Below are 1,128,470 nucleotides of genomic sequence, written 5' to 3'. Positions count from 1 at the left end.
TTAGTGTTCGACACAATAAAAGGTCCCCATCAGTAACCGTGCCCCCTTTGTTCCCTCACAAAGTATTAATGCCCCCTTTGTGCCCCCTGTAGATAGTGCCACAGTGCCAATGTAGATAGTGCCACAGTGTCTCCTGTTGATAGCGTCACAACGTCCCCCGTAGATAGTGCCACACACAGCCCCATGTAGATAGTGCCGCACACAGCCCCCTGTAGATAGTGCCACACACAGCCCCCTGTAGATAGTGCCACGCACAGCCCACTGTAGATAATGCAACACATAATTCCCTGTAGATAGTGCCACACACAGCCCCCTGTAGATAGTGCCACACACAGCCCCCTGTAGATAGTGCCACATAAAGCCCCCCTTGTAGGTCGTGCCACACACAGCCCACCTTGTAGGTAGTGCAACAACACAGATCCCCTTGTAGATAGTGCCACACAGCCTTCCTTGTAGATAGTTCCACACAGCCTTCCTTGTAGATAGTGCCACACAGCCCCTCTTGTAGATAGTGCCACACAGCCTTCCTTGTAGATAGTGCCACACACCCCGTCTTGTAGATAGTGCCACACACCCCGTCTTGTAGATAGTGCCACACTGCCCCCCTTGTAGAGAGTGCCACACATGCCCTCTCATAGATAGGGCCCCACAGCCTCCCTCTTGTAGATAGTGCCACACAGCCCACCTTGTAGATGCCACACAGCCCTCCTTGTAGATAGTGCCACACAGCCCCACATGTAGATAGTGCCACACAACCCCCCTGTAGATCGTGCCACACAGCCCTCCTTGTAGACCGTGCCTCACTGCCCCCCTTGTAGACAGTGCTACACAATCGCCCTAGTAAATAGTGCCACTGTAACGTCCGTGGTCGCTGACAACGAACTCCTTCCATCTAGTCGATGCCCTTCTCTCCAGAGATGTCTGCACAGGCGGCCGTCCTGTTCCACAGTGACGACTAGAGTGCGCTCGCGAGCTCAGTCTAGCCTTGAGCCAGAGCGCACAGATGTGTGAGTTAAGTGCCAAATTAGCCCATGAGCACCCTGGACTATAAGAGGGGCCCAGCCCCTTCCTGCCTTGCCTGAGCCTTGTTGTCGTTATCCTAGTATGTCTATGAAAATGGTCTCCTAAGTGTTTTCCAGTTCCCAGTGTTTCCCGTTCCTGCTACCTGTAACCTGTATCCCGTGCTATCCTGGTCAAGTGCCATGTTGAGCTGAAGTCGTGCTTTGCTGTGTACCACACCTGTCCTGCTACACCACGACTGGCGCCTGCCTGCTACCTAGTCCCAGCCGAGCCTGTCTTGCTACTGTCTGAGCTACCACAGGTAGACTATACGAACTATAGACTGTGACCTGTGTCCTGTTAGCCAGCTGACATACCGTCAAGGTGGTACGCCCCAGTGGGTCCACATACCCAACGTGACAGCCACATACCCCGTCTTGCAGATAGTGTCACAGAGCCCCTCCCAGGTAGATAGTGCCACCCCCCATCCTTTTAGATAGTGCCACAGAGCTCCCCTTTAGAAAGTGCCACACATACCCTCTTGTAGATAGTGCCACACAGCCCTACAAACATATTGTACTCACCTAGCCCCTGTTGCGGCTATGGGGTATGTGGACCCACTAGGCCATTCCGCCTTAGCGGATTAGCAGCTGGCTAAACAACAGTCAATTATAGTCTTTAGGACAAGAATATCTGGATAGAAGATTTGGCAGACATTTAGCATGGCAGACACTTGGCGTGGAAGACACTTTGCACGTATGACACTTGGCACAGAATGTGAACTCCAATACTAGACTTTGCACTGGAACAAACACAAATACGGGATACGGGAACACAGGATACCACTAAGAGACCATTTGCAAACGAACATGGGAAGAGACAACGACGCTCATGCAAGGAGGAAGAGGGCAAAGTCCTTTTTATAATCCAGGGTGCGTTGGGATGGATTGGGTAGGGAGCATTTTACAGGTGCCCTTTAAGGTCTGGAACGAGCGCGCGTGCAAACCCTAGGAGCAGCAGTGGAACAGGGTCAGCAGTGAAGCAGCTGCAGAGGATGTTCAGCCCAGTTCCTCGAACACTGTTCGGAAAGTCTGTAGAAACAGTGGCAAATCAGAGAATTCCGGACCCTCTCGTTACAAGATCGGGTTTGCCCATGCCAGGGCTTTGGCAAAGAGGAGAGAGATAATAAAAGTGACCTTAGCTTCATCAGAGATGAGCACGTAACTTGAAGTGGATCGTACACTGGTTGATGAAGCCTCTACAGATCTTAGGACCCCCGTCACAACGAGGAGGTAGAGACAACGAATTTACAAACCCATGACAGGCAGGAGGGATAAACAGATGGTTCACGACTCCGACACTAGATTTTGCACTGGAACAAACACAATTACTGTATATGGGATACAAGATATGGGAACACATGATACAGGATACAACCTATGTTCCCTCTAAGTCTTGGCAGCTCCTGAGTGGGGCAGTTAGGGAGCAGGGCAAGTCTCCATCAATGGTGGGCTATCTGATGACCAAAAGTAAACGCTAATATAGCGACTAAATAAGAGAATAAGAAAATAATTTTAAATTAGTTTTAAATAACTTTTTTAAATACTATAATATTACAAGTACAGCAGTAAAACAGACAGTTATCCACACCAATTATAGGCATCAATGAAAGAATCCCTCATTACACCGCTATACCTGTAGATAGCACCACACAGCCCCTTGTAGATAGCGCCACACAGACCGCCTATAGATAGCGCCACACACATCCCCCTGTAGACAGCTTCACCCCCCCCTGTAGATAGCGACACACACAGACCCCCCTGTAGATAGTGCCACACAGACCCCACTGTAGATAGTGCCACACAGACCCCCCTGTAGATAATGCCACACAGACCCCCCTGTAGATAATGCCACACAGACCCCCCTGTAGATAGTGCCACACAGACCCCCCTGTAGATAGTGCGACACACAGACCCTTCTGTAGATAGTGCCACACAGACCCCCCTGCAGATAGTGCCACAAAGACCCCCCCCTCCCCTTGTATATAGTGATACACAGCCCCCCTCTTCCCCTTGTGTATATAGTGCTACACAGTCCCCCTCCCCTTGTATATAGTGCTACACAGCAATTCCTCCTTGTATATAGTGCTACACAGCCCCCTCCTTTCCGTGTATATAGCGCTGCACAGCAATTTTCTCCCGCTGTATATAGTGTTACACAGCCCCTCTCCCGTTGTATATAGTGCTACACAGCAATTCCTCCTTGTATATAGTGCTACACAGCCCCCTCCTTTCCGTGTATATAGCGCTGCACAGCAATTTCCTCCCGCTGTATATAGTGTTACACAGCCCCTCTCCCGTTGTATATAGTGCTACACAGCACCCCTCCTCCACCTGTTATATAGCGCTACACAGCCCCCCTCCCCCTGTATATAGCGCTACACAGCCCCCTCCTCCCCTTGTATATAGCGCTACACAGCCCCCTCTCCCCTTGTATATAGCGCTACACAGCCCCCCTCTCCCCTTGTATATAGCGTTACACAGCCCCCCTCTCCCCTTGTATATAGCGCTACACAGCCCCCCTCTCCCCTTGTATATAGCGCTACACAGCCCCGCTCCTCCCCTTGTATATAGCGCTACACAGCCCCCTCTCCCTTGTATATAGCGCTACAAAGCCCCCCTCCTCCCCTTGTATATAGCACTACACAGCCCTCCCTCTCCCTGTATATACTGCCACACAGTTCCTTTAAAAAAAAAACACGATTTTACAAGCCTTGCCACGTTCCTGCGACAGACGGAACACTACACTGCTTCTCTGGCGGGACGAATGCGCAGACTGGCGTGATGATGTGACGTCATCACGCCGGCCTGCGTGACTCCCAGCACCTTATAGGCTGCAGGCCTAACGTGACCTGCAGCCGCCCGTGACAGTGCGCAGGCTTTAAAGTTTAGTGAGTGGGCGGATCGTGGAAGCCGCACACCTTATAGGGAACACTGGATACAACTAAGGGACCATTTGCAAACGGACATGGGAAGACACAACAATGCTCAGGCAAGGAGGAAAAGGGCAGAGTCCTTTTTTATAATCCAGGGTGCGTCAGGATTGGGTAGGGAGCAATACAGGTGCGCACCCTAGGAGAGGCAGTGGGGTAGTGCAGCCGCATGTGCTGGTGTTGCGGCCACTGGAGGGTAAGTCATGCCATTACAGCCCCGTTCACGCGACGAACGGAGCTGCTCCACAGCTTCGAGATGCCGAGACGGGACACTTGCGTAGGCTGGCGTGATACAGTGATGCCCTCAAGCCGGCCTGCCCATGGATTCTGTCACAGCGTCTTATAGGCTGCAGGCCTAACATGGCCTGTAGCCTATTGTATGGAGGAGCAGGGAGCGGCTCCACCGTAGTATTCAATTGTATCTGCGTCCTGAAGACGCAGATATAATTGAATGTGGCAGTCGCTAGCTCCGGGGGCTCCCCAGGTGCTAGCGACGCCACCAGGCATGAGGGTGCCCGTGACATCCTCGTAGCATGCCTCGTAGCAGCCGCTATGACTGCTACTGTATAGTGGTTGTTCCGCCACTGGGATGGAGGCCCTGGGAAGATGGGGGCCCTGGGCAATTGCCCAGCTTGTCCCCACCTAATGCCGGCTCTGGGAGGGGGGATTTGGGTCCACTCAGGCACCAGGGCCCAGGTGTGATTGCTAGCTCTGCACCCCCTATATCTACGCCTCTGGCTCCAAAGGTGTACCTTCACATCAGTGGGATATAACATAAATGTCTGATTGGAGGGGGCTTGCCCGCTAGCATATAACTAAAACAAAGGAGCAGGAACTGATGGCGGAGGATAATGATTGGTAAGAGAACTTTATTTTGGGTTTGGTCAGCTGGGTCCGCTCTATTTTCTGAAGTTTTTTATAGCGTCCAGTGTGCACGTTAAATAACGTTATATTAGAATTATATATATATATATTTATATATTACTTTTATTTATTGGTCCCCGTATGTGACTTGAAGAAGTAATCGTTGGATCGCTTGCACAATATACTGCAATACATATTGTATGTATTTCAGTATATTGTGTTTTTTTTTTTACCGGCTCCTATTAGGCCCTGCCTCTTGCTTAATAGGAAGACAAAGACCTGTAGACTTTCATTAGGCCCCCAGGCAGCCATGACAGCCATAGGCACCCCACGATCGCGTCGCCGGCCCGGGGGGGGGAGGGGATAGGCTGTTGATGGGGAGTGGCCCCCTCTTTCTTAAAGAGGCTCTGTCACCAGATTCTGAAATCTCTATCTCCTATTGCATGTGATCGGCGCTGCAATGTAGATAACAGTAACGTTTTGTTTTTTTTAAAAACGTTCATTTTTGGCCAAGTTATGAGCTATTTTATATATATGCAAATGAGGTTTGAAATGGACAACTGGGCGTTTTTTTTTCGTTATGTCCAACTGGGCGTGTATTGTGTTTTTAACTGGGCGTGTTTACGTGTATGACGCTGACCAATCAGTGACCAGTCAGCATCATACACTCATCTCTAGTGATATCAGCATCTAAGTTGTTAAACGGCTGGGATCGGAGTTATCTCCAATCCCAGCTGTTGCAGTGAGGTGTAGGCTGTTTGTTACTGACCACACCTGCCGTGTATGGAGTGCACTCAGTAGGGCACTATACTCCCCCTTGGCGGCTGTCACGTAAAGTTACATCGCATGTTGCCAAGGGATAAAGTGCCCTGTCATTGGGCAGCACTTGCGGAGGAGGAGGAGGAGCCTTGTTTGAAAGTGGCTTTCCTTTCCTCTAATTAGTGTTGCCAAGCGTTCTCGTGGCAACACTGGTCTGAAAAGAGCTGCCAATTGCCAGGGCTCATCCTCCGCCATCTCCAACTGCACATTTCAGAAGGATTATATAAGCAGCCAACAGCCCCCCAGTTGTGGGGTCTATACAGTGGCCACTATTATAACCCTTTATGTGTATTTTAATCTCCCCTGAAATGTAGTATTACATGGCTGCTATTCAAATGAATTCCTGTCCATATAATACATGGACTGGCCGGGTCCCACCAAGCTGCTCTCCATTCAGGGGCAAAAAAGGGGGCACGCCAAGCAGGGGGGATCACCCTCTATGACCTAATAAGGCACATGGACATGGTTTGTCCTCATGAGCAAACTCCTTCAAATATTGGCTGTAATATAAAACACCAAATTAAGAGACGGTGGCCATTATTATCATCCATATAAAGGAGTCTGTGCGTTTATTTATTCTTGATGATTCACTGTTGTGTTTGTGTGTGTGGTACCATGGATACCTGCATACCTTTATCTGATACGTATTCGCATGTTACTTATTAAAAACGAATGTAACTGATTACAGCAGTACTTTTGCCAATAAGGGTTTAAATAAAGCTGGTTGAAGGCAAAAAAAAAAAGTTCAAAAAAATAAAAGTGTGCGCGCCTCTTCTTGCACACATCCTGTAGCAGGCGGGGCATAGCAGGACGGGCAGGGAGTGAGTGACTGGGAGCCAGGTCTGCAGTGGATGTGCATGGCAGTGGTCAGGGACAGCTCATCACAAGCAGACGAAGCCTGTGGAGGGGGCAGCTCCTGATGTTGGTTGAGCTGCTGTCTGCAGGAGGAGGGGAGATATTTGCAGGAATCTAAACTCTAGTCACATTGTACGTGTGAGCAGGATGACCCAGGACGAGGGCATACAGGAGGGGACTGGGAGCCCTGGCGTCCCCCCGGCTATGCCCACTGAGGAGCCTGGCATGATCAGTGTGGATGTTGCCGGACTCTTGTACCAGTTTGTCAAGACTTTTGTGCTGATTTTCCCTGTGTATGTGCTGGGATACTTTGGTCTGAGCTTCAGCTGGTTACTCATTGCTCTGGTCTTGCTTATGTGGTTTAGGAAAAATAAAGGGAATAAAAGTTCCAGGCTGCACAGGGCTCTGGCGTTCTTGGAAAACGAAGAGAAGACGGTAAAACACAGCATCGGTACTGCAGACCTGCCAGCCTGGGTAAGTGCCCGTCAACGCGTTATTAACTCTTCTGTTGCAGGTTTTTAGGGCTCTTGTCTAAGGTTTGTGCGATAAATTGGTCGTAATGTTGAATGGCGCACCTTGATGGCGGCAGAGTTCACACGTTGCGGGTTTTCATTGCGGATTTTACCCTTTTGATTAGCAGAAAAGGCTAGATTTGCGTTAAATCTGCACTAGAATCTGCCGCACATCCAGGATGTATTACATCTGGTTTATCCTGCCGTTTCTGCCGTCATGGAGATATTCGGTAAATACATTGTGCTATATGTGACTTATCAACCGCTTTCTAAAAAAAAAAAAAAAAGCCAACGCTATCAATCTGTGTCCTAGAAAATTGCGTAGTTCATTCAAATATATGTTGCATATTAAAGTGTATTTGTTTTTCACCCATTGACAATGTGTATGATCGTGCTGTGTGCCCTTTTTGGGTGAATATTGGGCATGCAACATCTTCTGTGTTTACCTTTTTCGGCTAAGATTGCTCTGTTGCATGTTAGTAATACGCTGGTGTAGGTGTTGGCGTGTTCTTCCTGCTAGTCCAGGTATCATGTTAGTAAAGCATATGAGGGCAGGAGAACTGAATGCGATTAAGGATTGGGGTTAGGCTTATGCCATGCGATGTTGTGGCCCATAGACTAGGCTTGAGTTAAGTGGGCTGCGTCAGCGATGTGGGGGCTGACATGTTGCATGGGCCTTACAATAATAAATCCATAGACCTCAATAACTCAAACTTAGAGGCCAGCAGCAAATTTCTCGGTGCATTGTCTATCTGAGATTTGTCCTCATCTGCTTCTAGGCGAGTTGTACCCCATGGAAATGGCATACCACGGTTACACACAGTTTCTATTGGTTTGTATGGGGATAAGAAAAATTCACAAAATTGCATCGTTCCTTTCAAGTTGCAGCGGGCCTCCTACCTATAGGCATAACTAGGAATTTGATTCTGGGAGGTTCTGCAGCAGTTCGGTTTGCATTTCTCTTGTATATGTGAGCTTCTCAAATAACCCCTGACCTTAGAAATGACAAACTGGTTTCACAGGTCTGACTTTGGGGAGGGGCTAAGTATTGGCTTGAGGCTTAGCAACTAACTTTTTTGCATTGTAAGGGTTAAGTCATTCCCTAAGTTCTGGGTCTGATCTTCTGTCATGGACAAGATGACCGGAATTTCATGAGCCGTATTTACTATAACGCCGGTCCTTGCTACAAGGAAACTTCAGCCGTCTATAGCGTGGACCCGCAGTATTGATGACATCCCAGTGACCCCGGGCCACTCATCATTTTACAGAGACACTTTAAAGGGGTTTTCCTACCAAAGAAAGTGTTGGCATTTTGTCAGGACACTCCTTTTCTTTCTAACCCGTTGGACTCCCCCACTCTGTTTAGGAATGAGACTCCTTCCTTTTTTTCTTTTTTTTTTCTTCCCTGCACAGCGATACTTCTAACAACCGCTGTGCAGGGAACTGCCAGAACAGCCCCATTCACTTGAACTTGCAGTACCCTGTACAGCGGGTGACTGGTAGTGCCACTGTGCAGGAGAAATGCCTCTGTTTCTTCATTCTCCAGATTGGCAAAATGTTAAAAAACAATGTTATACCCCTTTAAAGAACATACTGGGGTATTGTATAAGTAGCAATTCCATAATATGTTATTATTGGACACTCTTCCTTTAAGGTGCCCATCCACTTTTTCATTAGCTGTCGGGCCAAATGCTGTTTCCGGCTCCCCCATACGCATGCAGTGTCGGCTCAGCTGACTTTGCATGTGTTTACGTTTAGTAGAGGGGAATAAGTAGCTACCAGACTCGCCTGGCACCAAGGGTCGGTAAGTGTTTGAAATCATACGTGCCCGGTACTTTTTTTTTTTTTTCCCCTCATCATCTGATGTTGGAGGGAAAGTAGGGGCACCCGCATAAACATCAATCCTCCAAAAAACTGGTGAATTAGGCCAACTTCCCTCTAATGTATATGGGCACCTTTCACCAAAAAATAGGTAGAATACGGTGTTGCTGGAGGAAGTTAAAAAATCCAGTGGACATATCAATGACCTGTAATCGGATGGATAATGTCAGAGTATACCAGGTTACAGACTGTTACATGTTGGTCCTGCAGGGCTAGTGGGGAGAGGCTTCAGTGGCCAATGGACTGAATCTAATGAGAACATCTATATTATAATTAGGTCATAGTTATTTATGTGGTCGTTTACTATATTCTTTAGAGAAGCTCCATAGGGGGATCAATACTGCTGATACAGAGCCGAGGTCCATCCACTGAACATCAGACGCTCCGTCATGAAAGTGCCCTGATAATGTGGAATGAAGGGTGTAGTATTTCAGGGATACATAAAGCATTAGTCACCAACTGTAATTTGCTGGGTTTGTGACCAAATTTACTTAGTTTGTGTGTTATTTATGGGAGTTATGGAAACGACAAATTCTGCCTTACAGGGTGAGCTGAGGCTTGGCACCCCCTATTCTTCGGGGTCAGAAAAACACAGATCACACTTGTATCTAGTGTAAAAACCCTTTACCCTGCTATTGTATATTAGGTAATTGTGTATATGGCAATTCCCTAAAAATCATCAGACAACCTCCCGTTATTAGAGGGAGCGATTCAATAACATGTCTGAGTAGCAGCAGGGACTTCAAATGCTCCGTCGCTGCTTTGCAATTCAGTCAACAGAATACAGGTTGCTGTTTGACGGAAGCCTGTAATTGGCTGCAGATTGAGGGTATGTGCACACGTAGTGACCAAAAACGTCTGAAAATACAGAGCTGTTTTCAAGGGAAAACAGACCCTGCTTTTCAGACGTTTTTTGACCAACTCGTGTTTTTCGCGCCGTTTTTTACGCCCGTTTTTGGAGCTGTTTTCATTGGAGTCTATGAGAAAACAGCTCCAAAAACGTCCAAAGAAGTGTCCTGCACTTCTTTTGACGAGGCTGTATTTTTACGCGTCGTCGTTTGACAGCTGTCAAACGACGACGCGTAAATAACAGGTCGTCTGCACAGTACGTCGGCAAACCCATTCAAATGAATGGGCAGATGTTTGCCGACGTATTGTAGCCCTATTTTCAGACGTAAAACGAGGCATAATACGCCTCGTTTACGTCTGAAAATAGGTCGTGTGAACCCAGCCTTAGGCTGCCATAAAACAGCTTGTGTCGGCTGACAGAAGCCATGAGAAATAACTTCCGTGCTGCTGCCCTGATCTATTATTGGCCTGCGCCTGCTTGCTAAGGGAGTGATTTCAATATTAGAAATAACTGTAGGGAATTTGTGTATGTGCCTGCATGGCGTGACTGGCGCTGTATGGCCTTGAGCTCTGCCCATGTTGACGTACACTATTCTCCTATGGGGCTATGGATTACTGATTGAATACCTTGTCTGTGCTAGGGGTGTCACCTGGTGTATATAGGAGAACTTTATTGGCACAGAGTGAGGAGTTCCTGTTTGGCAGCTGCCCAGGTTTGCTTGTGATGTGCTGTAGATAATTATCTCCCATCACTTTATCTTGCAGTCTTGTCGCTGTATATGGAGAGGACTGTGTACTGTAACCCCTGATAATGCTCTGTCTCCTTGACTTATGAACTTAGGATATGGAGACACAGAGATACGGAGGGATCCAGTGACAATCTGCACTGACGGTTTTGTGAAAAAAGCTTTCTATCCGGAGGGTATGTTCACACGCAAAACAAAACGGCTGTAAAATACGGAGCAAAAACAAGGGAAAACAGCCTCTGATTTTCAGCCGTTTTTGAAACCACAAACATGTTTTTTTGCGCCTGTTTTTGGAGCTGTTTTTCTATTGACACAACGTAAAACTACTCAAGAAGCGACATGCACTTCTTTTTACGGGGCATTTTTTACGCAGTGTTTTTCAAATGGCCGCATAAAACAATGAAACCCTGTTTTTCCCATTGAAATGAATGGGCAGATGTTTGGAGGCGCACAGCTTCCGTTTTTTTTTCTGTCGTGTTTCCAGCCCGAAAAACTGCTGAAAATAAGCCGTGTACACATACACTAAAAGGGGCTGTCCGGTTTCAGCAAATTAATGTTATTTATATAATTAAGTCATACAATTTCCCAACATACGTTCTGTATTCCTCACTGGTTTCAAGATCTCTGCTTGTTGTTATTTAGTAGTAACCTACATTGTTAACATCCAGCGGATACAATTCTGTACATGGTCAGGTCTTGTTACAGTATGTTTATCAGGGCTGTGTTTTTTGACTATCCAAGAATCTGTCCATCACATGACCATGACACAGATTTGCGTTGGGTTTCACCCTTTGATTTACCCTTAGCAATGCAGTGTTGAAAATCCACAACTAATCTGCTGCAGAATTGACCTGCTGTGAATTTGAAAGTCTGCAGCACGCTCTGAATTCTGCGCTGATTTTTACTTATACGTGTGGATGGGATTTAAAAAAACAAAAAACAAACAACTCTTTATGTACACTGTATTGCTGATTTTCAGTGCGGAATGTGCACAGAAAATCCACAACAAATACGCAACGTGTGAAGTCACCCTTAGGCTGGGTTCACACAACCTATTTTCAGACGTAAATGAGGCGTACTATGCCTCGTTTTTCGTCTGAAAATAGGGCTACAATACGTCGGCAAACATCTGCCCATTCATCTGAATGGGTTTGCCGACGTACTGTGCGTCGTCGTTTGACAGCTGTCAAACGACAACGCGTAAAAATACAGCCTCGTCAAAAGAAGTGCAGGACACTTCTTTCAGACGTAATTTCAGCCGTCGTTCATTGAACTCCATGAAGAGCAGCTCAAAATTTACGGCTGTCAGAGAAGCCTCGCAAAATGCGAGGAGGAGCATTTACGTCTGAAACGAGGCAGCTGTTTTCTCCTGAAAACAGTCTGTCTTTTCAGACGTAAAAGCCTCTCATCGTGTGCACATACCCTTAGGCCTTGTTCACATGGTGCAGATTTGCATGTATGTTTTTAGGACAAGAACGGAACCTAAAAAGATGATCCTTTTTAATGGACCTATCTAATTCTGGTTTTGGCTTAAAGTGCATGCAAAATCTGTACTAAATCTGCACGGTGTACAAAACCTTAGGGAATGTTCCCACAGACCAGATACGCTGTGGAATTTCTTACTGGATTATCCGTGCAAAAATGCCGCAGCGTTTACAGTAGCAGCAAAATGAATTAGATTTTATCAAATCTCATCCACACTCTGCGAAAAATTCTCACGCAATAAGGGTATGTTCGCACACAAACTCAAACGTCTGAAAATACGGTGCTGTGTTCAAGGGAAAACCACTCCTGATTTTCAGACGTTTTTTATTCAAAGTCGCATTTTTTACAGCTGTTTTTAGAGCTGTTTTTCTATAGAGTTAATGAAAAACGGCTCTAAAAACAGCTCATGAAGTGACATGCACTTCTTTTTTGCAGGCGTTTCCTTTTTTTAGAAACTGGCATGTAAAAAATTATAAATATTTAACTCTTGCAACATGATTCACAGATTGAACAAAGTATGTCGACTCTTACAGATTGTTGGGTTAATACAAGCGCCTTTTCTAAGTGCACTTGATCATCACGAAGTCATCACATATTTCCTGGCCCTTTGGAAAAGAGCAAGAAATCCATTCTGCTCCAGTCGGATGTTGCTGTGCCTGATGTTATTGCCGTGTGCTGGAGCTGGTCTATTGCTGAGCCTTCCTTCTTTTCTGCTCCGTCATCTTTATGTTGGCCTGCTTGTCCCCCGCGTGCTTCCTAACGTCTAATAAATGAAGTCCATCCATTTTTAATGACCACAGAAATCCAATCTGTCAGCGCTTGTTTTGGTGTTTCTTGTATAATCGGAATCCAGCCGCTTTATCCTACATTTGATAAATTGTGTTGAACAGAGACTTGTGGATTATTATCTAGACTTTGTACTAAGTTGTGGAATTTAATTTATTATGATTATTACTGCAATTATGTATTATTGGGAAAAAAAAAATCCCTCCAGTAGTGGGCAGTGTCCCCGTTCCTCATATGCCTCCCCCCTATAAAGGTACACATGTATAAGTGTCGTCCATCTGAATTTATGCTGTTGCTAGGTTACAAGCTGGCGAGATGGCCGGCGGCAGCAGCAGCAGCTTTTCTGTTTACAAACATAAAAACAGTGTCATAATGATGCCGGTTGCGCGAAAATCACGCAGCCACGCAGCATATGCTGATGACACACGGACCTTTTTCGCACGCAAAATGCCACATTTTTTGCGCGCGCAAAACTCACGCTTGTTGAATCCGGCCTAAAGGTGCAAGTTGCGGCCGTTGTGTTACACATATAAATGTGAAGTGTGAGTACCTTTTAACCCGTTAGTGACCGCCAATACGCCTTTTAACGGCGGCCACTATCGGGCTTTATTCTGATGCATGTGCCTTTTTACGGCACTGCATCAGGATAAAGTAAACAGAGTCAAATCTCCCTGCTCTCAGCTGCCAGAGGCAGCTGAGGGCTGGGGGCGTCCCTGCTCTGCCGTGTGAGATCGATATAAGTATCGATCTCACCCGTTTAACCCTTCAGATGCGGTGCGCAATAGCATGCACCGCATCTGAGTGGTTTTGGAGAGAGGGAGCCCCCTCCCACCGACACCCGGCGATACGATCGCCGAGTGTCTGTGTGTCTCTAATGGCAGCCGGGGGCCTAATAAAGGCCCCCAGGTCTGCCATTAATGAATGCCTGCTAGATCATGCTGGAGGCATGACCTAGCAGATGCCTGTCCGTTTTAAACGGACAGGCATAATACACTGCAATACAGAAGTATTGCAGTGTATTATAATAGCGATCGGAGAATCGCATATTAAAGTCCCCTAGTGGGACTAGTAAAAAAAAAGTTTAATAAAGTTAATTTAAAAAAAAATGAAAAACCCAGCTTTTCCCCTTACAAAATGCTTTACTATTAATAAAACAAAACAAAAGTTACACATATTTGGTATTGCCGCGTCCATAACGACCCCGACTATAAATCTATTACATTGTTTAACCCGCACGGTGAACGCTGTAAAAAAATAATTAAAAACTATGGAAAAATTGCTGTTTTCTGTGAATACTTACTGACTTTAAAAAAATTTAATAAAAAGTGATCAAAAAGTCGCATCTACTCCAAAATGGTACCAATAAAAACTACAAGTCTTCCCGCAAAAAAAAGCCCTCATACAACCGCATCGGCGAAAAAATAAAAACTTTACGGCTCTTCAAATATGGAGACACAAAAACAAATAATTTTGAAAAAAAAGCGTATTTACTGTGTTAGGCTATGTTCACACGGGGTATTTTGCCGAGTTTTTGGACGCGGAAACCGCGTCGCAAAACTCGGCAAAAACGGCCCGAGAACGCCTCCCATTGATTTCAATGGGAGGCGTCGGCGTCTTTTTCCCGCGAGCAGTAAAACTGCCTCGCGGGAAAAAGAAGCGACATGCCCTATCTTCGGGCGCTTCCGCCTCTGACCTCCCATTGACTTCAATGGGAGGCAGGAGAAAGCGTATTTCTCGCTGTTTTATGCCCGCGGCGCTCAATGGCCGCGGGCGAAAAACGGCGCGATAATTGCCGCGAAAATCGGCGTGCAGGGAGAGGAATATCTGCCTCAAAGTTCCAAACGGAATTTTGAGGCAGATATTCCTCCCCCAAAATACTCCGTGTGAATATAGCCTAAAAGTAGTAAAACATACAAAAACTATACAAATTTGGTATCGTTGCAATCGTAACAACCCGCTGAATAAAGTTATTGTGTTATTTATATCACACGGTAAACGCCATTGATTTAAGACGCGAAAAAGAGTGGCAAAATTTCAGGTTTTTTTCTATTCCCCCCCCCCCCCCCCCCAAAAAAAAAGTTAATAAAAGTTAATCAATAAATAATGTCCCCCCAAAATGGTGCTATTAAAAAGTACAACTTGTCCCGCAAAAACAAGACCTTATACAGCTATGTCGACGCAAAAATAAAAAGGTTATAGTTCTTGGAATGCGACGATGGAAAAACTTAAAAAATGGCTTGGTCATTAAGGTTTAAAATAGGCCGGTCATTAAGGGGTTAAAGGGGAAGTCCAACCAAAAATGACAAGTACATGTCGGAAAATCTCATGGAGTCTGTGACCACCGCCAATTTCAGATCAAATGTGCTGGGGTGCTCTATAGAATGATTGCACCCCCCCGCACCAGGTAGAACCGCTTAAAGAGGCTCTGTCACCAGATTTTGCAACCCCTATCTGCTATTGCAGCAGATAGGCGCTGCAATGTAGATAACAGTAACGTTTTTATTTTTAAAAAACGAGCATTTTTGGCCAAGTTATGACCATTTTTGTATTTATGCAAATGAGGCTTGCAAAAGTCCAAGTGGGTGTGTATTATGTGCGTACATCGGGGTATTTTTACTAGCTGGGCGTTAGGAATGGGCGTGTATGATGCTGACGAATCGCCATCATCCACTTCTGTTCGTTAACGCCCAGCTTCTGGCAGTGCAGAGACACAGCGTGTTCTCGAGAGATCACGCTGTGACGTCACTTCCTGCCCCAGGTCCTGCATCGTGTCGGACGAGCGAGGACACATCGGCACCAGAGGCTACAGTTGATTCTGCAGCAGCATCAGCGTTTGCAGGTAAGTCGATGTAGCTACTTACCTGCAAACGCTGATGCTGCTGCAGAATCAACTGTAGCCGATGTGGTCGACACGATGCAGGACCTGGGGCAGGAAGTGAGTGACGTCACAGCGTGATCTCTCGAGAACACACTGTCTGCACTGCCAGAAGCTGGGTGTTAACGAACAGAAGTGGATGATACTTCTCGTCAGAACGCCCAGCTAGTAAAAGAAGTAAAAACGCCCCGATGTACGCACATAATACACGCCCAGTTGTACTTTAACGTTAAATACGCCCAGTTGTACTTTAGAAAGCCTCATTTACATAAATATAAAAATGGTCATAACTTGGCCAAAAATGCTTGTTTAAAAAAAAAAATTTTTATCTCCATTGCAGCGCCGATCTGCTGCAATAGCAGATAGGGGTTGCAAAATCTGGTGACAGAGCCTCTTTAAATTGAATTCACTTAAAGTCTCTGATTTAGAATGTGGTGTTTGGATTTCATGTTCTAGATGTTGAGCGCCACTGAATGAATTTTCTTCTCCATAATTTAGGAAATTGATGGAGGTCTGAATTTATGGATTCCACCGTTCTCGTTTCAACCACTTGCCAGGAAACCCCTTTTGGGTGGATTTACCTTTTAAGGTATCATGCACACGGCAGTGTCCGTGATCACGGCCCGCGATTGCAGGAACGGCTGGCCGCCGACATCTGCAGTCCGCATTTTCGGCTCGTTCTCCCATACAGAATATGGGAGCACAGCCCGTAAAAATCATGATAGGACTTGTCCTTTCTTTTGCGGTACACTTCTAGGGCGCGGACACCTATCCGTAGCGATATGGAAAGGTGTCCACGGCCAATAAAAGCGGATGGGTCTGTAATTGCGGACCGTACTATGGTCCCCAATTACGGAAATCTTCTTTTATGGTCGTGTCCATGTGGCCTTACAGGCTACGTTGGATGCATTAATTGCATATAGATTAGATGTTCCATATGTCTGTTTGAAGGTCCAAATGAATGGGTTGCAGCGCTCTTTGGGCACGTTCTGCGTGACCGAAGAGACTGATAGATTATTTTTTTTGTGTGTTTTTTTTTAGATCTCTGGACTTGCAGAGCATCTGTGCAATTATCAAGAATATAGAGATCAAAGTCACGCAACTAGAATTGTGAAACGCTCTACAAGTGATTCAGTTCAAGAGATTGGCGGGCACCTGAGACTGCGCTGCCGACGTGATCGACACTGCGGCCTCACGCATTAGTCCATTATAGCAAATGTGTTTCCGTAAATAAGATTCAATGGGGGGTGGAAACCATTCTCAAACAAGATTGTAATATAAAGCTTATAATGTAGACCTTTACATATGCGATGTTTTTATGTGATCGTTCTCTAGAGAGAGAGCGTCAAATCTCTTATAGCCTGCGTGTTGTCCTTCTAAGGGTTAATGATATTCTTTGACTCCATATCTGTGCTATTTATATGGATGCTAACAGTCCTTCTACTGTTACAGTATTCACAAGCCATGTACGTGGCATTTATCGTTCCTACTAGTGTTGACCTTGGAGCTATTCTTTGGTGAGGATCTATGAATTTAAGAGGGTTTCCGCGTTGCCTATATTTCCATTATGATGCCCAGATCATTTCTATTTTTTAATCCAGTGCTTTCTGTCAAGATCGTATTTTGACTACTCGCAACTTTCAACGTTTCCACTTCTCTGGGTTTATAAATTGAGAACCATTCACTAAAAGGGATTGCTCACTTACTAGTATGTGAAATCAAGAGCCTCTGCATGTGTCCGTGTGAGAAGACTACTCCCGCTTAGGTCAAAGTAAGGCTATGTTCACACAGGGCGGATATGCTGCATAAAAGCGCGCAGCATGTGCACCGTAGGGAATTCCGGATGAAAAACCGCACCAAATTGTGGTGCCGTTTTTCGTCCGGAATGTCCGCTGCGGAAAACTGCACCAGGAAAAAAAAAAAAAAAAGCTTCATACGAATGTATTCATGGCAATGCATTCCTGTGGCTGCAGCGGTCACATGGGATAAAACGTTACTCCAGGAGGCCGGCCCGGAGGAAGAAACACACGTCTGGGTAAGTATAAGATTTTTTTTCTGAGTTGTGGTTTTTGCAGCAGAATCGCTGAAAAATTCAGTATTTAGGTGCCATGCACACGACCGTGCCCGCAATCACGGCCCGCGATTGCGGGCACGGCCGGCCGCTGACTGACAGCCGCATTTTCGGGCCGTGCTCCCATACAAAGTATGGGAGCACGGCCCGCAAAATGCGAAAGAACGGACATGTTCCATAATTCCCGGAACATTTCCACGGCACTGACACCCTTCCGTAGTGCTACGGAAAGGTGTCAGTGTTCAATGAAAGTGAATGGCTCCGTTTTTGCGGACCGCAATTGCGGTCCGCAAAAACGGAGGTTTTTTGTTGTCGTGTGCATGGGGCCTTACAAAACGTATGAAATGACCCTAAAGTTCCCACTGAGATGAGTGGACAGTTAAAACCTTTACTTAATCTGTATTATCAATCAGGGCCGGGGTGAGTGGTAGACTGGGTAGGCAACCATGTAGTGTGGAATTGGGTGGCACAAGTTTATAATAAAATAGTTATAGGAAATTGATGCAAAACTGCTATGTGCAATGATCCCAGGCCATACTTTTTTTATATATATATATATATATATATATATATATATATATATATATATTAATAGAACCTACGTTGGTGGTATGTACGGCTTTGTTTTTTTTTTTTAAATATGTAAGCATCCTGTATGTAATGGTTTTGTAATTAAAGGAGTTTTCCAGGGGCGCAACATTTTTGAAGTAATACTCTATGTAAATATTGAATAAAGTTCCTAATCTACATTCTACATTAAATCTGAATGCACTTCTTCCTGTTCTCCCTACCTCTGCCTGCTCGAAGTTCTGTTTTTCATCCTTCTTTTTTTTTTTTTTTTTTTTTCTTTCGACATCGGCTCGTGTACGAGAGTTAGGGTATGTTCACACGGCAGCGTCCAATACGCCTGAAACTACGGAGCTGTTTTCAGGCGAAAAACGCTCCTGTATTTCAGACGTAATTGCTCGTACTCCCGTTTTTCGCGGCGTCAATTACGGACGTAATTCGAGCTGTTTTTCAATGGAGTCCATGAAATACTGCTCTAGTTACGTCTCGAAGTGACATGCACTTCTTTGACGCGGGCATCTTTTTAAGCGCTGCGTAAAAAAAAAAAGCCTGTGTGCACAGAACATCGTAACCCCATTGATTTCAATGGGCAGATGTTTGGAGCCGTATTTTCGGACGTAATTCGAGACGTAAAACACCCGAATTACGTCCGTAAATAGGGCGTGTGAACATACCCTTAGTATACACAGTCCTGTGTCAATACCTCACTATTTTTTCCCCCCTTAAATTTGTCTATTCACCCTCCCCACTAGTTCTCCCTTTATCCTGCCCACCAGCTTTCTCTGCATGCGGTCAGGCTCACGTGACTGCACCTCAGCTAACTAATGTAATCCCCATCATCCCTGAATATATGTAATCCCTATCATCACTGGAGATAAAATCAGGGCGGGCACTGAGGAATAACGTGAACGCAAGAAAATGGTGCTGGCATTGAAGCATAAGCAAAGAATGAACGGGGCAGGCATTGAGGAAGCTGTGGACCAATAGGATGCCTCAAAGCCGGGACTTCTGACGTTTACCCGGGTTTGAAGTCACGGCTTTGAGGCATCCTATTGGTCCACCGCTTCCTCCGTGCCTGCCCCGTTCAGTTCTTTGCTTCCTCAATGCCTGACATGTTTTCTTCTGCCTACCAAGAAAAATTGTGTCCCTGGAAAACCCCTTTTAAGTTTTTCTGTAGCGTATCCACCCTGTGTGAACATAGCCTAAAGGTGTCCGCAACCTAACTGAGATGTCGGCTGCAGTTTTTGTTTTTTTTCTCTTTAATTCTCAGCAATAATGCAATGAAGACCGGCAGGGACCATCGGAGCGGTGGGCAATCGAGCAGGTTAATTTTGTTGTTTTTTTTAAAATTTTTATCAACTTTCCTGCTCTCAGCATTTTTTATTTTTTTGTAATCCTGGACCACCCCTTTTTAAATAGTCTTTAGGAGGAAAGCAAGAAAAAAAAACATCATAAAAAGCAGATATTTGTTTGCCTTCCGGTGCATCAGTTGCTGCAGTAAGATTTGTTCCATGTGTACTTGCAAAATCAAATGAAAGGCGTAAGTGATGGCTCGAACTGATGTCTAAATATATGTGAGGAACTGCTGTTTGCAATTTGCCAGAGTAACCGCCCTGCCCCCAATCCGGGCAGGGAAAAACAGAAGGAAAAGAGCAGAATTAAAGCCGATACTTCCATGTTCTCTACCTAGACTTTTTGCAGTTCTACTGATTGATGTTAACTATTGAGTTACAGCTGAAGTCTAAATGAGCTCATTAAGTTGCGTGGTTAGGAATAACAAGAAAAAGAAAACTCCGGGTGGAGGCGCTCCCGTGTCCCGTGTTCGCTCTGTCGATGTGGAAGCTTCGAATGCTGAAGGCCACTCGAGTTTCAGAAAAAAATAAAACCTTTTATTATAAAAAAAAAAAAAACAACAACGCCCAGTTGTCTATTAAGAAACTAATTAGCATAATTCTAAAATTGCTCATACCTTGCCCAAAAATGATAGTTTTTCAAAATAAAAACCACTGTTATCTACATTACAGCGCCGATCAGATTATGTAGGAGATAGGGCACTTATAATCTGGTGACAGAGCCTCTTTAAATTTACACTGTGCGGTGTAAATAAGATGTTTCCTTTATTCTATGGGTTGGTACGATTACGACGATACCACGTGTGTAGATGTTTTGCTACTTTTGCACAATAAAAACAGTTTTTAACTAAAATTATTTGTTTTTGCAGTCTTTCCAAGAGCCATAATTTTTATATTTTTCCATCAATGTAGTGATGTGGGGGCTTGTTTTTTGCGGAACGAGACGTCGTTTTCATTGGTACTTATTTTTTTTTCAGTCCCACTAGGGGACTTCAGTTTTCATCGCAGATATAGTGCTTTGCTATACCAAAGCAGTACTGCCCGTCAGTGTAAAACTGACAGGCAATCTATTAGGACGTGCCTCTGGCATGGCCTAATGGGCATGTAGCTGGGGCAGTGTAGCCAGGGGTGTTAGGCCCCCGGCTGCCATGACATCCCATCAGAGGCCCGCAATTGCGTTTGCAGGCCGCCGATTGGGGAGTGGAAATACTGGTGTGTCATATAAACTGAGTGATATTAAATTGCGTCATACAGTGGTAAGCAGTATGTGAAACGAGAGCCGTATTTTAAATAATGTTACCTACACATTGGCATTTCCTGCCAAACCTTAAAAATACCAAGAGGCAGAAACATATATCAGCCTGTTCACACACAGAAAAATCTGATTGACATCATGGGTCAGATCAATGATTCGGCTCACATTGTTTCCTTTGGGCCGGAATAAGCTATTTTCTTGGCGTCTGAGTACGTCGGCAATTTTAAAGGCCTTTTGAAAGGCAAATTATTTATTTTTAACAAAAAGGTGTGTCCGTGTGCTTGGAACTTTCTACTAAAATTTTTTTACTTTTTTTTTAGATATAGCTGCTCTGTATATTCAGCCGTATCGTTCGCTATTCACTGAATCGGTCAGTCTTGCAGATCTGACGGGTACAGTGGCAGCGTGTCTCTGAAATGCAGGATCCTCCTGTAAATTATCATATCTCAGGCTGGGTTGACACCTGCATTGTGCCATTCCATTGTTCTGCCCAGTCAGAGGAGCAGAACAAGGGAGTAATTGAACAAACCGTTCCGTTGCACAACGGACACCGCCGGTTGTCGACGGAACTCATTGACTTCAATAGGTTCTGTCGGGGTGTTCATGATTTTACCGGACACCATAGTGCAGGATGCTGCGCTATTGTCTCTGATCCATACCGGATCTGTGACGGAGGCACCAAATGGCCTCCGACACAGATGTAAACTAAGCCTAAGTTATGAACCCAGATGTGATAGTTTTCTGGTGGATCCTGTGTGTCAGACATGCAGGAACCGCTGTCACTGAACCCGTCGGGTCCGTCCATGGGACTAACCAATTCAGTGAATAGCGATTGATACAACTGCTCTGTATAGAGAATACAGAGCAGCTGTATCTCAGAGTAAAACAAATTTTTAATAAAAGGTCATTATAAAGTTGCACCAAACACACTGATGCACCTTTTTATAAAAAGTTCCTTTCAAAGATTTACATAGTCTTTAAGTCGCCATAGACTCACATTCCATTGAACAGCTGGTATTGGAATCGTTTCGGCTTAACTGCTTTTCTTGTAGTTGGCAGAAATCAAATAAATGAGTGAAGGCCATGACCGAAAACTCAACCAGATGGAGCACAGCATTAAAAGGAAATTGTATTTTTTTGAGAGAAGCATTGTTTATGGGTCAGAATGCATTACAAGCCAATTTAAGTCTGAATTTACAAAAATATCTAATCTAATGTTGCATAAGTAACTTCAGTACAGCATCTACGAATATAAGCATGGCATACCAAGGGATGTACTAGAGAAAACCACTGAAGAATCACGAACTGCTGAAGTACGTTCTACTTAAGGTCCTCCAGGTTTAGAAAAAAAGTATCTGCTTTATTTCCCAGAAACAGTGCCACTTCTGTCCATGGGTTGTGTCTGGTATTGCAGTCCAGCCCCATTTACTTGAATGGGGATGAACAGCGATAGCAGACAGAGAATGTGAACAGATCGTTATTTCTAAAGCTGGGTTCACACAAGTGTCGCTGCTTTCAGTTGTTCTGCTCGAGGAGCAGAGCAAGGGATAACTGGAAGCAACGGTTCCGTTGTACCACGGACACCATCGGTGGCTGACAGAACTTATTGACTTCAATGAGTTCCGTCTGGGTGTCCGTGGTTTGGAAACCGTATGCGCATAATGTTGTAATCTCTGCCAGATCTGGCTGAGATTTCAACATGAGCTGTGGTGGAGGCCCCTTAATGGAGCCTCCAACGCAGATGTGAACATAGCCTAATCCTGGACAACCCCTTTAAATTGAATAGACACCGGAATCCAAACCAACCTCGCTTTTCTAGAGATTCTTCTCAGAATATTAATGTTACGGTAGTGCTACAAAACCCTGGAGTCCAGACTAACTGACATTTCAGGTATGTAAGCAACAACAACAATGTGCAGCACAACCTTTTACATATATTTCCCCCCAAAAAGGACTTATTATACTCACAAAAATGTTATGTTAAAAAGCGCTGTGCACAATAAAAACACGTAACGATTTTGCCCTTCTCTGCTTCTTGTGCCATTTATGGGTTGTCTGCCATCTTGGTTCCTTTCTCCACCCTCTAATATGGTTACCCTTTTATGCAGCCTACATTTCCTATGAAGCCTCAGGCTATGCAGAGGGGGCAGAGTCTCATCACGCTGCACTTGCTGTCGTCGGAGTGCTCTCTAGGTGCAACAAGTAATAGACTAAGTACTTCTGTACTCTTCAGTCTTAGTGGTTTCCTATATGATGCAGCTTCAGCCTGTCTCCTCTGCATTCTACTTGTGATAGGTTTCTCCATGTCTGTTTTTGGATGGGAGGCAATGAGGAACAGCATCTCATACTCACACTGGCTGTCTGCACACCGCACTCCGATAGTATAGACTAGGGCTGGACAATTATGATCAAAATCACGATTAATTGAACATGTAACCTTGATTACGATTATTTAGGCTGCACCCCTTCTGCATGCCACACACCTCTATTTGCATGCTACACCATTGACTTTATCCCCTGAGCCTGCTGTATACTACTGTATATAATATACCACCTGACACTGCCCCCACAGAGTATATTGCCCCCATAGTGCTCCACACACAGTATAATTCTCATAACTGTCCTCCACGCCGTCTAATGCCCTCCCGTAACTGTCCTCCACGCCGTCTAATGCCCTCCCGTAACTGTCCTCCACGCCGTCTAATGCCCTCCCGTAACTGTCCTCCACGCCGTCCAATGCCCTCCCGTAACTGTCCTCCACGCCGTCTAATGCCCTCCCGTAACTGTCCTCCACGCCGTCTAATGCCCTCCCCCCCCGTAACTGTCCTCCACGCCGTCTAATGCCCTCCCCCCCGTAACTGTCCTCCACGCCGTCTAATGCCCTCCCCCCCGTAACTGTCCTCCACGCCGTCTAATGCCCTCCCCCCCGTAACTGTCCTCCACGCCGTCTAATGCCCTCCCCCCCGTAACTGTCCTCCACGCCGTCTAATGCCCTCCCCCCCGTAACTGTCCTCCACGCCGTCTAATGCCCTCCCCCCCGTAACTGTCCTCCACGCCGTCTAATGCCCTCCCCCCCGTAACTGTCCTCCACGCCGTCTAATGCCCTTCCCCCCGTAACTGTCCTCCACGCCGTCTAATGCCCTCCCCCCCCGTAACTGTCCTCCACGCCGTCTAATGCCCCCCCCCCCGTAACTGTCTCCAATAGTGCCTGATAAAGATAACATACTCCCCTAACCCTGTTTCAATGATGAGTGGAGGAGATCCCTCTGGTCTGTGTGGCACGACACAGACAGGTGCGATGACGTCGCTGCCTCCCGTCCAGCGATACATAGTGAATGGTAGAGCAGGGACCTTACGGTCCCCTCCTCTACCACTGGTTTCAACTCTATCTGCATCCAGAAGATGCAGATACAGGTTACCCATAATTGTTAAAACCAAAATTCGCAAGATGTCGATTTTTAATTGCGCTTTATTTCAATTATTTTTCGATAAATTGGCCAGCCCTAGCATAGACCTCTATACCTCTGCAGCTAATCATTGTATGGACTTACTTATTATATCACTGCACTCCTTCTCCCTTAGATAGCATTTCTTCCCTAACTTCAGAAGCACCATATGCATGGGTGGGGGGGACATACAGAGCAACAAGGAGGGTGGGGAGAGGAATGGGTCTAAGGCTATGTTCACACAGTATTTTGCAGGAGGAATATCTGCCTCAAAATTCCGTTTGGAAGTTTGAGGCAGATTTTCCTCTCCCTGCACGCCAATTTTCGCGGAGTTTTTTGCGGCGTTTTTCGCCTGCGGCCATTGAGCGCCGCGGGCATAAAACACCGCGAAATACGCTTTCTCTGCCTCCCATTGAAGTCAATGGGAGGTCAGAGGCGGAAACGCCCGAAGGTAGGGCATGTCGCTTTTCCCCGCGAGGCAGTTTTACTGCTTGCGGGAAAAAGACGCTGACGCCTCCCATTTTCAGGCCGTTTTTGACGAGTTTTGTGACGCGGTTTCCGCGTAAAAAAACTCGTCAAAATACTCAGTGTGAACATAGCCTTAGAGCTGCCAGGAGAGATGTGATTGGTGATGATGTAATCCTGTAGTTCCCAGGAAGTCTGCCACACAGGGGAGAGTGACCTCCTGTCTACACATGAGAGCATGGACTATTTTGGTGGTCAGACTGAGATCGCATGATACAGCTTCTCATAATGGAAGGGTTCAAAATATATGGATGCCACTGCGCTGGGAAGAAACACGTGACTGCTAGAATACTGCTGGTGAGTTAGCATGATGTGTGGAAAAAAATAATAATTGGAGTGCTGCGTTAAAGAGAACCTTTCACTGCCCCATTGACTGTTCAGGGGGTTATTTACATATTGGGCGCCAAATATAACGGCACCGATATCTAAATAACGGAGGAGACTAGAATTTGTTTTTTTAATCTGAGACCGAGTTTGTGCAGCACATGGTGCACTCGGTGAAAGGTTCTCTTTGTTGAATACCTTGCTTTTTCTGAGGACGGCCTGTCTGATCACACCACATACTTGAGACATGGACTTATTTCCTTAGAAGGGAGCTATAAGGCTACACTATATACTATTTGGGTAGGTTTGGCAGGAAAATCTTCATGACTAGGCAGGAAAGAATGTACTTTGACAGTTCTAATAATTTTCATGCAAACATTCCTGTGCGCTGAGTCAGGGCTCTTGTAGGTCTTCATGTGACAACGTATTCAACCCAAAGCTTAAAAAAACATGTCTGCCGTACATCGGCCTGTTGACAAGCAGATCAGTCCGTGAACATGTACGGTACAACACTCGTATATCCAGATTGGATTACCTTACATCTTATGAACAGCTGTATCTATGGGAAATCCCGGTTTTAGAAAAAAATATAACTGCTTTGCTTCGGGCCAGCGTTATCTTGGCGGCAACAACTGTGTATTTGTATACAGCTCAGCTGTCCTTTTTTTTTTTTTTTTTTTTTTTAATGCTTTTAGCACTTTATTGGTGTGAATTTAACCACTGGAATACACCTTTTGATTACTATGATCTACTCTACTACATACTGTACCAGTTGCTGGCTGTATGTTGTACTGGTAAAAAAAAAAAGGGATATTTCCTCATAAAGAAATTGGGTTAAACCGAAGGAGCATTAAGGCATGTATTTCATGTGGATTTTGGTGCAGATTTAGCGGAGTAATTCACCCATTACATTGCAGTATATGAAATCTTTGATCTCTTGTCCTACTTTTCTTGGTGCCAAGATGCTGTGTTTCTACAGTTAATCAGACCAATTTTGTGCTTTCTGGTAGTTTTGTTATATATTTTCCTGTTTTTGTTATGTAAAATTTAATTAAAATCCACAATTGGCCAGAAAATACGCCGGTTTTCCGCAACAGGGCGTACTGTGATTTAAATCTGTGCTGCCCTCAATCCACTATCCTGACGTTTATTCGGCACTCAAAATGGTTTTGGGAATCCTACGTCTACTTAAGTAGACCCAGTGGAGGTTTATCGGTGCCTGACATTATCATATACTACTAGGCTGTGCACCTCTGATGCATCAAGTCATGGACCACTTAAATGGCTTTTAACAAGTGGACTAAGATTAAGAAATGACGGCTGCCGCTATTTACCCTAACTCACTTTTATGGAGCAACACTCCCTATCCCCTACAGCAGCCGTTACTGCTGTACTTCTCTGGACATACTGCAGGCACAGATTCCCCTCACCCGTGACCTCCATGGTATATGCCCCCTCCGGACCAGATAGCCTTAAACTTGGCATGACAATGCCATGGTCAGTGGCTGGTATCTTCAGTTTAGCGGACATGGTAGAAGCCAACATTCTGGAATTACTTGGTCCTATCTAAAACATCAATACAAAATTCTGGAGGCAGAACGATTTCACTACCTACAGGTTCACTAGTTCGAGATAAACCACTTTATTTCCACCAAGGTGTCCCTACCTTTTGAATTTGAGAAAATCTGCATTAGAGGGACCCTAATTAAAGCGCTTATCTTGGACTTTTATTCAATCCTGAATACACCATGTGGCAATCCCCTTCATCCACACAAATATATGGCATGATGGGAAGCTATGTTGGGAAGGACCATTTCACCCGACCTCTGGGGGATTATATGGACTAGGGCTGCTAAGACTTCCACATGCATAAAGAAATCCAGTACAAAATATTGATTATTTGGTGGCATACTCCAGACCTCCTCCATTAAATTCATAGCTCTGTCCTTTCTGATAGTTGGAGGTGTATAGCTCTGTAAGGCACATAGTTTCATATTTTTGGGGAAAAAAATACAGGATTCTAAGCCTGGCAGTAAGTGTTCAATTTCTATTCCACACCACCACAGGAGAAATGAAAGGGGTATTCGCATCTTGGGTATAGACCCATCCAAAACTCTATGGGAGTTAAGGAAACCACATAGCTCAGCGAGCTCGGCGGTTTCCATACCAGCCACCTTGCCACTGATTCTCTGCACAGAAACCGCAGCCAGTGGCCACCTCACCTAGAGGAAATGGCATTGAAGACCTCTGTTCTCGTGATAGGTGTTGGTCCCAAAGCTGGAACCAGCATCTGAGACATTTATGGCATATCCTGTGGATATGACCTAAATATAGGTTGTCTGGAAGATCGGTCCTCTCCTGCACTACACAGTGAGAGGTGCTTTTTGTAACCGCGAGATGAGGTGTCCCCTAATGGAATATATGTACGTGGCCATATTTTGTATAGCAGACAACCCCTATAATTAACACAATAATGAGTTGAGTAGTTTTGTCCTCAAGAGGAGACACTGTTTAGTCATTAGAAGCTTGACTGGTTTACGGGCTATGAATATATATATATAATGCGTTTTGCCGGCCATACACTTTATATTTGTTTATGGTGGGTTAGAAGATTTCTGTGGTGTGTTTTTTATTTTATTTATTTGATTATTATGTTACTAACTGTTTTTATGTTGTGCCCCCCCCCCCAAATGAACACTTGACCTTGTGCACGTTTTCTTTGATTAGAAGTTCATTGAACAGTGTGCGTGCGTGCGTGCGTGCGTGCGTGCTAACCTCTTCGAGGCCATTTTTATAATTCCTCTTGTGGACTGTGACAGTATTTTAACCACATAGATTTAGGTCTGTAGAATAAAGAGCACAGCTGGTATGTGTGAAGCTGGTGACATGGAACTGCCACTTGCAACTGAGCTTTCTATCCATAGTATTTTCAATACCCAGCAGGAACATTATCTGGAGCTGAAATAGTTTATCTCCTTGGTTTAAAGCTGGCCATACACGTAAAAGGGTTGTCCATTCGTAAGAAATTGATGACCTATCCTCCGGATATGTGGCCATGTGCATGGAGGCCTTTTTATTCTCCAGAGCATTAATTTGTTATGAAGACTAGTGTGTTTAATTTGGGTGGGACGTTATTAAAAAGGGCAGAAGCCTAATTACACAAATTATCTGGAGTTTTCCCGATTACCGGCAAATATGTTCTGTATGTGATCCAGTAATGACTCCAATTAATTAGGTTCTCTGACGTTCTGTTTTAGGTCCTTGCAAGACACAACTGTCCTCAGTTCAGTGTCCTCAATTCGCCTTTGAGCTACAGACCTGACACATTAGGTTCCAGTAACATTGTGTCTGACAAACTCACAAAAAATAAATTGTGGTTGTTGGGCAGTATATGCCTAGCAACCAGATTGTTTCGCCTAACGGTTTAGCTCAAAGCCGGATTGGCACTGTTCTGACGGCAGAGAAGGAAAAAAAAAAGCAACTTGACGGCACGCGCATCCTGCAATTCCCCATTTAAGGCCAGATTCACACGAGCGCTGCGCATCTCGGACGTGAGAAACTGCAGTTTTTCATGTCCGAGGTGCATCCGTGCTCTACGCTGCGGGACGCGATGTCACGCATTCCCCATAGATTAGAGTCTATGGAGGGATGCGTGAAGCGTCAAAAAATAGGACATGTCCTATTTTTTTCTCACGGACCCTTCATACGGTCCATTGAAACAGCCGTGTGAACGGCCACATTGAATTATATAGGTCTGTGTGACGGCCGTTGTGTCAACGGCCGACGCACGTTCGTGTGAATAAGGCCTAAGCAAGTGTAATTTATCAGAGGTTTCTTTTAAGGAAAAAAAAATTAATCTGGTGAATCTCTTTTTAAATAGAAGATCACAAAGTAATTGGATAGCAAACTGCAGGCTCCGCTTTGGTGTACCCACACCTGTATGCTGGGGAATTGGGGAAACCTCATAGACGTTATATTTACCTCCATCAGAGATGACCACTTTTAGAAAGGCGATGTGGCAAATGACTGATTTTGCCAGACTAAGGTTTGTGGAATTGAAATGAACTAACATTTTTCTTGTAGTTTATGGGCACTTGGGTAGTTATTGGTACCATGGCACATGTTCTTGTTACCGAAAGACACAATAATATATCTCGGTAGAAATAGTATGCGAAGTCCACGAAATTGAATATATCCTTTCTCTGAAGTCCTGTAAATCTGATGCACGCAATAGTTCTGTGAGAGGGGTCAAGGGCAGCGTAGTACAAATTCTGCCTACTACTTATATTACATATGTCCGTATACCAACCGCAGGGACTGTCTACTAGGGGGTACACTGACTCCTATTAGAATTTTGGAAGTTTAATGGTACAATACAGTTTATGGATTCTGCTCACAAACTTATTTTGCGAAGACCAATGTAAATTGTCACATTGTAAATGAACCATTCATGAAACAACCGTAGACTGAATTAACAAACTACAAATTATCAGACAGCCCTTTTAATGAGCGACCACCACCGCAGCTCTGTGTCCTGAGACCTCCCAGCAAACAGATGATTTTGCTGGGCGACGTTGCCATTGGCTGCTCATTCCTCCTGCAGCGTTTGCTACAGGGCAAATGTAGCATTCGGATAAACTACTGTCCCCGCCATATAATACATGGACTTACTGGGTCCGCTCGAGTGGCTTCTTGTAGGCAGCTCTCTGCTCTGGCACATAGAAGGGGGTCTCTAGATGACACATTGTAGCAAGTGTTTGTCTCCGATCATCGAGCAGGTTTTTCTAGGATCAATTCTATCATATAGTTACCAGATGGCTCACCCAGTTTGCTGATTACTAGCTTAAGTTTTCATTTTGACGTGTAAAATTCAGGTCTCTCAGGATTTCTTTGACTTTTCTGACAGGTAGATAATGGAAACAAAGCAAAGGTTTAAATAACCTTCTTACTATATTTAAAGTGTAGCTAAACGTTTCACAAACTTCTGACATATAGTGAGACCCCCACCAATCACTAGAACGAAGCAGCTGAAGGGCTTGTGTGAGCGCTCAGCCACTTCGTGTCTGGTCGGCTGTTTCCGGAAATAAATGTATCCAGTGTACGGACGCAATAGAAAGTCTGAGATCGTACGCCGATACATCGGCTTTCCGGAAAAAGGCGAACAGACACGAAGCGGCTGAGAACTCACACGAGCGCTCCAGCAGCTTCGTTCTAGCGATTAGAGGGGGTCTCAGTGCTCGGACCCCCACCAATCCAATCTTCTGACGTGTCACTATGACATGTCAAGTTTGTCAAACGTTTAGCTCCACTTTAAAGCTGTCACCTCTCCTGACACCTCTCTTTTAGTTAATACTTGTATTCCCCATGAAATAACAGTTCTGGAATGTATTTTTTTTTTAACTATGTTGTGCCATTCCTCTATTTCTTCTCGAAATTTATGAAAACATTGACAACTGAGTGTTAACGTTCCCCTTGCCAAAAGGAGTGTCCCTACGGTCTCACACTGTCAGCAGCAATTAGACATTCAGTGTGTGTAGAGGCACACCTCCAGATGTCAATTTATTCATACATTTCTAGGAGGGATACCAGAGGAACAGATCCTCTTTAAGTAAAGAAACTTATTGGAATTTCACTGCTATAATGTGCTATTATGATAATGGCTTGAAATCTGCCATGGATGACGTGGTACAATTGTACTGAGTTCATGTGTTAATCAGAACAACGCTTGGCACCTTTTCAGTCCTAGATTTGTTTTATTATTTTATTGGGGATTTCCCCAACGTTGCTGCTTCTGGCCAAGAGGCAGCGGTAAACCATCAAGTCTCCATTGGATATGTCCTATGCAGTGACAGATGAAATAGAAAATCAGCTGATAGAGACATGATTATTTGATTTTAGAAGCATTGATAGTGGTTAATCCCTTTAAATTGAGGGGAGGGTTTTACTGGAGATCGGCCAAATCCATGTCCCAGGAACCATGCATCAAAACTTGTCACAGGAAGAATCAGATCTGACAGATCTTGTCGTCCTCTTATGTAGGACGTGTCTTTTTCATAAATTAAGTGAAAACCACAATGATCTAACCTAATTTAAAAAAACATTTATTTAATCTTTTTTCTAATGTTGGTTACGTCACTTTAAAACTGCAGGGGAGGCTGGAATCCGATCGTCCGTGACTCAAAACTGACGTGCAGGATTTGGTCAGACGGGGTTCTGATGAATGGAGGATTTTGCTTCCAAATTAGGTTTTAGTAATTTAGATCATTTGAGGCGCGTGGTTTTCCTTAGTGTCTCTGAAAATGATCCTCTGCTTGTCTTGTAGGCTGGAGGACATGTATTTATGGCAGTCACACATCCTGTGACGACAGCTGTTGTAATTGTTAACGTGTGGCCTCATGACACACTTCACTAGCCCACAGTGTTCATGACATTGGGTGAAGCTGTGGTTATTTTCAGCATATTTTTTATAAGAATTGTACTGCGTTTTAGCTTTCATGTATCAGTTTTGCAAAAAAGACCATAAGCACCACCAAAGTTTGGTTTCTTAAAGGGTCATCCAGGATTTAAATATTGATGGGCTATCCTTAGGATAGGCCATCGATGTAAGGTTGGTCAGGCTCCGACTCTCCGCACCAATGCCGATCAGCTGTTTTGAAATGGTTGCGGTGCTCGTTCGAAAGTAACTACTGTATGTGTGCAAGTACGATCAGCCTGAAACCTGATGTAAACCATGAAGTGGTGCATTGCTTGCACGAGTGCCGCGGACACTTAAGCCAACTAATATTGGTGGCCTTTACTAAGGATAGGCCATACATTTTTATATCCTGGAAAACCCTCTTAAGGCCTTATGTTGGACTTCCAAAGTCCAAAAATCGCAGGTCTCCATTTATGACCCGAATCTGTAAACCAGATTGAAGGGCGGCTACAAATGAGGACCCTAAGGTTATGTTCACACTGTGTTTTTCAGGGTGTAAATTCCTCGAAAAACCAAGCTGAATCGAAGCTGAACTCCTACAAACATCTGCCCATTGATATTAATTGGAAAAAAGGCATTTCGTTCATACGGGGCATTGAGAAACCAGCGCGTAATACGCCCTCTTAAAGAAGTAGCATGTCACTTCTTGAGCCGTTTTTGGAGTTGTTTTTCGTCAATAGAAAAAACGCTCCCAATAACGCCTTAAAAAAGGTTGATGCATTAAAAACGGCTGAAAATCTGTCTTTTTTCCATTGAAAACAACGCCGTATTTTACAGCAGTTTTTAATCTAGCGTGTGAACCCTAAATGTCTGTGCGTTATTTGGACAGCCCATTGATTTCAATAGGGACTGTGTAATGCTTAATTTCCCTTGCTGCAGGGAAATTGAACACTTGTCGAGTTCCCTCAAAAATAATATTTGCTTTTCCCACTAGTGGGACTCTGTGATCAGCTTATTGTCAAGGAATGCTTTATAATTGGGGATTGTCATTTAAAATGCTAATGGATTGGATTTAAATGCTATTGACCTTCTGTATAGGTTCATGTGTGGTAGAGTCCCCCTACTGCAGGACATTTGGGGATATTTCTGGATAAAAGCACTCTACTGCTAACCAGTAGCAATCTGAAAGGATGATTGTGGTTTAGTATTTGATCAACTTTTTTTACTTTCTAACTCGTTAAGGGCGTGTTCACATCATCGTCGGGTTCCTTTTGGGGTTTCCGTTTATCCATTCCGGCAGAACAAATGAACGGAAAATATAGCTTCTGTTTGCATTACCATTGATTTCAATGGTAATGTTGCAGTTGGCTTCCTTTTCGTAAAGTTTCATTTTCTTTAACGTAAACAATAGTGCAGTGGACTACGCCGTTGTTTCCACAAAAAGCGGATACTTTACGGAACGGAAACCAACTGCAATGGAAGCGTTACCAACTGCAATGGAAGCGTTACCAATGAAATCAATGGTAATGCAAACGGAAGTTATAGTTTCCGTTCGGCTTTCCGTTCATCTGTTCTTTTGACGGAATGGATAAATGGAAACCCCAAACGTAACCCGACGATGTTAACAGCCCCTAAGTTGGCTAAATATTGCATTCTATTTTACTGTAACGCTCACCATACACATCACTGACGGGTAAAAGATCTTTTAGCTGTTAAATAATACTTTAGATCACCCCATTAAAATGCATAAATGACTTGGCTGTATGTGATTTATTCCATGAAAAACATTTATCACCTAGTTACCTGTGATGTGATAACTGTCTGATCCTCGGGGGCCCTTACTGATCACTAGAACTAAGGTCCTGCCTGAGCCCCCGGTTCCTCATTACCGCATGGCCGGAGTAGGAGATTAAATAGTACAGCGGTCACGTATGCATGGTGCCGCTCCATTCAATATCTATGGGGCTGATGGAAACCCCAGCTATCATGCATTTCACCTATCGTGTGGGTAGATGATTATAATTCTTTTTTTCGTGGTGTAACCCCTTTAATTCAAATCGAATTCTGACGGATAAGCAGTTATTAGACGCCTCCGGTGAAACGGCAAAATCGTATTAACTACCCCCCCCCCCCCTACCTTGAGCAGATGCCCAAGGTTTTGTTCGCATTGGGTGTCTGTGTAACGGCTGTTTACATATGCTGTGTTGTCACTCGTGATGTCATACATCTGCATCATCCAACGGCCTTGGGGCTCTACAGTATCTGGTACATGATTAAATTCGGGCTTGTTTGCTACCATAGCTGTGCAGCAGTTGAATTAACTTATCTGTAAATTTATATCATTTCCACGAATACCAAAATAAACTATAAATCCGGTGTTACAGCTCAAACTAAAGGTGCTTCACTCCGCTAACGCAGACAATCCTGTTGTCACATCATAAGATCTATTGACCATTTTACGGCTGCCATTCTGCTTTCTTCATTACGTTTTAAATGTGGAGTACATCACATGACTAGGAAGAGCCGACGACTAGAAATCAATCTGCACAATTATAGATGTTTGTCTGTCTGGATTAAAGATGCAGCTTCTGCTGGGAACACAGATGCCATATCCAGAAAGCCTAATGCCCGGGGAATCTGAGTGCCCTTAGGTACAACTCCTCTCTCTCTCTCATCCTATTATTCTTGTTTAATGATTTGTGCTTGTAAATTATATATGTAATTTCCATTGGAAGTAATATAGATTTAGATTAAAGGGTATATGTTGTGCTTTTAACTATTTAAATAGGGAATACCCTAAAACATTAATTGTTGGATCTGGTAGCGGGGAACAGGACTTTTTTTTTGTTTTTTTTTTCTTCCAATTATCTAAATAGAGCGTGGTCCTGCAGGCACGGCCTCCTTTACATGGTTGATTGGGACAAAAAAAAAAAGCCCACCCTTTTTTTTTTTTTTTTTTTTTTTTTTTAAATCAAACAAGTTTTTATTGAGAATACAACATTCGCTATACAGCGAATACAGGAAAAAATAACATAACATCTCGTATTTAATGCAAAATCCCTGCAGGTACATTATGATATGTATACAGCATCTTTGGTTGTATTTTCACATGCGTCCCCATCCCTACCCCTGTCAACCTAACTCCCCCCCCCTAGCAGTAACCCCTCTTTCTCCTGGTTCGTCAAACCACTCCACCTCCTCCATCCTTCCTGCATAGTGAACAGAGATCCCACCATACCTCGACAATATAAGTGTCAGCCCACATCCAAATCTCATCTAGTGTACCTCATTACCATAGGTGTGTACCCATTTACCCCATTGTTTCTCATGCTTATGAATTGCCCCTCTTTTCAGATATATTCGATGTTCCAGTGATACTGTGTGGTCAACATATCCAACCAGCTCAGACACCTCCGGGGGATCCGCCTGCAGCCAATATCTTGCAATTACTTTCCTAGCGTGATACAGAACCTTTTTAATTGACAGTAATTCCACTCCATCCCCTCCTTCCTCCCCCATACAGCCCAATAAAAAGATCTTAGGTTCCAGTGGGAAATCTCTACCATATACTCTAGATACCATTCCTTTAACTTCCTTCCAATAGACATTTATCATCGGACAGCTCCAAAACATATGTTTTATGTCCGCCCCATCAAACATACACCTGGGACACTCCTTTGTTGATCTAATTCGCATTTGCCATAGCACCTTAGGCGTCCTATACACCCTATGTAATAGAAAAAGTTGTGACCTCCTGTGCGCTACACTAATAGAGTATTTTAGACGATCCAAGTATTTCCTCCCATTCTTCATCCACTATAGTCCCTACTTCCTCTTCCCATTTACATCTGATCTCCACCAGCGGATCTCCTAGAAATTTGGAGAGTAGCGTACTATATAGCACCGATATAATCCCTTTAGTGTCTTTTGCCCCCAATACCTGTTCCATCCCTCCCATAGTGGAACAACTCAAGTCCACCAGCCTCTCTTGCGCCTGCGCCGCATGCCTTAACTGAAGATATTGGTAGAACAGCCGATGTGGGAGTCCAAACTCCTCCTGTAATTGTGCAAAGAGCTTAAGAGTACCGCCTTCATACAACTGGTGCACATATCTGATCCCTGCTTGTTCCCAATCCTGAAATCCTTCCAAAATGTTAAATTCCCATAGATATGGATTGTCCCATAAAGGCATATAATTGGAGCATCCTGTAACCCCCAATATTTTCTTACTTTCCCACCAAACTCTATGTAGTAATAGCAAAGTCGGTTTCCCTCTCGCCTCCCTCCTTAATTTATGAGACTCCATGGCCTCTAGTACATCCGTTCTCTGACCCAAATAGTACACCAGTTTCCCACTAGAATCCCACTCCTCCCTATTCTTCCAGCCTTTAAAGTGCTGTATTTGAGCCGCTAGATAATATATCCATGCATTTGTAATAGCTAACCCTCCCTGTTCCGCTGGTAGTTGTAGCTTTTCCATTTTAATCCTGGGGATCCCCCTTTTCCACACTAAGTCCCTAAACAAATTATGTATTCTCCTGAACCAGTATTTAGGCAACCACACTGGGGCATTATGCACAACATAAAGAACCTGGGGCATCAGAATCATTTTGATGAGATTTGCTCGTCCCAGCACTGACAGTGGTAGCCCAAGCCATACTTTGGTCTTATCTGTTAATTTATTCAGTAATGGTATCACATTCAACTCAAAGTCCTGCACCCTTGCCGATACCGTAATTCCCAGATACTTAAACTTCTGTACACACGGTACCTCAATTCCTCCAATCATCAACGGCGTATCTACTGGCTGGAGTGGCAGCAACACCGACTTGTTCCATATAATTTTTAGCCCTGAAAATCTGCCAAACCGCTCCAATACATTCGTTATCACTGGCAATGAATAATCTATCTCCCCAGGAACAACAAGATATCATCCGCATATAGTGCTATGCGCTCCTCCAGCTCCCCACAACGAAACCCTTCTATCCCCGGATGTTGTCTTACCATATTTGCTAGGGGTTCAATCGCCAGCGCAAATAGTAGCGGGGAAAGTGGACATCCCTGTCGCGTCCCCCTCTCCAGCCTAAAAAAGTCTGACATCCTTCCATTTGCTCTGATCCTAGCTACCGGTTCCTTATATAGTAATTGTACCCATTTTATAAAGTGCCTTCCAAAGCCGATCCGCTCCAATAGAGCCCACAAGTACCCCCATTCCACAAACGCCTTGGCGGCGTCCAAAGACAGCACTGCTCTACACCGTGCATCCAGAGCATCTGTCTGTAAATTTAAGAAAAGTCTACGTAAATTAACTGCTGTAGAGCGCGATGGCATGAATCCCGACTGATCCATCCCCACAACTTTAGTCACCACTCGCGACAACCTGTTTGCCAGTACTTTTGCTAAAATGTTAATGTCTGCGGTTAACAGAGATATCGGTCTGTAAGAATCAGGTTGCTTCCACCCAGTTTTTAGTATCGCTAGGCGATAGGCTGCCACTGGCCGGTGTCAAACTATTTTGGAAAACCCATTTGAATATTTATACTGAGATAGGGAATTCCATGGCCTTATTGCTACGAAGCTGCATTCGCTCTTAGCACAGTCCCAATCCATCTTTGAACTGAGTAATCTAAGATTCACACAGAGGATATTTTTCTGAGGTAAAATCCGACATGGGTTTGGCCAAGATTCTGCGGCAGAAAGTGGAGGCTGACCCACGCAGATTATTCCCATTCAGGCTATCTGATGATATTTTCTCATGGACTACATCACGGAAACCGAGACCTGTTTTTCAATTCAGTGCGATAAATTCTGCCTCGTGTGAACACTGGAGCAGTTTCCCATTGAAAACTATGGAAGTAGTTTTACAACCCGAATCTGTGTGAATTTCCTGCCGTGTGAAGCAGGTCTGAAATAGTCTAGGTGCTAAGGAAATGTCAATGGGGGAGGGGGGGGAGGCGGGGGGTAGTATTGGAGCTTTTAAACAGCGCCACGCCCAACCCATGAAAAGCATGCAAAAATGGAAGGTCCACTGTTGCATAAAGAAGTTTTTATTTATTTTATCTCCCAGTGCATGTAAAATTAAACAAGTTTGCAAACCATTAATAATCTCCTTTGTTGTCTACAGCTCCGATACAGATCCACATGATTCCATGGTAACAGACTACAAATACACTGTGTAGTCTCATCTTGCAATCATACCCCCCCCCCATTCTTCTATCCCTCACTTCTTACTTTCATACATTTGGTAGGTTAGCAAAAAGTAGGGCACAAATGGATCCGAAGATTACTACACGTTGTTTGTCTGTAGTCTGTTACCATAAAAACGTTTAGGTTTCCATATGAGCAAAGTTGCTTGGTTTTTCATTTTAGATGCATTGGAACAAAAAAAAATGGTTGCTAAGCAACACCAGAAAACTGCGTCGCAAAAATTGAAATAAATTGAAATAAATTGAATTCTCCTGCAATCCCTATTGTGGTTTTAGTAAAGAAACCATTCTGCACCTAGAACTCTATCTATAGAAACAGCGTTCTTTAATGCCACATGTAAAAACATCCTGTTGAATTTGATCCGAGTTTTCTATATTTGACTGCAGCCGAAGTCCTTATTCACACGAACGTGTGCGTTTTTTGCGTGTTGCAGTTTCGTGTGTCATAAGGGTTTGCTGCGTGGCTGCGTGATTTTCACGCATATGCCATCCTTATGACACGCGGTTTTTGATTTTAGAAAGAAATTAAGTGGTTTTATTTTTCCTTTAATTTCTTGATCTACTGTTGCGCCAATCACGCGCGACACACGGAAGTGCTTCCGTGTACTGCGCGTGATTTTCAAGCACCTATTGACTTCAATGGATGCGCGAAAAACACCCAAGTATAGGACATGTCTTGAGTTTTACGCAGCGGACACGCTGCGTGAAAATCAAGGAATGTCTGAACGGCCCCATTAACGAACATAGGTCCGTGCGACCGCGCGTATCATGGACGTTAAACACGTTCGTGTGAATAAGGCCTAAGGGTAAGTTCACGCGCAAAATTTTTATTTTTTTTTTCTCTCCCGTCTGGATTTGCAGGCATATTAGACTTTTAAGCAGTGAAATTCCGGCCCATGTTAACATACCCAAAGTGTAGAGGTGACGGGAGCTTTCGAAGAAGGAATGGCCATTTAGTAAATTGATTCTGAACAGATAACCTTGATTTGCTATAATTTTAAGGGTATATTCACACGGGTCACATTTGCTGCGGAAAACTCTGCCGCAAATCCGACCCAGATTCCGTTAAATTCCGGCCGAAACTCTGCACCAAATTGTGTTTTCTCTGGTTCAGATTTTCTTCCGGGTTTGCCGAAGGAGGACTTTCAGCAGAGGTGAAAAAAAGACCCTACTCTCCTCCCCTGCTCCCCCGGCTGGTCGGTGTTAGGCCTCATTCACACGGCAGGGTTTCCCGGCCGGGTGCCGGCCGTTCATAAATCGGCCGGCACCCGGCTGCATTAGGAATGATAGACCCCTAATGGGGCTATTCACACGACCGATTTTTTTTGACGGCCGGGAAATCCGGCCGTCAAAAAATAGGACATGCTCTATCTTTGCCCGGCTCCCATAGAAGTCTATGGGGCCGGGTATTACACGGCCATCACCGGAATGTGTTCTGAGTGATGGCCGGGTTTCCCGGCGCTTGCGCGCTATCTCCTCCTCCTCACAGCGCCGAGTGCATGACGAATGGCATCGCTGTACACTGTGTTGCAGGGCCGGGGTGTACAGCAGGTGGAGGGAGTGCTGCGCTGGCTCCCTTCCCCTGCTTGTTAAAAGCACCCTGGCCCGGCGACACCTTCCATGGCGCCGCTAGCAGCTGCTGCTGCTGCTGCTGCTGCGGCTGCTACTACTGTAGCGACGCCACTATAGCAGAGCAGGGAGGTATCTCCCCGCTCTGCTATGTGCTAGCCGCACTTTAGCTCCTTGAAGGAGCGGAATCCCCGTGTTTTCGGGGATTCCGCTCCTGGACAGAGCGCTTGATGTCTCTGTCCATATCTGGGCAGTGACATCAGGGGAAACTCCTGAAGCGGAATCCCCGAACACATGGGGATTCCCCTTCAGGAGCTGCCGCTGATGTCACTGTCCGGATCTGCCCAGCCCGGCACGGATGCATAACTTTATGCAAACCGGCCGGGCAAAATGGCCGATTTTACCGTCCGACACTCGGGCTCGGGAACGACCCGGTCGTGTGAATCCCGCCTAAACCTGGCCTCCTGGGATGATTGTTTGTCCCATGTAACCGTTGCTTCCTGTGATTGGCTGCAGCAGTCACTTGAAGCTAAATGTCATCCCAGGAGATGGACTGCACAGAGAACAGTCGGTGAGGTGAGTATAATTGTGGTTTTTTTTTTGTTTTTTTTGTTTGCTACAGAAAAGGTGCGAATTTGCAGCAAAAATATCAGAGATTGTAATATTTGCTATTTGAGGCAGAGTTTAACTTCCCCGTTGAACTCAATGCGGAAAATGTGCATCACATAATCAACTATTTCGCAGCATAAATTGACCTGCTGTTCTGTAAAAAAAAAAAAAAAAAATCAATTTTCACACAAATATTCTGCAGTGTGTAGGGAGATTTTTACAATCTCATCCCCTTTGCTGCTACTGTAACACATTGCAGATTTTCCACCCGCAAATCTGGACAGAAAATCCTCTGCAATTACACCTCGCGTGAACATTGCAGTTTGCCATTATCCTTAACTTTTTGGACTCTTACGTGGCATCCGCATTGGTAGACTTTGATATAAGGTTTCGTATTGATCAGGTTATCCAGAATGTTAAGTGCTTGTCGCTGTAAATCTAAGGTATGGATTCGAAACTTGTGGTCCATGGGATTGAGTTCTAAAAATTTATATCATATAATTTTATTTTATTTTTTATTTATTTTCTTTACTCCAATTAACACTGAAGCTGTAGAGAAGTCTGTCCCTGTTCTGTGTGCAGCTTCCGGAACCTTTCACCAATGGAGGCAACCTCTATAACCAGTTACAATTTTGCCTATAGAACAGGTCAGTCCTGTCTTACATGTTTTGCTTTTTGTGCTATAAAAAGTGACATCATTGGATGATCCTTAAGTCACAAGATTTCACATGCCCATTCCAAATTTTTGGGTTTTTATTATAACTGTACAAAGGAAAGGGAGTGGCTCAATGCAATGATAAATATGCACATCATTTAAGTTCAGACACTGGGGAAAAACAAAATTTATGTGGATTTTACAGCAAATCAACGATTACGTACCAAAATCCATTACAGGATAAATCACGATACAATATATATATATATATATTTTTTAACTTTTTTTTTTTTTTTTTAATTACTTGATAAAAAAACATTTATGCCTTTTTTTTCTTCTTTTTTTCTCCAAGCAAATGCCATACCCAGAGCATGCTGTGTTTTAAAAAAAATAATAATAAAGAAAAAACACACCTCCAAAAAAACAAAATGATTTTCATGTAGTGTTTCCCATTCCACGACAGACTTTAAAGGAACATGTAAGTGCAGCATTTTTTTTCCCCGAAGTACAATGAAAACGGCACACAAAAAAAGCCTAACACTGGTGACTGCAGATATGTCATATAACGTATGTCCTATATCTGTTATTGTCCTACACCTGCTTGACGTGCTATAGTCAATGAGAACACTACATGCCGTCCGTTATTCTTTTGCTCAGGAGCCGAGGTAACACTCTGACCGCAGTAAGCCGGCAGCTTTTGGACCAGTAGGGAGGCCTGCGGTTTCCAGCACTTGCTATATGCTGACCGTAAGGGTAAGGCCACACGGTGCGTTGTTGACGCGGTTTTGTTGCGTTTGAAAACCGCATGCGGTCAACTGCATGCGTTGTCTCTGTAATGCGGCAGCAGTTGAGGTTTTAAAGGAAATAATTGATGGACATAGTTGTCACCCGTGTTGAAGTTTGTTAGGCGCTTCCTGTATATAGTTCATTACAATGTATTGCAGAACGGTTAGCAAAAACGCAAGATGTTCAGCAACAACTTTGGCAGCGCGGTCGTTACCCGCATGCGGTCGGACATTATGAAGATGCGGTTAACTGCACAAAAAACACATTGTAATATAATAGCAGCCGTCTGTCCATAACAAACATTTCACCATTGACTTCTATTGAAGAATGACTTGCTGCGGTTTAATAACGGAACATAATCGCAACTTGGCCGCGCCGTGTGGCCGCACCCTAATTGCCTGTTATGAGAGGGAATGCAGAGACATCCAGCCATAATGATATAGCAGCTGTGGGTATTCAGTGGTTAGGAGTATTCCCTTTTCTTGTAGTAAAATCTGCTATTTATATGGGTTATTGATCTCTGCGATGCAGCCTCATAAGTGCTATAAGCAGTCGCCATAATCCGGCAAGTACTATATACATTGCAATGAAAAAAGCTTCACCAGTGAGAACCTTTATCATCTTTCACATAGCAGAGACCTACGCAGTCTCGTGATGTCCATGTCTAATTTATTCATATTGTCAAGAACCAATGTGAAGCCATGCAAGACATTAATGGGCCCCATAGCAAAATTCAGAAATGGCCCCAAAAAGGGAAGAGAAAATGAAAAACAAACTGCAATGCAACTACATCTGGATATGATAACGTACGAATATCAGAATTTACTATGGATAGACAGTGAACATCACAGCTCTACCTTCATTAAAGTGAATGCCCACCTTTTAATTAGATGTGGTGCAGCCAGAAATCTTGTGTGGTCTAACTTGCATAATTTGGGTTTTTTCTGACTCTTCATTTCTGTAAATTCACGTCTTCTCTCAATTAGGGTATGTGCACACGACCTCTTTTCAGACGTAATGGAGGAGTTTTACGCCTCGAATTACGCCTGAAAAGACTGCCCCAATACGTCGGCAAACATCTGCCCATTACTTGCAATGGGTCTTACGATGTTCTGTGCAGACGAGCTGTCATTCTACGCGTCGCTGTCAAAATACGGCGCGTAAAATGACGGCTCGTCAAAAGAAGTGCAGGACACTTCTTGGGTTGTTTTTGGAACCGTTTTCTCATAGACTCTATTGAAAACCGCTCCAAAAACTGCCGTAAAAAACGCAGCGAAAACGCAGCAAAATACGTTGCCCAAAAAAGTCTGAAAATCAGGGGCTGTTTTCCCTTGAAAACGGCTCCGTATTTTGAGACCTTTTTGACTCTGCGTGTGAACATACCCTAAGGGCTTATTCAGACGAACGGGATATACGTCCGTGCAACGCGCGTGATTTTCACGCACGTCGCACGGACCTATATTAGTCTATGGGGCCGTGCAGACCGTTGCGTGATTTTTACGCAGCGTGAGTCCGCTGCGAAAAACTCACGACATGTCCGTTCTTTGTGCGTATTTCGCGCATCACGCACCCATTGAAGTCAATGGGTGCGTGAAAATCACGCGCAGCACACGGAAGCACTTGTCAAACTATGAAAAACAGAAAAGCACCACGTGCTTTCCTGTTTACAAACCTCCAAACAGAGTGTCATAATGATGGCGGCTGCGGGAAAGTCACGCAGCCGCGCATCATACAGGGCTGACACGGAGCTGTTAAGTGCCTGTTTCGCACGGAAAAAGCCGAGTTTTTTGCGTGCGCAAAACGCACACGCTCGCGTGAATCCGGCCTAACAGTGTTATTTCAGGATTCTTCCTGTTATGGAGTGTACTGTGTGCTCTGATCAATCAAGTCTCTCCTGTGCTGCTCCCCCTTCCCTCCCACAGCATGTCTCAGGCGGTGTGTGCACATTGGTGCCTCGATCAGATTCTGTAAAAAAAAAAAAAAAAAAATACAAGACAAGAGAACCATTGGGCTATGTTCACACGGAGTATTTTGCAGGAGGAATATCTGCCTCAAAATTCCGTTTGGAAGTTGGAGGCAGATTTTCCTCTCCCTGCACGCCGATTTTCGCTGAGTTTTTCGCCCTCGGCCATTGAGCGTCGCGGGCATAAAACACAGCGAAATACGCTTTCTCTGCCTCCCATTGAAGTCAATGGGAGGTCAGAGGCGGAAGCGCCCGAAGATAGGGCATGTCGCTTCTTTTTCCCGCGAGGCAGTTTTACTGCTCGCGGGAAAAAGACGCCGACGCCTCCCATTGAAATCAATGGGAGGCATTTTCGGGCCGTTTTTGCCGAGTTTTGCGACGCGGTTTCCGCGTCAAAAAACTCGGCAAAATACTCTGTGTGAACATAGCCTTAGAAAGGAATCCTTGTGGTATTAGATTCCCAACGCTGGCTGCAGACCGTGTAAAATAGGACACCATGGCCATAGCGTGCACATCCAGCGGCTGCAGAGCATTCATGCCACGTTCTTACACCTGTCTCGATTATGTGTTTTATAGGAGAGCACAAAATCTTGATTTTCTGCCTGTCGTTAGGATTGTATAGAGGACATTGTCACCAAAATAACATCACATTTACCACCCGCTGCGGCTGTGTATTTATATCCTCCAGTTATTGCTTTTTTTCTTTCAAAGCATTCATACAAGAAAATCCTTTTCTGGTCTCGCGTATATTTCCACTTCATTTATTTTAAGAGGCCGTGTAGAAGATTACCATGAAGTGGAGAGAACTGCTTGGTTTTACTAGTAGTTTTCATGTCATCGCATGATCAATTTACTTTTCTCGTGCCCCTGAAGTTGAGGGGTGGTGTCTAATTTGGTAGAAATAGATATATAGAGGTTTTTGTAGAATTCTCTTCGGATAACCGTCTTGCGTAATATAGGAACTATGTGCTCTTCTGCGGGGAATTGGCGATAAGCGTCTGCCGCCACTTATCACCCGGGGTAACAAAGGATCTAGAATTTAAATTCCAACATGCTTGATCCTTGTTTTGCACAAACCGCAAAGTCAGGAGAGGGCAAGCTAATAGAGGAGGGTCCCAGTGCCCATATGCCTCCTATACTTAAAGTGTAACTAAACTATTAAAAACATTGACATGTCAGAAGGTTTGATTGGCGGGGGTCCGATGAATAAGGGGGGGGGGGCATTGACACAAGCTCTTCTGATGTTTTCATTTTTGAGATTGGTGGGGTCTCAGTACTTGGACCCCCATCTATTAAAACCATGTCAAAAGTTTTGTTACACTTTAAATAGTACTGCTGCTACTTTATTTTGAGGACTTGTAGGGGTCACTGCAGACAGACCCCCCCCCCCCCACCAATTTGTAAGTGATTGCATATCTCAGTAATTTGCCGTCACTTACCTTTTTTATCTTCTGTACGGCCCTATGCACATTTGGAAGTTTATGATAAAAAAATGTGCCAGAAAACCTCCGCATATAATCCGCATCCATTGCGTATTTTACATTTTTTAAGAAAGCTCAACAAAACGCAATCGTAAAATCGGGTAGTTCTGCAAGTGAAATCCACACTTAACTACGGTTGTAGACTAAGGCTACATGCGCACGTTGCATATTTTGCTGCAGAAAATTCACACCAAAACCACAGCAGTACGCAGGAAACTCGCAGCTAAAAACCGCACCTTTTTTATCATGCATTTTTTGATGCGTTTTTAAGGTGTTTTCATGCTGCGGATTTTGGAGTGATTGCTTTTTTTTTATTCCCCCCGCAGCACTAGGCAGATACAATTTGCAAGCGGAAAAGGCAAGATAAATTGACATGTTGCAGATTTAAAAATCCGCACCGCAGGTCAATTTCCGTACATAAAAATACGCACGGCAAAACCGCACATAATCCGCATTGTGTACATTAATCCTAGGGCCAGGTTCACATGTAACGGATTAGTTGCGTAAAAATCACACAGCGTGTCCGACCTGGAACCCGCAGGACATTCTGTCCGAAAAATCGCACAACATTGTGGTGCCATTTTTCGGACAGAAGTTCCGCTGTTTAAGAAAGCCCTTCATACTTACCCCCTCCCTCCTCTGACATCCGCTCCGGCCTCCCTGGATGACGTTTCAGGCCATGTGACGCTGCAGACTGTGATTTGCAACGTCATCCCAGGAGGCCGGACTGCAGGAAGGCGGGGGGCGTCCCGGTTAAGTATTATTTTTCAGTGTGTTTTTGTTTTTCTTCCGGCGGTGCGATTTTTGCGGCGTAAGGGCTTATTCAGACAAACGGGATATACGTCCGTGCGACGCGCGTGATTTTCACGCGCGTCGCACGGACTTATATTAGTCTATGGGGCAGTGCAGACAGTTGCGTGATTTTTAAGCAGCGTGAGTTCGTATTTCGCGCATCACGCACCCATTGAAGTCAACGGGTGCGTGAAAATCACACATGCCACACGGAAGCACTTCCGTGTGACTCACGTGATTTGCGCACCAGCTGTCAAACTAGGAATGTAAACAGAAAAGCACCACGTGCTACAAACATCCAAACAGAGTGTCATAATGATGGCGGCTGCGCGAAAATCACTCAGCCGTGTATCATACGGGGCTGACACACGGAGCTGTCAAGTGCCTTTTGCACGCGCAAAACGCTGCTTTTTTTTAACGCAAAACGCACACGCTCGTGTGAATCCGGCCTTACTGCTGTGATTTACGCCGCAAAGGTTGTAATGCTTGGCTTTCTGTTGCGGGCTTTGCATCCCTATTGAATTCAATGGGGAAAGCCCACAGCAGAAAATAAACAAAAAATGAAATTAAATTCCGCACTGTAGGTAAAGTTAACGTTTATGCTGTGGGGGTTTTCCGCAGCGTGGGCATGAGATATACGTAATCTCAACCACTTTGCTGCTACTGTAAACGCTGCGGTATTTCCGCATGGAATTCCGTTGTGGAAATTCTGTAGCGTTTGCGCTACCTGGGAACCCAGCCTAAAGCTGACCGGAATAATTCTTGTTTAGGGATTCTCTTTGGTCTTTGAATCCCTGTGTCATGTATCGTCCTAGGCAGGAAGCAAACCTTCTAGTCATAAAGGATTTAACAACTTCAAGGTATACAAAACAAGTGTATTGAAAGGTTTTATTGTAATGAATACAAGTCGTTACAAATTAGTTTTTATGGTGTCTTGGTCCGTCCCCCCTTCGTTTTAACTATGGAAAAAAATGGAAATTGATACATTGTATGTTCTTACATAATGCACATGCTTGCAATAAAAAGTCATTTTAAAAAAGCCTTCGTCTTTGTCACGTTTGGTCCGCTAAATGTGAGCTTTGACCAGCAAATCTGCCCAGTTTTCTAGTAGTATTGTATCGCTGCACAACTTTACCATTCCTAAAAAGCTTGGTGACCACCCCTGTGAGATCGCTCCTCAAGACGACCCCTTTTTAAACCTGAAGTCTTTGCCTGTAGATTATCTGACGTCACCAGGGGAAGCCGTGTCTGACCATACACTTAGCATGCTCGCCAGCTAATAGAGGGGTTCCCAGCGCCGGTATGTCTCCGGTCAATAGACATGTGAGGGACATGCGATCTGTAATCCCGGCCTCAAGCAGCATCTTGATTTTTGAGTTTATCATTTTCATAATATACGCAGGACGCCACAAATTGATGAAGTGCCAGAGCCCTGATATTTGTGGCCATGATGTAGCGAATCCCTTGTCCTGGATTTATGTGCACTCTCTCCTCCTCCTCTTCATGCTTTTTTGTCCCCTTCGTTTCAGTTCATGGCTGTAAATAACATATTGACTTCTTATCCTGAATGTATGAAACTGTAGTATAAAATGTGATTTATATATTATATGGTCCACTCGTTTTCTTCACGTTGGTGACCCAGGCACAAACGCCACAGATCTACTCAGGGCCCTTTTACATGGACCAATTATCGTGCGAATGAGTGTTCAGACTGCTCGTTCCCGAGCATCGCCCTCTGTAAACAGGGCAACGATCAGCCGATGAATGGGCAAACGGCTAATTGTATCGTTTATGCTGCAGAAAATATCATTGTCGGCAGAACATCTCCCAAGGAAGATGCGCTGCCGACATGATGGAAGTGTATGAGGACGAGCGATTGTAGTAACGATTGCTCGTCCTCATACATTACTGATAATAGCCCCTTGTGACTGAAGCAAACTAATTCCGATCAACTAGCTGTCTCGTTGATGGGCGCTAGTTTTTTACTGACAAAATTGGCCGTTGTAAAAGGACCCTTATGTTTCTGTAAAAGACATGTAAAATTTGTTTACATTAATTGTAAGAAAAGAGCACTAACCTTCAGATTAATTGGATCAAGTGTAACGTGTTATTATTAGTCATTCATTTTTACATAATTCCCATATGATTGTTTGTTACTACACTTATGTAATTGGTTTCATGACACATTGAAGCGAAGTTGATAGAACTGCACTAGAAGAATAATCATGAGTAATGAGTTCTAAAGCTGGCCAGACATTTTAGATGGCTATTGGCCGAACGCTTGTTTGGCTGACCGCTATTCTGCCCGACTTTCATATACACATGCCCGCTTGGCATGCTGCTGACATGGTAGCACAAACCCCACAAAATAAACAAACTAAGCAATTAACAGACAATTTCTGAATAAAATATATAATATATATATATATATCCATAAATTTAAACCTGAAAAACAATAAAATATCAAGTTCTGGGTGACCAAACCCCTCTAAAAAAACATTTAGACATAAAGGAATTTCAGAACCATAAGGAGGGAGGGTGGGCGTCAGTCCAGGTTCCGAAACGACTGCTTGACCACAATGAAACCTGCTTCTTTATAGCCCAGTTTCCTGCCGTTTGGCATTCACATATCCAATCCGTTGCTACCAGAAGAGGATCTGCCTGGATATAGAAAGTTCTAGAACCTGCTCATTCAACTGCGCAGCTGACCATGACCAATCGGCTTGTTTAACCCGTTAGTGACCGCCAATACGCCTTTTAACGGCGGCCACTAACGTGCTTTATTCTGATGCATATGCCTTTTCACGGCGCTGCATCAGGATAAAGTAAACCGAGCAGGGAGCGTCAAATCTTCCTGCTCTCAGCTGCCAGAGGTAGCTGAGGGCTGGGGGCGTCCCTGCTCTGCCGGGTGAGATCGATATTAGTATCGATCTCACCCGTTTAACCCCTCAGATGCGGTGCTGAATAGTGTGCACCGCATCTGAGTGGTTTTGGAGAGGGGGGGGAGCTCCCTCTCTCTCCCACCGACACCCGGCGATACGATCGCCGAGTGTCTGTGTCTCCAATGGCAGTCGGGGGCCTAATAAAGGCCCCCAGGTCTGCCTGGAGCGAATGCCTGCTAGATCATGCCGGTGGCATGACCTAGCAGATGCCTGTCCGTTTTAAACGGACAGGCAGTAATACACTGCAATACAAAAGTATTGCAGTGTATTATAATAGCGATCGGAGAATCGCATATTAAAGTCCCCTAGTGGGACTAGTAAAAAAGTTTAATAAAGTTAATTTTAAAAAAAATGTGAAAAAAAAATTTAAAACCCACCTTTTCCCCTTACAAAATGTTTTAATATTAGAAAACCAAAATAAAGTAAAAAATTTACACCTGCCGCATCCGTAACAACCCCGACAAAATAAATCTATTACGTTATTTAACCCGCACGGTGAACGCCGTAAAAAATATAATAAAAAACAATGGAAAAATTGCTGTTTTCTGTGAATCCTGACTTTAAAAAAATGTGATCAAAAAGTCGCATCTACTCCAAAATGGTACCAATAAAAACTACAAGTCTTCCCGCAAAAAAAAGCCCTCATACAACCGCATCGGCGAAAAAATAAAAACGTTACAGCTCTTCAAATATAGACACAAAAACAAATAATTTTGAAAAAAAAAGCGTTTTTACTGTGTAAAAGTAGTAAAACATACAAAAACTATACAAATTTGGTATCGTTGCAATCGTAACAACCCGCTGAATAAAGTTATTGTTATTTATATCACACGTTAAACGGCGTTGATTTAAAGAGGCTCTGTCACCAGATTTTGCAACCCCTATCTCCTATTGCAGCAGATCGGCGCTGCAATGTAGATTACAGTAACGTTTTTATTTTTGTTTTTTTTTAAAAAACAAGCATTTTTGGCCAAGTTATGACAATTTTTATATTTATGCAAATGAGGCTTGCTAAAGTACAACTGGGCGTGTTTAAAGTTATGTACAACTGGGCGTGTATTATGTGCGTACATCTGGGCGTTTTTACTTCTTTTACTAGCTGGGCGTTCTGACGAGAAGTATCATCCACTTCTCTTCAGAACGCCCAGCTTCTGGCAGTGCAGACACACACAGCGTGTTCTCGAGAGATCACGCTGTGACGTCACTCACTTCCTGCCCCAGGTCCTGCATCGTGTCGGACGAGCGAGGACACATCGGCACCAGAGGCTACAGATGATTCTGCATCGGCATTTGCAGGTAAGTCGATGTAGCTACTTACCTGCAAACGCTGATGCTGCTGCAGAATCAACTGTAGCCTCTGGTGCCGATGTGTCCTCGCTTGTCCGACACGGGGCAGGAAGTGAGTGACGTCACAGCGTGATCTCTCGAACACGCTGTGTGTCTGCACTGCCAGAAGCTGGGTGTTAACGAAGAGAAGTGGATGATGCTGATTCGTCAGCATCATGCACTTCTAGTCACAACGCCCAGCTAGGAAAAGAAGTAAAAACGCCCAGATGTACACACACAATACACGCCCACTTGTACATAACTTTAAACACGCCCAATTGTACTTTAGAAAGCCTCATTTGCATAAATATAAAAATGGTCATAACTTGGCCAAAAATGCTCGTTAAAAAAAACAACAAAAAAAACGTTACTCTTCTCTACATTGCAGCGCCGATCTGCTGCAATAGCAGATAGGGGTTGCAAAATCTGGTGACAGAGCCTCTTTAAGACGCGAAAAAGTGTGGCAGAATTTCAGGGTTTTTTTCTATCCCCCCCTCCCCCAAAAAAAAAAAAGATAATAAAAGTTAATCTATAAATATGTCCCCCAAAATGGTGCTATTAAAAAATACAAATTGTCCCGCAAAAAATAAGACCTTATACAGCTATGTCGACGCAAAAATAAAAAGGTTATAGCTCTTGGAATGCGACGATGGAAAAACGTAAAAAATGGCTTGCTCATTAAGGTTTAAAATAGGCTGGTCATTAAGGGGTTAACCAGGAAAAAAACTGCCTGGAGATAAAAACATCTGGAACCAGCACGTGCCAACTGCACAGTTTACGTAGGGGATGCCAGCAGGGTAAGAACCATTCTAATACATAAGGAAAAAAGAAGGGAAAAGGGGTTCCAGCACAAATATATTGCTAATCAAAAACAATAGATACAATTATTTTGGGGGTTCGTGCGACCATGTGTCCCCCCAAGCAAATAGCTCGGGGGGCCCCTGTCAGACTCGTCTGGCAGCGGCTTATCTAATTAACAAAATGATCGACTTGCTTAAATTTCACATGTACAACACTTCTCTCCCTCGACATCTGCCGTCGGAGGAGAGTTGGGATGCCGCCTTACACATAAGATGGTCGGCCGGTCCTGCTGAAATTGTCGCGTTTAGCCGACATACATCTCCTGTGTATGGCCAGCCTTAGATGTAGTGTACAAAGAGGTATATGTACAATGTCCGAATTGTGGCCCAATGGGGACCACATGTTGTTGTCCTTCAGAGCCTCCTCTGTGGCCCACAGGTCATTAAAGTTGACTACTCCCCTGTCATGAAATTACTGACGAGCTATGAGACATGTTAAAAGTTTTCATTGATGGTGTCCTTGAGCTGGGAGTCCCTCCGATTGCTTCATTGAAGGGTCCTTCCATGCTCCTCAGTGCTGCACTCCATCTTCGTAGCTTGGGATCACTCATGTCTCTGAATGTAGAAGACAAGGTGGCTGTACGTGCTTTACAATGCATGCGATTCCGTGATCTTATCACTACTAACTATAGAGGCTGATTGTGAGTCTAGCGTATGACGCATCCTCCCATGTGGTGATTATTCAGTATTGCAATGATCTCAATCATCATAGTCAAATATTAAAATAGGCACACGACTTAGATCCTTCTGCATGGCAATTCCTTTTCTTTTCTTTTAATATTCTATGACCACAATTTACACACAGCGAATTGCTGATTTTTAAATTTATTTATTTTTAGCACTCCCAAGTCACTGCGATACAGTTGTCTGAATAACAAAGCCATATCAAGGACCGAAGTCACCCCCCCCCCCCCCGGCCTGGTGAGGAGGTTCAAGCCGCAGATTCCAGGCGGAAACTAGTAGTTTGTTTTTTTTTGGTTTTTTTAATTTCTATGGGAATAGAATAGATGGAACCGCCTGCATGCCCCCTCTCCAATAGTCCCCGTCTGGAATCAGTGGCTGCTCCACCAGTCAAAACGGGGGTTGGGTGACCCTCCACTTTCCAAATAAGCTTGGGTCCCAGCTCTCATCTAAGTATTTATAGCACATCCGGTGTCTAAATTGGGAATACCCCTTTAATTTCTCAAGTGCATATTGGTGAGTAAAAGCTCTTTTGTTGGGGTCTTTTATTAGCTTTCTGTTTCGCCCCATACCACTACAGCTAGCCCGTCACAAGATTCTGATCATACACGAGCATAATGCTGAAATGCGGGTGACTAGCAGCTCCCAGGGGGTTAGCACCTTGTCATAAGTACAGCTTTGTAGATTTGCCACCTCCTTAATGAATGGTGATGAACTGCTACGGACAGACCTGAACCGTGCCCTCCGGATCCTGTTACATTCATACTCAACCCAGCCAGGCATAAATAATGGAGAGTTTATAACCAAATAGAACTGGAATTCAGGTTTTGTCAAATCTTCTTTCTTCTTCTTCTCCATCTCCATCTCCGGACGACCACACAGGTGCATCCTTCAGGAGAAAACATTGAGTCTTCTCACTCTGTGTTTTCAGACGTATTTCGGGCCGTTTACGCCTCGCATTACGCCTGAAAAAAGTCACTATTACGCCTCCAAACATCTGCCCACTTCTTGCAATGGGATTTACGGTGTTCTGTTCCCACGAAACGTAATTTTATGCGTCGTTTTCAAAAGACGCCGCGTAAAGTGCAAGACGTTTTTGGAGCCGTTTTTCATTGACTTCATTGAAAAACCGCTTCAAAAATGCGAGTTGCTACAAAAATGTCTAAAAACACGGAGCTGTTTTCAAGCGAAAACCGCTCCTGATTTTCAGTCTAGTGTGTGAACATACCCTAAGGATGATGTTGTAAAGTAAACCTGCAGTCCTATGTAAAACACGTCATGATGACTTTTGATAAATGACAAATTGATTTCTGCTGCGTTTGTGTCATTTTCTGAGTCTCGTGCTACTAGGACATGGCATAGGAGAGCTCTAATCACTGTATTCAGCCTCACCTTTCTAAGGAATTTCTTCCTGGCAGATCTTTATATTCTCCTCTTAGCCAGGAAGGGTTAGTGAAGCCGAGTATGTGGTAAATAAAGAAGTGCTCAGTCATTGGGCTGTGTACACTGAACCGGACCAGAGTATCCTGTGCATGGCGCTCTGAGAAATAAACCAGCAATACAACAGAACAGAAGACTTGATGCATAATCGGTGTTAATGAAGCCCATCCTGTGCTGTTTGTATCGAGTGACTTAAAAGGCTCCCCCAGGATGGCAGTCCCTGGCCAGAGCCCAGGGGGGTGTTTGCATAGGTTTACAGTGGAATACGTCACCAAGTGGGATACTTTTCAGCCTCCGTTGGAGGTATATGACGGAAGGCTATAAACGTGATGTGAACAGGACCAAAGAGGTTCTTATCTCTCTCCCTCTCCTATCTAAAGGGCCTGTTCACATCTGTGTTGGAGGTTCCTTTAGGGGCCTCCATCACAGATCCGGTCCAGAACGCTGGAAACCATAGTGCAGCTTGCAGTGCCATTGTTTCCAGTGAAATGATGGAAACCCTACAGAACCCATTAAAATTAATAAGTTTCGTCGGGTGCCGAAACTGGTATTTTTGTTGCACTTCGCCTCTGACGAAGCAGAGCAACAGAACACTGATGTGAGCAGGCCCTTTCACATTACACTAGCTTCCTCTTCAAACGTCACTGTGTATTTATTTTATTATTTTCCTTTTCAGTCTTTTGTCATGGTTAAGGTCTCGTGCCCACTTCAGTTATTTTCTTCAGTTTTCTATCCGTTTTGTTTTAACGGATATCTTACTGACACATTCATTTCTATGGGGCCATGTACTTCTGTCAGTTTTTGACGGAACAGTCTCGGCCATTCCGTTCAAGTGAATAGGAGCATAGCTGCAGGACGGCCGCTATGCAATGTACGGACCAACTGCTTCCCGCTCCGTACATCTCATAATGGGTCGTAACATCCGGCAGCCGGAGCGGCTTAACGGTACAGGGGTCGGACCCACACGATTTACTGATGACCTATGCGGTGGATAGGTCATCTGTTCAGTAGTGGACAACCCCTTTAGGGCCCCATGCACACAACTTTTTCATCCGTAATCACGGGTCCATTAATTTCTATGGTCTACGGACACCTTTCCGTATTTTTACAGATGGGTGTTCGTGCCGTTGAAATGATAGAACATGTCCCTTTTTTTTGTGTCTGTAATTACGGTACTGACTCCCCATAGAAGTCTATGGGGGCTTCCGTAATTGCGGATGGCTTCGGATGTGTATCTGTAGCCGTCTGTAATTACAGAAGCATTGCTATACTGATTCCTCCCTGTTTTTTGTGGAACTGTAAATACAGATGCATTACGGACCGTATTTACAGACACCCTTCCGTATATGCGGATGGTTTTTTGGCTGACTATGGATCCGTATCTACGGATGGATGAAAAATAGTTGTGCATTGCGCCTAAAGGGGTTTTCCTATAATCAATATTTCACCTATCCACAGGATACGTGATCTATATCTGATCAGTGGGGGAGTCTGACCAACCGTTCTCGTGATCGATGGTACCAGTGTCGGACCCCCACCGATGATTGTCACCTATCCTGTAGATAGGCGAAAAATAATGATTATGGGAAAACCCCTTAATGGGATGCTAAAACATGTGAATGTAGCCTAAAATCAATGTGATTGCAATCTATGGGGTTATCCTGCGTTGCTCTTCATAATAAAGGGATTTTTATAACTCGGAAATGTAACGTTTGATTGGTCATGACAATGTCTTGGTTAGAAAATACTTTCCCGTATAGAAATGGCCTTCAGAGGTCACTCTGCCTCTTGTTTTCTTCTTGCTTGATTTTTCTTCTGTCTGATTTGGAGAAAATAAGGTTAAAATGAGGTTGGATCCGTTGTGCAAACAGGAAGAGATTGTCCGTTACTACAACGATACAATTACGTTCACCGCAATAACCGAACATGGGCCCAGGGGCGTCTGTGAACCTGCCCCCCACTGTTGAACCACACTTCTAGAAACAGATCATTACATGCAAAAAAAACAACAACCGAACAAAGGTTACACAACACAGAAACTGGAGCCAAGGATAAACAAAATGGAACACCGTGAAATTATATTATCTGTTTATTTACTGTTATGTTTTACATGGTTGCTAATAAACAATAAACTTCAACTATTGGGATTTTATTGTGGAGTTTTTTTTTTTGTTTTTTTTTTTTAGAAAGTTTTTTTAATCGCAATTGTCATTCTACTACATAGTGTCGAAATTGCTAATTTTATTCCAGGCGACAAGAACTTTTTTTACTGGCAGAGCCTGTTCCGGGTTTACATGGGTCCTTGGGCGACACAATCCTAGTAGGCTCCATTGTGGGGGAACTCACGGCGGCAGTAAAATGGCAGAAAACGTCACTTTGTGCCCCCATATAGAAGTTAGGCCCCCAGTTTGTATCCCCATAAATGTAGTGCCACACAGCTCCCTCCTCCCTGTCGGTGGCGCCACACGGCTCCCCCCTCCTCCCTGTCGGTGGCGCCACACGGCTTCCCTCCTCCTCCCTGTCGGTGGCGCCACACGGCTTCTCTCCTCCTCCTCCCTGTCGGTGGCGCCACACGGCTTCCCTCCTCCTCCTCCCTGTCGGTGGCGCCACACGGCTTCCCTCCTCCTCCTCCCTGTCGGTGGCGCCACACGGCTTCCCTCCTCCTCCCTGTCGGTGGCGCCACACGGCTTCCCTCCTCCTCCTCCCTGTCGGTGGCGCCACACGGCTTCCCCCCCCCACCACCTCCCCTGTAGGTGGCGCCACACGGCTTTCTCCCCCCCTCCCTCCCTCCCCTGTAGGTGGCGCCTTTGGGGTTCACTCTAAGAGTGGAATTCCCAGCCAGAGCATTGCCAACGCTCTGGCTGGGGATTCAGCTTCAGGAGAAGCCCCTGACGTCACACCACAGAGCCATAGTCCTAGGCAGAGCACTACTAGCACTCTGGCATTGCCCCTGACATCACTAGCCGTATATGGACCGTGATGTCAGGAGCAGAGCAGGAGTCCAAGGCAAAGTCCCAGGCAGAGCGCTAGTAGCGCTCTGCCTGGGACACTGCTCTGCTCCTGACAACATTGTCCATATATGAACAGTGATGGCAGGAACTTCCCCAGAGCCAGAGAGAGTGCCGGAGCAGAGACGCTAGCGCTCTGCCTGGGACTCCCGTCTCTCCTCCGGACATCACTGTCAATATATGGACAGTGAAGCCGTGCCTACGGCGGCCGAGTGGGGCCCCCAAAAGGGTAGTGGGCTCCGGCACTTGCCTGGGTGCTGACGCCGACCCTGCTTACTGGGCATAATGCCCATATGAAATAAGTCACTTATGTCACACTCTTACATATTTCATAAAGTGTATTTAGAAGAATTATAGTGTAAGGCTACATTTACATGCGTAAATCTGTCTTGCGTTTTTTCAATGTAAGTGATGCGTGAAACATGGACAGTACACGGATGTGCTGTCCGTGGTTTTCACACACCCATTGACTTAGTTGTGTGAAAATGCGCCAATATAGGCAGTGAGTTTCCCGGCAACGGACACGCGCTGCATGAAAAACAACGCATGTGTGAATAGCCCCATTGAATGGGTCAGTGTGCTTTGTTTCAACTCCCAGCACACAGATGAGATTCACACGTCTGAATGAGCCCTAAATTGTAATAAATATCATTGGATGGATTTGCTACGCAGCATACTTGTAATGCGTCTAAGGGCTCCTACACACGGCATTGCCAAATGTATCGAGACCGTACGGCGACCGTTCCTATGGGTACATATTCTAGACCGTAGCACTCTGTTGCACTGTATGGTTTGGTTGTGCCCTAAGGGAAGGCTTCTAGGGGTGGGGGGGGGGATATCCCTGGATTACGTCACACCCCTATTTTATTTTTTCCTCACTGAACGAAAAAAAAAAATACACTGGGGGGAATCTATGAAGATCTCTATGCCAAATTTTATTCTTCACCTCCACTTTTCAAATAGTGGGTGTGGATTAGCGAAAGGGGGTAGGGCTGTTACAGCCTGATAAATTTACGATGTTATGCCAGATAATTGGGGATAATTATTGTGCAAGCTTTTTTTTTTTTTTTTCGCGCACAGATGGCCAGAGATGCGCCTAATTTATTAAGAGGGCGTGTGCCTCAGATTATATAAATTCTTCTTACTCCAAATTATGAAAGGCCAGTCTCCCCTCCATATCAGGCTATGGGCACCATGGGCTTTGTGCATGAGATCTAAAGGAGTGACAACTACTGAGACGCAAGATGTGCTCACAGGGAATACGGGCCTCATGTAAGGACTTGTTCACACAGCGTGTATTCCACGTGGGTTTTACGCACCAAAAAACTCGTTAAACGCATGCTTTAAGCTTCCCATTGATGTCAATTGGAAAGCACTTTGTAGTGCATACGACGTGTTTTTTTTGTGAAAAACGCGCCTAATTCCCATAGTCAATGGGAGTTGTAAGTACGCTGCAAAAATGTGCACGAAACGCAACAAATGCAACAAAAATGCCTGTATTTTAAAAAGTTCTTTGCAAAAACGCTATAGTTTGACCTGTTTACACATCTGGCTTTTTTTTTTATTTTAGCGCCGTGTGAGCAAGGCCTATACATAATCAGAGGGCTTGTCCAAAGTGTACAACAGTTCTATGATGTGTCCACTGCAAAGCATTATGGGCCTACATTTTTTTTCACAATGACTAATGGGTTTGTGGGACAGAAATAAATATATAAATATATATATATATATTTTTTTATATTTTTTTTTTTCCAGCAACAGCTCCACTCTTGTCCATAGGCTGTGTCTGGTATTGCAGCGAAGCCCTTTTCAAAACCTCCAGAGTCTCATAGCGGTGAATGTATAGTGATTCCTTGCTACAGTTACTATACACCTTGTGCTGATTCTCTGAGGTCCACATTGTGTCGTCATCTCTTTCTGCATTCGGATGTACGGTCTGCAGAACGTCCACGTCTGAGGTCACTTTAAATGCTTCTCTTCTAGGCTTTTGTTTTCTATAACTGAATCGTATACGTTTTGAGGAATACGCAGCGCTCTACCACAAGCTTTGCTTACAGCTCTGTTTACAATAGTCGTGTACTTGGAGACCTGGGTCGGTGAGACTTGCCGGGCTGCAGCGTAGTAATGGTATGACTCAGAAAGGAAACAGACTGGCTTTGCGAGCTCTCTGGGTGGGGCACTTGGTTTTTCAACTGCACTTCATGATTCATAGTATTGTCCGCAGGGATCCTGGTATGACGCGGTGCTGGCATTGTAAGGAGACACGTTCTGTGGGCAGAACCTAGAACTGGAAGGTGTTGCTGGTACCTGGTGAATTTCTAGACCCTTCTACTTAGTAAGGGTATGTGCACACTGTTTTCGGCCTCCAAACATCTGCCCATTGATTTCAATGAAAAAACTGTGTTCTGTTCCGACGGGGCGTTTTTTACGTGGTCCGTTTTTTTTTGGTTTTTTTTTTCAAACTGGCTGCGTAAAAAAAAACTGCCGCGAAAAAGTGCAGGTTACTTCTTCAGCCGTATTTGGAGCAGTTTTTCATAGACTATAGAAAAACCGCTCCAAAAACGGCCGTTAAAAACGCAGTGAAAATCGCGAGTTTGATTTAAAAAAAAACAAAAAACGTCTGAAAATCAGGAGCTGGTTTCACTTGAAAACAGCCCCATATTTTGAGACTTTTTTTTTTTATTTGTTGTCACATACCCTAGGGTATGTTCACACGCAAACTCAAAAAAACTTCTGAAAATACGGAGCTGTTTTCAAGGGAAAACGGCTCCTGATTTTCAGAAGTTTTTTTAAGCCATGCACGATTTTCGCGGCGGTTTTCCATAGTCTATGAAAAACTGCTCCAAGAAGTGACCTGCACTACTTTTTCGCGGCCGTTTTTCTTTACACGGCCGTTTTTTTAAAACGGCCGCGTAAAAAATGGCCCATCGGAACGGAGTGCCGTTTTTCCCATTGAAATCAATGGACAGATGTTTAGAGGTGTTCTGCTTCCGATTTTTCGGGCGTTTAAATAGGCCATGTGAACATATCCTAAGGGTATGTTCACACGCAGTAGCAAAATACGTCTGAAGTTACGGAGCTGTTTTCGCCTGACAACTGCTCCTGATTTTCAGACGTTTTTGTAACTACTCGCGTTCTTCGCAGCGTATTTTACGAACATTATTGGAGCTGTTTTTCAATGGAGTCAACGAAAAACTGCTCAGAAGTGACATGCACTTCTTTGACGCGGGCGTCTTTTGACAGCGACGCGTAAAATTACACCTCGTGGGAACAGAACATCGTAAAACCCATTGAAAGCAATGGTCCGATCTTTGTAGGCGTAATGTAGCAGTTTTTTTTCAGGCGTAATTCCAGACGTAAAATGCCCGAATTACGTCTGAAAACCGTGCGTGTGAACATACCTTAAGGGTATGTTCACACACCCTATTTGCGGACGTAATTCAGGCGTTTTACGCCTGGAATTACGCCCGAAAAAACTGCTCCAATGCGTCGACAAACATCTGCCCATTGAATTCAATGGGTCTTACGGTGTTCTGTGCAGACGGGCTTTTTTTTTACGTAAAAAGACAGCCGCCTCAAAGAAGTGTATGTCTCTTCTTGGGACGTAATTGGAGCAGTTTTTCATTGACTCCATTGAAAAACCGCTCCAATTACGTTCGTAATGGACGCCGCGAAAAACGCGAGTACCAGCAATTACGTCTGAAATTAAGGAGCTGTTTTCCCTGAAAACAGCTCCGTAATTTCAGGCGTATTTTACGTTTGCGTGTGAACATACCCTAATAGTGCACACGAATAATAGGATTACATCCATTATGTGGCGCTATAGACTCTTTTTATAACCTTTTTCTGCATTACTTCTCTTTATCTGCCAAAATTATTAGATCCAGTTCATCAATTTATCGTTTTACTCTAGTTAATAGATCTCCGGTATATTTCCAGTAGTTATCTCCACGGTAACAGCTGATCATGGTCACAGGGGTGTCCGCTACCTGATAAATGGTTGGGCAAACCCTCTGCGGTTTTTGGTAAAAATGTATGTTATTTTACAAAATAACTTTGAGGTGAACAATGATTCCCAAAATTAAGACATCCCGATGTGTAACCTGTTTAGAGAAACTAACTTATGAAAATGACCGTGCTACGCCTTCACCAGGGCGGAGTCTGCAGGCTAAACTTCCGACTCTAGTTTTCCACCGTCCGACATAAACGGCTCATGTATAATCGGTAACCACAAATTTACTGTAGTAAAATGGTAACATCAGGCTTCACATCACCGTGTAAATCAGGATACTTAGAGAAAATGTATTTATTGGAATACATTTTCTCAACCCAAAAAAATAACTTCCAAAATGGTGATTGTGTATTTTTTTTTATTTTAACTTTTTTCTTATTTTGAAGCTGCAGTTGGAGTCGGTGTACATTTCATAGTTGTAAAACCTGTTGTGTTAGGCTACAGTCACATGACTGAAAAAAAAAAAAAAAAAAAAAGACCATTTAAAAACTAATGAACTGTCCGTTTTTTTTTTTTCATGGCTGTTTTGCGTCAGTGTGCCAAATTGTCATCCATTTCCAGTCTGTCTGTCTGTCTTTTTGTTTTTTTTGTTTTTGTTTTTTTGTTTTTTTAATGGCCGTTCAAATAAAAGATTGAGGCCTCATGCACACGACCGTAGTGTTTTTCTGGTCCGCAAATTCCAGGACAGTGTTCCGTGAAATGTCCTCCGCAGTTCATCCATATGTAATCCGCAAAATGCGGATAAAAAAAAAAAAAGCCTAGGTAAAACAGGATGACAACAGAACTCATTCCCGGTCGTCGCCTAGCAACACTTCCGCAAATCCGCAAACTGTGATTGATACACGGAGGTGTACCCGCATTTTCCACGGGCCCATTGACTTCTATGGGCATGTCCGCATCGAATTTGCGGGCCGTAATAAGACATGTCCTGAGTTTCTGCGGCACGGATTTGCGGACATGCGGAGACCCGTGAAAACACGGATAGTGTGTATGGGCCCATAGAAATGAATGGGTCCGCAATTCTCCCGTGGATTTGCGGGGGAATTGCGGACGCAAAAACACGTTCGTGTGCATGGGGCCTTAAAGGGTAACTAAACGTTTGACAAACTTCTGACATGTCAAGTTTTGGTGGAGGTCTGACCCCCACCAATCACTAAACCGACAAATTGGCAGAAATACTCGTGTGACCGCTGAGCCGCTTAGATACATCGACTTTCTGGAAAAAGCCGAACAGAAACTGAGTACGGGCTCATAGACTTTCTATTAAGCCTGTACTCCGATACATTGATTTCCGGAAAAAGCAGAACAGAGACTAAGCGGTTGAGCGCTTGCACGAGTACCTCTGCCGCTTCGTTTTAGCGATTTGGTGGGGGTCTCAGTGCTCGGACCCCACCAATCAAAACTTCTGACATGTCACAATGACCTGTCAGAAGCTTGTCAAACGTTTATTTACCCTTTTTAATTCCCTTTTTTTTTTGTTTTTTTTCCCTCCTCCAACCCCCTGAAAACATTAGTGCCCACTGCAGAAGGTGCCACTGAAACTCCCAATTGCCGACACACTGGTCGGGGATTCCGCTTCTAGCTGGAGTCCTTTACGTCTCTGTCCATATATGGATAGTGATGTCAGGGACTCCTTCTAGGAGCGCTATCCCCTGCCAGAGCATTGCTGACGCTCTGGCCATGGATTACACTTCTGGAGGAGCCCCTGACGTCTCTGTCCATATATGGACAGTGACGTCAAGGGCTTTTCCAAGACAGGAGCCTCCGGCCAGAGATCTTGCGATGCGATGGAACGCCATAGTTGAAAGCCCTGACATCCCAGTCTATTTATGGACAGTGACTTTAAGAGTTTTTCCTGGGCTCAGCACTCAAAGAATCGCAGTGGATCGGTCATCAGTATAAAACAGCCCCCAGCCTGGACAACCCCTTGCATTCGATCTTGAAAACTGCAGCACGCCAGTTCAAGCATTTTAGGACTTGTATTCACCTTGACCACATTTTACTACAACTCTTCAAAACCGGAACTGCAATCGCATTAAAACCACAGTAGCACCCACATAGTTTTTGGTTTTCTTTTAAGCCTTTTCTTTCCACTGATTTTGAAGTGTGCTGTTGACATGGTTTTACATTACTGCAGTATGTGAATGCAGCCTAAGCCTATTTGCACACCACACTTGCTCCATATGTCAGGCAGGAAGAAAATAAGTAAATCTGCCACGTACAGCTCCATTCAAAGTACTCCCTCCGCTCTAACATGCCAAGTACTTGCACACAACCTGGGCAGGCCTGCTCACTAACCGGGAAATCTGACTATCCAGCAGGGACTACACCATCCTCCAGCCCCCCCCCCCCCCCCCCCCGTCCTCCTGATGTTGGAAAGGTGAGGAGGGGGGACTGTCCAAAAAATAGTTTTCTGCTCTGCCTTGTGACTGACTAATTGAATCCCACTCAAAATAAATGTTACACTGGTCTCTTCAACCCTGTTCAATGTGACTTTTTATCTTTTTATATCCTTAAATGTGACCTCAATTTGCAGATATGAGCAGTTTGCACTGCGGCCTTTAATTCTAGGACATGACCAGCAGCAGATCATATCCGTGTTGATCCTGAGAAGCCAATGTTCCAGTTCAGTATGTTAAATAATTAAACGTGTGCCATGATAAGCAAAGTCAACTACTGCTATATTTAGTAATACCACAGCCGTACGGAGTATGAAAAGCCTAGCTTTAGCTTTACGTAGCATAATATGCATGGCAACGTCTACATTGTTGGGGGAATCTGGCATAATGTTATCACGTTTTCTCACGGAGGGAGGGAAGACTGCTCCATAGGTGACTTGTCCGCATTCATGGCGGTAATGGAGTCGAGCGCGCTGTGTGTTTGCGCCACTCTTCGTTCTGAATTCCTAGCTACAGATGTGTCCACGCTTCACTTTTCTTAAATTGCATTGTTATACAATAAGTTGTAGGGGTCATCCAATCAAAAGTATTTATCACCTATCTGCAGGATAGGTGATCAGTATCTGATCGCTGGGGGTCTGACTGAGACCCCTAGCGAGCAGGAGATCTAACACCGAGTCCTGCAAGGAACTAGTGCATAGGCATGTCCGCTGCTCTATTCATTCTCTACACTGTCTTCGTCAATCCCATAGAGAACAAATAAAACGGTAGACACGCATGCGCATCATCTCGCTTCATTGCAGGACTCGGCGGGTCACGGTTTGCCGATCGCTGGGAGTCCCATTGGTGTAGAAGAAATATATAAAGTAAACTCATTGAAAAAAACACTACAGCAGTCTCTCCTTAGCTTGAAGTGGCAATATATAGGGAACGAACGATTGCAACTGCTCTACAAAGTAGATAAGTGTTTAGGTGTAATGTTCCTGTTTTAAGTGCCAGATTTTGGCCCAGTGCAATAATCACATGTAAACCTGTAAAAGTACTGATCATCTATGCTGGGCCGTCAAGTGTTTCAGACTAATCCAAAACTGTTGGAAAAGCTCATGGTTGAAGAACCATAAGGTTTGTGACCATTAGGGAGCGGTTGGCTTCTAGCACAATGTGGGTCAGACCTTGGAGATATTGCAGCTATTGTAGACATCTCATTTTATTAGACTGCTTAAAAAGGTTGTACTAAAAATCTAATGAAAGCCCCCCCACCCCAGTCACAGCACAACTCTTTCTATATAGGCTGTGCCTGGTATTGCAGCTCATCCCTATTAATGTGAATGGAGCTGAGCTGCAATACCAGGCACAACCTATGGAGAAGAAAGGAGCTGCTTCTGGAAAAAAAAGCTTTCTCCTCCTTTTTTTTTATTTTTATTTTTAAATTTTTTTTTTAAATCTCCTATAACTTCTATTAGATGGCAAACTAAACAGGGTGAAATACATCAAAGGCGAAATTAACTAATCACTTCACTTGGTGTCTGAGCTTGTACCCCTTCCAATTCAAACAGAATTTTCAATAAAATCTTCTAAGTAAAGTGCCATTGATTTCACTTTCATTACAAAAGCCTTTTTTTATTTATTTTTACTCTGTATTCGAAGACCAGAAAAGTCTTGGGCCTCATGCACTCGACCATAGTGATGTGCACGGCCGTGATTTGCGGCTCGGACGGCCGTCGAGTCACCCGCGAGCCGGCTGCAAATCGCAGGCCGCGTGCATTAATTTCTATGAGCCTGGTCCGCAAAACACGGCCATAATAAGAAATGTCTGTTCTTTTTGTGTGGTCCAGGCTCCTGGGCAATACATGGACTGTGGAAACAACGGTTGTGTGCATGGGGCCGCAATTCACCCGCAGAATACGTTCGTGTGCATGGGGCCTTAATTCTCAGTGGACCGAATTTACGCAGAATGAGGGAGTCTCGGACCATTTAGGAAGAACCCACATAGGATTACAATCATCCCTGTGGTCCCTTTTTTTTAGTTGATTTATTTTGTGACAAAAATCTTTCCCGCCGTCTCGGTCGGGAAGAATTATTTACTCTAGTAATAGCGCTAATTGGGTCCTGCACCCAGGAGAAAGCATTTTAGATGGCCCAGTAACGGGCCTGCGATTTGGGTGGAAGGTGTGATCAAGGCACCATGTTCGGTTTTATGTCAGAATGTGCGGCTGTTCGGGTCAGACCAACGGCGCGTTGCCTGAAGACTGCAACTGCCCACCCTAATTTCGCTCTTTATAGGTCAGGAAGGATTAAATGTATTACATGTATATTAGGCTCGGTTCACACGGTGGAAATTTTGCAGCGGAACCCACCGCAAAATCCTTCACCTTATTCATTTCAATGGGAGTTGGACGCTATTTTTTTTTTTTTTAGCTAGCAGGAAAAAGAAGCGTCAAACCTCCCATTGAAGTCAATGGGAGGAAGAATCTTTCTGTATAATTTTGCGATGGGGCCCGTCACGTAAAATCTGCCGTGTTAACGGACTCCATTTGTTACAGCTTTTATTAGAAGGGGGAGGGGAGCTGCTCAGCGGTAATGAGTGGGAAAATCTGGTTACATTTAGGCTCGAGCTTTTGACTGAGCCGGTTTTATGTTAATTAAATAGTCGATGTTTGAAAAGTTGTTATTTAATAGATCTATAACAAAGAAGCTGTGGCCAAGTTTTTCCAACATATTCACTTGCCTCTATTTCTAAATGATTAGTATGATTTGTAATCCCGACCTTAAAGACTGTAGTATCGTCCAGAAATTAAAGACAACCTCTAAAAATGGCTTTATCTTATAGTCTGGCTGTTTTCAGTTGTTGTAAGCTATCGGTGGAGTTTTATATTGTCAATGTAACCCTTACGTGGAGAGATCACATTTAATGGTGCGCATCCATTATGGCCACTGCTAGTTGCTAGAATGGTTGGCCGATTATAGTCCGTGGCTGCCCAGAAAAAGCAAAGTGTAGCTGACTGGAGATGACGTGGCTTTGCTAGTGCTGCTGCCACTTGCTTCTACGATTGACAGGGATTACAATGGTCGGATGTTTGAGGCATATCCCAGCAAAATGCCACAAATGTCTATGCTGAAGCCACCTTTAGATAAATGGTAACCGTGCCAGAAGTCATTGGGAAGCGGTGAGGTAAAATGCTTACCCCAGGCTTACGTGTCCTATGGATGGAGGCAATAGGCAGGCAATGTGTTGGGCAGTCTGTGTGCTTTTATTAGTGACCACATTATAAATGCCCACGCGTTTTATAGGTCTATGAAGGCAACCCTAATTTTGGTTCCTGAACGGAAACCTCCATGTAATGTGTTTGGATTGATAACTATAAAATCTCATACAACAACTTACATTTCATTATTATGTATTGTTTTGTAATTTTGTAAATTCTATATTTCTTCTCATGGTTTTTCATCCTTTTTGTATTTTATAGGTCCATTTTCCTGACATTGAAAGAGCTGAATGGCTGAACAAGGTATGTCTGCCACCATTTCTATAGTCCTTTCCATAGGAGGTCTCCTTCACGGGTGATGAAGTGTTGTTTAAATGCAACATCTTTGAAGTGCAAGTATATGGGGGACAGAAGGCATAATGCACAAAATACATATATAATATATTTACACCTAAACAGTCTGTCGCAGAGACAGCAAACATACAAAATTCTTAGAGGAGCTGTCTCCTCTCCTGACATGTCTGTTTTAATGGATACTTGCCTTCCCCATTAAACACTTCTGAAGCATCTTTTCTTAGAACTCTGCATTTTGCCATTCCTCTGTTATTCCTCCTGGAAATGTATGAAGAAACAAACAAATGGGTGTTACCATTCTTTCTGTTGTCGTATTGATGTCAAGGGGGAAGGGAGCACAGGAGTGAACTCGACTGAATGCCCTGTCAAAACTTCTTGCATATTTATAATGTTGACCGGTACAGGGCATGCTTATCCTTGTAGTGCACATTAAACACTCTGAAGCACAGCGATGTTCATGTGGAGAATTCATACTTGTTGCCTACCTGGCAGCGGTGATGGAGTGAACAGTCAGGAACAGGGCAAGGGCACAGAAAGAAAGTGTTTATAGTAATGGACACCATATAATTTTTTGGAGTGGTCTGCAGGGGACCTCTTATGTAAATGTCACTTATTTAATTTGGGGTATTATAGGGCATGTATTGTGACGTGTAGACGTGGAACCGGTCCAGCACATCAGATCAAGCTTTGCTTCGCGTCCCATTGTTATTTTGGCTGTACATAGGAAATAAACAGATGGTCTTGTATTCTTGTTATACGCTATTGAGGAGATGGCACAATGGCACCTGCTGTCATTATAGAGGTCCGTAAATGTGCAATGTTTACAGTTTTAGGCCTTAGGCCTGAGCTACGTGGGCGATCTTTTAGACCTGCATAATTAGGGCATTCACAGACAGGGTAACAGATTAATCTCTCCTGATAGTATGCAATGTCTTGCAGGACTTGCATTTAACTTTAATGAGCTTTTCCAGTTTTAAATCCTGCTTATTTAGTGCACGATAAAGTTTAGCTGCGTTCTAATGTACTTTGTGTTTTACCTCTTCGTAGTTTAAGATCTCTGCTTGCTGCCAGTGAATAAAAACATTATTGTTTACATCCAGATGCTCTCACAGGGTGTACATATAGGGGGCCCAGAGATCCTTCTCTTACACAAGAATACAGCAATACTATAAATGACATGTCAACTGGGGATCCTGTTACAGATTTGGCATTGGGGCCCAGCTCATCAACTTATGCATGAGCTTCCGTTATGTACAATATGATCTTTCTGGCATGGGATTTGTATTGAATAATTTCTCAACCATCCTCTACAATGCAGGTATACAGCTCCGCTACTGTGCATTTTCTTTTTCACTGTAAATAAAAAATCACCAGTGTAGCTTAACGCTTAGGGTATGTTCACACGACCAAGTTTCAGACGTAATTCGGGCGTCTTACGCCCCGAATTATGTCTGAAGAAACGGCTCCATTACGCCGACAAACATCTGCCCATTACTTTTATTGGGTTTTACGCTGTACTGTGCCGACGACCTGTCATTTTACGCGTCGCTGTCAAAAGACGGCTCGTCAAAAGAAGTGCAGGACACTTCTTGGGACGTAACTGGAGCCGTTTTTCATTGACTCAATTGAAAAACCGCTCCAATTATGTCCCTAATGGACGCCGCCAAAAACGGAAAGGTTTTCGCCTGAAAACAGCTCCGTAATTTCCGACGTATTTTGCGCTGTCATGTGAACATACCCTTAGTGTGAGTAAAAGCATCATTGTCACTGCTCAATTACATATCATCCAGTCCTCTTATGGAACCAGCTGGCCCTGTGGGAGCTGCTAACATGTCCTGAAGACATCTGGGCAGAATCTTTTCTTCTACCAAAAATAGGCATCTATACATACCTCCCAACTTTCAATTATAGCAAAGAGGGACATCCGATGTGGCAATTTTTTTTCTTAAGCCACGCCTCTAACCCCGCCCATACACGCTCGGTTCAGCCCATACAGTATAATGCACCTATAGAACCCGTACACGTTATAATTCCTCTATAGCTGCCTCGCACACAGTATACCTTTTTATATTGCCTCCCACACCGTATAATGCCAAATAGCTGCCCCCATAAAGTATCATGCCCCCATAGAGGACACAGATCTAGTTGAATCTGGGACATACCACCAGCCGCCCGGGACAGCGAGACACTGACCGGAATCCGGGACTGTCCCTCTGAAGTCGGAAAGGTTGGGAGGTATGACTATATGCTGGTTCTCGCCTAGGCAGGAGCAGTGTATGTCAGCTGGAATTGGAGATTATTGTGGAGCGGCTGCTAATGTCACCAATAGGAGGTGAGGGTAGGGTGGCCACCATCAAACTTTTTCTCCTGGCCATAATGATGCAATTGTGTTCTTGTAAATTGATTTGAAAGACTCTTCGTTCTGTTGACAAAATTAATACATCCACACTAACTTGGATGGTAAAACAATGTACGCAGTATTTATCAGGATTATATATAAGGGCACTCCCTCCTAGGGATGCACAATGCATCGAAATTTCTATACTATTTCGATACTGTGCCCCCGCAAACATTTCAATTCATGTTATGCAATTCTAAGCTGGTAGCCGCATCAAATCATGCTGATCACGCAAGTGTCCCCGTGCGATCAGGAGCGTGGCAACGCCTGTAATACACAGCCGTAGCCCTACCGTAACAGCGGAGATTAGAGAAAACTGTCCGCTGCCATCCCATTGAATCGCGTGATCAAAGCTGATCGTGGTATTCAAAGGGAAAATAAGAAGGAGGGGCCCGCTTTGATCTCCTCACAGTGGGACATACCTTATATGGATAGATATATGCCAGTACATTAAAGTTAAAAAATAAAAATCCCATTATGGGATTAAAAAAAAAGTCATGTCAAATTAAAATTTTTAAAAAAATCAGTAAAAACAGCGCCAGGATGCAAAGAGGAAAATCTAAATTGTTCCGTCCTCAAAGCCAAGATTGAATGTGTTAACCCCCAATGTTGCCATTATGTGAGGGGTCACGTATTAATGTGTGAGGCACATGGTGTTATGAATTTAGTACTTTCACGTGCCTCACATTGTAATTAACCCCATCATGTACCTCACACACTAGCCCAATCTGGCCAATTATGACACTGAGGTACAAGATGGGGTTAATTACTGTTAATGTGAGGCACATTGAGGTTCAAACTTACCACCACGTGCCTCGCGTCACAAAATGGGAGGAGTTTATATTTTTGTGGGTTTTCTACTGTTGGCAAAGTATCGTTTTGGTATCAAATTGGAATAGTACTTGAAGCATCGGTATCGAAGTCCAAATTCTGGTATCGTGACCGGGGACCATACTGAATGAAGTTAAAGGAGCGGTACGAGTTCAGTAGTTTCTCCAGTTTCCATGTCTAGTTGCTCGAGCAGTAACCTGTTGTGTATTCATACATTCAATAAATGCAGCAAATCCATAGTAGCTGCTTATACATGGATTTGAATAAATTTAAAAAAGCATCTATATAGCTGTGTTTCCAGAGATCTTATCCCGGGAATCCACTTTTTTTTTTTTTTTTTTTTAACAGAAGTATATTATGGGGTATTCTCATGAGAACTTTTTTTTTTTATATATATATATATATATATATATATGTCCGCACTAGACATTTCCCTGTATTGACAAAGTGAAGTGCCGCTAAGTCAGAGCGTCCACGTATTACATAATCGGCCAATAATTTGAATAGCCGCATGTCATATTACAATTATCAGCCGATGTCCCATCAAGGTTTACGAGACAACGGTCTTAAATACTTTTGGTACTTTTAGCAATAGGTTAAATAATGATCACACCGGTTTACCCTTTTTTTTTTTTTTTTCTTCTTCCTGTTTTTAGGTGGTGATAATCCCCACCCCCCAGCATGCGTGCTGCGCTACTGTTTCATGGCAAATTTGCGTTAATTTGGCAGCTGCTATAACGTTAAATCTTCTGTAAATTCCGTACCCACAATCTCTGGCTGGCTAAACTTCTATTTGTCCACTTCATCTATCTGGTCATCGATCACTGTGGGGAACACTATTGGTCTTGCACTTTTTTCAGATACGATGGTGGTCTGCAGGATCTATATACATACAATTCCATCCATTCTTCCATTGCTTGCTATGATGTCTGTTATTTGTGTGCTGACCCCGCTGTTGCCTATTTTTAGCATAGCCCCGTATATTCTTAGCTCTTTATTTCATTCACATGAAGTCACGTTTCTTAATTAACCCTACAAGCTTGTCGCACGTGATTTTCCCGACACTTTGAGATTACACCATGGGGACATAGTTATAAACAGTGGCTCCAAGGAAGAGCAGGGTCTTTCACATAGAAGCTAGACACATTTTCAGTCTTGTCCGCTTTGACAGGCGCCACTTGTGTCCCCTATGCCCTATGATAGATTAAGATTTACTGCAGTAAAGTGAATGTACAAATGTGAATGAAACCAATTAAGGTGATTTCTGTTTTCTTTACAGACAGTCAAGCACATGTGGCCCTTCATCTGCCAGTTCATAGACAAATTGTTCAGAGAGACCATAGAACCGGCCGTCAGAGGAGCCAATGCCCATCTGAGCACGTTCTGTTTTACCAAGATTGACATGGGCAGTCAGGTAAATGGTTGTAGGGTTTAGGGTGTCATTTCTTCTGCCCCATGGCACAGGTAGTGTTACGTGACCAATTACCACACATCAAAACAGTGTGTTTTACCGTGTTTTTGCAATGCAGTTATTGGCTACACAGCTTGTGCAGGTGAAACATGTAGAAGCCATATATTTCACCTGTACAAGCCATGCGGACAAAAAAATAATTGCAAAACTGCAATTGGCATGTGTGTGTGCCCAAATGAGAAATGTAATGACATCAGCAAATGTAATACATAACCGCTACGTCTGAGAGCAATTTTATACGTTTGATATTACTACTTTTGACGGACTACTGATCCTGAATATTATAATTTTTATATATTTTATATACCACTACACACAGCAGTTTGGCAGGGCTTAAATATATAAAATCTCTTACCTTTTTTCAATTTTTCATTGATCTTTATGTATTAGACTTCTTAAAATGTTATTGGCTATTTGCTTGTTGTGAACAATTGTTATACAGTTCCAGTGCGTCTAAATGTAAAAAATGGATCTACTTTGCACATAATGGTAGAATATTTTTAAATCAAGACTATATGCATACAGCTTATGTTGACAAATGTGTCTCCATGGTCACAGACTGCAAACAAACCCTGTGTTGTCTGATTTAAAAAACATGCTTTACTCCCTTACAGACAGAAGTAGAGGGGGCAGAAGAACTGTGTCTCCATCGTTAAATACTACAAAACATGGGTCTGCATTGAAGCTGTGGACTCCATATTGTAGGATATTTTTATTAAAGTCTATGAACAAAGTTGCTTTTTTTTAAATTAGCACTGTAAAAAAAAAAAAAGAGATGCAGATCAGCTTTAGGACCAATTTACAGCTGATCACTGGGAGTCCCAGCAGCGGGACATCCTGTTCCCAGTTTATCATCAGTGGGACTCTTTTGACAGTTATTTTCGAACACGTACAACCCCTTTAATCATAATCGGCTGGTAAGACTGTCTAGAACACCATTACTGTTGTCACGGGTGTTAAGCAATATGTCCTCTACAGCTGCAGACATTATTTATGGGCGAAGAAGCTGACTAAGGTTCTTCTCTCAGAAGTTCTCGCAATAAAATGACCAGCTCTAGAAGTCCTCCAATACAAACCAAAGATGATTGAAATACCTTGTATGAGGTCTGAAAAAATACCGAGATTACCTTGACCTCTCATGTTTCCTTTTTCTGACAGCCACTAAGGGTAAATGGTGTGAAAGTGTACACTGAAAATGTCGACAAGAGGCAGATTATACTAGATCTCCAGATAAGGTAAGATATCCTGACATCTGACAAGGTCTGTTTTATATTCAATCTTGAATAGTCACAATTCTATTTAAAGGGGACCTAGTAGTAGATTGTGTACATTAAGGCCAACTTCACGCGTTCAGGATTTGCTGAGGATTTAGGCATGAATTCTGCAACTAAATCCTTATCAAATTCGTGCACCTTCCTTCTCTAATGCAAGTGAATGGGGTATTTTATACCCCATTCATTCACTTGTAGCGTAAAAAAGACAGGAGTCCCCGGCCAGAGATCTTGCGATGCTCTGGCCGGAGACCCCACAGTAGAAAGCCCGACATCACTGTCCATACATGGATAGAAATGTCAAGAGCTTCCCCGGGCTCAGTGCTCAAAGTAGCTCTGAGTGCGGAGAATCCTCAGCCAGTGTCAGTTTTTTCCGGCCGTTACAAGGATTGATTGATTGATTGATAAAAACGGATCCACTGACTTCTACGGGAGCCGTGGGGCCGTCAAAACTAGGACATGTCCTATTTTTTGATTGCTAGTTTTCACGGGCTGTTAAGAAAACGGGCAGTATAAATGCATCCATAGAACCCTATTCTGTTAACGGCCGTGTGACGGCCATTACAAAAATACCCGTCGTACGGCTGTTTTTTCACTGTCGTATGAATGTAGTCTTAGATTAATTATTTCTCCCCCAATATCCTTCACGTACTAATATACTTCTTGTCTTCAAGTTGCCCTGTTTCCCAGTTGTGTAATGCGGTCCCACACCTGCCATATATCAATGACTCTTTGGATTCACAATGTGACGCGTATATAGTAAAGTGCAATGTGACCGTTACATAGGTCATAAAGTGACCAATTCAATAAAGTGACTGTTACATATAACAATGTTCGTAGTATAATTCAGAGGGCTATAATATAATCAATCTGTAAAACTTACATCGGTGTATTTCTATTTGTCATCAAGGATCCATGTATCACCCATATATGTTGTATTTTGATTATTTTTAACATGGTTTACTCAATTGGATATAATTATCAAATGACATCACATTCCCTATAAAATCCTCTGTTAACACATTGGGATATTGTTTGGGAAAGGCCCATATTTGGGGCTGAAATGAAATGTCTCATTATGATGGGTGAATTAAAGACACTTTTTTTTTTTTTTCTGTGTGTACATCACATCACAGTCCCAATATTAATGGCGGTTAATTCTACCAATGCATCCAGTATGATGGTCGTAGCCTATCAAATCCAAACACACCTCAAGAAAAGGAAAACTGCAGCACACCTGTATTGAAGGTATCAAAAAAACGCAGGAAGTTTAGTTCCCGAGTGTGGGTATTTTTCATGCTTGAAAGACCCACATTAGCACCTTTTTTTGGATACCTTGAATACACGTGCGTATGTATTAAAAAAATAGTTTTTTGTTTTTTTATAGAGCGGATAGCTCCTTTGACAGATCAGAGCAGGAATTGTCATTAGAATTTCTCAGTAGTGCAGCCTCAGGGTTTAGACGTTCAACTTTAAGAAATATCTCCGCATCGAAAGAACTCTTTTTGAATTTTAATGTACACTAAAGGACCTTTTTTCTAAATGTATTTTTATTAGTCCATATATAGTTTTGCAGGGTTCTCTTTAAGGCAGAAATGTAGCACTTTGATACTTGGTCCTTCGGGCAGATATGAAAATGATCCAGGTATAACCTATAAAGGTGGATGTTCTAGAATGTAACCTCGTATCTTGTTTACGTTGTATTTGCATCCGTCCTGTTAATTTGTTGGCTGCATGGTTTTTATAGGTTTCATATTACTTGAATGTTTTACATTGTAGAGTGCCCTCTGATGGGCGCTAGACCAGGGTGGAACTAGAATTCAAAGTCAGGAATGAAAAAGGGAAAAGCAAAAGGGAGGATCCTATAGGGCGCTGCTACGTGGTTATTGAAAGATAGTCAAGGATGGTAAATACAAGAGTAAATACGTGAATATTTATTTATTTAAGCTACGCGTTTCGACACTGTACCAGCGTCTTCCTCAAGACGCTGGTACAGTGTCGAAACGCGTAGCCTAAATAAATAAATATTCACGTATTTACTCTTGTATTTACCATCCTTGACTATCTTTCAATAACCACGTAGCAGCGCCCTATAGGATCCTCCCTTTTGCTTTTCCCTTTTTTATTTCGACTAGCGGTAACCGTTCTGGTTTACCGGCTTTGGATCCTGGCAGCAGCACTAAGTGGACTTATTACTCTTTGCCTTCATTACGTATTTTCGAGGTGAGCAGAACCGATTACGTTTATGGCTCTCCCGTTATCCCATTGACCTTCACTATGTGGCGCCGTGCTTTTTGCTTCTGTATTCATTTAAAAGTCAGGAATGGGCCCCCTTCTCTGATCATAAATCGAACTGCAGCCTGTCTACGGATGTGATGGATAATAGTGCCATATTAGCAGAGCTTCAGCACAACGGAGAACCCACATAGTAGTCCTAGATCGCAGCCCCCTCAGCCTCTGGACCCCATTGCTGATCGTATGGTTGCTATAGTTACGCCCACGGGACTGTATAAATAAATAAAATTATACCTCGTGTCTCTTTGAATAAATGTCTACCTTTTCATCTCTTTACTGAAATGTTTTATAAAAAAAACAGTCTGTGCAGCTGAAATGTGACGTCGCTATTCATGTTAGCAGCTAATGGATAGCGCATGTTTGTAATTACATCACTGTGGAAGCAAATTGCATGGATTTCAATCACCTCTTTGTTCTTTGTTTCCCCTTCTTAGTTTTGTAGGAAACACAGAAATTGATTTGGAGATTAAAAGATATTTCTGCAGAGCTGGTGTGAAAAGTATCCAGGTAAATAAGTGACCCCTTATTTTACACATGCAAAGAGCAGTGAAATGGTTATAGGAGATCTCCTCCGTATCTAGTAACCTGTGACGTTTCAAGTAACTGTATCCCATAGAACAGACTTAAACCGTCCTAAAATATGACGTCTTATGGTCCCTTTTTATAGACTTCTAGTATAGGTGCTCCTTGAGCTTAAACTTTCTAGAATATGTTGGGCAATTGCATATATAGTAATTCCCTAATATCCTAAATAGATCCACTTTCTCCCTGTGAGTCAACAGACGTAAGGGTTTACTACTGCGTGAATGGGCTTCAGATTACACGACGACTGAGTAATTTTTTTAATTTTTTTTTGTTATTTTATGACTTGCAGTGAGGAAGACACCAGGTGAGGGAACCGTTGGGGACTTAAAGGGATAGTGTCACCTTTACGAAAGATCTTATGATAGATGCGCTTTCTATATCACATCAGCGGATTCTATGCCACTGCTGAATGGCATCCAAACTGCTGCATACTAAAATAGGTGCCTCGTGTGTTGATTGGCAGATAGGCACCATGTGGTTGCGACCACAGGAATGAAGTCCATGCTTTCATTTGGGGTGCCGAAATAAAGTGTAAAACCGCTTGTTGATGTGATTTAAGAAAGAGAGCAGCTAATAGATTTTGTTTATTAAAGGATAGGTTCACCTCTGCAACCAATTTTTTATTTTATTTTTTTATTGCGATTACCTCTTTCTAAAACAAATGAAGCAACTTTGCAATTCAGAATTTCCCATTGTTTTGCATCTACAGTTCCTATGTAGACTTGTGTCCCCATGGCAACAGACTACAAACAAATTCTGTGTAGTCTGATCCTACATTGATACTCTTGCCAAACTACAAAGAAGTAGGGGACAGATTGAAGAAAGTATGACTGCAGGATTAGACTAGTACTAAATGTCTTCTACTGTAGGAGTAATGTAGTTTAACACCGCACCCTTTTAAATGAATGGGTGACCATGTAATAGATGTCGGAACAAGTCCACTAGAGCAGGAGCCACTCCTTCAAAAATGTTTATGAATATTCTGACATGTAAACTTGAAGTCCTGAATTATGTCTATGTAAAATATACACACATACATGTTCTTCTTTTCCAGCTCCACGGTACAATAAGGGTCATTCTGGAGCCTTTGCTTGGAGACATACCAATAATTGGGGCACTGTCCTTATTTTTCCTTAAGAAACCGGTGAGTGGGATTAATTTATTATTGTGCTTGGTTTTTTTTTTCCCCATAAATGTTGATGTGAGAGAATATAAGAGATTATACACCATTGCATCTCTGTCTTGTAGCCAATGCGATGATGATCATCATTCGAGTAACTTCTTAGAGTTCATAGGATTTAAATATAAGGTGATTGTATACATTTGTATTGTGTAAGTGCATGAAATTAACAGCGGTATGAGATCGGTTACGGCGACTGGTTTTGTTTTGCCTGGTCGTGAACATTCAAAGTGCATTTCCAATGATCTGGCAAAAAAAACAACCTTTTAATTCACCAAACTTCTGTAAAAAGAGAAATATTAATGGCCTCCACCCTTATGTCATCACTGAACTAGATGGTCTAGTTGCTGGGTATTTCCCTGGGAAACCATCAGTGCCTATCTGTTAATAGTTAGTATATGTTTTCAATGCTCCCATGCATTATTTGTGCTTTTCGTGTATTTTTCACTGTTTACGGGCTTACGTTATAGATTTACATCCGAGGTCTGACACCTGTAGCTCCCCTGCTGTTGGGAAAAGACTACCCCTATCATTCAATGACCGTCTTTAGCTACCATGGCATGATAGGACTTTTACTTACTCAACTGTTGGAAAGTTATAGGTTGCAAACCATTGATGTAAATGTATACGGCATATGCATTCCTATTTATGGTAGGTGTTGTCTTAGTAATTGGTTGCCAGGAAGTGCTGACAGAGGGAGGGAAAGGAGAAGCCAGGAGGGATTATATACAAAGACTTGTAGGCTCTGTGCTTTATCGAATGACTGATACATACCCCATGGCAGCTTATATAACAGACGAGAAATAGCGGCTTGTTAAGAAAATGTAAAGAGAGGGGTGAAGCACAAGCGGCTGAGCTTAGAAATATTTGTGCTCCCACCCCTCCCCCAGAGGTTTTGGATTATTGCTTTTCTGCATGTTTTTCATTATTGTGAACGATCCTCTTCTCTCTTGGTCTCTCAGAACCACTCTTAGTTGTTAAAAAGAAAATACAGTAAAACCCAGAATGCCTATCTAATATCAGAGCGCAGCGTTAACAGAGTTGGAACAATTCCCCGTTAAATGTAATACTCTCTGCATATGTTCGTGACGAGGGATTTTCAGTATAATCCACAGATGGAAACCGGAATTTCTCACCTCCCAAAGACTAATTCTGCATTTTATCAAATACATATTGCCAAGGCACAAGCCATATTAACATATGAAGCATTTTAAATGTATCAATACAGTTTAGTAGGATTTGATTTTTATCCAAGGGGCATGAAATGAACGAGTACACCAGGTCTTTGTCAGGACAGTGGTATTCACTGGCTACATCAATAAGACAGGATTTTTGTCCCCCTCATATTTTCCAGCCCGCCGTTATTGGCAGAGGATCCCTTGTTGTCCCGGGAGTGTTTGCAGGACTTCTCTCCCCTTATAAGGCAATGTTGTCCAAATTATTAATGTACATTCTTATCAAATGCGTCTGAGCGGACCCCGTGACTTCTTGTTTGGAAGTGTTGTAGTGTATGCTAAGATACACTTGGCATCTAGTTGTGTAACCTTGTGTAGCTGGGGAGAAAGTTTGTCATTTGCGGTAGATTAAAAGCTTAATTTCTCAGTAAAGAGATGTCTTTGTATGGAGAGGAGTCTGAGCCCTCTACCAGAGGAAAGGACATCCAGATAACCGCTCTGTGGACTTGACATGACATTATAGCCAAGAACTATAGTGTGTCTTAAAAGAGCACTAAACCTTGAATTCTAATTTTATGTAAGGAAAAATACTGATCATGAGGGCTGATGTTTTTCAGGGCATTCAGGGTCCGTTTTACAACCACCAGTGTTTGAACTTAAGGTAGAATACAGGCCTCCCTAAACAGTAACCTGCGTTCTGCTGACGAATTATCAGGACCGTGATGGCTTTTTCCTCTGATTTCGTAGGAGTATATTAGAAAATTGCTATATATGCAATTCCCTAATATTCTATTCTATGCTATCAATTAAAATCATAACCGATAAAACACTACTTGAGTTGAGCTGCAAATGTTCTAGTGTAAAAGTGCCTTTAGATCCTCCTCATTAGGGCTTATTCAGACGAACGGGATATACGTCCGTGCAACGCGCGTGATTTTCACGCGCGTCGCACGAACCTATATTAGTCTATGGGGACGTGCAGACAGGTGCGTGATTTTTACGCTGCGTGAGTCCGCAGCGAAAAAGTCACGACATGTCCGTTCTTTGGGCGTACTTCGCGCATCACGCACCCGTTTAAGTCAATGGGTGCGTGAAAATCACGCATGCCACACGGAAGCACTTCCGTGGGACGAGCGTGATTCGCGCAACAGCAGTGAAAAGGATGAATGAAAAGAGAAAAGCACCACGTGCTTTTCTGTTTACAAACATCCAAACGAAGTGTCATAATGATGGCGGCTGCGTGAAAAGCACGCAGCCGCGCATCATACGGGACTCGCACACGCAGCTGTCAAGTGCCTTTTGCGCGCACAAAACGCACACGCTCGTGTGAATCCGGCCTTACACTCAGCCTTTTATTAAAGGGGTTGTCTTTTAAGGATAACCCCTGTCCATATGCAATATTAGGGCATATAAACATCATCGAGATTGGCTTCCACTCTGGCGGACTGGAAACATTCGTGACTTATGTAGGTCATTAGGTTATTCGTCTGGCTGGCTGGCCATTACATACTACGGTCCCGTGCAGTGGACGTATCAACCTGCTGCAATATTGGTTGTATGCCAGGGTCTCAGGAGCTATACACGCGATGATGTGCAGTTCGCCACCGCGGCTTTCAGATAAAAGGGATGGTCTGTGATAAGACAGCGGCTTTAAGACTATTTGGAACCCAAGTTGTCTGCAGGGACCAGCTGATGGAGAACACTGTACAAACTAGTCAACAGTATCTTTTCAGATATTATTTGTTTAGCATGAAGCGTAAAGGCCCTTAGGCTTCGGTCACATCTGCATCAGGGCTCCGTTCCGACATTCCGTTGGAGCTTTCCGTCGGAACGGAGCCCTGACTGACGCAAACTGAAATCAATGGTGATGGTTTCAGTTTATGTCAGTCAGGGCTCCGTTCCGACGGAAAGCTCAGACGAAACGTCGGAACGGAGCCCTGACGCAGCTGATCGGGAGAATGTGTAAACCGTGCAGCGATCAGCCAACTAACAAGCAAACGCTCGTTTATCGGCTGATTACATGTTTTATTTTGCCAAGAAATGATTGCTTGTCGGCAGCACATCTCCCCGTGCAAACAAGGGATGTGCTGACGTCAAGATGCAAATACGTAGGCAAGAACAATCATATTGACGATTGTTTGTCCTCATTCTGTCCGACCATTGCTCCGTGTAAGTGGAGCTAAACGAGCACTGATCTTTGACGCTCCTTACCAGACAGGAAATCTGGTGGTATAAATCCTCCTAAAGGTCGTATTCACATTCACCTTGTGTGATCTAAACCCCTTTTTATATTGGGGCATAAGTGTGATGTGCTAATAGAGATATACTAGTGAGTGTAGGTGCACACAATTGTACCCACTAATAGAACTAAGGAAAATAATGTCCTCCTTGTCTGTCGGTCACAATTACCGGTTCTCTCTAAGCTAGGAAAAGTTGAGATGATCTTCAGATACTGTTGAGCGTGCGCTGAGACGCTGCCAATCAGATCTATAATAAATAAAATGTCTATTTTTAGAGTTTCATATTACTCGGTGTACTCAAGATTAGTCATTTTTATGGCTGTTGTATTTATTTTGTTTGACCTGTAAACGAAGCGTTGCCATTACACTATAAACCTGATCTATGAAATAGAGTGCAGAGAAAGGCACTATAGTAAAAGCTGAAATCTGGTTGCTATAGGCAGCAGCTTAGTTTTTTTTCTTGCTCTGTTTCACACACAAGGCCAGAGGTGCACAGAGGGGGCGCCATAACCTAAAGGGTTACCACTTGCGGATCTAGTTCATGCCATCAGACTCTGTTCACATTAGCTTTTTTATTTTTTTATGTCAGTCTGGTCCTTGTATTTTTGAGTAGCGTCGTGTAGCTCTGTTTTTTCTGTCAAATTTGGCAGAACTCTGAAGAAAACTTGACAATCACATTATAAGTCAATGGGATCAATCCGGATTAGTTGGGATCCATTTAAAATAATCTGCTATGGCTTCATTATGAAGTGAAGCAATTCACTAAAGAAAACCAGTAGGTCAGCACGCCGACTTTACGAGCATTGTCCCTTCATCAGGCTCACAGAGCTTTAGCTGAAGCATCTCTCGATCTATCATGAATTTCTGATTTCTGTTCTTTATGCACGGCCAAACGACTGGACCAATCTGCACCAAATTTGGCACATAAGTAATTCACGCGCGCCCTAAGGTTTAGACCAAGTTTCATCTCTCTCTTGTACCTACCGTTCTTGACCCATTCACAAAAACAAATATGGCACCACAGCTTCCACATCAAGGACCTTCCTCCAGATCACATCAGATGACCTGTCTTAGTCAATAGAAGCTCGCGGGTCCTTTATTCTTAGCCTCACTCACATACACACTGTTTTAGACCAGGTTTTCATAACAACCAAGCCATTTTTCTTTACTCAAAGTGTTACTCGATGTAACCGAGCTGAACCTATACTTGATTTGAGCATTCTCATAAATTGAACCCCTTTCATACCAGTCATGCCTCCAAAAAGAAGCCCTGCGCTTCGACTTTATTGGATATGTTGGCTTAATATCAGTAGGGAATTAAGTTTTTAACTACACACACACAAACTACAAACAAATAGACCAGTGTGAAGCCGGGGAACTCTGCTATTCTATATTATAAAAGTAAATGTCTGGATGCCTATAGAGGACAGACAAACGCCTAACCCATTTGACCCCAAATTTGGCACATAGGTACATCGGGTGTCTGGGAAGGTTTTCGTAAATTTCCCAACATTGCCATTGTTCTCTGTTATCAGCCATTATAGAGAATGTCTGTTTGTCGTCCTCTATAGGCATCCAAACACTTGAAATATTTTACCCCAAATTTGGCACATGGGTATATCGTGTGTTCAGGAAGGTTTTCATAAAGGTCACTACCTCGCTGTTCTCGGTTATCAGCCATTATCACATGATCGCGATCCAGTACTATAAAAGCGAATACCGACATTCGCTCTTATGGTGAAGATGGTTTTTATCTGGCAGTAGCAGGTAGTGCACTTTACAAGATAATGCTAGTTTGGAAGGTACAGGGGAGCGGTTACCCATAGCAACCAATCAGATTACTGATGGCCAGGAGGAAAGCTGCATTACTAGCAGTAGAGACTCCTCTTGCCCAACTGTAAGCTGATCAAATGTGTCATGCTGCTGCTGCTTGAGCTGCTGAAACTCCTCAGCAAACTCGGGCTTTCTCCGCAACAGATCAGACAGGTGGCTCTCAGAAGCGCAGAGACTCCTACCCGAACCCAGGCCAGAAAGCAAGCTGATCGAGCGCATCATGTTCAGCATGCTAATGAGTGGGCTTTCATGCATGATGCCGTTTTCACTTATGATCTAACCATAGTCTATGGCCAACTGGTAATAAAACTGACAATGTTAATCAACAGGCTCTTTCACAGTCTTATGACTCCATTTCCTACCAGTTTAGCTGTTTGGTATTTAGGAAGTTAAAATTGAAATAAACCGTGTGTAATTGCCCCTGGGTATATGGAGCTATTTAGCGATTTCCCCATAAACCAAGAACACCCGAGGGCATGGATTGGCCTCCTGGGCACCCTTGGAACAAATCCAACGAACACCTAGACAAACCGACACGTCATACCCGGGCAGCGCGGGGTAATTTTTGTCGTATTTTATATATTTATAGTGTATAACTTGACTGCAGTACAATAGGCCAATCTTAATCTAAAGAAGTCACACGGCTTTATATTGTGCTGTGTCTTTGATGATGTCGCATGCTGGCCTCGTGAGTGACATGAGTTGTAGTCATATCTCTCTGACCAGATATTTCCTATGATTCGATGGTTTCTAGAGAAGGTGCCTACTCGCCAGCAAGCAGCCTTGCATATAAAATTATGCAAAGAAATAAACCACCATTATGAGAGGAATCTATGCATCACATAACACTTTTTTTAGTAGCCATAAACAGTTGTGTTTTTCATGCATTTTCCATATAATATTTTTTTTATAAACTCTACATTTTATCTCGTACTTTTATGGCTATGTTGATATCTGCGTTGGAGGCTCCTTTGCGGATACTGTCATATTTGACAGCGCTATTTTTCCTGTCAAAACGGCAGACACAGTGTTGGGTTATAACCAAGTCCATGAGATCCATTGCACGATGATCGCGGCAGATTGTTGTGGTTTCCGTTATGAATTGAAGTCACAAGACAAATGTGAACACAGCCTTGACATGTTAACCCATGCTGGAAATAATTACTTCACTATTTGCTGCCTAACGTAAAATGGTAATTAGATGTAAATTATGACATTGTAAAATTACAATTACTGTACATCATTGTGTATCTGTGTTTTTAAGTTTTGTTGGACCTGTGTGTATTGAAACTTGTATTTCCAAAAGCTGCCAAAGCCTAAATTAATGTGAGGCACATCTAAAATTGACATGTTTCCTGTTGACTTAGTGGTTTGTCATTTCCTGTCATTAGGCGGAATGGGGAAAAAAAAATCATAACGTTAGAAATTAATAGTTTGTCTCGTGCTGCATGTTCAGAGTATGAATAAAGTAGTAGTAGCAATAATAATACTCTTTACTTTACTGTGTTTACACTTTTTTTTTAAAAATCCTTTGATACTTGAAGGCTATGTAAAACGTAAACGCATCTGCCAGTTTATTTAATGTGATAATTTTATTATTTGAGTTGTTACGATTGCGGCGATACCATATTTGTGTGTTATTTGTTTTGACACTTTTACAAAATAAAACCACTTTTTGGGGGGGGGGGGGGGAATTGTTTTTATTGCATTTTTACGGTAATCTATTTTTTTTTCCTCCATAAACTTTATTTAACTGCTTTTAAATTCGATTTTTTTTTTTTTTTTTCTTTTCCTTTTTTTTTTTAGGCCCACCAGGGGACTTTTCCATGCGATCTACTGATCGCTTATATAATGCTTTGGTATACTTAGTATATCAAAGCATTATTGCCTGTCAGTGTAAAACTGACAGGCAATATATATTATGCCACGCTTCTGGCATGGGCCAATAGGCAGTTGCTGAAGGCGGACTTGGGGGCCTTTGTTAGGCCCCCAGCTGCCATGGAAACCTGACGGTGCCCTGCAATTTATTTGCGGGGGCTCCGATGGGGTGACTGAGGGCGCTCCCTCCCACTGTTAAACATATTAGATGCTGCTGTTGCTATTGACAGCGACATCTAATGGGTTAAACTGCTGTAATCAGAGAGCGCTTCGATTCAGGCAGTTGCGGCAGGAGCCAGGCTGTGTATAACAGCTGTGCTCTTGCCGCTGATCGAGTGGGAACAGTGACAGTGCCCACGCGATCACAGGACGGATATGTCCGTCCTTATGCGGGAACTAGCTCCTGCATAGGACGGATATATCCGGCCTTCGTCGTAAAGGGAAACAAAAAAAAAAGTGAGATTCTCATTGTAATTATTCATGAGGGAGTCTTTCAGATTTTCTAATGAATATTTAGTAAACTGCTGCTTAGCCATGGAGCAGAGGGGTAACTTGCTGCCTAATATATCCCACCCCTGACAGGTCCCGTTGTAATGAGATGATTAATGTTATTCACTTCACCTATCAGTGGTTTTAAGGTTATGGCTGATCGGTGTAAATCTCACACAGGATGTACAACCATTGCAATAACTTATGAAATCCAGCTCTTATAGAGGGAACTGTCCACCTACACCGCACCAAAGACTTTATTACAAGGAGAATAAAGGATATATAAATTATCTTGAATTGATTACATCTCATTACTTGTAATCACATTACATGTTGTTGCGCCCAATAAAAACAACTCAAAGCATGTCAATCTTACCACTGCATATCCATCGTTCTGTGACCTATTCGACAAAACCCTGGTTAATTAATACTCATTGTGCTGATCGGTGTGGGTCCCAGAGGTTGGACCCCCACTGATCAAATATTGATTGTCTACATCTCCTAAGGATCGCTAATAAATATTATTTTTTTTTAAACTTATTTTATTGGGTTCAAATAGTAATGCGTACAGTCAGCAATAAGATAGTTGCAGTGTTACATTGACCCATTACAAGGGGATTACATAAAACAAAAGTAACAAAGAACATATAAATTAGCCAACTATGGTGACATAGTAAGGGGGGGGGGTGTACTACGTTCTATAGAGTAGAGCATTTTTCTGGCGTTCTCCATATGATTAATGCATTTAGGTCATTCTGATGGTAAACTGAATGCTTTATTCCTCTTCTCAGCAGATACAGAAGTGTTAAACGGGAGGGGTCTATAATTAGTGCTTCTACCATTGCCCGGTAAAATAAGGAAATTTATTTTCTTTTGAATAGAAGAATTTAATAGGAGAGTAGTTAGTGGCTCTGTCACCAGATTATAAGTGCCCTATCTCCTACATTATCTGATTGGCGCTGTAATGTAGATATCAGCGGTGGTTTTTATTTAGAAAAACAATCAATTTTGACCAAGTTACGAACAATTTTAGATTTATACTAATGAATTTCTTAACAGACAACTGGGCGTGTCTTTACTATTTGAACAAGTGGGCGTTGTACAGAGGAGTGTATGACGCTGACCAATCAGGGTTAGCGTCATGCGTGTCCAGCTGTTTCCGGAAATAAATGTATCGGAGTACGGACTAAATAGAAAGTCTATGAGCCCATACTTCGATACATCGGCTTTCCGGAAAAAGCCGAAGAGAAACTAAGTTTCGTTCTAGAGATTGGTGGGGGTCTCGGTGCTTGCACCCCCACCAATCCAAACTTCTGACATGTGAGAAGTTTGTCAAACGTTTAGCTACACTTTAAGTCTTGTACATGGCTACCTGCAATATTTATAAAACTTGTTGAATTTTTTTTCTCTGTTTATTTGTGCTTTTACAGCTGTCAAGTTGCTTCATTAATACTAGTCTACACGTGGTGTTCTTTACCACAATTCATATCCATGGCAGCATTCTCTGTTGTATGTACATGTGGCTTGACGGTGTACTCCTTTCAGGGTGTTCGTTATCTCCAAGGTTAATTCAGAGATGTACTGCATTTAGAGTTCTGTTTTTTGGATGGTCTTGCAATAAGTAGGGCTGGGCAATTATTTTTGGAAAAAAAAACACGAAATTCAGTGCAGATAACAGCCGTCATCTTGTGCATTTCGGTTTTCTATTTTTTTTACTGTTTCCTCAAAACACGGATACAGTTGAAGCCTATGGTAGAGCAGGGGAACGTAAGTTCCCTGCTCTACTATTCACTGTATAACGTTGGCCACTTACGGCTCAGCGCAGATGGGTGCGAAGACGTCACTGCCTCGCGCCTGTCTGCGCTGAGCCATGAGCGGCTCAGCACGTGTATTTTCAGAGTCCGCTAGGCTTCTTCCATATACACTTATCTCAGTCATCTTATTGGTCCATGGTGTCGAGCCTCAGTGCCCGCCCCAATTGTATATACAGGGTTGATGGGGGTAACCTACAGGGACCTCCCATCCCCGTATATACCAGCTCACCATCATCGGTGTATAAACCATTGGGGTGGGCCCTGTCTGCTCGCCATGGCACATTGGCTTTGAGGCTAAGCCAGAAGTAAATGTTGTAGGCATTGAGGACACTGGACCAATAGGATGGCTGAAACGCTGGTATATGGCAGAAGTCCAGCGGAATCTGAATTTGCAGCGAGCCACACGGATCGGAGGAGCAGAAGGATCTGTTGGAACGGGGTTAGGTGAGTATGTATTTTATTATTTTTAAAGTGAATGTGTCGCTATAAAAATATATATATTTTTTTTTTAGTTAAACTGTTAGTATATAAATGATTACACATTGTTCTCATTTTTTACATTTTTTCACAAGTCAGGAAATATTATAAATTAGATTCTAATTTATAACATTTCCATGTGCTGGTCACTAGAGGGAGCAATTCCCAAAATTGCAGCATTGGCATGTGGTAAAGCAACCTCATTGCTTTATGCTGCAAAATTGGAGAAGACACTCGCTCTAGTGTGCTCAAACAATCCCCCCTCCTTTCTCCTGGCACTAGGATACAGTGGTAATCAGACAGTATAACACTAACATACACACACATCACATACACAAACATAATACTTACCTGCTCCTGCCTCCGCCTCCGCTCCTAGTCCTTGCTTCTGAACATATGGACGGAAGCCGCGACTGGAAGTAGCCATCTTACTGTCCGGCCGCGGCTTCCGGTCCACATGAAAATGGTGCCGGATGTCGCTCAGCCGAAGACCTTCCTTTTGGACTGTGTGGAAGCGGCGCATGCGCCGTTCCCACACAGACGGCGTACGCTATAGTGAATGGAACGGCTCCCGTTCGCATTCTCTATGGGGATGTATGAGCCGTATTCCATCTCTGTATGTGTCGTTAATCGACACATACAGAGATGGAAAAAAAAGTGGCAGCCCCCATAGAGAAGTAAAAGAGAAAAAAGTACAACACAAATAAAAAAAAATGTAATGACCTACTAAAAGCAATAACATATTAAAAAAAATAATAATTTGTGACCCCCTTCCCTTTAAGAGTCACTATTGGGGCGGTTTGTATGGTGTGAGGGGCAGCTATCGGGGCATTATACTGTCAGGGTGTATATTATATACACTAGTATACAGCAGGCTTAGGGGATCCGTATTCAATGGCGTGGCATGCAAAAAAGGGGTGTGGTCAAAGATCACTTGTTAATTGTTATCGAGGTTAAATACATTAATTGAACAATAGCCCAGCTGTAGCAATAAGACACTTTGTCATTAGATTAATACATATTTATTTTCCATTTTAGCTCCTAGATATCAACTGGACAGGACTTACAAATATGTTGGATATTCCTGGTCTGAAGTAAGTACAAATTCAAGGGGCTCTTTATTATTAACCATTGCATATTGTACAACCATAGTGATATTTAAACTTTGTAATTGAATTGCTTCTTTCGGTACACACAGTAGCTCCGTAATCTCATCAAAGAAAGTACAAGAGCACGAAAACTCTCATTCACTATTTTGTACTGCCACCTAGTGGAAATGATAGTACTATGTTGCCACCATTGCAAAAAAATAAGTTGATCCGAATAAAAATGTTCATAGTTTTTTATATTCCACATTTCTTTACGATGAGACCATTGTAATTTGCGGTGCTTTTATAGGTTTTTTGATAAAGCCTAAAATATTTTGGAGTCCCGACTATCGTGTATATTGAATGCTGTGGATATAGCAATATATTTTTAATAAGCCAATATTCATAAGAGCAAAATACAAATTCCTAGGGATATATTTGTGTCTCGGAGATAGTACGAAGTGCATTCATAAGCTAAAGGCCAAATATTGGCCCTACGTTGCCAGTGGATTCGTAGGCTCCGTTCTTGTGTATGTAAAAAAAATAAATGAATCACGCCATAATTAAGTTATGCAATTTTTTTTTTTAAATATACTTAGTGTTTTAATTCCTCATCATTTTCATTATCAATACATTCTATTGGTTTCCTGTCAATGAGTAGAAACATTCTTGTATATGTCCAGTGTGCAGGCTACTGATTTTCCTTCTTAAAATTAACTGATCTCTGCATAAAGCATGGTGCCCACTAATGTATGAATCTCTTAAACACACTGAAAATCTCAACTGCTAAACCCTTTATTGATATTATTTCTAACAGTGGGGTCTCTGATACTATAATTTTGGATATTATATCCAACTACTTGGTTCTGCCAAATCGCATCACTGTTCCGCTTGTGAGTGACCTTCAGATTGCACAGCTGCGCTTCCCTATTCCCAAGGTGAGTAGAAAAGAGGAAAAAAAATGTATGCGTTGTTTGAAGTGGTTACATGATGTGGCCAATCGTACAATAATAATCTTGCTGGATAACACTGCGTTAGATTGCAATTTTTATGCTATTAAAGCATTTCACTTGAAACTATCCCATTTTGTTAGACGGTCCCCTAAAAATAAGCTCCTTGAACCCTAATGATTAGATGTAATCTATGGGGTAGCCCGGCAGCAAGTATTACATTTCACTGCAGCGCCTCCACCAGGAAAGTTGGGTAGCACACAATGCCCATTGTAATCCGTGGGCTACCTGTGTAATGCGGGATTGGATGCAGCGGTCACGTGCTGCTAATGCACGTGACCGCTGCAGCCAATCACTGGCCTCAGAAGTCTTGTGCCATACATGCTAGCATCACTGCTGAGGCCAGTGATTGGCTGCAGTGGTCACGTGCATGAATGGCACGTCATGTTGCAGGCAAGTCGACAAAGACTGGCGGGGACATCCGGAGCATCAGTGGGGTATTGAACAGTTGAATATTGTTTTGTTTTTTAAATCCCAGACAACACCTTTAAATTTATCTTTATCGCTATCATTATTCAACAGCCAAGGTGGAAACGATTTAAAACTTAACTTTGAATAATTACCAGAAACCATTTCAAAGCAATTGCCACTATGTAACATAAGTGTAAAAACCCATTACAGTTCACCCGCCCTGAAAGGGGCGATCCCGTCTGGAACCTGCCCCTCACTAGAAATGCCCTACTAATGTCCCTCATATGCTTCGCAAGGGGCAGTAGTAGGGTATATCCATGATCGGCTTTAGGGATGCTGGCAGATCCAGTTTCAGGGTATAACTGGGACAGAGGACGCGTCCTCCTGCTGATGGACTACTAGTGTGGACTACATGTATGCCCCTTTGATCTTATTTATGTTTAATATTTTTTTAACAGGGAGTTTTAAGGATACATTTTATAGAAGCTCAGGATTTGATGTGGAAGGACACGTACATGAAAGGGCTTGTGAAAGGGAAGTCTGACCCATATGGTGTTATGCGGGTTGGCAATCAGGTGTTTCAGAGTAAAGTCATCAAAGAGAATCTGAACCCCAAGTGGAATGAAGTTTATGAGGTAAGTACCTGCAGGTGGTGACTGCTTCTCCCTACCGGGAATATGGAGGAGACTAACACTGTATAAATTCTTACAAACCGTGTGAAGGGATTTGACGGTTTCATCCTATGGCTTGGCTTCTTAAGATGGCCGTGTACAAGGAATTAGGATTAAAGAGTGTTATTTGATGTAAATTGTGACTCAGGTTGCATTGTTACAACCTAATATCTTACCCTATCAATATCACTATTTTCTCTCAAGCTGTGCATTGAAATGAAAGGAAACCCTTCGACTTTTGTGTTGCTAGCTCCGTGGTGCATGCAGGCTGTTATGCGCTTAGTTCGGGTTGGGTAACCCCTAAATCCGCATGTAGACAACCTCCGCACTCTGGATGTAAATAACACATAGAGATTTTGTTGTGGAACTCAAGGTAGCGGATAGCAGACACTATTACAGCGAACAGACCCTTTATTACATCCGATACAGCGACCGTCACGAAGGCCAAGGTTTGGCCGAAACGTCCTGCTACGTTGTCGCTCTCCATTCATTACATGAAATGAATGTGTGAATAAATCCACCATTTTGCAATAAAATCTCTACGTATTACTTGCAGCCAGAGTGCTGAGGTTGTCTACATGCTAAAAGCTACAGTTAGACAAAGTGTTAAACGGTGGCAAGAAAGTTTTACAGTGTTGGGATAATTTTACACGGCCCAACGTGGGCCGTGTAACTAGCGATGGCTCGTTGATCGGCGCTCGTTTGCTCCTTTCACATGGAGCTAGTATGGGGATAAGCACTCGTTACTCCGATCGCTCGTCCCCCTACGTTTCTATCATGTTGTGCTGCCGACAATGATAATATTTAAGGCATTAAAAACTATACAATCGGCCGATGTACAAGCATTTGCTTGTCCATCGGCTGATCGTTGCCCTGTCTACACAGGTCAGTTATCCGGTACGAGCGTTCTGTGAACACTCGTTTGCCCGATAATTGGCCGGTGTAAAAGCTCAGTTAGTGACTTGTGCGTGCTTTTATCATTTATCCACAATTCCTTATTTACAGGCTTTAATTTATGAGCACCCAGGCCAGGAGCTGGAGATAGAACTCTTTGATGAAGATACAGATAAAGATGATTTCTTGGGCAAGTAAGTGTCTCCTTTGTGTCTACTTCTGCTATGACTTCACCTTTGCTATACAGTAGAAGAGGAAGTTATAGAAGTGGAAAAACGTGGCCTTAGACCACAAGATTTGCCTTTGCTGTCGATGCTTGTTCTGAAATAACCATGCCTAGGATCAGACATGTGCCGGTATTGGGTATTATGGGAATTCTTTTTTATGGGAAAATACTACTGCAAACATTGTTAATGTGCATTGCTGCATGTGTACTTTCCCAGTTAATAGAATAAATTCTATGATCCTAGTGTGAATCACTAAAGATTGAGAAACATATTACCATAGTATCCGAGACTCCCGCGTCCATATGGAAGCATTGATCTGTATCCACAAATATTACAGTTCAATCTACTAGGTTGTAAACGTTTACTTTGAGTGGGTGAGAGGCCCTGCAAAGAGGTTAAAAGTTTAAAAAGTGGAATCTGGTTTGCCAGGGAGGGAGGACCTAGGAATTTCCCAAATTCCACATCTTTTGGAATTTCTCAAGGGTTCCCCCGTGACAGGGCGGTAAGTTTTTCAACAACCATGTAATAGTTTATCTTCCACTTGACTTCAGAGAAGTCAATGGCCGGTTGTTTCCAAGCATTGGTTATTGTCTGCTTTGTCACCGAAGATAAAAAGGTGATCAGCTTCATCGTAGCACAGGGGACTTCAATGTCCTGATTTCCAGTGAGTCTTTCCCTGCGATTATGGCCTGTCACTGAGTGGATGAAGCGATGGACTCAAAGCCACAGGTTGGAAGAGCAGATGTTGTTTTCACATTTCTTTTGGAGCCAGCCATTTATTGAGCAGACCTAGTATCACCGAGAACATGAATCGTGCCTCTGCGCTTCATATTGCAGCAAATATGGGCAGTAGACATCCACACTTAAATATATATAACCCCTCATTCGAAGATGACTAGACTTGGAAAAAGAAGTCATGTTGAATTTTCTCTCTCGTCAAAGCGTTCAGTTTGGCGAATACACTTTTAACCTTTGTTTTCATTTAGCCTTTTGATTGATCTGGCTGAAGTGGAAAAAGAAAGAGTTGTAGATGAGGTAAGTCAACCATGTGGTGAAAAGTATCAGATGCGATGTAGTTACCTTTTAATATTGTCCTAACCAGATGGCGGTTTACAAGTAAAGGTGTGCTTCATGCCCTTCACATTGCCTTTATTGTACACCTATTAGGGATCACAGGTTCACTCCTATTTTGGGCCTTTTTTAGTAGTAGAAAGAGACGCTAATCATAAGGTATGCCTGTGTATTCATAAGCCACTCACGTCTATTGCTCAGAATTAATGTGATCCTTCTAGATCCTGATTTTGGATCATTTAAAAGAAAAGATCACTCAAAATACTACCAGCACCAGCAGCACACAGAGGTCTCGGGACGGACAGATGTCTCATTAACCATCCGTTCACATAGCAAAGCCCTGACTGAATCTTGATTTAAAAGGCTTTATTTCCCCATCCATATGACCCTCTGACTAGCGCGCATTTTTCTGCATTAAGCTCTTTGTTTTACTGAATACTTATATGCCCAATAGCTTTCTAGAGCCTTTTTTTTTTTCTAAGAGACTGCATTGTGCCGTGTATGAACATTGATCATCATGTAACTGTTTGGATGAATTTTTCAACATGCAATTGACCTAATGATAGATTTATGTAAAAACAAACGTGGTCAACTGTCAACTGTCCTTTGGCCGTTTGAGTCCCTTAACATTTTTTATCCTTTTTGTTGTTATTATTATTGAAGACGAAGTATGAATTTATTGGTTTATCTCCTTTTTTATAGTGGTTGTCACTTGATGAAGCAACTTCGGGAAAACTCCATTTAAAGCTTGAATGGCTCTCTCCAAAGTCCACCACTGAGAACCTGGACAAGGTATGTATACCTTACAGGAAGTATGTATTAATATGGATTACGAAGATCTTGAAAACATTATTTTTTTTATTTTTTACCTGCCTTACTATAAGAATAGTGGCCACAACTTTGATGCTCTTGACACATATATTGCTTTCTCTGATGTAGATAAAGTGTGTGTTTTCTGATCCAAGTTTTTTTTATTATTTAGGTACTGACCAGCATTAAAGCTGACAAGGATCAGGCAAATGATGGTCTTTCTGCAGCTCTGCTTATTCTGTACCTGGATTCTGCAAGAAATTTGCCTGTAAGTATCATCAGTCTCTTGGGATTGATAGTATTTTTCACTATTTTTTTTAAATATTCCTTTCTTTGCTTCAGCCAAGAATACATCACAAGGTTTCGGCTGAAAAATTATTTGACCGCTACTCCAGTTGTTAATATTAGGACACTATATATACACATTGCATGGATATGTCCATAGAAAATGCTTGACATGATTGAGTTTAGACACTATAATATTGTTCGTTTTTATAGCCAGTGTACAAGTTTGGAGCCGGATTATAATCCTATTATAGTGTTGTGTAGTATACTGACCAAATATGAGCTATTCATGATCCTGGTGCAAGGACAATAGCCGTTATTTACCACATAGCCATAGGCACTATAGTAAGAGACCACACACTACTGTAACAGGGATTCTGGTTGACTGAAAGAAGTAAAATATGTAAAAGGATTAGTATGTTGAGAATCAAATACAAGTGTAGAATAAGACCTCAGGCACATTGCAGAGCTGTGTTCAGGAAGCTGCTCTGCGGCACAGATTTCCTTTCGGCTCCGTTCCGCAAAGCTGTAGGCACTCCATGCGCCGATGTATGGTGCATCCGTGCAGCGCCGTATTATTAGGTTATTCTCCTCTAGAGTCAGAAGAATTTCTCCATAATACAGCATCCAATGCAACTTGGTGCAATGTCGGATTTATATGGCGTCTGGCAGAATGGAATCTCTGTATGAAATTTAGCCATACGGCGGTAAAATGGGGCTGTAGAACACCTCCATGCAACTCTGGAGCTGTGATACGGCCATGTGCATGAGGCCTTAAAAATACATTTGCCAGGGTCACAATAGGTAGCCTGTTAAAGTGTATGCTGCCCAGGTCATATGGAAGTGGCAGGAAACTGACTGGTCGGCACAGCTGCAAATGCCGAAAATAATTTGGAGAAAGTCCTCTGGAATAACAAGTCAAGATGCAATTCCATTTTTATGGATCAGATGTTAACGATGAGCGGATGATGCAAACCATTATAAAAACTTGGTGACAAACTCCGCTGTCAGGAATATGCTTTATACTTGAGTCTGTTCCATTGTCTGGCGTAATTGTTTCCAGATAAGGCCTACTTAACCTCTGCGTTGGAGGCGCTGTTAGGATACCCCAATGGAAACGCAGACCGAACCTATTTAAATTTAATGAGTTGGTCGGCCGCCGGTGGTCATGGTGCAACGGAACCGGCGCTTGTGGTTATTCCCCCTTCTGATCCTCTGATGGAACAGAACAGAATGGCTAGCGCAGATGTGAACACCGCCTTCTCCCATGCAAGGCATGAAGTATGAGGAACTCCGATCATGTTAGATTTTCATTAACGCTTCACTTATCTGTATTCTTCACCAACAACTTTCAATCACGTTTTACCTTTCAAAACTCTATTTGTTCCAGTTCAGCTTCCTTCATTGTTTATCTGTGTTACTTGCATTGTTTTGTTTGCTCGTGTGCTTATTGTATCATTATTATGTTCTGCTTCGCTTTGGTCATTCTTTGCTTCCTTGCCTCATTCTCATTTTCCAAGAGTATCTACGAGGGGAACTTGGGGTGTGGCAACTTAACAGAAAGGAAAGCTTCTGGACTGATCTTTTGTGAAAACACCTCCTCTCTGTATAGAACATTATTTGTGAGTTTCCTGGTGGTGGCTGCCGAGTGTTGCAATAGACATGCATGTGTGCCTACAGTGCATGTTTTTCAGCATGTCGTCAATGCAATCATTTTAATGAGGTGAAGACTCGTCGATGATCCAAATATATGTATTTGTCCTGAAGTTGGATTTAGGACTCTCCAGTTTGGGATCTATTCTAGGAGAATGAAGAAAGGTTTACACGAGGCCTAGATGTATGACTGTTATTAAAGAGTTTCTGTCACCAGTTTATAACTGCCCTATATTCTACCTAATCGAATAGGCGCTTTAATGTAGATACGTTTTTTGTTTCTTTTGAAAAACATTTATTTTTGACCAAGTTATGATGATTTTTAGTTTTATGCGAATTTGTTCTAAATGCCCAACTGGGCGTTTTTTTACTTTTCACTAAGTGGGCGTCGTAAAAGAAAAGTGTATGATGCTGACCAATCAGCGCATACACTTCTCTTTATTCATGCCCAGCTTGTGTCACAGCACCGCGTGATCTCGCAAGATCGTGCTGTGATGGGACTTCCTCCCGCAGGTCCTTCATCAGAGTAGCGGAAAGAGTCAACAGACATAGTCTCCCAGCCATGCCAGGACGTTTATCCGGATCTGCAGCGGCTGGAGACTATCTGTTCAGTCTTCCATGGCTCCGGTGAAGGAGCCATGGAAGAATGTCCTTACAATTCTTCTTCCCTACACGGGGCCTCAGACTTGACAGTTGATTTAAAGTTAACCTGTCACCAGCAATTCACCTATTGAACTCTACTCCTCCCTCGCTGGCCGCTGAAATCTAGTTCCTGCGCATGCACCGCTATGGTGTCCCGTTGGGCGCACGCATCAGAACAAGACATCGATGTGCAAGCACGGGATTTCGTATGTGCTGGGAGGAGGTGAGGAGCGGTCAATCAAAAGTAAGGAGGCAGGGTTAACTCGGAAAGGCTTGAGGAATGAAGATCTGATTTTTATGCTCATTAGCATACGGCACAGGAACACTAAAAAGCGGAATACTAAGGTACAGAGCCGACTTAGAAGATAATGATAGGTTACATTAAAAGTGATTTTTAACCCACTACCACCAGGTACTGCTGGTTTAATAGGGGAAATGCTGGTGACAGGTTCCCTTTAATATACGGCTCAGAGGATGAGAATGGTAAATGGCAGTCTGTACTCTGCTGGCAGGTTATGCATGACAACTGAAGTTCCCTGCAGTCCAAGTGGTGGTGTTGGAAAGGTAAAAGGATAAAGGCTACGTTTTATATTAGGGATTTGCTATGTATGTTGTAATACTTTAGTTTAGTTTTCTTTTTTCTTTTAGTAAGTGGGGCTTCCTCTAAACATATGACCAAATAGTTCCGACTGAGTTGCTGTTTTTGTTTTAACAACTCTTGTGTGGTCTTGTACAGTGGAAATTTTGTGTAAGGTTTGGTAGTTGTTTCTCTGTTGCACCTCACAGTGACCTGAGCAGAGAGGCAATCCTGTCTTTAGTTTGCTGTTGCTGCCTTTGGAAACGTGCTCTCCTATTGTCTGGGCTATGTCAATATGTACCTTCTTTAATTGCATTTGTTTTTTGTACTGTGCCCATGTCATCCTGTGGTTAACCTGCTAGAGCTTCCTCATAGCTTGGTTTATTAACCCTGAGTGTGTTCATTTTTCTCTGTTGTAAGAATAATCCATTAGAACTTAACCAGGATGGCATGAAGAAATCTGCTGTTGACAAAGCTAAAAAGGTAAAACAATCCAGTTAAACCCTTTTTGGACCGTTTTAAAGGATAAAAACAACAAAAAAACAACTTGTGTAATAAGAATAATATATATGTAAAATATGCACAATCTTTCTCGTGAGTTAACAGGCAAGTGGGCAGGAGTATGCCAAATGAGCTACCACCCACCCACAGTAGTTAAGGCTCTAAAGCAATGTAGACTCAAACCTATCCGTTTACCGTGGATCAGGTCACTTGTTCATAGTGAACAGACTGAATATTCAGTGGCTGCCACATGCCGGAATAATATTCTTAGTTCCTTGTGAATTGATAGATTGGACAATGGCTCATCATACAAAAGAGCTGCCGTCCCCATGGGTAGGTGATAGGTTCTTGATGCTATATTAATTTTAACCTGCTTAAAACTCTGCCCATCAAAGATGATCGAGTTATGGGGAACATTGTCTTCCTTTAACAATAGCCGATACGATGACAATTCTCACCATAAAGGGCATGCGTCTGATCTTGTGCATACATTAAGCTAGAGAAAAAGAAATCAAGGCTGATATGTAAAGTACATATGAGGCAAAATGAAATACCATCCAGCAAATTGGACCCAATGACATTTATGTTGGTTCAGTGCCAGCTTACTTTAAAAAGGACCTGTCAGCGCTCCTGACAAACCTATTTTAGTAAATACTTGTATTCCCCATGAAATAACAATTCTGGAACTTATTCTCTTAGAACCCTGCGTTGTGCCGTTCCTCTGTTTTTTTTTTCCTCCTAGAATTGTATGAATAAATTGACAACTGGGTGTTACCGGTCCACTTGTCAAATAGGCGTGTCCCTACACAGTCTCACTCTGTCAGCATTGATTGGACAGTTTCCGATTGTGTAGGGTCACGCCCCCATTTATCAACACCTAGTTGTCCGTTTATTCATATATTTCGAGGAGGAATAACAGAGTACTGGCACAATGTAGAGTTCTAAGAAAAGATTTTTCAGAACGATTATTTCATTGGGAATACAGAAGTGTTCTATTCTATCCTAAGTATTGATATTACCTTTAAACAAAAATAAAAAAAAAATAAAAATATATATATATATATATATATATATATATATATATATATATATATATAAAAAAAATCGCACTCTACTGTATAAAATGATTGGTATAGCCCATGAGCAGTCCCACCCCCCTCCAGTAGAGATGTTCTCCGTTACATTGCATGCATGTAATACATATAGCAGTTCCCTAGTCATTGTATAGATTGCAATCCTGGGCAATGACTGGTTAGCTGTCACAGCTATGTGTAGTTGACAGGTGTACTTTACCACAGATGATCCTAACCCACGATCAAGAGATCTCGCCAGGATGGAACAGCGTAAGCTAGAACAAAGAGCTTCCTGACAAACTCATTATTTTCCTTCCCCCATTTACGCTATTTCTTTTAAACAAATGTACAATTGTGCAGCTCGGAAGCTTTGTACATTTACGTTCATGCATACATTCTCCAGTGGTGTCTTTCCCAATGCTAACCTGCATGGTCTTGCTGTTTTAATTTCTTTATTGCATTTACATCTGTGTTTCTTTTACCAACTTCATTTGGAATGAAAGAAAATTAAATTTATCAGATGTAATGTCAAGTTTTGCATTGTATAATAACATGGTTTTAATAGGTACACACTTCTTATTGTCTCCAATGCACCAAGTTATGTAATATTTGTCTTTTGCTTCCGTTCCAGTCAGGAAAGAAAATGGGCAGCACGCCTAATCCCTATGTGCTGTTTTCTCTGGGTCATAATGTGCAGGAAAGTAAGGTAAGATTGGATTCTGAAGATCTCCCTAATGTAACTGATGTGTACATACAATAAATGCCTCGTGGATGGTTATAGCGAGGTACACTGCGCATGAAGAACATCAGACCTCTCTAAAACTAATAGTAAAATGTAAAAAACAAGCTACTAATAACATTTACACGGTTATGTGAAGGTTCCTTTAGACAGTCCGATATTGGCTGAGAAAACGAGCGCTGATTGACAATGGCGCTCGTTTGCTCCAGTCACAAGGAGCGATGTATGTGGTTGACACCGTTACTACAATCGTTTGTCCCTATTGATTTGCATCATATCGATAGCACCTCTCCCTGTTTACACTAGCGAATATTTTATTGGCAACATAAAAGATCCAATCAGCCGATGAATGAGCGATTACACAGGGCGATGATCGGGAATGATCGTTCATAAGAACACTCGTTTGCCCGATCATTGGTCCATGTAAAAGACTGTGACACGCAGGATCCACCTGTAAACGATAATATCTAAGTTCATAGCTATTAAAAAAAAATTAAAATGGTGGATAGGTCATCAGTTGTCAGAAGGTGGACAACCCCTTTAACACCATTGAAAAAAAACTAATTTTAATTTTTAAAAGTCTTTATGCCACTTTTGTGGCAGCAAAAAGCAAGTTTTAGCGCACGCCGAAAGTGGCAAGAATAGTGGGTTGAGTTGGGTGAGAGAGGGCGGGGCCACAGTCTGTCCAACACATTTGCTATAGTTTATGCCAGAAATTGGCATAACCTATAGTGCAAATATATGCCAGCTCAAGGCATGCACCTCTTGATAAAATTTTGTTTGGTTTAAGACTGGCTTATGAAACGCCAGCCCTAATAGATGACCCCCTATATGCCTTTCCCCAACCTGAATGGCTGGTAATTCGAGCTTGTAAATAACTATTGCATTCACTTGCACAGCAAATGGAGATGTGATAGATTGCCGCAGATATTATTGCTGTATTATGGACACACAGCTATGTATGATCAGTAGGACACGTCCTAGAACTGATCACAAGAGGGCAGTAGTGGTTTCATTTGAAAGTGTTTTGAAGTATCAGAAAAAATAACATTTTAGTATTAGATGTATTGCACGAAGAGAGGATTAAATCAAATCTTAATGACCTATTGAAGGATTTTGTGGACTAGAAAAATATGATTTCACAGTATTAAAATAATAATAATAATTCTACATCAAATTTAACTTTATACAAACTTTCTCAAGTCTCCGCAGTAGAACATGGGATAATCACAGCCGGGGAGTTTATTTATTTTTCTTTAATTGCTGAAGACCACACATTTGGGATACTGATTAGAAATATTCTCGTGTGAAAGCAGCCTTAAGTCAATGACCTTGTGTGTATGTCCAACATTTGCTAATTAATAATTTAATAAATTTTTGTATAGCAGCTTGAGCTCTGTTCTGTTACAGAGCTCCGAATCCACATAGATGTAGAGTTGAACTAAATTCTGGCTACCTGCAGCTGCCACTAGGGGGAGTTTAGGAGCATACTGGCTTATTGAGTTCAATGTATGAACTGTATGCATTTAGCTCCCCCTAGTGGTGGTTGCAGGCAATCAGAATTTTTTAATTTACCTCTATGCAGTGGATTTGGAGCTCTGAACCAGTAAAAACGTCCTCTTACATGACAATAATATATATTAGAAAGTTTATCATTAAACAGGTTAAAAAAAATGATGTAGAGTGGAAAACAAAAAATGTTCAAGAGTGGACTTTCACTTTAAGAATATAATGAAGCGTTGTATAGATGGCATACCCCTATGAAAATGTTCTTGTTAGATTTGCTGTTTTCTAAATCTAGCAGGTAGGGCTGCAAGGATTTTATAATTTCCCACAGCATTTTAGGTTATCAGAACACGTCTGCAGCTGAAGTGACCGATTCTGATAATATTAGGCAGTTGCTATTTATGCGATAGCCTAATTTACTCTTTAGTGACTCCAATGTTTGACATTCACTTTAAGCTGCTGCCATAGTTGTGACTAATCTTAAACATTTTCTTCTCTCGTGTAAGTCATTCCATTTCCGCATCCTGTCTATAGAATAAAACAATTTGACAAACACAACTGCAAAACCTATACATTCTAAGACCTCATGCACACATCCGTCATACGACCGCTAATGACGGATCCGTGAAACATGATTGCACACGGATGGCTTCCATGCGCAGTCCGTTTCAACGGACCAAATGAATGAAATGGTCGAGACTGTTCCATCAAAAACGGACTGGAGTAGGACCTGTCCTGTTTTTGAAGATCGGCCACATGATTCCGTTCAAATAGAAATGAATGTCCGTGTGCTATCCGTAAAAAAAAACTGATCGCACACTGAAGAAAATAACTGAAGTGGGCATGAGGCCTTATGTGATCTTCTTCCAACAGGTAAAACACAAGACCATTGAGCCAGTGTGGGAACAGACATTTACATTCTTCGTCCACAATCCTAAAAGACAAGACCTTGAAGTGGAGGTAAAACATTTGGCACCGTGCTTTCCCTGTAGGGCTGTCCTTACAGTAGGACTTGATTGACGCAGGCACACGGATCTGCTGATTGTTCTGTTGTCTCGCCAGCAGGCGATAAGTGTGGGCCGTTCACACCTCTTTACACGTCATTTTGCTTGTGCCATCGGTCTTTTTTTTTTTTTCTTATGCCAGAACACTTTCCAGTGGTATTGCTGCTGATATATTGGTTGCAGGTGATAAAGGAGAGCACATCTGTATAGCCCACCAAACGAATGTGCCCACTGGGTTCCTAATTTTATTTTCCTTAGCAAAATAAAACCCATATGTTCCTTTATTATCCCTGAATTTGACAACTTGAATAATTTTTCCTGTGGAAATTTTTTAATTTGCATTGCCCTAACGTGCATTCTTTTCTCATGATGGCAAACTAAAGAAGCATTTCCACTAGTGATGGAGTATATTTATTGAAGCATGAACCATAGTGTACCTACCAAAGGGACAAACTTCCATAGTTTGTAGCCGATAATTTTGAGTATCCTCCATTATTTGTGAAGTTGTCCCATTAGTACAACACTTGTCCAAATGCCCTATTAGACCATATAAATGTTAGAGGGGGAGCCCCCCCACTTGGGACCCCTTCTATGAGCCACAGCAAAAGCTGCAGACTCGTGCCGTCCATGTATCGCATGGACGGCCCTTCATTTGAACTGCTGCATATAATAAATTTTCCCTTGTACCAGCTGTTTTAAGGGAAATGAACAATTGGCGGTTTGACGGTGTCTCGGGAGCCGGCACCAGCTCTTCTGTTTTAAGGGATTGTCTATGATCAAAAAAAAACCTTTTAATGATTGTAAACTCATTGTAAGGATACACTTTTTTTTTTTTATATATATTTATTTAATAAACTGTCCGGATTCAGAACTTCAGTAGTTTGGTGTTTGACAATCCTGCTGCGTGAAGTATACCAGTAGCTATAAACTTATAGATTTTCTGAATAATTGTAGGCCCAGATTTAGTCTTCTTGCTGACTCGTGTTCACTGTTACAGGTTAAGGATGAGTATCATCAAAGTTCCATGGGAAACCTGAAGATTCCATTGAGCCAGCTGCTGACCAGTGAAGACCTGACTATCAATCAAAGGTTCCAGTTAAATAACTCTGGTCCTAACAGCGTCCTAAACATGAAGATTGCACTAAGGGTATGTAGATACTTTTCGTCTTTTCTTTCCTGCAGTGATATTTTTTCTATTTTTTTTGCTTGACCTCTTAAAGCGTAGAATAGAATAAAGTTGTTTCACTGCTTGGTCCATCATCTGCAGTTTTTTATTCCTTATGATACTGAACACTGTCCTGTTTTTGTGAAAGCATAGCTTTAATGCTGGGTCCAGGCAAGTGTTATGTGCTGGACATTGGGGGGGGGGGGGGGAGTTTCCACTGGGTGGTTCTTCTCCCGCGCTTCATCCACCCAGCTCAATATGATTGACCGTTCTCTCCCTATATACAAATAAGGAGAGGACTATCAATCATAGTGGGCAGGGGAGAAGCAGAGGAACCGTTCAGTGGACACTTTCCCCAAGTTCAGCACACAATGTAGGGGTGCTTCTCTTCAGTGTAATGTGATGTCGCCTTGCTGGGGAAAGCAGAACATCGTAGATCATACAACCTCACGGTCTCTCCCTGTAACAAATGTAAGAACATATAGTGCTGCCACCTTGTGTCTCTGTGTTGGGAAGTCATTCTGCAGCTTTTCTCATTCATTCATTCATTCATTCATTCATTCATTCATTCATTCATTCATTCATACAGCACTAAGTAATGAACGCAGGAACTTGGCTGCTAGGTTAAGACATTGATAAAAAAAAATAACATTTAAAGGGATGTTCTGCCTAAAAACATTTATCGCCAATCTACTCGATAGGTGATACATGTACTATTAGTGGGGTCTGACCACCCCCAGTCTTCCAGTCACACACAAGCGGCAAGAAGTTTGAACAAGGTGATGGTTGAGCTCTGTTCAAACTTAATTGAAGTGAGAAAAACGGACAGGCGCAGTCATCCAGTTCTGGAAAGGGTTCACAACTGAATCAGGACTTGGTAGTTTTTGTTTAATACGTTTTTAATACACACGGTGGGGCTTTTTCACAGTGGTGATTGTACCCCTGTTTTTAGAGAGTTATACAAAATAAAGTTATATTTTACTCATATATATCACTTCAGTGAATTCCTACTGTTTTGGCACCACAACACCTCTTCAAACATGGCATGCTGCCTAAAATATATTCTAATAAAAAAAGAGGCCTCTAAATGCACTAGGGGCTTCTGAGGCCTGTGTATTAGTTCATGAGCACACGAAGGCCACATGTGGGACATTTCCAAAAATTGCAGAATCTGGACAACACATATTTAGTAGTGTTTCTCCAGTAAAACCTTCTGTAATGGAAGGAAATTGAATTTCTGCAAGAAAAATGAAGTTTACAAATTTCACCTCCACTTTGCTTTAAGTCCTGTGAAACGCCTAACGGGTTAAGAAACTTTATAAATGCTGTTTTGACTACTTTGACGGGTATAGTTTTTAAAATGGGGCGATTTATGGGGGTTTCTAATACATAAGTTCTGAAGTGGATTTGAGGGACCTAACCAGTACCTTTAGAAAAAAGGCGCTTGAAAGTATGAGAAATTGCTGTGTATGTTCTAAGCCTTGTAACGTTCTAAAAAAAACTATGCCAATCTAAAGTAGACATATGGGAAATGTTAATTAGTAACTATTTTGTGTGGTATAAACATCTGCCTTACAAGCAGATATGTTTAAATTCAGGAAAGTGTGTGTGCGCGTGCGCGTGTGCGCGCGTGCGTGCGTGTACAAATAAACGAACAAAAAATTCTGCACTAGTTTTACTGACTACTATTTTGGTAGCCAGGATATCTGGTTTTCCAGCTGTATACAGGCAGGTGATGTCTCACTTTATCACCAGGGCTAGGCGATATGTGCCCCTTATAGATGGTGCTCCACACTGACCCCAGTAGACAATGCCACATGGCACCCTGTAGATAGTTCCATGCATGGCTTCCTGTACTTGATGCCACGCGTTGGCCGGGGATTCCTTTGCTGGAGGAGCTCCTTGCATCTGAATTGAATGTAGCAGTTGCCGGGACAAATTCCAAGACTGTAATTTGCCGGGACTGTTGGCAAGTATATGCTTCTATCTCTCTTCTATCTATCTGACTTTATAGTATAGTTATCGGGTCAATGCACACAATGTGTATTACGTAAACACCGAAAAAGGCCATACTTACAAATGGACACAGCCAGGCCAGAAATGCTGATGAAAGGGCGAGCAGGTGCTTTAAATAATAATAGCCACTCCCACCAGTCTTGAGGGGAGTGGTGTGTGGTGCATGGGATGTGTAGTAAGAAATAATAAATGAATAGTGTGTGTGCAAGTGTAATACTATAAGTGAAATATAGGGGGCAGTAATAAATGAAGTGCCTCAATAGAAATAAATGGATAATGGGGTGCAAGTGAGTGAAACATGGAGGGATAGTGTGTACGTCATGAGGCACAACGTGTATAGCCAGGTAGAAGCCTATTTGTGACGCCTTGATAATTCATAGAGCGGGCTACCCTGCTTGCTATGCCAAACAACACACCATGCTCTCCCAGCATCAAAGACCCGGCTGTGTCCAAGAGAAGCGAATATACATAATAATGAAAAATACCTGGGGTATTGGTAATCATTTTGGCCAAAAGGACGCAAGCTCGCAATCCACGACAAGGATCCCCAGACAATGTGTATTACGTGCGGTTTTCCCGCACGTATTTGCACACGGCCAAACCGAAGCGTAATACAGTACCAGCATAGACAATGATTCCAGGTAATCTCATATTTTTCGGGAATGAAAATGGGCCTGGTAAAGAAGGGGAGGGGTAAAGCCTCTGGTCAGTAAATGGTTAAGAAAATAAATGTCACTGTAAATAAGCATAGGGGATTGCTTCTCAGGTAATTATTTTCTGGTAGGGTTGACTACGTTATTTAAGGGGGAATCAAAAGACTTATTAAAAATATAGATTAGCAGACAAATCTCTGAAGAAATCACTGGTATCCTTTTTTCCTAGATCCTCTATGTTGACCGACCAGTGCGGTCTCCTGATGAACAGCACACATCACAAGTCAAGAGGCCATCGATATTCAAGGGAAAATCAAATCCACCAACGCCGACCACACCATCCACTGTAAAAGAAGCACCGAAGCCTCCACCAACACCCAAAATAGATGCTAGTAAAAAGATAGAAAACGGGGAGAAAGGGAGTCCCCAAATTCCTAGTCCCCAGAGACCAACCGAGCTGCACAAAAGCTCCTCCAGCCTCTCTGGTTCCAGCTTTACATATTCTCCCTCACATTTGTCTATGAAAGAACCCACACCCAGCATCGCCTCAGATGTTTCTCTGCCCATTGCCACGCATGAGCTCCGGCAGCGATTGCGGCAGCTTCAGAAGTAAGTTAAGTTACTATTCGCATTTGCCAACAATACTGATTACATTTTATGCACCTTCCACAAATACACTTCTAGTGTTTATGGTTTGTACAGATGGATCGATCTAAAGGGAGTCACTTATTTCTGAGTTATTTTTATCATTGTCCTTTAGAATTAGGTTTATAGTTACATGGGGAGTGAGACTCTTTAGATTACAGCATCGTTACATTGCCCTAACAAAACCGTAATTGGCATAGTTACATTCACTTAATGGCCCCTTTTTAAGTGCCAATTGGGAACCTGAAGTCTCAGACCCCCTTGTACACATATTCTGCATTTAATAACTGGAGTATAATACAATTTTCTGTTTAGTGGGACATCCTTGGGACAATCCCCTCTAGGACAGATCCAGTTAACCTTACGATACAGCTCTCACAGAAATAAGTTGATGGTGGTGGTACATTCCTGCAGGTAAGGCGTAGTGGATTCTGCGCAAAAGTTCTGATTTATTTGCTTGAAATATATTACATTATTCTAAATAACGGAATATGTTACCGTGAAGTTATACACTGTTGTAGTGAGACGATACTATAATATATATTTATTTATTTTATAGAGAAAATGTGGAATATAAGTGCACATTATTTTGTGTAATTACATTTTCCTGTATGTTTTGTGGTTTCCTGCACCAAAGTGTACTTGGATAAGTAAAATAGAAAAATAACTCCCTCCCTTACTCCTGCCTCCGGTCATGATAAAATGGGAAAATCTGACCCTTAGTATTATAACCGCTTTTATGCTTGAGACCCATAATGTAAGGCTGGGTTCACCTCTGCGTTAGTTTTACAGTTTTTCTGTTCCGTTCTTCTGAACAGAAAAATGGAAGCGCCGGATCCATTGCACTCTGGCCACCAGTTGATTTTAATGGTGTTTTTGTGGGTTTTCCGGCATTTTTGACCTGGCTCTCTGACAAAGGGTCCTAACTGAGCCTCCAACGCCGATATAACCTTTAAAATTCCATTGACACAAGGGGACTTATACGTTTTTTTGTTTTTTTTTATGGCATGCCACACCCCCACCCATACCACTCTGGCGCATTACATTATTTAATAAATGATATATAAATATATACGAACGTACGTTTGCATATACTGTTTACTATATGACTTGCTTGAAGTTGATACCAAACCTACGTTTTAAACAGGATTTTTATTTTCCTTCTTCTAGAAATCTTATAGCATTCTCTGAAGAAGGGTCTGACCCATATGTAAGATTGTATTTATTACCAGACAAACGGAGATCAGGAAGAAGAAAAACCCACGTGCATAAGAAGACATTAAATCCTGTGTTCGATCAAACGTATGGTTATTTTTTTTCCCATGTTTCTACTACTGGCAGTATATTTTTTATGTTGATTCATATTCTATTATATATGATTTTAAAGAGCATCATTCATTAAATGTGTCTGTTTAGAGAATATTTTAGAATAATATATTAAATCACATCCATATGTGCCTGATAAACATCTCATTCCAATATGGAGTTGTTCCTCTCTCCCCTTGTGCTGCTACTACATAGTTGCAGCAACGAAGTGACCGTGTATGCATGAGTCAGATTCCATTGCTCTAATGGCCAGAATAGTGTAGCAAATTTTGACAGACATCCTAGAAGGGCAGGTTCACACCTGCGTTGGCCTTCCGTTTTTCTGCTCCGTCAGAGGAGCAGAAGAACTATAATACCAGAAGCAGTGTTTCCTTTGTATGGCGGACACCACTGACGGAAGCCATTGACTTTAATGGGTTTATATCGCGGTGTCCGTTTTTTTACCGGAAACAATAGCACAGCATTCTGCACTATTGTTTCCGGTGGTTTTGCCAGATCTGTGACTTAGGCCTATAACAGAGTATCCAACGCAGATGTGAACAGACCCTAAGTTAATGGAATCTGGGTATCTTTTACATAACCGATCGTACCAAATCAGTCATGGCTCTTGTAAAAACAAAAGCGCTGACACCAGTGTGAACAGAGCTTTATTTTTAATGGACATGTTCTCTCCAAGCAATGAGCGTCTTATGTTGAATTTCCAGGTTTGAGTTTAATGTGTCGCTGCCTGATCTCCAGAGGAGAACACTAGATGTTGCTGTAAAGAATAGCGGAGGATTCTTATCTAGAGACAAAGGTTTGCTTGGAAAGGTGAGTTCTCCTGTATTCTGATCTCTTGTATTTGCGGTACTTATGTGAGTGCTTGGAAATAGAGTTTGTATGAGATTAGAAAAACATGTCTGGTATTGCAGCTCAGCCCCGTTTTTTTACTCTGGAACCGCGTCGGAATCTGCGCCAAAAAATGTCTGAAACCACCTCCCATTGATTTCAATGGCAGGTGGAGGCGGATTTTTTTCCCTCGGTGGTTACGCCTCTGACCTCCCATTTAAATAAATGGGAGGCAGAGGAAACATTTTTTTTTTCCGCGGGCGAAAAACGCTGCAAAAATCACGGCAAGAAGAAGCAGGCAGCTCAAAATCTGCGTAAATATTCCTGAAGGAATTTTGAGGCAGATATTTCTGCCTGCAAAAAAAAAAAAACTGTGAACATGGCCTTAAAGGCACCATAAACCATACCTGAATTCTTTTGACTGGTGACAGCAGCTGATGGGAATTTGATTTCCCTTTGACTGCTGCCCCCTTTTACCTCGGTGACTTCCGATCATAAAGGGAATGCTTTTTCGTGGTGTATATACACAGCAAATTTTATTTCCTAATCGGATCCTTAAAGGAGTTGTGGGAGATAACAAAAAAAAACAGGCTGCTTTCTTCCAGAAATTGCGACACTCTTGTCCATTCACTTAAATGGGGCTTAGCAGCAATACCAGCCACAGCCTAAGGGTATGTGCACAAGACCTATTTTCAGACGTAATTCAGGCGTTTTACGTCTCGAATTACGCCTGAAAAGACGGCTCCAATTCAAACATCTGCCCATTGCTTGCAATGGGTCTTACGATGTTCTGTTCAGACGAGGTGTAATTTTACGTGTCACTGTCAAAAGACTGCGCGTAAAAATACGTTTGCGTCAAAGACGTGCAGCGCACTTCTTGGGATGTTATTGGAGCCATTTTTCATGGACTCCAATGAAAACCAGCTCCAATTACGTCCGTAAAAGACGCCGCGAAAAACGCAAGTACTTGCAAAAACGTCTGAAATTCGCCGGAAAACCGCTCCGTAATTTCAGACGTGTTTGCGTGTGAACATATCCTAAGAGTGGCGCAGTTTCTGGAAAATATCTGCCATGTTTTTCTAACCTCATACAACACCTTTAAAGTCTAGGTAAAGCCAAGAGTCAGTAAGGCAGTAGGCCTATCAACAGTCCTTTTCTCAGAAAAGATGAACACAGTCTCATGCAAAATTGCAACAAATGCAATGGTGGCTCACCAACTCGTGCCGATCTCCAGAGCTGCTTCCTACTCTCTGATACAGGGGTATTCTCCTTTTCACACACTAGGCCCTTTTCTCTTTGTCCTCAATTCGCTGCCTGACACCAGTCCAGCCACTCTCTGATACTCCTGTAACCTCTAATTCGTCATTGCAGTGGCGCTCCTGCCCACATCTGGTTCGCTGCATCCACCAGAATGTCTTTCTTTTTTGGTTGAGGCTCAATGGCAACTCCACCCGCCATAACTGGACCTACCTCAGCTCTTAGGGGTCTCTTACACTGCACATGGCTCCCCAGGACCACTCAGCACTGCTGCTCTCCTAAAGGGCTGTAGCCCGCACATTGAACCCCGTTAGGCGGGAACAGGCGTTATTTATCACTTTACACACACTGCACAGCACCTTTACACAGGTTGCATCCCCACACTGATGTTGCTGCTGAAAATACGACGTCCGTGATGGATCTACACGGCGCCGCACTCAAACATAGCACATTCCAATAGGACAAGGGAAACCATTGTTGCTTGCAATAGAGAGCACGTAACCGTGAAACACACAATAACAATATTTGCAACAGTCCTTCTCTAGGATCCAAACAAGTGGGGAAAAAGTGCCTCAAATTACGCCTGAAAAAAACACCCTTAATACGCCTACAAACATCTGCCCATTGCTTTCAATGGGAATTACGATGTTCTGTTCCCACGAGCCTTTATTTTATGCGTCGCTGTCAAAATACGGCACGTAAAATGACAGCTCGTCAAAAGTGCAGGACACTTCTTGGGATGTTTTTGGAGGTGTTTTTCATTGACTCCATTGAAAAACAGCTCCAATAACGTCTGTAAAAAATGCGGCAAAAAACACGAGTATTTACAAAAACGTCTGAAAATCAGGAGCTGTTTTCAGGTGAAAGCGGCTCTGTAATTTCAGACGTATTTTGCTACTGCATATGAACATACCCTTACACCGGCAGAACACCAAATACTGGTCTCCTACAGGAACAAACAATCCGGCATGTTAAAAGCCAACATTCCCGATCCCTCTTTCTCCTGACATCTGCCGTTGTATTTGGTATGTCTGTGGCCAGCTTTATCTGTTTCCATTGTTTAAACACCTACAATATTACTGATGAATTGTAAACACGTATCATGTGTTTTGTATTCAATATAATATGTAATATTTGTATTTCTTTCTTTTACTTTTTCAGTTAATGCTCGATCTAAATTCAGAAGAAATTGCCAAAGGATGGACGCAATGGTAAGAAGGAAATTATTATACCGTGCACATCAATTGAGTCTATGTAGTTCTGCAGTCGGTTTGGGGTGTATTCGTCGATACAGTGCCCCATCTGTTGCAGAACATTACAATACGCATGATCTCTATCTTTTCAAAAAGGGTTTTATGGCATCCTTCATGATTCTGTTATTTTTGACCGCAAGAGTAGCTCAGTCTTCAGTGCTGTTCTTGTCGTCAAAAGTACCGGAGTCTAGACAGAAACCTGACGGATCCATTATAAGTTGATGGGATCTGTTTTGAAAACTGATCTGGCATAGCTGTCACAGTATCGTTATGAACGGAGGCCATGGAACTACGCCGTTTCCGTAACTCAAACGCAAGCTATGCGGTTTCCGTAACTACCATTCAGTTATATGGGACTTAAGGAAACAGCAAAGTTCAGCGAGCTACGCTGTTTTCTTCTTCATGGTCGGAAATCACACGCTTCAGCCGCAACACAGAGGTGGAACAGGGTTTAGAGGGCCCATTCTAGAGATAGATGCAGGTCCCAGAGGTGGGACCCGCATCTATCTGACATTTGACTCATCCTGTGGACCAAACATGCATATTTATTTCAAAGAGTTTTATTTTTTAAAGACACAGGTAGTGTACAATCACAGGGAGTGCGGAATATAATGAAAAAGGGAACAACCACAAAACAAACCAGATGAATAAAGGCATATACACACAATTCTGTATAGAAATAGAGGTTTGATTGTATAATAGAGTCCAATGGTAAGTTTAATAAATGTAAAGGTTTATTTCAATGAAGGGACTGGGACAAGTCACTGCCGGACACCTCTGCGGCTTAGCTCCCTTCAGTTTGGCAGTCGGGAGGCCCCCATACACTTTAGCTGGAATTTATCAACCTTTTGTACGCCAGTTTTGTGGCTTAGAAAAGTCGCATAAGGGCCCAAAATTCACAAATCTGCAGTGTATTTTTGTAGATCGTCTGCAGCCAAAACGCTCTTATTTCTCCGGTGGATTGACCAGCTAATCTGCTGGCCTTTTAGAGTGAAATCCACAACAATAATGCACATGCTGTGGATTTTAAAATATGTACCCGGTCATTATTCCATACGGTTATGTTCCTGAGCGTGTGGATGAATTACAAAATACCCCATTCACATGCATTGCCGGATGAATGTGAGAAGAATGTCAGGATTTAAGCGAGGAATCTGCGTCTAAACCCTTAGGGCATGACCACACGTGGCGGATTTCCTCCGCAACTGTCCGCATCAATGCCACACAGAATCTGCGTTGCACAAAATGTGCAGTACATTGATGCGGACTAGCTGCTGCGGACTGCGGGAAAAGTGCTTCCCTTCTCCCTATCAGTGCAGGATAGAGAGAAGGGACAGCACTTTCCCTAGTGAAAGTAAACGATTTTCATACTTACCGGCCGTTGTCTTGGTGACGCGTCCCTCTTTCGGCATCCAGCCCGGCCTCCCTGGATGACGCGCCAGTCCATGTGACCGCTGCAGCCTGTGCTTGGCCTGTGATTGGCTGCAGCCGTCACTTAGACTGAAACGTCATCCTGGGAGGCCGGACTGGAGACAGACGCAGGGAGTTCTCGGTAAGTATGAACTTATATATTTTTTTACAGATACATGTATATTGAGATCGGTAGTCACTGTCCCGGGTGCAGAAACAGTTACTGCCGATCGCTTAACTCTTTCAGCACCCTGGACAGTGACTATTTACAGACGTCTCCTAGCAACGCTCCCGTCATTACGGGAGCCCCATTGACTTCCTCAGTCTGGCTGTAGACCTAGAAATACATAGGTCCAGCCAGAATGAAGAAATGTCATGGTAGTAAAACCAATACGCTCCGCAGCACACATAAGATCTGCGGACTTCATTGCGGAATTTTGACTCTCCATTGAAGTCAATGGAGAAATTCCGCCATGAGTCCGCCACTGCTCCGCAACAGACAGAGCATGCTGCGGACACCAAATTCCGCTCCGCAGCGGAATTTTACGCCTCGTCTAAACGAACACTGCTAAATTAAAGTGTAAGTCAATGGACAAACGGCTCCGCTGCGGATTAACGCTGCGGAGTGTCCGCAGCGGAATTTAAGTGAAATTCCGCCACGTGTGAACCCAGCCTTACAGAATCTGCACCGTGTGCACATAGCATTAGTCTTTAATACGAGAGGCCAGCAAATATCCTTTTTTTTTTTTTTTTGTCCTCTCTCTTTGCCGGGTAAAGAATTCTTGCAGTGTTAACCCTTTAAACTCTGATTTATTCTTTAATATGTCTTATTTAATTTAAAAGAAAATAATATATATATATATATATATATATATATATATATATATATATATATATAATTATACATACAGATATAGCCATCTTTATCTTGACTCTTAACCTATTACACTGTGGCAAAAAACGAACTTCGACTTTTTCAATGACTTTTTTTTTTCCAATAGCTCTTGTTTTGTGATCATGCTGCAGCAATTTATCAGTCAAGATAAACTTTGTGTGTGTGTGTTATACACACACGCATGCACTTTATTTGTTAATTTTCAATTTTTGGAATTATCTTAAAGTAGATGTCTTTTTTCTTCCCTTCAGGTTTGATTTAACTGAAGATGGAACAAGGACGTCCATCTCAAACTAACCCGTCAAAAGCGTCACAAAGCACCTTTTTATCTGCAACTACATATGACGAATGCATTGTGCTCACGGGATTTATCAATATATTTTTTTTATAGAACCATTTATTTCATTACCCAACTTCACTCATTTTTAACTCCTTTTTACATTGTTTTGCGGACTTTGGTAAATCCTGTTATTGAGCTTAATTAGCTGTTCAGCTTTACCTTTTGTCTAATAATGTGCAATAGGGTGTTTTAATTGCATTAAAATATAAAATATGTTTATCCTTTTATAAACCCGGGAAATGTTTTTTGCTTATCACAGGTGGAGTTTTGTACTTTGCCCATGTGCACCATGTAAATATGTATTATTATTATATTTTATACTATTATTTGTTGGTTCAGTATTCATTTGAATTTTTTCTCATACTGACATGCGGTTTCATAGGGCCTAGCGATGGCAACTTCTCAAGCATACGGATTAGTGTAAACTCTTCATTGCTCTGAATTTCTGATCCTTTTAGCTGTAGGGATTACATCAGCGGTACGTTGTTTGTTCTGCTGTTTCTATGTTAAAATAATTGATCCTGTCCTTGGTATGAACATCTGATTTAAAACAAGATCCTTGTAGAGGCAGTAAGCAGCCAAAATAATAAGTGTCTCAAACATTAAATTGGCATCGAGAAGGCAGCGATTACCCGGGATGGCTGGAATGCCCGCATTAAATTGTGGAGAACGGTTCAGTTGTATTGGAAACATTAAATTTAAAGGGCAGTTGCTGCCCATACACAACTAAAGGAATGACTTTGCTTTTTGTATTTTACAATTTAGCATACATGATAATGTATATTAAACCCACAGAACTGCTAAGTGGTACGATTACCCATCCATCTTTCAATCTGCATAACAATATTGTTTCAGCCCGGTAAATATTGTGCATCAAAGTATATGTAATGTGTTGGTGGGATCCAGTCATATAGAATCTATATGTGTATGTATTGTGTTTTACATAGGCTCCTATGTGCATAGTTAAGGGGAAAACAGGATTTAATGTGACCCTCTTCTCTAGGGTAATGGCGTATTATATAGTATGTTGAAAGTGCACCATGTATGCAGAAGAGCTGTGCGATATGAATGACATCTGATTGTAATATATAATGTCACACCACATAGATAGGGATATATCGAACTAAAATGTTAAGCCTTCCTGACTCACATTTTGGAAAATTTTTAGATTATGTAGTCCTTCCATACAGAAGAATTGAACCCTTGATGTACTGTTAGCAAAACAATGGACCTATGAACCTGTAGATACTTCTAAACTAGAAGTATCAATGAGATCACCCAAACTCAGAAACAGAAACGTTTGCGTTTTTTTATTTTAATTTAAGCATTGGTCTATCATTTGCAAGATGTTTCAGAAGCTTAACTCTTTTTTTCTTTTATGTTATTTGCAATATTCTTTCCTAAAGAATTATTCAGCCCCAATATTGAGCAACATTTTTTATAAAATGATGATGGGATAACACATGTTTGTAGGGTAGACTGCTAAGGCTAGCCATACACATTAGTAGATGTATATCGGCTCAACTTCCCAATTTTGGCGACCGAACAGGATTTTGGCAGACGGCTATCTAAAATGTATAGCCAGCCTAAAAGCAAACCTACATGTTCACTACAGTCTTGTGATCTGATTGAGGGAACATTTTAGAGTTTCCCGCACCATTTACCACACTTTCAAGGGAAAACAGTCTCCGGTATGTTCCCACAGCCTATTTTTAGGCTGATTTTGGAGCAGAAAAGCCCAGTTTTAAGCTCCAAAATACGCCTGCAAACTGTATTTTCCATTGAAATCAATGGGAAACTATGTGCTGTTAACATGAGGTGTATGTTAATGCTGCTGAATTTAAAAAAGGCCTTGTAAAAAGAGGTAGGTGTTCTTGAGGTGTTTTTGGAGCTAATTTTCCATGGACCCTATTAAAAATGCCTCAAAAGAAGTGTCAAATTAAAATAAGCTTCATTTTCAGCTTCAAAAACGCCTTGAAATCATAAAACTTAAGACCAGTAAGCAGAGCTGTGTGCACGGAGCCTGTACAATGGCACATAGAGTCCCTATGGCTGGGTACTATGGAGCCATAGGGACTCTGTGCCAACATATGGTGCCCCTCAACATCATTGTATTACAGGGATAGTCTCTAAGAAGCAATACATCTAGAAGAGTGTACCTCTGTAATACAGTCTCCAAAGAAGCATGCCCGTTTTTGTTTTTTTAATACGTAGGCATATAGAGGTGTTTGTTTTTTTTGGTCAGATTCATATGGAATATCCGTGTAGGTACATGGAGATAAAGTACCGCTCAGTTGACGATTGTAAGTGCCGTATTAGTACTACATATAACTCCGATTTGAATACATCTGTATGCATGAGCCCTTATTGAGAAGAAATATTTTGAACAAGCACTTCATAGACACAGGCAAATTGTGTCTAATGTATGTGGAGCCTAGAAATGACTACAAATCATTAGTCAGTCAATGACTGTGGGGCAAGAAGTATATGATACGGAGGTAGGGTAGTTTAGAATTTACACCAAAATGTTTCTTTACGGATTGTTTATATACACCATTAGTTTTTTCTTGCAAATGCTGCCGGCATGTCCAGTAATTAATATCTGTATTGGTTGAGTCGCATGAAATGTGCTATAACCAATGTAAACCATTTATATTCGCATCCCTCATCTTCACACTGTATTTAGACCTCGTGTACATAACCAGTGCAGGCAAAATATTGGTCAATTGTCTGTCGCAGGCGCTCACATTCCAGCATTTCCTTTTGTTTTGCCCTAGTTATGTTACCCGTACGAGCCTGTATATGGGTCTTCTGTAGATTTCAGAGCGTTTTTGTTTGTAGTGTGGGATACTTAGAAAATGAATGAATGTTGTGGTCTGGTAAAGCGATGATCATGTTAGAGGAAGATGATTCAGGTAATAAAGTGAGTGTACTTGGTCCGGGAGATTACATTGAACTATGCAATTAAATAGAATCTGCACCTTAACGGGGAATTCAACGTTTGTATTATGTATCTTTATAAAGAATAGATTAAAACGGGTAAGGTCCTTTTCCTGTATCCTCATCGCTTCCCTGATGGAAGCGGATCACGGATCTCTGGTGCTGAACTTTTCGGTGCCGTCGATTTCAGTAGAGCTGTGCTGTGTATTTTGACACTTTAGTTGTATTCTGCCCTCCCCCACTGCTGTAGGTTTCTCCCATATCTAAAGAAAGTAGTAAATTGACCTACAGCATACTGCAGTTGTCATATCCGTAATGAATGAGGTGTCCACGTCCTACATAGTCTCTGCTTAATTATTCTACCATAGGGCAATAGTATCCGTTACTGTATAAAACATTGTGAGCTTATTAAAGAGACTCCTGTATTTCACAGATGCAGTGACCTAGTTTGCAATTTGCTGCCAAGCTGTCAAGATAAAGGATCGCTGGGAAACTATGTATTATCTAGCTTTATATTTCAAGGAATTCAGAGATAAAAACAAATCTCTGCATATAGTCTGGTTTTAAAACTCAAAGCAAAGTATTTCACCTATCTGTAACATGCGGCTCCAGGGGAAATTGTATTTTGGATCAAATGGCATCAAGTGCCTCACATCTTAGTAATGGTGGTAGATCTGTATAAATGGAAAGCTTCGGTCTTTAAATGGTTGTGGCCTCTGTTTCGATCTTTGTTCCTCTCTATACATGAACCAAAACAATAGGGGAGATTTGTCAAAACTAATGCAAAGGAAAAATGAAGAAGTTGCCCATAACAGCCAATTAGATTGCTAATTCCTTTTACAAAAGGGCCTCTAAAAAAAATTAGATCTGAAATCTGACTGGCTGCTATGAATGAGCAACTCCGCCGCTTTTTTTTACTACAGTAGAAGAGATGTTTGCCTTGTCTTTAGCAGCCAGAGTTGTTTTCTCTCTCGGTTACTATGAGCAACAAGATTGTTTTCATATGTGGCCCATTATATAAACTTTTAGGAAGGTCTGTCATGGGAGGCACTTCTTTAGCTGTCATTTATCCTTTGGCATCAAGATTATAAAAAAAAATGGAATAACTAGTAGTTGGCCCTACCTATAAAAAAAAAAAAAACACCCAAAATAAATGTTGCTTCCAGTAAAAACCCTATTTTCCTAGGAGAGGATCAAAAACATTCTGGCTACCACTACATAAGGATCTATAGAGCTCCTATTGAGGTCGGTAGAAGCTGTATAAATCTATATGCTGCGATCTTCTAGAGAACCCCACTAATCGATGTAATGGAGGAGCTTCACACTGTCTGGCATTTTCCAGGTTTCATGAGGGCATGCTAGAAGACCCCAACCATTAATCTGGATGGGACCCTGAAATGTCTAATGGGAGCCCTGCTCAACAAACCTTACTCCAAGGAAAATTGTTTTATAGGAACTCTGTTTTAATGGCCGTTCTGTTTGCTATAATGGAATTGTAATGCAAATCTAAGATGTCAACTAAAGAACATATTTTTGGTAGAAATGGTAAAATTAATTTGCCATGTTTAAGATTCTCTGACTCCGTGATTTATGTTTTGGAGAATATGTTGAATGTTTAACCTTTTACTCCCTTGTACACGGCTTTCTTATTTTGGGTGTTGTCTATATTACACCATTAGGTTGAAAAGATGGAAGATGCGGTTAGTTTTAAACACTATTTTACTATGTTTGTTTTTTATATTTTAATTACATAATTTTGTTTTGAGCGTACAGGCCCCAGCATATGACTATGTGTAGGAATGAAGCTTCATCTTTGAATCCACTTACTTCAAAGAGGAGTCGCTACAAGTATCTGTAAACTCTACCAGCTCCTGTCATGGCTCTGACGTGTGCGTGATCCCTGTGGATGGAGCCAATATGGCTCCTTAGTACACAGTTGTATAAGCGATGTTGAATGGCATAAGCAATGCTTCTAGGAGATTGCCTCAGTACACATGGAATCTATTGGAGCTTTTTTTTTTTGGTTGGATTTGTATGGATGGCAGAGCGAGACAGTCCCTCCGTATGAAGTCGGGGGGGGGGGGGGGGGGAATAAATGCGGTGTTACTCATGAACCTCTATGACAGCTCTCTACAAAACTATGTCCATGAGCCCTTAGTTGACCAATATGTAGTACGACTCATGGGACAGTTGCACCTTTCCATCAATGATTCTTATGTTGACCTTAAAGTAAATGGAATAAGGAATTTCTACCAGAGAAGATACAAGAAGCGACTAAATACTCACAAGCGCTTTGCCATCCCAACACATTAAAAACCAAAAAGGACTTTTTTTGCTGCTTTATCTGTCGGTTGTACACGCTTAATGCCTACTGCGGCCGCTACGATGAGCGCTCGGACTACACTCGACTAGAGGAGACTTTGATATGTCGTTATATATTTTTATCTTGTGCCTTAAATTACTAAATGTAAATGTAACCTCATAAAAACAATGTTTACTGTATTGAAACAACATTGATATTTTTGTGTATATAAGTGCGATGAGCAGGTTAGCCATAAAAAAAGTGCATGAAATCCAGATATGAATCAGTGAATCACTTGGATTTGGATTAAAGAATTATAAATTGTAAGTGTTTGATTTTTCATTCACAATGATGTTATGTGGCTCATACACGGTATACTCCACATGCACAATATTACGTGTATTTTTAGAGTGTCTTACAAATTATATACTTGTTGGTTTCTATGTAAATAATGTGATTGTTCTAATTGTGTTGATCAGTGATCTTGGGTCGCTGCAGGTGGCAATTTTGTTTTATTCGGAGTCTGGCCATAGACCACAAGATTATCATTAAAGTGGTATTCCAAGAATTGACAATTATCACCTATACCCCCACTCATCACAAGAACAGGGGTCCTGAACCCCCTATTCCTCCTCACTGATCAACCGTGGCGAGGAAGACGTTGAACGGATCAGCGGTCGAGCATGTACATTGCCGTTTTCTGTAAAGTCTATGCGAATGACAGAAATAGTCGAGTACAGTGCTCAGCTGTTTCTGTCAATCCCATAGACGCTGAATGGAGCAGTGGCTGCATGTTCTGACAAAGCTTCATTGCGGGGGATGCAGTGTGTAAGAACGGGAGGTTTTGGACCCATGCTCTCAATCAGTGGGGTCCCAGCAATCATACAATTTTAAATCTATCCAGTGGATAGGGGATAATTGTCCATTCTCGTGCAACACCTTTAAAAAGGAAACCATCCACCAAGATCATGCTCCCTACCGTGGCCAGCATCACTTGTAGTTAACAACTTGAAATCTGTATTCAGCATTGTGTGCCCATCCACCGCTCTATAGGTTTCACTTGGGGGAGAGACTGTTGGGCTATTCTAGTCTATGGCCAAACAGCATGTCTACCACGGTAGGCTAATTAGGGACGCTGCAGACCCTTCATTAAAGCAATTGGTGGAAGTCTCAGATAGCTGGCCCCTTCAGTACGATCTTGTGACAGGTCTCTGACATTGCAAATATTAGCGCCATGGCCAGATTCTGATGAGGGGCAATCCCATATTCCCAATGTATAGACATCGTACGGAAACTATTTTACCAACACTGTTGGATAAATCCATAATTCCTTGACCGTGTACTGTGGATTATGATATCTCTGTGACATGTCAGAAGATGGACACTTTGTTGACAATGTAAGCTGCTAATAGATAAAGCACTAAATGATGATGAAGTATTTCAGCACGTGTAGTGGTCCCCTTTCTTGCCTATGGATTAAGATTTGGTGGTGTATTCACCTTGGAGAATCATTTGCATATATAAAATGGAGTAAGTTTAATTCTGAATGTTATTTCTTTCTAATAGTAATCTAGTCATTAACCACTAGATGGCACTCAAGTCCTTTTTAAATATAAGCAAATAACCATAAATGGTCCATATGCAAAGAAGCAATACAAAAGAAGAAAACATATATATTCAAAAACATGTAGACATACCCATGGTTATTTCTCTTGGTGCTGGCAAAAATGTGTTTACATTTTACCAAAAGAAAAACTGCAGCAAGAGATGCAAATATTACTTAAAAGTGACGGACACTGAGAAGAAGTAATTATGTGGTAAAGGGTATGTGTCCTTTTTTAAGCCTCTTTAGTCATTCGAACATTAGCGGGGTCCATGTGCTGAAACGTAATTGATCGCTAGATGATCTACCGGTTTATTTGTTCACCTTTGTAACCGTATTGTCTCGCTGTTCACAAGTACATGAATGCTATGCATTGTCCTCGTGTTCTTACACACATGCTATAAGAGAAATTTGTCAATGTGAAAAAAGTTGCAAATTTCGGCGAATGCCTGTTTTGCTCGAAACTTGGCTACTTTTTTTCACTTTTACGTAACTTTCGCCCCTTTTTTTAAAAAGTGGGTGGGGCTTAGTGGAAGAGAGCGGGACCAACCGCAGGTCAACAAATTTTCTATAATATATGCTGGAAATTGCCATTAACTATATTGGAAATCTATGCCAGCTCATAGCTGCCATAGATTTCACTTTGTGGCGCACGAACAAGCCAGGATGCGACACGTTTGTTAATATATTTGTTGCATCTTAGTCCACAGGGTTTCAGTCTAAGGGTATGTTCACACTCTTACTAAAAACGTCTGAAATTACGGAGCTGTTTTCAAGGGAAAACAGCTCCTGATTTTCAGACTTTTTTTTATTCAAAGTCACATTTTTCTCTGCCGTTTTTGGAGCTGTTTTCCTAGTCCATGAAAAACGGCTCAAGGAGTGACATGCACTTCTTTTTCGCGTCTCTCCCAAAACCTTGCACAAAGATGGTGCTAAACCCGGATCTTTCGGTGGCGACTCCAGTTACCCAAATTCTGTGTGAATATCATGCCAACTACAAGTGGGGCTTCCCAGTTAAGCTTCTTATTTAAAATATATATATATGGCGCTCCAGTAGCAATTGACTCCATGGAAAGGGGGTAGAAGTCTCCTGAGGAAATGGAATGTGCTCCAATCGAGTCCTCTACCATCTCGCCAAAAACCTGCAATATCTCCTCATCTCACGGAAGTACGGTCCATGGTCGGCTCACCAGGAAACATTTCCTAATGTTCTCTTTTAAACTGTCAGGTTTGCTTACATTCATCTGTAATCTACTGAACACAGTACAGTGCATTAGATGCACTGGGATCCTTTTATTTTTATGTTGTGTTTTCTTGTAATTTGTTATTACGGTTTAACTGCATGATTGCCTTATATCATGTACTGTATCCATATTACGCATAGTCCTTTCTATGTATTGGTACCTCATTCATTCATTCAGCTCCACTTTTAGAGCCATCATGATTATAACGCCTCAATTAACGTTAATGGACTTAAATGATTATTATTGTGAAACCCCTTTAATACCTGTCCACGGGATATGGCCTCACACACGACCGTACCAGGTTTGCAGCCTGCAAAACCCGGATCCTATTGGCCTTCATGTGCTGTCTGTCTTTTTTGTGGGCCCATACTTTAGATGTAAGCCGGGTAGATGAAAACAGGGTGGATTTATTCACCGCAACACAGCAACGTTTCGGTTCAACAGGAACCTTTCTCAAGCCATCACAAACTAAACAAAGTGTCAAGTATAAATAGGAGGAGCATACATTAATCGGCAATAAAGCAATCATATGTACAGTTCCAATAAAACAAACATATACATCCCAATATTTCAAAAAATTGATCATAAAGTGCACATATTTTTTCAATGCAAAGCATACATAAGCAATATAATATGCATATTTAGTGAAGTATGAGTCTCATAAATAGTACAAATAAGGGCAATTTGGATAATTGGAAAAGGGGCAGAGGCCAATTCAATTTTTATAGCAATAAACTTACTGTTTAGCGAGAAGTCTGTACAGAGATAGAGATGTCAGCATGTCGTATTCACGCGTATCTACTGCGCATGCTCCAAGATGGCGCCCACACCAGATGTTCAATCCGATGGAACGCATCGAGCAGCAGATCACCACTGCGCATGCGCAGAGACGGAACTTGCGTTCCATTCCTACTGCGCATGCGCCAGTGGCGAAAACAATGCACAGAAAATAGACAATTATAGAAAACATCATAGTCATAGCTGGACATAGTCCAGATAATTCAATGGACACTACAATGCATCACCCAAGAAATTAAATGGGTTTTGCATTGTAGTGTCCGCAGGTAGAAAAACTAGATGTAAGTAAAAGTGGCAGTACTGTCAGTAGAGAACTGGCTCCCCTTTAGGCCTGATTTACACGAGCGTGTGCGTTTTGCGCGCGCAACAAACGCTGCGTTTTGCGCGCGCTAAAGGCACTTGACAGCTGCGTGTGTCATCCGTGTATGATGCGCGGCTGCGTGATTTTCGCGCAGCCGCCATCATAGAGATGAGGCTAGTCGACGCCCGTCACTGTCCAAGGTGCTGAAAGAGCTAACTGATCGGCAGTAACTCTTTCAGCACCCTCGACAGTGAGTTCCGATCACAATATACACCAACCTGTGAATCAAAAAAAGACGTTCATACTTACCATGAACTTCCTGCTTCCTCCAGTCCGGTCTCCCGGCCGTTGCCTTGGTGACGCGTCCCTCTCTTGTCATCCGGCCCCACCTCCCAGGATGACGCGGCAGTCCATGAGACCGCTGCAGCCTGTGATTGGCCTGTGATTGGCTGCAGCTGTCACTTGGACTGAATTGTCATCCCGGGAGGTCGGACTGGAGGAAGAAGCCGGGAGTTGTCGGTAAGTCAGAACCTCTTTTTTTTTTTACACCGTATATGTATATTGTGATCGGAAGTCACTGTCCATGGTGCTGAACCAGTTTAACTCTTTCAGCACCGTGGACAGTGACTGTCTCCTGCCGTCGCGTACCCGAACATTTTTTGCCGGTTCGGTCAAAACGAGTTCGGCCGAACCCGGTGAAGTTCGGTGCGCTCATCTCTAATTTGACACTCCGTTTGGATGTTTGTAAACAGAAAAGCACGTGGTGCTTTTATGTTTACATTCATCCTTTTGACAGCTCTTGCGCGAATCACGCAGTTCGCACGGAAGTGCTTCCGTGCGGCATGCGTGGTTTTCACGCACGCATTGACTTCAATGGGTGCGTGATGCGCGAAAAACGCACGATTATAGAACATGTCGTGAGTTTTACGCAACGCACTCGCGCTGCGCAAAATTCACGCATCGTCTACACTGCCCCATAGACTAATATAGGTGCGTACGACACGCGTGAAAAGCACGCGCGTCGCACGCGCGTATATTACGCTCGTGTAAATGAGGCCTTAGGCTGGATTCACACGAGCGTGCCGTTTTTGCACAGGCAAAAAACGCGGTGTTTTGCCTACGCAAAGGGCACTTAACAGCTCCGTGGGGCATCACCATATTATGCGCGGCTGCCATCATTATGACACTCCATTTGGATGTTTGTAAACAAAAGCACGTATTTTTTTTCTGTTTTCATTCATCCTTTTGACAGCTGTTGCGCGAATCACGCTGTTCGCACGGAAGTGCTTCCGTGCGACATGCGTGGTTTTCACGCAGCCATTGACTTCAATGGGTGCGTGATGCGCGAAAAACGCCCAAAGAACGGACATATCGTGACTTTTTTTCAGCGGACTCACTCAAAGATTCCCAAATAACCGTATCACGGAAAAAACACATATTCCAAATATATGCGTTAATTATCAATATCAAAGCTCGCTTTTATTAAAGAAGACATGATTCAAAACATAAAAAAGAGGTTCCACTATAAAAACACACTTGAAACACTGCATCGCTATATTTTAGATTGAATATATTATTGAAAATCTGCTGATGTATATTCCAAATGGGACTTTATACTTGCACAAAAAAGGCCTCTGCTGCTTTCCAATATCTCACATATTGCTTGACATACAATTGTGTATCTAAAAGGTGTAGAAAAGGAAAATAAGAAAAAAACAAAAAATATTAATATGCAATATTTGTGAATATAAAAATAGACATAAAATATGTATATTCAAAAGAGAGGTCAAAATAAGACCTCAAATTATTTATACATCAAGGACATAGACTGATCATAACCCTATACTTTTTTTAGGGGGCAAGTTACCCACCACTATGTTAAATATGTGGGCCACAAGGATATTCTATAGTTAACCCCTTAGGAGACATAGTTTCCAATCTATAAATCCACTCTAGCTCTTTTCTTTTGAGAGCCAAACCTCTATCACCACCACGTCTCAGTTGAGGCACCAAATCAATGATTCTGAATCTCAACTGTGACAAACTATACTTTTTTTCTTATTTTCCTTTTCTACACCTTTTAGATACACAATTGTATGTCAAGCAATATGTGAGATATTGAAAAGCAGCAGAGGCCTTTTTTTGTGTAACTATAAAGTCCCATTTGGAATATACATCAGCAGATTTTCAATAATATATTCAATTTTATGTTTTGAACCATGTCTTCTTTAATAAAAGCGAGCTTTGTATTGATAATTAACGCATGTCTCATATATTTGGAATATGCGTTTTTTCCGTGATACGGAAATGCCATGTAAGACCACATTTCATCTGGAGCAGCGGGTTTAGGAAAAATGTACAGCTGGTCGCAACTTCCCCCAATGATAACAGCTGATCACCGGGAGTTCTAGCTGCCAGACCCGTCAGCTGATCACCACGTAGTCCTCATTTAGAGAAGGGGTTGTCCATACAGGATTACCCCTGTAAGGCCGGGTTCACACATAGCATAGTTTATACATATTTAGGTGTCAAAATAGAAATGTCCAGATGTCCACATTTTACATGGGATAACACACATTTACCATAGAAACAGGTCAAGGAACATTTCCTAGAAATGTTAGAGTATTTTGGGGAGCGTTAATGGTGCAGTTCTGAACTTCACCCCCTCCCCCCCACACACACACACCAACTCCGCTATGTGTGAACGAGGCCTGATAGCATTGATAGAATTGCTACATACCTGGACTTGTCCTCTTCAAGCCTTCAAACTCAAGTGGCACAAACTGCTTGGATTTAGACATTTGTATAAATTCACCAAATGTGATGTCTATGATGTCATATGTCGTGTGATGTCATCGCGACTGCCACAGCTATTTTAGCGGAAAAATCTAAATGTGGATTTAGCGCAATTTCGTGCTGAATCCGCAGCAAAATCCAGACTCTGCTGCAGATTTCACCTCTCTCATTGAAATGAGTGAAATCCGTGGTGAAAATCTGCAACATAATTTGACATGCTGCAGATAAAATCCACACCGCAGGTCAATTTACACAAGGAAAATGTTACAGTGTGTAGATCGATTTGTTAAAATCTCATCTTCTTAGCTGTTTACTGTATTATGGTGAGGATTTGGTAAATCTGTGTGACAAATCTGCATCTTAAATCCAACGTGCACATGCAGGGCCAGACATGCCATGAGGTGAGATGAGCTTCTCGCCTCAGGTGGCGACCTGCTGCCTCTATGAGGGGGTGGCGGCGCCACGGACACCAACAGCCGCCTCCCCGTCCTGCACTACAATTGTGTCTGTGTCTATAGGACGCAAATACAAATGAATGATTCACTAGCCCTGGCAAGGTAGGGAAAAATCAAAGAAAAATAAGGCTATACTTACTGATACAAGGGCAGTAAGTATGGCCTTTCTTTTCTGTGATTTTTTTAAAGTAAATATATGTCCCTTTTTCTGTAGTTTGTAATTTGTTTGAATGTAGGGACTCGCAAGACGATGATGACCCTTGACACGGGTTGCGAGCTTGCATATTTTGGCCAAAATATCAACTAATACCTCATGTTTATCATGTATATTTTTACAGGATGCAGCCAGGCTTTTTAATGCTAGGGGATAGTGGGCTGTCATTACTTATTGTGGTGCACCTCGATAATGCTGGGCAGCCCGTGTAATATAATAGCATGGGCATGAATAATAGGCTACAAGCCGGCATGGTGCACTACACACAGTGCCGCACCTGCCATGAGGCAAGGTGAGCCGACGGTCTCAGGCAGCACCACCTATCTGAAAACAGGGGGCGGCATTTTCAGCCAGGGACGGACTGGACTGGGGGGAGGGGCCATGCAGACACACATAGCAGACGTGCCGCATGATGGGCACGTCTCTAACACTCCTCCTCTCTGACGCTGTACGCAGCACATGCCGCCAGAGAGAAGCAAGTCTGCAGGAGGAGCGACGAGAAGTGACGAGACGCACGAGGTACGTTCCTGCCTTGCTGGGACCGGGACCCGTGAGTATACTGCAAGGGGGCGTCTGGACATTTTACCCGACAGCAGAGGGCTCCATGGGGCTGGAATAATCCACCCCATAGAGCCCTCACATCACTATAATAGAAGGATTAGTGGGGGGGGGGGGGGTCTGGTCTGAGCATCTGACACTGCAGAGGGCTCTATAGGGGGGGATTCTGCCTCCCCCTTTAGAGCAGTCAGTCAGATGCTCAGACCCCCCTAACCTTGCAGTATAGTAACTAGTCAGGGCTCTATGGGGGGGATAATTCCCCCCTATAGAGCTGTCTGCTGTCAGTAAAACGCCCAGACCCCCCCCTTGCAGTACACTCCCGGCCCCCCAGCGTTGGCCGACCCCTTTTAAATTAGATGGGGCAGGAAGCTGAGCGCAGTATAAGGGTCTGTTCACATCAGCGTTGGCTTTCCGGGGTTCCGTCGGAGGTAACCCCGCAATGGAAAGTCAAACTGAAACCACAGCTTCCGTTTCTGTCACCATTAGCGCAGTCGACTGCGCTATTGATTCCGTCAGAAAAACGGAAACCTGCCGGAATTGTGACGAAAGGAAACCATTAGCAATGTTTCCGTCACCATTGATATCAATGGTGACTGAAACGGAAGCTGTGGTTTCAGTTTGACTTTCCGTTGCGGGGTTCACCCGACGAAAACCTCAGACGGAACCCCGGAATTGAAAGCCAACGCTGATGTGAACAGGCCCTAATCCTTCCCCATAAACCTGCCCCCGCTAATTCAAATATATATATATATGTGTGTGTATATATATATATATTTAAAATGTATATAGCGCTGGATCCTGTATCCGTCAGGTCAGCGGGACTGACTGATTCAGTATCAGCGGGTCCTGCAGGATCGAGCTGTTACAGATCACATCTAAGTTCATAACTTAGATGTGATCGATAATTGGCGACCTAATGGATTCAGGTCTCAGCGCTATATACAGCTGCTCTGTATACAGGATACAAAGCAGCTGTATCAAAAAGTAACAATAATTTTCAATAAAAAGTAATTAAAACTTGCCCCAATCGCATTGATGGATATCTTTATATATACATATATATATATATATATATATATATATATATATATATATATAATAAGTTTTCAAAGGTGTACATAGCCTTTAAACTGTAACTAAACTTTTATCATGTCAAAGTGACATGTACGAAGTTTTCATCGGTGGGGGACCGAGCACTGAGGCCCCCACCGATCGCTAAAATGAAGCAGCAGAAGTGCTCGGGTGAGCGCTGTGCCGCTTCATTTATGATCGACTTCCAGCCGAGTGAGCGGTGTACGGACTCATGGACTTTCTATTGAGCCCGTACACTGCTCCAAGGAAAGCCAAACAGAATTTAAGCGGCACATTGCTCACCCGAGCACTTGTGCTGCTTCGTTTTAGCGACTAGTGGGGGGTCTCAGTGTTCGGACCCCACTGATCAAAACTTCTGACATGTCAAAAGTTTTTAAAAAAGTTGTTACACTTTAAAGAGAACCTTTCACCTGCCCACAGATTTGCATTTGAGTGCAGCATGTAATGGTCAGGCCTGCACAAACTCTGGGGCACTTTACATTTTTTACTCTGTCCTTACTTAGATATCGGTGCCGTAATATTTGGCGCCCAATATTTAAATAACCAATGAACTGCCAATGGGGCGGTAATTGGCAAGGGGACGTGTAACATCGCTGTAACACTGTCCAATCCGCTACGGACAATGTCAACAGCAAGAGCTGGAGAGAGGAGAGCATGTGCGCGTGCACACGCTCTCACTCTTCAGCTCACGGCAGGCAAGTACAAGACTATGTGATCTCTCGCGAGAGATCAGTCTTGTCGTCCTTGTCTGCCGAAAGCTAAAGAGTGAGAGCGTGCGTGCGCGCACAGCTCCGATGCCATGAAACAGAAGAAGAAGAATTCACACTCTTCTTCTCCTCTTCTGTTCCTAGAGGCTAGGAAAAAAATGTAAAGTGCCCCAGCGTTTGTGCAGCCCTCCCCATTACATGCTGCACTCAGCTGCACATGTATGGGGAGGTGAAAGGTTCTCTTTAACCCCTTAACGACCAAGGACGAAAATGAACGTCATGGTCGGCTGCTAGTTCCCGCACCATGACGTTCATTTTCGTCCGCATTTCAAACTGTCACTCTGTGTAAACACAGAGTGACAGACCCGCGCTGACAGCTGTCCTAGACAGCTGAGACATCAGTCTCGCCGGACAGCGGACCATCGCCGCTGCTTTCGGCAGTTAACCCCTTAAGTGAGGCGACGGATTGCCGTCGCCGCATTTAAGTGGTTTGAAGCACATCAGCAGCCCCCACGAAGTGATCGTGGGGGCTACCGATGCTTGTCACGGCAATCGGAGGTCAGATAATGACCTCCGGGTTGCCATGTACTGCCTCGGAGGAACAGCCTCCGGCCGTTCCTCCTCTGCTTCCTGTCAGTGTGACAGTCACGTCACAATGACAGTTAGAGTACATTACACTACGTGTGTAGTGTAATGTATTCCAGCAGCGATCAAAGCTGCAAGACTAAGTGTCCCCTAGTGGGACAAGTTAAAAAGGTAAAAAAAAGTAATAAAAATGTTTTAAAAAAAGTGTAAAAATAAAAGTTATAAGTTCTATAAACACAAAATGCTTTTTTTCCCTATAATAAGACTTTTATTATAGAAAAAAAATGAACACGTTAAAAAAGTACACATATTTGGTATCACCGCGTTCGTAACGAACCCAACTATAAAACTATAATGTTATTTTTCCCGCACGATGAACACCCCAAAAAAAATCAATAAAAAACTACGACAGAATCGCAATTTTTTTGGTCACCACCGCTCCCTAAATAAAGAATAAAAAGTGATCAAAAAGTCGCATGTACCCGAAAATAGTACCAATAAAAACTTCTATCCGTCCCGCAAAAAACAAGCCCTTACACAGCTTTTTTGACTAAAAAATTAAAAAATTACGGCTCTCTGAATATGGCGACACAGAATTTTTTTTTTTATAAATAAGTCATTTTATTGTGCAAACGCTAAAAAAAGGACCAAACCTATATACATATGGTATCGCCGTAATCGTACCAACTCGCAGAATAAAGTAAAAATGTCATTTATAGCGTACGGTGAGTGCCGCAAAAAGAAAACCTAAAAAAACGGTGTCAGAATTCCTGTTTTTTGCTCAGGATTGCAAAAAAATTGAATAAAAAGTGATCAAAAAAAATCGCATGTACCCCAAAATGGTACCAATGAAAACGACAGATTGTCCCGCAACAAATAAGCCCTCACGCAGCTCTGTTGATGGAAAAATAAAGAAGTTATGGCTCTTGGAAAGCGGGGAGTGAAAATCTAAAATTAGAAGGCAAAAAATGGATCAGTCCTGAAAGGGTTAATTCATTTCTAATGAAAAAACGTATGACCCCATGTGGGGTATTTCCGTACTCGGGAGAAATTGCTTTATAAAAAATGGTTTTTTTTTTCCTCCTTTATCCCTTGTGAAAATGAGAAAATGCAACATTTTAGTGGAAAAAAATGTTGATATTAATTTTCGCGCCCTAATTCCAGTAAACTCTGCAAAAGACCCATGGGGTGTAAATGCTCACTATACCCCTAGAAATATTCCTTGAAGGTTTTTCCAAAATGGGGTCACTTTTGGGGCGTTTCCACTGTTTTGGTCCCTCCAGTGCATTGCAAATGCGACATGGCACCGAAAACCATTCCAGCAAAATCATAAATCCAAATGGCGCTCCTTCCCTTCTGAGCCTTGCTGTTGGTCCAAACAGCAGTTTATTACCACATATGGGGTATTGTCGTAATCGGGAGACATTGCTTTACAAATGTTGGGGTGCATTTTCTTCGTTATTCCTTGTAAATAATAAAAATTTCTATGTTGTTTCAGAAAAAAAGTACATTTTAATTTTTACAGACTAATTCCAATATATTTAGCGAAAAACCTGTGTGGTCAAAATGCTAACTATACCCCTAGATAAATACCTTAAGGGGTCTAGTTTTCTAAATGGGGTCGTTTATGGGGAGTTTCTATCGTTCTGGCAGCTCAAAGCCTCTCCAAATGTACAGTGGGGCCTAAAACATTTTCAAGCAAAATACGAGTCCTGAAAGCCTCCGGGTGTTCCCTTCCTTTTGGGTCCTGCCGTGTGTCCAGGCAGCGCATTAGGGCCACAATGTGGGTATTTTTGAAAACAGGAGAAAGAGGGTGATAGATTTTGGGGTGTGTTTCTTCATTTTCATGTTCGCTTTACAAAGAAATCGGTCTTCAAACTAATACTTTTATGAAAAAAGTGAAATAAATTTTTTTTTCACCTGATATGCATTACATTTAGCAAAGAACTGTGGGGGCAAAACACTTACTATACACCTAAATAATTACGTTATGGGGTCTAGTTTTCTAAATGGGGTCGTTTATGGGGAGTTTCTATCGTTCTGGCAGCTCAAAACCTCTCCAAATGTACAGTGGGGCCTAAAACATTTTCAAGCAAAATATGAGTCCTGAAAGCCTCCGAGTGCTCCCTTCCTTTTGGGTCCTGCCGTGTGTCCAGGCAGTGCATTAGGGCCACAATGTTGGTATTTTTGAAAACAGGAGAAACAGGGTGATAGATTTTGTGGTGTGTTTCTTCATTCTGATGGTCACTTTACAAAGTAATTGGTCTTCAAACTGATACTTTTATGAAAAAAAGTGAATTTTTTTTTTTTTCACCTGCTATGTATTAAATTTAGCAAAAAACTGTGGGGTCAAAATACTTACTATACCCTTAGGTAAATACCTTAAGGGGTCTAGTTTTCTAAATGGGGTCATTTGTGGGGGTTTCCATCACTCTGAGACCTATGAGCCTCTGAAAACCTGGTTTGGTGCAGGAAAACAAAATGCACTTCAAAATTTATAAAATTATTATTCAATTTGTAAGTCCTCTAAATTGCTGAAAATTTATTTTATTTTTTCAAAAGTGCTGCCAAAATAGAGTAAAGAGATAGAAATATATATTTAATTAAAAAAATTGTACAGTATGTGTGTACATATGTGACATATTGCAGTTAAAAATAGGGGAAAATGGTAATTTTTACAAAATTTCTTCCATTTTTCTATTTTTTAATTAATTTCCGCAAATCGTATCAGTCTACTTTTACCACTAAAATAAAGTACAACATGTGACGAAAAAACAATGTCAGAATTACTTGGATATTCAAAACTTTCACAGAGTTATTCTCTGATAAAGTCAGACATACCAGATTTGACAAATCTGGCTTGGTCATTAAGGTACAAACATGCCCGGTCATTAAGGGGTTAAAAGAAAGATGTTATAATTTATTTATTTTTATTTGATGTTTTATTTTATGGGCCTAATTTTTCTAATTATTTTAATATGTTCCCGAAGGTAGCTATTTATTCATATGTTTGTACTTTTGTGGGGGCAGCCATTTTTATTTTTATTTTTATTTTAATTTTTGTTTTGCAGGTTCCGCTGGACCATTTGGACTACGTCGTAGATTAGTTGGACTACTTCGCTGATTTAAGCTTTTTTTTCTTCTTTTTTTTTAATAAAATGGTTAAAGTGGATTGTGTGGAAGAGTTGTCATTTCAATAAAATTAATTTCTTTATGTCTCTGTTTTTTAATACTTCATTACCGCCTTAGTAATGGCTGCTGTCTGATTGAGAGCGTTCATTACTAAGAAGGAGCTTAGTGTTAGCCAGTAATAAGGCCATTACTAACCCCTATTATTACCCCTGTACCCACCGCCACCAGGAGTACCGGGAAGAGCAGGGTACGATCCAGCACCCGACCATCTGAAGTGAAGGGCACTGGGGTGGCCGCAGGCTGGTACTATCAGGCTAGGAAGGGACAAAAACCATGGCCCTTCCCACCCTGGTGATACTAGGCTGCTGCTGCTGCTGCTTTATTGTATCTGGCTGGTTATGAAAAATGGAGGGGATCGCACGTAAAAAAAAAAACAATTTATTTTTAAAAATTTACGTGGGGTTCCCCCTATTCATCCCCCTAAAAATGACCGTCGGCACAGAACATCGTAAAGCCCATTCAAATGAATGGGCAGATGTTTGCCGGCGCATTGGAGCCGTATTTTCGGACGTAATTCGAGGTTAAAACGCCCGAATTACGTTACGTTACGAATTAGTTATATTAGGAGGGAGTGGGACAGAGATAGTGAGCGTGTGAGAATTACAAGGAACTTATGTGTATTGTGTTGTAACGTAACTTCTATGTATGTTTAGGTAAGTGGGTGGCGGTATAATTAGGATTGTGATACCGTGTTTATACTGTATTGTAATTAGTTACTGTATTTTATATATGAGAATGATTACTGTATGTTAATAAATATTACCTTTATTTACTATACGGTCTTATTCCCTTGAGTAGGAGCAAAAGCAATTAGATTGACGTTAGTATAAGGAAAAGGTAGGGGAACTAGGCATAACCCTACTGACCCTGATTATGAAGGCCGTAGTAATAGTGGGTGACACTAACCAATGAATCCCGCTATTACCCCACCCCCTTTAACACCTATCCTCAGGATAGGCATCAATATCTGATCGGTGGGGGTCCGACTCGCAGCCGATCAGCTGTTTTAAATAGTTATATGACACTACATTGAAGCCTTAACAATTTAAGCAATCTATAAATCTTATGGAATGAGGCTGAATAAGTTAAAACATAGTATTTATTTATAACTACATTCAAATGAAAGCCCCACACAATGCTGCTCACAAAGGAATTATAACCACAGTGATCAGGGCCGAGCAAGGTACCACTTGAAATGCACGCTCCTGTCAGCCAGTCAATATAGCGGAGAGAGAAATCTGGCTCTAGTCTTTGAGATTAGAGTCCATAATCTGACTTAAAGAGACTCTGTCACCACATTATAAGTGCCTTATCTCCTACATAAGGAGATGGGCGCTATAATGTAGATTACAGCAGTGATTTTTATTTAAAAACGATCTATTTTCACAATGTTAGTAGCGATTTTAGCTTTATGCTAATGCGTTTCTCAATGGACAACTGGGCGTATTTTACTGTTGACCAAGTGGGCGTTGTACAGAGAAGTGTATGACGCTGACCAATCAGTGACCAATCAGCGTCATACACTTCTCTCCATTCATTTAGTCAGCGCATAGGGATCCTTTTAGATCAGTATGTGCTGTCTTAGGGCTTATTTAGATGAACGTGATATACGTCTGTGCAACGTGCGTGATTTTCACGCGCCACACACGGACCTATGTTAGTCAATGGGGCCGTTCAGACAGTCAGTGATTTTTACGCAGCGTGTGTCCACTGCCTAAAACTCACGACATGTCCTATATTTGTGCGTTGTTCGCGCATCACGCACCCATTGAAGTCAATGGGTGCGTGAAAATCACGCGCAGCATATGGAAGCACTTCCGTGGGACGCGCGTGATTCGCGCAACAGCAGTAAAAACTATGAATGAAAACAAACATACAAACAGAGTGTCATAATGATGGCGGCTGCGTGAAGACCACGCAGCCGCGCATCATAAAGGGCTGACACACGGAGCTGTTATGTACCTTTTGCGCGCACAAAATGCACACGTGTGAATTCGGCCTTATACTAACACATTAACAATACTGAAGTGTTTAGACAATGAATAGACATTCCATGGGATGTCTATTCACAATCTCTGCACTTCGTTAATGTTTCTGCGGTAGTTACAGCAGAGGAAGCGTGATCTCGCGAGATTACGCTGTAAATCACAGGTTACAACGAGATTACGCTTGCTCTGCTGTAACTACCACAGAAACAGTAACGAAGTGCAGAGATTGTGAATAGACATCCCATGGAATGTCTATTCACTGTCTAAACACTTCAGTATCGTTAATGTGTTAGTATAAGACAGCACATAAGGATCTAAAAGGATCCCTATGCGCTGAGTAAATGAATGGAGAGAAGTGTATGGCGCTGATTGGTCACTGATTGATCAGCGTCATACACTCCTCTGTACAACGCCCACTTGGTCAATAGTAAAACACGCCCAGTTGTTCATTGAGAAATTCATTAGCATAAAGCTAAAATCGCTAATAACGTGGTGAAAATAGATCGTTTTTTTTAAATAAAAAGCACTGCTGTGACAGAGCCTCTTTAAACAATAAAGCGGTTCTGTCCCTGAGGGCGGATTTACACGAACGTGATATACGTCCGTGCAACGCGCGTGATTTTCACGCGCCTCGCACGGACCTATATTAGTCTATGGGGCAGTGCAGACTGACAGTGATTTTTGCGCAGCGTGAGCCCGCTGCGTAAAACTCACGACATGTCCTATATTTCTATGTTTTTCGCGCATCACGCACCCATTGAAGTCAATGGGTGCGTGAAAATCACGCGCACCACACGGAAGCACTTCCGTGGGACATGCGTGATCCGCGCAAAAGCAGACCAAACAGAGTGTCATAATGATGGCGGCTGCGCGAAAATCACGCAGCCGCACATCCTATGTGATGACACACGGAGCTGTTAAGTGCCTTATGCGCAAGCAAAATGCCGCGTTTTTTGCGTGCGCAAAAACGCACACGCTCGTGTAAATCCGCCCTGATAGTGAGTAACCGCTCCAAAAAACCAATACTGGAATCTGGACCCTAACCTCACTGTATGCCCCTATAGACGTTGAGAGCTTCTGCTCCTACATGTTTCGCCAGATAACTATTGGCTCATCAGGGAGCTATTGCAGCATGGATTCGGGACGATATCGACCGCAGTGGTCATCGTTCTTCTAAAGAAGAGGTTAACGCCCACCTGGGAGCTCGAGCCCATGCATCAACTAATCAGAGAGGAGAGGCGCAGACAACGCTCCATGGCACCTACCCTGGAAACCACGGGTGAGCCCCTTAGCCCATTGTGGCGTCATGTTGGTATGGCACTTTAGCCCATTGTGGCGTCATGATAGTATGGCACTTTAGCCCATTGTGGCTTCTTGTTAGTATGGAGATCATTCACGCTTGACTCCTTTGTGCCGTATCCTATTAGGGAGTTTTTTTAAATTAGAAACATTAATGAGAAACGCCCCGGTTCTAGCCATATTAACGGAACAGAGCAGTAATCACTGGAGAGTATGGGGGAATTGATTAACCGTTTTACTCCAGATTGTGTGCGCCTCTTAATAAATCTGTTGTATCTTATGCCAACTGAGCAGATAGCTAAGACCGCCATATGTGTCCTTGAGACAGAAAATTTATGCCATACAACATTTAGAAAGCAAGCACTGGCAACCCTCCCTCCCGAAAGGGAAAGTTACAAAGGACTTTACTACTGTACCGCCAAATTTGCCAAAATGTTACACCAAAATTGCATGCGATTTAGTAAAGGAGTTTTTATTTTGAAGGTAAAAATATAAAAATTGCAATTTTAACGTAACCTTAAGGGGGATGAAAATCACACTCGATTCGCAATCATTGCAAGAAATGGGACATTGTTGGATTTTTAGCAATCACAATATTGTGGCAGCATTAAATGGCATTTACATGTGTGATTTTATGCAACCCCATAGAGATACATTAGTAACAATATCGCACTGCAATTGCATTAGTGCGATCATGACGGTTTAGTCGCCGAGGAGCCCGGACCTCTTAATACAAATCTTCTTCAACCATATTCACCTATAAGTATTGAAAACCATGTACTCCCCAACAAGTAAGAATACGGCCATGTTCTCACAGTATTTAGGGGAGGCTGAATCTGTTTTCCAGGCTGATTTTGGATGCAGATTCTAGAATGCAAATGACGTTTTTGGCAAAAAAAACCAAAAAACAGGACTCAAGGCATTTAGCGTTATTTTCAGCTTTCCATTGTTTCAATTGGAATTTGTGGCGCTGGTTCTGCGCCAGGGAAGGCCGGCTGGCTTTATTTTTTCAGCGCCGCTAATTTAGTTTCAGCGAGATGAAAAATCGAACTGTATAAACTACGGTGCTGATTCCATTGAAAGCATTGGGAGCCAGAAGAAAAGTGTTTTCTACGCTGATTTTGACGCAAAAAAAAAATAAACCGCCGGCATCAGCGTGCAAAAAGCGCTGCGTAAACCTGGCCTAATTGGGAATGACGTTTTGAAATCCAAACTTATTCCAGCAATACTTTGGATTCGCGTTATTGTCTCCAGATTTGGGCCTAGGCTCCTTAGCGCTATGCCACGTGTGATTTGTGAGCCACGTCTGGCAGCAGAGCGGAGGAAACTAATGTGATTTCTGCAAAAGTTGAATTTTTGGCGAGTGCGAAGTCATGGACGCAAGACACCTCATATACACAAGCGTTCCTGTAGGTGCGATATCACACAGAATTGCAATGCAATTTATCATACCTGCGCATTCATCGCCCGATAAAACGCTGTTAAACATGATCTCACAGCTGTGCACACAAATAGTAGTGGAGCGCATCACATATGGAGACTGTACATTACACATACACTGTATAATACCGGTCCCATAGTATGTATTTTTTTTTTTCATATATCACTCAGCATTATTGATAGGCGTTACATGAGCACTGACAACCGATGGTTTCCATGGTGCCCAAACCAAAACAGAAAGTGCTGGGCTGCGTTCCTTCTAGCGTGATGACGCACTTCCGGCAAGCTGGCGGGCGGGCTATGGGAATTTGAATTGCGTACCGGGCGGGAATTACATGAGTAAGACGGCGCTGTACATAAGACGGAACGGGGATTGAGGCCGTGAGTATTCGGTGTCGTGAGCATAGAGGAGTGTTTATGTGGCAGCGCAGGGGTGCGTGGTATGCGGCTTCCCTGCTATTAGTGTTCTGCGGTATCGCATACTGTACGTCCCGGCTGTTCTATTAGCAAGCCTACTAGTTGATGGACTACAAGTCCCAGCTGGTTCAGGGCCTCCGGTAACATCACACAGCCGGTCTGTACATAGTGTGGATAATCTTTGTGACTGTGATTACGATCTGTCCTGCTTCATAGACTGATCCAATGTAACTTCTCATGGAAAGACTAGTCCGGATAACCCAGCTCTTCAATGCACTAGATACGTGGCGTTTGCCTCTTTATTGTAGGACCTCCTGTGGTCTTTGCTGCATGCTCTTCATAAGCTGGACTGCGCTTGCTTTTTAACCCCATAAAACAATCTATTATAGTGTTTTGTGTAACTTTGTAATTTGGTTTTTTATTAAAAATTAGTTTAACTTTTTCAGACACCGCTTCTATGTATCCTGGATACATAGAAGCTGTATAGCATGCTGAAACCTGAATCCGTCAGATCAGTGGGACTGATGGTTTCGGTGACAGCGGGTCCTGTGTCTCTGACATGCAGGATCCACCCGTTATCGATCACATCGATGTTCATAACAAATGTGATCGATAACCGGTGGATCCCGCGTGTGAGACACACAACCTGCTGGGACACTGATCTGACGGATTCCTGTTTCAGCGCACTATACAGCTTCTATGTATCCAGGATACATAGAAGCTTTGTATGAAAAAGTAAAAATTATGAAAAAAAAAAAAGTGAAACAACACTATAATACAATGTTTTATAAGAAAGAAAAAAACCCGCTTCAGAGGTTTACACAGCCTTTCAAATCAATCACGAATACTACATGAAGACTCGGTGTAGCCCTGGCCTTATGTTATTTAGCCTACACTTGACAAATCCCAGGGGCCGGGTGGCTCTTTTTGGCTGTTTTCTCTTGGATGTCTGTGGAAGTCCCAGGACCAGTACTAGATAAGTAAATTAATGCATTTACTGAAAAGAATATTTTCTTTTCTTTACGTGGTTCAGACTATGAGACCACTTTCACACAGCAGTATTTTGCATTAGTATGTAGAAGCCAAAACCAGCATTGGAAAATCCACGTAAAAAGTATAATGGAAAGATTTGACCCTTTTCTGTGTAGGACCCACGCTTGGTTTTGGCTTCCAAATACTGAAGCAAAATACTGCAGTGTGAAAGAGGTCTAGGGCAGTGTTCAGACACTGCATATTTGTTGCTAGCTTTCGGTGCAGATTCTAAGAAACGACAGTACGATGCAAGTGAACAGGGTTTAAAAAAAAAAACATTCAGGCACAGCTGAAATCTCCGGATCAGTACAAGATAAGTAATATCATGTATTTACATCTTTCTGCGCAGATTAATTCTATATGTAAACTGTGAAATTAAGATCAAAGGTGCCAAAGAAGTGCAGTAAAGTCACCCTGGTCCTGCATGTGCCCAAAAGATTTCCCCAGCTTTCTCTTCCTCTCTGCTTTGCTATCAACCCCATGATGCTTCAGCACAGCATCACATGACTAGCTAAAGACCATACCATTTCTGCATGCTGGGGGACACTGTGATTATCATTCCCTCAATATTCTCCTAAATAAGCTGAGAACCCATACGTTTTCTAACAGGGAGGCTGCACTATATTCTTCTACATTACACCGGTGTGACAGGAACCTGTCTAAGTATCAGTGACAGCTGATGATAGAAGTTTCTGCCCCCCTCCTGTTCAAAACCAGTGTGGTACAGGAACTGCTGAAGCCTGTGATGGGTGACACATTGATCTCCATAGACTCAAGCGTGTCACCGAGCCTGATTCACACTGCTGCTAAGCAACCGTCCCAGTCTGATGTATAGAGGTAGAAGCAGCAAGAAAAATAACCGGTGCGAGACTCACCCATGGAGGGGGAAAGTTTAATTTTGGCTGGAGTGTCCCTTTAAACAACTGTCAGACGAATGCTTGTTCATCCGACAGTCCTTTTCCCCGACTGTCCAGAAACATGCTGCTTGATACGTCCAAGGGTTCATGTTTATTTAAATGGGGAGAGGGGAATATTGGAATGGGCCGCTGCAAGACACCACTGGAGGAGGCTCATCCAACTTTCCCTTATCCTTCTCTTCCATACACATTAGATCTACCAATCCTGATGAAATTGTCAGGTTCAGTCGAGCTTTGTCTAATGTGTACGTGCACCTTCACTCACAGGTCTTATCAGCAGCATCGCTCCTGACCGGAGCTATAACTACTAGGGAAGCATCGAGGGATCGATACTATTTAGATACCGTGCACCCTGAAAAGGTTCAATACCGTCATTTTAAGTATTTCGATACTAAGCTGTGTGACCGCACAGCTTAGTATTGAAATAAATGAAGAGAACGTGGCGCACACACTGTACAGCACCCGCAATGTTCTCTTCTTTCGGCGAGCGTCCCGCTCGTCAAGAATGCTGGCCGCGTCACATGAGGAGGAAGGAACGCCCCTCCTTCCGTTCTCTACTGCCACCAATCATAAGCTGAGAAAGGGGATAGGAGGGGAAAGTTGCGAGCGGCACAGGCCTCCTGATGACGCGCCTGTGTCGCTCGCGCTGCAGTATACAGTGACAGACCAGTCCCAGGCAGGTATTAGAGCAGAGTAAAAACTGAAATAAAGGCACTAGTATTTTTTGCAGCCAGCACTGAGGAACGTTGGGGTTAATGTGACCCACGTTAACCCCAATGTTGCCATTATGTGAGGGAAATGATGAAGTCACTTATCATTAATGTGAGGCAGAAAGTGTTATGAATTTACTACCGCTATATGCCTCACATTAATAGTTATTAACCCCATCATGTACCTCATACATTAACCCAATGTTGCCCATTACAACTGTGAGCAAGGTACTTGATGGAATCACTATAATGAATATAATGGGCACCATTGGGTTAATGTGTGAGGGAAAAGATGTGGTTAATTCACATGGCTTTATTCGGAGCGTGAGATACAGACCATGTGTCGCCTGCTCCTCCTGGATCCAACATACTATAATACTATAGAGCCGTGCGGGAATAAAAGAGCCTGTCTTTTTTTTATTTATTTTTTATTTCCGGACCAAATGTCATCAGTTTTCCCTCCTTGCTCTGGCCCCAAATGCGTGAGTAGTAGTTTGTATGGGAGCACGGCACGAAAATGCGGCCCGTGGACAGGCGGCCGTGCCCGCAACCGCGGGCTGTTATTACGGGCACGGACGTGTGCATGAGGCCTGAATTGAATTACTGAAATAAATTAAGGCCCCATGCACACGAACGTGCATTTGCGGCCGCAATTTCCCCGAAAATCCACGGGAGAATTGCGGCCCCATTCATTCCTATGGGGCTATCCACACGACAATGGTTTCCAGAAAGAACGGGCAAGTCTTATTACGGCCGTGTTCTGCAGTCCAGGCTCATAGCAAACAATGGCCGCTGCCATGTGCACTGCCCGCGATTTACGGGCGGCTTGCGGGTGACACTCCGTCCCTGGCCAACCCGAAAATGGCTGCCGTGCACATGGCTACGGTCGTGTGCGTGATGCCTTACTTTTTGATAATCTACTAGTCCTTCTTAATGAATTAGAATATCAGTACAAGAGAGGATTTGGTCATGTTCGGGAGAGGGCCTGACTCCAAACCAGGAAGGGAATCGGGATGCTGAAGGACCCAGCTGATGGCTAAAATAAGTTGGTGAGCCCTGCTGCTCCCGCAAAAAATGTAAACCGCAAGTTTGAAGGAGAGAACCCCTTTAAGCAGGCCATACACTTTTTGCTACAAGTTGATTGAGGCAGCTGTTTTTGAAGGGATCGACTGACAATCGTTTTGTATAGGGTCAGCCAGACTGTCTCCGATAGGGTAAAGAGGGATCGGGCATGTTGGTTTTGGGAAAGATAAGCTCCTGCCAAAAAGGTCTGACAGTGGCTTATTCCCAACTTCCCATTTACATAAACATATATGTTCAAACGATCTTCTATTGTAAAGTTGGGAGAAATAACGATCGGCCTAACATTTGGGCGACCGCTATCTCAGAAACCATTGAGACCCCCTTGAGCCGCCAGTATGGCTCATAGGTCTCATCAATGGCCCGTGTGTGGAGAATGTCCTCTTTCTAATTTCTAAGACTAATATGAATGAACATTTTCATCAACTCTTCAGGTTTTCATACACAGCGTTGACGCCGCATATATTGTGAGATTGGCTTCATGTTTTTGAATGTTGCGTACAATATTAGTCATATTACAGGATAAAAACTCACCCACAAACATTGTTTTTAAACAATTTGCTCTTTCTGTGGCAAAACTGATGTGAAGGCAGTGAATTCTGTTAGTCATGATCTAGTTGAATATTATGTATGACGTGAGTTTGAAAACGTGCGGAGGAGGTCTATGAACATGTCTTATTGTATTCTGTTCAGACTATTCAGTCACTTCAGGACAGTCCAGCTGGTCTCCTGGAGGCGTCGTTGTGCTGGCGTTATACAGGTCTCCGAGCAGAGCAGGAAAGTCTCGCACATAGCCAGACGTCTGATGGGCAGGAGTGGCACTGCCACACAAATAATCACCTTCATAGCTGATCTCTGCTGATAAATAGAAGTGCTGTAGATGTCACATGTAAACTGATTGTTCAGGATAGGATAGAGGGGAGATGCCGAGCTCGAGGAAATATATATATATATATATATATATATATATATATATATATACATATATATATATATATACACACACACTATGGTTCAAAAGTTTAGGGTCACTTAGAAATTTCCTTATTTTTGAAAGAAAAGCACAGTTTTTTTCAATGAAGAGAACATTAAATTAATCAGAAATACACTCTATACATTGTTAATGTGCTAAATGACTATTCTAGCTGCAAAAGTCTGGTTTTGAATGCAATATCCACATAGGTGTATAGAGGCCCATTTCCAGCAACCATCACTCCAGTGTTCTAATGGTACATTGTGTTTGCTAACTGTGTTAGAAGGCTAATAGATGATTAGAAAACACTTGAAAACCCTTGTGCAATTATGTTAGCACCGCTGTAAACAGTTTTGCTGTTTAGAGGAGCTATAAAACTGACCTTCCTTTGAGCTAGTTGAGAATCTGGAGCATTACATTTGTGGGTTCGATTAAACTCTCCAAATGGCTAAAAAAAGAGAGCTTTCATGTGAAACTCGACAGTCTATTCTTGTTCTTAGAAATGAAGGCTATTCCATGCGAGAAATTGCCAAGAAACTGAAGATTTCCTACAACGGTGTGTACTACTCCCTTCAGAGGACAGCACAAACAGGCTCTAACCAGAGTAGAAAGAGAAGTGGGAGGCCCCGCTGCACAACTGAGCAACAAGACAAGTACATTAGAGTCTCTAGTTTGAGAAATAGACGCCTCACAGATCCTCAACTGGCAGCTTCATTAAATAGTACCCGCAAAACGCCAGTGTCAACGTCTACAGTGAAGAGGCGACTCCGGGATGCTGGCCTTCAGGGCAGAGTGGCAAAGAAAAAGCCATATCTGAGACTGGCTAATAAAAGGAAAAGATTAATATGGGCAAAAGCACACAGACATTGGACAGAGGAAGATTGGAAAAAAGTGTTATGGACAGGAATCGAAGTTTGAGGTGTTTGGATCACACAGAAGAACATTTGTGGGACGCAGAACAACAGAAAAGATGCTGGAAGAGTGCCTGACGCCATCTGTCAAGCATGGCGGAGGTAATGTGATGGTCTGGGGTTGCTTTGGTGCTGGTAAAGTGGGAGATTTGTACAAGGTAAAAGGGATTTTGAATAAGGAAGGCTATCACTCCATTTTGCAATGCCATGCCATACCCTGTGGACAGCGCTTGATTGGAGCCAATTTCATCCTACAACAGGACAATGACCCAAAGCACACCTCCAAATTATGCAAGAACTATTTAGGGAAGAAGCAAGCAGCTGGTATTCTATCTGTAATGGAGTGACCAGCGCAGTCACCAGATCTCAACCCCATAGAGCTGTTGTGGGAGCAGCTTGACCGTATGGTACGCAAGAAGTGCCCATCAAGCCAATCCAACTTGTGGGAGGGCCTTCTGGAAGCATGGGGTGAAATTTCTCCCGATTACCTCAGCAAATTAACAGCTAGAATGCCAAAGGTCTGCAATGCTGTAATTGCTGCAAATGGAGAATTCTTTGACGAAAGCAAAGTTTGAAGGAGAAAATTATTATTTCAAATAAAAATCATTATTTCTAAGCTTGTCAATGTCTTGAATATATTTTCTAGTCATTTTGCAACTCATTTGATAAATATAAGTGTGAGTTTTCATGGAAAACACAAAATTGTCTGGGTGACCCCAAACTTTTGAACGGTAGTATGTATGTATGTATGTGTGTGTGTATATATATATATATATGTGTGTGTGTGTGTGTTTTTAATACGTTAACATTTTTTTCTTAAATTTGAATGTGGCTCACCAGTTATAAAAGGGAACCGCTGGTATAGGGGAATTTATCAAGTGCTTCTGACCACAAGTACATTCTTCAGTATATGCATTGAATATATTTGCCTTTTTAATGTATTGTATGGTTTTCTCCTGCTAATATGGTAGATTATGCTTGAGACCATAAGAAAAATAATGTCCTTTGGGTTAAATGTTACTACAGTGTTTTTTGAGGTATCTTCACAAATCTAATGTAATCTTCCTTTTATTTGGTGTTGACAGGTTACAATGTCAAAGCGTAATGCTTTTCTACGGGCCACAGGGACGGAGTCGGTAGAACAATTTCTAAAGTTCATCGAGCTACATGTAAGTTCTGCACTATTGATAAGGTATTAGTGATTAAATAATGTGAGCTATATATATATATATATGGGGCTGAGCTGCGATACCAGACACTACCCATGGTCAAGAATGGCCGGATGGGAAAATAACCAGTCTCATTTAGTCGTCATTAGAAGCTTTTCAGGCTCCTTTTTTTTATTTATTTTTTTATTGAAAATTACATTTCACAGAAAGATCCCACTGATCCTTTTGATCTAAATGAATTACTGCAAGAGTTACCAAGAAAACAGAAAGAAGAATTATGGCAGAAGCTGAAGACTTTGCTGGCAGACACTTTAGTGGCAAATCCGGTGGAATCCTGGAATAGACTAGATGATGAAAGTGATGACGACATGGAAGTGGAAGGAGCTTCAGATGTGGTAAATGAAGACGTGTTTTAACCTTGTTTAGCATACGTTTAGTTAATTCTAAGTACTATGTACTCCATATTATGGCCAATATTTATGGTAGATATTTACTCATCTGTAAACTACTTGGCTATCATCTTCCTAATATGTTACAAGCCCAATAACGTTCTTTATCTGCGATCACTACTTATGGCTTTCCTGCTATCGGTCAGCAGTTTACAGATTGTTTTATAGCCATCAATAATCTGGATCCCATTCGCAAAGTGCAGTCTTCCATAAGATGGAGCCTATAGACCTCGCCTGCATGTTGTCATAAGATTACCTATACAACAAGCTTTATGACAATAGCAGTACATTAGGGCAGCATTATTCAATTCTTGGAGGGATTATTTTCTTTGGACTGAGACCCGCACTGATCGCTAACACGAAAAGGCGAAGCACTCGGGGGAGTGTGAGCCGCTTTGTTTCTGATCGGCTTTTCTCGGAAAGCCGAGCAATTGGTGTACAGGCTCAATAGAAAGCGTTTAGTTTTAACGATTGGTGGGGGTCTCAGTGATTGGGCCCCCACCAATCAAAGTTTTTTTTTTTTTTAAAGTTTAGTTACCCTTTAAAGGGAAAAGTGAAGGGAATGGATATGTCTTAATGACATACATTGTCAATGTCTGCATTCGGTCTCAGCAGAAGTGAGTACCTGGCTACATGAGTGGACAAAATCGAATAATGACACTCGTGTTTCTTCATGTACGGAAGTCAAACACTCCTGCTGCTGGTGAGACACTTCGTATTTTATACTTAGTGTATCCATCATTTGTAACATATATGCTTTAATATAATTACGAGAATACTCCGTAATAATCTGTTTCTGATCTTCTTAGAAACACACAATGGATGTTGTATATGGAGTGACAACCGTTGCCACAGTTTCTGTGTCTGTAATAGATGGTGACATAACTTACGGAGCACTCCTGGAATGCGCTGCCATTCTCAACGGTACGTTTTTTTTTCATTTTGTTGAGCCGTAGTAAGTGACAAAATTTACAATTGATAATCAAGAAACCACATGATGAATAACAGAATTAATGTTAATTATGTTCAAGCTTCGACAACCCTTACTCATTTGAACGGTTCCCCCGGCAATAAGTTGCTGGGACTGCTTGCGGTCATTTTTTATTGCTGGTGGAAGTTGCAAACAATATCCCATCAGGACAAAGCAGGGAAACCTTTAGAAAAAAACTAAAATGTCCCCTAACAATAAGGTGATCGCAAAGTGCTCCACTGCTGGGGACCCTTAGCTATCATTGGTCAATTTTCCTTGAGCGCCATCTTGGGAAATGAAGCATTGACACAGTTCCCATTGGAACAGGGCTGTGCTTGTAATGCATGGAGATGTTGGGTCCTCCGCAGCGAGATCCAATCTTTGTACACACTCCACTGTGGTTAGTAGTTGTGGGTCATGAATTGGGAACCTCTTAACTTATAATTTCCTAATAGTGTATTTAAAAATGGGTAGACCATATTCTAATAAAATGACTAGCTTTTATTAGAAATATAGTCCATTAAAAATAGGTAACGATTCTTACTTATATGTAGTCTTTTTCTCTGGTGAGGTGGTGAACTCATCTGCCTTATGTTCGCAGGACTACAGCTATGTCGACAGAAAAATAAAAAAGTTACAGCTCTTTGGTCATTGGGGCCTAAAATAGGCTGGTCACTAAAAGGTTGACAACTAAGAATAAATAAATAAAATATATAACTAAATAAATATAAAAAGAACCCATAAGGCATTAACCAATCTTCCCTAAAAAGGAAAAATTCCCTCCTGATCCCAAGTGGCAATCTGACTGGATCAACAAGTTGGAAGCTAGAATTGTCTAATACGTCTTGGTACGCTGAAGCATTAAGATTTCATTAGAACTAAGGGGCCTAGGCGAAACCTTTGAAAAACTACCCCATAGCATTATCCCTCCTCTACCAAACATTGCAGCTGGCACAATGAGGTCAGGCAGGTGACATTCTCCTGCCATTCCCCAAACCCTGACTCGTCCATCAGACTACAGATAGAGAAGGTAAATCGTCACTCCACAGAACACGTCTCCACTGCTCCAAAGTCCAGGGCCGGTGTGCTTTAAACCACTCCATCCGACGCTTGGCATTGTGCTTGGTGAAGTGGCAGTTGCATACAACAGCTCGGCCATGGAAACCTATGCCGTGAAGCTCTCAGGAGCACAGTTTTTGTGCAAATGTTATAGACGGGAGGTTTGGAGCTCTGCAGTTATTGAGTCAGCAGAGCGTTTGTAACTTTTATGCATTATACACCTCAGTACTCGCTGATCCCGCTCTGTAACTTTTATGCATTATACACCTCAGTACTCGCTGATCCCGCTCTGTAACTTTTATGCATTATACACCTCAGTACTCGCTGATCCCGCTCTGTAACTTTTATGCATTATACACCTCAGTACTCGGTGATCCCGCTCTGTAACTTTTATGCATTATACACCTCAGCACTCGGTGATCCCGCTCTGTAACTTTTATGCATTATACACCTCAGTACTCGGTGATCCCGCTCTGTAACTTTTATGCATTATACACCTCAGTACTCGGTGATCCCGCTCTGTAACTTTTATGCATTATACTCCTCAGTACTCGGTGATCCCGCTCTGTAACTTTTATGCATTATACACCCCAGTACTCGGTGATCCCGCTCTGTAACTTTTATGCATTATACACCTCAGTACTCGGTGGTCCCGCTCTGTAACTTTTATGCATTATACACCTCAGTACTCGGTGATCCCGCTCTGTAACTTTTATGCATTATACACCTCAGTACTCGGTGATCCCGCTCTGTAACTTTTATGCATTATACACCTCAGTACTCGGTGATCCCGCTCTGTAACTTTTATGCATTATACACCTCAGTACTCGGTGATCCCGCTCTGTAACTTTTATGCATTATACACCTCAGTACTCGGTGATCCCGCTCTGTAACTTTTATGCATTATACTCCTCAGTACTCGGTGATCCCGCTCTGTAACTTTTATGCATTATACACCTCAGTACTCGGTGATCCCGCTCTGTAACTTTTATGCATTATACACCTCAGTACTCGGTGATCCCGCTGTGTAACTTTTATGCATTATACACCTCAGTACTCGGTGATCCCGCTGTGTAACTTTTATGCATTATACACCTCAGCACTCGGTGATCCCGCTCTGTAACTTTTATGCATTATACACCTCAGTACTCGCTGATCCCGCTCTGTAACTTTTTTTTTTCTTATTCAAAAATTTTTATTGAGTTTCAAAACACAAAATTACACAACATAGTGGAGGGAAGGCCTCCACACCATAAATGGAACCGACAAACAAGGTCAGTGGACCAAATCAAAAACAAATCAGAACAACAACAAAGAAGAGAAATCAATCAATAATGTGCATCACATCTCAATAGGAAGGACACTGCGCAGTATACAACAGTAGCATGGAGAATTCTTACAGCAACACATCAGGAGGCACAGTGAGGCCACTTAATTCAAACAGAGAGGGAGCGGCACATTACCCTAGACAGGGGAAGAGAAAGTATAGAAAAAGGTCCCCAGAGGGGGAGGAGTAGGAGGGAGGGGAGAGGACAAGGGGATCCTGGACTCCGATTCTGGGGTATTCTGGGTGAAAAAACATCAGCCAGCAAGCGTCACAGTACATTTCACAAGAGCATAGGCCAACTCAGGTTACAGCCGTGAGGTAGGAAGGAGAAGAAAGAAACACTATCCAAGGATACCACGTAGATGTGTATTTTACCACAGCTGCCGGAGAGTGAGCCACCAGGTGTTCCATTCGCTGTATCGCGGCAACTTCCTGAAACCACTCATCTAATGTTGGAGGTATTGCCGTTTTCCACCTGCGCGGGATCACTGACTTTGCTGCCTGAAGGAGGTGTCTAACTAGTGAGCTTTTATAAACTTGTATTGGCATCGGGAACATGAATAAAAGAGCTGCTTCCGGAGAGTTGGGGACAGAGACTCCAGTAACCTCCAATATCAATTTAAGTACCGCATCCCAAAAACTCCTCAACAAGGGGCAACTCCACCAAACATGAGACATACAACCTCCTACATCACCACAACGCCAACAATTGTCAGGCATAGATGGATACCATTTATGAAGCGCAGCCGGGACCCGGTACCATCTAGATACTATTTTGTAGCTAGTTTCTTGGGCCCTAGTGGCTATAGATGCTTTTTGTGAGAGGGAGAAACATCGCTTCCATTGTGCGTCAGTAAATGTAGTATGCAATTCTCTCTCCCAGGCCCCGCAGAAGGAGGGGAGTTGTTGGGAACGCTGTGAAAGGAGTAACTTATATATCGTGGATATGATATGGGTAGGGGGCTGGGTGGAGACACATAGGCGCTCAAAGTCCGTCAACAACCGGTGAAGATGTGCGCGTCGCTTAACCGCTCCATAAAAGTGCTTTAACTGGGCATATTCATATATACGGCGAGTGGAGGGCACAGCATCGGGGCAGATGGATGTTAGAGGGAGAAGAGAGGAAGCGGAGAGAACCTGGGCAAAATACATGGGATTGGTGGACGGCCTGCCTAGGAAGGAGCGACCAGCCTTACCAGCAGGAAAGGCTGGATTGTCTGTGATTGGAGTTAAAGGACCCAGGGGGTCTATAAGCGTACTTTCAGGTCCTAAGGACCTCAATACCAGAAGGGTATGATGGACCACAAAGGAGGTTTGAGTCGGTCTGTTCCCGGGCAGGGTCCACGGCAGGGATGATAGGGTACTGGGACATAGTTGTTGAGCCAAACGGACCCATAGTTTTGATTCACGGTTATGAAAAAAATCTAAAACACGTGCGTGAGTTGATGCTAGATAGTAGAGCCTACAATCCGGCAGACCAACCCCACCCGTACCCCTGGAGCGAGTCAGAAGAGCCCGGCTCAGACGTGGGCGACCAGTCGGCCAAATGAAGGAGCCGAAGCAACGCTGAAGCCGCAACCAATAGAAGGATGGGATAGAGATGGGGATCTCGCTCTGTAACTTTTATGCATTATACACCTCAGTACTCGGTGATCCCGCTCTGTAACTTTTATGCATTATACACCTCAGCACTCGGTGATCCCGCTCTGTAACTGTTATGCATTATACACCTCAGTACTCGCTGATCCCGCTCTGTAACTTTTATGCATTATACACCTCAGTACTCGCTGATCCCGCTCTGTAACTTTTATGCATTATACACCTCAGTACTCGGTGGTCCCGCTCTGTAACTTTTATGCATTATACACCTCAGTACTCGCTGATCCCGCTCTGTAACTTTTATGCATTATACACCTCAGCACTCGGTGATCCCGCTCTGTAACTTTTATGCATTATACACCTCAGTACTCGCTGATCCCGCTCTGTAACTTTTATGCATTATACACCTCAGTACTCGGTGGTCCCGCTCTGTAACTTTTATGCATTATACACCTCAGTACTCGGTGATCCCGCTCTGTAACTTTTATGCATTATACACCTCAGTACTCGGTGATCCCGCTCTGTAACTTTTATGCATTATACACCTCAGCACTCGGTGATCCCGCTCTGTAACTGTTATGCATTATACACCTCAGCACTCGGTGATCCCGCTCTGTAACTTTTATGCATTATACACCTCAGTACTCGGTGATCCCGCTCTGTAACTTTTATGCATTATACACCTCAGCACTCGGTGATCCCGCTCTGTAACTTTTATGCATTATACACCTCAGCACTCGGTGATCCCGCTCTGTAAATTTTATGCATTATACACCTCAGCACTCGGTGATCCCGCTCTGTAACTTTTATGCATTATACACCTCAGTACTCGGTGATCCCGCTCTGTAACTGTTATGCATTATACACCTCAGTACTCGGTGATCCCGCTCTGTAACTTTTATGCATTATACACCTCAGCACTCGGTGATCCCGCTCTGTAACTTTTATGCATTATACACCTCAGTACTCGGTGATCCCGCTCTGTAACTGTTATGCATTATACACCTCAGTACTCGGTGATCCCGCTCAGTAACTTTTATGCATTATACTCCTCAGCACTCGGTGATCCCGCTCTGTAAATTTTATGCATTATACACCTCAGTACTCGCTGATCCCGCTCTGTAACGTTTCGCTGTGGTTCCTAACCGCTTCCACTTTGCAGTAATACCACTCACAGTTGATTTGTGGAATATCTAGGTGAAGAAATTCCACAAACTGACCTGTTACAATGGTGGCAGCCTAATACAGGACCACGCTTGAAGTTAGTGAGCTCTTTAGAACGACCTATTCTTTCACAAATGTTTGTAAAGGCGACTGCATGGCGAGGTGCTGGATTCTATACACCTGTGGCAATTGGACTGAATGAAGCAACTGAATTCAATAATTAGGAGGTGTGTCCCAATACCTTTGTCTATATAGTGTATTTCGTTAAGCACATTGCTCCGTTCCTTCTATAGACCGCTTCAATGCTGGGTGCCGTCTTGACGCTTCTCCCCATATTCAGTAGAGCTGCTTTTTATACAGGCCAGAAAGAGCTGAAAATAAAGAGAGTGAGGAAACGGCACAGGTGATCTGACAGGACATTGGCAAGGACCTGCTTTTTAACACCTTCCCGACCGCCCACTGTCTTTTGACGTCAGGCGGTGCAGGTGCTTAGTCTACAGGGACGTCTTTTGGCGTCGCTGTAGATCAGGCTGGTGAGCGCTCGTGTGAGCGCTCATCCTCTAAGCAGGAGCTGTAACTAACAGCTCCTGATCTTAGAGCAGCCTCCTGAACACAGCTGGGGTCGGCACACATTCGGACCCCAGCTGTTTAACCCTTTGATTACCGCGGTCCATGACCGCGGCATGATCAAAGGGAATTCCCCTCTTTGATTGCATCACCGGGATTCCGGTGATGCGATCAAACACCGAGGAATCCCTCTGGAGTCAGCCCTGGGGACCTACAAAGGACCCCAGGGCTGTCTGTTCCGTTTCCCTGCTGTTCGGGCACACTATGTGCTGCCCGATCAGCAGCCTGTGTCATAGTGACACAGTGTAATGTATTAGCGTACAGGAGTATGCTAATACATTACAAGTAAAAAATAAAGTTACAAATAAAGTTATCCCTTGATGGGATTAAAAAAAGTAACAAAATAAATAAAAAAAAAGTCCCAAAAAGAGTCTTTATTTTGCATAAAATACATTTTATTGCCCCTACACTAAATAAAAACAAAAAACCTACACATATTAGGTATCTACATGACCGTAATAACCTGAAGAATTAATCTAATGGGTTGTTTAGCGTGAAACGTGAACGGGATAAAAAATAAACCAAAAAAAACTATTCAGAGAATCGCTTTTTCCTATATTTCCTGATTTACCCCCAAACTGTTGGGAAAAAAAAAAATACTATTTCTCTCGCATAAAACAAGGCCTCATATAGCCACGTCAATGAAAAAATAAAAAAGTTATGGCTGCTGAAGCGCAGAGAGGCAAAAACAGAAAAATTTAGCTGGTCATTAAGGTCTTTTCAGGCCCAGTCATTAAGGGGTTAACTACTATTAATTAAATAGTTTTCTTTCATTAATATTTCCTGATTATCTGCTTGCTGGCACTAACGTTATACTTATTTTTAGGACTTTTGGGAGTTTTGCCAACATCGGAATCCAGGGTGCGTGTTGCCATCCAGCGTCTTTGTGAAGCCTGGTGGGAAAAGGGACTGGAAGGGAAGGAGGAGTTTGGAAAATCGGCTATTGCTCTGCTGCTAGCAAAGTCTCTTGATAGAAAGTGTGTGGTAGGTAGCAATTGTGGAAGTCTTCATACACACACACACACACACACACACACACACACACACACACACACACACACACACACACACACACACACACACACACACCTAGTTGTATAGTGAGCATTTTAACCCCACAGTTTTTTTGCTGAATTTATTGGCGTTAGTCTGTGAAAATTAAAATCTACATTTCTTCTGAAGAAACAGACATTTTTAATTTTTGCAAGGAATAAAGGAGAAAAAGCACCCCAAAATTTGTAAAGAAATTTATCCTGATTACGGCAATACCCCATATGTGGTCATAAACTCATATTTAAACACATTACAGCCCTCAGAAGGGAAGGAGCGCCATTTGGGTTTTGGAGCTCAAATTTTGCTATAATGGTTTTCGGTGCCATGTCCCATTTGCAACGCCCTGGAGGTACCAAAACAGCGGAAACCCCCCAAAAGTGACCCCATTCACTATCCGAATCCAAGAGAGCAAATGCCTCTTCAGTGATATATAACTTGCGTGACATTTTTTTACGTTTTTTTTTTTTTACTTATTTTTTTGTAACAGTTTTAATAAAAGTAACAAAGAAAAAGTCCACTAATCCATTGATCAGTAAATTTATGAACAACCCTAAGGCCCTGTTCACACTGAGTTTTTTTACGAGTTTTTCGGCGCGGAAAGCGCTCCGCAAAACTCGTCAAAAACTGGCCAAAAATGTCTCCGATTTGATTTCAATGGGAGTTGGACGAGCTTTTTTACCGTGAGCAAAAAAAGGCATCGCGGTAAAAAGAAGCGACATGACCTATCTTGAGGCGGTTTCCGCCTCCAAAACCCCATTTCAATCAGTCAGGAGGGTAAAAAAACGAGTGTTTTGACGAGTTTTTGTCAAACCACTGTGCAAAAAACGTCTGGAGCAGTTTTTGCAGGAGGAATCACTGCAAAAAACTCTGTGTGAACACAGCCTAACAATGAATCAATGTATTTTAGAATTTACAGACGTGTAAAATATATGAAGGGATTTCTATAAGTATATGTGTGTATACGTATATATTACATGTACGTATATATCTATATGATGTTATGTGCTGTTCAATTTTTGTTGTGTTTTTGGTATCCATATATGTGGGGTTAGTGACTGCCTCCACTTGTTGTTCTTGCACTCCTCCCACTCTGCCCTGGGTGATTTTAATCAGTTCAATGCTGGATCCTACCATCCCCAGGTATATATGTAGGCTTAGTTCCAGTTCTGGGTGTATGTGCAGCGTAGGTTCCCACCTTACAGAGGTCGCCTTGTCGTGGCAGGTGGGCTAACACTTTTTGATCAAAATGTGCACTAAGAACCTCCCTATTTGTAGGTAGATTTAGCTTTAGTGCATATCTATTTATATTTAGTGGTTTAGGTGGCATTAGTGTTGCAGGGTGCTGTCGCCATTTTTTTATATCTGCTATATGATGTTATAGATATATAACATCCCTAATTATTAATTTTTAGTATTAACAAATGTCAAATATATGTCTATATATAATATGTATTACGTGTGTGTGTGTGTGTATATATATATATATATATATATATATATATATATATAATATAGACTTGTGTATATATATGTATATATATAATATAGACGTGTGTGTGTGTATATATATATATATATATATACATACATTATAAGCCCTAATTGATTATTAATGAACTAATTAATTGTCCTAGTCTGAGTACTATCTACCTGAACTATAACTAGCTGCCTACACTAAACTATCTATGTGGAGGTGTTTTTTGTGTGTTTTTCACAGTCATTGTGTCTTTATATGAGACGCACAGCTTCTTCTCCCCCACTGTCTCAGAACGATCTGACAGGGAGGGAGGAGAAACATTGTAACAAACAGCCCGTAAGTTGGTTGTTGCAACAAACTTTGCTGTGAACACCATGATAGCTTTATCATGGTGTTCACGTCATCGGGACCGGCATCAATCCGGTCCTGATGTCTTCTCTCAGCACTTAGGCTGCTAGTAGCAGCGTATGCTGAGAGATTCAGGGCATAGGGAGAGCGCTGTGCACTCTGTTCTGACAGCCCGTGGATTAACGGGCTGCAGGACAAAATCCCAGCATGGCCGTTAATCTACGTGCGCTGGTCGTGAAGGGGTTAACTTGCTCTTTTTATTTTTGACTGGGCAAGTACGTAGCCCGGTACCAGGGCGGATAAATTACTAAAGAGCGAAAATTACATTCATCAGCTGATGAATCAATCTTACACACGTTACAGCTCCAGTGTAGTCGATAAGCACCCATGTCTATAAAGTTTACGGCCCAGGGTCTGTTGTATGTACGTGTTACATAACATGACGGGATTCAGTTCCAGACCCTTTTTTTTTGGATGGCTTCATTTGCACCAGTACGCTGATCTCTGTTAAATTGACATTGGCATTTCAACACTTCACTTTGAGATATTGAACCAGAATTAAAAATTAGTTTTGTAACTTTAAAAACCTTCCTTTTAACAGGTCGCAGACATTACTCGCTTGTGGCAACTGCATTCATCTCTTCTGAGCTTTGATTACAATTCGGCTGAAAGCAGTGAAGTGAAGGATTTATTACTCCAGTGTTTTATGAGTATTAACCACATTAAAAGAGAAGAGGTAATCCTGTCTCTCTAACGCACTGTAATGCCAATTATTTAGTTTCTAATCATAATGTCTATATGTTTAGACCGTAATATACATACGTTTTTCTTTATCGCTTTTTCGATTGAATTTTAAATGTGTCGTGTTTATATTTACAGCTATGTCTGCTTATTGGACATTAAGCTGTAGGCAATCACTTTAACCTGTTGGAAACAAGGATATATCAGCAGCACTGGACAAAAAGATATAGGTTGGGTGCAAGCCTCTTAGGTCACAGTCCAATGACCCCTCAGTATACGTAAAAGGAAAGTGAGGCAGCACTACCAAGTTTGTGAAAAAAATTATCCGTTTATTCCACTCGTGTGCGACGTTTCTACTCAGTGTGAGCCTTTCTCAAGCATGCAGCTTGAGCTGAAACGTCGCACACGAGTGGAATAAATGGATCATTTTTTTCACAAATTTGGTAGTGCTGCCTCACTTTCCTTTTACTTTAATGTTTTATGGTCAAGTAAGGATGTTTCGGTACTAAACTACCATAATTGTTACTGCTTTTACACATTTAAGTGCACCAATATGAATGATTAGTTTAGGCTTATATACATTTATTAGAAATTTGTGTATGAATTGTAATGCTTCATTTTAGTTAAAGGCTATTTACACCTTTGAAAACTTTGGTTTGTTTTTTTATTTATGAAAGTGTGTATCAGTGTGTTTGGTGCAACTTTGTAATTACATTTTATTAAAAATTATTTTTACTCTTTGAGATATATCTGCTTTGTATCCTATATACAGAGCAGCTGTATCTTGCGCTATGACCTGTATCCGCCAGGTCAGTGGCACTGACTGTGGTTCAGTGACAGTGGGTGTTGCCTGTTTCTGACCCGCAGGATCGAGCTGTTATGGATCACATCTGAGTTCATAACTTAGACGTAGCCGATAACGGGTAGATCCCGCATGTCAGATATACGCAGGACCCGCTGTCACTGAACCCATCAGTCCTGCGGACTTGAGGGATACAGGTCTCAGCGCAAGATACAGCTGCTCTGTATACAGGATACAAAACAGCTGTATCTCAAAAATATATATATTTTTTTAATAAAATGTAATTACAAAGTTGCACTAATCACACTGATAGACATTTTTTTATATAAAAAAAAAAACAACTTTTCAAATTTGTACATAGCCTTTAAACTAAAGGTCTGGTTTAAATGTCTTCTGGATGTTGTTGGGACCACCTGGTCCTCCCCCAACATGTCTCATCAGCTTGGAGCTCACAGATATTTCTGTTTCTCTGCTATTCTGTTGAATTGATATCAGTAAAACTGCACATGTATTGTACAATTTAGTTGCAAGAGATAGTTTCTCGTCCGTGCCATTTGGGGACACAGAGATGAACGTGGGGTATAGTTGCTGCCACTAGGAGGCGGACACTAAGTGAAAAGTGTTAGCTCCTCCTGCAGGCACTGAGCTAAATCCGTTTATAGCTTAGCAGAGCCACCTCGGCTCGTCAACTTTTTCTTTTTCTGCCCTTTAGCCAGGAATACAGGCCTGACTAGATTTCCCTGTTACCACCGATTTTTGATTCCCCCTCCCAAAATTCCACTGACACCTCCTTCCAAGACTTCCGTCTTTTTTCTTTTCTGTATGTTCATTCCCTTCTCTGAGGGAGTGATCGTACCGGTTCCCCATCAGGAATGTTTTACGGGTTTCTGTTCAGACCTCTTTATGGTCCCCAAAAGGAAGGTACCGTTCGACCAGTATTGGATTTGAAGCGCCTCAACAAGCACGTCAAACTTCAGCTCTTCCCGACTGAATCCTTGAGGTCAGTGATGGCGTCGATGGAACAAGAGGAGTTCTTATTCTCGATGGACAGCAAGGATGCGTACTCCACATCCCGATTTACAAGTTTTACCAACAGTATCTTTGCCTTGTCATCCTGGAGGACCACTACCAGTTTGTAGCCCTCCTTCTTAGACTGGCAACAGCACCACAAATGATCTTGAAGGTTCTCTCAACAGTTACAGCCCTTCTTTACTCTTATAGTTGTGGCCATACCTTACCTGGATGAGGACATGCTAAATGCTCTGTCCCTGCAGGCCATCCTGGATAATCTTTGAATCGCTCTGGACACGTTCTCCTGCTTTGGCTGGACAATAAACCGCTCCAAATCGTCTCAAGCCGCATTTCAGTCCTTGCCTTTCCTCTGGATGTGTTTTGAAATAGCTCAGGTCAGGATTCTTCTTCCGTGGGAGAAGATCCGGTCTATCCAGGGCTCCCATCTGGTCTCCATTTGGCATTGCATAAGAGTTATGGGACTAATTTCCCAACTGCACCCTTCAGCAGGCGGTACTGGCTCATTGGGACAAGTTCATGTTGTCTTTAGGTCACTCCACTCTTCTGCTCCTTTCAGCCCGACAATTGCTCAGGTGGTGGCAGCTCTTGACTCAACTTGACTGGGGCGCTACTTCCTTTCTTTCCAGCAGAAGGTTCTGACGATGGACACCTATCAGTCTTAATCAGTTAAGGGTGTATAATCCGCTCATGAGTTATCTGTCCCAATAAAATTTCTCGCAAGGTGCACTCTTCCAACTGAGTTTAGTTGCGCTTCCTTTAATTGCGTGGCTGTTGAAGCTGCCCTACTAAGAATTCCGGGTTTGTCTAAGCGGGTTATCCAAACAAAGCTGAAATCTAGGAAGCTGTCATCATGCTGAATTTACCGCCCTACTTGGAAAGCTATTTTCCACTGGTGTGAAAAGAGGCAGCTACAACCGATGCAGTTTTCTGTTTATCGCATTCTCGCCTTCCTCGAGGAGGGTCTCAGTATGGGCCTGGCTCACAGCTCCCTCAAAGGTCAAGTTCTGGCGGCAAAGTCAAAGGTCTGCACTTTTTACAGGGAGTAGCACATGTGGTTCCTTTCTACCGCTAGCCCTCGGTTCCTTAGGACCTAAGCTGGTGCCTGAGGTGATTCAGGCTTTCCCATTTGAGCCTCTCGACAGCAGTTTACCCCGTTTCCTGTTTTGGAAGATTATCTTTCTGGTGGCCATTCACTCCATTCACGTGTCTTTAAAAATTTTTATTTTTCACCAAGACAATTCCTTCATTCCTACCAAAAGTGGTGTCCCCTTTCTACCCTAATGAGGACAGGACATTCTTCTGTCCTCTCTTTGCTAAATTCCTTCGCAGCCAAGCGAGAGGACTCTTCACAAGCTGGACCTGGTTCACAACTTACGCATCTATCTGGTCCAGACCTTATTGTTCCATCACTCCGTCTCACTTTGTTATTCTTGAGGGCCACAGGCAAGGAATGTCACCTTCCAAAACCACCATATCCCGATACATTCGGGCAACTTTTGATGAGGTATACCAGTCTAAGGGCAGAGCTGCCTTTTGAGGTAACGGCCCATTCCACTAGAGCGATGGGTGATTTTAAAACCGCTTCAGCTCTACAGGTGTTATAAAACTGCTACTTGGTCTTATCTTCACACCTTTTCGAAAATTTACAGGGTGCATATTTTAGCAGCCTCTGGCGCCTTTCTGGGTTTCATAGCTTTGCAGATGACGTTTCATTGAATGCAGTGGATTTATTCTGTTATTTGCCCACCACTAGGGACTGCTTTGGACAGTCCAACCGTTATCACGGTGTCTCCCAATAACCAGGACGACAAAAATAGATTTTTGTTAATCTACGTAAAATTATTTTCTCGTCATCGGAGCACACCGCATTGTGCCCCCTTTTTTGGGGTAAAATGACCACCTTCTCACAGGCAGTTTTTTCCTCAGGTTCTCACATGATTATTATGTTTACTGTTCCTGTTGCATTTGCATTTTTGCTTCTATTGCTTTTGTCCAAAACTGATTTAGCTCAGTGCCTACAGTAGTAATAGCGGTAGGTGGAGCTAACACTTTTCACTTAGTGTCTGCCTCCTAGTGGCAGCAGTTTTACCCCCACGGTCATCTCTGTCCCCCAATGCACGTGATGAAAAAAGGATTTTATGGTGCGTAACAAAAATCCATTTATTTCTGCAGATGACGGTATGGATTATCTGAGCTTTGGTCTCCTCTCTTCTGGCTGTCAGATGGCTAATGACCCCTTCACTCATGCTATCTTATGATATCTCAATGACCTTTTAACAAAGAATTAACTTTAATCCGGACCCTTACTTTAGATAAGGAAACTTTTAACCGTTGAACAATATGAGTTAGGATAAAGAAAACGTAAAAACTTTGTAGATGAAAAATTAGGCTTTACATTAACATAATGTAACATAGAGGATAATTCTGGGTGGAATATTTTGTGGCATTGTACGTCTACTGCTACCGCCTGGTAATTTTATTTTTCCCATATATATTTTAGATCTACAATTCTTGAATTTGTTAGTAATTTGTAATTTTTTTTATTTCTTTTTCTTTTGATAATAGGGACAGAGATTTCTCAGCTTTCTTTTCAGCTGGGATGTCAACTTCATTAAGATGATCCATGAAACCATCAAAAATCAACTGCAGTGTTTTCCAAAGTATGTTGTTTTATTGCTGTTGTTTTCATACTTTGACGGAATGCTTTTGAGACACACGCACCTTCTTTTATTCTTATCGATCAAATTTATAAGAGGGCGAGCAGCTTCCAGACAGTCAGAAAGAAAACAAATCCCCTAAGGGCCAGTTCACACAGAGTTTTTTTGACGCGAAAACCGCGTTGGAAAACGGCCGAAAATGCCTCCCATTGATTTCAATGGGAGGCGGAGGCGTTTTTTCCCGCGAGCGAAAAAACTGGCTCGCTGGAAAAAGAAAGGACATGCCCTATCTTCGGGCCTTTACGCCTCTATCCTCCCATTGACATCATTGGGAGGCAGAGAAACCGTATTTTGCTGCGTTTTATTCCCGCGGCGCTTAATGGCTGCGGGCAAAAAACGCCACGAAAATTTGCGTGCAGGCAGAGGAAAATCTGCCTCAAAATTCCAAAGGGAATTTTGAGGCAAATTTTCCTCCTGCAAAAAACTCTGTGTGAAGCCAGCCTTAAGAAGTCTCTGACATCATCTTTAGACGTTCGATACGAATAACAATTATATAATGTCAACAGCTGGTTATATGCAGAGATGTTTATATTGTTGTTTGTAAGTAGTTTACCCCTTAACCCCTTCCCTCTTTGGCCACTTTTGACCTTCCTGACAGAGCCTCATTTTTCAAATCTGACATGTTTCAATTTATGTGGTAATAACTCCGGAATGCTTTTACCTATCCAAGCGATTCTGATATTGTTTTCTCGTGACACATTTGACTTTATGTTACTGGCAAAATTTGCCCGATACATTCAGTATTTATTGTGAAAAACACCAAAATTTAGCGAAAAATTGCAAAAATTAAAATTTTTCTCAATTTAAATGCATCTGCTTGTAAGACAGGCAGTTATACCACACAAAAATGTTGCTAACTAACATCCCCCATATGTCTACTTTAGATTGGCATCGTTTTTTGATCATCATTTTATTTTTCTAGGACGTTACAAGGCTTAGAACTTTAGCAGCAATTTCTCACATTTTCAAGAAAATTTCAAAATGCTATTTTTACAGGGGCCAGTTCAGTTGTGAAGTGGCTTTGAGGTCCTTAGATATTAGAAACCCCCAATAAGTCACCCCATTTTAAAAACTGCACCCCTCAAAGTATTCAAAACAGCATTTAGAAAGTTTCTTAACCCTTTAGACATTGCGCAGGAATTAAGGCAAAGTAGAGGTGAAATTTACAAAGTTCATTATTTTTTTCCAGAAATTCATTTTGAATCCATTTTTTTTGTACCACAGAAGGTTTTACCCAAGAAATGCAACTCAATATTTATTGCCCAGGTTCTGCAGTTTTAGGAAATATCCCACATGTGGCCGTAGCGTGCTACTGGACTGAAGCACCGGCCTCAGAAGCAAAGGAGCACCTAGTGGATTTTGGGCCTCCTTTTTATTAGAATATATTTTAGGCACCATGTCAGCTTTGAACAGGTCTAGTGGAACTAAAACAGTGGAAACCCCCCAAAAGTGACCCCATTTGGGAAACTACACCCCTCGAAGAATTTATCTAGGGGTGTAGCAAGCATTTTGACCGGCCAGTTTTTTTGCAAAAATTTTTGGAACTAGGCCATGAAAATGAAAATCTACATTTTTTCAAATAAAATGTAGGTTTAGCTAATTTTTTTTCATTTCCAAAAGAACTAAAGTAGAAAAAGCACCACAGCATTTGTAGAGCAATTTCTCCCGAGTAAAACAGTACCCCACATGTGGTAATAAACGGTTGTTTGGACACACGGCAGGGCTTAGAATGGAAAGTGCGCCATTTGGCTCTTGGAGCTCAAATTTAGCAGAAATGGTTTGCGGAGGCCATGTCACATTTGCAAAGCCCCTGAGGTGACAAAACAGTGGAAACCCCCAACAAGTGACCCCATTTTGGAATCTATACCCCTCGAGGAATTTATCTAGGGGTGTAGCAAGCATTTTGACCGGCCAGTTTTTTTGCAAAAATTTTTGGAACTAGGTCATGAAAATGATAATCTACATTTTTTCAAATAAAATGTAGGTTTAGCTAATTTTTTTTCATTTCCACAAGGACTAAAGGAGAAAAAGCACCATAAAATTTGTAAAGAAATTTCTCCCGAGTAAAACAATACCTCACATGTGGTAATAAACGGCTGTTTGGACACACGGCGAGGCTGAGAAGGGAAAGTGCGCCATTTGGCTTTTGGAACTCAAATTTAGCAGGAATGGTTTGCGGAGGCCATGTCGCATTTGCAAAGCTCCTGAGGGGACAAAACAGTGGAAACCCCCAACAAGTGACCCCATTTTGGAAACTACACCCCATGAGGGAATTATCTAGGGGTAGAGTGAGCAGTTTTACCCCACAGGTTTTTTACAGAACTTATTGTAACTAGGCCGTAAAAATGAAAATCTACATTTTTTTCAAAGAAAATGTAGGTTTAGGTATTTTTTTTTCATTTCCACAAGGACTGAAGGAGAAAAAGCACCGCAACATTTGTAAAGCAACTTCTCCCGAGTAAAATAATACCCCACATGTGGTCACAAACATCTGTTTGGACACACGGTAGGGCTCAGAATGGAAGGAGCACCATTTGGATTTTGGAATGGTTTCTGGGTGTCATGTCATATTTGCTGAGCCCCTGTAGTACTAGTACAGTGGAAACACCCCAAAAGTGACACCATTTGGGAAACTGCACCCCCTGAGGAATCATCTAGGGGTATAGTGAAAATTTTGATCCCAAAGGTTTTTTGCTGAATTAATTAGAATTAAGCCATGAAAATGAAAAATATTTTTTTTTTCCAACAAGATGTAGTTTTAGATACACATTTTTCATTTTTACAAGGAATAGAGAAGAAAAAGCACCCCAACATTTGTAAAGTAATTTCTCCCGAGTACGGTAACACCCCATATGTGGTTATAATCAGCTGTTTACATATATGGGAGCATTCAGAAGAAAAGGAGCGGTATTTATCTTTTGGAGCGTAGATTTTGCTGGAATGGTTTGCGAACGCCATGTTGCATTTGCAAAACCCCTGATGTACCAAACAAAAGTGACCCCGTTTTAGAAACTACACCCCTAAAGGCATTTATCAAGGGATGTAGTGACAATTTAGACTCCACAGGTGTTTTTCAGAAATGAATACGCAGTGGATGGTGCAAAGTGAAAATTGCAATTTCTCCACTGATCTGCCCATTCACCGCACAAGATGTTGTGCCCCTAGAGAATCTTACCCCATAAATTGTTAAGCGGGTTCTCCCGGGCATGGTAATGCCTTACTTGTGGCCATAAATTGCTGTTTGGGCACACTGTAGGGCTAAGAAGGGAAAGACCGCCATTTTGAGCATGGATTTTGCTTGGTAATAGTTCTGTTTGGGGTTTTGCTGGTATTTCAGCTTATAATGTGGTGGCGTATGTAATCTGTGCGGAGTACATCAGGCTATATGTAATCTGTGCGGCGTACATCAGGGTATATGTAATCTGTGCGGAGAACATCAGGGCATAATAAGAGGGTATAATAATGGGGTAAATAATACAATTATCCATAGATGTGTGTTACGATGTGAAGCGATCCGTTATGCGCAGGCCGGCGTCACACTGATAAACGGTTTTCTTTCTTATCCCTCCTTTGTAACGCTCTGCACCTTTTGGGGACTTTTTCTCCTTTGTAGTTTGGGAAATATTACTGGGAAAGTTTTGCGCTGGTATAATACGGGCGCCCTCGCTTCCAGCAGATGTGCTATGTCCATGCCCTTTCCTAGTTCCTCAATACTAGGGTCCTGAAACTGAAGGAATGTTCCCCTCCGGCCTGCGCATTGAGATGTTTTTTCATCACCGCATTACTAGTGCCGTAACTTTTTTGTTTTTCAGCTGATTGAGCGGTGTGCGGGCTTGTTTTTTGCGAGACGGGCTGTAGATTTTATTGGTACCATTTTAGAACACATACGACTTTTTGATCACTTTTTATTTCATTTTTTGGTAAAGGAAATTACCAAAAACAAGCAATTCTGGAATAGTTTTTTATTGTTTTTTTTTCTCTGCATCCACAGTGTGCCCTAAATTACATGTTAGCTTTATTCTGCGGGTCGATACGATTACGGCGATACCAAATTTATATAGTTTTTTTTTATGTATTGCAGCTTTTGCACAATAAAATCACTTTTTTTATAAAATCATTTGTTTTCTCTGTCGACATTCTAAGACCCATAACTTTATTATTTTTGCGTGCACAAAGCGGTGTCAGGGATTATTTTTTGCGGCACGGATTGGCGTTTTTTATTAGTACTATTTTGGAGTAAATGTGACTTTTTGATCACTTTTTATAGCATTTTTTGGAAGGAGATGTGACCTAAAAACAAAGATTCTGGCGCTGTTTTTCATGGTTTTTTTTTACCGCGTTCACCGTGCGGGATAAATTACATAATAGTTTTGTAGTTTGGGTCGTTACGGACGCGGCGATACCAATTATGTATAGTTTTTTTTATTTTTACGTTTTTTCCCATAATAAAATACTTACTATGGGAAAAAAGTCAGTTTAGCTTTATTTTTATTTGAAATGTGTGTGTTTTTATTGTTTTACCACATTTTTATTAACTTTTTTTTACTTTTTTTACTTGTCCCACTAGGGGACATGAGGGCCTGATGCCCCGATCGCTACTCTAATACACTGCACTACATACGTAGTGCAGTGTATTAGCGCTGTCAGTTATTCACTGACAGCAAGCCTATGAGGACTCGCTGCAGGCGGGTCCTCATCGGCTCCCGTACAAGGCAGACTCGGACGCCATTTTCTGGCGTCCGATTGCCACAGCAACCCAGCGATTGCATCACTGGGTTGCCGATCGGGTGAAAACCTATCAGATGCTGCGCTCTATTGAGCGCAGCATCTGAGGGGTTAATCTGCCGGATCGGAGAGTAGCTCCGGTCCTGGCAGTTACAGGAGGGTGCCAGCTGTATAATACAGCTGTCACCCCGCGGTGATGGTGCCGGCTCTGCTTCTGAGCCCGCACCATCACTGCGCCGTATATATACGGCGCTTTGCGGGAACCACCTCCCGACAGCGCCGTATATATACGGCGTATGTCGGGAAGGGGTTAAAAGAGTTCCCCATAAACAAGCTGATCACAAGGTATCCTGTTTCTAGAACTCATGGTGATCAGCTGTAATTTGCAAGGAAACCCAGCAGTAAGTATTTAATGAAAACGCAACCACACAGTTTATGATTTTGGGAAAATCTCTTTCGTTCCTTATCACTTATCCACAGGATCGGTGCCAATTTTCTAATCCCTGGGATCCCCACTGCTGGGCGTCAGAATCCCCATATCCTCCTCACTACACCCCACCCCCCCAGTGAGGAGGAGCTTAAATGGAACGGCGGTTTTGCATGCGCCCACCACTCCATTCACTGTCTAGGAGAATGACGGAAACAGCCGAGCATTGTTTCGGCTCTTTCCGTCAGTGGAGTGACAGCACACATTCTCAACCGCTGCTACATTCAATATCCTCCTAACTGCAGTCGATCAGCAAGAAGGATCTTTCTTTGCAACAAAATCTGCCGCGTGGTAATCCACCCTTAGGCCCCAATGCGCGCTACAATAAAAATCGTCCGTAATTACGGACACATTCACCTCTATCGTCCACGGACACCTTCCCATTTATTTACGGGAAGGTGTCCGGGCCGTAGAAGTGTACTGCAAATGATAGGAGCATGGGCGGAAAATGCGGGCGGCCAGCCGTGCCCGCGATTACGTGCACGGCTGTGTGCATGGGGCCTTATTCCCCATGCAGACGACAGTATTATTCATCCATCCGGAAATACGGATCCGTAGTCATCCGTAAATCATCCGCATGTATGGAAGTGTCCGTAAAATACGCCCCTTAATGCATCCGTATTTACGTATCCACAAAAAAACTGAGAAATCTAGGGTAATCCCCTGGTGTCGCAATGCTTCCGTAATTACGGACGGCTACGGATTCACATCCGTAGCAGTCTGTAACTACGGAAGGGTCCATAGACTTCTATGGGGGAGTCTGTGCCATAATTACGAGCAAAAAAAGGACATGTTCTATCATTTCTACGGCACGGACACCCATCCGTAAAAATACGGAAAGGTTTCTGTAATTACGGATGAAAAATACGGTCTTGTGCATGGGACCTTACACAGTTCCCATTGAAATGAATAGGCTGTCCATGTAATGCACAGATGTTCTGAGTCCTCCGGAGTGAAACGCTCTTTGCAGCCGCTCTCCACTTCAACTAATTGATAAGCATGCCGAGGGATCTCCTCTATTAATTCAAAATACTCTAATAGGGTTTTTGAAAATTGAATTTCTAAACCAGATAGCAGATTTAAAAGTCTTTACTTTTCCACACAACTAGGTATCCAGGGTCATTTTGATTTGATGAGTTGGGATTAGACTCTAGGAACACTTCTTTTAACCCTGTCGTCTTCTTAAGCAGTCGTACTTTTACATAATAACCATGTCACTATTTTTGTTAAACACTAGGTCGTTGATGAACCGCATTGCAGATATATATTTCAGAGCCTGGAAAAAGGCGACTGGTGAAATATTAACAGTAAGTTTGCATTTCTTTTGTACCTTTTTTTTAGTATTTCTTTAGTATCTTGCTAAAGATTGAGGACACCTTGAAGATTGTGTATGAAAGTGGAGATTTAATCATAATTTAATGTGAGTTTACAAACCTTTGCGCCAACATTATCAGGTCTTAATGTGTAATTTTCAATGTAGTTAGGCTTTAGAGCAAATTTTTTTTTATAAATTCATACCATAATTTGTTGTCCCCCCCTCTCCAAAAGACTATTGAATATGCCTGTATGCAGGACCTGATGCATCATGGTGTTCATTTGCCCAGGAATTCTCCAGTGCACCACAAAGTGAGAGAGGTAGGTACGTTTACATGTGTATTATAATGTTCAATGTTTTTCTGCACAGTCAAGCTTCTGTAGTTCCCAGAATTCTACAGGTTTTAAACCTTCAATACATTATTGTAATTAAAGAGACTCTGTCACCACATTATAAGTGGCCTGTCTCCTATATAAGGAGATCGGTGCTGTAATGTAGGTGACAGTAATGCTTTTTATTTAAAAAAACGATCTTTTTTCACAACGTTAGGAGCGATTTTGGTTTATGCTAATGAGCTTTCTTAATGCCCAAGTGGGCGTACTTTTACTTTCGACCAAGTGGGCGTTGTACAGAGGAGTGTATGACGCTGACCAATCGGCATCATGCACTCCTCTCCATTCATTTACACTGCACTAGCGATATAGATATATCGCTATGTGCAGCCTCATACACAAACCCTAACATTACTACAGTGTCCTGATAATGAATACACATGAAATCCAGCCTGGACGTCATGTGTACTCAGAATCCTGACACTTCTGAATCTTTTTTTTGTGAGATTCCGGCAAGTGAAACCAAATCTCGTTTAGCTCCGTGATTTTGCGAGATTTCGTATCCGTTGCTGGAATCTCACAAAAAAGATTCAGAAGTGTCAGGATTCTGAGTACACATGTAATGTAAAATGCTGGTGACAGGTTCCCTTTAAGTGTTACATTACGGACACCCATCATTTGCAGAAAATACAAACTGTTACATTGGAAAATAGTGCCATTTATGCAACTTTGAACTGTAAGATGGATTGCAGAATTTAGACCCCCTCCCCCATTCTGATCTCCCGCCCGATCTCCGCCGCAAGTGTACCGGTAGTATTGCCCATGGGTCCAATTGTAATTAAATGAATCAATTAAATTATAGTGGCTTATGATGATTAAAAGCATGTGGAAAGGCTCACAACTTTTCCTAGTATAGTTTTACAAAGAATGATTGTTTTTATAGTACAATAGAACTTTCTGAATTATTTCATTTTATTTGACCAGATACTGAGCTACTTTCACCAGCAGAAACTACGTCAGGGTGTGGAGGAGATGTTGTACAGACTGTACCAGCCCATCATCTGGAGAGGACTTAAGGTGAAGGTTTAAATGTTTGCGATAAAACCAATATTCAGAACCAAACAACAACACTAACTAATGCTCTTATTAACCCTTTCCCTCCCCATGAAGAAACTATACGTGATGGGGAGGGGGGTAAAGTTTGGAGCGGGCTCACGGGCTGATATTGCTCCATATGCTGCAGGTGTGATCTGTGTATCACAGCTGACACGCTACTCTTATAGTCAGGAACAGAGATCGTTCTGTTCCTGGTCGTTTAACAAGTTAAATGCCACAGTCAATAAACCATTATAAGGAGGCGGGCGGCTTCCTCCAACAGCCCATTACACCACCCCACCACCCCCCCGGCGACGCGATCGCTTGGTGCCGATGGTTGTCATGGCAGCTTGGGGGCCCGCAGGTCTGCCTTTTCTCTGCCTCTGCTAAGCCATGCCTCCAGCAGGGCTTAAAAGAAGCCTGTGAAAATGACAATATACTACAATACGTTTGTACTGGTTCAAGTCCCCTAGGGGGATTAATAAAAAGTGTAAAAAAATAAAAATAAAGTTAAATCCATTTTTCAGGAGTGTGAAAAAAATATTAAAAGTTAAAAAAAAAAAAATTTCCCCCAAGCACAATGTAAAAAATAATATAAATAAACAAAATTGGTAACGCCAAGTCCGTAAAATTCGTAACTATTATAATATAACGTTGCGTCGAACGTCGTGAAAATAATGTGAAAACACCAGAATCTTTCTTTTTTGGTTACCATAGGGTTTAAAAAATGGTGGTAAGTGATGAAACAAATTGTACGTACCAAAAAATAGTACCAATAAAAACTACAACCCGTCCCTCAAAAAAAAAACAACCCTTAGGCTATGTTCACACGCAGTGAGCAAAAACGTCTGAAAATACGGAGCTGTTTTCAGGCGAAAACAGCTCCTGATTTTCAGAAGTTTTTTTAACAACTCGTTTTTCGCAGAGTTTTTTACGGCTGTTTTTGGAGCTGCTTTTCAATGGAGTTAATGAAAAACGCCTCCAAAAACGTCACAAGAAGTGTCCTGCACTTCTTTTGACAAGCCGCCATTTTACGCGCCGTATTTTGACAGCGACTCATAAAATAAAGGCTCGTGGGAACAGAATATCGTAATTCCCATTGAAAGCAATGGGCAGATGTTTTTAGGCGTATTAGGGGCGTTTTTTCAGGCGTAATTCGAGGTGTAAAACGCCCGAATTACGCCTGAAAACCATGCGTGTGAACATACTCTTACATAGCTTTTTTGACTGAAAAATAAGAGTTATGGCTCATAATAAGGTGACAAAAAAAAATTATTTTTTTTTGTAAACGCTGCAAAACAAACGATATACATATGGTATCGCCGTAATCGTATCGACCGAATAAAGCAAAATTGTCATTTATAGCCCACGGTGAACACTAAAAAAAAAAAGAATAAAAAACATTGTCAGAATTGATGGTTTTTGGTCATCTTGCTTGCCAAAAAATGCGATAAAAAGTGATCAAAAAAATCGTATGAAACCCCAAAATGGTACCAATGAAAACTACAGATTATTATTTATTTACCCCAATATTATTATACCCTGATGTACTCCGCACTTCTTACATACGCACCCACATTATAAACTGAAATACAAGCAAAACCCCATACAGAACTGCCAAGCACAATCTTCGCTCTAAAAGCCAAATGGCGCTCCCTCCCTTCTGAGCCCTATAGTGTGCCCAAACAGCAGTTTATGTCCACATATATGGCATCGCCATACCCGGGAGAACCCGCTTAGCAGTTGACAAGGTGTTTGTCTTAGGTAGGCACAAACTGGGCACGACATATTGTGCACTAAAATGGCATATCAGCGGAAAATTTTAATTTTCACTTTCCACCATCCGCTGCGCATTAATTACGAATGAAAAACAACTGTGGGGGAGAAATACTCACTACACCCCTTTAACCCCTTCCCGACATTTGTCGTAAGTATACGTCATGGAATGCCGGTGCTTCCTGCAAATTGTCGTATACTTGCGACAAACTGATGGCACCGGCTCGGAAGCGGAGTCGGTGCCATCATCCCCGGATATCAGCTGTATCTTCTAGCCGACACCCTGCTGTAATGGCGGGGACCGAAGTTAGCAATAGGGCGTGCAGTCATGCCCTGTAGATGAAGCAGGCACAGGAGCTGTGCTCGCTTCATCATCATCGGGTGTCAGCTGTAATTACAGCTGTCATCTTGCTGCAACAGCAGTGATCAGTTACCGCCGATCGCCACCGTTTAACCCCTTAAATGCGGCAGTCAATAGCGACTGCCGCACCTAGGTGGTTGACAGAGGGAGGGGGCTCCCTCTGTACCCCACCAGAACAACCTGGCAACCAGGAAGTCTGGCAACGGCAGGACCTAATAGGCTTAACTGTGTCAGTTGAAGAATGACATTTACAATACACTGCACTATACAAGTACATACATAAGTAGTGCAGTGATTTGTACAGCGGATCAGAAGATCAGATCTTCAAGTCCCCAAGTAAGTGTAAAAAAAAAAAAAGTTTAAGAAATTTAAATAAATAAAAGTTTTAAGTAATCAAAACAATAACCGCCCTGTTTCCCTGATCATGTCCTTTTTTTAATTGGAAAAAAAACTATACATAATAGGTATCGCTGCGTTAAGAAGAGCGTGAACTAAAACAATATCCTGTTATTTTTACCGCACTTTTTTTGGTCATCCTTGTCTCTAAAAATTTTGTTTTTTATAAAAAGTTTCAAGTACCCCAAAATGCTACCAATCGAAACTACAGTTCATCATGCAAAAAACAAGCCCTCCCACAGCGATACCAACTGAAAAATAAAAAAGTTATGGCTGTCAGAAAATGGCAACACTAAAACATGATTAGTTTTTTTTTTAGAAAAGAGTATTTTTATAGTGTGAAAGTAGTAAAACGTAAAAAAAAATAAATAAATTTAAATTTGGTATCGCTGTAATCGTATCGATCCACACAATAAAGTTAACGTGTTTATACTGCACGGTGAACGCTGTAAAAAAGGAAAGACAAAACCGCGCTAGAATTACTGTTTTATTGGTTTCCTCATCTCCCAAAAAGTTTAATAAATAGAGAGAGAGAAAAAATCGCATGTACTCCAAAATGGAACCAATAAAAATGACAGCTCGTTCCACAAAAAAAATAATCCCTCACACAGCTCCGTCAATAGAAAAATAACACGTTATGACTCTCAAAACGCAATGATGCTAAATGATGTGAAAATGCTACTTTTTGAGCTAGAACTACATCTTATTATTAAAAAATTTATATATTTTTTTTTATTTTCACATCCCAATTCTAATAAATTCAGCGAAAACCTGTGGGGTCAAAATGCTCACTACACTCCTAGATTAAGGGGTGTAGTTTATCAAATGGACTCACATTTCAGGGGCTTTTACTGTACTGGACCTCAGGGGTTCTGTAAATGCCACATGGCGCCAAGGAATCAATCCAGCAAAATCTGCGCTTCAAGTGCCAAATGGTGCTCCTTCCCTTCTGAGTTCTGCCGTGTATCCAAACAGCAGTTTATGACCACATATGGGGTATTTTCCTACTCTGAAGAAGTTGCTTTAGAAATGTTTGGGTGTTTTTTTACTTTTACTTGATGAGAAAATGAAACATTAGTGGAAAAAATTTGAATTTTATCTTCACTGTCCAATTCTAATAAAATCTTTGGAACACCTCTGGGGTCAAAATGCTCACTACACTCCTAGATAAATTCCTTGTGGAGTGTAGTTTCCAAAATGGTGTCTTTTTTTTTAGGTGTTTCCTTTGTTCTGGCACCACAAGACCTCTTAAAACCTGATATAATCTAATAAAAAGAAGGCCCCAAAATCCACTAGGTGCTCCTGAGGCCTGTGTTTAAAGAGGCTCTGTCACCACATTGTGCAACCCCTATCTGCTATTGCAGCAGATAGGCGCTGCAATGTAGATTACAGTAACGTTTTTATTTTTAAAAAACGAGCATTTTTGGCCAAGTTATGACCATTTTTGTAGTTATGCAAATGAGGCTTGCAAAAGTCCAAGTGGGTGTGTTTAAAAGTAAAAGTCCAAGTGGGCGTGCATTGTGTGCGTACATCGGGGCGTTTTTAATACTTTTACTAGCTGGGCGCTCTGAAGAGAAGTATCATCCACTTCTCTTCAGAACGCCCAGCTTCTGACAGTGCAGATCTGTGACGTCACTCACAGGTCCTGCATCGTGTCGGCACCAGAGGCTACAGTTGATTCTGCAGCAGCATCAGCGTTTGCAGGTAAGATCGACTTACCTGCAAACGCTGATGCTGCTGCAGAATCAACTGTAGCCTCTGGTGCCGATGTGGCCGACACGATGCAGGACCTGTGAGTGACGTCACAGCGTGATCTGGCAGAAGCTGGGCGTTCTGAAGAGAAGTGGAACAGGGCCTTAAAGAGACTCCCTAGTCTAACTTGTTTACTAATGCCCTAAACTAATAGGCACAGTCACACTGATAATCCTGGTGAAAATTGTCCTAAAACTTTCATTATTGCATTATGAGCTTTTTTTCTAAATATGTAAATGAGCCTTTATAAGACAACTGGGAGGTAACATCAGCGATTCCCCAGAGGTGGAGCTACCTCACAGCCTGTGACCCTGCCCTATCAGCATGAAGCTGCTTCACACAGTGTGAGAGACTGAGGCTGGAGGGAAGGGGGATAATTGAAAACAGCCATATCTCAGGCTGTGGACCACCTAGAATAGCGGTTCTGGCATACGAAAGAGGAGATTCTAATCTTTAATATGGCACCAGGATCGCAGTTCTAGCTGTGAAACAACCGGAGATGTCGCCAGTTGAAAACTCAGTTGGGAATGGAAGCTGTATACTATATGATCACACTGTGTTGCTGGGCAGGGAAGGGGGAGAAGCTATAAGCTGATCGGACAGCTTCATATAGAAAACATTACACCGCCCAGAGTGAAAAGAAAGCGTTACCTCCTATTTGGCCATTAGAGCCACATTAACATATTTAGAAAAATGCTCATAACTTTGCAAATGATAAAAGTTTTTGAAAACAAAAAAACATTGTAGTTATCAGCAGAAAAGAGCCTATTAGATTAGTTAGGAGAGAGGGAATTAATAAACTAGTGACAGTCTCTTTAAATTTCATTTCAGATTAAGATGCATATTTCTGTTAAGAGCAAGACCTTTTTCATTCTGCAAGAAAAAACTTTTGTTGCATAGTGTTTGCATATATATATATATATGTATTTATTTTTTTAACATGAATTAACAAAATTGTGTTGCTTTTTGAAATAGGCAAGAAGTTCCGAGGTTCGATGCAATGCTGCATTCTTATTTGTCGAAGCCTTTCCTCTTCGGGATCCCAATATGAATCATGAGGACACGGACTATGAAATCCAGAAGCAGTTTGAAGAACTATTTGTAAGTTTGTCTATATTTTGTTTCACTTTTTAATCTAGTATTAAAGAGGCTCTGTCACCATATTATAAGTGCCCTATCTTGTACATAATGTGATCGGCGCTGTAATGCAGATAACAACAGAGTTTTTTATTTAGAAATCAATTTTGACGCAGTTATGACCTATATTAGCTTTATGCTAATGACTTTCTTAATAGACAACTGGGCGTGTTTTTACTTTTTGACCAAGTGGGTGTTGTACAGAGGAGTGTATGACGCTGACCAATCAGTGTCCAATCAGCATCATACACTTCTCTCCATTCATTAATCTTAATGTCTATTAAGAAAGTCATTCGCATAAATCTAAAATAGGTCAGAACTCCGTCAAAAATGATAATTTTTCTAAATAAAACACTACTGTAATCTACATTATAGCGCTGATCACATTATGTAGAAGATAGGCCACTTATAATGTGGTGACAGAGACTCTTTAAGTAGAAGGAATAATTTTAAAAAATGTTTTTGTTTTGTGAATTACAGAACCTTTTAGACGATCCTCAGCCAATTGTGCGATCTACTGGAGTTTTAGGAGTCTGTAAAATTTCTGCTAAATACTGGGAGATGATTCCACCAACAATTTTGGCAGATTTTATGAAAAAAATCCTTGGTGATCTTGCTGCTGATATTAGCTCCGCAGATGTGCGCTGCTCTGTTTTTAAGGTAACCTGTCTATTGTAGTTTTCCATTTAAATAAGGAAAAATTATGAGCCTGGTTTTTTAACCCCTTAGATGCTGGTCAATAGCCGTTAGAAAAAGGGGGTATGGCCCCCTCTGAAAGCCCACCGGCCCCCTGCGTTCTAAGTCAAGGTTGTCATGGTAGCCTGGGGGCCTTATAAAGGTCGCCATGTCTGCAATCTTTGTAATCCAGAGGCAGGGCAGAAAAGGAGCCTGCAATTCATTAGTATTACAGTATATCGTACAAGCGATCCAACGATCATTGGTTCAAGTCCCCTAGGGGGACTAAAAAATAAAAAAAAGTAAAGAAGAGTAAAATAAAGTTGTTGTTTTTTTTTTATGTACAACATTTTTTTAAGAGTTAAAGAAAAATACACAAAAAAAAAACCTTTTCCCATTTTCCCCCTAAACCTTGAAAAAAATAAAATAAACACAATTGGTATCGCTGCATCCGTAAAAGTCGGAACTATTGCAATTTACCATTATTTAACCCGCACAGTTAACACAATAAAAAGAAACCGATGTAAACGCCAGAATCGCTGTTTTTTGGTCACACCACCTCCCACCAAAAATTTACTAAAAAAGTGAGCAAAAACTTGCATGTACCCCAAAATTATACCATTCAAAAACTACAGCTCATCCCGCAAAAAATAAGATTTCATAGCACTCAATCGACGTAAAAATAAAAAACATTATGGCTCTTAGAATATGGCTACACAACACAAATTGTAATTATAATTTTTTTCAGCTGTGTGCAGAAGGGGCCGTTCCTCTTCTCCTGCTTTTAATTGACGAGCCGGGACACCGCACACAGGACAGGACCTCTTGCAAGGAGCTTCTGCTGCTAGGATCGCTCTGTACAATCTGTAAACGGGTTGGATCTGTCTTTGGAACCTCCCCCTTCCCTTTTACCCTCCCGGATGCTAACCTGTCTCTCCCAATGGAGATGGTCACTTTTCTCTGTCCCAGACTATTTTACAAATATTTTCTCTCTCACTTAGATTTTGAAGAGGTAGTATCCAAGGAGTGGAAACATCCTGACAATAAATTTGTCCAGACCCCCTCACCTAGTCTCACCTGGAATCCGGCCTTCCCATCAACATTCTGGAACTAACTGGATGATTTTTATCGCCGGCAGCCCATTCGGAGTCAAGACAAACAATGTCACGGCAGTCGTCTACCTCAATCACCAAGACGGGATGCGAAGTTTGGCAGTAATGACTGAATCCTACAAGATTTTGGAATGGGCAGCGCTTTATGTCACTGCTCTCTCGCCAGTCTACATTTCTACATCTGGTGGCGCAATGGCATACATTCAGCCTAATTTACCTGTATTCCTCTCTCCTCTTCTTCCCAAGCTCCCAAGGAGGATCAAGCTTGAAGGGCTTCCAGCCATCCCAGTCTCCGGACTGGGCACTTTATTGGTAATACGCTGACATTCCCTGGCGCTTATTTCTCCATCAATCTGCTCTCACAGGAGCCTCCCTTTCACCCGAATTTACAGTCTCTGTTTAATAGCGTGTCTGTTGAAGCCGCAATGCTAAAGGTATGAGGCTTATAGCAGTGGGTGAGCCATACCATGTTAAAGTCTCGGAAACCTTCAGCCTTCATTTACCACCGCACTTGTAAAACGTATTTGCAATGTTGGGAGGATCGGGATTTCCCTCCATTGAGTATTCTGCTTGCCAAGGCTTCTGGCGTTCCTCCAAGAAGGGTTGGATTGTGGTCTTGCCCTTAGCTCTCTTAAAGAGCAAGTATCCACATTGTTCTTTCTCTTCAACAGACCTCTGGCATCTAAATAAGATGTCTGGACTTTCTTAGAGGGGGTTGCCTACGCGGTGCCCCGCTATTGCCACCCATCTCCTTTTGGGATTCCACTTTCGTCCTCTCTGCGATTCAGTCGGCTCCGTTTGAAACTCTTACAAAAATGTTATTGCATCTGCTCACCTGGAAGGTGGTGCTCCTTGTAACTGTGACCTCCATGTGCAGGGTTTGTGAGCTGACGGCCCTGTCTTGTTCGCACTGTGCTCTCCTTTTTGCCAAAGGTGGTCTCCTCCTTCCACCTTAACAAAGATATATAATTTTTTAATCCTTCTGCCATTCTCCGTGCATCCTAAGGTATTCTTCACAATTTGGATCTGGTCTATACCTTGCGGGTTTACCACTTGCACATGTCCTTTTTCCGCAAATCCGACTTCTTGCTCGTGGATCCAGAGCAAGGGTTTAACAGCCTCGATGGCTGTGGTTGGCTACCAGGTCTCTACCAGGTCACGGGGAAGTTTCCAGATTACCGCCAATTCCACTAGGGCGATTGTGGCCTCCTAGGCTGTGCGCCATCTGGCTTCTTCACTTCAGCTGTGCAAGGCGGCTAGCACACATTTACCAAATGCTACAGGGTACATACTTTTGCATGTGCCGATGCTTTCCTTGGTTGCAAGGTATTGTAGGCATCTGCAGAGTAAACATTCACGTCCTTTCTACGTCGGTTCCCACCCATATGGACTGCTTGGGATGTCCCACTCCACTAGGGCGGTTGTTGCTTCCTGGGCTGTACAAGACTGCTACCTTGTTGTCTGCACAAATTTACCAAATTCTGCGTGGTACATACTTTTGTGTCCGCAGATGCTTCCCTTGGTCGCAAGGTATTGCAGGCGTCTGCGGAGTAGATGCTTACGTCCTTTCTTCTTCAGTTCCCACCCATGTAGACTGCATTGGGATGTCCCACGGGCTGGGTCTCCCAATGAGACGATCGAGTAAAGGTGTTTTTTTGGGGGGGGGGGGGGGTTTGAGTACTCAACGTACAATCCTTTTCTTGTCCAGTCCATTGAGGTAGACAGCTCCCACTTTTTTATTTTTTTTATTATTATAAAGTCTATAAGGTTGTCCATTAGACGACAAGTTTCACTTATTTGGTTTTGATATTGTTTCTATTACCTTGTTTTCTGCTTCTTCTACTTCTGTACAGACTTGCTAGCTCAGTAGCCAATCCTTTTTTATTCTAAGTATCACACCTAGTGGTAACAGCATATACCCACGGTCTAACTATATATATATATATATATATATATATATATATATATATCCCAGAAATAAATCCAGCAGCACTCCGATAATCAAGGTGAAAAAAAGTGGTTTATTGTGCCAACATGGCAAGTGCAACGTTTCCGTCCCACCTTGGGACCTTTTTCAAGCATGCTTGAAAAAGGTCCCAAGGTGGGACGGAAACGTTGCACTTGCCATGTTGACACAATAAACCACTTTTTTTTCACCTTGATTATCGGAGTGCTGCTGGATTTATTTCTGGGATATCTACATGGTCTTTGGATCAGGACTATCAGCTGGCACCCTTTCATTGCTGAACTACTTTTGCTTGGGAACCGAGTGCTGCTGTCTCTCTGCTGGTATATATATATATATATATATATATATATATATATATATATATATATATATATATATATATATATATATATATAATATTTTTTTTTCTTATGCACAGTGCCTGACCATTCTTTTGGACAACAAGTTGAGTCATCCTTTATTGGAACAGATGATGCCAGTGCTGAAAAATTGTCTCCACGATAATTCTGAGAAGGTCCGTGTTGCTTTTGTTGACATGCTCCTTAAGATAAAGGCTGTCCGAGCTGCCAAGGTATTGCATTGTTGTAATTTTATATGTGGTTCTTTAAGGTATTGTAGTAGTAGTAATTTGGCTTCTAATGCATTTGTAATCGATGTCTACGTGTAATACACCGTTTCGTGAAATACCGTATTTTTCGGACTATAAGACGCAGTTTTTAGAATAAATCTTGCTACAAAGTCCCTGCGTTTTATAGTCCGCAGTCAAGGGACCCGGCATTGCCGGGCGCCATGACTGCTCCTTCCCAACCCATGACATGCCGGCACATCATGGAGCTGGGGGGGGGGGGGGTGATGTATGGAGCGGGCTCACATACTGGGCCCGCTCTATACACTGCAGGTGTCAGCTTCTGACACGCTGCTATAACGGCCAGGAACAGCAATTTCGCTGTTCCTGGCAGTTTAAAGGGCTTGTGCCATAAAACACATGTATCCCCTATCCACAGTATAGGGAATCCATGTGTGATCGATAAGGAGAACGGGGACCGAAAGTTACCAAGAGCGCTGCACGAGAACATGTGACTTCCGCGTTCTGTTTCCGGCAGCTTCATAGAGATCAATGGGATTCTTCATTGATCTCTATGGAGCTGCGGAACAGATAAGCCGCACACAGAACCCGGAAGTCCAGGCTTCTCATGTAGCGCTCTGGGTGACTTTCGGTCCCCTGTTCTCCTTATTGCTGGGGGTCCCAGCGGTCAGACCCCCAGCGATCTCGCATGTAGCCCCTATTCTGTAGCTCCTATTAACTAGTTAAATGCGGTGGTCAATAGCGACCATGGCATTTATAGGGGTTTTTCTATGAAGGACATTTATGACATATCTACAGGATATCTTCAGAAAAAGCGTGGTGAACAGCAGCACACGTCTCCCAAGTTTCAATCAATAAGTTCTTTTATTGGTCAAACATCCAGTAAAAATGGCAACGTTTCGACCCGTGACAAGTGGAGGGTCTTTCTCAAGCCTAACAATGTGTCTAACTCTATCTCTAGAACGGGTCCCCTAAACCCCGTTCTAGCTTTCTGTGCTCTCCCGGCCACTTGATTACATGTGGAGTTACTGAAACAGCGTAAGTCGCTGAGCTACGCTGTTTCCGTAACTCCCATAGAACTGAACAGTAGTTACGGAAATAGTGTAGCTCGCATGCTACGCTGCTTCCGTAACTGCCATTCACTACCATGGGAGTTAGGGAAACAGCGTAGTTACGCTGTTTCAGTAACGCCACATGTAACCAAGCGGCTGCTGGTTCAAGTCCCCTAGGGGAACTAATAAAATGTGTGTAAAAAAAAAAGAAAAAATGTTAGATACATTTTTAGGAGTGTAAAAAAAAAAACCTTTTCCCATTTTTCCCCAAGCACAATGTATAAAATAAAATAATTTCATCCCGCAACAAAATAAGCCCTCACACCACTCAATCGATAAAAAATATAAAAAAAGTTTGGGCTCTCAGAATGTGGTGAAACAGATTAAATTATTTTTTAACAAATAATTTTTTTCCTATTTTCTGTTGTCTAAAACCTGGGTGCGTCTTATAGTCCGAAAAATACGGTAAATACTTAAATTGAATGTCCACTTTTGAATACCGTTTTTTTTTTTTTATCTAAACCAGTTAAAATTTAGCAAAAGGCGCTTACTGCATGTAAACCTGGAATTCAGTTTAATTCGATTTGTTTTTTTTCTCTTTTAGTTTTGGAAAATGTGCCCCATGGAACACCTTTTAGCCCGACTTGAAACGGATTCACGGCCAGTTTGTCGCCGTATTGTCAATCTCATGTTTAACTCTTTCTTTCCTGTCAATCAACCAGAGGAGACCTGGTGTGAACGATGTGTAACACTTATACAAATGAATCCCGGAGCTGCGCGGAAGTTTTATCAGTACACCTTTGAACACACTGCTCCCACCAATATAGGTAAATGCAGCAAATTTCGGTGTCTCCTCCCTGTGTTTTCAGATTTGATAGCATTTTATCCATCTACATTACCTAACAATAATTTTTATTACTTCAGCTAAATTAATGCTCACTATAAGGCGCTGTTTGAATGCCTGCTTGCAGAAAGCCATTCGTAGTGAAGATGAGGAGAATAATTGCAACGATGGGGAGGCGCAAAAGAATAAGAGTGTAAGTGGAAACTTGTTCTGCAGTAAATTCTTTGCTTTCTACCATCTTATCTTTTGTAGTGTAAGGGACTTGTTGTCCTGCTGAGGGTTTCCGGTGAATCAGCGTTACTCAGAGTTGGGGCTTGCCTATACACAACGGAATTGCTGCGGAAAATTTCTGCAGTAATTCCGTTGAACAACGCAGACATTCTACTGCGGCAAAAACGCACTATTTCCTGTGTTTTTTACGGCAGAAAATTGTGCATATTTTGCTGCGTTTTTCACAATGTAAGGAGATGGAGACATCTCCTCTGAAAAACGCAGCAATTCTGGCTACATCCTGCAGTCCGAAACATATGCACCGCAGGTCAATTTCTGGTCTGAGTTTTTATGCAGCATGCGGATGAGATTGGTTAAAATCTCACCCACTGCTGCTACTGTCTTCTGTTGCGTTGTTTTTATGTCCAAGATTCCGGCCGGATAAAACGCGGCAATTCCGCAGCGTGTGGACGAGTCCTTAAAGGGAAACTGTAACTAGGTATTATGACACTAAACCACCAGCATGTCTCTATGCAGCTGCGTTTTATTTTTCGAAACCTGCCCAAGTCGAAACCGGCCATTTAGGCAATAGTTAGTAAAAAAACGTACAAGTTACACCTCGCTTTACTGCACATGCAGAGTATTCTGTCCTCCGCTTCATGTGCGCTATGCGCATGTACTTGTTGCCTCTTCCGGACTGATATCGGTAATGTGTAAGTTATTTTACTAACTATTGCCTATACAGTTGGTCCAACGTGGGCAGGTTTGGAACACTAAGCCCCAGCTGCGTAACGACATGCTGTTTTAGTTTTTCCAAAGCTAGTGACAGGTTCTCTTTTAAAGAGGACCTGTCACTAGATCATATTATTTGAACTGGGTAACTGACCTGAATAGCACAGTTTTTTTTTCCCCCTGGACCCCCATTCCAGAGATATGGTCCACTGTTGTGTTGGCTCCCTAAATGCTAATGTGCTGTAGTTAGCCAACAGGGTGGAGCTAGTTTCCCTGCCTCTGACGCTGACCAATCAGGGCGAGGCAGCTTAAGGGTAGTTCACGCCCTGTTGGCTAACTACAGCAAATTAGCATAGAGGGAGCCAACACAACAGTGGGCCATGTCTCTGGAACGAGGGAAAGAAAAAAACAGCTGGAATCAGGGAGACACCGCTATTCAGGTCCGTAAACCAGTTCAACTTATATGACCTAGCAACAGGTCCTCTTTAAGAACAATGTTGACTTGTTCAGAGCGTGCAATCAGGCAAAGGATTCCCTCCGACTGATGCCCAGCTGGTAGGTAGAAAATGTGCAATTCTAGCAACTGGCTGATTGGTTATATAGAGGATGCTCATAGATCTTAAGTTTACAGTTCATGGACACCTGGTTGAAGAGCGCCATCACAGCTGCACTATAGGGGTACATTCACATGGTGAGATAATGGTGCCGCACTCTTGCAGAGATTTTTTTTAAATAACTGCAGTCACGCTTATAGAAATGTACTTGTGTCAATAATTGCATGTATTTCTGCTGCCCCTGTGTTCTTGTGCCATGAGCGAATGTTCATATCTGATCTGTTGCAGAGATTTCAGGATAGGGTTTGCAGGAGTCCATGCACATGCTGTAGTAACAACTTCATATGTATGGAAAAGATATAACCTAACGTTACTGTTCGGTATTTCATAGCACATGCCACTTTGCTGCAGAATAATAAGGTTTTTGATTAATTTAAGGTGTTAGAAAATGTGTTGTCTACAGAAGATGCCGCATCTATGGCCAGTTTACTGGAAATCGTGGTCATTTTGTGGCGAAGTATCAGAAAAGCTCTTGAACAAAATGAAGAGGCCAAAAAGTACACGATAAGCAAATTTGCCACTGTGCTGCCTGATTACTTCAGAGTGTTTAAGGTAAGTGTGCAAATCTGTCTTTCTTTGAACATCTCAGTAACACAAGGATGTGATAAAAAAGGATTTGACACAAATGTATAAATTATTTCACCTGCTGTTTTTGTTGCCCATAACAACCAACCAGAGCTTGGCGTTCATTTCTTAAATGGATCTTTAAAAAATGTGGGAAAGAACCCCCAAAAAAGTGCACATTCGTTGCTGTCGACAACAAGGCCAGTTTTTCTGCTAGGGGCCGTTCACGTATGTGCGTTGTCCCGGTTAGTTTCCCTCCACTGTGTTGCTGAAAAGCCGGAGGGAAACTGATGAACGGATTCCAAAACTTTCTATGGGGGTCTGTTCTGGCACATGGGACATAAGTTGTGGCGCCGGATCCAAATATGTTACCTGAAGCGTTTTTGTGACCGGCTCCCTGAGACGTCCGGTATCCTATCTTAATGTACTGTTCGCCGGATGAACGCTGTGTGCTGCCGTAACCACCTTCCGTCAGCACCCGGCATGGGAATCCACGGCCGAGCATTGCCAATGCTGTGGCCAGGTATTCCGCTCCTAGAGAAGATAGTGCCACCCTTGTCCCCCTGTAGATTGTGCCACCCATGTCCCCCTGTAGATTGTGCCACCCATGTCCCCCTGTAGATTGTGCCACCCATGTCCCCCTGTAGATTGTGCCACCCATGTCCCCCTGTAGATTGTGCCACCCATGTCCCCCTGTAGATTGTGCCACCCATGTCCCCCTGTAGATTGTGCCACCCATGTCCCCCTGTAGATTGTGCCACCCATGTCCCCCTGTAGATTGTGCCACCCATGTCCCCCTGTAGATTGTGCCACCCATGCCCCCCTGTAGATTGTGCCACCCATGCCCCCCCTGTAGATGGTTATTCAGGAAAACAGCAGCACAGCCACAAAAAATGGAGACAATCAACATGCAATTGTAGAAAGAAACTGCAGCACTCAAGATAATCCAAAGAAGTGTATTTGATTTATTCACCAAGCATATAAACACTTGCAACGTTTGAACCCATGAATGGGTCTTTATCAAGCCTGTATGGACATTGACATCAGGGGCTCCTCCAGGGGTGAAGGTTCCACTACTAGAGGGAGCCTCAATAGGTGGAGCTATCTAGCGTGTGTGTGTGTGTGGCGCGGCATCTACCTGGTGTGTGTCGCGCTATCTACCAACGAAATTCACCGTTTTTAAAACGGACAGTGAAAAGCGAATGCAAAACATAATCGGCTGTCAAAAAGGGAAACACGGAGCGGATGCAAAACGTCTGTTTTTAACTGCTGACGCCTGGAACCTGTCGTGTGAATAGAAATAAATGCAATCCCGGGGTGGGATTGGGTAACTGTAAAGGCGCCAATAACTAGCTAACTCCCTGAAGTTAGGTCTAGTTCTTGGCGCCTTCACAAGGCTGCTACTAAGAGGTGAATGGACACCAGCTGTCTTCTGGGCTCTTCCTCTCGGCGCTGCACTGAATATGACACACGTGACATTACAGTTTGTGCGTCAGACTTCATTGTAGCGCCGAGGTCAGAGCAGAGAACGAGAGCCTTGACGTGCCAGCATCACATCAGATGTTTTGTGAAATTACAAGTAGACATTTCTAATCTTTCATGTATCCCATCATGAGCTATGCACCACTCTGATAAAATTGGTACATTTTTCAGACCCTAGACGACCTTTTTGGTGAACCATTGTGGTAATCTGAAGACTACTAGCGACAACCAATGACCACTGATCGTTTTGTAGTAAAAAACTGAAAAAGCCTGATGGCAACTGATACATTTTTGCATCAGTTTTTGCATCAGTTGTAATCACTTGAGAGATACAAAAAACTGATCCTGATGCAACTGATACAAGTGAACGCACCATTCTTTATAATATAAGGCCCATTGTGCTTTTGCTTTTAGCACTAGCAGTAATTTCTCATGCTCATGTTGTTATTGTGGGGTTGTAAAAATGCCATAACTTGCATCTTTGAATTATGTTGTTTAACGAATGAGAATTTTCCACCATTTTTATGTAGTCCTCTGTAGATTAGATTTCCTGTCTCTACTTATGATTTCATCCTGTGTAAATGCTCCATTTGTTATAGTAAAATAATGTGCATTCCATGTTTTACCTGCAGGATGAGCGTTGCACCGTAGCATTAATAATCTTGGCTTCATTTATTCCTCCATCTGCTATTCCAACATTCAGGTATGCATTTGTCAACTATTAGGCATTATCTGTTTATTGTTAAACCTTTCACTTATACCAGTATTTCCATATCCGTTCTGCTCTAGCTGCTCTGTCCTGTCTAAGCTGAGAAACCTACATGATGGTGCTGAAGAAAACAAGTACTCCACACTTATAGACTGCTTGTGTCGCTGGGGGCAGGTGGGCCACATACTGGAGCTTATAAATGATTGGCTATCTGAGACTTTCCCAGAGAAAAAGGTAAATCAGGTTAAAGCCTATGTTCAGTGACAAAACATGAGACTTACATAACCAATACAACAAGTCATGTAACACGATTGCACTCATTGTACTTTATGATGCCCCCTTCTGCTCCTAACCAAATGAATCAATTAAATATTATTTGCATTTCCATTCCTCATCATTTTTAGCTCAAGCCTCATAAGGAGTGTTCGTCCACCAATATTTTTGTCTGATCAAGGAGGGAGGCGAGCTAGTATGTCTTAAGATCCAGAACTCCCATTCCACCTAGTATCCAACGCGTAATCATTATACCATATTGAGATTTAGAGCGGAGTCCCGATCAAATGAAGGTGGAGACGGCCCTCTGGAGCGACTTTAAAAATGTAGCAGGGATCGGTATAGCTGTTGTATGGAAAAAGTATAGCATTGTTGGTAACACCATCATCTTGAACACTGCTGTTTTGCCACCCCATGATAACTGTCCCTTAGCATACGTGCGGAGTTGCTTCGGCACAGACTGTAACAGAGGTCTTAAATTCTCTTGGTAAAGTGCTGAACTAGGGGAGGTTAACTTAATAACCTAAATAGTTGATAGACTTGGAATCCCATTGGTAGGGAAATTCCTGTGTTCGTACTAAGCGGCGCCTAGGTGGAATGCCCAGGTTTAAGATTTGGGATTTTTTATCATTCATTTTATGGTACGATAAAGCGCCCAAATTATGTAACACTCCCTGTGCTTCCAGTAAAGAGGTATGTGGATTAGATGGTGTCAGGATGACCTCATCGGCGTATAGGCCTATTTTGTGTTCTGTGGTGCCAACTACTAGTCCTTCAATATTTTTATTCGCCCTAATCACTTCTGCCAACAGTTCCATAACTTGTGGCAAAAGAGGACAACCTTGAAGGGTACCATTCGAAATTGAGAAGGGTTGAGACAGGTAACCAGAGGAGAAGACACTTCCTTCCCAAGGGGTTGGAGTCTAAGGCCATTATAGCTGAGTTAAATCGCCCAATAAGCCAACATTTTTGGAGGACTGCGTTGAGATATCCCCAATGAACTCTGTCGAACACCTCCGCATCCAAGGGCGCAGAAGGAGTCCGACAAGCCTCTGCATGTTGCATTAAATTCAAGATCCTAAGCGTTCCGTCCGGGGTTTACTTTTTTATTTTTATACATTGTTGTTTTTTTTTTTTTTTTTTAGTTCCACTAGGGACTTGAAGATCCAACTGTTGGATCGTTGTTATAATACCCTGCAATACTTATGTATTGCAGGGTATTATACCTGTCCGTTTCTCACTGACAGGCAGCATATTAACCAGAGGCCTAACAAAGGCAGGACCTGCCATAGCAACCATCGGCACCCCGCAATCACATAGCGGGGTGCCGATGTTGTTGTAACTCCTTAAATGCGGCAGTCGCTATTGACCGCCGCATTTAAGGGGGTTAATCGGCAGGGATCACTGCTGTAATCCCACCCGATGTTTTCCCTCAGTACTAAGGCTGCTAGTAGCAGCCAGTACTGAGAGATGCCGGGCTGAGGGGAATGCCTGTGCGCTACGTTAAAAACTGTATCGCCCTTTTAATAATCAATATTGGCACTTAGCCCCATAACCTATCCAGGATAAACGAATAGTGTGTCTCACTCCAAGCTCCGGTCTGGTTCTCAATCAAGCCTCCCGGATGCCCCCGCTCTGCACACGAGCAGAGTCGGTACAGAGCAGGAGAGCAGTATTACACACCGCTCTCATTCAGTCTGCTCTTCCTCACTGCCCTCTCGCTTCCTCCGTTCAGCACACGGGCGGAGGAAGTTTTATGTTGGTGTACAGTGCTCAGTGACCTGGCACACAACCAGTGTGTTTTCTGCAGCAGATACTCACCGGGAGAGAGGCTCACGGATTCAACTGCAACTCTATTTGCCTTGCCTAGCAAATAAAGGGTCAAAATAGAGCACCCACGGCAGTTCTAGCTGTGTATATCCGGCTCAATTTAGCACCATGTACTACACCGTTACTGTCAACAAGCAGCAATTTTGAATTTGCATACTTTATACGATTGTGCTTGGTATACTAATCACAGGACAACCAGCCCACACCTCATATGTCCAGGTCTGGATAGAGGAGCTCCCATTTTGGACAGGGTGTAGAGAAGTGCCATATACACGTTCTAGTACATAAGGCACCTATATCATGAACGGTCAATATCTATGAGATGACTACAGTACCGTACGGTTGGGCATATATTGGACACTAAAGCCAAATGTCCCTCAGAATGTAAGAATAGGGTTCTCTGCATTCGGCAGATTCATACCAATTATAGATTATTTTTTTTAGATTATCACTTATTAATAAAGATTATATTTTAATAGCAATTGTAACATATCCACACACTTTTCACCCCTTTCCTTCATGATTTACTGTCCATTGATTGGCTGTGTTCATCTTGTGTGGCCTCTTCTATTATTATTGTTTAATATTTTGGAAGGCATTTGCCAATTCTTTGTATAAGATCGTTACTATGATCACTCGTCCCCTTACATTTCCGGCACATCTGCCTGTTTAGACAGGAAGATGTGCTGTTGACAGCGATACTATTTTGTGCTGCATAAACTATATGATCAGCCGATGAACAAGCATTTGCTCCTTCATCGGCTAATCGTTGCCCTGTTTACACAGGGCAATGATTGATAGCGTTCATATGAACACTTGTATGCACGATCATTGGCTTGTTGCCTTCAGTGGCTACTGTTGTATCTACTTCCATTGTGATAGGAAGACTGGGTCTGTACAGGTTTTCAGCCTTAAACAAGAATGTTTGTTTGTTTTTATCCACTCACAGCCAACAAAGATCATGAAAATGATGAGGAATTGAAAAATAAATGATTTTAGAATGTCCTACAACTTTTCGCAATTAAGTTTTATTTGCATAAACTAGGAAGACCCCTTTAATTAAGGATCGTTCGCTTGCATAGTTGCTAATTACTGTGTATAGGGGTTAATCACCGTTTTTTTTTTTCCTTCAATAGACTCGAAAGGATTGTGGACGACAAGTCCGCATTCAGGATACGATAGAGAGTAAGCCAGCGTTAGCTCTTGATTATATGGAGTACATTATGACCCACACGATGAATCGAGAGTGCCTTCTCTCTGTGTCAACTAAAAAGTTAAATAATCTTTTAAAGGTTCTTGGTCTTGTAAAAGTAAGTTTTGAAGTCTCTTACACTGCATTTGTGTGGATGGAGAATATGTTTGCAGTATCTTAATGACATTTCTAGTGGTTTTCAGAACTTGGCTCAAACACCAGGTAATGTGTTCGTTTTTAAAAATGTACCTTAAAGAGGCTGTTACCAGATTATAAGTGCCCTATCTCCTACACAAACTGATCGGCGCTGTAATGTAGATAACATTGATTTTTATTTAAAAAAACTATCATTTTTGCGCAATTTTAGATTTATGCTAATTAGTTTCTTAATAGACAACTCTGCGTTTTTTTTTACCATTTGACCAAGTGGGCGTTGTAAAGAGAAGTGTATGACGCTGACCAATCAGCGTCATACACTTCTCTCCATTCATGTCCATTTGTACTCAGCACAGCGTGATCGCGCTGTACGGTCACATACACCCACATTAACTCTACTGAAGTGTCTTGAGAGTGAATAGACATTGCCTTCTGCCAGGACGCGATGTCCATTCACACTCCCGGCACTTCGGTAAAGTTTGTGTGAGACTTAATCACAGCACAGTGTGATCTCGCAAGATCACGCTGTGAGTGACAGCACAGCGCTCTGTGTGAGTGGGTCCCACAAAAACTTTACCGAAGTGTCGGGAGTGTGAATAGAAATTGCGTCCTGGCTGGAGGAAATGCCTATTCACTCTCAAGACACTTCAGTAAAGTTAATGTGGGTGTATGTGACAGTACAGCGTGATCTCGTGAGATCACGCTGTGCTGAGTACAAATGGACATGAATGGAGAGAAGTGTATGACGCTGATTGGTCAGCCTCATACACTTCTCTTCACAATGACCACTTGGTCAAAAGGTAAAAAAACGCCCAGTTGTCTATTAAGAAACTAATTAGCATAAATCTAAAATTGCTCATAACTTGCTAAAAAATGATCGTTTTTGGAAATAAAAACCGCTGTTCCTTACATTACAGCCCCGATCAGATTATGTAGGAGATCGGGCACTTATAATGTGGTGAAGCTTATTCGCACAGTGTGAGAGGCTAGAGGGAAGAGGGATCACTTCAAACAGTCATATATCTCCGGCTGTGGACCTGCGGTTCTGGTGGCATATGAAAGATGAGATTCTAGTCTTTCATATGGCACCAGGATCGCAGTTCTAGCTGTGACACAACCGGAGATATCACCAGTGGAATACACAGTCAGGAATTGAAGCTGTATACTATATGATCACGCTGTGATGCTGGGCAGGGAAGGGGGAGAAGCTGTGTGCTGATTGGACAGCGTCATACAGAAAACATTACACCGCCCAGAGTGAAAAGAAAGAGTCACCTCCTATTGGCTATTAGAGCCAAATTAGCATAAAATGCTCATAACTTTTAAAATAATAAACGTTTTTTTAAAACTAATCACACTGTAATTATCAGCAGCAAAGCACCTATTAGATTAGTTAGGAGAGAGGGAATTAATAAACCAGTGACAGTCTCTTTAACCAGTTCAGGACCGCGCTATTTTGCGCATTCAGGACCAGACACCGTTTAGCCATTTTTAGCACGTGTTAGTTAAATGGCTATAAAGTTTTTATTTGTTGGGCTAACGACGTGATTTTTGCAACGTTTTTTCCGTAGACAATGCAGGTTTCATTTTTTATCGTTTTTATACACACCTTTTTTGCTATTTTAGAATTTTTATTCATTAAGTTTGAAAATAATAGTAAAAAAATAAGCTTTTTTACGTTTCAGCTATTTTTTTGGGGTAATATCATAGTTTTACCCTAAAATAGACCTTTTATTTGTGATCATCATTGTCTACCGTTAATTTTAATATATTACATGTCTATGTTAGGGTAATTGGGTCAGCGCTAGCGTTACAACAATGATTGGCGGGGGGAACGTTTTTTTTTGGGGTGGGTATTTTATGTGTATTTATTATTTAATTTTTAATTTTACTTTATTATTTTTTTATTACTATGGTCTGTCCCTCAAAGGTCAAAAAAGACCTTTGGGGAACTTTATATATATTTTTTCTTTCTTTTACACCATCTTTTCCACTGTAACTGGAGCTGCACAGCAGCCCCAGTTACAGGGGAAATCAGCCCTCTCATAGTGACGATTGTCACTAATAGGGCTGTGCTGGGTCTAGTAAGACCCAGCAACAGTCTGCCACTAACGGCACCCGGCGATCATGTGACCAGTCACATGATCACCGGGAGGAATAGAGACAGAGCCGCTGTATATTCCTATACACAGCGTTCATTGAACGCTGTGTAAAAAGACATCGGAGAAGACAGAAGCAGTGAAAGCTGCTTCTATCCTCTCCTCAGGGTCCCCGGCAGTCACTGACAGCCGGAGACCTGACATTCAGCTGCCCGATCGCGTGGGCAGCAAGTTAAAACCCGAGCCGTAAAAAGTCTATGGCTCGGGTTTTAAGGACCCTGACCGCTGGCCGTAAATATACAGCCAGCGGTCGGGAACCAGTTATGGAGCCATCAGCTCATTATTACTGAATCTGGTCTTTCTGCTTGACAAGTTTCTGCACAAGGCAAAAGTTGTGACATTTTCCAATATCATTTCTGAGTATTCCTCAAGGTCTTTGAGATCTCTGCTTGCTGTCATTTAATAGGAACTTTCATGGTTTACTTCCGTGGATAAAAAAAATCTGTACTGGTCAAGTTCTGTTTACACAGGAGAAGTTTGTTAAAGGGAATGTGTTGCCAGAAAAACATGTTTTTTTTTTAAAAATTAAACATTTAGTGTGTGGGTGATTAAACATTGTTCAAATTTTTTTTATTTTTTTCGCGAGTCAGGAAATATTATAAATTTTTTCTAATTTATAATACTACCCATTTTTGGTCACTAGATGGAGCTAGTTCCCAAAATTGCAGCATTGCAACATTGGGTTAAAAGCCCTCGCTCTAGTGAGCTCTCAGCATCCCCCCCTCCTTTATCCTGGCTAGTGCCGGGATAAACGAGGGGTTTGAAAGGTTTAACCTCCTACACTGTGTGTCGCCATTTTTTGAGGTAACACACAGTGTAGTAGGTTTACATACAGTAGTAAACACACACAAGCACTAACATACATTGAAATCTCTTACCTGCTCCTGCCGCCGCGGCTCCCTCCGGCCCGTCCGCTCCCTTTGCTGCCGCTGTTCCATGTGCACAAGTCCGGAAGCCGCGACCGGAAGTAGTAATATTACTGTCCGGCCGCGACTTCCGGTCCACAGGAAAATGGCGCCGGACGGCGCCAATTTCGAATAGGACTGTGTGGGAGCGGCGCATGCGCAGTTCCCACACAGACGCCGTACACGGCAGTCAATGGGACGGGAGCCGTTCGCAGTCCCTATGGGACTGTGGCTGCCGTATTCCATGTGTGTGTCGTTAATCGACACACACAGAAATGGAACAAAAAATGGCAGCCCCCATAGGGAAGAAAAAGTGTAAAAATAAGAAACAGTAAAACACAAACACACAAATGAAAATAAACGTTTTTATTAAAGCACTAACATCTTTAACATATAAAAAAATTATTTGTGATGACACTGTTCCTTTAAAGTGAACGTATAGTTATGAGAGCCATGTCTTATCACATGACCAGGACAGATTGTTGTTTTTTTTTTTTTTTTACTGTGCAAGTAAACAATGAAGATTCCTATTGAATGACAGAATGCAGAGCTCATGGCACCATCAAAACGGTAAGGAATCGATACAGACGGTGTATTGCAAAATAGTTTACATTCTCATTATGCCAAGAAAAAGCTTTATTTGCTGAAACCGGAATACTTCTTTACTTCACTTGCTCTTGATTTATCCGCTACATCTGCTAAGACCGTTCTAAGCATCCATAAAGCAATACAAAATCAGGATGAGATTAGTTTTTGGTCTGCACTCCTACATATGTTAGTCATTATTACAACTGTATTAAAATGTCTTGCTCATATTATTATTACTTTTTTTAATTATTTTTTTTCAATTGACTTTGCTCTGACAGAGAAATTATATCTTTTTTAGGAGGTGCTATGCTCTTTTATGAAGCCAACGAAAGATACAGCTCATAAGATCACTCAAGAAACTGCCCTGCGGGCTTTCAGCCTTTATGGCAGGCTCAGTATCCACCTCCAATACAAGGTAATTTTATTAAAGTCAATTGAAGATCTTCTAAAGAGCCATGAATCAAATTGCACACATTTTATTGGGTTCTGCTGACGAGACTCATTTCTGCTTTTGTTATATAGTTTAACTCAGAAGAGAAAACATATCTGTCTGTCTTAGAGGACACAGGGGCCTGGATTAAAAATGAAGTTCTTGCATTTCTGGTTTCTGATGAGATCATTTCCGATCAGCAGAGTGATTTGTCTATAGAAATACTTGAGGTAAGACATATCTAACTCTTAAATAACAGATGACTTAGGCTTCTAAAGGGTTATTTATTTTACCATTACCATGCTCAAATGACGTTTACAACTAAGGCTATGTTCATATGTCCGTTGGAGGCTCCATTTGTAGCCCCCATCACAGATTTAGTCAAATTTGACAGGAGAAATAGCACGTCAAGTAGCACTATTCTTCCCATCAAAATGATGGTCACCTCAGCGGAACCCGCCGGACCCCATTATAAGTCAATGGGGTCTGCCAAGTGCCACTGGTATTTTTCACGTGACTGATCCAGCAATGCGTTGTGGCTGTTTTAAACTGAAACCACGATGCAGATGTGAACACAGCCTTATGGAGGTAGGGAATTTTATCTTCTCGTTTATATAATTGGGGGACACAACATCATTGGTATAGGCCTTTGCCACTAGGAGGCTGACTCTAGGTAGGAAAAAGAGGCCCAGGCAAGCCATACCCTTATCACAGACACTGTTTTTAGCCTAGTGTTCATAGGTCTGCAGCACATTTTTATTTTAGTTTTATGTCTTTCTTTCTTTCCCTCTAGGTTCAGGGTTGATTGTTAGTCTGGTCAACCGCCTAGTCAACCCCCTGAGGGTGTCTGGAAACCAGGCAGCATCCTGCACTGTGCTTACTCTATTCCTGGTCACCTAACATTTGTTTCTGCTTCACCAGACTGCATGCAGTTAACCCTACTTATATGTAAGGGGTTACCGAAAAGGTGACTCTACGCACCCGAAGACGCCAGATAATGAGTATAAGGGTATACATCTACCACTGAAACACCCCACCATTCCCCGGCCTATATTATGCCCGCCACAGTCAGGGTTTTACAGTCTAGCCGCCTGCCGGTATTAGGCAGTTCATAGCCTCCCTAGCCTTTAGCGTCCTCGCCCCCTCCCCCCATAAGGCTTTTACACTTTGGGGAGGACCTCCCGATCGTCCGCTGATCGCTTTTTGGAGAACTCGGCCACTATTGTCTCTGCGGTATTCCCGCTCACCCATGTTCCTATTGGGTGCTTTGTTAATGTGTTCTTTAGCTGAGGGTGTGTGGCCTCGGTTTCCCCTGGACGGGTTTCTTCTGGGTGATCTTGCTCTTCAGAAGGGCAGTCTTCTGTCGGCGATGTTGTTGCAGTCAGCGCCATCCTCTTCAGACCTGCTATAGTCCGTCAGCTCCCATGATCCTCAGTCTTCGCCTCAGTCTGGACACAGCAACAGGGTCCGGTAGACCAACTCTGTGCGTTTTTTCGTTTTTTTTCTTCTAGGGGGGTCTGTTTTTTTCTTTGTCTCTTTTTCTGATAAATTTAATCAGTGTAGAAGATATTCTCCCAGCATGTCTTCTTGCCAAAAGGATTCCAGACACCTGGCCCCCGTGGCTTTGCTGACTCGCTGTAAGTGTAGTTTCTGTAATGCAAAATTCCCATGTAGCCTGCCTAAACCACTAAGCTCTCAGCGCCTGCAAACCAGGGCCCTTCAGGATCCGGCACCCTTGCAGAATGTGGCCCCCTGACTAGGCATTGTCCCATAACCAGGCCTTAGGGGACCGTTTTAGACTCTCCCAAACTATGGGTCAGTCTTTGGAACGCTCCTATCCCAGATGAGTGCCTCCCTTGCATCTCCCTCTGTTTTAATGCCGTCCAGCAACAGACATAAGGGACAGGTCCCATTCCTCTTCACCAACATCCCGTGTTAGGACCAGCACTAGGGAAGCTGCCTCTCAGCAGGATCAGTCTGTCTCCACTGGGGAATCCTTTGACCCTGTATCAGATTCCAAACAAGACCGTAAAATGGAGGCTGCTATTCTGGAATTGATCCATGCTGTCAGGGACTCATTACATGTTAAGGATGACTCCCCTTCTCAAGGAGAAGTGTCTTTTCGCAGCCACAGATGCCAGACTCTAGTTTGCCCAACCCATGGCGAGTTTGAGGATCTCCTCTCTAAAGAATGGAATCACCCTGACGGGCGCTTGCCCGTCTACAAGAGGACTGACGCCTTTTCAGGAGGACTTGGTTTCCAAGTGGATCATCACTCCCTCGGTGGGTCCGCCTGTTTTCAGGCTCTCCAATAGTACCATTCTTCCACTGTCAGTCTCTGAGTGACTCACTTGCTAAGAGATTATGCTATAAAGCGAAAAGAAACAAAGCGCACATCGTGCATGAACCTGTAGAAATACGAGGAGAAAAGAGGTGGTCAATTGTGCTGACCTGATAGTGTTATGCTAGGAGCATAACATCCAAAAAAGCGTCTCCAAGTCCCACTTGTAAGGTAGTTGCAGCCAAGTTCCCGATCTGGAGATGTAGAGGCAATCTCCGCTGTATATATCCTGAAGATAAGGGGTGAAAAGGGACGGAAAATCCAAGGGCGCAGCTATGTTTGAAATCACTTTTATTGTGCATAAAACAACAGCACTATATGTGTTTCGAAGCCGTACCGGCCCCTTCGTCAGGTCAGATACAAGTAAATGAAAACAGAGAAGTCTCGGCCATTATATAGCCCCTATCACAGGTGGGTAGTCAAGATGACTAACGGGTTAGGTTATAGGTCACAATGAGAGGGCAGATTACGGCAAAAAAATTTATTATTTTTTAAAAAAAGTTTAGACATTTAAAAATACATTATTTACAGTAATATAAAAGACCGTAAGAAAGGATGTTAAATAAGATAATACAAAATAAGAATAGTATTTTAAAACTAGGATAAAATTTGGACATAGAATATAAGAATAAAATTCAAAGTGAAACTACAAGTGTATATATAATATATATATATATCAATATACCTTAAAGGAACAGTGTCACGAAAAAAAATATTTTGATATCAATGCATTTAGTGTTTTATTATAAAATCTTTTATTTATGTGTGTGTTTGTGTTTTACTTTTTTCTTTTTTCTAACTTTTACTTCACTATGGGGGCTGCCATGTTGTTTTTCATCTCTGTATGTGTCGATTAACGACACATACAGACATGGAATACGGCAGCTACAGTCCATAGGAGTCAATGAACGGGACCCGTTCCATTGACTTTGCTCTATTTCTCTGTACTGCGCAGACGCAGGTCAGAGTCACACAGAGCAGAGCAGCTGTTTGCAGGGAGAGAGCAGGCGCCATCTTGAAGACCAGCTGCACTGCAGGTAAGATGTGCGTCTCTGCATGTCCCACTCTCTCTCTCACAGACCCCCGCTCTCGTGACCCCCGACGCCCCCCCCCCTGACGCCCCCCCCCTTGTGTGAAGGACACATGAAGAAACTGTGCTGGGAAAGCACTGAACGATAAATCTCTAGTTGTGCTGAGACTGTTTGGGGATGTGACTAATGAACCTCTCAGTCTCGGCACAATTAGAGAGATTTATCATTCAGGGGTCTGGGAAAGCTGGGTGACCGCCATTACCCCTCCCACTGGAGTGTGAGAGGTTCATTAGTCACATCCCCAAACACACTCCACTAGGAGGGGTAATGGTGGTCACCCAGCTTTCCCAGACCCCTGAACAATAAATCTCTCTAATTGTGCTGAGACTGAGAGGTTCATTAGTCACATCCCCAAACAGTCTCAGCACAACTAGAGAGATTTATCGTTCAGGGGTCTGGGAAAGCTGGGTGACCACCATTACCCCTCCCACTGGAGTGTGAGAGGTTCATTAGTCACATCCCTAAACACTCCAGTATGAGGGGTAATGGTGGTCACCCAGCTTTCCCAGACGCAGCTATAACCAGGAAAGGGCTGGATGGACGGGTTGAGGGTGCACAGGGTTTTTGGTGACCCCCTCTGTCATGTGATCGGACCTAGGTTACCGGTTCATCAGACGGGGTTCATGTGACTATAAATCTGTCCATAACAAGAGACAGTGCACTCAGGACAAGCCCTGCCCTCATGCCGTAGTTGTGTGGTTCTGTCTGCAGTGATGGCGGTGGGTGGCTCTGACACCCGCCTCCCCCGTTGGGTCATCTCAGGACAGAAGGGGTGTCTGGACTGGAGACACAGCGCCGCACCTGTCCTCAGGTCGTGTCTGGTATTGCAGTTCACCTCCATTGAAGTGAATAGGACAGAGTTGTAATACCACACACGACCTGAGGACAGGTGCGGCGCCATGTTACACCTCGATTTACACCTTAAAAGACGGCTCCAATACGTCGGCAAACATCTGCCCATTCATTTGAATGGGTTTGCCGACGTACTGTGCCGACGACCTGTGCCGACGACCTGTGATTTTACGCGTCACTGTCAAAAGACGGCGCGTAAAATAACAGCCTCGGCAAAGAAGTGCAGGACACTTCTTGGGACGTAATTTGAGCCGTTTTTCATTGAATTCAATGAAGAACAGCTCCAAATTACGGCCGTAATTGACGCTTCGCAAAACGCGAGTACGAGCAATTACGTCTGAAATGACGGAGCTGTTTTCTCCTGAAAACAGCTCCGTCATTTCAGACGTAAATGCAGTTAGCGTGTGCACATACCCTAAGGGTATGTTCACACACAATGTTTTCAGCTGAAAAATCGGAAGCAGAACGCCTACAAGCATCTGCCCATTGGTTTCAATGGGAAATACGGCGTTCTGTTCCGACAGGGCGTTTTTTACGTGGTAGTTTTCCAAAAACAGCACGTAAAAAGACGCCCGACCAAAATGAAGTGCACATCACTTCTTGGGACGTTTTTGGAGCCGTTTTTCATTGACTTTATAGAAAAAAGCTCCAAAAACGGCCGTTAAAAAACGCGAGTTTGATTAAAAAATGGCTGAAAATCAGGAACGGTTTTCCCTTTGTTTAGTGAGCGTGTGAACATGCACTTAGCCTTTTGGTGTGTCCTATAACTTCTTCCAGCTGCAGAATCACACCCAATATGGCTGCCGGACACTGCTTAGCAATTTGAAGACACCTTTACCTGGGTTGTGAGAGGGGGGGTGAGGTTCCCTCCCACATTTACAGCAGCTGTGAGTCAGGTTACTTTGCCTTATTCACCTTGCTGTAATTCTGGGAAGTGCTCCCCCTGGTGGCCAACATTGGAAAACATGTCAAATTATTATTTACTTTTTAATACTTTCCACCATACGGAAAAAAATAAATAAATACAGCAAAAAACGTAAAAAATATAATAGAAATAAGTAACGACACTTAAAAAAAAAAAGGTTTCATTTGCGACACATTCCCTTTAACAATGTCTGGGCACATGTATGTGTATATATGTTTTTCAAGTATTAATAATTATAACAAGCAAAAGTGTCAGAACTGTGCGTTGTTGTCATGGAATCACAACGCACAGTAAGACCGTTGCTAAGAGTTTAGACTTTCATGCAAAACCTGCCTTTGTGGCATCAGGTACTGCCATATGCACAGCATTCGCCCCCTCCTGGGTCAGTGAAGCTTGTTCAGTCTGGCTTACATCTCCGAGGGATCTCCGCAGGACTGATCTGGCCTCTCAGGTTATCTATGCTTCAAATTTCCTTTACGAGGCCTCTCTGAAGTCCTCCCGTTTGCTAACTCGGTGATGATTCGCCGCTCGGTTGGGATAAAATCCTGGGCGGCAGACCCTGCTTCTAAATAGGCTTTCGACGGTCTTCCCGTTTCTGTGGGAAGACTTTTTGGTTAATGTCTAGATGAGCTTATCTCTGAGGCCACTGACAGCAAGACTTCCCTCCTGTCTCAGAACCATCCTAGACGCCAACAGTGTTCCCAGAGGTTTTGCTACTTTCGCAACTTCCCTCTCTCAGAGGCTGGAGAGAAGGACCATCTGTTTAATGGAATCAGGTTGTCCCTCTTTCAAGCCTAAGTCCTCCTGGCAGTGCCACCCTCTGTCCCAGAAGACCTCCAATTCCATGACCTCTTTCACGTGAAGGTGTCTCCCCACTCAAGTCCTCTCTTCGGGTGGGGGGAGATTCTTCTTCCCTTCCAAGAGAGGAGGCTGGCTCACATGGACAATGTCTAGGTTCGTGAGGTGGTGTTGTAGGGATACAATATTGGGCTCGGCTTCCCTAAAGGGCCAGGTTTCTGCTCTTACTACTGCATACACTAGCCTTCCATTCCCAGGTAAAGACCCTCTTGCAGGGTATTACACATGCAGTCCCTCCTTTTCAGCATCCCTTTGAGCCCTGGGATCTCAACCTGGTTCTGGGAGCCCTCCAGGTTTCACCCTTTGAGCCATTTTGGGACATTTCACCTCATTTTCTTTCCTGAAAGTGTGCCTTCCTGATGGCCATTACATCCATCAAATGGGTTTTTTGGAACTGGTGGCGCTATTCTGTAGGTCTCCTTTCTTGTTGATACACAAGGATAAGGTGGTTTTCCTACCTGATTTATCCTATTACCTGAAGATGGTCTCTGCCTTCCACATCAATGAGAACATCGTACTGGTTCCAGCCTGGGTCGTAAGATAGTCCAAACTGCTGTGCGTTCGACAGGTCACACGGTAGTTATTTCTTCACCTACTCTCTGGGACTGCTTTAGGATGTCCCATGGTGCGGTGTACCCCCAATAATATAAACAGGAAAACAACTGGATGCTTTGTATTCCCCCTGTCAAATCTTTCTTGTTGTGTTAATTGGTGAACACCGTTTCCGCCCTATTGTTCTTTGCCCTGGGCTTGGGAGTTTGGTTATGGTTACCCTCCCAGGACCCTAGATGTGCTCTTTTGTTTTGTTTTTTCTCCTACTGCCTTTTTGTACAAAAGCATTGGCCCAGTGTCTTTTGGGACAGTCGACACTCATTTTCCTACCTAGTCAGCCTCCTAGTGGCAATGGTCTATAACTATAGTGCCATGTCCTCCACATAATACAACAAGAAAGGTATTTTACTGTGAGTACAAAAATAACATAAAAATTAAATAAACGTTTTTGAATCTTCTCTAAAAGAAGAAAGGCAAAATTGGAAGACAGGCTAGTGTTATTCCACCACCGGCATTGTACTGGTCTGTCCTGGGGGCCCTGTTTTTAATATACAGCTTTTCACCTAAACCGTCGTTCCTCTCTATGGCACTCAGGGCAGGCTGTAGATGTTTTGGCCATGCGCCCCCTTCTCTTACTATGTATTACAGGTGGCACTTGACCAAAGCGTTCATTGAGTTTTTTCCAAAATATTTCAGGATTGTGGTCAGCCAATAGTCACCTTAAAGTAACAGTAGAAATAATGAAGTAATTCTAGTACAGATATTTTAGTCAAAGATTTATATGTAGTATATATATTTTATTTTTTTTGTCTTTTGATTAGACGTACTTGACTGTTTGTAAAGATGTGGTCATGGTTGGCCTTGGTGACTCAGAATTTCAAGCACAAATTCTTCAAATTGTTATCGCAATTGTTCAAACTGGTAAGTATTTGAGTAGCATGGTTTGACGCATACAGTCATAGCGAGTTTCACTCCAGCACAAGGTGCTTAAAAACCTATGCCTGGAGAATCCTGAATGCTGATCACACAAGTTTGATGTTCCTGTGTGTTGAATCTACGTATGTATATTCTCTAAGAACATATGTATACATATTTAAATTGAAAATTTGCTTCTATACGTTTTGCTGAAATACTAGGCCACTTTAGGTGGAATAAACTTAGAGATGAAAGCACAATGATACACTCCAGTTTTGTTGTGGGGCATGCCCTGTGTAAATGACTGCACATCACCTTCTAGTGCAACATTAGAAATTGAAATTCGCCATACGCATGAGATGGCTTACTGTCATATTCTAGTGTACAATGCACAATCTCCTGGGGGATAAAGAATCGGGCATGTTAAATATCCAACATGCCTCATCATTCGCTTTCCTGATGGCAGTTGTTTGGAGACTGTCAGGCTGCCCACACTTTTGTGGGAAATCGTAGTGCTGGAGTGTTAAAATTCCCCTTGTTTATAGGTTGTGTCCCTTCAAAGTCTGTCACTATCGGCACTGGTTGTGTAGGGACTAATGTGTAGGACTGTAGGGACTGTTGTCTAAGATTCTGAGCTTTAAAGTGTAGCTAAACGTTTGACAATCTTCTGACATGTCAGTGACATGTCAGAAGTTTGGATTGGTGGGGTTCCGAGCACTGAGACCCCCACCAACTTTCCGGAAAAAGCCGAACAATCGGAGTACGGGATTATAGACCTTCTATTGAGTCCGTATACCGATATATTTATTTCCGGAAAAAGCCGAACAGACACGAAGTGGCGGAGCGCTCACATGCGCGCTTCAGCTGCTTCGTTCTAGCGATTGGTGGGGGTCTCAGTGCTCGGACCTCCACCTATCAAAACTTCTGACATGTCACTATGACATGTCAGAAGTTTGTCAAACTATTAGTTACACTGTAATTTGATACCAAGGTCTAAGCCCTACCCTTATATTCTAGTCGTGGCAATCGTTTAAAGTGACCCTCCGGTCCCGCAACAACATTTTAAATATGACCGAGTACATGGAATTTTATTACCTGTTGCCCCCCCCACTGCCGTGGATCCGCTTCTTTGGGTTCCCCTCTGTTTTGTCCCAACATGGATGCAGCGCTTTTTAGACTACGAGTGAAGACCGTCCCGCTGTTTTCGGATAGGCCAGAGCTGCTCATCTGGCCATTTTGGGACAGCACAAAGGGGGACCCCAAAGGAGCGGATCCACGACATGGGGTCGCAACTGGAGGGCCTCAGGTAATATAACTCCATATACCCCCTCATCGTTATAATTTTGTCCTGGGACCGGAAGGTCGCTTTAAAGTTATGACACGTTACGTCCTTGGCAGTGAAAAGGTTAACTCCTAACTTACCCTACAAAAGCACCTTTCTGTAAACTTATAACAATTCAGTAACTCGCCAGCTACTGCTGTGGTGGTTCCTCTGAAATCTTCTCTTCTGTATATCCTAATGGGATAAAATTTACAACATATCACAGAAAAAGGCCAAACTTACGAATACAAGGGCATGGTGAAACACCAATTCCCAGCAGGATGCGGAAAAGCCACAATGCGATATAGGGAGGTAGTTCAGGAGCTAAATATTGGCGAGCAGCAACTCAAGCGCCTCACACAGATTAGACCTCCCTCATATACATTGTGGCTTGTCTGCATCCTGATGGAAACTAGTGTGTTAACCTGCCATTGTATCAGTAAGTATGGCCTTTTTCAGTAATATATTCAAGGATAAATGCCTGAAAGATGTGGGTCCCACCTCTAGGACCCTCACCTATTTGGAGAACGAGCAGATTGCTTGGTCCCTTCCCAAACTCCCATAGGCTTCAACGGAGAGCTGCATGCAGAGGGATATGGCTTGCACTCTATGGAGACTGGTGGCCAAACCCCCTTTTCCCGATAGGTGAGGGACCCAGAGGTGGGTGCCTGTAGATACAACAGAAATGCTTAAGATGGAAAGCCCCCCTCCCCTTTTTTCTTTCTTTTTTCTTTTTCTTTATACTTCTGTGGAGGAAACCATACACACAAATAGGAGGAAACCTTACACACCAAAAAACATAGATAAGGTAGAACATATTCACACACCAAGTATCCAGCAGACACTTAACCATTAGCACCGGTGCGCTTTCCCCGTGCCCCCATCCCAGCATTTTGGTAATGATATCAGACTTTAACATACATAGAAAATTATACAGCCATATCTTCTAACTCAAGCCACTAAGACCAAACATTATTACATTTGTATTGGAATTTTCTATTGATAAACAGATTTCGTACAAGGAAATTTAATAATTGATCAACTGCGTAGAGTGATAAGCTATGGGGGGGGGGGGGGCAGTAGAGTTCCAAGACAATAATTATTTTCTGTATACAGAAGAGTAGAAAGTGAATGAAAATGTTATTGTAAAAGCCCTGGACAACCTCATGGATGATACCCAATAAGCAGACCTGTGGGGGTGAATATTCTGGAGAAGTTGACATGGGTATTAAGACGTTGAAGGATATTAGACCAGAGAGGCAGTATAGGCTTAGGGGGCCCTGTTCTAGAGATAGAGGTGTGACGTGCATCTATCTGACATTTATGACCTATCCTGTGGATAGGTCATAAATGTCTCTCATGGGAAACCCCTTTAAGCTGTGTCTTTTTAGCCATTAGTAGTGGTTCAAGATTAAGTTTCAAAACTTTACCTACAGATGTGTCCTTACTTACCTTTCCTTTTATCTCAATATTTCCTGACGTGTGGCGTGAGATGAACAGCTTTGAAAAAAATGTAAATTGTTTTCATGAGATATTTATGCTATATGTAGACACCCAGGGGTTGTGATGTGAGTTGCGGCCTGTCAAGAGTTTTGCTTGCATGTGGCAATATTGTATTTAATTGTTTTCTATGATAAATTTGAGTCCTTAAACAAATTCTAGCAAAGGTAAGGGTAGACGCATCTGTTCATCTAGTGAGACCACCACTCCCGAATACTTTATTTTATCAACAACATGAAGGGCAACTGGTAAGAGGAGAGTCCTGTCCATACTCGGACGACAGAGGAAACAGAGCAGTCTTAGGCCCCATGCACACGACCGTAAAAACACCCGTAGTCACGGGCCGTAATTACGGCCCGTAATTACTGGCCCATAGACTTCTATTGGCCAAGGGTACCTCCCCGTATGGTTACGGGAAGGTGCCCGTGCCGTTGAAAAATATAGAACATGTCCTATTTCAGGCCGTAATTACGGCACGGGCAGGCCCATAGAAGTCTATGGGGCTCCCGTAATTACGGGTGACTACGTGTGTGTGCACCCGTAATTACGGGAGCGTTGCTAGGCGACGTCGGTGTATGGTCACTGTCCAGGGTGCTGAAAGAGTTAAACGATCGGCAGTAACTCTTTCAGCACCAGGGACAGTGACTGCCGATCACAATATAGATAAAGCTGTAAAAAAAAAAAAAGACATTCATACTTACCCAGAACTCCCTGCTTCTTCCTCCAGTCCGGCCTCCTGGGATGACGTTACAGCCCATGTGACCGCTGCAGCCAATCACAGGCTGCAGCGTCATCCAGGGAGGTCGGACTGGATGTCAAGAGAGGGACGCGTCACCAAGACAACGGCCGGGTAAGTATGAATTTCTTTTACTTTTATTACGGAAAGGGCTGTCCCTTCTCTCTATCCTGCACTGATAGAGAGAAGGGGCTGCCGATTACTGCAGTGTAATTTTGCAGAGAAAATATGCCCGTATGGAATACTGGTGACACCGGACCCGTATTTACAGGCACTGGTCCATAAATACTGGTGCAATACGGGTCGACTACGTGTCACCAAGGACCCGTATTTACGGGTGGACAAAAATACGGTCGTGTGCATGGGGCCTTAGACCAGTTCACTTTCAGGCCAGAGAAGGAACCAAACTTCTCTATTAGATGAAGTAGTGAAAACAGGGAAGAATCGTTTTCAGACCGATAGACCACGGTGTCCTCAACATATCTCGGAAACCTTTTAAATGAAGTGGCCTTTGGAAGGCCCTTTTTTTATTGGTGGACTGATGGAAAGCCAATGCTAGGGGCTCGATAGCAAGGGCAAACAAAAGTGGAGAGAGGGGGCAACCCTGCCTCATGCCGCAACCCAGGAAAGAGCGGTGCAGTATGTCTAAATGCTTTTGAATCCGGGCCCTGGGGGTCTTGAGGGCTAAAGTTTAACCTAGCCTAGAGTTCCCATAGATCTGGCCCCTCTGAGAGAGTACAGTCAGGTGATGTTGAGCAGCAGCTATATTTAGATAGAAGCGTTGAATATTTAATATCCGTCTCTCTACCTGGTGCTAAGCCTGTCTAATCTGGATGCACAAGTGAGAACAGTATTTAATCTCACTGCGGGAATTTTGGCTAATATTAGAATTTAGAAGAGTAATGAGGCGATAGAAATAGCTGTCAGAGGGTTCTTCCCCAGATTCAATCGTACAACTGTAAGATCCTCCGGCATGGACTCTGGCAAAATGCCTCTATCAAAAGCGGCCTCAAAAAGTTCACACAATCGGGGTGCTACCATTTTAGAGTTAGCTTGAAACCTGTCCCCAACCAGACTATCTAAGTCAGGGGGTATTCCTAAACGGCAGCGTTTTAAAGGCAGTCCGTATATCTTCTGTGGTCGGAGCATCTAACAGAGTAGCCTGACTATATTAGTACACAGAAGAAGAGCCGAAAGGAAGGGGCCAGCTGCATGGTCTGAGATGCCCACTTGGAGCTGTAAAGACCTATGTAGAGATCTTTTAAAACTAAATGAATCTCAATCGGATTAGCACATGTATTACCTCCACTATCTATCACAAAAGGAATTCAAAAGCAAGGACTTTTAGAACGAGCAAGATATTGTCCCCCATTTCCCCCCAGCAGCCTTTTTTGACGCCATTTTCTTTTTGGCTGGCTCCCTTTGCGAGAGCTGGAGTTCTCTTTGAATCTGTATCCAGTGGTGTCTGTGAGTTTTGGGGATCAGCCCTATAAGTTCTCTCAGCTGCCTGTACTGCAGTTATCAGTTGTACCTCTCTGGTTTTAAGTTTCCTTCGCTGCATTGCTATAAATGCTCCCCTGATAGTGGCTTTGTAAGAATCCCACCGGTATGCTCTGCATTGTGCGACCAGTACTCTGGATAAAGGTCTTCAATCGCTGCAGACACAACCGGTGCATTTAGCCAAGCCGAGTTCATGTGTCAAATTTGGGATTTGAGAGGAGGACCCGCAGATATGGTATTAGAGAGGAGTGATCACAGATGCCTCTAGGGGTATATGAGATATTCTGAACAGATGAGAATAAATCAAGGGATGCCAAAACTAGATCTTCCGCAGAAAATGATCTACGCACTGGAATAAGAGAAATATTCCTGATTATTAGGAAACTTCCATCTCCATAGATCAGTTGCATTCTGTGCAGAGCACTAGGAGTTAAGGTTTATGGAGGCTGCATCATTACCTCTAGTGTGAGTAGCATTAGGTCGGGTTCACACTGAGTTTTTTTGCAGGCGGAAAATCTGCCTCAAAATTCAGTTTGGAAGTTTGAGGCAGATTTTCCTCTCCCTGCACGCCGATTCTCGCTGTGTTTTTCGCCCGCGGCCATTGAGAGCGGCGGGCATAAAACGCTGCGAAATACGCTTTCTCTGCCTCCCATTGATGTCAATAGGAGGTCAGAGGCGTAATCACGCGAAGATAGGACATGTCCCGTCTTTCTCCCGCGAACCGGTTTAACCGCTCACGGGAGAAAACCGCCCCCGCCTCCCATTAAAATCAATGGGAAGCATTTTCGGCCCTTGTTTTGCAGAGCGGTTTCCGCTCCAAAAAACTCAGTGTGAACCCAGCCGAAGAGACCGCATTAGCATCACAGGTACAGGAAGGAAGACAATATTTGGGAGTTATGTTCAAGGAGATGGCAGAGACGTAGAAATATTGACAATTATAAATCTAATATTTTGAGAACAATGCCGTAGAACATAGCTGCCAAAATTGTTGCAAGCCACCCGCATGATCTCCAGCACGAGGGCCTTGGTATGTGAAATGGATACCCCTCTGGAGTCATTTGGAAAATACCTCTTTAATGCAAAAAGAAAGTTGCGAGATGGTGTCTGGGCAGGGGAGAAAAAGGGTCGGATGAGAGAGAATAACGCAAATGTGTCACATCCGGCTAGAAGTTTCATACCGTTGTAAATAAGTGGATTTAGATGTAAGGGGGATTTTACATGGGGTCACCATCGTGTAAAATATTGTAATATCGGCTAAAAATTTGCAATCCATGGCCAAAACAAACATGTTCAACAATGAGCGATAAATTGCTCCCTGAAAGTTCTTGTTTCTCGGAGTAATATCCCCAAGTATAAGCCGGCGTCTGCAAGTCATTAGCAGACGAGACCGGTGGTGTGGAAATGCCGAAGTAACATACGATTATTGTTACATATAAATTCATGTCTGTCGAGGTTAACGATTCGCTATATTGTGAATTAGCGCTCGTTTTAACAAATTTATCGGCACGTGTAAAAGTACCGCTAAGCTGATACATGTGCTGTATGATTTTCTATTTTTCAGAGAAGTCCTGTAACTGTCTGCCAATGCTGATTTCTGTGCTGAGAGAGATAACCGAAGTTTGTTTGGCTCAGAAGATGAGTAATTCCTGCGCTGACTTGGATAAACACCTTGATGCTATTCAGACAATCTTCCACAAAGCACTAGAGACTGCAGCTCGTAAACTCCGGAAACAGAAAGAAGAAGCACTCCAGGTATATATAGCATGACTGCACTGGTCTTAACCCCTTCAGGACTGAGCCAGTTTTGGCCTTGAGGATGAAGCCGATTGTTTTCAAATCTAACATGTCACTTTATATGGTAATAACTTTGGAATTCTTTTACCTATTCAAGTGATTCTGAGATTGTTTTCTCGTGACATATTGTACTTTATATAAGTGAAAAAATTTGGTCTAACTTCAATATTTATTCGTGAAAAACACCAACATTTTGAGAAAATTTGCAAAAATTACCATTTTTCTAAATTTAAATGTATCTGCTTGTAAAACAGGTAGTAGCTATTTTGTGTGGTATTACCATTTCACATATTCCATATGTCTACTTTTTTTGCATCGTTTTTTGAACGTCCTTTTATTTTTCTACGACATTACAAGGCTTATGCCTCATGCACATGACCGTTGTGCCACTTGGGCCGTTTTTGACGGCATCCAATTGGCTCCCGATAGTCTTCACGGACCCATTCACTTTAGCGTAACACGGTCGTGTGCATGAGACCGTAGAACTTTCGCAGCAATTTCTCACATTTTCAAGAAAATTTCAAAAGGCTATTTTTTTCAGGGACCAGTTCAGTTCTGAAGTGGCTTTGAGGGCCTTATATATTAGAAAGTCACCATTAATCACCCCATTTTGAAAACTGCACCCCTCAAGGTATTCAAAACCGCATTCAGCAAGTGTTTTAATCCTTTAGATATATTATTTTTTTTTGCCAAAATTAATTTGTAATACATTTTTTTCTGTAACACAGAAGGTTTTACCCAAGAAATGCAACTCAATATTTATTGCTCACATTGAGCAGTTTTTAGAAATATCCCACATGTGGATCTAGTGTGGTGTGGTAATAGACTGAAGCACCGGCCTCAGAAGCAAAGGAGCACGTAGAGGATTTTGGGGCCTCCTTTATTTTCAATTTTGTGTATTTATTTATTTTTTTTACATTAGAGAAAAATGGGAAAAACGTTTTTTTTTTTAACTTTAAAAATAGAATTTTTTTTTTCACGAATAACTTTATTTACTTTTTTTTTTACACATTTTTAGTACACCTAGGGGACGTGAACCAGCGATCATTAGATCACTGGAGAAATACACTGCAATACTAATGTGTTGCAGTATATTGTCATTTTTATAGGCTCCTGTAACAGAGCGATCGCCGTTCCTGTCCGTGTCAGCTGTAATACGCAGCGTATTGCACAGGCTAAGCGCGTGAGCCGGCTCCATACATCACCCCCTGCACCACGACATGCTATTAAGTCATGGTGCGCGAAGGGGTTAATGCACAGCGGATGGTGCAGAGTGAAAATTAACATTTTCCACGGTTATGCCATTTTAGTGCACTATATGTTGTGCCCAGTTTGTGTCACTGAAGACAAATACCTCATAAAATGTCAATTGGGTTCTCCCGGGTATGTCGATGCCATATCGGTGGAGGTAAACTGCTGTTTGGGCACACTGTAGGGCTCAGAAGGAAGGGAGCGGCATTTGGCTTTTGAAGCGCAGATTTAGCTTGGTAGTTCTTCTGTTTTGGCATTTTGCTGGTATTTCACTTTATAATGTGGGGGGGATATGTAATCTGTGCGGAGAACATCAGGGCATAATGAGTACAATAATGCGGTAAATAAATAATAATTCATAGATATGTGGCCGGTGTCGCACTGATAAATGGTGTCAAATCTTATGCGCTTTTGCAACACTGCACATTTTGCATCACATTATTCTGAGAGCCAGAACTTTTTTCTATTTTTTTCTCCAACAGAGCGGTGTGAGGGCTTATTTGTTGCGGGACAATCTGTAGTTTTGATTGTTACCATTTTGGGGTACATGCATTTTGTTTTTTCTTATTTATTTTATTTATTTATTTTTTCTGATCATTTTTTATTTCATTTTTTGGCAAACAAGATGACCAAAAACCATCAATTCTGGCAATGTTTTTTTACAGCGTTCACCCTGGGCTATGAATTACCATTTTAGTTTATTCTGCTGGTCGATACGATTACGGCGATACCATATGTATATCGTATTTTTTTTATGTTTTGCAGCGTTTGCACAATAAAATCACTTTTTTATCTAAAATAATGTTTTTTTTTTCGTCACCATATTCTGAGAGCCATAACTTTTTTGATTGTTTAGTCAAAAAAGCTGCGTAAGGGCTTTTTTTTTTTTTTTTTTTTTTTTTTTGCAGGATAGGTTGTAGTTTTTATTTTGGGGTACTATTTTGGGGTACATGTGACTTTTTGATCACTTTTTATTCTATATTTTGGGAATGGTGGCGACCAAAAAAATTGTGATTCTGGCATTGTTTTTTTACTTAGTTTTTTTTTAGCGATGTTCACCGTGGGGGAAAATTAATATTATAGTTTTATTGTTTGGGTCGTTACGAACGCGGTGATAACAACAAATATGTGTACTTTTTTTTTTTTTAACGGTTTCATTTTTTTCCTATAATAAGGCTATGTTCACACAGGGTATTCTGCCGAGTTTTTTGACGCGGAAACCGCGTCGCAAAACTCGGCAGAAACGGCCCGAGAACGCCTCCCATTGATTTCAATGGGAGGCGTCGGCGTCTTTTTCCCGCGAGCAGTAAAACTGCCTCGCGGGAAAAAGAAGCGACATGCCCTATCTTCGGGCGCTTCCGCCTCTGACCTCCCATTGACTTCAATGGGAGGCAGGAGAAAGGGTATTTCTCGCTGTTTTATGCCCGCGGCGCTCAATGTCCGCGGGCGAAAAACGGCGCGAAAATCGGCGTGCAGGGAGAGGAATATCTGCCTCAAAGTTCCAAACTGAATTTTGAGGCAGATATTCCTCCCCCAAAATACTCTGTGTGAACATAGCCTTAAATAATAATAATAATAATAATAATCTTTATTTATATAGCGCCAACATATTACGCAGCACTTTACAATTTAGAGGGAACATGAAACAAACAATATCAGACATTACATAGTGACAAAGTTCATTTACAATTCAAACCTGGGGAGTGAGGACCCTGCTCGCAAGAGCTTACAATCTATGAGGACATAAGGGAGACACAAAGTGTAACAGTGTTTGTTCTGCACAATAGTCCGGCCATTTTTATACACATGCGGTGGTAACATAAAGCTGCATGAGCCGGTCACCAGCCACTATCCGTGTATGACGGACATGAAGAGAAGGAGTGTGAGGGAATCTTATTCTGATGACTAATCTAAATGGAGGGCCATGGAAAGGAGTCAGATTAGGGAATGTTATAGGCCTGTCTAAATAGATGTGTTTTCAGGGCACGTTTAAAACTGTGGATATTGGGAATTAATCTGATTGTCTGGGGTAGCACATTCCAGAGGACGGGTGCAGCACGAGAGAAATCCTGGAGACGGTAGTGGGAGGTTCGGATTATGGAGGATTTTAATCTAAGGTCGTTGGCAGAACGTAGAGCCCGAGTAGGGTGGTAGACAGAGATGAGGGAGGAGATGTAAGGAGGTGCAGCACTGTGGAGAGCTTTGTGGGTGAGAGTAATAAGTTTGAATTTTATTCGGAAGGGGATGGGCAACCAGTGCAGTGACTGGCACAGATTAGAGGCGTTGGTGTAGCGGTTGGTCATAAAGATGAGCCTGGCTGCTGCATTGAGGATAGATTGGAGAGGGGAGAGTTTAGTGAGGGGAAGACCGACTAGTAATGAGTTACAGTAGTCAAGACGAGAGTGAATCAGAGCAACAATGAGAGTTTTGGCAGTTTCCTCCGTAAGAAAAGAGCGGATTCTGGAGATGTTTTTGAGGTGAAAATGACAGGAGCGTGAAAGTGATTGTATGTGAGGAGTAAAGGAAAGATCTGAGTCAAAAATAACCCCGAGACAGCGGGCGTGCTGCTTAGAAGTTATGATAGTGCCACACACAGAGATGGAGACATCAGGTTTAGGGAGGTTAGTAGATGGTGGGAACACAAGGAGCTCAGTTTTAGAAAGATTCAGTTTCAGATAGAGAGAGGACATGATGTTAGAGACAGCGGACAGACAATCACTGGTGTTCTGTATTAGAGCAGGGGTGATGTCACGGGAAGAGGTATATAATTGGGTGTCATCAGCGTAGAGATGGTACTGGAAGCCAAATCTGCTGATGGTTTGTCCAATAGGAGCTGTGTAGAGAGAAAAGAGGAGCGGACCTAGGACTGATCCCTGAGGAACCCCGATATCAAGGGGAAGAGGAGAAGAGGTGGAACCAGCAAATGACACACTGAATGAGCGGTCAGAGAGATAGGAGGAAAACCAAGAGAGAGCCGCGTCCTTGAGGCCAATAGAGTGGAGCATGTTAAGTAGGAGTTTGTGGTCTACAGTGTCAAAGGCTGCAGAGAGATCCAAAAGAATCAGGAGAGAGGATTTACCGTCCGATTTAGCCGCCAAGAGATCATTTGAGACTTTAGTAAGGGCAGTTTCTGTGGAGTGTAGAGTGCGGAAACCAGATTGTAAGGGGTCAAGAATGGAGTTAGCAGAGAGATAGCGGATAAGGCGAGAGTAGACCAAGCGTTCCAGGAGTTTGGAGATGAAGGGCAGATTAGAGACTGGTCGGTAGTTGGCAGCGCTGGATGGGTCAAGTGTTGGTTTTTTCAATAATGGGTTTATAATGGCATGTTTAAAAGCGGAGGGAAAGATACCAGAGGAAAGAGAGAGGTTAAATATTTTAGTGAGGTGACTAGTGACAGCTGGGGAGAGGGACTGGAGGAGGTGTGAGGGGACAGGATCACTAGGGCAGGTAGTAGGACGAGAAGAAGAGAGGAGCCTCGAGACTTCTTCTTCAGTTATTGGGTCAAATGCTGAGAGTGAAGAAGAGGGAGTGCGGGGGGGAAGGGGATCGATGTTACTAGGGGACTGGGAGATAATATCATGCCGGATGTTGTCAATTTTAACTTTAAAATAATTGGCCAGGTCTTCAGCACTGAGATCTGTGATTGGCGTCTGCACTTTAGGACTAAGGAGGGAGTGAAAAGTATCAAAGAGGCGTTTTGGATTATTAGATAGTGTGGAGATGAGAGAAGTGAAGTAGACTTGTTTGGCGCGGTGAAGGGCAGAGTTGTAAGTTTTGAGCATAAATTTGTAATGGAGGAAATCTGCATCCAAATGCGATTTTCTCCACAGTCGTTCAGCACATCTCAAGCACCGGTGAAGAAAGCGGGATTGAGGCGTGTGCCAGGGTTGTCGTCGTCTTTGTCGGGTGGTTCGGAGTGTAGTGGGGGCTGCTTCATCCAATGCATTTTTGAGAGTGTTATTATAAAGTTTGGCAGCCAGATTGGGACAGGAGAGGGAAGAGATAGGGGACAATGAGGACTGTAGACTGTCTATGAGTTTCACAGTGTTAATGGCATGTAGATTTCTGTATGTCTGATACGTAGGGATGACCTGAGGAGGCAGAGAATATTTGATAGTAAAGCAGAGAAGATTGTGGTCAGAAAGCGGGAGAGGAGAGTTAATAAAGTCAGAAACTGAGCAGAGCCGGAAGAAGACCAGGTCAAGTGAATGCCCGTCTTCATGTGTAGGAGAGTTAGTAAGTTGTGACAGACCGAGGGACGAGGTTAAAGATAGAAACTGGGAGGCAGATGAGGAGATTGGGTTATCAATGGGGATGTTGAAGTCACCCATGATGAGAGTGGGTGTTTCAGAGGATAGAAATTGTGGAAGCCAGGCAGCAAAATGATCCAGGAATTGGCGGGGTGAGCCCGGTGGACGGTAGACAACTGCCACTCGGAGGGGAAAAGGGTGAAAGAGTCTGAGGGTGTGGACTTCAAAAGAGGGAAATGTGAGTGAGGGGACCGGGGGAATGACCTGGAAAGTGCAGTGTGGGGAAAGAAGTATACCTACTCCTCCACCCTGCCTGTTCTCAGTTCTGGGGGCATGAGAGAACTGGAGACCACCATAAGATAGAGCAGCAGGGGAAGCAGTGTCAGACAGGTGTAGCCATGTTTCTGTAAGAGCCAGAAGGTTGAGAGAGTTAGAAAGGAATAAGTCATGAATAAAGGTGAGTTTGTTGCACACGGACCGAGAGTTCCAGAGAGCACAGTTAAAAGAGACCGGAGAAGACATACAAGGAATGGCAAGAAGATTTGCAGGGTTTCTATGTGTGGCAGGTAAGTGGTTGAGCTTGGCAGAAGAAAAGGGAGGCCCAGGGTTGGGAGAGATGTCCCCTGCAGCTAGTAGCAGGAGAATGCAGAGAGACAGCATATGGTTATGTGATTTATGAGAGTGATTTTTATGTTGGGCAGTGGGATGAGATGGGTTAAGTTGACTGAGGAAAGTGAATAGTGAATGGGAGCTGTACATGGGCGAGGCAAGGAGAGAGGGACTGATGTAGACTGTTTTTGGGCAAGTCTTAAATGGGTGATAGGATTGAAAACCAAGAGCAGCTATAATGATGAGAGGGGTGGCAAACATCTTTGTTTACAGATAGTTAGAAATCTAATATTGAGAGCGTGGGCTAGTTTGTCTGGTTTGGTAATGCAGCTTACCTGTCACTGACCCTGTGCAACTGCCATGTATAACTGCCAGGACACTTTGACAATATGACACTGCCATGTATAACTGCCAGGACACTTTGACAATATGACACTGCCATGTATAACTGCCAGGACACTTTGACAATATGACACTGCCATGTATAACTGCCAGGACACTTTGACAATATGACACTGCCATGTATAACTGCCAGGACACTTTGACAATATGACACTTAGACAGAGATGACTTCTGCCGTCGTGCCCCCCTGCACGAGTGCCTTCCCCATATGCTACATCTAAATTTATAGGGGAGTAGATGCTCAGATCTAGGCCTAATTAAGCTCGTTCAGCTATTAATCAAATCAACTAGACACATGAGGTGAAAAGCTATGCAGAGATAAACAAACAAACTAGCAGGTCTGGATGATCATAAAACTTAACGACGATCAAACACTTTGACAAAACTTTGAGATAACATTAGACTATATAGCAAGACAGGAAAGCAGAGTTAGATACCATAAAATAACAGTTTCAGCTTTTTGAAATGCAGCTACAGCAGGGATGAGGTTCATGCAGGAATGAAATGGATTATATACCATAAAATAAAAGTTTCAGCTTTTTGAAATGCAGCTACAGCAGGGATGAGGTTCATGCAGGAATGAAATGGATTATATACCATAAAATAACAGTTTCAGCTTTTTGAAATGCAGCTACAGCAGGGATGAGGTTCATGCAGGAATGAAATGGATTATATACCATAAAATAACAGTTTCAGCTTTAACCCCTTCCCTCTTTAGCCACTTTTGACCTTCCTGACAGAGCCTCATTTTTCAAATCTGACATGTGTCACTTTATGTGGTAATAACTCCGGAATGCTTTCACCTATCCAAGCGATTCTGAGATTGTTTTCTCGTGACACATTGGACTTTATGTTACTGGCAAAATTTGCTCGATATGTTCAGTATTTAATTGTGAAAAACACCAAAATTTAGCGAAAAATTGCAAAAATTAGCATTTTTCTCAATTTAAATGTATCTGCTTGTAAGACAGGCAGTTATAATACACAAAATTGTTGCTAATTAACATCCCCCATATGTCTACTTTAGATTGGCATCGTTTTTTGAACATCCTTTTATTTTTCTATGACCTCACAAGGCTTAGAACTTTAGCAGCAATTTCTCACATTTTCAAGAAAATTTCAAAAGGCTATTTTTACAGGGGCCAGTTCAGTTGTGAAGTGGTTTTGAGGGCCTTATATATTAGAAACCCCAAAAAAGTCACCCCATTTTAAAAACTTCACCCCTCAAAGTATTCAAAACAGCATTTAGAAAATGTCTTAACCCTTTAAACATTTCACAGGAATTAAAGCAAAGTAGAGGTGAAATTTACAAATTTCATATTTTTCTGCAGAAATACATTTTTAATACAATTTTTTTTATAACACAGAAGGTTTTACCAGAGAAATGCAACTCAATATTTGTTGCCCAGTTTTTGCAGTTTTAGGAAATATCCCACATGTGGCCGTAGCGTGCTACTGGACTGAAACACCGGCCTCAGAAGCAAAGGAGCACCTAGTGGATTTTGGGGCCTTATTTTTGTTAGAATATATTTTAGGCACCATGTCAGGTTTGAAGGGCTCTTGCGGTGCCAAAACAGTCAAAATCCCCCAAAAGTGACCCCATCTGGGAAACTAGACACCTCAAGGAAATTATCTAGGGGTGTAGTGAGCATTTTCACCGCACAGGTTTTTTACAGAAATTATTGGAAGTAGGCCGTGAAAATTAAAATCAACATTTCTTCAAAGAAAATGTAGGTTTAGCGATTTTTTTTCTCATTTCCACAAGGACTAAAGGAGAAAAAGCACCGCAAAATTTGTAAAGCAATTTCTCCCGAGTAAAACAATACCTCACATGTGGTAATAAACGGTTGTTTGGAGACACGGCGTGGCTGAGAAGGGAAAGAGCGCCATTTGGCTTTTGGAGTTCACATTTAGCAGGAATGGTTTGCGGAGGCCATGTCACATTTACAAAGCCCCTGAGGGGACAAAACAGTGAAAACCCCAAACAAGTGACCCCATTTTGGAAACTATACCCCTTGAGGAAATTATCTAGGGGTATAGTGAGCATTTTGACCCCACAGGTTTTTTGCAGAAATTTTTGCAAGTAGGCTGTGAAAATGAAAATCTACATTTTTTCAAATAAAATGTAGGTTTAGCTAATTTTTTTTCATTTCCACAAGGACTAAAGGAGAAAAATCACCATAAAATTTGTAAAGAAATTTCTCCCGAGTAAAACAGTACCCCACATGTGGTAATAAACGGCTGTTTGGACACACGGCGAGGCTGAGAAGGGAAAGAGCGCCATTTGGCTTTTGGAACTCAAATTTAGCAGGAATGGTTTGCGGAGGCCATGTTACATTTACAAAGCCCCTGAGGGGACAAAACAGTGGAAACCCCCCACAAGTGACCCCATTTTGGAAACAACACCCATTGAGGAAATTATCTAGGGGTATAGTGAGCGATTTGACACCACAGTTTTTTTGCAGAAATTATTGGAAGTAGGCCCTGAAAATAATAATCTACATTTTTTCAAAGAAAATGTAGGTTTAGCTAATTTTTTCTCATTTCCAGAAGGACTAAAGGAGAAAAAGCACCACAAAATTTGTAAAGCAATTTCTCCCGAGTAAAACAATACCCCACATGTGGTAATAAACGGCTGTTTGGACACACGGCAGGGCTTAGAAGGGAAAGAGCACTATTTGACTTTTTGAGATCACATTTAGCAGGAATGATTTGCGGAGGCCAGGTCACATTTGCAAAGCCCCTGAGGGGACAAAACAATGAAAACGCCCAAAAAGGGACTCCATTTAGGAAACTACACCTCTTGAAGAATGCATCTAGGGGTGTAGTGAGCATTTTGACCCCACAGATGTTTCATAGAATTTATTAGAATTAGGCAGTGAAAATAAAAACAGTCCTTTTTCTTCAATAAGACGTAGCTTTAGCGCAAATTTTTTCATTTTCTCAACAAATAAAGGAAAAAAAGAACCCAACATTTGTAAAGCTATTTCTCCCGAGTACGGCAATACCCCATATGTGGTCATAAACTGCTGTTTGGGCAAACGGCAGGGCTCAGAAGGGAAGGACCGCCATTTGGAGTGCAGATGTTGCTGGATTGGTTTCTGGGCACCTGTGGGCCCAAAACAGTGGAAACCCCCCAGAAGTGACCCCATTTTGTAAACTACACCCCTCAATGCATTTACCAAGGGGTGTAGTAAGCATTTTAACCCTGCAGGTGTTTTGTAGAAATTAGTGTGCGCTCAATGTTGCAGAGTGAAAATGGGATTTTTTTCCATAGATATGCCAATATGTGGTGCCCGGCTTGTGCCACCATAACAAGACAGCTCTCTAATTATTATGCGGTGTTTCCCGGTTTTAGAAACACCCTACATGTGGCCCTAATCTTTTGTCTGGACATATGACAGGGCTCAGAAGTGAAGAGTACCATGCGGAGTGGAGGCCTAATTTGGCGATTTACAAAGTATTGGTTCACAACTGCAGAGGCTCAGATGTGAAATAATAAAAAGAAACCCCTGATAAGTGACCCCATTATGGAACTGCACCCCTCAAGGCATTTATTAAGGGGTGTAGTGAGCATTTTCACCCCACAGGTCTTTTCCATAAATGAATGCGCTGCGGATGGTGCAAATTAAAAATTTATATTTTTCCCTAGATATGCCATTCAGTGGCAAATATGTCATGCCCAGCTTATGACGCTGGAGACACACACCACAAAAATTGTTAAAAGGGTTCTCACGGGTATGACGGTGCCATATATGTTGAAGGAAACTGCTGTTTGGGCACGCTGTAGGGTTCAGGGCCGAGGGAGCACCATTTGGCTTTTGGAGAGCGGATTTTGCTTGGTACTATATTTGTTTGAGTATTGCTGGTGTTTTATAATGTGGGGGTACATGTAAGCGGGGCGGAGTATATAAGGGGCATAGTCAGGTGGTATAAAAAAATAAAAATAATCCATAGATGTGTGTTACGCTGTGAAGCAATCCTTTCTGCACAGGCCGGTGTCGCACTGATAAATGGTGTCATTTCTTATCCCCCTTTTGGTCCACACTCCGCGCCTTTGTAGTTTGGGGAATTTTGCTGGGAAAGTATTATCCTGGTATAATACGGGCACCGTCGCTTCCATCGGATATGATTGGGCCCTCCCTTCCTGGTTCCCTAATTTCAGGTCCTTGATAAATCGCCTCTTGAAACAGAAGAAATGTTCTCCTCGGGCACAACTGCATATTTTTTTATTTCCTGACTTATTGGAGCCATAACTAATTTTATTGTTCATAGACGTAGCGGTATGAGGGCTGGTTTGTTGCGGGACGAGCTGTAGTTATTATTGGTACCATTTTGGGGTACATGTGACTTTTTGATCACCTTTTATCCTATTTTTTGGGATGCCAGGTAAACCAAAAAACGCAATTCTGGCACAGCTTTTTTTGGTTTTTTTTTATACAGAGTTCACCACGCATTATAAACTACATGTTACCTTTATTCTGCGGGTCAGTACGATTCCGGCGATACCTCATTTATAGAACTTTTTTATGTTTTACAACTTTTTGCACAATAAAATTACTTTTGTAAAAAGAATGTATTTTTTCTGTCGCCAAGTTGTGAGAACCATAACGTTTTCATTTTTTTGTCGACGGAGTTGTATGAGGGCTTGTTTTTTGCGGGACGAGCTATAGTTTTTATAGGTACCATTTTTGGATACATGCGACTTTTTGATCACTTTTTATTGTAATATTTGTAGGGCAAAGTGACTAAAAAACAGAAACTCTGGTAACGTTTTTTACGGGTTTTTTTTACGCTGTTCACCGCGTGCAATAAATAATATAATATTTTGATACCTCGGGTCGTTACGGTCGTGGCGATACCAAATACATATGGTTTATTATTATTTTTCAATAATAAAGGACTTGATAAGAGTAAAAGGGGGATTGTGTGTTATTTGATTACTTGAAACTTTTATTGTTTTCAAACTTTTATTTTTTGCACTTTTTTTTACACTTTTTTATACTTTTTTTACACTTTTTCTCAAGTCCCACTAGGGGACTTGAAGGTCCAACGGTCAGATTTTTTTTTTTCTAATACATTGCACTACCTATGTAGTGCAATGTATTAGATCTGTCAGTCATTCACTGACAGCAAGCCGATTAGGCTTCGCCTCCCGGCGGGGCCTAAATCGGCTTCCGTAATGGCAGAGCAGGAGACCATTGTGTCTCCTGTTGCCATAACAGCAGTCGCCAGTCCCGATTGCCTGTCAGGGCTGGCGATCTGCTTGTAACCGCTACGATGCAGCAATCGCTTTCGATTGCTGCATCGAAGGGGTTAATGGCAGGGATCGGAGCTAGCTCCGGTTCCTGCCGTTACAGGTGGATGTCAGCTGTACAGTACAGCTGACTTCCACCGCTGATGACGCCGGATCAGCTCCTGACCCGGCGCCATCTTGCCGGCAGCTACGGAAGCCGATCAGGCTCCGCCGCCGGGCGGATCTTGACCGGCTTCGGTGCTAGGCAGACCGGGAGGCCAGTATTAGGCCTCCGGTTGCCATTGCAGCCACCGGAACCCCGGCAATTTCATTACTGGGGTTCCGATGAGCTGCAAACACCTTAAGTGCAGCGATCGCGTTTGAGCGCTGCACTTAAGGGGTTAATGGCGGGGATCGAAGCTAATTTCGGTCCCCGCCGTTACAGTCGGATGTCAGCTGTAAGATACAGCTGAGATCCGGTGATGATGGGACCGGCTCAGCTTCTGAGCCGGTGCCAAACGTTTGACGTACATGTACGGCAAGATGCGGGAAGTCAGTACTTTCCATGACGTACATGTACGTCAAATGTCGGGAAGGGGTTAAAGACTTATTGTAGGAAAAAAGGCAGTTCTTGTTTATGTAACTTATAACATTTATTTTTACGCTTTTGTAAAACATTTTTATTACCTTTTTTTTTTTCCTTTTTATTTTTTAATCTCACTAGGGGACTTGAAGACTTGCAGCTCTGATCGCTGCTAGAATACATTACACTACCTATGTAGTGTAATGTATGCTAACTGTCATTGTGACGTGACATAGGCTTCCTGTCAGAGCAACTGAGGACCAGCCCCCTTTGAACGGGGAGAGCAGGGCAGAGACCCTGCACAGTTAACAACCGCTGCGGTGTAGCGCCCTGTGGCGGTTAACTGTTAATGCGTGGACGTAACTGCACACCCAGGTGCGCGAAGATACTGCTCACCTGGACGTGCATGTACGCCAAGGTGCGCAAAGCGGTTAATGTAATAAGTTCTGTACGTTAACTATATCACAAACTGGAATGGAGTGGGAGGCAACTTCCTGCTACAGCTGAAATCCGTTTCTGGTTGGAAAACTTAAGGAGCAACGGACTTCACAGACACCAGGAAAAATTCATAACTTTTTTTCTGTTGCCGTTCTAAAGAACAAAATGATCTTCTAATATGTCGGAAGATGATGGGTGAACTCTGATCTTGGACCACTACTGATTTCCAGCATGAAAGTGGTCTATTGAGCAATTTAAACCCTTTGGCACTGCTAAGAAATTTATTTTATTATAAATCTTACACCACAATCTAAGTAAAGGGCTTCTGATTTAAACTAGGCTACACTTTTATTCTGTTCATGTGCTGTTTTGTCTTGTCAATTCACTATTCTATTCTGACAAAGATTTCTATTTTTTTCTTTTTTTCCTTAATATGTAGCTTCTTGAGTCCATGCAAGTCCCTCTTAGACAGTTCATACACACGGTTCAGTGCTGGCACACCGCATCTTCTGCAGTCCACCGAGGAGTTCTCTCCACCCTCCTAGCTGCTGTCGTCGTAGAAATAAGCCATTCTTTACGCAAAGTACGTATTGTTGAAAAAGCCGTCCCTTCATCTTGGTGTCGTCATTGTTGGTATTATACCATGAAGAAAAGTTACTTCTTTGTATCAGTATTTGATATCATGCCACTGTAAAGACATAATGTTATCATAGGTGAAAGGACTTCTTCCCTTGTCTGTACTGGAAAAAGTCATTTCAGATATGTAAAATGCTTTATACGATAATCTTCATTAACATTAATGTGTACCTTGATTTATTCGGTGAATACACTTGTAGAATATACCTGAATGTTACAAAGCAACGTTTAAGAGGAAACCTAAAAACAGCTGTTGGTTTAGCAGAAACTAATAGGCAACAAGAGACTGAAAAATAATACGGTGGCAAAGGAGGGAAAGAGTAATAAGGAAGGAAAAATTAAATGAGAATGCATGTGATGCATTGTACTCCGTGTAGTTTCCTCACTTAGATGCCGTAGGTAAAGGAACAAGAAAAAATTGACTGGCTTATAATTGTAGGCACAACAAATAAGATGTAGGCTGGGCATGACCCATATAATTACCCCAGGAGCACCCACATTACTGCCCTGTGAAATTCAGGTGTTTCTCATTATTCTGATGTCACAATGACATTTGAATGACGTCTTTATTTCATGAAAATCTATTAAGGCTTTGTAAAGGCATAAGCTATTTTTTTTTCTTCACAAAAAGGAGAAATCTGTCAGTTGATTAGCAGCGCTCTGTATATTTTCTACTCTCTTACTGAGATTGACCTCCCACACATTCTCAGATAATACTGCATGTAACTAGTGTCTCCCGATCTACTGGTTGATAAACACTGTACCAACATAGTATCATATAGGTATGTAGTTTAATACTATGAGTGTTTCTGAGCTTTTAACTGCTCTAATAATTGACTATAAGGGATTCTCCTTGTCAGCTGACATCTGCATTTTATTCATTTTAGATTTCAGATTCGAGTGAAATAACAACACCGACAACTGTTTTAGATCTCCCTCCGTTGTCAAAGTATTTACTGTCCATTGTTATAAAGACATCCAGTGTACTGAGGTAAGTTTACGCTCCTGCGGTTGCTTCACATCAAATTATGACAGCACACGAAGGTAGCATCAAAAGTAGTCCGTCCTGTTCATTTAAACGTTCAATTTCGTATCTTTTTTTCTAGTTCATTTTTAGGTGAATTGGCAGAATTCATCTCTTTGGGAGAGATTGAAGGAATCCTGAGTTTGACTGCATCATTACATATCATTATTGTTAGCTCTAAAGGTAGGATACGCTTTGCGGAGTTGTCTATGTATATATTGAATAGTATTGTATGTTAATAGTTAATGCACCTTAAAGTGAATCTCCACGTTTTAACACATGATCACCTCTAGGTCTAAAATATTAGGTTGATTATTTTCTTATTATATATTCATAGTGTTTGGAACTCCATTGGTCAGAGCTTTCTTTTTCTGATACAGGGCTCCAAATCCCCTGCATAGACATATAGTTCAATAATAAAATTCTTGCTGCCTTTAGACACCACAATAATGGTGGAGGCAGCCAGAAATTTATAATTGAACTATATGTCAATGCAGGGGGTTTGGAGCTCTATATCAGAAAAACAAGTTCTCACCATTATAAAGCTATACTAAAGGGGGTTGTCCAGGATTATTCAAAAAGTTTCAAGTTTTTCAGAAAGCGTGCCATGCCTCTACATTGGCGGTGTCTGGTATTTCATCTTCTCCCCATTTAACCCCTTAATGACCAGCCTATTTTGGACCTTAATGAGCAAGCCATTTTTTAAGGTTTTCCATCGTCGCATTCCAAGAGCTATAATGTTTTTATTTTTGCGTCGACATAGCTGTATAAGGTCTTGTTTTTTGCGGGACAAGTTGTACTTTTCAATAGCACCATTTTGGGGGACATATTATTTATTGATTAACTTTTATTAACTTTTATTTGGGGGGAAATAAAAAAAAACCTGAAATTTCGCCACTCTCTTTTTCGCGTCTTAAATCTACGCCGTTTACCGTGTGATATAAATAAAACAATAACTTTATTCAGCGGGTTGTTACGATTGCAACGATACCAAATTTGTATGTTTTACTACTTTTACACAGTAAAAACGCTTTTTTTTTCAAAATTATTTGTTTTTGTGTCTCCATATTTGAAGAGCCGTAAAGTTTTTATTTTTTCGCCGATGCGGTTGTATGAGGGCTTTTTTTTTGCGGGAAGACTTGTAGTTTTTATTGGTACCATTTTGGAGTAGCTGCGACTTTTTGATCACTTTTTATCACATTTTTTTAAAGTCAGTATTCACAGAAAACAGCAATTTTTCCATAGTTTTTTATTTAAAAAAATTACGGCGTTCACCGTGCGGGTTAAATAATGTAATAGATTTATAGTCGGGGTCGTTACGGACGCGGCGATACCAAATATGTGTAACTTTTTAACTTTATTTAGTTTTTTTAATAGTAAAGCATTTTGTGAGAGGAAAAGCTGGGTTTTTCATTTTTTTTCAAATTTTTTTTCAAATTAACTTTGTTAAACTTTTTTTCACTTTTTTACTAGTCCCATTAGGGGACTATAATATGCGATTCTCCGATCGCATTTATAATACACTGCAATACTTTTGTATTGCAGTGTATTACTGCCTGTCCGTTTAACACGGACAGGCATCTGCTAGGTCATGCCTGCGGCATGATCTAGCAGGCATTCACTCCAGGCAGACCTGGGGGCCTTTATTAGACCCCCAGCTGCCATTGGAGACACAGACACTCGGCGATCGTATTGCCGGGTGTCGGTGGGAGAGTGAGGGAGCTCCCTCTCTCCAAAACCACTCAGATGCGGTGCTCGCTATTGTGCACCGCATCTGAGGGGTTAAATGGGTGAGATCGATACTAATATCGATCTCACCCGGCAGAGCAGGGACGCTCCCAGCCCTCAGCTGCCTCTAGCAGCTGAGAGCAGGGAGATTTGACAGCTCCCTGCTCTGTAAACTTATTCTGATGCCGCGACGTAAAAAGTCTATGTCATCGGAATAAGGCCCGTTAGTGACCGACGTAGAAACACGATGGGCCGGTCACTAACGGGTTAAACTAATGGGGCTGAACTGCAATTACAGAAACAGTCTATGGGCTGGTGTGGCACGGTTTCTTAAAACTTATGGGTGACTCCCCACCGTCACTAGCGCCAGCCCTTGGATTTCCCAAACCACAGTGAGTTTGAGGATCTCGTCTTCAAATAATGGAAGCACCCTAACAAGCGTTTACTTGTCTCCAAGAGTTCTGACATGTTCTCCCAGAAGGATTTAGTTTCTAAGTGGGCTGTCTCTTCTTTGTTGGATCCGCCTGTTTCTAGGGTGTCCAAGAGGTTCTGCCCTGCACTCAGCGTTCGTCTCTTGGGTCAGTAAATCATATACTTTCTTGGCTAAACAGCTTCACCAGGGCATTACAGAAGGAGCTCCACAGGAGGACCTGACTGATGTAGCCTCCCAGCTTATCCATCCCTCCAAATTCCTTTACAAGGCCTCTCTGGAGTCCTCCCATTTTGATACTAGAGTGACGGCAGGGGTGATACACCGCACAGTTTGGCTAAAATCTTGGTCGGCGGACCCTGCTTATATAAAGGCTCTCACTCGTCCTCCGGGGAAAGGCTCTTTGGTAAGCATCTGGATAAGCTTATCTCTGAGGCCACTGGCGGCAAGAGTTCCATCCTGCCTCAAAACCGTCCTTAACCAAAACAGTCTTTCCAACATTCTCAGAGGTTATCTTCCTTTCGCAAAGTTCCCTCTCAGAGGTTTTAAAGGAATACCAGTCGTCCCACAGAATCAGGACGGCCCTCCTTCAAGCCTAAGCCCTCGTGTCAGGGCTGCCCTACATTACATAAAGATGAAATAGAGATACAACAACTCCGTCTCCTATATAACATAAAGTGTAACGGCATCCGGTAAGCGCAATCACAGGAAGCAAGGTACCCCACGATTAGACATGGGGAGGAAAGGGAAAAAATAGAAGGGGGGACGGACAAGGGCAAAGGAGGGATGTGGTGAGGCTCAAGTCTTGGTGAGCCTGGACTCCAGTTCCGGGTTATCATGAGTAAGATAAAAAAAAGGAGCAAGGGCAGCTATGCACATGGCAAAGGCATGGTTGGAGTAAGCAAAACCCCACGAAACTGCAAGGATCATTTCCTCAGATTAAGTCTCATAGGAATGTTATGTCTCAAGTCACTTCATTGAAATAGGTGGAAGAAGAGAGGAATGTAATCCATTGAGATCATGTAGACGTGTATCGTGTGGAAGCAGCTGGAGAATGGGCCAGCAGGTGTTCCATTCTCTACAAAGGCAACCTCCTGGAACAACTCCTCCAACATTGGAGGAGACGTCGTTTTCCACCTGCGTGTGATAACCGATTTTGGAGCTTGAAGGAGGTGAGAGTGCCATCTTTAAAGTCTCAGGATCACCCTGGACACCTTGAAGAGGTGGAGTTCTTGGGCATGATTTTTTACAGCATTTCCGCCAGGGTTTGCATCATTCAGAAATTTTTATCCAGATTTGCCAGAGATGGGGCACTCCAGATTTTGACCTCTTTGCGTCTCATCTGAACCACAAGGTTTCCGCCTATGTGGCCAGGGGTCAGGATCCCAGGGCTCTATCCGTTGATTCCCTGGCTACACATTGGGACAGGTTTTCTCTTCTGTATCTTCTCCCTTTCACTATTGCCCAGAGTTTCCAAGCGTGTCAAGGCAGTGGGCATTCCAGCCATGGTGGTGGCCCCAGACTGGCCTCACCAGGCCTGCTACGTCAGCCTACTGGCGGTCACCCCATGGCACCTACTGCCGTGACACAACCTCCTTTGCCAAGTTCTGCTGTTCCAACCCACTTTAGCTCCGCTTTATTTAACGCATTGGCTGTTTAAGCTGCAGTTCTAAATTCTGTGGTCTTTCTGAAAAGGCCATCCAAGTGATGTTAAAGGCCCAGAGGCCTCAGTGAGCCAAGGTATACCACAGTATGTGGAAGGCTCGCTTCCCTTGGTGTGAGAAATCCAATTTTCATCCCTTGGTGTGCTTTACCACTAGGGTTCTGTCTTTTCTGCTGTCTGGTCTGGATCTGGGCTGGGCTTCTCTAAAATGCCAGGTCTCCGCTCTCTCTATTCTCTTTCACCATATACTGGCTTTCCACTCCCAGGTGAAGACCTTCTTGCAGGGTGTGGCTGATTCAGATTCTCCCTTTCGGCGTCCATCTGATTCCTGTGATCTCAACTTGGTTCTGGGAGCCCTCCAGGCTTCCTCCTTTGAACCATTACGGAATATCTGTTTTCTTTCCTAGTAGTTTGCCTTCATTGTGGCCATTACTTTCATGAGATGGGTTTTGGAATTGGCAGTACTATGCTGTAATTCTCCTTTCCTGGTGATCCACAGGGATTAGGTAGTGTTCTGACCAGTCCCATCCTTTCTCCCAAAGGTGGTCTCTGCCTTCTACATTAATAAGGACATAGTCCTTCCCTACTTCTACGTGCGGGAGTGCGCACGTTATTATCTTGATGTAGTTGGAGCGGTTCGCATCTATCTAGCGACGACTGAATCCTTCAGACTCTCTGAATTTCTCTTTGTGATCCCAGAGGGGTCGTGCAAGAGGTTAGTGGCTTTCAAGTCTACCATTGCTCATGACTAAGGGCAAGGTTCCCCCTTTAGGGTTACAGCCCATTCTAAGAGGTCGGTGCATCCTGGGCGGTATGACACCAAGCTTCGGTCGCTCAGGTTTGCAAGGCTGCTACCTAGGCTTTAGTGCATACCTTTTACGAAGCTCTACCAAATTCATACTCTGGCTTCCTCTGATGCCAACCTTGGTCGCAAGGTACTCCAAGCTGCTGTGCATTAGGTGTATTGCACAGTAGATTTCATGTGTGTCCACCCTCTGGCACTGCTTAAGGACGTCCCATGGTGCGGTGTCCCCCGATGATATTAACACACAGAGAAGGGAACGGGAGAGCAAAGGTCAGATGATTGATCCCGTCAGCAGTGCACTGACTGATTTGTGTCACAATTTGCATCACCCCAGTTGTGTACAAAAACGACACCGGCTACAGCAGACAAATGATAGGGAAGACTATTTAGAGTTTTTTTAGATTCTGTATTTTTTGAAGCAAATGAACAATAAAAAAAATTGAGTGTGAAGCTTAGTACATAGCCTTTAAATCTTTCTTTTGGACCTTCGATAAAATATGTTCTCCATGGGTGGAAAGTAGGGGCCTGAGTTCATCATCGGGGGTTTGCGGCTGAGTTGCAGTCTAGTATGAGGTAGAGGGGTGGATAATATACGCTGCTTAGAGGAATCTGGTCGGTTTTAGGTGGATTATGTTAAATCTTATCTGAATATTTCATAGATGGTATTTTGTATATTTGATACTGATCTTGGTGCTGATTATTATGTATTCATGAGCATGCATACTTTGGAAGAAGGGGGGTGGGGGTGTTATATCTGTGTTGCGATAATGTGTCGCAAATGTTCAAAAGAAAAAAAGCTTCCTTTTGGAATGTGTATGCATTTTACTATTTTGTATTGAAACCATTCTAATATATTTTTGTTCAACCAAAAGGTAAAGCAATGTCTGCTGCTTCCAAAGACATTGCTTCAACAATTTATCGGAAACTAAAAACATACAGGGAGATCACAATGGAAGAAGATGAAAATATAGAAAGGTGAGTTAGAGGAGTCAGACAAAATTGATTGTGTCAAGATCCTTCAGTCACCATATCACAGAGGTATTCCGTCCCCAAAAGCATCGCTTCTAAGGGAGATTAACACCGTAATATGGCACTGTACGGAACACCTTAGAGCAGCAACGTAAGAGGGCAGTTTTAGGCGCCAATCTTACTCTAAAGAAAGTTGGAGAAATATGCGCCTAATTTATTAAGAGGCGACAGAAAATCAGATCTACAGCTATGAGCTGAAGTAGATTTGAGGTTTCATTTTCACCAGTAAATTGATTGGAACGTGGAGCCTTGCCACCTCTAGCTTAGTCTCGCCCACTTTAGAAATGTGGCAGAGGCGGAAAAATAGAAAAGTTGCAAAATTTTTAATTTCTAAGTCCGATAGCTAGTGTAGAGGTCTTTATAAATTCTCCCCACTTTGACTACAGCTTCATAGTACAGTTCCTCAGGGACTCCCCATTCTTCCATACAGCCACCTACACACAGCTCTGCCCTACTCATAAAGCCCTTTGTTCCCCCAGCATGCAGAAATGGTATGGTATTTAGCTGGTTATGTGATGCTGTGCTGAAGCATCATGTGATTGATAGTAAAGCAGAGGGGAAGAGAAAGCTGAGGAAATCTTAGAAACAAGATGCAGGCTTTTTTAAAGCACAGACAAGGCAGCAGTTCAAGAAGTAAGTACAGTATACATAAAAAGTGTAGAGCGTGGTATACAGTCAGGTGGGGAATGCAGACATGGAAAGTTGTGTTTCCACTGAGGGTCTTCTTTAAACTTGTCACATTTATGTATTGACGTAAGATGAAGGCGATTTGATGTACATTTAATTTAAATGTCTTTTATCTTTTCAGGGCCATATATAATTCATCAGTAAGAACTTTAGATCAGCTCCTACTGCCCTAAATTCAGCACCGGATAACATATGCTTTGTTATATTACTTTTGAGATGTACAGACCGTTAACTATGACAAATATGGGGGGCATTTTTTATTTTTTTTGTAATGTACAATTTTATATTGTGTTTCAGCTATGTAAATATATTATTAAAATGTTGTGATGGGAACCATCCATCTATCACCTCAGGCTTTCCCTCATTTAAAACTCTCTTAAATAAATGCAATTTAATGTTTGAAAACGAGTGGAGTAGTCGCACAGATCACGTCTTTAATTTCTAACTTGCTCTAAAGTGAAAGCTGAAATCTGATTATTGTTATGGCCAATACAATCTTCTTTCGAGGGGAGTGTAGGGCGTGATCAGTTTTAATACGTTTTTATACTCTATATCACTGGTGGTTTGAAAAAGGGTTGTTGAGACATCTGCATAAATAACCAGGTATTGTGGCATGACAGCTGCTATGGGGGCCCAGCTCTACCCAGTGCGTTGTGCCGGTAGTGATCACTGTGTATAATAGAAGGACAGAATGAAAAAGGCTGTGAGTATTTGAATTCAGATCACCGGGGCACCACGGAAAGAAGGGAAAAACACCGGAAAATAAAAGAAGCATAAACTTTTTATGTCATGAACTTACGGCTGAAAGGGCTTTTAGTGAATTAGGGCCCTATCCTGTTTTTCTTTAGGGCCTAATGGTTATTTGTTACATTCTGTCAGTTTCCCCTGCAGCAGTGATGTTCTTTTTGTATATAACTAAAGGTCCTATTACACCGCCCGATATGGGCCATGAAAATGAGCGCTTTTCGACAAGACCTCTTGTTGATTGGCGCTCGTTTGCTCCTTTCACAAGGAGCTATGATCAGTAATGTATGGGGCCGAGCTACGATCGCTCGTCCTTATACATTTCCATCATGTTGGCAGCGCGTCTCCCTGTTTACACGGAAAGATGTGCTGCCGACCACGGTAATATTTAATGATGCATAAACGATACGATCAGCCGATGAACAATCCTATGCTCGTTCATCGGCTGATCGTTGTCCTGTTTACACAGGACAATGATCATATGAACGATCGTTTGCCCGATAATTGGCCCATGTAAAAGAGCCTTAATACAGTAGATCTGCATAGGTGATTTTTTTTTTCCTCTCAATTAAAGAGAACCTTTCAACTGCCCATACACGTGCAGTTGAAAGGCTGTAATAGGCCGGGCTTGACAAACCTTGTCTCGCTTTACATTTTTTCCTATCTTACTCCGTTATTTATATATCGGTGCCGTTATATTTGGCACCCGATATGTAAATAAGTCCCTAAACTGTCAATGGGGGCGTTTCTATCTAACTAAATGGTAAGGGGGTGTGATCTCTTCGCTCTGACACTGTCCAATCAGCTATGGACCTTGTCAGGGGCGACTTGTGCTGTGTTCCCTCCCGCTAGAACACACACAGACTGAGAGTGCTCTCTGCAGAACCACCAGTCTGTGTTCTCGCGGGAGAGAACACAGCTAAAGCCGCCCTGACACTGGCCATAGCTGATTGGACAGTGTCAGAGGGAAGAGCCCCCTTGCCATTTAGTTAGATAGAAATGCCCCATTGACAGTTCAGGGGCTTATTTACATATCGGCCACCAAATATACCAGCACCGATATGTGAATAACGGAGGAAGATAAGGAAAAACAAATGTAAAGTGAAACAGTGTTGGTGAAGCCCTGACTATTAGAATGCAGCACACGTATGGGCAGGTGAAAGGTTCTCATTAAGACTATTTTAGAAACCTTGGAGCCATTTAAAATGTGTTGTAATGGTGAACCTTCTCTTATCAATGTATTTTTGTTTGGTATCTCCATTCCATGTCATGTCATTGGAGCTTGAGGAATTAATACTGCCATCGAATAAAATATTACTTATTTTTACATTTCCTTTCCTGTAGTCTGTGACCTCTTTGCTTGTTTTTTTATAATTAATGTCAGGAATGATTCTGAAATATCTTGTGAAATTGTGTTTGACGAACGCACTATAAACTGAGAGATACCGGCCACACAGGGATTTCGCTCCTTCAGGGAACTACAGTGGTGCTAGTACATTGCAGAGCAGGGAGGCCGCCGGCCATGGAGGGGATCTGATGGGCGGCACGGGCGCCCTCATGCTCGGTGTCAGGCAGCTGCTGAGTCGCCGGGCGCTTCTGGGACAAGCAGGGGAAGGGAGCCAGCGCAGCACCCTCTTCCACCTGCTGGAGTACTTTATACGCAATAACTGATTTTGGTTCTGATGCCAATTACAGTGAATGAAACCATGGAGCAGGCTGTGACCGGTTAATGCCCTGGATTTTGTTCTATTTAGCCAAAAGATATCCCTCTGTATGGCATACAGTGGGACACGCCGCCTGGGGAATGGCCCTGGGAAAACTACTGAAGTCACTGTCCATAAATGGACAGTTTTGTCAGGAGCTTTCCCAGGGCTGGAGCCCCCAGGCAGAGCTTCTACTACTGCTCTGCCCAGGGACTCTGGCGCTGTTCCTGATGTCCATGTACGTAAAGTGACGTCAGAAAGTCGGCAACTCTCTGGCCAGGGATTCCGGCCCTGGGGAATCCCCTGATGTCACTTTACATATATGGACAGTGATGTCAGGAGCTTTCCCAGGGACAAAATCCATGGGCAGAGCACTTGTGATGCTCTGTCTGGGGACTCCTGCATTGGGGAGCTCCTGACGTCACTGTCCACATAGTAGTGTCAGGAGCGGTATACGGTTTTTTGTGGTATCTCTCAGGATGGAATAGCAAAGTCTACTACGCTGTTCCATCCTTCAAAAAAAGGTAAACCGATGTAGGCTAAAAAAAAACATAATTCACAGGGCTCCATTATGTCCTATGTTGTTTATAGTGTACGTTAGGAGATTTTCTCTACAATAAATGTAGGACAATAACACGATGTGAAGGGGGCGTTAAGAGAGGGGGAAGCACTTGTGAGGATATAAGGAGCACTAACTTTCTTACATTGCCTTTAAAGTCCAATGTGTTTTTACGCAGCAAAAATCTGAGGCTTCCCTTGGATTTCTGCCGCAGATGTGCCACAAGTGTGTAGCAGATCCGCACGAGAACTAGTCCCATGGTCATTCAAAGGGGCTTATCCTCGGCTTTTCTGTGCAAAATAAGTCGCATGCTACTTATTGCTGTGGTGGGTTTATTTTCCTGGTGCGGACAAAAATACATGTGGAAAATTTTTCCTAGCATGTGAACTGGGTTGCAGAAACCACATATGCATGGGATGCAGATTGTCATTGAAATCCGTATCAAATCCAAGACGTGTGAACGGGGCCTTAGGATGAGTTTAAAAAAAAACTCTGTTAGGCCAAATGCGCACGATGCATATTACGTGTGGAAATCCGCAGCGTACTACAGTACCAGCAAAGTAAATGAAAGCTCAAGAAATCTCATCTACACGTCAGATTTTTATCTGCCTATAAATTGACCTGCGGTGTGTATTTTAAAATCTGCAGCATGTCAATTTATTTTGCGTTTCCGCCTGCGAATTGTATCTGACCAGTTTAAAAAAAAAAAAGCAAAAATAACAAATACGCAACATAAAACCTGCACCTACTGTATTTCCACATCAAAATGTAAAAACCACGCCTAAGAATGCACTATTAGGACTGGTCCACACGTTGCGGAATTGCTGCGTTTTTTATCAGTCCGGAATTGCGGACGTAAAATACGCAGCAGAATACAGTAGCAGCAAGTGGGTGTGATGTAACAAATCTCATCCACACGCTGCGGAAAAATTCCAACCAGAAATTGACCTGTGGTGCGTATTTTTCGAACCTCATCATGTAAATTCCTGCTGCGGAAAGTGGTCTGAATTGCTACGTTTTCCAGGAGATATCACCGTGTTCCAACATTGAAAAAAACAGAGCAAAATCCGCACCATTTTATGCAGTAAAAAAAATGCAGGAAATGGTGCGTTTTTTTCTGCAGCGGAACGTCTGCTACTTTCAACGGAAATGCTGAACAAATTTTCTGAAGCAATTCCATTCTATGTGGACAAGTCCTTAGGTGTGGATTTTACCTGCGGTTCTGATGCAGATTTTCTGCACCAAATTCTTCAACGTGTGCATGTAGCCTTACAGATTTTGCTAGGGATTTGCAGCAAATTAACCCTTTGCATTGTAAGGGTCAGCTCACACGGCCTATTTTCAGCCGTTTTTCGGCCATAAATGTCCCGATTTATTTCAATGGGAAAAACGGTGTTTCGTTCCCACGGGGCGTTTTTTTTTACACCCTGTAAAAAAGAAGTGCATGTCCCGTCTTGAGCCATTTTTGGAACTGTTTTTCATTGTCTCAATAGAAAAACAGCTTCAAAAACGGCCGTAAAGAACGCATCAAAAAATGCTTGATGCATAAAAAAAACTGCTGAAAATCATGGTCTGTTTTCCCTTGAAAAGCTCCGTATTTTATGGCCGTTTTTTGTTTGCTGTGTGAACATACCCTAAAGGGTAAAATACGTTCCAATTCTGCAACATAATAGATGTTGCAGAACATAGATAACTATGTAGCTAGGAGCCAGGCTCCCTCAACTGTGGTCGGTCTGGGAAATATGGCCGATACACGGTCCATATAAAACGGAGTGAGCACGGCTGTCTGAATAAGGCCTTAATCTATTTACGCAGTGCAGTCAAATCAAATTTTTTTGCAAAATCGCAACAAAAATGTGATTTTACATCACTTTGACTAGCCTAACAGCACTGGTTTACCATGTATTGTACCCTTTTTTTAATGCAATTTTCATAATCGCGGCACAAATCACGTGGCAAAACTGCACCATTTTTGCTGCGATTACAAAAATCGTGGGGAAAAACCGCCAGTTAAACAATTTTAACATACTTTATATAATCAAGTTATATATAATCAAGTGGGGTCAGGAGGAATGTGAAGCAGGATGGAGAGAGGGGGACACCAACCAGCCTGCAGGTCCAGTCGGCGGTGCAGAGAAGGACGTGTCTGGTGGGCGGGATCTCTCCACATGGAGTTTCTGCTTACATGCTGCACCTTCCACTTCTATTAGTCCTGTCAGGGCCCCAGCGTTAGTTACTTCCCAATAAGGAACGGGCTCTATTACATTGCAGGGTCTGCTCCTTTCTCCAAGGGACTAACGTTGGGGCCCTCCATGAAATGTGTAAAGTTGCTGAGAAGCGGCGGGCCCCTATTTTTCATCATTCTGGCTGGGCCCCTGACGGCAGTACCAGCTGTACTGCCCTGATGGCGGCCATGCAGATATATTCACAACTGCAGTGAAGGAAATAAGTATTTGATCCCTTGCTGATTTTGTAAGTTTGCCCACTGTCAAAGACATGAACTGTCTAGAATTTTTAGGCTAGGTTAATTTTACCAGTGAGGGATAGATTATATAAAGAAAAAAAAAAATTGTCAAACTTATATATATTTATTTGCATTGTGCACAGAGAAATAAGTATTTGATCCCTTTGGCAAACAAGACTTAATACTTGGTGGCAAAACCCTTGTTGGCAAGCACAGCAGTCAGACGGTTTTTGTAGTTGATGATGAGGTTTGCACACATGTTAGATGGAATTTTGGCCCACTCCTCTTTGCAGATCATCTGTAAATCATTAAGATTTCGAGGCTGTCCCTTGGCAACTCGGATCTTCAGCTCCCTCCATAAGTTTTCGATGGGATTAAGGTCTGGAGACTTGCTAGGCCACTCCATGACCTTAATGTGCTTCTTTTTGAGCCACTCCTTTGTTGCCTTGGCTGTATGTTTCGGGTGATTGTCGTGCTGGAAGACCCAGCCACGAGCCATTTTTAATGTCCTGGTGGAGGGAAGGAGGTTGTCACTCAGGATTTGACGGTACATGGCTCCATCCATTCTCCCATTGATGCGGTGAAGTAGTCCTGTGCCCTTAGCAGAGAAACACCCCCAAAACATAATCTTTCCACCTCCATGCTTGACAGTGGGGACGGTGTTCTTTGGGTCATAGGCAGCATTTCTCTTCCTCCAAACACAGCGAGTTGAGTTAATGCCAAAGAGCTCAATTTTAGTCTCATCTGACCACAGCGCCTTCTCCCAATCACTCTCAGAATCATCCAGATGTTCATTTGCAAACTTCAGACGGGCCTGTACATGTGCCTTCTTGAGCAGGACGACCTTGCGGGCACTGCAGGATTTTAATCCATTACGGCGTAATGTGTTACCAATGGTTTTCTTGGTGACTGTGGTCCCAGCTGCCTTGAGATCATTAACAAGTTCCCCCCATGTAGTTTTCGGCTGAGCTCTCACCTTCCTCAGGATCAAGGATACCCCACGAGGTGAGATTTTGCATGGAGCCCCAGATCGATGTCGATTGACAGTCATTTTGTATGTCTTCCATTTTCTTACTATTGCACCAACAGTTGTCTCCTCACCCAGCGTCTTACTTATGGTTTTGTAGCCCATTCCAGCCTTGTGCAGGTCTATGATCTTGTCCCTGACATCCTTAGAAAGCTCTTTGGTCTTGTCGATGTTATAGAGGTTAGAGTCAGACTGATTAATTGAGTCTGTGGCCAGGAGTCTTTTATACAGGTGACCATGTAAGACAGCTGTCTTTAATGCAGGCACCAAGTTGATTTGGAGCGTGTAACTGGTCTGGAGGAGGCTGAACTCTTAATGGTTGGTAGGGGATCAAATACTTATTTCTCTGTGCACAATGCAAATAAATATATATCATTTTGACAATGTGATTATTATTTTTTTTTATATATAATCTATCTCTCACTGGTAAAATTAACCTAGCCTAAAAATTCTAGACTGTTCATGTCTTTGACAGTGGGCAAACTTACAAAATCAGCAAGGGATCAAATACTTATTTCCTTCACTGTATATTACTATACAGTTAGATACATCTGCTATAGACTGCCATTAAAAAACATATACCCCTTGGTATGTCCTTGCTCAATTTTTCATCACAGGGCAAAAGAAGGATCAGCATTATGACTTGCAGCGACTGTTCACTTCCATTAGGCTGTATAAGATATATGTAGCATACTACTACTACTGGTTCATGGAATTTTAGAGGAAAGCTTTTTATCAAAATGTTGATTGTTTCCATCCGCTGTTTTTTCAGAAATAGTTGGATTTGTAATAAGTGACTTGTTCACTCTCCATATACATTTTTGATGTTTGAAACATAAATTTCTACATTTGGAGGGAGGTGAATGACAAGGAGGACACAATTTTGCCAATAGTGAAGCTCATTTGACCTGCACCAGATTTTAGAGTCACACAACCGTCACCCTAGTCGCACGACTTTTTGTTTATAAAAAAGTTGCACAAGTTTTTTAAGTCAGAAAATTATGGCTTGTTGTAGTTAGGAAAATCTTTTCATCAGTCGTGGAACACAGTTTATCCATGGTTTGTGGTTGTCACATGACAGTTGCTAAAGCCGCGTTCTGTTTTTAACCCCGTCCTATCTGTTTATAAAGATTCTAAAACATCTTAACAAATACAGTAAATATTTTATTTCCTTCCATACCGAGATATCTATTTAATGTGATTAGAAATGCAGGTCAAATTACAACTGCCCATCTTGAATGTAAAGGCTCCAAACCAACAGGGTTAATTTATTATATTAAAGGTTCTTTATTCTTACATTACAATTTACAACCATTGTATTTTCTCTCAAATCATCTAAATTGAAAAAAATGAAGCAGCTATGCAAATGAACTTGATTAAAAATATTTTCCCTTTTTTTGTCCTCACCTCTTATGCAGACCTATGTGTCTTTATAATTACAGACTACAAACAAACCCTGTGTAGTCTGATCCTGCAGTCCACGCCAATAAATATCGTACTTTTTTGTGTGCAGTGAAACGCAGCATCGTGTTGCATCTGTGTGTTTTTAACTTAACCCACCCAAAAATTTTGCATGTCTAACAGGATAATGTATAAACAGAAACAACTGATTCCAGTAAAAATATATATTTTTTGTCTCTTGACAATCTTTTGATTTGCGATTTGATCATGAGAACAGGAGATGAATAGTGAAGGACATAAGAAACACTTTATTTTATTATATTCATCTAACCTTCTCTGACTGGAACCTCTTGTCATATTTGGTGGAGAGAGCCTTTCCATGTACTGACTTTTACTTCTGGAAGTTGTATTTCGTGGCGAGAACAGAAAACTTGTGCAGATTTTCCCTCACAGGAGACCAACAAAACAAGAACAAATTGTACGGAGAAGCAGAGAGGCCATTACACTCAGTGGCCAACACAGATATCTGCCTCGATGTTGGAACTCATTATAATAATTGAATTCTGTAAACCTAAGGCTCTGTTCACACTCACATTATTTTCTCGATAAGAAAAACGTGAAAAGTAAATGGAAGGAACACAGTGTGGAAAGATTTGAGGATAGAGTCACCGGGGCTTCTTATCTTTATTTACTGATCATGAACTTAAGATCGTAAGCCATATTAGTGGCAGGTAGCTTCAGGTCTAAAGGTTTATAAAGGGGTTGTAGAGTATTAAAAATAATATAGCTGCTTTCTTCCTAAAACAGTGCCACACCCATACCTCCCACCTTTCAACTATTGTAAAGAATCTACGCCGACGCGTAAAAATGTTTTAATGTTGAGTAATGCCTCTAACCGCTGACCAATCCTTGCCCATACGCTCCCAGTTCAGCCCACACAGTATAATACCCACATAGTGCTCCCCAGAATATTGTGCCCCCACCAGTGGTGTAACTACCGCCGTAGCAGCAGTAGCGGCTGCTACGGGGCCCGCGGCATGAGGGGGCCCATGTCGCCCACCGGCACTGGCCCCCACCATGGCCGGTGGCTCCGCTAGCAGCCGCTATGGCTGCTACAGCGCGACGCCACTGAACAGTACGGCAGAGCAGGGAGGTATCTCCCCGCTCTGCCATTAAACAAAAGACATGTATCCCCTATCCACAGGACAGGGGATACATGTGTGATCGCTGGCAGCGATAGGGAGAACGGGGGACTGGAAGTCCCCTGAAGTTCTCATAACAAACCTCGGACTTCCGGGGTCTGTGTCGGCAGCTCCGGAGAAGTGAATGGAGCGCCGGTTGCGCTTGTGCGCATGCAGGACCAGCGCTCCTTTCATTTATAGTGAGCTGCGCAGACGCCGGAAGTCAGAGGTTAGTCATGGAGAACTTCAGGGGACTTTCAGTCCCCCGTTCTCCCTATCTCTACCAGCGATCACACATGTATCCCCTATCCTGTGGAGATCCTGTGGAGAGGGGATACATGTCTTTTATTAGGACACACTGTAGGTCGCATTTTTTTGGGAGGGGGGGGGACGCTGTATGGCGTTCCCTACAGGGGGGACGCTGTATGGCGTTCCCTACAGGGGGTACGACGCTGTATGGCGTTCCCTACAGGGGGGACGACGCTGTATGGCGTTCCCTACAGGGGGGACGACGCTGTATGGCGTTCCCTACAGGGGGGGGCTGTATGGCGTTCCCTACAGACCCCCCCTGTAGGGAACGCCATACAGACTCCCTGTAGGTAACTCCATACGGTCCCCCCTGTAGATAATGCCAGACAGCCCCCCCTCTAGATAACGCCATATAGCCCCCTCTGTAGATAGCGCCATACAGTTCCCCCTGTAGATAGCGCCACACAGTCCCCCTGTAGATCACGCCATACAGCCTCCCTGTAGATAGCGCCATACAGCCCCCCTGTAGATAGCGCCATACAGCCCCCCTGTAGATAGCGCCATACAGCCCCCCCTGTAGATAGCGCCACACAGTCCCCCTGTAGATCACGCCATACAGCCTCCCTGTAGATAGCGCCATACAGCCCCCCTGTAGATAGCGCCATACAGCCCCCCTGTAGATAGCACCATACAGCCCCCCTGTAGATAGCGCCATACAGCCCCCCTGTAGATAGCGCCATACAGCCCCCCCCGCTGTAGATAGTGCCATACAGCCCCCCCTGTAGGGAACGCCATACAGTCCCCCCTGTAGGGAACGCCATACAGTCCCCCCGTAGATAACGCCATACAGCCCCCCCGTAGATAACGCCATACAGCCCCCTCTGTAGATAGCGCCATACAGCCCCCTCTGTAGATAGCGCCATACAGCCCCCTCTGTAGATATCTACAAAGGGGGCTGTATGGCGTTATCTACAGGGTGGGCTGTATGGCATTATCAATAGGGGGGGTTTGTAAAAAAGGCACTATCTACAAGGGGGGGGGGCCCCAGTCAAAAGTTTGCTATGGGGCCCAGTCTTTCCTAGTTACGCCCCTGGCCCCCACAGTAAAATGCCCCATACTGCCCCCTCTCAATATAGTGTCTCCACACAGCATAATGCCCCTTAGTGCCTTTCCACACAGTATAATGTCCCCAAAGCGACCCCTACACAAAATAAATCCCCCATATTTCCCCTAACACACAATATAAAGTGCCCACCACCCATAATATATTACCCCCACAGAGTAGAATGCCCACACCGTATACTGCTCCCCCTAGTGCCCCACACATTATTATGCCCCATAGTGCCTCCCCCCACAGTATAAAGCCCCATAGTGACCTCTACACAGTATGATGCCCCGACACACAGTATAATTCTACCATAGTGCCCACCATACAGTATAATGCCCCCATAGTACCCACCACACACAGTATAAAGCCCCCATAGTGCCCCACCACACAGCATAATGCCCCCATAGTACCTCCCCACACAGTATAATGCCCCTATAGCTGCCACCACACCCAATATAATGCCTTTAGAGTGCCTAATAAAAATAACGTAAATGCTCACCTAGCCCCATTCCCACGGCAAGTGAAGGAGATCCCTTAGCCGGTCTTCTCTGGTCTCTAAAGTGTGTTGCTCGGCACAGGTCACTTCATCGTGCCTGTCTGCGCCAGGCTGCTCATGACAGGTGTTACAGTTGACACTGGGACATGACACCGGCCGCCCCGGGACACTGCCTGGAATCCGGGACTGTCCTGCTGTATCCGGGCAGGTTGTGTGGGTTTTGCAGCTCAGATCAATTAACTTAAACAGAGTAGAGCTGCAATAAAAGACACAACCTATGGACAGATGCAGCACTGTTTTAGGAGGAAAGTAGCCATGTTATTCTAACCCTGTACAACCCCTTTCATATGTATTGTTCTATATGATCCCTTCATGTTGTCTTTGCTAATTTGTGTTCCTTAATTTCCACTGATCTCTACTGAACAGAAGCAATGACTGAAGCATCAAAGTACCTGGAAAACATGAAGCAGGATCCGCAATATATTCACACATATATTCTATGATACATAAAACATAAAAGATAAATCTGTGGAGACACAATTATATACAGACACATATTTTTTTTTATTATATAATGCTTGTACACAATGTCGCTCAATATCGTGATTGAATTATTAGAGTTCTTTATGTATTTTTTAATTAAAGGATTCATTGCTTCTGGAATATTTTAGTTGAGATATTTGTAGTAGCTCCCAACAAAGCAACGTAGGATCCCAGTGGAGGAAGCAGCCAGTTGAAGCTTATAGTTTGTTCTAGACTCTGCAGCAGATGTCGTAACTTGACATAATTCTCCCAGAACAGAAAGAATGGGATGAGAGAGAGAACTAGCAGCCGATGACACTCTTCTGAGGCAGCACTGAACACAACAGTCCCTGGAGAGGCTCTCAGTCCCACTGCTCCTGTGTAAATATAGTTTAAATCATTAGGAAATGCTAATTCACTTTCATGTGGTTCCTTTTAGTTAATCTTGATATAAATTCATTCAACCACAACTATTTCATCCTTCTGAACATATTACAGTTATAGACGGGAAGATTTGAAACTGATCTGAGCCGCATTGTGATGTTTCTTAAGACCCCAGTCATTAAATGGGCATGCATTGAGAGATAATTGCCAAATTGTTAATTTGCATTGCTGCACTGATATGTTTTCTCGTTTTACAGCTCACTGAATGATACGGTTTATTAGTATCAGCCAGGAAAATTTGGAACAAGTTCTATGCTTGTTCTGACTGATGGTACCCATCGTGTTTTTTTTACCACAGACATAATATTTAAAGGGGTTGTCTGGGATTAACAAAAAAAAGGAACGGGGGAAGGGGTTTCCATACAATAATAAAAGAAGAATTATTTGCCTGTTCAATCCCCCACCGTTCCGGCGCGACTGGACTGGTGTTCCCGGCTGGTCTTTCTTTACTGGGCTGCTGCGATGACGTCACATCGACACACATGACCACTGCAGACAATCCCTGGCCTTAGCGGTGGCTCTAGCGGTCACGTGTGTCAGCGTGATTTTATCAACAGAGTCTGTCGGAGAGCATCGGAGTGGTAGGGATTTAACAGGTAAGTAATGCTTCTTTTATTATTTAATGCCATTTCCCCCCTTTTGTTTATCCCAGACAACCCCTTTCAGGTTAACTATCATTATTCAATGAGCATGTTAATGATTATTGTTACCAGGGCTAAATTTGCATCACTTACATGCTGGACATATGCTGCACACGCACCACTCACCTATAGGGCACATAAGGCACACCAATCAGATTTCTTTTGCCTAGCTATAAAGTCTAGGCAGAATAAAAAATTACTTCACACAGATGCTCAAAATATATACCTGGATCAGCCATCTAGCTGCCACTATCTTCACATGCCACTGTATCTAGTCAAGATCTGTTATATAGAATCTATGTACATTGTGAAATACATTATATTGTATGTATAGAGTGATGTGTTCAACATGATTAAATGAGAAGAATTAGAAGAAATCAATTAAATCATGCTTCCAAGTGTCTAGGATCCAGCATGAACAGGAGTGTGCAACCTGCGCCCTGCAATGCCATTCTGTGTGGCCCCCAAATATGGCACATAGACATTATACTCTGTGTCCTGATTGTTCAGAAAGACACAGCAGTGCAATGCAGAGAACAGAGTTCCATGTGACCACTAGAGGCGTTCAAGAAGGAAGACTGTCATGAGAGGTGGCGGATTTGCAAATTGCTTTCCCCCCTATTAATCAAATGTCTTTCACTTTTAAAGGGAATGTGTTTAGTGACACAAGTTTATTGGAACATTGCCACCATACCTCCCAACATTTGAATCCTAAATCTGAGAAATTTAAGCCCTGTCGCATTAAAAGCCTAGAAACACCTCTGTGTGGCTAAATTTACATAAGCCTTACCTCTTCGGGCTCCAGTTCGCAAGACAGTGCCATGAAAACTGCCACTTTTGGGAGGTATAGGTGCTGATAATACAGTTCCCTAATATACAAGTAAAGCGTAGAAGAGTATTTGCACCAGCCTGCAACTTTATAGAAGACCTGATTGTTTTTTAGAAACCTTGTAACAAACAGTATTTAATAATACCATGAATGGATTGAGTTTTGCATAGAAGAGCAGCAGCCCCATCTCCCATCCTACAGATTCCTACAAGGCTTTCAAACTTGATGTACTGTCTGTACTGACTAGGAGCGTACCAGAGAAGAAGCTAGGCAGGAAATCTGCTCTTTCTACAGAGCAAATCTAGTTTCCAGAGGTCATGTTGTCTGAAACCAGTGCTATTTCTTCTGTCTTTCTATATATTGTATCCACTGGAATTTTCGTTGGCCGCTGCACAGCCACAGTCGATGCATGCATCTGATGACAAAAGCAGATCCCAATCATTCTGTGTGATTTGAAGTTGTCACCTGAATTCTGCTTTAGATAATTTTTCCTCCTCTCTACTTTTTTATTTTATTTATTTATTTATTTAAATCAACTGTATATTTATTGGTATTTTTTTAAACAAGGAAAATAAAACAAAATTAGCTGGAATAAAGAATAAAAACCAATAAAAGAATGAACATTGCGAACAAATGAGAAAAGCAAGAAATTAGGAATACCATTGCACCAAAAAGTAATGCCAGATTCACACTTGCGATGTGCATCTCGGACGTGAAAAACGACCGTTTTTCACGTCCGAAGTGCATCCATGCTCTTCGCTGCGGGAAGCGATATCACGCATCCCCCATAGATTAGAGTCTATGGTGGGATGCGTGAAGCGTCAAAAAATAGGACATGTCCTATTTTCTCATGGACCCTTCACACTCTCACAGCGGCCGTGTGAATAGCCACATTGAATTATATAGGTCCGTGTGACGGCCATTGTTTCAACGGCCATCACACGGACGTATAACACGTTCGTGTGAATTAGGGCTAAGTCACAGATAGTAGTGCATCAATAGGCAAAAGGAAAACAGGGAAGGGGAATGAGTAAAATAAAGTGAAATACGGGGCAGACCAGGGGGAAAGATGCCTCGTACAGTAATCATAAACAAAAGAAATGCAGGTAACACAGTAGTTGCAAATCTTAGAAACCAGCCTGAATGCTATAAGAATTCCAGAGTGCCCAGGTAGATTGTAACTTGTGTTTGTGTTTACAAGTCCATCCTGGAGGTAGGGGGTAATGGTCATTTCCATATTAAGGCATTGAGACACTTTGCAGCAGTCAAAATGTGAAGGAGCTGCCTGGTATAGGCTTTGCCAAAGTTTTTAGGGTGTACATGTAAAGAATCCTCCGGAACAAGGTATAAACCTCTTCCCAGTAGAAGGAAATTATTGGACAAACTTAAAATATGGTAGAGATTCTCTATGTGATCCATAAATGTAGGATGGACGGAATCACTGTCGGACTGAAGTACCTTGGGCCCACCAGAGGAAATAATTTTTGGGGCCCACCCTTCAACTATATAGAAATAATGTGACCACTCTAAATTTTGTAGTAAAACAAAGACCAATATTACCACTATATAGTGACAGATACCAGTCTTACACAGTCCTATGCCAGTGTGAAACACCTCCACAGGTTGGGTTAATGTCCTGTGTAGGAAAGAGATGTCTGGCCTTATGACTTTGTGATATGTGATGGCCCCAGAATCCCAGGCACCAAACCAAACAATGCAAAATAAAGACACAAAACATTTTCATTTGGTGTTAAATGGTCGAAGCTTTATTTAAAAATACATGACCACACCCAAAATGGCAAACCTCCGACTCATGAAGAGTCACCCTCCAGCATTCAGGTGAGGAAAAAAATCCCCTGTGGAGGAAGCCTCTAGGGATCCCATGGCTGGAGGATTGCCCTTCCTCTGGGCTTAGAAGGTGCCAACATATAACAATATAGTATGAACAGAATTTTACAGATTTTAAGATTTAAAATGAACGACATTAAACACTTAATTCGGCTGATCTGGTTGGCTAGGCGGATGTCTTCTTTCTCCATTGGACCCATTGAAATTAATGGGCAATCCACGTAATGCATGGATGAGATGGGTCTTCCGGAGGGGTCCTCCAGATGCCTCTTTGTAACAGCTGTCTCCGCTCTGGCTAATAGATCGGGATATCGTGCTGGAAACCCCCCTCTATTACATTGAAATGCCCTATCATATGCACAGGGGTTGTCTAAAGCAGACAACCCGTATGAAGAGGAAGGCATTACTGTGATGAAGAAGCGGTCTTGGGTGAAAGGACTTCCCTGCTAGAACCTTTAAATTACATCAAGGCAGGCATTGGTGGGGAAGTCAAGCTCAAGGTTCTCAGTCGCATCAAATAGGGCACTGAACGTGGTAGGGCATCAGCACATTCGTCATCATTACTACCCGTGTTTATTGCCTCCGTACGCCTCATTCATTGTGAAGTGGTCTGAAGTGTTAACTCTTTGATGACTGGCAATGTTCCATACTACAGAGGCCATTAAAGCACACCTATGACCAGACAGGGCCCTTATCCTTAGGACATTCATAGGATGCTCTAATAAATACACGTTAATGATTTCATGTACAAGTTTTGAGGTGTGAATAAAGATGCATACATTATAATACAAAATAAATAAATAAATGTCTGCTTTCTCCAAAAAACAGCACCACATTTTCACAATCACAAATTCAGTTCTAATGCCAAACGTGTTTTCTGTGTAACACTTCTTAACTGCATTCTATCAACAAGAAAGAAAGAAAGAAAGAAAGAAATGCAAGGGCCAGGCTTAGACCTCATGCACATGACCGTAATGGTTTTTACTGTACGCAAATACGGATCGTAGTCATCCACAAGTCATCTGCAACTCATCCACATATACGGCACGTTGTCCACAAATACGGTCCGTGGTGCATCCGTAATTCATCTGTATTTACGGATCCACAAAAAAAAACCCAGGGAGGAATCTTGGATAATCCCCTGGAGTCGCATAGCAACGCTTCCACAATTACAGGCGCGCCCTTAGACTTCTATGGGGAGTCCGTGAAGTAATTACAGACAAGAATAGGACATGTTCTACAATTTGCAGGTCATTTCTACGGCATCGTAACACATCCGTAAATATAAAGGTGTCCGTGATCCAAAATGACAAGGGGCCGCAATTTCATCTGTAATTACGGATGAAGTCTATGGTCGTGTGCATGGAGCCTTATATAGGAAGCCAAAAGGGTGAGACTAATTAAGAAATCAAGGCAAGGAATCTCAAGAGGGAAGAATTACCAGAACCTAGATAACAGATTCAGCAGTGGAACAGACCAACAGCACCAGTAGCTCAATGAGAAGAGCTACTGCCATGGACACGGGAGTTTCTGGGTGTGAATCCTGACACTTGGATTGTTTCCTGACCACGTCTCTGCCTTGCACTACAAACTGTTGTCACTATTCTGAGTACTGAACCTAGAGCGTTGCTTGACTACTCTTGCTATTATCACCCACTTTCCTGATTGTTTCAGCCACTAAACTCCAAATTTGCTTCCAGACCTTGACAAAAGAGCAATTTAGTTTGCACTATATATCTGGGCAATGTCTGGTACTGTTACTACCTGAAAATTTTCCATGGTGCTCTTAATATGCCACACATTGCTGTCCTTCTTTCCCATCTCATAAACTTATGTATGTTTATTGTCAGACAATAATTTTTTATTTTACTGGGAAATATTCTTTAAATCCTACAGAAAATATCAGGAGAAATGAAACTATGTACAAAATATATAGTGATATTCTGCTATTGTATTTCCTATGCTTTTAAATTATCCTCTAGCTCTCACAGAAAGAATAATTCTTTATCTCCAAATCAAAGGGTCTTGTAAAATATTTTGGACAACGCTGGTTTTCAGAGGAAAAGAAAACTTCAAATGAAAATTGACTTTTCTGTTGAGAACGCATTTACAGGATATGTGCTGGGTACGAATTCTTTGTAGACAATAAAATACTACTGAGAGGAAATAAAAAGGAAAGGTAATTATGGAGAAATAAATGTCTCATTTCAAAAGCCCAGACACTATTGAGACTTCAAAGTACAGGTCAGAAGTTGTGGTCCAATACATGATCAGACACCGAGAAAAAGGTTTTGATCATTTTAGAAGTCGTCATTTTAGAAATCTGAGCATTTACCTAAAACAAGCTCTGAAACTAGCATTATACTTTCAAAAGCTCCTTTTACATTGTGAGCTGTATATCTTCATGGATTGGTTGTTGATAGCATGTAATACCCGTGAATTTCTTTTTTCAGGGGTACACAACTTTCAAGACATGGATAGCTACTGGAATATTCTGGAAGATTTTTAAGATCTACATGGCGATTTGCGGTCGCACACCAGTTGTAATAAAATCATGTGACTACTGTGGTTCAATATTTTTTATATGGCAAAAAAAAATCGCAAGCTACGTTGTGTGGTTCACAAAAAAATTTAACCTTGTTACACCGTGGTTGTGGTAGCCATGTGATTTTACCACAAGTTGCAGTGTAGGTGTAGGTCACGTCAGAGGACATTAGCTCCCGCTAAGTTGGGTTGCTTCCCATGTTTGAATTGTGGGAACCTAATTAAGGGTAATTTCTTCACGCACCCTGTTGATGGCAAGGTATTCCACATAAAACATTTTCTTACATGATCCTCATCCTACGAAATCTACATGTTACAGTGCCCGTGTAAATTGATTTATGTGGGTGAAACCACTCAGGAGTGCCGCGTTAGAATAAATAAACACAAGTCTAGAATTCGAACCGAAAGACTGGATTTTCCAGTCTCAGAACATTTTGTCAGCTACGGACATGCAGTCAGTGACCTGAAGTTTTGGCTCATTGACCATATATCGTTACATCGAAGGGGTGGCGATAGGGCATCCAAGCTCTAACGTAAAGAATTAGAGTGGATTTTTAGGTTGAATTCGTTGTCCTCTCATGGTCTAAAAATTAATTAAAAAGTTTGGTTCAGTCGTTGGCTGATGTTACACATAGAGTTGAGCTTTTAGTTCCTCCGTTGGCCATGCTCTTTCCTGGTATTTCTCTTCTTCGTTATATGTGAATCTGAATATACATTTTAATGACGATTCAATTTTTTTTTTGCAATATTTATTTGTTAGTATTTATTTTATTCTTCTCTTCTCTTGTTTGTAGATATGCAACTTGATGTGTGGACTACCTCCTCTGGACTCCTGCGTCTCATTCTCTCCATTTTGTGGTCATAATGTTTTATGTTATCCACATATTGTTTTTGATACATATTTGTTGCTGTGCACACAGTTTCTTTATATGCATCAGGAATCATGTATATAAAGATTACATCTTCTATTGACTGATCTAAGGGTTAAGTATTGAACATACATATTTGGGCAGTGGGTGGGTGGTCCTGTATCTCGGATCAAGAGAGTGAATTTAATGATTTTTTTTGGTCCTAGATTGTTAGTATACACCCTAGGTGGTGTCACAATTGGGGTACCTTTTCAAGCCCTGGTTAAAGAGACTCTGTCACCACATTATAAGTGCCCTGTCTCCTACATAAGGAGATCGGTGCCATAATGTAGGTGACAGCAGTGCTTTTTATTTAAAAAAAACTATCAATTTTTACCACTTTATTAGCGATTTTAGATTTATGCTAATGAGTTGCTTAATGCCCAAGTGGGCGTATTTTTACTTTAGACCAAGTGGGCATTATACAGGGGAGTGTATGACGCTGACCAATCAGCCTCATGCACTCCTCTCCATTCATTTACTCAGCGCATAGGGATCCTGCTAGATCTTTATGTGCTGTCTAATACTAACACATTAACAATACTGAAGTGTTTAGACAGTGCCTTTGATCATTTCTGGTGTAGTTTCTATATATATATATATATCGCTGTTTTTTGTATCATTTTGAAGGGCTGCCCTTTTCCAAAATGGCGCTCGTTTCTCTGTATCCAAGTACGCATGCACGAATTTGGCCGGAGAATGTCTGATTGTGACATACGCACCGTTTTGGGTTGGCGCATGCGCAGTTCGAACTTAGGTCTTTGTCTTATGACATATGCCTGCATGGTGTGGGGACATGCCCAGTTGCGTCGGGGAGACACTGAAGTCCACGAGGAGTTTGTTGACCTCATTCTGATTATGGAATTGTGTTTCTATTAATATTTGCACCTGGGTGAGTGATTAGTTGCAGTATTATTAACTTATTTACATGTGCTGGACTGTTTGTTAATGACCCAGTCCCCTAATTTTTTTTTATAGTTTTAGCACTTATTGCTGACTTTGAGTTGGTCAAAGTTATTTTTTAGTGTTCACTATATTGGTATATATGTTGCACTTTTATATTAATCACTGTTTAATTAATTATGACTCTGTGAGTCTTTATATACCTGTCATTATATGTGGTTTTACATGCTTGAGAAAGGTCCTGCTGGACTGAAACGTCACATTGGGTGAATAAAGCTCTTATTTGTATCTTGGAAGTGCTGCCTCACTTTCTTCTTTTTGCCTACTCCAAGGGACTTTATCCTATGCTGTGATATTTTGCCTTTTGTACACAAGTTGGAGTGTAGCCTGGGCCTAAAAATAAAAGTGTTTTCATGAAAATTACACCACTACACCACAAAGTATACTTATGTGTGTGCTTGCAGCACCCTTTTCTTTTTTTCCCTTTTGCTTTTTTAATAGTGCCATCAAAGCATGCCTATTAATTTGATTGCCTAGAGTATTGGAGCCACCATAATGCCCCCAAAGTCATCAGGATGCCCCCATTAACAGTGCTACCACAGTGTCCTCATTAACAGTGAAATCAGGCTGTTCCCATTAATAGCCACTGCCATTATCAAAAGTAAAAAAAAGTCTGGTGAAACATGTTGGAGCAGTGAAATGAATATAGGGACAATCTGCCAGAATAGTATAGAAGCTCTGTGCTCTGTGAGTCTGGAGGCCGCTCTTGTCAGAGCAAACCAGCAGCCTCCAAAATATACAGAGGAAAGGACTTCAATTCCTACACAAACAAGAGGACTTGTGATCAGGGCCCAGGTTATTGTGGGAATTGTGTAGATGTTAGTCGATCCCTAGTAAACACAAAAAGATAGTGACACTGGTGGATACAGTCCTGAGACTCTGGTCAGAGTTGTATTTTAAACACTTTCAGACCAGGGTGTTTATTTTTTTGTATCATTTTAAATAAATCCAATAAAGGTTACTTTTTAGATTAACCCCTTCCCTCTTTAGCCACTTTTGACCTTCCTGACCGGGCCTCATTTTTCAAATCTGACATGTGTCACTTTATGTGGTAATAACTCCGGAATGCTTTCACCTATCCAAGCGATTCTGAGATTGTTTTCTCGTGACACATTGGACTTTAAGTTACTGGCAAAATTTGCTCGATATGTTCAGTATTTAATTGTGAAAAACACCAAAATTTAGCGAAAAATTGCAAAAATTAGCATTTTTCCCAATTTAAATGTATCTGCTTATAAGACAGGCAGTTATACCACACAAAATTGTTGCTAATTAACATCCCCCATATGTCTACTTTAGATTGGCATCGTTTTTTGAACATCCTTTTATTTTTCTATGACCTCACAAGGCTTAGAACTTTAGCAGCAATTTCTCACATTTTCAAGAAAATTTCAAAAGGCCATTTTTACAGGGGCCAGTTCAGTTGTGAAGTGGCTTTGAGGGCCTTATATATTAGAAACCCCCAAAAAGTCACCCCATTTTAAAAACTTCACCCCTCAAAGTATTCAAAACAGCATTTAGAAAATGTCTTAACCCTTTACACATGTCACAGGAATTAAAGCAAAGTAGAGGTGAAATTTACAAATTTCATATTTTTTTGCAGAAATAAATTTTTAGTACAATTTTTTTTATAACACAGAAGGTTTTACCAGAGAAATGCAACTCAATATTTGTTGCCCAGTTTCTGCAGTTTTAGGAAATATCCAACATGTGGCCATAGCGTGCTACTGGACAGAAGCACCGGCCTCAGAAGCAAAGGAACACCTAGTGGATTTTGGGGCCTTATTTTTGTTAGAATAAATTTTAGGCACCATGTCAGGTTTGAAGGGCTCTTGCAGTGCCAAAACAGTCAAAATCCCCCAAAAGTGACCCCATCTGGGAAACTACACCCATTGAGGAAATTATCTAGGGGTACAGTGAGCATTTTGACCGCACAGTTTTTTTACAGAAATTATTGGAAGTAGGCCGTGAAAATTAAAATCAACATTTCTTCAAAGAAAATGTAGGTTTGTTTGGAGACACGGCAGGGCTGAGAAGGGAAAGAGCGCTATTTAGCTTTTGGAGCTCAAGTTTAGCAGGAATGGTTTGCGGAGGCCATGTCACATTTACGAAGTCCCTGAGGAGACAAAACAGTGGAAACCCCCCACAAGTGACCCCATTTTGGAGACTACACCCATTGAGGAAATTATCTAGGGGTATAGTGAGCGATTTGACTCCACAGGTTTTTTGCAGAAATTATTGGAAGTAGGCCCTGAAAATAAAAATCAAAATTTTTTCAAAGAAAATGTAGGTTTAGCTTATTTTTACTCATTTCCACAAGGACTGAAGGAGAAAAAGCACCACAAAATTTGTAAAGCAATTTCTCCCGAGTAAAACAATGCCCCACATGTGGTAATAAACGGCTGTTTGGAGACACGGCTTGGCTTAGAAGGAAAAGAGCGCTATTTGGCTTTTGGAGATCACATTGAGCAGGAATGGTTTGCGGAGGCCATGTCACATTTGCAAAGCCCCTGAGGGGAAAAAACAATGAAAACGCCCAAAAAGTGACACCATTTAGGAAACTACACCTCTTGAGGAATTCATCTAGGGGTGTAGTGAGCATTTTGACCCCACAGATGTTTCATAGAATTTATTAGAATTGGGCAGTGAAAATAAAAACAAATTTTTTCATTTTCGCAACAAATAAAGGAAAAAAAAGAACCCAACATTTGTAAAGCAATTTCTACCGAGTACGGCAATACCCCATATGTGGTCATAAACTGCTGTTTGGGCACACGGCAGGGCTCAGAAGGGAAGGACCGCCATTTGGAGTGCAGATGTTGCTGGATTGGTTTCTGGGCGCCTGTGGGCCCAAAACAGTGGAAACCCCCCAGAAGTGACCCAATTTTGGAAACTACACCCCTCAATGCATTTACCTAGGGGTGTAGTGAGCATGTTAACCCTGCAGGTGTTTTGTAGAAATTAGTGTGAACTCGATGTTGCAGAGTGAAAATGGGATTTTTTCCACAGATATGTGGACAATATGTGGTGCCCGGCTTGTGCCACCATAACAAGACAGCTCTCTAATTATTATGCTGGGTTTCCTGGTTTTAGAAACACCCTACATGTGGCCCTAATCTCTTGCCTGGACAGTCGACCAGGCTCAGGAGTGAAAGTGTACCATGTCAAATTGAGGCCTAATTTGGCGATTTACAAAGTATTGGTTCACAACTGCAGAGGCTCAGATGTGAAATAATAAAAATAAACCCCTGGGAAGTGACCCTATTATGGAAACTGCACCCCTCAAGGCATTTATTAAGGGGTGTAGTGAGCATTTTCACCCCACAGGTCTTTTCCATAAATGAATGCGCTGTGGATGGTGCAAATTAAAAATTTATATTTTTCCCTAGATATGCCATTCAGTGGCAAATATGTCGTGCCCAGCTTATGCCACTGGAGACACACACCCCAAAAATTGCTAAAAGGGTTCTCCCGGGTATGACGGTGCCATATATGTGGAAGGAAACTGCTGTTTGGGCCGCTGTAGGGTTCAGATGGGAGGAAACGCCATTTGGCTTTTGGAGCGTGGATTTTGCTTGATAGTAGTTTTGTTTGGAGTCTTACTGGTGTTTCCGTTTATAATGTGGGGGTACATGTAAGCCGGGCGGAGTATATAAGGGGCATAGTCAGGGGGTATAATAATGGGGTAAAAAAAAACAATAAAATGATCCATAGATGTGTGTTACGCTGTGAGGCAATCCTTTCTGCACAGGCCGGTGTCGCACTGATATATGGCGTCCTTTATTATCCCCCTTTTGGTCCACACTCCGCGCCTTTGTAGTTTGGGGAATTTTGCTAGGAAGTGTTGTCCTGGTATAATACGGGCACCGTCGCTTCCAGCGGATATGTTTGTGCCCTCCCTTTCCTGGTTCCCTAATTTTAGGTCCTTGATAAATCGCCTCTTCAAACAGAAGAAATGTTCCCCTCGGGCACAACTGCATATTTTTTTATTTCCTGACTTATTGGAGCCTTAACTAATTTTATTTTTTCATAGACGTAGTGGTATGAGGGCTGGTTTGTTGCGCGACGAGCTGTAGTTATTATTGGTACCATTTTGGGGTACATGTGACTTTTTGATCACCTTTTATCCTATTTTTTGGGATGCCAGGTAAACAAAAAAACGCAATTCTGGCACAGCTTTTTTTTTTTTTTTTTTATACAGAGTTCACCACGCATTATAAACTACATGTTAACTTTATTCTGTGGGTGAGTACGATTCTGGCGATACCTAATTTATAGCACTTTTTATGTTTTACAACTTTTTTCACAATAAAATTACTTTTGTAAAAAGAATGTATTTTTTCTGTCGCCAAGTTGTGAGAGCCATAACTTTTTAATTTTTTTTGTCGACGGAGGTGTGTGAGGGCTTGTTTTTTGCGGGACGAGCTATAGTTTTTATAGGTACCATTTTTGGATACATGCGACTTTTTGATCACTTTTTATTCTAACATTTGTAAGGCAAAGTGACTAAAAAACAGAAACTCTGGTAACGTTTTTTAAGGTTTTTTTTACGCTGTTCACCGCGTGCAATAAATAATATAATATTTTGATACCTCAGGTCGTTATGGTCGCGGCGATACCAAATACATATGGTTTATTATTATTTTTCAATAATAAAGGACTTGATAAGAGTAAAAGGGGGATTGTGTTTTATTTGATTACTTGAAACTTTTATTGTTTTCAAACTTTCATTATTTGCACTTTTTTTTACACTTTTTTATACTTTTTTTACACTTTTTCTCAAGTCCCACTAGGGGACTTCAAGGTCCAACGGTCAGATTTTTTTTTTCTAATACTATGTAGTGCAATGTATTAGATCTGTCAGTCATTCACTGACAGCAAGCCGATTAGGCTTCGCCTCCCGGCGGGGCCTAAATCGGCTTCCGTAATGGCAGAGCAGGAGACCATTGTGTCTCCTGTTGCCATAACAGCAGTTGCCAGTCCTGATTGCCTGTCAGGGCTGGCGATCTGCTAGTAACCGCTACGATGCAGCAATCGCTTTCGATTGCTGCATCGAAGGGGTTAATGGCAGGGATCGGAGCTAGCTCCGGTTCCTGCCGTTACAGGTGGATGTCAGCTGTACAGTACAGCTGACTTCCACCGCTGATGACGCCGGATCAGCTCCTGACCCGGCGCCATCTTGCCGGCAGCTACGGAAGCCGATCAGGCTCCGCCGCCGGGCGGATCTTGACCGGCTTCGGTGCTAGGCAGACCGGGAGGCCAGTATTAGGCCTCCGGTTGCCATTGCAGCCACCGGAACCCCGGCAATTTCATTACTGGGGTTCCGATGAGCTGCAAACACCTTAAGTGCAGCGATCGCGTTTGAGCGCTGCACTTAAGGGGTTAATGGCGGGGATCGAAGCTAATTTCGGTCCCCACCGTTACAGCCGGATGTCAGCTGTAAGATACAGCTGAGATCCGGTGATGATGGGACCGGCTCAGCTTCTGAGCCGGTCCCAAACATTTGGCGTACATGTACGGCAAGATGCGGGAAGTCAATGCTTTCCATGACGTACATGTACGGCAAATGTCGGGAAGGGGTTAAGGGCCACGTCCTGCCACTATTGTATAGTGTTCGCATTAATAGTATCATCAGGGTGTCTTTATGAACAGTGACAGTCACAGATCCCCATAACAGTGATAGCCACAGGACCCATGATAGCAGTAACAGTGATGTAATTGCTGCACAATATTACATAGCCCCTGACATGATCCCCCCCCCCCTTTCCCCTTGTCAGAGCCACATACAGATGTAGCCACCTTTACCTTGACTTTTAACACATTAAATACACACTGGCTAGATCCCTTATCTTGGCTTTTTTAATGACTTTTCAATGGATTTTGTTGTGTGATATCACGCTGCAGCAAGTTATCAGAGTCATGTTAAAGATGGCTACATCCGTACATTGCATTCGAAAAGTCTTCAGACCCTTTAGCTTTTTTCACATTTTGTTATATTGAGGCATTGTGTTAAAATAAAATTAAAGTTTTTCCCTATCATTCTGCTATAATGACCAAGTGAAAACAGAATTTTAGACATTTTTGCAAATTTATAAAAAATAAAAAAACCTCATATTTAGCATGCACATAAGTATCCAGACCATTTGTGATGACACTTGAAATTGATTTCTGGGGGCCTCCAATTTCTCTAGATCATCTTTTAAATGCTTCCACACCTTGTTTGGAGTCCACCTGTGGTAAATTCATTTGATTGGACATGATTTGGAAAGACACACCCCTGTCCATATAAGGTCTCACAGCTGACAATACATATCAGAGCAAAAACCAAGCCATGAGGAGGAAAGAACTGCCTGTAGAGCTCAGAGATAGGATTGTGTGAAGGCACAGATCTGGAGAATTGTATAAAAAAGTTTGAAACAACCAGGACCCTTGCTAGATCTGGTCGCACCACCAAACTAAGTAATCGCGGGAGAAGAGCCTAGGTAAGAGAGGTGACCAAGAACCCAATGGTCACTCAGGCTGAACTCTAAAGATCCTGTGTGCAGATGGGAGAAACTTCCAGAAGGTCAACAGTCTCTGCATCGCTCCACCAATCTGGGCTTTATGGCAGAGTGGCCTAGAAAGAAGACTCTCCTCAGTAAAAGACACATGAAAGCCCGCCTAGAGTTTGCAAAAAAAGCACCTAAAGGACTCTCGGACTGTGAGAAACAAGATTCTGTGGTCTGATGAAACCAAGATTAAACTCTTTGGCCTCAATTCTAAGCGTCATGTCTGGAGGAAACCAGGCACTGCTCATTATCTGACCAGTACCCTCCCTACAGTGAAGCATGGTGGTGGCAACATCATGCTGAGGGGGTGTTTTTCAGCGGCTCAGATAGGGAGACTGGTCAGGGTTGAGGGATAGATGAATTGAGGAAAATACAGAGATATTCTTAATGAAAAACTGATTCAGAGTGCTCTGGACCGAAGGTTCACCTTCCAAGAAGACAATGACCCTAAGCACAAAGCGAAGACAATACAGGAGTGGCTTAGGGACAATTCTGTGCCTTGAGTGGCCCAGCCAGAGCCCTGACTTGAACCCAATTAAACATCTCTGGAGAGACCTGAAAATGGCTGTCCACGAATGGTCTCCATCCAATCTGTAACGGCCGCGATCGCCAACTGCCCCCTTCTCTCATCTCCCGGCGACTGCAGACCTCTGACTTCCTGCCGGCGTCTCCCTCTGCGAAGACGCCAGAACACGCGGCCGTACTGCTCTGCATTGTCCTCAAGGGCGCACGCATGCTCTCGTCCCCGGCCTTAAAGGGCCAGCGCGCGCACATGTAAAAGTTCCCTAACCAATCCCAAGATCACCCTGGACTATAAAAATGGCTCTGCCCTTCCACTCCTTGCCTGATCATTGTTGTTGTCTACCCATGTTCGTATAGAAAATGGTCCCTTAGTTGTATCCTGTTCACAGTGTTTTCGTATCCTGCTTCCCATATCCTGTAACTGTGTTTGTTCCTGAGCTGAAATCTAGTGTTGGAGTCGTGTTGTGTCATCTGTCATGTCCAGTGTCACGCCAAGCATCATCTGCCATGCCAAGCATCATCTGTGCCACTAATCATCTGTGCCAAAGCGTCTGCTACGCCTCGTGTCTATCTGGACTCTTACAGGTACTCTTGTGCAAAGACTTTTACATAGATTGATGTTTGGCCAACTGCCGCTACAGCGGAGCGGCCTAGTGGGTCCACATACCCCGTGACACAACCTGACAGCGCTTGAGAGGATCTGCAGATAAGTATGGCAGAAAATCCCCAAATCCAGGTTTGTAAACCTCATACCCAAGAAGACTGGAGGCTGTTACCTCTGCCAAAGGTGCTTCAACTAAGTACTGAGTAAAGGGTCTGAATACTTAGGTCAATGCAATATTTTAGTTTTTTCTTTTCAATAAATTAGCAAAGATTACTAACATTCGGTTTTCATTTTGTAATTATGGTGTATTGAGTGCAGAATGAGGGGGAATATTTTTTTTACAATTTTTATTTTAGCACAAGGCCTCAACATAACAAAATGTGAAAAAATTGAAACAGTCTGAAGACTTTCCGACTGCACTGTAGTAAGGACATGCGTTGTTGCTGTCATGAAATTGCACACTCATATTGGTTGAGGGGGTCTCCTCATTATTCGACTGGTAAATCCCCCCAGTGATTCAGATACCCAATATCGATTCCCCTCCGAACTGAGCGCAGACATGCATTATATATGCGGATCAGGGTGATGGGGTTAGATAGTAGAAGGTCTCCTTTTTGAGTGGGATAGATTGCCATCAGTGGCCTGCATATAGCAGTTTTGCCATTGCTGACTCAATATCTTGGGACCCACAATGTTGGCTTTTGGACAAGTGCCCTTTGTGATTCATTAATTACATATGGCCTGTTTCTTTATATATTATACTGGATTAATCCCACTGTATACGTGGTTCATGTAGCGTATCTATAGGATTGAGCATCAGATTGTTGTAAAATCATCTGTTATTGATAATCCTTATCCCTCTGTATATAATAATATAAAGGGACAATGCACGGAACGAGACTTGCCAGTGCTTGGCCTTATACAATATGGCAATGAATGTATCACATTATCCATTGAGCATGCGCTGAGAGGAATATTGGTCTTTACTGGTCAGCGCATGTGCTTGGATTTTGTAGCCTCAACAATTGATTGGTTATCTTAGTGGAAAAACGCAGTGATGGTGGACAGACGCCGGAAACGAGCGTGTGGTGAACTAAACACAAGTCAAGGCCACTTTTACTCGGCTGTATTTTGGTCAGTATTTCGAAGCCAAAAGTAGGAATAGATCCAAACATGGAAGAAGTGCAAATATTTCCATTATGGGTTTCCTCTTTGTGGCCTCCTTTCCTCGTTTTGGCTTCCAAATACTTAAGCAAAACACTGACCAAATATTACCATGTGAAAATGGCTTTAAGCTTGTAACTATGGCACTTTTTTATGACCTGAACTTACATAGTTACATAGTTTGTACGGTTGAAAAAAGACACATGTCCATCAAGTTCAACCAAGGGACGGGAAAGGGAAGGGATAAAATTTCTACACATAGGAGCTAATATTTTTTTGTTCTAGGAAATTATCTAAGCCTTTTTTAAAGCCATCTACTGTCCCTGCTGCGACCAGCTCCTGCGGTAGGCTATTCCATAGATTCACAGTTCTCACAGTAAAGAAGGCTTGTCGCCTCTGCAGCTTGAACCTTTTCTCTAGACGGAGGGAGTGCCCCCTTGTTTTTTGAGGGGGTTTTACATGGAACAGGATTTCACCATATTTTTTGTATGCGCCATTCATATATTTATATAAGTTAATCATGTCCCCCCTTAGTCGTCTTTTCTCAAGGCTAAATAGGTTTAGTTCTTTTAATCTTTCCTCATAACTTAGATTCTCCATGCCCCTTATTAGCTTCGTTGCTCTTCTTTGTATTTTTTCCAACTCCAGGGCATCCTGTCTATGAACTGGAGCCCAGAACTGGACTGCATACTCTAGATGAGGCCTCACTAATGCTTTGTAAAGTGGTAATATTACATCCCTGTCCCGCGAGTCCATGCCTCTTTTGATATACGACAATATCCTGCTGGCCTTTGAAGCAGCTGATTGACACTGCATGCTGAAATTTAGTTTATGATTTACAAGTACACCCAGATCCTTCTCAACAATTGACTCCCCCAGTGTAGCTCCCCCTAGGACATATGATGCTTGCAGGTTTTTCGTACCCAGATGCATAACTTTACATTTATCTACATTAAACTTCATTTGCCAAGTGGACGCCCAAACACTTAGGCCTCATGCACACGACCGTGTTTTTGCGTCCGCAATTCAACCGCAAATCCACGGGTAAATTGCGGACCCATTCATTTCTATGGGCCCATACACACTATCCGTGTTTTCACGGCTCTCCGCATGTCCGCACATCCGTGCCGCAGAAACTACGGACATGTCCTATTATGGGCCGCAAATGCGGTGCGGACATGCCAATAGAAGTCAATGGGCCCGTGGAAATTGCGGATACACCGCCGTGTGTCATCCGCAGTTTTGCGGATTTGCGGAAGTGTTGCTAGGCGACGACCGGGAATGAGTTCTGTCGTCATCATGTTTTACCTAGGATTTTTATTTTTCATCCGCATTTTGCGGATTACATACGGATGAACTGCGGAGGACATACGGATGAACTGCGGATGACATTTCACGGAACACGGTCCTGGAATTTGCGGACCAGAAAAACACTACGGTCGTGTGCATGAGGCCTTAGTTTGTTTAAATCTGCCTGCAATTCACAAACATCTTCCATAGTCTGAACTATATTGCATAGCTTGGTGTCATCTGCAAAAATAGAAATAGTGCTATTAATCCCATCCTCTATATCATTAATAAATAAGTTGAATAATAGTGGTCCCAGCACTGAACCCTGGGGTACACCACTTATAACCGGGGACCATTCAGAGAAGGAATCATTGACCACAACTCTCTGGATACGGTCCTTGAGCCAATTCTCAATCCAATTACAAACTATGCTTTCTAAACCTATAGTCCTTAATTTACCCATTAGATGTCTATGAGGGACAGTGTCAAATGCCTTTGCAAAGTCCAAAAACACTATATCCACAGCGGCCCCTCTGTCTAGGCTTCTACTTACCTCTTCATAAAAACAAATCAGGTTGGTTTGACAGCTTCTGTCCTTTGTAAAACCGTGCTGGCTGTCACTTATAATACTATTTATTGTCACATAATTCTGTATATAGTCCCTCAATAGCCCCTCAAACATTTTCCCCACAATTGATGTTAAGCTTACTGGTCTATAATTACCCGGCGAAGACCTAGAGCCCTTTTTGAAAATAGGCACCACATTTGCCCTGCGCCAGTCCCTTGGCACTATACCACTCATGAGAGACTCTCTAAATATTATGAAGAGGGGGACAGAAATAACTGAACTAAGCTCTTTAAGAACTCTAGGGTGTAACCCATCTGGTCCCGGGGCCTTGTGTACATTTATTTTATTTAATTTAGCTTGGACCATATCTACATTCATCCAATTCAGTATATCAACTGATATATTAACAGCACCGGCAGCGGCTACATCAGCTGCTCCTTCTTCTGTTGTATATACAGAGCGGAAGAACCCATTTAGTAACTCTGCCTTCTCTTGATCCCCTGTGACCAACTCCCCATTACCACTATCTAAGGGTCCTACATGTTCAGACCTGGGCTTTTTTGCATTTATATGCTTGAAGAATTTTTTAGGATTTGTTTTACTATCCTTGGCCACCTGCCTTTCATTTTGTATTTTTGCTGATTTTATTACATTTTTACAGATTTTATTAAGCTCTTTATATTTTACAAAGGCTGCAGATGTACCCTCAGATTTGTATTTTTTAAATGCCCTTTTTTTGTCATGTATTGCCCCTTTCACAGAAGGTGTAAGCCATGTGGGGTTTAATTTGAGTCGTTTATACTTGTTACCTATAGGAATACATTTTGCACTATAATAACCCAAAGTAGATTTGAAAATCTCCCATTTATCATTTGTCCCATTATTTTACATTAGTTCTTCCCAGTCCATATCCTGAATTGCCGCCCTCATCCTGGGGAAATTGGCCTTCTTAAAATTAAGTGTTTTTGCCCTCCCAGCCTGCGTTTGTTTTTTACAGTATAGGTAAAATGTAACTATATTATGATCACTGTTACCGAGGTTTTCACGAACATTGACATTCCCAACAAGCTCTGCATTATTAGAAATGACCAGATCCAACAGAGCTTCACCTCTAGTCGGGTCTTCCACAAACTGGCACATAAAATTTTCCTGCAAGAGGTTGAGGAAATGTCTCCCCTTTGCAGTTGAAGCCGAACCATGACACCAATTAATATCCCGGAAATTAAAATCTCCCATTATCATATTTATGATTATTATCTTGTTTTTAAGATTTTGCACTCACTGTACTACTTTACCCTAATTTATGTATTGTGAATTGTTACATCACTTACCCCTACTTATTATGTCATACTATCGATGACGCCATATATTGCATATATTTGTACTTGTTTTACACAATTGTTTGATGTGCTGTAATTACTCTTAATGGCTGTGAGAGCCATATATTTTTGGCACTGTTGTTATGCTTGAAAAAGACTCTTTTGAGCGGAAATGTTGCTTGGGTTAATAAAGGTTTTCTATTTTAAAGTGCTGCCTTGCTATCTGTGAATTATACCGATAGCAGTGACAGCCACGGACCCACCAAAGCTGTGACAGTCACAAGACCCCTGATAGCAGTGCCAGCATCAGGACTCTGATAACAATAACAGCCACAAGACTCCCAAAAAGAGACAGGCCAGGCCGTGATAAGCGTGACAGCCACACACCCCCAATAAGAGTGACTGCCACATACCCCCAGTAAGAGTGACCGCCACAGTGCCCTAATAAGAGTGAATGCCACAGGCCCCATTGCCTCTTATTTGATCTACTTGGCACCTGTCTGTAATTTAACGGTATATTGCGATCAACAAGTTGCCGGCCTGTGTATTATACAGTCTTATTAAATGATGATGGTCATAAAGCAGGACAAAGGTATTAACCAGAACTGGTTAATTCAATAGGTTAGTTAGGTTCTTCATAGGCTGTCAGGGGAATCATATTTCTGTTTGATGCACATTGGGGGATATTTATCAACTATAAGATGCGTGAATTTATGAGTTGACAAAAATGGTGCAAATTGTAACAAATGTAACAAAATGGTGGACACAGCATTATATATGTGGCTCAATTCGCTAAGTAGTCGATAGCTTAATACTACATTCTGAAGCAGCTTAAATGAATCTTCAATCCTGTGGATAAGAGATACCTAAGACGGACCAGTATAGCATGGATCAGTGGTCTTTTATGAAATAGAACATCTACTGACATGGTTGAAAATGGTGGTCAAGACAGAAAGACAAGTATTACTCACCTTACAATTACACAAATGGGGGCTTCAAGAAAATAAAAATGGCCTGTGCCCATTTTGATGACCTGATTAAATAATGGTTGTTCAATTGGCAAGTCTGACAGAAGTCAAAGAAGAATAGAAGGTGGACAGGCCCTACTCAAAAGCAACACAATAATAATAATAATAATAATAATAATAATAATAATAAAAAAAAAGCTTTTAGATGTCATTAAAGGGGTTGTCCGAGATACCAACATTTTTTCAAAAACTCTGTCATACATTACCCCTTATACAGACAACCTAAATAAAGCATTATTTTAAAAAAAAATTCTACTTAGCACATTTCTTCTTTGAATTTAGCACAGTTTGTTTACATGCAGTTCAGCTCTGGTTTGTTGATCTTTCCTTGTTATGAAACTTTTTTCCCGTGCACGCTCATTGCAGGCTGCAATGAGCGTGCACGTACCTTCCAAGCAGGGCCGCCATCAGGAATTTCAGGGCCCCCTACAGCTACATTTTCTGGGCCCCCCTACCGTGGCACCGCCTGTTAACGGTACTCCGTCCAGTACTATATCATGGTACCCAGGGCCGCCATCAGGGGGGGTATTATGGGTACTGATGTGAGAGGCCCGGCCAAACCTAATTGAAAGGGGGGCCCGGCAAACTGCCGCGACTTGCCTTTGGTAGAAAAAAAACAGGCCCCTGCAATGGGGCCCCTTTTTTTCACCAAAAGAATGTCATGAGCTGCGGGCCCCCCTTTCAATTAGGTTTGGCCGGGCCTCTCACATCAGTACCCCTAATACCCCCCTGATGGCGGCCCAGGGTAGCATGGGGGCCGTCAAACACCGCCGCCCGTGTGACCGATCACGCGCACCTGCAAACTCCCGCGCATGCGCACCGGCGACCGCCTGGAACCGCGCACCGAATTTTGAGGCAGATTTTGACCTGCCCACACTATCTTGCCGCGTTTTTTGCCTGCGGCGATTGAGGACAGCAGACAGAAAACGCAGCGAAAAATGCATTTTCTGCCTCCCATTGATTTCGATGGGAGGTCAGAGGCAGAACCGCGGCAAGAAAGGACGTGCTGCTTTTTCTTTTTTCCGCGACTGGCTCCCATTGATTTCAGATTAAATCAATGGGAGCCGGTTTTGGAAGTTTTTTGGTGCTGATTCTGACCCAGTGTCCGAGTCAATATCAAGGCCCAAAAACTCTGTGAACTGGGCCTTATTGTTAGGGCTTATTCAGATGAACGTGTAATACGTCCGTGAAACGCGCCTCGCACGGACCTATGTTACTCTATGGTGCCGTGCAGACTGTCAGTGATTTTCACGCAGCGCGAGTCCGCTGCGTAAAACTCACGACATGTCCGATATTTGTGCATTGTTCGTGCATCACGCACCCATTGAAGTCAATGGGTGCGTGAAAATCACGCCCAGCGCTTCCGCAGCCGTATAAACTATGAATGAAAACAGAAAAGCACCACGTGCTACAAACATACAAACAGAGTGTCATAATGATGGCGGCTGCGCGAAAATCACGCAGCCACGCATCATACGCTGCTGACACACGGAGCTGTTATGGACCTTTTGCAAGCGCAAAACGCCACGTTTTTGCGCGCGCAAAAAGCACACGCTCGTGTAAATCCGGCCTTAGGGTAGGAACACACTAGGCATGAACACTGCGGATTTTATGCAACACATTTTATTGTGTAAAATCCGCAGCGTATCACAGTCGCAGCAGAGTGGATGAGATTAGAACAAATCTCATCCGCACGCTGCAAAAATAATGGACCTGCAGTGTGGCTTTTGGCTTTTTAAGCCGCAGCATGTCAATGTATTCTGTGGAATCGCCGCTCCTCTGTTGCGGAAATGCTGCGGTTCTGCCGCAAAAATCACAAATGAGAAAAAAAAAAAAAGGCACTTTTTTAAATTTATAAAAAAGTTTAGACTTGCCCCGGCCGTAGTCCTGGTGACGCGATCCTCTATATTTAGCGTAGCCCCGCCTCCTGTCATGACGTTTCATCCCATGTGACTGCTGCAGCGGTCACATGGTCTACAGCGTCATCCCAGGAGGCGGGGCTACGTTCAGAAGAGAGAGATGCGTCACTTAAACTACGGCCGGGGTAAGTCTAAACTTTTTTTTCCCTGCAGGATTCCCGCAGCGGACACGCCTCACGAAACCTGCGCCACTATTTGGTGCGGTTTTGCTGGCGGAATTCCCTGCGGCTCCCGGGATAAGCTGTGTCGTTTTACTCAGCATATCCGCCTAGTGTGTCCCTTATGATGTCGCTCCTGGAGCTGCTGCCGGTCTCTAAATAGGCAGTTGGTCCAGTAGAATTTGGAATTATTTTTTTTTGTGAACCAGCTTAAAAAAATACAAAACTTTTGTGTTAGGGCCTGTTCACATCACCGTTCGCTTCCGCTCCGGGGTTCCTTCTGAGGTTTCTGTCGGGTGAACCCCGCAACGGAAAGTGAAAGTGATAGCACAGCTTCCGTTTCCATCACCATTAGCGCAGTCGACTGCGCTATTAATTCTGTCCGAAAACCAGCCGGAATGGTGACGAACGGAAACCATTAGCGATGTTTCCGTCACCATTGAGATCAATGGTGACTGAAACGGAAGCTGTGCTGTCACTTTCACTTTCCGTTGCGGGGTTCACCCGACAGAAACCTCAGACGGAACCCCGGAGCGGTGGTTCGTCACCATTCCGGCTGGTTTTCGGACGGAATTAATAGCGCAGTCGACTGCGCTAATGGTGATGGAAACGGAAGCTGTGCTATCACTTTCACTTTCCGTTGCGGGGTTCACCCGACAGAAACCTCAGACGGAACCCCGGAACGGAAGCGAACGGTGATGTGAACAGGCCCTAACACAAAAGTTTTGTATTTTTTTAAGCTGGTTCACAAAAAAAAATAATTCCAAATTCTACTGGACCAACTGCCTATTTAGAGACGGGCAGCAGCTCCAGGAGCGACATCATAAGGGACACACTAGGCGGATATGCGGAGTAAAACTACACAGCTTGTCCGCTGGGAATTCTGCCAGCAAAACCGCACCAAATAGTGGCGCAGGTTTGGTGAGGCGTGTCCGCTGCGGGAATCCTGCAGGGAAAAAAAAGTTTAGACTTGCCAGGGCCGTAGTCCTGGTGACGCATCTCTCTCTTCTGAACGTAGCCCCGCCTCCTGGGATGACGCTGTAGACCATGTGACCGCTGCAGCAGTCACATGGGATGAAACGTCATGACAGGAGGCGGGGCTGCGCTAAGAATAGAGGATCGCGTCACCAGGACTACGGCCGGGGCAAGTCTAAACTTTATCAATTTTAAAAAGTACCTTTTTTTTTCTTCTCTTGTGTGATTTTTGTGGCAGAACCGCAGCATTTCCGCAACAGAGGAGCGGCGATTCCACAGAATAAATTGACATGCGACTTAAAAAGCCAAAGCCACACGGCAGGTCCATTTTTTTTGCAGCGTGCGGATGAGATTTGTTAAAATCTCATCCACTCGGCTGCGACTGTAATACGCTGCGGATTATCCACAATAAAATGTGTTGCATAAAATCCGCAGTGTTCATGCCTAGTGTGTTCCTACCCTAAGGCCGGATTCACACGAGCGTGTGCTTTTTGCACGCGCAAAAAACGTGGCGTTTTGCGCATGCAAAAGGTCCATAACAGCTCCGTGTGTCAGCAGCGTATGATGCGCGGCTGCGTGATTTTCCCGCAGCCGCCATCATTATGACACTCTGTTTGTATGTTTGTAGCACGTGGTGCTTTTCTGTTTTCATTCATAGTTTATACGGCTGCGGAAGTGCTGGGCGTGATTTTCACCCACCCATTGACTTCAATGGGTGCGTGATGCGCGAACAATGCACAAATATCGGACATGTCGTGAGTTTTACGCAGCGGACACACGGACTCACGCTGCGTGAAAATCACTGACAGTCCGCACGGCCCCATAGAGTAACATAGGTCCGTGCGAGGCGCGTGAAAATCACACACGTTGCACGGACGTATTACACGTTCGTCTGAATAAGCCCTAACAATAAGGCCCAGTTCGCAGAGTTTTTGGCCCTTGATATTGACTCGGACGCTGCGTCAGAATCAGCACCAACCAACTTCCAAAACCGCCTCCCATTGATTTAATCTGAAATCAATGGGAGCCAGTCGCGGAAAAAAGAAAAAGCAGCGCGTCCTTTCTTGCCGCGGTTCCGCCTCTGACCTCACATCTAAATCAATGGGAGGCAGAAAATGCATTTTTCGCTGCGTTTTTTGTCTGCTGTCCTCAATCGCCGCGAGCAAAAAACGCAGCAAAAAAACGCGGCAAGATAGTGTGGGCAGGGCAAAATCTGCCTCAAAATTCTTAAAGGAATTTTGAGGCAGATTTTTTTTTGCCTGCAAAATACTGTGTGAACAGGGCCATACATAAACAGCACTTTGAGATAATTTACTCACTGTCAGAAGAGCTGCTCCCACTCCAGTCCTCTTCCGGCGATGTCTTCCAGGGGAGGTCTTCGGTCCAGACGTCCAGTCCTTCACCTCCAGCCAGGCTCCAGGTAAGTTTTGTCCATGTGGGTCCGCGGCTGCGCGCGCTTCGTTCGCGGGTGCGCGGGCGGCCGGTCGCGGGTGCGCGCGCGGTCGATCGCGGGTGCGCGCGCGGGCGGTCTCCAGTGCGGGCGTTCGTGGATGCGCGCACGCGAGTGCGCACGCGCGGGAGTTTCATTGTGCGCGCGCGCGGGCGGACGGTTTGACGGCCCCCCATGACGAGGGGAGGGGGCCCGCAGCAGCAGCAGCAGCAGCAGCTCACGACATTCTTTTGGTGAAAAAAACGGGCCCCATTGCAGGGGCCCGTTTTTTCCTACCAAAAGAATGTCGAGGCAGTTGCCGGGCCCCCCTTTCAATTAGGTTTGGCCGGGCCCCTCACACCACTACCCCTAATACCCCCCTGATGGCGGCCCTGCTTCCAAGAGTTCACGTGAGCTGTCCCTGCTCCTCCCCGCTGACCTCCTTCACTGGACTTGTCTCCTTGCTGACATTCTTGAAGGATGGTGAGCAAATGTTCTCCCCCCCCCATTATGTTTTTCACATTTATGTTTTCTTTCTCTTTTCAGGTCTATAAACCTCTTCGTGTCTCCCCTCACCCTCGTCCACCCTCACCCTCGTCCACCCTCTTCTATCTCATGTCTCTCTCCACTAAGGCCATGTTCACACAGAGTTTTTTGCAAGAGGAATATCTGCCTCAAAATTCCGTCTTGAAGTTTGCGGCAGATTTACCTCTCCCTGCACGTTGATTTTTGCGTCGTTTTTCCCGGAGTTTTTTGTGCGCTGTTTGCGTATTTGTTTGCCGCTTTGTTCGGGGCGTTTTTCGCTTCGTTTATCTTGGCGTTTTTTGCTTGTTTGTTTGCGTCTTTTTTTGCGATGTTTTTTGCTGTGTTTTCCATTGCGTTTATCGTAGCCTTTTTCGCGTCGTTTATCATTTCTTTTTTTGCGTTGTTGTTTGCGCCTATTTTTGCTGCGTTTTTCGTTGCGTCTTTCGTGGCGTTTTCCCAGTTGATTTTCGCTGCGTTCTTTGCCTCTGTTTGCGGCTTTTTTCGCGTCTTTTTCCGCAATGTTTTTCGCAGCTTTTTCCGTTGCGTTTATCGTAGCCTTTTTTGCGTCGTTTTTCGCGTCTTTTTTTGCGTTTTTTTTCTGCGTTTTTCATTGCGTCTTTCGTGTCGTTTTCCCTGTCGTTTTTCGTGGCGTTCTTTGCCTCTTTGTTTGGGGCTTTTTTCACGACTTTATTTGCGATGTTTTTCGCGGCATTTATCGTAGCCTTTTCGGCGTTTTTTTTTGCGTCTGTTTATTGCGGCGTTGTTTGTGGCTTTTTTTGCTGCGTTTTTTGCATCGTTTTCCGTGGCGTTTTTTGCCCGCGGCAATTGAGCGCCGCGGGCATAAAACAACGCGAAATACGCTTTCTCTGCCTCCCATTGAAGTCAATGGGAGGTCAGAGGCGTAAACGCCCGAAGATGGAGCATGTTGCTTCTTTTTCCCGCAAGGCAGTTTTAATGCTCGATTTTAATGCTTGTTACAACAAATTGCAGCATAAATCACGCACCAAACACGCTTGTACGCATGCATCTACTTGAGTGTAGGTGCATGATAACGCACCAATAGAGGACATGCAGTATGTTTCACGCAGCGGACTCTCGCTGCGTGAAAACGGCCCCATTGAAATAAATGGGTCGCGTGTGCTGTGCGTGGTTTCGACGTGGTGTGAATGGGGCCTTAGGCACGATTTACACTAGCGTGAATCAAGTCTGTGTGCTGTGCTTTGAAAAAACGCACAACACACGCAACCCATTTATTTCAATGGGGCCGTTGACACATGTGTGACTTTTCACGCAGCGAGAGTCCGCTGCGTGAAACATACTGCATATCCTCTATTGGTGCGTTATCATGCACCTACACTCACATTGAAGTCAATGCATGCGTGAAAACCACGCACCGCACACGTGTTTGGTGCGTGATTTACATAGCAATTTGTTGTAAAAAAGAAGAAAAAAATGGGCTGGCTTTGTGAATAACACATGACAATCGAAAAGCACACTGATGCATAAGGGCGGATATACACGAGCGTGTGCGTTTTGCGCACACAAATACGGTGGCGTTTTGCGTGCGCAAAATGCACTTGACAGCTCCGTGTCATGTTTATACGGATGCGCGGCTGCGGTTTTCGCGCAGCCGCCATCATTATGACACTCTGGATGTTTGTAGCACGTGGTGCTTTTCTGTTTACATTCATTATTTTACTGCTGTTGCGCGAATCACGCTCGTCCCACGGAAGTGCTTCCATGGGATGCGCCTGATTTTCACGCACCTATTGACTTCAATGGGTGCGTGATGCTCGAAAAACGCAGAAATATAGAACGTGTCGCGAGTTTTACGCAGCGGACTCACGCTGCGTAAAACTCACGGACTGTCTGCACTGCCCCATAGACTTGCATAGGTCTGTGCGACCCGCGTGAATACCACCTGGGTTGCACAGACGTATAGCACGTTCGTGTTAATCCGCCCTAATGCAAACACACGGATGGGATTGACGCAAGTTTTTCACGCGCGGAAAATACACACGCTAGTGTGCATGAAGCCTTACTAATGGACGCTGTTAGACAGTGGCCATTAATAATGAACTAATAATAAATTTTTAAATAAATGAGAAGGACATAGAAAAAATATTGTAATAAAATAACACACACAACACTGGTTAACGATTTTATTAAAAATAAAAAAGGTGTCATTGAAGTAGTCCTTGAACTTGATGTAGTACCAAGGACACAACCTGTAAAAAACACATAATTAAGAAAAAAAAAAAAAAGAGGGATGCTTAGATACACTGCTCATGTGTGATACTGTTAGACCATGTATCAAAGCCTACTGCAAGGTAGCCTTAGATACATTACCCAAGCAGACTGTGTCACACATGGGCCATGTATCTAAGAATACCACATGTTAGGCTTAGATACAGGGCCCCGAAACACTAATCTTAGGGTATGTTCACACTACAGCGTCCGTAACTGCCGAAATTACGGGCTGTTTTCGGAAGAAAACAGCCCTGTCGTTTCAGCCGTAACGGCATGTGCAGGCGCTTGAACGCCTTGTCCATTATGGACGTAACTGTAGCTGGTTTTCCATGTAGTCCATGGAAAACGGCTCCATTTACGTCTGAAGAAGTGACATGACACTTCTTTGGCGCGGGCGTCTATTTACGCGCCGTCTTTTGACAGCGACGCGTAAATATACGCCTCGTGTGAACAGACAAACGTCAGCCCATTGCTTTCAATGGGCAGATGTTTGCCAACGATTTCAAGCCGTAATTTCGGACGTAATTCGGGGGGGGTTAATACGCCCGAATTACGTCCGTAAATAGGCCGTGTGAACATACCCTTATACAGGAATAAAAAGAATGTCATCTGGGGTCCTGTATCTAAGCCTACATTGTGTTAGGCTTAGATACAGGCTCCATGTGTGACACTGTTTGTTAGACCCTGTATCTAAGCCTAACAATGTAGGCTTAGATACAGGACCCCAGAAGATCTTATCTAGTTCAGGACCAGACACCGTTTAGCCATTTTTAGCACGTTAGTTAAATGGCTATAACTTTTTTATTTGTTGGTCTAACGACGTTATTTTTGCGGCGTTTTTTCCGTAGACAATGCAGGTTTATTTTTTTATCGTTTTTATACACACCTTTTTGCCATTTTAGAATTTTCATTCATAAAGTTTGAAAATAATAGTAAAAAAATAAGCTTTTTTACATTTCAGCTATTTTTTTTTGGTAATAACATAGTTTTACCCTAAAATAGACCTTTTATTTGTGATCGTCATTGTCTACCGTAAATTTTTCTATATTACATGTCTATATTAGGGTAATTGGGTCAGCGCTAGCGTTACAACAATGATTGGCGGGGGGGGGAAACGTTTTTTTTTGGGGTGGGTATTTTATGTGTATTTATTATTTATTTATTTTTTTGCACTTTACTTTATTATTTTTTTATTACTATGGTCTGTTCCTCAAAGGTCAAAGAAGACCTTTGGGGAACTTTATATATTTTTTTTCTTTTTTTTTACACCATCTTTTCCCCTGTAACTGGAGCTGCACAGCAGCCCCAGTTACAGGGGAAATCAGCCCTCTCATAGTGACGATTGTCACTAATAGGGCTGTGCTGGGTCTAGTAAGACCCAGCAGCAGTCTGCCACTAACGGTACCCGGTGATCATGTGACCAGTCACATGATCACCTGGAGGAATAGAGACAGCGCCGCTGCTGCTGTCTCTATTCCTATACACAGCGTTCATTGAACGCTGTGTAAAAAGACATCGGAGAAGACAGAAGCAGCGAAAGCTGCTTCTATCTTCTTCTCCGGGTCCCCGGCAGTCACTGACAGCCGGAGACCCGACATTCCCGCAGGTGCCGTCCCTCTTCACTTTTTTCACTGTGAACACGCATAGGCGCGCTCACAGTGAAAAAAAGCTGCATAGGCTGGGCGGGCACCCGCAGAAACGACACGTCTCCAGTGACGTGTCGTGTCCCATCCGAGGTCTTGCTGGGGCGAGACCATGTGATCGGGACACGACACGACAGTGGAGGAGGAAGAAAACGTGACGTCAGAAGACAGGTGATCGGAAGAAAAGAGCTGCCAGAACGGAGAACAGAAGCAAGATTGCACAGGTAAGTATATTAGGGAATATTTAATGTGTGTATTGTGTGTTTAACTTTTAAATAAAAATATATCTCGGACAACCCCTTTAACATCATTTACAATTAGTTCTGCTCTGATTGCCAGACTTTCACATAAAGCGCACTGCTTGCTTAAAAATACTATTTTTGTCAAATAATCTCGCAATTTCACAGATGAATGGATGACTCAGTTTTAATAAAGTTGATGACATTTCACTTTTTATAAAACAGAAATGGTAAGAGCACTTATTGCCATAAAATTCTAGGTTGATAAACTAATAAAGGCAGATTAAGCTTTGCTTCAATAACTTTCCTTTATTAACATGTGTGACAAAGCATGTGTAATGCTGAACTATTTGCAGGAAGAAAAAATTGGTGGACCATAAACGGCACTGCTGGTAATAAAGGTAGAAGCAGTTCCAGTGTTTTGAAATACAAAAATAAATAATTTATTGCAAAATACTACGCGTTTCAATCTGATGAAAAGGAGAACTTTCTCTAAGCACTTTCTCAACGCTGAACCCTGCTGGGGGATGGCAGGGAAACTATGTGGGGGTTGGCTTGGGTACATGTTGGGAGGGGAGGTGGCTTGGGTACATGTTGGGAGGGGGGGTGGCTTGGGTACATGTTGGGAGGGAGGGGTGGTTTGGGAAATAGTGGGCTGAAGAGGGGGCCCAATTAGGGTATGTGGCGGGGTTTTGAGAACAGTCCGGGGCAGACACCCCCACCCTTATTTTTTGTTCACTATGTTAAATTCAGCAAATAAACAGCAATGGTACATTAAAGTTGCAGAAGATGGTAATTTCTTTTCACCAAGGCTCTGTACACATCTGCATTGAAGCCTCTGTCGCAGATTCTGTCAGTTTGGACTGGAAAAATTGCTGCATGAACCAATATTTTTCTGGTCAAAATGATGGACACCTCGGCGCAACTCGACAGACTCCATTGTAAACCAATAGGGCCCGTTTGGCATGAATGGTGTGCGTCGTGTGATGGATCGGTTATGTATCGCAACGGAAACCATGACACAAGTGTGAAAAGAGCCTTAGAAAATCAATAGAACATGTAATTTATCCAAACTTTCTATACAACTGTGTATATTCTGTGCTTATGACAGCTGTTTGTAGATTTAATCCAAAACTCCTGAAAGTGCCAAATGGTTTTTGTCAGTTTCCTCAGAATTATTCATGAAAAACTAATCTGATGAAAATAAGCACTTTCTCTAAGCTAATTACCATTTTTATTGCATGGGATATTGAAACATATTTAAACAGAGTTTTTGAGCATTTTGCCTAAATCTTTATTTTTATCTTACTACTTTTTTCCTAATTGTCATTTCATATTGTCCTAAATTTTTTTAAATATATATATAGTAATGCATAATGCAATGTCCATGAATGACACTAAGATTTAATCTACCTCCTACCCTATATATTACTATTGTATGAGAGTAGCCCCATCATTATCCCGGCCTACTGAGCCACTAGCTATATTATCTCTCTGCTAAAACAGTCATTCCGGAGAAATATTCTCCATGTCTCTTAGGCTGGATTCACACGAGCATGTTCGGTCCGCTGCAGGACAACTGTCCCGTACTGTAATCATGTTTTCAGTACGGGACAGTAGTTCCACGGAAGGGCAGGGACTCCTAGCGTCGTACATAACTATGATGCTAGGAGCCAGGCTCCCTGCACTGTGTTCGGTCCGGGACTTGCGGCCGAAATACGTTCCGTCCTTTACGGACCGAACATGCTCGTGTGAATCCAGCCTTACCAGCAAACTAAATTAATAACAAATAATAAATGTTTTCTTTGTTACTATGGAAGGAAAACCATCGCTTGAATAACATCCAGTATCCACTTTAGGCCCTGTTCACAACATGTTAACATATACGCTAAGCATAAAGCCCCAATATATGCAGCTATATGCCATACAGTTGCATAAGTCTTCCATAAACTTGCATGTAAAAAAAAGTATACCATGCAGTATTAGTTTCTTTGCGGGTTGTCTCTGCGCTGAAAAGTATAGTCAACTATATAATTCAGTATATATGAGAAAGGTATGGCGCCGCATACCCCCCCAAACATGTGCCAAAATGACACTCTTTTGACATACGTCTGGTAAATGCGACCCTATGGATGCGTTCGGCATAAGTGCTGGGAGCATTACCGCTGCATACAACAAATATAAATCAAAAACATGATGTGAAAAAAAACCTTATTTTGACATACAATACAAAATGTGTACATGTTGGCTCTTTTTGAATAGGGCTAGCTGTCATAGGTCCAAAACATCATATTTGTGCCGTGGCAGAGTAAAGTGAACACTGGTTGGTATGCTGATGTCCTTTGGATGCTCTCTTTTTTTTAAAGTTTGTGACATGGACTGGGACCTCTCCCTATGAATGAAAGAACTTTTGCACATTCTCCAAGTGCTAACATACCTTGATGGACACAATGTTTAAAGTGATGCAGCCTTCCATGACTTTGCAAATATTGTCCCATTCTACACAGCAAAGCTAACAAGTGAGCTGCAGAAAAGAGAAAATGTCCATCTATTCTAGTGGTTAGTGTAAAAACTACATTTCAGTTTCTTTTTTAATGTGTATAGTCACATAAAAAACAACATCATAATGGTGTTTAAATAATCATTTATTATTTTCTGATATTACATAAACTTTAAGATATCAGATCTCTCTATAAACTTATGAACATTGTATGATGCATTCCTATTGTAGACCTGTGTATATTTTAAAGGGGTATTCCCAAATTAGACATTTATGGCATAACCACAGAATATGCGTTAAATGTCTGATAGATGTTGGTACCAGCTCTGGGACCCCCACCTATATCGAGAACAGGAGTAATTCAACCACCTCCTTGTATGGTGCGGCGGCCACTGGCAGCAGATTCCAGCCGGTGACTAGTGGAGAGAGTGCCACGCTTACTTGCGGCTTTCTACATTCTGTGGTATGGGAGTTACGAAAACCACCGAACAGGGCTTGCTCAGCTCCTTCCGTAACTCCCATTGAACAGAATCTAGAGAGCCACGCACATACGCGGCCCTCTCTCCACTAGTCCCAGCCTCAAATTTCTCTCCACTAGTCCCAGCCTGGAATCTATCAGACATTTATGGCATATTCTCTGGAAATGTCATAAATGTCTAAGTTAGGAATACCCCTTTAAGACTGTGACAAAGGTTAAATGTGTAGGCAGCAAATATAAAAATATGGCTCGCCATGAGGAAAACAGCTTGGAAAAACAATGATGAATCATTACATATTCTATAGAACAATACAACCTCCCAGAATGAGGTAGGCTGCATATGTATGTCACACTAGTGCTGTAATAACATCTGCAAGGACATGGAAAATTGCAATGAAGGCAAAGTTGAAGGACATTTGATGACCTCTGAAGATATAGCAACCTCAGCCGAGTCTTACTAAGAACATCTGGAATATAAAATTAGATTTCTTCTTTTACTTCTAACCCTGTAAACAACCGTCCCCTGCTGTCAGTCATTCTTCAGGCAATTGTATATGTTACAGCCAGCTCATACAGATGACTATATGGTAATATTGTATAAGACAAAGCAGAGTACACAGATCTATCTCTCTCTGATGGAGAATGGTAATAACATTAGAGCATCTAATAATGAAATTGCACAGAGGCAGCTGCATGTTCCTGCCGGGAAACAACCACAATTAGCTCCAGTGCTTAATATACTGCAAATTTATGGCCATACTTAGAAACTTACAGAAACTATTCTGTGTAATGGAATAATACAAGTTGTTCATATGGTTAAAGGGGAATTTAGCAAACTCAAAAGTCAGTAATTTGCTGGATACAGTTCAGATACTAAACACGTGCGTTCATAGTAATTGGTTGTTTGTGATTTTATATAGTCTGCAAAAATTAGGTCACAGATGCAAATATACATATGGCAGCATGATGGTTGGAGCTTTTAGCCTAGGACACAAGAGTTCAAAGCTAACAAGGGCCCCATGTCTGGACTAGAGTATTCATGTCCTTCCATGCTCTCTGATTTCTTACCCCCCAATAATATGCTTTGGTTAGGTGGCATATATAGAGTATGTATATGCATATACACCGATCAGCTATAACATTAAAACATTCAAACCATCTGCCTAACATTGTGCTGCCCACCCTCGTGCTGTCAAAACAGCTCTTACCCATCAAGGCATAGACTACACAAGACCTCTGAAGGTGTTCAGTGGTATCTGGCACCAAAAGGTTAGCAGCAAATCTCTTAAGTCCTGTTAGTTGGGAGGTAGGCCTCAATGGACTGGACATTTTTCCAGCACATCCCACATATCAGATTAAGATCTGGGGAATTTGGAGACCTTGAACATTTTGTCATGTTCCGCAAACCATTCCTGAACAATTTTTGCACACCAAACTCACCCAACCATGCCTTTATAGTCCTCGCTTTGTTCACAGGGGCACAGCCATACTGGTACATGAAAGAGCCTTCCCATAGATGTTCCCACAAAGTTGAAAGCATCCAATTGTCTAAAATGTCTTTAAAGGGTAACTAAACTTTCAACAAACTTAGTGACATGTCAGAAGTTTTGATTGGTGGGGGTCCGGTACTCCGAACCAATCGCTAAAATGAAGTGGCAGAAGCGCTCGTGTGAGCACTGAGCCGCTTAGTTTCCGTTTTTCCGGAAAGCCGATGTAGCCATGCATGGGTTCTATTGAGTCTGTACACTGCTACATCGAGAAAAAGCCAAACAGAAACTAAGCGCTTCTGCTGCTTCCTTTTAGCGATTGGTGGGGGTCTCAGTGTTTGGACCCCCTACCAATCAAAACTTCTGACATGTCACTATAAGATGTCAGAAGTTTGTTGAACGTTTAGTTACCCTTTAAATGGTGTAGCATTAACATTACCCTTCACTGGAATTAAAGGAACAGTGTCATCACAATTTTTTTTTTAATATGTTAAAGATGTTAGTGCTTTATTAAAAACGTTTATATTTATTTGTGTGTTTGTGTTTTACTTTTTCTTATTTTTACACTTTTTCTTCCCTATGGGGGCTGCCATTTTTTTTTCCATTTCTGTATGTGTCGATTAACGACACATACAGACATGGAATACGGCAGCCACAGTCCCATAGGGACTGCGAACGGGGCCCGTTCCATCCACTAACATGTACGCCGTCTGTGTGGGAACTGCGCATGCGCCGCTCCCACACAGTCCAATTTGAAATGCGCGCCGTCCGGCGCCATTTTCCTGTGGACCGGAAGTCGCGGCCGGACAGTAAGATTACTACTTCCGGTCGCGGCTTCCGGACTTGTGCACTTGGACCAGCGGCAGCAGACGGAGCGGACGGGCCGGAGGGAGCCGCGGCGGCAGGAGCAGGTAAGAGATTTCTATGTATGTTCGTGTTTGTGTACGTTTACTACTGTATGTAAACCTACTACACTGTGTGTTAGCTCAAAAAATGGCGACACACAGTGTAGGAGGTTAGACCGTTCAAACCCCTCGTTTATCCCGGCACTAGCCAGGATAAAGGAGGGGGGGGGGATGCTGAGAGCTCACTAGAGCGAGGGCTTTTTACCCAATTTTGCAGCAAAAAGCAATGTTGCTTTACCACATGCAATGCTGCAATTTTGGGAATAGCTCCATCTAGTGACCAGCAATGGGAAATATTATAAGTTAGAATTAATTTATAATATTTCCTGACTCGTGAAAAAAATAAAAAAAATTTGAACAATGTTTAATCACCTACACACTAAATGTTTAATTAAAAAAAAAACAACATGTTTTTCTGGCAACACATTCCCTTTAAGGGGCAAAACTCTCAAAAACAGCCCCAGACAACTATTCGAATAAAAGCAAAAAAACGGGTGTCTTCCATGCGCTACTGATCGAGGTAGTCATCCATATCATCCAATATGTGAAAAGTCGGAGATTAGTCCGTGGAAAAAGGATTTATTGAATATAACACGACTGTTTGACAATGAACAGTTTCAAAACCGTACCGGTTTCTTCCTCAGGTAACAATACAGATACGTAACAGGGTGGAGTGTCGGTTAAATAACCGATTAAAAGGTAAAGTGAGGACAAGAACTACCGGGTCGGGTACATAGATTAAACAGAGTTGCATATCGAATAATACATATGATTACAAAACAATTTAAAATAAGTAAAACGATTAAAAGTGTGAGTTTGTGTAATGGTTAAAAACATAGTTACTTTTCATATTTTATAAAAGGGAAATATCTGATCATTATATAAAAACACTAAACAAAATAAAATCTATATGCACATATATATATAAATGTCATATACACATGTATTTTATCGGACAAATACCACTGTATAAAAACTTTGATAATCAAAAGGTCTTAGTTTAAAAAGGAAATTTGTTTAAGTGGGGGGATAAATTTAAAAAGAATTTATTTCATAGTATTCTTAACCCTTAAAGTGATTACCGTAAAGGATATTTTAGCATATGAATGGAGTATCATTCTCTTTATAGTTGTTTCTAAAGTCCTTTTTTATATATATGTTTATTTCTATTTTTATATTTAACCATAAAGATTCATAAGTTTTAAGCCATAATATTTTTTCTGCGGATTCTGTATGTATACAAAATTCATGTTTCCTTATTGCTCTATAGTTATATCATTTCCATAGAAAAGTACTGATTTTTTATTTAATATTTTTTATTTTTTACTGGACATTAATGTTCTTTTTTTAAAAAACAGAGTCATAGCCTTCTGCCCCACTGCCAGTACCAATGGTTTCGAACTATTTTTAGATTTACACAGGTTTACGAGGAAATTAACATTACATAGACATTTTGAGGTCATAGCTACAAAAAACAAGTCTATCAGCCCCGATAATGTGAATAATACAAACATAATTTCAAATCTAGAAACATTGGACTCTATTAGACATACAGATCTAAAACCGGCATCGAAATTTTATCCTGTGGGAAACCAGGGAAATTTTATTAATACCTTTCATCACCTAGTCCTCAAAGATTTAGAGGATCTAGATTCATATAAAATTCGAGGTAAAAACAACTTAACCCATAAAGAAAAAATAGCTCTAAAAAATTTGAAAAATAATGATCAAATAGTCATAAGATCAGCAGACAAGGGCGGGGGGACAGTAATACAAAATATTACAGACTATCACGCAGAAGCTTTGAAAATTTTATCAGACGAGAATTATTACAAGAATTTAGCAGATAACCCATTATCGACAATTATGGAGAACCTCAAAAATATGGTTAATCAAGCCTTTTCTGATAATATTCTAAATAAAAAAGAGAAAAACTATTTGATTCCAGAAAATATTAATATGCCCTTTTTTTACCACTTACCTAAAATCCACAAGAATCCAGTCAACCCCCCAGGGAGACCAATTATATCAGGCATGCAATCGCCTACCTGTCACCTTTCTCATTATCTGGATATAATGTTACAGAAATATGTGATGGAGTTTCCAAGTTTTTTAAAAGATTCAACACAGCTAATAGGAGACCTAAAGAAAATTTCTATGAGAGAAAATCTACTATTTATTACTCTAGATGTGACTGCTCTCTATAGCAATATTGAACATACATTGGGTTTAGAAAAATTGAAAATAAGATTGGAGAGAGATATGGATCTTCCACCGATACAAACTATTTTTCTTTGCAATTGCATGGAATTTATCCTCAAGAATAATATTTTTTTATTTAATCAGAAACTATATCACCAAGTAAAAGGCACAGCTATGGGGACACGGGTAGCTCCTAGCTATGCAAACATTTTTATGGGAATGTTTGAGGAAGAACATATCTGGCAACACTCATGGGCAACCTCTAATATTTTATTATTCAGAAGATACATAGATGATCTGTTCCTTATTTGGGAAGGTGATGCTACGACAGCGACAAAATTTTGTCAATCTCTAAATAACAACATCTGGGGGATAAATTTCACTTTTAATATTCAATCAATTGAAATAGATTTTCTGGATCTTACGGTTGTAAAAACTACAAACAAAATCATCACCCGTACACATTTTAAAAAAGTGGATAGTAACAGCTACCTAGATTATAAGAGTAGCCATTACCATAAGTGGTTAAAAAACATTCCGTATAGTCAATACAAAAGAATTCGAAAGAACTGTACATTGGATAAAGATTTTAACGAGCAGAGTCGTATTTTGCAAAAAAGATTTAAAGAAAAGAATTACCCACAGACACTACTTAGGGATGCATATAAAAAAACAGTAACTCTAAGTCAAGAGGATTGCCTACCTCCTAAAAACACACCATCGAATGAAAATGAAATAGGGGATAAGACAGACATAAAAAAAGTAAAGGAGAAACAACAAACGAACTCCTTTACCCTTAATTTTATAACTAAATATAATGCAGCACACAGAAATATAAAAAATATCATGAATAAACATTGGCACATTTTACATATTGACCCGTTTTTAAAAAATAACCTGCCAATAAAACCAAAAATAACTTTTAAAAGAGCAAAAACTATGAAGAATTTTCTGGCACCGAGCCGTATTGATTTTGATGGAAAACAAAAGAAGTTGCAACAAAGTACTCTGATTCCGTGTCTACATACAAAGGGGAGTTTTCAATGTAAGAAAAAAAGATGTTTATGCTGTTCTAGTATACATATTTCAGATACCTTTATATCAAATCAAACAAAAAAGATATATCAAATTGAAATACAGCTAAATTGCCTATCAAGCTATGTTATCTATCTCATTGATTGTATTTGCGGTCTTCAATATGTGGGAAGAACCACTCAACCCTTACATTGCCGACTAAATAAACACCGTTCTAATTGTAAGCAAAAATTTCTCCTGCACAGTATCTCTAAACACTGTACTCTATCTCATAATAGTGATTTCAAGTGTTTCAATATTACACCTATTGAACATATAAATGTAAACCGAGTGGACAGATATGATGCACTTTGCAAAAGGGAAATCTATTGGATTTATAAACTGAAGACCTTAAAACCTGAAGGTCTAAATGAAATTAGTGAGATTATAATTTAACAAAACGAATTTATTTCTGATCAGTTCAATGACACAAAGAACACTAAGATTTTCGTTATAGGTGACTATATATATCACTATATAGGAATCGGCAAAGACCATACCTATATAAAAAAAAAAAGAAAAAAATGTATAGACACAGAATTTTTCTAAATAATAAAAACTATGACTCTGTTTTTTAAAAAAAGAACATTAATGTCCAGTAAAAAATAAAAAATATTAAATAAAAAATCAGTACTTTTCTATGGAAATGATATAACTATAGAGCAATAAGGAAACATGAATTTTGTATACATACAGAATCCGCAGAAAAAATATTATGGCTTAAAACTTATGAATCTTTATGGTTAAATATAAAAATAGAAATAAACATATATATAAAAAAGGACTTTAGAAACAACTATAAAGAGAATGATACTCCATTCATATGCTAAAATATCCTTTACGGTAATCACTTTAAGGGTTAAGAATACTATGAAATAAATTCTTTTTAAATTTATCCCCCCACTTAAACAAATTTCCTTTTTAAACTAAGACCTTTTGATTATCAAAGTTTTTATACAGTGGTATTTGTCCGATAAAATACATGTGTATATGACATTTATATATATATGTGCATATAGATTTTATTTTGTTTAGTGTTTTTATATAATGATCAGATATTTCCCTTTTATAAAATATGAAAAGTAACTATGTTTTTAACCATTACACAAACTCACACTTTTAATCGTTTTACTTATTTTAAATTGTTTTGTAATCATATGTATTATTCGATATGCAACTCTGTTTAATCTATGTACCCGACCCGGTAGTTCTTGTCCTCACTTGACCTTTTAATCGGTTATTTAACCGACACTCCACCCTGTTACGTATCTGTATTGTTACCTGAGGAAGAAACCGGTACGGTTTTGAAACTGTTCATTGTCAAACAGTCGTGTTATATTCAATAAATCCTTTTTCCACGGACTAATCTCCGACTTTTCACATATTGGATGATATGGATGACTACCTCGATCAGTAGCGCATGGAAGACACCCGTTTTTTTGCTTTTATTCCTTCATTTCCTTATTGAGACTTCATAGTCTAAGTTCTCAAATCGGGTCCTATGCTGCAAATCTGATCCTGACACCTGCATTGTGAAGCTGCCCACATCGTGGAGGCTATCGTTTTTTGGAATTTGTTATACTGGATGTTATGCTCCCAGCATAACTGCACCAGGTGAGCCATTTTCAGTCTTTGTTCACACGCTGCTTACCACAGTGTCATGCACTATTGTGCGCTTTGTGTTTTTTCTATCTCCTTCCAGACAACTATTCGTCCTCCAACAAATGTTAAAGTAGTCACTGTGCATTCCGGTATTAAGCGTTCCCCTGGCATTCACCAAACTCAGATTCCTCTATCAGACTGCCAGTCAATGAAACATGATTAATCACTCCAGAGAACACATTTTCACTTATTCAGTATCCAGTGGCGCCATGCTTTATACCACTCCAGTCAACACTTGGCATTGAGAATGGTCATCTTAGCCTTGTGTGCAGCTGCTCGACCATTGAAACCCATATCATGAAGCTGTCGACAAAGTTCTTGCTCTGATGTCTCTTCCAGAGGCAGTTTGGAACTCTGCCGTGAGTTATACAACAGAGCATATGTAATGATGGGGGTAGGGAAACGGACAAGTGAGCCCTAATCTACCCACACTCTGTCCCTGCCTACATGCAACGACCCGCCCTAGGCGACGGGGTACAACTGGGCGGCGGTCCCTACGCTCAGTAAGTGCACGAGACAAACAGACAAGGGTACACAAAGCTAAGGGAAATGGGGCAGTTGCCCACGGCAACACCGTGAGCAACAAGAGTGGTGAACGAACCGAGTCAAACCAGGAGTGAACGAGGTACCAAATGCAGAGCAGGAGAGTAATCAGTAAGCCAGGGTCAGTATGGAGCAGGATCAAATAGTTAGAAGCTGTAGCTGGGCCAGGAAACCACACGAGAAGAGTCCCAAGCAAAGGAGGAACAGGAAAGGCAGGTATAAATAGACAGAGGGCGGGAGCTAGCTCCGTCTGGCCAGGCTGCGATAGGCTCTCCCGCTCCTAAGCCTGCCATTCTGAGTGGTGGAAGATGGAGTCAGTCTCAGAGACATAGACTCAGGTGCAGACTGATTACCTATGGGCGTATACACAGAAGTTGTGCCTGGCAGATCCTTTACAGCATAGGCGATTTTTATGTGCCACACACTTTCGTATTGGTGGTCCACTCTGTGAGCTTGGGTGGTCTACTGCTTCATGGCTGTTGTTACTCCTAGATGCTTCCACTTCACAATAATAGAACTTGCGTTTGACCGGGGTAAATTTAGTAGATCAGAATTTACATAAACGGAATTGTGGTAATTGTGGCATCCTAGGACAGTGCCATTTTTAAAGTCACTGAGGGGTGATCCAATTACAATGTACAAATATATCAATGGACAGTACAAAGGTCTTTCTCATTATCTTTTTATACCTAGGTGATCTTTTATGCCTAGGCCATGACAAGTGGGCTTCCGTCTAGAGGACAGGAGATTTTACCATTATCATGAACGGAGATTCTTTACTGTAAGAGCGGTGAGACTATGGAACTCTCTGCCTCACGATGTTGTAATGTTTGATTCATTGAGCAAGTTCAAGAAGGGCCTGGATGCCTTTCTTGAAAAACATAATGGGTACCAAATTTTTTCAGATGGGATGTTGATTCTGGGATTTATTCTGATTGCCTTATTTGTCAGGAAGGATTTTTTTTCACCTAAAATTGGCATCTGCTTTATAGGGGTATTTGCTTTCTCTGGATCAACACGGTAGAATTATACTTGGACTTGATGAACCTGCGTCTTTTTTTTTCAACGTTATCAACTATGTAACTATGTATTTGAGCTCTTTAGTACGACATATACCGCTACCAATTTTGGAAAGGTGTCCACATACTTTTAACCATAAGGTGTGTATTCACAGCAGTGTCATATGTGCATATTTTAACTGCAGACATATTCCATTTAGAATGATGAAACCATTACCTGCTGTCTATTGAGTTTCTTTATAGTGAACTGAGTAGACACGTGGGCCCTCTTCTTTCTTTTCCAGTTGCTTTTTCTGAAGCATAGTGAAGATAGACCTGCTTTTATCCCCATTCAGTGTCTATTTTGGGTGATTTCTAAGTGTTTGATGGCAGAGAAAATGTATTATTAAGTACTGAGAAAACGTTAACAGCATCTGTTGTCTGCTCCATAGAATAAAAGTGGAGCTCTGTTGATCATCTACAAAGCTGCCCATAACGCTGTACTTTCCAACACAGACTGTTTCGGCAATCATACACTGCCCAATGGCTCAGAGCAGTAGTTGTGCCCAAAGCCCTTCACCTAGAAACTGCACCATATATCTAGTAGACGTCAGAGATCTGTTTTTCTTTTAACAATTTTAACAGGGATTATAGAAAAGAAAGAAGGGAAGTATAGAAAATATATACATCAATAATCCATGTATTATGAGGTGTTTGACAACAGATATATACACATACATATTATATACACTGTAGATCAGTACATTGTCACAAGCTCATATGTCAGATTGGGTATAGCAAAAGAAAATCAAGCTTGGATGAAGTATCAAGGTATGGACATGTGACCATTTTCATTCATATTAGCTGATATATCCCTAATTATGGATATATTGCAGCTCCGTTTTTTTTTTTTACACAGAACTCTAAATCCCCTAGAGTGATAGAGTAACTTCTTGATGCCTGAAGCCACCACTAGGGGAATGCACTGCATAAGAAAAATGTAGCTCTGTCCCTATCAGATGTATTGTGCTCCTTCTGGGACCACGTATAACCCTGCCACCTTGCTGGCTTTCTGCGGTCCGATGTGACGACTAGGCCACGGTAATAAGTCATGTGGCTGCGTTGTCCAATGGCTGTAGGCTGAGATTTCAACAGGGATGTTTCGCACATAGGCAGTGGCGGATTAAGTAGCCCATGGGCCCTGGGCTGTTACCCAAACTTGGGCTCCCCTTCCTCACCGCCGCCCTGCCGCGCCGTAACTATTTTTGACACTACTTTTTTGGGCAAGCATTAACAGTGTTACGATTTCCCTTGTCACAGGGCTGTGTCCCTACATACTGAGAGTATCACACTGTGCAGGGACACAACCTCCTGACAAGGGGAATTGTCTATCAGTCCTGGACTGCAGAAAGACTTTTTGTGAAATACAAGGATTCCTATAATAAACATGTCAGGAGAGGTGACAGATTCTCTATAAATCTAGTGACTCACAGGTGACGACGTCTCAGATTCTAGTAGTTTTTTTCCTCTTTTCTTCTCCATCCGGTCCAGCGCTCATGACGACTTCTCCCGGCCATGACTCATTTCTGCAGAATTTGCCACTCAGACGTCTCCTCACTTTTCCAACATTTCCACACCTATAAACGAAAATAAAGTTATCATGGTGCCACATACTGTGCCCCTAAATATAATAGCACCAAACACTGCGTGCCTGAATATAATAATACCACACACTGTAAAACACCACATACACACAGCCCCATGTACATAGTGCCACACACAGCCCTATAGATATTACACACCCCCATAGATATCGCCAAACACAGCCCCCTCTATATATCACACATCCCCCCATAGAGAGCATTACACACAGCCCCCTATAGATAGTGCCATACAGCGCCCTGTAGAGAGCGCCACACAGCCCTCCCCCTCTTGTAAATAGCACCAAAAAGCCCCCCCTATAAAGAGCGCCACACACATACCACTGTGGATAGCACTACACAGCCCCCCCTTGTATATAGTGCCACACAGCGCTCCCCCTTGTATATAGTGCCACACAGCGCTCCCCTTGTATATAGTGCCACACAGCGCTCCCCCTTGTATATAGTGGCACACAGCGCTCCCCCTTGTATATAGTGGCACACAGCGCTCCCCCTTGTATATAGTGGCACACAGCGCTCCCCCTTGTATATAGTGGCACACAGCGCTCCCCCTTGTATATAGTGGCACACAGCGCTCCCCTTGTACATAGTGCCACACAGCGCTCCCCCTTGTATATAGTGGCACACAGCGCTCCCCCTTGTATATAGTGCCACACAGCGCTCCCCCTTGTATATAGTGCCACACAGCGCTCCCCCTTGTATATAGTGTCACACAGCGCTCCCCCTTGTATATAGTGGCACACAGCGCTCCCCCTTGTATATAGTGGCACACAGCGCTCCCCCTTGTATATAGTGCCACAAGGTTATGTACACATTTAAAAACTTTATATATATATATATATATATATATATATATATACATATATATATATATATATTACCCAATTACCCTAATATAGACATGTAATATATTACAATTTACGGTAAACAATGACGATTACAAATAAAAGGTCTATTTTAGGGTAAAACTATGTTATTACCAAAAAAAATAGCTGAAACGTAAAAAAGCTTATTTGTTTACTATTGTTTTCAAACTTTATGAATAGAAAATTGTAAAATAGCAAAAAAGGTGTGTATAAAAACGATAAAAAACGAAACTTGCATTGTCTACGGAAAAAACGTCGAAAAATCACTTAGTTTTTATTTATTTTTTATAAAAATGTGTGTTTGGTGCAACTTTGTAATTACGTTTTATTAAAAAATATTTTTACTTTTTGAGATACAGCTGCTTTGTATCCTGTATCCGTCAGGTCAGCAGGACTGACGGGATCAGTGACACGCAGGATCCACCTCAAATCTATCACATCTAAGATTATAATTTAGCGCAGGGCCCGTTTCACTGATCCTGTCAGTCCTGCTGACCTGACGGATACAGGATACAAAGCAGCTGTATCTCAAAAAGTGAAAATATTTTTTAATAAAACGTAATTACAAAGTTGCACCAAACACACATTTTTATAAAAAATAAATAAAAACGACGTGATTTTTGCGACGTTTTTTCCGTAGACAATGCAGGTTTCTTTTTTTTTATCGTTTTTATACACACCTTTTTTGCTATTTTAGAATTTTTATTCATAAAGTTTGAAAATAATAGTAAAAAAAATAAGCTTTTTTACGTTTCAGCTATTTTTTTTGGTAATAACATAGTTTAACCCTAAAATAGACCTTTTATTTGTAATCGGCATTGTTTACCGTAAATTTTAATATATTACATGTCTATATTAGGGTAATTGGGCCAGCGCTAGCGTTACAACAATGATTGGCGGGGGGGGGGGGGGGGGACGACGGTTTTTATTGGGGTGGGTATTTTATGTGTGTTTATTATTTCATTTTTTTTTGCACTTTACTTTCCTATTTTTTTATTACTGTGGTCTGTTCCTCAAAGGTCAAAAAAGACCTTTGGGGAACTTTATATATATTTTTCTTTCTTTTACACCATGTTTTTCCACTGTAACTGGAGCTGCACAGCAGCCCCAGTTACAGGGGAAATCAGCCCTCTCATAGTGACGATTGTCACTAATAGGGCTGTGCTGGGTCTAGTTAGACCCAGCAACAGTCTGCCACTAACGGCACCCGGCGATCATGTGACCAGTCACATGATCACCGGGAGGAATAGAGACAGCGCCGCTGCTGCTGTCTCTATTCCTATACACAGCGTTCATTGAACGCTGTGTAAGAAGACATCGGAGAAGACAGAAGCAGCGAAAGCTGCTCCTATCCTCTCCTCAGGGTCCCTGGCAGTCACTGACAGCCGGAGACCCGACATTCAGCTGCCCGATCGCGCGGACAGCAAGTTAAAACCCGAGCCGTAGAAAGTCTATGGCTCGGGTTTTAAGGACCCGTCCCTGACCGCTGGCCGTAAAAATACAGCCAGCGGTCGGGAACCAGTTGGGCAGGAGGATAAGCCTGCTGTACTGACCTCAGCGCCGGTGACCGACCGCCCGGCTCTTGTCTTGCAGATTCGGAGTAACAGAACAGCCGTCCGTCGCTGTTCTGTTACTCAATGGCGGCGGCCCGCACTTGTCAGGGAGGCGTGTCCTACCCCTTTCCCGGCCAATTCCCTGCTCCTCCCCTCCTCATCTTCGTTAGTTAGCAGCGCAAGCGCGCTGAATAGGTACCTTTGCAAGATGATGTGCGGTTCGGGCTGCCATGGGCCCCCTGGGAGCCTCGGGCCCCGGGCGGCCGCCCGAATCGCCCATATGATAATCCGCCACTGCACATAGGATTTACATGACAAGACATTACTACTGGTCCCTTAGGCTCTTGCCATCTAATTGCAAACAAGGAATGAGCTACTCTCCAAGGGACCCGTAGTAGTTTACCTTAGCTGCCTATATGATACTAATGCCCTTGAGAGAAATACATATCTATAAATACTTGGTTGGTTAGATGGCCTAATGTAAAGTCAAAGTAAATATTTACAAGGTTCAGTCTAAGAGACTATCCACACGGTGCGGTCAAATTCCACATTTCCATGAGTTTGTGAAAAACCCACGATATGACTACGTGTTTGAATAGAGCCTATGACTGGAATCACAGAGGTGATTTTGATGCAGTTTTTGATGCAATTTTTATAAACTGAAGCCAAAATCCACTCCTGGCTTTTACTGAAAAAACTGCATAAAAAAACAGCAACAAAAATTGCATCAAAACTAAGCATGTGAATCCAACATTAGTGATCATAATTAAATAAAGACACATAATCCAATATTAAATGTAAACAAAATCAGAAAGATCTCAGCAACATAATATTACGTTTACATTGTAGAACATTTTACTTAAAGGGTTTCTGTGCTATGATTATTTTTTTTATTTTTATAACTGCAAACAAATGCCTTTTGAGGTATAAATTTGACATGTCCAGTGATGTACTCACCTACAATCATATGTATTCATAGGGAACTATGCTACTACGCTATTCATTATTGCTAAAATCTACTGTATTTTTTTTTATATAATAGGCAGTTGTTTGCAAATATTTGCATGGTTTAAATATGGACTTGTCTGAATAAAAAAAATTGCGAAAGAAAAAGTTCACTTCCCCTTTTAAAAAAAATAAAACAAAACAAATAAACCTGATCTGTCAAACAGATACCAACTGCGTGCAACTATAAATCAACTTACTGTACTGAACAATAGTCATTCTATAGTAACAAAAGTCTTGGAATTACACTACCGTTCAAAAGTTTAGGGTCACTTAGAAATTTCCTTATTTTTGAAAGAAAAGCACAGTTTTTTTCAATGAAGATAACATTAAATTAATAAAAAATACACTCTATACATTGTTAATGTGCTAAATGACTATTCTAGCTGCAAACGTCTGGTTTTTAATGCAATATCTACATAGGTGTATAGAGGCCCATTTCCAGCAACCATCACTCCAGTTTTCTAATGGTACATTGTGTTTGCTAACTGTGTTAGAAGGCTAATGGATGATTAGAAAACACTTGAAAACCCTTGTGCAATTATGTTAGCACCGCTGTAAACAGTTTTGCTGTTTAGAGGAGCTATAAAACTGACCTTCCTTTGAGCTAGTTGAGAATCTGGAGCATTACATTTGTGGGTTCAATTAAACTCTCAAAATGGCTAGAAAAAGAGAGCTTTCATGTGAAACTCGACAGTCTATTCTTGTTCTTAGAAATGAAGGCTATTCCATGCGAGAAATTGCCGAAGAAACTGAAGATTTCTGTAATGGCAGGGGGTAGGGAAACGGACAAGTGAGCCCTAGTCTACCCGCCACTCTGTCCCTGCCTACTTGCAACGACCCGCCCTAGGCGACGGGGTACAACTGGGCGGCGGTCCCTGCGCTCAGTAAGTGCACGACAAACACGACAAACATACAAAGGAACACAAGCAAGTAAAAGGGGCCGTTGCCCACGGCAACACCGTGAGCAACCAGAGTGGTGAACGAGCCGAGTCAAGCCAGGAGTGTGCGAGGTACAAAACGAAAAGCAGAAGAGTAGTCGGTAAGCCAGGGTCTGTATGGAGCAGGATCAAAAATAGCAGGAGCTGTAGCTGGGCCAGGAAACCACAAGGAAAGAATCACAAGCACCGAGGGACAGGAAGTGCAGGCTTAAATAGACCGAGGGCGGGAGCTAGCTGAGTCTGGCCAGGTTACGATAGGCTCTCCCACTCCTAAGCCTGCCAGCCTGAATGGTGGAAGCAGGAGTCAGTCTCAGGGATGTATTCTCAGGTGCTGACTGATTAGTTCTGGGAGTTAACCCCGAAACTGTGCCTGGCAGATCCTTTACAATTTCCTACAACGATGTGTACTACTTCCTTCAGAGGACAGCACACACAGGCTCTAACCAGAGTAGAAAGAGAAGTGGGAGGCCCCGCTGCACAACTGAGCAACAAGACAAGTACATTAGAGTCTCTAGTTTGAGAAATAGACGCCTCACAGGTCCTCAACTGCCAGCTTCATTAAATAGTACCCGCAAAACGCCAGTGTCAACGTCTACAATGAAGAGGCGACTCCGGGATGCTGGCCTTCAGGGCAGAGTGGCAAAGAAAAAGCCATATCTGAGACTGGCTAATAAAAGGAAAAGATTAATATGGGCAAAAGCACACAGACATTGGACAGAGGAAGATTGGAAAAAAGTGTTATGGACAGACGAATCGAAGTTCAAGGTGTTTGGATCACACAGAAGTACATTTGTGAGATGCAGAACAACTGAAAAGATGCTGGAAGAGTGCCTGACGCCATCTATCAAGCATGGTGGAGGTAATGTGATGGTCTTGGGTTGCTTTGGTGCTGGTAAAGTGGGAGATTTGTACAAGGTAAAAGGGATTTTGAATAAGGAAGGGTATCACTCCATTTTGCAACGCCATGCCAAACCCTGTGGACAGCGCTTAATTAGAGCCAATTTCATCATACAACAGGACAATGACCGAAAGCACACCTCCAAATTATGCAAGAACTATTTAGGGAAGAAGCAGGCAGCTGGTATTCTATCTGTAATGGAGTGGCCAGCGCAGTCACCAGATCTCAACCCCATAGAGCTGTTGTGGGAGCAGCTTGACCGTATGGTACACAAGAAGTGCCCATCAAGCCAATCCAACTTGTGGGAGGGGCTTCTGGAAGCATGGGGTGAAATTTCTTCCGATTACCTCAGCAAATTAACAGCTAGAATGCCAAAGGTCTGCAATGCTGTAATTGCTGCAAATGGAGCATTCTTTGACGAAAGCAAAGTTTGAAGGAGAAAATTATTATTTTAAATAAAAATCATTATTTCTGACCTTGTCAATGTCTTGACTATATTTTCTAATCATTTTGCAACTCATTTGATAAATATAAGTGTGAGTTTTCATGGAAAACACAAAATTGTCTGGGTGACCCCAAACTTTTGAACGGTAGTGTATGTATAATATTTATTTTTGTTTTATTATATTATATTTATTATGTATGATGTTTATAATTTTTTTGTTTAATTATTTATTCATATTTTTTATTGCTGTTTTGTACTTGACTTTTAAAGGGGTTATCGTTTTTTTGTTTGTTTTATTGTGGGTGAGATGTGCATTCATGAATACATGTTCTTTTTGTATCATTAAAGATTGATTCATTTTTACAATCTTCAAATAACCAGAAAGAGAGACAGATGGATACAGTGAATTGTTCATATGCTATATTTACATTTTTTTTAACAGCTATGTTAAAGAGACTCTGTCACCACATTATAAGTGCCCTATCTCCTACATAAGGAGATCGGGGCTATAATGTAGGTGACAGTAATGCTTTTTATTTAAAAAAAACGATCTATTTTTACCACTTTATTAGCGATTTTAGATTTATGCTAATGAGTTGCTTAATGCCCAAGTGGGCGTATTTTTACTTTAGACCAAGTGGGCGTTGTACAGTGGAGTGTATGACGCTGACAATCAGTGATCAATCAGCATCATGCACTCCTCTCCATTCATTTACTCAGCGCATAGGGATCCTGCTGGATCCTTATGTGCTGTCTAATACTAACACATTAACAATACTGAAGTGTTTAGACAGTGAATAGACATTCCATGGGATGTCTATTCACAATCTCTGCACTTCGTTACTGTTTCTGTGGTAGTTACAGCCGAGGAAGCGTGATCTCGTTGTAACCTGTCATTTACAGCGAAATCTCGCAAGATCACGCTTCCTCTGCTTTAACTATCACAGACAGAGTAACGAAGTGCAGAGATTGTGAATAGACATCCCGTGGAATGTCTATTCACTGTCTAAACACTTCAGTATTGTTAATGTGTTAGTATAAGACAGCACATAAGGATCTAGCAGGATCCCTATGCGCTGAGTAAATGAATGGAGAGGAGTGCATGATGCTGATTGGTCACTGATTGGTCAGCATCATACACTCCCCTGTACAACGCCCACTTGGTCTAAAGTAAAAATACGCCCACTTGGGCATTAAGCAACTCATTAGCATAAATCTAAAATCGCTGATAAAGTGGTAAAAATAGATCGTTTTTTTAAATAAAAAGCACTGCTGTCACCTACATTATAGCGCCCATCTCCTTATGTAGGAGATAGGCCACTTATAATGTGGTGACAGGCACTCTTTAAGAATGGGAGTTGCGATTTTAATCCATTACTTAGAAATATTTAAAAAATGTAGCCGCAGTATGTCAAAAAGTATTGTATTTTGAATGAAGCCTTTTAAAAACAAACTATTATTCTAAATAAAATGTTCGTTGAGAAGAATTACTCTCATCAGATAGTTAGTAAACAATGGTTCAGGTTAGAGAAATTGATCACAAATTATTGATATAAGGACAAAAAACAAAGGTTACATAGTTACATAGTTACATAGTTAGTACGGCTGAAAAAAGACACATGTCCATCAAGTTCAACCAAGGGAAGGGAAAAGGGAAGGAAAAATTTCTACACATAGGAGCTAATATTTTTTTGTTCTAGGAAATTATCTAACCCTTTTTTAAAGCCATCTACTGTCCCTGCTGTGACCAGCTCCTGCGGTAGACTATTCCATAGATTCACAGTTCTCACTGTAAAGAAGCCTTGTCGCCTCTGCAACTTGAACCTTTTTTTCTCCAGACGGAGGGAGTGCCCCCTTGTTTTTTGAGGGGGTTTTACAAGGAACAGGATTTCACCATATTTTTTGTATGTGCCATTAATATATTTATATAAGTTAATCATGTCCCCCCTTAGTCTTCTTTTTTCAAGGCTAAATAGGTTTAATTCTTTCAATCTTTCCTCATAACTTAAATTCTCCATGCCCCTTATTAGCTTCGTTGCTCTTCTTTGTATTTTTTCCAACTCCAGGGCATCCTTTCTATGAACTGGAGCCCAGAACTGAACTGCATATTCTAGATGAGGCCTCACTAATGCTTTGTAAAGTGGCATTATTACATCCCTGTCCCGTGAGTCCATGCCTCTTTTAATACACGACAATATCCTGCTGGCCTTTGAAGCAGCTGATTGACACTGCATGCTGTTATTGAGTTTATGATTTACAAGTACACCCAGATCCTTCTCAACAAGTGAATCCGCCAGTGTAGCGCCCCCTAGGACATATGATGCATGCAGGTTGTTGGTACCAAGATGCATAACTTTACATTTATCTACATTAAACTTCATTTGCCAAGTGGACGCCCAAACACTTAGTTTGTTTAAATCTGCCTGTAATTCATGAACATCTTCCATAGTCTGAACTATATTACATAGCTTGGTGTCATCTGCAAAAATAGAAATAGTGCTATTAATCCCTTCCTCTATATCATTAATAAATAAGTTGAATAATAGTGGTCCCAGCACTGAACCCTGGGGTACACCACTTATAACCGGGGACCATTCAGAGAAGGAATCATTGACCACAACCCTCTGGATACGGTCCTTGAGCCAATTCTCAATCCAATTACAAACTATATTTTCTAAACCTATAGTCCTTAATTTACCCATTAGGCGTCTATGGGGGACAGTGTCAAATGCCTTTGCAAAGTCCAAAAACACTAAATCCACAGCGGCCCCTCTGTCTAGACTTCTGCTCACCTCTTCATAAAAACAGATTAGGTTAGTTTGACAACTTCTGTCCTTAGTAAAACCGTGCTGGCTGTCACTTATAATGCTATTTATTGTCACATAATCCTGTATATAGTCCCTCAATAGCCCCTCAAACATTTTCCCCACGATGGATGTTAAGCTTACTGGTCTATAATTACCCGGGGAAGACCTAGAGCCCTTTTTGAAAATAGGCACCACATTTGCCCTGCGCCAGTCCCTTGGCACTATACCAGTCACTAGAGATTCTCTGAATATTATGAAAAGGGGGACAGAAATAACTGAACTAAGCTCTTTAAGAATTCTAGGGTGTAACCCATCTGGTCCCGGAGCCTTGTGCACATTTATTTTATTTAATTTAGCTTGGACCATATCTACATTCATCCAATTCAGTATATCAACTGATATATTAACAGCACTGGCAGCGGCTACATCAGCTGCTCTTTCTTCTGTTGTATATACAGAGCTAAAGAACCCATTTAGTAACTCTGCCTTCTCTTGATCCCCTGTGATCAACTCCCCATTACCATTATCTAGGGGTCCTACATGTTCAGACCTTGGCTTTTTTGCATTTATATGCTTGAAGAATTTTTTAGGATTTGTTTTACTATCCTTGGCCACCTGCCTTTCATTTTGTATTTTTGCTAATTTTATTACATTTTTACAGATTTTATTAAGCTCTTTATATTTTACAAAGGCTACAGCTGTACCCTCAGATTTGTATTTTTTAAATGCCCTTTTTTTGTCATGTATTGCCCCTTTCACAGAAGGTGTAAGCCATGTGGGGTTTAATTTGAGTCGTTTATACTTATTACCTGTAGGAATAAATTTTGCACTATAATAACTCAAAGTAGATTTGAAAATCTCCCATTTATCATTTGTTCCATTATTTGACATTAGTTCTTCCCAGTCTATATCCTGAATTGCAGCCCTCATCCTGGGGAAATTGGCTTTCTTAAAATTAAATGTTTTTGCCCTCCCAGCCTGCGTTTGTTTTTTACAGTATAGGTAAAATGTAACTATATTATGATCACTGTTACCGAGGTTTTCACGAACATTGACATTCCCAACAAGATCTGCATTATTAGAAATGACCAGATCCAACAGAGCTTCACCTCTAGTCGGGTCTTCCACAAACTGGCCCATAAAATTTTCCTGCAACAGGTTGAGGAAATGTCTCCCCTTTGCAGTTGAAGCCGAACCATGACACCAATTAATATCCCGGAAATTAAAATCTCCCATTATCACTACAGTACCCGCCTGTGCAGCCCGCTCCATCTGTTTATATATCTGACCTTCCATCTCCTCAGTTATATTGGGGGGTCTATAGATTACACCAAAAGTAATTTTTTCAGTGTTTACCTCCCTTTCTAGTTCCACCCACAAGGTTTCAACCTCCTCACAGTCTTCACCCACTATTGTCTCTTTCACACTCGCCTTCATATCACTTCTCACATACAGACATACACCACCACCTTTCCTATTTGTCCTGTCTTTACGAAAAAGTGTAAAACCCTGTAGATTTACAGCCCAGTCATGTGAAGAGTCCAGCCATGTTTCAGCAACACCAACTATATCTATATTTTCTTCCAGTATCAAGGCCTCCAGCTCCCCCATTTTGCTTGCTAGACTTCTGGCATTTGTGAACATACACTTTAACTTGCCTGTCAGTTTTTCACTTTTATTATCAGAAATGTGATTTGACATTAATCGGTCCTTTTTATTTACACTGATGTTTTGTAACGAAAGGATCTCCTTATCCTGTTGTCCAGTCCTCTCCCCACATTCTGTTTCTCCCCCCACCAATATAGTCTGACCCCTCTCTAACCTGGCTACCCCTTTTTTTTCTACATTGACCTCCCTCCTCAGCCCTAGTTTAAATACTCCGCCACCCCAGCTAGAATTCTCTCCCCCAGCACAGCGGACCCCCTTCCATTTAGGTGCAAATCATCTGCAGAATACAGTTTGTACCCCAATGAAAAGTCAGCCCAGTGCTCTAGGAACCCAAATCCTTCTCCTCTACACCAAGACTTCAGCCATGCATTTAACTCCCTAAGCTCCCGCTGTCTTTCCTGTGATGCGCATGGCACAGGCAGTATTCCTGAGAATACAACCTTGGAGGTCCTTCCCTTCAGCTTGTAGCCTAGTTCTTTAAAATTATTCTTAAGGCTCCTCCACCTACCATTTATTCTGTCGTTGGTACCGACATGGACCACGACAGCTGGATCATCACCAGCCCCTCCCAGCAATTTGTCCACCCGTTCCACCACATGCCGAACCCTGGCACCAGGGAGACAGCAAACCATTCGGTTGAGGCGGTCTTGGCGACAAATTATTCTATCCGTCTTCCTGATTATAGAATCCCCTACAACTATCAATTGTCTTGGCTTACCTGCATTACCATCCCGCCGACTACTAGCTGGGCTGTTCTCCCGGCTGTTAGGGAGATCAGTATCCACTAGGGCTGCCTTTTCTGAGACTGACACCCTCGCATCATCACCCAACCTGGCAATTTTGCTTGGAATGCCAGAAACCGGATCGGCCTTCCTTGTCTTTGACCCCTTTCTACTGCCCCTAACTACATTAACCCAGCTACTTACCTGATCCTGCTCACCCATGTCTTCACCCTCCAGTTCTAACCCACTAACTGCATGCTCTGTGAGCAGCAAGCTCCGCTCAAAATTGTCTATCCTCCTCAGTGTTGCATTTTGCACCTCCAGATCTCTAATGCGAGCTTCCAGGTGAACAACATGCTCACATCTGCCACAGAGATATTCACCCTGGAACTCCGGCTCCAGTCGTGTATACATATGACAAACTGTGCACTGAAGAAAACCTCCAATCTTGCTATCCATTATCCAAGTTACACCAAAACAGCGAACAATTGTCAAAGAAAAAGAAGAGTACTTACTGGGGCTTCAACTCCTCTTTTCAACTCCGGTTTTAGAACTCCACTTAGTTCACAAGCCACTTAAACCACCAAGCTCAGAAAGAGCAAGCTCAAAATGAGGTCTGCTGACTAATTTATACCACCTGTGACAAGAGATAACAAAGAAATACCCCCAATTAATCAAGGATGCTCTTAAAGTGGTTGTCCCACAAATCACATGCATCCCCTATCCACAGGATAGGGGATACATGTGTGATCGCTGGAGGTCCGACAGCTGGTTCCCCCAGCGATAAGGAGAACGGGAGACTGAAAGTCCCCCGAATTGCTCCATGAGAATAGAGCACTGGTGCGCATCCCTGACCAGCGCTCTATTAATTTCAGATCCGGGACCGCTGTCTCCTGCAGGTCCATAGATATTAATAGAGCGCTGGTCAGGCATGCGCATCAGTGCTCCATTTTCAAGTACCGCTTCGGGGTACTTTCAGTCCCCATTCTCCTTATCACTGGGGGTCCCAGTTGTAGGACCCCAAGCAATCACACATGTATCCCCTATCCTGTGAATAGGGGATACATGTGTTTTGTGGGACAACCACTTCAAAGGGTAACTAAATTTACAGAAAACTTCTGACATGTCATAGTGACATGTCAGAAATTTTGATCGGTGGGGGTGTGAGCACTGAGACCCCCACCGATCGCTAAAACGAAGCATCAGAAGTGCTTAGGTGAGCGCTGTGCCACTTCGATTCTGATCCGCTTTTCTTGGAAAGTTGGTGTACCAGCCCATAGACTTTGTATTGAGTCCATACACCAACTGCTTGGCTTTCCAAAAGAAGCCAATCAGAAACCAAGCGGCTCAGCGCTTACCCGAGCGCTTCTGCTGCTTTGTTTCAGCGATCGGTGGGGGTCTCAGTGCTCAAACCCCCACCGATCAAAACTTCTGACATGTCACTATGACATGTCAGAAGTTTTCTGAAAGTTTAGTTACCCTTTAAAATAAAAAAAAGGCATTAGCAAAATATTAGTATAGTTTAAAAAATAATTGAATATTGGGATCTAGTCGGAATGGGGTTACTTAGACCAACAGGAGATGTTCTTTATAGCCCCCCTCTTTCTATATAGAACATGTAAACATCAACTTTTAATTGCATTGTAATGTTTGGTGCTATTATTGCACTCGCAGGACATATCAATAAGGTCTCAAAGGTTATTTTTGAATCATCCCATAAGAAATAAACCCTAGTGACAAGTGATTGGCTCAAAAGTAAGCTCCAAATTGGGTTGTCTTCTGCTGGATCATTGGGGCCCATTATTGTCTCAGAGCCAGAGCACACTGGGGATCCCCTGGTCTCCTGGTGTAAAAAACAAAATTAATTTTTGTTGGTGAAAGACAATACTGAAACATGGAAACAAACAAAAAATAGATTGTAATAGAGTGTGGCCTTCAGTATAGCTGGAGAACATTAAAAACCTGTTTAAATGAACCTGTTAATAACATCCGAAAAGGATAAAAGTCACAGAGTTTCTGCACACTTCCAATAAGCACCCAACAAAAGTCCTGCAAATCTAAAAGTTACAGGAATTTGTTGTTTAGAAATGAAGGGGGAAGACATTATAAAAACGCTGTCACAAAAGGAGACTGAATAACTTGTATGGTATATCACCGAGTTGCTATACCTGCACTTACTATAGATGTTTATTCTTCCTGGACATTTAGTAAAGATAGTTGTTATTTAGAGCTCTGAGACCTTTTATATTCTACTGATATGTCTAAACAATATGGGCTAGTCCACACGTGGCGTAAAATCTGCAGCATAATACAGTAGCAGAGGAGTGGATGAAATTTCAAGAAATTTAAATCAAGATATACTGAGATTCCGCACACAAATTGACCCATGGTGCGGTTTTACAAGCCGCGGCATGTAAATTGTGGTTGCGGAATCGCCGTTTTTTTTTTGTGGGTTAGCCCTATTGAATTCAATGGGAATCTAAAACCCGCAACAGTCAAGTGTTGCGGCTTTTGCAGCGGAATCGCAGCGATTACGCTGCAAAAATCGCAACTTAGAAAGAAAAAAACACCTTATACTTACCTCTGACGTTCTGCCGGTCATCCTCCTGTGATGACGTTCCATCCCATGTGACTGCTGCAGCCAATCACAGGCTGTAGTGGCGGTCACATGGGATAAAACGTCATCACAGGGGGCCGGCTTGGATGACGTCAGAGTGCCGGCCAACTGGGATGACGTTTCATCCAATGTGAAGGCTGCAGCCAATCACAGGCGCAGCGTTCCCCTGGGACGAAATGTCATCCCAGGAGTCCAGCGTGCCAGCAGGCCGGCTAATGCTGCAGTTTTCCGCAGCGCCCAATTCAAGTGAAAAACGGCACCACAATTTGGTGCCGTTTTTCACCCCGGAATTCCCTGCGGCCACCTTTACGCAGCTTATCCGCCCTGTGTGAACTTACCCTAACCAGAAATAAGCACTGACAAAAGCCAAGTCAGTCTGCTGCCATAAAAATACTGGCACATAGCAGTACATCTCCTGAATAGACTGCCTGCTCAATGGGCTGTGACATTGTGCAAGAGTTCCTGACGTGCACTGCCACGCTGCATGAGACACGTGGTTCAGGCCCATAACAACATGAAATATCCAAGCGCTGACACAGAAACCTGTTAAACTGAATATTTTCATTGGACACCATGGCAAATTTTGGGACAAATTGTTGTTCAAATCTATGAAAGTAGTCATAGGGACTAGAGACCAAGAAAAGATGTAATATATGTCCAACAATGGATCAAATTTTCATGTTATATTATTAATTAACAATTTGGTGCCTGGTTTTTTAAAGGGTCACTATTATTTAACTTTTTTCATCACGACTAAACTATTCTTACCTAGCGTAATAACTTTATAATACACTATAATTAAAATCTTGGGCTCCTAACCTATATAATTCCTGTCTATATGCCCTGTCATTACATGGCATTGCAGTAGTAAACAAAAATCCCATGAGTTGTCATTAGAAATTCGTATACAATAACCCCATTTCAGAAACGACACATTTCTTCCTATGACCCAAATGTCATCTTTTGCATGCACGCTCCCGTGTTCTTCCGGAAGTACTGTCTGCATGCACAGACAAGTACATCAGCTATATCTGGCTGTTTTCGTGTGTTAGCTGACGTTATCTGCAGACAGGGCCGCCATCAGGAATTTCTGGGCCCCATACAGCCAAGATGTCTGGGGCCCCCCTCCATTACCGGGGGTGGGCAACGGAAATTGTGGCACTCACGTGGGTATTTTCGTGCGCCAAATCTGCAGAGTAATACAGGACCAGCAAAGTAAATGAGATCAAGAAATCTCATTTACATGTCGCATTTTCTGCACAAAAACTGACCTGCGGTGCGTATTTGAAAATATGATACATGTCTCTTTATCTTGCGAATTGTTTCTGACTAGTTTTAAAAAAAAAAAAAAATAAATATGCAGCATAAAACCTGCACCTATTTCCGCATCAAAAAGTAAAAACCGCACCTAAAAATGTATAAAAAAAACGCACTATTAGGTGCAGATTTTACCTACGGTTTTGATACGGATTTTGTGCATTAAATTCCTCAATGTGTGCGTTACAGAATTTGCTGGGGATTTACCGCAAATTAACCCTTTACATTGTAAAGGATGAAATACGTTACAATTCTGCAACATTAGGTTATGTTCACACAGCTTATTTTCTGCCGTTTTTCTGGCCGTAATCGTCTGATATATCAGAACAGAACACCTCCAAACATCTGCCCATTGATTTCAATGAGAAAAAAACGGCTGCGTAAAAAAACGGCCGCGAAAAAGAAGTGCAGGTCATTTCTTCAGACGTTTCTGGAGCCGTTTTTCATTGACTCTATAGAAAAACAGCTCCAAAAACGGCCGTAAAAAACACAGCGAAAAAAACGAGTTTGCTTAAAAAACTTCTGAAAATCATGAGCTGTTTTCGCTTGAATATCTCCGTATTTTCAGACTGTTTTTGCGAATTGTGTGAAAATAGCCTAATAGGCATGCAGCTTATTTAACCCCTTCCCTTCTTAGCCATTTTTTGGATTTTAACTTTTGTTTTTTCCTCTCCACCCTCCAAAAGCTATCATTTTTTTTACTTGAGGGCTTGTTTTTTGCGGTGCAAGTTGTAGTTTTTCATGGCACCATTTATTGTGCCGCATAATGTACTGGGAAGCAGAAAAAAAATTATTTGTGGGGTGAAATGCTGCACGTGCATGACGTTCTGACAAACCCCATTCACATGAGTTGGGGCTTATTCAGACTAAGGTGTTAATCGTCCGTGTGAAGGATGTTTTTTTTAATGGCCGTCACACGGCTGAGTGTATTTCTATGGGGTTATTCACATGGTCATTGTTCTAACAGACCATGTGAAGGGCCTGTAAAAAAATAGGACATGTCCTATTTTTGTGCGTTTTCACAGATCCCTCAATAGACTCAAGTCTGTGAAAACGTGTCCCGCACGGCTGCAAATCGGCCGTTCTTCACGTCTGATTTCACACACGTTGGTCTGAATATCGCCTTAGGCTTTATTCACACGAACATGTCCGTTTTGCATGCGCAAAAGTTCGGTGTGTCAGCAGCATATGGTGCGTGGCTGCGTGATTTTCGCGCAGCCGGCATCATTATGACACTCTGTTTTGATGTTACAACACAGTAAAGAAGGAGGGGCTTTTAGGTTTCCCTTCTCTTCTTTACCTACTGTAGTGCGAATCACGCGTGTCACCCAGAAGTGCTTCCGTGTGCCGTGCGCGATTTGCACGCACCCAATGACTTCAATGGGTGCGTGCTGCGCGAAACACGGGCAAAGTATAGGACATGTCGTGAGTTTTACACAGCGGACACACGCGGCGTGAAATTTACTGACAGTCTGAACGGCCCCATTCCCTAACATAAGTCCGTGCGATGCCCGTGAAAATCACGCTAGTAGCACGGACGTATAACACGTTTGTGTGAATAAGGCCTTATATTGTAATTTGTAGTGAATTTTCAGTGCGCAATCAGCACCAAAAATAGGAGGCAAGTAAGTGGCTTATTCAGACGTCCATGTTCGGTTTGTGAAATACAGACCGTGTATCGGCCATATTTCCCGGACCGACCACAGTTCAGGGAGCCGGGTTTCTAGCATCACAGTCATCTATGATCATAGTCCCTCCCTTCCCGTCGGGATACTGTCCCCGGTCCCGTACTGAAAGCATCATTACAATATGGGACAGTATTCCCGTGGAGAGGCAGGGACTCCCAGCAACACTGATAACTATGATGCTAGGAGTCCGGCTCCATGAATTGTGGTCAGCCTGGGAAATACGGCCGATACACGCTCCGTATGTCACGGAACGAACGCGGGCGTCTGAATAAGGCCTTAGTCTAGTTACACAGTGCGGTGAAATCCCATTTTTTTGCCACAATTTTTGCAAAATCGCGGCAAAAAAGTGATTTGACCGCACTGTGAGAATATAGCCTAACAGCACTTTTCATGTCTTGTATCCTTTTTTTATGCAATTTTCGGTTTTGCCGCAATTTTTATATAATCGCGGCAAAACTTCACCATTTTTGCCGCGATTACGAAAATCGCGGCAAAAAAACCGCTAGGAAAACGAAAAAAAACATTTTTATCAACTATATACATACTACAAACGGGGTCAGGGGGATGGGAAGCAGGATGGATAGGGTAAAATACTCTCCAGCCTGCAGGTCCGTTCGGCAGTGTAGAGGAGCTGGGGGGCGGGATCTCCACACGGAGCTTCAGCACATGCTGCATCTTCCCCGTCCAGTGAAGCTACAACAGGTATGCAGGAGGTGCCGCGGGCGTTGCTAGGGGGGTGCTGCGGGCGTTGTTACGGGGGTGCCGCGGGCATTGCTATGGGCGGGGCGCGAGCGTTGCGAGGGGGGGCCCGTGAGCGTTGCGGTGGGGGGGGGGCAAAAGTCCGAGGGGGGGGGCGACGGCAGCCCGGCGGGCCCCTTTTCTTCATCCATGTGGCCGGGCCCCTGACGGGAGTACCAGTAATACCCCCCTGATGGCGGCCCTGTCTGCAGAGGCTCATCGCTGTTAAATTCCTGACGTGGATGCAATGAGAAACAGAGTCACAATAGTGGAAGTGAGGTGCGTGCTCCCGATGGAGCCGCACTGAACTGTGGGTACTGTAGTAAGGAAATCACCACCAGTATGGAAAATACTGGCAAAGAGCTCAAGGAAATGATCCTGCCACTTCAATCATGCCGCACGGACGATTTTGCAAAAAAAACATGGTGCACGCAGAGTGGGAAAGAGTTAAAAAAACAATAAGAAAGGTCAAATAACTTGATTGTAAAGTTTTTTTCTTTAAACAATACATTTTTATTGAATTATTCAAAGCTTTTTACATATCAAAGTACAAACTGATGACCTCTAAACAATGCGAGATCATCCAAGACATAACAAAAACATCACAAATATCATGTCACGAAATTATTGCATCACTGTATTAAGCAGAGAAAGGAAAAAAGAGAAATTTTTTAGATAATTCTCCTACCAACAAGGATAAATAATTAGAAATAGTTAACGAAGATATTTAGGCGGGATTCACACGACCGGGTCGCGTCCGAGCCCGAGTGCCGGCCGGTAAAATCGGCCATTCTGCCCGGCTGGTTTGCATAAAGTTATGCATCCGTGCCGGGCCGGGCAGATCCGGACAGTGACATCATCGGCAACTCCTGAAGGGGAATCCCCATGTGTTCGGGGATTCCGCTTCAGGAGTTTCCCCTGATGTCACTGCCCAGATATGGACAGAGACATCAAGCGCTCTGTCCAGGAGCGGAATCCCCGAACACACGGGGATTCCGCTCCTTCAAGGAGCTAAAGTGCGGCTAGCACATAGCAGAGCGGGGAGATACCTCCCCGCTCTGCTATAGTGGCATCGCTACAGTAGTAGCAGCAGCAGCAGCTGCTGCAGCTGCTAGCGGCACCATCAAAGGTGTCGCCGGGCCAGGGCGCTTTTAACTAGCAGGAGAAGGGAGCCAGCGCAGCGCTCCCTTCCACCTGCTGTACACCCCGGCCCTGCCACACCGTGTACAGCGATGCCATTCGTCAGAATGGCATCAACTCCTCCTCCTCACATGCACTCTGCGCTGTAAGGAGGAGGAGATAGAGCGCAAGAGCCGGAAAACCCGGCCGTCACTCGGGAAACATCCCGGTGACGGCCGGGTATTACCCGGCCCCATAGACTTCTATGGGAGCCGGGCGGCCGGGTACCCGGGCGAAAATAGAGCATGTCCTATTTTTTGACGGGCGGTTTTCCCGGCTGTCAAAAAATCGGCCGTGTGAATAGCCCTATTAGGGGTCTATTATTGCTAATGCAGCCGGGTGCCGGCCGATTTATGACCGGCCGGCACCCGGCCGGGAAACCCTGCCGTGTGAATGAGGCCTTAGAAGTACTCCAAGACCTCCAGGAGTTCACAATTTTGTCATGTCCCTTAATCGAGTAGTTAAGCATAGTTTCATGGTGATAATTACTATTAACTCGTCTCAGAACTGAAATGAGTGGAGAGATGGGGGATTTCCAAGATCTAGCAATTGAAATTCTTGTTGACCGTAAAATATGATGAGCAACCGTCCTAAATGCCCAAGGGATGGTCTCCAACCCTATGTCTAGAATGCCCATTTCCGGGTTACTAGGTATTGGAATACCAGCGATTTCAGATATCAGGTTAAACACTTCTACCCACAAAGGTATAACGGTCGGGCAAGACCACCACATATGAAGAGCCGAGCCATGATGACCACAACCCCTCCAGCATACATTGGAAGCTCCTCCGAAAATGTGCGATATCCGGGCCGGTGTCAAATACCATCTGAGGTGAATTGTGTGAGTTCTAAATGATTGATACACTTAGTATGTTGAAAGATCCATTTAGATGCCTTAGCCCATTGAGATCGTAAAGTTTTTTATGACATTGTATGACACTTCCGCAGGTTTTGATCTTTTCGGACCTGAAATGATAGGTACACTTTCATCTTTTCGGAAACCCGTGGACCCCATATTTGGACCACGGAACCCTTATAATGCCCTGAAGCTGGTTCTGATGTAAGCATTTCATTATGTTAGAATTGTTCTCACAGTATATTATTATTATTTACGTACAGTAAAGATTATCATATATTTAACAATCTGAAAAGTATAAGCTGGTTCAATGCTGTTACAATGGGACTAAATGAGAGAGATGCAGTCACTCAGGGGACAAGCTAATTATTATAATCTGGGGTAGTAAGAAGGAAATAAACCTGGGTCTGACCTGTAATTATTTTATAATGACTTACAATGGAAATGATCACAGAAGGTATGGCAGAAAAAACAATGAATCCTGCAATATGTAATCACCATACATTTACAAGGGTCAGAATTAGACAGAATCTTGGGATTTTGCAATTTAAAAAAAATGCAGAAATAATAGAAAATATGAACAAATGGTTAAAGATGGAGGGAATACATTATTCTATATTTATGATAAGAATTCTTTACATTTGTGGAAAAAATGTCACAAGACAAAGGTAAGCACTATTTAGTGGCCTAACTGTTGTCCATGGGATGTGTCTAATATTACAGGCCAGCCTCATTCACTTGAGCTGTAATACCAGACACAGTCCATAGACACAAGTGGCGCTGTTTCTGTAAAAAAAAAAACACGACTTTTTTCCAATCTAGAAGCCCTTTGAAGTGATGAAATATCTGTATCAGAGTCTCCCAAACATAACTTGTTATATCACCGCCCATAATGTATTTACGTCCTATGTTGTTGTAGCTACATAAGGAGAATGAGCAGTAGCTGTTACTATATTTTTTCCTTTAACTTTTGTGTACCCCGTCATACAGCTATATCAACATAAAAATAAAAAGGTTATAGCTGTTGCAATGAGGTGTAAAAAATGAATTCAAATATTCCGGATGCCTGGGCAAATATAGCCCACAATTTTATTTTTTTAATGTTGCCATGTTGAAAAAGAAATAAACACATAAATAAAAAAATAAATAGCAATTCTTTTAAATGGGACAGCGCTGTAATACCATGCACAGCCGCTACAAAAGTATCAGCGTGTACAAGTAAGCCTGAAACCTTATGTAAACAATAAAAGGTCTGCAGCGCTCGTACGAGCTCTGTGGCCCCTTCAAACTACTGATCAGCCGGTGTGCCGGGACTCGGAGCCCCCTGGTCTAATATTAATGGCCTATCCTAAGGATAGGCCATCATTTTTAAAATCCTGGCTAACCCCTGTAACCTCTTCACTTCCCTAGCCCACCAGTGATGTTACCCATCAGAGGTTAAGAAATGAAGACTATCTGGCCATTTTCCAGAGAAATAAGAGCATAAACGATTCTTTTTTTTTTTTTACAGGCATTATTTATTTTAAATGTGAAAAGACGTCAGTGGTGGGTATTAGGCTGGGTTCACACGACCTATTTTCAGGCGTAAACGAGGCGTATTATGCCTCGATTTACGCCTGAAAATACGGCTCCAATACGTCGGCAAACATCTGCCCATTCATTTGAATGGGTTTGCCGACGTACTGTGCAGACGACCTGTAATTTACGCGTCGTCGTTTGACAGCTGTCAAAAGACGACGCGTAAAATTTCTGCTTCGTCAAAAGAAGTGCAGGACACTTCTTGGGACGTTTTTGGAGCCGTTTTCTCATAGACTCTATTGAAAACAGCTCCAAAAACGGCTGAAAAAACGGCGCGAAAACAGCGCGAAAACGGCGCGAAAAACGCCGCGAAAAACGTGAGTTGCTCAAAAAACGTCTGAAAATCAGGTGCTGTTTTTCCTTCAAAACAGCTCCGTATTTTCAGACGTTTTTGGCTCAGCGTGTGAACATACCCTTAGCACCTATAATACCCCTTAGGCAGCATTATAACCATAAGGGTATGTTCACACGAGGGCGTCCGTTACGGCTGAAATTACGGGGATGTTTCAGCCTGAAAACATCCCCGTAATTTCAGCCGTAACGGCATGTGCAGGCGCTTGAACGCCGCGTCCATTACGGCCGTAATTGGCGCTGCTATTCATTGGAGTGAATGAATAACGGCTCCAATTACGGCCAAAGAAGTGACAGGTCACTTCTTTGACGCGGGCGTCTATTTACGCGCCGTCATTTGACAGCGGCGCGTAAATATACGCCTTGTCTGAACAGACAAACGTCTGCCCATTGCTTTCAATGGGCAGATGTTTGTCAGCGCTATTGAGGCGCTATTTTCGGGCGTAATTCGGGGCAAAAACGCCCGATTTACGTCCGTAAATAGGCCGTGTGAACATACCCTAAGACATAGTCTGTAATTAAGAAAATCTATATACGCCTCATATAATTGTATCCAGAAAAAGTATTTTAGACATATGTAAGTGGTGGGTATGCTGGCAGAAAGGGGCACACAAGCTGTTTTTGAACAGGGGCCCACAGTTGTCTTTTTTCCGCCTCTGGGCCCCAAGACACTTCCATAATACAGTAGTAACAAAATGTTAAAAAGAGAAAAAAAATTGCAATTAAAATGTACAATCATATACAATTTTCTTTGCGCAGTTCACTGCTACAGGCCATCACGTGACACATTTTGGTGTGACATTCCAAATCAGGATGAAGGTGTTCTAGAGAAGGTTTTGGATGTAGATAACCTCAGTGAAGCTGTGAGCAGTTCACATATCACTTGTGCTATTTTTGGATTTTGTGTATTCAAACCAATTTCGTGTTTTCCTGATAGAAATGTCAAGTCTTTCTGCTCAGCAATCGGTGCTTGTCATTCTCTCATCATGACATGCTGATTAAAGTGTGTTACCAGACTATGGCAGATTATCAGGATTAGGTCCTTTTCTTTTCAGTTATTTCCCATCATATTTTATGGTTGAATCCCAGGGAAGTAGATCAATTGGGATTAAGGCAGAAATGTCAAGGTTTCATGTGAGAGACATATTGTACTGTACATGCTGTAACTCAACCAGTCTCACAGCAGAGCTGGGTGGGTTATAGGAAAGACACATCACTGCCTTATTTCTCCTCATTATCTCCAGTGCTGTCTGTATCTGTCTTTCCATCGCTTCTCGGCCTTTTGGCTAAGATCAAGTGTAGTACCTGCTCAAGCTGAGGTTAGTAATCATCTCTGTCTGTGGTTGATGGGCCATCGTAGAGGGATGACAGAACGCCGAGGTGAGGGCAGGGAACCACAACGGTCATCGATCTGGTGTACGCATTTGGTTTAAAGGTACCATTTGTAGGTGACCAGGCGACTGCCGGATCGAGGTCAGGAGGTCGGGTAGTTTGGAAGCCCGTGTTGCTATGTGCCCCAGGGCTGGTGACCCTGGGGTGCCCTAACTCACTGGGGGTGGAATCCCACTGAGTGAAGGAACATTTGCACGCACTCCTTTTCACACTATATGAGCACACACCTTTATTCTCCCGGCCTTCTGGCTGGGAGATGAGGAATTTTTTATACCTGGCGGATGTCCAGGCTGTATCACAGCGCACATCCACTTATTTAATTTGTTTTTTCACTGTGTGTTTGTCACGTTTGTCACAAGGATTTTGGGATGCGCTGCCCTTTTGGAAACCTCCGGAGGTCTAGGGGGAAAATGTGTGGCCATCTGGTTCCGTTCTCCCCTGCAACCCGGCCTCCCTTCTTCAGAGGGGAGGTGCAACTTTGATGCAGGCTCCTAGGGTGACACTGGGGTGGCAGCCCAGGTAGAAGCCTAGGAGTGTGTTTGGGTCTCCCTAAGCTTCGACGAAGGGGGATCATCGATCCTCTAGGCCTATGGTTTGGAGGGTCGGGGAATGGTTATGCGGGGCCTCTCTTTTTTAAGAGAAGGGCTGTGATAGACTGCATCCTTGTGCACATTTTGTGTGGCACCTCTGCACTTTTTATGCACTTGGGTGAGAGAAAGCATGGCTCCGACTTTCGAGAAAAATTAAAATCTGTCTTTCCATCATATATTTCATTATGACTATCTGAAAGGATTATTATTGTATGTAAAAACTGTTTGATATTAAAATACTGTTACATATGCTGCATATTTGCAAAAATCATTTAGCAGATTAAAGTCAATCTTTAGCTCAAAAAAACCAAAAATATTATTAGGAGATTTGATTTTGAGCCCAACATACAAATCCTCCTTAGGCCGGTAATTACACCTGTAATATTACACCTGTAATATGAACCAATCTTAGATTACCACAAGGTTTCATAATGATCTAAATTCAGTTTAGTAGAAACGCAGCAGGTAAGGGACCTAATACGAACCCTAAAATCCTGAATTATGGCCATGTGAAAAAGACCTAAAAGTGTCAATAGTCACTGTTTTCTTGGGACAAGCATGCGAACCAGACCCTGAAGGATTGAGGTCTATGCTAATTTACATAACAGGATTATTGCAATCTCAGACATTTGTGGCCTTTCTACACTATATGCTATCAATATCTGATCGTTGCGGGTTCCACCTCTGGGACCCATAACCAGGGGCAGATTATAATGAGGGCAATCTGGGCAAGTGCCCAGGGCCCGAGGCTGGAAGGGGGACCAGTTTGCCCCGGTTCTCCCTTACCGGCTGTTAAAATTACAGCCGGCTCAGAGAACCGGAGTGAAGCTGGACTGCTCACCCAACCAGTGGCGTAGCTATAGGGGCCGCACTACATCAATAAAAAAGTTACTATAGTAACGGGAGCCTCGGGCTCGATACTATAGTAACTACAGTACTTACCTTCCTGTTTCCAGTGCGCAGCGCATGACGACACTACCATCCTGTAGTTCAGAGTCAGGACATCCGCCGCGGCTGAAGAGGAGGGTAAGTTTAATATCCCTGTCTGCTTGAAGCTGATTGGCGGGGTCTGACTCCCAGGACCCCTGCCAATCAGCTGTTTTGAAGGGGTTGCAGCGCTCGTACGAGACTGGTGCTTCCCCTTAATTCCGGTCACTTGCTCACATTGTGAATCCGTGTCTGCGATTCACAGTGTGAGCGAGTAAGTGAAATGAAGGGGAAGCAGATGTCGTACTAGCGCTGCGGCCCCTGCAAAACAGGTGATTGGTGGGTCCCGGGAGATGGACCCCAACCCATCAGCTATTGATGGCCTTTCCTGAGGATAGGCCATCAATGTTTAGGGACTGGACAATCCCTTTTAAGCCTACGATGTTGCAGGCTTAGAGGGCCCATGAGACAGGATCACAGATTGTGTGATGCTGTCTGCTGGGCCCTGTATCTAAGCCATGAGAGGTAATGTGCCTAGGCACAAAGGTCCCAATTTCCCAACCACTATTTGAGTAGTGTCAGTTAAAATATAACTTTTATTAATGTATCAGATAAAGGACAGACAACAAGCAAAGGTTAAAATTGTTTTCAAAAGACGGCCAGTGTGTCATAGAGGATTGAACAAGTGTATATAGCACGTCGCTGTACACAGTGTGAGAGGCTAATTCGGCAGCTGCAGACTGCCGTTTGTTAATGCAGTCACACTCGAGTGAAAGGGATCACTGAGCCGTCAGTGAATATTAAAATGGCGATAGCCCCCCCGACATGTTTCGCTGCACAAGCAGCGTCCTCAGGGGATAATTCGGGGCTACTGAGCGCGCGTTTGATTTCCTGCTCCTCATATAGACTTGTGCTCATGACGTATTACAGCGTCATCTCTCCTTATTGCCAATCAGCTAATCCCATATGACAAGCCTCCATGCCAGATAAATGACATAGTCGGCAGCCAATGAGACGCTGTGAACCAATGTCCAATCATCGCGTGCATCACGCGTATGCGTATAGTGGTCAAAGCGAGTGATTGTAATACTGCCGATATCTTCCATGTCAGATGAGTGACATCGACGGCGGCCAATGAAATGCTGTAAGCAAATGTCCAATCATCGCGTGCATCACGCGCATGCGTATAGTAGTCAAAGCGAGTGATTGCAATACCGCCGGCATCTCACATTCATATCGTAAGTATACACAGTGGAGAGAATGAGAATGAAAGTCAGGGACTATGTATGACACGGAGGAGCAACTAGTAGGATTGGATGTCAATGGGAATATAAACAAAGAGGCATAACACCAATAAGAGGGGTGTATGAGTTCATATGTTTGTCACTATATAGAAGTTATCAATGGACATAAATAGGATACATATATCCATTAGTTCAGTGGATAATGATCAAGTAGTAGAAAAAAGCAGGAATCAAAACTAGGTTGTCTGTCATATCAATGATGTCAGATCAGTAATATTGTAAATGCTTCATAAGCACTGTATGATATAAATAGATACACATCAGGAATTTATATATAGTTCGTAGTTAGTGTGTTTTATAAACTGTCAGTCTGACAGTAATGTCATGCTGCAAGGATACATTTCTACAAAAAGGCCATAAAGGTAAAGCCTTCATTAAGACCATTGGGGCTGAGGGAATTCAGCCTATGTATCCAACGGGCTTCTTCCTGTAAAAGCCTCTTGTCTAGATTGCCAGCCCTAGGACCCAGTTTTACCTGGGTGATGCCCCAAAATTGGAGGACCTTAGGATCGCCCTCATGGAAGGATCTCACATGTCTGGAGAGGGGAGTATCCTCTTTCGTATTTATAGTACTGACATGTTTTGAGATCCTTCTCCTGAGTTGTTGGATGGTCTTGCCAACATACAGTTTGGGGCAAGGGCATCTGGCGGCATATATAACGCCGCTGCTCTGACAATTAATGAAATGTCTGATGGTAAAATTGTGACCGTCTAGGGGGTTAATGAAATGCTTAGTCTTAGGCATGTATATACAGAAGGAGCATCTGCCACAGGGGAAAGAACCCACAGTTGGAGATGAAAGCCAGGTGTTGCGAGGAATAAGTGGTCCCGAATAATGACTCCGTGTTAGAAATTCACGAAGATTCCTACCCCGTCGATAGGTAATATTCGGGGTATTTGGAATCACATCAGCTAAGTCTGGATCTGACTGTAAAATTGCCCAGTGTTTTTTTTAGGATTTTAGAGATCTGAGTGGAACAGGTATCGAAATTCCCTATACACCTAATAGTGGAATTTTTTTCTTTTTGTTTTTCCACTATATTTGTTTTTCTTCCATAGAGTAGTTCCTCTCTTGGGGTAGCTCTAGCTCTTGCATAGGCTTGATGTAGGGTTTTCTTTGGATAACCTTGTGCCAAAAATTTATGAAAAATACCTTAGGGCCAGAAGGAACTGCTCTGAGGAACACACTTTTCAGTTGGAATGTGATGCCCTTTTTCATAATTTTTGGCACGAGTTTATCCAAAGAAAACCCTACATCAAGCCTATGCAAGAGCTAGAGCTACCCCAAGAGAGGAACTACTCTATGGAAGAAAAACAAATATAGTGGAAAAACAAAAAGAAAAAATTCCACTATTAGGTGTATAGGGAATTTCGATACCTGTTCCACTCAGATCTCTAAAATACTAAAAAAACACTGGGCAATTTTACAGTCAGATCCAGACTTAGCTGATGTGATTCCAAATACCCCGAATATTACCTATCGACGGGGTAGGAATCTTCGTGAATTTCTAACACGGAGTCATTATTCGGGACCACTTATTCCTCGCAACACCTGGCTTTCATCTCCAACTGTGGGTTCTTTCCCCTGTGGCAGATGCTCCTTCTGTATATACATGCCTAAGACTAAGCATTTCATTAACCCCCTAGACGGTCACAATTTTACCATCAGACATTTCATTAATTGTCAGAGCAGCGGCGTTATATATGCCGCCAGATGCCCTTGCCCCAAACTGTATGTTGGCAAGACCATCCAACAACTCAGGAGAAGGATCTCAAAACATGTCAGTACTATAAATACGAAAGAGGATACTCCCCTCTCCAGACATGTGAGATCCTTCCATGAGGGCGATCCTAAGGTCCTCCAATTTTGGGGCATCACCCAGGTAAAACTGGGTCCTAGGGCTGGCAATCTAGACAAGAGGCTTTTACAGGAAGAAGCCCGTTGGATACATAGGCTGAATTCCCTCAGCCCCAATGGTCTTAATGAAGGCTTTACCTTTATGGCCTTTTTGTAGAAATGTATCCTTGCAGCATGACATTACTGTCAGACTGACAGTTTATAAAACACACTAACTACGAACTATATATAAATTCCTGATGTGTATCTATTTATATCATACAGTGCTTATGAAGCATTTACAATATTACTGATCTGACATCATTGATATGACAGACAACCTAGTTTTGATTCCTGCTTTTTTCTACTACTTGATCATTATCCACTGAACTAATGGATATATGTATCCTATTTATGTCCATTGATAACTTCTATATAGTGACAAACATATGAACTCATACACCCCTCTTATTGGTGTTATGCCTCTTTGTTTATATTCCCATTGACATCCAATCCTACTAGTTGCTCCTCCGTGTCATGCATAGTCCCTGACTTTCATTCTCATTCTCTCCACTGTGTATACTTACGATATGAATGTGAGATGCCGGCGGTATTGCAATCACTCGCTTTGACTACTATACGCATGCGCGTGATGCACGCGATGATTGGACATTTGCTTACAGCATTTCATTGGCCGCCGTCGATGTCACTCATCTGACATGGAAGATATCGGCAGTATTACAATCACTCGCTTTGACCACTATACGCATGCGCGTGATGCACGCGATGATTGGACATTGGTTCACAGCGTCTCATTGGCTGCCGACTATGTCATTCATCTGGCATGGAGGCTTGTCATATGGGATTAGCTGATTGGCAATAAGGAGAGATGACGCCGTTATACGTCATGAGCACAAGTCTATATGAGGAGCAGGAAATCAAACTCGCGCTCAGTAGCCCCGAATTATCCCCTGAGGACGCTGCTTGTGCAGCGAAACATGTCGGGGGGGCTATCGCCATTTTAATATTCACTGACGGCTCAGTGATCCCTTTCACTCGAGTGTGACTGCATTAACAAACGGCAGTCTGCAGCTGCCGAATTAGCCTCTCACACTGTGTACAGCGACGTGCTATATACACTTGTTCAATCCTCTATGACACACTGGCCGTCTTTTGAAAACAATTGTAACCTTTGCTTGTTGTCTGTCCTTTATCTGATACATTAATAAAAGTTATATTTTAACTGACACTACTCAAATAGTGGTTGGGAAATTGGGACCTTACCTCTCGTTGTTAATATATCCCTGCCAACCACTAGGGGTCCTTCTTTGCTTTTCTACTGTATCTAAGCCAATCACATGGTAGGCTATCACTAACCCCCATTATTACCCTGGTCCCCACCGCCACCAGGGGTGTCGGGAAAAGCCGGGTATGATCCAGTACCTGACCATCTGTAGCGATGGTCAGGCAATGGGATTGCTGCAGGCTGGTATTATTAGGCAGGGAAAGGCCAAAAACGGTGGCCCTTTCCCCCTGGTAATGTTAACCTGCTGCTGCTTTCTTGTATCTGGCTGGTTATGAGAAATGGGGTGGACCCCGCCAGATACAACAGCAGCAGCCTAGCATTACCAGGGGGGGTGGGGGGGGGGGTCACTGTTTTTGGCTTTTCCCAGGCTGATATTACCATCCTGTTGCTGACCCAGTACCCGACCATCACTACAGATGGTTGAGTACTGGTTCGTACCATGCTCTTCCCAGTACCACTGGTGGCGGTGGGTACCGGGGTAATGGGGGTTAGTGTTAGCCTCTCTGCCTGCTAACATTAAGCCTCGCCTTAGTAATGGAGGTTGTCAATCAGCCAGCGGCCATTACTAAGGCGGTGATAATAAAGTTTAAAAAGATACAAGCACATAGAAAAAATATTTTATTGAAATAAAAAAACACAACCCTCATTAACCATTTTATTGAGAATAAAAAAAACGCCGTCATTGAAGTCCTCGTATCCGAAGTCCAACAACCGAACCTGTAAAAAAACACAAACACACAAAAATAATCAGTAACACATAAAGAAGCAAAATTATTATTCTTACCTTTCCTGGGTCCAGCGCTAGAGCCGCAATGACAGCGAGCTGAGACCTGTATCTAATCCTATCATGTGTGATACTGTCTGCTGAGCTGTGTATCTAATCCAATCATGTGTGATACTGTCTGCTGGGTCCTGTATCTAATCCTATCATGTGTGGTACTGTCTGCTGAGCCACTGTATCTAATCCTATCATGTGTGATACTGTCTGCTATTAATAAGGCGGTAGTAATAAAGTTTAAAAAAATACAAGGACATAGAAAAAATATTTTATTGAAATAGAAAAACAACCCTCATTAACCATTATATTGAGAATAAAAAAAATGCTGTCATTGAAGTATTCCTCGAATCCGACGTAGTCCAACAACCGAACCTGTAAAATAACACAAACACACAAAAATAATTAGTAACACATAAAAAAGCAAAACGTTTCTTATACTTACCTTTTCTGGGTCCAGCGCTGGAACTGCAATGTCAGCGAGCTGGTCCCTATATCTAATCCTATCATGTGTGATACTGTCTGCTGAGCCACTGTATCTAATCCTATCATGTGTGATACTGTCTGTTGAGCTACCGTTTCTTATCCTATAATGTGTGATGGTGTCTATTGAGCTACTGTATCTAATCCTATCATGTGTGATACTGTGCTGAGCCACTGTATCTAATCCTATCCATAGTTTGTAGGGTCGTAGTGCTATAGATATGCTGTCTCCTATACACACAGACACACAGACACACAGACACACAGACACACACACACACACACACACACACATATTCAGGGGCACAGTGTATAGTACTATTATATTCAAGAGCGCAGTGTATAGTACTATTATATTCAGGGGCGCAGTGTAAAGTACTATTATATTCAGGAGCGCAGTGTATAGTACTATTATATTCAGGAGTACAGTGTATAGTACTATTATATTCAGGGGCGCAGTGTATAGTACTATTATATTCAGGAGCACAGTGTATAGTACTATTATATTCAGGAGTACAGCGTATAGTACTATTATATTCAGGAGTACAGTGTATAGTATTATTTTATTCAGGAGTACAGTGTATAGTACTATTATATTCAGGGGCACAGTGTATAATACTATTATATTCAGGAGTGCAGTGTATAGTACTATTATATTCAGGAGTACAGTGTATAGTACTATTATATTCAGTAGCACAGTTTATAGCAATATTATATTCAGGAGTACAGTGTATAGTATTATTTTATTCAGGAGTACAGTGTATAGTACTATTATATTCAGGAGTACAGCGTATAGTACTATTATATTCAGGGGCACAGTGTATAGTACTATTATATTCAGGGGCGCAGTGTAAAGTACTATTATATTCAGGAGCGCAGTGTATAGTACTATTATATTCAGGAGTACAGTGTATAGTACTATTATATTCAGGAGTACAGTGTATAGTACTATTATATTCAGGGGCGCAGTGTATAGTACTATTATATTCAGGAGCACAGTGTATAGTACTATTATATTCAGGAGTACAGCGTATAGTACTATTATATTCAGGAGTACAGTGTATAGTATTATTTTATTCAGGAGTACAGTGTATAGTACTATTATATTCAGGGGCACAGTGTATAATACTATTATATTCAGGAGTGCAGTGTATAGTACTATTATATTCAGGAGTACAGTGTATAGTACTATTATATTCAGTAGCACAGTTTATAGCAATATTATATTCAGGAGTACAGTGTATAGTATTATTTTATTCAGGAGTACAGTGTATAGTACTATTATATTCAGGAGTACAGTGTATGGTACTATTATATACAGTAGCACAGTTTATAGCAATATTATATTCAGGAGTACAGTGTATAGTATTATTTTATTCAGGAGTACAGTGTATAGTACTATTATATTCAGGGGCACAGTGTATAATACTATTATATTCAGGAGTACAGTGTATAGTATTATTTTATTCAGGAGTACAGTGTATAGTACTATTATATTCAGGGGCACAGTGTATAATACTATTATATTCAGGAGTACAGTGTATAGTACTATTATATTCATTGTATGATACTATTATATTCAGGAGTACAGTGTATAGTACTATTATATTCATTGTATGATACTATTATATTTAGAAGCATAGAGTGTGGCATCATGAGAATTTTATCTTCGTTTACAGGTGCGGAAATGTTGGAAAAGTGAGGAGCCGAAGACATCTGAGCTGTGAACTGCAAAAATGGGTCGTGCCCGAGAGAAGTCATCATAGAGGTCTGGACCGGATGGAGAAGAAAAGAGAGAAAGAACGAAAAAGAATCTGAGACATCACCTGTGAGTCACTCAATGCAAATGTTTATTCTCCATGTCACTGATCAGTACTGTAGTCACTGTATGATCTGCAGCGAGATGACGGATGGTAGCCTTCTTTTTTGTTAAACAGCAACTACCAGCATATCCTAACCATTGTTCAGGCTAGACTGGGAGTTGTCATTTTATGTCGTACAAATTTATACAGCAGGGGTTAAACTGAATTTGCAAATGATCTTGGTTCTGGTGCTGTATTTATGTACTGAGCTTGGTTCCGGGGCTGTATTTATGTACTGAGCTTGGTTCTGGTGTAGTATATATGTACTGAGCTTGGTTCTGGGGCTGTATATATGTGCTGAGCTTGGTTCTGGGTCTGTATATATTTACCTTCTCTTAAGGTAAAAGTATATGTTAAATCTACTTTTACCTTAAGAGAAAGTAAATATATACAGTAAAAACTAAACCCAAAAAACCATGGAGGAATCTCAGTTTTTTCCAATTCACCCATTATATGGTACTTTACATGGTGCCAATAAAAACTATAACTCCTCCCGCAAAAAAATAATCCTTCACACACCACTCCATTGACGTAAAAATAAAAAAGTTATAAAGCTCCTGACCACTTCATTGTCTCAAAGTATTCTGCTTTCTTTCTTCTATATGACTCATTCTGCTTTTACAGCTAAATTAAAACCGTGCCAGATCTGTGGGCGCCTAAACAGAAATCTGCAAATATATACGGTACAGCGTCTTCGGAGTTCGGCGAGGGAGGCTGACCTGAAAAAGTGCTCGGGGCCCATGGTACCCTTAATCCGCCCCTGCCCATAACTATCTGATGTGCGGAATTGCCCTGACCCCTGTCTGGTGAGATGGCTACCACATACAAGTGGACAATGATTGTGCCATAAATGTCAGAGATGGGAATACCTGTTTAAAAAGGATCATCCTGGGTAATTTTGTGGGTACTCTGAAGAAGGGAAGGGATTCAAATTCTGTTTGGTTCCCAATTAACATGGAATCCGTTGCAAAAACTGCAAATTTTGATGCGGATTTGAATGCAGATTTTTTGCGGATTTCTAAAACATGCGGGTTCTTCACTGCAGCCAAATCAGTGGCGTAAAAATATGTGGAAAGATGTAAAGCCACCCCTTACGGATAATATTTTAGGATTTATTCTGGTCTGCCAGTCTTAATAAAAAACAAGCTGGAGTAAGATTAAACAAATTTGTTGCATCTTCAGCAGTTTGAGCGCCACTGAATGAAATCTACACCAGACAGAAACTGGCGTAGATTTCCACAATATTAAAATTTTAAGTCATTATAGTGAGTGTACGGCCACACGGAGCAGCCCTGACACGGTCGCAACGCGGCCAACAACCGCGCTGGCACTATGTAGGAGCGGCTGTTAAGGGGTATTCCGGTTACATGCGCATGCGCACTGCCGCTCCATTCGTTCTCTATAGGAGCGCCGGAGATAGCTGAGTGCAGTGTTCGGCTTTTTCCGGCGCTGCCATAGAGAATGAGCAAGTAAGTTGTTGTAATTTGCAAAATCGTGCGGCCATAAAGGGTGTATTAATTCATGGCCGCACGATTTTGCAGATAAAGCGACGGTTTACCTGTGTTAACATGCGGCCACTAACAGGCTGTTTGACAGCCGCACCGAACATGGTGCCCGCACAGTTGTTAGTCGCGTTGCGACCGTGTCAGGGCCGCTCCGTGTGGCCCTACCATAAATGCGTCGAGCATGGGTGACCACGCCTCTAATGCTAAGCACTTTTTTGAAAAGTATTGAGAGTGTTGAAAACGGCCCCAAAGTCGCAACTTTTGCAACTTTAAGGCCATTTGTGACATTTCTATGCCAGAAAACTGGAATAGGAGTATTGTGCGTTTCCCCCAAAGCTTCTTGTTTTTGTCTGAAGAAGAAATAACCAGATAGAGAACATGCTACTTAGATATGCAGATGGTTATTTTTCATCATGATATCCTCAGATCATTAAACACACAGGCAGCGTAAGGAAAAGTGGAGCAGTAGTTGTTAGCAACCAATCAGATATCAGATTACATTTCTCAGAGGGAATTTGGAATATGAAAGCAGTAACCTTATTGGTTGCTATGGGAAGATACACCACTTCTCCCTTGAACTAATTTTTTATAAATATCCCCTATTTGAAAATCTTTATGTATAGTGAACACATCTTTACATTTTGGTTAGTGATCTTTATATAGATTCTAAAATAGACTTATCTTCACCTGTTGCAAAGATTCAGTTCGCTGCCCTAGCAGTTATGACTTAATAGGATCACAATGATTGCAGACTCGGGGGCCTTCATTAGGTCCCTAGGCTGCCATGGCAACCATTGGCACCTTGCGATCACCTCTTAGCATGGCCGAGGGGAACAGATTAGATGCCATGGTCGCTATTAACCGCGCCATTTTAGTGGTTAAACGACCAGGATCAGACTTATCACTGATCCCGGCCTTTATATTAAAGTGTCGGCTATAAAATACAGCCGACACCTGATGTGTATGTCGGCTCCATACTCCTTCCCAGACCTGACGTATCGTTACGTTAAATGTCCGTAAGGAGTTAAAACCACCTGGCTAGGAACTCTTGGGTGCCTAAAGTCAAATTCTTCTTTCACACTTTGGCGCCACAGCCAGTTTTCTTTTTTCATTTTCGTTTTTCCCTCCCCACCTTCAAAGAGCCTAACAATAGGGCACAGTGCTGCAGCAGCCTGACAAATTTATTATAATTTACGTCAGAAAACGAATTTCACTCTGTGGGGAATAGCAAGTTAGAGGCTCATGCCGATCCCCATACCTTGCCCCTTCCCCCAAACCAGGCTCCCTTCCCATCAGACAAAAAAACATAAAATATATCTGCTCATTTCATCTTTTCTCTTCGCTTCTCCCATCTAGGTCACCTCAGCAGGGTGCAGCTCATATAACGTACAGATGCCAGGCAGCGTCAGGACGCTGTATGTGACGCAGCACTCAGGACATTAAGTGATGCATCACATTTAAGGCCCTGACTCTGCTCTGCGTCAGGACCTTGTATGAGCCGCCACATGGTGAGGGAGCCCGGAGGGGAGAAGTGAACAGGCGCGGTGAGGTGAGCATACTTTTTTTATTTTATGTCCAATGGGGGAATGGATGGAAGGCTGGCGCACGCCGCACGGCCAACGGAAAGATGCTACAAATTTATTAAGACGCGTGTGACTCTTAATAAATCTATTGCAACTTCAGCAGAGCAAAAACCTAAACCTCAAACCATTCCTGAACAATTTTGGCAGCGTAGCAGGACACATTATCCTGCTGAAAGAGAACAATGCGACTACGGAATCCCATTATTCACTTCACCTGTTAGTGGTTTTAATGTTATGGCTGATTAGTGTGCGTCCAGTCATACATGCACCATATATCCTATTACATAACCAGTCATACATACACTATACATCCACCATATATCCTATTACATAACCAGTCATACATACACTATACATCCTATAACATAACCAGTCATACATACACTATACATCCTATTACATAACCAGTCATACACACACACTATATATCCTATTACATAACCAGTCATACATACACTATATATCCTATTACATAACCAGTCATACATACACTATACATCCTATTACATAACCAGTCATACATACACTATACATCCTATTACATAACCAGTCATACATACACTATACATCCTATTACATAACCAGTCATACACACACACTATATATCCTATTACATAACCAGTCATACATACACTATATATCCTATTACATAACCAGTCATACATACACTATACATTCTATTACATAACCAGTTATACATACACTATACATCCTATTACATAACCAGTCATACATACACTATACATCCTATTACATAACCAGTCATACATACACTATACATCCACCATATATCCTATTACATAACCAGTCATACATACACTATACATCCTATTACATAACCAGTTATACATACACTATACATCCTATTACATAACCAGTCATACATACACTATACATCCTATTACATAACCAGTCATACACACACACTATATATCCTATTACATAACCAGTCATACATACACCATATATCCTATTACATAACCAGTTATACATACACTATACATCCTATTACATAACCAGTTATACATACACTATACATCCTATTACATAACCAGTCATACATACACTATACATCCTATTACATAACCAGTCATACACACACACTATATATCCTATTACATAACCAGTCATACATACACCATATATCCTATTACATAACCAGTTATACATACACCATACATCCTATTACATAACCAGTCATACATACACTATACACTCAGTCATACATGCACCATATATCCTATTACATAACCAGTCATACATACACTATACACTCAGTCATACATACACTATGCATCCTATTACATAACCAGTCATACATACACTATATATCCTATTACATAACCAGTCATACATACACTATACACTCAGTCATACATACACTATATATCCTATTACATAACCAGTCATACATACACTATGCATCCTATTACATAACCAGTCATACATACACCATATATCCTATTACATAACCAGTCATACATACACCATATATCCTATTACATAACCAGTCATACACACACACACTATATATCCTATTACATAACCAGTCATACACACACACACACACACACACACACACACACACACACACTATATATATCCTATTACATAACCAGTCATACATACACTATATATCCTATTACATAACCAGTTATACATACACTATACATCCTATTACATAACCAGTCATACATACACTATACACTCAGTCATACATGCACCATATATCCTATTACATAACCAGTCATACATACACCATACATCCTATTACATAACCAGTCATACATACACTATACACTCAGTCATACATGCACCATATATCCTATTACATAACCAGTCATACATACACTATATATCCTATTACATAACCAGTCATACATACACTATACACTCAGTCATACATGCACCATATATCCTATTACATAACCAGTCATACATACACTATATATCCTATTACATAACCAGTCATACATACACTATATATCCTATTACATAACCAGTCATACATACACTATACACTCAGTCATACATACACTATATATCCTATTACATAACCAGTCATACATACACTATATATCCTATTACATAACCAGTCATACATACACTATATATCCTATTACATAACCAGTCATACATACACTATACACTCAGTCATACATACACTATATATCCTATTACATAACCAGTCATACATACACTATGCATCCTATTACATAACCAGTCATACATACACTATATATCCTATTACATAACCAGTCATACATACACTATACACTCAGTCATACATGCACCATATATCCTATTACATAACCAGTCATACATACACCATACATCCTATTACATAACCAGTCATACATACACTATACACTCAGTCATACATGCACCATATATCCTATTACATAACCAGTCATACATACACTATATATCCTATTACATAACCAGTCATACATACACTATACACTCAGTCATACATGCACCATATATCCTATTACATAACCAGTCATACATACACTATATATCCTATTACATAACCAGTCATACATACACTATATATCCTATTACATAACCAGTCATACATACACTATACACTCAGTCATACATACACTATATATCCTATTACATAACCAGTCATACATACACCATATATCCTATTACATAACCAGTCATACATACACCATATATCCTACTACATAACCACTCATATATATATATATATGTGTATACACAGACACAGACACATGTTTTGCAGCCTCTGGAGGGGGGTGAACACCACACAAGCTGCAGCCTCCATTCATCCTGACAGGAGAGCGGACAGGAGAGCGGACAGGAGAGCGGACAGGAGAGCGGACAAGCAGCAGCCCCATTCATCTCCTCCAGAGGCCGGGCTCCGGTCACGTGAGCCGCCGTGGAGGGGCGTGTCTTGTGGGTGGGCGGGCCGGTGCTGGTCGCTGTCCAGGGTGTTGGAGCTGATCAGACTGTGGACTGAGTGCTGCCCGTGCTGCTCCCCCTCCTGTCCCCATGCCCGGTGTTATTAATAGACTGATGGATTATTATTATTCGGCATGATGGTCTCCCTGCACGCCGCTCACTTCCTCCTCCTCCTCTCGGCTTCTTATCATCACCAGCCTGCGAGAGCTGACACCAAATTCGGTGAGTGCCCTGTACTCTGCCCGCTGCATTGGGTGAACTGGCTGTAGGGGTCACAGCACAGTTTATACCCCCCATTCTTACCATCCAGGTTGGAGCAGGAGGGTAGGAGGAGCTCGTGGAGGTTATGGGGGGCAGGGGGCTGACATGGAGGGGCTACAGGCACATGCACACACCATATACAAGTACATATATTATATCTACACGTGTCACTCCGCTGCTTTTCCACCGAGTTCATTGTAAACAAAAGATGCCCATTTCCTGCCCAGATCCAGGGGGCACATGTATCAGAGCTGTCACATGTACTAATAGCAACAATGTATCAAACGGCTTACTGTCATATTCACTAAAAACATCACACACATAGTATAAAACTGTAAGTAGAGGCTATACCAGGGCTAGCCTGTCATTTCTATATGTCCATGAAACTATTGGCATATCATTGGGAGATATATGCTTTATTATTAACTCCACTTTGCCAGCACCACTTTATCCGGTGCACTTAAGCCATTTTATAGAGCGTGGCACAATGACACGAGTGCTCTGCTGTCATGTAGTATGAACTGAGTTGGTTGCAGCCTGTGCACTCCTGTTACTTGGCAGGGGTCATTGGGCTATAGGGATGACTACTGGTAGCCACTTATTTGTTACATGAGCAGCGGTTAAAGTGCCCGCTCCCTGCTGAGATGTGATTGTGGAATACTCCTTTAAGTGCTACACAATGAATTACGCTGGCTTGAATTGTTGCACCGGGCTGCCCTGTGCTTTTCTCTACTTTGCTTCTGCGTTTAACGTCTGGTGTATTCGAGCAATGAAGTTGTGATGGACAATGAATATCACAATCTGTTACTTTGTTTTATTTCTTCTTAAATTGTGTAAACGGAAAGTTTGATCTTATGCTGATTTGTCATTGATGCTAATGATCCTTTTAGCATTTCGGGCCTACGTGACTATATTTTTATATAGACACGATCAATTACTTAGATTTTTGCTTTAAAATAGAAAGAAAACTTCTTAAAAAAAAAGAAGTTGTACTGGACATTTCTGCTTCACAAGAACTTCTACAGAAATAAGATGATGCTCTGTTATAGCCTTTATGATATGATAATTATCTTTCCCATATTTCAAGTCACCCAGCTGGAAAAAATCTCTATCCGGTCAGTAAACGTTTGAAATGACTGCTTGCATAGTCAAGGAAATCATTTGATTGACATGTCTGTTTGAAAAGAGGTTCTGCAGCGTCTCCTCACCTTTCTATAAGAGCCTCTGTGATTATAGATTGGATTTTCCTATATGCTGAAATTGGCAGCTGTGATTGTGCTCCTTGAGGAAAAATTCATTAAATGTGAGGAGACCTGTGACGTCTTGGCGCTCTTGTTCCTCGGCAGAGCAGTGACACTAATGTCGATACACATATCTAGGCTTATTTCCATGATAATCGTATTCGATAATAGGATTTCAGGTCATGTTTATGTTTTAAGGCTACCGATCGGGAATTAAGAAGGGATTACCTCTTTGTGATATCATTATTTACCATGTGAGACACCAGAAGCTTTGTTTGTTGTGTTGTGCTTTCCAACGCATGTTCGTAAAAATATCAAAAACATGGTCATATCCACTAGAGGATTATCAGAGTCATGGGGATTAATGGAAGGTATATTCACATAATCTTTACCTATTACACATTTCCTTTTTTTTATCAAATAATACTTTAAAAAGAAACTTAAAGCAAATATTAAATGTAATTTTTCTTGCTTGGGTTGGCGAACCCAAAATTTAGCTTACCTGGGGTTTTGTAATGCGGAGATCTCGGGGGTTCACCAGCCCTGGTTGCTCCAGATTCAGCACATTTGTATAGAGGGTTGTTGTATACTGCCCTGTCCTCTGTACAATGAAATATTCAATCCACATTACAGGATCCAGCATGGGTAGTAGATATTTATACATATGACCAGGCGTCATACAGCCAGCAAGGTTCTAATGTTGAGTTGGAAGGAGGTCAGGAGAACCCCCAACATCTCTGCATCGCTGAACCACAGGCAAGTGACCCAAGTTATACCCAAACTCCTGCTTGTAGTTGCTATTGTATAATAATAATAATTGTGTTTATATTGCATTTTGTTGTCTTTATGGGTTTTGCAAATAGTACCTATGTGTTATGGAGTGTACTCATGTTGATGGTATGTAATGTAGAATACGGTTTACTGTATACCAGATTTTACAGCACAAACATTACACCTTAGAAATGTAGAATTATTTTGGAAAAAATTTAATATCCTTGTAGGTCTAAGTTTTTAATGCATGTTATGTATGACTTTTACTATGAATAACTGTTACACAAGTGATATATCTTAAAGAAGCACTCCACTTAGCCTCTTATGAAGTCTCCTGGATAGGTAGAATCGCAGCATACAAAATGTTGGTTCTTCCTAAATTAATGTATCTATTCAGGACGTTACCGATAAAACGACCTAAATCCTTTTTCAATAAAACTCATAAATTGCTAAACTCTTATATATGGCAAAAGGGTAAACCACGAATAGCAGCCACAACACTAAATAGGGGCAAGAAATTTGGAGGCTTGAGTTTGCCTAATGTACAGGGTGGGCCGTTTATATGGATACACCTAAATAAAATGGGAATGGTTGGTGATATTAACTTCCTGTTTGTGGCACATTAGTATATGGGAGGGGGGAAACTTTTCAAGCTGGGTGTTGACCATGGCGGCCATTTTGTATCCAACTTTAGTTTTTTCAATGGGAAGAGGGTCATGTGACACATCAAACTTATCGAGAATTTCACAAGAAAAACAATGGTGTTCTTGGTTTTAACGTTACTTTATTCTTTCATGAGTTATTTACAAGTTTCTGACCACTTATAAAATGTGTTCAAAGTGCTGCCCATTGTGTTTGATTGTCAATGCAACCCTCTTCTCCCACTCTTCACACACTGATAGCAACACCGCAGAATAAATGCTAGCACAGACTTCCAGTATCCGTAGTTTCAGTTGCTGCACATCTCGTATCTTCACAGCATAGACAATTGCCTTCAGATGACCCCAAAGATAAAAGTCTAAGGGGGTCAGATCGGGAGACCTAGGGGGCCATTCAACTGGCCCACGATGACCAATCCACTTTCCATGAAACTGTTCATCTAGGAATGCTCGGATCTGACACCCATAATGTGGTGGTGCACCATCTTGCCGGAAAAACTCAGGGAACGTGCCAGCTTCAGTGCATAAAGAGGGAAACACATCATCATGTAGCAATTTCAGATATCCCGTGGCCTTGAGGTTTCCATTGATGAAGAATGGCCCCACTATCTTTGTACCCCATATACCACACCATACCATCAATTTTTGTGTTCCAACAGTCTTGGAGGGATCTATCCAATGTGGGTTAGTGTCAGACCAATAGCGGTGGTTTTGTTTGTTAACTTCACCATTCACATAAAAGTTTGCCTCATCACTGAACAAAATGTTCTGTGTAAACTGAGGGTCCTGTTCCAATTTTTGTTTTGCCCATTCTGCAAATTCAGTTCCGATCTGGGTCATCCTCGTTGAGATGCTGCAGCAGCTGGAGTTTGTAAGGGTGCCATTTGTGAGTATCTAATATCCGCCGAAGGGATGTTCGACTGATGCCACTCTCCAGTGACATGCGGCGAGTGCTACGCTGTGGGATCTTGCTGAATGAAGCTAGGACAGCCACTGATGTTTCTTCATTAGATAGAAACAAATCAGCAGCACAGGACAATAATTACTCTCAAGCGGGTGCACGTCTCCTAGGTCACAGTCCAAGAGTGACCCCTCAGTCAGGATAGGAAGAAATTGAGACAGCACTCTAAAATATTCAAAAATAAAGATCCTTTTATTCCACGCAACGTTTCAGCTCAGTACGAGCCTTTCCCAAGCATACTTCTATGCTTGAGAAAGGCTCGTACTGAGCTGAAACGTTGCGTGGAATAAAAGGATCTTTATGTTTCTTTATTAGTGACAGTTTTCATGCGTCCACATTTGGGCAAATCCAACACTGAACCAGTTTCACGAAACTTGGCAAGCAGTTTGCAAACTATAGCATGGGAGATGGGTGGTCTCGTAGGGTGTCTTGCATTGAAATCTGCTGCAATGACCCGGGTACTGCATTCACCAGACATCAACACAATTTCTATCCGCTCCTCACGTGTTAACCTCTGCGACATGTCAATGGCTGTAAACAAAGAAAAGCTTGTAAATAACTCATGAAAGAATAAAGTAACGTTAAAACCAAGCACACCATTATTTTTCTTGTGAAATTCTCGATAAGTTTGATGTGTCACATGACCCTCTTCCCATTGAAAAAACTAAAGTTGGATACAAAATGGCCGACTTCAAAATGGTCGCCATGGTCAACACCCAGCTTGAAAAGTTTCCCCCCTCCCATATACTAATGTGCCACAAATGGGAAGTTAATATCACCAACCATTCCCATTTTATTTAGGTGTATCCATATAAATGGCCCACCCTGTATATTACTACTATTTAGCCTCTCAGGTTGCACATCAGAAACATTGGTGGTTGGGGGATATATGTCGACATTGGGTCCACATAGAGTCATCCTTCACCCCTACACACAATTTGAGGGCACGTTTGATAACCAGCCTCAGTTCTAGATCCCCTATCAACCCTTTACCATACTTTTTGTCAACATCTCTGCGCAACTGGTTACAATTTCATTCCAATTATACACAGTCAGACGTTTCATTGCTTACATGTGCTCCTATGGAATCTTTAGAGCTCTTTATCCCTAGCCTAGACCTTCAAAACTGGAAAACGGAAGGTCTAACTCGAGTGCAAAACCTCATGGACGATAATCAACTATTGCCATTTACCTCATTACATGACAATTTTCATATTTCATATATAGATTTTTGTAAATACCTCCGCATTAGACACCTTCTGCAAACAGATTGTCCTTTTGAAGTCACGACAAATTCGGCCATTTTCCAACTATGGTCCCACCCAGACAGTGGCGTGAGAGGTCTACGACCCCTTTATGGTCTTTTAGGCTCAAAAAATCTATTTATCAAATCCACCCCGTTTTTGACATGGGAGAGGGAGCTCAACCAAAACTATTCTACATCCATATGGATGAATTCTCTTAAGTTTATATCAAAACATTTGGAATGCACACTTCATTATGAGTTGGCAATGAAAACTATACTAAGATGGTACTACACACCAGACAGACTTCATCACATGTTCCCTGGAACGTCTCATTTATGCTGGAGGGCATGTGGAGGTAGGGGCACTCTTCTCCACATTCTATGGGAATGTCCACTGCTCGCGAGCCGCCTATGGACATTCGGATTACTTTTGCAAATAGTGGGAATGCAAATTCCTTTCCCCCATCCTCAGCATTAATCTTTTTAAATCTTGATCTCATTCCAACAGGCTCTAGCGTTATAGCAGCTCATATATTTTTTGCAACGAAATTGCCCATCACTAGATACTAGAAAAGTCCAAAGATTCCTCTTCTTCAAGAAATTATTACTCATGTTAATAGCACATGCTCTCATGAGAAAATGGTAGCATGCGAAGACCACTCTTTTCCGAAATATGAGAAATCCTGGGGTCCATGGCTTCGCAGTGCTCATAACTGTATATCCTATTGATAGTATATCATTTTATCATAAATGCATTATTCTCAAATTGCACCTGACTGCTCGCCGAGAGATGTTTTATACCTTTATGTCAAGTTTTAAATGATGGCTCTTGGATATGTGGTACTTCTGTTCCCGTTTTATTTTGTTTCATTTTATTTTCTTTGTTGACTTACTGATGCTTAATGTTTTCTGGAATTTACATGTATTACAACGCATCAATGTAATTAATACATAAGATTCTGTATGTTTGGATTCATGTGAAGAATTTTACAAAAGTTCAATAAAAATGTATTGATTAAAAAAAATAAAAAAGAGTCACTCCACTTTATTTTTTTTAATGCACCATTTGAACATTGGTGTTTCAGTGGGGTGTTGTGTTCAAAAATGCTTACCGATCCCCGCATCTTGTAGTTCTCCGGGTCCAGCGCCGCTCACGTGATCTTCATTCTGACCTGGTCTGGAGTCGCTGCTTTTCAGAAAAACGGAAGTCAGGCTATGGAGCTTAATTCTGTCCTCGTTCTGGCTGCAATAGGAATGCATTGAGAGCCTGTGTTCCGGTTTATTCAAAAGCGCAGCGATTCAAGACAAGTCAGAGCGAAGATCACGGGAGCGGCGCTGGACCCGAAAAAGACACTGAAACCACAATGTACAAATGGAGGGTGCAATAAAAAAATAAAGTGGAGTGCTCCTTTAAGTATTTTACATTAAACCTGATTAGTAAGTCTGTTGGTAATCTCCTATAGACCAAACACTTTTTATTTAATTGTGTCCATGGTGGCTTTATGTCACTTGGCCATCTTGGTCACTTGCTAACATGAGATGTTGCATCATTATGGACGGAACATCACTATGGCCTGAAGCAATTGGATGCCACAGCAACAGAGACCGCCATACAGCAACAGAGACCACCATACAGCAACAGAGACCGCCATACAGCAACAGAGACCTTAATACAGCAACAGAGACCTCCATACAGCAACAGAGACCGCCATACAGCAACAGAGACCACCATACAGCAACAGAGACCGCCATACAGCAACAGAGACCTCCATACAGCAACAGAGACCACCATACAGCAACAGAGACCGCCATACAGCAACAGAGACCGACATACAGCAACAGAGACCACCATACAGCAACAGAGACCACCATACAGCAACAGAGACCGACATACAGCAACAGAGACCGCCATACAGCACTGCAACCATGTGAACAGATAAGATGTGGCCTTAGTCCTTTTATACTCTCAACAGGTTAGGGTCAAGGTCGGGAAAGGGCAAAGATGGGGACTGCTGCCTAACATAACTGGTTATTACAGACTTGCAAACCTTGGTCAAACAGTGTTGTTCTGAAAATTGAAGCAACTCCATGACGTCTTGTTTGAGCCAAAACCAGGAATGGATCTTAAAAAGAGGAAAAGGATAAAGGAAAGCGTATTCTTGTTCTATTTCTGGATCCAATCCTGCTTGTGGATGAAACTTTGCGCTTATGTCTCCGCAACTGATGTACTGAATGTAATAATTTGTGAGCTGGCTTCATATTCGGGTGTACTTGGTTTGGTCAGCGGCTGTCACTATGGAAATGTCTGACTTGGGAGATGCTTTGTCTGTCTCACGCTAATTAAATGAAGCAGAAAACCCTGAACAGGTGGGGGGGGGGGGGAGGGAGTAAGGTAATAAAACACATTATATAAACTGATTAGAAGTCGTGACGTTTTTTATCCTCGGCAATATATGTCTTATATCATTATATAATATAGCAGATACATTCTCACAACTGATTTGACTTTTTATTTCCCTTTGGAGACAGGACACTTTTGGATTATGTCATACACAAGATGATGTGTTGTGCGTACGACGTGTTTTTTGTCTCGCTAAGATTACAGCATTCTGTACACTCTAGTGTAACTCTGATTCGGGGCCATTTAACCACTTAGATGCCTCAGTTAATAGCGAATGTGACATCTAGACTGCTAGCTGCTTACTAGGAGCTGGTAAAAATTATAATACTATGCAAATTATTCCAGTGTATTGTACCAGCAATCAAACGATCGCTTGTTCAAAAAAAAAAAAATTAAGGTTTTGTAATACACAAAAAAATTAAAAATAATAAAAGTTGCAAAATTTAAAATCTTTTCCTAATTTTCCCTAAAGTAATGTAAAAAAATTAACATAATTGGTATCACTGTATCCACTGTATCCATAAAAGTCTGAAGAATTCTAATATAACTTTATTAAACCCACAGGGTAAACGCAGTCATTTAAAAAACTCCAGAATTTCCTGTTTTTTGGTCACCATAGCTCCAAAAAAAGGGAATGAAAAGTTATCGAAAGGTATGTACCTAAATACCAATAACATCGACAGCTCATACTGAAAAAAACAAGTCCTCCCACCGCTTCATCAACAGAAAAATAAAAAAGCAATGGCTCTGAGAATATGGCGACACCAAACAATGTATTTTAACCCCTTCCCGCCGCAGCCCTTTTTCAGATTTTTTGCACGCTGTTTTTACGGAATTCACTGTGCAATTAAAACAACATGTTAACTTTATTCTGTGGGTCAATACGATTACGGCGATACCAAATATATATAGTTTTTTCTATATTTGACTACTTTTACATGTAAACACCTAACTGTAAAAAAGAAAATTTATTTTGTGTCTCCAAATTTCGAGAGCCATAACTTTTTTTCCGTCGATTAAGTGGTATGAGGGCTTATTTTTTGCGAGATAAGCTGTAGTTTGTAATAATACTATTTTGGTGTACAAGCGACGTTTTGATCACTTTTTATTTAATTTTTTGTGGGAAATTAGGTGACCAAAAAATAGAGATTCTGGCGTTTATTAGTTTCCCTAGGGGACTTCAACCAGTGATCGTTGGATCGCTTGCACGATATACTGCAATACTAATGTATTGCAGTATATCGTGATTCTGACAGGCATCTATTAAGCACTGCCGGCCGGAGGTAGCACTTAATAGGTGCACAAAGATGGCGGTTCTGGGGGCCATCATTAGGCCCCCAGGCAGCCATAACAACCACAGCCCCCCCCCCCCCGTGATTGCATTGCGGGGGGCGCGATGCGCTGTTAGAGGGGGTCGCCTCTTCTTTCTAACGATTTAAATGCTGCAGTCTCCACTGACCGCAGCATTTAACAAGTTAAATGAGCGATCGTGCTCAAGCGCGATGCCCGCTCGTTACTCTGAAGTGTCGACTGTAACAAACAGCCGACACCGGCATCATATGGACCGAGTTCACTCCGTGAGCCCGTTCCATACTTCCCCTACCCGACTTTGGCGTATGGATACGTCAAATGTCGGGAAGGGGTTAAACAAATTGTTTATTCTTTGTAACATTAGTAAATATAAAAAAACAATAAAAACTTGGTATTGCCGTAATGGTAATAGCCTGCAGAATAAATTTAACAAGACATTTTTATTACACGGTCAATGCTATAAAACCGAAACCCATAAAACAATGGGCGGCCTTCTCTTCTCAGGTTTGGTGCCATATTCTGTTATAATGGATTTAATGGTTCTTCGTGGGTGGTCACAATTTGTGATATTTCTTTATAACCCAACCCTGATCTATACTTCTCCACAACTTTGTCTCTGACCTGTTTGGAGAGCTCCTTGGTCTTCATGTTGCTTAGTGGTGTTGTGGACTCAGGCATTTCAGAACAGGGGTATTTATCCTGACATCATGTGACAGATCATGTGACCCTTTAATTACACACAGGGAAACTTATTCAGCTAATTACGTGACTTCTGAAGTTAATTGTTTTGACCAGACATTATTTAGGGGTTTCATAGCAAAGGCGGTGAATATAATTGCTTTTTTTTTATTTTTTTATTTTTTTTAGAGAGGACCTGTCATGTCCTCTAACATATAAAACAAGCTGGATAGACTACCAGCCGCCGCAGGATGAGTGCGGCGCTGGTTTTCTTTTCCTGCTTGCCGCCCATCTTACCATGGAATCGGCTTGTTCGTTTCAGTGGCATGTAAGAATAGACTGTCAAGTTGGTGTTTCTCAGCGCTCAGTGTCAATCTCCATCATAGACACTGATCGTCTACTCTTACAGGTCACAGAAACTAACAGGGCCAATTGCAGGGAAACGCAGACGGCTAGCAGGACAATAAAACCAGTGCTGCACCCAGTCCGCAACGGCTGGTAAGCTATTGCACTAGTTGCACATGTTGGGGGGGGGGGGGGGGCGTGACAGGTCCTCTTTAAATAAGGTTGTTTTTTTTATTCCACTGTAGCAATTTGGACTATTTTGTCAGGTCACATAAATTTTAATTCCAGGTTGTAATATAAAAGAACAGGAAAAGCACCATGGGGGTGGGGGTGGGGTGAATGCATTGACAAGGCACTATAGAAAGCATCAAACAAGAACACAATAGCTGAGATTGGTTCACCGGTCCGTGAAATAGTGCTGCATGTGCCATAGTCTTCAGTATGGTGCTCATGAGTGCAACTTTGTAGTCCTGCCCTTGCAGGGACACAGAGCTCAAAAAAAGTGATGCAGGACTTTATAAGTAAATTCATAATAAATGTATAAATATATTCAAGCTGAGCACCCTATATTTTTTCCATTATTTTACACCAGAAATCTAGTATTAATTCATTGATAAATTTCCCCTATTGATGTTTTCCCCCTCACGCTAATACTGCAACCCCACTAATCACTAGGATAGGGACGGGGAACTTGTCCCCTGTTCCTCCTCATCAGTTTGTCCAAATCAAGGAGCTGTATGGAGCAGTGGGCGAGCATGTGCCCTGCTGCTCCATAGGAGATATGGAAATAGACACAAACTTATCACCAGTATCCCTCTCTTTTAAAGAGACTCTGTCACCACACGACATAAGGAGATCGGCACTATAATGTAGGTGACAGCAGTGCTTTTTATTTAGAAAAACGATCTATTTTCACCACGTTAGGAGCGATTTTAGCTTTATGTTAATTAGCTTCTTAATGCCCAACTGGGCGTGTTTTTACTTTAGACCAAGTGGGCGTTGTACAGAGGAGTGTATGACGCTGACCAATCAGTGACCAATCAGCGTCTAGCACTTCTCTCCATTCATTTAGACAGCGCATAGTGACACTTCGTTGTTCACTATGTGCTTTCTTATACTGACATATTAATGTTTCTGAAGTGTTTGGACCGTGACTAGACATTCCTTCCAGACAGGACGGGATGTCTATTCACAATCCCTGCACTTCGTTAACGTTTCTGTGGTACTTACAGCAGAGCAAGCGTAATCTCGCGAGATCTCGCTGTAAATGACAGGTTACAGCGAGATTACGCTTGCTCTGCTGTAAGTACCAAACAAACGTTACCGAAGTATCGGGATTGTGAATAGACATCCCGTCCTGGCTGGAAGGAATGTCTATTCACTGTCTAAACACTTCAGAAACGTTAATATGTCAGTATAAGACAGCACATAGTGAACAACGCAGTGTCACTATGCGCTGTCTAAATGAATGGAGAGAAGTGCTAGACGCTAATTGGTCACTGATTGGTCAGCGTCTACACTCCTCTGTACAATGCCCACTTGGTCTAAAGTAAAAACACGCCCACTTGGGCATTAAGAAGCTAATTAGCATAAAGCTAAAAATTGCTCCTAATGTGGTGAAAATAGATAATTTTTCTAAATAAAAAGCACTGCTGTCACCTACATTATAGCGCCAATCTCCTTATGTAGGAGATAGGGCACTTATAATGTGGTGACAGGCACTCTTTAAGTTCAGAAAGCTGATGGTGTTGTTTGGTCTGCACAGAACTGACATGAAAAGAACAAAATTAATTTCCTTCCCTGACGTACAAGATAGTCGCTCAGAAGGCTTAAAAATATTATTTAATACCGTTACTGGTTATCCGTAGTTGCTTGGGCAGCAGTGCTGGGAGAGCTGCATGTAATCTCTATAACCTATAGAACGTGCCTTGAAAGGAAATGTTGTTATGGGGTCTTGTAAAATGCTGCTATTATATTTGTATTAGAGCATTTTGAGGCTCTTTTTTTATGTGTTTTGTGGCTGCTGACAGAAACATTTGAAGAAGGTGTCAGTCATTGTGCAACATATCCGTAAATCAATGTGGGACATCTTAGTACGACTTTTTCGTATGACAGCAAATAACTGTTGTAACTCATAGTGTTCATCGTTTGTAAGGCTGAAAAAATATATATGTCCATCCAGTTTAGCCTGTTATCCTGCAATGTTGATCCAGAGGAAAGCAAATCCCACATGAGGCAAAAATCAGTTTTCCTCATAGTAGGAAAAAATTCCTTCCTGACTCCAATATGGCAACCAGAATTAATCCCTGGATCAATGACCCATCTACAATTTTCTAGTAAAAATAGCTTGTAATATTATTACACTCAAGAAAGACATCCAGGCCCCTTTTGAACTTTTTCAGATAATTCACCAGAACAACTTCTACTGGCAGAGTGTTTCATTGTCACACTGCTCTTACAGTAAAGAATCCCCTCCTATGCGGTGTAGAAACCTTCTTTCCTCTATAGATTTCTGTGTGCTGTGGGTCTGAACTGTACGAATAAATTGTGAGACATCTATGAATGCTGACACAAATTTCCAGAAGACCTTTTCCTATATGACTCCCTGTACGTCTTCACACTGATACAATGTTATATTGCTGTTAGGTTGTTACTTAGAATAAATAAACTTTGCCTCTATTTTTAATGATATATTATGAATTTCCATAGAACCTCGGCTTTTTAGAGAGAACATTGAGAATTCCATTCAGGTGTTTTTATTTATGTAATCATATATTCTCCGGAGATTTTAGTTTACAGATTATTTCCGGCGAGCTGAATGCTTTTCCAGCATTAGATGTTCTCTAATATGGAAATGCAGTCTAAATATAGCACTATTGATAAGCAGCTTGTGGAACAAAAGGTGGCCTTATCTCTTCTCCCAGGAGATCTGTCATGGAAAAGGAACAGACAAATATGTGGCAGACGGACGGATAAGGTTTCTGCGTGCTGTGCGTCTGAATTATATTGATTTTTAAATATTGTTAGGTTAAGTGCATGGAAAATATGTTTGTTACTGACTATACAGAACATTTGGAGAGCTGTCTTAGGCCTGGTTCACATCTGCGTTGGAAGCTCCATTCTGGGACTTCGTCGCAGATTCTGCCGAAAATACTGGAGACAATAGTGCAGCATGCTGTGGTATTGTTTCCGGTAAAGCCATGTACACCCCGACGGGAGACCGCTGCAACCCATTAAAGTCAATGGGTTCTGTAGGCAGCGGGTGGTATCCATGGTGCAACAGAATCATCCTTTCCAGTTTTTCCCTTGTCCTGCTCCCTTGACGGAGCAGAACAACAGAGTAACAAACACAGATGTGAACTAGGCCTTAGAAAGCAACACAGTCTTCAGTACTATTTCAAAAGAAGTCATTGTGTTTCTTGTGGGTAAAAATGTACTCTGGCCCAGGTTATACTGGATTTACACCGAAAAATTTTAACTAAGCATAAATTAGTAAATCAGAAGTCACAGCTGTGATTACTTCTATTTATAACATGCATTTTTTTAGTGGTGCCGTAGCTAAGATACCACATGTAAGGCCGGATTCACACGAGCGTGTTCAGTCCGTGATGTATGGTGGGCAGGTCGGCAGTATTTCCCGGACTGAGCACAGTGCAGGGAGCCGGGCTCTTATCGTCATCGTTATTTATGACTTCTAGGAGTCGCTGCCTCGCTGCGGGAAAACTGTTCCATACTGAAAACATGTTTTCAGTACGGGACAGTAGTTTCGCGGAGAGGCAGCGACTCCTAGCGTCATAGATAATGATGATGCTAGGAGCCCGGCTCCCTGCACTGTGTTCGGTCCGGGAAATGCGGCCGACCTGTGGACCATACATCACGGACTGTGACTCCGGCCTTACGGAACTTTGTACACGAGGTTTAAATGAATAGAGCATTGAAACGTAATACATTGTATTCGGAAAATGCTTATTAAGCATTTCACAAATGATTCACTTGCATATTTTTCTTTTATAACTAGAGGGACATTTACAGTTAGGGCGGGTTCACACATAGCGGAATTTCACTTAAATTCCGCTGCGGACACTCCGCAGCGTTAATCCGCAGCGGAGCCGTTTCTCCATTGACTTTCACTTTAATTTAGCAGTGTTCGTTTACACGATGCGTACAATTCCGCTGCGGAGCATAGGCTGCGGAGCGGAATTTGGTGTCCGCAGCATGCTCTGTCTGTTGCGGAGCAGTGGCGGACTGGTTGCGGACTCATGGCGGAATTTCTCCATTGACTTCAATGGAGAGTCAAAATTCCGCAATGAAGTCCGCAGATCTTATGTGTGCTGCGGAGCGTATTGGTTTTACTACCATGACATTTCTTCATTCTGGCTGGACCTATGTATTTCTAGGTCTACAGCCAGACTGAGGAAGTCAATGGGGCTCCCGTAATGACGGGAGCGTTGCTAGGAGACGTCTGTAAATAGTCACTGTCCAGGGTGCTGAAAGAGTTACGCGATCGGCAGTAACTGTTTCTGCACCCGGGACAGTGACTACCGATCTCAATATACATGTATCTGTAAAAAAAAATATAAGTTCATACTTACCGAGAACTCCCTGCGTCTGTCTCCAGTCCGGCCTCCCAGGATGACGTTTCAGTGTAAGTGACGGCTGCAGCCAATCACAGGCCAAGCACAGGCTGCAGCGGTCACATGGACTGGAGCGTCATCCAGGGAGGTCGGGCCGGATGCCGAAAGAGGGACGCGTCACCAAGACAACGGGCGGTAAGTATGAATTTCTTTGACTTTCACTAGGGAAAGTGCTGTCCCTTCTCTATATCCTGCACTGAATAGGGAGAAGAGAAGCACTTTTCCTGCAGTCCGCAGCGGCCAGTCCGCATCAATTTTCTGCACATTTTGTGCAGATCCGCTGCAGAATCTGCAACGCAGATTCTGTGCGGCATTGATGCGGACAGTTGCGGAGGAATTCCGCCATGTGTGGTCATGCCCTTACCGTTTCTTTATCTAGCCTTTTTTTTTATTTATTTATTTATTTTTATAAATCCCCCTTGTGTATTGTATACTGCTTTTGTGGTTATTGTATATTTATTTGTGTTACAAAATCAAATAACTCAGTCAAAATATATGCTGACAATCTCAATATAACAATAAAGCAGCTGCAGTATTCCCAAGAATCACTTCAATCTTTAATGATCTCATCAATCAAAGAGGGAACAATTGGAGTGAATGAGAAGCTGGGATGCAATGTGATTTGTAGTGGAGGATGAGGGTGTTTGTCATGAATATTAACGAAAATCATATCACGGCAGTAGAAAGACAAACCACAGGACCCATTGATTTGTAGAAGGTATAGGAATTAGAGGACTTATATTATGAACATTTATTGCGCTGTGGATAATTTATATGAGTGATTATTACATCTTTTTGAAGGAAAGTGGAGACCAATAGTCATATAAATATTGTGTCTCATAAATAAAAACAAAAATAGTTTCGTATATCAACCAGACAGATCACTTTTTTTTTTAATTAAAATTTCTGGAAAAATTAAAGCTGGAATCTGATTGGCTGCCATGGACATCACTGACACTTTTTGTAGGAACAGGTTTTTTAGGACCATCATATATAATAAAAATTAGCAGATTCTCACTGAAAAGTCATTTTTCTTTAGCTGTGTGCAGTCGTCCATGAATAACCAGACCTCCATTATGTCCACAAATAGTTAGGTATTCCCAAAATCTCCACAACGGCAACAGATTTGCAGTATTATATAGGTTTATTTTTAAAGTTTCTGAAAACTTTGTATTCATCTCTATGACATATACATGATATAAAGCGAGTGAAAGCATCCTTTACATGTACCAGTGAACACCACAGTATTTTTGGAAGTCAAGACTTTTTCTAAGGCCTAGTTCACACAGAATTTGCATGCATTTTTTTTAAACCAAAACGAAAATTGGAGGAGATACTTTAACCCCTTAATGACTGCCAATACGCCTTTTCACGGTGGGCGTTAAGGGTACTTATGCCAGAGCGCCGACCTTTTCACAGCGCTGTGACATAAGCCTGGCACGGGTGTCCTGTGCCGGCCAAAGCGGGTGTCAGGTGGTCTAAAGACGGGCACCTGCTCTAACGGGCGGGATCGATTTCAACATCGATCTCACCCGTTTAACCCCTTTGATGCGGCGCTCAATAGCGAGTACCGCATCCAAGTGGTTTTGGAGGGAGGGGGCTCCCTCTCGCACCCCATCGGCACCCTGCAATTGCAATCGCAGGGTGCCAATGCCTTCTATGGCAGCCGGGGTCCTAATAAAGGCCCCCAGGTCTGCCTGTAGTGGATGCCTGTGGCATGACCTAGCAGGTGTAAGTCAGTTTTACACTGACAAGCAATAATACGCTGCAATACAGAAGTATTGCAGTGTATTATAAAAGCGATCAGAAGATCGCATAGTGAAGTCCCCTAGTGGGACTAAATATAAAGTTATCAAAAAGTTTATTAAAGTTAATAATAAATAAATAAAAATCCCAAATGAAATTTTTTAAAAACTAAAATACTTTAATATGAATAAACAAAGAAAGAAATTAAAACATTACACATATTTGGTATCGCCACATCCATAACAACCCCACCTATAAAGCTTTTACATTATTTAACCCGCACGGTGAATGGCGTAAAAAACAATTCCAGAATTGCTGTTTTCTGTTCATCCTGCCTTCAAAGAAATGTGATCAAAAAGTCGCATGTGCTCCAAAATGGTACCAATAAACAAGCCCTCATAGAGCTGCATCGGTGTAAAAAGAAAACAATTATGGCTCTTAAAACATGGCAACCTATAAACAAATAATTTTGAAAAAAATGTGTTTTTACTGTGTAAATGTAGTAAAACATACAAAATCCATATAAATTTGGTATCGTCACAATCATAATGACCCACTGAATAAAGATATTATGTTATTTATACCACACAGTAAATGGCGTAAATCTAACACGCAAAAAAGAGTGGCAAAATGTATGGTTTTTTTTCCATTACCCCTCAAAAAAGTTAATAAAAGTTAATCAATAACTTATATGTACCCCAAAATGTATTAAAAAATACAACTTGTCCCGCAAAAAGCAAGACCTTATACAGCTATGTCGATGCAAAAATAAAAAAGTTATAGCTCTTGGAATGAGACGATGGAAAAAATTTGAAAATAGCCTGGTCAATAAGGTCTCAATTAGGTTAGCCATTAAGGGGTTAAGGCCTTCTATTTATATTACGTTTCTGGTTTTGGCTTAAAAAAAATACATTTAAAATCTGCATTAAATCTGCACTGTGTGAACAAGGCCTAAGTCTGTACAACCCTTACTAAGCTATTTAGTGAGAAAGAAAAATTGAGCCAAAAAACTATTGCAGCTTTTCCTGAAAAGTAGCATAAATAGCAGTAATAAAAGTTTTACACCCGTTGTGCATAAAGTCCACAAAGTTCATGGTAGCAAACAAAGTCCACATGGAGACACTGCTTGAGAGAAGTTTGGCGTCCAAGCACACGTATGTGAACATGTGCTATTTCAGGCCGTAATTACGGCACGGGCAGCCCATAGAAGTCTATGGAGCTCCCGTAATTACGGGTGGCTACGTGTGCGCACCCGTAATTACGGGAGTGTTACTAGAAGACGTCAGGGGATTTCAATTTTTGAATAAAGAGAAGCATAGAAAATGGGGTTTGGACATGATTGTGACATCATTTCCAGCCCCCCTTTTTTTAAGGGTCTGTAAATACGGGTGGAATACGGATGACAACGGACCCGTATTTACGGGTACGGGTCCGTAAAAACGGGTTAAATACGGGTTAAAAACGTGTGACAAAGGACCCGTATTTACGGCCAGTATTTACGGGAGGGGAAAAATACGGTTGTGTGCATGAGTCCTGGAATAGCAATCCTATTAATCGGCTGTGTTATTGTACACAAACAATTTCTAAACAAAAATATGTTATAGAAGATACAAAATATAAAAATAAGGGTAAATGTTTGGCTAATTTGCTGATACGAGCAGGTGAAAGCTACAAAAGAAAACTTGAAAACAGACATTTTTGGGCACCTGTAAAGTTGGCACTTTCCCTTGTTTAACATGTCAAAGTTTTACATCTATCATATAAGGTGGGTTTGTATCTCTCCCAATGAAAGGTACTAAAATCTCAATAAAGGGGTACTATACCTGTAGCTGCACAAATGTAATTTATATGCTTAAATGCCCTTGTGGCAAAGTATATGTTGGGCAATCGTCCAGACCAGTTAGATTGCATTTAAAGGGGTTATGTGAACAGCGGGGCCGGTCACATGATGAAGAGTCGTGTCATCATGGAGTAAGATTGTGCAAGTAGACTTCCGGTCCCCGCCAGCGCTATAAAAATCTATAAAAATCTCATAATCAGCGCGACGTGGGACCGGAATGTATATTAGCGAGTATATTCACATACTGCAGGGAGAACACTACTAATACTTTTCGGTCCCCACATAACCCCTTTAAACAAATATCGTTCTACAGTAAGGACTTATCACCAGAAATTGAAAGAAAAACAAATCTGTGAGAAAAGTGATCAATGTAAAAATAGAGACCGCAGTCACTAGACACTTCGATGAGATGAGTCACTAAGTCTTTGTGCTCCACTGGCTAAAGCTGGAAAAGATTGAACGAGTTGACGGGGGAAATATGGAAATAAAACTTCTCCAAAGATAATTATATTGGATCTATGTGCTAGACTCTTCAAACACTGTGGGGATTAAACAGAAATTGGAACTGGGATGTATTTCTGTAATTCGTGCCAGTGTTTTATTATACATGTGTTTTCAGGTTAATAGGCGACATACGTAACCATACAGTGTTAAGATGGTTCGCGAAATTAAAATGAATGTAATTTAATAAAACTAGGTTTCTATATGCCCCTATATTCCTGCTTTGTATATTTTTTTTAATATTTTGTATCTTCTAGATCATATTTTTGTATAAAAATATACTGTGTACGATAACAGGATTGACATTTAACCATGAGATCGAGACTACTACGCATGCTTGAGAAATGTCGCATCTGCGTGCTTGGAGGCCAAACTCCTCTCCAGCAGCGTCTCTATGTGGACTTTGTGTTGCCGTGAACTTTATGAACTTTAATCACATGGGGTGAATACCTTTTATTATTTTTAGTTATGCTACTTGTCATGCTTTTCAATTACGTATAAAGGGAATGAATTGTGAAGCAAAGTGGATAGCGTGAATTTTTTACAATTTGAACATTGTATTTTGACGGTGGGGAGATCCCTCTGGTTTTGCACATCCATTACACCGCTGATACTTTATATCATTTTTACAATTTCTCAAACCTATTTGCCTGAAGCATTTCTTGAGGTTAAAGAGATTTTCCACTACCGGACAACTGAAGACCTATCCACTGGATAAGTCATCTGTATATGATTGGTGGGGGTCCAACACCCGGACCCCGCACGATCAGCTGCTCCGGCTGCCTCCGGGCATCGGATCTCCATACGGGAAGCAGTTGGCTCCGGTCACGGAATGGCGGCCGAGCTGCAGTACTCACCTCAAGTGAATAGGAGCAGATCTGCAGTTCTGCAGCACAGCCGCTATGCAATGTACGGAGCCAACTGCTCTGTACACTGCATAGTGTGCAATGACATCCGGTGCACGAAGGCAGCCGGAGCAGCTGATCGGTGCAGGGTCTGGGTGTCGGACAGGCACCGATCATATATTGATGTCCTATGTCATCAGTTGGCTGGTAGTGGAAAACCCCTTTAATATAGATAGGATGTTTTACCTGATTTAGTGTTACTAGAAAATTGAAGACCAAACTTGTAGAATACTGTAATATTTCCCTTTTTTGCGGTTTTTGAACACGAATACTTTGCTAGGATGTATGGTCGGCTACTGAGAACTTCTGTGAAAATCTTTTTGCGATAATGCACTTCATTTTTCTCCTAGAAAACATCAGACCACCACTGTGCTGATAATGCTGACACGTTGGGAGGTCTGAAGACAGGGAGATGTCTCACTGATCTTAGGTCAGAATATCTAAATGAATCAATCATCCGCAATTTCCGTAACTTTCCATTTCAGAATGAATCTGGTGTTCAGGAGCTCTCATCATATTTTCCCACCAGCTTCAACCATAGATTATTTTGGGTATTTTCTTTTAGCAGAATTAAACTTTAGAAACGGTGTTTTCTATGTTACCCCTGACCCATTTCCACAGTGCAGTAATGTTTTGATGGCTGTTTTCCTCACCTTTTTTTGTGCTAGGGTATGTTCACACGGCTTATTTTCAGCTGTTTTTTGGGACGTTTACAGCCCGAAAAATGGCTGAAAATAGGTAGTGTGAACATAGCCTTACAGTAAACTTGGCTAAATGAATTGGTGTTAAAGTTATATTTGACTGCATTCACCTTCAGAATGCTAAGTTGCTGCAGAAGGAAAATAAGTAAAGAAAAGACAGAAAAAGATCATTATTACAGGTCAGTAGCTCTGATACATAGGTTTTATTAATGAGTTATAGGTTACATATTACAGTCAATATAGAATTCTACATTCCCATTGTACCAGTCTGCATGGTGTACATAATGCGACTATAATGTGGCTGAATTTTAGGGTCCGTATTACGTCTGAACCCCCTGCGGTTCTACTAAACCGAGTGTACAGAAGATCGACATAGGGTTCAATGGTAATCTAATTTCGGTACAGTAAACCCACTGTGGTTCCAGGGGAAATCAAAATTCTTAAAAGGTGGTTGTGTAAAAGTGAAAAAAGAAACCTCACAGACACTGATATATTTCAGTTTTTAAATGCTGTAACACAATCACACAGAGGCAGTTTAAGATGCTTCTCAACAAAAAGAAAAATAATTGGCCACACCATGACTACTATGTGAACTTGGATGCATTTCTGTATCACTGGAAGGCAAGTTTCTTCACAAAGAGATATTTGTTTCTCTTGGCATATTCTCTAAACTATGTTAGTCTTGTTCCCCAATATAAATATGTTTCCTGAACAAACGTAGAAGAAATTCCGCTCTAATTTCTGGAAAAATCTATAGACACAGTGACTTTCACTTCCAGGGTGCCAACTATGGTCATACATATATAAAAAGGTGAGGGGTGACCAGGTGGTCCCAATACTGCTTTTATCTGCTGTTCGTCCATGCTACTGCATTTCATATGGACCTCGGCATACTTGTAAAGTTGATATCTGTTTATTCTGTGTATTCAAATTCCTCTTTGTAATCTCTTTGTACAGAACACATTGCTCCAGTCATTTCATAATTCTAAGATATTCCTAAGAGTGGTACTTGAAAATACATGAGGTCAGAGTACAAAGAAACTTGCCACCCTGAAGGATGTATTACGTACAAATATAGTATTGGTTTGATGTTTAAAACTAATAATTTACAAGTCATCTTTAAGGGGGCTCCCTGGTTATATACTGTAAACAAAGCTCAAATTCTCTTCATGAACCCGGAACATCAGGATGAATAGTGCAATAAGTCCCAACCAGATATGAGATTGCATGTGTTGTGATTCAAAACAGCATAAAATTGTGGCAGGACAGAAAACAAAATGTAATAAAATGTTTACTTATCAATAAAAAACAATAGTGCATCTGTAACGGCCATAGGGGTACCATGGTTGCAGACAACAAAAAAATTATTACATGGTTAGAGTCTGCAGTTTCAGATTACTTGTTTTATAACCTAATTTATATTACTTTTGAATGGAAATTCCCTTTGTATGTGGAATACGGAAGGTGTACTTTGAGTGCTGAAAAACGAGCATTTCTCTTATGTAACAAATTACACCACAATATATAGATGTATCTTTTATTAAAATAATGGCGTAAGGATGGCGTACTAGTGCTAAAAGTGTGGGATGTGTTTATGCTCATTTTAACCTGTCGAGGGAATTCTTAAGATATTCTATCTAAAGGAAACCGTTGACGTGTGGAGCCGAAGTGTGAATGAAAATGTGCTCTTAAGTCCCTCATGATAACTGACACATCTGTGAAATTGAATGAGAGGGGCTGGTATGAAAAACAAGATAAAAGTAATCCACCATATTTTCTTCTATTGATGCAAACAATTATGTTCCATTACACCAGTGGTGAATTAAAGACTATGTATTCGATAAGACTTATGGTATTACTTTAGCACCCATCCCACACACACATACTTGCCTGTTACTACCACTAAGGGTCCGATTTGTATGCGGCACCTACTTTGGGTCAATAGGAACTGTATTCAGTTGTATACAGATCGGCTCCTAATAGGAGCAACAGGCAGTGGAAGTGTGTGTGGGGGTGGTAATGGTGCTCTGTACTGAAGAAATGGAACACCAATTTATGCTTTTGAGAAAAAGATTGGTAATTGTAGGTAAACTTAAAGGTGAAGCACATTAGTCCCTCCATTCGGGCTTATCAACGGAGGCCCTGAGTGGGGCAATCCCTTCGATGACATTCATATGCCCTAATGGCGAATATAAAAATGGTTTGTCAAGATATGACATAACATTCTGATTGTTGAGACTCTGACATCTGTGACCCACGCTGATCCAGAGAGCAAAAAAAGTCCCATCCAGTTCCCTGAAGTGCTTCCGTGCGGCATGCGTGGTTTTCACGCACCCATTGACTTCAATGGGTGCGTGATGCGTGCAAAACGCCCAAAGAACGGACATGTCGTGACTTTTTTTCAGCGGACTCACGCTGAGGAAAAACCACGGACATGTCTGCACGGCCCCATAGACACATATAGGTCTGTGCAACGCGCGTGCAAATCACGCGCGTTGCACGGACCTTTTTCACGTTCGTCTGAATAAAGCCTAAGGGTATGTTCACACAACCTATTTTCAGCCTTTTTTAGGGCCGCAGATGGCCCGAAAAACGGCCTGAAAGATCGGAAGCAGAACGCCTACAAACATCTGCCCATTGATTTCAATAGGAAATACGGCGTTCTGTTCCAACGGGGCGTTTTTTTACGCCTCATCTTCAAAAAACGGCTTGTAAAAGTTGCCCTGTAGAAAGAAGTGCATGTCACTTGAGCCATTTTTGGAGCTGTTTTACATTGACTCTATAGAAAAACATCTCCAAAAACGGCCGTAAAAAATTACGGGAAAAATAGGAGTTGCTTAAAAAACCTCTGAAAATCAGAAGCTGTTTTCTCTTGAAAACAGCTCCGTATTTTCAGACGTTTTTTATTAAGCGTGTGAACATACTCTTATTCAAAATATAGTATCTGAAACAAGAAAATCAAAAGGGTCAAATGAGGAGTATACAGTACATAAGGCTTGAAATGGTATTGTGTTTGGTCTTCATGTACAATGTATGTGATTTTGAAAGGTCTTCAGATTTCGGTGTTTGCAAGATACATTAGGTAGGAGCTCTACTCATAACCTCTAAGGGCATGTTCACGCGTGGCATTGTTTTTCCGCTGCAAATGTTGGTGCAGATTTGGGGCAATTAGGCAACGAATCTACACCTACATTTGCATATTTGACAGGTAATTCAGACGATGCAGAAAAGACAGTGGACTTGCCACAGATTTCAGTTTTTGCATTGCAAAGGCTGAAATCCGCAGTGAAATTCCGCTTTTTCTCCGCAACAGACAGTGCATGCTGCGGAGGGAAAATTCCGCACCGCAGCGGAGTTTTCCGCAACGTCTGAACTAACTTGCCTAAAAATTTATTGAAACAAATGTAAAAAACGGCCGCTCGAGAATTCCAGTGCGGACTGTCCGCAGCGGAATTCCACAGCAATTCCGCCATGTGTGAACATGCCCTTACAGTCTATAAGGAATAGAGAATAGCTATAAGAGGTCAGGAAAAGGAGTAAGCAGTTTCTAGACACTGCAGATGGAGGCAGTGTTGGTATAATGGTTGGCTCTTTATGCCAGGTTACATCCTTGTTGGAAAAGGTATGTTTTCAGTGAGCATTTGAAGGTTTGGAGGACTTTAAAGTGTTGGATGGAATAAGGGAGGGAGAAATATATATATACAAGGTACAAAGAAAGGGTGAAGTCCCTAACACCCGAAACATATACAAAACATATAGACTTTACCACTCAAATGGTGCTAAAGAAACAGTCCAAAGTATTTCTCAGGACACACGCTTCCACAGCCCGTATGTAATAGACAATCCACAGTCCCCCTTGTGTGCTCTCGGCTCTTCTGAGCCCTGTTGTCCCACAGACTAAGGCCTGGTTTACACGAGCGTGTGCGTGCGCAAAAGGCACTTAACAGCTCCGTGTGTCATCAGCGTATGATGCGCGGCTGCGTGCTTTTCATGCAGCCGCCATCATTATGACACTCCGTTTGGATGTTTGTAAACAGAAAAGCACGTGGTGCTTTTCTGTTTACATTCAGAGTTTGACAGCTGTTGCGCGAATCACGCTTTTCGCACGGAAGTGCTTTCGTGTGACCTGCGTGATTTTCAAGCCCGTGTGGAAAAAAAGAGAGGAAGAAACTACGGGGTACGTGCAAGCAGCATGCAGGGACAGGAGGAGAATCTGTGATCCTGTTCCTGTTCCTGTATGGGTGTAGATGACCCCAGTGGGAGTGGTAACAAGAACTGTTACCATCGACCATATGTCCACTTAAGTGTTGTTGGGAGAAATATTGGACCACTTAAAACAATTCAATTATACTTTCCCCCTTTCACAATGCTGCACTCATCCACACATACACACCCCCATACAAATGTATACCACATTGGTTTTTCTGGATTAAGGAATTGCTATCTAACTACTTTTTGTGATCAAAGTGTTATATTTGTATTACAATATTTGTTACTATTACGGTATCTTCACACAGGGTGGATATGCTGCGTAAAAGCACACAGTGTATCAACCCTGGATTCAGCAGGGAATTCTGGATGAAAACCCGCACCAAATTGTGGTGCAGTTTTTCGTCCGGAATAGTCCGCTGCAGAAAATAGCAGGTTAAAAAAATGCTCATACTTACTCGTATGTGTGGCGACGCATCCCTCTGACGTCCTGCAGCCCGGCCACCAGGGATGACGTTTCATCTTATGTGACCGCTGCAGCCTGTGTTTGACTGCAGTAGTCACATGGAATAAAATGTCATCCCTGGTGGTCGGGCTGGATGCAAAAGCAGAGAGATCTGGGTAAGTATGAGATTTATTTATTTTTTGAGTTTGAGGTTTTTGTGGCGGAATCACAGCTTTTCCTTCACAAAAATCGCAACATCTGATATTTGTTGCGGGTTTTACTTCCCTATTGAATTCAATGGGGTAAACCTGCAACAGAAAAGCAGCGTTTCCACAGCATAAATTGACATGCTGTGGATTAAAAAACCACACCGCAGGTTGAGTTATGAAAGTTTTTTAGGCAGGTTTTTTTTACGCAGCAACAACAATATCACATAGTTAGTTAAAGATAACCTTTCACCTGCCCATGCAGAGGAGATTGTGTGCACGCACGCAGCTCGGAGCTGTGCGCGCACATGCTCTCACTCATTCCAGCCCTCGGCAGACAAGACTGTGTGATCTCTCGCGAGAGATCAATCTTGTCGTCCTTGTCTGCCGAGAGCTGAAGAGTGAGAGCGTGCGCATTCGCATGCTCTCCTCTCTCCAGCTCTTGCTGTGACACTCCGTAGCTGATTATACAGTGTCACAGCACTTGCCAATTACACGCCCCATTGACAGTTCAGGGCGTAATTTAAATATCGGGCGCCAAATATAACGGCACCGATGTCTAAATAACGGAGGAGGCTAGAACAAAAATGTAAAGTGCCCCAGGGTTTGTACAGCAGTTGCATCTCAATAAACAAAGACAAAGATGAGCTCTCTTCTCTAATATACTCCACCTGTATATTAGAATTTCATTTACAGCTAGCACTCTTTCGGACAGCAGCTGTTGATAATATTTTATCACTGGGTCCCTTTAAACATGTTACGTCTATATGGATGAGATGTACACTATATTAACAAAAGTATTGGGACACCAACATATTACACCTACAGGAGCTTTTATGACATCCCATTCTAAATCCATAGGCATTAATATGGAGTTGGTCTCCCCTATGCTGCTAAAAGAGCTTCTACTTTTCTGGGAAAGATTTCTACAAGATTTTGCAGTGTTTGTGGGAATTATTGACCATTCATCCAAAATAACTTTTTTGAGGTCAGATACTGGGGTTGGACGAGAGGGCCTGGCTTGCAATTTCCCTTCTAGTTCATCCCAAAGGTGTTGGATTGGGTTGAGGTCAGGGCTCTGTGCGGGCCAGCAAGGCTGTTCTACTCAAAACTCACCCAACCATGTCTTTATGGACCCTGCTTTGTGCACTGGGGCACAGTCATGTTGGAACAGAAAGGGCCTTACACAAACTATTTCCACAAAGTTGGATGCATACAATTGTCCAAAAATGGCTTGGTATCCTGAAGCATTAAGATTTCCCTTCACTGGAACTATGGGGCCTAGGACGACCCCTGATAAACAACCCCGTAGCATTATCCCTCCTCTACCAATCTTTACAGTTAGCATAATGCAGTTATTGAGTCAGCAGAGTGTTGGAGACTTTTATGCACTATGTGCCTCAGCACTCGATGACTCCGCTCTGTAACTTTACGTGGTCTTCCACTTTGTGGCAGAGTTGCTGTGGTTTCTAAACACTTCCACTTTGCAATAATACCACTCACAGAGTGGACCGTGGAATATCTAGGAGGGAAGAAATTTAATGAACTGACTTGTTACAAGGATGGCATCCTATTACCGGACCACGCTGGAATTCAATTACCTCTTTTGAACGACCCATTATTTCACACTTTTGTAAAGGCGACTTGCATGGCTAGGTGCCAAATTTTATACACATGTGGCAATGGGACTGAATGAAACACCTGTATTCAATGATTAAGTCCCAATACATTTGTGGATGTATTGTGTATAGTAGGGATGCCACGATACCAGAATTTGGACTTTGATACTGATACTTCGTTTAGTATTGCGATTTCGATACCAATTCGACACTTTGCCAACAGTAATAAAAAAGAAAAAGTTCTTCCATTTTCTGATGTGAGGCGCATGGTGTGATGATGAATTTAACCTCCACGTGCCTCACAAGGAGGTTAAATTCATCACAACTTGTGCCTCACAATAAGTTATAGAAAGCAGTTTTTATTTTATTTTTTTACAGTGTACACATCATAAATTATGCAAAAAAATTGTTGTTCAGGTTATTACGGCCGCGCCAATGCCGAATATGTGTATATTTTATGTATTGAGACTTATTTTAATGTTTATTGTAAAAAAGGTGTATGTGTATTTTTTTAAAATTTAACATGACTTTGTTTTTAATTTATTTTTTAAATTTTAATACTTTAATACCTAAGTATGCCCTAACAGGAAATATGGTAGGACAGCCCTGGGGTCCTTCAATGGACCCTGGGCTGTCTGCCCATATATGGTATATACCACAATCGCGTCATAGGAATTCCCTGTGACGATCCAAGGGCATCCCCCTTCTCATTTTCTCCTGAATGCTGCAGTCCGCTGTGATCGCAGCATTCAGGGGAATAGCGGTCGGAGATGAGAGGTTTCTCTGATCTTCGCCGTTATAGAGCGGGGATGCGGCTGTGTAATACAGTCATTGCCCCGCTCCTGACAGTAAGTGTGTGCGCGCTCAGCATGAGGAGATTCGGCCGGCGCTGCACTAATGAGCGGTGGCGCAGGCACTGCGGACAAAACATGGGGGTGTTTTGTAGTGTGCCCGCCATGTTCTGTTTTCAGTGCTGCCGCTCATTAGTGCAGCGCCGGCCGCATAACATCATCCTGACCCCGCGCACTTATTATCAGGACTCAGGAGCGGGGCAGTGGCTGAATTACACAGCTGCAGCCCCGCTCTCATACATTCATGTGTTACAATACTGAGCTGTGTGGCCGCACAGCTAAGTATCGAAATACATGAAATAACGGTATCGAACCGTTTGGGGATGCAGAGTATCGAAACGGTATCGAAGTTTCAATGCATCGTGCATCCCTAGTGTATAGTGCAGGAGAAAAAAATGATTCCTGAGATCTTCGCTTGGGACCGCATATACATTGCCTGTCTAAGGCAGGATAACATACACTCTTTATTGAAACTAACCAATAATTGGACCAATAAAGCCAAACTTTATACATAAATTGGAATCATTCTTGGACCTTATATGACATTTCCTTTATACACCGCGTTCCAAATTATTATGCAGATGTTATTTTTCGATGCAAATGACAGTCAGTATAATCTTCAAGCCATCAACCGTTGGAGTATAATGCAAATTTTATTGAACAAATCTCCTAATGATAACAGATTTTTTTTTAGAAGTAAAAAACTTAAAATGCACTGTTTCAAATTATTATGCACAACAGAGATCAAAACATTTTAAAGGTTGTAAAGAGAACTAAAATGGTAATTTGTTGAATTTGCAGCATCAGGAGGTCATATTTACAGAAATCAAAAGCTCTTTCAATCAAAAAAAAATTAACAGTCCAAGTTACATGGTAACATAGGACCCCTTCTTTGATATCACCTTCACAATTCTTGCATCCATTGAATTTGTGAGTATTTGGACAGTTTCTTCTTGAATATCTTTGCAGGATGTCAGAATAGCCTCCCAGAGCTTCTGTTTTGATGTGAACTGCCTTCCACCCTCATAGATATTTTGCTTGAGCATGCTCCAAAGGTTCTCAATAGGGTTGAGGTCAGGGGAACATGGGGACCACACTATGAGTTTCTCTCCTTTTATGCCTATAGCAGCCAATGACACAGAGGTATTCTTTGCAGCATGAGATGGTGCATTGTCATGCATGAAGATAATTTTGCTACGGAAGGCACGGTTCTTCTTTTTGTACCACGGAAGAAAGTGGTCAGTCATAAACTCTACGTACTTTGCAGAGGTCATTTTCACACTGTCTGGGACCCTAAAGGGGCCTATCAGCACTCTCCCCATGATTCCAGCCCAAAACATGACTCCGCCACCTCCTTGCTGACGTCGCAGCCTTGTTGGGACATGGTGGCCATTCACCAACCATACACTACTCCATCCATCTGGACCATCCAAGGGTGGCACGGCACTTATCAGTAAACAACACGGTTTGAAAATTAGTCTTCATGTATTTCTGAGCCCACTACAACCGTTTCTGCTTGTGAGCATTGTTTAGGGGTGGCCGAATAATAGCTTTATGCACACTTGCAAACCTCTGGAGGATCCTACACCTTGAGGTTCACGGGACTCCAGCCAGCGGCTTCAAATACCTGTTTGCTGCTTTGCAATGGCATTTTAGCAGCTGCTCTCCTAATCCTATTAATTTGTCTGGCAGAAACTTTCCTCATTATGCCTTTATCTGAACGAACTCGTCTGTGCTCTGAATCAGCCACAAATCTTTTCACAGTACGATGATCACGCTTAAGTTTTCTTGAAATATCCAATGTTTTCATACCTTGTCCAAGGTATTGCACTATTTCACGCTTTTCGGCAGCAGAGAGATCCTTTTTCTTTCCCATATTGCTTGAAACCTGTGGCCTGCTTAATAATGTGGAACGTCCTTCTTAAGTAGTTTTCCTTTGATTGGGCACACCTGGCAAACTAATTATCACAGGTGTCTGAGATTGGTTACAACGATCCAAAGAGCCCTAAGACACAATACCATCCATGAGTTTCATTGAAAAACGAATAATTAAATGTTTGTGACACTTAAATCCAATGTGCATAATAATTTGGAACACAGTGTATTCTATATTTGGATGGTCATATAGGATTGAACTAATTTACTCACAAAACAGTTAATTCTTTATGAACTATATTCATATCACTGGCTCTAGTCATTTGCCATTAACTTCTGCCTGGCATAGAGTATCATACAATGAAAGCATTTTTGCAAAGACTGGTATGGTTGCCAATTTAGCTGATGGAGTCTCTATCTGTTAGCAAACATCTGTGCTTTATTCCACTTAAAGTGGATTGTATAGGTTGGATGTTGGTTCATTTTTCTTACTTTTCTCTAGTCCTGTAGAGCTCTGAGCACTGCATTTCCCCTTAAAATATCTACAATATGTGCAATAGTTTTTGATATGCCACAAGGCAGCCATTAATAAGTTCAGTTTGGACATTTTCTTCTTATTGCTCTTTCTCCATTTCTGGACGCTGTTTCTTACATCGGTCATGTGACTTTATTTCCTGGAGTTTGAACTTTTTAAAGCTATCAATTAAATCCAGATTTCACGCTAGAGGATTCAGAATGACTTTATTTTGTTCTCTTTGTTGCAGCTTTATGTCTAGATTTCATGGGAAGGTACCATTGGAAACAGAGCTGGAATATGTCCAAGTAAAAGTATTATGTTCATATTTCACGTGTTTTCATGTATCACAATTAAATATTTTAAACTGAATCTATTACCAGAAAATAGCCTATCATTTAAATCTAGATTTTATGTTAAAATGTCTCATGAAGACAACCCCTTGTCAAAAAGAATCCACTTTTCTGGCTCGTCAGCTGTTATCGCCGGGGGACGCTGTGGCTAGCCACATATACAGTGGTCATAGCAGGAAAAATGTAGAAATATATGCTGGCCATTCATATGAATTGCCATCCATGAAATACAAGGACATCTGGGTCTGTGGCTCTCTGTTCTGGCACATAGAGGGGGGTCCCAAGTGGTGGACCCCACTCCTACAGGACTGCAGGAACAGGGAGAGGTGAGTATTTGTATATCTGGTCTTAGGTATGCACTGATGTCTGTATTTGTTTAGGCGGTCTGATCTGGGGTCTCTGTTTTTGTTTAGGAGGTCTGCTCTGGGGTCTGTATTTGTTTAGGAGGTCTGGCCTGGAGGTCTGTTTTTGTTTAGGGGGTCTGTGTTTGTTTAGGGGGTCTGGTCTGTTTTTTTTTTATAAGTTTAGGGGGCCTGGTCTGGGGCCATGCATTTGTTTAGGGAGGTCTTTTCTGTGGTCTATGTTAGTTTAGGTAGTCTGGAGTCTGTATTTATGGGGTCTGGTATAAGCTCTGTATTTATTTAGGAAGTCTGGAGTCTGTATTTGTTTAGGGGTATGATTTGGTATGAGGTCTATACTACTTTAGATAGTATGGATTTTATATTTATTGGGTCTGTTCTGGGATCTTTATATGTTTAGGAAGTCTGGTCTGGTATCTGTGTAGTTTAGGAGGCTGGGGGCTGCATTTGTTGAGGGGGCCTGTATTTAGAGGGTCTATATTAGTTTAGGGGTCTATATTGTGTGATAGAGGGAGGTCATATGCACTTTTTAATAATAAAATGCTGAAGGTCGGGGGGCGTGTCCTGTATAAATGGGTGGGGCATACAGGATTTCCCTTTTTAGTGTCTGGGGGGAACCTTGAGTTGGTTCTTGGTACAAATAATTTAAGCACGGTGTTTAACACAACAGTCTGATAGATTTTAAATAAAAGACAGCAAGGAATATATATATATTTTTAAAGGTAATTTTATGAAGACCTCATAGCAAACAGCGGTACAAAATAGAAAAGTATAAAATAATGTTGCATACAGCAAATAATACAGTAGTACCAAGTGTACAAGGTACATTTTTAAGAACATACAGATACATTTCTTCACATATCAATATGTATATATATTAGGAAACAAAACAAAACCTGAACAAACAGCCTTTTTTATCATAAGAAAATGTTAAATAAAATCTGGTGAGGACCAGTCAAGGGAAAAGTTTAGTGGAGGGATGGGTGACTAGAGAGAGACATCAGCAAAGTCCAGAAGGTTTGAAAGAAAAGGTTTCAGTTTTGGGGACACGGCGCCAGACCAGTAAGTAATCACATCGATGTGTTGAGTTTTCGGTATTTTTTATTGAAATTAGCACTACGCGTTTCAGGAACGGACAGGTCTCTTCCTCAGGTAAATACAATTAAACACAAAGGGAGACTCCCTTTTATACACAGAAAAGACTGGGAAAAAAGGAACGGCATAAAAACGTTTTTCCGGGATAACAATTCAAAAACGTGGAAAGGGGAGGAATTCTTTTATATATATATATATATATAAAAATAAAGAATAATAACATATAAATGATTATTTATTAATAAATAAATGGTTATACATATATATATATATATTGATATATCTATATATGTATATATATATATATATATATATATATATATATATATAGATATATATATAAAATACGCTGATCTGCGTGAATAAAATAGAAAATAAATTAAATATATAATAGACGAAAACAATCTCTAAAGGGGAGGAAAATGGGGGAGGGGGACCACAACTCTTATTTAAAATTCTAATCAAAATATACATGCTCTTTTCAAAAGGGCTATATATGTATAAAGCCCTGATATCGTTACAGGGGTATTTATATATATATATATATATATATATATATATATATAGTGTCTATATGTTTTAGTCATTTGTGTATGTCCAGTATGAATCATCGTGACATACCAACCAAAAATGATTGGCTTATCAAGTGGCGCATAACATTGGTTATATGCTATCATAAATAAAAAAATCTTTTCAGACATGATTTAAACTGGTGTGATATAGATCAAGTACAATATCATTCAATAGGTATTTTCAAGGGTCTCTGGGGAGTGGCTATGGTATTTATATATCCAAAAGGATTCCCTATTCTTTAGTGAAGCGAACCTATTATTAGGGAAAGTTCGGGCCCAACCAAACCGAACAATGTCGAGTTATGACCCAGTATGAGGGTTGGCTATCCAGGAGCTCTACACTTTCAGAAATTTATCAGGGCATCCACGTGCTTCATAAGTGAGTTTACAAAGTGGCAAGGTAGAATTAACCAATGCAATCCATGCTGACAACGTAGGGACCTTGGGATGCTTCCAATGCAGTAGTATAGTTTTTTTTAGCATAAAACATTAGGAGTTACATGAGAGATTTTACAGTGATAGTAGGTATAATTTCTTCCACCAATAATAAGAGACAAGTTCTGTGTTCAAGTATACGAGGGAGTCCTACTTTAAGTTCAAGAAATTCCATTACCTCTGCCCAAAAATTATTAATAATAGGACATTCCTAGAACATATGTAGGAAAGAGCCCCCGGCTCCTTGGCAGCGTGGGCAGACAGGAGTAGGTATGCGTCCCATTCTATACAATTTGGAAGGGGTGCAGGAAATTTGGTGGAAAAATAGTAATTGCATAAGTCGGTCTTTTGTAGATATCAAGGAACCTGTCAGAGCGGATAGCATTTTCTTATATAGATACAGGGGAAGGAGTCTGAGACTATCGGTCCAAGGCTATATCAAGTTTGTCGGAAGATACAGTTAACAACTGTCTAATAAAGTATGGATAATGGTTTAGCCACCGTCTCCTGTGTCACCCAATCCTCCACCGGGGATGTACAAAGTTTCAACATGATATCTTGCAAATTGCGACCAGAGGGCACGTCTAAGATGGAAATAACGGAACCTGAGATGAGTCAGGATCTGGTGTTTGGACCGAAGTTGTGCAAAAGTAGCTACTTTATCTTCCACTACCACATCCTCCAAGGTCATTATACCCAGGGTTGCTCACTCACTAGGGTTAGGGAGTCCTCGTAACTGTGGCAGAAGCGGATTATACCAGAGTGGTGTCCTAGGAGACCAGGACACCTCCTCTGAGTCAAAGAACAACGAAGATCTCTGCCAGACCTTCAGGATATTCTGCATTGGGACTGTAAGTGTGTGTCCGGGGGGGCCTGTCTATAAATAGAGTTCACCAGGGCTTTATAGGAACCGAGAAGTGAAGCTTCCAGCTCAGCACAGGGATTGACGTGTCGATGAGTAAACCACCACCAAACGTATACCAGTTCGCTAGCAATGAATTAAAGATATGGAATCGGGATGGCCAGCCCACCCTGCTCAGTGGGTAATTGTAGTGTGCCTAGAGAAATTCTAGGAGTACCTCCTGCCCAAATAAAAGATCTAAGATCTTTGTCAATATCAGAGTGAAGTGATAATGGTATCCATACTGGAGAATTGTGAAAGATGTACAAAAATCTAGGCAGTGACTTCATTTTAAACAAATTAATTGTGCCTATAACTGTGAGGGGGTGGCGTTACCATCTATCAAAGTCTATCTTAAGACGTTGTACCAAAGGAGTGACATTATCAGGTATAAAAGTACAAATATCAGGACTAATCACTATACCTAGATAAGTAATTTTATCTGCCTATTGTAGTGGAGAAGGAAGTCTCTCTAGCCGCATCGTCTATCGTCATTACTAAAGATATTGACCAAATCATACGAAGACCAGAGAAGGACGTAAATAAATCAAATAGAGATAACGTTGTCCGCAAAGATGGACGCAAATAATTTAGGAATAGAAGCGTATCATCCGCGTAGAGAGAGACACGCTCCTCCCTTCCACCCATGTCACAACCCTTTACATCAGGAGAGGCCCTTATAGCTAGTGCTAATGGCTTAATGGACAGTGCAAACAGGGAAGGAGATAGTGGGCAAAATTGTCTAGTCCTTCTGACTATGAGGAATATTTTTATGCTTTGTAATATCATTCTATGCTGTTTTTCAGTGACCCACAAGCCTTCAAAAAATAAATAAATGACAAAAAGCAAATTACAGAATGAACATTATGTATTTGTTGAAAAGGAACTGAGAGGAAACAGAACTGGAATCAGAAAGGTTTTGAGACTTTCGTTTAAAGAGACTCTGTCACCTCCGAAAACCCACCTAAACTACAGTAATATTTAAACAATGCTTTATCTTTCTACTCACTTGCATTCCCCGGCTATAAGCCCACAAGCCGGCCGTGTGCTACATACAGATACATAGAGAGGACTCCTTAGCTCGGCAATATAATAAAGAGGAATCCTAGGACTCGTCATCAGCATGCAATGTACGGCCCATTTGTGGGTTTATAGAGAGGAAATTCAAGTGAGAAGAAAGATAAAGTTTACAGATTTGGAATCAGAACCTATTAAGATATTAACTAATTATTGTAGTTTAGGGGGATTTTGGAGGTGACAGAGTCCCTTTAATTCTGGAGGCAGGGACAATGTCAAGTCAATAATCATTGACACTACAATGCGGGGGCGGGGGGGGGGGGTGGGGGTAGTCAGGGCAACCTCAGTCATCATCATGAACTAGGGAGTGGTTGTTACTTTTGTAATTTGTCTGTGGTTTGGTGGGTTTTATAAAAACTTCATTAGGATTTTAAAGAAATACACAGGTATATACAGAAATGCCTATCAGAATAGTATAACATTTTCTGTCACAGAAAGATTACATTTAACAGGAATAATAAAAAAATAAAAATAAAAAAAAAGAAATCGCCATAAAATGTTGCATTTTTACCAAGGATGATGGAGGAAACATTATTTTTTAATAGCAGATTTTCTATAGAAATTGTACATTATATTCTGCAATGGTGTGAAGCCCCATAGTACTGCGCGTATGTGTTTTTTATTATTTAGCTGCAGATCTATACAGAAAATATCCTGTGTACCGGCTGCTTCATTATATGAAAAAGCCACAGGCATGTTAGTGCATGACACTGGGGAGCAAACACTGTTTTTAAAGATTTGTGTCTTAATAAAAGCAATATGTGACTTTCGGATGGGTTGCCAGGAAACGGCACAGAAAACAAAATTAGAAATGCTGATGGATAGGATCAAGAGTGGAAGCACAAAAATTGGAAGAAATGACTGTATACTTCGGAAATTTTAATCTTGATTAGTTGTTCTTTGAACTTGTCACGACAAGTGGAATTGCCCTTTACTATTGCACAATCTGTACCATCAATATTTAAATGACCCTTCATGTGATTTCTCCAGTACGGTGTAGGCCTCCTCCAGGGTCTTGGATCTCAACCAAAAATGTGGGAACTATGAGTTGTCATAGGATTAAAAAGGGAGAGGCAGAACTCTTATCTGGATGGAAGACCCTTTTGGATGGAAGCTTGGAGTTGATTGAATCTGGTATTCTGACCAATTTAGTCATGGTTGAATGGATTTGAGATTGTGGAGACAGCATTCAGTGGTGATTTTCTTTTGGAACCCTATGGCTTGTCAAATATAACTGAAGAAAGATATTATTTAAAATGTTAAGAGGACTACATATACTACGCACCCACCCACCGGTGAAAAAACAAAACTAAGGAATAATGTTGAATAATCTTTTATGTGGGGGAAAGTTTTCGGTTCACTTGGCATATATCTAGTTGGGTAGTAAAAAAGAAATGAAAGCATCAGTAAGAGGTTAGCATAGAGTCATAGCCTGAAACTCCTTGGCGGAAGTGCAAAATCTATAGCAGAGCCCCCACCTACAATGTGCCATTTATAATACTGGTGTCCTCTTAGTGAAGGAGGTACTTTTGGGCTCCCTCAAGCACCAGGGTCCAGGGTGAAACTGATACATCTGTACCCCTACGTTTCTATGTTTTTGAAAAGGCATCTGGGTTGGAATATTTTACCAATTTATGCAGAATGGTGTTCCACATGAGGTGTTAATTTCTATCCCACGATCACCTGGCGCTGTACCTGTAAGACTGTTACGATTCTTACAGGGGAAGTGGATCCTGCAATTGGGATGGGGCTGGCTAGACTGGGGTGCAGAGTCTAAGGAATCTCCTCGTTCTTTACCCTTAAGCCCCACAAAGGGTTATGGATTTTTCCAGTTGGATTCCAAGGTCAAGGTCGCTAGAATAGTCACCAATTGTCAGTGGCTGCGCTGTAGTGGAGATAGAAACGTAGCCAGAGGTCATCAATGGATTAGTAGTTAGGAAGTTGCAAGCCGGAGGATGAGACAGAGCCATAGTTAGAAGTCAGGCCAGGAGTTGATACCAGGAGTAGAAGAACAGGAACCGAGCGAAAAGTCCAAAGGATGAGACAGCAGCGTAATCCAAAACCAAGGTCAAGGTCAGGTTCAGAGTCAGGAACAGAGTCAAATCGCAATAGGAACAATTGCCAAATAAATGAGGTTCCTTGATCTGCAGTCGAGGGGTGGAGGCTGAAGTCCCCATAAAATAGGCTGCCAGGACTGGTTTCCCATTCAACCCAATTCGGCTGGTCGTGCAGAGGACTCAGAGAGACAAAACATTGTGATACAGATACATCATCTCCAAAATACAGTCACCTGGCACAAAATGATTTTAGGACTATAAACCTTCACCTTCTAGGTCTGTGTGGTTAGATTTATGGGCAAAATAAATATGCTCCAAATTAATCTGAAATTGGCTGCAGTGAAAGTTGGGTTCACCACTATGTTGTTCATCTTGTCTTGACTTGACTAGAAATCCTATTGCTGGAATTATATGGTGTTTATTTAATGTGGATGTATAAAAAGCTTTTGTTTTTTTAAGTTGATGTTTTAATATTAGTTCTGAAATTGTAGTAGTTTATATTATTAGCTTCTCAGGTTTATAGTTCTTCATAAATACACCTCTCTAGACCCTTGTTCTTAGTAATACAGTTATTGAATTTTGTTTCGCTCACAGTGTTCTATCGTTAATGTTTGTAAAATGAATTCAGGACAAGATATGCTATTGTGTTATCATGAGACCTGTATTGAGCAGTGTGATCAATATTGCAGAAAAATGCATTTTACCTTTTATGACTCATGTTTCAAAATAATAGACCCAGAGACGTGGAATTTCAGTTGCTAAGTTTTATAATACTGTGAAATGATAATGTGCTCTGACTCTGGAAAGCTGAATTTGAAGTGTCTTGATTTAAAGCAATGTATCTGAAGAGCCATGCGTCTTATATAAATGGAACATGGATCGGGCAGAGATTCTTAGAAACATTTAATAAGGATGTGTAAAGAGCAGACTGCATGAAAGGTGGCTTGAATTCCATGTAGCTGAATTGCAGATAGTGCTAAAATATCTTTTGACTCTTAAAATAGACTTTGCTCCAATGCAATCCGCGTAATACATAGACGGCCAGGTCTGCCAGAGAGGGAGACGACCTTTTAAGAAGCTCTCCTCTCTGGCTAATAGTGGGAGCTATGATGTCCATATGTGCTAACAGGCCATATGAAAAGGGGTTGTCCTTGTGAGTCCCCTAAATGTACACATGTGCTGTGTCCTACACATTTAAACACTTTCCTTTTCCTTTTGTGACCCCCAGATGTTATTACTTAAAAGGGATATTCCGGCCACAAACATTCAATCTACTGTATTAGTCATAAATGTTAGGTCGGTGTGGGTCTGACCAGGCCTGACTGTTGGGACCCCATGATTGCTCTAACAGGGGACCTGGTTCACCTTCCACCCCAATCACAAGATTGTGGTGAGGACGAGTTTGAATGGATCGGTGGTCTATGTGTCATAGATACATCAAGGGCACATCTGGTAGTACCCATTGCTTGGCAACCAGCATCCCTTTGGCTGCATGCTATTGAGCCATAGGCGCGCTTTGGGCTACCATATTGTGCCTCCGGAATCCAATAGAGAAAACTTCAGTATGCCTCAGTAGACGTACAGATGTACACTAAGACACCATAGACCATTATGGGAGCCATTAGGTAGGTATAACTTGAAGCTTTCTAGGATCTGCAATTTGGCCATGTGTTTGAGGCGTAAAGAGTAAATATTTTTTTTGAACGGGAAGCTTAAAAGCAATTTAAAAAACTGAAATAAATAAATATAATAATAACAACATATTTAAGGGTGAACGCATCTATCAAACAATTTTCACATGTCACAGTGACATTTTGAAAGATGTGCAAAGGTCTATAAACTTAGACCACCGCCAATTCTCAAACTAACAATTAAGTGGTAACATGAGAATTATGTAGAAGATTTCCAACCATGGAAATCTCTGACTATGCTTGTGGTGCAACCAGTTTGGAAATAGTCAGAGGGCTGGTATATCTGACACATCTTCTGATCTGTCTCTGTGACTTCACCGGAGTTGAATGAAATTTTCCCATTTAAAGGTAAAGAGTTCTCTTTTTCGCACAATATTGTTGACAACCAAACAGACCGGTTTACAGTCCTTTGTTACATAGTTAGTACGGTTGAAAAAAGACATATGTGTAATGACGGGGGTGGGGAGACAGACAAGTGAGCCCTAATCTACCCGCCACTCAGTCCCTGCCTACTTGCAACGACCCGCCCTAGGCGACGGGGTACAACTGGGCGACGGTCCCTACGCTCAATAAGTGCACGACAGACAAACAGACAAGGGTACACAGAGCTAGGGGGAGAAAGGGCAGTTGCCCACGGCAACACCGTGAGCAACAAGAGAAGTGAACAAGCCGAGTCAAATCAGGAGAGTACGAGGTGCCAAACGCAGAGCAGAAGAGTAGTAAACAAGCCGAGTCAAACCAGGAGTGTACGAGGTACCAAACGCAGAGCAGGAGAGTAGTCAGCAAGCCGGGGTCAATAAGAAGCAAGGACAATGGTAAGAAGCTGCAGCAGGGCCAGGAAACCAAACGAGAAGAATCACAAGCAAAGGAGGAACAGGAAAGGCAGGTATAAATAGACAGAGGGCGGGAGCTAGCTCCGTCTGGCCAGGCTGTGATAGGTTCTCCCACTCCTAAGCCTGCCACCCTGAGTGGTGGAAGATGGAGTCAGTCTCACAGACATAGAAGCAGGTGCAGACTGATTATCTATGGGCGTTAACCCCGAAGCTGTGCCTGGCAGATCCTTTACAATATGTCCATCAAGTTCAACCAAGGGGTAGGAAAAAGGGAAGGGATGATTGTTATTTCCTTACTTTACTGATTTGACTGTTTTTGAAGGCATGTTAACACCAATTCTCTAATGCAGCATAGTTGATAGTAATGCAAATCAATAGATGTAAAATATACCAACAACTCATAATTCCAACGTAGAAAAGATTAATAAGAAACATTTAAGCCATTTTTATAATAAAACTGAAAAATAAATATGTTGAATAATAAAGGTTCGTCTTTATATCCACAGCGAATGCACTTAAATCCATCTAACAGAAAAATAAGGACTCCCTCAAGCTGAACAATGCAATGTTTTCACATCTCCAGTAACCGAGGCAATAAAATATGTCTCTTCACTATGAAGAAGAACAGAATTGTACAAAAATGTTCTCATTAGTATGCGAAAGCTGTGCAAAATATAGAAAAATAATCTAATTGTTTAACGGTTCCAGCAACCAACATGTCAAACTGTATTACTACTCAGTGGCATAAGCTATTTACAAATGTATTCTTAAGCAGATTGAGGTTATGTTGAGTGAATAAAATAAAGCCCTGGGTAGTTAAAGGGTTTCTGTGGTTTTATATAATTATGGATTAACTGAAAGGGTGCATGTAGTGCTCTGAAATTCTAGTATACTTTGTGTTAGGTCCCAAGCAAATACCTTGTGAAAGAAACATGGCCACAGTGAGGCGTGTTGTTTATTATATGTTCATCCATATATATATATATATATATATATATATATATATATATATAAATATTTTTATATATATATGCATAGTACATAAATCCCAATTTACATGTGCCCAGGGCTGAATTATAGGTAGGACACCTGGCACACATGTCCAGGGGTCTTAGGGGGCCAACCTCACTGATAGCAGTTTGGTTATCCTGTCCAGCCAAGAAGAGGTGTATGGATGGTGCTATCTTTTAAAGACTAAGGGAATCGCTGGCTTGGCTCCATAACACCATTGACTTCCTTGGAAAGGGCCAAACGCATGCCCAGCCAAATTATTCTATATGTGGCTGTGATAGAGAGTCAGGTGAGGTCCACATACCAGATTATGGGGTCCACATCCCAGATGGTGGGATGGGGCCCTCACCAAATTTTTTGCTCACTGACCTTCATCAACCTTAACCCAGCTACAATATGGATGAGCGAATACATATAAAAACAATTAATCCCTGAGATCAGCAATCAGGCTTGAAGACAATATATGTAATATAATTACGCAGTAACCTCTTAGACTTTGACAGTATTGGGAACCAGTAGCCATTTTCCAAAACTTCTACTGGGGCACTTATTACTTGGCATCTGCTGCTAAGCAAAAACCACAAAATATTCGGGCCACTGCCAACAAAACAGTAGAAATGTTCTTTATTATATTTAGCAAATGTAATACAGCTTAATAAAAGTGGCGTAACGATCGCGGACACAGGGGGTGCAACCGCAACCCGGCCCAGAGAGTAAGGGGGCCCATCCCAGACCCCTAGGCGAGTGACACTTTTAACTGGATCTGCGTCATTAGGACATGGATACAGTTGAAAATTTTCCGCCGCCACTCTGTGTACCTATTTTTGTCCCCATAGGCCCCCTGTCATAACAGGTCCCAGCACACAAGGTCTGTGCAACGTGTAGCCTAAGGACGTTGTTTGCTGCGTTGCATACAACGTCCCGATGCTGCTCGGTATCAGGACATTGTATTCCCTGTGGCACAGACCACCTACAGCACGGACAAGCTTGATGTGGCAGGGGGACCTTGTGTGCCGGGCACTGGGACCAGAAGAGCAAGGAGTGATGGTTTACAGGTTTTTTTAAAGGGTCTGACCTGGGTGGGGAAGATAGACATTCAAAAGTGCTCCATCACCCTGTAGTTATGCCCCTGCTGATTATCTTCATTCTCAACAGGTTAACAAATCACATCCATATGGATTAACAAACCAATGAAAATATATTCTCACTCTTGGTGAATTCACTCTCGTTACCTGGGGACATGGCAATATGTTCCGCACTCCTTTACTTGCCTGTAAAGTGAGAATTGTAAAAATTGATTTCTTGTCTGTGGCTTCTTAGAAAATATTGCCGCCCCTCTGAAATCTAAGACACGGCCTGTTTAGTCGAGACGTCTGGACAGGGTAGTTGTAAATTCTGAGTAATGGCTTGCAGCAATTACTATAACATGATACTGCTCTATAAACTCTTCATTCACTATAATGTTGCTTGACATTCATTACTTATTGCAGTCTTCCATGTATCGGTATTACTATATATATATATATATATATATATATACATATATATATAGTTATTTTATACAGCATTGAGTGAGGCCCAGCATTGCATACAAGCGTCATACCCAGGGCCGTAACTAGGAAAGATTAAGCCCCATGGCAAACTTTTGCCTGGGCCCCCCCCCCCTAGGTGCCAAACGCAGCCCCCCTTATAGATAGTGCCCCCTGTAGATACTATCCTCTGTAGATACTGCCCCCTGTAGAATGTGCCATACAGCCCCCTGTAAACAGTGTCACACCACACTTGTAGATAGCGCCCCCACCTCCCCCTTGTAGATAGTGGCATACAGCCCCCCGTAGATATCTCCATAAAGCCCCCCCCCTGTATATAGTGCCACACAGCTCCCCCTGTATATAATGCCACACAGCCCCCTCCCATGTATATAGTTCCACACAGCCCCCCTTAGTAGATAGTGCCACACAGCACCCCTAGTAGATAGTGCTGCACAGCCCCCACCTTGTGTATAGTGCCACACAGCCCCATCTTGTATATAGTGCCACACAGCCCCCTCTTGTATATAGTTCCACACAACCACCTCTTGTACATAGTGCCAGACAGCCCCCCCCTTCTGAGGACTCAGATACAAGTGAATGTGTTTGTCGCTTGCATCGGGTCCCCCTCCGGTGCTAGCAACGCCACCGGGCATGAGGGGGCCCCTGCCGCCCGGCCGATAAATGTTAGGGGCCAGGCAGGGTGAGCCCCGTAGTGGCGTAATGGCTGCTAGTGGCACCATCGGGCATGGGGGGGCTGTGTCGGCAGGCAGCACGGGCCCCTCATGCTGCAGGCCCCATAGCAGCCGCTACGGCTGCTACAACGGTAGTTACGCCACTGGTCATACCTAAACAAAAGTAGTAAGCTAATAGCTAACAAACAGCAATGTCTAGAAATATTATAAAGGGGTTGTCCAATTTGGATAACAGCTTTTCATTACAAAGGTCTGTGAGCTCATCCATCAGTGGGACCCCTGCAATACGCTGTTATTGTTAGGGGAAGCAGACAATGGGCCCTTATGTGAAATCAGTGAGATTCTCGTGTAATATATAGATGTGCCAGGAGCACGAAGAAGAGAAAGATGCTGTACGCAGCAGTTCTTAGTCCTGGCTAACATAAGGGGATGCCAAACGCAGGATCTCCCTTCTATTACATTCAAATACTTTCTTATATTTTGTATTACTGTGAGTAACAAAATGCTTTTAGTTTTCTGTGGTTAGTTGCTTTTGGTGCTGTTGAACCAGTATTGAAAGCAGAAAACTGTTGGCACCCAGGTGGATACTGTTTTGTTTGTTGTCGGGCGCCTATCATCATATATTCTTATATTTCTGCAATAAGGCTTGGTTCCAATTCTGCATTTTAATTTCAAAAGACTTATCTACCAAAATAAAAAATGCATTTAAAAAACGCCATAAAAACCCAGTGTGAACCCATCTTAAGAAGGAATGTGCTCACTGGCTGCTTCCTTCCGTCTCCATGTTCAGGGCGCTGTGCAGCGCTGGCTTGGTGGGTCATCTACAATACTGATGACATGACATGGACAATTCAAACTGATCATGCCCTTAGTAATAATCCTAACGTACCTGCAATGTAAAAAAAAAAACTCTGACATGTCATAGATTTTGACTGGTGTAAATCCAGGTGCTGAGACCGCCACAATCACTAGAATGAAGGGGTAGAAACATTCAGGTGAGCGTTGTGCCCTTTGGTTCTGGCTTTATGCTGTCTATAGTCTTAACTCAACATTCGTTCTGGTGATCAGTGGAGATCTCGGCATCCAGACCCCCAACAATCAAAACTCTTGATTAATCTTTTTGACACATTAGAAGTTTTCTTTTTTTTTAAATAACAGGTTCACTTTAAACTTTTGCAGTGGTTCGGAGCTCCATTCTCTCGGGATGGTATATTTTGCAGTGAAGTCAGCTACCTGCTTATTGCCCTCCCCTAGCTGCCTTGTTTTTATTTGTCTATAGAGCATATTGGGCAAATCAAAAAATGATAGCAAGTGCCCTCATGAGGTCCACAAGTTAGCTGACGTGATTGACATGATGTTTTGGGCCAGCTTCAACCTATAGCATTACAATCACTGAACAACCTTTCTCTACCTACGTGTTCCAGCAAAAATGTCTTCGAAAAAATGAGTGTTCAGACTTCCTGTTGTAATGTCTAGAAATCACATTGAAGCTGGCGATCCAACACCAACTTATGCTTGATAGATCACTCAATGAGATGTTTTTGAATTTACTCCTAGCACCAATGGGAAGCGGTTGTGAGGATTTACATAGTGAAGTATTGTGAGTTACAGCGATGAACATGGCAATAATTTGTTTTTCTGTGGATTGAAGTGGTGAGCAGATGGCAAAGTGGGTTTGCCAGCCACAAATGCAAAAAATACTGTTAGGAAATTAATGTTATGTGATACATATATTTTTACGGTTCTCAAATGGCTTTCACAATGCTCCAGTTGCAATAAGATATTGTCTCATTATGTAGGTTTCCAGGATTTAAGGGACATTTAATAAAATTAAGGGGTGTTTGTGTTGCATCAATTAGATAATAATAAAATTGAATCGAATGGGTTAGAAAACGTACTTGTTCATTGCCTATTAATAACTTGCAGTATAAATATGTATATAATAAAAACAGCACTGGTGCATAAAAGGTGAAAGGTTTTTAATTATCCTATGCATAATGAATGAGGTTTACAAATATCACTGGATGTTGAGGGTTTTACATTGTGCACTCATTGCTCCCTCTGGACGCTTATCCTTTGTGGAATGAGAGTAGTGGGATTGCAATATTTTTTAAAGAAATATTTCTAGGCAGAATGTTTTTGGAACGGCTTCTATGGAAAACTGCAGTCACGGATCAGCATGCAAAAAACATGTTTGGAAAGAGGCGGTTTTCCCCATTGATGTCAATTGGGAAAAAATGCATAAAAAACAAAAAAGGTCATGCTGCAATTTAGTAAAACCGCCGCAAGCTTAAACATATAATTTACACTGATATAACACATGGATTCTGTTTGTTTTTTTTAAATATCCTTTTTATTATCAGTTTTCACATTTTCTTACAAACATTTCACGTAAAAGTTACATCATGAGTGCGCAGCACTCTACTGTCATGGAATTAACTTTGAATTAAATTCAACATAACACATAAACATATAAGCATATGAACATGTCATAATTGTCTATCTTCAGATGGACCGAAAGCATGACTTCCCCCAACCCCGACACGACCTAGGTCATTAATAAGTTCCTACTCATCCTTTTTTTTCCCCCAGCTGATTCAGAGTTGCAACCCCCCTAAAGTGCCTGCCAAGAGATGTGTACAATACCACTTTGTGTACTGGAAGGGCCTAACAATTTCCGCTATTTCGGCTGCTGTACATTGCGATTCTATGAATGTTTGCCACTTATCAAATAGCTTCTTGGTTCCCGTTTCCTTCCGCCTTTCCTCCTCCACCCTCTCAAGAACCAATAACTGTTTCAGCCGCGACACAATCATTTCTAATCCCGGCATGTCTGCCTCTAGCCATTTACTCAGGAGGCATCTCAAGGCTACCAGTAGAACCGTGTGCACCAGCACGGGAGGTGATCTCACTCCTCGAACACCCTCTTCCTCCGGCGGCCGCATCTGATGGAATAGTAGCGCTTGCGGCGTCATTGGGAGATTCGTTTTCCAATGGTCCTCAATATATTTCTGTACCATCCCCCAAAATCGTTTCGTATGTACACACCCCCACACTCCATGCCACAAATTCGTCAGTGGTGTATTGTACTTGGGACAACTTGTAATGCGGTCAGGGAAAGATTGTGAAGGCAGAATATTAAAGCCATATATAGCTGCATGCATCAACTTAAAATAGGTTTCCCTCCAGCTCTCATTTATCACACTCTTCCGTACCGTCTCCCAACCCCCCAGTATGATCTCTCCTATACCTGGATCCTGAGTCCACCGTTCCCAGCTTTTAAAACTAATCCTTGATTGCGGCCGAACAAAACCACCTCTCAATGCTCCATACAGCCCCGAAATGGTCGCCCGCCCAGTTGTTGGACCCATGACCTCATCCAGAGTGTGCGAGGTAGCTTCCTTACTCAGATCCTTGAGCCTGGAGGTGCAAAATGCTCGTACCTGAAGTACTTGCAAAAAATTGACCCTCCCTGCTATGTGTCTGAGTTTAGTGATGATTTCCTGCCCAGTTAACCACCTCTTTTCCTCTGTGTGCATAAGATCCCCTGCATTTCCCATGCCTACCCTCCCCCATGAGGCAATTCCGTCCCCCTTGTCTATTCCCGGTAAAAACTCTGGATGTCCGCTTAACGGCATATATTTCGAGACCAGGTGAGGCAGCCCAAACTGTTTACGTACCATTTTCCAAGCTAGGACTGTATCTCTCAATACAATGGAGGTTTTGAGACGGCACGGAAGAGAAGCAACTCTACAATGTAACAAAGCTTTTAGGTTCCAGGGTGAGGCATACTCCCCTTCCAGATCTAAATTGGAATAATTGCTTGTCTCATGAAGCCAATCTACTACATGGCGAAAAAGACAGACCACGTTATAACCCCTGACATTCGGAAAGTTCACACCCCCTTCTTGTTTACCCATCATGAGCTTGGTAAGTGCTATGCGCGGCCTTTTTCCTGCCCATATAAATTTAGTGAATGAAGCCGTCAGTTTCGAGACATCCACATGCTTCAATAATAGAGGAAGTGTTTGAAAGGGGTATAGCAATCTGGGGAAACTAACCATCTTAATCAGATGGCATCTTCCCAGGAGGGACAACGGCAATTGGCCCCATCTAGTGAGTTCCGCTTGTATTTTTTTAATTAACGGGGGATAATTTAGGCCATACAGAGTGTCTGGTGCCCTCCCTATTTTGATACCCAGATAAGTAATGCAGTGCTCAACCGGTGATATCCCGCAACCCAAGGATTGCCAAAAGGTCTTAGGCAATGGCCTGCCCAACTCCAGCAGTTCGCTCTTAGCTATGTTGACTTTATATCCCGAGCATTGTCCAAATTCCTGTAAAAATTGAAAAACCTTCCCTAAATGCTCTTGAGGATTCGACATAAAAAGTATGACATCATCAGCGAACAGGGCTAATTTCACTGCACAAGACCCTACTTGAATGCCTCTGAACATATCCGATTCCTCCAGGTATCTAGCCATAGGTTCCAATGCCAGATTGAATAACAGGGGTGATAGGGGGCAACCCTGTCGTGTTCCTTTATGTAATTGGAAGGGATCTGATAGGAACCCTGAGGAGTGAACACGTGCTTGCGGGCTATTGTAGACTCCCTTCAGGAAGACCAGGAAGTCTCCCTGAATGTTCATTTTGTCTAGCACCATCCCCAGCCATTCCCATTGTATGTTATCAAAGGCTTTCTCTGCGTCTAGCGCTAAAAGTGCCGGCCTGGTACCAGGCTGGGGATCATGCCTGACTGTTTCTAGCACCGTCAACACCTTGCGTAGATTTGTCACTGCTGCCCTGCCCTTTACAAAGCCTACTTGGGACTTTCCCACCAGTATGGGTAGATACATAGCCAGCCGATTGGCCAGAATTTTTGTGAGCAATTTCTGATCTTGGTCTATCAGCGAAATGGGACGGTACGCCCCCGGGTAAAGAGGATTCTTCCCCTTTTTGGGTAACACCTTTATATAGGGTAGCTACTTTAGCCTCTGCTGGTAAAGCCCCCGTGCCTAGTAAAATATTATAGTATGCCACCAAGGTAGGACTGATTTCTTCTCTCAGAGATTTAAAAAACTCCCCTGTGAATCCATCCGGACCCGGGGCCTTTCCGTTAGATAAGGTCTTAATGGCGCTCCAGACTTCCTCTAATGTAATCTCTGCGCTCAAGTGACCATTTTGCTCCTGGGTGAGCCCTGGCAGCTTCACCTTCTCCAAAAATTCCCTCCCTTTTTGGAGATCTATGGGTGTTTCTGAGTAAAGGGCTTGGTAGTACTTACTTAATATGGTATTGATTTTTTTTGGGTCTGAAGTAGGAGTTCCATTTGATTCGTTAAGTGTTGATATGTGCGACGGTGCATACCTCCCTTTTGCTAATCGCGCTAATAATTTGCCCGCTTTATTGCCGAAACGCATTAAATCGGCATCAAATTGGGACCGGTAAATACTCTCTCTTTTGTCTAACCACTGATCAAACTGTCGCATGGCTTCCCTCCATTCCTCCCCCAATGGCAGTGATGGAGAGTGTAGAAATGCTGTGTATGCACACCGTAATCTGTCGCTCGCTGCCTTGTATCCTTCGGTCGTCTTACGTTTAAGATTAGACATATATTGCATGATTTTTCCTCGTATTACCGCTTTAGCTGTACGCCAATACAATGACGGTTCCGAGCGATGCGATACATTATCCCCATCAAATTCCATCCACCACCCCTTAAGCTTCTGTACAAAGCCCTCATCCTTTGCCAGAAAGGCGGGAAACCTCCAGATAAAATCCGTTCCTCTAGCTACTGTGTCGGCCAAGGTAATGGTAACCGGAGCATGGTCCGAAATGACTAGATCTTCAATTGTCGCTTCACGTAAACGCCGCGATAATGCGTCACTAACTAGCAAGTAATCAATACGCGACCATGACTGATGAACATGGGAGAAATGTGTATATTCCCGCGCATCTGGGTGTAGACTCCTCCACGCATCTATTAGGGCCGTGTGTCTTAAAAAGTCGGGCAAGATCTTATCTCTATTTCTCTGTGAACTAGTCCCTGCGCTCCTATCCTCCTTTGAAGATCTTACAGTGTTAAGGTCTCCCCCTAGAATCAAAAACCTAGTGCGATCCTGCTGGAGTTGGGATTCCAAATGACCAAAAAAACCAGTGTTAACCGTATTTGGGCCATACACATTATGAATACTGACGGTTTCCCTGCATGCTCCATCACTAGATGGATCCAACGGCCCTCGTCATCCCGCTCCTGGGACACCAGTGTAAACACAACATTTTTATTTACCAAAATTATAACTCCCGCCTTACCCTCCCTTGCCGACGAGCCAAAAACCTGACCCACCCAGAATTTTTGCAAATACTTAAACTCCGGCTCGGTAAGGTGAGTTTCCTGCAATAGGGCCACATCTGAGTGCAATCTTTTCATGTGTCGTAAAAGTTTGGTCCGTTTCTGTGGGGATCTCAGCCCTTTAACGTTCCAAGAGACTATTTTCATGTTATTGGGCCATGTATAAGATGAGCTAAAGTGCCTAAAAGTCGTGCTAAGTTCGGGGAGTCAGATCCGTCTTTTTCCAAGAGCCATGTATAAACATTAACAACATAACCAAAACCCGACTTATAAGCCAGAACCAACAAGGCCAACCTGCCCTTATCTAACGAAACCCTCCAATCACCTGCGGCAAGGGTTAGCAGCCCCTTCATACCCACTGGTGTATGTGACTTCACTTTTTTCTGTTATGTCAGAACACGCCCCTCCCTCCCCCTCCCCCCCAGCCTGCACATATGACTCCTTCCCTGAGGAAGTAACACCTGCCCTTGCCCCCTCAATACCTCTTTGTCGCCTGTGCACACTCTTATACGTTTCCATATCATCAATTTTAACAGCCTAGCGTCCGTCTGGATTATATCTTCATGACTTTTATGCAAACAGACTTAAAATCACATATCCACATGAATCTTGCTTCGCCTCAAGGTTTCCCTACCTTCTTTTCCCATATCTTCTATCACAATTTCCCCCAATCTGCCATCTGTGACAGATACAACTAATCCCTTGCGTGGGGGAGGCATTGTCTCATTCCCGGTCAGTCCCACCCACAAGGAAAAATCTCAGAGCCTGATCTAGCTCCCTCACTAATCTCCTGTAGTGAAAATGCAGGAAAATACCAGAGTGCATACATTTCAACCTTATAACATTGTAACATTATAACCATAGGCCAGCTGTTGACCGGTACAGAGTGCCGTATACTACCACCAAATATCTCCCTCAAAACTTTCAAATTATCTGTAAACTTATCTGTATCTGGTCGGAATCTGCAATTGGTCTACAGCGTCCACAAAATCATCATCACAACAGCTTAAATAACATGTGCTGAAAAGATCTTCGTCCGTCAATCAGGAGACGTGGATCGGGTGCGGTCCCGCGTACGCCTCTGCGGTTTCGGAGAATCCCCTCCATTTCCGGCTCGACCCCCCCGGGATCTTCCAGGTGTGGGCATTAAAGCTTCTGCCCAGGTTCGCTCCATATTTAGTCGGTTCCGTTTGGCTTCTCTCGACTTGCGATTCGGACTGTGTACTGGACTGTGACTCTCCTCTTGCTGTGGTCTGCGCCTACAAAGCTCCGTAAGTGCGTCCTCCGCTTCCTGTGGCGTGGTGAAAACCTTGTTCCGCCCGTTCTCTTGAAACACCCGCAAGATGGCTGGGTACTGCAGGTTAAAACGTATTTTCGCTTGGAACAGCGCGGTGCAGATCTTGCTGAAAGCCCGTCTTCGTTTTGCAACCTCCGCCGAGAAATCCTCAAAAAGTAGCACTTTCATGCCCAGTATTTCCAAGGGACGCGATCTGCTGCGGAAAGCTTTCATAAGTGCCACCTTATCATTGTAATCCAACAGCTTAAAGATTACTTGTCTGGGACGAAGCGAACTGTGGTCGTCTGTTGCTGGGAGGTTTCTGGGGTCCGGCCACACTCTGTGCGCCCTCTCCACCCGGCAGGGACGGGGAAGACCTAAAGCTTCTGGCAATTTCCTCTCACACACTCGTTGCAAATCAGAAGATATCACCGCTTCTTTCAGCCCCACCAGTCGCAGGTTGCTCCTCCTGGAGCAGTTTTCCAGATCCTCCACCTTGTCCCCCAACTGCGTAGTAACAGACAGCACCCCTCTGAGTTTGGATTGCAGATGCTCATTTTCATCCTCCAGCAGCGTCATACGCTGCTCTAACTCATCAGCTCTGATAGTGACTTGTGCCAGCTCCGCATACACGCGGTTTAGGGAATCTTGCACCGTTTTTTCCAGCGCCTTTTGCAGATCTGGCGCTATCTGTTTGGCTACTTCTCGGGCCAGGGCTACATAATCAATGGCTGCAGGAAGAGCGGACATTATGTGCTCTGTCGGGCTTGAAAGCTGGGACTGATGGTGCTGCAGCTCATCTTCCTGTGTGTATAGCAGGGTCGCAGTGGCGGGAAGCGCCGCCATCTTTCCTTCCTTTACCACGGCCGCGGCTGAGTCTTCCATGGCTGGCTTCTGCGCGCTTCTGAGGAGGTACCTGTCCATACAGGCACCACCTGTGATAATTCCGTGTGCAGGGCTGGTGACTTCACCGCTGATTGTCGCCGCCGAAGCGACTATTGCAAGCAAATAGGCTGGACGGGAGCGGGAGCTCAGTCACTCGCGTCCTTCATCCCCAGCGCCGGAACCGGAAGTCGATTCTATGTTTTAAGGTGAACAAAAATGCAGCATGCTGCCTCTGAAGATTCAGTGCAAATTTGACAGAAAAAACATGGCATGTTCCTTCAAATGCCGAATTGCTCCTTAAATATCTTCAATTTACGGCGCTACACGGAGCAGCAGAGCCATGTTACTATGAAAAAAAACCGTCATGTAAAACCAAACCCTTTGACATATCTGCTCCACTGTTGCTGAGAATTTATGCATTTATCAATGCTTTGTGCATCCTAAATGCATTTTAAATAGTATATTAATCCAATTGCTACATCATCAGTTAAACAAATATAAAAAGAATGGAAATATAAGAATATCACTAAAATCCTGATAAGAGAAGACAGATGAGCTTCACAATCCTACTTAGAGTGTATTAGTGATCATTCGCTTGGGTCTCTGTTTTAACATGTTTTTGTCTGTCTAACTCCATCTGTCCACAGTGGATCCTCTGTACATGGAGCTTCTTTCCTCTAGTGTCTGTTCTAATAAAAAATGTTTTAATGTTTCCAAACCTAATGCTGGCTCATTGTACTGTCCTTCCCAATTTATACAAGTTAATGTGTATTGCAGTTGAGTTACAAAGGGAATATATTGCATTTACTTAAGGCCGTATGAACATGGCAGAACTGTGTGTATGGAGCCTGTACTATGGAGTCATAGGCACTCCGTGTTCCTCCATATGGTGCCTCCATACAGCACAATGAAATTGGAGGAATACAGAGGTACAGTATGGCACCATACACTGTTATGGGTTCTGTATTATGACTCCGTAATATGCCTGTGTGCATTAACCCTTAAATGGTCACTAACTCTTTAACAAACTTTGGCTAAGTCAATAGTACAAGCGAATATAAGACACTGTGATATATCTTATTGAAAAATGCCTCTCTCTCCACTTATCAGGCCCCCCCCCAACTGTTTACTCAATCTGAATTTACTTTTAAATTCATCTCCTCAAGATGAAATGAACTCAGGGACCATAGAAGTCTTTGGAGAGGGGGGGAGCAGGGTGAGAAAGGGAAAAACAGAGCCTGCTGCTGTTTCTAGCTGGTGTTATATGTCACCCCAGTGCTGGATTCAAAACTACACTGCTCGTTACTGCTGTATAACTGCTGCAGCTACTGAGGGTTTGCTTCAAAGAGATAGGGGAGCAGGATATTATTTTTGATGTATGGCAGACATGATAGCATTACACTCCGCCCACTAGCTCAGGTAAAATGGAGAATTAGGCCTCATGCACACGAACGTAAAAACGGCCGTAATTACGGGCCGTAATTACGTGCCCATAGACTTCTATTGGCCACGGGTACCTTCCCGTTTGCTTACGGGAAGGTGCCCGGGCCGTTGAAAAATATAGAAGATGTCCTATTTCAGGCCGTAATTACGGCGCGGGCAGGCCCATAGAAGTTTATGGGGCTCCCACAATTACGGGTGGCTACGTGTGTACACCCGTAATTACGGGAGTGTTGCTAGGCGACGTCAGGAGATAGTCACTGTCCAGGGTGCTGAAAGAGTTAAACGATCAGTGCAGGACAGAGAGAAGGGGCTGCACTGATCGGAAGTAACTCTTTCACAACCCTGGACGGTGAGTACCCTGCGTGGCGCTCACAATATAGATGTCTAAAGTTACTTCAAAAACCCGTAACAAAAAAAAGTTAATACTTACCCAGAACTCCCAGCTTCTTCCTCCAGTCCGGCCTCCTGGGATAACGTTTCAGCCCATGTGACCGCTGCAGCCAATCACAGGCTGCATCAGTCACATGGACTGCCGCATCATCCAGGGAGGTCGGACTGGATGTCAAAAGAGGGGCGCGTCACCAAGACAACGGCCGGGGTACGTATGAACTTCTTTTACTTACAATCGCTGCGTTCCGCTGCGGAAACTCTGCCGAAAGGGCTGCCCCTTCTCTCTATCCAGCACTGATAGAGAGAAGGGGCTGCCGATTAGTGTAGAGAAAACGGGTTCGTAAATACGGGTGGAATACTTGTGACAATGGACCCGTATTTACGGGCAAAGGTCCCTAAATACTGGTGGAATACGGGTCGAATACGGGTGACAAAGGACCCGTATTTACGCCAGTATTTACGGGAGAAAAAAAATGTTCGTGTGCATGAGGCCTAAGACATAGAGGCTGCAGAGGGAAAAACTACTATAAAATGCCATATACACGTCATATAATGGCCAGAAATAATGTTATTCCTCATGTACACACATATGACAGCTTATTCTGAAAAATCACCTGGAAGGTTAAGTACGCTTTAAAGTAGGACATTATCTATCTATGTACTCTGCTAAGTTCCAACCAGTTTTTACGGCTGATAAAATATCACCCATGAGTATAATTGCTTATACTGTATCTCTTTATGTGATTTCATATGGAAGTAAACAAGTTTTTTCGCTTAAATACATACAGAAAAAAAATTGTACCATGTTTCATCAGAAACCATATAGTATTACTTTGAGGGAGAATACATCAGTAATATGGTGCACAGTGCCTTATATAGACATTGTGTGGAGGCACATGGGGTGCCTATGAAACTGTAGGCACTCTGTATACCACTGTATAGACTCCATACATATGGGTCTGCGCCCTTCCTACCATAACAGTGCCCCTATAACAGTGACAGCTGCAGTGCCCCCAAAAAGTAACAGCCACAATGCCACCATGACAAGGACAGCCACAGGGCCCCATAACATTGACTGCCAGAATGCTCCATAATAGTGACAGTCACTGTAATGTCAGGATAGGGAGGCAGACAGGTGAGCCCTAATCTACCCGCCACTCAGTCCCTGCCTACTTGCACAGCCCATCCTAGGCGACGGCGTACAACTGGGCGACGGTCCCTACGCTCAATATGTGCATGACAGACAAACAAGACAAGGGAACACAAAAGCAAAGGAATGTGGGGCAGTTGCCCACGGCGACACTGTGAGCAACAGAGTAGTGGACATGAAGGAGACCCAATCATCTTGGCAGTCAGAGATAAAACACCTTAAATATTGTTCTAGAGACTGATTAGTCCTCTCGGTTTGGCCATTAGTTTCAGGATGGAAGGCCGAGGAGAAGGACAGATCAATCTCGAACTTCTTACAGAAAGCCCTCCAAAACAATGAAACAAACTGTACCCCTCTGTGAGAAACAATATTGACAGGAACCCCATGGAGACGCAGGATGTGTTTGACAAACAAGGTAGCTAATGTCTTGGCATTGGGTAGTTTCTTGAGGGGCACAAAGTGGCACATCTTACTGAAGCGGTCTACTACAACCCACACCACCGTCTTGCCTTGGGATGGAGGCAGATCGGTGATAAAATCCATGGAGATATGGGTCCAAGGTCTCTGGGGAATGAGCAAAGAAAATAGTAAGCCCGCTGGTCGGGACCTGGGAGTCTTGGACCTAGCACAAATTTCACAAGCGGCGACGTAGGCCTTAACGTCCTTAAGCAACCCAGGCCACCAATAGGTTCTAGAAATTAGGTGTTTGGTACCCAGGATGCCTGGATGGCCAGATAGAGCAGAGTCATGATTCTCCCTGAGTACCCTTAGCCGGAATTGCAGGGGAACAAACAGCTTGTTCTCAGGAAGGTTCTCGGGAGCTGAACCTTGATCAGCCGCAATTTCGGAGACTAAGTCAGAATCAATAGAGGATATGATTATACCTGGGGGCAAAATACAAGCAGGATCCTCCTCCGGAGGAGGGCTGGCCATGAAGCTACGTGACAGCGCATCAGCTTTAATATTTTTAGACCCAGCCCTATAGGTGACTACAAAGTTGAAGCTAGTAAAAAACAACGCCCATCGAGCTTGTCTCGGGTTTAACCTCCAGGCTATGTAATGTCAGGATAGGAAGACAGACAAGTGAGCCCTAATCTACCTGCCACTCAGTCCCTGCCTACTTGCACAGCCCGTCCTAGGCGACGGCGTACAACTGGGCGACGGTCCCTACGCTCAATATGTGCACGACAGACAAACAAGACAAGGGAACACAAAAGCAAAGGAATGTGGGAAGTTGTCCACGGCGACGCCGTGAGCAACAGAGTAGTGGACGAGCCGAGTCAAACCAGGAGAGTACGTGGTAACAAATGCAGAGCAGGAGAATAGTCAGTCAAGCCAGGGTCAATATGAAGCAGAGGTCAATGGTAACAGCAGGAAGAGCAGAGCCAGGGAACAAGAGAATCACAGGTGAAGGACAAGCAGCAAATGAAGGTATAAGTAGACCAAGAGCGGGAGCTAGAACCGTCTGGCCAGTCTGCGATAGGCTCTCCCACTCCTCAGCCTACCAGCCTGAGTGGTAGCAGATCGAGTCACTCTAGCAGACCTAGGAACAGATGCAGGCTGATTAACCACGGGCCTCGACACAGAAGCTGTGTCACAGGCAAATCCTTCACAGTCACATTGTCTCATAACAAAGATAGCCAGAGTGCCCCATAATAGTGACAAAGAAAAAAGAGAGAGAAGCACTTCATGGGTGGGGACCTTAGGTTGTACAGTGGGGAGGGGGGGGTTGCAATTATGCTCACTTTTTTTTAGTTGTGCAGTGAGGCACAACTACTCAGTGGGTGTTATAGTCAATGCATCCCATCTACGAAACTGTCAGCCTTGAGTTGTTCCCGGGTCTCTCGAAGGGAGCCGGTAATTCAATAGGAATAAAAAGGTTTAAAAATGAGTAGTTACTCTCTGTGGCTCTGATCCTCAGGTAAAAATGCAAAGGATCTTTTGACTTCATGTATAAAAGGGTTTTATTACATAAAAAGCTTTCTCCAACCTCAATGTAAACTTATGTCCATATCCCACCAACGTGATTTTTGCAATTCTGATACACCACAACACATATCGGCATCCACAAGAGACCTGCTGTTAAACCTGAGAATAATGTTAAACCTGTAATACATGAACCCACATGCCATCAATAGGGGAAACAATGTGAGAACAACAACACTGTTCTTAAAGTGTACCTGGCGTTTGGGGCGGCTTTTTCGAATGGGCTGTCATGTGCGGTTACATGAGGAGGGGCACTATTTCTGGCCATTGTGTGACTTGTATGTGGCATTGTTTGGCAGTTTTCCCCTCTGCAGACTCTGATTCTCGGTTGTCTCAAGGATAGTGGGCGGAGCCTGATGGCTGTCATGTATACTGTGCACTGCACACAGAGAGGAGGGGATCCTGCTCTCTTGTCTCTATCTGTAAGGGTATGTTCACACGAGGGCGTCCGTTACGGCTGAAATTACGGGGATGTTTCAGCCTGAAAACATCCCCGTAATTTCAGCCGTAACGGCATGTGCAGGCGCTTGAACGCCGCGTCCTTTACGGCCATAATTAGCGCTGCTATTCATTGGAGTCAATGAATAACGGCTCCAAATATGGCCAAAGAAGTGACAGGTCACTTCTTTGATGCGGGCGTCTATTTACGTGCCGTCTTTTGACAGCGGCGCGTAAATTACGCCTCGTGTGAACAGACAAACGTCTGCCCTTTGCTTTCAATGGGCAGATGTTTGTCAACGCTATTGAGGCGCTATTTTCAGACGTAATTCGGGGCAAAAACGCCCGAATTACGTCCGTAAATAGGCCGTGTGAACATACCCTAACATGTACGCGGGCGGCAGCAGCATAGAGGAGATCATGCAATGTCTCTGTTTCTCTGTGCACCTGCTTCCTTACCTTGCTGCCCCTTGATAGACTTACAATGCAGCCTGTCTTCCTGAGTCACTCTCTTTGCTCCCTCTTACTGCTCCCCCTCCCCTCTCCATAGAAAGTTATGGAGTTTGCATGAATGAAACAACTGAATTTTGGCAGTAGGTGAATTACAGTAGCTGTTTCATTATATCAGATATATTAGATCGGCGTAAGTTGTTAGAAAGGCTAGTGTTCATTTAAATTAATTATTGGATCTTAAATCATTACACTGTTATATGTGCATATATTTACACATATACATTTTTTTTTATACGATCAGCTTTTCAATATATTTCTTATAAACCTGCTACTACATGATTATTCAATAAACATTGACCTTTTTTTTTTTTGGGCGGGCTTTTGTTATCATTACACAGTGTTTGTATTTGATGAAGAGCCCGGTACGGGCTCTAAACGCTTAACCCGTTAGTGACCGCCAATACGCCTTTTAACGGTGGCCACTAACGGGCTTTATTCTAATGCATATGCCTTTTTACGGCACTGCATCAGAATGAGTAAACAGAGCAGGGAGCCGTCAAATCTCCCTGCTCTCAGCTGCCAGAGGCAGCTGAGGGCTGGGAGCGTCCCTGCTCTGCCGTGTGAGATCGATATTAGTATCGATCTCACATGTTTAACCCCTCAGATGCGGTGCGCAATAGCGAGCACCGCATCTGAGTGGTTTTGGAGAGAGGGACGGAGCTCCCTCTCTCTCCCACCGACACCCGGCGATACGATCGCCGAGTGTCAGTGTCTTCTATGGCAGCCGGGGGCCTAATAAAGGCCCCCAGGTCTGCCTGTCATGAATGCCTGCTAGATCATTCCTCTGGCATGACCTAGCAGATGCCTGTCCGTTTTAAACGGACAGGCAGTAATACACTGCAATACAGAAGTATTGCAGTGTATTATAATAGCGATCGGAGAATCGCATATTAAAGTCCCCTAGTGGGACTAGTAAAAAAGAAAAAAAAAAGTTTAATACAGTTAATTTAAAAAAAAATGTGAAAAAAAATTAAAAACCCAGCTTTTCCCCTTACAAAATGCTTTACTATTAAAAAACCAAACTAAATTAAAAAAGTTACGCATATTTGGTATCGCCGCATCCGTAACGACCCCGACTATAAATCTATTACATTATTTAACCCGCACGGTGAACGCCGTAAAAAATGTAATAAAAAACTATGGAAAGATTGCTGTTTTCTGTGAATCCTGACTTAAATTTTTTTTAATAAAAAGTGATCAAAAAGTCGCATCTACTCCAAAATGGTACCAATAAAAACGACAAGTCTTCCCGCAAAAAAAAGCCCTCATAAACCTGCATCGGCGAAAAAATAAAAACGTTACGGCTCTTCAAACATGGAGACACAAAAACAAATAATTTTGAAAAAAAAGCGTTTTTCCTGTGTAAAAGTAGTAAAACATACAAAAACGATACAAATTTGGTATTGTTGCAATCGTAACAACCCGTTGAATAAAGTTATTGTGTTATTTATATCACACGGTAAACGGCGTAGATTTAAGACGCGAAAAAGAGTGGCGAAATTTCAGGGTTTTTTCTATTCCCCCCCAAAAAAAAGTTAATAAAAGTTAATCAATAAATAATATGTACCTCAAAATGGTGCTATTAAAAAATACAACTTGTCCCGCAAAAAACAAGACCTTATACAGCTATGTCGACGCAAAGACAAAAGAGTTATAGATCTTGGAATGCTACGATGGAAAAACGTAAAAAATGGCTTGGTCATTAAGGTTTAAAGTAGGCTGGTCATTAAGGGGTTAAGCATGTGCACTGCGTTTACTTTTTTATGTAATAAAACTCTTTTATACATTTACACAAAATATCCTTTGCATTTTTCCCTGAGAGTCTCTCAGTAACTACTAATTTTTAAATCCTTTTATTTCCATAATATTGACCTTCACAACCCCCATAACAGTGTCATCCACAGTGCCCTCACAGTAAGAGCTAAAGTAACCCTATGAGTACTAACCACAGTGTGTCCCATTAGTTCCAGTCACAATGCATCTTTTATTGCCAGCCATAATAACCTCCATCAGTACTTGCAACACTGCTTCTCAGGAATACCAGCCATATAACCCCCATTAATACCAGCCACAGTACTCGCATGTAAGCCACTCCACTGTGGTCCATGAAAGCCAATGCATAGTATATGGATGCATCTGTCTTTTGACACCCATGTCACCCTTGTATTTGGTATGATCTGCAATACAACTGTGTGAGTCAAATTTGGGGGAATTGTGATTCACCCACAAGACAAGGGAGGCAACTGTGCCCTAGGCAGCTGCCTCTCCTGCCTACTGCTTGTCCTTGTCTTATTGTGTAAAATAAGCTTATAACACTTCAGTCACTTTATCGGTTAAATTGTCGGACTCAATAATATTTTACTCATCCTATTAAGACTTTGAGCACTTCTTGACATACACATATGGAGCATCAATGAGATTAAAACATTGCATTTCCTTCTACCTAAAAGCATAATAGAGTGTGACAATATCAAATAATATTTTTATTTTTTTATTTTCATGCTGATGTATCCTCTATATTTTATGAGATTAAAACCTCAGCCTGTTGGCTATGTGGAAAACATCGCCTGTCGGTTCAGATAACATCATTATTTTCCATCTCTCTCCGCTGCATAGCAATACATAAAAGTGATGACTTCATAAGGCTAAGTAGTACGACTTAAGCTCTCTTCACATCTGCGCTGGGGTCCCGTTCAGACGTTCCGTCGGAGATTTCCATCAGAACGGGACCCTGAACAGACACAAACTGACACAGATGGAAACCAGAGCCTTATGAGTGTTTTGTGACACAGTGATATTATATTTATTATTATGCTTTACAAGTATGGTGACAATTGTGTGTTCAGTTTAATTCTTAGAGCATTGATTTTGAGAGCTGTGACTATAGGGTGGGTAATTCACTTGTTCACAAACATGGGGTACTTCCATACAGATCTACACTATATGGACAAAAGTATTGTGACCCACCTCTTAATCACTGTTTCATTCAGTCCCATTGCCACAGGTGTATAAAATCTAGCCCCCAGCCATGTAGTCTGCCTTTAGAAATATTTGTAAAATAATGGGTCATTCTAAAGAGCTCACTCAATTCCAGCATGGTTCTGTAATAGGACGCCACCGTTGCAACAAGTCAGTTCATTAAATGTATTCCCTCCTAGATATTCCACGAACAACTGTGAGCGGTATTGTTGCAAAGTGGAAGCGTTTAGGACCCACAGCAACTCCATTATGAATTGGCAGGTCACGTAAAGTTACAGAGCGGTGTCGCGGAGTGCTGAGGTGCATAGTGCATAAAAGTCGCTAACGCTCTTCTGAGTCAATAACGAAGTTCCAAACCTCCTCTGTCTTTAACATCAGCACAAAATCTGTGCGCTGGTTGCTTCATGGCATGGGTTTCCATGGCCGTGGTGCTGCATGCAAGCCTTGCATCACCAAGCACAAAGCCAAGCGTCAGATGAAGTGGTGTAAAGCCGCCACTGGTCTCTGGAGCAGTGGAAACATATTCTGTGGAGTGATGAATCACGCTTCTTAGTCTGGGTTTGGGGAATGCCAGGTGAACGTTACTTGTCTAACTGCATTCTGCCAACTGTAAAGTATGGTGGAGGAGGGATAATGTTATGGGGTTGTTTTTCACGGTTAGCCGAGTCACCTTAGTTCCAGTGAAGGTAAATCCTAATGCTTCAGCATACGAAGACTTTTTGGACAATTGTATGAGGCCAATTTTGTGGGAACAGTTTAGGGTTCGGCTCTTTTCTGTTCCAACATGATTGTGCCCCAGTGCATAAACAAGATTCATAAAGACATGGTTGTGTGAGTTTGGTGTGGAAGAACTTGACTGGCCGCACAGAGCCCTGACCTCAACCCCATCAAACACCTTTTGGATGTACTAAAACGGAGATTACGAACCAGGCCCTCGCGTCCAACATTAGTAACTGACCTCACAAATGCTCTTTTGCATGAATCAGTAAAAATTTCCACAGACATACCTCAAACTCTTGAAGATGGTTTTCACAGAAGAGTGGAAGCCTTTTTAGTTTTTTTTCTAGACAGTTCTGTTCCTAGTTCACTACCCAGAGATTTTTGCAGACGTCTAAATTTGCTAACTTTGTACACTTAAAAATAATGAGATTGAGAAATCCAAAGTGAGCCGGGTCCCTGCTGTGTATTAATAGAGAATTGGTCTATTATACTATAATGTAATGCAGATATCAGTTTTAATGCATTATACATTGGAGGCACCGAGAACTATTTTATGCATAGATAGCCACATTTATTAGTTTGCTTTGTGTGTATTACATGTTGCTCCGTCCTGTCGTCTTTACAGTATTTTCTGGAGTGCCCTTATAAATTAGTGAATGTGAGCAAAACATAATATAATACATTCACCTCTAACTGGGTTGTGCTTCGTTTACGAATAGCAAGTATCCAAGCTGCGCTCGCTCCTGGTGATCACTGATTGTAATCCAGCATTTTACTCATTCTAGCTAATGTGGATTTAATTCCCTAATGACTGCGATGGAACCAGAATACTAGATACCGTACATGCCTGCCTGTCACAGTTAACACACGACGAAACGACAGTGAACATGCATTAACGCGACAAGAGGACTGGAATATAAATACATTCATGTAACACATGGTGATCGGAATGAAATATCTCAGATTAAAATGTGGAAATTTAAAATATGCAAATGTGTACATTTATAAATAGCATATTTATACCCGTCAAGTCAGGACCGGCTTGAAAAACTGAAATAAATTCTTTAAAACATTTATGCAAAATAACATTTTATAGCACATATGACATTTAGTAAGTTATAAGGATCTTTTTTTGAAAACATGTGAATTCATTAGAAAACAGTGGCATCGCTATGCTGTTAAGATGGAAATGGTACCTAGTAATGTGATATCACTGGTTCCCTGCAAACTGTTGTGTTCTATGCACATCGCAAAACCGCAAACCTTGTACGGTGGCAACACGGAGTCCCAGCACTACTTGTGCCACCATGTGGTGTCGTAGTGAAACACCGTATTCTTCCCTAGTAGCAATTCTTCTGTTGGAAGATACCTATTTAGTAAAGTATGCATTGGAACATGTTGCGCCTAATGTCAGAGCCACATAAAAGTATAGTGTAGGCCTATAGCAGTCCATGGATGCCATTTTTTGGATCCGTAATAATTCATATACTGCTGCCTCAGCTGAGACTGCTTAAAGACCTATATTTACTGGCGACATCACAGGCTTAAATTAAAAATGTCAAATAGGTAAGATACATGGTTTGGTAATTAACAGTGTAGTAGATAAACAAAAAGTAAAAACAACAAAGAAACTTTTAGCTTGCTAGTATAAAAGAGTAAAAAAAATTTTTTTTATTAAAGATTAGGATAAATCTTCATAAAAGAATCATGATTATTCAAAAAAATCTATAATATATGGTTACAGTAATGTAATGAATCTCACATTGATGTTTTAATAAACACAATCCATTTAGCCCAGATTTTCTGTAATTTAGTTATACCACCTTGTCTACCAGCCACCAATTTTTTCATATTAAAGTTATATTGGGTAGCATTTATAATTTCTGAGATCAGAGTGAGTTTTGTTCCCTTCTAGGTCATAGCAGTGTGAGATCTAGTCACAGTGAGTATATGGTATGTAAGGAACCTGTCTGGGACAGGAAAATGGTCTAAACCTTGGGAGAGGCGTGCCAAAGCAGGGGAACAGTCAATATCGTAGCCCAAAATTTTATCAAAAAGCACTGAATAGTTGTCAAAAAGGGACGTAAAAGAGCATAGTCCTGACTATTCTGTAAGGTGGTGCCAACATCCCACATCTCGTCTGAACGTTAGATCTGTTAGGCCTCATGCACACGACCGTAGCTCATTGAAAATAATGGCCATGTGCACGGCCCGCGATTTGTCACTCCGTGGCCGGCCGACCCAAAAATCACGGCCATGCACATGGCCATTATTTTCAATGAGTCCGGACCGTTATAAGAGATGTCCGTACTTTTTGCGGTGCGGGCTCCTGGGCCATGCACGGACCGTGAAAACCACGGTCGTGCGCATGGCCCCATAGGAATGAATGGGGCCGCAATTCTCTCGTGGATTTTTGGGGGAATTGTGGCCGCAAAAGCACGTTCGTGTGCATGAGGCCTTAGGGCAAATCTTTGAAAGATGGTACGGGCTGAGATATCACCTATACAGAAGCTTCCCGGATGCCTTGAGATATTTGTTGCATCTAAAGGAATTATGACTAAGAGTGAAAATAAATTCACATTGGTGGCTGGAAAACCTGGCACCCAAGCTTCTTTCCTATGTGATGACAAAAAGGAAGTCATGAGGGAACAGGCTCCCCATTATAGCTCCCTAAAAGTTAGAGAGAACTTTAGCGGTTGTAGTAGAGTTGTTGAAAAAAAATTCAAAGGATTACGAGGGGGGTCACTGGGTCCCGATAAACACAACGAGAAATGGCAGAGATTAAGGTATTTGTAAAACGCTCTGTATGGAAGAAAGTATTTGTTCACGATTTGTTCCAATTAATTTAGGATATTATCTTTCAGTTGTGTTTACCTCTTGCAAGCCAACAGGAAAAGTCTATATGAGGAATTTTTCTTGGTACAGTTATCAACGGCATATTCCGTAAGCGTGGAGAGAATGTAACCTGCAGTCCTACCACGTCTTGGCAAGTTTTAAGGCCTACATAAATTGTGGGGTAGATAACATCCTTTGGGGAGGAGTGTGAACCACAAAAGTGAGGAAACTATAACAGGACCGATGATTCTAGCCTAGCCAAGAATTGGGGATTTTGGAGAATGTAGAAATATAGAAGATGTGAGCAGTTAAATGAGGATGTCACCAAGGTAGGGGTGGCAACAATTTGACCTTGCGTAAGAAAAGGTTGCTTGAAGTTCAGCTTTAATATCAGGGGTTTTACTCATATCCAAAATCAAGGATTTAGAGGCATTAAGTTTATAGAAGGGAAATATTATCTGTCCTATCTTTTAATAACGGGAAAAAACAACAATGAAATTTCTTTTTTTTCCATCCCCCCAGAAAGATATAATAAAAGATAAGTTAATTAATAAGTCTAATGTACCCCAAAATTGTACTAATGAAAACTACTCCTCATCCCGCAGAAAACAAGCTCACATATGGCTACATTGACGGAAAAATGTATTGCTCCTGAAAAGCAGCGATGCAAAAATAAAAATATATATTTTTGTTTGAAAGTATTTTTATTGTGCAAACGTAGTAAAACATAAAAAAAAACGCTGCATATTTGGTATCACTGTAATCATACCGACCCATAGGTGAAGGTAACATGTTATTTACGTTATAACATGTTATAAAAAAATGCTCAATTAGTTTTTTTTTTCAATTCCGTCCTAAAAATTGCGAAATACAACTTGTCCTGCAAAAAACAAGCTCTCATATGGCAGTGTTGATGGAAAATTGTTAAAATTTATGACTCTTGGAATTCGAAGATGAAAAAAACTAAAAAGAATGGTTGGTCATTAAAGCCAAAATAGGCCTGGTTGTTATGAGGTTAAGGAAAGAAGGGTCAGCACGCGCGCACAATAGGAAGTTCCAGAGAAGCAGAAGGAGAGCAGCACAATGGAGGCCGCAACCAGACCGCAGTGAAAGAGGGACGCGGCACCAACCGGGAGCCGGAGCATGCCGTGGAGAGGTAAGTATACAGCGGGTAGCAGTGGTCGTTATAGTATGGGATAGAGGGATCACGTAAAATCTTAGTGCTGGCCGCAAATTTCCTTTTTTTTTAGCCAGAGTGGCTGTTGTCAGGTCTGCAAAAAGGGAGAGGTCTTTAAATGTGTCTGGCAGAGTCCCTAGAAGCTTGCATAATCCGTTCCTTATGAAAAATATGTATGCAGGCAATGATGTCACAAGGCAATATCTCTGGTATGGACTTCTATATGCCCTATGTATAGTCAAATCCTCTGTTTTTAATAACTACGGTACATTGCAGAATAGAACATTGTTTAGAGTCAAATAATCTTCCATGTTGGCTATTTTGTTACATTGGGCAGTTATCTCATCCTCCGTAGAGTTGGTCACATGCACCAGTCCATTATGGGCAGAGATAAGTCCTACCATTTTAGGCTATATGGAGCATACGGTATCTTAATGCAGATATTTGGCTGGCGATTTTTGAGAAGGCAAAGTAGGTATCTTTTTGCAAAGAAAGCTTCAGATCTGCTAGCAGGAATCTTATGACTAATTCAGTAACAGGTTCATAAATTGCTGAAGGCTGGTCTTTTTTGTCTAGCCCAAGGGGTAAATAGCCAGAAAAGATTGAGGCCATATCTGTTATATGGAGAGGTACCATGACTACTGCCTCGAGGCCATGGCCCAAGAGGAGGAAGGAGTTGTAGGGCACTCATGGTGGGTTGAAGAGGAGGTAGGGGAATCAGAATTCTGCGGGTCTTAGAGGCCATGTCAGTGTCTGAAAGAGCTCTATTTGGTGCAGAGTAGGGTCCTGGCTGTTACCTCTATGCAAAGGGGGTCGCCTGTGGTTTTGTAAGCTCCCTGTAGCTGAGCTTGCGCCATCTTAAGAGGCCGTAGACACTGACTGGAAGAATTCTGTCAGTTTACGCGGACTTCTCTTTCTCCTACCTTTAGCTATTCCTGCCGGTGGGTCTAGGAAAAATGTGAAAATGAGGTCTGACCGGAATAAGCAAATGTAGTCAGTGTGTCCTGTTTTTGTCTGTCTCAGTGTGCAACAGGGCAGGCGGATTACGCAAGCAGGGGGGTGCAGTTGAAAATCCAAAAGCAGACTGGTTGTCTTCATGTTCTTCTTTAATGGAGAAGTGCATAATCTGGGACTATCACTGTTTTGCAGAATAAAACTTCTATGGCACTCCTCAGAGGTTTCTGTTTTAGAAAAATCTGACACAACTTTCTAAGCAAAAGGACTAAATGAACCAAAATTTCAGACTTCTTGAATATCCTCTTTATTTATTTCTCCAATTCTCGGGGACAGGCCCAGGCTCTGTCTGAGACAATAAGGGGCCCCAAAGGTCCAGCCGAAGTCAACCCCATTTGGAACTGACTTTGGAGCCAATCACTTACCACTAGGTTCTATTTCTTATGGGTTGTTCACAAATAACGTATTTTACCATATTGATATGACCTGTGTGTAATAACAACAAAGATGATGATGCAATTAAAAGTGAACGTGCACATGTTTTGTATAGTTGGAGTCCTCAAAATAATTTCCTCTAGTGGGCTTAAGGAATCCCAGTCTGACACTGTATATTGGTTATTTGGATGCATTCAATACAAAATATTGTAATATTGTTTCTTAAATGGAAAGCCTATTAACATTTTTTTATTCTACATCTCCATCAGGGATATACAAAAATGTAACAACTTACACATTTTAATATAAGAGTATTCAGGGTTTTTATTTTTATTCAACGTTTGATGAATTGACATCTAACATCAGTTTCCAAAAGGTTACATTTCTATTGTTTGCTAAGGAAACACTAGGGATTTGAAGGCTGATCTATATTTTGTATATGAAAAAACCTACGAAACATAATTTTTAGTCTTCATTGTAAATAATAATGAAGGGGCTGCAGGTAGTCTTATTTATTTTCTACTCTCTTTATTCTTGTAATCTATTTCAAATAATGGCATTTTGGATCCATTATCTCGTTCTTCAATCTTTTTTCATTTGTAAGAGGTGAGAAGGGCAAGCATCTTTCTGGAGAATTATGCTGAAGGCAATTACTGTCACATAGTCAATGGGTTTCCGTGGGCCCGATGTGTTCTCCGGCCCTTCACCTTTCTTTTTCCATCATTCATCTACAGGTGTTTTGCCTACAATGACATCACAGATGATTAGTGTCTCATGTCTCATCTTTTCATGCCGGTATCTGAACAGTTTGTATGACAGAGGAATAAAAAGTTACTGGACAATGCTAATAGTGGTTTGTATTATGTCAAAGTTCTTTTTGCTATACATAACACAAAACAATAATGACTGTCAGTTTGTGACTGATAAATTAAAAATAGTGTCACAATTTTTTTCAAATTAAAGTAATGTTGTCATTTTGCATATCACAAAATGATATAGACTTGTTAAAACTCTGCATAATTGCGACATATTACAGAAATACCTCACAAGTTGAGGTAGGGAACAAAGCAAGTGAACAAAATGACAACTCAAAGGAGTTGCCCTCTAACAGACAACCCCTTTCATATGGGAGCCGTCTGATCAGCTGATCGCTGCAGGTCTGGCTCAAGGCACTCCCAGCAAAAAGCTGATTTTCCGGGGGGAAGCCACAGCCAGCCAGAAATGTCGTTTTACATGACGACCATTCTGAGGAATGGCCATCCATGTAATACATGGATGGCTTATGTCCACAAGAGTGGGAGCCACTCTTACAGAACGGCTCTCCATTCTGGCAAATAGAAGAGATTACCCACTTTTATGTCCATATGCCCTAATATGGCTTACGGACAGGGGTTGTCTTCATGAGACTACCCCTTTATATTTAATGCTCATTGTAAGGCTTTGCACCTTGGCAAGGGTTATATTGCTTCTTAGATTTTATATAGAAGGGAAAAAGGGATGCAGAGCTGCACTTTTTAAGGAAATTTCACACAGGGAAGTCTGCTGCATGTTTTTTTTTTATCCAAAGCTAGGGGTAGATTCTTTGGGGAGGAAATCTATAATGCCTTATGCACACAACTATATTTATGATCGGTATAACATGATTCCTGAATACGAATGCTATTCATCTCAATGGGGCCATGAATACCACCATATGATAATACAAAGATTTTTATACAGATAGACAGGATTGTGAATAGATATCATGTCCTGGCTGGTAGTGATCTCTATTCACTGTCAGGACACTTGAGTAACGTTAATGTGTGTATGTGGCTGCACATAGTGATCTAGTAAGATTACTATGTGCTGTGTAAATGAGTGAGGAGAAATGTATGACGCTGATTGGTCACTGATTCGTCAGCATCATACACTTCTCTCCACAACGCCCACTTGGTCAAAAAGTAAAACACGCCCAGTTGTCCATTAAGAAAGACATTAGAATAAAGCTAAAATAGGTCATAACTCATTACAGCGCCGATCACATTATGTACAAGATAGGCCACTTATAATTTGGTGACAGAGCCTCTTTAATTCTACATCCTCAAAATAGGGCACAGTAGTTAGCAGTGAGTTTCTTACAGGTGTCAGTATTTAGCCATCTTCTATTTAATATGTTTATTAAATGACCTTTTAGAGGGTTTACAGAGTATAATTTTATTATTTACAAATGATACTAAACTCTGTAAAGTAGTCAACACAGACGAGGATAATATAATACTACAGAAGGATTTGGGGAAGCTGGAGGTTTGGGCAGAGAAATGGCAAATAAAGTTTCATGGGGATAAATGTAAGGTTATGCAATTATGCATTAGATTGTAAAACACTGGATAGAACTGCTACTAAAAAAGGCTTGGGGATATTGGTGGACAGTAAATTTAACTTCAGCAACCAGTGCCAGGCAGCTGCTGCCAAGGCAAATAAAATCATTGGATGCATGAAAAGAGGCATAGATGCTCATGACACGAAAATAGTTTTGCCCCTATAGTACTCACTAGTCAGACCACATGTGCAATATTGTGTACAATTTTGGGCACCTGTGTATAAGAAGGTCATAGCTGAACTAGAACGGGTACAAAGGTGACCATGGTAATGAAGGGACTGGGTGGATTGCAGAACCAAGAAAGGTTATCAAACTTGGGGCTATTCAGTTTAGAAAAAATAACAGCTTAGGAGCGATCTAACTACAATGTACAAATAAATACGAATTGACAGTACAGAGATTTTTCTATTGATCTTTTTACTCCTAGGTCTGTAACCCAGCACATAGTAATCTTACTAGATCACTATGTGCAGCCACATACACACACATTAACGTTACTCAGGTATCCTGACAGTGAATAGAGATCACTACCAGCCAGGACGTGATATCTATTCACAATCCTGACACTTCGGTTACGTTTGTGTGAGATTTACTACAAGACAAGCGTAATCTCGTTTTAAATGACAGTTTACAGCGTAATCTCGCGGGATAACGCTTGCCTTGCTGTAAATCTCACACAAACGTTACCGAAGTGTCAGGATTCTGAATAGACATTACGTCCTGGCTGGTAGTGATCTCTATTCACTCTCAGGACACTTGAGTGACGTTAATGTGTGTGTGTGTGTGTGTGTGTCTTCACATAGTGATCTAGTAAGATTACTATGTGCTGTGTAAATGAATGGGGAGAAGTGTATGACGCTGATTGGTCAGCGTCATACACTTCTCTCCACAACGCCCACTTGGTCAAAAAGTAAAACACGCCCGGTTGTCCATTAAGAAACTCATTAGCATAAAGCTAATATAGGTCATAACTCATCTGACCTTTTATGCGGCACAGTATCAAACACCTTTGAAAAGTCTAGATACACCACATTCACAGTCTTAGTTCTGACGTCTTCCTCCATGTCTCTGTGACAAGCCAGAGGGAAGCAAAACCGGATCACTGGACATATGTAACGGAGAACTCAATTTTAAAATTGGCAATATAGGACAGAACATTGCAGCACGCAATGAACATCTAGTGAACCACATTAACGTTTACATGGTCTGATTTTTGCCTTTTTGTCTTGCAAGTGTTTTAATCTTACTACAAGTATCTGTGCAAGAAAATACAGTGAACAACAATACCACACATTGTTATTGGCAATACATAATTTATAGTTGATCAACTAAAAACTGCATGCACAAAATGTGAATACCACTTTAGATGATGGTGTCACTTGACTTATGACACATATTATTTTTGTTTTTCTTAATCTTGAAATTTTTAAAGGGAATAAATTGTGCAAATCACTTGACTGTATCTTTCTTTGTAACATAAACTTGTCTTCATTCATAATTTCTAATGCCAGTGTTCTGCGCTTTGTAAAGGCACGCAGGTTATTTTTAGCAAGTCCACCAGAGCTGCATGACTCATAGAGATAAAGGATATTTATATAACAATGAAACCAGTTCCACTTCTAATGACTCACACAAAAGTAATTGATCACTTATTGAGATTTTGCCCATTGTTAGCATGATTGTAAAATGAAAAATAGTGAATTAAAATATAATATGTATATTGATAATTACATTAACATATGTGGACAACCAAACATCACTTCCGATGATAAATGGAGGTTGATAGGTTTATCGGTGTTTCAGTCCTGGAATCCCTTGGGTCCCTTGGAATAAACTCAAATTTTTCGGATATAATGACCTCTACTCTTTTGGAAAGTGAACCCCTGATATTTGCATCTATTAATCCACACAAGTTTTAATGAGCTTTGACCAAACTCACAGTTGGCATTCCTATTCAGCCCAAAGGTGTTAAGTTGAGGTCAAAGATCTGCGAATACAAGTCACATCAAAATTGCCAATGTCATGCTAACACAGGAAATGGTGTTGCCCAAACTTTTACCAAAAATTTGAAGCTTACTATTGTCTACATTGCCAATCTCTTCTGCAGCATTAAGATTTTCCTTCATTTAAACTAAAGGGCCAGTCGAAACCATAAAAACTTCCCAAGACCAGTGTTTGTTTCACCATTTGTTTTTAAAAAAAAAAAAATTAGTTTCAAGATTTTCATTTAAAACTTTCAAGAAAATAAAAACATGTTCCTTAATATGATCTTAGTAAGGTAAGAATATTACAGAACAGTATAAAACTTTGAGACGTAGAGTACATTCAGTAAACAGGTGTAAAGCAGTGAGGCAAACCTAGGGGTTTCTACTTTACAGTTAACTGGAGCAGCTGTAGCTGAGAAAGGGTCTGTTCGCATCTGTGTTGGGGGCTCTGTTAGGGTCCTCCATCACAAATCCGGTCCAAAAACCTACAGATACCATAAGGGAAGCCTAAAGTCAATGGGTTTGCTCAGGCGCCGATGGTGTTTGCCATACAACGGAACCGGCGCTTCCGGTAAATGTGGAGCAAAGCATTTTGCATAGTAAATGTGCCCTATTGCCTGTCCAAGGCTTCGAGACCTAAGTGGCAAATCAGACCCCCAAAACCACACCCGCTCTTTACCCATGTTGGGAAGTATTTACACATGCTAGTTTTGGGGAGGTTTTTGCCACGATTTTCCCAAAATTGTGGTAAAAAGCACCACAAAATCAGCACCTCTAAATTCATCCTTAACCTGGTCAGTATTTTGGGTGAAAAAGGTGGCAACTCTATAAAGGAAACACGTCACATATTACAGTTATTTTTGCCTCAACTTTTCTTCACATACTTGTGTAACTGTACGACACACACTAATTTGTAATGAAAGACTCAATATTGCGGAAATGAAATGGAGTAAAAGTCTTTCATGCAATAAAGTGATTAATTAATCATGACATCCATAACTAAGTGCTTTACATTGAGAAATATATAATCTGCCAACCTCCACTCATTAACCGGCGCAGGTGCTGCTACAATCCACACATTTGCTTGCATAGCATATCCCTGGGTTTGGTAAAGAAATGTTTATTTGTAGATCTATTATATTATAATGGTCAAGTTATAATTTCTACCAAACTATATTGCAGCAGCTGAGACTTTGGAGAAGTAAACTTGTATGTGGATTGCATGATTATCTTATATTTTAAGATGTGACATTTTTTTACATCCTTTTCGGGCGGGAGAACCTGTTCAGACAGACAGCAGAGCTCCACAGAGCTGTGAACATACTGCTACACCCTCTCTTTTCTGCAGGGGGCGTTGAAGGATAAACAAGCAGTTTTGGAGATAGGATCAGCTTATTTAAAGGATTTCTTTCTGGAAGTCCACTACAATTATTTTGGGGCTGGACATACCATTTGGGCAAACCGTACACAGGGGCCCAGTAGGTAAGGGGGCCCACTGTCACCTTATCAGCAGACATAAGGGGGTACTCTATGCTAAGATATTCAAGAGCAAGGGCTCATATACTGTCTTGCACTGGGGCCCCTGCTGTCTTTGTCCACCCATGTGGAAGATGAAAACTTTTTAAACACTTTGTTCCAAAGTGGACAAACAATTTAATTTAATATGGTAGTTTAATACTTAGGCTAAGTTCACACTACCGTTATAGTACACTTAGCTTTCTTCCGTGGTAGGAGGAGATGAACAAGAGTCCAAACGGAAAGCTACCGTTAGAATTGCCATTGATCTCAATGGTAATCCTTTTGTTTCAGATGCTTTCTGTTTGCCTCCGCTCGCTAGGTTTCCATTTTTTCGATGGAAGCAAAAGTGCAGTCTGCACTGAAAGTAGTGAACGAAGGAAAACGGAAAGCATCTGAAACAAAAGAACTACCATTGAAATCAATGGTAATTCTAACAACAGCGATGCTTTCCGTTTGGACTCTCGTTCATCTCTTCCTATGACGGAAGAGTCCTAAATGTACTATAACGGTAGTGTGAAAGGAGCCTTAATAAAAATGTATATTTGGTAAATGGTCATCTGTCGACTCAATATGTAAGTTTTTGAATGCGTGCATGTTTAGCAGGTAAATGTGTAAATTTATGTAAAGTATGTTCAATGATGATATCTTTTTAATACTTAGTGCTCCCTACGCACGTAGTGTGAGCGTTGTAACTTACTCCGCACATGATCCACTCTAAGCTGGAGGAATCTCATTAATGTTTTCATTTTATAAAGTGTGTGGGCATTTTGACAAATGATAGTAATTATACGGATCCTTGAATACTGTTTGCAATTACGTTGTGCCAATGCTATGTTTTTTAGTTGGTTTTTGCCGGAAAGCATAATTTAAAGTTACATGAGGGGGCCAATTTAGTGGGGGGGGGGGGGGCGTTAGCACCTGCAGAGCACCTGTACCCTTTCAGGGAAGCCTGGAGATTTTTGTTACATTGATTTAAGTTGCAATGTTAAATGTTGTGTTGAAAATCGTGTCAACCTCTTTTTTTTCGACAATGGAAATTGATGTTCAAGAATCAATACAATTGTTATCTCAGCTCATGTCTATATGGCAGGATATCCCCTTTAAGTATAGTTTTAGAAAAGGCCGACCAGTTTAAAAGGTATTATCAACAAAATGGTCCATAGTTTAGATTTTTCCTTTGTTAAAAATAGTTGTACGGTGCAATGATCACAATTCATGTAATACGATCGTTCGTCCTCATACATTTTGCATCTTGTCGGCAGCATATCCCCTGTTTACACAGGGAGATGTACTGCCGACAAGCAGCGTATAAAAGACACAATGACCCAACAAATGAGCGTTTGGCTTGGTTTTCGGGTGATTGCTGCCCTGTTAAGGCTAGGTTCACACTGTGCGTTTTTGTTGCTTTATGTTTTATCTTTAAGCCTATGACCATTAAATTCAAAACCAGATTACAGCTGAAACATATTCAGATGCGTTTCTTTAGGTAACCTTTACAAATGGTAACACAATGCACAATGTTAACCCAGCTTTATACATGGCAATGATCGGGAATGAGTGTTTGTATGACAGCTCGCGCGCCCGATCATTTTTTTTTTATAAGCACAAACGTCAAGGATGAGGGACAACAATTTGTAGATCAACGCCTTTTATTAAACAAGGTTTTTCAGCTGAACCACACAAATAATCAGGATCCCCACAAAAATAGAATTTGTCGAATATGTTTTCCCAATATTTTCTTGGCTTTATGATTGGGTTTCCACATGTAATGGCTGCAAGGGATGAAAAGGCAGATGTGACACTATTTAGCTCACAACTTGAATCACTTTTTGTTACTTTGTAAGCACCGTGTTCTGCCAAATCGTGCTGTATTTTCTCCTAAAAGCAAATCATCTGCAGTATGTGATGCCCCCGTGTGCCTCTTTATAAATTCAGAGGCACAGGTAGGTACAGTGGGTCCATGGATCTGTAATACAGCTGTGTTTATGAGACCTTAGAGTTGGATCATAATACTACTTGTTGGTGAATGGTCAGGCTTGTGTGGCCAGAACCCAATTAAAATCATACGTATTCCCTCAGATGTGATCTTTAAGTCTTAATACTAAAAAGATGGATCTAACAAATTTTAGTTTTACCAGTAACCTAACGTTTATGACTATTGATAGGGGTCCATTAGTATAGTTGACGATACCAACATTCAGATTCATTTTCAAATATGTATGTTGAGGTGTGGCCAGTTTCGTTTCATATAAGAAATGTAAAAAGTTGAGAAATCCCAAAAATTGCTTTGAGTGTAGGTACTTTAAGAGATGATGAGTGTCTTGTCTGTAATTTTATGTACACATATGCCCAGGGTAGACCGTGTCCTATGTGCTTTTGGCACTGACTTTTGCCATTGTCATATTATTCCCCATTATATGAAGCAATAAAAGGATATTGGGTGTTCACACTGCAGGCTTGCCTGCAAAGCAAATAGAGATCTCATCTCCGTTTACACAACTGTGGGCTGTTCTATGGTTAATAACCTCCAAATGACCAATTGGCTTTTATGTCTTACCGAATAACTGAAAAGCGGCTGCCCAGGGACCTACTTAGTGGCTGTAAAGAATAACTTGAGGCAATGTACGTTTATGTAAATGCCAATCTTGTTTTCAATGAAGAGCCCAGCATCTGCTCTGCCCTTAATTGTGAACGTAAAAATCACAGCTCAGCACTGAAATATAAATAGGTCCCTCTAAAGTGATCGAGAGATGCAGATGCTACATATTCCTTAAGGCATCTGCCGCTTATTTGAAAATTATTTGGTGTAAATTGGAAGCGGAAATGTTTTTAAATTGTCAAAAGAAAAAACAGTTTATCTGAGAAAAACTCCAAATGTCATATGGTTAGCAGTCATAACAAGTTATGCAACACTTAGTTTTATCTTAAGAATGATTAACAGTTCATGGGCTTTTTGTAAGAAATGATTAACAGTTTGTGCAAAACTTTAAATGCCGTATTCGCTTGTCATGAGCCTAGAATAGAAATTTCGAACAAAATACAGGGTGATTCAAAAAGGCCATTGTGAGGCCTGTAGTTAAAGTAACATCAGGGGTAAATGGCCAGTGACTGAAAATCAAAGCAACACTGTTTTAGTTGCATAGAGCAACCAATCACAGCGCAGCTTTCATTTTCAAGGGACAAATTTGTTACATAGTGTGACATAAGATGGCGACATCAAAGCAAGAAAAAGCTTTTTTGGCATGTTGGAATTTGCAGGAACTGGGTTTGTTGTGACAGGACAGCGAAACTTTCAGAATAAATTTGGTAAATGTGCTCCGCAGAGAAACTGTATTTCGCATTGGGTGAAGCAATTTGAAACCTCTGGGTGTTTATGTCATGGTAAAAGTCAGAGCCGCCCAAAGACTTCGGAAGAGACATTGAACAGAATTCGAGCAGTCTACGAGCGTAAGCCTAGAAAGTTGACCGGGCAGACTAGTATGGAACTACAGGTGCCAAAAACCACGGTATGGCGTATTTCACTAAAACGTCTGCAATGTAAGCCATACAGATTACATCTTCTTCTCAAGCTGAAACCAGATGACAAACTGAAAACGCAGTGAATTTTGCATTGACTTGCAGGGCTGATTGGAAAAGGACGAATTTGCTGACGGGCTGGTGTTCAGCGATGAGGCTACCTTTCACCTCAGTGGGAAACTCAATTGCCACAACGCTAGAATTTGGGGCTCAGAAAAACCATGTGCCCTTATTGAGCATATGAGGGTCTCATCCAAAGTAAACGTATGAACAGGCCCAAAGTCTACAGTCCCTTTTTTTTTGCCGAGGATACTGTCACTGGCGACTCCTACCTGGACATGTTAAAGAAATGGCTTATGTCACAGATAGACGACTCTATCAGCAGGATGGTGAACCTCCACATTTCCATTTGGATGTTGGCCGATACCTGAATGAAACTCTATCGGAACGTTGGATCAGCAGCATCGGAAACAACAATTCACCAATGTTGCGCCGGCCTCCACGCCATCGCCAGATCTAATATCCTGCCACTTCTTTCTGTGGCGCTACATCAAGGATTCAGTGTATCTGCCCACCCCAGCCACAAGATCTGAATGACCTGAGAAAACGCATCACTGAAAAAGTGGGGTCCATATCCGAGGATATGCTGGCACGCGTCTGGGCAGAACTACCACCTAGACATCTGCCGTGTCACCAATGGAAATCACTTGGAACATTTGTAGTGTATAGATAAAACTTGGATAGATAGTGTGTCTTTCCATTTTAATAAATTTGAGCTTAAAGGGGTTGTCCCAAAAAATTAATGACCTGTCCTCAGTATAGGCCATTGATATCTGATTGGTCAGGGTCCGACTCCTGGCACCTCCGCCGATTATCTGTTTTAAAGGGGCCGCAGCGCTCTTACGCAGTGCTGGGTACATTCCCAGCGCCTAAGCTGAACGTAGGACTCTGACGTAATGTTACCGGAGTTTTTATTTATACAGTAAGGCAACTCTCTTTAGTAGGATTACTTCAATGTATAATTCAACAGCTGCATGCCGGGGAGAGAGCTATATGCTGAAGGCAAATTGCTCTCTCTTGAGTGGACTAGACTCCAGAAATGGAACTGTTTTCAGGTCAAGTTTTGAATTTTGACATATAGTATTATGGGAAACCTGTCGCATTGAACATGCAGCCTGATTTACAGGCAGCATGTTATAGAGCAGAAGAAACAGATTGATATATCGATTCAGTATAACTTGTATTTTGTTCATTTACGGTAAATCCCTGTTAATTTTGGGCTTAGCAGTCCGGTAAGCGGAGACACTCAAGCCTTCCATGTATAATAGTGGATACAGAGATAGCTGTCAATCTCTGAGTAGGACCACCCATAGATTCCCATTTGTAAAATTGTGTCCAAAGTAGAACCTATGCCCTAAAGATATTTGACATATGTTGTGTTCAATGCCAAATTATCTTGTGTTGATTTTGAAATGATTTGTGCAGACCGAAGTTATGGTCAAATCTTTCCCATTCTGCTTTTCAACAATGTTTGGAGTTGTGTTGCGTGTTCAACATATGCAATATTGTGTTACGTTTCTGACTCTCTACACGCAAGATAGAAGCATGTCTGGGTATGTGTCAGATGACCCAAATAAATTTGCACTATTATTTTTTGGAGTGTGTTGTCGATGAGTGTGCTCAGATCCAAAACCCAAACTAGTCATACAACCTGGGAGATGCACATCATTGAAAGTGATCCCGGCATTACTCAAAGGGAAACAATGTATGTGTCAGACGAATAGTACTGCTTCTTCATGTGGAGACTCAGCTAGCCGGGAGACATCTCGCACAGCCATTCAGAGCCTGGGAGGTCCGTAATTATGGGCCCATTCTTTTCTATGGCCGACGACCACCCTCCCGTATATCTACGGGAAGATGTCCGTGTTGTAGAAACTTGGCGAAAAAAATAGGACATGTCTTCTTTTTTTAGCTTACGGACCGTGCTCCCATACTTTATAATGGGAGCGCGGCCCGTAAATACGGACGGCTATCCGTGGCCGGCTGTCCGTGGCCGGCCGTGCCTGTATGTACAGGTCGTAATTACGGGCACGGTCGTGTGCATGGAGCCTTAGGCCCCATGCATACGACCATTTTTTCATCTATCCCGATATACTGTCCGTAAATACAGATCCACAGTCATCCGTATTCTATGCATATATAGAGAGACGTCCGTACATATGGTCCGTATTGCATCTGTATTTGAGCCATACATCTGTAGCCGTCCGTATTTACGGAAGCTCCCATAGACTTTTATGGGCATGTCCGTGCCGTAATTACGACCAAAAAAGGGACATGTTCTGTAATTTTTGGAGCACGGACACCACTCTGTAAGTAAAAGGAAAGGTGTCCGTAGCCAATAGAACTGCATGGGTCCATAAGTACGGGCCGTACTTACGGATGTAAAATACGGTCGTGTGCATGAGGCCTTATTCTGCGGATTTTCCGCAATGAAATCCGTTGCGGAAAATCCGTAGAATTTACGCTACGTCTAAACTGACCCTTAGGCTTTGTGCACACGACCTCTTTTCAGACATGAGAGTATGTTCACACGACCAAGTTTCAGACGTAATTCGGGCATTTTACGCCCCGAATTACGTTTGAAAAAACGGCTCCATTACGCCGACAAAAATCTGCCCATTACTTTCAATGGGTTTTTACGATGTACTGTGCCGACGACCTGTCATTTTACGCGTCACTGTCAAAAGACGGCACGTAAAAAAGACGGCTCGTCAAAAGAAGTGCATGTCACTTCTTGGGACGTAATTGGAGCCGTTTTTCATTGACTCCATTGAAAAACAGCTCCAATTACGTCCGTAATGGACACCGCGAAAAACGTGAGTACGAGCAATTACGTCTGAAATTCAGGAGCTGTTTTCGCCTGAAAACAGCTCCGTAATTTCAGACGTATTTGCCGTTATCGTGTGCACATACCCTTATGGAGGCGTTTTACGCCTCGAATTACGCCTGAACAGACGGCTCCAATACGTCGGCAAACATCTGCCCATTGCTTGCAATGGGTCTTACGATGTTCTGTGAAGACGAGCTGTCATTTTACGCGTCGCTGTCAAAATACGGCGCGTAAAATGACGGCTCGTCAAAAGAAGTGCAGGACACTTCTTGGGACGTTTTTGGAGCTGTTTTCTCATACACTCCCTGGTGCCACTAGATCGCAATGCTATCTGGAGCTGCCAACAGGTGAGGAGACAAATGCAAAGGGCTTGAGAACCACATGTGGCTCCTAAGTCGCTGGTTTGGGAATACTGGTCTATATGCCTATAACTGCATAATAAAGGGATTAACTCTAATAACAGGAGTGTTAGGCTATGTTCACACGATTAACAAAATACGTCTGAAAATACGGAGCTGTTTTCAAGGGAAAACAGCTCCTGATTTTCAGACTTTTTTGAGCGACTCGCGTTTTTCGCTGCGTTTTCGCGGCTTTTTTTACTCCATGTGAACACAGCCTGAAAAGAAGCTCCAAATTTCATTCTCAGCTTCAAAAACGGCTGAAAATCAGAGGCTGTTTTCTCTGAAATCAGCGCCGTATTTTTCTGACGTTTTTTGTTAAGCGTGTGAACATACCCTTACAGGTATACAGATGATAAACACATCGGGCAGAGAGTGATGTCACCAGTTATGTGCCCCACCGCAGCATCAGGAAACGGGGCCAATTTGGAAACTGTAAGTATATTACAAATGTATTCACATTCCCAAGTTAAAAGCATTAATACATACAAGTTTTAACTCGGAAAACCCTTTTAAAGCCAGGGCTACACTTGGAGTTTTTGGAGCGCTACTGATTGATTTTAACTATTGAGCTACAGCTGCAGTCCAAATGAATACAATGAGTTGCATGCAATCTTGTGGACTGCAGCTGTCACTCAGTAGTTAAAGTGTAACTAAACGTTTGAAAAACTTATGACATGTCATAGAGACATGTCAGAAGTCTTGATTGGTGGGGGTCCGAGCACTGAGACCCCCACCAATCGCTCAAACGAAGTGGCAGAAGCGCTTGTGTGAGCGCTTAGCCGCTTCGTGTCTGTTCGGCTTTTTCCGGAAAGCCGATGTATCAGAGTACGGACTCATAGACTTTCTATTGAGCCCGTACTCCGATACATTGATTTTCATTTCAGCGATTGGTGGGGGTCTCAGTGCTCGGACCCCCACCAATCAAAACTTCTGACATGTCACTATAACACGTCAAAAGTTTGTCAAATGTTTAGTTACCCTTTAAAAATCAATCAGTAGCGCTATAAAAAGTCTAGCTGTAGTCCTGGCCTGAAGACGATCTGTCACCTCTCCTGACAGGCCTGTTTTAGTAAATACTTGTATTCCTCATAAAATAACAATTCTGGAAAATGTTTTATTGACATTGTGTTTTATGGAGATTGCAATTGCAAAGACCTGTCAGGAGAGATGGCAGCTCCTCTTTAATGTTTGGAAAAATATTCTTCATGTGGTAGTCCTGTCCTATATAAAGAGTATTTACAGCAGACACCAGGAACAGGCGCCACTATTTGAGCCCTAACATTTGGGCACAAAAATTCGTTGCCACTGCAAAAGTGCTTTTTCTGTAAAGCCTTTTTGGAACATGAGACAGCCTTTATCACCTGTTTGAACACCTATAGACTTTAGGTAAAGCTGGTTTTGGTCCATCTCCCCTGAGGGATCTTTTGGCCGTGAGGAAACGCATCAGGAGAATTTTTTAAAATGACTTAAAGGAGAGGTTCCCTGATCCCCTTGCACTGATAAAAAATGGATGACATCTAACCACTGAACGGGTAGGGGGGCATTGGCCTCTTTTTTCCATATCCTCATCCATACTAAGAAATATATAAAATGGGACATTTGTGGAGCCGCCTTTGAAAATGCATTTATTTATGAGAATAACCTTTCGTGGTGAATATTGCTGTCTGTTGTTGCAATGTGACTTGCAGAAAATCCTCAGAAAGACGATATCTGAATTGATATCATGAGATGCAATGGAACTTGCTAAAAATCGATGTTTAAACATACACTATTTGAATGTGCTGAAAAATTGATGTTTGAACATACACCATGTTAATCTGCTATGCTGCTATAATCAATGTTTGCGTCAGTATCTTTCTATACGAATATAGTAAAAGTTATTTTTCACATATAAACTCCGGGACTACTTTTTTTTTTTACTACCTTAGGAGCAATTAGAAAGAACTGGCGGTATACTGTTTTATAGCAGACTATAGTTTACATACTATGATCGTGGTCTGTGGCCATCAGTATCTCAAGAACTGCAGGAAAGTTGGTTCTTCCCCATTCACCCACTGGTGTCTGTTCTATTTTCTGGATAATTCCAGACTAACAAGAACATTTGTAAGTAGATTATAATACAAAAGTAGTGTTTGCGCAGGTCCCTGCTATTTAATGTGAAGCAGAAATTTACAAATCCCATTATCCAGGTAGCCAATGTGCCTAGAAATATGCAACTTGCGCTTTTCTATTGATTTTGATGACAATTCTTATTGCCAGTCAACTAAAAAAAAGTCAATTTGGCTCCTGGACTGGCCTACCTGGCTCCTATACCTGATGTGAATACCTTAGTTTAGTTTAGTGTATACAATGATCCCTTATATAGGTTTGTCTGATTCATCAGAAAGGCTATAGAAGCTGTTTGTGTGGGGAATTGGTGACATCTTGTGGCAACAGGGTGAACAACAGGTGGGCTTCTGCTGAAGACCCTTTAAGCTCTGTGATCAAATGCTATTAATGGTTGACAGATGTTTTATTTCTGCTCTCGCTTACTTCCAAACTGAAAAATTGGGAATTGTGCGGGTGATTCCAGTGAGTCCTGATTTGTTAAATAAAATGTGTTATGATCCGGAAATTCATTATTTTGTAATACTTTTCACCTATGAAATAAGCGTGGGGTACACCACATAACACAGTTTGGGAAACTAGGCTCTAGGCAATGTTAGGAGGTAGTCCTTTTCACTTGAGTAATGTAATTATAGAGGAACCCTTAAAATTGTTCCTGCTGCTAATACAAATGATTTGCGGAGCAGGCAAAATAAAGGGATACCCCTTGTCGTGCAGTTTTTAGTCACTCACATTAGAAGTAAACAGGCGTATGGCTAAAAAGGTGCACATGACACGCAGAGAGAGGGGTTCCAATCTGCCAGGGACATCATTTGTTTCGGTGGCAGTAAGATTTGGGGGCTTCAATCTTAAATACAGAGCAGTTTATACAATATATAGTGAGAACCCTCTGCATTAGATGATTGGTATGTCAACCATGTTTATTTCTTAGGGCAAAAAAAGCGGTGACGGGTTCCCTTTACGTCATATTCAGATTAATGTACTAAAGCTTACTGTAAAATGTTTTTTTGTGTTATAATGTTGTTATAGCAGATTATTAGTCTGAACTTTGGGACCTCCCCCTGATCGCGAGAATGAGGAAACGGAGGTCCATTTGCTTTTTTCCCTTCATAATGGCGCTCCCGGCCACCCACTGTGCTGGAGAGTGAATGGGGCTTAACTAGCACTGCAGCCCCTTCATTCTGAGGATTGCGGGGGCGTCCGGCATTTGGTCCCCACGATCACTGGCGACTTACGATCACTTCTAATGGTGGAAAAACGACCAAAAATGATAAACCTACATAAAAGGTTAATGATACCCATGAATGAAGGATATGACACAGATATACGAAAACTAGAATATGAAATTAAAAAAATCCTTAAATATTTTTCATCAGTGACATTTATCTTAAATTCCCATAGGATAACCCAGAGCAAAGTCATTTTTGGAATAATACAGTAGTACATGTAAATATTTCAGACTCGGCCTCCCTGCTGAATCGATTGTTCCCTTTGATATGCAGAGCCAGCCCTCTGACATTTAAACAGTTGTGTCATATGAGAAAGGGCTGCAGCGTGGTAAATACGGACATGATCCTTTCCTTTCATTACATGGACACATTTGAATAAAAAGTGAAATGTGTTGCCCTGAGGTTAATTGTTTTCCAGAATATTCCTAACATTTTCAATATATTTTTAAAGAAATTACTTTTGTAGTGAACGAGATTATTTAAAAAAAATAAAAAATATGCATATTCTTAAGTGCATGGTCTGGTTTTTTAAAACAGCATTCCCTATTTGTAGTGTTTTTCTGGCGTTTTTGGGGTATGTTTACACGTAGCCTAAATACTGCAGGTTTTCCACAATCGATGTCATTGCGGAAAATCCGCAGCGTAGCAGAACAAATCTCATCCACATGCTGCGTAAAAAAATTCCCAAAAAAACTTTCATAAATTGACCTGCAGTGCACTTTTTTTAATCCGCAGCATGTCAGTTTATGCTTTGGCATCGCTGCTTTTCTATTGCGGGATTTCCCCATGGAATTCAATGGGGAGGTAAAATACGCAACAAATAGCAAATGTTGCAATTTTTGTGGCGGAAAAGCTGCAATTCCACTGCAAAAATCTCAACTCAGAAATAAAAACAGCTTTTTTTTATATGTCGAATGAATAAAAAAATGAATACTTACTGCCCGGCCGTTGTCATACTGATGCTTTCTTCTGTTCTCCATCCGGGACGGCCTCCTGGGATGACGTTTCATCCCATGTGACTGCTGCAGCCAATCACAGGCAGCAGTGGCCAAATGGGCTGCAGCGTCATCCCAGGAGACCAGTCCGGATGGAGAACAGAGGAAAGCACCAGTATGACAACGGAGACCGGAGATTCGGCCGGAATTCCCTGCAGATTTCAGGTAGGATACGCTATATACTTTTACGCTGCGTATCCTCCCTGTGTGAACATGGCCTTTTGGTATTTTTCCCCATTGAGTTATTGTTTTTTTTTTATTGCTGTTGTGCTTTCCCTATTTTAGTTAATGGGGAAGAATGACAAAAAAGTGCCAGAAAAACACCATAAAGATGTACTGTACTTGCAATTTGTATTCCGGTTTTCAGTATTCCATAGAAACAATCTGCACAATGCCTTCAATTCCACGCAGTTTTTCTGCCATGTGCAAAAGCACATCGACTTGCAGCGTTGTACTCTATAATGGTTTGCCAACGCTAAATAACGACTATCTGTTAACTAGTACTACCTGTTTAACCCCTTTTTACTACTTTATTCTACCACTTCCCTGTCTATTCTACCATGTCTATTACTTTGAATTGTTTTAAATAGTAATTTGTTTGGGATTTTTTTTTTAACATTGGCATATTTATAAATTGCAATGGGGCATGGGTGAACATTAGCTCAAAATAAGGCCACTGCCCTTAAGAAATCCACTTGGAGTATTTTTTTTTTTGTTAACCCACAGCCTTGTGCAGGTCTATGATCTTGTCCCTGACATCCTTAGAAAGCTCTTTGGTCTTGCCCATGTTGTAGAGGTTAGAGTCAGACTGATTAATTTAGTCTGTGGACAGGAGTCTTTTATACAGGTGACCATGTAAGACAGCTGTCTTTAATGCAGGCACCAAGTTGATTTGGAGCGTGTAACTGGTCTGGAGGAGGCTGAACTCTTAATGGTTGGTAGGGGATCAAATACTTATTTCTCTGTGCACAATGCAAATAAATATATATCATTTTGACTATGTGATTTTCTTTTTTTTTTTTTTATATAATCTATCTCTCACTGGTAAAATTAAGCTAGCCTAAAAATTCTAGACTGTTCATGTCTTTGACAGTGGGCAAACTTACGAAATCAGCAAGGGATCAAATACTTATTTCCTTCACTGTATATATATATAAATATCCCAGCACTTTCTCCCTTCATCTCTTCCTCTCCTTTTATCCCATTTGTCTTATATTACAGATAAAACTGAGAAACATATGAAAAAAAATATTCTCTGTGTCCCAGATCAGCCATGCCCCCACTTCTCTTCCTCATCACAGTCCTGTGTATTGCTGTAAAACAACTGGCTGTTGCAGGAGCCTTCCCCCTCTGCCCTGTCTTCAGTAGGACAAAAAGATTGTTAAGACCCCCCCTTACCTAAATCCTGCCCCCTCAGCCGTTCCCTAGACGAAGATGAAACAGATTGGCAGGAGACAAACCGCTATGTTCTCTGCAGGATTTCTACAAGACTATTTGTTTCAAGAACATCCTGCAGACTGACAAACTGTGGGGGCAAATATATCCCCTGTTTACTTTTACCATTAATTTCTACGTTTAGTGTTCCTTTAAGAATCACATTACTGGTATTGTATATATGCCCTTTGCTCATACTTTATGGTTTAACTACAGAAAAATTAGTCACTTACTAATATACTGTCTGTAGCTTAAATTTCTCTGTAAGCCAGTCTGACATACAGTCACATGAAAATTCTACTGGTGTTTAACGTCTGCTTGTGTGACATTCTGTACACTGAACTCATGGTCATGCCTCTTATCTCCACTGCTCCCTGGTCTCTCTCTTCCACTTTGTCTCTGAAAGAATCATGTTTCACATGCTAGGTAGCAGATAGTTCAGAGCTGTGTCTCAGTAGCAGACTGAGTAATTACAGCACTACTTTATACCTCAATATAGGGCAGCATGCAGACCGCTATAAATATAGGCAATATGTGTGAGAGGGGAGAGGAAACGAGGGAACTGTAGTCCTTGGTAATCCCGCAAACAGAAAGCCTTGACAGCATGAAAACAGAGATTCTGTTTAGAGCTTGGTAAAATAACTACTTCTGAGCTATAGTGGCATCACCTGGAGAACATTCACATATAGGCAGTTTTCTGTGTATATATAAGCTCAGAAAACCCTTCAAGATCCATCATCTTAGCAGTCTGCATTCAGCTGAAATTAAACAACCACTATCCATCATTATAAAATAACCATTTACCCTTCAGTGCATGTGAATAAAAGACTCTTAAACTAAGTTTCTGAATAAACATATTCATTTTTTTGTTTGGATCCACAGTAACTCTGTAGATTGTACACTGATGAAAGAAAAATATCTGCCAAATCCAATGCTTATTACAGATTTATAAAAGAAAATATCATGAACAAGGCAGTAGTACTGAAAATTGCAGTAATTGCTACCCTCAGTTTATAACCCTCAAAATTATTTTTCGAGCTTGTGTTTTCATGTACTGTAAAATTATAGAGGGTTTGTCAAAGGTTCCTGGGGTCTCGTCTTGTTTCCATAGCAGCAGTCAGCCGTTAAATTCTTCATTGCTAAATATTCTTTTTGTCTACCTTATCTGTCAGATGATGTAAAATTCAAAAGGTTCAGATTCCCATTCATATCAGGATCCGTTTCAACATCACATAGTCCCCTATTCTGATACATGTCGTATCCACGTTCCACATCCTAAATTGATTGTACACTTAGTTTTGATTCTAAGGACTTTGTTAGTAGATACTATGTGTGGTCATCAAATTCTTCATGAAAGAAAAGTCATAATAGAGGAAAGTTTGGGTATATGATATATTTTCATTCACTTTATTATCGTAGAGTTACTCATTAGCTGTCATTGTTGGTCCACCAGTTTGAGTTTTAGAATCAAATTAAGCTTTACTAAGTTTTAGGATAGGTTTGGTTGATGTTGTGGGGTTATAATTGGATCATGATGTTCTGTTTTTATTATAAATTTACTTATATTTATGTGCTAAAAATAATCCTCACTTTAGTGGCTCCTCTTCCTCAGGCACCTTTGAACATATTTGGTGATCATGCCCTAAAGTCAAGACATCTTTGTCTATAATTTATACCGTCATGGGCCATAATCTTCATAGAAACCCACTTGAAGGGTGAGAAGGTAGAGGGAATATCGAAAGTCTCAAGCACACATCCATCTTCATCTTTTTCTTGCTGCTAGCCAGTGCAAGTCCGCCGCCTTAATTAGTATATGGTCAATAGATTATAGACAAGACCGCTTCATGAAAATGCGGTCACTCTGTATAGCCTATACTGATCTTCCTCTCTCACCCAAACCTTGCTATCTTTATGACCGGCTGGTGCACTCTACCCTCCTACCTATATATTTATGTTCCTAGCTTACCGATTATGAATATTATACCTCATTTAACTGATCAGCATGGGTGGGACAAGCTCTCGGCCTCGGAAATTCACCATGATAGCTGTCGGGTGGACAATCATTCATTTCAATCCTTGAGTCATACACCGTCCCCTCAGTCACTTCAATAGAAATAACACAGTGTATCAGTTTTGCCTGAAATGTTCCTTTAAATGTCCACTTCCCCCACTAACCCCACATGTTATTATTTAGACAGGGAAACACTGTAAAAAAATTATTGGTAAAGGGCAAACATTTTATTTTTTATATCCATAAATTGCACCCCTTTCAATGACTTTTTAGGTGACCGCCTACTCTACCAACTTCTTGTCTCGTCTTGCCCATGCCGATCAATGCCACCCCTTTTTATCCTCGGTAAAATTGCAATTGTTGCTTTTACTTTCGTTTTTTTTTCCTGTAAGATTTCGTAAAGCTGCTGTTTGAAATGCACTCAAAATCCTAAAGCTCCGTGCCACATTGTATCTTGGAGTTTTCTTTATTCTGTTCTCTAGAATATAACATCTGGCTGCAGGGGCCAGGACCCAGCCGAGCTCTCTACATGTGAAGACAGCCAAATATAACAGAATGTTTCCTCAGTGAACATAGCAAAGGTTTCTGTTCACAACTTTTTATCTCTTTCCATTACTTGTCTCCAGTGTTGCAAGATGTGAAGTCAATTTTCCTGCATAGAGCTTAAGCTAACGTTAGATTTTAATTACTTTGTTGATATAACAGTGAGGCCTTAACTGTCATAAATGATTCATTTGGAGACTGAATTTGCAAATGTTTTTTCCTCTGTTTAAAGCAAGTTAGAATAATCCGTGGAAATGACAGCAGCCTTTGCTTGCCATATGGTTCCTGATCAAAAAGCTTTCTTGGAATTTTATGTAAGACAAGTGGTGTGACCTTTATAATGAGAGTGGCAAGTCTGTTCTGTGCCTCCATATTCAGTATTATTAATCCAATGGATATACATATTTTATGTAGGCGTGGAATCCTGCACTATTTTGCAAAGTCTCAAATGTGGATAGAATTAATGTTCAAAAAGTCACCTTACAGTTCGGATAATCTAAAAATCTGTAAATGTTACATATACCTATTAATCCCTTCCCGCATCATGATGTACCGATACATCAGAGAGGGGGGGGAGTATGGAGCGAGCTCACGGGTTGAGCCCACTTCATACGTTGCGGTTTTTAGCTGCGTATTACAGCTGACACCTCTCGCTCCAAAGACCCGGATTGGTAATAACGCTGATCCTGGCCGTTTCATCACTTAGATGCTGCGGTTAATAGCGAACGCAGCATCTGAGCCCTTAGACAGAGAAGGGGTGCCCTCTGTCATCCCACTGCCCCCCACGACACAAACACGGTGTGCCGATGCACTTGCATTGCTACCGGTGGCCTACTGAAGGCCCCCAGTTCTGCCATGTAAGTACTCCTATTAAGCCCCACCAGAGCAGGGGCTTTTTAAGAGACCGTTTAAAGTAAAATTTTCTTCAGTACATAAGTCTTGCAATGTATTGTAGCAGCGATCAAACAATCACATGTTCAAGTCCCCTAGTGAGACAAAACAATTATGTAAGTTTGATAAATTTTTTAACAATATACAAAGAAATATTAAAAAATAAAACCCTTTTCCTATTTTCTGCATAAAATAACTTAAACAATAAAAAACCACATAATTAGTATCGCTGCATCTGTAAAAGTCCGAACTAGTACAATGCAACAATATTTATCTTGCCACGTGAACTCCTGCAAAATAAACGCCTGCAAAAAACACCAGAATTGGTGTTTTTTGATCTGCTTGTCTCTCAAAATAAACAAAATAAAAAGTGATCAAAAAGTCGTATGTACCCAAAAATGCCGTTTTTCACATCCTAGGTGCATCCGTGCTCAGCACTGCGGGACGCGATGTCACGCATCCCCCATAGTTGAGAGTCTATGGAGGGATGCGTGATGCGCGAAAAGAACGGACATGTCCTATTTTCGCACGGACCCTTCACACTTGAAACAACGGCTGTGTGAACGGCCACATTAAATTACATAGGTCCGTGGGACGGCCGCTGTTTGAACGGCCGTCCCACGGACGTTTAACACGCTCGTGTAAATAAGCCCTTAGTGAGCTCCTCGGGGGAAGGACGGTTAAGCTGACTCTGGCTAAAGCTCTCTTCTCTTCTAGGCACCCATGACCAATACTTTAAGGGTATGTTCACACGGCAGCATCCGTAACGGCTGAAATTACGGGGCTGTTTTCAGGAGAAAAGAGCTCCGTAATTTCAGCCGTAATGGCATGTTGAGGCGCTTTTTGCTGCGTCCATTACGGACGTTAAATGGAGCTGTTTTTCCATGGAGTCCATGGAAAACGGCTCCATTTACGTCTGAAGAAGTGACAGGCACTTCTTTGACGCGGGCGTCTTTTTTACGCCCCGCCTTTTGACAGCGTGGCGTAAAAAAAATGACCGTCTGCACAGAACATCGTAAGACCCATTCTAATGAATGGGCAGATGTTTACCAACGCTGTTGAGCCGCTATTTCGGACGTAATTCGGGGCAAAAACGCCAGAATTACGTCCGTAAATAGTGTGTGTGAACATACCCTAATACTTTTAATTTTGGTGCTAATCACCCCCTATTCTTCCCATTTTTAGTTTTTGTCTTCCCTTCTTCCCTCCCACAGTATTTGATACTGATATGGTTGGCCACTGCGTTGCCCTATTTGAACATATGTAGTTCCTTTCCTTTCTTCTCCAGTGCTTCTTGTAGTTTTCTTCTGATGAGAATGTTCTGAAAAACCTAATAAAATACAGAAGTTTAAAAATATCATAAAAAATATATGAAATAATGTACACCTTCTTGTAAATTATCCCCCCTCAGGCACTTCACTAGGCATAGCACAGTGCCAGAGTGTTCCTTTAACAGCATATATGATAAGAGTGACAGATTAAAGGGGTATTCCCAACTAAGACATTTATGGCATATTCACAGGATATGCCATAAATATCTGAGAGATGTGGAGCCTAGCTCTGGGACCTGTACCTATATTGATAACAGGAGTCACCCAACCGCCGTTTCATCTGATTTGGCAGCCGCAAGCTGTCAGTTCTAGGCTGGGACTAGTGGAGAGGGGGCTCTGCATGCGCGTGACTCTCCCCATTCTGTACTATGGGAGTTACGGAAACAGCCAAACAACACTTTCCGTAACTACTATAGAACAGAATGGAGAGAGCTGCCCACATGCGCGGCACCCTCTCCACTAGTCCCTGCCTCGAATCAACAGCTTGTGGCTTCCGCACTAGGCAGAGCGATGGCTTCTTGACCCCCATTCTCAGTGTAGCTGTGGGTCCCAGATGTGGGAACCACATGTATCAGACATTTATGGCCAGTCCTGTGGATATGTAGGGAATACCCCTTTAAGTATATCTGCACATATCTAATAGCAGTGTTTCTCAAAAGATTATGTTTTGAGTATTTACCATAGAGAGAACATCTGTGACAGTTACTGATGTAGCAATACTAATTATATCCTGTGTAATATTAAGGAAATTCCTAAAAACATAACTTCTTGGAGTTCCTTGAGGAATGGAATTGAGAAACAGCGTCCTATAGTAATTAAATATTCAGTGGTAATAAAAGGGAGAGGGGAATGGGAGGAAACCTCCAGCTCACCAGTCTGATGCTCCTGTGTTGATGATCGCCCGGACCATCCGTGACGGCACACGGCAGGCAATAGCAGAAAAAACAGAAAGGATCCAGCGATATGTAGTATAACTTGGAAAAACTCGATTTCCACTTTATTAAATACAAGCAGACAAAAGCTTTGGAAAAAACACCAGGAGAAAAAACAAGGTGGTGGTATGTGGCAGAAAGATTAGCCTACGCGTTTCAAGCACTAGCTGTGCTCTTAATCATGGCTAGGTCAAGTCATGATTAAGAGCACAGCTAGTGCTTGAAACGCGTAGGCTAATCTTTCTGCCACATACCACCACCTTGTTTTTTCTCCTGGTGTTTTTTCCAAAGCTTTTGTCTGCTTGTATTTAATAAAGTGGAAATCGAGTTTTTCCAAGTTATACTACATATCGCTGGATCCTTTCTGTTTTTTCTGCTAATTAAATATTCCTCTAGGCTTCTTTATTACCATGGCTTAAACTCCTGTGAATATAAGTTTATTCTGTAATGCTGTTCAATAGGAGAAAACCAGTCACTGCAATGAAGCGAGAGGGCATTCATGATTAGGCGCCTAGAGTACATGATTTAGCAATAATGTTGATTAACACCAGGTAGGTCTATTTATAAAGCTGATGCCGAGAGTCTTCTCAGCACATTATAAATCCATTACTCTCCCACCTTTAGTGAATTTACATATGCATAAGCCTCATTATTGTAATTAAGGCCATGGTTGCTGCGCCATGTGTTCTCTTGCATGATCGAATCAGAATGTGCAGGGATTTCCTGCAGGTTTAATGGCATGGTAAAAATATATTGGGCAGTGTCAATGCTTTGCTATGAAAATTCTGGTCCATTTTTGTCATGCAGTTTGACATTTTCCACTCAAACAATAGATTTTGGATTTTATGTTTTTAAGATATTTTAACCTGAAATTGTTAGTTTACTGAAGGAAAAGTAGGTTCCACTTGGTGCTACCCAGGGACTTCGCTAGGGCCCTAAAAGATCAGGGGAAAAAGCCCCAAGACATATGTTTACCCCCCCCCCCCCAAAAAAAAAAGATATATATCTTGGAGACAGCATATCTATAAGACTACGGCCCCTATAGCTACCCCCACTGTAGATAGTGCTACACACACCCCCTGTAGATAGTGCTACACACACACACACACACACACACACACACACACACACACACACACACACACACACCCACTGTATATAGTGCTACACCTCCCCCTGTAGATAGTGCTACACACACCCCCTGTAAATAGTGCTACACACACACACCCCCCCTGTATATAGTGCTACACAAACCCCCTGTAGATAGCGCCACAAAGCCTCCCCTTGTAGATAGTTCCACACACTCCCCCTTTGTAGATAGTGCCACACACTCCCTTCTTTGTAGATAGTGCCTCACACTCCCTTCTTTGTAGATAGTGCCACACTCCCTCCTTTGTAGATAGTGCCACACTCCCTCCTTTGTAGATAGTGCTACACACACACCCCCTGTAGATAGCGCCACCAACTCCCCCCTTTGTAGATAGTGCCACACGCTCCCCCCCTTTGTAGATAGTTCCACACACTCCCTTCTTTGTAGATAGTGCCACACTCTCTCCTTTGCAGATAGTGCCACACACCACCTGTAGATAGCGCCACACACTCCCCCCTTTGTAGATAGTTCCACGGTCCCTCCTTTGTACCTAGTGCCACACACACCCCTTGTAGATAGTGGCACACACTCCCTTTGTAGATAGAGCCACACTTACCCCTTTGTAGATAGTGCCAAAAACCCCTTGTAAGTGGTGCCACTCACACCCCTTGTAAATGATGGCACACACACACACCTTTTAGATAGTGCCACACACACCCCTTGTGGATAGCCCTACACAGCCTCCCTTGCAGATAGTGCCACACCCCCTTGTAGATAGTGCCCCCAGTAGAAAAATAAAAAAACATACTCACCTATCCCCATTTCCACAAAGAACAGAGCTGCAGAGTCTCAGTCTACTCAGTCCTGAAGATCCTGTCCCAGCATTTTATAGGCTGCAGGCCTAAAGTGTCCTGTAGCCTAGTGAATCGCAGAGCAGGGAACTCAGCCAATTGCTCCCTGCTCCGCGATAGAATTCAATTGTACCTGTGTCCTTAGGACGCATATTAAATGTGGCAGTCGCCCTGGGATCCGGGGCACCTGGCCAAAAATCCGGGCCCTGGATGCCCGGTGCTAGCGACGTCACTGCTGTTACCTTTAGGAATGTATTGAAGGGATTTTCCCACCCTACTCACATAGATATGTCATCACTATCTGAGTGTGAAAAGGGTTGTCTCATGACAGACATTTATGGCATATCCACAGGATATGCCATAAATGTCTGATGGATGCAGGTCCCACCTATCTCATGAACGTGGATCCCTCAACCCCTTTCCAACGTTTCTGTAAATGTGTTTAGATTCACTTCTATGAGGGTTATGGAAGCAGGGTAGCTCAGCGAGCTTGGCTGGTTCGTGAATCCCGTTCTCCCCTGCACAGATTCTCCGCATAGATGCAGCGGCCGCCTCAAAAGGCAGGGTGGGGTCGGGGGTCCCACATTTGGAATATAGGTGCAGGTCTCAGAAATGGGACCTGCATTTATCTTATATTTATGGCATATCCTGTCAATATGCCATAAATGTCTGTCCCGAGACAATCCCTTTGAGTGGATGGGGCTGAGTTGCGCTTCACCCACTGCAGGGCATATTTGTTCTAGAGATCAGTGGAGATCCCTGCCTATATGCCATCACTTAGTATGGTGGAAGAACCCCTTTAAGGATTTGCTTTAAATCTGAGTTCACTAAGATTTTTTGCCAATAGTAAGAAACCCTTGGCCGTATGCCACATACATGCATTATTTTTCCATCTCACCCTTCTGTCTATCAATATTATCTGTTCTCCCAATGATCAGACACCTTCTAGCAATATCTTGTCTGTATCTGTAGAATAGACCATAAATGCGTGATTGGCGGGTGTCCTATGCGTGGTACCGCCACCAATCAGCAGTCTGTGGCAAAATCAAGACATCATTGCAGTACATATTGCACAAGTCTAGACTTCTGTGTCTGGTACTAAAGCTCAGCCACACTTATTTGAATAAGGTTTTCTTTTTATTAGAAGAGTCCCTTGCAAATACGAGGGAGTCCGGCTGCTGGGACAAAGCAGCTGTAATCTGTTTAAGAACCTGGGAACAAGTGTTCATTTCCCCTGCAGCACAACCACAGGGTAAATCAAGCACTACATGGTGCCCATCAAATACAAAGGGCTGCAGTGCCAGGTCCTCCAGTGTGAAAGACATAGATGTGAATCCTGAATGGAAGACGCCCCTTTATTAAAGGTGTTGTCCAGTCCCAAATAATTGATATAGTATAGGCCATCAATAAATGATCAGTCGAGGTCTGACTCCTGGCACCCCCGTGATCAGCTGTTTTGAAGGGGCCACAGCGCCAGAATAAACAGTATTACAACCATCCCTAATTCACTTCAATGGGGGAAGACTTTAATACTGTGAACTGCCGCTACAAGTGTGTTGGCGATTCACAGTGTGAGCAGTAAATTAAATGAAGGGGAAGCAGTGCTCGTACGAGCGCTGTGATCCCTTCAAAACAGATGATTGGCGGGTATGCCAGGAGTCAGACCCTGACCGATCAGATATTGATAGCCTATCCTGAGGATAGGTCATACATTTTTTGGGACTGGATAACCCATTTAACTAAAATGACCTTATAGGGCACATACCCATTTTGATAATGGTGGGCAAATCCATATGTCTCTGTATGTTACCTGAATATGATTTACTGTAAATTACTGTATAAAACATATAATCGCACTACGTTTTCAATTTATGGATTAATATGTGCAATTAAAAAGTTATTGCCAATAAATAATGTTTTTTCATTTTTAGGATGCTTATTTGAAGATGAACTTTGCAAACAATATGAGAAGTGCTTGAATGGTAAGTCCCAAATTTCTATTATTTTTTAGAATACAGTAGGGTGGCATATTATCGCGTTCAGGTCATACTATTAGCATTGGATCGGACAGAATGTTTCTGAGGTAACTTTTGAGTAAGAAATTTTGGAGTGAATAGCTTTACGTTTTTACTGTTTATAACCCTCATAGCTGATTTAACCCCTTAATGACCGCCGATTAGCCTTTTCACGGCGGTCATTAATGGGCTTTATTCTACAGCGCCGCTATTCCACGGCGCTGCATTAGAATAAAGTAAACAGAGCAGGGAGCCGTGAAATCTCCCTGCTCTCAGCTGCTAGAGGCAGCTGAGGGCTGGGGGCGTCCCTGCTCTGCCGGGTGAGATCGATATTCGTATCGATCTCACCCGTTTAACCCCTCAGATGCGGTGCACAATAGCGTGCACCGCATCTGAGTGGTTTTGGAGAGAGGGAGGGAGCTCCCTCTCATCCCACTGACACCCGGCGATAAGATCGCCGAGTGTCTGTGTCTGCGATGGCAGCCGGGGGCCTGTAATGAATGCCTGCTAGGTCATGCCGGAGGCATGACCTAGCAGATGCCTGTCCGTTTTAAACGGACAGGCAGTAATACACTGCAATACAAAAGTATTGCAGTGTATTATAAATGCGATCGGATGATCGCATATGAAAGTCCCCTAGTAGGACAAGTAAAAAAAAAAAGTTGAATAAAGTTAATAAAAAATAAAATAAAAAACAATGGAAAAATTGCTGTTTTCTGTTAATCCTGCCTTAAAAAAAATGTGATAAAAAGTGATCAAAAAGTCGCATCTACTCTCAAATGGTACCAATAAAAACTACAAGTCGTCCCGCAAAAAACAAGCCCTCATATAACTGCATCGGTGGAACAATAAAATAGTTATAGCTCTTCGAATGTGACGATGGAAAAACGTAAAAAATGGCTTGGTCATTAGGGCCCAGAATGCAAGCAGGGGGAAGGGTTTAAAGTCCAGTTGTGGTCTTAAACATTATGCATTGCTACAATACCTATGGATAATATGTACCTGTTATTTTCCCTAATGTTTCCTGCTTTCTAGCTCTACTCCTTTGGGACACAGCTGTGGGTTGTCCAGACAGTTTTTATTGATGGCCTATCCTTAGGATAGGTCTTCAATATAAGATTGGCGGGGGTCCGACTCCCGGCACCCCCGCCCATCACCTGATTGGGCTGTGACATTTGTCGCCACAGCCTTTTCACAGTTTACTTGCACAGCGCCGTAACCATCCGGAGCGGCTGTGAGTGGGATTTCAGTTCTGGTCCCATTCAAATGAATTGGACTGAGTTGCAATTCCAGACACAGCCACTACCGATGTGTACGGTTCTATGCCTGGTAAACACCGAAGAGGCAATGGCAACAAAGACCGCAGTCCCTTGAGTCAGCTGATCGGCGGGGGTGCCGGGAGTCGGACCCCCGCTGATCTGATATTGATGATCTATCCTAAGAAAAGGGTCATCAATAAAAAATGCCCGGACAACACTTTAACTGCTTTGCCTAAATGGAGTTTAAGGAAGTCTGAACTTCACCTCTGTTCACAGCTGTGTTGCAGGCTCTGACACAGATTACATTACATTAAACGGAAAAAATAGCGCAGCATGCAGATCTGGCTCTCAATCTGCGTTCCAATTAATGACAAAGGTGTTTAATGGGGTTGAAACCAAGGCTTTGTTAAGGCCACTCGAGTTCCTCCACAATAAACTTGTCAAAGCACGTTGTGAAACCATGTAACAGAGGAAAGGCAAGTTTTACACGCTTCAGCATTTGGCGACCCCACTCTGTGATTTGTGGTCTACCTAGACACTTCTATTTCACAATAATAGCATTTACAGTTGACCGGGGAAGATCTAGCCGAGAGAAAATTTCAATTGACAGTGCCATGTTTAAAGTCACCGAGGTTTTCGGTATGACCCATACTACTACTATGTAGTATTATGTAGATTGCATGTCTGTGTGCTTCATTTTATGCACATGTTTGCAATGGGTGTGGCCGAAGTCAATATTTAGGAGGGGCGTCCATATGCTTTTCAACATGTAGTTAGTTTCCTTATAGATTTTGTATTTAACAACCCACCTAAATATATTTCTGTAAATGTTTCATTTAAAAAAGTAGGAAAGCATTGAATGTGTCTTAAATGAATGTCTCCTTTTCTAAAATTAATGTAGTAATAGATTGCCATCTGTAATCCATTATGTTTACTTGGCAACCACCAAAGCCAGAACATAAAACTTACCACTGCTGTCTATCTATAATATATTTTCACGGAAGAGATTACAACAAATGTATAATTTCTGCAAAATAAGCATGCACTGATAATATATATGTTTTGGCCAAATCTTCTCTTTCTGAAGGGAGTGAGTCACTAAATTATAGAACAATGTGATATTGTTTTACTACATTTACTACATAAAATGATCTCTATTCTCATTATAAGTAATAGGAACAGATCCTCTCTTATTACAAAAACCACTAGGACACATTTAACAGCCTTAATACTAAGGAAGTCAAATTAATTTCACTGCAAACTTAATTTATATTCTGTATGATTCATTTGTCAGAGTAATAAATGTGTCAGCAAGTCCTAAAATTGAATATTGGAGTAGTTATGAGATTAAGGGCTCATTCACACGAATGTGAATCTCGTCCGTGTGACGGCCGTTAAAACAACGGTCGTCACACGGACCCATGCATTACAATGGGGCCGTTCACACGACCGTTGTTTCAACGGAGTGTGTGAACCCTCCGTTGAAAAATAGGACATGTCCTATTTTATTGCGTGTCACGCATCCCTCCATAGACTGAAGTCTGTGGGGGATCCGTGACATCGCGGCCCGCACGGGTCCAACTCGGTCGTGGAAAACTGCAATTTTTCTCGTCCAAGGTGGGCTACGTTCGTGTGAATGCAGCCTTATATGAATGTAGTACACTATCCAAAAAAGAGAACGTGAAGCAGCACTCAAATAAAGTGAATTTATTCATCCAACATGGAAACACATGGAACCAACATGGAATGTAGTACACTGATATCAAGCACTTGACTTATCAGGGAAGCTCCGATTTTGAGATCTACTGTTTCCTTTGTTACTGATATAGAACGAAGAGTATTAGGCCTCATGCACACTTCCGTCGGCCGTTGTATGGCCGCTAATGACGGTTCCGTCAAACACGACCCGCACACGTATGTTTTCCGTGTGCAGCCCGTTGTTTCACAAACCAAATTCAATGAAAAGGCCGAGACTGTTCCGTCAAAAACGAGCAGGACCTGCCCTATTTTTGACAGAACGGTCGTACGGTTCCGTTAAAACAACGAAAGTGTGCATGGCCCAATTGAAATGAATGTGTCAGGGTGCTATTAGTTTCAAACAAAGGATAGCACCCTGACAAAACAAACTGAAGTGGGCATGGAGAAATCTATATCAATCAAGGAAAATAAATCCAGTATAGCCATGGCTATAGCTAAGCCTAAGAGCATGTAATGTTCAAAATGCATATGCTGTTACTGTTTTGCAAATAAAGGATAACTTTACTGAACTTTACTAGATGTTCTACTATTTCATTAATCTAAGAAGTTACCAAGCTACTCTCTGAGAACATATTGAATATATGTATGGACTGGTGAGCTGATGAATTTTATGTTTGGAGAAATTTATATATAACAACATTATATTCCCATATTACAGCCATCTACAATCAGGGGAAAAAAAAGTAAATGTACAAAATTTCAAGTATTTGACAACAAATAGACATATATTAACAATAAAATAGGAGGTATCCTGATTATTTAAGTTTACGATCTAAGGGTTCCTGCACAGAGCATTGCCGTCTTCACAGTTCTCATTAGGGACTTGCAGGCATTTCATGTGCTGCTATATAATGCTACTATGAGGCACTGTATTCTCCCCTAGAAGAAATACTTGTAGGAGAGAAACTCTAAGCCATACAGAATTAGGTGGACCAATAGAGAAGAGAAACTCTGGGGGCAAGAATTGATTGAGAAAGAAAAAAGTCAGACAAAAAAATTGTGAATGTTAGACTTCTAACATTCTCTTTCCATTTCCAAGCATCTCCTGTGCTGTGCAAGGGTATAAGTGCAGCACATGAGAAGTCTGGGACATGGCAGTGAAAGAGAGGACAATAGACATAGCTTTCTAAATGAGTGTTTTATAAGAAACCAGTGTAATAATGACTGACAGAAAACAGATGCATTCATTTAACTATTAGACAGATAGTATAACCTGGTTGCTGCCCTCAGGGTAGTCTGAAGACAGTTTTGTTAATACATACAAATATATTTTTGGGTGAAGGGGACATGATTTAATATTTGCCTGAATTAAAGAAATAAGTCAAATCAAAATACAAGACAGTGGCTCTGGATATATAGGAAAGATGGTAGCATGGCATCCAGAAACTATCCGAGAGATCACCAGTGATGAGAAGCAGAGGAAGGTATGTCCAATACTCATTAATTTTGGCAGGTATTAATGTAGTAAAAAAGAGATTGGGGAGGGTTAAACTGGATCAGGGACATGGTATAAACTTTTCTTTTTGCATCCAGAATGACCATCCATTTTTGATCACTTATTTGCTGTACCCCAGAAAGGGGATTTTGGTAATGACCGGACAACTGTTGAATTGGAGTTTGAGGAACCCTTGCTATGTACATTTTGACCATGTACTTTTATGTACACTGTAAAGAAGTGGCCGTTAAAATCCTCCTCCTGGCACACAATTGTATACACTTCCCTAGCACCCAGATGTCATTGTTTTCAAATATTGGAAATTAGTAATAAGTACAAAAGGTTCTCACGTATCCAGTTACATATTAACTTTTTTTTGCAAACAAAGCTTTTATATGTGTGAAACATCTCGCTACAATGAAAAATGTTTACTCGCTTTTCCAGTCATTATTCTGAAAGAGACAGGTGTTATGTGAATATTGAGCAAATAAACCTGAGCTCTGAACTGAAGTGTTGTAAAGGCTAAACCAGGTTGACAGGGGACTTGTTTAGCTGCATGAATGATTGTTGGTTGGTACTGATTGTACAACTCAGTTTTTAGTTCCGATTTCTAATTCTAAACTCATCCTACTGAGTTAAAGGGTAACTATACGTTCAACAAAGTTTTGACATGTCATAGTGACAAGTTTTGATTGGTGGGGGTCCGAGTATTGAGAACACCAATCGCTAAAATGAAGCTGCAGAAGTGCTCATGTGAGCCGTCAGCTGCTTCGGTTCTGTTCGGCTTTTTACGGATGTAGCAGAGTACGGGCTCATAGACTTTCTATTGAGCCCGTACTCTGATACATTGATTTACGGAAAAATCCGAACAGAAACTAAGCGGCTGAGCGCTCACATGAGCACTTCTGCAGCTTCATTTCAGCGATTGGTGAGGGTCTCAGTGCTCGTACCCCCACCAATCAAAACTTCTGACATGTCATGCCTCCAGTGATACACTAAAAACCTCATAGGATATGCACCCCAGTGTGTACATTTCTTATATAGAATAAAAAATGAGGGGCGTTTTTTCCGTTTATTAGCTTTATTCATTTCATTATTGGGCAGAGATGGAGAAGACTTCACTTGCTAAAGCCCTTTAATTCCACTTTCCTGAGAGATAGGTACAGCTATAGAAAGATAGAGAGAGAAAGAGCGAGAAAGAGAGAGATAACATAAAATAACTAGAATATTTTACCTAAACATGGATGGACAAGGTGTTTGAATGTCCGTATAGAAAACTTTCTAGCTAATAAAGTTTTTGAAGCACCGTTTGAAGCAAGCAGTCTCTTCAGTGTAAGAGGAGTGGTAGGAGGACTGGCAAGAGTAATTTGAGCTACTCGGCTTGTAGAGATGATGACCATGACCGGGTTGCAGTTTCACTGTATATGCAGACAATGCAGACAATAATAACAATTCCCTGATAGTAAAATAGGAAGAATGAGTGGTCCACAGCACTAATGGTTGAGCTTTGACGGGAAAAATTTGAAAACATTACTGTACATTAAGATCTTACAGTACTGTAAAGTTTTGTTTATTTCCAATGGTGGTACACTTAAAGTAGATATTTTAGTGCCCTATAAATGAAACTACCAATATAAGTGGTGTTCATTATGCTTAGTTGGAATTTCCCTGTATGTTTACTTTGCTGATGTGCACCTGTATAGGCAGTGTTATGTTTATGTAGCTGTAGTAGCATTTCATACTTTAGCTCAGTCAAGTTGAATATCTGTGATCAATTCCTGCTAAAAATTACTGTCTCAGGCAATTGACTGGCAAAGTCTGCGTTCACAGCTCGTGTCAATACAGTGAACTTTACAGTCATCTACTCGGAGCCACAAGCTTTCCCTTGAAGGATTTTGAAGGACTTGTATAATCAATAGATGTACACACTAGAGTGTGTGCCATAAACAGCAACTTGTTCAATGAACCCAGAATCTATTTATCTATACCAGAAATAAATTAATTTAATTCAAATATTCGTTGATTGAAGTCAAGTAAAAAAAAAACTACATCATTGGCATATTTTTCAAAATATAAGACCCACTAGATGGTAATATGCATCTATGTTTAGATCGAAGAAAAAAAAACACATTTCAGTACAGCTCCTGACACTTTCACTGTCTCACTTGTACTATGCAGTTTGGATAAAACTTGCCTGTTCACATCAGCGTTGCCCTTCCATTGAGGGGTTCCGCCAGAGGTATCCATCAGGTTAACCCCCCCAACGGAAAGGCAAACGGAAATCTTAGCTTCCGTTTCCCTCACCATTGATCTTAATTGTGACGGAAACGTTGTTAATGGTTTCCGTTGGTCACCGTTGTGACAGGGTACCGTTGTTTTGACAAAATCAATAGTGCAGAAACCTCCGACGGAACACCTCAACGGAAGGGCAACGCTGCTATGAACAGACCCTTAGGGCCTGTTCACATCACCGTTTGCTTTCCGTTCCGGGGTTCCGTCAGAGGTTTCCGTCGGGTGAACCCCGCAACGGAAAGTGAAAGTGAAACCACAGCTTCCGTTTCAGTCACCATTGATATCAATGGTGACGGAAACATCGCTAATGGTTTCCGTTCGTCACCATTCCGGCAGGTTTCTGTTTTAACGACGGAATCAATAGCAGAGTCGACTGCACTATTGATTCCGTCTGAAAAACGGAAATCTGCTGGAATGGTGACGAACGGAAACCATTAGCGATGTTTCCATCACCATTGATATGAATGGTGACTGAAACGGAAGCTGTGGTTTCACTTTCCGTTGCGGGGTTCACCCGAGGGAAACCTCCGACGGAACCCTGGAACGGAAAGCGAACGGTGATGTGAACAGGCCCTTAAACAGTCCTCCTTCACTGAGTCACTGTATATTTATTATAAGGGCCAAGGGAAAGAGTGGCTTTAACTTGGTAGAATTCAGTCATCTCATTGATTTGAAAATTGCCATGTAGTGCCTTATTTTCCTGCAGAGTTGCATTCAGAGAGCAGTTCTTTAGGCAAAAAGAGTTGATCATGATCACAGGAGATTCCAACTTATCTAAAGAGGTCCTGTCTAAGCAAAAGTCTTTGTCAAAAACTGACAACGCCATTAAATAAAATCTTAGGAAGACATTTTCTCTCCTGGCAATATCGTCCAACTCCTACACAACACACAGAAAAACAGCAGAAGAACTAGTGATGTTGTTTGTTGAGAACATAATATGGTATTGAATTTAATATTGACCCATGGTGTGCCAGAAACACCAATATGCGATGCACTGTCACCAGCAATGCTAACATGAACCCCTGTGGAACAGAATTTAAATATTTTTGTTGCATGCTGGATTTTCATAGTGTCAGGTCCTAGATTGATATTAATGATCAAAATTCATATTAAAGTAAAATCTTGTTGTAGTGTAATAATGGGTGGAAAATACTTATATCTGAACTCTTAAACTTCTCTGGGATAATAACAGGGTATGGCTTTTCCCTAAAAAGTTTATTGCTTTACCTTTAAAAAACAGACACATCAGTTCCAACTTATGTTTATGCTATTCCTGGTGTCATGTTGGATCTGGCGGAGTTACATCAATGTGCCAGGGAACTTTTTTAGTAGCAGAAAATGATATTTACATAGTATCTGTGATGTTTTTTGTTTTTTTTAAAACCAAATACCTCTCTTTATTCCTGCCCTACTCCCAATTCCAGCGCCGTAATTATTTTTTGGGCTTTCCCATTGTTCCGCTACAGCCCCTGCTCCACTTGTCGCTTAATATGCTAATTTTAATTGAAGGTACAGAGAGGAGACCTCATCCTCCTCAGTAGGCATTGGCTCCTGCATCACTGTGATGCTGTCCAATCAGAGCTGACAGCTCACAGTGACACAGGGGATCTGCTGATCTCGCAAGATTTACTGTAGGTTTTCTGCATCACTATGACGCTGTTCGCTCTGATTGGACATCGTCACAGTGATGCAGGAGGCAACGCCTACTGAGGAGAGATGAGTTCTCCTCCTCTCTGTGGCTTTACTCAGAATTAGCATATTAGGCGCCAAGCGGAGTAGGGCCTGTAGCGGGACAGTGGAAGGGCCAAAAAAAATAAAAGTTACAGCGCTGGAATCGAGTGGAAGCCCGGAAAAGAGGTAGGTATGTGGTTTTAAAAAAACAAGAAAAAACAATAACATGACAGGTCCTCTTTCAATCACTGGGATGGGAGTCGGTGGATTTAATGACAGCCCTATTGTACTGCTGGAGACATATATAAGGCAGTATAGTAACACTAGACACACAGATAAGGCTCTGTATTAATCTTCCCTGTCATCCCCTGTTCTCCGCGGGAGGAGCTGTACTCTATCACTTCTTAGATACTGTAATAATCTATGAGATCTATGTCAGTTTTCTCCCATTCATTGCAGTACGCACACCCTGCTGCATTGTTTGCATAGATAATACATAAATTAAGTATGTTTCTTAAATATGGCCGTCCCCAGGCAATCTTTTAAAAAGAAAAAAGAAATTGCTACAAAACTTTAAAGAAAGAACATTCACATAATTTTTTTTTTCTACAGACTTACGTCTAATTAACAAAACTAAAATGAAATATGAGACATTCCCATTAAGCTTATCTGTTTTTATAGATATAGACCACATATTTGCCAGTTTTCCTAATGACATATTAGGGACATATGAATTACAAATTTTTTGGTGGTTAATTGACCGTATCTAAGTTGGTAGTTGGGATATGGTCTTGAGGTACTGACCTTCCTGCCCAACCAGTCAACTAAAAAACCCGTATAATTGACAGGTGAATGACAATCCTAAATACTTCATCTTTTTCTGTTTTGCCTCTGGCTCTGTCTGGCCTTCAGCCTCTTGATTTTATGTGCTGACAGAAATGGATTGGCTATATTTATATAGTCCAATATAAGCAGCACTTGTTCTAATATATCCAACACATTCGATATATAGCTTGGAAGGCTATGCTTGTTTTAAGGAAAGTTTTTTTTTCGTTTACCTAGCCCATAGCCAATTTACACATCCATTTATTCATAACATATACCTATAGTTTACATATTCTTCATATGTGGATTTCATGATTACGAAAAATGTAGAATAATGGAATGACGTTCATAGACTATAGACTAAAAAAAATGTTAAAGGGAATGTATCACTGTTTTGTTAAAATTACTAATTAAAAGTATTTTTCTTGAATTATATTTTTCACTTTCAGTAACTTTTATTTTTTGATTATATATTTTTAATAGCTCCCTCCTCCCCCACCTGTACTGAGGGGGAGAAGTTTGCAAAGCAGAGTCAGGCTATGTTCACACCTGCATTAGGGCTTTCCGTCCTTCTGCTCTGTCTGAGGAGTAGAACAAGGAAAAGCCTGAATCTACGGTGCCGTTGCCCCACGGAAACAACCTGCAGCCGATGAAACCCATTGACTTTATTTTGTTCCATCGGCTTTCCGTCCGGGTGCACTATTATTCCACTACTCTCTGCCGGATCTGTGATAGGAGCACCTAACAGAGCCTCTGACGCAGAAGTGAACAGAGCCTCAGCCTGTCACTCCCAGGACCGAAAACACATCCTACTACCGCAATACACAAAGTTATGTGTATTGCCTATATGGATATGTGTGTTGCCCATGTGCTAAAATAGCAGGGGGACCCTGAGAACAATAGTCTCAGTATTTGGGGAATACACACCCACTGTCACGGCGCGGGGTGTGGACCCACTGGGCCGTACCGCATAGTGGGATAGCAGCTGGCCAACTAGGTACAAAACAACGTCTATAGTCCAGAAAGGGTACCTGAGGCAATGTAGACAGTAGCGGTGACACAACTTGACTTTCACTGCAGATGGCACAGTAGATGCAGCGGAAGACATGACTTGGCTTTCACTGTAGATGGCACAGAGGCACGGTAGCATGGGATACAGAGTACAGGCAGCAGGAACGGGTAACACTGGGAACTGGAAAACACTAGGAGACCATTTGCAAGACAAACTTTAGGTATACAACAACGCTCAGGCAAGAATCAAGTGGGCAGAGCCGTTTTTATAGTCCAGCGGCATTCTGGGCTAATTACTGATTATTAACAACTGGACGCGTACTGGCCCTTTAAGGCCGTGTGCACGCACCCTGCGGGAAACAGTCTCAGAACACGGAAGTGAGTGCCGGCGTCTTCCTGGAGGGAGATGCCGCTGAGAACACAAACGTCCATGGCCGGGGCCGTCAGAGGGTCTGAACGACGGTCCGCGGCCATAGACGTTACACCCTCATCATTGCAATACATATCTTTTCTATTTCGGCAATACACATAACTTTGTTTATACCAGTGATTAAATGTATATTCTGCCTGGCATCTGGAGGCTCATGGGGCAACTATGGCTGGAAATAGTATGGTGAACAGTGGCTGGCAATTATGTTAGGGGGACTGTGGCTAGAAATTATAGGGGGAACTGTGATCGGCAATTATGGGGGAACGGTAGCTTGACATCTATGGGGGCACCATTTTTTTCATTTTGTGCACACATGCTAATGTATGCCATCTATTTGTATAAATCTGTTTTGGATCCATTTAAAAAGAAAAAAAAAAGCCGTCCCTCTAAAGAAAATAAAAGCCGGTGGGGGTATTAAACATACTGAGTCCATTTATAAATGCACCTCTTTTTATATATTTGAAAAGAAGTATACCTCAGCAGCATTGTCTGGGCATGGTGTGAATAAAGCCTTCAGTAATACAATAGATCAGTCTTCTGTCATTGTATCCCCTCCGTACAATGATAAGAAGGTGACTCTAAAAACACACCCTAGCCTGCAGAACACAGGTGAAAACTCAGCTACCGAACAAGAAGTCTGTGTATTGAGAATGCTCTAGTGGCCACAGTGAATGCTATAATATTGTATTATTGTTTGTACTTAGATCGTGACATGGAAAAGGAAAGAAAAAACAAAAGAAACAGCAAAAAACGTTAAAAACACTTTCCCCCTAAAAGCGTGGTTTCAATATTTTGTCATTTTTAGGACCCCTTCTATACCAGTCTGTCACTCATCATTTTTATTTTGTACTTGCTTGTTTTTGTCATGTTATATATTTACCCTCCGTATTTCATGTATAGTGGAAGTTAATGGTGCCATAAAATAATGAATAATATTAATAACGGGCTATTCTAAATCATAAATGACTAATGACTTATACTATAAAATACTTTAAACATTTTAGCCTGCTCTACTGAATAATAAAATAAATGAGTAAGGCTTTATCTAATGTTTTTGGTTAATTTTATTTCACATATTTAATAAAACAAAAACAAAAATATAAAAGGAAACAAATCCATTAGGCTTCGTTCACATCTGCGTAGTCGACTATGCTATTGATTCTGTCAAACGACGGAACCCTTGCACAACTGAGACAACCGGAAACCATTGGCACCGGATCCATCACCATTTAAATCAATGGTGATGGAAACAGAAACATATAGTTTCCGTTTGTGTCTGCCAGGGCTCCTTTCCGACGGAAAGCTCTGATGGAACGTCGGAAACGGAGCCCTAGTGCAGATGTGAACGAAGCCTTACGTGTACATTGCACAGACTGTCAAAAGGGGGGATGCACGGACTTGAGTGCTCCTGATAGTGGTGTTAAGTTCACTGAGCGCCAGAGGGAGGGGGGACTAATTAAAAAAAATATATATCTAGTAGAAAACCTTTAAGATTTATTTTGTAACACAAACCAAAACACAGGATATGTTGTTTCATGAATAATTGTTTTACAAGTTGCAGTTTTCCTGTATTATTGATTTAAAGAGGGTGCATCATCACATACGGCCCCTTTTATATTGTAGCCATATTATCTCCCAGCTCCTGCACCTACGGCCAGCCAAACATTTTCCCTGCAGTGGCTGAATTATAGGAAATGTAGCATTGCATGGTGACCATTCAGAATCCGCTCTCTGCTTTGGCTGATAGAAAAGGGGTCCCAAGCAGGTGACCCCCCTCTGAGGCATCTATATTGCCTAATAAGGCATACGGAAAGGGGTTGCCATGATGCGAACGACCCTTTAAGGGCATGACCAGACGTGGCGGAATTGCTCTGGAATTCCGCTGCGGACAGTCCGCTATGGAAATCCGCAGCGTACACGTTTCTCCATTGCTTTCCACAGCTTTTTAGTTAGGTTCGTTTACATGTTGCGGAAAACTCCGCTGCCGACCATAGGCTGCAGTTCGGAATTTGTTGTCCGCAGACTTGTTGCGGACTCATTGTGGAATTTCTCCATTGACTTCAATGGAGAGTCAAAATTTCGCAATGAAGTCCCCAGATGTTATGTGTGCTGCGTAGCGTATTTGTTTTACGAACATGATATTTCCACATTCTGGCTGGACCTATGTATTTTTAGGCCCCATGCACACTAACGTAAAAACGCCGTTATTACGGCACGGGCAAGCCCATAGAAGTAAATGGGGCTCCCGTAATTACGGATGACTACGTGTGTGCACACGTAATTACGGGAGCGTTGCTAGGCGAAGTCAGGAGATAGTCACTGTCCAGGGTGCTGAAAGAGTTAAGCGATCGGCAGTAACTGTTTCAGCACCCTGGACAGTGACTTCCGATCACAATATACATCAACCTGTAAAAAAAAATAGAAGTTCATACTTACCGAGAACTCCCTGCTTCTTCCTCCAGTCCGGCCTCCCGGGATGACGTTTCAGTCCAAGTGATGGCTGCAGCCAATCACAGGCCAGTGACAGGCTGCAGTGGTCACACGGACTGCCGCGTCATCCAGGGAGGTCGGGCTGGATGTTGAAAGAGGGATGCGTCACCAAGACAACGGCCGGGAAAGTATGAATTTCTTTTACTTTTACTAGGGAAAGGGCTGTCCCTTCTCTCTATGCTGCACTGATACAGAGAAGGGAAGCCCTCTTCCCCTCAATACGCAACGGCTAGTCCGCATCAATTTAATGCCCATTTTAGGCAGAGCCGCAAAAGAATCTGCAACGCAGATTATGTGCGCCATTGATGCGGACAGTGGCGGAAGAAATACGCCACGTCTGGTCATGCCCTTATGGAATAGAGAAATAGGCTGTGAGTAAAGGTATTTTTTTTATACAGACTGAAAAAGTTGCACATTGTTGTAGTTTTGTTATCCATTTAATTATTTTGTAGAAAAAAAAAAAACAAAAAAAAAAACACCTGTACCTCTTTCCCCTTGTAAATGTAAAGTAGTAGGCCTTATTCACACAAACGGTGAAAACGGCCACGTGACGGCCGTTCTTTTAACGCCCATCACAAGGCTGCATTAAAATCATTGTATTTCTATTGGGCTATTCACACCACCATTTTTTTTAACGGACCGTTTGAACGGCCTGTAAAAAAATAGGACATGTATTATTTTTGCCCGTTTTGACAGATGCCTCAATAAACTCAAGTCTATGAGGGATCAGTGAAAACGGACTCCACGAATGGAAATCAGCCATGAAAAACGATTTGTCGCACGTTTTTGTGAATAAGGCCTTACTTACCACTACAAAGCTTCCAGTACATGAATCGAAGATAAGAACCGGACTTTATACAACAAAATGAGGGTAATTTATTACAGTTTAACAATATTAATAAAATAAATAAATTAACAGACATTTTTAGAAACAAAAAAATTTCTCTAATTAGAGACCCCAATTTGCTTGGCAATTTTACCTAATTTAACGGGCATAAAACCGGCCATAACCATAAAGAAGGTTTGCTACAATAAGCCAAGAAGAATTTTACTTAACCATGTCAAGGAAGAAAATTAGATTTAGATTTTTTTGAGTCAGTGGAAAATAACCTACACAGCTGACAGATGCTTACCCGGCATTTAATACCAACTGGTCTTACCGCTGGAAACCTCACCGCTAATTGCTTTAATTATTTACAGCTTTTCAACGCTACGTGCATATAAACATAGCTCTGCATTGTGGAACAGCACATTAACGTTACTAATGTTGAAATGACAAACAAAACAAACGTTTATCATTTTGTGTCCTGAGCCAGAATCGGCTTGATTGACAGGCTGAACTATTGACTAATCCTCAGCTGACATTTTGCCACAGAAAAGAAAGTTCTGAACAGTTTTTTTCCTTTTCTACTTCAGTAACTTTACAATTATCTTATTGCCATTAACCTAGGCTAGCACATAGGGACTTTTTGTAAAAATAGATTGTATTCGTGATACTAAGGCCTTGTGCCATGTGAACGGAGTCTGTCTCTGTACAACACAGTATTACGGAAATACTCTCCATAATGCAGAATTCAATGGAGCATGCCACAATTTATTTTTCTGTGTCGAAGTTGGAGAAATGCAGAGGTACAGTAGAGTGTATTACGGCTCCATACAACTCAGACTTTGTACACAGCGATAATACGGCCAGGTGTGTGTATGAAGTCCTAAGGGGTTGTCTGGTTGATCAAATTGAGCTTCTCTAACCTCATTTTTTATTTAGAGCGGAGAGAAGCTACAAAGAGCGTTCCTCATTCTGGAGGACCTGGCACGTCCTATACAGCACATTGTTTTAAACAGGGACTGCATGATGCTTCATTTCCCCTTTGGTGGCGCGGCAGGAAAATTTAACACTTGCTATTCAGTTCCCCAACAGTTTACAGCTGATCAATACGGTTTCAGTAGTGAGACACACTGTGATCCGCTTATTGCTGGAGGACCCTTCTAACAGAAGGAGATTGTCCAAAGTGGATCTTAAACCCTCACCCAGAAAAAGGTGTTTTTGAGAGAATTTGGGTGACTATGATAAAATGACTCAATATTACTTTTTGGTTTCTTAAAGTGTAGCTAAACGTTTGACAAACTTCTGATATGTCATAGTGACATGTTAGAAATTTGGATTGGTGAGGGTCCGAGCACTGAGACCCACCAATCGCACGAACGAAGCAGCTGAAGTGCTTATGTGAGCGCTCAGCCGCTTCGTGTCTGTTCAGCTTTTTCCGGAAATGAATGTATCGGTGTACGGACTCAACAGAAAGTCTATGGGCCCGTACTCCGATACATCGGCTTCCCGGAAAAAGCCGAACAGACACAAAGCGGTTGAGCGCTTCAGCTGCTTCGTTCTAGCGATCGGTGGGGGTCTCAGTGCTCGGACCCCCACCAATCCAAACTTCTGACATGTCACTATGACATATCAGAAGTTTGTCAAACGTTTAGCTACACTTTAAGAAAGCTTGAGGGTAGTTCACACCCTTTTTGCTCACTAAAGCAAGTTAGCATATAGGAAACCAATACAACAGTGGGCCATATCTCTAGAATGGGGAGGGGTCCAGGAAAATGTAAAAAAAAGCGCTGGAATCAGAGTGACATTGCTATTCAGGTCAGATAACCTGTTCGACTTATAAGAACCAAGTGACAGTTTCTTTTGAAACATAAGTGCACTTTACTTATACCTAATGTAGGGTGTTTAGGGGTTAACAGCCTGTTGGGGTTATATACAGTAGAAATGCTGAGCATACTTTGCCCTAAACCATGGGCAGTATTTATATTTCCTTTCACAGAAGGCTAAATGACGATTGGGAACCTTAAACAGGGGAGACTGTTACACTGCGGACTGTTAAGAAGTGAATTATTAATAGAGTACATATGTACCTTCATCTGTCTTTCCTTTCCAAACTCTCGAGAGTCCTTCAATTGGAATCTCTGCACTGACAGCTCGTACATTGGAGTGTTTGCCAATAAATATTTATACCCAGATTGAGCTCATAGAAATGAATAATCAATAGACGATTTAACTCATCGCATACTAAGCTTAAATACCTCGTCCTTTATCAAAACGGTTCAAAGAAAACAATTTTCTGTAAACAGAATGTAAAATGTAATTCGTAGACTGGAAATTAGAATTTAAAGAGGCTCTGTCACCAGATTTTGCAACCCCTATCTGCTATTGCAGCAGATAGGCGCTGCAATGTAGATTACAGTAACGTTTTTATTTTTAAAAAACGAGCATTTTTGGCCAAGTTATGACCATTTTTGTAATTATGCAAATGAGGCTTGCAAAAGTCCAAGTGGGTGTGTTTAAAAGTAAAAGTCCAAGTGGGCGTGTATTAGGTGCGTACATCGGGGCGTTTTTAATACTTTTACTAGCTGGGCGCTGTGAAGAGAAGTAACATCCTCTTCTCTTCAGAACGCCCAGCTTCTGACAGTGCTGATCTGTGACGTCACTCACAGGTCCTGCATCGTGACGGCCACATCGGCACCAGAGGCTACAGTTGATTCTGCAGCAGCATCAGCGTTTGCAGGTAAGTCGATCTTACCTGCAAACGCTGATGCTGCTGCAGAATCAACTGTAGCCTCTGCTGCCGATGTGGCCGTCACGATGCAGGACCTGTGAGTGACGTCACAGATCAGCACTGTCAGAAGCTGGGCGTTCTGAAGAGAAGAGGATGTTACTTCTCTTCAGAGCGCCCAGCTAGTAAAAGTATTAAAAACGCCCCGATGTACGCACATAATACACGCCCACTTGGACTTGTACTTTTAAACACGCCCACTTGGACTTTTGCAAGCCTCATTTGCATAATTACAAAAATGGTCATAACTTGGCCAAAAATGCTCGTTTTTTTAAAATAAAAACGTTACTGTAATCTACATTGCAGCGCCTATCTGCTGCAATAGCAGATAGGGGTTGCAAAATCTGGTGACAGAGCCTCTTTAACACTTTTGGATTCTTTACCCTGTACTATTTTTTTTAAGTAATAACATTCTGTCTTATTTATAAATTGCTTAATTTTGTCAGCAGTGTTTCATCAGCAAAAATTGTGCAATTTATATGAAAATTTGGCCCAAGTATCTCCCTTTAGTAAACCCTTCTAATGTATGAGTAGTCTATTTTTGCATGGAAAATTTGGCCCACATTTGCGAAATTAGATCGACTTCAATCTGAAATTATATGACCATGAGAAAAAGATGCAAAAAAATATAAATATGGCTCACATGCTTCCTTCATTTTAAACTACATGGAAGGTACTTATTAAGTCTGCCGTGTCAGATGCCAATCTTAATATAAAGAGCAACGGAGTAACATGCGCCTAATTTAGTTACAGGTGCACGCCTCTTAATAAATTAGGCACATCTCTGGCCGTTCGTGTGCCAAAGTCAAATCTACTCCAGCTATTAGCTGGAGTAGATTTGGGCTGTAATTTATGGAAATTTCTGGCCTTAACTCCATTATGATAAGTCCCACTGAGTTTTTAGTAAATTGGCGAGTGGTGCAAATAACCTGCAGCGCCATTCCTGACCACATGGTGCGCTCTTAAGCCTTCAACAATCTATTCCTCTACTTTTTTATTTACTTGAGGGGATTTCCTCATCTGGAACTTCCATTAATTAATATTAACCATTTAATGCTTAACTTGTAGTGGTGCTGCAATGGAATTGAACACTTGTTGCAAGGTTCCCCTGAAGGTTAAAGAGTTGCCCCTCTTTACAATCGTTAAAAGTTGGGAGACATGAGTGATAGATAGATAGATAGATAGATAGATAGATAGATAGATAGATAGATAGATAGATGGGTAGATAGATAAATGTGTAGATAGAATGCCCCAGAACTGCCACAGATTCAGCGGGACAGTCCAGGATTCCAGGTTATGTTCTTCTGTCCCGGGAGGACTGCGGCATGTGAGGGACACTTTGGGGCATTATACTATGTGTGTGGGGAACTATGGAGGCATTATACTGGGGGGATACTATAGGGCATTATACTATGTGGAGGGCACTAGAGTGGTGTAATACTATGTGGGGGCACCATGTGGGGCACTATGTGGGCATGACACTGTGGAGGCCACTACTGGGGCATTGCGGGCATGATACTATGTGGGGGCGCACTAAGGAAACCGAACGGAAACATACGGATACCATTTGCAACGGAAGCATTACCATTAAAATCAATGGTAATGCAAAAGGAACCTATGGTTTCCGTTTGGCTTTCCGTTCATGGGTTCCTTAGACGGAAAGGTCTAACGGAACCTATGAACACAAGCCCAATGCTGATGTGAACAGGCCCATAGATAGATAGGTATGGATGTAGCCATCTTTAACTTGACTGATAACTTGCTGCAGCGTGATATCACACAACAAAAGCCACTGAAAAGTAATTGAAAAAGTCAAGATAAGGGATCTAGCCACTGTGTATTTAATGCGTTAAAAGTCAAGGTAAAGATAGAAAGATAGATATGAGAAAGATAGATAGATAGATATGAGAAAGATAGATAGATATGAGATCGATCGATAGAAAGATAGATACAAGATAGATAGACACTGTAATAACTGAGGCTTTGATTAAAGGATTTACACAGTAAGGGGCTTCCTAGTTTCCATACTTTTCAGTCTTGCAATATGCCATTACCCTGCTTGGCTGTTATACCATTAATCAGGACTAGAGAAATACAGAGACAGGTGTGGGAAGCTACGATGTGGCTTACTGGGCTGTTGACTTCGGTGTTGTGAGCAGACAGGTGTAGCTGAACACATGCAAACATTTTGTATAACATGATCACACTGACAAGAGCCTCACCTCTCATTCAATACATTTACTATACAGATCAGCTAGTACGCAGAGTAGTTATAGAAACGCACCGAGCCAAAACAAACAGTTAAGAAGCTAGCGGGGGAAAAAGACGAGAGCCATTAGTGTTTATTAGATAGATATGTCTAGAAAAACCCCTCAGAGCTGTCCCGCTGATATCTGTCAGCATGAAAGCATCATCAATGTCACTATTCTTACCAATAACACATTTATGTAGAAACATTTTCAAAGTACGGAAGAATATCAGACTTAAAACATATTACGGCGTAGTACAACTCAAAGGTTGTAGGATAGGGTGCAGTAATACAGCCATGGCTGTATTATTACTCCGCGTAACTGGAAAACCCAGAGTGTAGGGCCTCTTTAGGAAATCCTGCAGCTTTTGTTGGGATGGATTTTCCTTCATTCTGCTGCAAAGACTTTGGAGCTGAAATTTCCTATGTGAATGCATTCTAATTCTACATCCATTTTTCTTAATTTAATTTGTTCTAATATTGAGTTATATTCAAGGCCATAAAAAAAATCTTCTAGATCTCAATCATTTTACCACACACAATATATGCATAAAACTGTTAAATTATATATGAGAAATATGTATTTATGAATGTATTTATGTTACTACATACCTCCCAACCGACCCGGATTCCCGCTGTCCCGGGCGGCCGGAGATATGTCCCGCTGTAAACTGTATCTGCGTCCTCAGAACGCAGATACAGTTGAATCCAATACTGAAGCAGGGAACCATCAGCTCCCTGCTTCAGAATTAGTTCAGAGCGAAAGAGCAGAGGGAGCTTCTAAGCTCGCCGAGGACTCCCTGGGCACATCACTACTTTAAACACTGTGCTTGGGGAAGCCCTTGATGTCATTGTCCATATATGGACAGTGACGTCAGTGACTACTGATTGAGCGGAATCCCCATTGCCGATAATCTGTTCGGAGGTTCCGCTCCTAGAGGAAACCACTGGGTTCACTGTACATATATGGACATTGACGTCAGGGGCTCCTCCTGGAGCGGAATCCCCGGCCAGAGTCGGCAACGAGGATTCCGTTCAAGGAGTAGCCACTGAATTCACTGTCCATTTATGGACAGTGACATCAGGGCTTCCCTCTAGGAGCGGAATACCCGGCCTATGCTCTGGCTGGGGATTCCGCTCCTACAGGGAGTCCCAATCCCGCTATCTACAGGAATGGGGGGGGGGGGTAGCATTATCTACAGGGGGAGGTGACACTATCTTCAAGGGGTTGTGGCACTATCAACATGGACACTGTGGCACTATATAGGGGCACTATCTACATGGGCACTGTGGCACTATCTACATGGGCACTGTGGCACTATCTACAAGGGCACTGGCACTTTATATGTGGGCACCGGCACTAGGGGCAGTTTTGGGGGCATTATACTGTATAAGGGCAGCTAGGGGGCATTATACTGTATGAGGGCAGCTATGAGGGCATTATGCTGTATGGGGGCAGCTATTGGGCATTATACTGTATGGGGCAGCTACGGTGGTGTTATGCTGTACGGGGGGATTTGTTTGAGCATTATACTGCATGGGAGAATCTGTGTGGGTATTATACTCTATGGGGACATCTGTGTTGGCTTTATACTGTATTGGTGCATCTCTGGATTCCTCTCCAGGAGGAGACCCTGATTTCACTGTCCATATATGGACAGTGAAGTCAGGTGCTGTCTCTATGAGCGGAATCCCCAGCCAGAGCGCTACCTGATGCACGTCCTGGGGACTTTGGCCATGGGAAGTTCCCCGAGTGGCATCTGTCACACATAGGCTCCCATGTTTTAAAAATGTATACTGCGCGGTACATGTTTTTTTGCGATATCCCTCAGGATGGAATAGCGTAGTCTACTACGTTATTTCTTCCTCCAAAAAAAAGGTATACCAACGTATACCAGCCTGTTGGAGGCCAAAAAGGCACACTTTTGGCATTTGTCGGGCTAATGAACCCCTATGGATATATTTAATGTGTATATCGAGACCTTTCCACAGATGTTCACAGGCCCTTCAATACACTGTGGAAGCAAACTTTAACTTAACTATTTCAATGACTTTTCAAAGGCTTAAGTGGTAAGTTATCACGCCGAATCAAGTTATCAGAGTCAAGATAAGGATTTCTACAACTCTATGTACAGTCCCATCATGCTATTCTGAAACTAGTCCATAAGTGCATTAGTGGCGGTTAAATAAAAAAACACTGTGCAGGTCAATGTTCTAAGCCTTTGTATCTAGTGCGGGGGCTAGGTAGGGATCTTGGCATTGTTCTCTCTAAGGCTGCATTCACATCTGCGTTGTGGCTTCCGTTTCAGCGTATCCGTCAGAGGACCACAAGAACGGAATTTATAGAGGCTCTGTCACCAGATTATAAGATTACTATTTCCTACGTAATCTGATCGGCGCTGTAATGTAGATAGCAACAGTGGCTTTTATTTTGAAAAACAATCAATTTTGACAAAGTTCTGAACAATTTTAGATTTATGCTAATTAGTTTCTTAATAGACAACTGGGTGTGTTTTTACTTTTGACCAAGTGGGCGTTGTGAAGAGGAGTGTATGACGCTGACCAATCAGTGACCAATCAGCGTCATGCACTTCTCAATGTTCCAGCACAGCTACTTTCACTGCACAATCACAATGTAACAGTGGGCTGGAACAATGAGAAGTGTATGACGGTGATTGGTCACTGATTGGTCAGCGTCATACACTTCTCTTCACAACGCCCACTTGGTCAAAAGTAAAAACACACCCAATTGTCAATTGTTTATAACTTGGTCAAAAATTATTGTTTTTCAAAATAAAAACCACTGTTATCTACATTACAGCGCCAATCAGATTATGTAGGAGACAGGGCGCTTATAATCTGGTGACAGAGCCTCTTTAACGTTTCTGTAAAAAAAAACATTGATTTCAATGGGTTTAATTTTTGCATCAGTTGTGCTCAGTTAGGCTCCGTTCCGTCAGGTTTCCGTTTATTTTTTGTCAGAAGAAATACCGTAGTCTGCGGCGCTATGGTTTCCGTCAAAAATGACGGAAACCTGACGGAAAGGAGCTTTCCGGTTTTTTAAACATTGAAGTCAATGGATGATGGATGCAAACTGATATGCCATCCGTTTGTATCAGTTATGCATTACGTTTAACTGATCCGTTTTTTTTGTGCATATGCGCAGACTAAAAATAAAAGCAAGAAAGATACAAAGATAAAAACGGATCCGTTAAAAAAAGTATATAAGGGCCTGTTCACATCACCGTTCGCTTTCCGTCGTGGAACCCCGCAACAGAAAGTCAAACGGAAACCACAGCTTCCGTTTGCATCCCCATTGATATCAATGGTGACGGAAACATTGCTAATGGTTTCCGTTTGTCACCGTTCCGTCGGGTTTCCGTTTTTTCGACTGAATCAATAGCGCAGTCGACTGCAGGGAGGGGATAGAGGGGACGGTGCAACTGTAATGGTACAACTGCACATTTCGTTCTATGATTGGTTACAGCAATTTAGGAGCACTCTGCCTGATCATTAAGAGGGGAGCTCAGGGAGTCTGCGCAGGTGCACACATTTCCTGAGCGAGGATAGCCTCTGAGCTGGCGCGCAGTTTAGGGGAAAGAATGGTCCAGGTCCTTACACTTCTAGGGTTCCTCTCTGGGCTTATGTGAACTAGGTACTTCATAGAGTAACAAGATTCACTCTAGCGATAACATGGACTTAATACAAAAACAAGCACAAGTGCAGATATTGAAAACTTTATTTGCAGCCAACATGGGTTTTTAGAAATTTTATCATATATTTTAACTTGTATTTAAATGAGTAAAATTATTAATATATTAACATACGTACATAAGTGAGATATCATCTGTGCCAAGAAATAATCCTATTTACTTTTCTGTGGAGAGTCTTTTCTATCTATTTTCTATTAAAGTTAGTCCCTAATAGATGTCCCTTGATAAACACAAACAGGAGCCTTTAGCACTAGGACGGCACTTGCCGTTTCACTTTTTTCAGGCTGATAACCCGGCCATCATCACGATTGACAGATTATTGTCTGCTTGACTCGGATCACTATGCCAGATTGTAGAAAGCAGATTTTTATATAAGGTGGTTGGCACATCAGGGTGGTGGGACGCCATGAAGATGAGATTGCTTGCAATAAAGAAGTTAAATATGTGTTTCTCCAGTGTAAGTAACATGAAAAAATGAGGGATCTCATTAAACCTATGACAGAAATAAAAGTACATAAAGTAAAACAAAGTAATAGAAGAATTATGTTTTGGGCCTAGTTTTAGTTTAGTCCTTATTACATATGTGCCATACATCACGATCTAAATAGTATATAACTGAAAAGTATATTATGTGTGTAAAAACCGTACAAAACTCAAAAGAACTGAAATCTGCTGTAATTATGCATTTTCTACATTTATAAATGACTCATTTTGATTGTGTTTAGTTGCAGAATATATTTTATATATATAATCTAAGACTTTCTTACGAGTGTCTAGGTAGCAAACAACATAAAAACACAGGGAATCGGCTTAACTCTCCATGCTGGATCTCTTCGCCGGATTAAAGATACCACGTCAATGGAATATTTTACACATATCTATGGTCTCTATGGGTCTTCAACTCGGCCATTGCCAGTCTGTGATATATTACTGTTTTCTTCTTCATCTCCTCCTCCCACATCCCTGTTTACAGTATGAGATCTACCCTTCCTCTTCTCCCTAAACTTTTTTACTATTCTGTTTGGATTGTAGAAATATTGCATATATCATACAATGTGCGGATCTAATAACCTGCTGTCCATGGGAATTGCATTGAGTATGTTTTTATTTTTCTCTTTTCTTATCATTAATATTTGTTGCCCCTCCCCTTTTTTTTAGTTCTGTATCTCCCCCAAAAAAACACTATTAAAAATTAAAGTTTAAAAAAAAAAAGAAGAAGGGACTTTAATAGAGACGTCTCTTGTGGGAATTCTGTATTCGGTTTCTTCTTTTATTAGCATTAGCTCTGCTTTCCTGTTTTAGCTGCTTCTCAGTTGATTTAACGAGATAGATATATGGGGCTTTTTGTAAGGAAAGGTCACATTAATTTGGATCTTAAAGTGGTGAAACTCACCCCAGGAGCAAAGTGCAGCATCATTTCAGTAAAGCTGCCTATTGACTTTATATTCTTTGTAAAGCTGCTAATTATAGCATTGCATGCATGGCTAACTGTATCTAATGGTGAAGCGAGAACCACAGTTTTTCCAAGAGCACAAAACATTCTGAATAAACCTTCATTCTTCAGATAGAATGTTTTCATTGTTTTTTAATTAGCTAGTTTATTAAAATGTTATAAGGACAGATTAACTAGTCATCTTGGATTTGTAATTCTAAAAAAAAAATTGGATGATTGGCTTTAGAAATCTTCAGATCTTGATGAACAAAATGGGCGGGGGCTTTTGATAGACTAAGTAAGGGATTTGTTACGCCCTGTTCACACAAAGTTTTTTGCATGCTGAAAAAATCTGCCTCAGAATTCCTTCAGGAATTTTGAGGCCGATTTTAACTGCCTGCACGTATTTTTCTGCGTTTTTTCACTGTATTTTTCGTCTGCGGCCATTGAAGCTACTACAAGGACCATGGGCAAAAAACGCTGTGAAAAACCCTCAGAAATGAGCACCACAGTTTTTTTCTGCCTCCCATTGATTTCAATGGGAGGTCAGAAACGTAAACTGGCAACAGAGGACATTCCACTTTTTCTTCCTGCGAGCTGTCAAAAGCCGCCCAGGAAAAAAAAATGCCTCTGCTTCCCATTGAAATAGAAGGAAGGCAATTTCGAAAAGTTTTTTGGCGGTGATTCCGACGCGGTTTCCGTGGCAAAATTAGCGCCAAAATTCTCTGTGTAAACTGACCTTTATATGAGAAGGGTAGAAGGGATGTGCCAAGCAAAATTAGGAGTAATTTTGGATAATGTGATTTTGGATAATGTGAGTCCGAGGTTCTGTGGGTCAGTAGACGCTACCATTGCTACAATGTTCCAGGTGATATTATTAGAGCAAGTTTTTATTCCTGTGTAACGTATATAGGAAGGATGTTTTCATATAAGCCCAAGATCGTGAAAATGAATTCTTTAACAGTATTGTGTCTACATAATCCATGTGTAGTAGGAACAACATTTTCTCAGTAAGCATGCTTGTGGTTTGACACATCACATTGGTCCAATCATGTAATACTAATATAAGGTATTCCTATGAGTTTCTCGGTCTTACCGAGTCACTGTGGCTCCTTCAGGTATCATGGGTTATTCTGGGGCCTACAGCAGTAAGAGTAGTAGTAAACGAGTAGAGTAGTAGTAGTAAGGGAGTAGTAAGATGGAACGTGGACGTGTAATAATACTGTATGGTTTACAATTGCAAGGTGTGAATGCATTTTTGGTATTTTAATTCTGTGTTAAAGGGGTTGTTCAGCGCTACAAGAAAGAAGTCTCGAAACAAGGCCACACTTGTCCCTTGGCCATACTGGTAAAAAAGCAGACTCCTTTTTCTAAGCCGGGACAACCTCTTTAAGCAAGTAGAAAAGAATGCTGGTGCTGTTTGTTATGTCACTGCTTAAAGGTGTTTTCTCGAGATCCCCCACCAACAATAACTATGTGAAATCCATTTCCCCATATGTAGACAACCTGCTAACACTATTCCACCCAAAAAAAAAGCAAAAACTAATTACCAATCCTCGTTTTCACGCCATGTTCCGCTAGTTGACATTTGGTTTCTGGCGTTCTTTGTATACTCAGCTTCCAGCTGAGACTACATTTTGCTGCATACCTTGCACACTCAAAGGAGCGTGAATTAGGCTTCTTACTCTATTTCATGTGTATCTCCCTGCTTGTCACCACCGACATCCTGCCCCATCCATCGCACCAACCATGATAAAATAAAGTTTTCCCTCCCATTTTCCATTTCTTCCGAGTTTTCCCCAGTCTCTTGCAAGCTTTGCATCCTCCCTGTCTCACCGCTAGAACTGAATAGGATGTATGCATCTATAATCATATATATATATATACTTTATATATGAAGTATATGAATATACATGACTATAGGATTCTTCCTAATGTATATCTGAATAATGTTGATATAAAGCATTCCTTATCCAGTGCTTTGCAATAGCTGGGAGGCTTTCATGCATGGTCACGAGTGAGGTAGAAGATGCCCAAGAAAGGATAAGTCACTAGTCACGTGCCGTATTTGTGGCTAGGACTATTGGTCCTCTTAGACCATGTGATAGGTCGACGGCATGTCAGTGGGAGAGGCAGAAAACGTGATGTCACAAATCATGTGACCAGCGGTCGAGAACGGAGTCACTTTAAAGAAGTAAGTACATTAAAAGTTTGTTATGGGGGAGAGTGTAGCAACAATGCCCATCTAAAAATTTATATTGAACAACCCCTTTAAGGAGTATAAAAATTCCCAAACCAATAATTGTAATGAGAAATTCGATTTCCCCACTGTGTAACAATGGCAAAGACTATTCACAGTGCGATATCATGCATTTTTATTATATGATCCAGTACTTTGCATGCTATAAAATAATTTATCGCATGTGATAGTTCATGTCCATTTTGGTAATTCCACAAACTCTGAACCGGATTAGTAACCAGATGATAATTTGCAGGATTTTTGATTATTGAATTACAATCATCTTGTTAATTAACTGTGTAGTTATTTTGGCGCTCGAATCTGGTGTAAATTATTGCAGCTGTCCTTTTTAACACTGGGAATTCATTTTGACTCAAATACAATAATTATATTTACTATTTGCCAGAATGTCATTCTTAATATTCGACGGTTGAGAATCTGAGCAATTGATAGATATCGCTGGCTCCAACTGTTATTTGGCAGCCATTTTGACTATTCTAACTACAGTCAATACTAAACATAACGTTTGCTGCACATGCCACAATTTTTGATGTGTTAGAAAAATGTTTGGGAATTTGTGTATAATACTCTTTCTGAGAAATATTCTTTAAGATATTAACATTAAACTGTAAGAGAATAATTAATGATTGCTATAAAATTATAAAATAATTCAGGAGATGTGGCTGATCCTCATTAGACCTCTATAGATGGGAACATTAGGCTATGTTCACACAGAGTTTTTTGATGCGGAAACCGCGCCGCAAAACTCGTCAAAAACGGCCCGAAAATGCCTCCCATTGATTTCAAGGGGAGGCGGAGGCGTCTATTTCCCGCGAGCGGTAAAACCGTCTCGCGGGAGAAAGAAGGGACATGGCCTATCTTCGGGTGTTTACGCCTCTGACCTCCCATTGACATCAATGGGAGACAGAGAAAGTGTATTTCGTGCCGCGGAAAACGCTGCAAAAATCGGCGTGCAGGGAGAGGAAAATCTGCCTCAAACTTCCAATTTTGAGGCAGAATTTCCGCCTGCAAAAAACTCAGTGTGAACATAACCTTACTCTTCAGGCTGCAGTTTCATATTTCATATTTTTATGTTGCATATGTCTGATAATTTAACAGACATGATTAGACATTATTTGCCGAAAATTTTGACAAAGAATTTCCCAAATACACCTAAGACTTGTGTTCTGTCCTCCTCACCTGTGAGAGGGGTATACGTTGACAGGCAGCTAAATTCTCTCCCAGCAATTCATTGACTCAGGAGCGATGTCCAAACTTTTATTGCTCGGATAGTGTAAACCTCAGAAACAGAAAGAGAATGCGCTTACTGTAGTACACCAGCATGTAACAACACACTACTATACAAAGCTATACAAACATGAACACGTGTATAATATACAAGACCACGAGCACAGAGATGATGAGCGTAGACAGACACACAGGAAGATGCTGTCCTATCTGATACAGGCATGGTCTCTGACTGCTTTCTACAGACTGGAAAATAACAGCAGGAGACATGCAAAACACCATAATATGCATCAATATATAAACCTACAACGCTAGATGGTAATTTGGACATACCAGCGATGCTACCGAAGGCTCGGATGAAGAGGATGTCTTTAGATACTGCTTGTTCAACAGTAGATTCTGAAATGGCTGCTGAAGAGCCGACTAGGTGATGTCAGCAAGGTCATAGGTGATAGATACGGTGGTTTTCATGGGACATACAAAGGATTGTATTCTAACTTACTTAAACTGTTTGCACAAAACAGCCACTAGAGGGAGCTATCACAACATGAACACAGAATACAGTAACTATACATAAGGAAGACTGCCTAAGGCATGACAATTTGATTAGACGGACACGACCTCACCGTCTTTTCCAAAACGTCTCATACCTCATATGGCTGTATATATCCTTATACCTATGGAACTTTTTGGGTTCTGTAACACAGAAATTTCTAACGCTGGACCTTGATGTGCCTCTGATTTTAAATGTAGGCATACAGAGATATTTTTTTTCACAGAATTAATCAGTGGCTTATCTATAGGGATTGCATAAGTATCAATGACATTCAGGCCTCTTGGAGATGCAGTGTCTTCCCTGCCACTTAAAGAAGCTCTGTCACCACATTATAAGTGGCCTATATTGTACATGATGTGATCGGCGCTGTAATGTAGATTACAGCAGGTTTTATTTAGAAAAGTTACGACCTATATTAGCTTTATGCTAATGAGTTTCTCAATGGACAACTGGGCGTGTTTTACTTTTTGTCCAAGTGGGCGTTGTGGAGAGAAGTGTATGACGCTGACCAATCAGTGACCAATCAGCGTCACTTCTCTCCATTCATTTACTCTGAACATAGCGATATAGCTACGGTATATCTCTATGTGCAGCCACATACACACACTATAACGTTACTGCAGTGTCCTGACAATGAATATACATTACCTCCAGCCAGGACGGGATGTGTATTCAGAATCCTGTTACTTTCTGCACGTCTCTGTGATTTACAGCACAGCAGGCGTAGTCTCGCCGGATTACGCTGTAAACTGTCATTTACAGCGAGATCTCGCTGTGCTGTGCTGTAAATCACAGAGACGCTACAGAAGTGGTCAGGATTCTGAATAAACATCCCCAAAAAACAACAACAACTATTTCTTCATAATTTTTTCATTATTTGAAACAGTAAAAATATTAAGTTAACTTAAGTCTCCTGGGTCGTTATTATTGCGGTGGTGCCCTGTATGTAGTTTTTATTATTAAAAACGACATATAGGGCACTACCGCAATCATAAAGACCAAGGGGACTTCAGTTAACTTAATATTTTTACCGCACAATGTATAGCCCAAAAAATCATGGTAGATATGATTTTTTTTTAAATTCATTACCCTTTAAAAATACAAGTTATAAGAGTTATTCAAGAAATTATATGTATCCCAAAATAATGCCAATCAAAAAAAAAACATGTCCTGAAAAAAAAGCCCACATACAGTTTTGTCGACAAAGTTTTGGCTCTTGAAATGCAACCATGAAATAATGTAAAAAATAGATTGGTACTGAAAACTTAAAATGTCGGTCACCTGCCACTGCAGTCAATCACTGACCGCAGCGGTCACGTGCCGTTCATGACAGCATCACCGCTAAGGCCAGTGATTGGCTGCAATGGCACGTGATCGATGAACGGGGTAATTTCAGGGGTGAATATCAGATACTTTATTATTTTATACCAATACCTGCCCCAGGAAAAATTTAGCACTGTACGTACATCAGTGGCAGGTAGTCACCACTCCCAAAAAATACAATGCAGAATACAAAGTTAGTTAGCACTTCTTTTGAATTTTATATATCATATATATGGTACACATTAATCCATAAGTAGATAGGTGGAAGGTTTAGGTCATATTTAGCACCAGGGACTATGAGGGTCTCTCCATGGCTGTGGGTACACCTCAAAGTATCTATGCTATGGGTAAGTGATCATTAAAGGACAATCTTTTCATCTAGGTAAATATAAATAAGTACAGTATACAAATATTATTCTAAATAATGAATCTGTAATTTAGAGCGAGATTAATAATGGCAGCTGTTCTGCTTTGTGAATATGTCTAGCTATGGAACAGACTGCTAATTACATTTACCTCTTTTTCTCACACCGCCTGCTGCTAATTAAATAATCCGTAAGAAATAATCATTAGCCATTAAAACATATTTTATAGCATTGATCAGTCATTAAAAAAAGAGAAGCAAATATTGTAATTAATGTTCCTTCATACGAAAGATTATTACATAGTTTAATAACATAAGTACTATTTGCTTATAGTTTGTTAGGCATGTTTGCCTTCTTTAAGGGAAGCCTTGAGATCGGTCGCCTTCATTGCTCCCCCTTTCTAAAGAACATTAAGAACTTAGGGTAAGGCCCCACGGAGCGGCACTGACATGGCAATGTTGCGGCCGACAGTATGGTGTGTTTGTCAAAATGCTTGTTAATGGCCACGCATTGTTGTGGGTGAAACGGCTGTTTACCTGAAAAATTGTGCAGCCATTACTAAATACACCCTTTATTCACATGTATGGAATGGATTTTCAAATCACAGAAATTTCCACAGCAAATCTGCCACTTGTGAACATATTCTAAATGGTTTATTGGAGCAAATATCCAGGACTTCCCTCATTGAGACTCATTTACTGTAATGAAGAGCTTGTGCTTCAACACAGCAGCCATTCTGAACAAGCAGATCTGCAGCAAAAAGCATAGAAGAGGACTGAGCAGCAGAATAAAATGGGGCCGATTTCAGACTACCTCAGCCCACTTTTATACAATCTAGTTACAAAGCTTTTCATAGAAAGCATCAAAAACTGCATGTGTTTTTTGTTTGCTGTAATAGTTAGGGCAGCTTTTATTCAAGAAACACTTTTAGAAAATTATCCTAGATCTCGCTATTAAACCACATGTAAAAAGGACAAATTCAGGTTTCACAAGTGGTTTTCGATATTTGCTTTTTTCCTTAGTTTTATTTTGAGGTTAAATTAAACCTAGAGAAGAAATAAAACAGCAGGCAATGGTATTTGTAAAAATAAATGCCTACACAACATCCTGAATTAAACCATTCACCAGCTAAAGAAACAGTTATGTGGGAAATACACAAAAAATCCAAGCAATTCTTCCCTTAATATCCTTCCCTCCACTCCATCTCATTGTCAAGGTGTGTAGTAGATTCGGAGTCCATTGGCTGAATTGATCTGGCAGGAGGGTGTTAATTTAAAGGTTTGTCAAGTTACAGTCCAGGTTTAATACACAGATAAGCAGCAACAGGTTGTAGTGTGAGGCAGAGACAGCGTCAGAAGAGAATCCAAGTTCAGTATACAGATGAGCGACAACAGGTTGTAGCGTGAGGCAGAGACATGGTGAGGAAACAATCCAAGTTCGACTGCAGACAGGAAGATCAATAGTCCTTCAATTAGAAAGTGCAAGGGATTTTTATAGTAAGCCAAAAGGGTGAACGCAATCAAGGTAAGAGAGGCAAGAACCAAGAGAACCTGGACAATAGATTCAGCAGTGGAGCTGTCAAACATTTCAGATGGCTTAATGTGGGACACAGGAATCTCTGTGTTTGAATTCTGACATATTTCAATGAAAAATGTGAGCAATATATGAAGAAATCTTAAATAAATAAATATATATACAGTGAAGGAAATAAGTATTTGATCCCTTGCTGATTTTGTAAGTTTGCCCACTGTCAAAGACATGAACAGTCTAGAATTTTTAGGCTAGGTTAATTTTACCAGTGAGAGATAGATTATATAAAAAAAAAAAACAGAAAATCACATTGTCAAAATTATATATATTTATTTGCATTGTGCACAGAGAAATAAGTATTTGATCCCTTTGGCAAACAAGACTTAATTACTTGGGTGGCAAAACCCTTGTTGGCAAGCACAGCAGTCAGACGTTTTTTGTAGTTGATGATGAGGTTCGCACACATGTTAGATGGAATTTTGGCCCACTCGTCTTTGCAGATCATCTGTAAATCATTACGATTTCGAGGCTGTCGCTTGGCAACTCGGATCTTCAGCTCCCTCCATAAGTTTTTGATGGGATTAAGGTCTGGAGACTGGCTAGGCCACTCCATGACTTTAATGTGCTTCTTTTTGAGCCACTCCTTTGTTGGCTTGGCTGTATGTTTCGGGTCATTGTCGTGCTGGAAGACCCAGCCATGAGCCATTTTTAATGTCCTGGTGGAGGGAAGGAGGTAGTCACTCAGGATTTGACGGTACATGGCTCCATCCATTCTCCCATTGATGCGGTGAAGTAGTCCTGTGCCCTTAGCAGAGAAATACCCCCAAAACATAATGTTTCCACCTCCATGCTTGACAGTGGGGACGGTGTTCTTTGGGTCATAGGCAGCATTTCTCTTCCTCCAAACACGGCGAGTTGAGTTAATGCCAAAGAGCTCAATTTTAGTCTCATCTGACCACAGTACCTTCTCCCAATCACTCTCAGAATCATCCAGATGTTCGTTTGCAAACTTCAGACGGGCCTGTACATGTGCCTTCTTGAGCAGGGGGACCTTGCGGGCACTGCAGGATTTTAATCCATTATGGCGTAATGTGTTACCAATGGTTTTCTTGGTGACTGTGGTCCCAGCTGCCTTGAGATCATTAACAAGTTCCCCCCATGTAGTTTTCGGCTGAGCTCTCACCTTCCTCAGGATCAAGGATACCCCACGAGGTGAGATTTTGCATGGAGCCCCAGATCGATGTCGATTGACAGTCATTTTGTATGTCTTCCATTTTCTTACTATTGCACCAACAGTTGTCTCCTTCTCACCCAGCGTCTTACTTATGGTTTTGTAGCCCATTCCAGCCTTGTGCAGGTCTATGATCTTGTCCCTGACATCCTTAGAAAGCTCTTTGGTCTTGCCCATGTTGTAGAGGTTAGAGTCAGACTGATTAATTGAGTCTGTGGACAGGAGTCTTTTATACAGGTGACCATGTAAGACAGCTGTCTTTAATGCAGGCACCAAGTTGATTTGGAGCGTGTAACTGGTCTGGAGGAGGCTGAACTCTTAATGGTTGGTAGGGGATCAAATACTTATTTCTCTGTGCACAATGCAAGTAAATATATATAATTTTGACTATGTGATTTTCTTCTTTTTTTTTAAATATATATAATCTATCTCTCACTGGTAAAATTAACCTAGCCTAAAAATTCTAGACTGTTCATTACTTTGACAGTGGGCAAACTTACAAAATCAGCAAGGGATCAAATACTTATTTCCTTCACTGTATATATATATATATATATATATATATATATATATATATATATATATGCAGGAGAACAGTCATTACCCCCTTCCTTCTCACAAATCCATGTCTGGCTATAAGGGAACTGGCTGCAGAAGAAACCCCTCCACCGCATTGCTTAGTTTGCTATTGGAGACTAGGAATGCTTACCCCGCCCCTTCACTGTCTGCCAGTCAAAAATAGAGGATATCGGAGGAAAATTAATACCTGTATCTTATATAACACAGGCTATGTTCACATCTCTGTCATAGGAACAGAAAAATCATAGAACCCGAACTGCCTTTTCCATCACATGACGGACACCAATGGTGCTTGATGGAACCTATTAAATGTGTTCCGTCAGGTTTCCGTCATGGTATCCATCATTTCACCGGACAAGATAGTGCTGCATGCTGTGCTATTTTGTCAAGAGTTTTTGGTGGAATCGGCAAGGGAGGCTCCTGATAGAGCCAATACAGGTGTGAGCGTAGCTTCTGCAGATGTAAAAATTCATGCAGGCTGACAGAGTGGTCCTGTTTACTTTTATCCTTTATTTCTAAGTTTAGTGTTACTTTTAGACTTGTGTAGGCTATGTACACCTTTGAAAAAAATTATTATTTTTTTAAATAAAAATGTGTATGGCTTTATTTAAAAAAATATTTAGACGTGATCCATAACAGGTGTCAGAGACACGCAGGGCCCGCTTTCACTAAACCCATCAGTCCCACTGACCTGATGGATTCATGTCTCAGCGCAAGATACAGCTGCTCTGTATACAGGATACCAAGCAGCTGTATCTGAAAAAGTAAACATCATTATTATTAAAAAGTAATTGCAAAGTTGCACCAATCACACTGATACACATTTTTATCTAAAACTAAATAAATAGTTTTTAAAGGTGTACATAGCCTAGAAACAAAACTATTGCATGCCTCTCACTACTTTACTTTTTTAGATAAAAATGATTGCTTCCACTTTCTCTACTTGTTCTTGCACAGAGATACTTTGAGCTCTAATGCTAGAAAGTTTTTAGTACTTTAATATTTAAAACTTCTGTAGAAATTAATGCATTGCGTATTACAGAAGTAATTTCAACGAGTTCTCAGCCATGTTTTTCGAATCTCTTATTTCATCTCACACCATTGTAATTGTGGATCTGCTTGAAGCATCTTTCTAAATAGCCATTGTTGCTTTCACAGCCGCCTCTGTGGTGCAGCAAGTGTTACATTATTGTAAGTGACATTTTCTTATATGAATTGCAACTGAGAAAGTGAATTTTAATAAGAACTTGCTGTGATTTGTAATTTATGGAATACCTTGAAAGTTTCCATCTATTCCTATCTTACAATTCACTCTAATTTTTCTTCATATTATTTAACCCACCTCTTCGGATACATGTCTGTGTCTGCGGCATTATGTACAATATATACTGGCTTTACAGAGACATTTTGTGCTTCATAGATATCAGTGTTTTAATATTGTTTCAACCTACAATATGGCTGTCTTCATGTTTTGAAGCAGAATTGTATTTACATTCAATGCTTTTTGTATATAACATTGGCCAGCTGTCACTTGATACACCTTTTATCTGTGAGGAACTGGGTTGCAATTCTCTCTCAAGAAAAAACATTGGCCCAACAGATGGTGCTATATTAATATAGTGTAGACAAGTAATCCACAGCTGACTTAAAGAGGACCTGTCAAAGTTAGATTGCATGCGCCTCACCGATTCTGATGCTTTTTATTTTTTTCTTCTAGCCCTCACCGTTCCTGAGATATTGGGGTCGTTAGTTCTGGTGTCCGATATGCAAATGAGGCCTTTGACTGTCAAGTGGGCGGTTATGCCTTAACTAGTGACAGGTGTTACCCACCCACTTGACAGTCAAAGGCCTTATTTGCATATCGGGCACCAAAACTAACGGCACCGATATCTCAGCGATGCTGAGGGCTAGAAGAACAAAATAAAAAGCGTCAGAATCTTTGAGGCGCCTGCAATCTAACTGAGAGGTCAGCTGCAGTTTTTTGGTTCTCTTTAAGTTATACGTATTTTTTTTTAAATTTCACATAGCACTTGAAGAACAGAAGCATGGATATATTCCATGCAATTGAATGACATCAGAGATTATTACATCCAGATATCGCAAGCAACGTTTCGGACCATTCAAGACCTTTGCTAGTCATATCTGGTAGTGGAGTTAGGAGGAATTGCGGACGTTGCCAGCAACAATGTGGTGATGGACACAATTACTCCTTACTCCACTACCAGATACGACTTGACAAAGGTCTGGGATGGATCAAAATGTTGCTTGCTATATCTGGATGCAATGACCTGTGATATTAATTAATAAGATGAAATACATGCATGCTTCTGTCCTTCACATGCTACGTGAAATAAAAATGATTGCATGATAATGTATAAGCATGCTGCGGATTACTTGTCTTGGTAGGACCTACAACTCATTGGCGTGCGGCGCCATCTACTTGCAAATATTAATATATAATGGCGCCACCTGAAGACGCTTTTCTGCAAAATTTTTGATAAATCTTACAATTATATTAAAGGACTTGTCCACTTTAACTTGTGTCTTGTTCACAGATCCATAGTGCCTGATATTAAATGTGGCCGGGCAAACCACAATAAGGATCAGTTGAGGTGGTTATATTAGTCTTCATCTTTTTTTACATAGTTACATAGTTCAGTTTATATTCTTGTTTTCTAGAGAACCTCCTGATCTCTTTATTGCATAATATTAAAGGAGTACTGTATTAATAAAACTATGAACCTACATTATCTAGTGGCATTGGGGTGGGGGACCTATGGAGCTGCAGGAGATTGTGTCCTTGATGAGATGTCTAAACACGTTCTCTTATTTGTAGAAGTACCTATTATTATAGCATGGACGTTCTTCAACAGATTTACCACTACCCTCCACATGCTGAATTAGGACCAAGAAGGGGTATTGCAGAGAGTAGCACGCCGTCCTTAAAACTGCTGTTGGAACATGGTTTTAAGAAAGTGTAGAACCCTTTCTAAATTGGAGATTTCATCCAATAGTTGGAAACGTTGGGTAATTTCTCAACTCAGTTGTCCCGACCATTCCAGTCTATTGGAATTTTACTATACTGCTAGTTTTTACAGTATATTAAAGTGACACAGTCCTATATATCGATACCATAAGGCTGGGTTGTATATCTTTGAATGATTTCTCATTGTAACTTTGTTATGCTCTTCAATTAAACTGTTGCATTTACACTATTACCCATGTGCGGCATATCTGAAAATGTATCTTTAATGAACCCCTATTTGTAGAGTATTATGGAAATTGGTAGAATTTCTACAGGCTGCTTTTTAAGATAAGTGAGCTATTTCTCAGCCTGGAAATGGCCTATATTATTAAAGTACTCAGCAGCTGCTCGATAACCTTATTTAAGCCCAGGTCCATTTATTTCTCAGATGTTATGTTGTCAGTTGTGGTGATATGGTAGCTATTTTCAGTATAATAATATCTCCTACCAAATAAGTTGGTTTATTAAATTAAGTTGATGGATCGTGTCCTATATTTTACCTCCAGGAAAGCTTTCAGTGTGTAACTTGTTTCCATTTGCCATAGAGAGATATCATTTTTTTAATGTAAAACCTGATGTCACAATTTTGTCATGATTTTGGGAATGCAAAATTGTGTAGTGAAACGTGTTGTGTTGATGTTGGGTTTCTCTATTTTTTTTGGCATGCATTTCAGGTTAGACCTCTCATACTGAGCTGCTAATGGAAAATCTCAGTAGGTGAATTTGATGTATTACATTTGAGATTGTCAAGTTCCTGATTTCCTGCAAGTTCTTTCTCCCGCAGATGCAATTACGGATTATGAAATTTCGTTCCTGCCTTCAGATGTTTATTCAGATAGAGGTTTTCAGATAAATTCACTTCAGCTCCTCACTAAATGTATCTTTTTTTAATCAGCAGCGAGAAAGCCAAATGATTTATATGTATTTTACCAACTGTGGGCAACTATTTTACTGCCAGGAATAAGGGTGAGCTTTGTATTTAGGTTGTAAAGGACTTTGAAAATAAAGTTATTGGATTTTAGTAACGATTCCAAGGTCACTTAGGTGGTTAACTGGCTCTTCTGCGTGGATCTTGGAAGGATATTTTTTTAAATTATAAAATTAGATGTGAAAACTGCTCTCTACCATCGAAGAATATTGAATGTGTTACATTGTTTCAGGTATGTGAACCCAGGATCTCTATGTTTAAGTGGTGGCACATTCCTTCTGTGCATTTTGGCACAGTGGGAAACACCACTTATTCTACCTCAGCTGATTTCTCCTTATTCACCCAACAAACCACCAGTTTACAATATCTCCAACTCCCAAGTAGTATATGAGACCTACTTTGTTTAATGTTTCAAGTTCCTTAAATGGACACTAGCTTTACAAACAACTTATGCTGATCTAATAGTATACTTGATATAAAACAACTTTGTGATTTACTTACTGTTAAAATGTAGTTGTTTTATCCGTGCCAATTTTGTGTGAAGTTTCTGCCAATAGGTATCTTCCTTGTTGTAATCTGCTATTCTCCTCCTGTTGTCAAGCAAAGTCAGTCCCCGTTTACAGAGCAGAATTGACGGGCAGCAGAAGGTGGGGGTGCGTCTCTTCACTGCCTGCCAATACAAGTCTATGGTGAGAGTAGGGGGACCAGGAAGAGGAAACAGAGAGAGAGTGAGTCAGCAACACACACACTGCATGTAAGTCTATGGAGGGGGAGGGGTTAGCAGGGGCAGGAAGTAGGAGCAGAGAGAGAGGGACTTAGGCTGCTGGTAAGATTTCTATGTCACCACAGTGCTGGATTCTCAGCTACGCAACTCAGTACAGTTGTATAATGTCCTCCATGCTGCTGCAGCCTATATATATATATATGTATATGTGTCTGTGTGATAGGTAGAGATAGGAGAGTAGGATTTTCCTCTTCTACGCGTACAGAAGACATGATAGCTGTAAGGCTCCACCCCCACTACCTCTCAGAGACAACAGAGAATTATACATAGAGCCTGCAGAGGGAAAAACTGCTAAATAGGGTATACTTTAAGACCTGTGGGACTTAGCAACTGAGCAGGTGTGACCGCTGTCAATAGACACATTCGGTGAACTTTCTGAGGGGGTATCAAAAGAATACTAGGGGGCACCATAAGAAGCAGGATTCAGCAATATCTAGAGACAGGAGCAATTTTGAAAAATTATTTAAATTGAAAATGTTTTGTTTTGTGTGATCTAAATGGAAAATTTGATTAAAGAAGTTATGTTTAAAAGAGTGGTATCACCGGAATTATACCTTTCCTATAGTTTTTATGCACATGTCCCATTGAAGTACATGGGAACTCTGCTGTTCCTCCATATTCCTCTGATTTCATATGGCTACATTGCATACCACACTGAAATGTATTGAGCCTTTCTCCCCTAGAAGCATTACATAAAGCACCTGACAAAGCTCTGCTGTCTATTCATGGAATTTGGAGCTCTGCATCAGGAAAACCAAGCTCCAAATGCTATAAATATATATTATAAACTTAATCAGGACAGAATGTTGTACCTACAAATTGTAATATTTGACGTTATGAATATTTCCATTCAGTATGTATTTATACATGGTTAATAGATATGGGTCATGTGGTGGGGGACTGTTTTTCTTAACATGAGATTCAAGTAATGTGAACACTTGTTTTCTCCACCTGAAGGTTCATGTAGTAATAAAATAATAATTGTCTCTAACGGTTCCTCTTGATAGAGAATGTCAGTCTCTATTGATGTGTCACCTGTGGTCATTGGCCGCTCAGCTGATGTACTGGGAATACTTTTGAATAGAACGTTTATGAGATATAGCATCATTAAAGTTTATTGCTTTTTATTGTATCCCAACGCCAAAAAGCAGGTATTCTAAAATGATATTTCATTACTTGTATTGGAGACATATCTGTAATCTAAAGATTGACTTTATGAGCTTTAAACACACTTCATGGGGAAAGATTCTGAAATATTAGCACTTGTTGGACATATGTGGACATAATAAATCATCTTAAAGTTTATGGACACCGATGCACTGTCATTAAAAAATGTCATACCATTTTGCTGTTGTAGTCTGTGCAGATCATGTACATAGCTAGCTGTGCTGCTGATTCTGACAGAGATCCTAAAGCACACTGTTCCTGACTGTGTAGTCACTCTCTGCTCTCGAGCAGGGAGAGACCACACAGTCAGGAGCAGTGCGCTTCCGAATCTCTGTTGTACATAGCAGATCAGAGTGGGGAGGGGGGAAGCACCCAAGTGTTCAGGTAGGGCAGATTACATAGGCTGTCAGCATCAAAGAGATGGTAGGGAAGAGAGCACAAATAGCAGTCTGGTGGGGGAAATCACATACTTCTCAGCATCAGTGCCTGTCAGCACAAGGGAGAAGTGATTTCTCATGGGCTGTTGTAGGATAAATCAGTACAGGAATGAAGCTGTGCTGATACATGAGAGGTAATGAAGGCAGCAGCATCCTGGATTCATAGAACTCACATCCAGCATGTATTACTGGGACGGACAAGCCAACATAAGAAAATTTTGAAACTAGAGCAGGGTATTAAGTGTATATCCAGGGGTCTAAAAATTAATATAGGCATGGAGATTGCAGACAGAAACTTTTTAACAACTTTTTTAACTCCAAGTAATCACTAACATATGTAACAATCATTATTTCCTCGTCCAAGTTGTCCATAGCCTGTAAAGTATCAATAAAGTCTTGCATGATTCTATTTTCGATTTTTGTGTGTGTTTTGGCACTAAATTTCGTGTATACACTGGGAAATTCTCCTGACTTTTACGTCTATCATTAGCCAGACATATGCTGAACAAGTGTCCTTTGGGCATAACTTTGGTCGGTGTATGCCAGCGTACCTTTGCTTCAACTGTAATGAAATGCGTAGTTGACTATGCTTTTCAATACAATTGTATTCAAAATATCCGTCTTAGCCATAGCATTAAAACCACTGACAGGTGAAGTGAATGACATTGATTATCTTGTTACAGTGGCACCTGTCAAGGGGCTGGATATATTAGGCAGCAAGTGAACCGTCAGTTCTGGAAGTTGCAGTGTTAAAAGCAGGAATAATTGGCAAGTGTACGGATTTTGAGTGACTTTTACAAGGGCAAAATTGTGAGGAGTATCTCCAAAACAGCAGGTCTTGTGCGGTGTTACCGGTATGAAGTGGTTAGTTCGTACCAAAAGTGGTCCAAGGAAGGACAATCAATGAATTTGTGACAGGATCATTTGCTCCCAAGGCTAATTAATGTGTGTTGGGAGCGAAAGCGAGTCTGTGAAGTCCAATGCAACAGAAGTTACTCTAGCACAAATTGCCCAAAAAGTTCATGCTGGTTATAATAGAAAGTTATAGGAACACACGGTGCATCACATCTCGCTGCGCTTCGCACAGTGTAGCAGCAGACCGGTCAAAGTGCCCCTGGCTACTGCTGAAGGCATCTACAATGAGCACGTTATCATCACAACTGGACCATGGATGGAAGGAGGTGGCCTGGTCTGGTCATATATTATTTTATGTCATTTGGACTACCGGGTGCATGTACCTTTCTTACCTGGGGAAGAGATGGCACCAGGATGCACTTGGGAAGAAGGCAAACCCGTGGGAGCAGTATGATGCTCTGGGCAATGTTTTGCTGGGAAATATTGGGTCTTGTCATTCGTATGGATGTTACTTTGACACGTACCAATTTCCTTAACATTGTTGCAGACAAAGTATACCCCGTCATGGTAATAATATTTCCTAATCACAGCTGCCTCTTTTATTTCTGCAAAAATTGCTCAGAAATAGTTTGAGGAAGATAATAAAGAGTTCAGTATGTTGACTTGGCCTCCATATTCCCCAGATCTCAATTCAATTGAGCATCTATTGGATGTGCTGGAAAACCAAGGATCTTCTGCTAACTTCTTGGTGCCGGATTCCCAGGACACCTTCAGGCGTCTTGTGCGGTCCATGCCTCAACGGGTTAGAGCTGTATCGGCAGCATGAGGCAGCACAATATAAGTCATGTGGATTTAATGTTATGGCTGAAAAGTGCTTGTATACCGTGTTATATATGTGCTTTGCAATGGGGGTCAACGGTAGACGTATAGACATACAGCTGGCCATGTCCGGGGCATATGTTTGGCAGAAAAATTCAAACAGTTCTATTGGACATAATGCCCAAATGCAGTTTGAACCTAACCAACGAACATCAACCAATTACTCACTAAAACTGACAGAATAATATTTTGCTACTGTCATGGGGCTGGGACAACCTGCCTGTTGTTTTAGGTTGTCCCAGTTCTGACACTGCAGATGTTTTGCAGTCACTTTAATTATTCAATGACATTAATTACTATTTTCTGCAACGCTGTTATAAGACAGTTGCCTCATAGAGACGCTCAGCTGAAGTCATTGTGTAGCTCCAGCCTTATCCGCTAGTATTGTTCTGAGTATCAGCTTGTCTGAGTGTAGTATTGTGGTGAAGACTTAATGCATCCATGCAATTGCTATATATTTTCTCTTTTAATAAAATGACAGCTAAATAAAAAAATAATAATTCTGTTGAAGAATCAGAATTTTATTACATGCGGTACCGTTGCTGGAGAAGGAGAGGATAAGGTTGAAAAATGTGACTGAGCCATGAATTTCATTCCCCCTCCCCCAGACTGGTGCAAAAGATCATGGAACTAAATTTCGAGGCGTTGAAAAATAGCCTCTATATTTACCTGTTTTTGAGACTAATTGACTTTATGTATACTGTATATGTCTACTGGTAGAGTTATAGTGTATGTTTACCTTTGCACAAAATTATAAAGCTTACATATAGAATGAATTTCTATGACAAGTTGAGTAACTTTGTAAGTACATTGCTATATTTCATACTGAGTTACAGCCTGTATTATAGTCCAGAGCTGCATTCACAAGTCTCCAGGGTCCAGAGCTGAAATCCCTTTGTAATGCTCTATTTACACTGCAGTGTGTAACAGTGTAAGTTCGGCGTATGTGTCGGGATAACTCCATAGGGCCAATAGGACCCCCGCGTATTCATAAGGCCTAATTGACCCGAGGTATGCCAAAAGCGTTGGCATACATTTTTTTACTGTATTGAATAACTGGCATACCTTTTTACTGTATTGAATAGCATAGTCGACTATGCTCTTCAGTACAGAGGCATATAGTCTAATAATGTATACGGCACAGAATATGGTTTTTACAATGGGTCCCTTTTGGCGATGTATTCCACTTTATGGCTATACAGTGGCATACATCGGAACCTTGGATCGGAGGTATACTTCGGAAAATACTGTCCTCCTGAAATACACCTCAGACGAAAAGCTCAGCGTATGAATAGAGCCTTGTGGTGAGCCTCTAAAGATGTCTCCTTAGACTAAAAAGAAATTGAGCAAAACTGACATATTGAGGCAGTTTGAGTATTGGTGTTGCTACAGAATTCTGGCCTAAGTTGCACCTTCTTTTTGGCGCAAATCATTTTAGACAAATTCATCAATAAAATGTGTAAAAATTAACATATGTTTGCGACTTGTCCGGCAAGTGGGGTGGCTTAGCAGGAAAGTGCGTGGCTAAAAATACTACTAAAATAAGTCAACCAAGAGGTGGTATAAAGTTAGACAGAAGTATGTAAAGATGTGCCAAAATATTCATTCAGTATGAGCCACTGTTGTGTGGGGTACATGACACAAGGCTTCTCTCTATTCATGCCTATGGCATGCACCACCCCCTTAGGCCCTGCACTAGGAGTAATACAGTGTATTCGTTTTGCCCAAATTCCATTGAAGTGTCACTTTACTTTCGACCTCCTGTTCCGATCTTACTTCAGGCATGGAGAGAAACAGGTAGCACGCCAAGACAACTGTAACACGCCTGAAGAGTCTCGTGTACGGGTCCCATTATTTAGGCAACTGTACCTCTCACTGTGCTACCTGCATTTTTAGTTATTGTTATTATAATCTCAATAGAAAGAATGCAGGACAGAAATGTGCATACTGGACACAAAGAATGATGAAAGATTTTCCCACCAAAAATAGTCTATAATGTAAATGTAATGAAAAATGTAAATATTTATCTACAAAATTATTCCAAAGGGGCAATCTTCTGTCAGACATACTGTGGTAAAAAAAAATCTGCAAAAATATTTTCATCTACCACCAGATGGCAGTGTTATGCAAGAAGCACCAGACTTTTCTGGTAGGGTTTAACTCGGTTCCGGTTGTTTTCCAACATCAACTTCCATATTCCATATGTTGGTCATGTCCTCCAAAATAATAGGGTCTGAAGTGAACTGGACTGAGACTTGGAATTTGCCGTATAATGTACACTGGGAACTAAGAGATTTGGCGTACCATTTTAACACCGAAATGAAATATCTGATGGTATCAAAAGAATTTCAGCTGCAGTGTAACGGCAAACCACAGCTCGCCTTATTAGCTGTGGGTGAGCTGTAGATCATGATGGGACTTGTAGTTCCTATCCAGCTCAATTGCCGAAGTTCACATTAGTGTGCCTTAGGCCTTATTCACACGAACGTGTCCGTTTTGCGCGCGCAAAAAACCCTGCGTTTTGCGTGCGAAAAAGCTTCCATGTGGCATCTGTAAATGGTGCGTGGCTGCGTGATTTTCGCGCAGCCGGCATCATTATGATACTGTTTTTATGTTTACCAACATTAAAGCAGAAGGTGCTTTTCTGTTTTCATTCATTCTTTTTACTACTGTTGCACGAATCACGCGCGGCACCCGGAAGTGCTTCCGTGTGCCGTGCGCGATTTGCACGCACCCATTGACTTCAATGGGTGCGTGCTGCGCGAAACACGGCCAAGTATGGGACATGTCGTGAGCTTTACGCAGGAAACATTGCATCTACATCTCACTGCGTTTAAAATAGAGACACGGTTCTGGGATTGTTACAAGACACAGCTCTGATACACACACTTTAAAATGGACCTGTAAAGTTTATAAACTTTTCATTGCTGTTTTCTAATTTAAAATATAAGCATATTCATAATGTATAGTTATTACTGGTATCCTGTGGTTTTCCTCCTGTTGTCCCGTCTTCACTCCTATCTCCTTCTGGTTTGCCTGCTGTAACTTGAGCTCTGCACGCTCGTTGTCGAGAGGAATCCGTATCCAGCTCTAACAGATGCCAGATATGGATTCTAGGGAGAACAGATGCATGTTGGGAGCCACGCTCGCAGCGCGCGTGCTCCTGATGCAGGCTCCTGTTAGGCCCCATGCACACGAATGTGTTTTTGCGGCCGCAATTCATTTCTATGGGCCCATGCACACGACCGTGGTTTCCACGGTCCGTGCATTGCCCAGAAGCCTGGACCGCAAGAAGATTGGACATGTCTTATTACGGCCGTGTTTTGCGGTCCAGGCTCATAGAAGTGAATGCACATGGCCATGTGCACGGCCCGTGATTTGCAGGTGGCCCGCAGGTTACACTCCGTGGCCGTCCGAGCCAAAAATCACGGCCGTGCACACCACTACAGTCGTGTGCATGAAGCCTAAGTATAGAATAGCGGCCACTGCTGGCCACTGAGAGACAGATACAGAAGCAGGAGCTTCTGTACGCTGATTGGATGCCCCGCCGAGTGCGTTCATGAGCAGACGCGCTCGGCAGCACAGCAACTAAGAGAACTATGCTGTGAAAAGTTCCCTTAGTTCATGTCAGGACCTGGAAGTGACTGCCCATTTGAACAGCCAGCCATAGCGGAATGAACACCTATGGCTGGAAAAAGACTATGGGGGATAACTGCGGACAGGCGTAAGGTAGAAACACAATTTATATAGCGTTTTAATCGTATTTATAAGTAGCATTAAGCTATGTATTTTATTCTTTTTGGGCCGAAAAGGTATGCTTTAACTGTAATGAGCCCTGCACCTGTGTGTCCATCACATGACCATGGACAGAATGTTGTCCACTGGAAGTGAACAATGAATGTTCCTACTGAATGAACACAAGCAGATATTTTGAAAACCGTGAGGAATCAATATAGAAAAAATATTGGGAAATTGTATAACCTTTCATTATACAAAAAATAACATTAATTTTCTGAAACTGGACAACCGCTCCAAATTCCCATGCACATGGCAGGACTTTATGCGCCGAACCTGTACAGTAGTGCACAGATGCCATATCGCTCCCTAGTACAGAGCTGCACATAGCTTCCATGAGCTGTATGCCTCCGGCAGGTCTTCGTAGGGGCCTGTCAAAATCACGATATACTGCAATACATTAGTATAGTAGTATAAAGTGCAAGTGATCCAACAAAAGCTGGTTTAAGTTCCCTTTATTTAAAATACATTAAATAAAGTTTTATGTACAAAAAAAAATATAAAAAAATATTAAAATGTTCAAAACCCGTGTCTATAAAATCAGACCTATTACAATATAACATTATTTAACCCGCTTGGTGGATGCCGGGAAAAAAAATGTTAAAACTGCCAAATTGCTGTTTTTTGGTCACCTTAACTCCCCCAAACGTTCAAAATGCTGGTCTTCAGCCAGCATGGTCTCACGCGATGACGCTGGCTGAAGACTAACTTTAGGAACAACCTCACACTGATAGGTCAGCGTCAGAGGCTCAGTGGTAACTCCGCCCACTGAGAATTGCTGGCGGTCAAACCCACTTGGCTAGCCAGCTAGTCATTTCTATATTTATTTCTAAATATAGAGGGGTCCAAAGCTCACCGAAGGGGACACACACAAGTACAAGACAAACACTGCTGGACATAGTGAGTCAAAGCGGCGGTGAGACTGCTAACTCACTCTGTAGGACTTAGTGATGGCTCCTTTTTAAGGCTGGGGTCACATATGCAGTTTTTGATGCAGTTTTTGGTGCAGTGTGTGATGCAGTTTTTTTGAGCCACAGACAGAAGTAGATCCAAATGGAAGGAAATATATAAAGGAAAGACTAATATGTCTCCTTTCTTTTCTATCCACTCTTGTGTTTCGCTAAAAAAAACTTTAGGCCAGGATCACACACACACAAACCGTTTTGATGCAGATTTTGCGTGAGTTTTTGGTTCAGTTTTTTTTAGCTAAAGCCCGAAGTGGATTCAAAAAGAAAATCTATAAAGAAAAGTCTGATGCATGTCCTTTGTTTTGTGCCCACTTATGTGTTTGGCTAAAAAACCAAGCCAAAAACAGCCACAAAAACTGCTTTAAAACTTTGTTTGTGAGCCTGGCTTTAAGCAATTTTACATAATATCTGGATTAAAAATGTCCTATCGTTTTGTGTCTACAGCTCCTACTCAGACCTATGTGTTTTCATGGTAACAGACTACAAACAAACTCTGTGTAGTCTGATCCTGCAATCATAATCTCTTCCATCTGTCCCCTTCTTCTTTCTAATCTACGAAATGTAAATTATCAAGAAGCCAAAATACATGGAGACACATAGGTCCGCATAGGAGTTATATACACAAAACAATAGTATGTTTTTAATGAAGGCTATTTGCTTCTTTTTTCTTTTTTTTAGAACATTATAAAAAATGGTTGCAAAGATTTACATACCCTTTAAAAACATCTTGTGTATCTGAATTAGATTTCTACAGTAAGGCCTCATGCACACATCCTTCTCAATTTTCACGTCCGTTTAAAACGGATCCGTGTGACCGTTGTGACATCCGCGTGGTTTCCGTTGTCAGTCTGCATCCGTTCCGTTGTTCCATTTTAGACGGATGCCGTGCTTCCGTTTGTCTTCCGTTTTAAACGGTCTGTTAAAATCCATCTTGTGTGTTGAATGCAGGGAACTTATGCACGCCCTGCCGTTGCTTCTCAACGGATCCGTGAAAAACGGACGGCACACGGACTCATAGACTTCAATGGGCCGCACGGTCACTGAACGACGGACAAAAGTAGGACATGCACTATTTTTGACGGAAGAATGGACCTATCAAAACAACTGAAGTGTGCATGGCCCCATAGAAATGAATTTGTCAGGGTGCCATCAGTTAAAAAAACGGATAGCATCCTGAAGAAAATAACTGAAGTGGGCATGAGGCCAAAATCAAAGGATCCATGATACTGTGTAAAGCAGACCAACTAGTCTAAAATTCCCAGCACATTCTTTGGACTACCACATGATTGAAATCATCAGTAGCTAAAGAATTGTGCCAGAGCTTTCCAGGGACTCAAAAGGATAAAGGTGTTTTAGTGAATACTGTGGTCCCTTCAGTGTAGGAACCGGTGGAGGTGTTTACATATCCCACCTGGTGGTATCATCTGACATGTCACTGTGACGTCAGTGGATATGATTTAGTTGATTTCACTTTTAAATTTCTAGTTACTGGCCTTCAGAGTATACGCTATGATCAGCATAAAATGCCTGCACATAACACTACCCTTAAAATGTGACGCCATCCTAATATAATGTCCTTATTTATATCTACAACCATATCCATATATATTTCTGATACCATTCCTACGGCCCAGACACACATCCGCAAATTTACGAAAGGGTGTCCATGGACTATAGAAATGAATAGGTCTGTAATTTCATCCGTAATTTCCTGATCCGTAATTCCGAATGAAAACTACGGTCGTGTGCATGAGGCCTAAAGCTGTAAATGCTCCATGAGAGAAAAAACTCGAACTTGAGAGATACAGTCGGTGTTCTGAAAACCACTTGCGTAACAGACCTTCTGGCAAAGTAGGCGCCAGCTGTTTTCCTGCCAGTCTGAAAGCTATTACAGGTACTCAGCGTTACACAGGAGAAAATTAAAGAGCTCTCTGGCTGCTATTCAAACAAAGACCTGTGTTCACCGCGCAGCGCAGGACTGTCTATTGATTGTTCCGTAAATGCATAAGGCTTTTTATCTCATCTACAATGTAGGGAAATAAGTGCAAAACAGCACAATCTTCACAAGCAGAGCCTTTATTACTAATACCATTTACAATCGAATACCCCATCAACGGACTGGCTCACGTGATAAGTAAAGGTGGCCATAGATTGGAAGGGATTGGACAAAGCCTCAGATATTCTTCTTTACACCACATACCTGTAAAGATATTCCAACAGTAGTAAAATGTATTCATTAGTAGCGTGTATTTACAAATAAAAAACAAAAGTAAAATTGGCCAAATTGCTAAAAGATTTCTCGCTACTGATGTTTGGTTCTCCCGCCACATCTCTGTTTATACATCTATTTACAGTCATGGCCTGCTATAGTGACGTCTCTATTGTTGTTACGATACTGAGTCAGGACACGATTGGCTGGCCCGCTCACGTGATACGTCATCACCCAGGAGTGTAAACAGATGCGGTGGGGGACCCAAATAGTGGCAACAAGGGAACAGTGAAGAATTCTTATGGTAATTATATTGCAAATTTTATATTTTATTAACGTTGTAATCCCAAAATCTACAATTATCCCCTATCCTGTTGATAGGGGATAATTGTCTGATTGCAGGGGCCCCACCGCTTGGACCTCCACCGATCACGAGAATGGTGTTCCTGAACCTCGACCGCAGTGAGGATCGAGCTTGAATAGAGTCTATGAGAGTCTATGGGAATGATGGAAACAGCCAAGTACAGCACTCGGCTGTTTCGGTCAGTCACATAGATATTGCATAGAGGCGCATTCTCGACCACCGCTACATTCAAGCTCATCCTGACTGTGGGGAAGGTACAATGAGGAGGATCTGGGGATTCGGACAAACTGTTCTCTTGCTACCTAATATATCTCACCCCTTGACATGAGTTATTGTAACAAGATAATCAATGATATTCACTTCACCTGTCAGTGGTTTTAATGTTATGGCTTGAAAGGTCTGCGTGTGTGTTTATGTATGTATATGTGTATATATATATATATATATATATATATATATATATATATATACATATATATGTTTGTGTGTGTGTGTGAGTGTGTGTGAGTGTGTGTGTGTGTGTGTGTGTGTAAATAAAACACATATGAGTACATTAAATTACTGTAGTTTGGAACTAGTAGTGAGGGATACAACAGAGGATAGCCGATTTTTATAAGCCACACGATCTGTTCATTTGTGTGGTCTACTGCTTCGTGGCTGAGCTGTTATTACTCCTAGACACTTCCACTTCACAATAATAGCACTTATAGTTGACCGGGGCAGGTCTAGCTGATCAGAAATGTAATGACTGACTTGTAACAAAGGTGGCATCCTATGACAGTGCTAAATTTAGTCACTGAGTTCTTGAGTACCACCCACACTACTACCAATGTTTTTCTGTGGAGATTACATGGCTGTGTGCTTGATTTTATGCACCTTTTTGCAATGGGTGTGGATGAAGCACCTGATATCAATAATTAGGAGGGGCCGTATTTGGCCATATAGTGTACTTTAAGACTCAGGGTATGTTCACACATCTTATTTTCAGCCGTGTGAACGCCCCGACAATTGGCTGATAAAACGAAAGCTTAAAGGGAAGGTGCCATGAAATTTTTTTTTTTTTATCATATTGCTTTTAATATGATATTAACATAAATTTTATTTGTGTTCTCATGTTCTACTTTTTACTTTGTTCTTACTTTTACTTCTCTATGTGGGCTGCCATTTTTTTTCATCTCTGTATGTCTTGATTAACGACATATACAGAGATGGAATACGGTACATACAACCCCATGGAGAATGCGAACTGGAGCCGTTTCATTCTCAGAAGCGTACGCCGCTGTGCCAAAATGAAGCTCGTTAGCACAGCGAAATCCGGCGCCATTATCATGTGGACCGGAAGCCGCTGCCGTACAGTCAGATTATGACTTCCGGCCGCGGCTTCCGGCCATATGTTGAGGCACAAGGAATAGGAGCGGAGACCAGTGGAGGCAGGTATTTTATGTTCGTGTATGTGATGTGTGTATTATGTTCGTGTGATACTGTCTGCTGAGCCCTGTATCTAATCCTCCTAGACTGTGCAGTCGCTCAGAAAATGGCGGCACACAGTGTAGAAGGTTTGAAGATTCAAACCCTTCCTTCTCCTGGCCCTAGCCAGAAGAAGGGAGGGGGGATTGTGTGAAATTTTCAGCATAAATCAATACGGTTGCTTTACCAGAGTGACCATGCTGCAATTTTGGGAACTGCTCCCTCTAGTGGCCAGCACATGGAAATGTTATAAATTAGAATCTAATTTATAATATTTTCTGACTTGTGAAAAAATTAAAAAAATTAAAACAATGTGTAATCACTTAAATAATAATTGTTTAACTGAAAAAACGAAAATAATTTTTAGCGACACATCCAAATATTGATTTCAATAGGAAAAACGGCGTTTCGTTCCGACGCAGAGGTTTTTTACGCGGCCATTTGAAAAAGGGGATGTTTGTCCTTGTCACCAGATAGGCTCTTTGTAAACTGCTGCCATCTTTTAGAGTCTCATAAACAGGATCCTTCTAGGGGAAATCTGTTGTGTTAGAAGTCTGTTCTCCTGTCTTAAAGGATGTGAAATCAGATATGTAAGATTTAAGTGTTCAGTTATTCTGTGCCTATGTCGAGGATTCAGTGCGAGCAACAGAAATAAGAGCCACTGTGCCATGAGTGAACTTGGCACAGCGGCTTTCTTTAGATGCGTAGAAGAAATAAAAATAAGAAAAATTGGTTGCAAAGGTTGAGTTAGCCTTTACATCCTCCCTTTGTGCACCTGCCTACACTCTAAACCCAAGTTTTAGGCCTTATTAATATGACAGGTATAATCGGCCGGGTGACGGATGTTTTTTTTAAATCAATGCATCTTTATGTTCACACGACCGTTTTTTTTAGGACATGTCCTATTTTTGCCCAGGTTCCCCGATCCCTCAATAGACTCAAGTCTGTTCTTAGATGCCTCAGGAGGACCAATCACAATTATCATGGGTCAAAGGTTATACAGAGAAACTGTGTGTGACATAGGGCTGTGCAATTAATAAAAATAAATAAAAAATTCAGCGCAATTGTTCTACGTCATCTTGCGCATTTTGTTTTTTTTGTGTTTTTTGTTGTTCGATTGGGGTTAGGTGAGTATGTATTTTATTAGGCACTATTGGGGCTGTGTGGGGGCATTCCACTGTGTGGGGGCAGCTATGGGGGCATTATACTGTGTGGGGGCAGCTATGGGGGAATTTATACTGTCTGGGGGCAGCTATGGGGCATAATACTGTGTGGGGGCAGCTATGGGGGAATTTATACTGTGTGGGGGCCACTATGGGGGAATTTATACGGTGTAGAGAGCAGCTATGGGGGCAGTAATGAGGGTTTTATACTGTGTGGAAGGCAGCTATTGGGTATTTTACTGTGAGGGGGCAGCTATGGAGGGCATTATACTGTGTGGGGGCAGCTATGGGGGGCAGTATACTGTGTAGAGTGCAGCTATAAGGGCATTATAATGTGGGGAGGGCAGTTATAGGGGCATTATACTGTGTGGAGGCCAGTTATAGGGGCATTATACTGTGTGGAGGGCAGTTATAATGGCATTATACTGTGTAGAGGCAGGTATGGGGGTATTACACTGTGTGGAGGGCAATTATGGGGGAACTATACTGTGTGGGGGCAGCTATTGGGGTATTATGATGTGTAGGGAGCACTAGGGGGGCATTATACTGTGTATGCAAAATTGCAAAATGGGACGTTTGGTTCCTTTTAGCCCTCCTCACCCAAATGTAATTGTATCCTCTGTAAGGACTGACAGAGAGGGACTGCATTTAGTAGTAGGCGATTCAAGTCGATGTGTTTAAGATAGATGGGAGACACACCTGTCTTTTTATCCGTTTGCCACATTAGATGGTGTCGCAGTGATCTGTGCATGGGACAGCTCTTTGGTTATCTTCTCTGTCAGGAGGCGTGACAGGTCCTCTTTAGAAAGGACCTTAAATGAACTTAAAATGTGTCTCCTGAACCCAGTATAATATTAAAATAAGTGCAAAAGGAGTCAGTGATGTTACTAAACCAGAGAGTGGTGTAACCTTATAAAAGCCTTTGCAGCATAAGATCACTTCTGTCAAAACTGCCTCCCCAGCTGCACCTCACCAACAACTGGGGGTGCCTCACAGTTTGGGAAGCATTGTAAGGGTCAGTTCACACGTAGCGTAAATACTGCAGATTTTCCTGCAGCAATCTGCAGCAAAGTCGATGAGATAAAACAAATCTCATCCACACGCTGCATAAATACTGAGCGGAAAAAATGCTCAGAAATTGACCTGCAGATTGGGAAATTTTATTCCACATCATGTCAATTGTATTTGCATAAACGCTGCTTATTTGTTACAGGTTTTCCCCATTGAGTTCAATGGGGAGGTAAATCCCGCAACAAATAGCGGTTGTTGCATTTTTTGCGGCAAGTTCACAGCGATTCCACCGCAAAAAACCCAACTCAGAAAAATAAATATCTCATACTTACCCAGAAGTCTGTGTTCCTCCCTCCAGTGCGGCCCCCTCAGATGACGTTTCATCCCATGTGACTGCTGCAGCCAATAACGGGCTGTAGCAGCGGTCACATGGGATGAAACATCATCCCAGGAGGCAGGCCTGGATGACATCAGAGGGCTGGCCTCCTGGGATGACGTTTCATCCCATGTGACCGCCGCTGCAGCCAATCACGGGCTGGAGCGGTCTCCTGGGATGAAACGTCATCCCAGGAGGCCGACTAAGTGCCGCAGTTCTCTGCAGCGGACATTCCTGGCGAAAAACTGCACCACAGTTTGGTGCGCTGTTTCGCCTGCACGGGGCGGATACGCAGCGTACAATTACGCAGCATATCCGCCTAGTGTGAACACAGCCTCATAGACAACCCACAGCCCTGTCAGATTGTGATTAGGATTACCATGCCCCAATATCAGCACGTCGACTTTTTCATCTTTCATTTCTTTCACCATAAACTTTCCTTGATATAGAAATTAAATTAAAAGGAGAAAGACGCCTGCAAACCTCATGTTACACATTCTTTTTTTTTAATTTTTTTATTAATGCAACCAAAATGAAATGCAAATCCTAATTTCATTTCCAAACAGCTCACAAAGGTTTTAAATATCTTGTTCTGGGAGTTAATGGATTTGCAGTAAATTAGCACGGGGCTGTAGCTTCTTCTTCTGCATTGTGTTCTGACTTTCATCTGAGAGTGCTGCTATCAGGCAGGATTTCATTAACGGAAAACACTGCTCATCATATAATTCAGATCAGAATTATAATCAATCACATAACCTTCATATCTTCCTGCTATTATTATTTTTTTTTTTGTTCGAATAAAAAAGGAACATTTAAATGCCTCTTAAAGTTTTTCTTGCCCTTCTCGGTATAACAGAAACTACTTAAAGAATTACCGTAATGCTCTTCTAATGTTCTTCTCTTCTTCTAAATGACCTGTCTTTTGTCCCTCTGATAAATAGTACAAATGGCCTAAAAGGTTTTCTTCTTTAGTCCATCACATTCAGAACATGTTTCTTAGTTCATTCAAAAAATAGTAATGTGTTTGCAGATAAAGAAGCCTTTTAAAAGCAGAGGCAATGAAACACACTTTATACTTACCATAATACTTATCCTTGTGTTGTTCAATGGTTCTAAATGTTTGAGTCGGCGGAAAGACAAATGTTGAAAGAATGTAAGATTCTCTGACTGCGAAGATAAAATCACTGATCCAAATGGTGTGTGCAACATTAAATGATCACCATTACCCGGTAATTGGTATTTAATCAAACTACTACACTAAATGGTCATGTAGGTTTCGCTCTGTGCTGGGTCAGAAGGATGAGATGCCGCTGTTAGGTCATAATTTGTAGTAGGGAAATAAATGGACAAATAATATAATATAAGTTGGAAATATGGAGCTCGTTATGGATTGCTTTGTATGACGCTTTGTATTTTTGTTTGTATCGGCACCATATTTTATATGTAAGGTTACTAATTTTTCATCCATATTTTTCGTATCTATATTTTTCCTCCCATATTGCAGATACATACAATATACGGATGTAGTACACATGAAGATTATAGATTCTGCAAATTGTTTAGTCTCATCCTTGACTTCTTTGGAGACAATGTAGCCATTGTTTTTTTTTTTATTTATTTTTCACGGCATTCAACATGTGGTAAACACGACAAGTGAACTTTATTCTGTGGGCCAATACGATTATGATACCTAATTTATAAAGTTTTTTTAATGATGTATTACTTTTACAAAGGAAAAGCTATCTGTAAAATAAAATGTTTTGTGTCGCCATATTCTGAGACCCATAACTTTTTTAGTTTTCCTTCGATGTAGCAGGGTGATGGCTTGTTTTTTTGCAGGGCAAGCTGTAGATTTTATTGGTACTATTTTGGGATACATACTTTTTGTAAACTTTATAATCCATTTTATTTGAAAGGTAAGGTGACCAAAATCTAGCAATTATGGCTTTTTTTTGTGTGTTGCAGTGTATTGTAATTTTTAGTGGCTTTTATTAAGGCCTGCCTATAGGCTTAATAGGAGTAGAAAGATGGCAGACTGGAGGCCTTTATCAGGCCCACAGACTGCCATGACAGCCATTGTCACCCCGTGATTGAGAACCCACCTCTGTCTAACGGCTTAAGTGCTGCAGTCCATAGCGACTGCGGCATCTAGGTGGTTAAACAGTCATTACAATAAAGCGTTGAATGTACCATACAGCTGACAACCACTGAGTATGGAGTGGGCTCCGCCCATGAGCCTGCTCCATACTTCCCCTTCTCAGCCATGAAGAACGGTTATGTCATAGGTTGTTTAGGGGTTAAATATCTTTTTCAATGTCTCATCTATTTTTGTTGCAAAAAAGGATTGCTTGTCTACAGTTGTGTTAACCATAGTCCTGACTTTAAATGTCCTACAAACCATGCCTAGTTGCCCCTTTGAGGCTGGGTTCACACGACCTATTTTCAGACGTAAACGAGGCGTATTATGCCTCGTTTTACGTCTGAAAATAGGGCTACAATACGTCGGCAAACATCTGCCCATTCATTTGAATGGGTTTGCCGACGTATTGTGCAGACCTGTAATTTACGCGTCGTCGTTTGACAGCTGTCAAACGACAACGCGTAAATTGACTGCCTCGGCAAAGAAGTGCAGGGCACTTCTTTGCAACGTAATTTGAGCCGTTCTTCATTGAACTCAATGAAGAGCAGCTCAAGATATACGAGCGTCACAGACGCCTCGTATATTACGAGGAGGAGCTTTTACGGCTGAAACGACGCAGCTGTTTTCTTCTGTAAACAGTCTGTCATTTCAGCCGTAAATGCCTGCTATCGTGTGAACATACCCTTAGTATATCTTGTGGTTCTAAGCTACTGTATTAAATAGGGGCTTTGATTTTGGTCTTAGTCTGGCCTAACTATAAAAAAAATGCAAAATATAATTGTAATACATTTTTGTCCAATTTTTTTTTTTACCCTTAAATAAGTTGGCTGACATAGGTATTATTCACTTTAGTAGTTCCGTTTCACTAATAGTGGGTGGTCACCAGCATGGCATCCCCACTACTGCCACTAATAGATACAGCTCTCTGTACTATAGAACTGCAGGTTGCTGACTGCAATCCATGGACACTCATTGATTTCTTTGGGTGCCCTGTAATGACACTTGGACATGGACAAACATATTGTGACCCGCGAGTCGCAGTATAATCTCTGAATTTTATGCTGTGTAACAATCACAAGAATTACAAGTACGTCACAAATCGCCCATAATTTTTTACCCCGATCATAAAGGTCATTATGTTAGAGTGACAATCTCAAATCCCCCTAAATCACTGCTAATACTGGACCTATAAAGCATTATTATATTTCCATTATGTTACTTTCTTAAATGAGCGTGTTTGCATTGGTTTTATGTTGTTGCAATGATCATTTCCTACCTGTGACAGCTGTCTTCAGTTTATCAAGCATTTCTTTGTGTGTAAACTATGCGCAGAATGCAGAAAAAAGAAAGAACAATATGTTTGAAAGAGCCATTTGCATCATCATCATCTTTTTTCACAAGACGGGTATTAGCCAACAAATTGGTGGATGATTTGCTAGCAAATGGTGAAAGGTGGTTCATTTGTGACTGACCTTGCCACCTAAGAAAATTCTAGACCTCATCTATAATTGGCATAATGCCGATATGATGTATCTCTGAATGACACTGTGTAAATCGATCATCAGAGCAGTCATATCTCATATCCTTTGATGTATAATGCTATTTGAAAATTGTCACAGCATCTGATGAACAAACAGCTCTGTGTGCAATGTGCGGGGTAAGACTGGCACGTGATCTGCACTGAGTGCACATTGCTGCAAGGAGACTGTGTACCCAGTGCGTTATGAATGAAAAAAAGGCAAGAAAATGTCAGTGTTTATAAACCTGATCTGTACCTGGTACCTTGTAATCACGCGGCTGTCGTGGTTCCCGTGGCTAATGGAAGGGAATCAATTATTGTTTTATACAGCACAACATAATCTCATTCTTACCAACTGGATTCTTTTCAGTGTTTCGTAGCCAAAACATTGTGGTATGTTATGATCAAATTAGATATACTATATGTACTAAGGTTAGAAGAATACATTGTAAAACTTCAATAATCTGGCATGTTAGGGACCAAAAAGGTGCCTGATTATTGGTTTCAAAGGCAACGGTCAGCAGTAGAGGCCCCTCTACTGAACAAAGGTGTCCATCAGGGGTCCATGAAGGGTCTGGAAAATACCTTCCTATCTGTACCCTTCCCATCTTCAAATTATCTTACTCATTCAGCAGGACAGAGAGGGATTAAAAGACAATCTACCCTAAAACGCTGACCTGTGCTTAGGAGTCAAGAGTGGAGCTCACTTTATCTGACCCTATTTGGGATTATTTAGTGTCAGCAATTATTCCCACAGTTCAGCTTTGAAAGGGCATCATGCTGTAACCTAATCTAAAGGAAGCCCATGGGACTATCAGGGTATGGAAGTATCTGGCACCCTGGATCCTTGGCTTCCGCAGGCTTAACCCCCTCTTCTCCTCATTGATATAAACATACAAGTTGAGTCATTTATGGGGGAATCGGGAGACAGAATGGGACAGTGCTGAAATTTCTTGCACAGTCGCTACGAATGTAATGGCGCGTGCCAGTACGAACGAAAAGGGAAACCATGTAAACAATGAAGAGGCTGCGGTGCTTGTGCAAGTAGCCCCTTTAAACAGCTGATCGACGGGGTGCCGAGAGTAGGAACCCCACTGCGCTAATATTGATGGCCTATCCATCAATTTTAGAAACCTAAAAAAAACCTTTAAGCTGGGTGGGGAGATTACTGTAATTTTGTCAGCAGTTTTGGATTACTAATGAGGGAGCATGGCAAGGAATACAGAATTCAAGTATAAATTACGGTATGAATAATAGTTGTGTAGTGCAATGTTTATAGTGTGTAGGGGGAGCAACATATATCTAGTGTCATATGTATAGTACATGTGGAAAATGCGTCTAATGTGTGAGTAGCGTGTGTGGTGTGAGTGGTGCATGTGTGGAATGTATTCAATGTAAGTGGTAGTATGAATATCATTTGTGCTTTTTTTTATTACTGTACCATACTGGTGTCTTCTTACGTTTCAGATGGACCACAGGACCCCCTTTGACTCCAGGGCCTGGGTGTTACTGCTACCTCTGAACTCCCTATAGCTTCGGCCCTGCTTGTACACTTTCCACTTCCATGTTTGGACCTTAAAAATGCCTCCTCACTGGGAAATCCCATTGAGAGGGCATTGGAGTATGATTATAGGGAAGTAGGATATATCCATATTATTCTATATACATATTACATACATTACATACATATTACATGTCTATAGATGAGCATATGCAAACACAAATTGCTTCCCTATCACCCAGGGTCCCAGTTCCCAAGATTGGCACCATGTTAGAAAACGAGTTGTTTATATATCCTTGGAGATTCTATTTAAATATTATCGTGTCATTTATTGTAAGAGAGGGGTGTTATATTATCAGGGTGTTCATGTGTGTTTAAGAGATCACCCTCATAAAATGTTCTAGTATTATATTTTCCATTAAAATCCTCTTTGCTCATCTTAGCTAAGTCAACTTTATGCATTTATTTTGACTTTCAGGACAATTTCTCATTCCACAAACTTCAAATCTAATGTTATTTTTAAGCTATTATTGTTAACATTTTTCATTACAGCACATTTTGTATTATAGGATAAAAAAAAAAATACATTTCCATGGGGCTTTATCACTAAAAAGAGGAGTCCTCAGACCTGTTTAATGTTCTTTTTAATTAAGTTTTATAGAATCATTGTGTTCTTGATATGACCATGGATAATAGAAGAGTGTTATGTCTGGTAAGGCAGATACAAATAAAAAATGCCATTATAAGTGTTTCCTTTTCATTGTTTACTTGGTGTGAGACATAGCTTGATAAATAACATTCATAACTCATCCCGTCATTTTATATTTATATTTGTCTTTTAGTCTCATTGTCGGACTGGGATATTTTGGGCCCACCAGTAATTTTCAATTAAAATACTTAATTTTGTAGAACACAAAATATTATTTTTGTTGCACACATATTTTAGACTATACAAAATATAGACTTGTGGTCATAATGATTTTTTATTTTATTTCAGACAAACTAATGTTTTACTTGAAACTCCATAAAGTACAACATGTCCGCTGTGAAAGTCAATATCTCTTAAGAAGCAGCGGAGATTTGTAGGGTCAGCTCAGTGTTAGATTGAGGATCTTAGGGCCCATAAGAAGAAATGTATTTGAATTTATTTATTTCTGTTGCTTACATTATAGTGCCAACTTATTGTGCAGTTCTATACAGAGGTTGTCATTACTCATTGTCCCCATCTAAACTCCCTATCTGTATGTTTTTTTGGAGTGTGAGGGAAACCAAAGTACCCATTGAAAATCCACCCAAACACGAGGAGAACATACATACTCCATGCAGATCTTGCCCTTGGATGGAATAGAACCCAGTACCCCAGCGTGTGCATTTTTACCATTTTATTCTATTTTGTTTCATATTAAAACTGGCGCAGTCTTAATACATCTCCCCCATAAACTTTTGTTGTGCACACACAGGCCATGTCTGAATGCGATATGTGGTCTTCTGATGGAGTCAAATGTCACACTCAATACCCCTGTATTATGGCAGAATGGCCAAACTGCTACCCAAAGTACCAAGTTTCTCAGACTTTGCACCATTTGGTCACCCATCTTTGGATTCACTCATCTTATCAGTTTTTTGGAGGTGAGGTCTTTAGAATTGAAAGCAGTATTCTTAATCGAGTCTCATGAAACCTCTTTATAATGGAGTCAACACCTCCCACCTTCTACTGAAAACAAATGTGTAGTGATGAACTCCCTAAAGCTAAAACTCATTACATGAATGTTAGTGGTTACTGAGGATTTTAGCGGACCCACTGACAATCTAGTGTGTATGGAGTCGTAGCTATGCTTTTCTTCACCAGGGGGAAAGTTTAGTTCACTGCTATAGTCCTGTACCTTGGCCAAGACATAGTTGCTTGTTGCCGCTTCTTTTGGCACCCAGCACACTTTTGGGGGAAGGCATACATGTTAATGGGGGAGTTGGTGAGGATATCTATTCAACCCATAGCTATCTAATGTGTATTCTTACAGCTGTACCCTGTTTGACAGAGGGAGGGGGCTCTGATGGGTTACTATGGTAGCCATAGGCCTAACAAAGGCCTCCATGCCATTCAAAGGCCTCCATGCCATTGGTAACTGACTGCATGGCCTAATAGTTTGCCTGTCAGTGATACACTGAGAGGCAATAATGCATTGAAATGTTATGTATTCCGAGGCATTATACAAGCGATTAAAGGATCGCTTCTTCCAGTTCTCTAGTGGGACAAAAAAACCATACTATTTATACCTCGTGGCGCATGGCATAAAAAAACAAAACACTGATGGATTTGCTGTTTTGTTTTTTTTTAGCAACTTCCACCCCCAAAAAGTTTTTTAACAAAAATTAATCAGTAAATACTACGTATCCAAAATGGTACCAATAAAAACTACAACTCATCTTGCAACATCTTACATCAATGAAAACAGAAAAAAGCTGTGGCTCTCCGAATGTGGCAACACAAAAATGACATTTTTCCAATAAAACATGTTCTATTTTCCAAAAGTACTAAGATCTAAAAACAACTTCATATTTGGTATCAATGCATTTGTACCGACCTGTGGAATAAAGTTCACATGTTATTTTACTGCTCGTTAAACTTTGGGAAAAAATCCCACAAAAAAACAATGACAGAATTGTTGTTTTATTTTTATTTTTTTTGCATTGCTTTCCAAAATAAATAAATAAATAAATGGTTCCCTTGAAAAAGACAACTCGTCCCGCAAAAAAACCCCAAAACAAGCCCACATAGAGCTACATCGAAGGAAAAATAAAAAAGGTATGGCTCATGGAATGTGAGGATGAAAAAATGGTTTGGTTATTGAGGCCCAAACAAGTCTGGCGGTTAAGGGGTTAAAAAAAAACAATGGCAATCTTTCAAGGCAAGCTTTTATTTGTAAAATAAGAAGTGTTAAGTGGCATGCAAATCTGGTAAGTCTCAGGAAAACCTCAATTAAATCAAGGATAAAATAACAAAGCCATCTTGGAGTAATGTGTTTTCAGTTATCTTTTCCATTCTGTGCTGCTTGGAAATTGTAAATATTTCAAGTTGCATATTGATTTTTTCCCCCTCCACAAGTTACTGACATTATACATTATTTGACTGCACAGTCATGGAATGTCTTCAAGGTCCTTGTATATTATCAACAATATAACTTCAGAATAAAGTTTTTATTTTTTCCGTCTGGAAAAGTTTTGGGCTTCTCTCAACTTCTCTGTTTTCAATAACATTTCGTTTTTTCAAACCAAGCACCCGGTACATCTGCTCAAGTGCGGTGCCAGGCTTCAATTAAGAATTGGCTCTATGCCAGGCAAAGGTAGATCATAGAGAAAAAAATACTCCGAGTCAACTCCACTCTGGTATACAGAATCAGCAGCCTTTTCAGAAAAGCAACTTTGTATATAAAAAAAATCTTGTGAAAAATTAATTACAGCCTCTTTATTTGTATAAAAAGGAACATTAATCTCTCCATTTGCAAAACTAATAGCAAGCTGAATGCAACTACAGAGCTGCTGTTAATACACTCCACAATAACATTATGGAAATTGGAAAAGCAAATTGACGGCTTGACCTCATGGCTTCTCCCATTTAGCAAGGAGATGAATTCAGACATAAAAATGGTTCAGTAATTTGTTATTACTCTTCCTCAGAGTTTGAAGGCAGCACCATACTACAGTATCTGAATATAAATCAATTAATTCTCCAGAGCTGGTGCACAAAATGTATTATCAAAGCAACTGTTAAATGACTGCAAATTATTTTATATTTGTTTCACATTTATGTAAGACAGATGGGTACCCAGAATTTACACTGAAAAAAAATAACAGCCCATGTGTGTAATAAGATTTGGGGTAAAATAAATAGTAAAGATTGTTATTCATATTTAAAATATATATGATTCCCTGAGGTTGAGATAAACATTAAGGAACAGTGGTATGTATCAAAGTAGGGCTGGTATTTGACCTGTCAATACTAAAGGAGGTGCCACTGGCCCTGATGGCTTTGGCACCCAGAGCTTTCCCCTCTGATCCCATACTTTGTGACCAAACCTATGGAAAGGCACCTGTGTTTTTTGGTCATCTTAAGGTTATGGGATGGCTTATTTTATATAAGAACTGTATGAGTGTAATTTTGGGCACTTTATAGCACACTATAAGTGGGGGGTGCATCAATGCAAGGTACTCTACATGGCATCAAATAACCTAAGGTACTGGACAATTCAATATAACTTTTTCTTCATATTTAAAACCATGTACCATAAGGAGTTCCAGAGTTTTTTTTCACATTGTACCCTTTCCAGTTAGCTTTGGGACATGGGACTATGAAGGGCCACCTGGTATGATTTATGGTGGCACTATATGTGGCACTGTTATATTAATGGTGTTTGGAGCTCTTTTATTCATATACATTTTATATCTATTATTGTGCATGTGACGCTATTATAATCAGGGGCACAGTGTGTGACTCTATTATATTTACTGGGCACAGCGTGTGTAGCACAATTATAATCAGGGAAAGTGTGGGATGTTCTGCAAAAGTGAGGAGCCAAAGACATAGCAACAAAAATCTGCACAGATAAGTCTCAGTCAAGAGAAGTCGTCATGATGGTCTGGGCCGGATGGAGAAGAAAAAGAAGAACGACGCTAATCAGAGAAGATGTCACCTGTGAGTCTGCAACGATGATGTGTGGTACTAATCCAGTTTGTGAAACAACTCCCATAATTTTCACTTACTCCATATTTTTCAGGTCATACTGGGAGCTGTAGTTTCACAGGGTAGAAACTTATTTAGCAGGAGTTAACCTGACTTTTCAATAGCTTGAGCTAGATTCTGGTAATTTTCAATTTATTGAGCTTGATTATGGTACTGTATTTATATAATAAGGTTGGTCCTAATACTGTATATATGTACTGAGATTTTTTTCTAGCACTGTACATATGCAATGAGCTTGCTTTTAGTACTGTATATATGTACTGAGCTTGATTCAGTATATATGCAATGTCAAGCTCGGGAAGGAGATTCGTAGTCCAGTGACAATCAGGAAGGTGGGTGGTAATACCTAGAGTAGTCCAGGTTCGATACACAGATAAGTTAAGCATCAATAATTTGTAGCGTAAGACAGAGACATGGTTGGGACACAATCCAAGTTCGGTACACAGAAAATTGGCAACAGTTTGTAAAGTAAGGCAGCACTGAACTAGACTAGAGGCTTCAGGATCGAAAGTCTGGCAAGAAGGAAGTGCAAAAGCCAGGCTTATGTAGGAAGCCAAATGCGTAATACTAATTATCTGCCCAGCAACACCAGCAGCTCAACGAGAAGAGCTACTGCCTGGAAATCAGGAGTTTCTGGGTTTCAATTCTGACATGTAATGAGCTTGGTTTTGGTACTGGGTTTATATAAAGAGATTGGTTCTAGTAGTTTATATATGTAATGAGCTCAGGTATCCTGTTGGTAAAATGTTTTAGGGAACCCATTTGTGACTGTCTAGTTCAAGACACTCACCTCTGATGTGTTGACTCAATTTTCATCCCTCCACGTATTACACATAGTACTGACACCCCATGTACTATTCACAGCACTGACCCCTATTTATCACATTTATTTATTTATTTATTTTTTTACATTATTACACACTTTCATACATACATATTTATTTTTTACCATCCATTCACACCCTAGCACTACACTGACACTCATTTATCGCACACCTTTGAGCACTTAGTCCGCCACTCCCCTCAAGACTAGTGGGAGGGGCTATCACTACTTAATGCACACTCCTTCTGCAGCATTCTTTGACCCGTCTGCGTCCTGATGGGAACGGGTTTTCACCCACCCACCTACCTAGTGAGTATGGCCTTTTTTGTGGTTTTGATGATCTTTATGTCCCATTTTTTCTGTTTATATATGTAATGAGCTCAGGTATCCTGTTGGTAAAATGTTTTAGGGAACCCATTTGTGACTGTCTAGTTCAAGACACTCACCTCTGATGTGTTGACTCAATTTTATATATACTTTGTTGAGTTTTTCATACTGAATTAATTAATAATTTGATTTTATTCTATTATTTTTTGGTCCAGCAATATTTGCTCAAATTGAGAAAAGACTGGGTGGAAAATAACCTCATTCACTTTACATGTTAAACCAAAATTCATGAAGGTCTGAAGACCCTGGATTGGTCATGATTGTCACGACTCTGGGGTATGTGGATCTGCCGTATCGGAGTAGCAGCTGGCCAAACAATAGTCAATAACAGTCTCTAGGACAACAGAAGCTGGAAAGATGATTTGACAGACACTCGGCGTAGCAGACACTTGGCATAGTAGACACGTGGCACAGATAACACTTGGCACAGATGACTCTTGGCACAGATGACACTTGGCTTCGCACTGGAACAAACAATTACTTGATATGGAATACAGGGTATGGGAACACAGGATATAACTAAGGGACCATTTGCAAAGACAAACATGGGCAGACACAACAACGCTCAGGCAAGGAGGAATAGGGCAGAGTCCTTTTTATAGTTCCTGGTATGCTTTGATAGGATGGGGGAGATTTTCTTTCTGCGTTCGCTGGCCCTTTAAGGCCGCACCCTATGCACAGCAGCAGCCGAGGACAGTCTTGTGTGCTGGAGTCTCAGAGGAGGGAGCTCACAGGTCTGCGGTCGCAGCCATTGGCTGGTAAGTAATGCGCACGGTCCGCGACTGCAGCCATTACAATGATCACTCATCTGGACCATACCTCCATTATCTACCGCTAGAATGTGCAATATTTTCTGTACTTATTATGACCCAATTTTCTCATCTCTCTTAAACCCCCCATTCCTCTAACTCATTCTAACCCAAACGTATTAATAATTTAATATCAGTGCTGACATTGTTACCAACATTAAAATGAGAATATCCCTTGTTACTGTGTTCGAAGACCCAAGTTCATCGTGTAGCGTAAAATGATGACACTCCAATGGGTCTAGTCCTTAAGTAGTTTAATTACTATCTAACGTTGGTGAGAATCAGTGGTAGCAGACAACATTTCTGCTCAAGCAGCTGGCAAAGATCATAATGTGAAAATGCTGGCATTGATTCGACATATCTGTTGGCAGTTATGTGTCTATGAACCAACAAATGACACGATACAGCCAAGATTGACTGCCAAAAAAGCATTTCAAACATTTTCCCCTCTTTTCCATCCTACTGCTATCACTCCTGGGGACATGATGAAAGCTAAGACTAGATTTTTATTATTTTCTTGAAGAAATATGGCTGTTGCTATTTATTTTATACCATATGCTTATGGGTTCATAAACTTTTTACTTGGGGCCTGAGCTGCTGGTACATTTCACCGGTCCAGTTTTTAAAGGAAATTACCTTAAAACCCAAATTCTTACATCTAAGGCAGTAATATACCCTCCTCAACATTGAAATGGAAACACCAAAAAGAAAAGTTTTGGAATTGTGTAAATCACAGGATCGATAAACATGTTAATAATATGTAAATTATGTAAAAATAGAAACAAAATATTCCAAACATTATTCACTATCGAGTATGAGCGCCACTCACAGGAATACATGCACTTATACGCCTTGGCATGCTATCAATGAGGTTATTAATCGTTGTCTGAGGAATGTTATGCCACGCTGAATGCACGTTGGCATGCAAATCATCAAGATTGGCTGCTGGCTTATCCCTTTGCAATTGCCGACCAATGACGTCCGAGGTGTGCTCGATGGGAGACAAGTCGCTGCAGTCTATTGGTAGCACGTTTAGGCCACGCATTCTTCGTTGTCCTGTTGAAAAAACAGCTTCTGGGACATTTTGGAGAAATGGCTGTACCACTGGTTCCACGACGAAATCAATGTAACGCCGAGCTCTTGGTGTACCTAAAATAAAGACTGGAGGGGTTATGAACTTAAATGTGATCGGTAACAGCTCGATCCTGTATGTCAGGCACACGCAGGACCCGCTCACACTGAACCCGTCAGTGTACATAGCCTTTAATGACAGTATTCAGATACATTTGTGAGTTGCATTTCTTTGGGATTATTAGTGAGCATGGTCTTAGTACAGATGTAGCCATCTTTAACTTGACTCTGATAACTTGCTCCAGCGTGATATCACACAACAAAAGCCATTGGAAAAGTCATTGAAAAAGTCAAGATTAGAGATCTAGCCACTGTTTATTTAATGCGTTAAAAGTCAAGATAAAGACGGCTACATCTGTACAATTCCACTTTTCCCCTACTTCTATTAACCTACATTTGGTAGAATTGCAAGAAGTAGACGTCAGATGGTAGAGTAGTATGACAGCGGGATCAGACTACACTGGGTTTGAAGTCTGTACTGTAGTATTGCTGATACATATAGTTAGGTCCAGAATTATTTGGACAGTGACACAATCTCCATGATTTGGGATCTGCTGCCACCATATTGGATTTGAAATGAAACAACTGAGATGCAATTGAAGTGTAGACTTGCAGGTTTAATTCAAGGGGTTGAACAATAATATCCTGTTAAACGTTTAGGAATTGCAACCATTTTTCTATACAGCCTTCTCATTTCAGGGGCTCAAAAGTAATTGGACAAATTAACATTATCATAAATAAAATGTTTTTTTTAATACTTTGTATAGAATCCTTTGCAGGCAATGACTGCCTGAAGTCCGGAACCCATGGACATCACCAAACGCTGGGTTTCCTCTTTTGTGATGCTTTGCCGGCCTTTACAGCAGCGTCTTCAGTTGTTTCTTGTTTGTGGGTCTTCCTGCCTTAAGTTTTGTCTTAAGCAAGTGAAATGCAGCTCTATTGGGTTGAGATCTGGTGATTGACTCGGCCGAATATTCAGAATATTCCACTTCTTTGCCTTATAAACTCCTGGGTTGCTTTCGGAGTATGTTTTGGATCATTGTCCATCTGTACTGTGAAGCGATGTCCAATCAACCTTGCTGCATTTGGTTGAATCTGAGCAGAAAGTAAATCCCTGAACACTTCAGAATTCATACGGCTGCTTCTGTCTTCAGTCACATTATCAATAAACACTAGTGACCCAGTGCCTTTGGCAGCCATGCATGCCCATGCCATCACACTGCCTCCACCATGCCATCACACTGCCTCCACCATGTTTTACAGAGGATGTGGTGTGCTTTGGATCATGAGCCGTTCCAAGCCTTCTCCATACTTTCTTCCTCCCATCATTCTGGTACAGGTTGATCTTAGTTTCATGCTGTTCCAGAACTGGGCGGCTTCTTTAACCCGTTAGTGATCGCCCCATAGTGTTTTTACGGCGGCCACTAACGGGCTTTATTCTGATGCATAAGCCTTTTTACGGCACTGCATCGGAATAAATAAATAGAGCAGGGCGCTGTTAAATCTCCCTGCTCACAGTTACCTGGGGGCTTCCCTGCTCGAACGTGTGAGATCGATATTAGTATCGATCTCACCCGTTTAACCCCTCAGATGCGGCGCTCAATAGCGAGCGCCGCATCTGAGTTGTTTTGGAGAGAGGGAGGGAGCTCCCTCTCATCCCACTGACACCCGGCGATAAGATCGCCGAGTGTCTGTCTTCTATGACATCCGGGGGGGGGGGGTCTAATAAAGGCCCCCAGGTCTGCCTGTAGTGTATGCCTGCTAGATCATGCCTGTGGCAAGACTTAGCAGATGCCTCTCCGTTTTACACGGACAGGCATAATACACTACAATACAAAAGTATTGCAGTGTATTATAAAAGCGATCGTATAATCGCATAGTGAAGTCCCCTAGTGGGACTAGTAAAAAATTAACACAACCCACTTTTTCCCCTTACAAACTGCTTTATTATTAAAAAACAAAATAAAGTTAAAAAGTTACACATATTTGGTATCGCCGCGTCCGTAACGACCACGACTATAAAGTTATTACATAAGTCAACCCACACGGTGAACGTTGTAAGAAAGAAAATAAAAAAACATGCAAAAATTGGTGTTTTCTTTGAATCCAGCCTAAAAAAAAGTGATAAAAAGTGATCAAAAAGTCACATCTACTCCAAAATGGTACCGATAAAAACTGCAAGTCGTCCCGCAAAAAAAAGCCCTCATACAACCGTATCGGCGAAAAAATAAAAAAGTTATGGCTCTTCAAATATGGAGATGCAAAAACAAATAATTTTGAAAAAAAGTGTTTTCACTGTGTAAAAGTAGTAAAACATACAAAATCTATATAAATTTGGTATTGTTGCAAACGTAACAACCCGCTGAATAACTTTATTGTGTTATTTTTACCACACGGTAAACGGCGTAAATTTAGGACGCAGAAAAGTGTGGCGAAATTGCGGTTTTTTTTCTATTCCCCCCCCAAAAAAAGTTATAAGTTATAAAAAGTTAATCAATAAAATCTATGTACCCCAAAATGGTGCTATTAAAAATTACAACTTGTCCCGCAAAAAACACGACCTTATACAGCAATGTCAACGCAAAAATAAAAACGTTATAGCTCTTTGAATGTGTCGATGGAAAAACTTAAAAAATGGCTTGGCCATTAAGGTCTAAAATAGGCTTGTCATTAAGGGGTTACATGTTGCTTGGCAAAGTCTAATCTGGCCTTTCTATTTTTGACGCTGATTAATGGTTTGCACCTTGTGGTGTACCCCCTGTATTTGCTCTCATGAAGTCTTCTCTTTAGGGTAGACTTAGATACTGATACACCTACTTCCAGGAGAGTGTTCTTCACTTGGGTAGATGTTGTGAAGGGGTTTTTTCACCATGGAAAGTATTCTGCGATCATCCACCACTGCTGTCTTCCCTGGACGTCCAATCCTTTTGGAGTTCACGAGATCACCAGTGCGCTCTTCAAGAATGTACCAAACTGTTGATTTGGCCACTCTTAACATTTATGCTATCTCTCTGATGGATTTCTTAATTTTTTTTCAGCCTAACGATGGTCTGTTTCACTTGCATTGAGAGCTCATTTGACCTCATGTTGTGGGTTCACAGCAACAGCAAATGCAAATGCCACACCTGGAATCGACTTCAGACCTTTTACCTGCTTAATTGATGATGGATTAATGAGGGAATAGCCCATGCAGCCCAATAAATAGCTTTTGAGATAATTGTCCAATTCCCTTTGGTCACTTGAAAAAGAGGCAGCTACATATTAAAGAGCTGTAATTCCTAAACCCTTCCTCAAATTAGGATGTGAATACCCTCAAATTAAAGCTGAGAGTCTGCACTTTAAGCCCATATTGATTATATAACTGTATATTCAATATGTTTTTCGTAAACAGCTAAAATGCCAAAACTTGTGTCACTGTCCAAATAATTCTGGATCTAACTGTAGGTCTGCATAGGAGCTGTGAACACAAAACGGTAGGGTATTTTTTAATCAAGCCTTTTCGATAAGTTGCATATTCTCTTTTTTTTGTATTTTTTTTTTGTACCGCTGTAAAGGATCTGCCAGGCACAACTTCTGTGTATACGCCCATAGGTAATCAGTCTGCACCTGAGTCTATGTCTCTGAGACTGACTCCATCTTCCACCACTCAGGATGGCAGGCTTAGGAGTGGGAGAGCCTATCGCAGCCTGGCCAGACGGAGCTAGCTCCCACCCTCTGTCTATTTATACCTGCCTTTCCTGTTCCTCCTTTGCTTGTGATTCTTCTCGTGTGGTTTCCTGGCCCAGCTACAGCTACTAACTATTTTATCCTGCTCCATACTGACCCTGGCTTACTGACTACTCTCCTGCTCTGCGTTTGGTACCTCGTGCACTCCTGGTTTGACTCGGCTCGTTCACCACTCTTGTTGCTCACGGTGTTGCCGTGGGCACTGCCCCATTTCCCTTAGCTTTGTGTACCCTTGTCTGTTTGTCTCGTGCACTTACTGAGCGTAGGGACCGCCGCCCAGTTGTACCCCGTCGCCTAGGGCGGGTCGTTGCAAGTAGGCAGGGACAGAGTGGCGGGTAGATTAGGGCTCACTTGTCCGTTTCCCTACCCCCATCATTACATAATCACAAGCCCATATACCTAGTCTACGCTGGTCCCTGACACTACTATGGACCCCCTTGAGACCCTGGCCCAAAAAATGCAGGGTCTCTCCCTACAGGTCGAGGCCCTGGCTCAGAGGGTCAACCAGCCTGACGCTACCATGGTAGTGCCCCTCACCTCACCTCTTGAACCCCACCTCAAGTTGCCTGACCGGTTCTCAGGGGACCAGAGGACTTTTCTCTCCTTTCGGGAGAGTTGTAGGCTCTACTTTCGCTTAAAGCCTCACTCCTCAGGTTCTGAGAGCCAGCGGGTGGGTATAATTATGTCCCGGCTCCAGGAAGGGCCCCAAGAGTGGGCCTTCTCCTTGGCTCCTGACGCCCCTGAACTTTCCTCCGTTGATCGTTTCTTTTCTGCTCTCGGACTCATTTATGACAAAACTGACAGGACTGCCTTTGCCGAGAGTCAGCTGGTGACCTTACGTCAGGGTAAGAGACCTGTTGAGGAGTATTGTACTGACTTTAGGAAGTGGTGTGTAGCTTCTCGATGGAATGACCCTGCCTTAAGGTGCCAGTTTAGGTTGGGTCTGTTGAATGCCCTGAAAGACCTGCTAGTTAGCTATCCCTCTTCTGACTCCCTAGACCAGGTTATGGCTTTAGCGGTACGACTTGACCAACGTCTCAGGGAACGACAACTTGAACGTTTTTGTGTTTTCCCCTCTGACTCCCCCATGATGCCTCCCGAGGTCCCATTGCTTCACTCTTCCACGGAAGACTCGGAGGTACCTATGCAACTCGGGGCCTCCGTGTCCCCCCGACAACGTAGAGAGTTCCGCAGGAAGAATGGTCTCTGCTTCTATTGTGGGGATGACAAGCATCAAGTGAACACCTGTCCTAGGCGTAAGAATAAGCAGCCGGAAAACTTCCGCGCCTAAGTGATCATCGTGGAGGTCACTTGGGCGCACACGTATTTCCCGTAAATATGAAACGTAATAAAATCTTGCTTCCCTTTCTTTTGGTGGTAGGTCTGCTACCGGCAGTGCCTTCGTGGATTCAGGGTCTTCTGCTAATATCATGTCTGTGGAATTTGCTATGTCTCTAGCTATGCCTTTGATTGATTTGCCTAAACCTGTCCCGGTAGTGGGTATAGACTCCACTCCTCTTGCTAATGGTTATTTTACACAGCATACCCCTGTTTTTGAACTCCTTGTTGGCTCCATGCATGTGGAGCAGTGCTCTGTACTGTTGATGCAGGGATTATCGTCCAATTTGGTTTTAGGCCTTCCCTGGTTGCAGTTGCATAATCCCACGTTTGATTGGAATACTGGGGAGCTTACCAAATGGGGTAATGAATGCTTGACGTCATGTTTTTCTGTTAATTCGATTTCTCCCCCTGAGGGGGTGAACACGCTACCTGAGTTTGTTCAGGACTTCGCTGATGTTTTCTCTAAGGAGGCCTCCGAAGTGTTACCTCCTCATAGAGAATACGATTGCGCTATCGAATTGGTACCAGGAGCTAAACTCCCTAAGGGTAGGATATTTAATCTTTCTTGTCCCGAACGTGAAGCCATGAGAGAGTATATCCAGGAATGCCTGGCCAAGGGTTACATTCGTCCCTCTACTTCTCCAGTAGGTGCTGGCTTCTTCTTCGTAGGGCAGAAGGATGGTGGTCTTAGGCCATGCATTGACTACCGTAACCTGAATAAGGTCACTGTAAGGAACCAGTATCCCCTTCCTTTGATTCCTGATCTCTTTAATCAGGTTCAGGGGGCCCAATAGTTCTCTACGTTTGATCTACAGGGGGCGTATAACCTTATCCGCATCAAAGAGGGGGATGAGTGGAAGACTGCGTTTAACACACCCGAAGGTCATTTCGAATACCTCGTCATGCCCTTTGGGTTGTGTAATGCTCCTGCGGTCTTCCAGAATTTCATAAATGAGATTTTAAGAGATTACATGGGGGTATTTCTTGTAGTGTACCTTGATGACATACTGGTGTTTTCCAAGGACTTGTCCTCCCACATTGAGCATGTCAGGAAGGTGCTCCAGGTCCTTCGGGAAAACAAACTGTTTGCGAAAACCGAAAAATGTGTGTTTGGGGTACAGGAGATACCATTTTTGGGTCAAATCCTCACTCCTCATGAATTCCGCATGGCCCCCGCCAAGGTCCAGGCTGTGGCGGAATGGGTCCAACCTGCCTCCCTGAAGGCGTTACAGTGTTTCTTGGGGTTCGCTAATTATTACAGGAGATTTATTGCTAACTTCTCGTCATCGCTAAGCCTCTTACGGACCTCACTCGCAAAGGTGCTGATCTCCTCCACTGGCCTCCTGAGGCTGTCCAGGCTTTTGAGGTCCTTAAGAAGTGCTTTATCTCGGCCCCGGTGCTGGTTCAGCCCAACCAAATGGAGCCATTTATCGTGGAAGTTGACGCATCCGAGGTGGGAGTGGGGGCTGTCTTGTCCCAGGGTACCAGGTCCCTCACCCATCTCCGTCCCTGTGCCTACTTCTCCAGGAAGTTTTCGCCCACTGAGAGTAACTATGATATTGGCAACCGCGAACTCTTAGCCATTAAATGGGCATTTGAAGAGTGGCGCCACTTCCTGGAGGGGGCTAGGCACCAGGTAACGGTCCTTACCGACCACAAGAATCTGGTTTTCCTAGAATCTGCCCGGAGGCTAAACCCGAGACAAGCTCGATGGGCGCTATTTTTTACCAGATTCAACTTTTTGGTTACCTATAGGGCTGGGTCTAAAAATATTAAGGCCGATGCACTGTCGCGTAGCTTCATGGCCAGCCCTCCGTCGGAGGAAGATCCTGCTCGTATTTTGCCTCCTGGTATAATCATTTCTTCTATTGATTCTGATTTAGTCTCTGAAATTGCGGCTGATCAAGGTTCAGCTCCTGGGAACCTTGCTGAGGACAAGCTGTTTGTTCCCCTGCAATTCCGGCTAAGGGTACTTAGGGAAAATCATGACTCCGCACTATCTGGTCATCCAGGCGTCCTGGGTACCAAACACCTCATTGCCAGGAACTATTGGTGGCCTGGGTTGCCTAAAGACGTTAAGGCCTACGTCGCCGCTTGTGAGGTTTGTGCTAGGTCCAAGACTCCCAGGTCCCGACCAGCGGGTTTACTACGTTCTTTGCCTATTCCCCAGAGACCTTGGACCCATATCTCCATGGATTTTATCACCGATTTGCCTCCATCTCAAGGCAAGTCGGTGGTGTGGGTTGTAGTAGACCGCTTCAGTAAGATGTGCCACTTTGTGCCCCTCAAGAAACTACCCAATGCCAAGACGTTAACTACCTTGTTTGTCAAACACATCCTGCGTCTCCATGGGGTACCTGTCAATATTGTTTCAGACAGAGGGGTACAATTTGTTTCATTGTTTTGGAGAGCCTTCTGTAAAAAGTTGGAGATTGATCTGTCCTTCTCCTCTGCCTTCCATCCTGAAACTAATGGCCAAACTGAGAGGACTAATCAATCTCTAGAACAATATTTAAGGTGTTTTATCTCTGACTGTCAATATGATTGGGTCTCATTCATTCCCCTCGCCGAAGTTTCCCTTAATAACCGGGTCAGTAACTCGTCAGGGGTCTCCCCCTTTTTCTGTAATTTTGGGTTTAATCCACGGTTCTCCTCCGTTTCACCTGGTAGTTCCAACAATCCCGAGGTAGAGGTCGTTCATCTGGAACTGTGCACAGTCTGGGCCCAGGTTCAGAAGAACCTAGAGGTGTCCCAGAGCATACAAAAAACTCAGGCTGATAGGAGACGTTCTGCTAACCCCTTGTTTGTGGTCGGGGATCTGGTGTGGTTATCGTCTAGGAACTTGCGCCTTAAGGTCCCGTCCAAAAAGTTTGCTCCCGGGTTTATTGGGCCGTATAAGGTCATTGAAGTCCTCAATCCTGTCTCCTTCCGACTGGAGTTGCCCCCATCTTTTCGAATACACGACGTGTTTCATGCCTCCCTCCTTAAACGCTGCTCCCCGTCCTTGGCTCCCTCGAGGAAACCTCCTGTTTCCGTTCTCACCCCTGAGGGGGTGGAATTCGAGGTGGCCAAGATTGTGGACAGCAAGATGGTCCAAGGCTCCTTCCAGTACCTGGTCCATTGGAGAGGATACGGGCCTGAGGAGAGGACTTGGGTACCCGCCTGGGATGTTCACGCTGGGGTATTGGTCAGGAAGTTCCACCTTCGTTTCCCCAATAAACCAGGTCCACTTAGAAAGGGTCCTGTGGCCCCTCATAAAAGGGGGGGGTACTGTAAAGGATCTGCCAGGCACAACTTCTGTGTATACGCCCATAGGTAATCAGTCTGCACCTGAGTCTATGTCTCTGAGACTGACTCCATCTTCCACCACTCAGGATGGCAGGCTTAGGAGTGGGAGAGCCTATCGCAGCCTGGCCAGATGGAGCTAGCTCCCGCCCTTTGTCTATTTATACCTGCCTTTCCTGTTCCTCCTTTGCTTGTGATTCTTCTCGTGTGGTTTCCTGGCCCAGCTACAGCTACTAACTATTTGATCCTGCTCCATACTGACCCTGGCTTACTGACTACTCTCCTGCTCTGCGTTTGGTACCTCGTGCACTCCTGGTTTGACTCGGCTCGTTCACCACTCTTGCATTGCCGTGGGCACTGCCTCATTTCCCTTAGCTTTGTGTACCCTTGTCTGTTTGTCTCATGCACTTACTGAGCGTAGGGACCGCCGCCCAGTCCTACCCCGTCGCCTAGGGCGGGTTGTTGCAAGTAGGGATAAGGGACAAAGTGGCGGGTAGATTAGGGCTCACTTGTCCGTTTCCCTACCCCCATCATTACAACCGCAATATTTTTGTTTGCTATCATTAACCCCTTCGCGCTCAGGTCAGTACTATTACGTCCTGCTGAGCGCATCGTTCGCACTCAGGTCAGTAATAGTACTGACCTGAGTTAACACGGCGCCATCTTTCCCCGGCGCGTGTCTGAGCTGTGATACCTGCTGTTTCCGACAGCAGGCTATCACAGCTTAGTGTGCAGGGACCGATCGCGGTGGTCCCCGCCGATTAACCCCTTAGAAGCCGCGTTCAATAGCGATCGCGGCTTCTTAGGGGTTAAGCTGCCATCGCCGGCCTGCTACACGATAGCGGGCCGCGATGGCTACTATGGCAACCAGAATCCTAACAATGGACTTTGGCTACACCATCGACGGAAGCCTAGTGGGTCCTGACAAAGTCAGGACCCACTATGCTTGCTGTCAGCGAACAGCTGACAGCTCTAATACACTGCACTACGTATGTAGTGCAGTGTATTAGAATAGCGATCAGAGCCTCCTGCCCTCATGTCCCCTAGTGGGACAAAGTAAAAAAAGTAAAAAAAAGTTGTGTAAAAATAAGAAAATAAAAGATTTAAAAGTAATAAAAGTAAAAGTCCCCCTTTTTCCCTTATCAGTCCTTTATTATTAATACAAATATATAAATAAACAAATAAACTATACATAATTGGTATCGCCGCATCCGTAACGGCCTGAACTACAAAACGATGTCATTATTTATCACGCGCGGTGAACGCCGTAAGAGAAAATAATAATTAACCGTACCACAATCACAATTGTTTGGTCACTTCATCTCCCAAAAAATGGAATAAAAAGAGATCAAAAAGTCGCATGTACCTAGAAATGGTACTGATCGAAACTACAGTTCGTTACGCAAAAAATAAGTCCTCGCACGACTTTCCTGATGGAAAAATAAAACAGTTATGGCTCTTAGAATAAGGTAACACAAAAAATAAATTATATTTTATTGTGCAAACGCCATAAGACATAATATAAAACTATAAACATCTGGTATCGCCGTAATCGTATCGCCCCGCAGAATAAAGTGAATATGTCATTTATAGCGCACGGTGAACGCTGTAAGAAAAATAGAATAAAAAACAATAGTAAAATTGCGTTTTTTTTAGTCATTTAAAAATAGAATAAAAACTGATCAAAAAGTCGCATGCACCCCAAGAAAACTACAATGGATTCCTCAAGGGGTCTAGTTTCCAAAAAGGGGTCACTTTTGGGGGATTTCCATTGTTTTAGCACCACAAGACCTCTTCAAAGCGGACATGGTGCCTAATAAATTAAATTTAATTAATTAAATGTCACCTCTACTTTGCTCTAAATTCCTGTGAAACACCTAAAGGGTTAATAAACTTTCTATATGCTGTTGTGAATACTTTGAGGGGTCTAGTTTCTGAAATGGGGTGTTTGATAAGGGTGTCTAATATATGGGCCCCTCAAAGCAACTTCAGAACTGAGCTGGAAACTAAAAAATAAAATAAAAATGAGGCAATACTTCGCTTCTTACATTATACTGATAATGAGCCATGCCCACCCCGAGATGACCCCAGTTTTGACCGTTTGTATAAACGGAGACCCCTATTAGACCATTTCAGTGCCCGGATTTTCCAAGCATACACCCCCGAGAAGTGTATTTCTGTTGATGAGTCCCTGGTACATTTTAAAGAGAGGCTTCATTTCCCCAAGTACCTGCCGGGTAAGAAGGCAAGGTATGGCATGAAGATGTATAAGCTGTGCGAGAGTGCATCAGGGTATACCTACAGGTTTAGGATATATGAAGGGAAGGACACCAGTATTCAGCCCCCAGAATGCCCCCCCCCCTTACTGGGAGTTAATGCAAAAATTGTGTGGGATTTGGTGCACCCACTGCTGGACCAGGGTTACCACCTCTACCTGGATAATTTTTATACCAGCTTCCCACTCTTCAACTGCCTCGCTTCCAGAAGTCCTGCGGCATGCGGCACTGCTAGAATAAACCTGAGAGGCCTCCCTAAGACTCTGCTTGGGCAAACAAGAAGGGGTGAAAGCAGGGCACATTCTAGCAGCAACATATTGTGTGTCAAGTACAAGACCAGGGAGATGCCACACCAGTACCCATGTACCAGTACAAGGTACCAGTTCAGAGACCGCCAAACCAGACTGCATCCTGGACTACAATAGGTACATGGGAGGGGTGGACTTGTCAGATCAAGTCCTGAAGCCCTACAGTACTTCTGGAAGCGAGGCCACACGCATCGTACCAGGGCAACACTTTTTAGGAGAAGTTCCCCAAACTGGCAAGAAGGGAAAAAGTCAAGAGGTGCAGAGTCTGCTATAAGAGGGGGATAAGGAAGGACACAATATATCAATGTGACACGTGTCCCGAAAAACCAGAGCTCTGTATGAAAGTGTTTTAAAATTTATCATCCATCCCTTTATTTTTAATTTTACCCCAGTTTTACTCGCTCTGATCCACTTCGCACAGCTTACCCCTCCTCATCTTTTCCCTCTGAGCCCTGCTGTGTGCCCAGGCAGCTGATAATAGCCACATGTAGGGTATTGCAGTACCCGGGAGAACCAACATTACAGTTTATGAGGTGTATATCTCCAGTGGCACATGCTGGGCACAATATATCGGACACTGAATTGGCATATATGTATAGAAAATTGCAAATTTCACTCTGCACCAACTGCTGCACATTATCTTTTACACAATACCAGTGGGGTCAAAATGCTCACTACACCTCTAGATGAATGCCTTAAGGGGTGTAGATTTTAAAACAGGGTCACTTCTCGGGGGTTTCAACTGTACCGGTACCTTAGGGGCTTCTGCGTACAAGACTTAGCACCAGAAAAGCTTCAGTAGGCCAAATGGTGGTCCTTTCCTTCTGAGCCCTGCCGTGTGCCCAGGCAGCTAATAACAGCCACATGTAGGGTATTGCCGTACCCGGGAGAACCCACATTACAGTTTATGGGGTGTATGTCTCTGGTGGCACATGCTGGGCACAATATATCGGACACTGACATGGCATATATATAGAAAATTGCAAATCTCACTCTGCACCATCTGCTGCGCATTATCTTTTATACAATACCTGTGGGGTCAAAATGCTCACTACACCTCTAGATGAATTCCTTAAGGGGTTTCGTTTTTAAAACGGGGTCACTTCTCGGGGGTTTCAACTGTACTGATACCTCAGGGGCTTCTGCACACATGACTTAGCACCAGAAAATTCCCAGTAGGCCACATGGTGGTCCTTTCCTTCTGAGCCCTCCCATGGGCCCAAACGGCAGTTTATCACCACGAATAGGGTATTGCCACACTCAGGACAAATTGGGCAACAAAATGGGGTATTTTATTCCTTGTGAAAATAAGAAATTTTGAGCCAAAACTACCTCTTATTGGAAAAAAATATATTTTTTTTAATTCACAGCCCAATTCAAATAAATTCTGTGAAAAAACTGTGGGGTCTAAATGGTCACAACACCCATAAATAAATTCTTTGAGGGGTGTAGTTTCCAAAATGGGGTGACTTCTGGTGGGTTTCCATTGCTTTGATACCTCTGGGGCTCTGCAAATGCAACATGGCACCCGAAAACCAATCCAGCAAAATCTGGGCTCCAAAGAACACATAGCGCTCCTTTCCTTCTGAGGCCTCCCATGGGCCCAAACGGCAGTTTATCACCACAAATGGGGTATTGCCGAACTCAGGACAAATTTGGCAACAGATTGGGGTATTTTATTCCTTGTGAAAATAAGAAATTTTTAGCCAAAACTACCTCTTATTGGAAAAAATTAAATTTTTTTAAATTCACAGCCCAGTTCAAATAAATTCTGTGAAAAAACTGTGGAGTCTAAATGGTCACAACACCCATAAATGAATTCCTTGAGGGGTGTAGTTTCCAAAATGGGGTCACTTCTGGGGGGTTTCCATTGCTTTGATACCTCTGGGGCTCTGCAAATGCGACATGGCACCCGAAAACCAATCCAGCAAAAGCTGGGCTCCAAAGAACACATAGCGCTCCTTTCCTTCTAATACCTCCCATGGGCCCAAACGGCAGTTTATCACCACAAATAGGGTACTGCCGCACTCAGGACAAATTTGGCAACAAAATGGGGTATTTTATTCGTTGTGAAAATAAGACATTTTGAGCCAAAACGACATCTTATTGGAAAAATTGTCATTCTTTTAATTTCACAGCCCAATTCAAATACGCGCTGTGAAAAAACTACGGGGTCAAAATGGTAACAATAACCATAAATGAATTCCTTGAGGGGTGTAGTTTCCAAAATGGGGTCAGTTTTGGGGGATTCCTACTGTTTTGGCACCTCAACACCTCTCCAAACCTGGCATGCTGCCTAAAATATATGCTGATAAAAAAGAGGCACCAAAATGCACTAGGTGCTTCTTTGCTTCTAGGGCTTGTGTTTTATTCCACGAGAACACTAGAGCCACATGTGGGACATTTCTAAAAACGGCAGAATCTGGACAATACATATTTAGTAGTGTTTCTCTGGTAAAACCTTCTTTGTTACAGAAAAAAAATAGAATAAAATTGAAATTCAGCAAGAAAAATTAAATTTGCAAATTTCACCTCCACATTGCTTTAATTCCTGTGAAATGCCTGAAGGGTTAAAAAACTTTCTAAATGCTATTTTGAATACTTTGAGGGGTCTAGTTTTTAAAATGGGGTGTTTTATGGGGGTTTCTAATACATAGGCCCCTCAAAGCCACTTCAGAACTGAACAGGTACCTTAAAAAAAGGCTTTTGAAATTTTCTTAAAAATATGAGAAATTGCTGTTTATGTTCTAAGCCTTGTAACGTCCAAGAAAAATAAAATAATGCTCTAAAAACTATGCAGATCTAAAGTAGACTTATGGGAAATGTGAACTAGTAACTATTTTGGCTGGTATAACCATTTGTTTTACAAGCACATGCATTTAAATTCGGAAAAATGCTATTTTTTCAAAATTTTCTCTAAATTTTGCAATTTTTCACAAATAAACACTGAATATATCGACCAAATTTTACCACTAACATAAAGCCCAATGTCTCACGAGAAAACAGTCTCAGAATCGCTTGGATAGGTTTAAGCATTCCGACGTTATTACCACATAAAGTGAAATATGTCAGATTTAAAAAATAGGCTCTGAGCCTTAAGGCCCAAACTAGGCTGCGTCCTTAAGGGGTTAATTGGAAACCCTCATTGTTTACTTACGGGGGATAAAAATATGTCCTGGTCATGTGATAACTGTACTATAGCTGTAACAAGTCCTACCACCTATGTGATAATCTCGTGACCAGGACAGGCTTTCATTCCATGGACGTAAACAATGAAGGATCCCATACAATGAAAGCAAGCAGAGATATCGAAAAACATGAAGAATTGATATAGGAAGTGTATTAGAAAATTGAATAATTGCTCATTATACAATGAATAGACTTTATTGGCTGAAACCAAAATGCCTCTTTAACCCCTTAAGGACACAGCCTATTTTGACCTTAAAGAGGCTCTGTCACCAGATGATCAAATCCCTATCTCCTATTGCATGTGATTGGCGCTGCAATTTAGATAACAGTAAAGTTTTTTGTTTTTTTTAAAAACGATCATTTTTGGCCAAGTTATGAACAATTTTATATTTATGCAAATGAGCCTTTCTAATGGACAACTGGACGTGTTTTCTCTTATTTCCAACTGGGCGTGTATTGTGTTTGTAACATCTGGGCGTGTTTACTTGTTTTACTAGCTGGGCGTTGTGAATAGAAGTGTATGATGCTGACGAATCAGCATCATTCACTTCTCATCGTTACCACCCAGCTTCTGGCAGTGCACAGACGCACAGCGTGATCTCGCGAGATCTCGCTGTGATGTCACTTCCTCCCACAGGAACTACATCGCGTCGGACAAGCGAGCAGCGCCGATCACATGCAATAGGAGATAGGGATTTGATCATCTGGTGACAGAGCCTCTTTAAGGACACAGTTCAATTTTGCAAATCTAACACGTATCACTTTATATGAAGTGGATGAACTTTCACATGTCAGGACTTGTGTAACTACTGAGCTTTTTATTGTGACCTTCAAAATAATTTTGGATGACAATTTCTTATTTAGTTCCGTGTTCAATCTGCTTGAGAAGTCAGCGTAACAATATGCCATCGCTGGCACGGCATTAGCTGATTTCACATTACCGGAGTCTGCACATGGACATGTTCCAGTATTATATTCCGCTTCTATATTTCTCAGAGGGTTTCTGTACATTTGGACTACATACGCTGTCTATTAGTTTAGATACGTTATATTAAAACCTGTCAGAGAAAGGAAACCAATTTCATAAGATTTCCAAATTAATGAGAATCTGGTTACGTGTTGGTTGCTTTCTTTATGCATCTGGACCCCGGTATAATCATATTTTAATTTTCAAATAAATTGCTTTCATTATCCCTTCATTTACAATACCGTGTGTGCTTTACTGCTCATTAATGTTCCACGTCTCTCTTACTAACACCAGGTTTTTAACTTGTCGCATTTTTTGTGCTGTGATTAAAGAGGATTATGGTCGTTTTTTCACCCTAAAATTATTTTACATGACCGACCATTGTATGATGTCGCTGTTAACATTTGCTACTTTCATCGCAGCAAATTTATGCAAAAAAAATGACAATCGACAACATGTTAATTTGTACTTAGGAACCATTAACGTAGCTTAAGAGGACCTATCGGTTCTGAGAAGAACATAAAGAGTGACAGTAAATGTAATTATAAGAATTCTTTCCTATATACTGTATGTCATTAGCAGAACAGCAGATTTACCTCGGTGTTTTAGGCTGGACTCACATGTGGCAGGTTTTATTGCAGAAATTTCAGTAACATACATCTGAATAAGGATTTCTGCAAGTTCTATTCAGATGAATGGAACTGATTTTGATTTGCAGAAATTTCTGCAACAAAAACCACACTTCAAAAAACGCATTTTTAACCGCGATTTTGCACTTAGCATGGAAACTGCGGCAAAAACGCATGCGTTGTTTTGGTGTGGTTTTCAGTCGAGCTGCATACAGTACAATGGATATGTATCATGCAGCAAAAAGCTGTAGCTCAAGCTGCACATTAAGGGCATGACCAGACGTGGCGGAATTGCTCTGGCATTCAGCTGCGGACAGTCCGCTGCGGAATTCCGCAGCGTACACATTTCTCCATTGCTTTCCACAGCTTTTTAGTGAGGTTCGTTTACACGTTGCGGAAAACTCCGCTGCGGACCATAGGCTGCGGTGCGGAATTTGGTGTCCGGAGCATACACTGGTTGTTGCGGACGTGTAGCGGACTTGTTGCGGACTCATTGCGGAATTTCTCCATTGACTACAATGGAGAGTCAAAATTCCGCAATGAAGTCCGCAGATGTTATGTGTGCTGCGGAGCGTATTTGTTTTACGAACATGATATTTCTTCATTCTGGCTGGACCTATGTACTTCTAGGTCTACAGCCAGACTGAGGCCCCATGCACACTAACGTAAAAACGCCCGTAATCACGGGCCGTTATTACGGCACGGGCAGGCCCATAGAAGTCAATGGGGCTCCCATAATTACGGGGGACTACGTGTGTGTACCCGTAATTACGGGAGCGTTGCTAGGCGACATCAGTAAATAGTCACTGTCCAGGGTGCTGAAAGAGTTAAGCGATCAGCAGTAACTGTTTCAGCACCCTGGACAGTGACTTCCGATCACAATATACATCAACCTGTAAAAAAAATAGAAGTTCCTACTTATCGAGAACTCCCTGCTTCTTCCTCCAGTCCGGCCTCCCGGGATGACGTTTCAGTCCAAGTGACGGCTGTAGCCAATCACAGGCCAATCACAGGCTGCAGCGGTCACATGGACTGCCGCGTCATCCAGGGAGGTCGGGCTGGATGTTGAAAGAGGGACACGTCACCAAGACAACGGCCGGGTAAGTAAGAATTTCCTTTACTTTTACTAGGGAAAGGGCTGTCCCTTCTCTCTCTCTAACCTGCACTGATAGAGAGAAGGGAAGTACTTTCACCTCAATACGCAACGGCTAGTCTGCATCAATTTAATGCCCATTTTAGGCAGAGCCGCAACAGAATCTGCAACGCAGATTATGTGCGGCATTGATGCGGACAGTGGCGGAAGAAATACACCACGTCTGGTCATGCCCTAATAGAGTAATATACCTCCGATGTTCCGTTCCGTCAAAAGTAGAGCATGTCCTACTTTGGTCAGTGATTCAGTGACCGTGGGGCCCATAGAAGTCAATGGGTCTGTCCAAAAAACGGACGGTTTCCGTGTGCCGTCCGTTTTTGACGGATCCATTGCCATAGCAACGGCAGGGCGTGCCAAAGTTCACAGACTGGGACATGTGACAAGTTCAAATAAAGTTCAATACCTTCCGTATTCTTAACGGAAACACGGAAGCGAAAGCAGATTTGCGGGTGAATTGCGGCCGCAAAAATACGTTCGTGTGCATGTGGCCTAAGCAGACAGAACCAATAAGAAGTTTTTCTGATTAAAAAGCAAAGTTATAATTGCATATTTTGTATTAGCATTTATTTATCTACTTTTCTAATGTCATCCAATACTCTAGAATATTTTATTATCTGGAACCGATCAAGTCCCGTTTCATGTTGGTGCGAAAATGCAACAAAAATGAGAATGTGTCTTTACAACCTCTACGACAGTTACCTTTGTATTACAAGAATAGCACGGGGCCATCACCAATGCATTACGACTATGCTACAACATCTTGATTATTCTTTGCATACACCTTGGCCGCGATCCCTCACTTATGTATTATTCTGTTTTTCTCCCAGTGGCTGTTTGATGTTCCTCTTTTTAGCTTCAGAATCCATTAAACCCATTTTAGTAATTATATTGAAAGCATAGACGAGTGGCTGCACATTATTGAAACACTAATAAATGTCTTCACACTACAGTCCCTCCATACAAATAGGATGTAAAATCTTTTACAATTTAAAGCAGCACCTTTTTTGTTTTATTTATGATAAGAGTTTATTTAATATTTAGTAAGTGTTTTTAGTAGAAGATTGGATGAATAACTTTGCGGCTGACATCATTTACTTATTTCAGAACTGATTTGCCGCCAAGCCTTTTTTAAAAGTTAGCAGTCTAATACAGGAGTTGAATATAGAACAATAGAGCTTTTCCCATAAATATATAGTAAGGTAATTTTTGACACTTTCCACAGGAATTAGTGTTTTGCTAAAAACTGAGACCAATATAAACAACAGGTAAAAGTGGGCACCTAAAAATCTGAATTAGGATAGGAATACACTGGGCGTATACACTGAAGATTTTCTGCAACGGATTTCATTGCGGAAAATCTGCAGCGTATTAAAGTAGCAGCGGTGCGGGTGCGCTTTTAACAAAACTCATCCACATACAGCGGAAAAAATCAGTCAAGAAACCGTTCATAAATTGACCTGTGGTGCGTTTTTTTAATCCGCAGCATGTCGATTTATGCTGCAGAATCACTGCTCTTCTATTGCGGGTTATCCCCATTGAATTAAAAACGCTGCAATTCCGCCACATAAATCACAAAATGACAAAAAAAAAAATTAAGTAAAATTAATTGAAAAAGTTTGCCCCCGGCCATAGTCATGGTGATGCGTCCTTCTGTTCTGAGCGCAGCTCAGCCTTCTGGAATGATGTTTCATCCCATGTGACTGTTGCAGCCAATCAAAAGCTGTAGTGGTCACATGGACTACAGCATCATACCAGAAGCCCGAGCTGCCTTAGAACAGAAGGACGTGTCGCAATGACTACGGCGGGGGTAAGCATGAACTTTTTTTTTTGTCCTGCAGTATTTCCGCAGCGAACATTCCACTCGAGATTTGGTGCGGTTTTTCGGGCGGAATTCCCTGCAGTTTCTAGGATGGAAACACTGTGTACTTATGCAGCGTATCCGTCCGGTGTGTTCGTACCCTTAGGGCATGTTCAGATGTGGCAGAATTTTTCCACTGAAAATGTTACTGCGGATTCATTGCAAATTTGCAGAAACATTTTCATATTTGACAGGTAATTTAGACGTTGCGGATATCACAGTGGACTTGCCACAGATTTCAGTTCTTGCATTGCAAAGGCTGAAATCCACAGTGAAAATCTGCTGCTTCTCCGCAAAATAATGTTTATGCTGCGGTAGGAAAATTCTGCACCGCAGCCTAAATTCCGCACAGTTATTTTCTGCCATGTCTGACCTAAGTTACCTAGAAATGTGAAAAAAACGGCTTCTGCAGAACTCCACTGCGGACTGTCTACAGCAGAATTCAACAGTAATTCCGCCACGTCTGAATTAGAATACAGTCACACGCAGCAGATTTTGTTGCAGGAATTTCTACAACTGAAAATCAGTTCCATTCATCTGAATGTGCTTATTTCTGCGGTGTATGGATTTCTGCAAGTTCTATTCAGATAAATGGAACTGATTTTCAGTCGCAGAAATCTCTTTAACAAAATCTGCCGCATGTGACTGCATCCTGAAAGGGGTGAAAACGCAGGTATGTCTCAAAACATAAAACCTCTTAAAACAGTAAGGCCGGATTCACACACAGAAAATTGCTGTCGTTTTAAACTGTATAAAAAAACATGGCGTTTATAGTGGCCTTTTTTTGTGCCGTTTTTGATTTGGTGTCATTTTTTACATGCATTTTTTATGACTTTTTGAAGTCCTATAGAGAAGCCTGTGCGAAAAAAGCCTGAAAAACACCACACCCAGAGCATTCTGTTTGTGGAAAAAAAATTCCACAGACCACAAAATTGCCAAAAATCTAAACGCAGTTGTATGTAGTGCATGTGATATTAATGTAACATCTGGTCGCACTAAAAAACACATAATAAAACGCCACAAAATTGCACAAAAATGCTGCAAAAAGCAGTGTAAATCCGCGTAAATAAAACGGGACACAATGGCCCACATTTATTACGCAGTTTACCCCAGATTTCGGCAGAAATTGCACAGGTTCAAGAGCGGCACCTACTATGCGACATTTGCCTTCTCACACTCATAAATAAACAGATGAGAACAGTAAGAGTGGTCAAGCTGTAAATGTAATCTTAGACTTATTCAATTAAGGCAAAGGTTAATGAAGCTGCACATTACAGGCACAAATGTACGGGCTGCTCATAGCAAGTATAAGAAGTAATTCAAATTGTTCAAATTCCAAATTTATTAAGAGACATTCTCACCAACTATCCTCAATTATTTCATTGGCACCATTATTAATAAATTTGGACCAGTATATCCTGCACTGTAGTCAATGGTGCACCATTCAGTTCTATGGGACTTACGCTATTTTCGTAACTCCCCACCATGAAGTCAGGAAGTGGCCGGGAGGCAGCGAGAGCAGAATGAGGTAGAACTGGGTTTAGGGGGCCCCGTTCTAGAGATAGATGCATGTCCCAGAGGTAGGACCCGCATCTATCTGACATTTATGGCATATCCCCTCTTGTAGTAAAATAACGACTGAGGGCTGTATGAGGGGGTTATATTGCAAGGGGAGGTCAGATTGTCTGACTGACTGCTGGGGGCTCTATAGGGGGCTCTAAGTGTCTGATTCTAATGTCCCTGTGTGGGGCGGTATCCCCCCTATAGAGCCCCCAGCAGTCAGTCAGACAATCTGACCTCCCCTTGCACTATATTAGTAACTACTGAGGTTTCTATGGGAAAGGGGGGGGGGGTGATTATACTGAAAGGGGGGGTCTAACCATATAAGTGACTGCAGAGGACTCTATGAAGGGGGAAGTAATCCCCCCCATCCCCCCATAGAGCCCTGAGTATTTTTTATACAGCACGGGAGGGGTTGAGCATCTAACTGCTGAGTACTCTATGGGGGGGGGGGGAGAATTATTATCCCCCCACAGAGCCCTCTTCAGTGAGTTAGAAGGACCCCCCTTGCTGTATATTTTTACCCCCCCCCTAGCATCGGCCGATCAGTTTAAAGTTGGTAAGGGCAGGAGGCGAGTACCAAAGTAACCTCACCGCATGACCATCTCCCTGCTCTCCTGTTCCTCTTAGGTGGTGTATGCATTGTCAGAGAGGCGTATTCTAACTTCTACCACTAGCAGATGTGCCAATCATGATGCCCGTCTGCTAGCCCTATCCCGCCTCTGCAATTGCTGTCCCTCCCCCTCCTCCCCAATAGCAGCGACCCTATTCCGTCCCTGCCCGCCCCTGCTATTGCTCTCCCTGCCCCTCCTCCCCATGAGCAGCGGCTTACGGCCATTGGCGGCGCTAGCACACTGCATAGTTATCTCAGTGATTTTTTAAATTATGTGCGGTTCGGGAAGCCATGGGCCCGCTGGGGGCCTTGGGTCCTGGGCAGCCGTCCGAACCGCCCATATGATGATCCCCCACTGGTTACAGTATACTGAATGAAGCTGTATTATTGTTGGTAAACAGTGTCATACAGTTGACATTTGTTGGATTTGTTTTGTAGTAGGGTACTGACATTTTTGTACCTTGTTTTTCCTTCAGATCTGCCATTAACGTCCATTATACAAAAACGTATAAAAGTATACAGACATGTTCCAAAACAAAAACTTTTTTTGCATTTTCCACTGTAGCTTTAAGACTGGTTTCACATGGTTGTACTATGACTGCATTTTAGCATCCATAACAACTGGACTGCTGTGATTCTGCTAAACTGAATATAGTACACCATAAAACCCTATAGCGATCTTAGTTTGGGACAATAAATCTGCAGGGTTTTGCAGCTGTAATATGGTCCCTAAAATTCAGTGGTGTTATGGCTGTTCATAAATAACCCCTTTTTTTGAGACCGCTCCCCAAAGGGTGAGTTGATTGCTGGGGGTCCAGCCCAGCTGTTAGACCCCCTTAAGATAACAGCTGTCAGTATTTCCACAAGTCTCTATAGGGGCAATGTATGATTATGTGGTGCCTACAGATAACCATACAATACATGGTCGCAATTAGTCCTCCAGAGCTCTCCCTGCTGGCTAATAGAGGATCTCCGAAGCAGGAACCCATGGTATCCGTTTGTCAATATAGGGCATATGAGTAGACGACCCCTTTAAGGATGACCACAAATTAAATACTAAGTACATGAATTTTATGTGTATATTTCTAGGCGTCCTATGGCTTTTAAGAAACACTGAACATTTAATTGGTTGCACAGTGGAGTCTGTCATAACAATCCATGAACAAGTCATATTTGCTCAGTGACCTTTCTGTGACAGCATTTCTTCTGCAGTTTACAACCGGTTTGGTGTATTATGTCGGTGAAAGACCTTATTTTTAACCATAATAATGTATGTTGAGGTGCAGTGATATACCAATAACAGTCCTGTATGAATGTGCTTAAATATGTTGGACAAATAAATATCCAAAGATCAAATTAATATATAGCCTCCTGTGAGTTGAATATTGTCTGCTCACACAAAAAGCAGTCAGAGTTTTGTCATACTGTCGGAATAGTCGGCGATACGTTATGATTGAGACCTCTGTTACTTTGGCTTCTGTCACTTCCTTCTTCAAAAAAGCCTTATTAATATTTAAAAGTCTTCAAATACTTTCTGAATGTGTCATGGATATATTATTTCACATCAGATTCCGTAATTTTTTCTGGACAAAATAGCACAACACGCAGTGCTGTTTTAGCTGGCAAAATGACGGAAACCAGGACAGAAACCCAACATTAGAGTCAATAGGCTTTGCCCGGCGCAGTTAGTTTATGTCCTATGACAGATCCGGTGTTTTTCTCATTATTTTGTTTCTATGACGTAACAGAATAACGGAAAAGCGCAGATGTGAACAGAACCTCAGATGTTTTCCTATTTTCCTTCCCTCTCTCACAGACAGAGAAAGAGAGGGAGAGAGAGAGATCATGCAGTTGCATCCCCCTCTTCCCTTTCTATTTCTAACTGTGTCTTTCTTGATGTATATTTTGGGAACTGGGGAGGTTTCTGAACATTTACAGGGAGCCTTCCAGCAGTGAAAGGGGAACTACAGTATTCTGGAAGGTCAGAAAGATGCCACATACATTCACATGTACTATTGAAAACATTTTTTAGAATTTTGCACCATAATCAGACGTATATGGAAGAGATTTGATTCAGTCTGGGAGCAATGGGAGAAAGTCGTAAAGAAGTAGGTTTTTCATTTCCAACAATATATGGGGAGAAGTTGGATATATTTTAGAGGTGCTCCTTGATTTGCTTATTAAACCAAATATCATTGATATTTTTTTTACAGTGCTTTTGACACTTTAAGTATGCAGTTATAATGATACTGAATCTAGCAGATTTGCTCAATAATAATAATAATAATATAAAAAAAAGAACTAGACAGAAGTCCCATATATAAGAAATGTGGCTGTCATATACCATGACTTATAATTACATTAGCTACAGATACAGCATTTCTTATCTGCTTTTGTGTTGACGACACATAGACGATGTGCTCCAAGTTGGTGGCAGCTATAGGAAAAGCAATGTGTTCAATGTAAAAAAACAAAACATTTTCTATTAGCTCTGCGTATTGCAAAGCAATAAAGCACATTAGAGCACAATTAACACATTTCCAATTAGATGTCAGCAGGCATCAGCAGACAATCTGGCATCTGCTACATCTCTATAAATGAGGCAGTATATTAATAGGAGTTTGGTTTATTTGATTGAACTGTATGGTTCTGCAATTGTCACCATAAGTTCAATTTGCTACATTACAAGTTCCACGCGGTACGGCTCTTCTGATATTATATGTTTAGTACTCTGAGAAATAATTTTTTCACCTAGAACTGAAGGGCTTGGTGTTTGTTCCCCCTCCTTTCCTTTCCATGACCCTTGGTCCGATTCCCCACCTCTTCAGTTTCTCTAGAGTGGGGAGTCTTGCACATGTTCTCATCACCCAGTAGCAAAAGGTATGGGACTAACCAGTACTGGCCCCGCTCTCCCCAGGGGCTCTATAGCAACCACATAGACCTCATGGTTCATACGGCATTGTATTTGCAACCATTATTCTGATACACAAGCCCTACTACTCATTTGTGGAAATGTTCTTAAGGTACAGAAAGTAGGTTTATTGATCGTCTACCACACAAGTACAACACGTACACAAATCACTTTTGGGGTCATTTTTTTTAATTGAAGTGATAAAAATAACTTTTGTAAATGACTTATTAAAAAAATACAGCGTTTCACTTCACTATAGAAAAGACAGATCTGAATCCATCAGTTAGCTGCACTGACGGTTCCGCTGACATCAGCTATTGTGTGCTCCTGAGCGATTTTGTAAGCCGAGTTCTGATTAAGTCAAGTTATTTTTTATCTCTAAATAAATGCATTTCAATAATAATAAAAAAAGAAGACCCTAAAGGTGTCCAAGGCCTTTAAAGGTGTTCTCGCCTAAAGAGCACCTAACGCCTCTTGTTCCGGTGGAATGGTTGAGATTAAATGCTATATTTCATCTGCAGGGGAACAATTTGGCTGGTCTGACTTAACCTGGCAAAATCAGCTGTTTGCCAGGGATCTTGGGAGCCAGATCTATGGCGATCAGTTGCTCGTCATGGTGGCTCCCAGAGGAAGGGGGTTTATTATGATGATATTAGTGTAAAGGTCATATCACATTGCGGTATCTGACGCTATAAATAAATTCTTCTTTTTCCAAAAATGTGTCATCATTTTATTTTTCTCACCGTATTAAGACTATAAGTAACGGCTGTAATAATCAATAAGTGCAACTTTGTTATCCCTTTAAGCCTTCTTGGTCTAAGTCCAATTAAAATTACATTCTAAAAACAGATCTTGTAATGTACATGAACATTCATATGGAGAATAAAAGAGAATAGTCCAATTATTGAATTACAGTAGCCTTTTGTATGAGAGATGGAAGCGCAATCTGAATTGTGACACCGCATCTCTCCGCTTACAGGAAGCAAACTTAATTAACCGTGCTCCAAATAAAGCCTAATTAGGATATAATTAGTAGGTATACTCTAGAATCAGTTGATGAGGAGGCTGTCATTTTGTTCTGATGGCATATAACGAAAAAAATTAGACTTCGTTATTACCCAAGCTTTCTTTCACTTTTTATGTATTAGAAAATACACTTCAGCTAATTTGACACATTATGCTATTTAGTGCGCCTGCTTTTAACCACATATACAATCATGTTTGTTATTTATATTGACATGTAATAGTTCCTCTCTGTGGTATGTATAAATGCGTTCCTTAAATGGAATTGTTCGGAATTTACACGACTTGTTTTTGAGGACATTCAATGTACTTTGTGAAATTACTATTATTAAAATGTTTAACAATTTTTTTCAGATATTTTGCGGTGACTTTTGGCACTATTTAAATGCTTTTTTTTTTTTTTTTTAATTAACAGTAAAATATTCAACTGTAATAAAAAAAAGAAGAAAGCATAAAAAAATCACAACCGCAACAAAAATACTGCATGTGAACTCAACCTTATTTATACAAATAGGAAGAAAATTCTGTAAATATTTTGGTAAACGCTGCAAAACTGCAGCAAATGCAGCGATTGAGGTTTTTGTTTTTCCCCATCAACTCACCTACCTAAACCTGATGTCTCAATTTCAGTGTGTGGCACTACTATAACTCCCAGAAAGCACGTCCGCTGGCTTGGGGTTATGTTTAACTCAGGTCTGTCCCTTAGGCCTCATTTACACGAACGTAATATACGCGCGTGCGACGCGCGTGCTTTGCACGCATGTCGTACGCACCTATATTAGTCAATGGGGCAGTTTAGACGATGCGTGAATTGCGCTCAGCGCGTGTGCGCAGAAAAAAACTCACGACATGTTCTATAATCGTGCGTTTTTCGCGCACTCACGCACCCATTGAAGTCAATGGGTGCGTGAAAACCACGCATGCCGCACGGAAGCACTTCCGTGCGAACTGCGTGATTCGCGCAAGAGCTGTCAAACTCCTGAATGTAAACAGAAAAGCACCACGTGCTTTTCTGTTTACAAACATCCAAACGGAGTGTCAAATTCGAGATGAGCGCACCGAACTTCACCGGGTTCGGCCAAACTCGTTTTGACCGAAACCGGTAAAAAATGTTCGGGTACGCGATGTCAGGAGACAGTCACTGTCCACGGTGCTGAAAGCGTTAAACTGGTTCAGCACCATGGACAGTGACTTCCGCTCCGAAAATCCATGAACCTGTAAAAAAAAAAGACGTTCTGACTTACTGATAACTCCGGTCCGACCTCCCGGGATGACAGTTCAGTCCAAGTGACAGCTGCAGCCAATCACAGGCCAAGCACAGGCTGCAGCCAATCACAGGCTGCAGCGGTCTCATGGACTGCGGCGTCATCCTGGGAGGTGGGGCCGGATGACAAGAGAGGGACGCGTTCACCAAGGCAACGGCCGGGAGCCCGGACTGGGGGAAGCAGGAAGTTCTTGGTAAGTATGAAAGTCTTTTTTTATTCACAGGTTGGTGTATATTGTGTTCGGCATTCACTGTCGAGGGTGCTGAAAGAGTTACTGCCGATCAGTTAGCTCTTTCAGCACCTTGGACAGTGACGGGCGTCGACTAGCCTCATCTCTATGATGGCGGCTGCGCGAAAATCACGCAGCCGCGCATCATACACGGATGACACACGGAGCTGCCAAGTGCCTTTTGCGCGCGCAAAACGCAGCGTTTTTTGCGCGCGCAAAACGCACACGCTCGTGTAAATGAGGCCTTACTCACTATATTCAATCACTTAGAAACTCATATCACCTGCACCTCAAAAACAACTCCCGAATTTGACCTTTCTTCACTATGGAAACAGCCAGCACTTTAACTGCTGCTCTGATTCACTCTCGTCTTAACTACTGTAACTCATTACTAATCGGTCTTCCCGTTACCAAACTCTCCCCTCTCCATTATATCCTGAATGCAGCAGCCAGGCTCATCTTTCTGACCAACCGCTACATCAGTGCCTCTACCCTGTGCCAGTCACTGCACTGGACCGCTACACTAGTGCCTCAACCCTATGCCAGTCACTGCACTGGACCGCTACACTAGTGCCTCTACCCTATGCCAGTCACTGCACTGGACCGCTACACTAGTGCCTCTACCCTATGCCAGTCACTGCACTGGACCGCTACACTAGTGCCTCTACCCTATGCCAGTCACTGCACTGGACCGCTACACTAGTGCCTCTACCCTATGCCAGTCACTGCACTGGTTGCCCATTCACTTTAGAAATCAATTCAAACTTTTAACTCTTCTCCATAAAGCTCTCCACAGTGCTACCCCTCCTGACATCTCCTCATCTCTGTGTCTGCCACACTACCCGGGCTCACACCTTTATGTGTCTTCTCCAATATTTTACATCTTTTACACCCCCTAATTCCTAGTAGATTGTAAGCTCTTGTGAACAGCGCCCTCAATCTTCTTGTTTGAATAGTTAATTACTTGTCACTCTATAATGTCAGGTTTGTATATATGTTGGTGTTAATAAAGATTCTTATTTTTGCATCCTTATCTTATGCATCCTGTGCAGCTGCTTTTTTCACAGGTTTAAGCATGAAATGTGGTATCTAGAGTGCTAATTCCAGTTGCCTAGGTCATTAGGGACATGGACACCCTCTTTACTGGTGGAATATCGCGAAAGCCAGGCCAAGACATATCAACCCAACCAGTTTTACCGGGATTCACACGTTTTTAAGGCCCCCCTCTCCTGGTCATCCACTCAATAATGGTTTTTACCTAGCCCCTAGACTTTTACCTGGTTCTTAGATGTCCTGCTTAAATTTTAGCAAACCCATGCAGCCCCCATGTGCCAGGAATCCAGTTGATGAGAGAGTAAAGGCCGACTGCCTGGCACCGTCTCCTCCTCCTTGGCGCCAGCAGGAGAAGGAAGGACTCAAAGCCAGACATAGGACAGATACGTCAGAACTACCGCTCACCATTGGCTGCCATAAGGGTTGAGTCTGAAGCTCCTTGGTGTCACAGGGTTATCAGCAAGGCGCAGTGGTTAGCGCCCGCTACACGTTGCGTGGCATTATGCCTTCTCCTGTGCTGCACTAGCCCAATATACCCTAAATCAAGTGATTTAGTGAAAATCCTATAGGCTGGTGTGCACTGCAGACACCATCCAGGAAGATTTTGATTTATTTGCTTCAGAGTATATAATAAGCCTTCTTATTTTAAAGTGACCTTTAATACCCAGCGTTATGAGCTTGGATGTTTTCCTGAAACAAGCTACAGGTATATAAGATCTGTATATATTTAGGGGTTCTGATATTAATATAGGGGTCTGGTCTGGGTGGCGATATTAATATAGGGGGTCTGAAAATATTAAGGAACGCCCTTTTAGAAAAGCCACACCACTCAAAAAGGCCACTCTCATTTTTGCCGCGACCTGCTACTAGAGGATCACTCTGTGAATGGCTCTCTCAGGTTGATATCTGCAGACTCTAGTCATATAGAAGTTACTAAAGATCTACCATGATAAAAAATATCCTGTTTCACACAGAATAGCGACTATGTTTAGTTCCCAAAATGTACAAGATGCTCGCCATTTGAAATACATACAGTATCTTGGTCGTTTTTAAACATTTGTCAAAATAGTGACAAAAAAACAATGTCTTCACGTGATGGTTTTTGCTTATTTTTCTCATACATATATGTTCCAAAGTGGATCTTATTACAAAAATAACTTAGGAGAGGAAGGTTCTCAGTCATGTTGGTAACAGAAACAAAAAGAGAAGCCTCCAGTGGCCCCCAGTGAGCAGTAGAAATGATTAATGTGAGGTTATCCTATAATTTTCATACAGTGACCATACAGTATTTTATTATTTAGAGAAGATAGTAACATGGGTAAGACGATAGCAGACTTGTGATAAAGAAATGGGTTATTATATTTTTCCCACAATCTAGTTGTGCCATTTTCCACCTCCAGTGATTTAAAACGGAAAAAAAGGCAACAGAAAAACAATGAAATAAAATCCATATCTGCACTTTTTACGTTAAGGCCCCATGCACACGACCGTAGTTTTAATTTGTAATTACGGATCAGGTAATTACGGATGAAATTGTGGGCCCATTAATTTCTATTGACCACGGACACCTTTCCGTGTATTACGAATGTGTGTCCGGCTCATAGAAATGATCCGCAAAATATGGAACATGTCCTATACTTCTCCGCACGGACTCGCCCATAGAAGCCTATGGGCGCTTCCGCAGTTGCGGACGGCTACGGATGTACATTTGCGGACACTAAAAACACTTACGGTCGTGTGCATGAGGCTTAACATTTCTATGAACATAGAAAATTTTAAAGAACATTGCTTTAAAGGGACACTTTATCTCAGAAAGGGGAGATTTTTTGAAACTTAATAGTCATTCGAAAACAATTTTTTTGAGCATTTTGAGCAAACGAAAAGCACCGATTACAGTCAAAGGTGCAGGGCGCTCAGCTGAGCTCTTCTGCACCTTTGTTTGAGCAACGGTGGAGTTCCCAGCACCCGGTATCCCACATATCAAAACTTTTGATACTGTATGTCTCTATGACATATCAAAAGTTTTTGAAAGTGCAGTTACTCTTTAAGGATTCTCTCCTAAGTAAAGCACTACCCCCTTATGGTGTATCCACACGGTGTGGTTTTGGAACATATTTTGCCATGTGGCCAAATCTTGCACTGCAACAGCGCATGCGTTTAGATTGCGATTTGCGGCGATTTTGCAGTTAGCCTGTAAGTACACCCTTTGGTCGTGTATTCGGTATGCACTGCCCTGTCAGGCCTTAACTAGGCATAATAGAGGGTAATATATTAAAAATAAAAACATTTAGTGCGGTTGCTGTATTTCTTCAGTATACTATCTAATCTGATTCCCACTTATGTATAAAAAATATATAACCCATTTCCGATTCATTATCATTCATTAATTTTTACTATCGCTCATTTCCCTTTCGATGCCATCAATAGGAAACAAAACTCAGATATGAAAAATAATCTATTTCTTGTCACATTTTCAGCAATCAACAGACTAGACAAACACCAATTAAAATCTGCTGCTACATTATCAGTTCTCCTAGATATTGTATATCTTTGTCATACACACTGAGGAGATGGAGATTTATATGCCTCCTGAATGTTAATGTGTGCTTTTATACAAGATTTATTGCCCCTGTTTAGTTTCTATGTTACTTCAACAGAAAAAAATCATCAATCACATATTTTTTTCTCTAAGTGTTTTTCCTCTTTGCATTCTAAGTACTGTTTATCTGTTGCGCGGAGTAATGAAATGTTGCATACAATTACTGTATATAAAACATACTTTTCATAACAAGTTTTAAAATATGTGTTTTATTTTCTCTTAAAAAGATGGAGTGTTTGGGAGCTGTCAGCGGCTACCGGTGATAGACGTATTCAAGTACGAAGTTTCACCCTCTGTTGTCCAGCGTCTTAGGACTATACTTCAGAAGCTCTCACATAGAGGTAACCTATTGTGTTTTATCATGACTGTATATAAAAGGGGTTGTCCTAAAATAAATATTTATGTAAATCAGATCGGTGGGGGGACGGCAGCAGGGTTGCCCACAGATCTCTGAACTCCTTTATTTTAATAGTTAGATGACTATGCTTTGTGCAACCTACTCTTTATGGAAAGTGGGGACACAGTTGGGACCAGGATCTGCTCTTTCTTATGATCTTACATTTATGACTTGCCTGATTGACTTGTCATAAAAAGTTAAGGCTGGATTCACACGAGCATATTACGTCCGTAATGGACGGAACGTAATTCGGCTGCAAGTCCCGGACCGAACACACTGCAGGGAGCTTGGCATTAGCATCATAGTTATGTACAACGCTAGGAGTCCCTGCCTCTCCGTGGAACTACTGTCCCGTACTGAAAACATGATTATAGTATGGGACAGTTGTCCCGCAGCGAGGCAGGGACTCCTAGCATCGTACATAACTATGATCCTAGGAGCCCGGCTCCCTGCAGTGTGTTCGACCTGGGACTTGCGGCCGAATTACGTTCCGTCCATTACGGACGTAATATGCTTGTGTGAATCCAGCCTAATTTTGGCACAACTTTCATTCGACGTGACAAATAGGTCATTTATAAGTTAATAGTAGGTAAAAATTAAAAGACTATGTACATGACGTGAACATTTAAGAACCATTTGTGACATTGCTTAATTGTCCATATATTCTGTGCCATGGGTGGCCACAGCACTGGCCAAAATATAGAACTGCTCCTCATCAGTATCAGTTGATGATAACAATACCAAGAAATCAAAGTTAAATGGTAATTGTATAAGACTGTGTGTGGTTGGTTCTTCACCATATTACGGACTAAAATGAACATAGGTCTGGTCACTCAGTGGATTGTTCAGATGGTTGGATGTGTCTTTGTGTGAACCTCAGGTTCATAACATCAGGAACTCTACAAAGATTGAAACTTGCTTAGAGTATTGATGGACTTTTATGTCTATTCATGTAGACTTGAAGCATTGTGCTGGTCAGCGAGGATCCCGCAGGTTAGACCCTCCCACTGATCAAACATTGAAGGCCTATCCTAAAGATGTTAAAGTCCTGGGAAACCCCTTTAAATTTTCTGCCTTTTTTTTTTCCATGGTCTAAAAATTAACAGCTGTGATGTTTTGGGGAAAGTTTTACATTCACACATCTCCGAGGCTGAGTAGTTCTTCCACCCACGTTAGGTGATCTCCTCTTCAACACTTGTGGAGCTCCAAATGTCAGCAGGTCCTGCCATTCTTTAGTCTATCTGAATATGCTGGGTGTTGTAGTCATACCACGGTTGTAAGGCCACCGTTTGTGCACCAGTAGTAAAAAAAAAGCTTGAAACAAAGTTTTCTGCACCTATAAATGCTCCCTCTGCAGAAATATATTTGGAGACTACAACAAGTTGCCAAAAAGTCAAACTTTCTAACTCTCCAAGCAACCAAAATATTCATGCACGCCAGCAACATGTCCCACTTTGACAAGTGCAACCTTTTACAGCAAAAACAACATCAAACAAACTCAACAACCCTGGGAATAATCAAAGAGCAAAAGGAAATGGATGTTTTCCAGCAGATGGTGAAGTATAATTAATTCCATGATGAGACAGATCATCACATTCATCAAAGTAACAAAGTGATAGTGAGAAATAAAAGATATGAGAGCATTTGCAGTGCATCACACTTAGATTGACTTTAATGTACAAGGCTAGTATGGGTGGCTATGCATTTTACTAACCGCTGATACATATAAAGCATTTATTAAAGCTTAACTTCACTGCCTGCGCTGTCAGTCATGGAGGGAGATGACATTTGCACTGTCTTTAAAATTTATTTTAGGTTCTGATCCAAGGGATATTAAATGGAGAAAACAGAGAGATAATACATACTGTGAACTTTCCTTTTTTTAACTATTGCATGGAGAGTATTGTGAACATTACTTAAAGGTCTGCTTTGTCTAGTTGCTATTTCCATATGTAATGTCTAAAGCTGTATTCATGGCTGGATATACCTCATCATATAAACGCACCATACACTACCCATGAGCTTTAGAATTTAGGATATATTTGTTTCCCTTCCATTAATTACTCTTGGGGCCCAGTATATAAAAGGCCTAGGTTCACTTCTGCAGATATTTGCTGCATTTATTCACATTTATCACTTCAACATGGCCTGTAACGAATCTCATTAACAAAAGACAACCAGATTTAGCTGAACAAAGACCGCACAGCCAGTAGGAAACCAATGGGCCCCTACATAGCGCACATCTTTTACCGGAGATCCACCGGGGTGTTTGCATAGAGAGTTATCTCCTATACAAGTTCCTGGGCAGCTCATGAAAATAGACAGACGTGGGGACGGAGATTTACACGTAAAGACCTCCATGGATCTCTGGAACGGCAGAGTCTAGGTAAGTATAACCTAGATAAATCAGGCGGATGCATCCCTACAAGAAAAAGCTTCTTTTTTTTTTTTGAGAATCACTTTAACTTTGTGGACAACCAGGAAACCACACAAAGATATTTCACATAACTCCAGTCAAGGGTTTACCAAGAGCTCATATATGGGGAGTTAATATTAAATGGACTGGAATAACAAGCAGATTTAAAGAGGAACCACAGTTTTGAGAAGTTTTGCAAAATAGCCCTACTGGTAGTATAAATGGAACAAATACATGACGTTTTGTTAGAGAAATAACCCGGGTGTGGAGGATAACCTGAAGATATACAACTTGTCATTAAAATCTAATAAATATGTGACATTGGAACAGAAAAAAAGTTTAGGTTTGGGCTGCACTGGAAATGTGCTCTGGCATTAGTTTAATTTCTAATTACATTTCAGCGCCTCTGCAGGTTAAAAACAATATAGAACAAGGTGCTCATTGTAGCAGAGGCATAACTTGAAACTCCTGGACCCCAAATCATAATATGTAACACGACCCATCCAAAAATGTGACATTTAGAAAACTGCTGTTTTTTCTATTTGGCAGAGGGCCTTTTTGGCTTGCTCGGGCACCAGGGCCCGGCTGGGACTGCCACCTCTGCACCCCTTATAGCTGTGCCCCTGTATTGTAGTTTATGGAAGTCCATGACATCTGTTAATTACAATGGACAGTCCGTCAGTGTCTCCTCTATAAAGCTGGTGGGCAAAAACTAGTGATGTAATTCACCGGCGTCTGCCCGTGTACTCCAAACTGAGGGGTTTTAATATTTAGTATAAATTTTGATTATTTTCTGCATGTAGAACTTTGTTTTCCATGCTATGTGTGTCCAATCCAATGAATGTCCACCATTTAACACAATAAGGGTGGTTTACTAAGAAAAATACAACAAAATTCTTTCACAAATTATGCCAAAGAAGTGACATACGTGTCGTGCACCAAATTTATTATGTTTTAGACAATTTCTGTTTGCACAGAGTCACAAAATACACCAGATTTATTAAAGACAAGCACCAATATTAATGTAAAGTACACGAGCTAAGATATGGATTAAAGAAGAGAATAGTATCTAACATGTCTAGCACCAAATTTATCATACAGCAGGCAATATTGTAATAACTATGGCGCAGTTTCTGAAGGTCTGGTCTAGTTTTATTCTGTCTACATTTAGAAAATAATTAATAAATCATTGTTATTATTAGGTTGAGAATTCAGTTCTGCATAATTTTTTAATATATCTTTATAGAGGATACACATTCATATTTTTTTTATACAGAACTCCAAATCCACTGTATGGACACAGTTAAATGATACATTTCTTTCTACATGCAGCCACCACTAGTGGGAGCTTGAGAGTTTGCGGCATACTGTTTTATTGCTGATTTCAAGTAGACAGTAAGCTCTTGAGCACCCCCTAGAGGTGGTAATTAAGTCACTTTTTATGCAGGGGATTTGAAGCTTTGTATCAGCCCAGAATATTGTACCCATTCAGATTCGAAAAACAGAATAGTGTACAAGAATGAACAGAATAATAAAAAGTAATTATGTAACACTGTCCATGTATTATACATGTTCATATGGATAATGGTAGAATTTTATAAATGAATACATGAGCCCTGAGGAATAAACATTTCTATAAAGTGTCTTATATATATATGTTTGACTTTATACAGAAGTGTGTAATGTATTGTATCATTGATGGGGTTAGCAAATTATTTCACATTCCATCCTGCTTTAATGGTGAGATGCACAGCTACATTCCAATACAATAAGTTAACCAAAGGTTACAAGTTAAGCAGCCTTGACATGTGAAAGATGTAGAAAATGAATGTTCTCGCCATCAGGATTGTGCTAGACTGTTATTAACAAAGACACTTAAATAATGTCAGCTTGGCTCCAATAAATGTATTTCTACAATACGTATTCTCCATTATAATGATTCTTTTACTGTGAAATAATAGGGAAGTCAGTTTTTCTCCAACAGAATGTTAAATACTCAGGCTTTAAAATTCTTTACTTAACAGTGATAAAAACAAGTGCAGCCTCGAATAACTCGATATATTTATTGAAGAAATGTTCCATTGAGGCTATATAAACAGCCTTTGGAAAGATGTAGATTCCTTTTAACTAATAATGTGCCTAAGACAGTCTATCTATTTAACTATTGTACTCATTAATACATCTGAACCAGCTAATGTATCACTATCTCGGAATTACATAGCAGGATATAATGCAAGGGAAAGCTTTGGTACAGTGATCTCTCGAGGGATAGGTAGCCACAGGTTAGGAATTAGGATCAGAGTCGGCTTCAGGTTAGAGAGCGTCCTGGGCAGAACCTTTCATTAATGTGCTCCCCTTACGATGTACCATATAGTGCCCAAATGATACAATCATACACTGCCCAAATAACAATGCCGTAAAGTGTCCAAATAGCACTGCCAGACAGTTGCCTAAATAACAATACCCAGTCAGTAAACTAAGGAATGAAAATTCAACCTGTGCAGCTTCTTTGGGTTTGGGCACAAAGTGTGGGATTGAGTGTGCAAGCTCCAAGTGCATCCTAGGCCATCAAAGTGGTTGCCCCCTTCAGTAATGAAAGTGATGCTCCTGGTGTGGCCGCACAGATTGTACATCCCTAAGCAGCCTGCTTGGAATGTACTAACATAACATAGTGATCCTAAACTGAATTTTGGCTAGGGGCTACATGCGGTGCAAAATGGCATTCTGTGTACTGTCACAACCTTTTCAGCCCATAGCTACTAAATAGTATTGCATCCATTTGTTAAACGGTTATCCCACGAAAGATAATTATCACCTATCCACAGTAGAGGTGATAAATGTCTGATCACTTAGGGGCCCCACCGATGGGACACCCACGATCTCTAAAACAGGGGCCCTAAGCAGGGCCGACCTTAGGATACATGGCGCCCCGTGCAAAATTATCAAGGACACAGTATTTTGACCTCTAATTGTGCCCACACAGTATTATGCCCCCTAAGTGACACACACAGTATATTGCCCCCTGTAGTGCCCCTACACAGTATAATGTCCGCTTAGTGGCCCCAAACAGTATAATGCCCCCCTCCCCTGGCTGCCACACACTGTACTCCCTTGTAGATAGTGCCCTCCTGTACATTGTGCCATACAGCCTCCCTGTAGACAGTGTCATAATCCCCCACCTCCTCCTTGTAGACCGTGCCATAATCCCCCACCTCCTTCTTGTAGATAGTGCCACACATCCCCCACCTCCCCCTTGTAGATCGTGTCATACAGCCCCCCACCTCCCCCTTGTAGACAGTGCCCCCAAACAATTGTACTCACCTAGGCCCCGTTCCCACGACAAACTGAGCTGCTCCACAACGGGATCCTTGCATAGGCCGGTGAGGTCCTGTAGCCTGGTACAAAGTTTCCCAACCTTTTCGGACCTGAGGCACCACTGGAAAAATAAAATTTCCTCAGGGCACCCCTACCAAAAATTGTTTTGAGAAAGACGGAAAATGGCTAAAAACAAGCACTACACTCTTAGGGTATGTTCACACAGCGTTTTTGTAAGGCAAAAAAAATCGGCCTCAAAATTCCTTCATGGGCTATTAGTGATGTTTAACATGTGCGGAGTGGAAGTGAGCGCTGGTGTCTCCTGGGAAGGAGATGCGGACCAGCGCTCACAAGTCCATGGCTACGGCCTTTGGGGGGTGAGTTGTCCCGACGGTCCGTGGCCGTGGATGTTACAATATCCCCCCTCTTATGCCCCCTCTTCTTGAGGCCATGAAGGTAGGGGCATTGAGGTTGTGATCCGAGATGATGTAGCCCAGGAAGGGTAGAGAGTTCTTCACAAACACGCATTTCTCCAGCTTGGCATGCAAACGATTCTCCCTTAATTGATGCAAAACTTGACAGACATGCCTCCGATGCGTCGTTGAAATTGGAGAGAAAATCAAAATATCATCGATATAGACCAGAACACAGTCATAGAGGAGATCTCGGAAGATATCATTGACAAATTCTTGGAAGACTGCGGGAGCATTACACAGACCGAAGGGCATTACCAGGTATTCATAGTGCCCGTCTCGAGTGTTGAATTCCGTGTTCCATTCGTTACACCGGCGAATCCGGATCAAGTTGTAAGCCCCACACAGGTCTAGCTTAGAAAAAATCTTGGCTCCTCGTATGCAGTCAAATAGTTCGGAAATTCATGGCAACAGATATTTGTTCTTGACCATGATTTAATTGAGGCCATGGTAGTCAATGCAAGTCCAAAGAGATCCGTCTTTTTTCTTGACAAAGATTAACCCGGCCCCAGTCAGGGAGGAGGATTTTAGTATGAAACGCCTCTCCAAATTCTCCTTGATATAGGCCGACATGGACTGAGTCTTTGGCAAGGAGAGAGGGTATACCCGTCCACGGGGAAGGGACGCATTTGGAACCAGTTCAATGGGGCAGTCATAAACCCGGTGTGCAGACAGCGACTCAGCCTCCCTCTTGCTGAAGACATCCGCAAACTGAACTAAATGAGGGGGTAATCCTGCCAATGACTGAGGCAGAGGAGGCTGGAAAGGATGGATCAGCAACAGACAGCGATTGAGACATTTGGAGCCCCATTGGAGAACCTCTCCGGAATTCCAGTCCAGGACTGGGGCATGTAGTCGAAGCCATGGCAGACCAGTAGCACAGGATTGTCGGCTTTGGGCAAAACAAGAAATTAAATTAGTTCTGAATGAAGAACTCCAACTTGGAGCTTCAGCGGCTTGGTCTCAGATACAATCGGATCAGGCAGAGGCAGTCCACTCACCAAGGCAACAGCCAAAGTCATCTCCAGAGGAACTGTAAGCAACTGGAGATGATCCGCTAGGTCTTTTTGGAAGAAGTTTGCCGCGGAACCGAGGGTCCAGATAGGCAGATACCCGATGTGTCTACTCGGACATTATGGTCACGGGAAGAGACAGTTTTGAAGAGAAACTTTTGCTCAGCGCTGTTTCGCCTAGGGTTGTCTCTCCAACCAATCCTAGGCACTGGAGTTTTTTGGCTTCTGAGGGCACAAACGAACAACATGGCTGCTGAGGGCTGACAATTTGATCCGATCCACTTGCATAGGCTCCTCTGGTGGAATAACTGGTGAGGACCACAGGGATTGTTGGAAAGTAGGCACCAGCCTGGGAAATCTTCTCTCCCGACGAACTTCTTGGGATTGCTAACAAGGAACTGAATGGCGTACTCACCCATGGAGACGTCTCCCTGGCTAGGGGGGGGGGGGGGAAGAAATGCAGCTGCTGTTGAGACTCGTCCAGGTTCCTCAAATACTGTGCAAAAAGTCAGTAGGATACACTTGAAGTCACGGGTTTCTGGTCCCTGGTGTTCCCAGATAGGATTCGCCCACGCTAGGACCTTGCCAGTAAGGATAGAGATGATGAAAGCGATCCTTGCGCCATTGGTGGAGAATGCTCTGGCATGTAGACTAAAGTGGATCTGGCACTGGTTCAAAAATCCCCGGCAGGTACTCGCGTCTCCGTCGTAGTGAGGAGGAAGTGGCAGCGAGAATCGGGAGTCGGTACCGATACTGACAGGAGGTGTAGTAGTATGAACAGCTTGCGCAACCAGTCACTGTGCAATGGAGTTCACTGCCAGGAGGAGTTGGTCTTGTCATGAACGAAGGTCTCGCAGGTCTGCCTGCGTGGCTTGTGATGTCGTCATGGTCTTGGGTTGACCAGCGGGGTCCATGGCCTGAGCGTACTGTCACGAACCGTGGGTATGTGGACCTACTAGGCTGCACCGCCGTAGCGGAGTAGCAGCTGGCCAAACAACAGTCCTAGTACAAAAGTACCTTTAATAGTTCAGACAGTAATGTAGGCTCGGCACAGATGAACTTGTAGACACCAGACGTGGTGTATATCAGCAGGCATGACCGGTGGCACAACACGACTCCAACGGGTTAAGGCACAGGAACAAATACAATTTGTGGATTTACTATACTACCAGCCATTAGGCTAGGCCAGCTTGCACAGCTCTTTATCTCTTATGCTCACTCTGTGTCTCACTTTATACATGTGTTTTTCATATGGGCCACTCAAGATGTGGTGCCATACTGAGATGACCTTCCTGAAGGTCTAGGGGTCCTCATCACCATTCTGAATCCTGGCTTTCCCCTTCGGAGGAGAGACGAACCTAGACTTTGGGCAGTGAGGAATACTTGTGTGCCTAGGCTGACACCAGAGCACAGATAGACTTCGGGATAGTTTTCCTTTCAGCGTCTTTTATTTTGTTATCTATGTGTACATCTGTATGTTTCCTTCAATGAAAATAACTATAAAAAAAAATGTTGACAGCAGCATAGACAGCATACAACAGCCAGTTCTTTTTTTTATCTTCTATACACAGACTTTTATTTCCTCTTTTATGTTTCTATATACTGCAGTATTGTTATTCCACGATGGACTTGATACTCGTAATTTTTTTTTCTTTTGTGTAAGGGCAAAAGATTGCTTACTGTTTGATTACTTGGATAGATGAATATTGTGTCATATAATGTACAGCCAGATGTAATGACATATCACTCCGAGGATACAAGAGATAAATCATTGTGGATGGTGTTAGGTATTTATCTTGTTCTAGCATCCTGCATATTGCTCATTCCAATATGGCTGGTTTAAACTGAACAATACGATCATGACAACACTGAAGTTAGTTACTAGTTTAGGCTCTTACAGTAGATATCACGGCTCTGTTCACACTAGGGTCAATGTTTCTGTTCATAACGGATCCATGACAGCTATGATGGATTTGTTTGGAAAGGATTCCATCCCAAATTTTTTTAACGGATCCCATTGACATATAATGATGTCCGTCAGGTTTCATTAGGGTTGCACCCATAGACTAATTCGCAGCACTCTGAACAAAAGGGAAGGCAGGTTCTTTTGTCGTAGCTGCTTTCCCCAGGATAATGATCAGGCAAGGGCTCTGCCCACCATAACCGACAGAAGAACTCCTCGGTTTTCTCCTCTTTTATTCCGCCACTGTAGTATCTCCAGAAGTTGTGACCCGTGTGTTTTTATGTATTTGTATCTATTTATCCCACTATATATGTTCTGGGACTATCTGAATGTGATGTGTCATAGGCTATATTTGAAGCCCCCACTATATGCTGGTTGACCACCACTACTACAAACTGTAATACAACATAGCCTTGGAAGGAAAATGTTTTGTTATAGGCTATGTAAACTTTTGAACACTTTTTTTTAAAATAAAGCAATGTATTATGATGTTTTAAGTTACTTTTTAATTGTTTTTTATTAAAAAGAAAATAAACTTTTTGAGATACAGCTTCTATGTATCCTGGATACATAGAAGGTGTATCTTGCGCTCAAACCCAAATCTGTCAGATCAGTGGTACAGACCGCTTAAGTAACAGCGGGTCCTGTGTGTCTCTGACATGCAGGATCCACCTGTTATTGATCACATCTAAATTCATACGTACGCATTACTCGCTGTCACTGAAGCCGTCCGTCTGACATGACGGATTCGGGTTTGAATGCAAGATACAGCTTCTATGTATCAAAAATACATAGAAGCTATATTTCAAAAAGTGAATTTTCTTTTTAATAAAAACCAATTAAAAAGTAGCTTAAAACACCATAATACATTGCTTTATTAAAAAAATAAAAAGTCTTCAAAGGTTTACATAGCCTATAACAGTAACTGTTCCTTCCATGGCTATGTTGTATTACAGTCTGTAGTAGTGGTGGTCAACCAGCATATTGTGGGGGGCTTCAAATATAGCCTATGACACATCACATTCACAGTCCCAGAAAATAAAAAACAATTAAAAAGTTGCTTAAAACATCATGATACATTGTTTTATTAAAACAAAAAAGTGTTCAAAGGTTTATATAGCCCTTAAATTATCCTACTACCCTACCCTATTTTTGGATTAAATTTGTAAATTGTTAATTAAGTAATTGTCTAATATGTGCAGTAAATTCTTCTTAAGATTGATAAACATCATGGAAAAGAATGCATCTGGCTTTTTAATCTATGAAATCTTTTATCTGACTCACTTATTCATCCTGTGGATGATGATTGATCATACTGCCTTGCTCTGTCCGCAGCAAACTTATTGGCTTTCATAAAACATGGCTATGTTTCTATGTATACACTATTCATCCTGCCCGAGTACGTCATGTACCTTGCCTGTTTGCTTGTTGCTTAAAATTGCAGACCTTCTGTTTGGAGAGGAATCAATGATTTTCTGTTCTTAAATACATTTTGCTGCAGCTGAACGTTTTATTTTATTTTCAGCGAGTAAAGCTTATTTATTGAACAATTGAAAAGTTATACAATTTTCTAATGTGCTTTGTGTATCAATTCCTCACAGTTTTCAAGACCTATGCTTGTAGTCTTTGAATAGGAATCTTCATTGTTTTCATCCAGACATGTGTCTCATTCCAGCTAGACTAGAGGTAAAGCTGCCTCTTGTAATGAGCCTTGCATCACATGACCACGAAGGATTTTCTGGATGCAAACAAAAATATCTTAAAGAGGCTCTGTCACCACATTATAAGTGGCCTAAGTGTTTTTATTTAGAAAAATGATCATTTTTGACCTATATTAGCTTTATACTAATGACTTTCTTAATGGACAACTGGGCGTGTTTTACTTTTTGACCAAGTGGGCGTTGTACAGAGGAGTGTATGACGCTGACCAATCAGTGACCAATCAGCATCATACACTTCTCTCCATTCATTTACACAGCACATAGTGATCTAGCTAGATCACTATGTGCAGTCGCTTACTCACATGTTAATGTTACTGAAGTGTCCTGACAGTGAATAGACATCACTACCAGCCAGGACGGGATGTCTATTCAGAATCCTGACACTTCGGTAACGTTTGTGTGAGATTTACAGCACAGCAAGCATAATCTCGCGAGATTACGCTGTAAACTGTCATTTAAAACGAGATTATGCTTGCTGTCATTAAATCTCACACAAACATTACCGAAGTGTCAGAATTCTGAATAGACATCACGTCCTGGCTGGTAGTGATGTCTATTCACTGTCAAGATACTTCAGTAACGTTAATGTGTGAGTATGTGACTGCACATAGTGATCTAGCTCGATCACTATGTGCTGTGTAAATGAATGGGGAGAAGTTTATGACGCTGATTGGTCACTGGTCAGCATCATACACTTCTCTCCACAACGCCCACTTGGTCAAAAAGTAAAACACGCCCAGTTGTCCATTAAGAAACATTAGCATAAAGCCAAAATTGGATCTTAATCGTTTTTCTAAATAAAACACACTGCTGTAATCTACATTAAAGCGCTGATCACATTATGTACAAGATAGGGCACTTATAATGTGGTGACAGAGCCTCTTTAAATAGACTCTGATCACATCTGTATGGAGCCTAAGTTCAGAGCCTTTGTCGCAGATTCCGTCACATTTGATAGAATAAATAGCGCAGCATGCAGCAATATTTTTTCTGGTAAAATGACAGACACCATGACGGAACCCAACGGGCCCTATTATAAGTCAAAGGAGTCCGTCTGGTGACAGATCCGGCACCCCGTCAATTTTGTTGGTCTTCTCTTTTGACACAGCAAAACAACAGAATTGACAAACTCAGATGTAAACGGAGCCATACTGTGAGAAATTGATTTAGAAAATTATAAAATGTAAATACTTTTTATTATACAATAAAAATACATCATTTTCAGAAGTACTTCCTGCAAAGTGGTGTAAATGTAGAGGTCCTGTGCCGATGTCCCATTAGCAGCGAGTGTCAGCTGCAACGACTGGGATTGGAAATAACTCAGATCCCAGCCATTTAACCTTTTAGATAAGGTTCAACAGAGATAGAGAGCTTCCTCTTTGCTCCCATCGATGCCACCGCATCACGATCACGGGGGTCCATGGGTAGATTTTAAGTAAAATAAAGTTTATTTTAATATTTCCAAAGTAAAAATAAGTACTTTTAAAAAAAATAATAGATATATGGTATTACTGCAATCATTATGACCCGTACCATAAAGTTAACACATTATTTATACTGCATGGTAAGTGATTTTTAAAGGAATTCTAAAAAACAATGTCAGAATTCATTTATTTTTGTTCACCCTCCAAACAAATAATAAATTAAAGTTAATCAATAATCATGCACAAGACTGTGTTCGGTCCGTGATATACGGACCGCATATCGGTCGCATTTCCCAGACCAAACACAGTTCAGGGAGCCGGGCTCCTAGCATCATAGTTATGTATGACGCTAGGTGCCCTGCCTCCCCGCGGGAATATTGTCCCGGACCCAACGCGGTCAGGTGCATAAGTCCTAAGTCTTACATACCCCAAAATGGTGGCAATAAAAACTACAGCTTGTCCCACAAAAAAAAGCCCTCTTAAAGCTGCGTCAAAGAGCTAAAAAGTTATGCCTCAGAATGTGGCGACACAAAATCAAATTATTTTTACAAAAAGTGACACATAATGTCACGAAATACATTTGGATATGCCATAAATGTCTGATAGATGCGGGTCCCACTCTCAAGTTACGGAAAACGCTGTGCTACGCTGTTTCCATAAGTTTTGGAAACAGTGTAAGTCAGCTTGACTGTTTACAGAATCTCGATAACCTTTGCTACTTGGATGCCGCGGCCTCCTCACCAGGCAGGGATGGGCTTGGGGGACCCGTTCTTGAGATATATGTGGCTCCCAGAGGTAAGATCCCCATCTGTCAGGTATTTATGGCTTATCCAGTGGGTATACCATAAATGTCTGTTGAAAGACAACCCCTTTAGAGCCCAAAAAAGGCTGTGCCATTAAGGGGTTAAAAATATTAGAAGTTACCTTGGTGTTCCAGGACCTGTAAAGAAACACTCAGCCTGCGGCCTTGTTTTTTTTTATGATCGCTAAACTCTTCTGTGACTTCTAATATTTCTATAACTTTCCTTAGTGAGTACATTATTCCATATATTATAAAACAGTAGATAAATAGCCAAATAAAAAATTTTTGCACCCAAAAAATATTTTGGGAAACATAAATGCTTATTAAATATCAATTCCCCGCACCCTGTGTGACCTGTGCCACAAGTATGAGCAGGTTGTGATGTACTTTAATGACCCGAGCTGCCTATATAGGGTTCACATAGCTACTGACTGACATGAGCTGAAGACTTATAACCCCAAGGGCTCCACAAATTGGCATATGTATAAGATAAGTTTGTTACTCTGCTTTCTCAACATTTACATAAAAATCTATAGGAAAATGGATGCCCTAGTGACTAGTCGGAGGGAAGGCCTGTTGTGCATATATTTCAATGACCCTTAATTCTGTATCTACAATGGGATCCCGATTGTATCTCTGTTTAAATACAATTTAGGTGGAAATATTTTTTGTGCTGATCTTTACTCATAGTGACATCTACTGACAATAGAGAGAACTGCATTGTTGTTCTGATTTTCCAATATACAGTGAAGTGAAAACACAGATGTCAGCTATTAATTTATTTGTCACTCTGAAAGTTTTTTGAACCATTTTATACTTAAAGCCGTTTAGTTCTGAAATAAGAAACAAAGTAACTTTAGAATACAAACCTTTTTTGTGCACTGTTTTCCAATTCTCTGAATCACTTTAAACAAAATATAATATTAAAGAAAGGAAATTGAGGGGCGTGACCGGATGTCGATGGAGTAGGACGCACGATCCGGAGCTCCTCTACTAACCACCCTTTTAGCAGCGGTTAATTTCGGATTTAGCCTCCCGATAAGCCCGCAAGATGGTGAAACGTGGTCCTAAGAAACCGGAGAATAAGCTGGCACCCTCCGGAGCGCCAACTCCCGGAACCCTGGAGGCATTCCTCCGTGCAGACGCGCAGACAGAGCAGGCGCCATTACTGGCACCCTCCTCGGACACAGCATCGCAGCCTTCATGGTGCCCGTCGGAAACCCTGGAGGGAGACCCGCATACAGAACCGCTCACAGGGCAAGTACAGACCCAGATACCGGAGCCACCTAGTTTGACAATTGCCGACCAGAGATATTACCAGAGGAAGGAGGGCAGCCACGTGGAGATCAGTCCGCCATCTTTGGATGCTTTAGTGCAACATGCAGAGACTCTGCCTATTTTCTCGGAAGGAGTCTTCCCAAAACACAAGAACCTACAGGTTAGTGACTTACCTCTTACCTTGGAAGATTTCCCACTTTTGCCCAGGGCTCTGAGACCTCCGAGAGATGAGACCCCCTCCCCCTCCTCCTCCTCCTCCTCGAAACGTCTTAGGGACAGGGGAAGGGAGGTATGTGAGACGGAGCGAGAAGCTTCCTCCATCTTAGTGCGTCCATCCTCATGTGACCGAACCCTAGATCTTCAGGCGGATCTCTCATCCTCAGACTCTGAGTACCCTGCACCTAAAAGGGCAGACTGGCATGCCATCCTAAGTCAGCTTCCTACCAGAGAGGATTTTAAAGTGCTTATAGCGGAGGTAAAAGATACCTGTAACGCCGCCATTGCAGCTGTAAGACAAGACATAAGATATGTAGCAAATAGAGTGGAAACGCTGGAAGATGACCACGACTCCACCCGCCAATATATTTCCCAGCTACAATCCACGGTAGTGGCCCAAAATACGGCTCTCAGTGATTACCATAACCACCTGGAAGACCTAGATAATCGGGGTAGACGCCACAACATCAGAGTAAGGGGTGTGCCTGAACCGAAACAAGACGAAAATGTGAAACAGATCCTGACTACCATTTTTAACAAAGTCATAGGTGCAGCCGCGGACCAACCTATTAAATTAGACAGAGCTCACAGAGCCTTACGACCTAAAGGAGCCAGCACCCTGCCACGAGATATAATTTGCTGTGTCACGGATTTTGAGTTGAAGGAAACCATAATGGCCAAGGCTAGAACCCAGCGAACCATTGAATATGGAAATGCTACAATTCAATTTTTGCCGGATCTCTCGTGGATAACCCTACATAAGCGGCGCCAACTGCGCCCGCTGCTCTCCATCCTGAAAGATGCTAATATCCTGTATCGATGGGGCTTCCCCTTTAGTCTTACAGCTAGAAAAGATGGACGCTCTGCAGTTTTACGGTCGCCTATAGATGTTCAGGACTTCTGCGCCACATTGGATATCTCTGCACCGAAGTTGCCCAGTTGGGATCTAGTCTTACCCCCTCCACCTCCTCCACCCATCTGGCATAAAGTCATACAAAAAAAGAAACCTGATACACGGGAGAACCCTAGTGTTGACAGGGGTCGCAGATCTCCAATCCGGAGATAAAGGAAACTGTTGCGGGAGGCTATTACTCGAATATGCACTTCCTAGTGCACAAGCCGCATTGAATGTTTTCTTGATGCAGTTGTTATGTGTTAATTCTCTATCTTTTTTCTTTCTGTTCAAAAATTGTATTATACTCGAATGGGTGGGGGTGGAGGATTCTCAGGCCAAGTCACCAGATTTGGCTGATCTTCGAGGAAAGGATGCTAGGACGGGTCCTGGCTGTATCGACTTCTGGGGAAATGTATCCCCTAGGGAGACGAGTCACTTTCCTAGGGCATTATATGCACCTAGTGTTTTCATTGATTTTTATGCATAATACTCGGTTGAATTATTATGTCTCCATATGGAAAGCATTTTCCATTCACAGTCAATTGTATGACTTGATAACGTACCGGTGCTGTATATGTTTATGGCTAATATTTTATGTGTTTTTATGTCTATGTCTCCCCTATCCACCCCCTTCTTTCTCTGGTAGTGAAACATATATTAGGAGTTATCCTCGAGAACATGGCTCAAAAGAAAAAAAGAGGAACTGCGGTCTCTTGCCACCATACCATGGATACAGGTTGGGCCCCTTACAGGGGTTAATATTTGTGTTTGATCAACAGACATTAGATCTGTCATGGCGCGTATAGTTTCATTAAATGTTAAAGGCCTAAACTCTAATGTGAAACGGAGATTAGCGCTCAAAGAATTAAAGGATTTGAAAGCAGATATTGCTTTTCTCCAGGAAACGCACCATGACAGATCGGGCTCCTTTAAATTTGCGCAGTCCCACTTTCCTATGGTATACACGGCGACACAAAATAAGAAAAAAGCGGGAGTCGCGATTCTAGTATCTAGAGACTGCCCCCTGCAAGTTAATAAGTCCATTATGGACCCAATGGGGCGATATGTTATCCTGGTAGGGACATTGAGAGGAGTCCCACTCACGTTATGTAATATTTATGCACCAAATACCCTGCAGGTCCCTTTCCTAGAGAAAGTGTTTGCAAAACTCGCACGTCTTCCGCCTAACACTCTTTACATAGGGGGAGACTTTAACCTTCCAGTATCGGACATAAGGGATAGACAGTCCCTCACTGTACCCACACCACCAGCAAACTTACGCAGACATACCCTAGCCTTTCGTCGACTGATCCGTAAACATAATCTCCATGACCTGTGGAGGGTAACTAATCCTTCGGCTAAACAATACACTTTTTACTCCCACCCACACAACACTCATACAAGGATAGACCTCTTTTTAGGTAATGTTCCGGGATTACGCTCTACGTCCTCGACAGATATTGGCCCTATCACTTGGTCGGACCACGCACCGATCATACTTGACCTCAGTTCAGACTTGCGGACTACAAGACAATGCCACTGGAGACTAAACGAAAGGCTGATTAAAAATCTGATACACCGAGAGGCTCTTAAGAATCACATTGACACATATTTCATCCTTAACAAAAACTCGGTCCCTACGCTATCTACAATATGGGAAGCTCATAAAGCAGTTCTTCGGGGGCACTGTATCTCTATTTCTTCACGGATTAAGCGAGACACAAAACAACAGCAGAAAGATCTGACAGTGACACTTGCTTCCCTGGAGCGTAAAATGGCTATATCGCCTTCTACAGTTACTCTCCGTCGCATTATTGAGACGAGAGGAAAATTAAAAGATCTCTCCATAGCCAAAGTGGAACGGTTATTATTATATACTAAGCAGAAATATTACGAACGGGGAAACAAGGCACACTCACTATTAGCAGCACAGTTACGTACTAAACAATTAAATTCGACCCCAGCGGTACTTAAAAACTCACAAGGACAGTTACTCTTTGACCCTAAACAACAGGCTGACCTATTCCATCAATATTATACAAAGCTATATTCACTACCGTCCCAACTCCCTACAGATCCCACAACCCGAACCCAATGTCTCTTGGAATATTTAAAACCCAGCTCTCTACCTACTCTCACAGCATCAGACATTAATATGCTTAATGCACCCATTTCGTTAGAAGAAATGCAAGATACGATCAAGGAGCTCCCTAGCGGCAAATCACCAGGGCCTGATGGTTTCTCTTATCTTTATTACAAAATTTTTCAGGACTCACTAACTCCACACATGATAGATCTCTTTAACTCTTTCCTGATGGGGGAACAGATACCTCCCTCAATGCTCCACTCTTTTATTACGGTTATTCCCAAACCAGAAAAGGATCATACTGATTGCTCTAACTATAGACCGATATCGCTGCTGAACGCGGATTTAAAAATATTTACTAAGATTTTAGCCAATAGACTGAGCTCCCTACTACCTGGACTAGTCCACAAAGACCAGGTGGGATTTGTCATGCATAGACAGGCAGGGGATAATACTAGAAGAACTATAGACCTGATAGATGTGGTTAATCAAACAGAAACATCGGGCTTACTCCTGAGCTTAGATGCTGAGAAAGCTTTTGACCGATTAGATTGGTCCTTCCTCTTCGCCACCCTAGAGACAATAGGCATTTCTGGCCCTTTCCTCCAAGCGATACGAGCACTATACTCTTCTCCAAACGCGGCGGTGAAATTGCCACATGCTACATCCCAAACCTTTTCTATATTCAATGGTACCCGCCAGGGCTGCCCGCTCTCTCCCCTCCTTTTTGTGCTTTGCGTAGAGCCACTGGCTTCATATATCAGGAAAAATCCAGATATACAGGGTATCATGGTAAGAGACAGGGAATTTAAGATATCCCTCTTCGCGGATGATGTTCTCCTGACTCTACGCAATCCACAAATATCCCTGCCTAATCTGCACTTGGTTCTGAAGGAATATAGTCGATACTCAGGTTATAAAATTAACAACTCTAAAACAGAAGCCTTGCCGATCAATCTAGCCCCAGCGCTCATAACAACCCTGCAATCTTCCTTTAAATATACTTGGAAGACAGATACAATAAAATACTTGGGCACTCGGATCTCTAGCTCATATACCTCACTGTACAAACATAATTATGTCCCCTTCTTTGAGGATATAAGCAAACTCATAGCTAGATGGTCTGTCCTACCCCTGTCGTTTTTTGGCAGGATATCGGCGGTTAAAATGAATATCCTACCAAAATACTTATACCTTCTGGAAACCCTCCCGGTCCCTATACCACGAAAAGACATCTGCAGATTTCAAACAGCACTACTGAAATACATTTGGGCGGGTAAAAGACATAGAATCCCAGTATCAGTCATGCTTACATCGGTGGGGGCGGGTGGATTAGCGGTTCCAGACGTTTACCGGTACTATTTAGCGGTACATTTGAGAAGGATACCATGTTGGACCTCTCTAAGGGCATATAATAAATGGACTGAGATTGAGAAACTGTGGATAGCACCTACACACCCAAATGCATTATTATGGTCGGGGACGACGGACACTTTAGCGACCCCCCTCCTACACACAATGACATTCACTAGGAATATCTGGAGGTTATCGAAGGCGAAATATGCATTATCTTCCTTAAAGTCCCTAATGACACCTTTCCTATATAATCCCTCCCTACCAGAGAGCCTCACTACAAAGATGTCACAACCATGGTCGAGAGCAGGATTATTTTACTTTGCTGATATAGTAGACCCTTGTCAACGCACAATTCTACCGTTTTCAACGTTGCAAGCTAAATACAATTTGCCCAACAACTCATACTACAGTTACATTCAAATCACACACTTTGCTAGCTCTATACGAACAGAACAGGGTTTCTCTAAGCCCACAGCCTTTGAAAGGCTCTGCAAAACAACTGTTTCAACTAGAGGGTTAATATCGGAGATGTATGCTATTCTGGCAGACTCCCCCCTTCAAGAGCCAGCCAGACATAGATACATGGCCAGGTGGGAGGCATATTTGGGTAGGGAGTTACCCAGGTCGCTGTGGCAAATCATCTGGTCCCAGGCAGCGAAGTCATCTTTATGTGCGGCTTATAAGGAGAACCAGTATAAAATTTTAATGCATTGGTATCACACCCCGGAATTCCTCCATCGCATTTACCCGTTGGTATCGGATAGGTGCTGGAGATGCCACGGCGACGTGGGGACACTTCCTCATATTTTTTGGGACTGCAAACTAGTGCGACCCTTTTGGGGGGAAGTAGAAAATCTCATTCAAGAAGTATTTGGGAATAGACCTGCGAACCAAGCATTGACTTATCTTTTAAATGTGCCTCCGAAGGGTTGGGGGAAAGTTCAGTCCCGGTTACTTCTACATATACTGACAGCAGCGAAATGTCTTATTGCGGCCAATTGGAAACGTAAAACGCCTCCTACGCTAGAAGCCCTTTACAACAGAATAAAGGAGGTCAAGAGATTGGAATCATTGACGGCCTCACTGAATAATTGCGTAGACCGCTTTACAAGTGTGTGGAGGTTTTGGGACATGTACGATTCCTCTAGACCTCCATGAGAGAGAAAGACCACTGTTCTTAAAGTACATCCAGGTTTAATATAGAGATTAAGATATCTCCTAAAGCTACAACTCCTACCTTATCCCTTCCCTATCCTAATGTGTCTGTCGATTGTCGTGTTAATATTGTTGGAATTAATCTTTATTTTGTGTAGGCGAGAGATACAACTGTGAATTGAGGAACGAGTTAAAACTTCATATCCTTTATTTCATACTCAGAACAGACAATAACCTCTTTAATGTTTCTCGGATATATAAGCGGACAGAGGGCAATTTGCATATGGAATCCATATGCTACACTGGGGTAATAAGATGTTGACGTCTGTAAAAATGACCAATATACTATGCAAAATGTTGTCGCCTTTATCCGAATAAGATGTATCTACTTGTCTGAATTTACTACGGTTTTGTATATTTATGTTATGATAAATGAAAATAAAAAACATACAATTAAAAAAAAAAAAAAAAAAAGAAAGGAAATTGAGTAAACACATAACATAGCTTCTGAATTATGACTGCATTTAAAGGGTTATTCCCATCATAGAAGTTATGGCATGTCATCCCTTTCTCATCAGTTTTTCCCTGCACACAGGCGTTCCAGGCCCCTCACTGTGCAGGGAACTGCAGCACAGCTCAATTCAAGTGAATTCAGAGCTGCTGCTCTGTCTGATCGCTGGGGCGCTGTACTCGGCTGTTTCCGTCCTTCCCATAAACTTTGAATAGAACACTCATGCTCGACCGCCACTCCATTCAATGTCCTACTCACTGCAGTGAGGAGGATTGGGAGGTGCGCAACCCACGTTCTCGCGATTGGTTGATAGGGAATAATTATCAATTCTAGGACAACCCCTTTAAGGCGCAAAGCTATACAAAATCCTATAACCTTAAAGGGGTTGTCCCAAGATTAAATGTTATCCCCTAAACACAGGATAGTTGATAACATGCTGATCGTGGATGGGGGGGTCCGAACACCGATCACGAGATTGGTGGTCCCGTACCCCCGAATGAATGGAGCAGCAGGTCGCGCATGCGCTCTGCTTCTCTATTTATTATGGAACTGCCGGAGATAGCCAAGCGCTGTACTTGGCTATCTCCGGCAATCCCATAGACAGTGAAGGGAGCGGCAGTGCGCATTTCAACCTGCCGCTCCAGTCATCCGGAGGAACGGAACCCCCGTTCTCGTGTTCGGTGGGGTCCCAGAAGTCGAACCTCGACCAATCAGCATGTTATCACTGGTCCTGTGGTTAGGGGATAACATTTAACCTTGGGACAACCCCTTTAATACCTGCTCATGATCTCAATTCCATATTTGAAATCACTGTTGAGGAATTGTAGCTCGCTCTTATTTGCAGAACTGCATTGATAGGTTTTTGTGCGTGAACTACGTACTTGTTTCCGGTCGTACCATGGAGTCTGTCGAGATGTCACGTCAGGGCTTTAACTAAGCCAGTGCAAAACTTCCATCTTGTACCTCAGCCTCTCATGTTATATTGTCTACTGAGCACTGTATCTAAGCCTATCATGTGTAATAATGTCTGCTGAGACCCTATATCTAAGTCTATGTTGTGTGATACTGTCTGCTGAGCCACTGGATCTAATCCTATCATGTGTGATACTGTCTGCTGAGCCACTGGATCTAATCCTATCATGTGTGATACTGTCTGCTGAGCCACTGGATCTAATCCTATCATGTGTGATACTGTCTGCTGAGCCACTGGATCTAATCCTATCATGTGTGATACTGTCTGCTGAGCCACTGGATCTAATCCTATCATGTGTGATACTGTCTTCTGAGCGGTCCATCTAGTTCTATTATGTGTGATACTGTCTGTTGAGCCACTAGATGTAATCCTATTATGTGTGATACTGTCTACTAAACTGCTATGTCTAAACCTACCCAGCGCGTAGCTATAGGGGTCGCAGTCCTATAAATATGCTGACTATTTTTTGGTGGGGAAGGGAAGGGCAAAACATATGTCTTGGGGCTTGTGCCTCTGATCTTTTACGTCCCTAGCAATGCCACTGGCCACCAAGGCTGCATCTATGGGTCACTTTAGAGAGCTGAAAGTTATGGGTGGCCACTCCCATCGGGTGGGCCACTGCCGTCAGCCGTGAAGAGAAGTTGCATTGGGGGGGAGGGAATGGGGGCGGGGGGGTAAAGCTGAACTTTTGCATTTGGGACCATGAGCCTTTTTGCTATGCCCCTAGAAACACCTAAACTTGGAATACTTCAATTTAAAATGGCATGGGATGAAATGTTTCCTTTTGTAGTTTAGGTACCTTGCCATCATACTGTACCTTGGGAAAGGGCGTCTACTGAAGGGAAAATTGTCTTAGGAAAACACTGAACAGTGTGTAGTCAGTTATACATTTACACTGTATGTTAGTTAGATCCTTACAGTGCTGTGGGACTGAGAGGAGGACACCCGAGAGACAAGGAAAGGCTGCAGAGAATTCGTGATGTTGTGAGACGCGCACTGCAGTGTTCTTCTTTAGTTTGTTGGAGCAGATGACAAATATTTGGTTGCCTACTTGATGGGCGGACAACCAGTGTCTACAGTCTCAAGAGATGTAAATCCTGTACTGCCTGCTTTACCCTTCTACTTTTTAATTTCACCCATACTTCTCACTAATTACTAATGCCACCCTTATTCAGCTCTCCCTATACCCACCATTTTTTTTCCTGTTTTTGTAATTTTGAAATGTTTAAGAAAAATGAAGGAAAAAATGTTCTATATAAAAGAGATGATTTCTAGAATTACACGAGATGTTAATAAGTGTTAGCCATATAAAATCCCAAATAAAATTCTTATTAATTAATGTTTTAATGTAGTGTTTCGTAGCTATTACTGACCACACCAGCACAAGATCTCATCATGCCCAGAATCATTGTTTCTCATAATAATATCATTTGCAATGTAAAATAAGATTTTGTGGGATATTTTCTATTATTTCCCTAATTAATTTGAATAAGAGTCAAGAATTCTCTCCTTGTAGTCTTCTTAAATGAAAAATGTTTTATTATAGTAATTAAGGGCTGATTCTGAACATCTAATTTACACATGAACTCACAGCAAATGTTGGCTCCTAATGTCTAAAATGTATTTTAAAAAGATTTAAAGGGGACCTGTCTGTTCTCCTGACGTCTGTTTTAGTAAATACTTTTATTCCCCATGAAATAACTCAGGCTCGCCTTTGCTAAGAACTCCTCATTGTGCCAGTACTCTGTTATTCCTCCTAGAAACTGATGAATAAATTGACAGCTGGGTGTTACCAGTTGGGGTGTGTCCCTACACAGACTGACAATGTCCAATCAGTGCTGACAGTCAAAGTTCGTAGGGACACACCCCTTTGACTAAGTGAATGGTAACACCCAGTTGTCAATTTATTCATAAAGGTCTAGGAGGAATAACAGAGGAATGGCACAATGCAGAGATCAAAGATAGGGTGCTCCATAATCATTATTTTATGGGGAATACAATATTTACTAAAATACACATGTCAGGAGAGCTGACAGGATAGGTGAACATAGACTACGCACAATGTGGGGAATTACTGCCGCTAATAAAAAAAAATAGAGGCTGTGCCCATAGCAACCAGTTATATGGTGCTTATATTTTCGAACTTTTATTTTCTTATTTGTTACAGGTTTTATACCTTTTCTTCATTTTCTTCTATTTGTCTGTGCAAAGATATCCAGAATGTACTAGTCCTGATATATGGGAACTTAAAAGTGTTATTACGGCCATTAGCATTGATCACCTGTCCATGGAACCTAATGCCTGGGACCCCCGCCAATCTCACAATATCACCTATTCTATAAATGTTAAAGGCTTCAATAACCCTTTTAATAATGGTAGGTTTCTGTAACTTTTTTTTTAGTGGGAAAAACTACACATGCTCAGTCACTGAAAGCGGAACTTGGACCCCACTGATCTGACTTCAAAAACTAGAATTCTCTAGGTGTGCTGTAAATTTCCTTAAACTCCTGGGCTCTGAATTGTAATGTAAAATCCAAAACGGTGTTTGCTTTAGAACGATTTTTAACCATTGTCACGCTGTAAATATTACATGGATTTATCTAAATTCACTTGATGGGTGAGAAAGCACTTTAGAGTCTGCTGCTCCTAGTACTCTCGGCAAACAGGAGATTTAGAAGAGTGCTCAAGTCCGCCAGAACAGGAGCCATTCTCCGTTCCAGTTCATAAAGGAGGTTGCCCAGCAAGAACCCCCCTCTATGACGTCTACATGCCCTAATATTCACGAGACAACCCCTTTACTAAAGCTGGTTATCCAGAAATTATCATCCTTGGATCTGCATCTACAGTTATTCATTTTTGGCTGGGTTTTCACATCGTAGTCAAAATGTGTTCACCGCGCTGTGCAGCAAAACGGCGCCATTTTGTTGTGATTTTCTCAAAATTATGGCAAAAAATGCAGAAAGCTCATTCTAAACGCGACGTGTGAATCCAGCCTTTCAGGACCATATTCTGAGTGAAGTGAACGCACAGCCGTGACACATTGAGATCGGTGACCCCAGTGCCTGGATATCACAGAATTTCTAATGAGCAGCAGAGAGTTCGGGTATCTCCTAATATTAGACACCCACACGTAGCAATTACAGCATCATTTTGCAGTTATCAATTACAATTATCAAGAACATGCTATAGTATCCTAAAGGCAATACATAATAATATGAATAAGTCGGCACTGCTGTGACCAGTAGTCCTTCTGGACATTCGGCAGTACACTGCCCACCGAGGCGCAACAGGGGCTGCGGTATAAGTCTAGGGAGGTGCTGGGCTTCATAGGTAAGACCATGTGTAACACAATGCAAGTAGAGAGAAAAAAGCCGCACTCACCCGGTCTGACGTAGATTTTTTTTTAATGCTTGTAAAAAAGGTGTGGGGAGAAGACGAAGACAGGGTCATAATAATATGTGTAACATAAAATAAAGCAATAGACTCTGCAGTGATCCGTAGCACTGATATACAGATTTCATGTAATGAGGGTTATTTAATTAAGAAAGTGAATTAGTATCATTTTTCCAGCAGGGATTTTGATAAACGAGTCCCAAAATGACTGATTTCCTGTGGGATTTAGGTGCTGTGGTCATTATGACAAGTGTGGTATTTGGGTCCGTCCTTTAGTGGAGAGCATCTGTTCTGCAGAAAACAATCCCTCTTCAGACTGGACAAGTCATTTATTATCTCCTCCTCAGAACACTCATTAAGAATCCATATAGCTTAACTCCTTCCAGGCAAAATAAGGAGTGCGAGGGGCCTCTACTTGTACTACTTGAAAGAGCGTTCCTCCTAAAAAAAAAAAGTTGTCTTCTAATGTCTAATGTCGAGAACAACTCCAGACCAAACATTACAATGTATTTCTTTTAATTGAGAGGGAGTTCCTCTGTAATAATTAGAATATATCCCATTCCGCATCAATGAGACATAACAGAAGTCGGATGATCAGACATTCTGGATAATCGGACAGTCACAGAAAAGTATACAAATCTTATTTGTGCAGGTAGAGAACTTTCAGGAAAAAAAAAGACCAAAATAAAATTTCCTACTATAAGGCATCATGCAGATCTGTACAGATCCGTAACATAGGACCCATAGATTTCTATAGGCCCATACTATACATACATGAGCCTTTAATTTTACATGAAAATATACAGAGGTTTTATTTTGACAGGCTACGTTAGAATCCACAAGAAGAAAATTGTGGCATTACTGTCACATACGTATTATTGAGGTATGGATTGCTGGGATCAAATCCTGTTATGGGTTTCAGTCTAAGGGTATGTTCACACGGCCTATTTACGGACGTAATTCGGGCGTTTTTGCCCCAAATTACGTCCGAAAATAGCGTCTCAATAGCGCTGACAAACATTGACTCCAATGAATAGCAGCGCCAATTACGTCCGTAATTGACGCGGCGTTCAAGTGCCTGCACATGCCGTTACGGCTGAAATTACGGGGATGTTTTCAGGCTGAAACATCCCCGCAATTTCAGCTGTTACGGACGCCCTCGTGTGAACATACCCATAGGGTTTATGAATCTGGCTGTAAAAAATTAGTCCGTTTTTCATTATATTTTTCAATTATTCTATTAGTTAAAGGTTTTTTTTTTCCCAGAATCAACATTTTTAACCTATCTACAGGATAGGTGATAATCGTCTGATCGTTAGGAGCCTCACCCCTTGGACCCTCATCGATCTAGTGATTGCCGTGGGTCCCAGCGGTGGAGCCCCCAGCGATCAGACAGTTATCACCTATCCTGTGGATAGGTGATAAATGTTGATACTGCAAAAACCTTTTTTAATCAAATTGTCAGTGTCAACTAATATGAAACGAATAGTCAGTTTTTAGGAAACTAGATATTTGATTATATAAAAATACGAACATAAGGCCCTGTTCACACCACATTTTTTTACATCCTGTTTAAAGGTACTGTTGTTGTTTTTTTAACCAGTTCAGGACCGGGCTATTTTGCGCCTTCAGGACCAGACACCGTTTAGCCATTTTTAGCACGTGTTAGTTAAATGGCTATAACGTTTTTATTTGTTGGGCTAACGACGTGATTTTTGCGACATTTTTTCCGTAGACAATGCAGGTTTCATTTTTTATCATTTTTATACGCACCTTTTTTGCTATTTTAGAATTTTTATTCATAAAGTTTGAAAATAATAGTAAAAAAATAAGCTTTTTTAAGTTTCAGCTATTTTTTTGGGGTAATAACATAGTTTTACCCTAAAATAGACCTCTTATTTGTGATAGTCATTGTCTACCGTAAATTTTAATATATTACACGTCTATATTAGGGTAATTGGGTCAGCGCTAGCGTTACAACAATGATTGGTGGGGGGAACGTTTTTTTGGGGGTGGGTATTTTATGTGTATTTATTATTTAATTTTTTTTTGCACTTTACTTTACTATTTTTTTTTTTTTACTATGGTCTGTCCCCCAAAGGTCAGAAAAGACCTTTGGGGAACTTTATATATTTTTCTTCTTTCTTTTACACCATGTTTTTCCACTGTAACTGGAGCCCCAGTTACAGGGGAAATCAGCCCTCTCATAGTGACGATTGTCACTAACTGGGCTGTGCTGGGTCTAGTAAGACCCAGCAGCAGCCTGCCACTAACGGCACCCGGTGATCATGTGACCAGTCACATGATCACCGGGAGGAATAGAGACAGCGCCGCTGCTGCTGTCTCTATTCCTATACACATCGTTCATTGAACACTGTGTAAAAAGACATCAGAGAGGACAGAAGCAGCTAAAGCTGCTTCTATCCTCTCCTCAGGGTCCCCGGCAGTCACTGACAGCCGGAGACCCGACATTCAGCTGCCCGATCGCGCGGGCAGCAAGTTAAAACCTGAGCCGTAAAAAGTCTACGGCTCGGGTTTTAAGGACCCTGACCGCTGGCCGTAAAAATACAGCCAGCGGTCGGGAACCAGTTAAGTTCAATGTACCTTTTAACTGGTTGCAAAAACGTGCCTGAGTTAGGGTATGTTCACACTACCTATTTTCAACCATTTTTCGGCCCGTAAACGCCCAAAAAATGTCAGAAAAATCAGAAGCAGAACGCCTCCAAACATCTGCCCATTGATTTCAAAGGGAAAACGGTGTTCTGCTCCGACGGAGCGTTTTTCGCGGCGTTTTTTTACGCGTAAAAAAACGGTCGCGAAAAAGAAGTGCAGGACACTTCTTGGGATGTTTTTGGAGCTGTTTTCCATAGACTCTATTGAAAAAAGCTCCAAAAATGGCCGTAAAAACGCCACAAAAAACGCTGCGTAATTCGGGAGTGGCACAAAAAACTTCTAAAAATCAGGAGTTGTTTTCTCTTGAAAACAGCTCCATATTTTGAGACGTTTTTGACTCTGCGTGTGAACATACCCTAAATGTAGCCAAAATCATACTCAATGTCAGTACCAAACCCTAGAGAAAATGGAGAAAGCTGTGTGAATGTCTAATTGTGGTGGCAGATGTAACATGTTCCCAGCTATTACAATATGTTACATAGAAGCTAAAGGTGAGAGTACAGTGTAATCCTTTTAAGATTCCGGTGTGACAGGGTACAAGCTGCTATTGTTTACTATTTTAAATCAATATTAACCTTTTGAAATTAGACTTTGGTAATTGATGCTTTAAGATTTTTAATATTAGTAACTAGAGATGAGCAAACTTATGATAAGTTTGGTTCGGCTGGTTCGCCGAATTTCACGAAAAAGTTCGATTCGGACCGAACTAGTTCGGACCGAACCTGTAATTCAAGAAAGCCCATAAAAATCGTGGCCGTGATAACGGCACGGGCAGCCCTTAGAAGTCTATGGAGCTCCGGTAATGACGGGTGGCTACATGTGTGCACCCGGCATTACGGCAGCGTTGCTAGGCGACGTCAGTAAATAGTCACTGTCCAGGGTGCTGAAAGAGTTAACTGATCGGCAGTAACTCTTTCAGCACCCTGGACAGTGAATTCCGATCACAATATAGAGCAACCTGTAAAAAAAATAAAAGACGTTCGTACTTACCGAGAACTTCCTGCTTCTTCCTCCAGGTCGGCCTCCCGGCCGTTGCCTTGGTGACGCGTCCCTCTCGACATCCGGCCCGACATCCCTGGATGACGTTTCAGCCAATGTGACCGCTGCAGCCAATCACAAGCCAATCACATGCTGCAGCGGTCACATGGACTGTCGCGTCATCCAGGGATGTCGGGCTGGATGTCAAGAGAGGGACGCGTCACCGTTGCCTTGGTGATGCGTCCCTCTCTTGACATCCGGCCCGACATCCCTGGATGACGTTTCAGTCCATGACTGGCTGACATGACTGGCCTGTGATTGGCTGCAGCGGTCACTTGGACTGAATCGTCATCCCGGGAGGTCGGACTGGAGGAAGAAGCAGGGAGTTATCGGTACGTAGGAACTTCTATTTTTTTTACACATTGATGTATATTGTGATCGGAAGTCACTGTCCAGGGTGCTGAAACAGTTACTGCCGATCGCTTAACTCTTTCAGCACCCTGGATAGTGACTATCTCCTGACGTCGCGTACCGGAAAATCAGTGACTCATAAGCCGGGTTCGGTCAAAACGTGTTCGGCCGAACCTGGTGAAGTTCGGATTCGCTGCGAACCGAACTTTTCACGATGTTCGGACCGAAACCGGGTTCGGTTGTCCCGGTTCGCTCATCTCTATTAGTAACCATTAATTTATACAGGGTGGGCCATTTATATGATGGGAATGGTTGCTGATATTAACTTCCTGTTTGTGGCACATTAGTATATGGGAGGGGGGAAACTTTTCAAGCTGGGTGTTGACCATGGTGGCCATTTTGAAGTTGGCCATTTTGTATCCAACTTTAGTTTTTTCAATGGGAAGAGGGTCATGTGACACATCAAACTTATCAAGAATTTCACAAGAAAAACAATGGTGTGCTTGGTTTTAACGTTACTTTATTCTTTCATTAGTTATTTACAAGCTTCTCTTTGTTTACAGCCATTGACATGTTGCATTCCTGGATGAACAGTTTCCTGGAAAGTGGATTGGTCGTCGTGGGCCAGTTGAATGGCCCCCTAGGTCTCCCGATCTGACCCCCTTAGACTTTTATCTTTGGGGTCATCTGAAGGTAATTGTCTATGCTGTGAAGATACGAGATGTGCAGCAACTGAAACTACGGATACTGGAAGCCTGTGCCAGCATTTCTTCTGTGGTGTTGCTATCAGCGTGTGAAGAGTGGGAGAAGAGGGTTGCATTGACAATCCAACACAATGGGCAGCACTTTGAACACATTTTATAAGTGGTCAGAAACTTGTAAATAACTCATGAAAGAATAAAGTAACATTAAAACCAAGCACACCATTGTTTTTCTTGTGAAATTCTCGATAAGTTTTATGTGTCACATGACCCTCTTCCCATTGAAAAAACTAAAGTTGGATACAAAATGGCCGACTTCAAAATGGCCGCCATGGTCAACACCCAGCTTGAAAAGTTTCCCCCCTCCCATATACTAATGTGCCACAAACAGGAAGTTAATATCACCAACCATTCCCATTTTATTTAGGTGTATCCATATAAATGGCCCACCCTGTATATTGGTGATGTAATCTATAGGGATGGACAAACACTATTTACGGTGGTGTCTTGATAAAAAAAGGTTTATATACCTTAAAGGGAACCTGTCACCAGGATTTAACCTATTAATTCAGCAATATCTGGTGGTAGTGGGTGAAAAATCGTTTCTATATAACCTATAATTGTCTTCTTAGTCGGCTCTGTAGCTTTAGTATTCCGCTTTTTAGCGTTCCCACACCGTATGCTAATCAGCATAAAAGTGTCAAATCTTCGTTTGAAAAGAGTAAAATCTTCATTCCTCAAGTCTTTCCGAGTTTACCCCGCCTATGTACTTTTGATTGACAGCTCCTCACATCCCCCCAGCACACAAAACCCTGCGCTTGTGCATTGATGTCCTCTTCTGGTGCGTGCGCACAACGGGACACCGGATTATTACGATAAAAGGCGCAAAATGTTTGCAGACCGTTATTTACAGTTGGAGGAGGAGTTTAGGAGAGGGGATAACGGCAATGAACATTTGATAGCAGCGGCCAGTGAGGGATATGTAAAGTTCAATAAGTGAAATGCTGGTGACAGGTTCCCTTTAAAGGGGTGGTGTCATGAAGAATCCTTTGTCCATATGCCCTTTTAGGGCTCATTGACATTGGAGAGCTAGTAGAGAGAGCCACTATGTAACAGCTTCTCCCACTTTTGCGGACCTGACCCATCTATAGTGTACATTACATGATCGGCCATGGCTGACATATAATACTACTGTACATTTCTCCTAAAGAGACCGCTGCAGGTGAAATGTTTAGTCAGACACAGCCTTATCCAGTGATACCAGCTGATCGCCAGGAGTTTGAAATCCTGGACTTCGTGAAACAAACCCTTTAATAAAAAAACAATCCCAAACGTTAGACACCAGTAAAAAAAATTCTACATATTTTACCCGTCTACTCGGTCTTCTCCAGCCTTGCTCTAACTTTTTTATACAATGGGGGCATTTATCAATAGTTTCGCAGGCAGCATACACCCACGAGTGCAAATACACAAATGTTATGCAACAATAAATGGGGAACTCCATTACTAAATTTTGGTGCATTTTATGTCTCCCCGTAGCCACGCCCTTTTACTGGACACTGGAAATGTCGAGTTAGTTGTAACAAGTGTCTTAAGCTGGGTACACATATATCAGTTGTGTCTGCCCACTTGTTTTTAGCCTGAGCCGGACACAACTGATGAGACTTTGTGCAGTGGTCCGCCATCCATAGCCGGATCATATCCGGACAGAAAAACATTGCATGCAACATTTTTCTGTCAGGCGAAAGTAGACATCTGTGATAAAATGGATGAAACTGAAGCCTGGACTGCTTACGTAGGAAAGCATGGGATCGGTTCTGGCATTGATTTCCCTCTGGTGTTTCTGTGCTACACAGGAGGGAAACTATGATGGATTTTAAGATATATAGGAAAAGGGTCTAAAACACATAAATTTGGTGCACATCAAGCACTATTTTGGCACAATTTGTTGTACATTTTTGCTTGGTCAATTTTGCCTAGTGTCTTTGTATGGAAAATAGAAGGGAGTAAGGGGGTAAGGAGGAAAATAGAGGAGCTGATGTAATCTATGTGAGCGTTCAGAAAACATAGAAACATCATAGAGATGTTAGTCTTCTTGGATTCAGACCCACGGTTCTTACAATGAAACGGTGATGACATCCTCACAATTTTGTTTTGTTTGTATATATTAGCTGTTTCTGTGTTTTCGGAAATTCATATGAACCATTATTTTGGGGTCTATGTCATTGATAGGTCCTCTATGCTAGACATTTACATTGGAATTAAACAACTGTTGAAGCATCTATTGTGAAATGCCTATTCAGTGTGATGCAAAGATTGAATCACCTTGGCCCACTGGCAATAAGGGCCACGGTCCCTGTACCCTCATAAACTCATTGAGAGCTGTATTCAGTAAGTATGGGGCTTCACACAGCACCATATTACGTAATTATTCTTTCCTAGATGTAATGCTTCGAGAGGAGAATAGCAATATGGCATTTGATGGAAATCACAGAATCCAATAAAAAAAACCTCTCTATGCCGCCTTATAAAATTAGTAGAGCCCCATAGTCTGTGTCTGTATTATTGCTCCGTATAACTCAGCGGTTGTACAGAATTGTAATACGCAGCCTATTTGGAGCTAGATACATTACATTCTACAACATATTCGTAGAAAGATGTACTGTAAGCTTGAGATGCCGCGTTACTATGTCAGGACTAGATTAATTAAAGTTTACTACAAAGATATCCCATGTTTCCAAGCATTCCTTGCCAGCCCTTGAGTCAATCTATTATATTCCATTAGCTAAGAAAATGATAGAAATGTAGTACAAATGTATACAGGCCTAATAGGTCTTCATTATACAACTCATTTCCCTTTGTATGTACTACAGCAGTGATCGTCAACCTGTGGCTCTCCAGTTGTTGCAAAACTACAACTCCCAGCATGCCGGTTGTAGTTTTGCAACATCTGGCAGGTTCGGGAACACTATCCAAAAGAAAACGGGGAAATACATTAAAGTAAGTTGGATTAGCTAAGATTTTTGCTGACAACCAATTGTTCTTACAGACAAAAGAGTCAAGAATTAATAACTCAAACAAAACAAAAACCTTTACATCTTTAGGACAAGAAGTTTACCGCTTTATGCTATAAATAAACTGGAGAAAAGTCGGATCACTTTCAAGCCTTTGTGATTTAGAAAAGCTAAGGAATGATCAGATCCAGTTTCCATTAAATGAGGCAGCCATGGGAGTCATTCATTCTGATAAGCCCACAGTTGAATGGAAACTGTCCAAGCATTCAAGGGTTGTCTGAGGGCCTGCTGTCCCAATTTCAATGCTTATGAATAAATAAGAATTCAATCTGTACTATGTGCAAAAAACATGTAAATTTTTTTTTTTCATTCTGGATCTTAAAGAAACTTGAATGGTTTTCTTAAAGTAGACCAGTCACTTTGACAAACTTATTCATATAAGAGCCATACTGACTTCCTAATAGAGTTATAGTAATAACCAAAATTATACCTACTAAACAACCCCCCAAAGTGCCAAACTGGAGGGCTGAAACGAAAGCATTTTCTCGTTCAAATGAATCACATGGTATATTACATGATTCTTTATTATTTGAAATATGTAATGTAAATTCCATAGCATAAGCCTATTCCCCCAATGCATACTTACTAACATTACATTATGGGAATTTTAAGTACCGTCCTATTTTGCAGCAAGCTAACATAAACACAGCCCCTTTCACAGCTCAGTTTGCGCGACTTTCTTACTGAGAATCGGGTTGTTGGGGTGACCATCCGGCCCACAAAAACACTCCATGGTCAACGTCCCTTAGATCACATTTCTTCATTACTCCAATGTTTGGTTTGAATATCAACCTAACTTCTTGACCGTGTATGAATGTTGTATTCATTTAGCAAAGCATTAGATTGTCACCTGATCCTGCTAAATTCAGTGGGTTTAGCTTATTTTTGTCTAATGCACATGGCCAGTTTAAGGAATGTTTCCAGCACTTTAACGCCTGAAGAAGGCATAGAGAGAAGGGGGAGCCCTCACTGAAGCCCAATATTACAGGCTTAGGGCTTGTCCACACATAACGTAATTGCTGCGTATTTTCCGTCCGGAATTGGGGACGGAAAATATGCAGTGGAATACAGTAGCTGCAAAGTGAATGTGAATAAACAGATTTCATCCACACGCTGCAGAAAATTGCAGTCCACGATTACTGGATTACTGTCAATTACTTCTGCGGAAAGGGGACTGAATTCCTGCATTTTTCAGGGGAGATAACACCATCTCTCAGGCTTGAAAAAAACGCAGCAAAATACGCACTAAGATACGGTGATAAATGGTGTGGTTTTTCTGCATTGTCTGCTAGTTTAAGCGTAAATGCTGCAGATTTTTTTTGCAGAAAATCCTTTACATGTGGACGAGCCCTTAAAATGCAGTAAGCAAAAAGATGAAGAGAAGATAAAATGATATTTTTGTCAAAACCATTGAAATTGAATGCAGGATGTTTAGGGGTATTTTACAGTTTAGGAGTTAATCTACACTAAAACTTTAATAACTTTGTAAATACATTGCTTTACTTATCTGATACTGAATTTAATAGCCCAGGGCTCAATACACAATTCTGTTAGTTTCAATAGAAAACAGTTGATAAGCTTATTCCATACCAGCATAGTTGAGCTCAGTGGCATAGCTAGAGTCCTTTGGGCCCCAGGACAAATTTTGCACCTGGGAACCCCACTGCTCGCTTGTTGCTCGGATATGCGTGGGCAACATCGCTATAAGAAAATATTCTATCTATGGATAGTAACTGAATAATGCCACCATACAATTACAGAATAATACAGTTACACCATGACCACATGTTACCACCACTTAGCGACTAAATAATAACACTATACTGTTACGGAATAATACCACCACACCAAGACTACATCTTACCTCCACATAGGGACTGAATAATACCCCCATTCTGAAATTGAATAATACCGCAACACCATGGCCACATAGTGACTGAGTAATACCCCCATACTGTTACTGAATAATACTGCCACACCATTACCACATAGTGACTGAATAATACCACCACACCATAACCACATAGTGACTAAATAATACCCCCATACTGTTACTGAATAATACCTCCGCACCATAACCACATAGTGACTGAATAATACCCCCATACTATTACTGAATAATACCTCCACACAATAACCACATAGTGACTGAATAATACCCCATACTGATACTGAATAATACCGCCACACTATAACCTCATAGTGACAGAATTATGCTCTCATACAGTTACTGAATAATACCGCCACACCATAACCACATAGTGACTGAATAATACCTGCATACTGTTACTGATTAATACCACCACACCATAACCATATAGTGACTGAATAATACCCCATACTGATACTGAATAATACCGCCACACCATAACCACACAGTGACTGAATAATGCTCCCATACTGATACTGAATAATACTCCCACACCATAACTACATAGTGACTGAATAATACCTCTATACTGTTACTTAATAATACCGCCACACCATAACCACATAGGGACTGAATAATACCCCAATACTGTTACTGAATAACACCGCCACATCATAACCACATAGTGACTGAATAATACCCCAATACTGTTACTGAATAATACCGCCACATCATAACAACATAGTGACTGAATTGTACCCCCATACTGTTACTGAATAATACCAATACACCATAACCACATATTACTTCCACACAGTAATTGAATAATGCAACAAACTGTTATTGAATAACACCGCCACACCATGATCCCATATTACACCACATAGTTACTGAATATTACCAACATTCTGTTACTGAATAATACCACCACACCAAGACTACGTATAACCTCCACATAGTGATTAAATAATACCCCCATACTGTTACTGAATAATACAGCCACACCATGACCATATATTATCAGCACATACTGACTGAATTTTGCCACCGTACTGTTATTAAATAAAAACCAATATACAAAAACTAATATTACCCATATATAGTAACCATATAGGGGTAGATACTAGCTCTACACAAGCAGTCTGCAGACGATATAAGTGAATTTGATACAGTTAGTGCACATCCAATGACTTACAGGTGATTTTTTTTCTCAGATTGGAGTCGTTGACTTTCCCTTTTCTTCTTTATTCGGGCCAGACTGCCATGACTTCCAGCCATGAATCGTCTCTGCATAATTTAAAATACAGACATCTTTGACCACTTGATTTTCAAGCATCCTCCCCACCTATTCCCAAACAGTTATAGTGCCCCCTTTAGTCCTCATACTGTAATAGTGCATCCATTAAATAGTGGCGCATCCATTAAATAGTGAGGCCTCCCATGTAGTAGACAGGTGTCCCATATAGTAGTTAGGGGCTCCCATATAGTAGTTAGACCCCATCTAATAGTTAGGCCCTCCATTTAGTAGATAGATACCCTATATAGTAGATAGGTGCCCCCATATAGTAGTTGGGTCCCATATAGTAGATAGGTGCACCCTATATAGTAATTAGGTGCCCCCTTTGCGCCAATAAAAATATATTTTTTTAACTTACCTAACCCCAGGTCCAGATGCTGCGTATTCTGCCTCCTGCCCAGTGCAGGCAACACGATGCAGTGACATCCTCAGCAACCTTTAGTAGGCCACAGCCCTGAAACAGCCTGTGGCTTACCAGAGTCACTGGCAGGGCAGGGAGCCAATGGCTCCCTGCTACACCATAGTAGGCAGCGCTCGCCCCCTGCGACCGCTATCGTTAAGCCCGTGGTTAAGCTCCAAGAATCGGTGGGAGAGTCAGTTGAGCTCCAAGAACCAGTGGGAGAGTCAGTTTACTGTTTAGTGCCTGATGTAAAATTATGCGTCCCATAATGCAAATTACTAGAGCAATCTCTGTATAGACATTGAACGAGGAAGGAGTACCGGGAGATTTCAGCTCTGAAGCCTGTAGAATTGTGAAGTGAATACAGCTCGGCACTATAATACGGTCTTCAACTCAGGAATAGTATGTTATAAGTAATGTATTTGCAAAGTTATACATATTTTCATATACAGTAGATTAATTCTGTGTAAACTGTAAATGTCCAAATATGTATTATAATATTGTATTATGCACTGGTAATATATTTCTTAGCCCCTGTGCTTGTTTCATTGTTTTTTTGTGTTTTTTTTCTCTCTCACCAACGACAATGTAATTTAGGAATCATTTTTGAACTTGTTTGAACAGGCAGTGTGGGTTATAAGAATGGTCAGGTTCATCATATTGGAGACATAGATGTAATGAAGCGAACAGTAACTTTTTACAACTTGTCAGCTGGGCAATTGATCACTTCTAACAATTTGTTATCCTCATAGATAGGCCAGATGAAGTGTGTGGCACTCATTGTTCATTGAGGGAATTCATGGGTTGAGAATACACAATGTTGACAGGTCTCCAGCAGGGATGGTTAATCGGTAGCTGGGTGTCCTACAGTACAGTTCCATGTAAGTGACATGGAATTAATGTGTTCAAAAGAGAGTCACTGTGATCCTGTTCATCCAGGGAAAGTAAATTATTATAATTGGGTTGAGGACCAAGAGCAGCGGCTAGGTGTAGACACAGACAAAGAACACAGAAAATTACCATACGTTGCTATTCAACATTAATTTCTGATTTGGTTATCATGGTGCAAGATGTCTTGCATTCTCTTTTTCTTTATACATAGGATGTGACAGAATGGCCACAATTCATTAGGAATGGCGACACCAGAATATAGATTTTTTTTTAGCGTTTTTTGTAAGCTAAAGCATCCTAAAATAAAAACGATATAGCACAAGTAAGAAATATATAATAGTAATTTTCTATTATCCATTATCCTCACACTTGCCCCAGTCCTTGGTGATCCAGTAGTACAGTGTCCTGCAATAATCGGTGACCATGCGATACAATTACCATACTCTACTAATCGAGTGGTTCGTAGTCCCTAATGACCCTCTGTTTAGTGTTCTGTTGCTGGTAACCTGGTGATTTAGTGTCTATCCCTGATCATGCAGTGATTGGACCTCCAAAACTTGTGATCATTTATTAACAGTCCTGGGGCATCCATTGATGATACTCCTATGGTAACATCTGATTATCCAGTAAAAGCCTTTTTTGCCAATTGATTTAGTAGCTATATCTGGGGACCTAAAGGTCATTCTTGGGGAATCAGTGGCTCAATATTGTCCTCCATTATCCATTGGTTCATTAACCATCTCTGTTGATGAGGGCCGTCCCTGGTGATATAGGCTTTAGTCTATTCCCTGACAAACTAGTTGGGGTAGCTCCTGCCACATCCAAGTTCCTACTACCAAAAAGTCCTTAATGTTCCTGCCATAGAGCACTCTGTGCTATATAGAGTCATATTATTCAAATCAAAACTAATTGTTAATACTTTGTTCATGCACCTGTTTCTCTTTTTAATCCCAGAATATCAATGGCAATAAAGGAATAGGTTGTTATTATTATTATTATTATTAGTATTATTATTTTTCTTCATTAAGAGCTAACCTTTTTTTAAAAATCTCTAATTATTCTACAACTAAAACAAGCAAGAAGAAAACTATAGGCAACATACAAAAAATTTTGACATTTCTTAGAAAACAACTTTTTAGTTGATACTGAAATGTAAAAAAAAAGAAGCTCTTAGTGTAACCTATTTTAATAGAAATGTAACCCCTGTGTATCTCCACCATAATTGGATTGTTCTGAGAATTCCTGGTAGCTGTCGTTTATGTTTCTTGATACAATTAAGTCAAATTGGAAAAATTCTGTAATTTAAAAAAAGAAAAGAAAAACAAAAAACTATTTTCAATTAGTTAGATGAACAATTACAGGTATGATTGACACAGTCATTCTACAAATGTACCAAATCAGTAAGAGAACATCATGTGTAACAAACAACTTTGTACTAAACAAACAATGAATCAAAATTGTACCTAAAATAAGACATCATACACACTAATTCATTCAGAGCTCAGCTGTCGCCAGTACCTCATATCTTTTTATCAAATTCTATTGAATGCATTGAAATTAAATAGATTTTATTAGTTTCTTAGGGGGTTTTGATTTATTTGTAAACTTTTATATTCTATTTACAAGCCAGATGTAGTGATGGCGAATATTAACCCCTTACAAGTTGTGTAATTTGCTGTGGAAAATATGCATCAAAACCGCAGGAAATTCACAGATAAAAGCCACACCTAATTGTGCATTTTTCGATGTGTTTTTAGGTGCGTTTTTTAAATTTTGATGCGTAAATAGGTGCGTTTTCATGCTGCAGGTTTTGGTGTGCTTTTCTTCAGAACTAATCAGATACAAATTGCAAGTGGAAACGCAAGATAAATTGACATGTTGCGGATTTGAAAAAAATAAGTAAAAAAACTACACATAATTTGAAACGCTGTGTCCGTAACAACCCGAACTAAAAAACTATTACATTATTTAACCCCCACAGTGAGCTCCGTAAAAAGGAAAACAAAAAAACAATGCCAGAATAGCTTTTTCTGTTCATCCTGCCTTTGAAAAAATGCCATAAAAGTCATCCAAAGTACAGAATAAAGTTATTATGTTATGAGTTAAACGGCGTAAATTTAAGATGCAAAAAACAATGGTGAAATCTTAGGGCTTTTTCGATTACCCCCCAAAAAGTTAATAATAGTTAATCAATAAATTATATGAACCCCAAAATGGTGCCATTAAAAAACACAACTTGTCCCACAAAAAACACGTCCTCACACGGCTATATGTATGGAAAAATAAAAAAGTCATGGCTTTTGAAATGCGACAATCAAAAAACTGAAAAAATTGCTCTGTCATTAGGGCCCAATATAGGGTGGTCAGAAAGCCCACGTTCATACGTGGCAGAATTTTTCTGCTGCAAATGTTGGTGCAGATTTGGGGCAATTACGCAATGAATCTGAACCAACATTTGCATATTTGACAGGTAATTCAGACGTTGCCGATATCACAGTGGACTTGCCACAGATTTCAGTTTTTGCATTTCAAAGGCTGAAATCCGCAGTGAAATTCCGCTACTTCTCCGCAACAGACAGTGCATGCTGCGGACTGAAAATTCTGCACCGCAGGCTAAATTCCCCACAGTTATTTTCCGCAAAGTCTGAACTGTTTTCTAAAAATGTATAGAAAGAAATGAAAAAAACGACTGCTGCAGATTCCACTGCGGACTGTCCACATCTGAATTCAACAGAACTGAACGTGGCCTTTAGGGTATGTTCACACGCTAAGGCTGGGTTCACACGACCTATTTTCAGACGTAAACGAGGCGTATTATGCCTCGTTTTACGTCTGAAAATAGGGCTACAATACGTTTGCAAACATCTGCCCATTCATTTGAATGGGTTTGCCGACGTACTGTGCTGACGACCTGTCATTTACGCGTCGTCGTTTGACAGCTGTCAAACTACGACGCGTAAAAATACAGCCTAGTCAAAAGAAGTGCAGGACACTTCTTTGGACGTTTTTGGAGCTGTTTTCTCATAGACTCCAATGAAAATAGCTCCAAAAACGGACGTAAAAAACGCCGCGAAAAACGCGAGTTGCTCAAAAAACGTCTGAAAATCAGGGGCTGTTTTCCCTTGAAAACAGCTCTGTATTTTCAGACGTTTTTGGTCACTACGTGTGCACATACCCTTAACAAAAAACGTCTGAAAAATACGAAGCTGATTTCAGAGAAAACAGCCTCTGATTTTCAGGCGTTTTTGAAGCTGAGAATGAAATTTGGAGCTACTTTTGAGGGTATGTGCACACGCTAGCTGGCTTTTACGTCTGAAAAGACAGACTGTTTTCAGGAGAAAACAGCTGCCTCGTTTCAGTCGTAAATGCTCCTCCTCGCATTTTGCGAGGCTTCTCTGACAACCGTAAATGTTGAGCTGCTCTTCATTGACTTCAATGAAGAACGGCTCAAATTACGTCTGAAAGAAGTGTCCTGCACTTCTTTTGACGAGGCTGTATTTTTACGCGTCGTTGTCTGCACAGTACGTCGGCAAACACATTCAAATGAATGGGCAGATGTTTGCCGACGTATTGTAGCCCTATTTTGAGACGTAAAACGAGGCATAATACGCCTCGTTTACATCTGAAAATAGGTCGTGTGAACCCAGCCAAAGGGTTAAAAGAGCTGTAGACACAAATTAGTAGAATATATTTTTATTAAGACTATACTTATTTATACACTAGCAACTGCCTTTGTATTCAGTCATACAATGGGTAAAATGCTTGTATATACTGGTGTACTACAAATTTTCCAAAGAAAATAGAAACAAAAATATTGTATGTTCTGACATTTGCAGTTGGAGTAAGAAAACACACACATTTATATATTTTAAGTGTACGAATGTATCTTGTGAGGGCTTTTGTACTTATAAATGTACGAACCTGCGTCCAATACAATATGTTAAAAGGGTTTTTTAACAATCAACATTTAACGCCTATCCTCGGGATGTTAGAACCCTGGAGGCCCTTCCGTTTGCCACTTTAAATAAACTTTTTCCCTCCATAGTCATGTTGCCTTGTAATATTCATAAAGGTCACAGTTATTTAATCATAGCTATTGTCATTTTATTCAATCTAGTGTTACTGTATCAGATGAGAAAGTGTCTCACTCACTTTTTAAAAAAAAACAAAAAACAAGGATAGGCAGATAAAACTGTTCATTGCCTTTCACAGGGAACACAGAGAATTGTAATTTTTTTTTTGTGTCCCTTTAGGTTTAACTTGGAAAGATGATTACACTCAACATATCATTGCCAATGAATTATCAAATATTTGTAAAATATACAGCAGACAACCAGATTCTCTTCCATCTGATTCTTCCAGCAATTCAAGGTATGAGACTTCTTACAGAATATATTATTTTTCTGCACATTCAATAAGGCTGTGTTCACATCACCGTTGCTTTCCGCTGAGGGGTTTCGGCGGGTTAACTCCTCAGCGGAAAGGCAAACTGAAACCTAAGCTTTTGTTTCCCTCACCATTGAACTCAATGGTGACAGAAACCTAGCTAATGGTTTCCGTTTGTTTTTGACGGAATCAATAGCCCAGTCGACTGCGCTATTGATTCCATCAAAACAACGGAACCCTGTTACGACGGTGACAAACGGAAACCTTTAGCAATTTTTCAGTCACCATTAATATCAATGGTGAGGGAAACTGAATTTTTGGTTTCCGTTTGCCTTTCCGTTAATGGGTTAACCCGACGAAAACCTCAGACGGAACCTCTCAATGGAAGGGAAACGGTGATGTGAACAGGCCCTTAAATACTTATACTCTCACATATAATTGCAGTGTGTACACATTGTAACTAAAACAAAAGATCCTGAACCTGGGGATGACAGCAATAAATCACTGATAGCCCCTCTGATGGTTAACTGGGGTAATGGGCAAAATAGTATTTGTTAACAGGTTTTTTTTTATTGTCCCCCTAATATGAAACAGTTGAAAACCGCCTCATAGGGGTTGCTTTGCCTTCTTCAGCATCAAAGCTGCAGGATAATGGGTCAAATGTGATGGACTTGTGTTCTGTTTTTATTCAACCTTACGAACAATGTTACTATGACACTCCTAGTAAACACTAAAGGGGTTCTCCCTTGATTAAATATTTTTTTATTACTCTGTTGGATCATGCGAAACATAACAATTTTTTAGTTGTAATAATTTAAAAAAAAAATACGGCTGTGTCTAGAAATTACTGTTACATGCTTCTAATGGTCCCCCTGGTGTTCCTTTAATTCCCTCTCAGAATGTCCACCTGGTGGCAGTGAACACACGTGCCCAGGTGGTCAGTCCCTCTGTCCTGGTCTTCCTGAACACTGGCGATGGAGTAAATCTTGTTATTGTGCAGGCCAGCCAATAATCATCGCACTAGAAGTGGCTTCTTCTCACCAGCACTGACTATATTCTGTGGACACCTATCAAGGCAATCAAAAATGCCACCCAGCACTTTACACTCATGCATAAAAAGTCAAGCAGACACCTGCTAAAGATAAAAATACAAGATATGTAGAGTTCATACATGTCACTAATGCTTATGTCTACATGCACATGTCTTCACTGTAAGGGCATGGCCAGACGTGGCGGAATTGCTCTGGAATTCCACTGCGGCCAGTCCGCTGCGGAAATCCGCAGTGGACATTTTCTCCATTGCTTTCCTCAGCTTTTTAGTTAGGTTCGCGCACACGTTGCGGAAAACTCCGCTGCGGAACATAGGCTGCGGTGCGGAATTTGGTGTCCGCAGCATACACTGGCTGTTGCGGACGTGTAGCGGACTTGTTGCGGACTCATTGCGGAATTTCTCCATTGACTTCAATGAAGATTAAAAATTCCGCAATGAAGTCCGCAGATGTTATGTGTGTTGCGTAGCGTATTGGTTTTACGAACATGATATTTCTTCATTCTGGCTGGACCTATGTATTTCTAGGTCTATAGCCAGACTGAGGCCCCATGCACACTAACGTAAAAACGCCCGTATTATTATTATTACGGCACGGGCAGGCCCATAGAAGTCAATGGGGCTCCCGTAATTACGGGTGACTACGTGTGTGCACCCGTAATTACGGAAGCGTTGCTAGGCGACGTCGGGAGATAGTCACTGTCTAGAGTTGAAAGAGTTATACGATCGGCAGTAACTGTTTCAGCACCCTGGACAGTGACTTCCGATCACAATATAGATCAACGTGTTAAAAAAATAGAAGTTCATACTTACCGAGAACTCCCTGCTTCTTCCTCCAGTCCGGCCTGCCGGGATGACGTTTTAGTCCATGTGACAGCTGCAGCCACTCACAGGCCAATCACAGGCTGCAGAGGTCACATGGACTGCCGCGTCATCCAGGGAGGTCGGGCTGGATGTCGAAAGAGGGACGCGTCACCAAGACAATGGCCGGGTAAGTATGAATTTCATTTACTTTTACTAGGGAAAGGGCTGTCCCTTCTCTTTATCCTGCACTGATAGAGAGAAGGGAAGTACTCTTCACCTGAATACGCAACGGCTAATCCGCATCAATTTAATGGACATTTTAGGCAAAGCCGCAACAGAATCTGCAAAGCAGATTATGTGCGCCATTGATGCGGACAGTGTCGGCAGATATGCGCCACGTCTGGCCATGCCCTAACAAGGCTAACAGGAGCAGTGGACCCACTGGATCACTAGCAGATTTGGCTTAGGGCTAAATCAGGGAGCAGAGTCTAAGAAAATTGTGCATTTTCCATCCTTAACCTCGCAAAGAGGTATGAACTTCCCACAGTGGTTGCTACCCCCGAAGTAATCTCCTTTACCAAAGGCTGGTGCGGAGATTGTCAATAGACACCAGGAAGCGTTAGAAAGATAGCAGGCAGGCATTATAGTCAGATAGTGCACGGGTCGAGGCAGGTGGAGTTCAGTTTTAAACAGTAGACAGGCAGAAGACAGGATGGGTAGCTGACAGGGGCATCTGGAGCGCACTGTGCCTTTAAGATTCCAGGAGCCAGCGCATGCACCCACATGCATAGCGGCACGATGCAGGAGCAGAGCAGCGGCACATCGTGATGTTCACATAATCACCTAAACTAAAGAGACCAAAAATCTCAATGATCCAGAAGCTGATAAACAGAGTCGACAATTGGTCTGATAAGGCGCAAGAGGTGATTAGACGAAGAAAAAATAAATAAATGTGACAATCATAAAAAATATATCATCTGTGATTGGTAAGGGAAATAATATGATGAAAAAGTTTCTGTATAACCTCCTGTCCTCCCCCCCCCTGGGGGTCACTGGAAGCTGTACAGGGGGAGACATGACAGTGACAGGCTGTGATCTTTCTTCCTGATGTAGCTTGCAGCTTTCTCTCTCCTACCCCTTCATTATAGAAACATAAAACTAGGAGGTAACACTTTTCATCTTTCTCCCCGAATATTGTTCCTCGAGCTGGTATGATTTAAAAGCTTACATTCTGCGCTTTAGTATGATGTCCAGATGTAGCCCTTATACTTTAGCTGCAGCAAGCATTTAAAGTCACTATGTATGACATATGACCTTGGCAGTGAAAGGGTTAATCGTGTGAACATTCACTTGCGGAATTGCAAAATTGTCTGCTCGATTAAATCTTTATTTTTGTCGCTAACCATGTGCTGTCTCTACATCTACAAGCAAAGTGTTAACATTTGTAGAGCAGAAAAAATATGCTGGGCGCAGCTGTGCTTCAAGGTTGGCAGTTGCACACCTATATAAGTGGATACACAAAACAAAATGAAAAGTGTTTTATATTTCTAAGTGTTTTATTGTCTATCTGATTTAATTACTACAAAAAACAATCAACCACTCTGACAACCATCCAGCCCCAAGACCATATTAGACTGTACCATCTTAGGCTTTGTTCACATCTGTGTCGGGACTGCGTTCATGAGTTCCGTCTGAGCTCTCCGTCAGGGAAACCCATGAATGGAATCCAAACTGAAACAAATGGAAACCATAGGTTTCCGTTTGCATCACCATTGATTTCAATAGTGACGGATCTAGTGCAAATGGTTTCCGTTTGTCACCGTTGTTTAAGGGTTCCATCGTTTTGACGGAATGAATAGCGCAGTGGACTACTGTATTGATTCCCTCAAAATGACGGAACCTTTAAATAACGGTGACAAACGGAAAACATTTGCACCAAATCCGTCACCATTGAAATCAATGGTGATGGAAACGGAAACCTTTGGTTTCCATTTGTTTCAGTTTGGATTGCATTCATGGGTTTCCCTGACGGAGAGCTCAGACGGAACCCATGAACGGAGTCCCGACGCACATGGGAACAAACTATACAAATAAAGTCACAAGAGGGGGTGATAACAACAGAGGAACAGCTGGAAAATTTCCAATTTTCTGCAGTTTTATTTCAGGCATTGTTGTAAGGGCATCACCAGACGTGGCGGAGTTCTGCATACACTGTCCGCATCAATGCCGCACAGAATCTGCGTTGCAGATTCTGTTGCGGCTTTGCCTAAAATGGGCATTAAATTGATGCGGACTAGCCGTTGCGTATTGAGGGGAAGAAGGCTTCTCTTCTCTCTATCAGTGCAGGATAGAGAGAAGGGCAAGCCCTTTCCCTAGTAAAAGTAATTGAAATTCATACTTACCCGGCCGTTGTCTTGGTGACGCGTCCCTCTTTCGACATCCAGCCTGACCTCCCTGGATGACGCGGCAGCCCATGTGACCGCAGCAGCCTGTAATTGGCCTGTGATTGGCTGCAGCCGTCACTTGGACTGAAACGTCATCCCTTGAGGCCGGACTGGAGGAAGAAGCAGGGAGTTCTCGGTAAGTAGGAACTTCTATTTTTTTTACAGGTTGATGTATATTTTGATCGGAAGTCACTGTCCAGGGTGCTGAAACAGTTACTGCCGATCGTTTAACTCTTTCAGCACCCTGGACAGTGACTATTTATTGACGACGCCTAGCAATGCTCCCGTAATTACGGGTGCACACATGTAGTCACCCGTAATTACGGGAGCCCCATTGACTTCTATGGGCCTGCTTGTGCCGTAATAACGGCCCGTGATTACGGGCGTTTTTACGTTAGTGTGCATGGGGCTTCAGTCTGGCTATAGACCTAGAAACACATAGGTCCAGCCAGAATGAAGAAATGTCATGTTAGTAAAACCAATACGCTACGCAGCACACATAACATCTGCAGACTTCATTGCGGAATTTTGACTCTCCATTGAAGTCAATGGAGAAATTCCGCAATGAGTCCGCAACAAGTCCGCTACACGTCCGCAACAGCCAGTGTATGCTGCGGACACCAAATTCCGCACCACAGCCTATGCTCCGCAGCGGAATTGTCCGCAACGTGTAAACGAACCCAACTAAAAAGCTGTGGAAAGCAATGGAGAAACGTGTACGCTGCGGATTTCCGCTGCGGATTTCCGCTGCGGACCGTCCGCAGCGGAATTCCAGAGCAATCCCGCCACGTCTGGTCATGCCCTTAGTGTTGCCTCAAAATCAACCATTTCAACAGACGTTATTGTAATGTCTGTGACCATTTTATCAGTTAAATGAAGGAGCTGAGAGTTTTTGGGAAAGCACTATGGGAGAGTGCTATGACTAAAGGGAGTACAGGTGGACTGTCCAGCTGCATCTGATGCGACTGCATAGATGACCGATTAATGACTTATACACTCCGCTGTTTTTTTTTTATGCCTTTAGAGTATTTTCAATGCAACCAAAAACCAATGTATGATTCCCTTGTTATAGTCTTCTTTTTATAAATAAAAATGCATGTAAAAGATAAAAGGATAGGGAAAATGCCCCCCAAAAAAAGACAAAAATTCTGCAGAGTGCAGCCTGAGAGAAAACATTAAGTAGCATATAGTTTAATTTATGAACTTAACAAGGGAGAAACATTAATGCACTCGGTGATGGAGGCGTCACAAGGTAATGGGTAAAAAGAATGGATTTTTCCAATTAAAAATTAATTATGTTTCTATAATATTGCCTCCTTTTCACTTTCAGGGTTTCAACAATAAATTCTGAAAGCAACAGAGATTATGAAACTGAAGCTAATAAGAATTTTGCCAAATCTTTTCATCAGTATCTTCAGTATCTTGGGATTCTACCACGGCCTGTAGCTCCAAGCTTCTACCCAAGGACAAAGAGTGAGAAGCCTGTGATTACGGTAATAACCTTCAATATTAATAATAACCTCTTCAACACTTCTGCATGACAATAAGGTGACAAATACCATCAGTGTTTTTAATGAAGTGGTGTATTAGAAACAAACCCCTTGCTGCAAATATTTAATATTTTTTGACCTGGGAACTCTTATGACTTTTAATACCTTGATAACATACTAGAAGAACTATCAAAGAACATTTCATAGATTTTATAATTTCTTTAACACCTTTATAGGTATTGATTATGGTTGTGCAACAAAAGTTTGCCTCTCTGTAGATGCCTGGGAAGCTCCAGTTATGCGATCACTACAGTTTCCTTACAAACAACCCAAGTTTCCATTAATATCCTATAGGACTCCTTTATGACCTGAGTGTCCAAATAGGTAATCACGATCACTGATCACCAATAGGCAACCAGTAGATAATAATGACTGGGTTGCCATTGTCACTTAAAATATAGAACTTCTTAAGAATTAGTAGGTGTAGGCAGGGGCCATGTGAAAGTGTGGTATGAGATCAGTCGTGATTGCATGCACCAGTGTAGGCCCAGTGCCCACCAATTACCTGAAGAACAGGAAGTAGTGCTTTGGTACGGATATTGGCACTAGCAGTTGATGGCATAGTTTTTTGGGTGCGTCTGTGACTGGCATAGTATTTTGGGGTAATCTGTGTCTGGTATCGTATTTTGAGGGCATCTGTGTCTGGCATACTATTTTAGGATAACACCATTTTGAGGGCATCTGTCACTGGCATTCTGTAACATGGTTCTGTGGTGCCCATGACATTATGGGGCAGCTGTGTCAGACACTTATAGGGCATCGGAGAATAGCAAACTGAGAACTCCAGCGACTTGCTCTCAGTAGCATTAGGATTAATAAATAGACTACGCCAGTCCCTGCACTCTACATAATGGCCTGCTCATCGATTTGTTGTCCATTGCTTTTTTCTTATTTCGGTCCGAGGAGGCAGACACTTGTCAGTGTTTGGTAGATCTGTTAGACACAACAAAAGTAACCAGTGTACCTGAATGATTAAAATTAAAATAAAACAACACACCAAGCAAATATTTGTTAGGCATACATCCACATTACTACTCCCATTAACATATTCATATATGGTAAACATATTGCTGCAATACATGTAACCCCTTCCCAACATATGACCAATATGACGTACGTGTAGTTGGGAGAGGAGTATTGAGCAGGCTCAAGCTGAGTCCACTCAATACAGTGCAGGTGCTAGCTGTATATTACACCCGCCACCTCACTCTAATGGCCTAGTTTCCAGATAACACTGATTCCTACCGTTTAACTGGTATTGACGTTGCGGTCAATAGCGATCGCGGCTTCTAAGCTAATTAGACAATGGGCAGGGGCCCTCTCTGTTACACTATGGCACCCCTCGCATCGCGATTGCAAGATGCCAAGATGGGTAGTTATGGCAGCCGGGGTCCTAAAGAAAGCCCCCTAGGCTTGCCATGTTGGCATGTTGCCAGAGGCAAGGCTTAATAGGAGGACGCAAAATACACAATATTGTGCTAGCGATCCAATGATTGCATGTTCAAGTTCTATAGTGAGACTAAAAAAAATTTAAAAATGAGTTCAATAAAGTATTTAAGAAGTTATTAGTTAAAAAAATAATTTTCCCCTATTTCCCTTCAATAATGTAAACACTAAAAAAGGAGCATACAGATGTAGCCGCCTTTACCTTGACTTTTAACGCATTAAATACACAGTGGCTAGATCTCTTATCTTGACTTTTACAATGACTTTTCAGTGGCTTTTGTTGTGTGATATCACGCTGCAGCAAGTTATCAGAGTCAAGCTAATGATGGCTACATCCGTATTTTTAATTGGTATCGCCGTGTCCGTAACAATCCAAAGTATAATAATATATCATTATTTATCCCGCATGTGAATGCCATAAGAAATAAAAATAAAAACTGAAAATATTGCTTTTTTAATCACTTTGCTCCCCTAAAAAATTGAATAAAAAGTGATCAAAAAGTTGTATACACCCCGAAATAGAACTAATAAAAACTATAGCTGGTCCCGCAAAATTCAAGCCCTCATACAGCTCCATCAACAGAACTTAAAAAAGTTAAGGGTCCCACAAAATGGCAAAACAAACACATTTTCTTTAACAATGTTTTTATTTAGTAAAAGTGGTAGAACATTAAAAAAAAATATTGTAAATTTGGTATCGCTGTAATTGTTTTGACATTAAGAATAAAAATAACTTAATTTTTACCGTTTGGTGAATGCTGTAAAATCAAAACCCATAAAACAATGGAACTGCTGTTTTTTCCCCATTCCACCCCACAAAATATTTTTTTAAGGTTCTCAGTACATTATATGGCATCAGTGCCATTACATGGTGCCCTTGAAAACTACAACTTGTACTGCAAAAAAAGCCCTCATACGGCTATGCTGATGGAAAAATAAAAAAGTAATGACTCTTGGAAGCCGAGAAGGAAAAAACTAAAATTAAAGTAACTGGCTGCGATGGGAAGGGGTAAAGAAATGTTTATAGTGTTACACTGTGTGAAAACATGAAATTAATTTTCCCTATTTTTTAAAAAATTCTGAAATCTAAATATTGCGCAAAAAGATTGGGGTAACGCGAGAGGCAGAAATAAACAAAACATAATAAATTTTTTACGTACAAGTTTGGAGTTGTACAGGGACGTAATGTAGCACCCATTGTGGTCTATGAGGACTTACTATACATATGTCTCCAATTTCTTGCGGAGGTATAGGAAGATTTTTTTTCCCGTCAGATTTAGAAGAAATGCGACAGAAAAAAATGTGGCATGCTCCATCGGATACTGTATTACGAAGCTAATCTTCCCTGCAAGCATTAAATTACTCCATAACAAGGTGCCATACGGAGGTACCATACAGTGGCAATCAGTGGGCCAATGGCTCCATATTACACAGTTTTAGGCTCCCTGTGTTCCACCGTACAGCTCAATGCACATGACTCTTTGCTTGGACTGTTAATAATGGGTTAAGCAGAGAACATCTCTGCTGCAAATGTTTGTGCAGGACACAAACATATTGATTGTCACATTAATTAAAAAAAATAAAATAAAAAGTAATCTTTTTCTGACCTTTTAGAGCGCAGTCTCCAAAATCTAGTAAAAGGAGGCATTATGTGAAAAAATACTCAGGGCTTTTTGGCTTATGTCAATCTGTCCTCATTTTGAGTTCTTGTTAGAATCTCGCTGTATTTTTACTCTTTATATATTATTGATCTGTTCTGAAAAGTAACTGCTTTGTCAAACAGTAAATATCGTTCTAAAGGTCAAATGTAATGCTATAAAATGATAACCAATACACAAGTCTCTCCATGCCAGTGATCTACACTGATAAGTTATACCATTTTATATTTGTGCCTTCTATTTGTTGACTTATGGTCCATATAACCCAAAAATCTTCAAAAATAAACATAATTTAGCTCATGCTAGTTTACAATTATACTTAAAAAAAGACAAATAACCTGTTGGGACTTTGCATTTTGACATCATCAGTAGCATTTTTCAAAGAAAAACAATATTTAATGTAATCTTTGCTAATTACAGTGAAGGAAATAAGTATTTGATCCCTTGCTGATTTTGTAAGTTTGCCCACTGTCAAAGACATGAACAGTCTAGAATTTTTAGGCTAGGTTAATTTTACAAGTGAGAGATAGATTATATAAAAAAAAACAAAACAGAAAATCACATAGTCAAAATTATATATATATTTATTTGCATTGTGCACAGAGAAATAAGTATTTGATCCCTTTGGCAAACAAGACTTAATACTTGGTGGCAAAACCCTTGTTGGCAAGCACAGCAGTCAGATGTTTTTTGTAGTTGATGATGAGGTTTGCACACATGTTAGATGGAATTTTGGCCCACTCCTCTTTGCAGATCATCTGTAAATCATTAAGATTTCGAGGCTGTTGCTTGGCAACTTGGATCTTCAGCTCCCTCCATAAGTTTTCGATGGGATTAAGGTCTGGAGACTGGCTAGGCCACTCCATGACCTTAATGTGCTTCTTTTTGAGCCACTCCTTTGTTGCCTTGGCTGTATGTTTCGGGTCATTGTCGTGCTGGAAGACCCAGCCACGAGCCATTTTTAATGTCCTGGAGGAGGGAAGGAGGTTGTCACTCAGGATTTGACGGTACATGGCTCCATCCATTCTCCCATTGATGCGGTGAAGTAGTCCTGTGCCCTTAGCAGAGAAACACCCCCAAAACATAATGTTTCCACCTCCATGCTTGACAGTGGGGACGGTGTTCTATGGGTCATAGGCAGCATTTCTCTTCCTCCAAACACGGCGAGTTGAGTTAATGCCAAAGAGCTCAATTTTAGTCTCATCTGACCACAGCACCTTCTCCCAATCACTCTCAGAATCATCCAGATGTTCATTTGCAAACTTCAGACGGGCCTGTACATGTGCCTTCTTGAGCAGGGGGACCTTGCGGGCACTGCAGGATTTTAATCCATTACGGCGTAATGTGTTACCAATGGTTTTCTTTGTGACTGTGGTCCCAGCTGCCTTGAGATCATTAACAAGTTCCCCCCGTGTAGTTTTCGGCTGAGCTCTCACCTTCCTCAGGATCAAGGATACCCCACGAGGTGAGATTTTGCATGGAGCCCCAGATCGATGTCGATTGACAGTCATTTTGTATGTCTTCCATTTTCTTACTATTGCACCAACAGTTGTCTCCTTCTCACCCAGCATCTTACTTATGGTTTTGTAGCCAATTCCGGCCTTGTGCAGGTCTATGATCTTGTCCCTGACATCCTTAGAAAGCTCTTTGGTCTTGCTCATGTTGTAGAGGTTAGAGTCAGACTGATGAATTGAGTCTGTGGACAGGAGTCTTTTATACAGGTGACCATTTAAGACAGCTGTCTTTAATGCAGGCACCAAGTTGATTTGGAGCGTGTAACTGGTCTGGAGGAGGCTGAACTCTTAATGGTTGGTGGGGGATCAAATACTTATTTCTCTGTGCACAATGCAAATAAATATATATAATTTTGACTATGTGATTTTCTGTTTTTTTTTAATATAATCTATCTCTCACTGGTAAAATTAACCTAGCCTAAAAATTCTAGACTGTTCATGTCTTTGACAGTGGGCAAACTTACAAAATCAGCAAGGGATCAAATACTTATTTCCTTCACTGTAACTGGTATGTATAAAACATAGAACAATCCACTGCACTGACAGTTTTAAAGATAGTGTAGATATGGTAAAAATACTTTACAGCACTGCAAGACTAGGGGTATGTGCACACGACAACGCCAAAAACGTCTGAAATTCCGGAGCTGTTTTCAGGAGAAACAGCCCCTGAATTTCAGACGTTATTGCATGTTTTTTGCAGTGTCTTTTTCGGACGTAATTGGAGCTGGTTTTCATTGGAGTCAATGAAAAACGGCTCAAATTACGTCCCAAGAAGTGTCCTGCACTTCTTTGACGCGGCCGTAATTTTACGCGCCGTCTTTTGACAGCGACGCGTAAAATGACAGCTCGTCTGCACAGAACATCGGCAAACCCATTGCAAGCAATGGGCAGATGTTTGCCGACGTATTGAAGCCGTCTTTTCAGGCGTAATTCGAGGCTTAAAACGCCTCCATTACGCCTGAAAATTGGTCATGTGCACATACCCTAATGTTTATAGGTGGATATAATATTAAAAGGGTTCAGCCATCCAACGCCCGGCAGGTATCCTGCACATGTCCTATGTTTGGGAGGCAGAAACACTGAGGGTATGTTCACACGCTGAGTCAAAAACGGCTGAATATTACGGGCTGTTTTCAGAGAAAACAGTCTCTAATTTTCAGCCGTTTTTGAAGTTGAAATATTATTTGAGCCGTATTTTCTAGACATTTTTTGAGCTGTTTTTTCATTGACACAATGAAAAACAGCTCCAAGAAGTGACATACTCCTTTTTATGGGGCATGAACGAAACATCTGAACGTCTGAACGAAACATTTTTTCCCATTGAATTCAAATTGCAGATGTTTGTATGCATTCAGCTACCATTTTTTCAGGCATATTTTGCTGCGTTTACGCCCTGAAATACGCCTGAAAACACAGCGTGTGAACATACCCTAACAGCGAGCCACAGGCTATACTGTTATATAGAGAACCAACCCACAACAAATATGATCGACTAAGGCACAAATTCAGAGAAAGATACAAACAATTCTTTATTAAGATAAAAACATGAAACAAATAAAAATGGAAATAGGGGATGAGTCACACAGTAAAAAAGGACGTCTAATCGATCAAGAATATCAGGTATGGATATTGTGTTCACATGTATGCAGTATACATATAATATGGTAATGGAAATACGTGCATGTGATCACATAAGAAACTGTATCTAATGAGAAGCAGCACGGATTCAAGCAAGGTACATCAAATGACAACAGCACAATATCAAAAAAGTGAAATCAGGTACCGGTGGCTGTGGTGACTGTCAAGTAAGTATATAACATCAGTAAGTATATAACATCAGTAACAGTCACACATGGTTACACAGGTAGTATGAACCAAATTATGCAAAAAGTGTGCTTGAAATCAGAGGATGACCAGCAAAAAGTGAGCACAATAGAGCTTATAACTGCTACACAGGACAGAAGAGGTAAAGCAACATACCAGTGGACATGATGTAACCAGGGATTAGACGTCCCAACCCGACGCGCGTTTCGGCGATTGCCTTCGTCCGGACGAAGGCAATCGCCGAAACGCGCGTCGGGTTGGGACGTCTAATCCCTGGTTACATCATGTCCACTGGTATGTTGCTTTACCTCTTCTGTCCTGTGTAGCAGTTATAAGCTCTATTGTGCTCACTTTTTGCTGGTCATCCTCTGATTTCAAGCACACTTTTTGCATAATTTGGTTCATACTACCTGTGTAACCATGTGTGACTGTTACTGATGTTATATACTTACTGATGTTATATACTTACTTGACAGTCACCACAGCCACCGGTACCTGATTTCACTTTTTTGATATTGTGCTGTTGTCATTTGATGTACCTTGCTTGAATCCGTGCTGCTTCTCATTAGATACAGTTTCTTATGTGATCACATGCACGTATTTCCATTACCATATTATATGTATACTGCATACATGTGGACACAATATCCATACCTGATATTCTTGATCGATTAGACGTCCTTTTTTACTGTGTGACTCATCCCCTATTTCCATTTTTATTTGTTTCATGTTTTTATCTTAATAAAGAATTGTTTGTATCTTTCTCTGAATTTGTGCCTTAGTCGATCATATTTGTTGTGGGTTGGTTCTCTATCAATTTTTTGATCGATGCACCAAGTATATCTTGGTTACTATGTAGGATCCAAAAAATATAGTGCATCTAATATGGCTAGCAATGTTGCTTTACAGCTTATTTGGTGATACTCTTTAGCACTACTTTCATATTGCATCCTATTGGTTGGTATTTTATCGGTTTTATACTGTTATATATGATAGGACTTTCTCTGCCTAAAAGCTCAATATTCTTCTTCACAGTCACAATGCACTGGTATATAAATATCTCTATATGCCAGTACATTATAAGTAGAAGAAAGGTGAAAAGTAAAAGTTAAATTTTTTTTCAGTAAAGTTACTGAAGAGTAACGGTGAAAAAATAATTTTTAGAAAAAGCGATTCTTTATTTAATATACTTTATTAAATAAACATCTCAAAACAGTAATTAACATAGACATATTTGGTAACCCTGTAACCGTAACAACTCATACAATACAGTAAACACTTTATTTATGGTCATTTGTAAATGGCGTAAATAAAATGCTGGTGTTGCTTTTTTTTTTCTGCATTTAACCTATAAAAGTTTATATAAATTAAAGCGTTATTCCCAGAATCAATATCTATCCCCTATCCACAGGAAAGTTGATAAATGTCTGATCGCTGGCGGCACAATGCTGGGATCTCACAATTATTAAAACAAAGGTTCTGAGCCCCCAGTTCCTTCACAGTGCACCCCCTGTGGTGAGGAGGTGCTTGAATGGATCAGAGGACGTGCATGTGCCTTGCTATTCCAGTCAGTATTTGTGAGACTGATGGAAACAGCCAAAGTATTCGGTCATCTCCACCAGCCCCATAGACTTTGAAAAGAGCACATGATCATCCGCCGTTCCATTCAAAGCTCCCCGTATTGCAGTTAGAAGGAACACGAGGCTCGGGACCCCCATTCTAGTGATCAGTGGGGGTCCCAGTAGTGGGGCCCCCAGCGATCTCACACTTATCACCCATCCTGTGGATAGGTAATAAATGTTGATTATGGGAATCAACATTGCAAAGAACAAAACTTCATACAGCTATGTTGACATAGTAATAAATGTGGGAATTCAAAAACGTAAAAAATTCTTCTAGCTGTAAACGGGGTAAATTACAAAATGTATGGCATACCGCTGCCTCTATCTTTCTTAGGGTATGATCACACATGGCATATTATTTTTTTGCATTCTTTGGTAAAAATCACAGGAAAATATATTAAGGTTATTTTTACTGAAAAACACAAACACATGGCGAAAAATGCAACAAAAGCTATGACAAAAATGTCAATGAAAGAAGTTGAGCAATAAGGGGGCCCACTATGACTCCCAAGCTCATAGGCCCACGTGCACCTTGTGACGACATTTTGTAGGATGATACTGTGCATACAGTAGCATTGATATATTTTTACATTATGAGCTGGATCTTGATATTTTGCACCCACATCAGAACTGGAATGAGCAGAAAATAAAGACTGATGGGTTGCCAACTCCCTATAAATTCACAGACCATTTAGAAATAATAGGGGGATCAGCGTCCGTGATGAAAATTAGACATACAGATGTAGCCATCTTTATCTGTGATAACTTGCTGCAGCGTGATATCTCACAACAAAAGCCATTGGAAAGTCATTGAAAAAGTCAAGATAAAGGATCTAGCCACTGTGTATTTAATGGGTTAAAAGTCAAGATAAAGACGGCTACATCTGTATATGTTGTAACTTTGTTTTGCAACTAATGGGTCCATATTAGTATCTGACCTTTATACATACAGTATATCTTATGATCCTTGTCATTCATTTTAGGTTTTCCAGTTTGTATGTAAAAATGTTGGCTGTCTGTGATTTTAGGTACCTTAGTAAAAAGAAGAGCTTGGCAACCCCGACCCCCAAAAATTAGGCAAAAATAGTCAAATTACATTTCTTAAAAAATGTTATAAAAAAAAGACTTAACTCATTTTCATTTCCATGCCATGCCTTTGGATAATTGTCCTGTAAATTGGAGCATATGACAGTTATGCCAATGGTAAATGAAATGCTCGATACTAATGCCTGAAGTCAAGGCTTCTGTCATGTTTTCTTTTGCGCTGAAGTCTCTGATATAAGGACAGTTACATGCATTTTATGTGTGCGGAAATGACATTTTTAGAAGTTTCATAAACAAACTTCTTTAATTTAAGAGATTGCCATTTTTAATGTTATTCCACTCTCAGGAAATCAAGTTTCTTACAAATAAACAAATGCTTCTTCTGGGATCCAGGAATAAAATTGTTAATTAAAGATTATTTGCTGCAACACCAATTGGCTTTTATTTATTACTGACGCTTTATTTACCTTCCATAATTGAGAGTTTGTCTCTGATAGAAATGTTGACAATTATTTTTCTCTTAATGTTTTCTTAGTTTATTTCTTGCTTTCCGCTTGAAAACATTAAACTTTCTTGACTGATTGTTTCAGAATCCAAAAGGAAAATCCGGCCTGTTATTTGCTCCAGCCTCCCGTCAAAAAGTTCTCGAGATGCCTTCAAATGTCCATCTTAAGCCTTTAGTTGAGAAGCCTCCACAAGAGTCAGAAGCAGATCTTGAAAAAAAGACTTTACTGGCAGCTTTAAAAACCTACCTGGCACAAAAGTCAGTGTCTCAAAATCCTGACAACCTAAATCGAAACGACAAAGCAAAATTTGCTTTGTTTTATGCCAATAAATACCGTACTCCACAACTTAGTCAACTTGATGGAGGGCTTCCTAAAGATGATGAAGAGGATAGTTACCAGATAAAATCTTTTCTTCCGAGACCAAGAGCTCGAATCTTGTCAATGCCAAATCTTGGAGCTCTGATTTATAAATCCACTTCTCGCCAGGAAAACCCAAAGGACCCGTTGAGTGCTGTGGATGGTAATGCATTTTTATTTTCAGGCATTTATTTAGCTTATTGTACACTGCGTAACTTTTAATAGAAAATAAACTTTGTTCTTTGTCCTCTATTGGCTTTCCTGTTTTTTTAATGTCTGGTATTTAGGAAAATTCTAAAATTGATAATTGGTGAAGTATTCTATATATTTATATTTTTATTTATATATCTATCTCTAGCTGATAATGAATCTGGTTTTTCATTACTATATTAGCTTTGGAAGCCATTTTGGTGATCATATATATTACTATTTTATTCTTATTTAACATAATTTAGATGATAGAACCAGGGTCTATCTATCTATCTCTCTATCTATCTATCTATCTATCTATCTATCTATCTATCTATCTCTCTCTCTCTCTCTCTCTCTCTATCTATCTATCTATCTATCTATCTATCTATCTATCTATCTATCTATCTATCTATCTATCTATCTATCTATCTATCTATCTATCTATCTAACATCTATCAACTATCTATCTATCTATCTATCTATCTATCTATCTATCTATCTATCTATCTATCTATCTATCTATCTATCTATCTATCTATCTATCTATCTATCTATCTATCTATCTATCTATCTATCTATCTATCTATCTATCTATCATCTATCATTTCATATGTATCATCTATCTATCTATCTATCTATCTATCTATCTATCTATCTATCTATCTATCTATCTATCTATCTATCTATCTATCTATCTATCTATCTATCTATCTATCTATCTATCTATCTATCATCTCATATGTATCATCTATCTATCTATCTATCTATCTATCTATCTATCTATCTATCTATCTATCTATCTATCTATCTATCTATCTATCTATCTATCTATCTATCTATCTATCTATCTATCTATCTATCTATCTATCTATCTATCTATCTATCTATCTATCTATCTATCATATGGTCCACAAGTATGAATTGCAGCATTACAAAAAGTATTTTATAAGATGATGAGCTTATGTTCACATAGCAATGTTTCCTCCCTCAAAGGCTATTTATTTGTCTATCCAAATCTAATTTTTTCTACCTTACCAAAATGTATCGCTTGGATGTCTAAGAGGGGTGGAACCGTAATGTATATTTATGAGCAGCCATTTTGATTAATATACGCAAATTAGATTGTGGGTGTCTTGCAGCGGTAGTTAACTTAAGAAAATGACTCTCATGTAGTGCAAAATATAGTTATTATACTATTGTCAGATGATTGGTTCAAATCATTTCGATGACAGATGATCTGGAATCAATCTCATGCATCTGACATTAACGCTGATGTGTTCCCTCTCTTTCCTACAGAAACATTTATCCAGAACGTTGTGAAGGAGCTTGGCAAACATAAATTTAACTTTGATCATCTCAACCCTAAAGAGCTGGATGAACTAGCAGATGTTATAGCCGATACTCTTCAGATTGTGGACGGAAATCAAGTTCAGGCTCGGAAAATTGAGACTGAAAGAGGAGGAGAAGAAGTTAAAAGAGTTGAGCCCTATGAATCTGAAGAACATGTAGAGGACAGAGAGATTAATAAAACTTCTCAAGGTATGGAAAATGTAAATATAATAGACAAAGAATAATTTTTGACGCCTGACTCCATTGAAATCCTGAAAAAGAAGGGATGACTGCAGTTAAAGGGATATTCCAGTCTTAAAAATGTATCACCTCTGTCATAGAGTTGTATGGAGCCGTGCATGCTTAGCCACCGCTCCATACAACTCCTCTCCCCTGCGGAAGTGCTGTTAAGGAGAGACAGGGGATAGGTAGAGTTCCCCATTTTAGCAATTGGTATTATACCAATTTTAAACCAAAATCTCAATCTTCCCTAGGACATACTTATAGTGGTCCAGGAGGCTGTATGGTAAGGGCATGTTCAGACGGAATTCTGCAGACACTGTCCGCATCAATGCCGCACATAATCTGCGTTGCAGATTCCGTTGCGCCTTTGCCTAAAATGTGCAGTAAAATGCTGCGGATTAGCCATTGCGTATTCAGGTGAAGAGTACATCCTGCTGTCTTTTAAAACATTCCATCTCAGTCTGGCTATAGACCTCAAAACACATAGGTCCAGCCAGAATGATGAAATATCATTAAAAAATAAAGCAATCCGCAACACAACACACATAATATCTGCGGATTTCATTGCGTAATTTTGCAACTCAATTGAAGTCAATGGAGAAATTACGCCACAAGTACGCATCAAGTCCGCAACAGCCAGTGTATGCTGCGGACACCAAATTCCGCACCGCAGCCCATGGTCCGCAGCGGAGTTGTCCACAACATCTGCACGAAGATAACAAAAAGGGGTGGAAACCAATGGACAGACTGTCTGCTGCGGATTTCCAGTGCGGACTGTCCGCAACGGAATTTCACAGCAATTCCGCCACGTATGAACGTGTCCTTAGTGTTTAGTGGGATCCTGCCTCTGGAGATCTGCTTTATTAGTCTCTGTGCCTGCCTGATATTGAATAAAAAGGTAGTTATGGGTGATTTTTATGACCGACAGGCAGGGACTGTCAGGCACAAGGGAGTGTTAAAAGCAATTCAGTTTTGCATAATTAACCCTGTAGAACTACTATTTTATTAGACGATGAGAAAGTCATCAGCATGGCCACCTTGTTCTCTCCATGTCTCTCCTGTGCGTATTTGGGCACTAATACAGCTCTACAGTATGAGGACCTTCTCAAAGCAACTCCACATTCGTAGCTCAGCCTTCTGGACCCCTGTGAGCATGACATGGTGGCAGGAAATGGAATATTGGGGTCAACTGCTGGCAAACCCTAAATGTCGGGTTTCTGAAATGAGATACTGAACAAGTTTGCCAAGTTATTAGGGCTTCTTGCTATTGGTGTGTAACCCTAATAACTCTAGCACTTTAAAAGTTTTATGGACATAAAGCCTTGTCCTTAGGTTATAAACCGACATACAGGATACGCTGTGGATTTCCTGCAACAGAATATCTGCAGCGGAATCTAAAAAAATGCAGATAAATCCCCGACATATAGTGCATTTTTGCTGAGCATATTTCTGCGGAAATTCTTTGTTTTTTTCCGCAGTGGTTTTACTTGCGGATTTAGTGTTAAACATTGATTATAGTGAAGAATATGTGCACCTGCGGATTTCCAGAGTGTTTTCACTGCATTTCCGCTGTAAAAACCGCAACAAAACAAATCTGTTGCAGAATTTATGTTCCACATTGAAATCTATGGACCAAACATGCAGCATCTCCACACAGAACCCGCAGCATAAATTGACATGTTGCGGAGTTAAAAGTCGCACTGAAGAGCACTTTCTGCATGACTTTTCTGTCTTTGTTTTCTGCAGCGTGTGGCTGAGATTTTGTAAATCTAATTCACTTTGCTGCTACTGTAAATGCTGCAGAATTTCTGCACAGAATTCTGTTTACGCTACGTGGGAAACCAGCCTTAAAGAAAAAAGGCACAAAGAAAGCACTTGTATAGCCTAGTGACAAAAAAAAAAAAAAAAGTTATAGCTATTAAATATACTGTATGCATACTGTACTTTGATCATTGTGGCTCAAAATGTCTCTGGTCATTAAAGGGTAAAAAAAAATTTGATATAATATTTTTGCACATATTTTCTGTTAATTTATCTATCTGTATCTACCTTAAAGGAGAATAGAGATTAAAATAAAATATATTCTTATTACGGGGACATGTCTCCCCAAATTGTGTTCGTATTGTTTGTATTAAAATCAATAAAACATTTTGAATATGAAAAAAAATAAAAATAAAATAATATATTACAAAAACGTTAAAACATTCATCTGCGAAACGTGTACATTTATATATTACTCGCTACACTAAGAACACAACATAAATAACGCACTTTGTAGTCTGTCGCTTGACACCTGTGACCTGCAATCAATAGTCTCCTGCTGTAAAGTGCAGGAAACTAACCTTGAAAACTTGTTGTTAAGCACTAAATTTGCACAAATGGTGTGTTCTGTTTTATATGAAGCAGAAAGAATATTTACATAATCTCTTTCTACACGATCAATGTATTGATTTCCTGATGTGCAGCTCAGTAACTTGTATAACAACAGGTATTTGCCTCAGAGTCAATGAGCTGGTGCTACAGGCTGTATAATATATGTGTTGCATATTTTAATATATTTATTCATTAGAGTAGGAATTATTTATAGGTTTATTTCCTATTATGTAGAACATGTCAAGACATTCATAGTTATTTTTTAATATTTTGAATTGATAGATTCTTCTTAAAGGCATAGTATACATAAAAGGCAATGACAAAATGTACCTGCTGCATTTCTGTCCGCAAACTCTTGTATTAAGAAATTTGGCACAGTGTGACTTGGCATGCATTGTCCTGGATCTGGCTACAGCAAACAAGAGTTTGAACTAGGGTCTGTTTAATGAAAAGAAGGGCAAAAATAGATGCCTTCAGACACATACAGAAGAGATTTTTTTTTAAAAACACTTTATTTCTTGTTTTGATCTACAATATGGAACAGGGCAGATCAGAAAAGTGGTAGGAATTATATTTAGGTTTTCCCTTTTACTTATGTTGTTTAATTGTTATAGTTTCTTTAAGTAAAGTAATTATCCCACCGTTAGAAGGATATATTATCGCTAGGATATATCTTTACTTCCTGATCAGTGGGCACCTGACTGTCGGGACCCCCATCGACCCTCAGAATAATGAGGCCACATCATTATTTAAAGGGAACCCATCACCGGCATTTCTCCTATTGAACTCTACTCACCCCTCGCTGGCCGCTGCTATCAAAAGTTCATTACTGTTATCTCCTCTCCTAAACAACTCCTCTGACCACAAATAACGGTCTGCAATCATTTCACGCCTTTTATTTTAATAATCCGGCAGTCTCATTCGTTCCTCTTCTTATCCACTGACAAAAACTGGTCCGTCCTGAATGACGAAATCTCGCCTGAGATAGCGCGCATGCTATCTCGTCATGTATGGTCCGACACCCTTTCCTACCTTCGTCCGAGCCTCAAATCCGGTTACTGCGCATGCGCCGCTATGGTGTCCCCTTGTGCGCATGCATCAAAACAGGACACCCACCGATGCGCAAGCGCAGTATTTCGTGTGTGCTGGGGGCAGGTGAGGAGCTGTCAATCAGAAGTAAGGAGGTGGAGTTAACTCAGAAAGGCTTGAGGAATGAAGATCTGACTCTTTTCAAACTAAGATATGACTGTTTTATGCTCATTATTATACAGCACGGGAACACTAAAAAATTGAATACTAAAGGTACAGATAGTTATACATAAAAAATTTTCACCCACTTCCACCAGGTATTGCTGGTTTAATAGGTGAAATGCTGTTGACTGGTTCCCTTTAAGCGCTGTGGCTTCCTAACAATTCTCCATTGAACACGACGCTACCGGCCACCCACTGTGCACAGAAAAGCTACACAGCCCTATTCACTAGAATTGAGATGTGTTGCAGTTCTCTGCACAGCAGGTAGACATTAGCCCTGCCGGTGAGGGAAAAAGCTGAAGGGACCTCAGTTCCTTTGTTCTCTGGATCAGCTGGGGTTGCAGAGGTCAAACCGTCATCGATCATAATATTATGCCATATAATAGCGATACGCCGTATCATTCTAAGATGGGAGTACACCCATAGGAGTAAGCTAGCTAATGAAATAGGCAGGAAGTAATGCTATATTCCTCATGTAAATCATTCTCCAAAGGACATTCCAAAACAATCACCATTTATCATTATCTAGATAACCTGGTGAAGAACTGTATTTGTTAATTTGTTTTTTATATTTTCTTGAAGGTCAGGAAACAAACAAGAAACAGTCACAGTATGAAATAAAGGTACATTCAATTATTATCGGTTTGTATTCCTCTTTGACAAACCAAATTATGTTCTGCATAATAATATAAATATATAATTGAAATTTGATTTGGGCAAGTTTCCTTCTATAATTTTTTCTTATACAATTTCATATCTACAATTTTTCTTGGTTCATAATATTCTGAAAATAGTTACTAGTATCTAATTCTACAGAACATACAGTAAGAGACTTTGGGCCCTTTTACACGAGCCAATTATCAGGCAAACGCTCGTTCATTGGCTGATTGTTTAGTTTTAAATGCCGAAAATATTATCGTTGTCGGCAGCACATCTCCCTGTGTAAACAGGGAGATGCGCTGCCGACATGATAGAAATGTATGAGGACAAGTGATCGTAGTAGCGATCTCTTGTCCCCAAACATATCTTCTTGTGAAAGAAGGAAACGAGCGCCGATCAACGAGATGTCTCGTTGATCAGCGCTCATTTACACGGTCCATATTGGGCCATGTAAGAGGACCCTTTTTCTGCTGCAGATTTCACTGCAAATCCAAAATTAATGGGTGCAATCTACAACAAATCCATGAATTGAGTTTCTTATGATTTGAAAGTCTGCAGATTTCCCTGAATTCCGCACAGATATTTCTGCTACATGTGGACACGTTTTGAAAACCCCATACACTTGAATTGTAAAATCTGCATCAAATCCAGGAGGTGCAAAATCACCCTACATGTATTGTATCCATTTATACTGCTATTACAATACTGAGTTTGAACAACGCACATACATTTAGGGCATGACCACACGTGGCGGATTTCCTCCGCAACTGTCCGCATCAATGCCGCACAGAATCTGCGTTGCAGATTCTGCTGCGGATCTGCACAAAATGTGCAGAAAATTGATGCGGACTAGCTGCTGCGGACTGCGGGAAAAGTGCTTCCCTTCTCCCTATCAGTGCAGGATAGAGAGAAGGGACAGCACTTTCCCTAGGGAAAGTAAAAGAATTTCATACTTACCGGCCGTTGTCTTGGTGACGCGTCCCTCTTTCGGCATCCAGCCCGACCTCCCTGGATGACGCACCAGTCCATGTGACCGCTGCAGCCTGTGCTTGGCCTGTGATTGGCTGCAGCCGTCACTTAGACTGAAACGTCATCCTGGGAGGCCGGACTGGAGACAGACGCAGGGAGTTCTCGGTAAGTATGAACTTATATATTTTTTACAGATACATGTATATTGAGATCGGTAGTCACTGTCCCGGGTGCAGAAACAGTTACTGCCGATCGTAACTCTTTCAGCACCCTGGACAGTGACTATTTACAGACGTCTCCTAGCAACGCTCCCGTCATTACGGGAGCCCCATTGACTTCCTCAGTCTGGCTGTAGACCTAGAAATACATAGGTCCAGCCAGAATGAAGAAATGTCATGGTAGTAAAAACAATACGCTCCGCAGCACACATAAGATCTGCGGACTTCATTGCGGAATTTTGACTCTCCATTGAAGTCAATGGAGAAATTCCGCCATGAGTCCGCCACTGCTCCGCAACAGACAGAGCATGCTGCGGACACCAAATTCCGCTCCGCAGCCTATGCTCCGCAGCGGAATTTTACGCCTCGTCTAAACGAACACTGCTAAATTAAAGTGTAAGTCAATGGACAAACGGCACCGCTGCGGATTAACGCTGCGGAGTGTCCGCAGCGGAATTTAAGTGAAATTCCGCCACGTGTGAACCCGCCCTTAAAGTTGACATAAAAGTTGAGTCACTTGTGATACTTATTTTGATCCTAATTTCTTTGAGTTACATGATGTTTTCTATTTATTGTATGTCCTTTTAAACACATTTACATATTAAAATGAATCATATTGTATTTTTTTAGGACATAGAAATAAGTGCTAAGAAAGAGAATCTTCCAGATTTTCCTGTTAACCCCATACCACATGAGTTGATGTCAGAGTCTTTTGATAAAGGATTTAAAAGGTTTGGTGATTTCCACTACACCTCCTATGATGATGACGATGATGATGATGATGATAAAAAGAAAGCTGGGATTGAGAATGTAAAAAGTGAGACGTACACTAGAGAGTTGACAGCTCAGAAGAAGTCAGCGGAAGATGACACTGATTCCAAGCAAGAGATAGAGCTTCAGCACTGGGTACAGGAAAGCTATGCCCAGGATGACAGATCTTTTGAAGAAAAACCAAAGAAAATAGGACAAGAAGTAGCATTTCAAGTGACGTCTCCCAGCAATGACAAGTATGGCTACATCGTAACACAAAAGCGGTAAGAGTTATACACCGAGTATTCCATGACTATTATTGGGCTTGGGCTCTAAACTCTTTAAAGGGTTATTCCAATCACACAAAGTGATGGCATATCGCTTCGATATTTGTGATCGGTGGGAGTCCGACTAAGATTAAAGGGACCACAGTGTTGCTTTAGCACTGTTTTTACCTGTAGACTGACACTCCCAGACACCGGATGTGCAGGGGACTGGGGCAATGTTATAGTTTCATGCACAGCGGGTGACCAGGAGCACCACTGTGCAGGAAAAAACCTAAGAAGGGGCCAGATCGCTTAAACATCGCTACGGCCCCTTCAACCACAGGATTGGTAGGTGTTTCGACAATTGGACCCCCACCAATCAAAGTTATGACATATCCTAGCGTTATACAAAACAAAATGTGGTTATGACTAAACCATACCTAATAGAATTACCCAAAAATGCAATATAAATATAGCACGGTGCTAAAAGATATGTAAAAACTAAAAGAAAAGAAAAGAAAAAGTATTCCAGAAATATAACTAGGCACTCTTGGGTAAGTATAAATATATGAAAAGTATTTTATTTTAAACTCCGAATATTTCAGGAAATATTAATATATACATAAATTTTTTAAAAATTTTTTTTGATGTATATATTCATATTTCCTGAAATATTCGGAGTTTAAAATAAAATACTTTTCATATATTTATACTTACCCAAGAGTGCCTAGTTATATTTCTGGAATACTTTTTCTTTTCTTTTAGTTTTTACATATCCTAGCGTTATGCAATCAATGTGTGTGATGGTATTAACCTTTTAAAGGGTAACTAAACGTTCAACAAACTTCTGACATGTCATACTGACATGCTGAAATGGTATGGTCTGTAGCTGGTCATGTGATGCTGTGCTGAAGCTTCATGGGATTGATAGCAAAGCAGAGATGAAGAGAAAGCTGGGGAGATCTACGAATCAAGATGGAGGCTTTTTTAAAGCACAAACAAGGCAGCAGTTCAATAAGTAAGTAGAGTATACATAAGAAGTGTAGAGTGTGGTATACAGTCAGGTGGGGAATGCAGACATGGAAAGTTGTGTTTACACTGGAGGTCTTGTTTAACAGAATGTATTTGTGTAAAAGAGAAATGTCCAGCCAACTAAACCCACACATTTTGCCTTGATAAACCATTGTCATTGGCTGCAAAGTGTAATCTGTCTGGATTCACTTTGGATGTGGCCATATTGAATCCAGAGCAAAATCTGCGTGTCTTACAAAGTGTTGCAATGGGTGAAATTCAGAGAAGGCTGCGGCAAATTCGCATCCAAATCAGCATTAAAATATGCAGATTATGTGACAGATTCGCTGCGGCAAAATCGGTGGCGTAAAAATACATCATGAGTTTATCCACCTTAACCCCTTCACCCACCATGACGTAACTGCACGTCATGGTGTAGGAGAGTGATGTTTGGAGTGGGCTCACGCGTTGAGCCTTCTCCATACACTGTGGATGTCAGCTGTGTATTATAGCTGACACCCGAAACTAACGGGCAGGAACAGCGAGTGCGCTGTTCCTGGCCGATTAACCCCTCAAATTCTGTGGTCAATCGCGACCATAGCATCTGAGGCATTATAAAGAGGGGGGCAGATCACTCTGACAGCTCATCACCCCCCCCCACATCGCGATCGTGGAGTGCTGGTGGTTGTTATGGCAACCCAGGGGCCTAATGAAGGCCCCCAGGTTAGCCTTCACTCTGCCTCTGTTAAGACCTAATAATACCAACCTAAAGATAGAGTCTATGACACAGCAATACTATAAAAAGTATACATTTTATTTATTACAAAAACATAAAATGCATATTCAAATCTTTATCAAAGATGATTGCCACAGTGTGATAGATGGATGCCAGACAGTGGCAAAACTACAAACAGGCATAAATACTGGAATGGTGAAGCCACAGCATGAAAGTATGTTCATAGAAAATATTTTTATAAAGCGGTAAATATGGTACAAGGACCAAAGGATATGTACAGTAATAGTCCCATTAAACCTGCAAATTATTGTATCAGATGGTAATACTAGTATAGTAGCAAAGGTCTAACCAACTAAATGTCGTCCAACAAAGATACATATGTAACCGTCATAGATGCATAATAGCAGCTTACCAATGAGATAGTAAATTGCTGTCTGGCGTCACGCCCCGACGTGCATTTTGGCTGAAAGCCTTCATCTGGGGGTAGTGCCAGAGAATCACAAAGAGGTATTTATGTTCCAATAGACCAATGGGAGTGATCACACTAACCTGTGGTACAAATAATAAAACTACAGCAGCATTAATCATCCATCCAGCACGGAGCACAGACATCCAGGAAGTTAGCAATGACGTCAGAAAGCGTCATGTGTCTGACACATCACATGACAACGGAGGGTGTCAACGAACGTATATGCGTCACCATCTCTCCTGCCCGAGAGACGTGCACAGTGCAATCCGTGCAGGTCACTCAGGAGGGAGGAGCAAACTGGGGCTGTCACATGACCGAAACTGGACTCTGTGTTTGCCAGATTAATAAAAATAGAATACCACGTTTCTCCCTTTCCCAAAAAGCCTCTATAGCCATAAGGGCTCAGTAAACTAGTTACAAAATTGTTTCCAGGTGGTACCGGGTTCCTGCTGCTCTTCATAAATGGTACCTGTCCGTGCCAGACATTTGTTGGCGCTGTGGATCTATGGGTGGCTCCATGTCTCATATTTGGTGGAGTTACCCCTCCTTGCAGAGTTTTTGGGATGCGGTCCTTAAAATAATATTAGAAGTTACTGGAGTCTCGGTCCCCAATTCTCCCGAGGCGGCTCTTTTTTTTATGTTCCCTATGCCATTACCCATTTATAAACGCTCCCTAACTAGACACCTCCTCCGGGCTGCAAAATCGGTAATCCGACACAGGTGGAAAACGGCAGTTCCCCCAATGTTAGATGAGTGGTTTCAGGAGGTTGCCTTGATACAGAGAATGAAACACCTGCTGGCCCATTCCCCAGCTGCTTCTACAAGATACCCGTCTACATGGTCTCAATGGATTACGTTCCTCTCTTCTTCCACCTATTTTAATGTAGTAATTTGAGAACCCCCCCCCCACCTATGAGACTTATTATGAGATGTTCCTTGCTGTTCCGCCATGCCTTTGCCATATGCATTGCTGCTCTTGCTCTTTTTTATTTTTACTCATGATAATCCGTAACTGGAGTCCAGGCTCCCCATGACTTGTTCCTACCCTTTCTCTCCTTTCCCCTTCTCCGTACTTTCTCTATTCTTTCCCTTCCCCTGTCTAAAGGAATGTGCCTCGCTTCCTGTGATTGCATTTATCAGTTCCTGTTATACTTTATGTTGTGTAGGAGACTGAGCTGTTATCTTTCTGTTTCATTCTTATGCAATGCTCCTATTTCTTATGAATATTAATGCTGCCGATATATAATGTCATCTGTCATGGGATGTGTTGCACACTTTTCTGTTTGGGCTTCGCCCTTATTTGTTGTTTTCCTTTTAGTGTATGGGGCCTTCTCACCACTATGTTCTGTACCTGTTTGTATTAAAAACCAATAAAAATTTGAATATGAAAAAAATACAATACCACATTACGATCTAGCGCTACTTCACGGACATGACATTAACGTCATAAGTTACATTCAAATACATAATAAAACAATCATAAGTATTTGTATTACATAGAACGTGCAAAAGAACATGAGTGTATAATATTGCAATCTGTCCCTATCCGTCCCTATACATTCCCTAACCTTCACAAAGCAATACATCTATTCAAAATCAATATAACGCACCAGATCTGCTGGAATTAGAAATGACATAAATAGTGGGGAAAAAAATTTAAAGGCAAAATTTTTTTAAAAAGTATATGTAAGTGAAAACACAAAAACAGTGACAAATCAGAAGAAGAATGTATATATGTGTGAGTGTATCAGCGCTATCTGTAAGTGAACAAATAAAAGAAGAAAAATGAAAAAGTGACTAGTGGCCAATAGAGGTAAGACGTTGTATATTAAATAAAGGTAGCTATACCATAAATAATTGCAGCCTCCTAATGGTATACCGCACAAAACACGCATGATGTGCCAATAGACACTATAATATAAGCCCACAAGTGGCTACAAGAAATAACACCTCACTACAAGTGCTGCGATAACGAGAACGTATGTAGCAACCGAGAATACTGGCCGCAAAAAACATTTCTCTAATTTCCCTTTAATAATTCATTTATATTTTTTGCTTTTGGCTGTTTGTGTGCATGATACGCACACCCCCTAATGGTGTATGTGTCTCATGCACATATATTTTTGCCATTATTTCATTATGTATGAGGTACACAATTTTATGCATATATATTATTACAAATAGATTTTGGCCGTTTTTTGCTTTCCCTTTGACCTTGTATTTACACCTTTCAATGAACATACTTTCATGCTGTGGCTTCACCAGTCCAGAATTTATGCCTGTTTGTAGTTTTGCCCCTGTCTGGCATCCATCTATCACACTGTGGCAATCATCTTTGATAAAGATTTTAATATGCATTTTATGTTTTTGTAATCACTAAAATGTATACTTTTTATAGTATTGGTGTGTCATATTGGCAGGTATAGAAACTTGAGTAGTGTGATTTTAGGTTTTTGTACTTCCCATCAATTGTAGTGAAGTATCTGCTCATGCCATGCCTGCTCAGTGGAAAATGAGCACCGGTACCAGCTCATTCATGATATGGAGTCCTTGCTCCCCTCTATTATTGTGATCTGATATGTCTGACATCTCAGAATAATATCCAAATATATAGTCAAGATTTGTGCTGTCTATAAAAATATAGTCATATTTTTTTTTGTAGATATGTGGTTCTATTTGTAGGTTTTATTGTCCTAGTTCTGGCCATAGACTACAAAATATACACAGCCAGAAAAGATTTGTGAACGTGATTTACTACACTCTGTCTCTACAGTTAATTCATTGATACCAGGGCTGTTTGTCATTGGCCTATAACACACATCTCCGTTAAATCTAACAAGAACAATAGGAGCTATGTGCGTTTCTATACCTACTTTTGTTTCAAAAAGTGACTTTCCAGCCAGCTGCATATAAAGCAATGTTCAACGTTTATTATTCACTGGACGGATTGATCACACCCAAGAGACATGGGATTGAAATCCATTATTATAGTCTATGGTGCTGAAATGTCTGCTTCTTTCTGCTGAGCTTCCCCAGGTTAAATGAAATGAGCCATTTTTCCATTCAGTCAGAGGTAAGAATTTCTATCAGGGATGTATCTCAAGCCGTAATGTTTAAATTGACCTCACAACACTTGAAAGGGGTACAGCAATTTCACCAGGTAATTTTAGCACCGTTTCCCTGCATCTTGGCCTAAAATAATTTAATGACTCTTCATCTTCAGCTGGTAAAATAATCAGGGGACTAAGCTTGGGATTCGTTGGGGTGATTTGCCGTTTTGAGTTATTTTAGTGCTTTCTGAACCCTTGAAATAGATGGCTTTTGATTCCACCATTGAGAGAGTCAAATTGATTCCTGCACTCTGAACACTGGAGATTTATATAAGCAAATATATATATATATAAATGTGTTTCATAAAATATAACTGGTCATCTAAGTCTTCTAAGTCTTTCAAATACAATTCATGTAATCCTTTTTGGATTTGTCAATTCTTATTTTATAAAAAAAAAATTCTACATAGAATATAAAAGAAACCGTAGTAAGGCGTCATTCACACTTGCGTATTGATTTTGAGAGTTAAATACTGACATGTAATATGTTGTAGAAGGTGTTTTTTTTCTGTCTTAGCTCTGTATTTGTATCAGCATTTTATTCATTAGTTGGTGTATTGTTTCAGTGGTTTTTCATCCATATTTTTTTAAACCCGTTTTATTGACATCGTTTGCATTGTAAGGGTATGTTCACACACAAACTCAAAAACGTCTGAAAATACGGAGCTGTTTTCAAGGGAAAACAGCTGATTTTCAGACGTTTTTTAAGCCACTCGCGATTTTCGCAGCGTTTTTCGGTGCGTTTTTTTACGCCCGTTTTTGGAGCTGTTTTCAATAGAGTCTATGTAAAACGCCTCCAAAAACATCCCAAGAAGTGACCTGCACTTTTTTTTCACCGCTGTTTTTTTACTCTTTGCAAAAAGACGGCCTGTCGGAACAGAACGCTGTTTTTCCCATTGAAATCAATGGGCAGATGTTTGGAGGCGTTCTGCTTCCAATTTTTCGGCCGTTTTTCAGGCATTTATGCCGTGTGAACATACCCTAATTGTACAACATGAGGCAGAGGTTTGTATACATCGAGATATTCTATATTTGTATTTGTATTGTCATTAGTATTTTCCACGAAAAAAAAATACAATTCTTTCAGGCTCCATTGACTTCTTCGAGGAAAATACAGTTGTCCTATATCATCTGATGGAGTATGATGTATGTTAACCCTTTCTCGTCACAGCCATTTTTGGGATTTTCGTATTAATTTTTTCCTCCCCACCTTCCAAAAGCCATAACTTTTTTATTTTTACTTCGATAAAACCATATGACAGCTTGTTTTTTGCGGGACGAGTTGTAGTTTTTCACGGCACATTTATTGTATCATATAATAAACTGCGAAACTGGAAAAAAAATCTTTGTGGCGTGGAATAGGAAAAAAATAGCAATTCCCCAATATTTTGAGGGGTTTCGTTGTTACGGCTTTCACTGTACTGTAAAAATGGCATGAGAACTTTATTCTACTGGTCAATACGATTACGGCGATACTAAATTTATATAGGTTTTTTTATGTTTTACCACTTTTACAAAGAAGAAACTAATTGTTAAAAATAAAATTTGTGGTTTGTCTCCACATTCTGAGAGCCATAACTTTTTTATTTTAACGTCAATTGAGCGGTATCAGGGCTTATATTTTGCGGGGTGAGCTTTAATTTCTATTGGTATCATTTTGGGCTACATGAGACTTTTTTTTAGCACTTTTTATTACATTTTTTTGTGGGATATGAAGTGACCAAAATATTGAGATTCTGGTGTTTTATATTTTTCTTTTTACGGTGTTCACAGTGCGCATTAAATAATGATATATTGTAATAGTTCAGGCTTTAAGGGACGCAGCAATACCAACTGGTATATTTTTTACATTACTTCAGAGGAAAAATGGGAAAAGGTTTTTTTTACTTTTAATATTTTTTATTTTTTTTATGCTACTAAAAACTGTATTAAACTTTTTTTTACACATTTTATTAAACTTGAACCAGCGATCGTTAGACGACATAGAATAATATTACAAAACACAATTTGCCTATAAATCAACCAACCCGATTTTCCACACTACTAACAGAAGGTATTGAATTATTCTATTCACATAATTCCTAATAATGAAAATAACCTTTATTAAAAACACATAGCCCATATTCTAAAAACAACCCATGAGCCAAGAAACGTTATCACTCATATAGATGTTAAGGTGATAAGTATGCTCTAAGTCAGGGGTCTCAAACTCGGCCGGGTAAGTGGGCCGAGTTTGTGAAAAAATGTGAAGTGGTCGGGCCGCATGAATTTCAAATTTGATACAATACAAAATTATTGTTAATCAATTAGTTATTTGAACTACTATAACACTATATTGCTATAATAATACCGCTAGGTTTAAAATTTGAGAGATTTCTCCACGTGCTTATTTCAACAATCCAGCTTTCCAGTTTAAGTGTCACTAAATGCAGTCCGGCAGCTCAGTTAGCGCACATGTCAAGATTGGGCAGCCCTCGGTGGATGCTGCCGCAGAGCCCTGTGTAGATGCTGCCACAGCAGTGCCCTGTGTAGATGCTGCCACAGCAGTGCCCTGTGTAGATGCTGCCACAGCAGTGCCCCCTGTAGATGCCGACACAGCAGTGCCCCCTGTACATGCCGCCACAGCAGTGCCCCCTGTAGATGCCGCCACAGCAGTGCCCCCTGTAGATGCCGTCACAGCAGTGCCCCTTGTAGATGCCGTCACAGCAGTGCCCTCTGTAGATGCCGCCACAGCAGTGCCCCCTGTAGATGCCGCCACAGCAGTGCCCCCTGTAGATCCTGCCACAGCAGTGCCCCCTGTAGATGCCACCACAGCAGTGCCCCCTGCAGATTCTGCCACAGCAGTGCCCCCTGTAGATGCTGCCACAGCAGTGCCCCCTGTAAACCTGGACTGCAGCTGTGCTCCTGACATCACTGGGACTCCTGCTCTGGGGAAGCCCCTGACATCATTGTCGATGTATGGACAGCGATGTCAGAGGCTTCCCAAGAGTCCCGGAGAAGAGCCGATAATAGCGCTCTGCCCGGGACTCCGCTCTGGGAAAGACCCTGACACACTGTCCATATATGGGCAGCGATGTCAGGGAATTCCGCAGCGTCCCGGAGCAGAGCCGATACTAACGCTCTGCCCGGGACTCCGCTCTGGGGAAGACCCTGATACACTGTCCATATATGGGCAGCGATGTCAGGGAATTTCGCAGCATCCAGGAGCAGAGCCGATACTAGCGCTCTGCCCGGGACTCCGCTCTGAGGAAGACCCTGACACACTGTCCATATGTTGACAGCGATGTCAGGGAATTCCACAGATTCCCGGAGCAGAGCCTGTACTAGCGCTCTTCCCGGGACTCCGGTTCTGGGGAAGCCCCAGACATCGCTGTTCATATGTGGACAGCGATGTCAGGGAATTCCAGAGTCTCGGAGCAGAGCCGATACTAGCGGCTCTGTGTCCCGCGGGCCGCAGATGACAGCCCCAGGGGCTGCATGCGGCCCGCAGGCCACGTGCTTGAGACCCCTGCTCTAAGGCTAGGACAGATCCTAATTATCCTCCAGCATACTAAAAATACATAGAGGATAGAAACAAATGAGATGAAAAGGTTGGTAGAAAACTTGGAGGTTTGGTGGAGAAAAAGGGGTCAGCACTATAGGAAATATATCTTAAAGGGGTTGTCAAGTCATAAGAAATTGATGGCCTATCCTCAGGATAGACTAAATAGACGAAGAGACAGCACTTCCAACATATGTTAGCTTTTTAATCACCCGTGCGACATTTCAGTCGAACAGGACCTTCCTCAGGATAGGCCATCAATACCTGATCGGTGGGGACCGACTCCCAGCCCTTTTTATGAGAAGAATATTGTGTTTTTACGCCATGTGGATCGTAGAAATAAAAACAATTATGATTTACTGCAAGAAGAATGAAGAAAAGCAAAATAAAAAGCAAATTAAAGTCAGAAATTAAAAAGGCAAATTCTTCTAAAGAAAGAAAACAAAACATATGTATAATGATCAATGACAAAGAAACAGAAAAAATTATTACAAAAATGATCACTAAAAATTACTACTATACTAATATAAAATGTTACCAGTAATAATCCTTAAAGTGTATTTAGTGGACATTTGACAGGTAATGTTGAAACACCTGTGATCACTAACGTATTACCAATATTGCAAAATCATATACAGTGGTGTAACCTTAATGGGTGCAAAGGTTGCAGTCACAGCTGGACGCTGGTGCCTGATCTGCCAACTGTCCCTGTGTCACATAGGAGGACAGCAGTACTGTACATGGCACATCTTGTTTGGGGGAGACAGAGCATTAACTTGAAGCTCTTGGACCTCTATGCAAAACCTGTGACGGTGCCCGCGCATACCATATGCCATTTATAATACTAATGTCTTCTTATGTGGCAACAGATGCCTCATTCAACTGCCATCTCTGCACCCCCAATAGCTGCACCCTTTGGGGACACCATTACAGATATTGCATTTGGCCCTAGGAGCTCCATAGTACGTCTCTGGCCATATGATTCTAATACTTTATGCATAAAATATACATGTTCAATCAGTCTTAGCCAGTTTTCTGCCATAATTACATAAAAAATGTTGGCGTTCAGACCGAACGCCGTATTTATGAAGCCTTTATGCCACTTTGACAATGCATATGAACGAGTCTAAAAAAGTGAACAATGCTTGAAAGCCACGTTAAACGCAACTCATTTACTAAACATCTCTGTCGCTTTTCTTACTAGGAAATTGTTGAAAAACAACTCAAGTTCCAACCTGACTTTGTTTTCCCCCTACAACAGATTAATCCACAGGGGGTTCGTCCTGTTGATATATCTGGCGCACACTGCCCAGGGGAGAGACCGACGCGCTGCCTGTATGGTGCCCCTGTAATATTAAATCTCTCCCTTTTTTGTTCTGTTATCTGTGACCACTTTACTCATATACACACACCAGTTATTGTAATGATTACATTTGGCGAACTATTGCTTCATGCAACCATACAATGTGACCATAGAATATTTGATGCAAAGCAGAATTTTCCATACAAAAATGAAAATGGATCGTTGGCCTTTCAACCAGTAAACACACTCGCATATAAAGCAGTTATCGAACCCACATTGAAGGATCTATCCGGAGAATTCATTTGCAGATAACACAGTAAAAGCTGGCTACTAATTGAAATAGATTGAAAAGTTTAATAATGACATTTTTAGGTAACCGAGCATCAAAACATCTTTGTCAGAATCAATAAATCTTTACCAGGTAACTGAAATATAAAAAAGACTGACCAAGGAAACATTAACTAATATATTTCCATGTACTATTTAATCATGTGTTCTTAGGAAGTGTCCTTGAGTGGTAAATAATTCTGTTAAGCGCTCTGCACAGGTAAACTCCATGAACTAGGCACCAAGGTAGAGATCATGATATTCTACCTGTGTATTAGGCCGATTACAAACGTGTAGAACTCGGCCACATGTGGAGAGCTGAAGGCCATAGACAGATGGCTTCCCACTGGTAGAGTAGATCCTTACCCCATTGGCCTATTTTACTGATCAATGGCATCCTTTATTTTAGGAATAAAGGACCTGGTACAGTATGTCTGTCCTTGACATGACTGTAAGGCATTGTCTTGTCCTAGGCGATATATGGTCTCAAACCGGGCTTGGACAGACAACTTAGAGCTACCCTAAAAACTTCCCAAGCCGAACTTAAAGAGGACCTGTCACTAGGTCATATAAGTTGAACTGGTTTACTGACCTGAATAGTGCTGCCTCCCTGATTCTAGCGCTGTTTTTTTTCCATGGACCCTTCCGTTCCACTGTTGTGTTGGCTCCCTATATGCTAATTTGCTAGCCAACAGGGCGTGAACTATCCTCAAGCTGCCTCGCGCTGATTGGTCTGCATCAGAGGCAGGGAAGCTAGCTCCACCCCGTTGGCTAACTACAGCAAATTAGCATATAGGAAACCAACACAACAGTACACCATATCTCTGGAACAGGGGGTCCAGGAAAGAAAGAACAACAGCGCTGAAATCAGGGAGACACCGCTATTCAGGTCAGTAAACCAGTTCAAATTATATGACCTAGTGACAGGTCCTCTTTAAATGAGAAAAAAAATTGTATTCTTGGTAAGCGTTTCCACTCATTTAAAATGTGTACAAAATAATATATCTCAATGTCCCTAGCTGCGTTCTTGTTATGACTCTACACGGTGCACATTGGCTAATCCAATATCTAATTTATATGACAGTATCATGTAACCTGGATCAGTTTAGCTTGTCACCTCTTATTTCTTGCTAAATCTGTGCAGCAGACAAGGAAATTGGGACGTATTTTGATGTGAATTCCATATGACACATCTAGATCTTCTCTCCTCTAATAGCCCTGGAGAGTTAATTCCCATCCATTCTGCTCCATTACTACATTAAGGGAGCCTTTCTAAATTTTAGTAATCTTTGCTGACCTTCGCAGGTGAGTACCTAAAATTGATTTTTACAAAGTGTCACCTGAGTTGTAATTGGTTCAGACTTGCATCTGTGTTGAGTTAGGACATGTGTTCCTCACGCCCACAGGGGAAAATGAACAACGTGAGGAGCATGGATACTGTGGCAGCCAATAAATATGTTAAAATTGGAAAAGCTTAATTTGGATATTAAATACAAATATATTGACTTCCATAAATATTATTTAGCTTTTTTTTTTTCTAAATTGCTAATACTGCTTAAATATAGAATCTTTTATTTCTTTTTATTTGAAATTTAATTTTTTTTAGAATAATTGAGTAAACTGCTAATCCAAAGAAAATTACTACTGCAACTGCAAAATTCTTCATTTTGTATGGTCATTTAGAAGAAAACAAGTGTCTCTTAAACAAAACTATTTGTCATTACAATTCCAAAGATATTATATGAACTTGATCTTCTGCTGAATATCCATGATCCGCAAATTCAATGTGCAGTACATTATTTTATGGCAAATACTGATAAATATGTTATGGTAACACAATTCCAAACAATGATCAATAAGGGTATATTCACAGTGTAGCTTTCAGTGTACGTTCACATATCCATAGGCCCCTTTCACCCGATGGATTCCAAAAGAGTGTCCTTTTGGCATTAGTCTGGCCAGTCTACGTCAGGATCCCTTTTTTTAACTGTATGAAATAGTGTAGTTGACTACGCTATTCCATACAGATGCATCCAGTTAAAAAACCAATACAGTATGCATTTATTTTAACATGAGAGCCTATAGGTGATGTATGGCTATACAGTGGGATACGTTGGCGACTTCTGTCGGAGTCATACATCAGGAAATCATCCTGATTTTTACCTCCAACGTACACTGCAAACGCAATGTGAATAAACCCTGAAAGTTAAAAATGTTTGTTCCCCTTTATTTGGAAATCCGTGGCTTTGCAAAATGACATAACTTACCTGCATCTGTAACATATCAGAGATCATTTTAGCAGGTTATCCCCTATCTCTCTCTCTCTCTCTCTCTCTCTCTCTATATATATATATATATATATAGATATATACAGTGAAGGAAATAAGTATTTGATCCCTTGCTGATTTTGTAAGTTTGCCCACTGTCAAAGACATGAACAGTCTAGAATTTTTAGGCTAGGTTAATTTTACCAGTGAGAGATAGATTATATTTAAAAAAAAACAGAAAATCACATTGTCAAAATTATATATATTTATTTGCATTGTGCACAGAGAAATAAGTAATTGATCCCTTTGGCAAACAAGACTTAATACTTGGTGGCAAAACCCTTGCTGGCAAGCACAGCAGTCAGATGTTTTTTGTAGTTGATGATGAGGTTTGCACACATGTTAGATGGAATTTTGGCCCACTCCTCTTTGCAGATCATCTGTAAATCATTAAGATTTTGAGGCTGTCGCTTGGCAACTCGGATCTTCAGCTCCCTCCATAAGTTTTCGATGGGATTAAGGTCTGGAGACTGTCTAGGCCACTCCATGACCTTAATGTGCTTCTTTTTGAGCCACACCTTTGTTGCCTTGGCTGTATGTTTCGGGTCATTGTCGTGCTGGAAGACCCAGCCACAAGCCATTTTTAATGTCCTGGTGGAGGGAAGGAGGTTGTCACTCAGGATTTGACGGTACATGGCTCCATCCATTCTCCCATTGATGCAGTGAAGAAGTCCTGTGCCCTTAGCAGAGAAACACCCCCAAAACATAATGTTTCCACCTCCATGCTTGACAGTGGGGACGGTGTTCTTTGGGTCATAAGCAGCATTTCTCTTCCTCCAAACACGGCGAGTAGAGTTAATGCCAAATAGCTCAATTTTAGTCTCATCTGACCACAGCACCTTCTCCCAATCACTCTCAGAATCATCCAGATGTTCATTTGCAAACTTCAGATGGGCCTGTACATGTGCCTTCTTGAACAGGGGGACCTTGCGGGCACTGCAGGATTTTAAGCCATTACGGCGTAATGTGTTACCAATGGTTTTCTTGGTGACTGTGGTCCCAGCTGCCTTGAGATCATTAACAAGTTCCCCCCGTGTAGTTTACAGCTGAGCTCTCACCTTCCTCAGGATCAAGGATACCCCACGAGGTGAGTTTTTGCAACGAGCCCCAGATCGATGTCGATTGACAGTCATTTTGTATGTCTTCCGTTTTCTTACTATTGCACCAACAGTTGTCTCCTTCTCACCCAGCGTCTTACTTATGGTTTTGTAGCCCATTCCAGCCTTGTGCAGGTCTATGATCTTGTCCCTGACATCCTTAGAAAGCTCTTTGGTCTTGCCCATGTTGTAGAGGTTAGAGTCAGACTGATTAATTGAGTCTGTGGACAGAAGTCTTTCATACAGGTGACCATTTAAGACAGCTGTCCTTAATGCAGGCACCAAGTTGATTTGGAGCGTGTAACTGGTCTGGAGGAGGCTGAACTCTTAATGGTTGGTAGGGGATCAAATACTTATTTCTCTGTGCACAATGCAAATAAATATATATAATTTTGACAATGTGATTTTCTTTTTTTTTTTTATATATAATCTATCTCTCACTGGTAAAATTAACCTAGCCTAAAAATTCTAGACTGTTCATGTCTTTGACAGTTGGCAAACTTACAAAATCAGCAAGGGATCAAATACTTATTTCCTTCACTGTATATATATATATATATATGTGTGTGTGTGTATTTTATATATATATATATATATATATATATATATATATATATATATATATATATATATATATACACTACCATTCAAAAGTTTGGGGTCACCCAGACAATTTTGTGTTTTCCATGAAAACTCACACTTATATTTATCAAATGAGTAGCAAAATGACTAGAAAATATAGTCAAGACATTGACAAGGTTAGAAATAATGATTTTTATTTGAAATAATAATTTTCTCCTTCAAACTTTGCTTTCGTCAAAGAATGCTCCATTTGCAGCAATTACAGCATTGCAGACCTTTGGCATTCTAGCTGTTAATTTGCTGAGGTAATTGGGAGAAATTTCACCCGATGCTTCCAGAAGGCCCTCCCACAATTTGGATTGGCTTGATGGGCACTTCTTGCGTACCATACGGTCAAGCTGCTCCCACAACTGCTCTATGGGGTTGAGATCTGATGACTGCACTGGCCACTCCTAAAGTGGGAGATTTGTACAAGGTAAAAGGGATTTTGAATAAGGAAGGCTATCACTCCACTTTGCAACGCCATGCCATACATTGTGGACACAGCTTGATTGGAGGCAATTTCATCCTACAACAAGACAATGACCCAAAGCACACCTCCAAATTATGCAAGAACTATTTAGGGAAGAAGCAGGCAGCTGGTATTCTATCTGTAATGGAGTGGCCAGCGCAGTCACCAGATCTCAACCGCATAGAGCTGTTGTGGGAGCAGCTTGACCGTATGGTACACAAGAAGTGCCCATCAAGCCAATCCAACTTGTGGGAGGGGCTTCTGGAAGCATGGGGTGAAATTTCTCCCGATTACCTCAGCAAATTAACAGCTAGAATGCCAGAGGTCTGCAATGCTGTAATTGCTGCAAATGGAGCATTCTTTGACGAAAGCAAAGTTTGAAGGAGAAAATTATTATTTCAAATAAAAATCATTATTTCTAACCTTGTCAATGTCTTGACTATATTTTCTAGTCATTTTGCAACTCATTTGATAAATATAAGTGTGAGTTTTCATGGAAAACACAAAATTGTCTGGGTGACCCCAAACTTTTGAATGGTAGTGTATATATATGTGAGTTTCCAAGATCTGGTTAGATGTCAGAATGGAGGTGAATGATGAAGATGTATCCAGCACTCAGTATAAAAGTTAAATGGTTTATTAGGTCATGTGTATTCGACTTGCACCAACTAACGCAGTGGAAACACAGTGGAAATGTGGTGAGCGAACTTTTTGTAACACATCCATTTTTTCTGTAGATGTCAGAATCCCTTGCTTGATGTCGGGAAATAATTTTTTTAAAAATATACTTAGTCATGAAAACACACTGGTTCCACTGCGGTGGCCCGCTGCTTCTGCTGCCTCTCCGAGTGGTGACGTCAAGCCCAACTAAATGCCGTTGTGGCTGTGTTTGGAGAACCCGTTTGAGGATAAAATTGGATGGAAATCCTCTTTAATGGCAATCCTCTACTTCTATATAAATCTAGTGATGGGGGCATGTGGGGATATGGGAAAGGACACCATAAGGGTTTTTATCTATGGAGCTATTCTAGGCAACTATAATCCCTTCCTAGTAGATATTGTAGACCTGACCGTGAGCATGATAACATTTTATGGGAATTCAGACTGCTATATTACATGACCTAAGCTGAACTTTTTCAACTGAGATGATATTGTGTCCACCATCCCCAACTTTGGATAAGTATTGTTGTAAGAAAAGACCCATCTACATTTGTTCAATTTAGTCTTTAGTGCTATTTGGTGGCAGCACAAATGGTCTCTGGGAAATGCTTGTTAGAGAAAAGGATAGCGGCTGAAAATGACATAATTTGTCTCCTATAAATTGCCTGTTAGCGCTGCGCCTTTCAATTTAGAAATAATATTTAGTCTGACAATTGAGATGGAAAGCTCTAGAACATCGTGCAATGGCGGCTGCTTATTTCATGCTTCCGATGAGCTGCTGTGTACACAATAATTACCCGTGGGCAGCTACTTAGTGTGAGCATGGAGCCCAGAAGATCACAGCATAGGTCAGAAAAGTCGCTATTTCTAGATGTAAGGCCACTGAGGCTGGAGATGAATAGACTGTATTTTATTTTTTGCTAATTCCATACATCTATTCCATACAGATAACGTGTGACGTCAATCCGCAAGCAATGAATGCCTTTTCAAGTTCCTTTTGCGCAAACTGCTGGGATCTGACCTTCCACTGCTGTGTTCCGCTTAGCAATCGCTTCCTCACCCACTGTGTGTAAAAATAAACCCCTTATTTCTGCTAGAACAACATAATAAATACAATATTCCCTCTATTTTAAAACCCGTGCTTTTAATGTTTTTTCCTTTTTTTTTAACTCTATGAAAGCTGGGAGAACCCGAAAATGAGCATTACGTTTTGCAGCTGCTCTACACTCCTACTTTAAAGTATTCTTGTCTTGTCAATGCCAGGCCAAGCAGGGAGTTGGTGGTACAATAATAGTCTAATAGGGAAATGCAGGAGACATTGACACAATAACAGCGTGAAAAGAAAAGCTTTAATTAAAATGGAAGCAAAAAACAAAAAATAAACCCAATCGTTTATCTAGAGACAGAATGAGAAATACAAAGCACATTAAAAAATGGATGTACAGATGTAGCTGAGCTGAATGCATCATTTGTTTCTTTTACAAGAATTCAGTCCTATGGATAACAAAAGATAATACAATGTGATATGACGTCACTAACTATACCAAAGATTTGATCTAAAGAGGGCACAAAAAAATGAGGGGTCATTTCAGGATACCTGGACCACCATTTGAGACCGTCAGACCTGGTCTAGATTTGTCATTTCAAAGAATTTATAGGTGGCCATTAAATGTAGGGCCCTTCTGAAGATACTGTTTAATCATGTTTGGAAAACTAATGGGTGACCCAGTGTGATGTGCGTGTCTATTAACACACAAAATATTATTAAATATACTTTATCTATTTAGAGTGTTGTTAAACAGTATTCTATTTTTGTATATTTGTCATACTAGAATATTTCAGATCACCAAACCACTTTTAATATTAGACAAAGATAACCAAAGTAAATACAAAATTCTGTTTTTAAATTATACTTTAATTAATTGAAGGAAAAATTCTGTTCAGGCCTACATGACCCTATGTGAAATAGTATTCGTTACCCTAAGCTACTAAATCAACCAGTTAACCAAATTTTATTTCACTAGCCAAACCAGGCATGATTACTACTAGACATGTTGAATCTATACATCACCTAAATAGAACCTGTCTGGCAATGTGAAGCCGGCTAGAGTCTCAAAAAGAAGCACATAAAGCCACGTTCTAAAGAAATTCAACTATAGATACCAAACAAAGTCCTTGAAATCTACCAGTCTGGAAAGGGTTACAAAGCCATTTTGAAAGCTCTGGGACTCCAGCGAACCACAGTGAGAGCTTTATCTACAAATGAAGAAAACTTGGAACAGTGGTGAACCTTCCCAGGAGTGGATGGCCTACCATATTTTACCAATAGCGCATCGACAACTCATCCAGGAGGTCACAAAAGAACCCAGGTGAACATCTAAAGAACTCTAAGCCTTCACATCCCTCAGTTAAGGTCAATGTACACGATTTCTCAATAAGAAAGACACTGGATAAAAATGGTATACGGGGGGAGTGCAAAGCGCAAACCACTGCTGACCAAAGAAAAACACAAAGGCTTGTCTTGCATTTGCCAAAAACCATCTAGATGGCCCCCAAGACTTTTTGGATAATATTCTGTGGACTGATGAACCAAAGGTGGAACATGAATTCTGCCCTCTATCAAGGATTATGTCCGCACATCATTTCGTGACTTAAAGCTCAAGCGCAGTTGTGTTATGCAGCAGGACAATGATCTAAAGCACACAAGCAAGTCCACCTCTAAATGGTTAAAAAATTATGGTTTTAAATTGGTCGAGTCAAAGTCCTGATGCTGTGGCAATGCCTTAAACCAGCAGTTAATGCTCGAAAACCCTCCAATGTAGCCGAATTACAACAACTTTGCAAAGAAGAGTGGGCGAAAAATGCCCCGCAGTGATTTAAAGATTTATCACAAGTTATTGCAATTTTTTGATTGCAGGTTTAGAGGGGCAATTACTTTTTCACGTGGGTGATAAAGGTTTTGAATAAGTCTTTATCCTCCATAAATGAAATGATAGTTCAAAATCTGCATTTTGTATTTTTTCTTGTGGTGTCTTTATCTTATATTAGTTGCATGATCTGAAACATTTAAATGTTACAAACTAGCAAAAATAGAAGAAATCGGATGAGGGGCAAATATTTTTTCATACCACTATACTTCCATTGCTTATATAGCGCCAACATTTTATGCTGCACAGTACAGAAATTATCGTTACACACTATTTTCTCAGCACAAAAGGGTCTGGATATCTTTCTCGATTGTAATAATATTACAAGTTATACGTGCTAGATTTCTGGAGATGGGTCGTTGATCCAGGGATTGATTCCGATTGCCATATTTGGAGTCTGATTGCCATATTTCTCAGTTGTTTCTTTTTTTAAATCAGATCAAGTTTATTGACAAAGTTTCTCAATATAGTAAACAGCTAATAAAAGCAATATCAACCTTTGAGATAACACATATCATACAAAGCAAGTAACAAAAACATACCCCCCCCTCAACGTCCCACTCCCCCCAGCACAGTCCCTTTCCAGTAACCTATACCCTTAGCTATCATCATAGAGCCACGTAAAACAGAGAAGTAGATAAATTGGGTGTCCCAAGCAATTCACAATCACCTCCACTTGTTGCCCCGGTATATATCCCCAGTCCCCCAATATATTTCCTGATCCGAAGGAGCCTTGACATATATCATCCAATGTTACATATGGTTGCTATCTTTGGAAGAGTTAGGACCCCATCACTACCCGTTTTTCACACATATCCACCATCTCCAACCATCCCTCATATTGACCTTCGTAGTCTGAACACCTCCATAGACCCTAGCTCTGGGCGTTCAATCCACTTGCCCCATTGTTTTTCAAATTTTTTAAGGAATCCATCCCTTATAATATATTTTTTGTTCTATTAAGATGGTGTGATTAATTGCCCGAGTGATTTCCCTTTGCGTTGGTGATCCAGCATCTAGCCAATGCTTAGCTATAGTTTTTCTAACTTGATATAGTATCTTAGCGATTGCCAAACATTCCATCTTATTCCTGTCCAGGTCACCTACATATCCCAGAATTAGCACTTTCGGGCCTACCGGGAGACTCACATTATACACTGTTCCAACCAAGGCCAATACCTCTCCCCACAAAGCTCTTAAAGCCCCACAAGTCCAAAAGATGTGTAGGATGTCCGATTTTTCCTCTGGGCATTTAGGATATTTAGCATCCTCTCTCACCCCCATTTTTTGTAGAACCCATGTTTTGTAGAAGCCACAGAGTCCTATACACCCTATGTAGCAAAAAAAGTTGTGACCTCCGTTGCGCAATATTTAAGGACAGAGTGCTAGACATCGCCAGAATATCACCCCAGTGCTCTTTAACTTGTTCCACGAGGTCCATATTTCTCAGTTATAATTGCAATATGAGACATTATAGGACCAACGGAAAAGAGGAGATTAAAAAGGAATTGCTGTGGTATTTTTTTTTGTGTGTGATCTTTCTATGTTTAGGGTTCCTTTAAGGCCTTGTTCACATGGCATGTATTAGACGCATATTTTCACCATTTTGCGCGCCGAAAAACACGTCAAAAATGCGTCAAATACACATGCTTTAAGCTTTCCATTTACATCAATGGGCATACAACGCATTTTTTTGCACGCGTGTGTTTAAAAAAACGCGTCGTGTAAAAAAAAGAAGCATCAGATCAATTCCTGGCACGTAAAACATGCCAAAAACGGGCCGGTAATGCGCATAAAGGGCGCCTAATTCCCATAGTCAATGGGAATCCTAATTATAAAAAGTGCCGAAAATGCATCAAAAACGCATTAACAAAAGCATCAAAAACGCGTCAAAAACACCTGTACTGCGCCTTAGAATACCATTTCTGGTATTACAAACACATGGTTAAATTAGATAACATTTAAAAACCTAGGACATCTGTCCAGAATGTCTCACTATATAACTTCTACCTTCAGTTCCTTCTAAGTTAGACCCCTTTCTCTCCAGGATACAGTGCAGTCAGTAGAATCATTCAGGAGTTGTTAACTTGCAGGCCAACCAGCTGACCATCTCTCATTTATTACCACCTTCTCAATCCTTAAATGTTTCACTGTATACCACACAATTTCTGCCTATATCTTAATGTACCCCTTTTGCAATTCTGTCTGTACGTTTGTGGGAAACTTGTTTTAAACAAAGTAATTAGTAAACATTTATCTATCTATCTATCTATCTATCTATCTATCTATCTATCTATCTATCTATCTATCTATCTATCTATCTATCTATCTATCTATCTATCTATCTATCTATCTATCTATCTATCTCTCTCTCTCTCTCTCTCTCTCTCTCTCTCTCTCTCTATCTCTCTCTCTATCTATCTATCATCTATTTCATATATATCTATTTAGTTATACTTTTTGTGAATACATAATATTATATTGTCTTTAACTTATGTGATCAAAATTGTCCCTTTTTGGGTGTAGATGCCTTCTTGTGTTTATACACGGCATTCAGGTATATATATGTACTCTACTTGCAGGCATTCACGGTATATATATATGTACTCTACTTGCCGATCGGTAAGGTCTCAAGAAGATCAGATCACATGAATAATTTTATTATATATATATATATATATATATATATATATATATATATATATATATATATTGATATGTATATATGTATATATATATATATATATATATATATATAGTATACACATATGACAGTTCATCTTTGCATGATTGGGGACATATCACACTTCCTAAGGATTTCATTTACACTATATTGTTTCTCCTATTGCTGGAAAATTCAGGTGATTCATCATTCTCTCCAAAGCACCTGGTCCCTATTCCCTAGATATCACACTCTCAATGTGACAGGAATATAGCAAGCTATGGCTTTTATATCCTGAAAGGCCAAGGTGATAACTCTTTTGGGATTTAAGCCTTTCGCCTATTGATGAGTTCCATTTTTTTGCTAATGCTTTTTCTCTGCTCACTCTTAACAGCCCCCTGACTGTGGAGAAGGGTCTGGAATTATTAAACGAGGTGGCCGTGCTCCTGAAACAGCAGATGAATGTGTTTAGTGATGTCAGGTAGGTTTCATTATCTACCCGCGTTCATATTTTATTCCTCAGTAAGCTCTCCATTGCAGTATGATTTCTATCGCTATTCACAATCCTCTTCTAGTAAAATTGTACTTACATCGTGGAGAGAAGACCAAATTACATGGATTTCAAGGCTTTTTCTAAGTAAACTTTAGTAAAGAAAGTCGTGTAGTTAAAGATATACCGTACTTAGATATATTCTATTTGATGAATAATGCTATATTATTTTATGATTTCAGAAGAAACTTGCAGAAGGTTCTAACATTTCAACAGATCCACAGGAATATAGAAAGCGTTAGCATACAGAATTCTAGCAGCTTGTAATTTTATTAATAAGATACAAATCAAACAGAAATAAAATGAGAAATACACTTTTAGTAAGAAAGAACAGAATGGGGTTTCTTGTATATCAACCACTATGTATTGTAATGTCAAGTATATACTATGCACAGTTTACGTAACATTAATTATTTCCACAGGTTTAATTGTGATTTAGTTCTAACAACTATGTCTCTGTTCACACTGGCGTAATGCTGCTTCCGTCTGGTCTTCCAGTATTTTGTTTGCAATAATAATCTGCAGTGCCAGTCTGCAACGGAAACCTAATGGGCCCCATGATAAGTCAATGGGATGTGTGTAGAAATGAGCGAATTTCCAGAAATTCGTTTGGGTCCTATTCAACTTAGTCCAAGTAAATTAGACGCAAATCGATAGTGCTTAGCTTGCCCGAAAAGTTGTGTATGACACTCTGAGGTCTTCTGGAACTGTATCCAACCCCTTTCAAGCTCTTTAATGCCAAGACAGCATTAGTAATGTCAAGGTGACAGCAACATATATGGCTATGGGCAAATGGATGGTAGCTGGTGGTAACAAACAGCCTGTTTAAAAACACACTGCACTGTCATATGTTTTATGCTTTTTAAATTTAAATAATGGTCCAAAAATGATTCCCTTTTGGGGGCAGATGCCTGCCGGCGTTTATACGCATTGGTACTGGAAAAAGCAATGGCTTTTTATTAAGTGGTCCAAAGATTGTCTCCTTTAGGGCGCAGATGCCTGTCTGTGTTTATACACATGCAGTGGTATTAGAAAAAGCAATGACTTCTTCACATGTGGTCCGTGACGTCTCTTTCAGAATTCAGCAGCACGCTATTAGCACCAGGAATAATATTGGTGAAGATTTGTGAATGATGTGATAAAGATGAGTGATTCACTAATTAATGTAAAAATTGTATAGCTGCAGCAGCACCCACTCACAACAATGGCTGCCTGTCTAACTAACACAATGACACTGACAGACTCCTATCTCTATCTAAAATCTATCTCTCTATCAAATTATTGCAGATCTAACTATCTATTCTCTTTTCCCCACTATAAAACACACTCACTGACATTTATCCACTACCTATTTGCAGCCACATTTTCTGATGGGACTGTTTATAGAGGTTATGACTCATATGACTGTCATCCACTGAGTCATCTGTGACTTACATCTATACCCCCTCATGGTTGGCTGTGATAGAGGGAGGGCTGCCTGCAAGGCATTATGGGGAAGCTCGCCGGTCTTCTCTGTCTTCTTTTGATCTGTAATATGGCAATTGCCATTTTGAGCGATTTGTACGGGACGAATTCCAAAAGATTTTCAAAAATGTGAAACTTTTGGGAAATTCGTAGCCATTTAGATTAGTGTAGAATCGATTCGCTCATCTCTAGATATATGTTTTGTATTCTAATGAGGCTTAGTTCACGCCACTACTAAAATAGTATACAGAATTGTATGCAGCATTAAGACTTTCCATCCTGCATAGGAAGTAGTGTATTTTTTGGTGGATTATATAGGGCTAAGTTCACATCTGCGTTCTTATTTCCATATTTATGTTACATGTAGAGAAACAGAAAAACTAGAATAACGGTAGTGCCGGATCTGTCACATGACAGACATCAACAGCGCTCAATAGACCCCCATGGCTGATTGCTGTGCTTTTTTTTCTGACATTTTTACAAAATTTGCAACAGCGGCGTGGAAAGCAGATTCGAACAAAGCCTAAATTTACCGCTATTATGGCCATCCTGTATTTTAACTGGAGAAAAGAGCCATATTAAAACAGCATAACTTTTCAGTATTTTTTACATAATACCATATGGAGGAAAATAATTATAACTGATGCATAAGATGTAATGGTACCAACAATACAAGGGGATCCCACAAAAAAAGTATACAGCACAGTAAACAGTTTTTACATTGGCAGATTTAAGCTGTGTTCACCATTCCGTTGATGGGCTCTGCTAGAACTTTCCGTCTGAGGAACCCATCAACGGAAAGACAAACGTAAACCATAGCTTCCAATTGCATTACCATTGATTTCAATGGTAATGTTTCCGTTGCAAATGGTTTCCATTTGTTTTCATTCCGTAAGGTTTACGTTTTTTGGATGGAAACAATAGCAAAGTCGACTGCACTATTGTTTCCGTCAAAAAACTGAAACCTTACGGAACTGAAACAGACCGAAACCTTTTGCAATGGAAGAATTACCATTGAAATCAATGGTAATGCAAACGGAAGCTATGGTTTCCGTTTGCCTTTCCGATGATGGGTTCCTCTGACGGAAAGGTCTAGTGGAACTCATCAACGGAAGGGTGACGCTGATGTGAACGAGCCTTTATGCAAACAGTGTGCATACGTTTGGCAGCACATTTCAAACATGTGCACCGCGAGTCGAAAGTATACCTAGAATGTGATGTGAGCAGAGCCTAAGGTTATATAACTTGCAATACATTGCACTTAAGTTTTCTTTTTTACAGACTTCTTGCTGACAGCTGAGAACTACTTGGTTTTAATTTATGTAAAATGGTTAACACCTAACAAACATCTGATTTTTATATTATTGCAATGTTTTAAAAACTTCCTGATAACCTGTAATAATTACACAATACTAACATTTTATGAAATTGCGTAAATTCTTCATGAATTGTTAAGATGCTCTCATGTGTTAATACTCATGCATCATATTTAAAGAATAATATAAATTGTACTTAAGTTCTAAACAAGGATTCGAGCTGCAGAAACGCAACCAAATAATCCTGAAATGTGGAAAATTCAATTTTCATGACGTATTTGCTGGAACTACCCTTTGTAGCACCAAACAGCGCTTGATGTCAGTAGCAGATATTAGTGAACCTATATAAGAATAAAAAATGGCAAGCTGTACATTCATATGAGATGGATTGCCTTTTATTATTGCATCACAAATTATATTATACGCCCTAATCTTGTTTACAGCTCTAATAATCTGCCCAAACCAATGGTTAATACTTTTTAGCCTATGGCTAAACATAGACTATCACTGTCACGGCATCTTTCTAATAACACTGCTTGAAAACTTATCCTCATCCAGAAGGCAGGAAAGATAAAATTAATGATGTAATATTGCAAAATGAGAACTAGTGTGGAGTGGAAGATATTATGCCAAAGGGCTAGGCCTCAATGAAACAATTGTCTGCTTTTCTATTCACTATGGAATGGAATTGTGTTTGTAGAATAATAAAATAGACAGTAAAAACCTGACCTGTTTGTGGAAATTAAAGTCGTTATAACATTGTACTCTGCATGCTCCAGTACAGGCAGGACTCCTTGCCCACTTCTGCCATTTTTTTTGATATTGTGATGGATCTTACAGCCAACCATTTGGAGCTTTTGATGACTTCACTGCTTAAAGGGGTTTTCTCATAATGATTATTTATCACCTACCCACAGAATAGGTGATAAATGTCTGATCGGTTGGGGTCCGACCGCATGGTGGTCCCCGAGTGCCCTATGTGAATTAAGCAGTACTGCGCATGCTCGGCCACCGCTCCATTCACTTTCTATGGGGCTGACAGAGATAGGTGATAAAGGATCATTATGAGAAAACTCCTTTAAGCGTCCCATAACACTATGAGGGTACCTACACACGTAGCGGATTGTTGCAGATTTTTCCACCGCAAATATTTTGTAAAATCTGCACTTGTTATGTGCGTATATTATTGCGAATTTTGCTTCGGATTCACTGTGGATTTTACCACTGCTACATTGGAAAGGGTGAACATCCGAAACAGAATGAGCATTCTGTGGATTATCTGTGCGGAAAATGTTCAGCAGCATGTTGGATGAGATTTTGGAAATATCATCCACTTGACTACATCAGTCTTCTACTGCGGTTTTTCTGGACGTAAAACATAGTTTGTTTGTTGTCTGTTACCATGGAGACACAAAGGTCTGCATAAAAGCTGTAAACAAAAATATAAGATATTTAAGACTACTTACAAAGTTACTTCATTTTCCTTTTTAGGTGCACTGTGCACCTAAAATGGAAAATGAAGTAACTTTGTAAATAGTCTTAAATCTCTTAGTCTTAAAAAAATAATAATTAGTTGATGTTGTACCTTCAAATTCAGTTCCTTTTTCTTCTTTTTGTAGTAGTAATGTAACATGATTATAACATTTCTTCTGCTGGACGTCTCTCCACCTTCATTTTCCATCCTTTTTTTCTGTCTTCTGACTTCAAAACATTCATTTATTGATATCATTTGAATTCTTGTAATGCTCTAGGGTTATCACCATATAATTGTTGCAGCCTGAACAGGGGGGTATAATGTGGAAGTTTACATTTACCACTGCTCTTTTATATTCCTTACCTCTTTCTTTTAATAATTTTGTGATATTGTATAATGTATGAGTGAATTTAGTCGTGTATGCTTTTATGAGGTTATGGATGTACTTTATAGAAAAATTGGAACAATTCGGAATTTTATTCACTCTATTGTAACTTCAATCTTTTTGATTTTACCCAAAAATTCCAGTTCAAATCGTTGAAACGCAAAAAATATATTTTACTCAGAGTCAAAACTTAGCATCTCTGTAACTTGTTATGGCAATTGATTAAAATATATGCGTTGTATGTGATAGAAATACTACTTCTTCTTAATATGTTTTGTTAATGGCTGTGTAGCTGTCAAATAATATCCATTATTCCTTATTAGATCATTAAAGACCATTAAAACGACATTAGCATGCTCATGTAATTATGCAAGCAGACTTAAAATGAGCGTGGTTAGGATTTGATCATCTAATTACAGGCCACTGTATAGCCCGTGGTGATTGATAGCGGACGAGGACTGAAGAAGTGTAGGTGTTGGCACTACTAGGCATGACCATTAAAACAAAATATAGCCTCCTTAGCATTTGTGATGCCTTATGATTTTTGGGCATGATAGCCAAACGGCCTTAAATCACAATTAAATTAATTCCCTTCATCAAAGTTGTAATACCCATAAATGCGCCATAGTGTAAAGAAATTAAATGGTAATTTGTGTAGTATAAATTTTGGATGGGATCTTTTCAGGATGATAAACTGCTGCCTATAAACGTAATCATGGATTTAAATTCTGTTTGCGGTGATTGATTGAAATTGACGTCTTGCATCTGTCCTCACTAGACAGAAATAAGCTATTCCAGAGCCTGGAAAGGCATGCACATAAAGCACTGTATCTATTTTTAGAAATTGACTGGCTCTTTCATTAATTTTAATGAATGTTTGTCCATCTTCTCTTGAATATGGTCTCAGTCAATACTTTTTTTTTTTTATCTTGGTTGATCATTATATTAATCTACTCTATTAGGAGGGAGGGAATGTGACAAAAAGAAATGTCTTTCAAAGATTGCTATGGTATAATTGCCTTATATCTGTAGTATATATTGCATTTAATCTATTTATAGAATCTCTATTTACACTGCGTACGTAGTGCACATTTGGGCAACATATAAAATGAAAATCTCCCAACGTATATATGCTTAATGTATGGCCCGGACACACACAACTGCATTCCATTCAATTTAATATTTCAGCAAATAACTCCTATTGTAAAAAAATGAAACCGGGTAGTGAGTGGTATATATTTGTGTGTGGGATTCGATTGTATTGAAATGCGCTGTCAGCCATGCTTTTAAATAAAGTAAATAAATGGTATGCCAACACATACTGCACAGACATATGCCAAAAGGACACTCTTTTCTAAAGTGTTGTCTATAGAGGTCTACGGACATATGTTTTGCATACAGTACATTGGGAGCATTTCCTGGTTTATATACTGAATGTGTGCAGTGTGAACAATGTATTATATCCGCAAGTCCATATGTAAAATTTCCCATAAATTGGAAATGTTGAGAATAGGCAATTGTATTCAGAAATGTGGTATTAAAATTGTACCTTATATAGAAAAGGGCACATAATATACATATACATTACATATTTTCCATACTATTGTTTGTTACCTCATCTGACCTCTGCTTGGATGAGGAAACACTACATGACAGCTTTACTTTAAATATAAAAAGATAATTATTTTTTCTCCTGATGTTGTCGAGGAAAAGTACAGACACCATCTACTCTAAAAAAAATGATAACGTTTTTGAACATTTTTGTTACTATGATATGAAAACCACCATCATCCATAGTTAGTGATCTAGGGACAACTTTCTGGTGTGGTTGTCTTTACTGTTGGCATGACATAGGACTTATGGCAGCGCTCACCTTTTCTTCTCCGGACAATTATTCTTCCAGATGTCCCAAACAGTCTGAAGGGGACTTCATTCGAGAAAATAACTTGACCCCAGTCCTCTGCAGTCCAATCCCTGTACTTCCTGCAGAATTTCAGTCTGTTCATGATGTTTTTCTTGGAGAGAAGTGGCTTCTTTGCTGCCCTTGACACCAGGCCAGCCTCCAAAACCCTTTGCCTCACTGTACGTGCAGATGCACTGGCAACTACCTGCTGCCATTCCTGAACAAGCTCTGCACCGGTGTTGAACCAATCCTGTAGCTGAATCCTCTTTAGGAGACGGTATTGCCACTTGCTGGACTTTATTGGGCACCCTGAAGCCTTCTTCAAAGCACTTTTACCTCTCTCCTTGAAGTTCTTGATGATCCGATAAATGGTTGATTTAGGGGCAATCTTACAAGCAGCAATGCCCATGCCTGTAAAGCCCTTTTCATGCAAAGCAATGATGACTGCACAACTTTCAGTGGAGGTAACCATGGTTAACAGAAGAAGACAATGATTTCAAGCACCATCCCCCTTTTAAAGCAACCAGTCTGCTCGTATAATCAATCAGCATGACACAGTGATATTAGCTGCCTTGTCCTCGTTAACAGTTTTTCCTGAGCTAACAAGAAGATCACTTAAATTATGTTAGCCAGGGTCATTTTGTGGCAGGGCTGAAATACAGTGGAAATTGTTTTTTTTGTGATTAAGTTTATTTTCATGGCAAGGAATGACTTTACAATTAATTGCAATTCATCTGATCACTCTTCATAACAATCTAGAGTTAATGCAAATAGCCACTATTAAAACTGAACCACCAAACTTTGTGGAAACCAAAATTTGTGAAAACCAAAATTTGTGTCAGTCTCAAAACTTTTGGCCAGGACTAGAGACTTTAATAGCTATACCAAAAGAGTGTGCTTCAGCATATCTTTTTTAACTGTATTGAAAGTGTAGTCAACTACACTTTCCAATAACTTTTTTTGACAGTGGAAGTCAATAGCATGTGTATAGGAATACAGTTGCATGGTTGGCATCACACTCTAAAGGGGTATGCAAAACAAATTCATAGTGTAAAGAGAGCCTAAATTAGATCAAGCTGAAAGAACATGTCTACAGAACTTTACACAAGAAGTGAAAGGGCCACAAGCTACTTACATAGTACCTACTGGAGATGACTTCACCAAATTAAGAGTAGGTTGGACAGCATTAGAAGCATTTTGCTTTTGTGAGATTATGTGGGTAATTGTTAGCTCTAGATATCTTAAAGATATATTAAATAGATTCATTTGTACACCATCACAGATCAAAACTTTCTAGCAGACCACAAAATGCACAAAACAGGCAAACTCACATTTTCCATTTAGTATTTAGTTAGTTTAATCACATGAACCCTATGTTTAATGCAGATTTCTTAGATTTTTTTTCTTTGCTATTTTTACTAGAAGATTCAATTTAGAATTTAAAACCTAAATTTCCTAAATGTAAGAAATAATCATAGCACATTTTTACATTTGTCTGTCTATGTCACCTATGTCATAAAATAGAAAGATCCATTGTCTATAACAATGTCTCTTCCATGGTATGTGAAAAATATTTCTGAAGTGTCATTGTGCCATCAGTAATAAACATAAATACATTCCATCTGCATATTTTTGAGATGGTGAAGAATATCAGAAACCCACTGAGCTGTAAAGAGGTGTCACCGTAAATATCTGGCATATTTGTTCCACTAAGTTATACGATACAATATCCTGCAGAACGGATAAACTTGTCATAGGCCACTGATACCCATGTGGGTTGCGTTATAAGTCAACATGTCAGATCGTGGCGTTCTGGTTTCTGTAGCGCTCTTGCAGTGTTTACCCTCTCACACCTCAAATAGCTAATCAGCCAGTGGATTAAATGCACTCAACCTAAACGCTAAACCGGTTTTCCGTCTTTCCACTTCATCATGCTGATTGATTATGACATCCCCCGGTGCTGTAATAAATGTGAACACATGAAGGAGTGATTGGAAGCCGTAGGGATAACTCAAACTGGCTGGCAGCTTTATATATGTGTTGATACTCTACCACAATCTAGATAACTACAGACATCTATTCTTAACTTTCATTCGATCCGACGTCAAGAAGCTGCTCCATGGTGCGTGAAGTCTGGTCTCCGTATAGAAAATGTTTCAGTTCTCCCCATCTTAAGGACTTTAGACAAATTTAGCTTTCAATAGCTATAGCCTAAATAAGTATTTCATCTACTTCACTAGGTGCAGTTGTCCTATCCTAAATATGGAATACAAGCGGGAGTAAAAATACTGGCTGATTCTCTTAAAATAGATTTATATAGATTTGCCTGTTCAGTTTCCTTTGCTCATGTTTTGCATACTTGGCGGTCTATCTGCCTTTAATCTGGTGGTCTCTAATATACCACAGCTAAGAATAGAAAGACTTTAAAAAATCTTTAGTAAAAACATATAAACAAATGGATTAATGTTCTTGTATCATGGATCTTAGAAGGATTGTTCTTGTCTATATTGACCATTGAAACAGTCCAAGACTATTCAATCCCATCTGGTGATCAACTATTATTGGCATTAAAAGTTGCAGTATTACATGGCTCCCATTGAAATGAATAGGCGTCCATCTTTTATATGGCTGCCCTGAGTCCTCACTCTGGCCAATAGAGAACGTCCTCTGGGACGTGTATATATATATGCCCTAGGACCTTTGGTTGAGTGATTTCGATTATGATATCTAAAGCATAAATGGTGAATTTTCTGGTAGGACTGGAAATCCTATTGCAGTAGTTCATATTGCACTAATGATATTGCTGATGTAGTCTGTCAGGCATAGGATAAGACATTAAACAATTAATAGGTAGTACACGATACATTTTAAAAAATCGAATCGGCAAAGATATTCATTATGTTATGTAGATTTAAACAGTGGAATGTTGTACATACTGAATATACAGTAATGCTACAGTGGAGTTTTCTTGTATGTACTAACTGTTACACCAGACCTCATATAGTTACATAATTTCTTATATTACTGATGATAGTCACGTCTTATTATAAAATATATTACTTTTTCCATAATGCCATGCATTGCTTTGTGCCCCTATCAGTGAGTAACTTATAGCTTTACCACAATTAAATGCCAGAATTACAGAACTTCCATAACTACTTTGGCACCTTTGGCAGGCAGAACAGTAGGAGGAAGGTAGTGCATGAGGTATATAATTGCCTATTAGTGAAGATTTGTATGCTAACTGTGTGTGACCCCTATGGAATCAGTAGTGATGGTCATCAGAGGTTGTGAGCTTTACAACACCAGTATCTGTTAAATGAAGTAACGAAGAGTCGATTGGGTTAATTATTTGAAAATATCCCATTATTATATTTATATTTCTAAGTGGATATTTATGGAAAAATATCCAGATAAGGATTTCCAGGCTTATGGCTTATCCTAGTGCACGCCATGTAGACGCCATAGGAGCTGAACTGTAACATATAGTTTGCATGTGTGTATATTATGATGAGTCAAATGTAGAGAACAAAGTTTTATTGTTACTGTGTATTGAATGCTTTTTTTCTATGTCCCCTTTGTCTGTGTATTTATACAGTGCTGCTCTTCTTTATATAACACCCTTCTTTATATTCTGGACTGTTCTCCTGCCATTCTCTAAGAATATCCTTGAAGTGATTATTCTCTCAGCCTCACACAACAGGCAGAGGCATTGCAGCAGGAGGTCACAGCTGTACATCCCAGAGGTGCTAACACCAATGTCAATTCCCCAATCTCTAAGAATCCCATTGATCACTTCATACATAAATACATAATAAATATATTAGCCAGCGCTACAGCAATTGCTTGCTCATTCTTGACCAGGAGAGATACTATGGAGAGCTTGGAAATCTAAGTTTGGATTTTGAGCTACCATCTTTTCTTACACACACTGTGTTTTGTACCCTTTAATCTCCAGTATGTGTGAGCTGGTTTGATCATTTTAGTAAAATGGAGTTGTAGAAGTTGGTCTTGTATTTTCCATAATTTATTAGTAAAAGCAACGAGTTGTCCAGGACTTAAAGCCACTTAAAAATGAAGTTTAAACACTTAGGCACGTAAAGTTCACCGTGCATAGTAAAAAAAGGTATATTACGTGTTTCAGGGTGCTCTACCCCTTAGTCATAGTATACAAAAAAATGTGCAATACATCACTTTAAATAGACACTCCCAACCAATTAGTTAATAGTTAAAAATACGTGTAGTTGATGCAAGGAACAAATGAACACACCACATGAGAAAAAAAAATGGAGGTTCCTTCCATTGATTGTATACTTTATTTATGTATACATATATTTTGAAATAATCGACGTGAAAAAATATTCAGAGCAAGGCACTTCTTACCACTCCTGATCTATTTACTGGTCCCAATGGTCCCTGACTTGGACATTCCCATGTATCCATTCCCAGTCTGGTAATTTGCAATAACCTTGTCACAAAGGTGTTTGAAGAGTCCTTTTTCTATATGGTGCCAATGTTGTCTAGAAGCTGACTTATTAATTCTGCCTTTCAGAAACAATAATGTCAAAAGCATTGACTGCAAAGAGAGGATTTTCATTTATCTGATCATATGACTACCAAACCAGTTGCTTGTTTCATTAATAATTTAGTTTGAAGGGTGTATGTAGATATGTGCTCAAGTATCTTGTCCTTTAATTTTTAAGGAATATACATAACGCCATAAAGGGTTGTTTTCACTTTAAGACATTAAAGAAGTACTCCGAGTTTGTTCTCTCCCCCCCCCCCCGTTTACAAATTAATGTAATGTGTTTTGACTTACCTGGTGCTGTATTTCACGAGATGCCGCTCCGTTCCGGACCACCGTGGAGTCATGTGATCTTCATTCTGACTCCGTGTATTCTAGAGCATCTACTGTCGGTACTGGAAGTCAGGCTCTCAATGCAAGTCTATGAAAACCTCAATGTGAGTCTCATGCACTTGTATTAATAAACTGACATCCGACTCCTACAGTAGACGCTGTAGGATTTGGGGTGTCAGAGTACAGATCACAAAACCCCACGGCAGCCCGAGAAATACAGCACCAGGTAAGTCAATACACTTCACTACATTACACTACATTACAATTGCAAATGAGTGCAAAAAGTGAGTGGAAAAAAAAATCTGGAGTACTTTTTTAAAATGGTTTTCACACCATAAACCAGGGTCGTAACTAGGAAAGACTGAACCCCATAGCAAACTGTTGGCTGCCCCCCCCTAAGTGCCACATACAGCCCCCCTCATAGATAGTGCCCCTGTAGATTGTGCCATTCAGCCCCCCTGTAGACAGTGCTATACAGCCCCCTCTGTAGACAGTGTCACACCCCACTTGTAGATCGCGCCCCTCACCTCCCCCTTGTAGATAGTGCCATACGGCCCCCCTGTAGATATCGCCATTAATGCCCCAGTGTAGATAGCACCATACAGCACTCCCTGTATATAGTGCCACACAGCCCACCCTTAGTAGATAGTGCAACACATGCCCCCTTAGTAGATAGTGCTACACACAGACCCCTGTAGATTGCACCACACACAGCCCCCTGTAGATAGCTCCACAGCCCTCCCCTTGTAAATACTGCCATACAGCCCCCCTAGTAGATAGTGCCACACATCCCCCATAAGTAGTGCCACACAGCCCCCCTTAGTAGTGCTAAACAGCCCCTTGTATATAGTGCCACACAGCTCCCCTGTGTGTATAGTGCCACACAGCCCCCCTAGTATATAGTGCCACCTTTCTCCCCCCTTGTATATAGTGCCCCCCTGCCCCCCTTGTATATAGTGCCACCCTGCTCCCCCTTGTATATAGTGCCACCCATCTCCACCCTTGAATATAGTGCCACCCTGCTCCCCCCTTGTATATAGTGCCACCCTGCTCCCCCCTTGTATAAAGTGGCACACAGCCTCCCCCCAAAAAATATATATTGTACTTACCATGCGCCCGTTCTTGTGATGGATGGAGCGCTGCACAGGCTCCGGCCGGGACACATGCGCAGACTAGCGTGATGCAGTGACATCATCACGCCGGCCTGTGCAGGGAGTCTTCCCAGCACGTTATAGGCTGCAGGCCTAGGGTGGCCTGCAGCCTCAGGGCCGAATCTAGCTGCTTTTCTGCTGCCTTAGGTGAAAATTGAAATGGCGCCCCCAGATTTTGATTGACATTCCCCTGGCTATTCTACATCACTACCAGCCTCCTCAAACACTTACGGATGCACTGTTGCCTTGTACTCCTCTGGCATGCGCGGTGCAGCGATGAAGCCGGGCAGAGTACACCTCGCTGCAAGGTGCGTGCCCAAGTAGTACACGGCAATGGCGCATCCGAGAGAGTTGTACCAACCAGGGAGATGTCAATCAAACAATGGAAAGGTGGGTTTGGAGGCACGACTATGTCACTCTTCAGGATAGCGGCACCGCCCTTTGACCCTTTAATGAATAATTAGCACATAGTGTGCGCCGTTTTAGACGTTGATTTTATAGATTTTGCTGCATCTGGAAAAAATATACATTTTGAAATATTGTCAGGTCATGTATTACTGCATGGTGGGTTAAAACTACATGATAGGTTCCCAATATATATACAATGAATTGAAAACAATTCCACCTGCCCTGCAATTTTGTTATTATAAATATATCCTATATAATTACAGCATCAGAACCAAGCTCATACATATATATATATACACACACGGCACAAGAACCAATCTCAGTACATACAGTGAAGGAAATAAGTATTTGATCCATTGCTGATTTTGTAAGTTTGCCCACTGTCAAAGACATGAACAGTCTAGAATTTTTAGGCTAGGTTAATTTTACCAGTGAGAGATAGATTATATAAAAAAAAAAAAAAAGAAAATCACATAGTCAAAATTATATATATTTATTTGCATTGTGCACAGAGAAATAAGTATTTGATCCCCCACCGACCATTAAGAGTTCAGCCTCTTCCAGACCAGTTACACGCTCCAAATCAACTTGGTGCCTGCATTAAAGACAGCTGTCTTAAATGGTCACCTGTATAAAAGACTCCTGTCCACAGACTCAATTAATCAGTCTGACTCTAACCTCTACAACATGGGCAAGACCAAAGAGCTTTCTAAGGATGTCAGGGACAAGATCATAGACCTGCACAAGGCTGGAATGGGCTACAAAACCATAAGTAAGACGCTGGGTGAGAAGGAGACAACTGTTGGTGCAATAGTAAGAAAATGGAAGACATACAAAATGACTGTCAATCGACATCGATCTGTGGCTCCAGGCAAAATCTCACCTTGTGTGGTATCCTTGATCCTGAGGAAGGTGAGAGCTCAGCCGAAAACTACACGGGGGGAACTTGTTAATGATCTCAAGGCAGCTGGGACCACAGTCACCAAGAAAACCATTGGTAACACATTACGCCGTAATGGATTAAAATCCTGCAGTGCCCGCAAGGTCCCCCTGCTCAAGAAGGCACATGTACAGGCCCGTCTGAAGTTTGCAAATGAACATCTGGATGATTCTGAGAGTGATTGGGAGAAGGTGCTGTGGTCAGATGAGACTAAAATTGAGCTCTTTGGCATTAACTCAACTCGCCGTGTTTGGAGTAAGAGAAATGCTGCCTATGACCCAAAGAACACCGTCCCCACTGTCAAGCATGGAGGTTGAAACATTATGTTTTGGGGGTATTTCTCTGCTAAGGGCACAGGACTACTTCACCGCATGAATGGGAGAATGGATCGAGCCATGTACCGTCAAATCCTGAGTGACAACCTCCTTCCCTTCACCAGGACATTAAAAATGGCTCGCGGTTGGGTCTTCCAGCACGACAATGACCCGAAACATACAGCCAAGGCAACAAAGGAGTGGCTCAAAAAGAAGCACATTAAGGTCATGGAGTGGCCTAGCCAGTCTCCAGACCTTAATCCCATCGAAAACTTATGGAGGGAGCTGAAGATCCGAGTTGCCAAGCGACAGCCTCGAAATCTTAATGATTTACAGATGATCTGCAAAGAGGAGTAGGCCAAAATTCCATCTAACATGTGTGCAAACCTCATCATCAACTACAAAAAATGTCTGACTGCTGTGCTTGCCAACAAGGGTTTTGCCACCAAGTATTACGTCTTGTTTGCCAAAGGGATCAAATACTTATTTCTCTGTGCACAATGCAAATAAATTTATAGAATTTTGACAATGTGATTTTCTGTTTTTTTTTAAATATAATCTATCTCTCACTAGTAAAATTAACCTAGCCTAAAATTTGTAGACTGTTCATGTCTTTGACAGTGGGCAAACTTACAAAATCAGCAAGGGATCAAATACTTATTTCCTTCACTGTAAATACAGCACTAGAACCAAGCTCAGTACATATACACAGTACCAGAACAAAGCTCAATACATATATACAATACCAGAACCAAGCTCAGTATATATATACAGCACCAGAACAAATCTCAGTACATATATACAGCACCAGAACAAAGCTCAGTACATAAATACAGACCCAGAATCAAGGTCAGTACATAATTGCAACTCCAGAACAAAGCTCAATACAGATATACAGCACCAGAACAAAGCTCAATACATAAATACAACTCCAGAACCTAGCACAGTACATATATACAGCACCAGAACAAAGCTCAGTACATATATACAGCACCAGAGAAAAGCTCAGTGCATAAATACAGTGCAAGAACAAAGCTCAGTACATAAATAGAGCACCAGGACAAAGCTCAGTACATAAATACAACACCAGAAGCTAGCACAGTACATATATACAGCACCAGAACAAAGCTCAGTACATACATACAGCACCAGAGAAAAGCTCAGTGCATAAATACAGTGCCAGAACAAAGCTCAGTACATATATACAGCACCAGAACAAATACAGCTCAATTTTGTGCAACCCCTGCCGTAAAAGTTTGTATGGCGTAATACTACAGCTCCCAGCATGTCCTGAACAATGGTAAAAAAAATCATATCATAATCAAACCACCCATTATCTCGCTTCAGATCATACAGTGACTACATTACTGATTAGAGGCAGAATAAACATTTACATTAAGTGATGTCTCAGATTCTAGTCTTCTTTTTTCTTCTCCATCCGGTCCAGACCTCTATGATGATTTCTTCCGGCCTTAGCCCATTTCTACAGTTTTTTGCTCAGATGTCTTCAGCTTCTCACTTTTAAAACATCTCTCCACCCATAACCGAAAATAAAATTCCCAACACCCCTAAATATTATAGCGCCATACACTGCACCTCTAATTATAATAGAAATATAAATGTGCCCCTGATTATAATAATACCATACACTGTGTCCCACACACACACACACACACACACACACACACACACACACACACACACACACTGTGCCCCATGTAGATGGTGCCCCAATAGCCCCCCTGTAGATAGTGATCCCCATAGGGCCTCTGTATATAGTGCCCTACATAGAAGCCCCTGTATATAGTGCCCCACATACAGCCCCCTGTATATAGTGCCCACATATGGACTCACTGAGCCACCGTGCTGCCTTACATATAGTGCCCCCTATAGAAGGTGCTCCACATATAGGCGACCTCTGTAGATAGTGCCTCACATATAGCTCCCCCTGTATATAGTATCCCACATATAGCCCACCCCTGTAGACAGTGCCCTACATATAGCCCCCTGTATATAGTGACCCACAGGTAACCCACCAGCGTATATAGTGTCCCACATATAGCCCACCCCTGTAGATAGTGCCCTACAAATAGCTCCCCCTATAGATATTGCTCCACATATAGCCCACCCCTGTATATAGTGTCCCACATATAGCCCACCCCTGTAGATAGTGCCCTACATATAGCTTGCTCTGTATATAGTGCTCCACATCCCCACATATAGACCCCCCGTAGATAGAGCCCCCTTGTAGATAATGCCAGTCACAGTTTTGTTAGAATAAAAAAAACTCTACATACTCACATGTTCCCCTTCCCGCGCCGTCTGGTGACTGTCAGACCTGCTCTCTTCTGAGCAGGTCTTCAGGGGCTGAACGACTCAAGTGGCACTATTACGTCACCGCGCCGCTAGCATTGTTGAAAGGCACTGATTGGCAAGGCAGAATGACTTGCCCCGTCAATTGGTGCCTTTCAACACTGGAAGAGGCACGATGACGTCATTGCACCGCTAGCATCGTTGAGAGGCGCTGATTGGCGGGGCAAGTCATTTCGCCCTGCCAGTCAGCGTCATTCTGTAAGGCGCTGAATGGTCGGGCACGGAATGTGCCCGGCCATTCAGTGCTTACGCATGTATTTTTACCTGCGTTCTATAGACGCAGGTACAATTAGTGCAAGAGGGAGTGGCGGCGGGTGGTTTCAATGGCACCGCTGCCCCCCCAGAGAGGCAGCAGCAGCCTATAATATTCATTTGTATCTAAGTCCAGAGGACGCAGATACAAGTGAATGTGGCTGTCGCTAGCGATGCAACCAGGCATGAAGAGGCCCGGGTGGCGTGGGCCCTGTAGTGGCATCGCTATCGCTGTAGCAGCCATAACGGCTACTAGCGGTGCCACCAGGCATGGGGGGGCGTGTCAGCGGGCGTCACGGGCCCCCTCATGCTGCGGGTCCCGTAGCAGAAGCTATGGCTGCTACATCGGTAGTTACGCCACTGCCATAAGCAATCCATTTCACATGGGAGTGGGCTTCTGACATGTCCGCAAACAGCTAATTTCACTAAGAAAAGCCCGACTTGAATGCAGTATTAAATAGTGGCCAGTTAATGGCTGTCCATGTGATGTATGGATGGCTTAAGTCCGCCAGAGCAAGAGCCACTCTTACAAAATCATAAACGGTGGTACCGCATGGGAAACCCCCTTCTAGAATACCCTAATAGGGCATATGGACAGAGATTGTCATAATGATACAACCCTTTAAGAGAGTCCATATCTGTTAATCAGTGTAAAAAAAAAAAGCATCATTAAATCCATTGTAATTCTATTGTTTACATTAATACATGAAAGATTCCGAGATAGGTAAATACCCTCTATGTATACTCTATAGTCATTCTAATTGAAAAAATTATTTTACTTATAAATGTCAGTTTTCGCTATATGGTTTTTATACTGGTAGATAAACGGATGTGCACTTATTGACAAATTCGATTCTAGACTTCCTTTTTCCACTAGAGGGTATAATCAACCTAACAAATAATTCTTCACATAGCGTAATGAAAACATTGCACACCAGGGATCATTTAAGGCATGTAGAAATGAGCACGTAATTTACTTGTATAGTAAAAACTTGTTGTTAAAGGTCTAAAGGAAACAAATGTTCCATCTGCCGTACCAGAGATGAGATATTGATCATGAGCCTCGGATATTCGTTTGTATCTTTATCTGTTTATATCCTGATATATTTTGATTACTTTATTATACACTAGTGTTAAAAATCTGCACATACATTTTATTGTGGTTCTGTTAAAAGATTGAGCCATAAATAGATTATAATTTTACCTGCCATTATATAATGGGAGATATAAACATATCAAAATCAAGAATGGAATGATAGCAGAATGTTTATTATGGCTCTAAGTCAAATTAAGTTTTATCTCTATAATCGTTAACAGGAAGGACACATGGTACAGGTAGGGCTAGGCTCTAAAATTTCCTTTATCAGTTACTTATTGGGGCTTAATCTCTATTAGTTTGATATATTCTCTTGTGGACATTCAGTTACATGATTTGTTTTCTTTGTGTCTTGTTTTGACATTTTCCTGTAACTTTCATATTGAAGTGAATGAGTCTACAAGGTCGGCTTGTGTCTGAATGAGTCTAAAGGCTGTTGGTGCACGTTGCCAAGAGTGCGTGTGGACTCAAAGGGGAGAGGGGAATAAGCTACTTCCACACACTATTGGCAGTGGCTTATCTCTTGTAAGAACAAAGAATTCACAATAAATGGTTGGCTGGTCACGCCAAAATCGGCAGATTCGGACGATGTTCATCTAATGTGTATGGGCACCTTATGTCACATAGAGCAGAATATATTTTTCATATTAATCAATAATGATTGCACCAAAGCCACAGGAAAATAGCATTTTAGTGACAGATGCGCTTTATTTACGTCCAAATTCTTTTTTTCATTCTAAATGTGAAACACAAAAATGGGATGGTGGATGGGATGCACTAGAAGTGAATCAAGTGACAATCTTTGTTTCCATTCATGTGCTTCAATTATTCATCATTGCCGCTAGTCTCCACTCCATCTGGTTTATGTTACTTTATGACGGCAATAATAGCAGAGACTCCAGCACTATTCTTGCGCCAGTAAAAAATACATAAACTTGACAGAGACCTGACAAACTCTATTATTAGTCAATGGGATCCATCAGGATTTATTTCAACCCTTTTAAAAAGGGATCTGTCTAACCTGTGATGGCTTCGTTTACAATGGAAGCCATGATGCTAATGTTAACAGAGTCTCCGGCTCTGTATCGTCATTCCTTTTGCAGTGGCTTTCTGGGAATGTCACTGTGCAGGAGAAAATACTTTTGTCTCTTTGTCCTCAGGATTGGTGGGGATTTCTGAGGTTGAACCTCCACGTATCAGTATATTATGGGACATAGCGTCTTTGTCTGCGCCATTTCATAAACTGTTATAACTAGGTATAGCTTGCCACGTTTTTATGTGTATTTGCCATCAGTATACTCTTAAGAGTTCCTAAGAGCAGCAAGCAATCATTGTATTCTGATGAAGGTGTCTATGTAATAACCAAAAGAGGGACCTAATAAAGAAAAATTATCATTGTATCTTTTGCTAATAATCAACTGCCGATATCCCATGTATATGCTACATATATGTATACTTTGCCTCTGAAATGTACTTTATATAAACTTGTTTGTTCTTAAACCGTATTCTCTGAATATCGGACAGCTGGCCTCCTCACCAGCCCAACAAGGTCATTCTGAGTTATTGCCAAACTAACTAGAGACAGAGCTGGTTCCCTAAACAACATAATTCTTTGTAAATTGCCGACGTGTTACTTGGGTTAATTCTTAATGACAGATGATATTTTGTTATGAGACTCCCTAATGGTACTTGCCAGGAATTTAGCTTTAAAGATAATTTTTTTGATTTTATGATCAGATCTCTAACCTACTGTGTGTTTGTGGAGATCTCACGTGGCCATGTTTTATTTTGATCCTTTCTTGAACTCTTTACTGTGACCTGACATCTAAATAAACTTCTCACGTGGCCATGTTTTCTTTTGTTCTTTCTGGGACTCTTTCATAAACTTTTTTTTATAACTTCACTTCTAAATAAACTTCTCATTTACTTTCACCATGAGAGAAGGGAGTTTATTCAAGATTTCCTTATCGCTAGCGATATGCCATACCATTACAATATTGGAATACCCCTTTAAGTCATTGCTGTCCGTACATGTGAAAGGTTTGAAATGTTGGATTGCCACCATTTATTGCCATAGATATCGTGCTTGGCAAAGTTAGCCAAGTGTAAACACTTCTGTTTTTTTTAGATACATAATTGAGTTCAGTGATACAGGCCTGTATATATATTAATGTCTAATAGGCAGTTTACTTGCTGTTTAAAAGATTTTCTTGGCAAGCTATCACAATTTACAGAGATTACGCCAGAATGTAAGCAGTTTAAACATAGAACAATTAGAGCTTGAACCTGGCTGCCCCTTGCTGATAACAAACCTTGCTGTTTGGAGGATTTTAATTTTTAATAAACTACAACAGTGCTGTTTTTTCCTAAGTGACAGAGATACAATATAAAGCAGGCACTGCTAATTAATTATCAAGCAGTAAAAAGAGAATATATATATATATATATATATATATATGGCTTGACTCAAGGGTGGACACAGACAGCAGAGGGCCCTAGTTCAAGAACAGTATACAGACCCCTTGCTCTCAACTATCAGCATAGAACACCTCCTTATGTCCCTATAATGATCCAACAGTAATTGTGAGCAATCACATTCATTAGCTTATTCCCTTATATGCAACCTAATACTGTGAAAAGCTGCTTTAAAATGTGGCAGTGGCTGCCCTACCTATTGACTCCCTGTGCACCTGTACAGGTTGCACATACGGTGTGCCCACCCCTGGCTTAGCTGCATTCATTTCCAAAGACCCTTATGTGTTTCTTCCTTCAATACCATTAAAATAAGACCATATAGAACAATCCTTTCTGTAGCCCACAAACCAGTAGTTACAAAATAGCAACATTTCCATTCACTCCAAAGGTATACTCAGTCCAGAAGTTTGAGATCGGGGAGTAATTCTGCTGGGACCTCTCACTAGAGAACTGATGTGAAGGCATCAATGAAATGCATTTATCACAAAAGTAGCCTGAAAGGGGTTTGTTCCTTCTTTATGACCTTTCAAAGACTCTGTTTTGTTAAGCAAAGAGTTTTATTGGTGATCATTTTGTTCCCTACATATGAGTTCTGCATCCACAAGCACAGCTAAGCCAGTTCTCCTATGTGAGGATTCAGATGAAGATCACACGAGAACTCCACTTTCCTGACTACTATGAGTAGGACTTGGGTGAGTAGGACAGTTTGCTCAATTATAGGGAAACATACATTTTGGAGTTGTCCTTTATATTATGCTGCTTGGCTAACTAGATCACCATAAATAATGACTTTCCTACGTTTAATGATTGCTAGAGTATGCCACTTTAGACAATAAAGTTGTGGTGTGGTGCAGGGAGGTCCTTTCTAATGCTGGGTATACACGAAACATAGCTCCCTCTTGTTTATTTCAGTATGGAGGGTGAGAAAAGCACTGCCAGTGTTGTCTCCTATGGAGAAAAAGAATTCATGTCACCGTGGTCATTCCTTGTTTATTAGTTTTGGCACCCATTTGCAAATGAGGGTTTAAACCTTGCCGCTCTGATGGCATCTAATCAGTGCGGCTCATGTACTCCAGCGCGCCTCTGATCATCAACACGAGCGACAGTAAGTACATTAGGTTCTATGACACTGTTTGCTCTTATTGGATGGCGTCATGCGGCAAGATTCACTCCCCCTTGGCAAGTGAGAATGTTAACCGCCCACTTGACAGTCAAAGGCCTCATTTACATATCGGCGACAAAAATAATGACTCCGATATCTCAGGGGGAGTGGGGACTAGGAAAAAAAAAAAGCCAGAACCTGTGATGCGCTGGCAATCTAACTGAGATGTCAGCTGCAGATTTTTGGGTCTCTTTAACACAAGGTATCAAAATTCAATTTGTGCATAATTATGTATTTGGCAATAATAGTCCCAACATTTTTATTCTAACAGTAAAGTAAGAATGAAAGTAGCAACAAAGTAAACTGTGTAAATAACTTAAAACGGGGTTGTCCTTTCTGAAAATTATTCTGGCCCGTTAGTGATAATCTTAGGTCTGGCTTTGAAATCCTCATAAAATATCTGTCCAGTGTTCCCACATCCATGTCTATCCTTACAGCATTTCCCAACTGTACCTAAAAGACTGAAACTTACAAAAGTGCCATATTAAAGACATAGTTGTTTCCATCTAAGCCAGCAGAACTCCAGACTTTTTAAGGTGCCTTTGTCACATTTTGGTCCTATTGTTTTAGATTTTGCATATAATTCAGTGCTACAGTAAGTAATGACCATGTATTTAGGGACTTTCTATTTTATACCATACAAAAAAAACGAATATTTTTATTTTTGTATAAATAGGTAAAAAGTAATGGTAAGCATGTGTTATTTTCTGGAATACCTGATGATTTTCTGAAGAAACACTGTACAAAAAAGACAGTTTATCTATTGAAAGAAACCTCTATAATTGGTATTTGTGTTCACAATAATTTGACATGCTGGATTTTAAATGATAAAGTCATCATGTGTTCATTATGAGGCTATAAATAGGCATTTTAGTTTCCTTTATGTAACACTTTAATATGATTATGCCACTTGGCGAGAAAATAACGAGTTGTTTCAGAACGATTCTATTTTCCGAGCAAAGACCTACATTTTATATTAATACTAGGTACTGTCATGTACTCAGCATGCCAAACTGGCTCACGGTGTACCATACAACATTGCGTCTTGATAATAGGTATACAGTGCGTCACCTCAAAGTGTGTCCTTTTATCCTTCCACCCCAAACTGCAATTTCTATAACCAATACAGAGCCTCCCGTATTCTTATATTTGACATTGAAACTATAAATACATGCTCTCCATATAAGTGTTTCTCAATGTCTCTAAGCCATGTATCCCCTAGTCAGAGAAATTTCAACGAAAAATACCCTTTAAGGGAATCTGTCACCACATAAACAGCCCCTAAACCGCCACCATAGCGTTATACAATACACCTTGCCACTGGAGCTGGCTTGTAATCATATATGTGGGCCTATGGGATCTCAATCAAGCCAGAACTTCATAGCTCCTGAGTAGACCATGGACCGCCCCCATGACTCTTCACGGGTCGCACGTGCTATTATATAACTTTATTTTTTCTTTGATTCTGCAAGGGACATTTCAGAGAGAGACATCTTTAGAAACCTATTACCGAATGGTCTAATGCTATGGAGGTGGTTTAGGGGATATATATGTGATGATAAGTTCACTTTAAGTCTACAATACAGATGTAGCCATCTTTACCTTGACTTTTAACGCATTAAATAAACAGTGGCTAGATCTCTTATCTTGATTTTTCAATGACTTTTCAATGGCTATTGTTGAGTGATATCATGCTGCAGCAAGTTATCAGTCAAGATAAAGATGGCTACATCCGTATGTTAAGCTGCAGTCCTGACATTGTAGTTTAGCCAGGGTACCTCTACTACAGTGTCAGCGCAGTGCCCCTTTTGCAGAAACAACAACAGTATCCCATAAAAAAGCATGCCACAGCACCCCCATAACAGTGCCAGGAACTGTGCCCATGTAACATTGCCACCTACAGTGCCTAGTTAGAGGGGATAGCATCTACAGATCCTATTGGCTTATCCCGGGCTTTAGAGAGTTGAAGACAGCTGATAAGCTTGCATTATTGCCTGTCAACCCTCTAAACCTCTTCCAAGTAAAGGTTAACCGGTGGCGTTTCAGAGCCCAGACCCCCGCCGATGATAGGCTAATGTTTTCTGTTTCCTAGACATCACTACGAAGGCAGTGTCAGCAGTCATCTCATTATGACCAGAGGGCAAGATTACAATGAAAATATCACCTTAGTTATAAAGCCAAAAAGCAGATAATACAGGATCACACCATGGAGAATATTTGTTTGAGACAGCTCAGCTCCCTCCTTCCGTTACCTGCGCAGTGACCTCTGCAAAGAGCATGCCCACAACACTCTCCCATATAAGTCAATAAAATTATTTTCTTTCTTATTTTCTTATATCTAGATGAAAAGCAATTCTCTGCAGCTCAGGGCAGCAATTGATGCAAGATCATATAAACAATAAAAAAAATAATATACAATCAGAAAATCAAAACAGATTTGAATAAAAAGTATACATTTCAGTCGAGATATTTAATTTGTTAATAGAAGAAAAAAAAAAAAAGATAAGGTGATACATTACTTTTAAATATCAACTCATCTACACATTATAACTCGTCCCTGCAAATGTTGAAGCTTATTTCGGTTCCACATAGGGAATAGTGCCCTTTGTTAAGATTTATACATTATAAATGGAATGATAAACTTCCATGCATATTTTGGAGATTGATCATAGACACTTTTACTTTGTGTGAATGGACCTATGGCTTGAAATATTCAATTTTTTGGTCCTGTTTGCATTGGGTCAGAATAGTGACTTCTGCAGAGACTTAATCTGTGATACGTGGTGTGGAATAAAATGTTCCTCAAAAAATACATACACTCAATGCCTGCTTTTAAATTTACGTATTATGTGGAAAATCTTTCCTAGCATCCTCTATTAATCTGAATGAAAGTGTATCTTGGCACTTCCATTCTTTACGACGCCGTTTCACTTGATGTGGCGTTTTGTGGTTTAGTTTGTGATCACAATGCCTTTCTTTCAATCTCTTTTGATTTCTTCTAATCACACCACACAGACCTCCTTCGCCTGTGAATATCTGATACCGCGATCATGACATATCGTAACCCAAATGTTGTTGCCATAGTAACATAGGTTTGCGTTTATACATTTATATTATTCTGTGTATTTCTATATTCTAGCATTGTGTCTGTAAAACATATCGGTATACACACAAATGTGGCATTAAATCAAGGGCCAAAGATAGCATAAACTGATGTCTACTGATACTGTATATTAAAATATACTCTAATACAATCACGTTATCTATTTCAATGATTCATTTTAGACATTTTATTTTGTTCTCTCCTTTTGGATCGTTGCAGTGTGTCAGGCTCAGCTGTGGTGTTCCAAGTGGGTTTCGGCATCCAGAATGTGTCTACAGAAGATGTGGCGAATGCAGCAGGTACGCCTCCTCTATTTTCTTTCAGTGCCAACCACAGCTTACCTAAATTACAGCCTCTCTGCTACTAACACAGGGATAAACTATATGAGTATACTGCAGGCAATAAACAGGATTACTTTTCTTTGCGAAAGGATCTGATTGATCACTGTTTTTAATCTGAATTGTTGGCTCATGGGCCGTCCATTGTTGGCATATTTACAGTCATGTAATATACAGCATCGGAATTACATTGTAGGATCCTGTACGCACATCGCCTTAGACTCTATCCATCAAGTAAGCAATGCCTTAAAGTAAAGCATGGATTCCACCGTCTGCAGTATACCGGATTGCTTCCATTCTCCACGGTATTCTCCATAAAGTATTCACTTATAACACATATTGGTAAAGAGATCTATTCACCAATATGTAGGTATGTCACAACTGGGCACATTCACTGGTACAACATCAAGAGGTACACCAGTATGTAGTTAGTGTAGTGCACGCCATACTCTACACGTTGGCGCATGTCTGTTAAGAAATACAGTGCAGCTACTGAACTGTGCAAAATCCGCGCCATATTTTTTCTGACTTGTTCTGGTTACTCTTGGATGACTATGTGGTCATGGCTATATTTTACTCCTCTGCAGCACATTGCTATGTCTTAGAAAATAGATAGACTGTGAATGACAGCTTGACGAACTTGTCTTTCCAAAATGCCCATTGTGCATTGTGTGTAGAGCATCTCGGCTTTACTTTTGTGGAGATTTTCTTTACTTTGAAATTCCATGGTAGCTCCATAGATACTAACAGCATTGCAGATGCCATAGCATTCACTATATGGCTAATTTGCATGTGAATGCCCTAGAGTTGATTGTGTTTACATGCAAATTAGTATTTATTTCCCGTAATTTATATAGCACCAACGTATCACTGTATACAGGTTAATGTGGGGTCCACATTATTATCAATAGCTCCACAAGCCCCTCACCAGCGTTGTGATACAACATTGTCACATGCTACCACTGCCGTTTCTTGGTACGCAATGGCCCTAAAATATGTAAGCTTCTGTATACAGTAGTGAACAGGGTCAATGGAAAAATAATTAGAGATTTGTAGGACTCCCTAATAAATAGTTGCAGTGGCAAAGTCTATTTTTGGTGAAAGTTACCTTAAAGAGGCTCTGTCACCAGATTTTGCAACCCCTATCTCCTATTGCAGCAGATCGGCGCTGCAATGTAGATAAGAGTAACGTTTTTTTTTTTTTAAAAAATCGAGCATTTTTGGCCAAGTTATGACCATTTTTATATTTATGTAAATGAGGCTTTCTAAAGTACAAGTGAGCGTGTTTAAAGTTAAAGTACAAGTGGGCGTGTATTATGTGCGTACATCGGGGCGTTTTTACTTCTTTTACTAGCTGGGCGTTGTGACTAGGAGTGTATGATGCTGACGAATCAGCATCATCCACTTCTCTTCACAACGCCCAGCTTCTGGCAGTGCACAGACACACAGCGTGTTCTCGAGAGATCACGCTGTGACGTCACTCACAGGTCCTGCATCTTGTCGGACGAGCGAGGACACATCGGCACCAGAGGCTACAGTTGATTCTGCAGCAGCATCAGCGTTTGCAGGTAAGTAGCTACATCGACTTACCTGCAAACGCCGATACTGCTGCAGAATCAAATGTAGCCTCTGGTGCCGATGTGTCCTCGCTCGTCCGACACGAGTGGTGGGGAGAAACAGAAGTGGCGGCACTGGAACGATGGGGATCTGTGAGTTGAGCCAAATTTTTAAATATCTCGGAAAAACCCATTTAGATAGTTATACAAAAAGCAACTGTACAATCAAGCATCTTGGTAGTATAACTGTTTGCTGTTCATTTATTTCTAGTTTGTGCAGTATATGAAAAAATGTCCTGTTGCTACCTGAAAACCTGATGTTGATGGCTTTTATTATGGTTTTATGTTGTAATTATGGCTTGTGTTCCTATATAGTAAGTGCACAATTTCTGTTCCAAATGTGCTGTGGCCTTAAATATGATCTCCACATTGGACAGCCTCTTTCCATAGTGTAAGAGCTCATGCACACGACCATGTTTTTCCTCAATGTGCTATCTGCATTTTTTGCTTATGGCACACTGACCCATTAATTTCTATGAGGCCAATCACACATCATTGTTTTTTGCGGGTTACGTCATTTCATTCCAAAATGTTCTTTCCTTGTCTGTTTTTGCGGACCCATGCCACCATTCAAGTCTACGGGTTCGCAAAAACAACAGACAGCACACGGAAGCCATTTGTGTGCTGTCCGCATTCTGCAGATACGTTGTTAGGAAACGCCTGGTAAATCTGATCATGTGACCTTCCTATGGGTGCGGACTGTGAAATATGCTCTATACACAGAAACAAGAGGGCCATAATATACAGAAGCAATTGGGAGGCATTACGGACCTAAATACAGACACTAAGATTCGTAGTTTGCGGCCCGAACAACGGCAACGGTCGTGGGTACCCTAAGGTACACTGTTATGGATGAATCTTTGGCTAACTTTTGGAAACTCTTGGGCACGTGTATATTTTCATTGTGTTTTACTTTGTAGCTTATTTGATTTCAAAATGTTGGAAGGTATGCAGAATATTTTTCCTGCCATCTTAGTGGTCTACATACAGTATGACATCAGAGGCTTGTTTGGAGCCTTCTATGTAATGTTAATTTCAGCAATTGCCCACTGGACCTCGGAAATGTGGTAGCATCTTTTTGCAATGGTCTACAAATTCTATGTGCCAAGTGTATGGTTAGTGCAAGACATTAATGCAGAAATCACCAATGTATGGTTTTAAAGAATTCTGTCCTTCCTATATAGATGGCTATCGTTGTCATTTACACTTGATTGGTTTGCTTTTCACAGGCCTCATTACCAACCGTACGTTACCTAAAGTGAAGTATTAATTTTATTATACTATTCCCTTTTCTATGTGATTTTAATTTGAAAAACCTGAAATTGATCTTCCGTAACAGGATAGGCAGGAGAAAAATAGGTCAATTATTCTAGTCAGTCTTCTGTCCAGAAGATCAATATTACAGACTTGTCATCACAAGAATAATTTAGTTTGTGGCAAATTGTTTAACACATGTTCATCTCACTCCCTAGTAGTAGATCTTAGGCTAAATTTACAAACGTTTCACTTTATGCCGCATAGTTTGTCAAAAATACCTAGAGAAAGCGATCATGGCTTGAGCAGATCTCATTATTGCTCAGGCTGATCTTAGACGGCTATAGTTTAATGTCTATTTTACGGATGCAATTCCTGGACCCCATGCATTTCTATGAAACCAAACCTAGCTCTCCGTAAAATCTTATGTTAATCTGAGTCCTTTTCAGTAGAACTTTTAGGGTCTGTAGTTTGTATCAGCTCAGTTTTGTTTCGTTATTCAAAATTTGGAGCCTGTTACATCTTAGAAAAATGTATTCCTAAAGCAGGATATCTGCTGCATAAATATTCTATTTGTTTCAATACATAGATAATTTGTATAAAAAATAAAAACATGCAACAAAAAAAAAATACCATATGAACCCAGCCTTGTTCTCCAGCTCAATATCGATATAAATCGAGAGTCTAGGAAAGTTTAATTATTTGCAGTCTAGAAGTAATGCTGAACACTCTAGTATTTGCTTGGATTTTGAAATGTTTAAGATTAAATTTGATCCATTTCTTGTCATAAATTCAACTACATAGAACAGGCTTGAGCATTTAACACTTAGCTGATATTTTCAGCCCTTCCGTCCTACCCCCCTCCAATTGTCTGTAGGTTAGCTAAAAGTCTGTAATTTCAAAAAGTCTGATTTGTTTGCAGTCTGTAACCGTGGGGATACGTAGGTCTTCATAGGAACTGTTGCATCGTTTTGTTTTTTTATTTAACATACTCTTTTTGTACTTATTTAGTTAGCAAAACAGACAAAATATTGCAATGACATAGGTAAAAGGCATATATCAAAGTAAAGCAAGGCAAATGAAAAGACAAGAAGTCCAAAATATCAGGAAAGCCATTGATATAAAAAAAAGGTACATAGACCAACATACCTCATTAAAAAGGAAGATACATATCAGATAGGAAGACTGTTCTCCATTATTGAATAACAAGTATTGAGGTATAGTATACAAAGGAACAGTCCCACCATAGTTGGGAATGAATTGGAGAGAACGACTACAACAGATGAAGTGGATCAATGAGAAGAATATTATCTTTTCGGAGGTCCATAAGGAATAAAAAAAGATAAAAGCATAGAATAGATCAGGAGAAGAATGAGATAAGATGTGAGAGGGGGGAAAAAAGAAGTCTACACAAGTCTGCACAGAGAAACATCCAAGGCTTAACCACTGATGCAACTACTGTACACCTGGGGAGGGACTGCAGAGAAACCGGCCACAAGCTGAAATTCAGGAGTCAGCCAGAAGGGTTTTGTAGGAAGGTGAGGTTGTGAAGTCAACCCCGTGAAAACAGAGTTTGGTAGGATATTCTTGATCAAAACTGCTTGCAAAATTGGTTAATTTGATATTTAAAATGTATTAGAGAAAAATGTATTACAAAAGTGTACATATCCTTATATAATAAGTTTACATATCCTTATATAATAAGTTTACATATCCTTGTATAATAAGTTTACATATCCTTGTATAATAAGTGTACATATCCGTAACCAATATATATGCAATTGTAATAATTTTATAGAATTAGCAAAAAATATGTTTCTGGGAATTATACCTTTCTATTTCAGTTGTTTTTTCTTTGCTGCCCATTTATATACAGAGCTTTTTTGATGTGAACAAGTTATAGAAGATAAATGTTTTTCCATTCCACGTAGTTACATAGGTTGAAAAAAGACACAGGTCCATCAAGTACAACCCTTTTCAACGAAATACACGAAATTCATTGTTAGATTAGTTATAACCTTCAATGTCATTCATCTTTAAATAAACAGCCAGCCCTTTTTTAAATGCTGACATAGTGTCTACCATTACTACATCTTAGGGTAGGGCATTCCATAGTTTGACTACTCTAACTGTAAAGAACCCTTTCCTATATTGATGTCTGAAACGTCTTTCTTACACACGCAATGCATGTCCCCTGATCATTTTTAGAGTTTTTGGAAAGAACAGATTATTTGCTAGTTCTTTGTATTGACCACACATATACTTATTAATAAGATCACCTCTAATGCGTCTTTTTTCCAAGCTGAACAAGCCCAATTTTTCTAGCTTTCTATCGTAAAAGAGACATCCCATCCCGTTTAATAATCTAGTCACCTTTGAACCCTCTCTAGTTCTCCTATATCCTTTTTGCAATGTGGAGCCCAAAACTGAATTCCATATTTAAGTTGTGGCCTTAGAAGGGATTTATAGAGGGGTAATATTACATTTGAATTGCAGGTTTTTTTTCTCTCTATACACCCTAAAATATTTTTTGCTTTTGCACCTGGTAAGAAATACTGAAAAGGAAAATAAGAACAGTCGGAGTGTTCTTCAAGCACATTTTTGAGGAATAGTAAGCACAACTAGTGCAACCAGAAATGGCGCACAAATAAAAAACATAAAATGTCACTTATTTTAGAAAAGCTTTTCTAACATGTATGCCTGGTCGGTTCTGGCTTTGACATTTCAACCAATTTGTGATATAGAAAACTAGTATAGAAAACCCGTTACACAGGTTTGCTAGCAAAAGGAATAATGATAAGTATTTGTAAGAAATATTATTAAAAAATGTAAGTGTATTTTAAAACCTAATTACCAAAAATTGAAACCTAAGAAAAATGCGGAAGCGTTTGCTGAATAATAGATTATTCACCCAGGGTAAAGGTATAATGTAGTAGATGTTACCTGCAGTCCTATGTAACATCACAGATAACACAGTGATAACTCTGAGTACAGATAATGTAGATGTTACCTGCAGTCCTAAGTAAGGCACAATTCACACGACAGGATCCGAGTGTCGGCTGATAAAAACAGCCATTTTGGTCCGTTTTTCTCGGCTATTTTGCATCCGTGTTTCCATTTTTAACGGCCAATTTTTACCCATTTTGCATCCGTTGTTTTCCCTGTCCATTTTTAAAACAGATGAATTTCATTTGTAAATTTTCTGCCACACGCTTCTGTAGATAATGCCATCCCCTGCCCTCTGTAGATAATGCCAAATAGTGCCCTTAGTAGATGATGCCACACACTGCCCTCTGTAGATAATGCCACACACTGCCCTCTGTAGATACTGCCACGGCCCCCTGTAGGTAATGCCACAGAGCCCCCCTTGTAGGTAGTGCCACAAAGCCCCCCTGTAGGTAATGCCACACATCCCCCTGTAGGTAATGCCACACATCCCCCTGTAGGTAATGCCACACATCCCCCTGTAGGTAATGCCACACATCCCCCTGTAGGTAATGCCACACATCCCCCTATAGGTAATGCCACACATCCCCCTGTAGGTAATGCCACACAGCCCCCCTGTAGATAATGCCACACAGCCCCCCTGTAGGTAGTGCTACACAGCACCCTTGTACATAGCCTTCCCACATAGATGGCACCCCCCTACCTTCCTGTAGGGGACCGCTCCAGGAGAAGTCCCTGACTTTAATGTCCATATATAGACAGTGAAGTCAGGGACTTCTCCCGGAGCGGAATCACCGGCCACAATGCCGGGGATTCCGCTTCAGAAGTTCCTGACGTCACTGTCCATATTTGGACAGTGAAGTCAGAGACTTCTCCTGGAGCAGAATTACTGGCCACAGCATCGGGGATTCTGCTTCAGGAGTAGGGGACTGCTCTAGGAGAAGTCCCTGACGTCACTGTCCATATATGGACAGTGACGTCAGGGACTTCTCCTGGAGCGGAATCCCCGGCCACAGATTCGGTCGACGCTGTGGCCGGGAAATAGGGATTCAGTTCCTACAGGGAGCAACAAAATACCCTCCTCCTCCTCCTCACATGCACTTCGCACTGTGAGGAGGAGAAGAGAGCGAACGAGCGGCAGAATGCATGGCCGTCACTCGGATTACATCAGAGTGACAGCCGTGCTTTACACGTGCTTTACACGGCCCCATAGACTTCTATGGGAGCCGTGTGGCCGGGAAAATGGCCCAAAATAGGGCATGTTCCATTTTTACCATGCCGTCAAAAAATCGGCCGTGTGAATAGTCCCATTTGGGGTCTATTGTTCCTACAGCGGCCGTGTGACCGTTCTTTGAACGGCCGTCACACGGCAGAGAATCCCTGTCGTGTGAATAGATGTGTCGTGTGACCACCGCAGATAACACAGTGATAACTCTCTGAGTACGGATAATGTAGTAGATGTACACACAGAAATATATACACATACAGATACATATATAGGCACTTAGACACAAATACACACACACTCAAATACACACATAGTGGAATTTATACACACACAAACACAGAGACACACAGACAATTAGAGGCACAAACAGCAGACAGACTGAGCACTCACATCTCCTTCCTCACAGGCTTCCCGCAGGTTGGGCTGTGGGCGGAGCTAACTGTGCCTCGGACACCCCGTCCTTGCCAAATATATATATATATGATGATGGTGCATGCACTTTATTAATGTGGTGCACGCTTGCAATAGATTGATCCACAACCCAAAAATGTAAACTATTGGCCATGTGGAGAGCATGCAACAAATGACTGACAAATGCTATATAAATTTTGGTACCTGTGCATGTACCACTTTCCGCTCTAAATCGACAACAAAAAACTGCCCCCCTTTAACAAATGTCCCCCAATGTGCCAGAGAGTAACACTTGTCTCCCAAATTTGTCACTTCTGGTCGTAGCCCGGAACCTTCGTATCTAGGGTGTCTCTTTTTTATTTTACGGTGGAATAATCATTGGATGCTTAAATTTTTGTATTCAAAATTTGTATATATTAAAAAACTGACATGTTGTCTAGAACATATCGGGAGCATTAGGAGCTGTTATTAATAGAGGCGAAAAGGGATATGGATACACCACATGTCCTCCGCAGCTAGGTAATGACTTTTAACTTTCTGACAAGTGTTTTCTTGGAAAAAAAAAGTCACAGCTGTCAGTATAAGGAATCTATGCTAATCTGCTCAGCGAGACACAATACAGGAAGACTATATTGCAGGATCATAATTGGGATAGTGGAAGACAGAAATAATAATTCAGTGGGTGGGGCGGGAGCTGTACATAAAACGATCATTTTTTACTCGGTTTGATCAATAGCAGTCAGCTATCGACTACAATCAACGAAAATAACCCATTTAATTTAGTTATTCTTTATACAAGATATTATTAGAAGTTTGTATGTTTTTGTATAAACCTTAAAATGTCAGTCACTGTCACAGGTAAAACTAAATAGATCTCTGTAGCCTTCTGCCTAAAATAACTCCACATCCCTTTAGAAAAGCCTTCAGGCTGCACTCAGCGGCCACCAAGTTATATCTACCAGTCCAGTTAAAAAGTCTTCAGATTGACATATGCCACTTAGTAAGCAGCTGGAGAGAAACAGCTACAAAATTGGCTGAGCCGCGGCAGACAGGCTGATATGGAATCCATAAGATAATCATAATTAATGAGTGGTCTCTGATGGTCAGGGCAAGGTCACCAGAAACCAAGGGGCCCCTGTTATTTTTTCCTGTTGACTTTACATTGTGCATAGTTAGCGCTTTATTTAATTGCTAATGGGCAGATGCATCGCCATCGTTTTATTTTTTTAATTATGATTACGTGTTATTTTCAGAACTTTGTGTTTTTCCCTCCATAAGTTTGTTTTTTCCTACTGAATTTCTCTTAGGGCTCAGGCAAAGCCGTGTGCATTGAGCCTGTTCAGCTTCACAGGTCTGTATTATGGATATATAGGTAAACCATGTGTCACCCCATAGTGCCTCTGCGACGCCCTGTATTCTCCCCTACAACGAATGCAAAGCACATTTTTTTTTCCATGGCTCTCATATGAATCTGGAAAAAAAAAAATTGCATGAGGAAGTATGGGCAAATAAGACAAATCCATAATTCGACCACGTGCAGGAGGCCTTTCTCTGATTTATCTATGAACCCAATGGAGTTTATTAAAAAGCCTTTTGCTTAGGTGTCATGCGTATGGCACCAGACTCCTCGCTCTTAGAAGTTAGGGATGGAGACTTTTGAGAAATGACCCTGTGTGTCAAGACAGAGAGGGGAGAGTATGACGGCCACCAGGACAGGTAGCTTTGTTAAGATCAGGTATTAGTTATTTTTGGTTTTTGATAAAATAGTTGAACTTCTCTTGGATTGTCTTCTGCTGTTTAAAGAACCATGAGAATTTTTACCATTACAGCTAAATGAGCATATGGATGCGTTTAATATTAGTCATGTCATAAGTTTTATTCAAAATAATCTGCTGAATATTAGTTTATTTTCTAGAAAGTACATTGTTCATGGCTTCAACGTCATCTCTGACCTTTGCTTGTTACATTTTTAGTTCAGAATTGTTATAATGTGGCCAGTGTGTATGCAGGGAACATTGGCATCATGCCCATTATACCTTACGCAGTCATTTTTAGCAAGTTTTAAGGAAGTCTTATCCCACCAGAGGCTAAAACCCCATACAAACCTAAAGCCTTATGGGTCCATGCACAAATTGATATGTGTGTTGAGTCTAGACTGATACATTGTACCAAACCCTCAGTACCTCGGTAAACAGTACCTAGGCAAGACAGATTTTTGTAAACAGGAATGTTTCCATTCACAGCAAGCTGAGATTTTGAAAATGGTGAGACAAAAAGTATATCAGAAATTTGCTTTGCTTTTATTATATCGTCATTACCTTTTATTCACATACGTTTGGATAACCCCCTTTAAGTTAAGGATAAACTTCCAGCCAGAACTTAGTTTGCACTATCTCAGACTTTTATGGCATGTCCACAGGAAATGTCATAAATATCTGATCGTTGCGGGTCTCAGAGGGCACCCCCAGCATGCTTGCTTGACTGTTTCCATAGTAGCACATGCATGGCCACCTCTCCATTTATACTGTGGCGGTTTGTGGCTCTGGTGGCCATCTCACCAGGTGGGTTGGGAGTCGAGAGACCCCATTCTCCAGATAGGTGCGGGTCCCAGAGGTGGGATAAGCACCTATCAGACATTTATGGCATATCCTGTGGATGTACCATAAATGTCTTAGATGAAAATACCCCTTCAAGGAAACATTGAATTTAGGGCTAAGCTACATATGTGACTGTGTCAAGGTCACAATGGGCCTCATTCATAATAACTGTTCTATTAACAATAATATTAAGTCTTTCAGTTTTTTCTTCCTATGACTTAATATGATGATCGCTGCTAATTAGATCCAGGTACACAAAACATAAACAGCAAGATTTCAGAATTCTGCAGTTCATAATTTATTTCATCTTAATAAATGATTTATAATGACCTTTTAAACCATGCAGAAATTACCTCCTTAAGCAACGGGAGATGTTTGGATGGGAATAGGGAACAAAATCTATTGAGTTTATTCAGCACTCTGCATTATTAGTGAACCGGCTGCCCTTTTCTTCATTAAAGAGTATGATGTTCTTTCCAACCCTAAATATAATTGCAGATATTAATGTCAATAAATACTACAATATTCCGGTTAAAGTACAAAGATGATTTATAAACCTAGTAATGTATCAGTAAAAAGTCATATCCAACCAATCATAATAAAGGTATCTTGAAATACCTCTCAATGTACGTGTATTTTATTATAACTAGTTGTCTGTACATATATAGATATAGTGAGATACCACTTAGGCCACATGTACACGATGTGTATTACGTGCGTATTTACCACGCTGATCTTCTTGTGGCAAATCTGCAGTATAATACAGTACCAGCAAAGTAGATGAGTAACCAGGTAATCACATCAACACGTTACGCAATTTGTCCGCACAGACATTGACCTGCGGTGTGGATTTTAAAATCCGCAGCATGTCAATTAATCTTGCATTTCCGTTTCAGAATTATGCCTGCAGCATAAAATCTGCCCCTATTTCCGCATCAAAATGTAAAAATCACACCTAGAAGCACATAAAAAAACAAACACAATATTAAGAAACTACTTTCTCCCACATGCAATGAATGTCCCCTTGCCCTTTGTAGAGCAATCTGGAAAGAACAGATTATGTGCTAGTTCTTTGAATTGACCACACATAATTTTATACACGTTAATAAGATCACCTCTCAGATGTCTTTTTTCCAAGCAGAACAAGCCCAATTTTGTAAATTGAAATAGTGCTCCAGGTAGATAGCGCCCCCCGAAGATAGTGCACTACGTAGATCCCCTCGTAGATAGTGGCCCCCATAGATCCCCCTGTAGATAGTAGCCCCTGTAGATTGTGTCTCATATGCAGCCCCCTGTAGATAGTGGCCCACATATACCTCCCTGTAGATAGTTCCCCTCATACAGCCCCCCTTTAGGTAGTGCCCAAACATTGCCCCAATGTAGAAAGTTCCCCACATATAGCCACACTTTAGATAGTGCTCCACATATAGCCCCCACATACAGCCCCCCGTAGATAGTGCTCCACATGAAGCCCCTCACATTTTTAACAGATAAAAATACTTTACATACCTAAACCCATTCCTGCGCGATCCTCTTGCAATGCACGCCTGCTCTCTTCTGAGCAGGTCTGCTGGGGCTGAACGGCGCAAGCGGCACGATGACGTAATTGTGCGGCTTGCATTATTGAAAGGCGCTTATTGGCAGGGTGCCTTTCCCTGTCATTCAAGAATGCAAGCGGCGCGGTGACATCATCGTGCTGCTTACATCATTGTAAGGCACTGAATAGCGGGGCACAGAACATACCAGCGTCCAATTATAGTGCAAGAGGGGGTGGCGGTGTCTGGTTTCAGTGGCACTGCCCCCCTGAGAGAGGCAGCAGGCCACCCCCTGAGGTGGGATACTCATCTCTGCCCTGCTCCCATCCCATTTAGTAATCTAGTCACCCGCCTTTAAACCCTCTCCAGCTCTCCTTTATCCTTTTCACAATATGGAGTCCAAAACCGAATTCCTTATTCAAGATGTGGCCTTACAAAGAATTTATAAAGGGATAATATTACATTTTAATCACAGTTCTTTAACTCTCTTTTTATACACCGTAAACCCCTATTAGCTTTTGCAGCTGCTGCTTGACATTGAGTACTGCTGTTTAGCTACATGTAACTAGAATACCCAGGTCCTTCTATTGTTCTGCTATTCCCAGTTTTATTCCATTTAATGTATATGCATTAATACTATTATTGCGGCCTAGATTCATTACTTTACATTTATCAACATTAAAATGTATCTGCCGTGTTTTTATGGCCTATCCAAAGCTTATCCAACCCCTGGGACGCCTCTGAACAGCAGAACGAAGATGTACATAAAGCCACTTTCACACGGCAGTATTTTGGATCAGTATTTGTAAGCCAAAACCAGATTTGGCACCTACACAGAGCAAAAGTATAATGGAAATATTGGTACCTTTTCCATGTTTTGCATCCACTTATGGTTTTGGCTTACAAATACTTATCCAAAATACTGACCATAATACCGTGTTAAAGTGGCTTAAGGGGGAGTCCACACAGAGTTTTTTGACGCACAAACCGCGCCGCAAAATGCGCCAAAAAATGGCCGAAAATGCCTCCCATTGATTTCAATGGGAGGCGGAGGTGTTTTTTTCCCGTGAGCGGAAAAACCGGCTCGCGTGAAAAAGAAGGGACATGCCCTATCTTAGGACATTTACGCCTCTGACCTCCCATTGACACGAAAAAAAGCCGCGAAAATCGGCGTGCAGGCAGAGGAAAATATGCCTCAAAATTCCAAACGGAAAATATGCCTCAAAATTCAGTTTGGAATTTTGAGGCATATTTTCCTCCTGCAAAAAACTCAGTGTGAACCCAGCCTAAGAGTGTGGCTGTGCCTATTACTGAAGGTTGAGCACCATTCACTTGAATTCTGAACTACAGTCCTAGTCACAGCCAAAGTCATATGTACTGTACATCTCTGTGCCTGGTTAAACATTGAAGGGGCAGCAGCGGTCAATGAGGTAAAACCCCATCCGAACATATATTGATGGCCTAACTCAGGGATCCTGGAAAGCCCATCTAATCAATACAACAACAAAGAGTCACATAATAAATTCAGCTCTGCTACATCTATGTTTATAGTGCTCAGCCATAGCGAACAATATATTCTTTATATGAGTGTTTTTTTTTCTGTAATTCAAAACTACTGTAGATGATTTTGTAAGTTTTAACTGCATTTTTGTTCCTAAACTCTGCAGAATTTTTCTGTTCTGATTGCACATTAATGAAGACAATTCTGACATTGCAATACACTCTGCGAGCACAAAAGCCAGTTCATCAGAATGCCAGGCATGTTCCCTGCTCTGAAAGCCCGCAACCCAAGGTTGGTGGGATCATTTTATAGGCTCAGCCGCGCTACACAGTTAACGCGCCAGTGAGCAGGCAGAGAAAAGAGCTCACTTTGTAGAAAGCCTTAACACTGATTAAATGGGGAGCTCATAATTGCACTTTTTGCATCTGTAGGCCGTTTTCCAGTCTATCAACACCTTGTCTCATTATGATGGCAAAATACAAAAAATTGACTTCAATCTGAACAGTTTCTAGCTGTAATTAAAGTCTTTTACATAATTTTGCAAGACTTGTAGGTTTTCTATTGTGTTATAAAATATAACCCTTCCTCATCCTCATCTACAATAAACAGTTGTCAGAAGATTTTGGTCTTGTTCATTAGTAAATAGACTGTATCCCTTCTCCTAAACCAGTTATCTAATACAACAATATACTGTTTGTAAGGAAAGGAGCACTTTATTTTAATGTGGAAATATTCTTTAAAAATATATATATATTTGCATGTATATAAGTTTATTTAGCTACATTTTACATGGTCTACTGGTCGATTATTACTAAAAGGCAACTGTGATTTAGTAAAAAAAATACTTCTGGCCCAAGTGTGACTGCGTCCCTTCACACCCTACAGCTGCGCCTCTGACTTTGGTCATGATGCTCCATTACTTTATAAACTCCAAGTTGCTACTCCTGAACCGAAGGAGATTTATATATATGTTGGAGGGAAGGAAAAGAGGAAACTGTGTGATCTATTTATATATAGCTTTTATTGATATGAATTAAAATAAACATTAAGATAAAAATCCAATGGTGCAATCGAGTATGTGCGAGTGCCCCCAAACTCACACACTCGCTGACCATATAATCAGTGTAGCAATGTATGTTGCAATAAGATTCACATATGATTGTGTGCTGCCAGCTTGGGTCACTGTCAAAGTCACATTAAGTCCTGTGCTGCCAAGACTTGGCAAGCAGCACAGTGTGAGTAGGTTCAAACTGCCGGTGTTACAATGAGCACTGTGTAATGAAAAGTGAATTATCCGCGCAATTGAGACCGGCCAAGATCACACTGTTTGACAGTCAGCCGTAGTGGGACCCCCCCCCCCCCCCCGAGTATAGTGAGTGAGCATGTAACAAATTGTATCACATGTAGTCAACATCCAATTGTCTATCAGGTTGTCTCACTGATGATTCACAAATATTTGTAAGTGTGCTGCCGCGCGGTTAGCAAGCAGCACAGTGTGAATGAGTGCCAGCCGGCCAATCTCTCACGATGGTGCTCCTGGTGCCGGAGTAGCAGCGTGGTAGACAGCTGTGGCACTCAGCTGTCAGCTGGGGCAGTAGTGTTATTGAATTGTCTTAGGGTAAGACTATATTCCCGGCAGTACGGGACCCGATACAGTGAAGGAAATAAGTATTTGCTCACTTGCTGATTTTGTAAGTTTGACCACTGTCAAAGTCATGAACAGCCTAGAATTTTTAGGCTAGGTTAACTTTACCAGTGAGAGATAGATTATAAAAAAAAAAGAAAATCACATTGTCAAAATTATATATATTTATTTGCATTGTGCACAGAGAAATAAGTATTTGATCCCCTACCAACCATTAAGAGTTCAGCCACCTCCAGACCAGTTACACGCTCCAAATCAACTTGGTGCCTGCATTAAAGACAGCTGTCTTAAATGGTCACCTGTATAAAAGACTCCTGTCCACAGACTCAATTAATCAGTCTGACTCTAACCTCTACAACATGGGCAAGACCAAAGAGCTTTCTAAGGATGTCAGGGACAAGATCATAGACCTGCACAAGGCTGGAATGGGCTACAAGACGCTGGGTGAGAAGGAGACAACTGTTGGTGCAATAGTAAGAAAATGGACATCGATCTGGGGCTCCATGCAAAATCTCACCTCATGGCATATCCTTGATCCTGAGGAAGGTGAGAACTCAGCCGAAAACTACACGGGGGGAACTTGTTAATGATCTCAAGGCAGCTGGGACCACAGTCACCAAGAAAACCATTGGTAACACATCACGCCGTAATGGATTAAAATCCTGCAGTGCCCGCAAGGTCCCCCTGCTCAAGAAGGCACATGTACAGGCCTGTTTGAAGTTTGCAAATGAACATCTGGATGATTCTGAGAGTGATTGGGAGATGGTACTGTGGTCAGATGAGACTAAAATTGAGCTCTTTGGCATTAACTCAACTCGCCGTGTTTGGAGGAAGAGAAATGCTGCCTATGACCCAAAGAACACCGTCCCCACTGTCAAGCATGGAGGTGGAAACATTATGTTTTGGGGGTGTTTCTCTGCTAAGGGCACAGGACTACTTCACCGCATCAATGGGAGAATGGATGGAGCCATGTACCGTCAAATCCTGAGTGACAACCTCCTTCCCTCCACCAGGACATTAAAAATGGCTCGTGGCTGGGTCTTCCAGCACGACAATGACCCGAAACATACAGCCAAGGCAACAAAGGAGTGGCTCAAAAAGAAGCACATTAAGGTCATGCAGTGGCCTAGCCTGTCTCCAGACCTTAATCCCATCGAAAACTTATGGAGGGAGCTGAAGATCCGAGTTGCCAAGCGACAGCCTCGAAATCGTAATGATTTACAGATGATCTGCAAAGAGGAGTGGGCCAAAATTCCATCTAACATGTGTGCAAACCTCATCATCAACTACAAAAAACGTCTGACTGCTGTGCTTGCCAACAAGGGTTTTGCCACCAAGTATTAAGTCTTGTTTGCCAAAGGGATCAAATACTTATTTCTCTGTGCACAATGCAAATAAATATATATAATTTTGACAATGTGATTTTCATTTTTTTATTTTTTTTTTCATATATATAATCTATCTCTCACTGGTAAAATTAACCTAGCCTAAAAATTCTAGATTGTTTCTGTCTTTGACAGTGGGCAAACTTACAAAATCAGCAAGGGATCAAATACTTATTTCCTTCACTGTATGTGCGCTGTGCCTGGCAGCAAAGCGGCAGGACATTGAGCGCTTAATGAACGAACTGTCCCGCAGGATGAGGATCGTGCTATATCCGATTTGGAATACAGTTAGGCTGGTGACCGTTTGGTGACCCCTAGAAGAAGCCAGAATGCTGGCGAAACGCGCGTCGGGTGCTTAGCACTGTTTTATAATCCATGGTGCAATGTATGGCCCTAGCTGCACAGCAAAACCAAACGGTCACCAGCCTAACTGTATTCCACACCGGATTAACTGAGAGCGGTCAGTCGTCGTAATAGTACAACAGCGCAGCTCACAACAAGCCCCGCTGTGCTTCGTGCTAACAGCTGGGTGTGACCCATCACACACCGGCTGCACTGACTGCTGCTTGCCGTTGATTTATCCAACGCACGATCTCCCCTACCCTGCTGCTCCGTCCAATGCGGGAGTATAGCACGATCCTCATCCTGCGGGACAGTTCGTTCACTCAGCGCTCAATGTCCTGCCGCTTTGCTGCCAGGCACAGTGCACATATCGGGTCCCGTACTGTCGGGAATATAGTCTTACCCTAAGACGTTTCAATAAAACTACTGCCCCAGCTGACAGCTGGGTGCCGTTGCTTTGTATCAGCCTCAGCTGTCTACCACGCTGCTGCTCCGGCACCAGGAGCACCATCGTGAGAGATTGGCCGGCTGGCACTCATTCACATCGTGCTGCTTGCTAACCGCGCGGCAGCACACTTCCAAATATTTGTGAATCATCAGTGAGACAACCTGATAGTATACAATTGTACAATTGGATGTTGACTACATGTGATACAATTTGTTACATGCTCACTCACTATCCTTGGGGGGTCCCACTACAGCTGACTGTCAAACAGTGTGATCTTGGCCGGTCTCAATTGCGCGAATAATTCACTTTTCATTACACAGTGCTCACTGTAACACCGGCAGTTTGAACCTACTCACACTGTGCTGCTTGCCAAGTCTTGGCAGCACAGAACGTAATGTGACTTTGACAGTGACCCAATTTGGCAGCACACAATCATATGTGAATCTTATTGCAACATACATTGCTACACTGATTATATGGCCAGCGAGTGTGTGAGTTTGGGGGTCACTCGCACATACTCGATTGCACCATTGGATTTTTATCTTAATGTTTATTTTAATGCATATCAATAAAAGCTATATATTAATAGAGCACACATTTTCCTCTTTTCCTTCCCTCCAACATATATGATATTTAGGTGGTGTACACCAATATGATCTATCTTTCATACCAAGGTGTGATAGGTGGTCTTCCATTTATTACTCAGAAGGAGATTTAGAACCACCCTCATGACCATGGGTGTTGCTAGGGTCTTAAAATATCAGGGGCACAAGCCCCGAAACATATGTACCCCCCATATAACTGTAGCATTTCGACCCTATAGCTTTGGATATAGGGCCAAGCTCGCTGATATTGTGGCTCCAGCGCTGGACCCTGGGGAAAGGTATGAATGATTGCTTTGCTTTTTTATGTATTACCATTTTTTTTTGTGTTTTTTTACAGGTACGGTTGTTGGACTACGTCGAATCCGAGGACTGCTTCGATGACGGCAGTTTTTTTTATTCTCACAGGGTTGTGTGGTGGTTTTTTTGGTGGTAGTAATGGCCGCTGGTTGATTGACAATGTCCATTACTAAGGCAGGGCTTAATGTTAGCCGGTGAAAAGGCCAACACTAACCCCCATTATTATCCCGGTAGCCATCGCTACCAGGGGTTCTGGGAAGAGTCGGGAATGATCCAGTACCCGACCATCTGTAGTGACGGTCAGGTACTGGGGCTGCCGCAGGCTGGTATTATTAGACCGGGAAAGACCAAAAACAGTGGGCCTTCCCGGTACCCCTGTTAGCGGTGGTTACCGGGGTAGTAATAGGAGTCATTACTAAGGCTGTAGCGGTGGTTACCGGGGTAATAATGGGGGTCATTACTAAGGCGGTAGTAATAAAGTAAAAAAAAAAAATACAAAGACATAGAAAAAATATTTTATTGCAATAAAAACCCCCACACAATCCTCGTTAACCATTTTATTGAAAATAAAAAAAAACGTTATTGAAGTAGTCCTCGAATCCAACATAGTCCAACAACTGAACCTGTAAAAAACACAAATACAAAAACAAACCATTAGTCACACATGTGTGATATTCTGTTGGACCCTGTATCTAAGCCTACCACATGTTAAGTTTAGATATAGGGCCCAAGCAGACAGTAATCTTATACCGTATAAGATTACCGCCTGCTCGGGCTCTCTATCTAAGCCTACTATGTGTTAAGCTTAGATATAGGGCCCAGCACAGCCCAAAATGGTGGCATTAAAAAACACAAACAGACAGAAAAATCTACAGAAAAATCAGAAAATTATGGCTCTCAGAATGCAGTGATGAAAAAACAAACAAAAAAAATCAATGTGTCCTCAAGGCATAAAATAGCCACGTCCTTAAAGGGGTTCAATTTGCATTTTATCTGTATTCTTAAAGCTACAGGAACAATGTTTTATAAATGAGTTTTCTAGCTATATACAGTAATTAAAATGTGGAATTTAAGCTTTAAACATGAACTTCCACTAGATATGAACCTGAGACAATGTGAGTACTTAATTATGTTAAAGTGAATACACTGTCAGAAATAGTCAAAATAGTAAAACAACACAAAAATTACATACATTTTGGTTAAGCAATATTAAAATAGTGAAAACAGGAACTCACTTCCAGCATTCAAGTAATGTGGCCCTGTTTAACATTTGACCTTGTATGTAGGGCTCACATTGTCACATTCAAATATTTTCTGTCTAATGAATAATTTTTCACATAGGCATGAAAATCAGTTTGGTTTTTATCTTTAATTAAATCCACAAGTTGCTATTCTGCGAGGCTCCTGGTGGATTTTTTTTACTTAATTATTGGAAAAGTGAATTATGTTAAGGTTCCTTGCAGTGCCATATTTTAATATTCTAATTTATAATTCATTTTTGCTATTCTTTTTAATTGGACTAATCATTTACGCGTGCCTTTTATTTTTTTCTATTTGTAAGTGTGCAGCATTTATAATTTTAATTTGCTCCAGTAAGAAAATTGTTAAATAATAAAAATAAATGCAGGCAACGGGACTTAATATGCATTTTAAAATTAATGTCTGTTTACTGGGGTTTAGGCTTTATTTTCGGTTTTTATGTGTTCCTTTGCTTTTTCCATACTACAAAATAAAGCTGTAATATTGGATGTACATTATAGGGTAAAGGAATTAGAATGACGATTGCAAGACATTTTGTAGACTAGAAAACATTTTTAGCACTATAAAAATGAAATCTGCTACCAACCTCTCTTCTTCATTGATATGTAAATGTTCTAACACCATATGGGCAGTGACATACCTTTTATAGAGGTAGATCACACAACTACAGGGTATGAGTGGGCTTGACACCTAATTGCTTCTCCTTCTTCCTGACATAGTGTTTTCATGGAGCCACCACTGGGGGAGCTCACTGCATAGAGATTTTTATAGCTCACATTTAGTCCAATAGTAGCTGTATAAATCCATATGTAGTGGGCTCCCTCTAGTGGTGACTGAAGGCATCTAGATTTTTATAATTTAACTCTATGACTGTGTAAAGGGGATTTGAGGCTGTATATGTGAAAAAAAATCACCCCCTATAAAGATATGTTACAAAATAACAGTGGACATTAACTTTAATAAAAAAGTGGGGGTGGTGCCCATTTGTAGATTTTGCCTACAATTTATATGTATGCCATTGCATTTTGATTTCGCAGTGCCTAGCTACAAATTTTCTAAAAATGTTTTTAACAATTCATTCATTCTGTTCAGTCGTGCCCCTCCTGATTTGAATTTCAATATATATTCGTGTTAATTTATTATGCACAAAAGAGCAGGAATAGCTTTTTGGCCCCAACTACACTCGTCGTCCCCCCCCAAAAAAAGTAAATACAAATTTACAATGCACTTTTAACCTACTAGAACAGTGAGTCTTGTTTAGATGCATACAATGTATAACTTCAAGTTAACGTTTTTAATATAATGTCCCTTTAAATAGGGTGCATTAACCTTTTCGATGTGCATAAATCTAATCTCTTTAAACCGTTTCCATAATCCAGTAAAATCCAATTAGTAACTACTTGCCAGCATAGTTAAAAAATGATGAATAGAAAATTAGTGTCACAGATGACACAGGATGGAGATAAAACAATCAATATCATTCACTGCCATCAGCTCCAAATAGAAATACTGTACAATCTAACAGAAGCTACTGATATAAAAACACATCCATTAGCACAACAGAAAACTCAATACTTTGATCAATACTTGTGATCACCTCCAAGCGATGCAAGGCAATTACAGGCTTCATCTAACAATCCAAAAGTCGCCTTGTCTGACAATGATTTCACTAGTAGCGTTGTGACAAGGCTCCTCGTGGTGGAACAACTTACACAAGCCATATACTTCTAGGGTTATCTTTCAAGATGACAGTCACTAGTCAGCAGTCAGAGTGCTCACATCATCTTCACGAAATAATCTTTTGGTCAACAGAGTGATTGTTCGATCATGTGTCATGTTCAATTGTAGGAGATGGACTTCCTCTTGGCCATTCAAAACGAATGTAGACAATTCGGAAGATACAAATATTTGATAATAAGGTTATAAATATAAAAATCAGACACCAGTAACACTAATAATTTACAATGTAGCATTCACTATATAGTATTGGGTTGGCTTTTTATGTAGTTACTATAAAGACTAAAGGGGTTGTCTGGTTTAGAAAACTCCTTTTGAGAGTCAGTTAAGGGTCCCTTTTCAGGACCCTCAATTATTAACCAGAGCATAGAGCAACTACAGCAAGAGCATCTCACTCTTGGTAACACAGTATGTCCATGTAATACATGGACAAGCCATTGATATTAATAGGACATGTGTATTCCTTCCTATATGCACCCAGGTACTGTATAATGAACACTCGCTGACAAGTTTCCGCACAGATTACAACTGGAGTCCTGGGAGCAGGACCTCCTGAGATCAGTTTATCAGGAGAGGACTCTTCTAACTAAAGGGAATAACACCTTAAAGCTGTTACATTCAAAGACCACATGAGCAGATGAAGGTCCACACAAACGTTTACTACAATGTACTTATAGAATCTCATAATAATGTTGTCTTCTAAGTTTACGTATGGATGTGTCCTTCCTTTCCTTTCCTCTTATCTCAACATATCCTGAGATATGTGACACAAGATGACTAGCCTTTAAAAAAAAATCATGATTTCTCCATTCTGTGTCACGAGATGTCTATGCTAGATGTGTCTATGTGCGGCCACCCTGTGGTTGGGATCTGGATTGCAGAATGTTCGGGTTTTCACTAGCATGTCGCGATATTGTATTGAATTGGTTTCATGAAAAATTTAAATGCTTTATCAAATTCAAGCAAAGGTAAGGGTGGACACACTTAGAAGCCAAAATTGTAGTCTCAGTAACTGTCTGGCTTTTTACAACAAGTGTGGGATTTTTATGATTTTCTAAGGGACTAATCCACAAATGTTTTAACTTTGGTAAGTATGGTTAACCTGCTCTAAGGTAGTGAAAGGGACTAAAGATTGGTTTTAGAGTTTCATTGCAAGTTATAGATGATCTGGTTTATCTGCCACAGTATATGGACATGCTTACTCTTGTCATTTGGATGAAAAAGAAGGACTAGTAATGGTATTATCATCTTTAGAATATTACACCTATTCTTTTTGTATTGATAGATGATCCCTCAATTGGTAGCCTAGCCTTCTCCTTGAAGTAAATCCATTTTAGCATCTGTCTCTCGCTTTCTGGAGCAGTGTTCCAGTAGACTAGTGGCTCAGGGACCATATGTGTCTCTCATGCCCCCTCATGTGGCTCCGCACCTGGTGGCAACTCTCTATGTTATGTTGCATTAGTGGAACCAGGGAGGTAAAAGCATTACTAGAACTTGGTACCAGTGTGTCAAAACCATATCACATATATATCACCATATATATTTAATAGGCTTCAGTGTGGCTCATATTTGACAGGTGGTGGCTCGCAACCTACAAAAGGTTGGTGACCTCGGAGCTACAGTCTCAGATTTTCAATAAGATACTCTGCTGTCCACATTTAGGCTAAGTTCGCACTTGCATTGTATAATCAGTTACTCTTTTAGATCAGAATAAGGATAAAAATGGATCCGTTAAAAATTCCATTCACATCAAAATAATTGATGTAAACGGATTACAATCCATTTGTATCCATTTTACATTGACACCAATAATAAAAATAACCCGTCCGTTAGACATCCGTTTTTCTTTTAACTGAGAAAAAGTCCTGTACTCTGCACGGATGACTAACCTAACGGACGCTAACGGATGCAATTAAAAATCCCATTAATTTCAATGGGATTTTTAACGGATCGGTTTTTATCCGTTATTCTGATCTAAAGACGGATCAGAGTAGCGGATTATACATCGCAAGTGTGAGCTTAGCCTAAGATCTGGTTGACCATCCAGTATGAAAAGTCAAGCAATGCCAAATAGTCCAACAAGTTCAACGAAATAATGTCTCTACTTTCTGCTAGGTAGAGACGTAAAGAACCCATAAGCTCCTGACCTTATGCACAAAGATAGATGGACACCAGATGTGGTGCATACATGTCATCTCCATGACCATGGTCTAATCTGCTGTAATTCTTGAATGTAATATCTAGAGAACTGCCATAGAGTCTGTTGTTTTATAGGTACTTGGCGCATTATTTGTTGTCCTCTTTAAACCCCTTAGAGAGATACAGCAGTATATATTATTTTGGCTTGCACATATTTAGTTTATTGACAGCCATCTCTGCAAGTGTACTATAAATCAATGCCACCATCCTTCACATCTCCTTCAAAAGCCTGGGAAGCATTTTAAAGTTGTGCTAGTTAGAGAAACCTTTTAATCTGACAAGTAATCAAATGATATTTGCCATTTGGTGTTAAATGCTATGAAAGTAACAAAATGATTTAACCTTCAGTGTCTGGGTAAATTAGACATTTGATGGTGATGGATGAGCTACTGTAGAGTAGCAGACAGCTTGAGTATATCTCATTACCTGCACAGACCTATAACCATCACCGCACCTGTCTGCCTCCTTTCTCTTATGCTCTCAGGACATTCATTAAGTGGAAATCAAAATAAGCTGCACCGCTGAAAGGGCTTCTCTTAAAATACCTTGAAAGAAAAATCTGTTTGTTTGTTTATGAACATAAAGCCTATGTGAGTCCGTCTTACTTGTTTCTATCGCCTTTGGTGGTCAAAGTCAACATTGGCAAATTTCAGACTGCTATTTGGTACTTAGTCTGAAGTGGATAGGTTATGAACTTGGAAGAAAATTGTAAAAAAAAGTTTCACTTGTGGTTAAATTCCCTTTATCCATTCAGATGTTTACAGAAAGTGATCAGTACGGGGGAGAGAACGTAAGAACAAATGACATCACCAATCTAAAGGCATTCTTCCATACATACGATGGTTTTGGTCTGCTCTATCTGTCATGATGGTCTCTACGGCACTCTTTACCATGTAGAAATGCAGAACATTTTAGAATATTTTTATATCAATTTTAGGTCCACGACAGAGTCAGGGCTAATGCACCTTGCCGTAGTATAGTTTCCTTTTTAAGCTGCATATTTAGAGCTATGGATGCTATCGGATCCCATTCTATGAGATCAATGAAGCCTTACCCACAGCTGGATTTTGTAAATACTTTTGTAGTCTAACAGAATGGGTTCTGATCCATCCCTTGGCACTAAATATATGTAGCTGTAATATGGCCATATGCATGGGCCCTTGATGAATGTGGTACTACACAAATAGCAGCACATAGAGCATAAAAAACCTAAGCTTTAGAATCCTTCAGCGATCGTCTGTTATGGCCAGGCCCATACATTGCTCTTGCAGATGAATACCGGCCATTTAATACCTGAACGGGCTGAGTTTGCCATATGAGAGCCCTTGAGTTTGCCATATGAGAGCATACACGGTAGGGCATATGAAAAGGGGTTGTGTTAGTCAGACAACACCCTTAAAAAAGGTTATTTTTTATTAGTCGTAACTTTATGGTAAAAACAGATTTGCAACTTGTGGAGTTACAAAGTTCTTACTAATGTGTGTTTCATTGCAGGCACTGCTCATATATACAGATACCAACACTTAGTGAAATGCATGTATGAGTCGTCATTGTGGTACAAATTACCCATAATTCACAAAAAACAGTGATGTACCCGATCAATACAATTCAGTTCACAGTCAATTGTTGAGACTCCATAAAGATATGCTTCATTTTTCAACAGATGACAGCCACTTATAACAAGTATTATGTGAAAGATTGCTAGAATATGTTTGAAACCTCACAGCACTTCTCTGTGTAAAAATAATACATTAAGGTTTTATATTACGAAATGACCTACATCTGGAGTTCCATGTACTCTGAAACGGAATATGAACGTCAATTGATTTTTATGGGTTCCTTTGTCATGCTTTGTCTCCCCGGCTATCTCAATAAGATCAAGGATTAGACTTGGGCTTGTAACTTTAAGTTCAAAGAATATTTTTTTAACACTTGAGGGGAAATCAATGCACTGGTCATGTTAGTAAATCCACCTTGACCAATCCATAAACAACACGTTATCCTATTTTCAAATACCCTATTAGGGAATTTTGAGCTAATTGATCAAGGTCTCCTGGTCAAGTCCACCATCTATTAGCCGAGTTGGTGAGCAGGTACAAAGACTGTCCCCTCGGATCATCTTATTGTGAGGTGATCCTTCTGATGAAAAGGGATTGTCCAAATTATCTTTCGAAAGTTTGACTGGCCATGCGATGAATATTTTCTTGCTTTATGTCTTATCATTTCATGTTTATTAGAAGTTCATATGGTGCCATGCAAAATGAACAACTTTAAAAATTGTCAGATGTAATATATTGTACAATAGGAACGAACCATTCTTTAATAGACGCTTTCACCGATAGATGAGGTTCCTATCTGACCAAAACCCTGCTGTGTATGATAATGCAATCTCTTTGAAACAGTCTCAATTCTTGGTGTATTGGGGCTGTTTTGTCTGGATCAGAGTCCAAATTTCCATTATTTGATGAGATAATCTGACGTGACAACCTCATATGCAGATTGGGAATCTGTTGTCAATAATTCTTCTATAGAGGCAAATGTCTATATTCATTCTGTCTCTTCATGCATGAGTAGTATTACCTTCCGTCTCCATTCAGGTAGGTTCACTGTATTTAAATATACCCATTTGTGATTGTCTGTCTGGGTAATGAATGCACAGGGCTTCACAGAAGGCTTAACGGTGGCAACTCTGTCTATTTGTTTAAGTGTAGAACCTATTGTGACATGCAAATTTACAAGCAAAATATTTAATCAGTTGCACTGATATGCTAATTGTATTCATCTATGAAGCTAGACATAGAGCAGCATTTTGGAAATATAATGAACGGAGCTTCTTACCAGCTGAGGCACTTGGTAATTACTAATATGTGTCATCAAAATGCAGAGAGGAAGAAAAGCAACACATATATTACAAAAGGGAAAAAAATGCAGTCAAATAGAAGATTGTCTTGGAAGAATAAAGTTTTATATTATAGCATGAAAATAAATTAGTTGGTTATTTCCAACTGATTTCAAGATTTCTCGACTGATGTACTTTTTTCCTAGACTAAAATTAGCATTAAAGACAGGGTAAGATCACTGACGTCCTGCCACCCTTTCCTTATTTCACCCTTTCCATATGATTTATATATTGTTTGCATAATTGTAAAGGAGTAATTTTTTTAGTAAAACAATGGAGTTGTGCTGATTTCTGCCAATAATTATTTCTGAGAAATAAACAACAAATACATTTCCTCTAAATGAATATATGCTAGCAATTTTATTTTGTGTAATCCCTTTAAGGAAAGACCCTCTTAATTGAACCCCCTTAAAAGAGGGTGCCATTATACCTGCTGAGCGCTCCCCTAAATTACTGCTTAGAGTGCCTCAAGAAAGCATGCCTTATATACCCTCTGAGTGTCCAACTCGGCCAATCATACTAAAGTACCATGGATGCATGCGTCCCCCCCAATCCCGCTTGGTCAAGTAACCATACAAGACACTTATTTTCGGATCACTTCAAATTATAGTTTATGGTGCCCAAAACGAAACTCCATGTAGTAGACCCAACAAACAGTAGTATTTAGAACCCATAATTAAATGTAAATGGATTATAAACAATAGTTAGAATGAGTTTAGAGGGAAAATCCAGTCGAAATTATCTTTAGATACACAGTTTCATATGAGAAGATGACATTGGTGAAGTCTGTGATCCGGGGCCACCACTAGAGCTCAGAGATTTCTCTTACTGGAAATCCGACATAACAATCTAAGTAAATGGACATTGATCTGTCATGACAGCTTTTAAGCCACATATCTCTGAGCAGTGACAAAGAGGTTTTATAGAGCCCTTTATTCTGGAAATCAGTGGAGGTCTGGGATCACAGCCTTTACCAACGCAATCTTCTCACATGTGTCTATGACATATCAGAAGATAATTTTAACTGGACTTCCCCTTTAAGTTAATCAAAGTATTTTCAAAGTGTATGAACATAATATGTACATTATATTTAGATGTACAATTTATGGTCCATTCTGTCATTCAAGTGTTATGCTAAATGTGTAGATGTTTTTCCAGTCTATTGACCTAGGGCTGAATGTTCATTGGAACAGACTTTTATATATTATTACTATATATCATTACACCTGAAGCCCATTTCCCATATATTGGACAGCCCAGATTAACCAATTACACGAAAATAGAATTGCCTGGATTTGTGCATTGATGACTAATAAAATGTGATCTGACTGTTATCTAAGTAACAATTATAGTCAAACACAATGTAAGTAAACTAATAACACACATAACAGTTGTACTGCTCATGTCTTTTATTGAGCACATTGAGTAAACATCCACAACACAGGCAGAAAAAGTAAGAGAACCTTGAATTTAATAACCTGCAGATCCACCTTTAACAGCAATCACCTCCACCAAATTTTTCCTGTAAATAAGATTTGCACAAAGTTGAGGACGAAGTATAGACCATTCCTCCCTGAAAATGTGTTTCAGTTTTTTAATATTTCTCAGATGTCTTGTATGCACAGCCCTCTTCAGGTCAGACCACAGCATCTCAATAGGGTTTAGAACTGGACTCTGACTTGGCCATACCAAAACACAAATCTTCTTTTTCAACCATCCTTTAGTTGATTTGCTTGTGTGCTTTGGGTCATTTTCTTGTTGCATCACCCAACGTCTCTTCAGCTTGAGGTCATGGACTGCTGCCCTTATATTCTCCTGTAAAATGGTTTGCTACACCTTCGAATTCATTGTTCCCTCAATGATCGCAAGGCGTCCAGACCCTGAGGCAGCAAAGCAGCCCCAAACCATTCTCCATCCACCATGCTTCACTTTGTGCCAAAAAGTTCCACTTTTGTATCATCTGTCCATAGAATATTTTCTCAGAAGCATTGTGGAACATTCAGATGGTCTCAGGCAATCAAAACGGGCCCCAATGTTTTTTTTTGTAATTTTTAACAGCAGCAGATTCTTTCATGTTGACCTTCCATGAATACCATTATTGTTCAGTTTTTTTTCTAAGGCCCCATTCACACGAGCGTGAATCACGTCCGTGTGCTGTGCGTTGAAACATCAGCACACGGACCCATTGATTTCAATGGGGCCGTTCACACATGCGTGATTTTTCACGCTGCGAGAGTCCACTGCGTGAAACTCACTGCATGTCCTATATTTACCTACGCGCAATGGGTGCGTGAAAACCACGCACCGCACATGGATGCACATGCGTGTGCGGTGTATTATTAGCACATCAATTTAGTTGAAAATAATTTAAAAAAAAGATGTGCTTTGCGAGTGTGTGAATATTGCATGCCCCTCTCAAAGCACACTGATGCATAATGCAACACACGCAGACCCGATTCACGCGCGTTTTTCACGTGCGTGATTCGTATACGCTTGTGTGAACGAGGCCTAATAGTGGACACATAAGTAAAGGTTTTGCCGTTTGCAGAGTCATTTCTAAGTCTTTTGAGGTTTGACCGCTGTGCTCTTGGAGTCCCCTTAACAGGATGCCTAGAGAGAGTAGCAACAGTCCTGATTGATCTATGTTTTTAGCAAGGCTTTTGTAACTTTTTCCAAGCTTTTGTAGCCAATTCCAATATCATGTCTTCTGAGGTCTTCTAAAGGTTGTTCGCCTCAAGGCATGGTTCGCACTAACCAATCTTTTTTGGGAAGAACAGTTTTGTCAGTAACCAGGCTTTGTGTGCCTTTGTTTAGCAAGTAAAGCACCTGTGAAACCCACACTTGCCAATCTCATCTCCTTAATTGAAACTCGTTTTGCTAATTAGATCTTGGATAAGTAAATGAATGTTTACTCAATGTGTTCAATAAAAGACATTAGTGTGTTCTTAGTTTACTTATATTGTGTTTATCTATAATTGGGACTTAGATAACAATCAGACCACATTTTAATAGTAAATAATGCAGAAATCCAGGTAATTCCAAAGGGTTCACTTACTTCTTCTTGTAACTTTAGTTGCCAGTTCTACTGGCAATTGTTCATTCCTCAGTGAGACCCCGTATGTTAAGAAAAATTGATTGGACTATAATTGTTCTACCTATATACTGAATATTGATATATATTGGTGTAGGGTTTTTGCTATGTGGCAGGTTCTATACAGATTACACTTTTTCAGTGGTCTAAAATGATCTAGTATGAATATTTTGACCTTAGTTGACTCTATAGCTACAGATAGAATAAGCCGCTGTCTCAGGCATAGTAATATCCTATGTACATAACAAGATCATACTCCTAACGTGTTTCATTCATTTTTTTCTTGCAAGCATATCCATTCGAATGAAGACATTTGTGTAGAGACTAGCATGACCATATATACTGATAGCACGTAAAACGTGATGTGCCTGTTTGAGGCAATGATGGGCCTCTACCTTTCTATCTTAAACTGAGATTAAATTGCAGTGAAGATATAGATGAGATGCTGAAATTATACCATACTAGTAATTGTCAGAGACTTCACAGTGTGTGCTCGAGTCAAACCGTCATATGCAGCTCTGCCAAAACATCAGATCATTTTACCTTGTTAATTGGTAATATTTGGGCTACATAATAAGTCAGACTTCAGTTTTAAGTTAAAATATAATAATGTCATTATATATCTAAAAAATTCTATCTGTATTTCAAATAATAAATTCTTTCTACCCTGCATAATGATGTTCTTTCTGATCACTTGTAGTAATACTTGAAGGATATACAGTAGATCAGACTCCACAGTTATTTGAACAAAACAAAAGTATTGCGTTTAGGGCCCATGGCTGTATTACAGATCTGTGTCGTATGGATCAATAATACGTATTCATAGCCTGCTATCGGCCCATACTGTACATAAGTGTGCCTCCGATTTTATATAAAGCACCCACAGATTTTTTTGGGGAAAAAAATCTCAACAAAAATATTGGCATGCCCTAAGGGAGCATACGGTGCATCATGAGAGCACCGTAGAGCGGCACACAGAATGCCTACGGGTCTGATTAGCATTGCTGAAAATTGATGATACATACATAACAAATATTGTTTTCATTAGCAGTATTTGTAAATGTAAGTGTCGCTAGTCCGACATCTACAATACGTATGTCGATATGATCAATCTTACGTTTAAAAATGGTGGCATAGGAATGATCATTGCAATTATGGAGGATTCTTTTGGATTCTATCAAAGTAATCAAATGCCCCATAAACACGCTTATTGATCAATTAGGGTATGTGCACACGAGAACTGTCTTTTACGTCTGAAAAGACAGACTGTTTTCAGGAGAAAACAGCTGCGTCGTTTCAGACGTAAAAGCTCCTCCTCGCATTATGCGAGGCGTCTTTGACGCCCGTAATCTTGAGCTGCTCTTCATTGAATGCAATGAAGAACGGCTCAAATTACATTGCAAAGAAGTGTCCTGCACTTCTTTGCCGAGGCAGTCAATTTACGCGTCGTCGTTTGACAGGTCGTCGGCAAAGTACGTCGGCAAACCCATTCAAATGAATGGGCATATGTTTGCCGACGTATTGGAGCCGTATTTTCAGACGTAAAACAAGGCATAATACGCCTCGTTTACGTCTGAAAATAGGTCGTGTGAACCCAGCCTAATTATTTCATACCCTGTATATCCAGACATCTGCAAGTCTGACGTACCCCGACATCCATAATCTGTGAGATAATGTGGGATTTATCAGTAATAACTAGTCAGATTGCCAATGCGTAGCAAAAGTTTTCCAGTGAAATGATTTTGAATGGAGAACCATTGCTGTAATGTCATTTATACTATTTATATTATTTTGCATTGTTGCAGCCCTTATTGAGCCCTGTAATCCCATTTATTTAATGTAGCGGGCAGCCTCCTGGACTACAACAGTAGACGACACCTCCTCATTCTGCACCGCCCCTTTAGGCTGGATTCTCACTTGACGTATTTTTACGGCACAGATTTGGCTGCAGCTAATCCGCTTCATTAATCCGCATGTGAAACATGCAGATTTTGCAACAGATTCTATGCGGCCAAATACATGGCGTAAAAACAAAAAAAGGCGTGTGTATACCCAGCCTTATAGATGTCAAGGACTAGGAGCTACTTTGTACTGTTGTAGTCTGCAATGTCCACTATATGTTTTGGGAACGATAGAAACATATCAGATAATTGTAAAGAATTTTATTCATATATGTTGAATGGATAAAACATTTTATGTTGTGAATGAACAATTTTATGCATGATTTAAAATTTAGTCCCCCAATGATTGATCTCAGAACAGTGACTTCAGGTAACTACATGCCATTTATATGTAAAGTCTTTGTGAATAAGATCCATTTATTACTTATTATTTATACAGCACTAAAGTTGGGCATACATCTTAGATAGGTGTCGGTAGAAAACACATGTGCAGCCTCTGAGAGCGAGATATCCAACATCCGATCCTTGTTTCCCCAACATCTGATATTGGGGAACAGTCTTGATGCGCCTGTCAGCGAATAACAACGATTTTGGTGGAATCTCCTGCCATTAATCTAATACATATGGGCATCGTAACTTATTCCAGAGAGCAGTAGAGTGAAAACTCCATGGCCCTATAGGGCTGTCAATCTAATCTCACAAATACTAGGGATAAATAACCTTATCAGCATGTTTATTGTGTTTAAGGGGAAAACAGAGTATCAAGAAGTAACACATGTAGTAAAGAGGAGAAACATACAAACACAATGCAGACAAGCTTAAAGAGGCTCTGTCACCACATTATAAGTGCCCTATCTCCTACATAGGGAGATCGGAGCTATAATGTAGGTGACAGCAGTGCTTTTTATTAAAAAAAACGATCTACTTTTACCACTTTATTAGCGATTTTAGATTTATGCTAATGAGTTGCTTAATGCCCAAGTGGGCGTATTTTTACTTTAGACCAAGTGGGCGTTGTACAGAGGAGTGTATGACGCTGACCAATCAGCATCATGCACTCCTCTCCATTCATTTACTCAGCGCATAGGGATCCTGCTAGATCCTTATGTGCTGTCTTATACTGACACATTAACGATACTGAAGTGTTTAGACAGTGAATAGACATTCCACGGGATGTCTATTCACAATCTCTTCACTTCGTTACTGTTTCTATGGTAGTTACAGCAGAGGAAGCGTGATCTCGTTGTAAGTGCCCTATCTCCTACATAATCTGATCGGCGCTGTAATGTAGATAACAGTGTTTTTTATTTTGAAAAACAATAATTTTTGAGAAAGTTATGAGCAATTTTTGATTTATGATAATTTATGCTAATTCGTTTCTTAATGCCCAACTGGGCGTTTTTTACCTTTTGACCAAGTGGGCGTTGTGAAGAGAAGTGTATGACGCTGACCAATCAGTGACCAATCAGCGTCATACACTTCTCTCCATTCACGTCCATTTGTACTCAGCACAGCGTGATCTTGCGAGAGCGTGCTGTCACATACACCCACATTAACTTTACTGAAGTGTCTTGAGAGTGAATAGACATCACCTCCAGCCAGGACGCGATGTCTATTCACGCTGTGCCGTGATTAAGTTCCACACAAACTTTACCGAAGTGTCGGGAATGTGAATAGACATCGCGTCCTGGCTGGAGATGATGTTTATTCACTCTCAAGACACTTCAGTAAAGTTAATGTGGGTGTATGTGACAGCACAGCGTGATCTCGCAAGATCACGCTGTACTGAGTACAAATGGACATGAATGGAGAGAAGTGTATGACGCTGATTGGTCACTGATTGGTCAGCGTCAGACACTTCTCTTTACAACGCCCAGTTGGTAAAAAGTATAAACACGCCCAGTTGGGCATTAAGAAACTAATTAGCATAAATGGAAAATTGCTCATAACTTGCTAAAAAATTATCGTTTTTCAAAATAAAAAACACTGTTGTTATCTACATTACAGCGCCGATCAGATTATGTAGGAGATAGGGCACTTATAATCTGGTGACAGAGCCTCTTTAAAGCGGATCTGTCATCATGCTATGCTAGTCTGTTTAAAGGCATCATAGTATAGAGACACATTTAAGCAGTTTTTCTAATATCAGGTAGCATAGACTATAGTCATTCGCCCACTGTATTCATGAGAGAAGCGCTCCCACTGCCTCTACCTGCCCAACCTACCAGTATACACAGCTGCTATCAACCACTGCTGAAAGGGTCTGTAGAAGGCGGAGAGAGGCGGGGGGAGTGCTCCTCGCATGTATACTGCGGACTCACAGCTATGAGTCCGATGTATTCTTTGCTAGCTGCTATGAGCCAAACATCAAATTTTTAATGTTTCAACAGACCCGTCTCCATACTATGAAGCCTTTAAACAGGACAACATGATATGACGACACAGCCACTTTATTGCAATACTTCCTTTATGAACAGCAGGTAAATAAACATAGAACACATTAGTTAGGCATGCAGCGCTATTCTTCTCGTCAAACTGAAGGTCACCCGTGATGCCAGAAATACAACTCTTGACCCTGAGCCATTTGATTGGCTGCAGTGTTTACATACTGCCTGCATGTAAACCATCACCAGGAGTGCCGCCGTATCGTCAGTGCTGGATCGGCGAGGAAAGGATAGGTGAATACTGCTTGTTTTGTTAATTCATGGATAAACCCTTTAAATAATATGCACTGTGGTGAAATCACAGTTTTGTTTTTACCATTTTGCAGAAATTCTGGTATTATGCACTAATTACTTTATTTATTAAGCCTAGTAAATTATATAACCTAATACCTCGTATATCACCCTGAAAATACAGTAACGATGCAGTTAAGCAAGTGGTAGGGCAGCACTGTCGCTCAGTGGTTAGCACTGTTGCCTTGCAGCGCTGGGGTCCCGGGTTCAAATCCAACCAAGGACAACATCTGCATTGAGTTTGTATATTCTCCCTTTGTTTGCATGGGTTTCCTCCCACACCCCAAAAGCATACCAATAGGGGATTTAGATTGTGAGCCCCAATGGGGACAGTAAAAGAGGACCTGCATAATATGTTGGTCCTATATAAGTAACTGAAATAAAGATAGATTTTGAAAGTACCATTTATCACCACCAGGGGGAGATAGTATGTTAGATCTACTATATACACACAAGGGTAATTTAAATTCCATGGATTTCTGGCCTTTGATGTACTATTGTTATTTTCTAATGTTTATCCTTAGAGAATATTAGTGAAAGTAATTCTGTGCTTATGAGAAATTGGTATGCTTTTAAAATAAATAAAACCACTCCCTTCCTCAGGGAATAGAATCATCAGATGATTAAATGAAAAGTACATTAAGAGAAGTGCAGTGATGAGCTGCAGGCATTACGCTCACAAGGCACTACATAGAGTGACAGCTTTTGTCACATCCGCACTGATGTTCTCTACACTTCTGACAGAAACTATTATTCAAGCTACGTGAGGAAGTAATGTTATCAGACCGTCTTTTTTTAGTTTGATGATACTTATATTACCTTATCAGCAGCTTCACTGCTCCTACATGTAAAATAAGTTTTATAACAAATTTATCACAAAATTAATACAATTTAATGTCACCGGCTATGGCCAGATGCTTTCTAACTGCACATATGTGTATGTATTTATATATAAACTGTATAGATAAAAGTATTGGGACACCTACACATTGCACCTACAGGAGCTTTTATGACATCCAATTCATTTGAAGCTAAAGCATCTGCCATTCTTCTGGGAAGGTTTTCTACAAGATTTTAAAATGTTTCTGTTGGAATTTTTCAGAAGAGAGTTTGTGAGGTCAGACACTGATGTGGGACGAGGGCCTGGCTCGCGATCTCCCTTCTAGTTCATCTCAAAGGTCTTCGATTGAGTTGATGTCAGGGCTCTGTGAGGGCCAGTCTAGTTCTTCCACACCAAACTTACCCAACCATGTCTTTATGGACTTTCTTTTATACACTGGGGCACAGTCATGCGGGAACAGAAGAGGGCTTTTCCCAAACTGTACCCACATAGTTGGAAGCATACAATTGCCCAACATGTCTTGGTTAGCTAAAGCATTAAGATTTCCCTTCACTAGAACTACGGGGCCTAGGCCAACCCGTGAAAACCCATCCCATAGCATTATCCCTCCTCCACCAAACTTTACAGTTGACACAATGCAGTCAGGCAGGTAACGTTCTCCTGGCATTCACCAAATTCAGACTCATTCATCAGACTGCCAGATAGAGAAGCGTGATTCGTCATTCCGCAGAACACTTTTCCACTGCTCCAGAGTCCCGGACCTTTACACCACTCCATCTGATGCTTGGCATTGTGCTTGGTGATGTAAGGCTTGCATGTAGCTGCTCGTTGGTGGATACCCATGCCATGAAGCTCCCAGTGAAGAGATTTTGTGCGGATGTTAATGCCAGAGGAGGTTAGGATCTCTGCAGTTATTGAGTCAGCAGAGCGTTGGCGATTTTTACGCACTATGCATCGGTGATCCTGCTCTGTAAACTTGCATGGTCTGCTACTTTGTGGCTGAGTTTTTGTGGTTGCTACAGTTTCCACTCTACAATAATACCGCTCACTGGTGAATGTGGAATTTCTATGAGGGAAGAAATTTTATGAACTGACTTGTTACAACACTGGCGTCCTATTACAGTACCACGCTGGAATTCAATGACCTCATTAGAACGACCGATTCTTTCACACATGTTTGTAAAGGCGACTGCAGGGTGAGGTGCTGGATTTTATACACCTGTGGCAATGGGACTGAAAGAAACACCTGAATTCAATGATTAAGCGGTGTGTCCCAATACTAATGTCTGTATAGTATGTGTGTGTGTGTGTGTGTGTGTATATGTGTGTGTGTATATATATAATTATCTCGTTACAAAGGCACCTGACAAGGGCTGGGATCAGTTCTTTAGGTTGATGTGTGGGAAGCAGGAAAAATGGGCAAGCATAAGGATCTGAGAAACTTTGACAAGGGCCAGATTCTGATAACTAGATGACTGGGTCAGAACAGCAGGTCTTGTGAGGTCTTTCTCTAATCTCCCGCAATAAACTGTTTCACCGGGGGATGCCACGGACATCAATACATTGAAGCGAATACTCCCCAATTTCACTAAAACGTTTTGATCTGCTGTAATGACGGGGGGTAGGGAAACGGACAAGTGAGCCCTAGTCTACCCGCCACTCTGTCCCTGCCTACTTGCAACGACCCGCCCTAGGCGACGGGGTACAACTGGGCGGCGGTCCCTGCGCTCAGTAAGTGCACGACAAACACGACAAACATACAAGGGAATACAAGCAAGGGAAAGGGGCAGTTGCCCACGGCAACACCGTGAGCAACCAGAGTGGTGAACGAGCCGAGCCAAGCCAGGAGTGTGCGAGGTACCAAACGAAGAGCAGAAGAGTAGTCAGTAAGCCAGGGTCTGTATGGAGCAGGATCAAAATAGAAGGAGCTGTAGCTGGGCCAGGAAACCACACGAAAAGAATCACAAGCACCAAGGGACAGGAAGGGCAGGCTTAAATAGACCGAGGGCGGGAGCTAGCTGAGTCTGGCCAGGTTGCGATAGGCTCTCCCACTCCTAAGCCTGCCAGCCTGAGTGGTGGAAGCTGGAGTCAGTCTCAGGGATGTAGATTCAGGTGCTGACTGATTAATTATGGGAGTTAACCCCGAAGCTGTGCCTGGCAGATCCTTTACATCTGCCAAACATTTAGTATCTGCCAAATGCGGTCCAAGGAAGGACAACTGGTGAACCGGCGAAATGGTCATGAGCACCCAAGCCTCATAGATACGCATGGGGAGCGAAGGCTAGACTGTCTGGTCTGACCCCACCGAAGAGCTCCTGTACCGCAAATTGCTGCAAAAGTTACTTCTAACTATTATAGAAAGATGTTAGAACACACAGGTCATGACAGCTGGCTGTGTATGGGACTACGTAGCCGCAGACCAGTCAGAGTGCTCATGCCGACCCCCGTCCAACGCCAAAAGCGCCAAACTTCTCGTTGCCCACATGGTTTGGAGGTGACAACGATTTCAAGAACAGTTGGGCAAATTTACTAAGCTGTCTAAGATTTATACGGCATATTCTTAGACCAGGCAGTTCGAAGATGTACCAAATTTAATACATTGGCGCACGCTGTATGATAAATTTGGCGCATGTTGCTAGACATGTTTTCCTTGGGCACATTTTCGTTCATTTAATGCCACACCCCCTTTTCTAGGCAATATTTAAGTGTCTATTGAAGGGCAATCATCTGTTCTTTAATTAGTCTAAAATAAAATGCGTCAAAATTTGCCGCATTGTCGACGCATTCTAGATTCATTCACAGTAGTAAATCTGCCCTATTATATTTTCAGATCAGCAGTTGTTGTTATTTTAGGCCAGCAAGTTCTTACCCAGAGGACCATATATTGGAGATAAATCTGGATAAAAAAATACAGGTTGTTTGGCCTGTATTACCTCTATATTTATGTATGTAAAATGTATTTTCTCTTATTTTCAATACATACATAGAGATCAAATACAGACGTAAGTATGAATCAAAATAAAAAGCTGTGTATTTTTTCCTTGGCTTTTATGATTTCCATAAGGATAAAACAGTACGGGTATGGACACCATATATGCTGCATGTTTGAACGGAAACTGAATGTGAATAGCTGCTTAGACTGACATTACTTGATTGCATATTCACAGTAATCCAATACAAACATAAAGGACTAAAAAATCCTTTACATATATCATCTTAGGGCATAAGAACCATATACAGCTGAATCCTCCGCTCAAGACCCTCCCCACAGTATTAGCCATAGTGGGGAATCGCTAACAAATAGCAGCTCTTTTCTCTTGAGAACCCATTCCGTCCATGGATTACATGGTCGGCCATTTATTTGACTACACCCCTGAAGCAGCAGCTATGCTAGGAGATATTAGCTGATCAATGGCGGAGTAATGAAGCCGGATTCGCGGTAATTAGCTGATTGCCTGGCCACTTTCCCTTGGCTTAACACCTTTAAACCAAGTTCACACTAATTGTACTGAAAAAACTGCAGTGTACAAATGTTTGAAATTACATTCACATTTTTTTTTTTTTAGTTGCTGCAGGTTTTTTTATAACGTTTTTAAGGGGTTGTCTCATCAAAACGATCCTTTTTTTAAAGAAGCTGTTCCCGTTTCTCTAATCGCCCGCAATAAACTGTTATCACCGGGGGATGCCACGGACATCAATACATTGAAGCGAATACTCCCCAATTTCACTAAAACTTTTTGAAACCTACCGAGCAGAGGACCTCCCTCTATGACCTTCAATTGCCCTAATATAGACAGGGGTGTCTTGGTGAGACAACCCCTTTAAGACTGGCTCTAAATGACCAGCAAATATACAGCATCTGCCTCTACTGATATGATGCTGAATTGGGCAGAGGTTGTCATAGTTAGACAACCCCTTTAAGATTGGCTCTAAATGAGCTGTAAAAGTATTTCCGTCTTTACTAAATTGATCCTAAATTTGCATATATTAATTAGTCATATATGACATATTATGGTAATTATGAACATGATACCGAAAGAGGGTAAAGAAAAATCAATCGTATATATTCGAGTGACATATTTTGTGTAGTAACAATGTGTATTTTCCTTTCATTTCCTTTTTTCAAATGTAATAAAGGACACAATGTTTCATTAGTATTTTTGCTACGAACACACAAGACGCATTTTTTGTGTAGCATTAGAATTACAGACACATCTAAATTTCATTTACAATGAATTCAAATATCAATTATAATAAATGGAAATTATAGGCTGGGGGTCAGCACATTGTCCTGAAACAAGTGCACGTTTAAAACTGTCCCCAATATACGGATGTTTTTTAGTGACAAATAGTCAGGGTGTCGCAGCATAAAGGAAAGGTCCCTTGAAAGTCAGAGCTAATCTTCTCAATAGTCTTCTCCGTAAACTTCAAAGAGTTCTGCAGTATTCACAGCATTCTAGCTTCAAAGCCCGCCACGCTTTTGTAGTTCTAGCCTTGGTATAATTAACATGTTTTAAATATTATGGCTGAAAACCGCATCTTTTTTTTTTTACATTTATTTTGTTGTTTTGAATGTATTTTTTCTAACATTTTTATTTTGTACAGCGCAACCTTTCATTATATGGGTCATCTATTGCAATATAAAACCTTTCTTTTCTAAAGGACTATGATGATGATGCACTGGACCTATAGCAATTCTGTTCCACCAGCCACTTGTCTGTCCCCAAGATGGACACTTCCCCTTTTGAACCGTTTTCCCTACTTTTCACCAGAAAATCTCAATTTTCGGTCTAGTCTGTAAATATGCATTATTAATGCTGTTCACACTGGCGTCATGACATCCGTTTTTGCATTATCATGAAAATTATGATGGATCTATTGTGATGTTAGGATCCTTTTTTAACCATATTGATTATAATGGGTCCATCAGGTTTCAGTTAGGTATCTGTTTTTTATTCAGCAACGGAAACCTGAAAGAATAGAACAAACGCAAGTATGAACGGAACCTAAAGTTTCTCATCTCAAAAACGTATTTTTCAATTATATCTGGTGCAGCGATCAGCTGATCACGGTGAGTCCGTCTTTAGAAATTCCAGGCTGCTGATCCTACATTTCTGCAATGGAAATACAAATGATTGGCCAACTATGTAATACATGAACAGGCTAGGTCTGCCAGAGCGGGAGTCACCATTTATTAGTGGCTCTCCGCTCTCTGATTGAAGGGGCTCCTGAGCAGGGGAACCCCCTTTATGACATTCAATTGCCCTAATTGGGCTCATGGAACGGGGTTGTCATTTTGAGTGCCCCAATTTGTTTTCTCAACTATTGTTTCTTTTTTGTCTATATTATATATAAAATATTGTCGAAACGTGATAGGTTATGTGAAAGTTGTAAAATTTTGTGAAAATTATTAACATTAGACAAAATTATAATATATAAATATATAGTAGTATAATATCAAGGAGGTTACCGTTTTCTCAGCTTAATTAACTAAAATTCATTTTGTGTTGCTTGTAAAGTATTTAACCTAAACTAGTGGCTTCTGAAATATTACCAGAATCCAGTGAAAAAAACAGACTTTGTTAATTATATAAAAATGAATCAAAATTGAATAAAACCTCTTTACCGTGTTCTTATGAGTTTTTTATGAAACTGCATCCCACTGCCTTCAGAAATAATCATGGAATAATTGACGTTAGCAGAACATTAGTAAAGTAGTTCGGTGACTCAGAAATCAGTGAGACTTTATGTTATAAAAATTGAACCTAAAATATATTTTTGGTAAATGTAGCTGCCCTTCTTTCCCATCTATATTTGGGGCACCATTTAAATTTTCACCTCACGCAGCAGACAGGCCACAGTCTTTTATTCTGTGCTATAAGTGAATACAGAGCCATATTCAGTGATGAATGTCTCTAACTCTTTAGTGACCAGCCTATTCAGGCGGAAGATGTGTTGTATGAAGAGGTGAGCGAGTCGAGCAGCAGAAAGCAGGCCAGTCAGGGGAACAAAATGAGCCATTTTAGAGAATCGATCCACCACCACCCAGATTACACTGCAACCTGCAGAGAGAGGAAGATCTATGACAAAGTCCATTGCAACATGCAGCCAGGGGGCATCAGGCACAGGTAGTGGTTGGAGCAGGCCAGCTGGTCTAGAGTGGGCAATTTTATTAGCTGCGCATACCGGGCATGAGGAGACAAAGTCCCTGACGTCATTGAGCAGCGTGGGCCACCAGAACTGACGTGCGATTAGGTCTTGGGTCTTACGAGTCCCCGCGTGACCTGCCAGCTTGGAGCTGTGACCCCAGCGAAGGACTCTTCCTCTGTCAGCCAAACGTACAAAAGTTCTTCCTGGAGGAATGTCTCTAACCTGCAGAGGATTCACAGAGAAGATGCAAGAAGGATCAATAATATTCTGTGGAGACTCCACAGTGTCCTCTGTTTCGAAAGACCTAAATAAGGCATCATTCTTGTCGGTAGTGGAGTTCGAACCGGAATCAAGCAAAGAATAACGACCACCTGGCTTGACAAGGATTCAACCGTTGAGCCGTCTGTAGATAGGTAAGATTTTTGTGATACGTGAAGACCAGTATAGGATGGACTGCGCCTTCCAGTAGGTGTCTCCACTCCTGCAGGGCCAGCTTAATGGCTAGTAACTCAATATCCCCAATCGAGTAGTTGCGCTCTGCGGAAGAAAACAGTTTGGAATAGTAGCCACATACCACAGTCTTGCCTTTAGAACCTCTCTGGAACTACAGTGCACCAGCACCAACAGAGTAAGCGTCCACCTGGACATATGGACAGCGATGTCTGGGGCTTCCCCAGAGCTGGAGTCCTGGGCAGAGCGCTAGTATCGGCTCTGCTCCAGGACTCTGGAGAATCCTCTGACATCCCTGTCCTCATAGTGGCAGCGATGTCTGGGGCTTTTCCAGAGCCGGAGTCCCGTGCAGAGCGCTAGTATCGGCTCTGCTTCGGGACTCTGTGGAATTCTTTGACATCGCTGTCCATATATGGACAGTGTTGTCAGGGTCTTCCCCAGAGCGGAGTCCTGGGCAGAGCGCAAGCATAGGCTCTGCTCCGGGACTCTGTGGAATCCCCTGACATTGCAGTCCACATAGGGACATCGATGTCTGGGGCTTCCCCAGAGCTGGAGTCCCGGGCAGAGCGCTAGTATATGCTCTGCTACGGGACTCTGGGGAAGCCCCTGACATCGCTGTCTACATATTGGGTTGTGTGTGGCATTATCTGCAGAGGGCACTGTGGCAGCCTCTGCAGAGGGTACTGTGACAGAATCTGCAGAGGGCAATGTGGCAGCATCTGCGGAGAGCAATGTGGCAGCATCTGCGGAGGGCACTGTGGCAGCATCTGCGGAGGGCACTGTGGCAGCATCTACGGAGGGCACTGTGGCAGCATCTATGGAGGGCACTGTGGCCGCATCTACGGAGGGCACTGTGGTAGCCTCTACAGAGGGCACTGTGGCAGCACCTACAGAGGGCAATGTGGTAGTACCTACAGAGGGCACTGTGACAGCATCTACAGAGGGCACTGTGGCAGAATCTACAGAGGGCACTGTGGCAGCATCTACAGAGGGCACTGTGGTATTATCTACAAGTGGGTGTGTGGCAGTATCTACAGAGGACACTGTGGCATTATCTAGGGGGTGTTGCATTATCTACAGAGGGCACTGTGGCTTTATCAACAGAGGGCACTGTGGCATTATCTATAGAGGGCACTGTGGCACGTATCTAAAAAGGGGCTGCCCAATCTTGACATGTGTGTCTGCCAAACGCTGTCAACTGAGCCACCGGACTGCATTTAGCGACACTTAAATTGGATTGTTGAAATAAGCACGTGGAGAATTCTCTCAAATTTTAAACCTAGCGGTATTATTATAGTAATGTAGTATTGTTATTATAGTAATATAGTGTTATAGTAGTTCAAATAACTAATTGATTAACAATAATCTTGTATTGTATCAAATTTGAAAGTAATGCGGCCCGTCAACTTCCCATTTTTTCTATATGTGGCCCACTTACCCGGCCGAGTTTGAGACCCCTGACATAGACAAACTAGGAAACAACAACAACGCTCAGGCGTAGATCTAGGGGTCTGGACCCCTCTTATAGTCCAGGGTACTCACGGATCAAAGTTCATCAAAAGTTCCGATGCGCGCGCTGCCCCTTTAAGAGCGGGCATGAGCGTGCGCGCGCTCCCTATGGGATTCAGCTGAGGTGAGTGGACGCGAGCGCTGGCGTCTCCTGAGGAGGAGGCTGGGTACAGCGCTTGCCGACTCCTGGCTGCGGCTGTCAGGGGGGGTTGGAGCTGACAGCCCGCAGCCATGGACATTACACTATCGGATATATCTATCTATCTATCTATCTATCTATCTATCTATCTATCTATCTATCTATCTATCTATCTATCAATCTATCTACAAAGCAAAAAACAAGCAGCACTCCGTAGGTAAAGTGAAAAAAAATCAGGGGTATTTTATTACCCTCATTTCAACATTTCAGCTCCATCCACTGGAGCACTGCCTCAAGCCTGAGAAACGGTTCGATGCTGCGACGGGGTATGGGGGGGCGAGGGTGGCCGCGACATGGAGGGCCGTGAGGGGGGTAGGGGGTACCGCCAGGCAGGCCCCTTATAGTACGCCATGTGGCCAGGCCCCTGACGCAGTACCAGTATTACTGCCCTGATGGCGGCCCTGACCACAAGAATGAAGTGGTCAAGGCTCCTTCAGCATTTTCTCTACACAGTGCAGCTCCCTGTCATGCACTGTCAACACTAGACACCGCGCCACGATGAAGCATCACTGTGTCTGATAAACATCTAAGGGACTATGTCCTTCAAGGGCCTTGATCAGCAAAAGATGGCTAATTCTTTAATACAGTGATGTAGCTATGCCAAATTATTGGACTTATCTGTTACAATTTGGTCCTTTAGAAAAACCTTCTACAATTGTTATGTAGCCTAATCTGGTTATTTTTTTGTATATAAATTTGGAGCACTTTTGTGACATATTATGCTGCACGCCCAAAATGCAAAGTTTTGGACATGAAAACATGAAAAAATGTCAGCCAGATGTTTTACATTTATGGCGTCCATGTTTCTCCATTATCAACTCCATAGCATGCAGTTAGTGGGTTACAACTGGAGGGTGAAGACATGGGTGAGCAGGATCAGGTAAGTAGCTGGGTTAATGTAGTTAGGGGCAGTAGAAAGGGGTCAAAGAAAAGGAAGGCCGATCCGGTTTCTGACATTCCTGGCAAAATTGCCAAGTTGGGTGATGATGCGAGGGTGTCAGTCTCAGAAATGGCAGCCCTAGTGGATACTGATCTCCCTAACAGCCGGGAGAACAGCCCAGCTAGAAGTCGGCGGGATGGTAATGCAGGTAAGCCAAGACAATTGATAGTCGTAGGGGATTCTATAATCAGGAAGACGGATAGAATAATTTGTCGCCAAGACCACCTCAACCGAATGGTTTGCTGTCTCCCTGGTGCCAGGGTTCGGCATGTGGTGGAACGGGTGGACAAATTGCTGGGAGGGGCTGGTGATGATCCAGCTGTCGTGGTCCATGTCGGTACCAACGACAGAATAAATGGTAGGTGGAGGAGCCTTAAGAATAATTTTAAAGAACTAGGCTACAAGCTGAAGGGAAGGACCTCCAAAGTAGTATTCTCAGGAATACTGCCTGTGCCATGCGCATCACAGGAAAGACAGCGGGAGCTCAGGGAGTTAAATGCATGGCTGAAGTCTTGGTGTAGAGGAGAAGGATTTGGGTTCCTAGAGCACTGGGCTGACTTTTCATTGGGGTACAAACTGTATTCTGCAGATGATTTGCACCTAAATGGAAGGGGGTCCGCTGTGCTGGGGGAGAGAATTCTAGCTGGGGTGGCGGAGTATTTAAACTAGGGCTGAGGAGGGAGGTCAATGTAGAAAAAAAAGGGGTAGCCAGGTTAGAGAGGGGTCAGACTATATTGGTGGGGGGAGAAACAGAATGTGGGGAGAGGACTAGACAACAAGATAAGGAGATCCTTTCGTTACAAAACATCAGTGTAAATAAAAAGGCCCGATTAATGTCAAATCACATTTCTGATAATAAAAGTGAAAAACTGACAGGCAAGTTAAAGTGTATGTTCACAAATGCCAGAAGTCTAGCAAGCAAAATGGGGGAGCTGGAGGCCTTGATACTGGAAGAAAATATAGATATAGTTGGTGTTGCTGAAACATGGCTGGACTCTTCACATGACTGGGCTGTAAATCTACAGGGTTTTACACATTTTCGGAAAGACAGGACAAATAGGAAAGGTGGTGGTGTATGTCTGTATGTGAGAAGTGATATGAAGGCGAGTGTGAAAGAGACAATAGTGGGTGAATACTGTGAGGAGGTTGAAACCTTGTGGGTGGAACTAGAAAGGGAGGTAAACACTGAAAAAATTACTTTTGGTGTAATCTATAGACCCCCCAATATAACTGAGGAGATGGAAGTTCAGCTATATAAACAGATGGAGTGGGCTGCACAGGCGGGTACTGTAGTGATAATGGGAGATTTTAATTTGCGGGATATTAATTGGTGTCATGGTTCAGCTTCAACTGCAAAGGGGAGACATTTCCTCAACCTGTTGCAGGAAAATTTTATGTGCCAGTTTGTGGAAGACCCGACTAGAGGTGAAGCTCTGTTGGATCTGGTCATTTCTAATAATGCAGATCTTGTTGGGAATGTCAATGTTCGTGAAAACCTCGGTAACAGTGATCATAATATAGTTACATTTTACCTATATTGTAAAAAACAAACGCAGGCTGGGAGGGCAAAAACATTTAATTTTAAGAAAGCCAATTTCACCAGGATGAGGGCTGCAATTCAGGATATGGACTGGGAAGAACTAATGTCAAATAATGGAACAAATGATAAATGGGAGATTTTCACATCTACTTTGAGTTATTATAGTGCAAAATTTATTCCTATAGGTAACAAGTATAAACGACTCAAATTAAACCCCACATGGCTTACACCTTCTGTGAAAGGGGCAATACACGACAAAAAACGGGCATTTAAAAAATACAAATCTGAGGGTACAGCTGTAGCCTTTGTAAAATATAAAGAGCTTAATAAAATCTGTAAAAATGTAATAAAATTAGCAAAAATACAAAATGAAAGGCAGGTGGCCAAGGATAATAAAACAAATCCCAAAAAATTCTTCAAGTATATAAATGCTAAAAAGCCAAGGTCTGAACATGTAGGACCCCTAGATAATGGTAATGGGGAGTTGATCACAGGGGATCAAGAGAAGGCAGAGTTACTAAATGGGTTCTTTAGCTCTGTATATACAACAGAAGAAAGAGCAGCTGATGTAGCCGCTGCCAGAGCTGTTAATATATCAGTTGATATACTGAATTGGATGAATGTAGATATGGTCCAAGCTAAATTAAATAAAATAAATGTGCACAAGGCCCCGGGACCAGATGGGTTACACCCTAGAGTCCTTAAGGAGCTTAGTTCAGTTATTTCTGTCCCCCTTTTCATAATATTCAGAGAATCTCTAGTGACTGGTATAGTGCCAAGGGACTGGCGCAGCGCAAATGTGGTGCCTATTTTCAAAAAGGGCTCTAGGTCTTCCCCAGGTAATTATAGACCAGTAAGCTTAACATCCATCGTGGGGAAAATGTTTGAGGGGCTATTGAGGAACTATATACAGGATTATGTGACAATAAATAGCATTATAAGTGACAGCCAGCACGGTTTTACTAAGGACAGAAGTTGTCAAACTAACCTAATCTGTTTTTATGAAGAGGTGAGCAGAAGTCTAGACAGAGGGGCCGCTGTGGATTTAGTGTTTTTGGACTTTGCAAAGGCATTTGACACTGCCCCCCATAGACACCTAATGGGTAAATTAAGGACTATAGGTTTAGAAAATATAGTTTGTAATTGGATTGAGAATTGGCTCAAGGACCGTATCCAGAGAGTTGTGGTCAATGATTCCTACTCTGAATGGTCCCCGGTAATAAGTGGTGTACCCCAGGGTTCAGTGCTGGGACCACTGTTATTCAACTTATTTATTCATGATATAGAGGATGGGATTAATAGCACTATTTCTATTTTTGCAGATGACACCAAGCTATGTAATATAGTTCAGTCTATGGAAGATGTTCATGAATTGCAGGCAGATTTAAACAAACTAAGTGTTTGGGCGTCCACTTGGCAGATGAAGTTTAATGTAGATAAATGTAAAGTTATGCATCTGGGTACCAACAACCTGCATGCATCATATGTCCTAGGGGGAGCTACACTAGCGGATTCACTTGTTGAGAAGGATCTGGGTGTACTTGTAAATCATAAACTCAATAACAGCATGCAATGTCAATCAGCTGCTTCAAAGGCCAGCAGGATATTGTCGTGTATTAAAAGAGGCATGGACTCGCGGGACAGGGATGTAATATTACCTCTTTACAAATCATTAGTGAGGCCTCATCTAGAATATGCAGTTCAGTTCTGGGCTCCAGTTCATAGAAAGGATGCCCTGGAGTTGGAAAAAATACAAAGAAGAGCAACGAAGCTAATTAGGGGCATGGAGAATTTAAGTTATGAGGAAAGATTGAAAGAATTAAACCTATTAAGCCTTGAAAAAAGACGACTAAGGGGGGACATGATTAACTTATATAAATATATTAATGGCACATACAAAAAATATGGTGAAATCATGTTCCTTGTAGAACCCCCTCAAAAAACAAGGGGGCACTCCCTCCGTCTGGAGAAAAAAAGGTTCAAGCTGCAGAGGCGACAAGGCTTCTTTACCGTGAGAACTGTGAATCTATGGAATAGCCTACCACAGGAGCTGGTCACAGCAGGGACAGTAGATGGCTTTAAAAAAGGGTTAGATAATTTCCTAGAACAAAAAAATATTAGCTCCTATGTGTAGAAATTTTTCCTTCCCTTTTCCCTTCCCTTGGTTGAACTTGATGGACATGTGTCTTTTTTCAGCCGTACTAACTATGTAACTATGTAACTATGTAACTATATCTTGATATTTAGAAAAGCTAAGAATGCAATGGACGGTGTGAAAAGCATATCTGCATTTGCAAAGACATCATGAAGACATTTCCCGCCTCCTTGCACCATTCATTATACTGTGTTATGTCACTTACTATATAAGAAATACAACTCCTTACAAATCCCACAAAAACTGTTGTTCGATTATATGACCACGCATTTAGCAAAGCAAAAAAATTACTGTGAGGAAACTGTTGCAGTTTTATGATCTCGTCTATATGTGAAAAAAAAAACAGGTTAATTGGCAGAATAAAAGGTGCAAGAAATTCAATTCAACCTTTCTTTTTGCTTTTTATGTAGCATAAGAAGATCTCAAGGGATCAGGTTAATTTGTTGGCGCTGTGTTTTGAAAAGATAGCGAGGATAACCTGGAGTCCTGAACTTTTCAATCATTTTGTCCAGATTAAAAAAAAAAAGAAACATGAAGGGAAAGTAATTATTATTTTTGGCTCTACAACATTGACTGTAGGGAAGACATTGTGACGTTCCTATGGGATACAAATGTCTTGCAAAATGCTCTTGGTGAGGTTGGTAAATGTCACTAGATAATGTGCCAGAAATACAGGGATCAGTAGGGTTCAATATATACATTGCCTGGAAGGGAGTGTAAACCTAGGACATAAGGGAATATGGAAGTTTATCTAAAAAGAGTTAGGATAAGTTTTTGGTATATTTCTTTATTTGTGGAGCTTTACTAAACAGTAGACATGTATTTCGTATTGTAGAACATGGACTGTGGATCTACACATTTATTTGCTCGGGTGTCTCGAATGATTTCAGTTATTTTTATGCTACCTTAGTTCAGTTATTTCTGTCCCCCTTTTCATAATATTCAGAGATTCTCTAGTGACTGGTATAGTGCCAAGGGACTGGTACAGGGCAAATGTGGTGCCTATTTTCAAAAAGGGCTCTAGGTCTTCCCCGGGCAATTATTGACCAGTAAGCTTAACATCCATCGTGGGGAAAATGTTTGAGGGGCTATTGAGGGACTATATACAGGATTATGTGACAAAAAATAGTATTATAAGTGACAGCCAGCACGGTTTTACTAAGGACAGAAGTTGTCAAACCAACCTGATTTGTTTTTGTGAAGAGGTGAGCAGAAGCCTAGACAGAGGGACCGCTGTGGATATAGTGTTTTTGGACTTTGCGAAGGCATTTGACACTGTCCCTCATAGACGTCTAATGGGTAAATTAAGGACTATAGGTTTAGAAAATATAGTTTATAATTGGATTTAGAATTGGCTCAAGGACCGTATCCAGAGAGTTGTGGTCAATGATTCCTACTCTGAATGGTCCCCGGTTATAAGTGGTGTACCCCAGGGTTCAGTGCTGGGGCCACTATTATTCAACTTATTTATTAATGATATAGAGGATGGGATTAATAGCACTATTTCTATTTTTGCAGATGACACCAAGCTATGTAGTAATGTTCAGTTTATGAAAGATGTTTAATGTTTTATAACTCTGTGGTCGCTAGCGTTATATTTTATGGTGCTGTTTGTTGGGGAGGTAATATCAGAGAAGCGGAAAAGAATAAATTGAATAATGTTATCAAAAAGGGAAAAGCGATCATGGTTAGTGAGGTGCCTTTATTTGAGGAGGTATTAAATAAAAGGTTATTAAGGAAGATTAGTGCAATTAAAGTAGAGGAGTTGCATCCGTTACATAATATTTTAATTGATAAACAAAGCTGTTTTAGTGATCGATTTCAAAAATTTTGATGTAGTAAAGAACGATCTAAAAGATCTTTTATGCCAAAGGCTATTGCGCTTTATAATATGTCTTTATAGTGTGTCATAATGCTTTTTTTATTATATATTTATTATATGTCGTTGTATGTTGTATTGTTTTGTATAATATGTACTGTAAATGGGCGTTACAATTGTAAACCAATTTCCCTTTGGGGATAAATAAAGTATCTATCTATCTATCTATCTATCTATCTATCTATCTATCTATCTATCTATCTATCTATCTATCTATCTATCTATCTATCTATCTATCTATCTATCTATCTATCTATCTATCTATCTATCTATCTATCTATAAATTACAAGCCGATATGGACGCACTGAGTGTTTGGGCGTCCACTTGGCAAATGATTGTTTAATGTAGATAAATGTAAAGTTATGCACCTGGGTATGAACAACCTGCATGCATCATATGTCCTAGTGGGAGCTACACTGGGAGAGTCACTTTTTGAGAAGGATCTGGGTGTACTTGTAAATCATAAACTAAATATGCAATGTCAATCAGCTGCTTCATAGGCCAGCAAGATATTGTCGTGTATTAAAAGAGGCATGGACTCCGTGGGACAGGGATATAATATTACCACTTTACAAAGCATTACTGAGGCCTCATCTAGAATATGCAGTTCAGTTCTGGGCTCCAGTTCATAGAAAGCATGCCCTGGAGACGAAAAAATACAAAGAAGAGCAACGAAGCTAATAAGGGGCATGGAGAATCTAAGTTATGAGGAAAGATTAAAAGAATTAAACCTATTTAGCCTTGAAAAGAGACGACTAAGGGGGGACATGATTAACTTATAGAAATATATGAATGGCCCATACAAGAAATATAGTGAAAACTTGTTCCATGTAAAACCCGCTCAAAAGACAAGGGGGCATTCCCTCCGTCTGGAGAAAAAAAGGTTCAACCTGCAGAGGCGACAAGCCTTCTTTACTGTGAGAACTGTGAATTTATGGAATAGACGACCGCAGGAGCCGTCACAGCAGGGACAGTAGATGGCTTTAAAAAAGGCTTAGATCATTTCCTAGAACGAAAAAAATATCAGCTCCTATGTCAAAGTGTAGAATTCTTGTTTCATCCCTTCCCTCTTTTTTCAACTATACTAACTATGTAACCTTATGGTTTGTTGCAGCTCTATACTGGTGGAAAGTATTTCTTTCAGAAGCTCAGTGAGATGGAACACCTGTCATGGTGCTTTACATCAATTTGACATCAGAATAAGCCATTTGTCTTAACGCGTTCCTAAACTTTAAGATGACTTTTCAGAATAAGCTGTCATATGTGTGTACATGAGGAATAACACTATTTCTGGCCATTATATAACGTGTATTCTACATTTTTTTTTTAGCACTTTTCCCCTCTGCAGGCTCTCTCTAATTCTCAGTTTTCTCTGAGCGGGTGAAGTGGAGCCTAACTGCTATCATGTCTTCTATACACTACACACATAGAAGAGGAGAATCCTGCTCTCCTATGTCCATCTATCACATATATAGAAGCAGAAGCATGGAGACCATTATACAGCAGTATGAGAAGTGTAGCTGTGAATGCAGCACTGGGGTGAGATGTAACTCTTACTAGAAGCTTCAGCATTGTCTCTGCGTGTCGCTCTGCCTCTCCCTCACTCTTCTCCTGCTATTACCTCTCCATAGAGCTGGGAGCTAGTCTTGTCTTGAGGAGAGTGTAAGTGAGCAGTTAGGATGGGGGATGAGCATGATAAGTGGAGAAAGAAGCATTTTTCCCTAATACGATATAGTACAAAGTTTCTGATATTTGCTTATACTGTTGATTTATACAAAGTTTGTTTAAAGGGCCATGCCTATTTAAGTAATTACACACTATCAGTGTCTTTGGTTGGATATCTCCAGTGATCATCTGACAAGGTCTATTGTAGTCATAGCTTGGGCATAGTAGTCTATTACGAAAGATATATACACTACCATTCAAAAGTTTAGGGTCACTTAGAAATTTCCTTATTTTTGAAAGAAAAGCACAGTTTTTTTCAATGAAGATAACATTAAATTCATCAGAAATACACTCTATACATTGTTATTGCGCTAAATGACTATTCTAGCTGCAAACGTCTGGTTTTTAATGCAATATCTACATAGGTGTATAGAGGCCCATTTCCAGCAACCATCACTCCAGTGTTCTAATGGTACATTGTGTTTGCTAACTGTGTTAGAAGGCTAATGGATGATTAGAAAACCCTTGAAACCCCTTGTGCAATTATGTTAGCACCACTGTAAACAGTTTTGCTGTTTAGAGGAGCTATAAAACTGACCTTCCTTTGAGCTAGTTGAGAATCTGGAGCATTACATTTGTGGGTTCGCTTAAACTCTCAAAATGGCTAGAAAAAGAGAGCTTTCATGTGAAACTCGACAGTCTATTCTTTTTCTTAGAAATTAAGGCTATTCCATGCGAGAAATTGCCAAGAAACTGAAGATTTCCTACAACGGTGTGTACTACTCCCTTCAGAGGACAGTACAAACAGGCTCTAACCAGAGTAGAAAGAGAAGTGGGAGGCCCCGCTGCACAACTGAGCAACAAGACAAGTACATTAGAGTCTCTAGTTTGAGAAATAGACGCCTCATAGGTCCTCAACTGGCAGCTTCATTAAATAGTACCCGCAAAACGCCACTGTCAACGTCTACAGTTAAGAGGCGACTCCGGGATTCTGGCCTTCAGGGCAGGGTGGCAAAGAAAAAGCCATATCTGAGACTGGCTAATAAAAGGAAAAGATTAATATGGGCAAAAGCACACAGACATTGGACAGAGGAAGATTGGAAAAAAAGTGTTATGGACAGACGAATCGAAGTTTGAGGTGTTTGGATCACACAGAAGAACATTTGTGAGACGCAGAGCAACTGAAAAGATGCTGGAAGAGTGCCTGACGCCATCTGTCAAGCATGGTGGAGGTAATGTGATCGTCTGGGGTTGCTTTGGTGCAGGTAAAGTGGGAGATTTGTACAAGGTAACAGGGATTTTGAATAAGGAAGGCTATCACTCCATTTTGCAACGCCATGCCATACCCTGTGGACAGCGCTTGATTGGAGCCAATTTCATCCTACAACAGGACAATGACCCAAAGCACACCTCCAAATTACGCAAGAACTATTTAGGGAAGAAGCAGGCAGCTGGTATTCTATCTGTAATGGAGTGGCCAGCGCAGTCACAAGATCTCAACCCCATAGAGCTGTTGTGGGAGCAGCTTGACCGTATGGTATGCAAGAAGTGCCCATCAAGCCAATCCAACTTGTGGGAGGGCCTTCTGGAAGCATGGGGTGAAATTTCTCCCGATTACCTCAGGAAATTAACAGCTAGAATGCCAAAGGTCTGCAATGCTGTAATTGCTGCAAATGGAGCATTCTTTGACAAAAGCAAAGTTTGAAGGAGAATATTATTATTTCAAATAAAAATCATTATTTCTAACCTTGTCAATGTCTTGACTATATTTTCTAGTCATTTTGCAACTCATTTGATAAATATAAGTGTGAGTTTTCATGGAAAACACAAAATTGTCTGGGTGACCCCAAACTTTTGAACGGTAGTGTATATATATATATATATAGATAGATATATATCTATCTATATATATAATCCAAAGGCAAATAAACACAGCACTCCACAGATCAAGGAAATCAGGCCATGTGCTCGTCACCAGGGGATGAATTAATTCCCCTTCTTTGTAGATAGATACCAATATAGAACGTAGTAACGGCACCAGGACTTCAAGACAGGGTGGATTTATTCACCTCAAGAAATAACAGCAACGTTTCGGTTCAACAGAGAAAGGTTCCTGTTGAACCGAAACGTATCTATCTATATATATGTTGGGATCTGATCTGTGCATATGTGGGGTTGCTGTTGGCAATGATAATGTCCATACTGTTCAAGTTTGAAAGTCCAAACTTGGCTTTCATTGAGGTACAAAAATAAACAGGTGCTTATCCAGCATACAACACTTGCAGCATATAAACAAAACAAACAACTTGCCCGCCTGGGCACTAACTAAACATCGGGTTTCCTCACCTATGACAAACCAGGAGTACAGTTTTCCTTGCATCAGGCTTTCTGCACTATCCTTGTGTGGGTTCCCGGGCTCTTACCCACTCTGCACTGACTGCAGATCTTTTATAGCTCAGTAACGAGCCCAGCAGCTTCACCTCAGCTAACAGGCTTAGGGGTGATGCCGGTACTAGAGTGAAGAAGGGAATGACAAGTCCCACTATTAGTCCTACCTGCAATTCCATAGAAATTCAGTCCCAGAACATACATTTTACAAAAACCTTTAGAAAACTAGGTATGCTGAGGAAGCCCAGCTTTACTGAATCCCTTTATCTCACCCATCTCAATAATTGAGTGAGATATACACCTCCTCCGGTACTTTTCCCACTGTAGGCACCACATATATATATATATATATATATATATATATATATATATATATATAGTGCCACCGATCTGTGGAAACCTTTTTTATTATCATGTATCTATATATTTAGTAAAAAAATCCTACAAAACCTGCAGAGATATTTATCATAAAATTGCCTTCCTATCTGTTGATTGTATTCCATTTGATTGACTGACAGTGTACCGCTTACAGATGGTGACTTGAACTAGCTGCATATGTATTTACATAATATACTATTATGTAAAGTAGCTCAGAGGTAGTCACTCGTGAAGGACTCCTACTTATATTCTACTGTTTTGTAAAATAGCCCTGCTTTTACATGCAATGAGTCACGAGTCATATGTAGGAGTGGCACTACCAAATTTTCAACAATGCCTACTTTTGCACAGCCAACTGGACCCATTATTAACACATTATTTATTTTTCTAGGTCACAGAGTACCGGAGCCATTGTCTTACAATTGTATAGAAGTCTTAAACTTGCTGTTCTTATAAATTTAATCTTTCTCTCTTAAATGTACCCATAAGCAAATATATTATTTTTTTAAGCTTTTTTATTCATAAAGCATACCTATCATTCTGGGGAATTTTCAGAATAAGCTGTCATGTGTGAGTACATGAGGAATAACACTTTGTCTGGCCGTTATATGACTTAATGATGTGTCCTCCATTTTTAGCAGTTTCCACTCTGTAGGGTCTATTACTAATTGTCCGTTTCCCTGAACTCAGAAGGGATGGAGACTAGCTGCTATGATGTCCCCAGTACACAGAGAAAAGAGGAGATCCTGCCCCTATCGCTTACACACACGCACGCATGAACTTAGATGTGATCGGTAACCGCTCGATCCTGTGTGTCCCGACCTGCTGACACTGAACCCGTCAGACCCACTGACCTGATGGATACAGGTTGTATTTCTAGATACAGCTGATCTGTATCTGACCTAAATAACATGTCCTATTTTTTGCCGTTTTTCTGGCCTGACAGCCCCCATAGAACTCAGTGGTTACATTTTTAATGGCCGTTTTTCAGGAATCAATCATTGTGACAGCCGTTAAAATCTGATCCTGGCCCTCACAATTGGACACCCAGGCACAGAATTTAAGCGCTGAGCCCGGGAAAGCTCTTGACATCACTGTCCATATATGGACAATGATGTCAGGGCTTTCAACTAGGTAGTCCCTAGCCAGAGCATCGCAAGCTCTCTGGCCTTGACATCACTAGATGGATATGGATTAAATTAACAAATAGTCAATTACCCACATGCCGATGGTCCCCCGACATTATTGGTTTACAAAGCTGCAGTGGTGACATGTCGTAAAATCATTGGCTGCATTGTTGACTTCAGTAAGTTCGAGGTGACAATACTTTGGTCAGTGATTGCCACAATCACATGTTGAGATGACAGGTCAATGCTGCACAATCGTAAAATAGAGACAGGGGATTTGATAGGTGGGCAAGTCATTATTTGTTTTTTTATAGCCATATCCAACTTATTTGAAAATATGAAAACCCCATTTAAAGCAGTTGTCCATACATTAAATATAACATTTCACATTGAAATCACGCAAATGTAATAAAACTATTTTTCAGTTAGAATTTTTTTATTTTTAAATGCTCCTAGATATTGCTGTTACTTACTTTTTGTGGCGCCACCTAATGTCTTTTGATTCCTTCTCAGAACGTCCACCTAATGTGCCCAGTACTGGTGGCCACACATATTCGGTATGTCAGTCCCACTGTCCGCATAATCTTGTGCACATGTAGCGGAATAATTCCTGTTATTGTGCAGGCCAGCTAATAGGAAACAGCGCACTAGAAGCGGCTTCTTCTCACCGACAATGGACACATTAGGAGGTCATTCTAAGATGGTGTTAATAAAACACTAGGGCCTTGACATTGAAGGCCTTGACAAAGCGTGGGTACACGTGAAACGGCTGTAGGCTTCTGCTCCACATCCATACTGCCTTTGTTTGCCTGCCGCAACATTAAATTAAAATTCTACTGAATGGTGGAGTGCCGTGGATTTTTTTCTCCTTTTTACTATTATAGCTTTGCTTGTCTCATCACACCACACCACTGAGCGCCACCTGTTGTGGATTCAATTGAACCCGTTTAGACCTATGTGGTCATCTGATTATTGAGACTTGTAGTGCTCCAAGAGCCAAAGCAGTGCCAATCTTTTTCTCACTTGAAAATTTGCTAGGGGACACCATGACAAGTATGTGACAGCAATATCTTGACACAGGAAATTTTTTTGAAAACAATTCCAATTGAAAAATGTTTATGTTTTTTGTGAACTAACAGAAAAATGGCACGTTTAATTGTGGAACAACCATTTTAAGAGAGGGCAGACTTTTTTAAATTCCCCTTTGCCAATAACTTATGTAAGCCCAGTCATGTCTCCCCAATACATAAACAGAATATTTTTATTTATGATAGTGTGTTAGAGAAATACTGTACACAGGTAATATACCATGACAGTGAGCTACACATCAAACCTAGATTGTATGTATTAGGCCTCATTCACACGACAGGGTTTCCCGTCCGGGTGCCGGCCGTTCATAAATCGGCCGGCACCCGGCTGCATTAGGAATAATAGACCCCTAATGGGGCTATTCACACGACCGATTTTTTGACGGCCGGGAAAACCGGCCGTCAAAAAATAGGACATGTTCTATTTTCGGCTGGGTACCCGGCCGCCCGGCTCCCATAGAAGTCTATGGGGCCGGGTAATACACGGCCATCACCGGAATGTGTCCCGAGTGATGGCCGGGTTTTCTGTGGCTTGCGCTCTATCTCCTCCTCCTCACAGCGCAGAGTGCATGTGAGGAGGAGGAGTTGATGCCATTCGGACGAATGGCTACGCTGTACACTGTGTGGCAGGGCCGGGGTGTACAGCACGTGGAGGGAGCGCTGCGCTGGCTCCCTTCCCCTGCTTGTTAAAAGCGCCCTGGCCCGGCGACACCTTCCATGGCGCCGCTAGCAGCTGCTGCGGCTGCTACGACTGTAGCGACGCCACTATAGCAGAGCGGGGAGGTATCTCCCTGCTCTGCTATGTGCTAGCCCCACTTTAGCTCATTGAAGGAGCAGAATCCCCGTGTTTTCAGGGATTCCGCTCCTGGACAGAGCGCTTGATGTCTCTGTCCATATCTGGGCAGTGACATCAGGGGAAACTCCTGAAGCAGAATCCCCGAACACATGGGGATTCCCCTTCAGGAGTTGCCGCTGATGTCACTGTTCAGATCTGCCCGGCCCTGAACGGATGCAAAACTTTATGCTATTTTACCGGCCGACACTCGGGCTCGGGCGGGACCCGGTCGTGTGAATCCCGCCTTAAGCTATGACAAGGAAAGGAAGTAACAATGACATGAATGATGTGTAAGGAATGAGATACCTCTTAACCTCTGCTGTCTATAGGCACAGGCCCGAAGACATGGCCTACCGTTAGTACCGGTATATGCCTTGAATAATTCAGAAGTATGTATTAATGCAGAAAGTTTTGCAGCTGTAGACATTCTCGATACATCTAACAGCACAATGGGAGGGAACCTTAGAGAAATTGAAGATTTGGAAAAAAAATAAAAAAAATAACGAAAGCTAAAACAAATAATGAATGTTATCTAAATATTAAAATTCAGAATACAAAGAAGCACGTTAAAGCATTATCCATCTGTAAAATATCAGGACGTTGCGTGGCAATTTTCACATCAGCCGACATTCTGAAAACTCAATTTACACCTTGCTCAATAACTACCCAATGCTGTCAGATTTGTAGCAAAGCTGCATTTTGTCACTTTCCAGTACAAAGCCATCTTTCATAACAAGGCAAATATTGTATTGCAAATCAATTATGTCCGATTTTTTTCAGAAAACTATTTTGACAAGTACATGCAGCTTAATTCAGTTTCCGTATAACAAAATTACTACGTTACCCATAGACGTCATGGAAGGATGTTTCTTCACACATTATTTTTATGTGCATTTTGTTAGGAACCGATATAAATTAATCTTAGAATTTGTTATTGTGTATATTTTGATATGTTTATTTTGTACATTTTATGTCCTCTTAAAAGGAATATGTCACTATGACAGACCGCTTTGACCCTCTTATGACTGGGGGTGTTTCACCTTTTGGAATGCTGCATTTTAATGGTGAATTTTCTTCTTATTTCTTAGTCCACTCCCAAAAATTGTTTTTATTTTTTTACGGGACACATAGGGCTTTCTTATTATTTCTAAATTGGAGCTCATATAGATTATTGTTGTAATTAATTGCACCATGGTTTTCACCGTTTGCATTGCAAAGGGTGAAATCCGTGGTGAAAATTTGTAATGAAATTCTGCAACTTTTTCACAACAGAATTAGAATTTGAAAATCTGCAACAAATACGCGATGTGTGATCCCAGACTTATACTTACCTTTAAAGATCTTGACTTTCCATTTGTTGGTTGGCAGGGTAATGCCGACGACTAATTTCCTTTTTGCTTGACAATTTTCACATTAAATATTTTTAGAATTCGACACATACATTTTTACATTAGACTTTAAACAGCATCTGAACAATCTCTATTTTATTTCCATAAACGTTACATTCTACATTAGGTTAGATGCTTGAGTCATGACTTCTTGGAGCCATATAATATGTTCTCAGATACTTTGCAATCATCTACCCTGACATTTTAGATAACAAAAAAAAAATTCAGCTCTTAGATGATTTCCTTCACAGAAATAGTTTTAATAAAACTTAGTAAATTAACACTGTATTTGCCAGAGGTTTTAACAGTCTTGACCAGAGAAAAAAATGTACTTCATTTAATGTATGTTTTGTGGTTAAATAAACATAATAACAATGCTACCACGGAGTTACTATGTATTAAAGGGGTTTTTCAGGCAGTAAAAATTGATGGCCTATACTCAGGATAAGCCAATAATAGCTGATGGGCCGGGGTCTGACTCCCGTGACCCCAGCCGATCAGCTGTTTTGAAGGGGGTGCAGTGCTTGAATAAATACCTGTTAATCGCCGCAACATCCGCGTCAACAATTCACAGTGAGCAAGTAGAAATGAAGGGGAAGCTGTGCTCGTACGAGCACTGCACCCCCTTTAAAACCGCTGATCGGCGGGGGCCCTGGCGTCGGACCCCGGCCCATCAGCTATTGATGGCCTATCCTGAGGAGAAGCCATCAATTTTTACTGGCTGGAAAACCCCTTTAAACATAGTTTATACATCAGACAACTGGATAGATATAAGAGCCTGATCATTGCTTTGCTCTTGCACTGCTTTTCAAGCAGTATTGTAGCATTTTTATGTATAAAAGTAACACTCCAGGATAAAATGTTACACTCTCTTATGTGAATCTCTGGGTTAGCCGCAGCCCTCTGAATCCCTGCTGTTATTTTTCGTTGAGTCTTCCTTTAAGTTTTTGAAGCTAATTATCTTGTGAAGAAAAATATCATTTGAAATCACAAATTCATTACACTGTCTCACTCTATAAGCACTGATTGGACATTGTCACGCTATGTAAGAACACCCCCCCCCCCCAACTGGTAACGCCTAGTTGTCATTTTGTTCATAGATTTCTAGGAGGAATAACAGAGGGACGGCACCACGTACACTGCTGAGATAAGATGCTTCAGAATTGTTATTTCATGGGGAATACAATTATTTACTAAAACAGACATGTCAGGAGCCTGTGGCATTTCCTCTTTAAGTGGTATATTAAATCAGGGTAGAAGTATTGCAATCCTGAATCAATGTTCCGGGTTCTCCCATTATGATTCGCTGGCATGTGTTTTGGTTTTCAGACTGTAAAACTTTGATGTTACTAGAAAACAACCCTTGGAAAACACAAGGACAATATTTCCATCTGTCCTTTCCTTTTTATCCTCAGTTTAACAGTATAGTGAACATTTTTTGTACTGGTAGAACATTTTTTTATTTTGGTGAATGTGATCATATTCTTTTTATTACAGAAAACTACCTTGTCGAGTACGCCATTTCCCCTGCCTGTCTCAGAGCTATTTAAGTCTGGGTTAAGTGCTGTCTATCAACTGATAGGATCAAAATGTCTATTTTCTCCCTCTCTTCTGTAGAAGGGAAAGCTTTGATTAACACGATAGTTCAGGAATGAAAGCAATGTCTGTATTTTTACCTTATAGTCATTGACATTTTAACGGTATTTGAGGTTATTTCCCACATAAAGTAGACTGCGCTGATGGAGTTACAGTGTTTTTTCTTACTTATGATTCCAGCAACCATTAAAATTAAGACAGAGAAAAACGAAAACCCCTTTGCGCACATGTACGTAATGGCATGTCCTGGTGGAGGGAGTGATGTATGGAGCGGGCTCACGCGCTTTGTCTTCTCCATACGCTGAGGCAGTCGGTTTACAGCTGACACCCAGGACTAATGGCCAGAAACAGCGATTGCATTATTTCTGGCCATTTAACCCATTAAATGCCTCAATCAATCGCAACTGCAGCATCTAAATCGTTAGAAAGAAGGGGCGGTGCCCTCCGACAGCTTGTTGGTCCACCTGCGACACAAGGCGGGGTGCCAATAGTTGTCATGGCAGTCCAGGAGCCTAATGAAGACCCCCAGGTCTGTCTTCACTCTGCGTCACTTAAAGGGGTTGTCCGAGATACAAAAATGTTTTCAAAAACTGTGTCATACATTACCCCTTATACAGACAACCTAAATAAAGCATTATTTTTTTTTAAAAATTCTACTTAGCACATTTCTTCTTTGAATTTAGCACAGCTTGTTTACATGCAGTTCAGGCCTGGTTTGTTGATCTTTCCTTCTGATGAAACTTGTTTTCCCTGCATGCATTGCAGGCTGCAATGAGCGTGCACGTACCTTCCAAGAGTTCATGTGAGCTGTCCTTGCTCCTCCCCGCTGACCTCCTTCACAGGACTTCTGACATTCTTGAAGGATGGTGAGCAAATGTTATCCTCCCAATTATGTTTTTCACATTTTCCACCAAATTGCTGCGTGAATCAAGCACGCATTGACTTCAATGTGAGTGTAGGTGCATGATAACGCACCAATAGAGGACATGCAGTATGTTTCACGCAGCGGACTCTCGCTGCGTGAAAAGTCACGCAAGTGTGAACGGCCAAATTGAAATAAATGGGTCGCGTGTGCTGTGCGTGCTTTCGAAGATCAGCACACGGACGAGATTCACCCTGGTGTGAATGGGGCCTTAGGCACGAGTTACACAAGCGTGAATCACGTCCGTGTGCTGTGCTTAGCAAAAACGCACAACACACGCGGCCCATTTATTTAAATAGGGCCGTTCACACATGCGTGACTTTTCACAGTGTCCGCTGCGTGAAACATACTGCTTGTCCTCTATTGGTGCGTTATCATGCACCTACACTCACATTGAAGTCAATGCGTGAAAACCGCGCACCGCACACGCGTGTTTGGTGCGTGATTTACGCAGCAATTTCTTGGAAAAAAGAAGAAAAAGATGGGCTGGCTTTGTGAGTGCGTGAATAACGCATGACAATCGAAAAGCACACTGATGCATAACGCACACACACGGCCGGGATTGACGCAAGTTTTTCACGCGTGGAAAATACACACGCTCGTGTGCATGAAGCCTTACTAATGGACGCTGTTAGGACGGATTTACACGAGCGTGTGCGTTTTGCGCACGCAAAAAACGCAGGGTTTTGCGTGTGCAAAAGGCACTTGACAGCTCCGTGTGTCCTTTTCATATGGATGCGCGGCTGCGTGCTTTTCGCGCAGCCTCCATCATTATGACACTCCGTTTGGATGTTTGTAAACAGAAAAGCACGTGGTTCTTTTCTGTTTACATTCATTTTTTTACTGTTGTTGGATTAATAACGCGCGTCCCACGGAAGTGCTTCCGTGGGGTGCGCATAATTTTCACGCACCCATTGACTTCAATGGGTGCGTGATGCGCGAAAAACGCCCAAAAAACGCCAAATCACGCGCTTTGCACGGACGTATTATACGTTCGTCTGAATAAACCCTTATGAATAGTTGACATTACAAATGATGTTAAAATTAAAGCTTCACTTCTTTGGTTGCAATGGGCAGCCTATGGAGATACAAAGAAGTATTTTCAGAATATTTCTATTAGCAAAACATCAAGGTTTTGGTCCTGTCGAACTGTGAGTCATCAGCAAGAAGGAAGGTTCCCAGTCATCAGCAGAAATTACTGACGGGTCTCCCTTAACCAGTACCCCCCCCCCCCCCCACATGTCCTATGCATGTCCCCAACTGTCAGCAGCACAGGACAGCCTGTAGTTTAGTCGATCCTTTTTGATAAAAAAGGAAAGAAGCAGTGGCACACACAGAAGAGATAGGGCCTCATAGAAAACATCAAATTGGACCCCACATCACATCGCTGGGTTTTACCACCTATGACATCATGTTCTGGTATTTGTTGCTCCCCCCCCCCCCCCCCCCCCGCATGCTTAAAATTCAATGGGGAAGCAAATAGGGGCTCCTTACAGGTACACACAATAGCAATGGGTGTAAGATCAACCAGGACTGGGCCCCTCTCCCTAAGCCACATGGGCTGCCTTTATGATATGTGCACCCTTGGAATGGAGACAAAAATGACTCCATCAGAGCTCTGTAATAGAGCTCCATGCAGTTTCTGTTTACCATCTAGACTGCAAATAGCTGATGATAGTAACTTATAGTAATAACCTTGAGACCCCACAAAAGTGCTATATTTGATATCTAATTTTAGTAAATGCCATTAATGCCATTGAATGGGGACAATGACTGGGTGTGAGTAGGTCAATGTCAAATTTATTGTACAACTTGTCCTCCATTATTGCGCCTCATCTTTACAAACTAACCACTGATATAGGTTAAAAGCCTCATCTGTTAGGGACGGTGTACAATCCCACTAAGAGTGCCTGATAAATGAAGCAGGGGTCAATGCGACTACAAGGCAATGTTACCTTACACGTAAAAACATTTATTGGAAGCAAATATAAAAGGATCTAAATTAATGATATATCTTAAAAACCTGGAACTACCTTGGTTCTTGCCAGCATCACTGATGTTCATTAATTATTCTTAGAAGTATATATGGTGTTTTCAAATTTCATACCCCTGGCTGCTTGACAAGCATTTTGCAGGAGAATAGCAAGATTCAGATGCAGAGTTTTTAACTCTAATTGGAAGGAGAAATACATTTCTTTGCACATATGAATCATTACTTTGAAGATGTAAGAATGATGTTAGTAATAAAACTTTTTTTTTACTCTTGGTATTTTAGAAACGACATTATACTACAAAGTGAAATACTTTAGTTTTTCTTTTCACTGCATGTTTCAAGATGATCAATTCAACCTAGGAAAATATGGTTTGCTACTGAGTCTTCCTATTAGTTCAATACTATAGTTTATGACCTTACTGTTGTGTGCTTCCCTTAAATTGTAGTCTTAAGGGGATTATGTGGGGAGCAAAAATTATTATCATTGTAGTCCCTGCAGTATGTGAGTACACTCGCTAATATACATTCCGGTCCACTGTCGTGCTGATCATGAAATTTTCATCGATTTTTATAGCGCTGCCTTCTATGATGATGATACGACTCTTCGTCACGTGACCGACCCTGCTGTACTCTATGAACTCGTGTAGCAGTAGTACAGCGAGTACATAGAGTCCTCGGGGCCTGTCACATGATGAAGAGTCGTATCGAAGAAGGCTGTGCAACTAAACTTCTGGTCCCCCGACAGCGCTATAAAAATCTATGAAAATCTCAGAATCAGTGCGACGGGGGACCGGAATGTATATTAATCCCTTTAAGAGGATTGTCACATCAGAACAACTGTCTTACCTATGGCAACTTCCCCGAAACTGAGGTGAATGCCTGGAGTCTGGCTACTAGAGCCTACATAGCAAGTTTACATAGTATACGGCACCCAGTTAATGTAATACTAGTCAAACTTCAGAGCAAAAACTGCTACAGTTTTGCTAATAGTGGCGGCTCCTGAGTGGGACACTAAACTCTATGATGTTTGTAATAAGACATATGGACAAGCTTGTCTTTTATACACAGCACACATAGAAGAGGAAAATACTGCTATCCTATCCCTATCACATATATAGAAGCTACTGCAGCATGGAGGAGATTATATAGCAGTAATGAGCAGTGTAGCTGAAAATCAGCACTGGGGTCAGTGGCGTAACTACCGCTGTAGCAGCCACAGCGCCTGCTACAGGACCCGCGGCATGAGGCAGCCCATACCGCCCACCGTCACGGCCCCCCCATGCCCGGAGGTGCCGCTATGGCTGCAACAGCGGTAGCGACGCCACATTCAATAGTATCTGTGTCCTTGGCAGAGGAGGGAGGTAGCTGGATCACGCCGGCCTACACATTATTATTTGTTTGGGGGGGGTCACTATACGGCGCTATCTACAGGAGAGGGGGCTGTATGGAGCTATCTACAGGTGGAGCTGTATGGTGCTATCTACAGGGAGTGCTTTGTGGCGATATCTACAGGGGGCTCTATGGCACTATGTACAAGGAGGAGATGGGGGCGATATCTACAAGTGGGGTGTGACAGTGTCTACAGGGGGGCCTGTATAGCACTGTCTACAGGGGGGGGGGCTCTATAGTACTATCTACAGTGGTGGCTGTATAACACTGTCTACAGGGGGGAAGTATGGCACAATCTACAGGAGGCACTATCTACATGGGGCAATATCTACTGAGGGGAGGGGGGCCCAGTCAAAAGTTTGCTATGGGGCCCAGGCTTTCGTAGTTACGCCCCTGACTGGAGTGACATTTAAATCATACTCTGCTCTCATTCCTCCTGCCCTCTCCATAGATGTGCATTGTCTGTCTCTTTTTCCTTCTGCTACCTCCTCCTGCTCCCCCCTCCCCTCTCGATAGACTTGTATAGTCAGGCTGTGAAGAGACAACCCCCGTTTACTGCAGTTCGTCAACTCTGTAACCCTGGGATGGGCTTTGCTTGACAACAGGGGGAGAACAGCAGATTACATGAAGGGAAATCATTGATATATGCCTCACTACAAGATGTAGTAATAGTAAAAAATAATATCAGAAGAAAATGGTGGTCATTTTATCATAGCTAGGGGTATTGAGAATTATATTCATAGTAGTAGAGGAACAATGTTAATTAATCCATGAGACTTATCCAACTGTGTCTGCCAGCTGCTTGCTGGTGCTCACCACTAGTACCCAGCATTGGGGCCACATACCCTGCCAGCAATGTCCCCCCCCCCTCCCTTGGTTACACTTCTGTGTTGCTTGAAAGAAGCTAATTTAGAGGTTGAATATAACCTATTAATTAACTGGGAATTCAGACAGGTATTGAGAATGGCCTACTTCTCTGTAGACATGTGACAGTTCAGCTAACAAGGAGACCTTTTTGCTTTGCAGGTCTTTTTCAGAAGCAAAGTAAATTCTCGCACATAAAATATATACCTCTCCCAAGAGTTTATATAGGACAATCCCATACCTACCAAGAAAGGAGCATAGCACTCCAAGAAAAATACATGAATGCTCATAAATCTGGGCGTACTTGACATATTTTTGGTGTATAGATGGCAGAAGTTAGTTGTGCTCTTGTATTAAACTAATTTATCTGAGTTGTAGTGAAGGTAGATCTGCTATTGAGATATATATATATATATATATATATATATATATATATATATATATATATATATGCTGTCCCTTTAAATGATCCGCTTTATTAAAGACACTATATCAGGGAAAGTACAGCATGGTGACTGAAAATATTTATGGGATATTTTTAAAAACAAACAGATTAGCAAAAGTATTAAACCAAAGCTCTGTAGGTGGCAGAACTCAGTTATCATCTGTATGATTCGTTTCACCTTGTAGCCGTGTCTCGGAAAATGCAATTAACAGTTTCATATTTAGCGTAGCCGACTTTTTTTCTGTCTCCATCTCTCTGCTCCCGCTGCCTGGTGTGTAACATTTGCATCATAAAAAACGAGCTAATTGGTAAACATATCCTTGCCAGATTCTTTGCCATTCACCCAATTCTCGTAACGTTAATTGGCTCAGCTTCAACACACAGTGGATGGGTTTTCAAAGGGAGCCGCAGATTACAGAGAGCTTGCAAGCACTTGTGTTTCACAGTACTGACTCCAAGGAGACTCGGTGTAAGGAAAAAAAAAATATTTTAAATGAATGCTGAATCCAGGCGCTCTCATGTCCAGCTGTTACCATGGGAACCGTTTTGTCTTCTACTCCACTGGTTGAGTGTATGTGTTTATTAGTATACAAGGTACTAATGACCTTCAGAGTCTTAACCAGTCAGGCCCCATGCACATGACCGTAGTTTTGATTCGTAATTACGAATCAGGTAATTACGGATAAAATTGCGGACCCATTCATTTCTATTGGCCACGGACATGGATGGACTTAGGTACGTGTGACCAGTGCGGTCGCACAGGGTGCCACTCACCGCACTGTAAAGGAGGCGCCACCGGGTGTGCATGCCCCGCGCCGTGGTCACTACTCGGCACGCCAGCAGCTCAGGTGCCACTCACTTACTACACCGACCTCAATACTGGCTGCCCTGCAACCTGGCCACCGCTCATCCACTCACCCTGTCCTGCGTCCTGAATGATGAGACAGGCGTGATGACATCATTCAGGACGCAAGACAGGGAGGAGACACCTTCTTATGCATTTCCAGGGCTGGTTGGGGCACTGAGGAAACTGTGGCCAGCTTCAGCTCCAGCAGGCAGTGTTTCTCAGAAGCCCAGCAGGTCAGTCACTAACTGTGGGCTTTGTTTGAATGGGGGCACTGATGGGGTCTAAAAAGGGCAATAATGGCAAATGGACAGAGGATTCAGTGCCACCTTGCTGCCCATTTTCCACTTATTGCCCCTTTAGTGTCCTCTATTCAGTGCCCCCTTGATGCTCATTTGCCATTTTGTTGCCCCTTTATTGTTCTTCTGTCACAAAAGATGCTAAAGGCGGCAGGGGCAGTAAATGGCAAATGGGCATCAAGGGGCCACCAAGCAGAAGGACGCTAAAGGGGCAATAAGTGGCAAATGGGCACCATGGTGGCACTGAAAGACACTAAAGTGTTTATAAATGTCAAATAGGCACAGAATAAAGTGCCTTCCTAGTGCACATTTACCATTTGTTGCCTTTTTAAAACCTTTGAAATCTTTTATTTATTTATTTTTTTAATAAAAATCAGTGTGTTTGGTGCAACTTTGTAATTACATTTAAGGCTTCGTTCACATCTGCGTCAGGGCTCGGTTCAGGCGTTCCGTCTGAGCTTTCCGTCAGAACGGAACCCTGACTGAAACCATAGGTTTCAGTTTGCCTCACCATTGATTTCAATGGTGACGGATCCGGTGCAAATGTTTTTTGTTTGTCTCCATTGTGCAAGGGTTCTGTCGTTTTGACGGAATGAATAGCGCAGTCGACTACGGTATTGCTTCCTTGCACAACGGAGGCAAACGGAAACCATTTGCACCGGATCCGTCACCATTGAAATCAATGGTGATGCAAACGGAAACCTATGGTTTCCGTTTGTTTCAGTCAGGCTTCCGTTCTGACGGAAAGCTCAGATGGAACGCCTGAACCGAGCCCTGACGCAGATGTGAATGAAGCCTTGTTAAACTATTTTTACTTTTTGAGATACAGCTGCTTTGTATTTTGTATATAGAGCCGCCGTATCTAGCGTTGAGACCTGCTTCAGTCAGGTCAGTGGGACTGACGGGTTCAGCGTCAGTGGGTCCTGCGTGTCTCTGACAGTTCATAACTTAGGGTATGTTCACACGGCCTATTTACGGACGTAATTCGGGCGTTTTTGCCCCGAATTACGTCTGAAAATAGCGCCTCAATAGCGTTGACAAACATCTGCCCATTGAATGCAATGGGCAGACGTTTGTCTGTTCACACGAGGCGTAATTTACGCGCCGCTGTCAAAAGACGGCGCGTAAATAGACGCCCGCATCAAAGAAGTGACCTGTCACTTCTTTGGCCGTAATTGGAGCCGTTATTCATTGACTCCAATGAATAGCAGCGCCAATTACACCCGTAATTGACGTGGCGTTCAAGCGCCTGCACATGCCGTTACGGCTTAAATTACGGGGATGTTTTCAGGCTGAAACATCCCCGTAATTTCAGCCGTAACGGACGCCCTCGTGTGAACATACCCTAAGATGTGATGGATAACAGGTTGTTCTCTGTTTGTATATACCGGTGACATCATGTTGACCGTACACCTTCGCTGCAGCTTATTAATAGCCTCAGCGTTGTTCAGCTGAGACCAGTAATAGGCTGCAGCGGTCATGTACTGTCGATGTGATGTCACCACTGCAGCCGCTCGGTGTACACACAGAACAGAGATGACAGAAGCCCCCAGCACAGGAACGTGTGGGGGGAGAGAGGTAAGTATGGGCTGCTTTTTTATTTGAATCCCTCCTCTCCTGCTGCCACATAAAAAGTTTAAACCCGGACAACCCCTTTAACCTCTTAACACTATATGTGTATGTATGGCAGATGTGCATTCCAACTATATTGCACATACCACTGTGTGTTATCTGTGGTGTTACATAGGACTGCAGATAACACTAATACATTATCTGTAATCAAAGAGTTATCACTGTGTGTTATCTGCAGTGTTACATAGGACTGCAGATAACACTAATACATGATCTAATCAAAGAGTTATCACTGTGTGTTATCTGCGGTGTTGCATAGGACTGCAGATAACACTAATACATGATCTAATCAAAGAGTTATCACTGTGTGTTATCTGCGGTGTTACATAGGACTGAAGATAACACTAATACATTATCTAATCAGAGAGTTATCACTGTGTGTTATTTGCGATGTTACATAGGACTGCAGGTAGCATCTACTACATTATCTGAACTGCATGTAACACTAAGGCTGGATTCACACGAGCATGTTTGGTCCGTAAAAGATGGAACGTATTTCGGCCGCAAGTCCCGGACCGAACACACTGCAGGGAGCCGGGCTCCTAGCATCATAGTTAAGTATGACGCTAGGCGCCCCTGCCTCTCTGTGGAACTACTGTCCCGTACTGAAAACATGATTACAGTACGGGACAGTTGTCCTGCAGCGAGGCAGGGACTCCTAGTGTCGTACATAAGTATGATGCTAGGAGCCCGGCTCCCTGCAGTGTGTTCGGTCCGGGACTTGCGGCCGAAATACATTCCGTCCATTATGGACGTAATGTGCTCGTGTGAATCCAGCCTAATACATTATCTGTAATCAGAGAGTTATCACTGTGTGTTATCTGCGGTGTTACGTAGGACTGCAGGTAACACTAAGGCTTCATTCAGACGAGCATGAATCACGTCCGTGTGCTGTGCTTTGAAACAACGCACAGCACATGGACCAATTGATTTCAATAGGGCCGCTCACACATGCAGGAGTTTTCACGCAGCGAGAGTCCGTTGCGTGAAACTCACTGCATGTCCTATAGTGGTGCATTTTTACGCACCTACGCGCCCCTTTGAATTCAATGGGTGCGTGAAAACCACGCGCCGCACACGGATGCACATTCCTGTGCGGTGCGTGATTTGCGCATCAATTCCATTAAAGAAAAAGTGCTTTGCGAGTGCGTGAAAAACGCATGCCACTCACAAAGCACACTGATGCATAACGCAACAACACCCGAACAAGATTTACGTGCGTTTTTCACGTGTGTGAATATGTCATGCTCGTATCAATGTAGCCTAATACATTATCTGTAATCAGAGAGTTATCACTGTGTGTTATCTGTGGTGTTACATAGGACTGCAGGTAACACTACTACATTATCTGTAATCAGAGAGTTATCACTGTGTGTTATCTGTGATGTTACATAGGACTGCGGGTAACACTACTACATTATCTGTACTCAGAGAGTTATCACTGTGTTATCTGTGGTGTTACATAGGACTGCAGGTAACACTACTACATTATCTCTAATCAGAGAGTTATCACTGTGTGTTACCTGTTGTGTTACATAGGACTCCAGGTAACATCTACTACATTATCTGTATCACTGTGTTACCTGTTGTGTTACATAGGACTGCAGGTAACACTCTACTACATTATCTGTACTCAGAGTTATCACTGTTATCTGTGGTGTTACATAGGACTGCAGGTAACATCTGCTGCACTAACTGTACAGTGTATATATGTGCCTGTGTGAGTATACTTGGGCCTGTAGGTCTATGTTTTCACCAATATGTATTTGTATACATGCCTCGTGTGTGTGTGTGTTTGTGTGTCGCTATATATATGTATGTATATTTGCTTGTATGTTTAAATATGTGCCTCTATGTATGTACAGTATATATGTTCCAGTATGTGCGTGTCTATTAATGTGGTTAATTTTTTGTTTGTTTGTGGAGGGTAGCAATAGAGAATCCCGCACAGGGGGCCATCCAACCTAAGGCCGGCCCTGGCCACGAACACTTTTCCGTATATTTACGGATGTGTGTCCAGGCTGTAGAAATGATCTGCAAAATACAGAACATGCCCTATTCATGGCCGCAATTGTGGCACGGACTCGCCCATATAAGTCTATAGGCACTTCCACAATTGTGGACGGCTACGGATGTGCGTCTGTATTTGCGAATCCGTATTTGCGGACAGTAAGAAACCTTACGGTCATGTGCATGAGGCCTAAGGGTGGATTTACACACAGCGTTTACTCCTGTTTTCAGTGGCGTTTTGCATGGCGCCTTTTTGTGCATTTTTTCCCAAAGAAAAACGCTGCGGCCAGTTGCTACATTAAAGCCTATGGTAAAGTAAGAGAAAGCCTACATACACATCGTTCTCTATAGGACTTTAAAAACGCCAGGAAAAATACATGCACAAAATGACACTAAATATGAAAAAGCATTACAATTTCTTGAAACACATGACACTTTTTAAATGCATTTTAAAATGCTGAAAAAAATGTGTGTGTGGCAGCAACATGTCAGCACCGTGCTCACAGTTGGCAGCTGAGTGATCTTTTCCTCACCTCCTCAATCTTAGGAGTTTAGATTTTTCCTGAATTTTTTTTGTGTTTTGGATTTGACATTAAATTTAGTTCATTAAAATCACAACTGTTTACAAGTGTTTCATGTCCAAGTGGTAGCTGTGTATGTTTGGGCCAGCTCACAAAGAGTTTTTTTACGCGTTTTTTACGCGGAAACCGCGTCAGAAAACATGCCAAAAAACGTCCGAAAATGCCTCCCATTGATTTCAATGGGAGACAGAGGCGTTTTTTCCTGCGAGCAGAAAAACCGTCTCGCAGGAAAAAGAAGCGACATGACCTATCTTCAGGCGTTTACGTCTCTGAGCTCCCATTGACATCAATGGGAGGCATAGAAAGCGTATTTCACAGCGTTTTTTGCCCAAGTCGCTCAATGGACATGGGCAAAAACTGCCACGAAAAACGCGGCAAATGGCGTGCATGCAGATCAGAATCTGCCTCAAATTCCAGACGGAATTTTGAGGCAGAAATTTCTGCCTGCAAAAGACTCTGTGTGAACATAGCTTTAGGCCTCATGCACACTACCGTAGCCATGTGCACGGCCGTGATTTTCGGGTCGGCCAGCAGTGCAGTGTCACCCGCGAGCCGCCCGCAAATCGCGGGCCGTGGACATTGCCGCGTGCATTATTTTCTATGAGTCTGGATCGCAAAACACGGCCGTAATAAGACATGTCCATTCTTTTTACGGTCCAGTCGTGTGCATGGGCCCATAGAAATTAATGGGGCCGCAATTCACCCGTTGATTTTCGGGGGAATTGCGCCCGCAAAAGCCTTAGTTGGTAAACAAAATAATATGTTCTAATTCTAAAACATGCGGCACATTACTGGCTGTTTATCGCATTGTGTTCTGACACATCACAGCAACATGTTATTGAACTATGTGGAATGTCTTTTATGTTTATGTCTCTTTTAAGAATACTTTGTTAAAATGTCATGATTCATGCAAACGTTTTTAGATTTTACACTCTACAGCTCTCCTAGCCTAGTATAAAATTTATAAAATGTCCTGGCCAAGGCCGAGCGGCTTGTTGCCACCCTGACACCCAGTACACGGAACATGCCCCCCGGCCAGTCACCCACACAGCTACACCCCAGGTACCAATAACGTCTCACGCCAGTAGTCCATTGCCAGCAGTGTGTGCTCAGGGGGCTATAAGTAGTTAAAAGAATATGATTATTTAAAACTTTGCTGAATGTTCTGTTTTTATGTGGTGGTTAAGCGACTGAACTGCTGATGGTCCCAAATACATAAAATAGATGTATGCCGTAAATATCTGATAGACACTGATTGGTAGAACTGAGTGGCAGCTGGAAAGCATTGTTCCCCTTTTCTGCTGTTGGTTCCTTTTGGATTTTTTGGGGCGGCCATGGTAGGCCCTTGACTATAGTGATCAGCTGATTGAAAATTACTATTCATAACAAATGTTGCCGATTGCAAGCAAAATAATAGTTTTCATCAAGCAGAACTTCATATTACCTGCGTAAAAAAAAATTCTATAACGATCTTTGTTACGGTTACAATCATTGTGTCTAAATAGTAATTGCAAAGAAAATTTATTTTTGGGTAATAGCTATTCTTTTCTTAAAAATTTTTGGGATCGTGGCAAAATATCTCCCTATAAAGATGGGCAGCTTCAAATCGGAATCTGTGAACCAAGTTCCAGGCAAATTAGGTTGTGTGAGATCTGAAGGAAAGGGCTTATTTTTCCAGCCACGGTGCCCCTCCTGTCCATGGGTTGTGTCTGGTATTACAGCTCCATCCAAATAGACTGCGGTGTGACTTCAAATTGCATTTCATCAATGTGTTATTCTGCCAAAAACAAACAAGATCTCCGATATATATGTTTGCTGAAACATCTGTGTAGAACTAAACAGCAGGAAAGTCAGAAACTGTCCGATTTATGGAAGGAAAAACATCGAGCTACAATCTGGAGTGAGATCTTTGTACTCAACTAATTTGTTAAAATCATGTTTTTTTCTATATACCAAGTGAGAGGGGAATAAAGATTTATTACTTATTAAATACTTTACCTAAATTTATCTCTGCAAAGAAGACCAATCAAAAGTAAACTAAAAGGGGCATATGCTGAGGTCCTTCTTGATGCTTTTAGAAGAAGAGAAGAGAGATTCTGATGACAACACATCATTACTGACTTCTTTCAGCTGCTTCGCTGTTATGGAAACCTTGTGTAGATCCCAATCACCAACTACAACAATATCTACATCCTGCCTGCCTGGAATAGTGACAGTTCTCTGTGTGGACAATGTATTTGGTGATTTGAATGTCGACAAGGTCTCAATGACAACACTGCGCCTGCCAGAATCCAGAAGAGAAAATGTTGTCAACATGGCAGTTTAACAACACAAGTTTTGGGCCTGTAACTTCAAGTGGTTATAGCTCAAATATGAAAAATTTGAATTACATTTTAATATAGTTAAAAAAAATCTTTAATCTATTTCCAATATCAATTGATGAAAGATACACTGACTATGTATTTAACATGTACTCAGTGGTTGTTAGAAGGGTCCCTAGCCAATAGGCAGATCACAAAGTGTCCCCCTGCTGGGACCCCCAGCGATCAGCTGTAATATGTGAGGAAACCTGGCAGTAAGTATTCAAATTCCCTGGAGCGCCACCACAGGGGAGGTTAAGCATTACACCGTGCTCATTCAAATCAATGGGTTGTCTGTGTAATGCAGGTCAGGACAGGTCCTCCAGAATGAGAGACGCTCTTTGTAACTGTCCAAGAGATCAAGATCCTGAACAAAAGACCCCGTCCCCTCTATTAACTCGGAATTCCCTGATAGAATATATGGAAATGGGTTTTCTAAACCAGAAGACCCCTTTAAATTTTAAATTTTCAAATTTTTTAAATTTTTTTGTGGAACGCAATTCATTTATGCATATGATGCCAAATGCAGTATATGTACATAGTCTAAAATATGATGCCACTATTGCTCTACAAGAACTTAGGCCCAATTTTAGTTTTAGATGATTGCTCTCTCGAAGATTACAGACAAAGAAGCTATATTTCAGTAGTGTGTACAGGAGCGAGCATTGCTATCAAATAGAGCACGTAAAATAACATAGACTGCACCATTAGCCCATTAACCTGGCAAGAATGTACCCCAGATGCCGGTTGCCAGAGGCGGTTCCAGGAAGCCCTGCTACCTTGGCCTGTGTATTTAGATACAGGGCTAGTTCAGTAAACTGAATCTTTGCCCCAAGTGAAGATAAACCTACCTACAGCTATGAAGAAATCATACTATATTCCATTGTGATAGTAACAATAGTCCGGTCTTATATATAGTATATTCTCATATTTATTAAATGGGCTAACTAATTCTCTGTTGTCTTTTAAGGCCACAATATATTGTCCTCTAGTGCCTGCCTGAATAGCAAGTGAGCAAGTTCGTTTCTTATCCTGCAGGCACTGGAGGTTTCATTTGAGTGGTACATAACATTTGAAGGGACCTCCCAGCAGGTATTCAGAATCCCGAAAGATTTAAAAATGTGGGGAAATTACGTAAATGTGATAGCAGTCATCCACTTGAAAAAATTGCCCTGACATTTCAGTTCACACTTTGTAATGAGAATATCGAGTGTGATATCGTACTCTATCTATGTGTGCTTTATCTTGCATGTGTGTAAAAGTATTACGCCAAAAAACAGAGACGATGCAATTATTTACAGGAATGAGAAGACAGAGATAAAGCTTTGTGGACAGAATAAAAAGGGAAAGCTATTTTTTCATCTAAGTGCATCAAGCAGCCAAGCTATTCCTGTACATCATTTGTAGAAGACAGATACGTTCTCCATGACTGCACCCGATTTACTCCTAACTCTTAGGTCAGTAAGGAGTTTAAAAATTCAGACTCGTGCCCACTGCGATCACATCTAACAAGAACAACGAAGGACAGCAATGAGTAAATAAAATGAGTGATTTAGAAATAGGTTCTGGAGAAGGGGAGCACAAGATGTAAACTATCGACTACAGCAATGGAGGTTGTCATTAAAATATCATATAAATGGCCCCTGATACATCTCTGGTATATTGGCAGGCAAGCCTTCTCAATGGTTCAGCATGTAGAGGGCCAGATTTACATTAGTAGTCTCTGTAGGACACCGCTTTTGGCGCAGAAGAGTTACCCAGGCCTTTTACACAGAACATTTCAGAAGATGTGCCAATTGTTTCATAAGTGAACATAATTGTATTCTACAGATAACGCAAAGGGCTGATAGTTGGATGAGACCTAGACACTCAACATTTGGTCTGAGTGATCAGATTGCTCCCAGCATGCTCTTGTAGCTATAAATGGGGTTGATAATGAGCAAACGCAAGCCGTTCAGCTATAATTTCCTAACTAATTTTCTTAGAATGTGCACAAGAGCCAATATATTTAATTCATATGTGTAAAAGGTTTTGGTCTCTTATTGATACAACAGCTTAGTTGTCATCTTCTATAATTATATTTATTACCTGTCATTCCCTTCCCCACTCCAGTACGGGTTTTACCTCTAGCCTAGTTAGCTGAGGCGAAGCTACTGGGCTCATACTGTACCACGAAAGCTCTGCAGTTAGTGCTGAGAGGGTCAGAGCCTGGGAATCCACACAAGGATAGTGTGGAAAGTCTGATCCAAGGAATACTGTACTCATGATTTATAATCGGTGAAGAAACCTGCTTTTTAGTTAGCGCCCAGCTGGGTAAGGTGTTTGTATTGTTTATATATTGCAAGTCTTGTATGCTGGATAAACACTTGTTTATTTTTGAACTACAATAAAGTCAAGCGTGAACTTTAAATTTGAACGGTATTCACATGTTTAATGCTAACCGCAACACCACAAATCAACAAATCCTGAAACCAGATAAGACAGTGTCGTTTAGAGCGGGGTGGAGAGGTGAGTGGAGTTTTTGCGATGAGCCACCAAATATGAGGAACCAAAGATCTTAGAGACTTTATTTTTCACTTAAACCCACCCAGAATAAAATGTTATGAATTTGGGTGCTGATACCCCCACATGAAAGAAACTAAGTTTAGAAGGGGGAGTTAAACAAGTCAGGGGCATGATATTTTTTTCATATAGAGGTGAGATCAGATATACATAGAGGTGAGCCATTTCCTATCATCTAACCAAGGATCTCAGCTCCTACTCTATTCTACAGAAAAGCCTATCTACTGTACCATTAATTGTGCCCCACTTGATATATATTTTGATGGTGCCACATCTCCTTTAAATAGTCTCTGTACATTGGAAGCCCCTCAAGCCACCCTGAATCCTATCAGGTTTTCTTCTTTAACTTTTTTTGCTTTCCCGCTTGTGGATTTTTCACCATGTTGGAAACTCCCTTTGTTACATATGAAAGTTTTTTTTCTTTTCCACAAAAGATATTTATGGCGTATCCATAGGATATGCCGTAAATGTCTGATAGATATGGACCCAGAGGTGAGAGAACAGGGGGGGCACTTTACCCTATTATATCAGGTGAGGTGATTGCCAGCTGCCACATCATGGAATCAATCGAGTTGTGGCCTAGCATGTCCGTGAGTCTCTCTCATCTGTCAGACATTTCAGGCATATTTTGTAGATATACCATTACTGTCTCTGGTAGGGAAACCCCTTTAAGTAGTTCTGGTCAGCAGTCAGCATCTCCCAATACACATCCCTACTCTTGGACTTATGGATATGAAAACAATTGAACATTTGCACCCAGATCTAAATTGAAATCCATGTTTTTCTTATTTCAGTCTGATGGTGACAGCAATATCCTTCATTTTAGAATATTATTATTTATTTATTTTAGGCTTTACTTGTGTGACAAATCAACAAATAAGTCCTTTTATTTTCCTAATCATTTGCTAAGAAAAAAAAAAATCTCATAATTTCAGTTCTTCTTCTACGTGACTTACTGTCCAGATTCCCTGAGGAAGCAACAATCCTTCATATTCACATCAAAGCACGAGAGATGCCAAAGGCACGCATAGCACAAATGTTCTGAATGGATTGCTGAGAAGTGTTATCTTTCATTATGTATATTTGCAACAAAACAGAAAAGAAAGATAGCACATCAAGAAAAAACTGCGATTTTTAAAGCACATTCTAATGAATAGTAAAAGTATTGGTGCAAATATCATAGACCAGTCTTTGAAGAAATGTTAAAAACCTCAAATTGAAGGGCGCAAACAAACCCTCCTGCCATTATTTTGCCATTATTTGGGATTTAATGCATCTGAGCATTTTAAAGAATGTTTCATGAATACATTTTTTTTTTTTGCTTTGATAGATTAGAACATTTCAGCCCCGTAGATTCATTCTGCCTGGCGACCTTTTTTCTTCACTGCAATTTTGATTGGAGATCAACAAAAGACAATAGTAACCTTTCCAAATTCATTCTAATAGGCTCAGCTGACCTTAAGAAACATCTATGAGTGTGTACTGTTCATTTGCCTATTACCTGTTTTATGATATTAGCATTTCACTATCCTATTTGGATTAGGTGGATTTGTGGAATTTGTTCTAAGCCTGACTAGGTTTTGTTGCAGAGAAAATTGCAAAGGAAATTGCATCTTAACACAGCTGTATGTTCCCTATTAAAAATGTATATAGTAGGATCACATATATTGTATTTTTATTATTTTGCAGTTTAAAATATTCTCCCAGTAATAAGACATTTAAGGTAAGAGGCCCAAATGTGCGGGTGATCGAGCCCAAAAAAAATGCTTGTCGTCTGGTCAGATGAGGTTGCTTCAATTAATTCAAAGCCCTCAATACACACAAACCTTTCTTCAACCCTAGCTGCTATATTCCAGGGTTCCTTAGGGATTTGTACAAAAGATTGCTTTCATGGGGATATTAAAATATTGTTGAACCCAGAATTCAATACTATCAGAGTAAATAGTTGGACTTTTACTAACTCCCAGTATATAATCACAGAAAAGTACTACAGAACTCAAATAACTTAAAGCTCAGAATTGCATTACCAGATAGTCAAACTAGTTAGAGACTTTCTTGCCCAAAGTATTGAAATAATTTGGTAAGAATTTCTTTAAGGAGTTGTCTGTTTTTTTAAATACCCTATTATGGCATTCAGAAGGGGGATTCCCTTGTTCAGGACCCTAATGTATTAGGCCCTATGCACATGACCATACCCGCAATCACGGTCCGTGATTACGGGTGCGGCGAGCCAGTCATCCGTATTTGCCGACCGTGCTCCCATTATGTCCTATTTTTTACGAAAGTTTTCTACAGCACAGACACCTTTCCGTAAATATACGGGAAGGTGTCTGTCGGCCATAGAAATTAATGGGTCTGTAATTACGGTCCGTAATTACGGACAAAATCTACGGCCGTGTGAATGGGGCCTTAGCCAGAGTTGAGAGAGCGGTACAAAGAGCGTTCCTTGTTCTGGAGGACTCAACACACATGCATTTCAAGAAGAGTCCATTGATTTAATTCATGGATGCTGGAGTTCTTGATAGATCTAAACATAACCAATCGTCACTTTTTTGTTTACTTGTAAAAGTTTGGTGTAAACTGAGGGGGATTTTGCAAAATAAAGGAGCTTTTAAATTTACACCATTGTTCTATAATAATCACTTAGAAGAGCTGAATACTATTAAAAATTGACATTTTTTGTTTAGGTTTGGTTTGGGAAAGATACATCAGTTTTTTGATAGAGGTACAGTATATTAGAGATTTTTGGAAATTTATGTGGGGAATATGGATTTCCACAAAATGCTTTGTGTAGATTTTACAGTTAAAACATTTGGTTGATGCCATGAGAAAGATGAAATGTTTCATGTACAGTGGAGGAAATAAGTATTTGATCCCTTGCTGACTTTGTAAGTTTGCCCACTGTCAAAGTCATGAACGGTCTAGAATTTTTAGGCTAGGTTAATTTTACCAGTGAGAGATAGATTATATAAAAAAAACAAACAGAAAATCACATAGTCAAAATTATATATATTTATTTGCATTGTGCACAGAGAAATAAGTATTTGATCCCCCACCGACCATTAAGAGTTCAGCCTCTTCCAGACCAGTTACACGCTCCAAATCAACTTGGTGCCTGCATTAAAGACAGCTGTCTTAAATGGTCACCTGTATAAAAGACTCCTGTCCACAGACTCAATTAATCAGTCTGACTCTAACCTCTACAACATGGGCAAGACCAAAGAGCTTTCTAAGGATGTCAGGGACAAGATCATAGACCTGCACAAGGCTGGAATGGGCTACAAAACCATAAGTAAGACGCTGGGTGAGAAGGAGACACTGTTGGTGCAATAGTAAGAAAATGGAAGACATACAAAATGACTGTCAATCGACATCGATCTGGGGCTCCATGCAAAATCTCACCTCGTGGGGTATCCTTGATCCTGAGGAAGGTGAGAGCTCAGCCGAAAACTACACGGGGGAGAACTTGTTAATGATCTCAAGGCAGCTGGGACCACAGTCACCAAGAAAACCATTGGTAACACATTACGCCGTAATGGATTAAAATCCTGCAGTGCCTGCAAGGTCCCCCTGCTCAAGAAGGCACATGTACAGGCCCGTCTGAAGTTTGCAAATGAACATCTGGATGATTCTGAGAGTGATTGGGAGAAGGTGCTGTGGTCAGATGAGACTAAAATTGAGCTCTTTGGCATTAACTCAACTCGCCGTGTTTGGAGGAAGAGAAATGCTGCCTATGACCCAAAGAACACCGTCCCCACTGTCAAGCATGGAGGTGGAAACATTATGTTTTGGGGGTGTTTCTCTGCTAAGGGCACAGGACTACTTCACCGCATCAATGGGAGAATGGCTGGAGCCATGTACCGTCAAATCCTGAGTGACAACCTCCTTCCCTCCACCAGGACATTAAAAATGGCTCGTGGCTGGGTCTTTCAGTACGACAATGACCCGAAACATACAGCCAAGGCAACAAAGGAGTGGCTCAAAAAGAAGCACATTAAGGTCATGGAGTGGCCTAGCCAGTCTCCAGACCTTAATCCAATCCAAAGCTTATGGAGGGAGCTGAAGATCCGAGTTGCCAAGCGACAGCCTCGAAATCTTAATGATTTACAGATGATCTGCAAAGAGGAGTGGGCCAAAATTCCATCTAACATGTGTGCAAACCTCATCATCAACTACAAAAAAACGTCTGACTGCTGTGCTTGCCAACAAGGGTTTTGCGACCAAGTATTAAGTCTTGTTTGCCAAAGGGATCAAATACTTATTCCTCTGTGCACAATGCAAATAAATATATATAATTTTGACAATGTGATTTTCTATTTTTTTTTTCATATAATCTATCTCTCACTGGTAAAATTAACCTAGCCTAAAAATTCTAGACTGTTCATGTCTTTGACAGTGGGCAAACTTACAAAATCAGCAAGGGATCAAATACTTATTTCCTTCACTGTACTTACACCTAGTGTGGTTGAATATTTGTTAGTATTGGAGAGTCATAAGGGGGCTACATCCAGAATTTAAAACTTTTTAGTGCATCCGAAAGATTTAGGTGTTGTACATAATAGTAGGTGGAAATAAGTGCGGGACATTGACCCTCTTGGTGAGGAATATTAAAAAAGAATCTTCAAAAGGGCAGCAATGGTTTCACTAAAAAGCGGACATAAATTCACGCAATATATTATATTACACCATTTATATTTTACTCCAAAAAGTTTGGAAAAATTGAATAAAATCAATAGTAATGATTGTAAGAGAGGTGGCAGGCATCAAGCTGGGTTATGCATCTATATGTTTATTGTCCTAAAATCCATTTATTTTGGCAGGAGATTAAAGAAATGCTAGAATTAAAAATGCTACTTCGATTGCTTCCTAAGGACTCTCTTCTACTGCTTGGGGATGTAGACTGCATTCACACGTCATCTAATAAAAGGAATTTGTTTGATAAATGGATTTTTGTTTCTAAATTACTTAAAGCTAAAAAATGGCTTTCTAGGGAATCTCCCACTATGTCCGAATGGTTTAACATGATTAGTAGAGTTAATAATTATGGATTTAGTATTTGTTCAAAAGGAGTTACGATATCTAAGTGTTGGGCCATACTCAGACCATGGATTCTTACGCTTTCTGTATGTGAATAATTCTTATTATTGAAAATATAAGAAACAAATTTCCCTTCCTTCTAATTGGGGTGGATTTGGGGGTGTGGGGGGTTGGAGTTGGAGATGTTTCATGAATTGTAATGGATATTTTGCAGAATTTTATTTTTTAATTTGCAACATAAAATAAATAAATACAAAACAAATAATGTGTAGGATATTGATGATTCTTCTGCTTTTTCCATTATTTTACAAATGACTAATATGGTTCTGGTATAGGAATTAGTATCACGCCCCTTTCATCGACTGATCGTATGGTTTATGCAGCAATAAATATTATCGTTGTCGGCAGCACATGTCCTAGTGTAATCAGAGAGATGTGCTGCCGACATAATAGAAATGTATGGGGTCGAACGAATGCAGTAACGATCGCTCGTCCCCATACCCACGTAACCAAGCATTGCTCCTAGTGAAAGGAGCAAGTGAGCGCAGATCAACGGGCTGTTCGTTTTCACAGCCCATATCGGGCCATATAATAGGAGCTCGAGTTGGGAAAAATAACTTCCTTGTATTGGGTTTCCCGAGAAATTTGTATCTAATTTTAAAAGGGTGACACTGTCAATGTTCTTTTCTTTGATCTTACAATGCAGATATCAGAGAGTGTGTTTATAGACAGTACACGGACTATTCTAATGCATTTATTCTGAAAGTGATCAATTTGTCATCAAATGCAGATCTAAAAACCTTATCTGCTTTATGTTTCAATCTGAGACTGTGTTCAATTACCATCAAATTGACTTGTACAGAAGTTACAAAGTTTTGCAATGGTCCCTTTCCTTCATATAACTCTAAAAATAAAATAATCCTTAGGTAAAGCCCTGCTTGGGCAGCACTTCACCTGAGGGAAAGCTTCGCCCCTTTCCGGACTTCACCTAAAGCAGCGATTACATGCACAGTAAGGCATTCAATACTTTTCAGACATCATTTAGGAGGCTAGTCACTTGTACCCATCAGCTGTTGCTAGTTGGCTGTCCTTTTCCTAGAGAAAATTTCGTTTTCAGATCATAGATTCCGGAAAACTCTCTTTTAATGATTTGTTCGATACTTATATTCTAGTTTGATACTGAACTTATGTGTCTATACTGGAGATCAGACTTTAAAAGTTATCGTCTATGGCTTTAGCCAACGCAAGAAAAATGATTTCTAAAATATATGAAGTTTTCCTAAAAGGGCTGGAAAGAAATGAATAAGGTTAGTGCCACAACCCCATTACAAATGCTATTTCTTCCTCTTTAACCAGGGCTTTGATGCTGTCAAGTGCTCTTGTAGTGTGACATGTTACATTCAGTAGGAAATGCTCTTGTCTGTCAAAGGAGAGCGTTTCAGCAGTAAAAATACATTGGGACATTTTAAGAGAGAAATTCCAGATATTCCTGGGCGACAATAAAAAGTATTTTTCCCTATATGGAAGATACATATGGTTAGATATTATACCGGGAGTAATTTAATGAGTAATTCTGCCCATATTTGCAGTTTAACTCTCAATGAATATGTGCAGTGTCCTACTGTACATTAGGTTCGGGCTACACAGAGACTTTTTGTCGTAACACTTTTTTTACGCAAGTAATAAAACATTAACAAGGTAATTTAAAGGAATTTTCAGGAGATTTTAAAGTCACTTTTATATTAGGCGAGGGAGGTAAAAGTAACTACAGTACTACTTTTTAAAAGATTGCGATGCACTTGACATTTTTTTTAATGCATTCCTACTGTCAGCGATTTCTGATCATTTGTGTTATGTAGTAGAACGAGAAAAAGTCTCAGTGTGGCTGTACAGGGGCACCCAGGGTTTTCTGCCGCTCCATACTCCGGAGCGACATTATCTCTGTGTGTTGTGATCCAAGCGGCACCATGCAGTATGTCGGCGATATTGTACTCTAAAGGCAATACTTCTAGGGGAGAATATCTCTGTAAGGCTTTATTCAGACGAACGTGTGTAAAATCGGCCGTGAAAAATGACAGTTTTCCACTGCCAATTTTCACCCATGCGGTACCCGTTTTCAAGGATTCCTCATAGACTTGAGTCTATTAAGGGATTTGTGAAAACGGACAAAAATAGGACATGTACTCTTTTTTTAACGGGCCCTTCACATGTTAAAATAATGGCTGTGTGAATAGCCCCATAGAAATACATGCAGCCATGTGACGGCCGTTAAAAAAAACGTCCGTCACACGTTAGACTGAATAAGCCCCAAGACTAAATTCACACATAGCGTTTACTCGCTTAATTTTAGGGGCATTTTTTCACAGAATTTTCTGCATGTTTTTTCCCTAGATAATGTTTCTTTAAAGTCTATGATAAAATATGAGAATGTCTACATACCCATCGTTTTGTTTTGTGTTGTTCTTGTAGTATTTTTGGGGTCGTTTTTCCCATAGGTTTCTCTATAGGACTTAATAAAAATGCCAGAAATAATGCATCTACTAAATGACACTGAATAAGAAACGCCACCATAAACACCATGCAGAACGTCAGTTTAAGATGCCAGACAGAGAAACACTACATGGGTATAAGGGTAAGGCCACACGGAGAGGCACTGCCCCGTCCGCGATGTGGCCAACAACTGGGCTGGCACCATGTTCAGCGCAGCTGTAAAAAGCCTGTTACTAGACGTGCGTTGTGGGTAAAACTTCCCTTTACCTTCAAAATTGTGTGACCATTAATGAATAAACCCATTATGGCTGCAACAACGCGCGGTAATTAATAGGCTACTTCATAGCCGCGCTGAACATGGTGCCGGCATGGTTGTTGGTCACATCGCGGCCGGGTCAGTGCCGCTCCGTGTGGCCTTACCCTAACAGCTCTTTAGCTGTTGTAATTGGTAATAATTACGATTTCTTACTGTTCTACATATGATCATATATAATGAACACTAGTAATGTCATGTATTCCCTGTAAATGAATTCGATACTGTGGCGGAGGCTCAGGTGCATCCAAGCATGGCACATCCATTACATTAGGACTTGATATTATTAGTCCTATGCAATATTGTTCTTAGCAAGGCTGGCTTTGAGAAAGGCTTTCCTGATATTGCAGATCTCCGATCTCATCCTTGGCTCTAAATATATAAAGTTTATGCTTGAGCCCTAATATATCAGTACAAAAATGAACAATTGTTTACATAATTCTGCTTTACCGATACATTTTCTGTCCAGTTTATATTAATATTCCAGATCATCTTTTCTCACCAGTAAACTCTGATACCTGCCTCTCTTTGCTTATTTTCAATTTACTGAAAATGTCAAAAGTTCAGCTAGAGAGGGGATCGGGTGAGACAATAATTGTAACTGGTGAACATCTCTCATTGTTTCTATAAGTTGAGTAATTTTCCAAATCAGAAATTCCTCAGCAGTTCATTTAGCATGGGTTGACAATAAGTGAGCTATTTAGTAGCGATGGTGGTGACCGTCTGAGGGCAAGATTGTCATTGCATATGTGATTAGAACTGTGGAGAGAGAGAGAGTGATAAATATGACCAAATCAATGAGGTTTACTTGTCTCTGTCTACCTGTGCTTACTCCCGGCTCAAACAAATTAAACTCAAGAAATCCCCCGACAAGTTTAGGAGCACAGAACTCAACGCTACAGTAATAAGTCTAATGCTGATTAGATGTGAAGATAATGGGGGCACTTATTTAAAGAATGAAAGAACAGACAGATATTGATCTACAGTACTTAAAGAGGCTCTGTCACCAGATTTTGCAACCCCTATCTGCTATTGGAGCAGATAGGCGCTGCAATGTAGATTACAGTAACGTTTTTATTTTTAAAAAACGAGCATTTTTGGCCAAGTTATGACCATTTTTGTATTTATGCAAATGAGGCTTGCAAAAGTACAACTGGGCATGTTGAAAAGTAAAAGTACAACTGGGCGTGTATTATGTGCGTACATCGGGGCGTTTTTACTTCTTTTACTATCTGGGCGTTCTGACGAGAAGTATCATCCACTTCTCTTCAGAACGCCCAGCTTCTGGCAGATCACGCTGTGGCGTCACTCACAGGTCCTGCATCGTGTCAGACGAGCGAGGACACATCGGCACCAGAGGCTACAGTTGATTCTGCAGCAGCATCGGCGTTTGCAGGTAAGTAGCTACATCGACTTACCTGCAAACGCCGATGCTGCTGCAGAATCAACTGTAGCCTCTGGTGCCGATGTGTCCTCGCTCGTCCGACACGATGCAGGACCTGGGGCAGGAAGTGAGTGACGTCACAGTGTGAGCTCTCGAGAACACGCTGTGTGTCTGCACTGCCAGAAGCTGGGCGTTCTGAAGAGAAGTGGATGATACTTCTCGTCAGAACGCCCAGCTAGTAAAAGTATTAAAAAGGTCCCGATGTACGCACATAATACACGCCCAGTTGGACTTTTACTTTAAACACGCCCACTTGGACTTTTGCAAGCCTCATTTGCATAAATACAAAAATGGTCATAACTTGGCCAAAAATGCTAGTTTTTTAAAAATAAAAACGTTACTGTAATCTACATTGCAGCGCCTATCTGCTACAATAGCAGATAGGGGTTGCAAAATCTGGTGACAGAGCCTCTTTAAACAATTCTAAATATCTGCAGTCAACAGTAGAGATAACCTAAGAACTTACTGTATACTGTTTATACAATTAACTCAATAAGACAGTAAGTTCCCAAGCTCCCCCTGGTGGTGGCTGCAGGAACCCAGAATTGTAAAATTTAATTCTAGGTCTACTTAGGGGAATTGCAGGGGCGCTCCAACACCTAAAAAGATATAATGAGAAATGAATCAGCACAGAATGTTAAATATAAAAACAATATTGTGTTTAAAGATGGACATTTACTTTAACAAAATATTAGGGAAGTATTATATAAGCAAAACCTTCTATAATGGTATTGGAAACACGTTTTACTTTGTCAGCCACCAGACTACAGTCCATTGAATAACTGCTGGAACATACTGTTTGATTTGCAGAGTAACAGCTCTTGCAAGCAATGTATAGTGTATAATTACAGTGGTTTCAACTTAAAGGGGATGTGTATTTAAAAAAAAAAATAATTGGGTTATTCTTTTTATAGAAACAGCGCCCCTCTTGTCAATGAACTATATCTGATATTGCAGTTCACCCCTATTTAAGTGAAAAAGTCTGAACTGCAATACCAGACACATCCTGTGGACAAGTGTGCCGCTGAAAATATTGTTTGCCCTTAATGCACTCATGCAGAATAGTCCTAAATAACAATTTCTACTTGGACTATAACAGTGATGAATATCTTCAAAACTCCCATAGAATGAAACTGGTGTAAATTGCCATATTCCTGTATTTTAGTTGAACATTACAAAAATTCATTTATTCATCACTCTATCCATGCATGTTATCTTTTATGCATATTTGTTTACTCAACTCCATTTATATTTTACACTTGTGAGGATTCTAAACACCTCCATTCCATGTCTTTTAGGCCTCCTGCACACACTCGTTTTAAAACGCATATAGAAAAATCATGTTTTTTATGGCTGTTTTTATCCTTTTTTTCATTTTGAGTCATTTTGTACACGTGTATTTACTGGCATTTTTAAGTTTCATCGGGAAGCCTATAGAAAAAATATTTGGGTTTGTAGGATTTCTCATATTTCACTATGGTGGACGACATAAAAAACTCATTAAAAAGATATGTCAAATCAGCCTAAGGCCCAGTTTGCATCTGCGTCGGAGGCTCCGTTAAGGGCTTCATTGCAGATTTCGTCATTTTTGTCAAACAAAATAGCGCCGCATGCAGCTCTTTTTTGTCTGGCCAAATGATAGAAACCATGACAGAAACCCGATGGAACCCATTAAAGTCAATGCATTCTGTTGGATGCCGTTGGTCTCCATCATGTGACAGATCCGCCGCTTCTGGTATTCTTGTTGTTCCGCTCTTATAACAGAACAACGGACCCCGAAACACCGATGTGAATCAAAGTATAAGTTGCTAGCTTATAAGGGATTTGGTTTTGTTATCCATCTTGCAGTTCTGCATTAAAGAACAACGTTTCAAAGCGAATTTCCAGAATGCAGTTAAGAGGAAGAACTCTTCTTTCTTTATAGCGTTAAATGTTTGTCCATTTAAAAGAAAATGCTTCACTTAATTATAAATTTCCTGAACAAATTGACAAGTTGTAGAACACAGCAGTCATCACCATTGCTGAAAGATTATATTTTTTTGGTGCAGTAGACAAACAGAAAAGAATACTTCTGCTTATTTTCAAGGACAGCAGGGTTCAGCCGAATCCAACCTATTATTTTCACTTGACGATTGTAATGTCATTTTTAAGCCCTGTTCAGTATGCTGGGGAGATGTCTGTCGTCAACATTCATGAAGCTACAATCTGAGACATTGCTCTAGGATGCTTTTTGTAATGTTTTATTTTTTTTTCTAAATTGAACATGTAGTTTATCAGTATTATTTAAAAGATGTATGCCCAGTTTTAGAGGAATCTGCTAACCAAGAGACTCCTGAAGAAGTTTACTCTGCTCTACCTGTGGAGCTCTTTTAACAATTCTCTAATTTAATATTTGGGAAATCTCAGACCCGTAGGCACTCTGTGCCCCACCCTATGGTTTCTCTATAATAAGGAACGTGCCACTAGTTTTTTCTTCTAGATTCCATATGAATTTTTGAGAAAAACAACTCCTAATGAAATCAGGGCACACGGAAGTACAGTATAGGCCATAGCGGGCTAAGGACGCCCTATTACAAGTTCCATACAATACAGATCCGTGCAAGAGCCTAGTATGTATGTCTAGAGTAAAGTCAACTGGCAATACATTTCTGCTCAGACACTATATAATATATCCGCTTTATTGCAGTATGAAAAGTGAATGTTTTATCAACATATGGGAACATTTATGTAAATGCTATAAAATGATTAGTAAGGTATTAAAGCTTTCAGGGTCACATATTGTTGACCATAAAACCTGAAACGGAATGACCTATTTACTGCTTTCTTTAACCCTTGCACTACTCATGAGTCAACAGGCAAGATAAAGAGCATAATTGCCTCCGTATCTTCATAAAGGAAAACATATGCATAGCCACCTCTTCACCAGGGATGGGGGATTAGGCACTTCCATTCTCAGGGTTGTCTTGCCAATAAATTAAATGAACCATTGCTCAGCATCTTATTGAAATCAAATCCGTTGGGAGACCCCCCACTCATACCTTAAAATGCCTTATTAAAGATGAGACAACCTCTTTAACCAGACAACTTCTTTAATATGCATTGCACCTCTATGATATCCATGTGAACCAATAGGGCATGTGCCCTTTATGAGCCAAAGCACAGAGCAGCTGACAATCCAACGCATCATCATCTCTGGAAAAATTAGCTGTTTGCCGGGGGTAAACCCGTTTAACCAGAAAACCCTTTTAATATGCATTGCACCAACCTATAAATAGGTGCCACTCAGCGAGGCTTAGACTAGATGGCACCTAGTATGTTGAAGTTGCAGATAATGCAGTTGAATCAACCCAATCCAACACGCAAGTGCAGCAGCATCATTACCGGTGCTACAGGGGACAATTTGCTACTATGTAGTACACGCCTAAATATTGTGGTACAAAATCGACGTCAACTCAAGTCAAATTCACTGACTAGATGAATCAGCAGTTGTTAAAGGATCAGGGCGGCTATATAGATACCTGCTGTACTATGAATAAACAACCCAATTGACCATAGACATAATAAACCACTAAATACATGAAAACTAGAACAACCGGTCAATGCTGAGCGTCACCCATATATAAGCCCAAATAACTCTATCTTCTTGTCTCTGCTTGTCTGGTGCTCTAGGCATTGAATGGAAACCTGTGGTTCAGTCGTGATTTTTTTGCTGCCTGACTTCACCAGGAATAGTGATGCTGCTTTCCTCCAGCGCTACGCTAGACTTGGATTGTCAGTGAAGCTTTGTCTGCATTTCTAATGAGGCCTCCTGCTAACTCTTGTCACATAGATTCAGTTTTATGTCCAGCATACTGAGAGCAACAGTGTTGCCAGGTCAAACAAGGATCTTACATGATTTTCTAACACTGTTCTCCATTTAATATCAGCAAAATCTTTATCTTCTATATGCATAAATATTCTTTTTATTGGGATAGTCCATGTGTATAAGCGTTACTACCAACAGCTGCTATAGGGCACAAAAGCCAAAGGTGACCATCTCCATCAGTGGTGAGGTGCAGTTAGTGATCACTGTGGATAGTAGAAGGGGAGAGTGAATGGGTCAATAGAAAAATTGAATTCAGGTCACTAGGAGACCAAGGAAAACTTGTTGGACAGGATAGAGGCAAAGACTAATTAGAATAATATTATTAAAGAGGTTGCGTGAGATAAGAAAAGCCTATCTGCATTCTTACAGAAACAGTGCCACTCTTAGCTATGGGCTGAATCTGGTATTGCAGCTTACTGTAGCTCCATTCACTTACTGTAAATGGGGCTGAGCTGCTTTACCAGACATAGCCTATAGGAAACATTGGTGCTGTTCCTGGAAGAAATCAGAAACAAGTGACTTTTTAATACTGTTGACTGTACAATTGTTAATAATATGCGCTGTGACTGGAATTTATATGAGCCCCTTAATGACCACATATACGCCTTTTTACGGTGGTTGTTAGGGGGCTTATGCCTCAGCGCTGCCTTTTCACGATGCTGTGTCATGCGCCCGGCATGGGTGTCCTGTGCCTAGTAGAGCGGATGTTCGGCTGTTTAATGACAGCCAAGCTCCTGCTCTAACAGCCCTTTATCCCTTAGATGCCTCAGACAATATCGACAGCAGCGTCTAAGTGGGTTCAGAGGGAGCAGACTCCCTATGTTCTTCCATCTGCCCCCTGCAACGTAGTAGTAGTAAAAGATTTTAAAAAAAAACTATATACATTTTTGGTTTCGCCGTAATCATACCAACCCATAAAATAAAGGTAACAGCGCAAATTTACAACTCCAAAAAACATTAGCAGAATTGTTTTTTTCCAACCCTTCCCCCAAAAAAGTTAATAAAAGTTAATAAAAGTTAATCTAAGAAGTTACATGTATCCAAAATGGTGTCATTAAAAAACACAACTTGACCGGCAAATAACAAGCCCTCACACGGCCATGTCAACGAAAATAAAAAAGTTATGGCTCTTAGGATGCGACGATGTAAAAACTGAAAAAAAATTGCTTGGTCTTTTAGTCCCAGAATTGGCTGATCACTAAAGAGTTACTATATTTAATAAAATAATTTATAATAACAATAATAATGCTAATAATAGAGGTCCTTGTTTTTATTGCTGATTTACTTTGCATGGACATTTTGGTTAGACCCATCCTTTAATCTTCTGTATCTTTTCCATTAGATGCTTTAGGGTATAACATGGGGGGGGGGGGTTTAGGTAATGTTCTGTCTTTAGACCCCTAGAATGTAATATTTTTTTTTCTTTAATACTTTTATGAAGTAGCTTAAACCCTGTCACAATAAATCTATCAATCTATCTAGGCTGTCTCGTCTGCTTCTATGATAACAATGATATTAGTCTTCAGACTGATGCGATAGGCAGAGCCATCGATGAGCTCATTATGCTGTAATATTTGTTACGCTGCTGTTATTTAAAATGTCAGCTTCACCTCTTATTAGGTTGTTAAAGTATCTTTTAGCTCTGGATTCCCCAGTGATTTGGATTTGTTTAGTCTGTCAGCATGTTGAATGCACTCGGGAATGCTCACAGTACAGAAGGTATACACAGCTCAAGGCCAAATGTAAATGAGATGGTTTGCATGAAGTCCCATAGGTTTTAATTGCTGCAGAAAGACCTCGCATGAAATAAGCAAATGGATTGTAGCTGGAGACTGCGATGCTGCATGCATGTTATCTTACAATTATCTCATGGGCAAATGCCTCCTCCAAGATGAATATACAACTATTGCCTTATACCACAATTGTACTGCAGGTGACCCATCTGAGGTGGGTAATGCCAACTCAACATTGTATGCAATGACCGAGGATCCTAGGAGGGACTTGATTAAAATACGCATCTGTTGGTATTCTTACGTAAAAAGGAGCAGCACTTTTTCTACTATACTACACTAGATAAGGTCCATTCTTCACAATATAGATGCTAACGTGAGCCCTGGCTAGTCTGTTAATTATACATATATCAGTATTAAAAGTATGAGAGTAGTACGCTGTGTACCCTATAGGTGTCTCTGTTGCTGTTTCTGTAATAAAGAATTCTTAGGCCACATACAGACGTAGAGAAAAATATCCATTGTGCATATGGCCTTAAAATCTGCAGCAAACCCACTGCAAAATCTGCAAAAAATCCAGAAGAAATCTGCAACATAAAGGATCGCACAGATTTTTTTTCTGCAGCGTATGAATGAGGTTTGGTAAAACACCATTCACTTAGGGCTCATACACACGTCCGTTTTTATTTTCAGTGTTCTGTCATTTTTTTTTCACTGACAGCATACTGACCAATTCAAGTCTCTGGGGCAATGCACATATCCGTTTTTTCACTGATCAGTTTTCCGATCCGTTTTTTATAGAGCATGTCCTATTCTTGTCCGTTTTTCACTGAAGACTTTACCCATTGAAATGTATGGGATCTGTTAAAAAAATGGACACAAGGATCGACATCTGTTTTTCATCTGTTTTTAAGTGACCCATTGCTGGAAATCCCCTTCTTCATCATGCTATAGGCCTTCCAGACCTGAATAGTTCATTGCACAGTTTTCATTCTTGTGCAAAGCCAGTGTCTGTCAAGATGAGCTGTAAAAAGCAAGAAAATGATCCTGGGCTGGGATACCATTGTGACCAAAATGACAGTGATTAGTGAAAAACGGATGCAAAACGGACGTCAATGCAAAATGGAAGTTAAAAACAGACAATCAAAACAGACGTGTGTATGAGCCCCTACATTATATTGTACTTTGTTGGGCTGCAACAAATACACCTCATTGGACCATAGCCTAAGACCTCATACACCACTCTGTTGGTATTGTATTTTTGATAGTTTGTTTCCAAATAGTATTCTGTATGGCTACTGGATGAGTTCCTCATACTTTCACATAAGTTGCAAATGTTGTTCCTTATGAGTTCCATATGAGTTTCGATGTTTTTGGTGCTTTCAAACCAGTCATCCTTGCTAGCAGTTTAGGGGAAACAATTGTTATTAATATAGCAAAAAATTGCCACTGAAAATCATTTCCATTCATCTGTATGAAGTTGTTTCTGCAACAATAATAAAATCGGAAACATAATCTGCAGCGTTTGCAGGGGGCCCTACAGAATCTGTATTCACGGATGTGATTTTTCAGTCTCCATTGACTACAATTATGGAAATCAGCACCCAAACAATGAAGCGTGGCAAAAGCTTTTTTTTTATGGCGTCACAGAGAGTCCATATAAAAACAATAACATACATAATATGGTCATTGGGGATGAGCCCTTTACCTCCTTCTATCCTACTGCCTAAGGCTGGGGCAACACACAAACTTTTTGTAGCATGACGGCTGAGAGAGCACCTGTCACACATGAATTGCTGTAAATTGCACAAGAAAATATCAAGAAGAAAGGTATGAGGTGAAAAAAGTTGTGCACAAGTTGAAGCTGTTTCCGTAACTCCCAAAAACGACAATGGAGATAGCCTTGTGTCCTCCGGAGTGCTGAACAAGGAAGCAGGGCACCCGAATTCACGCAAAAGACGAAAGTCCGAGAAGTGGAACCTGAGCCCCACTGATCATAAATGAAAAGGTAGAAATGCACGGACCTAAGAAGAACCGAACACGTACCCTAACTTATTGATCAAAAAGTTACGTTTAAAGCCTGCATCATAATACATTTTTATAGTTTAACAAATACAATATTTTCTTTTTCATTTTCACAATAAATTGTATCTTATAAAAAGTTGTTTTAGGATGTAGATTTTAAATATATATGTACATTTTCGTATCTAAATTTGAAACGTACAATACACAAAATATCTATTGAAATCCAAAAGCTTGGAAACAAAAGCTATCTGACCATAACCCAAATTCTTTTTAAATTTGAAGAAAAATAACATATTTAATTCATATGAGTTTTGCTTTTGAACACATTTTTCTTTATTGAAGTTCTCGTAGTTTAATGTATAAGGCCCCTAGGGGTTCTATTCAACATGTTGCAAATTGAATGGAACAGGATTTGTTGTTAACTCTGCATTAACCAGGGTCTTACTATACTGAATGGGAAAAAGTGAATTTAGAAGAATAGCCCGTCGTTCGCCATGACATAATCTTTCTTTCTAGAAACAATTTACTACAGTGTATTTTTGTGGCCGCATATAGGAGGCTTAACAAGTGCATACCACAACCAATTGCAGCATTAGAATGTAAAGAAAGTAGTTTGTAGTATACACTGCTGAAAGAGACTTTCACAGGCTCTCCCATAAATGAAGAGCACTCATGTCGCTCCACTGAATAGCCTAAGAAAAAAAAATCTATTTCTCCCTGAGAACAACTTCAGCATTCATGATAATAAAAAAAAAGCTTTAATCACAGGGAATGAAATGCCTTTTTCAACGTATTCTGTGCAGAGCATCCCAGCCTGAAGATTTTTTTTACTGACAGCTTTACAGAACCCTACTGACATTAACTTACATATATTATGTAATGTGAGCATGTCTTACAAATGGAAAAATACCAGAGAAACAAAAAAAAATTGACCTTCAAGACGTCATTTTCGATGAATAATATTGTAATTAAAGTGAGGGGTCAAATGAACTTGCTGGTTGGTCAAACATTTGCATAATTTATCTTTAGTATGATATTATTGTTATTATTGTAACCTTTGGCACCCATAGGGATTGTCAAATATCAGCACTTGAGTCCAGGAACTGGGAATGACCAACACTGGAGTAAAAAAACACACCAAAAAATACTACAGTGTAGGAAAGATTGCATGATCTGGTGGATTTAAAGTTTGTCCAGGTAGAAATATTCTTTAAGGCATGCAAACTGTATTACAGATCTGTACAAGTTCTGAGTTGTATAAAAACATAATATACCCCCCCCCATAGAAATCCTTGGGCCCATACTGTACTTTATTATGCCTCTGATTTCATACAGAATTTATTATGTTCCATCGAATGCAGTATTATGGAGTATTGGTTCTATTGGAGTAACTTCGTAATGAGGCCTAGAGGTATGTTCACAAAAACATCCATTTTTGTTGTAGCTGCCGTTTTCTATGATTGGAAGCTGAGGTTTATTTGCAGCAGTTTCAAGAAATGGTACTAGGATTATGGGAAAATGTGGTCAGTTTTTTGTGGTGGTTTTCAGTGAGAAGTTAATACAGCAAATCCGTGACAGAAAGCATAGGGTTTCACAAAAAATCACGGGCATGCTCTAAATTCCATGGGATTTTCTCCTTCATTGTGCAGTCAGGGGAGTAGTTGGGGGCTTTGCAAAACTTGTGCCAGGGGGATGTGTTCTGATCTGGTTCCTACAATGCCTAGAGAAAGAACCAACCGGATCGCACAATTCACTCTTTCCAATGATTTTGGTTAGGATCGAGGTACTCAGCTTGCCCCAGAACTTCAGTGGCAAAAGCTATCACGGTGGTTGATTCTCTTGATAAGGTCAGCAGAAGTGGAGCCAGACAAAAGATAGGAAGGTTAGAGATACGGTTTCTAAGGGTAACAGTCGGCAGTCCAATAAAAAGTTCCAGGAAGGAGTAAAAAAATCATGTAATAAGGGATAATCAATGGTGATATAGCAGAGTTGGGTATGTGGTACAGTTCTGGAGTTGAGGGTAAGACAATCCAGGGTTTGGTAAAAGTGATGTAACAGTTTAGAGTATGCGGTTCAGAAACGGTGATTAAGAGGGTATCCAGGCAAACCAGGATTCCGTAAAGATGATGTAGCAGGATCGGTTATGCGGTACAGAGAATAATCCAAGAGAATAGTCAAGGACAACTGTGGTAAGACCTGTGTTGAGACATCAACAATATTCTTCAGTAGGAGGTGGTAATAAGAAGTATTTGGATAACTACTGTCCAAAATGTGAAGTGGTAAAACAAACACAGCTGAAAGTTGAGGAAATTAAAGTGGGTCCATCGTTTGACAGTTACTGCTGATACGAACATCAGGGGGTCAATAATTGACTGGGAGTTCCCTTCCATATACTCAGAATATGTGGATGTATATGCCATTTTCAGACCTATATCACCTACGCCAATTGAGCACCATCTAGGGGGAAAATAACTGCATCAGAGCTCCATACAGTAGTAGCCCATTCTGAAAGCAGCCACATTGTAAATAGGTCATAGGAGTTTTTTATGTTATGATCTCCTGAAACTTCTCGAATGTGAAGATAAACTTTAGAAATACTTGTGGCTATATGAAAAGTACCATAGGCCCCATGCACACGACCGTAAAAAATCTCCGTAATTGCGGACCCGTTCGGTTCTGTTGGGCGTGGCCACCTTTCCGTATCGCTACGGACAGGTGCCCGTGCCGTAGAACTGTGCCGGGAATTATGGAGCATGTCCTACTTTTTCTATTTTACAGGCCGTTCTCCCATAATTTGTATGGGTGCACGGCCCGAAAATGCAGTCTGCCGTGCTCGCAATCTCGGGTCGTGATTACAGGCATGGCTGTGCATGAGGCCTTACTCTTTTGATAGACAAATTAATTTTACATATTTCACCCCTCCCAGGAGAGTGTAGTGAAAGTTAGATGAATTGCCAATCTCTTGTGTAGGCTACATAATCATTAGTTAAGCATTCTTACAGCAGGTATGGACTGGCAGAACCCATTTGCATTCTTTTAGAAATGGTTTGCCTTTTTCAGAGCCATATACAAAGATTTATGTGCCTTGATTAACACAGACAGTTTCTTCACATTTTTAAAAAAAACACTCTCCATCAATTTTAGCTCAAATAGCGGAGCTTCAGCACAGACTGCTGCCATAGTCAAACATGCTAATTCATTTGCTAAGTCTGAGTCTGTCCCTGCAGTGTAATTTTGCTTCGGAATTGCATTAGAGCATTCTCACTGATGTTAGGAAGTTCAAAATATTGTTATAACTTCAGACATCTCCAGATTGGTTCTCTTTGCCGGTGCTGATTTAAAATATCAATGAATAAAAATGAGATGTGAGCTGGAAAGTGGAATTTCAAAATGTTGAATTAAAAATGATCAAGACAGTAAAACAAAGAACATTTCCTGAGTAATTTAACAGGGAAAGATAAATGCACGGTGAATGTGGATACATACAAAGTGTATTTAACTAGCTCTATTTTATTCTTGGCGGGGATGGCAGGTCCAGCGGGCATATATTCTTGGACAAACAGGCATAACTTTTCTTCGCATTTTCAATTGATATTTGAAACATCCACTTTTTAATCTTAGAGGATAAATGACATGACTGTGTTTAAGAGGTTGTCTCACGACTATCTTTTTTGTTTTTACTTTTATGACCTGTCAATCGGACAGGTCAAAATGTAGGTTAGGCTACCGAGAAAAAGTTACAAACTCATTTATCTCTATCAAGAGGATTAGGGTCTTCATCCTGTCCTCTCGTTGAGAATCAGTATATGGAGCCCATTGTTCTCAGCAACGGAGGGCGTGACAGAGGTCAGACCACCACCCAACTTTATAACTTATCTGATTAACAAGTCATAAAAGTCAAAAAGAGGATGTTGTGGGACAACCACTTTAACAGGAAGTTGCAACCACAGTCAGCCACTTTGGAGGCTATTAATTCTTGTATTAGCGCCCCATCAGAGTCTGCACACAATTCTAAAAGGACACTTTCCAGCTCAGTCTTTTATGCGTTATTCCCATACTTGAAAATTACACATGTTCATTATTAGGTACCGGTTACACAGCATCTTGTGTTATGCCGCGCTGGGTTTAGATAGGTCACACAAGTTAAAAGGTGTAGTTTTCATGTTTTCCCTTTCACTCAACTTTCATGCCTTGAGTCGTACGCCAATAAAAGTTAATGTAAATTCACTAAAGACAATATTTAATTCTACAGATTTAAATGTGAATGTCAATTGTATCATTCCTTGTCATCAACCACAATATTGGTGCCCATTGCCTAATGGCCACATTGGCCCACACATGTTGTGTGACTAACTACATTTAAAAAGCTTCAAATGCTGCATGACTATGGGCTCCTGCTTCCCATAGTTGCATCAGTTTGTCCCACCCGCACAATGTGCCATTGCTAATGGTGAACATCGGCATTTGGATGTCAAAACTCATCAAGCATGTGGGGAGAACAATAAAGCTGGCCCCCAGAGCAATGTTTCTTAACCAGGGTTCCCTGTCACTTTTATAGTAGGGATGGACTATTTTATTCCTTCTCAAAGATGCTTAACAAAGCAGTCAAAACATCGGGGGGGGGGGCAGAATATAGCACAAGGCAAGATTTCTAGAATACTTTACGTCCCCCTACTCCAAGCTTCTTTGATAGGTTTGGAAGTAGAGATTCCCAGAGGACCCTACTGCCATCATTGTTTCAAAATCTGTGGATTGAGATTTGGTCCTCTAAGAGCCTATCGTGGTGGGTGTCATCCTTATTCTAAGTCTCTGCAATGATGACTGTATATGTGCGGTTGCTGATTTCTTACTTTTCTATTAAAGGGAAAAAAAGGCTTCAATATATCCATATTGTTCAATACAATTTCTGTTATAAATAATACACAAGTTGCCTTACATACTTCGAATTTACTGGGAGTAGGGCGCTGAGTTCTGAGCTGACCTTATCTCAAAAGCAAATATCACATTTATATTTTATTAAAAGTATTTCTTCCATGAGAAGGCCAACACAAAGGACGGAATAAGGACGGAATAATATTCATGTAACCTACTGAGCATTGTAAGACCCGTTTAGTACAAGTAAACTCACACAGAACTTGTAGTGTTCCAAATAGGGGATAATCTATTGGTAAGAAATAAAAATAAAGGAAAATAAAAATAAAAAAAATGAGAATTTCTAAAAATTGAGCCAAGAAGTTGACAGTTCAGAAGTATTGTACGGTACATATTTATTTCCCACAAAAGGATTCTTATGGTGCAATAGTATTTTTCATCTCTAATCACTGGTTCTTGGTGTCAGTATCTTTTTTTCTTCTCTCTTTTGAATGGCACAGTGTGATATGTCTAATGACAGCTAGAACAAATTTCAGTAATGAGGTCACCTTGGTCCTGTATTACGCCTTTGACTGCTGTTTTCCATAGAAATTATTTGTGAAAGCAATCCCGTGCCTGGAATAACTTCCTACGATTTTCTGGGAAAGATGAAGGCAAGGATGTGTTAGAACCTGCCAGATTCAGATTGTCTTCTTCAAGCAGGTTCTAACATAGGCCTGGAAATGATTTGAAAAATGAAAACCAAGTATCACCTTGTCTTGTTTAAAAAAAAGTGTGAAATTAAAATATATCCATCAATCCATCCATCCATTCATCATCCATCAACAATTTATCTACAGTTCTGTGAAACCCCCCATGTTTTCAGAAGCCCCTTATTGTCTCAATGAATGGTTTCTGATCTTTAAACAACATTTAATATTAGACAATGGGAACGCAGTGTTTGAATAATAATTTTATTGAATATTAAAATATATTTTAGCATATTACAATCAGAGTATTACAACCAGATTCTACTAAAAGGTGTTTTAAAGATTGAGATGATATAACAATGTCCATAGTAAGAAACACAAGAAAAACAACAATGCATGGTGAAATCAGCAAAGCATGGCACAGATAAGAGAAAAACAATTGGATTTATGAGCTGATATAGTGGCACTGGGGCATGTATGAAGAAACTAACATGAGAAACTGATCAGAAAGCTTTCACCAACTATTCTCGAATCCCTAGTATCTGTCCTGATGGCTTCCACTCTTATTAAATAACATTATAAGGTTAATTCTGACCTTGCCCACTGTGAAAAATAGGGAAGCAGTGGGATAGTGGTGATGAGTCAAGTCAGCACCAAAAAGTGGAATGTTTTTGAAACTCCTTTAGAGGATTTCCAGGGCACTGATTTTCTAAAATGCTTTATTATATGTTGATTTCATGTATTTATGCTAATTTGCTTTGAAACAACTACATGGTATATGGTGGTACGTAGAACAGGAGATAATCAATACAGCTGTGAAAATCATAACATAACCTTCGCCAGTAACTTTCTCTAGCTTAAAGGGGTTTTCACTTTAAACAATTCCTGTTTGTTATAAGGACCCCCCAATGATGAACTGATCACACAGTGTCTGGATGCTGGGAATCATAAGAATCATCTGTAATTTGTAGGGGAGTTTTCAATTTCTCTGCAATGCCATCACAGGGGATATGGAGTATTACACAATGCTCATTGAATTTAATAGTCTGTCGGTGTAATCTTACACGTGTTGGGTCTTCCACTTTGTAACCTCTGTTCTGGATGGGTTTTCGAAATCAGACAACTCTGTCAAGGAAGATATACACTGATCCACATGTCCTTTTATATATATATATATATATATATATATATATATATATATATATATATATATATATTGGGGATAGTGGTCTGGCATGTGCCCTGCCGCTCATTTCATCTCTATTGGATGGACGGCAATAGCTCATCTATCTCTGTCGGTCCCATAAAGTTAAATGGAGGGGCAGGGCGCTTGGCCGACTATTGTTTCATTCAAATGGAGGACGTGTCCCCTTTTCTCGCGATCTGTTCGGGTTCCAGCGGTGGAGTTCCCATCAATCAAACTCTTATCCTCTATTCTGTAGATTGTTTGTTGGAAAAATAATCTTAATTTTTTTTTCAATTAAAAGTCATACAATGTTCCAATAGAATTTCTGTAATAATTCCTCCCATTTTCCAAGATCTCTGCTTATTGTTATTCAGTAGGAACATTCATTCTTAACTTCTGTCCATGATCATGTGATGTACACACAGGTGCTGGGATCGTTACAGTTACATTATGTGTATCAGAGCTGTGTCTTCTAACGATCCCAGCACCTGTGTGTCCATCACATAACCATGGACAGAATTGTATCCACTGGAAGTAATCAATGAATGTTCCTACTAAATAACCAATAGGAGAGATCTTGAAAAATGCGAGGAATTAATACAGAAAGTATATTGGACAATTGTGCAACTTTTAGTCATAGAAAAAATAACATTAATGTGCCAAAACCGGACAACCCCTTTAATTACAAACAACCCCAAATGTAATTCCCTCTCGTTTTCTTAGATGAACTTCATCAGATAAACCAAAATTGACTCAATATGAGGATGCAATACTATAGTATAGTGCAGTCCTACAATCCACAATAATTTGGAATGGCTCTTGGTGGTAAGTAAAGGACAAATGACAAGAAATTTACTTCCGACCACCAATACTTACCACAGAAACCTATTGTAGTGACAATAAAAACCTATTTTTAAAAAACAAACAAAAAAACATCACATTCACGCCTCCCATAACACTGAAAAACATGTCTCTTTCCGCTGATGCCAGGGAAAATTCCACAGGTAACTTTTAATTTATTAAAAAGCTCAGCTGATAAGATGCCAGAAGCCTGATTACCTACAGTGATCTTCAAGTTGGACAGTCAGCACTAGACAGAGTCCTGTGTCATTTCTCAGCAGCGCTCTAATCATCAGAGAATCTAAGAAGATTAAGAGAAAAAGCGAGAGGCTAAGATTTTTTTTTCTACCCGTGTCTTTCTTTCACGGCCACACAAGAGCGGTCGGGCAGATCTAATTAGGTCCAAGCAATTCCACTCATTGTTTTCGAAGAAAAGTAAACGCCCTTCCATGTAAATAACAAATGGGCAGATTTACATGTGCTTGTGTTCTACTAATTAATTGATGGATTATGGGATTAAAAATATATTACCATGATCCTTAAATGCATCTCAGCTTTTTCTTGGTCATATGATGCTCATTTAACTTTATTGTTCACTTGTTTTCTATGTTTTTATTATTTTTAATACATTTTAAGTTATCTGGATGCAATTACAATAGCATAATTATTTTCTAAGAGCCGTTGCACACATTTAAAATAAGCACCAAAAAACCCCTATGAAAACTGCAACAAAAATGTTGTTAAATTGTCTATCTATCTATCTATCTATCTATCTATCTATCTATCTATCTATCTATCTATCTATCTATCTATCTATCTATCTATCTATCTATCTATCTATCTATCTATCTATCTATCTATCCCTGTCTGTCTCTGTCAGTCTGTCTATCTATCTATCTATCTATCTATCTATCTATCTATCTATCTATCTATCTATCTATCTATCTATCTATCTATCTATCTATCTATCTATCTATCTATCTATCTATCTTGCCTGTCTGTCTGTCTGTCTGTCTGTCTGTCTGTCTGTCTGTCTATCTCTGTCTGTCTCTGTCAGTCTTTATATCTATCTATCTATCTATCTATCTATCTATCTATCTATCTATCTATCTATCTATCTATCTATCTATCTATCTATCTATCTATCTATCTATCTATCTACACACATACTAGTTTTCATGCATGAGACTTAAAGGTTATGTACACCTTTGAAAACTTTTTATATATATATATATATATATATATATATATATATATATATATATATGTGTATCAGTGTGTTTGGTACAACTTTCTAATTACATTTAAAAAAATAATTTTGACTTTTTGAGGTACAGCTGCTTTGTATCCTGTAAACAGAGCAGCTGTATCTTGCGCATAGACCTGAATCTGTCAGGTCAGCGGTACTGACAGGTTCAGTGACAGCGGATCTGCTCTGTTTACAGCAAATATTTTAAAGGTGTACATAGCTTTTAAAGAGGATCTGTCACTAGTTTACTAATTGTCTATCTCCTAACTAATCTAATAGACGCTATTATGCTGATAAATACGGTGTAATTTTTTTTTTTCAAAAAACGTTTATTATTTGCAAAGTTATGAGCATTTCTCTAAATATGCTAATTTGGCTATACTTGCCAAATGGGAGGTGACTCTTTTTTTTCACTCTGGGTGGTGTAATGTTTTCTGTATGACGCTGTCCAATCAGCGTCATACAGTTATCCTTCCCAGCCCAGCAACACAGTGTGATCATATAGTACACTGCTTCCATTCCCGACTGTGTTTTCAACTGGTGATACCTCCGGTTGTTTCGCAGCTAGAACTGGTGCAATATGAAAGATTAGAATCTCATCTTCCATATGCCACCAGAACCGCTGTTCTAGGTGGTCCACAGCTGGAGCTATGTCTATTTGAAGTGTTCCCGTTCCCTCCAGCCTCAGTCTCACAATGTGTGTGAAGCAGCTTCATGCTGATAGGACGGCGTCAGTGGCTGTGAGGTAGAATCGCTGGTGTTGACGCCCATTTGTCTAGTATAGCTCCATTTTCATATTTAAAAAAAGCTCATAACTTTTAAAATAATTTTAAAACATTTTGGGACAAAATTGCCACTAGCATTGTCAGTGTGACTACGCCTATTAGATTAGCTAGGAGATTGGGCATTTCTAAACTTCTCAATTTCATTTTTCAAAAATATCTACTAGTTTATATATAAAATAAATCAAATCTAGTTGAAGATAAAAAAAATTAAATCTAGTTCAACATTCATGCCTTTTGGGGTCATGGTATTTAATAAATAAATAAAGTCCTTCTCCTTCTGGGCCAATCATTTAATTATATCGCTATCCTTCGAATGGCTATACATTTTGCAAATTCCACTGACTTTTAGTCCACCGGGATTTTTACCATGTTTTAGAAGAAAATGTGTATACACGCTACGTGATAGCACCCCTTTTTTATATTGTTAATATGCTCATTGATGCGGGTCTTCAATTTGGTTATTGATCATGTGTTGCATTGTAGGGGTTAACCCGTGAATAGTGGCAGAATTTTTTAGTCTTTTTTTTTTTTTTTTAAACATAATTTTTATTAGTTTTGGAGAGACGCAATGATAGACAATCTTACAGTCAGAGTCAATACGTTCATACTAAAAGAGAAAAAAGAAAAAAAGCATTCAATGTAATGAAAATCACAGACAAATGACCTGTGATGCAGCCGTAATGGCGAAAATGAACGGTCATCTGTGATATTTGATATGCTTTATATGAATACCGCAGGGAAAATACTCCTCTTTTTATCTGAATCCACGCAGTCTTGCTTTTTCTTCCCTTATTCCTTTGTGGTAGCTTTCACAAAAGCCAGAGGTTGAGTCACCTGGAGGAAATGCGAGTTCTTAGGAGGTTTGACCATTACAGGCATCCATAACTATCCACAAAAGGAGAGCTGGAGCAGCAAGTAAGACGCTGTGTCAGAGTATTGGAAAAACACGGGAAGGAGAGAAGGGAGTCCCCAAAAGGACGCTGTGTTGGGAGCGGTGAGCTCTATAAGAATTGACCTTTTTAATACTTTATCACAAGACTTTGCAAAACTGTATCTTCTTATTTTATATGGGACTGGACCGTGGAAAGCAGTGGGCTTTACTGTTTTTTTTTTGTTACTTTATGATGAGATTGTGCAATATTGTACTGATTTAGTGTATGTGAGGTCGGACATGTGGGTCGATTAGAGATATTGTAGACAATATATCCAGCTATTGTATGACAGTAGGTTGTATGATTAGGTGCTTTTTGCTCTGAGACCACTTTTATACAGTATATTGCTGGATATATTGTCTAATGTGTGGATAATGTGTCTTCGTGGTAGCATTGCTTGAGCCCTGGTGCTCTGTTTACTAACACAGTTTTTTACATTTTTATTTTTTTCTATAAACTGCTAGTGAAGGTTTTATCAGCAAGATTGGCGAGAGTGTGACCTTATTTAGTACACCCCGACCAAACAGGGTTCATGCCCGACAGCTGACAACATCCAAACACTGTACTGGAATAATATATTCGAGGGTCATTCTAATAAAGTTAGGAATCGCGCATTATTCCTTGAAGCTTTTGTGCTTTTAAGAGATTTGTTATCAATATGGCGGCAACTTCCGATCTCAATGGGTGCAAGAGTTGTATTAATTAAATGATAATATTACCACACATTTTGTATGTCCTCCATAGCTCGCCTGTACTTATACCGGATGTGAAATTTAGGTCTCTGGAAAGCATTCCTAAGGAATTGTAAAAGACCCAGTATAAAAATGGAAATTTTTCTACGAAAAAGACATAGGGTATTGGGTCTTCCAGATTTCAAGTTATATTTTTGGAGTTCACTATTCTTACACTAAATTGGATGGGGAGCTGAATTTATAAAACACTGTCGTAAAAAAAACAAAAACATCTCACCATTTCAGATCTGAGACTGAAGTATAATTGTATTGCTACTATTCCAGATAGTTCTGTTTGTTCTAAAACTTTTTCAAAGGCCGTCACTCAAAGAGAACCATTATCTGTCTGCAGCATCATTCAGAGAATATACAGCAGTCACACATTTTGTGACTAATAATATAAGTGAGATTTATAAGTAATGCAGACGGTTCACATATTTTTTTGTGAATGCACATGAAATTGTCTGTATGTCAAGTCAATTTTGTGCTAGAATTTTGTAGACAATTTACTACTGTGACATTTTTCAATGTAATTTGCTCAATCTTCTTCTATATCTTTCCTATTGGCAGTGGTTTAAATAAAATACATAATCGTAGCGACATCTATTGTAGAAGTCCTATAGTGCCAGCAAGATTTCAAACCCCAAAATAATTGGACCCATAGAATTTGGACAGTTGCACTATTTAATACAATGAGTGCCCAACTGTTATATGGGGTGCAACTGTCATGTAACATTGTTGCAGGTTCATTTTTTTTTTCACGTATATCCTATTACAGACACATTGAGGAAGATTTAAGTAAAAGCGAGGACAAGGTGGCAACTGTTCCACCTTTCTAACAGTTTTGATAAATGTGCCCTGTTGGGTTGCTTGTATTGGGCTTATACGGTCATACCATGTCCTAAATGTCAATGTAGCCAGGACATTAGTTTTCATTTGATATACTTTACGTTTGTCATTTAACTATGTGATTTGTGTATTGTCCAAACTATATGACTCCCCCTAGCCAAAATCATTACCACTAAATTACATTAAATATGAAAATATTGGCTGATTTTAGAATCTTTTCACATGTGGCAGATTTGTTGCCAAAATTTGTTGCCGACATTTTTGTAACTGAAAATCCAAGTCCGTTTGTCTCCGTTCGCTAGGTTTCCAGTTTTTTTAACGGAAACAAAAGTGCAGTCTGCAGAATGTTTGTTTCCATTAAAAAAACGGAAACCCAGCGAACGGAGACAAACGGAAGGCAACTGAAACAAAAGAATTAGCATTTAAATCAATGGTAATTGTAACGGAACCATTGCGTTCCATGTCATGATCCGTGGGTATGTGGACCCACTAGGCCGCACCGTCGTAGCAGGGTAGTAGCTGGCCAAACAACAGTCCTAGTACAAGAGTACCTTTGATAGTCCAGACAGTAACGGAGGCTCAGCACAGATGAACTTGCAGACACCAGACGTGGTGTATATCAGCAGGCGTGACAGGTGGCACAACATGACTCCAACACTCTAAGGCACAGGAACAAATATAGCATGGGATACAGGTAGCAGGGCACGGGAATAACGGGAACAGGATAACACTAAGGGACAATTTGCTAAGACTAACATGGGTAAACACAACAACGCTGAGGCAATGAGTGAAAGGGCAGAGCACTTTTTATAGTCCAGGGTAATCATGGGCTAATTACAGATTTTACTCATGTGTGTGCACTGGCCCTTTAAGGCCAGACGCGAGCGAGCACGCACACCCTACGGGAACCAGGATGCGGTCCGCGGCTGTGGACATTGAATTCAGTTTAATCTTTAGATCCTCTCTTCCTCTTATGGAAGAGAGGTAAACATATACTTACGGTAGTGTGAACTTAGCCGTATATTCTACCATCCAACACAGACATTTTCTTTTTCATATCTAGACCTATGTGATACCCACACCATCATTTTTTTCTCCCACACCCTTCTCGATAAACATATCATAAAATTGTTTCTGAAGTTTAGATAATCTTTCTATAGAAAGCCTGTCTTCTCTTTACATGGGAGTCCTAAGTATTGGTACTGACACTTGACATGCTAAGGACTAGCTGTCATGTTACTTGTTCAGGAATATAAAGGAATTGGGATGACAGAGGGGGTCAGACTTTTGTATATCCAGTATAAAAAGGTCTGGAGATCACATATCACGATTGGTTAGGTGTGTACTGTACCTAGCCTTTTTGCTGCCTGAGGCTTATAGTGAAATGTCGCTGCCAATGTTTATATTGCAGATTTCTCTTGGGGAACATTTCCATGTCGGAAACTTGTTCCACGCAAGTGAATAGGATTTACAAATAACCTATTCACGTGCTGTTGAAAAAATACACAGCATATAGTGCACATTTCACAATTTTGCTGCAGATCTGGTCTCATATTTCACTCTTTGCAATACAAAGGGTAAAGTCTATGGTCAAATTCTGGGATAAATTCGTAGCAAAATCCAAAGGCAACACATTTGGATTTTGCAGTGGCTTTTTGGTTCTTGTTCTCGGCAGAAAACATTAGCTGTATGTGATTCTATCTTTGGTGGTCATTGGTAGTAAAGGGGCTAATGGAAACACCTCTGGGGGTCTATGGAAGTGAATGGGTTAACCATCATATTTCGGAGTCAAGTACCTGGTTTCCCGTGGTTTACTCACCTTCTCTGAGACACCAGCACTGTCTGGTGCCCCAATCTCTGGTTCAGAACTAGGCTGTCATAAAGACAGTCCTGGACATTTATACGGACAGTCAGGAACAGGCTTACACTCGCAAAAAGTACACTTACCGTACAGTATAAACATATAAACATACACACATAGACTCATACACACCCTATTTTTGAGTGGTGATATCAGGGAGATTCCGAGAAGCGGTGTGATAAGTGATGGACCAAATTTTTTAACATATTCCTGCCTATTTACATAGACTACTAAACGCCACCAACCTCATGCGTTTTAATCACTATCAATGCATATGACTTGTTCATCACATCCCAAAATAAATTCATCCCCAGATCAAAGTCAATACAGATCCCAAATCAGACCCCAAAATAAATACAAGGCCCATACATAATACTTACACACAATAGATCACACTCTCCCCTGAACCTTGCAGCTCCACCACCTGGTTTTCATCAAATACGTAAATGTATGCAGGACTGTGCAGGTCTGGAGGCTAAATTGCCATCTCTGCAGTACCGGCAGAGCACTGCCTGAGGCGAGATACTCATTTTTCCTCATGGACAGTGCGGCCCTGGGATTCGCCCAAGAACAGACTGCCAAAGCTAATCCTACTGGTTCATACAAATTAAAAAATGTTTCTCCTGAGACAGATTCTCTTTAAGATTTAAAAAAAACATGTGTAATTTTTTTATTTTTTACTCTGCAATCCAGGCCTTGAGACTGTACTACTGAGAAATTCTGATGAAAACACGTCCATTACTGATTCTTTTCTGGAACAGTATTGTCACTGAGAACTTGTGTAGGTTCAAATCACCATCCACATCAATATCTACATCCTTTCTGGCTAAATATTTGTGTGAATAGATTTAGATCCATCGCAACATTATAACAAAAAAGAAGGGATATGTTCTTGTGAGAATCTCAGAATAGTGCAACTTTTTGCTGTGCGCCTATAACTTCAAGTGTCCATCTCAACATAATATGGTTTTTATGTTTTTAATATATACATTTCATCTGATAGGTCTCCATTAAATAGGTGTGAGCAAGTGTCTATGAATACGTTTGAAGGCTAACGCTTAAAGACTTATTCAGTGAGGATTCTGACCCATCACATGCACTGTTGTTCTGCAGGTCACATCATGGGCCAATCAACTGTCAGCATGTAGAGAAAGTGGCTCATTTTTTTGTATTCTAAGATGTTTTAACAAGGGACATTCATAATTATATATTCATGAGCATCAATTTTTATTTAGGAACAAATGAATGTTATTTAAAGCCAATATCATTTACAAAGTGTAGAATGTATATAATACATCATTCTCAAATTGATGCACATACGAAAAAATCATTTTTATGGCAGGGGCTCTTTAAGATTTTTTTTTAATAATAAAGTATCCTTGTAGGTTGTATTTAGTTTGTTTAGTACGAGTCTGAGCGTGTCTGAAAGTGTTAGCTCCGCAGAATTAATTTCTTTCTGTCACTCATCTATGTTGCCTATGAAAATTTGTAATTTCTTTGGCTGTCAAATAATAAAGCAGTGCACATAACACAGAATGTGATGACACAAAATGTATAGAAATACAGCAGGTGGATATTTTAGAATGTGCAGGAGACCGAAAGAGTAATTTTAATCATAAATATATGTAGATTAGAATAGAAAATTACTTTTCTTTTTTTAACCCCTTGGAGACGCAGCCAATTTTTGGATTTTCTTTTTTGTTTTTTCCTTCCCGCTTTCCAAAAGCCATAACTTTTTTTATTTTTCCGTTGACATAGCCGTATGAGGGCTTGTTTTTTTGCAGGACGAGTTGTTGTTTTTCACGGCATTATTTAATGTGCCATATAATGTACTGGGAAACTGAAAAAAATTATTTGTGTGATAAAATGGTCAAGAAACAGCGATTCCACCTTTGTTTTTTGGGCTTCGTATTTACGATGTACATCGTATGGTAAAATGACATGTTAACTTTATTCTACGGGTCGATACGATTACGGAGATACCAAATGTATATATTTTCTGAGAGCCATAACTTTTCCGTCGATTGAGCTGTGTGAAGACTGATTTTTTGCAGGGTACATGCGACTTTTTGATCACTTTTTATTCCATTTTTTTTGGGACCAAATAACAGCAATTTGGGTGTTTTTAAGTTATTTTTTTTATGGAGTTAATCAAGTGAGGCAGAGCTTCATAGGAGTACAAAGATGGCAAACATGAGGGCCTTCATTAGGCCCCCAGGATGACATAACAACCATTGACACCCCGCAATTGTGTTGATGGGCAGTTGGAGGGGGCCACCCCTTATTTTAATGGCTTAAATGCTGCAGTGGCAAATCGGGCGGGATCAAAGTAATCTTTGATTCCGCCCATTGCAGTGGGGTGTCGGCTGAAACATACAGCCGATACCCACTCAGTAGACTAAGCGCACTCCATCATTCCCTCTGGCGACTGTCACGTACAGTTATGTGACATGTCGCCTAGGGGTTAAGCCCTTCCTGCCGCAGCCATTTCTAATTTTATTATTATGGTTTTGCTCCTCCCCTTCTTCCAAAAGGGTTACATACCATTATACTGTAATAATTCTGACTTTTAAGGCCATAACAATTATGTTTATTTTCACATTTTTTATGTTAGGGGAAAAATGGGAAAAGGTTTTTTTTTTTAATATATCCCTAAAAAGTTATTTAAGTTTTACATTTTCTTTTGTCTCACTAGGGGACTTGAACAAGTGATCATTATATCGCTTGTACAATACACTGCAATACTTACTGTATGTATTGCAGTGTATTGGGCTTTTTTTCATTCTCCTATTAAGCCGAGGCAGGAGGATAAATATGGTAGACCTGGGCGCCTTTATTAGGCCTCCAGGCTGCCATGAACACCATCAGGACTCTGCAGAAAATGATGCAGGTTTTGCTGCATTTTTCTCAATGTTGGGAGATGGTGATATCTCCTCTGAAAAACTCAGCAATTCAGTCCACTTTCCACAGCAGGAATTGGCATGTTGCGATATGAAAAATACACACCGCAGGTCAATTTCTGGTTGAAGATTTTACACAGCGTGTGGATGATATTTGATAAATCACACCCACTTTGCTGCTACTGTATTATGCTGCGTATTTTCTGTCCACAATCCGGACGAAAAAACGCAGCAATTCTGTTATGTGTGGACTTAATGCCATTATTGTAAAGTGGAAGCATCTGTAAAGGATCTGCCAGGCACAGCTTCTGTGTCTACGCCCATAGGTAATCAGTCTGCACCTGCTTCTATGTCTGTGAGACTGACTCCATCTTCCACCACTCAGGATGGCAGGCTTAGGAGTGGGAGAGCCTATCACAGCCTGGCCAGACGGAGCTAGCTCCCGCCCTCTGTCTATTTATACCTGCCTTTCCTGTTCCTCCTTGCTTGTGATTCTTCTCGTTTGGTTTCCTGGCCCTGCTGCAGCTTCTTGAACTATTTGACCCTGCTTCATATTGACCCTGGCTTACTGACTACTCTCCTGCTCTGCGTTTGGTACTTCGTACACTCCTGGTTTGACTCGGCTTGTTTACTACTCTCCTGCTCTGCGTTTGGTACCTCGTACACTCCTGGTTTGACTCGGCTTGTTCACCACTCTTGTTGCTCACGGTGTTGCCGTGGGCAACTGCCCCATTTCCCTCAGCTTCTGTGTACCCTTGTCTGTCGTGCACTTATTGAGCGTAGGGAGCGTCGCCCAGTTGTACCCCGTCGCCTAGGGCGGGTCGTTGCAAGTAGTTAGGGACTAAGTGGCGGGTAGATTAGGGCTCACTTGTCTGTTTCCCTACCCCCGTCATTACATAATCACAAGCCCATATACCTAGTCTACCCTGGTCCCTGACACTACTATGGACCCCCTTGAGACCCTGACTCAGCAAATGCAGGGTCTCTCCCTACAGGTCCAGGCCCTGGCTCAGAGGGTCAACCAGCCTGATGCTACCATGGTAGTGCCCCTCACCTCACCTCTCGAACCCCACCTCAAGTTGCCTGACCGGTTCTCAGGGGACCGGAAGACTTTTCTCTCCTTTCGGGAGAGTTGTAGGCTCTATTTTCGCTTAAAGCCCCACTCCTCAGGTTCTGAGAGCCAGCGGGTGGGTATAATTATGTCCCGGCTCCAGGAAGGGCCCCAAGAATGGGCCTTCTCCTTGGCTCCTGACGCCCCTGAACTTTCCTCCGTTTATCTTTTCTTTTCTGCTCTCGGACTCATTTATGACGAGACTGACAAGACTGCCTTTGCCGAGAGTCAGCTGGTGACCTTACGTCAGGGTAAGAGACCTGTTGAGGAGTATTGTTCTGACTTTAGGAAGTGGTGCGTAGCTTCTCGTTGAAATGACCCTGCCTTAAGGTGCCAGTTTAGGTTGGGTCTGTCGAACGCTCTGAAAGACCTGCTAGTTAGCTATCCCTCTTCTAACTCCCTAGACCAGGTTATGGCTTTAGCGGTACGACTTGACCGACGTCTCAGGGAACGTCAACTTGAACGTTTTTGTGTTTTCTCCTCTGAATCCCCCATGATGCCTCCCGAGGTTCCGTTGCTTCGTTCTTCCACGGAAGACTCGGAGGTACCTATGCAACTCGGGGCATCCGTGTCCCCCCAACAACGTAGAGAGTTCCGCAGGAAGAATGGTCTCTGCTTCTATTGTGGGGTTGACAAGCATCAAGTGAACACCTGTCCTAGGCGTAAGAATAAGCAGCCGGAAAATCTTCCGAGCCTAAGTGATCATCGGGGAGGTCACTTGGGCGCACAGGTATTTCCCGTAAATATGAAACGTAATAAAATCTTGCTTCCCTTTCAGGTCTCTTTTGGTGGTAGGTCTGCTACCGGCAGTGCCTTCGTGGATTCAGGGTCTTCTGCTAATATCATGTCTGTGGAATTTGCTATGTCTCTAGCTATGCCTTTGATTGATTTGCCTAAACCTGTCCCGGTAGTGGGTATCGACTCCACTCCTCTTGCTAATGGTTATTTTACATCATACCCCTGTTTTTGAACTCCTTGTTGGCTCCATGCATTTGGAGCAGTGCTCTGTACTGTTGATGCAGGGATCGTCCGATCTGGTTTTAGGCCTTCCCTGGTTGCAGTTGCATAATCCCACGTTTGACTGGAATACTGGGGATCTTACCAAATGGGGTAATGAATGCTTGACGTCATGTTTTTCTGTTAATTCTATTTCTCCCCCTGAGGTGGTGAACACGCTACCTGAGTTTGTTCAGGACTTCGCTGATGTTTTCTCTAAGGAGGCCTCCGAAGTGTTACCTCCTCATAGAGAATACGATTGCGCTATCGATTTGGTACCAGGAGCTAAGCTCCCTAAGGGTAGGATATTTAATCTCTCTTGTCCATGAGAGAGTATATCCAGGAATGCCTGGCCAAGGGTTACATTCGCCCCTCTACTTCTCCGGTAGGTGCTGGCTTCTTCTTCGTAGGGAAGAAGGATGGTGGTCTTAGGCCATGCATTGACTACCGTAACTTGAATAAGGTCACTGTAAGGAACCAGTATCCCCTTTCTTTGATTCCTGATCTCTTTAATCAAGGTTCAGGGGGCCCAATGGTTCTCTAAGTTTGATCTACGGGGGGCGTATAACCTTATCCGCATCAAAGAGGGGGATGAGTGGAAGACCGCGTTTAACACGCCCGAAGGTCATTTCGAATACCTCGTCATGCCCTTTGGGTTGTGTAATGCTCCAGCGGTCTTCCAGAATTTCATAAATGAGATTTTAAGAGATTATCTGGGGGTATTTCTTGTAGTGTACCTTGATGACATACTTGTGTTTTCCAAGGACTGGTCCTCCCACATTGAGCATGTCAGGAAGGTGCTCCAGGTCCTTCGGGAAAACAAACTGTTTGCGAAGACAGAAAAATGTGTGTTTGGGGTGCAGGAGATACCATTTTTGGGTCAAATCCTCACTCCTCATGAATTCCGCATGGACCCCGCCAAGGTCCAGGCTGTGGCGGAATGGGTCCAACCTGCCTCCCTGAAGGCGTTACAGTGCTTCCTGGGGTTCGCTAATTATTACAGGAGATTTATTGCTAACTTCTCGGTCATCGCTAAGCCTCTTACGGATCTCACTCGCAAAGGTGCTGATCTCCTCCACTGGCCTCCTGAGGCCGTCCAGGCTTTTGAGGTCCTTAAGAAGTGCTTTAGTTTGGCCCCGGTGCTCGTTCAGCCCAACCAAATGGAGCCATTTATCGTGGAGGTTGACGCGTCCGAGGTGGGCGTGGGGGCTGTCTTGTCCCAGGGTACCAGGTCCCTCACCCATCTCCGTCCCTGTGCCTACTTCTCCAGGAAGTTTTCGTCCACTGAGAGTAACTATGATATTGGCAACCGCGAACTCTTAGCCATTAAATGGGCATTTGAAGAGTGGCGCCACTTCCTGGAGGGGGCTAGGCACCAGGTAACGGTCCTTACCGACCACAAGAATCTGGTTTTCCTAGAATCTTCCCGGAGTCTAAACCCGAGACAAGCTCGATGTGCGTTATTTTTTACCAGATTCAACTTTTTGGTTACCTACAAGGCTGGGTCTAAAAATATTAAGGCTGATGCACTGTCGCGTAGCTTCATGGCCAGCCCTCCTTCGGAGGAAGATCCTGCTTATATTTTGCCTCCAGGTATAATCATTTCCTCTATTGATTCTGATTTAGTCTCTGAAATTGCGGCTGATCAAGGTTCAGCTCCCGGGAACCTTCCTGAGAACAAGCTGTTTGTTCCCCTGCAATTCCGGCTAAGGGTACTTAGGGAAAATCATGACTCCGCACTATCTGGTCATCCAGGCATCCTGGGTACCAAGCACCTCATTGCCAGAAACTATTGGTGGCCTGGGTTGCCTAAGGACGTTAAGGCCTACGTCGCCGCTTGTGAGGTTTGTGCTAGGTCCAAGACTCCCAGGTCCCGACCAGCGGGCTTTCTACGTTCTTTGCCCATTCCTCAGAGACCTTGGACCCATATCTCCATGGATTTTATCACCGATTTGCCTCCATCTCAAGGCAAGTCGGTGGTGTGGGTTGTAGTAGACCGCTTCAGTAAGTTGTGCCAATTTGTGCCCCTCAAGAAACTACCCAATGCTAAGACGTTAGCTACCTTGTTTGTCAAACACATCCTGCGTCTCCATGGGGTCCCTGTCAATATTGTTTCTGACAGAGGGGTACAATTTGTTTCATTGTTTTGGAGAGCCTTCTGTAAAAAGTTGGAGATTGATCTGTCCTTCTCCTCTGCCTTCCATCCTGAAACTAATGGCCAAACTGAGAGGACTAATCAGTCTCTAGAACAATATTTAAGGTGTTTTATCTCTGACTGTCAATATGATTGGGTCTCATTCATTCCCCTCGCCGAATTTTCCCTTAATAACCGGGTCAGTAACTCGTCAGGGGTCTCCCCCTTTTTCTATAATTTTGGGTTTAATCCACGGTTCTCCTCCATTTCACCTGGTAGTTCCAACAATCCCGAGGTAGAGGTCGTTCATCGGGAACTGTGCACTGTCTGGGCCCAGGTTCAGAAGAACCTAGAGGCGTCCCCGAGCATACAGAAAACTCAGGCAGATAGAAGACGTTCTGCTAACTCCTTGTTTATGGTCGGGGATCTGGTGTGGCTTTCGTCAAAGAACTTGCTCCTTAAAGTCCCGTCCAAGAAGTTTGCTCCCCGGTTTATAGGGCCGTACAAGGTCATTGAAGTCCTCAATCCTGTCTCCTTCCGACTGGAGTTGCCCCCATCTTTTCGAGTACACGACGTGTTTCATGCCTCCCTCCTTAAACGCTGCTCCCCGTCCTTGGCTCCCTCGAGGAAACCTCCTGTCCCCGTTCTCACCCCTGAGGGGGTAGAATTCGAGGTGGCCAAGATTGTGGACAGCAAGATGGTCCAAGGCTCCTTCCAGTACCTGGTCCATTGAAGAGGATACGGGCCTGAGGAGAGGACTTGGGTACCCGCCCGGGATGTTCGCGCTGGGGTATTGGTCAGGAGGTTCCACCTTCGTTTCCCCAATAAACCAGGTCCACCTAGAAAGGGTCCGGTGGCCCCTCATAAAAGGGGGGGGGGTACTGTAAAGGATCTGCCAGGCACAGCTTCTGTGTCTACGCCCATAGGTAATCAGTCTGCACCTGCTTCTATGTTTGTGAGACTGACTCCATCTTCCACCACTCAGGATGGCAGGCTTAGGAGTGGGAGAGCCTATCACAGCCTGGCCAGACAGAGCTAGCTCCCGCCCTCTGTCTATTTATACCTGCCTTTCCTGTTCCTCCTTGCTTGTGATTCTTCTCGTTTGGTTTCCTGGCCCTGCTGCAGCTTCTTGAAATATTTGACCTTGCTTCATATTGACCCTGGCTTACTGACTACTCTTCTGCTCTGCGTTTGGTACTTCGTACACTCCTGGTTTGACTCGGCTTGTTCACTACTCTCCTGCTCTGCGTTTGGTACCTCGTACACTCCTGGTTTGACTCGGCTCGTTCACCACTCTTGTTGCTCACGGTGTTGCCGTGGGCAACTGCTCCATTTCTCTCAGCTTCTGTGTACCCTTATCTGTTTGTCTGTCGTGCACTTATTGAGCGTAGGGACCGTCGCCCAGTTGTACCCCGTCGCCTAGGGCGGGTCGTTGCAAGTAGGCAGGGACTGAGTGGCGGGTAGATTAGGGCTCACTTGTCTGTTTCCCTACCCCCGTCATTACAGCATCTAGGAGTAACAACAGCTCAGCCACGAAAGAGTAGACCACACAAACGCACCGTGCGGAGTCGCTGAGTGCCCGAATCCTCCAAATTTCAAACCGCCTCTGGAAGTAACATCAGCACACAAACCGTGGGTAGGGAACTTCATGATATTGGTTTCCATGGTCGAGCAGCTGTACACAAGCCTACCGTATTTTACACTAAGATCCCAGTTCTGCAAGAATGCAGTGCTAACCAGTAAGGCTTTGTTCAAATTTGCGTCAGGGCTCCGTTCCGACATTCCATCGGAGCTTTCTGTCGGAACGGAACTGTGACTGACACAAACGGAAACCAGAGGTTTCTGTTTCCATCACCATTGATTTCAATGGTGACGGATCCGGTGCAAATGGTTTCCGTTTGTCTCAGTTGTGCAGGGGTTCCGTCATTTTGACGAAATCAATAGTGTAGACGACCCGACAGAAAGCTAAGACGGAACGTCGGAACGGAACTCTAACACAGATGTGAAGTAAGCCTTAGCTCACATCCCATTGTATAAACATTTAATTTATTGCTAACCCAGAGTATATTGACATAACACTAAGATTTTTTTGATCACTAGGTAATAATGCATTAAATGGCTTCTCCTTTTACATCTTTTTCTGTCTTCTGTAGATACATTCCTTGCTGCTATAGACAAAAATACCTTGACAAGGGCTCCTGAACCTTATCGCAGGATTTATTTTTTCTTTTTGCTCAGTCTTATTTAGTTATAAAAGTACAGTTCTGTTTTCTGTAATGGAAACTCTTCACTTTAGATACTCACTTGAGTATGAAGACGTGAAGTAGAGAGATAAGAAATGTAATCAGATAGTTTAAGTGTAACCAAGTTTAATTGGTGACAAAGAGTCCATGAAATTAAAAGCCTGTCTTATGATGCATTCTGGGCTGCTATCTGGAAAGCGAATCTCAGTACGGTTTTTCAGCAATGGTTATTTTTTAGTTGAATAATGTGTTAAAGTGCGTTGCGCTCACTAGTCGTGCAGTGGAGTTTCAAGGGTTCAGTTTAGATAAAAGCTTAAGAATTCTTGTAGGTCACGTAATGGTTTTCTCAAGACACTTTATTTTTGTTTTGCCTCGTATAACTTTACTGTGCTCTTTATATCTTTGTCCCGCACATTCAGCTCATCTGGTCATAGATGATTTTATTCTTTTCACTTGACCATTTCTGCGAACTCAAATGTCTTTTTCCTCTTTTCTAGTTTAATCTTATCCCTGTGCTATGACTTACAGTAAAGTAGCTTTCTCCATCATACACTTTGGTCTACATTTTATGTTCCTTTCATGTTCATTCCTATCCCCCGGCTATTGATTTCTTCTGCAGTGTTGGTGGTGTTTATAAAACGCTTCCATGTGAAGACTATATCTTATTACCGTGCTGAGTTGACTTTTTTTAAGTTATTGAAATCTTAAAATCAAACATAATTATTTCTAGAATAGTATAGAACATGTTTTAGGATTGGTGTGAAAATCTATTTTCTAGTATACTGTTATTATGATCAACAATAACTATCCCATAATGCAGATGCATGGCTGTAGGAGATTACGAATCCCCACCTGATGCCCGCAAATTCAGACATTGAATTCACCCTGCTCACCAGCTAAAAGATGAAATTGCATTAACGCTATGTTTTAGGCATCATGCATATGGCAGAGCCTGTATGGAGTCCGGGCGCCGTATAGTCCCTTTGTTCGGCACTGTATCACATAGCTACAATGCTGCAAGGGGAGAATACGCTCATAATACGGCTTCTGATGGAGAATGCATCGGTTCTGGTTTAGAGCCGTAATACGGCTTTTTTATGAAGTTCACTACTATATTTTCGTAGGTTCATCAAGATTCGATTTATACTTATGAGATGACTCATTATGTAAGAAAGGTGATTTTGCACCGTTTTTTTCTTATTCTTTTTACAGAATAGCAGGACTCAGATGAGTTTACACCTAGCACTATCAGACCTGATGATATTGGTATGATACACGGATGTTCACACGTAGGTATCTTCACACACAGTTTTTTGATGCCAAAAAAATCTGCCTCAAAATTCCTTTTTTTGCCGTGGTTTTCGCTGCGTGTTTCGACCACGGCCATTGAGTGCTTTGGGGAAAACACGCTGTGAAAAACGCTTTCTCTTCCTCCAATTGATTTCAATGGAAAGTCAGAGACAGAACTATTGGAAGAAAGAGCATGTCGCTTTTCTTTCCCGCAAGTGCCAAAAAACTGTGTGAACTAGGCCTAATGGATATGTCATCAGCAGGCAATAAGATTGTTAGCCGCATTTCCTGGACCGAACACACTGCAGGGAGCCGGGCTCCTAGCATTGTAGTTATCCATGACGCTAAGTGTCCCTGCCTCTCCGCGGAACTACTGTCCCCTACTGAAAACATTATTACAGTACGGGACAGTTTTCCCGCAGCGAGGCAGTGACACCTAGCGTCATAGATAACTACAATGCTAGGAGCCCGGCTCCCTGCAGTGTGTTCGGTCCAGGAAATGCGTCCGACCCACGGACCGTATATCACAGACTGAACACGCTCGTGTGGATCCAGCCTTACAGATTTAAAGAACTTGAAAATTATGAAACTTTCGAATTAAGTTTTAGGCTGGGCTCACACTACCTATTTTCAGGCGTAAACGAGGCGTATTATGCCTCGATTTAAGCCTGAAAATACGGCTACAATACGTCGGCAAACATCTGACCATTCATTTGAATGGGTTTGCCGACGTACTGTGCCGACGACCAGTAATTTACGCGTCGTCGTTTGACAGCTGTCAAACGACGACGCGGAAAATGACTGCCTCTGCAAAGAAGTGCAGGACACTTCTTTGCAACGTAATTTGAGCCGTTCTTCATTGAAGTCAATGAAGAACAGCTCAAGATTACGGGCGTCAAAGACGCCTCGCAAAATGCGAGGAGGAGCTTTTACGTCTGAAACGACGCAGCTGTTTTCTCCTGAAAACAGTCTGTCTTTTCAGACGTAAAAGGAAGCTAGCGTGTGCACATACTCTTATACTACAAGGATTTATCTACTTCAAACTGGGAAACTCCTTCAATGGGAAGTCAGTCTTCTCGTAAGATAGAAATAAAAATGTTAAATAAAACTAGTATACTTTTGGGCTCATGTATGAAAAAGAATGGAGAGACGAACCGGAGGTATTGACCGTAGCAACCAATCTGATCACTGCTGATATTTTTAGACCTAAAAGTGATATCTGAAATCTGATTGGTTGTTATGGGTACTTGTCTGCACTTGTTTTCATACATGGGGCCATATCTGTTTTGTGCTACTCCCTAAACTACACTACCCTTCTCATGTGCCTATGTGATACTTACAAGAAGAATTTGTATACTGAGGGACTTGTCCCTCTTCAACAAGAGTGACAGGTAAATCAAGGAGGAGATGAAGAGATTATAAGAAAGAAAAGACAATTAATGAGACTAAATTATAAGCTCTACAAGCAGACTGACTGCTAAAGCCCTTCAGCGAGAATATTTTTGGACTTTCATCCTGTAACATTTGCATTGCATAAAAAAGCCCCTTTACGATTACACACTGCATTACAGAGCAAAGACGCATTATTGAGGGCATTAGTGTCTCATAACAAGCCCCCTTTTGAACAATTTGGGAAACTTTTGTTGGATCAGTATTTTCTCTCAACATTTTGTGTTTTCGGTGAACATTATTAGAGGTATGTTCCTACTGAATGAAATAAGATTTGCCCCTTTCAGCTTTTTGTAACATATTGAAGAGGTAAAATGCTTCATAGCACAGAGGTTTTGTCATTGAGCGCAACATAGTGATTCAATCAGCATCATCTCTTTTCACTGAAGACTTTACACATCTGATTATCTTGGTCTGACAGGTCCCTCGGGAAATAGATCCTTTATATGCATTAGATTTTCTGAACACCTTTATCTTTTTTGCCTCCTGAAATGTATTAGAGCTTACCTGAATTCTTGGGATTTTTTTCCTTTGGAAATATCAAACAATATCGGTCTGCAAAAATATCCTCGGGCTTAACAATGAACTTTGGCAGCCGTGACCAGGGTAGTTCCCAAGTCTCTGAATTAATTGTCTCGCTGGGGCCAATTTATACACATATATTGAAGCTTTACAGAAATAATGATCAAGGAATTTTTAATGAAAATTCTCTTGTTACTTTTCAGGCTGTAAAATTATTTTTTATCTGATCAATGTATATTAGCTTACTCATCAGGAATTATACAAGAGAGCAGCAGGGTAGACCCTATAGTAATAGAGTAGGGGGTGGTAGAAAACTTCTTAGTAAATGATTCCATTGTGACTAAAGCAACTTTGTTCTAATATGATATTAATGGCATTTAAAGACCAATTGGATTGGTTGCCTGTTTTACTCTTTGGGTTTGCACTGTTTTATCTGTAGAGAAATTGGTGAGAGGGGGGCAGCGGCTGGTCCGACATATATTAAATATCAGGGGTAGAAAGCGAACACTGTGAAATGCTAAGATACAGGATGAGTAGATCATAGACCAAAGGTAATGTATAAATACACTGAAAGACTGACCGCATTTAACCTCAATATAGCAGCCCTTTCAAGCCTTTCTCACGGGGTCTAGGAAGCTGATGAATGGAGAGTTTTTTGTCGAGGTCCTCACCTTCTAGTACTTTTTTAGTTGCCCCTGTGTCTGCCTGAAACATGGAGTCAAAAATGTAGTATTTGACACTTCTAAGGTACTGTTTTACTAGTCATGGAGAGAAAATATCCATTTCCTAGACTCTTCTGCTTATATGGGTGGGTGGGGGATATGAGGCCTATCTTTAATCAAACCTGAATCCTGAAAACCTGAAACCTTAACCCTAAGGGTAGGTTCACACTTAGCGGATTAGCTGCAGATTTTCCACAACGGATTTCATTGCGGAAAATCAACAGCCGTATTACAGTAGCCGCAAAGTCAGTAAGATTTGAACATATGTCACCCACATGCTGCGGAAAAAAATAAACCGGAAAAACCTTCATAAATTGACGTGAGGTGTGGGTTTTTTTTTAGTCCGCAGCAGAAATTGACATGAATCGAAACTTATGTTGCAGGTTTTCCCCATTAAATTCAATAGAGGTAAAACTCGCAGCAAATGTTGCGATTTTTGCTAGGGAAAAGTTGCGTTTCCGCTGCAAAAAACACAAATCAGACATTTAAAAAAACCTTTTTCTTTAAATCTAATTAAATAGCCAATACTTACCCCTGGCATTGCCATAGCGACACATCCCCCTGTTCTCCATGCAGCCTGGTGTCCTAGGATGATGTTTCATCCCATATGACTGCTGCAGCCAATCACAGGCTGCAGTGGTCACATGGACTGCAGCGTCATCACAGGACACCGGGCTGCATGGAAAACAGAGAGACTATGGCAACGCCCGGGGGGGTACGTTTTTTTTGCCAACTCTCTTTTTCACAGGGGAGATTCCGCCCGAAAGTCTGCACCGTAATTTGGTGCGTTTTGTTTTGGCCTTATTTCCTTGGGGGTTCTAGGATGGATGTGCCGCGTACTTTCAGGCAGTGTATCCGCCCTGTGTGCATATACACTAAGGGTATGTTCCCACAGACCAGATACTCTGCAAATTGTGGATGAGATTTCAACAAATCTTATCCCCTCGCTGTGACTAAAATCCCCACATACTTAGTGTGGAAATTCACCTGCGGAGTAACTTTAAAATCTGCAATGTATTACAGTCATAGCCATGTGGATGAGATATGAACAACTATCCATATACTGTTTAAGATTTTGCAGAGGGAAATCAAAGCATGTAGAAGTGAAATCTACATCAAAATACGCAGCAAGATACACACGTAACACGTTTCATATTTTGCTGCAGAAACAAAGCTAATACGCTGTTAAAAGTTTAAAGCATTTCCGTCCTGTGTAAATCTTTATTTTACTTTAAGTTCATGTATGTACTTTATATGTATACTAGGATATGGCATAAATAGCGCTCTAATATAATACTATTTCTGGCAATTATTCTATTTGGCACTGGGATTGACAACCTTTAGAGGGTACATACTAGTACGAACATACGCACATATATACATACACACATACATATATACATACATACATACATACACACACACACACACACACACACACACACACACACACACACACACACACATACACACACTAATTGACATACATACATACATACATACATACAGTATATACGGTATATACACTACCGTTCAAAAGTTTGGGGTCACCCCGGACAATTTTGTGTTTTCCATGAAAACTCACACTTATATTTATCAAATGAGTTGCAAAATGACTAGAAAATATAGTCAAGACATTGACAAGGTTAGAAATAATGATTTTTATTTGAAATAATAATTTTCTCCTTCAAACTTTGCTTTCATCAAAGAATGCTCCATTTGCAGCAATTACAGCATTGCAGACCTTTGGCATTCTAGCTGTTAATTTGCTGAGGTAATCGGGAGAAATTTCACCCCATGCTTCCAGAAGGCCCTCCCACAAATTGGATTGGCTTGATGGGCACTTCTTGCGTACCATACGGTCAAGCTGATCCCACAACAGCTCTATGGGGTTGAGATCTGGTGACTGCGCTGGCCACTCCATTACAGATAGAATACCAGCTGCCTGCTTCTTCCCTAAATAGTTCTTGCATAATTTGGAGGTGTGCATTGGGTCATTGTCCTGTTGTGGGATGAAATTGGCTCCAATCAAGCGCTGTCCACAGAGTATGGCATGGCGTTGCAAAATGGAGTGATAGCCTTCCTTATTCAAAATCCCTTTTACCTTGTACAAATCTCCCACTTTACCAGCACCAAAGCAACCCCAGACGATCACATTACCTCCACCATGCTTGACAGATGGCGTCAGGCACTCTTCCAGCATCTTTTCAGTTGTTCTGCGTCTCACAAATGTTCTTCTGTGTGATCCAAACACCTCAAACTTCGATTTGTATGTCCATAACACTTTTTTCCAATCTTCCTCTGTCCAATGTCTGTGTGCTTTTGCCCATATTAATCTTTTCCTTTTATTAGCCAGTCTCAGATATGGCTTTTTCTTTGCCACTCTGCCCTGAAGGCCAGAATCCCGGAGTCGCCTCTTCACTGTAGACGTTGAAACTGGCGTTTTGCGGGTACTATTTAATGAAGCTGCCAGTTGAGGATCTGTGAGGCGTCTATTTCTCAAACTAGAGACTCTAATGTACTTGTCTTGGTGCTCAGTTGTGCAGCGGGGCCTCCCACTTCTCTTTCTACTCTGGTTAGAGCCTGTGTGTGCTGTCCTCTGAAGGGAGTAGTATACACCGTTGTAGGAAATCTTCAGTTTCTTGGCAATTTCTCGCATGGAATAGCCTTAATTTCTAAGAACAAGAATAGACTGTCGACTTTCACATTAAAGCTCTCTTTTTCTAGCCATTTTGAGAGTTTCATCGAACCCACAAATGTAATGCTACAGATTCTCAACTAGCTCAAAGGAAGGTCAGTTTTATAGCTCCTCTAAACAGCAAAACTGTTTACAGCGGTGCTAACATAATTGCACAAGGGTTTTCAAGTGTTTTCTAATCATCCATTAGCCTTCTAACACAGTTAGCAAACACAATGTAACATTAGAACACTGGAGTGATGGTTGCTGGAAATGGGCCTCTATACACCTATGTAGATATTGCATTAAAAACCAGACGTTTGCAACTAGAATAGTCATTTAGCACATTAACAATGTATAGAGTGTATTTCTGATTAATTTAATGTTATCTTCATTGAAAAAAACTGTGCTTTTCTTTGAAAAATAAGGAAATTTCTAAGTGACCCTAAACTTTTGAACGGTAGTGTACATTAGCTTGGTAAATCTGCCTGTGTGTGATCAGGTTCCCCTGACCTCATGCTGTATAAGTGGAAGGAAGTTGTAATACTGCATTAGCAGCCTGGATACAACTATGGGGAATAAAAACACTAGGGGAATTTAAGAACGGCTTTACGCTAGTTTTCTGACATTAAAAAGTCGCAAATTATGGAGCACGTTATATCTGCAGAAAAATTTGCATCTTTTTGCCGCTTTACGTTGCTTTAAAAAAAGTGTATAGGCTTAGGGAACAGGGCACATTTGCTGACAGATTTACTATTATTTACGGTAGAAACTGCCGTAAATTATACCATAAATATACACCAAATTGTCAAAAAACCTACAGTCTAAGACCGGCGTTTGAATCAGGGCCTTTATGTTCAATGTAAGTTTTGAGATGCTGAGATAGTCAGAAGGGGATCTGTCAATATGTTAAAAAGCCAGCTGTATTTTTTGTGGGGCAATGAGGCACATGGACACTCCAGGCTTTGGGGCCCAGACACAAGTACAAGCCCTTCAGCTATTTCACTGCTAGTAACGAATCAGTCTCAGATTCATTGTAAAAATCAACCTGAAGACGTGTGGTCACCTTTAGATGATGAAGGAATGAATGAATCCGCTCATGTTCTGTATTACTGCATGTAGTTTGTAAAGAAATCTACAATACAGGAAACTAAGGCAAGTATACAAAGGCAACATAAACAAGTGGAAAATAATTATACTGCACTTTTTTAGTCATGAAGGATGTACATAGTATTCCTAATCTAGTTTCCCTAATCTAACTCCCTTCCCTGGCCCCCCTTTACATTAGTCATGAGGACTTGACCCCCTCATTCAGCAGGATCCCCCACACTCCTTACATCCAAATGCACTTCATGTCTGTCATACACAGATACTCGCTAGTGACCGGCTCATGCAGCTTTATGTGTACTACCAGGGGCCTAGCTAAAGGCTCATGGGCCCCAGTGCAAACATTTTTCTTGGCCCCCCCAAACTTCTCATGGCCGACGGCCCGCAGCATTCAGCTGCATCTCTGGGTCTCCTAAGTGACCCAACGATGCAGCACTAGCAGCCAGGGGCATCACTGAGGTCTTAAAACGTCAACGGAATTGCCACAATACATATACACCCCCAAAAAATGTGTGTGCTTAATGTTAGCCAGTGAAAAGGCTAGCAGTAACCTCCCATTATTACCCCAATACCCACCACCACCAGGGGTACCAGGAAGAGCCAGGTGTGATCCAGTACTTGACCATCTGCGGTGGCGGTCGGCCACTGGGGTGGCCGCAGGCTGGCAATACTAGGTTGGGAAAGCCCAAAAACAATGGCCCTTCCCATCCTGGTAATGCTAGCCAGCTGCTGTTGTGTTATATCTGGCTGGTTATGAAAAATGGGGGAACCCCACATCGTTTTATCCAATTTTTTTTTTTTTTCTGTAAATGACGTAGGGTTTTCCCCATTTTTCATAACCATTCAAATACAACATAGCAGCAGCAGCCTAGCATTACCAGGGTGGGAAGGGCCATTGTTTTTGGGCTTTCCCAGCCTGATAATACCAGCCTGCGGCCGTCCCAGTGGCCGGCCATCGCTACAGATGGTCGGGTACTGGATCACACCTGGCTCTTCCCGGTACCCCTGGTGGCGGTGGGTATCGGGGTAATAATGGGGGGTTAGTGATAGCCCTGTTCACCGGCTAACACTAAGCTCTGCCTTAGTAATGGACACTGTCAATCATCAAGTGGCCATTACTAAGGCGGTAGTAATAAAGTTTTAAGAAAATACAAAGACATACATCCGTAGAAAAAATATTTTATTGAAATAAAAAACCCACACACAACCCTTGTTAACCATTTTATTGAGAATAAAAAAATCAGTAATCGAAGTAGTCCTCGAATCCGACGTAGTCCCAACAACCGAACCCATAAAAAAACACAAACACAAAAAAACCAAAACATTAGAAACACATGTGGTAGGCTTAGATACAGGGCCCATGTGTGATACTGTCTGTTGAACCCTGTATCTAAGCCTACCACAAGGTAGGCTTAGATACAGGGTCCCACAAACAGTAATCTTATACAATATAAGATTACTGTCTGCTGGAGCCTTGTATCCAAGCCTATCATGTGGTAGGCTTAGATACAGGGCCCATCAGACAGGATCACACATGGGCCATGTATCTAAGCCTACGATGTGGTTGGCTTAGATACAGGGCCCAGCTTTCAGTATCACGCCATGTGTGATCCTGTCTGATGGGCCCTGCATCTAAGCCTACCACATGGTAGGCTTAAGGAGGCTCTGTCACCACACCACATCAGCTGATTGGCGGGGGACCCGGGAGTCGGACCCCGGCCCATAAGCTATTAATGGCCTATCCTGAGGAAAAACTATCAATTTTCACCAAGTTATGACCTATTTTAGCTTTATGCTAATGACTTTCTTAATGCCCAACTGGGCGTGTTTTTACTTTTGACCAAGTGGGCGTTGTGGAGAGAAGTGTATGACACTCACCAATCAGCGCCATACACTTCTCTCCATTCATGTAATCAGCACAGTGTGTGCTGTCACTTACACCCACATTAACGTTACTGAAGTGACTTGAGAGTAAATAGGCATCGCTTCCAGCCAGGACACGATGTCTATTAAACACTCCCGACACTTCTGTAACGTTAATGTGTGTCACTTACTTGAGATCACGCTTGCTGTCATTCACTTCTCTCAACAACGCCCACTTGGTCAAAAGTAAAAACACGCCCGGTTGGGCATTAAGAAAGTAATTAGCATAAAGCTAAAATAGGTCATAACTTGGTGAAAATTGATAGTTTTTCTAAATAAAAGACACTGCTGTTACCTACATTACAGCGCCTATCTCATTATGTAAGAGATAGGGCACTTATAATGTGGTGACAGAGCCTCTTTAAAGGGGTTGCCCAGTCTCTAAAAATTGATGGCCTATCCTCAAGATAGGCCATTAATAGCTGATGGGTCTGGGTCCGACTCTTGGTCCCCCGCCAATCAGTTGATTTTAAGGGGCCACAGCGCTCATACGAGCGCTGCTTCCCCGTCATTTCCATTACTTGGTCGCACTGTGAATCACCGATACGGACGTGTCGGCAATTCACAGTGTGAGCAAGTGACCAGAATAAAGGGGAAGTAAAAGAATTGTGGTTCCTGTTACAGGAACCACAATTCTTTTCCCTTCTTCCCTTTTCCACAATAATAAATAAAGTATTAATTGGTGGTATACACCTTGTGGTTCCCCTCAACTCACTTTGTATATAATAAATAAGTGAGGGTATAGTAAAACCCCTGTTTTTGATAAAGGGGAAGTAACGCTCGTATGAGCACTGAGGCCCCTTCAAAACAGCTGATTGACGGGAGTCCCGGGAATCGGACCCCGATCAATCAGCTCCAGCCGACAGTAATATTAAACCTACCCTCCTCTTTGGCCGCAATGGAGGTCCTGACTCCATCCAGTGTCGGGATGTTGTGCGTGGAGCACAGCGTCGTGACGTCATGACGCAAAGAGATGTTAGGACCTCCGCTGCGCTCCGGAACGAGGCGGTTAAGTGTATTGTCAGTTACTATAGTAACATAGGCCCCAGTTCTATAGTGACTCTTTACAGACGTGGTGCGGGGGGGGGGGGGGGGGTGCCGCAGGCCCCACAGGCTTCAGGGCCCGGTCGCAATTGTGACCACTGCGACCCCTGTAGTTATTCCGCTGTGTACTAACTCGTATGTATAAAGGATGGCTGGACCATTGTACTTAACAAGCACTTTTTTACAATTTTGTGTCTCTCTTATTTCCTCATAGCTTGTAAGCTCTTGCAAGCAATGTCCTCACTCCTCTTGTTTGAATTGTAAATTAGTTTTGTCACTATGTAATGTCTGATATTGTCCGTACATGAACCCTCTAAATTGTTAAGTGTTGTGGAATATATTGGAGCTATATACATAAAGATTATTATTATTATTGTATTGAATAGATGATATTATTTTCCTGTACAATATAGAGCACAATCCCTTCTCTCCAGCTTTCCTTGCTGACAGGTAAAGGCCTGGAAGATGGGGGTTGGTATTGCTGATTTATTGATTGGCACATGAGGGAGAACTATCCAAGTTCTCCCTTTCCATAGCTTTCATCTAAATTTTGCTCCCCATTATTTATATATCATCATACATTACACATACATTATAATCACTCACTAGAGCTTCTTTCCCTAGTGGGGACCAAAATTGTATTTTCCTAACTCAAAGACAAGCTAGGCTCAACTTGGAAAGTAACCTTGGAGTATTTTGTCGTGTTTTTGTGGAGTGTTAGTATATGGAAAGAAACCAGAAAGGTCGAAGAAAACCCGAAGAAAAGCCATACTAGAATGTGCAGAGTATATAACATCCAAGTAGATGTTGGACTAGTTGTTTTTTTAACCTAGGACCAAAGTATTAATGAGCGACCAACAATGTTACCCATATGCACCAGTAGCCCATTAGCTGCCCGTTTCAGGGGTAAGAGGGGGTGGGGGGAGGTAGTTGTGGAGAAGGTATAGGCAGAGGTTGTTGGGTAGAATTTTTATATAATATGTACTAATACGAATCAAATATCATAGTACTTTTTGTGAATGTTAACAATAAATAATGTATACTGATAATTATACTTATGCAACTGAAGCGTGAGAACTTTTTGATATTTTGCATCTCTTGGATGATATACATATATTGTGTGTAGATATATAGCTCACGTTAGATTATTAGACATATTGCCTAATTAATAAGAACACGTTGTTTTTTTTTTACCACTGCAGTTTTCGCTAAGGGGGTTTGTATACAGAATACATCAGCTATGTTCCACTTTACCATAAGCACTTTAGCTCTTATAAAGCCTCTGAAACGGCTTCAGTTTTTCTGGAGTTTATAAGAATACAAGTGGATCTATTGAAGGCAGGATGAAAATAGTTAAGCTTGCAAGGCATTCTGGGAATGTCTAAAAGTTCTAGCGTGAGGTCTTAGTCAGGATTCAGGAACTTGCTACACGCTGTGGCTGCTGTTTAGTCGCTGACAAGAGAGTTGGGCGTTGAATCACTTCCTCAGTTCAATAGGTTTTCCCACATTAAGATCCCGCTGTGTTTAGCTATTGTACATCTCCTACCTTTTATATTGCTTTTTTTTCTATGACACTGCTTTCACAACAAAAATGATTGCATCTCATCAAGTGCAAAGAGGAACTTAAAATGTCCTCTTTTCTATTCTTTGCCATGGCTTCTCTTCAGAAAGACAAATATGTCTAGTCTAGTACTGTAAAAGAAAAAAAATGTGTATATATATATATATATATATATATATATATATATATATATAAAACTGAAACGTTTAAAATGAGATTGCACTGGTCTGCCATGTACGTGAAATAGTACCAGACTGTTCGTATTTCCTGTGCATCCTCATTGGTCTGATATTTAATAAACGTTTGATTGACATGTCATAAAGGTCTATTTTGGCACCGCCTTCAACACAGTAATTCTAACAATCTATTAAGTTTATTAATTTTGCATTAGAAGTGAATTGCCACTTTTAAAATTTTTTGACTGGACCACTGTTTTCCAATCCTGTCAAGGAAGCCTTAGGGCCCTGTTCACATCACCGTCTGTGTGCGTTGTAGGTTTCCGTCGGGTTAACCACTCAACGGAAAGACAAACGGAAACCTAAGCTTCCGTTTCCCTCACTTTTGATATCAATGATGACGGAAATCTATCTAATGGTTTCCGTCTGTCACTGTTGTGACAGAGTTCTGCTGTTCTTGACGGAGCCAATAGCGCTATTGATTCAGTCAAAACGACGTAACCCTGTCACAACGGCGACAGATGGAAACCATTAGCTATTGATATCAATAGTGAGGGAAACGGAAGCTTAGGTTTCCATTTACCTTTCCGCTGAGGGGTTAACCCGACGGAAACCTCAGACGGAACCCCTCAGCGGACTCAGACGATGATGTGAACACAGCCGTACACGGTCATGTATTGAGGATTTTTTTTGTGTTGCACGGGTGATTTAATTAGCTTCACTAAATAATAATTAGCACGTGTTTTTTTCTCTGTGGGAATAATCAAGACATGACCTAAAATTAAAGGAGTTGTCCAGTTTCGAGAACTTATTTTCATATACCCCTTTAGGGAATTCTGATTTAATAGAGCGGGTCCTCTGTTAAGGATCCTCATCTCTTGGACAGAGTGGAAAGAGGTTACAAAGATTGTCTCTCGCTCTGGAGGACCAGTCCTGTCTTGCATTACACAGACATTCCATTGATTTATATAAGCACCGTGTAATGCTTATTTTCCCCTGTGGTGGCACTGCAGGAAAATTAAACACTTAGGGCTTATTTACACGAGCGTGTTAAACGTCCGTGGGACGGATGTTGAAGCAGCAGCCGTCCCACGGACCTATGTAATTCAATGAGGGGCGTTTACACAGCCGTTGTTTCAACGGACCGTGTGAAGGGTCCGTGCGAAAATAGGACATGTCCGTTCTTTTCGCGCATCATGCATCCCTCCATAGACTCTCAACTATGGGGGATGCGGGACATCGCGTCCCGCAGCGCTGAGCACGGATCCACCTCGGACGTGAAAAACAGGAGTTTTTCATGTATGAGTTGCGCAGCGCTCGTGTGAATCAGGCCTTACTGCCAGGTTTCGCAACAAAGTACAGCTGATCAATGGGGTCCCATCAGGGGGACACTTTGTAATCATCTTATTGTGAAGGGACCCTTCTAACAAGTAGGGACTGTCCAAACTGGATAACCCATTTAAGGGCTGGCTTGGGAAACATTGGACTGGGGCATTACTATGTCTAGCAAACCCAGATTATATTTAAGGTATATTCACACGCAACAGGTTTTCTGCAGAAAATTCTGCAACTGAAAATCAGTTCCATTTAATCGATAGGGTTTGTTTTTGCAGCAAGCACATGGATTTCTGCAAGCCGCATTCAGATAGATTGGACAGTCACAGAAATTTCTACATCTGCCGTGTGTGAATGAACCCTTACAGATAATTGCAATTAACATCTTTGTATATTTGTTTTTCTGTGCCCAAAATTTTGATATCATGATGCCTCGTAACAGGGCATCTTAAATGCAAACTTCTTACTTGACTTGTCTATCAGCCATGTTAGGAAACTCCCTTCCTACTGTATTGGGAAGGGAACTGTCTACCCTCACCAGAACATAAAAGTGGTTGTACTTTCTTCCTGAAACAGCGCCACACCTGTGCATGGGTTGTATCTGGTATTGCAGCTTAGCTTCACTGAAGTGATTTGGGCTGAGGTGCAATACCACACACAAGCTATGGACAGGTATGGTGCTGTGGAAGAAAGCAGCCAGTTTTTTTCTAATTTTCGAATCCTTTACAACCCCTCACTGCAGTCAAAAAACTGTAAGGCAGGTATCTTCAACACTTCTCAATCTTTACTCATTGGGCGTTCTTTCAATGTAAAAGAAAAAAGGGTGGTATTTCTCTTTAATTGGTCGAATGATTCTTCAATTGTTTAGTTTGTTCACGTTGAACTAAAAAGTGACATTTTGGTTCTTGGGGAATTTTGCTTCAACCTCTGTGTTTCATACACCAAGCTGTTTTAGTATTAAAGGATGGATCAACATCTGTGCTTCGTATTCACATGGAAACTGGGGAGAAATTTGTAAAGAAGGACGAACAGTTCAATAGCTGTATTGTAGATAAATGTCTTTATGCTATGAAAAAAAAGACCATTGTAATCTCTGTGCAAGATTGTGTTATCAACATCTCTGATATATGCTTCTTGTGAGAAAGAATATAAGATCGGTCTATAATGGAAGTAAACCGGGGAACGTAATTATCGCATTCGTTGGCAAGATATGATTAAAAATGTATATTCAGAAAAGAAGACATAGTGACATTGTGAAGGATGATAATGTGTTGAAAAGGACGGCAAAATAATTACACGAACGGCAGAGTGGAAATGAAGGCTATTAACACAGAAGGAGTGATGGTGAGGGCTCTTGTAGAGGAAAGCAATAATAGAATTTACAAATCAGATAAAATGATTTTTCAAAGAATATAAATGTATGGTCATAAGTACGCTGTATATAATGTTAGATAAAACTGTTTCTTATCTCCTCCCCATGTTATCATCATTTGTGTGTAGAGAGTCAGATGTATGCTATTTTTCGTATATTTAATATTTATTCATGTATTTCTAGTTACCCACCAATGCTCCCTCTAAGCTGTGCGCTCTGGAAATTATAGGGTTAAAAATGTCAAACCCGGCAAACAGGTAGAGCTGTTATTGGGCTCATTGATCCTCATTAGTATATTGTTTTAACTCTTTCCAGAGCGCACAGCTTAGAGGGAACATTAGTTCCCACAGTAGGCTTTTCTTGTGTATGGCACACTTTTGTGAATTCTTTACTTGTGAGAATAATTGTTACTTGTGTTGGGAGCAAGCAACATCCAAGCAAAACAAGGAAAAGATCAGTTATACAGTGCCTACCTTAGGGCCTGTTCACATCTGCATTTGAGGCTTTATTAGGGACCTCCGTTGCCGATCCAGCAGAGATTACACAGAATTCTGCGCTACTGTTTCCAGTAAAACCATGGATATCATGACGGAAAGTCAACGGAACACATTAAAATCAATGGGTTCCGTCGGCCGCTGGTGGTGACCATGTTGCAACTGAACCGTTGCGTCCAGCATTCCCTTGTTCTGCTGCTCTGACGGAGCACAACAACTGAAACCCAGAATGCAGATGTGAACAAGACCTAACTTCCTCTCCTTATTTCTGTCAGTTGCAATACTTTTGTTTTTTATTGGTAGGCCATGCTAGTAATAATGGCATTTATAGCCTTGTGAGTCATTTCCATGGCATAATTATTTCTACAGCACTTCTCCTGGTATACCTAGTAATTTTTCACCCCCTCTGGCCCTTGTACTATACATAACATTCCCCACCCCCCTTCTCGCACAGCCTCCTTCACCCGCACTTCTGGTGCAACATGAGTGAAGTGCATTTTACAGAACTTGCAGGTCCTGTATCCTGCTTTTCCCAGGCAGAGCTGTAGAGCTTATACAGGGTTACACACAGGCAGATAAGCAAGCTGACCCTTCCAAATTCTGTGAAAAGCAGCTGTGGCTTCAAACATGAAAAATCTCTAAGGGTATGTTCACACGTAGTGTTTTCAGCCGTTTCTCGGGCTGAAAAATCATAAGCAGAATGCCTCCAAACATCTGCCCATTGATTTCAATGGGAAAAAACGGCGTTCTGTTCCAATGGGGCGTTTCTTACGCGGCCATTTTTCAAAACGGCTGCGTGAAAAAATGGCCGCGAAAAAGAAGTGCATGTCACTTCTTGAGCCGTTTTTGGAGCCGTTTTTAAAAAACAGCTCCAAAAACGTATTTTCAGATGTTTTTTTGCTAAGCATGTTCACATACCGTCATAAGCCTCAGAAAACTGTAGAAATGCAGTCATTGATATAATATTATTGATGATGCCTACATTAGCACTATTTTGATCATTGTGCCTAAAGTTTTATTTTATTAAGAAACATTTCTTGTTTACTGATGTTCTTTTAGGCTCAGGCTATATGGCATCTTTCTATTTATTAAAGTCTATCTTGACCCATTCAATAACATTGAGCCTCACAATGTGTGTGTCCTAATGCAACCAGTTTGCTTACTTTATTGTAAATAAACAAAAAAACATAGGGGACATAGCACCCAAATATGAATATGAGAATATATAACTGACACGTATCGTCAAAAAGTATAAATCTTTATTAATACATAATAAACAATACATGATATAAAAAAAAAATATATATATATACAATAAAATAGGACACATACGAAGAGCAGCATCAGAGAGGTATAGATGTAATTATACTCAAGTGTAAACAGAACAGCCCATCTAAGACAGTATGTACCATATCCTAACTCACCATGTAATGCAAAAACACGTATTGCTGAAAAACAACAACAAGGGCCCAATTCCCAATTGTAAAGCTATAGGTACGCAAAAATAAATGGTGAATACATGTAAAGTACAAACCTAAATATAATAGTATCAATATAGGTAAGAGTATACCACCAAAAGATCATAGAAAACCATACCTAGAGACATGGTGGAAGGAAATGGACACATCAATTTAATGTGGCACAAAAAAGAAACGCCTCGACGCGCGTTTCGCCTGAGACCGGCTTCGTCAGGAGGCTGACTATACTAAAAAAAAATTATTGAAAGCTTTATTGTAAATAAACAATTGAAATAATTAAATTGATTTGTCAGGTTTGGGATTCACAGGCTGCAAATCAATTTGTAAATGTTGACACATTACAGGATTTAGGTGAATTGGTTTGCCTACTTTGAAGCTTGAAGTTGGCAAATGAAGTCTGAAAACTGACAAATCAATCTGCACACATTTAGTACTTGTGTCAGAGATGCCACCCGACCTGCCGCATTGCTCTATTTGCCCGGCAGGGAGCTCATCGGCTTGTCTGAAACTGTGGTATCCTATTGCCAAGGCGATGTCACAGGTGCTTCTAACTCTACACTGTGTGTGGCTTGGCCGAAGGATCAGCCTCAGGAGATGATATCAGAGGCTGGAGACCTTAAAGAGGAATTGCTCCCTGAATTGCTTACTTGTTCTCAGCCCTGGTGATGAGTTTTTAGCATTTTTCTGTTGTTTTCCTTAGTTTCCCTGCATTTGATGTTTCTTTACCTTTTCTCCTCTTGATCCAATATTCTGTGTTCCGACCTATGGCCTGACCCTGACCTTGCCTCCTGATACTCGTTTCTGGACATGACGTTGCCCGCTAGTCATTGACCTTGATCCGTTTGACTATGATATTGATTATAACTGCCATCTACAGCCCGAACGTCCAGTGGGGACTGTCCTGGAGACCATCACTTTAGAATCCTACAAGTAAACTCCATACCTCCTTGCGGGGGTTAAAGGTGAAGAACGGGGGACTCGTTAGACTCCATCGTTAACTCAATAGCGGTCCCCTTATTCATTTCTCTTGCCTGATGTCAAACCTTTCCTGTGCTAGACTGCAGCACCATTTCCGATAAGTTCCTTAGTGTCACTCAAGTCTATTTTTGCTACACTGTACTACTCTGCATCATCACTCCTGAACCGTCACCCTAGTTCTGACTACGCTAGCCAGGGACCAGCATTCAGGTATGCTCTTGGGCTTAAAGTCCAGTATGGATCATTACAATTTGATTTGTAAACTGAATTTCAAAATTGTTAAATCTATTTGCTAATTTCTAATAAAGTATAATAGCAAATTCCACTAGTTTGCATTATAAGTAGATTTAAAAAAATATATATTTCTTATTAATGTTTACTGTTTATAGGAGAGGAGACCTAAAAGGTTAATTGAACTAGTAACCCCAAAATTTCTAATCATCCCAAGAACCAAACCACGTGAGTTCTTAAAGTCAGACCTCCAATTAATTGAATCTACAAACCATGACTGGGCATTTCTCTGTTTTTCAGAATTTTTTTTCTACTATTTATATTGAGATTTTTAAACCTATAAAAAATTAGATGACATAAGAATTTCAAAATCCTATCCAGCTTCTGACATCAGTACATGTTGTGGGTGCTAACCTAAAGTTCTACGGTTAAAGTGTTTCAGTACTCCATGGATTAAAATAGCCATATAAAATAAAATACATATGAAATACATAGCTTAGCAGAAGAAGGTAATACTGTCAAGTATCTGCACACCAAACTCTAAGAAATAGGAGTGAATACTAAAGCAGAAGATTGGAAATTGAAATTGTACGGTTCATAGCATTTCACATTGGGAGAACTTAAAGGTCTCTGTGTCTGCTTTTTTAATTTTCTCCTGTCTATTATCACTTGCCCTTCTGTTAACTTAAAGATTTTTAGGGCTTACAAAAATAAAATATTCAGACGTTGAAGGATTCTGTAGCATGCATAATGTGGAATTTCTATCTAATATTATATTTTTAAAAATTGGAAGAGATATATATGTATTTTCTCCTGCTAGCTATATATGCTAAAACATGTTGGCTAATTCATGGCTGTAAGATAATCATAAGTTAAACACTGTGGGGTTCTATTGTGTAGGACAGAAGAAGGTTTGAATATCTTAGGTGTGTTTCCAGTTTTTTTATTTTTTTTATTTTTCTAAATCTTTAGAAAAAATGTACGCGAGGGTGCACTGATACAACATTTTATTTTATTATGTAAAAATGTATTGGGGGCATGGCTACACACGGTAGAGAAAGAACACACTTGGCAGAGCTCCTCAATCAACATCCAAGAGCGATATCCTTAGCCACAACCATCTTGAATTACCGCCCAACGCGTTGCTTGTTATTTAGCAGGCTCTGATGCATATTTTAAGAGTCATATTACCCACCTACCTTCTCTTTCGCGTTTGAAGCCTAGCACCGAGAGGGAATCTATGGCCTGGATTTCTGGGACGCCCAAAGCAGTACCAGCCTTTACTGATAGAGACGGCTCCTGAGGTGGTTATCCCAACTGCCACCGCTGGACTGCCGCTAATCCCCTTCTGCCTGCCTCTACTGTTGGTTACATCTCCCAGTTGATTTCTGCCATTCACAGACTACACGCAGAGGAGGCCTGGGCCTAGATTTCTGTAACGCCTGATCACACTGTGATAATAAATTAGAGCTCTGAGCTTGCCTGAGTGGACGAGTGCTCCTCTCCAGTGTGACTCCATACAGGTTACTTAAAAGGAGCATTGATCTAATTTTTCTTATCGTGGATCACTTCCACATGGAGTTTGTCTGAATAAAAATTGAAGGGACAGCCCTAATTTTTGTTAGACTTACCGCTAGGAGTCTCCAAATGTTCCTCTGTTTTTTATAGAGATAGCTTCCTAATTCTTCTACAGAATTACACAGAATGATCACTTGTTACACATTATTGGAACTGAATTCGGTAGCAACTTATACTCAAGCATTTATCCCCTCAGAAAACAATATTTGAATGCCTTCATTGCAAGTTCTATGATATAATGTTTTTTCAAGTCAGTCCTCAACCTGCTCAAATCAGCAATATCACCAGCTTATAAACCTCCAGAAACAGTACAACACTGTACACTCGAAGTCAAACCGCTACTATTGTCATGCAAAGAGAAGAAAAGCAAAAAAAAAAAACCTGGCTAAATAACCGATTTCTACTTTCCTCAGGAAACAGACAGATCTAAAGATACAGAAGACTTGATGCCTAATCTATCCCCAAAGACAATAGCGGAGCACAGACTTCAATGTCTTCTATAGGAAAATCGATTTAGAAAAGCTGTACTAAAAGGCTTGGCCTCTGAAGGCGAAGTGCAGCTTGGACTAGAAGATGACTCGTGTTCGGTTGAAAATTCTCACTCATCTGAAAGCTCACCAAACTGCACTCAACAACTAGAAGTCCTGCTAAGCAACGACAAAATTTGCGGAGTAATTGGAAGTTATGACCATATACTATCAAACAAAAAGTCATCATAGAAGATGCTATCAGTGAGATACAAACAAAACAGCAACAGAGAATGTTCTTAAAGACATACTCCTGACCTTCAAGGCCTCTTTTCAGAAAGACTGCCACTTTACTGAACCCTTTAAATAAAGAGATTTACGAATTGGTAGACAGAGCAGACCATGTAAAACGTAAAATAGGTGAATTTACGAAAGCCCACAATGAATTAGTGGATTCCCAAAATAATGAACTAGAAAGATAAACAGAACCAAATGGCTACTAAAATGGCTGATATACCTAAATCTAATAGTCAGTCAGAACTCAAACCAAATTTGCAAAAATCACTTAAAAACAATGTTCCCAGCATACGATTCGCTTGAACTAACCATAGATAGAGCCCACAGAGTGCCTCTCCCTAAAAAAAAGGCCTACCAGAAAAAACATTCAGAGAAGTTTTGATAAGAAATCACTTTTTTCATATCAAAAAGCACTTGATGATGATGTCGCAACAGAAAGATGCGTTCCCAACTCCTTACTCGAATCCACCCTATATGCAGATCACGACTACCCTTCATCATCACAGCAAGATACCAATGGGGATTACCTGCCAAGCTACTAATCACCTATCAAGGCAAGTTACATGTCATTCACAAGCGGAAGATGGGCCTACAGATTCTAGAGTTGAAGTGGAACCTGTTCTCAGCAGTTTATCTGGGTCTAGTGTCCAAAAATTATATGTCTATGTTCCCTTTCACACTGCGTTTTTCCCTCCACGTTTGACATATGCATTGAGAAAGCTCCCGGCGCATTTGTCAAATGTACCCATAGGCTCCCATTATATAAACGAGGCCAATAGAGTCCTATTGGCCTTTTAGAGTACATTTTCTGCTTCCTTGTTTGCTAACATTGTAGCACTTGTGAAGACTAAGTGTTTTTGCAAGTTCTTTCCACCTGTTAAAATGGGGACAAGACCAACCCGGTTTGGCCTCATAGCAGTTTCATGGGCTGCCTCTATGGTACATACAGTTTTCTAATGAATGTTACTAATGAACCAACTTCTACTGCATTAGCTTTATTCATTGCCCTGACTTTGAGGAGAAGACACCCTTTCCCTCAGGGCCGTCTCTTGTGCCTAATGGAAAATGACGTCCTTACCTATGTTAAAAAGATATTCAGCAAAGCATGTTAGGCTCATAGTTGAACGGACTTGAATAGTGGCGAAAATTTTTTTTAGACAGAAATATGCTTAGACCAATTATCACTCCCTTTGTCATTCTATTGATGGCTCATCATACAAATGGCATCTGAATGGCACAAGAGAGAGCTTTTCTGTGCCATTTCCAAAAATAAAACTGGTTTTGATGTTATGCATCAAAAGTATGTCTAAAAAGTTCATTAGATAAAAAACAACACAAATAACAACAATAACTGATGGAAAGCGATGGCTAGATTTTTTTTTTTTCAGACACTAGATTCTATTTGAGTATTTCTCTATTTCCAATGCTGCAAGAAAATGTCATAATATATAATAGAGCACCGAGTACAATCCTCTCCGGTATTACATGAGTTTACCATTTTTCTCTGGAGTACAAGGGAAACTGTTATTAATAATTAAACATGTATTTACATATAAATAAATTCCAGGCAAGTAAGTGGTTTATATTATATGAGGCAGGATTGAGACTTAATTTGCATTTATTCCTTAATTTCAGATCACTAAGATTATTATAAATAGGAAAAAAAATATTTATGGAAAAAAAGTTAAATTGATTATACAGGAGTAAATAAAATTCTGGGCTGCTGTCCCTGTGTCTGCATGTATATTACCGTTCTAGAATGGCGGCAGGATTATTAGAGCTCAAAGTTAGTGCAAATGAATGAAGGTGACATTTAAGATGAACCCGTCCTAGTATTTCTCATCTTGATTACCGAGAGCCACAGTCAGCTGAGAACCATAGATCATGTAAAGATCATGTGTTAATGTTTTATAAACAGGTACTTCAAAAGCACATAAAATAGAATATCTGTCTTTCTACTGGCGCATTGCTTCCTCTCCCCCACTCTTTGTAAATCTGTACTCGCTGCACAAATAAATGTGATATTTTCATTCAAGATTCCTCATGGACTTCAAGAGTGACTTGGCTTTCAAGATCAAAGAGTTCTGTAGAATTTAGACCAGTTCAAAAGTAGTCAAGGACAAATATTCAAAAGCAAACGTGGATGGTAATAACATGAACCTGGCTGCACACAATTTATTTTGTTGTGTTGTAAACATATATGAGAGTACTTTTTAATTAGGTGATATTTCATGCGTTGAGATCTTTTTTTTTGCAAAAAAATAAAATATATCTACATACATGCAGTAAGCATCCCCTGCTATTTGTATGTTTGGTTCCAGTAAATCAATGAATTCAGCTAGGAGGTTCCCCATAGACTCATATGAAAAGAACAAAAATGCATTTCTTACCTTTTTATTTTTTATCTCTCCCCTGGTACAGCCTAGTTTTTACTTCGGGCCCATTTACACCTGCCAATTTTGGCCATAACAACGAGCTTCTGATCCACGAAAGAGCTCGTTGATCGGCGCTTTTTTGCACTTTTCACAAGGAGCTTTGATCAGTAATCTATGGGGACGATAACTCGTTGCTACAATCGCTCGTCCCCATACATTAACATAATGTCGGCAGCACATCTCCCTGTTTACACAGGGAGATGTATTGCCAACAGCGATAATATTTTGTGCTGCATAAACGATACGATCAGCTGATGAACGAGCAAACATTAGCTAATCTTTGCCTTGTTTACACAGAGCAATGAACGGGAATGATAATTTATATGAACTACTCAGAGTGTCCCTCTCTCTGAAAGACCCGGCTTGTCCGTGCACTGCACGAATAGTACATTGATTTCAATGGGCACCATGTAATGCTTAATTTCTCCTGTGGCGGTGCTGCAGGAACTGAACACTTTCTGTCAAGTTCCTCCACAAATTTACATCTGTTTTCTTGGGGTCACAGCAGTGGGAACCCAGTGGTCTGCTTATCATCAGGGGACATATCTGACAAATAGCTATAGTCAAAAGGGGACAACCCCTTTAAGATAAGAACAAAGTGTGAAATAGAAATAATTATGATGAGCATAATATTGAAGACCTTTGACTATGGCTGGTTAAATGCTGAGAAGGCCATGTAAGAGCTCAAAGCAAGGATTAAACTGAAAATATTTGATAGTTGAGAACAAAGATAACTATCAGTATGACTTGGTAATATAAAAGAGTTGATGGAGGCCCAGATTTTATATGAATTTCTTACCTCCGTGTTAGGCTTTCAAACAGGCAGCAGAAGTCTCATCTTGAACATAAGTTACTGTGGTCATTCCAGTATGGAAGTTCTAGTAATAAGAAATGGATGAGGTTAAAGGTTCAATCATCTCTTATTCCAACTGAATATACAGGATTATTTCTTAAGAAAAAGCAATCAGACAGTTTACATTGGCTTGTAAATGCTTCGGTAATGGAATCGGTATATGGGTTATGTCAGGATTCAGGTATTATGGGATGATGGTTCTTGACAGCAATTTATGCCATGATCCGCACCTGGTGATGGACCTTTTTACATAGTGTTTGGCATTTGCTATTGTCAAGCAGCAAAAAAACTCAGCGAAAGGATCAACACCCTCATCATTAATTTAGTTGTTCCATTTGGATTGAATAGAACATACTACTGTACTACTGTATGAGAGTTTACTTACTATTTAATAGAATATATTCAACACATCATTATAGTTTGGATCCTAATAAACATGAATTAAAGATAACGACAACTCTAGGCTAATATGTAACATTCTTGACAACGCAGTTAATGGAACGAGACATTCATAGCAAGGAATTCTGTTCCAGGGTAATAGGTGAGCTGATATTTAGTGCTAATTATTAATGCTATTTAAAGGCAGTTATATCCCATGATGCTTTTCAATACGGTGGATGGTGTATTGTTGACAGTAGTTTTGTCCCCCTTTGTGTATCATTTTTACCTGCAGTGTTCCTTTAAGAACTCAAAATCCATGAACAGTAGAGATACATAAATCTAAGTAAAGCACCTTCTGTAGCATTAGAAAAAGGTTGTGTTATTTGTGTTTATTCATGACATACTGTATGTTATTCACTGTAAGGACCCATTCACACATGTCGGATTAGACACAGATTGTGGTGCGGATTTAATGCTGAAATCCATGCAAAATCCGACAAAAATCGACATGCTGCTACTTATTCCCACAGACTTCGTTCAGAAAAGTTGACAGATTTCCACACATGAGTTAGCCCCATTGGTTTGGCAAAACCGATGGGTTGACTAACCAGAATTTGACATAGTAGGATTCTTATTTTAATTAAATGTAGTTCTTTGGTGTGAAAAAAAATAGAGCTCAAATAATGAAGTATGTGGACTGTACTAAAATTCTGTCCATGATAGTTGGCAGGACAAATCCGTTATAGACCACGCATCTGTAAATGTAACTGTATGGATTGGATATGTTCACATCTCTTCATAGCTCCTTATTGACATGTCTTAAGATCTGTTAAGCGTGCCAATTATTGTCAGGATTTTCTAGTTGTAAAGATTATTGACCTGTGTGTATGCAGATAGTATCATCAATAAACAATAAATTTATCATGGCTCTTGATGGATCATATCACCGTAAAATCTTTGTTATCAGCGGCATGAGCTGCAAATGCCGCTCATAGCAACATTTACATTTATAATAACTATTGCTGCATATAGCATGGCAGCAATGAAGCCCCCTGGGCTAGGAGAAAGGCCCTCCCTATTGGAAATGCGGATTGTCCTGATAAAAATGTCCTTCAGATGTCGTTCCCGGAAATCATTGTCCAGTTACCTTGTTCAACAGCGATGACATCCCTGATTCATGGCATATTTTAAGGGACATTGTCCTCCAGACCATGCCTGAACCTCATACGGCATAGAAATTCCAGCATGTTGGGGAGTTCTGTAGCACAATATGAGGAATTCCGAGAGCAACATTGCTTAAAAAACATCAGACAACACAGAAACCTAACATAAAAGTCCCCAGACCCCAGCATTGCTTTCTTGTGACTGCCCAACAATATCATTTTTAACAAGGATTGGTAGAAATCAGGGAGTCACTATTGTTTCCTATAAGGAAATTAGGGGCAAGGAACACCAACGGGATCATCAAAATTAGATAAGTACAATAGATTCTTCTCCATTTTCCGATAGAGTACATGACAAATGTTCTGCATGAAAACATGTTTACCTTTAAAATTATTCCACCGGATGATTTAGAAGGAAACTCATTTTACTTTCTATTTTGGATGATTTTGGAGTAAAGTGGTTTTCAGTTTTCTCATAAGCTGGACTAGTGAAATTGTTTTTACAAGAAAAATCTGTACACATCAAAATCCAAAACCTTTAGAATTTCAGATAGCTCCATTTAGTCATTTTCAAGTGAATTCCAAAAAAAACCAACAAGTGGGGAGTTGAGAAGACGGTTACGGAGAAGAATCTTACCCTCTAAAGACCATTTTTTTAAGACACGTAACAGGTGAGGTTCTTCTACTTTGCATGTGTCTGTTCAGCTGTAGAAAAGCTGCTTAGGTTAACATGGATCACATGTAGGTTCATTATAGAAGTGACAGAAGCTTATTTCATTCTTACGCCTACTTTTATGTATTTAAGATTTAGAGTAATATGACTCAGCAGAGATCAGGTGGGTGTTCTGCCAGAACTGTGTTACCTCTATTTATTTCATGTATTAAAATATAATGAGGCTCTATTGGCGGTAACACTTCTTGTACACTGAGATAAAATGCCAAGATAATAGACATGATACAATTGCAAGCAGAGCTATAGTATGGCATTGATTCTCTATACACTATTCATTCAAGCTGTCTTTGTATACTGAATTGAACCATACAAGTCCTTCACAATGGGACAAGCTTTTACTTTTGCAATACCAACCATGTTAATTTAAAATATATTTTTTTACTTACAACTTATTTAATTCTAACTCTTCTACTGTTCAGTTGTATACATTTGTTTTTTTAAATGACGCTCGCAGCTATTTTATAAAGAAGAAAAAGGTTCAAATAACAAAAAAATACCATAAATGGTATACATATATTTATTTTTAGTAAGGCTAGGTTCACATAATTTTTGCCTCTATGGGTGTTTTCAAATTAGCGTTAGAGTTTCGTTGATGGGTTCCGCTAGATCTTTGCATCTGAGGAACCCATCAATGGAAAGGCAAATAAAAACCATAGCTTCCATTTGCATTACCATTGATTTCAATTGTAATGCTTCCGTTGCAAATGGTTTCCATTTGTTTCCGTTCCATAAGGTTTCCCTTTTTTGAGCGGAAACAATGAGCGCAGTCGTCTACGCTATTGTTTCCGTCCAAAAAACGGAAACCATTTGCAACGGAAGCATTATCATTGAAATCAATGGTAATGCAAACGTAAGCTATGGTTTCCGTTTGCCTTTCCGTTGCTGGGTTCCTCAGACGGAAAGGTCTGGCGAAACCCATCAACGTAACCCCGACGCTGATGTTAACAGGCCCTAAGTTCGGTGTGTTTGTCTGGAAATTGTCCTGACTTACAGTATATGTCTAACATGCCCATGGTGTCCTTTCAGCATACACATTCAATACAATTTTATGCAAAAGACGTATACTGCTTGGTACTTAGTCAATGGCACATGTATTCAACTGTATAGGCACACAGTTGCATACATCTCGGGCAAACATTTTAAACGGTCCAGCCGAACCTAATGCCAATGTGATGTGAACCTAGCCTAAGCATCAGATGTTTAAAATAAAGTTGACTGAATACATAGTTGTACCATTTTTATAGCTTTTATACCATTTTATAGGGGTGTCGACCCATATGCACACATATAACTGCCACTATTCAAGCCTGGAAAGAAAGAGATAATGTTGTATTTGGTCGATTGGATGCATAGAATCAAATACTGCACTGTCCCTGTTCACTGATCCCTTCACTACAGGACCTTTTTATTTTTATTTTATTGTTATTCCCTAAGAAGTAGGAGACAGGGATAACAGATCAGAGCAGTTGTGGTGAAATCAAATTCCTTCCGCTGCTCTTTTTGCGCTGTTCGTAGAATACAAGCGCCATTTAAAGCAGCATGTACTCATTCAATGGAGAGCAGAGGGACTGTCGTAAAGTAGTTGGGCAAAACAAATTCTCTCTATGTATACACATATTCTCGTACAGTAGAAAAATACGAAGAACAATAATTTGCAATCATCCAAATGTTAGGAATTCCCTATTAATTTGACGACAGTACATTATGGTTTGGTTTTAATAATCCTCCATCTTAATCCTCTGTTGACTGTTCATGGTACTGACTGAAATAACACCTTCAGCAAACTAAAGACAGCAATATGAGAATTCAGAAAATAAATCAAATATTGCATTTTCTTCGATTAAATTGCAGAATTAAATCGTGTTTCATGGTCGCAACATACTTAAACTTAAATATTGTTGATAGCTCATTTTCAATAAATCATTCCTGAAAATGCACTATGTGTTCATGGAAAAAAAACTATTATATCTATTTTCCAAAATCCATTTTAGTAAAAGACATTTTGGTCATACCTAATGAATCCGATAATTCTGGAATGTAACTTTACGCCGGCCATAGATGTGACAATGTTGATTCAAAAAGAATTACCCATCTAATATTGTTTAGATAGAATACCAATTGTCCCATAAACAGGTCGATTATATTAAATATTGCAAACAATTTTTGACTTAGATTTAATGACCTGGAGATTCAACATGCCTTATCCTTAAATATAAAAAAGGATCAAGACTCAAAATGTTGTCCAATATAAATGAAACTGTTTTTTTCATCTGTGACACAGGCTGAATAAATCTGACAAATGCAAATGGTTAGAGTAATTTTGCTGCACTCTTTATGTAGCATTTGTTATTTTTCATATGTGACATGGGAACAGCATAAAGTTCTTTATAAAATATATAATAATAGTGTAATGTCACTGCTAAATAAATAAATGATGTTATTTATGTTCCTACACCACAGATCCTGAGAAGGATGTCCAGCCCTGCATCCCAAATTGGCTTAGGGAAGGTATAATAACCACACACATCCCTTGGGGTCAGTGCTGCAGAGATGTCTGTTTTAAGGCAATGCATTATACTAGACTTATCCAATGCACTGTTTTTGTGTACTGACCTAGAGTTGTTTATACACTGTATACACATCTATCTTTCAGACAAGCATTGCTAACTGAACTGCCATGCACTTTTTTACATACAGTACCATAAGAATTAATAGTGAGAATATCACCTTGACTTTAGATAAACCAATAGAGCAAAATCACTAAGATCCACATGTGTTATCCACAATACATACAGTATGTGTTATGCACATCTAGCCAGGTGGACTTTTCGCCATGCAACTAGGCAATCGAATTAGCCAAAATGCTTACAAAGCAAAATGTCATTGTTTTGTTGATCGCTAGTGCTAAATGATGTAAAGATTGTAATTAATAAATGCCATACATGGTCAGACAGTTAAGAAAATCATTGCAATGACAAACTTTGCACTTTATAAAACTGAGTACGTCCTACCAATAAAACTTCTGAATATTGAATAGTTCACTTTTGGAAACATTCTATACAATATTTTTAATTTAACACGGAAATCTAAAAGGACAAAATATATAACATCAAAATTGAAAAGTGTCGCTTAAAACAATATACCAATACCCAGAAAGGGCTGAATGGTGGCCCAGACAATGGGGACCAGCAGTGGACTGTATCCTAGATGTGTCAGTGGATCCTTGTTCTGCCCTAATACCAAAATTGCTTCTGCTTGTAACATATTGATTAAGGTAATAGATAATGTAATTCCCAAATATAAATGTAAAGTAGTTCCAAGGTCAAGCTTGTTAAATGCATGAAACATATATTATTGGTTGATTTTCATCCAGTAGACCATCTGTATCTTCATCAAATGATAATTAATTATTTAGGCATTGAGGAGGTCTTCCTATGACTAGACAATAGTCCTGTATGGTAAATTGTCCTTCTAATGATGACACCAACGCCAATTTTCACTCCCCATTTCTATGTTCAGCTACAGAGTACAAATAAAGAAGTAATTTGTTTTTAGCCATGTTTAATTCATCTCTGGTAATAAAGTTAATGAACGTCTCCTGAATTACAGTGATAAAATGTTGCCCTACAGGCTCCTTGTGGGTAACCATGTCTTTGCTTAATAATAGAAAGAGCAATATCTGGTAGTTACCCACATGGGATACTAATAGACATCCCCTAAGTCCAGCCTGTCAGAAGCCTCAAGGATGGTGTTAGGTGTTGATAAAAAAATTATGTTTTGTTTGACTTCCTTCTTATTTCTTTATTAACTGTTTGTTATTTTGAAAATTTGAGATGTGTTCCGGGTGCAGTTTACCAGAATATACTAAATAAATATATATTTGGTAGCTATACGCTCTAGATAAAAGAAGCGGTCCTTAAGCAGAATACCCAACTCTATGATGTCTATATACCCTAATAGGACATATAGAAAGAAGTTTTCTTAATTAGACAATCCCTTTAAAATAAACAGGATATAAGAAAGTATTTTTTAACTTGAAAATATTACTAATAAGGGTACGCTAGAGATCAAGCAATGCCACTTATTATTAGAGAAGTGCTGGTTGCCCGTATTACTATATGCCACCAGCACTACCAACCTCTGCATTCTGCAGTAGGAAGATGAGTATTTTTTTTATACTGCCGTATGGAGGAGGGACAACCATGGGAGACATTGTCAATGGTTCCTTCAATCAACTCAACTCTGTCTTTTGGGCTACTCAGATCACCTTTGAATATATATATATACAGTCGAGACACATTAATATGACCACCTCCTACTTTCGACGTCGGCAGCGCGTAGCCCATGAAGGATGTGATGTGTTGTGGGCTAGCTTGGTATATATAAGGTGTGCGATGAGCTGTCTGAACACATATCACTCGTTGTTGCCATGGGTAAAAGAGGAGATTTATCAGAGTTGCAAAAAGGGATGATTATTGGCTTTCGGGCCAAGGGTGGCAGTATTTCTCAAACAGCGTAGTTTGTGAACTGTTCGCATACTGCTGTGATGACAGTATCGTGAGTGGACAAATGGCACCATTGGGAATAACCCACGTGGAAATTGTGGAGCACCACGTGTCATTGATGTGAGAGGTGAGCGTAGGCTACGAAGATGCACGAGGGCCAAACAACACGCTATAGTGGAGCAGTTCACTGTGAAAATCAGCCAGCAGACTACTAGACATGTGTCTAAAACAACAGTTAAGCGAACCCTACCGCATTTGGTCCTCCGAAGCAGACGGATGGTCACTGCTCCTATGCTAACAAAGGTGTATCAGAATAAAAGGCTTCAATTTGAACAGCAGTATCGGAATTGGACCACCGATGATTGTCAAAGTGTTGCCTTCTCTGATGAGTCATGTTTTCTGCTTCATCGAATGGATGGACGTTGACGTGTCAGGCGACAAACATCAGAGAACAAACACCCTGCAACCATTGCTGGAAGAACACAAGCTGATGGCGGCAGCGTTTTGGTCTGGGGAATTTTGTCATAGCACTCTCTGGGCCCACTCATTCATGTGGAAGGCACTCTGAACCGATTTGTGTATGAATCCATGGTCGCAGATCCCGTCCACCCATACATGTTTGTCTTCCCTGGGGCACAGATAATCTTCCAGCAAGACAATGTGACATGTAACGCGACTGGAAATGTCCGACAGCGGTTGGAAGAGCACGACCAAGACTTCCAAGTACTTCCCTGGCCCCCTAATTTGCCAGACTTGAATCCAATCGAGCATCTTTGGGACCACCTCAATCGTATTGTTAGCTCTATGGATTCACCCCCCCCCCCCACACACACACACCCTCCAGCATGGCTTTCAAAACTAGTTAGTTGACCTGTATATTTAATACTATGTTTGTCTTTGAAGAGATGAAAAATCCAAACATCTGGTAGGGTATGCTAAGAATTGGGATGTTGTGGGAGGCATTGTCCTACCTCTGCCGGTGACACGTTGTACTGTTCACTATAGTAAGCAACTATCTATGTTAGTGCAACCGATACATCTCAATAACCCCTCTTCATGATGGTAGTTCTATTAGTGCGTTTTCTTCAGTATTTTTACTACTGCACTGAAAATATTTACCAAGTCAATCCAAAATTTATGTTTACGCTATTTATTTTAATATTTCATACTAATCCTTATCCTGGATTTACCTTCACAACAAAGCTTTTTCCTGTTTTCTAAACTTTGTGTAAAAGGTAGTAAGTCCATCATAATATGTGTCCTTGTTATTCTGAAGATTGAGTACTGTGCCCTTCCATGCAAAATCTCCAGCACAATACCCATTGTCCAGTAGAGCAGAGATTGTGCATATATAAGTAGAGTAGTAGGGTGTTAATATATCAGACAAAATAACTCCCATTATTCTCTAACAACAAGATATTTCCTCTTTTGTAATTTTGTTGCAATGCAAAATGAAAACATTTTACATGTAAGGGTTAAAAGAGTCCTCAAAATAAAATAAAGAAAATTGAAGCCAGCATTTTGTAATATTAAATGGTCTACTTTCCTTTGATGAAAACCACTCTCCCATTCCAAGTACATTTTGTTCTACACCAAAGGAGGCACTTCTCTTTGAACAGTTGCTGTTCATATCCTGAATAAAAGTTAACAAAAAAATAGTTTTTATGTATTACGTTTTTTAGCAGCACTTTTATTTATTAAACCGGGTTCTTAAGTGTTTGCTATGTCATATTGCTTTCCACAAATTATTTCGGTTAAGAGGCATAAAAGTTTAAGTGAAATTAAAAACCTTAAATGTATTTTTGTAATGTGCTTTGATAATTTTGCCCAAAAGCCACAAGATAGGTATACACTCTGCACCTTTGATTTTCAATACGTACATTAATTATGTTGAAGCAGGAATGGTTGATAATTGACATGAAATTGAAATAGCACAAAGTGTGGGGGACAAAGAACAAGAAAGGATCTTAAACATAGGCCTTGAGCTGAACAATAAAAGGCTTATATTAAACATAGACAAAAGGAAGATTATACCATACAGGCAAACAATATAACCAATAATTGCCCCTAATAAAGCCGTGTAATGGTAACAATGCTGTAGATCCAGGCACAGAATTCTAAAAGGTTAGTGACAAGCACGTACAGATTAAGTAAAATAATATTGATGTTTTCTGGGTAAGAAAACACAATGTTCTGGAGGGAATTATTAAGGGCACATAAGGAGATAAACAAATAACCTGTTTTAGTTAACAATTGTCTGGATCTAAAATACTAAAGAAAATAAAGAACATTTTTCAAAGTTTCCTTTTATGAATCTCTTATGATTATATCTTGTTATCAGAAATACAGTAGATTAATTATAATTCCTTATATTACCTGATTCATGTTGAAATGTTTTTATCTTGTTTTTGTAGTTTTATTTTCCCATGTAGTTACACAGTTAGTAAGGTTAAAACAAAAAAGCATACATCATAGTTCAAAGATGTCAACCGTCCGCAAATAGGGGATTTTTGGCCAGTGTCAGTAATAAAAAATGGATTCATCTGCGAGCAAAAAAAGAGGTTGGCAACCCTGATCTAGTTAAACCTATTTTCCTGCTATGTTAATTCAGAAGAAGACAAAATAACCCCTATGAGGTAGTTGATATATATATATATATATATATATATATATATATATATATATATATATATATATATATATATATATATATAAAATGGAGCAGAACTGGATTAATTTACTTGCTTAATACCAAATGACAAACTTAGCTCTGCTACGTGTTTATTTCTTAGAAGTGTGGTTATCAAAACACAAGAAAAGTAAAGTTTAAAACTTAAGAAATAACTATTACAGGATAGTCTGAGAGAGGCCTTCTTGTAATACACAATATTTAAATAGATCTCATTTTAATTAACTGCATTTAAAAATAAATTTCTTCTCCAGTGGCTGATGCAGGAGAAATGTCTTCAGCAAGGGCCTTAGCAATCAGCTGATTGACAACAGGCCCTCCTTTAGGGAAAGGGTTGTCCACATAGGACTAGCCCTATAAAATAGTGCTGACTTGTCTATGACAGCAGGAGCACATGGTAGTATTTGTTCTTTAACATCTTTTCTAACATTATATTTTCTATTAAAATACTTTCCCTTCATGTATGTATGTATGTATGTATGTATATATATGTATATATATATATATATATATATATATATATATATATATATATATATATATATATGTGTGTGTATATATATATATATATGTGTGTATATATATATATATATATATATATATATATATATATATATATATTTGTGAAAATGTCCTCTTACCCAAACTCTCTGCTGTAATACCAGTTCTAGATGTTATGTTTAGTTTTTAAGTGACTAAATATTTGCTTGGGAGGGCTAGAACATATTTCCCTGTGGTATTACTGGGGTCAATACAGAGATATAGAAGTCAGAATGCAGCTGTCTATTCTTTATTTAAGGACTTTTTATGGAAACCAAGTATACAGAGCTTTTTTTTTGTACTTTGATCTTGCTCCATTCTGGAAAGAAAAAAAAATACATATATAACTACATATGCACCCATATACAGCCATAACGTTAAAACCACCTGAGTAATTTTGTGTTGGTCCCCCTTGTGCTGCCAAAACATCTCTGACCCTTTAAGACATGGACTCCATGTCCTGTGGTATCTGGCACCAAGACGTTAGTAGCAGATTCTTTAAGTCCTGTAAGTTGCGAATTGAGATCTGCTGAACTTGGAGGCCAAGTCAACACCTTGATTTCTTTATCACCTGCCTCAACCCTTTCCTGATCAATTTGTGTTGTGTGGCAGGGTGAATTACCATGCCATGAATGGTGTGATTGGTCTGCAACAATGTATAGGTAAGTGGTACACGTCAAAGTAACATTACCATAAATGCCGGGACCCAAGGTTTCCCAACAGAACGTTGCCCATAGCATCAGACTGCCTCCACCGGCTTGCCTTATTCCCATAATGCATCCTGGTGCCATATTTTTCCTAGGTAAGCGATGCACATGCACCCAGCCGTCCACATGATATAAAGAAAAAGTGATTCATCAGATCAGGACACCTCCTTCCATTGCTCTATGGTCCAGTTCTGATGCTCAATTGCCCATTGTGGGTGCTTTCGGCAGTGGACAGGGGTCAGCGTGGAAACTCTCACTGGTGTGCTGCTACACAGCCCCAAACGCAGCAAGCTTTGATGCACTGTGTGTTCTGCCACCTTTCTATCATAACCAGCATTAACGTTTTTAGGCAATTTGTGCTACAGTAACTTCCGTGGCATTGGATAAGATCCGTACATGCATCAATGAACCTTGGGATGCTATGATCCTGTTGCCGGTTCACCAGTTCTTCCTTAGACCACTTTTCTCAGGTACTAACCACTTCATACCAGGAACACCGCACAAGACCTGCCGTTTTAAAGATTCTTTGACCCAGTAGTCTAGCCATCACAATTTGGTCCTTCTCAAACATCTCAGATTTTTACACTTGCCCATTTCTCCTGCTTCCAACACATCAACTTCAAGAACTGACTGTTCACTTGCTGCCTAATATATCCCACCTGACACGCCATTGTAACTGTAAAACCAATCTTATTCACTTCACCTGTCATTGGTTTTAATGTTATGCCTGAACAGTGTGTGTGTGTGTGTGTGTGTGTGTGTGTCTGTGTGTGTGTGTGTGTGTGTGTGTGTGTGTGTGTGTGTATGTATATATAGATAGATAGATAGATAGATAGATAGATAGATAGATAGATAGATAGATAGATAGATAGATAGATGGACGGACGGACGGACGGACAGATAGATAGATAGAGATATATATATATAAATTTATTTCTTTTTCCCCATATATCTACTTATTGTTTTCTGCAGTCTAATTGTTTATAGCATATTTCTACCATTATTTCTACTTTTAACAACTATCACATTAAAACAATTGATCCCAATTACCAACATTCTTATTATTAGAAAAAAGACCGAGTTGATATATTTTTATTTTTTATTTTCTTCCACCACACTAACTATGTGGATGAACAAGGGCATATTAGAATGTACCATAGAAGCTAAACAAGTGACTAATATGGATATCCTGGTGAGAGGAGGCCCAGCCCAGGTTGGTGACATCCTATAGGTGGTGAGAATCTTTACATGAATCCCCTCTCTACAGGTCCGACAACAAGATTGTGGGGAATCAACCTAAGGATTATGGAGGATGGGGCAAACGAGCAGTTCCACCTGTTCCAGGTGGTTAGTAGTATGTTGAAGTTAGTCAGCTCCAGAAGGAGGGGCAATTTTTATCTTTATCTCTTTTAATTTTCTCTATTAGTTTTTATTAATTCCTAAGTAGACCAATTTCACTGCAAATCTTCATTGGTCTGTGCACCAGCCACTAGAATGTGAGTTTGACCACTTTAAAGGGGTTGTATGTGATTAGAAAAAAGGTTCCGCTTTTTTTTTCCCAAAAAACTGCGCCACTCTTGTTCCTGGGGTTTGTCTTGTATTGCAGCTTTTTCTACTGTAAACATTAATAAAGGTCCTACAAACAATTGGAAATATTGTAACATAATTGTATTTCTATTGGAACTTTGTCCTTAGTCCTTGTTTATACATATTTCAGCAATGTGCAGATGCAGGTAAATGATAATCTCTCAGCTTCAGGGTAAAGTTTTTTTAAATAATCCCTTCATATACGGAACAAACAGAACCTCTTAGTATTTCCAAAACAAGAACATGACACCGAGACAATCGATTATTCCCTATGTAGTTTTTATGTAGACGTTCCAGCAGGTCTAATACAATCTAAAAAACACTTGGCTCAGAAAGAGTGGTCAGAGTGCAGTGTATAGAGCCTGAGGCACCTTCACAATGAGAACCTCTGATGACTTCTACTCTGCTTCTAGGTGTAAATATTGCCTCCTGGGCTCTATGAAAATAGCACACGCAGCCTTTTGACTTCATAACACAATGATTGCCGTGTTCATGGACAGCTTGTAGGAGAAGATATTTGAAGGAATAGATGAAAACATGGACATTTTACCCTCATAGTAAAAGCAATATATGTTTGAACAACATGCTTTGTTGCAGGCCAGATGGTTTCCAGCAGAATAATATTGAACTGAACGTCTAGTTATTGGTTCACGCATATTTGCCCTGTACTTCATAAATACAATTGGAATATTTCTCTCATGGAAAGACTTCAGACTCTATGGACCTTAGTAATGGTAGATTGATGTGTCTTTGGCCTTAAATGTACCTCCAGTTGGAGATGAATAGGGTAATATATTGGGGAATTGCATATCTTTCAATAAAATAATCTCTGTCTGTAAACAGCATTGTTCTAAGATTACAGATATCTAGTAAATTCCTATAATCCATCTTTAACAGTACCTGTAGGTTTCCAGGTAATCGGATATTCTGTATTTGGACAAGACAGGTAAATACCATTTTTTTGTAGCGAACTTAGAGTGAGAAAGCCCTAATACAAAACATCTCTTGCTTTGTTTTTTTTTTGTATTTACAGCCTTATATTATAGGCAGAACATGGTGGATCTGGACCATTGTCACGAAGGGTCTGTGGACCCACTGTGCCGTACCGCCTTGTTGGTAAGGAAGCTGGCCAACAGGGCGCAGGTCAGAGTCTATAGTATATAGGGTACCTGTGGCAGCACGGACAGTATCTTGGCAGGAACTAGGCAGCTGGTGGACATCAGGCGTGGAGAAGCAGACAGGCGTGGTATCCAGCACAGCACTCCTATAGCAAGCACGGAACTAGATCAGGATACAGGTTACAGGAACAGGAAACACTGGGAGCAGGAAACACTAGGGGACATTTGCATAGACAAACTATAGGGAACACAACAATGCTCAGGCATAGAACTAGGGGGCTGGACCCCTCTTATAGTCCAGGGTACTCACGGGTCAAAGTTCATCCATGAGGTCCTGTGCGCGCGCTGCCCCTTTAAGAGCGGGCACGAGCGCGTGCACGCACCCTACGGGATCCGACAGAGGTGAGTGGACACGAGCGCTGGCGTCTCCTGAGGAGGAGGCTGGGGCCAGCGCTTGCCGATTCGTGGCTGCGGCTGTCAGGGGGAGGTTCGAGCTGACAGCCGGCAGCCACGGACATTACAACCATGAATGATAGAAAGTGGACAAGCCACGTTCTGCTCCAGTTTTTTCATGAAATATTCAGCATTACCGTCTCAATTTATCATGGTAACTGTGTTATATAATAATCTCATAGAAAAATGACACCAGAACCTGTAGTTTGACACTTTTTTTTTTATGAGCAATTAGCAGTGTGGCCATTAAAAATAATGATATATTACTTTAAAGAATGATAGTTGTGACTCTCAAGTCAGGCCACATTGCAGTCTAAACTGCTTGTGGTAATCAATCTGACCAGACCACGACAATCAACATTATTCTTAGGACCTGTGTTAAGAACTACAAAGCAATGATCCGGAGAAGGCAAACAAAAACCTTTGAGAATTGAGTCTCATAGAGGAGAATTAATTCCTTTCTGACCTCATATGTGGTGAGTAACGATCAGATATTACCCTGGATCATATCTATCTATCTGCCTGCGCTACTGAACATGAACATAATGACTGATAACTAAAAAAAAAGGATAAAATAAAAAAGCCCTTTTTATGGACCAAAAATATAACAGATTTAAATAGGAAACTTTGAATGTGAACAGGGCAACATTTTTGAAAATACGCCTGATCATTAAGAGGTTGAAGCTTACAATGCAATATGACATATCTTGGTCCTGAGAGCTTATAATCTAAAGAGAGTATTCCTGCTAATCAACCATCATAACATATCTATCTATGACAAGCAGGGCCGCCATCAGGAATTTCAGGGCCCCCTACAGCGAAATTTTCTGGGGCCCCCTACCGTGGCACCGCCTGTTAACGGTATTCCGTCCAGCACTATATCATGGTACCCAGGGCCGCCTTCAGGGGGGGTATTAGGGGTACTGATGTGAGAGGCCCGGCCAAACCTAATTGAAAGGGGGGCCCGGCAAACTGCCGCGACTTGCCTTTGGTAGAAAAAAAACAGGCCCCTGCAATGGGGCCCGTTTTTTTCACCAAAAGAATGTCATGAGCTGCGGGCCCCCCTTTCAATTAGGTTTGGCCGGGCCTCTCACATCAGTACCCCTAATACCCCCCCTGATATCGGCCCTGGGTGGCATGGGGGCCGTCAAACACCGCCGCCCGTGCGACCGATGGCGCGCACCCGCAAATTCCCGCGCATGCGCACCGGCGACCGCCTGGAACCGCTCACCGAATTTTGAGGCAGATTTTGACCTGCCCGCACTATCTTGCCGCGTTTGTTGCCCGCGGCGATTGAGGACAGCAGACAGAAAACGCAGAAAAAACAAAGGGACACACTAGGCGGATATGCTGAGTAAAACTACACAGCTTATCCGCCCCGGTAGCCGCAGGGAATTCTGCAAGCAAAACCGCACCAAATAGTGGCGCAGGTTTCGGGAGGCATGTCCGCTGCGGGAATCCTGTAGGGGAAAAAAAGTTTAGACTTGCCCCGGCCGTAGTTTAAGTGACGCATCTCTCTCTTCTGAACGTAGCCCCGCCTCCTGGGATGACGCTGTAGACCATGTGACCGCTGCAGCAGTCACATGGGATGAAACGTCATGACAGGAGGCCGGGCTGCGCTAAGAATAGAGGATCGCGTCACCTAAACTACGGCCGGGGCAAGTCTAAACTTTATCAATTTAAAAAAGTACCTTTTTTTTTTCTCTTTTGTGATTTTTGCGGCAGAACCGCAGCATTTCCGTAACAGAGGAGCAGCGATTCCACAGCATATATTGACACGCTGCGGCTTAAAAAGCCAAAAGCCACACTGCAGGTCCATTATTTTTGCAGCGTGTGAATGAGATTTGTTCAAACCTCATCCACTCTGCTGCGACTGTAATACGCTGCGGATTTTCCACAATAAAATGTGTTGCATAAAATCCGCAGCGTTCATGCCTAGTGTGTTCCTACCCTAAGGCCGGATTTACACAAGCGTGTGCTTTTTGCACGCGCAAAAAACGTGGCATTTTGCGCATGCAAAAGGTCCATAACAGCTCCGTGTGTCAGCAGCGTATGATGCGCGGCTGCGTGATTTTCGCGCAGCCGCCATCATTATGACACTCTGTATGTTTGTAGCACGTGGTGCTTTTCTGTTTTCATTCATAGTTTATACGGCTGCGGAAGTGCTGGGCGTGATTTTCACGCACCCATTGACTTCAATGGATGCGTGATGCGCGAACAATGCACAAATATCGGACATGTTGTGAGTTTTACGCAGTGGACACACATACACACGCTGCATGAAACTCACGGACAGTCTGCACGGCCCCATAGACTAACACAGGTCCGTGCGAGGCGCGTGAAAATCACGCGCGTTGCACGGATGTATTACACGTTCGTCTGAATAAGCCCTAACAATAAGGCCCAGTTCACAGAGTTTTTGGGCCTTGATATTGACTCGGACACTGCGTCAGAATCAGCACCAAAAAACTTCCAAAACCGCCTCCCATTGATTTAATCTGAAATCAATGGGAGCCAGTCGCGCGCGCGGGCGGTCGCGGGCGCGGTCTCGAGTGCGGGCGTTCGTGGGTGCGCGCGGGAGCTTCGTTGTGCGCGCGATCGGGTGCGCGGGCGGACTGTTTGACGGCCCCCCATGACGAGGGGAGGGGAGGGGGCCCGCAGCAGCAGCAGCTCACAACATTCTTTTGGTGAAAAAAACGGGCCCCATTGCAGGGGCCCGTTTTTTCCTACCAAAAGAATGTCGCGGCAGTTGCCGGGCCCCCTTTTCAATTAGGTTTGGCCGGGCCCCTCACACCAGTACCCCTAATACCCCCCTGATGGCGGCCCTGATGACAAGATAGATCCTGCTTCTAAGATCTTTCAAAAGAAAGGAATCCTCTCAATAGATACTCATACCCATAAGAAGGTCAACCTGGAGGTGGCAAACCCCATGTGACGTCTAATGTTTATATTATAACCTAATATAAAATCTACTGTTATATTTTATAACATCGTCTTATAAATTTGAATGACAACCACCCCTGAATGACCAACAATGCTTTTTTTTTTTTCAACTGAATGGATTTCTGAAAAAACCCTGAGTGGTTATAACCAAAAAACAGTTTATAAAAGGGCCATTTCAAAACAAAATCTGAATAAATAATATATGAATTTTGCAAGTATTACAAGAATTGGGTAACACGGCAGAAAATGCTAACATGAGTCTGGCCATAAGGGGGTTAAGGCATACAATAAGATACCCTGCTCCTGAGAGCTTGCAATCTAAACACAGCAATCCCCGCTAGGACATCCATAATCAATTATCACTCGGAGGTTTAACTTTACTTTTACCAAAAATAACATTTATTTTCTGTAACTAGACAACCCCTTTAAATTTCAGACCAGACCCCAAAATTATTTCAGATCCCAGACAAACCCCAAAATAAATTGGTCCCCCAGATCAATCCTTTAAATTAATTCATTTAACCCCTGATTTAATTAGGAATCCAGACCGACCCCTAAATAAAATCAGATTATAGATCAGACCTCCAAATTTAATCTGAACCCAGACAAGACTCATAAATTCAATTAGACCGCAGACCAGACCCATAAATTAAATTAGCCTATGTCAGAACCCCAAATAAGTTCAGGCCCCTGACCAAAACCCAAAATGAGTTCAGACAACAGACCAGACCCCAAAATTAAATCAGACGCCATACCCCAAATTAAATCTGATACCAGACCCTTTTATTAAATCAGACCCCAGACCAAACCCATTAATGAGTTCAAACCCCAGTCTTGTGAAATTCCATATTATTATCCATTTCTGTGTTGGAAATTGCCGAATTATAATAATTTAGAAAGTGCACTGCTGGATTATCTGGATTTTTAGATGAAATAAATGTCAATGTATATATTTCTTGTTTCTGAACTTTTACTCATTCTGTCTTTATTTTTAATAAGAACTGAGAGTTTTACTTTGATCACCTCCATGTATCATCTTGCCAGTCATCTTGACCCCCTTATTTCCCTTAATACTGGAACCACTAGACATGGCAGAGAGGGCAAAGGCTGTAGGTTCCGTTGATAGAAAAAGCTTCCCAAAATTCTCTGAGGTTATAATTCAGGGTGCTGACTAAATTATTTCAGTGTAGAAACGTGCTTAATTATATGGATTACTGAATAAATTGTCAAGTGTAAGGAATTATTCTGATAAATTAAAATACTAATTAAACAGGCTGTTGCAGAATTTTGAGAACATTATAGGGTTCCGCTTCTTCAGGTAATTTGCATATCCTTCATCTATGAATTTAATTTTGAAGGGCTTCATTTTTGTATTTCAGAACCCTTTGTTTCACACAAATACAAAACGAGGTCTTATGTTGCCCATTGCTTTGAATGTTCCAAATGAGTTCTACTTTTATTAAGGAAAAATAAATTAAATTCTAAAATGTGTCCTTTTCTATTCAGGATGAATTGTAGAACTGTAATATGAAAAGAGAAAGATTTGATTTAAAAATAATGAGATTCTCAGACATTTTCAGTTTGTGCTTAATCCTTGAGAATGAAAAAATAAGGATTTTTTTTTAAGTATAAAAGTTTCAGCCTGTTTTTTATTGATAGCTTACTTATAAGAAAGGAAGTTTATTTTTTAAAATATATAATGCTGATATAAGAATGCAGGTGTTTTATAAACAGCAGCTCTGAAAAACCAGCCCATGTATTCAAATTCAGTAATTCTAGAATATACTAAAGAAATGAATGGCTGTCCATGTAATCCATGTACGTTCTAGGTCGGCCAGAGGGGGAGCTACTCTAACAGAATATACAGTAGTCTCAGGATATGTTTAGCTAGTGTTAACCCCTTCTCATTGTAGCCATTTTATTTATTTTTCCATTTTTTCCTCCCCACATTTTAAGATCCATAAAGTTTTTTGTTTTTTTTGCAGTTGTTAATGACACCATTTAATGTATCATATAATGTATTGGAAAACGGAAAAAAAATTATATTTCTATTTCAAAGATACTAAAGTTTTGCCACTTTTAGAAAATAAAAACCATTAAAAAAAAATAATGTTCTATGTTTACATATTCTAAGACCCATACATTTTTTCATTTTCCATCGATGGAGCGGTATGAGGGCTTGTTTTTTTTTGCATGGCGATCTGTAGTTTTATTAGTAACATTTTGGGGTTCATACGACTTTTGGATTTTTTTTATGACGTTTACCGCATTAACATTATGTTTTAATAGTTCCAACTTTTACGGACCCGCTGACACCGCTTATGTTTATTTTTTGATTGTTAACATTATTTTATTTAAAAAAATGGGAAAGGTGTTTTTCTTATTTTCAATATTTTTTTGTATAGTGTTCAAAACTTTATCAAATTTGTTTTCACCAATTTTTTGTCCCACTAGGAGACTTGTATATTCGACTGTTCGATCACTTGTACAATACACTGCTATACTTATGTGTTGCAGTGTATTGTACCACTCTCCTATTAGGCCCTGCCTCTGTTAAAGCCTATAAGAGGGCCAAGATGGCAGACCGGGGGGCCTTCACAAGCCCCCCAGCTTCCCTGACAGTGCATCAGAACCCTTCAATCGAGTCGCAGGAGGGCAATTGGATGAAGGAGGGCCCCCCTCTTTCTAATGGCTTTGATACCATACCATAGTCACATTTGACCGGGGCATTAAAGTGGATAAATGGCCGGGATCCTAGTTATCTCTGATCTCGGCCGTTAAAGCAAGGTGTGAGCTGCTGAGTATGGATTGCTTCTCGTGGGTTTAGCTTCTCTAATCCCCAGGAATTAGCTGTAATTAAAATGAATGGTGTCCATGTAATGCATATATGTGCTGTATCCATAAGAGCAAGAACCAGTTCTACATAATGGATTTACATTCTGGTTCATTGAAGGGAGGTCGTGAGCAGGGTACTTCCTCTATGACGTCCATGTGCCTTAAAGGGGCTTATGAAAAGGGGTTGTCTTTATGAGACCACCCCCATTAAAGTCAGTTCATCAGTCAATGGGAGTTTCATCATCTACTGAATAGCTCCCCAGAAGTAGCATGAAATCACAGTGGCTTTTCTTGAGAAAAAAAAATCTTAAAACCTTGAAAGTGGCTATAGCATCTCAGTAATCACTGGCCTCTTGAAAGGACTTACCTTGATCTAGCAGAGGCGATCTGTGGGAATATTCAGCACAGTGCTTGATGCTCAGAGTAGGTAGGTGACCTATTGTATATAAGTTACTTTATATCTAAGGTAAGGTGACCTGGTGTCCAGTTGGGAAAAGTTATCTAAGTATGTACCTTCCATTTTGGGTTTATTAATGCGGTAGGCGCCTGGTGTACAGAAAGCTGGCATTTTTTGAACAGCGCTATGCTTACTTACAATAATTGTCTCTTCTTACAATGTTATGGCTGCTCGGGTTCTCCAGGGTGCATTAGCTGCTTGCACTGTTTTCAGGGGTATTGTGCCTATTGGGGTGCGAAGAATTGATAAATGGCTGATAACTGCTCAGTCAGTCTTCTCTGGCTCAGGTGTCCTGACTTGTTGAGCTAAATTCTATAATCTTACAGATAAGAAACAGCAATGAGTAAGGACTATGAATGTGAAACATGTCAGCAGTGTCCTGGATATATTTTTATTGTACAGAAAATAAACAGGCTGAGAAAGTCTCATACTGGGCAGGAGTTCCAATTTCCACTACGTTTATGACATGCTGTACTAACAGGCTGTCTTCACGGGCCAGCATGGTGGCGCAGTGGTGAGCACTGTTGCCTTGCAAGTTCTGGGTACAAATCCATCCAAGGGCAGCATCTGTACAAAGTTTAAATGTTGTTTCCGTGGGTGTCCTCCGGGTTCTACGGTGTTCTCCCACTCTCCAAAATTATACTAAAAAACGTATTGGCTTTCTGTTAACCCTAGTATGTGGTTTTCTGAGATCGGGAAATTAAATTGTAAACCCCATTGGAGAAAGGGAGTGATGTGGGTGTTGACGATCTCTGTACAGCGCTTAGAAATAGATAAACTAAATAATGCGCCAAAAGTTTTTGAGGCTTCCTGTTGAACTATTTCATTGACACAAATAGTGCTTGCGTTCTTCTCATGGCTCCTGTTGGGCAATTCTGGCCCTTTAGCCCATACATGTTATCATTGGAGTGCCCCTCCTTGTAAAAGAAGTTATCCCAAATGTTATATTGCTTATTGGAGTTAACAATAGTAAGGTGCTATGAAGCATATCTTGTTACTTTTGCTATTACTTTATATCTATATAAAGTTTCTTGGTATTATACATTTGTCCTAAGGGCGCTAATGGCCTGACACAGCTGCCATGTAGGTGTTGTGACAATAATAGCTTTAGAAAGGATGCATATTCCGCCTGACATTCTAATCGCAATGGCTGGCTATCATTCTCATGCTCTGTCTTAAGTCCCTGCTAAAATAATACTATACTGTGTCAATGGTCACCATAAGAATGAAATATAATTGGGATGGTTGTCTTTCATAGAATTCTCTCGTCTACTGAAAGTTACTGATAGAGTAAATTCTTATATAAGACGTGCAGACATTTTGTGAATTATTGTTGTAAGATCCTTACATTGAAATAACATTTTGCATTGTTCTCGTTCTTATAGCTACCAATAAAGAGAAGCTTGAAAAATCCACAGGACTAAGAATCCTGCAAACTGGGGTTGCTGAGGTAGGACCTTATATATTTTCTTACTTTTATTTGCTCTATATAGATAAATATCTGTTATTTTTCAGTCTTAATGCTCCTACTAGTAAACTCGAGTTCTACTGGTTGGCTAATGCTTAGAGCACTCTGTTAGATGAAGGTACTAAAGAAACAAAATCATCCTTAGGATAGGCCATCAATGTTTGGTCTGTGGAGGTCTGACCCCCAGGACCCTGCAGATCATCAGAACAATGGTGCTGCGGCCGCTTCAGTGTTCATCCAAGCACAGCAGCTCGTTGTGTCTGATTTATTTATATGTATATTATATTATACCTAGATTTCAATTTCATTATCTACATTATTCTTTAGGGAAAAGGGTATATTTACTGCAACAAAATGTAAATACACCCTCAAGAGCAGTGAGACTATTGGGCGCTCTGCCAAGGGAAGTTCTCATTCGCTGAGTTTAAAATGGGAAAGATATAGTATTATAAGTTATTTGTACTAAATTACTGGACATCCGGTAAATTTACTCTGATAGCTATTTTTCCCCTAAGATAAGGAAAATTGGTGTCTCACAGAGGTGGTTTTTTCTTCCTCTGGCTCAATACTACAAGATAATGGGTTGAACTGGATGGACTTAAGTCTTTTTTCAACCTTACTATGTTACTATGATTATTAGCATCTAACCAATACCTTGTGTTATTTTCCCTGGGGAATGTCTTGTTCTTTCATAGTGTTTCTAGATTGGGAATGATTGTACCAGCTGTAGCAGAAAATCTTATCATTGACACATTGGGGAGGATTAATCAATACTGTCGTTCGACGCATCAATTTACAACATGATGAAAATGGTGCACGTTGCGCCAAAGTTATGTAAATAGTACAAATGGCGTGTTAAATTTGGTACAAATCATTTGGCATGTTACATGTACATAAATATTTTGGACAAAATTTTTTACACGTCTTTAATAAATGTGCTACATTTTATTCTCTTTTAAAATGGTTGAATTAGGTGCAAAAAGTTTTAAAAACACAATTGGGGGAGATTTAGTAATTCTGTCTTAAAGATAGACCGTATAAAACTAGATCAGACAGGCAGAAACTGTGTCTAATTTATCACAGTAGAAAACACTGTATCATAATAAATCTGGTGCATTTTAGGGCTCCTCACCCTATTTTCTAGACACTTTTCAAACATGTCTACAAAATGCAAAAGGTGTCTAAAACATATACAATAAATTTGGCCCACGCCCTGGGCGCCACTTTTTTGGCAATTTTTTTCAAAAAGTCTATCAAATAAATCTTTCCCAGTACATTTGTCACATGCCATAAACTTTTTTGTTTTTGTGTAATTTGCTTTGCTTTCTGCTATAAACTAATTCTTTGGAACAGATCAAACAATATCTTTTTTTAAACATACAGATTCTTTGACCAATATGATTGATAGTGTGCATACATACCAGTAATGTGAGCATTTAGGATTATCAGACTATCGTTTCCATATACTATATAAAAATCTGAATAAATTTGATGCATAAATTGGAAATTGTTTAAGACATGCTTAGTTTAGTCTCTCTGTAGCTGATCATTATTGTTTTTTACCACATAAATAGTTAAATAGTAATCAGCTGCTAATTTCAAGGGCAATGCCGGTGTTGTATCAGAGTGATTCTAGAGTAGGAAAAATAGCAAGAAAATGCTACATGTACCGGTATGAGTGTAACAATCAGTAGTGGGAAATCTCTGTGTTTTGGTCACCATGAAATAAAGCTATTAATAAGTGAAATGCACCAATTATATTTGCCACTTGGACTAACCTCGGAAATCCATATTATTCAGTAACGTGATGTTCTGTGAAAATTCTGTATCTTGTGCTTTCAGATCCTTGATCTTTGGCAGCTAAAAAAAATGGTCATATTTCTGTATTCAATGATCAAGTGAATAAATTACTTATCCACCTACAGATTTCTAATTGCATTGCATTAGGTTACCATTTTGATTGCTATTCCGGTACTTTACATGATGTGTAATTTCCACTAAGCTAACGGGAGCATTTTCAGTTTTCTTTTTCTGAGGTGTTTAACATCTTATTTCAAAGAGTGCCTAAAAAACATCTAATATGCAAACCAGAACAGAAATTTTGTATTGATTCTTTTTGTTGATTGATAAATATTTTGATATATATATGTACACACATAGATGTATATATATATATATATATATATATATATATACATATCTACTGTATATATATATATATCTATATATATCTCTATCTATATATATATATATATATATATATATATATGTGTGTGTGTGGCTGTGTGTGCCCCAGGGATGAACTTTAAATAGTAAATGGTGGAAGTTATTTGACTATTTAATAATTTTTTACCTATCAGATTGCATCATTTGAATTGTAGGTTCTTTGAAAACAAGAAGGCAATGCAATGTACAAGGTAAATAAGGAACAATGGGAATTGCAGTATGTTATATGACCCACAGCAGCGTAGCTAAATGGAAGTGGTCTTTGATACTGTGTGTCCAACTATGTATAGTTTTTTTCTTCTAGTGGTGTGTATATAAGAATTCATTTAGAGATAATTAACAACAGTAAAAGTATAAGTGATACAAATAATAGAAAAAAGAGAAGATATAACACATATTTTGTTCCTCTTATTTTATTCTATTATTTTTTCCATATCTCAATCCATGTGGTATATAATAATAATAGTAATAATAATAATTAAAAAAAAAAAAACAACACACTTTTTGGTAAATGGCCATTAAATATCCATGTCGTCTCCTTTTGACATAGATATCACATTAGCTCAATCTTAGTCTGGGGGAAGCTTGCTCCCGGTTCAAACCTACAGTACCCCAATGCTTTCTATGTAATGGTAGATTAGGGAAGCTAACCCCAAGCTCTTCAGTCTGTTCCCAGCTGAAAGAAAAGGAATTTGGAAGATTTGGAATTGTGTCATTTATAATGCTAGTGTCTTCATATTTGGCAGTTTGGCCCTTGGGCCTACTCGGGCACCAGGGAACGATGCAGCTGCCACCTCTGCATCCCTTATTGTTATACCCATTGCCACCATCTGATGAGTGTTCTAAGAGAGGGGGCATTTAACTTTTTTTTATACCAGTTCATTGACATTTCGTTGTAGATGTTTCATTTCAAAATTACATAACACCTTCTTCTTCTTCTTCTTCTTCTTCTTCATTTTCTTTGTATTTATTTGTTTGTGTACTTTTAAAATCACATTTTTACACAACCTCATTTATATGAAAGTTCTACCTGACATTTGAAATGTTATTTTCACTAAACCTTGCTTTTTACAACATCAAAGTTTTAACTAACAATTAAAATTTGACAGCTTGCAACTGTAACGCTCTGTTTTAGACGATAAGCCCAAGAGTGTGCCAGTGTAAGGGCATGTTCACACGTGGCGGAATTTTTCCGCTGCAAATGTTGGTGCAGATTTGGGACAATTAGGGCATGACCACACGTGGCGGATTTCCTCCGCAACTGTCCGCATCAATGCCGCACAGAATCTGCGTTGCAGATTCTGCTGCGGATCTGCACAAAATGTGCAGTAAATTGATGCGGACTAGCTGCTGCGGACTGCGGGAATAGTGCTTCCCTTCTCCCTATCAGTGCAGGATAGAGAGAAGGGACAGCACTTTCCCTAGTGAAAGTAAACGAATTTCATACTTACCGGCCGTTGTCTTGGTGACGCGTCCCTCTTTCGGCATCCAGCCCGACCTCCCTGGATGACGCGCCAGTCCATGTGACCGCTGCAGCCTGTGCTTGGCCTGTGATTGGCTGCAGCCGTCACTTAGACTGAAACGTCATCCTGGGAGGCCGGACTGGAGACAGAAGCAGGGAGTTCTCGGTAAGTATGAACTTATATTTTTTTACAGGTAGCTGTATATTGTGATCGGTAGTCACTGTCCAGGGTGCAGAAACAGTTACTGCCGATCGCTTAACTCTTTCAGCACCCTGGACAGTGACTATTTACAGACGTCTCCTAGCAATGCTCCCGTCATTACGGGAGCCCCATTGACTTCCTCAGTCTGGCTGTAGACCTAGAAATACATAGGTCCAGCCAGAATGAAGAAATGTCATGGCAAAAAAGCAAGACGCATCCGCAGCACACATAACATGTGCATGACAGCTGCGGACTTCATTGCGGAACTTAGAATCTCCATTGAAGTCAATGGAGAAATTCCGCCATGAGTCCGCCACTGCTCCGCAACAGACAGAGCATGCTGCGGACACCAAATTCTGCTCCGCAGCCTATGCTCCGCAGCGGAATGTTACGCATCGTCTAAACGAACACTTCTAAATAGAAGTGGAAGTCAATGCAGAAACGGCTCCGCTGCGGATTAACGCTGCGGAGTGTCCGCAGCGGAATTTAAGTGAAATTCCGCCACGTGTGAACCCAGCCTTACGCAACGAATCTGCACCAACATTTGCATATTTGACAGGTAATTCAGACGTTGCAGAAATCACAGCGGACTTGCCACAGATTTCAGTTTTTGCATTGCAAAGGCTGAAATCCGCAGTGAAATTCCGCTTCTTCTCCACCACGTCATGAGCATGCTGCGGAGGGAAAATTCTGCACTGCAGCCTAATTTCCGCACAATTATTTTCTGCAACATCTGAACTAAGTTTCCTAAAAATGTATGGAAACAAATGTAAAAACCAGCTGCTGCAGATTCCACTGCGGACTGTCCGCAGCGGAATTCAACAGCAATTCCGCCACGTCTGAATGTGCCCTAACCGGAACTTGGATGACATCTCAAGAAATATGACGCAGAGTAGCGCAGTTTAGCAGGAAAAGACTTCAGTGGCACCATGCAGACCTGTCAAAGGAGTTGTGCTCCAGCATAGAAGTTTGGCAGCAGGCAGGGACAATGAATGGCTGAGACCATTATTGAGCTGGTACAGGCTAACCTGGGGTACAGAGCCAAATTAATCCCCTTATCTTTGGCCTTAAACCCCGCAAGGAGGTATGGACTTTGATGTTAAGATTCCCAAGTCGCTGTCCTTGGGATAATCTCCAATAAGTGGTCGGGCTACAGTGGAGGATGTGTACCATTTTGTGGTCAAACAGATCTGGATCGGTAAGGGGCGGGCAACTTCAGGTCCCGTAAGTTTGTCCAAGTGGAGTCAAGATGAAAGCTGGGTTAAATCACAGGGAACAACAGAAAAAATCCAAGGAAACTCACAACCAGGGCTGATAACCAAGCACTGCAACATTATAGTAGTTACCCCTTAATGTCCAGGAGGCGTGTTGTGGCGTCCCATCGTTATGGTGACGATACAGCTCGGGGCGCTCTGGACGCGGCTGACAGCAACATTAATCAAAGCCATTTTTTTTTGCTACATTTAACAATTCATTTGATTTGAGAATATCATGATCTTCTGCTTAAAAAATAAAGGTAATTTAGTGCAGTTTCCCTTTGTAGCCTCTCATCACATCCCAGATAACATGGCATTACTAGAGTGCTGCAGGCACTTTCATTGCTTATATGTTTTATCTTTGTGTGCTCTTGCTTGCACTGTAGGATTATGTTGCAGCCTAACAAGATGATTTTATTAGATGCTTGTCTAAAGTTAGTTATTAAATAGATGGCATTTTAGGCTAAATTCAAACTTGCGTTGTATAATCCGTTACTCTGATGTGTTTTTATATCTAAATAACTGATAAAAATGGATCCGTTCAAATTCCCATTAAAATCAATGGGATTTTTATTTGCTTCCGTTGTGCTAGTTATCCGTTTTTTTTTTTAAGGCTATAAAAGTGTGCAGAGTGCAGGACTTTTTTCTCCGTTCTAAAAAACGGATGTCTAACTGATCAGTAAGGGCCTGTTCACATCAGCGTTGGCTTTCCGTTGAGGGGTTCCGTCGGAGGTTTCCGTCGTGGAACCCCGCAACGGAAAGTCAAACGGAAACCTTAGCTTCCGTTTGCATCACCATTGATATCAATAGTAACGGAAACATTGCTAATGGTTTCCGTTTGTCACCATTTCGACGGAATCAATAGCGCAGTCGACTGTGGTTTCCATTTGACTTTCCGTTGCGGGGTTCCACGATGGAAACCTCCAACGGAACCCCTCAACGGAAAGCGAACGCTGATGTGAACAGGCCCTTAGGCCCCATTCACACCGTGTTTGTGCTATACGCCGGGCGTATATGTTTTTTTCATAAAAACGTGGACCATTGAAAATACAAACATGTACTATTTTCTAGTTACGTCTGTGGTTTTTATAGCGTGTACGTTTAGCATGTACTTATACGTCGATATACGCTTCTGTCCGTTTTTTACCTAAAAAAAAGTATACTTTTTTTTAAAGTGAACACTGATGGAAAAAGGACAGAAAAAGAAAAAACAACGGATAGATTGACTGTATGTAAACGGATACAAATGTATAACATTACGTTTGCATTCGTCTATTGAGATCAATGTTAAAAGAAACGTTACGTCGCATATACGTTTTTTTGAAGTACAGAATAGCGCAGCACACTACGCTTTTCAGTACTTTCAAAAAACAGTAACCCAACGTAAACCATGACAAACATAGACAAAACGTATGGTATTTTGGCCTACTTTTGACCCATTATAGTCTATGTATACACCGAGCTATACGTTTCAATACTTTTTTAGTGTTTAAAAACACATATGCCCGGCGGATAGCACAAACGCGATGTCAGAACGGGACCCTGAACAGACACAAACTGACACAGATGGAAACCAGAGGTTTCCGTTTCCATCACCATTGATTTCAATGGTGACGGATCCGTTGCCAATGATTTTCGTTGTCTCAGTTGTGCAGGGGTTCCGTTGGGTTCCGTCGTTTTGACGGAGTCAATAGTGTAGTCGACTACGCTATTGATTCTGTCAAAATGACGGAACCTGACGGAAGTCGGAACGTAGCCCTGACGCAGATGTGAACGAAGCCTATCAACTGAACAAAAAAGGTTGCCAAAATAACGGATCCGCTATAAATTGATAAAAACTGATGCAAACGGATGCTTCTTGCCAGTTTGTTTGATGGATGCATTAAACTAATCCTTTAAAAAACGGACAATTTACCATCCGTTTGCATCCGTTATTTTTATAACATCCACTAATCTAAAAACGGATCAAACTAACGGATTATACAACGCAAGTGTGAACTTAGCCTTACTTTTTTACACATAATTTACACTTATGCTTCCAAATTTCTGCCTACAGTAAGTATAACATAGGATAAATTCCTGCTAAAAGTTGTTTCATCAAAAGCTATCCGGGTTGGACTGGCTTACCAGAATACTAGAGGATCCTCCATAGAGCCCCAAGATCCGGCACTATCATAGTTCCCCAAAGGGCAAGTAAACAACCCCATTTGAAGCTAACGTTGAAAACAATAACTTGCCCATTTCTTATGGGTTGATTCAGAAATAAACAATTTGACCTTATTAACAAATTTTATGATGCAATTAAAAGTGGACTTGCACATGTTCGGAATAGCCAGATGTAGGCCCTCAGAATAGTTTTCTCTGGTGAGCCCAAGAAACTCCAGTCTGACACCTGGAGCTATCATGCCCCTCTTCCATCCCTGTTCTACCCAGCTGGATATGCATGTTATTTTTATGACGGGTGAAGGTTTGAGAGGCTGCCAGATGCATCTGGTGCCACTTATCTTAGAAGAAAACAATAGAGGAGTAGCTTTAGTGCTAACGGATGTAACTAAACATATGTGCTCAAGGAATAGAATAGACAAATTCTATATATGTTAAAAGCTCAGTGGGCTTTTTAAGTATTTACAGTATGTTCCCTTACTACGTGCTCCTTTCATGTATGGGGTGATTTTCACTGATGGGCGCCCTGGTGAAACACCTTATGGATGAGTCATTTCTTTGTAACATCATTAGATTAAAATAAATATTTTTACTTACAACATTGACAACTAGATATTATTATTTATTAATTCCATGGCACAGTACATATAAAAAAGGGTTTACGTACATAACATCAGACAATAAAACAAGTACAATAAACATTAGTTAATGAATGACAGACAGGTACAGAAGTAGAGAGGACGCTGCCCACGAGGGTTTACAATCTTCATGTACACTTAATGCCCCGGTACTGCTTGCCTATGTCATCCCAGCCCTGGGATTCAGAATACATTAAAGACTCCCTTTTAGATACTTGGGTTAGTGCAGTAAAGTAACCAAATATTACTGACCTTAGCCCGTTCTGTATTCCCGATTTCTCTGTCTTGAGAAGGAGTAATGGTTTGGATGCAATAGGCTTCCATTATACATATAATGCTACAAGACAGAACTTCACTGTTATTTTAGAAGAAAAGCTTACCTACACTGTTTCTCAGTCGGCAGGATTTTCTGCATATTCCTGAAGCAAACAGTTTTGTAGAAATCTTAAGGTGCTCAAAAATATTAAATGACAGTCGGCTGAACCGGGCTGTCTATCTAGGGATGTACGTAATTTCCCCCCAGGGCAGATGTTGGGTGGAAGAAGGATCGGGTAGGTTGGATTTCAACATGCCTGCTTCTTGTTTCCATAGGAGATAATCCATTGCCACAGGAGTTTGGTAGCAGCTTTTTCCTCTATTCACATTGAAAAGGGCCGAGCCGAGTGTGCATGTGTAAGCAGGAGACGGGTAGAATAGCTGCCTGCCAAAGGAGTGCTCAACCGGCAGCTAAGTCAAGTGAGCGGTAAACTTTACAATGAGCACAGGTGTTAATTTCCTTTTGATCTCTTCCATTTTCAGTTGAAGGGTGCGGCTTAACCAAGGCACAGGGCTTAACCCCTTAGTGACCAGCCTATTTTAGGCCTTAATCACCAAGCTATGTTTACGTTTTTCCATACTCTCAAAGAGCTATAACTTTTTTATTTTTGCGTCGACATAGCTGTATAAGGTCTTGTTTTTTGCGGGACAAGTTGTATTTTTTAATAGCACCCTATTGGGGTACGTAGAATTTCTTGGGGGGAATAGAAAAAAAACAGCAATTTTGCCACACTTTTTGCGTCCTAAATTTACGCCATTTACTGTGTGGTATAAATAACATAGTAACTTTATTCAGCGGGTTGTTTTAATTGCAACGATACCAAATTTATATAGATTTTGTATGTTTTACTACTTTTACACAGTAAAAACTATTTTTTTTCAAAATTATTTGTTTTTGTGTCTCCATATTTCTTTTTATAAATTCTTTTATTTTCATTTTTCAAACACCAAGAAGATAGTGCTGACATAATCAGCACAGACATCGGCTCGCAGGCCAGTAAGTATGATAACAATAAGTGCAATGCAAGAGATACAATACACAGCTCTGGCCGTCAGCTGCATCAATCCGGAAAGAACAGCAAAGTTTATACATCCCGAACCAGCAGCCATGCATAAAACCCAAGGAGGACAGATTAGAAGTATAGAAAAACAGGAAAGAAGGGGGAGCAGAGAGAAAGGAAGAGGGAGGGAGTCCATATTTCTCCATATTTCTCCATAACGTTTTTATTTTTCCCGCCCATGCAGCTGTATGAGGGCTTTTTTTTTGCGGGAAGACTTGTAGTTTTTATCGGTACCATTTTGGATTAGATGCGAGTTTTTGATCGCTTTTTATAAAAAAAAATGTTAAGGCGGGATTCACAGAAAACAGCAATTTTTGCATTGTTTTATTTTTTTTACTTTTACGGTGTTCATCGTGAGGTTTAAATAATGTAATAATGTCATAGTTGGGGTCATTACGGATGCGGCGATACCACATATGTGTAACTTTTTCACTTATTTTTTTTAATAATAAAGCATTTTGTAGGGGAAAAAGTGTGTTTTTCATTTTTTTTTTCCCTTTTCATTTTCATTCTTATTAACTTTATTAACCTTTTTTTTTACCTTTTTACTAGTCCCACGAGGGGACTTCACTGTGCAATCGTCCGATCACTTTTATAATACACTGCAATACTTTTGTATTGCAGTGTATTAGTGCCTATCCGTGTAAAGCTGACAGGCATCTGCTAGGTCATGCAGACATAACTAGTGGCAGACCTGGGGGCCTTTATTAGGCCCCCCGGCTGCCATAGAAGACACCGACACCCTGCGATCTTACGCAGGGTGCCGGTTGGTTGAGAGAGGGAGCTCCATCCCTCTCTCCAAAACCACTCAGATGAGGCAATGCTATTGAGCTCCGTATCTGAGGGGTTAAACGGGCAATATCGATATCGATACCTCTGGTAGCTGAGAACAGGGGGATTTAACAGTTCCCTGCTCTATTTATTTATTCTGATGCAGCACCGTAAACAGGCTGTTGCATCGGAATAAAGCCTGTTAGTGGCCGCCGTAAAAACACTAATGGGTGGTCACTAACGGGTTAAATAGTTGACTCCTATTGCAGCCAGTTGTCTTACATCCAAATACAATTTTTTAAGGAGAGGAAGATCTCCTAGGGCACATACAGAATAATTCTTTATATATTTCTCACTTTAATTGCAATATGACACAAATTAGGATCAATATGTATTTTAGGTGTTCCTTTAATTTTTACTTTGATGTAAAAGGAATGAGGCTTTTACAACCTCTCATAAATTTGTATCAAAAAGAGGTAGCTGCCAATTATAAAAATAGAATAACTTGTACTGTACTAGACGGTGTGTTGGTCTCATGGACTTATTGGGGCAGATTTACTTTTTAACTTGAGCTGGAATTATGGTGCAATATTTATTGACTGTTTTTGACACTTTTTGCGCCTTGTGGCTCAGATGAAAGGGGTGTGGCTTAAATGCAGCACCGTATCACAAAATTGTACCAAAATGTTGGCAAAAAAACTGGTGTAAACTAAGCCAACCAAGAGGTAGTATAGCAAAGAGACAAGTGTCTAACATGTCTAGCCTTAATATGTCTAGACTATTGTATGGGCCCCTACTATACCTCCTTACTGTACTGCTATCAGAAAAGGGTCTGTGGACAAGTCATTGGGTTGAAGTTTGTAGACGTACTTAGCGGGGGGGGGGGGGGGAGACGTTCACAATGTTTGTCAGCAGTGAGTGCCATATTTTACTGGAATATATATTATCTGCTGTGGTTGTGCTGATTTAATATCCAGTGTAAAGTATCAGCGTACCTGTAAGATGACATATTTACTAAATGTGGTGACTTTCTATGAAGTCCCTGCAAGTCTGAAATGTTAGATGTATAGTATGTATGTCCATTTTATTTATTTATATATTTATTTTAGCTAGTATTACATCTAGAACTGGTTTTCTGAACATTGACCCAAAATGTCTCATCTTTCCAATCTGTAGTTATAAGCTGAAATCGAACCATCTTATGTACAGAGCTTACATGCAAAAATAGACAAAAATATTCTTGCCTCGTCTGTCAATAATAGACCATGTCGAAGTGAGAGGGGTATAACAAAGAGGATTTATTATTGCACTCCAGAATGTAGAGAAGAAAACACCCCCAGCCTGTGAAGTGATCCATATATTAAAAGCCGCTGCTGTCAGACCGCTAATTTACCCGATGATTGAAAGACTGTCTGGTTTGGAAACCTTGGCATTACAAGTCTACATATTAATTTTCATCCCATCTAAGATGATGGTGATGAAAAAGAAAATATTGAATTTCTCGTTAACACATGAATAAGCAGATACTGTCATTTTCTACCAAACAATAACAGGATTATCTCGAGAACTGTCAGTTTATAGCAAAACACAGCGTTGCCCAAATTTCATGAAAAAAAAAAAAAGCAGCAGTGGATAGAATTCAAGATCAGAGTAATAGGACGAAGGGAAATCTGCATTCATGGTAATAAATATTCATATTTGTCTGCTCAGGAGATGGAAATCTAATCAAGGGGCTATTGATGCAGTCGCTACCCTGTCTCACTCTCTTTCTCTTTTTTTTTTAAGCAAGGCGTTTCATCTAAATTGGGTTTGATATGGAAATTTTTCTCTCTCCAAGTCCTTCAGGCCACGAGCATGCTGGGATAACAGTGGAGGTGTCCAGTATATTAAATGCTGCTGTTAGTTGCCACTTTTGTATGTGGAATAAAAGCAAAAACAGGAGATTGTATTGTGACTCTCAGTGGTCAGCTGTGAAATTAACTACATTTCCCAGTCTTTTCACTATTATTATATCCAACATTATGGTTTTATTACCTTTTTACAATTATAATTTTTAAAAACAAGTCACAATATTAGAAAGCTCAAATCTTTATAAAGTGATAAGAAAGTTTGAAAAATATTTCACATGTACTAATTTCTATTTATGCCTAATTTAGATGGGCACATTATAACCATTTTCAACTGTAAGTATCCCAAATTTAACCCCCCCCCCCCCACTTCCTTCCTGCGACTCTAGTTAACCAGAAGTAGATCCTTATAGTGCTTTAAGTTTGGTTCAGTAGGGAGGTCCAGGTGTTGCATCCAGAATACAGACAGTAAAGCACAGGTACAATTTGCCCATCTGGATGAGACCATACATGATGTTTTCTACTCCCTCATACCTAAATCTATGTTCAGAATTCTGCAGTGCATTGTGGGAGCTTAAGCAGTTAGATCCCATGTCTGACAGCGTAATAGAGTAAAAATATTAACTGTTACCAAGGGCAACTAGCAAAACGTGGCAAAAGCATGTATAATACATGTTTTTTGTGACTTTGCAGTGCATACTTGTGTTGCTCACACCACAACATAAAGGGGAGATTTATCAAAATTGAGGCAAAGGAAAAGGGGAGTAGCCTTCCCATAGCAACCAATCAGCTTCAAGCTCTAAATTTTTAGAGGCCATTTTGAAAACGAAAGAAGCAATGTGATGGGTTGCTATGGGCAACTATTCCACATTTATTCATCACCAGTTTTGATAAATCTTCTCCAAAGTGTGAACCTAGCTGACTCGGTGAAGTTCTATGCATTGCTATTATTTACATAGACTGGCTTTTCAATGGTTTAATTCTGGATATGGATTTTGGCTTTAGCTGACTATAGGACCAAACCATATTAGGCAAAACCTCAAAAATTAAAATTAATGAGGGATTGCCCCAAAACAGACAAGAATTAGAGAAAAATGACCAGGAAAATGACTAATACTACCATAATCCTTCCCAAACAATAGTACTATGCTGTACCTGAATAACGTCATGCTAAATTGCCAAATCTCGAACCATACAATGTCTGCATCTTACTATTATACAGATATAGCCGTCTTTATCTTGACTTGTAACGCATTAAATACAGAATGGCAAGATCATTTATCTTGACTTTTTCAATGAATTTTCAGTGGCTTTTGTTGTGTGATATCACGCTGCTGCAAGTTATCAGAGTCAAGATGAAGATGGCTACATCCGTATGGTGCCTACAAAGTCTTGTCATAAAGTGAACACATAACAGTGCCATACAGTATTAAAATGCTATATAGCATTTGAATAATACAACTCTAAAATATCACATCTATAGCTGGACAACCACTTCTCAAAAGGAGATCAGCTGATATTACCAGGGGAAGATGCTGGGGGAAATTTAGTATTAAATGGTTCTTTTTAAAATGTAATACATGGTCGCTGAGTTCTCCACAGTAGAAACCTCTCTTTGGTATGGTTATTCAACATGGCTAATAAAGGTTCGGCCCCATTTGGTAACATAGTCCATTAAGTGAATGTTCACTCTTGAATTACCATCTAAATTGGTCCATAATTCTGTGCTTATTTCATAATATATCTTTATAGCAGTCAGGTCATTATTTTTCTGATACGGACCTCCAAATAAAGACATAGAGTTAAATAATTATAAAAAAAAAAAAAGAATCCTCCTCGGGGGGTGCTTAGAAAGTTAACAGTTTGAACGTTATAATAAAACAGTATACACTAAACTCTTTATGGCATATCCACAGGATATGCCATAAATGTCAGATAGATGCGGGTCCCACCTCTAAGCTTTTTCTGTAAGGGGCCGTTTACATATCCGCTTCAGTTTACCTTCGGCGTGTTGAAGAAAAGCCCGGCTCCAACTGATGCTAGAACGGATCCCATAGTTTCTATGGGATCTGTTCTGGCACGGAGGACATCAGTTGTGGCGCCGTACGGCGCCGGACCTCCCTGGGAGCCGGATCTAAAAACTTTACCTGCAGCGTTTTTGGTTCCAGCTCCCAGGGAGCTCCGGCGCCATATTCTATCTATTTTAATGGTAACCGGATGAACGCCGGGGGCTGCCGCATCCACCTTCCGGCAGCACTCGGCGGGAAGGTGGTTGTGAGCTAGGAGCGGAATCCCCGGTCATAGCATTGCCAGGGATTCCGCTCCAGGCGGAGACCCTGACGACTACCCTCCCACCCAGGGCCAGCCTTAGGGGTGTGTGACCTGTGCCATGGCACATGGCGCATCACCCCTGCTTGTTTCAGAAGCGCCCGGTGCCGGCGACTCAGCAGTCGCCTTTCCGCCCGGCCGCTTCTTCACTCAGTGGTGTCGCTGCCGCTGTAGCAGCCATAGTGGCTGCTAGCGGCGACACCAGACATGAGGGCGCCTGTCGTGACCCCCCATGGCCGGCAGTGTCGCTAGGAGCCGCTGCGGCTGATAAAGTGGTAGCGATACCACTATAGCAGAGCAGGGAGGTATCTCCCTGCTCTGCTATCTACTAGCACCACTGTAGCTCCCTGAAAGAGCGGAATCCCCGTGTGGCTGGGGATTCCGCTCCTGGAGCGCTTCCCTTCATGTCTCTGTCCATATATGGACAGTGACATCAGGGGAAACTCCTGAAGCAGAATCCCCGTCCACAGTGTTGCCGACTCTGTGATCGGGGATTCCACTCCAAGATAAGCCATATATGGACATAAAAATGAAGGGGAGCACTCCAGGAGCGGAATCCCCAGCCAAAGGGGGATTTAGCTCCTTCAGGGAGCTACAGGCTATCTGCAGGAAGGGGGAGGGCGTGCTATCTACATGGGGGGCTGTGTGGCACTACCTACAAAGGGGCTGTGGGCTGTGTGGCACTACCTACAAGGAGGCTGTGGGCTGTGTGGCACTACCTACAAGGGGGCTGTGTGGCGCTACCTACAAGGGGGCTGTGGACTGTGTGGCACTACCTACAAGGAGACTGTGTTGTATGGTGCTACCCACAAGAGGACTGTGTGACGCTACCTACAAGAGGGCTATGGGCTGTCTGGCGTTGCCTACAAAGGGGCCTGTGTGGCGCTACCTTCAAGGGGCCTGTGTGGCGCTACCTACAAGGGGGCTGTGTTGCGCTACCTACAAGGGGGCTGTGTGGTGCTACCTACAAGGGAGCTGTGTGGCGCTATCTACAGGGGGTACTGTGGCATTATATACAGAGGGCAGGGCGGAATTATCTACAGGGGCATGTGCGGCACTATATACCGGGGGAGGGGGTATGGCACTATATACAGGGGTGTGGCACTATCTAAAGAGGGCACTGCCGTATTATCAACAGGGGTGTGAGGCACTATGTACAGGGGGTGGCACTATCAACAGAGGGCACTGCGGTATTTACAGGGTTGTGTGGCACTATCTACAGAGGGCACTTTGGTATTATCTACAGGGGGTGTGTGGCACTATATACAGGGGCACATTTTCAGAGCCTAGACTACCATTTTGTGGACCATTGTGGTCAAAACTGATGGTAAAAATGGATCGTAACAACTGATGACAACTGATGGTTTTGTAGTAAAAATCGTGAACAAGCCTGATGGCAACTGATACATTTTTACATCAGTTTTTGAATCAGTTGTAATCACTGACATATGTGAATGCACCCTAAGGGCCTGTTCACATCACCGTTCGCTTTCCGTCCCGTGGTTCCGTCCGAGGTTTCCGTCGGGTGAACCCTGCAACTGAAAGTGAAGCCACAGCTTCCGTTTCAGTCATCATTGATATCAATGGTGACAGAAACATCGCTAATGGTTTCCGTTCGTCACCATTCTGGAAGATTTCAGTTTTTCCGACGGAATCAATAGCGCAGTCGACTCCGCTATTGATTCCGTCGTTAAAACGGAAACCTGCCGGAATGGTGACGAACGGAACCCCGGAACGGAAAGCGAACGGTGATGTGAACAGGCCCTTACTGACATAGCGAGCTATGCGGATTTCGTCGTTTCCAACCATGTAATTAGGAAGTGGCCCGGGAAGGCAACGGGAAATGAAAGGTAGAACGGGGTTTCGGGGGCCCCATTCTAGAGATAGGTGCGGGTTCCAGATGTGGGGCCCGCATCTATCGGAGATTTATGGCATATCCTGTGGCTATGCCATAAATGTCGCTGATAGGCAAACCCCTTTAAGCTCCCCCTAGCGGCAGCTGCAGGCAGTCAGAATTGTACTCTACATATATCTATACAGAAATTTTGAAAATCCATATCACAAAAATGGAGCTCGGACCGCTATAAAAGTATATGTTGAGAATAATTAGGAAAGTTGGACCTAAAAACAATATACTGTAGTGCTAAAAGCCAGATATGTGCTTTATATTCAAACTCCAGGCAAAAATGTTAAATTCTGTTTCACAATTTCAGTGTGCAAGAGTGGTTTATGGGTTTATTTGACAATAAAATTCCCTGGAATATCCCTTATTTATCAGGACGTTCCCAGGAATTGTACCCTAAAATCGTTTGGTCTTGCTAAAAGAGTTTTTTTGTCTTAAAATATGAATTATTCTGTTTGGATATATACACTATGCCCAGTGGGAGTAAAACTTAGTTTTGACTTGGTTGTTTTATCTTCTAAATACTTAAAAAGCAGCATGGGTCAATTCCACTGTGCCACAATATAAATTGTAAAAGGATGTTTCTAATTTGTAGGGGCATGACCACACATGGCGGAATTCCTCCGCAACTGTCCGCATCAATGCCGCACAGAATCTGCGTTGCAGATTCTGCAGCGGATCTGCACAAAATGTGCAGAAAATTGATGCGGACTGGCCGCTGCGGACTGCAGGAAAAGTGCTTCTCTTCTCCCTATTCAGTGCAGGATAGAGAGAAGGGACAGCACTTTCCCTAGTGAAAGTCAAAGAAATTCATACCTACCGCCCGTTGTCTTGGTGACGCGTCCCTCTTTCGGCATCCGGCCCGACCTCCCTGGATGAAGCTCCAGTCCATGTGACCGCTGCAGCCTGTGCTTGGCCTGTGATTGGCTGCAGCCGTCACTTACACTGAAACGTCATCCTGGGAGGCCGGACTGGAGACAGACGCAGGGAGTTCTCGGTAAGTATGAACTTATATTTTTTTTTACAGATACATGTATATTGAGATCGGTAGTCACTGTCCCGGGTGCAGAAACAGTTACTGCCGATCGCGTAACTCTTTCAGCACCCTGGACAGTGACTATTTACAGACGTCTCCTAGCAACGCTCCCGTCATTACGGGAGCCCCATTGACTTCCTCAGTCTGGCTGTAGACCTAGAAATACATAGGTCCAGCCAGAATGAAGAAATGTCATGGTAGTAAAAACAATACGCTCCGCAGCACACATAAGATCTGCGGACTTCATTGCGGAATTTTGACTCTCCATTGAAGTCAATGGAGAAATTCCGCCATGAGTCCGCAACCAGTCCGCCACTGCTCCGCAACAGACAGAGCATGCTGCGGACACCAAATTCCGCTCCGCAGCCTATGCTCCGCAGCGGAATTGTACGCATTGTGTAAACGAACACTGCTAAATTAAAGTGAAAGTCAATGGAGAAACGGCTCCGCTGCGGATTAACGCTGCGGAGTGTCCGCAGCGGAATTTAAGTGAAATTCCGCCATGTGTGAACCCGCCCTAGAAGTCACGGAAAAACAAAAACACTAAATACAAAAATCCGCTAAAACACTAATATCCTAAATGAAACCTAATGAAACACCATGGTCTCTCCGTTTCATGACAACTTCACCTGTCTCTCCAAAGACTTCACCACATTTCCTTACTGATCCTAGAGGTTTTACAGATAATGAACAGATATTTTGTGAGAATTTTCAAAAAATTCTTTCTTTAGATTTTTTAGTATAGTTGCATAATAAATGTTACATGTGAAGTAGGCCACCCCTTAGAAAGACTGTGAACAGACAGTGTGACAGATTTAGCAACGCAATCCTGCCCATTTTCTACTGGAATTGCGCTGAAAATAAAATGATGTTCAACGCCATATTTCCAATTTTCTACAACATAGGTACAACTTGGAGTAGTTTAGTAGCATGCAACGTATTCCTAAATAGATATGTGCCGTGTTGAATACAACACAAGCGACACTGTACATACTGGAGAACCGCTTGGCATTTTAGTAGAATTAGTAAAGGTATGTTCCCACAATGCAGATTCGATGCAGATTTTGCATGCATTTATATAAAGAAAGGCTTTATATGTCTGCTCTCCTGGATCTAATTCTTTTTTTAGCTTACAAAATGCATGCAAAATCTGCAGTAAATCTGCACTGTAGGAACCCAGCCTAAATATGACCAATAGTGCTCATGAAGTGTCAGAAATGATGAACCTATTCAGTGTTTTTTACTTTTTTTTTTATATATTCAGAATTTTTCCGTTTAAGAACAAAGTATCATATTTCCACACAATGAAATGTATAATTATATCCTTGGTAAGGAGTTATTTTTTTAATATCAGAATTTCTGAATAGAATTCCCATTTAAACTGCAAAACCTAATTCTCTGCTAAGGTATGACATTCTCTATACAGACTATTGTTATATACTTCACCAAACTGTTCTATATATAACATGACAGTAAAACAGCATCTAATGAGCACATACTTAATCAACATCTCCTGCCAAAGAATATATTATATTTTTCTAACGCACACATATATGTAGCGTAACACTCTATTTTATGCATTATTTGGTGTTTGCTAAAGTCGTCCTATAATTTTGGCAATTTGTAAAAAGTAATTCTGTGTACCGGGTAATCAGAATGTTATTTAAAATGGACCGGTCACCTCTCTTAACATGTCTGTTTAGGTACATACTTGTATTCCCCATAATATAACAATTCTGGATAATTTTTTCCTAGAAAACGACGTTGTACCGTTCCTCTGTTATTCCCCCTGGAAACTTATGAATAAATTGGCAACTCAGTATTACCAGTTGGGGGTGTGTCCTTTCACAGTGTGACAATGTCCAATCAGTGCTCACAGTCTCAGACTGTGTAAGGACACGCCTCTTTCACAAGGGAAATGGTAACACCGAGTTGTGAATTTATTCATACATTTCTAGAAGGAATAACAGAGAAACGGCACAACGCAGAGTTATAAAAAAATATGTCACAGTATTGTTATTGTATGGGGAATACGATTTACTAAAGTAGAAAGGTTAGGCCCAGTTCACACAGAGTTCTTTTAACGCTTATTTTTTACGCAGAAACCATGTCAGAATCAGCACCAAAAAAGGTTCAAAACCGCCCATGTCCTTTCTTGCCACAGTTCCACCTCTGACTTCCCATTGAAAACAATAGAAGGCAGAAAAAGAGTTTTTCACAGCGTTTTTTGGCAGCAGCGCTCAAAACGCAGTGAAAAAAGCCGTGGCAAGAAAGTGCAGGCAGGTCAAAATCTTCCTTAAAATTTTGAGTCAGATTTTTTTCTGCCTGCAAAATACTCAGTGTGAACAGGGCGTTACAGGTCCTCATTAATTAAGGGAGTATTTTATTTATATGGAGAACAATGCCAATGATGCACCTTCTACTAGATACTTTAACATGTACCCAGAGGAATAGTTATTTACATAGTAGAAGAGTTGAATCATGGCATCACAATTAATGTTTCACAGCACCAAGATGGGCAGAGTTCCAGACATCTCTGTATTATGGGACCCCATGAAGCCAAGATTTTGGTATTTGGGAGACTGTCCCTAATCAAGGCAAAACAGAATTATTTCAGATTACCCATCTTTATAACTATACACTACTATAAATTTAGATAGGCTTATGACTTGTTAAAGATGCACAATCCCATGAGCCAGATAGACAATTTGCCTTGAAAATTTTGGGGTCTACATTTTTGGTACCTAATTTATTTATTTTTTTTTTTGGTCTTTAGGGCATGGCCCCACGTGGCGGTTTTCCTCCGCAGCTGTCCGCATCAATGCCGCACAGAATCTGCGTTGCAGATTCTGCGGCGGATTTGCTCAAAATGCTCAGTAAATTGATGCGGACTGGCTGCTGCGTACTGCGGTAAAAGTGCTTCCCTTCTCTCTATCAGTGCAGGATAGAGAGAAGGGACAGCACTTTCCCTAGTGAAAGTAAACAAATTTCATACTTACCGGCCGTTGTCTTGGTTACGCGTCCCTCTTTCGGCATCCAGCCCGACCTCCCTGGATGACGCGGCAGTCCATGTGACCGCTGCAGCCTGTGATTGGCTGCAGCCGTCACTTAGACTGAAACGTCATCCTGGGAAGCCGGACTGGAGACAGAAGCAGGGAGTTCTCGGTAAGTATGAACTTCTATTTTTTTTACAGGTTGCTGTATATTGGGATCGGTAGTCACTATCCAGGGTGCAGAAACAGTTACTGCCGATCGCTTAACTCTTTCAGCACCCTGGACAGTGACTATTTACTGACGTCTCCTAGCAACGCTCCCGTAATTACGGGAGCCCCATTGACTTCCTCAGTCTGGCTGTAGACCTAAAAATACATAGGTCCAGCCAGAATGAAGAAATGTCATGTCAAAAAAGCAAGACGCATCCGCAGCACACATAACATGTGCATGACATCTGCGGACTTCATTGCGGAATTTAGAATCTCCATTGAAGTCAATGGAGAACTTCCGCAATGAGTCCGCAACCAGTCCGCCACTGGTCCGCAACATCCATTGTATGCGGCGGACACCAAATTCCGCACCGCAGTCTATGCTCCGCAGCGGAATTTTCAGCCTCGTCTACACGAAGCCTACTAAAAAGAAGTGGAAGGCAATGGAGAAACGGGTCCGCTGTGGATTAACGCTGCGGAGTGTCCGCAGCGGAATTCAAGAGCAATTCCGCCACGTGGGGCTTTGCCCTTATAGAAGCATTTCCTGGCTATAAAAGCAAAAAAATCTGACTGGATACTGCAGGATCTAACTGGCTCATAAAAGTCTACAGTAAGATGTCGATTCCTGACTGGTAAAGATGGGCATAAAATATTCCAATATTTTTCAAATCTTGATACAAAACATCTTTATCAGTTTTAATGACACATTTTAGTAAGGCTCCATTCACACGACAGGGTGTCGGCCATATTGGTTAGTTTTTCTCGGCCATTTTGCATCTGTTCCGTTTCCGTTCCGGGCCGTGTTTCCGTTTTTAACGGCCGATTTTGACCCGTTTTGCATCCGTTTTTTCCCTGTCTGTTTTAAAAAAGGATGAATTTCATTTGTAAATTTTTTGCCTCACACTTCCCTCTGTAGATAATGCCACACACTGCCCTATGTAGATACTGTCACAGCCCCCCAGTAGATAATGCCACACAGCTCCCCCTGTAGGTAGATCCACACAGCCCCCCTGTAAGTAGTGCCATACAGTCCCCTGTAGGTAGTGCCACACAGCCCCCTGTAGGTAGTGCCACACAGCCCCCTGTAGGTAATGCCACCCAGCCCTCTGTAGGTAATGCCACACAGCCCCTGTAGGTAATGCCACACAGCCCCCTGTGGGTAATGCCACACAGCACCCTGTAGGTAATGCCACACAGCCCCCCATAGGTAGTGCCACACAGCCTCCTGTATGTAATGCCACATAGCCCCCCGTAGGTAATGCCACACAGACCCTGTAGGTAATGCCACACAGCCCCCTGTAGGTAATGCCACACAGCCCCCTGTAGGTAGTGCTACACAGCACACACCCATAGATGGCGTCCCCCCTACCTTTCTGTAGATAGCGCCACCATTCCAGAAGTCCCTGACTTCAATGTCCATATATGGACAGTGAAGTCAGGGACTTCTCCTGGAGCGGAAACACCTGTCACAGCATCGGGGATTCTGCTTCTGAAGTCCCTGACGTCACTGTGTCCATATATGGACAGTGAAGTCAGGGACATCTCCTGGAGCGGAAACACCGGAGACAGCGCCGGGGATTCTGCTTCAGAAGTCCCTGATGTCACTGTGTGCATATATAGACAGTGAAGTCAGGTACTTCTCCTGGAGTGGAAACACTGGCCACAGCACCTGGGATTCCGCTTCAGAAGACCCTGACGTCACTGTGTCCATATATGGACAGTGAAGTCAGGGACTTCTCCTGGAGCGGAATTCCCAATCCCCGGCCACAGTGTTGCCGAAGCTGTGACCGGGGATTGGGGATTCCACTCCTACAGGGAGCAAAAAAATACCCTCCTCCTCACATGCACTTCGCACTGTGGGAGGAGGAAGAGAGAGCGAGCGACCGAAGACACGGCCGTCACTTGGAAACACATTTGAGTGATAGCCGTGTATTACCTGGCCCCTTAGACTTCTATGGGAGCTGGGCAGCCGGGAGAACAGCGGAAGATAGGGCATGTCCCATTTTTTGACGGTCCGTCAAAAAATCGGTCGTGTGAATAGCCCCATTTGGGGTCTATTGTTCCTACTGCGGCTGTTTGATGGCCGTCTTTTGAATGTCCGTCACACGACCGGGAAACCCTGTCGTGTGAATAGGGTCTAAGTATGTTTTCTAGTTGTTGGAAAATAGAAACGTGTCAATTTTACAGATAGTAAAATTGGAAAAAAAATATTGTAAATAACCTGAAAATTAGTCATCAATCAAAAGTAATTTGTAACTTAATTGTTTTTGGGGGTAGTTTGAGTTAAACCTCTTAATGACGCAGCCTAGTTTGGTCCTTATGCTCAGACCCCCTTTTTCAAATGACATGTGTCACTCTATGTGTTAATAACTTTGGAATGCTTTTATTTATCCAAGTGATTCTAAGATTGTTTTCTCGTGATACATTGTACATCGCAGGGGTGCCGATGGTGTTCCCCTTAGATGCCGCAGTCGCTGTTGACCCTGGCATCTAAGGGGTTAATCGGCGAGGACCATCGCGATGAGCTGTGATAACTGCTCTCCGAAACAGCAGTTGTCACATCTCTTAAATGTGTTGGTGGGCAGGGAATGGAATTGTGTTACATCTCCTCCATACTATTACTGAGCTGAGCACAAATGATGTGCCCAGCTCGACATCATAGTACTGGATAAAGTTGAGCGGGAAGGGGTTAAAATCTAGTCACACATAATATTTTAAAGTGGTGCTCTTCCTTTTTTTCAGGAATTATGGCTCCTGATTTTTAGGTCTCATGCACACTTCCATATATCAAATCCCTGTGGTACAGAGCTGTAATTTTGTACACATAAAATTGTATGGGCCCATACCGTACCTCTGTGTGAAACCAATTATATACAAAGATATTCAAATTTTCTTATCCATTAGCATCTGAGATAAACAAAATTGTCTCATGCCATACCCACGTAGGTACCTTATAGCAGCACACAGAGTTCTTAAAGGTCCTTAATATAGGGGGCTTCATATTTCTCGGTACAAGGTCCATGCACTCAAGTGTTCCATGTGCATGAGCAATTAAACATAAAGGGATATCAGATAATAGAACGTTTAACCACATACCACCTCTTTCCAAAGGCGCCATACCAGCAACATGGTCTAGATATATGGTTTGTACTCCCTCGTAATAAGGCACTTTCAGTGCAGTGGAAGTGAGAGGACACCCAGAGATGGCCCTGGGGAAGGCTGTGGAGGATCGTAGATGTTGTGAGAAGCACACCGCAATGTTCTACTTTCTTTTGACAAGATGTATTTCTGTTTTTAGTTAGTGTTTTCTATGTCAATCTTGCAGTTTTCTTCTTCAGAGCACTCAGTGTAATGGAATTCGGAATTCAATTGTTTTGCCACTGGGATTTCATCCAGGAAAACCCATTTGTCCACTGGGATCCATCTGCATTAACATTTTAATGAGGCTTGTAATTTAAGGCATGGGACCAAAATATCTGGTGGCCTGGACATTTTTGGGCACCAATCCAGAAGCCATTGATTACTTTGGCTGTTGGAGAGGAGATCCTGGCATTACTTTTTTTTTTATAGCAAAAGACAGAGCTTTCCAGATGCCAATTAAAGGAGAAGTCTGAGGGAACACACGGACACATTTTTCCTAGAAAATAGCTATACAGGAGATTGTGTGTCACATTGAGGCAATGATATTAATAGTGGGGTAATTTAAAGTAATAAGATAAGGATAAAGTGCTTAACCCCTTAAGGACACGGCCAATTTTGGCCTTGAGGACAGAGCAATTTTTTTTAGATCTCCCTCTTTGCATCCTGACGCTCATAACTCTTTTATTTTTTCTACGACATAGTTGTATGAGACTTTGTTTTTTGCAGGACGAGTTGTACTTTATGTGGGTACCATTTTTTGGTACAAATACATTATCGTTTAATTTCTATACATTTTTATTTTGGCGAAAATGCAGAAAAAAGCAGTTCCGCAGCAGTTTTAATATTTTTATTTTTACACCATACACCGGTCATCATAAATAATGTTATACATTTGTAGTACAGGTTGTTACGGTCGTGGCAATACCAAATATGTCTATATTATTTCCTGTTTTGGGACTTATATTTTAAAAAGTTTATTTATTCTAAAAAAGTATATGTTTCTGTGTATTTTTTTACTTTTTATTTATTTATATATCATTAATTTTTTTTACATTCATTTAACTTTTTTTTTTTAATCCCATAAAGGGATTTATCATTTTGATTTTGTAACTGTAATGTACTGGCATAGATCTATATGCTAGTACATTAGCCTGTGTGCTGATTGTACACAGGCAGTTGTTAGGGCGCACCTCAGTATGCCCTAACAAGAGGAAATATGCTCAGACAGCCCTGGGGTCCTTCAATGGACCCTGGGCTGTCTGGCCATAGGAGTTATGGGCTTTGATTGCGTCACAGTTATCTTCTGTGACGCAATCAAAGTGCAGTCCCCTCTCCTTGAACACCGTGATCAGCTTTCATCGCAGCATTCAAAGGGTTAACGGCGGAGAGAAGATGTTTCTCTCCTCTCCGATTTCAGAGCGGGGCCGTGGCTGTGTATTACAGCCGTTGCCCCGCTCTCGATCGCGCGCACAGACGGCTGTCACACAGAACGAGTATGCTCGTCCTAATGCGCGAAGTGCTCGCCGCTCAGGACGAGCATTCTTGTCCTGTGTCGGCAACCAGTTAAATATACTTACTTTAATTTAATATACTTACTTTTTAAACTCAGTGCCTGACTTGACATGTTGTCCAACGCAACAGGATTGCGGTAGTCAATTGTTTGTCTATCTATCTATCTATCTAATCTATCTATCTATCTATCTATCTATCTATCTATCTATCTATCTATCTATCTATCTATCTATCTATCTATCTATCTATCTATCTATCTATCTATCTATCTATCTATCTATCTATCTATCTGTCTATCTATCTAACTAACTATCTAATTTCTGTGCTGAATAAAATAAATGTCATAAAAAATACACATACATAAATTCAGCACCCAATATGGCTACCCCACATATATTATTAAAGATGGATTAAATATCTCTCTTTGATTCATCCGATTAAGTGTCAGCTAGAATTTGTAAACGAACAATTTTTTGGGCAACTTAATTTTATAATGTAAAAGTTTGCCAAAGTAAATTAGAACACAATCAAGAATAATCTGTGTATACTTTTAACAAGAGGATTTTTATTCTCTGTGGTGCAAGAGGAAGTTAGACCAGATCAAAAGACTTCCAAAATCTAGATTTTCAGAATCATTTGCAATTCCTTATCAACTACACATACCTCCTCCAAATCTTCCTCTATCTTATTAACAAATCATTTATTTTCCTCTTGAAACTTCAAGTATGATTATGACACATCAAACACATAGCTGTTCAGGTCGATCTTGCTATTAATTTGATGACCACATTAATGATTAAATAATTGGTGGATGTCTCTTGATCGTTCTTGTGTTTGTGTTTTACGTGTAAACTGCTGGTTTGGAAAGTGATTTGTTTTAATTACATTTAAAATATTTTATAAGATGAATTGGATTTTCAGGAGTACTGCTGTCTCTATGCGTGGGTGCATTTCTAGAGTATTCAATACAACGCTTCTTAAAATAACTCTGTCTCTTACTGGGAGACTGGAAGCTGAAAGCAGGTTGAGGTTTCTATAGGTTTTAAACAGGTAATAAAAAGTTTGAACAGTTTTATTTACCCAAAACCAGTAAAAAATATGCCGAAGTATTTTCTATCCTAACAACAGGACTTTTCATATAAGAGAATACAGTATGTGTATAAAAACAAAAGTTGTGTTTGCTGAGAATGTGTTGTGAATATCTAACTAAATAGATCCAACATTCTGTGCTGATTGATTTCATTTCCTATTCTATATAGCTCTAGATTTTGAGACTGAGCTTTAAAGGCTATGTACAACCTTTCATATAATTTTTTTTTAATTATAAAATTGTGCAATGGTGTAATTGGTGCAACTTCCTAAATACATTTTATTAACAATTATTTTTACTTTTTGAGATACATAGCAGCTGTATCTTGCACTATATCCTTTGTTCGTCAGGTCCGCGGGACTGACGGGTCCAGTGTCAGCGGGTCCTGCGTGTCTCTGACATGCAGGATCGAGCTGTTAACAATCACAAGTCATAAGTCCATAACTTAGATATGATCGATCGCAGGTGTGTCCTCCGTGCCAGAGACACCCAGGACTCGCTGACACTGGACCCGTCAGTCCCGCGGACCTGACGGGAACAGAATTTATTGAATGATACAGCTGCTCTGTATAGAGAATACAGAGCAGCTGTATCTCAAAAAGTAAAAATAATTTTTGATAAAATATATTTAGGAAGTTGCACCAATCAAACTAATGCACAATTTTATTTTAAAAAAAACCCCAAACAAACAATGTCAAAGGTGTACATAGCCTTTAGCCCCTTAGTGACCAGCCTATTTTAGGCCCTAATGACCAAGCTATTTCTCCATAGTCCAATTCAAAGAGCTATAACTTTTTTATTCTTCCGTCGACATCGCTGTATGAGGACTTGTTTTTTGTGGGATAAGTTGTACTTTTTAATGGCACCATTTTGGGGTAGATATCATTTTTCGATTAACTTTTATTAACTTTTTTTGTGGGGAATAGAAAAAAACTCTGAAATTCCAAGAACGCCATAGTTCTATGCATTTTAAATTGGCGCCGTTCACTGTGCGACATAAATAACACGTTACTTTTATTCTATGGGTTGGTACAATTACGGCGATACCACATATGTATAGATTTTTTATGTTTTACCGCTTTTGCACAATAAAAATACTTTTGAACTAAAATTATTTGTTTTTGCATCGTTGCTTTCCAAGAGCCGTAATTTTTTTATTTTTCCGTCAATGTAGTTATATGAGGGATTATTTTTTTAGCGGGACAAGATGTAGTTTTTATTGGTACTGTTTTGGGGTACGTGGGACTTATTAATTAACTTTTATTCTGACTTTTGGGGGGGCAATGGGAAAAAAATTGCAATTTCGCCATTGTTTTTTTTTTTTTACAGTGTTCATTTTGCGGTTTAAATGACATAATAACTTTATTGTTTGGGTCATTATGGTTGGGGCGTTACCATATTTGTGTAGTTTTATTTATTTTTTACACTTTTACTAAATAAAACCACTTTTTATGGAAAACAATGGTTTTATTTATTTTTTTACTGTAATTTTTATTAATAATCTTTATTTCACATTTATTACTTATTTTATTTTCCCACTAGGGGACTTTACTATGCGATCTAAAGATCAATGCTATAATGCTTTGGTGTACTTGGTATACCAGAGCATTGTTGCCAGTCAGTTTAATCCTGACAGGCAATCTATTAGGACGAGCCTCTGGCGCGTCCTAATAGGCATATGCCCAAGGCAGACCTGGGGGCTTTTATCAGGCCCCCGGCTGAAATGACACCCCATCGGAGGCCATCGATTGCATTTGCGGGTCACCGATGGATAACAGAGGGAGTTTACTCTGCAAATTATTTAAATGCAGCGGTCAGTAATGACTGAGGCATTTAACGGGTTAAACAGCCACGATCGAAGTAAACTTCGATCATGGCTGGTGGAGCAGGAGCCCGGCTGAAAAGGCGGCAGCCTAGCCTAAGGCCCCTTAGTGACCACTGTGAAAAGGCGTATTGGTGGTCACTAAGGGGTTAAATCCCTACATACAAATAGAGTTAAAAGGTAAATAAACTTTTAAAAACTTTTGACATGTCATAGTGACATTTCAGAAGTTTTGATCAGTGGAGGTCTGAGCACTGTGACCCCCATCGATCGCTAAACATAAGCGGCAGGAGATCGCTGTGCCAGTTTCTAAACGGCTTTACTCACAAAGCGGTGTACGGACTCATAGGCTTTCTACTGAACCTGCACACTGCTCTGATGAAAGTCCAAAAAGAGGCGATCATTAGTTTTAGCAATCAGTTGGGGTCTCAGTGCTCAAACCCCCACCAATCAAAACTTCTGACATGTCGCTATGACACGTCAAAAGTTTTTAAAAGTTTAGTTACCCTTTAAAGATAAAATGCTGGCTGCATGCAGATACCACTAGAGGGAATTTAAGGGCTTACTGTCTACTACCTATACATTGAACTCAATAATAAAACAGTATACAGTGAGCTCTTAAGCTCCCTCTAGTGGTGGCTGCAGACGGAGAATTTATTATTTAACTATATTTATACAAGACCTTTAGAGCTTCATATCACAAAAAAATGGAGCTCCAACCTCTATAAGAATATATAAAGAAATTAATCAGCACCGAATTGTAATCCATAAAAAGGAGTGCATGTCACTTCTTGAGCCATTTTTGGAGCTGTTTTTCATTGTGTCAATGAAAAACAGCTCCAAAAACGTCCATAATAAACGCATCAAAAAATGCTTGATGCTTAAAAATGCCTGAAAATCAGAGGCTGTTAGCTCTTGAAAACAGGTCTGTATTTTACAGCCGTTTTTTGTTTAGCGTGTGAACATACCCTGAAATTAAAATAGAAACCATATGTAAATTAAAATAAATTATTTTCCTATTGATTAAATTAGGTATTCATTTCAAGTACTGATGATCTTTAAATTGACATACTTTTAAACTAGTATTTAAAATGATGGTTTTCTATTTGGTTAAACTGGAACTAATACAGGGTAAATTAAAATTATTTTAAAATTCATCAGACCACAAAGGTTAAATACATGTTTGTCTAATTTATTTTTCTTTTAATTTTTGAAAATAGTTCTACAACCAAACACCCCTGCACTATATCAATAAGTTGAAAACAAAAATGTCTGATTATCGAAAATTCTATCAGAAATCCTCATTACGTTTCTCTAGAAAATACCAGCATTTCCTTTTCGCAATTATACTTACCTATTATGCTGCCAGTGTAAGACATTAATTGCGTGATTAGTTTTATGATTTCTTGTGATTACCAATTAAACTTTTTCTGTGTTTCATGAATACCATTAGATTTTATGGGACACATTTCTTAATTTCTCACCTAGCAGGGGGTTCCCACACATTGAAAGTGTATATTGTCTATTCAATAAATTTCTATGGTATAATGTGCGTGAGCTCATTCTATTTTTTTCAATGATGATATTTCATCATATATACAGTATATATACGCTATATATATATATATATATGTGTATATATATATGTGTGTGTGTGTGTGTGTGCGTGTGTGTGCGCTCCATTTTTATATATTTGTACTTAGCAGGGCCTACATTCAAGAACACTTAAGGACAAAATCCCAATATTCTACTTTTTGAGGCTCTCGGTTGTCAGGCGTCCTTTTAAAATGTCTTACACAAACTGTGTTGTTCTCATTATAAACTGTTAATTCCATTCTAGGAGCCGCCTGCAGCTCTCCAACAAGTAACTGGCAGCTGACCAAGTGCTTTGAAGAGATTGCTGTGGCAACTTAACTATTTCTATCCCAGCAAATTTTAAAATTATTTAGTTTATGTTGGGTTTCCATTCAATTTGCCGCATCAATAACATTAATACAAAATATACCTGTCACTTATATGGCCTAGAAGAAGACAAGTGGTTGACTACACCAGAATTGATGAGAATATAGTCTGTTATTTTATCCCTGAGGTATAGTGTTCAAAATGGCTGTCTCCATTGTCCACAAAATGATTTAGAACACAGTATGATCTGATCTAAGGGCCTTTTCATACTACATTTTTGGTCTCTGTTTGATGTATACACCTGGAAAAGCTAACAATGTATATGTTAAACAGAGGGTGTGACGGACGCCTAACAGTGGCATTCATCACCCATAGACTATTACGGAAGCCGATTCTCTCATGACGTATCTGTTAAATGGATGCCATAATAGTATTTGGGTGATGGATGGCACTGTTAGGCATCTGGTTTTATGCATCTGTCACTCATAGGCGTTTCTGGCATCCATTTAACGTATACGTCTTGAAAAACAAATGCAATTCTCATGACATACACATTTAACAGATGCATATGACGATTGCCATATAGGTCTAGTTATTTTTTTTTTTCAAAAACAGCAACATTCTTTTTTATGGTCTAGCTCTTCCCAATTAAAGTGAACAGGGCTGAGCTGCAATACCAGACACAGCCATGGCCAGAAGTGGTGCTGTTTCTAGAGAAAAAGCAAACCCTTTTTTCTAATCCTGAAAACCACTTTTCAGGGTATGTTCACCCTGCAGACAGGGTTTGGAAAAATCCATGCACATTCTGCAGTAACAACCCATTTAGATGTATGGGATACATTTTCAGTTGCAGAAATTTCTGCAACAAATCTGCCTTGTGTGACCACACCGTTAGGCCGGGTTTCAACGAAGCATAAATGCTGCAAAAATTCCACAGCATTTACGGTAGCAGCAAAGTGAATGAAATTTAGAAAATTTCATGCTCACACTGTGGGAAAAAAATGCAGCGAAAATGTTCATAAATTTATCTGCGCTGCAGATTTTAAATCTGCAGCATGTCAATTTATGCTGCATTTTCTGTTGCGGGTTCTCCCCATTGAATTCAATAGGGATGTAAAACCTTCAACAAGTGGCCAAGTGTTGCGACTTCTATCCTGGAAACACTGTCATTCCGCCGCAAAAAATCAAAACTCAAGAAAAAAAACTTTTTTTGCTTTCAAATGAAATACTTACCACCTAGGCATTCTCATAACAAAGCTTTCGTCTGTTCTTCTTCCAGGCAGGCCTCCTGGCATGACGTTTCATTCCATGGGATTGCTGCAGCCAATCACAAGCTGCATCAGTCACATGAGCTGCACTGCAGCATCATCCAAGGAAGCTGGACTGTACAGAAAATTCTGAGTTTTTTCTGGCAGAATGTATCTAATGTAAAATCTATTCATGTTTCATGTAATATCAATAATAATAAAATGTATTGTGTTTTTAACTTTTTTTAATCTATGGCAAATATCACGCTTCTTGACAATTTGGAGATACCCTGTGTTATATTATCTCGTATGTTTGGTGGTAGCTGGTAAATCAAAGTTCTCGAAATTGATATTTTAAATTGTTAGTTGTTGCTTTTATATCTTTTGCAGTGTAGTTTTAGCTCTGTTTGTATTTTTTAAAGTTACGACTATACAGGGAACTTCTAACTGAATTCTGACAGTCGTTCCTCTGATGGGGTTAGCAGCCTGTATTCATTCTGCATACCAGTGGGGGTCAAGCTACCACAGTACGTGGCTTCAGATTTAGCCATTAGAACGGTCTATAAGACTCCATTATAAGGGTCCCAAACGATAAGTTGGGACCCCCAGAAACTAGCTGTAATCTGTGGGGGAAGCTTACAGCAAGTGTTTAATTCCCCCACAGAACCATCACAAGAGAAATGATCTATTACATGGTGCCCATTAAAAAGCAGTGGGCTATACCTGTAATGCACAGACATGTTAGGACGTCCGGATATAGAGATGCTATTTGCAACTTCTCTCCATTCTGGCTAATAGATGAGGGCTCTGAATGGGGGGGGGGGCCCTCTATTGACTCAAACCTCCTTATTAAGGTACTTACAAATGGGTTCTCTATGCCAGACATCCCGTATAAAACTGGTTATTTTGGATAAGTTTAATTTTTTTAATTCTGGACATTTATAAAGGAAATCAAGTGTTACATTATCGTTAAAGATGTCATTTCTATTCGATCATTTTGCGATCCAGTCTCGCCGTTTATATGATTAGGTAATATTGTATATGAAGTCAAATTCTTAATAATATGTATCGTTCTTTTGATGATCCCCCTTCTGTGTATTTTAATGTTAATTTTCTTTTTATTAAATGAATGACAAAAGCAAGTGAGAGAGGCTCAGTTAGCCCCAGTCTGGTCCCAAGATTTTTGTATTATTTATGCAGCTCTCAAATAGCACTTTGACCGTCAACACTTTTTTGTCCTTCCAACTGGAGATGTAGAAGCTTCGGAGCCCATGATTGGCCATGTTTATACAATTGTAAGTGGCTTTTTTCTATACATACATCTGAAGTCTCCCTTGTGCCACAGTTGTCATGATTTAATTCTGACATGAACAAACAAATGCATATTGCCCTAAGAAAAGGCCCCTTTGATTGTTCTATAGGGTTTCATATTAAAAGTGTGCATCAAGCTCTAGCCTCCTCAACCACACACTAATCTACTCCTCTCAATAGTTTTTTTTTTCAACTGAAACGTCTTTGATAGATCAAAAGACATGTAAATGAGAACATCTGCACCAACTTGTGCAAATAAAACATAAGCCTTGTCCTTCATGTTCATTGTTCCCTGAACTGAGAGGATTTGAAGCAGTTTACATTTCGCTTCTATTATTTGGTTGAAATATGTAATCAGATATATTGTGTCCTCATATGTTGATAAAGTGGGTCTGCTTGGAAGAACATACATCCCATAAGGTCATCCATCCTCTTAATCCAAACACAAGTGTCACAAATGTACTACTGTATCTCTAGAGAGGATGAACAGGGGTCATTTATGATGGTTATCGTACAGGAACATGTACTGTATCTACAATCAGTCATTTTTAAGGTGCAATTTACAAAAATTAAGGCAGATCTGATTGATTAGTTTGGACTAATTTTTTTCTAGAAATGTCACAGAATCGAAACTATTAGAAAGCAATGTAGAATGAGAATTTAACAGTGGAGTTGACCTTAGTGAATACTAGTTAATATCCTTCCTTGAACACCAGTTTATTTTTGTAACCTAAATATGTCCAAAGTTCTGTGCTGATTAATTTCTTATTATATCGTTAAAGAGGTCACAGCTAAATTGAACACACAGCTCTAAATACCTTGCATGAACATTAAGTTAAATGATAAAATTGTGGCTGACCGCTACCACCACTAGGGGGAGTCTAGGAGTTAACTGCATGGATTTTATACATTAAATGGTCTCCAACTTTTTAACAAACTTTGCATAAATCAGTATAAGAAACTTTGTTATATATGTAAAAATGCCTGCCGCCTCCCTCCTTCTTAAATGTTTGCTTACTCTGAATTTACTGCTAAGTCCATCTCCTTAAGTCAAGACAGACTATCAGCTCAATGAAGGGTCAGGCTACAGCTGCCCATAGAAGTCTAAGGAGAGGGGAGGGCAAAGGAGGGAGCAGGAGCAGATTGAGAGGCAGAGAGACACACAGAGATGCTGCTGCACCTTCTAGTAAGTATTCTATCTTACCCCAGTGCTGGATTTGCAGCTAAGTGCTGCTTTATGATGTCCTCCATGCCCTACTGCTTCTATATATGTGATAGAAATAGGAAAGCAGGATTCTCCTTTTCTCTATGTGTTGTGTATGGGAGACATGAAAGCAGTTAGGCTCCGTGCACTTGCTCAGAGAAAACTGAGAATTAGAGATAGAGCCTGCAGAGGGGAAAACTGCTAAATAATGCCATATATAAGTCATACAATATCAGAGGTGGACACAGACTGCAGAGGGCCCCTGTGCAAAGAATGTGCCTGAGACCCCCATAACCTAACCATGCCCGCACGCATATAAAACTATACAAATCTATATTCCACATTTTATTACCAGTATAGAACACAAGTAACAAACATAAATAATGCAACAATGCCACAGTGTGTGTTGTTTTTACAGCAGCGTCTTCCTTTGTGGTGTCCTTCCATGAACACCAATCTTGTTCAATGTTTTTTGTTCAATGAGTTTTCAGTAGATCTTTTGCTGTTACCCTTGGGTTCTTTCTCACCTCTTTCAGGATTGCCCATTGTGCTCTTGGAGTTATCTTAACAGGATGCACACACCAAGGGAGTGTAGCAACAGTCCTGAATTTTCTCCATTTGTAGACAGTTTGTCTAGCAGTGGATTGATGTACACTTAGGTCTTTAACAATTCTTTTGTAGTATTTTCCATCTTCATACGTCTCTATAACACGTCTTCTGAGATCTTAAGAAAGACATTTGCCTTGAGACATTGTTTACACTAACCAATCTTTTTTTGAGAAGAACAGATTTGTGAGTAACCAGGCATTGTGTGCCTTTATTTAATGGGTAAAACACCAGTGAAACCCACACTTTTAATCCCATCTCCTTAATTGAAACACATTTTGCCAATTTACTCTTGGAGAAGTCATTAAGACAGAGGTTCACTTACTTTTTCTCTCTGTTCTGTATGTTCAATAAAAGACATGACCAGTACAACTGTTATTAGTTTAGTTACATTGTCGTTGTCTATAATTGTGACTTAGATGACAATCCGACCACATTTTATTAGTAATCAATGCAGAAATCCAGGTCATTCCAAAAAGTTAACATTAACTAATATATTAGTCTATCTCTTTGCAGGCTATAATAAATGAATACTTATTTCATATTGTGGAGAAGCGCTGGTATTATCAATTGGCAGTCAATATAAGTTGTGTTTTCTTAAATGGATAAGCCTCAGAGAAGTGGTAGAGTTGCATTTGTATTCATCTAACTACATGCGCTCAAAGTGATATAGTAATAGTCACCAGACATGTTAAATCTTGTTGTCTGGACCTACAGAAAGTACACACACGTCAGATCTTTCTAATTAGTGTACTGTGCTACTGTAGAATGTTCTCTTACTTAATCTTGGTACAATATTTGACTAGCACTATGTCATCCTGGTGTGTTTTTTTTAAAGGCATAGTTTACTCCAAGTAGTTGCTTCTTTATTCTGAAGGATCTGTTCCAAGGTTATTTTTTCCTAAAGGTATTTTCCCATCACGGATATTTATGACATATCCGCAGGATATAATCCAAAAAGACCCTCCACTTGTCACGGGTCGAAACGTTGCGATTTTTTACTGGATGTTTGACCAATAAAAGAACATTGATTAAAATTTGGGAGACGTGTGCTGCTGTTGAACCATGCTTTTTCCGAGGACATCCACAGGATATGTCATAAATGACAGATAGATGCGGGTTCCACCTCTGGGATCGGCACCTATCTCTAGAACGGGGCCCCCTAAACCCTGTTCTACTGCTCTGTGTTGTGGCTGAAGCGAATGATATCCGGCCATGAATTACGGAAACTGCGTAGCTCGCTGAGCTACGCTGTTTCTGTAAGTCCCATAGAACTGAATGGTAGTTATGGAAACAGCGTATCTCGCATGCTATGCTGCTTTCGTAACTGCCATTCAGTACAATGGGAGTTACGGAAACAGCCTAGATCAGTGAGCTACGCTGTTTCCGTAATTCATAGTCGGAAATCATACGCTTCAGCCACAAAACAGAGCAGTAAAACAGGGTTTAGGGGTCCCCGTTCTAGAGATAGCGGTGGATATGTCATAAATGTCTCTGATCGGAAAACCTCTCTAAATAGAAAAATTAGTTTTATGCTAGGTTTAAGTTGGTGGTGCTGTTACATGGGTGTCTATGGAAGGTACTGTACTTGTTGCCTGCACTCTTAATGTGTAGTACAACATATAAGGGATAGCCAAATTTTAATGAGGTTAAGCAAAACGTTCCCTATCAACGGTAATTTGCTCCTTATTCAATATGAAGGCCTATATCTCTGTTTGTGTCTAGGATGATATTTTTTTTCTCTAGTATATTAGAGACTTTTTTTTTATATGTATGTATATTTGCTCATCAGGGGTCCGTCGTTGTCTAATTGACATGTCATAAAAATTGTATTTGCTGTAAAACCACTTAAAAATGCAATATAATAGCCTAAAAAGGAAATAAATCTTGCTTATGTTATCCATTTGACCTCTAATGCTTTCGGGCAGTGCGTAGTCACAGTTCAAACATGTTTGTGGCATGATGGCCAGCCTCTTAACCATAATTGTAGCAAATAGTCATGTACAACCTCACTGGAAAGAGCTTGGCTGAAATGGCCTCTCAAAGCTTGTAATGGAAATCTGACATTTACTCTGCGTTTGTGCTGTTTGAAGCTCCTGCCCATTATTGAGAACATCAGCCTGTCTCTCATGCTGCCTGCTTTGCTTTTCAAAGGTGTTTCAAGAGCACAGAATTGTTCCAGTGAATTGAAAAGTGAAGTTTAGAGAGAAAAGGGAGCCAATAAATAAGTAAAATAGTTTCTATTTTCTGATATTTTACTCCCTTCCCTGTACATGAAGTGAAAATGGAATTTAAAAGCACATATTAGGGCTTTAATCTCAAAGATTAATGGGGTACTCAAGGTTTTCACGACTGCATATTAATAATGAAGGCTAGAATTAGAATTTAGTGTGATGAGACAGTATTGTTTAGATGAAGGACAATGTACACAGTACTTAAATTTATAAGTATATTAACATTCACTATTGGAGGGCTGCAATAGGTCTTGTACTCTAGAAGATGACATAGAATTCTAATGATACTTCTTAAATTGGAGGTCCACGTTCGTGACCAATATTTTTATTGTTCCAATACATCTAAAATTAGTAATGAAGAAACTTTGCAAATAGTTTTATTAAAAATACTCTACAGATCGCATGCATACCTATGTGTCTCCGTGGTAACAGACTACAAACTATTTTTGTGTACAGATGTAGCCGTCTTTATCTTGACTTTTAACGCATTAAATACACAGTGGCAAGATCCCTTATCTTGACTTTTTCTATGACTTTTCAATGGCTTTTGTTGGGTGATATCACATTGCAGCGAGTTATCAGAGTCAAGATAAAGATGGCTACATCCGTAGTTTGATCCTGCAGTCATACTCCCTTTCATCTATTACTAACATACATTTGGTATATTAGCAAGATGTAGAGAAAAGATGAATGACAATGTAACTACAGTTTTAGTTCTCACATGGTATGTTTTTAGTCTGTAAAATGGAGAGGGGCGTCCCCACTGCGGCCATGTTACATACGGACAGTAGGTGACAAGGCCACATTGGGGAAAGACTTTCTTGGCAAAGTATGGGTGTCCTGTGCATTGCAAAGACTGGAAGGGAGGAAGACGTCATGTACGAACTGAGTGTGCTGCCATGTTTACATGCGGTAGCAATAAGCTCTCTGGGTAATTTCTTTAAAGAGTGATAAATTAAAAGGTTTCTTATTCTTTGTGAATAAGAGGGCTAAATGAAGAAAAAAATAAGCCTGGAAAACCCCTGTAAGCTTCAGGGTATGTTCACACGCAGTGAGCAAAAACGTCTGCTTTTCAGACGTTTTTTTAACAACTCGCGTATTTTACGGCCGTTTTTGGAGCTGTTTTTCAATGGAGTCAATGAAAAACGCCTCCAAAAACGTCCCAAGAACTGTCCTGCACTTCTTTTGACAATCCGTCATTTTACGCGCCGTATTTTGACAGCGACGCGTAAAATAGAGGCTCGTGGGAACAGAACATCGTAATTCCCATTGAAAGCAATGGGCAGATGTTTGTAGGCGTATTAGGGGCGTTTTTTCAGGCGTAATTCGAGGCGTAAAACGCCCGAATTACGCCTAAAAACACTGCGTGTGAACATACCCTCACTCCTTAGCCAAACCCTGACCCTCAATTGTCTGCCAGCTGAAAATGGACGAGATCAGAAATGAACACCTGCATTCATTGACTGTTTGCTTTAGGAACATGCAGAAAATCCTGCAGACTGACAAACAGTATGGACATGTCTATCTGCTATTTACTTTTATCATTCATTTCTAGGTTTAGTTCCTTTATGGGTATTGGCGATATCTTTGGTCAGATTAAAAAAAATAAAGGTCTCTATACTACGGAAAACAGAAAATCCCTTATGATTGATTATTTATCTACTGTAAAATAAATATTTAGATGAACATTCAATTGATTCTTCGCCTTGATGACCAGATCTTTTAAGTATAAGCCCTGTCACTTTGGAGTGGGCGCTGTGACTAAATGGTTTGACATAAGAAACTAATCAAGATTAAAGAGCTGACAGTGTTGCCACAACAAACGCTAGATTCTAAACTGCAAAATTAATTCCAAGATTGATAGCAACACTGTCTATCTTCCAACGAGGAAATTAGCATTGAGCCCGTGTCCCTTTGTCTTCCCTGTGTAACTCCCTAATTATTAATCCTCACCAGAAAGCATGCTACAGACCTGAGAAGCTACCAGTTATGCTGGGTGGAATTCCTTTTGCAATGAAGTAAATATTTATTTTTATATTATCTGTTAAATATTCAAATCACGCATCCTTGGCTTTTACATTGTGCAGCCTTCTTAGAAGCATAACAGTGTTTAACATATAAGCAACTTTAAAAAAATTATTTTTTTCAGTTTGCTCCTATTTTGTACATTAAATATTTGTCTAAAAAACACAAACTCGAATGCTGTGAGGTCATACTGAATATTTTACAAAACGCAAACATTTTATCAGTCATTTATGATTGTTGCACACATTTTATGGACCATTGTAAGTAAATATCAATATTCCATTATGCGTAGTGTTCTTGTGGTCTATAATCTACTGTTGTCATCAGCCTTTTGACCATCAATAATTTGGAATCTATTACTTATTTACAACATAAATTTTTTTATGGGGTTGTCCGATTTGGGCAATCCATTTCTGTTTAAAGGTTCCCCTGAAAATAAACTGAGCACGGGATACTGGAATTACTGGAACCCCAGCAATAAACTGTGATTTGCAGGAGACGTTCAATTCCCCTGTAGCACTGCCAAATTATATGTATGTATATATATCAGAAAAAGAATGGCGACAGCACACTGCAACACTAATGCCACCTAAATATGCCACCTATATATAAAATTAATTTCAGGATTACACTGAAAAAGGGTTCACTAACCATGGCAAATGCACAATCTATGGTATTAGATGGCTATGTTTTAGGTCATTAGAGGATCTTCTATGTTTTCCTTGTACCTCACCATAATTGATATATATGAGTGTGTGTGATCCAAATAATAATAAAAAAGAACATTCATCCAATACTCTGTGTGTACTTCTATGTGTCTGGGACAATGTCATGTGCAATTGCATTTAGATGTTATTACTGTGCCAGTACTACTAGTCTATAATAATATGTTTAGTATGGGCACTGCGGTGAGGAATATCTGAAAGGTGGCCACAGTTTAGGTACTATGTGACCCAAATGTGGAAAAAGTTTGCTGTGGGCTTTGCAGTTTGTAGCAATGCAGGCCGGTCATTGGTGTCACTAGGTCTGGGCACTCCCAATATGATTACAATATGTTGTATATTGTATATTATATATATATATATATATATATATATATATATATATATATATATATATATATATACAGTGGAGGAAATAAGTATTTGATCCCTTGCTGATTTTGTAAGTTTGCCCACTGTCAAAGTCATGAACAGTCTAGAATTTTTAGGCTAGGTTAATTTTACCAGTGAGAGATAGATTATATAAAAAAAAAAAAAAGAAAATCACATTGTCAAAATTATATATATTTATTTGCATTGTGCACAGAGAAATAAGTATTTGATCCCCTACCAGCCATTAAGAGTTCAGCCTCCTCCAGACCAGTTACACGCTCCAAATCAACTTGGTGCCTGCATTAAAAGACAGCTGTCTTACATGGTCACCTGTATAAAAGACTCCTGTCCACAGACTCAATTAATCAGTCTGACTCTAACCTCTACAACATGGGCAAGACCAAAGAGCTTTCTAAGGATGTCAGGGACAAGATCATAGACCTGCACAAGGCTGGAATGGGCTACAAAACCATAAGTAAGACGCTGGGTGAGAAGGAGACAACTGTTGGTGCAATAGTAAGAAAATGGAAGACATACAAAATGACTGTCAATCGACATCGATCTGGGGCTCCATGCAAAATCTCACCTCGTGGGGTATCCTTGATCCTGAGGAAGGTGAGAGCTCAGCCGAAAACTACACGGGGGGAACTTGTTAATGATCTCAAGGCAGCTGGGACCACAGTCACCAAGAAAACCATTGGTAACACATTACGCCGTAATGGATTAAAATCCTGCAGTGCCCGCAAGGTCCCCCTGCTCAAGAAGGCACATGTACAGGCCCGTCTGAAGTTTGCAAATGAACATCTGGATGATTCTGAGAGTGATTGGGAGAACGTGCTGTGGTCAGATGAGACTAAAATTGAGCTTTTTGGCATTAACTCAACTCGCCGTGTTTGGAGGAAGAGAAATGCTGCCTATGACCCAAAGAACACCGTCCCCACTGTCAAGCATGGAGGTGGAAACATTATGTTTTGGGGGTGATTCTCTGCTAAGGGCACAGGACTACTTCACCGCATCAATGGGAGAATGGATGGAGCCATGTACCGTCACATCCTGAGTGACAACCTCCTTCCCTCCACCAGGACATTAAAAATGGCTCGTGGCTGGGTCTTCCAGCACGACAATTACCCGAAACATACAGCCAAGGCAACAAAGGAGTGGCTCAAAAAGAAGCACATTAAGGTCATGGAGTGGCCTAGCCAGTCTCCAGACCTTAATCCCATCGAAAACTTATGGAGGGAGCTGAAGATCCGAGTTGCCAAGCGACAGCCTCGAAATCTTAATGATTTACAGATGATCTGCAAAGAGGAGTGGGCCAAAATTCCATCTAACATGTGTGCAAACCTCATCATCAACTACTAAAAATGTCTGACTGCTGTGCTTGCCAACAAGGGTTTTGCCACCAAGTGTTAAGTCTTGTTTGCCAAAGGGATCAAATACTTATTTCTCTGTGCACAATGCAAATAAATCTATATAATTTTGACAATGTGATTTTTTTTTTTTTTTTTTAATATAATCTATCTCTCACTGGTAAAATTAACCTAGCCTAAAAATTCTAGACTGTTCATGTCTTTGACAGTGGGCAAACTTACAAAATCAGCAAGGGATCAAATACTTATTTCCTTCACTGTATATATATATATATATATATATATATATATATATAAAATATATATATATATATATATATATATATATATATAAATAAATATATATATATATATATATATATATATATATATATATGTATATATACATATATATATATATATATATATATATATATATATATATATATGTATGTATATATTTATATATAATGTATGGATTATACTCTTAAATATTTTAAAGAGGATGATTCAACAGATTTCACAATATAAACTGCATACATTCTTAAACAGATCTCTTACACCTGATGAAGCTGGTGTACTTATCTCACACATACTCAGTACAAACTGCAGTCTCCATGGTTTGCAGTAAAATAAGCTGCAGATGGAGTTAGAAGATGTAATTCTACACTAAAACTACTGCTAGAAGACCTGCTCTCTCACTGCAGTGCCATGGAGACTGCAGATTGTACTGAGCATGTGTAAGATTTCAGCATGGTACAGGCAAGGAGGGACACTGATATGGCTTGTCAGCTATAAGTGGGAGGAGATGAGATTACATGATGCATATACTTGGTCTCATAAAATACTCATTTTAATATCAGACAGGAAAACTTTAAGAAAGGATTATACAGCCATTGTGGCATGAATTTTCAATGTAAGTACACAAGTCTCATCAGGTCTAAGAGATCTATTTAATAATGTATGCAGTGGGAAATCTGGTGAGAGATCTGCTTTAATTAAATAAAGATAAACCATGAAGAAACAAGTCTGCATGATTCTTCCACAACTGTTACCTTCTATTGAATTAGCTCTTGCTAAACCTAATGAAGCGACACGCAAGACTGTATGTCAAATACTGCAATACTGTGCGAATCATGAGAAATGCTAATAATTTACTTTAAATAACATTGCTACAGCAAGGAAGGATGACAACAACAAAAGCACAAAGCCTCAAAAAAGTCACAAAATAGAGACATCATTTAGAAACTTGTTTGTTAGAGAGGTCTAAAAACTCATTTCTATGCCAGGGAAAAATAATTGGATAGACTGAACGGATTCTGCTACTGCAATATTTAAAATAAATTGATAGGGTGTACTAGTGTCTCACAGCCTAAACTCAAATTAAATACATACAAAACACATTTATTTTTTTGTAATTATAATAGTGTGTACTTTTCAGTATAAAATCTCAGTTATATTTATAAATCCCTATTAATATATTAAACATAAATAACACAACAACAAAAAAAAACACAAATACAAACTGTCTTTTAATGCAGTAAATGCCATAATAATATGTGTAGTAATAAAAGATGAAGAATAAAAGATATAGATTATAGTTCACTCATTACTATTGTCTAAAAAATATGCTGAACTATTATTATCAAGGGCAAGGTAAGTGGTAAATCAATAATATCCATAGCCTGATATGTTTATGGGTTTATGTTTTGCAATTACCTGTTATTCCTTTGCTCTGAGGTTCACTCTTCACATAACAATATTGCGTGGGATATCATCCGACTGCCCAGGTAATGATGATATCCAGAAGGGCAAAAGATAAACCCTACCCACCAACACCTACAACAAAATCAAAATCTAACCCCCACCTCACATCACACACATTTCATACAGACCCGCAAAGAGTTAGATCTGCCTTCTCCTCTGCAGGCTACTAATCTCCGGTGCAGGGGTGGGATTCAGTGTCCCTCCTAAGATCTACCATGGGGTTCAGCTTCAATAATGTGTTCGGGGAAGGGCTTGTGGGTCCCCTAGACTTCAGGATGTGAATTCTAATTGCAACACCACTGAATATATCACAATGCCTAATAATAACCCAATCAAAATTAATCAGTGACCAACTCTGATGTTGTGAAAATGACTTCTTGTGAAAGGCACAACTACAATTACCCTTACATAAATTAAATATTATTGAAGATAATTTGTTTCAGAAATTGTAAACACAAAAAGAGGAGTAACTTAAAGGTCCTTTTATATTCTCAAGGGGAGAGAAGAAAACCTGGACTGCATATCCACTTTGCTATACTTGATCTATTGCGGCTCAGCAAAATTCAAAAATGTATGAACATTAAGTTCGTAGCTTACATGTTGATCAAACTGTATAAGCCCACTTGCCACTTCACGGCGACCTCTCTTAAGTGGGTCCCTACTCTATCAAGTGCAGTATCGCATGGTAACCAGTGCCACTGTAGCACAGCACCTGCAGAGAGGGCAACCCAGGAGACCAACAGCACAACATGCTGCCAGGCTGCCCACAGATAGATCACCACACAACACCACAAAAAAGTGAACAAATGGAAAAAGCACACCTTGCCTTGTAGTCTCAGTGGCCAAATTCAAAACAAATAGGTAGAAACCCTTAGGGTATGTTCACACGGCGGGGGTCCGTAACGGCTGAAATTACGGGGATGTTTCAGCCTGAAAACATCCCCGTAATTTCAGCCGTACCGGCATGTGCAGGCGCTTGAACGCCGCGTCAATTACGGCCGTAATTAGCGCTGCTATTCATTGGAGTCAATGAATAGCGGCTCCAATTACGGCCAAAGAAGTGACAGGTCACTTCTTCTACGCGGGCGTCTATTTACGCGCCGTCATTTGACAGCGGCGCGTAAATATACGCCTCGTGTGAACAGACAAACGTCTGCCCATTGCTTTCAATGGGCAGATGTTTGTCAGCGCTATTGAGGCGCTATTTTCGGGCGTAATTCGGGGCAAAAACGCCCGATTTACGTCCGTAAATAGGCCGTGTGAACATACCCTTATGCAGTCTCCTGGTATTTCAAAACACCTGGGCCAAATGGGTGGAGTGCTGGTACCAGAAAAAAAAAAAAAGACTATATATTTCCAAGGGGTAAGAAAAATACCTGGACCGCACATCCACTTTGCTATATTTGCTCTATTGCGGCTAAGCAAAACTGAAAAGGTGACCTAGCCAAGGTGACTTAGCCTGACAGCATGAGTTCTGCTAGTCTCCAGGGTTGCTCCCTCTACAGGTATTGTGTCGCAGCGGCACTGGTTTCCATGCGGTCCTGCACTTGATAGAGTAGGGGCCCACTTAAAAGAAGTCGCCGTAAAGTGGCAAGTTTGATCAAAATGTAAACTGAGAATCTTGTGTTCATGCATTTTTTAATTTTGCTGAGCCACAATAGATCAAGTATAGTAAAGTGGATGTGCGGTCCAGGTTTTCTTCTCTCCCCTTGTGAATAAGGGTCCTTTTACACTGGCCAATATGGACTCGTGGAAACGAGTGACGATCAAGGAAACTGTTTGTTGATCGGCGCTCGTTAGCTCCTTTCACGAGGAGCTATGATTGTTTTTGTATGGGAATGAGCTATTGTTACTACGGTGGCTCGCCCCCATACAATTCTATCATGTCAGCAACAAGGCGAAAACAATCCATAGCCCATAGCCGTTAAGGGGGTCATTCAAGGTACTGCAGCATAGATGATGATGTCTGGTGCACACTATGTAGTATGAATGGAATTTACACAGGATAATATTATAAAAGTATTGGACAGGCCAATAAATCTGCACTGTAGTTTGCCTAAAAACACACATACAAATATTGTGAGCATCTTCCTGGCATTCTTCCTGGACCCCCCCAAACTTCTCATGGCCGACGGCCCGCAGCTTTCAGCTGCATCGCTGGGTCTCCTAAGTGACCCAAAGATGCAGCACTAGCAGCCAGGGGCGTCACTAATGTTTTGAAATGTCGGGAAATAGCGCCAATACATATACCCCCCATAAAAATGTGTGTGCGTGTATGTATATGTGTATATAGGAGACAGCATATCTATAGCACTACGACCCTATAGCTATGGATAGGATTAGATACAGTGGCTCAGCAGACAGTATCACACATATGACAGGATTAGATACAGTGGCTCAGCAGACAGTATCACACATGATAGGATTAGATATAGGGCCCAGCTCGCTGACATTGCGGCTCCAGCACTGGTAAGGTAAGAATAATTATAGTTTTGCTTTATTAGGTGTTACTAATTATTTTTGTGTGTTTGTTTTTTTTTACAAGTTCGGTTGTTGGACTACTTCGGATTTGATGACAGCTTTTTTTATTCTCAATAAAAATGGATAACGAGGGTTGTGTGTGTGATTTTTATTTCAATAAGATATTTTTTCTATGTCTTTTTCTAAACTTTATTACTACCACCTTAGTAATAACCGCTGCCTGATTGACAACGTCCATTACTAAGGCGGGGCTTAATGTTAGACATGAAGAGGCTAACACTAACCCCCATTATTAGCCCGGTACCCACCACCACCAGGGGTACTGGTAAGAACCGGGTACGATCCAGTACCTGACCGCAGGCTGGTATTATTAGGCTGGGAAAGCCCAAAAACAGTAGCCTTCCCAACTTGGTAATGCTAGGCTGCTGCTGCTGTGTTGTATCTGGCTGGTTCTAAAAATGGGGGAAGCCCACATCGTTCTTTCCAATTATTATTATTTAAAAAAAAATGATGTTTGGTCCCCATACCAGCCTGCGGCCGCCCCAGTGCCCGACCATCACTACAGATGGTCGGATACTGGATCGTACCAGGCTCTTCCCGGCACCCCTGGTGGTGGTGGGTAACGGAGTAATAATGGGGGTTAGTACCGGCTAAGACTAAGCCCCGCCTTAGCATTGGATGCTGTCAATCAGCCAGCAGCTATTAATAAGGCAGTAGTAATAATTTAAAAAAAAATACAAAGACAGAAAAAACAAGTTTATTCAAATAAAAAAAAAAAACACACAACCCTCATTAAGGGATTGTCCAATCCCTTAATATTGATGGCCTATCCTCAGGATAGGCCATCAATAGCTGATGGTCGGGTCCGACTCCTGGGACCCCTGCCAATCAGCTGTTTTGAATGGAATGGAGCACTCGTACAAACCATGCTTCCCCTTCATTTCCCTTACTTGCTCACACTGAATTGCTGACACGTCCGTGTCGGCGATTCAGTGTGAAAAAGTGACCAGAATGAAGGGGAAGTAGCGCTCGTATGAGCGCTGCACCCCCTTCAAAACAGCTGATTGGGGGGGTCGGACCCCAACCCATCAGCTCCAGCAGACAGTGGTATTAAACATAACCTCCTCTTCGGCCGCAGCGGAGGTCCTGACTCCATCCAGGGTCGGAATGTTGTGCGCAGCACATAGCGTTGTGCGCCGCGCACAGCGCTGTGACGTAAGGACTGCCGCTGCGCTCCGGAAAGAGGAATGTAAGTGCTGTCAGTTACTTTAGTAACGGGGGCCTGTGTAGTTTATTACATAGGCCCCAGTTACTATAGTAATTGCGACTGCTGCGACCCCTATAGTTACGCCGCTGGTGAGCATAGATAATTTTTGTTCAACAGACACAACAGCAGTTGGTCGTGTATCTCTCTACAAGTACATGGGCTTCACTGGAAGTAGAAAGCCAGTAAACCAGAGAGAAATATTAGATGTGGCACTTAATTAGAAATGATGGGGCAGAGTTATTTGCCCGTATAAGAAAGGAAATTTATTTTTGCTAATGTGCAGTAATTGCATTGAAATAGGAGCGCAATTCATTTAAGCATTTAATAACCAGCGCTTGTGGTTTATACGCTTTATGTAACAATAGCAGCTTTAACCTCTCTTGTCTCAGCATTAATCATGGAGTTTTTTGGAGATGGTTTAGTTCTGTGTACATCAAATAATTTCATGCCAAAGGTTCTATGACTTATTTATTTTTTTCTAACCCTTTGCCTGATGTCACAATCTGTGGATGTTGTCTTTGTTAAAATTTTAGATGTACAAGAAATTATGTCCATATATGGTTAGAACCATACCTAGGAACACTGTGTAGAGCTTGTAATGACCTTTTATGCAAACTAGAGTGGCAGTGCAAAAATAAAAGTATGCTTTTGCGTTGTACTATCTCTTTGTTTAGCATTTTTTTAAAATCCAAAGGTCCCCATAAATAATGCAGAAGAGGAAGTGGGAGAGATAAGGTATTAATGCCAACATCACAAATCCCATGTGCCTTGCTACTGAAGAACTGTGGCTGCCACTGTTTGGAGGACTGTGTCCATCACTAATGAGAGTATGGGGTAGTCACTCATGAGGGACTGTGACTGTCACTGTATGAGGGAGCTGTGGCTGTCTCTTTTGGGAGTATATGGTCGTCACTTATGGGGTTCTATGGCAGTTACTTAGGGGAGGCGTTGAACAGATTCTGTTATAGAGGGTTATCACTGTTATTTTTGAAGACCCCGATAGAAGACTGCCTTCCCGTATTATACAATTTGAGCAATAATTTAAGAGTGGCCATAATTTTGTAGTTCTATTTCTGGTAAGATGTTGCTGGGATGTCCTATTGGGAAACAGATGGGAAAGGGCATGTATTTATTGAGCGTTCTCCATCCAAATTAAGCACCAAAATATATTTTCATAACCTTTTTTATTATTTTGTTATTATTCTGTGCAGTGTCCAAAAAAATCTGTTTACATTCAGGAACTGTTAATCAGAAGGCTTGATGGTGCTGACAGATTATTTTTTTTCTTCTTCTTCTAGTTGTAACTTGTGTGAATATTTAATGTAGTCTAGCATCTAACAAATAAATACCTGGTGTCATTTAATTAATAAAGATCTGAATATTGTGAATAACATATCAATACATATTATTTGTGTCAGGTGTCCATTTATTAATGAGACATTTTTCAAAAGCCATTAGGGCATGACCAGACATGGCGGAATTGCTCTGGAATTCCGCTGCGGACAGTCCGCAGCGGAAATCCGCAGCGTACACGTTTCTCCATTGCCTTCCACAGCTTTGTGGTTGTGTTCGTTTACAAGTTGCGGACAATTCCGCTGCGTAGCAGAGGCTGCGGTGCGGAATTTGGTGTCCGCAACATACAATGGTTGTTGCGGACGTGTAGCGGACTTGTTGCGGACTCATTGCGGAATTTCTCCATTGACTTCAATGTAGAGTCAAAATTCCGCAATGAAGTCCGCAGATGTTATGTGTGCTGCGGAGGGTATTGCTTTTACTAACATGACATTTCTTCATTCTGGCTGGACCTATGTATTTCTACGTCTACAGCCAGACAGAGGATGTCAATGGGGCTCCCGTAATTACTTGTGACTACGTGCGTGCACCCGTAATTACGGGAGCGTTGCTAGGCGACGTCAGTAAATAGTCACTGTCCAGGGTGCTGAAAGAGTTAAACGATCGGCAGTAACTGTTTCAGCACCCTGGACAGTGACTTCCGAACACAATATACATCAACCTGTAAAAAAAATAGAAGTTCATACTTACCGAGAACTCCCTGCTTCTTCCTCCAGTCCGGCCTCCCGGGATGACGTTTCAGTCCAAGTGACGGCTGCAGCCAATCACAGGCCAATCACAGGCTGCAGCGGTCACATGGACTGCCGCGTCATCCAGGGAGGTCGGGCTGGATGGCGAAAGAGGGACGCGTCACCAAGACAACGGACGGGTAAGTATGAATTTCTTTTTACTTTTACTAGGGAAGGGCTGTCCCTTCTCTCTATCCTGCACTGATAGAGAGAAGGGAAGCCCTCTTCCCCTCAATACGCAATGGCTAGTCCACATCAATTTAATGCCCATTTTAGGCAAAGCCGCAACAGAATCTGCAACGCAGATTCTGTACGGCATTGATGCGGACAGTGGCAGAAGAACTCCACCACGTCTGGGCATGCCCTTAAGGTGCTAATGAACAAATCAGATTGTGGAGACATTCACGTCAGGGTACCTTTATAAAAACAGAGTACAAATGTTAAGCGAAGATCCATCAAAAGCAGCTTGTTAACAGTTTCCACATAACACCAGGAGATTTGTTTTTACATTGCACATAAACAAAAAAAATTATAATTTAGCCAGTGCTTCTCAAACTATGAGGGGGGTCTCACCAGTGAACCCCACCAGTGGTTGAGGAGGTGCAGCTGGGGAGGCAGTTTTTAGAGAAGTGATCATGAACTACACAGTCCTTTCCCTAGCTTCATCAATCTCATATTTAACAATATGACTCCTTTTGTGCTTATTTTAATATTATACTGGGTACAGGAGACAAATGAAAGGTAATTTTTTTTATTTTGGCATGGAGTTAACAACTGGTAATGAGGTTCAGGCATTGCCAAGTCCCAGTAGGCTCCAGTAGAAAAAGGTTGAGAAGGAGCAAAGGAACTTTACAGAGTATTTGGAGAATGTAGGTTCTACTGTCTGTCTTCTCTGTATTGACTTCTTGTTCCAAGATGGCCACTACATTATCTCACTGGTTTTCTCGGAGACGTAATATGAAGCACTTGGTCCCAATGCAAAATTTGTAGGAGGACCCCCATCTACCATGTGCATTGCATAGTCTTTGAGCCCCCTCAGGCACCAGGGCCCTGTATGTGACTGCTATATCTACATCCTTTATAGCTGTGCCCTTGGGTGTCCTTTAAATATTTTTGACCTGACAAAAATGCCATATACTGTGTGAAATCTTTAGCGTTCCCGCTAATGTAACAAGAGGTTTGCATACATGCTCAGCAATGTGAACTCAGTTATGTATTCTCTAGTGACATCTGTTCACTTCTCAGAGTGCAGTAACCTGGCTGAAGGCAGAATTAATCCTCTAAGCTCTCAGTACATTTCGTACAGTAGACCATTCAGCAGATCCAATCATAGCTTCTCCTCAACCACTCTAGAAAGTACATACAATGAAACAACAAAGCAGGAGAAAACATGTCAGCCGCAGCTATTGATGAAATGTTCCGTGGTGGTGTTAATGCCTCATTTCACACTGGTGGATAGATGTAGTCTCCTTATAAGACATAAATAATGTTGCACTATTTTGACTTTAGTCTAAAGCAAAGTTTTGGATTATGGACATATGAACAGAAAATATGGACATGTATGGCAGAATCTATTATACCTGGCAGTAAGAAAGTGCAGAATATGACTTGTGAATATGTGTATGAGCATCTAAAGCTCCATTGTATAGATGAACAGATATCACTATGTAAGGTAGAAAAGAAATCTCAACTATTGATTGCTCCGCTGTTTCTGTAATATCCATAGACTAGAACGCAGAGTGCCGCGCACAGATCTCCATTCATTATCCACTTGGATGTGGGTTCTACATCGCCTGAAAAAACAGGGGTCAACGGACTCCCATTCTTTAGATAGGTGAGATTTGCAGTGGGGGCACCCGAACCTATTAGTTATTTATGTCATAGTTGACTAAGATGGGAAAATCACTTTAATCACTGACAAAAGTCATCAATGATATAAGTGGACATTTCTAGGTTAAAGCTGCTGGGCACTTTACAGTTAATACAGAAATAGTAGCACAAAATAGGTAGATATCTCACAAATTAATATTTTCATTAACTAGGTTGATTACCAAGCACCCTGCTCCCGGTGTAAAGAAAGTGGATACTCATCTGCATCATAGCAGATGTATCCGGATAAGGCGTGGACACAGGCTTCAAAAGCTTCAGTGTTTACGTAGGTGTCAGACATTGTGGGTTCTAGTACATAGTCTGTGCAGAATGAAACAGGCATGTGATATATGGGCAAAGACAAATATTAAAAGAAAATCACAGGTGGGTTGGGATGCAAAATATCACTTGGAATATATAGTTCACAATGGGAGGATGTATATTTGCTGAATATTTAAATTATTGCCAGTTAAACACCATTGGTAGCAGAAAAAGTACTAGAAAAATAGTCCATATCATCCAAAGTTTGGGCCATGTAAGCGGGACATAATGAGCTTGTCAACCAGTACACATGTTTAAGGAATGCCTTATGTATTTAAGTAAATTTCATTAATTAGATGTAAGTATAAAGAAGATAAATAATGAGTTTATCATTATTATTATTGTTTTTTTTATTGTTACAGATATTTGTTGTTTTTTCTTAAGACCTTTCCTGGGGACAGTACAGTAGGGTCAGGGTTCTGTATGGAAGCTGCAATAACTGGAGGTTAATGGTATGAAAAATTTCAATAAACTAAGGCTTCATTCACAACTGTGTTAGAAGCTCCCTTTGGGGCCTGCGTCGCAGATCTGGCCGAGTTTACCGGAGATTACCGGAGACAATAGCACTGCATGCTGTGCTATTTTCTCCAGTAAAATGACAGATACCCTGTCGGAAAGCCGACGAACCCTATTACAGTCAATGGGTTTCGTCGGCCGCCGGCGGTCTCCGTCGTGCAACGGGACCGTTGCTTCCGTTATTCCCTTGTTCTGCACCTCTGACAGAGCAGAACAATGGAGTAGCCCGACGCAGGCGTGAATAAAGCCTAATACAGTTTCCAGGAAGAAATGGAGTACAGCCTTCCCCCAGATACCTGAGAGTGCAGGGAAGTTGCAAACAGAGCTGTATCTGTGTGTATAAAATAGTCTGTATACAAGGGAGCCATCATCTGTCAATAAATCCCCCGCCCTCTAATGGTAATGAGATGTCTCATCTGACCTTGTCCCTGTCTACACAGCAAAGCTGACAAGTTTTATTATTTTACTTACCTTCCATAATAGTCTATATATAATAATACTAAATAAGTATCATTGGGTGGTCTATCATATACAATGGTAAATCCAGTGTAATTTAATACCATACAACTTGTTTATTCACAAGTAAATGACTTATGTCCTAAAATATTTATAATTGGATGTTTGTTTGCCATGATACATTTTGTTTGTGAGTGGTTTTATTTAAGAATACGAAGGTATAATATTTTATATTTATACTGTTAAAGTATTTGTCTGTAATAATAGAAGATATTGGAGTTACAGACATAACATAATTGTTTGCATTGCATAAAACAATTGCAAAAAATGTGAAGTACAAAAGTCAATAGGACCACAAAATAGTTTATGTCCGTCCCCTTCCACCTGTTGTTGTAGATGAGTAATAATCAGTAGAGCCAAGCTAACCATTGATTTTAGTCTACATGGAGACTTTAGGTTGTAAGGAATACACTAGGGTTTCATTATTTTCACAGAAATCTAGAAGTTTTATATTATTTTGTAGTTGCTTATTATGTAAAATGTATTATGTTAAAAATGATTAAAAAATCACCTCAGCTTGTTGGGGTTACTAACAATAAGAACATAATGCAACCTAAAATGTTTCAAGCGTTTCAATTTCAACTGGCATTCTGTAAAAAAGCTGTAAAGGATCTGCCAGGCACTACGTCTGGGTATACTCCCAGGATTAATCACTTGTTCCCTTCACCTCCTTCCTGCCATTACATAATAACAAGCCTATGTAATGGCAGGAAGGAGGTGAAGGGAACAAGTGAGCCCTAATCTACCCACCGCCCTGTCCCTGCCTACTTGCAACAACCCGCCCTAGGCGACGGGGTACAACTTGGCGGCGGTCCCTACGCTGTCTAAGTGCAAGGGAGTACAAACAGGGAACACGCAAGGGAATACAGTAGCCCACGGAACGCCGCGAGGAAACGGAGCTGTGAATGAGCCAGTCAGGATCAGGAAGTAGTGGAGTATACAAACGGGAGCACGGAGCAGAAGCAAGCCAGGGGCAGAGCAACGCAGGATAAACGGAACTGAAGCAAGGCAGAAGCACGGCAGAAGCAGGCTGGAGCAAGGCAGCAGTGGGGCCAGGAATCCAAGAAGAATAACAAGCAAGGAGGAAGAGAAAACGGCAGGTATAAATAGACAGGGGGCGGAGCTAACTCTGACTGACCAGGCCGCGATAGGCTCTCCCACTCCTGAGCCTGCCACCCTGATTGGTGGGAGCAGGTGTCAGTCTCAGAGGTCTGGCCTCAGGTGTCGACTGATTAATCCTGGGAGTATACCCAGACGTAGTGCCTGGCAGATCCTTTACAAAAGCCTTGAAAAATAACTAAATAGCATAGATTTTATTTTATTTATTAATTATAACTTTTTCTACACAGAATTCTGGTGTGTGTGTGTGTATATATATATATATATATATACATATATATATATATATATATATATACATATATACACACACACTATATAGACAAAAGTGTTGGGAGACCTACGTATTACACCTACAGGAGCTTTTATGACATCCCATTCGAAATGCATAGGCATTAATATGGAGTTGGTTCCCCCATTTCAGCTAAAATCGCTTTCACTCTTCTGGGAAGGCTTTCTACAAGAATTTGGAGTGTGTCTGTGGTATATTTTGCCTATTCATCCAGAAGGGAGGTTAGACACTGATGTTGGACGAGAGGGCCTGGCTCGTAATCTTCGTTCTAGTTCATCCCAAAGTTGTTGGATTGGGTTGATGTCAGGTCTCTGTGAGGGCCAGTTAAATTCTTTCACACCAAACTCTCCCAGCCATACATTTATGGACCTTGCTTTGTGCACTGGGGCACAGTCATGCTGGAACAGAAAATGGCCTGTCCCAGACTGTTCCCACAAAATTGGAAGCATACAATTTTCCAAAATGCATTAAGATTTCCCTTCACTGGAACTAAGTTGCCTGAGCCAAACCCTGAAAAACAACCCTATAGCACTATCCCTCATCTAGAAACTATGATATGATGTTACTAGTAACCCAGGACACTACAAAAAAGCAAAATCGAGCTTGAAGTCCAAAAAATTTCCAAAAGAAATCAAAAGCATAAGTGTCCTCCTTTCACACTCCACTAATACACCGCAAAACGATCCACCTTGCGGAATGTACTCCCTTAAACTTCAGCTTGTAGTAAAGGTGTAAGTGCTCTTACTCTAGCAGTTCAGAAAAATATGTTTATCAGACCAAATCTCCTTCAAGTGTTTGCACCGTTCAGATAAAAAAACAACCGAGTCTCCGCGAATGCTTCCGCTCCACACTGTAGCCTCTCACTGTAACAAAGATTAAAATGGCCCAAACACAGTGTAACGCCGCAGCTTCAGATGAGCAGTTAAAACAAGGGGGTTTTAATTATACTCACAAACATAAATAAAAACAGTGCTTTTTCATAACAATGCAAGCTACGCGCCTCACATATGTGTGAACCTAGTCCTATAAAGTCTGAAACATATGCATCAAGTACACTATCAGCAGAATAAATAATGTGACTAAAATAGTAAAGGGCACATAGGTACACTGATAAGTCTTAAAGTGTTATATACAGTAACTAAAAAAATAAGCAAGGGTGTTATGGAGTACAACCAAGAAATACAAACTATAATGGGTGCCTCCATCAAAGTTTAAGGATCATAGGTGTCAACAGGGAAAGAGCACCAGGCACCCAATACTTTCCAAAATCTATGGAGACACCCTCTATTTTAATAAACCACTTTTTCATAAAGCAAAGTATCTTTGACCGTTTTCTTCCACTAAGACGTGGACGGCAACCAAGGAGCCATCCACTTTTTGACTATGGTTTTCCGTGCCAAGAAAAGGTACTTCTCAGAAATATCTTTTGATAGTGTGACAAATCTTCTTCTATTAAATAACCCATGAGGCATATCTCCAGGGATATAGGGATAAATGCGCCAGGTAAATCTGACAATGAATTGACCTTCTTCAAAATGTCTGCGTCGGGGTATTACTACTTGAAACAACCAAATCTCCTCTGATCTCTACACAAATCACAATCTGCACTCAGGATTCTGCCTATTTTATGCAAGTGCACAGGAGTCAGATAATATTGATCAAAGATTTAGGGTATGTTCACACACACTAATTACGGACGTAATTCGGGCGTTTTTGCCCCGAATTACGTCCAAAAAATGCGGCTTGAAAGCGTTGACAAACATCTGCCCATTGAAAGCAATGGGCTGACGTTTGTCTGTTCACACGAGGCGTATATTTACGCGCCGCTGTCAAATGACGGCGCGTAAATAGACGCCCGCGTCTAAGAAGTGACCTGTCACTTCTTGGGGCGTAATTGGAGCCGTTATTCATTGACTCCAATGAAAAGCAGCGCTAATTACGTCCGAAATTTCAGCCATTACGGACGCTGTCGTGTGAACATACCCTCATAGTTGGACCAATTTATTATTGGCAGCTGTAGAGACTGATAGATGTGACTCCGTGGCATCCACACAATGTTCATCTGTCATAGAGGGAGCTAAATGGCTTTTACAGTTGTTTTTTGATGGTGTAAGTGTTGATCCACTGTCTCCCAGCTTAAAGGGAATTAATTTGGCAATAAATAAAATCTGCATTGATTAATTTTTCCCCAGATTAAATTTCTACTTTAAATAACGTACACCTTGTAAGGTGTATCAAATTACTTGTGAAAATGAGTTACAATATAAAGGTGATATGGTGTGAAGGACGCAGAAGGATTGTATAATTATAAATTATGACAAATTCTATGTGTTTCATGCATTAATTAAAATAACACGATTAAAAAATTGTTTGTGTAGTGAGCAATATGGAAAGCAGAGATGGCAAGAAGGCCCAGATATTAGGAAATTGAAGGAAAGATAGTAATCTGGTTTTATTTAGACAGAAAGGATACAAATTTTGACTAGAATTTGGACGTCTGTCTGCTATTAGTAAAATATCTATCAGCCTTCAAGTATCCGTCATATATTTACAATCACCTCTGTAATGCACTATTCAGAAGTTCTGTTGTTTTAGCCTTATTTCTTAGACAGTACATGGTTTCATATGTTCACACTGAATTGAGAGTATGGGTAGTGGATGTGATACATCTGAAATGTAGGAGGACATTACATTGGAAAAACAAATTGGACAAAGTAAATGGCTTTTGTACCAAATAATCTTTAGTAAACAGAAAGTCACATACAATCATAGGGAATTAATTCAATGCTATGCTTTCGTTTATCAGGGTCTTAATAACAATTGTGTGGTCCTCATCAATGCCCATAAACAAATAAATAACCTCTGGTGACAAATTTCAATATCTAGTAAATTTTTCCAAAAATTAAACCAACATTCAGAATGTGGCTACTTACCACGTGGTAGAAAATAAGTGCACCTTATAATTTAGTAACATGTAAAACCACCTTTAAATAGAACCTGCGAGCACATTCATGCTGCCCTAAACACGGGCAGCATGATTTAGTGACAGGTGCCCTGATTCTTTCAAACTGTTTTACTTTAAAGCGCTACCTCGGTGTGGAGAGATCATAGTTTTAACACTGCCTTGTCGCCAATATTACAATGCATTCGGAAAGTCTTCAGACCCTTTAACTTTTTCCACTATTTGTTTATGTTGAGTCCTTGTTTCTAAAATAAAATTTAAGTTTTTCCCCATCATTCTGCACTCAATACCCCATAATGACAAAGTGAAAACAGAATGCTAGTAGTCTTTGCTAATTTATTGAAAAGGAAAAACTAAAATCCTTTTAATAATTACCCATGTCGGTGTGGCATCATAATGCGTATGGCATCTCATGACCCGACACTTCCCATTTTGGCGTCATGTAACCAGCATCGTACATACAACGCGATATGTTTGCGACACGGTTATTATAGATATGGAACATAAAGGCCGTGTGCATCATGTGGTGTGACGTGGGACTCACCATGAGATGCCATACGTGTCATGATGCCACACCGACATGGGTAATTATTAAATACATGTGTTTTTGCTTCCCTGGGATTGTCTGGTTATCGGTATATATAAGGGATCAGTGATCACATGACTCCACCCCCAGATGAAGTCTCAGGATTAGCGTCATCCAGCAGACACTGTATGGGTAAGATCTTATTTGTACCTTTATTATAGGTATTGATGTATTACTAAAAAATAAGCGCTATTGCACTTTCTGGTATATGTCTAATCACATTATCCTTTGCTGCTTATAAATCCATTTACTTATTTAACTTTGGTATTTTCCTGTGATGTTGTCAACATTTCCTAGAGCAATTAATTTTTTATATATATTTTTTTAATGTATTCATTAAATATGAATTTTATTACGTATTTTGGCTATTATACACTCTTCTCTTGATATAGGTTGTATAGCTCCATGGAGTGTGGTCCTATTTATTGTGGCTGACATAATGTAACGACTTGCAGGTATGTGGACCCACTGGGCCACTCCACCGAAACGGAGCAGCTACTGATCAACAGAGTCCGTGAGAGTCATTAATGCTAAAGTACCTGAAAGGTCAGAAGTGGGTAAATACCAGACAGTCAGGGGGAAGCAGCACTGTGTGGGACAATAAAGTGGGGCTAGGGCTGCGGACTGGAGTAGTGCAGTCGTCTCGCACACTCGGTTTGGCACGGGCACTGCACACAGATGGTGAAGTCATCTCGGACACTCGGTTTGGCACGGGCACCGGACACAGATGATGAAGTCAGGGTGAAGTTGTCTCAGACACTCGACTTAGGCACTGGAACTAAACACAGATACTGGATACGGGAAACAGGATTCAGTATACGGGATACAGGATACAGCTAAGGAACCATTTGCAAGACAAATGTAGGGAAGACACAACATTGCTCAGGCAAGAGGTGGAAGTAGGCAGAGTTCTTCTTAAAGTCCCGGGTGAGCTGGGATTGGACAGGGACTAAGTTACTGGTGCACCCTAGGGGAAACAGTGGCGAGAGACAGCAGTGTATGCCAACGTCTCTGGAGGAGGAGGAGACGCCGACAAGTCCTGGGAGACCTGCGGACGCGGCTGCCGGTAAGTGGGGAATTACACATAACAGTGTACTATACTGACGGAATTTCGGTTATTACTGTATATGTGTACACTTTCTAATGTTTCTATTGGTTTGGTTGAAAATAAATATAGTCAGTTATTGTATAAAGTGTACGGAATTAAAATATTATTGATGTGAAGGCATCTTTTCAAGATCCGACAGAAAGTATTTGTGTTCATTATAATTTTTTGTATGTTTGTTCCCTTTTGGGATTTAATGTTTCCTTTTTTTATTTTCTTGAAAATCAACAAAAATATTTTCTCTCAACATAATTGAGATTTTTGGTACATCAATACTGCTAGGGAAATTATTATTATTTTTTTTAATCAAACATGATTTTATTTTTACATTTTTTGTTATCCCAGTACAAAAATATAGAATTTTTAATTCCGTTTTCTAACCATTTACAATGGTTAACACCACTATGAAGTCTAAGCTGTTGTATATAACTATATTTGATATGATATAGTGGTTTATCATTGGTACATGATACAGAAAATAGTAAATCATAGCGTATTTGAAAGGTCAGACTGGCTCAAGAATTTATTTAGATGGCAGTGGTGAGGTTTTTGATGCTTCTGATTAAAATGGCAAATAATAGCCTCTAGACCTGGGTACGAGGATTAAAAAAAATCCAAGGATAGCACATAATACAGGTGCTATCTTGGGATAGTCGATGGATAGATATATTGTGTGATTGACAGGTTAAAGAAACAGAGAAAAGGAGAAAGATAAGAATTTCTTACATCGCAGCTTTTAGGTATGTTTAGGGAATACTATATAATTCATATGAAAAATAGTTTCCTTCTGCAGAGGATATGGAGCTATAATTGTAATCTCATACAAGAGGGGATTAAAGTATTATTCATTTGTATATTCATTTTCTTTCACTAATATTAGAAATATATGCTAAGAACATGTAAAAAAAAAGTCCTAGTGTATTCAAAAACTCCACACGTTCTTATGAATGCAATTATTTATTGAAATCCAGACTGAAGGCAATCCCGTCTTACACCTTCTTTATACCGTCTGCATAGATATTTTTATTAGTGCTGGACATTGCGTCTTGCTCTACCATATTTCCGTTTGATAGAATGGCAATCAGATAAGCTTGTTCTCTATTTACTCCTCTGTTCCGCTTGACTTATTATGCGATTAATACTAAGTAGTCATTTTCGATTTTTGATTCTTAAACACTCAATACTAAGTAGTCATTTTGATTTTGATTCTTAAACACTCAATACTAAGCAGTTATTTGGATTTTGGTTTTGAAGGTTGTGCTGCATATATAAATCTTGTTGATTATTTTACCGCATTTACAATGTAATGTTCAGCCATAACATAAAACCACCTGCCAAATATTGTGTAGGTCCCCCTCGTTCCTGCCAAAACAGCTCTGGTCCGTTGAGACATGGACTCCACAAGGCTTCTGAAGCTGTCCTATGGTATCTGGCACCAGGACGTTAGCAGCAGATCCTTTAAGTTCTATAAGTTGCAAAGTGGAGCCTCCATAGATTGGACTTGTTCTTCTACCATATCCCACCGATGCTTGATCGGATCGGGAATTAGGAAGCCAAGTCAATACCTTGATCTCTTTGTCATGTTCCGCAAACCATTCCTAAAAATGTTTGCAGTGTAGCAGGGTGCATTATCCTGCTGAAAGTGGCCACTACCATTAAGGAATACTGTTGCTATGAAGAGTTGTACATAGTGTGCAGTAATGTTTAGGTAGGTGGAACGTGTCAAAGTAACATCCATATAAATTCGAGGACTCAAGGCTTCCCAACAGAAAATTGCCCAGAGCCTCCGCCCGCTTGCCTTCTTGCCATATTCCATCATCTAACCAGGCCGCTTTCTTCCATTGCTCAAGTAACAATTGTAGGCGCTTTTGAGGGTGAACGGAGTCAGCATGGGCACTTAAACACAGCAACCTATGTTCTGACACCTTTCCATCATAGCCAACATTTACTTTTTTCAGCAGTTGGTGCTAATGTAGCTTTTCAGTGCGATCGGACCAGAAGGGCCAGTCTTTGCTTGCCACAAGCATCAATATGCCTTGGGTTCCAAAAACACTGTTGTTGGTTTACTTATTGTTCATCCTTGGACCATGTTTGGTAGGTTTTAACCACTCCATACTGGGAACACCCACAAGACCTTTTGTTTTGGAGATGCTCTGAACCTAGCATCACAATTCGGTCCTTGTCAAAGTCGCTCAGACCTTTAACCCCTTGCGTACCTTCGACGTAATAGTACGTCGCTGGCCGCTTATTCCAGCGTACCTTCGACGTACTATTACGGCGCAGGAATAAACTGTCACTATGTGAAATCACATAGTGACAGAACAGCGGCGGCAGCTGTCATTGACAGCTAACCGTCTCTGCTACCGGCCTGGGGACCAATTAGCAGTCCCCAATGCCGGCGATTGCTGTGATTGGTCAGTCTCTGAAGACTGACCAATCACAGCCGTCTGTGACGTCGTCTGCAGGAGAAAGCTCCTGTCACTTTCTCTGATCTCCTCATTACTGTGAGATACGTGAGGAGATCAGAGAAAGCGGTGTAAAAAAAAACAAACACTTTTTATTAACCCCTTCCCGAAAATGGGCGTATAGTAACGCCCTGAGGATGAAGCGGGCACAGGAGCTGTGCTCGCTCCATCTTCATCGGATGTCGGCTGTAATATACAGCCGATATCCCACTGCAACTACAGCGATCACTGTCCTCTCCGATCGCTGTAGTTTAACCCCTTAAATGCCGCTGTCAATAGCGACAGCGGCATTTAAGTGATTGATACAGAGGGAGGGGGCTCCCTCTGCACCCCATTGCCACCCCCCCCCCGCGAAAAATCGCGGGGTTCTGATGGTTGCAATGGCAACCAGGAAGCCTAGCAACGGCTTCCTGGTTGCCAAGGTACGGGAGCCTATTAGGTCCTGCCCAAGGCAGGACGTAATAGGCTCAACTGTCAGTTGTAAAGTGACAGTTACAATACACTGCACTACATCAGTACATACAGAAGTAGTGCAGTGTATTGTGCAGGGGATCAGAAGATCAGATCTTCCAGTCCCCTAGTATGTGTAAAATAAAAAGTGAAAAAAAAGTAAAAAAAAAGTTTTCGATAAATAAATAAATACAAGTTTTACGTAATAAAAACAATAATCGCCTTGTTTCCCTGATCAAGCCCTTTATAATTAGAAAAAAAATGAAAAAAAAGACAAAAACTAGACATAATAGGCATCGCCGCGTTCGTATCGGCCTGACCTAAAAAAATCTCATATTATTTATCCCGCACGGTGAACACCGTAAAAAAAATACCATAAAAAACAATGGCAGAATTTCCTTTTTTGGTCACGTTGTTTAAAAAAAAATGGAATAAAAAGTGATCAAAAAGTCGCGCGTAGCCAAACATGGTACCAATAAAAACGACAGTGTGTCACGCAAAAAATATATGTACTCCGCACAGATTACATATGCCCCCACATTATAAACTGAAACACCAGTAAAACACTAAACAAAACTACTACCAAGCAAAATCTGCGCTCCAAAAGCCAAATGGCGCTCCTTCTGGGCCTGGCAGTGTGCCCAAACAGCGGTTTATGACCACATATGGGGTATTACCGTACTCTGGAGAACCGCTTAACAATTTATGGGGCGTATGTCTACAGTAGTACAAGCTGGGCCCAACACATTGGGCACTGAAATAGCATATATGTGGAAAATGTCAATTTTCAATCTGCAACATCCACTGTGCACTAATTTCTGCAAAACCTTTGGGGGTCAAAATGCTCACTACACTTCTAGATGAATTCCTTGAGGGGTGTAGTTTCCTAAATGGGGTCACTTCTCGGGAGTTTTCACTGTACTCGTACCTCAGCGGGATGCAACATGGCGTCAAAAACAAATTTTGTAAAATCTCCACTCCAAAAACGAAATTGCACTTTTTCCGTTTAGACCCTTGCCGTGTGTCCAAATAGCCGTTTACAACCACATATGGGGTATTTCCCTACTCAGGAGAAATTGTGTAACACATTTTGGGGTGTCTTTTCTCCTGTATTCCTTGTGGAAATGAAAAATTCTGAGCTAAAGCTACAGGTTATTGGAAAAAAAAAATGTTTTCATTTTCACGGACCAATTCTAATAAAATCTATAAAACACCTGAGGGCTCAAAATGCTCACTACACCTCTAATTTAATTCTTTCAGGGGTATAGTCTCCAAATTGGGATCACATCTGGGGAATTTCTACTGTACTGGTACTTCAGGGACTCTGCAAATGCGACATGGCCCCCAGAAACCAATTCAGCAAAATCTGAGCTGCAAAATCCAAATGGCGCTCCGTCCCTTCTGAGCCCTGCCATGGGTCCAAACAGCAGTTTATTACCACATAATGGGGTATTTCCGTAATCAGGAGAAATTGCTTTACAAATGTTGAGGTGCTTTTTCTCCTTTATTCCTTATAAAAATTAGAAAATTCTGTGTTTTTTCCAAAAAAAAGTCTCTTTTCATCTTCACAGACTAATTTCAATAAATTCAGCAAAAAACCTGTGGGGTCAAAATGATAACTATACCACTAGAAAAATTCCTTGAGGGGTATAGTTTCCAAAATGGGGTCACTTATGGGGGGATTCCACTGTTTAGGTCCCTCCAGGGCGTTGCAAACGTGACGCGGCACTGAAAACCATTCCAGTAAAATCAGAGCTCCAAAATCCAAATGGCGCTCCTTCCCTTCTGAGCCCTGCTGTGGGTCCAAACAGCAGTTTATTACCACATATGGGGTATTTCCGTAATCGCGAGAAATTGCTTTACAAATGTTGGGGTGCTTTCTCTCCTTTATTTCTTGCAAAAATTAGAAATTTTTACGTTTTTCCAGAAAAAAAGTAGATTTTCATTTTCACAGACTAACTCCAGAAAATATAGCAAAATATCTGTGGGGTCAAAATGCTAACTATACCCCTAGATAAATTCCCTGTGGGGTGTAGTTTAAAAAATGGGGGTCACTTTTGGGGGTTTCCACTGTTTTGGCACCACAAGACCTCTTCAAACCTGACATGGTGCCTAAAATATATTCTGAAAAAAGGAGGCCCCAAAATCCAAGAGGTGCTCCTTTGCTTCTGAGGCCTGTGTTTCAGTCCATTAGCGCACTAGAGCCACATGTGGGATATTTCTAAAAACTGCAGAATCTGGGCAATAAATATTGAGTTGCGTTTCTCAGGTAAAACCTTCTGTGGTACAGAAGAAAATGTATTACATATGAATTTTGTAAAAAAAAATGAAATTTGAAAATTTCAGCTCTACTTTCCTTCAATTTCTGTAAAACGCCTAAAGGGTTGAAACACTTTCTGAATGCTGTTTTGGATACTTTGAGGGGTGCAGTTTTCAAAATGGGGTGTTTTATGGGGGTTTCTAATATATAGGGCACTCAAAACCACTTCAGAACTGAACTCGTCCCTGAAAAAATCGCTTTTTGAAATTTTCTTAAACATATGAGAAATTGCTGCTAAAGTTCTAAGCCTTGTGAGGTCATAGAAAAATAAAAGGATGTTCAAAAAACGATGCAAACATAAAGTAGACATATGGGGGATGTTAATTGGTAACTATTTTGTGTGGTATTACCATCTGTTTTACAAGCAGATACATTTAAAATTGGAAAAATCATAATTTCTTCATATTTTCGCTAAATGTTGGTGTTTTTCACAAATAAGCAATGAATTTATCGACCAAATTTTTGCACTAAACTAAAGTACAATATGTCACGAGAAAACAATCTCAGAATCAATTGGATAGGTAAAAGCATTCCGGAGTTATTACCACATAAAGTGATACATGTCAGATTTGAAAAAATGGGTCTGGTCCTCAAGGCCAAAATGAGCTGGGTACTCAAGGGGTTAAACTTGCCCATTTGTCCTGCTTACAACACATCAACTTCAAGAACTGACTGTTTACATGCTGGATAATACATCCCACAGTTTGACAGGCGTCATTACAATAGGATAATCAATGTTATTCACTTTCCCTGGGAGAGATTTTCATGTTATGGCTGAACAGTGTTTGTATAGAAATTTTGGAGCAGATTTACTAATACTGTCTCTAAACACTTCTGTCTAATTTTATACCACCTCTTGGTTGGCTTACATTAGACCACTTTGTATGCACAAAAATTTAGGTGCAATTTGACGCATTTTCAAACACACACCTTTTTCCACAAGGACTTGCCCCTTATCGGGTGAGTCGCAAACATCTGTTCTTTTTGGCGCATTTCATTCATAAATGTGTCTAAAATAATTTGAGCTAAATATGTGCATCACCAATAGTAAATCTACCCCATTGTGTTCAATGTTTTGAATATAATATTATTACATGTACAGATAGTCTGATGAGGGTCTAGAACCAAAAGAGTTTATCTTTCCGGATTGCCTTACAGTATGTCTGGATTTCAACAAATAATTGCATTTACAAGAATGTCTGCATAGTTTTTCAATACACTATTGGCTGGGTTGGGAACTTACTCCTTGCATAACATGAACTACAATGCCATGATTTTAAAGTCATATGTATAAAATCGTAGGCACAAGTTAAACTTAAGACTACTTATCTGAAAAGGTACCTTTTCCTTGCTTTTTATTAACAGAGAATTATGTAAACTTTACAAAGCTGCATGAAAAAGCAATGTACATATGTAGCCATCTTTAGCTTGACTATTAACACATTAAAACACAGTGGCAAGAAACTTTAACTTGACTTTTTAATGGCTTTTCAATGGCTTTTCTTGTGTGATATAACGCTCCAAGAATTTGTGGAGAGTACAGCTTATAAGGGTCCTATGGATAGATATTTCTATCTCCTCTGTAGCGCTCCATCAGTGTTATCGTTGACGTCTTTGTTAAATCTCGGATTAATGCCCTCCTTGGGATGTTCAAAGTTTGGGATAAAATTTTTTAGAACCAAACCCTGATCTTTACTTCTTCAACTTTGTCTCTGACCTGTTTGGACAACTCCTTGGTCTTCATGTTGTTTGTTTAGTGGTGCTGCAGACTCCGGTACCTTTCAGAACAGGGGTATTTATACTGACATCATGTGACCGATCATGTGACACTTTGATTACACACAGGGGGAACTTATTCAACTAATTATGTGACTTCTGAAGCTAATTGCTTTGACCAGAACTTTTTTAGGGTCTTCATTGCGAAGGGGGTAAATACATACGCACTCACAACTTTGTCATGTTTATTTCTTTTTTTAATATCAGGTAATTTTTTTTAATTCCAATGTAACAATTTGGACTTTTTTGTCAGGTCCATTACATAAAATGGTTGTAATGTAACAAAGCAGGAAAAACACCAGGGGGGTGAATACTTTCACTAGGCACTGTATATTCATAGTAGCTAGTCTCCCCCTCCTGTGGGTTTACTATTGATCGCAATGTTAACTTTACTTGGGATATAAATTAATTGCTTAACCAAGCCCAAGTAAGGCCTGTCCAGGCAAGAGATTATTGTCCTCCTCAGTGATTGACCCACTTTAAACAGTTGTCCATTTTTTATTATTTCTATTCATTTATTTATAGAATAGGAAATCAGACAGATTTCTAATATACAGCACGGCTTTGTGCCTGAAGAAGGTCAACAAGACTGAAACGTCGCACTTAGCCACTGGCAAAACTATAAGTAAAAATATAAAAAACTACAATCTGTGTGCCGGATGCTTCTTCTCTGATTCAGAATTGGGTTGGGCCCCAGAACTGGTGCTATCTGAACCTCTACACATTAATCTGTGGGCTATACCATTCTACTGTGACAAGGGCCTCATGCACTATAATAAATGTATGTGAGCAGAAATTCTAATACATGTACAGTATATTAGAAAACTGTATGATTTCCTATTCTACAAATGAGTAAAAAAATAAATAAAAACTGGACAACCCCTTTAATAATTGCCCTCCGCAGTGATTGTCCCTCTCAATGACTTGAGAATTTTTTAAAGACACAAGAAATACTGGTCTAGTGAGCAACAAAATAATCCTGAAATTTATTTTACAATAAATCACAGGTTTGGCCTATAATTTTAGGGTCCAAGTGGAGAAGTAAAAGAGTCCAAACTCAGAAATGTTTAGTGATTGTTGAGTCTCATTGCTGGAAGATGCATTTCATAAATTTCTACTGACTCTGAAAATTTCTAATAGTGTGGAAAATCCATCTACTTTGGCTTTTTTGCTGGTCCTTTGAAAACTAGCTGTCATGGCTCTGCTATGAACAGAAGTCATGACCTTAGCATGAACAGAGCCTAAAGCACCTCTGGCAGGAACCTGTGACATTGCAAAAACAAAACTGCTAAGGGCTTCATATGACCATTTCATGCTATATTAATGCATACAATCTTATTCGGAAGTCCCCCACAACTAATTGGTAGTTCCACAATTAATTGTTGTCCGTCATCCAAAAACCAGCTATGTCAGTTGTCATAAGGCAATTCCCATAGGTGCATAGGGGTTAAATTGCTTGCAGAATTTTGTGCATTGCAGGCTATTATTTGGTCTACTAGCTTTCCACTGATTTAAGTCCTATGCTGAAGGAAAGTTTCATTGTCTGAATAATTTCTCTTCGATTCCCTCCACTTCTTGAAGTAAAAGTACTTCTAGATAACTATATTCTATTTCATGCATCTGATTGAACCTTATCTCAATAGGCCTTAAGTACGTCCCACAGTTCTTAAAAATCACAGTTTTGATATTTCTATATCTGGATCTTTTGTCAATCTATTCCTTTTAACCCACTCATGTGAGTTAATTTTCTTAAAATTGTGGATCCATGGACTATTGCTATAACAATCTCCAGATATAAGGTACGGATGACTATTTTTCACTTATTTTTAAAGTGAATCAGATTAAAGTGAAGCTTTGCTTTTGGCCAAAATGTAATTTGTTCCAATTTTTTTATTTATTGGAGCTGTAAAACTAAGGATTATTGTGATAGGTTAGCAGATTTTATTACTAATCGACTAGTTTACGGTCATCTTCCATTGCTTATTCTCCCAGTGGACTGGGAACTTACAGTATATAACTGTCAGTATCCAAGCAAATACAGCAACAAAACAATTCCCCTTCTGGATATTACCATTAATGTTACCAATAAAGGTCATGTAAAAGGAAACAGATCCATATAGGAAGGAAACCTCAATAAATACAGCCTCTGGCTCCTAGATGCTCGTACATCTAATTTAAAAAGTACCATCAATACTATCCCAAAAGGCTATGAGGCTATGTAGGAATTGTTCTGCACCAACAAATTTCAAAATAAATGGGCAGATCTGAGAACAAGACTAGTAGAAAAAAATTATAGTAAAAGGGCAATACAATTCTTCTTACGGATTGAGATCTCAGGGAAAATCTCACAATCAGAGCCTCGTGTGGATATAGGAAAGGAGAAACAATCTTGAATAAGATTGTCTCAAGTCACTTTGAACAGACAAAAAAGACAAGAGAAAATACCCGGTTTCTGTCCATACAAACAATGCGTAGGATGCTTAGTTTTGGAGAAAACACGTCTACTTTGAAGACAAGAGAGGTAAAGGATATCAAATCGGTGATCATTTACATTGTGCGTCAAAGAGAGTTGTTTATTGCTTGATGTAGCCATGTAATAACTGCTATTTGGGCAAAATCACAAGAGAACTGCGCATTAGAATATGGGAACATAGAAGCATTAAAAACGACAATAAGTAAGAAAAAGAATGCAGACAATTGAATAAGCAATTCAGTCCAACCCGATTGCTAGACATTTCAAGAACATACATCAAGGAAATTGGAAAAATTAAGAGTCTGGGCAATCTGCCAGACCCATTTTGGGATCAGAGGGAGGGATTGACACGAAAAGCTCCTACAAAAAGAGTGTATATGGATTTTTCATGTGAACTTCATAAATCCTTACAGTTTAAATGTAAAGTTTGGTTGCTTTTTCTGAAGAACAGTATTTGTTGAATTTTTCACATTATTGCTCTGTATATTAGGGCATTGCTGTCATGTAAGTAAAACAATTCATATTAAAAAACAACCTGTTGTGTATAAAAATACTGGTTATCAATTCCTTAACCCCTTCACGACTGCCATACGACTATATACGTTCCAATTGCCAATGCCCCGTGCAGTTGTCACGTTTATAAAAATTGGCAGTCTGGAACAGGGTTTAATGAGTGCAGTGCTGCTTCAGTGTGCCCAGCGCTGCTCTCTCATGTCTGACAGGGCTTTGAGGCCCCTTGAACACACACCCCACTGTAGATAGTGCCACACACAACCCCCTGCGAATAGCACAAAACCCCCTGTAGATATTGCCACCTAAGATCCCTCTAGGACAGGGGTCTCAAACTCGGCCGAGTAATACATACAAAATGATTGTTAATCAATTAGTTATTTGAACAACTATAACACTATATTACTATAATAATAATAATAATAATAATAATAATAATAATAATAATAATAATACATTACTATAATAATACCACTAGGTTTAAAATTTGAGATATTTCTCCACATGTTTATTTCAACAATCCAGTTTTCCAGTTTTAGTGTCGCTAAATGCAGTCCGGCGGCTCAGTTAGCAGCGTTTGGCAGACACACATGTCAAGATTGGGCAGCCCCTTTTTAGATAGTGCCACAGTGCCTTCGGTGGGTGCTGCCGCAGTGCCCTCTGTGGATGCTGCCGCAGTGCCCTCTGTTGATGCTGCCGCTGTGCCCTCTGTGGATGCTGCCGCAGTGCCCTCTGTGGATGCTGCCACAGTGCCCTCTGTAGATGCTGCCACAGAGTCCTCTGTAGATTCTGCCACAGTGCCCTCTGTAGATAATGCAACAAACTCCTAGATAATGCCACAGTGCCCTCTGTAGGTAATGCCTCAGTGCCCTCTGTAGATAATAAAACACACCCCTAGATAATGCCGCAGTGTCCTCTGTACATACTGCCACAGTGCCCTCTGTAGATGCTGCCACAGTGTCCCCTGTAGATGCTGCCACAGTGCCCTCTTTAGATGCTGCCACAGTGCCCTCTGTAGATGCTGCCACAGAGCCCTCCATAGATGCTGCCACAGTGCCCTCCGTAGATGCTGCCACAGTGATGTCAGGGGCTTGCCCAGAGCTGGAGTCCCAGAGCAGAGCCGCTTCTAGCACTCTACCTGGGATTCCAGCTCTGCTCTTTACATCACTGTCCATATATGTCAGCGTGTGCGCCCTCTAGTGGCTTCAGCTGCACATCGTGGATGACGGCCATAGAGGGAGGTGAGAGATGCAGTTACCTGATGACGCCCAGAGCCTGCAGAGCATCCGGATCGGGTGAGTGGAGCTCGGGACAAGCATGAGGGAATGGAGGGTACAGGAACCGGATCAGAGGCCGTGGAAGCAGCGGGGAACAGCGCGGCAGCCGTTACACCGAGCATGTGCTATAACAAATTGATCCAATAAGTCACTGAAAACATCATCATTGATAAAATGTTGGACAGTGACAGGGGAATTGCAGAGTCCAAAAGACATTACAAGATACTCAGTGTCCTTACCGTCTCCTGAAGGCAGTCTTCCATTCATCCCCAGAATGGAATAAGGATATATTCTCTTCTTAGATCAAGATTAGTAAATATTTTAGCTGTACGAAGCTTTTCTGTAATTATAGGGAGAGGATATTGGATTTTAACTGTGATAATATTTACCTCTATATAGTTAATGCGGAGACATAAAGATGGAATTTTCTCAACAAAGGTTCTCCAGCGGGAGTTGTATAGGGCCAGATAAAGCCATTTTTTAAAAAAAATTCCCGTTCAAATATTATTCCAAAAGGCTTTCAGTTGTACAACCAAAGGGTATTTTAGCTTCGTGGTAACATTTGTATTGAACAATCATATGAACAATGTGAAGATAGCTTATCTGCATTCTTTTTATCACAGACATCCTGAAATTCTTCGTAATGAGATGGTACTGAGTCTTTAACAAAAATTTTAGAAATTGATGTCCTCTCAGGTAGTGAAGAATTAGGTTTAGGCAGACAATTTAGCTGACGAGGGGAAATGTATACAATGTGTTTCCCAATTGATGGATGGATTGTGAATAGAAAGTCAAAGAATTCCCCAAATTACTGGAAACTTTGGAGAAGCATTCAGTTAATATTTAATAGCTTCTTGATGATCAGATGATGAGAACTTGAAGCTGCATAGTCTCATGATTAACAGGCCCTAATGATAGGGGTGACCCACCAACTGTATCCCTGTCTACTGGTACTGAGTTTGTCAACAATGAAATATTATTATCATGAGCAAAGTTTATGTCCATTAAATTTCCACCAGCCCCAGAGTCAAGCATAGCAGAACACGAAATCTTGCATGTTTTAGTGCAGATCTGAATTCGCACCATAAAATGAGAATCTGTTTCAACAAATTATTGTGCCAGAGGAAAATTTTAATGTATCTTAAATCCAATAGATCAAATGTCTCCAGTTTCATCTGTTCTTTTACATAAGGGATAGCGATTCTCCTACGGATCTTATTGGGCAATAGGCAGCAGAATGTCCGTCCGCCCCCCCCCCCCCCCGCGCGCAAAAAAAACAAAGATTTTCTGTACGTCGTGTCTCTTTTTCTGCTGAAAAAAATGGGTTTTCAAGTAACATCCACTTGCATTGGTTCTTATATAGATTGAGTATTATGGGTCCTCAGTGTTGATTGACCAAAGGAGAAGGCAGGATTCTTTCCAAAAGCCTGCATTCTTTTCTTTGTACTTTCAATAAGTCTCTGATCAATTTAAATGCACAATCTAAGGAAGTCAACCAATTGGGGCTTCCTCTCTGGAAAGTTCATTCTTCGCTTGCTCTGAAAGCCATTGATGAAATTGCCTGTTCTAGGCCACTAGATTCCACATGGTATCAGATACCCAGCAGCGGAATTCTGCTGTGTATTCAGCAACAGAGCGTTTTCCTTGATGCAGATTATGCAGTTTAGCTACAGCTGTGGCACAACGATTAGAATTATCGAAAACTTGCAAAATTATTATTTATTTTATTTTAGACTAATTAAAGCTATAAAAAGTTGGTTGCAAATATGTATATTGCCTTTCCAAGTCTTTCTCTTCCTTAAAAGATTTAAAGGGAACCTGTCAGCTGGTTTTGAGAACCTCAATGCCCACCAACCTGTTCTGTAGTTCGGTAGTATGTTCATAATGATGCCTGACTGCTGCTTTAGCTGTTCTTGTGCTGTAGGAAAAACTTTGGTCAACATTAAGGCAAAGAAATGTTGCTGGTGGAACAGAGATACTACTCTCTATTCTGTGGAACCCTCAAAATAGCTCCCCATATCTCAGCTTTACGGACCCTTGTACGTGTTAAAGGTGAAAGAGATATTAGGGTTATCTGCAGTCACATCTTAAAGGAGACCTATCATCCATATTACACTGCCCTCAGGGCATGCAGAACACGGGCAGCACGACCAGAGATGAGTATGTTGTTCTCATGAGCTGTCTAATCTCCACTGATTGACGGATGTCTCCCTATTGCTGTGCCTAGGGTGACATCTATCAAACAGCAGATCGTGGGCGGAGCTAGTGGCAGCTTATGAATATGCCGGACTCATCACTGGTGGTGCTGCCCGGGCTCACCAAAGCAAATTAATGATAGTCCACTGAAATCTGTGTGTCTGTCACTGCTGCCCACAGTTAGGGCAACATGATGTGGATGAGAGGTTCCCTTAAATATTCAGGGTTTTAGGGACGTTTTTATTGTAGATTTCACTATATATTTTCCATATTTTTGCTATCATTCTGTAAAAGACATCCTGAAGTAGTGAATCTTATTGAGCAGTATTTTTAAAATACTTCCAGAACTTTTTAAAGACATGTGAAAAGGTTGTAATCCTCTTGGGTTGTTTTCATTATTCACAAATCTGAATAAATTATTCATAAAGGAGTCTAATAACATTTTAAGGAAGTTTCTCTGCAGACTGCACTACAATTGAATGGTAAGTGGCATGTATCATTATCTTCCTGTATGCAGGGTCATACACAGCGGCTGTGAACAGTGTGCAGGTATTGTTATACATCTACTCTTTATGTAGCTAAACTATCTCTTTTGCTATATGTTGGTATGGGTGTAACGCCTTGTTGATGTCACTGCTCCAATACAGTGTATTTAAAAAAAAAATATTCTTACAGTTTTTAAAAATCTATTGTATATTACAATCTGGACAAAGTGTAAGCTTTCATTGTGGAATTAGGCAAAAATGTATTAAAATTCAAACCAATCACTAAATAAAATACAGCAAGATAAGTATTAAGGCCAATGCAATTCTGTAAGGCAATGCCCAGAGCAAGTGTGCCCATAGCAAGTGTGCCCATAGCAAGCATGCAAGATGCAACTTACACAAGAAACTATCCATGCAAATTTTTTATTATTGTTTTTTTTGATCACACACAAAAAATATTGTAAAGCTAAAGCTACAATGTGACTTTTAATTGCTCTATTTAAAAAAAAAAAAAAAAAAAACGCTGCCCTTGGGAGTGTATTGAATCGCTTGAAAATTGCTACGAAATGCTAGGGGTATTTTTTTTATGTTTTCTTTTAATTTCTGTATGATGGAAGTTATTTTAAAATCACCTATACATTTGACTTTGTGAGACTTTTTATGTTCTAGGCCTAAGAAATCTCTGTTTAGCCTTAGCCTAAATATTATGTGGCTATTAAGAGATTGTTGCAAGATATGCATTTATTACTATTGGATCACTACTTGTCTAACATCTGTTATTTAGAAAATTTGTAGCGATAAAAAATTTACTGAGTTCTTAAATCCTTCACCATTCATATGCTGCCAGTCACCAAAGTCCTTTGTCATCCATAGTAAGGTCACCAATGCAGCCAGTGATTAGTTGCTGTGATCACAGGTCTCCAGTTGTCATTGCTGCATGATAACATGTTGTCCATAATGACGTCACACATTGCTTGATGACATCATCGCTCAACATGATATTAGGATGGGGCAGGGAATGACTATTTTGTAGTTGTAAAAAAATATTTTTGTGGGTCAGAAACCCTCTTTATTGTCTACTGCTATGATGGGGTTAGTTTGGATTGATAACATCATGCTTATTAAAAAAAAGTCTCTTTATCTATTAACTTTATTTGACTTAGAGGTGTTGTCTATGTTTGTGCATTGACATTTTCAAGCCGAACACCTAAGCTAGCAGCATTTAAAAGAGCATCAGTGATGACCCTACTGTGAGACATTTTATGTTTTCTCTTTCATTATAAAATCCAAGCTGCATTCATTCACTTGTCAAAGCTGAACGTCTAAAAAAGGCGCACAATACTCTGCAAATCAAAAGAGGGTTAATGAAAATAGTTATTGTGTCAGCAGCAGTAGCATTACAGTTACTGAATTATTCCGTTTCTGTCTGTAAAATTCATAAAGGTTACCATTATTAAAGGTAGTGCAATTTTTTTTCCCCACTTCCTAAACATACTAAAGAAATATAAAACATTATTACGGAAATCATTTGACATACTGTACAATAAAGAAAATCACCAGGAGCAACTAACATCACAAAGTGAAGGGCACATATCAACAGCTAGCAATTTTTCTACAATTTCTCTATCATTGAATATTCCAGTTATATAAATGTAATAGAATTAAGCCAGACTTAAAAATCTCCCAAAACTATCCCCCACTCATTAACAGAAGGTTTAACGGAGAATGTCCTGACTTTTGTATTGTTTTAGAGACTGGGAGATAGAGTTACCAACCTATACCATTCTATCCACCTCAATTAAACCAATTTAAATTTTTTTTCCAATTACGTTTTTATTAGAGATTTCAGAATACAAAAACATTTTACAGAACAATAAACAATCTAGGTGTACAACACCCTATTCACATTTAAAAGAACAGATAACAAAGAACAAAAGGATCCGTGACTGCCAAAGGAATTTATAGAATAAGAGCAGAATGAAAAAGGTAAGTATACGGGTGTCCAATCTGACACTAGGGTACAACATCTTACTATAGAGACATATCTTTCCCAATTATATCGGATATCAGTTACCAAGATCAGAAACCCATATACAGAATATACAACAAAAACTTATGAGTAAGGAGTAGTGGGTTTTTCCATAAATTCTGATGAAATTGCCCAGCGAGAGACCCAGCCAGAGTATTGATTATTACGGGATGCCAACATTTAATTAAACAAATTTTTAATACATTTTCCTTTGGCAATGGAAGAGGGTGTGCATGCTGATCACAAACTGAACAGTCCATGAACTTCTGCCTCCTCTAGGAACAGGCCTGTAGGGACCAGTGGCCTATAGGAATGAAGGCCAGACTGATTATAGTCAGTGTCGCCTATAATGTTTAGAGCCTGAATTATTTTTCCCTGCCAGTTAGGGGCTTCCAGTTAGGTAAGGTCCAGTCGAGATCTCCTGAGATGTCATATATACATGTGAGTAGACCGCATTGGTGAAGTCCGTTATTTCTGGTAACAGAAATCTGTGAGCAGATATATTATAAGCGCTATATTGAATCCTTTGATTCTGGAAAACAGTGGCGGTCCGTGATCACAGATACATGTGAGAAGATCACAATGATTTGATTTCTATGACATATCAAATCATTGTATTTGAATTCCGATCGTAAAGGGTGTTACTAATTTCAAGGTACTTTACATAAAATATGTATTCTCAGCAATTTGCCTGGGTTTAGTGTCAGCGCATCAGCAGGCTGTAGAAGACTTTTTGGACAGTCTATAGTCTGCATTCTATTTCCAGACTAGATAGTCGTCAATCAATATCACTCTGCCTCACGTTGCTCCACCTGGTAACAAGAAGTAGTCCGTTCATGACATTGTATTAAAGAACTCTCATTTATGCTGTTCCCCTTTTTTTTTTTCAAAACCAGAAGTAAACTGTAAGTCATGCAGCTATTCTCCCCAAAATCCTAGCATAAACTGACAAGGCTGATGATTCATAGCAAGCAAAGCGCTCGCTGCTGCCACCCAGTGAGCAACGTTTTTTCTACAAGTTCTGATTGAGACAGCAGTACATTGAGGGTGTCCTATAGGTGATGTGTCTTCTCCATTTTAGTAGCGTTTACCGTTCTTTGCAGAAAGTGAATTACGGGTTCTGTTCCACTTGATCTGTTGACTAGATTTTAATATTTGATATAAATTTAACAGTAAACCTGTCTGATCTGTGACTATATTCATTACTGATTTGAACTAAAATGTGTAATATATATATATATATATATATATATATATATATATGTATGTGTGTGTGTGTGTGTTATCTATAGCAGTTATGGATAATATACACTGAGTTTAATCTACGAGGTCTATTTTAGAGAATAATACACCTGTGGAATAACGTATTGTACGTCAATTCCCAGATTTGCTTTGTGTTTTTTTTTAATAATACATACGACCTGAAAACTGACATGACATTCAATGAATGATAGTTAGAAGAGATGAGTAAAGTTTGAGAATAGAAATTTCCAAATGATTCACCATCTCATTTTTAGTCCAAGCACTTTGATATATTTTCCGCATGTACTTTTTCAACTTGTTCACCATTTAAATGGCATCTTGTCAGTCCAGAACCGTTCTTCATTTCTTCTTTTCAATGTATAATTACTTATATACAGACGTCGTGACTTCAGTGTCCTTTTTAAGATATTTTCAGCTAATGTTTTGCATTCATTTTAATCATGTATCATCTTTACCTGAATATTTAGAGTAAATTGAAATGTCACGGTATAGGATGAGTATTCACTCTGTGGGCAGTTTATTATGAGCAGCTACTTAATAGTTTGTTGTGACACCTATGGCTCATCCTCATACGTTGTAATGTGTTGTACTGTGCATTGAGCGGCTGAGATCTGGATCGTTCCCTAATTTAGATTATCTGTTATGTGACTGTTACACATCTGTATTCCTGTACAAGATAACAACAAATCTGTATTTCTGTACAAGTATACCACCAAACTCCACTCAGCTCCAGTATCCGATAGCCATTTATCAGCAAAAGTTACATCCAGTCCATGTTTTATGACTAATGCTCCACCCTCTGAAAACTTTTACAGCTGCTGCTGTGGAACAATTCTCTAAGGCAGCGTTATTTTATACTCTAACCAGAGCTTCACCCACATAAAAGTTTGTGGCATCATGTAATTTGCCCATTATGCCTTGTAGTAAACACTCCGGTAGTTGCTAATACTTTACTTTTCCATATGCGTCTGATAATATGGAATGTTTTATAATCCAGAGTTTTCTGTAATCATGCCTCATAACTGGATATGTCAGATTAAAGGAATTATACTGTATGCACACATCCCGATCTCTGTCTCTTTAGGGCTGCTGTATTCTTGTGTACATTGCTCCCTCTCACATTGAGAAAAAACCTACAAACTATGAAATACTTCAACATAATATGCAGTACATATATTCCAGAGCTGTCCATCATTCTCACTAAAGATCAACTCTTTTAATTCCAAATTCTAGACATTTTTTAATTGGGGGATTGGGCGGGGAAGCATAGTCCCCTTTCTAGTTTTGTGTGGAAAAATTCTTTCTCTGCTTGCTTGCTATCGCGACTTAAAAAAAGGAAATCGATGGCTTCCTAAACACAAATAACCATTCGGCCAACCATACCTATTAGTTTTGACATGTAAAACTGTTAAAGATAATTGTTTTTAACTATGAGGGTAAAATGTTACTAGTAAGTAGAGCAACTATTGTATTGTTTCACGTTGAATATGGGTTAGCAGCAAGACATCTGTTTCAACTGTTTCCACTTTTAACTAAACCCCTAAAGTAATATTTATGTTCCCTGCAACACTTTCAGAAAAACCTTTTGTCATTGTTGTATGGGCAGAACTTGAGCAGGCAATTTTCCTTGTGTATAGAACAAAAGCATTTTCAATGAAACAAGGGGTTAAGCCATTATCCGTTTGATTGCTGTTGGCTCATTAGCATTGGCCACGCTCCCTCAGATTAGCTATAATTAAACTGTGAAATCGGGCCGATTGCCTTAAAGTTGAGACAGCATACAGGCCTGTCACGAGAAATCACAAAGGATAAATCAACAGCCCTGTGCATCACTCCTCACCCTTGGCATGGGTAAGAGGGAGAACATTAGAGGGATAGCTTCAGGATAATAGGGGCATTGAATGTTGTCTGTCTCGTGGACACTTGGCAGACAAGCTGTGGAGTCGTTGTCATGACAGTGACAGGAAGACAGCCAAACGAACTTCCATTAACTGCGGGTAATGAAGATAATCATGAGAAATTATGGTAACACTTTTTTATTATTTTCTTGGACCTTAAGTGTGATGACAAAACACAATGGTTTACAGTAATTGTGAGCTTATAAATAAAGACATTAAACACCAGGCTATAAGATCTACAGTTCATTCGGCATGGAGCACCCAACCTCCCAATAAACAGCCATTTGTTCTTTCAATAGGTGGTTTTGGACTGATGAAGACTCCAAAAAAAACATCACTAATCGCTCCGTATTGTGGATGACAATAAGGTCTTGCAATTAAACTAAGTACGGCTATATGGCCACTTTGTCTTTCTTAGTCACAGCTAAGCTATTCAAGCAAGATCAAGGGAGTAAAGAACCAACAAAAAATACATTAACGGAGGGTTGTTGGCAGTGGATTCCTGGTCTCATAAATCACCAGGATTACTGTTTGATGGGCTGTTGATCACGCCCTGTTTGCTTGTTTAAGGTCTTAAAGATTCCATTATTTCCACTGGGGAAATAATGTCCCGGCAATGGTCCTTCTACTTTTTGATTAAGAAGATTCTATGATTATTATGGTAACTAAGCTGGTGAACACGAGCTCCGAACAATACTATTATTTCATGAGCTCTGTTTGTCGTTTCATGCATTACATAATTTTAATTTATATGAAGAAGTGCTGGACTTTATTTCAACAGAGTTTCTTGGGTAATGAGTCAGATTTGACTATTGCCAAAATTGCCAATGAGGTCATAAATACACTTATGCATAATACCTGATGTTCTTTATATCTAATATGCTTTATAAAGTATATGTAAATATTATATATGCAATGCCTGCATGCCAGTTGGTCATATAATAAACCACGTTTTGTGGGATGTCAAACGCCAAGCTGGCCTTTAATGCCCTTTTTAATTTACATGATAGAGGTTTTCCACCCAACACGTAAAATTGGCCATATACTATATTAGTAAAGTCTGGTATTAATGTTGCTTTTATTCTTCTTGGTAAATAACCTAAGGGTAATACATGTAATATCGTCACTTTGTTACAGCTTGAACATGGTGATAAAATTATAGTTTACCATCAGTTTCTGAGAAGCTAATTTAAAGTGGACAACCAATATGGCTGCACTTTAGCTTCTCAGAAACTGATGGTAAACTGTAATTTTTTCAGCATGTTCAAGCTGTAACAAAGTGACAATATTACATGTATTACTCCATAGTTATTTACCAAGAAGGAAACTCAAACGTGACAACCAATATGGCTGTGCTTTCTGTTACCACCTTTTAAACAAATGCTGCCACAAAAAACAGTAAATGCCAATATCTCTGTAAGCAAAAGAAACATTATTACCAGACTGAATATCATTCTAATATCTGATTCACTAATATATGGACAATGTAATGTTTTATGTGAAAGTCCTCTAAAATCCCTGAGGCAAATAAAATACAATTTTAAAACTAAGGGAGGGATCAAGATTTTTCTTTTTTTTAACCCTTTAGTTTCCAAGGTTTTTACACTTTAACCCACTTTGGTTTTTCCCCAGTGTTGTACTTGACTTTGACTTAACAATAGATACACACCTATTGAGCTGTTGGTCTACTTATGCCTCTTATGTTAGCTATGGCTCCACTGTGACATTTGGTTGTGGTACCTCAATGTTTCTCTATTGGGTTAAAGGGTTAGAAATCATGTGATCATGGCAGGTCGTCCACGGCGGTATTCCCTCCATAGGAAAATATTGAGGTTGGTGCATGGTCGAGGTATCAAGCATAATATCTGCAAGCCCTAGCCTTAAAAAAGTTACAGTGCTACATGTCTTGCCGCAATAAATCCAAACATCGGACTTCTGCTACCATACTGGGTTCAAAGGCACTTTTTTTCATATCCATTCTCACTCTTAAAACCCATTAAATATATTTTTTTTACGTTTTCCTTTCCAGATTGGAATTAATTTACTAGATGAAATACATTAGGGATCAAAGCTTTAACATAGATTTTACCAGACCAACCTATTTAAATGAAAGTGATGTGCAGTATATCAGTTAAAAAATTAAAATTGATATTGATAGCAGTGTTATATGTATCACCCCCATGTAATCAACCAGTCTAGATATGCTGCCCAATAAAATGTTAAGTTAAAAAAAATAGTAAGTGAACTTTGCATTTTCGGATCTGTAACAATACGGTTTCAAATTAAAAATTGTGTTATATTATAAGGGCAGGAAAGTTATTATGGGTTTTCTGGGCATTGGGCTTTTTTTATATTGATGACCTAGCCAAAGGATAGGTCAAAAGTATATGATCAGTGGGGGTCCGACATCCGTACCCCGCACCGATCAGTGGTCGGCTGCCTCCTGCACCGGAGGTTATGCAGTGGTCAATGCCGGAAGCAAATGGCTACGACCACTGTATAGCGGCCGTGCTGCAGTACTTCAGCTCTGCTCTTATTTTCATTTTTAAATAGGTTGTCTCAGGAGAGATATTGATGGCATATCACTAGGGTATGTCTTCATTGTTTGACTGGCCGCTGTGACCCTTGTTGAACCTTGCAATATGCCATTAATGTCTCTCCTTTGACTACCCCTATAAATTTGATCAGATTATATGTTTGGTCAACATTCTTATAATGTGATCTGGAAGAGACAATATGGGAAGGAGAGATTATTGCTTGAACTTAATAAAGAACTAGGTCTTAATCTTCTATGATCACCCACAAGTATAGTAGACGCTTAATATTAAAAATATTGATATATATAACGGTTGTCACCACAGTAAATATATAATAATGGTTGTCACCATAGTAAATATTAAGATATTAAAGCAATGAATTAAATATAATGTGATACTTACTGCTTCTAATGATTAACATGTGTAGAAAGAGGGTCCTATAAAGTTATCGCCAGACTTTTTGGATGGATAAATAAACATCTCATTAAAGTTGTTGGAGTTCACTTGTCTTTGAAAAATTCTACTGAAAATGCAGAAAAACAATTATTTGTTGTGAACCATGGTTATCATAATTGCCTCTGTCCTTGAATAGTTATTAGTCTATATTACAAAGCACATAAATTACTTCTGTGTCCACAGTGATATAATTGGACTAATCTTACAATAGGTGCCTGAGCAGTTCTGTGAGTAGTTAATGTAGGAAACATTTTGTACCCAGATTAATAGAATAACAATGCAGTAACACATTATTAAATTTCTCTCACTTTCCCACCAGCGTAAAAACATGATACAGCCTTGTTTAGATTGGGTTTTATTCATGTAGATATATGGTGCAATCCACAAAAGATCATAACCTTCAGCATTAATAAATAACTACAGCTCCATTAGAAGACCAGGAGATCATACAGAAAAGATAAAATACTTTCTTACCGTTTTCATCTATGTTAAAATGGAGACAGCTGTGAGCTTGGATGTCAATGGAAAAAATATGAGAAAAACATTAGCAAATAAGAACTGCCCCAAATTGACGCAGCCATACTTTTGACCCTTTGAACCATTTTAGCCTAAAAAATACACCCAGTTTGTAATTTCCATATGAAGAACAAGCAGAGCCTTTAGGATCTGAAAATCAGGAAAATTGTGTTTTAAGTTTTCATAGGAGACTATTTGATTTTGTCTGAGTTTATAAAGGAAATGTAGATGTTCAGAATCTCTGTTATAAGACTAATTGTAAATCATCTTGTCTAAAATGTTATTGGTGTATTGATCATGATCTCTGGGTGGATGAACATTATGATGTAGCATACTTAAGACTTTTGAGTTGACTCCTTGGAAGGCCTATGATATTCTGTAGACAACCCTCATTTAATAATACGTCATGGATATACATGGATTTTCATGAACATTCATGGACTTCAGAACCTTGGTCAGATACTGATCTCTTCAGCAAGCAACCAGAAAAGCCCAAATACTGTCTACCAATGACTCTATGATTCTAAGTAGTTGAGTATGTTCTGCAGTAGTAAAAGATACAATAGTCATAGTTATCTGCTGGGCATGATTGAAGAGGGAAGAAAGGGGGCAAATGCCCTGGGGCTTCCATCTCCCTCCTCAGAATGATTCACAGCAATTACAAGTCTCTGATGTTTGGAAACTTGGTATTTGAGCATTGTTATCTGGGCAGTGTATAAGAACTGTTACATATATTATGTAGTCAGTATAATTAGGGCCCTTATTATGTAGGCACTATATAGCTCGGCTGTTTGAGTGTTGTGGTGACATTATTTAGTTTATTGTATAGTGATATTATATGACACGACAGAGAATGTTTTGCCAAGGGGTCTGCTCAGACCCTGGTCTGGCACTAATACGTTGGGTTTCCACCATACTTGTAAAACTACATCTACATCATCTACATCCCTTTATCATGGAGACCAGGATGCAGTGTCGGATCTGTGAATCGATGGATTCCACTGGCACATGGCAAGCCCTATTGACTTATAATGAGGTCTGTCAAATTCTGTCATGATGTTTCATTGTTTTGGTGGGGAAAAAATAGCTCTGCATGCAACGTTAGGGCATGTTCAGATGTGGCAGAATTTTTCCGCTAAAAATGTTGCTACGGATTAGTTGCAAATTTGCAGCAACATTTTCATATTTGACAGTTAATTCAGACATTGTGGATATCACTGTCGACTTGCCACAGATTTCAGCTTTGCAAAGGCTGAAATCTGCAGTGAAAATCTACTGCTTCTGCACTGGTGGCCATGCATGCTACGGAAGGAAAATTCTGCACCGCAGCCTAAATTCTGCACTGTTATTTCCTGCAGCGTCTGAACTAAGTTACCTAAAAAGGTATAGAAAACAATGGAAAAAACGGCTGCTGCAGATTTCCACTGCGGACTGTCCCCAGCGGAGTCCTAGTCAGTGCTAGATGTCTCCTTGACAGTTACAGAATTCTCTGTTTTTCCTGCAGCACTTATTTAATAGCATATCATAACGTAATGACTACTTTGGCCGTGCAAAATATCAAAGCAAAAAATGTGGAAATCTTATATATAATAATATTGTAACAGGTCAAGGTTTTTCAGCACCTAAAATATTAGAATTTAGATTAACTGCAATATTACAGTGTGTATAAGAACCTTATTAAATAGTGTTAATAATCACTGCCGTCTGGGTGGGCAGAGGTGACGGGCCATCCTTTGGTTCAGGTTTTACTTGGAAGCATCTTAGGTGTGCAATATGAAATGCAGTTTCTTCAGGGTTCCTATTAAATATTGTGTCTAATTGATCTGGCAAGTAGTGACTGTGTTAAACTGTTCTTGGCTTCAACATGCATCATTAAACGTCACTGCACATGACATGAGCCATTTTCTTGTGCCCCAGGGCAGGTCATTGCTTTATGTGCCTCAGGCAGGAAGATAATCACTTGTAAACAGATTAGGAGGATCTAATTCCAGCTATAAATCTAGGACAAAACAGGGGTCACTCACTTTTAAGAAATTGATAGTGTCAAAGGTAATAAAACTGTATCGTAGTGTCTTGAGCTTGGCAATGATATGTAGGTGTATTATTCCTATTAAAGAAATATTAACACTCTTACTAAAGATGACAGAGAGATATATATATAAACCACCACGAAACACGAGTTATTTTCATATCGCAGAGGAGGATTCGGATCCTTTTTCAGGGGTCTTTATAAGTGGTTTTGTAATGTACGCTATGGCTAAACATTTTGTATTGGAAAAAAAATTAATCATGACCATCTCAAGAGTATTGTTACAATAATTAGTATTTTAATGTAACGCATCATACAATGACCTCAAAGAAAAGTTACTACTATTCTTAAATTGGACCTGTAAGTTCTCCTGACATGTCTGCTTTAGTAAATAATTGCTTTCCCTGTAAAATAACAATTCCGGAGCATCTGTTCTTAGAAGTCTGCATTGTGCCATTCCTCTGTTATTCCTCTTGGAAATGTATGATTAAATTGACACTTGGGTGTTACTATTCCTCTGTCAGCCCTAATTTGACATACCCCATTGACAATGGGAATTGTAACACCTAGTTGTAAATGTATTAATACATTTCTAGGAGGAAGAACACAATGGAATGGCACAATGCAGAGTTCTAAGAAAAAAATGCTGCAGAATATTTTTGGGTTCGGGTGGGGGGGGGGTCAATTATTTATTTAAACAGACATGTCAGGAGAACTTATAGGTACTCTTTAACCCCTTAAGGACAAGGCCAATTTGAGTTTTTCCATTTTTGTTTTCTCCTCCCCGCCTTCCAAAAGCCATAGCTTTTTTATTTCTTCATAGACATAGCCATATGAGGGTGTGTTTTTTGCGGGACAAGTTGTAATTTTTCATAGCACTATTTATTGTACCGCATAATGTACTGGGAAGCTGAAAAAGAAATATTTGTGGGGTGAAATGGGCAGAAAAAGCAATTACGCTATTTTTTTGGGGTTTTGTTTTTACGGCGTCCATCAGGCGGTAAAAACTACATATTCACCTTATTCTACAAGTTCATACGATTATGACGTACCAAATTTTAATGTTTTGTTTTATGTTTTACAACTTTTAAAGAAATAAAAATAAAACACTATGTTTTGTGTCGCCATATTCTGAGAGCCATAACTTTTTTATTTTTCCATCAATTTAGCGGTGTGAGGGCCTAAATTTGCGGGGTGAGCTGTATTTTTAACTGATATCATATTGGGGTACGAGCGACTTTTTGATGACTTTTTATTCCATTTTTTTTAGAGCTAAGGTGACAAAAAAAAGCTATTTGCATGTTTTATATATGTATTATTTTTTTTACGGCGTTCACCAAGTGGGTTAAAAAACACAATATTGTCATAGTTCGGACTTTTACGGACGCGGCAATACCTGTTATGTTAACTTGTAACTTTTTTAAACATTGCTAAAGGGGAAAAATGGGAAAATGTTGTTTTTTTTAAACTCTTAATATATATATTTATTCGGAACATTCTAAAAACTTTATTTAACTCTTTTTTACTTTATTTTATTTGTCCCCCTAGGCGACTTGAACCAGCGATTGTTGGATCGCTTGCATGATATACTGCAATATTAATGTATTGCAGTATATCGTGAGCTTGACAGTATCCTTTGAAGCCCTTTCAAAGAAGTACAAAGATGGCAGATGTAGGGGCAACCGTCATCACCGGCCGGTCGCGGCAGGGCACAATGGCGTGTTCGCGGGGCCGTCCCCCCTGATTCTAACAATTTAAATACCGCGGTCGCGATTGTCCGTGGCATTTAAGGTGTTAAACAGGCGGAATCAAAGTGATCTTTGATTCCGCCCGTTGCCGTGAGGTGTCAGCTGTATAACACAGCCGTCACCTGGTGAGTATGGAGCGAGCTCAGTCCGTTCCCCTTAACGGCTGTCACGTTCATGTACGTGACATGTCGTTAAGGGGTTAAAGTTGATGCTTTAGGTTTTAAGCAGATTTCAGAAACAATAAGGATTTGAATAAATATTAATAAATATAATGTTATCATTAGATATGTTCCCTTTAATCTCGTAAGTGTTCCAATAATACACATTGTCGTGCAGGTCCTTCAGTAGAATTCTATGGACAGTTTCTATAACACAGGCTATAAAATGCTGCATCTTCTGGTGGGTCTCCAGGGAAGCCGTGGGGAATTTGTTATTATTAGAATAACGTAACATGGAAAAAAGGAGCCATTAGGAGCCGCCATTGCAGATCCCATCATGTTTGCTGGACAAATATGCAGCATGCAGTGCATTTTCTCCGGCAAAATGACGGAAACCAAGAGAGAAATCCGACGAAACCCATTAGCACCTGGGGCTTCTGTTTTTCTTATTATTCTGTTCCTATGATGATATAGAATAACAGAAAACCTAGCGCCGATGTAAGCAGAGCCTCACGCGGTTAACATATATTCTTTAAAATGGTTTCAATGTGAGATATTTGCTTTCAACCTCTAACAATGTGCAAATATTAAACCCTATGAAGCTATCAGGTTTTATGGTCAGTGTCAGTCTATATCCAGCCATTGCTAAGGAACAATAATGTCCCCGTCTGTCCCTTATATGATTTATAAGCTACTAACCTTGTGAACAGTGAATCATTACATTGGAAATTACAGAATATCAATCTACACTGCTGCGGTTACTACATCCAATATTATCATAGTTCCAGAGCTCTTTATTTTAGGACCGTATTACCGCTCAATACAACCTCCAAGCTGTATGTAGCAATTGTTGGGGCCCTACTATACCTCCAGATTTTATACAGTGGCATGAGATTTTTTTTCTGTCAGATTTTGTATAAATCCGTTAAAAAAATAAACCATGGCATGCTTCATCAGATGCCATATTATCGAGGTAGACTCCCCGAGAAGAGGAGAATATCTTTGTAATACAGCACCACATGGAGCACTATATGGCGACACACCTAGCGACTCTGTGTGCTGCCATACAGGATCTACTGTGTGCCTGAGGCCTTATGTATAGTTGGGTGGACAGGGCGCCGCAGGGAAGCGCGTTGCAGTTTTTCGGCTGGAATGTTCACTGCGGAAAACTGCACGTAGAAAAAAACAAGACACATACTTACCCTCTGACGTCCCGCAGCCCGGCCTCCTAGGATGACGTTTTATCCCATGTGACCGCTACAGCCTGTGATTGGCTACAGCAGTCACATGGGATGAAATGTCATCACAGGAGGCCGGCCTAGACGAAGAAGCACAGAATTCTGGGTAAGTATAAGAGGTTTTTTTTCTGAGTTGCGTTTTTTGTTTTTGCGGCGGAATCACAGCTTTTCAGCCGCAAAAAAAGCAATATCTGCAATTTGTTGCTGGTTTTACCTCCCCATTGAATTCAATGGGAAAAACCCTCATCGAAAAAGCAGCGATTACGCAAATGCAATTGACATGCTGCGGATTAAAAAAACGCACCACAGGTCAATTTCTGAGCGTTTTTTCCGCTCATTATTGACGCAGCGTGTGGATGGGATTTGTTCAAATCTCATCCACTTTGCTGCTACTGTATTATGCTGCGGATTTTACACACTGAAATCCGTTGAGAAAAATCTGCATTATTTACTCTCCGTGTGAACTTACGCCTATAGTAGCCTGTCTGAAGGTTACAAAGTTAATTGCAAGCATTACATGAAAACTAATGCTGTTCCCTCCCTTCGTTATTTCAGTGAAGAACACATTTTCTTTTCCTATTTCTAATTTTTTTTTATTCTGCAACACTTATGCAATTCTAATCTCCCGGAGTAATTACTGGGCTCCCCATTTATTTCTTCTACTCATGATGGAAAGTTAATTTGTTTCTAGAAAACAAACACAAGAAAGAAATGTCAATATGGGAAAGTAAGCTGAATACAAAGCCCTTTACTAACAGTCTTCCTTAAATAATTGGGTAATAAAAACACTGAAATATTTAGTTACATTAAGACGTGAATTTAAGAAATCGTTATATCTTTAAGTTCACACTAAATGATAATTCTCCAGTGGAAGGCGGCATCATTATTAACCTTCAGACTGCTACTTGTCACTATACGGTGAATGCCTTTTTTTTTTAATATTTGTGTTATTATGTTGTTTATAAAATAACATCACAAATCATTAACTATAAAGGAAGAAAAACTAATTTTGTTAATTGGTTAGTTCTAAATCTAGAATAAGCAGCCTGTTCCATATTTTACAATGGTAGATGAGGCCATGAAATTCATAATTTTTACCCATGTGGTCAAGACTGGGTTTCACACGTTGCGGTAATGCACTGTAGTGAATGGCCGTTATGGAAGCAGCGTTGCATGCGAGCTACGCTGTTTCCGTAACTATTCGGTTCAATGAAACTTACGGAAACAGCTTAGCTCAGCGAGCTACGCTGTTTCCTTTATTCATGGTCGAAAAACACACAATTCAGCCACAACACAGAGCAGTAGAAAGGGGTTTAGGGAGCCCCATTCTAGAGATAGGTGCGAGTCCCAGAGGTGGGACCCGGATCTATCTGACATTCATGACATATCCTGTGGATATGTCATAAATGTCCCTGATGGGAAAACCCCTTTAAAACGCTTTGTTAGTAACAGTACATACAGACTTCTAGGCAGTACAATACTTGTATTTATTTTGTGCTTTCATGATGCTCTATATAATATAGGACAGTTTTCTGTAAAAATCTTTGTCTACCCAATGGCTCTATTAGAATAAATACAGACATATATATATAAGTACAGGTGCCAACATTACTATAAAGCATTGGAAAGACCATACAGACTAGAAGAGGCTGAGTGTTCCCGGGGAACATCAATTTATAGTATGATTAATAATTCTGTATTGTATACGGAAATGTAAATTATAATTGTGTCAGAAATGGAACTTGAGAATACAGAGTGTGAGTCTGTCATCTGCAGAGTAAACCATATGGTAACTTATATACCGTATAGCCAGTGAGATTACTGTATTGACCAGCAAAATGTGGAAATGCAAATGTCACACTTTCACTGGATAAAGTGAAACACATATGGAATTACATGGCATGGGACTTTTGGATTATGGCAAAACAACAATGATGAGATGATGGTGTGTAATAAAGGGAAAGGCTCCCAACAAAAAGAACTGGGCTGCTGTGAGGTCTAAAAATAAGGGACAACTGTTCTAAGAAAAAGTTTGTTCATAGCAACTACTCAACAGGGCCGCAACTCATGTGAGCTATGAGATTTTAGCTTTAAATCCCTTTTTTGGTATAATTTGTAGCATGAAGGTTGGTGTTTGTCGCTACTGCTCTGCCTACCACCCAGCAGTCCCATTTTTGTGGGACTGTCCCCTGCACCAAGTTACAAAATGGGAGGTGCTAAAGTGTAGAGGAAAAGAGGCACTACTCTGCGGTTTTGAGGGTGTTTCTGCACAGAACGGGGAAGGGTATAAATGTCCCACTATTTGGAATTCATATATGTGCCTACTGGATTTAATAGAGCTGGAAATCAGAGAACATGGAGGTAATCAATGCCCAAAACAGCTCATAAAGTGAAGGGCACTGCCAGAAGAAACACATTACAGTATTCTCATCATATGTATAGCTTGCTGTATTACTGTACGCTAATCAGCAAGATGGGGGGCATTTAGTAGACAAGGTTGACTCCTCACTAGTTATGCTCTTTGAGAGCAACTGAAAGGTGCTCAGGTTTATAGAAAATATGTGTCCAGTGACTGGTTCTACTTTACGAGATACAGATGATGGTGTAAGATAGAAGCTGTGTAGAATTACTGTGCATTCATTTAGTGTTTACTTTTATAGGGACATACTGTATTTTACCAAGGATATAGCGGACATGGAGCTACATTGGGGCTCTTGGACAGAAGAGGTCCAGCACCGTTTATTCCTGTCCTTTTGCTATTAGCTGGTGCTGAGCTGTGTAGGGACTCCCCTTCACAGAGGAACTGCATTGGTAGCAAAAAAAACAAGGACTTTGCCCAAATATCAAGGAAATGTTTTGTAAAGGAAAACATACACCAGGCCCTTCAATACTGTTGGCAACCAAGCAACATAATGGTGTCCCATTTTAATCTTTGATGTGGAGCCCCTCTCTTGTATGTATTTATTTGTACTTTAGCTTTTTAACATTTAATGCCCAAACACCATTTTTTACCATTACAAGAAGGTCAATTTACAGTGAGAATTTGCTTAGTCCCCTACATTCATCCAGCAATTTAGATAAGTCATCTTTGTATGATACACTATATGAAAAAAACTATTGGGGCACACCTCTTAATAATTGAATTCAAGTGTTTCATTCAGTCCCATTGCCACATGTGAATAAAATCAAGCACCTCACCATGCAGTCGCCTTTTAAAAACATTTGTGATAGAATGGGTCGTTCTAAAGAGATCACTGAATTTGAGCGTGGTCCTTTAATAGGATGCCAGCGTTGTAATAAGTCAGTTTGTGGAATTTCTTCCCTACTAGATATTTCACGATCAACTGGTAGTGGTATTATTGTGAAGTGTAAGCGTTTAGGAACCGCAGAAACTCAGCCACCGAGTGGAAGACCACGTAAAGTTACAGAGCGGTGTCACTGAGTGCTGAGGCGCATAGTGCATAAAAGTCGCTAACGCTCTGCTGACTCAATAACTACAGAGTTTCAAAACACCTCTGACTCTAACATCAGCACAAAAACTGTGCGCCGGCAGCTTCATGGTATTAGTTTCCATGGCCAAGTAGCCAATAGTATGCTTACAACTTTGTGTAAAAAGTTTAGGGTTCGGCTCTTTTCTGTTCCAACATGATTGTGCTCAAGTGCAGAAAGCGAGGTCCATGAAGGTATGGTTGGGTGAGTTTGGTGTGGAAGAACTTGACTGGCCACACAGAGCCCTGACCTCAACCCCATCCAACAACTGTAGGATGAACTAGAATGGAGATTGCGAGCCAGGCCCTCTCGTCCAACATCAGTGTCTGACCTCACAAATGCTCTTCAGGATGAATGGGCAAAAATTCCCACAGACACACTCCAAAATCCTGCAGAAAGCCTTCCCAGAAGAGTGGAAGCTGTTTTAGCTGCAAAGGGGAACCAACTCCATATTAATGCCTATGTATTAGGATTGGGATGTCATAAAAGCTCCTGTAGGTGTCCCAATACTTTTGTCCATATAGTGTATATTTTTTACAATATCTACCATTATTAGCTAATGTCAGCATTACCCATTAACCTCAGTATAAGGTGCTTACTAATCTACACCATGAGGGATAAAATTGGCTGCAAGAAAAATGTTATTTTTAGTGTTAAAATATGGCATTTATATCAATTCACATTTTCTGAGCAGAGAAAATATAGATGAACAACCCGGAGAATGACTCGGAGGGCTGCTGTTTCTATAATGAGGGGCCCTGGTGCTTCTTTACTATGAACAGAGCATTTTCTTTTTTTGAATTAGGGCAGCGTGGGCTTTAAATTAAATGTCAAATATAATTTAACATTTATAACATGAAGGGGCTGACTGTGTACTTGGAAAAAGTGACAGGCCTTCTGCGGAGTAGTTAATTGCTATGCGCCCAATAATGTGTATGTAATCGGAAGACACTTTTGTAACAAAATTTTCAACATACCAAAAATCACATCAGTAATTGTTAGCACAAAGAGAAATCATGTAAAAAAAATCTCTTTTGAGTTAGCAAAAATGTTTTACCTTTACTGTGTACTTGAGGTTTGTGTCACACAAATGCATATTTTTCATGTATGGTGAATTTAAAGCAACATCAACTAGATTTATTGTTTGATGTATAAATCACCATTACCGTGTGGTGGCATTGGCAACGTTTGGTGGTCCTTGAGATGCCTGAATGTCCACAGCAAAATGTCACCTTTTGGAATATTTTTATTTTTATTTTATACTTTGGCCAAATAGTTTTCTCTTTTTTTGCGGCACAGATGGAGCTTTAATGTGATTCCAAAACAGAACCAGTATCTTTTCATTTTTTTCCGTTTTATATAGGGAAAAATTGGAAAAATAGGGGGAAAAAAAGTCAAAGTATTTTTTTTTAGTTTAACCAAACACAATTATGCTTCAAAATAATCCCCGCTCTCCGGTGTATAACGAAACCAAATAATTGCTCTTTGCCAAACCTACATTATCATTATAGCGAACAAGAACAGAGGTCTTCATTTTATTTCTAGCACGCCTGTATGTGGTATGTGGAATCTGTAATCGGGCACAAAGCACTGTGTACAGAATTTTTATTGTAGACATAAGAGCAGATAAGGGACAAAAACAAGTGTCAGGCAATAATTTGTGTGGATATTACATAACATATATTCTGTGATATAAATTCATTATTATATAGGTCTATGACATCCATTTACTAATGCGTCCATGTCACTGAGAATGGTCCCTGGCAGTGCAGGTGGGTTGGGAGACAGGTAAAGAATTTTTTTATTTCACTCGCTTTTTTATTTGTATTTTTTTATAATTGTATTTGTTTTTATTCCCCACTCCCACCCACTGCTAGCTGGGATAACATGATCTGTGTTCTCCCAGCATTCCTCTGTATGTAGATCATAGTGATCTAATGTCTGCTGGCCATTAGATCACTATTAACTGTGATCTGCATAGAGAGGATGCTGGGACAACACCGATCATGAGATCATGAAGTCCCAGCATGCTTCTTACCCCATGCGACAGTTGGAGGCCCATGACATCATTGCAACATCATGGGTCTCCATTGCAATGGCCCGAATGCAGCAAGGCAGCTTCCTGCATTCAGGTCCTAGTGCTAAACCCAGTATTTACTTTAAGCTCTGTATTTAGCATTTTATTGTGACAGGGAGCTGATCATTACAGTTCCCTGTCACTTCAGTAGGATTGGGCTCACACAGTGTCAGCCCTGTTCTGCCATTAAAGACGACCATGTATATTTGCATTCTAGCTGCATGGGTTGTCAGTAGCGGGAATGTAAATACAAGTATTGTGGTTGTCTAGGATTTAAAGGGTTTGTCCAGAATTAGAAAAAAAGGGTCTGATTTTTTTCCAGAAACAGTGCCAGTCTTATCCACGGACTGGGTCTGGTATTGCAACACAGTCCCAAAGTTAAAGAGGCTAGCTGCAATACCTGCTAAGGCATGGACAAGAGTGGCACTGTTTCTGGGGAAAACGGGTATGTATTTCAGGGTATGTTCCCATGGCCTATTTTCGAGCGTAAAAGGCTTGTATTATACTCCAAAATACACTTGAAATACGCCTGCAGTTTCCTATTGATTTCATTGAGAAATACACTGTGCTGTTCACATGAGGCATATTTTTACGCTGCTGAATTAAGAAACAGGTCTTGTAAAAAAAAAACTTGTAAAAAGAAGTAGCACTTCACTTCTTGCAAAAAAGCCTCAAAATAAGCTTCAAATTAAAAAAGCTTTATTTTCAGCTTCAAAAACGCCTCGTAATTTTCAGCCACTTCTATTTGTACGTGTGAACATACCCCAATACAACTATTTGAAATGACCTTGTCTTATTTGATACTTCCACGTCATGCATTCTTGGTAAATAGTTTAGCAATGTTCCTTGCAATGACTGAAGAAGAAGCCAACAAACATTTTTTTTTTAATTTTTTTTTTTATATTTTTACTTTTCTTTTAAATTTTCCACATAATGGTAATAGCAAAGAGAGTGTAAAACTCCAAAAACGGCAAGTTAAAATGATAGTCACAGTAAAGTTAAATAATAAAATGAAGAAATAATAGTGACCTTTAGGAACATCAACACTATCATCCGGTGAATGTAATTTTTTCCTTTTATAAATGGCTTCTCGTTTAAAACATCTGCTCTTTAAAAGGTCTGGCCATCCAGTCATTTTGTAATGGCTTTTCTGACCTCAATACTCTTTGTCTGCCGTCTCCCATGTAAGTATGATTAATTCTCCTGTGCTCTGTCAATGAGAGACCGGCTGCGCGGGGGAATCACAAAGGCATCCCCACAGCAGGTGAGGGTTAATAAGTTGTAACATTAGATTTGGGAGGTCAAATAACACATTGTAGATGACTTCCCAAAAAAATCTTTAGCGATCAATCACTATATAAAATGTAAAAGAACAAAAAGTCAATACAGTACCTACTTTGTTAATAATATATATTTGACACAAAAAGTCTAAAGTTAAATTCTGTTGGAAGTTGGATGGATGGATGGATAGATAGATAGATGGATACCGTAGATAGATAGATAGATAGATAGATAGATAGATAGATAGATAGATAGATAGATAGATAGATAGATAGATAGATAGATAATGAGGTCACAATAAATATAAAGGAATAAACTGTTTTAGGCCCTGTTCACACAATGGAATTTTTGTGGCAGAATCTACCGCAAAATTCTGCCTCCCGTTCATTTCAATGGAAGTCGGACGCTTCTTTTTCCCGCTAGCTGATTTTTTCAGATAGCAGGAAAAAGAAGAATTCTGCTCGATCTTCGGTCGGATTCCGCCCAAACCTCCCATTGAAGTGAATGGGAGGAGGAATCTTCCTGCCGACGGCAGGAATAATTCTGTGGCGAATTTTGCGGCAGGACCCGCCATTGAAGATCCGCTGTGTGAACAGGGCCTTATAGGATGATTAAATGGTTTCCAGTTTATATGAAATGCAGTAGTATCCACCCAACATCCATCAAGTCAAGAAGTTGTGTCACGCTCATAATATACCAATAATAATACTTACTTTCACTAGACTGGCCTCTTTGAAAACAAAACAAATTTATATACAGTGTGTGTATATATAACTTTATTGATATGGAGGAACATATAAATATAGTTGGTGTTGCTGAAACATGGCTAGACTCTTCATATGATTGGGCTGTAAATCTTCAGGTTTTACACTGGTTTCTAGGTCTTCCCCAAGTAATTTTAGACCAGTAAGCTTAACATCCATTGTACGATAAAATGTTTGAGGGGTTCTTAAGGGACTTTATACAGGAGTATTGAAAACATGAGGAAAAAGGAGTCGTGGACCAAAAGTACACAAAAAATATATAATTTTATTGTTACATCAAAATACAAAATATAAAAACACAACGAGGTATTAAAACTGAGAGTAAACAAGTGGATCAATAATCCAAACACCTCAACACAGGTATGCTATAGGTACTATATGGAAAAAGTTCTGTTAGCTATAGATTAATAAGGGGAGGGTAACGCACTGCTGTCCCATACAGACAATGCTGATTCACTGCAACAGCATTTGCATTGTCCTACCACCAAAAGAACACATGCATATCGAATAGGAAAGGAATGCATCTATAAGATAGTCACAGGGAAGTTACATCTAACTCTGCTGAGTGCATGGTCCTGAATATCGGACAGGGAAAAAGTTGCCTGAAATAACCCGATATGAGGGAAGACCAAAGTCTGCATAACAGAAACCAAAAAATGACTAAATAAAAGCTTACCCATGGAGGACTTAGAAGTAAGGTGATCCACCTAGTGATAGAGGCACCCCGACGCGCGTTTCGCGTATGTCGCTTCCTCAGGGGGTGTAAATCACTGTGTGTCCCGTTCGTATATGTAGCCATTACTATTGTTTACAAGTGTAATCCGGTGTGTCATCTTCCAAGGTCTACGGCGCATGTGCGGAAGTGCTCGAGGTCACGGGACCTCCATCCCCCATCGTCACACGGGCACCGCGCCTGCGCGCCTCCAAAGACGCGTCTCCAGGGAGACAGCGCAGGCGCAGAGCCAGCAACCAGACGAAGGGAGACAGAGACGGACACCCGGCATTCACGCAACACGCGCAACCCCATGGAAAAGGATAATGTGAGTATGGACACTTATGTCAATAGTCCATAAGCCAAAGTATTTTCCCATGTCCTCCATCCAAAACCATACACCATATACAGAAGAAAGAACTGTGTAGTAGTGCAATATAAATCGACAAGAGTAAAAAAGGTGATATATATCCAATACTGGATTATAATAGTGAACAAAAAACAAAAAAACAAAAAAACAAAACACAAGTAAATAAAAGTGAGAATGAAGGGATGAAAAGAAAACACATCCCTATATATAATTAGTCTACTATATAGCCCATATTATAATATTAAGTAATTACACGTGAATAAATAGATGACATGATAAATAAGTAAATGAGTAAGTAAATAAATGAGTGCGTAGTGAATAGATGTATGTAAGAAAATAATACCATAAGGGACAGCCAGCATTGATTTACTAAGGACAGAAGTTGTCAAACCAACCTGATTTGTTTTTTCTGAAGGGGTGAATAGAAGCCTGGACAGAGGGGTCGCTGTGGATATAGTGTTTTTGGACTTTGCAAAGGCATTTGACGCTGTCCCACATATACGCCTAATGTGTCAATTAAGGTCGATACGTTTAGAAAGTATAGTTTGTAAATGGATTTCAAATTTTCTCAGATCATATCTAGTGAGTTGTGGTTAATGATTCCTACTCCTAATGATCTCCCGTTAAAAGTGGGATGTTAGGACAATCCAGGCAAGTTCTTGTACAGACATTTGAGAGGCAAAATCAAGTAGTCGAATAACCGAGGAACAGCACTATGCAAAGATGTAAGAAAAGTTGCTTCATAGTTACATAGTTAGTACGGCTGAAATAAGACACATGTCCATCAAGTTCAACCAAGGGACGGGAAAGGGAAGGGATAAAATTTCTACACATAGGAGCTAATACTTTTTTGTTCTAGGAAATTATCAAACCCTTTTTTAAAGCCATCTACTGTCCCTGCTGTGACAGCTCCTGCGGTAGGCTATTCCATAGATTCACAGTTCTCACGGTAAAGAAGGCTTGTCGCCTCTGCAGGTTGAACCTTTTTTTCTCCAGATGGAGGGAGTGCCCCCTTGTTTTTTCAGGGGGTTTTACATGGAACAGGATTTGTCCCGCGAGTCCATGCCTCTTTTAATACACGACAATATCCTGCTGGCCTATGAAGCAGCTGATTGACATTGCATGCTGTTATTTAGTTTATGATTTACAAGTACACCCAGATGAATCCCCGAGTGTAGCGCCCCCTAGGACATATGATGCCTGCAGGTTGTTCGTACCCAGGTGCATAACTTTACATTTATCTACATTAAACTTCATTTGCCAACTGGATGCCCAAACACTTAGTTTGTTTAAATCCGCTTGCAATTCACGAACATCTTCCATAGACTGAACTATATTACATAGCCTGGTGTCATCTGCAAAAATAGAAATAGTGCTATTAATCCCATCCTCTATATCATTAATAAATAAGTTGAATAATAGTGGTCCCAGCACTGAACCCTGGGGTACACCACTTATAACCGGGGACCATTGAGAGTAGGAATCATTGACCACAACTCTCTGGATACGGTCCTTGAGCCAATTCTCAATCCAGTTACAAACTATATTTTCTAAACCTATAGTCCTTAATTTACCCATTAGACGTCTATGAGGGACAGTGTCAAATGCCTTTGCAAAGTCAAAAAACACTATATCCACAGCGGATATAGTGTTCAGAATTGTTATTTCATGGGAAATACAAGTATTTACTAAAACAGTCAGTAGGGGGTTTTGTGCTTTATTGGGCTGAGGGAGAGGTCGGTCCGACTACGAAACGCATAGCCTATTTCCCGATTATTGAATAAACACACGCTTTTGCAAATACCCTTTTGGTTTGGATTATCCTCCCTCCAGAGTCACCTTACCTCCAACTCTCCATCAATAAAACTTCCCCACCCAGGGTATAATCTCACCAGACAGCGCTTTACTAATATCCACTTCTTTCCTTGATTCTTCAGTAGAGGTAACAGGTCCTCTTTACATTTCCTTTCACCTAAATTCACGATGCCCCCATTTTCCTGTGCTTACTCTACTAACCAACTGAATAAACTGAACTATAAAGCTAATGTAGATGCCGTGGTACAAAATACAGAAACCGTATGGAGATCGAAGCCACTATTCCTTATGTCAAGGTGTCACATATGGACTGCTCGAATTACAGCTGCTTCACTGTAATGCTCACACATATATGACATGCCATGGATGAGACATGCATTGGATGACCTTGAAGTTAAATTGAAAATAAATCACATTAAAGTGTAAATGCTATCAAAATCTTCTTTGCCCCTGCCTGTGATACCTAGGCTTACAGCCTGAATTCCACAAATTTTAGGCACGACACCTGCCTACCCTTCTTTTCGCTTCATTCTCCATTTACCTCCCATGAATTTTTTTTTCATTGACTGCAATGATGTGGCTCTGACTACCACACTACTCAAACTACTGAAAATTGTCAACTGACAACTTTGTGTTACCATCACCCTTGTCAAAGAAGCGATCCCCAACACAGTCTGACACTAACAGCACTGATTGAACCTTGTCATCCTGTGGAGTAACAGCCCTCCAATTGGTAAGACCCATTTATCAATTTATTCATAATTTTCCATGAGCAATAACAGAGGAACAGCACAACGCAGAGTTCTAAGAAAAGATGCTTCAGAATTGTTATACTATGGGAAATACAAGTATTTTACTAAAACAGACATTTCAGGAGAGGTGACAGATACTCTTTAAAGAGTGTCCTAAACAAGATTACAGTGGGAACACCCTGCTATCCCCTCCCTATTGATGTTGGTACTGATGAGAGGGAAGGACGCGGAGGCGTAGAAGCATCTTTGGCCTCTTCTGCATTGTCTGCAGAAGAGGCCAGCAAATAAGAATATGCTGGGGAAGAGGATAATGTCAGGCTTCCAAGCCAGAATGAGCACATCTATCAGGTGGCCATCTAGGTTCTTTTGTTCTTGGAGGTAATGCACTAGCTGGAACCGGATTAGATATTAAGAATTCAGGCAAATATCATGGCAGAGTGTAGGTCTTGCTCCCTTGGAGTGCACTAAAAATCACTCAATTCGTTGGTCTTTTTTTGTTCTTCCAATGCTTGTGTCAGTCCCACTAGTAGCTACTCCTCGCACAATAAACACTTAACACAACTTGAAGACACCCAGAAAACGTCCCACTTCTGAGAAGCTTATAACAGGTGTAGAGTCTCCTACCACTGCTTTCCAATGCTGTCAAGGTAAAAGTTGCTTATGCTTCATCTCTTTTATCTTCCTCTATGACTTATAGTTATAATGCCCATGTGGCAGCTCTCACACCCACTGTGTCTAATCTACACCTTGTGCCTCATTCCTCATTGTGTTATGATGATTTGGCAAACAGAAGACAATGTTATAGATAAAATACATTTGTGAGCTTGAAAATGGCTTTGTAATTTGTTTAAAATCTAAATGTACTCATCTCAGTTAAAGGTGTACACCAGGAGTTTGTAACAGGTCTGAACATTTCTCATCTGTGTGAGTCTGTATGGAGACGTGTATATTTACACACACAGGTACCTAAAGAGTCTTTGGATGTGCTATTACTTGTATGTTGCTAGTCTGTGCATGCACAGGCAGGGGACACTATGGACGCTTCAATCTTCTGATACATCAGGGGATTGCCAGCTTCATCAATGTGCCACGATTGCCTTCATGCTACCTCATTTGCAGCGCACTTTACAGATTGAGTGGTGGAAGCACAATTTATGAAGACATCTTAGGCTATGTTCACACAGGGCAGATACGCTGCGTTAAAGTACAAAGCATATCCACCCTGGTCCGCACAGGGAATTCCAACTTAAAAACCGCACCAAATTGTGACATCTGGCATCCTGCAGCCTGGCGTCATGGGGTGATATTTCATCCCATGTGACCGATGCAGCCTGTTATTGGCTGCAGCAGTCACATGGGATAAAACGTCATCCCTGGAGGCCGGACTGGACACATAAGCAGAGAGTGATTTTGTGCGGCAGAATCGCAGCTTTTCCGCCACAAAAATCATGTTTTACCTCCCATTGAATTCGAATTAAAAAAAAACGCACCCCAGCTCAATCTATGACAGGTTTTTCGTCAGTTTTTTTAGATTGGTTCAAATTTAACCCACTCTGCTGCTACTGTATAACGCTGCAGGTTTTCCGCAATGAAATCCATTGCGGAAAATCTGCAGTATTTACGGCATGTGTGGACTTACCCTTAATGTTAGGACATCTGCCAATTATATATAGAAAGTGGGCAACTTGTTTAATGCTGCAGCATGGTTCTTGTAATGACCATCAATGTAAATAGCCTTTTCCAATAAACTTGAGTTTATTTATTTGTGTGCATTAGCATTGAGTATCTTTAATATATATTTTCAGCGCATATTCATGACCACAAGCAATACTTTCTGATAATTGTCTTTTAAATACTGAACTCCACATACGGTGAACCTCGGCAGTGGAACATCAGCAAGTTAAACAATCACTCCGGTTCCTTAAAAAAGGTGGCATGGGCCAAATTAATTTCCTTACATTTAGCAAACCTCAGATTAAATCTTCAACTGCACAGCAAACATGGCAAAGTGCTCAGCGAAAAGAGGTGAAGAGAAAGATGTGTGTCTGGGATATCGCGGGCGAGCGGCAGTGTTTTGTGAATGTAAAGTAGTCAGACTTTCTACATAAATAAATTAATACACTTACAAATCTGTCAGACTCACTTGGCGGAGCTTGTTATAAGCTGCTTCCAGTACATTACCTGTCACCCAGCCTCACCTTAGTCTAGAGCACTGGTCCCATGTGTGGAATATGTTTCATACATTGCAGACTATCAGTTCTACATACAGCCAACGACGCTCACTGTAATCTTTACCCTGTAAATGTGGCAGTATTGTAAAGCCTGGACCATAAAATGTGCCTTTTAATGCAAACCTCTTCTCTTGTGCCCAAAGGGAACTCTGAATTAATAGAGTGAGGTCAACTATTTAGGAACCGTTTCTATTAGCCGAGAACAGCTACAAAGAACGGTTCTCCCTCTGGAGGACCCAGCACACTGTGCATTAGACGGACAGCTCATTGATTTCAATAGGGATTATGTATTGCTCTATTTCCCCTGTGGTGGCACTGCAAGGAAATTGAACACTTGCTGACAGTCTCCTCTGCAGATTACCGTGGATCACTAGAGCAGGGGTGTAACTTTGGGTGGTCCAGAGATGGCAGTTGCACCAAAGGCTTAAAAAGAGCCCAGTGTTATACAGTAAATGGTACATGGAGGAGCCTGTTGCACATTTTACATTGGGACCCATGGGCTTCCAGTTATCTCTCTGGGCTGTAAACTACGTTTTTCATCAGGTGACTCTTCTAAGAAATAGGTTTTGTCGAAAGTGGACAATCCATTTAAACAAACACATTTTTTTTTAAACATTTATTAAAATTATTTTATTTTTGTGCGTCCAGCCCCTTATGTTTATATCGATCCATCAATAATGTTTTGAACCTTTGCTCAGTATAATCCTGTGAAGATGCACATCCTTATTTAAGCTCTCAGTAGGCAAACACATGTCCGCACATCTATAATGCAAAAACACTTTACATTAGAAAGTATCCTTGTCCCAGATGATAAGAAACATATAAAGGAATAAGAAAATGTCTTTAAAGAATTTATGTTCTCACAAATAATTTCATATTGTAGCGTGTTCACTCTCCTCCTTACAACTCACCCTGTCTTATTAGATACTTGTGGTTCACCTCTTCTGATTCCCTTGTGATTCCATAGAAACCGGCATTGATCTGCATAATGTTTTGCAAGTTCCCATAACACTACATTGAGTTAAAATATTAAACTGTTTGACTAACCCACACAGGAATATATGAAGTTTCAGTGTAATTACTATTCAGCTGTATTGTAAAAAAAAAATGGAATAACTTAAAGTCATGAAATCCCACTGGAGGTTGCTTGTGCCAGAGGCAATACAGAAGCTGCGTGTTTTTTACCTGGTTATTAACAGTCGTGCTGTAAATGTGCAGCTATTCCTAGCACACTCACAGCCAGCCTTCTCGTTGATCATGCTAAATTATTTCTACGTATTACTCGGCATCAGATTTATCTTTATACCGTTGCTCCAGCGAGCTGCATAGAACATCTGTGTTTCCGTACGGATGCAGAATGTGATACATTACACCCAACATGGCAACAAAGACACTGTTCTTAATTTTTTAGGGCTAATGTGTTCATATTGATACAATAGTGTCTGCAGTTACCCTTATCATTCGTTCAGAATCCTGATGGCTTAAAGGGAACCTGTTACCAAGTTCTTATACTCATGTCCTCGAGCCCGGTGTTTTGCACTGTGTATGCGCCAGGGATTAGGGTGTGGTATTTTTGGAGTCACTCTTTGCTTTGTAAATCAACTCTAGGGCCTTGTAGAGAAGAAAACGTAGTCATTCAGAATTCTGATCTAGAAAATCCAAAGTCGGAATTCTGAGATAAGTAAATTTGAATTCTGAGATAAAAAGTCGTTGCACTGCCGGAGAGACTACTAAACTATCAATGGCAAATTGAATAGTATTATTCAGGCCCATTTAGTAATGTGTCTCAAAATTGAACCCACGGCTCCCACACTGTAATAAACTTAGGGAATACTTTGTAAATAGTTTTCCTGTTTGCCATTTGCAAGCTGTATGTGCTGGACTTGTTATTTGTACATGATTAGTGTCCAGTGTAAAAAAAACTCGATCCAGTCCGATAGTATATTCAAGTGAATAGTAGAAGATTTGCAGTTCTTCAACACGGCCACTATGCAGTTTACAGAGCCATCTGCTTCCGGCTCCGTACTTCATACAGTGCGTAACATCTGGTGCCCGGAGGCAGCCAGACCAGCTGATCGGTGCGGGGTCCAGGTGTCGGACCCCCACGATCATATACTGATGACCTATCTTGTTGTCCATGCCCGAACAACCCCTTTAAGTACCATATGGCCTGGCTGCAGCAGTTGTCTGGTCTGGGGTCTGAATTTTTTATTTTTTTAAAAACTCTCTGTTATTGTGACATATATTATCTGTGATCTAAATATATATTTTGCTGCAATAATACTATGCAGCCAGAGTAAAGGAATGGAAGAGAAGCTGTTGCTGTTCTGTAGACCAGTGAGTGTGGGTAGCCCCTTCCCTCTGCAGCCATTTTTCGGATTTTAAATTTGGTTTTTTCCTCCCCATAGTCCAAAAGTCATAACTTTTATATTTTTCCATCGATACAGTCCTAAGAGGGCTTGTTTTTTGCAGGACGAGTTGTAGATTTTCATGACAAAATTTATTGTACCATATAATGTACTGGGAAACTGGAAAAAAAATATTTGTGGGGTGGAATGTAAAAAAACAACGATCTCTCCATTTTTTTGCAAATTTTGTTTTTACGTTGTTCACTGTGCGGTAAAAATGACATGTTAACTTTATTCTGCGGATCAGTACGATTACAGCAATACCAAATTTATATTTGTTTTCATTTACCAAATTGACTGAATGTGACTGTGTTGTTGGTACAACATTTTACAATTTAGGACCCCTCTTGTAATTTTGCCCGGGGCCACACTTTGCCTAAAACCGGCCCTGTTTACAGTAGGTATGGTAAATTGAAGGTATTTTTTATTATTATTTTCCTTTCTTTTATGTTTGTGTGCAAAAATACGTATCCTACCAGCTCCCACCTGTGCCCACCTCTATAGGGCCTGCATGAAAAAAGCACATTGCCATGTATTACTCTTTCTAACAGTGGTTTCTGGATACCAGCAGCTAGCCTCCTCTAAACAATCATATGAGCAGAAGTGCAGGCGGTGAGCCATCAATAGGTACAAACCTTCTAAGCTACAATTAGTAATATCTTAAGAATTATGTCTGTAGTAAGGGTTGTTGTGTGCACGGAGCCTGCATGGCAGTGCATGGAGACTTACAGTTCCTGCGTACAGAGCCGTACAGCCTCCGTGTGCTTCCATACAGGCTCAGTTGGGTGCTGCACGTCCGGAGATTTTCTCCCCTAGAAGCAGTGCTTTTAGTGGAAAATACCTCATATTAACGGATTCCGATGGAACATACCCCAATTCTTTTGAATTTTAATTTGTGTTGAATCTTACAAAAAGAAGCTCTATATGCCCCATATGAAATCAGAGGAACACGAAAGCACTATAGAGAACCCATGCACCTTTATTGTAGTCCTATTATGGTTCCGTACAAAACAGAGCCATAAAACATGCTGTGTGCATGGGCCTTACAGTAAGTGTCCATGACATTAAGTATAGGAAAGATGACTTGAGTGCTTTCCACAACCATAGCGTACAATCCTTGAAATTCTGCACTCATTTTTATTGTCAATCAATTTTCACTCATTTTTAATAATGCAAATAATAAGAGCAAGTTCGAATGTAGAAGGAAGTGCAGTTGTAAATCTGAATTTAAAATAAGGAAATAAAGTTTTTAGGAAAAAAATACTACGAGATTGAGATGACTCTGTGGACTCATGAATGGCTGTATTAACAGTGCGCTTAGGAAGTATACAGTCATGAAGGTATCTGATCACAGACTGTCTTTGCTCGATGATATTCTGCTAGATCTACACGAGATACGTGACAGTCACACTTAATGCTTACGACTGACATTCCTATCACTAATTGCTGCTGTCTACTGTTTGTTTGACAGCTGCACCGCACAGTGTGGGGATGATCAGGGAATACATTTAGCATATGAGTAAACTAATGGTGTCTGTAAACTTGATATTTTATTATAATTAAAAACCAGTGTCATATTCAATTTGTTACAATCATTACATTCCATCAGAGCGTTTCTACCTCCATTTAAATTAATTATTCTTGTTAAAAGGGACTTTTGTTTTCCATAACTAGTGGTAGCTGAGTTATTACTAAGGCCATGTACAGTATGGATAGAGAAAACTATTATTATTATTATTTGAGAATTAAACAAAAATTTTTTAAATACAGTACTATTGAAATTGATATTAATGGTCCAACAAAAGTTTGGTCAAAAATATTACGGTAGTTTTTAATAGATTTTTAGTCACAATTTACTTTTCCGGATGTCCATTAGCATCTGCCTAATAGTTTGCCTGTTACTGGAACACTGACAGGCAATAATTTGTAGGAATACAATGTATTCCACAGCATTAAGAGATTGCTGCATTAAAAAATAAAAATAAAACTAAGTTTAATAAAATTAAACAAAACAAAGTTTCCCCAAAAATAAAAATAACAACCCGAAGAATAAAGCTAATCCACATCGCAGGCTGCATGGCATAAAAAAGTTTTTTTTATCACATTAATTTTAAATAGTTATGTACCCCAGGAACTAGGAGAGGTGAGTCTGTACATCTTTGGTCTGCATAGGGTATAGTCAGGTCTATAGTCTGTATTGGGGGATAGTAATCTAGTCTGTCGTCTGTGTAGGGTATAATAGTCTGGTCTGTGGTCTTTATAGGGGATAGTAGTCTGCTCTGGGTTCTGCATAGGGGATAGTCAGGTCTGAAGTCTGTATAGGGCATGGTCTGGTCTGCAGTCTGTATAGGGCATGGTCTGGTCTGCAGTCTGTATAGGGCATAGTCTGGTCTGCAGTCTGTATAGGGCATGGTCTGGTCTGCAGTCTGTATAGGGGATAGTAGTCTGGTCTATAATCTGTATAGGGGGATAGTAATCTAGTCTGTGATCTGTATAGGGTATAGTAGTCTGGCCTGTGGTCTGTATAGGGGATAGTAGTCTGGTCTGAGATCTGTATAGGGGATAGTCAGGTTTGAAGTCTGTATAGGGCATGGTCTGGTCCGCAGTCTGTATAGGGCATGGTCTGGTCTGAAGTCTGTATAGGGCATGGTCTGGTCTGCAGTCTGTATAGGGCATGGTCTGGTCTGCAGTCTGTATAGGGCATAGTCTGGTCTGCAGTCTGTATAGGGCATGGTCTGGTCTGCAGTCTGTATAGGGGATAGTAGTCTGGTCTATAATCTGTATAGGGGGATAGTAATCTAGTCTGTGATCTGTATAGGGTATAGTAGTCTGGCCTGTGGTCTGTATAGGGGATAGTAGTCTGGTCTGAGATCTGTATAGGGGATAGTCAGGTTTGAAGTCTGTATAGGGCATGGTCTGGTCCGCAGTCTGTATAGGGCATGGTCTGGTCTGCAGTCTGTATAGGGCATGGTCTGGTCTGCAGTCTGTATAGGGGGATAGTAATCTAGTCTGTGATCTGTATAGGGTATAGTAGTCTGGCCTGTGGTCTGTATAGGGGATAGTAGTCTGGTCTGAGATCTGTATAGGGGATAGTCAGGTCTGAAGTCTGTATAGGGCATGGTCTGGTCCGCAGTCTGTATAGGGCATGGTCTGGTCTGCAGTCTGTATAGGGCATGGTCTGGTCTGCAGTCTGTATAGGGGGATAGTAATCTAGTCTGTGATCTGTATAGGGTATAGTAGTCTGGTCTGTGGTCTGTATAGGGGATAGTAGTCTGGTCTGAGATCTGTATAGGGGATAGTAATCTGGTCTGGGATCTCTATAAGGGAATAATAATCTTGTCCCAGGATTGTGTAGGGCAAAGTCTAGTATAGGGTCTGTATAAGAGGACAGTAGTCTGGTCTGTAGTCTGTATTTAGGGCAGTCTGGTCTGGGGTTTGGTTTTTTTAGGGGCAGTTTGCTCTGGGGTCTGAATGGGGGATAGTCTGGACTGGGCTCTGTATTTAGGGGGAGTCTGGTCTGTGGTTTATATTTAGGGGGTCTGGTCTGGGGTCTGTATTTATTTAGGGGGTCTGGGATCTGTATTTGTTTAGGAGGTCTGGTGTAATAGAGATCGTGCAGCAGTTTCCTATAGCAACAATCAGTTTTCTCCTTTCACAGCCCTGGAAAAGTGCATCTGTTGTTTGATTGGTTGCTATAGGCAATATAAATAAGAAAATACAGGGCACATTTATAATGTTGAATGGTATGTCCGCATGAAAATACAGGATAGCGTGCCTTGTAAAGGGGTGTGGCCTGCAAAAATCAATGTGAAAATGGGGCGTGGCTTTAGTAAAAAAAATTGTGCCATGCTACTTGTGCCGCAGTACTTCATTTGCCGTGAAAGTCATTTTCAAAGTTGGCAAGTATGACTTAGGGTCCTATTAGACAGGCAGATATTCTTTCATGAACAAGTGGCAAGTGATGATTTAGGGAGTCGTTTTGTGACAATAATTGCGAAAGATTTTTGCTGTTCAGTCGTTCCTGCGATCAATGCTCGTTCGCCCACACCTCATCTCTGAACTGCTAACGACTGGAAGATTTCTGATTAGATGAGGGGATGTGGCAGCGACGAACGAATCTTTCACCTCGGTAGATGTAGCTGATCCACGGGATTTATCGTTCGTCGTTCGATCATTCCACGCTATTACACATGGTGATTATCTCTTACATTTGAACGACTATACAAAAATGTGTACGATGATCACTCCATCTAGTAGTGCCTTTAGAGGTAGTAAGGCATCTTCTGAACTAAGTAACCCTTTCACCTTTGTATCTGAGGATGATCAGGATAACTGTCTGTGGGAATCCTCTTGCATTGTAGACATTTGGAATTGGATCAAGACACTCATTTTATTTGTCATAGACATAAGTGTCTCTGACCTGGTCTGGCACTAATAGTCCTGTCCTGGATTACATGAGGTTGAGAGCTGATCATGAGAGGTATATCGGGTAAACTGAATGGAGTTATTATGGTCATTATATTTGTGAAGTCATAATTCTTGTATCCGTGATTCTTTTATTTGTTTTTTTTTTGCATTCTTCCTTCTATTGTAGCTATATCCTGTTACAATTTATAAGGCTATAAGCATCTCAGGAGTATACTTGACATACGTCTGATCTGCAGGTTACAACGAGTCTGACCTAATTTAGTTCTCCTTTCACGTTGATATGGGAACAGTAACTATAGCTGACAGCTATTGCTACCATTCTTTTATATAACTGCATTTTATGATCTAGAAAAATATGGCCAGAACACATTGAAAGGGCAGAAACATTGTGACAGACCTTCATCTCCAACAAGGATTAACCAATGATATTGGTGGATTAAGATATTCCAAGTTAAGGTCTGTCTCGGTCTTGTTCATGTCATTGTCTGTAGATTGAAACTGCTTCAGGCGTTCATAGAAAAGTTTAATTAACGGCTATGTAAACCTCTCTCTCTCTCAGAGCAGATACAGAGCAGCTGTATCGCTAAATCCTTTTCCCAACAGGTCCGCAGGACTGACGGGTTCAGTGAAAGCAGGTCAGACACGCAGGATCCACCTGTTATCCATCACATCTAAGTTCATAACTTAGATGTGATAGATTACAGGTGGATCCTGCATGTCAGAGAACCCGTCAGTCCCGCGGACCTGTTGTTAACAGGATTTAGCGATACAGCTGCTCTGTATAGAGAATACCGAACAGCTGTATCTCAAAAAGTAAAAATATTTTTTAATAACAACTAATTATAAAGTTGAATCAATCATACTGATTAACCATTTTATTTTAAAAAAATGTCTTTCAAATGTTTACATACATAGCCTTTAAGGACATCCAACTATTAACACAAAAAAACTCTCACCAGTTTATGGGGGTGGGGATATCATTTCTCTGTAGAGTGTTCTGCACATTTTAATAAGTGTACTTAATTATTATTATTTTTTTATCATACATCATATTATCCTCCAGGAATTATATTCCATTGAAGTCTATGACTAATTATATTTTCTTTACAAAACAATAGCACTGCAGATCCCACCCATGTTATTACAGTGAATCCAAGGGAAATAGTTTAATTTTATAACGTACAGAAGGCATAATATTCTGCGAAAGTTATAACCAGGTAAAATAGGAATCGCAGGTTACTCATTGACTGAAACATTAAGCCTTGTTAACAAAATAAGTTCATGAGTTCCTTCGCAGTGAAAATTTACTCCCGTTACTTTCTATATACACAGCCAGGTAAAGCGCTATGACCCTGATGGTTCCGTTTTTCTTTGTTTGTTTTTTTTTGGTCATTATGATTTATGAAGCAGAAAAGATCAGGGACCTTACACTACAATGAAGGGTAATATGACACATAGACATGGTTGAGTTCTTTAATATATTGCCTGCATGGAAAAACTTAAGTGTTGTTGAAAGACATCAGTATTCTATACATGAGAGTAAAACTTTACTGTGGCCTCCTCTAATCCACAATTTATGTAAATCTGTACTGAAACATGGATCATTTCAAATAAAGTATGAATTGTAACAACCTGATAACTTTTTGACTGATGGAGTTCTGGACCATCTTTATAGCTCATGCTGTCAGAGTATAGAACGGACTGCATCGGACTGAACACTGACCCATTATAGTTAATGGGCCAATTCAGATGTCCATGATGAAAAAACCTGCAGCATGCTCTATCTTTATTTGTTTTTCACCCAAAAATGACCCATAGAAGTCAATGGGTCTGCTTGAAAAATGGACGCCACACAGATTTGTTCCATTTTATCATAGCTGGTTGCCTGGAGACATTTGAGTAGTTAAGAAAGGAAGTAAAGCCAAAGCAGTGTGGTCCTGAATACAAGACATGGTCAGAAGACAAAAATATGCATAAGAAGAATTTCACAATGCCCTCTATGATATAAGCAAGAGAAAATGGTGTTTCTGCGGTCATGTGACCATGCTGGAGGTATTTTCAGTGGGTTGGGACAATTGAGGACGTTCTTTTGTTTTTTTTCACAGACGTGAGAAAAACAGACGACACACTGCTCGGCCAGAAAAAACGGACAATCTGAAGCGAATCGCAGAAATAACTGATGCAAAATAGTCAGGTTTCTTGCAAACTGAACTTGGACTAGTTATCAACGCTTATATATAACCTAAAGAAATAGATGCTCACAAAGCACAAGGGATAATGAAAATAGAAAAATACTTTATTGAAATACATGAGGAACAATAAACAATAGATTAAAATGAGGAATCCATAAACCACAGTTAAAAACGGGACAAAAGACTGTGTAACTAACTACTGAATGAATACAGAGTACAAGTTTGTACCTATAGCAGACCTTCAAAAAAGTGCAAGTGAAAATGCGGCCCAAAAGAGGGCATAAAGGTAATGTAATGACCTTATATAAGTCCAGCAAAGTGCTATGTAAACACAATAGGTATATATAATAATATTAATAAGCCATGCAAAACATTGACATAGGTTTAAGCAAATATATGGTCAATAAAGACTGAAGGAAAGGAACAATTATCTGCAGAGTTTAACGACTCTGATGACCCCAAAGATAAAAGTCTAAGGGGGTCAGATCGGGAGACCTAGGGGGCCATTCAACTGGCCCACGACGACCAATCCACTTTCCAGGAAACTGTTCATCTAGGAATGCTCGGGCAGCACTTTGAACACATTTTATAAGTGGTCAGAAACTTGTAAATAACTCATGAAAGAATAAAGTAACGTTAAAACCAAGCACACCATTGTTTTTCTTGTGAAATTCTCAATAAGTTTGATGTGTCACATGACCCTCTTCCCATTGAAAAAACTAAAGTTGGATACAAAATGGATGACTTCAAAATGGCCGCCATGGTCAACACCCAGCTTGAAAAGTTTCCCCCCTCCCATATACTAATGTGCCACAAACAGGAAGTTAATATCACCAACCATTCCCATTTTATTTAGGTGTATCCATATAAATGGCCCACCCTGTATATATATATATATATATATATATATATATATATATATATATATATATATATACAGTATATATATATACATATATATATGTAAATATATACTAGCATGTATACATATATATGTAGCATGTATACATATATATATACACACACACACACATATTTTTTTTTATATATATATATATATACATATATACATACACATACATTTATATACACACACACACACACACACACACACACACATATTTTTATATATATATATGAGTAGAAAAATCTTGCAGCACTCCAATGTGTGAAAAAAATGGTGGTTTTATTCAGTCAACAAAATAGCGACGTTTCTGTCCAACAATAGGACCTTTATCAAGCATGATAAAGGTCCTATTGTTGGACAGAAACGTTGCTACTTTGTTGACTGAAAAAAAACGCCATTTTTTTCACACATTGGAGTGCTGCAAGATTTTTCTACTCTTCTACATTGTCTAGTCCTTGGATCAGGACGTCTTGCTTGGCACCCATACAATTTCGTCTTGTGAGTGCTGCTGTTTCCTATTTTATATATATATATATATACATACAGTATATATATATATAATTATAATAATATTTTCACGGTATAGTAAATGTTTTCTGAGCCTTGAAGTAGCTTATACTGTATATGCAAAGCACAGAGGAAACAGAGCCCAGACTGGCAGTGACTAGTGTCTTCCAAACTATCTTCTGCTTAATTGACTTTTCCAGAGAGATAATTACACATACTGGTTTGTTTATTCATACAATATAAACTGCAATCTCACAACATTTGTCATCTTGGTGACAGCACGCTTACACTTTGGATCTAGGACTGTGTCCCAGTTTCCCTGCGGAGAGGTGAACTTGTCACCTTTCGCCACAAAGACAAGAATGTGCCCTCAGTAATGATGAAGGCGACGCAGGGAAAATCATAATTATCACTTTTCTCCTCTAAATCTGTTCACCTGTCTGTTCATTTGTCTCTATGTGTAGTTGTGAATTGTTTCTTTATGTTATTAACCTTGGACAGAAACCCAGAATTCTCATCAACAAATACTTTCAAACTAATTAATGAGGACTATTCAGTATACACACCGGGGTGACGGACTGTCTTGACTTCTTAAAGGAAAATACATGCTTTTCAATTTTTTAAATATTTGCAGAGATCTCTGAACCTAATCTTGAAAAGAAGCCAAATATCCATGTCTGCTTTTCATGATGATGACAATTCATTTACAACTTTATTTAAAAAAATTTGGGTAAATTGAAAGGGGTATTCAGGTTTTCCAAAAAGAAATGTTATTTTTTTTTGTAATGAAATTGATACAATTTTCCAATATACTTTCTGTTTTACTTCATCACCGTTTTTAAGATTTCTGTTTGCTGTTATTCAATAGGAAACTCCATTGTTTTCTCCTAGGGGATACAAATCTGTCTTCATCATGTGATGTATACACAGCTCATTACATTACAGAGCTCTGATAACTGTACTGTCACTGTGATCAGTCCTGCACCTGTGTGTCCATCACATGACAAGGACAGATTATTATCCACTAGAAGTAAACAATGAAGTCTACATTTGAATGACAACTAACAGAGATCTTGAGAACTGTGAGGAATTGATACAGACAGTATATTGGAAAATTGTATAACTTTTTATTTTGTAAAGAATAACATCTATTTGCTATAACCGAAAAACCCCTTTAAAGTAGACCCCTTTACCCGATTGTCTAAAAACCTCTGGACTTTTCTATATGTTCTACTCAATTTCATACAATCCAACCTCCTGCCTGTTTCAGATCAGATGCCATCCTAATTTTTAGATTTTATCCGGCTTTCTATTCCTCTGTGCTAAGCTAACAATCCCATGATGCCGCAGCATCACATGAGCTGGTGGAGCCTGTACCTGTCTGCTGGCTCTGCCTGAGGAGGAAAGTGTAATTATCCTTCCCCAACATTCTCCTAGTAAGCGATGAGTACTACAAGTACTGTAAAGAGCCAGAGAGGCTGAAATGGGATTTGGTTCATTATAACTGTGTGACACGAATCTAACAAATCATAATCACCAAGGATACGTTCATATGGTCAGGATTTGCAATAGGTAAATCTGTTGTGGATTCTGTAGCTAAAACTCCGATTTATGCCGCGGATCTGCTTGTGGATTTGCACGTAGAATAGCTCCATTGAAGCCTAATGAAGCTAATCCATGGCTGTTCAGCACAAAATCAGTGTTGTAAAATCAGATTGTAAAATATGTGGCGGGTTATTATTTTTCACAGATTTTTTTTATGTAAAGGGGGCATAAAAAAACTCATTCACATGCATTACCAGCGGAATTGCTGCAGATTCTGTACAGAATCTGCTCATAAATCGAGCCAAAATCCACAACGTGTGAACATGGTCTTACTGTGATAGGAATTTGTGTCCCCCTGTGGAGATTCCATGAAATTACATCATTCAGAATTTTCTGGTGACTATAGCGGTAAGGGTCTCATCGGTCGCACCTGCGACTGGGATCTGTAGCCAACTGGGCCCACAAGCCCCTCTTGCCACATGAGTGTCTGTGAGGCGCTGTGTCATGCACATGCGGTTCTGTCGAGTTGTTTTTTTTTGCCGCAAAACAATCTCATCCTCACAATGAATGGATGTGAGTAGGGGTCCAAGCTGAACTTTTAAACCAGGGACCCTGAAGCTTTAGCCATTGACTCATGGACAGGAAGCATGCACCGAAGCTTGGGTTAGACTTGCTATGCAAGGATCTGATATCTAGTGATAGAAGCAGCAAGAAAAAGAACTGATATGAAACTGACACATGTCATTCCTTATTGGAACACATGGGAAACTTACATTTTGAGTTGAGTTTCCCTTTAATTATGGGAAAAAAAATGTGCAGAATAAATGTTTAGTAAAATTAGAGCTTACATTACACACGGATAATGGGGGAAAAAAAACACAAAAAACAGAACTTGTTATGACTGAATATTTATATAACTTTTTGCAAGAGAAAATATTCTAATAATATCTTAAGACACTTGTACCGTGTCACTGCAGTCTATTGCAGAAGTTTTCTCTTTAATTGTGTAAACATCTGAAGAAATTGGCTGGCGTCAGTTCGATAAGTGTAATCAGATTGTGGATTCATTCTAGCTAACCAGTAAAGGAAAACGACTTGAGAGCCATCTTCAAATTTTCCAGTCTGACAGATCTTTTGAGGAAATTTCAATAACTGGAAACTTCAAACAATAATCAGCGCCAATTAGTAAGAATTACCTGGCATAGTGCAGAAATGAAAAGTACCTTCACTCCAAGGACTGTCTGCTAGAGTCCTCATTCGATTTGAAGCCTGAACTTTTTTGAAGAGAGAGTGGATATCTCTATGATGATGATCCTGAGCAAGGTGAAGTACTCTTGTCTTGAAAGAATCTAACAAGTTATCAAATAATTGATATAGTGAAAGAGTGAATCAAAGGAACCCCGCAAAGATACTGCTCAGCCAGGTGTTTAGAGACTTGAAAGCGTAAGCATTTAGTCTGTAGGTATGGCATCTCCAATCAGTTTTATAACAACCATTAAAGTTACAAGATGTTCTTCTGGTTGGTCGATGAAGACCTCGATTGCATGTTTTATATCGGAGAACGTATGGGAAGCGCCTAAATTTAATTATTTTAATATGAAATCATTAAAGGGGCTTACCCACAATAGACTTTTCTTTGCATATTACGCTCACGTTTCTGGAACTCCGACAGGATTGGCACATTTGCCAGTCTTTAGGAGGGGCGGTGCATCTATTTTTTTATTACAGACATTGGACTAAAGTCCCAAATACTTATGGCCTGTCTGGGAATTTAGGAATAGTTGGTAACCCTAATACTGGTCCTTATCAAAGTCCTTTTGATGACAATGAGTCAAGAGAGTACATGTCCAGGCAGTGTTGTCATGGAGACACAGCCAGACAAGTTCTTCTTACTAGAGGCATGGGATGGAAATGACTTGAAACAGGCAGAAGAAAGGTCAAAAATGTTTTTCACCTATATAAAAAAAATTGGTTAAGCGGTTTTTATATTTATCTTCTAGTAATTCTCCTATAAGGAACTGCTATTTAGGTGAATTCCTACTTACGTTGCATCACTATGGCGCTAGTTTGACATGTCCACCCTTTTAGGTCAAATTGGTTTGAAAAATTGATTGGTAAAAAAATATTGTGCTCCAACTCTTTATAGTTAACTTTTATATCAAAATCTTTATATCATGACCTAGCCAAATACAATTACCCCATAAAGTGTAATGAAAGCACTCGAATATAAGAATGAAGATATCATACTGTATATACATTTTTCAGTCCACCTTTTAGAATTTTTTCAATACTATATGTTAAAACTTGATGTTAAATATAACACATTAGTATTTGGGAGCTGACTTTCTTACATTTTACAAGGAGTCCTTTAAATGCGCGTATTTCGATTCCTATCCTAAATCACCATTCAGCAGGTATAAAACAACTCAGCTGTGTGATTTGCCTGACCCATAAAATTGTCTTTATGGCAGTAGATTTTCCAAGTAACTGGAGTATATTTAGTTACATGGCTGTTATCCTCTAATTACACTACAACTGTCAAGTGCACAGCGACCATAGACACATTTTGATTGCTGTCCCATAATTTTAATGCTAAATAATCAAGTCATATATCTTCTTTATGAGCTTTATGTGGACTGTGAATATTTTGGGCAGAATTACTCGTAGAATTGGAACAGCTCATGCTTGCCTTTATTTCTCATCCCTTAAACTTAAAATTACATTAAGGGAGCCATGGATTGTTAAACGAGTAATGTATTAATAACTTGGCCACCGCGCCACATATTTATACCGATTTTTATAACTGGGTTTTAATATGTTTAATCCCTCTGTGGCACATTCAAAGGATGTACTCGATGATGTGAGCAGAGATGAATTTTGCCTCGGAAATTCATATTGTTGTGAACAGACGCTGCAATTTAGAAGTCTACAGGCAGTTGTTCCATCTTTACACTTGAAAACGTACTCATCCCTGGTGACTACAACCTCTCGGTCAGCTAGTTGTCTATTGCTTGAGTATGCCCTAGTTATATCCAAGTTCTCATGTGTTTGTTTTAATGAAAATATCTGTTTTAATTGTCTAATTTAATATTTATTATATTTTCTTTACATGATTAAGTGACAGCCATCTTGCCAGAGCTACTGTTCTGAGCTGTAAACAGCAGTCCCAGAGATTTGCTTTACAGCAGCCATCTGAGAATTGAAAACTGAGGCAGAAAACGACTCATGGACTTAAATGGAAGAGTGTTGTGGGCATGCTCTATGGCATGTGCGATGGTCTCTGTTCAGGAAGGGGAAGCAGGGAGATGCAGCTGTACTGGCTCCATCAGCTATTATTAATAGTGTGATCCCGTGTGATCTTCCTCTATTTTTATAATAGAGGTTTTACCAGTAATTGTAATTCTGCCCTCTGATGATGATGATGATAATAATAATAATAATAATAATAATAATGAAATAACTGTTGGTCCTGCCCTCTGATAATAATATTAATAATAATAATAATAATAATAATAATAATAATAATGAACATATCTTTTCATAGAGGCTTTTTCTGTAGTTGATAGTAATTCGTACGATCATTATGTTTAGGCTACTCCATTAACAATTGAAGTTCATTACATTACCGCCTTTCCAACCCTCTTAACAAGATACTAAAGAACAGGGATTATACTAGTACTAGTGTTCATACCTCTTTATTCAAGAATGTGCTTGTACTTTATCTGACAATATACTAGTTATAGGCCTTATATACCAACAAGGCTCCATTGAGTTGAATTGGTTGCTGATGGTTTTGGCCTGACATTGATCTGAACAATGCTACTAAGTATTCTTTGGGCCTTATTCACACGAGCGTGTTTCTCGTCATTGTACAGTGCGGGGGAAAAACAGACAGTACACTGATGACATCTGTGTGCTGTCTATTTTTCGAGCATCAGTTGCTAAAGAAATGCCAGGAAAAAAAGAAATGGGAAACCAGGAAGGGCTTGCTGAGGAGAAACACGGATGAGAAAAACAGAATGCGGAAACCACACAAATGCAACACAGACAGTCATATGCATGAAAAACGGACCAAAAAGTCCACGTTGACCACAGACATGGGATCATTTTCATCTGAAATACCCTTGAAAAAATGTAGTTCAGCTGAACATGCATATTCACATTACATTTGTGATGTATGTTCGGTATACAGGTCGACATGCCCATGGACTGTCATTGGGTAAATGTATGACAAGATATGTTGGTTACTATATTAAAATGCATAGTCGAATATACTTTTCAATACAAGTGGATCTAGCATAACAAAATGTATACCACGCAGAATACATTTTTTACAGTGGAAGTCCATGGCATATATATGTAGCTGTATAGTCTGGGGCACACCTTCAGCAGCATTCTTCATCCATGCACGTTAAATGTAATGCTGAACGTGATGTGAACAGAGCCATAAAAGGGTATTACCATTTTAGATATTTATGGCTTATTCATGGGTTATGCCATAAATGTCTGATAGATGCGGTCCCACCTCTCCTGAATGGGGTTCCTCTAAATCTGTCCCGCCTCACCAGAGAGAGAATCAGTGGAGAGGTCACTGGGAATTACAGAAGCAAAAGAGCTCGCTGTGCTCCACTATTTTCATTACTTTCATTCACGTCTTTGGGAGTTACGGAAACAGCATAGCGCATCGAGCTCAGCTGTTTCCTGTAATTTCCAGTCACCTCTCTGTTGATTGTTTGTCTTGACGCGTCGGCCGCCTCATCAAGGGTGACGGGGTCGGGGGACCCCCTGTTTGGGGGAGAGGTGTGGGTCCCATGGACGGATAATCTATAAACGTTTAACTTGTGTCTAAGGAAGCAGGAGGATTGAGGAACTGTCAGGCACCTCTAACGCTTCTTATCCTGGGAGAAACAATAGAATCAGACAGGAAAAGTCCAACCTGTCTGATTCATTTTTCCCTTTAGAATGGATACCTAGGAGTGTCTGACCCCAAGATATTAGATTAGAACAGCTTTACTTATAGCTAGATAGTATCATTGTATACAGTGCCCTAGCCTCTGAACCTCAATAAACTATTCTCACTGGATCAACCCCTCCTATAGTGATAGGGGTCTGCTTGTTGACTGTAGTTATAATTCCCAAGGACAAAACTAATTCATTATGAATCACCTTTGTGATTGTTTAAATTTCCATCTCAGCACTTATCAGCATTTATATTTTATAAATGCTCCACTAATTTTAATGAGAGAAATTTGTTTGGATGCATCGTTGATAAATTACATATAATGCAATGTGGCATGAACAAGACAGATTACATTAATAAGGAGGCATTAGGTGTTAAGCAAAGATAGGCAGAGTAGACAGAATTGCTTACATTTAGGAAACAAGAAATGGGCATCTTAACCAACGGTAACTGCAAAAAAATATATATATTCTTTATATAAAAATGTTCATTACATTTTTTTTACAGATGCCCAATAAATTCAGGATAGTTACCTTTAAAGAGATGTAATATTTCTATAAGGATTCATCAGGGCCAGATATTCCTATAAGTAGGCGAAGGCTACGCTGTCCTACAGACAGAGCTTGGTAGGAACACATAGACCTCTCATCTTTTTCCCGTACAAATCTCTCATTATAGAGATAAGCGCTGAATAAACCCTTCCAAGCTATAGAAAGTGGCTTGCTGGTCACTAAGGAATTCTTGAAGCAATTTTTTCCGCCTGCAAAAAACCCTGTATGAACATACCCTTGGAAGCAGCAGCACTGAAACTGAGCTAACATTTTTATTAAAGTATATTAAAAAAGTGAATAGTATACCAAAAATGCATATATTTCATATACAAATAAATAAATCAGTCACCAAAGGTTTCTATAGCCTTTAAGCTTATTTATTGTACAGGGTGGGCCATTTATATGGATACACCTAAATAAAATGGGAATGGTTGGTGATATTAACTTCCTGTTTGTGGCACATTAGTATATGGGAGGGGGGAAACTTTTCAAGCTGGGTGTTGACCATGGTGGCCATTTTGAAGTCGGACATTTTGTATCCAACTTTAGTTTTTTCAATGGGAAGAGGGTCATGTGACACATCAAACTTATCGAGAATTTCACAAGAAAAACAATGGTGTGCTTGGTTTTAACGTTAGTTTATTCTTTCATGAGTTATTTACAAGTTTCTGACCACTTATAAAATGTGTTCAAAGTGCTGCCCATTGTGTTGGCTTGTCAATGCAACCCTCTTCTCCCACTCTTCACACACTGATAGCAACACCGCAGAAGAAATGCTAGCACAGGCTTCCAGTATCCGTAGTTTCAGTTGCTGCACATCTCGTATCTTCACAGCATAGACAATTGCCTTCAGATGACCCCAAAGATAAAAGTCTAAGGGGGTCAGATCGGGAGACCTAGGGGGCCATTCAACTGGCCCACGACGACCAATCCACTTTCCAGGAAACTGTTCATCTAGGAATGCTCGGACATGACACCCATAATGACATAAATAACTCATTAAAGAATAAAGTAACGTTAAAACCAAGCACACCATTGTTTTTCTTGTGAGATTCTCGATAAGTTTGATGTGTCACATGACCCTCTTCCCATTGAAAAAACTAAAGTTGGATACAAAATGGCCGACTTCAAAATGGCCGCCATGGTCAACACCCAGCTTGAAAAGTTTCCCCCCTCCCATATACTAATGTGCCACAAACAGGAAGTTAATATCACTAACCATTCCCATTTTATTTAGGTGTATCCATATAAATGGCCCACCCTGTATAATGAAAATGTATTCAGTTTTTTAGTATTATGTATTAATTCAGAATTTCTGCTCACAGTTATTGAATGGGAACCTTCATTATTTACTTTTAGGGGATACAAATTTGTCCTAGTCACACAGATGCAGTGCTCGTTACATCTACAGTACAGTTATTGGGGTGCTTTCCTGTAATAAGCCGTGCCCTCATGTAAGCCTAACCAGGACAGCTTTTCATCTCCAGGAAGAACAGTGAGGGCTTGTCCACACGGAACGGAATTGCTGCAGAAAATTTCTGCAGCAATTCCGCAGAAACGAGCAGAAATTCCGCTGTGAATAACTGCACCTTTTCCTGAATTTTTTACTGCAGAAAATGGTGCAGATTTTACTGAGTTTTTTTCAATGCTGGGAGATGGTGACATCTCCTCTGAAAAACGCGGCAATTCAGTCCACTTTCCGCAGCAGGAATTGACCTGCTGCGGTATAAAAAAAATACGCACTGCAGGTGAATTTCTGTTGGGAAATTTTACGCAACGTGTGGATGAGATTGGTTAAATCTCACCCACTTTGCTGCTACTGTATCCACAATTCCGGACGGAAAATATGCAGCAATTACGTTACGTGTGGACAAGCCCTGAATGTTCACATTTACTGACAGCAAACAAAAATCTTGAAAACCATGAGAAATGACTCACAAAGTACATTAGAAAAATGTTTAATTTAGTTGTATAACCAATATTTGTTTTTTTACCTGTGCACAAAATGAACGTGGTGAGGCATCACAGAAGTGTGAGATTACTTCTATTACCTAAAGGCAAACATGTTTTGGCAATTATTTCTGACCTAGAAAATGCCAAATTGTGTCTTAGAGGGAAAAAAAACACTTTTGAAATGTTCTTGTTTATAAACCGAAAAATGTGCATTAAATCACATGGAACAAACAGATCCCTGGTGTTCAGCCACATCGCTTGTTTCTTGCTCCGTGCACTAGTTCTTTCGAAGCCACAGATAAATCATTTGACTGAGTATGTTAATGTATTCATATGCTATGAATAGGCAACGGGTGCTATTACATTTTTTTAAGTGAGTATTTGCATAGGTATAACGTCGCACTTCTATCACCGATGGAACAGTGGCACGAATCCAACGTTTGTTTCATACATCAAGGTGGTGTAAATGCCTGGGGCTGCACTGGATCAGATTTGCTATTACATTATGTGTAATTTATTTTTTTCCTTACACAGATCATTTGAAGATTTTCTTGCTGCCACATACGTTTTGCTAACTACTTTTTAAGTCTTTCTAAGGAAGTACATATTCTCAAGAAGTCACCAGTCGGTAAAAATACTGTCTCGTCTTCAGTATGCCATTGCTTATCCTTTTGTCAACTTTTATTCTTTCTTTTATTCTACATTGGATCATTTACAGAAATAGTTTTTTTGTGGGAAAATTGAAAACCAATTTTGTTCACAGAATATAAGTGATATAGTTTTAAGACATCATCTATTTTATACCTATCCTGCTCTAAGCTGTATTGTTGTTGAAACATCTAAAAAATGATGTACCAGGTTGCCTATAAACTCCACAGTTTGATCGGGCTACCTCGTGAGTGGTACCTCATGGTTCTACGCAATTGCCGAAGTAGCTTTTTAAAATATGTGGCAGGCGCATGCAAGAAAATGTTAGGTTTTAGTCAAGTGAGAAATGTACTATACTGAGCTATAAGCCTCACCTGTACAGTCAACCATTGCTTTGGCTTGTCCTATCCACACTGTTCATTCAGCTGATAAGCACATTGGTGATGGGCTGTGATGGGACGCAATGTTGCATCCTATCAATTATCAAAGATCTGTGTGTACTCCTTTCTGAACCACTAGACTGCATTCTCATGAATTCTGATACAGCCCTTGAAATGACCTTCATGGTAGGTTGGTGACAACTGCACATTTAGAGGCTATGAACACCTAAATTATTGTATTTTGTAATCTCAACAACTTTTAAATTGACGTTAATTAAAAAACTATTTTTAATTAAAGACAATTTAAAAGTTATTTAAAATCACTAAAAACATTGATTTATTACAACAAAAACTTCTTGGGTTCATAGGTGTACATAGACTTTAAAAGCACTTTAATGGAATCAATAGTGCAGTTGACTGTTTCCGGTAAAGGTAGAATCGGGTCAAGAAGCCCGTTAAAAAAAAATAGGTGTGGGTCCTGCAGTGGATATGTCATAATTCTCTGAGATGGGAATACCGCTTTAAAGGACCAAGCAATTTTTTTAATTTTATTTTTTATAGTTTTTTTTATTTTTATGTCAATGTAGCTTCTTGAGGGCTTGTTTTTGCGGGACAAGTTGTATTTTTCAATGACACCATTTTGGGGTACATATAATTTATTAAGTAGCTATTCATTTTTTTTCAGGGGAATGCAAAAAAAAAAACCGCAATTATGCCATAGTTTATCTTCTGGTTTTTTTCCCCACTATTTACCCTGCAGTAAGAATAACAAGTTAACTTTATTCTACTGGTCATATAAATACAGCAATACCAAATAAAAACATGTTTTATGGAAAAAAAAGTCATTTAAGAGTCTCCACATTCCGAGATCAATACATTTAAAAAAAAATTCATCGACGTAGCATAGTACTCCAAAACTTTATGGCATGTGAGGGATACACTGACCACCAAAGTATTAGACAATGCCTCTGGCATGGCCTAATAGGCAGATGCTAATGCCAGACCTGGGGGACTTTGTTAGTCCCCGGCTGCTATGGTAACACATTACCTCTCCCTCTAAAATCTTAGATGCCACAGTTGCTATTGGTCGTGGCATCTAAGTGGTTAAAGGTCCAGGATCAGAGGTTTCTCTGATCCCGACCATTACAGCAGGATCCTGATTGTTAATTACCACTGGGCTTCCGCTGTTGATCGCCTGGGTACAACTTCTGTACCCATGCGATCACCATGACGTACATGTAGAGGGGGTATAGGTATTTCTAACAGAGTGCAGTCATAATGCTTGTGTACATAATTATAATGCCTTTGACTTTTTTTTGGACATGTGCAAAGCAACGAATTTCAAGTGCTTTGGCTAGCCAGACAAATAAGCGGCATGACTCCCCCATAAACGCATGTTCGGAACAGCCAAGCGTTCATATTTGGCAGAGTGGAATGATGCCCTGCCAGATACCTCTGGCAGCACTTATCTCCCTGGGAAACCAAGGATTGGACTTGTTGAAATTCATCATGCGTGATCCTTTTTCCCTTTAACAGCAGACTTCGGGAGGCTGTCAGGCTGCCCCCATAACAATATGCTGTCAGTGCATCCCGTATACATATTTAATGTACTTTAAGCTTGCCAGGTGCTCTGCTTCCCTATAGAATCCTCTGCGGAGCAAATGGATTGACAACCACAATGGACACTGAAAAATGTTACCTGCCGAGGTTCTTACTTTTTAACCCCAAAAATGTTTATAGCTAAAAGGTAGGTGCAGATCACACAGTATTAAAGTAAACATTTCTAGGATACATTTTCTTTATTTTACCCCCAATTGATAATATTGTTTATGCTGTTCTTAGTTTTCTATATGTACCAAAATTTGACCTTAGGTACATCAAGTCCTCTAGCAAAGATCGTGTGAGACTTATTCACAACGGAGCTGTAGTTCATTATTTCCAAAGTGGCAAAAAAAAACAATGTCCGGGAATGTAAATGGAAAATGATTTGCCATGTTTATGATAGAATATCACGTATCTAAATTAGCTTACTTAGTTTATCATGATTTTTTTTTCAAGGTTATATCTTTGTACCGGCTAATTTTTTTTCTACTTTTTTTTTTTTTTCTTAAAATCTACCCAAGAAATCTCTAGTATCTTCTATATCATTACATCTCAAAAGAAATTGGTTCACTTTTGGAAACTAAGCAATTTTGTGTCGGGTTATCCACATATTCTTCCTGCATTTCGTGTTATTATTGGACATATGCTGTATCTGGGGAAAGGATAAAAAAAATAGTGATGTGTATTATTGATGAAAAGATTGCTTTTCTGACAAGTATTTAAAGCCTCAAAGATCTCTGTCTGAATGGTTTTCTTTCCTGCTATTAAAGAGTGTGATTTGCTGTTGTGTACCTCTCACTTCTTCTCAATGTCAATATTCCACACCTCAGTGTGAATGAGACGACAAAGTTTATTTCTTCCATGGAAAATAATGGATAACGGATAGGACAGTTTGGGTTGCAATGTATAGTTTTAAAATTGTCTATAACATTGTAGATTGCATGTCATCCTCAAGGATATGTTTATAGCAATGATGACGTTGTAAGGCATACATTGCATGGCCTTCAGGCAAGGTCACTGATAGGAAATTTCAAAGGACTTTATGGGAATACTGTATATAACACTGTAGAAATATTTATGACTAAATGTTGACATGTACTTATTAAACCTATTTAATTGCTCCATGAGGGAGTTATGAGCCGAGTAGCAGTTGCGTTCTTGCAGAACAGTAACATCTTATCATTTTTTAGAGAAAGTTATGCCAGGTATTCTTACATTAAGACTAAACTTAAGGCAGGCTTACCCCAAAAATAATAATAAATGACCTGAAAATATACGTTGACAAATTGTATAAAATGTTCTATTCTATTCAGCTGTTTCTCAGGCTTCTAGTTGGTGGGTGACAATCGGGGCAGGACTCGTCTACCAGAGTATCAGAAGATCATCTGGAGGGTGTAGCCTCCGACACAATAATGGGCGCCAAAGGTCCAGCAGAATTGATTGAGTTTCTATAAAAATTATTTATTTGTACAGAACTGTCTAAACCTGGTCCTTCCTCAAGACCCCTTGTGCTCTTCAGCAGGAATGCTGTAACACCTGTAACAATTTTTTCTTTCTAAACCTAGCTGCGTTTACCAAAATATGATTATTTCTAAGGGCCCTCCTGGAATAGCGTTTTAAGGTCCAGTTTTTATACAGTTTTTGAATGCTTTGTTTTTGCAAAAGTGAGAATGGATCCACAGATCTACTCCTGTTTTTTGCTAAGAAAATGCATACAGAAACTAAAAATATGGAAACGTGACTGTAGGCCAGAGCCTGCGTTAGGGGGGGCAAACTGGGCAATTTCCCAGGGCCCCCATCCTCCTAGGGCCCCTTGCCCAGTGGCAGAACTACCACTTTAGCAGCCATAGCGGCTGCTACAGGGCTCGCCGCATGAGGAGGCCCGTGCTGCCCGGCACAAAACATTTATGCTAGCGACTACCAGATTAAATTGTATCTGCGCCCTTTAGGACACATACTATGGTGGAGCAGCTCTCTGCTCCGCCATTCGCAAGGCCACATGCCATGCTAGGCCTGCAGCCTATAAGATGCTGGGATACAATCCCCGTGCAGGCTGGCATGATGATGTCACTGCAAGGGTGTGTGGCACTATCTGCAAGGGGGGCTGTGGGGCACTATCTACTGAAATAATCTGCCCACCCAGTCTAAAAAAATACCTCCCATCACCCAATCACAAGTTTATTTGGTCAATGATTTGGTACAACAGCTGTACATAACCTAGATTGTACCAACAGATGTTTTGGGGGGTACATTTTTAAGGATGTATGAGAAATTAATAAGGAGCTTTAGAAATAATTGCAAAAATACTGATCAGTTCACTAAAGCTTGGATTGAGCGGGATCAACTGACTACCATGACATTTTTTAGCATATAGTAAAAAGCCATAACATTGTTCTCATACATGTGTCTTCATTCTGAGCTTCTGGACTATACATCTCAGTTTCCACATTCTCTTTTTCCAAAAGTAAAGTTAGCTAAAATAAATATTTCCGTGTATTAAAAGGTTGGTTAGTATAAATGCTAACCAAATAAATATTATTTTGAAGCCCAATTATGTAAAGTTGTTTTTTTTCATCAATTCCTACTCAAAAGTTCATAGCATCTGGAGAAGAGGACAGTTGACTTTCTAGATGTAAAGGTTACATCGTCTTCAGCTAGAAACACGTACTGGTTATGAATGAGGTTAGAAAAATGTAAAGTATTAAAATTACATTTAAATATTCCTGACTTTAGCTGTCCCAATCCTCTAACCTTAAGAAACATTCATGGAGAGAGTTAGAGAACTTTTATACTAGTATGTCAAGGGCTGAAAAGATTATATCAGTAGTGAGTAATCCTAGTAACAGGGAAATTTATTAAGTATAACAGTTTCTTAAAATAAAGTGGTTTTAAAAAATGCTTAAGTTGCGTGAACATAGTGGATCTCAGGAATGTCTTAAAGAATATCTGTCAGCAGTTTTCATCCCTTAAAACTGCAGACAGCACTATATAGAGGCTGGGGATAGCAGAACAATCATACCTTTGGTCTATGTTTTAAGCCCTTGGCGACATGGCATGTACATGTATGTGACAGCCACAAAGGGGAAGTGTGCAGCGGGCTCATAGGCTGAATGCTAGGCGGTTGTCAGCTGTATATTACAGCCAACACCTTCCAGCAAGGGGCGGAATCGGAGATAATTCCAATTCCGCCTGTTTAACCACTTAGATGCCGCAGTTAATAGCCACCGCAGTATCTAGTCCGTTAGAGAGAGGGGGGACAACTCCAACAACCCATCAGCCCCCCCCCCCCCCGCGGGCAACTCGAGCGCAGGGTGCCGATGGTTTTTATGGCCGTCTGAATGAAGGCCCCCAGATCTGCCATCTCTGACGGTACTTAAAAGGAGTTGGTAAAAAACACGATGTACGGCAGGCAATACATTAGTATTGCAGTATATTGTGCAAGCAATTCAATAATAGTTGGCTTAATTCCCTTAGGGAGACAAATAAAATAAGTAAAACAGAGTTAAATAAAGGTTTTTTTAATGTGCCCAAAAAAAGTAAAAGTTCAAAAAAAAACTTTGCCCATTTTTTTCTAAAGTAATGTAAAAAATAATAAACATTAACATGATTATCATAGCTGCATCCTTAAAAGTCTAAACTATTCTAATATAATATTAGCTTGTAAAAAAAAAACTAATTCAAATTCCAGAATAAAAACCTATATAAATGTTGCATCTCCGTAATCGCATTGACCGACAGAATAAAGTTAACTTGTTTTTACCGCACAGTGAATACTGTCAAAATGAAAGCCAAAAAACAATGCCAGAGTCGCCGTTTTTTTTGTGTAAAAGTGGTAAAACATCAAATAAAATATATAAATTTGGCATGGCCGTAATCATATTGACCCATAGAATACAGTCAACATGTTATTTTTATCGCACGGTGAATGGCGTAAAAACAACAAACAATGGCAAAATCACTCCAAAAATATATTTTTTTTCAGTTTCCCAGTACATTATATGGTACATTAAATGGTGGCATTAAAAACTACAACTCGTCCCGCAAAATCAAGCCCCCATACGGCTATGTCAACGGAACAGTAAAAAAGTTATGACCTTTGGAATGTGAAGAGAAAAACTAACATGAAAAACTGAAAATTGACTGCATCTCCAAGGGGTTATTGTCCTCGGGGGGCTCAATTGCAACTTCCACTTTTTGCTGAGTGATGGCTCTAGCGGTCTGCTGATTGGACACTAGAACCATCACTCAGAGCAGAGGGGTGGGGTTGGAGAGCTTTCAGTAAAGTAAGGCCGGAGCACTGCTTATAAAGGGGCCGACTCTGTGGCACTTGCAGGCGCATTAAAAAGTAGATTTCTAGGTCATGAAACCTCCATGACCATCACCACAGGTATGGTTAAACTGCTTTGCCTGTCTTTATAGCGCTTTCAGTCGTTTTGAGGTGTAAAAACTACTGACAGATTAAAGTTCACCTCTGAGCACCGTTTTATAGTTTACATATAGAATATATCTAATAAAGAAAAGATTCGAATATTTGTAAATACATTGCATCACTTATCTTGTACTGAGTTGCAGGTTGTATTGGCCCAGAGCTGCAGTCACACTTCAGCAGGCTTCAGAGCTAAAATCTCCCAGCATCCTTTGCAGTCTTAATGGCGTTACAGAGCTTTATCAATATTTTGGGAAGTGTTGTGTTATTATCAGGCTCTTTACTATACTATACTAAAGTTAAAGAGGCTCTGTCACCAGATTATAAATGCCCTATCTCCTACATAATCTGATTGGCGCTGTAATGAAAACGATCATTTTTGAGCACGTTATAAAAATTTTAGATTTATGCTAATTGTTTCTTAATAGACAACTGGGCGTGTTTTTACTTTTTACCAACTGGGCGTTGTACAGAGGAGTGTATGACGCTAACCAATCAGTGACCAATCAGTTACCAATCAGCGTCATACACTTCTCATTGTTCCAGCCCAGCTTCTTTCACTGCACAATCACGCTGAAAGGGCTAACAGCAAGGATTCAGAAGGATTCTAAAAACTTTATCAAAAGAAAGAAACAAGCAAGAGAAGAAAGTAGGAAAGAAACTAGAAAGTGTAGAAAAATAGCGAGAAAAAAGGGGGTCATTAAGTTACATGGCTAGTAGCAAGAACTCCTGATATGGTGTGATCTGCTGCCTAAGAAGTAGTCAAAAGGCTCCAGAATTTCACATTTCACATTTGTATAATATAATTTGCATTGGAAAAGCAAAGTGAGAGGCAAGACAGATCCCGAATCGATGTTTATAATGAATGGGGATGCAAGAATGTGCTGTATCGTAGAGGAGACTTTTTATAAACGTGTACAGGAATCACGCAATCCTTGAGGAGGAAAAGCACAGAGTCGACGGTCATAGTGAGGCCTGTAATCCGAGCAATATCAGACTTGACTGAATCTCAGAAAGATGATAGAACCCAACAAGACCAGAAGTTATAGAGGAATGTACCCTCCCACTGCCAACAAGTATTTGGGATGGAGGGTTGTAGGTGATGTAGTTTGGAGGGGATGTGGAAAAACAGTTTGCATCCTTCTTCTGGGTTGCGAGAGCTGATCAATGCCTTATGAGCAGGAGGGAGCACACATTGCCTTTGATTAGATATCAATGTCTGGCCTCTATCAGATTCCGATTGGCGCAAGTAGGAGAGAGGAGTTTAATCAGGAGGGGAAAGTAATATTTGGTAAATGGAAAAGAGAAGATGACAAATAGGACGCAAGCCAATGCAAAGCGATTCAAATGGATATTCGTCTTTACAAAATTTGTGTTGCGGAGGTAGAGAAAGGAGAGAAAGTATCGCAATTGGGTCATTCTCCAGGGTCCGAGAGAATGGAGGCCTTGATGGGCCGGCAAGGCGGAGAGGGATAGCCAGCCGGCAGTATCACCAAAATTAAAAGCTTGGGAAAATCCAACCATAGACAAGAGACTTGGTCGTCTATACCCAGGGGGAATTGGATTACCTAAGACTGGGAAGAGAGGAGAAGGGGAAGTTAGGAGAGTATGACAAACCATGGCTGTAGCAAAACTACAAAGTGTCATCTAGATCGTGGCAAGTGTGTACTAAGATCCAGTGGGTGAGACAGGTTCAACCAAGGCAGAGAAGACAAGGGTATTGAAGTAAAATTTTGTTTCACTGCCACCCAGGGTTTCTGGTCTGAGTGAGCATACTCTTTAGGCTAGACATCATGTACATAGCAGAGGAGTTCTACGAATTCATGTGCTGCCATATGATGTCTCTATATGGCGCAGTTTTACGGAGAAATGCTTCTAGAAGAGAATAGCTTTGTAATACGACGTAAATTGACACAAAAGATCTGTATCTGTATGAAATTGGAGACAGAGGTACAGAATGGTCGCTTAGACTTTTATGGGTGCAGTATAACAGCTCTATACAGTATACGATAGTGTGCAATGAAGGATCCACTTTACAAAACAATCAAAGAATCTTTCATTTAAATTATAAGTAGATGACTTGTCTTTCCCTTTGAAATTCTACATGAGATACCACCCAAGTCTAACAGGACATGCTGAGAATTTTAGTTCTACAACTAAAGATCTATTTGTAGCTCACTTTATTTCCAAAACTCCGTTACCGGATCCAGAGCGCAGTAATAACAACCCACAATCCTCATCAAATAGCTCGGCATAAAATGTCAGCACTGTGTACAGAAAATGATAATAATAATTATGTTCTCAATGTGGGTACGAGATGCAAGATCTGTGTTTGTAGGTCATTTGTTTCCATGGTTTCTATATAATGCAGTTTGGAGCTATGTAAATAATATAATAAATTTGTGTGAGTATTTTCTAGCATTAATAAGTGAACATGTGTCGAGATGAAAGGGTTGTATTTGTATGTGTGTATCTGCTGGTCCTCTATTTAGTCATTTGTGGAATCATGTCTTTTAGACTTCACTTTCCATTACCCTTTCTTCTAGAGCACACGTTCACTACTAATAAATCAATCTCCCACACCTTGTGTTGGGCCGGGCTTTGTGCTACACATCAAAAACAGGACTGATACAGCCTGACATCTTTTATTACCTTGAGTAGAAAATGGACAAACTGTCCATCTCCCATGCTTGTGGCTTTAATGCGCAGTAGGTTGAAATAGCAGATTAAATACCCCATGATATTTAAAGCCATTTTGTGGTGATGATTCTGGTTCTTCAATTGTGTACAGAATACCATTGGTAGTAGATTGAAGTGTATGCCGCAAACAGCTCGAGGGCTGAATTGACCTTTAGTTCTGTATAAAAAGTAACATACATCTGTGGTCACATGTATGACAGGTTTATTCCAATTACAATTTATAGCAGGGCACTATTCTGCTCAGGGTGATTTCTGTTATGAGACGCCAAGTTTTTTAAAGGTTGAATTTATTCAGGTAATGTGACTCCACATACATAAATTATTCCGACTATTGAAAGCTTCAAACTGTATTTTCTGGAATATGTCAAGGATTTCAGATATTAGGGAAAGTATGAATGTAATAGCTGTTGTTGCTGCTGATGATAATGTTAATATTGAGAATATCAGCAGGGACATTTTATAACCACAGTAAGGTCAGATTTTTTTTTTTAAAAAGGTGAGAAAATCACATCATGTTTTGGGCCAAAGTCAAGGTGTATTGGAACTTACCCTGGAGTATTGGCATCTGCAATGGAATGAATTTAAGGACTGGCATCAGTAATGAATTGAAATGAATAAAACTTGACTAATGGCTTCAGGGTCATATGACAGATCTACAGTATGTTGTACAGATCTGTGATACAACAGCCATATAAATCAATAAATCAATATCAATAAATCATAGAAATGGGCCTCTACTCTAGCTCCATATGTCTACAAATGTATTTATTTTTCTTACGGAATCCATGAGAAATAAAATTGTGGCATCTCGGGCCATGTCATATTATCGAGGTATTCTCTCTAGAAGTGTTCCCCAGTCAGTGGCTCTCGGGCCTCCTTGTATGTGGCTCCCCAGCTGGTAGTAGCCCTAAGCACTTTTTACCCTTATGGTACCAGGGATGTCATAGTGTTCCAGAAATTGGCCACAAGAGTCAAAACCATCACTGGCAATTAACACTAGGGCAAAAGCCATTTGACTATTTTTAATACACTTTTTCCTGTTTAATATCCAGTGCAGCTCAACATGCCCTGACACATTTGAAAGGGTCTCGTGACCTAGAAAAGATTGGGGTGCTCTGCTCTATAGGCATTGTTTCTAGAAAATAAAATTTTCTCTGCGTGCAATATGGCAGCACACAGAGCATAATACAAACCATTGGGACTTTTTATGCCACTCTACAGGCTCTATGCACATGGTTTTTTCCTATAAATGAGGTCTAAGGCATTGGAGGTTGCTGTTCTGATCCAAAATGCCAGAAAAAAATAGTGTAGCATTCTTTTTTACTGTAAAGTGACGGACAACATGATGGAAACTCGAAGTCATTGTGTTCTGTTAGGCATGCCATTGGTGTGCATCATTTTTTTTATTTTGCTAATATGACGGAGCAGAACAACGGTAAACCGAATGCAGGTGTGTACCCAGCTAGAGGCTCGTTTACACAATGTGATCACCAACAAGCAAGCGACAATATGAGTAATGCTCCCCCCCTTATTAAGAATTCTGTGTTACACCTGTAGATCAGAATGATGTGTGCCGTTTTTATATATATATGAATAATTCATTTCACAAATGAGAAACAATCATTTTATTTTTTGTTTTTGCTTATTTATTTATTTGCCTTTATTTATATTGCACCAATATTTTCCGCAACACAGATTATAATCCTTCACATCAGTCCCTGTCTAAAGTGGAAGTCACAATCTATTCTCCCTATTTCAGTTACGGACACATTCACTTCTATTGACCGCGGACACCTTCCCGTACATTTACGGGAAGGTGTCCGGGCCGTAGAAGTGTACCGCAAAAGATAGGATATGTCGTATCTTTTGCTTTTTACGGGCCGTGCTCCCATATATTGTATGGAAGCACGGGCCAAAAATACGGGCGGCTGTGCCCACAATCGCAGCCCATGATTACGGGCACGGCCGTGTGCATGAGGCCTAAGGCCAATTTCATAGGAAGCCAATTTAAATTTATGTTTTTGGAGGGTGGGAGGAAAGATAAGCACCTGGAGGAAATCCACACAAGTGTCAAGGCCCTTTTACACAGGGCAATGATCAGGAAAGCTCCCGATCATTGGCATGTGTAAACAGGACAACGATCAGCAGATAAACAAGCAAACGCTCGTTCATTGGAAGATCGTATAGTTTATGCAGCACAAAATATTAGTGTTCTCAGCCGCACATCTCCCTTGTAAACAGGGAAATATGCTGCCGACGTGATGGAAATGTATGGGGACAAGCGAAGTAACAATCGCTCGTGCCCACACATAGCTCCTTGTAAAAGGAGAAAACGAGTGCCAATCAGAAAACTGTCTCGTTGATCGTACGGACAATATTGCCTGGTGTAAAAGGACCCTCAGAAGTACATATAATCTCCATGGTTCCCCTGATTGGATTTAACCCTAGGAACAGTGTTATCATTTGTGCCATGATGATGACCGATCAATTTGTTGCTTTTTGTTTGGCCATACATTACTAGATAAAGATACTATTGTTATTTTCTGTCATTTTTGTTTGAATCTTATCAATGGTCACTACATGCATCTTTAGAGTTAAATGTAATCTGCAGACAGACATTGCACACATTATGTTATACTATATAATGCTCTGAATGCAATGGCTCCATTGTTAACAAATCTATCATAACTTCACCTTTCAGCCTTTACAAAGAGCAGATATTGAAAAGTATGTGGGGGAGATTTCATCCATTCGCTATGAATTACACTGGGTTTGACAGGTGTCAGACACAGCAAAACCGTGCAAGAAGTTGTCTGGCATATAGATGGTCTGCGGAAGTAAGGGGTCCAGCGTTCAGTACAGCTTGGGATTAAGTGGTCTGTCACATAGGTTGGCTGCGGATTGAGAGGTCTGGCACTTATTAGAGCTGTTATGGTAGTGGTTAAGAACTGACTTAGTAGTTACCAGTATATAACAAGCAGTGGCGTACATTTAAGACAAGAGGTGCCATGACAAAGATCAAAATGAGTCAACATTATGGTGGCAAGTTTCTCCACCCAGAACAGAATTGTCATGACCCTTGTTGTTTGCTGATAGATAGTTCCTCTGCACAGGTTCTTGCCACTTAGAAGCAAAGGAGTAGAACCACCTATGGCTGGGCCCCTCTCTCCAAGGACCCCATACCAGTTCTGAATGACCATAAGATTGACATGTGGAAGACAGGCTGTTACCATTGCCAAGCTGCGAACCACAAATTTGTTATCGCTGCATACTAGAAGACTAAATGTAGTAAAGAGTACTGCTTGATCATTTTCACAAAATATATATAGATAAATATTAATATCTATAAATGACCAGTGATTTTTTTTTAGTGATAGATGGATTTTTCTTCTCCATTTTCTGCATGCAATGAAAAATCTGTTTAGTGCTGTAACATTCTGAAAACGTCTCCTTAGAATACATCCATCCAGGGAAGCAACCCCCCACCCCCGCCGACCATACTCACTTTGGCGGTAAATGGTCATCTATGGAGTGGTAGTAACACATGCGCCCTGCTGCTCCACTTAATATCTATGGGGCCGAAGAAAACTGCCAAGCGCTGTACTCAGGTGTTTCTGTCAGCCCATAGACATTGAATTGCGTGGCAGGGCGCATGCTTGTTCTCCACTCCATTCAAACTCCTCCTCACTGTGGTACTGCAGTGATGGGTCCCCAGCCATCAGACATTAATCACCTATCCTATGGGTACAACCCCTGTAAGGGACAACCCCTTTAAGGCCCAAAATAGGCAGGCCTTTAGGGGGTTAAAATACAGAGGTCTGGTACTTATATTCATTTGGTTATTGGAGGGTATGCATTTCATGACATTTCAGTATCCAGATGTTTTAGTCCTTATCGATAAAATTAACTGTTTGTGTAATGATGCACACAGCAGAGTTTTTGATACATGCATTTAATTTAAAACTGTAGGGGGCGCCCAGAGTAATTTCCTCTGGTGGGCCCATGGTACCCTATTTTAAGACTACTAATTAGTGGAAAACTTTCTGTGTCCTCTGTCTTTATGGGTCACATGCTTTACCAGCAAGAGCAAAACCAAAGCTTAAAGTGTTCACCGAGACCTCATCTGTCATTATCTCTCTTATAATATATGCTATATTTCTATAGGAAGACAAGGTAAAGATTGGATCATTTCATTATTTACGTAATGGCATACTTCACCGGAAAATTGTACGTTTACATGCATGTAAATATTCTCTGGGAGTTTTATCCCTTCTAGAAAATTGTCATAACCCCTTCTGTTGCTGAATTAGACCAAAAATAGTTTAAACATTTACATATTCAATAATCCAATTAAGTGAACTGCCTATTGATTTTTTTTCTTTCCCTTAACACTGTGCAGAGGATGCTGGACACAAATCTCTTTCTCTTCATAAAAAGGCAAAAGAGGCTTATAGGGTCTCAGCAGGGAGGCAGGGATGGGAGAGGATCCCGTGGAGTTTGTGGATGGAACAGCACAAGCTGCATTGTATATTTCTAGCTTGCAAGATCAATCTTGAGACTCCTCTTCCCAAGCCATGAAGGAACAAAGGCTTCTAACCTCTCAACCCTTCCTCTGTGAGCCCTGACTACAGTCAGCTTCATTCTCTGTCTCCTCCTAGAAGCGGGAAGCTTAGGGCCTTGCACGCCCTTTTTGTAATTATTTTTCGTTGCTAATGTATCATTTTAGTCTGAATACTAGGGTGCTGTGCAGCCAGTGACAGACAGATGGTTTCCTGCTTCAATACAAGGCAATTATATTAAATGATATTAAAAAAAATAATCCAAAAGTTTCTTCTACATAATACATTATAAACCAGCTATAAGGGGTTCTTTATGCATTGTCAATGCATATACAAGGGGCAAAAAAACATCCAACGATGGGTTTGTGATGGGTTTCTGAAAATGTTTTAGATGCCCATATGTTTTCTTAACTCTGTTCTTCTAGTATCCAGATTTTCTGTATACTGCGTATTATCTCTTCTACTATATGAATAATATGTCGCTTTAAATTCATAGCTGGAATGTCCCAGGCAAATCCACTCATTGCTGTAATATGTGATGATGACATCATGCTGTATGGGATCTATATACATTTTCATATAAATTATTCATTGTTATAGTAAAGTCACTGTAACATTTCTGTATGACCAGTTGACATAAGTTGGCTCCAGGAAGGAGCACAGTCACCATTGCATCTTTGTAGCCCATCTTAATACATTGACTGCAGCATTTGTCTCAGCAACTCTTAGTGGTATTATATATTTTATTGAATTACAATCTATCCAACATGCTTTCCAACACCTTTTTCCCATAAGGGAGGTAGAAATGTCATCTTAAAAAAATTAATCTTATCTTCGTCTAAGGCTATGTTCACATCTGCGTCAGGGCTCCGTTCCAACTTTCCGTCTGAGCTTTCCATCGGAGCCCTGACTGACACAAACGGACACAGTGACGGATCCGGTGCCAATGGTTTCAGTTTGTCTCCGTTGTGAAAGGGTTCTGTCATTTTGACGGGATGAATACTGTAGTCGACTACGCTATTCATCCCGTCAAAACGACGAAACCTTTGCACAACGGAGACAAACTGAAACCATTGGCATCGGATCCGTCACCATTGAAATCAATGGTGATGGAAACGGAAACCTGTGGTTTCCGTTTGTGTCAGTCAGGGCTCCGTTCCGACGGAAAGCTCATACAGAACGTCGGAACGGAGCCCTAGTACAGATGTGAACGAAGCCTAATTGCTCTTTTTATTCATCTTTACCCAAAAGACACCTACCCTTCATTTTGCTATCATAACAGGAGCAGAGTAGTACATAAAAGAGTCATAAGAAGGGCAGAATATTTTTTACTCACTGGACTTCCTATCATATAAGTATGTAATGCTAATGCTATGGGGCATAAGAATTGGGAGGCCTTCCTGGTCTTTATCTCAAGAACTGTAGTTTTTACAAGGTCTTCATAACACACCAGAACCCCTGTCAAGCCTGCCAATCTCAAGTTTGTGGCTTGCAAAGTGTGTGTAGGGCATAATAAATCAAATTAACAATTTAACTTAGGTTTTAGTTTTCTACATAATCACCCCTCTTAAGTATACAGCCTTGAATATTTAGTTATTTCCATATGGACTGTAATTTCCCAATTGTTCAGATAATACTCATGTGTAATCCACTGGTAGTAGGAGTTTTTGGCTAGTGTTTGACTACCACATGTGACTAATTTAATAGTTTCAATCACACTGGTTGCAAACTAACCACGCCTGACAAACTCTTTGTTTTAAAAACTCCTAAATGTGCGTACTTGATTCATTTTGTATTCTGATGTACGATATTAGTCATGTTTTTACCATAAGATTTATTTTTAATTTTTTTTGTAGTAGTAGCCATCAGACTCATCTCAGGATTTCAGGAGTGGCCCGTAGTTTGTTGAATGATTTTGATGGTGACAGCAGAGCATGTGAAATTCTCCAGGTCCTCTCCACCTCCCTACATGTCCATTGTTGGATTGTTCCCACCGATAAAGGTGGCGGAAAATTGCTATTTAAGTGATTCCTTATTCTTGTAGGTTCATAAAAAGTGCACATTCTTTGGAAGTCTCGTTTTCATATGTTCCCTTATTTTGTAGACAGTAATAAAATACGTATACAGCCCCTCCTATTGTTACAAGTTCATAATGGAGCTTTAGTTCTTTTGTGAATGTTTCAGTAATTATGTGATATTTAAAGTTGAATTAAACCTGAATATTCTGATATGTGGTAGATGAAGATACTAATTAGTAGAAGTGGCTTCCCGCAGGTTTCTGAGTGCTGTTACGTGTGCTAGAGTTTTCTATCAGAAACAATTGATGCAGCATCACACACTCTTCTTATCTCAATACCTGCGTACCTGTTATGCTAAAAAAAATGGTCACCTGACCATGATTGTGTGCATTGTTATGCTAAAACAAGTACTTTAATCTCAAAATATAAGAACCAGCTGAATTACAGAGGCCTCTATAAATGAAAGCACCCACCCAAAAAAAAATTCTACTTATAAAGTAATTAGTACTCTCCCCAGCCAATCAAAGCTATACCAATCCTATATACGCATCAAATGGGACAACATAAAGCAAGCGAATCTCCCACCCAATCATGCCTTATTGATATCACAAGATAACCCTTCACTCTAGATTAATACTTCATGATGTGGGTCTCACTGCTGAGGACCCTCCCGCTGTTATTGTTGAGACACTGGTGGGAAGGCAGTATTGATAGGACTGATCATACGCTGCTGTAAAGGCCTTTCTCTAGCAGCAGCAATATCTGATTTATCAAAAAGAACTGACTCCTTTTGAGATCAATTTATTTAATGTTATACTGGGTTCAGGAGAAAAATAAACTGATTATTAGTTTCAATTTAGTCACCATGTTTTGGCTGGTAAGGACCCAGTAGAAAGACCATATCCAGTCTCTGCATCCTCTACTAACAGTAAAGTTCCCAGCTTGTATACCCATTCCTACCATATCCAGTTTTTAATTTCAGATCTTTTTCTACAGTCTTCAAATTCAAGAATTCTGGTATCCCACTCTAAGATGCCAACTGAACCACGCTGTAAATGCCTTGATAATGTATAATGAGCCCAAATACGGTGCTACCCTCATTGACATGTCCTGAACATTCACTTTTATTGAAAGATTTTTTTGTATGGCATGCCGATAAAAAAACAATAATGAAGTGCTCAGTGTGCCATGCAAACATGAAAGTCATATAAGACAAACTGTTGCCACGTCTGTGACATAGACCAATTAATCAGATAAATAAACTTACATTTCAGTGTGACCATTGTCCCAGATTATCCATCTGTGGTGCATACAAGGCTACTAAACACCAGCTGGGGGGTGCACAAAGGGGAGACCGCAGCTACTGAACAGCAGATTTGAGGGGTGCACATAGGAGAGACCACGGCTACAGAGCACCAGCTTGAGGGGGTGCACATAAAAGAGAGTTGCCAACTTTTGTTAACTTTTTCTTTTACAGAATGGTTGTTGAACTACGTCTTTGCGGCACTGATCGCCAGGAGAGAGCAGCGCTTCATTATGAGCTTGGGGACGCTGAACACTAGGGGAGAGAGCAGTGCTGCATTGTGTGCTTGCCAATTGTTTAGCAGCCACAAACACAATGAAATACTGCTCTCTTACCTGGTGGTCGGTACTGCCTAGAGCAGGATGAAGCGCAGCACTCTAACTCCCTGTTTCAGCGCCGCCAAGCACACAACGGAGCTGGACATCGGAAGAGCGAAATGTTCCAGCAAACCATGTCCCACGTGTCGGCTGTTTCTGACCCCTGCTATACACTTATAAACCAGATTTTCTACCAAAACGAAACCCTTTCCAGCTCCTCCTCCTTTACAATTAATTTTCCCTCTCATATTTTATTACATGGTATTTAAGTGATCGTGTAAACATAGCCAAGATGCTGCAATTTAAATTTTAATTTAGCCAATTATTTAGTAAAATTATTTTTTATATGAATTGTTATTTTATACAAACATAATTAAAAATATAAGAGCTGCTTTCTATTTAACATTATAAAAATGTTGCAGGATAAGTTTCCTTTTGTCCCTTCCGGTTAGCTGCAGCTGTGAGCTCGAAGCAATCACCGAATTGTGCAAACCCTTGGTTATTTGTAGGCTGCAGATAATCTCTCCCTATTAAGAGGTGTCTATTGTGGTTGAACTAATTAAGCTGTTTTTCTCCTCCCCTCAGTTAAAGAAACAATTCCCAAAATAGTCCACTCTTCCACATTGCAGCAAAACGGGATTGTAGCTGTAGATGTTCTTCATAGGTAATGAATTAATAGCAGTAGCATGAGTCACTTGTGTGGTCTGTCTTTATCACTTCTAGGTAAAGTGGCTTCGTAATGATTTCTCCATGCTTATAAAGTAGAATTATGACTACAGTATGAGCTCACAACCTATGTTATATTAGTGTAGAACCACATGATAGCGCACCTGTCACTGGAGCAGAACCCCTTTATATTAGGGCACCTGTAAAATGAGAATTGTTGTGGGCTGCTATTTTCTTTCATATGTAGTATATACATTCCTGGATGATTATTGATTGGTGATACTACCATTGTTTGAGGTCAAGTTGGCCAAGTCAAGAAACGCTAGGGTCTAGTGGAATACCAGTGGGTTTCTGACACGTAGGAGCTTAAGGCCTTAAGCAAGCTGCTGTATTATGAGTCTGTGTTCTGTAATAAACAGATCCATAATATGGTGCTTATAGTCCGTTATGCCAAGACAAAGATGAATGTCAAAATTTAGAAATGACTAAAAAAATATTTATTCTATCTCTCTATGCTGTCCATATATTTAGCATATTAGAGAGACCTAATCCTTCAATGATTTGAGGTACCAGATCTTATCACACAGTACGATTTTCTGGATTTACAATATGCTGCTGAAGGTTTTCCTCTGCAATATTATGCTTTGAGGGCCTCCTTCTAATCAACTGTCAATGACTCTACAGTGGCCACATTGTATATACATGTAATAGACACTATAGCTAGTAGTTTATTCTGTGCGGCAAAGAGGACTCATGCGTGATGTAGTCAGGAGAAAGCAAGTGCGTGATTACTGCATGATCAGAGAGGACCGACACTAAGGGCCCTTTTGCACTGGCTAATAATCGGGCAAACGAGCTTCACATAATGCTTGTTCCCGATAATTGTCCTGTTTTTACAGGGCAACGATCAGCTGATGAAAGAGCAAATGCTCGTTCATCGGCTGATTGTATAGTTTTAAATGACCAAAATATTATTGTTGTCGGCAGCACGGGAGATGTATGATAGAAATGTTTGGGGATGAGCGATCGGAGTAACGATCGCTCGTCCCCATACTAGCTCCTTGTGGAAGGAGCAAACAAGCGCCAATCAATGAGCTGTCTCGTTGATCGGCACTCCTTTACACGGCCCATGTCGGGCCGTGTAAAAGTACCCTAACGCCACTTTCATATGGCAGTATGTTAGTCAGTATTTTGCATCAGTATTTAGACGTTAAAATTAGGAGTGGGTCCAAGGAGGTGCAAATCTTTCCATTATACTTTTTTCTCTGTAGGTTTCGCTCTTGTTTTTCTTACAAATACTGATCCAAAATACTGACCAAAATACTGAATACTGTGTGAAAGAGGCCTAAAGATAGGGAGAAGAAATATCACATGAAAAAAGTTGGCATGTTAGATAACTTTTGAGCTTTTTATATTATACTTTAGCAAATGGGCGCTACTTGACAATGATAATCATTCCTTCGGCTCGTCAAGGATTTTCTTATACCCTTGGCATTGGCACCAGCTTTAATTTTAGAACCCTGCCTGTGTACGTTATGTTTAGTATCCTTTATAATCTTATTAGGCAACATATTAGCTTTTTTACCTTTTAACTGTTTTCTTAACGATTCCCCTATATGTAAATACATCCAGATATATTATCATGTGTAGTATAAAGGTGGCCATGCACCTTAGATAGCTGTCGGCAAAACTAGTGTTTTTTCCTCCTGGCCCCTTCCCCCAAACATATGGCTTGGCTCGGCTGAGCTTGTATGTGTACTTAATGGGGAAAGGGAAATAAGCCGCTGACAGACACCTTTGGCAGCGTATTATCTACCGCAAGAACAAAGGATCTGGCATGTTGAAATCCAACATACCCGATCTTTCTTTCCCCCGAAACCTGCTGTCAAGGAAGAGTCAGGACACCCCAATACACATTAGATGTTCAGATTTTGATCTTATGTGTATGGGTACCTTAAGGCCAGGCTATATACAATGCTATCTGCACAGGGTCTTTAGGTATATTCCTAAAGAGAACTTGTCATCCACATTATATTACACTCAGTCATCCACTGAGGCAGTATAATGTAGTATCAGACACGCTGATTTCAGAAGTGCGTCACTTATTTGCCAAAGGGAAGCCATTTCTTAGGACTTATGCAGAGCCCAGGCAGTGCCGTCAGAGTTGTGTATTTTTAGGCTGACCTTTGCTCCACCCATATTTTGCTGGCCTCGCCCACTCTTCGCTGATTGACAGATGTCTCCCTATTACTGTGCATACCGTTCATTAGGGAAGGATAATATGGATGACAGGTTCCCTTTAATTCTTACAAATCAGAAATATGAAGCACTTTCTGCACATTTCCTTGCCGTGCTTCCCTTGGCCTTTAGATTGTGTGTGTAGAAAGCTGATTAAGTGACTCAGGTACCAACAGAGATAACTAGTTTATAATGGAAACTATAGGGCAGGAACATTTAAGACTCGTGTGCCCTGGCCATTAAGTGAAGTTATTTAAGTACGTGAGTCTTGCTTAATGGACACATAGCCGTGACATACAGTAATTGGAGCTTAATAGGCCCCAGTGCAATACTGTATTAGTCCTTTTATTTGTATTTTTCATGGAAGAGTAAAGCGATGGTACAAAGGAGAATACAGTATCACTGCACAAAATCGAATGCTTATAAAATACGGCATACAAGTCTGTTTATAGCATATGTAGGATCGGGTAATTCCTGCCGTAAAACATTATTTGTTCCGATTTACCAATACTGTCTTAAATTTAGAATTCAACTAGACGTGCCAAATTTATCACAGGGACACATGTTGAATGATAAATCTTTAGACACTTCTGCCTAACTTTAAACCACCTTGGAGCTAGTTTAGTTTGCAAGAAATATTTGCGCCAGAAAATGTCTAAAAAAAAATAGGCAAAACATGTCGCAAATTTAGACAAACCCAAACCATCCCCATTTCTACAAATACAAACTATTGTGTCGAGCATGGTGCAAAAAACAATTATTTCTGGTGCACACAAATAAAAAATCACTTGGATCTAACGTGCGCCACACACACAGGTGCACGAAAAGACACAACAAAGTCGCAACAAGCATAGTAAATCTGACTAATTATTCTTAAAGTCGACACAGGCATAGGATAACGGTACAAGTCGATTATTTTGTTAGGCTCCGTTCACACTTGCATATTATTTTCCATTAGCTTTGCATAGCCTTTTGAAGGTCAGAATAGCGTAGTTTACCCATCTATCCATTTACTAGTATAAATAACGTATTCCTGACAGACCAATTATTAGTCAATGGGAGTAAAAAAACGACTAATCCTATCTGATCATTATGCCAGATTATGATAGATCATAAGGGATCCATCGTATCCATGATGGATTCTGGAAAAACTGAAGCCATGACACCAGTGTGAGCGGAGCATTTTTTCCAGTCTAAGGCGGCTCTGTACACATATATACAATTTTATGAGAGAATATGAAAAGAGAAATAAAGTAACATCCTAGTGTAAATGAGGCCTAGACCCTCCAAACATCCTTCCACTCATTCACTCACAGCAAAATGCAATAATAATGTGATAAAAGCAATCTTTATTGATATAAACAGTATTTTACATCAAATATATGTGCACGTTCCATATTGCCTGAACCTGACTTACTGCCTTCCCAGCACATTAAGGCGGAAATCAAGGCCCAACTGATTGATACTGTAAATTGGCAGCATTTACTCTGGTTTTTATGTCAATTTAGTGGCATAAATGGTATGTTCGTACCAGAAAGTCAAAAATGCTTCACCCTCCCTCATACTGGACTGTCTGTTAACAAGCTGTTAGTTTTGGGTTGTGAAATAATTTCTGTGTGCCCTCCAGTGTCAAACTCATTACAACTACAATGTGTAGCTTAGCCTGGTGAAGGAGTAGGTTGGCAGTATTTGGCTTGGGGCAAGTAATAGGCATCATACTATATCTGGATGCACCCTTCACATTTGTCCTGCCTTGGTGAGACATATTACTGCACATTTATACAGGACAGGTGGGAATGATGGTGATTATTGAATCAAGAAGAACTAAGATATCAATTTATTCTGCTCCTTCATGTCTATGCTTTTAAATGAATGACTACGATCAATGTTGTCATACAGCATACAGTGAGAGGGGACCAATGTGCGCTACGGAAAGCAACCAGCTATTTGCTTCCCTGCAATAGTTGTCCTCATGAGACGTGTCAGCATGCTGTGTACATTCTGCGATATGGAATAAGACTTGAGTATCATCAGGACTTAGTTACCACGCAGCACTGGCGCCATAGTTTCAGATCTGGCAAGTTCAACTTCTGCTTAGGGTTTGCATGGTCTCCACTTCTGCTTCTTCTGGTTCTCAAAAAATACTAATAGATCAATTGGCTTCCCCTTAAATAGACCTTTAAAGGGGTAATTCCATCTTTTAAAGTAATTGCTGAGAATGAAGATATTTTATTTGGCGCTGCGTCCCTTTCTACGGTTTCCCGGCCATGTGGCTGTGCAGGGAGCTGCAGCCAGCCCCATTCCCTTGGATAGGGCTGTGCTGCAATTCCCTGCATAGCGGGTGCCTAGGGCGCTGCTGTGCAGGGATAGACAGTGAAGGGGACCCCACGCCAATTCAGCTCTGTGGCCGCTTAATTCTCCAGATTGATGGGAGCCTCAAGCGATATGTTATCACGTTATAAAATGGGAATACCCCTTTAAGTGTGTGTAGTTGAGAAAGGGAAATTAGTTTGGGGGCCCCATTGAGTAAAGGGTCGTGAATATGTGAGCTCTGGAAAATATGATAGCTCTTTATACAGCAAATAAGATATTTTAAATAGAAAAGTATCTGAGGTTTCACATATATCTAATATAGTGAAGGTTCCTTATTTCTGAGAAGTAACACTATATCTGTGGTGGTTGAATGGTAATAACAAATCCAATTCAAATAGATAAAATATATTTTAACAGTGATTTATGTATACTCCAAACAAGAATCCAGAGAGTTAATAGTCTTTGATTTTACATGGGAATGGTCCTAAAGATCGGCAGAATAAGATCTTACCTGAGTCATCTTGTAATGAGTATGTTAGTGATGGTGCATATTCTCATGCAAAAAAATGGCATGGTCTTGCAGAGAGCTTAACATCAGCCTTAAAGGTTTCTTAAGGGGGGATGGAGTGGGGGCTTTTTTCCCTCCAGTTGTCTATTACATACAATTTCTAAATTGCCATCTTGCACACTGGTTCAAAATGTTAAATAAAAAGAATGAAAGGAGGGAAAAAAGAATAGCCACGCACAGCTTTACAAATGAGTGACAAAGCACAAGCCCATTCACATCTCCACTCTAGCTAGGGTCTATTAACAGCAAGGGCCTCCACAGCCAATTGCTGTCAGCAACATGTGGAGGTATTGCTATAGCAACGAGTGGATAGGCCATGTGCTGGAGACGGGGGGCTCGAATATAAGGACCGGTCTCAGCCCTGCCTGCACTTTTCTGTCACCAGCCATGACAATGAGAAGAGGTTACAGATTAAACAGTAACCGGCTCCTATCACCTGGTCCAGGTCTGGCGTCTGGCGTAGAGATAGGAACTCTCCATGGTGCTGAAGGCACCTGCTGCCTCGTGACTGCGGCTCTTAACGGCTATCTTCAGAATCTCCCATTAAAGGATCATCACTTTGAGACCCACTGGACAGCAGCTGCTGTATGCCAGCTTTTACCGGATCTGCCTTGTGAGTTTCTTTTGTCTAACTCCTTCTTACTCCCCCTCTGTCTCTCTTTCTTTCTGTTGCTTACTCTCTTTTGCTCAAGTGGAGAGTGTCAGGCTTTCCAGAAGTTTCATGCAGAAGAAGGATTTAGTCCATTTCCACCCCTCTTTTTTTTTTTTTTGTTTCACAAACATCCCAAGCTTTTCTGCCTGAAGGAGACTTAACCAGACTTTAGTATCATTTCAATGGGATCAGGTAAATAACACAAGTTTTATGGCTGCCATATATCTCCATCAACTCTAGTAACTGAGCCTCAGATATAAAAATTTTCTCCTGTACAATTACAAGACATAAGTGACTATTTATTCTAGATGATATATATTTGGTTTGCAATTGTCCATACAGTAAAACGGTGCTATTTTACGTATTCAGTAGTTCTAGTACATTATAGGGTTAATCCAACTTTAGTATTGTGGGATGTAGAAGGTGGATAGGGTGGGGGATGGGGAGGTTTGGGTCAGTACTGTTGGAAATACTCTTCCTAACTCTAAAGTATACATTAAAAATGTTTCGTTAAAATAGTCATTTATGCTGTATACGTTCTTGTTTGTGCTTAGATTTCGATGTTTTTCGATTTTGTCTCTGAACTGCCCTGACCCTCCTTAGAGAGAGTCATGACTGTAATGTCAAGAAGTCTAAACATTTCTAGAAATGAATTTATAATTTAATGGTCACATTTATATTTTTTTAGTAAATTAGTTAAATCAAATTTTTTATATTTTCTGTATTTTGATTCTGCTAAACACAATGTAATATATAAATATTTATTGCCATTTATAGCAATTATACAAGTAAATTAATATTTGTTCCAGGAGAGCCAGGCCTCAGCTTCACTTATTATTTAACATTAATCTAGAATATATTATGTTCAATAAAACACTACATAACATACAGTAATACTTTTCTTTTATAAACTAATATTATTGATACACTGATATCTAATAAATATCACGCTGTATTTTTAATCTCAGTTAAATGACAAGTTAGATAACGTATGTTATATCATTCTTAAATTAATGCACCATCAAAAATAAAAATAGCTATAATTCTGTAGAGTTTTATTTTATCTCAAATACCAATATATAGTTTATGAAAAATCTTTCATCCCAATTTTTCATCTGCGTTTAAGAAGCTAATAAGAGTGTATAATTTTATATTTTATTCATATATACTTTTATATACATATATTTTATATTAGGATTGTGCCTGCAACGTTTTAATGGAAGAAGAAAATGATGAGTGTTATATATGAGATTACAGTTATATGTGTGTTATATAAAAATCTTTCGACATATTTGTGGCCTAGATACTGGATGGATATAGCAAGCTATGATAGAAACTACAACCAGTGGCTACTATTTTTGCATGTTCTATGGATGGATGGAACTATAAAGCATTTTATATAAAGTGCAACATTAATAGCTCATTTGCATATCATGGTTTTAGAGTAGCAGAAAAACTGGAGTATATAGTCGTTATTGGGATTGGTAATCCCTGGAATCCTTGAGTGGAAAAAAAATTTAATACAGCCCTGATTTTGATCTTTTTGCTGGAAATTATCTCTTAATATTACAGAGTAAGAGGGTTTATTAAAATTAAAGTTCATAAGGAAGGTTCTAGGAAGTGCTTCGGGGCAAGAACTTTATTGAATTGATTATTAACTGATGCTTTAATAGGTTGTATTAAAATGATCTGTCAGTGGCCGGCCAGACCCTAAGGTGTGGTTGGACTGCTGCATTGAATTTTCTACTGAAATATATATATATATATATATATGTATATATATATATATATATATATATATATATATATATATATAAATATATAAATATATGTAGATATATATATGTAGATATATATATATATACATATATATATTTATATATATATATGTATATATATATATATATATATATGTGTAGATGTATATACATATATATGAATATATATATTTATATATATATAAAACTGCTATGACTACATGTACATTAATCTCTGTAATACATAATCCGTGTGAATATTGTACTGAAACCTACGCATACTAATACTATAAACTGCATGTCTCAATTATATTTTGCTTAGAATTTATAGCGTTCAATGTTATTATTTGAAACCAAAGTAGCAGATGCAAAAAAGTCATCAGATATAAGTACATACAAAGAGTTATGCATCCTTTAAACATCACCCCCCCCCCCCTCCCATGCCTTAATATCCAGAGTTTGGTGGGGGGCTGTGAAGACTGGATTTGCAAGTACAATTTGTTCTGCACAGAGGAACAATGTCTCCCTCAGCACAAAGGATCTTCACACCCGGGGTACACAGCCTCACCCAGCCTCCTGCTCCTTCTGCTAATAGGGATGCAGAATACTAAGCCCCAGAGCAGGGCTCTGACACCTCACCTGCTATCTGCCATATGGGTAATGCTGGGTGAGATTTATTAGACACGATGTCATTAATACATGGGGCAAGACTTGTAATGAACCACACACTCTCTATAGAAATAAAAAGAAAGGACTATGAATGGAATAGTCACAAACTCAATTTAAAAAAAAAATAATTAAAAAATCACCTCGTTTTTTTCCTGCATAAAAATGTTACAAATTAAGTTGAATTATATTGATGCATTTTCACCTGTCATCCAACCTATCTCCTTGATACTCAGCTCATGTATTGTTATTAGTACCCTTCAGCTACTACAGTATATTTTATGGCCATTTAAACCACATTTAGTACAATATAAATCCAGCTCTTTATAACACTGTGGATTGATAACTTTCTGGTTAGTTTAGAATATTTGAGTTATATTGTACATATGGATGAGAGATCATTTAGAAGGAAAAATCAATTTGACTAAATCAATCATTCCAACCATTTGGAAAAACAAACGTTTTAAGGCCTTCTTGTCCACGATAAACGCAAAATCAGATATTTACTGCTGAATATGTACATGGCGTATACTACAGTTCTAAATATAACACATTGAATATTGATATAGTGGGAAGATACTACAGAACACATACTGCTGAGCTCTGTAAGACGCTGACCCAGCACTGGGGAGAAGTGTTCTACTTTAAGAAAACATCTGACTGTAAATGTCATGTTCATTAATATTTAAGCAGCCGTCTCACAATTTGAGTTGATTCCTGACAGGATGCCTCTAATGAACCCAGGCTTCTCCCCAGCACAGTCCTGAATGCATGATCCACATTTTACTCCAAGTACATGGAGAATGGAGGCAAGTCACTGAGCTGACAGGATAGATTCATACAAAAAATGATATGGGCTTTAAAGTTATCACAACATTTAACAGCACAGGCAACACAAATGAGATTGTGAATGCCTCTGAATGGCAATATGACTCAAGGTAGGAAGGTGGATGGATAAGTAGGTATATAATAGAGATAGATAGATAGATAGATAGATAGATAGATAGATAGATAGATAGATAGATAGATAGATAGATAGATAGATAGATAGATAGATAGATAGATAGATAGATAGATAGATAGATAGATAGATAGAGAGAGATAGAAGCAGCAGCACTACAATTTAAAAGTAGAGTGCTATGCGAACTTGACCTTGATCCATGATCCTCCATGCAAAGATAAATAGATTGATAGATAGTATATAGATAGATAGTATATAGATGTATGAAAAATATATAGATAAAATAGGTAGAAAACAGCAGCACTACAAGTCAAAAGTAGGGTGATATGCATACTTGACCTTAATCCAGGGTCCAAAGGGTTTAGATAGATAGATAGATGATAGATAGATAGATAGATAGATAGATAGATAGATAGATAGATAGATAGATAGATAGATAGATAGATAGATAGATAGATAGATAGATAGATAGATAGATAGATAGATAGATATGAGATAGATAGATAGATAGATAGATAGATAGATAGATAGATAGATAGATAGATAGATAGATAGATAGATAGATAGATAGATAGATAGATAGATAGATAGATAGATATGAGATAGATAGATAGATAGATAGATAGATAGATAGATAGATAGATAGATAGATAGATAGATAGATAGATAGATAGATAGATAGATAGATGATAGATATGAGAGATAGATAGATAGATAGATAGATAGATAGATAGATAGATAGATAGATAGATAGATAGATAGATAGATAGATAGATAGATAGATAGATAGATAGATAGATAGATAGATAGATAGATAGATGATAGATAGATAGATAGATAGATAGATAGATAGATAGATAGATAGATAGATAGATAGATAGATAGATAGATAGATAGATAGATAGAGAGACAGATGTGATCTAGTTGTTTCTTGTTAAGAGCAGATTGATGAATTCTTTAGATTTATCTCTTCAACATCCAAATAATTGGACATCATAAGAATATATAACCAGTATATCTATACACCCTACTATACTAAGTATCCCACATATTGTTACTCTCTATGTAGTATTCATGTATTTAATAGGATTTATGGCTAGTATATATATATCATGTTAAAAATTATACCTGTGCGACCCTTTGAATTTTTTTTTTTGTTGCTGGATGTTATCAGGTCATATATTCCAGGTAGAGGTCGGCAATGTAAACAAAATTTTTTAATAAAAATATAGATATATTGGTTCTGGTCCTTAGGCAGCCTATGGGTCATCAGCTGCTGTTGCACCACAAGTGGCAGCATGCTCCTGATCAGCACGAGCTTGGCACAGCAGGCTGGTACCAGTTTGTCCATGACGGCTGAGCAGCTGCAATTCTACACAATATGCAATGATGGTGGAACAACGTGTTTTTTCTGTTTAAACAAGCATACTGTTGCAGGATCCTACATTACATAGAATTTGTCCATCGAGTAGTTCTATTTTATGTTACCACATAGAGAAGACATAAAAGGCTATTCTGTTAAACAGCAGGTGGTCTTTATAAAACCTATTAAGAGTAGGATGGTGTCAAAGAAAAGGATTCAGCCATATAGAGAAAAACCTTATCTTCGCTGGAAAACTGAGCATATTAGTTATAATTGTGGATGCCAAGAAAATGTAATGTCTAAGATTAACACTATATATATAAAGTATATAAAAAAGTATAATAAAATAGAAGCGTAAATTATTGGGCAATTATTGAGCAACTTCAATTCTTTCTGGGAATCTGCCTTGTAATGTGTCCTTAAATATGTGGAAACTTCTTGTTGAAAGACCAATACTATCATCTTGCTATTTCCCTCATAACAACTGCATCATGCCTAATGTTGGAGCATTTAACACTTAACGTTCCAAAAAGTAATAATAATCATTGCATGGAAAGCTATTACAAATGAGGGATTTCTTACTAATATAGAGTTAATAGGTTAACATCAATGATGACGGGGGATATGGGGTTTTCAGTGCATCTGATCACTGGCCTTGAAAAGACTGGACCTGGGACACATGGTCATGGGCACTAATGAAAGAAAAAAAATCCCTAAAAAAAACCCCAAATCTTGTCTATTTAAATGCAGATTGTACCCTTTCAACTTGACGTTTTGTTCCCTCCCAGCAGAACTCTGGAGACGGATAATAAGTGAACTTTGACTTCTGTTTGCTGGGGCAAAGGTTCTGTGGAGTTAAACTCTATAGGGGCTTAGTTGCTTGCGCATCAGTGGGTGTGCATATATGTTCCTTGCAGACTGAAAAGGGAAGAGCTTATTGATCTCTTTTCTCCAATATCCTGAGACTGAAGTGTTTTTATTTTATCTCTAGACAGACGGCATTTTAGGTATTTATGAAGGTCATAGGTCAATTTGTCATTTTTGGGGCAACACTGTTTGTGAACTGTGATAACTCTCTGAGTTAAGATAATCCAACAGGTTTACCAACAGTTCTATGTAAACATATATATTGTGTCATATGACAAAATCAGCTGTACTGCATCTGACAAACTCTGCTACATCTGTAGACATGTTTAAGGCAGTGTTGTTTTGCAAGATGTATGGAATATTTTTTTAGGTATTTTTACACTTTCACATCTTCATATGACGTTTCACATACTGGCCCTGTATCTGGCATGGCCTGAGTCACCATAGGAGTGTGCGGTGAGATACTGGACTATGGTTGATTGGAGTTTTATTCACTGATCATAAAGCTTTTAGCTAGCTCTGCCCTTTTAGATCATCTACTTACTAACTTTCAGTTACTTGGATGTATATTTTTATTATTACTATCATTAGTATTATTACTTGCTGTCAATTCTATTTTGACTCCTGGCAAGCAATGGATGGAGTTCAAGAATGTCTTGTCGGCAGTTTGAATCTTCAGATCTCAGTGATTATAATATGTGTGATATTTCTTGTTGCTGTTTGTCATCTTTCTTATTTCTTTTCAACTCAACCACACACAATTGTCTAAATTGGTTCTTCTTATGTGTCCAAATGTGTTATTTGTACACAAGGCCATCGCTCTATGCGCCTGTTAAGTTAAAATGTTTGTGTTTTTTCTTATTTTCTGAAACTGCAGTTCTTGGTTTACCCAGATCTAAAAATTTTACTAGGACTTAAACCAATCTAAGCCAACGATTTTGGATGGTGTGATGTATATTGTACATAGAACATGACTTGTATATATATATAACAAACAATTTTTCCAAAAAGTTAAATTGGACATTGTTATGAAGACCTCCATACAGTGTAATACAATTTAAAAAAATGCTATATCTTTTTTTATTACCCATCCTATTGCCACTAGCAACAGTGTAGATGCTGTCTAAATGTCTTGGAAACTGGTTAAGCTACTGGAAGTATAACATTTACATCAATGAATGGGTTATTAGTATGGGATTTTGCTCTGTCTTTCTAAAAAATTAATAAAAAAATTGCCAATTATTCGCCTTTATTCCCAATATAACCCCAATGCACCCATGCCCCCTGATTGAGAGGATGAATAGATCCCTGGGCAGATATGTAACACTTCAATTACTTCGCTTGGCAGGGAGAGGAGATGGTAGACAGTGCTGTGTAGGTGTGCGCATTTTTAGCCAGAAAGAAAATATTTAACTCAGGAAAGCCGGGATTTATTGAGTATATCCAAGGAAGCATACATCACCCAGATTAACAAGCTATTCTGTGTGTGTATATATGTGTGCTTATGTCTGCTAACGCAATGCAAGCAGTGACTAGATCTGTTACTGTGGGCTGGCACTGGTGAAGACAATTAAAATAATGGAAATTCTTTCCAAGGTCTGATTATATATGGATGTTTTTGTCTTGCTTCAGTCTCTGATCCTTATATTGGGTATGGGCGAGTCTCTTGCTGTTCTGGTGGCTTGAATCTTCCAGCTGCCTGTTATATATCGAAATACTCATGGTCTTGGCTATGCTACAGTGAACAGGTCAGAGCTGACAGTATAAATCGATGTAATGCAGCCAATAATTATCTTGTAGACAACCAAATCTGATATAAATCTTGGTGAATATGGGAGTCGCTATCGAGTGGCATTTACAACATTATAAGGGATGTGCCTGAAGCCCGGAAAAGTTGTCTGGTTGTCACTGTTTTCTTGTGGGGGCTCGAGTGACGTTAACTCGGCAAAAACCCTTAAACTGTATATTTATTGCTCAGTTAACCCTTTCAATATTTGAGTGACGTGAAGGCTTTTTCAGCAGAAATAACATGTATAGAGTTATAGGTAGAGAATAGTGAGGAAGGGGTGGATCTCAGTACTTGAGCAAAAGGGATCCCCATCTCCTTAGTGACTTGTTATAATTTCGTATCGTGCAGAGGGCTGGCTGTGTTTTAGGGGGTACACACCCATGGCTGTAGCTGCGCGTTGGGGTAGAGGGGAGGATCGAAACACAGGGTGGGGCCATCGAAGACTTGTTCGGTGCCTCTGACAATGAGCTGTATCCTCAGCCACGCATGCATCTCGGATCCATTCTGCTCAGCTTAGAGGGGTTTTCAATCTCTCCCCTCCTCCTTCCTTCTCTTTTTCTATCCACCTCCTGGGACTGCCAAACCTAACAATCCTCCTCCTCTGAAACCAGGCGAGAAGAGCTTGGGAGTCTTATTGAATGTCCATTTCCATTAACTCAGCCTATGCAATAGCTAATCCACTGCACTGAAGGCAAGAGGCTAATTAATGACAAGCTTTTACAGTCAAGACTGGCGATAATTGCTTCGGTGTCCTTTATGGTGCCAAGATAAAAATGGACCGGGCCTAACATAAGAGGCACTGTGTACACTGCAAGACAGGAGGACATTAAGAGCTGGCCAGCTGAATATGGAGCAGAAAATTACTAATAGACAAGAGATAATGAATAGGCCAGGCAGGCATTCATGGGGAAAAATCCATTTTGTTAGCACGCGAAATGAGGTGCTGGAAAGAGTTTGCTAATTGTCCTCATCTTGTAGCAGACAGCACTGCTCCCCAATTCATTTATCTGCTAATTGTGAGCAGGGAAGGGTGCCCACAGCGCCCCTGCAGCAATCTGCCTGCCCAGGCTTTTCACATTTTTTTCCTGTTGGGTTTTTAATTGTTGCTAATACACCTTTATAATGAAGCTAATGAGGGGGAATTATTGGACAACTTACGCATGGATGCGAAGAGAGTGCAGTCCAGGGATTATGCGTTGATGTGTGCGCTTCTCTAACCCATGGATTGGTGTTACCTCTCAGTGCATCTTCTCATCAGGTACAAGTTTCCTTCATGTCTAGCACTCTGTGATAAGTTAGAAGCTTAGATGGTGTGTAGTGTTTCTTAACTCATTCCTTCTATAGGGACCTACAATATGAACATTGATCTGTGGTTACTTTAATATTTGTTTAGGGTTCATCAGTGTTTATTTTGGAGGAATATAGTTCTGTTTTTGCTATTTTTGAGTTTGGATCCTATGTGACTTTTTGTTGTTTTCTCCTCCCACAGAAAGGTAAACTGAAGCTTTTGCCTCATCATTTGGAAGAAGAAGATTCGACTAAGTTTATAATCCTCACTCTTATCTCTATTGCCTGTATTATCGGGGTTCTTTCTGGTTCTGGGGTCATCTATTGCCTGCGTCACCGGTCCCACCACAAACTCAAGGAGAAACTCTCCGCGTTGGGCACTGACAGTAATACAGATGCTACCAGCACTTACCAGGTAACATTACACTTGCATTCATTATTTCTATAGTGGTAAGAAATATAATTCAATGGAAATAAAGTTGGATGTAATTTAGCTAAAATAGAAATTGGCTAGGATTATTCATGTTTAGGCATAATGTTTTTTTATTGCTCAACTTTTCAACAAAGCTTTAGTGTTAAGATAGAATATTACTTTTCATGGAAATATCTAGTAAACTATGATGCAATTGATGTATATTGCATCCAGCAAGACAAAGGTTAATGTAAAAGGATTCCTTAAAGAAATCTAGAGAAATAAGTTATTTTACGTAAGTTAATATATAATTCTACATGCTCATCAAATTAATGAAGAATGAAAGTTATGTTCAGAATTAAAATTGTAACCTAGTTTTTTTTAAATATATCATTTATTGTAGGTGACACTGTAATAGCATACAGGTACTTATTCTATTATATATTTAATTTTAAGTTGTGGTATCCATCAGTATTAGCATTCTTATTATTTAGTGCTGTATATTTTATATTTTGTGTCAGAAAAAATATTTTTTATTTGGATTATTTTTAAAATAATTAATATTTTTAGTTTTTATTTTTTTCCCTTGGGACCTTATATTCCCACTTGTTTATTATATTGTAAAGTTTGTAAAAAAAAAAAATAATATACAAAATTAACAAACTACAGATTTTTTTTTTAGCAAAATGTATAAACTCATGACCACAGTACACAATCACTTAGATTGCCTAGATTTTATTCTGATAATTCCTGAGATACAGTGGTGAATACATCATGAATGAAATATTTATCACAAGAAACTGGATAGTTTTTTTTTTATATCTGAGCGTTAAAATCACCGACCCTTTGCTGTGTATTTTGAACATGAACTCAAATTTTAAGAAAAATAATGCAACTGAAAACTTCCTGTGGCTGCTCAATTAATAATATACATAATTAAACTCAAAGTAGGAAAATGTCTGAGTTTTTCTATGTGACCTTTTAGATATATTTCTTGGGGGCATATTGGTTAAATCGATATTGATTTTATAATGAGTAATGGTATGCTTAATAATCTGGAAAGTACATAGTACATACATAGAACTGAACTTATGGCACAGGTGACAAAAAGTATTACATAAACCTAGAAAAATAAGATTGTTCCCCCCCCAAAAAAAAGGTGTGTTTATATATATATATATATATATATATATATATATATATATATATATATATAAAACAAGTCCAAATTTGTCTCAAAATCAATTAAGGCAATTGTACACAGTAGATGATTTGCCTGCTTACTGTTAATTGTAGAAAAGAATTACTAAAAATGGAGGGAATTTTAAAAAGTATAAAGGACAATTACAGAATTATTATATTTCCAATTAGTTTAATATAAATTATAATTGCTTAAGCGTTTTTATTGTTTTTTATATACTCTTCTTAATGTGAAAAAATAAATGGGTTAATTTATAACCATGTTCGTTCATCGAGTAAGATTTTCTAGTAAGCAAACCCAGGAAGCATGTTGCTTTTTAATTACCATTTTTATTGGGCGACGTGATTCGTTTTATTCCATCAGCTTTTATTCTCCCTATTGTTATGGTATTTTAGGACGTTATAAACAAGCTCTGGGAGTGTCTTGTAAACACCAGCTCTGAGCAGCACACATGGTACTTGTCACTGTGCCCATTAAAGGTGATTAGAAAAATGCCTGTGTAACGTGCCTGGGTGATCAGCACCGCTTAGTGCTGCAACATTGGTTACATAGAATTTTACACATTTCAACCCATTTTCTCCTGACTTGCCACATCAGTAACCCCCGCTGCTCTGTCATCAGTTTATTATGAGCCTGGCCTTAGCATGGGTTAAAGACTCTCCTTTTTACTAGTGGAAAAAAATACACCCCATGTAGGAGACCTCAGTTTTCATTGGCATGCAATATTTTTCACATGACTTAAAAAAAAAAAAAACAACAACAAAAAAAATAAAAACATTCTATTTCTCAAAATGCCAAAGAAAGCTACACCTGTTAATCCTATTACCACTCTATATTTTTAAGAAAATCTTGCCGGTCCTTGCTCAAACCCCTTTGTTCTGCTGCCATATCCCCACAATGCATTGTGACAGTCAGCATTAGATACCATGAACCCGTGTACTGTCAATGTAGCTGCAGATCATATTATAAAAAAATCAATCCCTTAAAATGGTTTACGTTAATATTTACCACTGTTCTGAGATTAAAAATTCACAATGAATTGGACATAAGGTTATTGAGTGTATAGATTTTATTTGTTTTATTAATTCATTTTAAAAAAATAGGTAAAAAACAATATTTTTTTTTCTTGATTCAGTGTCCAAAGAGATGCGTAGAATTGGATTAATAAGACTTTTTTAGACAATGGTCTCCACCTTTTGGACAAATATGGTCACAACGCTCACCATACACACCATCACAGCCCAATAAAACATATTTCAAATCCATATGGGCAGTTTTTGGAGGCAATCATATTTTTTGCCATTATTTAAAACTCATAGACTATAGTACTAAGTATAGAAGAACCGAAGAGTAAGACTGCAAAAGTTTGAAGGTGCTGCATATAGATCATCCCTTTTTTAATTATTTAATAACCAAAATAACCATATTAATGTATACAAAGTTCTAAAACCTTAATTACGATCTGGCTTGTATGACTTCTGTCTTCTAATTGTGAAAACAAGAAACGCAGAAGTTTATTTTTCATACACTGCTGACCGGCATATGGTGTTGTGGCCTTTGTGAACAGAAAGGCCAACAGTCAGTAACCCTCGGACTATTGGTCTGTTGAACATATGCTGCCTTTTCTATTGTTACGCCCTGTAATATATTCTATTTGATGCAAGTAATTTATATTATATTTTGCTGAATTATTTATTCTGCTTCGCCGTCATTTGAATATATAAGAATAATGAAGCACACATCTTGGTCTCCACTATTCCTGATACAACTACAACTATATTGTTAGAGTTGTATCTAGTGAGTCTCTATATGTGTTTGGAAGTCAATGCTGTTTACCTAGTGGGTGGGGAATAGTTACTTTGCATAATGTATTGTTATCTGTCAAAGGTTCCCTCGACCATACAGTAGCCATGATTATGAATTCAAGCGCTGAATTCTCTTTAACGTTAAAGTCAACTGGGTGTGAACCTTGACTAACGTCTCCCCATCCTCCCTTTGTGATGGTCACACAAAAGACTACCCGTCCCACCTACATTTTTATTCACTCTTTATTGTTTCTCCTCTCAGAAGGCTTCATTTAATTTCATCTATTGTTCCTCACTATGTACTATGTGTTGAGAGAACAGATTTACCAAATACATATAATGCCAATATATTTATTCTTCTCTTTTATCATATGGGTAAAAATTGAAGAAGAAAATAATGAAATATTTTAGTGAAAAGTTAGGTCTCCAAAGAGCTCCCTCATTATTCTACAAATGTCAGGAGACGAGGAACAGTTCTAAGAAAATTCTTTTATGTGTGTGAAGCCATCTTTTTCTTTTTCCCTTCTCTATTTCTCTTTGTTGAAGGTCTTTGATGTTCACATCTCTGCTGAAAATTGTTGTCGATGTTTTTGCTTATCAGAGATCCCCAAGACAGAGATGTAGTCACCATAAATAGCACATTAAAGCCCTATAGGTCCACATGTGAAATTAATGTAATTTTTTTTATGGTTTTGGTTGTTGCCGTGGATCCTGCTATAATTTAGCGTATTATCTCCATTAATTATTAACACGTAGTTAATCTAGAGTAGTGTGAATAAGTCATCTAACCAATACAACAAATCTTATTTGAACAGGAAAATTATGACATATGACTCTTTAGTTATCAGTGTCATTATAGTTGAGCACCGTGCATCAAATAATTTATTCATATGTCTAAACCTCAGTTTTAGGAAATATACTATGCACCATCTACTATGTAAAGCACCCTGCAACATCTACTATAATGCACCACTACGTTATTACATATTGCACCATGTACTACATTAATAAATGCACTATGCACCACGTTATTACATAATTACCATCTAATATAATATTACATAATGGACCATGCACCATCTACAAAGTTATTACATATTGCACCATGTACTACATTAATAAATGCACTATGCACCACGTTATTACATAATTCACCATCTAATATAATATTACATAATGGACCATCTACAACGTTATTACATATTGCACCATGTACTACATTAATAAATGCACTATGCACCAGGTTATTACATAATTACCATCTAATATAATATTACATAATGGACCATGCACCATCTACAAAGTTATTACATATTGCACCATGTACTACATTAATAAATGCACTATGCACCACATTATTACATAATTCACCATCTAATATAATATTACATAATGCACCATCTACTACGTTATTACATATTGCACCATGTACTACATTAATAAATGCACTATGCACCAGGTTATTACATAATTACCATCTAATATAATATTACATAATGGACCATGCACCATCTACTACGTTATTACATATTGCACCATGTACTACATTAATAAATGCACTATGCACCACATTATTACATAATGCACCATTTAATATGATACTACATATTGTGTCGTGCACCATCTCCTACGTTATTACTTATTGCACCATGTACTACATTAATAAATTTACTATGCACCACATTATTACATAATTACCATCTAATATATTCCATAATGCACCATCAACAACAGTATTACTTATTGCACCATGTACTACATTAATAAATGGGCTCTGCACCACATTATTACATATTGACCATGTAATATGATATTAAATAATGCACCATCTAAAACGTTATTACATATTTCACCATGTACTACATTAATAAATGCACTATGCACCACATTATAACATAATTCACCATCTAATATGATATTACATAATGTGTCTCCCACCATCTACTACGTTATTACATATTGCACCATGTACTACATTAATAAATGCACTATGTATCACATTATTACATAATTCACCATCTAATATAATATTACATACGGTGCCGTGCACCATCTACTACGTTATTACATAATGCACCATCTAATATGACATTACATAATGTGGTGCATAGTGTATTTATTAATGTAATACATGGTGCAATATGTAATACCATATTAGATGGTGCATGGCACATTAGGTAATAATATAGTACATGGTGCTTTGTATAATAACGTGGTATATAGTGCATTTATTAGTATTGTGGTACATTATCAAATCTGTAATAACGTAGTAGATGGTATTATGTAATATTGCATTAGAAGTTGCATTATGTAATAATGTGGTGCATAGTGTATTTATTAATGTAATACATGGGGCAATATGTAATAACGTAGTAGAGGGTACATTATAGTAGATGCTGCAGGATGCTTTACATTATTACATACTGTAGTCGACCATGTACTATATTATTACATATTGCACTATGTACCCTAATATTAATAATACACTATACACCACATTATTACACAATGCACCATGTACTATGTTATTACATAATGTGCCATCCACCACATTGTTAAGTAGTGCACCATCCACTACGTTATCACACAATGCACTAGGCACCACATTATTACATTATACACTATGTACCATCGACTGCATTGCTACATAACACAACATGCACCACATAATTACAGAATGCACTATGTTATTTAATAATCCACATACCAAGCACGACGTATATGTAAATAATACATCATGTACTCTTTAAAATAATGCACCATGTACCATATCATCACGTAAAGCACTATGCGCCACATTACTACATAATATACCATGCACCATGTTGGCTTATAATCCACGCATGAAGAACCACATATTTATTGAATACACCCATCACCATGTATAAAATGACTAAATAATGCATAGAGCACCAGGGACACAATTATATACAACACCATGCACCATTATATATCTTATAATACACCATGCACTACATTAGTAAATCGATAAAACTGTGATGTAAAGGATGGACAGAATTCACTTTTAGGAAATGTAATGTTGAAATATTTGTTTAGAAGTAAAAATCACCAGATGGGTAAAATCATTGGCAATGGCAAGCTTGGTAAAGGAAATTATGCCCTGTTAGCATCAAATCTGAACCCACAGGGCAGCTCTTCCATTTGGATGTTTCACTTGTGAAAAACAATGAATATCATGCTGAGCTTGTAACCGGCCTGCATGTTGCATGTGACCAAACGTGTCTACTTTTCATTCATTAGCATCCTGACTGTGGTTGACTTGCTTGAATACCCTGTCACTGTAGGCGTCACGGTTCTGGAGCCTGCCAGTGTATACCATGTAAAGACAAGCCATGCGTTCAATGCAGAGTGGCATCAACCCAGAGAATGCTTTTCATATTGTAGGTGATGGTGAAATGCGATTATATATTAACCCAAAAAGCGGTATTCAGTGGTGAGGGTGAAACAGTCAACCTACTACGTTTCCAATTGCTAGGAACAAGGGATTTCTACTGGTAAATTCATTAAATATTGCAAATCTGCACCGGTCCTTGTCTCCAATACCCACAGACACACCGCCACTTACATAGGAAGCCTGCTATGTTTTTGTATCTAGGTGGAAATTTGAGTAATACGAGGAACCTTGCGGAGACCTTCTGGAACTCCTCTGTACATATAATAAAAGCCTAGACCGTCTATCAGAAGTAAAAAGAAAGAAAAACGTTCTCCCCCACAGCTGCCACTCTATACACAATAAGCCATGTGCAAACCTTTATTACACTCTTGATAAATAAAAATTTCAGTGCACTTGCCTGCTCCTATTATGTTCAAATGACTGAGCTGAAGTTGAGAAACTTGGATTGAATATTGTACTATGATATATTATGCACACCATGAACTCTAGTCATATTATTACACACCTGAACTATATTAGTTTCCTATATACAACTCTTATAATACAATATTATGGCAGCTATGAACCACCTAAGAACATTTGAGAGAAATTGGGCACCCACATCATGTAGCACCAGATCCATCTAAAGGCTGAATCAGTTTATATTATTTATCTTATGATTTAATGCACAAACTATGATTAAAGCTGAAAACAATTGTTATGTGCTAAAACATAGACCTGATACAGAACTCAAAAAGGTCTTTTCATTCTCCTGTGAATATGTCCTTTGACAGGAAAATATGGAGAGAGCCAACTGGGATCCAACATGTTTTGTATTTTCTGCTCATCTAGAAGTGGGGTAGATGCTCGATCCTTGGGGCCTTTGCCGGCATATCCTCGCAGCATGTAGAGTAAGCTTGTTTAAGAAAGAGTAGGCGAAGTTGCTCTCTATTAGATAAATTATGTTCCATGGGAAACACCTTTGTTTCTTAGAGTGGGTTATACCATGCACTGTGCACAGTAGCATCTCAAAATTATTACTGTTGTGGGCCAAGTGGCTTTACCATTTTAGAAGGTCCAAAAAGCATACTGGAGGGCAACGTACTGTGATATAATAAGCTTATTGTTGCAAATGAAACCAAATAGTGTTACCCATGATAACCAGTTAGATGGAAAAAAAAATGAAATTGGTCTCTTTAGACTGCACCACTTTCTCTTCACTCATTTTCATGCATGGTAATGACCTATACATGCAATATTCAAACACATACATAAAAAAATAATAAGATATCACCAATCACATCATGAAATGATGGAAATGTAGTCAACTGTTGCCCCTCTTACCATGTCAGTGTTATGAATAGCCTTACATACCACATTACCAGTATTATAATGAGCATTTCAAGCCAACCATACTCATCCTCAATCATAAACTTGACATATGTTTGTTTAATTTGAGATAAATGAGCAAGATATCGATGATCCATTAGTGTGCTCATTATCTTCTTCCTGCACTGATCTTAGACAGATTAAGGCATTGTGGGTAGCCGCACCTTATATTTATTTCGGTTGTTAGAAGTGGTGAACTGAAATGTGTAATGACTATTTTGATAGGTGGAGACGGGAGTTATTAATATTGAAGCATTGATATCTTTGGTTCCATCTTCATTATTATGTGGACATCATTTACTCAAACCTTTAGTAGACGGCATAACAATTTCACAATAGAATAGAATATTACATTTTGGTATAGAAATCCTAAGTAGTTTTCCATATTAACCAATCAAGTCTTGTAATTACTTGACGAAGGCTCGGAGGTTGTTACACATATATCTTAATTACTAATTCCACATAGTCCTCCTAGGTGATAGGCAGAAGAAGTGCTTCTTAATCCAGTTGTAATGTACCCCAGCAGGGCATGTTTGCCGGATTCTTTCTATTCACAGGTGGAATAATAAATAGCAGATATAGAGAACTAATCATTAATGAATGCTTCTGGTAGGATATCTGGAGAACGTTCTCTGCTGGAGGTGACTAAGGGCAGGGTTAAGAAGCATTGTTTTAGTTCATATAAGCCAGGAATTTCGTATACTAACTCCAGTGTTAGATTCAAGAGGTTTAAACAGCGTAACGTTGTCTTGTAGATCTTCTATCAAACATTTGTCTATATGTATCACATAGTTCTCTTAGTTCTTTTTCTATTATCCTTAATTTTTGTACTTATTTACACTAAATTTAAAGACTATAATACTGATTACCTGAAAACAGTGCAGATTGGGGTGGGCCAAGCATTTCATTATTCTTGGTCAGATCTTTGTTCTGACTTAGATCTGTTCCCATGCCAGGCATTGAAGAGCAGGTTGACAGTTCTTGCTGCTCCTGTTTTTTGAGGAACCCCTGATCAATTTATGAGGAACCCAACGTTTCTGCTGAACCCTGGTTGGGAAATACTGGGCTACATTTTGCAGATGTTCCCTGTACCAATATTTAAGATTAAAAAAGTCCTACAATTTATTTGGCGACAGGATACAAATTACATTTACAGCAACTTCTAGTAAAGGGGTTTTCTGGGACTTTAATATTGATTGCCTGTCCTTAGCTCATCAATATTTGCTTACGGTCTGAGTCTCGGCACCTCCACCTATCAGCTAAATTAAGTGAATCAAGTGAATAGCACTGAGCTGCAGTGACAGACACAGACACAACCAATAAGTATGGCGCTGTGCCTAGGTAAATAATACATTTGTTGTAAATCAAAAGTGCACCAATTTCCATGAAAAATCTAAGACCTCATGCACACGACCGTAGCCATGTGCACGGCCGTGATTATCTGGTCGGCCAGCCACAGAGTGTCACCCGCGAGCCGCCCACAAATCGCGGGCCGTGCACATGGCCGCGTCCATTATTTTATATGAGCCTGGACCGCAGAACACGGCCGTAATAAGACATGCCCATTCTTTCTGCGGTCCAGGCTCCTGGGCCATGCACGGACCATGGAAACCACGGACGTGTGCATGGGCTCATAGAAATTAATGGGGCCGCAATTCTTCAGTGGATTTTCGGGCGAATTGTGGCTGCAAAAGCACATTCGTGTGCATGGGGCCTAAGACTTCTACGTCTTCTAAGACTGTATGCAAAAATTTGTGAATGATGTGATGAAGATTGGTGATTCACAAATTAATGTAAGAATTGTATATTCTTGTAAAATCGAACGATCTATTCTCTATTCTCTTCTCCTCACTATAAGACACACTCTCTGACACTAATCTATCTGCAGCAGCATTTCCTGGTTGGACTCTTTATAGTGGCCATAACTCATATGACTGTCATCCACTGAGCCATCAGTGACTCACACATATACCACTCATGATTGGCTGTGCTAGAGGGAGGGCTGTCTGCAAGGTATTATGGGGAAGCCCGTCGGCACACCGCCAGTGGTCATGTGATCCTTCTTTTCTATCTTCTTGTCTTCATCTGATCAGTAAAATGGTGGTTACCATTTTGAGCGAATTTGTGCGGGAAGAATCCCAAAAGTTTCGGATTCGCAAGAATTCTAAACTTTTTGGAAATTCATAACGAATTCAATCTATGTGGAATCGATTAGGTCATCAATATTAAAGTCCTGGAAAGCCCTCGTCATCTTACTAGGGTTTCTAGATATCTCTACTTTCTCGTCCTGAGGATTTTATTACCACATTTATACAAGAATATATATCATATGTTCTTGAATCAGGTTATGAAGCTTGAAAAGAGGCAGTCCAAATGTGTTTAGAACAAAAATGTCCCATTTAACAACGATATTACAAGAATGCATGGTACACAGCTATCTGTGAATATATTATTACGGTGTTACTATATCACTTTTTGTATCTTCTAAAGCTGAATCTTATTACATTACTGTAAATGCAAGACTAAACCTCACATTTCTTTAAAGACGAACTTCAGCTTTCCTCCTTATCCCCCACCCCATAATTTAAAAATCCAGTGGGGTTCAAGGTAGCCCATGTATTGAATTACCTGGTGTTGTATTTTACAGGTAGCCGCACCATTCCGGCCTGCCGTTGGGTCACGTGATCTTTACTCTAACTCTGTGAATCCTACATTGTCTGCTATAGAAACCGGAGGTCAGACTCTCAATACAAGTCTAAGAGATTCTCAATTCGAGTCTCATAGACTTTCATTAAGAGACTTACCTACAGGGAGTGGAGGCGGGCAAAAAAGCTGGAGCGCTTCTTTAAAGCAAAGTTTCGTCTTTGGGGAACTTTTACTTGTATACTAGGTAGTTGCATATATCATAGTTCTTTTATATTCTTTTATGATACCAATTTTCCACTTTACTAACAGAAGCGATTCAGGGTATAAGGGCAAGTAGCTGCAGGTAAATCAAATCACCTGATGTGGTGGGCAATACAGGAAAAAAGAGAGAAGCTATCGTGATGACATCCATCATAAACTGTAATAGGATAATTAGGTAATATATGTATAATAGAGAATTGGTGTATATACAATTCCCTAATATGTAACCTACAATGAGCCTTTGTTTTTAACTGTGAAGTCCTTCAACTGGATACTGTGGTTGGAAAGAAAAATCACTACCTTATTTTATGACTTCTTCACCTATTTTTTTTTATACACTTCATAATTGCATATGTAATAAATGTCTGATCAGTGAGGCTCCAATCCTTCGAGATCTGCAGAGGTTCCAGACATTTTTATCATATTCATTCAATATGCCTTAAAAAGGACCCGTCGGCCCTCCTGACATGTCTATTGTAGTAAATACTTGTATTCCCTATGAAACAACAATTCTGGATCATCTTTTAATACAACTATTCGTTGTCAGTCCTCATTCAATCCTACTGGAAATGTATGAATAAATTGATAACTGATTATTATTATTATTCCACTTGCCAAACGGTTCTGACCCTACACAGCCTGACTCTGTCAGCACTGATTGGATAGTGTCAGACTGTGTAGGGACACCCCCTGAACTGGTAACACCCAGTTGTAAATTTATTCAAAAATTTCTAGGAGGAATAACAGAGGAACGGCACAATGCAAAGTTTAAAGAAAAGGTGCCCCAGAATTGTTATATTATGGGGAATGCAAGTATTTACTAAAACAGACATGTCAGGAAAAGTGTCAGGTTCCGTTAAAGGGTTTAGTGTTGCTTAAACAGTCAGGAGAGCAATTACTGTATGATTGTGATTGTGTTGCATCTTGTTAATCCTTGTTAATATTTCTCATAGGAAACTCCAGATAACATGGCCCGGTTAGATAATCTCTCCAGATAGACTTGTCTTTGCACTGCTATCTTGGCTGTTGTAATGATTAAATTGTTTTATTGATTGATACATTTTAATGGATGTGTATTGTGTAAAAGATGTAGGAAGTACATAATATTCTTCGCTTGTAAATGATCAGCGGCTCTATCAACCATGTATCTACGGAAGATTTTGAAAGTGCCTAGGATATTCAAGTGGCACCTAATGTGTGCTATGTAATGTCTCTACGGCAATTCTTGCAACCCCAAAACCACCACTTACTAATAGTAAATGTTCAGGCAGCGGTCACTGTCCAGGCCTATTCCCTTGCTAGGCCACAAAGCAGAAGGTAAAAAGGTGGGGATTTTTATTTACATTTACTGTTCTTCGGGGCCACTATTAGACATTTTAGGGCCCCACACAGTTAAATGGTCTTTCCATTTCTAACTTTTGGCTTTTTCCATTACTCAAACAGGAACTCCCCCCCAGTGGTTTCTGCTGAGAGATGGCAGACAACCCCCTATTTAACCTTCTGTACTGCCCTGATGGCAGCCCTGCTATTCTTTAAATATACCAAGGGTGAACCTGCTTTTATGTGCTAGGGAACCGTATGTAAAACAATACCCACATTTTCTTCCAGCTTCAGAATTAGACGTCATGCCTTGTTTTTGCTAAATATTTCAAGTATACATTTATTATCCAAGAAACGGATAGAAACAATTACTGTATTGTTTCTATAGATTTCAGTGGGTGGCTCTATGTCAAATGTGTGCACTTTTAATTGCATACTGTATGTCACAAATCCTGAAAAATGGGGCATGTTATATTATTGTTGATTTAAATCCATTTGGAAATCCCTAATTTGGAACCATCTGATGAGAGAAATCTTCACTTCCTCTTTAAAAGAAATTAATAAATTTTAGTTTTTTTCATTCTTCAAGCTGTCAGAACCGTTTTTTTGATTATTGCTTTGATTGTTGTAAATTTTATTTCCCAACATTTAAGACTAGAATGGCACCTATCACAAGTGTCATATAATTAGAAAGATTAAAAAAAACAGCACCACTCCTGTCCATGTTCTGTGTCTGGTATTATAGAAACAGCGCCACTCCTGTCCATGTTCTGTGTCTGGTATTATAGAAACAGCGCCACTCCTGTCCATGTTCTGTGTCTGGTATTATAGAAACAGCGACACTCCTGTCCATGTTCTGTGTCTGGTATTATAGAAACAGCGCCACTCCTGTCCATGTTCTGTGTCTGGTATTATAGAAACAGCGCCACTCCTGTCCATGTTCTGTGTCTGGTATTATAGTAACAGCGCCACTCCTGTCCATGTTCTGTGTCTGGTATTATAGAAACAGCGCCACTCCTGTCCATGTTCTGTGTCTGGTATTATAGAAACAGCGCCACTCCTGTCCATGTTCTGTGTCTGGTATTATAGAAACAGCGCCACTCCTGTCCATGTTCTGTGTCTGGTATTATAGTAACAGCGCCACTCCTGTCCATGTTCTGTGTCTGGTATTATAGAAACAGCGCCACTCCTGTCCATGTTCTGTGTCTGGTATTATAGAAACAGCGCCACTCCTGTCCATGTTCTGTGTCTGGTATTATAGTAACAGCGCCACTCCTGTCCATGGGCTTAAATTGCAGCTCAACCTCATTCAAGTCAGTAGGACTGTACAATATTATCAGACACAGCCCATGGACAGATGTGGTGCTGTTTCTGGAAAAAAGCAAACCATTTTTCTTATCCTGGACAATTTCTTTCATAATGTGACTTGCATACAAATCGAGCTATGCAGCTTTTTTTCCCCACTTGTCAATGAAAATCATGTGTGACCAGCGACGACTTGTGTTGCTGCATGATACAACCCTCCCCCATCGCGACATTGTGGACACATGGAGTCACTTCTATTGTGCAACTCATTATGGGGGAGGGGTAACGCACACTAGTCTCATTTTGACCCTAGTCTTGCATTGAATTTTTTTTTTACATTTTACCTTATTATCTATATCTTAGCAACAGTATAAAAGATGAACAAATTCTCCTGTCACAAACCTATGTTCTAAGTAAAGATGGCTTTAGCACTTCTATCTCTGGATCAGTGTGCAACCAGCCACCTTCAGACTCCTAAAGTGATGCAATAATAGTAAAACAAAAATATTATATAAATTCGTAAAAGTAAATGTAGATGGTAATCTGTCCGCTCCAGTGAAACGCCTTTCAGCAGTGTATTACAAGTGAGAGTCAAACAGAAATCAGCTTAGCATTTAAACAATAGGATTATACATACTGGAGAGAGGATTGCTAATTAAAGGAGAGATTGGTAAGGGGCTAAGGATGGTCCGCTGAGACACTCCACACGCTTTATAGCTAAGATGTGAGAGGATCAAACCTGCTTAAACCACGGCACAGCTGAGGGATCTGAATTGGCTAAAATTGTATGGGATAGCTTACCCCTTAGTCCACTTGTGGTCCTACACAGTTTACATCTCTAACTGACCCAAATAATCCTTTGGATCAAGAAACCCAAATTCGTCATATTATGAAGATTTCCCATAGAGAGAAACCCTGTGCCAATAAGTGATATATAGCTATGGGGGATACTTGTTCTCCTTGCGGAGATCCAGCTGGAGTAGGGAATCTTTCAGGAAATGCTCCCTGGGAAAAAGTATGCAAATTAGCTCTCCTCCAGAAGGAATAATAATAATAATAATAATAATCTTTATTTATATAGCGCCAACATATTACGCAGCACTTTACAATTTAGAGGGGACATGAAACAAACAATATCAGACATTACATAGTGACAAAGATCATTTACAGTTCAAACATGGAGAGTGAGGACCCTGCTCGCAAGAGCTTACAATCTAGAAAACTGTCTCTCGGGTGACTACCCTGTAAGTCAATATTCAATCAGTCAAACGAGAGACACCGATCTGTATACAGATGACAGTTTTCTTCCTTCTGGAGGAGAGCTAATTTGGAAATATTATACAGATTCTTAGCATTTATTTTTAATAATGCTTTCTGTAAATTCCTGATAATTCATTTGCATTGTAAACCTGTAGTAGAGTATTGCACCATAGTAGCCACCAATGAACGTAGAAAGATACATTTGGGCTTGTCAACGTTAGCTAACTAAAGAGATTGAAAATGCAGGCTTTCAAAATATTGCGTTTCTACCTCAGCCATGTATATTTGTTGGAACCTATACTAGTGTGCTACCAATGAGATATAACCAGCGGCGCAACGTGAAGATCCTGGGCCTTCCATCTTTACAAAGCCCTCCATCTTTCATACTTTATTTACAATACTTATATGTGGCAGCGGAACCTTCACGCTCCAAGGCTCGAGTGCGGCTGCAACCTCTGCACCCCCTATAGTTTCGCCCCTGGATATGAATTTTAATTGGTTTCTTGTAACATTAGATATTATTAAATAGCAGATATATTTATGCCGAGGTGCAATAAGCTGATTACATTTATGGCTAATGCAGTATTAGGAGACCATTTCAGGACCATGATGTTTTGTGGTCAGGTACTTCTCTTGATAGGGTCTTTCATTCTGCGTAGAACAGCATTTCTCCTCAGTGTCATAGGGTGTAGTGTAGACAAACCAATGACTGATGTCCAGATTCAATTTGTGTTGAAGTTAAATCCTTACTGGCCATAATACACCCTATGGCTTCCACAACACATAGTTTAGGGGATGCTTTAATAACAAAGCAGTAAATAGTCCCCCTTTTTTTAATGTGTTATTTGAATCAAAACCCCTTTTTGCAATGTTTGTGAAGTGATTTACATCGGTCATTTCAGAAAACACATCAACATATTGCTATCTTTAAGAAGTTTTTGTTTTTCCTTTTACTTATATTGGCCACTGAAATTTTTGAATCAGAAATGCCCAATTGTCATGTAAATTATCTCTTTAGCACGGCTTGGCTTCTTCCTAATCCCTATAGAGTTCTCCAGCATTACCTCAGAATCTTGGTCGTCTTGCATGATAGACTTGCTGTCCACCCATTGACATCTCCTCTTAACCCTTTTCTTCTAGTGTGAGGACGCCATCTATACAATAGGGCAAATGGGATAGCTATAACTGATATGACCTTTATCTCGATTTACAAATGAAGTATTTAATGAGTTACACTACCATGATGTGAGACCTATAACATTGGCTATTTAATTCACTATTCATAATAACATATGTATTTTTAGAAATAAATCTACTTCAAAATGTAGAAGTACAAAAGACCATTTAGCATGTCTGCACTAAACTGGATTACCCACAAAAATGGACTCATATCATGAACTTTCAGGACAGGGTTTTTTAACTTTTTTTTATTTATTTTTTTAACAAAAATGTTACATTTTGGCAAATAACATCAGCCAAATTCCAGACAAAACTAAGGCTCTGCTCCATAGAGTTTAATTTACCTGATGGATGGCAAAGAAGTGTCCTTTTGGCATCTGCCGGGCACGTATAGATCGGCATACCTTTTTTTTTTTGCCGTGTATGAAAGCGTAGTCTGCTGCCCTTTCCTATACAGAGGCATCCCACAAAAAAAGTATGCTGCTTGGCATGCGTTTTTCATCATGGGAGACTATGGCGGACGTATGCCACTATATGCCTATACACTGGCAAACATCAGAGGTATGCGTTGGGAAATACTCCTGATATGTGCCTCCCAACAAAAGCCTCAAATGTTATGTGAACAGAGTCTAAACCACCATCAAAATATGAATGGGATTTCCGGGACCGTTGTCTTCGGCAACTCCTTAGAAATGAATGGAGCGCTGGTCGAGCGTGCACACCAGAACTCCATTCTTATGGAGCAGTTCGAGAGAACTTTTGTTCCCCCTTTCTCCTCATTGTTGGGGGTCCCAGTGTTCAGACCCCCCAGCGATCAAACGTGTATCCCGTATCATGTGGATAGGGGATACATGTGTTTGTGGGAAAATCCCTTTACTAAACTACTTCACATAATTGCACCCTCTAAATGTTTCCCCGAATAGAGATGAGGGTGCCAAAAGAGACATACATTTATTGAAATCAGTGCAAAAGAAAAGTGGAGCAGTTTCCAATATTAACCAATTAGATTCCAGCCCTCATTTTTCACAGGCCCTTTAAAAAAATTTAAGAAGCAATCTGATTGGTTGTTTTGGTCAACTCTTCCACTTTTCCTTTGCACTAGTTTTGATAAATCTCCCCCACTGTGTCCACTGAATGCTCCCAAACGGTAATATTCCTCTTTATATATAATCACGGCTGTAGGTAACCCCTCTTGACTCTACTGTATGGCTGAGATAGATTGCAGAGAGAAGGGGCACCACATAATATGCTAATAAACATATTGGACAGCCTATTGCCACTCCACTGTACCACTTAATTCTTCTAATTTAATGTAATTAGTTCATGTAAAGTGGTGTGCCCCTTTGACTTATCCCCTTTAAGTGCCACAATTGGTCTAAATCTGCCAATCCCAACAGTGAACACTCTCGGTATATTATATATAAAATTATATCGTATATATTCCTATAGTGGTTTAGCGGAAATGTTTCAGCAAAATTTCCTATTAGAATCTGAATACTTAATATTTTTTACCTGCCCACATGACCTGAGCCTTTAGACTGCACTTATGCTGAAGCTCATCAATACTTGCAAACATTACACTGCATTGAAAATTAGTCACCAGTGCAATATTGTGCTACTTCTTGTAAGAAATGATGTGATTATTTTTTTGTTCTAAAGGAATGGGAACCAAGCTAATGTTTGATGTTTATAATTGGCATTACTGAAAGCCTCCAGGCAACAATTTATTTTAATTAATATCAATATTGCACGCTTTGTCTTTTAAATAGCTGAAATACACAGTGGCTCCAAATGAAGTAATTCCAGACAAAACAATCACAGAGAACCGTAATAATAACTTTACGCTGCAATAACCTCAAGTCTGTTGGGTCATTGAAACGTTTATAGTGAGGTTACATACAAAAGTTATTGTAAATGCTACAAAATATTTTCTCTATTTAAAGGCTTCTTTTTGTAAAGTATCTACCCCTATTATTATCATCCAGGTCTGCAGAACTAGAATTTAGCATGACACAATTCCGTTAATTGCAACTTTCCCTTTAAGGAGTATTTTCACGTTTGAACAGTCAATCTACATAAAAAGCTGAGTTACTACCCAAGTTACAGCATTTAGATCCCAGAGCTATAGTCACAGTTTAATGGAGACAGTCAGCAAGCTTGCTGAATGGTACATCCCTAACAGCTTAGCTAAACTCCTATAATACAGTTGGGGGAAACTACTGTAAATTTTCCTTTACCTGGGGAATAGATTAAGTTTGGTGCCTCTCCCGGTAATCAATTTTTGCTAACATGCATCAGGGATTTTTAGTTCAGCGGGACAACCATCCAACCAACCAACCATCCATCCATCTGCCCTACCCCAGCGCCCCTACTGCTAGGTAACAACTCTGCTCTCCACTACCATAAAAAGTGAGCCCATTGCCAAAGTAGTATGCATTCCTGTGACCTCCCCCACGCCCAGCACCTGGGGAATGTGCACCCCTGCTTCAGATTATTGTAGAGTGACTGATGTAAAGCCTACACTTCCTCCCAGAATGCAAAGCATCAGAGTTAGGTCTGTGCAAACATTAAAGACTGCTGGGAGATTTCAGCTCTGAAGCATGCAGAATCGTATGTAGTTCTGGGTATAAACCTTGGTGCGATTTGTACAGATCTATTGTGCTTGCCGCTATTGTAAAGTAAAAAATGATTCTTTGTATTGGTAGAAGTAACATAGTAGCTACTACCGGACGGAGCAGCAGTTCCTTTGATGTACATTTGTAGTTCTTTGATAGGACATAAAATCTGAACTTAACTACATTTGTAGATGAATGCTATTGTTCCCTGTAAGCAGCCATTTCATGTTGGGGAAAAGCTGATTGGGGTTCTCTAAAGAGAATACTAAAAGGTAGTCCAGTTAGGAGAACCTCCAGGAAAATGTACATGTATGTGTGAAAGATCTCACTTTTTAGGTTTTGTACTTCACGCTTTGTATACTTTAAAACATTTTTAAGAACTCATTCACTCTGTGTACACAGACACTGTATGTTGGCGCACAAACTCTCTACAGGTCTGTGCCTCTTCGAGGTGCCATTTCTACAATATAAGTTATGCTACTATGGGAGAATACCTCCATAACACAGCATTCATATTATAATGCCTCTATAGGTATAGTATAGGCAGAAAGCAGTCTAGGTGGTGTATTATGCATCCATACAACATAGCCATGTACATGAGCCCTAATGTGTACCTCCCAAACGTCTTGTTCTTTGCAGGACTTTCCCATAAAATGGTCCTAAACGGGGAGGGGCTTATGAAATTGTCTCCCCCATAATGAGCATTTTTGGGAGGTTCTGTGGGCGCTCCTATGTGGATTGGGGCAGGTCTTAAAATATTCCAAGAATGGGGTTTCAAATGTTGGAAGGGATACAATGGTGAGAACAGAATGAATCTTGTGAATAAAAAGTAGAGCAAACAAGTAGAGCCATTGCCACACAAAAAAACACACAGATCACTTCTTTATTTTTCTAATGCGTACTAATAAATTCTGTACTGCCCCGCTAGCCTAAAATGTGATTTGATTTTATATAAAGAAGAAAAAGAAATATACAAGAAAGGGTGATGTGAGACCACAAGCCTCGGTTGTACATAGTTGGCCCTTATGTTGTAGAATAATATAGATTGGTTTTATTTGTCTGCTGATTTTACAGATTAGCATGAGAAGGAAAGGCAAGGTGCCCAAAACAGACAATGGATATGTAGAAATTCAGATGGGTGTTGGTGATGGTCAAAATTCCTCGGGAAGTAGCACAGATGGTCTTCTTTCTATCAGTCTATCACAGAGGGATGCACAACTGATGTAGTGGGTGTCTGCTGGACGCTTTACGGAGGATAACACCAAATGTGCAGATACAGTAGGATGTGTTTATATGAGACTTGTCAGATTATATATATATATATATATATATATATATATATATATATATGTATAATGGTACATGACAATAATCTTAACACTGATTAAGAGAAAGCCACATGTATTGTACTGTGCTGCTTAGATATATCATTAGTTTGACTGCTTATTATTTTGTCCTGTTGTTTACAGTAAAAATCTTGGAGTGTGTCATTGGGTTCATTATGGGTAATTTAGGCTTCCTGTGGTCATCATGTCTGTTATAGGGTATTTGCTAATGTAGAGTAGTGGTCTCCAGCTTTGGCTTCTCAGGTGTTCTGTAGATTTCACTTCTCAGGAGTCGTCTCATTATCATCACAAGCAGGATTACAATGAAAGGTAACACCTCTATATAAATAACACTGGATCCACCATTGACAATAGGCTGACCCTTCCTGTTCTGTAGAGATCACTTCTCGGCAGTCATCTCATTGTCATCACAGGCAGCAAAATAATGGAAGGTAATACCTCTATATAGATAACATAAGATCCACCATTGACAATAGGTAATGGTCACAGCTCCCCTCCTCTTTCTCCCTGCACAATGACATCTGCCCAGGTCACAGAGCATGCCTAGAAAACTCTCCCATAGAAGTTTATGGACATCTAATGTTCACAGGTTCCTATAGTCCATGTGGCTGATGTAAAGCATATCTCTAAATGCTGTTAATATCAGCTCAGGCAAGATGGCTGTCCCCATAATCATGTATAGAAAATAGAATAAAAAAATCCATAATCATAAAAATAACCTAGAAAAAATAATATGTTTCAGTATCTGGTTTCAATTAGTAAAAAAATATATAGGTGATACATCCCCTTTAACCCCCTTTTTCTCACTTTTGCTAAGGGTGTGTTCACATCATCGTCGGGCTTCCATTGATGGGTTCCATTGGACCTTTCTATCAGGGGAACCGATGAACAGAAAGCCAAACGGAAATCATAGCTTCCATTTGCATTACCATTGATTTCAATGGTAATGCTTCCATTGCAATTGGTTTCCATTCGTTTCCAGGTTTTCCTGGAAACAATAGTGTAGTCGACTATGCTATTGTTTCCGCAAAAAAAAAAACGGAAGCCTTACAGAATGGAATCAAACGGAAACCAACTGCAACGGAAGCATTACCATTGAAATCAATGATAATGCAAATGAAAGCTATGGTTTCCATTTGGCTTTCCATTCATCGGTGTCTCCAACGGAGAGGTCGAACAGAACCTGTGAACGGATGCCTGACGCTGATGTGAACAGGCCCTAAGCCTTATTTGCGCCTCCACTTGGTGTTTTGTTTACTAAATTTAGTACCCAATTGGTCAGGGTGGTAGAAGCATATGGCCATATGGATGCAGCCTTCTGTTCCTTTAGATCAGGATTTTCTTTTCACAATCTTTCCACTTTGGCAGTGGTGCTTACTATTTCAGAATACAAAGGGGATTGCCAACAAACTAGTGATGCCCCTATGGTTTAATATGTAGAGTTTATATATTATAAAAGTATTCCTTTGAAACCCATAGAAGTTTTCCATTGGAAAGTGGGAAAAGAAGAAATGGTAGAGGGCATGTGTTGTATTCTTCACAAGCATGACTGTATCCTCAGAAAGCAACATATGAATACAGACAGGAAGTCTTTTCAATACAGTGACTTATAATGCAACCCTCCAGTTTGTAAAAATGTGTTGAAAATTTGTGTGAAATTATTATAATGCATACAGGTTTTAAGTTGCTTAAAGAGAATGTCTACATTGGCGACTTTCCAATTTTGCTATTTGCCAGAATTCCTATTGTTCCTGAGAATACTAATATGGAGTTGTGAAGTCCCATGATTTTTGTTAAAATAAGATATAATTAGCCAACCTCTAAATGTGCCACTGCCAAGAGATAAGTACCCCCTGCTCCGTATCTTTACAATGAGTGTTTGGGGACATGTGCAGATGTGGAGTGCACTACTTTGCGCCAGGGTTCTTTCGTATTTGCAGCTAACATAGAATGTTTTTTTTTGCATTGTGTTATGTGAGTAATGAAATATTTTGCGTTAGAAATCTGTTTGTACAAAACCAATGGGTTGTCAAATGTGCATAAACTCATAAAAAATGCATGTGATAGACTTGAGAAATCACCTTATAAGTGAATTGATGGCCTAAATTAATGCAGATCACTATTTCTGGCATGGATCTTTAATATCCATAATGGAAAAGCTATCTAGGATTTTAATTTGTATGTTGATGAAGCTTAGATTAGTTAGTCGTGGTCTGGAATAGAGCACTTCACTCGTGGATCAGGGTCACGTGTCGGCGGATGGACTTAATTTTACCCCCTACACACTATGCTATACTTTCTGCTGAGTTTGGAGTTCCAGGACAAGATCTATTGCCAGTAGGCTACAGGTAGAAGCTGTGGTTTACTAGTTTAATATGTAGTTTGCTCTGAAAATTTTTAATAAAAAGCCCCAACTGGGAGTTACAGTCAAATGCTGGACCCTCTTCCTATCCCAGACACCTTCAGTACTGCACTGTGTCAAAGAAAAACTTAGAAATTTTATCATAAAATGCATAAACCAGTGCCAGTGACCAGTGTAGGAGTCCACGTAGTAATGTTAGTAAATAAGTAAGGAAGGAAGCCAATGAACATATCTAGCCTTGTGGTTGAGAACGTGCGATGGCTATGCAGTAGCTGCCTCCTCTACATTTTCTATGAAGATAAATGCAATGTGTTGCTAGGAGGAAAGGCTGAGTGTAGTATTCTACAATGAGATTACTGAATGGAAGAAAAATATTTACCCCTATGATCACTTTAGACCACGTAGCTCCTATTCCGACACCCTCCAAAAATATCTGCATACGCATGTGGAATAGTATTACCAGCTCATCTTTAAAGAAACCCTCCAGTCTCAAAAAAAAAAAGACTATACATTGGAAATATATGGTCAACTTACCTTCTTCCCTGCTCCTGAGTGATCCAGCCTCTGTTCCTGCGTTCCGGTACCCCGTTTTCCACTTTTTTAGATGGCCGCCACACTCAGACTTTGCTCAGGAGTAATTTTTTGGAAGTCTGAGACACGCCTGCACCCAGTCCATTGCCCTCTGATGGAAAAGCGCTGATGACATCGGGGCATGCTAGACACAACTCTGATATGGGCCAATGTCAACAGTGCTCGTCTATTGGAGGGCAGAGGAAGGGGTTGTGGGCGTGTCACAGACTTCCGAAAAAGCCCTCCATTGCAAGACTGCGGTGGCCATCTTGGAGAGCGGTGGAAAACGGGGGATTGGAACACAGAAACGGAGGATTATTCAGGAGCGGAGAAATAGGTAAGTTGACTATACATTTCCAATATATAGTTATTTTTTGGGGGGGAATAGAGGGTTGCTTGAACTGCTTGCAATCTACATAATCCATGCCTCCCCACGTTTGAATCCTAAATCACAGGACATTTAAGCCCAGCACATGTTACAACCAGGAACAACATGAAAACTGCCTGAACTGTCCCTTTGTATGCATATAAGGAATAAGTTGAAGCTTCTGTGCCCCAATGCATAATCTTTAACAGGGCACACCGCCTACCATGAGCTCTTTCTTTCGCCTCCCTCCTCAGTTTATGAGACTCCATTGCCTCTAGTATATCCTCGCCCCGACTCAAATGATGCACCAGTTTCCCACTAGAGTCCCACTCTTCCCTATTCTTCCAACCTTTAAAATGTTGTGCTTGGGCTGCTAAGTAATATATCCACGCATTTGGAATAGCTAATCCTCCCTTTTCCGTTGGTAATTGTAATTTTTCCAATTTAATCCTGGGGATCCCCCTTTTCCACACTAAGTCCCTAAACAGATTATGTATTCTCCTGAACCAATATTTAGGCAACCACACTGGGGCATTATGCACCACATAAAGAACCTGAGGCATCAGAATCATTTTAATCAGGTTTGCTCTTCCTAGCGCTGAAAGTGGTAGTCCAAGCCATATTCTGGTCTTATCTTTTAGTTTGTCCAATAATGGTTTCACATTCAGCGCAACAAAATCCTGCACCCTCCCCGAGACCTTAATCCCCAGATATTTAAATTCCTTAACACAAGGTACAGCAATTCCCCCCACCACCAGTGGCCCCTCCAATGGTTTGAGTGGCAGCAATGTCGACTTACTCCAATTAATTTGAAGCCCTGAAAATTTGCCAAACCGTTCCACTATGGTCATTATCAACGGCAGTGACCGAACTATCTCTCCCAGGAATAGTAAAATATCATCCGCATATAATGCTATGCGTTCCTCCAGCTCCCCACATCGAAACCCTTCTATACCCGGATGTTGCCTTACCACATTTGCCAGAGGTTCGATCGCTAGAGCGAATAATAGTGGGGAAAGTGGACATCCCTGACGCGTCCCCCTCTCTAGTCTAAAGGAATCTGACATCCGCCCATTGGTTCGAATCCTAGCCACCGGTTCCTTATACAGCAATTTTACCCATGTTATAAAATTTCTCCCAAATCCGAACCGCTCCAAAACAGCCCACAGATACCCCCACTCCACACTATCAAATGCCTTAGCCGCGTCTAAGGACAACACTGCTCTACCCTGTGTATCTGCAGCCTCTGTCTGCAAATTCAAGAATAATCTTCTCAGATTAACTGCTGTAGATCTTGATGGCATAAATCCCGACTGATCCGGGCCCACTATCTTAGTCACCACTCTTGTCAGCCTTTTAGCCAGAACCTTTGCCAAAATTTTTACATCTGCGGACAGCAGGGATATTGGTCTATAAGAATCCGGCTGTGTTCGATCTTTCCCCTCTTTAGGAATGACTACTATTGCCGCTTCATACATAGTCTGTGGCAGTCGTCCCCTGGCAAAACTATCTTGGAACACCTCTAATAACTCTGGCAGAAGCTCCCCCCCATATGTTTTGTACATCTCTGTAGGTATACCATCCATGCCTGGAGCCTTTTCATTAGCCATAGAACTCACTGCTTCCTGCAATTCCTCCAATGTAATTGGCTCTTCCAGCCACTCTCTCTCCTCCTCCCCTAAGGTAACCCACTCCATTTCCTCTAGATAGTCTGTCAATAGATCTTCCGGATAATCTACCCTCGTACGATACAGCTCGGTATAGAAGGATTTCAACACATCCAGTATGTCCCCTGTTTCTCCAACCAGTGTCCCCTCTTTGTCCTGCAATTGGTGGATGAACGCACCCTCCCGCTGAGGCCTAGCCATATTTGCCAGCAATCTGCCCGTCATTTCCCCCTCCTCATAATATTTTTGCTGCAAAAACAACCTTTTATTAGCTGCCTGTTCTAGTTGATGTTCCTTTAGTAATTTTAGGGCTACCTTCCACTGGGCCTTCGTTTCTGCTGTATTATTAGCTACATGAGTCTCCTCGGATAATGTCACCCTTTCCAGTAGATGTTTTCCCACCTGTCGTGATCTATTTTTAATGGTCGTGATTTCCCGGATATACACCCCCCTGATATTCGCCTTCATAGCATCCCATAAGATATCTATAGGTACCGTACCTTTATTAAACTCAAAGTACTCCTGCAAGCTCGCAGTTATTATCTCCTCCCCCACTAGTCGTATCCAGAACGGATTTAGCCTCCAATGCAGTCTTAGCCCCCCTATCTGCGGACTAGTTCGAACTTTCAATATCATTGGGGAGTGATCAGACAGTGACCTTGGCAGATATTCCACCCCTTCCACACACTCAATCCCTAACCCGTTACTAAACATCAAATCTATTCTAGACAACGATCCATAAGTAGATGACACACAAGAATATTGCGTAGTAGAGGGCCACTTTGCCCGCCAAATATCCGTGTACCCCACCTCTATCATGTACTTCCCAAACCGCGTCAGAACAGCCTCACCTACCCCCCTCCCTTTTGGAAATTTATCACGTCTTATATCCATTACATTGTTGAAGTCTCCCATAAGTATAGTCGGGACCATCGGCCAACTAGCCAGCCTTTCCAACACTTCTCTTATTGGAACCACCGAGTATGGGGGAGGTACATACAGTACCACAATTATACATTCCCAATTAAACAACTTACAATGTACCCCTACATATCTGCCCTCTCCATCTTTAAAGGAAGCCAAACAGCAAAAAGGTACATCCCTATGAACCAGGAGACTAACCCCCCTTGAATATGTGGAATGATAGGAGTGAAAGCTGTGTCTAATCCACACCCTATGTGTCTGTTGCACCGTATCAGCGGTAAGATGCGTTTCCTGTAGTCCCATCACTCCAGCAGACTGCCCTTTCAGAAAGTCAAATATAGCTCGCCGTTTTGTTGCCTCTCCCATACCTCTCACATTCCAGGACAAAAGATTTACCCTACCCCCCATCTATCCATTTTTTTTTATCTGACAGAGGCCATTACCCTTGAATCCAGTGCCAATCAGAGCGTACTGCATTTCCAACTCCCTTTCCCTCCAAAACATTCTCCTCCCTCCTCCCCCCTCCCTAGCCCGCCCAACATTCCAGAAACTTACCCTCCAAAGAGGGCCCGGGCTGGTGAAGAAATCTCCACCAATGTGACTGTTCAGCTTCCCATTTACACTGCAGAAACACATCTTTTCCCACAATATAAACCTGAGAACCACAAACCTCCCGCCACCTTACTACCATAGACACATAGCATTTTAGTGACTCCAACATCTTCAATTAACCTGACATCTCTGTCTTTCCTTCAGCATTATAAACCTAGAGGCTGCAGCCCCAAATTAGAACAGTAAAATAATAAAATGCAGAAAAAACAATGCCTTATTCCTCTGTGCGGCGCATCCTCCTTTTTCATAGTAAGCAGAGTCCCCTCTTCAACCATCCACCTGACAATCACGCAGCAGCTTCCTCTCGATTCTGACGAAGGCGATCCTCGTGACTGTCCAGCCATCTTAACGCATCTTTTGAGTTCTCAAAAAATTGTACAGATCCCAGCGCCGCAACTCGAAGTTTCGCCGGGTACAACATGGAGTATTGAACACGCAGATCTCTCAGTCGTCGCTTGATATCCAGAAATTGCATCCTTCTTTTCTGGACCTCTACAGAAAAATCCGGGTAAAATGACACTTTCACACCATTCACCCGTATATCCTGCTTTTCCCGGGCCTGGCGAAGAATTAAATCTCTGTCCTTATAATGAAGCAGCTTTACCAGCACAGGTCTTGGCGGCCGTCCAGGTGGACCCGGGCGAGTTGGTACTCTATGGGCTCTTTCCACCGCAAACAATGGTGTCAACGACTCCTTGCCAAACACCTCCAGTAACCATTTTTCGAAATAGGAATCCGGATTGGACCCTTCCACTTTTTCGGGTATTCCCACCATCCGTACGTTATTGCGACGTAGACGGTTCTCCAGGTCATCCGTTTTAGATAACAAATAAGTAACATCCACAGCTACCGCATTTACATCTCTCCTCATGGGCAGCATTCTGTCTTCCACATCACTGACTCTACCTTCCACCGCTGTTGTACGCTCCGACACCTTCTGCAGATCGTGCCGTATTATGGAAATATCCTCCTTTATTCCGCCCACCTGGCAAGTGAGTTTAGCTAGCGTGGCATTACATAGGCTTACCGCCGAAAAAACATCTGCCAACGTAGGCCCAGGCTTATTTGAATTGTGCGGGCCTCGATCCAGCCCTCTTCCTCAGCTGCCTGCAACATCTTCTCCATTCTCCTCCTCCTCCTCTGAGTCCACCTGTGCCCGCAGCGGTTCATATCTGGACCCGGAGAAACCTGCCTGCTTTTTCCCTCCTCCTGTCATCTCTCCTCCAGCATCTGCCTTCACTGGTGTCTTTCTGGCAAAGCGCTCCAGTCGGGATGCCGCCGCCCCTCTCAAGTCTCTGCTCTCTGCCATCACGCACATGTCGGCGCCATCTTGTAATCCCAGCTCACCTTCCTCTGCCGCCTTAGACTTCCTTGAACGGGTCATTACAGCCTCCAGATTCTGCAGAATAGTGTCACCAGGTTCTCCTCCTTCTCCCCTCTCTGCACAGGTATGTCTTCGTTAGAGAAATTCAGCCACAGGATGTGTTTCAGGATATCGGCAGCGGGAGCTCCGGTTCCTGCGTCTGCTCACATACGCCGCTAAGCCACGCCCCACCATGAGCTCTTTCTAATACTGATTTGTCCTTTTGTGGCAGAGGGGCCTTTGGGCTGCCTCATGCTTCAGGGCCCATGTGCGACTGCTGCTTCTACACCCCTATAGCTATGACCCTGAATATACAGACTCTCTACCGTGTTGCTGTCCAGTTCATGTGACAGTCCCATGAAAAATGGGACTGCTGGAAGGTATGATAATCCGTGTTACTACTACAATCACTAAAGCAGTCAATCGTAAGAATAATTTTTATACCCTCTATTGTCTCAAATCATAGTATAATGTAATGAGCTTCTGTATTGGATCAGGTTGAAAAAGCAATAAAAATATACTATAAAAAGAGAATGATTTGTAAATGATTAAATAAATGATATTGCAATTTGAAGTCACCCGGGAGTTCTGTTACCATAGAAATGAACAAGGCCTGGCACAGCCCTATGACATGTCCCACAGATCCACGATGGCTTCCAAAACATTTTCAGTGAGATGTCCTTTATAATGCACTGAACATTGCAGGGAACTCATTGATTATTTACCGTTACATGAGAACTCAGCGTTTACACAAATCTAAACTTCACTTTCTTATCATAAATTATAAAGTGACAGCTCCTTTAGACAGATTACTTTACAAGAACTATTGGAATTGCTTGTCTACGCTTCCTATTCACACCACCAGTTGAAAACGACAGCTATTTCTCCGCTGCTATGTAAAAATATGTCTGCTTTAAGGTAGCAGGCCCCTGCCCACCTGTAATGACATCCGCAGTCTGTGTTAGCATTTGGTACATAGCGAGCAGCAGGAGTCGTGGGCTTCACATTGGGAATCAAGACGCAGCTCCAGAGCTGCACTCGATGACTGGTGGCCAAGAGATGGATGCAACACCACGCAGATCTCAGCCACATCTTGTTATGTTAGGCTAATTGATTCTTGTGCATAAATCTACAGGGCCATTGAGTTATATTCAGCTATGAATCAATCATAAAGTCACAAGGCCCACACTGAAATTGGAAAACAAAATCTAATTACTAGCTGCTATAATTACTGGACACTCGAAGGATGCCCAAGGCAATGTGTTCTGAAGGTGTTTTAAGTAAGCACTCCATCATGTAACACCTACTGTAACATGGAATGTCCATTAACCGATGCAATAGTGATGTCACCTCATGTTATATACTGTTGATCTAAGGTACACTATAAGTAAAAGATCTCATTTGTCTTGTACCGATTTTCAAATATATTTTTTTAAATGATAAATATGTTAATATTTTAATTGGTAACTTAAAATTTTAATAAATCATTAAATAAAATTAGACAAAAATGTTTTCAAATGTTGTTTTCTTAAATTGGAATACTTGAGATTTGAGAATTTTGTGCAATTACCAAAAATATATCTGATTTAAAGGCATAAAACATATTATGAAAGGAAACAATCTGCATTCTGAATCTTTATTCAAAGGGATTGTCCACTTTTGACAAGCCTGTTTTTGTTATGGTGGTCCCCTGGTAATAAGCTGATCACAGGGTGCCCTCATGCTGCGACGCCCAGTAATCAGCTGTAATATGTGGTTGAATCTAGCCGCTAATGTTTATCTCGCCTGCAGTGCCACCACAGGGGAATTTAGGTATTACATGGTACCCATTGAAATCAATGGGATGTCCATTTAATGCAGGGTTCTCCACAGACAGAGACACTCTTTGTAGCAACTCTCCACTCTATATTATTGATGGTGGTCCCGAAAAACTCCCTTCTGTAAATTAAAAATGTGCTAATAAATATATTTTGAAAACCATAGTTTCCTGCTATCTCAGGCTTCTGAGGGCATTTGTTTTGAGTGGAGTTTAGAGCATAAATTCACTATTGAAAGACAGTTTACATAGACTTACGAGTCTACATGAAATATTTAACAACTTTGCAAATATATTGAATTACTGTTTTGTACACTTGTACTTATCCTGAGTTACAGCCAGTGTTTTAGCCCATCGTCTTCCACAGCTGCATTTGCAATTCTCCAGATGACAGAGCTCATATCTCTCAGTATTCCATGCTTGTTCAGTGTCTACACAGGGCTTGTGATGTGAATTATGGGAAGTACTGTCTGTACACTAGGTAGCGCACAGTAAACTGATTCCGGAATAATGTTCTCTCCCAGAAGACAGTGCAGCAGAATACATGTTATTATAGAAGCTTGGCCGAATTGTTACTGATGTTTCAGCTTGCAAATTGGTTGTAGTAGTGACCAATATAATTGTGAATCCAGATGTGGACACCTCAAGGCCTCTTAAAGACCAGATTGGTAACACCTTGTGGCAATAGGCTTTAACCTGTCACTGTGTTTTTGGCTCAGCTTTTTTGTAGATATTATACATAAGTAATTGAAACATATTTTTCTCTTATTGGAACTGTGCGTTATGAAAACTTTCTGAGTTTCTGCTCCTGTATTAATCGTAGTCAGTGTAAAGAACATTGTAATCTAGTTTTATTGATTTCACGTGGTTTATTACTTTATTGCAGTGAAAGTATTAAGAAGAAAATCTGATTTAGTGATCATGTAATACAGCATTTCAGCAGTCTTAAGAGTAACCAATATCGATCCAGCCATTTCTAATCAGCAGCATACCAGTAATAGATGTTGTTTGTAGCAGTGTCTGCTAGCAAATCCAAAATCTATCTGTAAAGGATCTGCCAGGCACAACTTCTGTGTATACTCCCATAGTTAATCAGTCTGCACCTGAGTCTATGTCTCTGAGACTGACTCCATCTTCCACCACTCAGGATGGCAGGCTTAGGAGTGGGAGAGCCTATCGCAGCCTGGCCAGACGGAGCTAGCTCCCGCCCTCTGTCTATTTATACCTGCCTTTCCTGTTCCTCCTTTGCTTGTGATTCTTCTCGTGTGGTTTCCTGGCCCAGCTACAGCTACACCTATAAAATACTCTATCATACTACCTGTATAATACTACCGGTTGGACTTCTTTGAGGACCAGAATTCAACACTGCACTTCAGAATTATCAGAAACCCTAAAAATGTATACCCAGCTTTCTTAAGGCCTCAGTGTTCTTTGACATTTTTTAGTTGGTCACATTTTTTTTTCCATCTCTGTATAAAAAGTTTGGCTTTTTTAGTGTCCACGGGCTCAGCCACAGGTTTTTGTATACAACTTTCCAGTACAGCCACATATTTACTGCTTTATAAGACAATACTTTGTGATAATTGAATTCTGGAGTAGCTGGTGCCCGAATTCTTCTGTATGCAACATTTTTTCTGCTTTCTATGAGGGGCACTGTGCCATATAAGAGGACAGCGATACTATTAACAGGCAGAGTTGTAATGGCATATCATTATTATTATGCAAAGAAGTAACACTAGATAGACCTATCTCACTATACACGAGTGAAAACTTCCTTTTAAAAATGTAAATCCAATACATATTCTATTCAATGTGTCATTGCATGTAATATTTGGGAGGTACCGAATATTTTGCATATGGACCCAGAGACTTCAAGCTAAAAGTACAATATACTGAATGTGAATGTTGGTTTTTATTGTATTTCATCATCGATAAAATAAAGGCTTTTGTTCTGAGAAAATATCTGAACTTGTGAAATTCAGTGTTTTAGTTATAGGAAGGAAGAGATTGTAGTCGCATCGGGGACTTGTGCCTGAGGGTCTCTTCCGCCACACAAAAAAACAGCAGTATCATATAGTATGATATAGGATATATTGATCCTATATCATACTGGTGTGTAATTACACAACTGTAGGTTAAGTTTCAGGGGACCCTGCTATATATACTGTGCCCCCGAAGCTTCAAGCTACGCCACTGAATCAATTGCACCTGCAGTATTGCATCCATAAGCTATTAGGAACATATGTAAATGGTTGGATACATTTATTTTTCGTGATTAACAATGCCCTGTAGAGTTTTCTAGTTGGAAAAGCAAAGCAATTAAAAATTTACAACATGGTGTCACGTAAGACGAAGTAGTGATTCCCCCATATGGGGTGCCATGCCCCTAAGATATATTAAATAGTTAAATGGGTAATTGACTGCCAAACTGAAGTGAGAAGTTTACATGTGAAACAAGAACCTCTAAATAAATTCCATTTCACAAAGGGGAGGAAGTCCTGCATTTCTCTGACCTTGACATTTCAGAACATGTTCGGCAGCAGAACCATACACTTAGTGTACGTGCCCGGGGAAATGGAATGTGTTCTAAGTGAGATTTCCATCATTTTATAAACAGCACGCTGAGTGGGACCATTGACATTTGTCTTCTTCTAACTAATATACAAGGCCAGAAAATGCTTAATGGTCAGGACATTGCCTCTAAGTGGGTGACCACGGCTCAGGTATGCAGGTCCGCACTACCAGTAATCTGCGGCCAGGTCATTTACTTTTCCCATTTCCATTTTCTACCAGGACAGATTGATTTATACGACTTGAAAATGATGTAGTAGCTCCAACAATAAAACACTGCGATATGAGGAGGGAATGTGTACTGTGATATTCCGGGACTCAATGTTATCTAAGTAATATTTCACCAAATGCATGGAAATCTACATACATGGATAATTCTAGTTGCACTTATTGCTATTCTGCCATTATAAGGGTATGTTCACACGTAGTGTAAGCACTGCAGATTTTCGGCAACATATTTCATTGTGGAAAATCCACAGCTTATTAGAGTAGTAGCAGAGTGGATGAGATATGAACAAAGCTCATCTACATGCTGTGTAAAAAATTGGCGGAAAAGATGTTCATAAATTGGCCTGTGGTGCGTTTTTTTTAGCCCGCAGCATGTCGATTTATGCTTTGGAATCGCTGCTTTTCTGCTGAAGGGTTTCCCCATTTAATTCAATTGGAGGTAGAAATGTTGCATTTTTTTGAGGCAGAAAAGATGTGATTTTGCCACAAATATCGCAATTTAGAAAAAAAAACAACGTTTTTTTAAATGTAAAATGAATGAAAAAGTTTATACTTACAGCCCAGCCGTTGTCATAGTGACGCTTTCTTCTGTTCTCCATCCATGCTGGCCTCCAGGGATGACGTTTCATTCCATGTGACTACTGCAGCCAATCACAGGCTGCAGCGGTCACCTGGGCTGCAGTATATACTTTTTTTTTATTCCACCACTGTTTCGGCAGCAGAGATTACACAATTTGGTGCGGTTTATCGACCGGAATTCACTGCGGGTTCCAGGATGTATACGCTGTGTACTTATACACAGCGTTTCCGCGCTGTGTGAACATGGCCTAATGGTTAGGAATACAGTACATTAAATTATTAATGGGATGAAACTATTCAATGCTAAACTCCAAGCCCATTGGTTTTAACCGTACTAATAAGCAATTGCCGATTTGGCAAAATTGTTCTAGTCATAAAAATCACAATAATATATCTGGAGATGTATCAAACCTGGTGCAAAGTGAAAGTGAAAGAATTGTGTATAACAACCAATCAGAATGCTTTTTTCATTTTCAAAAGGGCATCTGAAAACTGAGAGCTGGAATCTGATTGGTTGCTATGGGCAACTCCTCCACTTTTTCTTTGCACAGGTTTTGATACATCTCCCCCATTGTAATGATTTTAATTATTTATTTTATTTCAGCCGAGTTTGCTTGTTATCGTTCACACATACATACCCACATTCACATATTGCATACATGTAGATGTATACAGAAGTACCATTTACTAGACAGCTCACAAAATCAGTTGTATTGCCTATGGAAACTAGTTAGACGCTTGATATAGTTTTTTTTAATTGTCTCTTGCGGAATAAAAACGTAAATCACACCAATATTCTGACTTTTTTCATATTGTTTTTCGTAGTGATTCATTGGTTCACCTAGATACAATTAGATTCTCTATTTGCAACTTAATTTGAGTTGTTAACTTTAAAGTATGTAGCTGGCGAATCTCTAAATCATGAAATTACTTCACCCGTGCCTAGTAATGGCTAAAGAATTACAAATCAATACATACATTGTGAATCTTAGTAAATTGATTCGCTCATCTAAAAGTTTTAACCTAACTTTATAGCAAAACATATTCAAGTGAATAGAAACAAAGCTGCAGTAATGCACAGTGGTCGGAGCCATCTGCTTCCGATACCGCCCTTTAAAAGTTTCGGTGCCCGGAAGCAGCCAGAACAGCTGATCGGTGCGGGGTCCGGGTGTTGGATCACCACCGATCATATACTGGTGACCTATCCTGTGGATAGGTCATCAGTATGAAAAACCACCACGTGCCTGTACAACCCCTTTAAGGTACTGTAGCAATGGGCTCCCCTACCTGCTGGGCCCTATAAGGCTGCACAGCTTGCACATATGATATGTCCACCTCTAAACATACGCAGAAATAATGTAGCCTGTATTGGTAAAAACAAAGAAATGATGTATTTTGTGGCATTATATTATTATGTACAGTTTGGGTATGTTCACACGCAAACGCAAAATATGTCTGAAATGACGGAGCTGTTTTCGCCTGAATTTCAGAAGTTTTTGCAAGTACTTGCGCTTTTCGCGGTGTCCATTACGGACGTAATTGGAGCTGTTTTTCAATGGAGTCAATGAAAAACGTCTCCAAAAACGTCCCAAGAGGTGTCCTGCACTTCTTTGATGCGGCCGTCTTTTGACAGCGACGCGTAAAATTACACCTTGTCTGAACAGAACATCGTAAAACCCATTGCAAGCAATGGGCTGATGTTTGCAGACGTAATGGAGCCGTCTTTTCAGGCGTAATTTGAGGCGTAAAACGCCTGAATTACGTCTGAAAATAAGTCGTGTGAACATACCCTAAGTGTCCGTATTTAATCCATTATAGCTTCCATTTATAGATTTATTGAGTTCTTGCGTGATGTATTCTATGAATTGCTGTATGTCACTGTATCTGTTTGTATACTAGTCAGTGACACGAAGAGTTCAAATAAGGCAAGGGAAGGATTTAAGAGATGGGCCTGATGTGGCCTCGATGTGTATCTTAAATCTACCATGTTTTCCTGTCACATTCCTCCGTGTGTCTTACACTAAAATGATCTGACAATAACCTTGCTTGTCTAAGAAATTTATGTCAAGAGTATTATCTAAGGAAAGGTCTCATGGTGGATCTGAAGGCAATTTTTCATATAAAAGAAATTCAGTTGATATTATAATGGATCACATACTAGGGACTAAAGCTTCCTCGGAATAACATTTGTTTCTGGCTAATATTAATGGATTCTTTGTCTTGTGAGAAGTATAGAAAGCAACCAATCAGATTACAGTTCTCATTTTGCTAAAGCAGATTAAAATAGAAACTGTGCCCTGATTGGTTGCTATGGGTAACACTTCTCATTATATTTTCACAGGTTTTTAGTCATTTCCTTTACTTTGCGCAAGGTTCTCCTAAATTTTCCCAGTACTGACGACCATGGGGGTTGTGATCTCCCTGTATTATTGAGATCATGATGACACCAGTCATTGAGTCAACTTCTCTAACAACTTTCCCTAGTGGTTTTTGGGAAATCTTGGTAACAATATGGCCACTATTACATCAACATCAGGAGTTGTCACGCAGCTTTCCCAGACTCCGGAACTGTAAATAGATTTTTTTATGCAGTGATCCTGGAGTCAGGGTTGGCACTGACGATAGGAAGAGTAGGTTGTCATCTAGGGCACCATTAAAGTGGGGGGGGTGCACTTTATTTTATTTTTTTTCTTTAAAAGCAATGTTTTGCCTTTAAATTTATTACCAATCAGTGTTTCCCCATATAAATAAGAATGCTAGGGATTGGCCTGGAAAGTTGTGACAGGGGACAGTCAAATTAATTATTATCCATCTAAACATAGCCAAAAATAATCATATCACGCCACACATCTCAGGATATGTTAAGATATGAGGAAGGGTAAGGAAGGACACATCTTATAGGTACGTGAAGTTCTTGCAACTGTGTTATGCGCTACTGGGGTGATGCGGCTTCCTGTGTGTCACTCAACAAGTCGAGCTGATGAACAAGCACTTTTAATAAGTACAATTCTGTATTATCTACATAAAAGAGGCTTATGTTTAATGTCTCTTTGGTTGGCATGACACTGTATATTTGCATCACCGAATTTTGAGTTTGAATCTGACCAGGGCAACATGTGCATGAAGTTTTCATGATGAACAACCTATGTTCACATGAAGCTGTCTCAATATAACTACACAAAATTGCTTGTGACCTCCAGTTGTGACAGTGGTGCATTCTCAGCACAATACAGCCAAATGCTGGGCAATAATAATATTAATAATAGATATCAGCTAATAAAGGTATCATAGGTAAAAAATAAATAAATATTAGCAACTATTAATAGCAATACTATCCATCTATCTATCTATCTATCTATCTATCTATCTATCTATCTATCTATCTATCTATCTATCTATCTATCATCTATCTATCTATCTATCTATCTATCTATCTATCTATCTATCTATCTATCTATCTATCTATCTATCTATCTATCTATCTATCTATCTATCTATCTATCTATCTATCTGTGTATCTATCTATCTATCTTCACTTGCCTAAGTAGAGTCATGCGCTATTGAACATTTTATTCCCCTTTTTTCCCACCCATCCACCAAAGAAAGACACTTGACAACCGAGGTTGGATGTGAAATGGCCACAGCAGCCGTTTATTAATTTACATTGTTTTGAAATGCAATTTAATCCGAAACATTTGGATAACTACTTAGGAATTCAACCAGAGAATTCCTCCTATAATTCACAAGACCCAACATGGGTCAGAATCAGTAATAACAATCAACACTAATCAGAGCAGGGGAAGTCCTTGAAGCCATTTTCCCCAGTTTTTTCTTTAAGTTAGCCATCTGCAAACCACCACCAACTATTTACCTCCAGCCGTAAACCAGCTCGGAAGCACCACTCACCTCTGCAGATGGCTCCAACCACCAGAAGACCACTTCAAAGGGATAACACCCTATGAAGACTTCAAATTATATACCTTTTTAGGGGACGCATACCCCCAATGTGACCCCCCCACCATTTCGTACTGACCAACCTCAAGGACTCCCCCCGCCAGCTGCCATGACACCCAGACCTGCTCCAAAGAAATGAAAACAACAAGTTACATAAGAATACACCATAAGTACAAATGAGCATAGACAAACACACACATATAAAAGACCAAACAGAATGGACACAACCCAATTAAGGGCAGGAGGGTGGGAGCTTATGTTTTTACCATGTTCTTCCTCCCGCTGCTTCCGGCTCAATGCCGAAAACAGCGGGAAGAACAGATACCCGCACCCTAACTCCTCCCTTCCCCAACTCCTCCTTGTCCTCCCCTGCACTAACCCTTTCCTTCCCAATTAATTAACCCATTCCCTCCTATGGCAGTCATGGAGGCTTTCCCTTAAGCCCTCGGTGCTGCCGTCCAGCCTCTTCTATCTATCGATTGATCGATCGATTGATCGGTCTATCTATCTATCTATCTATCTATCTATCTATCTATCTATCTATCTATCTATCTATCTATCTATCTATCTATCTATCTGTCTGTCTGTCTGTCTGTCTGTCTGTCTGTCTGTCTGTCTGTCTGTCTATCTATCATCTATATGTCTATCTTGTACATATGATATGACTGACACAATAAATATACAGTATACAAGCTACCTCAGTTAATTCTTGCAATCAAGCGCTCTTGTTAGTTCTCTAGTCTTATATCTATTATTTTTTAGTTAATGGAGAATGCTACTTCTCTTATTAAAAATAAACTTGGCAGGACAAAATGATAGGTGATTAAGCCAGGCCTGGCAAGAGATTTTTGTCAGAGACGCTGCTTTTACAATCCTGTTTTTTTCTAGTGTGTTTCTAAGCAGTATGAATCTGGTAAGCGTAGATGAGTACATGACGTGCAGAATGCTGCTCTTGCATGTCGGCTGTAGAAGACTGCTGGAGACTGGCAGGTTTTCTCTTAAATCTACACTAAAAATGTACAGCACCTTGGCATCAGCTGACAAAAAAGTTCTCTTGGGGTCAAAATTAATTCCATATTATTTATATTGTGTGTCTCTCTCCATCCTTGTAGGAGCTATGCCGTCAACGGATGGCTGTCAAGTCTTCAGATCGTCCAGAAGCTCTGCACAGTTCTCGCATCAATAGCATCTCTTCACAGTTCAGTGATGGACCAATGGCCAGCCCCACCGCACGGAGCAGTACATCGTCTTGGAGTGAGGAGCCCGTGCAGTCAAACATGGACATCTCCACCGGTCACATGATACTGGTAATGATTATTGTTTTGATCCATTGTTTCTCCATACTTATAAAGCTTAATATCATTCACACGTGTATGTAAATGTTTCTGGAGGGTCTCAGACCTGGGGATATGGGGGATAAAGCAACGATCATGGGGGGAGGGGGTGACATTTTTCTGCACTTTCTATTTTTGGCCAGTTTTATAGTGTAATATGTTCAGTCACTATTATAGATTGTGCAAGGCAGAAACTTATGTATTATACTTTTTATTAAAACCATGATTGCAAATGATGTTGGATAAATGTTGAGCGTGCAATACTGAATTCTTATTCGGTTTATAAAAAAATAATGTAACATAATGTCTGCCGTTAACAAAGGAGCTTAAATTCAGTGCTAAAATCATAAAAGATATGTAGATAAAGGAAACATCTTAAAATATTTTATATAGCACCATTATATTCAGGTTGTAGTAGCTAAGAAAATAACCTATATTACTCATGGACATCCCCAACCAGCAGAATGCATGGGCGTATTTTTAGAAGGGACATGCATAATAATATTTAGCTCATAACTGAACTTTGGTACATGTGGAAGATTGACATTCACTATATTTATTCATTAAAGCATTACATGTATACTTTTGCAACCATTTTTATTCCTCCAATGTTTCTCAAATAGAAAACAAAGGAATTTTGTTCTATATATACAGCTCTTATGCAGATCTATTTGTCTCCATGGTTACAGACTACAAACAAATCCTGTGTGTAGTCTGATCCTGCAGTCAGTTCCATCTTCCCCTCCTATATTGTCTGTAGGTTAGCAAGAAGAGGGAAGAGTGGAAGTGGGGTAACACATGACGGCAAAATCAGACTACAAAGAGGGTATGTTTTAGTCTGTTACATGGAGACACATAGGTCTACACAGGTGCTGTATACATACATAGGTCTACACAGGTGCTGCATACATAACTGAATAATTATTTTTTATCAAAACCAATTAGATTTTATTTTTGCTGTACCTTAAGGCACTTGAGTTGACATCTTACTATAGAAGTGGTGGTCTTCCATGTATCCAAAAGTTGATATAAAAATGTTTTCGAAGTTTGTGTTCTGGACATACATGGAGTCTATGGAGGGATGCGTGACACATAGTAAAATAGGACATGTCCTATTTTTTCACGGACCCCTCACACGCTCCGTTGAAACAACAGTCACGTGAACGGCCCCATTGAAATACATAGTCCGTGCGACGACAGTTGTTTTAACGGACGTATCACAGACGTGATACACGCTCGTCTGAATGAGCCCTAAGACTTCATAGTCTTTAAGGCAGGTCATTTTACGCAGCCCTGTAGTGGCGGTCCATGAGATTGTAGCCCGGGGTCCAAATTTTATGTGTAGGCTATAATGTTACAGCATTTTCAGTGTTGAATAATATAAAATTTAGTTACTTGTACCTGAAGAACCCTAAACAAGTCATTCACCCAAGCTTTGGGCTGTCCATTTCAGTCTAGAATTATGTGACCCATGCCAATATTTGACTGGTTTACCTTGGGCCTTCTAGAAGAAAATATTTTGGGGGGCCTTTCTTCCATACATATGTAGAACCTGTGCACGTCCAATTTTAATTTCATCATTATCTTTGTTGTTATCATTGCACACGAAGGTCATATCATCAGTAAGGTCTAACAAGTAATCTTCAAATCAACTCATAAGAAAGAGATTCTAGTGGCAAGTGCCGCAGCTCCAAATGCGGTTGTCTTCTGATAAACCTTTGGGCCATGTATAATTGGGGGTCCTTTATTGCGTTAGAGCCTAGGCCCTCCGGAGAATCATCTTGAACTCTAGTGGGCCAGTCCGACCTTGCTCAAAAGTGATTACGGACTATAAATCATAGTCCTTTTAGACATGAGTGACCTATAACACATCCTGAAGACGTTACTTATAAATAGTTAAACAATATCTATTAAACAGATGATGACCTGCACTCACCAGCAAGTGTAAAATAGATCCATTGTTTTCTAAATAAATGCCGTTTCATTGTGGTATCCCTTTTAGGCTATGTTTAAACATAGAATCCTATGAATATTTAATGGTCTTTTCCCATTAGGCAGCTGCAGACTGTTTTTACATTACCTTTGGGCTTGTTCCACATGACTGATTTTGTTGCATGACCGGGTCGCTTGTGTTTTTATTATGTGGTAATTGTTTTTTTCACACGGGCAGTTGTCTTAGTGGATATTAGAGCTCCCAGGTTCAAGAGAGGAATATAACACTGAAGCTACAGACGTCAGTCATTTCACTAGTTCTTACTTGTCATTTTTTATGATATTTTCTGCTTCATTTTTTATTATACAGATTATTTTTTATCTTGTGAAATCCACAATGTTCATCATGTCAATGATAAATCTAGTCAACATGACATTTTTAGAAAGAAACAAAAAAAACCTGATCTAAAATGTTGATAAATGAGAAATATCTAAACAAATACATAGTAATACCGTGAAAAGAGTCATCACACTGAAGCCACCAAGAAAACCGATTCATTGCATGACCGCTTTATTACAGTAGGTAAAATATCTTCACAAATGAGGTTTGTCATAAGAACAAAATATAAATCGTCAATAGTTAACCATGTTTGTCACAGTGATTGAATATGCTAGAGCAAAGACGTAAAGAATAGTGTAATGAAAAACCGATGCAGTGAGTTGACCATAGAAAGTTGCCTAAAATTTAAGAAGAAGAGCACTGCAAGGGTGATGTTCAGTTAAATCTCTTTTTTAGCTATCCATGGTTGGACATACATTCATATCCAGTTCCATATGTGCCACAATCTTCATGCACACATGTGCAGTAATGTTTGGGTTTTGGAAAGTCCTTCATCAGAATTGTAATCTTTTCAGAAACATACACCCATGGTGGGGATGAACATTTCCGAATGTGCCACCAACACACTGTTCAGAATTCTAAAGCCTGGTTAAGGACTTTCCAACAACCCAAAAATAGCTGCACATAACTCTTAGGCCCCATGCACACGAACGGACATGTCTTATTACGGCGGTCTTCTGCGGTCCGGGCTCATTGAAAATAATGGTCGCGGCATTGTGCATTGCCCGCGATTTGCGGGCGGCTTGCGGCTGACAGTCCGCTGCCGGCCGACCCGAAATTCACGGCCGTGCACATGGCTACGGTCGTGTGCATGAGGCCTTAATGCATTTGTGGACATTTGGCACTGGATAAGCATTTATATTTACCAGAATAACTAATAAAGAGACTTTAGAGCTTCGCCCTCTGCTGTTCAGTTCTGGCTATAGCTTCATTAAAGCTTGGTCCCTTGACAGTAGTCATTTCTGGTAAAAGAAAAACATTCTCAAAAACATTAATAGGGCATTCTAAGTTACTGAAGGGGCACCCCTCTTTCAGGATCTCCATTAATTAACTAGAGCAAAGAGCAGCTACGGTGAGCATCTACCACTCAAGTTCCCAGCACGTCCATGTATTACACGGACAATCCATTGATATTAGTGGGCACTGTGTAATATTTCATTTCCCCTGTTGTGGTGCAGCAGAGGAAGGGAGCGCTTGCTACCAGGTCTAACCAAGGCCAAAGCTGACAAACTCTTCCAGCCAACTAATTAACATTTATTTTGTCAGTGTATGATTTCAGTATTCTCACAGACACTGATTACATAACTATTTTCATTTTCCAATATGTCTTAGACAAATGTAATGTATAATTTCATTGGTTCCTATGGGCATCTGCTCCAAGTTTTCCTCGCACCTGTTTTAATACTTACAGTAATTGTTGCACTTAAAGAGGACCTGTCACTCGGTCATATAATTTGGACTGGTTTACTGACCAGAATTACGCTGTCTTCATGATTCCAACGCTATTTATTTTTTTTTGTGGACCCCCCCAATTCCAGAGATATGGCCCACTTTTTTTTTGGCTCACTATATGCTAATTTACTGCAGTTAGCCAACAGGGTGGAGCTAGCTTCCCTGCCTCTGATGCTGACCAATCAGCGTGAGGCAGCTTGAGGGTAGTTCACGCCCTGTTGCCAAACTACAGCAAATTACCATACAGGGAACCAACACAACAGTGGGCCATATCTCTGAAACAGGGGGGTCCAGGAGAAAAAGAAAAACAGCGCTGGATTCAGAAAGACAGCACTATTCAGGTCGGTAAACTTGTTCAACTTATATAACACAGCAAGAGGTTCTCTTTAAGCCAAAACGTATTAGTTCTCCTCCGGTTTACCTGGCTTTACTGCAGACTTTCTGGATTCCAACCAAAATTCAAAAAGATTGGTTTATTGAGTTGTCATCAGTTTGGTTTTCTTGTGCGATCATGTCTTTAGTAAGAGAATTGGATTTTATGTTTGAGAATCCTTGTACAGCACAATGGAATAGACCTGGGGTATATAAGTACAAGATAATTAGGGTATGTTTACACATATTTCTCTTTTCCTCTCTGTTCCATTGACTATTTTGTTCAACAGACGTTCAGAAACAGATTTTAAAAGGCATCCCAGTGAATCAGAACTGTATCAGTTGTAATATATGTAACATTTTTTGTTGGCGCATATAGCATCCATCATCTGATCTGTGTTCCTTTCTGGGTTTTTTTTTTTTAACAATCAATTTTTGTTATCAATGGGATAACAGATGCAACAGATACAATTATTTTCAAGATGACATCATTTTTTCCACTGTTTATCCCATTGATTTTAAAATATGAACACTACATTGTAAATCACATACAGTTTAATGTATTATTTATGTATATAGCATTTAGTGCTTATATTACACATTACTCAATCTGTGGTCCAAGGAGCTAAAAAGTGGAAGCTGCTTTGTCTCTATTTTGTGGGGCCCAGAGAGGTTGAATTTGCCAAACTGCATTTTGGGCTTGGATTGGGACCATAGAAACCCATTTTAGTTGCTTCTTTATTTCTTGCTATATTTTTACAGGGATACTGGTTGCATACAGGAAATGCACCTTACAGGAATTGTCTGGTTTAGAAAACCTATTTCCAAATACCCTATTAGGACATTCTGAGTAAATAGAGGATGGTGGACTTATTTGAAACGCTCATCAATTTGCCAGATCAGAGAGCAGCAGTAAAATCTTCCCCCTCACTGGAGGACCCAGCATGTCCATGTATTACCTGACAGCCCATTGATTTCAATGATGACCATGTAATGCATCATTTTCCCTGTGGAGGCGCTGCACTAATATTAAACACTAGCTGCCAGGTTCCTGCTGAGATTACTAGAGAACAAACACATTAAAAACAGTGAGATAAGAGAATGTTCTAAACAATCAATTACCTATCATATAATATCATATATAAAAATCCTTTTGTTGTACATTTTTTTTATATTCCATGACTGGGGAAATTTATTTCTTTGTTGTGTAACCTCTTACAAATTACTTTTGAGATATTTATTTCAATTCATTGCTTGTTATTTACTGCATATCTGCTTGAAGCGATTCGGTCTCAGCACAAGCGAAAAACTCTGGCGTATAAATAAACATTATGTTTATCTTCTAGTTTACGCTGGAATGGGTTTGTTTTCCAACTGTTTCTACAGTGGCCTTTACAGGAAATATATTTATCTCTTCTGTAAACAGCTGGCATATAAAGAGTTTTTAGCTTGGAAACATTTTTCATTTTCTAACACCTTTTCAATTTAAAACTATCGATACACTTGTTCTAACGTCACAGTAGAGTCCTTTATACTCACGGAACTGGGCACCGGTCCCTGCGTACCTCTGTCCAGACTCCCAGTGGGGAGAGGTCATCAGAAAACTACAGTTTCCATATGAAAGAACTATGCAGTCTAAATCACTATTCATCCTGTAACATAACTTGCAACCCATGGTGTACATCCTATAGAGGCAGGTAATAACATAGCTATGGACCAGATTAATGGGCAGCCCCAAAGGTAAATGTCCCTCCTCTACTTCTGTGTTCCCCACATTTGCATCCAAGAAGCCTAAAGTTGAATATTTCCTACAATGGTACTCAGAGAAGGGCTTGTGATGGGACAGGAAAAGGCCATTGCTGGAAAAGGAGATTGGTTTGTCCACTTTTGCTGATGCCAGCCTTTATATTTGGGCGGTCTGTATTTGGATTGGGCATCATAGACATGCATTTTGGCTGTAATGGGGAGCAGACAAACGCAGTCATTTAGTTGAATTGAAGGGAGGCCATATTCAGAGAAAGTGCTTGTAGCTAATGTATAACTGGGATCTGTTACCTGGGGAGTGGACCCACAGGCCCTTCCAACCACATAAGAGATCATCAGCTCTATTGGTTGATAATGCACAGACATAATGACATATCATGGTTATTGCATAATTCTATCTATCTTACTATACAAATGCTTACTTCATTTTTATAGTGTGTAAAGACCCTACATAGAAAGGTATAACACTCTGCGGTAATACATGTTATTGATGTTTAGGTGGTGACCCCAGATATAACATTTAAATTGTCACCCAGAATTTTTGATCCTGACTGTTGAATGTATAAAGCACTTTGCCTAAGGCAAATTTTATAAATCTTTATATTATGCCAGCTGATGAAATTAATTGCTAGCAGGGCCGGGTCAAAGTTGGTGAGGGTCTGTGGGCAAAAAAAATTACGTGGGCCCCCTTCCCAGTAACAGTGTCAAATAATGCATGGCTAACTAGCCATGCACATTACATAATATTCATCAGTTTTACTGATTTGTCGACGATGTAATGTGTAAAGTACAGACCCACTGTCCTCCATTGTCCGCTGTTGGGTAACTAAGTACTGAGCATGTTGAGGTGACCATTCACATTAGACTAACGTCGGCCAAACCAGCCAATTTCCCATTGACTGCCAGGCTTTCCCATTGTTTCACTATAGTACTGTATTGCATTGCTTATGTGTAGGGTATTGCTGGGTGAGTACTTTTTTTTTATAAACAGGAGGAGTGGTTCGGGCACCTAGCTAATGTAGCCCTGGTAGGCTACTAATGCTTGGACCTGCAGGGGTTTTGGCTAAGGATTGACTTCAATACAGTCGCCGTTGACTTTAATACAACAAAGTTGCAATTTCATTTTTATTTACTGTGAAGAAATGTTTTTTCTACCTAAACAATGAACCCCACCTGTGATATTTTTATTTCTCTTGCTGTTATTTTGTGACTGCCAGCTGTAGAGAAGGACAGCATAATCATTCCCTGGCAATTATAGAGTATAAAAAGCCTGAAAAATGTGTAACAAAACGGTATTATTATGGCATGTTTATCATTGTCGAGAGCGAGAAATCAGCAAACCCATGTCTAATGCTTTTACATTATTTGTGTTCTTCTTAGACAGTTTTTAATAGGAGCTTTTCAATTACATAAACTGATAATACTCTATGGACTTTGAAATAGATTTTTATCGAATTATCATTACGTTTTACTATGTTTTTAAGTATTTAACTTTGAATCATGTACGGTATATTTTTGGCATTGTACACAGGACTTGTTGTGCATTGTGATGAATACAATTATATATAAATAATAAATGTAGAGGGTGAAGTTACAACGTGAGGTGTGTTCAAGTTTAGTTTTCACACTGGCAATAAATATATATGAGGGAGTTTCAGATCTTGAGCTTTATCCTTGATCACTAGATAACCTGGTATGTTTTTTTGTATTTTTTTTTATAGACGGTTGTATTGAAAAGCTTAGTCTGTTACAGCTGCGGAACCCCAACATAAACTGGCCAAACATATGCAAAAAAGGACACCTTTGCAATACGTTTGACTAATAAAGTCTATGGGAACATTAGTATACTTTTTTTTAAATATATCAGTGGCTTGATTTGTTCTCTTCGGCCTATCTAAAACCAGCTATGGGTCTGACTGGCCACTGGCAGGTCAGACAGGTGAGCCCTAATCTACCCGCCACTCAGTCCCTGCCTACTTGCAACGACCTGTCCTAGGCGACGGGGTACAACTGGGCGACGGTCCCTACGCTCAGTAAGTGCACGACAGACAAATCGACAAGGGTACACAGAAGCTAGGGAAATGGGGCAGTTGCCCACGGAGACACCGTGAGCAACGAGAGTAGTGAACGAGCCGAGTCAAACCAGGAGTGTACGAGGTACAAAACGCAGAGCAGAAGAGTGGTCAGTAAAGCCAAGGTCAATAACAAGCAGAGGATCAGTAGTTCAAGCAGCAGCAGCAGAGCCAGGAAACAAGCAGAGCAGAATCACAGGCAAAGGAGGAACAGGAAAGGCAAGTATAAATAGACAGTGGGCGGGAGCTAGCTCCGTCTGGCCAGGCTGTGATAGGCTCTAGCACTCCTAAGCCTGCCATCCTGAGTGGTAGAAGATGAAGTCAGTCTCACAGACATAGGAGCAGGTGCAGACTGATTACCCACGGGCGTCGACACAGAAGCTATGTCTGGCAGATCCTTTACACTAGGTTATTTATTTTAAAGAAAAGCTTCTGCATGTTAACAAGTTAAAATTATGCCAAAAATACCCTCTTCTGGAATAGTCTGGTTCATTGAAACCTTTGGGTACATCACAGTATACATTTGGATATGTATGCTTCTGATTTCGCCCAAAACTATGGCAATAAAAGGGGCCTTAGGGAAGAGTAGACTTAACGCCTGGGTCCAGGGATCCTGGGGCATTGCGCACATTCTGTCTTACATGTATGATAAAGACATTTTTGTTATGTGACATAAAAATACTCTTGTGACCCTCCATGTGATATACTATCTACCTTAATTGTTAAATTAAAAATATATATCTCTTTGTTTAGGATGTATAGAAACATTAACATCATAAGGGCAGATTTCTTAGGCACTCTACGCCAAATTGTGTATTTGTGCAACAATTGAGTGGACGGTGCTTGGTAAAAGGGGGCATGACTTGTTGCGGTTCGACAAATTTACTATAATTTACACCATAAACTGGCGTAAGTTATACTGGAATTTTGCATAGGTTTCCCTTTTAGATGCACGGACGGCCAGAGATGTGCCTAATTAGGCGCATCTTACTCCATCAATCTTTACATTACATTACGTATGAAATGCCAATCTCTATAAATCTCCCCCATGGTCCGTAACTTTGGTTCCTTGCCAAAATAAATGTATTTTTCCTCTTCAATGCCAGGTAAATTGCCCAAAAACAGATTGACAATATTTTTTTCTGCAATTTTTGTTTCAGAATTTTGAGAAACATTAAACGACAATGTATAGGTACATATTAGTTTTTTTACATCATAATTTCCCCCTGCAACTAGAGGTTTCAGTACAGAGCTACTATCAATGCATACGTTTTTGTGGGCCAGGAGCAAATTTAATTCAGAGGAGTACCCTACTTAGTCATTATTCTTTGACCACGATAATAGCATTAAGCTTTTTATTTTATGTATTTGGTATTTCCCTAGAAATTATTTTTGATGCGTCAAATCATCTGTTATTAGCAAGTGAACTGCTGCATAAGGCTATGTTCACACGTACAAAAACAAGTGGCTGAAAATTACGGAGCTGTTTTCAAGGGAAAATAGCCTCTGATTTCAAGGCGTTTTTTTAAGCTGAAAATTAAGCTTCTTTTAGGGCATGTTTAGGGCGGAATTACTGTGGAATTGCACTGCGGACAGTCCGCACTGGAAATCCGCAGTAGACAGTCTGTCCATTGGTTTCAACACCTTTTTAGTTATCTTCGTGCAGATGTTGCGGACAACTCCGCTGCGGACCATAGGCTGCGGTGCGGAATTTGGTGTCCACAGCATACACTGGCTGTTGTGGACTTGATGCGTACTTGTGGCGGATTTTCTCCATTGACTTCAATGGAGTTGCAAAATTACGCAATGACATCCGCAGATGTTATATGTGCTGCGTTGCGGATTGCTTTCACGAACAGGATATTTCATCATTTTGGCTGGACGTATGTGTTTCTAGGTCTATAGCCAGACTGAGATGGAATGTTTTAAAAGAGAGCAGGATGTACCCTTCACCTGAATCCGCAACGACTAATCCGCAGCATTTTATTTCACATTTTAGGCAAAGGCGCAACGGAATCTGCAACGCAGATTATGTGCGGCATTGATGCGGACAGTGTCTGCAGAAATGTGCCACGTCTGAACATGCCCTTAAAAGTTGTACAGAGCTGTGTAAGGGTATGTTCACACAGGCTATTTTCAGATGTTTTTCAGGCCGCAACTTCCCGAAAATCGGTGAAAAATCGGAAGCAGAACGCCTACAAACATCTGCCAATTGACTTCAATGGGAAATACGGTGTTCTGTTCCGACGGGGCGTTTTTTTACGCCTCATTTTCTGAAAATGGCGTGTCAATGGAGTTTTTCATTGACTCTATAGAAAAACAGCTCCAAAAACGGCCGTAAAAAACACATTGAAAAACGCTAGTTTGATTAAAAAACGCCTGAAAATCAGGAACTGTTTTCCCTTGAAAACAGCTCCGTATTTTCAGACGTTTTTTATTTTGTGTGTGCACATATCCTAACACGGCCTATTTTTCGCCGTTTTTCAGGCCGTAAACGCCCATAAAACTGCAGAAAAATCGGAAACAGAACGCCTCCAAACATCTGCCCATTGATTTCAATAGGAAAAATGGCATTCTGTTCCGATGGGCCGTTTTTTTAGGCGGCCGTTTTTCAAAACGGCCGCTTAAAAAAAAGGACGCATAAAAGAAGTGCAGGTCACTTCTTGGGACGTTTTTGGAGCTGTTTTTCATTGACTCTATAGAAAACAGCTCCAAAAACAGCCGTAAAAAATGCTACGTATTTTCAGACGTATTTTGCTAAGCGTGTGAACATACCCTGAGGCTTCTTTTCAGGCTTCTTTTGATTCGTTTTTTTAGCCATTTTTCATAGTGTTCAATGGAAAATTAACTTCAAAAAATGTCTCAAGAAATGACATGCACTTCTTTTTACGGAGCGTCTTTTTACGCTCCATTTTTTAAAACAGCGATGTAAAAAGACGCCCCGTATGAACTAAATGCTGTTTTTCCCATTTTCCGTTTTTTCAGGCGTTTTTCAAGGAGTAAACGTCCCGAAATACGCCTGAAAACACTGTGTGTAAACATACCCTTACTTCCATTTCGATGAGGCCTCAAACTAATTAAGAAAGCAGTACAAAGGAGAAGGGGTTAAAAATGGTAAGGAGTGGACTTAAAAAGTATATTAGAAAGTTGCATAGTGTTTCATTATACAATGAAAAAGCTTTATTTACAAAAGACTGGACAACCCCTTTGGGCATGGCCAGACGTGGCGGAATTGCTCTGGAATTCCGCTGCGGACACTCCGCAACGGACCCGTTTCTCCATTGCCTTCCACAGCTTCTTAGTAGGGTTCGTTTGCACGTTGCGGACAATTCCGCTACGGAGCATAGGCTGCGGTGCGGAATTTGGTGTCCGCAGCATACAATGGTTGTTGCGGACGTTGGCGGACTGGTTGCGGACTCATTGCGGAATTTCTATATTGACTTCAATGGAGATTCAAAATTCCGCAATGAAGTCCGCAGATGTAATGTAGATGTTATGCGTGCTGCGGAGCGTATTGGTTTTTTAACATGACATTTTTTCATTCTGGCTGGACCTATGTATTTCTAGGTCTACAGCCAGACTGAGCAAGTCAATGGGGCTCCCGTAATTACGGGTGACTACGTGTGTGCACCCGTAATTACGGGAGCGTTGCTAGGCGACGTCAGTAAATAGTCACTGTCCAGGGTGCTGAAAGAGTTAAGCGATCGGCAGTAACTGTTTCAGCACCCTGGACAGTGACTTCCAATCACAATATACAGCAACCTGTAAAAAAAATAGAAGTTCATACTTACCGAGAACTCCCTGCTTCTTCCTCCAGTCCGGCTTACCAGGATGACGTTTCAGTCTAAATGACGGCTGCAGCCAATCACAGGCTGCAGCGGTCACATGGACTGCCGCGTCATCCAGGGAGGTCGGGCTGGATGCCGAAAGAGGGACGCGTAACCAAGACAATGGCCGGTAAGTATGAAATTCTTTTACTTTCACTAGGGAAAGGGCTGTCCCTTCTCTCTATCCTGCACTGATAGAGAGAAGGGAAGTACTTTCACCTCAATACGCAATGGCTAGTCCGCATCAATTTAATGCCCATTTTGGGCAGATCCGCAACAGAATCTGCAACGCAGATTATGTGCGGCATTGATATGGACAGTTGCAGAAGAAATACGCCACGTCTGGGCATGCCCTTTAAGTGATATATATCCACAAAGAAATAAATTTTTGCTATGGTGACAGTACATGGAAATGTAATTTATATCTAAACAGAACACATTGGTTTTGGGCTCAGTTGTGGTTCAGTTGTAGGATTTTGGCATCAGCCCAACTATGGTAATGATCTGAAGCTTCAAGCTCTAATGTATTAGCACTGTTCAATGGATGCCAAACAAACTGCAGCTCTCAGGAAAACCCTACAATCTTTTATGGCAGCTCCTAATGGGGTCTCCAGGCTTAGCCAAGTACAAAACAATTGAAGTTAACAGTTTTCTTATCTTTTCTTGGATGCAAAAATACCTGATATATTTTGTTTTATTTTCAGCAGATTATGCTCTTCATGTGTCCAGTCCAATGGTATAATCCATCTGTCTTACATTGTAATACTTTATTTAGCATTTTTTGAATTGGAAATGTTTACCTTGGCATTCTTGCTTCATATAGTTATAATGGCCGTTAACTCCTTGGCGACATTTAACATACACTAACAGTGCTAGCACAATGTAGTTAGCACCAAGCGCTGTAGATGTACGGCGCAAGGATGAAGTGCGCACAGAAGCTGTGTCCGCACCATACGCAGCGAGTGTCAGCTGTATATTATAGCTGACATTCTGCTGCAACAGACAGAAATGGCCGATCGCAGGGTGCCAATGGGTTGCCATGAATGCTGGGAATCTTAAGGGTATGTTCCCACACACAGGCTATGCTGTAGAATCTCTGGAAAAACGCTGGTAAATCTGTCACAGAAATCCGCACCAAATAGTGCATTTTTCCTGCTCATATTGCTGCGGAAATGCTGCGTTTTTACCTGCGGATTTAGTGTTAAACATTGGTTATAGCAAAGTATATGTGCACCTGTGGATATCCAGCGGCTTTAACTGCGTTTCCGCTGCGTAAACGCTGTAAAAATCGCAACAACATAAATCTGTTGCAGAATTTCTGCTCCCCATTGAAATCTATGGGCCAATCACACATCTCTGCACAGAACACGCAGCATAAATTGACTGCGGAAATGGAAAACGCACCTCAGAACACTTTCCGCACAGCTTTTGTGCGTTTTTTTTCCACAGCATGGGCATGAGATTTTCTAAATCTCATTCACTTTGCTGCTACTGTAAGGACACGGCCAGACGTGGCGGAGTTTTTCCGCTGCAAATGTTTTGTGCAGATTTGGGGCAATTACGCAACGAATCTGCACCCTCATTTGCATATTTGACAGGTAATTCAGACGTTGCAGAAAACACAGCGGACTCGCCACAGATTTCCATTTTTGCATTGCAAAGACTGAAATCCGCAGTGAAATTCCGCTTCTTCTCCGCAACAGACATTGCATGCTGCGGAGGGAAAATTCGGCACCGCAGCCTATGGTCCGCAGCGGAGTTTTCCGCCACGTCTGAACTAACTTGCCTAAAAATGTATTGAAACCACTGCCGAGCGGAATTCCACAGCCATTCCGCCACGTCTGGCCGTGCCTAAATGCCCAGGCTTAAGGTATGTTCACACGGAGTATTTTGGCGGCTGTTTTTGCGCTGTTGGAAACAGCCCGGTAATGCCCGGTAAAATACGCTCGCGGGAAAGAGAAGGGACATGCCCTTTCTTTGGCCCTTTCCGTCTCTGATCTCCCACTGACATCAACAGGAGGCAGAGATTGCATTTTTCACGGCGGCTTTTGCCTGCGGCGTTTAATTGCCATGGGCAGAAAATGCCACAAAAAACTGCATTTTAACTTGCTGGCAGATTTTTCCACCTGCAAAAAACTCCATGCCTGTATGCCAGCAAGGCCTACTAGGCTGCCTGTGAATTTGACACACTGGCATAGTACATTGTTCCCTCGATGATATGACTCAGAATATCGCAACACAAAAAAAAAATATTTAAGAAAAAATAATTTTTTTGTGCAAAAGTAGTAAAACATTAAAAAAACCATATACATTTGTAAAAAGATGTAATTACACCGCACAGTGAACGCTGTAAAAACATGGTAGAATTTAGGTTATTTCCATTCCCCTCTACAAAAAAAATAGTGAACGTTTTTTTAATACATTAAAAATACCCCACAAGGCTGTGTCCTCCCGGCCCAAAATAGCTGTGTCCATACACACGCAGTGTTTCAGACGCCTACAAACATCTGCCCATTGCTTGCAATGGGTTTTACGGTGGTCTGTTCCCACGAGGCTTAATTTTACGCGTCGCTGTCAAAATTGCGGTGCGTAAAAAGACGTCCGCGAAGCAGAAGTGCATGTCACTTCTTGGGACGTTTTTGGAGCCGTTTTTCATTGACTCCATTGAAAAACAGCTCCAATAACGTCCGTAAAATACGCAGCGAAAAACGCGAGTAGTTACAAAAACGTCTGAAAATCTTGCTAAGCATATGAACATACCCTAAGGGGTTAAAGTAGCATGAGATTTTTTAGTTGTGTTGGTCCGCTGGGGGGATGCCGTTTGCAATTTCATATAGATTTCAGCTACCACCTTAGCAGCTGGGAGCCGAAAGTAAATTGGATTAAAGTATTTGTCTGTCACATACTGATCCGCCGCACCTGCTGATCAAATTGAAGTAATCATTTTAAACATTACAAGATGCCATTATAAGGCTTGGTTCAGACTATCGTGATCTTGCTGCACATTTTCTTCTGTTTTTCATTTTTACTATTATTGTTGTTTACTATATTTTTGCATACTGTTGTAAAGCGTGGTCGACTATGCTTTTCAATACAATTGAGGCAGAAGTAATCCGATGTATATTGGCCAAATGTATGGAAAAAGAACACTCTTTTGACTTACATCTGTTGAAAGGAGATTTTCCAGGTAGATACGCTGAACATTCACCCTATATGATTGGTGGGGGTCCGACACCCGCACCGATCAGCCGCTACGGCTGCCTCCGGGCACCTGATGTTATGCACGGTATGCAGTGTTCGTGCCAGAAATATAAGGGCACATTCAGATGTGGCGGAATTGCTGTTGAATTCCGCTGCGGACAGTCCGCAGTGGAATTCTGCATCAGCCCTTTTTTACATTTGTTTCTATACATTTTTAGGAAACTTAGTTCAGACATTGCGAAAAATAACTCTGCGAAATTTAGGCTGTGGTGCAGAATTTTCCCTCCGCAGCATACACATTATGTTGCGGAGAAGCAGCGGAATTTCACTGCGTATTTCAGCCTTTGCAATGCAAAAACTGAAATCTGTGGCAAGTCCGCTGTGATAACAGCAACGTCTGAATTATCTGTCAAATATGCAAATGTTGCTGCAGATTCATTGCGTAATTGCCCCGAATCTGCACCAACATTTGCCGCAGAAAAATTCCACCACATCTGAACATGGCCTAAGACTCCAACCACTGCATAGCGGCCGTGCTGCAGAACTGCAACTCCGCTCCTTTTCACTTGAATAGGAGCAGAGCTGCAGTACTGCAGTTTGGCCACTATAATGTGACCGGAGCCATCTGCCTGCGGCACAGACATTCGGTGCCTGGAGGCAGCCGTAGCAACTGATTGGTGCAGGGTACGGGTATCGGCTCCCCACCGCTCATATACGGATTACCTATCCTGCGGATAGGTCATCAGTATGAAAAACACTCCTGTGGCTGGACAACCCCTTTAATTAGTTTTTTAAAATTATTTTATGTGGCAGGAAAAAAATGATGCAAATTGTTGCATTCCAATGTATTCTTCCGTATGAATCCCAGAAAAAATGTGATCTACTTTTTGGAAATTATTCCTTTCTAGGATCCCTTGAACTATCGTTCTATTAAAGCTTTGTGACAACCGCTATGATTTACCTGAATGGTAACTCTCTCTTGTTATTCAGCAATATGGGAACAAGGGGATGTAACATTGATTCACTAGACAAATTTACTTGGTAACAATCCTTGTAGGAGACGTACCGGTTCTCAACTTGCTTTCCTATAAACAGGTATTACTAAGTAATGGCTTAGCTGAATGGCCTGATATAATGCTTCAGTGCTCCAAGAGTATTGTCCCAAATTAGACATGTAATTATTGTAAGTAATTATTATTACTTGTTGGAATGTTCATAGTCTTTCAACTCAGTCTTAAAGGGAACCTGTCACTTCGAGCTTGCTGTCAAATTTGCGGGCATTATGTTGTAAAGCAGTAGGATCTGAGCAGATTGATATTAAGGATAACCTGTAATTTATTCATTTAAATCCCTGCTCACTGTGGGCCAAAGAGTCCAGTGGGCGGTTTCAATCATTGATGGACAGCCTTTCCCGCATTAGTGTATAGAAATAGCTGCCAATCACTGAGACCGCCCACTGGACTCTTTTCCAATAAAATTATATATAAATCTGTTCAGCTCCTCCTGCTCTATAACATGATGCACACAGATGGGACCTCATGTTTGATGTGACAGGTTCCCTTTAAACGTATAATGTAAAGGTGATTTTAATACCAGTTAATAGCTAAAGTTTTTTCCTACAAGTTATATTAATTAAAATTGATTATAATATTCAGAGCAAAGTTTCTGCCAGAAAATACATAGTTGTTGAAAACTGTTAGGTCTAAACAAACCCCCCAAAAAAAGGTAAAATGGCTGTGGTGCTCTATTTTCACACATAAATAATATCAGACAATGATGCTGGTAATAAGGCTAAATGGAAGAGGACCTGTCACTAGGTCAAATAAGTTGAACTGGTTATCTGACCTGAATAGTGTTGTCTCCCTGATTATAGCGCTGATTTTTTCTTTTTCCGGACTCCCCCCCCCCCCCCCGCCCCGTTCCAGAGATTTGGCCCACTGTTGTGTTGGCTCGCTATATGCTAATCTGTTGTAGTTAGCCAACAGGGCATGAACTACCCTCAAGCTGCCTTATGCTGATTGGTCAGCATCAGAGGCAAAGAAGCTAGCTCCACCCCATTGGCTGACTACAGCAAATTAGCATATAGGGAGCCAACACAACAGTGGACCATATCTCTGAAACGGGTTCCAGGAGGGAAAAAAAAACAGAGCTGGAATCAAGGGGACTTCACTATTAAGGTCAGTAAACCCGTTCAACTTATATGACCTAGTGACAAGTCCTCATTAAGGTCTGTAGAGACGTCTGAGAAGAAAAGAAAACATTTTAGAAAATATTGTATGGGGGCTCCCCTCCTCCTTTCAATATATAGCGCACAAATAATAATGCCAATCAGTGCAAAAATAATACCACCTTACAATGCACAAATAATACTGCCAAATGATGCCCATTAATGCCACCATACAATTCTGGTGCATATCATAAAGTCTCTGTGAGAAAATCTGCTCCTTAGTAGAGCAGAACAGAAAGTATTACGTTCCATTGTCAGTTTTATTGGAGTCTTCTACTGGGCCAAAGGTGGGGTTTTGGAGGCCCTTATGCCCATGATTTGATCTAGCTCTACTGGTAGTACTATACATTTATATCAGTATAAAATAGGCTTGTATTATACTATTAAATTCACAGGTATTCACAAATATGTGACTGTTAAAGCTTCCAGTTTCTGACATCGTAATAGAATCTACTGCACCATTTGCTCAATCACGCAAAATAACAGACGGCGTAGAAAAGTGGGTTTATGCGCCGTGATAATCAGTTGTCAGCTTTTGCTATCAGACTTTACAAAGCCAGATTTCATGGATATTCCTGTGTTACCAAAAATCCGTTAATCTGGTAGTCTTTTCACTGAGCCATCTGTGTTGTAACGGAGAGTTAATTAAAAGCTGCCGCGTTGGAGTCTACTTATAAGAACCATTGAACAATGTGACTTAACCCTTACATTTCCTAAACATGAATCATATGCCCAAGAATATAGGCATATTCAAATCTGTTATTCTATAATCACATAATTTCAGGCATATTTGTGCACGTAAAACGCTCATATTACGCACCGAAATAGACTTGGAATACGTGTGCAAACAGCTTCCTATTGATTCAAATTAGAAATACGCTGTGAAGTTCTTACAAGGCTTTTTTTTATGCCGCTGAATTAAAAAAAACGCAGTGTAGAAAGACGCTGCAAAAAAAAAAAGTGTGTTCAGTTCCTGAAACGTTTTACAAGCTGATTTTTCCCATTGAAATCTTTCCCATTGACATTTCAAAAACGCCTCGGAAAAAACGCCTCAAAGTAGACTTTACATACTCTTGCAAAATTGAAAAACGCTTTGAAAATCAGCTAGTAAACGCCTGTATTTCAGAAGCAGATTTCTCTTACAATCAGCCTCGTATTAAAATTATTGTCATGTTTTTTGTATCTATTCATTGACGAATCTTTTATACTTCTATACATTTTTTAGGTATTATTTGTTGTTTTGTCGTCACCAGTTTGCATTCATTTCCATTCTGATCTGTTTTCAGTCACACTTCTTGATCTTTTTTTTTTACATTTCCTGATTTTGTGTTTTTTTGCCATTCTTTTGTATTCATTTTTTAAATTAAAACACAGGATAACAAAAAAAAAAACTGTTTCTTTTAAGGTCGGTATGTGATCACTGATCATAAGTTAAAAATGCTAAAAAAAAGATTTATTTTTTTTTAAAGCAGATGAAATCTAAAGAAGATAGATGTCACTATGGTCAGTTATCACCCCCTCCATTGTTATCTTTTTTTTATTTAAAAATGAAAACAAAAGCAGAAGCTGTTAATATGTTATATTTTTGTTTTTTATATAGTTTATGTTTCAATTTTTATTCGTTTTCTTAAGCTTTTTAGGTCTGTTCTTATCAGTTATTACACTTTGACCTTCTTTTAACAATCCATTCTAAAACTACCCTGTGTTCTAAGTTAACAATGTATAAAAATGATGGCAAAAATGACTGTTAGGCCGCTTTCACAAAAACTTAATACGGGTGCTTTTTTTGTGCCCGTATTAGGGAGGCAACACCCGGACCTCCCGCGGTTCATGAGAACTAGTTTTAGAGCACCATTGAAGCCTCGTGTGAAAGTGGCCTATTCTAAATAAAAAAAAGAAGCCTTCAGGACTGTCACTTGGAAAATACACATTTTACCTGCAAAAAGAAAAACAGAACAGGATGGAAATGGATGCAAACTCATGCGCCACAAAGGCAAAAATAACACATCATAAATCCATAGAAATCAGTAAAATGTTGACAGTTACAGAACTGTATTTTTTTTTTACCTACAAATAAAAAATAACACAAATTCTGTGGGTGTAAACACATCCTTACCAGTTAGGAACAATTTCCAGGACCAGTTCCCTTTAACAGTGTAGGTGGCACCAAGTAGAATCCGTCTCATATGCTATCTGTGACTGCACTCATCCAGACAGTGCCAACTCTTGTAACACTCATCAGTATTCAGCATGTCTAAGAACCTAATTGAAACATAATTAAAATCAGTACTGTAAGTGGCATTTAAGGGTACTATGAATTTATTTACCAATCAAATATTCTAATTAGGCATTTTTTTTCTTTCACTTAATAGAAAGGGCACAGTACTCAACCTCCACCAGGGCTGTCTCATGCTGTGGACACAAATTATCAAACAGCAGGTTCCATGAAGAGATACAAAAGATGCCAAATGGCATTTACCCTTGATTAGAATATATCATGCCCCCTAGGCATTTTTGGAGTATTTTGTGACTGATCGCATGCTCGATGAGTCATTTTTATACAATGAGCTAGAAATGTAGACTTTCATGTAATTAAGGAAAACAACATTTGTTCTATTATATTTTGTCACATGCCAGATTCACAGTTTTGTGAATAAAAATGGATATCACATTAGTTTCATATTTAAAGGGTACCTTCTATTATCATTTTGTTTTCAAGACGGCAGCAGAATAAATAATTTTGAGCCTTTGGTTGGTGGTCTACAGTATTTAGTCTCTGTAGAGCCTGAACCTTCATTTTCTTAGACACTTATTTCCATTAAAAAGGCTTTGTCACCAATTTAATAGAATAAACGCTTTGATGTAGATAACTACGGTTTTGTTTGTTTTTAAAAAAAACGTTTATTAGTGACAAAGTTCTGATCATTTTTACATTTATGCAAATTTTTTGTAAAAGCCCAACTGGATGTTTTTTTTTAGTTTCACCAAGTGGGCGTTGTAAAGAAAAGTGTATGACGCTGACCAATCAGTGTCATACACTTTTCTTCATTCATGCACAGCTTTATTCACAGCACAGCGTGACCTCGCAAGATCACGCTGTGACGTCACTTACTCCCGCGGTACTTTCACCAGAGCGATGGGATAATGACCAGACATCGCCTCCAGCCGTGCCAGGACGATTATCCTCCTCAGCAGCAATCCTGGCACGGCTGGAGGCGATGTCTGGTCATTGTCCCGTCGCTCCGGTGAAGGAACTGAAGGACTAAATGACGTCACAGCGTGATCTCGCGAGATCACGCTGAACTGTGAATAAAGCTGGGCATGAATGAAGAGAAGCGTCATACACTTTTCTTTACAACGCCCACTTGGTGAAACTAAAAAAACACCCAGTTGGGCTTTTACAAAAAACTTGCATAAATGTAAAAATGATCAGAACTTTGTCACTTATAAACGTTGTTTTAAAAAAAACAAAAAACAGTAGTTATCTACATCAAAGCATTTATTAGATTAGGTAGGAGATAGGGAAGTATTAAACTGGTGACAGAGCCCAAGTGTTCCTATGTTCATGTACAACGTTCTCAGGCTTTACACTAGGCATAGCACAACTATATCAGTTTTACTTGGAGTGTTCATTTATATAAAGCTACTCATTTCAGGTCAACAGGACTGGCATAAAATTGTGTACAGATCAGGCACCCAAGTGACAGCAGCGGGCTACCAACGTGTCTGGGGAATGGGGACTGTTTGTTTTTTTCTTTGTTCCATATAGTACAAAAAAGTAAACAAAAAATAAAACAAGCAAAAACAATCATCCGAGTGTATTATTTAGGCGAAGTCAAACTCTAATTATTTGTCCCTTTTTTTAATATAATTTTTCCTGTCCTCTTCCTCCCCCTCATCCTCTCTTTTTCAATACAGTCAAGAAGAAGAATTTCTAATCACTTTCTATATATCTGAGGCCTATGAACTCCAATAATTTCACCATTTCCCCCTATGTCGGATACATTGGGGGTTAAGTTTATCAAATAAGTTGTTCTCTCCAACTGTTGTGCTCTCCAAAAGTCACAAAACTAACAACCAACATGGCTGCCATTACAGGTTCCATAGAGGTTGTGATCCTTTATTAGACTTCTGTACAACAAAACTGCCTACTTAGTAATACACCACCTACTCCCATATCACTGTATAACAAATTTGTTGTCTAGAACAAGGTATCACAGCACCAGATATAAAAAAAATAATATTGTGTAATCCAGAAGAAAAGAGACGAGGCAGCACATCCAAAGTATAAAGGGAATTTTATTCACTCAAATATGCAACGTTTCAGTCCAGCAGGACCTTTCTCAAGCATGCTTGAGAAAGGTCCTGCTGGACTGAAACGTTGCATATTTGGGTGAATAAAATTCCCTTTATACTTTGGATGTGCTGCCTCATTTCTCTTCTTCTAGAACTGTGCTAGATCTGGCTGACAACCCCTATGGGAGCTTTTAGAAGCGCTGAAAGAAAAATATTTAAAAAAATTAGCTTAGATACAAATTTTAGTGGAACCCAGAAAGGTTATACATGAGGAGATTAGATACAGTGTAGTGTGAGAATGCAACACATAACATTGTTTTTTTTTTTGCTTTATTTTAGTCTTATATGGAAGATCATTTGAAGAATAAGAATCGCCTGGAAAAAGAGTGGGAGGCTTTATGTGCATATCAAGCGGACCTTACTGCAACAAACATAGCGCTGAAGGAGGAGAATGCCGCAAAGAACCGATCTCTCTCAGTTGTCGCATGTAGGTATCATTGTTAAAATAACTTTTACATTTATTTTTAATTCTAAAATAGCTGTAGGCATGAGATTCTGTTGGTGGCTCCCAACAGGTGTTGCAGCGTCTGCCAACAATCGCATGTTTGGGGGGACAGCCAGACGTGTAGCTATAGGAAATGCAGATGCGGCAGTCGTCCCTGGGTTCTGGTGCATTGGGGGGACCAAAGGTCCCTCCGCCACATAAGAAGACACCTGTATTAGAAATGACACATAGTAGGTGGGGGCTCTGTTACAGATTTTGCATTGGGTCTCCGGAGCATTAAGTTTCACCTCCGGGAACATCACAACTGCTGGACTCCTTCTTGATGTTAGATCAGAGGTTTTTAGATCCTTGGTGAAGCTGTGCTAATGGCAATATACATGAATTTTTCTTGGTGTCTGGACTATTATTATACTGTACATATGCCTTTTTTCTAAACCCCTTTTTTTGATACTGCATTATGTAAGCTTCTTGGGGTTTTATTCATACATTGTATGGCTATGTGCATATGCTTTATTTATCTTTGTCCTTGTAGTATACGAGATATAGTTATTATCATGTGGGGGTGGGGTCTTTCAACTCTTTTAGGGGTTAGGGGCATGTCTTCACATTTTAGGTTTGCTTTTTTAATTCTTCTTAATTGTTGTCTGTGAGTATGATATACGTTTTTAAAATTAAGTTATATATACTTTCTACTCTTGGACTTTCATCCTATTTTTTTATTTACATGCTGACTAGCACTCGGATTTAATTTTGTGCTGCTCCCACCCTACACACTATTTAAGGTTTCAGAAAGAAAACTTAAAGAGGCTCTGTCACCAGATTTTGCAACCCCTATCTGCTATTGCAGCAGATCGGCACTGCAATGTAGATTACAGTAACGTTTTTATTTTTAAAAAACGAGCTTTTTTGGCCAAGTTATGACCATTTTTGTATTTATGCAAATGAGGCTTGCAAAAGTCCAACTGGGCGTGTTTACAGTAAAAGTACAAATGGGCGTGTATTATGTGCGTACATCGGGGCGTGTTTACTTCTTTTACTAGCTGGGCGTTCTGACGAGAAGTATCATCCACTTCTCTTCAGAACGCCCAGCTTCTGGCAGTGCAGACACAGCGTGCTCTTGAGAGATCACGCTGTGACGTCACTCACTTCCTGCCCCAGGTCCTGCATCGTGTCGGCCACATCGGCACCAGAGGCTACAGTTGATTCTGCAGCAGCATCAGCGTTTGCAGGTAAGTAGCTACATCGACTTACCTGCAAACGCCGATGCTGCTGCAGAATCATCTGTAGCCTCTGGTGCCGATGTGTCCTCGCTCGTCCGACATGATGCAGGACCTGGGGCAGGAAGTGAGTGACATCACAGCGTGATCTCTCGAGAACACGCTGTGTGTCTGCACTGCCAGAAGCTGGGTGTTGTGTAGAGAAGTGGATGATACTTCTCGTCAGAACGCCCAGCTAGTAAAAGAAGTAAACACGCCCCGATGTACGCACATAATACACGCCCAGTTGGACTTTTACTGTAAACACGCCCAGTTGGACTTTTGCAAGCCTCATTTGCATAAATATAAAAATGGTCATAACTTGGCCAAAAATGCTCGTTTTTTAAAAATAAAAACGTTACTCTTATCTACATTGCAGCGCCGATCTGCTGCAATAGGAGATAGGGGTTGCAAAATCTGGTGACAGAGCCTCTTTAAGCTAATATAATTAGCATTTCTGTGAATAACTTTCTTTAAGACAAAGCAGAAATTGTGTATTTTTTGTGTTTTACGAGTTGAAGTAAAATCGAACTCTTATCCGGTCTCTATTGCTTCCCCAACAATTCACACTTTCACAATGATCTAAGTTCTTGATAAAATGTCTTGCCACAATGTCCTACAATAACACTACTGTGTTTCTTTTTTGTGTTTTTGTTTCATTTCATATTTTTTTCTACTTTTGTTATGTTTTTGTTTTTGTAGCCAACTGTAATAAACGTATCTAAAAAAAAATGTCTTGCCACGCTACAGATACTTTTTTTTTAATGATTTGTATAATTAACTCTTTGTTGCAACCTTAAAGAAGGCCAGCAGAGATATCTTATGGGGAATAAATACAACTCAACATTTTTATGGTTTAGAATTTGCCTCGTACTACTCATATCCAAATGGAAAAAAAATTCCTGGACAATACAGAATTTTATATTGTTACATAAATATAACCCCTAGCATAGATTTGGGGCTGTCAATATATGTACATAATCCTATGTCTGCCATCATTAGGTCTTCTGATAAACATCATAAATGTTGATACCATAAAAGAATAACCTTCAGTCAAAAACCTTCACTTTAGATATTGCAAAAACATAAATGACTTTATAGAGTGCTAGCACATGTATGTTTTATTAAGCCCTCTCGATCAGAATACATATACGGGTTGTATAATTGCAAGTACCTTGGTAAACACTCTGCCAGAGTATATGTAATCAAAGGATGAACATTTTTCCTTTTATCTACAGTATGAATGGTAATTGAAAGGAAAGAGGCTCGGGAAAAATGAACCACAGATGACACTACCTACTCATATTATTTCTTTTATCCTAACAGATGACCACAACAGAATAATTCTGAAAGGCGAAAATAGCGACGAGCATTCTGACTACATCAATGCCAGTCCCATAGTGAGTATTCACAGTGCTTATCAGCAAGTCATATTGTCACTCCTTTACTGATGGAATTACATAGCAAGTTGGAAATGCTTTGGTCATAACTTGATTACAGACAGAAAAAATAGAGATGGATTTTTATTTATTTTTAAATTTGTAAATTTGTGTGTGTTCCAATTTGTGTTGCATTTGAGATTTTTAATCTATGGAGACCAGATACTTACAAGCATATGTTTATTTTAGTAGTGATGGATTGTCATGTTGAAGTCATGTTTCAAGGCTCTTTACAGGGGTATTCCCATCTTATAAAGTGATGACATATCGCTAGGCTATTCCATCACTTTATGATCGCTGGCAATCTGATTTTAACACTGCCTCCCCATCAATGATTTTGCCTACACAGTGGTGCCCCCGGCCACCCGATGTGCGAGGAATTTCAGCATGGCCCCAATGATATAAATGTGGCCAGCTGCAGTTCTCTGGACAGCCAGGTGGTCTGGAGCGCTGCTGTGCAGAGAAAACTTGGAAGAGCAGGCAGCGCTAAATCAGTGCTGTGTACCCTTTATTTTATCGGTAGGGATCCCAGAGGTTGTATCATAAAGTGAAGGCATATCCTATAGGGCAATATACCTTTACCTTATAAGATTGCAATAACCCTTTAAAGGAGAAGAGCTTTTTTGCATATTTTTTCCCAGAGTACATTGCCCTAAAAACTCCCTACCAACTTGATCTCAGTAAGGAGAATCAGTACATTTCATAAGGATGTTGATAACAGATACCCTTATCTTCCAGGGAGACAATTGGGGAGATGTATCAATACAATTCCACCAGTATTATGACGTATTTGCATTAAAATAAATTAGCACATGCCATTTTTATGAAGACCCCTCTACCACTCTTTCCAACATGAAAAATCTAGAGTGTTACAGTGATGGCAAAAAACACTTTCCTGCCAGTCCCAACTTTACCCTGCCACATAGGTGGTTATCTTCCCCAAATAAAATGCATATAAAAGAAGTGCTGATGGTACGTCACCAATGTGCTCCACCAGCAAATATGTGTAACATAAAATAACTGCAACTGTGTGAAGCATGTCACTTCTGGTGGCAGTAGCTGCCCAGCAAACTCAGCGCTTGTATAGACCACTGGTTAGGGTGTTTATAGGGTACCCTAATGAATAAGAACAATGCAAATTCTTACCTTGCAATTGTTCATACATTTTTTAGAACTGAATGCTTTTCCATTTTGATACACCACACACTGTACATTACCTATTCTAATAAATGGCAAATGCCTGCTGCTAAGATGTCAGGCAGCACAAATGAGACGGTACTTCTATGTCCGGCCTATAGAATAGAATAGGCCCTGTCACAGAACCATCTTTCACAGGATCAGAGTCACTAGATAAACCTCTTGGCCACCCACAGCTTTAATCCCATTGTGCTTTTCTTAGCACTGAAAGTCATAAGTTTAGCTACAGCTGTTACTTTGAAGTCACAAAGAACTTAATAAAGAAATTCCAGTAGTTTAAGAAAATCTGGTATTGTTAAAATAAAGCAGGCCATTTATATTCAGAATGCAAATAACGCTGGTCTCAGGTTGAGGAATTCACTACATTCTTACAGATCATACTTCACCTCACAAATAGGAACCGTTCAAGAAATTCCTCTTTTCTCCCTTAAGTCTCTGTAGCTTCGGAAGCTCGGCATTTTACTACCTGCCACCAGCGATGGCACCAACTGTATATCATTATGTCATGCTGTAAGAGATCTGCCGAATACAGGGTCTCCCAAACAGAGCTCTATGAAACCCTTGGGTTCCTTGGAACCTGGTCAAAGGTTCCCCAAAAGAGAATCGGCAAGACATTAGCAAGAACTGTCACTTTTACAGTAGGGATGGCAAAATTATTTCAGCCTCATTAAAGATGTTTGACATTTGGGCAAGCAAAGTGTTCAAATTTTAGAGTTATAGAATACTCTACTCGCTTCTACATTAAGTTTTTGTGAGATAGGAATGGAGAGGTTCCCTGGGAGTGGATTTTTTTTTTCAGGGGTTTTACCAGGATATTAAGGTTAGGAATTACTGGTCTTCAGTGTAAAAATTATTTATCTGTATAGTAAAATAGCACCAGCTAGCATTATTGTGAATTAGCATATATCATTATATCTCCTCGCCACCCACCTACAGTATAGCAGGGCATTTCTGTTATATTTTATGGGGGCCTCTGGGGTACCTGATAAACTTGCAAAAAACTTACAAAAAACAAAAGGCATTTTCTATTGCACCACTTTTAAGGATAGGAAATGAAAAGTAATCCAGGGCCCCCATCTATCCAGACATGATAGGGCCCCTACGCTTGGTAATGCGCCCAAAACCATATGGCACTTGTCAATACTCTGAACTTCTTTCTCAATGCTGGATGGAAAAGACACTGACATACCAATTCATGGACATCCACCTATGTTATCTTCCAAAAGACATCAATGACGTGTCTAATCCAAGACATCAACTTTTTTTTCGCAAGAATTGAATAGTTATTTCTTTAAGCTACGTAATGTCAGTGATTCTTATGTGTTTCGGCTGCTTATCTTCTAAAATCATTACTTTGTAAGAAGGCATTTTAATTGCAAATTCACCTCCGTAACTTAACGTCACAAATTTAAGGTATTTGCAGTGAGTTGATATAAATGGGAAATTGTTGCTATTAGTATCATGACATTATAGTGTTATAAACTATTCACAGTTACACTCCTGTAACTGTGAATAGTTTAATATACGATATACAGACATTCTCTGTCTACTATAACAGCATTGCAAGGATGACGTTTAGTTGTGTGTTAATCAGACCACTTAATGGAATGAACCTCCAGTCCTTTTTCATTCGCTTCTACATAAAGAACTATTGATGAGCTTGTTATTGACTAGCCATTGATTCACAAATTGATTTAGCTTTTCTGTGCTTCTAGGAATCCAATTGAGTCACACATTTATCTCTGATTTATACTCCTCGGGGGTTTGTAGAAACCCAATTTAACCTTATTTATTTTTGCTGTGGCTGATCTCTTCACAAATTAATATTAAAATAGGATTTTCTCATTAAAAGTATTACTTTCAAAGATGAACTACTTTCATAACTCTATCTTTATTCATATTTTAATTAGACTTACAAAATAATAACTAGTCTAGTGCCATGATACAATTTTGCCAGGGGGCATTACCAGAGGGGTGCTGAGGTTGCAGTTGCATTCGGGCGTGTTGCCTAATGGCCATAGTCCAAGGGGTTCAAGTTTCAGTAAAGGCCATGTTCCATAGGATTGCATGGAGTCGCACAATGGGTATAATATATGCTAGTTGTGTCTTGCTGCAGCTTCTCTTCTTCTCCCTATGGAGCATTCACATTTAAATGGGAGTTGGAGCAGAGCTGATGTTCAATCTACTTCTCAACTGACTCCTATCTCACATGGATGATAAGCTTTATGCCATGCTTGAAGGATGACTACAAGAAGATCTATAGTAAAGGAGTTCTCCGCTTTGGACAATCCCCACTTGTTAGAAAGCACCCTTGACAATAAGTTGATCACAAAGTGTCCCACTGCTGGTACCCACAGCGATCAGCTGTAATCTGTGGGCGAACCTGGCAGTAAGTGCACAGTTTCTCTGCAGCGCCACCACAGGGGAAATTAAGCATTACATCGTGTTCATTTATATCAATGGGTTGTAAAAAGCGAGAGACGCTCTTTGATACTGCTCTCCACTTAGTCCAAGAAATGAGAATCCTGAACATTAGTCCCTTTCTATCGCCCCAGAATTTCTAAATGAAGATGGGTTTTCTGATCTGGACAACTCCTTTAAATTCTCAAAAATGTTGTAACTGGCCTAAGAGCTTGTGTGCCTTTGTTCCCAGTGCAGTTCCCTGTTATAACAGAATTAGTTGGTTTTATGAGAAACTTTTAGTAAATTCTCATTTCCTTACTTTTGCTAGAAAAATGAAAACTGAATAGGGCCAAGGGCCTCGACTCCATGTATATTAACACTGCTGCTGAGTTACTGAAGCTGGTAATTTACTGGTCATAAAAATGAAGATTAGGGGATCTGGGTCTATATGAGTTATTGTTTTTGGTGCTTGAGGCCATCATAGCTATATGCAAACTGGAATTTAGTCAGTGGCTTATTTAGTTGTTTGTTACCAGTAGATTACCCATGAGTGGGTAATAAATTAAGTTCTTTGCATGCGGTTATTTATTTCCATGGAAAAATACACCTCATACATCAAAAACGTCAGTGGGTCAGAATGAATTGATTGCCTGAAACTGTAATACATGTTTATAGATTTAACCTGTGTGTTTCTCAAAAGATGAATGTATAATAATATTTTATTATAGGACTCGCCTGCTTGTAGAACGAATGTCTGGGTTAGGGTCATACATAGCTTTCTCTGGCCTATAATCCTATTGTTTCCTGCCAGAGCTCTGCTGTTAACCTTGTTGAGGTTTAATAATCCTTGTACAGTACAATAATGGTGGCCATGGTCTACTGCGGTGTACCCCAACCAATGTCTCAGGAGCTGCATGTGGCCCTTGATCTCCCTGCATGTGGCGCTCCAGCTGTTGGCACCTCTAGAAACTATTGTGCACAAGAGGCACCAGGGAGGTTATAGCATTACTAGAACTTGGTACAAGGGTCAAAACCCAAATCACTGTCAGTTTACACAACAGTAGAAGTCAAAATCACTTGGTCATAACTTTAATGCATTTTTGCCTTTTAATATTCAGTGTATCCCTACTCCATCTGTCATGTTTTTAAGTATCTTGCCACCTACAAAAGGTTGAGGAACTCTGGTCTACTGGGAAGAGCGTCACTCGCTTTTTACAACCCATTGATATGAATGAACACAGTGTAATGCTTAATTTCCCCTGTGGTGGCGCTGCAGAGAAACTGTGCACTTACTGCCATGTTCCCCCTACAGATTACAGCTGATTGCTGTGGGTACCAGCAGGGGGACACTTTGGGATCAACTTATTGTCAAGGGTGCTTCCTAACAAGTGGGGATTGTCCAAAGTGGAGAACCCCTTTAATATAGATCTTCTTGTAGTCATCCTTCAAGCATGGCATAAAGCTTATCATCCATATGAGATAGGAGTCAGCTGAGAAGTATAGCTTGCAGCCTACCAAATGGTGGGTTTGCTAGATTCATGGAAGATATATTTTGCATTCATTTGCAAAAATACTGGATAAAGGTGAATTGATTCACCCAAAATTGATAATAACTTGCCCATATCTAATAATAGATAAAGGTTTGTGAAGCTTTTCGCAAACTGTGAATCTTAAACTTGTAAAATGTGTTTTCTCATTTCCATTTCCAAGTCAGTAGGCGATAGGTGAACTTTAATTGTGTCACATCCTACAAAATGTTCATAGCTTAGCTGCAATTATATTTAGTTCTCATAAGCAGATGGCATATTTCCTTGTTCTAAATCATTATGTTTGCCACGTTCCAGAAAGCAGTTTTCTGACAGTAGCTGATTATCACTAAAAGGCGACGAATGGCCTGTTTCTGATGTAACAGATAGCAGAGCTCCCTGACAGCACTGCTCAAATCAGCATTGATTCTCTCTACTTCTGTCTAACAGACCATGAATGGCTGGCTCACTACCTAACACAGCCGCTCCTCACATTTATATCATTTAAATGACAGCATAATGGCAATTCTACAAGGGCACATATGTTCCTATATGTGCTCTGCACTGAGCGTGTACTGTGTGTGTATTGAAATGTATGTACAGTGTGTACCTTATTTTGTACAATCTAGACATACATTTATCAATTGATAATAATTATACACTGAAAGGCAAAAAAGCTGAGGAATGATCAAAAATGGAAAACTAAAATGAATAAATATATGTGTATATAGTGTGTGTGTGTGTGTTTATATATATATATATATATATATATATATATATATATATACACAGTGAAACCTCCCCATAAGACCACCCGTAAGAGAAGACCAATCCATATCCAGACAATTTTTTTCGTGACCTATTTTCCCTACTATTACAGTCTATAAAAGATGCTCCTCTAAAGGCATTTAGAAATTTGCTTTGGAAAGACAAATTGGACTTCAAATCATTTGGATGCAAGTGCGCTTCATATCGCTAGGCCAGTGAGTGCAGGTGGAGGAGTACTTCCAGCAACACACAGCGTAATAGGAAAGAAGGGAAGAGCTGGAGGCTGTCAGAGAAGGGGAGTGTGCAGCACGCATCATACTGCACTGAACAGACTGTGCGATTGCTTAGCTAGGGAACCTTCAGACTGCCACTGGGGTATCAAGGTTAACAATGAGTATGTAGTATAGAGCCTTGGGTTGAAGAATGAGGGGAGCCATGAGGGTGTGTAAGAATGAGAAGTGAAAGCAATGCTAGGGGCTCGGAATGAGAAGGGGAGCCCTAATGAAGAATATGAATGAGAGGGGAGGCATGCTGGGGACCAGGATGGCAACCATGCTGGGGAACAAGGTTTAGAGATGAACCATTTTGGACGATAAATGAGAGGGGAGCCATGCTCGAGACTAGAATGAGAAGGGTGCTATTTTGGGGAATAGGAATGAGAGGGGAACAATGCTGGGAGCAGAAATGAGAAGGGGACTATACTGGCGGATCAGAAATAAAAGGAGAGCAATGCTGAGAACTAGGAATAAGAAGGGAGACATGCTGGGGACTAGGAATGAGAGGGGAGCCATGCTGGGGACTAGGAATTAGAGGGGATTCATGCTAGGGACTAGGAATGAAAGGGCTGGTTTTTTTTTGTGCCGTACATGTTTGCTGACTGCATTACACAATTTAACCTGACTGCATTACAATCTTTGGTCGGTTCTAAGAGATTTTTACTGTATATATACAGAGAAAGAAAGAGATTTAATATTGATTTTGATATTTGAGAGTATATTTAAATTTGAAAGTGGGTCCTTTCCCCCTAACCATCCAGTTGTAAGGCCAGGAGCGGATAAGGCCTCGCAGGATTAGTTGCAGGATAGTAGCAAGAAGCCCAGGTTCTTCGCACTTCTACACACAGAGGCAGTCCCATTAACGCTTCAGCAAAATGGCAGCAATTTTAGGCAATGCAGCAATTTCAGGCATTGCGGCAATAGTGGCTCACCAGCTTGGTTTCTTTGGACAGAGCTCCTCCCTGATATAGCATCACATCCACTTTAAATCCAGGCCCTTTCTTTCTCTCGCTCTTGGTCTACAGCAGTCTTTGTCACTATTGTGGGAAGGCCCCCACAAATTCCATCCACTGTATTGGCAACTTGATCACGGGGAGGCCCCAGGCAACTTCTAACCATGACATCCAATGCTGTCTCTCTCACAGCAATCACTTGTGGGGAGGCTCCTGCAGCTCCACACGCCACATCCATGGCCTCTCTGTGGCTACAGGGCCTACTAATTCACGCCAGCAGAACAGCACTCCTGCTACTCAACGAGCCGCATCCCACTCACTAAACCTGTTAGGTGGGAACAAACACCTTTTGTCAACTAAGCACCGTGTCCATCAGGCATGCAATGAATTCACACTGGTTGTGTCCTCACTACTGTTATGACGCAGCAAGTCACCACAAAAAAATGGTGTCCGGGCCATTTCTCCCGGCGCCCATTTTAAAGACAACGTGAGCCATCATTGTCACCTGCAAAAAAAGGTTCATTACTACGACAGAAAGCATTTACAATATATAGATATACAAACATAACATTTATTACATATCTACATCCCTTCCTCAGGATCTCCACCTGTTAACAAAGAGCAGTTGAAGCAACAGAATTCATTACTCTCAAGAAACAGTAGAACATTTTTTTGGGGAGGGCTTGTTTCATATTCTCATGTCCACTCCCCAACTATCACAATTGGAACAACAACAGGTTTCAAGCCTTATACTAATACAGGGGTAGACCTGGGGTTATGACTATCTGATATAGTATGGTGCCTCTTTCTGTAGGCAGCCTCATGAAGACCTCAGTTCGAGGTCGAAAAGCGTAGCTTCTGTGACCCCCTGTGCGACACGTGTTGTTTCATTATACATGTCTTTTTTAAAGAAATAAATTTCCATTTATTGTGAGTGACTATTTTTTTCATTATTATCTGGAACAACTATCACAATTGGAACAACAACAGGTTTCAAACCTTATACTAATACAGTGGTAGACCTGGGGTTATGACTATCTGATATAGTATGATGCCTCTTTCTGTAGGCAGCCATTTGTGCTGGGAAGAAGCTTATTGTAGTGTTTTTAAATGGAATTATTTAAATTAAGTCCAGAAAAATGGCTGCCTACTACATTATCACTACTTTATCAAGCGTTTCCTGTTATAAGAGCCTTCAGAAACATTCACATACTGTGAATTTCTGACGTTCAGGTGTAAGGCTGCTTCCATATACAACCACATTTAGGTATCCATATAGTGGCCGCAATACCCTGACACCATAGGTGTACTGTCCCGAACTTAAATCGCCATAGTCTTCTATTATTATTTCAATTTAATTCGGTAGAATCACAGGGGTCCACGTTTCGTGGCTGTAATACAGACGTTAAAATACATCTGTATTACCGCTGTATAAAGTGGGTGTATCCACAGAATTCCACTATTGCTACATCACCCAAACCATGTTAACACACGTGGTTTTATTTGAAGTTTGCTTCCATTGGCTGACGCTGTTTCTTTTAAGTTCCTGAAAAATCATTCAACAACTGCTTCTAAGGTTCATGTGGAGACTCTGGCAAGACCTTTATTTAACGTAGGGGAAATTGTGTTTTTTTAAGGTAAAAAATACTAGTGAAAATGAAAAGTAAATCTATAGCAGGAAATATATAAACTGTATTCCTGGAAAAGCAGACATCATTCTTGTGCTTTTCCATAAAATTATTCTGTTTCTACATAAATTGCAGCTCGTGGTAAAGTATATTGCAGTATATCATTTCAATTACAGAATAAATCCGGAATGTTTTTCAAGCAGCAAAAACTTATTATCTGATAGGTTACACATTGAGTTCTCCAGGAAACTTGAATGCGCTGTTGAGGCATTTCAGGCTTGTGAATTTGTTACTCTTTAAAAATATATATGAATTGGAGATGTTCTTCTGGTCTGGGAAGTTTATTAGCAATAAATATAAAAATTACACAGAAGTAAAAAGTGATCTTTTATCATTAATTCTATGCTCCTTTAAAAATTCTTGCAAAAAATTGGCAAAGGTTCTACCATACACCCCAATCTCAGGACAGAAGACTCTGGTGCATGTTTGCATCCTCGTTAGTTCTCATTACTTATGAAAGAGAAGGGTGGTGTGACCCTTGGGTTGGTACCATCTCCCTTTGTTGCTAGTTTTGTAGTGTTTGTCGTAAGAGAATCCCTGTGAAGGGTCCCATAGGGAAAGGGATGGAACCAATCTGAGTTTGGGGCCCCCTCTGCAGCGATATGTGCTGACTCTATGGTATGTGCACTCTTAATTAGAGATAATAGATGGCAATAGTCCTGGTACCACTGAGGACCAGCTCTGATTCCTCTAGTTCATAGGCAGATCTTCAGTAATTTTTTAGTATATCTGTTTACTGTACTGTTTTCTGTACATAGCAAATTATATATTATTTATTCTACAGTCATATTCCTTATTTCAATTGTGATGTCAATTCTTCTTTTCCAGATGGACCATGACCCAAGAAACCCAGCCTATATTGCAACTCAAGGACCGCTACCTTCAACTGTGGCTGATTTCTGGCAGGTACATCATTTATTTATATGCTACGGTTATGTTTATTACTGTACCTCCGTATGTGTCCCATTTTATATGGAGACAAGGGTTTTTTTTCTATTGGATTCCATATGAATCTGGGGATCCAAAAGAGACTAATTCGTAATATGGCATCGTACGGATCACCATATGGCCACGGCTACTTAGTACAGAGCTGCAGGGACCCCGTGTCGCTCCGTACTACAGAGTGTTCTGCAGCTACAAATATAATTAATTGTCCATGGATGTCAACTGGCATCTATAGTTCTCAATGGACCCTGGTGGTCATGCTGAGCAGAAAGTTGTGCTTCACATGGCTTTTGGTTGTATCTAATAGTGTGAGGTCCTCAGTGGTGGAGCCCTTTCTATTATCTCAATGTTCTCCAACCCCATTAACATTTCATTTCTAGCGTGTAACTCTCAACATATAAGATTTGTGTAGAATATTGAGCATATACTGTAGAAGTGAAATGCTCTACATTTTTACACAATAATAAAAAATGTACTTGAAGATTGTAGATTACACTACTCCATATACACTTTAAAAATATTTTTTTTGTGGTATTGTCAGCAATTATGACCCACCTTAAAGTACTTGTTTGCCTTGGCTGAGTATACATATTAAGGGAAGGTGGTGACTGCTAGATAAAAAGGGGTCAATAGATTTTCTCCCAGACGGGAAGGTGATCAGCGGATCCTGACAAAAATCCTCCTGTATCAATTTAAAGACTATTGATGGTATTCGGCGTCTTATGCTTAAAGGCTAAGTGTGTTTGGTGTAACTTTATAATTAGTCTTTATTAAAAATTTGTTTTACTTTTTGGGATACAACTGCTCTGGATTCTTTATACACAGCAGCTGAATCTTTCCCTTTGACCTGAATCCGTCAGTCCCACGGACTTGACGAGTTCAATGACAGCGGGTCGGCGTGTCTCTGACACGCAGGATCCACCTGCAATCTATCACATCTAAGTTCTGAACGTAGATGTGATAGTTTACAGGTGGATCCTGCGCGTCAGAGACACGCAGGACCTACTTTCACTGAACCCGTCAGTTCCGCGGTCCTGACAGGAACAGGATTTAGTTCTACATACAGCACTCTGTATGCAGAATACAGAACAGCTGTATCTCAAAAAGTTCAACAAATTTTTAATAAAGACTAATTATAAAGTTACACCAAACACACTGACTGACCTGTTTATTAAAAAAAAATGGCCATCAAAGGTTTAAATGGCCTTTAATCCAAATAAAGAACATAATAGTACTTCATGTGTAAAAGCGTATAACCCATAAAATTAGTCTTTACATTTCTGCTACCCCAATATAGAAATCACATTGTACCGTGTGAATATGTTTTACTGGAGTCTCCCTTTAAGTGTTTTAGTTGGCTTTAGTACAACTTTTATGCTTTTGTGAAGAACTGAAAATATCCTCCTAAAACAGCAGAAGATGAATAATAAATGACAAGTGACTGCTGGATATGTGGATGTTTGTATCTCTTGTATTGCATCAAAGGTTTGCAAGTTAATGCAGGATATTGAGGTTGGTTTTGTGCTTATTTAGTTTGTCTTTTTATTGGTAGACACCCAAGGAACTATAGATTTTCTCAGTCTTATAAATAATACAGAAGAAACAACAAAACATAGTTGCCAATAGTTTAAACAAATTTCTACTAGGTAAACTTACTGCTGCGTGGCCACATTTATTTCCTATCATGCCATACATTGACTCTGAGAACCGGTCACATTCCACCTAGTTAACAGTTTTAGGAACCCTGGTGAATAAAGGATAACCTCTTATTGATATATTCCCGTCAACCAAACAGTTCTCAATATTTAAGTCCTTTGATACTACTCAGAGCTGCTTTTCTAATGCATTTAAAGTGATTTGGCAAATTTTGTGACAGTGACATCATCACTTATAGCTATGTCGATATTTATTACAACACATAAATAAATATGTGACATTGTTGCAAAATTATTGTTATTATGATGTGCCAACATAAATAACCAAAGTGCTAAATAGATAAAAGAATCATTGTTTGGAGGTCATTCACACCAGAAAATCTCTGAGGTGATAGTCTCGGCCCATGCTCCCCTAATTGATGTTAGTTTCTGACATGTCTGTATGATCATTTTGGCAAAGATATAAGACAACGATATATATAAGACAATACTATAATCATGTCGGATGCTTGTTTTATGAGCACATCAAATTTTCTACTTGTAAGTAAGGGTCCTCTTACAGGGCTTGACATGGACTGTGTAAACGAATGCCGATCAACGACACAGCTCGGTGATTGGCGCTCGTTTGCTCCTTTCACAAGCAGCCATGTTTGGGGACGAGTGATCGTTACTACGATCGCTTGTCCTCATATATTTCCATAATGTCGACAGCACGTCTCCTTGTTTACACAGGGAGATGTTCTGCTAACAACGATAATATTTCTTGCAGCATAAACTATATGATCAGTTGATGAACAAGCAATGATCGGGAACGATCGTTCACAAGAACGCTCGATTGCCCGATAATTGGCCCGTGTAACAGGGCCTTTACTCATACTGCACTATGGTAAGAAGTTTTTGCATTGAAAAGACTGGTTACAATAGACAGAACAGAATGGTTGTCAGATAGCAAAATGAGGTATGATTAAAATTTAATTCCAGGTATTCATGAATATAAATATTAAGGTCATATTACATGGCCCGATATGGGCCTTGAAAATGATCGCTGATCAACGAGACAGCAAGGTTACTACGATCATTCGTCCCTATACATTTTCATCACGTCGGTAGGAAATCTATCTGTTTACACACGGAGATGTGCTGCCGACAACGATTATTTTTAATGCTGCAAAAAGTGCAGATCAGCGGATGAAGGAGCGTTTGCTTGTTCATCGGCTGATCGTTGCCGTGTTTACACAGGGCAATGATCAGGAACGAGTGTTCATATAAACACTCATATGCCCGATAATTGGCCCGTGTAATAGTGCCTATACTCAACCTTTTTAGATCTGCCAGTTCTTATTTCTAGCACCCAGTTGAGTATTATTTTACCTCTACTTATATGGCTTATTGAGAATCACGGTGCTTTCAAGCTCCTGGCGACACACATTTAGAATACTAGATCTAGCAACAGCAACTTGTGATTATATCTTAGAAATGCAAGACTGTACGGTGTTATTTCAGTAAATACTATATTTTGAATTTGAATATTTATATTACAGCTGCATTGTGAATATATTATTTGTAGATAGGAACAAAATTCAGATGTGGCAGAGCTTTTTGCACAACTAATTGTGATAGACGGTAACTTCACTACATTATCACAATGCACAAAATGATGCCAATCCGAAGGGTTAAATGTCCGATTCAACGCTGCTACATCCGTAGCTTCAAAGAACAATAAAAGCCTTAAAACTTTGGTTATGAAAAAACGATATAAGATTGAATATTCCCTGATTCTTTCTAATGCTGCATTTTGCGGCTGTTCCCTTAATAATACACAAGACCTATATCAAAGGCCTGAATTCTGTGGTATTTGCCTTCTGCTCATGCTGGCAATTTCCACAAAGAGAAAATATTTAAATCGCATATTTTCTAAATGCTGCGTGGTGCTTGGGGATTTGGAAGCAGCTGCAGAGAAAAAGTGTCTAATGAAAATGAAATTTGAATTTGCACTGAATGGAATGAGTTTTGATTGTGCGTCTGAGTGCTGTAATTACACGTGTCACGCAGTAATTAAGCGGTTGCAGTGTGGCCACGGTGTGTCTCTCTTTTGTCTACAGATGGTATGGGAAAACGGCTGCGTTGTAATCGTGATGTTGACTTCACTAGCAGAGAATGGAGTCAAACAGTGTTACCACTACTGGCCCGACGAAGGCTCGAACCTCTACCACATCTACGAGGTATTTATCGCTCACTACCTAATGTCTCCCTAATAGCTAACATCATAAGGACTATGTGCACTCTTGCAACTTTTTCTTTTTCTGCTCCTTGAAAACATGAATCGAAAATAAAAAAAATCAATACAAAAATAATTCAATAAACTTATTTTATTATTTAGTGTATACAGCTCCAATGCACAGCTGGGTCTCCAAATAAAACCTATGTGTAGTCCGATCCTGAAGTCATGTGTTACTCCAGTTTATCTGCCCCTCTACATTTGGCTGTAGGTTAGCAACAAGAGGGGAATGTTTAAAAAATTATGTTTAGCTGTTTGGAAGATGAAAGTGGTTGAAAGGATGATATGAAGTAGATAGGAAGATATTGCATCAGTAGGTATATAAAGTGGATAGATAGATAGATAGATAGATAGATAGATAGATAGATAGATAGATAGATAGATAGATAGATAGATAGATAGATAGATAGATAGATAGATAGATAGATAGATAGATAGATATTACATATTTAACCAATCGTATAAAAAGACAAAGCTTCTAGAGATATACTGGATGATATCTTTCTCTGCTTTCTCTTAATTTCAAATTGATGTATTCAGAGGCTCCAAGCTGATGTGAACTGTGACAAGCAGAAGTGGGATGTGAGCGGGTCTCCACTTTCTGTAGTGGTTTAGAGGCTTCTATAAATAAAGCCCTTCATTTTGATTAATATGGAGCAGCGATGAGTTTGCCACGTGTGGAATCCTCTAGAGAGGACAGATTTTTGTAAAGCAATCTGAAGCAGATGTTTGTAAATGTTCTTAAGTTGTGCCCTATGACTCCAATCCCTTACAGGTAAATCTTGTGTCTGAACATATCTGGTGTGAAGATTTCCTTGTGAGAAGCTTCTATCTAAAAAATCTACAGACTAACGAAACCCGCACCGTCACCCAGTTTAACTTCCTCAACTGGAATGACCATGGTGTGCCGACTTCAACGCGCTCACTGCTAGATTTTCGCAGGTACAGAATTGTTCTTTGCACCTTCCTGTATCCAATAATTACATAACCATGCTGTGATTTTGTTATTATACCTATGTCGTATCATTATAACACATTTAAAGTGACCTGGCTGATTTCTTATTTCACAATATATACTCCTCCTTATAATTGAGTCTGTAAACTTGTGTGTTCAAATATAACTTTATCATTCATAGTAATACTATAAGTATTTTTGAAGCATAATGTCATTGCAAAATCTAGATATTTATTCCGTTTTTGCTGTGCGCACATGTGCTATCTGTATCTGTACCTACAGAAAATAGGCTTTATTTATTTTTAAACAGTTTTTATTGTTTTCCAAAAAAGGTAATATAAACAGTATATAAACAGTATAAAATACTTCTCAGAATCACAAAAATGCATAAAGTGCGTTTACCATAATGACAATCAAATAATAGGTTAAGTTGCAGTCAATGTAAACGAAATACTGGAAATCTCCAGAAGATAAACATCTAATGTAAACATTTTCCTATACACCAATAAATGTGTATTCGAGATAGTCTATTTATTACAAAGTATATTACAATTATGCTGTTCTCAAAAGATTTAAATTCTTATGAAAAAGACATTTCAAAACTTTTCTAATACTGTTAAGACCTGAGGGTGAACATAGAAAGAAAACCTATGTAGGGGGAGGGGATAGGGTAAGGATGGAAAACTGATGGATGGGGGGAGCATGTACCCAAAAACAAGAATGGAATGTAAGTCATGTCCAGTCCGATATTACAAGTATATTAATCCAGTAAGAGAGAATCCTCTATAAACTCCCCAGTTCTTCCAGATGGCCTTAAATTTGATATGATTTTTAGTCTCCCCGTGTGCTAGTTCCTCAAGACGGTAGATATTATCAACCTTCAACTTCCATTCAGAAAGCGAGGGGGGGGTGGGATGTTTTCCAAAATTTTGACAAGAGCAGCCGGGCTCCTGATTAATAAATGTCTAGCCAATCTAAGGTTTCCATCCTTATTGCCTTCGGGGAATAAATGTAAAAGGCTGATTTCTTTATTAAACTGTATTTTAGATTTACAGACTGTGTTAACAACAGTCAATACTTCTTTCCAAAGTGGAGTGACAATAGAGCATGACCCCCACATATGACTAGATGTACCCCTATCACCTCTACATTTCCAACAGGTAACTGGGTAGGTTGAATCAATTCGGTTAATTTTCTCAGGAGTCATATACCATCTTGTAAGAACTTTAAAGGCATTCTCTTGTACTCTAACACATCTGGAATCTAACTTAGGAGCCAAGAACATGGCATTTATTTGTGTATCCGTAAGCTCCATGTCAAGGTCAGTCTCCCAAGATTTTATATATGACAAAAGGTGGAAATCCACATAATAAAAGTTTATACGTAGAATAAATAATTTTAGTAGGGGGATGCTGGACTAAGATTAAAGATTCAAACCAAGTAGGTGACCTATTAATGTCAGGATGTTTGATGCAGAACATAGGCTTTAACGTGAATGTCAAGATTTTAACATCATTTTGTTTTTAGTTCCAAATTTGTCTGCTGACTAATATTATTATATATGTGTACAGGGATTGGAGCTCTATTTTTCTGACACAGAGCTCCAAATCCCCAGCTTCCCTTCACACAGCCATAGAGTTACATAATACAATTCTGACTGCCTGCAGCCGCAGCTAGGGGGAGCTTAAGAGCTTACTGCATATGGCTTACATACAACTCATAAATAAATATGTATACAGTAAGCTACCAAGCTCCCTCTTGTGGTGACTGCAGGCATCCAGAATATTAACATTAACTATGGCTATGAAAGGGATTTGGAGCCCTGTGTCAGAATAACAGTGTTTCTGCATCAATTCCTCAACTTTTTTCAAGATTTCTGTTTGCTGTTGGTGAATGTTAAGGCATTATTCACTCATTTCAGATTTGGTCAGTACTTTACCTCAGTAGTTGTACGTTTGTGTTTAGCAGTGAATCTTAAACACAGAGGAAATGTTATGGTAGTATTTATACTTCTAATATGGGTTACAAAAGACAGATGCAGCCAGTTTTATGTCGACATGAGAGGGAATTTCAAACGTAGCCTGTCTCGTAGAGAGTTTGTGAGAAAAGGAAAGTGCACAAGATAGCCAGCATGCCCTTAGGAAAAGAGCAGGGGAGGAGGTCCATTGGGAAACTTGGACATGCGGCCGCCTTATCTGCTACCCACTGGGTGCCTCGGGGCCCAGATGGATTTGGGTAAGTTGTGGCAATCTAGTGGCCTGATAATATTTAGTGATGTGTGTCATACCCAGTCTCTCTTGATGGCATATGAAGTTGAGATCCCAGCCCTTCTCCCATTGGAGCCCCAGACAAAGCTCAGACTGGTCAGCCTGAGGGAGCTTTAGGGCCCTGGGTGGGATGCCAATTGGCAGGTCCAAAATGTGTACAACTACTTAGGAAAAATATTAATTGTTAGAGACACTTTCCCACCTAGCCAGGATACAGTGAGTGTGGACCATTTCTGAAAATTCTCCCATGTAGTTCTAAATAGGGAAGGGCAATTTGGACAAATATAGTGAAGTTATAGTGGGATTTAGAACAATACCCAGGTAGGTCAGCTTCTCCAGGTTCCATTTGAAGTCAAAATTGAATAAGAGCAATTTAGCAACATTTTTCGGAAAATAGATTTTCAGGGCATCCGATTTGGAAGGGTTGAGCTCCAGCCTGAAATATCAGTGAATTTTTGCATCATATGGCACCAATTGGGAAGCATGCTAAGGGGACAGGAAATCATTTGCAAACAGTGAACCTAACAGTGAGTCCAATACCACAAATGTCGGGGCTATATTGAGTCAGCGAGGGATTCCATGGCGAAAATCAATAGTATAGGTGAAAGAGGGAAGCCTTGCCTTGTATTATATCAGAGACGTATGCTCTAATGTCCACCCTGACCATCGGACTCCTATATAAAACTGAGCGGAAGGACAAGAAGGATGTACCTTAACTGCGCAGGAGAAAGTAGAGGTAATCCCAACTGATGGGATAAAATACCTTCTATTAATCTAGGGAGAGCAATAACCCTGCTCTGTGAGGAGTCTGATCATCCCATTTAAATTAAACTTGGGAGATAAGATCAATAACCCTCCGTGTCTGGTCTGCCTAACCACTGGCAACTAGCAAATCTGTCGCAGGGCCCGTAACTATAAGAGACTGTTGCAATTCCAACAGAGGATGGTGTGGACCCACTGTACTGCCAAGGGATTTGGCACTGAGGCCTCAGTGACCACGTCAACCACGGCCTGGTCCATGGATGATGGGGGTAAAGATACCAAGCTAAACATATGGGATTGCACTATTGGCAGTGGGCTTACCAGAGATCCGGATACAAGAAATTCTGTAAGTTGGACCTCTGATTGTCCCTGTGAGGGAGAAGGAACCTGTAGTTCTCCATGTTCCGTGTCGGAGGCAGAGAGCTGGGCCGCTGCTGGGTTAGCATGTTGAACTGTCCCTTTCCTTGTGGAGCCCTTCGTCATCCAGGGAAAGGGGGAGAAGGTATAGACAGTCTATTAGAACGTAATTTGGGGGAAAGGGGTGGGTCACTTGCTAATTATAATGCAAATATTGCTGAAGCGGCAAAGAGCTCCTCTTTCACACGTGCGAGTTAGAGCGCTGCTAGCTACACCTCCGTATGTTTTACATAGGACTGCAAATAGAATATTCGAAAATTATCCTAAATCAGATTATTACAATGTCCAAACTGTGAAACAAAAATGGCAGTCAGCTCTGCTACTTTTGTACATGAGAACAAATTGGGAAAATGGTAAGTGTTTAAGAAAATGTGTATTCTGTATATCAGTATGCACTGCTTAATTATACTTGATATCATACGGAGAAAATTGTGGAAATCATTTCACATAATTAGGAATCTTTAAATGCCGTAGAAGGTTTTCTAGTGTGTGTCTTGTAGAAGTTGCATAGGGAAGAAGTGAACTGTTCTCGATGTAGTGCACATACTTTGTAAATGGTACATACAGTAAAAGCACATAATTATGGTGTAGAACGGTACTTGACACATAATCAGCCAGCGTTACTGCTTTGTGCCAGGCTTTTACGTGCAGCCTCTGCTCATCATATCACAGAAATAATAGGGGTTATGCAGGGAGAGTGCTGACCTTTAATGTCTATGAGTTTTTCATTTTTCGAGAATTGTAAAAGCCTTTTGAGAAGATGTGACATATTGGTTAAGGAACTGTTCTCTGATGCGCAAGGTCATTGGTTCAATTCCTGCCTCTGTCACTGGTGCTCACTGTGGTCTTGGGCAAATCCATTTATCTGCCTGTGTGCGAGGCCGCCTGCCTGTCACTGACTTATAACAATAACATTAATCCTTTCTTCTCTGGTCTCTCTGGAAGATGCATAAAATCTGAAAGAAATAAATAAATTTAAAAAAAAAGTTTAGAATGTGGCTCCTTTACTAATGCCAGCATGCAGTTCTTGCTTCTTAGGTTGCAGTCATACAGGGCAGATTTTGTTGCAGAAATTTCTGCAATAAAATCTGCCACATGTGACTTCACCCTAAGGGTATGTTCACACGACCTATGTGTGAAGCTGAAAAATACGAGGCTAATTTCAAAAGGATTCAGCCCTTAAAGGCAGTTTTGAAGCAGATTTTCCAAGCGTTTTTGAAGTGTTTTTTCAAAACGCTTTTGTCATTGTCCATTGAAAATGTTAAAAATCTGCTTTAAAATCGCCTCAAGAAGTAAGACTTTTTTACAAGCCGTATTTATTAGCAGCATTTTTTTAAACATTGGCGTAAAGTTATGCCTCGTATGAACTACACTGTTTTTACCATTAATATCAATGGGAAGCAGGTGATTTCAATTGTATTTCAGAGCTTAATGCATCCGTTTTACTCTCCGTGTTAGCATGCCCTTAGACCGCATTCAGACGGCCGTGCTTGGCCCGTGAGATATAGACCGTATGTCGGCCGGATTTTCCCGGACCGAGCGCAGTAATCTATGATGCTAGGAGTCCCTGCCTCCCAGTGGGTACATTGTCCCATATTAAAAACATGATTACAGAATGGGACAGTATTCCCGCGGGGAGGCAGGGACTCCCAGCATCATAGATTACTGCGCTCGGTCTGGGAAATGCGGCCGACATACGGTCTATATGTCACGGACCAAACACGGCCGTGTGAATCAGACCATAGGCGGTATTCACACGGAAGGAAATGCTGTGGATTTTCGGCATTGAATCTTCAGCATTTCCGCAGAATCTGTTATTCAATGGAATGAATGTCTGACAGGAATTCCAGAAATATCTGCCCTTCACGATCACTATTTCACTTCACAAATCAATGTTTAGCTAGCCTCATGGGCCATCCTCAGCTGACCTGTGTGCTACCTCTTGGTTATAAATGACACAATCAGGCTGTGTTCACACGGGACAGAAAGGCTTTAGATTTTCCTTGCGGTATGCGGAAATATCCGTGCAGAGTATCCGCAGCGGATTACAGGACGAGCCATGAGGACAAGTCTCATTTATATGCTGCTAAACATTTTCCGCATAGAAATTAGAACATGCTGCAGATTTTCAATTCCACAGCATGCTCATTCTGTTCTTGATGTTTACTGCGATTTTTCACCCTTTTCAATGTAGAAGGGGTGAAATCCGCGCCAAAATCTACAAATAAGGGTATGTTCACACGCACTGTTTCCAGACGTAATTCGGGCGTTTTACGCCTCGAATTACGCCTGATAAAACGGCTCCATTACGCCTACAAACATCTGCCCATTGCTTTCAATGGGTTTTATGATGTTCTGTTCCCACGAGGTGTTATTTTAGGCGTCGCTGTCAAAAGACGCCCGCGAAAAAGAAGTGCATGTCACTTCTTGGGACGTTTTCGGAGCCGTTTTTCATTGACTCCATTGAAAAACAGCTTCAATAACGTTCGTAAAATACATAGCGATGTCTGAAAATCAGGAGCTGTTTTCGAGTGTGAACATGCCCTAACACGTGCGGATTTTGCTGCAGAAACTTTGTGGAAATGCTACAGATACATACGCTGTGGAAAATCTGCAGCATTTCCGTCCCATGTGAACCCAGCCTTAGGGCTTGTCCACAAGTAACGAAATTGCTACTGTCCGGAATTTCGGATGGAAAATAAGCAGCAGATTACATAAGCAGCAAAGTGGGTGAGTTTTATCAAAGGATCAGTTCATACTGAGTTTTTTGGCGCTGATTTTGTCGCGTAAACTACGTCCAAAACAGCGCCAGAAAATGGCCGAAAACGCTACCTATTGATTTTAATGGGAGACAGAGGTATTCTTCTTCCCAAGCAGCTTTTTGCCGCTCGCGGTACAAAAAAAAGCGGCATATCCTTTCGCGCCGCAGTTTCCGCCTCTGACCTCCCATTGAATCAATGAGAGGCAGAAAAAGCCATCGGCGTTTCTGAGCATTTTTCGAGCTGTTTTTTTAAGGAATTCTGAGGCAGACTTTTTTCTGCCTGCAAAAAAAGTTAATGTGAACAGTGCCTAAGTATAAAGCCTGTACAGGTTCTCAGCTACTGGATGTAAAGAAGAATATTTCCATTCACTGACAGCGAACAATTATCTTGAAAATGTTTATGGATTGGAACACAAAGTAAAATAGAACATTGCAGAACTATTCATTATATTAGATATATTATACAGTATAAAAAACTAGAAACCCCTTTATGTCTTGTAGAAGAGTTTTTTTTGTTTTTCATAGCTTTCACTGCATGAATTTCAGGTTACTGTAATTCTAAGGCGTTAAAACATTCCGATTCAGGATAATACTTTGTCATAATTGCTTAACTGAGGTGTAACTTTCACGTCCCAGGCTGCAGGGGAGGACGATAGAATTTATACAATCACACAAGTTATGTATGATAATCCTTTATGAGAACCGACCAAGTGAGGGTTTCAATGCAAGATGAGGGTGTGTTCATTTTGTATACATATATATATATGACTCTTTACTGCATTCATGACATTATTATGCAGGTATATTGGGCTCCAGCTCTCAAAAAAATGGCAAAAAAATCATTTTGTTAACCTGTCCTGAAAGAGCGATCCAATTAGTGAAGGATGATTCTAAAATGAGGAATCTGATCATGTGCTGGAGATAAGTTTGTGCTAAATTGTACATTATCTAGCAGAGCAGAGATTGTCAGTAAAGCAGAACTGAATTTGTTGTCATCTTTTGGCACACTGTGCCGTGATATTAGTGTGTTATCTATGGTATTCTATAGGGCTGCATAAATACGATCTTATTTCAGTGTGCTATCATGGTGCCTAGAAGAAACATTTCAATGACAGATTCGGCTTTGCTATTTCTGTACACAGTCCCACTGTCCCCACTCTTAGGACCATACAGTATAACTTAATATTGTTTGATTTGTTATAGTAATACTTCAGTCATGAGGTGGACTGCCAGCTGTGGCCAGAAAGGTCTCATGTGGTTAACGCTCCTATGAGATCCAGATTTGCTCCAAATCACATTATTTTAATAGAACTGAGATTCCTTCATTTGAGATCAGTAGCTAGAATGTCCAAAAAAGCTCCAAACCTCATGTTTTAATACATACGAAATACATAAGGTTTTAGCGTATTGTAATGGCCACCGCTGCTACAGCTGCTCCCCACTGGTGTATACTCACCTCGCCGCGGTGTCCTCTGGCTCCTGGCCGATGCCGCATTCCTGCCTCCCTCTCTGCTATTCGCGGCCTCCCTCACTGTCGATCTCTTCCTGTGCACTTCCTAATGTGCACACTGACTCCCCTGGTCCTAAAGGGCCAGCGAGCACTAACTACCCAGCTTTTCCATGGTATAACAGGACCCCCCCCCCTCTCTACCATTGTCTGAGCAATTCCGTTCATCTCAGTTGGTCTAGTAACACCCTGTGTTATACTTTGTTGGATTTCCGGTGATTGACCTCAGCTTGTACCTTTGACTATACTTGCCTGCTGCCTGGCCTGCCTTCTTGCTTGTAACCTGTGACGAACCTCTTCCCCCTACCCTGATTTTTTTTCTATACCTGAAATTTTATTCTGTCTGCTGATTTTGTACTACACCTGTTTAGGTGGCCATTGCCAAGGGGGACTATTCTGCGAGTAGCAACCTGGGGTTCCCGAGCAAAGAGCAGATCACTGTATAGGGGGAAGGTTGAATATCTGGGGTTAGACTCTGCTCCCTGGTTTAGCCCCACGTCAAATACCGTGGTGACACAGTGGGTACACACCATCCTCAGCAGGCACAGTGACAGTTTCATTACCCACGGGCCCCATGACACGTATTAGAGGTGCATGCTGTTTTCCTTAAGTAGCTGAAAATGTCACTGTCGTTAGTACTATTTCCTAGTGAGAGAAAATATCAAAATGTCTGGGCTGTATCTTTCTATACTATCTTTACTATGTAACGGCAGATTACATGTGAAATAGCTCATATAGAGTTGCCCATACACCTATCAATGATTTGGTGGGCCATCATATATATGAGCAGCTACACATGCTGAATATTTTATAAGGGGTTGGAAAAGTTATTTAAAGTCTGCATTGCTGAATGTACGTGACCCTTAAATTTTATATTATGCTGGGAATCCCTCAGATTTTTCCATTAGATATGTTGGCCAAATCTATTGTGGATTGGGTTGCATCACTACAATGTGAAGGGTGTCCCTATTGTAGGGTAAATGGCCTGTTTAAAATAATTGTCCAAAAATAGATATGGATGATACCAGAGAGAAACAGGACGCTAAGGCATACTTCCTGACATACCTTTTATTGATACATATGAAAAAGAAATTATATTAAAAATTGTCCCTAGCATGCTGCTATTTTCAAGTCTAGTGTCACCTGCATTTGTATTGGGTTTTTTTTCCGTTTTTTTTGTTCTGTTTAGTAAAATCAGGAGTTGCCAAGAGCAAAAGGGGAGAGTACAAGTCGCTTAATGCTCACGGGCCTGTGCTTTGTTTCTGGACAGTGACTTTTATTTCACAGATTTTTCTTAAATTATTTCAATTTGCAATCAATTTTTGTTTATTTCAATTAAAAAATGTCAAAATGTTTTGCACTAATGAATGTAATTGTTACTAATGTGAAATCACAATCAGAATGCTGAACAAATTGTAATGTAATTTCTTTTGTCAATTTCTTGTTATTACTATGTCATTCGAAGAAAACCAATTGTCAATTTATGTAAGTTATATAGAAACCTCACAACAAAGGTCACCTTGGCATCTGCTTTGTACAGTTAAACAGAGCTAATATTGACCAGTTTGGTAATCTGTTCCCTACCGTTGTGCGCAAAGCAAACACACTAAGAGCTACGATCACTTGCTTCACCTTTGGATAATAACACCAAATAACAATAATAAAAAAAATCAACATTTTATTTTTTCTTGCTGTACACACATTGGCATTTACTAACAACCGCTCATTTTGAAAATGGTTAAATTCTTATTTTGCCAGCTAAATAGCAGTTGCCAGTGTCATTTTTGTGATGTTGCAGCTAGTAATATGAGCCCAGTTGCATAGTCACAAAAGTGATCATTGGAAACTGTCACTCTGCTGCGGGGACAATATGGAAGCCCCTTTTCTGTGCCTCTAACGACCTTTGACCTTTGCTTGCTGACGGTTTGCATGACGAGTTTCTTTTCATTCATTGAACTAAGGGTTTGGTTTGTATCACTAATCATTCTCTCTCCGTTCCTCTCTCGTGTTTGTATTCACATTAATAATACATGTGCTGCGGTGAACGGCCTGCTTGTGGTTATCATTTTTGCACTGACGGAATGAAATGCTTGGTTATAGATTTACTTAGCCTGGAGCAATTAACCCTTAATTATTTTGAATTCATGACAAAGTATTGACCTAAAATCATGTTCACACCGAATGCTAAGGTGATTGTACATCATATATTATATTACATATGACAATATATACATGTGTAATTGTTACATATGTACTGTAATAATGATTCTTTATGAAAATACTATGTTGTATTATCTGTTATGCTTTATAATAATTTAAGTTAATGTTTTTTTATAATATTGTCTGCCATATTTTATGTCAAAATTTTATATATGTCAAAATATATATTTTAAAGGTAGGTTTGACTTCATGGCTTACTGAATTTATTTAACTGCTTCATTTTTTTCTGATTTGGAATTTTTTTATGGCCCTTAAATGTATCGCAACTTTTTCATTTATTAGTATTGTGCTAAATTTTTTAATTCCAAATTCTGATATTGAAGCATATTAAACGTGCAAATTTATTTTTAGAATTTAGAATTATTAAAATGATTTTCTCATGGAGAGTTTGTTTCGGTGGTTTAAAATGTAATAAATTCTAAACAACTAATAAAAACCCTGCAAATTTGATCACTAGTAGCTGAGGATATTTTTGATCAGACCCAGAACAACTCAACTATTGATATTTCTGTGACCACCTTTAATATTGTTTACTTTATAATGTGCAATTTTATGTTAAACAGTTTTAGTTACAAAACAAAAGCAAAAAACAAAGATTCTGTAAATAAATAATAAAAAAAAAAATAATAATAATAATATAAAATCACTTTTTTTGGGATGTGGGCATATTGGAGGCATTGAGCATCCCAAAATAATAATAATAATAATAATAATAATAATAATAATAATAAAAATATAAAATCACTGTTTTCAGTTGTAGACATATTGGAATCATTGAGCATTCCAAAAAAATTATATTTGTTTTTGGTTTAAAATCAGAGATCCCTAGTAACGAGTGAGTTATCTCTTTCTGGTTTGATTAAAGTCATTGGATGATATGTGCCAAACATGAAAAATGAAGAAATTTCCGCATTTCACAGTTGCCAACATTTTTGAATATTCTTCCAACATAACATTACTTTTCCTAAATTTCTAAAATACAAAAAATCAGTTAGACAGTGTATCTCTTCTCATTCATCCTTTTTTTCTTCACCCATATTGAACTTTGAGGAAAAAAAACGATCAAATAATCCCCATTGCAGCATTAGAAACTGGCGACCTTCTTTTCTTCCATAATGTAAGGGGTGCATTTGGTGGAGGTCCTGTTTATTATCAGCAATGCATTTTACCAGCACTTCTATAACCAGCCTGGTTACCTCTGATGGTAGAGTCTATTGCTAGGCAGTTTCCCAAAATGATTCAGGAGATGCCTAGCTAGCTCTGTAATGGCCACAAGTTGTGTTAAAGAATCTGACGTACTCCTTAGGCTCTGTTGGCATCTGTAGGATCATTCCTATTAAATAACAGGAAAGATATAAAAAGTTTAGCAAATATAAAATGGCAACATCTTATTAGGCCATGTAATCTATGTGCCCATACTGCAAGCTTTGCTTCTAGAGAAGAATATTTGGATTTAGTACTTACCTAAAACAAGCGGAAATGCATCTTGATTTACAATTTATGATATCCCTGTCAATAATTCTTCTTATCTCTTACAGACTGAAACACAGTGTTGTCTAATATATACCCTATACAATTATTTAATTTACAATTCCCAACTTGTCCATGAACTTACATTAGATAAAATAACTACAGGATTCATCATTCTGGATGGTATTTGAAAAAAATCATGACAAAACTGCTCATTAAATTTCTTGTGACTGCACAGTGGGTCTCGCCCAACAATCCGTCCAGCACTGTCATATCAATGATGAAGCAGTCAGACACCTTTTCTTTTCTTTTTACTCCTACCTATAAAGTAGATCAAGATCTCTGTGTTCCAAATCTTCGGTTTATTTGTGTGAGCTGAGACTAAGCTTCTCAGCAATTCACCAGACACAAAGCATTATTTCTTGTTGCCGCCAAATGAGTATTTCTACGGTTCCCTCACACACAAATAGAAAAGTCTGAGAAGCTGATTTGTGTGAGATAACTAAAAAAAATGAGTTAAAGATTTGCCTTATTATTATTCTTAGATAAAATGTCTTTTTTTTTATATATTTCTTTTACTTTTGACCTAACTAGTTATTACTTCCATTTATTTCTAATATTATCTATGCATAGGATGTGTGAATTCACATTTTAAATGCAATATACTGTAGTACCAAAATCTAAAATAAATTACATCTCAACCTTGCCTAGAATTTCTGCCCTCAACTTAATTTGGAATAATCCCCCCACTCCCTTTTTCTTCCTATTTTCCCCTTCACTTATCTGATTTCTACCTTTACTCCCTCTCATATTTTTACCTCTGTCTTTCCATTTTTCTACCTTCTCTTTCTCTATTTATCTCCCTCTAGCACTCTCAACAATTTCTGGTTGTAGTATTTTATATAACTTTTTGTTAGCATAGCCTTTTTATACAATTGTTACTATTATCTTTTTGTATTAATTATCTTGGCTGTTAAGAGATGGAGATTTTGATAAATACAGAAATATAGTGTATTCAGATTTTTCAAGAATGTTTGGATCATATTCTTGTGATAGAAAAATAAATATACTAAGCATTTGTTATATGCAGCCAATAATACTATGGTATCTAAAAGAAAAGTGTGTATACAATATATGATATATTATATGATTATGAAGTAGTCGAATGCTTCTAATAATTAAAATGTATAACTTTAAGAAAATATTTTTAACATTTGAAAATGTAACAATATAACAAAAGTGTGAAGATTGTTCCGCTACACATCTGGCTGAATACTGATAATTAAAGAATGGCCTCGTGTAGGTGTAATCCACTAATTTCCATATATTCTGGGGGGTTTTAAAAGTGGAGATAAATTTCAAGCAATTTTCAAGTCATGATTTTTCCTATTGTTTTACGACCAACCGTGTTTTTTTTTAATTTACAAGAGGAATTTGTTGAAATTCTATTATTTTAACAATTTTTTTTTGTATTCGTAACAGCCTTTTGTAGTCTACAAGCATGATTGGATATGTATTTAAATTATTATCCAAAAAAGAGAACGTGAAGCAGCACTCAAATAAAGTGAATTTATTTATCCAACATGGAACCACAACGTTTCACCTCCTCTATGAAGGCATTTTGATTTTCCACTTGAAAATGTCTTCATAGAGGAGGTGAAACGTTGTGGTTCCATGTTGGATGAATAAATTCACTTTATTTGAGTGCTGCTTCACGCTCTCTTTTTTGGATATCCAACACATAAGGAGAGGTCACTCCTTTATTTTTGAAGCCTTGCACCAGCCTAGTCAGGCATTTGTTCACAGTGCTGCTCCAATCCTTTGCTTTATTGAAATTATTATATATTGCTGTGAATGGAGATTGCGAAAGCTAATAAGTTTTGTCTTCTTTATTATAGGAAAGTTAACAAGTGTTACAAGGGGCGTTCCTGTCCTGTAATAGTTCACTGCAGGTAAGTATTGCTCCCTGAGCTGCTCAAGCATTCAAAAGAGTTAGGTCTCATCCAGACAAAATCTGTATGGAGGAATACGAAGTTCCTACAGCTCCGTACTGCGGAACTATAGGCACTTTGTGTCCTGCCATATGGTGGCTCTGTATTACAAAGCTATTCTACCCTAGAAGCAACACCTCTGAGAAGATATCTCCATAATACGGCATCTGATGGACTATGCCAGATATTTTTCTCTTGTATTCACTCAGAATCCGACCGAAAGATCTTAGTATGCTTTCGAACAAATCGGAGGCATACTAAGATACAGAATGGCCCCATAGACTTTCATAGGTGCCATATTATAGCTCCGTAGCAACTCGGAAATTGTACAGAGCAGTAATACGGTCGTGCGCATGAGCGCGAACATCTGTCGGGTCAATTAGACAATTATATTACTGCAATTCCATAAAAAAAATACTACCTCTTAATATATTATATATTATCTGTAGCATACAGAATTTTCTAGTTATTGTATTGCTTTTATCATAATTTTGTTGCGTAATATTATACAAGAATGTTTTAAAATTAAACATCTATTAAAAATGTTATTTCATGCATTGGCATGTCGCAGATTTCTCTAAAGATTAAAATGTGCTATTAAAAAAATGTGGTAATTTTATTTCTCGCTCAAACACCATATTATTTGATAGAGAACTTGCCTGTATTAAGTCGGCATTTACCCCCCTGAATGCATGTACACAGAGCACAGTGCATTAATTCACAAGTGAAAGGAATGAATTAATTCCTACAGAAACCCCTCTGCTGCTGTCGCCGCTGTTATAACTTAAATAGTATTTTACCGCACTTTCTTCTTCTGGAGTTTATTTACATTGTAACCAGATTCTTCCCATAAAGAACCTTTTTTATGATTTTCTTTCTTTTTGTTACAGAAACTAGCTATATGGAACAATAGTTAATCCCAACTGAACAGCTTGTGTTGATTAAAGGCTTTTTTATGTTTTTTTATATTTTATGCTTTATGTTTCCACCCCCTCCTTTAAATCTCCTTTCGTTCAGCTTCACCCATACTTTATTAACAATAAAATTAATAGGGGAGCAACGCCCCCTTGACTTTGTTGCTTTTCACCATGGAAATGCTAACAAAATTCTCTTGTTATTCACAGCGATGGTGCAGGGAGAAATGGGACCTATATCCTGATTGACATGGTACTCAATAAAATGGCTAAAGGTGAGCTTCAAAAGACCGACCACCTTGTTCCTGCTATATGTATGCAGTTGCTATGGAAACAGGGTACGGTGATCAGCGGTGGCTGTTATACTATAGATGAACAGATTTCCCTTTTATTTTATTAGTGCACTGTGGGGAAGGGAAAACAGTTGTTTTGGGCATTGAAGCTAAGTGATTAATGAAATAATGGTATTAAATAATAAAATAAAAAAATAAAAAAATAAATATATATATATATATATATATATATATATATATATATTACATGGCATGGTTTCAATTACATAACAATGTGATGAAGGACTTTTGCCATGTTATACACTTACATCGCTGAAGAATTAGAACAAAAAAATTATATATAACTTTTAATAGTTATCTCATGTTTGGATTGTATCTAAATAATGATTAAATGTGGAAATGCAAAGTATAGTAACCCATGAGCTCAAACCAGCAGCGACAGCAAACTGTAAACTGTCAAAATTTCGACACTATGTTATCCCTAATCGAAGGGTTTGAGGGGGTGGTGCATGACACAGGGATTCAAAGAGAACATGCTTGTGTCATGCACCTCCTCCATTAGTGAAGCATCCACACTCTTGTGAGATAAAGAGGTTTTGATTTTCCTAAATTGTGATGTTCATTGAGTGCTACAGAAGAATATACAGACACGAGTATGTAGATGTGATATAGTGAGATACAAAAAATATATTTGCCCCTTCATTATGCCACGCACAGTAAACACAGTTTAAGAAGCATGGAAGTATTTATTTAACAATACTTTTATCACCCATAATTAAAATATAAATCACAGGACATTTTAAGCCTCACCCCATCTTGTCTGGAACGCCCCCAATGCAGACAAAATGCCCCTTTGTGGAAGTAAATTAACATAAACCCTTTTGGGGGATTGTCGGTATCTTAGCATAGGGAAAAGTAACAGACCCCCTAGTTACTCAGTAAACCATCTCGCCAAATGTAATTTTTCATAAGATTCAGATGACTGAACACAGCCAGGTTTATGTGCAGCCCTATTACATCTAAATCTCACTAGGTGCATTTCCCACAGTGCAGTTTTGGTTCGGTTGTATTTCTGGCTAAAACTCTACTTCTCTTTAGGATCCTCTCCTGGTCTCAGACCATTTCAAGCACAAAACTTGTATGTTTGGTTATTAGAGCATTTAATGTTTTACTCCTCTTACATAACACGCAATTTAACAATTAAAGGGGTTTTCCAAATAAAATGTTTATATGTCCACTGATTTTACAGTCTCCGCCACACCAAAGTTCGAATTCACTTACAATTCCAGAAGTGCCTCCGTCCCTGCTCTCCCCGCTTGTCAAGTGACTTGTGATGTCACATTTTCTGCATCCTCCAGTGGTGTGCCCTATAATCACATGGTCTAGGAGCCAATAGTCCTAGACCAGTATGTGGCACGTTTATTGGTGGCTTTATGTGAGCGTCTTCTTTCACTGTGGGGTCCATGTATGCACGTTTTTCTGTTATTTTCTGTATGTAACAGACATTGAACACGAGGGAGGGGCCTAATGAATGTGCAAGGCATGCTGGGAAATGTAGTTGAGGAAGTTGAGAAAACAAAAATGCTCTGAAATCGATGTAAACAAACTGTGCACAATGTGAGCCGAGAAACGGTAAGAAGTGTTTTTTGTGGTGGAATAGTGTCCGCAGGTTGCCTGCAGTAGGGAAAATAGATTTATCTGCTTTTTTTTTGGGGGGGGGGGTTGCGGATCTTGGAATACTCCTTTATAAAGAAATGCATAAATATACAGGGTGGGCCATTTATATGGATACACCTAAATAAAATGGGAATGGTTAGTGATATTAACTTCCTGTTTGTGGCACATTAGTATATGGGAGGGGGGAAACTTTTCAAGCTGGGTGTTGACCATGGTGGCCATTTTGAAGTCGGCCATTTTGTATCCAACTTTAGTTTTTTCAATGGGAAGAGGGTCATGTGACACATCAAACTTATCGAGAATTTCACAAGAAAAACAATGGTGTGCTTGGTTTTAACGTTACTTTATTCTTTAATGAGTTATTTACAAGTTTCTGACCACTTATAAAATGTGTTCAAAGTGCTGCCCATTGTGTTGGATTGTCAATGCAACCCTCTTCTCCCACTCTTCACACACTGATAGCAACACCGCAGAAGAAATGCTAGCACAGGCTTCCAGTATCCGTAGTTTCAGTTGCTGCACATCTCGTATCTTCACAGCATAGACAATTGCCTTCAGATGACCCCAAAGATAAAAGTCTAAGGGGGTCAGATCGGGAGGCATTTCTTCTGCGGTGTTGCTATCAGTGTGTGAAGAGTGGGAGAAGAGGGTTGCATTGACAATCCAACACAATGGGCAGCACTTTGAGCACATTTTATAAGTGGTCAGAAACGTGTAAATAACTCATGAAAGAATAAAGTAACGTTAAAACCAAGCACACCATTGTTTTTCTTGTGAAATTCTCGATAAGTTTGATGTGTCACATGACCCTCTTCCCATTGAAAATACTAAAGTTGGATACAAAATGGCCAACTTCAAAATGGCCACCATGGTCAACACCCAGCTTGAAAAGTTTCCCCCCTCCCATATACTAATGTGCCACAAACAGGAAGTTAATATCACCAACCATTCCCATTTTATTTAGGTGTATCCATATAAATGGCCCACCCTGTACTATTACCAACAATGGAAATAGTCATCCGTCTGTGCTCATAGGCGTAGTAAACAAAGCTATACATTGTCACATCACCACTTATGACGGCTTTTCCACAAATCCAGACCTTCAGCCATGGGATAGTATTGCTTAATCCTCTGTATTTAACCTATTATCCACTATTTATATAGTACAAACATACCATAGCACTGTACACAGTACATGTTCATTCACATAGGCTCTTCTTCAGTGGTACACAAAATCTGGTATTCATTTCTCGAGCACACTAGGGCCAGTTTGAAAAGACACCAATAAATCTGAGTATGTGTTTGGAGTGTGGAAGAAACAAAAAGTATTATAAGGAAACCTACATGAATAAGAAAACCAAAACTACAGGTGGAAATTTGTCTGGTCAGACTCATGGTTGAAGTGCTACAGGATTTTAGTGCTAACCAATAAGGAATTTTGTACCCTGTAAATAATGTGGCAGATTTACAAATTCTGCCTAAGATTTAAACAGTGTAAACTTAAACCAGGCAGTCAGTAGCTGTCTGATAAATTTGGCGCATCTTTTGACACGTTGAACACTTTTATCTTCCTTACACCACCTCTTGGTAGGTTCAATGAACGGCTTAATTTTGGCATACGTTGGGGCATTTTAGTTCACACTCCTTTTCACTAAGACATGCCCCCTTTTTTTTTGAGGCACGAACATCTGTTCTTGGTGAAGTTTCTTTATAAATAGGTCTAAAACTTGATGCGACATTATGAGTCATCACATCAGTAATCCGTAATCTTCCCTAATATATCTGTATAGTTGAAAGTAGACTAAAACACCTAGGTCATGCAACAGTTGTTGCATCGCATGCTTTGTGAAGGCACCATACAGCTGCAGACGGAGTGCCTATGGTCTGTAATACATAGTGCATGAGTCTGCCTAAAGTTTGTTCCATTCGAAAACATTAAAATAAAAATTTGCATAAGCGTAACTTTAAAAAAAAAAAAATAATTAAAATCCAATGCACTTAACGAGAGATAACAAATCAATTGCAAGTATGTCAGACTTTGCACTGTATGCTGGTAATCTCTTTTCCCAGTAAGTTGTTTTAATTGATAGTTCTCTTACTGCAAATATTTCTGTACTTTGTAAGAATGCCAAAAAGAAACCTAAATAGTTACAATTCTTTTGGCTTGCCCCTTAAATAGCTCAGCAATGACAAAGGCATAAACTTGTCCATTACGAGAGAATAAAATTATTGACTGTAAGAGTGGTAAAGGCTGTAACAATGGGCATAGCAACATCTTTTAAACATTAGCCAAATTAGTTTCAGGCCCATTGTGACAAGATGTGGAGGAAAAAAAGACAAGACTTACAATATATACTATTTATATCTATACAAAAGTAAATGAGTGGGATTTTTCTAGCTTCAGTCTTTCAGTCACTTAGGTTGACTTTGTTGCATGAGCACTAAAGAATGTCATTTATTGACTCCATTCTAGCATGTAATGTCAAATTCCATTTTAAGTGTGTGCTTAGTCCAGCACAATAGAAGACAAGTCATGTGAAACTGGCTGAAGAATGGAGTCACAGGGCTTTCTCAGATTGGTGACCGCCATTTTGTGTTTGACCTACTCCCCTCTGCCAATGGGGTGTGCAATTTGCAATCCGCTGACCTGTTGCTTAGGCTGTAGTTTAACTGAAAGATCAAAGGGCAACGCGGGCATTTCAACCCTGCTGAGGTGGGCCTTTCCCAGGCTGTCACACTGTGAGGCAGCCAAAGGTTTTGTTCTGACAGGAATCTAGGCCCGGTCTGTGAGGCCTATGTCTTCTTTGTCTGGCCTGAGAAGTTTGAGGCCCAGGTTCAGAATCTAGTGTTCATCAAAATGATCAAAGGCCTTGAAGCCTTGGACATGAAATCTTTCTTTCCATTTCCTTTTCTTAAAGAATGAATTGTACAAGTACCAAAGAATGCCGTTTTCCAAAGCTTTTATATTAAGTGCGAGCTCTAACTTCAGAGTCCTTCAGTTGTACACATAAAATGTAAGTGCATTTTCAATCTGGGCCCAGCTGTAACCCTTGCATCTATGAGTATTTCTTTAAAAAAAAATAGAAGCCTTTATGGATTAAGGCCTTCATTCTTTAAAAATGAGTTTCACAATATAAAATAACAAACAAAAAAGAAAACAGTATGATTTGTGTTCTTGTTCCAATGCTTAGTATATGGGGAAGCCGACAATAATGTGGTTTAAAATCTAAGTGATAATGGAGAAAACAGGTTTGGAGTGGGAAAGAAGAAAATCTCTAAGATGACCTTGTTCTTTGAGTAATCACACAGCTTTCTTTATTGCACTGTATACTCCAGTTTATCACAAGCAATACACGCGCACACACACACACACACACACATATATATATATATATATATATATATATATATATATATATCCAATCCCAGAAGATAAAGACTGTGTGTGTGTGTATATATATATATATATATATATATATATATATATATATATATATATATATGTATATATTCTGCCTTTCAAATTTTTTATCCTCCCATATAAGTATATTGTTTCATGTTTGAGATTTCTGTTAGCAAGTGTTATCAGGTCAGCATTACAAGTAATCATTGAATTGCTATCAATGCCTCCGTGGATTTACTGTCATTTTCAGCCAGTTTTCCCATAGGGAAATATGTAGAAAGATGAGATTGACAGTCCACACATACACAGCTTTCTCTCAAAAATTAGAGCAACATAATACAAAAAACCCTTGTTATTTTTTCCCCTTCAAAAATACAAAATGAAAAAAAGTTTAAAAAAAAGTTTATACTTCATACATCTTGAAGTATGAATTTTTGTATTTTTTCATGTCTACTCTTTCCTTTATAGCTGGAGCCATGAATGACATTCCCTCCGTTAAAATAAACACATTTTACCTGATCCTTAAATCAGTTTGCAGTTTGCCAGCCATTAGAATTACTTGGTTTTTTTATTTTCTTTTGCCGAATTTAAGACAATAATAGGTAAAACTATTCTTGCATCGTAGTTTATAAACCGAGTAATCTGCAAATAAAGTCAAACAAGTTAATTATCTCTAGATTTAATGTTCTAAATAAATGATGTATGGATATAATAAAAACATTTAAGTTCATGGGGTTTGATGTATTTATGCCCATTCTAGAACCCAGGTGTGGTTTGGCTGACTAAAACATTGATTTTGATCAGGGCCGGCCTTAGGGGTTCATAGCCTGTCATTACTCAAGGGGGCACAACTGGCCTTGATGGCCTTGGCCCTGGAAGCTTGAACCCCTGATCCCACACTTGTGTCAAAACATATGGAAAGGAGATGCTCAGGATGCAGCTTCATTTCCTAGTTTATTGACTGACCAATGTTTTTTGGACACTTTCTAGCAATGTCATTTGGGCACTTCATGAATGTATTATTTGGGCACTATACTATACATTACAGCATAAGAAGGGGGAGTCAATAGAAGTTACTGCACAGGGCCCCGATTTTGATAATAATTTTAAATATGCTGTATTTGATGGTAATTGAGTCCATGTAAATTTTTTAGTTGTCAATACTATTTTTGTCTGACTTAAGAACATAATTCAATAATTATAGCGAAGGTCCAATTTCTTGTTAAGCATCTCATCTACTTTTGAGTCCAGGTAAAGAATTTTCCATAATGACTTCATCCACACGTCTGTGTTTACTGACCTGACGCTCCCTGGGCAATACTGATAATTTTATATACTATTAAAGAGAATGATATGATATTAGGCTTAGAAGTGCCTATAAAGATAGGAGAGGGGGGGGGTTGAATTTGGCTTTATTGATTTGATTGTCCATCCCCTCCCTTTGAAGCTCCTACATGCTTTGTATAGTGTTAGGTATTGGCTGTTATTATTGAATGAGTGCTTTAATTTCAATGTCAACAATATTGATACTGACTCCTTTCGCTACCCTTTTATCATCCAACATCCTTAGAGGCTATGTAAACCTTTGAGCACATTTTTTGTATTTTTCGTTTATATTTATAAAACAATGTATAAGAGGATTTTAGACAATTTTTCATTTTTTATTAAAAAATTAGATGTTGAGGCATGACTTGGATGTGATCAGAGACACGCAGGACCTGCAGTCACTGAAGCAGTCAGTACCGCTGACCCGACGGAATCAGATTTGAGCTGAAAATACAGCTTCTATGTATCTAGGATACTTAGGAGCTCTATCTCAAAAAGTAATTCTTTTTTAATAAAAAGCAATTAAAAAGATGTCTAAAATCCTCTAATACAATGTTTCTATGTATGTATGTACATAGAAATATATATATAAAATAGTGTGCTCAAAGGTTTACATAGCCTTTAAAGCTTTGACTATAGAGAATGTGTCTTGATACCCATTCACATTTAAACTCTTCAACATTGCGGCAATTGTTCCTTTATTTCAGCAGACGGTAATGGTTTTTATGTGCGAGATTGTCGTGTCTCAACACACAATAGGCAGGCCTCTCTCAAGAGTCCTCCTTTTTATCTGTGTTGATGATAATCAAAGCTATACTCCTCTTTTTCTGTATGAACATCACAATTGCATCTGTCTGGCACGTCCGCTGAGGCATGAATTAATATTTTTCAATTGGTCTGTTGTCCGAGGGGAACTGGCTTGGAAGAGATTGACAGATGCAACATGAATTATCTTGTGCTCAGAACTCAGCCCAATTTGTGGTTTGTTGCAGGTGCTAAAGAGATTGATATTGCTGCTACCCTGGAGCACTTGAGAGACCAGCGACCAGGAATGGTGCAGACAAAGGTACTGTCAATAACACCAGGGGGACTAAAGTATATTAAAGATTTCTCAGTAATTGTTTCTATGTTAAACGGAACGCAGATTCTGACCTAGTTAAACACACATCTGACTAGCTGGGTTTCAAGTAAGCAGGTCTAAAGATTTATCTGAGCTCCTTTTCTCTGTTTATATTCATTCTCCGAGGGTTGAGGTAGAAGTCTATAACAATTAATATGAAATAAGATACAAAGGAAACAATAACCTTCCTGGAGCTAATCAGGAGCTCAGATCAAGGTCTAATATACAGGATGTACTCGCAGCTAGAGAGGAAATTAGAATGCTCTTTTTTTTAATTCGGGGTATCTCTGCTCCCATCGTATTTTATCTGCACAAGCAATGCGTTTCATAATGAAAAATGCTACATTGTTGTCAATTTCCCAACCAAGTAAATCATAATTAAATACACTTTTAGTGAACTAAGAATCAGATTTCAACTTTTCATCCATTATACATTTTTTCTGCACAGAGAGTAAAGAATATAAAAATCAAGTAAGGGCCCAGTGCATGTAGAAATATTTAATTTGACTGGTTTAATGTTTTGATAATTATAGAGAGTTTTGTAAATATGTTTGATACATTTTGGTAGAGGAGAGATAGACCAGTACAGTGTATGAGACACAGAAATTATGGTTTGTTATAAATAAACTGTACATTTTAAATATTATTTAAGTGAAATAGACAAAAACGTAACACTTTGCATTGAGGAGGATCTCCAATCCCCAGTACATATATCACTATGCAGAGATTTCAGAAGCCTGTTTGCTCTTGAGAAATGTTTCAATACCAGTAACTTGGGAGTCACATGTGGTCCTTGGTCCCTCTCCGTATGTCTCTCTAGCTCTTTGCTTCATCATTACTGAAACTTGCCAGCTGGGTCCGAACAACCATATCAGAGGTCATTGACTCAAAGCACATGGCTTCTTGGACATGATCATAGATTAATACACTCAGCACTGTAGTAATGGATTGTACATCTAGTGGATAACATTGCTGCTTGGCTTTTTAAAGCTAAAATGTTCAGTTTTCTATATATAGTATTATTTTTTTAGGTGATGTAATTGTATAAGATGTACTTAATGACACGTTATACAGTATTATAGGTGAGGTTCTGTGAGCTGTTTAGTCCACAAGTCGCTAGAATGAATGGTTGTGGAGCTCTGGTGGTGCTGTGACCCTTTGGTATCTGTTGACTTCACATGAATATTTCTTTACATCGCTCTGTAAGCTCCACTTATGGAAGTCACCAAATGAAGCAAAACCAAAGATGCCTGTTAGAGGTCAGCAGCCCCTTCATTCTACTGATCTGTGGGGTCCATGAGTCGATGTTTAAAGTACACACGTTATATCTTAAAGGGGCTGGCTCTTCAGCTAAAGTTGGAGTGATATTACGGGATTCAGCAGAGGGAACATTTACTTATGCGTTTGATTAGGTAATTTATAATACTACTTCAGGAAGGTGTTTTGTTTTAGGGAGCATACAGGTACAATTTTGGGGGAAGGAAGAGCAATCCTAAACTAGACACAGAGTGAGTTTTCAGTTTTTATTTTATTTCGTGAAAATAATGTAGGGACACAGACATAGTATCTACTTACCGGCAATCTAAGACTTCATTCACCAAAACCTCATAGAAATAAGCCTTTTTTTTTTTTACACATTTTAAAATCAACTTGTGTTCAAGAAATAACCTTTGAGCACAATTTAACAGTTTACATAAAAATGTTAGTAAATTTATAAATGCATTGCATTACTCATACTAATACTGAGTTATAGCCAGTATTATAATCCAGAAAGACAAATACAATTCGACTGGTTGCCATTGGAAACAGTCGACAAGCTTGCCAACATACACTACCCTAACAGCTAAGCTGAGCTCCTATAGCACAGTGGAACAGTTAGTATTTCCTACTTCATATGACTGTACAGTACCTGATATAAATAATGCATTTCATATAATACAAATCACCGGAGTAATTCTGTGCGGGCATTCATCCACTAATCAATACTGGGAGTTTTCAGCTCTTGCGTCTACAAAACTGTGAATGCTGCTCAGGGCTGTAGTACACGCTGAAATCAAATGTATGTACAAAGTTATTCATGTAAATACATTCTTTCTATAAACTATAAAAAATTGTTTCGACGGTAGACCTATTCTTTAAGGGGGTATAGAAAAATCATACTAATCAAACATTACTAGGTTAACAAACACTTACATGGCTCCTAATAAGAAATTATCTGTTGATTAGAAGTATGCATAGAGAAACCAGATGACCAGGGTCATACATAGAGAAGATGGGGCCCCCATAGCAAAGATTTGGTATTAATTGACACCACCACACACATGAACTCCTTGGACAGGACAATTTGGTGCTTGTTTGTCCCCATTTCCTTTCTTTGGTCCTTGGGTTGATTCTTCAATCTTGTGACACCCTATCAAAGGTGGATATCTGCACTGGTTCTGACCATCCATCAAAATAAGTTATGTTACCAAACAGGGCAGGACTCCCTATCTCCAGGTGCCCCATCGCAGCTACATGGCCTCTATGGAACATACGCTGTTGATGGTGGCAATTACCGGCAGAGGAAATTAATCAGAAATATCCTTCTTGCTAATTGACTAATATATATTTTTATTTGTTGGATGTGATAATTTTGTCACAGTACAGACACAGATAATTAAATTGAATAGTAAACATGAACTGATAACCCATTTAATAACATGAGACAAATAAAATTATTTTGTGACCGTTTGTCAATGGTTTAAATAAAAAATGTTCCTTTTCTTTATTATGATTTTTTCTTTTAATTAACTACAAAAAAATGAAAAGGACCGAAAAAAGCCAATTAAATATAAATATTCTGTAAACATGCCATGTACGGCCGTCATGTTGTCGGCTACGTGGTAATCACATTTTCATTCTGCTTCCAGACTGCCCAAATCTCTCATGGTAATGCCTGGTAAATTATAAGTATCTGATTACTTGCCAGGGCTGTGTGTTCTCAGGAGAATTAGACTTGATGGATTTAAACAAACCTCACTATTTGCCAGCAGAATACAAATAAGAAATTGTAGGCTTTTTGATTATTTTAAGTCTTAGGATTAAAAATCAGGTTAGAAATGCCAATTAGAAGAAGTCCCCAGGCAAATAGCCACCCAAATTACTATACCAATAACATAGTGTTCACAGCCGGCCTAAAATATTGTTATTATTTTCAAGGATTGCAAAGGATTTCCCATTTCAATATTTCTCTTCCATAAATAAGAACATTTGTGTACTTTATATTGCGCTGCTAATTACAGTTATCGGCGTGTTTCATGGTAAACTTCCCATTCTTTCTGCTTCTTTCTTGTCTCCTACTCTGACTGATAGTTGTTTCTAACATCACTTTGCCTTTTTCGAACAACACATCCACTGTCCTGACCCTCTGAAGAGATGTGAAATTAAATACCAAACATTCCATGGTCCAAAACTGGGGTCTTCTGACTACCTTCCTCTCGTTGGGTGTAGGAAATGGTAATGCACGTAGAAGAGCTGAGGAATGCGTAATGTAGCATATAAGGGCTAGGTGAAGAAGAGATTTCTCACATAGTAAAGCTATGATGGCCTGACACAGTGAGCTGTGTAAGAAGTGGATTGGTACATACAGTAGTAGACCATGGAAAAGAGAGCTCTTACAAATTATAATCCTAGTGGAACTTAAAGGGAACCTGTCCTGCACTAACTGCGGGCAGCATGATTTAGTGACCGGTGACCTGATTCCACTCAACTTTGATTTACTCCAAAGCGCTCTGGCATTTCATAGAAAGCGTGGTTTTAACACTGGCTCATAGCCAGCGTTAAGAGCCAGGCTCAGGGAGAAGTGTCCACAGGGCGGATCCCCTCTGGCTGCTCAACTTGATGGACAGGTCTCCATTTGTGTATAGCTATAATACTAACATTAATAGCCTAGAAGTTGACAGACTAGATGTTAACAGACATGCGTTCTTGATCCTCATAAACATATACAAAATTTTAGAAAAAGAGAAAAAATTGCCTGGGGATTGCCTTCACACATATAATCTGGCCATACGGGTTAATTTTGATCAGAGGAAACAAAAAGAGGAAAAGCCTGTGCCTAATAGTGTAGTAATTTAAAGTTATGGACATTCGAAAAACAAATAGTTGCACTGACAAGATCCAATATTTGGTTAAAGTGTATCACAATGAGATGTCACCATCCCTCCTTTGTCTCTTGCATCTAAAGAGGCGGTCCACAGAATACCGGTAATAGATTCCCAGAAGTCAATGACTAGTGGTTACTATATAAATCATTTTATTATCATTTAACAGATATAAAAGAGCTCAAATTTTTGCAATTACTCTTACTCCTTCGTCGGGAGAACCTAAACAATGTCGGCCGAACAGTCTAATGTGTATAGGGGAAAGAAGGATTGGGCAAGTTAGATTTTAATATTTGTTCCATTGAAGATAAGCGCTGGGGGAGATAGCTATTGTCCGATTGAGGGTTAAACCGACAGCTAGGTTATTTGTATGGCCCGCTTTAGAGTGACATCAATTTAAATTTATTTCTGAAAATATGGTTATGTGAAACTAAAGCATGAAGAATTCTTGTATTTCGTTCATGACTGCAATTCATTTGCGGATCTCGGCACCTCTGTAGATTATGTATTGTCTTATGACTAATAATTGGCTTCTTTGCATTCATTGCGAGTCCTGCAATATCTCGTAGTTGATTGAAGAGCATATTGTGATGATTATAATTCTCTTTCCTGGCTCTAGTGTAACTTCAACTGCTTAAAAACCAGCAGATATAGCATTGTCAGGGCCTGTAATACTGATTTTATCATATTCTTTTTCTTCCAGGAGCAATTTGAGTTTGCACTGACAGCCGTGGCAGAGGAAGTGAACGCAATACTAAAGGCCCTTCCACAATAAGTGTTTGACATATCTAAAGATTACCCGAGGGATCCTTCCCTCAACCCCCTTCTCCTATCAATCTCTTTAAACGTTGTTGGAAATTGTGACCTGGTGTGTGTCTTGTATAGTAACCGCACAGAGACAGGCGCCCAGATTTTTATTCCCTGCTGGGAGAGACATTTGCTCACAGCAGCCCAATGATAGTATATAGCGAAACACAACTTTCCTGGTCCGAAAATTGCTTATGTCTTTTCTTTTCGCTTGAGAAAAATAAAATGTCTTTTTTCTTTGCTTCTTGCTTGAACATCACCATTGTTATTGTTTATTGTTTCTTATTGAAGCCTCCCTTTACTTTTGCCCATACCACATACTGTCATACCTACAATAGGAGTGCTGTAATTCATTGCATCACATTTCCAATTCCATTATTCCCTGTACCAGTTGTCTCCAACCTGTCGGTCTCCCGCTGTTGTCAAACTACAACTCCCAGCATGCCAGGCAATATTGAAGTTGTCGTTTTTTAATAGCCAGAGATCAACGGGTTGCAGACCACTGTCCTATAACATTCTATTAAATAAACTTCATTGATCAATAAGTCAATTATTCTGCTTGTTTCTGCAATATCACGTGGCATAAGTAGACTAGCAGTTATCAAATGTATAAATCGACTCTGAAATTACTTCAATTTACCAGACATTAAACTGCATCTGTTCAGAACAAAATGTAAAAAAAAAATATTTGATGTTCTTATATTCAGATTTATGCAATGAAGATAAGCAATTCTAAGAAAAGTTAAAAACATTTTATAATAGTGCAACTCCAGTCAAGTATAAAAACTCCTACCTGTTTACTGCCGCACACTTGAACTTAGGAGCAGTATTAGGCCATTTTTAGACTGGAGTAATTCAACGGATACCTCCACTCTACTACTGAGCCAAACTTCAATCACCATGGTTGCTATGAGAATATAAAAGGGATGTCTAGTCGTGAGCTCAAAAATTATCTGTAAGTCAGTATCTAGGGGATGCTTACCTGATATTTATTTTCCTCCTTTGTTGGTGCTATGCTGCTTTTTGGCATATCCCTATTAGGGCAGTGCTGTGATCTGTGACTACAACTTAGCTACAGTGCCTACAGGGATCCTGAGGTAGTCTATGACACACCTCCTATTTCATCATTGGTTCAGGCAACTGCTCTTTACCACTGAGGAACTTCCTCCTGAAAATTAATCTTGAGTGTAAACACAAGCCCATCACATGCTAAGTAGGAAGTCAGTGTATGGAGAGTGCATTTCTTTTACAGCAAGTGCAGAATAATTATAAAGTACAGACTTTTAGACTACCAGTGAGAAAAATATGGCCAGGTAATAGCCATACATTTACTTAGGGGAATGAGTCTTAGTCAAATAGCTTGTCAAGCAGACAGGAAAACTTGCTGAGAAAATAAAACACACTTATCTAAGCTTGAAATATGGCTAAATCAGTCTCTACCCCTCGCTCTTTCCTCTGCACAGTCCTTCAAAAAGCCGATGGAGACAATTCAGCGATACATAAAAAGTAGTTATAATGGAGCAGTTGCCCATGGATCCCAACTCTTATTATTCATAGACTGTTTTGAAAATAAAAGCAGCAATCTGACCGGTTCATATGGCCAACAGGGAAACCTTTTGAGCTGACCACCCAAAATTGCACAGAATCGTTTTCATTTTTTGGGGGGGGGGGGTGATTGTTTCAAAGATTACTAAGAATGCAGGATAAATTGTGCAATGCAGTCAGCAAATATGTACAGCACACAAATTAACTACCCTCTCGTTTTTAGTCCCCAGCATGTCTCCCCTCTCATTCCTAGTGCCAAGCAAAGTTTCCCTCTCTTTTCTAGCCCCCAGCAAGGCTCCCCTCTCATTCCTATTCCCCAGCATGGCTCTCCTCTCATTCCAAGTCCCCAGCATGGCTTCTCTCACATTCCTATTCCCCAGCATGGCTCCTCTCTCATTCCTAGTCCCTACCATGGCTCCGCTTTTATTCCTAGTTCCAATCATGGCCCCCCTCTCATTCCTGGTCCTCAACATGTCTATCCTCTTAAGATTATTTCGCAGAATGGCTTTCCTCTCATTGCTGGTCCCCATTAGGGTTTTTCTCTCTTTCCTGGTCCCCAGCATAGCTCTCTATCTTATTGTTATACAGTACAGTACACCAGCATGGCTCCCCTCATTCTTAGACTCCAATCAGGCTCCGCTCTCCATATTCCCCCCTCACTGATAACCTTGACATCCTGGCAGTGGCAGTCTGCAGGCTAGCTTGCTCAGTAATCCCGTGGGCTGTCCAGTGCAGCATGACAGGTGCCTTACTGACAGCCTTCTCTGACAGCCTCTCTTCTACCACCGTGGTACTGGAAATGCTCCTTCTCCTGCTCTCTCAGGCCCAATGATGCGGCGTGATGCTGGCAGCTTCACTACCCTGATGTGCTAAACAAGTCTCTTCTTCCTGCTCTCTGGTCCGGTAAAGTGGTGCGGCATATAGCCGCATCCGGATGATTTACAGTGCATGTAAGTCTAGTTTGTGGTCTTTTCAAATGGGTTCCCACTGAAAAATATACTCAAAAATGTTGTCTATAGTCGATCAGAGGGTGGTCTGCTTATAGAGGGGCAACTTTCATAGATTCTAATGGTGGGGAAAATCAGTCATAGAAAAATGTGGTCTTCTGGGGAGGAGGGTCTTCTCAAAGGGGTGGTCTTCTGGGGAGGTTTCACTGTACTGCAGCAATTTGAGGAATCTGCCCCAATGATGGCTAACAGTACAAAATAATTTGAAATCTGTAATCCACCATTGTTTATGATGGGAGTGGTTAAAGAGTTGCTTGAGTTGCCCTTTAAGTTATGTTTGTAAGTTTATTGTTAACGGTATTTAACAGTTTATGTGACATTCAGCAACTATGGTAATTTTTATGAATAGCTTTTACATTTTCAAGACAGAACATTATTACTTATGTCACAAAGCATTTCTTACTGTACATGAGCATCTATATGCAAAAATATAAATCTGAAATTTAGACTTGTACGTGGTCACTATAGATCATCACACATAGGTACAGTATAAATAAATCAAAGGACAGTCACGAGTCCAAAGATATATGGCACACAGTTTTAAAAATAGCATAATAATATGTTAAAGGTTTTCTTTTCTCTGTGCACTAAATTTTGCTAGAGGGGTTCTCTGGCGATAAGCTGTAATCTTGGCAGCAGGTGTATCCAAGCAGCGCCACCACAGGAGAGATGAAGTATTACAGAGTTCTCAATTAAATAAATGAGCTATTCACAGATATTTCAGCCTTTTTTCCCATTCACATCAATTGGAGAAAAGGCTGCAATACCTGTACATCGCCACTAAATGTGTGTCGAACATTCACAGTGAGCAAGAAAAAATGAAGGGCAAGAAGCGCTCGTGGCGGGGGTCTTGGGAGTCGGACCCTGACCCATCAGCTATTGATAGCCTATTCGGAGGATCGGTCATCAATATTTATTGGCTGGAAAACCCCTTTAATGCAATGACGATTCTTGATGTCCCTAATGCAAAAATGGCCTCCTCGACAGAATAGAAAAATTGCCAACATCTCTTTACATAAAAGTTAATCAATAGAGTTATTGCTTTAACTTCTGATATAATAATATATGTCAATTTTTTTAAATGTTTTTAGATGGTTTTAGATGCTGTTACATTAATACGGGGCATGTGGCCCTATCTTCCTATTGCATCACATCCTTTCATGCATTCACGTCACATCCTGGTCAAGATTGATTTAGACTATAAAATAGCTGCGTGTTGATATAACATCAATTATGTATTTGGTACAGATAGGTTTAATAAGAAAAATACAAAAGTTATTTCTATTAAAAAAAATCTTCCCATTGGGTCATGAACAGAATAGGCTATTAATGCAAATGTAGGAAAGACAAGTTGCATTGTAAAAGTAAAGCTATCTGACTCGCAACATCTAAGTAGCTTGAGCTCTCCTTGCAAATCTCTGATACTTGACGGGACATTGCCAGTGACAGAATTACATCTGAAAATCAGCTGGTGAACGCCACGGTTAAAATCTGCTTCTCATACTGCAGAAGCATTACATTGTGTTATGGTCATACTAATCGGATTAGGGGACTTCTTGTGGACCAATTAGAGCTGACATTCATTGTAAACTACCGCAGCATTTCATCTTCACATGCATCCTATGGGATTTCAGCATACATATTTTTGCCCGTGAGCAGAATATTGAATTTTTATGCCTTTTTAGGTCTATGCTATAAAAAGATGCACTCTACTGCCAGGACTGAACATAACAAACGCTATACATATATATTCAGATTTATGTTCGAGTTATTGTTCTACATGGATCCTGAAAATACATTCATGATGAATAGTTTAGCACTTATTGCCTTTAAAATCAGCAAGCCACTAATGTACGCCTTATTTTTATTCTTTTAGGACACATCCAAGGTTATCAGGGCAAAGTAAAAGGTGTTCCCCATCGTATAAATTACGTTACTTACTGCGATGAGCAGCCGCACCCTACAGATTTGCAGTGGTAGGGACTTTGAAGGTCTACAACCTTATTATTAGAATTCTCCATCTTCTAAAGGTAGCAATCCCAGTAATATTCAATAATCCCATCAAGAATTTGTTATCTATGCAATGTCTTAATATATTAATATCACCAAGGCTGAACCTTAATAATATAATGTACTACTTACAGCAGAAGTGAAGCTCACAGATGTGTGCCAAGTGTGCTAAAAACGTAATGGAATGAATCCTATTAACATATGTATTTATAAAGTTTGCAACTTGTCCTTATTTAAAGCACATATTTACCCTCAAATGAGCGCTAAGTAGGTGGAGTCACATATCTTCCATGAGGCAATGCAGAATCCTGCGACCAAGGAGCAAGCGCAGCAAGCGACCCTTCCTAGCGGTCATACAGTATATGCTGGTTTAGTTTAGTTGCATACTTTACACAGCCACACACAGAAACTTTACAGACAAAAGTTCTATTGCACATATCCTCCCCCCATGTTCGGACTCTATATGCAAAGACACAGAGTGACAGAGGTGACAGCATACTACAGGGGCTGCAGGGTAATTTGCAGGCGGTGACCCCTTTTTGCTAACCATCAGATGCTACAGGAATCAAAAAGCACATTAGGCAGCAATTTAATAGATATACATTTTGGGGAGATTAAAGGAATTGTTTAATAAGGTGGAGTTTCACTTCATTGAGAAAATGGAGCTCTATGACTCCATGAGTTTTATCCCTGATCATTGAAATAAGCCGCAACTAGCCCATCCCCCCCTTCTTGTCAGACACAGCAACATTTGCATTGACCCGATGATGACATTATACTTTTCTCTACAAGTAAAGGGAAGGATGGGAAACAACAAGAAAGGAAGAGTGGCATTTCCATCTAGAATCAGGAGGGAAGGGGCAAATTCATTTTTTTTTTTACTAAGGGGCCACTACCCCTGACTACCTTAGTCTCAAGTGACATTGCTCTGTGTATAAATTATTATCATTTTTTTTTTACATCTATCAATTTTACGATTAACTAGATTAAAGATTCATCTCTTAATAAGAACCACGTCGTAAAGCAGACACATTATTTTTGCCAATCATTCTAATCAGAAAATGAGTCGTTTTGTCTATATATGAATCACAAAAACAAATGATATCCGTCAATTACGATTCATCGCTATGAATGGTTGACTGTCACAATCACTTCCCATTAAGTAACTCTTTCATTTCATCACACTTACATTGAGGAATTGAAGAAGTAAGTCCACTAAGTGCACCCCTCATACCAAGTTGCATTTTAATCTATCTGTCAAACAACCCAGGAAGCCGGTTCATGACAAACTCATGATTTAAATTCTTCCTATGTTTATAAATTATTTATTTTAAAGGGCACCCCAATGATGAAAACATCCGTGTCTGCCACAAGAAGTTTAAGTTGTTCACACGGCCTATTTTAAAACGTAATTCAGGCGTTTTACGCCTCGAATTACGCCTGAAAAAACGGCTCCATTACGCCTACTAACATCTGCCCATTGCTTTCAATGGGTTTTACGATGTTCTGTTCCCACAAGGTGTTATTTTACGCGTCGCTGTCAAAAGACGGCACGTAAAAAGACGCCCGTGTCAAAGAAGTGCTTGTCACTTCTTGGGACGTTTTTGGAGCCATTTTTCCTTGACTCCATTGAAAAACAGCTCCAATAACGTCCGTAAAATACGCCGCGAAAAATGTGAGTAGTTACAAAAACGTATGAAAATCAGGAGCTGTTTTCAGGCGAAAACAGCTCCGTAATTTCAGGCATATTTTGCTACTGCGTGTGAACATACCCTAAAAGTCACTGCAAAAGACGAAGCTGGGAGAGCGGGTAGTCCAGTTCCTTAGTCAATTATAAGATGCCAAAAGCCTCTGCAGCAAAGCTCCTTGCAGGACAGGATTATGGCTTCATTCCATTGCCTAAGGAATCACACCAGCCGCTCTCCAGACCAAGTCTTCCGCTGTCACCTTAAACTTCTAGCTGGAGACGCGGAAGGCATCATCACTGAAGTTGCCCTTCTAAGGCTGGGTTCACACAGAGTTTTTTGCAGGAGGAAATTCTGCCTCAAAATTCCGTTTGGAAGTCTGAGGCAGATTTTCCTCTGCCTGCACGCCGATTTTCGTGGCGTTTTTCGCTCGCGGCCATTGAGCGCCGCAGGCATAAAACGCTGCGAAGTACGCTTTCTCTGCCTCCCATTGACGTCAATGGGAGGTCAGAGGCGTAATCGCGCGAAGATAGGGCATTTCCCTTCTCTCTGAAATAAATGGGAGGCATTTTCGGACAGTTTTTGGCGAGTTTTGCGGCGCGGTCAAAAAACTCTGTGTGAACCCAGCCTAATTGTAAAGTTATTTGTTTATGTTTACCTAAAATGGTAAGTACAGAACGCACATTGTCATGAACCAGATACTTATTGTAGCCTTCCGTATTATTTTTTATTACCAATCTGAATTCCTATTGTTACACCAGCAAACAATAACCTGTACTTGTGTATTTGTGCATGCTCTTGTATCTAGTCACTGATCATTTACTTCTTCTTTACTTTCTGACCTGCTAAGACAGATCATTTTAGACTCTTTATATGTACATAATAAAGATATACAAAGTATTTTGTTCTACCTCTGTAAAAAAAAAAGCAAAAAAAAGATTTGTGAATAAAGGTTACGTTATCTGTGGAGTATTGTGAATACTGCAACTTTGTCTCATTTTCTTTTTTTCCCCAACTACGAAATTATTTATGCTGATTTCACCATACTATGGTCCCAACTGTGGAGAACTACCACCACATGGGACTTGCTGTACCAGGGGAGCCAAACCATTGCAAATATCCCTAGTAAGATAATTATTACAGTTACTTGTTAGGGTATGTTCACACGGCCTATTTACGGACGTAATTCGGGCGTTTTGGCCCCGAATTACGTCTGAAAATAGCGCCTCAATAGCGCTGACAAACATCTGCCCATTGAAAGCAACGGGCAGACGTTTGTCTGTTCACACGAGGCGTATATTTACGCGCCGCTGTCAAATGACGGCGCGTAACTAGACGCCCGCGTCAAAGAAGTGACCTGTCACTTCTTTGGCCGTAATTGGAGCCGCTATTCATTGACTCCAATGAATAGCAGCGCTAATTACGGCCGTAATTGACGCGGCGTTCAAGCGCCTGCACATGCCGGTACGGCTGAAATTACGGGGATGTTTTCAGGCTGAAACATCCCCGTAATTTCAGCCGTTACGGACCCCCGCCGTGTGAACATACCCTTAGGGTATGTTCACACGGCCAAATTTCAGACGTATATGAGGCGTATTATGCCTCGTTTTACGTCTGAAAATATGGCTACAATTCGTCGGCAAACATCTGCCCATTCATTTGAATGGGTTTGCCGACGTACTGTGCAGACGACCTGTTATTTACGAGTCGTCGTTTGACAGCTGTCAAACGACGACCCGTAAATTTACTGCCTCGGCAAAGAAGTGCAGGACACTTCTTTGCCACATAATTTGAGCCGTTCTTCATTGAAATCAATGAAGCACGGCTCAAGGTTTACGAGCGTCTCAGACGCCTCGTAAATTACGAGGAGGAGCTTTTACGTGTGAAACGAGGCAGCTGTTAACAGTCTGTCTTTTCACACGTAACTGCCACTCAGCGTGTGAACATACCCTTAAGTGTCATTTTTGTTGACATCAGGACTATGTCAAGTGTGAGATTGGTGCCGGAGAGGGATTGCTGCGTGAAGGCAGCAGATAGTCAGAGACACACATTCAGCAGCCAGACATGTTCAGTTGTTTGTGTAGCTTTGAGCAGGGGTGTAGCTAGGGGGGGGCAGGCAGGGCACGGACTCCGGGGCGCAACTAGGATGGAGGAAGTGAGGGTGCCGCTGGCACAGTCCACAAACACAGGTGTTTTTTCTAATTCGCCCGGACAATTACAATGCGCATGCGCCAAAAAGGACATGTGCAGTGCAATGGGAAGAGTACGCAGCCGCAGGCATATTTTCAATCTGCCAACAACGATAATATTTTCTGCATTTAAAATTATACAATCAGCCGATGAACGAGCTTTTGCTCGTTTATCGGCTTATCGTTGCAATGTTTACACAGGCCAATGATGGGGAACGAGCGTTCTGTTAACGCTCGTTTGCCCGATAATTGGCCGGTGTAAAAGGGCCTTGCAGCATATCACACACTGTCAGGAGTAAGGGGCACAATGCAAGAAGGATATTGAAGAGCAAGGACCTTAACCATTTAGTCCTTCCCAATGTACATATCACATGGTATACAGTAATCACAAAATGCAGACTATAATATCAATCTTAACCCCATATATAGGAAAACTCTATGCTTTCAAACTATTAATCTGCTGTCAATTGCGCTGCATCCATTTTATTATAAATACGCTTCAGCCGCTTTATTTAATGATAAATTCTGAGACAAACGAGAAGATGAATCCCCGCCGTCTAACTTGGCTTCTCATGAACAGCTCTGAGGGCAGCTTCCAGGAACTAGGATCTCCCCCACCCAAAGTATACCCCAATATGTTTTAAAGATTTTTCTCGATGTACAGTAATGTAAGAACAGAGGAGTCGTTTAAAGTCGTTTTCCAGTTTTATGTAAATCCACTGTATAATGCAAAGTTTTGCAACATGCTTTACTGTTACCACTCAGAGAATAGAAATGGTTGGTAAAAACTTTCCTGATCATGTCCTGCTCACACAGGTGCAATATTCATTACATGTTGTACAGTAGTGTGATAAGCAGCATGTTCCAAAATATGTCCATCAGTCCATGTTATTAGCCTTTGCATATAAAAAAGAATGTTTCCATACACTGATTGCAAGCAGAGTTCTTAAAATGGTGAGGAACTGAAATACAAAGTATATTAGAAAGTTGCATATCTATTCATTATCCCATGATTAAGCTTTATTTACATAAAACTGGAAATTAATTTATAACTTAAATTTAAACTTATAGCTTAATTTATTAAAACTGTCTAGCCGACAAAATTGCTTTTGTGCCCATAGCAACCCATCATAGAAAAGCTTTCAGTTTGAAAAATAAAAGCTGAGTACCGATTGGTCCGCAGGAGTCCCTGCCCGCACCAACTAAACCCCACCCTCTTTTCACAAGTATGTAAAATTCATATTCAACCTATTCTCGGAGAGTATCGATCCTTATAGCCAAAAGTGCGCGCCTGGAGGTGTTGCAGGTAGCCTGTGACCATTTTGGGCGATATGTTATAATACACTGTTCAATACCTGGATCAACTTTTACTATAGTTAATCTGTACGTTCCCCCGCCTATGGACCCTGCACTGCTGGACTTAATAGCCCTGAAATTGTCAGAATTCCCTGCTGGCTCGGTGTTATGCATTGTTGATTTCAATACGGTCCCTGATATTTCAATGGACCGTACGGGGGGCTCGGACAAAAACTCTGTTCATCTTAATTGTTGTTCTCAATGCGTCATTTGACAGATGTATGGCGCTGGAAGTTCCCATCTGATAAAAGGTACTCTTATTACTCTTCTACCCATAACACGTTCTCTAGAATTGATCTTGCCATGGTATCCCGGGATCTTTTGCCTGCAGTCACCCCTATAGACATCACTCCTAGGGGCATTTCAGATCATTCAGCTATCATATTGACGTTTTCAGCTGGTCCTCCAGCTGACTCCAGAATTTGCAGATTACATCCAGCATGGTTGTCCTCTCCAGAGGTCAGATCTGAGGTGCTGTCCTCTCATAATTTATATTGGGATCATAAGCCACGGTTCGAGGTGGCTTTGCGGCAGGGGTAGCAAAGTGCAGGGCGGTGTCCCGGGAGAAGGAGAGGTTTCTGGTGGGGGAGATTCAGAGGGCTGAAAGTGCATATATTCTAGATCCCAGTCCAGCTACGAAAAGTCAATGGGCAAGGAACCAAAGGTGCCTACGTACTCTACATACTGAACAAACGAAAAACCGTGTGCTGTCTACTGAGGCATCGGTGTTTGAATTTGGGTATAAAAACGGGAAACTATTGGCATACTTGGCAAGGTCGGAGCGCCCATGTTCCTCTTTTCCGTCTATTCTCTCCTCTGCAGGAATGCTATTTACTGCCCCAAAGGATATAAACAAAGTGTTTAGTGATTTTTATGCTGCATGCGCGGCCCCTTCTGTTATCTCGAGAACAGCAGGGACCGCGAGGACAGCAGTGACATTGCATGCGCGTTACGGGCTGTGAAGCAGAACAAGACGATATGCACCATGTCACAAGTGACGTGTCGTATACCCTGCAAAGAATTCAAGATCAACAAAGCGACCAGAGCCAGTGCAGAGAGTGACGTCACCCGTCAAGTACCCCACGGCAGGATCTGGAAACGGGGCTACTTTGGAAAATGTAAGTATATTACAAATGTATTTACATTTAGAAATTACAAGCATTAACACAAAGTCATTAAATCTCGGACAACCCCTTTAAATGCCTGGAAGAATCTTCCCCTCTCCCTATATGGAAGAATAAATCTTTTTAAGATGATATATCTTCCTAAATTTTTATATCTACTCCATGTTTTATCCAATTATATTGACCAAACAATTTTTTAGACACCTTGATGGTATCTCACGCTCGTTCTACTGGCAGGGGGGCACCCCCACCTTTAGTCTTAGTCTATTGCAGGCCCCTAAAAGAATGGGGGGAGTGGCAGTGCCTTTTCTGAGCTTGAGGAGAGGTTTGGGGTGCCGAGAAGTTTTATTTTTCATTATCTCCAATTAAGCCATGCCTGCGTAGCCCAGTTTGTTTCTACTACACCTTCCTTGGGGTTTTCCAGAGTGGAGGACTTGCTTGGCACCCCGGACCTTCCCAAGACTCTCACTCACATGTATGCCTTGTTGTTGTCTACTATAAAACGACCTTCTGAGAGGGCATTTGCGGGGTGGAAGAGGGATATTCCTGATTTGGCTGAAGAGGAGTGGAGGGAGATGGAGCTTTCGTTCCTTGACTCCGTTGTCAGTGCAAGGGATTTCCTAATACAGTCGACAATTATACACCGGATATATTATACCCCAGTTAGACTTCTGCGTATTGGGGGCATCCGGGTCGGATAGCTGTTTTAGGTGTCAAACTGCTGTTGGCACATACCTTCATTGTATATGGTTATGTACTAAGGTTTCACAGTTTTGGTCTGTGGTAGTAATGTTCCTTCATGATAACTTTGACTTTCCTCAGCTCCTCGACCCTAGAGTGTGCCTTTTGGGCATAATGAATGAGATTGTACACGGCTATTATGATCAAATATTTTTCCGCTTTGTTTTATTTTGTGCTAGGAAGGTTCTGATTATGGCATGGAAGGCCACGACGTGTCCGTGTCTGGAGCATTGGGTCCAATTAGTAAATAAATACGTACCTATGTACCAAAAACTGTATCTCAACAGGCGCTGCCCTGACAAGTTTGGGAAGATTTGGTCTAGATGGTTGGAGGCCTCGGACACTGCCATCTAATGTCTGTTTGCCCTTCTGGATGGACTGGGAGCAATGACGGATGACTGGAGCGCTTGGTTGAATGGTGTGTGCATGTGTGTTCTTTTAGTTGTTCTTAGGCATTTACTGTGGTCACCTCTTTTGCTACTGATTAGCAGCAAAGTATATCCTGTATTTTGATACTCCTTTATTTGTTCACTGCCTTCTCTGTGCTTTGACTGTCTTGTAACCATGGTGCCTTGTTGTTCCAACCAGTTTACAGGTTGGTGCTTATGTTGTCTTTACTTGTACTTTTGTACTTTGAAAAATTAATTAAAAAAAACTTTTAAAAGTATGTAAAATAAAAACGTGCAAATTTTAGCACACATATGGTGTGCGCCATCATTTGCAAATTTTTTCTGAAATAAAATTGTCATAAAGGCTTTGATAAATTTTTCACATTGTCTCATATCTTGCACTGATAAAAGGAACCCAAACTTATGTCTTTACTCCTACATCTGATTATATTTTTGTTATGAACCAATGGTTCTTGATTTAGCAATTATAAAGTGTAAATAAGAAATCATTTCCACATTATTTTAAATTTTATGGTTAAAAAGGCCTTTTAAGTTTTTGTTTTTTTTACATTACCATTACGACAACACAACTGCACCGGAGCCCAGCAGGTAAGGGGTGGATGATGGTGATGAGCAGAGGACCCACATCCTGTACTGTTCTTCGACAGAGCATTCTGATGTCTGCCCTACTGGGTGATATTACTGATGGCATACCATTGGGCACAACTATCATTTCTGACATGTCAGAGAGCATTAACCAAAACAAAGAACTGGCTGACATTGCTGTAGGCGAAATTCTGGATACAACTTTACATTCCTAGTCACCCATACTCAATTGATTTCTGTGCGATAAGACCCATATATAAGATTTGTTTCTAAACATCATTGTATCTTCTTGCCTCTTTATTGATGGCAGGAGCCTATATCATGCCAACAGTTTTCAACATGCCATGCTTTTGTGGGGGGCTATGAGTAGGTTCCCATAACATGGTTGCTGTGCGTTTTTTTTACCAAAACTTCCCACTGAAAATGGAAAAATAAAGGAAAATTTTACAGCTCTCCAGCTTTTTTGATTTGATCCTGGTTGTATGCAGCACATGACCCCAAAACAACGCACCAGCAACCGATATCTCCATTACAGCATACCAACCACAGATGCCCCCATAAGTGTCTGCCCCAGACACCCCAAACATTGTGCCAGCTACATATCATCCCTAAGGTTAAGTTGTGCACTTAAAGGAGACCCGAGAGCTCTCCTGACATGTCTGTTTTAGTAAACACTTGTATTCTCCATTAAACAGCAATTCTTCACATGTCCCTAAACACCCGGACCCTGTCTAGTGATGACTGTGTCAAAATGTGTAGGGACAGACCCTATTGACAAGGAAAATGGTAATGCCAAGTTGTCAATTTATTCATATATTTCCAGGAGGAATAACAGAGGGATTGCACAATGCAGAATTCTAAGAAAAGGTACTTCAACATTGTAATTTTATTGGGAATGCAAGTGTTTACTAAGGCTTTGTTCACATCTGCTCTATTTTATCTGGCATTTTGAACCGGATCTGCACTGATGCAAATGTGAACCCAGCCTAAAATACTCACGTCAGAATAGTTGACAGGTCCTCTTTAGGCCTCATGAACAAGGGACGATGGAGTCATACTAGATTGCTGCTATATATTGCTGACTGAAAAAAACCTTCCATATACCTTCATCTAAGGCATACAGAGTTAGGCTGGATTCACACGATTATGTTCGGTCTGTAAAGGACGGAACATATTTCGGCTGCAAGTCCAGGACCGAACACACTGCAGGGAGCCGGGCTCCTAGCATTATAGTTATGTACGACGCTAGGAGTCCCTGCCTCTCCGTGGAACTACTGTCCCGTACTGAAAACATGATTACAGTACGGGACAGTTGTCCCGCAGCGAGGCAGGGACTCCTAGCGTCGCACATAACTATGATGCTAGGAGCGCGGCTCCCTGCAGTGTGTTCGGTCTGGGACTTGCGGCCGAAATACGTTCCGTCCTTTACGGACTGAACATGCTCGTGTGAATCCAGCCTTATAGTGAAGGCCCCGTGCACTTCAATAGGAGCGTATTACGGCTGCTTACAACACAGAGCCTTATTACAGTCATGTGAATGTGGCCTTAAGGTTTTCTGCCATCTTACGAGGCTCATTTAATAGGCCATATTGACGGGTATCAGTAATTTCAAGACATTTCTGAATAATAAAACTTGTGGAATACGACTGGTATATAACAATCAACTAATGTCACGAAGTATGAACAAACAGGGAGGAGGTAAATAACCAATTTCTTATCTGTGCGTGTAGTAAACGGTCTAAGCTCTGAGAAATTAGAAATGGGGTTTTCCCAATAAAACCTCCTGACAAGTCATTTATACATGAAGACTACATTCATGAAGGAGCATGACACCTCACAGGGTCACAAAATAAAGGGGTCTGACAAGTGGTTGAGGAGCAGGAGATTTCTGTAATTCAAGCTCCAGTCCTTAAATCAGAGGCTTGGCCGTCCAAACATTTTGGTCAATAGCTTTTTGTGCTTTGCCATTCTGAGTTAGGGAAATCCCAGATTAGATCAAAGGGTCAGACCATTTACTGATTGCTGGGACCTTTTCACTCAGGGGAACTATGTCAGTTCCAGCTCACCGACCTCTCAGTAATCTTCTGACAGAAAAACCCAACCATGTGTCTGAATTACAGAAGTTCTGCCTTGATGAGCGAGCTAAATTTTATTAACAGTGATGTGAAAGACTGATGTCAAATGATAAGAAGCGCTTGGTTGTATTTATTACTGGTAAAGGTGTTGCAGTAGCTGTTTACAGTGGCAGTTACTTTTTCCCGTCAGTTCACACTCACGTTTTTCTTTATGTTTTAGTTACATTTTTTGTTTTAAAAAAAAGTAGTCATTGCAGGTCTATTGTTTATCATGATGATTTTGGACACTGCTTTCCAAATACACGCTCATTTTGACGTTTATTTTAACCTGTTTTTTTCGCCACAGTTTTTTTTAAAAGCAGCCTACTGGAGCTCCCATTTTTTGGGCGCCTTTTAGCTGAAGGTATTTGCTGCAGTTTTTTTTTCTGATTTCCATTGATTTTAATGGAAATTTTTGGGCAGATTCTGCATCTAGTTTCGCTAGGAAGATTTTTGATTCAGCGTGCGGAAAATTCAGCGCCGTATAAACTATGGCGCTAATGAGGCAAAATAGAGATGTTTTCCTCGCTAAGAAGCATCGGATTTAAAGGGAACCTGTCACCATCATTTCACCTATTGAAATCGCCCCTCAATGGCCGCTGCTGTCAAAAGTTCATTGCTGTTATCCCTGCTCCTAAACTCCTCTTCAGACCGTAAATAATGGTCTGCGAATTTTACACCTTTTATGGTAATAATTTGGTGTACCTTTGTGAGCACACACCAGAAGAGGACATCGATGCGCAAGCGTGGGATTTCATGTGTGCGGCAGGGATGCAAGGAGCTGTCAATTAAAAGTAAAGAAGCGGGGTTAATATGGGAAAGGAATGAAGGTATGACTCTTTTATGCTTATTAGCATATGACACAGGAACACTAAAAAGCTGAATACTAAAGGTACAGAGCCGACTTAGAAAATAATCATAGGTTACATAAAAATTATTTTTCACCCACTTCCACCAGGTATTGCTGGTTTAATAGGTGAAATGCTGGTGACAAATAGCAAATAGCACCATGTGAACATACCCTAAGGAACTTTTCACACAGAAGCTTAAAATTTGACGTGTATTTCTGGGGCAGAAATCTGAGGCTGACCCTTGAATTTCTGCCATGGATTTGCTGCGGATGTTCCGTGATTGTGCAGCAGATCCGAACAAGGATAAGCCCCTCGGGTCATTCAATAGGGATAATCCTTGGCGTTTCCGTATGAATTAAGCAGTATGCTCCTTTTCCAAGGTAGATTTTTCTTCACCGTGCAGACAAAAATCTGTGCAGAAATGTTTCATTGCATGTGAATGGGGTTACAGAAAACCCATTCACATTAATGGGATGTGGATTATCGTCCGATTTGCCACCGAGACAAAATCCGTGTCAAATCCGACACGTAAAGGCTGAGTCCACTCATTGCAGACTGTTTCTGCCACGGATTTCGAAGTTAATCCACAATGAATCTGCAACAAAATCCTAATGGTTTACATGCAGATTTTGATGGGGAATTTGGTGTGGATTTCACCTTATGCATTTCAAGCCTATGCACTGCAACAAATCTGTGACAGAATTGATATGCTGTAGATTAGAAATTCTGCCGTGTGTAAATTTACCATAACAATTTAATTTAATAATATTTGATTAACCTGAGAACTGGAAAAACAATAAAATATTTTTAGAATTACAGTATTTCCAGATCTACATGTGAGAAGAATATAACCGTCATTAATATAAGAAAAGCATTGTGAAACATGCCGCTGCCCTATAACAATTCTTCACTTGTGACAAATGACAATTTCAGTGGCAGCTTACAGTATTTTCACTCCAAGAAAATAAAGCTGCATTGTCCTGCTTTTCTGAACTCAATACAAAATGGTAAAAAAAAAAATATATCTTTAGAAATCAAAATTGAAGTGTGCGGTTTTGTGGGAATGGCAAACAACAAGAATTGCTTTCATGGCTACTTTGTTTCACCTTTCTGGAAAGAAAAACCTTCAAATCAATTCTCAGCTACAGAAACCTAAAGTAGTGGACACTTCACAGCTGGGCGGCTTCAATGAACAGTATTGAGCTTTCTAAGCAGGACGCCAGCAGTCCTCCTCTTTCTTTTTATTGACGGACGCTGGCCAGCCCCTTCTCCTTCTCTTATAGAAGACGCACAGCAGGAGAAACAATTCTATCTTGTGTTTGAATCAAAACTTCCAGCTGTTTTGTCCTGATAGGGGGTGCAATGACCTTGACCCGTCCTACTACAACCTCATGTTACTTTAGCTAAATTCAAGTTCTTTTGACCTTGGCTCATTTTAATTCAAACCATACCCAGACTTGTAACCACATACTGCAACTCCTATCAAACTGTTCCATTCAGAAAAAGAATAGAAAAATTGTACAAAAGCTGTGCAGTTTCCATTGTTGCGGAAATATCCTATTTTAGGTAACTAATTTGCTATACAGATAAGACAACAGCATTGGTAATATATAACGCTTTTACATAAAGAGGCTGTAAGAACAATATCTAAAGTTCGACTTTGCCCCTGAAAACATAATGCACTTTGTGAAAAAATAGTGAAGGTTACTGCAGTAACTTGAGTTAGATACACCGATGTGCATATTTACAATAGTAAATTGCAAATAATTCATAGATCGTGACGCGTTTTGAACATGCACCATTTTTACAAGAGAAAATACGTGGAAATATGCAAATGTTTGACATGCGTCTTAAAAATGTGGATCAGATCTGGCACAATACAAAAAAATCGCAGTTTTAAAATACAATAAAAGCCTAGTGACATATTTTGAATGCGAGACATACAGGAACAGTAAAATAACAAGAACCACTTATGTGAAATGTCTTTAATCAGCCCCCAATGGTTCAGAAATGTCACTTAAAAACATGTCCCATGACAGATTAGTGGGAAAGCACCTAAAATTCTGAGAAGGATCTACGTAGGCCCGGAAGCCTTTTCTGATGTCTCCAAGCGGCCTTCCCAGCCTTATAACAGCTCGCCCTGGTGTCTATAAAACATCAAAGGTGATGGGGTAACGTCTCACTCGGCAGAAGTGGTTGGCAAGAGATGGCTTCTGCTGGGCAGGGGGGATGAGAGGGATGTATAGCACAGTTTATCTCTGTATGTACAATCCATACTGACTACAATTAATAAACTCTTTTTTTGTTTTTTGTAAGTGGACAATAAAACGGAGCTGCAGTGGAAATTTAAAGGGGTTTTCCGGCGAACAAAAAAAAAATCTTAAATACCTTTAAATCTATTGCTAAACTCTTTCTTGTTCTCCTCAGTATGTTGCAGTACACATTTTACAATTTCTTCTATGTTCAGTCAATTCTCGTTCCCGGACTGCAGACCATCCGTACTTCCGGTAATGGAGCGGTCCATACGATCAGCGCACGCTCATATCTTCTGTCTAATAGCCTCCCTCCCACCATATCCACCCCATCTTCTAAAGTCTCTGTTCGCTCTTACCCTAAGTATCTGTCTCCCCGCCCTGTACACCTTATGTGAACCGTTCCTGCCCTCCACACTTCATACATGACTGCCCACTCTGTACAACGGTCAGGCTTTCTCCCTGCCTCCCTCTCATGGGAAACGTAATCAGGGGAAGGAGGGAGCAATGCGGGGGAAGATGCAGCATGGATCACTAGGAGGAATGAAAGCCAAGCCTACTAGAATGACGTCTGCTGTGACGCGATGACACAGGAGTTGGGGAGGTGTTTACTATGTGCACCAGCCTGTGTCGACACACTATTTGGAATGCAGGAATTACTGAACTTCCGGCTGTGCGCCACACAGACGAGAAAAGACAGAAACATGCAAAATTTTAACAGGAGTTATATTAGGAAGGTATTTATGTCTGGATGAACTGTCATTTGCTAGAAATTTTATTTCCCTGGAAAAAACCTTTAAATTTGCAGGAAAGAAAAGGAATCCGTAAGCTGCCCAAATCCAGCTATAGCCTAATGCCTGTAAAGACTGGAGAAATTGTAATGCAAAAAAAAAATAATTCCCAAGTGCTTAATAGTTACTGTAAATATTCACACCTCTTATGATAATCGGAGGTTTGTTCTGATGTGTATGATGTCTCCATTGAAATTATTTATATAATCATTTATAGTACATTCACGTGGAGGAGAGGTGATGGTGGGGCATGTCAAAGCACCACAAAAGCTGCCACCAATAGAGCATGCTGTGCTTTTAAAAACACAGCCTGCCCTGAGAAGAAAGAAGTTTTGAACTGCACTGTGTGAATGGAATTTCACAAAATCATATTTACTTCGCTGTAATTTACACAAATAGCAATTAGGTCAAATATGATACTACGCGGTTATGTTTTCTGCCAAGATGTGAACTTATATTACTGAAGTCGTTTTTGAGGTTCCATCTATTAATTTAGTTCAAAATTTAAAAAGTAAACTTTAAAATATGCTTACTGTACCTTACTGATTCTGCAACTTCCAATATACTTACCTTACTAGTCTCTTGCTACTCCTGTTGTCACTCTGTGCACACTCTATAGTATCAACTTATCAGTTGGCCACAATGGAGCAGCAGTGACGTCACTATGGATGAAACATCAGCACTGCGTCTAGCAAGTGGTCGCCACAGTCACCTTACATGTCATCACTATGCACGGCATGGCAGCGCATATTGATAGAGAACAGAAACGTAAAGGGACACGAGACTGCAGGCGGCGGACTGAAGAGCAATTTGTAAGTATATTGCAAGGTTTGTTATTTTTCAATATTAACCCCCGATTTTATAGAGTTTTTTAATCCCAGAAACCGCCTTTAATTACAGTTCAGCAAGTAGACAGCCACAATAAATTGATAGTAATAGTGCAGATAATTAGTTGGAAATCTTTTAAATAATTTACACATGGTAGACTACATGGAATAGTGGTTAAGTATTCAAAGAGCATACAGTATTATATTTTTCCAGTATTTAGAGAACCATTACTATCATCACATGTTCTCCCAGTACAGCTTTGAGACACCTATTAGATTGGTTAGCCAGGCAGCATTGCACTGAAGTAGTTAAATGGGGAGAACGCATTCATTATTAGCTGCCAAACAGTCTGCTTGGATTAAACCAGCAGGGTCTTGCAGGTCACATCAAAGGAAATATATTTTTGCTTCCAGCATATGTATAATGAACTGATAGCAGAAAGACAGCGGGCATCTTCAATCTGACCTTTGAAGCCATGCTTGATGTTCACTAACGGATAGGTGCTTAATCCATAAGGTCATTGTAAGAAGCACTGGCAGAAGCTTGCCTTAAAAATTATAGGTAAAGAATATGGGAATATCAAATATCAAAATAATAAATAACCAATATCTGTGCTTGCTTGGAAGAACCATCCACACATGAATAAGACTGCTCTACATAGCAGTGAGGTAAGAGGAGTAATGTACAGGGTGGGCCATTTATATGGATACACCTAAATAAAATGGGAATGGTTGGTGATATTAACTTCATGTTTGTGGCACATTAGTATATGGGAGGGGGGAAACTTTTCAAGCTGGGTGTTGACCATGGCGGCCATTTTGAAGTCGGCCATTTTGTATCCAACTTTAGTTTTTTCAATGGGAAGAGGGTCATGTGACACATCAAACTTATCGAGAATTTCACAAGAAAAACAATGGTGGGGCTTTTGTAAAAGAAAAGAAAGCAAATGAACTCTATTAAAGCTGTACAAAATGTATCTTATAGGCTTTACTCTCAGAATGCAGAAAATATACTAAAAAAGTGTTGAATGTGGCCACATCGTCCTGCTCAGCCAATCAGCAGGATGCTCAGGGGTCCTAGTTTTTACTGAAGCATCTGTCAGATGTTGTCACAATGCACCGACTCACCTGCAGTGGTGTTTAGCCTTCTTCTTCCGGCCGCCGCTCTATTCCTGCATTCTGCCGCTCTGGTTGTGGGTCAGGAGCATGCGCCCACTGCTGGATTCTTAGTGCGCTCCAGGCACCCCATATCCCAGACTATGCCAAAGGCTCATGGGCCCCGATGCAAAAGTTCTTATAGGGCCCCCCCCGCAAACTTCTCATGGCTGACGGGCCACAGCTTTCAGCTGCATCGCTGGGTCTCCTAAGTGACCCAACAATGCAGCACTAGCAGCCGGGGGCGTCACTAAGGCTGGGTTCACACACACTATTTACAGACGTAATTCGGGCGTTTTAGCACCGAATTACGTCCGAAAATGCGGCTCAAAAGCGTTGGCAAACATCTGCCCATTCATTTGAATGGGTCTTACGATGTTCTGTGCCGACGGTCATTCTTTTTACGCGCCGCTGTCAAAAGGCGGCGCGTAAAAAAGATGCCCACGTCAAAGAAGTGCCTGTCACTTCTTCAGACGTAAATGGAGCCGTTTTCCATGGACTCCATGGAAAAACAGCTCCAATTACGTCCGTAACGGACGCAGCGAAAGACGCCTGCACATGCCTTTACGGCTGAAATTACGGAGCTGAAATCTCCTGAAAATAGCCCCGTAATTTCAGCCGTAACAGACGCTGCCGTGTGAACATACCCTCAGGGCTTAAAATGTCAGGGGAAATAGCCCCAATACATATGTGTCCGCCCCAAAAAAAATGTGTGTATAGGAGACAGCATAGCATATCTATAGCACTACGACCCTATAAACTATGGATAGGATTAGATACATTGGCTCAGCAGACAGTATCACACATGATAGGATTAGATACGGTGGTTCAGCAGACAGTATCACACATGATAGGAATAGAGATAGAGCCCAGCAGACAGTATCACACATGATGGGATTAGATACAGTGGCCCAGCAGACAGTATCACACATGATAGGATTAGATACAATGACAGCAGACAGTATCACACATGATAGGATTGGATACAGTGGCTCAGCAGACAGTATCACACATGATAGGATTAGATATAGTGGCTCAGCAGACAGCTAGGATTAGATACAGTGGCTCAGAAGGCAGTATCACACATGATAGGATTAGATACAGTGGCTCAGCAGACAGTATCACACATGATTGGATTAGATATAGGGCCCAGCAGACAGTATCACACATGATCGGATTAGATACAGGACTCAGCTCGCTGACATTGTGGCTCCAGCGCTGGACCCAGGAAAGGTAAGAATAATAATTTTGCTTCTTTATGTGTTACTGATTATTTTTGTGTGTTTGTGTTTTTTTAAAGGTTCGGTTGTTGGACTTCGGATACGAGGACTTCAATGACGGCGTTTTTTTATTCTCAATAAAATGGTTAATGAGGGTTGTGTTTTTTTATTTCAATAAAATATTTTTTCTATGTGCTTGTATCCTTTTAAACTTTATTATCACCGCCTTAGTAATGGCCGCTGGCTGATTGACAACCTCCATTACTAAGGGCTTAATGTTAGCCGGTGCAAAGGCCAACACTAACCCCCATTATTACCCCGGTACCCACCGCCACCAGGGGTGCCGGGAAGAGCTGGGTACGAACCAGTACCCGACCATCTGTAGTGACGGGCAGGCACCGGGGCGGCCGCAGGCTGGTAGTATTAGGCTGGGGAAGGACAAAAATAGTGGCCCTTCCCACCCTGGTAATGCTGCCTGCTGCTGCTGTGTTGTATCAGGCTGGTTATGAAAATTGGGGGGGGACCCGACATCGTTCTTTCCAATTATTTTTTTAAAATGACGTGGGGTCCCCCCCATTTTTCATAACCAGCCAGATACAATAAAGCAGCAGCAGCCTAGCATTACCAGGGTGGGAAGGGCCACTGTTTTTGGCCTTTCCCCTCCTGATAATACCAGCCTTCGGCCACTCCAGTGGCCAACCATCACTACAGATGGTCAAGTACTGGATGGTACCCGGCTCTTCCCAGCACCCCTGGTGGCGGTGGGTACCGGGGTAATAAAGGGGGGTTAGTGTTAGCCTCTGTACCGGCTAACACTAAGCCCCGCCTTAGCAATGGATGCTGTCAATCAGCCGGCGGCCATTACTAAGGCGGTAGTAACATAGTTTAAAAAAAAACACAAAGACATAGAAAAAATATTTTATTGAAATAAAAAAAAAACACAACCCTCATTAACCATTTTATTGATAATTAAAAAAAAGCAGTCATCGAAGTAGTCCAACGACCGAACCTGTAAGAAAACACACAAAAAAACGATTTGTAACACGTGTTAGGCTTAGATACAGGGCCCATGTGTGATACTGTCTGTGGGACCCTGTATCTAAGCCTACCAAAAGGTAGGCTTAGATACAGGGTCCAGAAGACAGTAATCTTATACAGTATAAGATTACAATGTGCTGGGGCCCTGTATCTAAGCCTACAGTGTGGTACGCTTATATACAGGGCCCATCAGACAGGATCACACATGGGCCATGTATCTAAGCCTACCATGTGATTGGCTTAGATACAGGGCCCAGCAGACAGGATCACACAATCTGTGATCCTGTCTCATGGGCCCTCTAAGCCTGCTACATTGTAGGCTTAAAGGGGTTGTGCAGTCCCTAAACATTGATGGCCTATCCTCAGGATAGGCCATCAATAGCTGATGTGTCCGGGGTCCGTCTCCCGGGACCCGCCAATCAGCTGTTTGGAAGGGGCCGCAGCATCTGTATGAGAGCTGCTTCCCCTTCATTTCACTACTCGCTCACACTGTGAATCGCCGACACGGATTCACAGTGTGACCGGAATGAAGGGAAAGCAGCTCTCGTACAAGTGCTGTGGCCCCTTCAAAACAGCTGATTGGCGGGTCCCGGGAGTCGGACCCCGCCAGTCAGGGCTACCAATCTTACCTTCCTCTTCAGCCGCGACGGAAGTTCTGTCCTCTCCATGTTGTGCGGGGCGCATAGCGCTGTGACGTCATGCGCTGCGCACAGCGCTTGACGTCAGGACCTCCGCTGCGATCCGGAACCAGGAAGGTAAGTACAGTCTGTTACTATAGTAACAGGGGCCCGCGGCGCGAGTTACTATAGTAACTTTTTATTGATGTGGTGCGGGGGGCTGTGGGCCCCTATAGCTATGCCAGTGATATTAAACGATATTTTCAAATGCATCTTAAATTTTCTTTTTTTTTTTTTTCAATGATAGAATTTCATTTAATTTTTCAAATGATGATTATAAAAAAAGTACATATTGCAGATAGAACATTACATCAGCATAAGATACATTTTAAATGAGAGTAACAAGTCGCCACGCAGCGAGGCTATGTGTGTAAGTAAGGCGGAAGAGCCAAATTAGAAATTTTAGGGCAAACAAAAATATACATATAAATAACTGGAGCTATCTGTACCACCTGGACATCCGGAGTCTATTATTCACTTAAAAGAAGAAAAAACAAGATATACATCAATATTTTACATAGCGTGTTGTTGGAGAAATAGTTATGGAACTTATAGTTGCAAAATCACCAAATGACAGAATATAATACAGTACATTCAGATATGGAAATTACTGATCAATGATTTGAGTCCCGTAACCAAAGGAAAGAGTAGAGAAGACCAGTATTCATATATAATTATAGACCAATAAATTGTCCCGCATTAGGGTATTAATAAGATGTTGGTTAAAGAAGGAGAGTTAGAACCTGAGGTTGTCAGATAAGAAGACCAAGCCATCCACTAGGATTATGTGCAGAGTTGCCTATGTGATTTCAGAGCAAATTGATGTTCCATGTCATGGGAATGACCATTGAGGACTTGAGGAAGTCATCATAAAATATTCTAATACCCCCTTTAGTGGAGGCAGAGATAAAGTAAAAATGATAGACAAGAGTTGGAAAACCCCAGGTATGAAAGTTTGCGGAAAACAACATGCGTCTAATGCGGAGACATTTATAGAAATCCCTTTCAGGAATGGATTGTTTCCACATTAGATCAGCAAAAGCAAGCATTAGGTGACCATCATACAGACAGAGAATATGAGATCGTCAAGAACTTAGCCAATTATCAATAAATAGATCCGGCAACTCTGACAATAAGTTAGTGAGAGGTAAATTTAATACAGATGTAAGAGTGTTGGGGGAATACTTGTGTATTGCGATTTCTAAATACGATAATTTTAACGGTATATCCCCATTTTTTCTTGATATGGTTTTCCCAGAGGCCAAGTTTAACCAGTTGAAACTGTTTACGGAGCTGTAATGTTGTGGCGGATAAATCTGGATACAAGGAGTTGTGGGAATGAGGACTTGAAAGTCTTCCTCATTTGCAAGTTTCTTGAAGTATGGCATCTTTGATGTGATAAAAATAAACCCTTGTGGGGACATCCCTCGGTGTCTTGTCAGGGGCCAAGCAGGCTTTGAGGAGCCTATGGGCTCTGTCTCTATTTAAACAGAGTAACGATCAGCCGATGAACGAGCAAATGTTCCTTCATCGGTTGATCGTATCAGTTCTGCCAAAGAAAATATTATCGTTGTCAGCAGCACATCTCCCTGTAAATAGGGAGGTATTGTGCTGACATGATACAGATGTATGGGGACGAGCGATCGTAGTAACGAGCGCTCGTCCCTTTACATTACTAATAATAGCTCTTTGTGAAAGGAGCAAACGAGTGCCAATCAACGAACTGTCCCGTTGTTGTTAAGGCCAAAGTGGGCTAGGTCCAGTGGCGGATTAAGTAGACCATAGGCCCTGGGCTGTTCCACAAACTTGGGCCCCCCTTCCCCACTACCTTTTTGTGCTAGTATTGACAAATGGTGGTTACTATTTCCCTTGTCAAAGGGCTGTGTCCCTACATACTGATTCACTGTATTTCTACGATAAATATTGACTTGTGCTCCCACAAAGTATAGGAAATTGTGATGTATGAGTAAAACGTATAAATTTTATTTCATAACTCTCTAAAAACAGGGGTATAGTCACCACTGTGAAAAGCCCCACCGTGTGCATTAAAAACGTATTAAACACATACTCCAAGTCCTGGCTCGTTTGTGAACCCTCTCTGACTGGGTATACTTGAAAGATACAAAATGCGATCAACGTTTCAACATTGGTGTATCAGTGGTATTAGACCCTAAAACACACCGGAGCCTGCAGTTACCGCTCCTAAATCTCCTGGTGCTAAGGTACACAACAGTGCCACTGTCCCCTACGCTATGCGGTAACTGCAGGTTCCGGTGTGTTTTAGGGTCTAATCCACTGATACACCAATGTTGAAACGTTGATCCTATTTTGTATCTTTCAAGTATACCCAGTCAGAGAGGGTTCACAAACGAGCCAGGACTTGGAGTATGTGTTTAATAAGTTTTTAATGCACACGGTGGGGCTTTTCACAGTGGTGACTATACCCCTGTTTTTAGAGAGTTATGAAATTACATTTATACGTTTTACTCATACATCACTTCAGTCCCTACATACTGACAGTCTCCAACCATCGCTGACAGTATCACACTGTGTAGGGACACTTCCTCTTGACAATGGGAATGGTAACACGCATTTGTCTATTAGTCCTGGATACACAAAGATATGTAGAATACAAGGATTTCCTACAACAGACATGTCAGGAGAGGGGACAGATCCCCTAAAGATCCAGTGACTCACAAGTGACGTCTTCTCTGATGGGAGTCGTTTTCTTTTCTTCTCCATCTGACGCAGACCGTTATGGCAACATCTCCTGATGAGATATCTTTGCCCATCACTTCTGCAGCCATTTCGAGCCTCTATAGAAACACACAAATTTAGACACCGAGGCCCAGAACCATACATTAAAGGGGTTGTCCGGGCACAGACCGTTTTTTATACTGATGACCAATCAATGTGCCCGGACAACCCCTTTTACTCAGACTAATAAATTTGGACCCCAGACTAGATCATAGAATACATACAGACCCAGACCTTCTAAACTATTGCAGTCCCCAGATCAGGTCCCCTAAACAAATACAGACCCCAGAACAAGCACCCTTAATAAATACAGACCTCAGACAGGACCCCTAAATACAGACCCCAGACCTGACCCCCTACACTAATAATGACCCTAGACCTGACTCCCTTAATACAGACCCCAAAGCCCCCTAAACTAATACAGACCCCTAAATAAAGACCCCTAAACTAATACAGACCCTAGACCATGCCCCCTAAATACAGACCCCATAAACTAATACAGACCCCAGACCCCTAAATACAGACCCCTAAATACAGACCCTAAACCACAAACTAATACAGACCCCCTAAATGCAGACCCCAGATCTGACCCCCTACACTAATGACCCCAGACCTGACTCCCTTGAGCAAAACAGACCCCAGACCAGACACCCTAATCTAATACAGACCCCAGACCAAACACGTAAATACAGACCCCTAAACTAATACAGACCCTAGAACAGGCCCCCTAAACTAATACAGACCCCAGACCAGACCCCCTAAATAAAGACCCCAGACGTCAAACTAATACAGACCCCCTAAATACAGACCCCTTAAACTAACACAGACCCCTAAATATACAGACCCTAAACCCCTTAAAATGATACAGACCTCAGACCCCTAAATGCAGACCCCAGACCCCTTTAGGCCTTATTTACACGAGTGTGGCGCATCTCGGACGTGAAAACGGAAGCTTTTCACGTCCGAGGTGCATCCGCGCTCTGCGCTGCGGGACGCGATGTCTCACATCCCCCATAGATGAGAGTCTCTGGAGGGATGCGTGACGCGTGAAAAAATAGGACATGTCCGTTTTCATGTCCGAGATGCGCCTAAGGGGTCTGGGGTCTGCATTTAGAGGTCTGAGGTCTGTATCATTTTAAGGGGTTTAGGGTCTGTATATTTAGGGGTCTGTGTTAGTTTAAGGGGTCTGTATTTAGGTGTCTGTATTAGTTTGACGTCTGGGGTCTGTATTTAGGGGGTCTGGTCTGGGGTCTGTATTAGTTTAGGGGGCCTGTTCTACGGTCTGTATTAGTTTAGGGGTCTTTATTTAGGGGTCTGTATTTACGTGTTTGGTCTGGGGTCTGTATTAGATTAGGGTGTCTGGTCTGGGGTCTGTTTTGCTCAAGGGAGTCAGGTCTGGGGTCATTAGTGTAGGGGGTCAGGTCTGGGGTCTGTATTTAGGGGGTCTGTATTAGTTTGTGTTTTGGGATCTGTATTTAGGGGTCTGTATTTAGGGGTCTGGGGTTTGTATTAGTTCTGCATTCACTACAGTGTAGGAGGTTTGAAGATTCAACCCCCTCCTTCTCCTGGCACTAGCCAAAATAAGGGAGGGGGGATTGTGTGAGGACACTAGAGCGAGTGTGTCTACCCCAAATTTGCAGCATAAAGCAATGAGGTTGCTTTATCACAACGAAACGGCATTGAATATGACCTGCAAAAGAACATTTAGACATAAGGTCACATGACCTCATCTCTGAAGTTCTTACTACTGTTTAGAGACCTGCTGGTCCCATGACCGCAGGTCCTTGAGCAATAGAAGCAGTCATGTGACCTTATGTCTAAATGTCCTTTTGCAGGTCATATACAATGCCGTTTCGTTGTGGAGCGGAAGCCCTGGCCACAGGGGGATTCTGCTCCTTCAGGGGGGGAGATTCTATCTACAAGGGGCTGTGTGCCACTAGGTTCAAGGGGGTGTGTGGCACTGCCTACAAGGGGGCTATGTGGCACTACCTACAAGGAGACTGTGTGGCACTACCTACAAGGGGGCTGTGTGGCGCTACATACAAGGGGGCTCTGTGGCACTACCCACAAGGGACTGTGGGGACTGATGTTCATTTTACTGTGAGTGGTGGGCAGATGGTCATTTTACTGTGAGTGGGGGGCTGATGGTCTTCAAGTCGTTTCCACATCTGACCTCCAATTGAAATTAATAGGAGGCAGAAAATACCTGCGGAATTCGTTTGGAGTGCTTTTCGCCTGCATCTTTTGCATTAGCTTCAACGGCTTAAAAAACGCAAAAAAAAAAACGTCAACTAACGCTGTCAATTCAAAATCTGCCCCAGATTATTTTCTGCCTTACAAAAAACGCTGCGTGAACATACCCTAAGAGTGTAGTGCTTGTTTTTAGCCGTTTCCTGTCTTTCTCGAAACAATTTTTAGTAGGGGTGACATGAGGAATTTTTTTTTCCAGGGTTGCCTCGAGTTCGAAAAGGTTGGGAAACTCTGTACTATGCAACTGGATCACGCCGGCCTACGCAAGAATCCCGTTGTCGGCGTTTTAGAGCAGCTCCGTTCGGCGTGGGAACGGGGCCTAGGTGAGTACAATTTTTTTTGTTTAGGGGCACTGTCTACAAAGGGGGAGGTGGGGGGCTGTATGTCAATGTCTACAAGGGGGAGGTGGGGGGCTGTATGATACTGTCTACAAGGAGGTGGGGGCTGTATGGCACTGTCTACAAGAGGGAGGTGGGGGCTGTATGGCACTGTCTACAAGGGGGAGGTGGGGGCTGTATGGCACGGTCTACAAGGGGGAGGTGGGGGGCTGTATGGCAATGTCTACAAAGGGGAGGTGAGGGCTGTATGGTACTGTCTACAAGGAGGTGGGAGCTGTATGGCAGTGTCTACAAGGGGGAAGGGGAGGCTGTATGGCACTGTCTACAAGGGGGATGTGGGTGCTATATGGCACTGTCTACAAGGGGGATGGGGGGCTGTATGTATGGCACTGTATACAAGGGGGAGAGGGGGGGCTGTATGGCACTGTCTACAAGGGGGAGGTGGGGGCTGTATGGCACTGTCTACAAGCAGGTGGTGGCTGTATGGCATTCAAGTGAATTGGATTGAAATTCAGTACCAGGCACAGCCACAACCATATGTATGGCACTGTGCATGTAAAAACAGTGAAGGTCCTGTAAAGCTCAATAAAGAGTCACAGCCGCATCATTCTGCTGATTGTAGTCCTGGAAGTCCGACCCTTACCAATCAAACATGAATGGTCTATACTAAGGACAGGCCATCAATATCTTTCTCCTGGAAAACCCTTAAGATTAGTGCAAGAAGGTGAACAGAAGAACAAGCCATAGCTGACAATGTCAGAGTTAAACATTTTATTTCGCAAAGTAGATTTACTAAAAAGTTATAAGAAAGAATACTACTTAGCAATTCTTCTGGAAAAAATCTAAGAAAATAATGGAAATCTAAGCATTATATGAAGCTGTGGACAACCCATCACCCCTGAGAACATATTGATGAGAATTAAAGAACATATTAAAAGATTATGCTAAATAAATGTATTATATCTAATACAATGAAGAAAGTCTATAGATTGTATTAGAGTGACATTTCTAAAGACATAACGATGACAAGGTTCAAAAATGGACGCAATTAAACCTTACTTAACGAGTGCGACTGAGTTTTAAAGGAGACAAATGAATGCAAAATGAATCAGGGCTAAGCTTTTCAAACTATAATATTCTGAGATATTGCTGAAGGGTGAACAAAAGAATCTCAATAATTGGTATCAATTTGTAGACAAAAGATTTGTGAAATGTTCTTATCTAATATTGTGTTAAACAGTACAGATAAAACTTACTTCTAAAGCACTGACCTTGTAGGAGGACAAGTTTTCAGCCTTACTATTATGGTTAAACTGGGTTACATAGACAGTAAACAAAAATCCCAAAGTTTTTGTATATCTGTGTCGATGGCTGTCCATAGATATTAACTAATGCACAATACAAATATCAGATTGTGCTTGTGTATATAAAAGTGGATGTGCACATGTTCTGTTTAGATGGAGGTTGGGACCTCAGAATCTTTTGCTCTGATGGGCGCAAGGTACCCTAGTCTGATGCTACAACCACCACGCTTGTGGAGCAGAGATGAAACTTTAGTGAATTAAAGGGGTTATCCACTTTGGGCAATTTCTTTTTGTTTGAAGGCACTCCTGACAATAAGTTGATCAGATTTTTCCTCTGCTGGGACAATCAGCCATCAGTTGTAAACTATGAGTGAACCTAGAAGCAAATGTGCAATTTCCTGCAGTGCCACTGCAGGGGAAATAAAGTATTACACAGTTCCTATTGAAATCAATGGGCTGTGTGTGTACTGCATGGACATGCTGGGTCCTCCAGAGTGGGAGACAATTTTTGTAGTCACTCTCAACTTTAGCTAATAGAAAAGGGTCTTGAATAGGTTACCACCATCTATTAACTCCGATTTCTGGAATAGGGTATTTTAAAATGAGTTTCCTAACCCAAACAACCTGTTACAGGTGAGATATCACAGCATGTTACAGGTGAGATGTTTTTCCCAATAACTTTAATGGGGACGAACTACAAAATAAGGCACGTTCGTAGTTCAAGTAAGGCTTTCCTCTATAGCCCAACATACACAAACACATGCCACGTTAGTTAGATGTCATGCTGCATATCTTTTGTACCTCTGGATACATTAGATGAAGGTTATAGGGACACTGGTAGGATATAGCTTCTTAACTTGTATTGCTTTCTCCCATCTCCACATAAAGCAGGACATTTTGCCTTTGCCTATTGTGCTCTATGCAATAGGTAGAATATGTTGAAAAGTGAAATCTGCAGTCACTTTAAAGAATATGAGAATTATTTATAAAGAAGGCTTTGAACTTCTACCTTTTGGTGCTTATTGTAAAGGGACAATGAGCGCCGCCATTTTCAATTCATGAATACTGATCAGGTTCTGTAGAAGCAGCAATTGTCCTGATTGATTTTTTTTCTCTAGTGCAGTCCCAGGTACTAAAAGGAAATAATGTAAATTAGCTAAATCTTATTTTTACACCTTGTGGGAATGTTTAGGGGGGACAGAAGGGCTGCTGATCCTATCTCTTAAGTCCAAGGAACCCTACCCCCCCCCCTTCTATGCAAAGATACTTGGTATCTTGAAACACTGTATATTACAACAAATTCTTTAAAGAAAACTTGTGAAATGTTTTTGAAAAAAATCAGAAAGGTGACAGTTGCCCTTTAAATAATAAAATGGTATTATTGGAAGGACTTTGAGCACCAATAATACGGAGGCTTGTCGGAATTTCCAATTGCGGACAGGTCAATAGACATAGGCTCCAAGATAGAAGTTAAACTACAATATATTTACACAAATTCCAGCGGTGATGATCCTATGATCATCAACTTCTTCGTGAAATCTTTGCTTGATCATGTAAGGAATTGGGTCATCCAGGGTTCAATGATGCTTTGGGGTATCTTCTTCATGATTTTATATGAAGTTTTATATGAAACTGTTTTCTCTACATAAAGAACACAGCAATCATGAAATTTATTTAAGCTGTGGGAGATGTAAATAATATTGCAGGGAAAAGTAAGAGAAGAATAGAGCTTTTATTATAATAAATGCTTCCAGACATAAATTTCAATGTAATCACTTGTAACAATATGTTACAGAAGACGGTTTATAGTTATGCTTGATAAGTGCGACTCGTGATATTGTAATAGTATTAGTCACTGGGGCGCTGTGGATCTTGCAGATAACCATGTAACTATTCATCATCAAGGACTATCTGCTGACATAGAACTATTGGCTTAATAGCAGCATAATGTGAACGTCATAAATGGCTCTTCACATCCTTATAAATGTAGCCCTATTGTATTGCATTTATCATTTATGTATATTACTACTGCATTTGGTCCATTTTTCACATGGCTAAATTGACTTGGGCTTGAACCCCTATATCTAAAATGATAGCACTTGTCAATTTAGTCAGTGAAATATACTCATGATGACATTGCCAAATTATTGGTAAGCAAGCCATATTAGTTAAAAGCCCTACAAGAGCTATGACTGGGCATAGCTAGGGGATAGCTGGTAGGTCCTGTGGTCTGGGTCAGGGCCAGTTTTAGACAAAGTAGGGCCCCAAATGCTGAATTAGGACCTGTTCACATCTGCGTCAGGGTTCCATTGATCGCTTCCATCAGACCTTTCTGTAAGGGAAACCAATGAACGGAAACCATAGCTTTCCATTTGCATTACCATTACATTCAATTGTAATGTTTCCTTTGCAAATGGTTTCCGTTTGTCTCCATTCCGTAAGGTTTCCGCTTTTTTGGCAGAAACAATAGCGCAGTCGACTGCGTTATTGATACAGGGAGTCTTCCCAGCGCCTTATAGGCTGCAGTCTTAACGTGGCCTGCAGCCTATAGTGTTCATTTGTATCTGCTTCCTGAGGACGCAGATACAAGTTATTGTGGCTGTCGCTAGCACCGGGGCCCCCTCCGGTTCTAGCGACACCACCTGGCTTGAGGGGGCCCGTGCTGCCCGGCCTATAAATGTTATCTGCTGGGCGGCGCAAACCTCCTCATGCCTCGGGCCCTGTATTAGCCACGTGCAGGGGGCCCTAAGAGGATGAGGGCCCTGGGCAATTGCCCAGTTTGCCCCCTCTAATACCAGCCCTGGCCTGGGCTCAAATGGTGGGCTCCCAATAAGCCACTCTGCCTTGGCCAGGTATTACTATACCTCAAACCAAATCTTTGTTCACTGTGAAAGAAAAGCTAGCTACAACTGACTCACAAATAGTGTAGCCATTTACATTTCTTTTTTTTACATCTTATAAAAAGTGGAACATAAGCCGCACCAAGGTAATGACAGAGAAAGGGCTGTAAACCAGGTCCAGTTCCTTGCCTCAACACCCAAAAGATTTTAATGGAGAGAGCAACATGACTGAGTGGTCACCTCTTTATTGATTTCCATGGGCAAAAGTGACTGTTGATAGGAGGACTGGGACCGATCAGGAATTTATGCAATTTACTAGAAAATCCTTTATCATTTATAGTCTGTATTTCCTCTAAATGTATTTTGTCAAAACAGAGCTCGGAAGATGGTTTGGAAAAGATTTATTTTTTCCTCTCTTGGTCTAAAAATAAGAATAAAGGGACAACAGGTATGGCTGTGTGATCTAGATATGTGTGTATGTGTAGGTCAGCCCTTGCCCCTGGCTGAAGATGTGTGGCCTTTGATGGAGAGTTGGAGACCCCTATAATTAGTTGCATTGACTACCACTTGGTAAGATGAAGAATATATTTTGGGGGTTATGATAACAAAGGAATTACACCACAGTCAGAAAAGTTTGACACAGTGACAAACCAACCTTATATACATATAGCGCACACACGCTCCATTTTCTAAAACACACATCTACTCCATAAAAAGATTTAGGCCAATTTTTAGACATGACAACCAGTGTGCATAGAGACTTATTCAGGTATATTTTTTAGTGTAATAATTAAAATTACTTTAGTAAATATTCTAAATAAATGTAGGGGGGCATATGTTTCATAATAACATATACCCATTTTGACAGTAGGTGAGTGCTTTGTTACTAAATTCAGTAACACATGTCAATGCCACGTTAGGTCTCAGAGAATGTGTTTTATTCACAAAAACTATATAAGAAGACAATGAAATGCATAACATTTTTTTTTTTTTAAAAATCAGCCCAGGATGTTCACTTGTCTGGGATAGGAATCTGCAGAAATAATAGCTTTCTTGCTCCCCCTGCTGAGATTCAAACAATGTAGTGTTCAGCCAAGGCGAAGATGCAGTTAGAATGAAATTATAGTTTGCAAGCAGCTCAGTAATTGCTATGTGAGGAGCTTACTTCTGGTGAGCACAAATCATGCCTCATGTAAGACCTACTGCACTTGTGAAATACAAATAAAGTTTGTCATTTTAGTTCTATGTGTATCGTGGCCTTGAGCGTCAGAGAACACAGTGATTTCTAATGAAAATTGTTCTTAAAATTTTATTGTTTTAAAATATATTCTTTCAAATATGATATCCGTACGAAAAGGAACATAGCTATAGGGGGTGCAGGGGTAATAGTCGCACATGAGGCCTGTTGCCTAAGCGGACCCAGAGGTCCCTCTGCCACATAAGACATTAAAAATAGTACATGGTATGTTAAAGAGGATCTGTCACTAAGTCATATAAGTTGAACTAGTTAACTGACCTGAATAGCGCTGACTCCCTGATTCCAGCACTGTTTTTCTTTTTTTCCAGGACCCCCCGTTTCAGAGATATGGCCCATTGTTGTGTTGGCTCCCTCTATGATAATTTGCTGTAGTTAGCCAACAGGGCATGAACTACCCTCAAACTGCCTCGCACTGATTGGTCAGAATCAGAGACAGAGAAGTTAGCTCCACTAATTGGCTAACTACAGCAAATTAGCATAGAGGGAGCACAATAGTGGGCCATATTTCTGGGGGGCCCAGGAAAAAAACTTCTCTTCTCTATCAGTGGATGACAGATACATAACTGACCGGTGTTGATTTTCCACCTGTATGCTTACTTAACTTTGTACTCAGGGCCGGCCTTAGGATAGATGGCGCTCCATGAGAAATTATCTTTCAGTGCCCCACCCGCATCATAAAAAAAATGCCCCATAAAAAAGTATAATGCCCCCCACAGTATAATGCCCTATATAATACCTCCACACAGTATAATGCCCCTTTAGTGACCCCATACAGTATAATAATAATATTTAATAATATAATATATTATAACCCCCTCAAGGACACATTATTTTGTCCTCTAATTGTGCCCACACAGTATTATACCCCCTAAGTGCCACACACAGTATATTGCCCCATGTAGTACCTCTACACAGTATAATGTACCACCTCCGCCTTGTAGACAGTGCTCCCAAAACAATTTTTTTTTTACTCACCTAGGCCCTGTTCCCACGACGAACTGAGCTGCTCCACGACGGGATCCTTGCATAGGCCGGTGTGATCCTGTCACCTAGTATAAAGTTTCCCAACCTTTTCGTACTCGAGGCACCCCAAGGAAAAAAAAAATTCTCAAGGCACCCCTACAAAAAATTGTTTAGCGAAAGACAGAAAACGGCTAAAAACAAGCGCTACACTCTTAGGGTATGTTCACACAGCATTTTTTGTAAGGCAAGAACGATCTGCCTCAAACAGATTTTTAATCGACAGCGTTGTTTGACCTTTTTTTTTTTGCGTTTTTTTTTAAGCTGTTGAAGCTAATGCCAACTGCCTCCTATTCATTTCAAATGGAGGTCAGAGGTGGAAACTACTTGAAGACTATCAGCCCACCACTCACAGTAAAATGACCATCAACCAGTCACTCACAGTAAAATGACCATCAGCCCCCCACTCACAGTAAAATTACCATCAGCCCCCCACTCACAGTAAAATTACCATCAGCCCGCCACTCACAGATTCCCCCTGTAGATAGTGCCACACAGCCCCTTGTAGGTAGTGCCATACAGCCCCCTTGCAGGTAGTGTCACACAGCCCCTTTGTAGGTAGTGCTACACAGCCCCCTTGTAGGTAGTGCCACACAGCCCCTTGTAGGTAATGCCACACAGCCCCCTGGTAGCTAGTGTCACACAACCCCCTGGTAGGTAGTGCCACACAGCTCCCTTGTAGGTAGTGCCACACTTCCCCCTTGTAGGTAGTGCCACACATCCCCCTTGTAGGTAGTGTCACACAGCAGACAGCCCCCTTGTAGATAGCACCCCCCCCCCTTCTGTATATAGCACCACTGTAGCTCCCTGAAGGAGCGGAATCCCCGTGTGGCCGGGGATTCTGCTCCTGGATGGAGCGCTTGATGTCTCTGTCCATATATAGACAGTGACATCAGGGACAACTCCAGAAGCGTAATCCCTGTCTACATCGTTGCCGACGCTGTGACCAGGGATTCCACTCCAGGAGAAGCCCCTGACGTCTCTGTCTATATATGGACAGAGACATCAATCGCTCCTTCCAGGAGCGGAATCCCCGGCCACACAGGGATTCCGCTTCTTCAATGAGCTACAGTGGCGCTAGTAGATAGCAGAGCAGGGAGATACCTCCCTGCTCTGCTATAGTGGCATCGCTACAGCTGTAGCAGGCGCAGTGGCTGCTAGCGGTGTCTCATGCCCGGTGTCGCCGTTAGCAGCCGCTATGGCTGCCACACCGAGTGAAGAAGCGCCTGAGCGGGAAGGCAGCTGCTTCTGAAACAAGCAGGGGAAGGAAGACAGTGCAGAGCCCTCTTCCACCTGTGTAATGAAACAGGTCACACACCCCTAAGGCCGGCCCTGCTTGTACTCAGGTATATTTTTTGTTATTAACTTTTCCTTTGTCCTGTTTCTCTACCCTTTATTGCTATACCTTAACAATGATATGCGAACACTGTATGCATAGTTTTTTCTTTGTTATCTATGTTGTATGTTTTGATAAACCTTTAATAAAAATCTAAATAATAATAAAAAAAATGCTAGGTTCACACTTTTGGTCAATATGTTTGGGCAAAAAACAACACAATTCAGTATAGTTAAGGCAAAGGTATACCGATGTATACTGGCCAAATGTATACTAAACATTTGGCTAATCACTCCCAGGGAACACCTACTCCCAATCTTACTTAAAAAAAATTGGAGTAGGGACAAGTAAAGCATTCTATAATCTCTATTGTATTGGCCAAAATTTGTGACTGCTTTGCCTACTGTCTTGTCAAGAATCTTGAGCAGGCTAAGATCATTTTGCCATCCCTACTGTAAAAGTGACAGCATTGGCTGCTGCTGTTTTCTGTGGAATCTTTCACTAGGTACCAAGAAAGCCCAAGGTTTCAGGAAACTTTGTTTGGCTAACAACGGTCTATTAGCACGATAGACATATAAAGTATGTCGGGAGAATGTAAAGCAAACGGAATGTACAGTCCAAACAAGGTGTGGGACTAACCTTACTGGCATCTGCTGCTAAATATGTGGTTCCAAGATGGGGCACATATACTAGGAGGGCTTTTGCCATATTAAACATTTATGGCATATCCACAGTATATGCCATAAATGCCTGATAGATGTGGGTCCCATCTCTTGAACCCTTATTATTTGGGGGAATAGGGGTCCTGTGACGCCCATTCAATGAATTAAGGCCATGGAAGTCTTTCAGAATAACGAAAAGAGCCGAGCACGGCTACCTCTCAATTGAACTCTATGGAGACTACAGCAGCTGGAAACACTAACAACAGGTTCAGCAGACCTCTCCCAATAGGTGAGGGTGCCAGAGGTGCTTAACCCCTTCCCGACATCCGCTGTATATATACGGCACACAACGGGTGGGGGAGTATGGAGCGGGCTCATGGGCTGAGCCCTGTCCATAGAAAGAGCATGTCGGCTCTGTGTTACACTTCCGAGTAACGAGCAGGATCCCGCTTGTTTAACCCGTTTAATGCCGCGATCAATAGCGACCGTGGCATTTAAATGACTAAAAACAGGGGGGCGACCGCCAGTAATGTTCCAACGGCTCCAGGCAGCGCGATTAGGGGGTGCCATTGGTTCCCAGGTCCGCCATCTTTGTATACCTATGAAGCCTTCATAGGGGATTGTCAGTATCATGATATACTGTAATACATTAGTATTGCAGTATATCTTGCAAGTGAATCAGCAATAACTTGTTCAAGTCCTTTAGGGGTAAAAAACAAATTAAAAAAAAATAGTAAAATAAAGTGTTTTTTAACAAAAAAAAAAAAAGATTAACAGTTAAAAAAAAAATTGTCCCATTTTCCCTCAAGTACAATGTAAAAAAAATAAAAGATTAACATAACTGGTATCAACGCGTCCATAAAAGTCTGAACTATTACAATATATCATTATTTAGTCCAAACAGTGAACGCCGTAAAAAAATAAAAAAATAAAAACATCAGAATTGCTGTTTTGTGGTCTCTTCATCTCCCACAAAAATATGAACTAAAAAGTGATCAAAACGTTTCATGTACCCCAAAATGATACCAATAGAAACTACAGCTCGCCCCTCAAAATATGAGACCTCATGCCACTAAATCTACGGAAAAATAAAAAGTTATGACTCTCAGAATATGGCGACAAAACTTTTATTTTTAACAATCAGTTTTTTCCTTGTAAAAGTAGTAAAACATACAAATACTATATACAGTTGGTATCGCTGTAAATCGTATTGACCTGCAGAATATAGTTAACATGCCGTTTTTACCACACAGTGAACGCCGTAAAAACAAAACCACCCAAAATAATGAGGAATCGCCGTTTTTTTCCTATTCCACCCTACAAATATTTTTTTCACAGTTTCCCACTACATTATATGGTACTGTGAAAATCTACAACTAGTCCCGCAAAAAACAAGCCCTCATACGGCAATATTGATGGAAAAATAAAAAAGTTACGGCTTTTGGAAGGTGGGGTGGAAAAAATGAAAGTTAAAATCCGAAAAAGGACTGCGGCGGGAAGGGGTTAGAATAGGAAAGCCCTTTAATTTAATTATTTCCAGTGTTGAATACATTTGTTGTTTGTTCTTTATTCTCTATTTAGTCTATGAAGTATGTAGTATACAAACAGCAGTAAAATTATTTTTGACTTTAGTGGATTAATATAACACCATATTTTCTGATAAATCTTGCCACAAAAGAAGCAGGTGAAAAGAATTGTATGGCGCTGTTCAGAATTCTGAGCACTTTAATGAAGTCTGACTTTGATGAATCATTCACATCTATAGTTACCAATGTACCTAATGTAGTGGAGGTGAAAAATGTGCATGCAGATTGTCATTGCCATGTCAAATACAACTTTGATGAATAGGCTCTTCAGTGTTTTACAGAGGAATGTGCATGAGAAATAAGTGATTTTGAGAAAGTTTTCTGTGTTCTGTGATAGGCTCAAAAGTCCCTGAAAGCTGCTGTCTTTAAAAACACACACACACACACACACACACACACACACACACACTAGTATATGAGTGCAGTAAACAAAAGTATCTGTCCCTCACCCGATTTCTTCTGTTTTTGCCACTTTGTAACATTTAAATGTTTCAGATCATCCAACCAATCGTAATATAAGATAAAGACAACACCAGCGAACACAAAATGAAGCTTCTAAATTGTCATTCTATTTATAGTGAATAAAAATATATTCAGAACCTATATCACCCATGTGAAATTCAATTGCCACCTAAACCTAATTTCTGATTGTACCGCCCTTGGCAGTAACAACTCTAATGAAACGTTTGCGATAACTTGTGATGAATCTTTTACATTACTGTGAAGGATTTTGGCCCACTCTTTGCAGAATTGTGTTTATTCGTCTACATTGGTGGGTTTTTGAGCATGAACTGCCCGTTGAAGGTCTTACCACTACATCTCAATGGGATTCAAGTCAGGACTTTGACTCGGCCATTTCAAAACCTTCATCTTGTGCCTTTTGAGACAGTTAGAGGTGGACTTCCTTGTGTGCTTCAGATCATTGTCCTGCTGCATAACACAACTGCGCTTGAGCTTTAGGTCATGAACTGACCGGCGGACATAAACCTTCAGGATTTTCTGATAGAGAGCAGAATTCATGGCCACGACAAGTTGTCCAGGTCCTGCAGAAGCAAAGCAGCCTCAGACGATCACATTACCACCACCATGTTTGACTGTTGGTATGATGTTCTTATGGTGGATTGCAGTATTAGCTTTATGCCAGGTGTAACGAGACCCATGTCTTCCAAAAAGATCCACCTTTGACTCATCAGTCCACAGAAAATTATCCCAAAATCTTGGAGGTTAGGTTGGATTTGATGGACCTGTGTATTTTTTTAACCTTATTAACTATGTAACTATGAGGTCATCTAGATTTTTTTAGCAAATGCCAAACAGCTATGGTTTGCGCCTTGTAACATTTTTGCTGAAACACTGGGAGTTTTTCCTGTATCCATGGACTGTGTCTGGTACTGCAGCTCAGTCCCTTCTGATGTTGCTGGCTGCAATACCAGACACAGTCCATGGACAGGTGAGGGACAGTTTCTGGGGAAAAAAGTAGACCCCCCTTTCATCTCATCCATTTACTTTAAGGTAAATGTTTAAATCCACTTTGGCTTTATACAATGTCTACTGTACGTGCAACAGCCGATATGCGAACTTCTATATGAGAGAAGAACTAGTTTCCACAGGACTTGAGCCAGTTACCAGACTGCAAGTTAGTCGCCTCCCCCTGCTTTACAGATTGTCGCTGACAGAATTGCTGTTCATTCTGACCTCCCCTCCCCTCTCTTCATTTCTTGCTAGATTAGCTTGGAACATCATATCCGTACCATTATTGTTGAAATGCAATATTGTCGAAAAGCAAGTAAGACTTTCATGAAATGAAAATGTTCCTCCAGAGGAGTTCTTTTAATATGTGCTCTGTTTTCTGAATCTAATTACAATAAGAAAGTCAATTACTTTGTGTTATTAAAGTGTTACACTATGCAAGCCCACCATTTAATTGCCTCCTTTTGGTGGTGCAATGGTACCAATCCCTCTGCAGCCATCTTTCTTTCATTGACACTTTCTGCCATTATTATTTTTTAATATATTTGTTCAGCAAAATATCAAATATCTCTGTATAGAATTTAGTACGGTGCTCAGAGTATAATTCATCTAATTGCTGCAGGGGAGAATATTATTATCCTTTATCTATATAGTATCAACATATTATTTAGTGCTATAGAAATAATTTATTACTTCACAATGGGCTCCGACTCAGTGGAGCTTACAATTTAATTTCCCTACGATAGGTAGACACAGTTGGATCCGTTTAGTAGGAAGCCAATTATCTTCCCAGTATTTTTATGGACACTGGGATGAAACCAGACTGCCCAGAGTTTATGCAAAAGCACTTACTGGTTCTATTCTAGAAAATATATAATCATTCCAAAGTGCTTTGCTCCTAGGGAAGAATAGCTCAGAACTTTGGTGTTATATGGAGGCACCAAACCACGGCACATAGAAGACATGCCTTTCTGCAATAAGGAGCCACATTATTTTATCTGGGTTTTTTTTGTAACTGTTTTTTTTAATTATTCAAAACTTTTTTGATAAATGGTATTAAAATGTTCTTAAGCTAAATTATACAATGTTTGTGATGCTCTGTCTTTGTTTATGATGGGAAAATCTCCCGAAGTATTAACCAACGTGCCCGAAGACGTTAATGTTCTTTTGGCATAAATTTGTCCGGGATTCATCAATATCTCACAGCCCCAACTGTATTACAAAAACATAGTTGACTGCACTTTTCAATAATGCTGTATGCAAAACAAAGTATATTGAGTAGCATCATTTCTTTTAATGGAGGCCTATAGCAGATGTATGCAACCTTATACAGTCACATACATTTATCTATATGGTTTTAGGGTTTAAGAACAGTCCCGCCAAACATAAACATGGAACACAGTGTGGATTTAGCCTTAAAGAGGCTCTGTCACCACATTATAAGTGCCTTATCTCCTACATAAGGAGATCGGCGCTATAATGTAGGTGACACCAGTGCTTTTTATTTAAAAAACGATCTGTTTTCATCACTTTATTAGCGATTTTAGATTTATGCTAATGAGTTGCTTAATGCCCAAGTGGGCGTATTTTTACTTTAGACCAAGTGGGCGTTGTACAGAGGAGTGTATGACGCTGACCAATCAGCGTCATGCACTCCTCTCCATTCATTTAGGCAGCGCATAGGGATCCTTTTAGATCCTTATGTGCTCTCTTATACTAACACATTAACAATACTGAAGTGTTTAGACAGTGAATAGACATTCCACGGGATGTCTATTAACCATCTCTGGACTTCGTTACTGTTTCTGTGGTAGTTACAGCAGAGGATGCGTAATCTCGCGAGATTACGCTGTAGACAACATGTTACAACGAGATTACGCTTCCTCTGCTGTAACTACCACAGAAACAGTAACGAAGTGCACAGATTGTTAATAGACATCCCGTGGAATGTCTATTCACTGTCTAAACACTTCAGTATTGTTAATGTGTTAGTATAAGACAGCACATAAGGATCTAAAAGGATCCCTATGCGCTGCCTAAATGAATGGAGAGGAGTGCATGATGCTGATTGGTCAGCGTCAGCGTCATACACTCCTCTGTACAACGCCCACTTGGTCTGAAGTAAAAACACGCCCACTTGGGCATTAAGCAACTCATTAGCATAAATCTAAAATCGCTAATAAAGTGGTGAAAACAAATCGTTTTTTTTAAATAAAAAGCACTGCTGTCACCTACATTATAGCGCCGATCTCCGTATGTAGGAGATAGGCCACTTGTAATGTGGTGACAGAGCCTCTTTAAATGGCATTTATTTTTTATATAGTTGCTTTGAACCCTGCATCAATTTGAATCCTTTAGAAATGAACGGGATCCGTGAAAGAATCCCTTCCTTCATTCATTCTTTTTTACAAATGATGGTGATAAAAAAAAGTTAAGGAAAATATTTAACTTGTGTTTCCATTTAAATAATTAGAATTAAGTGTTTGATATTCTTTTTAATAATTGACAATGTTTTGACCAAAAAACAGTAACAACATATAAATCTAAATTCATAGCCATTACGGATTGCCCTACAATCACACATCATCCTTTGCCAACCTCTGGATAAAACTGCGAAGTCTGAGAAAGTTGTCTTTTTCCAATCTTAGTAACTATGTGTATATTTAATCAAAGAAATAAACATTTCAGCTCACACTTCAGCCTTTCAATTCAACTTGTGAATAGTGAAAGCAGAAATGTTGCAATGAGTGAGGAAAACCACACTTTTCTGAAATGTGAAATTTTGAGACTTGTGTTTGTTCTAAGAGATTTTTTTACTTATTGGTCCTGAAAGATAAAATCCCTACCAGACACAGGGCCATATTTACAGCTTATGCCTAGGCACTGAGATTAAATACTCCCAATTTATTCATTGTTCTGCACTCTTTACCTCCATAGAATGCATAACGCTGCTTTGCAATATCTAAATAATATTATACATACAGGAACACACTGCATCGCACTTCCATTAGTTTTCATTCATGTTTATAATACTGCCCCATGTGACGTCATTTTTTTAAGACCAGTGCTCCAATACAGCATTGACACCTACTAATATAATAATACAAATGATAATGACAATAAGGCTTCGTTCAAATCCTACGGTTTCCGTTTGTGTCTGTCAGGGCTCCATTTCTTAGGAAAGCTCGGACGGAACGTCAGAAAGGAGCCCTAGCACAGATGTGAACGAAGCCTAAGACCAAATTCACAAAGCACAGACACAATTAGCTAGTTGCCAAACGAATCTGATCCACTTCTAAAATAATGTTAGTTCTAGACTGGAAATTGGTGAGGTGGTAGATATAGTATTTCTTGATTTTTTTTAAAAAGCATTTTATACTGTTCAACACAACAGGTTGGTCTATAAAATTAAAATGCTGAGACTGGTGGAAAAAGTGTGTAATTGAGTAATACAAAATGGCTAAAATCAACTGTCATTAAATGGAATCTGTGAGCAGTTTTGAGAGCCCTCAAAACTGCTGACAGCGTTATATACGTAGAATAGGGGGACGGCAGTGTAATAATACCTGTTGTGTCCGCATGCAATATGCATGACTGATAAATCAGCCTCAATAGCGATTGTGGCATTCAAAAAGCTTGACAGAGGGTGGGGGCTCCCTCTGTCTGCCCATCGGCGCCTGCAATAAGATTGCAGGTTGCCGGTGGGTTGGAATGGCAACCAGGGTCCTACTAAAGCCCCCAGATCTGCCATAGGTATCTGCCTATTAACCTGTGTCGGAAGCATGGCCTAATAGGTTGCCTGCTAGTGTAACACTGACAGGCAATAATTCTTTGGAAAACTATGGGGCAAATTTAATATTGGTGCTGCCCTAGAATTCTGGTCTCCATTGCCACTTCTTTTTGGCGCAAATCATTTTAGACATATTAATCATTGAAGTGCGCCAAAAACAACAGATGTTTCCAATGAGCCTGCCAAGGATCGTGGCTTATCTGAAAAGGCTTGGCTTAAGATTTGCCAAATTGCGCCACAGTTTTGGCGCAAGACGATGCTCTGAAGTAAGCCATCCAAGAGTTAATCTAAAGTTAGACAGAAGCATCTAAACGTGGCAGCATGTGCCATTATGCTAAAATCTAGTCTGATTCTAAGCTGTCTAAATTTAAAGAGGCTCTGTCACCAGTTTATAACTGCCCTATCTTCTACCTAATCAAATGGGCGCTTTAAAGGGTTAGTCCCATCTTCATAAATGTAGCTATTAAGCTCAACCTGTTAAAGTTAATAATTTTTGCAAATACCTTTCTTTATGAAAACGATGTTGTTTTCGTGCTATCCGTGCTCCATGTCACTGTCAGTCCCTCTTTGTTTATTGTTCGTTGTCTAGGGATCCGGCCACCACTGTTTTCAGATAGCGGAGGCCGCACATGTGCAATGATATCCTCTCCGTCCTTAGGAAAGGATGTCATTGTAATCGTGAACGCGCATATCAGCGCATGCGCATTAGATGCCGACCCGGCCACCACTCGTCTGGATATTACAGTGGTCGGCTCCAGGTACAGTATAAAACTATCTAGGGAATTGGGGGGGGGGGGGTTCGTCTCCACTACGCTTACCATGCCTGGTTGAGACGATCATTCTCCCGATGCTGCTAGAATTACATTATCTAGCAACGTCGGGAGCGCGCACAGTGCAAAGCGGCTTGATTGACATCGAGCTGCTGACGCTCACATTTATAAAAGATAACCAGCACTAGCTGAGTTATCAAGTTAGAAAAAAAGGTAGTTAGGGAAGGAATTTTTTTAAAAGTTTTAACAAGAATAGATTTATAATTCAATTTCTGATTAGGATGCATTATATAAAAAAATTACTCAACTTGGGAATAACCCTTTAATGTAGACCAACAGTTGTTTTTTTAAAACGTTTATTTTTTACCAAGTTATGATCATTATTTGTTTTATGATAATTTGTTCTAAATGCCCAACTGGACATTTTTTTACTTTTCACCAAGTGGGCGTTGTAAAGTGTATGACGCTGACCAAGCTCTTCATTCATGCCCAGCTTGTTTAACAGCACATTGTGATCTCGCAATATCACGGTGTGACGGGACTTCCTCCCACAGGTTCTTCACCGGAGCCATGGAAGACTGAGTCTGTTGACTCTTCCGTCGCTCCGGTGAAGGACCTGTGGGAGGAAGTCCCGCCACAGCGTGATCTCGCAAGATCACGCTGTGCTGTTAAACAAGCTTGGCATGAATAATGAGAAGTGTATGACGCTGATTGGTGAGCGTCATACACTTTTCTTTACAACGCCCACTTGGCGAAAAGTAAAAAAAACGCCCAGTTAGGCATTTAGAACAAAATAGCATAAAACTAAAAATTATTATGACTTGGTCAAAAATAAACGTTTTAAAAAAAAAACCTGTTGTTATCTACATTAAATCACCTATTATATTAGGTAGCGCCCTTATAAACTGGTGACAGAGCCTCTTTAAGACAGTATTAGTTAATCTGCCCATGTGTATTTCAAAGCATTATACAAGTAATCAAACTATCACAGCTTCAAGAACCCTAGTGGGACAAAAAAGGTAATTAAGTTTAATAAAGTTTAGACAAATAAAAAAAAACACTCCCCCAAAAAAAATTAAAAAGTAAAACCCCTTCTATCATTAAAAAAAAGCATTGTTTAAAAATAGTGACAAAAAAACTAAAATATTGGGCACTGCTTTAATTTTAACAACCTATAGAATTGCGTTGATGCTTTGCTTTCTTTACACACACCAAAAAAAATAGAAAAAAAAAATTTGTGGCAATGAAAACTTCAACTTGTCCCACAAAAAGCAAGCCATAATACTGCTATGTCAACAGCAAAAAATAAAGAAAAAATAGCATGGTCCACGAAATATCTTAAGGGCAGTGTGTACCACATACCAAAGTGGTGGTCAGTCAAATGACTTAAAGGCCTGGTCCAGGCATGGGGCGGCATTTCATATAGATGACCTACCCACAGTATAGGTCATCAGTATATGAACAGTGGGAGTTCGATACCCAGACCTGCATCGATCAGCTGTTCGGGCTGCCTCCGGGCACCTGAAATTTTGCAGTGGTCGGTGTTAGAAGCAGATGGCTCTGGTCACAGAACAGCAGCCGCTTCAGCACTGCAGCTCTGCTCCTATTCAAGTGTACTGAGCCATCTGCTCCGACACCGACCACTGCAAAACTTCCGGTGCGCAGAGGCAGCCGGAACAGCTGATTAGTGCGGGGTCTGGGCGTCGGCCCCCCACCGATCATATACGGATGGCCTATCCTGTGGATAAGTCATCAGTATGAAAAACCGCCCCATGCCTGGGCAATCCCCCTAATGCAGTTGGTGCTGGAAGAGAAGTATGGTCATAGGAAGTCTTTATGAGTTCAATGAAGAAATAGATAGCAACTAATTTTCTCATATTTACCATGTTACTATGATAATATGCAAACAGAGCACAGTGCTAAAATGACTGTTTTCAATAATAATATCAGGGAATTACTATTTATGTAATTCTCTATAATAACTTCTAGGCCAAATGCACACATTGCGCATTACGTGTGGATTTGCCGTGCATATTTTCAGCAAATACGCAGCGTAATACAGTACCAGCAAAGTAAGCGAGATGTCAAGCAATCTTATCTACACGTTGCGGAATCTTTCCGCACGTAAATTGACCTGCGGTGCGTATTTAAAGTCCGCAGCATGTCAGTTCATCTTGCGTTTCCGCCTCAGAATTGCATCCGACTAGTTTATTAAAAAAAGAAAAGAAGCGCTCTGTTGTCAGAGATTATTTATAACAATTTGTATCAGGTACTGACCTCTAATAAAATAATTAAAATCTCTATATACAGTATAACATGAATACCTCATCCATCAGACTCTATAGGTGCCAGCTGAAATAACTGCAGAAATACAAGAAAGGATTGTACAATGTATTTTTTCTATTGATTTATATCCTCCCTTCCTTATGACAGAAGTACACACAACTGCCATTAAAATGAGTCCAGCCTCTGATTGTCAATCAATTTCTCCTGATTGCAGCAATTTTCTCCCTCACCATCATTAGTCATTTCTTTGCCTCCCTTAAATGTCTCTGCTCATACACTGTATTTCAGTGCAGCTCTCAACAGCAGATATTCTTGTATGCTTTTTACCCTAGAACTTTAGAGTTGCTCAAGTTTTCGAGAAGTCATGCTAATTCATTTTAGTAAAGTTTTGTAATGATCACCTTGATTGCTGATGATCAGTTCTCTTACAGCTCGAAGTATAAGCTTATCTTTGAAAAACGCAAACATATTAAAGAATTGATTTCTTAGGGCATTGCGTATTAGGACATATAGACATCATAGAGCATCAACCTCATCAAATGGCATCAAACCGGTATCAAACCGGCATCAAGATGTGTCCTTCGTATTGACGTGTCACATGACCGCAGTGACTAATAATTTCCTTGGGACATGGGGTAACTATAGATGAAACATCATTGCTACATGCAGCACTATGTAGCTCCAGTCACATTTATCACTAGATTGAAGAGCATGGATCCCCATTGATACATGATATTTTCTGTTCTGACTTATTTTCAAGCTCTTGGTGCCCAAGGCAGGGGTTTTACAATGCCCCCTACTACCCGCAGTCCCTAAGATTCAGTATGAATGTGAGCTTTTGGATGGACAACTATTTGTTTAATTGCTGTAACAAGCTGTAAATATAATATATTAAGTGTTTGACTAGGCGACTTCCGTATTAAAGGGGTAATCGTGACTTTATAAAAATTAACTTTCCCCTCCAAATGGCACAACATAGTGAAAAAAACACATATGCACCTTTTAATCCCCCACCGTGCGAATGCTGCTAGTCCATGGTTGGCCATCGGTCTCTGTTTACATTAGCTGAAACTGTGAGGTGCCGTAGATGAGCATCGGGAAAGTGAATTTTTTTGTAAAACACAGATAATTGCCCATTCTCTGTTAGCAGTGACAATGCCTTTTCTGTGTACCTCCCACTATGTTATTCGTAAGCAATAATAGGGTCACTTCTATGGTCATTTCTTTAAAACATGTAGCATGAACATATTAAGGACCTAAATTCAGTTTTCTAATAAAAGAATCCAACAAAATTCACAAAAATTCACACAAGTCATTTTTCCTCCACTTTTAAATAATGTATAGATTCTCATTAGCTGATTTGCACAGAAATCTTATACTTTTGGGACTGAAATCCTTAGAACAAAATGTTCATTCGCTTGTCTTTTTCTCATTAAAACAGTCATGATTCTCAGACATTAAAAAAAGTCTTTAAAGTGGAGAGAATTATTCATCCGTGGGTCTTCCCATTCTGTTTTCTTCATACTTGACTGCAATTATTACTTAGCAAAATAGTATCGGTTTATTCTTAAAGAAATATGACGTTTTAGCTTATTGTACTATAATTTTATTCATATTTGTGTTTTATGTGTTTCTTTGAAAATTATGCAAACAAATATAATTTAAGTAGAATCTTCATAAAATGTAAATATTAAAATGTTTTAGTTCCTAATGTGTACACCTATGGTGGGGAATGTGTGGTGCTGAGCTCTAAGGTTTCCCCAAGCCAAGTGTCTTGATTTCAGAATAAGTGCTTCAGTGGTGAGATCAATTAGCATCCATAACTACAAATGTGGGGTCAAGGGGGTTGAAGCCAGCTACACATAAGCACTAGGAAAGGGGGAGGAGTGCTACTTGGGGCCTGCTAAAGTTTTTAGGTGTTTCAGGGTGTTTCCCCCTCCTACCACTATCTCTAGATTATCGAAACAATTGTGCATGGGCTGTATTCTCATACATGACCGAAAACAAGATACCATAAAGAGCATTTCCCCCATAAAAATATAAAAGAAAATTGTAGGAGAAATCTATCAGTTGTCCTATTTTACCTCTGAGTTTGGAATAGCTGAGCAACATCCTCTGTTGTAGATGTTATAGTGGCCATGTTGGTTGTCAACATGTTTTCCAGGAACAAATATCACAAAAAAAAAGTGGAATAGAATTTTTATAACTTCACAGGTCGACATTGGAATTTGTATTGCCAATTTTTATGTTTAGTGGAAAATAATCTATAAACATTTTTCTGTAAATTTGTACAAATTTTTACATGGTCTCTTACCATTTTTATAGCATTATTTACATTTCAAGTGGTTCACCAAAACCCATATATTCTTAAATACTATATAGTTTATCCAGTGTGGACTCCATAAAATAGTCAAAATGGACTTCTTCTGGCTTACTCTTTGGTAGTTCCTAAAGAGGCTCTATCACCAGTTTATTAATTCCCTATCTCCTAACTAATCTAATAGGCGCTTTGATGCTGAAAACTGCAGTGTGATTTGTTTTAACCCCTAGGCGCACCAGGACGCAACTGTACGTCCCTGCTGCCAGTGTCTTAGCGCACAAGGACGTACAGTTACTGAGTTTTTCCTGGTGCACACTGTCGGCGACAGTTTGCACCGGGAACCGGGAGGTCAGCTGTCGCTGACAGCTGACACTCCACTCTTGCCTACCAGCGGTCCTTTGTAAAAATTTAACCCCTTAAATTCGGCGATCAGGTGCAATCGCCGAATTTTGGGTGTTTCTAACATATCGGCAGACCCCGGTCCGAAATCGCGGGGTTTGCCGATAGTTACTATGGCAAACGGAAGTCAAACAATGACTTCCGGGTCTGCCATGGACGGAAGCCCATCAGGACCAACCTTCAGCTGGTCCTGATAGGCTTCCTGTCAGAGTGACAGGAAGTCACTGTGTCGTTCACGATGGCACACTGTCGGCGACAGTGTGCATCGGGAACTTGGAGATCAGCTGTCCCCGACAGCTGACACTCCAGTGTTGCCGATCAGCGGCTCATCGCCGCTGATTTCGGCAACTAACCCGTTACATGCGGGGCTCGATTGCGATCTCTGCATGTAGCGGGTTTGTAGCGCATCAGCAGCCCCCATGCTTCTGATGCTTGTGATGGCAACTGGGGGCCAGACAACGGCCCCCAGGTCTGCCATGTATGTCAGCCTATGAGGATCAGCCTCTGCTGATCCTCGTAGACCAACTGTCAGAGTGACTGTGACGTCACACTGACAGTTGGAATACGTTACACTACCTAGGTAGTGTAATGTATTCTAGCAGCGATCAAAGCTGCAGGTCAAAAAAATAAAGTGTAAAAAGTAAAAGAAAATGTAATAAACAAAAATATAAAGTGTAAAAAGTAAAAAAAAGTTAATAAAAATGTTTTATAAAAGTGTTTTTTTCCTATAATAAGTCATTTATTATAGGGAAAAAATGAAAACGTTAAAAAAAAGTACACATATTTGGTATCACCGTGTTCGTAACGACCCAATCAATGAAACTATAATGTTAATTTTTCCGCACGGTGAACGCCGCAAACAAAATAAACGGAAAACTATGTCAGCATCGCTATTTCTTGGTCACCACCCCTCCCAAGATATAGAATAAAAAGTGATCAAAAAGTCGCATTTACCCCAAAATCGTACCAATAAAAACTACAACCCGCCCCGCAAAAAAAACAAGCTTTTTTGACGAAAAAATAAAAAAGTTACGGCTCAGAATAGCGTGTCTCAGAGAATAAATTATTTTATAGAAACGTCATTTTATTGTGCAAACGCTGCAAAACGTTAAAAAAAACTATACACATATGGTATCGCCATAATCGTACCGACTGGCCGAATAAAGTAAAACTTAATTTATTGCGCACGGTGAACGCTGTAAGAAATAAAGAATTGAAAGTGCCAAAATCGTTGTTTTTTGGTCACCTTAGCTCTAAAAAAGATCCTGTGGGGTCAAAATGCTCACTATACCCCTAGAAAAATTCCTTCAGGGGTGTAGTTTCCAAAATTGGGTCACTTTTTGGGGGTTTCCACTGTTTTGGTCCCTGCGGGGCGTTGCAAACCCGACATGGCACTAAAAACCAATCCAGCAAAATCTGCGCTCCAAAATCCAAAAGGCGCTCCCTCCCTTCTGAGCCCTGCTGTGGGTCCAAACATCAGTTTACGACCACATATGGGGTATTGCCGTAATCGGGAGAAATTGCTTTACAAATTTTGGGGTGCTTTTTCTCCTTTATTCCTTGTAAAAATGAAAACATTCTATGTTTCCACAGAAAAATAGGTGATTTTCATCTTCACAGACTAATTCCTCTAAATTCTGCAAAAAAACTGTGGGGTCAAAATGTTAACTATACCCCTAGAAAAATGCCTTGAGGGGTGTAGTTTCCAAAATGGGGTCACTTTTGGGGGGTTTCGACTGTTTAGGTACCACAAGACCTCCTCAAACCTGACATGGTGCCTAAAATATATTCCTAAAAAAAGGAGGCCCCAAAATCCACTAGCTGCTCCTTTGCTTCTGAGGCCGGTGCTTCAGTCCATTAGGACACTAGGGCCACATGTGGGGTATTTCTAAAATCTGCAGAATCTAGGCAATAAATATTGAGTTGCGTTTCTCTGGTAAAACCTTCTTTGTTACAGATTTTTTTTTATTACAAATGAATTGCGGCAAAAAAAATGAAATTTGTCAATTTCACCTCTACTTTGCCTTAATTCCTGTGAAACGCCTAAAGGGTTAAAATACTTTCTGAATGTGGTTTTGAATACTTTGAGGGGTGCAGTTTTCAAAATGGGGTGATTTATTGGGGGATTCTAATATATAAGGCCCTAAAAACCACTTCAGAACTGAACTGGTCCCTGAAAAAATGGCCTATTGACATTTTCTTGAAAATATGAGAAATTGCTGCTAAAGTTCTAAACCTTGTAACGTCCTAGAAAAATAAAAGTACGTGAAAAAAAATGATGCAAACATAAAGTAGACATATGGGGGATGTTAACTAGTAACTATTTTGTGTGGTATTACTATCTGTTTTACAAGCAAACACATTTAAATTTAGAAAAGTTGTAATTTTTGCAAATTTTTGCTAAAATTTGACGTTTTTCACAAATAAATATTGAATTTATCGACCAAATTTTTTCACTAACATAAATGACAGTATGTTACGAGAAAACAATCTCAGAATCACTTGGATAGGTAAAAGCGTTCCGGAGTTATTACCACATAAAGTGACACATGTCAGATTTGAAAAAATCGGTGGTGCCACAAAGCCAAAACAGGCTGGGTCCTAAAGGGGTTAAAAACACTTATTATTTTAAAAGTTATGTTCATTTTTATACATATACTAATTGGGCTCTAATGACCAAATAGGAGGTTACATTTTATTTTCACTCTGGGCGGTGTAAAGACAACTGTATGACCCTACATTGCCACAGCTGCTGTGGATGTGGGTTGTCCGTCACGACTGGAGGCGATGTAGGGACCGCCTTCTTGGAGTATCGCAGAGTCACTGTGGTAAAGGACCTGCGACCGGAAGTGACAACACAGCGTGATCTCGCAATTGAAGCTGAGATCACACTGGGCTGTGAAGAGTAGACCTGTATGACGCTGATTGGTCAGCATCATACAGAAAACATTACCCCGCTCAGAGTGAAAAGAAAGAGTCACCGACGATTTGGCTATTAGAGCCAAATTGGCATATGTATAAAAATGAACATAACTTTTAAAATAATAAAAGTTTTTTTAAACAAATCACACTGTAGTTGTCAGCATAATCATAGCGCCTATTATATTAATTAGGAGATAGGGAATTAATAAACTGGTGACAGTCTCTTTAGGAACTACCAAAGAGTGAGCCAGAAGAAGGAGTCCATTTTGACTAGTTTATTGAGTCCACACTGAATAAACTACAGTATATAGTATTCAAGAATATCTAGGTTTTGGTGAACCACTTGAAATGTAAATAATGCTATACAAAATGGTAAGAGACCATGTAAAAATTTGTACAAATTTGTACAAGTTTACAAATAAACTGGTGATAGAGCCTCTTTAGGAACTACCAAAGAGTGAGCCAGAAGAAGGAGTCCATTTTGACTATTTTATGGAGTCCACACTGGATAATCTATATATTATTCAAGAACATCTGGGTTTTGGTGAACCACTTGAAATGTAAATAATGCTATAAAAATGGTAAGAGACCATCTAAAAATGTGTACAAATTTACAGAAATTTTTTTATACTGTAGATTGCTTTCCACTAAACAAAAAAATTGGCAATACAAATTCCAATGTCGACCTGTGAAGTTATAAAAAGTCTGTTCCACTTTTTTTTTGTGATCTTTTTTCCTGGAAAACCATGGCGATAACCAACATGGCCACTATAACATCTACAACAGAGGATGTTGCTCAGCTATTCCTAACTCAGAGGTGAAATAGGACAACTGATAGATTTCTCCTACAATTTTCTTTTATATTTTTATGAGGGAAATGCTCTTTATGGTATCTTGTTTTCGGTCATGTATGAGAATGTCCTAAACTTATTCTTATCATTGGATCAACATGAAATTAGTTTAGAAGACCTTTAAAGTGATCTAAAAAAATAGAGAAGGCAATTATGTAAGAAAACATTTGAAGAGTTCAAAAACATTCCATTGTCCCTTTCTTCAGAGAAGAAAAAATGATAGAAATGCATAAAATACATAAAAGATAAAACAGAAAAAAATCAGATCAACAAAATAAACTCTACAAACTTGACCTAAGCTTTTCAAATAATAACGTTTGATCAGTTTCCTTTTCTACCATTAACGGGATAAAATGAATTTCAGTTCCGCAACATCTGGAAGATCAAAAGAAATCACACTTCAATCACTGCAGAGCTCTGTGCTCATTATACACAATCATATCTCGTTATTAATAGTCTGTTGCTGGATGGTGACATTTTAGTTGTTTTATCCCATAATGCATTGTGGGCACGTCTGGCATTTAGTTTATCATTTTCATCAGTGTCATCCTTGGGGTGACCGGTATGACCCAGAAATCTTATACTGTCATTCATAGTAAGTGAATTCATCAACACCAGCAGACGTTGAATACACAAGAGATTTTTTTTTTTTTAACTATTTGAATGGGCGTACAATTTCATTATTCATGGGTGAAAAATAAAAATACCATTTTGCATACAAAAATAGCAATTTATGCAGCAGACATTGATATGGAAGAAATTATACCACTTGGTGATTAGGATGGAAATTTATTGTGTGCATGTGTCTTGAGATTTCTTATGCATTAAGGTGCACAATCTATTGCTATTGGCTGACACAATGCCTCTGTTTTGCATTCTAAACATTGCTCTTATTTAGAGCTTTATTAATACAAATCCGTCAGTATTTCCCCTACTCCTATTCCTGACTTTACAAAGCATGCAGCTAAATGGATTTCTCTGTTATGTTAATATTGAAACTTAAAAGAGATTGCCTGGAATCAAACTTAAAATGAAAAGATAAATGTTTTCAAAAAAAGTGGTTAATTGACTTTTGCATTTTTTGAAGTTTAAGATTCGCTGTCTTTTTATAGGATTTGTCGTTAATAATTAGAAAGAGTATTTCCCAGGGAAAATAAGGTTTACAATGACAAAGAATAGACAAATGCCAGATTAAGTGAATACTGGATATTTACTAATAGTTATTAAATGACACAAGGCTTCCCCTTTTTTAAAATTAATTTACATTTTCTAATTTTATTAGTTTTATTCATTACCAGCATTACAAGGAGTGAGCATTATATGCTGATAGTAACATATGAAGCTAAGACTGGCTTATTCCTAAATTATGGACTGGAAATAGCAATGATACAATACAAATTAGCAAATTGTAGGAATCACTATCATCTCTCACGTTTTTTTTTTCTGTTTCCTATCTATCTATCTATCTATCTATCTATCTATCTATCTATCTATCTATCTATCTATCTATCTATCTATCTATCTATCTATCTACTGGTTCCTACCATCCCCCTATATATATGTAGGCTTAGTCCCAGTTCTGGGTGTATGTGCAGAGTAGGTCCCCACCTTATAGACGTCGCCTTGTCGTGGCAGGTGGGCAAACACTTTTTGATCAAAATGTGCACTAAGAACCTCCATTTTGTAAGTAGATTTAGCAGTAATGCATATTTATTTATATTTAGCAGTTTAGGTTACATTAGTGTTCACAGTGTGCTGTCGCCATTTTTTTGTCTGCTATCTATCTATCTGTCTATCCCTCTCTCCTTATTTAGCAATATGTTATAGATATGTAAATATATACAGTGGAGGAAATAAGTATTTGATCCCTTGCTGATTTTGTAAGTTTGCCCACTGTCAAGGACATGAACAGTCTAGAATTTTTAGGCTAGGTTAATTTTACCAGTGAGATAGATTATATTTAAAAAAAAAAAAAAAATATCACATTGTCAAAATTATATATATTTATTTGCATTGTGCACAGAGAAATAAGTATTTGATCCCTTTGGCAAACAAGACTTAATACTTGGTGGCAAAACCCTTGTTGGCAAGCACAGCAGTCAGACATTTTTAGTAGTTGATGATGAGGTTTGCACACATGTTAGATGGAATTTTGGCCCACTCCTCTTTGCAGATCATCTGTAAATCATTAAGATTTCGAGGCTGTCGCTTGGCAACTCGGATCTTCAGCTCCCTCCATAAGTTTTCGATAGGATTAAGGTCTGGAGACTGGCTAGGCCACTGCATGACCTTAATGTGCTTCTTTTTGAGCCACTCCTTTGTTGCCTTGGCTGTATGTTTCGGGTCATTGTCGTGCTGGAAGACCCAGCAACGAGCCATTTTTAATGTCCTGGTGGAGGGAAGGAGGTTGTCACTCAGGATTTGACGGTACATGGCTCCATCCATTCTCCCATTGATGCGGTGAAGTAGTCCTGTGTCCTTAGCAGAGAAACACCCCCAAAACATAATGTCTCCACCTCCATGCTTGACAGTGGGGACGGTGTTGTTTGGGTCATAGGCAGCATTTCTCTTCCTCCAAAAACGGCGAGTTAAGTTAATGCCAAAGAGCTCAATTTTAGTCTCATCTGACCACAGCACCTTCTCCCAATCACTCTCAGAATCATCCAGATGTTCATTTGCAAACTTCAGACGGGCCTGTACATGTGCCTTCTTGAGCAGGGGGACCTTGCGGGCACTGCAGGATTTTAATCCATTACGGCGTAATGTGTTACCAATGGTTTTCTTGGTGACTGTGGTCCCAGCTGCCTTGAGATCATTAACAAGTTCCCCCCGTGTAGTTTTCGGCTGAGCTCTCACCTTCCTCAGGATCAAGGATACCCCACTAGGTGAGATTTTGCATGGAGCCCCAGATCGATGTCGATTGACAGTCATTTTGTATGTCTTCCATTTTCTTACTATTGCACCAACAGTTGTCTCCTTCTCACCCAGCATCTTACTTATGGTTTTGTAGCCCATTCCAGCCTTGTGCAAGTCTATGATCTTGTCCCTGACATCCTTAGAAAGCTCTTTGGTCTTGCCCATGTTGTAGAGCAGGGGTCGGGAACCTATGGCTCGCGAGCCAGATATGGCTCTTTTGATGGCCGTATCTGGCTCGCAGACAGGGCTCCTACCTGTCTATGGGAGGGATGCACGTTGCAGCCGCACAGCTCAGTATAGTACACATGACTATGAGAGCGGGGCTGCGGCTGTGTAATTCAGCCACAGCCCCGCTCCTGAGTCCTGACATATGCGCGCGGGGTCAGCATCATGTGATGCGGCCGGCGCTGCACTAATGATCTGCGGCATTGAAGACAGAACATGGCGGGCGCGCTACAAAGCACCCCCATGTTGTCTTCAGTGCCTGAACTGCCGCTCATTAGTGCAGCGCCGGCCGCATCACCTCATGCTGACCGCGCGCGCACTTCCTGTCAGGAGCGGGGCAATGGCTGTATTACACAGCCGCAGCCCCGCTCTATAACGCCGGAGATCAGAGAACCTCTCATCTCCGCCGTTATTCCCGTGAATGCTGCGATCACAGCTGACTGCAGCATTCAGGGGAAAGTGAGAAGGGGGGATGCCCCTGGATCGCATCACAGGGAATTCCTGTGACGCGATCGAGGGCCATACCATATATGGGCAGACAGCCCAGGGTCTATTGACGGACCCCAGGGCTGTCTGACCATATCTCTTGTTGTTAGGATATACCCAAGTATGTCCTAACAACAGCCTGTGTGCTATCTGTCCACAGGCTAATGTACTGGCACATATCTGATATATGTCAGTACATTAAAGTTTAAAAATAAAGTAAAAACAAAGTATGGTTACATTTTTAAAAAAATATACACCTTCACCTTTTTTACAATAAACATTAAAATAAGTCTCAATACATAAAATACACACATTCAGTAATGGCGCGGACAACAATGTTTTTGCATCATTTATGATGTGTACGCTGTAAAAAAATGAAATAAACACGGCTTTCATTCACTTATTAATGTGAGGCGCGAGGTGCGATGAATTTACCCTCCATGTTCCTCACATTAATAGTAATTAACCCCATCATGTACCTCGCCTATCTGCGCATGCGCGAGTTCAAAGAGACAGAGTCCTGGGTCCTGCCGCCGATGGCCATAGTGAAGCGCTCCTGCACGAAATGGTGAGTATATCTTAAATTCTATATTTTAAGGGTAAAAGTTGGGGGTCGTCTTATACGCCCAGTCGTCTTATACGCCGACATATACGGTAGTTCTTTGATGGCCTGATAAGCATTGGCGGCAGTGGTGAGCGGCAGGGAGCATGGACTACATTTCCCATAACTCCCTGCATAGCCGCGCCGTCTGCAAGCACGCACCTGCGTCCCCTAGTGAAGCGGCATCTGCCTCCTCCCTTGTGTCTCCCTTGGACGTTCCAGAAACCCCTGGCTGTGCTGCTGCTTTGAAGGTGAACATTATAACATGGAAATTGTTACACAGCCTCATGGTCAGCAGCAGTGAGCTGCATCAATAAAGGGGCTGTGTAATACAGTGTGTCCCACCAACCCCCCCTTCCCACTTCACCCCTGAAAATAATCCCACATAATCCATAATATAGCCCCCCCCCCCCAAAAAAATAAAAATATGGCCTTAAAAAACATCTGCCACCCATATTACACTCTTGGGGGCTTTAAATTAATCTCTTGTGGGCATAAGAAACTGATTTAAAGGACCCACTATCAGGGCAAAAATCTGTTCTGAGCGCTTTATTACAGCTCTGGAGGTCTCCCAGATGGGTCTGAGCCTCTCTTTTTTGTTCATTTTCTGTAAGACCAACACTTTTAAAAGGGCCACTGACAGATACAATTGCTCCAGCGGTCACTTAGTACACAAAGGAGTGTTCCTCTCTGCTGCACTAAGCCACCGCTGGACCTAAACAATAATTCGCTGTAAAATAATAAAATAGATAATTGACATAACTGACAATGCGTTGTGTGACATGTCCAACATTCCAGCTTCTTTCTTCTGCGAATGCCTCAAAGCTGGCATTCTCTCAACATCAGGTGGGAAGAATGCCAGCTTCCAGTCATGCGCAGGAAAAAGAAGAAGCCAGACTGCTGGACTGATGTCATGCATCGCAAGCTCACAATGTAAGTTATTTATTTAATTTTTTTACTGCTAATTACCATTGTTTCAGTCCAGTTGTGGCTTTATACAGCAGGGAGGAGCATTCCTTGCTGTACTAAGTGAACATTGGAGCGATTGATCTGTCAATGGCCCTTTAAACATATTGTACGGCTCTCGCGGAATTATATTTCAAAATATGTGGCGTTTACGGCTCTCTTAGCCAAAAAGGTTCCTGACCCCTGTTGTAGAGGTTAGAGTCAGACTGATTAATTGAGTCTGTGGACAGGAGTCTTTTATACAGGTGACCATGTAAGACAGCTGTCTTTAATGCAGGCACCAAGTTGATTTGGAGCGTGTAACTGGTCTGGAGGAGGCTGAACTCTTAATGGTTGGTAGGGGATCAAATACTTATTTCTCTGTGCACAATGCAAATAAATATATATCATTTTGACAATGTGATTTTCTTTTTTTTTTTTATATAATCTATCTCTCACTGGTAAAATTAACCTAGCCTAAAAATTCTAGACTGTTCATGACTTTGACAGTGGGCAAACTTACAAAATCAGCAAGGGATCAAATACTTATTTCCTCCACTGTATATATATTTAAAAAAAATAAATAAATTAAAAAAACATATATATATATACAGTAGTCCCTCAAGTTACAATATAAGTTAGTACCAGGATGACCAATATAAGTTGGAAATATTGTAACTTCAGCCTATAACTCTATGGAAAACTAATAATTATTCTAAAGTCCTCAAAATGTCAACCAAAAATAACAAAAAAAGAAGATTAAGTGGATAATTAATACAGATAGCACAAGTCCTTACATATAAAAGTCAGAGATAGCTGCTGGAAGCTATAAATCACTTTCTATGATGAGGACAGGAGCTTCTTCTGAGTCGTCATCACAGTGCCGAGTAGAACTCTGCCAATAAAGTCTGCTGTACAAGTGCAACTTTTGCCATATATTATATTGTATATCCTTCTTCCTACTGATCATGGTTATCTGACTATTACAAGTGGCGTAACCACCACCGTAGCAGCCATGGGGCCTGCGGCATGAGGGGGCCTGTGCTGCCCACCGTCGGGGGCCCCCCCATGCTATGGCTGCTACAGCGGCAGCGACGCTACATTCAATAGTATCTGCATCCTTAGGACGCAGATACTATTGTACACTATAGGAGAGCAGGGAGCTATCTCCCTGCTCTGCCATTTGCTAGGCTACTGGCCGTCCGGCCTGCAGCCTATCGCACAGTGATATGATCCCTGAACAGGCCGACGCAATGACGTCACTGGGTCATGTCGGCCACGCAAGGATCCTGTCGGAGTTGTGGAGCAGTTACGTTCGTTGTGGGAACGGGGCCTAGGTGAGTATAATTTTTTTTGTTTTATTTGTTTGGGAGGCACTGTCTACAAGGGGGAGGTAGGGGGCTGTATGGCAAGGGGAGGTGGGTGGCTGTATGGCACTGTCTACAAGGGGGAAGTGGGGGCTGTATGGCACTGTCTACAAGGGGTAGGCAGGGGGCTGTATGGCACTATGTACAAGGTGGAGATGGGGGGCTGTATGGCACTATCTACAAGGGAGAGGTGGGGGCTGTATGGCACTGTCTACAAGGGGGTGGTGGGGGACTGTATGGCACTATCTACAAAAGGGGTAGGTGGAGGGCACTGTCTACAAGGGGGAGGTGGGCGCTGTATGGCACTATCTACAAGGGTGAGGTTGGGGCTGTATGGCACTGTCTACAAGGGGGAGGTGGGTGGCACTGTCTACAAGGGGAGGTGGGTGCTGCATGGCACTATCTACAAGGGGGAGGTGGGGGCTGTATGGCACTATCTACAAGGGGAGGTGGGGGCACTATCCAGGGGCATGACTAGGAAAGACTGGGCTCAACAGCAAACTTTTGACTGAGCCCCCTCCCCTAGGTGCCACACACAGTCCCCCTTGTAGATAATGCCCCCCTGTAGATTGTGCCATACAGCCCCACTGTAAATTGTGCCACACAGCCCCCCTGTGGATAGCTCCATACAGCCCCCCCTGTAGATAGTGTCCAACAGCCCCCCTGTAGATAGCACCACACAGCCCCCTGTAGATAGCGCCATTCAGCTCCCTCTATAGATTTCACCATACAGCCCCCCCCACCTGTAGATAGCACCATATAGTGACCCCGCTCCGGTAGATAGCGCCATATAGCGGACCCCTCCTGTAGATAGCGCCATATAGCGAACCCCCCTCTTGTACATAGCGCCATATAGCGACCCACAAAGAAAAAAAAACAAAAAAAGTCATACTCACCTAGACCCCCTTCCCGTGACGAACAGAGTAAATCAACGCCGACGGGATCCTTGCATAGGCCGACATGATCCAGTGATGTGGCCTGTAGCCTAGTAAATTGTATAGTAGGGAGCTACCTCCCTGCTCTGCCATAGTGTTTAATAGTATCTGCGTCCTAAGGAGGCAGATACTTTTGAATGTAGTATTTGTACCGTTGTATCAGCCATAGCTGCTGCTAACAGCCCGATCCTCATGCCGCGGATCCCGTAGCAGCCGCTATGGCTTCGACAGAGGAAGTTATGCCACTGGCACTATCTCCAAGAGGGGCTGTATGGCACGGTCTACAAGGGAGAGGGGGCACTATATACAGGGCGGCTGCGTGGTACTATCTACAAGGGGGGGGTTACACTATCTACAGGGGGCCTGTATAAAACTGTCTACAAGGGGGGCTGTATGGCAGAATCTACAGGGGGCTGTATGTCACAATCTATAGGGGGGCTGTATGGCATAATCTATGGGGGGATGTATGGCACTATCTACAGGTGGGGCTGTTCGGCACTATCTATAGGGGGCTGTATGGCACTATCTACAGGGGGCACTATCTACAAGGGGGGCTGTGTGTGGCACCCAGGGGAGAGGGGGGCCAATCAAAGTTTGCTATGCGGGCCCAGTGTTTCCTAGTTACACCACTGACTATTACTATGATAAGCATGAGAAAATACAGTTATATATCCCCATAAATCTTTCCAACTTTTCTGAAACACTATATCTACAGTCATCATAATACGTCTAGTCTGACCTTCCATTTGTATAGTTAACAGCCACATAAACTATTCTGAAGGCAACGCTTTGTATGTTCACCATGGTATTTTTCCAATACTTTATGAGTCCGTGGTGATGATTGGTTTCTTCTTACCCACATCTACACTTTTCACTAGCCTTCCAGAGAGTCTATTTTAGCACTATCATACTTAAAGGGGTTTTCCAGGGATACAAAATGTTTGTGGTAATACTCTATGCAGTGGCGTAACTACCGCTATAGTAGCTGTAGCGGCTGCTATGGGGCCCGCAGCATCATGGGGCCCATGCCCCCGCCGGCATGGGCCCCCCTCATGGCCGGAGGCTCCGCTTGCAGCTGTTATGGCGCTACAGCGAGACGCCACTGAAGGGGTTGTTCCTACAAAAGACATGCATCCCCTATCCACAGGATAGGGGATACATGTGGGATCGCTGGGACACCCAGCGAAAGGAGAACGGGGGACCGAATGTCCCCCGAAGTTCTCCATGACAAACCTCGGACTTCCGGGGTCTGTCTGCAGCTCCATAGAAATTACTTGCGCACCGGTTGCGCTTGTGCGCATGCGTGACCAGCGCTCTTTTCATTATTGTTGAGCTGCGCAGACCCCGAAAGTCCGAGGGTTTCTCATGGAGAACATTGGGGGACTTTCGGTCCCCCGTTCTCCTTATCGCTGCCAGTGATCACACATGTATCCCCTATACTCTGGATAGAGGATACATCTCCTTTGTAGGACAAACTATAAGCCGTTTTTTGGTTTTGGGGGGGCTATATGGTGTCATGGTTATCTACAGGGGGGGTCTGTATGGCGTTATCTACAGGGGGGACTCTGTGTGGCATTATCTACAGGGGGGACTCTGTATGGCGTTATCTACAGGGGGACTCTGTATGGCATTATCTACATGGGGGTCTGCATGGCGTTATCTACAGGGGGGGGTCTGCATGGTGTTATCTACAGGGGGGGTCTGTATGGGATTATCTACAGTGGGGGTCTGTATGGCGTTATCTACAGGGGGGTCAGTATGGCGTTATCTTCAGTGGGGGGCAGTATGGCGTTATCTACAGGGGGTGTCTGTATTGCGTTATCTACAGGGTGGTCTGTATGGCGTTATCTACAGGGGGATTTGGGGCTGTAAGACGTTATCTACAAGGGGGCTGTATGGCGTTATCTACAGGGGGGCTGTATGGCGTTATCTACAGGGGGCTGTATGGTGTTATCTACAGGGGGCTGTATAGCGTTATCCACAGGGGGGGCTGTATGGCGTTATCCACAGGGGGGCTGTATGGCGTTATCTACAGGAGGGTTGTATGGCGTTATCTACAGGGGGCTTTTTGGCGTTATCTACAGGGGGGATTTGGGTCTGTAAGACGTTATCTACAGGGGGGCTGTAAGGTGTTATCTACAGGGGGCTGTGTATGGTGCTATCTATAGGGGGCGCTGTGTGGTGGAATCTATAGGGAAGCACTATCTACAAGGGGGGGTTGTGTGATACCCAGCGGAGGGGGGGGGCCCAGTCAAAAGTTTGCTATGGGGCCCAGTCTTTCCTAGTAACGCCCCTGACTCTATGTCAAAATTAAATAAACTTCCTAATATGCATTCTGTCAAAAATCGGAATACATTTGTTCCTATTCCCCCTACCTCTGGTCGGCTAGAAGTTCTGCTTTTCATTCTTGTATTTTTTTGCATGACACACGCTCGTGCACGACAGGTCTGCCATTGAAGCATAAGCATAGGATGTCTCAAACCCGGGTGTATGTCAGAAGGCGCATGTGCACTGAGGAATAGCATGAAAATGAAGTAAATGGTGCCGACATTGAAGCATAAGCAGAGAATGAACGGTGCGGGCATTGAGAAGGCTGTGGGCCAAAAGGATGCCTCAAAACCGGGACTTCTGATGTGCACCCGGGTTTGAGGCATCCTATCGGTCCACAGCCTCCTTAATGGCCGCCCCGTTCATTCTTTGATTATGCTTCAATGCCCGCCCCATTTTCTTTCGTGTTCCTTCACATAGCTCAGTGCTTGTGCACTGCCCGCCGCAAAAATTGTGTCTCCCTGGAAAACCCCTTTAAATAGATGCAGCGTACTGCTATCATATAAGAAATGGAGATAAAAAGGTTAATTCTCTGCAACGGAGCATGTTGGGCTTATTCATATAGGTTTAAAGTTAAAGAAGTGAAACCGTTGGCTTTGGCTGGTGGAGACAGCAAAGAAGTTCAGCAGCTCAGTTTGGCCTCATTAAGGCGGCACGAAACACTGAACAAGCAGCAGGGATTTGCAGAATACATCAAGCCACAGAGACATAAAACAAGACATTTAACACTCACCACAAAGGCAGGAAGCAAAGGAATGAATGAGGAGCTCAAATTAAAAATGGCAGTAAAAATCTTAATTGCAGACTTATATGTCTTATAATTATACAGTTTCTCTGTGGTCAAAAAGTTGTTTGTTATAAAGTGATTTATTGCAAAATTTGTAGTTTCTCCTAATAAATCCCATGTCTGGTATAAAGTAAAATGACTGTAAAATGGGGTTTTAAAAGGGATCCTAGTGCAAAGATAATTTGTTAAAAAATTGTTTTTCCAGCACATCCCACAGATTAACCCCTTCCTGCCGCAGCCATTTTTCAGATTTTCATTTTCGTTTTTCCCTCCCCACCTTCCAAAGGCCATAACGCCTTTATTCTTCCGTCTATATAGTACTATGAGGGCTTGATTTTTGCGGGACAAGTTGTAGTTTTTCGTAGCACCATTTATTTTGCAGTATAATGTACTAGGAAACGGGGAAAAAATTATTTGTGGGGTAGAAAATGAAAAAAACTGTGATTCCGCCATGGTTTTTTGCGCGCCATTTTTACGGAATTCACTGTACAATTAAAACAACATATTCATTTTATTCTATGGGTCAATACGATTACGCCGATACCAAATATGTGTAGGTTTTTCTATATTTTACTACTTTTACAAGTAAAAACCTAAGTGTAAAAAAGAAAATTTATTTTGTTTCGCCAAATTCCGAGAGCCGTAACGTCTTTATTTTTCCGTCGATTAAGTGGTATGAGGGCTTATTTTTAGCGGGATAAGCTGTAGTTTTTAATAATACCATTTTGGTGTAAATGTGACGGTTTGATCACTTTTTATTTCATTTTTTGTGGGAGATTAGGTGAACAAAAAATAGAGATTCTGGCGTTTACAATTTTGTTTTTTTTACGGCGTTCACCGTGCGGGTTAAATAATGATATATTGTGATAGTTCAGACTTTTACGGACGCGGCGATACCAATTATGTTTATTTATTTAATTTTTTACTATGCTCTAGGGGGAAAATGGGAAAAGGGGGGTTTTTTGAACTTTTAATATTTTATTTTTTTTTACACAAAAAAAACAACTTTATTTAACTAATTTTTACATTTTTTATTAGTCCCCCTAGGGGACTTCAACCAGCGATCGTTAGATCGCTTGCACGATATACTGCAATACTAATGTAATGCAGTATATCGTGATTCTGACAGTCTCCTATGAAGCCCTGCCGGAGGCAGAGCTTCTTAGGAGTACCAAGATGGCGGACCTGGGGGACTTCGTCAGACCCCCAGGCAGCCGTGTGAACCAACGGCTCCCCCCGATCTCGCCGCAGGGGGGCCGTTGAGACGTTACAGGGGGTCGCCCCCCTGTTTTTAGTAATTTAAATGCCGCGATCTCTATTGAACGCGGCATTTAACGGGTTAAACAAGCGGGATCGCGCTAAAGCGCGATCCTGCTCGTAACCCGGAAGTGTCGGCTGTAACACACAGCCGACAGATTCGCTCTATGGAGCGGACTCAGCCCGTGAGCCCGCTCCATATTCCCCCACCCGGCGTGCGCCGTATATATACGGCGGATGTCGGGAAGGGGTTAAGATTTGGGAAATTCGGAAGCCAAGTCAACACCTTGAACTATTTATCATGTTCTTCAAACCATTCCTTAACAATTTTTGCAGTGTGGCAGGCGCATTATTCTGCTGAAAGAGGCCACTGCCATTAGGGAATACCATTGCAATCAAGGGGAGTACTTAGTTTGCAACAATTTTTAGGATGGTGGTACATGTCAAAGTAACATCCACATGAATGCCAAGCCCCAAAGTCTCCCAGTAGAACATTGACCAGAGCATCACATTGCCTTCGCCAGGTTGTCGTCTTCCATTGGGTGTATCCTGGTGCCATCTCTTCCTCAGGTAAGCGACGCACATGCACCCAGCCGGCCATATAATTTAAAAGAAAACGTAATTCATCAGACCAGGTCATCGTCTTTCATTACTCCATGGTCGAGTTCTGATGCTCACGTACCCATTGTTGACACTTTCTGCAGGGAAAAGAGGTAAATTTGGGCACTCTGACTAGTCTCCTCCTACACAGCTCCAAACAGAACGATGTGATGCACTGTGCTCTGGCACTTTTATCATAGCCAGTATTAAAGGGGTTGTCCAGTCCCTAAAAATGGATGGCCTATCCTCAGGAAAGGCCATCAATAGCTGATGGGTCGGGGTCAGAGCGCTGCACCCCCTTCAAAACATCTGATCGGCGGGGGGTCCCGGGAGTTGAACCCCAACCCATCAGCTATTGATGGCCTATCCTGAGCATAAACCATCAATCTTTAGGGACTGGACAAACCCTTTAACTTTTTGAGTAATTTGAACTACAGTAGCTCTTCTGTGGGATCATTCCAGACAGGAAATCCTCGTTTCCCACGTGCCTTAATGAGCCATGTGTACCTATGAGCCTGTCGCTTGTTCACCAGTTGTCCTTTCTTGGAAACTTTTTGTAGGCACTAACCACTGCATACTGGGAACACCCCACAAAACTTGCCATTTTGAACATTCTCTGACCCAGTCATCTAGCCACCTAGATTTTTACACTCGCCCGTTTTTCTAGTATATAGACCAAATTCTATCAGTCTCCGTCGAACAGTCCTTGTATTCAACTTTAAACCACATTGAGACAGTTCACTTTGTATAGACACAGATTATTTTCATCTGTTACCTAGACACCGACTTTTAATTCTTATTTCACCACCTGCTGTTCTGTACCTTTCCCTGCCTTTACCAGCCAAGAAAAGCCTGTTCATTTCAACCTAAGGATATTGTGCTTTCTTTTTCTGGTTATTTAGCTATAAGTTTTGATAGAATTAAGTTGCATGACATTCTACATAAAATTATCTTTAATCACCTATTGGTACATTCAGGAAAGTTTTGTCATACTATATGTAGAGTTTTGAAGTCATGAACCGTATAGAGACAAAAACATGTATAAACCAAGTATGTCTTGGTGCATTGACCCTAGCATTAAGCATGAAAAATCTACAGAGTCTGGGGTACAATTAACACACGGTAGTTTCATTTAGAAAAAACATGCAACCTTTATTCAAAATACAGGAAAAATTAAAAAATTTCGCCGAAACGCGCGTCGGGTGTGACGTCTCTCTTTGTGCTAAGTGAGCTACATGGGTAGGTTACTGCTATACATGTCTCCTGACTTTGTTCATCTATGTTCATGCTCTGTTACATCACACTGATCACCATACCAAGTGATCAGTGTTATATCCACAATTGTGATAATTGTATTGCTTTCATATATACTGATTAGTTGGATTACAAAAGACATGTGCACTTTGCATCTCTATCATGAGTGTTGTATTACATATCTTTTAACCCATGGTTTTCACCAAGTTCTTATATTCCGCTCTCTGCACAGAGGGACGTCCTGTTCATGCTTTGCATGACTCATTTTTTTATTTTTCCTGTATTTTGAATAAAGGTTGCATGTTTTTTCTAAATGAAACTACCGTGTGTTAATTGTACCCCAGACTCTGTAGGTTTTTCATTCATAAAATTATCTTTCCAATGATATATAACTTGATGACATTATTACAAAAAAATTGTGTTTTGAGCCATCAAATGTAAAAAATTTACTTTTTTCAAACGGTTACCACAATTTTGGCCACTACTCTTGTGACGTCGTCATGGTCTTGGATTGACCAGCGGGGTCCATGGCCTGAGCATACTGTCACGTAGGGTTCGTGGGCCCACTGGGCCGTACTGCCTTGGCGGTATGGCAGCTGGCCAACAGGGCGCAGGTCAGAGTCTATAGTTCATATAGGGTACCTGTGGCAGCTCGGACAGTAGCAAGGCAGGCTTGGCAGGAACTAGGCAGCAGGTAGATGTCAGGCGTGGAGAAGCATGACAGGCGTTGTATACAGCACAGCATGGCTAAAGCTCAGCACGGCACTAGATCAGGATACAGGTTACAGGATACAGGAACAGGGAACACTGGGTGCAATAATTACTAGGGGACCATTTGCAAGACAAACTTGGAATACGACAACAACGCTCAGGCGTGGGAGGATGGGGCTGAGACCTTCTTATAGCCCAGGGTGCTCTGGGAGCAATTAGCTCAATCTCCAACATGCATGCGCTCTGGCTTCTTAAGTCTGGACTGAGCTCGTGAGCGCAACCTGGTGGTCACTGTGGAGCAGGATGGCCGTATGTGCAGACATCTCTTGAGAGAAGGGCGTAGATTGGATGGAAGGAGTTTGTGGTCAGCGACCATGGACATTACAGTATCCCCCTTCTTACGCTTCCTCCTCTTGGGGCCAGAACGAGAGAGAAACCTCTTAATGAGGGTAGGAGCATTGAGATTCTCCTCTGGCTCCCAGGACCTCTCTTCTGTACCAAACCCCCTCCAATCCACCAAATAAAACGTTTTTCCTCTCACTCTCTTGGTGTCCAAGATCTCCTTAACCTCAAAGGTGTCTAAAGGGCCGCTGCAGGCAAGCGCAGGGCTTGGAGTCTTGGTAAAGCGGTTCAGAACCACTGGTTTCAGAAGAGAAACATGGAAGGAGATGGGGATCTTGAAGGTAGGAGGCAGCCGATGCTTGTAAATGAAAGGGTTCATCTGCTGCAGGATCTCGAAGGGACCGAGGAACCTGGGAGCAAATTTTTGCGACGGCACCCTCAGTCGAATATTCCTGGAGGACAGCCAGACCTTCGTGCCAGGAAGAAACTGAGGAGGTTCTCTTCTCCTTGTGTCCGCCTTCCGCTTCATGCAGTCGACTGCCAGCAGGATGTAAGGATCGAGTCTGCTGCCAGATCTGCAGAAAGTCCCCAAAAGTCGTATCGGCAACTGGCACCTCGGACGTAACAGGGACCGGGTGAGGAATTTGTGGGTGCTGGCCATAGACAATAAGGAATGGTGTCTTCTGTGTGGACTCGCTGGTATGATTGTTGTAAGAGAACTCAGCCCACAAAAGCAACTGCACCCAGTCATCATGCTTCTTGGAGAGGAAGTGGCGTAGGTAGTTCTCCAAGATCTGATTGATCCTCTCGACCTGATCATTGGACTGAGGATGGTAGGCCGAGGAAAAGTCCAACTTTATACCTAGGAGTCCGCAGAGGGCTCTACAGAACTTCGAGGTGAACTGAACCCCCCGATCAGACACAATATGCTGTGGCAAGCCGTGCAGGCGGAAAATGTGTTTGATGAACAGCTTGGCCAGCAGAGGAGCAGAAGGGAGACCGGTCAGAGGAACAAAGTGGGCCATCTTTGAAAATCGATCCACCCCCAGCCAGACAGTACTGCATCCGGAAAAGAGAGGCAGGTCTGTAATAAAGTCAGTATATATAGCTATATACTGCCAGGGGGCATTGGGCACAGGCAATGACTGGAGCAGACCAGCAGGTCTGGAGTGAGCAACCTTGTTGGCTGCACATACTGAATAGGAAGAAACAAAGTCCATAATGTCCTTGGGCAGCGTGAGCCACCATAAACGATGAGCAATCACATCCTGAGTCTTACGGGTCCCTGCATGACCTGCCAGTCTAGAGTAGTGCCCACAGTGGAGGATTCTTCCCCAGTCAGCCAGGGGCACAAAAGTCCTCCCTAGAGGAATGTCCCCAACTTGCTGAGGATTGACAGAGACAATGCAAGACGGATCAGTGATGTTCTGTGGAATCTCCATGGTGTCTTCTGTCTCGCAAGACCTGGACAAGGCATCGGCCCTCACATTCTTGTCGGCCGGGCGATAATGGAGCTCAAACTGGAACCTGGTAAAGAACAGTGACCACCTGGCCTAACGAGGGTTTAGCCGTTGGGCCGTCTGAAGATAGGTGAGGTTCTTATGGTCCGTAAAAATCAGGATGGGATGAGCTGCGCCCTCTAGTAGATGGTTCCACTCCTCCAGAGCCAATTTGATGGCCAGTAACGCCCGGTCCCCAATCAAGTAGTTGAGTTCTGCGGAATAGAAGAGCTTAGAAAAATATCCACATACCATTGACTTTCCCTTGGAGCCTCTCTGGAACAGGAGTGCACCAGCACCGAAAGAGGATGCGTCCACCTCCAACGAGAACTGTAGAGAGACATCTGGATGATGGAGGATAGAGGCTGACCTGAAGGCACTCTTGAGGCCATTGAATGCGGACTCTGCCTCAGGAGTCCATGCCTTGCCATTCATGCCCTTCTTACTGAGGTTAGAGATAGGAGAAGTCAGTGAGGAGAAGTTTGGAATAAACTGTCTGTAAAAATTGACGAATCCCAGAAAGTGCTGCATGGCCCTCAAGCCTTGAGGGCGTGGCCATTCCAGGACAGACTTTACCTTTTCAGGATCCATCTCGAGACCTCGATTCGAAACAATATAGCCCAAGAACGGTAGAGCATCTTTTTCAAACACGCACTTTTTCAACTTAGCGTACAAACGATTCTCCCTTAACTGCAGCAAAACTTGACGGACATGTCTCTGATGCGTCATAGGATCTGGAGAAAAAAATCAAGATATCATCAAGGTAGACTACTACACAAACATAGGGGAGGTCACAGAAAATGTCATTAACAAACTCCTGGAAGACCTCGGGAGCATTACACAGGCCGAAGTACATTACTAGATATTCATAGAGTTCATCACGGGTGTTAAATACAGTCTTCCATTCATCACCCTGGCGAATCCGGACTAGGTTGTAAGCCCCACGCAGGTCTAGTTTGGAAAAAATCTTGGCACCACGTATACGATCAAACAGTTCTGAGATTAGTGGCAACAGATATTTATTTTTCACCGTGATCTGGTTGAGACCTCGGTAGTCAATACAAGGACATCCTTCTTTTTGACAAAGAAGAACCCGGCCCCTGCCGGGGAGGAAGACTTCCATGTGAAGCCCCTCTCCAATTTCTCTTTCACATAGGCGGACATGGACAGAGTCTCTGCCAAGAAGAGAGGATATACCCTACCACGGGGAAGAGATGCACCAGGCATCAGCTCGATAGGGCAGTCATACTGCCGGTGTGGAGGCATTGTCTCCACCTCCCTCTTGCTGAAGACATCCGAAAATGCAGCATAATGACCCGGCAATCCTACCAATGACCGAGGCAGCGGAGGCTGAGCCAAACTAATCTGCACCAGGCATCGGCTTTGACACTCAGGGCCCCACTGGAGAACCTCTCCAGAATTCCAGTCCAGGACTGGGGCATGTAGTTGGAGCCAAGGCAGGCCCAGCAACACAGGGTTAATGGCTTTGGATAGGACATAGAACAACAGGAGTTCGGAGTGAAGAGCTCCCACTTGGAGCCTCAGCGGCTTGGTCACAGCTATAACTGGGTCTGGCAGAGGTAATCTATTCACTGATGCAACCGTCAACAGCCTCTTCAGGGGGGTGGTGGGTAATTCAAGAAGATACACCAGGTCTCTACGGATGAAATTAGCAGCAGATCCAGAGTCCAGATTCGCCGGACACTATGGTCACTGGTATGGACAATTTAGACAGAAGTCCTTTCTTACCCAAGGTTGTCTCTCCTAGCAACCCTAGGCTTTGGGATATTTGGGAACACAGGCGCACAAGATGGCCACTGAAGCCGCAATATAGACAGAATCCCAAAGTGCATCTGCGTTGTCCCTCCTGGGTGGATAGCTTACACTGGTCCATCATCCCAGACTCCTTAGGAGGATCGACATCTGAGGACAGCAGGGGTTGCTGCAAAGTAGGAACCAGACTAGGAAGGCCTCCCTCCGGACGAACCTCTTGGAGGCGTTCTCTGATCCGCATATCAATCCGGGCGGACAGAAAGCTGAGGTCATCCAGGGTAGATTGCAGGTCTCGAGCGGCAAGTTCGTCCTTAATTTTAGGAGACAGTCCATGCCAGAATGCAGCCACCAGGGCCTCATTGTTCCATAACAGTTCTCCCGTCAGGGTGCGGAAGTGGATGGCATACTCGCTCACGGAGGTGTCTCCTTGGCGTAGGTTAATCAAGGAAGCCGCTGCAGATGAGACCCATCCAGGCTCCTCAAACACCATGCGAAAAGTCTGGAGGAAGCCCTGGAAGTCACGGGTCTCTGGTCCTTGTCTCCCCCAGATAGGGTTCGCCCATGCAAGAGCCTTGCCAGTGAGGAGAGAGATGATGAAAGCAATCCTTGCGCCGTCAGACGAAAATGTCCTAGTATACAGGCTGAAGTGGATCTGGCACTGGTTCAAAAATCCACGACAGGTACCTGCGCCTCCATCATAGCGGTCCGGAAGTGGCAAAGAAAAACGCAGGTCAACACTGCCAGGAGGTGTAATCTGAGGATCTATACTGCCAGGAGGTGTAGTAGGAGGAACGGAAGCTCGTGCCTCCTGCCAACGTGTGAGAATGTTCAAGGCCTGGAGGAGTTGGTCCTGTCGAGACCTGAGGTCTAGCATATCCGCCCGCATCTCTTGTGACGTCGTCATGGTCTTGGATCGACCAGCGGGGTCCATGGCCTGAGCGTACTGTCACGTAGGGTTCGTATACCCACTTGGCCGTACCGCCTTGGCGGTATGGCAGCTGGCCAACAGGATACAGGTCAGAGTCTATAGTTCATATAGGGTACCTGTGGCAGCTCGGACAGTAGATAGGCAGGCTTGGCAGGAACTAGGCAGCAGGTAGACGTCAGGCATGGAGAAGCAGGACAGGCGTGGTATACAGCACAGCACGGCTACAGCTCAGCACGGCACTAGATCAGGATACAGGTTACAGGATACAGGAACAGGGAACACTGGGAGCAGGAAACACTAGTGGACCATTTGCAAGACAAACTTGGAATACGACAACAACGCTCAGGCGTGGGAGGATGGGGCTGGGACCTTCTTATAGCCCAGGGTGCTCTGGGAGCAATTAGCTCAATCTCCAACATGCATGCGCTCTGGCTTCTTAAGTCTGGACTGAGCTCGTGAGCGCACTGTGGAGCAGGATGGCCGTATGTGCAGACATCTCTTGAGAGAAGGGCATCGACTGGATGGAAGGAGTTCTTGGTCAGCAACCACGGATGTTACACTACTTATAATAGGGAGGTTCTTAGTGCACATTTTTATCAAAAAGTATTTGCCCACCTGCCACGACAAGGCGTCCTCCATGGGTGGGGACCTACTCTGCCCATACACCCAGAACTGGGACTAAGCCCACATATTCTTGGGGATGGTAGGAACCAGCATTAAACTAATTTGAACAATGTGATGTTCAAACTCTTGTGTTGTTTGGATAGATAAATGATGGATGGATGGATGGATGGATGGATGGATGGATGGATGGATGGATGGATGGATAGATAGATAGATAGATAGATGATAGATAGATAGATAGATAGATAGATAGATAGATAGATAGATAGATAGATAGATAGATAGATAGATAGATAGATTTAGTGAATTCTGGCAGTTCAATGATTCCCTTTCTACCTAGGAAACAGCGACACACATAACATCTGAGAGTTACCAATACTTTTTATGGCTTCGTACAGATGTCATACTCAGGTCATACTTTATGACTGTTGTCCAATCCTCCCTCTACAAAATTCATTGTGACATCGCTATAGATTTTCCACTTTTAATAATTATAAATAGCGCTTCTGCCGCCGGTGTCCCGCTTTGTTTCCAAACAATAAAACACCTCTTAACGGTCACACAGTTCACTGGAAATTCTACAAGCTTTTCCTGGACAAATAAGAGATGGACACCTCTGACCTTTGCTTTACATGAGAATTAACATCACTATTCACAAATGACTGCAATGGCGACTGGGACTTTGTAAATGGCAGGTCCTGATTTAAAACCGTTTTTCCTTTTTCTTTTTTTTTTTCTTTTTTTAAAGAACCCAAAAGAAAAGAGGGGAACTTGGATCTCATCTGCATTACAGATCAGGCCTCTTTCAGAAAATCAATCATCCATAATTCATGACATGTTTCCTGCAGGGCCTAGAGACAGGAGTGATCCTAGCAACAGGACCATAGCAACAGCAGTTAATCCCAACCAATCGTCACTCCTGCTCTCTGAACATCGTTAACCAATCAAGCTGCAGACAGTCGGCTCTGAAATGTTGTCAATGAACTGGTAACGCCGACATGCACCCAATTTGCACTAATCTTCTATTCGATTTATTTTCTAAGAATTAACATAGTGTTTGCAAAATAAAATGAGGAAAAGAAAGAGCAACCTTTTCTTCTGCCAGTTTATTGACGCAAAGCCGATGTTTTGAGATCAAGGAAAATGACTGGGAAAATGAGGACTTGATACCTATCAATTATAGGAAGAGAAGAAATCTTTTCATAGTCCTTGACACAGATACAATATAATCATGGGACGCATATTGAGCGATGGTTGTATATAATATAGATTTGGATAGATAGATGGATGGATGGATGGATAGATAGATAGATAGATAGATAGATAGATAGATAGATAGATAGATAGATAGATAGATAGATAGATAGATAGATAGATAGATAGATAGATAGATAGATAGATAGATAGATAGATAGATATGAGATAGATAGTCCACCATCCAGCAGCACCAGTCAGGAATATAGGTGGGTGCACGACCCAGGAGCCCGATCACTGCTCCCAGATCCTCAATATTCGTCCAATAAGAGACAGCACTCCAATTTGTGATAGAAAAAACGGCTTTTTATTAGCCCCTGTGCTAATAAAAAGCCGTTTTTTCCATCACAAATTGGAGTGCTGTCTCTTATTGGACGAATAGATAGATAGATAGATAGATAGATAGATAGATAGATAGATAGATAGATAGATAGATAGATAGATAGATAGATAGATAGATAGATAGATAGATAGATAGATATGAGATAGATAGATAGATAGAGAGATAGATAGATAGATAGATATGAGAGAGATAGATAGATATGAGATAGATAGATAGATAGATAGATAGATAGATAGATAGATAGATATGAGAGAGATAGATAGATAGATAGATAGATAGATAGATAGATAGATAGATAGATAGATAGATAGATAGATAGATAGATAGATAGATAGATAGATAGATAGATAGATAGATACCATACGGGAAAAAAAAGGGTTCCAGCACTCCAGCAAAGTTTAGTAAGAAAATCTGTGGTTTTATTTGCCCATGTTTAAAGCCAAGCAGCGACGTTTCAGTTCCACCACGGAATGTTTTTCAAGATTTTCAATCACAGGCTGCAGCGGTCACATGGGATGAAACGTCATACTAGAAGACTGGGCTGCAGGACGTTAGAGGGACTAGTCACCATGGCAGCGGGTAAGCTTAGTTGTTTTTTGTTTTTACGTGCAGTTTTCTGCCGGGGAAATTGCAGATGAAAAACTGCACCACAATTTGGTGCGGTTTTTCAGCCGGAATTCCCTGTGGGAACCAGAGCGGGTACGGGATATCCACCCTGTGTGAACATACTCTTAAAGTTTTGTAATTTCTGTACTTGTATTTTATAGGTTGTTAATTTTTTTACATATCTTAGCTTCAACCAGATTTTTAGTCTCTTCAATTCTAGTGAATTGATGAAGATATGTGCATGTAGACATGGTGTAAGGAAGTGAGTGGAAAGGTGGTAGATGGTGCATCTCTGGGTAATGGCTCTTGAGAGCTAGAAACGCGTCAGAGGGAACGTATGTTTTATGTTTCTTGTCCACTGTTTGCTGTTCAGTCTTCCGCTGGCTATCTATTTTAACCAATAAAGAAGATTTTTTCATATTCCACAAGGAGTGCTGAACCTTTTCCTTCTGGATTATGGTGTATATATTCCACCAAGGTTTCTCACCTACACAGGGTGATGGACTCCAAGTCTCATACAAAGCAGAAGGAAAAACACATTGCTACTTTTTCTCCTTGTTGTGTAAAATTTATGTTCTGGGCTTGGAGCTTAAGGATTTTGTAGTGTTCTAGGTGGGATGCAGCCTCCATTCCCAGTCCAGTACCTACTTTCCTCTGCAGTGGCCTCATTAGTAAGTGCATCTGTACTGAGGCCTACTTAAACCCGCGCTGCACTGTGTAAGGCTCTGTTCACATCAGCGTTGCTTTTCCGTTCATGGGTTCTGTTGCAGCTTTCCGTCGGAGGAGCCCATGAACAGAAAGCCAAATGGAAACTAATGCTTCCGTTTGCATTACCATTGATTTCAATGGCAATGCTTCCATTTGCCTTGGTTTCCGTTTGTTTCCGATCCGTAAAGTTTGCGTTTTTTTTCGAGGAAACAATAGCACAGTCGACTGTGGATATGCCATAAATGTCCCTGATGGGAAAACCCTTTTAAGAGAAAGTAAACATAAACAGCACAAGAACAAAGCTCAGTACAAATATACAGCACCAGAACAAAGCTAAGTACAAATATACAGCACCAGAACCAACCTCAGTACATAAATACAGCACCAAAGATAAGTTTAGTACTTAAATACAGCACCAGAGCAAAGCTCAGTACATAAATACAACACCAGAACAAAGCTCAGTACATAAATACAACACCAGAACTAAGCTCAGTGCATATATACAGTACCATAACCAAGCTCAGTATATATATATACACAGCATCAGAACCAAGCTCAGTACATATATATATACAGCACCAGAGCCACGCTCAGTACATAAATACCACACCAGAACTAAGCTCAGTGCATATATACAGCACCAGGACCAAGCTCAGTACATATATAGAGCACCAGAGCAAAGCTCAGTACATATATACCACACCAGAACTAAGCTCAGAGCATATATACAGCACCAGAACAAAGCTCAGTATATATATATATATATATATATATATATATATAAATATACAGTGCCAGATGTAAGCTCAGTACATAAATACAGCACCAGAGCAAAGCTCAGTACATAAATACAGCACCAGAGCAAAGCACAGTACATAAATACAGCATCAGAGCAAAGCTCAGTATATAAATACCGTACCAGAACCAAGATCAGTACATAAATACAGCACCAGAACAAAGCTCAGTAAATAAATATAGCCCCAGCACAAAAACAGCTCAGTACATGGATCATTTACAAATGCAGTTTAACCCCTGCCATATAAGTTTGTACGACATAAAATGACAGCTCTCAGTATAGCCTGAACTATGGTCAGGACATGCTGGGAATTGCGGTTTCACAAAAAAGAATGCTACCATCCATCATCTCGCTGCAGATCATACAGTGACTACAGTACTGATCAGTCAGGGAGAATAAAAACATTTACATTTAGTAACTCACAGGTCACGTCTTCTTAGATTCTTTTTCGTTCTTTTTCTCTTTTCCTGTCCCTCCGGTCCAGACCTCTATGATGACTTCTCCCGGGCACAACCCATTTCTGCAGAGTTTGCCTCTCAAATATCTTTGGCTTTTCCAACATTTCCGCACCTATAAACGAAGATAAAATTTTCATGTTGCCACAATCTATGCCCCTGAATATAATAGTATAATACACTGTGCCCCTGAATATAATAGTGCTACACACTGTGCCCCTGAATATAATAGCACCATACACTGTCCCCCTTAATAAAATGGTGTCAAACACTGTAAAGTAAAACACCACACACACTCACAATGCCCCCTGTAGAAGACGCCACTTACAGAGCCCATGTAGATAGCGCCACTCTCCGATTCCCCTGTAAATAGTGACATTCACAATGCTCACTGTACATAGTGCCTAAGGACGCAGATACAATTGGGTGCAGGGTCCCACTTCACCCCGGTTCTTCGAAACGGCTGGGTTTCCTGTTCTCCCACCAGTATATGTTTACTTCACTACAGATATGACATGTTGTATGGACATGTGACCAAGGTAGCCAAACACTGGCCATAGCGGGGATGTGCCAACCTCACTGACGTCACCAATGTGGCCAGTGATTTTCTGTCACAGTCACATGTGGTATGGCTTTGAATGTAAATAGATTGCCTTGTATTAATGTTATTCATCTTGAACAATCTTTTTTATATTAGTGATCCACCCAGGAATAAACCAAAAATTATGGTCTGTAAAAAAGAAAAAAATATATATATAAACTTAATAGTATATCCAATTTTGTTTTAATCTCAAACGATTGAATACTGATAATTTCCTTCTTATGCATGTGATCTGAAGATTAAATGCACTGAAATGCATGCATGGAATATTTCTTGTGAAATACTTTTAAAAAGTCTGTTCTAGGGAGCCGCTGGTTGGGTTTATAGAAACTTTACATTATTCAGCAATGTGTCACAGAGCTGATAACTTTACAGGCTTTGTGGAAATCTGATGGTTCAAACGCTAGCTTTCTTATCAGCCTGTAAATCTCCTTAATTAGGAGTCTGTTTGTTCCATGCTCTTCCCGCGGCTTGCTCTGACAAAGGTACAGTATATCGACCTAGATCAAACTCTGCTGAGCTATCTGTGGGGGTTGATTGGGGCAGCCTATTTCGCTCTTTCGAGACAGGAACAAAAATAGACAAATTGAAATGTACACATATGACAAAGACAGGAGAAACTTGGTTAACTTTTCACCTATAAGTTTGGAAAATGAAAACTACTGTCAGCGAGTTATGAGCACGCAAAGCTCAGTGATGACATGAACCATAATACACATCATCAATAAGCGAGTCAACACTATGTCAAACACATAGACAACTGTTATTTACTTTTAATACACAAACTTTATGAGTAGCTAGGTTGGTTACAACTATGTGGATAAATGCGCCACATAAGATCTGTCTGGATTTATTGTACACCAATGTAAATCCAGAGGCGTAATAAAGAAATGAAAGAGGCCACACACAGCCCCGTGTAGATAGCACCACACACAGCCCCCTTGTAGATAGTGCCACACACAACCGCCCTGGTAGATATTGCACAAAGCCCTCCCTTGTAGATGGTGCCACACAACTTCCCCTGTAGATGGTGCCACACAGCCCCCCCTGTAGATAGTGCCACAAAGCCCCCCCCTGTAGATGCCAAACAGTCCCCTTGTAGATGGTGCCACACAGCCCCCCTTGTAGATGGTGCCAAACAGCCCCCCTTGTAGATGATGCCACACAGCCCTCCCTTGTAGATGATGCCACACAGCCCCCCCTTTGTAGATGGTGCCACACAGCCCCCCCTTTGTAGATGGTGCCACACAGCCCCCCTTTGTAGATGGTGTCACATAGCCCCCCCATGCAGATGGTGCCACTACTGGACTATAGAGCATTGGACACCAACTTTTCAAACAACTTATGCTGATCCACTAGTATTCCTACCATAACACAACTTTAGAACAACTTTGCTACTACTTACTCTTAAAATGTAGTTGTTTTATTCATGCAAATTCTGTGTGAATTTACTGCCACTAGGTGTCTCCCTTCCTGTAATTTGCTGTCCACCTCCTGTTTTTAAGTATTGGCCGACCCTAGTTACAGTTTATAAATGATGACTGCAGAAGGTGGGTGTGTGTCTCTTCACTGCCTGTTATAACTTTCTATTGAGAGGGCAGGGGGGAGCAGGAGGAGGGAGCAGAGAGAGAGTGTGATTCAACAATGCACGCTGCATGAAAGTTTATGGAGGGGGAGGAAGCAAGAGCAGAGAGAAAAACACAGACATGATGGTAAGCTTTCTATCTAACACCAGTGCTGGATTCTCAGCTACAGTACTCATTACTGCTGTATATTCTCCTCCATGCTGCTGCAGCTTCTACATATGTGATAGATAGAGATAGGAGAGCAGGATTCTCCTCTTCTCTGTGTGCAATGTATAGAAGACATGATAGCAGTTAGGCTCTGTCCACTAGCTTTGAGACAACTGAGAATTAGAGATAGAGCATGCAAAGAGGAAAACAGCTAAAGAATGCCCCATACATGTCATATAATGGCCAGAAATAGTGTTCTTCCTCATGTACACATATATGACAGGTAATTATGAAAAGCCACCTGAAAAGTAGGTACGCTTTAAGGGATCTGGTGCTAATGTCTAATGTGCCAGATACCACAGGACACCTTCAAAGATCTTATGGAGTCAATGCCTGAAAAGGTCAAAAGTGTTTTGGCGGCAAGAGGGGGACCTACACAATATTAGGCAGGTGGTTTCAATGTTATGGCTGGTCATTGTGTGTGTGTGTGTGTGTGTGTGTGTGTGTGTGTGTGTGTGTGTGTGTGTGTGTGTGTGTGTGTGTGTGTGTGTGTGTGTGTGTGTGTGTGTGTGTGTGTGTATATATATATATATATATAGTAGATGTGATATGACATATATGAAACAATAGCTGTAAAGCTATATATATATATACATACATACATACATACATACATATATATATACATATATACATCTGTTTAAGGATTGATATTCCTTAAAATCCGCTACTTCATGGATTGTGGTCACAAACTTTGAATTTTTTTTCCACCTGACCTCTGTCATTGCTAAGAAAAATACAATTCATCAAAATCGGCTATCCGTCTTGTATTCTTTTCAGTCGCCTTTTTCTGTTTATCATGCTTGATTAAAGATATGCATACAATCATTGTAATCATTTTTCTCCCCGCTGCTTTGAATCATTGTAGAACCCAATGTTTAGGGCATTTGAATGAGTTCAATAATGATGTATGATAATGTGACTCTAGTGGAATTAGAAAGATGAAAAATTTCTGACAGAGACTCATAGAATTAGAACTAAATTATTCAAGCCAATGGGCCATTAGCTAAATTTCCTATGAAATATCAGGTTGTAACAGGATTTCGGCTCAAAATGCCCAAACTATAGATTGAAAGCCGAAATTCTGAATTCTGGTGGTCAAAACACACATATGGAAAAACTGAATAGAGATACAACTTCTGTACTCCTTGGTATTCTTCAGTCCCTTCTTTATTTTCCATGTCATATATTATCATATGACTAGCAATAAAGCCTGCTGTATGAAAAAATACAACAGGCTCTAGAAAAGTCTGCCTTCTAATATGCCATCACTGTCCCTTGTAGGCCAGCACTCTGTCCCCGGGTATGCCATCCCTCTCCCCTGTATGCCATCTCTGTCCCTGTGTGTCACCACTCTACCCCTGTATGCCCATTGTGCAAAAAATACAATGGACTCTGGAAGACTCTTGTTGGTAAGTTCTTTCATTTATAATGAACATTACATACAAAATGCGAAAGTATTTGCAGGATGATAATCCTCCCAGGGCAAGAGACGTAGACCCCTTCCGCTTGTTGCTTCATAGTTGTTTTTTTATTTGTTCTTTTTTTAATGCTTTTGTAATTATTTTGCTCCCCCATATCTATTATACTGACTGTATCCACACACTGACCTCCAAATAGTGATAGACCCCTCTACTCTATACCCTTCTACTGGCGCAACGTAACCTACTGTATTGAGTAGTAGACTCTGCCAGCGTAGTTGAAGAGCAGGTTGCCTCTAATATATTAGTATATTAGTATGTGTGCATTAGCGACCTGCCGCTCCATTCATTCTGGGGAACAGGACACTTGTTCTCGTGATCTGTGTGGTCCCAGCGGTCAGATACCTTCCGATCAGCATGTTATCACCTATCCTGTGGTTAGGGGATAAATTTTAATCTTGAGACAACCCCTTCAACCATTTTGCTACCCTAGACCCCTAAGGATGTCACTAATAACCCCTTCACTGCTCTACACATCCAAGGATGTTACCATTAACCCCTTACCACTCTAAAATTAAAATTAGCCCCGTAACCAGTATTATCCCCTTCCCGACATCCGCCGTATATATACAGCGCACGCCGGGTGGGGAAATATGGAGTGGGCTCACGGCCTGAGACCACTCCATCGAGTGAGTGTGTCTGCTGTGTTACAGCCGACACTTCCGGGTAACGAGCGGGATCCCATTCGAGCGCGATCCCGCTTGTTTAATCCGTTAAATGCCGCTTTCAATAGCGATCGCGGCATTTAAATGACTAAAGACAGGGGGGTGACCCCCTGTAACGTCCCAATGCCCCCCCCTGTGGCAAGATCGGGGGGAGCCATTGGGTGGCACGGCTGCCTGGGGGCCTGACGGAGTCCCCCAGGTCCATCATCCTTGTAATCCTATGAAGCCCTGCCTCCGGCAAGGCTTCATAGTTGCCTGTCAGAATCGCGATATACTGCAATACATTAGTATTGCAGTATATCGTGCAAGCGTTCTAACAATCGCTGGTTAAAGTCCCTTAGGGGGACAAGTAAAAAAAAGTAAAAAACACTAAAATAAAGTTTTTTTTAACAAATAAAAAAAAATTAAAAAAATTGAAATCTCAAAAAAAAAAACTTTTCCCATTTTCCCTCAAGCACAATGTAAAAAAAATAAAAAGCTAACATAACTGGTATCGACGCGTCCGAAAAAGTCTGAACTATTACAATATATCATTACTTAGTCCGCACGATGAATGCCGTAAAAAATAAAAAATTAAAAACATCAGAATTGCTGTTTTTTGGTGCCTTCTTCTCCCACAAAAAAATGAAATAAAAAGTGATCAAAAAGTCTCACGTACCCCAGAATGGTACCAGTATAAACTGCAAAAAATAGGCCCTCACACCGCTAAATCAACAGAAAAATAATAACGTTATGGCTCTCAGAATGTGGCGACAAAACTCAAATTTTATTTTTAACAATCCGTTTTTTCCTTGTAAAAGTAGTAAAACATAAAGAAAACTATATAAAGTTGGTATCGCTGTAATCGTATTGACCCGCAGAATAAAGTTAACATGCTGTTTTTACCGTACGGTGAACGCTGTAAAAACAAAACCACCCAAAATGTTGAGGAATCTCAGTTTTTTTCCTATTCCACCCCACATATATATTTTTTCTCATTTCCCACGTACATTATATGGTACAAAAAATGGTGCTGTGAAAATCTACAACTCGTCCCGCAAAAAACAAGCCGTCATTTGGCAATATTTATGGAACAATAAAAGAGTTATGGCTTTTGGAAGGTGGGGAGGAAAAACGTTATGTCATGTTATGTGTCCATCATGTAGTAGTATAATACTACAATGTTTGAAGGTATTATTTGGGCACTGATGGACAGTATTGTGTGGGCACTGTATTATTAGTTTTATTTGTCATTTTATGGTGGTATTTTGATATAAATATTCTGGTAACAAGTGCCTATATATATTTTTTTATACTACAAGAAAACTGTACAAACATAGCAGACAGCGAGCCCTACTTTACCTTTTTTAAGGAGAACCTAAGAAGCCATCCTTTAAATTACAACTTCATATAATTGCAACCTTGAGCTTCAGATGAAATTCCAAAAAGTGCTAAATGGGGGATTTAACATCAATTCATTTCTTTCTTTGCACGTAACTCTGCTTTATTTAAAACCAGCTAAAATCGTTCTTAGAAGAAAGTTGCTTTGCTTAACATGGACAGATTTCGTGAGTCCCCACTTGGCTCCTACATACATATAAAAATGCAGTGTACATTTGTGAGTATCTTATACTCCATTTTCTCATGATCCTGTTAAGATTTTAGCTATAGTTAGTACGAGCGATTTTCAGGGCCCGTCGTTCTGGAACACTGCACAATTTTAAGGCACTTGTGCTATAATAGAGGATTGTGCACAACATGAGGTCTTGTTTGAATGCAAGTGAATGCATTCATTTATCACTAAAAATACATTCTCCGCTGAAAAGCACAATGGTGTATAATGTTCTTGAAAATTGGCAAACATAACCTGTTCTGAACAAATTTCTAGAGAAAAATGTCTTTTGATTTAATGTAAATGTCAATTTAAGGTAACAAGTGTGATTTCCCCACACTTTTGTTTCCTAAAATAATCCTCTCAATTGAATGCATTGAGTTGATCACACAGAGTTCTGACGCCCACGATCATACACGTACGTTTGGCTCCTTTGCACACGCTGATCAGCTATACCCACCAGCAGCTCAGAGGAACTGTACAGTGAGCTCAGGAAGGAGCAGCAGGGTACACAGAAATATGGATCTGGGAAGAATTACTCGAGTTTAACCTGTACATTTCTACTCATGTTTTACTTAAGACAGAAGTCATACACTTACACTATATTAAATCTATCTGTATGATAGTTATCACTGACTGGTCCTCATCCTGACCACCTATAATGGTTTTTCTTAACTATTTTATAAATAAAGCTGAAATAAAATAACATATATTTTTTTCAATTGTGTAGAATTGTTAACATCTCTGAACATAAGACAATAATGTAAACAATCCTGGCCCGATCCAGATTGGTGGAGACCCGTGGGCACAAAAATGGGTGGGGGCCTCTGCCTAGTAGATGTGACAAATAATACGTGGGTAACTTACACTGGGCATAAATATTCGATAATTGTCAGTAGATTCTGGTAATGTCAACGGGGTCTGACAACAATGTAATGTGTATGAGAGCGGTCCCGCTGTCCCCCGAGTTGTTGTTGTTGGAAACAAGGTTTTGTAATTTTGCACTGCATGACGACTTCCGCACAGAAAAAGTCTGTAGCATGTGGATGAGATATGCCCGGTACTGTAATCGTGTGCCAAACTGCAGGTAAAATTTGCAGCAATTCCGGTACGTAGTTACTGTTTTGTCCTTGAGCCTGCAGCCCTTGCTGGGAAATCTGAATATATTGGCAGTGAGATACCTGTAACCTATACCTATTGTCACATTAGTAAAGTTGACTGTGTTAACCCCCTCTCATCTGCACCCAATAAAGTACTGTACTACTTCTGTTTGGAAACATGCTTGCAAGGCGCAATCATCATTGTTAACCTGTCTAACTGTTGTTGTAAATTTTGTACCTGCTTATATTAAAGGGTAACTAAATGTTCAACAAACTTCTGACATGTCACAGTGACATGTCAGAAGTTTTGAATGGTGGGGGTCCGAACACTGAGACTCCCACCAATCTCTGAAACGATGCAGCAGAATTATAGTGGGGGGAGTGACATTTTGCCATCACCATCATGGGCACCCAAATGCTTGAAAACCCCTTTTAAAATCTCCTGACGGCATTGTTTATGTGTGCAATATGGTATCATTATTTTGATGTATAGTATGGTGGTATTGCTTAGGGATACAGTATGGTGTCATTGTTTGGGTGTGCAGTGTGGTGGTATTGTTTAGGGGTACAGTATGTTGGCATTGTTTAGGTGTACAGTATGGCGGCATTGTTTAGGTGTACAGTATGGCGGCATTGTTTAGGTGTATAGTATAATGGCATTATTTAGGGGTACATTATGTTCTCATAGACTTCAGATCTGATCCCAAAATTGGCACTAAATACACAGAGTAAGGATAGGCAATCAGTGTTTAAGTCCTGGGAAAACCCCTTTAAACCCCTTTAACCTAACAATGTTATGGAGAGTGGGAGAAAATCAACCCCCCCCCCCCTCCCTGTACATATGGAGAACATAAAAACTCCAGGCAGATTATTCACTGCTTAGGTTCAAATTCTAGACCCTAGTGCTGCAGGATAAGATTGCTAACCACTAAGCTACCCTACTCTTCGTAATACAGTTAAGACAGTTGCCTAAAACAACATAATAAGTACAAGAGATTAATGGAACACAAATATGGTGAATGGATAATTTTTGATCCTCTGTGATGCCTGAAACCGGAGCAAGAACTTAATGTCATTCAAAAATCCTAATTGTGGTGCTTAACAATCTGTACGCAAACTCAATGAGAAAAGTGAATTATGTGTTAAACGGTTTTGCCACTGGTGACAGATATAATTATGCAGAGAGCAAATAATGTAGAGGTGCAAAGGAGTTGCTTTAATATTCTTGCTAAATCCTGTGATAAATGACATACAAGTCTAAGGATAAGAGGGCAATGTCTGTGACAAGGAGACAATGATTAATGGATTCGATAGAATGAGAAATTCCCTTTAACGAGCCACTGACACCATTTTCATAATGACATCTAGTACTGAGAAATCCTTTAAAAAATGTTTATTGCTTATTTAGGTTTTCCTAGACCTTAAAGGAGCATTCCGGACCCATCTGATATATTGTGTTATGCCTAGTCCAGATGGTGCATGACACAGCGAGTACCTGTTTTCAGGCCCTGCATTCAGTATAACACGGTGTGTAAGTTTTACCCAAAGCGTCCCTTGATCCCTAAATTTGTGAAGATAGATAGGAATACCATCTTAATGCTATTACATCATAAGTCTTTGGGAGGAAAGTGGCAAAATAATCGCATCACAGAAAGACATTTATATGGAATATAATTTTGGTAATTATTATAAATTCACACTTATCCTATACAATTGTTTTCAGTTTTATGAGTGCATGATTTGTTAAGTCAGGTTATGTCAGTGAATGTCTCCGCATGCATGTATGTAGTGAGTGTGCATGTGTGTGTATACCTGCATGTCTTGAAAGGGCAATATGATTACAGTGCTATGTGGAGGAATTATTTCACTACTGTTTAGGATTATTATTAATAAGGTATTGCTTATGCACATTATGTTGGCATTGTTTAGAATGACACCATTGTTTAAGGGTATAGTATGGCACCATTTGATAGTTCTGCTGTATGACGACACTGTTCAGGTGTATAGTATGCATTATTTAGAAGTACATTATTGTTGCATTGTTTAGGTGTTGTTTAGAAGTACAGTATAGCAGTATTTTTTTGGTATGCAGCATGGTGGTATTGTTTAGACGTACAGTTTGGCGGCATTGTTTAGGTGTGCAGCATGGTAGTGTTGTTTACGTGTGCAGCATGGTGGTATTGTTTAGACGCACAGTTTGGCGGCATTGTTTAGGTGTGCAGCATGGTGGCATTGTTTAGGTGTGCAGCATGGTGGCATTGTTTAGACGTACAGTTTGGCGGCATTGTTTAGGTGTGCAGCATGGTGGCATTTTTTAGACGTACAGTTTGGCGGCATTGTTTAGGTGTGCAGCATGGTGGCATTGTTTAGGTGTACAGTTTGGCGGCATTGTTTAGGTGTGCAGCATGGTGGCATTGTTTAGACGTACAGTTTGGCGGCATTGTTTAGGTGTGCAGCATGGTGGCATTGTTTAGGTGTACAGCATGGTGGCATTGTTTAGGTGTGCAGCATGGTGGCATTGTTTAGGTGTGCTGCATGGTGGCATTGTTTAGGTGTGCAGCATGGTGGCATTGTTTAGACGTACAGTTTGGCGGCATTGTTTAGGTGTGCAGCATGGTAGTGTTGTTTAGAAGTAAAGTATAGCAGCATTGTTTAGATATGCAGTATGGTGGCATTGTTTTAGTCTGTGCTTTGCCGGCATTGTTTAGGCATCTCCACAAAACGTAGCATTGTGTATAAAATTTGTAGGGATTTTGGGGTGACATTTCTTTAGGCCTTTCTGCCAGCATAGAATTCAATAGGTTAAACCAAGTCTCAGGAAATACACAGGGGGAGTACTATGTTAAATTTATATTAAGGCACAAGGTTTGTACTGACAAAACAAAGGGTATACTCCCACTAACTGTGTAATTGGCTATGTATATTTGTATTATAAAAACATTTCTTTGATATACACTAAAAGAGATTTAACTAACCCTACTAAGGACAAACAGTTGTGAATTAAAACTTTAATCCATGGACTCCCAATTGTAAATTTTAATGTTCAAGCTAGTATTGATATATAGAGCTATGGAGGGAAGGGAGGTATGCAATACTTGCTTATAGGTAGAGAAACTGATATTCCAGTAAATAGGAAGATGTTGTTACTAGGAGGCATTCCTCCTAAGGCAGTCCTGAGGAGGAATGCCTCCTTTCATTTCCAGCATCAAGTAGATAGCAGAAAGTAAAGTAAGAGGAATGCCTCTAATGTCCTGAATACACCCTCTGGTTTCAAATCATATAAGAGATCTATGATAGTAACAACATATTCCTATTATAATACAAATATACATAGCCAATTACACAGTTAGTGGGAGTATACCCTTCGGTTTGTCTTTCTGACAGCATAATACATTATAAAACAGATATCCATGTTATGATTTGGTTAAATGATATTGACTGACAAAAGTGTATAATTTGTAATATTTCAAAGCTTTAAGAAAACTTTCAGACTTCAGATTTCTACACTCATGCTTGCTTCACCTCCCATCTATACTAACCTATTTAATGTGGAAAATGACTGACACAACAAAGGGAATGATGGGTATAAACATTATTTTTGATCAATAAAAGTAAAAACAAGTCAAGCAAAAATATCAACTCTAAGTTCACTGGGTGTTTTCCGGAACATTAACCTTGCCCTGACTTTGCCCCATGATTGCTTTGCCATGATTTGATGCTTTAAAGGTCACAGAGATTATAAATTATGCTTTTATGTTTCACGTCCTTAATTAAGCCTGTATATTGTCTCCATAAATACGTAGGAAGAAATAATAAACAGGTCAGCTATGGTCATCTGCCCTGTGATATGTGAACTCATGAGTCGTGGTGACACAGACCTTTACTGCTTCTCATTCCTATCCCTCAAATGGATAAAGTCATATTTAGCTTTTCCACATGTTCTACCTTAGATATATTGTCTTCCAGGACATTTGTCATCCTGGCATTTTCTCTTATTTATACGAATATATTATGGATTTTTTTTTACATCCTAAAATGTCCAGTATCCTCATGATCCGCTAACATACTGTACAGTCTGTAACCAGTGACTCTGATGGGGCTTCCTTGTGCTAACTATTCAGAACATGTGCATGTCAACTTTTAAAGGGCTTGTATTATCACAGGAAACCACTTTAATATGGGAGCCATCGTGACACTCAAATGACCATTGCAGTTCCAGCTCACAAGACCCCTTGCAAACAACTGATTTTACAAGGGGAATTTGCAAGTTGTATTCACCAGAGCGAGAGCCATTGCATGTTAGCAGTTATTCGCTCTCACTCATAGAGGGTAGTCCAGAGCTGGTGACCCCTCCCCCATATGACATCCATAGGCTCTAATACAATGGACTTTAATTGCATCATAAACTTTTTTCACATGGCACATGCAGTATAAATCATCAAAAAATCTTTATTTGTGAATGAAACCATAAGAAATAGAACCTGGTGGCAAGTGATTTGCTCTGAATTAATCTCCAAATGGGCTTGTGTTCTGCTGGACCTTTGGGTCCCTGTTGTATAAAAGAATCATTATTGTATCAGATATGGACATTAAGAAAAGCAGCTCGGCTCCTTAGTAGTATATGTCCATTCACGCTCACTTGTAGCTTCTTCATGGTGTGCTGGTCTGCATGGCTTGTGTCCTAAAGTGTGGCCATCGAAAAGCTTGATCAACCTGTAAAAATCAAAGCTTTAAAGTAATGAGACACATCATTCACACAGGCTAAAAAGGCATCGAAAATTACAGAATCTGTAGCACCCCACCTACCATGTGCTATTTATAATACTGGTGTCTTCTTATGTGGAAGAGCGGCGTATTTTACTAGACGGAATAGCACAGAATGACACATTATTCTGACTTTCACAAAACACAGGTGGGTTTCCATTCTTCTAAGGGTCTGGTGTTTTTGATGGAAAGAACAGTACAGTCTGCAGCTCTATTCTTGACATCCAAAACACTGGAAACCAGGCGGAACCCTTACATTAAGAATGGAAGCCATGATGGAAGCGTGAACAATGCCTTACAAATGACTATATTTCACCCATAAAAATTGTATGTATTTGCTACAAAATTGGTGGAGGATGCCACTGTGTTTGTGACTCAAGATATATACCGTTAAAACACATCTGTCTCTGTCTCCAAATTCATTCCTTTGATGAAACCTACTCTCCAGAGCTTGATTAACTGATTGTTCCTGCATACAGCAAGAACGACGAGACGTTACCAG

General features: G+C 40.9%; 3 protein-coding genes and 1 pseudogene across 5 annotated transcripts; all 4 read left to right on the top strand.

The window, feature by feature from the left end:
• Positions 1 to 6,474: 6,474 nt before the first annotated feature.
• ESYT2 (extended synaptotagmin 2) lies at positions 6,475 to 116,806 on the top strand. 3 transcript variants are annotated; one of them, XM_075827408.1, is made up of 24 exons: positions 6,475 to 7,003; positions 65,815 to 65,856; positions 70,416 to 70,550; positions 71,766 to 71,842; positions 74,608 to 74,680; positions 75,813 to 75,902; positions 86,883 to 86,938; positions 87,750 to 87,870; positions 88,812 to 88,988; positions 90,030 to 90,112; positions 91,132 to 91,180; positions 91,919 to 92,008; positions 92,199 to 92,294; positions 95,604 to 95,666; positions 96,983 to 97,027; positions 97,389 to 97,463; positions 99,876 to 99,962; positions 101,004 to 101,153; positions 104,070 to 104,449; positions 104,801 to 104,899; positions 105,656 to 105,787; positions 106,516 to 106,621; positions 109,058 to 109,107; positions 111,706 to 116,806. In XM_075827408.1, exons 1-24 carry the CDS (start codon positions 6,677 to 6,679, stop codon positions 111,749 to 111,751), a joined length of 2,649 nt encoding a protein of 882 aa, XP_075683523.1. In that variant the 5' UTR covers positions 6,475 to 6,676; the 3' UTR covers positions 111,752 to 116,806. The 3 variants fall into 3 exon arrangements, with proteins under 3 accessions (XP_075683523.1, XP_075683524.1, XP_075683525.1); XM_075827409.1 differs by lacking the exon at positions 96,983 to 97,027; XM_075827410.1 differs by lacking the exons at positions 95,604 to 95,666; positions 96,983 to 97,027.
• Positions 116,807 to 135,571: 18,765 nt separating this feature from the next.
• NCAPG2 (non-SMC condensin II complex subunit G2) lies at positions 135,572 to 224,845 on the top strand. The gene is made up of 28 exons (XM_075827407.1): positions 135,572 to 135,689; positions 142,434 to 142,517; positions 142,724 to 142,912; positions 143,776 to 143,890; positions 150,539 to 150,696; positions 153,192 to 153,326; positions 157,731 to 157,825; positions 164,332 to 164,401; positions 164,643 to 164,729; positions 165,726 to 165,818; positions 171,097 to 171,222; positions 171,739 to 171,918; positions 175,433 to 175,585; positions 177,257 to 177,479; positions 177,577 to 177,689; positions 179,431 to 179,604; positions 181,731 to 181,801; positions 181,888 to 182,041; positions 185,047 to 185,220; positions 189,209 to 189,325; positions 189,433 to 189,570; positions 196,781 to 196,880; positions 203,493 to 203,683; positions 216,934 to 217,077; positions 218,018 to 218,121; positions 218,237 to 218,337; positions 223,653 to 223,755; positions 224,618 to 224,845. The coding sequence occupies exons 2-28, from the start codon at positions 142,440 to 142,442 to the stop codon at positions 224,667 to 224,669; spliced, it is 3,438 nt and encodes a 1,145-aa protein (XP_075683522.1). The 5' UTR covers positions 135,572 to 135,689; positions 142,434 to 142,439; the 3' UTR covers positions 224,670 to 224,845.
• A 77,468-nt stretch (positions 224,846 to 302,313) lies between these two features.
• LOC142654650 (U2 spliceosomal RNA) lies at positions 302,314 to 302,380 on the top strand (annotated as a pseudogene).
• A 15,153-nt stretch (positions 302,381 to 317,533) lies between these two features.
• On the top strand, positions 317,534 to 1,038,756 carry PTPRN2 (protein tyrosine phosphatase receptor type N2). Its single transcript, XM_075827406.1, has 23 exons — positions 317,534 to 317,764; positions 411,615 to 411,665; positions 507,633 to 507,746; positions 549,341 to 549,458; positions 555,100 to 555,262; positions 565,018 to 565,453; positions 566,779 to 567,021; positions 571,261 to 571,301; positions 573,156 to 573,559; positions 595,199 to 595,285; positions 620,248 to 620,327; positions 781,796 to 781,860; positions 933,757 to 933,969; positions 971,813 to 972,007; positions 993,917 to 994,064; positions 996,665 to 996,738; positions 1,006,416 to 1,006,493; positions 1,010,290 to 1,010,409; positions 1,011,241 to 1,011,407; positions 1,024,723 to 1,024,776; positions 1,025,940 to 1,026,004; positions 1,033,421 to 1,033,494; positions 1,038,394 to 1,038,756. Exons 1-23 carry the CDS (start codon positions 317,677 to 317,679, stop codon positions 1,038,463 to 1,038,465), a joined length of 3,150 nt encoding a protein of 1,049 aa, XP_075683521.1. The 5' UTR covers positions 317,534 to 317,676; the 3' UTR covers positions 1,038,466 to 1,038,756.
• Positions 1,038,757 to 1,128,470: the final 89,714 nt, after the last annotated feature.

This window comes from Rhinoderma darwinii, chromosome 5, assembly GCF_050947455.1.
Source record: "Rhinoderma darwinii isolate aRhiDar2 chromosome 5, aRhiDar2.hap1, whole genome shotgun sequence".
Classification (NCBI taxonomy): domain Eukaryota; kingdom Metazoa; phylum Chordata; class Amphibia; order Anura; family Rhinodermatidae; genus Rhinoderma; species Rhinoderma darwinii.
The sequence above is the reverse complement of the archived record's forward strand: the minus strand, read 5'-3'. Positions and strand labels throughout refer to the sequence as shown.

Coding starts and splice junctions, on each gene's coding strand:
- ESYT2 (XM_075827408.1), top strand. CDS start 6,677: ATGACCCAGGACGAGGGCATACAGGAGGGGACTGGGAGCCCTGGCGTC. Junction 65,857..70,415: donor GAGCTGAATGGCTGAACAAG/GTATGTCTGCCA, acceptor TTTTCTTTACAG/ACAGTCAAGCACATGTGGCC. Junction 104,900..105,655: donor GTGGTGGTACATTCCTGCAG/GTAAGGCGTAGT, acceptor TCCTTCTTCTAG/AAATCTTATAGCATTCTCTG.
- NCAPG2 (XM_075827407.1), top strand. CDS start 142,440: ATGTCAAAGCGTAATGCTTTTCTACGGGCCACAGGGACGGAGTCGGTA. Junction 142,913..143,775: donor TGGAAGGAGCTTCAGATGTG/GTAAATGAAGAC, acceptor TGATCTTCTTAG/AAACACACAATGGATGTTGT. Junction 181,802..181,887: donor TCTGCTATTCCAACATTCAG/GTATGCATTTGT, acceptor GTTCTGCTCTAG/CTGCTCTGTCCTGTCTAAGC.
- PTPRN2 (XM_075827406.1), top strand. CDS start 317,677: ATGATGGTCTCCCTGCACGCCGCTCACTTCCTCCTCCTCCTCTCGGCT. Junction 555,263..565,017: donor GTGAGAAGCCTGTGATTACG/GTAATAACCTTC, acceptor TGATTGTTTCAG/AATCCAAAAGGAAAATCCGG. Junction 1,010,410..1,011,240: donor ACCTCTACCACATCTACGAG/GTATTTATCGCT, acceptor AATCCCTTACAG/GTAAATCTTGTGTCTGAACA.